We start from the raw sequence: 1153433 nt of genomic DNA on the forward strand, positions 1-1153433 counted from the left end.
GACCTCACTGGCACTTACATCACTGGAAAAGTCTCCCTCCCTTTTACCCTGCCTAGTGACTCCCTTTTGCAAGCAGTGAGACATCCCCATAGTATCTCCACCCATTACATTAGCTCAGTAGAGGGATTCAGCTCTTCCATCTCCACATACAAGACCTGGACCCCTGTTCTCCAAGACCACGAACAGACAGCCATGGCCTCCAACACACCACATACTTGCCCTAGATCATGGTGAATCAAGGCCACCACAAGTATCAGCACACCACCAGGCTGCATGGGCACCTCCCCGTCATGGTCAAGGCTCTCCAAATCCTACCCCTTCTGGCAGGAAACCCTACAGCCTGAAACCTGTGCCAGGGAAAGAGGAGGAACTCCTGCAGCTCCACACCCCATCGCTGTGGAGCTTGCACATCCTGCAGCTGGGGAAGGTGGGTATCGCAACTCACCGCTGAGAAGGGCTTGCCGATGGCAGCATCCAGGGCTCACTCATGAATCCACAGCAGCCTGGCTAGCTGCTCTGCCTCCTTCCCCCTCCCACTGATACACCGCAGCCAAAAAGCACCATGTTGATTATTCAAGAGTGGACTCTTAACAGCTCTAATCAGTTGATAATCCAATAACACACTCAGCTGAGCTGCACTCTCAGCTCCCAGGTCTCTGCCGCTGAGAGAACATTTACAGCTGCGTCGTGTTGATAATAACTGCCCGGCAGTCAGGAGGAAAGCACAGCAAATGACTCCCTGCTTGCTGCTGCTGCCTTATGCTCCTTAGCCAGGTCAGAGGCAGGCAGACCTTTCCTCCCCATCTCAACCCTGCCTTGCCCTGGCCCCTCTCTGCTCGCAGGGAGAGCAGACTGCTGCACAGTTGGCTGCTGGTGGGGTCCTGTCTTTTGCCTTGCACGCAGCTGTGCAACAACCCGGCTCCTGGGATGCTCAGGAAAATAAGTTGCCTGTTCTCTTGAGCTACCCCCCTGGCAAAACTGCTTTAAATGTAATAAATAAAAGGGGAAGCATCAAATCCATCATTTTGAGGGCATTTGAAATGCAGGATGCCAGGGACCAGCCAGCACAGCCTCAGGCCCTTTCAGTTCTCCAACACTTCAGCACAAACTGTGAGCATTCAGCCTGGGTGGCCTGGAGCCAGCATGCAGGGAGAGACTTTAAATGCAGAAATATCCCTTCCTCCACACCACCCCAGCTTTCCATCCCCAACCCCATCCTGAGGCAGGCAGAAAACCATTCACACCTGCTTCTCGCTGCTTTCACAGCCTGATTTCTCAGATAGAGAGGCTGGCTGAGTCTCCTGGCAAAGTCCTCTCTCTTTGCTTCACCTTCCAGGCATCCATTTTGTACAACTCTTGTCTACCCAGGCCCCTCTCTGGGTCTTTGCCACATGCTGGGGTCTGTGCTCAGCCCCCTCCTGCCCCATACGGGGTGTGCCTGGCCCTGCTTTATTAATCAATACTTCTCATTAGCCATGTCATTACAGATGACTGCTTATTTCCTCCAGGTGTATCATCAGGGCTGCACTAGCAAAAAAGTGTGGAAAGCCATTTCTGGGACTAAACACAGATTTTCCATTAAGAGATTAAACCAATTTCCCCATGCATTGAAATGAAGAGTTGCATCTGTGTGTGCATGTGTACGTGCTTGCGTGTGTGGAGAAGTTTGTGTGTTCAGAGCATATCACCCTTTATTTCCTGAAACACTTTAGTTGGTAGATTTACTAGACAGACAAAAGGGTGTGAAGAAATCTGTATCCCTACTGTAACCCTTTCTTGGGTACCTGAAGAAAAAAAGTAAAATTCAATAACCCGCAGCAGGGTGTTTATTCATCACCAGCTCTCCCAGTGCCCGAATGCCTCTAAATGGTTATTTTTCATGGATACCCCTACGGTGCAGGAAAATGCATTGCTCCTAGTAATATTAAGATGTCCAGGTCTAACGGAGACTAAAATGGGGTGGTTGTTCACTGGGGTGTGTTAAAGGGAAGAGAGCTGGACATGGCCTGCTCCGCGGCCAGGGGACAGTGGGCACCACGCACCCAGGATCCCCACGTTCCCCACGGGTTCATGCCGCATTTTCTCTCCTGGTGCAAAACTTCCCCCTGACTCAAACCCCATGGTGAGGCATGCCGGCCTGCTCTTCCTCCGCTTCCTCCTCTTCCTCCTCCTCCTGGGATGCTGCCAGTTGCCACGGCAATGCTGCCAGCCAACCTCACACCCAGCAGGAACAGGTCCACTTGCCCGTCCTCACCACAGCCTCCTGCAGCCACCCAGGAGGGTTCTCAGGGGACTGTGGAGGCACTAGTCACCCCCCATGCACAGACCATCATGCGCCTGCCCTGCTGCACCCCTTCCACCTCTCCCCAAAAGCCAGCTTGCTCCCCTCTGCCCCTTCTCCTGGCTGGCCTTGTCTTCTCCCCTTTCCTGCAGACCCCAATTAATCCTGGATGTCAGTTCCCTGCACCTGCATCAGGAATGAACTGTGCTCTCCTGTACTCAGCAGGTGGGGCTGGCTGCAGTGTTTCTCCCCTGTTTTGGTAGGTCTCTCTCCCATCTCCAACCTCCCCTTGCTCCCTGCAAGGTCTTTCCCACAACGGGTCCCAGCCAGCAGCTCTTTTCTCTCCCGGTAGTTTTGCTCCCTGCCCTCTTCGCAGTCTGTCTCCTCTGGCACAGACCTCCATGCCAAGCTACCAGTCTCAGGCACGAAGCAGTAGATATTGCCTCTCACCCCCCAGGGTCGATGCTTGCTGCGGCAGCATCATCAGCGTTCAGGGCCATGGGAGGGGGACACGCACATCCTGATGCAATAGGAATGCATGGACCAAAAGAAAAGCCCATTAAAATCCAGAGCCCCAACCTCCTTCTTGCGTGCACAGCACATGCAGCAAAGTTAGTTCAGTGTTTCCCTTTGTGCTGCTTATTTTGGGTAGAGCGCAGATCCTAATAGATTGTGGTAGCTCCAATGGGGCTCTTCTGCTTTATTGTGTGTGTAATCCCCTCTCTAAAAAACAGTCCTGCCTGATTATATGCTTAGGCAAGAGGCTAGAAAAGCCCCAGGGACACTGAAATTCTCTACAGAAGAATCTGGGAAGAGCTGGGGTTTTGGAACTGAAAACAAAGTGAAGAAGTGCCACTGGCTCGCTTCTTCCCCACTTTGCAAAAATCTTCACAGCAATAATGATGCGTGCAGGGGGACCGGGGCCGCTGCAGACGTGTCTGGGAGACATCCTGTCTGGTGGAGCAAGGGGGATGGAAGGGGCGAAAAGGAGAGGAGCTTGTACAGCACATCTCCAGGGGAGCACTTTTCCTGGTGGAGGCTCTTCAGGGCTGCAAAATGCAGCTGGCAGCACCCCATCGCCAAGTCTGCAGGACTGACTTCAGGTAAGATGTGACCGCCCCACGGCTGTTCTCAAGGTCCTGGCCAGTCCGTTCCAATTTCACATTAACTGGGCCAGTGCAGAGCAATTTAGCATAATCCCCCTGGGCCATGGAAGGTCCATGTAGATCCTGACCAGCCTCGTTTCATGCTCCAGGCACAGGGCTGAACCACAGGGCTATGATAACTGCCTTCACCTCCTCTCTCCCAGGGTCAACCTTTCTGATGCTTCTGAGGACCAGGACCAGAGGGAGGGGAAAAGACCCATCCCTGCATCAAGATCAGCCCCTGTCCAGGTGTTTCCTTGTACCAGAGCCTTTGAGTCCTTTTTCTGGGGCTTGGGAGGGTTTTTTAGGCAGAGTGTAAAGGGTGAGGATGGGCAGAGGGTATATGGATAGCATGAGAGCTGGGTGTGTGGACTGATGAGCTGGAGGAAACCATGCATCATGGCACTTAAACATCTCCAGGGCTTCCTCAGCGCCTTCTCCACATTTGGCCCTTGATCTGTTTGGTATATTCACTCTGCAGCTTTGACAAGGAGGGGCCCAATTAGTGGAAACAGCTTTACGGTGGAAACCACTGGGCTGAGACTCCCAGCTCATTTCACATATCGCTGGGCCCTGCAAAGCCATCAGTTGGTAATGGCTTTCTCAGCACTGAGATGGGAGCTGGTAGCCCGGAGCCGAAAGCTGTGTGGTCTGTTATGGTCCCCTGCACCACCCGCCCCATCTCAAATACCACCCCTCTGTGCCATGGGCATCCCTGCCGGGAAGCGGTGACGGCACACCGTGGTTTCTCCCGAGGCGTTGCAGAGATCCTCCCTGCACAGAGTGCCCAGCGAGGAGTCACTGCACTGATTTTCCAGTGTACTGAGGAATAAAGCCCATCTCTTCACAGCAGTCATTTTGGCTGAGCACTCTTTGGGGTATATTTGATTTGAGCAGTGATAATCAGGTGTACCCCCGCTCCTTGGCAGGCAGCGGCTCTTAATCAGGAGAGTTTCTGCTGCGAATAGTAAGAGGCATCTCCCCGGAGGGCTGTCGCTCGCTGCCTCCTGCCGCTGTGCGTTGCTTACCGAAGCCGGGGCTGGGAAGGGCAGCGCTGACAGGGGGACGCTGGCCGGTTTGGGGCAAGAAGCATGGAAAAAGAGAGCCCCAGCAGTCAGAGATGAGGCAGCAGCGTGGATGTTTTGGGATAGTACCTCAAACACTTGGGCAGTACCTGGCGGGATGGGGACCTGACCATCCTCTGCCAGCCTTAAGTCCCGTGACAGTAGCGTCCCTGCTGCCATCTCCTGCGCTGGCTGCAGCGAGGAGCCCTGCAGGGACTCCCTGGCTGTCGCCTGCCAGGATCGAGCCCACGCCTGGGCTGGGGTTTGGCATGACCTGACCCGCTGGCACCGGTGTGGTCCGCTCCGCCGCCGCGCATCCAGGGCTCCCAAACCGAGCTCGGCGTCGCATCCCCTCGCTGCTGCTCTACCCCTCCTTCCTGTCATTCGGTGACATAATGGAATCAAATTAAAGCCCCATTTACCAGTTTTATTGCCTATTATTTATAATACTCCAGCTCCAAAGTGCTGTTTTATAGAGTGCTTAAGCTGCCATTGCTGGATAGAGTTTGCCATAAATGTCTCCACATGCACAGAACATAATGTCCTCGCGTCGCGCAGGAAAAGGGAAGAGATTATTCTCAATTATTTCATATAGTCTGTTTTATTGTCTTATTGTAATAAACTGTCATACCCTACAACACTTTAAAATCAATAGTTTGCATTAAAAGTAATGAAAAGTAGTTATTAATCCCGCTTAGTGCTTCCGCTCTTCCGCTCACCGCAAGGCCCTGGAACAGGGAGCGGGTGATAATTATTCATTTCCGATCAATAGGAGCATTTCCCAGCGCTCCTGTATGCATTGCTGCCCTCGCAGCTGTGCGAGTTAATGATAATGGAGGGCAGGGGTGGAGGTTGGGGCTTGGCCGTGCCTCAGTTTCCCCCATCATCCGTGCCTGTGAGACAGAACAGTTTTGTTTGAGATGCAAGCCTGGGTTTAAATGCAAACAAAACAGGGGGTTTATTTAGTTTTGGTTTGTCTCCCCGAGAGCTGCCAGATTTACGGCACATGAGGGATTTTTTTCAAACACAGCAATCAGATATATCGTATTGGCTCACGGCAGTTTTTTCTCATCACTGGACTAACTCAGCTAACATCAGGCTCTTTTCCTTGATCAAGCTGTGCGTTCCGGACATTTGACCAGCAGTGACTGAGTCATTGCTGGGCATTTCTGAAACACCCATCAGTGCTGTCTCACAGGCCCTCAGTCTGAAGGGATGTGTCTGGTTCTCTGGAGCCTCAAAAAGGACTCCAGTGACACTGGGTGTGTTGTGGTGTCCACTCATTTACCGCACGTGTTACGAAATCTGGGTGTGTTGGGACATGACAGGAACCCGTGCTTAGGGCTCTGCACGCATGCTCACATATGATGCCAAAGACCTTGTAAACATTTAGGAGGAACGTGGACCCATTCATCCCTTGAAACATAGGAAGTACCAGCCTGAAGCAGATCCAGCTTCTCTCCAGCATAGAGAAGCATCCAAAGCCACCACCAGCTGTCTCCAAACCTAGGCTTTAGGTTTCCCTAGCACATCAGCCCCCGGTAATCCCCAAAATCTTGGACTTCTGCATAGCTCTGAGGCATAGACCTATCTTCTGTAGCAACAATCCACATCCTCCATCTGTGGTGCAGGCTGGACCTCACAACACACCTTTTGCATTGCTCTAGAGTATGTAAAAGCCAGGGGAGGCAGAGTTGAGCAGAGGCATAATTTTGCTGGTACTCATGGGCAGAGTACGATGAATGTAGAAAAAAGTTAGGCTGGATTCCAGGTTTCTTTGGGATGCTGCAGTGAGGTATGCAAATCTCATACTAGCTGTGCAAGATGAACCAAATTTGACCTTATTCACATCACTCCTCTTTGCTTCATGACTATTCATATTATTTGGGACATGTGAGTTCTTCCCTAGATGTTGTCCAGTGTTGCCACAATGTGACATGGAAGTCATAGTGCATATTGGTACTATGGAAAAGCGAAATGGCCCTTTCCCAAGGGCACGCTTTGATGTTAACAACTCACTGCAGACATGGTAAAATGCACCAAAATGCAAATAATTTACTTTTTCCAAAACCTGAATTTTGTTAAAGCTAGATGATGGGGTTATGATATGAGCTGAGCTCTCTGCTGCTCCACATCTCCAAGGAGGCAGGAACAGTTATCCCTGTACTCTGTACTGAAGTGTAGAGAGGAGAACTGACTGATGCAGGAGTCAAAGCCACAAGCATGAGCCTGGCCACCTTTCCCCGAGGTGTTGTCCTGCTCCAGGCTGTGGCCCACCCTGGTACATGCAGTACAGCTGGGAATAGCTGCTGAGCAGAGCTGAATTTCCGCTGGGGAAGGATGGAGAGAGCAAACAAAGGGATGAAGAGGCATGTTGAGCATCAGGACCATTCCTTTATTTTTATTATTTTTTAATCATATTTCCAATATATTTTTTTTCAGTGGGAAAACCCTGCTGTTTGCTTGGATTGACTGTCTCTGATTCAATACAGTTGTAATGAAAAGAGTCCACTAGCACATTAATTGTCATGATAAACATCAAAATCACCCATCCACCTGCATACACACGGCTCCATGGCAGGCCCATTGTATCAATATCAGAGCAGCATTTCTTCACCGCCACCGTCTGCAATAACTGAGAAATAGAACAAAATACTAGTAAAACCCAGAAGGAGTTATCAGTGCCTGATCAGATCTCAAGAGATTTTTTTATTTTTAATAAACTCCATCTTCCCCCTTGTTTGTCAGAAGCACTTTGCTTTAAATGTTGTATGAGCAGAAGCAGGAATTACCTGTGTCTGCATTCACTCAGGGAAGACATAACCAGGCACTTCCACTGCTTCCATCCAAAGATCTCAAAGCAGTTAAGAGCATCCTTACTCCAGCCAAATGCCTCCATTTTTTAGGCCCCACATCATTGATCTGCAAACACAAAGAGCCACAGCTAGCAGGAGCACAAGTCCTGGAGCTGAGCAGAGCTGACTCTGACCCAACGTGCACAAAGGAGAGGCCAAGGGAGGAATAGCATTAAACCACCAAAGCTGTGATTTCCAAGAAAGGTAAACATCCCCCATGCATGCTGCTTCTCATTAGCTGTCAAGTACAGATACAGGTGTCTAGTTTAGGGGTCTTTTTCATTTGATGATGCCATTCTTAGTGTTCCTAGTTTCTGTATGTCTCTGGCAAAGGCAGGAATAAACCCCCCCAAAATCAATAACCCTTTCTTACTCTGCAGGCATCCTAGGAAGGGGACTGGGGGACAGCCAGGCACAACGGGGAGCTCTACCGATGCTGGTTCCACCTTGTTCTTTAGTGGTTGACCCAGCCATCCCTCACCTCTCCCCGCCTTTTGCACACTTTCCCACACTGGAAGCTCGTTTCCCAAGTAACCATGAATGACAGTACATCTGTGCCTCCCGGGTCCCTTTCCTTGTCCCTAGATAAAGCATCCTGGTACCCTGCAAGCATCCTGGGCATCATGCATGGAGGATAGCGGGGCTCTGCTGCCCAGGGACAGGATCTGGGGAGGAGACGGGGAAGGGGGACAACCTCCCATGCAGGAGCCTTAGCAGTGTGCCAAGACCCAAGTGTGTTTGAAGGGAGAGGAGGGAGGGATGGCAGTCACTGTCCTGGCAGCTCAGTGAGATGGGTGGGAAGGATGGGTCTTTTTTCCGACCTAGACGATAGGGCTTTAATCTGGCTTTGACATTATCTGAAATTAAAATCAAACCTGACATGCGGACAGTGGCAGGAATGAATTACACCTCTCCTGCCGGTAGATAATCCCCTTCTAATTCCCCCACTTTATTCAGATGGGAGATGGTTTAAGGAAAGCTGAGACAAGAAATATTTTTCCTCTCCCCCTTTGCAGATGGCAGCTCTTCCAAAACCTCTCCCTGGCACAGCCCTCCCATGGCGCATCTGCTGGCTGCCAGGGCTATGCCATGTCTGATCACCCAGAAAACTTCTTCCCCCGATGAGCAGCACCCTCATCACCACCGTGCACTGATACAGCTGATGTTAAGACCAAAGCAGAGAAACTGAGAGTATAGTATGCAAACGGATAATGCCTCGGTGCCAAAGGGAACAAAGAAACAAAAACCTGAATACTGGAACAAAGAATCACAGAATGAGGACATAAATGTTAACGCACAACAGCTTTAAGTCTTCTTACCTACCTTTCCCCACGTCTCAGCTGTGGATCTCTCTTGCACAGCAGCAACTCATAATTTTTTCATTTTCTGAATTACTGTGGCTCTGATGGGGAGGGGGGGTGGTGGTGGTGTCTCTCTCTCATCCCTCCCTTCCCCATAACTTCTGAACCTGCATGCTAGTTTCAACCAATTTAACAGAGTAGCTAATGCAAAGTTATCACGTTCCTACAGGTTGCATAAGAAATAGGTGGTCAAGTAGAGGAAAGAGACAGGAGCCTTATTAGACATCAGAGAGGCCACAAACAACAGCACCACAGGAAACCTGGCTGCTTCTGTCCTGCTGCCCGTGCGGTGAATCACTCACTAAACCCCTGTGCCATCCAGCAGAGTATTTTTACTTCCATCAAACAGCTGTGAACTCAAGACACCAAAAGACTCAAGGGTCTGCAAAGACAGACTGAAGCACTGGCCTTTGCAAGCTGAAGTTCCCAAGGACAGGAGTGCCAGCCAGCTCCCCACCCTGTGCTCTGCCAGTGATTGCCACCTTGTGTAGGTGACACCGCCATGGTGAGGTGGCCCCTGTGCTCTTCATGCCATCCCCGATAAGCACACGTGAACCTTCAGTGCCCCCAGGCAGCTGTGTGTCCTCACAGGAGCTATAGCAAGACGTTTTGGACTTTGAGCCCCTTCACGCTCCTCCTCATGAGAAATTGTCCCTGTCATCCCTTCTTTTCCCTGTCATCCCTTCTTTTCCCTGTCTCTGTGAAGCTCTTGCCTGGGAGAGAGGACATAAAGGTTGATGTTAGCCCTTATTTCTTCACATCTCCTCCATGCCCTTGTTCTCCCTCATCAGACTCTCCTGAGTCACTCATGCCCCAGTGTCCTACGCCCTACAGCGACCCTGTCAAATGCTCTCTCCTTCCCACCACCGTGCATCTTCCTGCAGCCACAGGCGGAAGGTGTGAAAGCCTCATATCCCAAAAGAGCAAAGCAGAGAGACCTGGGAGCATACTCAGAGGAAAGTGCGACGTCTGTGGGGATGCTCTTCCCCTTTGGCCCATCACTGCAGCTCCAGAAGGACATCGGGGCATGGAAGTGAGGAGAGATGAGATTGATGAGCTGTTTGCTCCTCAGTCACATGTTCAAACCCATCTCAGAGCGGTATTGACTGAAAGCAGGGGAAAGTCAGTGCTTTTAATGGCTGTACAGCATCTCTCCCTTCCTCAGCCAGTCTGCGGCGAGCAAATACACATTGAACTCCTCCACCACAAATGACCATTTCAGCAGAGGAGACATGATTAAGGGCAGCAAGACGTCCTCACTGTCTCCACAGCTGAATACCAGCTAGTGGTGCATGCATCAAGTCAGTTTGGCTCAATGGGTTGAAGAGTAATTTTTAATGTGGGTTGTTTGTCTGTCTGATGAAAGCTTCTGCACGGGAAGAAATTATTTACAGAGCCCCTCCTCCCCAGCTGGATGCCCTCCTCCATCCACGCTTTCTTCTTCTCTAGGTCTAATGCAATCCCTGACCGTGAGTGAGTGTGGGTAAAATCAGCTAGGAATCTGCAGCACAATTCAATTTCAGAGCCATTCCAGCCAATAATGGCTCTAAACAAAATATAGTATGTAATTCACAGTAATATCATCTTAATTACATTTTTTGGAACAGTCTTTTCTCTCTTGGTCTCTCCACCCTCCAGCCCCAATAAGCGTATCTAAAACTAGAGAAAGAAAGTAATCCATCTCTTAAAACATCACAAGGAATGGGAGGGAAATTGCAGGAAAAACAGATTAAAATTGCAGGGAATTTTGCCCTTTTTGTGGAACAGTGTTCTCAGCGTCACCTTCGTATGCTGGGTAATTGATTTTCCATGGAACTCTTAGAGGCTTTTTTTTTTCCAATTTAGTTTTTGAATTTTAAATTAATTTCACGCCAGTCAGCTGGACCTGCACATTGAAATCTCCTGTGTTATCCTCAGAATAAGCATACAAAAGAGACGGCAGGACTGAGTCCTAATCCACCTGTCCTACAGCTATGCCTGAATCCCACTGTATGCTGTGTAAACATTGATGCTTATCCATTCTCATGTATCTGGTCCTAGAAATGCCTAGGCCATACTGCTCTACATAGCTCCCTGATGTGATCTTCTCATGGAAACATAGATCCTAAGGCCAAAGGGACAACCTAGTTTGACCTCTGGTGTAAGAGGCCATGGGATTTTCCTGTATCCATACCTGTTTGGAGTATAAACTTTGGGAAAAAAAAAAATCCAGTCTTGATGGACAGGGGTGGAAAAATCAGACTTCCACTCCTGCACCATGGAAAGGAGTCAGACTTTGCAACAGCTATCTAGTGTAGCTTTGCCTCTCTCAGCAACAGACCAGAGAGCATGGGCACAGTCACATTCAACCCTTCACAGTAGAGTCTGCTAGGTACTTTGTCCCCTCTAGCAGGGTATGAAATCCAGAGACAAAAGTGCAGCTCTGGATGGAACACCAATGTATTGCAGACCTCTGCATTGCAATTCTCCAGCATCTGAGCTAAAAGATGCAGCTCCCTTAGCAAAAGCTGTCACGGGTTCGTCAGCAGCTCCGTGTGACCCAGACGGCACAGCGAGGGGGTATGGATTACAAGCGCACCTTCTGTTGGAACAGATGATCCCATCCATGGCGGTAGGAAAACAGCTCATAACACCTGTTGAGTGAGTGCTGGAAGGAGCAGTACTTGACAGCAGCTGCTACACACGGGCTATTTTCATAACACGGACACAAGTCATAATCTTGACTGAGATTCCCAGCAAGAGGCTAACTGGGAGGCTATAGCTAACAATGCACACAGCTGTGACTTACCAAGTAAGAGCTGAGCCAAGAGCAAGAAGCCATTAGAAGGTAATAGTGTGAAAACACTAATGGCCTAGAGCCAGATTTGAATTAACAGTCCAGGAGAAAAGAAGCCTATCAACACTTCTTAGTTTCCCCTTTGGTTTGTTATAGGATTGCAGTGCTGTCAGAAAGCTGGGAGAAAAAGGTGGCTTATCCTGTCAAGGATTCTGCCCCCAACACTGCAGTGCATTAACCTCTGCTCAGAAGATCCTCTGCTCACTGGTCTTCCAGGCTGGGAGACTAATGAAGAGAGGCACTGAACGGTGGACCTAAAAATTAAAGACCATTAGGGCTTCCCATATGAATTTACAGGCAACTTTAAAGCGTATCGCATCACAAAGACATACAAGTGACTCAGACTGAAAGCAGGTTCTACTTTATTCTCCCTGTTTGAATTACTCAAACTGAAAGCAATTATCCACCGAGTATGCAAGAGAGCCTGTGCAAACGTCAGTGACAGATGAACATGCAATGGAGTCCATTCCCTAAGACCTCCTCCGGCATGCACCTGAGTCAGCATCTACCACAACAACAATCTGACTTACTTTGTGATGGGCCACAGGAGCTGTTTCTATGCACCCTTTTCCTTTCCAGCTCCTACACACCTTTCAGCAAACTCTTTACCCTCTTCTCCTAGCCCCCAAAGGCTTCTCCTCCCGCTTTCCACAGTGGTAGCCCATTCCACGTAGCAGCAGGGAAGGCGGGGTGTTGGAGAGCCCCACATTGAGAAACCCAATGGTCTAGCTATCGGAGCAAAGCACAGTCAGCACGCCTCCTCCTTTCCAAATCCCCGACACCATCAGCCTGTACCTGCTGTCCCTTCACAGCCTGAGCCATATACTTTCCACAGCTGCTCTCAGCATCTCTGTTGCGTGGTCTCACAGGTGCCAGATACATGCCAGGTGCTTTCTAGCTCAGCCCCCTCTGGATGTGACTCTCCAAGGCCACATACTGGCCTGATTCCCTTCCACAGATGGTTTCTCCCCCTCCTTTCCCTCCCCTCCCAACGATAAATATGAGGTCTCTCTGCGATTCTGCATTCTGGTGTGACCGACAGCACTGGGGTGAAACCACTTAGCACAGATGGCAAATTATCCTTCCCAGCTGCTCCTATGTGACGTAGACCTTTTCTAGCTTCATCGCTCTTCAGCCCTGGGCTCCTCTTCCTCCATGCTGCCAGTGGATCTCAGTGCCTGGGTGAAACTGGGTTCCAGTCCTACTGGGTCTCAGTAACTCCCAGTGATGTCACTAGGGGCTACATTCAGGCTGAAAGGACAGGTCCCACTGCAAGCTCTCTTTTGGCAGGAGGAAAGGGAGTTTCCATTCTCTAGCCTATGCTTTCATCTTCTAGTTTCTCTCTCTTTTCAGAAGTTCTTCAACTTATTTCTTTAATGGAGGGAGTTCATGGAGGTTGTCAGGGAAGACTACAGTCTTGTAAATACACGTGATGTTTTATATCTCCTCTTTGAAAAATCTTTTTTTCCCATCAAAACAAGTCAGTAAAACACAGAAAACATCTTCCAGAGGTGCCCTCAGGGCCCCCTTATTCTGCCTACGCTGAATGTTTCGTCTCTTGCTGATGCTTTGTCTGCCTTTCTCTGTTCTCCATCTACAATCAGTAGTTCCTCAGCTATGGTCTCAACAGAACAGCACTTTCTGAGAAGATACAAGATGGCCTCAAATGGTTTTACTTATAGTTAAAACAGCCCTTCTCTTTCCACTCCAGCAATGATCCTCTTGTCATCATTCTACCTGGAGAAGGTGACTAGATCTCAAGCCAAAGAGGACTGATGAGAAGACAGATGTTCTGCTTCATGGAGGGATCCACCTGCTGCCTCTGTTCCAGTTAGGCAAGAAAGCCGAATGTTTCAAAGTCCCCCAGGAAAGGAAACTCGAGGTAAAGGTGCAGAGGGCTAGCCTCAGGTAGACCAAAAGTGAGGTCTGTTCACACCTCCTGAGGAGCTGGCCCTGAGAGCCTGCTGGGGGGAAGCAACCTGATGACTGGCCCGTCTGTATCCACGAAGTGATGCCCACAGTCACTGCTCTCTGCTCACTGGTTCCCATGGCCGAGGGGCAGGATATCTGCACGCCAAAGTGTGTCATCCACATTCAGCTTTTACCTGTCTTCCCTTTCCCAGTGCTGGATGCATCCCAGAGCCCAGGTCCATGCTGGCTATTATCTTCTCCTCATGAACCTACATCTAACCCTCTGCAGCGCACAGTGCTGATGGCTCCCTGGTGTGTGTTTGTGCCAAGCATGAAATAGGCTGCCCTTTGCTCACATTTCCAGCCTCACAGATGAGGACGACGATGCCCTTGAGAGTTGGCTTCAAATAACCTTGCAAGACACAAAGTACGCACCATTCCTCCAGGGAGACTCTACCTCCCATCCCCTATACATTCTGGGTCAAAGCTGCAGTCTACATTTGCTCAGATAAATGCAAACCTTGGGAAAACAATCAAGAAATGCCATTCATTATTGAAGGGGAACTGGGGAATAGGTGGAAATTACTGGCAAAATGACTTGAAAGCCCTCCCGTTTTCTGAACATTTCTCTTTGGTTTCTTGCAGATTTAAAAGGTCGCTAGGAGCTAATGAACCTCAGATAGCAAAGCTGTCTCTTGTTTGTTTGTCATTTTGAGTTTTTCTGGTTGATTAAGATCCATGCTGGCAGTAAGGTATAAAATAGCAAGTTTCTGTGTGTATAGTGAGGTCACGTTTCATGCCCTGAAAAACTGCTGAACTTACCAGGAAAAACTGTTAGTCCCAAGGACTAACAAGCCAGCTCTCAGCAGAGGATGCTTCTGTGTGGTTCTGTTACCCGCATTTACATTTTTTATTCCTGGTTCCATAGGCTTTCAACAGCATCCACCAACACAGTGGTGTGCCAGATAATCTGCACCCAAAACAGGCTCATTCTAGGGCTACCATATATTTGGGAGTGGTAAGATGTGACTTCTTTCTCCACCTGAGAACTTGATCTGGGGTGAATTTGAGGACTTCCTTTGGTTTTCTGTCTGGTCACTCACTTAGAGTAGCAACAACAGAAGTCCAAATGCACAGATCACCTCCACAGCACAGGTGCAGTGAGTCCTGCACATCTGGACACATCACCCCTTTCAGATCTGCGCTGCCCAGATGCCTGGTGCAATGCAGTGTGGCCGCCGCTTCCACATAGCAACAGCCCGGTTGTAAGTGCCTGTCACACTAAGCTGAAAAATGATGGAACCTGCAAAAATGCCCATTGTTTGTGAAGCAATTAGCTCTGCGAAAAAGTCCTGCCTGGTGAGCCAAATGTATACAGGACATACCGGTCTTGCACACACTGTGCATACAAACAAGAAATATGCCACAGCAGAGCTAGTGAGTTATGTGTACTAGTAATGCATTGGAGCACAGGAGGCTTGATGACTCCTGGATTTGTCACATTCAGTCTAGTTTGCATTCATGCTAGCAAATGCTAGTCAAAAGTATGTTAATATCCCTATTCACTACCATGGCTGATGACTCATGTTAGTCCTATCCCACTGGAGAGTCCCTGAAGGCAGATTCTCTTGCTTTTATCAGTACAATCATGTCTCTCCTCTTACAGATCCAGCTCTGGACCCAAGTGACTATGGTGAAAAAAAAAAAAAAAATATCAAATTCCGTTTACCTGCTCCTGCTCCCAACCTACTCAGCGCTAAAGGACAAACACATCATTGTTCTCCTTCCCTTAATCTCCCTGTTCAGGAGAGCTCAGGGTTCTCAGCACAGCGCTGAGCAACACCCATTGTTTCTGCTGAAACTGCTGGAGAAGCTGAAGGTGCCGCAGCATTTGCTGAACATCCGACCCCTCCCAAGAGCTGTTGGCTGAAGTGGGAACTTGCTGTTTCTACTCATACAAGTGAAACAACCCTGGGGAAAGAAATGTTTCTTGATGGAAGCTTTTTTGTCTGTTTTTACACCAACTGCACCAGTTTTGCAGGCACTTCAGGGGATCCTTCAGACATACTGCTGGGCGCTCATTGCTTTGTCTCTGTCAGAGACAGTGCCCACTTCAGAGCTAAGAGAAGCCTAAAGGAGGTGAAAGTGTCCTTACAGACCCAGCTCAAAACGTTTTAAGGGTTAAGGGCCCTGTTTCCATGAAACAACTCAGCCTACTCAGCCTCAGAGCTTGATATGGTCCACACCTACCTCCTCCTTGTTGGGGAGGAACCATTTTGGACCCCTATCACAAGGCCCTGTGCTCATTTCCCACCCATGCCACCCTGAATGGACAGCACACCTTTGAGTGCGCCTACAATGCAGATGTAACCATGAGTTGCTATCTACCCACAGTGTTACAGAGCTCACCATTGAAACACAGGAAAGCTTGAAGCAGAGCACAGCCAGCATCTGGGCCAGCAAACCATGACCAGCTTGGATATATCTACATTATACTGCAAAATACTGACTTTAATGGGCAGGGATGGGTATCTTGAAGAGAAAGACCATGAGGAGTCTGAGTTCCACTGTTAACCTCAGGATCTGTTTAGCACGTCATGGGAAGCTACCACCATCATGCGACTTCACAGCCTGCTCTGCACCCCAGCATGGAGATTCCCCTTATCTTCCCAGGGAGCAATCAACCAAAGTGAGGGTGTGTTTGGTCTCCAGTCCAGACATGACAGAGGCTGCTGCGGAGCCAAACGTTGGGCAGACAAAATTTGGAGCTTCTTTTGAAACGCCTGCCTAGCCCACAAAAAACTGGCTTAAACTTCCAAAGCAGTGAGCACCATGGAAAAGCAAATCCTTTTCTACCTACTCCATCAACTATGGCCTCAACACACTTGCCTTTCCCTGCTGTGAGCAGACCTCTATCAAGTGGCATTACCTCACCAGCTCTGACCCTTCCACTGAAATGCATCCCTGCTTCCACAGGGAATAGGGAGCAGATGTTTAATCACACATCGCAGCACAACAAAGTGGTGCAGGCCAGGCAGTGAAGGTGGATTCCACACTCCACTGAAGCTGCAGGATGGATTTTGGTAGACAGAATGCAATTATCCAAATCATAATTTACTCAAGACATAAATCTTTTGAAATAGTGACAACATTTAGCACATATAAAGCATTATACATGTTCAAAGCACAAATGGTAATGTTTATGCCAAAAATGTTTGAACTTCCAATAATTAATAACAAGCAAAGAAATTGCATATCTGGGAGGGTTTTTTTCCCAGCTTTAATTCACAGGAGCAGCATTTATTTTTTTCCAGGAAAATTTTGCTCAAACTTCTCCCTGTCTTCTGCAGATCCCAGCTTTCCTCCCAAAGCTGTGTTAAGAAATAATTTTAAAAAAAATCCCCATCCCATAAAAAAAGACTGCTGAATCTTAGAAAAACAAAGACAATAAAACGAAGATGTGATTCTATAAGTGGACCACTTTTTAAAACTGTGGATATAAATAAATTAGACACATACATACCCACTTACACATATATTTTATATATACATATAAATGTATAGATATGTACAAACCCCACAAACACTTACACTTTGGATATGAACCTTTGGTCCAGTCCAGCTCCATCCAGCTCAGATAATGGTACCTAGCTCATGGTGACGTTTCCTATTTCCCAAGAGGTGGGATCCAAAAAGGAACATAACTTAAAAAACACATGGAGATGGCTATAATATATATGGGTTGGTAAGCTTCCCCTTCTGCCTCCTGTTACTACCTCTGCTTTCAGAAAAGCATCGGTGTCATTTGAGAAGCACATATGGCATCAGACCTTATACTTGTGGGGAGTGGAAGTGGAAGAGCCTCAAACCCCCATCAGCTGGTCAAAATGGACGCGCTCCTCAGGATACCATGAGATTTAACCTGCCTATGCACAGCTTGTCTGCAAATCCACACCCTTCATATGCAAAATTTGGTAAAGGGAATTTACCTGCAAAAGAGTCTGCTCCATAGCCAAATGCATGCGATGAGCCTTGGTTTTCTGAGCCTGATTGGGATTGGGCTGAACAGCCAGCTCTCACTGGAGCAGCTGGGGGAGTCTGGGATGCTTTTTCATGAGAACAGTAGGCATTGTGTTGAAAAAAAATGAAGCCATGTCTCTGGACAACTCTTGGAGACAGAATTGATTTCTCTGACTCTGTTCTCCTAAAGCATCAACAATGGCCAACGTTTTGAGCACTAGTGGCACATTGGCGAACTCACTGGAGCTCCAGGGCCTGTTTCTCATTTCTATATTTACATAAATTTCCATATGGCATGGAAAAATAATAAATAGAGGCAGGAATGTAATTTTGTAATTTTCCATGTATTTGAGGGTTTTTCCCTGCAAGTGGCCGAGCACTCACTGCCCGATTCAGCACAAGGGCCTAAGCCTTAGCTTTAAATTAAGTGTGTGCTCAAGTGTCTGGGGCTGGAGTGTTGAGCCTTTTGCACTCTTAGAGAAGCAGCCCAGGATGATGGCAAGCGCACAGGCATTTTTTAACAGCTGGATACATCATCTTATAGATGCTACAGGGATAGGAACCTTGGAAACAGGCTGGGATGGAGAGAGAAACTGCTAGAGGAATAGACTGGGCCATGGTGCAGAAGAAGGTAGATGTCTTGTTGAAATGCAGTTCGTGCCTGGGCACTGGACGTGCATAGTAAGAAGGCTGCAGCCTTGCCTCGATCTGGCAGGGAGCACACCCGCATGCATACACATAGACACCACGTACACTCAACACACATATCAGGCTGGTTGCCTGGGTCATCCTCTTCCCTCAGTCTGTTTTTATTAACGGGGGAGCTTGAAGGAAAACCTGCAGTATCACAAGCCCACCTTCCAGACTTGGAAACAGGTTGGCCCTCAACCTCCCCCAGGCAGGGATGCAGAAGAAGGAAAGGCAACATGAGGCCTTCTGCATGTGGGGAGGAAAAAGAGATGCAGGATGTGTCCTGAAATCTAATTTTTTTATTATTATTATTAAAATCCAGGGAAACAAACAAAAATTCCACCCAACCAAGGCACTATCAAAGTAGCAACTTTGGTTTAAATACCTTTTCCAGGCATGATTAAACTGAGTAGGTTGCTTGAACTTTCCCCGCAGCAGGATCTCGGTGGGGTTAAGGCTTTCTGAACTCCCCATGCCCAACTTTCTCCCCCTCTCCTGCTCAGAGCTAGAGGGGAGACTGACTCATTTGGTTAAAAATAAAAACACTGCTATCTAAACTTTAATGGCTTTGTTTCTCATTGCTGCAGGCAGTGGTTCATATGCATTCCAAACAGCACTTTGACTGCAAATGTAGCGTTTTGGAAGCTATTCCACCTGAAAAACAATATCTTTCATCTCTCTGCCTTGCACTGTTGGGGGCTGGGAGCACACCCGTCTTGGCTCCGTCAGACACTGTGGAGGTGGTGGGGTGGAAAAAGAGAAAAGCTGGCTCTGCCACAAGGATGACCCTGCTGCAGCCTGCCTCTGCCATCGCTGGAGAACCTGAAGGCAGCCTGCAGACAGGCAGGGGACGGGCAGCGGCGTGCCGATACACTGGAAGCACTGATGAGTAGGGCTTCAATCTCTGCTGGAAGAGAAAGTATTTGAAATATTGGGGCGGGGGGTGATGCCAAACCTTGCAGCACCCAGGACTTACTGAGGGGCCAGACCAGCTCTAGCAGAGACATTGTGGTCCCTGCAGACCTCCCGCCCTCAGGCTTTTGCTGCCCAGAGGCTCCCCTACACACCCAGAGCAAACTTTTGACTGTAGCATGCACTGATGCACCTCTCCAGTTGAATCCTCCTAGCCCAGGAATCAACGGCAAAGAAGAGGGGAGAGCTGGGGGCTGCTCTACTAACCAGCACACAGGCTGCAGCAACACTGCCTGCACACTCTGGTAGCCCTTACTGAAGCCTCTTCCATGACATCTTCACCATTATCATCACTTTTGTCAGGACAGTTGTGTTAGACCATGTATGCTATCACCTGCCAAAATGCTACAGCTTCATGTTGCTGCAGAGACAGAGCAGTCTTGCAAAAGCACACCTGGACACAGCTGAGCCAACCTGCAGGGCTCATATGCCTGCTCACAAATGCATATTCCCCTTTACACAAATCCCACACAGACCACGAGTTTGTCTGTGTTTATGCAAGGGTAAGGCCACAGTGAGGTCTGGGACAGGCAGTTTGTGTAATGGTCATCGCTGCAGCCCTGTGCTTTAAAAAGCAGCGTGGTTTTGCTGGTGGCCCCACTTCTGATGTTGAGTTGCTTGATTTGTTATGGTCTTTTTGTCTAACCTTTGAATGACAGTTCCCCATATCGCTCCTGCTCCCATGGAAATCAGTGATGAGCCTCTCACCAGTTTTTATGTCCTGGGATCTGGTTTAAAAGGGACAGACAAAGGAATCTGAGTTGGGGGTCACAAAGGGATGGTCAAATAACTGGTCCTCCAAGGGGGTTACGTATTCATCTCATGCATATAATGACTTTGTGGTGTTACCCTAGCAACTAAAGCTCGGAGATGATGCAATGAAATTTGGGAACGATGTGATTAGAAATGACAGGCAAGGGGAAACAAAGGGAAGCAAAGTTGCTGTGGCAGCTGGGATGCAGCACTCGGCGCGTAATGCATGTATCGGGGCTGCGAGACATTCTTCCAAGCAATTACACTAAATATCATATTCTATTTGCCAGCTAATTACAGAATATCATTCAGCGCCTGCCGTCCAACCCGTCCCTGCTCTCCCCACTTTGGTGAGGCCCAGGGAATGGTACTCTCATTAACCCGGCTGTGTTTGATCTGCTCTTACATTTTCACTTGGCACCTGCCCAGCACAAACTACTATTTGCTTTTTCCCCCTCTTTGCATATTCCTTTCCCCACATCATGGCTCCCTCTCATCCAGGGACCTGCTGCTGTCCCTTGGCAGTTACACATCCCTATATTTGCAAGGATCCCTCCCAGGGAGAAGTGCTGATGAGCATCATAAAGGGGAGTGCTTTGCTTTGGGCTGCATGGGCAAGGCTGCAAGCGCTCAGCCAGCCTCTATCCCCATATACAGCAGCCCCAGTAGGTCTATGCACCACCTGAGGTCTAATAACTCCATAATATAAAGCTTAAATGTCATTTAGGCCTGCACTGCTTGAGCACAGCTGCCCAGATGTTCTGCTGGCTTCACACACCCACATCATTTGGGATGCATTGCTAAGCCATGAGCATGCAGCTTCACTGCACAGCATGGGGGGACACCCTGCCCACCCCCCAAGAGACACCCTGTTTGTTATCACCCCCCTTGTTTGGAGGGGGTGGCAGGGCCAGGGGTGCGAGGTGTCCATGGGCTCTGTCAGACCCACACTTCGGGCTTGGCTTCTTTGCTTGCCATGGGGATGCACTCAGGGCTCTGCCCCTCTGCTCCTGGAAATAATTGCCCTGGAAAGGAGAGAGAAACAAGTGGAAATATAGGGAACAGGGACTTGCCCTGTAAATATTACTGATGATTCATAATCCCTTTTTCTCAGAATTTCAGGTTTCTTAACTATTATCCCTCTCGCAGGAAGCCCCGGCTGTTCTTTTGACAGGTTTATGTGACCCAGCAGGAACTTTTCATTCATTTTCACTGTAAAAACAACAGGCTCAATTCTCTATTGCTCGGTACCTGGCGGTGTCATTAGCCTAGTGCCGAGGATGAGGAGGGGGAATGGGAAGAAAGAAGAATCACTGCTGCTCTGATGTGACACCTCTTTACAGCTATCCATGCTGTTCCTCGGCCGTCATGCATATCTGACAGCAACCAAGAGTCACCGCAATGGTGCAGAAACCAAATGTTTCCAAAGCAGCACTGAGAAGGACACAAAACTGATGCCATTTCTCTCCCAGACTCTCCGGCCTTGTTTCCACTGCCAGAAAAAGATAGGGTGATTTGAAATATGCATTATCTGACATGTTTTAAGATCATTGTGACAGGATACCTTGGTGGATGGTCAGGATGAACCCTGATGTTGTCTCTTATTAGCAAATGTGTTCAGAATAGAGCAGGCTGTTCCTAAGTTAGGACTGTAACATGTGAGTTAGCCACTTGGTAAATGTGATAAACTGCATTTCCCCCTCCCCCCCCCCATGCAGTCTCTCTGGTTTTGGCGTCCCAAAAGGATCCCTCCCCCTCCTCCCCTGTAACTTCTCCCCCAGGCAGGAGCTGAGGGCAGAGAGAGGGGAAGGAGATTCTGACTCACCTTCTTTCTCGTATTTTTGATCTCTCTAGAAAGCTAAAGGAAAGGCTCCACCTTCCATCACCCTGTAAGGGCACTGTGACCCTGTGCTGGCCGGGAGAATGGCTAGACCCCCCCATAGCCTGCCACCTTCCCCAAAACCTCCAGCTTCCCTTTCCTTCTGTCTTAATCCAGTTGATAACAACAGTGAGGTGCCAGAGGGGACAGTGAGGGTGGGGACCAAAGTTTGGGCTTGAGCTCCCATCTCAGGACCACCTCTCCAGTCACACACCTACATCTTCCTCGCTCTCCCCAAGTGGGTGCCCCGCCTGGCTCTCTTGGGCTGATGCCGCAGGTACCGCTTCCATGCCGCAGGCCAGCAGGGAACCGCAGCACCGCTGCTTTCTGCTGCTCCTGCAAAGCAGCACTTTAATATCAATCTCCTTCTCCCCCAGCTCTCTCCCCCTAGTCCCCACCTTGCATCCAAGGGCAAGTTGTTTGAAATGACTGGGGCTGGGATGCAATGAGCCCCACAGGTGTCTGTGGAGCACCGTGGACCTGCAAAATTCAGACAGATCAAACCACCGTAGGATGCGAGAGAGGGAGAACAGCTGAGAAGGCAGCAAACATAAACGGGGGAGCTGCTATTGCCAGATGGGGCACGGGGAGCCGAACTTAATTTGAATTGCTTGCAGGCTTAGCAGCCAGGCAGAAAGAAATCATCGCAAATCCATCTAATGCAAACTAATGCTGGTCATTAGAAAGCAGGCTAGAAGAGCACTGCCTGCATCGGGGAAAAGACATTAAGAAGAAAGTTTCTGAGCAGATTTCTGAGCCAAAATAGATCATCTCTTAACAATTTACTCTTCATCTACTGTTGTTCTCCAACCTGAGGAAGGGAGGGTTAGTATTTTTTTTCCCACAAAGAAAAAGTACCCCAGGATGATGTGGCCAGCTTTTTAGCAACGTTGGGCAGAAGGCAACGCTTGTGGCTGTCAGCAAAAGGCCCAGTCACTCAACATCACTTAAAAGCAGAGTAGCCCTTCCCTCCATGCATGCATCAAGGGTAATATCTGTAATTGGGTTTATGCAATTCTGGAATGGAAAACAGAACAGCCCTGTCCGTGACTGGCACTGACCACAGCCCCCCTCCCCGCAAACACGGCTGCCACAGCAGTAGTTTAACAAGAAACAAATGCTTTTTGATGACTGTTTGTAAAAAATAAACAAATCAATAATTCCCTCTCAGCTGCAGACCTTGGATGAGTTATCCTAACCCTCCTGGCTGCTAATGGAAGGCAGCAGCACGGCTGAAGGGACACCATGCCATTAAAAAGTTATCTTTCAGAAATAACCTGTCTTTTCCCAAAACAGCCGCTTCGATTATTCAAAATGGCTTCAGCATCAAGGCTGTTTCCAAACGTTTTTCCACACTTGCTGTCTTGTACTTCATTTCACTACACAGGACAATTTCCCAGCACTTAGTATTGGGCATCAGTTGTCATATAACTTGTGTTACCAAAGACTGACAAGGAAAAGAAATTGAGTTGTAGGAAATGCCCTGCTCCAGCCTAAACCCTACTCATGGTGGGGTCAGGAACGGCTGGGAAGACTGGACACCCACCCTGCAGTCTTTGTATCACAAGGTATTGGAAGCCTTGAGGGGAAAAAAATAAAAATCACTGGAAAATGCTGACAGAATTTTGCAAACCTTTCACCAAAACACAGATCATTCTTTGATGGAAACTGCCAAATTCCTTCAGCAGTCACCTTCAGGGCCTCCAGCCTCCAGAGACAACTTCACAGAGTAGGTCATCCACAATTAGGATATTTGAAGCCCTCCTGTGGGTCACAGGGGACAGGAGCTCCAGCTCAAGGGTGCTCCAGTCAACTCATAGAGTACCATTTATTTGAGAAAGAAAAAGAAAAAAAAAGTCTTTTTCTGGCTGAAATTACTCAGCATGAATTTTTTGCTTTCCTGAATCAGGATGAAAACTTTCTGTAAGTCTCAAAGTATCAACCCACTGTAGGAGCCTGTGAATGACATGCAAAGAGCATCTCTTTCTCTCCTCATGCTTCAGCTGCACATGTCTAATGAAGCCAGACAATGTCTCATTACCGGAGCTGAACTGAAATGGCTTTTGGGGAAATGGCCTGTCCTGGTTTCAGCTGGGATAGAGTTAATTTTCCTTCTAGTAGCTGGTATAGTGTTATGTTTTGGATTTAGTATGAGAATAATGTTGAGAACACACTGATGTTTTCAGTTGTTGTGAAGTAGGGTTTAGACTAAGTCAAGGATTTTTCAGCTTCTCATGCCCAGCCAGCAAGAAGGCTGGAGGGGCACAAGAAGTTGGGAGGGGACACAGCCAGGACAGCTGACCCAAACTGGCCAACGGCGTATTCCATACCATGTGACATCATGTCCAGTATATAAACTGGGGGGAGTTGGCCAGGAGGGGTGGGCAGGGCAGATCGCTGCTCGGGAACTAACTGGGCATCGGTTGGCAAGTAGTGAGCAATTGCATTGTGCATCACTTGTTTTGTATATTCCAATTCTTTTATTATTATAATTGTCATTTTATTATTGTTTTTACTATCATTATTATTTTCTTCCTTTCTGTGCTATTAAACTCTTCTTATTTCAACCCACGAGTTTTACTTTTTTTTCCCCGATTGTCTCCCCATCCCACTGGGTGGGGGGGAAGTGAGTGAGTGGCTGCATGGTGCTTAGTTGCACCGCGACATAGCCTCTTGTTTTGAGGTCTCTTCAGGGGGAGGAAGGCTCAGGGGAAAGAGGCTACAGGATGGGAGGTCTTGGGAGCAAGACCCTTCAGGAAGAGTCTGTAATTCTCCTTGGGACTGTTAGAAAATCACCCCCTGCTGTTCCTCTGTATGGGCTTTAGAATGAGATTTCAATAAACTGTTAATTTTCTATAAAACCCCATCAACTGCATTCACATTAAATCCTATAGCACTTTCGCAGCCAGCTCCAGGGAATGATAACCTGGACTTTTGCCAAAAAAAGAAACTCGGCAAGTGAGACTTTCCACTAGAGTTGGTTCATAGACCGCCAGGCTGAACAAGACGATCTCTTCCCCTGCCTAGCCCCTCCTGTATTCTGAGCCAAAAAGACGTTCATCTTTTTTCTCTGCCAAGGCTCATCTGGCATCCCACCAGCCAGCATGCTTTGCGCAGGTCTATTTGATCAGTATAGAAAGGTCTTGCTTTGAACTGGGTGAGCATTTCTTCACTACTGACTCAGCAGACAAGACAGTCTTGCCCACCCACCTCCCAAGGAAGGAGGAATCTGTATGGTGCCAATAGACCTTCCTTTCCTACATTAAATCCCAACACCTTCATGGAGCAGCAGGCACTCAGCAGTTGTTGCCTGCCGATATTCAGTCTCTGGAGCCAAGAGCAACCAGCTAACCAGAGAAGAGTGACCATTGAGAAGCCCACTAAGTGCCATCAGTCCAGCGTTGGTCTCTACTGCAGTCCGTGGGGAGGACGACAGCTGTTGTAGATCGATCTGAGCTAGTTTTAAACCATCCAGGTTGGGCACTGGTGCAGCTGGAGCAGGAGGAGTTTCAGCAGGGGCTGTGGAAGCCAGCGAGGAAGACTGTGAGGAAGACGACTAACCTTTGCTGAGGACCAAAGTGCCCTAATGCCCTGCTTACACTCCCCCTGTTAACAAATACAAAGTCTTTGTGGTGTTGGGGATAGACAGACTCTCTGTTTCACTGCCCAGAATGGATGAGACCGAAGCCATTGTCTTGCCATGGCTCCAGGATTTTGTACCCCACGTAGGTGTGGCCAATTACTAAGCTGTGTCTTCAGATAATGCCTTTGCTGTATTTTAGGCAACCAATTTTCTTTCTAGGTGTTTTGGTTTTTTTCCCTGCATCTGCACTTGTAGTTATTTCTATCCTCTCTCTTACCATCTTTAGCCTGCCTTATAATAATCTGCAAATTACAGGAGCTGGAGGTGGCAGAAGCATCATCTTTTGCTGCTTTTCAGTACGAAGCGTCATGAGCCCACCTCAGCAAACGCAGCACCAACCTCACGCACGTTAGCACACCATGACCTGCACACCAGGAGACCCTGTCCAGGCTCTCGGTGGGGAAGGAGTTAATATGTTTGTCTTGTACAAGCGAGATTGAAGGCAGACTGGGCTCAGCTGGAGAGAATCACTTTATCAGGAGAGGTTATGAGAAAAAGAAACTCTTAAAAGACTCTCTAGCAGAGTGTAGAGCTGGTGGGGAGTTGTGTTGTTTGGACCTGGGAGCAGGCGCTTGTTGTGAAAGCCTCTGTTGATGTCTTTTCGGGGCAGATTTCAGTGTTTGGTGTTCACTGTTAAAGCTGGGGTTTTGAAGGCGGTGGCAGGCAGGGGCACAGAGAAGGGACTTTGCAGTCATGCAAAATTTTTGATGTTGTTTTGATAGTGAACAGCTGAAAACCTCCATGTTCTTCACACAACAGTATTCCCAAATCAGAAGTGATTTTTTTTTTTTTTAATTCTTTGATAAAATGTAAAGATTTTTTTCAAAGAGCTAATTAAATGCTTGTGTTTCTGGTCAATCTGCAGGTTTAGTTTCACATCAACAAAAAAAATGAAACCTCTAGGATCATGTAAATACTGTTTAACTTTTATTTCTTAAACTTGTCTTTTCGTTCTGGTGTAATATGCATGAGCAATAGTTCTGCTAAGCACAAGGTTCTTTTTCTTTTCTGATTTCAAAAAATTAAAAGTTTAAATATAGGTTAAAAAATCACTTCCTGGGCTTGAGAAAAAGAGTCAGATCGAGTGAGACCAAGGCTGCAGGCAGAGTGCAGTCCAGACTACCAGCCTGTTCAGTACATCCAGATGGAAAACCCAGTCTCTTCACAGAGGACCTCAACACACACAGTTGTTTCTCAGGGCGAGCACTGATCCATGAACTTCCTGCCAGGAAAGCCACAATCCTACTTGCAGCCCATGGTCTGTCCTTGCAGCTTCTATTTAGTCGCCCCAAAATGATCCTGTCTTATCTCTTGTCACATACCATGGTGGTCCCAGCATTTGAAGGCTGTCACCAATCAGCATCTTCTAACCTCACCCTGTATCTGTAGGATCAGGCTCACATGCACTAGCATTTTGGCTGGTTTTTGTTTTAATTTCATTACTGTTATTTTGTGACTGTTTTGCCACTGCTATTCACCTCCCCCTCCTTTCTCCTGACATGCCAAAAAAGAAAAAAAAAAAAAAAGAAAGAAAGGAGCTTAAACATATTTTGCGGTTAAACCACTTTTTTTTCATGTCGGCTGGTTCCCACTGGGCTGAAAAGCAATAAAAAGTCAGGAAGAAGTATGGGCTCCCCTCTCAGCTTTGTCATATGGATGAATAGCACAGTAAAAAGCGCTGAATGCTATCGGTTAAAACGAACTCGCTGCTCTTCCAAGTACATTTTGCAATGCTCTGATGCAAAGGGGTGGGGGATCGGATGGTGAAAAACCTCTCCCAGAGATGGATCCTTTGTCGGGTTAAAGATTTTTGCATTAAAAAGAAATTCTGGTTATAATCACTCTACCCACAGCAACATTTTCAGTCCTCCCTCCCTCTGCCCTCACCCCCCTCACCTTTCTGTTGCACTGAAATAAATCTCAAGGTAATGTAACTTGCAGCAAGGCTATCTTTGAGCATCTTGGAGGCTCTGTCAATAAGAGGCCAGGCAAGTAGCGGTGAAGTGCAAAGATCCTCTTATTATCTCGGTTCGCAGCCCTTCCTGGGCATTCCTCTCCCTTGTGTTCCTCATAAGGTCTCTGATCATGCTGATAAGGGGGGGGGGGGGGGAAGAAAACGTGGGGGGGAAATAGCAAAACTAGATGACAAGACCTTGTACTATTTCACATTTTCACCTAGAAAATACTGTGGTCTGGAATGTTAATATCTAATTGCAGATAAAAGTGGACGAGCAATTGCTGGAGAATTTCCCATTAAGATACTCTCATACTTAGAAATCACTTCTTACTCGGGTTTTGATCTCCTATTGTCGAGCAAGCTGAAAGCAGTTCACTTCAGGAGAAAGCAGGCTCCATTGTGTAAGATCCCTTTCCAGCAGTGACAGCCGGACTGGAGTTTTCAATAAAATGAGTTTTTCTTTTCTCTCTCACTTTCTCCTCCCCTTCCCCCCACTTTTTTTTATTACAGTAAAGCCAACTTCTCAAAAGCCAAACCTTCCCGAAGAACATCTCCACCCTGATAAGATGGTTTAGCCTGGCCAATAGGGATATATGGTTAAACCCTCTTACAACAGGAAAGAGACCTCAGAAGAGCCAGAGATTATCCAGGACTATCGAGCGCCTGGTGCTCAAGCCACCCTGATGACATGGATGCTGTAAAGGCCAAGCATTTGTCAGGTTGATCAAGAGCAGGAATTTGAATCTCAGTCCCTCACATACCCTCAGAGACCCTAACAACCGAGTGCTCTGGAGAGGACAAGCTTGTCAGTGATCTCAGGTTCAGAATGGGATGACATTTAAATTTTAATCAGCTTTAGAGATTGGAGAAGCCATTTTCTGCCCAAACCTATCCAGATCCTCTCCCTTCTTTTGTCCTTTTTTTCAGTTCCTAGAGATGAAGCCTATATGACAGCCTGTTTCTAAGACAAAAAGAATCTCAGACAAGGGCAAAACCCGTTATTTTATAGACATACCACCAGAGTTGTGGAAAGGGTCTGGCCACAGACACACTTCTGCCTGCACAAAGGCCTTAACTTGGGCAGCTACGGCCAGCCTCAACCTACAGTAGAAGCAGAGAGAGAGCAGCCTGTCCTGTGGAGACAAGAAGTGGGTCTCAATGAAGAAGAATTTGATGCTTTTCCTTCCCATTTTTTCTCCCTTGTCTAAACATAGATTTTTACAGATCTGCTTTCACTGGCTGGAAATTAAAGGTTGGGGTTTTTTGTTTGGTTGGTTGGTTTGGGGTTTTTTTTCTTATATTCCACTCTGGTTGGGTTTGGTTATGCTTCACTGGGGAAATGTTGAGGAAAAATAAAAGAATGGAGTTTTATCCATTGGTATCCTCATAGGATATTTTTGTGCCCACCCCATTTCACCTGTCATTACACTGGACAGCCAGAAAGAGTATTGGGGTTTTCTGGGTGGACTGGGGGTTTCTGAATGGAGAGGCACATCACTGTACCCTGGCACTAGATGCCGTACATGACAGCCAGTACAGGAGGAGGTGAAAAGAGCTGATCCTTCCCTTGGCAGCCCTTGAAGAGGAGACACCAAAAAGGAGGGATGTAGTGGGGGCCTCAGCCACTGCTGAAGGAAATGCTGCATTGCAAAACCACGGGCTGAAGCGACCTTTGAAGGGTCCAAGTCCTGATCAAAGCAGGTCTAACTTGGGTCAGGCTGCTCAGGGCTGGTCCAGTTGAACCATGAACACTTCCAGGGTTGGAGCTTCATCCAAGCTCTATTCAACCACCCTTGTTGTGAAAGTTTTTCCTCTTATCTAGTAGAAATTTCCCTTGTTGCTACTTGTGACTGATGCCACTCGTCCTTTGCTGCGAGAAGAGTCTGGCTCTGATTATGCTGAAATTCGGGTGGGAGGAAGGGTCTGAATTGTGGAACTTGGTGCTACAAAACAACCACGGAGGGCAAGGACTCCGGAGGATTCAGAGAGTGATAGACAGATAATGGACATCCATAGATAAGCGGATAAAATGCTTACAAGGGATATAATCCCTTCTGTTCCTGGTGATAAGCCAGCTGCTGACTGACAGAGGCAAGGAGGAAAACCCTTCTGGGAAGATTATTCCAAACCTGGTGAATTTAAGCCATGGATACTTGCAGAACTGGTTGTGGCAATCTCAGAGTCATTAGTGGTTATCTCTGGAAGCACCAGGAGATTTGAAAGGGATAAAAAATGCCTAACTTTTAAAAAGTATTGGGAATGTGGGCAGAAATGGGGAACTATAGACTCACCAGTTTAACTTCAGTCCATGAAAAATCCTGATAGAAAGATATAAATATACTATTTACAGGTATCTGGGAGGTGCCAAGGAGAAGAGTCTCAGTGACCATGGATTTGTCAAGGACACCCGTCTTCAAACACCTCTGTGACAAACTGGAGAAATGGACTGAAAAAATAAGAGGTTGAGATTCAGCTGGGACAGCCAGAAAGTAATATGCCTAGGGATGATGGACTGTGCAGGTGAGCTAGGCTTCAGTTCAGCAGAAAAAGATCTAAGGTTTATTTTGTTCCACTAAGTGAACATGAGTCAGTGATAGCAAGCTGGTACAAAAATGGCAAACATCATCCCAGGTCGTATAAGAAGGCAGATGATGCAGGAGACATACATTAATCCTAGGGACTGGTGACACCACAGCTGAGTTCCACAGCCAGAGGGATTACCATATGGGAAGGAAGAGGTGGGAGAATGGGACAGAGATTGGGGGAAGCAACAGGAATGATCAGAGCTGGAAGAAATTATTCCCAAGGAAAAAAGTAGTCTAGAAAAGAAGGAAAGTGGAACATCAGTTTGGTTAATGCAAGGCTTGCCCATAAAGCCAGTTTTGGAGGCAGAAGTTCATGGCAATTTCTTTTATGCCTTGGTCTTGGATTGGACTGAAAGCTTTAGCCAAAGTCAATGCCTGGGAAGGGCAGCTCAGAGGAGACCTGGGAAAACAGATTGCTGGACTTATCTGAGGATTGGTGGGTGGGTGTAATTAAAGCTTAGGATATATCCGGGCTCTGTGTCACTGGAAACTGCCCTGTGTGGCCCGCAGCATCTGCTGCTGCACTGCAACAGGATAGCAGACAGGCTGGGAAAATGTTTAATTTAACAGTTTTCCTTTTGTTAAATGGTTCCTGCTACCTATGCAGGCCTGATAGGAGGAGGGGGGAGTGCCAGAGCCATGGTCACCTGGGAGGTGACACAGTGGCAGTCTGCTGGGGTGGGATAACTGAGTCCTCACCCTTGTCAGCATCCTGGCTGCTGCTGGCTGCTCAGCAGCACGGGACAGGGAGGATGGGGAGGTCTGAGCAGAGAAGAAAGAACCCTTCCCCTTGGGTTCATCTGCTGCTTTTTGGGGTTTGTTTTTTATTTTTAAGGAAAGAGATCCTCCAGCACCATTCATGACTGCCACATCTCCCTGGTTTTCTGGGTCAGGAGGTGAAGAGGCATAACAGAAGGCATTCAACAGTCTGGCAGCAAGCCCAAAAGCAGCATCTCCACCAGAGAGCAGCAGATAGCAGGGAAAAAGTCCTGTTGGACCATCCCAAATGGACCCCCAAAGTCTGGACAGAGAAGCCATCAGCTGCAAGCAGTCTGCGTAGAGCTGATCCATCCTGGAGACCCTCTTCAATGAGTGTCTGGGGGGAAATAACATTTTTTTCCTTTGCAGAATTACTGTTTGATCGAGAAACAGGAGCACATAGTAGCTCCTGAGAGATGGGCAGAAGCCCAGGAGAGGAGCAGAGAGAGGGCCCAGCCTTCCCCTGCTCCTCGGTCCGCTAGCAGGACCAGCGCCAGACAGCCCCGTGCTGCTTCCAAGAGCCAGGCAGCAGAAAATGATTCATGTCAAGTGAGCGCGAAATGGTGTGCAGACAGTCAGCCTCCTATTGTCCGTGTCCTCGGACAACTGCCAAGCCCCAGTGCCTTGGCGAAGGCAGGGGGAAGGAGCCTGGGTTGGTTGACATCTGCTCTACTCAAGCTACAGCAGAGAAGGAGGCTACAGGGCAACGTGCTGTTCTCTTTCCCTCCCATCCATGGTTGTGCCGGAGATGTTGGCAAGCTCCTCCTTTCATCCCGAGAAGATCTGGTCTCCTGGTGGCAATTGGCCATCTCCGGTCATCTGGCAGATTGCACCATGCTTAAATCTTGACCCCGGCTGTCTGCACCCCACCACGAAACCCACCATGGGTGTTTGTAATCAGCTCTACAGTGGTGTGAAATGCAGAAAGGAAAGGCTTTACTGCTTGTGCGGACCTTCTCCTCTCGTGCCACTAGGCTAGCAAGTGTGAGGTAGACCCTGATCTCACCTGGGAGTATGGTGGCAACCAGGAGAAACCTCTGGCAAGACTCAGAGCCCCCGTAAGAGAAAGAGAGAAGAGCATGGGGGTTTCTACATTAATTAAAGGGATGATATCCATGCTGACAAAAAAAAAAGGCTTATAGCACTGCTAATGTATGCTATCCTAACATATGCTAAGTCATCAAAAACATGCCATTTTAAAAATATCCAGCATGCTTGCAGTGAATATCAGCCCATGTTATATACACACTTTACCAAAGAAGACTTTCAGTCTCATTTAAAGAAATCCAGGAAAGATTCTGCTTTCTGTCACCCAAGGGCAAGCCTCAGTATCAAAAGAGATAACATCCATGGCTATAAAACACTGTGTATATTTATCCAGACTCTAAAGGCCATTTTTATAACTTCAATCTTGGTTTACTTTTCAATACTCTTATCTTTTTTGCCATGTTTTGGAAAATATATAAGGATTGGCTATTGGAACATGCAGCTTTGTGCAAAATATTTAATCGAAGCCCTTAATTGCAAGCTGTAAATGTAATACTAGTGACAGATTGTAAAGCCAGAAACCATTTGGTCAACACACAACAGCTAACAAGAGTGTTTCAGCAAAAAGAAAAAAAAAGTATATAGGACAGTATTTTAGCACAGACATGAGTTTTATTGCAAGAAAATATCCATCTCACCGACATCTTTGTCAGTGAGATGGACAGTGGGATTGAGCACACCCTCGGCAAGCTTGCCAATGACACCAAGCTGTGTGGTGCAGTCGACACGCTGGAGGGAAGGGAAGTCATCCAGAGGGACCTGGACAGGCTGGAGAGGTGGGCCCGTGCGAACCTCATGAAGTTCAATGAGGCCAAGTGCAAGTTCCTGCACATGGGTTGGGGCAATCCCAAGCACAAATACAGGCTGGGCGATGAGTGGATTGAGAACAGCCCTGAGGAGAAGCACTTGGGGCTGTTGGTTGATAAGAAGATCAACATGACCCAGCAACATGCATTTCCAGGCCCAGAAAGCCAACTGTATCCTGGGCTGCACCAAAATAAGTGTGACCAGCAGGTCGAGGGAGGGGATTCTGCCCCTCTACTCTGCTCTTGTAAGACCCCACCTGCAGTACTGCATCCAGATTTGGGGTCCCCAACATAAGAAGGACATGGACCTGTTGGAGCGAGTCCAGAGGAGGGCCACGAAGATGATCAGAGGGCTGGAGCACCTCTCCTATGAAGACAGGCTGAGAGAGTTGGGGTTGTTCTGCCTGGAGAAGAGAAGGCTCCGGGGAGACCTTAGAGCAGCCTTCCAGTACCTAAAGGGGGCCTGCAGGAAAGCTGGGGAGGGACTTTTTACAAGGGCAGGTACTGATAGGACAGGGGGTAATGGCTTTAAACGGAAAGAGGGTAGATTTAGATTAGATATAAGGAAGAAATTCTTTATGATGAGGGTGGTGAGGCACTGGAACAGGCTGCCCAGAGACGTTGTGGATGCCCCATCCCTGGCAGTGTTCAAGGCCAGGTTGGACGGGACTTCGAGCAACCTGGTCTAGTGGAAGGTGTCCCTGCCCATGGCAGGGGGGTTGGAACTACATGATCTTTAAGGTTGCTTCCAACCCAGACCATTCTATGATTCTATGAAAGTAAACCTTTCAGAAAATCTAGGAAAAAGAGGAATGTAGGAATGTGTTATCAGATCCATAAGGCATATGATAAAACTCAGGTTTCTTTTTATGTAGGAAAAAAAGATCTACTTTAAATCAGCCAAAAGAAGTGATATATTATTCTTACTGAAAGTAATTTTGTCTATAAACACTTTCAAGACTTCAAACAAAAACAGAAGACTGGAAAACAGTCTCTGGAAGATGTTAGTTACCCCTGTTCAACTCATGTTTCCTCTTGTTGCTGTAAAGCTTGGTTGATTCCTTAAATGTTTGAAATGACAAGCTTCTCTTGAGATGTGCGGTTGTAAGTATTGTGCATCTGTGTACAGACATTCACAAAATAACTTCCCCGCTGCATTTGCTACATGACTGGTGAGATGCTTTATGTACAACACAGCAAGGTCAGATGATGCTGCAGTTGGTTACTACTATAGCAGTAGCTGAAGCATAGAGTATTTATATTAATTGGGGAATTAGTTATCTGTCACGAGGTACCTCACTAAATGTTGTTAAGAAAAAGGACAATAACTTCTTTAATGACTGCTCAAGTTTAAAGGCACTCTTTAAGAATTAATTAAATTAAGATGACTATTTTGAGAGCTGGAAGACTTTTATACATAAAAGTAAGGTTGTTTGGACTTACTGGAAACAGAATTTCTATTACTATTAAACCCTGATGAAACTAAAAGAATTACTCAGAAAATTGACTGAATAAAAGGAGAACTCGTAAGATGCTCTGAGAATTTCCCACAGCAAGAACAAAGGCAATTAGAAGGGTACTGCATAGGCATTCAGCAGATTACATATTCATAAGCTGAAGACATTACCGGGTCCTTCCCCCAATGAAAGGATGACAGCAGCCAATTTTATGTTGAATGTCATGTTACCCTTTCCGCAAAGCAATGGGATCAAGTAGGGTCTGAAAACTCTGAACTGAGCTGAAAGCCATGTGTTTGTCCTGTCCTTTGCTCCAGAGTCCTCGCAGGCTCAGTGTGCAAGCAAGACAATTTAGCAGAGTGAAGCACAAGAAGGGGCAGCCGCAGCATGGTCTCTGTCCAGTCATATTTTCTCAGATGAGATTAAGCCATGAAATACCACCACAAAATTTTATTTGCATTTTTTAGCTGATTTAAGGGGATATCAAAATGCTCTTATAATTCACAATATTGAGAGCTTCTCCGGTAAACACCAATTGGTTAGAAATGTTTTCTTGCAATGCAGAGACTGGTTAAATCTGTGTCACAGGGCAGGATAGCGTGATTTTATTCAGATATAAGAACTTTGATATTCTCTGATATGCCTTTCTTAAGGCAGATCTTGCTATGGTTTCTTTTGAATAAGTGACTTTTAAATATTTGCACTAGCTTCACAGGGTTTACTTAAGATTATTCACGTTTCTTATTACTAGCTGTTTAGATTATCCCTGATATACCAAAATAGGATTTACAAGACTCCCCCCATATATATAGACAAGTCATGTCTGTGCCTTGTTTTTTATCTACCATTAAAACAAGATTACAACTCATTTTAGGAAAAAGGTACTTAGATCCCCTCCAAGGGTAAATTCACTGTTGCCATATATAATCTCTGTTACAAAGTCTCCTCAGAGAGAAGTACAGAGGAAACTGTAACTGGAATAATCATTTATTGCTTACGATCTCCTTTGGTTCAGAGTTTGCTTTTGCTTTCTTTGGCAATAAAACAGCCACAAAAATTGTTGTGTTTGTTCTTTATTGAGACAACTTTTGAGGGTGGGGCGAATAGTGGCATCACACTTTTGAACTGCCATGAAAGGCAATTTTAAAGATGGGGCCCTCCTTTTGCATCTTGCTTTTAGCTTTCAGGCAAAGCTCAGCAACTGGAGACATCACCTCTAGTCCTGACCAGTCCGAAAGGTCCTTTCCTCCTGCACCTGGGAAAAGGGGATATTCAGCACCTACAGCTTAAAAAAACCTTCCCTCACCACTGGGGTGACTGTCAAGGTGTCACACCACTTGTCATGTTGGTGGGACCCCCAAATTCACAGGACAGTGCTACCCAGAGCCTCAGCACTATGCAAAGCCACAGAGACACTTCCAAAGCCTGGCCATGCCCCATTACAGGAACCATCGGTCCTTGGAAACAATTGGTATCCTTCTTCACTGGAGACTGAATTATGGATATCATCTACCAAGGAGACGCATATATGCCCTCTCCCACAGTGTCAGGGCTGGGAGGACTAATGGACTCTAACAGCCTGAACAACCCCACCTGCTCCCAGCTATCACAGGTAGTTAAGCTCAGACCAAGTACTTAAGCCTCCCTTGGGCTGTGCATGGGGTTGTCTCTAGATCTCTCATGGCTGTGCTGCTTCTCTGTGTCCTATCCCACCAACTGGCCTCCTGGATGGATGCTGGGCCTGCCCTGTCCCTTGTCCCTGATGCTGTGGGTTCTCAGCAGCTGGCCCCACTGCCCTGCTCACGTACAGTGGGATGGGCTGAGGGCCACATCAGCCCCTTGGCCTCTGGTGCTGAAGGAGCACCAGGCCTCATGGCACCTGGATGTGGGAGCCAGAAGTGCCACCTGCCTCACTGGTCGTTGACCAGAGCATCTCGGTGGGCAGGGAGGCAGCAGGCAAGGCAAAATCAGCAGTACTGAAGCTGTGAGATGGGGCTGAGTCAGGGCAGGGATCCCCAGGTTGGTTCTTCCTTGCAGGTCAATGCTGCCCAGTGGAGCTGAGCCATCCAGACCACCTCTTCAAGCACAGCCTTTCTCCATGGAGGGATGTGCCCTTCCACATGTGTCATGGTGACCTCCAGATGCACCGAGGAGGTTTATCACAGTGCCATGAGCCCTCCCTGCAAACTATCTGACCAGGACCCTTCTGCTGGGCTCCTCCTTAGGCCATGAGGTCTACCAGGAGGCACTAGCAGAACTTGCTTTCTGGGGTGCGTGGAGCAGGAGGAAGCTCTGTCACAGGAAAACAGTTTCTCAACCTGTTGGCCTGTGGCAGCAGCAACAGCTGTGAAAGGTGATTGCTGTATGTTTGGGTTTTTTATATGTGTGCTTGAAGGGGTTTGGAAGAGAAAACCAGCATCTGCAAACTCAATGTCTGTGACCCTGCTTGTGCATCATTACTTTCCTCTCCCCTTGTTCTCCCTTTGCTCAGATGCTCTTTGTGGAGCTGCTGACAGACCTGATCCCTGCAGAAAGCTGCTCCAGCACCACAGAGTCTCTTCCTCCACCGAGGATTACCATGCATACCCTGGCAAAGTGAGCGACGAGCATCTCCCTACAGCTCCCAGCCAGAGCAGGAGCGAGGTAGGAAGACTCTGGAGCTCCCTGCTCCATGCTGTTAGCATTGCTGCGCTGCAAAGGGTGTGCAAATACTCTCTTCGGAGCACAGGGGCACTGCTTGTGACTGAGCAAGTGGGCACACTGGGGCAGGGGCTGCTGTTTACTTTGTGCTCTTAGATTAGACGCAGCACTAAGGGCCGTTCCACGCAGCACAGGATAAACAGTGGGAGAATTGCAAAGATCTGAGCCACCAGCTTGCGTATCTAATCATATTTCTAAAAGATGCCAACAGAGGGCATCTGCTGCCAGACACGCAGCCTGCAAATTCCCTGCTGCAGCCCCTGTGCCTGGCTTTGGAGAAAAAGCATCTCAGGTTTTTTTAACCCTCTCACACTTAGGCTCAGGTTAAGCTTTGTCAGAGGTTTTAAGCAGATGGGCTTTTTCAGTGGGTCTTTTCACTTTCCTTTAGAGAAAGGAGAAGGGGGGGGGGGCAATAATCCACAGCTGCAGTCTCTTGGTCAAGGCAGGACTTTGATAATTAGTGTCTAAGGGCTTCACACAGCCTGGCAGAGCAACAGCCAGGTTCAAAGTGAAGGTGGATGCTCTGTTGTCCTGTGCAGCTATAAACAAAATCAGAAGCACTGCTGTGCTGGTGTTGAAGGAGAGCAGGAGATTTCATGACAAATGTCCTGGCTTTGGTGGATTTAAATAGTCAGTTTTATTTATAGGTGTTTATTCCTGGTGTTTAATCTCCTTGTTTCATGTCTCTCGTGGACAGTCAAAAAGAAATCGAACTTCTAAAGCCTGCTGCTCCCTCTGGTAAATACATATTGATGTTTGGGCTGCGGAGCAGGCTCACTCTGAGCACATTGTCACTCTTATTTTGTTAAGAACTCACACTAAAACATCTGAGATGTTCAAAGGTGAGGCAGCCTGTCCAATGGCAAGCTTGTGAATCCAGTTTTGACTGGGGCAGCAAAGGTCTTGAGGCAAGAGCTGGTGTTAGGCAGGGCTCCTGTGAGGGTTAGGGATGGAAGAAGTCTTATCAGAGGCCTCCTCCCTGCACATAAAACCAGCAGCAGGTTAATAGGTGCAGGAGCTGGGGAATTGTGCCTCTAAGTGGGCTAGAAACAAGGGTCAGCCTGAGCTCACTGAGGGCTTAGGCGTAAAGGGATGATTCCAAGTGATAGTTTTTAATGGAAATAAGGATAGGGCACAAGACAGATATTCCACTCCCCTCTGTCATGTATTTCTTTTGAATCAGCCTGGATGGAGTGTGACCTCTTTGAGATGCAGCTGAAGCTCAGTAGTGATGGGGCTGGTGATTACTGGGCTCCCAGAATTACATTCTGTTCTAGGGTTTCCAGCTGCTTTGCACACAAAATGGGGCAAACACCTAAAAAATCAGGATGGCTGGTAGGCCTGGCTAGGATATTCATCTGTGCTTAGGGAAGACCTGTCTCTGCCTCATGAAGCTAAAGCTGATCCAAGCTGTGCCATGTCTAGCCCGGTCCAGTAGCATCTGTTCTGGGTCTGGTTTAACTCTTCGTGTGGGAACATACACCTTTTACCTTCCAAAAAGTGCATACATTTTCAATGGTGCAGCTTGAAATACATGAACATGACCTTTTTAGAAAAGGTCTTTGTTTGCTTTGATTATTTAACCAGGGTTTCTCAACTGGCCACCAAAAAAAAAAAAAAAATCTGCTCTGTACATGTAGGTCATCTCTGCTTCATATTATACATTGAATTAGGGCCAGAAACATACAGCCAAATTTGATTTATGGACTGCCATAGAGATTTAAGAAATTTATGATTTGATTAATCCATCCCATATATCTTTTTCTTTATTACCGGTAATTCGTGCTATATATCATAGCCTTCTGAGCAGTAATTTGGCTGCCTGATGCATGCCAATGTTTCCTAAGGGTTAAATTCTATGGTGCACCAACCAGACAATAAACTATTGTGATCTGCTGGTTAAATATGTATTCAGCAGTACTGGAGTCTGACTTACTTACCCAACAGATTTGTTCTGGTTTACCAAGTGAGTATGTATTTAGGACACATAGTATGTGCAGAACAACATTACTGGGGGGGCGAGTGGTTGGAAAAAATCTTTGCAAAACACACTGATATGCCAGGGTGACCAAAGCTTGTAGAAAATGAACAGGCATCTGCAGTGCTCCTAAAAATATACACTGAGCCTATAGACAGGATGACCGGCCCTTCTTATGCAGGGGGACAGCCTGGTGACAGTCTTTACTAGCAGGGTGAGGAGCCTTGGCAGTGGGGTTGGCTGCTGAGACCTGGTCCCTGCTGGCAATCTTTGTTTTCACTCAGAGGGAGGTGGGGGTTTGGCACAGGGCAGGAAAAGCAAATCAACTAATTAACTCAATGAGGGAATAAAAAAAATCACATACCTCAGATTGAATGAGGATGTGACCTGAGACTGTAGATGCTTCTGCTGCTGGTAAACATGTTTTCTGGGTTTTTTCCTGTAACACTATCGACATTTTAAAATGATCAGAATATTTCAGAGCGCATTTAACGAGACAGAAGTACTGGATTTCAATACTGTCAACTCCAGAAAGCAGGAGGCAGGTCCTAAATTACCTTCAAAATCATAACAATTTAAAAAGTGGAATACTTTCGAATTTGCCTTCTGTTTTTCCAGCTACTCTAGGTCACCCAGTTTGCCTCCTCCCCTGGGAGCAGGACTTTGAAAAGGAGGAGGAGAGGGGTGATTCTGGTTGCACTGGGGGAAGCGGCAAGCACACACCTGGCAGCCCTGGAGCGCATTCCCTGTGTGGGATCCAGGTGTGTGAGCTTCCCCTGCCTGGCCCTGCCATGGCTGCCTGGGGGGCTGGGGGACCCCCCTCCCCAGCCCCTGCAGTCCTTGGTCTCTGCGGATGGGGAGTGGGGATGCCAATTAGCAGGAGCCCCAGCTTCATTCTGCAGTGAGGACTCCTGCCTGTCAGAGACCAGCGAGAGTCGAGCGTGGTTTCACCCAGCAGCCTTTAATAATGCCTTCAGCTCTGTTAAGCTGGCCACAATTTCAGCCAGCTACCTCTTTCAGAAAAGCCCTGCATCTTCATTACCTTCCCCTCGAGCCATCTGGTCCCCCAACCTGACCTTTTTAAAAAAGATTGGTTAAAAAAACTGGAGCAGTCCCTGAACAGAAGACCTTGTGTGTCATGTTTAAGCCCAGAGCAAATTTTTATGTCCGAGCTGTAAAACCTTGAAAATAAAGATTTATAATTGAGATCCTGGCTGAAGCAGAGTGAACAGAGATGGTCTAATTAAATTCTGTGGTAGATATAATTAACCCATTTATTCATTTATTACCCTTTATACAGCTAATGCAAGCTACACCATCACCATTTGTTTATGAAGAACCTGTTACCTGGCTGCTTGGCTGGGGCTGCGTAGCAGCCAGGCCCATCGTGATGCTCTGGAGGGACTGGTGGCTGTGTACAAGCAGGTCTGATCTGACGGATGCTTTTTCAGAAGCCAACCCAGCTCATGAATGAGTCAGCTCAGAAGGAGCAGGGTGGAAAGCAAAGAGACTCTGGGTTCTGCTGTGGACTCCTGGGCAGAGCTGACAGGTGACTTTGATCAAGTGCAGTGGTTTGGGAGAAAAGGGGTTTTTGTTTTGGTTTGGGTTGGGTTTTTCTCTTTTTTTTAAGAGCAGAGTGGTTCTCTGGTGTCGTACACTCCTGGTACTGTGGCACTGAATTCTCACTGTGCACTATCGAAGGCTGCTGTAATATCCACACTGACATGTGTGGATTTCTTTCTCTCCTTCATAGTTCAGTGTGGAAATGGCACTTGCAAACCTGTAACACGGATAACTACTCACATATCCTTTGGGAGAGCCTCAGCTGACTAAAAGCCCGTCTGGCTTTTCTAGAACGGAGCTGTTTCTTTTCACCAAAGACTCATTTCGCTTCACTTTCTTGCAGCCATCAGGAGATAAAAAACAATGAATCAACCAGAGATTATTTTTCATGAAAGTTTAATCAGGCACTGTCCCCTTCCTGCACCTGTGTGAGCAAACCTTGATGCGCATGTGAGGCTTGAACGTGGAGTAAAAATCATCTACTCGAGAGGCAAGAAGTACAGGGGAAATCCTTTGCTCGCTGGCATCTATCTACCTGGGCAGACTGTCCTGCTGCAGATGCACCGTCTGCAGTTTAGCCTTTGGGTCCCTTACCCCATCCACCTCTTAAGCAGTGAAAGCCAACACCTCCCCCCCTCTCCTTCCCCTCCCTTCACAGCTCCTTAATATTTCATGCATCAAAGAAGTTTCACTTGTAATGCAAAAACTGATTAATTAAGTAGAGTGCAAGAGTTACATGCATTTAAAGTTTCTTTCATCTTGGGAAGGAGAGGAGCCACGCTGGAGGCTGTTACGGCTCACGAAAGCGTGTCAAAGGGTGATGGACTGGCTACGTGGTACTGACAGAGGGGAAGGGACCGCCTCATTCCCTGGACTTTGGCTCAAGCAACAGGCTGCTTTCCAGTCGTGCCTGGGTTCTCCCTTCCTCCTGAAGCGTGCTCGCTAGCCAGGCTGGTCCATGCCTCCCTCTGGCAATGGGGCTGTTTGGGGAGGGAACTTGCAGCAAGGCACCTGCCTGACTCCGTGTGCCTAAGTAAGGGCTTGCCTTAGGATGTGCAAGGTCCCTTTTCAGTGTGGCTTTGGTGCTGAACGTGCCTAGCACGCTGCTGATACCGTACACAAGCAACATCTGGCTAAAACCCCAGCGTGATCCAGGGTGAGTTATAAAAAGGGAGGTAGTGCAGGATGATACCACTCAGAGAAGGAAAACTAGAAAATGCCCTGATGCCATGGTGATGGGCACCTGACCACAACCTTCCCACCTGGGTAAGTCAAGGCTGTTATTTGTAATGTAACCGTTTAGTCTGCACCTCAACCCAAAATGCTTAACAGCCTTTGCTGGCTGTACAAATTATGCAGGCCCCTGTTACCGCTCCAGGCCCTTCTGAACTGAGCCCAGGGGCTGTTTCCCAGCACACAGCAGCGTTTCACGGCTGTCCGGTAAAAGGTAGGAATCTACTACTTGTAGTTGAGAAGGGAGGAGGAAATTCAGCTGCTCCTGGCTGCAAAAGCAGGGAAACTAAAGCTAGCAGAGTGTCCCCTCAGGGTGCTTATCTGGAAGTGGTCAGAAAGTTCCTAGTTTGATGCCATGTCAGAAAGACAACATCTCCTGCAGCTTTGAGCACAGTGAGGGGCCTGTTGGCTCGCTAATACCCTAGAAGCAAGAACGTCACCTACTGAATTGCAATGGGCACTTTTCTGCATCCCCTTGCTCGCTCTCCTAGGAGGTGTTTCTCTGAATTGCTGACCCAGCCTGTCTCTTGCTTTGCTTGCGAGAGCTGACAAAAGCACAGCTTGAGCAATGTGGTTGTCGACCACAGTCAGATACCATATGGCTGCGGACCAGCATTTGTACACCGCAGCTTAGAAACAAAATTAATTTTGTGGTGTTTCCTTCAGAATATAAAAACCCCTTCTCACTTCTTTAGTGAAGTTATTGATGCTGATGTGACTCTTGCAGGGTGAAATATAAGCCTCCGATTACATCATAGCTGCGTGACTGACTTTCTCCTCCACTTGCTAGCAGTAGGATTTGCGATATGCATTACAGACATAAATTGTTCACTATATTGTAAATACATAGTGCATTTTAATGATTGCAGCTGTATGTACATATCTTTGGTAATGGGGCCAATTGAAAACCACTTCAGAAAGTCGCTATTGATATCTTTGCAATAACCTTCTCCTCTGTGCCAGCTGGTAAAAGATGCATTAGTTCTGGGTGTCCAGAAATCCAGCTCACAGGATTGAAAGTCGAAGAATGCTTCATCTGTGACCCTTTAAACGAGAATGGCTTTTTTTTCTCCCCCTCCCCCCCCCTCCTTTTTAAACTTAGATAGTATAGATATTTTAAGCATTTTCCAACTAAAGGTCTGCACAAAGTTCTCCACATGGGGTTTGCCTGAATCCCACTTAGGGCATTGTCATACAGAAGAAAATGACCCTGGGGCTGAGCTGCTCTGCTTGGGAATAAGTAGTAAATTGAAGAGTGTCTCAAAGTTCCTGCTAAAAAAAATCCACTCAGGTGAAAATGGGGACTGAATGTAGGCAGATGCAGACATAAGGTAGGCATAGTTCAGTGTAGCCAAGGTTCCTGGTTCACATGACACACAACATATGCTCTGCCTACTTCTAAAGGCTGCTCCACCTGATAACAGCCTGCTATTGCTGCTCAATAGTGGAGAAACTCCCAGCTCGTGCTGAGAATGTCTGTGGTTTTCGGACCGAAAACCCCATGCTTGGGACTGTTACAGATATGATTTCCACAGCCCCCAGCATCTCTTTTTATCTATTATGGTAACAACTAATTACTTTCTTGAGTTTCTGTATGTAAGATGATACAAACCCTAAGGGTGGAAAATAGAAGGGATTTGCCCCCAGACTGCACAGTCAGTTAGCAGCTGAGGTGAGAACGGAGCTGATGTCTCCTGACAACCCGTCAGATCCCCCCATCGCACCCTACCCAGATGGGTCTTGTCAATGTAATGTGTTTTCACTTGTAAGACAATTTCCATTTTCATCCCAGAGTTTTTGCTAGGAATGGCAGTTTTTGCCGGTTCCTTGGCCCCAACGCTATTGAAATCAATGGTCAGACAGTTGCTGACTTCCCTGAGGAAAGGCTGGGATCCATGAAGCATAAGAAGATGATATTAAAAACGGGCCTCATTTAGAAATAGAAATCGGGGTTATAGACTATGCAATTGCCTTGAAAATCCACAGTTTGTATAGACTTAAAGTATCCCCAAATTAGCAAGGTTAAGCAAGCTTCTGTAAGTGTTCCTAGAACGTTTTGCTAGCCAGTGAAACTTTCTCAGTGCGATGTGCTTTACCCTGTTTGTGCCATTTACTTCTCTGTTGAATGCTGCTCAGTGGGGGGTAATAGAAATCTCAGTTGTAAACCAGGACTAACATATTTGCCTTTGGAAATATCATTGGTTGTTTTCAAACAGTGAAGTTTTGTTTAGCTCAGTTCTTTGGAACTAAAAAGCAGGTGGAATCCTTTTCTCCCAAAAAGAAGAACAGAGATTTGCATTTACACCGGGCTAAACTGAAGCTGAATGTACCCATTTAAAGGCAGCCGTTTGCAGAACGTTCCCCTTCATCATTGTGTCCCTGTTTGTACAGGAGGACTTGCAAAGATCTCAGTGTGCTGCTCAGAAGACAGTTGCTCGCAGTACTTGGTGAATACAGACAGCAAGGCAAAATAGGATTGAATGGTATATGTAGAGCTGCTCAGAGCTTTTAAGTAGGGGCACAGACAAGACAACCGCCGAGGTCTGTCTTGGCTTTATTTTCTAGTACCTCAGGACTCACCCAGAGTCAGTCAGCAGCAAAGCAGGCATTTGAACCCGTGTCTCCTGATAGTTGCTTGCCAGCTCTAAACCCTGAAAAACATTCACCTCATTCCTCGATGGTATATTCTCGATCAGAGGAAATCTGGATACACCTAAACCATGTGTCCTCCCCTCCAAGTCAGCCAGATCCACGGCAAAACTAAAGAAGACCCCCCCCCCACCCCAAAGCATGCTGCCCAGAGCTGTGATAGCAGTCGGTATCTCTGGATCCCATTCCCACCCCAAGGACAACTTCTTGCCAAAATCCTCTGGTACCCGACAGCAAAAAAAGTCTCTACTTATGGCACACACACATACACACAGAGTTGTGCAGCAAGGGGCTATAAGGAGATCTAAATAACAGGGATGGGGCCTTAAACAGAAATAGATATTTTTCTTTTTCAGGATTTCCAGTTCTAAAAAAAAATATAAAAAATGTACTTCACTTTTTAGACATACTGCCTACTAGTGTGTCATTTTGTGTTTCTATGCAGTATTGTTTCTTTTTTTGCCTAAAAGAATTTTCAAAACTAGGAAAAAGAAATTGGCACATACCCTGCTAATGCCTGAAAATTAGTACACATACTGACAACAGCCTAAGCCAGTCCCAAATCTATCCTTCCCCCTTTAAAAAAAAAAAAGGAGGGGAAATTATTTTTTTTTTTCTATTACAGTTTTCCCAACTAACTGCTGACATTTAGGACTGCATTTTTGCTTGATCCTTTTTTCCAGCATGCCTGGAAACTTCATCCCTCCCAGTTAGGCAGAGCCGGGGTCCCACATTACACGTTTTGTAACTAGTTGCCTGTTTGCTGGTGAGCACTTGTTGGTTTCTCTCTATTCCTGTAGCTGGAAATAGGCACCGTACTCACACCTTACGGTGAAGGCTGCAGCTTGTTAAGGCTGCGAGCTGGAGCCGTGGCTGCTCCTGGAGCGGGGACTGGCCCCCGGGAGCAGGGCTTGAGCTGTTTGCTTGCTGGATCTCACATTCTTTGCCATTCTGCCCTTGTTGTGGTTTTAACATTTGATGACCTAGGTATCTCAGAAGGCTGTTTTGCCTCAATAGGCATGTGATGAATTGATCTTAATTAGCTTGTGGAAATAATATAAGCCTGAGCATTAAGCGTGCTTTGTTAGGGTTTTGACATCTTCTTTTATACGTACATCTACAAATAAAATCAGGTAGATTAGCAGCCACTAAGAAATTGTTGTGAGTCACTGACTCATAACTACCGTAGGCTGCCTCTCCTCCTCTCGGTTAGTCATGCCCAACTGTGGGCAGGAGTCCACGCGGCTCTGGGGCCGGGGTTAGCCGTGTCCGTTTTGCTGGTAGGGACAGGGTTTGCCTCCAAACTAATCCCCATCATTCCAGCTTACCCACTGGAAGAGCCACTCGGCTCCGTCGCGGCTCAAGGCAGAGCGTGAGCCAAAACCGCGGCAGTGGAGCTCGCCTGGTTTGTCTTCAAGCACCAACTCCAGCCCTCAGGTGGCACCGGTGCAATGGACAGATACCGGAATGTGTGAGCAGACCTCAGCACCGTGTCTTTCTCTGGCTCCCACGTCAACGCCGGCTGTTAAAGACCAGGTCAAAAATCTTTGCTGGAGGTCACCGGTTTGTCTCCTCCAGGCTTGCATTGCAAAGCCACCTTCCCGTGCCCTGGACGCTGGAGGTGCCTCTTCGCTTACGAAAGCCGAACACCTAGTCACAGCTCACAGAAAGCATATTTCTGTGCTCTTGCACCCCGGCAATTGCCCGAAGGGGAGGGTAGCCTGCAGGTCTAGGGCAAGGACCCCGATCCCGTTGCCGGGGGGGGGGGGGGCAGACGCGGCAGGGAGAGCTGGCTTTGGCGAGCGGGGAGAGGAGGCGGCGATGGGCGCAGGGCAGCGGCCGTGCGGGAGCGAGCCAACGGCAGAGGGAGAGCGCGGGCCGGGGGAGCGGAGGAAGGGGAAGGGGGCAAGGCGGCCGTGAGGGCTGACGGGCCGGTGCCGAGCCGGAGAAGCGGAGGGGCCGCCACAGGTAGCGCGGGGCCGGCGGGGAGTTAACGGCGTTGAAGCGCCAGGGCGAGAGCCGTGCCCCGGCGCACCGGGGCGGGCTCAGCCGGCGGTGCTCGCCCGCCCCGGCCGGCCCATCCTCCGCCTGCCCCCCCTCCCGCCGCCGTTCGGCCGCCGGGGAGCGGCAGAGGGTCCCCGGAACGGCGATTCGGCGGGGGGGCGGCGGCGGCGGGGCGGGGCGGGAGGCGGAGCCGGGCGGCGGCGGCGGCGGCGGGCTGGGGCGGCTCAGTGCGCCCGGCTCCGCTCGCCTCCCCTCGGCTCGCCTCCCCTCGCCTCGCCGCGGCTCTCCTGCGCCTGGCTCCGGCCCGGCATGGCCGCTCCGCCGCGCCGCCGCCTCGCCGCCTCGCCGCCGCCGGCGGTGGTGCTGGTGCTGCTGCTGCCGGTGATGTTGGGCGGCGGGCCCGGCGCGGCGGCGTCGCGGGAACCCCCCGGTCCCTGCCGAGTGAAGACGGTCACGGTGTCCACGCTGCCGGTGCTCCGCGAGAACGACATCAGCTGGAGCGGCGCCCCGCCGCCCGCCGCCGCCGCCGCCGATTCCCGCTTGCTGCTCTTCGTCCGCAGCGAGCTGCCCGGCCGCGTCGCCGTGCAGGACGACCTGGACAACACCGAGCTGCCCTTCTTCACCCTGGGTAGGCGTCCGCACCGCTTCCCCCGCCGCGTCCCGTCCCGTCCCGACGAACCCCCCCCCCCCCCCCCGCCCCGCACCTCCCCGGGTCGCGGAGCATCCCGGTGCGGGCAGCCGGCTCCCGGCCGTCACCCTGCTGCGCCGGGATTTTCGTTCACCCTCCCCTCAGCGCGGACAGCCTGGTTGTGTTTTGGAGCTTTCTAACCCTGCCCTTGCTGCACCCTGTGTTTTGGGTTTTTTGGTGGTTTTTTTTTATTATTATTATTTTCCTGCTGGGGAGGGATTTTTTTAGCAGGGCCTGAGGGCTCCTGCCTTTTAAAAGCCCTGGGAGTAAAGCGTCTCCGCTCAGGCTGTAAAAGTGATGGGTGCTGCCTCTTGTGCTCCAACTTGAACGCTTAGCCCTGGAGGAGGTACCGCCGAGGGTGGGAGAACGGGAGAGGCTGTTTTTCTAGCCAGAGCCTAATTTTATAAATGCTTCGTCTTAATTCTCGAAGCTCCCTCTTGCTCCACGCACAACTCCAGCGCCTGGGTCTGTGGCGAACGCCTGCAGACTTTCCTCCTATCTCAGCTTTTGTGGGGAGGGGGATGGGACCAGAAATAATTCTGTTGTCGTACTTTCGTCTTGGTGCCGGATCCTGTTGTCTCAGATGGGCTGCCCGAGCTGCCTCTTGTCACTTTTATCCTTTTCTGTGCCTTAATCAGCCTGGGGATCCTCCAAGGGAGCTGTTCAGAATGCCGTATGGACAGCGCGGTGTTTACTCTGCCAGGTCACCGAAGGTTTTTTGTTGATCCCTTCTTTATCCACTAGCTTTTTTGCTTTTTCGGTGTCTGAAGCTAGGATAATTCGAGTACCTGCTGAACTTCGTCTCTGAGACGCTGCTTGACACCGCAGGGTTGTGACTTCCAGCGCATCGCCCTGCGTGCGTCAGGCGTGTCGAGGTGTGCCCGCGCCTAGGCTGAGCTAGTGGGCACCTACCGCAAGTCCCTTCCCACGCCTTGTGGAAGTGACTGCCTTTCACTGGATGCGATGCGCCAGGGTAGGAGAATGATTGTCTGTGTCTCCCGGTCCTCTCATTTTACCTTATGTGAAGCTTTCTTGTAGCAAGCGCCTGTAATAAATAAGTTGATGGTACTTCTTGAGCCTCTGAGGTTCTGGCTTTGCAGTGTGGCTTCCTTAGACGCGGTTGGTCAACTGCAAAAATCCCAAACAAACCAGATACTCTATTTCAAGTAATAAAAGTGAAAAATCAAAGGTTTGATGCAGTAGGAATGACATTTACCTTACAGTGATTAAAAGTAACAAGAAGTTTCATGGTTCACCGAGTTGAATTTTCAGATTAGAGTACAGTTTCTTTAGGGACTGGGTGTGAACTGCGCACTGATCTAAATATATCAGAAGGCAAAGAAACCCCTCTGTGTGTAGCTTAGATAATAGCTCAAGTTGGAGGAGAGAAATTTGTCTTGATAGATCAGAGACGTGATCTTGTATAGCAAATCCTATTTCTGTGAGTGACTGGCAGTAAAAAGACCATGTCTTGGTCTAAAAAATTCTCTTTCACTTGCCTGGGTTATTGGTTATGCGTGTACTCTTGGATATGTAGCATGTCTTGTGCAAGATTGTGTTTTTTCGCTGACTCTTCATGGACAAAAGACCCCAAAACATCCCCTCCTGTTTCCCCGAACCCACAGGCATCAGGCAGATTGCAAGATAAATGGAAGTTTTGCCCATGGTGGGATGGCTTCATCACGGTCCTGAAATTAATCAGCACGTTGCCTCCAGAGAAGGTAAAACACTTGTCCTTCCCCAAGGTCTAGCTCATGAATTGCTGTGGATGCTCTGATATTTTGAATTTGTTGCATTTCTTCCCATCTCCTGGTGTGGCAACTGAGTCTCGCTCGCTGTTAACTCTTTTCTGGGTGAGTGCTTCAGATGATTTCCGCTGGCTTGTTTTTCTAGTGCAGGAAGTAAGGCTGGAGTTTTCTGTAGTGGTGTGTGTCGTCCCCCCCCCCCCCATCCTTTTCTAAGTTCATCACTGGTGGGGAACCCGAGAGCTGCTGCTGCCTTGTAATGGTCTCTTGGAGGTGAAAATCACGTTGCGTGTGGGAGGTCAGTCGAATGGCTTTGGAGTGACTTGGGGGCAGGGATTGCTTTAAACAGTGGCTTCTCTTTGCCAAAATCTTTGGTAGCCCTTATCGCTAGCTGATTTCTGATGTTTATATGTATTTATGCATGTTGCTGAACATGTTTTGTGGCTGTCTGGGCCTGAGCTCAGGAAGACACGTAAGAGCTGATGTCCTGCCGGTCGCAAATGTGTTGATGGCTCCTAAATGTCTTTGAGTGCAGGCTCTCGCTGCTAGCAAAGACCACTTTCTGGCCTCGTGGGGGTAGGGATGGAGTAGGAAGACCTTCTAAAGCACACACCTCAGGACAGCCACCCTGACTGGCATCCTGCAGGGATTTTTGAAAGAAAAAAAAAAAAAAAAGAACAAAGCATAAAGCAGGCAGAGCTAAGTTCTGGTGCTGATACTACAGACCACCCCATTCTGCAGGGCTATAAAGTCTTTCCAGGCCAGAAAGCACGAAATAAAACATTGTCTTGCTTGGTGGCCATGAGTTTGTTTAAGTGCTGTGTTTAAGTAGGCAGTCTGTAGCCCTGGGCCTGTTCAGCAACTCCCAGCTTGGTAAGTCTCCTGATGCTGGAGTGGTTCCTGTGCCTCTCGGCACTCCTTTGCATTAAAGCAGGGCAGGGGATCTGTAGCTGAAGGCTGGCAGGTGCCAGAGCCTTGTCTGCAGCAGTGTGAAACTTAGAATCATAGAATCGTTTAGAAATGGTCGTTGGAAAAGACCTTTAAGATAGTTGAGTCCAACCCTAAACCTAACACTGCCAAGTCCACTGCTAAACCATGTCCCTAAGCACCACATCTTCTGCTGGTTCTTTTTAAGGGCAGACCAAGTTAAAATAGGCTGAGGAGACAGATGCTCTAAGTCAGTGGCTGGTACAAAGCACATGCAGTGCTCTGTGTCCCTTTTCTTTAAAGGGTTCTTCCTTCTAGGGAGGAAGCAACTTTTTCTGCTCCCTGGCAGTATGAGATTTTATTCACTTAAGTGTAAGTGCATAAAGCGAGAGCTTCCAGGGTTGCATCCCTGCCTGCGGGGAAGCCTGGTCCATAGGAGCCACTGCAGGACTGAGATGAAAGGAGAAAGCAGCACTAGGAAACCCCCACGCAGCCAACCCCTGGCCCCACGGCATGCTTGCAGCAGCAGGAGCAGGAGCAGCAGCAGCAGTGGGAGCAGGATGCGGGAGCAGGAGCAGGAGCAGCAGGAGGAGCGGGAGCAGGAGCAGGATGCAGCAGCAGGAGCAGCAGTGGCAGCAGGAGTAGGATGCAGCAGGAGCAGCAGCAGCAGCAGCCGCTCGCTCGCTCGCGTGAGCGGCGGGTCACGAGTGGCGTGCGGGGAGCGTGCGGGAGCCCGAAGATGCTCCGCCAGCAGCATCCGCTCAGCCGGGAGCCCTCCGCCACGGGCCCAGCCTGCAGACACCCCCTGCGAGCAGGTGGGAGGCCAGGAGGGAAGGGTTTCGTCCTCTCTCAACAGAGGTAGAAAACTTTGTTTCCTTGTTGCATCCTTCCCGGATTGCAGCAGGGGACCTGCTGCCGAAACACCGATCGGCCGCTCTAGTTCGCTCCGTGTCCCTTCTTCAGTGGGGTGTCTCAGTTTCTGTATTTTCTACACCTCGGTTTATTTTTTCTGTCTTGTGTTGTAGACAAGAAGGATGTTTCTTCCCCTATCCCCCAGTTACATTACTACAGAATTACCCAGCGAAGCACAGTGGTGGCAGGAAATGACAAATGTAACTTTGCCACCAGTGCATTATGTATTGCTGTGCATCCCCTTTCTTGAAAAAGCATCCTGCCCTTTCCTTAACCTTGGATACAACTGATGCTTTGCGGTATTTTTCCCCCCCCCCTCTAATTCTTCTAGTGTTACGCTGGCAAATGGTGCAGCCTATCATTGACTTTATTCTTGTACGATGAGGTCTCTCTAAGGTATGTATCTTGATTTAGTCAGCAGCCATGTGTTCTGTACAATAGCTGCTCCACAAGCAGCGTAGCCTGCTTTAAGTGCAATTCAGGGAATGAAGCAGTTAGCTTCCGAGCTAATTTAGATGAGCTCTGTCTATGTGTGAGCAGATATATATAGAGGAGAGAGAAGGAAAGAGGCAGACAAATTTTCATCACTGCTCTTACCCGGTAGTGGCTTACATAAGAACAGTTTACTACACACTTCTCATAAATGGCTCTAATGGATGCTGTTTGACAGGCGTCTGCAGTGCTACAGGGTTCTTTGTTTCAGTGGTTGTCAGAAAAGGTGCTCGTGCATCTACATTACCGGTGTCCCACCATGGCCCCTGTGCGTGGCTGATGATTATCCCCTGCTTCTCGAAGCTGTGCAGCTCTGCCATCTCCTCAGCAGTTCAGTGCCACTTCTTTTATCTTCTTTCTTAACTTTTCCTGAAGCCATCTTGTAACTTGAACTTCCCCTCTTTAGGGTAAGAACGCATTAAAATAAGGGAAAGCACTTAGTTCCCTGTGAATTGTTTGAATTTACTGCTTTTTCTGAAAACACTTGAGCAGGGTTTTGCCACCCTTGGTTTTGTCAACAACTCCTGTTTTTGCAGAGCGGGGTGGAGAGGCTGGAGGGTTACCCGGGGAGCACGGCTGCGACTGAAGCTTTTTGATGCCGCTGTTCGGAATTGCCATTCTCTGCTTTGAGTTGGCCTCTGAGAGCTGGAGCAGCATCGTGCGGGTAGCAGAGGGAGAGTGTGCCCGGTGTGAGACCCTGCTTGTCAGGGCATGGCTTCTAAACATTGGGTTGTCTCTGCAGAGAGAAGCCGATGAGCAAAGTTTGGTTTCAACACCTCCCTTTTCTGTGAACTGCCTCCTGCTAGACTTGCTGCACTGCATATCTGGCCAGAAGTTTGGTTAATCAGGTTTTGGGGTTTGGGGTTTTTTTGTTTATATTGCTTTTCCTGGCTGTGCCCAAGGTAGTCCAAGAGGTAAAGGGTCACATCTTCCGCCGGGCAAGTGGAGGGAGCCAAAAAGCCTCAGGGAGGTGGTCCAGTGAAGATGAGATGTGCCGGTGGGCTCCTTAGGGTAGGGACTGGGGGGAATGTAGACCTGAGAGCAGGGGCTGCTGCCCTTCCCCTTCATGCCCATCCACAGCCGTGTGTGGCCGTGGGGTCTGGGCCAGGTCCCCGGTGGTGGGGGCTGCCTGGGGAGGGTATGGAAAAGAGCGAAAACCTTCTGGTAGCAATTTCCTCCCCTCCTTGTATGAAGCTATGAGATTACTTAAGCTTTGCAGGCGGTTGGGTTCTGTAGTTGGAAAGGGAAGGAAGGAGAGCCCGGCGCGGAGTGGGTTTGTACTGGTGGTGCGGGTCCTGAGCTGGAGCTCTGCCCGCTGTGGTTGCAGGAGAGGCGAGCTCTGTAACACCCAGAAAGGCTGTAGGCACAAAATGCCCATGAAAATGGGTCAGTCCTCAGATGACCGCTTTCCTCCCCAAAGGCAAGGCTGAACGTGGCTTGTCCAGCTCGGGGGAGTGGGGGGTGGACTTGCAGGGATTTTGCTCTGTCTTGGGTATTTTCTGGGACAGAAATCCCAGTTAAAACTGGACTCTGTAACTGAGTGGCGGCAGGCTGTACTCGGGGAGCTGCTGCTTTCCAAGAGTACCCGCGTTGACCAGCTAGTGGCAACAGAAGATTAACTATAGAGAGAGGAGCCGGTTTTCCGCAGCTGAACTGTCAGGCTGGAGCAGTGGGAGAAGGCTGCCGGCTGGGGATCCCCTCTGCTCCCCCCTTCCTCCCATGTGATGGCAGCGGGTTTTCCATGATGTTGGTGTGCCAGAGACCTTTATTGCTCTTCTGCTGGAAGAAGAAAATGTGCTTTTCTTCAGAATTATATGGGGAGCTTGCATTTCTCTGTGGGGGCTGGGGAGGTGAGTGACCTCCAAGTGCCACCACGCAGACAGACATTACCTCCAAAACTTGCTGTCTTTTCCTTTCTAAGCCCTAAAAATGTGAACCCCGGCTGTGTGATGGAGAAGCCTTTGTGCTGCCTCACTGATACGGTGCTGACGTGCAGTGTTGGCTGGCTGCGAAACCGGGCTGAGCCCTTGGGCTTTCCTGTTGTAACAGGAGTTCAGGCGTGGGACTGGCTGGGGCAGGAGGAGAATAGATTGATGCCACTTGTGGAAACGATGAGGTATTGATCTTATGCTACCTTGACATATATGTTAGCAGTTGCAGGTGGCTTGAGAAACACCTACCATCACACCAAAATGCCTTGTAGAGTGTGGGGGTAGACTGGGGTTGGAAAGACTGAAAGGAGAAGTGAAGAAAATAAAGTGCCTTAATTGAAGCCTTTCGTTGTCTGCGATGCCCACAGTACAGCTCGTGTCGGGAGTGTCCTCCTCCGGTTGCAACCATCTGAAATGGGGAATGATGAGCCTCGGCCAGTCTTCCCTTGCGGCTCCCCAGTCCTGCCCTTGTCACCACCTGTGGGGTGGGTGACGGCATCGAGCAGAGATGGTTCTTGTGCATAACCAGCTTAAGAAATGGTGCCACTTAAAAGAATTGAATGCTTGTGCTGCTGCTCGGGTCTCAGCTAATGCGGTTAAGGTTTCCAGTGTCCAGACAGTATGGAGACACTTAATGGTATTGAAGAAGCAGAATGGCATGCAGAGGGGACGAGCAGTGATCTTGGCTGCCTGCATCTGCTCTGGCTGGGTGAGGCTTTCTGTTGTCTCCTGGGAAGGAGGCAGGTGGGGGAAAAAAAAAAAATCACAGAGTAAATGGTTTTGGCCCATCGATCCCTTTGGGCGTCTTCCCTGTATGCCGTGCAAGAAGCACTGCTCTTGAATGCATCCAGCGTGCTTATCCCACTGCGGTCGGTCCGGGGAGGAAGGAGGGATTCCTTGCAGGAGCAGGTTGGGCTGCTACAGCCTGCGAGAAGATGGGGCAGATAAGATTTGGAGCCAGGGTTCTGCCTGTGGGCAGAGGCGGCTGGTGGAGAGGAAGACAGAAGTAGGAGTTCCCCTCTGTTTCTCATTATCTGTTCCCCACCAGTCTTGCACCCCTCCCTCTGTGCTTCCACCTCTCCCATTCTCCGTGCAAGACAAAGTCTGAACGAAACCGCACCTGGCTTTGAAAGCAGCAGCGAAAGGGGAGAAATTTTCCATTAGCAGCATCAGCAGTAAAAGAGATTTTTTCCCAGTCACCTGGTAACTGCTGTATTTAGGAAGATTACTGAGCTGATGGTGTTGCTCCCAGGCATATGCATGGGAGTGATCCTGTTAAGAAGGGGAGGCGAGAGCCAGCTTGCGTGGCCGCTCGCACGGAGATGAGCTGGTAAAGGTTAGCTGTGCATCTCTCCACAGGGAGAGGAGAGCTGCCGCGCTGGAGAGGGGACCCGCTGGGCCTAGCACCTCGCACGCATCGTCATCTGCTCTTCCAGTGCACGAGAATGAGACAGAAATGGCATCGCCAGCTGCACTAACGAGCTGCAGCGGGGGGAGCGGAGCGTGGCTCCCCGGGCCTGGGCGCTTGCCCATCCTCCAGTGGCAGAGGGAATGCCTGGCTCCAGCCCGCCTTTGGGGACGGGCAGCTTGTTTTGGTGCCTGGTACCTTCCTTTCTCCGGGTCTGATGAGAGGTGCTTACGGAGGGATGCTGCCCTGGCCGCAAAGACCCTACAAACTAACTGGGGATGTGAACCCCCCCTCCCAAAAGCCCTTGGTCCTGGGACCACGTAACTGGGCTGCAGGGTCTGGAGACCCCAGATTTGCTCCCAGCCCTGCTGCCGGCCGTGAGCGTGCTCACAAGAGCTCAGCTGTGCTGATACCTTTGAGGCTTTGGTTCTTTTTCCTTTTACCCCTCCCTTACATCTCTCTGTGGGGCAGCGGGGTGACCCTACCTGCGGCCGGAGCCCTGCCCTGGCTCTGCTGCGTGAGCTGGGCTCCCCGGCCAGCCCGGAGGGCTGCTGGCTGCCGAGGCACTCGCCTAACGAGGCACTCGCCTAACGTGGCACTCGCCTAACGTGAGCTGGCGTCGCAGAGCGCGCCTGCGGCTGCTGCAGTTGCGGCTGTGTCTGTCCCAAGGCCGATCACAGCCCGTATCCTTCCCTTGCTGCTCTTTCTGGTTCTCAAGCGATTGGCGTTCCAGGGAGTGCAGCGCATCCCTAAAATATGGGATCGAGTGACAGAAAATGGGAGTTGGCAACAGCATAGGAATTTTTTTTTTTTTTTTTTTTGCCTCTAGCCAACTACTCAGTAACATCAGCTTCTTGATGCACCGCTCCCATGTCAGCAGCATGCCGTGATGGCAAACGCGGGGCAATTTGTGTGCAGGATCAGGGAGGAGGGCTGGAGCAGGGCATGTTCTCTGCAGCCCAGGACCAGGACCTGCTGCTTGTCTGCCCCAGCCAGGGAGCACCAGCTCTGTGTGCTGAGGCTGAAAAGCCTCTACCTCTGCTCACGCTTGCTGTGTTGCTATTGCTCTTGCCACCTGGGAGTCTGACAGGAGCTGGGGTAAAAGTTGGTGCTGCTGCCTTAATTAGTTACTCGTGCAGCATGCAACCAGAGTGAGATCTGCTTTCTCGGGCAGTTTCCCACTCGGATGGGCTTCCCAGGGTGAATGGGCTCCCACGGCAGATGCTGCCAGTTGTTCCCACCTCAGTCTCAGTTACTCAGCACTGCCTTGCACAGGCTGCTCTGTGGGGGTGGAGGGAGATGGAAAACCCTTCACTTTGGCTTGCTGGGTCTGAGCAGTCACCTGCGTGGTGGGTTCAGCATGGGTGGTGGCCCTGGAGAACTCTGGGGCTTGTTGGGACATCCTGATATGTCCCTTTTCCTTCTACCCCCATCACACTTCTTGTCCTTTGTACCCCTCATCTGTTTAAATTAGAGGGGTTTAAACTCTTTTTTCTGCCCTGTAACGTGCCCAGGGAACTCCTCCCAGGCTTCTCTGAAAGCCACCTTGTTGGCATCATGCTCCTTGTTCCTCCACCTCTAATGTCTTGGGAAATCTGGACAGAGAGAGGTGCCCAGGAGGAGCGAGGTGTTGGGAAGGTGTTCCAAAAGGTGGATGCACGTTCCCCTCTCTCTCCTCCAGGCCATCCAAACTGGGCAGCCCATGGTCAAGCTGTGTCCACAGACTCATTTTTAGCATTTCAAGCATCAATTAGGCTTCCAAAAAAAGTAGAAACCGTTTCCTTCCCTCCCTCCCAGGAACAGACAGGAGTTTGCAGGAGAGAGCTTGAGCCAAAGAAAGCAGTGTGCTGGGGTTTACCTCCGTCTGCCTCGGGTTTTTCTTGGTTCAGGCTCCGCTGTGGCCCGGGATCCCCCAGCCCCAGGGCCACCCGCTGAATGTGGCAAACGTCTCCCATCGCCTTCTGTCTGGAGGAGGTGCTCGAGGTGGGCAGCTCGGGGTCTCCCAGGGGATGCCAGCACTGGGTACCACTTGATTAAGGTAGGATCAACTCATGGGAGCCTCCTGGCCCTTACTGGGGATGGCCTTTGGGACAGGAGGCTGTGCAATAGGTCTGGCTGAAGAGGAGGGATGCTGTAGAGGAGCCGATCACAGCAGTGGCATTTTTGGGACCCAACAGGTATGTTTGGGAGTGAGACATGTTGCAGGCTGGGGGCACATCCAGCAGCGATGATGTTGGCCTTATCTGTGCAGGCAGCTCCTCACCCGCTGTTGCTGGAAGGGTGCTGGCTGCTCCATCTACCTTGTTCACATCAGGGGCTTCAGCATTTTTCATCCCCTGCAGAGCAGAGGGAGGGCTGTAGGGGTGCATTCGTCACCTGAAGAGCCCCTGGGCTTCGGCTGAACTTTGTGTTCTAGCAATAAAACCGTGCTAGGAAATGTGTGCTGTAACAAAGCCCATGGATATAATACATCCGTATCATACTGTACCTTTCATCTTGAAGGATTCCCAAGGAGCTTTACAAACTCGGTGTGCTGCAGCCTGCCAGGGTGACTGAATGCTATCAGTAAAGGCTGCAGTCTAATCTCCGCAGTAGCATGTCGTCCCCCCCTGCTCCCCCTCACAGAGGGAACTTTATGAAGTCTGATCTTGGACTAGTGCTGCATCGGGTGTTTTCCTCTAAGCCTGAGTTTCTCAGGAGAAAAAGGAAAACCATGTAGCTGTTTGTTATGCAAAACCAGCAAAGAAATATTCTTCCTGGGGCAGTAGGAGTGGGTGGGAATTACTTTCGCGCAGCTTCGACAGCTTTGGATCTTGGCAGAAAAAGCATTTGCAGGGGAACGTGCCCTCCATGCAGCCCCAAGAAAGGGGATAATAAAGTTTGAGTGCTTGAGAAATTGCTTCTGGGCATAAGCAGGGTGGCAGAGTTCAGCTGATGGGTACAGGGGCTGCTGCCGGGGCAGCTCTTGGGAGGGAGGCTATAAATGTCTGCCTGAGATACTTGATGTGCAAGTTTTTTGTCACCCGATGTCCCCTTCTGTCCCCACAGAGTCAGTCCCTGAGCCAGCTGATGGCGTGTCCACGTCCTGCAGCCTTTGGCAACATCTGGGCTGCTGCTGCCTCCCACCGCCTGCAGGGTGGGAGCAGGGAAGGGTGATGCAGCCCTCTGCCTCGGTCACCCTTGGTGATCTCCAGCTCCAGTTGGGTTTGTTTTCATCCGTACTTGGCTTACCTGGAGCTGCGGGGGCGGTGAGAGGCGTCTGAAGCTGCTGTTGATGGTGGCAGAGCCTAAAAATCAAAACTGAAAGTGGGATAAGGGGCACTAAACGAAGCTGTCATCAGAGGCATATGCTTGAAAAGCGGAGGTTAGCTCGAGTCTATTTTTGTTTGGAGTGGTACACACTTAGCCTGTTTTGTTTAGCAGTTTGTTTATGGGATGTATTTTCCCATCCTGTATAGCTCCTCAAATGTATGCTATAAACAAACTGTAAAATCAAAAGCAGCCCTAAAATTCCCATTAAACGTATCCTGATGCGCAGGAGATCCAGGGTGCGTGGGGCCAACAGGGCTGAGGTGCCTGCCAGCCTGAGGCCCTCGATTAAGGAGAAAACACACCAGCGAGGGAGGTTATTTTGTCATACTTGAGTATGGGAATTGCTGTCGGTGCCCCTGGGATGGGGCAGAGACACCTCAAAAGCATGCCAGCCTTTTCGTCCATTTGCTCTTGCACTGGAGGCTCCAAGCCTTCTCATGCTTATCCCCGAGGAGCGCAGGTGTTGCCACCTGCACCTCCTTTAGCTTTGCCTCCTTCCCTGGACTCCACTGAGATGGTTCCTCAGGCCACCAGGAAAGGGACGTGGTGTTGCCAGCGTAGTTTGTGGATCCTGGACATTAAGAGCCTTTGATATCGACTGAATTTCAAAAAGGCAATAGAGGTTTGTGGTCGTTCTTACTGTAGTTGTTGCAGTTGCATGCCTTGTACTAGATCAACAGCCATACGTTTCTTGCTTTAATTTTTCTGAGTGTGATCAGAGGGGCTAGAAGTGTATTTAATTAAACAGCAACAGCCTTGCCTTTTAACGCAATTCAAGAAACCGGAGCTGCTTGAAGACACAAACTCCATTACATTGCTTTACATCTTATCACATCCCAGCGCTGCTGCTTCCTCCTCTTCTGTTCTTTGCTCTCCCCAGACAAGCAGCACAGTTGTCCTTACTGTGTTCCTGGCTTCTGCTGCGTTGGAGGAGGAAATCCATTATCCGGTGGCATGGCAGCTGGGAGGGAGGTCGGGGATGCTGCCTGTAGGGGCTGCTCGTAGCCAGCTTGGGGGTCTTGCCAGAGCAGCAGTTTGTACGACAGACACGCTGCTCCTCGTTGTACTCAATTTTATTCTGCTTTTGTAGCAGCCGCCTTTGCCGCTTAGCTGACAAGCTGTTTCTGAACATGCTGTGGCCCAGCGGCGTGTGGGAACAGGGATGAGAGCTGGGATTTGGGCAGGATGCAAGCTCCGTGAGCTGGAGGTGTGGGGATGCTGCCGGCCTCTGCTTCTGCTCCCTGGGAGTACGTAGACTGCCCGAAATCACGTGTGCTGCCCCAAATTGTGTGTGCCGGGGGAGGTTTTCTCTGCTGCCTGGGCTCGCTTTAAAGACTGTTGTAAAACCTTTTCCCTCCTTGTCGATGAAGGGTTTTACAGCGTGTTGCGATGGGCCACTTAAACACAAAACAGGAGGAAAAAATCCTGTTTGCAGCACTCCTCCCAGCTGAGCCAGCATGGCAGCCCAGGGCCTGTGCTGGGGTGAGATACAGGGTGTTTGTAGGGGATGCTGAAGAAGAGTTGAGCCTCATGAGAGCCTTCCCTTTGCAGAGCAACCCGTTGGTGTTTCTCTTGGGGCATTTCCCAGAGGCATTGCCTCCCCAAAACCATGTTCCCCGCTGCTCGGCATGCTTCTTTGCCGGTTTGGGGTATGCCCCAAGTCACGTAGACCCAACGTTTTAGTAGACCTTGGTCTCCAAAGCCTCTCTCCAGCAGGAATGGTGCAAATTTGTCTGTGGGTACCTGGCCCACAGCTGAAGCAGCTCTGTGGTCCCCTCCCTAGGAAGGGTGTCCCAAATCGCCCTGTGTCCCACAACCTCTCTCTGCAGGGAGCTGGTGTGGGACACCAGCTCCCCATCCCTGCTAGCGGAGGGGGTTTGAGCTGGCAAGGAAGGTGACATTTTTGCTGTGGCTCAAAAGGCAAGGGTTTTCTGTGGATGTGGGGCTGTGGTTTTTAATCACTTCTTGTTCTGATCGACTCTCTACGAAACTGCTCTGAAGGCACCTAAGGGCAAACCAGCAGGTGTTAATATTCTTCTCCTTTTGCTGTTGTTGGGTGGGGGAAGAATTTAGATTCAAGAAAAGCTGTTATTTGTAGTGGTGCTTCCCGCCTCGGCTGTGGCAGCTGGAGGGCAGGTGAGACGTGAGCGAGAGGAGAGGTGCTCTGGACCTGGCTGGGAAACAAGCTGCAGCTTTAATTTGGCTGGTACTGGCCATACAGTGTTTCCCCAGTCTTCTCCATGCTCTTGTTCTTCCAACTCTGCAAATATTTGCAGCAGTTAGGGAGCTGCCCAGGGAGATTCTTATTCCTGGCATGAACTGAGTTAGAGGGAAAGGTTGGGCCAGGAGAATGGTCTCGTGGTGGGCACCTAGACCCACCCTGTCCAGCAGCCTCTGCTGCGGTGGCCAGCAGAAGGTGAGGAACAGGGCACAGGTCCCTGGAATATCCCATGGAGGTTTGTTCCTGCGTTCCCGTGGGACGTTTGGTTGCACGTAGCTGTGATAAGCGTCTATGCATCCTGACCGAGCTGAAAGGGTCCCACAGCAGCTCCTGAGGGGCTCCTGCATCTCCGTCCTGCGTCTCCGTACCATTGGCCTCTCTGGGAAGTCCCTCTGTTGATGGGGATGCTGCGTTGTGTCACGCACAGACGGGCTGCGGTGAGGGAAGAGGGAGGTTTTTCTCTGAGGTGTCACGGACGCACCGAGTGCTGACCAGGGGCCAGCACAGAGGAAGGGATGCTTCTGTTAATTAGCGCTAGATGAAAGGAAAACTTGTCTTTATTCAAAGAGCGGCTTGTTCCAGTTTCATCACAGCCCCTCAGTTCTGAGCTTTAAAGTTCGGCGTATGTGTGAACAATAAGTTTGGAAAGATGTTTTGAAGCCAAAATCGTAGCATTGTTATGAAAATGCTGAAGGGGAGTTGTGACACTGTTTTGAAGATGAAAGTATTTTTACAACCTTAAACTGACACATTTAAAAAAAAAAAAAGAAAAGAAAAATGAAGTTTGCACGAAAGACAGCTCTCAACAAGACTTTCCCTGGCCAGAATCAAATCCGACCATCCCCAAAGATCAGTGAAGGCACTTTGAGGTGCTGCTGGCTTTGGCTGTCACACAGGTGACCCTGCGTCCAGTGTGGTGAAGTGAGTGGTTCCTGTTGGTGTTACTGGTACGTGCTGGGCAGGGTGAGCTCCGCGCAGCCCCGGCGGAGGGACCAGTGTGTGCCTCCTGCCCTGTTGGGTGCTTGCTTTCCTCCAGGCAGCTGGTGGATCAGGGGAGCAGCAGGAGAAGGGTGGGAGATGAGGAGATGAAGCATGGACACGTGCTGGTCCCATCCTTGCTGCCCTCACGATGCCCTCGTCACTTCTGACCCCAGCAGCACTTGCTGCAGTTGGAGTTGGTCTGTGAAAACAAATTTTTCACAGCTGTTTAGCAAGCATCTGCACAATGGGTTAGCCAAACAGCACCCTCTCAATGAGGAGTGAAGGGGGAGGCTGGAGCTGGCCGTCTCTGGCACCGGCTCTGGGCTGCTCTTGCTCCTCGGCCGTGCCCCGGGGCTCGTTGGCTCACGCCGTTTCAGCTCGCCCATGGGCACCAGTGAGGCTGGGCTGGGGCGTAGAGACTGGCCATGAAACACCGTTAGCAGGAGAGGGAACAGCCTGGTGGGTCTGGGGACTTGCAGCAGCTTGGGCTCGGTCACAGCCTCTTCCAGTGACTGGCTCCCCCATCCCAATGTTGCATCTTGCCAGTTTAAGCGGTGGTCCCTTGGCCCAGCCCAGCTGCTTGTTCGTTGCCTCCTGCACAGAGCAGCCTCTTGCACCCCGTCAAGATGTAGCATACAAGAAGGTGTCCGGGGTGTGTAATGAGGCTGTGCTAAGCACACCTCCCCTTTGCCAGCTGCCTGCAGCTTCTCTTGGCCGGGATGCCTAACAGCATCGTTGGTCACTCGCCGACCACCTTTTCGGGGGATTTTCTCTTCTGTGACCACCTAAATGCACCGGCTTGTGGTGATGGCTTTTCTAAATTCCCATTAAGCGCTAGTTTCCATTGCACACTCTCAGATACCCAGGGGCCTCTGAGCACCTGTCCTGTAATTAAAAGCAATCTATTACAATGTCTGAGGGGGCTGTGCGAGTTACAGGGCCACGAGCCCTGGTCTGCTGCAGAAGAGCTGTCAGGCAGTACCTTCGTTAGAAAATAGACACCAAAAATTCCTCTTCCACCCCCAACTTTGTCTTCCTGCCAGCCCTGGATTTGAGATTTATTTAAGGGTCTTTTCTTTTGGGCTCGGGTGGGTGTGGAGCGTGTATTTTTTGCCATGTGAGTCTGACAAGCCCTTGGGGAGGATGAGTGGGTGTCTTGAAGCGTTAGGGAGAAACTTGGCAAGTGCTTGAGCTCCAGGGATCTCTTTGCATTTTTGGCTGCATCTGCTTTTTAATCCTGCTGCTCTTAAACTTTTCTGAACCAGCAAAGTCACACCCCAGCAGTGTTGCCATCCAGGAATAATGCTGCTCCCATTCCTCGAAGGGCTGGCCGCAGAGACTGGATGGTTTTTGTGGTTTCTCCCAAGGGTGCCAGCTGCTGGATGGTGCTGGATGGGGCAGTCCTGGGCTCCCTCTGCCCAGCACTCCCAAATCTGAGTGTTAACTGCGGATGGGGATGGTCTTACCTTCTCTACATCACGGAGGAGGGTCCTCCACTCTTGGAAGTGGGCAGGAGGGTGCTCAGAGCTGGCTGCACAAAAGGGCAGCCGTACATGGGACGTGTGTGCATGCTTGGGTGTTTCCCAAAAGGAAAGGCTCTCCTGAGCCTCTTCGAGGTGGTGTGTTTCTTGTGTCTTGTTCCATGCTCCCAGCTTGGTTCCTGGCCTTGTATATGGGATTTGGCATACGGGTTTCAGGAGGTAAAAGCAATCTCGTAGCTGGGTTGGAGGTTAGGGGGAAGAGCTTCTCTCCATGATCGTTACCATACTGCAGTTAAAGGAAGCATTCATGAGCATGCAGATTCATCTGGTGGAAAATACAGGGCTTTTGAGTCATTCTGGGATTCTCTTCTTGGCATTGCTATTTACTCATGAAATGACCTTGACCGAGTGAGCACACCTTCCTATACCTCTTCCTTACCCACTGTTTGCAAGAGCCTGGAGGGCTTCCCTGTTTGCATTACCGAGGTGGTGTAAAATTCCTGTGTGGAGGTGTAAAATTCCTGTGGGAGAGACGGACAGACTTACCCTGCAGCTACCCTGTCTGCAGGCTGACGGTGCAGAGAGGGCTGGCGGAAGGAGACCAGTGGAAGCGCAAAGCCAGAAGTGGAAGAAATGGGTGGGTAGGGTGGTAAGTGGACTCGACAGACCAGGATCCACTGCTTCTCCGAGCTGGGGTAGCTGCTGCCCCATGCATTTCTCTAGCCGACAGCTCTCCCCACGGCTCAGCAAGCAGCTGGGCAGTGGGAGAGCAGGATACTGCTGTGGACTCCGATGGCTGTAACAGCCTGTCCCGTTAGGACTTGGGGTTTTCTCTCTGCTTTAGTGTGCTAAAAATGATCTGCGTGTTTGAAAGTTCACTTCCTCTCCTCCACGTGCATACGCATCTCCTGATCTCTGCGAGAGAGTGACAGCTTCTCTAATTAGGCAGCCAAGGAGGTAACCTTAGCAACCCCACGCTGGTGCTGGGGACCATCTCCAGCTACCCTTGGAGATGGCGTGTCTGGTGTTCAAATGGCCTCTCACAAGGACAGGACGGCTTGGGTTGCCTGCACGCCCGTCCTCACTCCCTGACATCATTTCGCATGGCTGGCGGTGTCTGCCGTGCAAAGCAAGAGCTGGCACGGGGAGGAGGCACCTACATCCCATCGCTACTTGCTCTGTTCTTGCTGATGCGCAGGCTGGGTGTGCTACCTGCCAGAGCTCTGGGGAGAAGTGCTCAGGGGTCTGTGGGCAGTACTGGAAGGGAACTGGTGCAGAAGGAGGTGCTGAGCCTGCTTCTGCACCAGTGATGCCTGCGCTGCAGCGAGGGGGGGCTTGGAGCTGCATCAGGGGAAGCTCTGGAGATCCAGGAGAGCAGGAACCTGGCTTCCAGGAGCACAGTGTGGGGCATGCACTTGGCTTGTCCATCTCCTTAGGTTGCAGGTGGTGGGAGCTGATAGCCTGGCAGCAGAGCAGCGCTGGCCGGGGCTTGGAGGGTGGTTGCAAGCACAGCAGGGTCTGTGTTTGCTGCAAAAGGACCGGTGGTGTCCTGTGCCCTGGGAGCCAAGAGCCTCCCCGTGCCTCCGTCCTCCCCACGCCTCCGTCCTCCCCACGCCTCCGTCCTCCCCACGCCTCCGTCCTCCCCACCCAGGCTGACGCGGTGGCTGCAGCACTGAGCACTCCCTTAAAATCTGAATGCGCCTCCTGCCCTGTGGGCTGGAAGGGGCCTTGGCTACTCGAAACAGTGCTCAGAAATACTTTTTTATAGCAGCTGGGAGCGAGCCAGGGCAAAAATGAGCTGAGGCCGCTGAAGGGAGATAAGCTGAGACGTAAACTGTGATTTTCTGCCCTGTGAGCCCTATGCATGGATTTCATCTTTTAATGGAAGTGCAGTAAATAAAAGCCATTTTCACAATAAGCTGAGCAACAGGTCATAAGCGTCTGAGCCACTGAAATTGATAGAAGTGAGCTAAGCGTAACAAATCTCCCAAAATTGCACCAGACTCTACTTGTATCTAGTCCCTTCCTGCATCTCACCAATTATAGCAAACAGCAATTATTTCTGAGCCAGAGCTTTCTCTGAATAAAACCTCAGTCGAACTGCAGATGCTTTATCTTCTTTTCAAATAGATTTGTACCAGAGGAAAAAAACCCCAGTGGGGAGAAATCCCATTTGAAGGGGCTTTCCCTAGCAGTGTTTGCAGAGAGTAGATGCTGGACATGCATGGAGGCGTAAATTTGACCGATGCATAGTTTGCTGGCTCAGGCTGAGAGGGGGATTCAGGGAGATGTCAGGCGCGTTCCCTTTCAGATGTCACTTGTGTCTTTGTTAGGATGAAGCGTGGGCTGGGGATGTGCTGACGTCAGCCGTCACGGCGTGACCCACTCACTGCTGGGATGCTCCTGTTGATGGGGCCCCTGTGGAGCATTGACTTTTTTTCCCTCTTCCAGTTAGATCCAGTAAGTGACTGTCTCTTTCCAGTCCCCACCACAGGGCTCCGTGCTGGTACTCAGCGATGCTTCTGGGGTATAAAGCAGACTCTCAAGTCCACGGTCAGACTAAATGCTACACTTTTGTCCCATATAACCTCTATGCTTTTTTTAGAACCATCTCTGCTGCAGAGCCTTGGGGATGCACCTGCATCGACGATAGTGCATGGGGTGAAATTTCCTCATCTCTGCACCAGTTTGTCCAATTTGAGGTGGTTACCTGGGAATTTATTTGAATTTATTTGCAAGTGCTTTTAGAGGCACTCATTTTATACATGGAGATGTGGCACTGCTAGTTGTACCTGCTCAGTCTCCAGTTCAACGTCAAATAGCCTGGTCTTCACCGTTGCTTCTGGCTTCATGGTGTTTGAGCAAGACGTCCCTGGTGCCGTACAGACCGTAGGGCTCGTGGAGGAGGGTTGTGCAGGTGGCTGTCAGCGTGTGTACGGTCGCTCCTTGGTGAATGGCTGTGCTGAGGCATCTCAGCCCTGATGTTTTTCTGTATGTAGGAATGAAGTGCATTGCTTGCGATTTGTTGGAAGCATGCTCCTACTGTTAGATGCTGCTAGAGATGCTGACGAAGAAGTGCCATAAGATAGCGGGTGTATGAAGCTCAACTGGCTTTCTGATTGATGTCATTAGTACTCCCTACTGAAAAATCCCTGGGAAGCTGGACACTTTCTGTCTCTGGATTTCTCCAGAAGTTTTAGCTGAACAGCTTCTCATTAGGTGTGTAGAGGCTGCTAATGTGGCACCCTCCTGGGTCCCTGAAAAAAATGGCAAGGTCTTAAATTGCCCAAGGACTGATTTGTCTGTTGTGGTGTTGTTAGCGAAGTACATCGCTCGGGGTATTTTGCAATGCCTGGAAGCCTGTGGGATGGGACAGGGAGGCTGCATCGCCTGCCAGGGCCCCAGGGCCGCTGCTCGGTAAGGCTTTCCTAGCACGGGTGAGATGAGAAATCACCAACAGGGAGAGATGAGTGTTGTTCAATGATGTGTCCTCCCCTGTCATGGGGGAGCAGAGTTTGATTGATTTACTCTGTTTTAGCTTCACATGAAGAAAACCGTTGGTTATTTTTTTTTTCTTTTAACCTTAGACTTGGGAATTACAGTTCTCCCCCCCTCCCTTGGAGGGCTGTTAATGAAAAGCACTGAACCAGCTTCTTTTCAATTTAATTTGCTTGCATTAGCTGGCAGCCCCCTCCAAACACCTCCCAAAAATATATCATAGAATCATAGAATGGTTTGGGTTGGAAAGGACTTTAAGATCACCTAGTTCCAACCCCCCTGCCATGTCAGGGACACCTTCTGCTAGACCAGGTTGCTCAAAGCCCCATCCAACCTGGCCTTGAACACTGCCAGGGATGGGGCATCCACAACTTCTCTCTGGGCAACCTCTGCCAGTGCCTCACTACGCTCATCATAAAGAACTTCTTCCTTATACCTAATCTAAATCTACCCTCTTTCAGTTTAAAACCATTACCCTCATCCTATCACTACACTCCCTGATAAAAAGTAGTTGCTCCTCAGCTTTTCTGTAGGCCTCCCTTTAGGTACTGGAAGGCTGCTATTATGTCTCCCCGGAGCCTTCTCTTCTCCAGGCTGAGCAACCCCAACTCTCTCAGCCTGTCTTCATAGGAGAGGTGCTCCAGCCCTCTGATCATCTTCGTGGCCCTCCTCTGGACTCGCTCCAACAGGTCCATGTCCTTCTTATGTTGGGGGCCCCAGAGCTGAACCCTCGACCTGCTGGTCACGCTTCTTTTGGTGCAGCCCAGGATACAGTTGGCTTTCTGGGCTGCAAGCACACATTGCTGGCTCATATTCAGTTTTTCATCCACTAAAACCCCCAAGTGCTTCTCCTCAGGGCTGTTCTCAATCCACTCATCGCCCAGCCTGTATTTGTGCTTGGGATTGCCCCAACCCATGTGCAGGACCTTGCACTTGGCCTCGTTGAACTTCATTTTCAGAGAGGTTCGCACGGGCCCACCTCTCCATCCTGTCCAGGTCCCTCTGGATGACATCCCTTCCCTCCAGCGTGTCGACCGCACCACACGGCTTGGTGTCATCGGCAAACTTGCCAGGGGTGTGCTCAATCCCACTGTCCGTGTCACTGACAAAGACATTAAACAGTGCCAGTCCCAATACCCACCCCTGAGGAATGCCACTTGTCACTGGTCTCCACTCTGTCGAGCCATTGACCACAACTCTTTGAGTGCGACCATCCAGCCAATTCCTTATCCACTGAGTGGTCCATCCGTCAAATGCATGTGTCTGGAATTTAGAGACAAGGAAGTCATGCAGGACAGCGTCAAATGCTTTGCACAAGTCCAGGTAGATGATGTCAGTTGCTCTTCCCTTATCCACCAACGCCGTAACCCTGTTGTAGAGGGCCACCAAATCTGTCAGGCATGGTTTGCCCTTAGTGAAGCCATGTTGGCTGTCACCAGTCACCTCCTTATTTCCCATGTGTCTTAGCATAGTTTCCAGGAGGACTTGCTCCATGATGTTGCTGGGCACAGAGGTGAGACTGACTGGTCTGTAGTTCCCCAGGTCTTCCTTTTTTCCCTTTTTAAAAATGGGGTTTATGTTTCCCCTTTTCCAGACAGTGGGAACTTCACTGGACTGCCACGACTTCTCAAATATGATGGATAGTGGCTTAGCCACTTCATCCGCCAGTTCCCTCAGGACCCGCGGATGCATTTCATCAGGTCCCATGAACTTGTGCACCTTCAGGTTCCTTAGATGGTCTATATGTCAAATATTTGTGAGGCTCTTCCAGGGCTGCCTCCAAAATGGGCCGTACACATGACCCTGCCAGCAGATGTTCTCCATAAACTTTGCAGCTGAGTGCTTGCAGGCAAGTACGTGTGTGTGTGGCCGGAGTCCCCTTATTCAGTTTGGAGAAGCAGCGTGTGCATGTGCCGTGTCCTTGTGGGCAGCTCACAGGCGGAGTTCCTGGGGAAAGCAGCCCTCAGAGTCAGCATGAGCCCTGTTTCTCTGCTGAGGCAGCAGGTAGACGGGGAGGCATTGAAAAGCTGTGAATTGCTGTATTTCAGACCTGTCCTGGGCTTTCCTGGCATGGGGAGGGGAGGGCTGGCTGGTGGCAGGTCTTGGGGTGATGAGAAGGGCTGGCGTGGCAGATCTCCAGATGGGAGAGGGAGATGAAGGGTCTGGATGGGCAAGATCTTGGCACTGGGCGGGCTGTGAGCGCATGTTTTGCCAAATTCAGAAAACAATATGAAGTCTATGCCTTTCTATGCCCTCATGCCTTTCTTTGGAGAGGTGTTGGAGATTGTTAATTAAATTTCAGGTGTTCCCCAAGTAGCTTTTTCCTTCCCACATGCATGTGGGCAGCCCTACCGTCATCATCTCGGCTGCTGTGGGACGGCGCAGTCGCTGCATTTGGAGCTGCTGAAAGGCAGCCCTGCTCCCTGCGGGTACTACTGTGCCGGCTTATCTGTTATCAGAAGCAGGGACGTGATCGGGCTTCTCGATCTCCTTTGCCATCTCTCTGCTAGCTGAGACACATCTTGCTCTTCTGTCCCGGTCCAGCGGCAGCCAGGACTCTCGATGCATCCCGCCGCAGGGATGCGGCTTTGTCGTCCACCTTTGGAGCCTCCTCTATCAGCAGCATCGGAGGGAAATCAACTAAAATATAGGATCAGTGTGGTTATCCAGTACATCCACCTTCCTCTGGCGAGTGGTTCAGTGTGCAGAACATGTTTGTTTACTTGCCTAAACAGGATTTCATCGTCTACCTCCCACGGTGCGTAATGAATCCAGCCGGAGATGCTCGGCCCCCGTAGCCGCAGCAAACCGAAGCTCCCCAAGATGCTCCGCAAACTGCGACTTGCTCTCTGCTTCTTGCAGCGTTTCTGTAACGAAGTTGGCCCCATGAACCTCTTTTCAATTTGGGAAGCACTGTCTTTGTTTCCTTTTGCCTAGCCAGCTGTAATCCCTGCCTGGCTGTGCCCCTTACTGGGTAGCCATTTATTTTCCTTAATCTTTTATGAAGCACTTTTATCATAAGCTCTCTGGAAATCCGCTGAAATTAGACCCTCTAAATCACCTTCATCTATTTTAAAGGCTTTCTTTTGCAGATAATACTGCCAGGTTGCTTAGCATGCCTCTTTTCCACCATCTCTTAAGGAAGTTGCGTTGCCTCGACTTGTTCAGATTATACTTTGCTGGCTGCTTTATTGGCTGACCCCTAATTAGGCTCTGAGTGAAGTTCCTGCTCTCCTGCAGTTTAGTATTTAGCTCTGCAGTCCTTGAGCCATGGTCGTTTGCTTTTTAAAAATAAAATAATAATAATAATAAAAAATAATACTGCAGCTGTTTTACTGTTCGCACAGCTTTTAGGAAAAGCATCTGGGGCTTGGCTGATATTGTGGGAATTATATTGGTGTTTGATACAGCTCTGTACCTGAGCTAAGAAGCCTTTTCAGATCTGAAGGACTGAAATTAGCTTGGCAGCCAGGATGCACAAGTTTTGCTAAGTAGCTACAACTTCTGAGAAACCTCACCGTACGCCTCTGATGTAGCTTTTCTGATAGTTCATGCCTTGTTTGACTTGAAGTGGCATTTTTTCCTGGAGATGCTGACCCCCATAAGGTAGGGAGAGCCATGGATGAGCCAGCTGCCTGCATATAGTGGTCTTAGGTCAGTCCTCCTGTGCGCAGGGAGGAGGGAGGCTGGGGCCCAGCCCGGTGCTGTGCTGGGAATTATTTTTTTCTTTCTTGTATGGTAAAAGAAGCCCATTCTTGAGGCACATGGCTGTCGCCTTTCCCTGGTGCGAAAGCTTGAGGAAAAATAACATTGGTTGACCAGCTCTCTCTATTTGGCAAAATAAGGCCATTCAGAGCAAAGCCCCCCACCTTGCAGGCTTGGGCATAACTGTATCCAGCAGCTGGAAGCTGCAATTAGATAAATTCAGCCTGAGAATGAAGCACAAATCCCCAAATGAAATTAGCTGGCCACTGTTGGGCAGGGGGTCATGCTGCGTGATTGCTGTGATCTCTCCTGCCTGCCTGCGTCTTCGGGAACAGCTGATTTCTGGAAGAGCTGCTCACGTGGCAGCTCTCTCCTCTACTCCAACTGCTGGAAGGCTACAGCAGGCTGTAATATTGCTCTTTTTTTCTGCTTCCTACAAATAAAGCAAGCTTCTTCCCGGACTTTTCAGGAAGGGTAGGACGCAGGAGGGATGTCTTTGAATAGAAGCATCTGTCCTCCCCTGCATTCCTCCTCCCATCCTCTCACTCCTTTCTGCAAGGTTAAATGCCACAGCAGAGAAGGAAATTGAGTTTTGGTGTCTGTGCTCCCAAAGGCTGCTCTCAGCTGGGGAAATGCATCATCCCACTGGGCTCTCGTGCTAATCCCTCCTGGGATTGCTTGCCAGCTGGAAGGCAATGACACAGACCGAAGGGGTTGCAGCCTGTGCTCCCGGTGTCCTCGAGTCAATGGGATGCTGCTCCCATCATGCACTTATAATGGAGAGGGTATCTCTAGAAGCAAGGATTTATTCACTGTGTCTGGCTTGGTAGGGGTGATTTGGGATTGCAAGGAATAAGTAATCAGATTTCCATTTTCTGAGGGCAATGCCAAGTAAAAATGTATGGGTCTATTTCCTTTTTTTATTGTTTGGAAGAAAAGAAACCTCGCACCCTGCACAACGGGGTGGGCTGTATATTAAAAATAGAGGTTAAAGCCTAGGAGCAGAGCTACAGAAGCCTTGTAAGAAAGAGTCCAGGACATTTTCCCCAGTAATCTCAGGGTAGAAGAGCTATTGACCCCAAGATGGGCTTGTAGAGAAGGGAAAATTGTGTTTTCCCCATCCTCTCACCCCCAGTCTCCTTTCCTGTAGGGCTCAGTGAATTCTTCTTCTCTGATCGTACAGGTTGCCATCAGCTGATGGGAGACTTTATCTTCTGCATCCATTTGGCAGGGTGTGGATCAGGCTATCTGGGAGATAGCCTCCTGCTGAAGTGTTACATCTCGTGCTGTGCTAACGAAGAAAGATGCTTCAAAGGTCTCAGTTTTCAGAGGGGGGGAAACTGAGCCCATGTTGCCCATCAATACGTGTATATATGTATGTGTATATAAAAAACATATTTAAACATGTTGGCTAATACATTAAAAATAATTGTTATTGGTTACACAAATTACTAGTAATATTGCTATGGCTGTATTACAGGCTAAATTTTCACTTGATTGCTACCACATAATTTTTAGCAAATAACTAAAGCATTCTAACTTAAATATTGTCACAGTATCCTTTTAATAGGCAAATGAGGTAATTATAATCTCCTTGGATAATGGGATAGCTTCTACCTACCAACATGCATGTAATGCATTTTGCTGATTTCAAGCAGGCTTCGAAGATCTGTATTTGCTTTAGCAGTAGTTCTGCAAAGCTTGAAAAAATCTTCAGCCGGGTCAACAGGGAGGTCTGCAAATGAGCAGGTGAACACGTGTGTCCTGGTGCCATCCTTCCTGCTGAAGCTTTTATGGGGTTACTTTTGCCTGGGAAGAGTTTGTCCGTGGGCAGGGGATAAACTCTGAAATAATGTGCATGCCGGTGGCTCGGTTTTGGGATTAGTGGCTGAGGAAAGCTTGTGGCAAAGCAAGCGTTTCTGGCGTGGTGCCGGCATTTTAAAATGAACTCCAATCTCTTGCAGCCCCAAAACCTGAAATCTTCTCGGGGTTGCTTTCCAGCTCTGCAAATGGAGTTTTATGCATGAGCGCCAGTGGGCAACTCCAAGCTGCTGGTTCTCCTGGGGTCCTGGGGGCTGCAGGCTGCTGGTGCTGGGCATGGGCAGGGGTTGGCATTACAGTTGTCTTTGGTGCCCACCAGCTCTACTGGCATCTACTTTGTCACCTTCCCCTCCGAATGCACCCCATGAATAGTGGGGTGCATGGGGAAGGACAGGAGCCAGAGGGGTTTTTGTTCCTAGCTTGTCTGTGTTAAAGTTTTCTTGGCCCAGTCTGAGGTTTGCAGCGAGGTGTTAAAAGTGGCTTTCAGCAGCTTGGGTCTTGAATTGGTGGAGTGAAAGCCGGCAGCTCCGTGTTCGTTCGTTCTAATTTCAAAATGAAGGGATGGGTGCTGGGCTCGGCTGTGGGAGCCGTCGCCGTTGGGTGCACGTAGGGAGGGGAGGCTGAGCTAAATTTTACCCAAGTTATGTGCATCCAGGGGAAGGAGTTGGGATGCAGAAGGTGCCTGGGATGGAGGCGTTGCCTCTGTGTGGGACGGCTGGCTGCCTCCACGTTGCCTGCGGACAGCCGCAGCCCGGGGGGATGTGATGCACGCAGGGGAGCTCATGAGAGCGAGTGGTCACGAAATGTGCATCACAAATTCATCCCCTGCAGCATCCCTTACTCCTCCAATCTTGGAGGTCCGTGGCTTGGTGGATCTCAGGAGCATCCAGCATTTGCCAGAGCAGCATTTTGCAAACCAGCGTCTCCTCTGTCCCCCCCGGTCTCCCTGATGCTCCCTGCCTCCTGCGACGGATGCTGATGGGGAAGGAAATCACAGCTGCAGAATGAGCCGCGCTGCTGTACCTTGCCATCACCTAAGCTATACTTTTTTCCTGCTCTCGCTCGCACCCTGCCTCCGATGATTGTAGTGGGGAGAACGCCTTGATTGCTGACAGCTTCTCAGGAGTTGCGGCACAATTGAATCAGTTCCCTTTCAGTGCATAGAAGCCCTTCAAATTGTAATCACAGGCCATTCTCCATCTCCGCATTGTGTTCGGTAGGCAGCTGCAAGCCAGCTCCATCCTCCTCCTCCCTGGAGCCCCCTGGGCTGTGCTGGCACTGATCCCCTCGCTCTCACCCCTGGCAGGGCTGCTCCTTGGCAGGTATTTGCATGCTCCCTGCAAATAAAAATTGTGATGGAGTGGGTTGGGATGGCGTGGCAAAGCCAGCGGGAGTGGGTGAGGTGGTTTCTGGGGACAGGCGGCACCGGCCAGGTCGGGGGCTGCGGGTTAGGGATGCTGTGCTTGTGCATCTGCATCCCTCTCCCAAGTGGAGGGGCGGAAAGTCCCGGGTTGGAGGCAAAACGAGGGTGCTGTGAGGCTCCTGTCCCGCCTGCGTTGCAGCCTGAGGCAGATGGATGTCACGCTCAGCTGTAAAGCTGGCTTCGAGGTGGGTCTTCTCCTAGGAGCAATCCGCTGTTTTTTGGGGAAACCCCAGGCATGAGCTGGGAGCAACCACCTCCCTCTGCCCAGCCTGTCTGACCGAGTAGAAAGCAGAAGAGAAAGCAGAAACGAGCCTCTGCAGTGTTGGGAGCCAAACCATCTGCTTCTTCCCCTGCTGCTCTTCTGGGTGTCCCAGCGGGGCTGTGACAAGGTGACCAGGAACCAGGCAGGGCTGGACTGGTGACACCTGGAGCCAGGAGAGTTCCTCCGGGCCGAGGCAACAACAGCCCTGCCGGTGCCTCATCCTGGTGCCACGTGGCTATTTTATCTCCACGTGTCGGCGTCACGTTTCCTACGCCATCAGCCAAATTTCTGCTGCTTCTGCTCTCTCCTTTCTCTTCTCCTGACCCTTCGCTTTCTTTGTGCTGCATCATTTTTGCTTTCCTTGGCTTTCCTTTTGTTCACCATCTCCCCCTCAGTGTCTTTCTGCTCCCTTCAGAAACTTGCCAGCCTTCTCTCTCGTGCGGAGCCGTGTCCATGCGGATGCCGGCAGGACCAGGAGGATGCCTCTCCTGCCCCTCAACTCCCATTTCATGTGGGCAGGTGACTGAGTGCTGCCTGCTGCCTGCCCAGAGCTAGCAAATGCAGCAGAGGGTCAACGTGTCAATGGAAAATTAAGTGCAGAGAGAATTAGGGCAGCAAGGCATAATAATAAAACCTATTGCTGTTGAAACCAAGCCAGGAGAAACTATAGAGGGAGGGCTGGGTGCCAACTCTAGGGACAAAAAAGTATAATTCAACGTGGCCCTGGGCTCATCTATCTGGAGGTTAGGACAGGGCTGGGATAAGGTTTTGGGCATGGGAACAGCAAGGAGCTGATGCCAGCCAAGGCAGAGCCCCGGGACTGCTTCCCTCCGAGCTCAGCCTCGCTCCTCTCCCCACAGTCCCCAGTGCCCACCAGTGATGTTTGCTGGTCTGGCTTTGGTCTGGCTGCCGTCAGGAGTTGTTGTCTTCCTTCCCTGTAGGGCTGGGGAGGTAAATCTGAAAAGAAAAGAAATCTTTAGTGTGAAAGAAAGTGGTTCTGTGCCTTGGGTGGGGGGCAGGTTTTGTCGTTCTGCTTGTGCTCACATCGCATGCTTTCTCCAAGGGGAAACTTAAAACTTGTTAAACTTGAAAGGCCTGAAGTCCCCAGTGTACAGCATGGCTGGGAGTAATCGCTGTCATGTCCTGTAAGCGCAGGACAAGTTTTTGTGTGAATTTGTTCTGGGAGCATTGGTCCTGATTCAGCAATGCAGCTCAGGCACGTGCTTTGCTTTAAGCACCGGTGTCACGGAGGCTTCAAGGCAACGCTTTGCTGCAAAGGAGCCGATAGGCTCAAGATGCTGTTTGCTTTGTTGTGATTTTTTTTTCCCCCCATGTTAGGAAGAAGAACTATCTCAAGGTGGCAGTCAATTAGAAAAACAAAACTGAAAACCTGGTTGCTGTGATCCGTCATTCTCCCCCCCCACTAAGCCCCATCGGTTCCTTCTGAATACAGAAGTAATGTTAGCAATGCTAACAACATCGTTATCACAGACGGTGTCTTTAAGGCAGCCTGGTTTGTCTCCAAGGCTTTCAAACTTTCTTTTGTCCCAAGAAGTCAAAGTAAATTATAGGCAGCCAGCTAGAACATGCATTCCTGGGGGATCTGCTTTCCTTGGCAGATAAGCAGGCTTTTTTGTTACACATTGAGGTCTCAGCGTGTTCCTGAGCCCTCTGACTGTACAACTGCCACCATTATGTGCTGCATAATGCATTACGTGCACAATGGGATGTACTGGGAAACCAGGTCAACAGCCAGGGAAGCGCGGGCATCCCTGGTGCATCCCGCAGCATCCTTGCTCGACATTACACAGCACGTGGCGCAGCATCTCAAGGCTTCGGTGCCTAATATGAGCACCCAAGCTTGAAACATAGGGAGAGGGGATCCTTTGCCATAGGACAGCTTGACCTCCAGTTTCACCCGTGGCTTCATGCTGGCAGAAGCCTGGGTTTCCCCAGGAGGATGGCCAAGCCTCTTGGTTAACCCAGTCCTGGAGCTGGGCAGAGGAAGGACCAACCGTCTTCCCACGCCAAAGCCGGAAAACAAATGGCCCTGACTTCAGCTTAAAGATTATGTCCTCACATCGGCTGGGGTAGAACAGCTCATATATTCTTGTTTCCCTAAATGAAGGATGCACTCAAGCAATTGAAAACAACTTCTGGGACAATCTCGTTCCATTATGTCTAATGGAACCGGGTGTACATGGCGCGTCGTGCGTGCTGATATCTTAGAGAAACAAAGAGGGATTTTCCCATTATTCAGAGAATGGATGAGACGTGAAATGAACTCCTCAGAGGCGTTTCAGTTTGTCACAATAGAGCAAAGTGAGTCACGTTTGGAGGATTCGGGAACAAAATGTGTGTGATTTCTTGTATTCCCCTGTTTGTGTGCTCCCTCCCTCTTCTGTCCCCCTCCTCCCTTTCCTGTTAAAAATTGGCAGCAGAAACCCAAACTCAAGGCGCGCTTGCTTATACTCTCAGAAACGTCAGGGGAGGTTAGACTGCAGCCCCCTCTCCTCCCTGGACGGGGCTATGGGAGAGGACCTATTTGGCTCAGGCATCAGCCGATGCTCCTGAAATGCGGGTTTATTTGTCATGTTTTTGAGGCCAGAGAAAGCATTTGCTTGTGTCTTAAAAGCTGGCAGTGACCATGAGGAGCAGCTAATCCAGTGAGCCAAGGCAAGAGCATCTCGGCTCTTTCAAATGTGGTAGTTGGAGCATTAAGAAATAACCAAATATCCTGTGAACTGGAATAATTAATCTCATATTGATAAGTAAGCTAATGGATTCAATGGACTATGGGATGTTGTATTTGCAGCCCTGGGGCTGCTTGATGCTTCCCAGCCGGAGAGGAGCATCCAAAACTTTTCTCACATTTTTCCCTTCAGAAAATATAATTTCACTGAGTAAAGTGGGGCAGGCAAGGGGGGAACACTTATTTTGTACCCTCCAGTTGGCTGAATTAGAATTAAAACTGCTGTTTTACTTTGAAGTATTATTTTTCATGGCTGAATTGCAGGAGGTTTAGGGTTCTGCTGGGCAGGTGTCCTGCTTCCAGCTCTGCACCATCATAAGTGAGGGATGGAGGAGGCTGGTTTGCCATCAGCTTCGGCATAAACCCAACGAAGGTGTGCAGCACCTGCTCAGCAGCGCTGTCTGTTCGAACGCCTTTGCTTTGGTGGCACTGAAACGTTTCCAGAGGCCAAATGGTGGCACCCAGAAGATCTGTCCCAGCTCAGGCAGGGGTAGGTGCAACCTTAATGCACGTGAGGAGCACCACAGAGCTGTGTCCTCCCGTAACGGGGGACCTTGTGCCGAACCAGGCAGTGCTTCCAGGGGCAATGACCAGCTGCCTTACCTGGGTCAACACGTGCTGGGTACCCCCCCATTTCTGGTTATTTATGCTTTTGAAGTGGAGGTTTTTTTCCAAAGCAAGGCAAGGAGCTGCTGTAGGGATGGTGATGCAGAGGCTGGTGCGGACAGCAGCTTTCCTTGGTCAGATTGTGCGGATTTTGGAAGGGGTGTGGAGTCTTTCTTTTCTGGCTAGCATGAAATGTTGCAGTTTGTTTCTCCTTAAGCAGTGTAATTTAATTTTCTCCTGCAAAAATGCTGTCCAAAAATAAATACTTTACAGGAGAAACTTAATTAGAAAGCCTTGGACATAAATCTCTTGCAGGGCTCTTTGAGCCCCCCGGATCCTGTCCTGGCGGTAGGGGTGTCGTCCCCCCCCCGCCCCCCAGGGCGAGGAGGGGAGAGCCCTGCTTTCAAGACCTTCCCCTGGAGTGCTTTCTGGCTCTTGTTGAGCTCCTCTTTGCTGCACCTGGGTTGCTGATTAAGAATTGCCTTGAAAGGCATCTTCAAACTCTTAGAGGACTGTTTCCCGACTTAACAAATCAATGCATTAAAATCTATAAATATTTAATCACTGTTTGCCCTCCAGTGAGGCTGGCCTTGTGCCTCTTACCCTCTCTGCTTCCCCCTCCACCGGTAAGACCCTTCCCTGCAACGCCCAGATAATCTGTTTACTGATGACCACTGCATGATGGTGCCCCTTCTTCTCTGGTAGCACGAGGTCCATAGAAGAAACAGCCCCCAAAGAGCATGGGAAAACCCTCACTGGGTTTTCTGCTACAGGCAAACCAGCAAGTGCAATGGCAGGTTGAACCATACAGCTTGTAAGTGTGTGGGATTTTTATTTTTAAATATTCTTCCATCTCCGTGAAGCATCCGCCAGTGGTCTGTCTTGTGCGTGAGGCTTTGAAACTGCTCCTTCACTATATCCAGGGTAAGCAGGAGGAGGGGGAGCACGTGGCATTGGGAAGCGAGGGTCCAGCAGGTAACTGAGAAGGTGAGATGTTTGCCCCAATTACACAGCGGCCGGTTGCGATGCCAGACACCTCCCGTGCTGTACCGGTAGGATGCCCATGGGTGACCGACTGCCCAGCCGTACACCTATTTCTCTGCAAGCTGTGGCCCTGAATTGCAAAACGCAAACCAACCCCCAAGCAAACTCTAAAATTCTCTAGAAAAGAGACACAAATAATGTGGTTTATGAAAGGGGTTCTTTATCACTCTGAACATTTTTTTTTTTAATTTTTTTTTTTTCCCCCACTGCAATTAAATTCAAGGTCTTGTATCATCTGCTGTCATCATTCCCAGGGAGAAGCTGTGGATGTGACAGCAGAAGTGTGTTGGGAGGAGGGAGCCAGGCTGCACCCTGAGCTGGAGGAGAAGTGGGAGGGCAGCCTGCCCTGGGTGCTGTGCCTGGACCCCTCTGGGGGAGGCTGCTGGGGGGGACTGTGGGATGAACTGGGATGTCCTGCCTGAGCAGAGGTGCTGGCGTGGTGCTCTGCGGGGGTGAGAAGTCCAGTTTCCCAGCAGGACCGGTGAGGCTAACATTTCCAGTGCCCACACTAGCTGGGGTTTTGCTGCGTGAAACTCTTTGTGGGACGGGGGAACAGGGCAAGTTTCGTGGGGAAAAAAAGCATTTAGGCAAAAGCTGATAGCAAATTTTGTAGCAAAGCAGTAAAACCTCCCAGCCTGAGCTGCAGGCTGTTGCTTGCAAGAGCCTTCCCTCTCCTCTCCCCCTGCTCGTGAGCTTGATGGCTTCTTGCTGCACAGTGTTTGTGTTTTCCCCGTTACTTGTTTGGAAGATTTCTGGGGCTGTTGGCCTGAATTATGGAAAGAGGCAGGCGCTGGAGCGGCTGTGTTGGTGGCGATACCGGGCCTTGGCCAAGCTGGGTGCAAGCTGCTGCTTTCCTTCGCTTGTTGGCCGTGCTTCCCGGGGAATCTCATTCTCCTGGCTCTCTTCTCAACCCTTAGCAATTTATTAGCCTTTGCCCATCTCCAGAGGTTTGGCTGTCTTTGCCTCCTTTCCTGAAAAGGTGACATTTGAGGGGCTTGAAGATGTCGAAATGAAGCCTTAAACTGGGCAGGAAGGGGGAGATGGGTACTGGTCCTTCTCCAGGCTGTCCCCAGCAGATGCTCCCCCCAGACCAGCAGCCCTGTGCACAGGGAAAGCCCAGCCCTGCCTTGCGGGTACCAAACTGGATATTGCTGGCTCTGTTGCTTGTGTGCTGTAATTTTGAGAAGTCCCAGTGATGTGGATAGGCTTTTGTGCGTGTTTGGGGGTAGATGTGTGTCCTGAGATGCAGTGCTGGATGCCTGTTAGTGCTGGCCATCAGTGGTGGGGCCAGGAAGAGCCTAGATGATGGCTTCCCCTGTAGGAACCTCAATAGGGTGTCCCCTTGTCCTGTGCTGTAAGGGGCTCCATCTGGAATCTGCTTTATTTTTATTTCTGAAAGTGAAAACGAGGGAGAACCAAATGCATGGGGCTGGCTGGCTCCGTTCTGGGGGCTTTTGCAGAGTCCTCCAGCCAGGAGCCTGCAGGGAAGCTGGAGGTGGCGGCGGCAGCCATCCCATTTTGAAAACAATGAAATGCAAAGTGTCTTGAGTTGTCGCGCCCCCTTCCCCTGAAACGGGAAGGAAATTCCAAAAAATCTCATCAAGACAACCTGACACTTCTATTCCTATTTGCTCCAAAATTACCTTTCAAATATAGTTCAGTTCTCTCCAGCAGAAGACCTGTCAGAGAGAGACTCTTCCAGGACAGCTGAGAAAGAGAGAAAATACTGAAGCAGCAGCCGTCCCCGCTATCTCTAAGGGAACTAAATGTGGCACATTTCAGCTCCAGGTGCCTGTGCTGTGCTCTCTTCTCCTGCAGCATTAATCCCAAAGGGAGGCAATGTTCTGAGTATTATAATTTGATGATAATAATTCAGCATTTACAGAATCTTCTATCTCTGAATAACAAAGCATGTCAGGAAAAAAATATTATTCCCAGTGACAGGTGGGGGGGGATGAGAGGTGAAGTCGAGTGAGTTGAGCTGAAGAGCTGGGTGTGAAACCTGGGGTTTCTGACTTCTGAGTTGGAAGGTTTTACTTCCCTGATGCTCTCCCTGTAGCCCAGCTGCCTTGCAGGGGATGTCACCCAGAGGGTGCTGATGGGCTGCTCTGAGTGCGGAGGTATTGGTGAATTTGCAGCCCTGCGTGCAGTTTGCTGGCACATCCCTGTGGTGGGCTCTGCTAAAGGCGAGATGCCAGCCGTGAGGTGAGGGTCTCCCAGAGCTTTGGAAATGATGGACATAAAATTTTTGGTTTGAAAAGTAAATAAATGCAAGCTTCCAAAAAGGACCCTGATGCCGTTTCTGATGACTTAAGAAATGGCAAAGCTTCAGACAGCAGGCTGGTTTTGCGGTCCTGCCCTTGAAGCGGTATTCAGACATCTGTATGAAAGTGATGTCGGTATTATCATTATACCTAATTGTTCAAACTCCTCCTTATCTGCATGACTTCACTTCTGAAATGACCGAATGAGAGGATAGGGGAGAGAAGGGGGGGGGTGGTCTGCAGCAGTGAGTCAAAACCAGGGATTAGAACAGAAATTGTCTTATAATTAAAGTTACAGAGCTGTTGCCGCAGCAGTGTAATTACTAATGGGGATCAGTGAAGCACAGATGAGGAAGCGTAAGATACCTGGCTTTTGGTGAGCATCTGAGTGGGGGTGAGGAGGCAAAATGATGCTGTTTGGGAGGACAGTTGGGGATGAAGTTAGGGGATGGGCAGGGTGAAAGGAAGGGGATAGGGAGCAATCCTGTGCTGTGCAGCTCCCGGAGGTATTTGAAGCTGGATGCATGGTATGAGATACTCTTTGACCGGGTTTGCGTGTGCACTGTCAGGTATGGCGAAGCACCTTGCAGTCCCTGCTGCCGGAGGGACCACGGGAACGTGCGTGCGTTTCGCTCCAAGAGCAGCTGACCTGTTGTTTGTGCGAAGGGAACCTTTTATTTGGCAAGTGTTGGCCTCTGCCGCTTCATTTCATGCTCAGTGCTTGGAGATCAAGGGCTGTTTCTTTCCAAGACCTTTACTAAATGCTCTTGAGTTAGTGGAGCTGGATAGTTAGCACTGGGAGGGAGGATGGGGAGGTGGTTTTTTCCTGATCCAATACTTGTGGCTGTTTTGTTGCATTCCTCTGCTCCTTTGTGTACATGCTGCCTGGTTTTTATTTATTAATGTTGACCAAGTGTTGGTTTTTGGGAGGGTTCTCAGTGGTGACACAATTAGAGCTGTGCATCCGTAAGCGCTCAGAAATGAGCAGTTATCTGTGTCTGCTCCCAGCAGAGGCCCCGGAGTCGCTGGCCGCCGAAATGAGCTTCGGTGACCCCGGTTTGGATCTTGTGCTCAGGGTCAAAAGGAGTTGTTTTTATTTTCACCTCCCTTATGACCAATACTATCTCTTCTCATTTGGATGCTCTTCCCGCTGGCCTCTCTGCCCGGTTGCTGCCTGGAGGGTGGAGCGCAGCTGGATGTGGCGATGGTACCAAAAGGTACCAAAAGCCTCAGCATCCTCCACCCAGGGCGGGAGCATGGGATATGCTTCTCCACTAGCAGAAGTTAAACTGGTGAGAGCAATGACTGTTTCCTGTGTCATACTGGGGGGGTTGAGGTGGAGAAGTTGTTCCTGCTGGCATGTCCTCTGCACCCGCTGGGGACCGAAGAGGGCTGGGACGAGGGGAATGCCAGGCTGCAGTAACTAGTGCTAATACACTTCCCTGCAATATGCAAGATGCTTACAGGAGCAATGGGAATTTCTGCCTGACCTCAGCTGGTGTGATCAACTGATGCCCTGAAGCATGAAAATAAATAGCTCTGACTCATAAGAACAAGTGGTGCAATTACTTTAGCTAGGATAAAATATTTGTAAGTATCTAATCCTTCTCTGTACCGTGTGCAGAAGCGAGTACTTATCTCCTCGCTGCTCCCTCTTCCCCGCAGCAGCACAGCTCCATGCAAACAAGGAGCCTCTTAAAACTCCTCGTGTCTTGGTGCATCTGTTCCCTCAGCCCTTGCTCTGAGCTGGGGTGGTGGGAGGGAGGCGCAACCCCGGGGGTTGCTGCGAGTGGAAGTGGTATCTCTTAGTTTGGGGCTATTTTGTGGCTTTGCCTTAGAAAGGAGAGAGTGCCTGGAGGTCTGTTAGCGAAAGACAAGTTCAGAAGGAGCAGGAGGCAGTGTGGTGAAGCCCGAGGAGGGTTCCCTGGCTCCCGGCTGGCTGTGCGGGGCGGTGAACACAGCCGCCGGCAGCTTTAGGGTTTCTCCTGCAGTCACTGGTGTGAAGAGAAGGGGTTCGTTCTGGCTCAAAACAGGGTGTTTGGCCCGGCCGAGGAGCTGGCTAGCAGCGGTGAGGGCTCTCTCCCGGGCTCTGGGGCTGGCCAGCTTGCCTTGTGTCTTCAGCCTGGGAGCGGTGGAGGGGAGATGGGACTCACCCACCAGCAGAAGGTTGCCGGCGTGGCAGCGGTCAACCCTGCTCAACAACACATAGAAGGTTGGATTCAGATGTAAACTTAACTTTTTATTTTTCCCCTTAATATTATCCACCAGCTGTGTCTCTCCCCTGGATTTGCTAGGCACTGTTTTGTGTTTTAATTTTGATTGCTAATCACCGCGGCTGATCTTGTGCTCAGCGGTGGGGAGCCCTTCGCATCCCCTCACCCCTGCGCACGGGCACGCACCTAATCCCTCCTGACCCGCAGGTGATAGCAGCCTTGTACCAATGTTAAACAACCAAGTCCTTGGATGCATCAAGTCGGAAAATAAAGTACTTAACAGGCAGGATGCTGGAGTTGTGACAGGGCTGCTGCATGTGGCTGGTGCTGGCCATTAGCATCTTGCTTTGCCCACGTCTTGGCGTGCAAATGCCACCTAATAAATGCTGACGTACAGAGGCAGCACGGTGGGCAGAGAGCGCTGGCAAGATGCGAGCTGTGCTCTGGGAAGGGCAAAGGCAGTGCCATTCGCTCCACCAGCCGAGTCGGGGTGGGTTTCTGTCCTGCTCTCCTTTGTGGTGCCTGGGGTCATTCCCAGGGACAAAGCTGATCCCAGTGCAAAGCCGGGATTTTTCCGACTCAAGCATTTTCTTTTTTTTTTTCTTTTTTTTTTTCTTTTTTTTTTTTAAATAGGTTTGGCCCAATGGTGATTTAATGATTTAATGATCTTTTTCTAAAATTTAGGGTTTTTTGGCTTTGTTTCAAACATTCGCTATTTCAGAACTAATTGTCAAATGAAACATTAAGTTCACAGCAAAACATTTTAAGGTTTTTTTCCTTAATGCTTTCAGCAAACAGAAAAATGACTTAATCTCATGGCTGTGCCCTGATGTCTAATCTGCCTTTGGTAGTGCTGTATCTGGACAAATGTACATGGCAATACATTTCTCCTCCTCCCACCCCCCCGCGATTTCACAGTCAGCAGGAAAATAGTCCTGACTTCAGCTGTACTTTTACAGCATTAGCATCTTGCAAGGACCTGACCCGAGCAGCTGGAGGTGTGCAGGTTACCGCTGCGGACTGCCCGTGTACTCGCTGGCGGCTGCATCTGAGTGTGTCTCATGATTTCCAAGGTTTCCTGCAGGACCAGGGGAAAGGACTTGCTGTTGAAGGAAGGCTCTGTACCACTGGACTGCCGTGTTCAAACCACTCCGAGGCAGTCTGAGTCTAGCCTGGAGTAGAGCTAAAGCTGAGGTTAATGATCCAGTGGTCCAGCGCTGCCCTCACTGATGTTCCCCAACCTCCTCTGAGCCCTGGTGTTGTTGGGGGGGGCACATCATCTCCTGGGGCTGGGAGAGCGGGACGAAGCACTCCCAGAATAATAGGTTTGGCTTTGTTTTAAGGAGACTAAAATAAGCTATTTCTCATAGCTGCTCCTCTCTGGAAGATGCTTGCCCATGAGAAAAAAAAACAGCCTGGGGCACAGTGCTTTTTAGATAGCAAATAATTGGTGGGACAAGGCCAGTTTTTGAGAGCTTGAGGCCAGCGTTGTACCTGCTCAGCACCCACCATCAGGACTAGGTCTCTCCAGAGCGCTCACTGCCCAGCAGCTTGAGTATTCCTGCCAGGTTCCCTAAGCAGGGCTTGAAGCCTAAAATGCCTCCAATGCACACAAACTAATTACTGTTGCCTGCCCCTGGAGAGTGTGTGTGATTTGAGCTGCGAGTCCTGTATCTTGATCGTTCCCTGGGAAAGAAACAAAACCAGGCTTGTACCCGTGATCCCCGTGGACTTGGGAGTATGTGCGACTCAGGCTTGATTGCATTTCTCTGTCTGCCACTGCGATATTAAAAACATTTAATAAACACATTCGGAGTGCAGATTGATGCGCCTGCGCTAGCCTTGCTTTGGGAGCCAAGTGCTGAAGTTCACTGGGAAAGTTGTTTCCTGCTGCGGCCCCAGCATCATCTGGTCCTGGCTGTGAGCTGGGCTAACACTGGGAGTCACCAGTTTCCCAAGGGAATAATTTCCTGGACCTTAATGCTAAGGCTGGCCAGGAGGAGATTGGGCTGTCCTGTGGCAAACCTCCAGGCTTCAATGCTTCTGAGCCGTTAGGACATATATATATATATATATAATTATTTATTTTCCCCTTCAGAATGGAGCTGGGTTGATCTGCCTATCTCATGCATCACAAAGGTGGTGTTTTGCAATTTAGTGGGTTTCTTTTTTTCACTGTCTTTCTGATCAGAAGTGACAAAAGCCTCCCCATGGCACCCGACAACCTTCCCACTGAAATGCAAACACCCTGGGAAGGTTTTGGCTTGAGCAAAGCACACCCTTCTGATGGAAACCCATTAGCTGCTGCTTTTTCTTTCCTCCCTCCTCTCTTCCGTGCTGGAATAAAGTGGTTTGCATCATTTTCCCCCTTGTTTCAGCCAACAAACATGTTTGTTTCTCCTTAATTACCTGGGTGTCAATGGGGTGCTTCATCACTGTCTCTCCTCAGCCAGTTCCTTTTCATTTCAATATGTAGCAGATAATCAGAAGCCTCAATTGCAAATCCTGAGAAATCCTCCAGACTTGAAACTGGAAAATAACCCAAAAATGACCTTGAGATGACTTCCCGTGTCCGTGGAAATTAAAGTTAACTGGACTGATTTGACTGGCCTGAGGGGAAGAAGGTATTTAAAAAAAAATAATAAATAAAATAAAAATCTGACAAATGAGCCAGGAAAGTGTTGAGTGTCTCAGGTGAACGGGAACATTAGAATATGTATTAGTTATAAATGCTCTAGCGCAGGGTGCCTGAAATTGTTATAGGAAAATAATCTGTGTGTATGCATGAGGAATGCGTGTGAGATGTGCGTGGCTGCAGTAGGAATGTGACCCTGGGAGCTGGTATTCCTGCAGCTGGAAGAGAGCACGAGCCAAGCGGTCTGCGCTCACTTACTGGGGAGCTTGGGTGAGTTAGCTTGCTCTCATGCGCTTCGCTGTCTATGTGAAGATTGATTTCGGTGGTGCTGGCAGCTCTGCCCGAGCTCGACCCTCGCTTTTGCTGTGTATTGCACAAATGCGGAGAACTGCAGGGGTCTGCAGCCGGCAGAGCGAAGGGACGTGGCGTACGGGCGGACATCTGTACTCTGCCAGCTGTGAAGCACAAAATGGCTCGCGCCAGGTCGCGTAGGCTGGCCCTCCTGGAGGTCGTGCTTCCATCCAGATCCCCTGAGCTGCCACTGCTGTATCTCACCTGTGAGGCCTCTTCCAGATGGACAAACAGGCTGGAGCTGACGGACGCGGGACGGAAGGTGGCTGGAGATGTGCACGGGGTTGATCCTTTTGGGATTGCCCAGGCCCTGGGCTTTTGTTTAGAGCAACTACGTTCCCAGGGCAGTCACACGCTGCTGTGACACCGTGAAATGTCACCCTTGCCCTCATGTCAAGGGGACGCGTGTCCCATGACAGCCCAACGGAATAGCTGTCATATTCTATCTACTGCTTGAGTGTGCTCCTTGTCTTAGCTGATATCTGGGGAGGTGAAAAGAGACTAGATGAAGGCAAAGCGGTGTCCGGAGCAGGGAAGGTGTTGGGTGTGTTGACTTGAGGGAACATACCATCTCCTTGACTGTGAAGGTGCACTGGGGTTACGTGGCAGCCCCCACCCCTCCTGCACTGCTCGGGACGGAGGAGGTGGAAGAGTCAGGAACAAAGGAGCGTGAGAGCGGCTCGGTGGGCGTATGGCAGCCAGCCAAGGTTAACCCCCCGCGGGAGGCAAGTTACGTGGGTGCAAGTATGAACTGTCACCTGGCCCAGGGCAGGGCGCCTGCGTTGAGGGCCTTGGGGTTGCGTGTTGGAGGCCGGTCCCAGTCTGGAGCTGCTGGAGAAGGGATCCCCTTGTGCTGCAGCATGAAGGGTCTGTACTCTGTGATGGTCCAGCCTGTGGTTCGGTCTCCACAACTGCTTCATGTTTGCCTACGGACTCGTTTGTCGTTTGTGAGGTTGGGCAGCAGCATTATCCTGACGAGAGAGAGAGATTTAGAGCTCTGTAATCCATGCCTGTCCATCCTAATTACTTCCCTTATCAGCCTTCAGGAGAGTAACTTTACAGTGGTAATTAGTCTCTTCAATCCCACCCTATCTTAATAATTAACACAGAGTTAGAATGGGAGGGGAGAATCTCTGGTTTGGGCTGAAAAGGTCCTTCTGGGGGGAGAGCGGTGTAGATTTCTTAAGCAATCAAACGCAGCCTGGAGAGGACAGCCTTGGGGATGGCACGGGGAGGCTGTGTGCTGAGGACCTGCGGGACTATGACAACAAGTAGCAAGCGATGTGAGCCAAAATTGTGTTTATATAGTGTGAGTTTGGATGTTTTATTAAAGGAAGTGCTTGGCAGGTGCCGGTGATGCGGTATCGGAGTGGTGAGCATCTGCGGTTTACTTGGGCTTCACCTGGAGCTGCGAGCATCCAGCTCTGCTGAAAATGAGCCCATTCATCATCTCTAGTGTTTGAGACACAGCACAAAAAGGGCAGTTTGACCTAATACTGCCCTATAGCAGCTGCAATTACTAGAGTATAATTCATTTCAGATGGATCCAGAGATTTCTTTCCATTAACATCCAGAGTAAAAGAAAGAGTGGGTGGGCAGGATTCGCAAGCCAGGCGGTGATCAGCCTGACAGTCATTGCAGGCAGCGGATAAGTTGCATTTTGTGGGGGCAAAGGGCAGGACTGGACCTAGCAGGGCTCCTGCGTGCTTTTCTGGGAAGACACTGGTTTTCATTTCTGGTGTTTAAATGAGGATCTTAACCCCGAGTACAGGTAGCAATATGGTGTGTGATGGGATGATCAAGGGCAGCCACAGTGGCAAATCTCTTGCAGGAGAACTTGATTCTCAGCTTTTTTCAAGTAGAAGGGTTTAGTTCACAAAACTCAAATCTCTTTAGGGCATTGTGTTGGTTTGGGTTATGTCTTTTTTCAAAAGGAGGCTCACAGAAGAACTGTGCAGGAGAGGGAAAAGTGGGGCCCGGGAAACTACTCCATTCTCATAAATTTTAGGACGTATTGCTGGGGCAGGTTGCAGAGACTGTGGTGTTAGTTTGGACACTCAGCATTGCCTTAACTTGAAGATCTGACTGTGTGTATCGAATTTGGTGTTTCTTTGAAATCAGTTAAGTCTCAATTCAGTCGTGTTTTGTGTTTTTTGGAACAAAGCCATTAATCAGCAAGGTGGGTCCAAGGAGCAGAGAGTGCTTTTGCATGCTATGCCAGTTCTGGGAATGAATGCAGCTGGGGCACCGCTGCTCCGGAGCTGACCTCTGTCTCCGAGGAGCCTGCGAGTAAATGTACATAAAAGGAGGGATGGAATTGAAATCTTTTTTTAGGCTGCTCCTTTAATTTTCAGACATCTTCTGTCTAACCTGGCTCTGGGAAAAAAACATCTTGGTTTTTATTACAAGCCCCAAAGGCTCATACTAATAGGTTGGTTTAGAGCTGGCAGTAATACCTTCCAAAAAGCATCTGCAAAACTATCTGAAGGCTAGACTCTGCTACCACCTTCTTAGTATCTCCATCGTTGCTGACTTTTTCCATCCCTACTCCTGGTCTGTTCCCTCATGCTGGAGCACCAAAGAAGACCTGCTTCTGCCAGGTCAGCCCATCCAGGTTAACCATCGGACATGGCCAAGAGGGTCTCAGGCCCTGGTTCAGCCCAGGTTTTCAAGTAGGGGTGCAGGGATATGGAGGCAGTCACCTGTCTGAAGAACGTCCCTCCCTTCCTTCCCAGGCCGTTGCCGTGGAAGATGTATTTCCCTCAGCTTCTTCCAAGATGAATTCAATCCCTACCATGCGAGTGGTGCCAGGCAGGTGTCAGGCTCTGATGGATGGGCAAAGACACTAAGCAGTTGGGTAAAGGTCCCGCTTGGTCGTGCCCCTTGGCTCCCTGCCCTGCTCCCGTGCTGGGGACACGTCCCCTCTGCGGTCTACGTTTCCCTTCCATCATCATCATGCTAAACTGAAGAGACAGCTACATTCAATAATTCATAACCTCACACAGCCTTTGTAATATTTAAAGGAGGGGAAAAAAAAACCCTTTGGTTTGTCCTTCCTCCAGGCTGGAGGTAGAGGAGCAGAAGTGATGGAGGCTCTTGGGTTCCTTGGGCAATGCTGTGTGTCTGACTGGATGCAGTGATGGATAGAAACGCCTCCTCGCAGCCAGATGCAGAAGACTTTCAGAGTGGTAGGGATGTGGGGCAGGGAAAAACCTTCTGAAGGCACGAATGTTGCGTTGGAGAAGGCTTTGCGAGCGACTTGTGCAGGGGCCAGAGAGAAAGCGCCGGCTAAGATTTTACTTTTTTTGTTTTGTTTTGAATGTGTTTAAATGATTCGGATGCTCAAGTCTGGCTTTCAAATAGGATTTGATCATTCAGAAACTGGGATGTTACTGAGAACCAGAAAAACTGGCTCTTAAGCAATTTTACAATGAGTTTTGAACAGTTCCCTTCCTGTCCATGTAACTTAGTCTCATGCAATGACTGTATAAACTATTCTGCTTCCTTTGGCTATAAGATGAGATGCTGGATTTATCCTCCACCGATCCAGGCTTATTTTCATTCTTGTACAGTCTTTTCTGAAATCTGAATAGAAGGTGCTGTGCAAGTCCAAAGTGTTTGATTGTTTAGAAGTCACTGGAGTATCTTGTGTTCATTATTTTAACAATTGGAGAGAGGGTTTTATTTTCTCCAGAATCATAAACACAATCTTCAGTGTGTTTTATGAAAACAATAAAGCTAAACTCTAATAACCACACATTTTCCTTGCTTTATGTGCACGCATCCTTGGGGAACAGGGCCTCAAGGACTCATCTTGCTCTGCTTTTAACAGAGTTTTAATGCGCTCAAGTTGGTAAGTGGTGGAGAGCTAGATTATGAATTTGCTTTGGTACCTAAAGGAATTTTCTTTGCCTTTAAAAATGCTCAAGGTGAGCAAAGAAGGCACCTCTGGAAGAGAAAGCCAGTGACGCAATGTGAAGATTTTAGCACTGCAATCTGAAAATCAGGCTTCATTTAAATGCTGTATATTGCAAACTCCTCTGTACAAGGACTAATTAGCTTTCTTGCATCTCTTTCCTGTCCTGTGAATAATACTGTTTTCTTTTAGAAGAGATCTGAGGCTCTCAGAGGCAATTTATAAAGGAGGATGCTCTGCTACAGTCGGAGAACCAAAGTGGGGAGATGAAGGGACACAGTTCCTAAAGTATTTAGCCACCTAATGGATTTTTTATTTTTGAGTGCAGAAGTAGGTTAGGGCCCGAGCTCCGTCTGTGGTAGTGATTTTTTGATTGAGAACTCACTTAACGAGATAGTTTTCATCCAGAAGTGTTGAGAAACGCAAAATACCATGGAGATGCTCCAGTTTTGAAAGCTTTTTGGGGGAAGGGGGGGAGAAAATCCCATCTTTTGGCATTTCTTCAAAGAAGAGCGTGTGACTGGCTGCGTAGGTGTCCGTGTGTGCTGTAGTCACCCTGGGACAGCAAATGGCCGTGGTCTTGGCTGGGCCATGCCTGGTGCTTGTCTTTCACCCTTTGGTTGCAACCTACATTCACTGTTTCTGGAAGGGATAGATGGAGAGGTTATTTTCCCTTCTCCCTCATGGGGAAACTTCCAAATGGTTCTTTTTTTCCACCGCAGACCAGGATAAGGTTCAAAACCTCAGAAAAGCCTTTTTGATCTTCATGGGAGCAGCTTCTCCATTTGATTTCAGTGCGGTGCAAGTTGGACATGCAGGCGGCGTCTCTGCCTTCCAGAAGTCCCAACAGGGCCAAGCGTATCCATAAATACCTGAATTTATGAATTTCTCTGGGGTGAGTGGCAGAGCCAAGGGTTGAACAGAGGGCTCCTCGGCCTCTGCCCAGTGTGGCAGAGGTGGGCTCTGTAAAGGATCTCCAGGGTGCACTTCTGTCTCATCCTTGGAAGCACCATGTGCCAGGAGCAGGAACCCCAATGTGTGGGGCACCAGGAGGGATGAGCTACGTCTGTAGATCCCAAAGCTTCAACACCAAAGGGCTGGAGCCCTGAAGGAAGGTGGACCTGTATGTCCAGTGCACAGGTGATCCTGGGGGGTGGAAAGTCAGCAGGGAGGAAAGAGGAGGAGATGAAAGGTGTTGCTGCTGCTGACAGGCAGAAGACGGTGTGTAAATACAGGCAAGTGCCTCTCTTCTTGGGAGGGGAGAGCTTGGAGCCAGCACTGTGTATGGACAGGCTATGGGCCCCACGCTTACGGTGTCGGGCGGCAGGAGTTAATTAGTGTGGGCTTTAACGCGGCAGGGCTGCTCGGCACCATCGCCTTTTCAAGCTAACATGGAATTCTCGCATCCAAAGTCCTTTGATGCTTGTCTGGGAGTATCAGGGCTCTCTGGTTTCCAAAAGGAGCTCTCCACAGAAGAGTGATAAATGTGTTTAATTTTTGCAGAGCTTGTAGCCTGGTTTTATCCCAGGATCCGTCTCTTGAGGTTTTATTAGCTGATGGTGTCTGTAGGAAAAAGTCAAAGCGACTAGACAGGAACAGCCGTGGAATTGATGTAGGAAGCAAAAGCATGTTTTGGAGATAATGTTTCTCATTCTTGCCGTTGCTATGTGCTGAGTTTAGGCAGTGCATTTCCAGTTCTGCCGTAGCTTTACAGCTGCCGCCTGCCAAAAAATCATCCGGCTGGCCTCCCGCTTAGGCAGGGTGTGAGTTGCATGCTCTGGTCGTGATGGGTCCCCTGCTCTGGTCCATGGGAGAGTCCCTGCTGGGTTGGAGTACAGGGACCAGTGACAAGACGGGTGACAAACGCCCTTCTCCCCTGCGTGCGGCTCTGATAAACCTGGCGCAGAGGAAAGCTTGGCTTGGCTTGCTGAAAGCTCCAGGTGGCAGGAGGGGCCCGTCTGCTCCGGGTGTGCTGGCGTGGAGAGATGATCACCCTGCCTTTGAATCTGGGAGAGAGACAATTTGCAAACATGTGTTGATGCGTTCCCGTAGGAAGCCAGGCACTAAATCATCACCTTGCAGCTTGCATGCAGATTCATCCAGGGAACCTATTTAATTAGGGGATAAATTTAGAAATCAATTATTATTTGCAGAAACAGTTTCTTTCCCTCTAATGAGGCTGCAAGGATTCATCCCCCTCTGCCTCTTTCCCATGACCTTTGTGTATGCAGATCAAGGGTGGAAATGCTCCATGTCTCTTCTTTCTCAGCATAGGTGGCCCTTTTTGGGCAGCTGCCATACAGCTTACCCCAAGACTCTGTTAGGACAGCAAATGGGGGTACAACCATGAAACCATGCTGCTTTTGGATCTAACGGTGTGGTAATGATGGGGGCACCAGCTCCACTGCTAATGGGGACATGGATTAGCCTTTCCTAATGGGGTAGGGGATGGGAAGCTATCTGAACTTGATGGGAAGAGCAAAATAAGGGCGAAGGGCTGGAATGGGGTGGTAGGCCTGTTGCTAACGATGGGAGGGAAGGATGGGGGGCAGGAAGAGCCTCATGAAGCATTTTCACTGGTGGGGAACGCCAGGCAGCCTGGCTGGGGGAGGCGTGGGACCATATCGGGTGATGTGGGTTGATGATGATGTTGGCAAAGGTTCTGCAAAGCCAGGTTAGGGCTGCAGTGACAGCAAAGCTGGCCCTCCTCTGCCCATTTGGAAAGATGTGGCACTGGCGGGCTCCAGCTACCACCAGAGCTGGAGGAACTTCTGGGCAGGTGCAGTGGCTGGAGACCTCCCCGTGCCAGGCTCGGGCTGGCACCCACACCGCATCGCACCCCGGCACCATCGCCGGCGTTTCCCCTTCCCTGACCCTCGCGCAAGGCTGGCAGCCCTCGCACGGTAGTGGGGGTGTTGGAACGGCCTGGCCACCCCTGGCAGCGCGGCAGGGTTTTCTAGCGACCCGGGATTGCTCTCTTATTTCAGCAGGCGAAGCACTTGTTGCAAGACATGGCTAGCACGCCTGTGTCTTCACTTGCACTGCTGGAGAAAGGGACCCTGCTTGTGTTTGTGAGGACGTTGCTGCTTTGGGCTTTGGTCTCTGCCACTTCGTCACTTCTAATCTCTGACAAATTGCTTAGCTTCTCTTTTGCCTTACCCACTTTTAAATGGGGAAAAATTATTTTGCCCACAGGCTCTGAGAAGCTTTAATAAATTAGGTTGCTTTTATTATTTTGGATTTTAATGTCTCCTCATCTTATGATGCCACTTTCTGAGCCCTCCAGCGACTTCTCTGTGCTCTTAGACCAGCTGCTTTGAGTCCAGTTCATTTCAGTGCAAGTCAGTCTGGAGAGAGGTGCGGATTTTCACAGCTACATCTCAGTAAACCCTTTTGCTTTTGGCAGCCTGACGGCTTGCAGCTGCTCACCGCAGCCCTTTTTTCCAGGGCTGAGGCTGCCCAGGTGGTCTGTCCTGCTCAGGGAGGGTCTGGCATCCTTCGGGATGGCATCCTCTGGGAGCAGCAGGCTGCTCTCGCATAGCCCTTGCTGTCCTTCTCTCCTTTCCTGCAGAAACCGGGTGGTGCTTGGCCAACGGGAGGCTGTCTGTGTGTCCTGGGCTGATGGCATCCCTCTGGGTGCTGGGATAGATAAATGTGCAGGGTCGCTCCTGGGTTAAGGTGCAATAGTCTTAGAGAGAAGTGAATTTTCTGTGAGGTTGCAAGAACTTGTTTGTATAAGTAAGAGCTGAATTTGGGGGTTTTGTGTAGCCAAGACAGAACCTGGGTACTTGGGTGGTACCTTGGGTACCTGGGAGGCTCCGGGGAACTGGAGGCTTTCCAGGGAGCGAGCACTCAAAAGCTTCTCCCAGAGAATAGGTAAGACCCTTAATCCTTTTAAACCACTGTGGTTGTCTGCCTTAAGAGCCAGGGAAGGGACCCTGTTGGTGTAGGAGCCCCATCATGATGCACGGGATGTTCATTCCTGTTAACTGTTATTTTTGCCGTTTTGGGCAAGGGTATGCCCAGAATTTTCAAGTTACTTAGCTTTTGATGCACACACCTGGTGCTCCAGGTGACACATAGGCTGAAGAGCCCAAGTTATCCACTACCTGTTATTTTCCTGAGAATGCCCAGCCAGCAGCCAGCTCCTCTCCTTTGCACTGCTGGCTCCTTCTCCTTGGAAAAGGACGTCCATCTCTCAGGAGGTGGAACCGTCCTAGTGTTTGTCTCCCTAGAAAGCAGCAGGACCTCCTCTCTCCTTCCCCGCTTTCTTCTCCTCCTCTGCCCATCCCACCCTGGTACATGGGGAGTTTCTGCTGGGACCTCCTGGTGCTCAAGAGCTTATTGGGAGGGGAGGTCCAAGGAGGAACCATGCTAGAAAAATTACTTTGCTTCACAGTTTGAGCAGTGCCCTGAGCTATCAAACTACCGTATCATTTTAAGAGGTATGTTTCCCAAAGAGAGACATTTAAAAATGCATAGAGGTTATAAAGCACTTTGCGAGTTTTAATCAAGCTCTGAGCGATGCTCACCCCTCGAGGCTGGCACCATACACTCGCTCCCCGGTGTACGCTGTGCAGAACAGCGGATGCTGTAAAACGAGTGTAGCACTCTGCTTTGTTGTGAAGTCTGCCTGGCTTTGCAATGCTCTTCAAATCACCTGAATAGGTCATGTTGCCCTTCTGCTCCTGCTGCAGCTTGCGGGGAAGAGAAGCGTGGTCCCTTCGCCCGTGTGACAGTCCTCCTCTGCCCCTCGGTGCCCACCCCGCTGTGCCGGGCTGCCCTCTGCCCTGCTCCGCTCCCAGCCCTCAACTTCTGCAGAGACTCAGAGTCAAAGAAAAAGTTGCAGTCGCTGCTGTCACCTGCACAGGGAAGAGGCCGTAGGGGTAGTTTTCCAAAAGTTAAATGTTTTCTCTTTGCACAAGCCTTATCTAGTACCATAAAGACTCCTGGGGCTGCTCCGCTGCCATGGCTTCTGCGTTTGAGGTGCTGCTGGCTGTCCTGGAAAAAGGCATCCCCACCCCAGCCTCGCTGGCTGATGCCTGCATCAAGGAGAAGAAAGCAGGAGGGAGGCAGGCAGGCTGGAGCTGACTGAGCACTTTCTCTCTTTTCCTGCGGGACTTGGGTTAAAATACCAGCAGAACCCACCCGGCCCCATCGCCACATGCCAGCTTGTGCTGCCCACTCGGGGACTGCGTGCTGCCACTGCAGGTGATGCCCGGTGCCTTGCCCGTGCCTTGCCCGTGCCTTGCCCGCCCGCACAGCTGCCTCCCTCGTGCTCCCTCAGCTGCTCTGAAAAATCAAGCAAGTGGTTATCGCACGCAGCAGCTCTTGCTCAGTAGCCTCTGGTTGTGTCATTAGACACTTCAGATCCGTTCAGGCTCCAAGCGAGGCTCTGGTGTCACCATGCAGGCAGCGATCTGCAGCGGCAGGCGATGGCACTCCAAGCACTGGCACTTCAGTTTAGCTGAGCTGTGCCTGGGCTTGAGGATTAAATAGGGTTTTTTTTCTTGCCCAAGTGCCTAGTGAAGGCTTTCAAAGGCAGTTTGCCTGGATGTGCGGTGGAAATAGACCCTCTAATGGTTTTAGTGGTCCTGCAGGAGCCAAGCCGGGGTTTTCAGACATGCTGGAGTTATGTGCAGGGCCGGGGCAGTGATGGAGGGATGCCCTGTGCGGCAGCGGGTGCGGGCTGGCACCCGGCGCAGGGCGGACCAGGTCCCTGCAGGGCTCAGGGCTGAGCAGAGTTGCCTGCTCTGATGCAGCAGATCTGCTGATCCCCTGTGCATCGCTGAATTTTCTGAGCCAGGACATCCCTACTGTCTTCATAAAAACCTGTCTCATTTAATCCATCCTTAAAACAGCGATGGGCCAGGGCTGGCAGTGTTGTGTGCCCGTTACCTGCAGAAAAACTTCCTCATCAAAGACATTGATTTCTTTGACAGGGATTAATAGCTGGACCATCAAAAACTGGTGTTTGTGCCTTTCAGATAGACTTTTTCTCCCCATTTATCAGTTCTGTATCTTGTTGGTTTTGAGGATCTGGAATAAGTGGGGAACAGAAGACTTTTGCAGCTTTGCTCATGCATCTCTACAGCAGCAATTTGCATGGACTGGCAGCTCTTTCTCTTGCGGCAAGAGGAAAGACTCAGCTCTTCCTTCGCCCTCGCACCTTCAGGTGCTCTTTCAAAAGTGAACCCTGTGTCTCTCTTGGGTGAGCCAGGAGGCTCCAGAGAAGTGGCAAAGCTTGAGCTTTTCAGTAAAACCCCAAAGCACCTCCAAAGCAAACTCCCGTGCCTTAATTGAGGAGTGGGGATTGGGGAAGAAGAGAGGGCTGCTAAACAAAATCTGGGCATCAAGGCACCGCATTCACACCCATCCCTCCTGCAAGCCTGCCCCTTCATCTCTGCAGGGTATGCAAGAGGGGCTCTGGTTCTTAAAGTCGCTTTCCTTCGCCCTTTTTTTAAATGATGGCTGCATCAGCCGGATGGATGGCACTGTCGAGGGGCTGCAGCTGAGCACCCCCGGTGCTGCTCCAAGCCTGGATGTCTCATCTCTCCGAGGAAGCTGCACCCAGGAGCGCTCTGCCACCTGCTCTTCCAGACCCAGCGTTTCTCATGCAAACCGAGATGACCCGTCGTGTTGAGCTGCGTGCAAGTAATTTCTATAGGATTGGCTTAACATGCAGTAGCGCCGTCTGCCTGCGCACGGTTGGCTTCCACTGCTGGTCAATGGGAGTCTCTGCTGACAAATAAAAATGGAATTGAATGGAAGGGAATTGAAAGTCAAAAGGGCCCTGTAATAATTTTAGAGTGCCTGAGGCGCCACGCTGAAGCCCTGGCATTATAAATAAGGGTAATGTACTAGAGACTGAATTGCAATCAAAGCAGCTGTAAGAACGTGGAGTGTGCGCTGAGCTTCTTTAAGGTGCGTGGAGTTAGATTATGATCTGTAGGCAGTGCAGGCAAATCAATATTTGCTCACCGACGTATGTAGGGACCCTAAAGCCTGTGATTAGAAAGGCTGAAGGGATGTGGGGAAGGTAAGATGAAGGCTCCAGAGCCAGGAGTGAGCGCGCTGTATTGGAGCAGCCCGACCCTCTGGTTGTCTCAAAATGTTTCCAGGGGCTGAACGGTGGAAGGGGCTGACTCTGTCCTCCCTGCTCACCGCGTCTCATCTCCTGGACCGTCTGTGTGATGATGCAGTCTGCTGACCTCTTGCTGCATTTCACAATAATTACATCTACCTAAAATACTCTGTTTAAAAAAAAAAAAACAAAACTCCTGTTTATGAATAAGGTTGGTGGGAGGATGGGAAGAATCCGAATGTCCTGGCTGAGTTCACTGTTCCTGACATGAACTGGAGTAAATCCAGTACTGTCACTGGGCCCGCGAGTGTTAACAGCGGCTCATGGCAAATTGCACGGGCTGCCCCAGAAGGGCTGGAGCCGAGTTGGAGGGTCAGGCAGGGATGTGTAAGGGTTGGCCTTGGTGCCTGCTGAAGCTGGGCAGATGCTGTGGGCCACCCTTGGGACAGCTGGTACAATGGCATGGCTTTAATAGCTCGATGGTGAGGCGTGATGGCAGGGAGGAGAGCGAGCGCTTCTTGAGTTGGGACTCACTGTTTGATTTCAAGTGCTGGTGGCTGAATTTACCAGCTCAATGCATTTATTCCCTTATATCCCTCTCAGCCACCATGGGCTGCGTGTGTCCTGCTTTGTGCCATGTGCAGGATGACAATCCCTTTTTCTGCAAAGGTGAATGGGCTTGGGAAGAACACCAGGTAAAGGGGTGCCATGTACCGCTGCGTTTTGGGTGCAGACATACCCACAAACCTTGCTCCCAACAAACTGCAGTGTGCAGGGAGAGTTTTACTGGTAAACGGGTGTAAATCTTCAAGCCCCTAAGCTGAGATGTATGTGGTGGGCTTCCAGCTCTTTGAGAAACCAGGGGTGCTGCTGTTGGTGAGGGAAGAGTGGCTGAGGTGCTTGGTGGCTCCTCGCTGTTGCCAAAAGCATTGACAAGCTTAGCCTGGGAGTCACCCCTGCATGGGGCAGAGTCTGTGCAAAGCCCTTCTCAGCATTTTCTGAAAAGTCTCCGGGAAGGATTTTTGGCCAAGGCACTGTGAAGGTGGGAACACCACCTTCTCGTCTCAGCTTTCTGTACTCGTGGTGCCCTACCAGCAGCGTGGGACGGGGCTGTGCGCTAGCTGGGTCTGAAGGTCGGATGTCCTGGGGCTGCACGGAGGCATGTAGTCTGCTCGCAGCGGTGACAGAGCAGGCGGTTGAGCCGGTGTTGTGCCTGTCACCTGCCTTCCATAGTGTGGGTGGTGAGGTGGTACCGACTGCGCCGTCCCTGCCGTGTGCTGGTTCTCCCTGGCAGCTCGGGGGGATGCTCTGCCCTGAGGTTGGTCTGCGGCCGCCCTCGCCCCTGTGCCCCTCCAGCCTGGCCGTGGGGAGAGGCAGGCCCTCCATCCGAACTGAGGAGGCTTTCTCATTTTTTGGGTTCCCGTTGAGCTTGGGATCTGCCTTCACCTTCAGTCGCGTTGCTCTGATTGTCAGGTACCCTTCGGTGGCAGCTCAGCTCTTACACGTCTGTGTGGTCTTTGAGGTGGCCGGTCCCAGGAGCACGCCCCAAACCTGGCTGCTTGTTATTCTCCTTCCAGGAAGTTTGAGCAAAGCCTAAAAATAGCCAAACCCACTTGACTGCAAATCCCATCTTGCCCTGGGGTGCCTGACATTTTGCCCATCCTACGTCAGATGCGCGATGCTGCTGGCAGGGCAAACGAGATGCAGAGCGAGTGCCCCAGCCTGCCCGCAGTGTTGGAGGGGTGCCCCAGGGACCACCCCAAGACCAAGGCTCCCTGAAGCCCTCCTCCATCCAGCACCATCCTCGGACACGCACCGTGTCCCAGCAGACACGCACGGCGCCGAAGCCACCCCTGAAATGCCCTGCAGGTGCAGCCCTGTGTTCCTCACAGACAGGGGCTTTGAAAAGAGATGATCAGAGCGAGCTTGTCATCTTTTTTTTCCACTACTTAAACTTCTGAGCGCCTCTATTACTTTTTATGCTCTGCAGCTGCGTTTGTGTGTTGCCCTAGGGAGTACCGTGGGGGGAGCAGAGGAGTAGATGTAGAAGGGAAGGAACATGTTAAAAAATGAGCAGAGGGGAAGGGGAAAAAAAAAAAAAAGATGAACTGAGCTAATGATTGGGATAAAAAAGCCCACCACATTGCCACCAAAAGACCCAAACCCTTAGAACTGTTAGGGCCTGTTTGACTGCAGAATAGTCCCCCGGGGAGCATGGGGGAAGCCCCATTACTAGAGTCATTTTGGAGCTAGTCTGCGCAGAGCGCGATAATCTATTCCGCAGGGAGCAATCCTGTGCTGGCAAGGGCACTGGGGAGAGCTCTCTGTTTATGACTTTCTGCATAAATTTGGTTTATTAGCATAAGTGGTAGCTAGCACCGAAGAATCTATAAACTAACACTTCACCGGAGGTTGGCGCCTCTGGAGAACATTAACTCCAAAGAGCCCCTGGACTAACAGCAGAAATGGGGCTGCAGGATTAGGGGTGACGCACGGGCAAGAAGAGGACGACACGGTCGTCAGTGCTGACTTTTTGTGCAAGATGGGATCGTGTTTCTGAGTGTGCCATAAAAGGAAATATAATCACAAAACAGATCTCCAGCTTTTCCTCTGCCAACAGATTAAGATGATGAGTTGTGCAGGTGAGCTGATAAAGTCTGGCTGCAGGGTGCAGGTCCTGCTGGGATGAAGCAGGTGGTGAGGAAAAAGGCAGGAGGAGCCTGGATCCGTGCACTGGAAATTACTCACAAGCTTCTCACCCGTCACACCAAGGATTTGGTCCTTGTAGTAAAGGTGTCCCAGGGTCTGAGCAGGGCTGGAGAGCGGAGAGGAGGGGAAGCGCGAGGAGGATTTGGTTGTCCAGGGAGGGGAACCGTGCAGGGATGAAGTGCCGTAAGCAAAATGGCTTATTTTAATAATGACCTTCAAGAATTAAATAAAAATACAATAATCATGGTAGATTAGCAAGAACAAGCCAATTAAATACAAAACAGGCTTTGTAAAACTCCATGACAGATAAGGCAGGGCTGCAACCTCCGGAATAACTGATGAATGTTGAAGCATTGCGTAAGGTCGGGGGGGGCTGGGGGAGCTAGTGAATATTTCGAGCCTGGCAGCCTGCCTTGGAGAAGGCAGAGGTGGAAAGGCTATCTCTGCCTGCTCTCTGCCTTCAGTAAAACAGAGCAGGAGGGGGTGGAGAGGAGGGAGGAGATGGGTAGGGCGGCCAGGAGCCCGAAGGCATGGAGTAACAATCCTCCAACTTTAATATCTGCTGTTTCATTTTATATTCATCATGTCAGCATAATCTGCTTTTATGGGAATCGTCTTGGTTCCCAACCAAATGCATTTAGGCCTTTTTGCTTTTAAGTTTGATTGTAATACATGTTGAAGACTTCAATGAAATGTTTATATGTAAGAATTATAGCAACAGTGAAGGGAAAAATGGAATTAGAGAATCAGTCGGAAGGGATCTTGCTGTGGTCGCTGCTGTCCCCTGCCTCCCCCCACCTTGTCCTGGGCGGGCGACCTTCTGATGGGCACGAGCCCAGGTTAGGGTCCGAGCCCCAGGAAGGGTTTTGTTTGGATTTCTTTTTTGATTTCCAAGGAAAACGTGGAAATTGTAGTTTTATGAGACCCAGAGCTGGAGGAAGGGCAGGAAAGGAGAAGGCGCTCTGTGCGCCCTTTTCATGAATTCAGACCATGGTTAGGTGATGTGAGGGGCTGCCGGGGGGGCAGTGCTGCCCCTGGGCTCAGCTGAGCTGCGTGATGGGAGACGAAGGGCAGGTGGGAAGAGTTGGGGCAGGCAGCCGGGTGAGGCTGGAGAGGAGATATCTCTGCTCCTGTCGCAGGAGGAACAGGGTCTTCTGGCCCTCTGCTCTGGGATGGAGAAACATGATTGCTTGTGGGCTTTGGATGGGGAGAAGGGGTCTGGCTGGCTGCTGTGAGGAAGGAGGACCCTCGTCATTGCTTCTCTGCTGTTGGGTGCAGTGAGCAGGTAGGAAGAAGGCATGGCAGATGTTTTGTGGTCTGCTTGGCTGTTTTACTAGGGTTTTACCCACGAAGCTGTGTTTGAACCCCATCTGAGAACTCCCCATCTGCTAGATGCTGAGATTTTAAATAGCTATAGACTACAAGTGCTTTTCCACTGCTGCCCATTTAAAACCTTAACTGTATCTCATTCTGTTTTGGTGCAGGAACACCCTTAATTTGTTCCAAAAGCATTTGAAAGCTCTGATAACAGGCAATCTTGCTGCAGACTATTGCATCCTTTCTGATGGACGGGCTATCGCTGCTGTAACTACCGTGTAGATAGTGGAGTGACAAATGCGTGTCCAGTGAAACACAGGCAGTATAATATTCATGTCAAGCATATGAGGCCAAGAAACTTCCCTGTGTTTGGATATTGAAGGGTTCAGCAGCTAACAGGGCTTGAAAAGGCTTTTTTTTTTTGTGTGAGCAGCAAATCTGATTGAAGGCTCATGATGTCCTGGCAATGCTGGGAGTAGTAATGGCCAGGTTTCCTGCAACACGGGCTGCAGGGGTGAAGAGCATATAGGTATTTGTAAATGTATGGTAAATGGTACCCAGGCTTGGCAAGTCAGCTTTCGTCAGAAATTGCCTCACTGCTGGGTTTGCTTAAAATTGTGAAATGAATGTTAAATTGAAGTTTCTACTTTTGGAAGAGACCTTTTGAAAATGAAACAGGCTTATCTTCAGTCTAGGCTAAAATCCAAAAAATTGCCTATATCTCAGAACTCCCCAGAAATGTTCTCTGTGATCCTTTTAAACATCCCATGAAAAAATGTGTTTGCAAGGGAAAAAATTTGGAGAAAGATTGACTTTGGAGGTTTTTTTTCCCTGCTTCCCTAATGTGATGTAGCCTTTGGGAACTGTAGCAGTGGGGTCCTGGTGGCACCCACATCAGGTCTGTGTGATATAACTTCCTTTCCTGAGCACTTTTGGAAAGGTTTGCTGCAGGGATGTGTGCGTGATGAGTGTGCGATACTGTAAATCATCCTTTCCTATGGGTGACTGTCCTTCTGAACAGAATTAAGATGGCTTTGCATAACCAGAGTCCTGCCTATTGATGCTTCTGTGCTGTCTTGTGGCCTGTTTGCCTCTGTGGAAGAGCTTGTGATATCTATCCCAAAGCTGAGTTAGTGCTTTTGCTCCTAAAAGTAGCATTTCTTGCAATTTTGATTAGGCAAGGAGATGCTTTTCAGTACAGACCTTTGAAGTATTGCTAGGAAGATGACTGCGATTAAGCAGGCCTGATATTTGTCTTGTTTTGTTCTTACTTTTACCACTATAAGAAACCTTCTGCTTTAGCCTCTTTGAAGGCGAGACACACAAGACTCATTTCATTAGATTCCCAGGTCTTGTGCAGGCTGCTGTCCTGCAGTGTGAGCCGCAGGGCTGGCTTGATTTACAGGGGAAAGACTGCAAGCAACACCTCTTGCTACTGATTTGCTCCAGCAAATGGCTATTTATATTAGAGGAGGGAAGGGATTATTAGGAGTGATCTCATTGCAATGACAGAGATATGACAGGGAGTTCACGCATCCCCTCCAAAGTGTGAGCGTGGGCTCTTGATGCATCCCATGCATGGTCAGGAGCTGTTTAGTTTTTCTCCTTTGAGTGCTCAGATGTGCATAGAGATTGGGGATAACGACCGGTGCTGTGCTAGGGAGGCAGAGATAATGAGCACAGCCCTCCAATTAGATTCAGGTGACAGTGCAGCTGGCTCAGGTATGTCAGTACTGTAATTAGCGAGGTGCTGAATCAGGGAGTTGGCAGTAACGGGGTAACCTTGTCCCTGCCCTCAGCTGGGCTGTGCAGCGAGGGGGCATCCTGCAGGACCAGGAGCTTGCTGCTGGAAAATGTATTGATTTCAGGGGTAAGAAAAATTATACCTGAAGGATTGAGAGGGGTTTTTTGCTGGGTTGGGACGTGAGTCTGTAGAAGTGGAAGTGCCTGGTCATGTAGCCTGCGTGGCTGCTCGTGAGCCAGCACCCAAGTGTCTTGAAGCATCTTGTCCTGAAAGGTGTGGGTAACCCTCAGGATGGCTTCAGCTGGGCTTGCTCCTTCCTTTGTCCCCACCAGGAGCTGGAACTGGATGTGCTTTTCCCCAGCTGGGTTCAGGAAAATGAAATGCAAAATGCCACCGCTGTTCCCTGGCTACTTTGCCTGCCCGGGAACAAGCCCCGTCCTCCCCGCTGACCCTCTGCGGCCGCGGTGGGGAGGAGGACCTTGTCTCTGTTCCCACCCTGGTGCCAGGGGAACCCGAACTCGTGCTGCCGGCCTTTCTGGAGCAGACACACGCCGCAGACTGCAGGTCACGGTCCATTACAGCCGGTCGCTCTTCCCAAACAGGAGGGAATTGAATTCGGGTCTCCCACAAAGCAGGTGATTGTCAAAGCCGTGGGCCCAGTGACTAAGAGGACCTGACTTGCTTCCCATTGCTTATATTGCAAATGGAAAAACAAACATAAAAAAAGAGGTGGTGGAAGGAGAAATATTTTGGCTCATTTTGCGCTAGTATTTTTTTTTCGGTTTTGATTTGGCTGCCAAACTGCCAAATCAGTTCTTTGCAGAGATCCGTTTAAAACTTGATGGGCAGCTGTGGAGCTGTCAGCACTCCTGCCTGTGTCTGCTGCTGCCTGGCCAAGGCAGGAGCTGCAGCTGAGGCTTGGAGCTGCTGGCTCTGGCTGTGCTGCGGCTCTGGGGCTGGCTTTTGGTTACGAGGTACCTGGATTGTCCAAGCCCCTCATCAGTCGGCTGTGGTGCCCTAAGTCAGGGGAAGCTGCCACAGGGGATGTGCGTGCTGGGATGCTGTAATCCTGGCTCCCAGGGTGCTTACGCTGTAAGTCAGGATCGGGTGGGATACAAAACTGACAGAATGCTGCAGAAGACGACTGACAGACGTGCAACCCCAAGGTTAATAGATATTTGTCAAGCCCGGTGGTTATCTCTTCTTGCCGGTGCTCATTAGTCTGTGCTGGGAACGTTCTTGTTAAATACAACTGTAGTGCTACCTCACAACCTGGAAGAAGGTTTCTGTTGTAAACGCCAGCAGAGCATGTACTGATGTCTGCGTTTTGGCTCGCTTGGCACCAAGTGTCCTCCCTCTGCCCTGTGCCAGGCAGCAAACCTCCCTTGGGCTTGGCTGCAGATCTCTAGGAGCTTCTTCCAGCCTTTTTTCTGGAAGAGCTGTAGGAGGTTAAAGGCACCTTGTGCAACATGTTATTTACTGTTGTTGCACATTTGATGGGCACTAAGTGCATGTGAGCACAGAGAGAGGCTTTGCATTAAGGCTGTTGGGCAAGATAAGAGACAGTGTGATAGCAGGATGGCAGAAGGGGGAGGAATCGGGGACTGCAGCTTACTGGGTTGGATAGGGAATGTTTCTTATGTCCTGCGAAAAATGTCAGTGCGATGGAGTTTTGGAGGGAAAAAAGGTAAAACTGGTATACTTGGAAAATGAGCCTGAAAAAATAAGTGAGAGAGCGAGCAAGGGCTGAAGGCAGCAAACCCCAAGTCTGGGGCGTGAAAAGCCCAATCCCTGGTTTGAGTGTGGGATTGCTTGGCTTTTGTGGGCAAACCGGAGCCGTGGAGAAGTGGCCCGTGGTTGCGGGGAGACACTGGCTCTGGAGCCTGGTGATTACTGCAGTTGCTTGAAACGTGGATTTTCTTTGGCAGGGAGAGATTCAGTCCTGGTCCTCAGGCCTTGCTGAAGCTGATCTTTCTAAAATGTGCAGCCATCACATCAACAACAACATTGATTTCTAGAAAGCTAGTCTAGAAATCCCAAGGCAGTTTGTAGCCCCTTGCTTTTTATTAAGGGAGACAACTGTTACTGTTCATATATGGGGGAAATAGCAGACAGAGGCCATAAAACAATGCTCAAGCTCATCCTGCAGATCAGAAGCAGTACTAGGGGTAAGATTCAAAAGTCCTGATTTCCAGGACCGCTAAGAATACCGCCTTTAAGCATCACAGAGAAAACTGATCCTCAGTTGTGTGTTTTGTCCCTGCAGAGATGTCGGGGACCGTGGCTGACATTTCGCTGGTGCACTGGAAGCAGCAGTGGCTGGAGAACGGCACCCTGTACTTCCATGTCTCCATGAGCAGCGCCGAGCAGCTCTCCCGGGCAACCCCCCCCAGCCTCCAGGAGCCTTCGGAGATAGTGGAGGAGCAGATGCACATTCTTCACATCTCAGTCATGGTGAGTCAAAGCTGCTAATGGCATCAGAGGGGACAGGGGACCCTGTGGGAGAGGATGGCGGCTGGCAGCCAGATCGTGGTGGGAGGGTGGTGATAAGGAGCAGGGTGGCAAGTCTGGTTTGCAAATGTTTGTGTCCCTTCTCGGTTGGGCCTCAAGAGGGAGAGATGTGTTTGAATGGGCCAGGAAAAAAAAAAAGTGGTTGGTCTTTTAAGAAAATGAAATAAAGTAAAGCAACAGACCATAGGGAAGAAGCTGTTGGGAGGGTGACAAAGCAGCTTGTGGTTCTTCCTGCCTTTGGCAGCTGGTGAGGTGTGTTAGTGCAGTATTTCTCCTCCTCGGTCTTGTGTTTGGGCATGTGCAAAGGCAAGATTTTTGGGCTTGGTCATTTTTTTCTGAAGCTTTCTGAAGCTGAATTTTGCCTATCAGGTGCATAAGGGCTGTAGCATGATCTTTCTTTTGCAAAGGACAAGCCTGACCTAAAAGTAAAAAGATGGTCCAGATGCTTTGAATATCTCTGTCTCAGGTGTTTATGTGACCTTTTATTAACAGATCATTTATGTGCTTTGTTGCCTTTTAAAATGCTTATTTCAGTATCTTATGAGGTGGTTGCCTATGTATTTGGATCTGGTCCATCATTCCTCTGTGCTTTAGAGCTCCATCTGTAAAACGGGACTAAATGTATTGTCCCTTAACTCCCATTGGGATAAACTATCCTGTCAATAAAAGAAAAAAAGAAGTTAGGCTTGTAGATCCTGTGTATATGTGTGTCATCTATTTGCCCCAAGAAAGTCTTTTACAGGATTGGGGATACCATTGAAGCAACCCTCTGCAAAAGGTGAATCTGTTCATCTCTTGGAATCTGTGTGTCATCTTCACGGCTTCTGTTCTTCGTTTTGGGAAGAGGAGCAGAGATGAAGGCTGCACAAAGCCTTTATTTTTTCCATTTGAACAAGTGGCTATTTAGCTTTTACAACTTAAATCTGGTTTTTTTGAGTGTCTCAGCCCTTGTCAGTGGGGCTTTAGATTGGGCACTAAGTGCATGTGAGCACAGAGAGAGGCTTTGCATTAAGGCTGTTGGGCAAGATAAGAGGCAGTGTGATAGCAGGATGGCAGAAGGGGGAGGAATCGGGGACTGCAGCTTACTGGGTTGGATAGGGAATGTTTCTTATGTCCTGCGAAAAATGTCAGTGCGATGGAGTTTTGGAGGGAAAAAAGGTAGAACTGGTATGCTTGGAAAATGAGCCTGAAAAAATAAGTGAGAGAGCGAGCAAGGGCTGAAGGCAGCAAACCCCAAGTCTGGGGCGTGAAAAGCCCAATCCCTGGTTTGAGTGTGGGATTGCTTGGCTTTTGTGGGCAAACCGGAGCCGTGGAGAAGTGGCCTGTGGTTGCGGGGAGACACTGGCTCTGGAGCCTGGTGATTACTGCAGTTGCTTGAAACGTGGATTTTCTTTGGCAGGGAGAGATTCAGTCCTGGTCCTCAGGCCTTGCTGAAGCTGATCTTTCTAAAAAACAATGTGATGATTGTAATGAATTGAAGCTTTGGAGAGAGAAATGAGTTTCTTTGAGAAATTCCTGCCCAGAGCCTTCATTTGCTGTACCTTGGAGTGCAGGAGCAGTGACGCTTGTGGGCTGGAGCTGAAGGCATCACCATGCATATCACAGAAGAAATGTTTTTGCACTCTAATCCAGGGTCAGCCAGTGAAGATATGCTTTGCCACATCTCACTGAAACCGATAGCATGGAAGCATCTGTGGCTTTGTTGTGAGAGTTAACTCATGCCCTGAGCCTTTCCTGCCCTTCTGCAAAAGCAAGGGCAAGACAGGAGAGAAACAAATGTTCCTCCTGCATGGAGTGAGCCGCTTTCTTTATAAATCCTGATAGTCCTTGTGACGGGAGCCAAGGTCCCAGGCAGGGATGTGGGTCCGGGACGGAGTCTGGGCTGCAGGTGTGTCCCTGGGGAGGCAGAAGCCTGCGTGTTTCTTCCCTGGGTCAGGATTGCAGTGCAGACTTGAAACTTTGCCCAGTTTTTTTAGAAAATTCATTAACTTTTTGAGTGAACCAGAGCCAAGTTTTGAGTTACTAGCAGAAGATAAATGTGTGTTTTGTTGGGTTTTTCCCCCTCAAGACCACATGGAGTTCTGTAGCTGAAGTAAAATAGGGCGAAAGTATTTGTTTCTTGGGTGAAATATTTCATCTGAGTCCCCAGGCTCTGCTCAAGCTTCTTTCCCACGCCTTTACCTTCCTCCCTGACCCCAGCTAAATCTCATCCCAGAGACCCCCCCATCACTCGAGCCCTCCTGCCTCCCCGGCAGTGTGTTTCCCCGGCTGTGCCGTGCTCGGCAGCCGCTGGATCCCAGCGTGGGGGGCTGTGTGCTACCCCCCTCCTGTCCTCCCCTGTGCCCTCCGTGTCCGTATCCCTTCTCCTGCCTCGAGATGCAGCTGGACGTCCCCGTCTCCTCCTTTCCAGCTTCTCAAATACTTCTGCTTCCTACCATAAAGCCCGATGTCTCCTGCATGCTCTCTATAGACTAAAGTACCATTACCGCTATGCAGGAGGAGTTTCAGCCCACCCCAGTGCTGCCTTGGCATTCAGGGTCTGCGGGCCCCGTTCATCATCAGCCCAGCATCTCGCTACGGGGGACAGGAGGAGACATGGGAAAGTGCTTCCTTCCATCTCCTTTAAGTGGCTGTAACACTTACTTTTACCTGTCTTCTCGTCCTCCAGCTGAGTTATAGAAAGCCGGGGAAGGTTTGCCTGGGGGATCTCGCTAATCCCGCGCTTACGGAGTACTCTGGCAAAGCTTTATTGGACAGCAAGACATCTCCAAGCTGAGCTCCCTCTGATGGGAATGTTGTTCTGGATTTGTGTAGAAGTTTATGACTTGGCTGGTTGCTCCTGCTCTGCCTCTAAAGCCAAGATCCCTTCTGTGCTGTGGGGGGGCTCCGGGGGGTGTGTGTAAATCCTGGGTTTACTCTTTCCAGTGATTTTGGTTGCTGGTGCAGAGCTTTCTGGTTTGGGGTGGGTTTGCTTTCAGTGCAGCAGGAAAGGAGCCACCAGTGTCCATGACCCCGTGGCCCTGGGACCACCATCTGCCCCCGCAAAAGCACTGGGTGACCATGACCCTCTTCACACCTCCCTTCCCAAGCTCAAGGGCATCTTTGACCGCAAAATAATACTTGATTCCCCCCTCCCCCTTTCCTCACTGTTTTTTCTTAGTCTCTCCCCAATGAGACATAACATTAATTACTGCAGTTAAAGGGAATTCAGTCTCTATTACTGTCTGCCACCCCTTTCCTCTTGGCTTGAGCATCTGAAATTTGTCTCCCAAATTAAAAGAAGGGAGAAAGGGGAAAAAACAAATATGCAAATGCTAGATTTTATTTATTTACCTTTTTTTTTTGTGTGTGCAGTGTCAAGTAGAAAGGAATCAATATTTTTGTCATTACGCCTGTTGTGTTTTTTCCCCATAATCTTAGCTGTCATTTGGGTTTAATTGTGTTGTTTCCTCTTGTGTGGAAGTAAATCTTATCTGTTTTGGATTAAAATTCAATGAAGGTCACAGCAGCTCGAAAACTTACCAGGCTGCAGCAATTAATGTTCATTTGGCTTTGATAAATTGGAATGTTCCCCACAATAGGACTGGAGTGGATTTCAGAAGCAATAATTCTTCCATTAACTCAATGATTCCCCGCGTGATGGAGCGTCTTGTCACTGCTCTGTTTGTCATCTGTCACTTCAAGGATCTGGGCATATGTGTGATATGATTTATCATGATTATTGGGGCTGCTTGTGTCAAAACATTTTAAACCACTAATTATTCCAGCCTTGTAAATTGCTGAATTTAACAAAATGTAAGAGATATTTTGTTGTTGTTGTTGTTCCTCACCATCTTGCGTCCCTGTTTAATTATTGCTCTGCATCGTGGTAAATTCAGACCTGGGGACGTGTCCAGCAGCGTTTGTCATAGATGGGGGCTTATTTGCTGGGCTCTAGGGAGGTGGAGGGGTGGCTGTGGGTAGGACAGGCATGTTTTATCTGTGCATTGACCTGCCTTGCAGACCTTCGTCAGGGCCATCGCACCCAGCGGCTCCTCCTGGCCCTGCGGGTGCCCGGGATGCGGGTTTGGGAAGAGGATGCAAAGCCGCATCCCGTCCTGCTGGCAAAGGAATGGGTTCTCCCGTAAGCCTGTGTGAGCGATGCTGGTAAAAGCCCTGGCTGTGGGAGATCAGAGCTGGGACCATGCCTGCCTGGTGTGTGGGTATGTAAACGAGCTATGCGCTGCCTCTGCTCCATCTCCAGCCGAAATAAGGTGGGCTCTTTTTGAGAACGGTAACAAGCAAAAAGCCTTGTTTCATCTTGTACCATCGCCTTGCAAGGGAGCGTTTTGGTGTCCGGAATAAAAGGTGACCAGACCTCATCAGGCTGCTTTTTTTATATTACTATTTTTTATTTTTAATGCCTACTTTCTGCTGGCTGTTACTGGCAGTAGACAAGTTAGCTGCTGGTTTCTAGGTCTCCCAGTGGATTTTTTTAGCTCTTATTTATACGAGTTTCCTTTTTTCTTCTTGTTCTTATGCATCCTGATGTTTCCCTAATGATCAGCTATTGGTGCTGTGCTCTGTCAGCCTGTGAGCTGGGTATAAAGTGTGCTCTTAAATGCTTCACTCTGATTTAGCATCCTGCTCCAAAGTGGAGCTGGGGAGGGGTCCTGAGGGGCCCGATGCACCGCGCAGGTGGGTCCCGGTGAGCACGGTTTCTCGTGGCTGCCTCGGGCTGAGGCAGCTCTCTAGTTTCTTAAGCACTGCAGGAATATCCAAGAGCATGTGAGGTTTTAGGAGCTGCTGCTTCTCCTTTCTGAAGCTGCTGTCACCCAGCGAGGGCCATGACAAACACATACTCTTGCCCCCCCCCTTTTTTTTTTTCTTTTTTGCTGTGCTCTGTGACCCATATCACAACTCTCCCTCCCTCCCTGCTCCACTGCCCGTGTTTCCTCGTGGAGCCTGTGTCTCATTAGGCTCTCGGCTTTCAGCTTGGGTGCACAAAGCATCGTGTGTGGGTGGCATCGTGCTGGTCCTGCACAGTTGTTGGGGTGCGATGGCAGCCGTACCCGGTGGGATGAGCCCTTCGGTGCCTCGGCTGCCCTGAACACAGCATCTATCCAGCGTGTTGGACGGGATGGTGAGGTCTTCTCCAAACTGCGTAAGCCCGATTGCCTTTATCTGCATGTGCCGGCAGGGATTATTCTCCTTCCCATAGATGGATATAATGTCATACCAGTGCAACCGGGCTTATCGTGGCGTGCACGGGAGGGGAGAGGAGGCTGAAACCCTTGCAGAGCTGGGGCGAGTCCCATCCTCCCCAGCAAACAGCTGTCTGAGGGATCGCTCCAGGTCTCGCGGGCTTCGGACACATCCACGTGCGGGCTTCTTCAGCTCTGGCGTTCCTCTCTGCTTGGCCATCATTTGAGTGGTGGCTCCTTTTCCTACCCAGCGGTATTTTGTCCTCCTTGGTGCAAAACCTCCCAATGGATTTACTTCCCTCCCGACTGTGTGATTGCAGCTTGCATGGTGGCTTGTGTCCTGTGGGATGGCTGACTGCTCCGGTGGAGCTGGGTGCTCCAGTGGATGTAAAATGTTGCTTGAGCCTTACTCTGGCTCCTTGCAGTGTGTCTTGCTGATGGCAGCATTAGAGTTCCTGTCTGCCAGCTCATTTGGGGGGAAATAAAATGGTGTAACATAAGTAATGAGGTAGTGAAGAAGGCTCAACATCTGTGTCGTCATTTCAGCACCAGGAGGTCAACCAGATTCATAAAACATGCACTTCCAGCTTGTGATATGTTTAGGAATTAATTAAGGTAGGGAGAGAATTGCTGCTGCAGCAGATATCCTTATCTGAAAGGTATTCAAAAGCTAAATTGATCTCCAATGGGCTGTTTTTATTAAAAAACAAAACCAAAAAGAAAAGCCCTAGAACCCCAGGAGCTGGATTCAGCGTGTCCCTGTATGAGAATTACATCCTCGCTCCTCGCGTATGGTGAGAGGAAAAGGAGGTGCCCACCCCAACGTGCAGATGGACTGAGCATCCCCAAACCCCCAGGAGGCAGATGGGAGCCGCGGGGTCTGTCCTGATGACAGACCAAGCCGTTGGCATCTTGCCCAGAGCAGTGTCCCATCAGCAGTTGGACCCGCTCTGCTGAAGGTGGCCCTAAGCTCTTCCCTGAGCTGCTTTGAGGTGGCCAAAAGGGGCTGGCGAGACCTTTGCTGGGTCTAGTGGCCCAAGGCAGTAGGGCTGAGTGCTTGCAAGACTGTTGGTTTGGGGACTGGAGCTCAGCACAGCTGGAAGCTGAACTTCACCCTAATAACCTTTACCTGCCCAGTGCTGTCTGGGGCACCTTGGACATGGTAATGAAGTTGTGTGCGTGCACTTCAACTGGTGTTGGGGGGGGGGCGCTGCTGGTGAGCGAAGCTAGGAGCAAGCCTCCCGGTCCTCTCGCCCCGACGCTGTCGGTCGTTTCTGCTCTTTCCCAGGGTGGGGATATCCTTCGGCTTCAAGTTTCATTTCCATAATGTGCCACTAACCAACTTTTTGTAGGCTGGGAGAAGCAGCCTCTTTCATTCACTCTCCCCCTCTTCTCTGCTCTCCTCCTCCTTTGCAGCGACGACATAAAACAGGGACTAAATGTAGTTAACGATGTGCTCTTGTATTTAGGGAATTCATTTTGGGTGGATTTGTCTTTAAAGTGTCACTTTTGTGACAATGACACCTGTTATGTTAATAATTTTTCACTAATCTCTCTCTGTTTTCTACCTTAGCTACTGTGAATACATTAGACATTTTATAGCTTTCTATCTAGCAGATTTTTCCCCCCCCCCACTGTGTTAAAATATGTAACTGGAGTGCTTGATTTGCATCACTGATAAAGCAAGACTGAATAAATACTCTTAGCTCATCCGAACTGAGCAGAAAACTAACTTTTCTTATGTCATCCCCAGAGCAATCAAAGTTGGTGTTGGGGGGAAAAGCAGCCATAGGAAGTGCTTGGGAGGGGTTTGCTTTTTGCAGATGGCATCGAATGCGTGGGAGGGATCTGCAGCCTTAGAAAATTCCCAACCTCAATGTGCTGAGAAAAGAAGATGTCTGGAGGGGAAAAAGTAAAAGCTCGCATTGGAAAGGTGGCTGGTATAGTCACGAGGTGCTAGAGCTGGAAGGGGGATGCTGAAGTGGTGAGGAAATGGAGAAAAACTACAGAAGGAAGGTTTTGGAAATGGGGTGAGGAGCATCGGAGCAGCGTTAGCTCATGGCTCAAGGTGGGACATGCAACAAGGCGTCGTGTGCGTCTGCCTTCGCCCCCGTGGTGGGTCCCTCCATGCTGCTGGTGACAGCAAGACATGTATTTTTATCGCGCGGTGCACTGGGCTGCGCAGGGAGTTTGCTGATTTCGGATTCTTGTCTTGAACTTGTTCCCTTCCTTCCTCCTCCTCGCTCTTCCCCTTCCCACCATCTGTCTGGGAGAAATACTTGCGCATCTACAGCACCGCGGGGTGTAGCTGGTAGTTTGACCTTTTCTCGGTGTTTTTTCTCTCAGCCTGGGCGAAGCAGATGGAAAAGCCAGGCTTTGGTGCGGTAGCTCTGCCTTGGCTCCTGGTTTGCAGACCGGTCGGAGAGGAAGGACTGTCCCAGTCCCATGCACGTCGGGTCTCACTGAGCTGCTGGGCTCCTGGAGAGAGCAGTTCCACGTGGGAGCCCCATGCTAATCCTGTGTGTAAAGTGCCGGGAGTGTTTGATCAGTACCTTTGAAACATTGACATAAACACAGAAATGCTTTGCAGCTACCAGCCTAGGTCTAATAGCTTTAAGCTGCCGGGCTCAAAACTACCTATGGCATTAAAATTGTCACGAAACATTAATCCAGGAAAACTCCTGTGGATGCTGACTTCTCTGGGAGGTGCGGTGGTGCCTGGGGGTGGCTGGCCCCTGGCTCCAAGGTAATTGCTTATGATGGAGAGTATTTTCCTGGGCTGCAGACCTCGCACCGCCTGCCTCGGGGAGCTCCTCGGCCGGTGACAGGGATGCCAGCAGGGTGTAGGGTGGTGTCCCCTTGCTGGTGAGGCTGGGCTGTGCTGGGGCACGGCGGGGGATGCCCAGCATGCTCTTTACCTCCCTGCAGCAGTAGTGTTATCTCCGGCTTTCTGTCGGTACAACGCGGGCTCTGACCCTGGGGACACGGGGAGGAGGCGCTGGGTGATGCTTCTCGCCCTGGGGTTTGCTTTTTCTGTTTCAGCTGCGAGGGAGAGCCCAGGGGCTTGAAGGCTGGATTGGTCTTCAGACAAGGAGTGAAATGTCTTATTTCTTTCTTCAAACCTTGTGTTATCTGCAGATCTTACTTTTCTCGGTAGTTATTCTTGTTTGAGTGCAAGTTAGAAATGTTTTAATCAGTTAAAATGTTGTCGGTATCTGGAGTTGGCTCATGTAAAGGTGAACTGTGATGAACCTGATGCAGAATAGCTGAAAGGTGGTTGTGAAAGATTTTACATTACAGCACTACAAAAGACTGAATTTTCATTTGGTTGGCAAATCCCGAAGATGGGAGTAAGTGTTAATGACAGGATGAAATGCAATATCGTATTTGTCCCCAGAAATATGATGTTTGCTTTTAGTTTGGGCTTTTTTCCTTCCATTTAAAAATAAATTGGACTTAGTTTCACAAGGCAATGCTATACTGTGAAAAGGCAGAGCGCTTTTTGTTCAGGAAAGTGTCAGAATGAAATGTTTCTACTCTTCAACACTTTCAGTATCCACCCCAAAACCACTTGTGCTTTAGTTTCAGCTGATGTGAAACTGTCTGAGCAGATAAACCATTCTTTGAAAAACTTTGCCAAGCTCTCCGTGGAGTAACTGTGCCCAACCCAGAGGAGATGCGGTGCCGTGAGGGAAGGCGGTGGGGGTCTGATGATCACCTGCCAAGTGTCTCCAGCCTCTGCAGTGCCTGGCCTTGGTGAAGGGGATGCTCAAACACCTGCCAGCATGAAATAGGGGGAGGAAGCTCAGGCATACGTGATTTTCTCTGATCATCATAAGGCCGCTAATATAGCGGAGGACTTTTTTTATGTGCGTGTCTGGATCTTGCTGCTGTAGGAAGTTGGGCAAAATTCCCACCGGCTTAATTGGGAGCAACATCAGGCCAAGTGTGCTTATTTTTACCTGTCACTGCTCCCACTCCGCCTCCTCCCTCCCACCTCCATCCCTGCGGACAAGAGGGAGCGAGCTCCGTTTCAGCCTGCAAAAGGTCTCCGCCAGCTCCAAGCAGAAGCCTTGTGTTCACAATGTGCAGCAAAGGAAAAGGGGGGGGGAGTAATTGTGCTTATTTTCAAAATCCAATTATCTAAAACGGCAGGAAAATAATTATTTTTGGAGGGAGCTGTTTGGCCTGGCTGGGCTTTGCCCTGGGTGGGAGCTCCCCGGGGCTGGGCTGGATTCGTTATGGCAGCGGCTGGAGAGGGAGTGAGCGGGAGCGTCAGCCCCAGCTCTGCTGGGAAACACTCGGCTTTCAGGGCCTTGGCACTTTACTCATTGTGTTGCATTTTATCCAACAGGGAAACTGGTTGTTTTCCCTTGGCAGAGAAGCTCACTTTTTTTTCTTTTTTTTTTTTTTTTTTTCCCCCCTCTCTTTTTCTGGCTGGGGAGTCAAGAAACCTGCCTGCCAAGAGGATGGCAGCAAAGCTGGCTGATGCTTTAGCAATATCAGGTATCTCTGTTTCGCTTCCTAGAGGCGTATCTGGTTAGGAACTCATCGCCAACCACGCCTTAGGCAAGCTTGAGTTCTCCTGCTGTTCTGGGCATGGTTTTCCTCATTGCACCAAGCTCATGAGCTCAGGGTGAAACCAAGGTGGTGACGGCCGCGATTGCTAGGGGAGCAGAGAGCAGCCCTGGTGCTGAATTTGCTGGTTCTTTTGCAAATGTTGGAGTGTTTTGGGAGCATCGTTCTGCAGAGGTCTGCGTTGGGGGGGTGGGTTAGATAAGGCAGAAGTAAAGGGACGGGCAGCCCCATGTGGGTGCTGTGAGCTGCAGCTGTCAGCAGCGTGAAATTGCAGCGGGAGGAACGACTGGATGGAGGACGCTGGTTAATGCCCCAAAGGGAACCTCTCGCTACGATTAAGCTGCAGGTTTTGCTTGGCCTCTCCTGGAGATCCATCATTATTCACGCCAGCACCGGGCCTGTCAGGCTCCCTCTGCCGCAGAAATTAATGATTTGAACTCGCCGACCAGCTCGCGCGCCGGGATGCAGCTCGGCGAGGCAGGCGAGGGCTCTGCAGGGCGACAGTGGAGCGGGGTACTGGGGACCCGATCCCACACTGCATCCCTGGGATGGCTGGGACCTCGGGGACGGCGAGGGCAGGGCAGCCGCTTCTCCCACCACCATTCCTCGTGGTGGGTGCTTGGGATGCGTAGCTGTTTAGACACTGTCCCCTGCACCCTCTCAGGACCCTGCGGGTTCGGCACATCTGCAACCCCCTTGGAAAATGGTCCTTTGGCTGTGTGCAGCCTTATGCGGTTGAGAGATGACGGGGATGAATATTGGGGTGCTGGTTTCGGAGAGCACCGTGGTGATGGAGTGGTGTGCTGCCAGCCATCCGTGGTGCGGGATTAGGTAAGGAAGAGGCTCATTTACAAACTGCAAACAAAAGCAATGATTGCTGCAAAGCTTATAGAAACAAACAGAAATGAGACAACAGCTCCAGGTACGTTGACCTATTGCTTGAATTAGTGCCAAGGATTCCTCTCGCCCCGCAGCATCCAGCTAACAAGCTGCGAGATGCCTCTCGGCTGCGCGGCTGAGGATCCAGTTATCAAATAAGGTTTGTACCCTTAGGCTGAGGTTATGGGAGTGGATGTGGATGTGGCCGTGCCCTCCCTGGTTGGGGAAGAGTGTAGGCTGCCGGTGAAAGCTTTTCTGCCCACCTTAAGTACGCTGCGAGGAGGGGCTGGTGCTGTCTTTGGCTGCAGCTCCCAGAGCCTGGGGTGACACAGCCAGCTTGTCACTGGTCCTGTTTCACACCAAACATCTTGAGAATCAGTTGCCTGGGCATGCTGGTTGGGCTGATAGATCTTAGCTCCCTCTTTGAGGGCTACGTTGACCTTGACTCAAGGCATCCTCAGGACTGGTTTGGGGCCACCCTTTTCCCAGATCTATCTGGAACGCTCGTGGCTTGTGCTGGGATGAATGCTGCAGCACTAGCTGTAGTGCGGAGCAGTTTTCAGTTCTCTGCTCCCTCTCTGTGTACTTGAACCGTCTCTGCCACGCAGCCCGGCTCATTCTCTGCTTGTCTGGGGGCCGAGGGGAGGAGGAGGAGTCAGCCAGGTTGTTCTAGTAGCTGCTGCTTAATCCTGGGAATTGGGGAATAACCTTGCCAAACCAGAGGAGTGAAGTGACCTGATTCTTCTCCCCACTCTACCCTGTGCTCCTTGGAAGGGAGGAACGAGCTGGGCTGTTTGCTGGCTTGTGTTTCCCCTGCCCCCCCTACGGCAGGGAGGTGGGGGTTTGCGTGAGCATTTCAACAGCCTGCGTGTGGTCTGCAGGGACGGCCGAGGCTGGGGTTAGGCAGAGACACAGACATGGACAGAATTTTCAAGCAAGCTGCTCCTGCCTTAGGATACTGACTGCTTTGGATTCGGCTGCCACAGTCCCTGTCTACCCCACCCTGGACCTCGGACCCCTCCCTAGCTGCCAGCCCCAGCGTCCCACACCGCTGCCAGGCAGAGCCTTCCCTGCGGGGGCTGAGGATGAGCCGTTCCCAGTGGCGTGGAAGTGCCCTTCCCCAGCCAAGGTGGGTTGGGGTGAAACATCGACCTGGGCAGCCGCAGACCCTTGAAGGGCGTATGTCCTTGCCTGTGGGCACCCTGGCTGGCCTTGGCTGCATGGCTGGTGCCACGTGGCAGGAGGTAGTCCTGGGTGGAGGTGACCCACGTTGGCTTCGGGCCACTTGTGCTCTGCAGACCACTATAATACCAAGATCCTGGCTTTGCGACGGGAAGCATTGTGTACGTGTGAGCAGGCTGCTCTGCTCCTGGGGCTGGCTCGAGCTTTCCAGGCATTGCACGGGGTACCTGAACCTGTAGAGGTACATGGTGCTCAGCTTGCCAACGTGATGCACAGCGATGGGAAGAGCGGCTTTAATGATGAAGCCGCGTGCTGTGTATCTCTTTGCCAACCACTGTTTTAAAGTGATTTCAGTTTACCTGACGATGCCTTGCCTGTTTTCTGGGTGTCTCAGCTGACATACCATCTCTCGCCGCGCTCCCTTTCCGTGCTGGCGTGCTTTCCCATCACCCGTTCTGCTGCAGCGGCTGGGTGGGGGCTATATGTCCCTCCTCAGGTAAACCCACCCTGTTCAATAGCGGGTTCTGCCCTGCAGCTGGGGACAGAGCTGTCAATTGCACAGGGGGGTCTGTGTGCGTGTGCTGTGCTCGGGTTGCTCCTGGGCTGGCTGGGTGGGGTTGTCCCCTTGCTCTCGCGATCGGTCTCCTTCCTTTCTTCTCCCTTGAAAAATAGACAATTAAACATTGGATTCACCCTCTCTTTCCCCGAGAAGCCACTGCTCCTGGCTGCAATGCTCCAGCCACAGAGGGTTTTGCCCTCTGGGTGCTGGCGAGCTCCCTCCTGCCGCAGCATCCTCAGCAGAGCGGTCACCTCCGTGGGGACTGCTGCGTATGCCAGGGAGGGGAGAGGAGGCTTCCCACCACCCTGCCTTTTTGGGTCATGACATTTTGAGGCAAAATCCCTCTATTTCACCCCTGTGCACTGAAGCTTATCGGCAGAGCTGTGCACCCAGCAGCACTAATCTCTGTAGGCTTGCTGGGGCGAGGGCACTGGGGAGGGTGCGGATGCCTCCTTGGGAGGTGGAGGCCCTGCTTTTGGGGGCTCCGTACAGAAGTGTGGGGTGCAGGGGGGCAGTGGAAAATGCAGCTGCTCCCTCCTGCCTGTGGAGGTGGATGTGGGAGCCCTGCTTTCCCCATGCTGGCTGGAGGATGTGGGGAGGGTGATGGCTTTGCCCTGGCCACCAAGCAAAGCAATGGACCCAGGTTGCGTCCACTCACCTCTTGCCACAGCTCTGTCCCCTCGGCTCGGCCACGTTTCCCTTAGGAAAACAAGTAGTGTGGTTTTTTTCTTTCCTTTTTAAATGGCCACTTTTCACTTTTTTTCATGCTTTTCCTCCTTGGCATGCAGGTCGGCAGGGGGAGGGAGCCTTCAGCTAAGCTCTCCATCACATGTCCCTTGTTTTTTGTGTGTTATTTTTTCCCCACTGCTGCCCTTGCCAAGGGAAGGACATTGTATAGCCGCTGAGACTGGCAGGGGCAGTAATGCTGCCTGCCAATAGCCTCAATGTCTGAAAAGGCTTAGGAAATCCAAGCTCTAAATTAGCTCCCAAATCATCTTCTTCCCTTTCTCTGGTTAGAACACCCTGCAGAGCAAGGCTGAGCTCCCCTTTTGTCGCTGGGCTCCCCGGCGAGGGGCTGGCTTTGTAGTGGTGCTGGGGGGGGCTTTGCCTGGAGAGCGCAGTGTGACGGTCCCATGGGGATCCTTGGCACGGCATGGCTCAAAGCGAGCTGAAGCACCGTGGGAAGTGGTGGGGGGCAAATTTCTGGCATCCCTCCTCCCAACCTTTGCCACCCCGTCCCCCTGCCCAGCTTCCTCCCCGTATAACCGCTTACGCAGCGCTCGCTTGGCAAGCGTGTTGGGGTTCTCGGCTGCGGTGCTGGAGGGAGCGGGAGGGGAAGCATGGAGCTGATGGATGGCTGCTGAAAGCCTCTCCGGGGAGGCAGGAGGCCCAGCCTGCGTTTGCCCCGGGGATGCTGCCGAGAGCGGCCAAGGTCATGGCATCGCTGGCGGTGCTTACAGCCGGGACACCTGGGGCTGGATGAAGCGGGAGGCGGCGGCGTGCTGGCTGCGTATCTGTCGGAGAAGGGGACAACCTGTGCTGTGTCCAGCTGTTCCCCTGCCCAGCACCTCGTTCCTGCCCTTGCCAGGTCAGTCGGTGAAGGCAGCGGCTGCTTCTGCAGCGCTGTGAGACGGGAGCGGGCAGCGGCTCCGCGTCCCTGCGCTCTGCGCTAGCAGGATGTCTGCAGGGCAACTTTTTTCCCAGGGCCCTCGGTGAGAGGTGGTTTTGCGGCAGCTGAGCTCGGGGAGCAGCTTTGCTCGGCAATGCCGCCGTGTTTCGGCATGGCTGTGTTGTGGGGCTTCGTCTTTTGCTTCTGCTTTCTCCTCTCAAGAGGGAGAAATGGAAAGGGCTCAGCTTTGCTGTCTCCCCTGGAAATTCAGGCTTCAGCTCTGCAAATGCCCGGCGGTTCAACACTCCCACTGGCACTCCAGCCCTCACCACCGAATACAAATTGTTCTTTAAATGTCTCCAGCAACTCTCTGTAGGTAGCTTTTGGCGCTGAGGTGCTGCGAACAGAGTGCAGGCATCGCATCTGATGTGCTCTCCTAACCCCAAACCATCCCAGGAAGGGCTCCTGCGCCTTGTGCTTTGGGGCTCTCGGTGTCCCGCCTGGTTTGCCTGTGGGTGAGGAAGGTGATCCTTCCCTGGAGGGCTGAGCATCACCAGGGTATGTTGCTGAGGCTCGGCGAGGGAGGCAGCGAGGCTGGGCTGCCACCACGAGCATTGCTCTCTCTCCGGGCCCTCGGAGGTGGCACGTGCGTGGGAGAGAGTGCGAGCTCTGCGGAGCAGCCTCAGGCGTTGAAGTCTGCCCGCTTCATCCTAGCGGTAGGTATCTTGGGAAATAGCAGAGGAAAATTCCACTTCTACGGGCATGTAGCTTGGTTTTTGTATTTTTATTTTTTTTTTTAAAGGCTCTGTCAAGCTCCTGCTGTCTCTCCCCTTCCCCATGCTATGCAGCCAGCTCTGAAGCAGAAATGATATTTTCTGCCAATGCAATGATTAGCCTTTCCGCTAATGACCCAAGAACAGTGTCCAAAATAAATGAGCCCAACCTGCTCATCTTATTAGCCAAATGATTGCAAAGAAAGAAGAAATATCTGCAAAAACCACTTAGGCAGCTGGAATTTGGAAGCGTAGTGGAGTCATTGCTCAAAGTATGAAGAGGAGCCATATGTCTTCAAAAAGCTGGTCCTCTCCGAGAGCGGGGAGAGCCCCTGCATTATCGGGGTGGTTCTGCTCACCCCCTGCTCCCCCTTTTGCAAGGTGACTCTGCAGGGACAGAGCTCCGCTGGCTCCCAGGGCTGAGAAGCTGGGGATGGGCAGATATTTCTCCTCCTGTCTTCCTTGTCTGGTTTGTGGCTTCCCACATCCTTTCAATGACAGGCGGCAGCGCTGGGATGTTGGTCAGGAGAGCAGCTAATGTGGTAACCGGTACTAAGTCATTTTTCAGGAGTTGTTCTTATGTCCTTCAGGATCTTCCTGATGCACTTGGCAAGGTTGTGGAGCATCCTTGTTTCACATGGGGAGGGATGAGGAGCAAAAAAGGAGGAGGTATAGAGGCACAGGGGGGGTTCTGCAGAGAAGGGAGGTGAAAGGGGGCTCTTGCGATCCCCCTCGTAGATCGTGGTGATGTTCAAGTAAAACGAGCTCGCCTTGGGAAGGGACTTCAGACTTTGTGTAAATGTAGGAGAGAAATGAGGCTGGGTGCAGGAGAAGCGGTGTGTCACAAGGAGGGGTGAATACATGGAGAAGCTGGAGGGCTGGGTGCAACGACCTCCCTGATTTTGGAAACAGCTTGACCTTCTCTGTGGCGCAAACTCGATTTGAAAGGTGGGATGTCTTCCCGGGCTGCTGCTCATGCGTCTCAGTAAGTCTCTGGCCAGCTAAAAGTCCTGACCCCGCGCGAGGCTCTGCGGGGGGTGACAGCAGCATGGCTGTCCCCGAGAAGGGCTCTGGGGGCTGAGGCTTGAGGCTGAGACAAGCCCTGAATGCGTAACCCTGTAGCCTCGAAGCTGTATCACATCAGAGGATGCGCGCGAGTCTCATGTCGTGTTTGATAGCAGAGAAAAACGGCCTTGTTCCTCTTGTCCCCTCGAGCGAGGGCAGCTGGAGACCTGGCTCACGATGCACGAGGCCTTAAAAATTGCTGAGGAGGAGGAGGTCGTCCTCCTTCCAGCGCCTGGCGTGCACGCCATATGCTTCCCTGACCTTCTCTGCAGCACAGCCGATGCGAGCTCCCGCGCGCCTGCTCGCTTGTTCAGCGTCGCAGCTCGTGGGGTCCTGTCCGCCCCTCGGTGTTGCGGGTCTGGGCGTCCCGCCGGGACTCTTCAGCAGGCAAATATGCAGAGCTGATGTATGACCAAAAGCACTTCATGCATGTTATATGCCTCTGTATGTGTGTGTGCCTGTACATATATGAAATATAAACTTCTTAGATATTTTTTACTGAGCTGGGACCTGAAGGGTGTCATGTACAGAAATAGGAACTATGACTTCCTTATTTTTTAATTTAAGTACATTCATACATAGCTAGTTCTTTGTTCTCTTTTGCTTTTTACAAACTTAAATTGTGCCTTGGACTTCTTCCTTCCTTTCCTCATTGGTGGGCAATTGCTAATTGTATGTTTTTGTTCTGAGAAGTTTCAGGTTTAAACGATTATCTGCACTGGAAAACATCCTGACAGCGCAAATATTGAAAACTCAAACATGAAGTGGATAAGCAAATGACCCTTGCTATCTTTGTACCCATCAACGTCTTTCATTGTACTGAACCTCCCTGGAAAGCTGCCTTCTGTCCCTGGGGTTTGGAGGTTGGTGAGACACTGGTGCAAGCTTCACCTGCACGCCCCAGGCTGCACAAGTGTAGCCGTGCTAATTTTTCATTGTCATTTTCTTAAACAAGTTTTTCAGGCTAATGCTGAAGTGGTTTGCCTTTGGAAAGCGTGTTTTGTGACTGCAGGGTGGTTTTGTTTTGTTATTTTTTTTTGAGTGAGGGAGTTGCTTTTTCAACACCCCAAACCTTCTCCATGTGCCTAGCCTGTCGATGGCACTGGCATCAGTTGGGATACTCCAGGGAGTACCGCCTTTCTTGAGGGTTTTGCAGGATGAGGATTACTTTTCCATGGGATCGCTGGAGTGGAAGGGATTTGGATAGGTCATTAAATCCATCTCTCTGCCCTCGGGCAGGATCGATAACCCTTTGTCACTGGTGATGGATGTTCCTTTATCCTGTTCTGCCAGGCTTCGGTGTCCCCGCCGGCGGTTGTTCCAGCCTGCGCTGTTTGATGCAGATTTGGGCTTGGACTGGGGTTGACCCCGGGAGGAGCAGCCTTACAACCCCCACCAAAACACGCTTCCCTTCCAGCACGCTGCCTTCAGCCCAACTTTGCAACAGCCTAGTATTTCAAAGAACTTTTACAATGTTTGGACTGATTTAAATAAGCAGGTGGTTTGAAGTGATTGATGGAAATCCTTTTTCTGTAAATGTTTTGCTCTGAGGATTTAGCTTCAAGTATCTCACTCCCAGTAGTGAGCAGGAATGCAGGCTGGCATCCTCCCGTTGCCCTCGCGTTGCCTGCGGCTCCTCGGTCAGAGGTTGCAGGCACACATGCATGTGGAGGACTACCACCGCTGCTGCTTTTTAAGAGGAGAGGTCTAAGTACTTTTCTTTTCAAGTTGACCATTAAAAAATGGGACGTGCCCATGCTCCACGTAGCCACGTCTGTTCCTCTTGCTCTGGCAGATGGTCCCTGCACGGACCAGGACGTTTGGTGCCTGAAGCAGGGGTGGTGGAGAGCTGCAGTGATTGCCGAGGCCCTGGGTTCTGGGCTTTCGTTCCCTGGGGCTCCTTTTTTGTCTGTGCAAGATGCGTTCAGCATCTGGTTTTAAAACAGAACCCCCCTCCGGCTTGTGCAAAGGCACCTGGTCTTAGGTAAGTAACTGAGCTGCTCTTCTGCGGTTCCCAGCACACCCTACTGAATTTATCCTTGGATTTATAGATTTATTCTCGTCCCACTTCCACGAAACAGGGGCAGGCCTGTTCCTGAGTTGTCAAAGGATACTGGGGTGCAGGGATTGAATGACTTTTGAATGAACTGAACGCAGCATCTCCACAGCTGTGCAGCTCCCTGACCCCCCCGGCTGCCGTCCCTGTTCCTGGGTGAGCAGAAAGCCATGAGCTTTGGAAGTGCTTTGGGCAAGGGGTGACTCTGGGCAGCCTCCCAGGTGTGCTGTTCCTCTTCCTCCCACGGGGTCTCCAGTGCATAGGAAGGTCCTGGTGATGGAGTGCTTGGTGTCACGATGCCTGGCAGCCCTAGCCAGGAGTAAGGGCTCTCTTGGGGTTGTGACAGAAGCTACTGTCCCCCTCTGTCCTGAGCTGGCAGTCATGGGTGGTGGCAGGTCACCATAAAGCAGGGAGAGCTGCTGTGCGCGGGGCAATGATAAGGTGCAATGAAGCATTTGGGTTACCGAGCTCTGCAGTGTCAACGGGTGGAGCTGATGGTCGGTGTCCTTCTGCCAATGCATGGGTCACCTCGCCTTGGGAGAAGCCCAGAAGCATACCCAGCATGGCAGGGTGATCACCGCGGAGAAGAGTGAAAAGCTGAAGCCCGGTGCAAGTTCTTGATCCTCTTGTGGGGCTGTAGGTCTTGCTGTTTTCATCCCTGCATGTTTGCAGCTTGCGAGTGTTGCGGGGTCGCTTGGTCCCTACTAGTGCCACGTGTCCCCTCTCTGATCTAAGGGTGGCAACTGCCTTGTGGTACGGGGTAACTGCTCATGGCAGAAGTTCACGGTAGAGTTGTATTGGCTGGGCAGGATCTTCGGGCTCAGTTGCACTGTTAAAGAGCATCACTGAGATGTGTGAGGAGGAGGAGGAAAACAAGGGTGGAAATGAGGAGTCATGAGAAACTATCTTCAGATCTCCTAAACCTCGAGATCTCACTCTGGCAAGACCCATCCATGGTGCGGGTCAGGGCCCTGCGGCAAATCTCCCCGGAGTAGCCTTGCCAGCTGTTGACCCTGCCAGCCTTCCTCTTCGGGGTTGCACCCATGTTTTAAATACCCAAAGGGGGTATTTAAGCCCCTCTTTGCAGACTGGCCTTGTTCCACAGTGAGCGTTTATGGGCCAGGCAGGGACACAGTCGCCCAGCGTGTAACTTTACTCACCTGGTGCTCTTGGGACAGGCTTTTCCTCGCTTCGTGCTCTCTGGGGCTATCACATTAAATTGCCTGCTGCAATTGCTTGGCCGTCACATAGATTTTTATCTTAAGTGTCCTTTGGAAAGGGAGCCCTGAGCTGTCGCTGGGAATGTTAAAACAATAAATGTGTTTTGCACCTGGCGATAGGAAAGAGCAGCTTTAGGGCTTGTGACAGTTGCAGCCTCTGCTGCCTGCACTGGCTGTGTGCTGGCAGCTCTGCCTCTTCTCCGGAGGACTGAGCATCCCAGAGGGGCAGGAGGGGACCGGCACGTCCCAGCCCTGCTGGTGGCTGGAGGTGGCTGAGGTCCTCGGCTGTGCCCTGGGATGAGTTAGGGAGAGGGGCCGTGGTGGAAGCAGGAGTTGGTAGGGAGGAGGGAAGCGTGTGCTGCCACTTGAAGTGGGGATACCGGAGAGGGAGTGGAGCCCTGGGCCTTGTTTTCTTGCATGTAGTGACTCTATTTGGGCTTCTGAGGTCCTGTTTGCGTTCTGGAGCCTGTCCCAGCCCTCTGCTGAGGCTGCCAGGAGAGAAGAGCTTGTTTGAAAACTCCTTGATGGAAAACATTTGCCTGCCTTGGAGAGAGGGTTTCCTCCGTTTGGCCAGGCAGTGCTGGCTGGCTGTCCCCTCCATGGCACCTCAGATCCTGGGCTTGGGGGTGTGGACGAGCCCTGCCACCCCTGGAAAATCCCCACGGGTATGGAAAGCCTGGCCACAAAACCCTGAGAGAGGCTGGGATGGGGCTGTGCAGCAGGAGGGGTTGGAGGAGAACCATGCCTCCTTGGCTGCAAGCGAAGCTCTCGGTGAACGGCATCCCGGCGTAGGCTGCCGTCGCTCAGAGCGGTGGCTAGCAAAGAGCCAAGCAGCCTCCTTATCCTCTCGGGTACCGCTCTGCTGCGGTGGTGTGTGGGGCACTGATCTCACTGGGTCTCAAATCCAGGTGCTCTCCAGCCGTGGACTGGAAGGTTGCCTTTGCCTCAGTGTTTTGTATATTGACTGGGTGTCCTGGGCTTCCTGAGTTGGGGCTTTACCCAAGGACTGTGCAGTCATGGACCAGAGAGGTTGAACCAGGTTTCCAGTGCTCTGCCTATGCAACATACTATGGACTCTGTTCTTTTTCTGGCTTCCTTCATCCTGTGGGAAATGACTCTTTTGTGATGAAAGCCTGAAAGGAGGTCGGATGCTGAGGACATCAGCTGAGCGCCTGGGGACCAAGAGGTTCTTTTTGTTTGGAGCAAGGGGGGGGGTTGAAAGACGGAGGAGCCCGTGCAGATCTGTGCTGCCTCTCGAATGGATGCTTCTCTCTACCCAAGGGCTCTCTCCTTGCCTCGCCGCCCGCCTTCCCCTTGCCACCCAGGCAAGCTTCTCCGGGAACATACGGCTGTATCTTCATCTCCCATTCATGCTTTGCCCTTCAGGCAAAGCTGTTTCTTCTGCAGGAGGCCAGGCCTCCTCTGAAGATGGGAGCATTGCATGGGCTGGGCTTAATTTAGATTAGATGTGCATTTGTGCACTCAGCCTGGCTGGCAGGATGGGCACTGCATCGGGGTGAGCTGCGATGGAGCTGAAGCTGGGCAGGAGGTGGTTTTCCTGCCTCCCAGAAGCTAAAACCAAACTGTCGGGGCGTGCATGTGCATGGGGGGGGTGGTGAGGAAGCAAACCAAAGCTTAATACCCACTGTCTGCGTCAGGAGTAGCAAATAAGGAGCGGAGAGGTGCTTTGTGAGCTGAAAGGTGTGGGTAGAAGGGCTTTATTAGCTCCATTTGAAATATTTCATCTTGATTCCCATTTAGCTGTGGAATCTAACTTACTTTAGCTTTAAATTTAGATTTTCAGAACAGGCCTGTCAAATTAGTAAAAGGAAATTTGATTAGAAAATGGCAGCGGGATTGAGATCTTTGTTTTTCTCTGCACGCGATTTGGCTCGGAGATTGCTCTTAACCAAAAATACCCTATTGGAAAGTGTTTTTTTTAGCTAATCAACACTTTCCAACTGGGGAAAAAAAAAAAGAGCAGAGTTGGAAAATTCTGCCACCAGCTCCCCAGCCAGCGGCCGCCCGTCAGCAGGGACCTGGAGGGTTGGGCTGCGGGGCTGGGGCTGCGGTGGTGTTGGGGATGACTCGGGGACTGGAGGGAACAAGGAACGCAGAAGAGGGTGGGATGGCTTTGTGCCTTCTCCCGTCCTCTCCTGCTCGCTGCCATCCCCACGTCGGGGTTCAGCCGTTCGAACTCCCTGAGGATGCCGGTGGCTGAGCCTCGGTGCAGCTCCAGGAGCTGCCCGTCCCGTGCTTGGGTTAGTGGGGGATGCTTAAACTGGGGGGGTTATAAGGCTGTTTTGGGGTGGTGGTGCGGAGCTCTCCCCTGCTCGTTAACCCCAGCACCTTGGTGCGTCCGCCGTCTGTCCCCAAGCCAGGCTGGGTGGGAGCCCATCCTGGAGGGCGGGAGTCAAGGGGGAAGGATGAGGAAATTAATTCAAGAGTGGAGTTAAACACTGGCTAATAACAACCATGGGGAGAGGGGAGGGCTGGAGAGCTGGGAACTGCTGTGCCCAGGGCTGCCCCACAGAGCCTTCCTAGGGGGGATGAAGGAGGTTTTGGGGGTTGGGGGGGGCAGCTTTCCTTGCACAGAGCCCTGTTTGAAGCCTGCTTGCATTAAGGAGTTACTGCTTGTCAGCTGAACACCCAACCTGTATGGCTGTGCTTGGCCCTACCAAGCCGCCGCTGGTGTCCCTCGGTGGGTGAGCAGAGACGGGGTGCCGCAGAGGGGGGGGCCCAGTGCCACGGAGCTCATGCTGCGATTGGTGCTGCTGGGGGGGGGGGGGCAGAGGGCTGGGAGCGGGTAACTGGGTGTCAGGCTGGCTCCAAAGTGGCCATCCTTGCCCAGTCCCTGCCTGCTGCCGGGGACGGTGCTGCCTGCCATCGGTGGCTGAATTCACTCCGCGATTATTCACAGATGCTGCAATTACGCTGGCGACACCGTGTCAAAAACCTCACGGCAGCATCGGCGCGTGCACGAGGATGGGAGGGGGGTTATTAGCCTGTTATTATCCATTTACTCAGATATCCTGGCTAATCAGCTTTCAGATGGGGAGAATTAATTGGTTTCGTTTGGAGCACTAGGCATGTTTAATTGAAATGAGTTCTTTCCCATTTCCAAATGGGCACTTTCGCAGCGGCTGTTGTATGGGGATGGGGGGGGGGCTGCAGCCTTCCCGTCATGGACCCTCATGGCACGGTTCAGCTGTGCTGCAGTGAACTGGCTGGAATAGCAGTGCCCTTCAGTCCTCTCTCCATCTGGGAAGGAGCTCTCATTTCTCCATGCACGCACCCTGCTTGGATGCTCTCCAAACCCTCTGTTTACAGCTAGGCTGGGGAGTGCAGGTCCCAAATTGTCTTAGTCCCTTGAAGTGTATAGAGCGGTGTGTACCGGCGAGCTTGGCCGGTCATCTTGGTGGCATCACTGTGATACTTGCTGCTTTCTGTGGGCAAGGGGTGCAGCTGGGGGATGGAGTCAGGAGATGATGGTCCCCAGGGTTGAGTGGGCATGCCTTGTCTGCGTGCAGGATGCTTAGGGCTGTTGCGAGCTGTGTGCCTGGAATAAAAGCAGTCTATACCCCTGCTGCTACTTAGCCTGCTCCTGGTCTCACCTGGGCTTTGCTGCAGCACCAGGCAGGATGCTGAGCTGGTCACACAGGAGGAGATGTCCACGTTGGGCGAACCCAGATTCGGGGGGCTGAGCAGCGCCCTGCAGCCCCAGCAGAGGTGGAAGGGGTGGCAGCTGGTGACCCTGTCCTGCAGGGGATGGCATCGATCCTGCCTGCGAGGATGCAGGGAGAGAAAATCCAGTGCCCTGATGTGTGTCTGTGGTACTGAGTGAGCCCACCAGCTCCCCCAAACTCTGTCTGCTCCTCTGAGCCATGGCTGCTGCCCACTGGCCTCTTCCTGCTCTGGTGCCAGTTTCTCTTAATTAAAGGTCTGTCTCCTCTTTGCCAGAAGGTGGCTGTAATTAGAGCTGAGGACTGCTTCTCGCTTTGTGAGAGCACAAGTGAAAGCTCACATCTCTGCAAAGGTCCCTTTGGAGAGCAGGGATGCAGTTCTGAGCCCTGCCCCGGAGGGGGCTGCAGCTGGGTGGCCTCCAGGGAGTCCCTTCAGGCCCCCTCTTCCCAAGCTCTGCTCTAGCAAGGGTGCAGGTTAGCTTGGTGGGTGGCTCAGAAATGGTCACAGGCTTGCAAATTGCAGTGCTTTAAATCCAGGCTGTTGAGGATGGGAGGGCTGGACTGGGCTGCCCCAGATCACTGGTCCTTCCTCAAAATGCACAGGTAAATGTCCTTTTGGAGGTGCCAGCATCTTGGTACCTGTTCAGAGTCTCCCTCCTGCAGCATCCTGCAGAGGAATGATGTAGGTAGGAGCCCTGCTTTCTGCTGCCTCCTCTGCTCCCATCATCTTTGATGTCCCATACCCATACAGAAAAAAGAGGGACTTGAACTGCAGGTGCCTCGAGCTGTAAGTGCTTTGGGATGGGGACTGTCCCCTGGGTGTGCAGAGCTCTCCAGAGCTGAAGCTGCTCCAGCTGCACCCCGTGGGTGCAAAGGGCCTCTTGGCAGATGCAAACTCGGCTTTTCCCCTCCCAGCCCGGCAGCGGGATGCCCTGCACTCCCCGCTTACGGCTCTGCCTCCCCTGCAAGGAGATCGCTGGCCTCGTGTCCTTCAAAGCCACTTGAAAACAAGCGGGCAAAACAAAGCTGGTGCGTTCCCGTCCTTTTATATTCTCGGCTTTCGATCAATACAGCAAGAGGGCTGGGTGAACGAGTAGCAGAGCTTTGGCGAGACAGCTTAGCGTGGTCTGACATGCCGCGGAACAAAAAGGTTTTTGTGGACCTGCAGGTGCGTAAGCAATGAGTGTGGGAGCTGTACGGCAGGAAAACTCTTGTCCCCGTGGATTTGCTTTTCTGCTGTGCCGAGCCCCGAGGTCGTTTGGACGTATCACACCAAAGGCTGGGTAACAGGAACTCTGTGTTCTTGGGCAAGAAGATAAAAAAGCCCTGAAACACTTGATAAATTTTATGTATGTGCAGAGTCCTGGTGAAGTTAATGGGAGTTAAGTGTATGGTTAAGTGCTGTACTTAACTGGACAACCTGATGGGACTAGCTGTGGTGTTTTGGGAGAGGAGCAGATTTGTGGACTTGCTGAGCTTTTTGATCTTGTCTTTAAATCAGTCTTGGATTTGCCTGCTCTGTGATGCATGGGGGGGTCGGTGCATTTTTCAAATTGCATATATGCAAACTGATAAACTCTTTTCTCTTTTCCTGGTGTGCACTGCCCGAGGTACCAGTAGAGGCTCTTCTCTGGCGTAGCGGGGGCTGCAGTGTGTGACTCCTGCAGTGTGAGTTGTGATGCTGGAATTGCAAAGATGCCAAATGCTACATAGACACGTGCATAGAGCTTTTATCCCTGTTCTTGTGTTTGAATACCCTCCCTCTCTCCCTGGAAAGTAGTGGTTTGTGTTGCTGCTATTCAGAAAGGCATTCATTATGCTGAAATATTTGCACTTTAAATATGGTAAGGCAGGTTTTTTTTTTTGGTTTTTTTTTTACACAGTAGGCTGGATCGTTCCCAAAGCAGCTGCCAGCTATGGGCTCAGTAATAAACCTTTAAAAAAACTCCAACAACAAAAAGAGCTCTTTCCCTCCGTTCCTGTGTGCACAATAGCACCTTCCCATCAACTCCTTGCTCTATAAATTGTTTTGAGATGCCCATAAATAAACTCTAAACCCCTTTTGCAGTCTCTTGCCTGTCTTCGCACCACCCTGTGTAGAGCAGCAGCACACACTGACACAGAGGAGACCCCATCAACGGGGCTTGGAGGTGTTGGGCTACTCCAAGAAGCCCCTGTTCCTTAACACTGCGGTGAATTTTTCTCCATGCTTTGCCACCTTTTCTGGACAGCTGTCCAAGATCTGGCAGCCCCCAGAAGCTGGCTGGTTAATTGAGCAGAAAGGATGCTGTACCGTGTCACTCACCAGCACTTGGAAGCTGGAGGCACAATGTGAATTGTCTTCATGTTCCCTCATCCGGAGATGTGCATCTCTTATTAGATTAATGTTTTTTTAATATATGCAGAATATACAGTGGGAACAGCATTAATTCGCACTAATGGTTGTGAGATCCACTGAGAATTAACTGCATTTTTTGTAAATTAGTGAGGAAGCGGATAAACACAATTATTAAAAAAACAAGAAAGGTACTTTTGCAACAGCAGTACATGTTACTCATTTATCTGACAAGTGTTCTTTACTTTTAATTATATTTCATCACTTGCTAGCAAATGCTCTGCTGGTAGGTACTGTAATAATCCTCGTAATTTGAGACCTCGCTTTAGCATTTGTTAAACCTTTGTTTGGAAGGGGTGAGAAGCAGCTGGGTAGTTCAGGTATCCCACAGCGGCTGTGATTTCGGGGGGCCCCATGGTAACTGCCACTCAAGTCTGTGGTGGCTCCCGGAGGCCCCAGCTGATGCCTGGGTGCCGCAGAGATAAGCTGTGTACACATGCTCTGGGAGATGCTCTCGTGCACTCGCTGTCCAAACAAAGCAGATAAACACGGGGTGGGAGCAAAGGTAGGACCTGCACTGTGTTTTTTGGGGGGGGGGACACTGAGCAGTGGAGGTGCTGAGGTTTGTGGGTGGTCGCTCGGGGGGTCTGAAATCAGCCTGAGGCAAAGGCTCCTAAAAAATGTGCAGCTGCTTTGAGTTTTATCCCTTTTTTAATTAGCAAGTTTAGCTGCATTCCTCCTTCACCATGCCACTTCCACACGCCTTTTGCTGTGACTAATACCGTGCTGCTCTGTCCATTGGGCCAACTGACTGGCAGGTTGGCTTCTCCATCAGATGCTAAAATGAATATTCTGCATTTTTTTGTGGAGGAGAAGGCACCAGCTTGGGCAAAAGCTGTGGAGGTGTTTGTGGCCTCCGCCAGGCAATGGGTAAAGCATGAACGTGATAAAAGTGGCTCCAGAAAAACACAGAGCAGTGTGGCTTGGCTGCTGCAGCCAAGGGCATCGTGCCAGATGCTCTGCTGGTGGATGGAGCACCTGCATGGGCAGAGCTCAGTCCACAGCTCAGGGCAGGAAAGTCTGGAAAAACCCCATGAGATGTTCCTGTAGGCAGCACTGTTTGCCCCCAAAGCAGGAGGAGGGGTGTGCAGGGTGAGGCAGGTTCGGGCTCCCCTGGGACCGGCTCTCCCTGCCCAGGGGTGCGCGGGTGCGAGGTGCAAATCTGCAGGTCTGTTGGAGGGCTCTGATTAGGAGGAATCCCCAAGTGACCATCTCTGCTGTAAGATGGGAAGCTCTGGAGGGAGCAGAGGTGGGGCAGGGACACCTTGCCCACTAGTATCAGACAAAGCAGGCGTGGCCGAGTTGCTGTTACTGGCAATTTCGGTGAAACCAAGCCAAAACCGAGCCTTGGAGGACTTCGTTGCTCTTCTCTTTCATTTGGGAAGGTATTAGGGCCACACACAGTCTCTTTGGTGGTCTTCCTTGATATTGGGTGGATTCCCATTTGCTCTTCTCCCAGCAGGAGCTACCTTTGCCGGGATGCGACCGCAGGGCAGCTCCGCTGGCCATTGGGATGCTCCTTGCCCGAGCTGGGTCCCCATGAGCTGTCAGGGTTTGGGCTCTGGTCTGAAGATGGTGCAGAGAGGGACATTGTGTGGGTGGTGGCTCTGTGCTTGCTGGTTTCGAGGGCCTTGCCTTTAGCCCCGTGTTTAATTGCGAGGTGCTTTGTGCGTTGGTGAACCCCGGGCGCTCTCAACCTTCAATGCGTGGTGGTCCTTGCTCGTGAGACCTCACCTGCGCTGGGAGAGACTTCCCGTGGATGTGGTGACCTTTTTTATTTGAAGGCAAGGTTGGTTGTTCTTAACTCAAGGGAATTTTTCCTCCCCTTTGGAAAATGCAATTCAGGTACCGGGTGTAAACAAGCTGAGCGGGATGAGCGTGTGCAGGGGTCTCTAGCAGGCTCGGTGGGGAGGAAGGATGGGGCTCAGTAACTGAAACTCTTTGCGGGGGGAAAGCTTTTGTTTTTGTCTCAGCTTCGCACTCAGCCAGCCTGCCCACATTAGGGAAACATGAGCGCGAACGCACGAGACCTTATGCATTTTAAAATCTTCCCTCTCTGAGGGCAAGCTCTGGGTTAGCAGGTCAGCCGATTTAGGTGAACCGTTTAGCACGCATTAAAATCACAATTTATGCAATCTGCGCTCTGGCTTTAAAAAGAGCTAGCAATCAGGTGCTTAATAAAATCACCTCCAGCTTTCCTCTTTCAGTTCACTGCAAATAAATGCCCTTTTTTTAACATCATAAAAATGGATTAGGAGTAATTTTGAATTGTTATCCTAGCAAGAAGTGCAGCTCGGGATATGCAGGCTTGTTCGGTGTGATTGAGGGCTGTGTATTTTCGTGCTTGCATATAGCCGGTGCCTGGGAGACCATTCAAATAAACATTTACTGGAACATCACATTGCATGTCTGAACGACACAGAAAGGCTGATTGGCAGGTTCACTCCTTCTTTTTGTTTCTGTTCTTGGATGAAACAGCAAAACAAAATTCAGTGTGGCTTAAAAAAAAAAATTATATGGAAATGTGACTTTTTGCCTGACTCGTTACTTTTTTTTAACGCGGAAAAGTCAGAGATTTTAAAGTTATGGTTCCCAAAGCGACTGTAATTCTCATCTCTTGTGCGTGTGTTATACTTTGCAGGACTGTATATGCTATTAAATTTATGCCCAATGCGTTTACATACGGCATGGCAAGCAGAGCAGCTGTGTTATGACAGATCTGCACGGGCCAGATGAAGCAAACCTGCAGGAACCCCTCCTTTTAAACCCCTGGGCCGGATCCTGCACTCCCTTGCACCAGTATAAGCCCTTTTGGAGAGGGTGGTTCATGGATGCTGTTGGCTCTGGGCACGGTTAGGTGACATGATAGTGATAACGACAACAACAGAAGACAGTGGCCCATCATCACTGGAGCTTGGTGATGTTTTAAGAGCTGTGGAAAGAGGAGAAAAAAGACATAATGCAGTTCTGTTCGGGCCACAATTCAAGCAGCCATTCCTGCTCAGCAAAGTGCTGAGGCGTATGCTGTAGTCTCATGGACTGTTATGGGAATTAAACACAGATTTAAAGTTAAGTGTGTGGTTAAGCACCTTGGTGAAGCGTTGCTCAAATGGGGATTTGAAGCGTACAGGGAGAAAATGCTGTATTTTTTAGTAGATTTGCCCTGTAGCATTGCTGTCTTTTATGGAGAGGTGGGGTCAAGTGGTTTTGAGATCAGGGCTGGATCCAGATCTCTTTAGAGTTTTTTTTCTTTGTGGTGTGGGGTTTTTTTTGTTGGGTTTTTTTGTTTGTTTGTTTTGTTTGTTTGGTGGGGTTTTTTGTGTGGTTTTGGTTTTTTTTGTGTGCTGTGGTTTTTTTGTTGTTTTTTTTTTTTTTTTTTTTTAATCCTGGTGTTCATCTCTTCCTCACTATCCTTCATGCTGACTTGTTGTCTGTCCTTGGTGGTCTCATCGTCATGCTCTGCCTCAGTTTCCCTGCCTGATGCTCACCTGCCCACTGACTCATTTACTGAGCCCCGCAGCGTGTGGGGGTACGTGCTGTCAGAGGGTGGTTGAGATTCATGGATGGGGTGGGCAACTTGTCCTCCAGACAAAAGCTGCCTGCTCTCAGGAGGGGCAGTTGGCAGGACCCCCGTGTCCCCGAGGCGTGCCAGCACTGCTCTGCACTTTGGGCAGGTGACCTCCAGTGACTGAGCTGTCCCAGCTCTCCCGGGAGCATTATGCTTTTTGGCGTTATGTTTCTTCTTGAATGATCCTTGCTGCAAGTCAAGCTCCCAACTTCTTGTGCCATCCACGCAGGAAGGAGAGTAAGCATCTTTCCATCCCTGGTTTACGTTGTCACATCCCTTCTGCTGGCAGAGGCTATGTGAGGACTGAGCAGGCTTGGTCAGGTCTGCGCCCGCGGGAGCATCTCCCGCAACAGAATCCAGCACCTTCCCGAACTCCAGGTGCTATTGCTCCATTTCTATCCATGAGCCCTGCTTTCCTCTTGCAGGAGACGTGACTGCTTCTTGCAAAGCCTGTTTCCCAAAGCCCTGTTTCTCTGCTGTCCTCTCCCTCCTCGCCTGCATTCGGTTGGCTCTGATAACTCCTCCGTGCCCTCGTGTGCGATGTGCGTTAGTGGACGGGGTGATCTGGGGCCTCTTTCCTCTGCCGATCTCCTCTTATCACAGAGCTGAAGGGCTGTTGGTATTTCTGGGACCTCTTTTGCCTTTTTAGACTTGGTTGCAGTGGGCCACTGCGTACAGACACAAGAGGGGGAGGACGGAGAGGCAGATGGAGGTGCCGTGGGTGCAGAAACCTTGTTTTTGCAGGGAACAGCCCAAACTCCCCCATTATGGGCATGACAGCCGGAGGCTGGTGTTATCCCCGCTCTAGGGAAGAGCACACTATAAATTCCTTTCCCCAGCCCTGCTGTTTCTTTAAAGCCAAAGGGATCGTGTGCCATCTGCGGGTATGTCCTGTGCCCCGGGAGGGCGAGGAAGCAGCAGGGTGCAGAGGAGGTCATGATAAACGGCAGTGCGCAGGAGAGGGAAGACTCCGAGAGATGTCTGCAGAGATCAGCCTTATTTTTCATCGTTAATGATCTGAAAGAAGGTGCAAACAGCATGTTAATTAAGATTTGCAGAAGAAATATTTAAATTGAGAGGTGCAGCAAAGAGAAAAAGAGCAATAAGGTAAAGGAGTCCTAGGGAGAAGCTAGTGTGGTGCGGAGGTTTGATCTGGAAAGGGAAGAAGCAGACACCGTGCAGTCCAACATGTTAAATGTGGTATTTTGCTTCCAAAGCTCTCCCAAGTGCAGCTCGGTTGGGGTGCAGGCATGGGGGTCCTGATTTGGAGTCTGGCCTGGCAAAGAGACCTACTGGTGGAGCTGGGCGGGAGAGGATGGAGAGACCTGGGGCTGCCCCCCGGCCAGCTTGGGCACTGATGGGTGTCTTCTCTGAGTTTGGCTGCAGCAGAGGGTTTGGCCGTGAGGATTGATTACCAGTTAACAGGCACTGTTATAATGGATAATGCGGATGATCCCAGCTCCGCTTCTGGTTGCGGTTTGCCCTGGGATGTGGCTTTGGAGGATCTGTGCCCGGGAGCAAGCCTCTGCCTGGTGAAACGGCATTTATAGGGTCTCTGTGCTGCTGTTGGCCATCGCTTTTAGTTAAATTAATTAGAAATCCGTTAGCTCAAATTACAGCATGGCTAAAACCTAATGCAAATGTTTGCTACACTTGCTCATTGAGCGCTGCTTTATTACAACCCTCGGCAATGGCAGAGATGAGCCAGGAGAGGTTTGTGTACCGAGGTGCGGAGGTCCGAGGTTTGGTCCGTGCTGGTGGCATCTCCCCCCTTCGGTGTGCCGTTCGGTGGACGTGCCTTACCTGCCCGCTTGTTTTCAGGGTCTGGTGGTGCTTTCTGTGTCTGGGTTGACCTGGGATGGGATGAAATGCTTGAAAGAGAGGTAAGGTGCTATAGAGCTGAAATGTGGGAAGGACAAAATTGGGGCAGTGGAAGACCAGAAGGGACTGTGGGGTCATCTGCTCTGCCCTCCAGTGCCGCACAAGGCACAAGGACTCTCTGAAGCCCTTATTTCTCATTTGAAATAAAGCATAACTTTTCTGAAAGCATCCAGGCTTGATTTAAAAAACAACAAAAAAAAAATTGACAGTGATGGATAATCCACTACAACCCTTGCTAAATTGTTCTAGTGTTTAATTACCTTCACGGCCAAAAAGGAAAGAAAGGAAAAAGTACACAGCGTGAAGAGCTCCGAGGATTGTGTGGTTATTGCTGATACCTATTTGCTTACCGTGGTTCACCCGCTGGGACGACGCAGGGCGACGTGATGCTCCGGCATCGGGGTCCTGCTTGCCCCAGCTCTCTGAAGCTGCAGGGTGCGATGGGGGGGCCTTTGTGCAGGGTTTGTGCTGGGCAGAGCCCGGCTGTCCCGGGGGACCGTCCTTGGAGTGAGTGATGGCCCTGGGCTGCGAGAGCCCCGTTTCACCCAGCAGCAGGTAGGTAGCGATGGGGCTGGTTGTCAGCACAATGGGGGACAATAATTGGTTTTGGATTTCATGCGGGAGCAATAGTGGCTTCAAAGTTAGAAAAGAAATCAGGATATGTTTTCCCCCAGGGCAAAACCTTGCATCAGTGTTCAGCGGAAGCAGTAGAAGGGGTTCAGGTCAGCGCCGGGCTGAATGCTGTGCTGTTTTGCACCGGTTTTGCTTTGACCTGCGGAAGGGATGCTTTGGTGTAACGGGTCTGGCCAGCCCAAACCGTGTTCTCTTCCAGCCTGGGACCTTCTTCTGTGACTTCAGCCCTTTTTGGCGCGGCGGCTGGCAGACCACGGGGCTTGCTTTTGTAACGGCTGGGCTGTGTTGCTGCGGTTGTGCTGTGTTTGACTGCAAAGCTGCAGGGCTGGCGGACTCCTACGGGGACCCACGCCACGTCCACCCTGCTATGGGGAGCAGAGCTGACCAGGCAGAGTCAGGAAAGGCCAGAGCCTTTTGCAAGGAAGTTTGTCCAGATCCCAGAGGAGCAGCAGGATTCCCTCATCTTTCAGGGCTTTGGTAGGGAAGGGTGGTGGCTTGTGTTTGAAGAAGCACGTGCATCCTCTTGCTGCTCAGAAATTGTTCAGCATATCGGACGGATGCCCAAACAGTGATCGCCCTCCAGGTCGGCAGCTTGCCAGCCTTCATAGTTTATATGAGCGCCTGATCTCTTGCTCTTCGAGGTGGCTTCTTCCATCGGTTTTCCTTTTGTACTTCAAATAAGTCCCAGCCTTGCTGCTTTCCAGCTTCAGCTGAGGTTTGCTCCAGTGCCGCAAGCCCTGCAGTTCTGCAGACACATGGGTTGTCCCCACCAGCCCTCTTCTCCCCCATCCTCCTCCTCCCATCCCTCCTCCTCCCCTGTGGGTCTCAGCAGCCCTCCGGCGCCCGGTGGCTCCTGCTCGGCCGGCGCAGGGCACGCGGGAGCACGTCGGGAAGGACATTACGTGGGAGAATATGCATGTTCACAGCTCAGAGGATTAAAGGCCCGTGTTCTTATCACTGCAGAACAGAGTATTATAAATCCAGCCTTAGAATACCAAATCCCCGTGCAGCTCGGCCATTGTTTGGGAATATTAAAAAGCTCGGAGACAGAAATAATCAGTTTCCGAATGACACATTGTCAAATAAAACATTTCTCATATTATCCCTTCCTTCCCCTTTCTCTCTCCCGCTCCCTCAGTTGGATAATTTAACAAGAAAAATAGATTAAAATGAGGCTGGCTTGAATGCCTCCTAAGTTTGACACTTTTTTTCTTTTTTTTTTTTTTTTTCCTTTTTTCCAGGAAGCTCTCCCAGTGTGTGCGGTGTGGTTAAACAAGCAGCTGCTGGCATGGGGTCAGGGACGAAAGGAGCACATTGAAACTGAGCTGCCTGCTATGAGCCCACGAGTGCTCACCCGAGGGGCTGGCACGGGCACCCCTGGCCTTCCCCAGGCAGAGAGGGGACCGTTGTCTCAGTGGCTGGCAGAGCAGAGATCTCCGGCTCATCCCCAAAGGATGCAGGAGCCATGGCCACGTTGGGCTGGCAGCCCTTGGCTTCCTTGAGCCGACCCTGTCGTTCCCGAGCTGCGGGGGGGGGGAACGACACGCTAATAACCTCTGTGCCTTTATGCCTTTTTGTAATTTCTCCCAAGCAGAGAGATCTTTAATTTAATCTGCTGACAGGTTTATTTGCTCCAAGCCATTTCCTGGGGGCAGACACAAGGTGAGCCCACCAGACAGATGCACGGCCCCGGCACTGCCGGGGGTGTCCGGACCCCTTTCCTGGGTCCAGCTGGCAAAGCTGCTTCTCGTGCAGGGCTTTCTCAGTCACCCTGGCCTTTTCCGAGCATCTGGGTTGTCTCGGGCTGTGCTTTCCCAGGGAGGGCGAGTGCCCGTGTGGCTGTGGGAGTGGAGTGCTCTGCCCTGCAGACATTTCGCAGCTGCAGAGAGCGCGATGAGCGACGTCCAGCCGGGCAGCTCGGGGGCTTGGTGGTGAGGCCTCGGAGAAGGCTTTTCTCAGTAGTCACGTCCGTGAGTGTTGTTCTGAAACGCTTCTGTAATGTGAGAACCCTCGTTTTGCTGGAAGGATGCCTGCACTCAAGCCGGACCTGATGTTGCAGTGTGGTTTGTCGTGTTGAATTTCATGGCCCTGCTGTGTCCTTGTCACTGGGCTTCCCTTTTGGAGGGTCTGGTGTGCTGTGGTTTCTCTCCTGCAAAGCAGGCTTCCAAGGAAACGGCCCCTATTTGGTGCCGCGGGGGTGCGGGTGGCTCATGCTGGGGAGCTCCTGTGATGCTTGGGGGTCTCTGTGCATCAGGTGCTGTGCAGACCCGAGGAAACACGTTTCTGCTCTTCCAGACTGAGGTGTCTATGCTGTTTCTTGCTTCTGAGCGTGGAAGGCCAGGAAGGGTCCTCATCCCACTGGTCTTTCAGGTGCTCTGGTACTGCAGGGCATGAGCCCGGTCGGCTCAGCGAGCCCTGCCCTTCTCCCACACAGAGATCCCCGAGCATCTCCTGGACACCAAACTGCCTTTCCTGATGGTGCCTGTCACCTAAATTAGGGAAGTCAAGCTGAGCAATGTCCTCCTGAATCCCTGAGCCCTTCTCCCGTTAGTGCCAATCTCAGGGGAGAGGCGGGGGGTTTTTATGGGAGATGCTGGGCTGGGTTCCTCTCTGTGGTGGGTCGTGGTGCCGGGATGGTCCAGGGAAGCATCTCTCCTCTGCTCCTGCTCCTGAGGCCTCTCCCCAGCTAATTCATCCTGTGAGCTGCAGTTTTGAATGCCACCTCTTTACAGCTGATCCTGTTTACAAGTCGGAGCCGCGCTCTGGGTACAGCATGGTGCTTTGTATCAAATGCAGAGGAAATACTTGCACGTCTCCACTTTGCTTTTGCACGCTCTGTAAAGTTCTGGGCTGTGGCATCCACTGTGCCAAAGAAACCCCTGCCCTGGCTGTTCCGTGTCATGCTGCAAAGCCTCGATTGCTCACACCACTCTTGATTTACATGCCCTGCTTTGCTTGTCTTCCATGGGATAAAATTGCTCCGACGCTGCGGAGATTAAGAGGCTGGAAGCTGGCACAGGCACAGCTCTTGCCGGTGCGGGGCTGAGCGACTGGCTGAATTTAACCTCCAGCACAGCCAGATGCAGGGCTGGCTCCCTTTGGCACTTCCCAGCCTGGCTCCCTTGGGAGGCCACTTCCACAAACATATAGATATTTAGGAAGTTTATTTTTTTGGTAAAGATACTATTTTTTTTATTTTTCATGGTAACGTAGTTGGGAGCTGTATTGAATAAAATTTGGAGGTGGGGGAAGAAGAGATCTTTGCAGAGAAGGTCTTGGTCTGGAATATGTTGTGCTGTGCCCCCAGGTCTGCAGGTGACGTCTGGTTGAAACCATAGGCAAATCACAACCAGAAGTGATGGAGCCGGAGTAACCGTGCCCTGGGGAGCGGCGGTTGCAACAAATGGCACCACGCACCGTTGTTTGTGTGAAATGTTGTGTGTCTCTGCTGAGGCTTTACTGCTCCTGTGTCGGTGGCTGGGTTGTTTTAATGAGTTTTTTTCTCCTAAGTGGTAGGATGCAATTGCCTCCTTTCCCGTCTCCCCGTGTGGGATGGGAGGGGGGGCTCACCCACTTCAGGCCGCTGTGCGTGTGGGTGAGCTGGAGGGCTGTGGGGACCCAAGGGGTGTGTGGTAAGAACAAAGTCCCCGGGATAGCGGGCAGAGGTGAGCCGGGGGTGTCGCTGTGCCGTCCCCAGCTAGAGGACACCTCTGGCACCCTGCTCCACCTGCCCGTGATGTCCTGCCCCAGAGGTGGCTGCTCTGTGAACCTGCCTGTGTGCCGTTCGTGGAGTGTTGATGAAAGGGTGCTCTGGGGGTGGAAGAGGAGAGGGTCCATGGACACTGGCTGCAGCATCTCCTGACCCATGCTCTTTGCTCTCCTCTGCAGGGTGGGCTGATTGCGCTGCTCCTGCTCCTCTTGGTCTTCATGGTGGCTCTGTATGCCCAGCGGCGCTGGCACAAGCGCCGCCGCATCCCGCAGAAGAGTGCCAGCACGGAGGCCACCCACGAGATCCACTACATCCCCTCGGTGCTGCTGGGCCCCCAGGCCCGTGAGAGTTTCCGCAACTCGCGCCTCCAGGCCCACAACTCGGTCATCGGGGTGCCCATCCGCGAGACCCCCATCCTGGACGACTATGAGGACGAGGAGGAGGAGGAGACCCCGCGGCGGGCAGAGCCCAGCACCAGGGAGGATGAATTTGGCAGCCAGGTGACGCGGACGCTGGAGAGCCTGGGCCGGGGTGGAGAGGAGAAGCCTGACTATGAAAAGAAAGGTTTGTGGCTTTTCCCTCTTCTCTTTCCCTCTCCCATCCCCTGCCAGGGTGTCTGTCCTGTGCAGTGTCACCTAGAGAGGGTGGCTCATCCGTATATAGACCCTGGCACTTGGCTCTCCAGGCTTTGGTCCTCAGCTGTTGTCTACAAGGTGGTTTGCAGACCTTGTCCTGGAGCTGCCTTTCCTGAGAGGGGAATCGCCTCTGGATGGTGCTGGGGAAACTGAGGCACAGTAGCTGTGAGCTCTCAGCTGTCATTGCCAGCCCCAAGGACCAGGTCCCCTGCTCTCGTAGCACTCCCTGACTGTGCTTTGCTGGTGGTTCAGGTGCCGCGGGAGCGTGTGAGCTGTGTGCTTGGGAGCTCCACGGAGATGTGGATTCATAGGATCTGACCCATCTCCTTTGTCGACATCCTCTTCCAAAACCAGTCTCCTGTTTCCAATGTGCGCCTGCCCAGTATGATGAGATGGGAAGCTGGTGGCTCTGCTTTCAGGCTTGGCGGTCTATCTTGTCCTAGCAATAGCAGAGACCACTGTGAAACACCCAGTGGGTTAGGGGATGCCTGGCTGGCAGAGCAGAGCTGGCATTTGCCCAGGGAGGGAATTGCTCTTTTGCCCTGGATTTGTGCAGCACCGTGCACGGGGCAGCACAGAGGAGTTGTTTCCGCTGTTCCAGCAGCGCTGGAACCCCTGTCTCCTCAACAGGATGGGAATGCTGGGATTCATCCTAACTTATTGCCGTGGGTGAGTGCTAGCACATGGGCATCAATCAGGCCAGTCTTTACTCTCTAGGTGGCAGAGATGTTCATTGCCTTGCTGTCGAGTAGGGCATCAGTTCTAGCGAGCGAATGTGTCGGTGCGCTGGGGCTCCGCCAGCCTGCTGAGCCTTGATGCTCCTCGGAGAGCTGCTCCATAAAGCTGTATTTTCCACTAGCGGCAAAACATCCCCTGTGCTTTATTCTCTAAGCAATCAGACAAATGATCCTGTAGTCACCCGCAAACAAAGTCATCAGGGCTGTAGATTTAAGGCAAGCACATAGGAGCCCTGTGTGGAGTTGGAAATGGCAGATCAGAAAATTCTCATTGCGGGAAGAAGCTCAGAGCAGAATCCATGTGGATCTGATGGATGGATACAGACCCCAAATGTGAACCATTTCCCACCCGTGGTGTTTGGCATGGCAGGTAGAGTGTTATATAGCATCTGTAGGTCAGATCAGAAAGAAGCCTATACAATTCCATAGGTGTGGGCTCTGGCTGCTGCCTGTCCCTATGGTGCTGACTGCTTGGAAGGTATAATATTGGATAATGCAGCTGTTGTAAGGTATAAATCCCCTGGTAGTAGCTGCAGGGAGCTGGGCAGCAAGAGCTGGGCTGGGGTGCCTGTTCCTGAGCAGGCGAGGTGCTGTGGATGCTTTGTGCCTTCCCTGAAGGTGCAGGGCTGGGATTTGGAGGAGTTCTGGTTCCCCCTCCCCAAAGCTCTGCCCAGCTCAGAAGGAAAGTATTGATGGGGTAAAGTGGTCCAGCATAGGCACAGCGAGTAGCCAAAGGTTGGACACAATAGGATGGACAGAGACAGGGTCCTCTGGTCACAGTGGACGTGATGGCACCCGTTGCTGGCCGTACCAGGTATGCGGGAGCAGAGGAGAGTCCGTATGGACAGGGCTTAGCAGTGCTCCTGCAGGCTGAGCAGCTGGAGAGGCACGTTACCTGCCTGCACAGCTTCTCCTGGGAGAGGAGGAGAGACCAAACCGTGGGTAACAGATCCTGGTGGTGTCTCAATGCACTACTGGAAGGCGCTCAGGAGCTCTAGGAGGAGGCCAGTGTGAAAGCCTGTATAAAGCAGTCTAGACTGGCTTCTCTTTATTTAGTTATTCTCTTAACTGCAAATAAAACTCGTGCTGCTGAACCATGTTGTTCTGTTCTCCGCACTTGGAGAACCGTCACCGAGAGGGTCAGACAGGGTCTGGGTGCTGCCCCCCTGCCTGTGCACAGGGGTGGAGGGACTGCAGGCTGCATGGGTACAACTACGTGACTCGGGGGGGATGCTTCTCCTGCGCGGAGAAGAGCAGCGCTTTCCCTAGAGCGTTTCAGCTAATGCACACTTGATTGCCTGCATTTTTAAAGTCTGTCTCAGAAGCTGCAATACCCACCTCTGCTTATTGAAACGTCATTAGTAGCCATTTAATATTGTTCACCTGCAATGCACAGTAAAATATATGTGAATAAACAAAAGCAAAGTACGTTAGCGCTAATTGCTGAGTGACTGCAGCAGGAGCAAGGAAGGGATGTGCCGGCTTGCTCTGTGCAGGGAAGGGGCTTTTGGGTGACGCTGGACCCATCTTTCCCTTCTTCTGTGACCGTGCGGGATTCCCATAAAGCCTGAACAGTCCCTGTTGGAGCACCCATGATGGCTGTGCTGGGGGACGGGGATGGGGACAGGGATTCTCCTCAGCTCTGTGGAGGAGATTGTGGCTCCAAGCAACAGAGCCAGGGAGAGCCCAGATGATGCATTGTGTTTGGAAAGCAGGTCTCGGCACTCGTGATGGTCGTAAGTGGTGGCTGAGGTTGTGTTTCTTCCACCCGTAAAGTGCTTTTTACTCTTTCCTCGTTTAAACAAGATTATTATGACGGCGATGGTTATCATTGCTCAAACAAACACAGAGGTGCCCAGGGGTCCATCTGCTGTGCTCGAGTGCTGATCTGAGCATCCCTGTTGGCATCCCCCTTTGTGTACGGCTGGCTGTTACCGGCCCATGGTGTTAAGAGATGTTTCCCCAACCCTCTGCTCGGTGAGAATGAACAAATGAATGCCTTCATATATCGTAACTGAGCTACCTTTTTTGTTCTTTCATATTCTCTTCTTTGTTTTGCTTTTCTATAAATTATTTAGAGTTGTGTGACTGGGGAAGACAGCAGTAACTGCATTTCAGTCCTCTTCAAAACATAATAGTAAACAAGATCTAGGGCAGAATATTAAACTATCTGAGGGCTTCAGGAATTGGCAATAAAGAACTTCTTATACTGACTGAAAAATCCCCCAAGCTGGGGCTGCAAGAGCTATGCCACGCTGTGAAATATGTTCACAAATGCTCCCACCAGTTCAGGTTGTGATGCCGTCGGGCTTTGCACCTTGGATCAAGGCAGGTTTGTGCCTTGCCTGGTCTGATCCTTCCAAACCGAGCCGGTTCATCATGTGTTTCCTCCCAGACGGGCACTTTTCCATCTTGGATGAGGCTTTGCTCAAGGAGTCAAGCTATGGTATGCGCTAGTTACTCATCTCTGCTGAAGCTGGTCAGAGTCTGGATTGCCAAGGACAAGGTGGCTGTAGTTCAGATCTAGGATTTCTAGACTAGAAATAGAACTATATGTGCTGTGGGCTTTGCACTCTGGCCTGGTTTGCACACATGTGGGAAACACGGTGATTTGGGAGGCGTTGGATGTGCTGCGCACACAGGCGCTTCGACCTGCCCGCGAGCAGCAGATGCAGCTGGGATTCCCGCGGGATGCGGCAGGTGGGGTGGAGAAACTCTGCAGTTGGTGTGAGCAAACACCACGTACCTGGAGATCCCATGGGGCTGGAAATCAGTTCTGCTCCGGCACAGTTTTACAGGTAGATTGAAGGTGGATGTGTCAAGGGAAACCCAGCTGGAGCGTGGCCCTAGCTCAGGGACAGGGTCAGCCTTCCCTCTGGTGCCTGGCTGCATGGCTGGAGCCGCCAGGTTTTGGTGCGATCACCGGGGCCGGGTGAGGAGCTGTGCCCACATCCCAGGGAGTCCGTCAGTGCCCGAGGGAAAAGCTCTTCTTGCTGCTCTTGCAGTGTAGCGTTGTGATAAGACATCAGCTGGGACTTGTCAGCGGGCTCCAAACGGTATCATCACTGGGGCTGTCACTAGAGGCTCTTTCAAGTGTCACTTCCCAGCATTAATTACCAGGGATGGCAAATCCAATGAAGATGGAGCATTTTGGCTCGCCCTCCACCTGCCTGCGCTGCTTGCTTTCCCCCACGTGCTGGGCAGTGATTGATTTGCAGGTGCGGAGTTGCGCTGGCGGCGGGTGCTTTCCATCATTTGGGATTTGCGCACCCTGCGCTGTGCGGCTGTTGGGCTCGATTGCCCTTTCCACGAGGATGAGCGTGGTTTCTCATTCCCCACGTGTTGCTTCTGGATATATCGGGTCAGGTAGGGAATTGTACTGGATGACTCTATGTACAGCCCTGCGCAATGGGAGAGAAGTGCCTGCCTGGGAGGTCGAGCAGCAGAAATGTTTTGCAAATCATGGGCAAGCAGAGCACAGATCAGCAAGCCAAACTTTCCTCCCAAGTCTGAGGCAGCGCTCTGCAGCAATGCGGATGGGAGGGCTGCTCCTGCACAGTACTGGAGCATCTAAAGTGAAGCCCAGCACAAACAAAACACGGGAGCAATGTGCTGAATAATGACATCTAGTAACAAGCGCATCTGAGTGATAAAGTTAATGAAATTACAGGTTCTGACCTGATACCAGGCTCTGCTGCGGGTAGATAAACAGCAGGGCAAAGATGAGATGTTTATTTCTCCCTAGCTGCAGTTGTAATCTGGATGCGCTGTGCAGGGCCATTAACATTATTACTGTTATGCAAAATCATTTTTGACTTGGGGGGAAGTGGGGGTGGGGAAGAAAGAAAGAAAAATCCCCCAACTCCCTAGAAAATGGAAAGCTGACAAAATTAGAATTGCAGCAGGAGCACAAACTGACCTGGTGACATTGCGCAGAGCCCAGATGAATTTAGACAGAAGAAAAATTTGAGGCAGTTTAAGGAGAAAAGTAGTCTTTTTTCTATTAATACAATAAAATGAAATGGAGCGAGGAAGGAGGCAATAGCCAGGCAGTCCTAATTAGCCAAAAGGATGCCTTTGTGCTGGTGTGGAAAGGGAGCCATGCCCTCTCCTCGTGGCTTTGGGTTCTCTCTGGCAATCAGAAGGTCTCCAGGGGTTTCGTGCCCCGTGGGCGTGCGTGGTGCCGAGTGGGGTCTGCTGGTGTGGGGTGGGGTTTCTGGGGTCATGGTCTTTGCTGGGGAGACCCCCATGTCCGAACCCAGTCCCTGTGCATACACAGCATTCTGTGATTAAGGGGATTTGGGTAAATTTGTGCAGGTGATGTCACTGTCCTCACTGCCTCTGTCCTCACTTCTCTGGGTAGTTTCCAGTCCATGCTCCCGATGATTTCTGCTCTCCTGCCTTTCCCGAGCAGATGGCCTCAAGCTCTCCAGCCCTTTGGGAATTCCTAACTTGCTTTTATCTTTTAACACACCTGGCGCTCATCTTTACCGACACGGTTTCATCCTACAGCGGCAGGAGCCCTTTGCTTCTGTCCCTCAAGTGCTGTTCGAGGGGGTTCGGCCCCCAGTCCATTCCAGGCAGCACCACTACGTCTCCAGATGAGACATGTTGGATGCACAGAGATGGAATTAGTAAAATGAAGGCAGATAAAAGTCCAGCAAGCCTGAATATGGGGTTACCCACAAGTTTCCCAATGAGAAGATCTTGCCAAACCAAATCCCTTAAGGATCAGTGAGAAGCAGAACTTCTGCCTGGTGAAAACTGAGGAGAAAATAGATGTTAGACTTGAAAATCGAGTATCTGCAATTCCAGTCCTGCAACAAAGGACCCATCTTTATTTTCTCAGTTTCTTTCATGTTCAAAAAAAGAACTTTTCAAGCAGCCTTTGTGCTGGCTTCACAGACTCTGCAGTCTAGGTATGGCCTCCAAGTCTAGACAGGAGACAGGACTTATTACCGATGGTAGCGATGATTAATACCATAGGCATATCAAAGGCATGGTTGTGCAGTCATCTTGAATTCATATCTCCTGGACTTTCTTCTCACCTGCTGTGTTAACTTAGGTAAACCTCTGAAGTTTCTCTTACTTAATCCATGGATGCTCTTCTCTGTAGTGATAGCGAGAGGCTTTTGAGCATGCCTGGGAGATGGTCTGGCACCTAGAGTGAACCTGGAGATGTAGATCCAGCTCCACTTTGCCACTGGCTGCTTTGGTAACCCACGTCATGTCACTTAATGGTCCAATCCTCATCTGTGAGTTGGAGAGGGGAGCCAAGCCAGACAGCAGACAGGGCAGCATGAGGAAACGTTGAGAACTGCTAATGTAAGGGGCTGTGGTCCCAACACCCTCCCAGGCAAACTGCTCTGGGTGATGCAGTCCAGGGGAACTGCGGGAGAAGGGGTTTTGGCAGGGGAGACAGCTTAGGTTTGCGATAACAGCAAAAGGCAGGCAGGGGATGAGGAGATGGAGCTTCCTGTGCCACCCGCCAACGCTGGAGCAGCTGTTGTGGTGGCTGCATCTCAGTCGTCATCTTCGCCTCCCAGTGAAGACTCCTCTAGGGAGAGGTAAGGCAGCGCTCTGGCCCGAGGGCACGGTGTCAGGGCTGGGGAAAGGGACATTTGGGGGGCTGAGATGTGGAAGAGGAGGGCTGGTAGTTAAGCTGTGCCCTAGAGTTGCTGTTCGTTACGGATATATGAGCTCTGCAGTATCTTGGAGGTGAGGTTTAAAGGCAGGTTGTGAGTCAGAGGCGATGCCCTTGTAACGGACAGGGCGGTGGTGGTGTCCTCCCTGATGGAGAATGGAGAGCCCATGCGCAACAGGAGCGAGGTGACTGGCCTGATGTTGCCGTCCCCGAGCCGACAGGCCAGCATCCTCAAGGGGACGGTGCCCGGCCGGGCTCGTGGCTGACTGCCGGCAGGGAGATCGCCGCCGTGCCGGGGCGTGCGTCCCTGTGCCCGCGCCGCCGTGCCGGGGCTGGGAGCCGCTGTCTGCGGCTGCCGTTCGCTCGGGCAGGCAGATGCAGTGCCACCCTGAATCCAAGCATTAACTGGAGGCTTTCTGAGCCTTTAATAAATAAAACGACGGCTTAATGTTTGCTGGGACTGGAGGCTAAAATGGGACAGTACGTCAGGCTGGCATCTGATATGTCGTGGGGCTCTGTCTTCTTTCCAGTGACCTGATGGGATCGTGACCCTCTTTGTACGTGATCAGCTTTTCCCAGCTCTAATCCCCGCCAACTCCCTGCGTAATTTACAGAGACCTTTGAAAATGTATATTCACATAGCTTGCCAGTGGAAAGTGTTTTCTGCAGTCCACTATTCCTGGCTGAAAAACCCTGCTGCAAATTTCAGCTTTAAATAAATAAAAATAAAAATGAGGCCCAACAGGGTAGGAATTGGGTCCCAATTCAGGAAAGCATTTGAGCACATGCTTAGCCAGTGTCTCTAGTTATTAGAGAAATTAAATAGGTTTTTAAGTCCAACATGCTTAATTCCAACTGATTTGAGTGCATTAATGAAGAGAACAGGGGCTCCAGTTGCAGAGGTTACAACAGATATGCCATTGGGTCTTTCAGTTTTATGGTGATGCCAGCTCTGACTTTAATGTTGATTTGAAAATGTCCCTACCTGCCAGGAAAAAGCTTTGCTTTCCAGAGAGATAAACACAGTCATAATTAATATATTAATATGTTAATTTCCTTTTGAGCTCTAAATGCAGAGCTGCCAGGCTGGAGTTTTAGGTTTGTTTTGATCATCCTATCACATCGAACTGGTTGCCTCCATCCCAAATTTGGGTTGTCCTCACCAACGTGGGGGGAGGGAATGATGGTCTCTTGGCCTGGTGGTCCTGCGGGACACGTTCCCCATCCCTTACGTCCCCCAAGAAAGTGGCCTAAGGCAGTATCACAGATGTGCAGGAGCGTGCCCGGGAGGTCTCCCCAGCAAGAGCTGTATCCGACGTGCCTCCTGCCTCCAGCAGTGGGTCAGAAGGGATGGGAAAGCTCCCGGGGGCTGGTGGTCTCCTTTGGTCCTGCGTCCCCTTGGCTGAGGGAGATGCTGTGCTGGCATGTACTTAATGACTGATTAAGGCTTAAACATCTCAGGCCAGCCAGGGCTCTTCCTGGCCTACAGCAAGTGTTGCTGTTGAGAAAAGGCTGGTAGGTTGGATTTCCTGATGTGGTTTTCTTGTTTTTCTTCCCTCCCTTCGCTATATCCCCCTCACTGATTTCATGACACAGAGAAGGGAAGAAGCAGATGGAAAAGTGGCTTCTGATGGTGCCATAGGGAATGGAAGAGAAAAGGGGTGTTTTAATATGCCAATATTTTGCTGAGCATCCCGAAGGGGTGGCGTTTTTTTGAAGTCCTGCTAGTTTATCACCGCTTTGCGAGGCTTGGGCTGGTCTCACCCCGATGCTGCACGACATCTTGTGAGAAGAAATACCTGTGGTCATCCCCTCTCCCAGCCACAGCCGCACGGCTTGTGACTCCTCAGGTCAGCAGCAGCTCTTTTAATGTGGGCTTTTATTGGGTTTTGTGGGGCTGCTGATGTCTGGTGGAGATGTCGTGGCAGTTGCATGTGCAATAGCCCTGTTCTCCCAGATGTCCAAAGTGTTTTTCATCCAGGCTAAATCACAAGCTCACAGAAGATAAGCTGTGAAGTTTTGGCTGTCCAAGGAAAACAAGCCATCAGGAACTATATTTATATAAATGCCAGGCGCGTATTGTTCATCACTTTGTGCACCACTATGAATGTTTGATAAAGCACTACATTATTTAAGGCGTAGCTGGGTTGTAGGCCAGTTGTTGACCAGGATTAACATTAAGATGATTTTTTTTTTTTTTTTTTTTTTTACTTCCCCCCACAGTGCAAAATCTAAAAAAATAATGTGGTGGCTGTTTGTTCCCCTTGGGACACCCTGGGGGATCTCAAGTGTCCTCTCCTCTCCTGGGTTTCCGTGCTGGGTTGCATCTTGCAGCTGCCTTGCGTGCAATGCAGAGGACCTGGGAGAGCTTCAGCTCTGCCCGGGGCTGTCCTTCCATGGTGTCAGCACGGAGCAAAAACCTGCTACCGATTTCTGAAGTCAGGGTGACCAGGAGAAGAGGGTGTGGGGTCTGGGATGAAGGAGAACAATCTGACAATGTTCCCCATTTCTGCTGGAAATATATAGATGCTAGTGAGCACTCGAGCAGCCCCTGGGATGCGTGGCTTAGAGCTGAGGCTGCTCCGGGTCCTGTCACCTGCATGAGAGCGATGGGTTTGTCTCGGTCCATGATGCTCAGTGCTTCTTCACCTTGGCTTTTAAGCAGCCTTGCGGCTCTGCGGGTTGGTGTGTGCGAGATGTTCTGCCCATCGGTCTGTACTGGGCTTATGGGTTTTATGGGGAGGGGAGCGGGGAGGGCAGCTGCAGCAGCAGCTCTTCGCTCTGTTTGCATCTCCTCTTCCTATCAGTTGTGTTTTACCTGGCTACGGCACCGAGACAGTTAGTTTTGTCAGCTGGCTCCTAAGGAAGATGGATCGAGGCCGGGCACCTGCGCTGATATTAGGTCTGCAGGCACCTTCCAGCCCCATTTATCATTAGGCAGTGACCTACCCGAAGGACCAGCGGGAGAGGAAACTTATTAACAAGGTGCTTCAAATCAATCCTTTCTGACGGCCCCGCTGAGTTACAGCGTTTGCTGTGACTCACCCATGGGGTCCTGCAGGGTCTGGCTGTGCTCGGCCTCTCTGCCTCACCCCCGTGGCTTGGAAATGGTTTGCTTTTGATAGCCTGGGCTCTCTGGGTATTCCCTCAGCTCCAGGTCTTCTCCTGAGCTAACAAACCGGCTCTCGGCTCCTTCTTTCCTGCACCCGTGTGCTTCCTGGTGTGGGAGACGGTTGGTCCCTGCCACGGCAGGGGGGCTCCTTCTGGTGGTGTTTGTGCCACGCGTGCACGGCTGAAGCTCCTTGGCCCCATTGCAATATGGGATTTTGGTGGTTTGCCCTTCTCGGGGTTGATGTTGCTCCCTTGTTCTCCCCAGCATGTGGCACAGGGTTGCCGGTACCACGAGAAGGTATCACCTTGCTGGTTGGGTGAAGGAAATTTAATTTCTGACTCACAAATTTGTTCTGCACCGCGCTGCCGAGCAGGGAGCTGGGTGGTGGTTGAGACCGGAGAGGGGCCGCTGCGCCACGTTTCCCACCCCGGTTTGCCGGCCGTTGCTGTCCTCTGCCCATACCCATCCCTAGGGGTGCTGGGACTCGCTCACACTCATTTTGCAGATGCCAAAGTGCTGCTGCCTCCAGGTTCATCGCCCAGCGGCGGTTCCTTGGCCAGATGGGGTTGGGGCTTTCTCCTGCCCTCGGTGGGTCTCTGCCCCAGCTGGCTCCGTAGGGCAGTTTTTCCTCTGGGTTTGTGGAGCTGTAGATGTGTGATGGAGAAAGGGAGCTGGAGGTCAGCACTGTGCTCTCAAGCTGGTGTCTCTTCTCCACGCAACATTAGCCTGGGCCGCTTCATGTGCCTGTTAGCACCAAATCAGGAAGCTTTCTCCAGGGTGTTCTTATTTAACTTTTCAATTATTTTATAACTTGAGGAGCATTAGCTGCTGCTGAGGGTCTGCCCATCTTTCCCTGCTCCTCTCTGCTCGCCACATAAGCGAAAAAGTTATGGTGTCTCATAAAAAAAGGTAAGTTAAAGGTTTCATTAGAGTGGAGATGGTGGGAAGCAGTCTCCGGTGGCCTGGACCTTCGTGGTGCTGGGGCAGGGGAAGATGGGGCAGCGTCCCATGGCCAAAGGCTTTTGCTTGCAGAAGAAATGGGGTAAAAGAACAAATCAGAATGGTTTGGGTTGGAAGGGACCTTTAAAGGTCATCTAGTCCAACCCCCCTGCAATGAGCAGGAACATCTTCAACTAGATCAGGTTGCTCAGAGCCCCGTCCAACCTGACCTTGAATGTTTCTGGGGATGGGGCATCTACCACCTCTCTGGGCAACCTCTGCCAGGGTTTCACCACCCTCATTGTAAAAAATTTCTTCCTTATATCTAGTCTGAGTCTATCCTCCTTTAGTTTAAAAGCATTACCCCTTGTCCTATCACAACAGGCCCTACTAAAAAGTCTGTCCTCACCTTATAAGACCCCTTTAAGTATCGAAGGACAACAATAAGGTCTCCCCGGCGCCTTCTCTTCTGCAGGCTGAACAATCCCAATCTGCAATGCCCTGTAGGTGTCAGGGGAGGGGTGTGCTAGAAAAGTCTTTGCCCTGTAGAAGAGCAGTGGGTTTCCTGGTCAGAAACAGCTCCTGGGAAGGTCAAACCCAGCTGGTAGCAGCACAAGAGACCCATCTGCTTTTGTAAGGTGCTTTTTATGCAAAGGTGCAAGGCAGAGGTGGGAACTGTTGGACAGTGGCTCTTAAGCGTTTGGTCTGTTGCGATGTGTTTATAATTATATTGCGTTATCTTAATTACCGTCATGGGAAGTCAGGAGTGTGGCAGGTGGAAGGGCAAGGAGGAAAGTAGAAAGGCAGGGGAAGTGCAGGGTGACGAATAACTCGCAGCCTCCATCGATGGGGCCGTGATTGTGGTTGGAGTTGGAAACGATGCTATTAATACAATGCTTATTCATTTCCTATAATAAAAAAATGGAAGTGCTTTGCAATTACCCAATTCCGAGTGAAATTAACATTCCGTGGCATTTTCCAGTAAACGGTTAGTTTGCACACATGAGTGGAGGCAATTAGCTGGGAAGCGATTGAGCACCGTGACTGGAGAGAGGATGAAGAAGGGTCAGGGCAGCCGGTGCTGGGAGGGTGCTGCCGTGTGCTCTGGCTCCGGGTGCCCCTTCCCGGCGGGCTGGGTGTTCCCTGGGTCCTGCCGGTTTGAGAGGCAGCTCACCCAGCTGTAACAAGGACAGGAGCTGCAGGTATTGCCTCCTGCTCTCTGTAGATGGGGGAAATGGCAAAGCTTTGCAATAAAGAAGAAAAGCAAAGAGCGGGTGTGTGGTCAGAGGGGTTGTGGGGTGCCCTCGTGCTCCCCGGGGTCCCCGTCCCCATTGTGGGACGCTGAGCCAGCGCAGGTCCCCATCCCCCTCCCGTGCTGCACACCAGCCTCTCCCGGCATCCCCCCTTCTCCGTCACACGCCCCAAGCTTTATTAAAAACCAATGGAGACTTTTTTTTTGGCAGATTTGTTAAACTACTGAAAACTTCTGATCCTATCAGTTTGGTTTTTTTTTTTCCCTGCCTCATACCAGATAAGGACTGTGCTGGCTCCAAGCCCAGAGCTGAGGGTGGTGGAGAAATGGGATAGGGAAGCAGTCATCTCATGAATATATGAAGGAGGAAAGTACATTTGTTCAGTTTCCTTCAAAGGAGACATCTCGAATAAAGTTTTATCTTTTCTTCTGCTACCCTCCCCCTCCAATTTGCAATTAAAATTAGATTTTTACGTATGAAAATCTATTTTTATAGCAAGAGTTTTATTGATGTATATAATAACCTATTAATGTATTAATTTCTGTGTATTAATACCTATGTTCAAAAAATTTATACCTTCTCTATTTTAAAATTCAACAAAAAGGGCCGGGAGAGAAAAGAAAGAAAAAGTCAAGATGGATGGAATACAAGCCTGTTTTCAAAATGCTCCTGGGTTCCCATATCCCTCTGTTGCCACGTCTGAAAACCCCTCTGTGTAAAAGAGCTTCTCGGAGAGAGATTGATCCTCCCTCGCGCCGCGTTGGCAGCCTGGGCTGGGGGCCAGTTCCAGCAAAGCGTGCGGTGCCACGTATGTCATTTCCCCTGATGGGTTCGCCTAAGGATGGCTTGGAGATGTATGCATTGCAGGAGGTGCTTGGTCCCCTGATGTATGGGTATGTGTGGCTATTTGTGCTTTGTTTTGATGTTTTTATGTATATATATTTTTTTTATTTTAAATATGTATATCCATATATATATATCTCCTGCGTTGGTTGTGTAATGCAGCCAGCAGTCTCCCAGTGTTTCTTGGACACAGTGTGCCTGCACATAGCATATGATGTGGACTAATGGAGAGCAGGGGACCCATGGGGACAGAGACTCTTGCTTGAGAGGTGGTAGAGGTGTTTGGTGGCTGGAGAAAGACATGGAGAGCTACAGTTCTGTGTTTCTCATGTTTTTGCCATATCCATCACGCTCTGTGGCAGGAAGTTGCTCTCCAGGTGTGTTTTCATCCCAATATGTGTGAAGCTGTTGTACAAATCTCTCCCACCATCATCACATAGGCATCAGTGTAATTGCCTAATTTTATGCTAGTAAAGCTCTCTGCTTTCTGGAGCCTAGTACCTTCAGGGTGGCACTGTTGAAAATCAGTCCACATCCCAGTTTCAGAACAAACACTGTTGCTTATTTCATGCTTCAAAAAGCAACAAACACCCATTATTTAGAGCTGGTAAGAAAACAGGGTTTCCACCATGTGGAAGACTTCCAGTATTGTGAAATTTATGCTCATCCCAAATAGGATCAGAAAGTCGATTTCTTGAAATACTTTGTAGAATAGAAATTTCCAAAATATCGATCCAGAAACAGCAAAATGAGCTTATTGAAACTCAGAGGTTTGATTTGGAGGTAACAATTATAATGTTATTAAACTGCATTACACATACCTGATGTTTACGTGGTGCATTACGGATGTGATGATGCATTAGACCTTTTGAGCCAGCGTCAGTGATTCCCAGGAGAGTACCCTCCCCTGTGCCTAGAAAAAGCGGCTTATTTGAAAAATACTGGAAGCAGTTAGTGAGAGGGCAGGAGGTGAGCATGGAGAAGAGCTGGTGTCTGAGATGAGGGGGCTGTGTCCTACACATGGCCATGGGTGCCATCACGAATGCGTGCACGGGTCAGGAGGTAAAAATCCCACCAACCTTGAATTATAATTGCACCCAAACTTTTCTATTTAATCCTTGATTGAGTTTGACGTGTTCTTGCAAAACACTTTGATTCCAGTGAAGCGGCATGCTCAGTCGAGCAGCTCTTGAGCCGCTCTGTGAGTTACTCCTCTCTCCAAAACTCTGGGAGCATTTTAAGCACTGGTAATGTTGAGGAATCGATAACTTGCCCTCTGACTCTCAGAAATCAAAGAGAGGGATGGGAAAATCAGATGCTTAAAAACCTATATTTTTAAAAAATATGTTTTACTCAATACCTAGCGTGGGAAGCTCTAACAGAAGCTGCTGTTGCCTTTATAGTCTTTTCCCTGCAGCTATAGGAGTGCAAGTGCTGTGTGAGGAGTACAGGGACTGTCGTGGCTCCGGGGACAGAAACTTTAAGCCGAACACCAAAGACTGGGAGACCTGGGGAAGCTGGCACCTTTGCAGACCTTAAGCCTCACTGCTCTGTTTTAACATGCTGCAAAAACCAAGCTGTGGGGCTGTCCAGCTCTCCCAGCAGCAGCACGAGGTGTTGAGCCTGGTTTGGGGAGAAGCTGCTGCCCTTCCCCTGCCCTGCCAGGGTCCGGTGCAGCATCGAGTGGGGCTGCCAGGTCCTTGGTGGATATAGGGTCTCTGTGGGGCGCAGGAGCGTTCGCTTAAGCCTGAGGGGAGTTCTGCAGTGAGTGGTACGGCTGCTTCATTGGCATCCTCTGAGGCCATGTCTGAAGACCCTAAAATACCTCCGTGAGGTTGAGGGTTTGCTTCCAAGGGCTATAGAGCATTTCCATCACCACCAGCTCCATCCTGCCTCAGCTGGCAGAAAACAGGTTGCACAGTCAAAGGGGTTTTTCAGTTCCTTGTCTCTTGTGCTGGACCTTCGGGAATGTCCTGGGATGGTGGAGGCACCATCCAAGTGCAACTAGTGGAGGTACACAACTAGCGCGTCTCTTAAGTACAGGTTGTGGGTGGTTGCGCTGATCCAAGCCTGGGACTCTGTTTTGGAGAATCCCTCCTGGCCACTGAAGCTGGTGAGATACTAGTTTTGGTACCTCCTCAAAACAGCCCCCCATAACCAGCCTATGTGTCTGGGAAGGGTACAGCTCTCCTGGCTGCGCTGGGGGTGGAATGAATGCTGCCGCTTCCCATCTCCGTTGCAATGTATTTTTACCCAAACATTGCTCATATTGTTCAGTTGATGACTTTTCTTTTTTTTTTTTTGTTGTCGTCGTAATTTTTAAGCCAAACAACATATTTTTCCCACTGCAATTTGTGCCAGCAAAAAGGAAGGAAGGAAGAAAAGGCTATTGGTATGAATTGTTTTGTGGGAGACGTGCAAACGAATAAGGGAGCCTTAAGGAGAGCAAATCTCTTTCAAAATAGCGTATGGGGGTGGACAGGAGGGAGGTGTACATTGGGAACATGTAATGTGCTTTACAAAGGTACGGTGACCTTCAGCTGTGTCCTTAAATCGCTGCCAGAGATGGAAGCTGACTTTTGTGGAGGCTGAAGAGCCTCGTGCTTCGTCTGCTTCAGCTTGTTCCTGGGGTTGTTAGGCTGTCGAAGGCCCTTGCTATAGGACAGGGTGAGATTAAGATCATAGCGTCGTGCCAAACCTCGGGGTGGATCTCACCCCCTTTGCCAGGCTGCAGAAACTCTCAACGTGGTGACGAAGCTGTGAGCTCAATAGCCCTGATGGGTTTAGCTTCTGGAAACCGGGGATGGGAGAGAAGGCGGTTTGGCAAGCTTCGCTCAAGGAGAGGACGGTCCTATCGCTTCTAAATCTGCATCGTGTTCGGCCGTCGTTGGGAGGGGAGCAGGGTGCGGGTAGCGCGGCAGCGCCGGGAGCTGCCGGCTGAGCCCCTGCTTGGCCCACGCAGGACTTGGCCCACGCAGCCCAGTTGGGTCCTGCGGGGCAGAGCTGGGCTGTTTGAAGCTTTGCACTCCCCTGCGGTAGTGTGTGTTCCCATCCTTTTCAGAACAATTAAAACAGCCGGGGGAGACGGGAATGCCAAGCACGTGTGCCGTGTGTGTGCGGCACGGTGGCACGTGTGTGCGAACTCGTGTTTGCCGTGCGGTTGCGTGACGCCTGCGGAAGCATCGGTGTGGGAGGTGGGTTCCTACCCCGGCTGTCCAGACTCAGATGGCTGACTGTGGAAATTCCCGGGTGGCAAAGCCCAGGTGGCAGTTTGCGGTGGACTGTGTCGCTTTTATGGATGTGATGGACACCTCCATAGTCAACAGGGTCCCTGCAGCCTCGGTGAGTGCCGTGCCTCATTACGTTACGGTGCATTGGTTTCTTCTCCCTCCCTGTTGTCACGGTTGGCAGTGCATGAAGGGTCTTTCCTTTATCCTTGACCCTTGATGTTCATTCGGTTGAAGCACAGCTACCTGTCATTTGTTAGTGAGGGTTTTCTCCACATTGGCCATGTTGAACTCCACTTGCTGAGATCATGTCAACAAGGGGGGGGGGGGGGGTGTTTTTTTTCTTCCCCCTTTTTTGTCTCCTCCACCTGTTTGGGTTTTTTTCCTCACCCTTGGTTTTTTTCCCTCCCATTTTTTTTTTTCTTTCTTCCCCTTCTTTTTTTCCTCCTCGTTTTTCTTCCTTCCCTTTACTCCAAACCCCTGAGCTCAGGGGCATGAAGAGGCCAAGGATGTGCTGGCACACGAGCTGTGCAGAGCAGTGAGATGCACCAGCTTTTTCCTCCTATTCCTGGAATAAGTATTTGTAACATCATTGCAAATAGCCGGCGACTGCAGGGACCCTCTCCCTGTGAAGGTAATGCTCCCCCCCCGCTTTTGGCATTTGCTCCACTGACGAGCGCGCGAGCAGATGCCTCTGGATGGATGTGCCGAGCGTGGTGGCCAGATGGGGTACGATCACCGCGGCCCTGATTGCTCCCATCAGCCAAGCAGGGACCACGAGAGCTGCGACCTCGCCGCATTCCGTCGCTAGCTGAAGGCATGGCCCCCTCCTCCTCCCCTCCCGCGCTCTCCTTCTGGCCTCCTTTCGGTAAATAAGCCTCAGCCGTGTGGTTCCCGAGCTCCCTGCTCCACTTGCACACGTTATAAATCGCACAGCCCCGAGGTTCAAATAACTTGCCATCTGTTTGTGGGGAGGCCCTGCTACGCTTGCTCCCAGGCAAAGGAGATGCGGGGATGGGCTTTCTCCCGCAAACACGGTGGCGGGGTGCTGAGTTGCACCGGTGCTGCTGCAGCATCCTTCCCCGGCGCCTCGGAAGAGCCCTGCAAGAAGGGGTTGGATGTGTGCTGTCAGTGCTGGGACTAGGTGCTCTTTGGAGACCTTTCTCTGCTCTTGATTTTTTTTTTTTTTTTTTTTTTATTTTCCCCTATGATGCTGCTTGCTGGGACATCCGACGCCGCAGGATCTGGCTGCATCTGCTGTAAATGTAGGGGACTTTGGGGAGCTCTGCCTTTGATCCATGGTGCCTGGGGGAGCCTGGTGTTGAATAATTGGAAGATGTAACATAGCTGGTCCCTTAGGCCACCCTCTCTCTGGAGCTCTCCTGAAACGGTTCCCACCTTTGGTGCTTACGCAGGCAGCGGGTTTGATCCTCGTCTCTCCATCGCCCAGTGAGTCTCATCCTCTCCCGAGCCCTCCCGATGCATGTGCGCCCACGGGCACAGCAGCCACTCTGCTCTTCTTCAGCGCTCCCTCTCCCAATGCCCCCGGGAGATTTCGGTACCTTCTCTGCAGCCTGCGGGGGTAGAAGAGCACCCTGGTGTGGTCTAAAGGCTCTCAACCCTGGGAAGGCCAGGGACATCGCCTTCGGGATTTGGGAGAAGGAAGGGGGAGCTGCTTTGTGGGCTGGTGTGGCAGCGCCTGCGGCACGGGGTGGTCGGGGCTCTTCGCTCCCTGCAGTGTGGGTGGCTGTTGGAGGAGTCTGCTGCAGACTCTGCATTTAAGTCAAATCCTTGTCTAGGATTACAAATGCCTCGTCCTGCATGGCCAGCTTCTCATTTCGCACTAAAATGGCCTGCTGCGAAGGGAATTAGAGTCCATGGTCCGGAGCAGTTACACACCCCGAGCTCACTGGGTGCCCGAGGAGTTCCACACAGATCTGATGTGTCTCTGGACCTGGGAGATGCAGTGGGAGGATGCATCAGCCTATCATCCTGGCAGGCTGGGGAGCTCCAAGGTGCTCATTTATTCCTTACCCGAGTGGGCTGTGGGGTGGCTATAGGGCTGGTGATCCCTGCCAGCCCCGCACAGGCATGTTGTGGGCAGGGGGAGCTTCAGGAGCTAATCGGAGGGGCTTTGTGAGTCTCCAGATGGAGACAGGACAGAGGTTATGTTCTGCTAATGAGTTTATTCAAGGAGCCGACAGAGGCCAAACTGATTGTTAAACCTGGGAGACCTCTGTGGCCTGCAGGATGACAAACCTTTTGATCTGAATTTCATCTTTGCCCTTTGCGAGTGGTTTCATGATTTCCCGTAACTGCCTGGTGTGCGGGTGGGTGGTGAGTTTCATAGGACAATTTGGGGGGGGGGGGGGAGAGCAAGGAGGGGAATTGCTTAAATATCAGCAAGCTGTGATGTGCTGTGGGGTGTTACAGCAAGCTGTTTCCTGAGCTCAGGTGCTGCTGCCTGCCATGTGAGCGCAGCCCCTGGAAGACCCCAGGGATTCCTGCTGCAGCTCGGAGCATGCCTGGACCAGCTGTACATTGTTCGCCTGGCTCCCACCCCAGCCTTGCCTATCGCTCCGTAATCCCAAACTTGCCTGCTGGGGAGTACCCGACCCCCCCAAAAGGCTGCCAAGCCTGGGCTTCAACTCTGAGCTCCTGGGGCAGAGTTAAACCTGACCCGAAGCCAGCTCAGTGCCCGGGGGGGTTCCTGTGTGTTTTTGAACCCTTTGGGCTGTAACTTGGATAAGGGCGCGATGCTTCCAAGTGCCCTGCGTGCACATGGGGAAAGAGGCAAGGAATAATCCAAAATGCTGGAAAGCAGCGTGAAAAATGCCATTTCCGTAAACTCACAATTTTCTAATTTCTGTGGCTTTGGTAGGACTTGGAAAAGTGCTGGATGGGTCCCCGTGGGTGACTTTGGAGGGTGACCTCAGGGTCTGTCCCACCTTGGCAGAGGTCCTGCCCAAGGACTTGGCTCTGGCTCACGCTGTCCTCTGCGAGGAAGGGGTTGTACGGGCAGTGGGGACATGGTGGCCCGGTCCTCTTTTAACCGCAGTCCCTTTGCCGGTGTTGCAGCTCCCGAGGTGACGCAGGAGACGGTGGAGTCCCTGATGCAGAAGTTCAAGGAGAGCTTCCGCACCAACACGCCCATTGAGATCGGGCAGCTCCAGCCTGCGCTGCGCAGCACGTCCGTGGGGAGACGGAAACGCCGGAGCCGGCCCCGAGGTAGGCTGTCACAGTCACCGGCTGCTCCTCCGGTGCCCTGGGTTTGGCCATGTCCAGAGGAGTTTGGTTGGGGAAGAAGGCAGGAGCTCCTCATCCTCACTGCTGAGCGTGGGGACCCCAGAGCTCCTCCGTGATGGGGTGAAGAGGGGCAAAGCCCACGCAGCATCCTCTGGATGGCCTGAGGGGAGTGGTGTCACCTCATGGGTCCCCCAGGGATTTATCCAGGTCTGCTGCAAGTCCAGGGTCCCTGCCAGCTGCTCCGGCTAACCAAGGTTTGATGGGAGCGAAATGCGGTTTCTTGGCAAGTTTTGATTTCGGAGGTGAAGTTCATTTTCGCTGTGACTCGCACCACTGGGACCTCTCTTTTTTGCACTTTCCCAGTGCTTAGGGGTTTTTTGAATTTTTTTTTTTTAGGGGCCACACAGAAGGTGGGAGCAGCCTTCATGGCTCTAAAGGCTGTACCATGCAAAAGTGTGCTGGGGGCTCCTGAGTTTTATTTGTAGCCTATTTGCCAGCTGCACCAGAGCAACAGGAGGAGGTTTGGCTGGAACAGCCCTGTGAGCAAGATTTGGTCCTTGTGTTGCCTCTCAACAAGGGAAACTGCCGCCTCCTATTGCTATCGCTGCTTAAAACAGTAATGGCTCTGGGTTAAGCAGTGAGTACAGTGGGTTTGGGTCCAGATTTCTAGCTGGCAAGGAGGAAGAGGTGTCAGGGTCCCTCCAGAGATGATGGGCAGGAGGGGGCCCCTTGACCATGGACTGCCCAGTGCACTGCCGGTCTTTGTGGCAGTGCTGGGGGCTGGGGAGGAATACTTTTATTTCTGTTTACTGTTGGTTTTGTTTTTCATTTATTTATGAGTCTGAAATGTGATCTCTTATTCTGGATACATTTTCCTGCAATACAGGCCCAGAGAGGGCTTTTTTTATTATAGCTCTGCCCATAAATTATTCACTTAGTGTGAAGAAAATGTTCTGACTCTTTAACTGGTTTAAATTATTTGGTTTGTTTTCTAGTAGTTACTCAAATACGTATATCTGGATTTTGGCGTGTGTGTGTGCAGGTGCTTTGGGGTCCACAGTGACTGTCTGGTGAAGTTTCCCTGATTCCCTGCTCCAGCCTCTTTGTTTGTTTGTTTGTTTGTTTGTTTGTTTTTATTTCACTTTTGAACTGCCTGAAGGTAAGAGGCTTTTTAGTCACTAATAGAGCAAGTCAATTAATCCATGCAGCCAAGCTTAGGAGGAGACACGATGCTGGGCTGCAGGCAGAGCCCCTGGCTGCGTGGGAGCAGAGTGTGGCCCCGAGCCAGCCCGGCTTGTCCCCTGTCTCTAGGGACACGCACCCTCCATCTCCCACCTCCCTGGGCTGGTGCTCCCCCGCCTCCCCACAAATCCCCATCTGCACCACGCCAGAGCGTGCCCCGGGGCAAGGGGAGCTCTTCCCAACCTTCACCCCATCCCTGCTGCCCCCCAGGATCCCTCTGTCCATTAGTGGCTGCGGGAATAGTCAGTGGATACCAGGACAAGAAGACCCTTGGTTGTTCTCTACTTCTGCCCAGACTTGTGTTTCCTTAACACGAGGGTTGGAGACCAGCTTGCACCCAGTGTTGGGATGAGGAGCCGAATTTCCCCTCTGGCTGCTGGGTTCCACGTGGCAACCCGCTCGTGGTGCTCAGCGAGGTCGCCCTCCATCCCTCCCTGCCTCGGCCGCCGGCGCGGGCAGTCCTTAGCCACGGGCTGTCCAGCAGGTCCCCAGCAGCAGGCTCGCCCAGACCCGTGGTGGAGAAAACAAATTGTCTCCCTTGGGACTCTTGCGCTGTTCCCCCGGGAGCCAGAGCATGCCCGGCTGCCCGGCCACCAATCTTCCCCGCCGTGGCTGTCGCTCTATTTTGCTCTCTGGCTGTTTCCCGGGGCCTTGGGCGTGCGTCTCAGGTATGCCGGGGTGCCTGCTCCAGCAGCCCCGCGCCGGGCAGGCTCTTGCACGCCCGAGTCGTGGGGCCAGGGAAGGGTTTTGGGGCAGGCTGCGGGCAAGGGGAGGTGACGGAGAGGAGCTGGGCACCAGCACCTCGAGCTGCTCCGCTCCCGAGCTGGTGCCAGTGGTCCCAAAGGTGCTGCAAAGATGGGCGGGGGTGTCTCACTGCACCCCAGCGCTCAGCTCCGGTAGAAGGGAGGAGGATGGCTGGAGGGGAAGGGCCCGGGTTAGCTGGGAAGGTGCTGCCGCGGCTGTTCCCTTGTCGGCACTGGGAGCGGGATGAGTCCCCGTGGTGTTGGTGCCCAGCCTACCGCGGTTTCCTTGGGTCTCTGTTCCTCCTGGCAGCTCCTCCGTGGACGGTTGCGTGCGCTCTCGGAGATGGCGGGGAGCTGTGTCTGGCCTCAGTTGCTCAGGGCGTACCGTGCCCCGGGGGCTTCAGGAGGGGACTGTGACTTTGAGTGTCTCCACTTACGGGAACCCTCACTGGCATGTCCTAGAAAAAAGATTTTAAGGTCTCAATCATCAGAAGTCAGTGAGCAGCCCCAAAAAGCAAGCCAGTTCCAGCATCTCCAGTGGAGATCTCGCTCCCCACAGCCCCATCCCATCCTTTTTTCCATTTAATTTAAATTTCTTCTCGCTTGCGAAAGCCGTGGCCGGGCGCTGCTGCTGAGGCCGTATCCATGCCTTTTCCTGCACCTCTCCTGTGCTGGAGGTTTTGTTTTGACAGCCCGCGGTCCCTCTGGCGGGTGAGCAGTTAGAGTGCTATCGAACATTAAGGTTAAACGATGATATCACAACTCACGATGTTTGCATTTTACATCCAATTGCAAACACAAACCCTTCGCCTCATTAATCCTTTGCAATCCATGGGTTTTTTTCCTCCCCCTAAATGAAATTGTCCGTTTGGGATGCATTTATTTCCTTCTAACAGCCGCATGACAGTTCCGCTGATGGAGTTTGCATCCAACTTTGTTACTGGGTAGTGACAAGCTGGCCTGACGGATGCATGTGTGTAATTATTTTCTCACGGTTCGATTTAATTAATGCTTAACCTCGTCAGAGCCCTACAGCTGGAGCGCTCTCCCTGCAGGAACCGTGCACAGCAAAAGGATTTCCTCCTTTATGGAAAGGCTCTGAAAGGGCTCCAAGTGCCACTCCTGCAGAAGGACGGGATAAACCAAACCAGAAAACAAAGAACCCAACGCCCCAGCCCAACAAAACTGAATCTGGGATAAGCTTTGCCTTGCTTCGCTTCCCTGCACTAAGTGCATTTAAACTGCTGCCTATTACTTGTCATTAAATCTGATTCTGCACTAAGTGTTTCTAACAGCTCTGGGAAAGGTCGTATTTTGCAGAGAAGATCAACTTCAAAAAAAACCCAAAAAACCCATACCACCCTCTCCATTTACAGTACCATATAACTTTATTTTTTCTAATGCCTTTTTCATACAAACTTTCTCCCCAAACACTTTTATCGAGTGAAGCGCGTTTAGAGTTTATAAATAATAGAGGGACAGCGAGGATGATAAGAGCTGAGGTGCTGGAAGGAGGATATCTCTGCTGAGGGCTGGCAGTGCAGGAGGGAGGGATGCTGCATCCGAGAGGGTCTGGATGTACTGGTTCCCAAAATGCAGCCAGGCTGCTACCCGGAGCATCCCAACCCAGCTGCATCGGAGAAGCGGGGCTTAAGCTGGGAAGCGATGCCCTGGGAACCGTGGGGAGAGGCGGTGGTGCAGGGACCGAGGATGCGGGTTTGGCCGATGGACCCCCCTGCGCAGCCCCCCCATGGCTGGGTGGGATGTCGGGGTGCAGGGCTGGGAGGTGCCCTGGGGGGAGGCCGGTTTGCGCAGAGAGGGGGTCTGGTGCCCTCTCCTGGGGCAGGCCTTTAAAAGCACCCTGGCTTTGAGAATAAATAAGCGATTAATAGCTCCTTCTGCCTGAGACGGGGTGCGCTGTTTATCAGGGCTGCGGCTTCTCGTGTTTTAGAGCTCTCGGCTGGGCCGTGAGTTACCCAAAGTTAGCCCAGGGAGGAGAGCCGCGGCTGGGCTGGGCTGGGCTGGCCCATGGTCCCTGCTTTCGCCAGGACCCCTCTGCCTCCCACCTCGCCCCGTCCGTCTGTCCTGCAGTGCCCACGGAGCATCGCGTTTTGCTGGCGAGGCTTTTTTGGGGTTCAGCCGGGAGCTTTCACCTCATCCGAGGCAAAGCATCGCATCCAGCATCTTGAGTTGGTCCTTGCTGAAAATAAAACCCTTCACAGCTGTGCAAGGGCTGTCATCTGGGATTGGTGTGATCCCAGTTTTCCATGGTGGGAGCCGTGGGGCCATCACCTGGTTGTTGCACCACCTGCCCCAATGTGGTTTCTTGGGCGTAGGCAGAAGGAAAAGGGAAGATCAATGAGGAGGAAGAATTTTCATCGGCTGAAGCCAGTGTGTGTGTGTGTGTGTGTGCGCGCGCGCATAACCCTGCTACAATGACAAACCAGAGCAGAGTGCTTCATTTTTAAAGAGCTTTTTTTCTTTACCTTTTTTTTTTTTTGCGTTGACTGGATACATTTCAAAAGAAAATGTTTGTGTGTATTTTTTTCTTCCCTAGAACTGCATCTAATTTACCTTTCTCTGACCATGTTTGGTTTTTCAGTTGACTGGTAGGGGTAAATTAATTAAACTGAAAATTTCTACTTAGCTAATTGTATAGCTCTGCATCACCCTGCCAGCCCTCAGTGAGTGGACCTCGCTGCAGCACTGGGGAGGTGGGGAGGGGACTCCTCATCTGGTTTTTACTGGGAAGCCTGGGAGCAGAGGGGCTTGTTGAACACCCAGGAGACTGCATTGCGTGGGGCAAGCAAGCGTGGAGGTGGAGTGAACCGAACACAGTCGAGCAGGGAGGTCATGGGTCTTTAATGCTGCGGTGCGTACAGGGTTTGGCCCTTTTTCTGGAGGGGAGGGATGCAGAAAATCCTTTTGCATTGCCAGTGGGGCTGTGGCTGCGGGGTGGGGGGATGCATGGACACAGGTGTCACCCAGGGTGGCACCGCTGGGGGCAAACATGAGCTCCCACTTCTATTATAACATCCAGCTTGGAGGGATTACGTATCCCAGGTCAACCTGGCCTCAGACAGGAGTTATCTAAATAGCTCCTGTAACTTATTTCTTTATTTTAACTCAGTTTTGATTTTGTTTTGCATCCACAGTTGCTTCCCTGAGATGCTCTGTAACCTCTTGGCTTTGAGGAAGGGATTTAAAGTGTCAGGGTTTGTTTTGGTTTGGTTTGGTTTTTTTTTTTGTGGACAAAAATGCACCTTTAAAAAATACACGTGGCTTTACCTAAAAAACTCTTTGGTGATGATGGAGCCTCTAATTCCTGAATTTTATTTCCTTAGTCCCCATTTAGCATTAACGCTACCATCTTTAATTACACCATAATGAGAGGTGTTTGCCTTGGCATCCCGCCTTGCTCCCCGCTAAATTAATGTCGCGCTCAAAACGAGCGCCCTGCCCCGGTGCGTGGCTGAGCTGCGATCTATTTGAACGGATTAACGAGCTTGTAAATCTGCAAACAGGATTAGAAAGGAGAGCATCTTCCTCCAGCTCCCCCTCCTCGCCCGCGCCCCCCGCCTCCTGCCCCACTGCCTGGTCCCCAGGCAGTGGGGCAGGAGGCGGGGGGCGCGGGCGAGGAGGGGGAGCGTTGGTTTTTCTTAAATCTAAATAGGAGTAAACTCGGTGTAAAGGGGGTGTAGCTCCCTGGGGGAGCCACTGCAGACAGTTGCTGGTGTGTTACAGGTGCAAAGTTGCTGTTTCCCTGTCCTCTCTCTTTTAAGCATCTTATTCCGCTTTGTAATCAGTTGCGGCGATTAGGATCCTTCTTCTGTTACTTGGTAGGTTTCTTTCTCTTTTTTAAGAGAAAAGGAGGGCTGAGCAGGCAGGGCTGCTTGGCTTTAATTGGGTGCTCTCCCTGTTCATCCCTATCAGCAGCTGCACATGGGTGCTCTCTGCTGTGAGCATCCTCAGTCCTGCCACAAGCATCCCCAGCCCTGTGCCCCTGCGAGCAGCCTGCCACCGAGGCCGGCCGGCGGAGCTGGTGCAGGCGGTGTTGCCCCAAGCACGAGCATCTCGCAGGGATGCTTTGGCAAGATTTTGGGGCCAGTTAAAGGTGGAATGAGGTTCATGGCTGGATCGGTTGACGATCAGCACTCCTGCATCCTACAGGCTGCCTCAACGGGGTTCCGGGACCCCCAAAAGCACCGCCAAGATGTGTTCCAGCACCCTTGACAGCGTGAAGGGGTAAAAGCGCATCCCTTGCAGCTGTTTCTCTGCCCTGGGCTCGTGTTTCCAGGCTGACCTCTGCCACCACGTGTTGGGTCAGAGGAGACGTTTCCGCTGTGGGCTGGGGACCTGCGCCGGGTCTCCCAACTCCTGTATTTATACATCCTGCGCAGTGCTGGGTAATCAGAAAATGCAATATCGCTGTCACCAGCTCTCCGAAGACATCCAGCCTGAGTAATTTAACATGTCAGCGCCATCCATCACGGAGACGCAGCCGGCAAACAAACGCGGGGCGGCCGGAGGGGGCTGGGATGATGGTGGCTGGTGGAGCGGCTGCTGCCTGCACCGGCTGCCTGCTCACCTCGGTGGGGTTCGAGAGCGGAGTGAGCACCGGAGATCACTGCCTCTGTCCATCCCCGGCCATCTGCCTGCACAAAAGGGACCACGTCTGGCTCATGGGAAGGTGGCAGAGACACGTGCCATGTGCTGCCTGCGCAGGCGGCGTCCAGGTCCCTCTCCCGGGCAGAGGAGATGGCTCTGCCGAGCTGCGGGGGGGGGAAAAACCCTCCCATAGCTGGTGTCTGCCTCCCAGCCCCGGGCTGGGAGAGAGCCCTGGGCAGCCCTTCTCAGCAGGAGAAGGGGATGTGCAGCAGAACTGCAGCCCTGGCTGGTTGCCCGAGGGCCTGCATTAGAAGCCCAGGTTAATTAAGATTTTCCTCGCTGATGCGAATAAGCCTTATTGGTTTTACCACTCTGCTGTGCCCTTCAAAACCCCAGTCCCTGCGTGCGGGTGCATCGTGACGTCGGATGTTCGCTGTGATACAGGGGTTTGAAGAGGGGCTGGCGGTGGGTTACGGTTTGGGGTGCGAGCCTGTAAACCGCCCCCAGACCCCATGTCCAAGCACTAAACGCTGCTGTGTGCAAGCACTGACACCTCGCCTGCTGCTTTCAGGAGGAAAGGAGCTGGTGGAGCCTCTTCCTGACCCCCCCTCCGAGGGCACTGCACGGCCAGGTTGGGGCACGGATGGGGCAGGAGCCACGTGCCGAGCTCCCGGTGTCCCTCTGGCTCCTGCCAGCCACCTCTCATCACGGTGATTAAGGATTTCAGAGGGCAGAAGGCACTGCTCGTTTTCTGTTCTCCTGCCAAGAAGTGGGGAAATTGTGCTTCTGCCTAGAATAAAGGATTTTTTAAAAACAGTAAAATATTTTAATGGCAGTTTAAAGGGCCACTGTCAACCCCCAGAGGCCTCTCTGCTTTAAACTCTGCAAGGATTGAAGGACTTCTGCCAGTTAGAGTCTGTGTCGCTTTTTAAGCATCTGTCACTCCTTGGTGGGTCTGGCGGCTGAAGCGAGCCGGGCTCCTCCAGCATCCTGCACCCTCTCCAGCTCCGGGAGGGAGATGCTGGGTAAACCATGGGCCAGCCCTGCTCCTTGCCACGGCTGTTGGTACCGGCCGCTGCAGGGATGCATGCTGCTGGCCGGCACGGCGAGCTGGTGTAGCAAATGGGCCAAAGTGGGTGCTGAGGGAGGGAAGCTGGACCCTTGCCACGCAGCGGGGTCCTGAGCGCCTCCAGAGTGCTGTATTCCCCCCGTGCTGCTTGTCTCTGCTGGGTTTGCTTTGAAGCAAACACCTAAAATTCCCTGTGCTTCACCATGCAGGTGTCCTTGAGGAAAGCAGCTTCTACATTCAGAGTTTTTCTTTGTAAATACATTACAACACATTTGCAAAATATATTCCTGGAGGTAGAAAGCATCTTCTTACATTCACATCACAATTGGCACCATGGGGTCTCGATTCTTAACGAGGGCAAAAAGGAACCAGCGAAATCACGAGTGGCAAAGTCCCTGGTCACTTCTGGTGACCCCAAGCAGAGCACCTGGGCTGGGAGTGGTGGATGCCGGCCAAATCCGGCAACTCTGCCAAGGAGCTCCCAGCTCCCCACTGCTGCTGTGCATCCCAGCTGACAGGGCTGATTTTTTCCTCTCTATTGCTTGCAGGTGGGATTGGGTTTGGACGTGCCAAAGGAAACTCTGGTTCAGAGGCGGACGATGAAACCCAGCTAACCTTCTACACTGAGCAGTATCGGAGCCGGAGACGAAGCAAAGGTACAAAATGACACAGGCACTGGTGATGTGTATGGGTGTAAGAGGAAAAAAAATGGCTAAGCACCTTGACTGTTTCTGTGGGTTGATGCTGTCTGATACTGCATGAGTCTAGGTAAGGACCACGATACCAGTCCGTAGTATTAAGGATATCCCAAGATATGCTGTTTGTGTGATGCAGCACCATGCAGGAGCCATAAATAGCATTTCCCAGTGATGTTGCTGAGGTTCTGGGTTTCTTTGATGGTTTCTAGTATCAGTTACATTACACATGCCCTGGCACTTCCCTAAAGCTGCACCGGCGGCAGTCCTGGTGGGACGGCTGCAGCTGTCGGGGATGGTCACCTTGGCAATTCCTTGCTCCAGACTCCTGTTTTCTGCCCTTTATTTCCCATGCAAAGCATCAGTTGGACAGAAATTTCCCAGCCTTCCTCTCGGCACAAAGGCAATTAAAAGGAACAAATTCAAAATGAGGGCTGGGGCAGGGATTTGTAGACCAGAGTCCCTTCAGGCTTTTTTGTGAGTTAGAGGAGCTGAGAAACTGAAATATCATCTGCAGTTTGAAATTAGCATCCATGTTTTCTCCAGTCATACCACACTGGATCGTTTTTGTTCGGGACTCTTGGACCAAGCTCTTTGGCGGGGGACAGGGCGAGCCTTGCTGCTGCTGCTGCTGCTGCATTTGAAAAATCACTGTCAGGAAATAACTACGTTGGGAAGCAATTTAAAAATTGCACAGCGGGTCTGCTCCCTCCATTTGTTTTCTGTTTTAAGCCGGGCATTGGCAGAGCGCAGCACTCCAGATAGATGTCTGCGCCCACCACAGCAAACGCGGCCCCATTTGTTTCAATGATTAGCCATTCCGATAAATGCTCACAAGGTGTTTATTTGAACGTGAAATAACCTCAACGCCTCTGATCAGCTTGATGATTGCACATGGGAATAAACACACGCGTGCACAGGGGTGCATTGCATTTGTTCCTGCTGAAAGGCAGGGCATTAAATTTTTTTTTTTTTCCTATGTGTTTTAGAACTACGAGAAATTCTCACCGAGTTTAAAATGAACTTTTGATGGAAAGCAGGGAGAGAATTTGTGAGTTAGTTACCTGTTGCAGTACAAATATAGCTGTGTTAAAGGGAAGATGATGTGTGAGAGAAGGAAGAAATTGGTTGTATTGCAAACAGCGACAAAAGAAATGGTCCCGAAAAGTTGCTGGTGCAGGGAGGAAAATTTCCCAAGTGCTGAAGTAGTTTTTTCAATGAGTTATTCTGAAATACTGCGCTGGGTGTTAAAGTCCTTGGGTACTTTGGAAAAGTCACCAAAGTTTGAGGTTTTTTCAGCCACCACAAGGGAAGGGGGAGATGGTGCGCAAGCAAGGTGTGGAAAACTGTGTTTTAAGGAAAAGAGATAAATCTTTGCTTTTCTGCTGCTTTGACGTCATTCCTCGTGAGGTCGAGTCAGTCTCTCGAAACACGTTCGTGCTGGATGCCGGGTACAAAGATATTCTTATTGACATATACGTTGCCTTTGGGTTGTTTGTTTAAGCTTCCTTGTAGGGCAAATATAAAGGAATAGATAAATGGGAAGAATTCCTTTCTTTTCCTTTGAATAAGCTGTTGTTCACCTGGGCAGCTTTGATGGCTGGGTTTGAAGGGAATTCAGGAGGAAGAGCTGCCTCGCACGGTTGCACAGAGCTGGCTGTTAGATCTACGTTAGCGTTTGAGTGATGCTGTGAGAACCTGGTTTGTTCGTGTTTGGTGCTGGTTAACTGAGGGAATTGTCTTGCATAAAGTCCCCATTGAATTTCCCCTCCTGTCTAGCTAAATTTTGCTATCGCTGTGTCCTTGAAAGGAATTTTCCATTATCCTTTCATTGACTCTTCTCTCCCTCGTGGAAGGAAGGCAATAGCTTAGTGGGAAGTCACAGTACCAAACTCATAATTACGAGTTCAGCAAAGATCCATAATTGGATGAGATCATAACTCTAATAGAGAAGGATGTGTCGTCAGATACGGTTAATTCTTACAGTGATGTTCCTGTATCGATTTTGCCATGGTTGCGTGTCATTGCAGGTGCCGTGAGATAGTTATCAGGTCCAAGGAGAGAGATTCCTTGGGGTTTCTCTTCTTGGATGAGGTTTTGCAGGATTGAGCCTAATTACTGATACTGTCAAGGCATTGATCCCAGCCGATGCAATGGGAAGTTTTCACTTAGGTGGCGCGTAGGTTTGGTTTTACTTGGAGCTTTGTTGAAGCCAGCTGGTTAAGTGGTTGTGGGCTTTTTGTCACCTGTAGAAGAAAGACTGCAGGTTTTGTAGTGCATTTGCAAGGTGTATTAGAGGGACATTCCCCACAGGTAAATACTATGCATGGGAGAGCTTGTTCTGGTAGCTCAGGAGCAGCAGACCTATTGATATCTGGTTTTCAGTGCTGGAATACACAGAGAAGTAAATCTAATCAGCCTGGGCACAGAGGCAGGGATGGCCAAGGCATCACCTTCTGTGGTCCCAGCATGCAGCACCACGCATCTTCCCAGCTTCTAGGTCTGTGGGATCCCCTTACGCTTATGTTCCCCTGTCTTTGGAAAGTCTCCAGAGAAGTTAGAGGTGGGGAGAGTGTAAGAAATAACACAGAGGAGGCTTTTCTATGGAACCTTGGTCCTTGTCTGCTGTTGGGCTCAGCCCCACCTCTGGGATTTCAGCTGGGAGAGGCAATGCTGGTCACTGGTGTCTCTGGGGAGCTGGCTCATGCCAAGAAGTGCTCTGTTCGTACCTGTCTGCAGGGAGGCATCCTTTCTCTTCACCACAGCCGTGTGCCTGTGCCCACACCAGCTCTCCACCCTCTGCTTCTTTTCGATGGATCAGTGTGACCGCTGCTCTGGGTGGCAGCACTGACGGCAGGGCTGGCATGCAGTCCCAAGGGAGCTGGAATTTGGACTTAATGTCCTGCTTTTCCAAGTGAAACGAGTCCTGAGAGAGGCTGTCATGCCATGTGGAGCTCCATGCTCGGAGGCTGGAGGGACCCTCAGCTGGTTTGCTCCTTCCTGCTGACCCGCATTACTGACTCCACGAGGTTTTCCAGAAATGAGTTTTTCTTTCAACCTGTTCACAACAGGTGTGTGCACTCCAGGGCTCTGCTTGCTGTGGGGGCTGGCTCTCCCCTTTCCCACTCCCCTGGGAGAATCGGGAAGTGTGGGAACCTCCTTGCGTGCCGGCTGTGGTACAGGGATGGCTCTTGTCTCCAGGGCTGTCAGTCATCGCGCCTTTTACCGGAGCTGAAGTCTCCACGAGAGAGAGCTGCCAGTGTTGTAGAGATGCTAATCCACATCCCCAGCTGCCCATCACGGGTGATACCAAGCTTTGATACTACTTGGTTCTTCTCTTCTTCTGAGCAGCGTGGGATGTGTTCAGCCAGGTCTCCCTCTGAGTTTGAGAGGAAAGTATTAGTAGCAAAAAAACCCCCAAACCAGGGAGGCAGAGCCCTATGCACAAACCTTGCTTGCACAGTGCCTTGCTTCTGCTCCATCCTCCTTGCTCTGGGGTTGTGCTTGCCTCCTGCCCAGCAAAATATATCCAGCTCCAGGTCAGGCTTTGCAGCCCCGAGCTCCACAGGTCGCATGCAGTGCCTGCCCGATGGCTATTCAAATAGAGAGAAAGATGGGGGGGGGGGGGAGAAAAGAAGCAGCATCAGAACTCCAAGGCCGTACCAGGCTCCCTGCAGCGGTGGGCTGGCCCCTGTGTTCTGTGCTGCCTGGCTCGTCAAGGACTCGGTGAGTCTAATGAGCCCCTCTGGCTCGCCGGTGGAGAGGGGGGAGGCGCGAGTGAGCCGCCTCCACCTCCGTCTGCTTCCTCGGGCCCTGGAGCAGCTGCTCTGTAACGCAGAAATGATTCTGCTCTTTTAAAGCCCCTTCTAGGAGAAGGTCTCTAAGGGATGAATGAAGAGTAAATCGGCATCGCATTGGGTCTGCAGGGCAGATGCTGTGCGGATTCCTGGGTTGGGGAAACTGAGGCAGGGAAAGTGATGGCATCATCTAGAGACCCTGCGAGGGGCTGAGCATCCTGACCCCATTCATCTTGGGGACCCGGAGAGCCTCTGGCCCCTCCTGCAGCCTGGCCGTTGTCTGAGCCCCTGGGACCTGCCGGGGTCTCCGTGGCGGCTGGTGAGCCCTTGGGGCTGGGACTGATCTCGCCCCCCACATCAGCGGAAAGGTCAGGTACAGAGAGTTGCTGGAAACCCAAATACAAAGTGGAGCACTGGGTGCAAGTGCAAAGCAATGCTGTTGATACCGTGATGGTTGAGATGTGCTGGAGGGCACCCAGCACAGTGACCCAGCTGGGATCTCTCATCGAACGTCCTCAGCTGGCTGCTGCTCTTCAGGCAGGCTCTGGCATCTGCTTCAGTCTGAGCCGGACCAGCCCAGGCCTGCTCCTCCACGCTCGGATCTGGGATCGCTTCACCCCTCTTGGCATCATCTCTATTGCAGCCTGTTAAAGGAGGAGGAGGGAAATATCCCACCCTGTTTCCATGCATAGCTTTCATTCAGGTGGTACCTTCCCATCCAGCAACCTGCTGCCATCCCAGGAGAGCTCCCCAGCAGCCCAGGGAAGGGAGGACCTGATTTTGGGATGCTCCTCAGCTGAGGTCTCCGTGAACAAGGCACTCGGCTGTTTCCATAGCACGCAGTGACGGTTTAGACAAATTAGCAGAGTTCAGTTATGTACCTTGGATTGGTGTCAGCCGCGCGTGTGTGCGCGCATGTGTGTGCCTTGCTGGCTGACGAAGTCTTCTGAGGGCTGTTAGAGAAATGAGAAGCTGAGCTTTGATCTGCCTCTGTATTTGGTGTTTAAAACAAGGCCTTTTATAAGGGAATATTAGGTATTCGGAGTCTGTTACATATGAGGAAGCTTCGCTTTGATCCTCTCCTGTCTCCGGAGGCAGCAGACACTTATTATTTCATGGGGAACTAAACGAAATGCAGAATGAAATTTGGGTACCGTTCTCCGTGCTCTGCCAGTACCCCCGGCCCCGCTGGGGCTGAGTAAACGCTGTGGGCAACGTGTCGCCCCGTCTGTGCCGTGCCGTGCTCCTCAGGGAATCGTCCCCCCCGGGTCTGTGCCGGGTTCAGCTCGCTATCCTGGCAGCCTTCGAACTGGGGGAGACGCCGTCGGGAATCAAATGGGAGACAAAAGGCGAAAAAGCAAACACGTTGATTTGGGTTGCTTACGGTAGCAAGAGGGAGTAATGGGTCTGTCCGTGCCTCATGCTGTCTGTCTGTGCTCGGGGAGCTTTCTCCCTCCCTGCCGCTGCCGGCTCAGCTGCTGCCCGTCCCCTCCTCGTGTCGTGGGGTCAGCCCGCGGCGCAGCGGCCGTGCCCCAGCTTCCCCGGGAAGGGCACGCAGAGCCGCTCGCTGCAGGGACAGACAGACGGGTCAGCGTTGGTGTGTGGTGCACACCCAGCTGGTTCATGGCACGTGGAGCCGTGCGGCTCTGTGCGAGGCCAGGGAAGAGCACCCCAGAGGGGACAACTGGGGTCCCATGCAACCTGGACATCCCCAAATCTCTGGGGATGAGATACCTTCATGATACGAGTCCCATCTTTACCTCCCAGAGGACCATGGTACACCCGCCCCCAGGCTGCACCCCCGCAGCACAGCTCCTGGCCAGACCCCTGCGATGCCCCAGGATGGTGGTGCCGACGAGGGATGCTGTTAATTTTCAACCTTTCTCGGCTCTCAAAAGCTCTGTCGTGGATGCTGTTTTTCTAGCAAGCAAACATATGCGGTGCTTTTGCACGATGGCTTATTTTGCTCGCAGAACAAGCAGGCACTGCATCAGCACATAAAACCCACCCAGAGCCCCTCTCCATCCCTGTTAGACTCCATCTGTGCAGGGAAGCTGGGCTGGGGTTGCTCCAACAGCCTGTTTGTTCCCGTAAGTCCCTGGTGGCTGTACGTACAGGGGTGCACACACGCTCCTGCCCGTGCCCTGGGTACGGAGCTTTTGGGGAGAGGGGCCACTGTGGGAAGGTGGTTGCAAAGCGTGAGCTGGGGAGCAGAGGGGTCCGCAATTAAAGCGGTCGTGGAGCCGCGGCAGCCGCAGGCTTTTTAACTTCCCCGGACTGTGCTAGAGATAATGGCTTTTACATCTGTTCCTGGAGGCAGCGTGGGTCTTTCTATTTATTTATTTATTTTTTGATTGTATCTGATACAGCCTCAGCGAGTAATTGAGTGTTTGAGAGTGAAAAATTATCTCTCCGGCTTGGCCCTTATCTTGACAGCAAAGCAGCACTTTTAATTTAATTTTGTTCAGAGCATGTGGGTAACAAATTCCACTAATCGCTCTGCTGTCGCCCTCCGCATCGTAACGAGCCTCTTGTTTCCCAGGAAGCGGAACATAAACACGGTGCTGGATGCAGGCGGGAGGAGGGCGAGAGTTAGTGCCGGCTGGAAAATGAAGACGCGTTTTGGTGCTGATGCTCGGCGCGCCCGTGACGCGATGGATTTGTCTCGTGGCTGGAGTAGGGGGAGGAGTGGGAGGAGGCAGGGGGTTGCGGACGTCACGCCGCCTTGGTGAAGCTCATCCACGCATGGCACTTGGCTGTGGGGGAAACTGAGGCAGGGAGGAGATATGCCCCGACTCTGGGGAGCTGTTGCAGAGCAGAGATTTTTATTCTCACCCTGTTGGGTCATTTTGCATCTATTCTAAAAATAGTGGAGGGAGGGGAAAGATGGTCTGGGTGGGGTTTTTTTTGTTTTGGTTTGGTTTTTTTGTCTTTGGAGATCCCAGGCCAGTTCCCAGATTCCAGGCAGCGGCCCAGCTCTGCCTGCAGGGTGGCGATGGGAGAGCAGGCAGGGCCTGGATGGGCAGTGTGGTGGAGGTCCAGCAGCCATGGGCAGCTCGCCGGGTGCTGAGGCATCTCCTGCCAGGTCCTGAGCTCTCCCTGGCAGCCTGGCCTCCATCGCTGCTCTCTCCTGATCTCCAAAATCAATTCAGCTGTCTGACCAGCCCTTTGCTCGCCGAGCACAATCCTCCCTGGGCTGTGACTCAACAGGAGCTATTTCATAGATAATGATTAGGTTTTTTTCTCTTTTCTCCTGTAGGAATAATGTTTCTGTTACGCTGTATTGAAAATTGCTTTCCCTCCTCCTTAAAATGAAGCCTTCCACTCAGATTTGCCTTTGTGTTTGTATATTGTAAAATTGGGACTCATTTGGAGTTTAAAACAAAAAAAGATCAGGCCTTAATTCCAGGAGAAGTGTTTCCATTGATTTGCGTGAAAGAAAATTCCAGTGCAGGCAATCTCTGACTTTAAATATGTAACTGTTTCTTTAATGTGATTTTATCTCAACCAATTCAGCACCGAGAACATGAAAGCAAAACTGACTTCATTGATTTTAATTGTCCATGCCCAGAGAAATGCAAAAAATGTAACAGCGCCAGGAGACCAAATTGGGTTTGCACAAATTCTTCCCCCTTTGCTGTGCCGGCAGAGGTCTAAGATATGCGGGCAGGAGACCCTGCCCAGGGTGACCGGGGCTGGAGGTGGTGACCCTGGTGGTGATGGGGCTGGTGGGTCAGCAAAGACCAGCATCTCAACCTGTGCCACCTCGGTCATCTCTGTTTTCCCCCCTCCCCTCTGCTGCCCCTTCCTTACCCAGTCTTCAGGGCTTTTCCTTTCCCTCCGCTTCCCCCCATCCTCCTCCTCCTCCTGATTGAAATTTGCTGGTGGCATCTCCCTGCGAGCTGCAGGTACAGTGTTTTAGAGCAAAAGGGGAGCACCACTGGCAACTGTATAAATAGGAAGTAAATACATTTATTCAGTACATGAGGCATTAAAACTCCAGGAGCGCATACAGGGCCAAGGCTCAGGCTACTGGAGGAGCGCAAGAGCTTGCCGGGGCGAGTGGTGCAGGCTGCGGTGCACACTGGAGCTCAGCTGCCAAACCCTTGGCTCGCCATGGGGTCTGGCAGCCTGACCCCGACCTCCCCACGGTGGCCGTGCCACCCCTCGGCGTCCTCCTCTCCCTGACCCCCACCCCAGGGCTGCCTTTTCTGCACCCCCCGTGCCGTACCAGAGGGCACCTCGGCTAATTGCTAGTGGGTAATTCATAAACGTTAATAGTAGTAATCTGATTCAGCATGCGGTTAGCGAGATCAAATCCTCTATAAATCCAGAAGAGTCTGATCTCACCCTTCTGCTGCACAACGCAGCCGTCTGTCCTCCTCGCTTCCCCCCCGTCCCTTCTTGTGTGTGCCCTCTCTGCCACCTTGGAGGTGAGCGGAGTCTCCCCAGGGGTCTCCCCTGGCACGAGGGGAGCAAAGCCACCACTTTGGGGCTGATCCCCATCCTGCTGACTCTGGGGCTGACGCTGGAGACAGCCCAGTGCCCAAGGCCTGACCCAGATCCAGACTGTAGATATGAGCACCATCCCTTGGGATTTGTCCAAGGCAGTGACGGAGAAGGTGCCTGCTCGTGGAGGGGCTGAGGCCAGGCGTCGTAGAGAGGGTATGCAACGAAATGCCTGCTCGTGCTCTCACCTCGCTGCTCAGATGCTGCCTGGAAGGTTCATTGCATCAGTATCCCCCCCTTTCTGAGGGAAGTGGCTCTGGGGCAGAGTGGTCCATCAAGGCTTGGTGGGGACCATGGTGCAGGAGAGCTGGGTCTGGCTGGAAGGAGGATGTCCCATCCCATCCCATGTGTCTGGTGTGTTGGAGAAAGAGGGACCATGCTGATGTGGAAGGGGTGGGGAGGCCCTGGTGCAGGGCAGGGAGGGGAGATGGGCAGCGCTGCTCCCCGGCACAGGGGTGCTCCGTGGCAAGAGCCGCCTGCCAACATCGCTGCTCGTCTTAATTGGCATTTGATTTGATTTGACATGATCTCCCACTTGTAAAACACCTTGAGATGTTTCTGTGTGTGAGGGTGTCCTGGAAACGCCGTTGTACCGTATTAATGAGCCTCCGCTGGAACACAAAGAAGGATCATTAGGAGTGCCCAACTCTGACATGCCAGCAACATCGGCGTGCGTTGGGAGCAGCACGGAGATGCGAGACGGGCTGCGGCGGGCTCGCTGCTCCCCGGGGGTGCTGCTCGCCCCACGCCGGGTGCTTCTGCATGCGGCACGGCACGGCGGCCGGGCGCTGGCGGCTGCACCGCGCGTTGCTAAGCAGTTCAGGCACTCACTGTTCTCCTGCTTGGTTTCCCCAGCCCTGTCTTCCTCGGGTGGTAGAAATACATTTTAATATCTGAGTAGCCGCGAAACATTCTGTATTATGCTATTATCTCTGGGGGGGTGGGGAAGATTGCAAAGCACTTGGCGTTTAACACCCACATATGGCTAACACCATGGGCTGTGTGCTGATAAAGATGGGGTAATTAAAGTTTATTTTTTTTATAGACTAATCTCCCAAGCATGTATTTATGAGCCTGATTTAGAAACATCATATTACCAAGAGCGCGGGATATTTGTGTTGCTCGTAAATCCATACGTGTTCTGAACATACCTTTTTTTTTTTTCCTTCCTAAATTTAGGCAGCACTGCCAGTATTAAAAAGAAATGATCTCGGAGTTTTGTTGGATTTTTTCCCCCTCTTGTCCTTTAGGTGGGCAAGGGAAAGTGTACAAAGCAGCGAGTAATTAACTGCATGAGGAAATGATATTTTAAAGGAGACACGGTGTATTTGGAGGGGCTGTTTGCAGAGTGTTTACACCAGTGGCTTTGAATTTATCTTCATCTTGCAGCAGGTGCAAAATCTTCAGGGGAATGTGGTGCTTTGCAAGCTGTTTCTGAGCTGTCTGCAGAGGGACCCGCATCTTCTCTGGTAGGCCAGAGCTGGACTAATTGGCACTGGTGTTTAAGGAAAGAAAAAAAAAATCCTGGGTGGGAAAGGTGGTGGTGGCAGGAGCCCCTCTGACCACAGCCCTGGTTACTCCTCTTGTCTTCCAGTCTAATTAAGCTGCCATTGATTGGATCACTAGCAGGAAGCATCTCGGGTATGATCCTGCCCTAAAACAGAGCAGTTTGCCTTTCCCTTCTACTTCTCTCTCCTTTGCTCTCACAGGCTGGGGGGGAGAGGTTACTTCTCCCCATTTGGAAAGAAGTAATTTCTTCTTATTCTTCATCCTCGTCGTGCGCTCACTCCTTGGGCGCAGGCTGCCTGGGTCTGCCTCCCCCAGGAGCCCCCGTGGGCCATCGCTTTCCCCCAAAACAGCCCGGCTGAGCGCTTGGGCACTCACTCTGTTGCAACCATCCAAAACCACAACAGAAACATGTTTAATTATAGAGAGGTCATCTCAATATGTGAAGGATTTATTAGGGCAGAGGAATCTGGGGAGTGAGTTTGGTCTCAGCCATGCCTGGTTGCCACCTTCCTCTTGGGCGTTTTGGACCCCACAAGACCCAAACGAAGACCTGCGTTGGGTGCTGAAGCTCTTGGGGCTCCTGAGTCCCATCAGCCATCCATGAAATCTGGCGTTCCCCCCACAGGCTTCCTCCTCTTGGTAATGGAAGTTGATGCTAGCTTGTTTGGTGGACCTGGGTCTGCAAATCCGCATTTTAAACACCTCTCTGAAAGCCTGCAGATGACAAGGAGAGGAGGGAAAGAGCAGGCTGCAGCCAGGTAGAGCTCCCATCTGCAGCATTGTGGTTTATGTGGTGCTGCCTGAGTTATGGAGCTTGGTTTGGATCCCCTCCCCAGGCCAAGGAAGGAATGGATCATTTTGTCTCACCTCTTGAACAGAAGTGTGAAGCCCTGGTGAACCTGCTGAGGTTGGTTTGGTTAGCAGTGGCTTGCTAAGAAAACATTTTCTTGTGGTTTTAGAGGCCTGGCATGAAGCTGCTTTATCTCCAGATGGGTGTTTAAACACAGCACAGGAGTGCTTCTGCTGGAGCATCAGTAGTTTGAGGAGCAGGCGATGGGATTGAAAATGGGAACCATGTCCCTCTCTTTAAAGAATGAGGGAAGGATCTGCTTTTCCAGCTGCCTCCCTTCAAACCTGGCAGCAAACTGGCCCTGAGCAATAAAGAGCTGAGCTGGAAATCCAATTTCTGCTCAAGCAGAAGACCCGTTGTTTTGGTTCAGTTGGTCAAAGCCAACATCAGGCAGTTCTAGAGGTCAATAATTAGTGCCGTGATGGAAACGACTGGGGAGCAGGAGACTTGTAGCACATTGTCCTTTTCCTTGGGCAGCCAAACTCAAACTCATTGAGCTGTTATGGGCTTTTTGCTGTTGTAAGCTCCTGGGCCCCTCTCCTTTTAGTCACAGGGAAAGAAGCAGCCACATGGACTGATGGGGATGGGAGCTCCCAGATCCTAATTCCTCCAGCTCCACTCCAGCTGCAGAATGGTGAAAGCTGCCATCATACCTGTGATTCAGGCTCTTTGTGAAAAGGGGATAATACTTGTCTAACTCGTAAGGGATTTGCGATTTATTGTTTGCAAAGCACTTTAAGACCCTGGATTGAAAGGTGATTTATAATGGTGAAATCCAGTGTTCTCTGGTCTATTGTATACTTGGCTGTGTCCAATTACCCTGATGGAGGCTTTTTTCCTTGTTTTTTCTTTTTTCTTTCTCTTTTTTCTTTTTGCATTTGTGTAGTAACTTCAAGCAAATGCAGGGTTTGTGGCAGGCACAGTACGCCCAGCGAGAGGATGAGTTTGCCTCCCAAGGAGGTGCTAGCTTGTGCTGATGATATGAATAAAGATTGGGAAGAAAAAAAAGGGGATCGCAAGGTGAAGGGCGCAGGAGATCATCGATAAAGCTGTGAAACAGGGGTGCGAAGGCTGTTTAGATGATGTATGCATAAGGAAATTAAAAGATGCTTCATAAATAATCAATTTGCATACTCCTGTTGGTCGCAGTGATGGGGGTATTTTCCAGCAGATCAGCCACTTCTCCTGCCCTGCAAATGCTGCAGCCTGGGACGCTTTGGTGGGACACGCTGCCCTGCCTGGAAAACGCAGGTCATGTCGAGCGTGAGATCCTTGCCCTGGCACCAGCACCTCTAACAGCGGCTTCGGTCAAATTACAGGGTGTGCAAGTGCTAACTTGCTGGATGTATTTCCTGTTCAATTTTCAAACTGATGCTTTTTAAATCTCACTTTGCTGATGAGATGGCGAGGGACGGAGAGCAAGGGGGGAGAGGCTGGATTGACTTCCAAAAATAAATAAGCGTCCTCGCCTGAATCCTGAGCAGGGATGCGGTCAGGAATGCCGGGAGCTTGGTCATTTCAGCTGCACCATAATAAACTGTTCAGCGGCTGGGGTTAATTGCTGGGCTGTGCCCTCTCCTTGGCATTGCCATACACCCCAAGTGGCTTTTAATCGGCGTCCCGAGCACCAGAGAAGGCTGCTCTGCGAGATGTCTGTCGTTAGCTTTGAGCGAGGCGGAGTGCTGGTGCGAGGTGTCGGACAAGGTGGCCGTGGGGGACGTGGTGCAGTTGGAGCAGCGGCGGGACACCCCTCGGGTCTGGAGAGGCCGGGCAGGGAGGGAGCAGTGGTGCCCCAAGCCGTGGTCTGCAGGGCTGCTCCCTTCTTGGGCAGTAGAGACCTGTTGGTGGGGTAGCGGTGGCCTGGGGACAGTTTGTCCTGGTCATCTCCATCAGTGGAGGGTCTCATCTGGACACGTGGGTGCTCCTGGCCTGTGCCCAGCAAAAGCATCCGAATCTCCTGGGGCAGCCGGGTCTCTCCCGATGACTCTGTATTGCCCAGCTTCACTCCCTTCCCTGCGGAGTTTGGGGGTTGCTCTGTTCCACCCAACTGCAGTTGACAGTGATTCAGTCATCTTAATGTCACGCTGCTCCACGAGGGTTTCCCGGTGGGTTTGTACCTGCTGCTGGCCTCTAGACCTGCAGATGCTCGAGCTCCTTGTTGGCTTTCACCTAATGCTTCAAAAAAAATCCAAATAAAATAGAAGCCACCAACCAAGCCTGGCTGAGTGTGCAGGTCTGAGCAGAGCCACAGGGCGATGGGATCCCTGCAGCCTCACAGGATTATTCCTTGGTGCAGACCTCCCTTAGCGCTGGTGCCAGGCACATGGCCTTCAAGAGGAGGGATGGCAGTCTGAGAGTGACCCACGTGCTGTGCAGGTGCCCACTGGGGACGGGGCAGGCTGGGTGCCTGCTTCGGTGGCTGGCTTTCATGTGTCAGAAAATATTGAGCTGCTTTGTGCGAGATGCCATGAGCTTCTGCGCCTGACAAAATAAAACTTGTTTTGTAGTATCTCCTGCCTGTCAAAAGCAGCTGGCTCTGTAGGTCGCTTTGTTGTTCAGTGTAGCCCCCCTGTGATGACTGAATATTTATATATATTTGTGTAAATAATTAAAACTTATTGGTGCTATATAACATCTACAGGTGGAGATTTCTCCTGGTGTTAAGGGAAAGCAAATGATGCCATAGTCCAGGCAGCCCTTGGATTTGGCTTGATTATTTTTTGTGACTTGACAAGATTTGCCAAATAAACCATGGCTGATGAGAAGTGACGGCGGCTTCGCCAGGGGAGCCTGGCAGGGGTGGTGAATGGCTCCAGGGAGGGAGGGTTCCCAGGGAGAGGGTCTGTACTGGGCTCTGAGCAGGTTTTCTCTCTCCTCTAGGAAAATATAGCCCCCAAGATGGACGTAACTCAGTGAGTGAAACAACACGAATGTTAAAAACCCAGCCAAACAAGGCGTGATGGGAATGATGGGATTTGCAGACCTTGGGAGCTCTTCCAGTGCTACTGAGCTGACGTCTTTGTTTTCAATGCCTGCCCTTCCCTGGGGTTGGGGCTCTCCTGCATCCACGCAGGGAAGGGGGGACGCCGAGCGAGCCCCTGGTACAATTTTGCCTTTTGGCCACCCACCCTTCTCTCTGCCTTCCAGGTTCGATGAAGAGCCCCGTCAACAAGACGGCGCTGACCCTGATCGCGGTCAGCTCCTGCGTCCTGGCCGTGGTGTGCGGCTCCCAGCTCTCCTGCCCGCTGACCGTCAAGGTGACGCTTCACGTACCTGAGCACTTCATCGCAGATGGTAAGACCTTCCGGGGACTCGGACCTCGCTGCCCCACCGGGCGTGTTTGGGACGTGGGGGTCCCTCTCTTTGGGAATTGCCCCAGCTGTGTTCAGCTGCAGGGATCCCCCTTCCCAGAGGAGCAAAGCACATCTGCGAGCCTGAGGCCAAAATCTCAATCGTGTATTATTATTATTATTATTATTATTTATTATTTATTGTGTCTGATGGATATTCCTGTTTTCCTCCAAACTTGCTGACAGGCCCTGGGAGCCTGCACAGACAGACAGATGTCTCCTACCCTGCAGCAGCAAAGCTGCTTGTCCCAGCCCCTTGCAGCAGCACAGAGTGAAATTGCTAGGGTTTGAGCAAAGACAGAGATGCTTTGAAAAATTAGACGAGGGCTGCTGTCACTATTTATTGCTTTCTCCAACTGGGTTCCTTGCGTTTGTTGTGTTTCACTGACCTTTTCTTTATAATGTGCAGTGAGCGTCGAGTGCAAGTTTTCGGTAACACGAGGGCAAATTTCATTTTCTTCCAGCAGACGGGACCCATTATTCAGTCGGTTCCAATTCCTCAGCTCCTGCACTCGTCTCACTGCTTGGGGCATGTGGAAGGGGCACTTTTTCTCTGCCAGAAACGTGCCGCATGGAGCTGGTGCATCCCCAGCTGCCGGGATGTCCCAGCGTGGCCAGCTCCTCTACAGCCCCCCACTTTGGGGGCTGGGATGGAGGACAGCTCTTGGAGGGATTAATATTTTGGGGAGAAGGTAGATGGTTAAAGAGGTGCAGCAGCAGGGGGTGATGGAGAGGGGCTTAAGCCATCACCCTGTGGCAGGGAGGGGCTCGCCAGCGTGTTAGCAGGGCTGAATCCTACTTCAAAGAGTGGTTTCTTCTTGGCCATGATACACATTTGTAGGACATTGCCTGCACTGCAACGCTGACAGAGCACGTGCTCTCCCCAGCCCCACCCCTGACCCTCTCTGCCTCGTTAACCCCGCTCCTATGTCTGCGCCTAACGATGCTTATGGGACGGGTGTTGTGTGCAGCGGGTTGATGCCCCCGTGCTGGTGTGCCAGGGTGCTTCTGCTCTGATCCCCAAGGATGCTCCTTAGCTGCTGACTCTGGAAATTACAACCCAGTCTCTGGGTTCATGGGCTATCCCAGTGGTCAGAGCTTGGTCCTTAAAGGAAAGGGAGGAGAGTGTCTACTTTGTGGCCTCAGTTTAGAGGAACTGAACTTCAGTGGAGTGGAGACATGAAAAAGGCGTAACTTGAAACAAGGGACTTGTCTACACCTTGACTTGTTTCTAAAAGACTTTTAGGATTGTCCAGGCTGCACATAAATATTCTGAAGACTTCACAGATCGTTATTCCAAGTAGCTGGAGAACAGAAACTCTTTTTGCACTTGGGAAATGAGGTTGCTCCAGTGTTAACTCATGTCCCTTTGAGATGGGCACTGGCCAGTTCACCACTTGGACTGGGAGTTAACAACTGGGTTTGGTACTTGCTGAAGGTTGGCCAGGAAGGCAGCGATGGAGACAGGACATCGGCATCCTGCTCCCGGCCTGCAGTTCTGGCCCGGGGAAGACAGCATGTCCTCAAGAAAGAAAATAAACCAAAATGCAATGAGACTCTGTAGAATGAAAGTGAAAAGCTGAGCCTGTGCTTGTCACCGGGAAGGGGGTGGCAATGCAAATTATGCAAATATGGAGAACACTCGAATGGAAATGACAATGAAATACCAATAAAACAGATTAATATCCTTGAAACTGGGGGAAATGGGATGATCTCCAGTCCCGACTTAATGACTTTTCTGAAGAGAAAGTGGCAAGAGGACTGGTAAAAACGGTTTGGAGAAGAATTAAAATGAGCTTTGTAATGAAACTGTAAAATATAATTACAAACTGCGAAAACTTTTTTAATATTTTTTATGAGAAACAGTCAGATTCTTCACATAGAAGCAGCCAAGACATTTTGCAGTGGCTATCACTTTTACTGAAATCTCATCATTTTATGTGATGGCAGTCCCTTGCCTGGGAAGAGAAAAGCTCTTAAAGTTGTCCTTTCTTTTTGAATAACAACAAATCCCAAGGCAGCACCCAACTGGCAGCAAAATATTATAAAACATTTAAAGACATCACAGAACTGAGCCGGGTTGGGAAATTTTAATGATACCCAGGAAGAACGTGGCTGGCTGTGTTTGCAGACGCTTGGCACCCAGAGTCTTACGCTGCTGGAAAATAGGGGACTTGCTCCTCCCTGGCAATCTCCTGGGTGGGTTTAAACCTGCTTTTTGCCTGGGTGCAAAAGGGGGTTGGCGTGGGCATCGCCACATGAGTGAAGCGACGGCAGACCTGATGTCTTTGGCCTGGCCGAGGCTGGGAGCTTTGAACAGTCTTAAACCAGCCTCTCACGTGGCAGCTGATGGTGCGCACCATGTCTTGTAAATGTTGCCGTGCACTTAAATAGCCCGGTTCCTGAAGCTGTTCTCTTTTGTATTTTGCATGATGATAAGGCAGGCTCTGCAAGAAGGCAGGGATGGTGCATTCACGGGACATGTTCCCGTGCGAGAGAAGGGTGCCCTCTCGTTCCTTTTTGAAATGCGCTATTTCAATAGATGCCAGTAGCCAAGGAAAATCTTAAAGCGGAGCAGCTACCAACACCTCTGCAGGAAAAGCTGAACAAAGGCAGAGGCTGAAAGAAATCCCTCTCCTAGCAGATGAAAACTCATCTTTGAAGGAAACTTTAAATAGGCGCCAGCCAGCTCCAGTGCACTGGGAGCCAAAGCCAAGTTGGGAAAAGGAGGAGGGGAGAAAGCCCCACCAAATATCTTCAGCCTCAGAGGCAAGCAGCTTTCCCCTCTGCTGTGAGCAGCTGTGTTAGAGAAAGAAGCTCCCGAGCCCGCTGGAGTCGCAGGATGGGAACGGGGAGGGGAAGGACTGGGACCAAAAGCCAACTGGCAGCAAAGGCTGGGAGAATATATTCCAAGCAGCAGTATTAGCAACCAGCCAGTCTCTGTTGCCCTTCTTTCTCTCTCTCGGTTCATTTTCTTCCTTTTGTTCATTTGATGGGGTTCCCCCCCACCCCCCAGCCTCTCTCCCCTCTGAGCAATTATTGCCTGGTTTGTACAGCTGCTCTGCCTTCATTTCACAGGGCGGCCAAATCCAGGAAAGCCTGGCAGAAGCTGCCGTGCTCTTTGCTGCTGTGGCTGGCAGGGGAAGGCTGGGGGCCTCGTGCCTCCGAGAAGGGTCGGTGCCTCTAAATCTTCTCTTAGGATGCGATGGTGGGAGCATCCTTTCTTCCCTTCTGCTGCTCCAGGGCATTGTGTTTCAGGGCAGCCTCTGCCTGCACTGAGCAGAAGGCATCGTTCTGATTTCAGAGGCGGCTCAGATTTATAGAAAGACTCATAGTGGCTTTTATGAGGGTATGGAAATGCAAAGCATTATTTAAAGGACCCTTTAGCAGTGTCAAAGGGGGGAAGAAAGGAAAGAGAGCCCCTCCATCTGAGCAATAAAACCCCTTATGAATATGTGAGCCACTCAGCTCCATACATTGAATAGTTGTTGGGGTTTTTTTTCTTTCTTGTAAGTAATCATTCAAAAAGTAGAGATACAGCAGTGGGGAGCGGCTTGCAGGGAAGGCAGGGCTGGAGAAAGATACCCTAGAGGACTCAGCCTGGAGTACGTCCTTGCTGCACAACAGTTTGAAATATAGTATCAATTAAAGCTTCCCATTTTTACAGCCTGCGAAGAAGTTATATATGGTGTGGGTGGATGTTTGTATCTGGATACTTTAGTGGGAGAGGTAGGTGAGATCCTCCGGTGCGTACAGAAGGAAGCAAGAGCTACATTTAGCTAGGGGCTTGTAGGGCTTCGTTTTATAAGTGGAAATAAAGTAAAGGGCATAAAGCAGGTTTCTGTCACTTCAAAGACATCTCAGGGCATTCGCAACCACCTTCCCTCCTCTTCTGAGATGCGTGCCAGAGGAGATGTGGTAATCCCTCTGTCTGAAACCTCGCTGAACTGCGGACTGGCTGGTTTATGGAGGTCAGCGAGCAGAGGCACCGCAGCCGCAGGCACTGTCCTTGCGGTGGGCTCTGCTCCCAGCCGCCTGCGTTTCTGCTTCATCCCTCCTGCAAACGTGGATAAATCCCCCCAGGACGAACGTTGCCCTGCAAGCAATGCGGGGAGGAAAACAAACCCGGTCCCACCCCGTGCAAAGCCAGGAGAGCAGTGGGAGGTGGAATTGTCGCTCGAGACCGTGCATTGGGTTTGAGTGTCGGACAAGATGGCAGAGTTGGAGGAAGCTTCTTTGTGGCTTCTTTTTATTTTTTTCTTTTAAGCTTCGTGTGTCTGCATCCGAACGTTGATGTTCTGTGATTGTCACGCAGCTGATCAGTAACCGTTTCATCTGAAGATTATTTCCTACCTTCCCACCACCACTGTTTCCACCAAGACACCAGTGGAATTGGATGCTGCTATTAGCAGCTTGTGTTAATTTTCCCCGAAGATTGCCGGAGATCTGCAGACTGCAATTGTTGGACTCGCAACAACTTCTCATTTTGGTTTTAATTAAATGTGTTGCTTTAAATTGTTTGCTTTTGACATCTCCTGCTCAATCTTACACAGCTCTCAGAGGTGACCAGGCATTAGCTTGTGTCCTCAGGCGCTTGCCCGCGCGTGTGCTCAGCGCGTGCTGCGCATGAGGGTGCAGAGAAATGAGCAGCAGGAGGTGGTGAACCGGCTGCCTCCCTGTTCCTTTTTACAGCAAGGAAAAGCTGGAGATGCTCTTTGATTTACATGTGAAGCACCCCAGGTTTATACCAGAAGGATGGAGAAAGGGATCTGATGTCAAAGGTATCATCTGAGCTTTCAGAGAAATGCTGCCTTTGGGGTCCCCCATGTTCTCCAGCTGGTCCCAGCCCCACCAGCCCCATCTGAAATCAGCAGGGGGAATGGAAATCAGATTTGTCTTGTGCTGTTTTCTTCCCCTGGAGTCATTGTGCTGCAGAGGTACCTGTTGTGCTGTATGGAGACCTGGGTCAGGGCTTTGGCAGAAGCGATACTTTCCTGTTGCAGACTCGGTGCCAGGTCTGGCTGACCCAGAACCCACGTGTTTCTGGTAAGGTGCCCGTGTTTGGGGGGCAGCTTTACAGATTGCATTTAATTCTGTCAGCTCTTAATCACCAGGTCACCTCCATGTCTGCATTACAGCTCACTCCTGTTCCTGCGCCTGTTTGGCTGGCAAGAAAATGTGAGCAAATGGCTGCAGCGTTACCAGACATGAACTCTAAATATTAACATCAATTTATAAACAGTATCAGCGTGGATCAAAGGGATTCCAAGACGGTTTTACGGCGTGAATGCACTTTGCATGAAGAACTAATAAGATTCTGGAGGCTGAAGTACATCATGTTTTTATCGTGCCTTTGACAGGCTTGTGATCCTGCGCTCAGTTCTTCCCCGAGCTGGCCCAGCTCCCCCAGCCACGTGCCTGCCAGCAGCGCGCCCGGCTGCCGGGACAGCTCGGTTTGCGAGGGAAGGCAAATGCCTCATCCTTTCTCCTTTGCAGGACTCATTGGAACAAAGCAGTGGGGATTGGTGTTGATATTTGGATGTTGTCAGCAGGGGCCAGGTCAGAGCTGGGAGCTGTTGTAGCCCGAGAGAGGCGGGATGTGCCCACCACTGGGGAGGTGGCATCCAGTGCCTGCTGAGCTTCTACCAACACCATTTACCCTCTAATTTGGGAGGGATGGTTAGGGAAAGCTACAGTAAGGCACAACATCTTTGACCAACTAACCTGCTCCCTTCCTAGATGGAAAGATGCAAACATTAACTTCTGCATCTGCAGGATGAGACCCTGCCTGCCTGCTTGCAGCATGGTGGTGGCTCAGTCCCGGGAAGCTGGCTTAGGCCACGCTTGCTTTCGAGCAAGAATTCATGGGGTACCTGCAGCAGCAATGATGCAGCAATGAGGTGAGGATTTTTGAGGCTGCATAGCTAGGAATGTGCTGCTTCACTTTATCATTCTCCCAACAAGTAGCATTGCTGGTGTGCAGTCTCTCGGTGAGTGGGTGGTAGCTCGCCTCGGTCCCGTGGTGTATTAACTTTGCACGTGCTGCCTTTTGGTTGTGTTTTCTGCCATCCTGGGAGGACGTTTGGTCTTGGTGCTGGCTGAAAAATCTCTGTTCACACATGCTTTATGTTTTTTAAAGCTTATCATAACTCATCCATTGTATACTTTGTGATGCGATTAGATTTAAGGTGGATTTCCCCAAACCCTTGTCCAAAATCTAGAGAGCATCACTGAGAAAGAGCCCCAGGCTGGAGCGTGGGAGTTGGGAGATAAAGAGCATTAAGGAGAAGCTTTTCTTTAGGAGTCTAATGTCTGTCTCAGCCATTGCTGGCCCAGATGCCTACTAAGGACAGAGATGTGCTGTTACTAACACCTGCACGATTATATTGTGTAATAATGCCGTGGGAGATCTCATTGCAGTGTGAGCTTGACCACAAGGCAGGGGTGGGAAGATGCCATCTTCCTTGGGTTTGGGAAAAGTTGGCCGCGTCATCACGTGCTGTATAAAGTTAAATACATGCGTTGCTTGTCAGAAGTTCAGCCCTGGCAAAATCAAGACTGACTGCCAAGAAAACCCAAAGAAAGAGTCTGTCAGAATTATCAAGAAAGTACAATTTAACAATTAAAATGTAACCCTGCTCCTCCCACAGGAAAGATGCTTCTAGTCTGAGCTATAATTACATACAGATTTGTATCACTAATTTGCTTCTGCTTTGCCAGAGTGAAAAAGCTCTGGCAGGACTGACAGCATTTCTAAGGGATGGGGGTCTCTGGGTTTGATCAGCAGTGGGTTGGGGAGCGCTGGCGTGAGCCGCCCACGGCCGTGCAAGTAGCTTGTGTGCTGAAAATACGTCCTTGAGTCAAGCACTGTGCGCAATATAAAGTGTATGCACCTTGGCTGATGGAAGAGTAAATGAAAGGAATGTCTATAGGCTTTTGTTGTTTTAAAAACTCGCTATCATAACTTCCTGTTTAGGCATTTCATCTTGTTCAAGAGAGAAACCATTTGAAAACCAAGTTGAAGTGGATAGCTCAGATTTTAACCCAGTATGATAATATCCCTGGATTCAAATTAGAATATAGAATTAAGAGTTTGACTTCGACGAATTTAAATTATTCAAAAATTACCTAGTTTTGCGCTGAGCAGGAGAGGGTTGGTAAAGCTGAGCACCACATTAGTCCGTGGGTACAATCCTGCACTAATCCTGGTTTGCTTGCTTAGGTCAGTATATGTATGTCCTGGACGTCCAATGTCTGTCTGGTTCTTCTTCATTTTCTGAAAGAAATTTAAGCAGCAGAAGTTTTTATTCCCTTGGACCAGGACAGGAGAACGAGAGCTGATCAATGGAAAGAGCTGATAGGGGAGGAGTTGTCTCTTTGGGAAATGTTCTTTCAAGTTTAACAAGGAAAAAAACCCAGGCCTCTAAAGAAATCAAATAGGGTTATTCTTTGTACCTATAGAATGGAGCAAGAGGGATAATCCTTTCTCTAGTGTTTAAAAAAATACCTGTAACAGGATTATAATTGTATGATAGTATAGGGATAGATACATTAATAGCAACCTGTAGTATGACCTTCCATAGCTTTCCAACACAAAATACTAATTTTAGATGAAAAGGAGTTTCGTTGGCCAAGAAACAGTGAATGGACCAAAGAAGACAAAAAGAGCAGAGGGAGAAGAAATATAAATTCTTCAAAAAAAAAATATATTTTTTGATCTTTTCCCTTGAAAAAAAGAGAGAGAGAGAGAGAGAGAGAGAAAGGAAAAGCCAAACCCTTTTGGCTGCCTTTTGGGCACTTTGTTCTTTTCCCTTGTTAGATATCTCTTCTGAGCTGTTTTATCCTGTTGTGTTCTGGAAAATGATTTTTGAAATGTCAAAACTTCAAGCCTCTTTTGTCAAGGCTTAAGCAGTTCCACTGAACTTTGAAGGAGACCCCAGCATGAGAGACATGAACTTTTGATGCTGCCTTAACTGATCTGGCTTTGATCAGTGTTGGAGAAGGAAGCGGGGTGGGGGAAACACACGCATACAAAACCCCAAACAAATCGATCCCCCAAAGTGCTGGTGGACCTCGTGGAGCCGGGAGGCAGTTGTGTAGCTGGGTACTGATGTTGTCCATGGCACTGCAGTGCTGCTGTACGGCACAGACTGGCTCGTAAAGCCAACAGCGCTTGAGGGACGTGTCCTGCAATGGGGGTTCCTGGGAGGTGGTGGTGGTGGTGGTGGGTAGAGCGCTGCCGTTTTGTTGTTGTGTTCCCTTGTTTGGTTGACGCTGTACCGATGGTTGCTTTACCCTGAGGCCTAAATATCTCTGTTTAAGGGTGATTTCCCCAAGTGTTTGAGTGGGAAGCTCAAAACTTGTGTCTGGGAGGGGACGGGGTTGGCAGCAGAGGACAGCAGGGTGGACAGTCTCTCGGGGTGTCTTTGGAGAGTATGTCTGCTGGGATCTGCTCCCCAGGGTCCATGGACAGCAACTGTAGGTGTGCTTCAAACCGGGCGCAGGTGTGGGGGCGATTCGGTGGGGTCTGAGGTCCTCGAGGCAGGTTTCAGAGGGCGGTTTGGAGCGGGGTCTGCCCCCCGCTGCCCCGGCCGTGTGAGCCCCTCGGGTTCCCTCTCACCCCCCTTCCCTCCTCCTCGATTCCCCTCCATTGAGAGATTGCGTGTTGGTGAAAACAAACCTGGCTGATGTTCCTGGAAAGCTAAAGGTGCTTGAAATGGCTTTTGCTTAGAAAATGTTTGTTCTCGGTAGTTTCTGAAAGGATTTGATACTCAACCCGCCCTTTCTGAGCTTTTCAAGATGGTTTTGATAAGTGCACACTGGTGACTTTTGAAAACTGTTTTCTATGTGTGGATTCCTTGAAAATAAAGAGAAAAATTATGTGAAAAGGCTTTGAAATCTGCAGGATCTTAGCTTTCAAAATATTTGTAGAATGCCTTTTCCTGTTACTTTTTTCTCAGGCAAGCTGTAAAGGGATCAAGGTTGGGATGTTTGTTTGTATTTTCAATGGGAGCGAAGGTGATGAGGATGTTTGTGAACAGCTCTAAAAATCTTGCCCAGCTGAGCTGCGACAGACTCAGCTTCAAAGATGTGAGAAGTTTCCTTGCTGGAAGTTGTCCCCTCCCTCCTAGAAAGGAAGGAAAGTCTTTACAATTAACTAAAGCATTTAATTTCCCCAGGTTTGGTTTGGTTTGTTTCGTTTTGTTTTCCTTAGATTGAAGTAGAAAAACTCCCATTTTACACTGAACTTGAATTCAGGGATTTTGGATTCAAATGTTTTCACTTCAGCTTTTTTTTTTTTTGAACTTTAGATATTGAGGATGATTTCTCAATCAGACTTACTAAAATCAAAATAAGTAATTATTCTTGAAAATACTAGGACTTTTCTTTTTTAAGTTACAGGTGCATTATATTTGGGAAGGTCTTTCTATGTACAGAATATGGCAAAGTTTGATCAATTTGCAAATGATTTCAAGCTTCCCAAACTTGTGGTTTTATATGGACACCAAACTTCTGCTGAAAGAGAAGTTATTGGCTCCTGGCCCGGTGTCACGTTTTGGTGTTGATTTAGGAGGTACTTCCATAAATAGATGGTTTGGGGGTTTTTATACTTCCAGCAGCAAACAGGCTGGGTTATCCAAAGAAGGTGAAAATTTGGCAGCAAGGCCATGAATGTGCTTCCTCCTCCTGGAAAAGCTCAGCATGTGGGCCTGGTGGGGAGCTCCAGAGGTCACCCATCTACCTCCCACCCTGATCATGGGGTCCCCTCCAGGTAGCAGCTCCTGGGCCAGGATGCTCTGCCAGCTCGAGTCACCTTCATCTTTATGAATACTAGTTATAAGGCTATTTTATGTCTGATTTGGTTCTGTTACTTTCAGGCTGGCTGTATTTTAACTAGAAGTGGGGTTCATTAAGTAGGGATTTAATTGAGAGCTGGTGGTTTTGCTCTTCAGTTTTGGGAGTTGTCTGTAGCTGAGCCTCAAAATGTGCTTACGTGCCTCCCAAGCCTCGCTCTTTATTAGGGAACTACAAAAATAAGGAAGAAAGCAAGATTGACAGGTTACTACATAGTCACGTACACATAAATAGTAAACACCCCCAATGGGTTCATGATGCAATTCTGTTTGGTAAAATAAACCAGCAATAGTTATCATTGGTATTTAAAGCTATCTTTAAATATTCATGGAAAAAAATGATAATTAAAAATAAAATTATGTGGCTCCAAGGTACTTCTTTGTGCTCAGTGTTTCGATGCTTTCCACTGGTGCTGCGGAGTTTACCTGGCAATTTACTGCTGCCATGTGTCTGATTGAGATGTATCCTGCAGCCTTGGTGATGCAGGCTCCTGCCTTGCTGTGTCTCTAGAGCAGCTGGATCCTGGATGTCTAATTTTCATTTGCTTGAACAGTCAGTAGCTTGGCAGCCTCCATTGGCTTTGAGTGTAGAGATGTGTCTGTGAATATGTTTATGGTGTATAAACAGTGTAAGTGTCAAAGATTTGAATTCATGTGAAATTAGGGCCCAGATTTGTATGGTGCTGAGATCTCAGGATGCCTGAAAATGGGGTCGCTCACTGGGCTGCTTTACTTCAAGCTTTGCTTTCTTTATCCTCTGCATGGATAATGTGGCATGGGATGAGGTTTAGAAGGGCTCCTTCTTGCTAAAGCATCAGTGATTCTCTTCAAAAGGAAATCAGGAATTTGTGTTCAGGCAGGTTTGTGTGGGGTGGTTGCTGCTATGGGGTTTTTTTGTCCTGCTTTTTTAATCGCTTGGCTTTCATTGAGCTAAGATCTTATGCAGTGCTTGGGAAAACAATGTCCCAGTCCTTTACTAAGTGATACAAGCCCTAAAGTTTCATGAAAATACACCCTGGCTCTATAGACTTGCCATCCTTGGGTGATCGCTAAGAAGGATTTGAATCTTCAGATAGTGGTTGCAAATTTTGCTCATATTTGCAAGTCCTAGCGCTTAGTGGAAGGATGGCTCTGGGTTCCTGGGCTACTTGGCAGTTCCCCTTGCCCACTCCTCTTTGAAGGTTTCTTCTCCCCTGTTTTTAGAGGCTTTTACCCTGGTAATTTTTGCAAAACACCACTTAATGGCAGAGGGGTTTTGGCTCCCCTCTGATCTGTGCAGTGCTATTATGGAGGCAGTCTTATAATCAATGTAATTGAAGATCAGAGTTAATGAGGACCTCTGTGCCTGCAAAATCCCCCAAGTGATGCTGGGCCTCAGATGTTAGATAAGGAAATGATTGGGCTGAACTGAAAATCTATTTGGCTAATTAGATGATGCATATTCCCAGATGCCAGTGGGGAAAAATACATTTCACAAAATAAAGAAACGTAAGATTTTGTAAGAAAAGATTTTTGGCAGCAATTCATTTCTAACTCTCAGGAGGAAGAGGGTGAGGGAGTGTCTCTGACACAAGACCACTCATACGAGAAGTTGTATGTTGGGCCAATTCACTCACCTTCAACTAAAGAGCAGAAGTGGGAACAGCCGACGCTGCTGCTGCCCATCCGTGTCCTGAGCCTGGCATCCAGGCATCTTGCGGACACCACCTGCATGAGCTGGGGAAATGATGCTCTAGTTTGACAGATCAGAATAATTACATTGGTCCATATTTTTGCAGAGATCTGGGAATCAAATCCAGTGTCTCGTGATGCTGAGTAGGGTAGGGATAGGGGCAGAGGAGTGTCCCAGCTGGTGGACCATTCGTTGCGGCACATTCATATGGAGAGGAATGGTCAAATGAAGTTCTTTGGGTCTGAGTGTTGGTGAACTTGGTTTTATTTTGCTGATCTTGACATCACAGCAGCTCCTGAAGAGTAGAGTGTTCTGATATTGGGACAAAACACCCGTTTGGTTTTTTTGTTTGTTTGTTTGGTTGGTTTTTTTAATTTTTACACTCACTTAATGCACTTTTTTCCCACCTTCCAGGCAGCAGCTTCGTTGTGAGCGAGGGGAGCTACTTGGACATCTCCGACTGGCTTAATCCAGCCAAGCTGTCCCTGTACTATCAGATCAATGCCACATCCCCCTGGGTGAGAGACCTCTGTGGACAGAGGACCACTGATGCCTGTGAACAACTGTGTGACCAAGAGACAGGTGAGGGCGGCCGGGGAAGAGTGAAGACCTTGCAAAGCTTGGAGATGCGAGGGAGAAGGTTTGTCTCTGGGTACTTCGATGCTTGCTCGGCTCACCTCTGCCTTAGCCTGGTGTTAGGCACGGAGGACCAAGAGGTACCGGCAGGGTCACACAGTGGTGACCCCCATCAGCAAAGTATAAAGAAGGTGGGCACAGGGATGGGGATTTGAAATGGTGGACCTATCAGTTCTTTGGTGTCGCAGCTGCAGGTGCATGGAGTTCATCTGCTTCTAAGTTGTGCTATTTTGCTGTCCAGTCTGGAAAACCTACTCATGATCTTGCCCCGTCTCCATCCCTTTTCTTTTTTGACCATTCCACCACAGAGCACCACATTTCCCTTTAGTGCTCTTACCTGATAGTCACCTAGGTTGGATCTCTCCTCCAACCCTTCCTCATGGAGTTGTGAAGTCCGCTATCTTTCCCCATCTGTAAATGACCTTTTTGCTGAGCATGTTCTGCTTGCATGCAAAGGCTGCCCCTGTGAAGCAGCAGCTGCCGGCCCTGCTGGGACTCTGAGATGCAGGGCCGGGCAAAGGAGAAGCGTCACCTTTCCTTCTGGCCTACATGCTCCTGGGTGACAAACGGGGATCCTGGAGTCTGCGGTGAGCTGGGAACACAGAAAACAGCAAACATGCAACTAGTGAATGAAGGCAGGGGGGCTGCATGGGTGGGAAATAAATATGTGACCCCAGCCAACGGCTGGCCCTCAGGAGGTGACATCTCCTCAGCTGGTGCAGGTGACAGGACCTTGCACGGGAAGGTGGCTCGGGGTCTGTGCTGGTTTTTTGTAACATGGGGTGTGCCGTGCCCTCTGCAGCAGTGAGCATTGCTCCTGCTCCCCAGTGCCTCGCCTCCGGTGGGATGCCTTCTTGGTGGTGTGGAGACAAGTGGCCCTGTTGCTCCTGGCATGCTCTGCATCTAAAGAGCGCACAAACCCGCCTGTCTCTTCACGGAGAAGTACTGTTCCCAGGTTAGCCCCGGCTCTCTGCGTGAGCTGCTTCCCTCCTCTCTTAGCAATGAGAGTTTCTTCACTATGTGTTTGTGTATGAGATTCGTGGCTGGGAGTAGGGATGTTGGTTGCTGGTTTTTCCAGGGGGTTTGAAGAGGGATGGCTCGCAGAGGAGATGGCTTTTTCTAAGCCTCCCACTGCCATGGACTGTGCCGTTCATACACAGCATCTTGAGAGGAAGAGATCCTCCAGAGTCGTGAATACACTGCTCAGCTGAGATGCAAATACTGAACTTGGTCTCATAAATCCATTTTCCTGGTCAAGACGATGTTCTCTTCTCAGTACTGCTGTTCCTCAAGGCTTGTCTGCGTGGAGGCACTGGCAGGCATCACTGCAGCAGAATAATTACGCTGGATGAATTCCCTGCGTAGACGAGCCCTGGGCATCACCTACAGTCCCAAGGAGGGCTGGGAGGTGGTAGCAGCCACCCCGGCAGATGGAGATGGGGCAGGAGGCGGCTCTTCTCATCCAGATGTTACAGAGCAGAAGGATCGTTTCAGGCATCGGTGGAATGCAGCCACCTCTGCAGGAGAGGGAAGATGCCTTCAGCTGTCCCCTGGTTCAGAGCAGGAGGAGAGAAAAAACTCTGCCTCTAGCAGAAACCGCGGGGAGACCGTATGGAGCCAGACCGTGACTTCCCCGTTGGAAGAGCCCCGTGGCTCCACTCGCCAGCCCCCACGCCGTTCTTGGCACTGAGCAGGACTGGTTTAATCCTCGCATGGCCTCCGCTGTGAGGAGCGGCTGTTTTCTTGTGCTGGCCCAGCTGCTGCTCCCCGTGTCCCCAGCTTGCCAGAGCAGCTTGTCGTTCTCGCTGGGTGCCCCACGCTTGAGCAGGATGTGTCAGATCTCGTTTGCAGGGAAGAGAGTGATGCTCGTTAGCCCGGGAGGTGCTCTGCTCCAGCACTGCACTGGATCCTAACCTCGTCAGCTGCTCTACAGCTCCCGTCCCTGGTTCCCATTCCTCCCCGCTTACCTGTGATGGGAGGCGAGGGCAGAGCAGCCTTGATCTGAACCTTCGGGTTCCCCACCCAAAATCTGTGAATCAGCTTGTTCCCCCTCTCTCCAGCCTGGGAGTTTTCATGTGGATAAAGCAAAATCTTTCTCCTGTCTATGCCTGTTGGATCCACAGGGGTAGAGTAGAACTGGCTGGTGGGGCTGCTGATTTTCAGAGCCTGAATCTAAGACCCCCTTAAGAGCTCCAAAATTCACAAAAGCTGAGCAACCACCCACTGAAAATTAGGCCTTTGGAAGTACCTGTTTTCCACCTACCCCAGGACGTAGCCCCAAGCACCACTTATGTTCATCATTGTTGGCCAGCCCTTAGCTGGTGGGAAGTTTCCACGCCAGGCTGGGAGCAGACCGTAACTCCATGGTGCACTGCATGTATTTTTAGACCTATTTTTATTAATGTCATTCTATTTTTAAGGGTGATTTATTTTTATCACCATGAGAGACGCAGGCCTGTGGTTTTACTATGGGACATAAATCCTGCCTAGATTTCAACCTTTTCAGGTCAGGGATTTTATCATCTCTGTGAGCATTCCAAATGATGGGTGCTGCGGGTTTCCCCTGCCCCCTGTCCTCTTGGGCTGGGCAAAGCGTCCATGAGGAGGATGGACTGAGGTTTATCCTGTTGGGAGGATGAAAGCCTTGAAGGTTTCCCCTGTGAAGAGCAGCAGAGCCAGCTTTGAGGTCCTCCAGCACATTTATAGCTAATCTGACTTCAGCCTTCCCCTGGGAGCCATTCTTCTCAGCAGTGTGGATACAGCCTTGTCCCAAAGGTTCGTTGCCCCAAGGACCTTGGGGTAGGACTCATCCTCGGCGGCAGGGCTCCTGGCACACCTTTGGACAGAGGCCCCCAGGTCACGTATGCTCTGTCTGGTGAGACTCGAGCTCTTACCGCTTCCCAGCACTGACGACCTCTTTTGGGTTGGAGTTTTGTATTAGATCTGTCCATACAATGTGCTGACTCATGACTCCAGCCACCAAGTACTACTTCAGTGTGAATAATAATCCGCAGTGAAAACGGAGACTCTGAAACACTAGGAAATGCCAAAATACATTTTGCTTGCCTGACCTTAATTTGCCTTCCCTTGTGTCTTTGCCGTGTGACTCACTCTTTAATTAAATGATTGCTGCCCCCCTGACAAATTTCAAACCCGCATTGCAAAGCACCAGCTCATCAGGGCTTTTCAGAGGGAGCACCAACATCTGCACATGAGCAAAATACCATCTTTCTCCTTCCCCCCTGCCTTGGAAACAGCCAAGCTGGTTGGTCTGACATGACTGCAAATACATATATAAACGGATGCTGCTGAGGGTCTTCCCTCTGCAGACATGACACGGTGGCCATGCCCCGGCCGCCACACGCTGCCACATCGGATGGGACAGGCGCCTCGCCGGGGTCAGGATGCGGTCCTTGGCTGGAGGGATTCAGCCAAAATACCCCATCCTCTTGGCAGGTGCTGACTGTGCTGCTTGAAGCAAGAACGGGGGAGGTTTCTCGTCTTCTGGGATTTGCAGTCAACTTTCCTTGCTCTCCGTATTTTGGACAGATGTGGAGTATGTTGCCAGCACCGCTGCTCATACCACGCACTGGGATACCTCTGTGTAAAATCCAGGAGTGCTTGCTTTTTCACTGGCCTCCCTTACCAGCAACAGTAACGTTTATGAGAGCCTCTGTTTTCAGCGGCATATGCAAATCCTGATTTGTGAGCACAATTACCTGCTTTGTATGCACAAAACTGATTCACTTGCACATTCTGCGGGCATCGCTTAAGAGACCTGCTGGAGAATCGGTCCCTTAGGGCCAAACGCTGGAAGAAACAGCCTCTGATTTTGTGCTGTCAGGCTTGCCGGAGCAGTGGCATAAATGAGATGGATAGCTACCTTGATTAGCAGGTGCAAATGCGTTGAATTTTTTTTTTTTTTTCCCATCTATAAATCCAGCACTTCTCCATTGAAATTCTCTCCTTTGCATCCACAATTGATGGCACCCCCCAAAGCAGTAGGTATGGGCTTGTAAGGACCAAATGAGATGTGGTAGTGAAGGGTCTTTTCTGGAAATTGGAAGGAGGAAAAAAAAAACCTGTTTCCATCATCTTCCAAATGGGCTAGTTTGTCACCAGAGCCACAGATGGTGTTCCTGTCCGGGTAGGACAGGGGTCTTGCAGACAGGAGACAGGTGAAAGTAATTTTAAAATTGAGCCATTTTTTAAAGGCAACCTGTTCAGGGGATTTGGAGGTTGCAGAGCTGAGCATGTGAATCAGGACATGACCAACCTTGGTGAGGGTGTATTTGTGTTTATGAAAACAGCCGTTTTCTCCGATAGTTCAATTTAATATCATGCAGCTTTTGTGCACATCAAGTAATATTTGTTTGTTCTTGTGCACTTCTGCTATTTTCGCTGTTGGAGGATCCTAGTGTCTTTATTGACTTAGACTTTTATAAGATGAGGTTCTGTCTCTCTAAGGTATGTAGTTTAATAACTTGGTCAAAAACCATGTAATATACGATTTCTTTTCATGTGGTGGCACAGCTTGCCTCGTGCACCAAGCAGGGCAGGAGGCAGTTAACTCCCAAGCTAATTTAGCTCCGGGCTGAAGTGTTATACATAAACAGCAATCAAAATGCATGCCTGCAAGGGGGCTGAGTTAAGGTTATCTGTGCTGTCTTTACACTCTCATTTTCTGCCATTAGAGTGTTTAATCCTGCAGCTGCTAATGTTCTTGTAATGGCATTTCTGTGCTCGTCTAAAGACCACGGAGTGGGGGGGAAGAGGAATGAGTTTTGCAGTGTCTTTTGCAGCTCATCTCCCTGGCTTGACCCGTCCCACCAGTGCTGCAGGAGGTGGCTTCTCACCCCACCATGGTCAGCTCTGGGGTAGTGTTCACCCCAGAAGATGACAGCCATGGCACTGCAGACCACCCTTGGGACCTCTCGCTGGTTCCTTGCATCAGCTGCGCATGTGTGTCCAGGGAGATCTTCCTTGGTGGCGTGGCGTAGGGGCTGAGCAGATGATAACGAGAATAAAACCCATGCAGAGCGTAAACCCAGATGCAATCCATGAAAGTTAAGCTTGCACTTAAGTGCTGCGGTGGATCTGAGTGAACAGGGTGACTTGCAGCAGGGGGAGAGGAGGGATAACTGTCAAATTAACTCCAGGTTTTCCCTCCATACTCTGTCAGGTCAGCCGGGCAGGAGCCACTTTCCCCGTCTCGTTCCTTGAGAGCTAAACTGCTTTTACTGAAATTGCATTTCTCATCAGGATGAAGCAGACTCAGGTTTGGAAAATGCCATCCCAGAAGGCCCGGGACAGCAGATAGCAAGGGCAAGAAGAGAAGCTTTTCAGAGAGCTTCACCGGGAGCCAGCGCTGCTGCCGTGGTTGTCAGAGTAGCCACGGCCTCAGCCAGGGGCCAAGCCTGACTCCAGCAGCAGCTCTCTGAAGACGCTTCACTTATTCATTGAAGTTGGGAATTCAATGAACTAGTAAGACCCTTTTTCATCCTTACCTGTGTTTCATTTTTTCCGAATCTCCTTCTCGAAAGAGGCCCTTACTCTGTCATCCCACAGGGGTACAGCAAACTTTTTAAGAAAGGGGTTTGTTGCAGGTGTTTTTTAACTTTCCTCTCATCCGTACCTCTATTGATGGGAAACCCTGGTGCCAACCGATGTGCAAACCTGTGTCTTGTCCCATGCCTGGTGAGCTAACCCTTGTCATCGTGCCGCTGGGAGCTGCTCCTCCCAGGGGAGCTGTGCCGGGGCACCCGCTGGCTCAGGTACCCAAGCAGCCATGAGATGCTGTGCTTGCACCCCTGGCAGCCACTTTGAGGCTGGCACGGGGAGTGCTCCTAGCAGACAGTTTGATGGTTATTGGTTTTATTTAGGCCAGACTGCAGGCAGAGAAACTCCTGTCTGGAGGAGGACTTGGTGGCTGAGATTTCTTGTGCGGTTCCCAGGGTTTGCATTTCCTTGGTAGAGTAATCATCCCTCGGGAGGAGGGCTGGCAACAAGGAGAGGTGTTGCTTTGGGGGGCCCATGGCAGCTCCCCGCGGGTTATCGCAGCTCCAGGATGGGGTGCAGGGGTGCAGCCAGATCTGCCTGCACGAGAGTTGCTGTAGGCAGGGAGCAAGACGGGCCAAGGCAGCAAGCATCGCACGTGGTTCGGAGACAGTGTCGAGGACCATTGGACCACGCCATGCCCCGGAGGGAGCCCTGCAGCCTCCTCTTGCGCCAGGGGTCCGGGGTGCTCTGTAATGGTGAGGAAGAACAGCCTGTAAGAGATGCCCATGGGGTCACAGCGTGCGCTTCAGATGGCTGAAAGACACGAAGTTTGAGTCACCCTCGTCAAACTTTCTGTGGATGCTGGATGAAGAGGCTGTTTCTCTGCCAGGAGCTCAGAAACCTTTTGTAAAGGACAAATCGATGCAGGGCTTCCTCCAGACGTGGACGAGACTCTGAGGCCTTGACAGCTTCATTATGGGGGGCTGGTGGCCGTGGCCATTGGAGGGGTGGGGTGACTCGTGTCGATCTGTTGGTGGCTTGTGCCACACAGCTGGTGCTCAGGGCTGCTGCCAGTGCTCCTGGGCATTGCCACCACCTTGGGAGGGACACGTGGAGGGACAGCAAAGCTGGGCGCAGCACAGGGTGTCCTGCGTGGTGGCAGGAGGCAGCCCATGAGCCCAACGTGCGAGCACCCAGGTCCCCTCTGCCCCGATGAGGGCTCCTGGGCAGCAGCTTCTGCTGCGGGCAGTGGTGACAAGGGGATGCCATCCTTGCCAAGCACCGAGCTGGTGGCTGGGACAGCAGCACCTGGGCAGGAGATGCCTTTTGCAGCTGCCTGTGCTCCTGGCGAGGGAATTCAGGCCATGCAGCTCGAGCTGCTGATGGGGGTGAAGACTTTTGCATCCCTGCAGCAGGAAAGGAGGGGGGACCCTCCAGTCGTCCTGCCTCGGAGCAGGCTGGTAACCCTGGAGATGGCTCCGCACTCGCCCAGAAGAGAGGGGCTTTGTGCCGCGGCCCCGCAGCGAACACTGGTGCAGTCAGGGCCGGTGGGGCGGGCAGCCGCCGCGCTCAACGGCCGTCTCTGTTTGCCGAAAAATGCTCGGCCTCGGCTTGCCGCCCGGTGCCCACCTCCCTCTGCAGACCCTTTCTCCTCCCATGCCGTGGTGGGTAGAAGGAGGAGAAGCAAGAGGCAGTGTTGGGGAGACAGCTGTGCTGGAGCTCGCCCCGCTGCTGGGGTGGGGGTTCTGCAGGGAGGGCGACCTAGCTGGGCTGCAGAGCCGAGGGCGGCCGGGGAAGTGATGCTACGGCTTCCCGGCTTGCTGGCACCGAGGGTGCTTTGCTGGGGCTGGCGTGTCCCCTGGTATGTGTGTGTGTCCAGAGAGGAGGGGACCCAAAAAGCTGGAGCCAGGCTGTGCATCACTTCAGGTGGGAGAGGCAGCCCCGAAGCCGGTGTGAGCGGGTACACGCAGTGCTCATGCGGGTCAAAAGGCACCTGTGTGTAGCCCTGCAGGCTCTGGGAACAGGCTGCCACCTCAGCTGGGGTCCAGACTGGTCCCCAGGATGGTGCCTTTGCAGCTGGGGCATGGCCCCAGCACAGCAGGGCATCCCTCTGGGCTGAGGGCAAATGCTAGGGATGGAGGTGCTGCTGTGGAGGAGGGAATCACGGATACCAGCCAGGAGAAGGTTGACAAGCCAGAGGTTTGCTCCACCACCGCCAAAACCCCTCTGACTCCTTAAATAAAAATGCCAATGACATCAAAGAGCAGCTTCCCTGGGAGCGCAGGGACTCTGGGAGCCTCCGTGTCATGCTGTGCACTGGGCGGCTGGATTAGGGGGATATTGCGGCATTATCACCGTGGATCGCCTCTCGCCCTAATGAGGCTAACAGGATTATCCTGGCACACTGGTGGTTCATCCTGCAGCCCTGCTCTGCTGCAAACTGGGCAGAGCGTGGGGACGGCCAGGGAGGGTGCAGCACAAGACCCTGTTCCCCCATTCCCCTTTTCAGGAGGAGCAGCAGCATGGTGCGGTGGGCAAAAAGGAAGAATAGTTCTGCAACTTCCAGCTCAGATATTAAAAAAAGAGAGCTAAAGCCTCCAGCTGTGCTGGTCAAGATGCAGCAGGAGCCGGAGGGCTGTTTTCCTCCACGTAGTTAGCTTTGCCCCATGCCTGTGCCACTGGAGGTGATGAGCTTGGATGTGGCTTGTGTTAGATTTTTTTCCTTCAGGCATGAGCGAGCCTCAGCATGGGCCAGCCCTGAGCCCAAAGCCACGGATGCTGACGATGACTGCAGACTGCTCCAGCCCTGCCCTGCTACAGCTCCAGCACTACACCCAGTGTGAAGCACGGGCAATGTGAGGAGCCTCATGCTCAGAAGCAGGCAGAGGAAGCTCACATCTGCGTGTGGAAACCAGGTTGATGTGTCCTTAGTTTGCCCCATTCCTCCAAGTCAGGCTCCAGATCCTTCTCACCTTCCCAGCTGAGTGCAGGAGCGATGCCTGCAGCCTCGTGGGGCCAAAGCAGGCTGGAGCTGCACGGCTGCTTCTCCAGGTGCCGCAGGCTGGGCTCCCCGCTCCTGCCCACACAGCAGCCCGTTGCCTTGCTGCGTGTGGCTCTGCGTGGCACTTCGAGCTGAGCTGCCAGTGGTCTCTTCCACCAGCCTCCATGGGGATGAAGGCACAGCAAGAGGGAGGTTGCAGGTGAGACGTGCCTGCAGTGTTCGGGGATGTGTCCTGCTGCTTCAGACAAGGGTTCGCCCTCCCCGAGCAGAAACTGGCACGGAGAGTCCATGTTACCTGTAATTAGTCATGGCAGCACAGTCTGTGATGAGATTTTATGTAAGTGGGGAGCGGGGAGCAGGGGAAGATGGAGAGCAGTGCCGTGGGTGCTGCTGCATTCCCATGGCCTCAGCTCTCCCCTCGCCTTTCCACATAGCTGCATGTATTGCATGAATAACAGGTTTTCTGAGCCTCTTGCTAGACTGATGGTGTTGCATTTCCTGATTTATGCATCTTCTCTCTGCAATGGCAGAGGTGTTCCCTCCCCTCCCTGTATTTTGTTTAATAACATACTGGAAATATAACAGGGGACCTCCAGAGCTGAGCACTGGGACCTGCTCTTGCTTAAACTGAGCAAGCAACGATCCTTCCTTTTGCTATAACAGCTCAAAATTTGCCATGGATTATCCAACCTGATTTGTGGGTTATAAATCCAAAGGAAGAGGAAAGACTGCACACGCCTGTGTTTTTACCGTGGGCACGGTGCGGATTGGTGGCTGCAGAAATAGGATGCTTGTCACAGCGGTCTTTAGATCCTGATTCATTTGTCCTCCTGCAGCAGCTGAACGCTGCGTGGAGGCGTGTGCAGGACCTGTGGAAATTGCATCCGGCTTCAGGTGCGGTTATTTGTCAGACTTGGTTATTTTGGTTGACTTTGGCTTTAAGCTCAGGTTGAATCCTAACTTAGCCTGAGCAATGCTGAGTGCATAACTGTGCCCGTCTCAGAAGCATGCGGGATTTAGTAGCTCTGAACAAAGGCACTGTTGTTTTGGCTTTTGGTGGTTTGGTTTATTTTAGCAGCGTGTTGAAATCTCCTCTTCAGAAAATGCACTTACCTTAAAGAGGAGTTAGAGGTACGGGAATCCCCGTTCCTGCCACTCAGGAGACTTTATCAGGTGTTTCTCGGCCTGTGGGGATTAGCCTGGCTGGTTCAGCATCCTCCCTGGCTCAGCATTGTGTCTGGGGAGGATAGGGACAGACTGAAAGTAAGAGAGTAGCTCAGGGGGCCAAAGAAGGAGGGCAGATGCTGATGGGGAGAGAGCAAAAGCTTGTGAAAACCTGTAAGAGCGCAGCAGGTTTTGCTGAGGTTTTTTGGAAACCCCACTAAATGCCTGTTTATGGGTCTAGATACAGAAATAGATCCTAAACTGTCTGTCCCAAAGAGATGGAGTCCCTGCTCCTCCAGTAGACTGCAACGCTCAGCCGATCCCGTGCTGGGAGCCTTCCTATCCAATTTCTAAAACTCTGCCAAAGGGGTGCAGATCTCCCTGCAGAACCTGTGGAAAGCTGGTCCCGAGTGGTCCTGGTGAGGGGCACGTACCCGTGGTCTCTGTCTCCTGGGGGCTTTCCCCAGTGTCCCACCTCTCTGCCGCCCTGGATCTCCTCCTCAGCTGGTGCCACCATTTGCCCTCTCACTTACTGAAATAAACCTCCCAATAAACCTCCCAATAAAGCCTCAAGCACCAGCTGTAGCTGTTGAAACTCCAGGATTGGAGTCGATAAAATCAATATTTCTGCAGGTTGATAGAGTTTCTCCTTCCGATGCCAAACTGACGGAGCAGTAAACAAACCGGCGGACAAAATAAACCCTCCTGCGCCATGGGAAAGGAGTTCTCCGCGCCGGCACCTCCAGCCATCGATAAGGAGGGAGGCGTTCAGGCCATTTGATGCCAATCTCTGTACGTGGTTTTTCCCTGCTTGCTCTAATTTCTGTGGCAGGAGCTGAGCACGAGCCGGTGCCCCAAGACTCCCAGCTCTGCCTTGCAAGCACTTTGAGATGTCTCTCATTTGCACAGCATATATTTGTTATGTAATAAGCACCAGGAATTAATGATCTGCAGCACGGCTGGGGAAACTTGCGTACTAAGCAGCCAAGGAAAAAATAACTTTTCTTTTTTTAAAATCACTGATGGAGCTATTAGGACCTGCGTTTTCTTGCAACGAGACCGCCCCAGCCCCCAGGCATGGCTGAGCCAGAGCAGGGGCTAGCGCTGCCGTCTCTCTCCCAACTCTTTCCCTTTGGAGAAGCAATGTTCCTGCCGCTCCCGTTATGAATCATGAGGTTAGCAGCTTTTGACAGATCATAAATCAGTGCTTCGAAGTCGCTAGGACAAATCCCAGGACATTTAATCTTTAATATTAGATGTGTTTAAGGCAGTGAATATTTCATGAAGGTGCTGTTGCATTTTAGCACATCATTAGCTGTCTCTTTTTTTTCCCCCCTCTTTTCTTTTTTTGCTGCCTCCCCCTTTCCAGGCAGCTCTTCCTCAAAATTCTCAGCGGCTGAACCCCCATCTTGCTCCCTCCTGACAATAAAGCTCTTTACTGTAATCCCTGCGAGGCATTTTAAGAACTTGCTTAGGATCCCGATGAGCATGCAGGTACCTGCCAGTCTGCATTACTGCCGTGATGGGAGTACCCCCCCAGCATCCTCCCCAGGTCCCCACCCCTGCCGGTGTTTACAGCTCAGCCTGCTGCACCACCAGGCACGAAGGGGAGAGGAGGGGAGGAGGGGAAAAAACATTGGCAGCAGCTTGTAACAGAACCTCCACCTGCAAATCCAATTAATCTTTTGATTTTGCCATTTCTTGCTCTGGGTTATGTATTTCTACCAAACACGGAATCAATTTGGGCCAAGCACGGTCGGGTTTCTGGTGGAGGAAATGTCTTCTCCTGCTGTCAAAAGGGTGTAACGGGGTGAGCCAGCGCCCAGAGAGTGAAAGGGAACGGGGAGGGGAGCGGGGCTGAAAGCCCCTTACCTGCGGGACGGGGGCACAGCATGGACGCTGCCTGCGGAGGATGGAGGTCGGGGGTTTCTGCATCCTGCAAGCGTTTGGGCTGCAGGAGGCTCTGCCATCCCGTCCTGTGTGAGGTGGCAGTAGCAGAGGTGGGAAGGGGACATGGCCGGGATGGGTTGGGGTTTTCCCCCTACTCGGGAAGTGCGTGGCAGTGGACGCTGGCTCTCCTCAAGCAAGGTCACGATCCCTGCAGAGGAGCAAACCGCTGGCCCCGGAGCAGCCTCTCTGCCAGGAGTGTGGGCAGGGCTCAGCAGGACCAGGGCAGGGGCCGGGTCCATGCGGGCACGTCTCTGTGGGGAGCGTGAGGTGTTCTTGGAGGCCATCGGGCAGAGGTTTGCTGAGCCTGGAGAGCTGCAGGGGTGCACAGGATCATGGGTTAAGGACAGACCTTTTGCATCATGAAATCCCATCCCCAGCTACTGCGGGTACTACATCACGTAACCTCCTCCAGAAGAATTACAGGTTTCTTGCAGCTTTCCACATCTCCTTCTCCACATCTCCTGGAGGTTTCAGAAGAGTCCAGAGTGCTCCAGATCCACGGCAGGGACCAAGAATGGCCATGAAGAAGCAGAGATGGGCAGCAGGGGAGGAGGACCCAACGCCACAGTCACTGACTTACTTCTAGGGCAGAGAGGTCTCATCTTCCCCTCTTCTCTTTTAGGAGAGTGCAGCTGCCATGAAGGCTACGCCCCAGACCCCGTCCATCGCCACTTGTGTGTGCGCAGCGACTGGGGACACAGCGAAGGGTGAGTAGTGATATGATGGTGTATTTGCTCTGTCCTGGCTCCCATGTTAGTGAGGAGCCCAGTTCTCCTCCCTACCGGCCATCATTGGCACCAAAGACCTGGGACCGGGCTGTGACGCTTTCCCTGCCAAGTGATGTGCCACAGCTGCTGTTTCCCTCTCTGCCTCCCAGGCCGTGGCCGTACACGACACTCGAGCGGGGATACGACTTGGTCACAGGAGAGCAGGCGCCGGAGAAGATACTCAGGTCAGTCAAAGGAGTGTTCAGCTTGGACATCCTGGAGGGGAGAGCCAGTCCCAGAGGATGCTACCTCTTGGTCACTCCTGGCTCCGTCTTGTTGTGCTGGCTGGGGGACACGAGTGTTGTTTGCCTTTGACAGACCTGAAAGACTTGTTCGTATTCTGCAGACGGAGAAGGGTTTCTCTCTCGTCCCCTCAGCCAGACGCAGCTCAGCAAAAGCAAGGACAGTGCGTACGGAAAGTCCCCCTGGACTAAAAAGAAGAGCTTGACCATCCCCATGTTCTCTCTGTCACATCTCTAGCTATTCCTCTCTCATCTGGCTTTGAGGACAGGACCAAATGACTAAATTATCCCACAGTGCCACTGCTGCTCTGAGTTCCAAGTGGTCAGGTGCAATAGAGGGCCACCATTCACTGTGGACACTCTGTTCCTATATGACACGTTTGTCCTTATTCCAGGTCCACCTATAGTTTGGGTCAAGGCCTGTGGCTGCCTGTCAGTAAGAGCTTCGTGGTGCCCCCCGTGGAGCTTTCCATCAATCCTCTTGCCAGCTGCAAGACAGATGTTCTGGTGACAGAAGATCCAGCGGATGTCAGGTAGGAAGCAGGTTTCTCGTTTTCCTCATGCTTGAGCGACTGCTGCTTTTTAAATTGTTATTGAGGATGCAGTAAGTTCTATGATGATAAGTTTGATTAATTTTCTTCCATTAAGAAATGCGATGTGATAGCCCTCCAGGCTTTTTTGGTCCTGATGGGTCTAGGCCAGGCCTGTGCATATAGCTCTGAAGTCTGCCAATCCAGTCAGGTAAATTGGTATGAACCTGTGGCAAGGCAATTTTAAAGTGGCTTAAATCTAATGTTAGATTGCATAGCTTAAATTGATGCATTTACCAGTATGGAGGTGCTATCATCTTTCAGAAACTCAGAGGTATATCACATCTACCCAGCCCTTGATAGTCTGCTATGGTGCTCGTGAAGGGCCAAGGTCAGAGCCTGGTGAAAGGCCATGTTGCTTCTCCAATTATTATACAATTAGAGGCTTTTTTTCCTTCCTGAAGTTCAGTAAATGCCCGGATATTTCTCTGGCTTCCCCATTTTGGCTGGCTTGTATTTTAATCAGATGTCATTGGACTTGTGACAGTCTAGTTCAGAAGTGGGACCTAAGAGGGCATTGCAGGAGGAGAATTGCCCGGGTGGAAGGAGCGGCTGTTTGCTGGGAGACCGGGCTGAGGGTGGGCAAAGGGGGTCCTGTGGAAAAGGAGCCAGGCAAAGCAGCTGTCTTCTGTGCCCCAGCTGGAAAGGGAGCAGCAGCCTCTGCCTTGGAGGAGAGCGGTGGTGGTGATTGTCCTCTGTCTGGTTTACAAGGGTTTAACTGTAAACTACAAGGGTTTAATTCCTAAACTATTTAGTGTGTATTCCCCTCTTCCCCATTAAATTAAGATTGAGCACGTGACTGTTGGGTGCCAGGGAGACTCCGTGATCCCTCCCTCCCTCCCTTCCTTCTTGCTGCCTTCTCCTGTTGACTCAAGACACAATTTCCTGACCTGCAAATTCTTGTCTGTGTTGTGAATCATCTTCCTGGGCACTAGCAGGATCCTTATGTCCCCCAGCCCCTTCTGTCTTTTCTTTTCCCAGAGCGATGGGATGGTGGATTTCCATTATTCTGTCCCATCATCTTGGCAGGGCTATGGTTGGGGCAAGTGCCTGCAAAATCTATGGCAGAGCCAGGATGGCATCCAAGAGGTCCTCATTTCCAAGTGTGTTTTTGTTGCTAATTAGTGCTTGTTCCCTTTCCTGCAAAAAGAGACTGATGGTACCTATCTCTCACAATTTGGCTCTTAGGAGCATTGTTTTTCTTGTCTGCAGAAGACTACTGCTTTTCATTTGAGAAGGTGAAGGGTCGCCTTGTTTTATGTCAACATTTTCCAAGCCAAAATGCCAGGAGAACATTATTTCTTTCTTGCCTCCTCACATCTTTGTTAAAAGTATGTTAGCGAAGTAGAGGCTGGGAAGCTTGCTTTCTGCTCCGGTGCAGTAATTGTCTCTGGGCACTGATCCTCATGGAATAGTCTTGGTCAGGATGGATGCCAGGCAGCAGGACAGGAGTTTCTGGCATGGAGGCTGTTGCCTGCTCGCCTTGTAAATGGAACCCGAACTGAGAATTCTAGGTATAAATATTGGAGTGACCCAGGTAGAATGAGGGAGACGAGTTCACAGCGCTTGTATCTTACATACAGGAGATGCTAAATTATTAAAACTTTAATAAACGTAATGATAAATATTTGATGTTGAATTATGGAAGGTTTCATAGAAACAGTGAAAACAGAAAAGCGATCTATTATTTCTGCATTAGAACTTAAATACTTCTCAAATGGGGATCGGGCTGCAAGCTTGGGGTCCCGAGCACCCTGGGGTGGGTGGAAACCAAGGTGATACCACCTGAGTGGAGTGTGATGGTGTGGAGGAGCTAATGCTGGGGCTGTTCAGGTCCACTGCAGTTGGTGAGCAGGGACGTTGCTGTGTTTGGCGCTCACGAGCATCGCGTTGGCCTGTCTCCGAGACCCTCCTCTGAGGTTCTTGGGTGCTTTCACACAATAAGAAAGGTGCTTTTAGAGCTGTTTATCTTGCAACCTCTTTGCCTTGTCCCTCTGGACTGAGACAAGTGTTGGTAGCTTCTCAAGGGAGCAGTAATACAGCGATTTTGGTGGTTCAGATGTCAGGGTGATGACCCACAATGTCAACCTACCACCGGGGGTGAACACATGCTGTCCGTTGTGTAGGTGTTCAAATGCAGCCATCCCTCTGCACGGGACGGGGGACCCGTTCCCCGGGCTGTGGGACCACGGTGGCACTGCTGTCCCTCCATGCTGGCAGCTCCCACGGGTGGTCCTGCAGCACTTGAGCTCTCTTACAGTCACGTCCCCATGCCAAGGGCCAGATCCTGGGCTGTATTACACCAGCTGCAACACGGCCGTGTCTCAGCACCTGGAGTGCCCTGTTTGATGTCCTGTAACACTGCGATGGTAGCTCAGTCCTGTATTTCTTCTGCGTCTTTAATAACGAGCGTGCTGCATTCCTCCAGACCTTTCATTAGTCTGACACCTTTTGGCTCTGGGGTCACTTGTCTTGAAGAGTTTAATGGAAGGAAATTGTAGAAAGCCTGATTTGGAGAAAACAAGTGATGAAGTCTTTACAACTCGGAGGGTTAAAGGTTCGGATGTGGCCTTGCGTTTTTATGAAGGTGCTTGAGACTGTGGAAGGGACAGGTGGGGCTCTGCCTTTCAGCAGCTCTCTGGAGAAATGCTGACTCCCTGCTGCTTCTCCAGAGAGGTGCTGTTCTTCGTGTGTTTCACCGCTGAGCAGTGCAACAAGCTGTACACAGTGCTTTGGTGGATGGGAATGAAGGGCCCAAGCTTCCTCCCGCTGCTGCAGTCACGTCATTAGAGAAAATTCCTATAGACGGGAGCCAAAGGTCTACATGTAAACGTCCCAGCGGGCATGCTCCCATGTGTACTGGGGCTTGAGTGGGGACAGGACTCTGCATGCAGAACTTGGTGGTGGAGGTTTTAGGGCTGTGCATCATAAATTAAGCACGAGGGTGCTTAGAGTTAATGAAACTTATATGTATAATTTATCAGCAACTGTATTGAGCACCCCCTCCTCAACCCCAGAGTCTGATCCTCCACACGATGATCACATCGGTCCCACGTCTGGGATCGTGGCGGCCACACTAACGGTGACGTCTTTGTTCGTATGAGGTTGGCCAGCAGCGCTGCGGGACTCTCCCCATGCTGGGGAGCCTCTGGCTTGGGCTGGAGGCCAGGTCCGAGGCTGGGCAGACTGTCCCAGCTGTGCATGCTCTGCCAGGACAAGAAATACTTCCCAGTCCCACCTTGTCTCGCTTGTTTTCAAGACCCCTCTTTGTTTTCCTCTCCGCATTGCTCCCATCCCTCTCTCTTATCTGTATTTCTTCCATAACCTGGTGTTAAACACAGTAGTCCATATGTTTTTTTAAACAAATTACTATTAGGTATTTAATCCTTCTGCTGGCCTTCCCTGGACACCTCTCCATCTCTTTTTGGCCCTTTAGGAGGTACTGCTTGTCCCAGGAATTGCTATAATTGTGGCAGCATACGCTTCTGTGCCCCATCGCCAGCTCACGGGGAGGACCCGCACCCGCAGCCCCCCGCGTCCCACCACTGTCAGCACCAAGCATCCCTGCAGGGGTTAATAAAAGCATCCCTGCGAGGGATAGTAAAAGCATCCCTTGGGGCACAGCCGGCTGCAGGGGACCGAGAGGAGAGATAACCCGAGGGGCAGAGCACGGCACTGGCAAACGCCTGGTGGTCCTGGTTCACCATGCCACCCGCTCTGCAGAAAAGTTGATAATTTCTGGTGAGTGGCTATAAATCAGAGGCGCGAGCCTCAGCTGCCGCCTGACATGACATATAGCTCTATCGTTATGGCAACCATAGAAACAAATAAAAGCCTTGCCTTCGCTTGACAAGCCTTTGAGATGTCCTGATGGAGAGACAAGTGTTCAGCAGCAGAATGAATTCTCTTGAACTCGTTGTCGATTCATCTTCGTTTTGCTCCCAAGTGAGCCCCTTTGCTCTCTGAATTCTTTGCCAAAGTACAGTCAACTGGATTTTTTTTTTTTATATTTGTTTGTTATTTTATTTTCAGTTCTCTCGGCGGCAGAGAGCTCTGGTCCCCAGCTCTGCGCCCGCATGCGTCCCGTCTCGTGTAGAGGACGGGAGCTGGGCTTTTGCTCCCTGCCTGTGGCTTTCCCTGGCTCAGCCCTGCCATGCCCTTGTGACACTACCCTGCCCCAGTCTTATGGGGGATTTGAAGTGATGTTTTGCAGGGGTTTTGCAGTGATTTGGGCACTTGTGATTCTGCAAGTTGGTGCTGAGCGCTGCGGTGTGAGGCTCCCTGGGACCGGAGGAGGATGGAAAGCAAAGTGGGTGAGAAAGGCAAAGGAAATCTGGGCCAGGAGAGGCGAAACAGCTTTGCCGTGGCCACACAGTCACAGCAGCAGCAGAGCTCCTCTGCCCTGTGCCTTGGCCTCGTGCCTTATCTGCAGGAGCGCAGGAATATGGGTGCTGCTGCAGGTGAGCATCATTGAGGCTCAGGAGGTGGGCTGGGCTGGGCTGGTCCCTGTGGGCAGCATGCCGGCGGGGTATGGGCAGGAGCAGGCAAAGAGCATCCTACCAGCTCTGCTTGCCATTTGGTGCAGGAGATGCCATGGGAACTTGGTCTTTTTTTCCCTCTTTTCTGTCTCCTGGAACAGAGTGAGCTGTGATTTCTGGATGCTCGATGCTGGAGGGATCCTCAACCAGGAGGTCGGGGGAGAGGGGAAACCCTTTTTTTGGGCTGTTCCTCAGCAGGGACCTGGGGAGCTGCCTGCAGAGCCCCTTGCTCCATTGGTGCCAATAAACTGGCCGCAAGCAGCTGGCAGTTGGTGCCCGTGATGAATGGATAGCTTCACACGATGGAGCAAATTGATCATTGCATCACCAGGCACAACTTATTCATTTCTGCAAACAAGGCAATTCATTACTGTGCACGTCACAGAGACACCATCATCCCCACAGATAACGTGCCCACCACTCTGGCTTGGGCTTCTTATCACCCCAACACGCTGTCGTCTTGCAAAAAGTGGTGGAGATGCAGCTTGCAATGCTTGGCACTGGGATAAAGGCAGCCTTTGGCCTCATCCTCTGGAGAGAAAGGACTGATGCTTTACAGGGAGGCAGCCACCAGCCCCTGCCCTGCATCTGTCAACTTAGCATCGTCCTGGCTGCTTACCGGGATTTTTCCTGCTCCCTGCCTCCCACTTTGATTTATGAGAGCAGGTTAGAAGAGTCAGGTACGTCTCACTTGGCTACGGGGTGACTAAATAGAGATGTAACCTTGCGGCAGCCACCGAAGGGTGTGAGCAGCAAAATGAGAGAGGAATTACGGGAGTGGTGTGATGGGGAAATAGAGGCAGAGAGGACAGGGACGGAAAAAACCCCAAAAGCTTGAGCTGAAATTGCCCAGGGATTATCTAGGGTAGGTCAGAATTGAAACGTGGGTCACCCAGCACCTCTGGGAGGGCACAGGCACCTCACTGCCCTCAGCCTGTCTTCCTGGTCCGTCACCAGCTGCACCATGCCCAGAATCCAAGGGACGTTTCAGCCCTCCCTCTTCGGGGGCTTTTAATACTTCCTGCTACTGTAATGCTGAGTGTCCTGGTTTCAGCTGGGATAGAGTTAACTGTCTTCCTAGTAGCTGGTACAGTGCTATATTTTGAGTTCAGAGCGAAGAATGTTGATAACACTGATGTTTTCAGTTGTTGCTCAGTAGTGTTTAGACTAATGTCAAGGATTTTTCAGCTTCTCATGCCCAGCCAGTGAGAAAGCTGGAGGGGCACAAGAAGTTGGCACAGGACACAGCCAGGGCACCTGACCCAAACTGGCCAACGGTGTATTCCATACCATGGGACGTCCCATCCAGTATAGGAACGGGGAATTGGGGGGCAGGGATTCGCCGCTGGGGGACTGGCTGGGTGTCCGTCGGCGGGTGGTGGGCGGTTGCGCTGCGCGTCGTTTGTGCATTCCAATCCTTTCATTGTTGCTGTTGTCATTTTGTTGGTGTTGTCATTGTCGTTATTGGTTTCTTCTTTTCTGTTCTGTTGAACCGTTCTTATCTCAACCCACGGGTTTTGCTTCTTTTCCCGATTTTCTCCCCCATCCCACTGAGTGGGGGGGAGTGGGTGGGCGGCTGCGTGGTGTTTGGTTGCTGGCTGGGGTTAAACCACGACACTGAGTTTCACTCTCTCTGTGCTCTGGTCCTTTGTGCGAACCTACTGCTCTTTTTGAGGTCTTGATGCTGGGCTGTAAAACTGCACAGAAAATGATCAAACCTCTTAGGGACAGTGGATGTAGATTTGGACCTGGCTCTTAGGCAAATCCATCATAGGGAGCAGCAGCAACAGCTACAAGTTTGGAAGCTGAGCGATTGCTGTTCCTCTCGTCCGTGGTGCCGCAGAGTCCAGGAGGGAAAAACAACCCAACAAATGAACAGATTTTGTTTATATATTTATTGAGACAATTAAAAAAATCCCACCACCTGCCAAATATGCAAATATGTCTCACACCCAAAGCGATTCCCTTTAATGTATCTGGGATCTCCTGTCACAGAGTAGGGTTTGGCATTGGACTCTGTAGCGGCCCCTTACACCAGATCTTCTGCTGGAGCTGTGTGTCCGTCCATCCAACCGCCTGGAGGAGGATCCATGGTGGAGCAGGATCCTGCCAGCGCTGAGACAAGCGGCGAATACAGAGCGTTTGGAGGGGGAGGCAGGGGCTCTAAAACACTGTGCTGATGTGCGTGCTTAGCAGAAAGGGTGATGCAAGGCGGCGAAATCGGACCTTGGGTTTTTTCAATGAAAGGAGTTCTCCTGTCCCTGTTTGATGGTGTAACTTGTTTTTATGTCCCTGCCTTTGCTTTCTGTTAAACATTGGCCCGAGCATGCTTTTGTAGCTGCCTGTTCAAAGTGCAGCCCCATGGCCTCGCTGTTTATAAAGCCTGTCTGTACTGTTTCTCCTGAATCATGGTTTTTTCCCCCTATTTTGAGTTTTATTGCCTTTGCCTTTGTGTGCATCTCCTGCCTGCAAAGGGGACTAGAAGGTTTGCGGGTGGGAGAGGGACCAGGCGGTTCATCCCCTGGCCCAGAGAGGGGTGGCTGTGTGACAGCGTGGTGCTGGGACGGTGGGGACCTGTGTCAGGCTTGGCACAGGGAACGTTTCTTCCTCCTCCTCCTCCTCCTCTTCCTTCTCCTCTTCTTCTCCTGTGCTGGGGAGGGAGCTGTGGTACTTTTGGAAAGGGTCAGGTTGCTGGGGATGGACACAGCGGTGCCAGGCCAGCGCTGCTGGCTGGTTCGTAGTGCAGGCATTTGAGCCCCAGCCAGTGCAGAGTATTTGGGGTCAGCTCTGCCCTCTCCCATTTCAGAACAAGCCGACCCACATCACCTTCACCTGGTGCCAGCTGAGAGCGTGCGACTGCCCGGCCGGCGGGCTGGGGCTGGGAGCTGCACTCGTGGGTCGCTGGGGACAGGAGAGGGACGGCGGAGGAAGGAGGACAGTGGCAGCAGCAGGAGGGACAGGATTTCCTGGGCACCTGGGAAGGATGCTCTGAGTCCCTGCCCTCTCTCCCAGGGCTGTCCTCAGCAACTTTGTTCTTACGGCCTTGAGATGCTCCGGGGTGGGGTGGGACGATGGCCCCGGTCCCGTCTGGATGTGCAGCTGTCCTTCAGCTTAGCTCTGTCACTGGGGGATGCGGTCCCAGGTGGGGCAGTGACACTGGGAAAAGATTAATTCCTTTTCTTCAGCTATTTCTTAATGCAGCTTAGTGGAAAGAGCTGGCACCATCCACCAACCACTTCTGATGAAATTTCATTGCCTTAAACTTGCCTGACGTGGACTGTGTCTGCTCCTCCTTTCTCGTTTTTACCTCCTGTAACTACTGTTGGATCACTTCATCCAGAGGACAAAACTAATAAAATTCAGCCAAGCTAAAACATTCCTGGGAGTGTGCCAGGGACCCGTGACAGGCTCCGCAACCGGTGTGGGGAGGAGAAATCATCTCGACAGAGATGACAGGAACAGAGGTGGACGTGAACAGGGGAGCTTTGTCCTTCTGCTTTAAGGGCACCACAAGAAGACACTGTCCCTTGCAGGCTTGGAAAGGGCTTTTGGAGAAGATGGACCCCTAGGTTTATTTTTATAGGTTTTTTTAATTGCTGAACAGAAGGGGAGATGCACATGTTGCTGCAGAGGAACATCGTTCTCACCATGGAGGGATGAGGGAAGGCAGTTCTGTGCAAACCAGACAAAACCAAGGGGAAAAACTCCCGTTCAGCTTTCACCCCAGGGCAGGCAGTCACCTGCCGCAGGGAGCAACCGTGCAGGCACCGCGGCTGCTGAACCCGGCAGCGTGGGCAGCCAGGGCCGGGCACAGGGACAGCCACAGTCACGGCCAGCAAAGTGGGATGGCCGCGCTTTCTGAAGACAAATGAAGTTAATTATTTTTGGCTCCTGCCTCTGAGCAGCTGGGGCCAGGGTGATATTTCTGTTGGCTCCAGTGGACTCCGTACGGTGCCCCACCGCCATGGCTGCTGCCCCTGAAGGATTTGCTCCACTCCTGGATGTCACCCCGGCTCTTGGGGTGATTTATTAGGGCAAAATGCCCTCTGTTCCTCCTGCTGGCCTTGGGACAGCCAAGGGAGCCATTGATGCGGCACTTTCCAGGCAACTCAGAGTAATTTTGCTCATGCCATGCTGGTCCTTCTCATTCCATGCAGTCTTCAGATGCAGGAGAGATGCCCTGCAGGCTCCCCCTGGCCCCCTGACCTCCAGGCAAAGGAGCAAAAGCAGCTCAAAATGAGGTGAAAAGCACCAAAAAGCTCAGCGCAGTTAGAGACAGTGTCAGCGTTGCACAGAGCAGGGGACGGTGCACCCTGTCTGGTGTTGCCCATCGGCTCAGAAAACCTTTCTGTGCTTTGCTGCAGCTGGCTGGCAGGACCGCAGCCAGACCGGACCGTGCATCAGCTGCAAATCGTCTGCCCTTTGCCCCCACACTGCCCAGGTTTTGTATCGTTGCCCCTTTTCATCTGTTTATTTGCTGCTTACTCAGCTTCACCTTTTCTGATTTAGATGTTTATAAGTACCTGTCCGGTCTTTTTCTGGTTTCCCCAAATCAGGCTGCTGGCTACAGAGTGAAAAGTGAAAGCTTTCTTGACTTTTTCCTGCTGCTACATGTTTAAAGCCCGGAGGTCTGGTGGATGGTGGTGCTTTCCTGGGCACTACGCTGGAGTGCGTTAAGCAGAATATTGTTTTGAGAGACTAAATCAAAGAGCGCTGCAAAGCTGGAGAGGTTTGGAAGGAAGGCTGAGGAGCGAGCAGGGCAGAAAAAAAATCAAGAAAATTAGGTGAAGCCTTGCAAAAAAATAATCCCATCTTGGGAATTGCCCTGCTTTCACTGCCTGAAGAATTACTGTGCCGTAATCAGTTCTGCTCTAGACGTTTCCTGCGGTGTTTTTGATATAACGAGGTGCTATTGGCTGCAACCAAGTGCCTTTTATCATAACGCAGATGGGTGCAGTTAGGGACCCGCTGCCGCGCGGTGCCACAGGCTGTGCCAGGCTCAGAGCCGGGCTCCGGCGGGGCTGAGCCGTGCTGGTGGGGACCGGAGTGGCGGCAGGGAAGGCAGCGCTGGGAGGGAGGGATGGGGATGAGGGTATTGATGGACCACAAGGTCTGTATGTAATTTATCTAGTGCATCTTTTTCCTCCACCAGAGGAAACAAAAGTGGCTGGTATCGAGCAGGCTTTGGAGGGGAGGCAGCTGGGGGGACGAAGAGCCCGCAGTTGCATCTAGGGCACATGCACGTCTTTTGGCACTGTGGCTGTGTGTTTTGGGGGGGGGAATGCGTTCATGTCTCCTGCAAACAGGAGGTCCAGGTGTTGCACGTGGCGGTTTGTCCCACGCGTCACATAGCCAGGTCATTCCGTGCCAGCTGATGTTGGCTCACCTTATAGGTAAGGCAAAACGGGCTCAGGCTGGGATAGTGTCCCCCAGTGCTGCTCACCCTCCCGGCTGGTGGTTCTGCCGTGGGCCGTCCCCCTGTCACTGCCTCACCACGTCCATCCCTGCCACAGGGCTCTCTTCCAGCAGCAGCTCGTCGGGAGCCGTGCTGAACCCAGACGCACACGGTTAAACACCAGCTAATACTTCCCTGCTACTGCAGAGGTCTTAAAATGACATAAATGAAGAAGGTGAGAATTAGGGCAGGATACTGTGTAAATATGCACTGAGCTTTTGCAGTGAGAAGTCTCTTTGTTCAGTTCAGTCTACATTTCCCTTTTTTTTTTTTTTTTCATGTGTGCGTATCAAACACAAATGGGCCAGAGCTGGAGATGTTGGCTCTGAAAAGTGGTTCCTCTGGAGATAGACACAGCTTGGGGTTAATGATAAAGTTGTAGGTGGTTTAATAAAGGGCTTCTTGACCCATAGAGTCCAAGGGGTGAATACATTGCTTATAACCATGCATACCAGACACGATCTGTATGTGTAACAGGTCCCTGACACGTGTTAGGGCTCTTCTACTGAAGTGGATGCTGTGGAGCAGCTATTTTGCACTACGTCCCCAGGGGGATGCCCCGAAAACCCTGTGGGAACAGATGGAGTTAACCCACCACGAGGGTCTTGATCTCAGCCCCCCTTTTATTCCATATGTGCCCATGCTGGCAGCCTGTAATCTGCCATTAACCCTTTCTTAACTCAAAGCCTGCCCTTATTTTGAAGCATGACCTTTCAGCTCCATAGCACCAAGGCTGTTTTCCCAGGCGGCAGTGTCTGCAGAGGCTGAGTGCCATCTGGGCAGGCAGGCTGGGCAGTGCTGCCTCTTGTCTGCGAGCGTTGGTAGCGGCTGCCGACCCGGCTCACAGCCTGGCCGTGCCCAAAGTCCCTGCGTAGGGGCTTGGTGGGTGTTGAGTGGTGGTACCCGGTTTCCTCGCCTTGTTCCGTGGTGCTGACTTCCTTCGGGGAAGCTGTGGGTTTCTGCTCACCTCCTGCCCACAGCCAGTCTTCGTGGTGGCATTTTACCTATGAGTTGGTAATTAGCTTCCATTTGGGTCCAAGGGACGTTAACTATTGTTTACTGACAGCTAAAATGAGTCCTCTTAGACCTGCTCCAAGTAGTTGGGCTGGGCACCACTGCAAGCCAAGACTATTTATTATGGATGCACTATTCCAGGATATCTGTCTCCGTAGTTCTTCCTTGCCCTTTCTGAATAAGTGGCTCATGTTCCCTGTTCTTGCAGGGAGCTATTGATGGCTCCGGTTATCATCCTGCATCTCCCTCTGGAAAGGAGACATGGGGAGGCCGGGTGTGGTACTCTGCTTATTTGAGCCAAGAAGCCAGCACTAGGTGTGTTATGAGAGCTGGCTGCTTCTCTCCCTTACAGGACCTTCCTGAGGATTTAAGGTAGGAGCAGATCATCCCTACCTGATGTGACTGTAGGCAAATCTGAGCCCACCCTTCCCACCCTCCTGCCAGGGCGGTGGGAGCTGGGTCCAGGTGAAAGAGCCCTCCGGGGTTTGTGTTAGTTTGACTTGGTGCCAGACTAGTGGGATCATATGATTTTTTTGGGGGGGCGAAAGCCATAATTTGTGCCCAAACATAGTTGATACATGATACGGATAGAGGAGGAAGAGTCAAGAATGGCTGCCATTGACCTTAAGGGTTTTTCATGGCACCTCACTTGGACCTTGGGGAGAGTTACAGACTCCCTCTTTCCTGGTAAAATCGGGATATGCTGCATCACAGGCAATTAATTATAAATGGAAACCTCCTTTTATTGAAGCCCATGTGGGCAGCAGATGGGCTCAGAAGCAGCAGGGGTGACCGGGTCGGGGTTATGCTGCCTGTATTTGGGGGACAGCCATGCTAATCTGCTGCCCAGCTCCAAGGTGGAAAAGAAACCACAGAAATCCCTGCCATCCCCTTGCCTGGCCTCAAAAGGGGCCAAGAAACGGGTGGGATTGAGTGGAAATCTGGTAAGCAGTGCAGGGAGAAGCCCCGGTTGTTCTGTGCCTTTTGGATTCACCAGCTGGGGCTTTGCAGGGGTTTAAGGGAGCATGAAAAGATTTCCTGCTAAACATCTGGCTCCCCAGTATTTTAGCAGCCTGCTTGGAGAGCACCGTGTGTGCTCAGGTTGCAGGCAGAAGTGGGGAGGCAGCAGCAGCTTTGCCGTCCCTTTGCTGCGGGACTGGTGGTCCCGACCCCACCACAGCTTCCAGTGCGGATGGGCGGCTGTTCCTGCGGAGGCCGTCGTCCTCAGTCTGTCCCTGTCTCTTGGTGTCATTCCAAGTGTGCAGCTGGGGATGACAGGGAATGCAGAGAGTTGGGAGCACCCCACAGATGCTCCAACCCACCCCCCACCCCTCCCGCCCTTTCCTTGCGGCACCCGGTCAGGCAGACGGAGGGTGTTCCCGGCATAGCCCAAAATAATCTCGGTTCTGGGGAGCGGTGGGTTTGGCTGTGCAAAGCCCAACTGGAGTAGCTGCAGCAGGTAGCTGGAGTGAAGTCCTTAAGCTTCGGCCTCTCCGCGGCAGCTGTGACAGTCTGACCTATGTCCGCACATCGCCTGCTATAACGGGTTTTCTGAGCTTTGCAAGGTTCATCTGGTCTCTCCTGGCTTTCCCAGTGGGAGCGGGGCTGGGGAAGGTTCGGACTGGGACGGCTCGAGCAGCTTAGGGGGAGCTGAGCTGGTTTGCAGGGCCAGCACAGCATCTCTGTGTGCAGCATTGATCCTGCTGGTCTCCCGGTCAGGCACCCACACAGGCACTTCCTCGGAGCAAAGCTACAGAAATAAAACACAGCGCCAAGTGCTGGGCAACCTATTTAGGAAATCCAAATCTCTGCTCTGATGTGGTGCCACAGCATCCCAGCAAAGTCAGTCCCACATCCTCTGCCACAGCTCTGACGCTACCGGGAGCTGCTGCGGTCCCTCCTGCCGCCACATGCCGGCACGACCACGCAGCGTGCCGGTGTCTGCCCTGCGTGCCTCGCAGCAAGGGATTTTTCACCTGCAGCAGTAGAAATGCTGCTGCTCTGGGAAGGGCTGCCTTTTCTTGCAGGAGATGATGTGGCCGCAGAAAGCAGAGGAGGACACACTTGTGCGAGGGGACTCTGCCACTTGAACAGCCTCCGCGGCTCAAGTGGAACAGTTCGTGTATGCGCTCATCCTTGCTTTTGGGGGCTGAAACAGGCATCTTTTAATTGCATGTATGTGCATGCAACCTCTCACTCAGGGAAGTGTGGCTCCCTGCCTGCGAGGGGAGGTGGCATTAACGGGGCAGCTGGGACGTCAGTCACAGACCCATACACCTCCTTGGGTGGCTGCTGCCTCTCTCTGTCTCGGTTCCCCTGTTACAAAATCAGGACTTTTTTTAGTAGGACTACCTCTGGCTTGGCCAGACACTGTTTGCAGGGAGATGGCTTTGGCATTGGGGATTGCACTGGGCATGGCCCCACAAGACTTGCTCTTGCTCTCTGAGCTGGGCAACGGGAGCCTGGTGGGAAGAGTATTCAAGTCCTATGACTGACACTGGCAGACTTTGCTGCCAAACTCCTCCATCCTCTGATGAGAGGACTAGTGCAAATATCAAATAGAATCAATCCCTAGAGGGCTTGAGAAATGGTACTGAAAGCTCCCTGTTGCATCTTTTAGCACAACTCAAAGGCTGCTTTTGTACGGTCTCTAAGCCAACTCGCAGTTTCATGTCAATCCTTATCCACGGTTGCTTTGCTAATAATTTCCCTGCATCACTCTATCAAGTTATCTGTTGAAGTTCAGACAGATCAGGTATTTCCCTTTCCTTAAAAAAAAAAAAAACCTACAAATTCCCTTATCGCAGAAAGATAAGGGGTGAATCTGATACACTTCAGAGTCAACAGATAGACACAGAGAGAGGGGACAGGGACCAGCGTGTCTGGCAGGAGCTGACACCGCCCCGCTGCCTGTCCTGCCTGGCTGCGGCTGTTGTGCATTGACGCCTGTCGAGGGGGTGACCCCCGTGGGGCTGTGCCAACTCCCCCACCGCGTCCGTGAGCTGTGCCAGCTGCCATTGGCACACCCAAGAGCTTCCTGAGCTTCAACCAGCTTCAAGCCCTCTTTGGCTCAGCCCATCCCAAAGGTCTCTGGTCCCCTCCATGTCCCCTCCCAGTGCAGAGCCCCCCTTGCCCTCCCTGGAGCCACCCGAGAAGGAGGGGTTCCTGCCTTCTCCTGGTGACAAAATCAATACCAACGGTCTCCATTAATATTCTAGGAATGGCAGAGAAGATTGACTGCCTCATTAGCAGGCATCGTGTGAAACTCTGACAATAATTAACAACTCAACGGTCTTATTTGCTGGCCTATCACAGAAGTATTCAATCAAAAATGTAATTTGCTCGACGCTCCCATTTACCATAAAGAGAATATTCCTTCAAAGTTTTAAATAGACTAATTAAGAGGGAAGAAATACAGGGAAAAAAATTATTAACAGTATAGTTTTAATGGGAAATTACTGGAGCGTATTAATAATGCAATAACCATTTTTAACAGCTGTCTGTCAGTTTGTGGGCCGGGGTAATTAAATTAGTCACTAAAGGGTTAGTCAAATTAGGTGTCGGAGAGCAGCGCTGGGGCTAACGAAGGCGCGTCAGGCTTAATGCTCTGGCACACAAAGGCAGATGAGATGCTGAAGGAGGATGAGATGCTGACGTTCGTGGCAGGAAGGTCCCCAGGGACCATGCAGGGGGAGCCCCCGGTCACCTTCAGGCGCTGGCATCTCACGTCTTCTCTCCTCGGTTTAGATAAACTCGTCGTGCCGGGTGATGTGAGGAGAGGGGCAGAGCTATGCGTTGGCAAAGGCTGGGTCATCTCTGGGAAAATAATAATAAGAAAGAGTCTTATCTGAGCATGAGCATGGCCCAGGGTGGCCTCCGTGACGTCTGCTTCAGCCTGATGCTGCTCAGGTTTTTAATCTCTTTCGGAGAGCCAGAAGGCAGCTATGCAGGGGCTTTTTGGCAGTTTCTTTCAAGGCTTTTATATTCTGTGGGTTTCGGGCTCGCATTCCCCCTTCCTCCACCCCTTCGCCCCTTTTGAAATGAATCACAGTTAATTTTGGATGTTGTCGAGCCAGAAAACACATCTTTCTTGCTGCTAGCCTATTAAAAATTATATTTACAGCTCCATAAAGCAAAGCTAGCTGTCAAGGTAAAGTCCTGCTGGGTCCTGTGTGTTCAGGGCAGAGGGTAAGGATTTGGAGAGGTACTTGTTTGCGTGATTGCAGTGAAGATTTTAAGCCCAATGGAGAGGTTTCTGTCTGAGAAAATCATTGTGTCCAGCCCGGGGAGGTGTTTGTGGGAAGCACGGTGCCCAAGGGATGCAGGTGCTTGTGTTCCTGGCCAGGGGATGCTGCTGTGATTCCCTTTCCTTCTCTCCCCCATAAATCAGGATGGGGATGCTGGCCTCTGGGTCTGAGCGGGAAAGGATTACTCCTTCCAATGTGGGTTTTTTGAGATTTCAGACATTTTCTCCATTTTGTATTGAAGTAGGACCTTTTCTATAGTATGTCTGTGTAGAAAAACGAACCGACACAAAGCAGTAACCAAATCCCAGAGAAAAACCCTCACCCATCAAGAGGTACCAAACATGGTGGCTGGGGTGTTTGGAGGGCACAGAGATCTCTGAAACCATGGCCTAAATCATGCAGAGCATGGACATAAATTTCCATATATTGGCTAAATGTCTGGGCTTTTCTGGGCAATTTTCTTACTCTGATTTTGCATTTTCTTGTTCTTGAGATTTGTAAGTGACAGAGGTGATGGCAAAGCCTGTGCGTTTCCCTGAGAAGTTTCAATTTTCATGAATCAGTGGGAGGTTTTTTGCATTAATTCTTTCTTCCATCACCCCCATTTGAAATTTAAGTTAACTACAGAGACACCCTTACCTGCCTGAAGTGCTTGGGACTTTCTGCTGCTGTTCTTATATCATTAAGATAGATGTAAAGCTAGCAATTACTTTAACTGGGTGATTTGGGGGAAAAATGTGCCATGCATGGCACACGGGTGTCAAATAAATACCCAGTGGAAGCAGCTCTGGGTCAGCTGTTGGCTCCTCAGATTGCTTCAAGAGGAGAATCCCGGGAGAAAGGAAATGGTAAAACCCATCAAACCCACCAAAACACCTCAATATCCCAACAACTGCAAAAAAATTGTTCCCACCCATATTGCAGCCCGGGTGGGGGGCACTCGGGCGAAGGCAGGCCCTCTTCTTTCTCACATGTTGGAGAATTACAAGCCGTATAGATTATTTTAATGGCTGTATTACTTCCAACTGTGCCTCCACCATCTGTTCTTCCCCAATTACGGATGCAAAAACCCAGCATGTTTCTCCATTCTGGCAGTAGAGAATGAAATATAAGCGTTGTAAAAGGGTGTATATTCTTTCAACAACATAGTTGGCACCTGTGATATTTTGCTCACGCTTCTGACCCGCGTTGGTAGGGATGCTCCGCCTGGTCCCTCTGAACCGCTCCCGGCTGATGCCTGGATCTGCAGTGGCAGAGGGAGCTGTTGATAAAAGGAAGAGGCCGGTGTGCTACATGATTTGTCCAAGCCGTGCGGGGCAGCTGAATTATTAATGCTGACCAAGCGTCTAAGTGCTACAAAACTCGACAAGAACCTCTTACCTCCGGCACAGTGATAAACAGGATTGAGGCACGGTGGGAGGGAGGGAATTAAGACAGGACATCAAAGACTGGATTCCATCAAGTAAATCATGCCATTGCTTCAGTAAAAGAGCCCCTAAATGTTTTATTAGGGATTTTCAACAACTACCAAAATTAAGGTGGAAGGGATGAATTATTAAAAAATAGATTAACTAAACTAGCCTCTGAATTAAACATGAAAGGTACCTATTGGGAGCGGTGTGGCCACCGTGTGCTGCAGGCATCCGAGTCCTTCACTGGGCATGGTGGAGGTGGGCTGGAGACGGGGAGCGGCGATGCTGGAGGGATGGAGAGCCGCAAGCTGCTCCGCTGGGTTGGGGTTGCATTGCCAGGGCACGGAGAGGCTGGCTGCAGAGTTGGGAAAGCAGAGTGCCAGGTGCTGCGTAGGCATCAAAGGAGGGGGTTCTGCCTTGGGGAGATGCAGGCTAAAGAGCTGCAAGGTGGACAAAGGAAATCATGTTGGCCCTTTGTTAAATAATGCAGGAAACGCAGGTACAAAAAGGTGACTTACCAGAAGTACTTGAGCCAGGATCTGAACTTTCTTTTGCTACGTGCTAGTCCGGTGTTACCAACTCAAAACCATCGGTGGCAGGGGAGGGACTGAGCCTGCGTACAGCGCGGGGGTTATGGTTGGCACTGGGGACTCTGGACCTGCCCCACTGGATTTGATGCTCGTGGCAGGGTAAGGAGGGCTCGCAGGGTCGGAGAGCCCCCCCGGGGAGGCTGGGTGAGGAGTGCTCCCCCAGTCCCTCCCGCCAGCGCTCCTGGGAGGATGGGGACATGGGTTGGGTGGTGCCAACAGCTGGGCACAGCTGGCACTGCCCCAGCCAGAGCAGGGGGTCTGTCCGTGCCTTTGCATAGTTCAGGCACGCTGTTCTGCCCCCAGCTTGCTGCGTGCCTGTAAGCAGGTGATTTCAGTGTTTTGCGCTACATTTCTCCCACCTGTCAAATACAGATGATATATTAATCACTTCCTAAAGTGGCTGCATGATCTGAATTTGCTGTTTAAGTGCCCTTGCAGTATGACCTGTCCTGACGTTATGCATGCAGGGCTACAGCAGCCTGTGAAGGTAAAGCACAGGCAAGAATGGGAGGTGAAGAGATGCTGTTGTCTCTGGTTTGTTTTGTTCCAGGCCCCAGGACGGTGGGAGCATTGTCTCCAGGTGCTAAGCACAAAATGTGGTGGAATTTCTATTTGTTTGCTCTCCCTCTCTTTCTTCTTCCCTAGCGTGTTCAAAGCTCTTACTAGCAAGTCTACAGTCAAACTCCTGCGAACGCCAGCAGTAGTACAGCTGCTGGAAACAATTCACAGTGTCTACAGTAGCACTGCTTTAAGGTGCACTCTGATGGAACAAGTGGAGGCTTCATTCATAATAATAATAAACCACTATTTTGGAGTTATATGCCGCTTTTAATCTTCACAACTCAAAGGAGCATTAATTATCTGCGTGCCACGGTGGGAGGTAGGTAGCTGTGGTTGTCCCCATTTTACAGATGAGGAGTCTGGAACGTTGACACATCCTGCGAGTTGCCCGCGGTCGTGCGGTAATTCACCATCCGAGTCTGCAGCCGATCCTGAAATGCCAGCTCCCGCTCGGGGCTTTTATGCCTGGGAACGCTCTCTGCTCATCTGCTGTGGCAGAGCAGACCCTCAGGAGTTTTGAGGTCATCTTCATTTCTTTAAACCAAGTTTGGTTTTGGATAGATAGAGGTGAATATTGCTGAAGCTGAATTTGAGTCTTTTAATATGAATTATGTCAAATGCTGAAAGAAAGTTCATTGCCTTCGGGCCAGCAATCGGGCAGTGTTTCAGCTCTGCGGTGCACCTTCCATCGAGAGAGAAACTTGGAGAAACAAGTTAAGCTCAGTCTTTGCTATGATCCCCGCTTCTTGCAAGTACGTATGGAGAAGCCTGTTTGGGTGAAATGGTAAAAATACATCTGACTGTTTTCTTGCTTGTAAATACCTAGGTTTGCCTCTCCAGTGACCTCTGCCTCCAAAAACCTCCTACTTGAATCTTTTTCCAAGGGTCACATTTGCAGAGGCTTGCTTCTGCTGCTGCCTACGGGCTGAAAAATCAGTGTTTTGGCCCTTGCGTGTGTAATGAAAGAGGAGTGTTGGCCTGTATTCTGGGAAAGTGTTTGTCTGAGAGGCTTTGGGTAACCCTCGTCTCTCCTTGCACGCAGCATCGGGTCGGCACCGCGCTCTGTGCAGCTGCAGTGTGAAGTCAGGCGGAGAGGTCACCCCGTGAAAAGGAGCGGGGTGCACACTGCCGCGGTGTTGGGGTGGGCTCAGCCATCCCTCACCCCCCGCCTCCTCCGAGAGCCCACGCGATGCTCACAGCTCCCCTTTCTACCCAGAGGCACCGGCTGCCGTGGGCTCTGATGGATGCTCCTGGCACCCGTCAGGAGATCTTCATCCATTGCTCCCTGCCCTGGCAGGGTTGGTTTGTGGGGTTCGTGGTGGGGTGGGACCGTGGAGGGACACATCGCTGCATGTCTGTCTCTGGTGCCCGTCAGAGGAAGCAGATTGTATTCTGGGCATCCTCCTTGGCCCCTCGGGGCAGACCTGGGGTTGGCATGGAAGCCTTTCCGTGTAGTCTTCTTAATTAAGATAGACACTAAAATAAAGGTGGTGAATGAAATGTGATGGGCAGGAGAAGGAGGGTGGTCCTGCAGTGTGCAAATGCTCCTCTTGTCTTTTCCTCTCCCCCCGCCTTTTTCTCCTGTCATCAATCTCCTGTTGCTAAATGTGCAGCTGGAGAGCGGGTTCCCAGGCAAACTTCCCCGTGATAGGTTTTGACAGATCTAATCAGGCAGGCATAGTGACGACCATGTCCCGTGTTCCTGTGAATTACGGTTCAAACTGAATATCCTTCACCCTGACACTGGCAACTGAAACGAACCTGATGGCTGAGATCTGGCTGGCCCAAGGGGAGGGATGCTCCCATCCCATGCGAACCTGCCTGCAGCTCCCATCGTTGCCCATGGGCTCGCGCCCCCGATGCATCCCTTGCAACCTCTGCCATAGCGCAGCTTTTCTAAACGCCTTTGATGCGAGACGCTTAGTGCCTATAATTGAGCTCAGGGAAGAGTCCACCGGGAGGTGTAGTCTCTTCTGCCTTTAATAAATGCATGTATTCTTTATGTTCCGCTTAATAATGCAATAGCGCAAAGGTTTACAGGTAAAGGGAGGATATCTGTTCTGAGATGCTTGGTATCAGAGTGAGGCCGGAGGAGCTCTGAGTTAAACTTCGAAATTGGTGTGTGTTTGTGTGTAAACACAGTGCTGCCATTGGTTTAATGCATCATCTCTTTTTTAGAGGTGCTTCAGGTTGTGGGTTATTGTTCAGAGGGGTAGGCTTGTGAATAAAAAAAAATAAGCCAACAAAATAAGCAGGTAGATCTTCCAAAGTGATGTCTCCTTTGGAAACCTGAGTCTGGGACTAGTGACCAACCCAGGGAGTCTGCTCAGTTCTCTACATTTCCACCCACATGCCCCATTAATAGCCCAGCTTGGCAGATTGAAGCTAGGGAAGCTACAATGTCAAGAGGCTACAAGATGGGAGAGCACAGCAAGGACAATGACTCCTGTTGTGGGCACTGGGATTTTGGCATTTTGCAGGTTTGTGTCTCACGGTAGATCTGTGGTGTCTAAGACAGTGCAAAGTGCAAGGAGCTTTTTCCGTAGTTGAGGCTTTCTGTTTGTCTCCCAAATGGTGTTTTAGCTATCTAACGCTACAGGTGAGCTCAAGACCTTCCCTTTTCTCAGGAAGGCCAATAGCAGGCTTTTTCTTCTCTCCCTGGCATCTATTGCAAGTAGTTCCAAGGGCTGTAGGCTGGGATTGATTTGACTGCGCTTAGGAATAGCTTAGATCATCCCTAGATCTGCATCTAAGCTAGTCCCTCGGGCTGCCTTTCCTAATCAGCAGAGATCTGGTCTGTGGAGCTCAGGGCACCATCAGCTCTTGCTGCAATCCTTGACCACCTTAGGGTAGGGGGATCATCCCCAAAATGAGTGAGTCTCCCCTGGTGAGTTTGGAGGCAGCCCGAAGTGACCAGTCCTATGCGTGTGTCAGGTTGTCTTGGGATGGGTGAGCTGAATCCCGTCCTTGGTGTCTCTGAGACCTGGGGTAGGGTTGGTCTGGCCACTTCTGGACCAGCAGCAGTCGGGTCTCAGCCCTGTGCAGGCTGCATGCCCGCTCGGGGGAAATGCCATTGGCACCAGGAGATGCTTAGTTGCAGGAATGCAATCCCCTGTAGTCATTTCTCAGGATTTGGGTCCGGGGTCTTCTGTTTTAAGCCCACCAGACCCAGTCCCGCGGCATAGTCCCAAGCCTCGGTGGATCCGGCACGGTTCCTGCCTCCTGGCGCTGAGCTCCCAAGTGAAACGCCCTTACGTGAGATACAGGCTGTGCACCCTGCTTCAGCCTCTCTGACTTTAACCCCCTCTCTTCCTCAGGTAAATGATGATGTTCCCTGTTCCACGTTCAACTCTCCGCTCAATTTATCTTGTTTATTGACCCAAGCAGAAAGTCAATGTTTTCTTCATCTGCCATTTGCTTTGATGGCAGCCAATTTGGTTCAGCAGGAACAAAAATGGATGCAACAGAGTTCAGTGCCAGATTTTTCTCCCTTTTTTTTTTTTTTTAAATGCTGATTATCCTTTTTTCTGAACACACCTGGCCCTGGACACAGCTCGGCAACCTTCGCTATACGTTATGGCTGCAGGCAAGGCTAAAAATGTACAGCAATTACCCTACGAATTGGAGAGCCGGGAGGAAGCCTGCGGGTCAGCTCATTATAGGCAGATGTTGCTGCAGCCAGGGCTGCCCGCTCCCTCCCGGTGGGTGCTGTTTGTTTGTGAAATGTTGGCCTCTGGGGGTTTCATGTGCGTTTTGAAGCTCTGTCCCTTCCTCAGAAGTCTGAAGGCGATGCTTTGCAGCCGTCGCCTGGATCAGAGATTTTCAGGCACCGCGCCGTGGGCTCCTGGGGACTGTGGTTTGTGACGGGGGTGTGAAAGGGGATGGGGAAAGGCTTGGTTGCCTCTCTGCTGGGGTATTCGTAAGACTGCAAATCAGGAAGGGTTCATTGAAGAGAGTTGCCCCAGGTGCAGGTCTAAATACAGCTTCTACCCCAAAGAGTTTGCAAGCTGGGGACAGCGTGTGGCTGCTTTGAGGTCTGTCCAGGCAGTGCTCGCTGCAGTGGTGGCACACCTTTGCCGGGGAGATAGAAGACAAACCCTCCTGGCAGTGTGGGTGCAGTTTTAGATCATAGCCAAGATGATTTAATGGGATGTGGCTACTGCACAAGATGGCCCTGGCCTTCCCCCAGCCACTAATGCCCATTGTTTTCCCCGTGCCAGTGGTGGCATGTCTCTGATCCTGGGCTGAGCTTGTTCAGGGATTTAAACCGGCAGAAAACCCTCTTTTTCTCCATGGTAGGAAATTATTTGCTCTGAGGTGGCCACATCTCCAGGCAGGGGTGAGATGGGTCCCTATCAAAGGCAGCAGCAGATCGGGGTGCTCCTCACCCCTGGAGACCAGACCCATGGAGGTGGTGTCCTCAGAAGGGCTCGGTGGCCGGTGGCTTACCAAGGAGGGTGTTGCCCTTGTGACAAACCCAGCGGTACTCAGAGGAACTGCTAATGGATGCTGGGCACCTTGGAAAACACAATCTGCTTTGGGTGCTTAGATAAGAGCCGAGTCCTTTTGAAAAACTTGCCCATATGGACAGAAAATCCCTATGCAAATCTCTCCCCAGGTATAAAATTAATTGGATTCCAACTTCAAAGAGTACTTCTGGAAACGAGCTGTAAATAATCTAGTTGTGCCTCAGTTCCTCTGTCTGCGGACATTCACCTGGCTTTTTCAAAGCAAGCGAGCGTTGCTGATAGAAGGTGCTATATATAGTAGCAAATGTATGCATATATGTATACATATGCATAAATGCATCCCTGGTAACTGACCCAGGTGTGTGGTGTTTTCTAAAATACAGCTTATGGGTTTGGCTGTTCAAAAAGCACTAGTTTTGCTTCTCATAGGCTCTTGCCCCTCCCTCCGTGCAGCTGTACGCACCCCCACACCGTGGGATGCTTGCTTACCCGGTGCTGTGGCTGGGAGCAATGCACCCAGCTCCCCAGGTCTGCGGTGGGCAGGCGGGGTAGACGGGGTCTTGTGTCCCCTGGGATGCGGAAAGGTTGGTGAAGGTCATCCAGCTGTGTGGCTTTTGGGGGGGTTCAGCTGGATGGAGCTTTATGGCAGAGCCTGGTGTTGCTACATGAGGATGCTGAGCTGCTGTGGTCTTCAGGGGCTCGCTCCTCCATGGGTCTGCAGCAAGCGTCTCATCGGGGCAGGGATCTCCAGTCCCAATGCTTATCCCTACCTGTGCGGAGATGGCCAGTCCCTGGCACCCAGTTTCCCAGGGGCTCAACGCCCTCTGTTCCCAGCGGATCGATAGGAGCATCTGTGAAAAATCAGGGCATGGATATCTGATCCAGCAGCCCTGGCCATTTCCTATTTATCTAATCTAATTCTATCGGCATTTCTAAAGTGCTTATCGCCACTGCATCTAAGCACTTTATATGTATCTTGAAAAAACCCCACAATTGCTGTGTAATGAGAGTTGTCGAATCAGGGATGTGGCTGGTCCCGGTGCCTGTGCGCAGGCAAATGGCGAGTTAAAGGGTAACCCCCTCCCTCTCCCAGTTTCCCTGAAAAGTCCAATTTTTCCTGGTGACCCTCATGAATTGCTACAAAGTCAGATCCAGAAGAGCCCATTAGAACAGAAAACTTGCCCAAAATACCCTTGAAGGATATAAAAGGGAAGGAAAACCCCAGTGACTCATTTGTGCCTTAGCAGATGCTGAAGTCTGAGCCCCAAGCAGGGATTTTCAAGCTCGCCATTGCAAAATGCTCATGATGACCCCCATATCGGGTCTGTCCCCAGCACCTATGGGACATTTCTGCCTGCATGGGGCCAGGGGACGAGCTGCAGCACTGGGGGGGGCTGTGCAACCCCCAGGGCTTGGGCACAGGAGCAGGGGATGGAGCTGGCACGTGGGCTGGGGTCCTTCCAGGTCTCTCTGTCTTTCTGGCCCCTCCAAGTTCCCACCAGCAAGCAAATTCCCAATTTCTAGGCTGGGAAAGCTGTGGAGAGTTGGGAACTGCCACAGCCAAGCTCTCTTTTGGGCTAGAATATATGTCTGTTTTAAATGGGAAAATCCTTTAGCTCATCCCAGGCTCATCCCTTTGGGATGACGAATGAGCAGTGACCTGAAATCTTGGTTTACTGATGGCTGATTATTTTGAAGGGCAAAGATAAGGGGAAGGTGGCTAGATGCTCAGTTCTTCTCCGGTGTCTGATCGGGTCTGTGTCAGGAGCAGATGCGGGTAAGGTAGAGAGGAGATGCCCAGAGCTCATCATGGCAGGGAGATTAATGGCATTTTTCGCTATGCCACATAGAGTCTATGTGAATCTATGTTTTATTTGAACAAGCCCAGGCAGGGCTGCAATCACTGCCTGGTACTGGGGTGGCCTGACCCATCTCATGATGTTTTCAGCCTTTAATAATTTAGGGTGAGAGATCCCAGGCCTTCTGTCTACGCTTTTGCTCGATCACTTGTTTTTCTAAGATTTCTTTTTCTCCCCCAGGCAAAACTGTTGCAGAGGATTGAGGCGGACGTTTCGTGGAGGGTCTCTCTTTTACAGGCAAAGAACCACCTTAATTTGGCCAGCTTAAAAGTGCTTTTGAAAAACTTGAATTGCTGCACACGGCGTGAAGTCTTGTTTGATTTTAGCAGCAAGAGTCGGCAGCAATCCTCCATGCCTGACCACGGCTGAGCATTCCCGCTCTGAAACACTGGCCGAGGGCATGAGGGAGGGAGACAGCAGCTGGCCAAAAAAACCGAGTTTAGGTCTGGCAGGGAAGGGGGACTGGGGGAATGGGAGAGAGGAATGGGCTACACTGGGACAAGAGGGAAAGAGGACGGTGAGTGGGCAGGTAGGAGCCTGCCCAGGCGATTTTACCCCAGGGAGAGCTCTGCCCACCAAAGGCTGAGCGATGCTGCGTCCTGCACTGCTGCTGAAAAATGTCCTCTTTTTGCAGACTGAATGCCTTCCCCTTCCTCCCTACCCAGAATAAAACCCCGATTAGGCTCCTCTTCAGCAAATGTTACCAAGTTTGCAAAACTCCAAAGCCGGGAGGTGCCAGGGTCAGTTTGCTGTGCAGCCTTCAGGCAGCCCCTCTGTGCATATGCATTATGAAACCGCTTTAACGATATGATCATATCCTAGTTTTTCACCTTTGCCTCACTCAGCACAGCCGATGAACCTGCTCTGGGAATGATCTGCATTAATGTGGAGCTGTAAAAACTTCAACTGAAGTCAATGAGAGCTGTGCTTTGAGCAGGGGAAGTGTCATTTAATGCTAAGCACTCTGAAATATCAAGTCTAAATGTCTCAAATTCGGTGCATGTAATGTAGCGAATGTTTTTTACATTACCGTGCCTGGGCCTTGGCTCCCTGTCTGTAAAATGGGGATGATAACAGGGAGATTGGGAGCTTAATCACCTTATTGGTTGTGAAATACTGCTGCTTTTTGGTGTTGAGCAAAGGATAAGCAACCCATGAGGAGCTGAGTAATTGTGCATGCAGAACAGCGCCTGAATAGAGTACAATAAAGTAGGAGCTATGTGTCCTCCAACGAAGAGAAAACAAGATACTGAGAAGCTGCAGATGAAGTTGTTTGAAGGGTGCTGAGAAGCCTGCGGATGTTCATAGGTGCCTGGGGTGGTTTTGGGGATGCCTAAATGCCGAGCTCTGGACTGTTTCAGGCACCCAGCGGCACACGGCTACAGCTCAGCACCATCACCTTTGGTGTTTGGGGACAGAGAGGTCCTTGAAGTAACCCTCCTGTATGTGGTCTTGCAATCAACACCTTCATCAAAGTGCATAATTACCAGAGACTGCTTAAGGTTGTCTTGGCAACCTTAATTCTCACATTTTCTTAAGTTTTGAGTATGTGACATTGCAACCTTTATAATTTCCTTTATTATACTTCTGCCCACACAGACCTGTACATACCCACGTTGTGTGGCAGGGGATCCCGTTTGCAGGATGCCTGATGGACCTCGATGTCTCACCAGCGTTGCAGTGCCCATCGTATCTGTGGCCCTGCTAACAAGGGCTTTCCTGGGAGACTTGGTCTGGGTCTGCGTTGCAAAGCAGATGCTCTGCAGGATCCCTTTGCTGGCGGAGATCCCACCATCCAGGCAGAGATAGCCTGGATGTGACATCCCCCACGGAGGGCTTTTCTCCCTGTAAATTTAACTGTGGGGCAGCTGTTCTGGCTTTGGGTGGAAGGGCTGGGCTACATCCAAGCAGTTGGTTGCAGGAGCAGGGTGGGGATGATAGCAGAGCCCATGCCGCTTCCCTGCCGAGCTCCTGCAGAAGCGTGATTCCTGTGGAGGATCTGGCACCGGGCTGGCCTCTCTTGTCTTCCTGGGTCCCTGCCCTTGGTCATGACACGTGGTTCTCGGGTCAGAACCAGGGGTTTGAACAACATCAGCTTTCTCCCCCCACCGCCACCCCTCCTACTACTTCTTCTCCTACGGCATGGAGTGTTCTGCTCCATCCCTCCAGATAAGCCCACGGGACTCCTGGCCACCACCTGCGCAGTGCCAGGGTCAGTGTTTAATTGGTAGGGGTGTTAGAAGTACTTTTGGATGCCTTCTTTCATGGCAGCCTGCAGAAGGTCTTGCCAGCAGCATCAGCGAGGTCTGCTCGGCTCAGAGCAGCTCGTCCGTGGCGAGCCACGAGCTCTCCCTGTGGTATCTCCCTTCCCCCTCCGTGCAGATTTTTTCCTTCCTTGTTATCACCGTGTTAGCTCTGAGCATAAAAAACCCCCTTCCATTGCTTTTTATTTGTAAATTGAGGCCAGAAACATATTTACAAGTTCACTATTTTGAAAATGATATTCTGAGAGGATGGGTTGGAAGGAATTGCTGGGCAAACTGAGCTAATAAAAATATTAATTAGCATAGAGAAATCATTTGGTGATTTTCATTTATGTATTTTTTAATCATGCATTGCTGCCTTTACCGATAAACCCCGTGCCAATAGTATGATCCATTTTGCTAGATAAACATATTACTTTGTGAGTTAATTAGTGTGCAATTGCTATCAATTAATATGTACTACTACTACTGATTCTGTGTTGAACAAGCAGATTCCACTACTATTAACTGTTTAAATTATTAATATTTGGAGCTGCCAAGAACCCCTCACCCAACGGTGTTTACTGGTAATTGCAGTGGCGCGAGGCGCCAGGTGGAGCTTTCTGTTCCTGGTGGTCTAAATGCTATATTTTTTTATTATTTAATCTCTTAAGATGTTGAAACTGTGCTTTTCCTGTGCTTCTGGTTTGCTGCCATTTTTTTAACTTTTGGATTTCACGTTATGAAGTTTTTTTTCACAGCTGAAGTTTGGAGGGGCAGTGTAGGGAAAGGGATGGGTCAGGCTCACCTTGGGTAGCTTTGGGTGCTTCATAGCTTAATAACTAAAGTTAATAAAACTGAATTAGGTATGTCTGGCTCCGGCTGGTGACATAGTCAACAGAAGGAAATGGATTCCTTTGAAGCTGAAAACGTTAGCTGGGGTGTTAGGAGCAGTTCTGGTAATAGCAGCAGGGAGCTGGGGCTCTGCGGTTGCATGGAAGGGGGGAAGTAGTTTTATCAGTGCTGGACACCTTTGAAACAGGGAGAGTCACATCCTCGCCTTAAGAATGAGCTCCTGATGAAACTAATGAGGGGCGGGGGGAAAATGCAGTGGAGTGTGGCAGGGCTGAGCCCCTGCGACCTGCCAGGATGTGACTCTCGGGGCTCCAAAAAGATATAAACCAGGAAGATAAAGCCTGGGACCTTGAAAATGGCTGGGAAAGCTGTATCTTAAATAAATGCAGAACGGGGTGGTAGGTATCTAGGGCAATGCCCATGCCTTTTGCTGTGACGTGTCGGGGTGGTTGGGGTGGGACACGATGCTTGGCAGTGCTGTTTCTCCTCCTGGCTGGTGTCCCCAGGTGCTTAGTGTGAGTTTTCTGTCCCACCGAGGGCACTTGCTCTGCTCCAAGCCCCTGTACCATCCCGTCCCGTCCCGTCCCGTCCCATCCCATCCCATCACATCCCGTCCCATCCTGCATTTTGCTGTCAAGGTGCCTGACACACAGGAGCATCCTGATGGTACTGTGTACCCGCCAAATTTGGGATTAATTACAAGCCACGGTGAAGCAGGCGCGGACACCTGTGATTTCCAGCATGCGTACTGACTGTGCTTTATCATTCCTATTAAGGTTCATGCATCTTTTCTTAAACCTCCCAGCACTGAGACTGAGCCAGCACCACCTGCATTTGCCTTTGGCTCACGCGGGGTTGAAGCCATGACCACGATGCTTCCCTGAAATGGGAAAAAATGCTCAGAATTCAAACTATCCTGTTTATCTCATCCGTGACATCCTGGTCCTTCGTACAGCAGGCTGCATTGCCTCCAAGGGGGCTGCAGTGGGATGGGGGGTCCTGGCGAGCCCTGGCATGCTCTGGGACATGCGCTGCGTGCGATGGGCTTTCTGAGCTCTCTTTTATTCCGATGTGTTTGTTTTTGCTTCGCTTTGCTGTAATTAAATTTCTGGCCCTTCTGGTTGCCGAGGTGAGCTTCAAAACGCTCTGGTGGAGCGATGGTTTTATTGAATCTCTAGCAAATTATTGAAGCGTGGTAGGGAATTTTTCACACTTTCAACCTCAAGGTTTTTGGGAGAGCGTTTTTGCAAGTGTTTATTATAATATTACCACAAGAAGTGAGACTACCCGGAAAATTTATAGTAAGCAGCTCATCAGCTGTGGTATGTCAGGGTAGCTCTGTTGAAGTACCTTCTCCAATGTCACTCAAGTAAGGATGATTTCTCCCAGTTTAGGACCTGGATGGTGGTTTTTCTTCAAACCTCCCAGCACTGTTAAGCTGAAAAGTGTCTGTGGGTGCGCTGGGCAGAAACTCAGTTTTTCTGCGTGAAATAATAAATCCGCTGCATGCACGCACATCTTCAGGCACCACGCTAAAGAAACCTGCTTGAAGACGTGACCTTAAGTGTGCCAAAATTTCAGACTGTAAAGTCCCCACCTTAGAAGCTGCCACCAGCTCATCGGGTCCTCCAACACCAGGGCTGGAGATTAACTTTTCCAGAGCATCCCAGCTTGGTCAATGTGCAGATGGACTTGCTCAGGAGATAGCTCATGGTTCAGTGCTGCGGGAGGTGGTTGCTGCATTTGCTGCAGAGGTGGTAAATGGTGTAGTGGGTGTAGGAGAGGGCTGTAGGGAGAATGGTCTCTTGTTGCAGGCAGAATAAAAAAGAAAAGTGTTGAAATCCTGGAAAAAATGTATTCTGTTGCTTTTAAATTGGAGACCACTTTTCTCAGGTGACCATTTATTGCACGTTTATCATGATTTGGGTGTTTAACTGCATGGCCCTCTGTACAGAACAGCTAAGCCTGTGGTGCAATCAAACCCGGTTGGAATCGTACTGTGAGCGTGGGAAATGCTAAAAGTACTAAAAATAACTTTGAAAGCAATTCCAGTTGGACGTCCAACAGTGGTGAGCACCTTTGATCCTGATCTCTTGTTGCCTTGGCTCCCCATCTTAAGTGTGAAGAAAATAATACCCAGTGTACAGAAGCTATGAGGATAAACTAATGTTCGTGAGATGCTGGGCATCCTGGGTGGTGAGTCCCCAGGAGGGGAAAGCCCCAGGGGAGGGGATGGCTCTGCCTTTGCAGGTGAGCGGGGATGCCGCGTGCTGAGAGCAGGGCTGGGGCCGCGGGTGGTGGTACCTTGGGGTCCCCAGGGGTCTGCCTGCAGCCGGGGTCCCAGCCCCATGTGCTGGTCAAATCCCAACGCTTCACTCCTGAATGCTGGGCTTCGCAGATGCAGTTTGGTTTTTTATCGGTTATATGTAATGCTTTTATAAAAAATGTGATTATGAGTGTTGCAGTACACCCTCAGCTGGGGTCCGTGTGTCGATCAGGCAGGCAGACCCTTTGTGCCCATTTCTGTGATGAGTTTTGCTGGGCGTTGTATGAACACGCTGAGCTCTTCCCAGCCTTAACAAGCCCAAGCGCTGCAGTGCAGGAAGCTGGGGATGAAGGGCTGGATTAACTTTGCTTCTGCTATTGTCTATAATTCCCCCTCCGATTTGATATTTCAAGCTCGCAGCTGAGAGCGCCTACCCTTCCCAGCTTACTGTCTTCCACCCAGCATTTGCAATTCATGGCTGGTAAAGAAGTTTCCAACACACGTGGCTGTAGACAAAACAGAGGCAGAACCATTTGCGCAGCAAAAAGGCTCATGCAGGTCCCACTCCCACCAATCCCATTAATATCTTTGAGCGGTTTACTCTGAAACTCAAGGAAGAATTCAGCAACCTCACTAATAATTTCAGCGCTGGCTGGATTAGCAGAGGAAAGCAGGGGTTTAGTGGAGGAAAAAGAGATGTGAGGGAGAAGAGGAAAGGAGCGGAGGAAGACAGGAGTGGTCTAGGTGAGAGCCCAGGTGATGCTAAGACAGAGAATTTGCTGGGGAGGCAATAACCTACCTACCACAGGGATGGGGACTAGAGCTGTTGCAGCTCGGGGGCTGTGTTTGGGGACTCCTCAGGGGCATTTTCCCCCCAGGGCGGGCATCCAGCTTCTCCTGGAAACTGCCCCGGAGGGATGGGTGCTCACCTTGAGCTGCGCCTTTGGCATGTTTCGGGGCTGGATAGGGCCGTGATGGGGTCTGGAAGGGGGAAGCAGTCACGGCTCCCACGTGAGCACCCATGGGGCAGAGGGTGAGGGTCCCTCCAGGTAAAGCCAGCTCTGGGTGAGATGACCTGATGGGCCAGGGAAGAAGTGTGAAAGACAGAGGATGTCCAGGTTTAACCCCTGGCTGGTCATAACGGGAAAAGGGAGCAAAGTCTGCACAGGGGAACACCTCTCTGGTGGGCTCTCAGCAGCGAGGAGACCAGCGCTTTCTCAAGCCTCGCAGCACAGCAGAAGTTTTGTGGCCAGAGCTGGTCAAAATTGCTCAGGGGAGCAGCTGTTGGGCTGAAAATGCAGAATCAGCATGTAAATTGCTCTGTACTCTTTTGCAAGTGCCTCAGCTCCTAAGTTCCCTGTTGAATGGGGTCTTGCCAATGGAAGTAGGAAGCAGCGCGGGGTGCTGGACATGAGGCATCCTGGCTGGGCTGCGCCGGGTGGTTTTGGGTCCCCGCTCTGTAGCAGTCCCTCCTTCGGGATGAAGCTGCAGGTGACACAGCATCATGCCTTTTGCTGCTAGTGGGCCCTTCTCTAGAAACTCATGGACCCCAAATCTCTCCCCTGATCCTTCTCCAAACACAGCTCGGGGAGCAGATGGTAGAGCAGCACTGGCTTAGTCCCCAGCTTGCATCCTTTTCTTTATTTTTCTCAACAATGGTTACCTTTGTAAGACACCAAAGTCTTTAACCATTAGCAGGCAATAAAAAGGGGCAGCTGAGATGGATAACACCCGCTAATCCCCTTCCAGGGTGAGCTGGAGAGAAGAGCCACTGCAAAGCTCAGGAGCTTATTCTGAGACGAGCTCTTTGGAGGCTTTGAGAATTGCATGGTGTTGATATTTCATGAATAAATAACCCCCAGCGATATTTGTCACTGAATCTGCTTCATTAATGAGGGCCTGCAACAAAGGGGGAGGATGGAGAAAAGTATTTTCGAGGGAATCGAGGCGAGTGTGGGTGATGGGAGGTGGCATGGGGCTGGGTGAGGATGGGTGCTGTGGTCTGCACCGCAGAAGCTGTGCAAAGTCTGTGCACCATGCTGACCATCTGTGGCAACAGAAGTTGTTAGAAAAGTGGGGTTTACTGATGCTGGGTATGTAATCAGTGGGTCCTGGTAAGGAGGGGAGTGCATTTCATTTATTAGTGTATCATTTGGGCGTCTGTGTGTGTCTTTGGGAGGGCTGGAGAATTAAAGAAAGAGCAAGTGTGTGTGTTCGTAGAAGTGCATGGGCTTGCAGAGAGAATCTGGCACCAGAAATTAGGTCACTCACTCCCAAATGCCCTTTTTGATGGAATCTGGCATCCACTTCAGGGCGGTGGGGTATTGCCCCGTCCTCCCGGTTTGCCAGGTGCTGAGCCCTGCCTAGTCCCTGTGGCCTCAGTGCCTGGGTCTGGCCAGGGCCACCGGCAGCTTCCCCCAGCTCTCCGGTGTGCTCCGGGCATGGCACGAACTGCAGAGCCCGTCTTCTCCATCCTGCGTTGTCAGAACGGATCTGGGGGTTACTCAGTGAAATTCAATACGGATAGATGGAGAACAAGAGAAAAGAGCTGTTCTTTTGTAGGCAGCTTGTTACTGCAGGGAAAGTGATTCATCCGTCAGGGCTGGTCTAATCTGGCATGCCCGGGTGGTGGGGAGGGACGGCTGCCCCCGGTAGGCACCGAGCAATGGTGGCCAGATGCTGCCATCGCTCCTTGAGCGTCCCCTGCCTTGTCGGCATGCCTGCTCTCCAGGGCCGGCTCTGGGATTTGGGGGCTGGGGGCTGCGGTCCAATACAGAGGGCAGGGAGGGACGGGCAGGGGTCATCCCCAGAGCTGCGCGGGTGGAAAGTCATCTGCTCCGTGCCACATGTTGCCCATCCCATTGTCGCTATGGGAGGTGGCTTAATTATTGCTCTTCACCCCCCAAAATGAAAAGGAGCTGCTGAGGCTGGCAGTGCCAAAGGCTCGGCAGCACTTGCCTGCCCTAAGCCTGGCTCTGCTGGCCCCTCCAGATTCAGACGAAAGCAAAGTTTGCTCCCAGCTCGCTCCGAGCATCGCGTCAGCCCTCTCATCTGCTGACATCCCCCTTGTCAGGGCGCCGCGTTGAAGTGATGCTCCTCTAATCTAATGATGGCCGACGCAGAAGCGATCCGGTCGAGCAGCCTCCCTCCGTCTGCAGGCAGCGCTGTCACCCCGCTCCTCTCGCAGGTGACATTTGAACACTTCCCTCCGGCTCCGCTGCCCCACCTTCCAGCGAGGTTAATATTTTAATACGTTTAATGGCTCATTCCAGTTCGGCAGCCCCTGCCTGTGCTTTGTCAGGGGTCATCCATTATGCCAGGCACAATTTCGGAGAGCGAGGTTCCCGTTCCTGTCCTCCGCCCCCCAGAGGGGAGAAGGTCGGTTTGTGCTTCCAGGTTTTAATTAAAAGCGTGACGAGCTGCCCCTGCCAGCCCCAGCCCAGGAGCACGGTGCTGTGCGGGATGAGCTGGCTTCTCCCGGCAACACTCCGGCTCTCCGGAGCTACCCCAGCCAAGGATCCAGCCCCAGGGTCTCCTTTACACCACCGAAGGCAGCTGTAGCTCCTCACCTTCTCCCTCCAGGGACGTGGGAGCTGCAGGAGGGTCTGGTTGTTTGGTGGCCAAATGGAAAAGCCAGGAGGGAGGATGGGGGTATGGTTCTCCTTGCAGTTTACCTACGATGAGAAACCCCTCTGGAGGACCAGACGGGGCTGAGCTTTCCGGGTGGGCAGTGGAGGAGTTGTCATGGTTTGTTGGGTTTTTTTTAAAAATAATTCTCCCTGCATTAATAAACAGCGGTTTTGGTTAGTAAATAATATGCCCTTTCTCTCCCCCATCTCTCCAGCAGAAATACGTGCCCTGATCTAATATATTCTGCCTTTCTCATTCCCTCACTTCGGAGGAGCTGCAAATTCTGGTGGGAACAGAGTGCTAATAGAAAAGGGCCTCTAAAGATATTTGAAACATGACCAAGAAAGGACAGAGGGAGATTCAGCTCCAAATATGCTGGAAAATCTAGGAGATGGGCCAAGAAAGGGGGAATATCGGAAGCATGATCGCCAAGAGGGAGAAGTTAATTGGGAAGCATTAATTGGGGTGAAAGCAGGCAGTGCAGACATGGATTTTCTATGTGGGGCGGTGATGCAGCTGGAGGCACCATGGTGGGCATGGAGCTACCCTGGCACTGGGGTAACTCATCTGCCCTGACCCATGGTAGCGGAGAAGCTGCCCTCCACCTCTGTCTGAATGGGGACAAGCTAATTTACCAGTTCTTGCTGGTTTTATGGTGTTTTCCTTGTTGAAAGTTCCAGCTTTTGGAATCCTGTGATTGCCTGGAAATCTGGAAACTACAAAATCATGACTTCAATACTGCATAGGACTTTATTTCTTTGGGTTTGGTCTCTGGGTAGTTTCTAGCCCTTGAATTCTCAGGGAAAGGCTCAATTATGCCCTGAAGGCTCAGAAGGCAGAAGGCAAATTTAGGGGAGGAAAAAAAACCCCACCACCCAGTGATTGATTTATTTTTAAAATCTCATCATTTTTATGCCAATCTCATTTTTTTTTTTTAATGCCTGACTCATGATTTTTGCGAGCGTTTGGTGTTGGCAGGGCTGTGTGCGTGAGTGTGACGGCGTGTGTGTGTGCAGGGGCCCTCTGCTGATAGATAACGCAGTGCTAGTTCGAGACAGCAGTGCTGTGGTCTTCAAGGGCTGCTGAATATATTCCTCTAGTCCTGTTTCATTGCCAAGCACATGGTTTTCAAGTTAACCCCCCCCCCCCCAAAAAAAAAAGGAGACTAGCACTGGGCATTGAGTTATTCTGTGGCTTTTTAGGTGCTGATGGGAGAGCAGGGGAGGTGCTAAAGGGGAATAAACGCCTCTGTGCCTCCCGGCATTGCCTCGGGCAATTTTAAGGCAGAGGGGTCAGTGTTTATTTGCAGTTCCCGTTGTATAAAGATCTAATAAATAGCCTGTGGAAGTCAAGTCTGTCGCCATCAGTGACTACTTCTGTGACCCTGGGTAAATGGCTTCGTCGCTCTCCTGTCGGTAAGACGGTGACGGGATCTGTTGCCCAAGATGGGTTGCAGGTATTGGTTAATATATAAAATGTGCTTTGAAGATGAAAAATACCTTGGAGATGCTTAAAGCTCTGAACAAGCATCTGTGTTCCCTTTGCAGGAACCCAGCAGAATTGTGCCTGAATACTTTGTCACAGACAAAATCTGCTGTGTGCGCAGCTCAGAGAGGCAGGGCTGGGAGCTTCCCAAGGCTTTACATGGCCATTGAATTTGTAGGCGTTTATGTTTGTTGCTTGCTCAAGAGAGGGGTGTCACAGCGCGGCTGTGCCGGCACTTTGCAGAGCCGTCACGGGCTGGAGCAGTGCAGCAGGGAGCTGTGCCTGCACCCCTCACGGCATCCCCTGCTCCAGGTCCCCCGACCCACGGAGCCAAGCGCAGGGATGAGCCTCTGCATCCACATCCCAGCAAGTGTGAAGCCAAGTTTTGTATGGCTTTCCAGCTTTAGCAAGTGTCCCCAGGTGATGGATGAGGTGTGGGTGCTCAGGGAGGTTTGGCCCAGCTGTGAAACGTCCAGGAGGAGTTTCACTATTGTGGATTTGCTGTTGTCTAGCATAGGGTTGGATTCACACACAACTCCAGGCTACTAATAAAGTATCTCTTAGTTGCCAGTTTGCGTGAAAATGGTAGATAGTATCTTTGAAACCCCATAACTGCTTCATTTTCATCAAGGATCTCAGAGTTACACAGCAAATTTATTTTATATAGTGTAATCACAAAGCCTTAATTTTCTTGGGAAGCCTCCTTTTACTCACTTTTGCTAATCAAAATGCCATGATTTTGCCAGAGCAGCTTGCTTTGTGGATTGCCCTGCCTGTGCCATGTGCTGCCAGCTCCCTGCCAGCCCTAACGGTGCTTTTTCTCTCCAAGGGAAGAAGCGATGCTGTCCACCTACTTTGAAACCATCAATGACTTGCTCTCCTCCTTCGGGCCAGTCCGAGACTGCTCCCGCAACAACGGCGGCTGTACCCGCAACTTCAAGTGTGTTTCAGATCGCAAGGTGGACTCAACGGGCTGCGTGGTAGGTACCGCGGCTGCTGGCCCCTGGGGCTGGCCTCTGTTTTGGGGACAAGCTGGAGGGGGACGTTGCCTGGTCCCTCTCCGGGGCTGTGGCCAAGGGGATGTGTGTGCTGGTGGTGGACTCCCCCCACCCCTGGGGTCTTCACGGCAAATCACATATGCCTTAAGGACCTCAGGGAAGGAGCCCGGGGGCTCAGATGACCAGAAGAAAAATGCTTGAGGCTGATGGTCATTTTCCTGCTTGTCAAGAAAGCACGGGCTGAAAGCAGTCTCGCTTTTTCTCCTGCCTTGTGCTTCCTTCCCAGCGTGGGAGAAAGATGAAGCATCTCCCCACCCTCTCCCCCTCCGGGCCCCTCTGATGCCTGCAGAGTTTCAGTTTGTTTCTGAACGTGCTCACGTCTTGCCAGACAATCTACTGAGTCCCAGGTTTTGTAGTCCCCCCTCCAGAAGACCCCTTAGACCCTAGGCCACTAGTTTTGGGTAGAGGCTCTGAATCATTCCGAGCTATCGATGCACAGAGGGTTTTGCTGTTCTTCCAGGTGGGAGCAGCAGAGCTCAGCACCTCTCCCAGCTCTAACCCATCTCCCCCGACAGCAAACTTGCCAATTCCCTGCACACAGAGCTTGTGCGAGTCTGGTATGACGTGTGGAGATGGGGGGCAGAGCCTTGGGAAACTGGGGGAAACCTGGAGCATCCCTTCTCGTCTGTCTGTTGTAGGAGTCCCTGCCTGCCAGGCAGCGGGCGGTGACCCCCGAGGGGGTCCAGAGCTTGTCACCCGCTCCACCTGCCCTGCAAACACACGCTCGCTGCTCCTAAGCCCCCCGAAACCCCTCTGCCCCTTCCCCTCCCTCTCGCCGCAGTCAGATCCCCCATTGCCCCATCCCTCCCATCTCAGCAGAGGCGGGAGTTAAGTGTCTCTTTATTTATTGAAGATGTTTATACATGGCAGCCAGGAAAGGTCAGGCTGGAGTGGTGCCGTCCCGGGGGTGGCATTTTCATTATCCCCTTCTCCAGTTGCTTGTTAAGGCCATTTAGCACGACAGCCTGATGTGTCACCGGTGGCGCCTGGTGCCATCTCCCCCTTGCCGCTCCTCTCCCTTTCCTCCTTTCTTCTCCCATTGTTGTTTTCTTTTGTTCCCTTTTCCAGGGAGCAGCTGCCTTTCTAGTCTTTTGGGGGGGTTTCCCCCTTTTTTTGGGTGTTATTTTGCTCTGAACGCCAACGTGCCTCCCAGCCACTGTCAGAAGCAATCGGGACTCTGATCACCCCATGCCGCTGGGAAGAGATGCCTCTTTTTAAAAGTCAGGATATATTAAGATAGAAATTGTCAATAAATTACAGGCCTAGCACTCGCCACGCTGGCACACGGAGAGGCAGAAATTGAAAACTGTGTCACTCAGGGAAAATAACCCCCCCACTTCTGTAATGCCTAACTGAGGCTTTCTGCAAAGAGAATGAACTGTGTACAGCAGGCAGCGGGGGGGAGAAAGGAGAAGCAGCCAGAGCTGTTCTCCAGGAATGCATCCCCTCCCTGAGAGCCGTGGGCAAGGGGTGACGCATGGGGACCGTGGGACCCCCCGTCCCCCCACGACACGCCAGGCTCCCAGGGCCATGCATCCCGTGGGGACAGGAGACAGTTGTAGAGATGCCTGTCTTTTCTCCCTCTGCTCTTCACCCCTTTTTCTCCCCACTGCAGGAGCAAGAGTCTGCTCTGCCCCTCTCCACAGCCCCCAGTCGTGGGGTGAAGCCCCCCCAGCTCCTCAGTCCCAGCTGCAGCCTGAGGACAGCAGAGCTGAGCTCCCCGGGGGGAGTTTGGAGACGGCTGCTGCCCATCCCTCCAGGTGGTCCACGTATCTCCCTGCTTCCCATCGGACTGACACCAGGGGCACAGGGCTCCATCCCTCCCGGCTCTCCCAACCTCACGCAACATTTTACACTCATCACCTGCTTGTAGGTCCCCAGCAATGGCAGGGGTGCGAACAGAGGTCTGGAGGACACCGGCCCATGTTTCTGACTGTTGTCTGGGAAAAAGCCTAACGGGTGGGCAGGCAGGGCTGCCCCCAGCCCTGGGTCGTGCCCATGGCACTGAGTGGGGTCACAGGTGATGGGTGTTGAGTTTCGGAGCTCGCCGCAGCCCTGGCACGCGACTTTGCGGCACCTTCTGCACCGGTCCCTGTGCTGGGCAATACATCCCCTCCTCATCCCGCCCCTGCTCCCGGAGTCTGCCGGGTGTGAGCTGGACTTCCAGCGCGAGCAGGGATGGGGTCATTTGCTGCAAATTTGCAGGGATGTCAGTTAGTTTTAAAGCTGAACTGCCGTGAACTCAATTTGCCAATTTGGTAAATGCTATGGGCAATATCGGGATGTAATTTAATTAAGCTATCCCCTTTTTATAGAGTTCAGGGAGCATTCGTGTACTAATTTTAGCACTAGGTTTGCTTCAGCTTTACTCTGGACACTGTTTCGCAAATCATGACATGTTGTTAATCTTTACCAGTCAACAGTTTATTAATTTGCCGAGGACCACAGAAGTATATAATCAGTGGTTCATCAATCAAGGCTAAATCCAACAAATGTTCCAGGCAGGTACTGAGCATAAAATATACATGCAGCCTTGTAAGCAATTAATACACAGCAGAGTCAGAGCCTAGCAGCTCAACCAGGGAACAGCACAAATCTCAAAGATTTCTTATTCCTTTTATATATAATCATCATCTGTTACCAGTTCCTTCATGCCCTTAATACAGCTTCCAGTAATTCTGCAAGGACTGGGGTTGCATTTATCTTTGGGCTTTTTAGCAGCGTAGGCTCTGCTATTACCTAATTGTTTGGCTTTAAAAGGACTTGATTAAAATGTTGAGGGCGGTTTGCTTGCAGCTCATGGTGGAGTCTCTCTTAGGACAGTCTCCTTGGGCTTATGAAGGACAAAAGACGATGTCGCTTTGCAAGTTAAAATCGTGTGTGCGAGATCTCACCTGGAAGACCCCAAAGGCTCTGCAGTGGGGTCCCCACCCGGAGGGGTGACAGCTCCCCAGCTTCCATCCCACACTTCCCATGGGGCCCTTTTTTCTCCTCCATCTCATGGCTTTTCTGTTATTTTTACCTCTACCCAGTAGATGGCATTAGTGCATAAAGGTTTTCTGCAGTTCTTTTCTTATCGGAGGCCTTTTTTATTTGGGCAATTTTAGGAAGTATAAGCTGCAACCTTGCTAATACCTTGGCATTGCTAACTGGAGCCTTGCCTTTGAGCCCTGCCTTGCAACATAACAAAACAATCCCCAAGCTCTAGAAAACCTGTTTCCATGCTGCTTTTCCTTGTTGCACCCTCGAATTGCCGTCAGATGTGGGGAAGCCAAGGGCATTCCCGAGAAAAAAAATCCCAGCAAGCTTCACTAAATCTGCACTAAATCGCTCTGCTCTGCACATTGAGTCCAGTGTGCATTTTGTACCATCTTGCAGGGATCATAGCAAACCAGGAGAAACTGTGCTGGAGGAATAAGTCAGATTATTACCAGTAAAGGAATGTATATTGCTGATCCCTTCTACCAGCACAGTGGTAGCTGCTCAGCCTGGAGGGAGGATGTTGAAGGAGGGAAAGAGCTTAACCCTCACGTGTTGGTGATTTATAATTTGAGATGAAAACCTGTGAATTGGCCCTGAGGGAGTGAAGGAAACACCTGTAATGTGGCTTAAATTCAGGTTTCCCCACCTGTCTCTCAGCTTGGCTTCGCTCACTGATGCCAATCCTCTCATCCGACCAGGGAGAAGGGGGGGTTGCTTGCATCTGCAGCCCCATGGCCGTGCCCATTTGCAAGCCCCAGCAAGGCAGGATTGCAGCCCCAGGGGAATAAGAGGGGTGAGGATTTTTTCGCCAAGGAAGGTGAGCTTTGGTCTTAGCACGTGAGCCGGGCGAGGAGGTGGTCGGTTCCCCTCTGGTGCACGTTGGGCGTCCTTGGCATCGCCATGGGAGGAGGCGGTGGCAGGCACAGGCGTGGAGTGAAGGTGTCTGTCTGGGGCCCCTCTTGGGATGGGATCTCGTCACTGTGAGGACCTCCTGGAGAAGCAGGAGGGAATGAGCTGCCCAGCTGGTGGTGAGGAAGGCAGCTCAGGGTCCCACGCCGAGGTAGCGGTAGAATTAGGCCCCTTGTTTCTCTGCTGCGTAAGCAGCTTCACTGTAGTGGCGCGGCAGCAGGTGGGTGCAGGTGGGGTGGTCTGATGGTTCTGCAACATCTGTGACGCCTGCAGATGTTGGCGAGTTAGTCTTCTAAGTCAGAAGAGAGTGACTGGTGCCACGGAGGCCAGAGATGTTGCAGGTGGATGTGGAAGGGTTCACAGTGTGCCTGTGCTCCAGGGTCCATCCCACCTTGGGAATGGTGTTGGCAAGAGGTGGGAGAGCCCACCGAGCCCAGGCAGCGGGCACTGCTGTTCTGCACAGACATGGAATCCTGCTGATCATCGCCATCTCCCTGCTCGCAGGCTGAGGTTTTCTAGCACAGATTTATTTCTAATTTGAGCGAGAAAAAAGTATAGTTTGCCTACAGGGACGATGTGAACTGTTCCTTTCCACGAGGTCAGCCTGTCAGGCAGGAAGGAGTTTGTCTGGCTCAGCAGTATGCAGAAGGGAGAGCATCTACCAGAGAGTCTCTTAATGAAGTTATGGCCCTCGGTGACACCGGTGTGGTGTCAGTCCCAGCCTTTTTAGATGGAGAAGGAAGAGAAATTTGGCATGGTCCACACAGGCGTATAAGCCTTAGCACGGCCTGTCTGGAGCTAATCCTTCTCTTTTGCTCTCTTCCACATCAAACCGATGGGCTGTTCCTTAGCCGCTGCAAAGCAGGGCAGAGAAATGGCTTAATTTGAGTGAAACTGTTTCAGGGAGAACTGGGATTAGAAATGAAGGAGCAGGGCAGTGGCTACCTCTCCCGTCTCCTCCTTCCAGCACAAGTCACACGGAGTGGTTTGGGGACCAAGGGGAGTGGGGAGGTACTTCAAAATGAAGTGGATGATGCTGAGAACTGATATTCCTGGGGGGAAACTGGGTGTTTGGGAGTTTCAGCCCAAATCAAAATGCCATGCAGAAATCCCCAACATATGTGAAAATTCCAAAATACTTTGCCTCAAAACATCTCCTTTCTATGAAGGAGGGGGAAATGTTTAATTCCAACATTATCATCTGGAGTTTTATCTTATGTATTGTGTTATTCCAGTGTACAGCCTGAAATAAAAACAAAATTAGGTAGTGAAACCAAAACATTTCACCCTTGTCAAAATTAAATGCTCTTCTAATTTCCCAATGAATTTTGAGATGTAACTGATGGAATCCCACAAAGCACTTAAGCTTCATCAAATCTGCATATTTCTGACAGACAATTGTTCATTGAAAAATAAAAACTCATCCGTCCCTGCCTTACAAGGCACCTAGCTAATTATGTTAGAGATGCATACGCCAGGGAGGGAGATGGGGAGAAAACCATTCTCTTCTAATCCCTTTAAAGTTTAGCTGGCTCCTTGAAGCAGAAGATGACTCCTTATGTATGTTATGGTTGGAAGCAGAAGGCCCCTGAGCTCAACAGCAAGCCCTCCTCCCAAGGAGCCTGCAGTTTTGGATTTATCTTGATAAGCCAGGTAACTACCTGTAATGAAACTGGGATTTGAGGAAGAGAGAGAAGCAAAGGATGGCAAAAGCCGCTGGGATTGGTAGCCGGCCACAGCAGGGAGCGGAGGGGCAGGCGGCGAACCCACCACCCGCCTGCCTTTGCTTTCAGTGCTGCAAAAGGGATTTGCACCGTGTCGGGGAGTGGTGGCCAAATTTAAAAGCAAGTGGAATAGCTCAGGAGGCACCGAGGTGAGCTGGAGGTCTCTGCCTGCGCTGGGAGGAAGCAGTTTGGGTGATAAAAGCCCCGTTTTCTCTAGCGTTGGCTTTTTCAGCGGCATTCCTCAGAGGGTTTGGCTGGCACCAGCCTTTGCCCCTCTGCTCCCCAGCAGACTGGGATGCTTCCTGTGTTCTGGTCACAGCTGGGTTGGGTCTTTGGGTTTGGTTTGGGTCATAGGATTTGGTGTGGGTCATAGGATTTGGTGTGTAGCATTGTGGCTGGGCTGTACCCTGGATGGCAGGTGGGGCACGAGTTGAATTTCTGGTCTCCCAAAGGTTGTTGGAGGTGCCAGCATCTGCTGTGACTGGGAAGGGAAATACCCTGATGGGCAGGAGATGCCAGCACACCCCAAAATGGGCTGTTGGTGCCTCTTGGAAGGGAAGCAGCTGGAAGGTTTCTACTAGCTTGATTTCCTGGCTCTAGGAGCTCTGAACACTTATATCTGTGTACATAGCATCCCACCAGCTGCTTGAAATAAGTAAGTCCATCCCACTTTGAATTGAGATGCAAACATACACATAGTGACTTGCCTGAGAGGGTGCACGCAAGCGTTGTGTGGTGACCGGAGGCGAGGAGATGCTGCCTCATCGCCCAGAGCTTTGGTCTCCTTTGTGGAGCCCCCAGCTCGCTGTCACGGGGGGGGGGGGGGCAAGCCGAGGAGCGTGAGCTATCACAGCGTGTGCTCAGGAGCCTGGAAGACAGATGGGTTTGATTTTCTGAGGCTAAAATAATGATTGATGATCTTGAAAGGGAAAAGGAAGCAGGGGAAAGGAGGGAGGGGAAAAAAAGAGTGGGAAGATAATGACTGTTGCTTCAGAAAACAGTTGTAATGTTTCCCTCTGGGAAGGATGCTCCCCCGCAGCGGGGTGTCGGGGGGGGGGGGGGGGTCTGCGCAGGCGGGTGGTGGCGAGGACATCGCTGCCCCGAGGAGGCAAGGCAGGGGTGGCCCGGAGAGGGACTGTCTGGAGCCGACAGGCACTTTAGTGACCAGCTTTTTGGTCTGTTTTACCAAAATATTAGGACAGGAGGGATAGATCTTACCTGTAGAGACGGCTCTGTACAGCCAGACTCTGGTCCTGCTGCTGCTGAGGAGCGTTGCTCGCCGGGGGCCTTCTGGGCCAAGAAAGCAAAGGCAGAATAAGCCGAAGTTGCCCGAATATATATATATATATATATGGACACAGAGGGGTTTACTGCATTTGTATGATTTCTGAGCTCCAACAAGCAAATAAAATACATGCCAGTGCATAGTTTGGAGCTCATTAAAATGCTGGCACTTGTTTGTACCTCAGCAGTGGTTCGGATTAATGTTTTTGTCTCACGCTGAAGAGGTTCCTCGGTGAGGAGTGAGGATGCCTCTAAACAAAGGGGGGTCGTTAGGGCCTTCGGACAGCCCCTGCAGCACTGAGCCACCAGCCTTTTTTGCGGCCTCAGGCCAGCGGTGCTGGGGATGCAGTCTGGGGAAGCTGCACTGGGCACGGGGCCGAGGTCCTGGGTCTTGCCTCCGGATGCATCCAGACATGGGTGTGTGGTACCTGAGGCAGCACTGGGAGCAGGGCATTGGTGGCAGCTTCCCTGTGCCATTTTGAAGAGCCAGGCTCGCCTAAGGCCAGAGCATCACCTCTGACACCCCGGTGCAGGAGAAGTCTCTGGCGAAAAGGCTGCTATTGTTGAGAAAAGAGAGCGTAATAATAAAAAGGGCAGTTTACTCTCTACAGAAACACTTTATTAAATATTCTTTTTTTTTTAAATTAATAACGGAAGAGAGGAGCTGAGCTGAGAAGCTCTGGCAGGCAGCTCAGATGGAGAGCTGGTGTCCTCTCATCTGGGGAATCTGTGTCAGTAATGAGACTCTGATTTTATTTCCAGTGACCCCCTCACCTGTCTCGCTGCTAATGAGCTTTGTAAACAAGAAAGGAAAAAAAAAAAAAAAAAAGGGCCTTTGCTCACTAATGCAAGCAGGGACTTGTCCAGATACTTATTTTCCTAAGACGCAATCTTGTACGAGTTTCAGCGGATGCTTGCTTTCTTTCCCCTTGAAGATGATCCTCCTCCTGTTGCGTTTGCTCTGGCTGTGCTGAGGACGGTGGCGGTGGGCAGAAGAGCTGTGCCGAGTTCTGGTGGCAGGAGGCCATGCGATGTCACACGCTGTGCCGGGGTGACGGCGGTGGGCACGGCCATCCCCTTTCATTCCAAACCGCGGCCCCGTGTATCGGCGAGGCTGGCTCTGGTGGCCTCCCGGCGGGGGGCAGCGGGCACGTGGCAGCACATCCTGCCAGCTCTGCCACGCTGTGTCACCTTGGAGATGTCATTTAAAGGGGAGAAAAGCCCGTTTCTCCAAAAATCAGATAAAAATAGCACTTTCTGATTCAGCATATCCATTCCCCGTGTGTGCTTGGAGTCCATTTGCTGACTGCAATCACAAAAATAAAGACCTGGGTGCTCTGCCCAGCGTGGCTGGGAGGGGACGAGCCGGTGCCCGGCTGTGCTATCAGCCAAACCCCGCTGAGCTGCTGGCAGTTCCTCCTTCATAGACCGATCGGCAGCAGCAGGGTCGGGGCGTTGTAGCTGTGGGTCATGTTTAGCTTGCAGGATCTGTATTATCAGTGCTAACGCACAAGAAGACAAGAAACTAAGTTTTCTTTTCCAACCCCAAGAGCAATTTTCACGGCTGGCCATCGCCACAGAGAAACCAATTCAGTCCTGCGAAGACAGAGTGGATTTGCAAGGCAGTGGAATTACGTTTGTATGGTAACAGCTTCTCCCTGGTTTTTCAGAGCAGACCACGAGCTGGAGTCTCTTCCTACCTCCTTTTTCCTCTCCGTAGTGTGGATTAAGTACCAGACCCTTTTCCCAAGCTCTGAGATATTTGTGCTTGTCAGATCCACGGATGAAGGATGGTCTGGGAGTTTGAAGCGAGTTCTCAAGCAGTGCGGGTCCAACGTAGCGAACCACAAGCAGCTTTTTCTTTTTAATTGCTGGCTAACAGTTTGTAGGATCCCTTTGCCTCCCTGGATAAACGGATCCATCCTGTATCTGGATGAGAGGTGTGTGGAGGTGGTTGGCTGGGGGCACCACGTCTCGCCAGCTTTCCTCCCATTGGGGAGGGGCGTGTTGCCCGTGATTGCTCAGAGTTATTGACTGAGTTGCTTATTGATTTTCTAATCATTTTCCAACACAGCCCCCCATCCTGTGTCACTGCCAAGGCAGATCGCAAATTGAACTGCAGCTGAATTGATGGCGGATTGATTAAAACTCACTGTAATTATTGGTTTTCTGCTGCCCAAGCCAGACAAATCAATGTCAGCAATAACAGATCTGGTCCTTTATAAAAGCCCAGCAAACGCAGAGCGAGTGCTGGTTTTGTAAGCCCACCCGAGAGCCCAGACCGACCCTTCAGCACAGCCCAGGGAGTCAGGATTAGCACAAGCCGGCTTTTTCCTGGGTCATTTCTGACTGGTGTGGGCAAGAACATGGTTGCACCCAAATGGGCTTTAGTTTTCCCCCTGCTCTGATCTATTGGTGGGACATCCTGATTGCAAATCCTTTGCTCCAGGGGCAGGGAGATCTGTAATAAAGTTTTAATTTGCCCAATAGTTGCTCCATCCACCTATTCATCCCTGCAAAACCCTCCGCACAGGGGGCTGGCGTTGCCTCTCCAGCTGTCTGCCTGTTGGTTTTGCTGGCTGGCACGAATTGCAGAGCTCGCCGGTTCCCATGGCTCGCTGTCCCTGCCATCTTTGTCCCCCCCAGCCCCACCAAGCGGGGACATGTCCTGTGTTTGTGCGTTGGCTATCGAAGCTTTCTGTCCCTGGAGAGCTTCTTGCTGCAATGCTACAGCTGGCTGGAGAGCCGGCTCCGCGCCGAGCCAGGGACGGATGCGGAGGGGAGGGGGTGCTTTCTTTTGCAAATTTTGGGCTGAGCTATTTGTCTACCATAATTAATGTGTATTAGGATGCATAATTACAAACAGAAAGGAAACGCGTTTCATAGTGATTAAAAGCCAAAACTGGAGGAATATCCCAAGGGTGGCCTTGAGCAAAGTGGGGCTAAGGGAGGGACAGCTTTGGTGACCTACTCACCTAGTCCCGGGGAAAGAGCCATCATCTTCCTCTGTGGGCTGGGAAAGATGCTGAGCTCAGCACACGGATCAGTGCCAGGGCGAGAGTCCCAAGTGACAGCTCAGAAAAGCTGTGACTGATCCCCTGGCTGTGATCCTGTAGCTCCTGCTGACTTAAGGTCCCATCCAGTTGCCTTCAGCACCCTGGAAGGTCCCTCGGGAGCTCCAGAGGGGATTGGGCAGAGTCCCAGACTTCCCCATCCCTGTCGACGTGGGGAGAGCAGCAGAGAGGCGGATGCGGTGCTGTGGAGCGGAAGATGCTGTTTGCAGTCAGCCCTCCGTGTCCTCCGGGGAGATGCATTTCTGCCAATTTGCACAGCTCTTATTCTTACAGTGGGGCCGGCAGACGTGGAGGAGACCGCAGGAGATAAGTGTTATATCTGCAGATTCACAAACACACTTATCCTGATCCTGTTTCCCAGGCAGCTCGGTGGCGAAAAGCACAGATTGTTCTAAGTGTCCTCTCCTCCTTCATATTTATTGTGTATATGCAACTAGAAAGCTTCCTCCTCCCGTGTCTTCTGCTGCTTCATGCCTAGGCAGGGCTACTGTTTCCCAAGCTGCCTCTCTGGGGCCCTGCCTGTGCCCTGCCTGTGCCCTGCCTGCTCTGCAGAGATGGGCAGCGTCCTATTCCAGAGCCCTTTGGTGCCAACATCCTTTGGCTAGAAAAGCCTCATGCCTCTCAGCCTTCCTTCGCCCTCCCCTTCCCACCTTATCCAGTGCCTGCAAGGAAGGTGCTGAGGTTTGCAAGGTCCACCCGAGCTTCAGAGCTGAGGGCATGGGAGCCAGTGAGACGTCTGAGGGACGTCAGGCATGGGGATGCCTGAGACATCGCGGTTGCTGCAGGTGGGGCACAAGCAGCTTTGACGTTGCTGCTGTAGGGAAATGACACAGGATTTCTAGGAGGTGGAGGGAAACTTCTCGTCGCTCGGATGGAGTGGGCCAGGACTCCCTAAAGCATCTTTCTGATGTCCCCTGTGGACAGTTTGCTTCTTGAGTAGCCAAGAGTGAGCGAGGCTCAGCAGCCCATCTCCTGTTGGGACCTTGCCGGTGTCAGCGAGCGCGGGGTTCAGGGTCTCCTGAACTTTTATTAATATGTACAGCATTTTCCTCACACGGAAAATTGATTTTCTTTTTTAAGCACAAAGTATAGTGGTTTTATAACCTTTCTTCTGCTTGACAGAGGCCATTTATAACCTGCCTTCATCACTACCTGTACAAGCTCCAGTCTAACTCATCTTCAAGAAATTCCATAATGCATTTTTAATTGCGAGCTGCTCCTAGGCAAGATTTATTTATTTTTTCAAGGACTGGCCTTTTTGTTGTTGTTTGTATGCGTGCGTGTTTGGCAAAAAGGGATGAATAACGCAAGTGGAATAGAAGAGTGCTTTAATCTGGGTGACAATTTATTGATGGCATTTGCGGCCTGCTGGCTTTTATCTTTTGGGACAGGGAAAGCCAGCTGGGGAACTGGAATTAAAACCCAGAGCCAGATCCCCAGCTTGTGTGAATCAGCATTGTTCCCTCAGTTGCAGAAAACTGTTCTGATGGGCCTGGGCTGTGATCCTGTCCTCCCCGAGTTCTGCCTCCACCACGGGCCAGTCCTGCCCGCAGCTGCCTCCTCCCGCGGGAGGCAGCGAGATGCTTTCAGAGGTGATGCCAAGGCCACGTTCACTGGCCTGCCTGGCATGGGTTGAGATGTTTTTTGGGGATTGAGATGTTTTTTTGGGTTGAGATGATTTTCTGGGTCTCTCCCAAGTGCTGAGATGGTTTTCTGGGTTGGTCCCAGCTGTTGAGATCTGTTTTCTGGGTCACACCGGACATCTCTGCATCTCAGAGGAAGAGGTGACAAATGCAGAGGGTTTCTCCAGCGTCTTACAGAGCGGGTTGTCACGCTTCACCCCACGCTGGCTTGAGGCTTCATTGCTGTGTGATTTTGCTGCCTCAAGGATTTCACCCTCCTCTGGAGAGAGAATGGGGAGCGAGGCTTTCGCAGCAGACTGGGCCCTTGCCCTGTGGTCCTTGTCCCTTCCCCAGAGGCTGTGCGAGGTGATGCAAGGCCCTTGGGGCTGCCCCATCCATCACTCAGGACAAATTCATCTCCTTTGGATGTAGACGGAGTTCAGCAGCACTGGCTCTTGGGTGGGCTGTGCCCTGGGAGAGCACCCACCGGGCTGTGGCTCCAGGGTAGAGGAGGACCCATGGGTGACCTTACCACGTCCCATCTCTTGCTGCAGTGCCCCGAGGACCTCCGACCCATGAAGGATGGCACTGGTTGCTACGACTACTCCAAAGGGATCGACTGCTCCGATGGCTTCAATGGCGGCTGTGAGCAGCTCTGTCTCCAGCAGACCCTCCCTCTGCCCCACGACCCCTCGTCCAGCACCATCTTCATGTTCTGCGGGTGAGTCCCCTCCAATGCTCCTGCATCTCCCACTAGCAGATAGAGAACCCGTGCCCTTTTCCATCCCTGCCAACCCTCCTGTGCCACCCATCCCCAAACTGGCGTTTCCAGTGAGGGAGCTGGGTGCCCAAGAAAAAGGCTGTTTATGGAACCGACTTCCAGCAGGGAATAGAGGCACCTGGTTTGCCTGCAGGCAAAAGCGTACGGGAGTGCAGGGAGCAATGTGAGCAGATGCACCTTCCTCCTCTTCCCCACTGTGTGACGGTACAGTTTGATCTGTGACTCACCGTGAAGGGACCCAAAAATTGTACATTGCGTGTTGGAGGGGGAAGGTGAAGGATTTGTTTAAAAAATACTACTTTTTTAATTTTTTTTTTCCTCCCCCGTGCCTCTCTTAAAATAGAGTTTCATCCCTGATTTTGGCCAGGATCCTATAATCCTACACAATTTAGCATTTTCTCTCAGGAAAATCTCCCTGGCTGCAGTATGTTCTAAAAGGAGCTCAGTGATTATCTGGCTTTATGCTGCACAGCTGCAGCCAGCCAGCCATCGCCCCATCGCCTGCCCCGGCGCTGGGGCTCTGCAGATTGTATCCCTTGGCTGGTTCATGCTCTCGGACACACGAGGAGTCTACTTGACATCCCTGTGGGAAAGATTAGATCGAAGGAGGGGAAAAGGAGCCCTTTTGGGAAGGAAATGCCCACAAGTGAGAGGGGGAGCAAATTCCTAGCAGTGACTCTGAGGAGCATCCATTGACTCCCAATGCTGGAGGTGCAGCAGAGACTTCATGCAGCCCTGGCCGCTGGCTGTTCCCCGGGGAAGAGCAGCCCAGGGAGCTCTGCCCGCATAAGCTTCTCTCTTTTTTAATCCCTTTTTGCTGGTTTATTGGTCCCCCTGCCTCCTTTTTTTATTATTGTTTAGCAGCACAGAGCAGTTGAGTCACTAAGAGAGAGCACGTTGCCTCCGCTGTGCCTGCAAAAGGGGTTGGAAATACATATAGGCACCAGCAACCTTTCTGGGGAGGGTCTAGAAAATCTTGGGACATTATGTGGTCTCCATCTGCACCCACGCAGGGGATCTGCATTTCAGTCTTCCATCCCCAAGACAGAGACTGTTTCCCTTTTTTTTCATAATCCCTTTTCAAGGCAGAGCTGCACTTTGGGAACAGGCAAGGAAAAGGGCGACAGACGGGTGGGAGTTTCACTTGCAGCAGTAAAACGCGGTAGAGGAATGGGAGAGGGGAGCAAGCCCAGATTTAGCAGAGCGCTGTGGCTACAGGGAGGAAGGGTCAGGCAGGGAACAGAAGTTTCTTTGTCAGTTGGGAGCTGCAATGCTGGGGACAATGCTGGAGGAAGGAGAGGACAAGGACAGGACAAGGACAGGAGGCAGGATGAGCACGTGCAAAAGATGCCACTGATATCTCCCATGTCTGTCATTAAATCACATCCCCGCTGCCTGCCTCAGTTTCCCTTAGTGTCTGCTGAAGATGAGCATGTGCATCTTGCCCACAACAAGCTTGAAAGCAGGCCCAAGGAGCAAAGGAGCAGCCACGCTGGAGCTGCTTCCTTGCAGGAGGGCACTGCTGGCTGGAAAACAGGAGCAGGAGCCTGATTTCGCTTTGCTCTTGCCTGGGAATGTTTGTCCCTGCACCGTAGCGGCGTCAGAGGGCATCGGGCGGGCAGGGGCCATCGGCGACGGTCGAGCAGAGGACGCGCGGTGGGCTCAGCTCTGCTCGCCAGCGCGGGGGCAGCTCGCAGGCAGGAGAGCGTGGCTGCAGGCAGACAGGGTCATGCCGCTGCAGGATGGATGGGTGTTGGGAGCCGAGCGCTCATTCACTGGTCGCTCAACCGAGCTGCTGCAGAGCGTGTGGTCTCTGCAACCTCTGCGCCTTCCCAGGCAGCCACCGCAGGTGTTCACGATGCTTGGGTGGGCTCAGCAGAGACTCGTCCCATGGCAGGGCTCGTGGGGTGGCGTGCTCGTGGGGTGGCCCATCTGACGTAGCTTGTGGTGCTTTACAGGTGCGTGGAGGAGTACAAGCTGGCCCCGGATGGGAAGTCCTGCCTGATGCTGTCTGACATCTGCGAGGGCCCCAAGTGCCTGAAGTCGGATGCCAAGTTCAACGACACCCTCTTTGGGGAGATGCTTCACGGCTACAACAACAGGAGCCAGCACGTCAACCAAGGGCAGGTGTTCCAGATGACTTTCAGGTATGGCCCGGTTCTGCTCCTGGTTTTGGGAACATCGGGATGGTGAGATGGGACCAAGGTCCGTTGGTGCAAAGTCAGCATCTCTGACACGTTCACTAGGGGAAGAGCAAGAAGACAACAAGCATCCATGCTTCTCCTACTTGCTCATGCTTCCTGCAGGCAGCAGCGTGGGACCCTCTTGGGCCAGTGTGTGTCTCATCAGATGAGTGTTTAATCGCCTTCGACAGGCTTTTCTCAGTAGTGTTGCCTCATCTTTTTCTGAACACTAATGTCTTTCATCTCTGTGATACCCTGCGACAATGAGTTCTGCCATTTAATTGCGTGTAGAATGAAAGAGCGTTCCCTTTGGCGTGTTTTCAACCTATGCGAGCTGGTTTTATTCAGTGCTCCCAGCTGTAGTACTGGGAGGAGCTGTGGATATAGCATGAAGGTACATACCCCACCAAAGTGCAAGGAGCAGATAGGAGGGGGTGCTTGCAAGCTGCATGCCGGGTATATCGGGAGTGCCAAGGTTCAGATGCAGGTGGGGAGAGCAGGGTTTGAACAGCCCAGATCTTCACCTTGCAGTGCTCATGGAGGAGAGCTTGCTGAGAGCTGCTGAATTCAGGGCTGGAAAATCAGTTGATTTATTTATTTTGCTTTGTTTCACGGAATGCAGCTGCATTTGGATCGGGTATGAACCAAGGCGGGTGTATGAGTTTCAAAGCAGCAGCGCTGAGTACTGTCAGGAGAGAATCCAGCCCACATCCCACCCAGACGCAACTCTTCCTTGCCCAGTATCTGCCAGTGCACTGAGGGTTTCTTTCCTATTAAGGCAGTGAGACCTCATTGCTGCCTCCAATTTTAGCTGGAGCTGTGGGTGCTCATCGCTGCTGGCCACGGTGTTTTTCTGGGTGCTTTTTCCCCAGCTGAGCGCAAAACCTTCCTAGCTATGAATTCACGTGGAACCCTGGCCTTTTGCGCTCTTGATGGCAGATGAATTACGAGCTCCACCAGCAAAAAGGTGCTCAGAAAGCCACAGCCAGCGGAGTGCTTGGAGCCAGCAGAGCCGCAGCCTTTGCTGGAAGTGAGAATTGACAGTACACGAATGCAATTTTCCCAGTGGGCTCCTCTTTGCTTTCTCTCCCTCCCACGTTACCAGTGTCAGTGGGTCCATCAAAGCAGAGCGAGGGCTGCAGAGCTGAAATTTTCCGTGAGCTGGCAGGTTGAGCAGGTCTGGGGGCTTCAAAAACTCCCCAAGCCCATCCCCTGGAAATGCCAGACCCGGGAGGGCTCCCCCCAGATGAGGTCCAGCCCCAGCTTGTGCTGTCAGTCTCTATGCACCAAACCTCCTTTTGCAGAGGCTCTAATTTCCTCTCCAGCTCATCTGTAGCCTGGCCTTTGCTTGCACTGCGAAGCAGGAGGGTTGGAAAGCCATCCTTCCCCTGCCTTAGCCAGGGCTGGAGTCTAAGGGCTGCTTTGTTGCTGCTGGGAAGCAAACACATCTGTCCTCAGGGCTAAACTCGAGCCAAAAAGCACGCAAGGTTGTCTGCGGGTCTGGTTTATCCTGGGAGATGTAGCTTCTCCAAGTCATGCTGTCTGAGGGCATCCTGGGGATGGTGGGTTTGGGCAGTCCCAGGCTGGACCAGGAGCGGTTCCTGCCGGCGCTGCCCTCGGCCTCTTTGCTCTCAGGATTGCATCTTCCAGGGATCAGAGGCCAAAGTGCACTCCCTAGGGCTCTGGTTGACAGGTTTTCAGGTTAAAAAAAAAGGGCTGTTAGTCATCTGTTGTCCTTCCCATGGCTGGCAGCGCTCCTGCCGCACCGCGTGGGTGATGGCTGGGGTGCGTGCAGCGAAGGGAAGCTTTTCCCAGTGGGTTCTGCGCAGTGCGAACCCGGTGCTCTGCATGACCTTGCCATCACAAACAGGGTTTTCGGTGCCTGGTGTCAGCTGTGGGACTAGTGCTGGGTCTAACAACTGTAAGGGGCAGGAGAAAGCAGGTCTGAAACGAGAGCAACCTGCAAAGCGTGCCCGCATGTTGCAGGCTGTAGCATGGGATGCACTGGCTCGGCAGAGCTCGGAGCCGGGCGGGAGGCAGCATGTCTTGCTCCAGAAATGCTTTCGGCAGCCTGGAAGGTCACGGCCACCCTTTCCCATTTGAATGTTGGCTCCAAAAGCGCCAGGCAGTGATGAGGAGGGCTCGCTTCCCCGCACGCAGCGTACCTTCCCTGCGGACAGGCTGCCCGGTATGTCGGAGGGTTACACCGTAGAAGCACCATTACATCATCTCCTAACGAGGGAAGAGAAGGAGGTTAATGGAGAAGAAATTATTAACTAAAAGATGTAATTTGCCTCTGATTTTCATAGATATTCAAGAACCTCTCTGAGCATTAAGACACCAGCTGTTAAAGAAGCCCTTAATTTGGTGCATTTGAAACATAGCAGGAAGCTGCCTAATACCAGGGATTAAAAGCCTGTTTCTGCAAAGTAGGAGCAAGAACCTGCTATCAGAACAAGGGGCTGAGTATTTTAGAGGGATTTATAACTGCTGGGATCCTTTAGCTATGCAGATGTGACAGTCCTTTGAATGGTGTCTGCTTCCCATGTCGCCGCATCTTCAGTGTCTTTAATAAATAGGATATTCTCAATCTGCCAGGCATGTCAGCATGGTGTTGAGAGGAAGCCTTTGTGCTGGGAAAAGCTATCTCACACACCCTGGCCTGGGCAACACCTATCAATTACAGCAGTATTTCCATCCCGTTGCAGTTGGGGTGGTCTCTTTACCATCTAACGGTCTGCAGCACTGATTAGTCTCTGCCCTTCTGATGGCTGCGGGGTCCTCCCTGCCGCAGCTCGGCACGGCACCGGGATGGAGTTGGTGTAGCACCAATGGCTTTATTGTGTCTGGCCAGCTCGAGAGGACGGGGGTGTGCAGTGGGTACCTTTACGATGCAGAGTAAGGATGGTGTTTGATGTGAGCATGCGGCACGCCAGGCTGGCAATGAAATGGGAGAGCTGCACAGCTTGGAGGTCCCAGACCTGAGACCAGCATGCAGTTCTAGTCAGTGCTGCTTCAGGTTTTGGGTTTTGCCTTTAACCTGCATCATTTTATCCAAGGGGGTCAGGCAGCACCCAAACACTTTGGTGGCATGACTGAGGAGATGGTAACACCCAAGGGAAGGGTGGAGGAATCAAATACTGGCTGCTCCGACGAAGGTACCTGCAACAGGGAGGGGCAGCTGCCAGAACAGTTCATACTGGTGTGCACTGTGGGTGCTCCATATATACACCAACACTGGTGTAACACCTCACTGTGCTGCATAGAGCCTGTCCCTGCTCGCACCTCCCTTCGTGCTGGTGCCAAGGACCCTTTCCCCATCCATCAGCGACGGTGAAGCCAAGCCCAGCAGGACGTGAGCACCACAGCATCCCTGCAGCTCAGCTTGAGCCGTCATGAGTTAGGAGCTCTGTGGACAGCTCTTTCAGTATTGAGGTGGCTTAATAACCGCCAATTATCGCTGTGGTGGCTGGGGTGCTCGATTGACCTGTCGGACAAGCCAGCATCAAGGTTCCTGCTCGGAGGAGTGCGCCACATCGTTGCTGCTGCTGCTGTTGCAAGGATTTAAATCAATGCGCTCCTCCGGTGATGCTTCGCCTGTGCGGTCCCTTGCAGGCGTTTTGGTGGGGGGCAGAGGAGAGATCTTTCATCACACACCAGAACCCCCTCCTCGCTGCTTCCACCGTTGAGCCTAAAGCACATTTAGACATGCCGCCTTCTGGGCATCCGTCTCTTTTTTTTAAAAAGGGTTCTTCTTTTTGGCGAAATGCTGTGTGGTGTTAATAAATAGGTGGGATTGGAGCTGATCTATTCCAGTCACACTTCTCGGTCTAGCCGGGAGGCTCAGCAGTGGATCCAGCTTGCTAAAGACTAGATTAGAGCGATTTTCCCCCCGTTGCCTTGTGGTGGGGCAGAGCCCAAACTCCACGCCGTCCCCAAATCACTGGGGGATTATTTTCCAAATGGGTTGTTTGTTCATTCCTTATCTGTTTTCTGCCGTCTCTTTGCCACGAGGGAATAGAGATTTTTGTTTAAGAGCTGTTTGCAGTTTCAGACTGTTGCTTTTATGCCATTAATATGGAGAAAACCCAAATTACTACCCGTGGAGCCAGCTTTACTCGCTGGATTATTACTGCACGGCAAACAGGATGTCAGAGCAACGCGCGGCAGAACGCTCCCTGGGGAGCAGCCGTCTGCCCTAACCGGGGTCCCTTCCCATCCCTACCTCTGGCTCTGCCTCTCATCCCGGCTTTTGCTCCGGCTTGGCATAGCCCCAAGACACGGGGAGCACCTCACTCATGCACGCAGCCCCCATTTGATACCCCCCCCCAGCAGAGGTGCAGCAAGTCCGAGGAGTTTCTGGGTGCTGGGGGCAGATAGGCAGCCAAAATGGTTCGGCGGCTGGAGGGAGCAGAGGATTTGTGTCGGCACTCCCTCACTGCAAAGAACCTGCTAGGCACTGAGTGTTTTCCCCCTCTATAACCAGGGAGGATGGCTCCGGAGGATGCAGGGCTGCCGTGCCATGCCGAGCACCTTCCTGCAAATTGGAAGCCCCCTTCCCTCTGCAAGTCGGTCCTTGGAGGATGCTATTCCTCGCATCCCCACCTGTAAAACAGGGCTGCTGCTGCTTTACAGCCTTGGGGAAGGGAAAGGGCAGGTTGGAGGTGGTGCTGAGCGCCGGCCAGTGCTGCCGAGCACAGCACCGAGGCGGCCGGGGTGCCGCGGGGAGGGACGGGCACCCGCTCACCCCGAGCGCTGCCAGCCCGGCAGCCGGCTCTGCCTCCACACAGCTACGTTAATGCTGTCAGGCGGCGCACCGGGTCACTGAACCGATGCGAGAAATTGTCATAATATTGATGGGGAGTTTGGCAAGTTAATTTTAAATCTGTCACTCCTTCCCCTCACTGCTTCTCAGCCCTTAATAAACCGGCGCGGCGGCGGCGGGGCGAGCTGACAGCTCGGCGCCATCCCCGCTGGGGAGCTGCTTTGGGGAACGTCCCCACCCCATCGCCGTACCCCATGCCCCCCCAGCCGTGGGTGCCACCGGGGCCCAGGATGGGTGCTCAGCCGGGTCAGCAGCATCGCGTCAGGGTGCGGGAGGCCGGGGGGGGCTTCGCTGGTGCCGCCCGGCTCGGAGCTCACAGGCCAGCCCCGGCTCGGACGTCCTGCCTCCCCCGCGGCATCACAAATGTTACGTCTGTAACTAGTTAAATTAACGCTATTGATTTTTTCATATTTTTTTCCCTCTCTTTGAAACCTCCGAGCACAGAAGTTATAATTGTGCTGTTTATTATTCCTGTGCCGGTGAGCTCAGCGCCAGCCGGTACCCCAATGCCTTGTTTACCTATTACCCTTCAGGCCCGGATAACGGATGGATCTCTTTTCCAGTGGCTGCCTTCCATTTCATTCCTCTTTTTATTATTTGTTGCTGCAATTCTATTACCTGTTCACAACTCTGAAGCCTCAGACATACTAGTTGGAAGCAATGATGTCTTTCCAAGCCAGGCTAATGCCTCAGGCCTTGGTCCTCAGTAGCAGGCAAGGGGGTTGTTAGCAGTTTAGCAGCTCTGTGGAGCTGTTGTGGGATGTGATGCTCCGCACTCTGCCCCGCGCTCTGCCCCGCTCCCAGTACGTGCCGTGCAGGAGCACTGCCGGCTCCCAGCTGGGGATGCTGCCTGCAGAGCAGAGATGTCCTGGTGCCCGCTTGTTGCCGTGCCACACGCAATGGCGTTGCAGCCCCCAAAGGGCCCCCATCTGAGCCGTTTTTCCTCAATCCCATTTTTTCTACCTCTCAACCTAGCCTCGGGGACATCCAGCCTGCTTTCTTGAGTCCATCCAGCCCGCTTTCTTGAGTCCAGCCCTTTTCGGAGCCACAGCAGATTGCACTTAGACATACACCATGTATTTTGAGCACGTTTTCGCTGGCCAGGCTAAGCATTGAGATTTTATCAATCCAGGGTATAAATGACTAATGCAATTAGCACAGCACTCCGTCAGTTAGGTTACTGTTACATCCTGCATGCATCAGCCCTGCTCCGTTTCAAAGTTAGCATCCCACCGAGAAGGAGAACAGATTGTGTGGCTTTGAGCTGGTATTTCCGACAGTCTGCAGCCGCGTGCTTTTGCTCTAGATTGGTAGCATTTTTTTCTTCTTCTAGCAAAACAAAAGCAAGTCCAGCGCCAGCGATATCCTAAAGACAATGCAGGGGTCCAGGGCAGAAGAGATGTTTTTTAAAATATACTGACTGAGGTGTTAGTAATAGAGGTATTTTAAGTACCAGAGGTTTTCAGACTCGTTCTGCGCCTTGTGTGGGTAGGATTTAAGGATTGGGCCAGCACATCCTTGGCGAGCGTGGGTACAGCTGTTGCAGCCACCTCCTGCTCCTCCTGCCCTGTCACTGCTCCAGCTGCGCCCCTGAGCTGCTCCATTTCATTCCAGTCTGTGCAGGCAGCGGGATAACCTCACACAGAGTCGGTCTCTGCTGTTTGGCCATTGCTGCTCCCAGTGTATGCCTGAGCCCTGGGGAGGAGGAGGGATGGCCAGGGTGGAGGCTGCAGCCGGAGCCCAAAACCAATTGCACATCCATGACTTGGGGCTTGGGCTCCTTCCTCAGCCCCTGCTGAGCCCCAGCAGTGCCAGGCAGTGTGTGAAAATGTGCCGGTACAAAAAAATAGGTGGATGTTAAAAAACGCAACCGAACTCCCCACTTCTATCATGAGGCCACGGAAAAGCCAAGCAGCTTTCACCTCGGTCCGTGCCCCGAAAACAGGCTTTTCAGCCATCCAAATTGGCGAGTTGATGTTTCAAAGGGGAGCTCAGGCCCCAGAGATGGACATTGAGGGGGCAGATCTCTGACGGTGCCGTGGGAGATGCGGGTACCATGGGTGTGTACCCCAAACCCGCTCTCGCAGACACAGGTGCAGTCCAGAGCCAAGAAGCTATGTTGGAGATGGTACCAGCACCCACCAAAGCCGATGGAGTGTCACCCATGGGCTTTTGCTGGGCTCAGGGACCAGCCGGTGGTGGCAGAGCTTTCCTTTCCCCCAGCAGCAGAGCTGCTGCCCCCGCAGCGAGGGATGCTGGGGAGCTTCTCCCCCACCCTGCACCCCTGCTCCCCGCTTCCCCCCAGCCCTGGCAGCGCATTTGTGTCTGCTCAGATGTTTGTATTCTCTGCAGCTGATGAAAATATTCATTATCTTGTTAGCTGCTGCGGCGGAGGAAGTTCGGATTTGCATTTCCACAGCTAATCACGCAGCGCAAACAGAGCCTGTCACCCAGCAGTGCTAATTGGGCAGAGCAGCGCTGCGCCCAGGCAGGGAGCCCTCCCTCCTGCCCTTCCCACCGCCAGCGCTGCCGTGCCAGCGGGGACGGCAGGGGTGAAGGTGCCTGGGCCGTGCGGGCACACCGTGGAGGCGAGGAGTATGACGGGGTTTCTGGGAGCGGGAGGTGGAGGAAGGCAGCGGGCATCGGGGCTCGGGCTGCGTGTGTTAGCTGGGTTGGTTAACCAGTGAGGAGGAGGGCTGATCCCCGGGCAGGATGGGAGCAGGCGGTGGGATCCCAGTCCAGGAATGCTGCTGGAACGCTCTGTGTGTGTGTGTGTATGGGAAGGTCACGTCTCCTAGCCCTGGGGCTGGGAGCTTCTCGTGGGATGGGAGGTGAAGGGTCTGGGGGAATGCTTGTCCCCTGGGGAGCTGGGCTGGAACACGGGCTCCTCCTGCAAGGAGCCTGCCCTGCTGTCATCAGCCTGTGGCCCTCAGGGGACACCCACGTTCCCCCACACAGCTGTCAGAGGGCTCAGTGAGGTCTTCAGGGCCCACCCTGTGAAAAGCTGATGGTGACACCCTTGTCTCGAGTCCTGAGCATGAGGAAAGGAGAAAGGCTTGAGAGAGGGGACATGGACCCGCACAGGAGAGGAGAGACTGGAGGTTGGCGTCGGGCACTTGCAGAACGGGAGCGGGGCTCTGTTCCCCTCCTGGGTTTGGCAAAGGTGCTGTGATTCGTGTCCCATCCCCTCCTTGTCGTCATTCCCTTCATGGTGCCCAGTACTGCCAAGTCTGACTTGGCTTCTCTGAGCTCCCAGGGCACCCGGGAGGTTTTCTCCTTCCCCCATGCTGTGGGGAGCAGTCCGTGGGATGGACTCGCTGACCTGCTAGCCTTTCCCATCTCTGACTTTTATGATACTAATTATAGCTGGTGTTATTGCATAGTTAATCTGCATTATTAAGAGATGCGGTGGAGATTGGTTTTATAATAATAATAGCTCAGATTTATAGAGTACCTTTCATCCCAGGGGGTCCTTATTGGCTTTATAGCCTTGCAGTGGTGTACAGGCTTGCAGAGAGGAATTGCTTCTCCTTCTTTCCTCATCTGACGTGGGGTGCCTGGGGCACGGGGGCTCTGCACCCACTCGGGACCCATGAAAATAAGAGTTATGTTCAGCTGAAAAGAAAGAACAGAGTGAGGTGGGATGGTTTGAGGCAGTAAATTGTAGTCACCCAACTTGAAGCTGTGATAGCAGGGTTTTTCCATCATGCTATGAGCATTTCTTTGGTGGTCACCATTAGCACAGACCATGAGTTTGTGATGCTTGCACCACGAAAACCTCTCCAGCAGCACCTCTGGGGACAAGGCTGACACTTGCAAGCCCATCACTGCTCTTCCTTGCTAGTGCCAGCGTTGGTCAATGGAGATTCCCCATCCAAGGACTAAATTGTCTTGACATTGACTTAGCAATGTGAATCCTTGCTCCAGGCAATGCAGTCGCGAGCAGGCACCATCATGGGGATATCTGAGCGCTCCGCAGCTATGCCAGCTGTCGAGCCATACCTGCTTCCGAGTTAGCAGCAGGGCTTGGATGCAGTCCTCGGTGCAGCAGAAAATCTTGTCTTGCTCTTTCCCATCACAAGTGATCTCTCCAGAGATGGAGGATTTGCCCTTCTGCATGTTGCAGTGTAACTCGTGACTGCGTAAACCTGAAGGCAAGTGCTAGGTTTGGGCTTGGGCCCCATCAGTTGAACCCACTGTCCACCAAAGGTGGTGGGCAAGCTATGCCGGGAGCCCTCCCATCCCCTGCTGCATCCTACCCATAGGGCACATGGGATAACCCAGGAGATCTCCTAAATCTTCCACCATACCCGGTTCCTGGGCAGCGTGACCTGGCTTGGATGCTGGAGCCGTGGCTCAGTGCAGAGGAATGCAGGAGCAGGCGGTGGGGACTGACCCAGCATCACTTGCCCTCCTGCCTATCCCCCAGCGACGCTCCTTTGCTGTCATGCTCTCACTCTGCCCAGATTGCAGCCGGGTGAGAAGGACTCTCCCATGGGCTGTTGACTTCAATAACCATTTTCTTGAGATGAAAGCTCAGGATGTTTGTGCCAGTTCATTTCTTCCCCAGCACAGGCCAAAGGAGCCTGGTGCAGGCAGAGCAGCCTGTGTGCCTGTGCCCTGGCTTGCCGGGGGACGGTGCCACCCACCAGCTGTGCCCGTACCCGTGGGCAGCAGGCAAACATCTGGAAGGTGTGATGGCACTGCCACTTGTCATCAGGCAGCCGTGCAGCCCAGGTGTGACGGCCCATGAGCTGGGAGGAGGGAAGCAAAGTGGAAGGTGCTCCAAGGCACCTTGCGGAGCCCTGGAGCGGGGCTTGGCTCTCAGCATCTGCCTTTCCCCAGGAGGATGGCAAGGGGTGAGTTTGCTGCAGGTGCCCCAGCTCGCCGTGCGCATCGTTTCTTGGCTTCCGTAATTAACTTTGCACACACAAACGCGACTTTGCAGATGCAGTCACAAATCCCAGCTAATTCACCATATGCTCCGGCTGCCTGACAGCACCAGGGAGCTGCCGCTTACGGATGCATCCCCAAGCGCTGCCCTGCCTGTGTGCTGCCTTCGCCTTCCCTGCCTGGCCCTGGCCCCTGGGGGACACCAGGCTCTGCACAGCATCTTGCTGCAGAGCGGCTGCGATGGTCCATGCTGGCGGATTTGCTGCTGGGCAGAGCTGAGGGCTGGCCAAGCGTCCTGCATGGGCACCTTGGGGGGGCACCGGGCACCACTGGGGTCACCCCGGGCTCGGTCGATCCTGGTACAGGGATGCTGGCGCAGCTGGAACCCATGCTGGCGTACAGCAGGCCTTGTGCGGAGGGGAAGCGGGAGCATTAACTGCATTGAAATGACTTTGTCGGAGTGCCAGCATATGAAATGTGTGGTGATATTGCAGCCCTGCCACTGCCTGTGGCTGTTTTTCCTCTGCTTCTAATGACTAATAGAGAGAAGACAAAACAATTTCTATTAGTTTCTCCCACGCTGCAGTGGGTTTCTTATTTTCCAAACCTCATTAGAGTTTGTAATACCATGGTGGTAGTCAAGAGCAGTCCGAATCACCCTGGGGGGAAAGAAGAACCGAAGAGATATGATGTGCAGCCCAGTATTAACACTGCTCCTGGCTCATTTCCAAGGTCCCTCCTGATTCCTTTCCAGACTCTTATGCCTTATCTTCATCTTAAAGGTTAACGACGAAGCTTAGGAGAGAAAAAAAAATGCTTAAGATCCCAAATTGTTAAAGAGAACGGATATGTGTGCTGAGCAGAGAGCTGGGTCTGCATTTACGTTAGAAAGGCAAATATTATTTAAAAGGCAGTGCTTGCACTTTCCGGGGCATTGCAGCTGGGGGGTGGGTTTCCCTGGAAGAGCTGCTGGTGTGAGGGGCTGCTGGTGTGCAGAGAGGCCACTGCCTTCAGGTCACCGTGCCAAAATCCCATAGGAACTGGATGCAAGTCAGGCACCAGCCTCGCGCCAGTTCCTTGGGAAGTCCCAGCGTGTAGTCCTGGCTCCTCTGCAGCCAGTGGGAGTTTTGCATTTGTTGCCTTGTCAGAAATAATAATAACAAAAGCGCCAGGCACGGAGCTGCTTGAGCAACACTCGGGAAATGATTGCAAATAGCACCCAAACAACCCGCGCAAGAGGACCCACAGCCTTGGCTCAGCTCATCACTGAAATAATCATTCAGAGGAGGTGTCCAGCCTGGCTCTGGGTTGCTCAGGCTCAGAAAAACTGTCCCCATAGAGAAACCATCCCCAGATCATCTTGCAGCGGCCACAACCTGGTGGGCAGAAGCTCCGTGAGCTGCTCCAGGAGGTCTGTCTGTCTTCTCCATCCAAATCGTTAAAAGGCTGAAAGTTGCTGAGCTTATGGAAGCCGACGAGGTCAGACCCTTCGGTTGTCAGCGATGGCGAAGCTAATGGAGGGAGACACATTGAAGAGCAGATACATGGAGCAAGACACGGACCCTCCTGGCAGACGCTAAGCAGCGCCAGCCCTTTGCAAACGGGTAGATTTCTCATCAGCCGCATCAGCTGTTGGGCATTTCCCAGACCTTCCAGTCAAGGAGGGATGGCACACAGCTCAGATGTGTCCTCCTGGCCCTGCCACCAGGTTGCAGGCTCAGGATAAGGCTGTTGAGGCCAAAACCCAGCCAGATGTGGGCAGTGGTGGAGCCACTGCCTATCTCGCTGGTGAGATCAGCCGAACACTTGATGCAGAGCCACGCAGGGAGAAAGGCTTTGGCTACTTGCTCGTTTGCTTTGCCCCTGCAGAAGGAGGAGAGGAGCAGAGGTGTGTGTGGAAGGGCTTGTTCTGGGTGATGATGCACCTGTGACATGATGCACCTAGGTGACATGAACAGGACACTAGGAAGGAGATAGCAACTTAAAGATGCAAAGTGTTGGGTCAGACATATGCTGGGTTGTATTTCATCAGCTTCCTTGCTGCTTTTCCAAGCAAGCAGTCCAGCAAATGAGGAGATCTCCAGCAGTAAATGCAAAGAGCTTGGAGCCTGCTCCATCAGAGGGAAGACACTGTCGGTGGACTATTTTGGGTTCTGGTCCTGATGCAGCTAAGAGATCTTCCCCAGGTTTGAATGTTAATGATGGCAGCCTCTGCACCAAGTCATGTCTCCCAGCTCATATGCACTGGCCTCCCTGGGGTTTCACTCTCTGCAAGCGTGGGCTTCCAGGAGCAACTTGTGCTAGAGTTACAGGCAAACAAGAGACGGGTTGCCACTCTTTTATCTTTCTCCAGCCACGGCCGTGTCCGCTTTTTTTTCTTTACTCTTTCACTCAAACATGGGGGTTTTTGAGTTTTCTTAAAACTTCGTGCAGAAAATCACATTTAAGCTTAGCTTAAGCATGGGAAATTTCAATCCCAAAGGGAATAATCCGGATATTTGCAAAGTTCTGTAAGGGGCTGAAAACTAGAGCTTCGCATGGGATTCCTCTTGCAGCCCCGACTCTGTAATTAAGGCATAAATCCAGCTCTGCGTGCCTGCGCTCTGCCTGCTGCACAGGCGCCAGGCGTTGCTGTGGGAACCGTAACTTTCCAAATTTGTTTTTACTCGGCACTCTGTTTCAGCCTGTTCCCAACAGGCACTCCGGAGGAAGAAAGATCCACAGCCTACCGCAGGATTTCACCCACAGGAGACATGCTTTACTGGAACAAATAAATAGCTGTATAATGGGGAGCGGGATGGGAAGGACAATAAAGGGTGATAAGTGGGCACTGAAGATGTCACCAGGACGCGGCATCGTGAGAGCCAGCAGCTGGGAGAGGCCGGGGAGCCTCTTGGGGTCCCTCCACATGGCCATGGGCACTCCACCTGAGCTGTGTTGCTTTTGCTGGCCAGAGCCACGTGCTGGTGGTGGACCTCCTCCAGCAGCACGTCCCCCCGCCGGCTGCCTGCTCTGGGGCTCACTGGGTGCAGGAGGGAGATCTCTGCTCCTATCCCTCACGGCTTCTTCCTTTCCCCATCTCAAAGCAGATTCCTGTGTGTTTCCTTTAGAAATGGCTGCAGGAGAGGATGCACTTTTTCTCTGTGATGGTGAATATCATGTTCACCATCAGTGCCATGGTGGTGGGCACCGCTGGCTGAGTTTCCCTGAGTGCTTGGTGGCATCGCCAGGGCTGTGTACACCGGAGGAGGACTTTAGTGTTCGGGGGGGGATGTTTGGAGATGATGTGTAGGAAAATCAGGTTGGAATGGTCCAGTGTTGGCAGAGCATGATGCTGATGGACACAGGCATGCGACTCCCGGAGGGGGGTTCCTGCTGCTGACTTGGGCTCGGGCATGAGTGGTGTGGAGAGTCGAGTTTTGGTTCAACAGCTGAAGTAGAACACCAGCAGCGGCATGCTTTGGATTACTGTGAAATGAGTTTGATGTTCTGGTGTGCTAATGGAGAATAGGAAAGCGGTTGCAGTCTGCGTTGAGACTTGCCTTTAGCTACCAGGGAGGCGCAGGACCCCTCCAGGAGGCACGGAGGTAGTGGAAGCACGGTGGTAGCAACCATTCGTCTTCCTCCATCTATTCTGTACTTAAAAGAAATAACAACCTAAAAAATCTCTGCTCAGATTCTGCAACAGGTTCGAGCAGAGCTGACAAATACCTTTGGGTCAACTGAATTCCTGTTTCACGGTGAATAAACTATTCACTGGGAAGGAATCCCCTTCCCTGCCTCTGCTGGCTCCAGGCAGCAGCGCTGCTCCCACCGCCCGCGTCCTTCTGTCCGGCTGTCACTGCTGTCCCAGGTCATAAAGTCCCGTGTCCAGATGTCATTTGCTGGCTGTCACCATCATTGTGCCACGGCTGGGGTCCCTGCACGGCACTACGCCCCGGCGGCACAGGCACTAGTGGGGTTTGCAGCTCCTGCTCCCATCCACAGTCCCTGGTGATAGCCACCACCCTTTGCCTGGTCCCACGGCTCTCGCTGTCCCCTCCCACGCTTTGGTGTCCCCAAATAGAGCACGACAAGGGAAGAGGAGCCCTGGTGATGCCACCGAGGGCCTCCCGCAGCAGTGCCGGCGTGGCGCGATTAGTATTCCAGTGCAGGGATCAAAGAGCCGCCGAGACAGAGCCCACGGCGTTTCGCCGGCGTTGGCTGAGCCCTTTTCAACACCTCCCCATTACAGAGCAGGTGACTTCACCGCCACGCAGCCTCAGCCCCGCGGGAGAAGTGGAGCCGGGAGCGCGGGAAGGGGGGGTCCCAGTCGCTCCCAGACCCACAGAGGGGTTTGGGGCTCGGTCTGAGGGTGCGTGGAGGGGATGGTGCTGAGCACCATGCACACAGGCACATTGCGCCAGCCCCGAGGAGCACCGTGCGTGCCTGCAGGCACTGCTGCCCCAGCGCTGGCATGATTTACCTCCCCGAAACACCTCAATTTAAATGCTAATTCTCCCTGAACTGAGGGGGGAAGGCAGCTATTGAATATTGTCAGGCTGTTTATTGCTGGCACTGAAGTGGGGCACATTGGGGATGCGGCAGGGAGGGACTGGCAGTGGGGGGACGGGTCTCATCTGCAGCATCAGGGCTGATGGAGGGATGGGGGTGATGGCTGTGGCCACACCAGAGGGATTCGGGGGGCACGGGCAGCTCCGGGTTGGTGCTCTCCTCTCTTCCCGCAGCCCAGTCCGGCCACACATTGTTGCAAACCGTGGTTAGGGCTAAAAGTTGGGGAGCTGGAGGGGGCCCCAGGGCCTGGCAAAACCTGACCGGTCTCTCCTCTTTATCCTGCCTCATTATACATGAGTGGGGCCTCACTAAAATTAATGACCAGTAAATTTGGAGTAAGTAACGGCTACTTCAGAGGGTTTTCATTAAGCCTTTATAATTCACCGGTGCCGGAGGTCATGGAGACAGGTGGGGGGAGATTTACGGCATGCTTACCTTCTCCAAAGTGGCTGTGGAAACAGGACACCCTCTTTTCTGTCTCCCAGTGACTCTAGATCCATTTTTTTTTGGTAATGACAAGCTAAAAAGAAGCTACTTCCGAATGTCTCCATGCCAGATGCAGGCTGGGCTCTTGTGAGCTTGCAGCCACCGCAGCAGGAAAGCTCCTCCGAAGAAAAGTTGGGTCAAAAGCTGGCACTAAATAACCTCAAATCCATCTTGTTCTCCCCCAAGCCATTGCAGGACAGAAAGAAGTAAGATTAATAAATTATTCTTGCCAGAGAAGGCGTCCTTTCAGACTTGCATAGCAGAAAGCACAGTCCTCGCATAGTCGCTTTACTGAACATAAGCACGCTGGATGATAATGTGATTAACATTTGTAGCTGTGCCGGCTCAGATAAGGGTAATTAAATCTCACGCTTCAGGGCATCAGCTAATCACTTGTGGGGTCATTTTATATTTTTTTTTTTACCCCTTCATGAATATATTTGCCCGGTTGCTGCGATGCAGGGTGTGCGTCCGCTGCCAGTGGTGGATGGAGACAGGAAGCCCCAAGCCAGTTGATGCTTGGATTTGCAGTGGGAGTTGTCCAGTAGCAAGGAGGGTCTCTGAAAGGGTCAGTGGGCAGCGTCCAGCCTCGAGGCTGTGTCCTTTGGGAGTGAAGTGCAAAGGAAGGAAGCCACAGCCGGCTGAGCCAAGGAGGAGAAGCTGCTCCTTCACCCAACGGTGTTGCTAACAGAAAAATGAAATGAATGTGAGTCACCAGCTGATCTTTCACTACTGTGGGCCAAAATCCCACTGTGAGCTTGGCCCTAGCTTTCAGTACCCTGACAAGGGGACGAGGTGCCCCAGAGCTCAGCAGAATCATGGCATGGACCAGGACCCGGCGGCCATGGCCCCATCCAGGTGGAACTCAGCACTCCAGCTGCTCCCCAGTGCCTGCATCGGGCTCTCCTGCTCCCCCCAAAACCCCCATTCGCTCAGGGATGCTGTGGGATGCTGGTCCTTTTGGATGCTTCCCATAAGCTGTGTGAGATGATACCAGCACTGCAGAGCACAGCAATGCAGCCTTACGCTGCACTGTGCCATGGATATATTGCATGACCTTGGGTGTATTATTTAAGGTCAGATTCCCTGAAAACACCTCTAGTTTGTGTGCCAAGTTTCAGAAGGACAGGAGGACACTGGCACAGCGGGCTCTCACTGCCTGAGCCCTCCTCCTGGTACCTGAGCAGCCGCTAATTGCCTTTACCCCACCAGCACCCCGAGACGGAGGGAGCTCCTGTCTGTTATCTGTTTCACCGGAGGCAACGGGTACATTTTATGACTTGGCCAAGGTTGCACAAAGCGTCCATCAAAGCCAGGATTTTCAACTCGGTTCAATCCAGTCGACTGCCTTCCTCCTCAGCCCGCCCTGCCAGTACGAGAGCTCAGTAAAGCCTTTGGCCATTTGACCTTTCCCAGCTTCAAGACTTGTTTGTCTGGAAGTCAGCTCCCTCTCAAGGCAGGGATGTACTCTGGGTCGGATGCTAGTGGGGACTGGGGCTGCAAGGGAGAAGCAGCATTTCCTTGTATAATGACTCAGTATCTGCAAAATGCCCCAAGAGATGTGCAGATCCCTTCCAGGAGAGCACTGCAAGTCAACGAGCGGATTCAGTGTGCATCGTGCTGGAGAGAGCGGCGTGCTCACTGCTCCTGCAAGTATTGGGCATCTGCTCCGTGAGCATCCGGGAGATGCTGGGGGGCGGAACGAGAGACACGTTGTGGGGCTAGCAGGTGCTGGGAGCAGGCGGGTTTGCTGGGCTCTCTCCTGATCCCATCGGAATAAACCTGGCTCCACGGCTGGTAGGAACCACGAGGTCACGAAAGCACTGCTGTGCCTCTAGCAAACAGCATGGCCCCCCAGGTGTGAACCCATGCGGAGGTGCCGGTGGCTCGGCCGTGCCCCAGATGGAGGCACATGTGGCTGCACATGCACAGGGATGCTGTCACATCTCTCCCCTCGTCTGTGTCCCTGCCCCTCGCACAGAGCCCGACGGCTTTGATCAGAGCTTCCAGAGAGCACAAAAGCCTGGCAAAAACTCTTTTTTGTGCCTCTACGGTGAGCAGGGATGCGAGCGGCAGGGTTATTAATAAGGAGCAGTGGAAGAGGAGCTGCAGCCCTCTGCCGGCTATGGCTCCGCAGCACACCGCCCGCCGTGCCAGCCGGGCACGCTGCGGGCAGCAGCCACCTGGCACAAGCCGGGTTTGGGTGTCCCCATCGTCTGCCCTCCCTGTTTGCCTTCCTGTGCCCGCAGACGCAGCAGGGGCTCGGCGTGGTGCCGGCTGGCAGGACTCGGCGAGGGGGTTGTGCCGCGCCTGGACCCTGCGCCCAGTGGGTGCTTGCCCTTGCGTGGCTTCGGCTCATCCCTGCTTTGGGGTGGCAGGGAGCGGGGGGGTGGAGGTGGGGAGGGAGGGAGGAGATGCAGGAAGAGTTTGGTAGCAAAAATCCATCATCAAAGTGCTCCTGAAGTCCTGCCGTGGACCGCTGCTGCCTCCCATTACGGGGGCACGTTGTGGACACATGCCGGTGTGTACGTCCACGCCTTGACTCGCACTTGCCCCTTGTTTTTCCTCAACCTTTTGACTGCGGAGCAGTTAAAGCAAACGGCGTTACAGCAAGCAGCACTGCAGAGCGTGGCTTTTCAGTAAATACCTTTTCATAGAGGCGCCAGCTCTGAGCAGCAGCTGCTGCGTGCGCATTCCCCTTGCACTGCTGTGCATCTCCTCCAGCTTCTCCCTCCTTAGCTGCCCATGCATGGACCACCAGCCCCCGGGGGCTGTCCTGCCACCGACGTGAGCCGAGCTCATGCCCAGGGACAGCCGGTCTGCGGGCTCACGGCACAGGCGGGTGTTGGTGAGATGGTCTCGGTGGGTTTGCATGGGGAGAAAAGGGGATGCTGCTTCTTTGCATCTTCTCAGCCCCCTGCTCTGGTGCAGGGTGCCGGATTAACACAGTCTTCTGGTGTCTGCTGAGCCACGTGTTTCTGTCCCCTGGGGCTGAGCTTTTCTGGCACCGCTAGGTCTGTCCCCTCGTGCAGGGCGGTGGGTGCCACCAGCCAGTGTCATTGTCCTCCTGGGCATCCCCTCTTGGTCCTCTTGGAGGTGGGATGCGGGGCTGGGCAGGCCACTGGTGTGACCCACTTGTCCCTTGCACTAGCCCTGGGGTGCAGGGTGCGGGGCTGACCCATCAGGGAGGGGACGGTCCCTGTGCTCCGGGGTAGCAGGCAGGATTGGCACAGCCGTATCCCACTTTCCCGGTGCGGTATTGCGCCTCTCCGGGGCTTTGGGATTTGGTAGCGCTCACTGATGCTTTTCTCCCTTTTCTGCTGAGGCAGAGCAGCAGACACCGACACGCTCCTTCCCGTGTTCCCTACCGACTTGACTCATTTTGCAGCCCCTGCTTGCCACCACCCACACAGCTCCTGGCTCCAGCAGTAATTGCAGTTCCCCATTTGCATCGCTAAGACCGCAAAGAGCTCAGAACAGCAAAGCGCCGCTCTGCCATGGGGATCCCGTGCCCAGCGTGATCAATAGGAGATTTGTGAGCACATGTGTGAGCGAGAGGCTTTTCCCCTCAGACAAATAAATCACTTTTTCACCAGCAGTGCCTAAAGTGAAGCTCCTGAGATGCAATCAGGTGCCAGCAGCTTTGAGAAAGGGGTGCAGCATGAAGGTAGGCTGCTGCCTGCTGCCTGGTGGCAGGGCTGCCTGCGCAGCCGTGCTTGGCCCCACTCATGCGTCCCCTCCTGCAGCTGCTCGTCCTGCTGCTCCTCACCCACCTCGGGATCGGGAGCATCCCCAGGCTCGTTGCACAGGTCTATGGCTTCCTGCTCGCCACCGGTACAGGTCGCACTTGCCATATCCTGGCCCTGGACCAGCAGGAGAGCCCAGGGAAGTGCTCCACCAGCCTGGCATCTTCACCGCAGAGGGACTCTTGGAGGTGGCCAAGGTGTCCCCACTTGCTAGATGATCATGGGATGATGGAGCATCTCCCCTGGGAATGGGCTGCGGGGGTAAAACCGCAGGAGTAAAAGGTGAAAGAGGAGTGAAACCAGCAGCTGTTTAAAGGAAAATCTATTCAGAAAAATGCAGCTGGGGCAGGTGGTGCCAGCCTGAGCCTCCCCCCAGCTTGTGGGGCTGACCTGATTTTGCAGGAACATCCCTTTTTTTTGCTCCGCTGCCCTTTTGTCTCTGCATCGCAAGGACACAGAGCCTCCTGGCCTATATTTTGGCTGTAAGATCAATATTTAAAATCCCCCCTCCTGTTTCCTTTGCGCAGGCGCGAGGCATTTTGCTTGCTGGGGGAGGCTTGTCTCCCAGAGACCTGTCTGTTCACCATTTCAAATAATTTCCCTGCTATCGTTGTTCTAGAAACAATTCATTAGGGGCCTATTATACAATGTTATACCTGCCAAGGTTAGAAAAGATCCTGCATGTGTGGTAAAATTGCACCGTGAGCTGCACGCGCCAGCTTTTTTTTGGTGTCTGTCTATGAATGTACTTTTCCCTCCTTTCAGAGAGTCAGTCATCTGGGGGCAAAGCTGTGGGGGTGATGATGCTGCCTGGGGTGGGGAGCCCCAGCAGGGCTTGGTCTGGTGCTTGGTCATGGTCCTGTACTGGGAAGATGCTGCAGGTGGTGGAAAGGCGCAGTTTTGGGGTGTAGCAGCTGTTCCTCTCTCTCCTCGCCGCTGTCAGCCCCCTCTCCAGTGGCACACTTTGAAAATCTGGGCCAAAACCAGTGGCTGCATCCCCAGGCTGAAAACAGTCCCACATTGCCAGAGAGCTAACGGAGCCGCGGTGCCTGGGGAGCTCGTTAAGCATCACCTCAGAGGGCTGCACAGCCAGGGGTAGCTGGTGGTGGGGGCTGCAAACCCCATCCCGTTAGGTCTCCTGCTCAGAGGAGATGTCCCTCGCCCTCCTGAGCCATCCGTCCCCGTGCCGCTGTGGCGGCTCAGCCCCCCTGCCCGGCCGTGGCCTGCATCGTTGCTTTGCAGTTGTCTTCTTCTCTCTGCAGGGAGAATAACTTCATCAAGGACTTCCCCCAGCTGGCCGACGGCCTCATGGTGATCCCTTTGCCCGTGGAGGAGCAGTGCCGCGGCGTCCTCTCGGAGCCCCTTCCTGACCTCCAGCTTCTCACCGGTACGAGCTGCCCCTGGGCTTAGCCCCTGCTGGGGTGCGCACAGGAGAAAGAACCCCTTCTCCCACCCTGGATCCCAGCGTGGTCCTTGAGGGCCATCAGCACCGCTGGCATCTCGGGGTCCTTCGTGGCATCCCTCCTGTGTACCTGGGGCAGAAATAGCCTATGGGCCGTGCAAGTCTGCCCCAGCATGGCAAGGCAGCATCTCCGCTCCTGCGAGCTCCAGGCAGCCTCAGCCTTCGCAGTGCTGGTCCTGCCAGCAGCCCGGGGACCCCATGGCATGACCACCGGAGGAGGTTACCATCCCTGCTACCGTCCCGTTTCTCACCCCTGCGGCACGTAGCAAAGCAATTGCTTGGTGTGAGCATTAAGCATTTCCCGGAGCGCGGCCGCCGGGTCGGCAGGGGCTGAGCATCGGCTCTTCCTTTGCAGGGGACATCAAGTACGACGAGGCGATGGGCTACCCCATGGTGCAGCACTGGCGGGTCAGGAGCAACCTCTACAGGGTGAAGCTCAGCTCCATCACCCTCTCTGCAGGTGAGGGTTTCTAGCGGCAGGGAGACGTGTGTCTATGTGGGTGGGTGGGTGGTGGTTTTCTGCCCCAGGGCACAGTCATGCCAAGCATCTCACCAGCATTTCCCACCTTCAGGCTCTGCTCAGGCAGTAACTCGCGCTCCCAGCGCTGCTGCAGAGGCAGGCAGAGAGATTTTCTTCCTTTTTACGGGGGGGAAACTGAGGCAGGGAGTTTGTGCGGCTCAGTCGCACAAACCAAGAGGTGGAGGCAGAGCCAGGATCACGCTAATAAGCAACACTGCGGGGAGGATTCATGTGAGGGTGGCTGTGTATACGTGTATGTATGAAAAACAGTAAGTTCTTGAAAAAATGTGGTTTCAAAAGGACCCAAAGCGTTTGTAAATGCGGGTCATATAAAGCAGGGAGTCGCAGATGAAGAAGGGGTGGGCGGGAGGATCCTGCAAACGTCAAAACATTTCACTTCCACGTTTTTATAGCTACACATTTGTTTCAGAAATGCTGAAACATTTTGTTGCGACCTGAAATGTTTTGCCTTTTCATTTCAAAACAGCTTTTTTTTTATTTAAAAATGAACCTGTTTTTAAATGGAGAAAGGAAAAAAAAAAGATTTAGTGCAGACAGGCTGCACGGCCCCAGAACGAAATAACCTGCTTGGAGCTGAACAAAATATTTGGGTTCAGCTCAGAATGAGTTCTTCTAGCTTTTTTATTAAACCAACCTTCTCTTTCAATAAACCAACCAACCAGCCAGATAACCTCATTTTGGTGAGAGTTATGATGTATTTTCTTGCAGTATGTTTTCAGTTCCACCACTGAACCAAAGCGATATCAGCCAGCTCTAAATGATGCCAAGGTGCTGTGTAGTCACCGATGGCTCCATGATATTTCATCTCCGTAGAGCAGTGAGAGTCCATGTCCTTGTCCCATGCCAGCAGTCCCTGCTGTCTGCACGGGCGCTGCAGGGGGTTGCTCAAGAGATGCCCTGACCCTTGCACACCCATGGAGCTGCCATCAGCCCAGCCCCGTGTGTCCTTCTGGGCCGTCTCCAGCTTTCCTAAAAACAGTTACCAGTTGTGCAGGGTATTTACGCTGGGGATGGTCTGCAGCGCAATCTGTAATAAATTCGTCCTTACACCAGGAGAATATCTCTGGTTAGGGTTACTGCAAAGCAAAGGCCAAGCACATCCTCTGGGGAGAGCGTTGATGATGTGCCAGCAGCCTGAAACATGGGCTGGAGCTGGTGGGAGGGCGTTTGTGTGTTTGTGTTTGTGTGTGTGTGCGCACGCATGCACATGCGTTCACGTGCACATCCCTGTAAAATGATTTGAGAAATCTTGTAGGGAGAGGAATCACAGGATGCCAGAGCCACAGCCCAGGGTAAACAGCAGGTTGTGGATTCCAAAGGATCATGTAGACCATGGAGGCAAGAGAGGAGGAACTGCGCTTTGCACCCATGTGGGGACTTGTATGTCTTGAGCAGAGGATATTCTGGGCCTCCTTCCCCCCGGGCTGTGGCTGGCAGCCCTGCCTGGCCGACCTGCCGATCCCCTGCCTCCTTCCCACAGGCTTTGCAAACATCCTGAAGATCCTGAATAAGGACAGCAGCCGGGAGGAGCTGCTCTCCTTCATCCAGCAGTTTGGCTCTCACTACATCGCGGAGGCACTGTATGGCTCCGAGTTCAGCTGCACCATCCACTTCCCCAGCAAGAAGGTCCAGCAGCAGCTCTGGCTCCAGTACCAGAAAGGTGAGGAGGGCGGCGGGAACGGGCAGGGGCACAAATGCCGGTTATCGTTCGTGCAGTTTTCCATCAGTCAGCCCCTCTCCCCTGTGCATACACTGTCATTGTGCCAGTTAGTGGGCACAGACAGGAGACTGGTCCCAAACTGAGTACCCAGCAGCAGGAGACGGTGGCACGCGTCTGTGGGCAGCATCCCTGAGCCAGGTGAACCCATCCTTCCTGCTCCTGCCCTTCAGCAGCCGCACGCCGGCTCCATCCTTCCTCGGGGTGACCTGCTTCACCACCTGCCCCCAGTCCCACCGCAGTGGCCCCCACACACCGGGGGTGCTTGGGGTCAGGTGATGGAGATGTGACATAATTGAGCTGTCTCAGAATGGCTTCGTTTTATTGCTTGTGACAATGACGGTCTTTAAGGAAGTGTATTAAATCAATAGCAGACTCATTGTGCTACACCATAAATAACGAGACACATCATTAAACAGGGCAATAAACTTCAGGACTTTGAAGTAATACAATTAGGTTATGTTTATAAAAACTCCCTTATCGCTGTAGCCTTCCATTTGCCAATTCATCTCTCTCCTCCAGGGAGCTGGGGATATTCCCTGGGTCTGATATTTTTCTGTTGAAAAAAATCTGTGGTGTTTCATGGGTCCCGTAGTAGGGCTGGTGGTAACGGATGTCATCAAGGCGCTTGCATCCTGCCCCGTGGGCACTGCCGAGAGTGGCCTTGTTTCGTGGAAGCCAGCGGATGGAGGTGTGCTCCCGCCCGCTACCTCCATTGCTTTCTGCTTGGTTTTTTTTCTCTGTCTTCCCAGCGCAGCTTGTCTTGTAAGTGTATTTATAACACCCTGTACTCGTTTGTTTGAGTTTTAAATAATGACAAATGAAGTTTGCCATAGCAATGCCCCTGTTTAGCAGGAGAAAGCATCGTGGAGGTGTGTTGTTTACATACTCGCGATCTTATTAATCATTTGAGCACGGTCCCTGCAATCTCCGGGCAAATGTGTCAGTGGGGAGCAGACCCGGAGTGGCTCCATGGTCCCAGCACCATTGCCGCAGACGCAGGGTTTCTCCGGAGATGCCGGGTGGGAACGAGAGGCGGCTGCTGCAGTCTGAGCCCAGCATGAGCATTGCCGCTGTTTCACGGTGCTGGGGCCAGAAGGGAGATGAACAGTGGCAACACTTGGTCCGGTGGTGAAATATCTCCCGTTTCTGAGCCCCCACCTTCCCCCCAGCCAGGGGCAGAGGTAGTTTCCAGGGCTCAACTGCAAAGCCCCATGGTGGCGCAGGGCCTGAAGGCGAGCAGTGCCTCGCTGACAGAATAATTTCCTTTTTAGTCCATGGTATGCAGCTGGCCGAGGCGGGCTCCCTCGCTCCCCACCCGGGTCCCGCCTGCGCCCCAGGAGCCGTGCCCGCCCCGTGTCGCTCGCAGGGCTGCCCCGGCATGCTGGAGGCATCCGGAGCATCCTTCCCCACCACCCAGGAAGCACCAAGGTGCTGGTGGGACTCCAGGCATCCCCGGGGGTTTTGCATGTCATGCCTGGACATAAGCATTTAATTTCTGACTGTGCAGCATTTGGGCACCAGGTGCTGGCTCTGACCTTGTTTTTTGTGCGTGGCTCCATCTGTGGCTTCAATAGCTGGTGGGGTTGGTGAGGTTGAACTTCGTGTCTGTCGGTACTGCAGAGGGGACCAGTGTTGTACTTGGCTCTTTGATGGCCAGAAAATGCTCTTGGAAGGACATCAAGGATGAGCAGGGGTTTTGCCAGTACTGGGGGAGATCGGCTCTGTGGACAGAGAAGGTGTCACAGGAAAACCAGGGCTCTCTCCTGGAGAACCCCCCAGTTAGCTAAGAGAAAGAGCTTGCTGTTTATGGAAGATGGATTTTACTCCCAGCTTCTCCACTGATTTACCCTCATTTGCCAGTGACATAAGGAGGATCTGAATAAACAGCTCCAGCTAGACAGTTCTGGATGCCTTCTCTGCTCAGAAACAGCTCTGGCCCGCCGGGCTCCCCGCTGCTAGCCAGCCCGTTTCCGAACTGCTCAGAGAGCGCACATATGCATCATCCCTAATAAATACAAAAGTAAGGCCAGAATAACTGTAATTTGTTAGCGAACAAAGCAGGTCAGAAGAGGAGGGGGAGAGGAGAGTCTCGAGCTAATTGGAACAGCACCAAATATGATAAAAATGCACATTGCGGCATGTTTGCAGCATCGTACAAAATTATTTTAATATTTTAATCAACTTCATAAATCAATCGGCAGGCCTCAGGAGGAGGCCTCCACCAATAAAGCACACAATCTGCGCATCGAGCCCTAATTGAAAACATGGTCTCGAAGAGGAGACCGCGCTGCTGGCAGCCGGACTCCTTGTAAAAGCGCCGGGCCAGGCGCTGGCTCTCTGCCGAGGCTGGAGCAGCCCGAATGCCGCGCTCGCAGCCGGCACAGGAGCCTGTGACGTGGGTCGGTGTCTGCGGAGCGCTTCCTCCAGCCAAACGGAGGAGAAAGTGATCTGGCTTTCACCAGGTCCAGAAGAAAGTTGGTGCCTTCTCACTGCCTGGACCCACTGGCCTGCCGGGATGGGCGGGCTGCGGGCACCGGTGCCGTCTGCAGGCTGCTTTGCCTGTAGAAATGCAAAATGTTGCCCTTCCTCCTGCAAGTAGAAAAGGTGTGTGCTGGGGGGAGGCGAGGGAGCCTCCCACCCTTGTTCCTAAGGATTTGAAGGAGTGAATCCTGCAAACAAGCGGCAGAGAGGCACGGAGGCACGGCTGCCTGCCCACGCGGCTGCGGCACGCCGAGCACCGCACTTCTTCCAGGGCAGATGTGGAAACATCCCCCAGGCTCCCTCCCAAGAACTGCATTAGCCCGTGAGCAAAGCAAACACCAATTTTATTTCACACAGAGTGATTAAAAGCCCATTTTTTGGGCTGCTTGCTCTGGGTCTGTGCAGCCAAGCAATGCTTTAACTCATCGGAGTGGCCTCCAAGCAGGGACCTTGAGATTGATCTGTCCATTGATCTGTGCCACAGGAGCCCACATCGGTTTTCTCCCCCATCAAAGCCAGCATTTAATGCTGACAGCACCTCATTAAGTTCGTACCAATTGTGTGAGCATCTTCGTTTGGCAGCTGAGGCAAACGCAACACCCCCGGCCACCTCCTGTTGTGTGTGAGAATGTGCTGGGTCTGGCCGGGATGGAGTGAACTGGTTTCATCGCAGCCCCTGTGGTGCTGCGCTTCGGATTTGTGGCTAAACCAGTGTCGATAACACCCCAGCGTGTTGGCTGCTGCTGAGCAGTACTTGCACAGCATCCAGGCTTCCTCTCTTTCCCACTATGCCCCCACAACGAGTAGGCTGGGGTGGGCAAGGTGTTGGGAGGGGACACGGCCAGGACTGCTGACCCAAACTGGGCTATTCCACACCATATAATGCCATGCTCAGCAATAAAACTGGAGGTGGAGGCTGGGAGTCAACCCACGACAAAGACACAAAATGTACAGGAGGAAAGAGAGCGATCCCTCCATCCAGCAAATCCACCTGCCAGGGACCGCTTCATTCACTGATAAAGGTTTATCAGAGACCTGGTTGCTCTGTGGCCCCTTGGTCTGGCTGGACAAGGAGGAGGAGGAGGAGAGCTTGGTAGGGAAAGGGAAGAGCTGCTCTGATAGCAAAATCCGACAGCCCCGGTGGGATTTCCCCAAGAACTGCTCTAGCTTGCTCATTCCCACCGCAATACACAAAATGCAGAACAAATGTCTGTAAGTGCTCCAGCACTTATAGAAAATGGAGCCGTTACCAGCAGTAATGCGGAGGGTCTCATCTTGTCAAGCATTTGAGTGACAACTCTTTTCCTTCACACAGTGCAGACTAGCTGAGCCTCAGCGTGGGAGACTTCTGTTCTCCAGCTGGGAAAAGTTGGAAAAAGAAATATCGTGTCGGTGGCGTGCTGCCGCGGAGGAGCACGCAGGCTTGCGGGAGCTCCTCTCCCTTGCCACTGAGGACCTGGGAGATGCGCAGCTGGGGGAGCGGGAAGGGTGCTGATGTACAAGGGTGGAGGAGATTCAGAGGGTTTCACTACCCAATTGTTAAGTTGCAGTAGTGCTTTATGTCTGCAGTGAGTAAAATGTTTGTTTTTCTTGCATTTCCTATGATGTCTAGATAAGAGTTTCCTTGGCTGAGGTTACCTGGCCATGTTGGGCACTCAGCAAGCTGAACTTTGAAAGTGGCTGCTACAGATGTGAAAGATGTTTCCTCTCAGTAACAGATCATTTCTTAAAATAGTCCATGGAGGGGCTGTGCCCTGACACGTCCTATCACACTCCCCTAAGGCTTTCTGCCCACCAGCCTCCCCAATACTTGCTTCTCTTCTTTTGGACCATACATCGTTGGTTGCATTTACCTTTAAGAGGTTAGTTTTCATGCTTTCTTGTAAACTCAGCAGTTTAGACAAAAGATCTTCACAAAATACAAGCTATATTAAGGATACAGCCTCAAGCTCTGCTAAAATAGCAGTCCATATTCTTCTGAGTAGGGTCTGTGGATCCCTTCTGTCCTCTCAAGGTCTCATTCATCTCCCTTCAGGTCTCATACTGCCGTAACACAAGTAAGATTGAACTAGTCCACAGGAACCTTTAGTTTTCCTTTCCTAGACACCATCAGGTGCATTAAGATGGATGTAAGGCAAGCTTTGCATCTATTAAAGGAGATAATGGCTTTCCCTTATACCTGCTTGGTCAGAAGTAAAGCATACAGAATTTCCCTGTCCTTGAGATCTGTTCCTATAAACCACCGCTCTATTACCTTTGTAACAGTCTTACTTGCTTGCAGTTTATGTCATTATATTTCTTTCAAAACCTCAGATTTTGACATTTTGTTTGGAGGAGGAAAAAACAATCTAGCTCGTTGCCATGAAATTTCGTTTAGACTAAAATATGTGGTGTGACTCAGTCTGCTAAATGACCTTATGCACTGCTCATTGCAAACCAAAATTGCCAGGCAAGTAGAGTAATTAGTTGTGCAAAATGAAATAACTTTAAATCCTCGCATGGAGTAATGACCCAGAAAAATCACTTAAGCTATACAATAGAAAAGACTCGAAGCATCTGGCTTTATTTTTATTTTTGTAGCTCTGCCCCCTTTGATTAAGAAACAGGCTCTCCCCCTCATCCCTTTAGAAACCCTGGCTGTCGGTTGCTGCCCAGAACAAATGTTCACGGCTTAGTTGCCGCTACCCTAAGACATCATAACTTCTCATAAAACGGCAGGGTAAGTCTAACAGCACCGGCACGGCAGTTGTTCTGCAAGGATCGTATACGTTTGATAAACCAGCAACTCATATCTGTTTAAAGAGCTGCTTCATATCATCTGAGATGAGCCCAAGTGATAAAAACCTTCACCCTGATCAGCAAACCCAGCTGGGTAGCAGGACCAGGGGAGGACCTGCACATGCTGCTGATGTACCGATGCCTTTGAATGCTGTGGCAAATTGCTTAGCTCTCCTTTGGCTCCACCTAAATACACTGTTTCTAACACGATTTTTTACAGCATTTATCAAAATTATCCAGAATAATAGGTGAACCCTCACAGCAGCCCTCCTACCGGCCCCAGCAAATACATCACCTCTACAGCAGGGCAGAGCTGAGCCAGAAAGCCCCTCAATAATCCAGGGACATGCGTGATGAAGCCTTCAGCCAGGCTTCCACGTCCCGTTACTGAGTGCTCGGTGCCAGTGAATTTGGACCAGACCTTTAAAACATCAGGTATCGCCTACAGTGAAAAGTAAGATATGGCCCTCGTGGGAGTATCGGTGTGAATTAAGGTACGAAACTCTTGTATTTGTTTATGAGGTGGGTAGGGAATTGTCAGATAAAGTTATACAAGACCTGCCAAGGAGATCAGATTTATCCTCCGCAACCTGACAGCATATAAGGGGTCTCGTAGCCATTGTGTTCCAAAGTCTAATCCTCACTGGCTGTAAAAACCACTCTTTCACCAAAGGGAGGAGATTAAGTGTTTTTAATAAGAAAATGAGCCGTTTGCAATGCGCTTTTAATTGGATCAATTTTTCCTTTATTACACAATCTTTAAAAACCAAACACATACGTATAACCAGACAAGCTCTTTCTCCAGGTAGAGAGCAGAAGCCAAACTATTTCATCACAATCCTTAATTACTCCATTTCATCTCGTTTGGCAGATCATCACAACACTGTGTGGGGGCACCACGGCAAGAAATACAGCTCTGCAAAATCATCTCACAGTCACTGTCAAGTTTTGTCAGGGGACATGCGTACCCTGGGCGAGGGACAGCAGGTTTTCTCTTTCCCTTTTTTGCCTGAAACCCAAGACTAGAAGGAGAGCTGCAGGCAACACACACCCCCAGGCGCCGATCGCAGTGTCCTGGCCCACCAGTGCATCGCAGGGTAGTGTTATTTTTCTTGAATCTCTGAGTGAGAAACAGATGACAGACGCTTTGTTTGAACTGTGTAACCAGGAACAGGCTGGGGTAACCAACTGCTCAGTTTACTGGACCAGCTTTTACATCCCTTCAAGCGCTCCAGGAAATGTTATTGCTAGTAGTGTGATGTTTATTGCAAAAAAAATAAATCCATTGGAACAGAAAATGACAGAGGTACATATTATCATAGATAATATTGCTTCAATTATTCAGGTCCACAGTAGCTTCCTGCTTGGAGCAGTTCTTAGAAACAGGAAAAATGTTTAAAAGAGATCAGTAGGAGAGGAACTGCCATTACCATAATACTGGAAAAAATGCCTTGAGTTACAATGTAATTAACTGCAGAAGGGCCCAGTAACAGTCATCATCTCCCAAAAACATACATGCAAGATGAGATTGGCTCCCCAAATTGCTGTCACATACTTTAGGCGACTACCCCCTCCCATGCCCAAAAGAGAAGCAGAGAACATAAATAATTACGTGCAGGTTGGTAGTCTTGGCAAACACACAGAGCAGCTCAGGAGGGAAAGGGGGTTCAGTCCCCTTGGGCTCCCTCAGCACCATCTACCATGCTAGTGTCTTAGTTCCCGCTGCCTTCTCTGCAAGCTTTTTTCCAGCAAATTATAGCAAAAGAAATAGGAAGTTGCCCTGATGGAGGGGCACCTCCATCACACAGCTGGGTGTTTGTTGTGCTGGCCCTCTTCAGTGCTTTGGCTGAGCAGAACAGGGAGAGAAAAAAACCCAAAATCCCACCAAAATCTGCTCCCAGCGCTTCTTCTGCAAACCCTGTAACTGCCAAACAACTGGCTGGAGCAGCAGCGGCTCTGAAGCCTATTTTACTCCGCTGTTTCGCTAGGGGAAAGTATATGGGAACTGAAAAAAACCCATCACCTGTTGCATACATGTTATAGCACAAGTAGCAAACAATTTGCTGTAGCACGGCAGCCACCATAAAATCAGCTTTTATATTGTCTGTCGTGCCCCCAAATTTGCAACTATGTTGTTGATAGCAACAAATAAATGCACTGCAGTATAACTATTATCTGTGGCAGATTAACATGCTACCACTGTGCCCTATTTAAATGCATCTTTCCTTCAATAAACTATTCTAGGCAAGCAGCACCACACTGAGGTACACATTTATCAGCCAGGAGAGTAGCACTGTGGGGGCCTTGGTTCACACAGCTGCAGTTTTGTGCTTCATTTGGCCCAAAGCCGTGATGAACATGAACTCTGGTGCCTGCTGGTGCCGTAAAAAAAAAATCTGAGGAATGTGGTGTTTTGCTGTGCAAGGGAAAAAAGACAATGCACCAATGGATGTGCGTCCAAGTATTAAAAAATAAAAGCAAAACAGTCCCCCCCCATCCCCATCTCAGCAGTGAGTAGCTTGCACATACGAAGTGCAGATGAGTGGAAACCTATTGCTAAATGCAATGGTCTGGAATGCAGAATAGTGAAGTGCAGGTGAACATACAATATGTTGCATTTAATCTCATTTACTACGATCTCCCAGTCTTACTCCCCCAGCCCTTCCCCCCTCCCCATGAAGCTTTAGATACCAGATACACTTTCCAAAGACAGTTTTCAGGATGCATTTAATAATAAAACAACAGTAAATATCAACCATAGGTTTCCCCTCTTTTCTTTTTTCCTCCAGCCCGCTCCCTTTTTACCCCCTTCTACCTAGCAGAACTCTTAGGAGTAATAAAAGCCCTGCTGCCATCAGAGGGCAGTTTTCTGGCTCAGCTCGGTCTCCCATGATTGCACAGTACTCACTTCACATTGAACAGACACGGTTCACAAATGGCACGACAGGGGCGATCTCCTGAATACCAGAAAAACGGAGAGAGAAAACTCTCCCTCTTCAGTTTGAAAGTAAAGCTCCATCTCCGCGCAGTTTAAGAGGGCTATTTCATTTTATGCAGTACTGCAATCAGAAACTGCTTTCTCCAGTAGTTGCCCAGACAACTGCTACCCAGTTCCTTGCGAGTACCACAGTGAGAAGAGGATTGTCTCTCTAGTCCTCTAAGGGAAGGTGATTTAGAGCAGTCAGTCAGCGTTTATGGCACAAAGAAAGATACAATGGTTGAAGCTGGAAGTGTAGGAGATGTGGCGAAAGGAGGTGAAAAGGTTTATGGAGTGACCAGTCATTTATCAAGGAACCAATATTCCAGAAGGATGGATCCTTTCCCTCACGCTTGTTCTTTTTTTATTGTATGGATTTTATATAAAAAAGAAGAAGAAAAAGCAGACCACCACCATGTAAGCTATTTTGTTTCTAATCACAAAACATGACGGCCTTCTGTGCCAAACCCCCTTCAGTTATGGCACAATCTCCCTGAAAGCTTCACAGCGGTTCCCATCAGACTGCAATGAGGCTGGACGGATCTCTGCTGCCAGAAGGGGCTTTACCTAGAGATGTGCCTTTAAGGGGTGGAATATCTTCTCAGATGGTAACTGTAGATCTTAATGCAATGATCCCAACAGTCCAGCACCAGCAGCTGCCCTTTGGGAGTAATGGCGATACCGACAGGACAGGTGAGTCCTTCCCGGATTAAGATATTATAGCCACCTCCTTTAGGAAAATGCAGGATTTCTTTACGGCTGCTGTCAGCAACAATGAGGTCTCCCCTGGCATCGACACACATCCCAGCAATGCACCTGAAATCCTCATTCTCGGAGAAGAAGTGGCTAATCTGGCGTCCCAGCTGCCCATCTGGGCCAACGGAGCCAATTGAAAAGCCGCCTTCTAAATGGTGTTCGTACTGCCGGTTTTCCAGGTTAAGCCCCAGCCCTTGAGTAAAGTATATGGTCCCTTCAGCATCACAGGTGACGAACTTTGGGCGCACTGCGCTACATAAGCAACTGTACTTCACTACCCCCACGCCACGGTCCACTGTGAAACACCAGAGTTTCCCTCCTTCCACGTCAGTCACGACAAACTGCCCAGAAGGCAGGGCAGCGATGCCCCAGGGTTTGCTTAGCTGGCTCCGGTGACACGCCACGCAATGGCCATCCATGGTGTAGACCTTGACAGAGTTATCGTAGCTGTCAGTCACACCTATCAGGCCATGGCAGTTCATGGTGACAGAAAGGGGAGTCAAATTGGGCAAGTCTGCTCCAAGGAAACTCAATACAAAACTATCAATTCCGCTGGGGCTCCGGCGAATCTCCTTCAGAAAGCCCTTGCGGGTAAAAACCTGGATTCGGAAATTGCCTCGGTCTGCCACAAGCACCTCACCTTGCAGGGTGACATGTAGGCTGACGGGGAGATTAAACATCCCTGGCAGGCTGCCCTTGGAGCCCATCTTCTTGATGAAGTGACACTGCTGGATGCTCGTGGCTGCTTCAGGCATCCTTGGCTTGGCTGGTGAGGAATTCGGTGTGCAGCTGGCCTCTTCTTGCACCAAGTCAGGCTCCCTAAATGATGCCGATGAGGATGCTGCAGATTCCATGAGCGATTCCTCCATGTTAACGGTCCGGGGTTTCTTCACCACTTGCCCAATCTGCAGTGGTCCCACGTGGCTCACCTTAAGGAGTTCAACCTCTTGAAGAGTCAGCTCCCTTGGGAGACTGTTTGTCAGTTCCGGTTCTTCCTCATCTGCTGCCTCCTCCAAGAGAGCTATATCTCCCAGCTTTATTTTGGCAAGAAAATAGTCACAGCGAGACATTATCTGCACTTCCGCTAAGTTCAGCAGATAAGCTTGCTCCTCCATTACCTGATTATTTACCTTCTCCACTTCAGACAAAGAGGTGGTGAAAAACTTGCGTGACCTGGCCAGTTCTTCCTGGATCTTGCGCTCTTCTTTGCTGTAATCCTGCAGAACTGCTTTGTATCTAGATTGCAGGTCTCTCGAAACACCCTCCAGAGATGCTTTTCTTTTCTGCAGATCACCCATAAGCTCCCGAAGTCTGGCAAGCCTCGTCCCAAATTCTCTCCTACGCTCTTCAGCAGCCTCTTTGATAGCAATGACTCTATGCCCTTGGGGCATGTGTGATGTCTCCTTGCATGGCTCACATAAAACCAAGCTACAACTCTTGCAAAAGTGTCTTGGCAACCTTCTCCCACAGACCTTGCACATGAGAAGACCCACCACTTCCCCCAGTCCAGCAGTGTCTATGATCTTCAGCACAGTAAGATTGTCAGTCAGCTGAGCTAAGCTTGTGATCCGCGTGATTTTGCTGCAAAAGGGGCACCGTATCCCATTAATGCTGTTTGCTAGGAGTTTCTCTAAGCATTGTTTGCAGATGGTGTGCCCGCAGTGTAAGAGCTTCGGTCTCAGGTGCTCCTCAGTGAAGGACTCCATGCAAATAGGGCACTCCAGGACCTCTCGGAGAGCATCCGAGTTGAGATGAGGGGCAGCAGCCATGGTTTTCCAAGGCAGTTTTAGCCGGTGCAAAGTCTTGTACTTGCATCTATTCCAAGGTGCTCCGATTCTGTCCAGAAAGAAAAAAGGAAACGTGATTTATGTCATCACCAGCAGTTACATATACATGCAATTTATTTCTGATTTATCACCCAACCCTGGAAAAAAGCAGCCCAGTTAGCTTTTTCACATTTGGAAAGGATGGATTAGTCATAGCTAATCTCAGAGTGGGCAAATTCCAAAACTAACTTGCAGCTCCTAGTGCGATGAATTACTCACTTGCAAAATTTATAAGTAGAACTGAAAGAAGTGTAATAGCAGCAATAAGGAAGCCCAATAGATATTGATGACTGAATCATCTCCTCGTGGTGCCCATCTCCCGCTGCCAAGCCTCCGAGTTTACATAATTTACTGAAATCCAGGGAGATTAAACCAAGCATTCAAAATGTTGCGCATCAAAAGAGGAACCAGATGGTGCAACGCTTTAGGACATTAATATATCACCTCTGGAGACCTGCATTCAGATGTGACATCAGATACGAACGAAGTAAATGTGGTTGGTTTACTCTGCTTTTCTAGATAGCCAAAATAAATTTTCGAGGTTTCATACGTTTGCCAGAAAGTGAAACTAGAAGGAGTGATTTGTCAGCTTCCACTCGTTCTGAGAATGACTGCACATAGTGAAAACACACAGTGAAGATTTTATGCCAGTGTATTTCATTAACCTCTGCCATGCTGCATCATGCTTCAGCATGCAAATTAAACACAGCTCGACACAGCAGTGTTCTAGCAGGTATTAGCAATAAAGGAGTTAACAGACAACTCCAAACATTCATTAATATATACTACAAGTGTTCACTATTAGTTCTTGAATTTAGCTTAATTGCATATAATTTCTCCTTATTTTACAATCTCGCAGCGTTGACCTCATTCTTGTATTCTGGTTCAGTTTTATACCACTCTGGTTGCCGTTCAGCTTCAATCCAGGTTTCTCCATCCTCACATCCGTCACAGCAGGGAGCAGATCCCAGCAGCTCTCTTGCTAAAGCAGCCATCCATTCAAAAGGAACAGAACAGGGTTCACATCATTAAGTTATTATTCAGTAGACTGGGTTTCAATACCTTTGCTATTGCATTGCTTAGCCATTAAAAGAAATGGGGAAGAAAACATTTCTTCTAGGGGGAGAGGAGGAGAAGGAAGTAGTTAGTCTTTAAAATGAAGAGACAGTCACAGAGGGATGGGAACAGACAGCTTTTTCTAAATAATGGCTGCAGGCATGCAGCACTTTTGCTTCCCTGCTGGGTTTGCCTGCTTCATCCTTGGGAGCATTTCAGACAGAAAGGTTCAGTGTATTTCAGTTTACCATTTGCTCAAGCGGAAGAAGACAACTGCCATGAAGAAAAGTTCTTTATGTTCATCCAGAGAAGAAAAAAAAAAAATCATTTTAATTCATCAGCTGTAGTTCACAGTCCTTTAAAGCCCACATTTCAGGAAGGGATTCAGTGGCGTAGCAGAATCTCCCAAGTGCCAAGCTGGGATCTGATCCTTGGCTCGACGGTGGCATGATGAGCATCACACCCCCAGCACCCGGGGAGCAGGAGCACTCCAGGCGCTCGCTGCCGCTAGCACCGAATACACTTCCCTTTCATTCTTAGCGTGTATCTCAGCCAGTGAAGCAGAAGCCTGGGCACTGGCATGTAGATCAGGATCTTCCTCTGAGGGATGAAAAATCTGTATATTAAAACAATTTTTAAAAATGAAACACAGGATACCAGATGCATTATTCTTATTTTCCTTGGAAATATATCAGAAGGTTTGGTTAGGGAAGGCTGGGGGAGCAGCACAGACACCAGATACACCCGCAAGTTACATAAAAAGCCACTTTTAAAACAAGTATTTTCATTAAAAAACAATGACGGTGAGAGTTTTGTTTAGTTTGAAGTTAGGTTCGGTTTTTAGAAAGATGATTTGTATGACATTCTTTTCATCTATGATCCCCTTTTATCGGAGTGCCAGCATGCGCCTTAGTAACGTGAAATTATTTTTACTGCTGCACTTTTATCTTTATCTTGCACTCGGCTGTGCCTTCGTAGAAGTTTCCTTAACAGCGAGTTGTTCTTGCGTATCAGTCCCTCCCAAGCCAGTTCCTCTGACGCGGAGCAGGGTATTAGAGAATTAGCCTCAGCTGAGGATCGAGCTGTAAAACTCTGTAAATGATGTGAGTTTGGTTTCCTTATATTCAAAACATTTTCCTGCCATAGTTTCTCTTGCCACTCTGTTGTTTTTAGTTAGGATGTGCGGCGAGACAACTAGTTTTACTTGTAATTCATAGCTTGTCTCATTAGCAAGTTAAAATAATAGGGTAAAGCTGCCAAAATTTGCCTTGTGACCCCTTCCTCCAGCGTTCATGACGGTGTTCCAGCGCAGGCTGCGAAGCCACCGCCACCACGCGCGGGTTTTGGGGGGTTTTTGCCGAAAGCCGATGCCTGCAGCGTCTCTGGCTCGCAGCAGCGTCCACGCACCGCAGCAGTTCGTTCGGTGTCGTTCGCGGAACCGGGGGCGGGAGGCAGCCCGCGGGCTCTCGGCGGGGAGACAGGCGGCTTTAAGGGGCGCGCAGGCGGGCACGACGCTCGGTTCGGTACAACACCGCCGCATTAATCGCAGGACGAGCCCCCCCATCCCGCCTCCCCCCCCCCCCCGCCTCCGCGGCCGAGCAGGTGTCCGGCCGCGGCCTGAGGCGGCTCGGCGGGGCGGACCCAGCCCGCCGCGGGGGCTCTCACCGGCGGGGAGCGCCCGTACCGCGGAGGCGCGGCGCGGCCCGGCCCGGCGGAGGTCCAGGCGGGGCTGCCCGGCCCTGCCCTGCCCGGCCGGGCCCGGCCCGGCCCGGCCCGGCCGCCCCCTCCCCAGCCCGCCGGGGCCGGGCCCTGGGCCCGCGGCCTGTGGGGCCGGGGGGGTCGGTCCCGCCCGCCCGCCGCGGCCCCGCGCCCCCGCCCCGCCTCCAGGGGGCGCCGCCGCCGCGGGGCCCGGCGCGCTCCCTACCTGCCCGCCGCTCCCGGGACGCGCGCCGCTCCCCGGCGTGCCCCGCGCCGCCGCGCCGGCGTGACGTGTGCGCCGGGACGCGGAGCGGAGCATGCCGGGAGATGGAGTCCCGGGAGGCGGCCTGGGGCCCGGGCCGGCGGAGGAGGAGAGGCCTCGGGGGCCGGGGCCGGTCCCGGTCCCGTCCGCCGGGCAGGAAGATCGGCGAGGGCAGGCGGTGGGCCCGCGGGGCGGTCCCGGGCCTGCGGCAGCCGGGGGCTCGAGCAGGGACCTGCCCGCACGGGGAGCTCGCCGGCTGGTCGGGCTCCCTCCTCCGCGGTGGTGCTGTAGCTCTTTCTGTCGAGTAAAGTTAAAAGGAAAAAAGGAAACAGAAACATGGTTTCTTTCTTTCTTTCTTTTGTTTTTGTTTCATTACATGAGGTTTTGGCACCCGCGGGTCGGCCCGTGCCCTTGCCCAGATCAGGCCGTTCTGGGGCCGGAGCAGCCCCTTCCTCTTCCCCTTCCTCTTTCTCTTCCTCTTCCCCTTCCCCTTCCCCTTCCCCTTCCCCTTCCCCTTCCCTTCCCCCTGCCCTCCCCTGTGACGGGGTCCTGCGCCTGTGTCGGGGTTTGCGTCACCTATCGAAAATTTCTTTCATAAACTGCATTGGAGCAGCCTGTGGACTCCCAGGACAAAAAGGACTATTTTTAGGTAGAGCATAGCAAATGTAATCAGTTGATTGGGTGATGCGCATAAATATTGTCCGTGAATAGACAGGCAGCCGCAGTTGCTATGCGAGGACTTGCTCAGGGCACGTCCTGGTTGACATTAATTCCCTTCCCACAGCGGCCTCCGTTCTGGCACTGGTGGCCGGCGGTCAGTCGGTGCAGCTGCCGTGGCACAGGCAGGAAGTCATCGGTGCATGGGGAATCGAGCAGTTACAGGGTTTGCCTTCGATCGGAGGAGAGCTTGCGTTGCCTGGTCACTCGACTCATCTGCTCACGCCTGGGAGGTAGTAAAGGATGGCATCTCCATTACACCCACGCAGGGCTAATGACCGGAGTCATTAATCATAGAATCAGTCATTTCCCTCCTGCCTTTTCCCTCCTCCTCCTCGTCTCTCCAGCCTTTATTTCTGACCTCTCCGCCCGTCAGGCTCTCACGCTGCCTGCAGGCTGGCAGGGGTTTAGCCGGAGGCGGGGGTTTAGCGGCTGGACCGTGGCTCTGCTCTGCCCTCGTGTTTCTTGGTGTCGAGCTGGTGCAAGGGCCATCGGTAACACGGGTCCCAGTTCCAGCCCGGCTTTGGCTCGGCCGTCATGAGACTGCTTTAAAGATGGCAGAGAGACCAGTTTTACCGCGTCCCCGAGGGGCTGCACAGCAGATCAGGAAATGTCTGGGCTTGGGGCTTCGTCTGTGGGAGCAGATAGAAGCCCAGGCCTGGGCAGGCAGGTCCCGGGGAACCGTGTCCTTCACACACCAGCAGTGCCGTGGCTCCAGTGCTGCCAGCAGCACTGCAGGTCCCAGCGGCATCCAGGCAGTATCCCAGGGTGGTCTGGCAGATTTTGTGAGGGCACCCGCACCTGAAAGTGAATAGTGTGAGGAAAAAATAATGGTAGGAATATGGAAATAAGCTTTTAATGCATCCTGGGGAGAAAACAAAGGACTCTCTGGATTTGGTTAGAGGTGATAACGATGAGCCGATGATGTTACCCAGCACGTTGGAGTATGGGGACCCTGTGCCATGATGAGGATGGATGGGGAGGCTGTTCAGCCTGGGACCCTGGTCACCCTGACCCCCTGGCAGGGTGGCATGTCCCAAGGGGCGGCCCCACGCTGGTAGCCAGCCATCCAGCCAGCAGGGCTTAGTAAATCTCAGACATCCCATAGGAAATGGGTGTGTGGTTGCATTGGAGCAGGGAGAGAGCCAGCTGCCGATATGGGTCTTATGCAGCAGCCCGTGGGGGGCAGCAGCAGCAATTTGGGGGGTCATGGAAACGTCCTTGCAAGGCCATAGTGGCTCGGAGGCAGGGGGGCGAGCACTGAGATGCTGCCAGGGGTCGGATGAGCAGGGCAGGGCTTTGGTGGCTCTTCCTGGGGGCCAGTGCAAGCAGCAGGGTGGCAGTGGGGACCGTGCAGGGCTCTGCACAGTTAGTTCCTTTCATAAAGCGAGCTCACTGGTGATGCCTGCACCATCCCCTTTTATAGAGGTTTATCAGTGGTCTCTCTAAAAGCTCTCTTGGCTTTTTTTTCTTAATACCACAGGCTTGCAAGTCTGTAAATATCTCATCTGAAGCTGAGGTTATCGCAGAGTCTGCCTGTCCGACCTGTGGGCAGAGGAGATGGTCTGCCTCCGGATTCTCCCTGCCAGTACCTTCGGGATCAGCCCGAGGGCAGAGGGGCTCCCGCGGCCAGGCAGGGGTCACGCGTGCCGCTGAGCCACAAGCACCGCATGCGGCACTCTGGCCACTTCTTGCAGTTGGGTGTCGGGGCACTGAAAATCCGCAGGGTTCTCTGTTTAATTGAGTTAATCGGCTGGGAGCAGCGGTCAGAGCGTCAGCAGGGAGAGGGGGGTTTGCAGAGGGAGGCTGCCGGGGGGGGGGGCAGAGTCAGGCAGGTAGCTGGCAGCGTGGGGCACTCTTGACATAATGAGGGGAGAAAAGGGGTCACAAACCACAGCGCTCAGGAGATCATCGTGTGTTGGCACTCGGGGACGTTACGCATTTGGGTTGCCAGCCTCGTCTTTCCGAGGCGTGGGGCTCCCCGAAGGGTGAGGCCCCGGAGGTCCCGGCGGAGGGGCTGTGGGGCGACAGCGACAGAGCGAGCGGTGGCAGGATCTCCAGCCCGAGAGCCATCCTCCCGCGATGCCACGAGAGGGCAGCAGGTCCTCACGGACCGCGGCGGCCACAACTGCCCCACAGCCACGCCGTGGCAGGGCCCCACGCCGCCCCTCCAGCTGCTCCGGGGGGGGCTCGGCAGACGTGTCCCACGGGCGTGCGCCTGCGGTTGCTCGCAAGCCCCAGCGCACGCTTCTGGGGTCTGCGCTCGCATGCCGCGTCCCTCCCGGCCAGGCTGTAGTCATGCCTTCGCCCCGGCTGCCCACGCGGAATGCCGTGCCGCGGGATGGCTGCATTCCCCAAAAGACAGGTAGCGGTTCCTAGGTGAGCCCTGCCTTGCCCCAGCCCACGCGTGAGCCCCGGGGACGCGGGCGTTGCTGGCTGCTCGGTGGTTTGGCACAGCCGGCCTGAGCCGCCGCTGGCACGGCGTTTCCTGGGCAGCAGCAGGGGCTGGCACCGCGCTGCTTGCACACATGAATGCGTGTGACAGAGGAGCACGGCTGGCTCCTGCGGACATTGCGCCTACACCTTCCTCGCAGCCCAGGCAGTGTTTGCCCATCACTAACAGTGGGCAGCATTAAATCTGTCCGGGCTCTTTATAGACCTGGTGGTTACTGCACTGGCAATATCTCACTGCAAGAGAAATTCCCAGGCAAACACACCTATTGATTTTCTTTCTAACTCCCTTTCAGTGGATTTGCCAACAAAAGGGGTATTATTCCACCAGGTAATAAATGGGCAGCCTGTGCCAGCAGATGTGTATTGGCTGTAAATCCCCACTGCCCTACCCGTGGCGGCACTAGCTCTGTCCAGCCGGAGTGTGGTGTAAAGGGGAGGTGGACCAGAATTACCTCTTCCTTGCATGAAATCAAACCCCAGGTCCTAAGTCAGGCCCAGCTGAGCAGCCTGTCAGTGTCAGTGGGGTTAACCTGCTGAGCCTGGAGGAATCCCTACCTGGGTCTGTTCCTGACATTCCCTCTACGGCTTCAGCTGGAGAGCCTTCTCCTCTCCTTGTTCCAAGCATTTCTGCTGTTGAAGAGCTACCACATCCTACCCCTGATGTGCTGCATTCTTGTGGTAAGTGGAGTGATTCCCAGTTTTGGAATGACTTGGGATCTTTTGGAAGAGGTGCTGTACAAAATGCTGGACCACTAGCAAACCCATCGTCTCCCGGGAGCTCTCAAGACAAAACAGCACTCCGATACAAAAGAATTAGGTAGTATGCTTTTGTTATTGTTACAGTCGTGGTGTTATCATGCTTCCCTCTTGTCCAAGCACTAGGAGGTGCTGCTGGTAATGCTGGAAGCATTCCCCCACATCTGCAACTGCTGCATCCCGAGCAGGGACCCCTGCACGCTGTGCAGGCAGTCACCTCGTGCTGTGGGGTTATTAAATCCTGGTGGAGCACAGAGACAGAGCCAGGCACCCTGACAGGCGAGCGGTACCTCTGCACACTCTGTGCTGCTCATCCTCCCTTTCTTACGCAAGGCTTGACGCTTGGCGGAAGGCTGTTATTTTATTTGTTTTGTTATGTTGTTGGATTTTTTTTAAAATACATATTTCAGACAAACAAACAAACTAATAACTCCCACAAGTTGCCGTGATGCGTCAACCACATCCGCGGCGCTGTGCTTCCAAACAGATGTTGCCAGGATTCAACTGAGTCGCCAACAGCGTTAGCGAAAGCATGTTCAGATGCAAGGGCTGATAAGGAATCCCTCTATCGCTGCTGCTGCGCTGCAGCCCCTGCAGCCAAGCCTCATCCTCCTGCCAGAATGGGACCTTTGGAGCACCCTAGCAGCAGTCACCTGCAAAGCCCTTCCCTAGGAGCAAAGCAGAGGCTTTGCAAGAACAATCTGAGTGCCCTGGGAGATTCTCCAGTTCTGCATGGGGGTCGTGCAATGTGGACCTGAACGCTGTAGCTGGGTTTACTTGCTCTGCACTGGACCCACCTTGCAGTGAAGAAAACAGGAGCGTTTCTGTTGGCTTCACTGGCAGCTGGAGATGGCATTGCAATGGTATGTTGCAGGGTCTGGTTCTGATTCTCTTCAATCCAACGGCAAAAGCTTCCTTTGACTTCATCAGGATTAGGGTTGGGCCGCCCGTATTTTTGTTCAAGAAGAAGCCAGTCAGCTGGGCCTCAGCACTGACGAACGCCGTACAGCAACTAGGTAATAAAAGCCAGACCGAGCCTCCAGGAATATGCGGGGTTTCTCCAGTTCACTGTCGGGTTTGCTGTGGGGAGAGCAGGCTGGCCCCCAAGCCCCCTCCTTGCATGCAGGCAGCTGAGCAGATAACCGAAACTCATCTCAGGCATAGGAGAGAGGGAGGGAAACAGAGGGACCTCGATTCCTTCTCCCTGGGCTACAGTTGCAATGGCAGATCCAGGAACAAAGGAGTGTGTTTGGGGGGAAAATACCTCCCAGATCAGAATAACTCCTCTGTGAGATGCCGTGAGTTGTGGATGGGAAGAGAAAGAAGCATAGTCTCCGTCAAGGCAATTGCCAGCTTTCTAGGGATGAGGCACCTGGAGCTGATGCTTCCCACCCCCTGAGCAAGCAGATGAGGAGCAGCAGTTCCTCCTCGCTGCCTCTCCCCGGCTCTGGAGGAGCTGGCTCACAAGCAGGGTGTGCAGCTGGCACTCTCAGGTTTTAATAGCAGAAACGGGGTGATTATTTTGTTAGGACTGTACTTAAGCCCCCAAAGCTTGTTCCACAAAAGCTACTAGGAATTGCTATCCAGTGCTGATGACTTCCAAGTGCTTGTCTGGATGAGAGCTGGCAATTTGGCAGTGAAGCCGGTCTCCCTCTGCTGAGCCACGTCCTATTTCATTTTCCTTCTTTGGAGTTGTACCCAGAGCCTTTTCAGTACAAGGGAACACCATGGATCCTTTGCCAGCACACTGAACCAGTAAGCTCAGCTAGAGTAACCCCTTACATCCCCAGGAAGTCAGTCTGCAAAGCAATCCTTTTCCCCAAAGTGACTGGGGCTTCAACTGTTATAAAGAGGATTAAATGCAGACAGCCGTTTCCACCTTACCTATGAAGTCTGCTCTGCTGGCAAGTCTACCATGAGTCACCAGGCTCCGTGGTTAATCTTCTGTGGCTGAGTGCATGGCTGCTGTGGAAGTGGAGCTGCACTACTCACACAGTTTTCTATCTTACTTTATTTGCAGACCTCTACGCTTTCCCCTGTGCAGCTCCATTTGATGACTGCTGCTCCTGAAATGGCTTTGCTCCATCTGGGTTTCCTTCAGGAGAAAGGGGGAACCCTCAGTTTCATGCCAGTCCCTTTGGAGAGCTCTTGAAACCACCACCCCCAGCTACAGCGCCCTTTCCTGGGAGCGACGGGCAAAGAAGGTGGCAGGTGGTACAGGATGTGTTGGACAAGCTCACGTTCATTTTCTTTACTTGCGAAAGGGGCTGTGTTGTCAGGCTGAATGCTGAAGGACGCCTCTCCATGTCTAACCCACCATTTGCAGGGAATCCTTCCCCACGGTGACGTGTCTGGTGGAGCACCGCTGCACGGAGCTTCATCTGTATTCCCGAACAGGGCAGCTAATGCAAACACTTGAATCTAAGCTCTTACAGCTGCATCAGTCAGGGGTGTCCCTCATCACAGGGCAATGCAGGGAGACTGGACAGTCTCCTGCAGCAGGGAATTCTTGCTCAGAGATTTGTTTTGCTCCTTACTTGTCTCGGCTTGCTCCTTGCAAACACAGACTGTAACTGAGGAGGACCAAGGGAGGTTGTTCTTCCTGCTTATTCATTCCACTCCTTACCGTTTGTACTCGAAGAACAACTGGGCACTGTGTGCACATGCATCGTGTGCCCTGTGCTTGAACACAGAGAGGACGGGTGACATGGGGGAAGAAGCACAGAGCAGATAGCTTGGAATGGAGCCTCCAACAAGGCATTCCCAGAGCAGTGCTCTAGCAGCTGGACCATGCTGCCCATCCAGCCTGGGCTGTCTCCAGGTCTTCTTGCAGGTGTTGGTAGAAGCCTATACATGTGATTTGAACAATGATTTTCAGAAAGCCTTTTAGAATGGCTTGAAACTGTGTGCTACATCTCTAGACAAACCTTAGCTAAGCTTAGGCTAAGCCATAAGCCTGTGTTAAGGACACATTCAGACATTTAATGCTAGCGATCTATAATTCTTAGCTATAAAGCAAATAATTCAGGAAGGAAGGTTTGATATCCTATTGCCAATCATGAGGTAACTGATCCACTTTCTTTTCAGCTCTATGTTCATGCTCTCCCTCAAAGCATGGCTCCAAAACTTCCTTCCCTGTGGAGGATCTCTGAGATCACTGCTTCAGCTCTGGTGAAGAAGCTTTGCAGCCCAGAAGTGTCATTGTCATCTCCTTCTTTCTCTTCTACATGTAGTTTAGCAGCAACGTTAAAAAAAAAGTTACTTTTATCCAGAAGCGAGAAGAGGCTCCTAGTATTGCCTTGCAGCTTCCCTGTTTCTGAGCCACCCAGTTTATCATGGCTTCATGGCTTTCCCTTACAAGGCTTGAAATTGCCTGGAGCTGCTCTTCTAGAAAATAATCTCTCCAAGAACCAGCTCCAACTCTCATTTTCCATGTCTGCGTACACCAGTGTCTCACTAGACATTGAGACATCTCCTCGCAGCCTTGTTTTAATTTATCTTAGCAACTGCCCCCCTTTTATTCTACTGAAAGACGGGTTGGTTGGAATTTGCTCGTTCTTCCCATGACAGCTTTGATCCTGCACACAGAAGTGTTCCCTGACAGCCAGACAGCAGGGAAGGGCTGGCCCTAGCCTGGAGGGCCTCGGGAGTCATGAATGAGTACTGTGTTTACTTGTATTTCTAATTGACTAGTGCCTTGCCAGATCAGCTTCATGTCACTGCAAGCTGAGGGCATTGAGACAATCCTTGTTCCTCTACAGCTCCTTCTTGGGACTGGGAAGTTGTTGCTGGAGGCAACAGCCATCCAGCTCATGGTCTTGGGAGCCTCATTTGGGCGCAGGATGGAGAAAGGCTTTTCTTCTGTTGGTCTATCACCAGGTTATGAAAGTTGGGCCTGCCTTCTTGGATCAACCCAAGACGAGTGTCTATAGATAAAGAATTTAAATAGAAGCATACAGGACAAAGATGGGAGTCCTGTCTCCTTTGCTCAGGGTTATCACCAGGTGCGATACTTTCCTTGTCCTTAGTGAGCGTTTGGACCAAGGCAGAAGAAAGTAAGGCTCTCCAGGTCTATCGCCGTGTGGTTAAGACCACCAGGAAGTTTCACAATGGGTTTCAAAGCCTGAATATTTCCTGAAAGCAGAGTGTTGACAGTTTGGTTTTGGTAACACCTCCATCTATTCCTTGCGCGGTGAGTTTGTTCTGGTACCCACTTACCCCCTCTGCCAAGGGGCTTCATCCCACAATGTAGTCTCTTTGCAGCCTCCTTTGGGTCCGTCTCAGTGCCCTGGATAATGTGTCACCCAAAAGAGAGAGCTAAGAACCACAAGGACTAGAGAGGGCTGGCATTGGGGCAGGGGTGAGGGCACCCAGCTCTTAGACCTGGTCCCTTTGGAGAGGTTTCTCTTTGGCGGGGAAAATATACTTGGGAGGTTTTGTTTCATTTTGAAGTGCAGAAAGTGAATAGGCAAGTTACAAAAAAAGAAGGAGGAGAATAGTGTCAGTTCTGTCACTCTAGAAGTGCTTGTCTGGAAATGCTCACACTTTCTACCCAGTCCCAAGCAGTGACCTTCAAGTCCTGTTTTAATCCTTCTCTCCTTGATCTTTCTGATTTCCTGCTCCCACCTGGCCATCACCTTCAGCAGCTGCATTTATCCTCGCTGTGGCAAAGTTTGGGTTTGGGAAGATGACCATGCTGAGGTTTATTTAATGTTGTTTGGTTTCTTCCCTCTCCCTAAACCAGAAACAACTGAGCTTGGGAACAAGAAGGAGTTGAAATCCATGCCCTTCATCACCTATCTCTCAGGCCTGCTGACAGCACAGATGCTGTCTGATGACCACCTCATCTCAGGTGTGGAGATTCACTGCGAGGAGAAAGGGCGCTGCCCATCCACTTGCCATTTGTGCCGGCGCCCCGGCAAGGAGCAGCTCAGCCCTACGCCGGTTCTGCTGGAGATCAACCGAGTGGTGCCTCTGTACGCTCTGATCCAGGACAACGATACCAGGGAGGTGAGTGAGCCGGTGACGGACCAGCTCCACCACTATGATCCTTCCTTAGTCGCCTCTCAAGTCTGCCTTCCTCAGTCTCTGCATAAATGTTGGGTTCCCCGGAGAGAGGCAGTGTTTTCGTGTGCGTGTTTGGTGGGGAACGCCTCAGGATGGTGTCAGCAATGGAGCTGGCAGATCCTGCTGCCCACCACCTACGGCCCTCGCAGACCTGTGTCTCCCTGCCTTCAGTATGGTGAAGGCAATGCTGTAAGCAGCCGGGGCCACAGTCATTCCTGGTGTCCACCCCCAGCAGACACCGGTGTGCAGGATGTGTCCTGCGTAGGGGTCTTAGGAGCCAGGTATCAGATCAGTCTTGTGCTCCTGGCCCTGAGATCTCAGCTGTAGGTGTGCAAGGGGTGGCCAAAGCCCTGCAGGGCTCCAGCGTGGCTCTGCAAAGCGCCGGCGCAGAGGGAGGGAATAACCAGCCCCTTGGGACAGCCCCGCAGCCACAGGAGGTCACTGTTACTCCAGGAGGGACCAGCCGAGCTGGAGGTCACCCTTCCCTGGGGCTGGGCTGCTCTGCCTCCAGCAAAAACTTCAGTGTTAATCCTATGGAGTTTCATTTCCCACTTTCTTGGTTCGCTGCTGCCCCCCACCCCCCTCTGCAGCCCTCTAACCCCAGTCGCAAGTCCAAAAATGACAGACCTGCTTAAAGTCACTTATTAGCACTGAGCCTGCACTTGATTAAGATGCCTGGAGTGAGCCAGCGTGCAGCAGCTGTGGGTGGAACGCACAGGGCTACAGGTCGGGAAGCAATCCTAGCACATGGAGGTGTGACCACCAGGAATGATGCTTCATCCCCTTCCCCGATCCACGGGCAAAAGAGCCCCCGTGCTTCTCCTGGCACCCAAGTCCTTTATGGGGACTGTCCCTCCTTGCCTATTTCTTGATCTTGTTCCCGCTTTCCTGTCTATCAGCCCTCCTGGTTCTTCCATGCAGCTGTGCCTGACTTCCATACCTTGGTTCCTCTTTCTTTCCAGCTCTTTTCCCAAACTCCCTTTGTCCCACTATTTTCTCATCCTGCATCCTTTCCCCACCCATGCCTGCTCTTCCCGTTGGGCAATTCTTGTGTAGACATCGACCTGCCGTTATCAGCATGTCCAAGGCAGTGCTGGGATGGGGCATTACCGGTACAGGGAAAGTCGGTTTCCTTCAGACAAGAAAGATGTGCTTCCCACCAGCAATCTGCAAGAAGACAGTTCCTTTTGGGGTACAAGACGTAGGTTAGCCAGCGGGGAAGGGGTAACTGTGAAAGCAGGCAGAGCCCAGCAGGATCTGGGGGATCTCCACAGACCCTGCTCACCACCAGCTCCCCTTTCTAGTCCTGTGCCCAGGTGGCAATGCCACCCTGCCTCTCTGGCCGTGGCTGCAAGGTCCCCTCCTCCTCCTCGCCTCTCCCCCCAGCCCTGCCGACGCTGCCTGCCCTGCCAGGCTCGTCGGGGCGCCTCCTTGTCCTGGGGAGCTGGAGCCTGTGTTTCACCAGCAGCAGCCTCCTTCCCTCCCTCCCCTGGCTCATGCAGAGGGCTGGCCCCATCAGCTGCAGCTGGAGGACAGCCCGCATTGTGCTTTCTGCTGAGGCGCTGGGAAAACCAGCAAACAAACATGCAAACAAACAAAAACCCCATGAAGCAACCAAACAAGAGAAGCCTCAGCCATCTTCCAGAGGGCTGCGTTCGATGCATCCCTCCTCCACCTCCTCCTCCTTCCACCTGCTCACCCAGAGGTGGAGGGACACCCCCCGGGGAGTCTGTCTGTGCAAGGGTGCCGTGTGTGACTCTGCTCCCCCTTCACCCCAGGGTGCTCTCGATCAGCGGTGCTGGGGTTAGAGGTGGCAGGGCAAGAGATTTGGGCGGCTGCAGGACGGAGGATGCTGCTGGACCAGGTGCTAAGGGGACACCGGGAGCTGGCAGCGAGCAGCGTGTGCCAGGACAGGTCACCTTGTGCCGTCCAGAGCGGAGGGTCCTGGGGTGGGGAGCAGGTTGGTGCACACTGTCCTCTCTGACAGCCCCCCCCCCGCCCCCCCCCCAACAGCTGGACTGGGTCTCATTGTTTTGGCTGTGGGCTTCTCTTGATGGCAGGCCCTCTTATCCCCCGTGTCCCTGCAGCCCATCCAAGGCCATCCCCACCCTTGCCACAGCAGGACACAGGGAATGCTTTTTGCCTTCCCTGTCCCTCCTCTTTCCAGGCCGTTCCCATTCCCTCAGCCTGAATCCCTTGTCTTGCATCAGCTCCAGCACTTCCCTTTCCCCTTCTTGCTCGCTTCTTAAACCTTCATCTAATCTGCTGTCCTGCTCCCTCCATCCTTTCCTCCCCAACTTGCTTCTCACCCTTCTCTCCATCAGCCTCTCTCCTGCAGGATATTTCTCTCCCTCTCCTCTCCCTGCTGCCCTTTGGCTCCGCTGGCAGGGACGAGTCCCAGTGCCTGGGGGCTGTAATCCACCGCTGCCGGAGGGGCTCGCTGCCACCACGGCACAAACCTTGGCTCTCGGCACTGGGCCTGGGCTGGGCAAAGCCATACCTGCCTCTCCGGAGGAGATGGAGCTGGCGGTAGCCATGCCCATGCCCTGGAGAGGATGGTTTGGTGCGGGGTTAGTGCTGCCTGTGTGAGAACGTGCCCCCACGCCTCTCGGGGTGTTGTGAGCTCGGGGACGAGGGATGCCTGCAGGGGCATGGCCTTCCCCCGTGAGCGGGAAGGGAGAGTGAGCCCGAAAGGGAAAGGGGTCTAGGGGTGGTGGGAAGCTGCCACCACCACGGAGGCATTACCCTGTCACCGAGACCCAGCGGTGTGCCCTTGTCCACTGTGAGCATGCTGGAAAGCCGTCGGTTTAAACCGCTACCTTACTCTGCGCACAGGGCTAGGCTCCCAAAGGGCAGGTGCTGTCAGGAGCATCTCGTGTACAGTCTGGATGATGAAATGTCCTTTTTCGGCATCAAGTAGAAGGCTGGGGAGGGTCCCAGGCACTAGGAGAGTGGTGTTTGCCTGTGGCATAAATGAGATTTGCAGACGCCTGGGCTGAGGCAAGTCCTGCACCTCTGAGCACAGCATCCACAGCTGAGCACTCCACTGCCTGCTTTTCCCCGTTCAGGTGGATAATACTCAATCGATACAGCAAATGCTGATCTTATGGGAACTGCAAGCAGATCCCAATTCCCCCATAGTATTAAAAAAACAATAATTGTAAACAGTGAAGATCTTTCTCTTTGCATATATGTCCACATAGATAAATATATATGCGTATAGAGAGAAAGCAGGGTCATTAATAAGGTGGATACTAGCTTCTATAAAGTTTGCTGAAAGTTTTCCCATATAAGCCTAGCAGCAGAGATGAGGCAAGACACAGGTAAAGACATTTTGCCTATTTCAGTATGTGCCATTTTTTAGGTAGGTTTGTCTTTTCATTTGCCTCGGTGCAGTGAGTTATGCACTTTTTAAAATTTACAACCACCACACAGTACAAGGCCATGTTCTTGGTTGCTGATGACCTTGCCAGACTCTTAAGTGCTGGGGGGGTTTAAGTTTCCATGCTGGGTGTCTGCCTTGGGCTGATTTGTGATTTTTCTATGCGTGCATGTTTGATTTCAGCTAAAACTGACCATTTCCAAGAGGGAGATTAGGTGAAAATATATTGCTTTGCCCATGTTAAATAAGCTGGAAAACTCTTTTATTTCTATGTCATTGGGATCTGCTGTTTCCTTCTTGCTTTGAAGCAAGGGCTTGAAGTTTAGAAGGTCTCCAGGAGACAGGTTTTGCCTTTTGCTGCCCAGGGAGCGTTTGTCCAGAGACATTTGTGCTGTGAGCTTAAGGAAACTCTCAGCTGTGTGTGATCAGCAGGGGTTTGGTCAGTCTCCCCAGTCCTGCTCAAGCATCACTCCTGCTCCCAGCAGCAGGGAGGAACAGTGTTACCAGTTATTGATGGTCCCACTTTTCCTTCTTGCATGCAATCAAAATACATATTGAGCCCCTGCTAGGAGGTGTTTCTGTTTCCCCCTGTGGTTTAATGGCATTGGTCAGGGAACTTGTGCGGTCGCTGATAGCTGCAGCCTGGCTGGGGACTTTGGCAGTGCTGGGCAAGGAGCTTCCCAGGGTCAAGAAAATGTGTTTGAAAGTCCAAGCACCTTTTGAAGGGCTTTGTTGCATGGCTTTTTCCTAGCCATCATGGCTGGTGTGGCTGTGCATGGAAGATGTCACAGAGGAAGGACTTTGCTGGAACAGAGGCAACGCTGGAGTCCTCTTTCCACCGGTCCTGGTCAGCTGGTGAGATTAAACTAGTCCAAGTAGGTTTATATCACCATTGCTGTTATAGTTCCATTGCTCTTCAGTCTAAAAGCTCACAACATGAGTTCAAAAGATATAAAGAGACAGAGAAGCTGTGACCTTGGCAGTGACTTCTCTGAATGTCTCTAGAACCTGTGTCGTGTTTTGATCAACGCTGTCTGCCTACATCTCTTTTCTCCTTCGCTTGTGCTCTGCAGCAGTGCAGACACCAGAGTGGTCCCTCCGTTGTCATGTCCAGATGAAGCTGGAGGAGATTCTCCACTGCAGGACTGTGGAAGAAGCCTCCACCAGCGTCAGTGGCTGGCCAGGCCCAACAGCGAAGAGCTTCTATCTGTTGTGGGGCTTTCTGCTGGCAAAATGCCCCTGATACCTCAAGGGCATGATGCTGTTGAGTGTACATGTGATGGGAGAGAAGAGAGACGTGGTGACCCTGGCTGGTTTCCCTCTAGTGAACATCCTGGAGCCAAAGGAGGGGAGAGCCACATGTCACCCCAGCGAGAGTGCCAGGCTGTGGTGGCCTTCCTCCTCCACCATCAACATATTCCTGCCTGTCCTTACTCCATGGAAAAGGCAACATACTTCTTACTGCCCGGCATAGCCCTGGAGTCCAAGAGGCATGGGCCTCTTGAGAGAGTGAGACCCCAGGTTTGCATATTCTGCAAACCTTCACGTCCCCTGACTGGGCTGCAGGAAGGCAAGACAGGCAGCTAACCCTGAGAGGCACTGGGAGGAGCAGGGATGCCCTGCTTCCCCCATCCGTCCCACTGCCAGCACTGGCCCGGGGAGTGGCACCGAGACCTGGAAGATGCGGTGCGCCCAGGAGCAACTTTGATGGGGATGCACGTGTGCGTGGCCGGAGTCGCAGGGCAGCCGTGGCCAGCGGTGGGGAGGAAAGGGGCAGGCATGTTCAGCAGCGTGGTCCCTCCTGTTTGTGGTCTGTTCCTTTCCCCCAAAAAAACCCAAAACAAACACAAAGCTGCTCCCGCGGAGCAGCTCGGCCAGCTGCAGAAGTGCTTAGAGGGTGGTGCAGCAAGGGGGGCTCAGGGAAGGGGGGCAGGAGAGATCAGTCTTGCTTCTAGTGGGAAATGGACTCAAACCCCTGTTGTTTGTATTTAAGGAGACAAATGGATGTGGAGCCTGGGATTTTAAAAGACCCCTAGGACCTTGATTTAATTTGAAAATTGAGTAATCTCAGCATTTGCCTGCAGCCACGGCCTTCTCGCAGCACACACGACCCAGCCTGCGGTGTGGAGGCTTGCTGGGGGGCACGTCCCCGCGCGGCCAGCCCCATCGGCCTCAGCAGGAGCCTGGCGTGTGGCTGGGACCCTGTCAGGGCTCTCCTCGAGAGCTGCTTCACTGCCTGTGCATGGACCACAGTTGTGCTTGTGCCAGCAGTGCCTGCATGCCGGGGGCCTGCAGAGCCCCTGTGGGGTCACCGGTTGGGATGGCAGCTCTTGAGGTTGGAGCAAAATTCACCATCGCTCCTTCCCACCCCTTGCCTGTGAGCACCCGCTGGCCCCAAGGAGCCATCTCTTGCTGAGCAGAGCATGGCCACCACTCACCACTTCAGTGTCCCCAGGCTGGCAGGGTGGCCTGGACCAGGGGAGCTGCATGCAGCAAGCGTGCCCAGCCTGTGCTCATGTCCCCAGGGAGTACTGTGCTGGCTCCAGCGACCGCCCGAGCCCGGCCAGACAGGCAGCTGAGTTATCACGGACCAGAAGGCAGGCAGGGCCAAAGAGAGGGGAAAGCACCTCTTTCATCCATCCCATCCTTTAAACTAATTACTCTCAGCTCACTCTGAGGATACACTGATGATGATGGAGCACATGTCCTTCCTCCCCCTGGAGCGGGCTACCTGCTCACACAGGCGATGGTGAAGTGGTGGTGGGGGGGTTTCAGAGGGAGCTGCACAAACTGGTGTTGCTTTTCCTCCTGGGTCCAGCTGATTGCTATGCCCTTGCTGCTCACGTGCTCCGATAGCTGTATTTCAGCAGAAGTGCAAAGTGTAGCTGGTTTTGATGTCTTCTGTTGGTGGTTCTTGGTCAGGTCTTGGGATTGAGGTTGACATGCGCTCACTGTTGTAAGGCACAGTGTGATGGAGCCATGCCCTGGCTGTGTACTTGGAGCCCTTCTATGCATTTACACCAACCCTGAATTACCAGGATGCATGGTCTAAAGGGCGCACAATGGGGTGAAACACATCCATCGTACTTCCATCACCGCCTGTCCGTCAGGGCGGTGGGGAGCCCACCCTCGTTTGTGCAGACTGGGCTCTCCATTGTGGCTCTCCAGCCCCTGGGCAAGGAGCTGGAGTATCCAAGTGTACCACTGCTGCTGTGACACCCCCCTTCCCCACTTTGGTGTTGACATTGCCCTCAAAGGGCAGAGCAGATGAAAAAGCATACCTGAGAAATCCAGTACCCCGGGAGCCAGGTGCTGCTGCCCCGAGAGCCCATGTTCCCACAGCAGGAGATTGCCTTGTCGGATATCATCGGGCTCTGCTGCTGGCTTTGAAATCACGACTGTGCCTTGGAGAGGAGCCCTTGACTCTGCCAGGTAAACGTTGTCTGTGCGGCCATCCCGGTTCAGACCACAGGGAAGGAAACCTCTGTAAGTGGAGCCCAGAGACGTGCCTGGAGGAGATCGGTTCTAGGCTTGAGCAGGACTAGGAGAAACATGAGCCTGAGGAGGAGGGACAGAGGAATTGAGGCCAAGGCTGCAGAAGTCAAATTGGGACTCATTTCTCAGGGAAGAGTTTGGCCGTACCCCTTGAATCCCATTCAGGAGGGCAGGTATCTGGGCCCGTCCCATTGCCCTGTATCTCAGGGCTGGTTCTCCTGATGTCCTCTGCCCATCTGGGCCTGGCAGGAGGAGGGTGAGATTTTGCAGGATGCTATGGGGACAGGGTGAGAGGCGTCCCCGAGGCCATGGGCTCACTTTGGCCCCCTTATAGCACCCAATGGTAGAGCTGCTGGAAGACAACGATCCTCCCCGCACATACACAGCTTCCCTGAAGCAGCCCCTGAAGGTGTGAAACCAGTGCCAGTGATTTTTTTTTTGCACCACCAAAGCAGAAAGGAAGCCAGGGCGAATGGGGACAGCATTTGTACTGTTGAGGTGATTTTTTTTTTTTTTAAAGTCTGGGGTGTGGGGTTTTTTATTTGTTTTTGCTTTGTTTTAATATCTGCTAATTGGCCCTTGTCCTCCTCCTCGCACATTTGAGCATCCTGCTGCAGCTCTAGCCCACATCCGACTCGTGTTGCCAGGGGAAGAACAGCCGCATTGTAACCGCCCCGATCGTGCTATAATGGGGAGCTTTGTAGCCGAGGTGTGAAAGCAGAGCCGGCTCCCCAGGACAGGACTCTCGCTGCAGCGCAAAGGCTTTTATTTCCCCTGCTGCCAGGTTTTACAGTGTCCTCTGCTGCTCCCTCAGATCCCATAAATAACAGAAACCAGGATGCTGCCCACCCTGGGTCCCTTCCAGCACCCTGACCTTTCCAGCAAGCCGCTGATGTGCCTTCCCAGGATGAAGTGCTGGTGATCCCGCTCCCCAGGGACAGGCAGCCGGAGGCAGGGAGGGTGTGAGCAGCACAAGATGAGATGACCTGCCAACAGCAGTAGGGAAACTTCATCCTCCTTTGCTGTGAACCTGGAGCAGACTTTCAGACGCGAACTGCGTGATCCTGGAAAGTCTCTGGCCTGGGAAATCCTTAGTTTTTCTCCTTTTTTTTTTTTTTTTTTTTTTTTTGCCCCCCTTCCAGAGATGTCTAGACTAAGGAGCAGTGTTTTATCTCCTGTGAACAGCACTGAGCATCACTGTAAGGGCATGGAAAGCTTTTCTTCCAGCCACCCTATCATCATCATCCCATTCAGGCTGTGAAATCCTTGCTTGAGCCTGCATCTCATAGTCTTCTTTCCCTTGACGAACAGTCAGTATCGCTATTGCTGTTTACAGACTGCTTGGAGCACGGCAGTGTCCGGGAGCTCTGGTCAGTGGCCCGGTTGTGTCAGGCACTGTACGGGGCGGCATCGCTGGGCAATTGGATTTGCTGGTAGGTGGGACACAGCTGCACCTCGCCGGGCAGCCCTCTGCCTCCTCCAGTGGCACCTGCCTGCACACGAGGGAAGGTGGTGGTGGTGGTGGTGGGCAGGCACCGTCTCCATCCTGCAAACAGGAAGGCACAAAATGTCTCCATTGGCTGCTGTGTCCCTGGACATAGGGCTGAGCTTGTCTGCTGCCACAACCCAGCCTGCTTCCACTCTTTTTCCTTGCCTCCACTATCTCCAGCACATCTCTGTCCAGCCTACATGCTTATTTGTGGTGGTTTTTTTATCTTCTTGTATTTCCTTTTTAAATTTCCAGAAACTGAGGTGTGCATACCAACCACAAAAAACCCTAGACTCAAAGAAACAATTGAGCCAGATTTTCATACCCCTGTTGGCCATAGGGAAGACCACATATTCACAGATACGCACCCAACACATGCCCTTTCCAGTATCCCATCTGGAAACACCAGCCCCTGTGGTGCATGCTGAGTCCTGCAAATGCTGATCTGAAAGGTTCCTTCATGTCCTATAATTTACATCTCCAGGGATGTCAACAGAAAACCCATGGTCAGAAATAACTTAATGCTTCTCCTTCCATCAGCCAGGTCTAACAGAGGACAAAGGAAATGGTCTTCTATATTCTGTTGCAGAGCGTCTAAGCTATAAAATGGGGCCAAATGGCCTCCCCCGAGCACAAATAACAACAGGAGAAAGATCCATATGCAATCGAGTGTAGGATAAATGTGCTTAGCTGATCATTCGTTTCCCTAATATTTTTTTTATGAATAGGCTTAACTTATGGTAAGATGGGACTTTATGGTCCTGTAAGTCTTGCTTGTGTCAAAACAAATGAACTAGCCATCCTATGGGGGAACTATCAATCCAATATATGTGTGTGTATGGGTGTGGGGAGTCAGACCTATTATACCTTTAAGAACAAATTAGATGCTGTTCCTATGATTCATAATGCTATATATCTAATGGCATGACTCGTCATCTAGAAAATAAACGTTTCGAGCCAGTTTCTCATCTCATAAATTTCCCCTCTGGCACTGAAGGACATAAACTAAATGGGCTGACTCACAGGGAAACAATACAATTTGGATACTTTTAAATGAAAGATAAAATTGCCTAAGGGCACAGAGGGGCGTTGAGATCCTGGGGAGTGGTTGGCAAGCGCAGGATGGTGCGTGGGGGCCGCTCTGCCATCCCCAGCAAGCAGGGCTGCTCCTGGGAAGCCCTTCACACTTGCAGAGCCTGTTGGGTTTTCCCAGCTTGGTGTGACCACCATGGTGAAGCATCCGATGTGGAGATGGTCTTCTTGTTGTATGTGCTTGTCTCCTGGCAGGGAGGAAAGTGTTTGCTGCATGTTTCTAAGCATGGCAGCAGGGAAGGACAGGAGATGTGGAGGTGCCCACTCCAAGGCAGGAAGGCAAGGTGGTCCTCAGCCACCACAGACCAGGGAGGTCCCTGTGCATTCCCACCTGGAGCTGTCCCAAAGGCTGCAGCTGCCCACGGGATGGGTCTCAGCACCTTCACTGCATCCTTTGCCCGTTGCTCTTGGTCTTCCTGTGCCGTTGGGCTCCTGGTTTGGGTGGCAGCTGCCATTCCCCTGGGTTTGTGTGAGCAGTGCCATACCTCCCGGGCTACGCTGTCAGAAGGAGAAAGGGAAGGAAAGGTTTTCACGTGGTTGCCACCTTTGGAGGAGCATGTGCCTGCAGTGTGCCTTTGGGGCTGGGCTGGTGAAAGCTATCGCCTTTGCAGGGGAGGGCAACTTCAAGTGCTGATCTCTGCCAGGGCCTGAGAGCAGCCTCTGCCACTGCAACCAGAACCTGGAGCAGGCTGGGGGAGCTGAGGGAAGGAACGGTGGGCTCTGCGTGAGATACAGCAAAAGCTGTACCTGGCTTCAGGGCTAAGAAGACCACAGAGACCCTCCGTTTGTCCTGAAGTTTCTGCGGAGCAACTGCGTGCCTCCACAGAGCAGGCTGGTGTCCCCACGGAGGGTTGTAGAGCCTCCTAAAGTGATGGTGAACATCTTCGTGCAGGGAGCTTCATCTTTTCTTTCTGCACGATCTTAACCGTTCCCCCCATCGGTTTGCTCTTGCCACTTCCCCACCCTTCGACATACACTCCCCGGCACCGATGGGAGAATCCTGGAAACCACTGGCTCGAAATCCCATTGGAAAGTGAGAGAAGGTGAGTCCTGGCTGCCTGGCCACCCCAGCCTGGCCCTGACGTCAGCCGGCTGCTGGAAATCGGAGGGAGGCAGCAGCCAGCACCGGGGGCTAGCCATGCTCCAAGTAACCCGGTTAGTGCGCGTAGGTGTGCTCGCCTTAATGAATGCAATTGAAGGACGCATCGATTAGCTAACCTCGTTTGTGTGAAGGTTGACACAAGGCAGATGACGGCTGGGTACCCGCAGGATCTAATTAAAATGTATGTGAGGCTGGGCAGGCAGAGCAGAGGGGATTGCTCATCCAGCCTTGCACTTACCAGCAGAAAAAAGAAAATAGAAAGAAGGAATTGACTATTGGATTTGGCTAAAGGGCATGGATGGGGTGGGGGCGATTTCTTCCCTGGGTTGGGGATGTGCAGGGAGGATCTGGGTTAGGGGCCAGGGAGGGAGCATGCAGAGCGGCGGGGCTCAGGGCTGGGGACGCAGTGACAGTGGAGCGGTGCCGTCGGTGTGACAGTTCAGCTCTTCCAAAATCTGCCTTCGCCCGCATGTCTGTGCACACATGTACCCACAACATATGTATTTATCCTGCTTCCTAGGGAGAGCACACACTTACCCATCCATCTACATGCATCATTTTCTGTTTCTATCCTGCACAGACGTGCTGGTCTCTACAGAATTGTATCTGCACCCATTTATTCCATGTGTCAGATAAACTCCTCTCTGTCTTCCCTGCTCTCCAATTACTTTGCGATGCTGTTTCCAGCCCAGAGCTTCAATTACATTCTAAAGAACAAAGTAAAATAACGTCACATTTTCTCTCTTTCACATGTTTTTTCCTTCCTTTTTTTTTTTTTCCCCTTCTGGAACAGTCCCATTTTATAAATGCCTGGAAGCAGAAAATGTTTCAGACGCGAGAACCTCGAGGCGCCTCGTTAAAGGCGCTCGAGGTGTTTGGGGAGAGCGACAAAACCCCGGACAATGGGAGCCCTGACGTCAGGCTCTATTTATACCTCCTCTTTTCAGAAACCTCGCCGGGATGGCGCTTTTCCTAGAGTTTTCTGCTAAATGCCGCAGCCGCTGGAGCTGTACCTGTCCTCCTCAAAGGGCACGTTTTTATCTTTAAGGCGTAACCTGGCAGCACGGACGATATCGCCAGGGCCAGGCATCCGCAGGCGGCTTTGAATGGGCGGAATAGTGCTGCTGCGAGCTGGGCTGCGTGGAGGCTGGCAGCGAGGCTGCTGTATGTGGATGAGGACCTGTGAAGGCGTTTCAACCCCAAAATGTGCCTTTTAAAAGGTCAAAAGCATTACAAAGAGGTTTGGTTTAGTGGATGAAGTTTTGGTGTTACAATTATTCTAGCAGGGCGTTGTGGCTTCACAGGGTCAGGTTGAATGTTGGCCGTGTGTGTGCGGGGAGAGACGCTGTTTAATTAGGCGCGACAGGCAAAGGGTGGCAGGAGAAACCACCGTAAATCCCTGCAGTCTGAACTACAGCAGGGTACGGTGCAAGAGATGCCCCATCCTGCAGCGTGGGGACTGACACCGAGTGCCCTGAGCTGCAGGATGAGCACAGGGAAGACACCACAGGGTTAGACCTGGAGGGCTTCGGGAATTCAGTCAAAAGTGTTTCAGCCTCAGATCCCAGCAGATGTACAGCTATTGTTCTGGGGATCCGTTGGCATCATTAGGAGCGGTCAAGAGGGCTCCTGGTCAGGCTGGGGACAGCTTGCGGCGGGGAGGCTGCCTGGCTGGGGAACACCCTGCAAGTATTTCACAGGATTTTATTTTTTTCTTCCAGATACTGCTATTTTGCTTGTATTCCTTATGCAAGTGAATAAAGCAGCAATTTGCTTGCAGGAGGGCAGGTCTTGTGAATAACAAACCTATGAGGAGGATGGAAGTGGTCTCTGTTGTTGGGGATGTAGGAATTACTTTATTCTTTGTGGGGACAGAAACAGCAACAGGATGGGCACGTGGAAGAGTTTCGTTGTGCACAGCAGCAGTGTAAAGGTACCCCATGTAGGATGTCCAGTGTCACAAACGGGCTTACATTTGTGTTTCTTCAGGCAGCCCAGTCCTCCATCACAGGAGATCCCCTCCACAGGATCGTGCAGACACTCCCCATCCCACACCAAAAGCAGCACCCAGGGGTGAACCAGCATCGCTCAATACACGGGAGCTAAAGCACAGGAAGGTGAAGGGACTTGCCCAGGGCCATGCAGAGAGTCTGTGGCAGAGCTGGGGAGGACACCCCCACCTCATATTTCCCGATCCTGGAGCTCTGCACACACCCTCCCCGATGCTCAGCACCACGCGGCCAAGCCGCTGGCTGGATTTCACTGAGTCTTTAGCACACGTGTTCACGCTTTTTGTTCTCACATCAGGCTTTCAAGGGAGCCCTGATGAGCTCATACTGGTGCTCGGGGAAAGGCGATGTTATCGAAGACTGGTGCAGGTGTGACCTCAACGCCTTCGATGAGAACGGACTCCCGAACTGCAGCCCTCTCCCTCCGCCAGTGTATGTATCGGTGCGAGCCCCTCCCGCGGGTCACAGCCCCCGGCACCAGCCCCTTTCCCACAGGCTTGGCCCATGGGCACCTCCTTCCTCTCACCTTCGAGCCCCAGGGCTGCAGTCCAGCACTCTTCACTGTGTGACTGATGCCTTTAGGATATCCTGGCTCCGGCTGTGGCCCTGGAAGGTCTCCTTATAGATTTTCATCACCTGATTAGCAGGGCTTGTAGAATGGGATTTCAAATGCTGAAAGAAATGGAATTACGGTGCAATTCATTGTGGCTTGTCAGAGCAAGAGCGAATCAGGAGCAAACTCATGGGGAATTAGCTGAGAAAGCAGGAAGACTGGCTCCAGTGAGCCACAAGGAGCAGAACACCTTCTTAGTGAGCCAATATCCTCAGAGGGGATTCATTTCCCATCCTGAGTTCCATAAACACACTCATACCTTTGAAGCCGGACTCTCCATAGTCCTGTACTTTGTGTTGTCATTTACCCTGGTGCAAAGAGAGCAGACACCTTTTCACTAGCACAGCCAGGAGCACAAAGCTGCTCTGCCTTCACCCCTACCCACACGGTCTCTGACCCAGGCAGGAGCTCCTGCACAGCTGCCCTGCTTTGGCTTTTGCTCACACCCATCAGAGGCTTGCTCATTTGCAGCTGGGTAAATTCAGAGTCACACCTGCCCCTTCTCTCCCTCCCACCCTTCCTTGCTTTTGCTTGCTGGTGATGCAGACTGGATCCTCCCCTCCTGTAGACTCAGCTCCTCTGGGCTGCATGAAGGTTAAGCTGCATCCTCCCGTTCTCTTTTGCTCCTGGGCAGCTGGTCCTTGGTTCCCCATTGGGCTGCTGAAGTTCAGCAGTTCTTGCAGGAGATGAGGGCTCCTTTAGACAGGATATTTGGGGTTGCACGGTTGCAGTTGCATGACCTAGGCTTCCAGGAGCAGGGGGAGGTAAGGACACACATTGCAGTAGGCTGGACCCAACTGGTCTTCAACTGGAAGTTCTTCTGTGCTCACCTACCTGCTCTCCCCTTGTGCCCCCTGTCCTTGTGGGTCTGTGTGCACATCCCTGTGTACGAGTGTGAGCCCTGCCTGGGGTTGTGCTGCTTGTAGAGGTGGATTCCTCCCCAGAAAGGGAGCTGATGTCTTATTTGGTTTCTTTCCTGTCTCCTGCCCAGCCTGCGGCTCTCCCCCAACGTGGAGCCCTCCAGCACCGTGGTCTCTCTGGAGTGGCTGGATGTGCAGCCTGCCATTGGGACGAAGGTGTCTGACTATGTCCTGCAGCACAAGAAGGTGGATGAATACACGGACACGGACCTCTACACAGGTGGGTGCAGCTGCTGAGAGCAAGCTCCTCTTGGTGCAGAGGGTGCACGGTGACGCATCCTGTGCCCTGCCTGGCTGGGAGCTGCTGCTTTTGTGGGGAATGGTGCATAGAGCCAAGGTGTTATATGAGGTATCAAAACCGCTCCATTCAGGAGAGGTTTCTGAAGGCTTCTACAGGCATGGGTATTTGAAGGGAAGGGGAAATACAAAAATGCAGCATGGCAGAAGGAAATGATTTGCTCTTTTTGGGTAGGAGAGCTGTGAGTTGGAGTTTTTGACTGAAGCATCTGTTTGATCTGATTAATCTAAAATGCTGCAGGATGGTGGGTGTGGGAGGAAGGTCAGCCCTCAACAACTCAAGGGCTTTACTGGTCTGTTCCAGTGAGTACTGCATTGCATGCTGGCCTTTGAAAGGACACTTTTAAGTTGCCTTGCATACCTATCGAAGTAACTCAAAGCCTGCAATATTTAGGGAGATCATTTAAGCAGCACAAAACTTCTCCAGGGGAACCTGAAACTTCCCTGGGTTGGAGTTTGGTTCCCAGTTCAGGCTTGGACTGAGTGCTCTGTGCCTTGCAAAGGCTTTGTCAGCAATTCAAGCTGTGCTCCAGAAGCTACTGGGCAAGGCGGAGGGTCGTGAAGGATGGGGTTTGATCTGGATGAGTCAATGATGTATTTCAGAAAATAGCACTTGAGACCTTGAGTGATGCTACTGCTGCATGGAAAGCCAGGCAAAACCTCCTATGGCTTTTTGCTTGAGGATTTTGGATGTAGTTTATTGAAGAAGCTCATGTGACATATCTGGGGCAGCCAGTGTTGTTGACCGAAGCAGAGATTTACCTTTGGGTGAAGGCTCCTTCCCCAACTGCTGGCAGTGCCTAACTTCAGCCCCCGCTAGGTAAGGGAACATAGGAAAAAGGTTTCCACCTGTCATTGGAGCAAGGCTCTGCAACAGCTACTCCTTTGAGTGATTAAAAACCTCATTTGGTTTAAGGTGGAGTCTGGTCAGCTTATGCAAGGCATGCATGTCTGGTGCTGCCTGCAAGGACGAGGAACCAGAATGAAGATGGGGACAGGGCTGGCACTGGAGGGGGGAGCCTCGCTGCGCTCGTGCAGTCTTGCAGGGGCTTCCTGAACATGCTGGCAAGATGTTTGTCTGTGTTTCCCTGTCGGGAAGGCAATCTCAGGAAGATCATTCGGAGCAAGATCCGGAGTTGCACACAGGTAGTCCTTGGGTCTTGGTCAGAAGCTTTCTCAGCTTGTGGTGGTGGCTTATTTCTTCTCCTCACTAATTTGGTAAGACCCTCTGCTGCTGTGAGCTGCCATAGAGCAAACTGCTCCAGCTCACAGACACAGGGAAGTTTTCACCCTCTCTGTTCATCTTGGGCCCATCTATTCTGCTTCTGCAGCCTCTCTTACCACCATATCCAAAATTTTTGTGCTACAAGAGCTGGACTTTCCTGCTGGAGAGAGCCAGAGTCCCACATCCTGGGGGACCCTGGCTGTTGGTGGAGACCCCTGTGAGGAGCTCTGGTTCCTGGCTCATACACCAGTCCTGTCCAGCAGGAGCTTTCTCCTACACCTTGCCGGCATCCACTTCCAGAGCTGCCTGATGTGGCCATGGCCCCTGGGTTATGTTTCTAGTTTCCCGGTGTGGAAGAAGGCTTGTTCTTTATCTTGGAGGGGCACCCTCTGGTAATGGAGAAAGAAAACAAGCCACCAAAGGAGGGGCTTTGTTTTGGATGGGGATTCCAGATTGCTCACACATCGGTCAGGTGAGGCCAGACTGGGGAAACATGGGTTTTTTCCTTTGAAGTGGCTGGATCTTTGCCTGGCAGCCAGAGTAGGAAATACAGATTATTATTATTATTATTATTTTCCTTTTATGACTGCCATGTGTTTGACAGGCAATTGAATTCATTGTGGGGAGCTGCCCTCCCCTCTCCCTGTCCTGGGGGACTGTTCGGGACAGAATGACCCCATTAACAATTAAAGGGAAAAGCCAATCTTAAATCTCTCCCTTCTTGCTATGTTGTTTATAACCAAACAACATTCCTGCCTTCATTCCTTTCTTACCCTACAGGCCCCTAATGCCAGATGACTTGATTCTTGCAAATACCTTGCGTAGGTTTGCAGAGATGCTGACTGCTACAGCTCTCAAAGGCTTCACTTGGTACCATGCTTCACCCAGCCAAAAATCCTACCATGAGTATCCCCTCGCCACCATCACCCACCCATCATGCTGCACTGCATCTCCATTACATCTGAGCAGCACCCACAAAAACAAGTCAACCCCAGAAGGGGGGGAAGCTTTGGGAGGGGGATGTGGGATATGAAATTTGGATGTATTTTGATGGATATTGGCGGATCTTTCTTCCCCATCAGTCTCCTGGCTGCTGGCAGGTAGGAGCAGGTTGCTCCTGTTGCTGGGAGGTGCACCACAGGTATTTGCAGAGCATGGCAATTCTGGGCTGGGAGGATGCTGCAAGGTTTGAGGACTCTTGAGGCTGCTGCCATTCATCCCTTGGATCTCTTGAGTTTAAATGCGTGGGTTATTTGCGCTTGTACGGGAGTTTTGTTTGGTTTATTGCAGTTGTAGCCATTTCTTATTGGGAGTCCTGGCATTGGCTGGGGTTAGAGCTGTGCCAACCTGCTCTTCAGCTCCGTGGCAAGCTAGATGGTACCTGGCTCCTGCCTAAGCTGCCTTCTGCCTTCCTCCTGCCCACCAAAAGCCTCCAGTCTCTCACCCTTGTAAAACTCCTTGGCCTCCCCCTTGCTTTGCAACTGGAAGACGTAGCCTTTCCCTTGAGCCAGAAAATATTTTCTCCTCTTCTTCTTGAAACAGAGTCAGGAGGGAGTTTTGGGGCCGGTCTAACGTGCATCCCCTCTGCTCCCTGCTGGGCTCTGTGCAGGGCAGCGATGCTGCGGGACGGGGTGGAAGGAGCCGGGAGCTCGCATGGGTTGTCTGCCCCCGGCTGTACATGCTTTTTAAAGAGGCTTATTACTGGTGCTTAGAAAAACACAGCCCTTGGACCATCTGAGGCTAATAGGAGGTGAACTTGTGTGCGAAACAAACCACGCTTTCAACACCAGCGTGCGGGGAGCAAGCGGCTCTCCGCTCGGGAGCCAGCGGAGAAGATGGAGAGCAATTACATCCCAAACTGTTTATTAAAACTTGTGGAAATTACTCGTAATTCCATGTGTGCGACGGCTTTGTAGTTGAGTGATGCTCTTTGTTTGAACGTGGGGCTCTCGAAGAGGGCGCGAGCGTGTGTGTGTGTGTGCGCGGCCGAGCCCGCCAGCGCATTATGTCATGGACGAAGCAGGCGCTGCACTTGAGAGGGAGAGGGAGAAATGTGTTTTACAGGGTGAGGTACAAACTGAAATGGCTGTGAACATCTGGAACTGATATTAGGCTTGGAAAATGTTTTCTGTCACTCCAACACTCCTCTGGAGGAAGGTTTCTGAAGTTAAGAAGCTCCGAAGGGGATGAGGGGGAGGGATGAGGGGATAACATGACCGTGGCGCAAAGTGCTTTTTATGTCTGTTCTGGTTGCCGTAGCCAGGCCGTGTCCCTGCCTGTGCTGGATGGGGGACCTGGGGAATCGCTGTTGCTTGTTGTGGTGGCCCTGGCTTGGAAGGTCCCCTGGATGAGCTGAGCCCCGCTGCCTGAGACGGTCCTGCGTGGGGAGCACTGCATCCTCCAGCCAGCCGTGGGTACAAGGACAGGGGGATCCTTGCCCTGGTGTTAGGGTTGGGAGCTGAGGAGGAAGGCCTCATCTTAAAAGATGACGGGTGAAATCCTCAGATGGGGACAGGCAGACCTGTGCCTGGTTTAACACCACCTCCACCGTCTCTGGGGCCCACCTGGGAGGTCAGGCCCACCTGGGGGGCCGGCGCAGGTTGGGGCGGCTGCTGTGAGCAGGCAAAATGCAACGGTTAAAAATAAAACAGTGCTTCGAATGTGTTTGTAGCACACACACAGCAGGCCTGGGGATGGCTGGGGGCGGAGGACGGGCTGGGTGTTCGCCGTGTGATGGGTTGGGGTCCGTGGGCTTGGCTGGGGGCTGCGTCGCTCCTGGGGTGGCGGCCATGTCGCTGCTGTGGTGCTTCGTAGCTCTGGGAGCTCCTCGGTCCCTCTCTCTATGTTCCTCTCCCTGGTGCAGTTTTCTTTCGCTCCTGCCCACGGCTCTGCTGCTGGGTCTCTGAACACACATCTGTGGGGGACTGGGGGGTGTCTGCCACGCGCCCGCACAGGGGATGGTGAGGAGGCCTGGGGAGGGGATGGTTTGAGCATGCGAGCCCTCAGAGTATCTCAAAGTACTTTGCTGGTGCTAAGTCAGGCCTTGCGCTCTCCGAGGTAGGAATGGGCTTTCCCTTCCTGTGTAAATGGAGGGGAAAAAACCAAGACAGAGAGATAAAATGCCTTCCCTGAGGTCACAAGAGCCGGGCAGTGAATTAACCTCAGCACAAGACCCTCAGCGTTGAACGGTACTAGCCTCCGAGGGCAGAGAGGGGTGCAGGTCCTGGATCCCCCCAGCTCTGTGCCCTGCCCTGCGCTCACTCCTCTCTCAGGACCCACAAGCTGACCACTGAACTACACGGCTCCTCCCAGTCATTCCCCACCACCAAGGTGGTCAGCCCCATGCCCATGCAGAGCACATGCCGTAGCTGTGCTCCTTGAGCATCAAGCCACCTCCTCCTGCTTGTGCTTCAGTATCAAAGTGGGTAGAACTGGGAAGATGGAGAGAAACGAAGCATCGCTTGCTGTCATTATGGTTGAGGGTGATAGTGAGTGCGAATGCGACGTTGCCACAATGTGCTGCTTGCTCTGTGTTGCAGGTAGCAGATCATGAAAGGATTCCGAGGCTCTACCTCTCTCCCAGCCCATCGTCTTCTGTTCTGTGTAGGCTCTTACACTGTCGTTCCCTCCCTTCTCTGTGGTACCACTTCTACAGCTCGGTGTGTGTCGACAGCTGGGTCAATGTAGTTGGGGATATTGTGAGCTATCAGCTGAATAAAGTATGTAATGGAAAAGTACACCACTCATTTGCTTTTATACAGCAGTGCTCCTGTTGGTTGCGAGATGCCATGTCCCAGACGGACAGGTGAGGTCTAGGCAGAGACTCCCAAGCTTTATTATTTCTCATGACATCAAGGAATCCTGGCTGCTCCTGGGTCTCTCTGGCTGGGCAGTGATCACATTCGTAAGAAGAGGTAGCCCTCAGCCAGAACAGCTTGTAATCCTTGAAGAAAGGAGAACAGAAACACAGCCTGCTGAAGGAGTTTGTTGGAGATCACGTAGACCTCAGAGCAGAAGAATACAGATTCTGGCAGCTTGGTCAGAGTCCTCTAGTATACTAGAACCCTCTATATACAGGACTGTGGCGTGGCAAAGAGGTAGCAGGTAAGCTGGGGAGGGTGTCTGGAGAATAGACTGGGTGGAACGATGTACAGAAGTTGAGGGTATGGTTATATAAAACCTGTGCGTGTTATCGTGCTAGCATTGCAGGCTTCTCTGGAGCAATGCTGTTCCGCAGAGGAGTCTTTGAATACGCATCATGTCTATAAAAGAAAGTGAAAGAGGTCAAACCAGAAGGCTTAGTGTTTTGTACACTTGCAAGTTGTGCTCCAAATTGAGGCTTCAGAGTATCTTATTTATAACTTAACTCTGTTCTGTAGAGCATCGTTCTGACGTGTCTGGGTGGCCGGGGCTGTATAGATATAGCTATGGCAACCGTCACTTCCAGTACACCCTCTTGTGTGCAAGCTGTGCTGCTACTGTCATGTGAAAACCAGCGATAGGCTGGAAGAAGAAGAGAAAAAACTGTCTGGCCAGAGCAAATACTGTGCCTGTCAGTAAGGAGTCAGAGCAATCTCTGTACAAGCAGGTTGCACTCCTATTACATGCCTTAAAATCATTTTTAGAGTCCTGACTTCTAAACAGACTGGGCACCAGAGAGAGTAGTAGGAGTTGACACTCCCACTGGAAAGCTGTAGGAGCCTGAGGTCCAGCCAGGAGTTGGGTAAATAAGTGAACATCCAGAGTTTTAATTCGTGCCAACGAAATGTGGAGGATGTTAAAGCATGAGTGTTTAAACCAGTTGTTAATGATGCTAATGATCTTGAGTGTGGGTGATGGTATTGACTACCTCTGTAAAGCTCTGTGGAGGCAAAGCTCTCTCTGTAGAGAGCGCTATGGCACGTGTATTAATACAGGTGCCACTTTTGTAGATGACTTTGATTTGTAAGTTGGCCCAGGGGACGCAGGCTCTGCAGCTGGTGGATCACAAACTGAGACTTGGAAAAGAGACCACACTCTCCATTGGTTTCAGGAGAGCAGTTCTTCTGCTACGATACCAGACCACTACCCTCAGCACAGTGATGCTGGTGGTCAAGAATGTTAGTGCTCAGCCTGGGAGTGATAGACAGCTCTTGCAGGGGGCATCTGTGTGTTTGACTCTTGTTCAAAAGAGGTCCTTGAACGTCACTGAAGTAGCGGAGGACCTGATGGTGGTCAGGAGCTGATGACCCACCATTGCCAGTCTTACACTCACTGCTTGGTTGTCTACCTGCTTGTTTCTTGGTGATCTGCCTGGTGGATCTCAGCTGGTTTCTCAGTGGGCAGGTGTTTGGCTGATCACAGCCACCACTCAGTGAGGACTAGCTCGCTTGTGTGCTGAGGATGGAAATGCAACAGAGCTTCATCTGCAAATGCGTGTGGGTGGGGAGCCTGGCCAGGGCAGGGCTGCTGCGTGGAAGCTGTCATGCTGCTGCCTCTCCTGTAACTAGCACATGGGTAAAGATGTTTTCAACACCCAGAATACCCTTCTTAGGTGCTGAATCCACTTCACTTGTTAGCACAAGGAAAGATGATTTGAAAAGAAGCCTTTGAAGATAAGGTCAAGTTTTTGGAAGCTGCTTCCTGGGTTGGGTTGTGTAATAGCACCAAGCAAGTGCTTAATTTTGGCCATTACACTCACAGTGAAGCACTGATTTCTCTCCCACTGGGACAGCTGTAGTTATTTCCACCTACCAGTGTCGGTTTTGTATCCTGGAAAGCAGAAAGGAGGTGGAGGATTCTCAGCTCTCAATTAGGGTTGAGTCAGTTGCTGAAATATTTCATTAATTCACATTTCCATATGGTTGTTCCAGGTTTTTTATTTTTATCTGCCCAGACACCTTTTGGACAGAACTGGGCATTATCTTTGCTTTCTCCCAAATCACTTCATAGGTGGAGAGCTGGGACTGTCTGCCTGTTCCCTGCTGACAGAGGAGGATGGAGCAGTCTGGATGGTGCCATGAGTATGTCATGCACTTTAAGAGCACAGTGTTTGCCAAGGGCTTTGTGCTGGCTGTTCAGAGCTACCTCTCCCTCAAGGCAAAGGACAGCTGTAGATGCTCCTTTCTAGCGAAGAAAGCTCTGAACTTCTTATATGGCAGTTAATGAGGCCAGTCATGGAGGGTTTTTTACTCGTCTGTAATTTTATCCTCTAGGATTAAGTTTCTCCTGATCTGGAAAAGTCAAGGCCACAAATCCATCATGTCAGAAAGCATCAAAAGTGAAGGCTGCTAATACAGTCAGACAGATCATGGCATGGCATGTGAGCGCAGTTCAGTGGAACTTTTTCATAGGAGCCTTTATTGACTAGGCAGGCTTTTCTAATCAATAAATTGTGGCTGGAATTCGGAGGGAAGCTCAGTTTGTGTTTGCAAAGCTGGTGCTTGGCAATGCAGCCCTGAGCTATTTGGAAAATTTAGGCTGTGGGGCATCCGTGGATGCAACACAACCCTGCTCTGGGAGGAAACTTGGGCATGCTTGCTGAGCAAAGTACGTGGGTCTTCCCTTTGGATGGGCTCTGAATGACGCCTAGACTGGGATTCCTTGCCAGGTTAGGATCTTCCCGGAGATTTTGCATGTTCCTCTCATTCTAGCCAAAGCCTGAGATGAGATCCTGAACGGGATGGGGAATCTGCTTTCCAGTCCTCTGGCTGCTGTTGAGATTTCCCATGCATTCAGCTCAGGTGGCTGAAATACAATCCAAAAAGTTAGACAGTGTCCCTCCATGCTTCTCTGGAACGAAATATGGATAGGAAAGGGATCCAAGGAGGGACAAAGGCTGCCTTGGGACAGCCTATTCTGTCCTGTCTGAAACCTCTCAACCCCAGTGCAGGAGGTGCTCTGGGGATGTTGCAGTCATTCTGGGCTATGATCCTGCCCCTTGCCAGCATCAAGGCTGCTCTAAACCACACCATTCCTCAGGTGCATATGTGTTAGATGGCACATGGTGGTACCAGCCCTGCGTCCCTGCATCTCCTAAGCTGGGCTGCGTACGCTGTTTCCTGATGACCATCGTCCCTGCCTCCCTGTTCACCAAGACGATGGGGGCTCCTCTTGTTGGGCAGTGGCTCAAGGTGGGACATGTCACCTATTGCCCATGTTGCTTTGGTGTGAGGGAAGCTAAGTAAAAACGGAGAGGGATTAAACCTTGAGTCAGGGGATTTGCCAATTAAAATAGCTGCTCTTCCTGCAGGTTTCATATGATACAAGAGCAGGGAGAGACCTTCCCCATCTCCCCCATGACCCCTTCCCAGTTTGTTCAGCTTGCTAGGGATTGAGAACTGGCTCTTAGGAGCGAGGGGGCAGCTGGGTCTAAGTTACATTTCATGCTGTTTAGATAGGATAAACCTTTCCTCCCTGTAATTGGGTGATTGGACTTGTGAGCTTTCTCAGATACTAATCTGGAGACCCTAGAGGGGGTCAGATTAGGTTATGGAGACATAATAGGAAATACTGCTGTGGCTAGTTTGGGTTATGGGGGATAGAGTGGATATTCTGCAGTGTTTCCCTGCTGGGTTCCCACTGAGCAGGCCTGGGTGGTGGGGTCAAGGAGCGGTCTTATCTGAGCATCGGGTTGACTTGGTGTTTGCTGGGAGCGACTGTCTCTGAACTCTTTCCACCCTGTAATCCTGCTCTTCCAGAGAACAGGACAATGACCTCTCCTTTGCTGGAGGGAGGGGTGGGTGATGCTGACCTGCTGCTGGGGCTTGCTCACAGGGGAGAGAACATCTTTTTTCAAATGGGCATCGATGTCTTCAGGAACCCTGAGATAGAAAAAGCTTCGTATTCTGAACTGGTGTTGTTTGGACCAAGTAAGATCTTCCTCCTTGCTAGCCCATGTCATGCTGATTGTGGGGAAACAGTTGATACATCCCAGAGGGGATCATTTAGAGCAGTGAGCATTTAAGTGCATGCTTTCATCTGTCCCATGTGAGAGATGTATTTGAGGAAGGATGTCATGTTGGTCCAGTCAGAGCCAGTGAGATGAGCTTGTCCCTGTGGCCAAATGAGTGTTTCAGAGCTGTACTGATTAGGGATGCTGCACTGAAGCAGCATCCTGAGGGGTATTGGAGAAGGGAAACCCACCGCGTTTATGCCACAGACCTGGTTGGCATGTGGGTTAATACCTCCTCCTGTTCCTGCGTGCTATGTCTGGGAGCAGCTTTGCAGTGTTGCTGGACAGGAGTTCTGCTGATACAAGCCTGGCTCCAGGCACTGGTCTGCAGTGCTCTTTCCAGTCCTCGTTTCTTTTTATTAACAGTGAGATGACAGATAGGGGATGGTCATTAATTTAATAAAAGAAGTTCTGATCACAATTACAGAAGCAAGGTCCTGAGGTTTTTTGTGGTGGTCTTGATGACTCACCCTAATGAAATAGGGTGACACTGGGATAGGAAATACCTCACTGGAGCTCAGAGAACGGCAATGGCTCTTCCTACATAGCAGCCAGGCTCCTACAGTCATTCTGCCATCCTTGGCTAGCGTGTCCTTGGGACTGGCCTCACCAATATGAGCATTACCCCCACTGAGAAGACCCTAGTTTCAACTCCAGAGAGACCCATGGTCCTATGCAGCTAGGTCAGTTTGCTGGCTTTAATGAGGCTCACTCTTTGTTTCCCCGGTGCTGGCCCTGAACACCTGCCCGGGGTGACAGTGGAGTCAGGAGCATTGAGGTATGGCTGAGGGACCCCACTCTCCATCTCCCCCTTCGTGGCACACTCACATGTGTGCATGCTTGTGAGGACACTGAGGGCAGGAGCGCAGGTGCTAGCAGCATGGCTGTGCTGTGAGAGGAGAGCTTGTACTCGATCACAGATAATACTTGGCTTTCCTTTGTCCTGCGCTGTCATCTGCGGAAATCGATAAATCTCACCAACTTCATTGTGCGGCCTGGGAGCACTCAGCAGTAACAGCCAAAAATTGTACGTGGACTCTAAATCCAGAAGAGCCAGTTAAGAGCAAGGGGTCTAAATTCATGTGCAGTTAATATTTACTGTGCTTGCTGCTCTCAAGCCTCAAAAGTTCACACTTGGCTGCAGATTGTTTTCAGATCTCAATTTTCAGTTCCTCGAGAAAACCTTGGTGTTGTCTTGGTAGATGGAGAGTGTCAAACCCAGGTGAATGTGCCTGTCCTGCTAAGGACCAAGGCGAGCAGGAGCGAGAGCTATCCCCAGGCATCAAAGATGCCAGTGGGTCTGCCCCGTCCTGGTGCACAGCTTTCATGGATGGTGAGACAGCCATCCCATCTGGGTGCCCTGGGCTGTGCCAGACCCTGTGGGGATGACGTGCAGTGGTCATGGAGACTATTCCCCCTTGGCATCTTGACTTCACTGGGGGTCCTCCCACAGCCCTGCAGCTGATGGAGCTTCCTCTGCCAGACACCCCCAGGATGGTGTGATGGTGTCTGGCAGCGCAGCCCCATCTTGGCACTCTGCTTTCTGAGGACGAAGGCATGAGACCATTTTCTCCTTATTTAAGCTAAGGAGCTTTCTTTGAAAGCTCCCAGACCTTTTCCAGTCCTTAAGGATGAGCTCAGAGAAGCAGCAATAGCTGCTTAAAATTGGGCACTGGGGCCCCTAGACCTAGAGAGAGGCTGTGCGTTCCCCTCCCGGGGGGCTGGGAGGACTTTTGGCGCCTGCTCTGCCTGGCCCCAGCTCCCAGCCTCCCTGCTCCCTCCTGTCCCAAAAACGGGCAGCTGCAGAGAGGCATGCCAGGGCTTGTTGGGAACGGGGCTGGAGAAGGAAGCGTGTGAGCCGGAGAGATGGCCCGTGGTGGAGGGGGTGGGATGTGGGAAACCCACCCAGTTCATCTGGGCAAGGCTGGGATAGTGCGGGAGATGGGTAGCTGGACAGGCGCTTCTTGCTCGCCCCAGCTGTGCGCCGCGAGGGTCAGCTGCTCGGCATCTGCCTGCGTCCTCCAGCCGCAAACAGCTGGCGCGTTCCATCGGGAACGCGCTGAGCTGCACCGGGACCGACCCCGCTTCGGCACAGCCGGGTCAGCCAGCTCCCTTCAGCTCTCAGCCATGGGCTGATCCTGCACCCTGGTGCTGCGGTGCCTGCGGAGAGGGTCCTCTCCCCCTGGGGTACCCGCTAAGCAGGATGCTGGGGCAAACCTCTGCCCTCCTCTCTGCACGTACAATGGTGGGCACACGGTGCAGTGGACACCGAAGCCAAGCAGCGGGGTTGGGGATGGGAAATGCCTTCCTCCCTGCCCCCCGTGCTCATCAGCTGACCATCCTGAGCACGTGATGGATTCCCTTTATCTGCTATTATTGGTCATAAAACAATCCAGATCTGTCCATAATCCTGTTAGAGCCTTTGACTCTTGCTCCTGTGACTCCCGGCAGCCCTAATTACAGATACTCATGCTGGTGATTAATGACTTGATTCATCTTCAGTGGCACCAGTTTTACATGTGAAGCCTGCTTTCCCCCCCACAATGATTTGTGCAAAGGGGAAATAATCCCTGTTAAAAACCAACAGCACAGAAATGTGGCGTTGGCGTTTTGCCTTCGTTTGGCCCTTCTGCATCCTGTTGATCCTTTCACTCATCTCCCCCCGGCCTTTCATCTCTGAGAGAACGACCCTAATTGCTGCATGCTCTAATTTTGCTGCACTGTAACCCATAAATCACTCCGACACATGGAGCATTTTCATGCTCCTTAACAAAAGGAGCGGGATTTTCTCCTCTGCTGCGTGTTTTACAAGTGACTAATTGCATCAAGGCACCTTTGAAGCAATGACTTCATCAATTGCTCATCCTGCAGACGCACTGCTGGTTATGTATGCCTGATCAGAATCCTACATTTATTAGGATTAATTTATTCTCCAATCATTTTTCTTCCGCCACAAGGACAGGAAAGTTGAGTGATGTTACTTGCTCAGCTACGTAAGCACGATTTCTTGCCTCATTACTGAGCCTGAGATATTTTTGTTACATGCTGAAACTTCTCCAAATGAAAATGAGTAATGTTACGTCTCGGACAGAAGTGCTCCCAGGACACTAGAGAAATCAAGTTATTTCAGGGTGCCTACAAATTGGCTTTAGATCTTCATCATCTTCCTTTCTAATTTTGCCCCCCCCATTTTTCATGGGGCACGTGTCTGTGTGAGTGATAGCACGTCTTGGGGCTTCATACAAAGGGGGCCAGGAGTCGGTAAGAGCATATGTTTCTCCCAACTAGAGACCATCTTGCTCTAGGTTAGCAAATCCTTACGAGGCTGCTGCTGGGTGTATGGTTGAGCAGGAGGAGTGTGGAAGGGCTGGCTCTATTAAAAAAGGACATAGTGAACACAGGCTGAGCATCTCCAAGGAGGAGGCACTGTAGCTGGTGAGGACAGAGAGCAGTAAACACAAGGCAAATTCACACATTTTCTTAAAAGCTGTGGTCAAACTGTTTTGTAGGAGTAGTGGCTGATAACTGCCAGAAGCCCTTGACTCAGCTGCTAAACTCCCACCCCCAGAAAGACTCCTCATTTGGGAAGGATGGAGCTTGTTTGCATCCAGGCAGGAATTTTGTCTCAGCTACTTCCAGTCTCGTGTTCATCTGCCCTTAATTCACTGCTGGCCCCAGCAAGTGCCTGCAGGGCGGAGGATTTTGCAGCATATCTAATGGACCGAATAGGGTTATTTTGAACCAGAGCTGGGTTTAAGGCTGTGTTTTGGGGGAGCTGTGGCAATGCTGGAGAGCCTCACCTGGATGATGTGTAGTGCTGGGATGAGGAGGTGCAGGAGAGAGGATGGAGAAGGAGCACTCGAGGTGGGTGGTTTCCTTCTGTTGCACTGTGAAGGAGTGCACCAAGGCCACCGTAACATGGGCTGGGAAAGTGCTCACACAGCACTGGGGAGCTCGGGCTTGGCAAGAGACCAGAGAAAAGTAGGTGACTGCTTTGGACAGATTGGAGAGAGTGCAGCTCTGGACCTAGGAGACATACCGAACCCCAGAGCTGTACAGAGGTGTGCTTGTTTTATTTTGCCAACAGCAAGCTGGCAAAACACCGGCTGTTTTGATGGCCAATCCTGCTGTCCTGCTGGATGTCCAGCCTCGGTTCATGTTGCGTGTAACGGGGCCGGCTATTAACAAGCGGTGGAGCAGAGACCCGATCCCTGGCTGGTGCGGAGCCCTGCTGTCCCACTCTCCCTCTGGCCCCATGGCGGGGGCTTGGGTTGGGGTGGATGAAGAGTGGGGTGTTGCCGATAAAACATGTAAAGCAGCAGGGGATGCTGGTAAATGTGGGGTTTTGCCTACAGAGGGGGCTCCTGCACTGCCCAAGGCTGTCCGGGCTGGGAAGGCAGGAGAAGGGATGCAGCGGCTGCCAGCTGACCTTTCTCAAACAGTTCATGGGTTTCCAGAGCAGCCGAGGTGTCAGCGGTGTAGAGCAGTCACAGCTTCCCAGTCGCTGGAGGAGGAAGGCAGGGGGCACTCGAAAGGGGAGGAAAAGGCTCCGTCCTGGAAGGGTGGAAACCTTGCAACCTATTAACCGTTTCTCAGCGGAGAAAGATGGAAAGCAAACAAGGGTCTGCTTTCGCCTGCTTGCCCGCTCCCATCCTTTCTGCCCTTCTGTCTTCTAACCCTGCCTGCCTTTTCCTCCTGGCTCCTGCAAAGGCAGGACCTAGGACATTGAGGATTTAGGTGAAAAATCAGCTCTGCCCCACCAGGCTGAGCAGACCTAAACAGAGCAGCGTGCTGGAAAGCAAAGCGTGCCTCTGCACCCAGAGCCCCGGCGGTCCCCGTGGTTGTGTCTCCATGCGAAGCCCTCTGCTTTGTCAAAGTCTACGCAATCAGACTTAATTAGTAGGCAGGGACCCACTGAAAAACCTCTTCCAGGCCTTTTTCTATCCAGCATGTAGCAGGGTGCTCTGTGTTGTCAGATACCTCTGCTTGCTGAAAGCAGATTTGTCTCAAACAAGGGAAGGGGCTGAGTTGCTCCACGACAGCCTAAAACTAAGACACTTCTGCTCACAGATGACAAAGCTTGGGAGTAAATTAGCAGGCAGAGTCTGTGAAAGGAAATGTTTCCTTAAACGTTTCCATAAAAGCTAATTGGCCTATAAGAGCAGTGTACCTGTGGGCGCGCTGCCTCCCAGGGTTCGGGGCTCAGGGAATCTATTCCTGGCTCAACTAATACTTTTCAGTGTGACTTTGAGCAGGTCATTTCAGTTCTTTGTGCCTTGGTTTCCCTCTCTCTGAAATGAGAAGAATACTGCCTTCCAGAGCACTGATAAGGTTTAAGTACTAAAATTTTATTACTTAGTTGAAGATCCTTGGCAAAGGGATATTATGCACATAGAAGGTTAATGATGATGATAGGGAGAGAATAAAAAAAGAAATTGCTGTTTTATTTTTATTTTGTTCTTTAAATGATGTTTAATAGCCAGTTTTCAATTCAAGAATAAAACCCAGTCCTCTGTGACCACCAAATTATCTCGCAAACGCCGTTCTGCGCACTCTTAAAGCTTGCAGAAAAAGCGAGGAGCATACCCCTTCTCTCTGTTCTTAGGAGCAATCAGCAAAACATGTCTTGAGCAGCTGATCTCCGGCGAGAGTTTTTCTTTTCCCAATTAGGAAGCTTGTCTTGATTCGTGAATAATTAAGAGAGCACTTCCCGAGAGTCCTCCACCCAGTATTGTGGGTCTGTTAGGGGCTGATGGTCCCTGCTGGGGTGACAGCCCTGTTGTACCAGGCATGGTGTGTGTTGGGGCAGCTCCTTGCCCATGGTCTGAGCAAATGGAGGGACCTGCCCGAGGTCGGGTAGGAAGTCAGGCAGACTGGGCAAACAGGACTTCAGTTCTGCCACAGGGAATTAAAGGCTGAACTGAGCCACTACCCCCACAAATTAACATCATGCCTTTCCAGAAGAATCTCTAGGCCAGCACATCCCACCACTGTGATGACTTGGAAAGCAAAGGTGCCCCTTCCAGGAAGAGAGCCTGTTAGTGTTTGCAACGATGCTGTGGCCTGGGAGGGGTGCCCGCAGGGTGGGTGCCCACCCAACCCCTCGCTGGCCCTGCAGCCCTGCCCACGGCGCCCTGCCCAGCTGCCCCGACAGCACCGCTGGCCACCCCAGTTTGTCATCCTCACCACAGCCACCGCAGGCTGTAAATGTCAACCACAGCAAAACTGAGCGCAGTCTGCGGCCGAGTGTTTGCTTATTTATTTCTTTTTTCATTTGTTTTTTTCACAAACATTAGCTACGTCAAGAATGCCATGTTCATCACCCTCAAACTATTACAAAAGTTAAGGTCAAATTCACGGAATAGTTTTGGCTGGGGAAGAGAACAATATAGACGAGTTGGTCCCCAGTGGGTGAGGTGTGGGGGCTGGATTTTGTCTTCTCTCTTTCTGCTGGTTGTGGATGAAGGTTTCTTGTCCTGGTGGCAGTGTCCAGCCATGGGGTGGAGGCTGTGTTTGCAAGGATGCACTCACGGTGCTTGTGCTCTCTTTTTCCTGCTGAATTCCACTTTGGAGAAATACTTACTGAGATGTGGTTTGTTAGGGGAGGTAATATATCTTGTTAGGCCAACTGATACACCTGGAGAAGGAAACAAGGTAAAAAACCCCAGTTTTTGGACACACAGTCCTCCATTAGTCACCAGCTAATCCCAATCACTATTCTCCTACCCTCCTCGTGGTCCAATGGCTCATTTGAGAGGTGGGAGACGTCTGCGCATTTTGCCCACCTCCTCGCGCACTATCATACCCCTCTGGCTGCCCACACAACCTTCCTTTGATCCGTCCTCCTACATGTCCCCATCACCTCCCACCAAGCTTGTTGTCCTGTTTTCTTTCTGCACAAATTTCCACTTCTAAGATTCTTTTCCCCCATTTGCATCTTTGTGTCTCTCACAGTGAGCTCCTCTTGCCTTGTCCCACCTGCACAGCGGCAGCCTCACATCTTCTCTGGCATCCCCCACTGTGATGCTAAGCATGAATAGCTCCAGCCAGGAGCCTGCAAGCCTTCCATGGGTGACAGTGCAAAATACACTTGGGGCACTGCTTTTTGGTTCCTTGTGAAGTTGCACTTGATTGCAGACAGTTTCTGCCCCGGCTCGTCTTTGCTGTCTCTCTGCTTGGGAGGCTGGGTAGCACAACTGCAGCATTTGTCCGGTTTTTGTGAAGCTGCTCATCCCTAGAGCAGACAGCAGCTTTTAGCCATGGCTGCCTAGGAGAGTGTTTCTCTACTCCAGTTTTGGCATTGAGCACAAGCCCTGCAGGTAGCTGGGTTGCAAAACATCGTGCTGGTTTCTGCTGGCTGGCCAAAGTGTCCGGCAGAGAGCGGCCAGAGTCTTGAGCCAGGTCTGAAGACCTTATTGGCCCTTATTGGAAAACAATCTTCAATTATTAGAAAATAATTTTCTATGGCCCTTATTGGAAAATAATCTTCAATGGATCTAAGCGCTTCCTCGATGAGGCAGTTCAAGCTCTTTGTTTGCACTGGCAAGGAAAGCAACACTGAAATTGCCACAGCCACACCAGCAAGTTGTTGGTGATTCATGACCCCTTAATCCAACTTGATGACCAAGTGTCAGCACAATGGCAAAAATCACTGTAGGAAGAGGAAGGAAGAAACCAAATGGTCTCTCTTTATCCTCCTTTTCAGCCCTGTGATGTGGGGCTATCCTGGCATGCGTCTCCCTGTGGAGGCTCTCACTGGCAGAGTTTGGGTGCCTGTTCCCTCTCTGCCCATGCCAGGAGCTGAGGACTTGAGAACAGGAGGGCTTGGGCCTTTGTACTGGCTCTTTTCTGGGGGAAGAATCCCACCCCAGAGCCTGTATTCAACTCTGAAGTGTTGGTCCATCACTTTTTCCCTTTGCTGTTGACCTCTTGAATATCTCCGAGTTTCTTCCCAGCACTTTAAATTTTATCACCTTTATAACAGGCTTCTAAACAAGGATGCTTCCACTGTCCCCATCCCCTCATCATGTTCGCTCAAAGCTCTTCTGAAAGCTTTCCCAAAAAGCTGCTATGTGTATAGACAGATGGTTTTCTCCTCAACCCTGCGCCCCTCTCCCTCATTCCTCCATCTCCGACTGGATTCTCCTGGCCGTGTCTGGGAGGGATTCAGCTCTAGGAGCAGGGTGCAGTGTCTGTGCTGGGGAAGGGAAGGGCCTGTGCTCCCATTAACCCTCCCACCTTGATAAATACGGTCATGGTGAATTTGTTGAAGACACAGGTTGATTTGGTGCGGGGGGTTGCCATCTGTGTCTGTACAGAGCCCATGTGGGACTATTGACAGTGACGGTATTTCATAGAATCATAGAATATCTTGAGTTGGAAAGGACTCTTAAGGATCATCGAGTCCAACTCCCTGAAGCGGGAGTTGTCTGCTCATATGTATGTGTATAAAATCTCTCCCAACAAGACCTTGATCTCTCTTGGGACCTCAAGGTGCTACTGCAAGATGAAACGATCGAATACCATTGCCCAGCAAAAGGTCACGTTGCATCAGTAAGACTCATCTTTGTAAAGAAGAGGAGCTCGGTCTATCTCTCTGTTTAAGAGCCAGGCTGTAAGTTGTTGCCAGACGAGCTGTTTGGGTATTTGGTTTGCGTAATGGATGATGGGGAAGTGCTGCAAAAGGCTGGAAGGGAGATCCCACAAGGTGTGGTTTGCCTTCTGCACCCCTGCAGCCTCCCTGACTGTGCTCTGGGTCCTGCCACTCGCGCAGTGCTTATTCATACCAGGAATAAACCCAGCCCTTTTTTGACCTTAACTGATGTTTTAGGATTTCTTTTATTTGTGGACCTTGGCTTGGCCTTCTGCCGCTATTTGTCTCTCCAAAAAAAGGATTCTGCTCTTTCAATTTCTGCGTCCAATTTGGAGGGGGGGGTATTACCTATTGGGATCGGTAAATAGCTCATCTGACTTCATAATACTTAGCATTTAGATAGTGCTTTCCACTGTCAGAGCCCTTTGCAAACTCCAAGTAATCCTCCCAGCACCCCTCGAGTTAGGTAAGTATAACTAATCCCAAACAAATAGCTTCAGTGTGGAACTAATGTAGAGAATGCGTAAGAGTAATTTAAGGTTTAAAAGAAAACTAGTGGGTAATCTCACAACAAAATTAGAAAAAAAGGGCAGAGAGAAGGGGAAAAGCCTGAGTTATTGAATGTGAAAGTTAAATCAGACTTGAACACGTTGTTAATTTGCATTTCAAGTAGCCAGTTTGGCTGCAAATATTACAACTACTTAGTGTAGGTCCTGCTGTTTGGAGGTATGAAATACATCAAAGCTTCAATAGCACATGAAATAACTGAATTGAAAATGCCCTCAAGTTTAGCCTTTTTGTGCATGTTAGACCTTACTGGTTTTTCCATATAGTTGGTTTGTTTTTTTTTAATCTTGCAAACGATGCTGAATTCCATCTTTCCTGTGTGTTTTTATCTAATAACTGTATTTACTTACTAGTTTCCAAAGTTCATCGCCCTCCTGCCTCTCATCTCTGATGACTGGGAACTCAAGGAGATTTGCACACCCTCATTAGCAGCTTCATCAAAGTGTCTTGTAATTTGTGTGTCTTGGTTCACTTTTTTCCCAACTCTGGTCAAACAGTTGCATTTGGTTGCCAATGGAACTTATTAAACCATGTTCCATTTGAGATAAATTTCTGAGAGAGAGGGCCTAAAATCAGATTCCCTTTGGAAACTGTGTACCTGATCTTTGTTCTAGATGATGACCTGATGCCTTGTGCATCCTACACCATGTGCAGGAGACCACATCTGAGGGGCTTGTCCCCATGTGAGGAGGAAAGCTGCAGTTAGAGGCCTAGATCTCCAATTCTGATGGCTCAACAGGCCCCCTCCTGTCTGCTTTCCAGTGTCAGCTGTGGGTGCTGGACCAGACCGAGGGCTCCAGCAGACCAAGTCTCCTGTGAAAACCCATTTGCTTGTGCAAGTGTTTGCCTATCCAGGAAATCTCCTTGCAGACTGAGTGACTCTGAGCTGGCAGTTGCCCTGTGTGTATCCTCTGAATGGGTCTTCTCATGTATGGACTTTAAAAGATGACCCCTGTTTAGAGGCATCTCTTAGTTTTTCTTGCACCGATGCATTGCCATCGCAGCCAGTCCCCGTGTTGTGTGAGATGTTGCATGATCGATCAGGGATTTATAGAGCAATTTACCTGCAGATGCTATTGCAAATCTCAAGGAGCTATAGAACATTACCAGGACTTTATGCAGCATTTTTATTGCTCCTGAGAACTGCACACTGATCCAGGTCCTTGCCACAGAACCAGCACTCATGGCAGTGGTGCGTGCCAAAGCCCCAGGTGTCCCCACTGCCCTGGCTTGGATTGGAGACGGTTGGGCTGACCAGGTGTGACAATGCTGATGTGTGACCCTGGATGAGCGCTGGCAAGGCTGCGGGCAGCGCAGGGCAGGACTGAGTTGTGCTGGGGGGGTGGTCCTGGTGTGGGAGAGGGCTTAGACCTGTGCCTGGGGCAGGAGGTGTGACGGGGCTGGGAGTCCCAACTGGGGCATCTCAGGAGTGGAGACTAAGAATGGGACAAGCTGTGGTCCAGGCCAGGCTAAGCTACGTTAGCAGAGGATGGTCTCCAGGTGCTTTTCTCCCTTATGCTCACCTAAATCCAAAATCCACTGCCTCCTGCCCTAATTATTTCTAAGCAATTACTTATTTGCCTCAGACTTCTCTTCCCCTCCATCCTCAGCCCCATGTTTTCAAAGGAGAGTAATGAAACATGCCTGAGGACGACCAAGTGTGACCATTTATTGCAGAGATCAGGCTCAGGAGAGGCAGGAGAGAGCCCACCCCTCCCTTGTGCCCCCCCCTTCCCTCTGCCCGCCGTACCCCTCTGCTGCGAACTTCTCAAGAAGAAAGAATAATAAAGGTTTGGCAGGTCTATTCACACAGTGTAAAATTGAATTAGCGGAGGTATGTGAGGAACATGGTTCGATTTCCATGGGGATGAGGAGATCTTTATCACCACCCCTCCAGGATTATCCTGTGCAGCACAAAGCCGCTTTCGGCGCTGGCGGGTGGGCATCCCCCAGTGAGCCTCGTCGGGGTAAAATCGAGGTGACGTCTGAGTTGGGCTGGCCTTGCTGGGCTGGGGGCTTAGCTGGGCCAGGGAAGTGAAAGGGGAGAACTGAGCTCAGGGGCAGCCGAGATGAATGCCTGTAAAGGTGCAGGCTGGAGATCGGGTGAGCGATAGGAGCTGGAAACCCCCCAGTTGTTTTCTGCCCCCTCTCTTTTGACAAGGTTCAGCACCTTTTCATGCCCTTTGACAAACCCGTGGGGTTTGAGGAGGTCCTGAGCCGTGGCCAGGCCAGGAGGGACTGCGGCAGGGGCAGGGGAAGGCAATTGGAGGAGATTGCATCCTAATCCCAAAAATAACAGCACTGCTTTCCCTATCTGCTGCCAATGAGCTCCACCTCCCCCTGTGTTCAGTGGCAGCTGAGAAAATGTCCAGGACATGACCTGTAGAGGTGTTAGCCCTGTTGCAAAGGGATTATCGTCTGTCTGTCCCAGAAAGGTTCCTGCAGCACATCCAAAATCTCATCCAGCCCAGCGCACTCCCGTCAAACCTCAGGGAAGGGCTGAGGCTTCAGCCTGAGCGTGGGTGGCAGCGCCACAGGACGGACGTGACGGTACTAATGACGGGGGAGTGATGGGAAAGCAATCCCAGCTTTCTGGGCTGACGGGCTCCGCGTTCGCCGCCCTGGACGGCGAAGTGCAAAATGGAAAGGAAAAGCGAGAGGGAAGAGCCCTGTTTGTACACACGCCCCTGTGCAGGCCAGCCAAGCTCGGGGGCCAGGCGGATGGGAGCAAGCGGCCTCTTTGCTTCCTCCCTCTCCACCCTGGAGGGACGTGGCTGGGTGGAGATCTGGCCAAACGTCTCGTCTTCTCACTCACCAGCGCAGCTGAGCTGGGGCAACTGGTATCTAGCACCAGCGCGGTTCTGGTGTCCGCAGCAGGGAGAAGCGCTGTGCATCCCTATAATGCGATGAGGGCCAAGGAGAAAGTCCTTGAGTGAGACGGGAAAGTGTATGGAATGGGCATGCTGTGGCTTTAGGATGTGCAGGGCAGGGTTTAAAGCAGAGTCCCACCATGTCAGGTGGGAAGTTATCTTCTCATTGCATGGACAGCATGGGAAATGCTACAGGGCCAAGGGAAAGGGGCTGCTCGGGACAGGTGGTCACCCAGAAAGAGGAGAGCGGAGCCGTACGGCATCCCCCAGGAGAGCAAGCCCGCCCAGGGGGTGAGGAGCAGTCGGGTCCTGCGTGGGCAGCCGATGGAGCAAGGAGGCTGGAGAAGCCGCCCAGCCCTTTGGTCCTCCCTCCTCCATCAGCCGGATCTGCCATCGCAGCGTCTTTTTCCCACCTCAGAGTGATTTGTCCTCTGCTTCCTGCGGGAGGGCAGCGGCCCAATTCTCATGAGCAGCCCTGCCAGATCTGCTCGCCGAGACCTGCCCATCCCAGGCTGGGAAAACCGGGCCCAAAATACCATGCGATGAGCAGATGTTCCCTTTGGGTTACTGCCCATCCTGAGTATCGCAGGCCAGGCTCCATCAGCACTGACCCAACTGCTGCACGCTGACAAGCCTCATTTTTATAGTTCGGAAAAGCCTGTTTCCTTTAGGTGTGACCCTTCACCGTCTTAAAAGTTAAATTTCTTATTTTCCAGAGACTTGGCCACAATCTCTATGGCTGGGACCCTTCTTGATTGAGCCTGGCCCCTTAGGGCCTCTTTCACACCTCTGTTGTTCCCCAAAATGGCAACCAAGGGCTCTAAACACGAATGTTTTACTTTTGCAGTGAGGAGCTGCTCCTTTTCCAGCATGTGTAGCTGCTGGTAACCATACGCTACTCCTATACGGCACCCGCGCGCAAGGATCATGCGAAACTTGACATCCAAGCATCCTCCAAAATAGGTGGGAGGTCTGCAAGGGGCATTTGGGGAGCAGCTGGGGACGCCCTGCCACGGCAATTTGCCGGTTGACCCCCTTCAGCAGGACGGGGTTACAGTAAATAGGTTTGGCACTGCATGTTTGGGGAATGGGTGCTGCGGAAAGGCAGAGCAGCATTTCACCCTGCTCACTGGTTTGCATAGCACTGCGGGCTGCATGGGCAGCAGAGCCAGAAACAAAACTCATTGCTGCCTTTGGGTACTGCTGGTTGCTCCCTGTCCAAGGCAGCCTCTCCTGTATCCCACATCATTGCAGCACCCCTTTTTGATGCCAACACGCTGTCTCAGGTAGTGAAATGAGCTTCAGCTTCCAGACTAGCAAAGAGTTAAAACCAACCCTGTGCATGGGCAGGGTGCTGCTGCCCAGGGACCCCTTGGTGCTGAGCGGGCAGGATAGGGAGCACGGGGGCTGCCTGGCCACAGTGCCAGCTCAAGCCCTTGGCATTTGCCCACCACACGCCTTCCCTCGTCCCCAGGAAGCGGAGCCCACAGCCCTTTTGCTTGTTTGGTTTCGTCCTGTAGCCAGCCTGTTTATTGTTCTGAAAAGGTTAAATTGGTCAAGGGGAAAAAAAAAGGATAGTTTTTTTTTTTTTCTTCCCCTTTCTAATGAGAGTCTGGGGACCTTTTCCCTGCTGACGTCAGAGTCATATCCAATAGCCTTTGCAGTGAGGCCTGATTTGCAAAGGACACCCTGGGGAAAAGCAAAAATCTTGGTGAAACCTTTAAAAAGAAAAAGCACCCTTTGAGACGATTTTCTGCTTCTTTTATGTCCTGATTTCACCTTCTAATTACTAATTCCTTATTTCTTTTTTTTTTCCCCCCCTAGCCGAGGGAAGGCGGGAGGGGAGGGCGTTTGCAGCCCCCCGTGCACGCACACGCTCCCCGTCTTTCCCTGCGCTTGGCTTTCCCCCCCAGCTGCCATGCAAGGAGAAGCCAAGCCCGAGCAGCTGGGCTGCTCCGTCCTGCCTTGGCCGGGAAGCTGAGGGGGCCCCGTCTGGGTCGCTCTGCACTCAGGCAGCCCCAGCCCTGCCATTCGCTGTGTGCGCCCTGCCTCGCCTCGCCTCGCCTCGCCTTGCCTTGCCTTGCGGGCAGGACGGCACGGTGCCCGCTGGGCAGTGCAGCATCGGCTGCCTCTGACCATCGGCAGGTCCTGAAGGGCACGGGGGGCCATTGCCTTCACTACCTACCAAGGCAGGCAGGAACGGGCAGTGCTGAGGTGGAGCTGCGGCTCTGCCTGCGCTCCTGCCCATCCAAGCTTTTAGAGCAAGAGCGGTTATCTCCTGTGTCGTGCCCCAGCCATGCCCTGCAGCCCCCTGCCGCAGCCGTGCCCTGTCCCCACAGCAGGACTGGCAAGGGTGTAGGTGGCAGGCACGTAATTTTAGCTTGCTGAACGCCACGCTGGGGAAAGATGCCAGAACGTCCCGGCTGGAGACCAATGTCCTGTGGCGAGGCTGCGGGAGATGCCCACGCGCTTGCTGGGCACTGGTGGGGGGTCAGGGGGAGCTCTTGGCCGGACGTGGTGTTTCTGAGATGCTGCTCGCTGGGCTGCTGTGGGCACCATGGCTCCCTTGGAGCCGCAGCCCGCGGGCGGCTGTGGCCATGGTCAGGAATTTGACTCAATGTTCTTAATTACGACCCCAGCACAAACGGTGACTTGTGATCCCATGTACCAGGGCTGGCCTGAAACATCCTCCTCGGGGGCGAAGGGCTCCTTATGCACAGCTGAGTCATTTGATACCCTCTGGGTGGAGGTTCTGTCTTAGTAGAAACGTTCTACATTTACCATTAAAAATTCAGCTGCCTCTTCCCCCACTGCCCGTGCTGCCCAGGGATGGAGGATCCCAGCAGCCTTGCAGCACCGAAGCTGCTCTTCAAAGCTCTGCCCACCACACCTGCATGGCAGAGGCGAGCAGGAGCCCACCAGCCCTCGGCACAGTGGTCAAGAGATGGCCTCGGCATACTCGTCTCCCCTCCTGCCTGAGTGAGGGAGTCTGGGATGTGTGGGTGCACCCAGGCCTCCTGGACATGTTTCTTTGGTGGTTTTCTGGGTAGCTTGTTTGCTGGTTTTGAAGATGTTCAGAGGAAGATGTGTCTCATCCTTGTTATAGCCGGACTTGATGAGGTTTGCCGGGCTCAGAAGTTGCTTGTTTGGAGAATGCAGAGTAATGCTGGCCGCAGGGCAATGGCATTTGATTATTCTCCCATGTCCTGGACACGAAGGGCATCTGCTTCCCCCGTGTGTTGAAGTGGCTGCATTTCGGGTGGGCTGCAGTGCAAGTGCAGAGGGTACAGCTGCCCTGGGGTCCCACCTGCGAGCAGCAGTGGGTGCTTCCTTAGAGGACAGGGCCAGCAGCGTTTACAGGTCTCAACAAAAAAACTGAAATTCAAACAGTACAAACTGAATAGCAGTTTAGTTCTGCATCCAAACTTCATGGCCATTCTCTTCCTAAGGAGTTGAATCTTTTCCCGGTCCAAATACATCCAAACTTTGAGCGAGCTCAGCTTCTGCTCTGGCTCTTAAGCCAAGCTTTGCAGATTCAGTCTCTCTCCTTCTTTCTCTTGCTTTGCTCTGGACACATTTCAGCACTGAGTAGAAGATCTGGGTCCAACAGCCTTGTCCTCCCCAAAGCTTTTCCTGTCCAGCAGCAGTCGAACCACTCGGGTTTTGTGTGCTGAGCCCAGTTTAACTCCTTTGCTCTGCTCTGGTATGCAGGGCTCTGGGCAAGGTGTCTGGGTGTCTGCAGAGGCACTGGTGTAAGGGGACAATTGCACCTCACTGATGCAATTACCGGGATTTGATATGAACTTCTCTAGTATCTTATTGCCTACGAAGTGCAGGCTATGACCATGCACTCAACCGGCTGCAAGCATCGCTGGTTTGACAAACCTGCTTGTTCCTCTGCTGAGTGCTGGCAGTGGGGAAGTCCTGCTGGGAGAAGGTAACTCCTGGAAAAAACAATCCCTCCATGCCCTGATATTGGGAGGCTCTGTGTGCAGGGCTCTGCATGTGGCACTCTGGTAGCATCCAGGACTCTCTTTGCACTGCTGACCCGCAATAAAACAGGTACCCATGCAGGGTGGAAAGAGGCTTCACAAGACACAGAGGCCAGGGCTTTGTTATGATGAAAAAAAGCTCAGGATCTCATGTGTCTATCTTAGGGCAAGAATTCTTTCATCACTCTTTGGAGTGATTGAAATAAGTGCCTGGCTGGGGGTAGGTGTGTGATGATGAAGGACCCAGAAGTGATTTCTGCATCTTTCATGCTGTGTGCAGACCTGAGGATGCTTCTTTGGGAGGAGGTTGGGTAGCCACAACCCAAGAGCGTGACCTGTGGGGAAAGGGCCAGTGGAGAAAGGCAATGTGGCCTCGCAATGGCTTTGGTGCACGCCGCGCCGTGCTTTGCCACGGCAGCAGCTCGGCAGCTGGTGGCAGGTCTGGGGACAGCCCCATTTGCACAGGGGAGCCGAGGGCTGTCGAGAAGCAGAGAGGTGAAGCAGTGGGACCGTGAGTCACAGCACCAGCCCCCCGGCACCGAACCGCTCTCTGTGGCACCCCCAGCCACCGGCAGCGCAGCCTGCCCCTGAACAACTGCAGCAGCCGCCTCCTCCAAGAAAAACATCCCGGCTGCCGCCGCAGTTGAGCAAGACGCTGGAGGGGGCGAGCGCGGCGGCGTGACACAGGCGTGGCGAGGAGGTCCCGGCGACGGGCTGCAGCCCCGGCTGTCCTCTTGCTGCGCTCCTCGCTGGAAACCTGCTGTCCAGCCAAGTTTGTCTCAGAACAGCCGCAATACGTTGGGAAAGTTGGGAGCACCCACTGGCTGCCCCTCCTCCTTGTTTTCCCTCATCTCCCTTTTTTTTCTTCCTCCTCCCCTGCCCCATCATCACTTTCTGCTGCTTCTTCTCACTTTGGAGTTACCTTCAGCAAACACCGCTGCATCCTACCCGAGCCAGGCAAAAAAGCAGCTCTGGCCCCGTGGCCAAATGTAGGCTTAGAGGCACAGCACAGACACAGCTCCATTAAGCCAGGCTGAGCCTTACGGGAATCATTCCTGGCCCGGGCTTGAAAAACAAATATAGCACGTTGGTTTGCTTTGGCTGCGCCAGGAGGGTCACGCAGGGACACAGGTTTTCTGTTCTGATGGGAGGCAAGGTCCAAAGAGCAGCGTAATAGGCTGGAAAGCTGTGGAAATGGTATGTCATTATTTACATGTCAGGGATGGAGCCAGCAAAGGCTGAGGATGGGCTCGTAGGAACGGTCCGGATTTGTGCTTGTGCTTGTCACATGCGGGAGATACATGGGGCATCACAGAGGCTGGCGGTGTCTCAGCCACGTGTTCAATCGGAGCAGGTCCTGCAGAGCAGGGATGGGTGAAAGCCCAATGCTGTCCTGCAAAGAGAAGGCAGTGTCCCATCTATCCGAGCTTGCACCGCTCCTCTACACCCGCTTGGCTGTCTCAAAGCATGACAGCTCTGCACCGAGTCAAAGCATCCAAAGGTTTGCTGGGCTTTAGCAGACATTTGACCATTGTGAGCCTGCCCCGGGCGCTTCTGCTGCCTTGGGTCCAGCAAGGAGTGGGTGCAGAGGTGCTGGCAGCGGCGGTTCAGTCCAGGAAACTTTGTGAGCTGCCTCGGGCACGGGATTTATTCTGCCCCTTGCCACACAACCTGGGCAATGAGACTTTTCTCCCAGTTTTGCTACATCTAAACTATTTGAATTGCCCGTTCTTTGGGATAGGAATTATTCACCCATAAAGCATCCAGCATGTGTTGGTTATTATTTGAATATGTTATTATGAGTCAAGTAGGCAGTAATAATTTATGCTGGAGCTGGAGCTGACCTTTGTACACCAGGGAAACCAACCTGAAAAGGGAAAACAGTGACGACATCCACTGTGTTTACTGACATTTTGGCTTTTTGCTGGCATGTTTTCAAACACCAAAAAAAGTCAGTAAGTGGATTCTCTGTAAGTACACATAGATATAGTGTATAAACATGATGTATAAACAGGGGGTTTAGTTCTATATCTTTGGGGTGTGTGTGTATATATACACACACACATATCAAAATGCAGGCATCAGGTTTGCAAAATTAATATCTAAATGATTTTCTGTTTGCGTGCTTTCTGTTTATGAGCAAAACATGACTTCCTTTTCTTTCATAACCCAGCATTTAACTGAAAAACAAAAAAGCCATAAATCTAGATTATATATAAAAACTTCTCATATCATCTGAAGCTTACACTAGACTAAGAGGAAAAAAAAATGCCTTAAAGTTAATTTACCATTTTTATTGCTGTGTTTGGGGCAGCGGGCGGAGAAATATGGACTAGTACCAAGATTTGGTCTTTGATTTTATTTCTTTTACACCTCCTCTTGGTAATTTCAGTGCTGGTTGCTAGCCCCATCCAGGAGGTGGGCATAGACGTGCCTATGGGCACGCACGCGTGCACACACAATCCTTCTCCTCTCTCATGCTCACGTCCAACCCAGCCCATGTAGACGGCTCTTTGACTGTTCAGTCATCACCTTATAAATAGCTTTTCCTTCATGTACTTGGCCAAGTGCATAATGCAGTGAGTGATACCCAGAGCTCCTTGGATTCTGGTTGCAGGTTTACCGCTGACCCACTGGGGGAGTTTAGCTGTTGCTTCACCCCTTAGATCCTAATTCATCCTTTAGTTTGCTCTTTTGGGATCGGGAATTGTCCAGGCACAACCAGGTATTAATTAAACCCGGAGAGGGCCTGGATATGCAGTCTGAAGGGAAAAGAGGTGTGTATGCATATGTACATGTATATATATACACACAAGATGCATGTATTTAATTATGACCAAAAGGAACAGTTCCCCTTCTTTCCCTCCTATAGTCATTTGAAATATTCCATTAAATAAAATCTCCCCTTTACAGCCCCCTACCTCCCCTCCCTGCCCCCTCATAAAACCCACTTAGGGTTAATTTAGAGGCTTTGTTGTGTGAAAGTGAGAAGTTTTTTCTTTTCCTGACCTTTTAAAAACTTAATATTTTTAACCATCGGTGATTGTCTTTAAAAAAGTCACTTTGAAAGCTAAAATTGCATTGTTCCATTCCAAAAATGTTGTAATGGGGCAGTTTCAACACTATCAAAGGGATTGCCTTGCTTTGTTTCCCCCAACCCAAAATTTCTTTGACCTGTACGCCTGTTTCTAAACCTGTTATTTTTAACCAGAAGGACTTTTCTGCTGGACAACTGTTTTTGACCTAGTATTCCTAACCAGTCCTGCTCATAACTGTAGCCTGGTCTCTTGGGAGATCCTGTATGTAGTTCATTGGGGGTGGCCCAAGCTTTTTGCTGCAGGGACACACACACCAATTTTGGCACCCTTTGCATTCCTTACCGAAGCTACAGAGGTTAGCAGGGAAGGCTGTCGGGCTTGGGCACGTCCCCTGGCCAGGTTCCACCACCCGCTGCCCCACGCACATGGAGCTTCCCTGCGCTGTGCTCTGCCAACTCGAGGCAGAGGTGGGTCAAACACCACCGAGAGCTGGTGACCCCCCAGGCACAAACTGGGAGCCCCCCACGCTGTGCCAGCCTCAAGCACATGTGTGCAGGTACACGCTCGTAGCCTTGATTTGTTATGATATGTTTTTGCAAGCCCTTAGCTTCCCCAGGTCAGCCAAGAACATGTCCTTCTCCTTCTGTACCACAGCTCCCCGTTGGCTTGGCTCACTGGAGGGTTTTCATGTTTGCCTCTGTGGTCTCTCAAGACAAAAGGGCTGGGATTTCTCCAGGCCTGGGATGTTTTTATTTTGTTCTGCTGTCTTTTGTTTTTTTGGTTTGTTTTTTTTTTTTTTTGCATGGTCCTTGCAAGGTGAGCCGCTCCAGCTGACATGACATGCCTTCAGACCTCTCCTCCTTCCCCCACCCATTCCTCATGTGGAAACCCCAACATCCCTCCCTGGGTGTCTGCAAGCCGCAGGAGCCCCTCTTGGCTGCCCTGAACCCTGTATCATGAACGTGCTCAGAAATAGCTCCAGCAGCACCTTTCTTAAATCATGTGTATTACATGCAGCCTCGATGTTCGTTGGGAGGCCACTGGAATGGCTGGGAGGGATTTACCAGGTCCAAATTCACTTGACAGAAAAACAAAATTCCAGCGTAATTTTAACCAGCTGTGGTGGGAGAGTGAAAGAGAGAGAGAGGCAAGGAGAAGGAAAGCTCGGTGTGTGTGGGGAGCGCGCGGGAGGGTAGGTGGGAGAGAGGTAGTGCTGCAAATGGGCTGCTTTGAGCAGCATTTGTGCGAAGAGGAGCCCTGGGAGGCCACCGTGTCGTGGGCTGGTGACGATGGGGACTCGGTGTCTGCCCTTCCCTACGGTGGTCGTTGCCTCTCCGCTGTTGTAGGAGATGATGCCGATGCCAACGAGGCAGCGCTGGGGTTGCTTCATCCTGCTGAGCCTTTGTGGCATCGCTGCTGTTTGCCTGGCTGGGCGGAGGGGTTGATGCGCTTTGCATGGACAAATCCATACCATATTCATATCATCTTCGGTACCTCAGCGGAGAGTGTGTACATAATGTCAAAAAGATTGCCTAAAAATTCAGTTGATGTTTAAAAAGAGAAAAAAAAGTTTAAAGATAAAAGAGCTACATGAGTTCAATGTCTAGCTTTTATTTTTATATTCTTTGGTATTACGGAATAAGGATAGCGTGTCCTCCAAAGACGTATGGCAAACAAATACATTTAGTTTCAGTATGATTTTAAATTTAATTTAAATAATGTAAATATTTATTTTATAGTGTAATAATTTATTTTATACATTTATATGTTGTGTGTATTTTGTAGGTATGATTGGAAGAATGCAATTTTAAATTAAATATGAGCTACTTTTAAGCCTAACTTTGTGAGAATACATGTTCATGATTTCAAAAGTTAGAGAATTGCAAGGAGAGATTTTTTCAATACCCTGAAATGTTTAAAGACATTTTTATTACATTTTATTATGTTTCCCATCCCCTGTTTCCATTTTAGACTGCATGTACCAAGTGAATCAAACATCTGATGAATCTGGGGACTCCTGTTTGAACCCTATTGCTACGTAATAATTTTTCCACATACATAAAACATAAGTACAGCTTCAGCCTCTTCAGCAAGCTGCCAATGAATAGCTCATTGAAACCAGGGAGATCTCAGGCATACACAAAGCTGTGCCCATGTTGAGATCTTGCAGGATCAGGGCTATGTGTTATGATGCATAAATATTGGTAAAAATGAGTACTTGTAGGACATAAATAGAGGAGAACATTCACACCATTTACAAGAAAAAGCTGCAGTGTTCATGCTGGTACAAGTACCCAACTGAATGCTGTCCTGTGCGAAGTGACATCCTGCTCAATTGAGAAGAAATTCCTTGGAGATAATTGAGCTGAGCATCCTGAGCTTCCCAGTGATAATTTCCATGGAAGTAGAACAAAGTTTTGGGGTTTTTTTTGTCTGTTTTGTTTTACTTTTTAAAAAAAGAGTAGCACAACATTGTAGCTCCATGCTTGATTTTGCGAGGGCTTCTGTGTGCACTGGCAGGCAAGAAATACGGTGTGGTGGGGTTGGGCTGGAGCAGGAGGGCCGTGCAGCATGGGAAGAAGGTTGAAGAAATCTCTGGTGCAAAAGAGGCTTTTGGGGGGCAGTTGTCCTAGATGTCCTATAACACATGAGGGTGGCTGAGAGTCCATGTTTCTTCTGGTCTGTCCCACAGCAGTGGTCTCCTGCTCCTTCTGTTGCTGTTAAGGGATGTGTGGTCTGAGACAGTTGCGTGTGCCCATCTGCAAGCGTGGTAGTTCTTGGCTGACATTCTTGGAGCTTCTGAAAATCCCAGAAGTCACTGCTTGTCCCATTGACTGTGTTCCCATAGTCCCATTGACTATGTGCCTGCCTTACTTTCTCATATCTCTTCCCCCTGGATGTTACAGTTTTGTGAAGGCATTTGCATGAGACTGGGTTTTGCATCGTCTGGAGATGGACACCTCTTCCTACGCAGGTGCAGCCTGCAGATCACCTCTGTCCAAGCCATAACCTCAGCCAGTGGCAGAAACTTGACAAAAGTCAACTGTGTGAAAAAGAAACCCTGCTAGGTGGAAGGCAACCAGTTAGGGTATGGTTAGACAGCCTTCAGTGTTGGTATTGCTCCCCATTTGTGTATTTATATGTTGAGTGTTTTTTGAGAGCCTGATTCAAAAGAGGTAAGCAGTTAAAGGCATTGTGTGACTGCTCCAATGCCATCCAGGTAAAAGTGGTACCTCCTCTTCCTGGGAGCCTAAAGGCTGCTCGTTCAATGTGGCTTGAGATCCCTGGAAGAAACATTTCTGCATCAAAAGATGCCAGCAGTGACAGGCATCTTGGACCCAAAAGGTGTCCTCCAGGCTCATTTTCCATAACAGCTCTGCTGGCCAGGTAACGTTGAGCTGCCTATTGACTATTGCTTGTTGCCCTGGACCCCAGTGCTCTCACTTCGCTTTGCAATGCATTATATGGTTTCTGTCAGACCAAATGGCCAAACCAGGCTTCATACGATTATTTTTTTACCCCAGTTGGCATGACTGACTTTGTTTCTATCTGGTCCTTCACAGCTGGGGAAGTCGTGAGTGAACTTGGGGGGCCTGGGGAGGGCAGCTTTGTCATACACCAGACTGTGTTTTACCTACAGCAACATCTATTTGACTCAATCCTATTCAGTACCCAACAGGTTAGGAGCAGGGAGACCGAGAAATGACAGCAAATGAGTTGGGATGTTGATTTCCCATTGATTTCTGAGGTGCCCCTTTCCTCCGGCTGTCCTGGGGACGTTGACATCACCACTTCTGGAGATGCTGCTGACTTAAGTATGATTTAGCGTGAAATGACTGAGCTTAGATGTAACATGTGTCTAAAAGGATCTACCTTCCCCTGGGACCCCAGAAGTGTTGACTCTCTCTGATCACTCAGTCCTGGGCTCTCACCCATGGATAATTACGTTCTTCCATGGATGATCCTGAAGGCCAAGTTCTGCTGGAGCGGGAGGACTTGCAGGTGGGCAGTGGTCAGCTCTTCACCTCATGGTTCATACAGCTGTTGCTGCAGCCACTCTTCAGTTTTCTATCTAGGGAGGGTCGGAGACAGGGAAAAGAAAACCTTGACGTAACTGTCCCTCCCTTCCCTGTTCGGTAGCAGCAGTGAAATTCATGATCCATTCCTGTTGGCACTGAGCTACCCTTGATGGCTTCTCGCCGGAGCACTCAGGACTTTGGCTCAGTCCAAAGGGTGATATTAAGCAAAACACTTCGTACCTCAGCCCATAGCAATCCCTGGACTTGGACCTGGGCTGCTATGGTGACAGTCTCCCTCGAGGTGCCTAAATCAATTAGACAGGGACACATCATCTCTGGTCTCTCAACTTTTTCCCCGTTGCCCTCCCCCATCCCATCTAGCTGCATGTTCTGTGCGAGATACCTACCACTCCCAGCCGGTAATGACTTCCACATGGGGCTGGACCTTGTGGACAAATCCCCTGTAACAATAGGAAATGTTCCTTGGTCTCTCATTGTGTCTGTCTTTGGGAAGGAGGAGAAGGCGTTGACGACAAGCCGAAGAGCTCTAATATTCCTCCCGGACAGCTGATTAATTCCATCCTCTGCATCCGCTCTGGACCATCCCGCCCCGCCCCGCGCCTTCTGCTTTTTATTGTTCTCTCCACCTGGCTCCCTCTGGCAAGGAAACTGATGGGATTTCGTGCCACGTGGAGCTCCAAATGGAAAACCCTGACAGCGAGAGCCTCTGCTCCCCCCACGGTCCAGGCCCAGTGGCTCTTGCTGGAGGAGGAGAGGCTGCACCTTCCTCGCAGCCAAGACCGAGCGTTGGAACGGGGACGCAGCATTCCTCCCCGGCACGTCTGCTCCCGCCTGGGAGAGACGAGACCCTGCCTTTTCCCACTCCTTCCCCCGCCATCGGGATAGCTCCTCTCTTTGCAGATAGCTGCAGGCTCGCTTTCCCGCTCAAACCTTCTTTCTACATGTATGGGCACGTTCCTGCTTAGAAATGGTCCAGGCTCCTGCGGGGATGTGCCCACCCTTGCCCTGCCCGTTGCATGCCACAAAGCCCCCTATGGTTGTTCCTTCCCCTGCTCCCGTCATCTGTTCCCTAGCACACTGATGCAGCAAGTGCTTGTGACGGCTCCCACACCCAGCTGTGGTCACACGTGCACACAGAGGCACGCAGGTTTGCACGCTCGCTCGCACGCGTCGCCTTGCTCTTTCGCTGCAGTCTGGTTTTGTCTCGAGTACTCGCCATTCCCTTGCCAGGCGCACGCTGCAGCCTCATTGCTCAGCTGTGATCCATGGAAGGGGGGGGGGAAAGAGTCAAGGGCATTTTGATTATGATTATGGAGTTGATTTATTAGAATCATTTTAAAACACAAAGCCATCTGTGTGCCTCTTCCCCATCCAAGATTTATAAAAGACGAAACCATCCATCTGACCCCCAGCTCTCCCTCCCCTCCTCTTCCCCCGCCTCATCCTCGCCTTCCATTCTCCTCTGTGGCTCTCTTGCCAAAACACTTGCCCATACTTAATTCTCTTCCCAGAGAGACAATGCTTTGCATTCTTGTATTGGAAGCCAAAAAAAAGACAATTCTATTCTGTCTCTGCTTTGCAGCTTGGTCTGCTAAGTTGCTTTCCCGAGAGTCTGTGTTTAAAACAAAAAAAGATAAAGGAAAAGAGAAGTTGGTGCTGAAAGGTGCTGGAACATCATCGCGTGGGGGTAATGTTTTCATTCACTCCACATATCAAACAGCCACTGGCAGGCCATCCCCAGGCAGAGCGAATGGGACTCGAGCCTGTTCCAAAGGGCTCACCTTTAGGGCGGAAAGACACTTTTGGACTCCGTCTCCCATCCTTCCTTTGCTCCCTTTTGAGGGCCTTGGCTCAAGCCCCAGTTTTCGAGGGTTGAGGTGTGCTGACAGATTCTCTGAGCAGGATGAGCCGGTGGCTGAAGTCCAGAGCAGGAGGAGAGCTGAGGTCCCGAGTTTCCTGGAATTGCGCTGTGACAAGCAGGAAGAGGCTCAGCCCTCCTCTTCCTCGCTGCTCCGCTTGATGCCTGTCCAGCCTCCCTGGGGTGCTGACATCAGAAGAGCTGTAATGATTTACGCCTCTTGAGGATTTGCCTCTCCCCACCATGGCCAAGTCTTTTCACCTCTCCATGCCTCCTTTTTTTCCAGATCTGCGATGCGTTAGGCAGTTCTGTGGTCACCAGAAAAACTAAACCAGCGTCACCAACTGGCAGTTAAGGATTTTGACATTATAATGCTGTCGTCCTTCTTGCGAGGTTGCAAGGTAGGGAGCAGATCTGGAGCTCTAGAGCTCCTGTCTTAGATGAAAGGAGTGCTAGAGGGAGTATTAGCATGCAGTTTGTGTGAACTAGAAGTGATCAAATTAAGGTTACACATCAGGGAAGCATTTTCCTCAGTTTCAGCAAATTAATTTGTAGCCAGTGTCCAGCATGCAAAATCGCAGTGATGGTGGGAGAAGGTCACGGGTGATGATGATCGCAATCCTGAACTGCAGTGTTTTGACTTTGATTTTGTGTGTGCTTGGGTACAAACAAAACCTTTCTGGGTTTTGTAACTGTTCTTTTGAACTTAATCTTCCCATATAAATCTTATTTTTATGTTGTTAGTGATTCCCATATGAGATCTGACATTTGTTACTTGATACTGGCAGAGGAGAATGAAGCCTATTAGTGAAGGCTCATGGGTTCAACAGGATCCTAGGGAATGAGAGCAGGGCTTGTGAAAAGACCTGAGGATTTAGTGTCACTGTCATCTGCTCGAGCTCTTGAATCTCTTTACCGACCCCTTTCTATCCACAGAATTGTCTGTCTTCAGTTTCCCTGGTTCCAGGTGTATATTCATTGAAGTTGATGACTTATCCACTTTGTTGTACACTAAATCACCCAAGTGCTGAGTGTCCTTCAGGAGCTCTTCACAATTCCCTTATGTCTGCTTAGAAAAGATAGGCATAACCTCATGCATTTCTTTTGGAAAGAAGGAAAAAGGAGTTTTATTTAGAGCACAAAAGTGCTTTGGTTTGCGTGGCACCTCTTTGCACCGAGGTCCCTCACTCCTCTTCAGAAAAGACAAGAGGAAGGACATTACTCAGCTGGCCTAAAATCTATCAGGAATCCTAGGAAAGAGCTGGAAGCAATGGTCTTCCAGGCCTAGAGCCAAATAACCCTGCTTAAACCAGCCATGACAAGGGTCTGACCAGCAGCCTTCCCAGAGCATCCACATCTGCACTGAAATACCTGGCCATGAGAAGGCCGTAAAGATGACCCTCCAATTTATGTATCCCAAAGAGAGTGAGGACAGTGAACAGCCACATCTCGCGGACTCTTCTCCTCGGATCAGAGTGCAAAGATCCCCAGTTGCTCCATGAATGCCGACTGAAGAAAGGGAATTTCCAGCCTGTATTCCCAATTCTCTCAGCTTCTCCCTTTTGATTTCTCTTGAACGCGCCGTTCATCTCCGCTTCCCGTCCAACACTGCTGTATCATGGTTTAAACAGCTGCCACGTCCCACCCTCGAGGCAGCTGTGTCTCGGGGCTGCCTGGGGAGCACAGGGCTCCTCGCCCCGACGCCGGTCCCACTGCCCAAGCATGATGCTGCCCTGCAGCACTGAGGGCCATGGGGCACAGGTCTAGCTGGAGGGACGGGACAGGACCCTGCCAGGCCATCCCCTGGTCTTCCTTCACACTTTGCAGTCTGGTGCAGAGATGCCTTTTCTCCTCGTTTTTTTTTTTCTTTCCCTTTTTTTTCCCTTTTTTTTTTCTTTCCATTGGTTGTTTGGATTAAGGGGCCTTAAAGGGGCCAGACATTTTTTGTGTTCTCTCATACCCTATAAATAACCGGCACCTCTCCAGTACTCCAACTCCACCCTTCAGTTGCAGATTCCACTGTCTAGCTGCCACCACTCCGCGTGGCCTTTCACACTCTTCCTTTCTATTTAATATGGAAATATTAGTAAAAAAACCTGCTGTCACCAATTCTCCAAGAGGAGGAGGGGGGAAAAGGAGAGAGAGGTGGGAGACGGGAGGGGAGGACACAACCAGCCAAAAAAAGTATCCGAAAGAATGTTCTTCTCCCTCCCAGGTTTACAGCAATGCCTTTCCATCCAGAGTCATCTGTTTTGTTTTCCTTCTCCCTCAGCCTGCAAGTGCTGCAGCATTATCATGTAATGTTGCTTAATGTGACCAAAGGCTTCGGCGAGTCGCCTCACGGACCGCAAGCATAGCCCAAATTCCAAGGCAGCGATGCCTGCGGCGTCTCGTTAAAGCAGAGGACTTGAAGTCCTCTGCGTGTCCCATGAATGGTTGTTTGGGGTTTTGTTTTTTCCTTTTCTTTTTTTCTTCCCCTCCACCCCCCCTTTTTTTTTTTTCAAGTGCATGCTGCCACCCAATCCGGGCAGGGATTTTGTAACCACGCCGGCATATCTGGGAGGTATGCGTGGAATCTTTCAAGTGCTTGGTCAGTCCTCTGTGGTTTCCTTTGAGCAACTGCCCACCCTGCCAGCTCCCACCACCCCTTCCCAAGCCCCCTGACATGCAACCAGTTGCGCCATTCATGCCGGAGTTTCACATGACAGTTGTCTCCTCCGGGTTTCTTTCTGTTCGTTCCTCCTGGCACATTTCCTGATGGTGGTGAAGGATCAGAGGGTAGTAACCCTGAAGACTGAAGCAGTCTTGAAGACCACAGAGCAGGCAGAGATAAAGGACAAGCTCTTGCCTACCAAGTGTCCCAGTCCGATTTAGGGCGTGAGATATAAGCCCCACTCGGTACTAGGTGGTGTTAAGAATTTGAGTGAGGGAAGTGGGATACTCTAGCAGACGAAGGGCTGACTTTTTGCTCTACCTGAGATGTTATTCCATCGGTATTTTATAAGGTCTTGTGATTTTTTTTAATTTTTTTTCTCAGCCACCATCTCTGGGGCAGGGAACTCTTATTATTCCCATTTGGGGAAGGTAGAGTTGAAACACATCTCCCCGGAGATAAGGGTTGGCTTGAGCATTGCTGGTTGCCTGGGCTTTCCAGCCCAGTTGGTGCCCACTGGCCAGGGTGGTGGGCTCTTAGCCTGTGGGTGCAAGCTTCCATGTACCAATGTCCACGTGGCTCTGTGGGAGATGCTCTGGTGGGTTGTGTTGGCTGCAATTTTGATCAGAGTAGTTGAGACTATGATGTGGAGGGAAATGTGGACCTGTGGGATGGCGTCTCATGGTCCTCCTTTCTGAAGCTCAGCCTGCATCCACATTTAAGTTGTGCTTCCTTGACGATGTGTATGGTAGAAGAGTCTGACTATGAGACTGGTTGTTTCCACGATGGTTTAGCTGCATCCTTAGGCCTGGACACATCCTCATTAATGTCATCTGCCTAACCTGCATGGCCAGACCCCTGCAGTGGTCAGTGGAGCTGCACCGGTTTCCTCTATGGGAAAATCCCTCTCGCATGTCTTCATAAACATTGTCTGGGTGAGAGGAATCACCGTCAGAAGATACCCTTACCTTTCTGTTGACTAAAGGAAGAACCTAAATAGATGCTTGGTTTGGAGAGGGCTAAAGGGAGGTAAATCCCAGCCAAATGATTTATTTGGCAGCCTAAGAGCTGCCCTGCTTTCTGCTTGCATGCCACGCCAGCAGGGTTACCTGCTGAGCAAGTGGCAGCGTGTGGTTATTGTTACCACTTGCAATTAAAAAAATTAATAGAAGAGAAACCCCAGTGCACTAAAACAAACAAAGCAGTGAGGCCTATTCACACGGAATAGGTTATAATTTGCCAAGAAGCTTCTGTATCGCTTTGTTACTGGATTTTATTGTTTTCTTTTATCTGTTTTTCCTTTATAAGAGCTGAATCCTGCCCCACAGAAGTCACTGATGTTCCCCAGTGCATTTCTGCAGGAGATGAGTGAAGCCCTTTAATTCAGGCCCTTCTCCACACACTGAGATCTGTCTGTACATTCACCTGTGGTGGTCTTGCAGAGCCCTCTTCAAGCACAGCATCGTCTGCAGCCCCTGCACGGCCCTCTGCCCTTTCTGCATTACTATTGCATTAGTGCTTAATGCATGCGTTGCCTCTCTCCTGGGCTGCAGCAGGCACCAGGCAGTTGGGAAGCATTAAGCAATGTTTTTCAGTCCCTGAATAAGTAGTGATGAAGCTATGGGCTGCCTTTCGGCTGGAGCACGCTCAGCTACCCTTCGGGAGGGATGTGTACATGGTGTGGTCCAGTGTAGGAGCTGTCAGGGGCTGAAGCATCTCGGGGAACTCAGAAGCAGCCAAACAACCTCTCTGTGGAGTGTGTGCAAACTGAGTACTGCTGGCCTTGCAATGCTGCCAATTTGAATGAAATTTCTACAGGGGCAACAAAACCGTGTCGTTAACGCGGTGACCACCCTATCTGCCAAATGCCAAGTCCCTGCTCTGAACACTGGGGCTTCACAACAAAAGTCGTAAGTTGGTTTTGGTTTTTTGACTTTTTTTTTTTTTTAAACATAAGGAAAACTATATTTTTTCCCCAAGCTGCCTTCTTGGAATTGGCTGGACTTGTTTTATCTGAAACTTTCCAAAAAAAATTCAGCCTGAGGCAGATACCCAGTGTGGAAAATTTCAACCCAAACAGTTAAAGTTTGGCAGTGTTGTAGGAGCTGAGCGTACGGAAAGTGCTAGGCCAGCGTGCTGAGGCCGTGCTACCTGCTCTGCTTGGGGAGTGTTTTCACGGGAGTCCTCTTCTCAGGTAGCTGAGCACAGATCTGGTCTCGTGCAGAGATGCAGTAAGGATAGAAACGTCTATATTGGGTTATGGGAGTCTGCATGCTAAGCCTAAAATCACTGTTTGTGATGGGACCCTGCCCGGTCACCTTCATAGAGGCACTGCAGTGAGATGAGCTGGGGGAGCTGGATCGCACCTCGCTGCCATCAGGGCAGGGCTCGTGTGGTTGGGATGGTCTGCGGGAAGGATGGGTAACTTGAATGAGGGGAGGAATCCTCCCTGCCTCTGGTCCCTCTTAGCAAACTGAGGGTGACACCAGCTGCTGGATGGTGGTATTAACCCTTCCGAGCTTGCATTCGAGATGTGTGCCTATATCCCAGTTGCACCAGTACGTATCTGCTGTGCTGGCAAGAGGCTTCCAGCATGGACACCAGTCCACCCAAAAGGTGAGCAGTTGCTTTATGTTCCCTCCATGGCATCAGCATCAAACAGAGCCATGTTTTTGGCCCGGTGCCGGAGCCAGGTGGGCACTGGGGGGTGAGTGCCGGGGAGCCCCGCTTCTGTGTGACCTGCTTCCTGAAGCCCTGTGACCTTCCACCTCTGCGAGCCCCAAGACTCACCTTACTCTACTCTTGCTGTTGGGTTCAGAAAGGAGTTTGTGAGCCGAGGGTTGGGTTTTTTAATTGTTGTGTTTTTAATGAAGCCTGCAGCCTTTTTGAGAAAGTAGCTAATCATGTAAGAGCCTGTTTGGATTTCTCAGTGGGGCAGCATGCATCGGGCACTTATTTCCCCCAGGCTGCCTGAGGTGGGGCAGGAAGAGGGGCTCTGCTCTCCCCTCTGCCTCCCCTCTCAATGCCCCTGTCTCAGAAAACCCAAACGTAACCTGGAACCATGTGCCAAGCCAAGCCTTCAGCTTTTCTTTTCCCTGCCCACCCGCATCCTTGCACAGATGCACGCTGTCCCCGTCACCTCCCTGGTGGCCACCAGGCATCCTGTCACCCGCCCCTGCCAGCTGCGTGGGGACGGCCACACGCACGGGATAATGTGCTACTGCCAGACAACCTGAGTGATGACTTTTCTTAATTAATCTGGCTTTCCTTCCCCCTCATTCTTTTTTATTTCCATTCCCAAAGTGTGGCAGAAAGCATCAGACACTGTCAGATGTGTTGCGCAGGCAGGGTGACATCAGCTCCTTTCCTTTGGGACGGTGCTTTACAGTCCGGCTGAAATTTTTAGGGCCTGTTTTCATTAAAAGTGGCTTTTGAAAATGGGTAAGTAATAATTTGCTAAATCAGGCCCTGAACTGCTCAGTTTAACAATTTATTACTTTTTTTTTTTTTAAAGAATATGTGTAAAGGGAAGTCCAGTTTAATGAAAAATGGCCAGGTTGGATCAGGCTGGATGTTAATTCCAGTTCAGTGTCACCACCAGCTTCGTCGTCATGGTTTAGTCATGTCCTTCTTTACATGTTAATTAAGCTGATGTGTCAGTAAGTGTTATAAGTACAAACTTGGGTAGTGTTTGTTTTCTTGCTTTTGCACTGTTGCTTTTGCAACATTTGTTTAGTTTTCATTCAATGCATAAAATATGAAAGGAACAAAAAACTCATGCACATTGTATCATGTAATTAGACGAGTAACCAGATGTTAATTAATATATGAATATCGTTTTTATTTCCAATCGTCTGGCTGTGGTTTGAGCAAACCTATGTCCCCCAGCTGTTGCTACACGAGACACAGTCAGAGCAAAAACAGAGCTAGAGTTCAGCTGCTCTATTCCCAGAGCACAGACTTATTACCCCAGCTGAAAGAGGAGATGCTTCTAGGATGTGCTGTCCCCAGACATGACACAGCAGTGTGACATTCTCCTTCTATCCAGTGGAGGGCAACAGGGGACACGCTCACAGCCATGTACCTCCCCACCAGTTTGGGGAGCCAGCAGTGCTGGGGCTTTGAAGCCCTGCAGAAACGCATCCAGGTCCTTCCTCCTGGACACCGTAGTCCAGTGGGATTTCTGCTACCTAGCAGTGATTATTTGTACACCAGCTATGCGGCTCTTGGAGGAGTCCCTGGAGATTTTCAAAATTCAATTGGATAAAGCCCCGAGGAACCATGCCCTGGCTTTGCCCTTGGCCCTGCTTTGAAGAGGTTGGACTGGAGACTTTCTGTGATTCTCTGACAGCGAGGCTGGTAGTGGGCCACCACATACAGCCTTTTGCTGTCAAGGGATTTGATTCTTCTTTATTTCAACTGGAAGACCCTTTCTAAGCTGATCCAAGAATTTCTTTTCCTTTTCTCCAGCTCTCATCCAGTGGCAACATGTGGTTGTGCTGTGACCAGCCAGTGCATCCAGGCATTTCTCCTCCTCCTCCTTTGTTCCTGCTAACAAAAGAACTATTTTAATGTCCATCTTTAAGTTAATTTGCATTTTTAAATATTAAAATTTGTTCCACTTTTATTACTATAGCCCTCAAGATCTTTTAATTTCTTTTGACTGATCCTCTGATCTCCTGTGCACTAATAATGCATTTCACTTCATTGGTGCTAATATCATTGCTGTATTTCCAGTGAGAAATAAGATTGATTACAAGCCTGATCATTGAGGAACTCTGCTAGTTATAACTCAGTTCCCATCACTCTCTTTTCAGCACAGCCTGTTTTCATTTGTCCATTACGCAGTTCCCTACCTGCTGTATAATTCTTCTGCTAATTCCTATCTTTTCAAGCTTACCTAATAATTACCCATGTCGTGCCACGGTGCCTCTTGATACCCAGATAAATTAGATTGTACCACGCTTCTTGTGTCTGGGGAATGAACTGTCTCATTGAAGAAATACATCAGGTTCGTCTCACACAATTTACTAAACCTGGGGTTGCAGTTTATTCTCCTTGTCTCCGTGTCATTAATGATTCCTTCCTTTGAAAGGAAAAAAAAAAGAGGGCTCTATAATGAGATAATTTTCTCTCTCAAAGCTACACCTGTGCCTTGAATATCAGCAAGGAAGGCCAAGCTATTCAACCTCTTTGACCCATCACATGGTCCGTAGATGCATTGGCTTTCTCAAGGCATCCCATCTTCTGCTAAGTCAAGACGAAAGCCCGTGACTTTCTCTAAATTGCTTGTGAACTCCCTGACACTCTCTCTTTGTCTCTGTTTTTCCTTCTCTCCTCTCTCTCCACCAGTAGCTGGCACGAGGAGAATAACAGTGGAATCTCCCACATTGCTGTGGTCTGAGCAGGTTTCTCTCACATTATGTCTAAATAAATATTAATAAGAAAAATGGAATAAGAGCTCATTGACAAATTCGGCAAATATTTGCCTCTGCCTTCCCTTTCCAGCCACCTGGCTCCTGGAGGAAAGTTTTGCCCTTTCTCAGACCAGAGCATTCAGGAAATAAACACTTGGTTTATTTTCTTGGAGGAGGAGGAAAATGAAAATAGCATTATGGGGCCCGAAGCCCACATCTCACATTTTGTGTGGCTGGAAGCAACTTCAAACCGCTAGCTTGAGCAATGGCTTTTGTCTGTGCCTTCAGGTGACAAGTTATCACAGAACTGGCCAGGATGGGCTTGAATGATGCTCATGATTTCACCTTGATAACCCGGAGTGCTTTTGCACACCCTTAGAGGGACTGTGTATCAAAAAAGCTCCCAGAAAAAAGAGACTGAGTCTTCAAGCCAATCTTTGCACTTGAAAAATTGAAACCTTGGTTTTAACAACAGCAGCGGGCAGAAGGAATAAAGAGAGAGAAAAGCCAGGATGGTAAGGGTGCTAGCTCCCCTGGGGATGTGGTTCAGGCCCCCGTAGCCATGGTTGCTAGCAGAGACCCGGAGCGTGGTCTTTGGAGACAAGCTCCTATTTGGGAGGTGGCTTTTGTGCAAGGCTGCTTGAGGACTTGAAGGATGCAGGGGCACCCTGACTTAAAAAAATGACTTCAAGGGTCAACTCATTTTTGCTTGCCGGGATTTGGCTTACTGACAGCTTGAGCGGAGGCTGTGTTGGGGGGCAAGAAGACGAAGTTGAGGAGATTAAGACCAGGCAGTTGTGTTGTTACAGTGCAGGTTTCCAGTTGACCCTGGCCTTTTGGTGGGGGTTATATTTGTTCCTGCTTTTTCTTTGGTTTCTGAATAGAAGGGGGGTTGGGGCTGGGGCAAATAAGCAGGGATGAGGAAAAACAAGATGATGGGAGGCATGACAGCGAGTCAGGAAATGAAAATAAGTTAATTGTCACTCTGATTTCTCTGCTGGTTAATTGGATGCCCTCTGGGAGAGGCAAGCCCATCAGGGGAATACACGGGGTTCAGGGCAGCAGATCCCATAAATCAAACAAATGCTGCAAAAAGGCTTTTCTGGAGAACCACAAAATCCAGTGTCTGGGACATTTTCTGGGTGTATCTGTTGTCTTCTTGTCTTCCTGCTCAGAGGAGCTGCACCACACCAAGCACGATTTAGAGCCAGACTGTCAGCTGGCACAAATTGCTCCATTCCCACTCATGGCAGCAGAGCTGCTGCAGCTTGTACCGGCAGAGGCTTCGGCTGTGTCACTGACACAGTTCTCTCTGTGTCTCTGTTTCTCTTTCCTCTGAGGAAATGATCTCTTGGCGTGGTCTTGCAGAGGTATAGCAGAAACAATACTTTAATCACTTACAGTTATTCTCTATGACAGAAATATGGGACTGTACGAGACGCTCAGTTTAATTTAATAGCAAGCTGCTGGGGGAGACAAGCGGGAAAACCCAAAACACAAAAGCTCAAGAGAAGCCACCTTCTTCAGAGCAGTGGTAGAGGTAATTCCTTAGTCAATAGTCGTAAAGATCTACCTTCGGGTTACAGCCAAGTTCAAAGCCACTGGCAGACAGCTCAAAATGTTCATAAGGCTCCCCCTGTGCAGAGTTTGGGAGTGTTGTTGCTGAGTTTTTGGTCTGATGTGCACAGCTATTCACCCAGGGGATGCTTGGGAGTGCCAGAGCTGCACAGACGCCCATCAGAAATGGTCAGGTAGACCTTCTTGTGGGCTGTTGGGGTTTGCTGTTGTGCACAAGCTCTCTGTGTCAGGCAGTGTATTTTTCCTGGGTGGAATTAGCTAAAATTGTTAACTACCAGTCAAGAGGACTCTGTCTCCCCTGCCCATGCTGGGTTAAAATGCTGAAGCAGCAGAGGGACCTGAAGCAGAGCCCAGGTCTAACCAGGTGAATCAGTCAGCTCTGCCTCCGGGGAGGTAAAGGCAGGAGGTGGTGGCTGGTTCTCAAACACCTGGAGTGGGAGACTGAGGTTCAGGTAGCTCTTTGGCCTTAATGCCATCCACAGCTCATCGCGACTGGCCTCCATTGTCTCAAGCAAAGGTGACAGACACAGTTTTGCTGCAGAAGAGGAACTACCTCTCCAGCAGCTCGGTGCAGAGGCTGGCACAGGGCAAGACATTTGTAATGCCCCATTGGGGCTGACCCTAACCCACAGCTACACAGAGGAGTTTAGTGTGAGGGCTGCCTACCTTCCTCGAGAGCAACAACTGGTGATGTTCACACCATAGGCCATCTTCTGAATGAGTGCCCACCTTCAGGTTTTCTCTAATCACTGCCAGCAGAGAGCTGCCTTTCAGACAGACGCATCCTTGCCTGGTGCCTGGCCATGGCCGCGTGGTAGCTGAGCTCCCCACAGCTCCTCCAGCCCAGCCTCAGCTGCCTCCCTGCCATGGGGCTTTGCTCCAGGTGCTTGCTGGGCAGAAGGTGGACAAAAATTGTTCCTGGGATACCACGTGGTGGCATTCCTTAGTCCTCCAAGGATGGAGTGGTGGATCCTGCCGTTCCCTTAACGAGACTGACTAATTATTTATTACAAAGGAGGTTGCAGGAATCTGGAGCGGAAACTACTCCCCAGGCCAGCTAACTCACACCTAAGCACGCCAGGCTGGTTTCACAGCAGAGCACATGCCGGAGCAATCAGACCTGCTGCTGGGAGGCTCGTAGGAGTGGGACCAAGGCTATTTTATGCATATGTGTGAGTGTGTGTGTGTGTATATATATATCTCTGTATAAAAAGTGTGCGTGTGTGTGTGTATATTTTACTATGTTAAGCTATAAACTGTATGGGTTAGGTATGAATTAGAACCTTATAAAACGTGTTTACTCATTCTGTGTAACTCAAAGCGGGGATTAAACAGTAGGAAAAACTGACCAGGAGAATTTTCCAAGCAGAAAAAGTTTTACAGCTCTCATTGTGAACTTGAGAGGGAGGATTTCTTTTTTTGTGTGTTTAGGGTTTTTTCAGAGCAAGTTTTTTGTGTTTGAATTTTTATGGTTATTAGATAAAAGGGGGGGGCACAGCTGAGGAGGAAAGATGAATGGAGGAATAGCAGGAGATTTCTCCCCTGGCATCTGAGCCCCATCCTCCTCTCCATCTCTTGTGACAATGTGCTTTCAGTGCCAGTGCCATCCAAGAGGGCCTCCCCACGGCATGCCGTGTTCCTAAGGAGGCCCTGGTTTTCTCATCTCCTTGAAGGCATCTTTTATGGGGAAAACAGAGTCCCATAACACTGCTGCAATTAAAGGGAATGGGTGCAGGAAAGGAGCAGTGGAAGCAGAGGCAGCAGGGAGGTGAGGGTCCGCTGAGCATCTCAGGCGGGGAAGAAGAGAGGCAAGAGCAGGGGATGGGGATGGGTTGAGGTCTTACAGCCTGTTTGCCCTCCTTCTCATACAGAAAGGCTGGACAAAGCACGGAGGGAATAATCTTACCACTATCAAGTTGAGTCATCCTGGGTCAGTTCCAGTTGATAAAGAGCAAGGTGCATGCAACCCAGAACCATTTAATTTCTTATTTCCTTCTCTTCTTGGATACAACTTTCTTTCCGCACCCTCTTTTCGGTCTCTTCTACCTTCTAGTTCTTGCTGCCTTGGTGAATCATCTCTGCCTTCAGGACTGGTGACCCGTGCAGTTAGCCGAGCCTGACTCACTCTTCTCCTCTACATGTTCTTTCCACAGCCTTAGGAAGGTTGGGGTTTGGTTGTTGGGGTTTGGGTTGTGGTTTTTTTCCACTTCACTTTATGAACATTTTCCAGGGGACCAGGGGAAGGGAGGGGAGAAGAGAGACCTGAGAGGGTTCATTGTTTGGGTAATTTTCCCTATTGCTAAATGTCAACGTCCTACGCTTGATGCTTAGGATAGGGAGTAGCGGGGCTTCTATTTCAGGCTTTGAAAGGGATGGGAGAGACTCACCTTATCTTTCTAACATGGCCCAAGCAATGTTTGGGTTCTATTTACGGATTTGAAGAAAAGAGGGGAGTGATAACCTCACCGTACAAGCTCCGGGTAGGCTGCCTGGCACTGGCTTCCCTCATCAGCACAGATCCTTGAACAGCCCTGGAGTCCATTTACCACTTGGCTTAATCCTGCTCTGCTCGTTCTGGGAATCTGTCTTTTGTCGTCTGAGTGGTAAGAGGTTGCACAGTTGCTAGCGATGACGTGTCTCCAGCTAACCATCCTAGAGCGATCGGTGATCCTGGGGATGGGAAGCGTGCCCAGATACCTTGCTTTGCCAAGGACATCTTGGAGTCAAACAACTGTTCCCACCATAGAGGGCCTTTGGTGAGATGGGTTCCCAGGGGACATCGTCCATCAGAGCTGTCCTGGTTACTAACAACTCCCCTTTCCTGTGCATGCCAGGATTGATTTGTCTTGGCTTCTGGGAAACATGACTTAAAATTCAGAGCAGAAGGCATTCTTTCCATGTCAGCATCCTGCTGTGCGCTTATGGCAGGTATCCTCAGTGCCTGGAGTTTGCTGACTTGTAAAAAAGGGTTAACAGTCTTTCCGAGATGAAAGCCAGCTATTAGTGGTTAGAGATCTGGACTGGGGCTCTGGGTTATAGCCTCAAATTTGCCTTTTGCCTGCTATCTATCTCAAAAAAGTAATTTCCTTTCTTTGCGTCCCTGCTCCTTTGCCTGCTACCTCTCCTGATGCTGCAGCCTTCTGCGATGCAGGTGTGTATCGTAACGGAGCTCACCTCTTGGCTGAGGGATGTAAGTGCTGCCACATTGTCGGAGGTATTAATGGCCTTTCTGAAGTGCATTGAAGTCTCTGGGTGTCAGGCGCCTTGTTGACACATGTTTTGTCCTCAGGGAAACAAAATCAGCTCAATTTAAGAAATTAGAGATTGTATTCTGTCCTCGTGAGCAGTGGGACTGTGCAGTGGTGTGGGAGATCCTGTCTCACCTTGTAGTCTTAGTGGAAAAGATTGAGTGATTGCTGATATGATAATGGATGCTGAAGTAGTCTCCTCATGGCCAAGAGATTCCCAGCTCTTTCTCCTCTTCACTGACTTGTGTCTTCTAATGAATCAAAACTGTGAAGACAAATGTTAACTTCATTATAGGGAAATCAATAAGTGAATGATTTCCTTAGCTGTGTTAAGAAAGCTGTTGTGAATATACTTTAGTAACCCAGCTAAATCATTGTTCAAGAACTGATGTCAACTTTTGCATGCGTTAGTCCTGACCGAGTGGGTGTTTTCTAGCTTCTGAGTTTGGTCAGATAATTGCTTCTTTTCTCAGTTTTATCCTGATATTGCATTTGGCTTCTCTTGTGATACCTGCTTGGATAAATGGAGAGTTATGAAAAGAGGCACAGTCAAATGACATGCTTTCGAGTCTGAATCTGAGGTAACTGAACATATCTACAAAAATATTTAGAACTCGCTGTGTTTGCACAAGTTTTAACCTTGGTCCTGCAAGCATGTACATTAGTTTATCTGGCACACGAGTGTAATGGAACAACTCACATGAATAAAGCTAAACATGTGTAAATGTTTGCAAGATATGGGTCAATAAATCTTTGGAAATCATAGCAAACCAACTCTCTGTTTTCTTATGCAGTGGTATTCTCCTATCCATCCTAGACAAGAGATCTGAAATATCTGTAATAATCATTATGGTGTAGTTGTTCCAAATAGCTCACAGCCAGGATGCAGAAACTCAGCTAGTGTAAATTGTTATTGTTCCATTGACTTCAAGGGAGCTACAGGAGATTTTATGAACTGAGGATCTGCCCCCACATTCTCAAATGTCCAAAACTGCATATTAGGGCCAAATAAGAGGTCTGCTTCCATGCAGGTCCCTCCATCAGGACCAATTTTTGTAAGTGTTTGTTGGCTAACAGGCTGCAGATCTGGCTGCAGTTGTGTGTGCTTTGGAATATACTGGTCCAAAGTCTTATCACTAATTCATCAGCATCTATGCATATTACCTCTGTTTAGAATAAGTGGGACCAAACAAAGAATATTTTCTTTAAATTGGTTGCCACTACAGGTAGTGGTTTGGCCCACTTCCCAGCATTGAGCCAGGAAGTGTAGGAAGGGACCAGGAGCAGGGTCAGGCAACAGTGGTAATATAGAAGAAATTGGCTGATCTAAGAAGTCCAAAAATTTCACTTTCCCAATAAGTGCAAGGAGAAGTGAAGCACAGACCAGCTGATGGCTTTTCAGCATAGGTTTACATTAATTTGACTTGACAAATCACCTGAGATAATTATGTTTTTAGTGATTAATTGCACACTGAGTTTCTTTCTAGGAGATGTTCTTTCCCCCTCCTGCTAGTCTGATATTTGCATATGTGTGTAAGGCTTGATCTCCAGTGGGTGCAAGTCAGCCAGTGGGGTTCTGTGGGGCATTAAACTACTGGAGCATTTGGTCATAAAGAGCTGAAAATAAAGGTAAGAGACTGCTCAGTAGAGCTGGAAATGAAGGACCTGACCCTGCTGTTTGGCAGGTCTTCCCTGCTTTCTTCATAGACCATCATGTATCAGGCAGGTTAGGAGGTTTGTGTACTAGGCAAGTTTGTACATCAGACACATTGTAGGTGTATCACCAGGGCCCACTTGGACTGGCCAGAATCACCTTGTCATTGACCTTTCTTTAGGAAGGGTCCCATGATTTGCCCTGACATGTTGCACAGTGAAAGCTGCTCCCCTTCAAGTTCAGTCGTCTTAACGCCAGCAGAAGATGGAACCTCCCAGTGCTCTGGACTGGTGGAGCCCAGGTCCTTGGTGCCATCTTTGCATCCAAAATTTGGGAGTTATTTTCGGACAGTAGCGCATTCTCCTAGGAACCGCAAGAGTGCAGTAGCTTTGTGCATTTAAGAAGAAAGCGGTTATGATACAGGTTTTGTCGCTGTCTCTGAAGTATCTGACACATAGGTTTATGCTGTAGAAGAGTGGCTCTGGGGCTGTAGCAGGGCTGGTGGGATTCCTGGTGAACATAAGGCTCCGTCAGTCCCTGGATCTGCTACAGACTGCTGACTATGGGCCTTGGGGACCACCAAGTGGTCTGGACCACTGGTCCATTGTTTAGAAATCTGTAATTTAAAAGAAGCTAAAAATGAAAGGAAAGCAAGATCGAGGGTGGGAACTAGATCTGTGGTGATGGACAAAATCTTCTGCCAGACAAGAAGTATCTGAGGACAAAGCTCATGTCTTTGCTTTGTGTCTGCACAACTCCCAGCACAAATGGGTTCCCACTTTGCCTTGAAATCAAGTAACTATTTTAACATGCTGCAGAGCCCAAAACAAACTCCAAGGGAATAGATAAATTCACTTGGACTCTCCACTATGCTAATGCGAATACGTGGCTTTGAGATTGGAACTGGCTCATGCCTGGATGGCTCCAAGCATAGCAGAGTCAGCTTGTGTCTGGCTGTGGTTGACCCTTAGCAACCCAGTGAACCTTGAGAAATACTGGAGGGCTCACAGCACAGAATGAAATGCATTAATTCTCACTCTCCTCCAGCAGCATACTGCCTTGGGGGAGATGGAGGAGGTGATGCATTTTTTACATGAGTTGAAGCAGTTTCTCTGAGGTCTTAGATATTGACTGTGAGAGAACTGTGGTAAGCAGTCTGTGGAGAGCTCAGGTGAAGGAGCAGTGAGTCCTACTGATGACCCTAAAAGAAGAATACACTCATGATTAGCCTTGTGCATCATGTTTTTAGAACATTGCATCTCATCCAAATTAAGACCATTTCCTTCTGTGCAACTGGCTGCTCTTGGTAAGAACAAGCCCATCCTTCAGTTCCACGTGGTCACTCCATATACAGCAAGGTCTAGCCCTGGAGAGCACCAGCGAAGCCATTCGAGGGACTTTTGTGGCACTGGAATGCAACTTTTGCTCTTAGCTCAGGTAAAGCATTGCTCCTTAAATTTAGTCATCTACAAATGCAGTCTTCCATCAGCAGAGGAACTGGGAGGCCCAGGAGAGCTCTTCATCATTATTAATGTGTCTAGTAGCATATAGACAAAGGAAGCAAATTCCCCACAAAATTCATAACTTAGGCAAGGTCAAGTCATTCAGAGAAGTACTGCAATTTACACCCTTATACAAGTTGGCAAGTGAGGCACAAACTGTGCCCGAAGTTGCACAGTATAATCACTGGCTTTTCTGTTTCAGCCTAGACAACCTGTGCCCAGCCAGAGAGATTCCTGATGGAATCTTTGAGAAAAGTCACGACAAAGAAATTATTTCAGAGGCTACAGGCTTTTTGGGTGTGGGGCTTAGGCTCCCATCTAACACGAGAGGCTGGCATGCATGGATGCTCCCAGAATGTGGGCAGAAGATTTTTTAGTAATGACTAGGCCTTTTTATTTCTTTTATAAACTGGCAAGCCATGTAGGGAAGGAGGTTTTGACATCCTTCCACCAGGATCAGTAGGGACGGTTTGCTTTTAATGATCTAGGCAGCGAGACAGACCATCTGCTGATGTAAATCGGAACAGCTCTGTCGCCTAAAGTTATGTTACACTAATTTAAATCAGCCCATCATCTCCAAGACAAACCACCTTTCGCTGCCTTCCCCCACCAAGCGCCAGATCCGAAGCACATTAAACCCAGGTACAACCTCATTGTGGAGGAACCACCCTGCAAGCCTGTGCTCCCCATCCACCCATCCAAAAACCCGATCCAAGCCTTCTGCTCACAGCCGTCCTCTGAACTTCCCCTCCTCGGAGGCAGAGCCCCAGAGGAAGAGGAGGGTAGGATGAGGAGCCCCAAAAGGTGACAAACTTGGAGGGCTGAGCATGCCATTTGTTTCCTCATTTCAGGAACCAAAACCTGGCAAGAGCAAAGTAGAGTAAGGTCTCTTTTTCCATCTGCTTCACTGGCATTGCTCCGGAGTTCACTGCTGGGGACGGAGGTCCTCACTGGGCCCCATCTGCCTTCCCTGGGCTCCCTCATTTATGCCCACTTGGGCCTCTGACATTCTACTCTGTTTTTCTTTCCTTGAAAATGGATCGGGAATTGGGAGCCGCTGCGCAGGAACGCGCCTGTTCCCCATTACAGCTCCACCGGGGCTGTAACACGATCGTGCCTGCTCCATACCCACACAGATATTTATTTATCCATACAGGCTTTCTCCTTGTTTTCATTAAGTTAGGCAGAAAAGGTTAATCTTTCTTCTGCTAAAGCTTCAAAACCAACCAAGCTAAATAAAATATGATTTCTTTCATTTCTTTTTTAAAGGACACTCTCTCTCTCTCTTTTTTTTTTCTCCCCCTTAAGTACCAGAATGAGGTCACAGTCAGAGATGCCACAAGAGTAAATTGAAAACAGGTTGAAAAAAAGCAAAAGGGAGAAAGACAGAAAGAGAAAACCACAATCAGAAGAAAGTGACTGGTAACGTTGCAGGGTTGGTTTCATCCAGTCTAGTAAAGAAGCCATCAAGACAGAGACGCTGGTGCCTTCCTACTTTCCCCCTTTGTGCTCTTTCTAGGAATCTCAAAGGTGAATTGCAGCAGTGAGGTCTCCTCTCGTCTTCATTTCCATTTTGGTTTGCACCGCCTGGGTTTTGTCCGTGCTGCTCTCGGCACAGGGACATGGGCTGAATGCGTGGGAATGCCTGTGAGGGTCCCAGAACTTCCTTTTGCTCCTCTTACCTCCTGGAGGCTCCTGGCCTTGCTCTCTTGTTTAGTCTGGTTGAACTCAACGCCGTAACTCTTGTTGTCTTCGGTGGGATGGTTGATAGGTGATTCATCCTGCCTGCTGTCCACAACTGCTGGGCGCTGGCACGGGTTGCAGTGGAAGGACTGAGGCAGACTAAGACTGTTGGATGCTACGAGCAAGCGGTCTGAGCCTGCTCCTATCCATTTTCATTCCTCAGTCCCCATTCCTGCCCATCTGAGCCTCCTGCCACGAGAAGTGTGCTCGCTCAAAAGCAGAATGCCAGCTCAGCCTTGCAGACAGGCAGCTGAGTTGGGGGTGTCCTCCTTCTCCAGACCAGACATCAAGTTGAGTTCCCAGGTGGCTATCCCAGAGCCATCAGCGGTGGGTTGACCTATATGCCTTGGCGTGGCCAGACCTGGTGTGGCCAGGAGAAGTTTGCAAAGCTTCACAAAATGGGGCTAACCCTGCTGCAAGTTCCAAGCGTGCTGTTATTTTCCTCTGTTTCAGGGAGAGCTCTGACTCACCGCAACACCAGAATCAGTATAAGATACATGTTTACAAAACCAAAAAGAGGAGGTTTGCCAAACTCCACAGCCTTGTCTGCAGAAGAGGACGAGGCAGTAGCAAGGGGCTACACTGGAGAGAGAAGGAAAATGCCACCTGGAGCGAGCTGCATCTTCCTGACAGTCATTACTAGAGCAGAGATTGATTTTCAAAAGCTGCCTGGGGAATTGGACGGTTTGGGGCAGACCAGTCCTGGGAAGGCAGTGGCATGGAAATGAGGGGGAAGAGAGTCTTGCAGGGATTTGGTGTACAGATAGGCGTATTAGCATCCCATTGCTGAGCACAATTGCTCCATTACATGTAATCAGAGTGCAGCAAGTAACATCTTTTGCTCTGTGCACAGTGATGTTGAGCTCTGGTCTGGATTTTTTACTGCTGAGAAGTGAACACAGGTGAGGCATCCTCACAGGATCTGGTCATTTGTCCTTGATATCTGTAACAGCTTATTGCTTTATTTAGTGTGACATCAATTATTTATTACTATTAATGAAGGACACAGATGGCTGTCTGGTCAATAAAATATCTCCTACTCCACAGAGATGATCTACTTAGCTATCATTTACTCTGCAGAGAACCTTTGGATTCTTTCTGAAATTTAATAACGCGAGCAAAGATACTACAGCAATCTAGGAGGTTTGTGCTTCAGTGCTGCTTTGGGAGGCTGAAATCCTTCTTTATATTTGCTGGCGGGGTGTGTGAGAACACAAGTCCAGATGGGAAAGAGAAGCCCCTTTGCTTTCCATCACAAGCTACTTATCCATATAATCCCTTTTATAAAGTGATCAAACTCCTTCTTAAAAGATAGTTAGGTTATTTGCCCTTCTCAGGAGTAGACCCTTTATTCATATCCAATTTACTTTCTCTTACCATTACTGCCCATTAACCTAAGTATTTCTTTTCCATCTGAGTGCCTCCTCTGTTGATGTATTCACAGAACCATGTATCTCTGCTTGGCCTTTTTATGTCTCTGCTTGTATGGTAAACTTGTGCTTTTTGTTGGTTCCCTGTGAAGCCTCCTCTCCTGCTTTCCCTGTGCCTCGTTCATAAGCAGAGATGAGCAATAGTATGCACTGAGTTCTCACTGGGGCCTTGTGCAGTTAGGTCAGTATTCCTGTGTTGCTACAACATCCCAAGACCACTTTTCCTTGGTAGGGCAATGTTAGTGGTCCATCATCCTCTTGCAATGCCAGCAAATGCACCTGTTGCCTTAGTTGCATTCCACTGACAAGGTCCTAGTCTAAATCTAGGGAATAACTTGTTTTCTGGTCCTAGGGAAGACTTAGGAAATTTCATTTCAGCTGCTCTCAGAACACCATGGGCTGAACAAAGAGAGACTTCTCTTGTGTGAGATGAACAAATAAAGTTGCCGTGTGTTCTGCTTCACCCAGGGGAGAGCACAGAAAAGCAGTTCCCTGCATTCGCTGCGGATTGACAGCTCTGGGTAGTCGGTTTGTCCCTGGGGCATCCCTTACCCCACCCTGTCTTTGCTCCGTGGTCGGTGCAGTCTGGCACCACCAGCGATCTCACTGCTGCTTATGCAGGTGCAGAAAGACTCCCAGCCTTGGGGCTGAAGTTTCAGCACCTTTGCTAGCATCTGTTTTGCTATTTTCATAACAACCTCTTTGCTTTTGTTTGATTGTAGCAGGGCCAACGAGAGGGGAATGTTCCCCAGAGGCTCAGGATTGAACACAAAACACCTTCTTGCTGTAGGGATCTTATTGCAAGGATTTTGGCTTAACCCAAGTTGACACTGCGTTGGCAGACCCTGAGAGCTTCATTTCCTCCTGTACAGGGGGCAGGAACACACTCGCAACGTAGGCAGGTCTGATCAGACTCTGTGGCAAACCAGACTGTTGTATGACACAGCCACCGCTGTGTTTTGAGGCATTGCTTACTGCCAGCCTGCTCCGCTCCCCTCTCAGCTACGCAGAAAGACCATGAATGACATTGCAAAGATGAGCACTCAGAAGTCAGTGGGTGCCTTAAGGAGAGATACCCGTGCAATTTTAATATACACTGAAATTCAGTGGTTGCACCTGATGCTTTCCATCCCATTTCCAGTCTCCTGCAAGTCTGGTTCTGCCCTCTGCACTCCCTGTCTCAGCCCTGTGTTTTATCTCCCACCCCATCTCTTGTGCTCCCTCACACAGGTGCTCTGACTGATGCTCCTTGTATGCTCCCTGATGCTCCTGCCAGTCCAAATCTTCCCTTGGCCTTGCCCAGTTGCTCATCACAGTCTCTCTGCCCAGCTATTTTCTTTGCTACCCCTCATCAGCTGCCTGTCAACCCTGAGTGCTCTGGTGGAAGGAGGGAGTTCCCACAGCAGGCATCCATGGGATGATCTGTCCCCCCGTGAAGTTTCTTCCTGGTCAGAAGGGAGGTTGCTTGAGATCTGAAGAGGCTTAAAAGCTCTTGCTCTTGTTCAGCAACACAATCTGGTCCCACGTCTTCGTTATGTGTTTGTGGTTCATCTGGTTTGTAAGTCACAGCAGTGTTTGTTCGCAATGACTTCTGGTGACAGGGAGTTCCCCAATCCAGCCCAATGTCATATGAAAAGAGGCAGAAATGAAAGTTGGAAATGAGCAATAGGGTTTTGTTTGTTTATTTAAATCATAAATCCAGAGCTAAGGGGCTTGCTCAAGGCCATTCAGCGCTCGTGACTTCCAAGCAGTGATTTTACCACTGCCAACCCAACCTGTCCATTGAGTTGACTTGGGGTTTGGTATGGACCCGGGGCTGGGAACTGGGCTAAACTGCAGAGACCGGTGACAGAGCTGCCTGAAAAAAGTTTGGAAAGAACAAGTCGTGCTGGGAGCATTAAAATGAATAATTAAGGTTTGGATTCCTTTAGGGAGGAAAAGAATTTATTGCTGCTCTTTTCTCTAGCCAAGGGGGACATTTGTTACCGAGTTGTGTATTTTGAGACAAGATGCAAATGCGGTTTGGGGGGGCTGGGGAGGAGGGGATTTTTTCTTCTACCTGGGCAATCCAGCCACACAGTGAGATGTTCTGGGCTGGTTATACCACTGGTTATTTCTTATGGTCTGTACCAAGAACTTAGACTTGTGCTTCATTTCAGTAGACCTCAGTCACTTTTGCTTTTAGAAAAATAAAGAAAAGTGCTGAGAAGGGAATTCTCCTCCTCCCTCTGCTGCGGTGTCTTGACATTTACACATGCACAAGGTACCCGGCACAGCAATCTGGGTCCAGGTTTGTTTATACCAGCATAACTCTATCAGCTCCAGCAGCCCTCTCTCTGATTCCCATCGGTGGGAATGGGGGCATGACCAGGGCAGCTGCTCTGGTTTTTTTACTCCTTGGTACCTTGGGCTTTCAGTTACACTGAGGTAAAATGGGAATTGAATGCAATGAGCTCTAACTGATAGACAGCCTGCCCACTGCAAGGAGACAGGTTGCACGGCAGTGGATAATCAGGCCCCAAAAGCTTAATAAATGGAGTGTTTTCAGTTTCAGCTGGGTCATGATCTAAGTGTTTAATAAGCTTTATAAACCAGAAGACAAAAAAAACCCCCAACTTTTTCAGCATTTTTAATTAGTATTTTTTTCCTTTGAATGCTTGTAATGTAAAAACACTCACAGGGCGAGTGTTCTTCAGCACAGCTGAAGGAGCTCCAGTCAGAGTTCCAGGAGCCAGCAGAGTGCACATGAAAAGGAATGCAAGGCTACTGATTTTCACTGAATAAAAAAAAAAAAAAGAAAAACCCACAGAAAAACCTAGCACATTGAGAGCAATTCCATCCAAGCTCTAAAAATGTCTCCTTTCCTGATAATCTAATGTAGCAGAAACACATTTCACTGTGACAGGTGATTTTTGAAAAAGACCATGTCCCTTTTAAGAACTGAATGTGCACTTAGGGCAGGAGAGCCCTATTTAGCCAGGCTTCCAGCTCTTCTGGGGACCTGGAGCCTGTCCTTGGATGGTGGTCCTGTGTGTGGTGGTTGCAGTGAGTCCACGCGTTGCCTGTACGTCTGAGAGTGCACCCTTCCACTGTCCAAGCGATGACTTAGCACTGGCCTTCTGCAGTGGGTCCCTATTACAGCTGATGGCCCAGGTGTGTTTTCTACTTGCTTTGTCCATAGGTGATATTCTCCAGATAGACTCGGGGCCATTCGTACGAGCTACAGCCAGTGAGACTTTGTTGATTGCCTGTGCTGCGTAGGTGCATTCCTGCACTGATTTTTAAATGGTCAGCAATAACTTTGCACCTGTATTGATGTTTCGGTCTTGCTCATCTCTTTGCTCTCCAGGAGAATCCTTGAGCTTTGCGGATGATTTGCTTTCTGGCCTTGCAACATCCTGTGTGGCAGCGGGTAGAAGCCACGGAGATGTCCCTGAAACCAGCCTCTATTCAGTCATTTTCAAGTGCCTGGAACCAGATGGTCTGTACAAGTAAGGAGAGGCATGTGGGGAGGTGCTGGGGGCAAGGAGGGATCTCCAATGCTATTCCTTAATTGTTATTGACTTTTTGGTTAGCACTGTGTTACACCAGATGGTGGGCAAATGATGAGACTCTTTCTGTTGCTTTGGGTGTTAGGCTCAGCTAGTGAAATGGAAAACCTGTGTCTGCCAGTACAACGCTGGAGGCACTGGGAGTCTGTGGGAGACTCCACTGGAATAACTCAAATTTTCAGTATTCTGGGCTTCCAGGTCCATGCCTGGTGGATAGGGTTGTCTCTCGTGGATGAACTGAGCTAATGTGGTCAGACTGAAGCAAGTTGCCAAATGCCTGGTGGACTGAAATAGCCAGATGTCAAAAGTGTGATAGGTGTTGTTTATATATGTTGATGTTTATATTAGTAGGACACATATAGCAGATCAGAGACACACGAAATCCATCTGCCCACCACCCAGTTACTTCTACAGGGATGGCTGGCCACGCCTGTGCTGATGTTCTTGTTCACTTGACTCTTCTGAGATATTCTTTGAGCACATGGGATTGGATTTTCTGTTTGAATGCTGTGGAGTTATTAGTGTCCAAAGCAAAGGGATAATTTCAGGATCTGAATATTAACTTCTCCTTCAGTATCATTTGGAGGGGTCTGGGCTTTTCAACCTGGCTCATTAACCAGGGCATACTCTATCTTGAGGGGGATATCAGGAGTCAGGACAGTAAGAGAGAAAAAAATAGAGAAAAAAGGCAAGGAGGCGGAGGATAGACAGAGTAAGCAAGAGAGAAACACCCAGGGCTTAATGTCAGAGCGACTGTAATAATTAAAACACATTTTGTAGTGAGTAATGAAACTTTTTATGGGACCACAAAAGCATTTAAAGTGAGAGCTGGCAAATGGTCTGTCAGCGAGAACTTTTTAAGATCTTGATTAATACTTTCCCTTTGCCTCCCCTTCCACCGCCCCCCAGTTAAGTATGTTGACAGCCTCTGAAGAAGGAGAAGCCTTTATTGCACATCTCTTGAGCAGGGCTGTGTCCAGGAGCAGGCTCCAAGTGATACCTCTTGCCATTTAATACCTTTAAATGTTTTCTTGTTAAATACATATAATGCATAAATATAATTATTAATGTCTCTGGGAACTGGGCTGCTCTGAAAAGGTGCCAGGGAGAGGCTGGAGCAACCGCAGAGCTTGCTAATAACCCGCCGCCCATAAAATCAGCCGGTTGTGAGCTCTCAGCCGGTCGGCTTACGGCTGCCAGAGGCACTGGGCGAGGGAAGAGCCGCTGGGTTTGATGGGGAGGCTGCTGCTGAGGTGAACACACGGAGCTGGGAGCCAGAAGGTCTGGCTCTTGGGCAGCCTGGGCTGCCAAATCATCTTCCCCATCTGCTGGGCAGGGATAATTGCACTCACCCATCGCTTTAGGGGCTCTGTGATCTAATTCCTGATGTCTGCAAAGGGCTGGGAGAGCCTTGGGTGGAAGGTGGAAGGCTTCGTCCAGGGTTTTGTCATGCTTTTGGTCAAAGCCAGGCTTCTGCTTCAGAGTCGTGAGGCACATTGCCGTGGAGGGAGTAAGCAGAGTCGGTGATACCCTGTGTCCTGGGGTGGCTGTGGGCAGCTCCTGCTCTCTGTGGGTGCCCCTGGGTGAGAGACAGTAGCTTTTTGTGGGGAGCCGTGGCTGCAGGCAGCCAGCAGGCAGCAGTCCCGTGGCATCAAGGAGCTTTGGACCTCGTCCTTCTGCGGGGACAGGCCCTGGGGTGATGTACAGTGTTGGCTCCATCCCGCAGCTAATGCTCAGCAGGGCTTGGCACAGCGTTCCCAGGGCTGTGCACAGTTAAGCGCACATGTATGGACACATGTTCATGTTGGCACCTGTGGGGCATGGACCCACACTCCTGGGCATCAAAAAAAATGTACATGCACACACACTACAGCTCACCCTCCTTGGCATCTGCTGCTGCATGCCCTAGCACACATGTGTGGACCAATACACCTACTACTCAACGTGTTTGCATGCACTGCTGTGGATGCATGCATGTCCAGCACGCACACACACATTGGCTCCAACCTGGGACCTACCCAGCATGTGTTTACTTAGCATCTGTGCATTCTCAGATACATAGGCACACACATTAAATATTCCTCTGTTCAGATGTCCACACAGTTGCAACACAGCATGAAGAAAGCCAGAACAGTGAAATGTGAGGCTAACACTCTGTTCTGAGCCCGCGCAGACGTAACAACAACAGAAACACGGGCACAGGGTCATTCCTTAAATTGAATTTCTTCTGCTTGCTTCATTTGTTTCTGTGGAAAAACAGCTATCTTGGAAGGCTCTGGCCTGGGTATAATCCTGATTATAGCTACACGGCAGGGACCTGTGCTTTCCTCTAGGCTGTTAGGTGAGCACACAGAGTCTGCAGCATCAGAACTCTTCAAAAGCAAATGTTTTTGCTTGTTCAGTAGTCTGAGGGTATCATGTAAACCGAGAGAGGGACTGTGAACGTGGAAGTCTCTTCTGCTCTGTAAATGTGTCAGCCATCCTGTCGCTTTTCTTCTGTAGTACCTGTGGCAATTACGCTCTGCTGTTGACCATTCATTTGGAGTATTACCAGCCTGAGATCAAAGCTGGGCTTGAGTATGAAAAACAAAACCAAAAAACGGTCTACAAGCAAACAAATGAAGTGATTGATTCCTCTACTTTTGAGACTTCTGTAATTTCAAAACATAAACTAAAAAAAGGAGAACTTATTTCTTTGTCCTTTGCAGTTTCAGTCTGATGAAAATATGTTGCCTGTCAGCCCTTTTCTTCCCCTTGCCTGTAGTACATTGAGATGCTAGTCCTTGCACAGAGGGTTTTCAGAGGGAAAGTAGTTCATGTCAACAAAGACGCATGTGCTCCATAGGCTCGTGTACACATGCGGACACTCCTGCTGGTCTGTCAGACATGGGTGCCCATGCGTGGGGATCCATGCTGCAGTCATGTGAATGCACTCCTTTGCATGCACACAGGGACACTGATGATGGTCCTTGAAGACTGTCAAGTTTGGTTTAAGCTCTTAAAAAACAAAAGGCTTATGATTCTTGCAAAATGCATCACAGGAGAGGAGATTGTTCTCCCCCGAGGTCAGCTAGACCAGAGCAGTCTGTCAAGCTTCCTCCCAGGTGGATTCGGAAGAGGATGGTGTGAGGAAGGCAGAGGGAGAGATGTCTACATGTCTGTTAAGTGCTCGTCTTGCATGGAACAGCCAGCTGGGACGGTGGTTAACACCAATCAGACTGATAGTTTGAGAGCTTGGGAGCACCACGCTGTGACAGGCAACTTGTGATGCACCAAGCACCAAACACCAGTCAAGAGAAAGAGCTCTGGCTTGTCTCAGAGGTCAAACTAAGCCTGGAGGACTGAGCTTACATTGCTCATGGTCATTACATAGCTCAGCACCCTGCAAACCCAACCGATCTCTTCACTGTGGAGACAGGAGCTTCCCTTGTGCATCCCACAGCCTCTCTGAGCCTTCAGCCCAGCTCATCCATCTCAGCTTCTCACCCCGTCGTTCCTTGAGTGCCTGGGGATGCCTCTTCGCTGAGCTGTACCTGATCGGCTGCCGGAAAGCAGCTTTGCCAGCCCAGCATGTTCGTTTCAGATACTTGGGGAGACACCAAGTATCCCTCAGCCAAAAATGGAAATTTTGGAAAGGGAAATGAAAACCCCCTCCAGCTCCTCAATGGAGCTGCAGTGCAAACACACCAACTTCTTCCCTGCGCCACAGATACTATAATTATAGATTAGATTAAATCCCAATGTTTCACTTTATTTACATTCCTGACCTAGCCTATTCATTTCCGGTGTTTGTGCCAAGAATCAGCACAAAATTTACTGGAAATAATATGGAAGTCATCAGGATCCCTTCCAGAGCCTTTCTTTGGAGTGTGTTCATGTGCTGAGAAGGAGCCTCGAGTTTGCATTCCCTTTGCTGGCTCAGATGGGGTTTCCCCAGGGTGATCCTGAACCAGCTCGAAGGCTCTGGGAGAGCATGTTTCAGGAGCGTTCATCCTAGGGGATGAAGATTGGGCACTGTCATCAGATGGAAGGGGATTCAGTTAGACCTCAGAACGACAACACAAGGCTCTCATCCACAGCCAAGACCCACCAAGACTGCCCGGCCAGCATCGTCCCCTATAGGAGGCCCCTGGAGGCCATCACCAGCATGCCCAGGCTTAGCCTTTGTCACCATATGCAGGCTAAGAGTGAACATACTTTTTTTTGGTGAGCTTAAGGAAAGAGGCAATGGTGTTAAGTAGGGGGAACCAGTCATAGCACCGAGAGACAGCGATTGCAATTGAGCAAGCTGAATGCGCTAAAGGAGCTGGCCCAGAGCAAAGCTGATTAATGTTGACTGACCTCTGCCTTGTGCATAGCTGGGATAAAAAGTGGAATGGAAACCCTGGGTGCTCAAGAGTGTGCTAATGCTGGCAGCAGTCCGCTGCTCCTTATATGACACTAGTTGTTATTGTTGGTCTTCCGTCAGGAAGACACGTGAATGAGCACTGGAGCAATCGGAGACAGATCACAAATAGCTCAGTGGCATGGGTTAAAACACATCTGTTACAGCCCTTGGCTGAGTCCCCTGTGTGCACAGGAGCTGTGCTGCTTCATTGAATCCACCTCTTCTATTCTGCATGCTCTCCAGCTTCCTGAAGCCGAGCGGTATATGGCTGTATTTTCTTCTCAGGCATTCCTGGGTTGCGGAAGCTCAAACAAGGCAAGTCAGGAGTTGAATAAGTGTTTGCTAAATCCCAGGCCTGTGCTCTAAATGCAGGCTCGTCCTTCCTCAGCAGTTTAGGGTTGCTTCAGAACCAGACTGCCCAAATGCTGGCTCAGATGTGTGGTTGTTTTTGCTGAAATAAGTCCAGTACCGAGCTGTCTGGGCCCACCTGGGCTACGTGCAGATCACTACAGCAGAGGTGGATTGGCCCCATGAAAATGGTCTGTACAGAGAGGTCACAGGCTCGGCAGAAGAAGGAGATAATCTCTCTTTCCACTGATATTAATGAAGTCCCATGCATGGAGGAAGGTGGGGCTCCTGTTGAAGTTTCAAACATTAGCAGGGTATAAATATAAAAGCCATAGAGAAGACATTCATGCTTTCTTCCTGGCCAGTCAAGGTGCTGGAGGCTCTTCCCAACTTTGCCATTTGCTCTACTGAGCGATTTACGCAGATCACTTTGTCTCACTTTCATCTTCATCTGTTTGCCTGTCCCCTTTGTAAGCTCAGGTTTTAAGCTTTCTCTTGCTATCTCTGTGTACAGCCTGGCCTGGGTGGATCAGAACAGGGCCTCCAGGTGCTGCTGCAATGTTGCTATACCAGACGTTTGCCATCGCCCTTCTAAAAGTTGGGTTTCTGCCTGAATCCTCCTTCTGATCTGTCTCTGCCACCAGTATTCAGCCACCTGGGACAGATCTAGAGTCAGGACGTGCCTTTCCACTGACCTCAGTGGAACCTTCTTCCCTAGTATCTGCCAAGCATATGAGCATCTCCCTCCTTTTTGCTGGAAAGACCAGGTTATCCTCCCCAAATTCTCTGCTCATACCTCATGCCACAAAGAGAAACAAAACAACCTTTATTGCCTCCTGCGGCTGGCTCCTCCCTACGCCTTCCTCAGGACATCCAGACTGAAGTAACATTCTTGATTTTGTCCTAAAAACTCCCAGCATCCAAATCCCAAACCTGACTGGGTCCAGGCCCATTCACATTGCTCCTTTTGGGGTGGCTGAAGGAAGGCTAGCAGTGGGGGAACAAGGAGGAGTCACGGACAGATCGTTGTGTCGGGTATTGCAGCTAGGGGAGTGTGTGAATGTAAGATTCTTCCTGGAAATGGTAATGGGGTGGAGAGGAGGAGTTTGGCCTCTTCGTCTGTTGGTAGACAAATGGACCTTTGCCATTCCACCTTTTCCCCACCACCAGTCCCCTATCACCAACCCTTTACAGTTACGGACTTGGAAAGTATTCTTATTTCTGAGCATGTAGCAAACAAACGCCACTAACATAGATCAGTCCAAGTATTATCTCATTGACTAATGGGAGAGCAAGTACAAGAGATGCTATATAAATATCAACACAGGCGTTGCTGGCTTTGATTTACCTCTAAGCCAGCAAAAGCTGCATTGTGCTACTGCGTTGGAGTCTTTGTTTTGTTCATCAGTTCTCCATGGTATGGAACACCTTTTTCCTGAAGGCTGGAAACCTGAGGGCCATGTTGATTTGATTCTTACAGCAGGGTTTGAACCCTCTCCTCTTCCAGGACACAAGGAATTCACTGCTTGGCATGGATGTTTCTTTTATCTTGTAGGGAAGAAATGGGTCAGGATAAGGGCAAATGTTTTTGTTCTTGTTGGCCATGTCCTTGCTAGGGAAACTGAGCCAGGGAGAGGTGATGTGACATGCCTGAAACTCTTCAGTGGGCTGGAGATGAGCAGAGTCAAGGGATGCCCTTGCTCACACTTCGCATAAGCCCCACTTCAGGAGAGCACTTGAAGAATTGCTTTTTTTGGTCAGGGGATTAAATAATGCCACCTGCACAAAAATACGGTCTCCTCTTCCTAATTTCCTTATGCAGTCTGGGACCCAGGTACCTGAGAGTGCACATCAAGGAACCCGAGGCATGCCCTCGAAAATGCTGCTGGCTGTCTTGGTGTCTCACACCCTCCCCTCTATCTTGTTCTCAGTGTGTTGGTGGTTTTTTCCCAGCAAAGCCAATATGGCAGCAAAATGACTTTTTTGCACGGTACTAGAGACAGCAGGCGATGCCACTTTGCCAGCTGGAGTTTCCCCTCTGTTGCCAGAGCGCAGATGAAGCTCCTGCCGCCGCACCTCCATCCTGGGCGCTGAGCAGGAGCGATCCTCGCTCGCCTTGTGGCGGGCAGCACCGGGGCTTTGACACCAAGAGGCAGTGTTACATCACGTCTGCAGCAACGGGTCCTGCTTGCAGTCTTGCTGGGGTGCACACAGCCCGAAACAAGCTCTGCCCATGCTGATCCTGGAATTTAAATTACGGGCAAGCATGATGCAGAGGGATCCAAGCAGGCTGCATGCGAGCCAGCCCAAGCCAGACACAACACGGCAGCGTTCGCTTGGCAGTCCCATGGCTTTACACCCGCTCTGCCAAGCCAAGAGGAGAGCAAGGGGGTATCAGATGGGGTGCAAGCCTGGGCTGGCAGGGCTGGTCTACAGCAGGATTGGAGCTGGTGCCTTACATAGTACAGTGCTGGTGATGTTTTCCTGCTCAGGTCTCTGTTAGGGTGATTGTCCCTTCACCGTGTGTTGTTTTGTGGCTGAATAGCTCTTGTACACCCCAGGCAGATGTTGTCTCTGTAAAATGATGGTCAGATTTGCCACGTATCGGTTCATGCATCGCTAGCCAACACTGGTGTTTGGGTGGGAAGTTTCTGCCTCCTCCTTTGACTGCTTCCCTGTGCCCAGTAGCAGCTCAACCTGATATTTGCAGACAACTCAAATTTTTAATAGGCTAATTCTAGCCTTAAGGAGTGGCCAAAAGCAGCTCAGCTGTATCCATAAATATGCCCCAGGAAGGATGTGACAAGCTGCTTTGATGCCCAGGTGTTCAGATACTACTGCACCCACAGGTCTTATCTGAACCTAGTCCCATACCCACAGCCCATGGAGTAAATCAGCTCACACAGACCCTGGATGGGACCCCAGGTCCCAAAAGCTGGAGATATTTGGCCCAAAAGGTGATGCTTATCCAAATAAAAAGTTAAGTCACAAGCTAATCCTGCCTGCCCATCTTTTCCTCCACAATCTAGAGGCAAAGTTTGGATGCCATTACCTACAAGATCTGTCCCAGCACAGACCAGCAATGTGCATACATCTCATATATGGCCTGCAAGTCCATAAAACCAGTTAAACATTTTTTTGTTTGTTTCTTTTTTCCAAAGGACACCTGCAGCACATCCCACCCCATCCTTTTCTTGTAACAACAGCACAGAGAGTCCCTCACTGGCCTTGCCTCCCAGAGAGTACTTTGTTATCTTCATTTTCCTTTTTTTTTTGCTGTGTATTTAAAAAAACCCCCTCTTTTAATCTTTGACTTGCACACAACATTACACGTGTAAGTACCCACCTCCTGGTCATGCCACCCTGGAGTTTATCAGCACACAGTGACCCCTCCAGCTCTGCCACCCATTCTCCCCCTCAAGGTCACAGGACAAGGCTGTTACCCAGCTGCAGAGAATTTGTCATGGGGGAGCTGTGCAGGTGATGGAGCCCCTGCACAGGTGGTTGCTGAACTCAGCTGCTTTCCAGTAGATCTTGAGTGACCTTTAACTTATTCCTTGGGTTTTGGAATTGTTCCGCCCCTGCAAAAGAAGTTTGCTTGTATTTTCCTAGTTTGAGGACATTGAGTGCATCTGGGCTTTTCTGTGCTGGTCCCATCTTCGATTGTGTGGTCTGGCCCAGACCCTGTTGCAGTCGAAGGGAGTTGTTATTCCCCTAGACCTCAGGCAGCCTTGGGTTCTGATGATGGAGCAGGAGTGTGGTAGGGCATGGCCACTGCAATTGCTGCCGCTTAACTCTTTTGCTTAAAAGCAGACTTATCAGGAGTGCCCACATTTTGAGACCTTTTTCAGTTGTATGTGCTGAGACTAGAAATCCCTCATCTTCACAGGTTCACAGCTCTCGTTGCCTGTCTCAAGTTATGTTAGTGCTTAGATGGCCAAGTCCCTGCTGCAGAACCCATGTTTGCAAAAGTAGCCAGTAAATTCAGCCATCTCCATTTTGGGAGCATCATCTTCAAGGCTTCATTGGCAGAGCCACAGCTCCCACTGGCTTCAGCTGAATTTGCGCCAGAGTAGAATGGAGACACTCAAGGTTAGCAAGTAACGTCAAAGTAGCTGCTTCTTCCTGAGTTTTCCCACCTGTAAAACAGGCATGTTAAAACTGAGCTACACCCTTTGCTAGGTTTCCTGTACAGTGAGGAGAACAGCATAATAAAATGGGAGAGAAAGCTGAGGAGGAGCTGCTTGGCTGCAGAGGTGGCATCTACATGGTGAGGTGGGACTTGCCATGGGTGGTGCTCCCTCCTGGAGCTATGGCCCACTTGGTCTCTGCTTGGTCTCCTCAATTGGATACCACCTTGTACTGCCAAGGATTTTTGCCTTCAGTGCCTTTAGAGTGATTGCTCCCAGCACACATGCCCTCATTGCCTCTGGTCACCTCACACACATACTCACTTCCCTCATCAGGAATGAGATAAATTGGATTATACAGCAATATGGTTTCTGTTTTGAAAAGGAGAAAGAAAATACCCTGGCTTTCACTGAAAACCCTTGGAGCCAAAGCTTATGTCATAATTTAAATGTTTCTAAAAAAAGAAGTAGGGTCTGAGGATTGCTTTTTGTTCAGGGGATGGTGGATGGAGGGGGCGGCGAGGCACGGTCCTGTCTTCACTAGATGAGCTGATGGAGCGAGGTGTGGAGACTTGCTGCCCTGGCAGGAAGGAGTGTGAAGGGAGCTCTGATTCAGGGAGCTCGGTGCTGGATCACTGGGAGATGTTTGCCCAAACACCTGGGGCTACTGGCTGGGCAGCCAGGCAGCTCAGTGAGGTGGGCTTGGGTGCTTACCTTGACTCAGCTCTGGGCTGTCATACCCCTGAATCAGGGTCTGTTGCTTTTCTTCCATCTTTTCTCCTCTTGATTTCTGCTGGGGAAGCCGTAGGGCAGCGCATGGCAGCAGCAACCTGAGCTACATCTGGAGCCTGCCAGCCCCTGGCATCGTTTTCACCTTCCTTCTGAGCATCTCCCACTACCCTGCGGTTATGGAAATAGCCTCAGCTCTTAATCCCATGGCACAACCCCAAACAGAAGGGCCTGCCGCCGGGCTGGGATACTTTCATATTTTCTTTCTATCTGGTTTACCTCGTTGCAACATCTCAGTCTTCCAGCCTTTCTGTGACAGTGCGAGGGAGTAGGTATCCTGCACACAGGAGGCTCTACACACGCCAGTGCCAGTTTCTTGCATGGGGCAGGGGATGCTGGGGTGTGCCGCTTGGTCTCTGCGAGACCCACCCCAGGCTGCTAGGGAACATCTCAGAAGAAGCACCCCAAACCAAAATGCTTCTTCAGTGCCCTTTGACATGTCACCACTGATGTCAGGGAAAGGATTTCAAGCCATTCCAGCTGCCACAGGTTGTACTCTTGGCCCTGTATTGCACCTCCCTTCTTGCAGAAGCATCCGTCCTGCGTGGGCGAGGATTGATGCATGTCCCTGGCTTGGGCAGCCTGTTCTCCAGTGGAGGCTGCTGTCTTAATAACAGCATCTTCTTGCTTAATTGTGAGCTTAGTTGTCCCAGAGCAAGTCTGGGATAATGCCCAAGAGTCTCATCAATGCGGCTCTCCCTCCTTTATGCCCATAAAGTAGACCGAGACAGAAACAAGGACTCTGTCTCATCCCCACCCTCTGTCTTGCCTGGCCAGCTGGCCTCATCCCCATCAAGGCAGTATGTAGGGGGCTGGTGGGGACCCGAAGCTGCCCAGGGAAATCCTATAAATCCAAACTTTGCAACACTGCCACAGGCTGTGATGTATTTTCCCGACTGACAGGCTGCCTCTGGGGAGCATCAGCACTACCAGTGTCACCCCCTCTGTCCTCTCTCCCTCTTGTGCTTCTTCCCTCTGGGTTTGGGGCTTTCTTAGGTTTGTGTACATTTTGCGGTACTGCATCCCCGTGGGTGCTGCCCTTTGTCAGCGCCAGACCTGAGTGCATGGAGATGTATGGCTGAGGACTGGTGTGCATTTCTGTCCATACTGTTTATAGTATGTTTTGGATCTGGGGAGCAGGGACACCTCACTTTGCTGGGGGTCTTTCCCATACCAGCAGCAGGAGCAGGTACCTTAGTGCTACCCAATAGCTCCATAAACCCACCATCCCATAACCCTTATCCCACAGCCCATCTGAGGTGAAATCATGGCCAGATCATGTTCTAAATAACCTCTGGGTGTGCAGGTGGTTTTTGAGATGTTTGATGAGGACACCCGCGGCTGTGCATGCGTGGAGCAGCATGTCATCGTGTGGCTGGTTAGCCCCAGGCTCTGGTGGGTGAAGCAAACTCTTTATGTAGGGCTTTCCGTGCCATTACAACCAAGAGCCCTGCAGAGAACAGAATATCCTAAATACTGCTGAAGCCCAGCAAAGTGCTGCACCTCGAGTTCCCCTTGGCAGTGTACGCCGTACCACGCTCCCCAGGCAGCAGCTTGCAGTGACATCCCTGCGGCTCTCCCATTGCCTATCCAAACCCGCCTGATCGCTGCTCCAGCAGAGCTGCCCTGGTGCAGCCCAGCCCATGGTGTGAAGCCCACCCCATGGCATGAAGCCCACCTGCGTCACCCCACACGGCTCACGAGCTCTTGCAGGCCACCTCCAGCTCTCGGCTCTGTCCCTGGCTTGTACCTGCTGCACTACCACACGCTGAATTGTTTTCCAAGTGGAAACATGAGTTGAAGTATTAACTCCACAAGGGCCTTTCTGTGCAGTGCACCAGGATTAAATATTTATGTTGGCAAAAAGCATGTAATAGGCAGCTCAAGATCAGAGATAATGAAATTGAGGTGTGTGGAGAAAGGAGGGGGAGGCAGGGGGCTTGCAGGAGCAGGAGGGAGAGGGACCCAAGTGAGTTGTAGTATGTGTGCATGGGCGATAGCTTTTGGTTTTATTAATACCCCACCTGTTTGCGGGGGGACCCCAGCCCCATCACTGGGAGCTCTGCAGCACACGAAGGAGTGCAGAGATCAGCCATCGCCATTCCTTGCGTGCACACCAGCGTCAGGCAGGAGTAATTGTCACCCGGGTGACTTTAACTTAGAGCCATCTGAAGGGAGGTGGGGCAGGGACTGTCCTGGAGAAGATGGCTGGGCAGAGTAGCAAGGGATGAGACCCTCTCTGTGTCATCTGCAAATGATGTACGATCCTAAATCATTAATAGCGGTGATATAGGATCCCTCTCTCTTCCAGACCGCTGCAGTCAAGGTTATTTACCGGTGACTGTATCCTATCAGGCAACAATGTGGTTTGGATTATACGGAGGGTTCCCAATCGGGTCAGGAGGATGCTCATTGCAGCAACTGAAGCACACCGAGCAGGGAAGGCCCGTGCAAGCCTCCATGGTGGGTGTTAACGAAGAGCCCCGCAAGGATGGGCAGCAGGGGTGCAGGAGGGGAGCGGGCAGAGGCAAGGTGCACGACGTGCAGGGTGCTGGGCGATGCAGGAGGGGCCACCCGCTCCGCTGCCACGGGAGGAAAACGAGGAGCACATGGAACAGCAAAGGGTGCTGCTCTTTCTCAAATCATTATCTTTATGAGACAACAACATCTCTCTCTTTCCACCCAACAACAAATATCATGGAAGGCGGCACATGGAGGGGGGGCGAGTCCTGCGCCGTGCTGTGGGACTGCGGCCAGTCGCGGAGCCTCCGGGGAGGTATGAAACAAGGCATGAATGGAGTGTTAGGAGAGAATGGAAACTCTCCACTGGCTCCCAGGCCGGCTCTCTTGCGGGGGGTCCCTTGCTCACGATGACAGCGCTGCCTCTCATAAACACGCATTTCCTCATCCCCGTTTGTTTCTCTCTCTTGTGCAATCTCTTGTACCAGACGGGAATGGGAGTGAGTCCCAATGGTACATGAATGTGTTACAAAAAACCTTCCCACCCTGCCACCAACGAAGTACTGAGAAATAACAACAGGGTTTAAAAGAAAAAAAAGAGAAAGAAAAGAAAGATAGGGGAGCCAGATGGATTTGCTACTGGCCGTGAGTTATTATTCTGAGTGTACACTCAAGAGCATGGCTATGCTGGTAGTTTGCAGCATCAACCAGCACTCAGAAGCCCTCACTGCGCTCGGTGCTGTGCATCCCTCTGGGAAAAGGAAGTTCCTTCTCCAAATGACTTTCCTGCGTGAAAAACATGGGATAAAAATAGGGGCAAAGTAACTTGGCTGAGATCACATAGTGCTCAAACCAAGAGATAGTCCCAGCTCTGACCTGCCTGCCCCACACTGTCCTCTGTGCTGGGTTGTTTTGCCTGGGGTACACAAGGAGCGTGGCTGCTGCGCTGCTGCCAGCCTCTGCTGTCTGTACAGATTGTCCAGGCTGCCCTTCTTGAACAACACTGCTAGGATAGAGCACAACCAGGGTGAGGTGTGATGCTAAGCTGTAGGAGCAAGGGAAAGACCCACCATCAGACACAGTAAGTCTCCTGGACCAGCAGTAGAGGGAAGAAGGTCTCCTGGACCTGGGCTGGGGGAGCAGGGATGGAGGATCTGTGTGTAAGCTCTAGCTGCAGAGGAGGAAAAACTGCTGGGAGTTGCAATCCTTCCACGTAGAGGGAAAAGCAAGAGAAGAAACCTGCAGGGAACGATGCCTCTGGAGCAGCATTTGCAGGAGAGCAGGGCTGGCTCCGCACCTCCGGACGCTCGCAAGCATGGCCACCGCAGTGACAAGGCGCTCTCCCGAAATGCAGGGCAGCGGGTCTCCGGTCCTGGCGGAGGCCTGCTGGGGGTAGCAGGGCTCTCGCTCCGGGCTGGTTGGCTGTATAGCCATCACTTCAATAAAGAAATGATTAAAAGGGGGTGGGGAGAGGGGGGGAGAAAAACCCAAAACATCTGTTTTACTTCAAATCAGGGAAGATTCCTTTGCTTGCAAGGAATGTGTAAATCACGCCGGGCTGGGAGATGTACATAACCCTGCCTGAAAGCTCCTCTGCACTTCAAACGAATTCTAACGTGCTTACTGGGATTTTGTTTTTATTATTTGTTTCGGCCCCCCCCCCCTCGTCCTACCCTCCACCCTCCCTGTCTGCCTGCCGGAGCTGTGAGAATCTCCCGCCCGCTGCCAGCCCCTCACCCCGTCCCCCCTCGATTCGGGGGCCTCGGGGCACGGAGGGAGCAGCCAGCGGGCAGCGGTGACCACAGACCTGGCTGGCGTCCTTCTGCCGGGGCTCGCTGGCACGCAACATCCCTGCCTTGCCACTGTCCTCCCCCCGTGCTGTCCCCATGCCGATGTTGCGGGGCCGTTGCAGGGACCCCTTGGCTGCCCTTGCCACTCCTGCAGCCTGGCACAGGGTGTGGATGCCTCTTGCTCGGAGGCTGGCACATTTGGATCCTGCCTGGGATGCTGCAAGCACGGCGAGCGGAGGCGTCCCCCTCCTCCGAGCCGTTCCCTTGTGTGCCGTTATTGTTGTTGTGCTTTGTTTTGCTTTGTTTCATGCGGAGGGTGAAGCTAGGGCTGGCCAACGGTGCTGGGGACAAACCCAACGGAGATAGATAGATTGACAGCGTCTGCTCATAGGGGTGCACAGCCACCTCCCCGTGCCAGCCTACTAAGGTGACTTGCCCTGCACCAGAGGGACCACCCTCGGGGCCAAGGACAGGCTCCGCTCCCTGTGGTCGATGCAGCCCTTCGTCTTTCTTCTGAGGCTGTCGAGCAGGAGGCCCTATTGTGGTGGCTTATATAAGAACAGTCAGCCATCATCTCGCTTGACGTGGACCACCCACTACTCCTCAGATGACACTGTCTTTTGAAGTCACTACCAGCCTGGGCTGGATTTCAACCAGCAGCCCAGATGGAAACCAAGCCCCCAGGAAGATGAGAACAAGCCCTACCAAGGGGTTCTCCTGGGGTAGCAAACTGTGGAGTGTCTGGTTCTTGTTTAGAATGACTGTGAGGTTGGGAGGGGCAAACATTTCCCAATTTGCCAAGGGTCACAACCTTCCTCTCCCCCCATCTCCCCAGGGCCGGCGATGGCCAAGCTTTGCAGAGCATTGGTAGGTTGAATGGCTGGTATGGTTAGCTGTGAACATTTCCATTGTGGAGCTCACTGCAGGGGGCCAGGGCCTTGCTCGTCTCTCCTTTCTCCCTGGCACAACTGGAGGAAGAGTTTGATTTATTCCCTCTCTCCTTCTGAGCAGCCTTCTCATCTCCTGCAGCTGCAGCCTCCCCAAGCCCTGCTGTCTCTTCATGGAGGAGGACGGCAGCCGTCTCAGGAGTATCCCAAGGCAGGTACTAAAGCGATGTGTCTCTCTTGGGAGACGCACCAAGCACACAGGACTAATGCTTTAAAATGAGGCTGAAAGCCACCAACCCATAGATCTGTGCGAAGAAGACAAGCAAAACCGCAGAGTAATGACTTACCCCTAAATGTGTAACCTTCGTGGAGCTGGGGCTGGAGGCTTCAGGGTGTTTGTGGCTGAGGGAAGAGGGGCAGGGTTGACCCAGATACAAGGGTGGAGCAGAAGGTATTGCAGCAGGAGGGAGAGAGGATGCAGGTGGTGTCTGGGGATACCCTGGCCATGGGAGCGAGGAGGCATTGGTGGGAGGGTTGTGGAGAGCTGGAGGGATTGATGGGCATCGTTGAGGTGCCCGTGTGAAGGCTGTGGCGGGACATGAGGGACATGTGGGACGCAGAGCCTGGGGAAAGCCCTCCTTGGCCGTGCTGTGCCCAGGACAGCTCGATCCATCACCAGCTCTCGCTGACGCTCTGCAACCGAAGCGGGACAAGCCCCTGCAGTTTGGAGCCTCAGGCGTCAATCTGAGCCGTGGCGTGGGTGGAATTGTTCCAGCAGCACGGGGAGTCAGAGGCAACTCATTTGACCTTTGTCCAAGGGCTTTGTTTGGGATCTCCTGGTGACTCCCAGCAGAACAGGGACTCTGGCACTCGACAGACTGATAGGAGCTGCTTTTGCTTCACTGGAGGCAAAAGCACCAGCCTGTAGTGGCTCAGCACCACCTCCTTCTGATTCTTCGCTCCACGAAAGTACATTAGGATTCATATCCTGGGGGACCTGGGACCTTCTGTGGCCTTGCCAGGCAGAGTGGGGGAACACCTTGCCCAAGCCCTGAGATAGGCAGTGGAGATTGTGAAGAGCCAGGCCAGTTCTTGCTGCGTTGCCTCTGTAAGCACATCTGTGAATCTTCATCCTCACAGCCAGCAGGATGACAGCAAGGACACGACTGCCAAGAAATATGGAACCCAAACACCCTCTATCCCTCCTCCCCAAAGCTGGTAATTTCATAGTGATCCTGCTTTTTCTGCCACCGTCCTGTTCCCAGAGTTGAGGGACCATTGCTGTGGGACACCCTAAGATGTCTACTGGGCATCTTCAAGCTAATAAAAGACCAAGACTTCTTGCTCCTTGGAGTGTGCTGAGGAGCAGGGTTGCAACATAGGCTATGTTAATGTTATCTCATGTCAGGGCGGCTTTTTTTTGGGTGTGCTGTCCTGCTGCCACGCCAAGGAGCTGTTCTCTCATCCAGTCTTGTCTCCACCAGAAGCCTTGTGCAGTGAAGCGTCCCCTCTCTCCAGGGAAGCTTGCTCTGCTCTTCCTCCATCAGTGGTGTAAAGCTGCTCCTGAAAGGATGTGCTCTGAGCATGAGCCATGCACTAGGGGAAATAGAAACCTTATCAAGGGTGAGGGATGGGGAAGTAATTATCTGCTCCTTGCCAGTGGTTGCAAGGAGCAGGGGTGACAAAGGAGGAAGTCTGTAAGACGGAGAAGAGGGCAAGGGGGGACATGGGACACTGCTGGTGCTCTCAGCCCCAGGATGGTGAAGGCACTCTGGGGACACAGCGGCCAGGAGGGCTGCACCGACTGGGCTGCACCTTCCAGGTGAAACTGCAGCCCTACTGAAACAGGCTGGCATCTTTCCCTCAATTCCAGTGAAACACATTTTCGCCCAAGGCAATCTTGGCACTGCCGCTTGCAAGGTGTCCGGCTGGCAAAGGGGCTCCTTGTGGGATCTTGGCCCTCCAACACAGGTATCATTCAGGAGCAGGGCTCTAGGGAACAGAAGGTGGCCTGTGTATCAAGGCCTTCTTTCACAGCCATGGCGGTACTGGGAATCGCTGCTCTAGTGGGGTTTATTGACAGGGTTTCGAGGGAAATCTCGGGAAACTGAGACATTGCAGCTGAGGCTGGGAAAGTGAATGTCCTACCAGAGATTTCTCTAGCAGGGAGGCAGTGGATCCAGGCAGTAGCAAGAAATAGTCGTGATTTTTAATTAATTTCTTTCTTTCTCTTTCATCCTTTTTTTTTGATCTTGTTTGACAGCGATCTGAAACAAAGATTGATGAAGTGCTATAAGGAGCGAGAGCTGAATGACTCTGCATTGTAGCTTGGCTCAAGCATGCAGCATCTGCCACACGTGCAGAGGGGAGTCAGGGGGACCAGCACTCACACCTTGCCTGCTGCAGGTTTTGGCTTTCCATGGCCTCGTAGCTCAGAGAGAGAGGGCAAGCCTAGGAGACCTGGAGCAGCATGGTATGCTGATCCAGTGCTGTGCGGAGACAGCATTTCAGTGCCAAAAGTCACGGAGTGGCATTTTCCCGTTCCTCAGCTCTCGAGCTGATACAACTGTAGCCGAGCTACCTCGTTTATGCTACCTGAGGATCAAGCTTGCGTGTAGACATGCTCAGCGGTCTCCTATGAGCCTCTCCTCCCTCTTGTCATCTCCCCAGTGCCGCCCAGCTTCCAGGGGACAGCAGCAACTGCCTCAGACAAATCCAGGTGCCGGGTAAGAAGGCATCTGATACTGCTTTAGCTTCTGTGTCTCTTGTCGTGCAGAGGTGCATGGCAGCTGTGGGGTTTGTAGTACGTGCAGTGGGTGCTGCAGAATGCCTCTACGAGCACAGTGATGTCGTGACACTGTCCCACACTGCACCCCTGTAATGCAGCAGCATTAACTGGCCCTGCCCTCCTCCCTGGCAGCTCCAGTGAGAATACCACACTCTCAAGTCAGTGGTTTTGAGCATGGACAGGGCATCAGCTGCAACTTAGGGTAACATTGCAGTGTGGATAACCCTTGGTGACTTTCCCAAGGCTGCTACAGAGCAGAGATGGACCCATGGCTGTGCAAGCCTGTCCCCAGCCCCACAGTTGCTCCACCTGCCCTCACTGTCTCAGAAATCAGGTCTCCTCTGCCCTTTTCCAGAGGTCTCCTTGAACAAGCAGCCTCATACTCTGCAGAGCAGCCTGTGCTCTTCCTCCTGCCAGGAGTATTTGATGGGCACTGTTTTATACACTTCTAAAAGGCATCAGACACCTGAGGCATGTTGTGGCAGGTACATTTATTTACCTCCATCTGACAACTGTGGTCTGGTATTGTTGCGAGGCATCTGTTGAAGGATAACAATTAGTCTTACAGCATTTGCTGTCCTGGAAAAAAAGCTGTGAATTGTGAGAACTGTTTACTGACAGCCTCATGTATTCGTGTAACAGCAAAGCTTCAATACTCTGGTATGGCACCAACGTTACTGCTAACCTGTTCCTCCATTGCGCTGATGGGAGCAAGGTCGGTTGTCACAGATGGTTAAAAGAAGCCCAGTTACAAAACGTACTTTTCTTGGGTGGTAGAACTGTGAAGAGAGCTTTTTAAAAGATGGGTTTTTTTCAAGATGGCACTATCCACTGTTTCCTTATTGCAGTCTAGGCTCTGCGGAAAGGCAGAGCCAAAACCGGTGGCAATGCAAAACAGAAGACATCGATCCTTTTGCAGAAGAGGTATGATACATAAGCAGCAGTTTGCTGGGTGGTGGTAGCAGGTTGCTGTCGCGTCCCTCGATGCCTCTCCCCAGCATGCAGCAGGCACCGAGCTGCTCAGAAACTCCTCTTCCACGACAAGCTTCCCCCTCTGAGCTGGCACAGCCTGAGGTCACAGCACAACCCCTTGTCCCCAGCCCTGCCCCGCATTCCTGCCAGGCTTCAAATGCCCTAACAGGAGCATCTGATTGCTATAATACTTGTGACAGTGCCAGCCCTGGGGAGACAGTATGAGGACGTCCACTGCTCTGTAAAGCTTAGCCCAAATCCCAAGCCTCCGGCAGGGTCTCTGGTCAGGATGCAGCATGGTCAGTCCCATGCCAGGGTACCAGCCCACCTCACTGTCTGGCACCCTGGACACGGGCACAGCATGAACAATCAGCCCGAAGTCAGGGCTCAACAAATAGATCAAGAAATCCTCTCCTTCCACAAACCACTCCCTGCTCATTGTCTGCTTGGTATTTGCTCCAGAGACCAGGGGGGTTGTTCTCATTTACCTTTCTTAATTATTTCGAATCACAGAGTTGCCAGTAAGCTAAGCTGCATTTCTGTGGCTTGTGTGGACCGGCTGCTTTTTATTTGATTTGATTTCTTTTTAAATTGTAACTGTGTCTGAATTGGGAATGCTTGCACTAAACACACACACCCCTTTCCGTGCTTGCCCAGACTGCTGCTGGCAGGCGAGCCCCACTCCTGCTCCATGGCCGTCAATGAAAGTGGCTGGGAGGCTTGACAGGAGATGTACGAGCCCATGGTGGGGGGACAGGGGTGGGTGGGTGCCCAGTGACCCTGTGGTATGTGGCTAGGGGTAACACACCCACAGCTTTGCTCCACCCCGCAGCACCCCGGGCTCCCCCACCTTGCAAGAACAGTCTTTCAAGAAAAGCATTTGTGTAAATTTATTGATGTTTTTAGCAGCCAGGAGATGCTGAGATGAAGGTCTGTTGCTGCTCACCAGACTGATGCTCTGCTGTGAGTATCGGGACAAAGAAGCACGCACACCCTCTCAGCCTCCCCGCTCCAGGCTGCCTCCAGTGAGCCCCTCACCTTGGTCTCTGGGAGCCAAAGGTACTGAAAAACTGGGAGAGGACAGTGTTTGCCCGTGGGTCCCCCGAGCACAAGGGTGTGCACAGTGCTGGGTGAGAGGAGTGTGTTCACACCCCTGTGTGTTTGTGGCACTGTTCCTGGCTGCTCCGCTCTGCACGTGCCTGAGTCCAGGCACAGCCCGAGCCTTGCTGACCCCGGGTCCCTCGTGCCCAGGCCCCATGTTGAGATCACTGAGGACGGGCGGGAGGCAGGGATTGCCAAGAGCTGGTCCGTTGAGGGCTTTTAAACGGAGGCCTCCGAATTGTTTTTCAGCTGGAACGGGAAGTGAGAAGGGCTGGCAAAGCAGGGGTGTGATGTGTGTGTGTGTGTGTGTCAACACGCTGGACCAGCCTCAGCGGCGCAGCTCTGTTTGCGTGTGAGCCCAGAGACCCTGGGCTGTGCAGGAGGCACGGATAAGCCGTGACCAACCAGAGGGAGACAGCAGGACATGCACATAACACCAAGGTGATGCGACCTCAGCCAGGTCAGGATTTGTCTTTTCGTGCTCAGCGTCACGGGTGGTGGTACCCACGCTGCCAGGGAAGAGAGAATCCATCGCACCATGTGTGTGACACCAGCCAGGTCTGCCCTGCGCCGAGCTCCTGGAGCTAGCAGCAAAACAGAGTCTCGTGGCTGCAGGAGCAAGGTGCCAAGCCCCGGCTTATCAGCCAAGCTCAAGCCAAGCCCTGCTGGCAAGAGCATCTTGTGGTTGCACCACTTCAGAAAGCATGAGACCGCATTTCTGCATGACACTGGGCTCTGGAGCAGAGTCTCTGCCCTGTCTCCCATTTACGTGGTGCAGGGGTCTCCATAGCACAGCCTGGTTTGCCACACAGCCATTGCTTTTGGATGCAGCCAGCTACTCATAGGTGCTCGGTTACTTAGCATGGGTGTTTGGCAGCTGCAGGAGTACTTATTGGACTCCTTATCGGACTCCTTATCAGCCCCTTTTCACAGCAGCCCAGGCAGCCCGTTTGTGTTACGGCATCTCACTGAGCAGCTGCACAAGCCCAAAGGCTTCAGGAAGAGCAGCGCACAAGACAGAACAGCAATGCCTGTGGATATAAAGAAATCAGCCACCGAGCTAAGGAAGGTCAGACACAGAAGTTTTTATCTCCCTTCCCGCAAATAAGGATCATGAGCAAAGCACTCAAACATCATGAGCATCATGAGAGGGAGTTAAAAAAACATGAGCCGACATTGTTGTCTATAAATAAATAACATGTTCTGGGGTTTCATTCTCAGCCTTACAGTTTCGTGCCTTCAGATTTTTGTATTTTGGGTTCTTTTTTTCCTCTGCGTTGGGAAAGGATAGAAACATGTATTTCTTTTTTCTTTTCTTTCTTTTTTTTAATGCACTTGACAATCTTCCACAATCATTGGATTCCAGGAACCGAAGCTTTAACACCCCCCTCTGCTTTCTCTTCCTCCTGCAAGAAGCGTCTTGAGCCTAGTGATAAAATCCAGGCTTTAGCCAACGTTGGGTCGGGTATCTACAAGGAAGGTGTTGTTGACATTTCATGAGGCCACATGTTAATTGTTTTCTATCTCTCTCTAAAAGTTCCTTTGGGTCCCAGTAGGTTTGAATTTAGTAGTAAACGTTTAAGCGGCATTACTTCATAGGACTTCATATGCTGTGTTTTGCTGCAGAGGTGGCAGCATTTCCAGGCATGGAGGGGTTGATCTCTGCCAAGAGCATATGTGCTTCCAGTGATGAAATGCTCTTTGGAACCTCTTTGGGCAAACTATGTCTTAGCATTTCTAGAAAAGCAAGTGTTCATGTATGATCTTACTGAAGTCACGGGTGAAGAAGAGGATCAGCTCTGAGGCAGTAGCAGGTAGCCCCAAGCTCCTTTGGAAAGCACAGGGAGAACATGAGAAAACGTCGTGGGGAAAGTTTATTGCTAAACCAAAGGCCTCCAGGTTATGAAGGAGGCTCTGCCAGATTGTAGCTAACATATGGCATTCCAGGTTGTCTGACGTGGTTTCTTGCACTGAGTGTGGGTCTGGGACCTTTTCATTTCTGGCTTTGACTTTACTTCAGAGATCCTCTGCCTTGGGCAAAATGCTCAGCACCACTCTTTGGCCTCATTTTTTTTTTTTAAAATTATCAGGGTTGGCATAATCAGGTGCAGCTCCATCATCGTCAGTGGGGATGCTGCCTGTTTTGGTCCTTGGCCCAAAACGCTGTATGTAGATGTAAGTATGGCAGGAGGATCTCCAGGTAGTGTTGCAGAGCTGGACTCCAGCCCACCACGTGCTCTGCGCAGCTCCCTCCCTCATTCATGCTCACTTTGGTTTTCCCCTTATTTGCCATGCAGACATCCCCATCCCTCCCATGCGGTGCTGGTCCCTCTCCTCCTGCCAGCCACCCGCTTCGTGCCCTGTTGGGTCCCAGACTGGTCCCGTCTGTGCTGGTGGCTCCTCGCCTGCGTCTGCCAGAGGTTTCTCTTTGATGCAGCAAGCAAGATCTGCCTGTTAATGCTGGGTTTACAGTGAGCTGCAGATCTTTGCACTCTCTTCTCTTAATTGTCTGTTTCCGGGAATAAAAGAAAAAAATAAACCCCAGCACTCTGTGCAGTGCCATTAACTGGCCATAAAAGTGTTTTGCCGCAGAGAGGCTGGGTGGTCAAGTGGTTTGAGATCAAGATTGGAAACCATCATCTCCTGAGTTTCCAAACTGTTCATCTCACTGAGCCTCTCCAGGGCACGATGCTTCACCCCGTATGTCTCTGTTTACCATCGATAAAACAGAGCTATTAATACTGCTGTGCTTCAGGGTGAACTTTTGGACCGTGATTAATGTTAAAACCTTCTGAGATCACTCGCTGGAAGGAGCTGGAGAGGTGCGGAGGGCTGCGTACTGCCAGGGCTGCCAGCTTCCACCAGAGCTGAATTTATTGGTGCTGATGCCAGAACATCTCATTCAGGGTGAATGGAAGTGAAAAACTTTCCTCTAAGGTTCTTGAAAGAGGACTGGTTTCAGGTGAGGTAAAGCAGTTATTTTTTTTCTCAAAAAAGAATTTTTGACCAGATCAAAATCACTTTGATTCTGATATTTTTCCATTTACACTTTGTGGTTTTTTTCTTATATCATCTGAAAAAAATGATGAAATGAAGGGCTTGTTTGTTGATACATATTTTTTAACCCAGGCCTGACCAGTACAGATGCTCTTGCTCTTGGCAGCTGTGTGACTTTTTGTTTCTGTGTGTGCTGGGCAGAGGGGAAGAGTGCAGTCAAAGGGCTAACGCAGATCTTTAACATCACCCAAAGGAGTGGATGTGCTTTAACACCCAGCCACGCAGAGATGCTTCCTCCTGACCCCACTGGTGATGGAATAGGTGATGTGGGCACTAATTGCCGAATATTACAATTGTGTTTTGATAAAAGTCTGCTGTTTTTCAAGGAAAGTGCTCTGGCACTGAGTGCCTCAGAGCTAATGGAGCCTTACTGACTGAGCTGCTATGGGCAGAGCAGAGGTTACACATTAGCTGTGCTCACCCATTTAAAAAAGAATATACAACAACATAGCCGCGGTGGCTAAGCGAGTGACCCCAGGATGGGGCTGGAGATCAGCTCGCAGCAGTAATGTGCATGTTAAGCCCTCTTACTGCTTGTTGTGCTTATGCTGATGAGCAAGAAGAGCGTTGCCCACTGCTGAGCACCTGGCTGGGCAGCAGGAGTCCTGGGGTGTCTGCCCAGCTCTCCCGCTGCAGAGTTCCTCGTCTCACTGGGGCTGAGGTCCCCTCACCCAACACTGGGTGCCCCTATTGCGGTTGCTTTCTGGACCTGGAAAGAGGGGGAACTCATGCTGCCAAGCTGCAAAGACATGTAGCTTATCTGCTGACAGCAGGAGACTCCTTACTCACCTAGAACCCCTCGTCTATTGAAGGGAGGAGGAGGGATGGGATGCAAAGCCCTGAAGTTAGACTCCTGTCCTGAGTTCAATATTACCCTATTGCTCTGTTGCTGTCCCTTAATTATAGCGGGAGAACAGCCTGTGTGTGGTACTTGTGAAGTTGCACAGTGCGGACATCCTTCTTGACATGCTCCCACTCTGAGCAACGTTCCTCGTAAATTAAGGAAAATGATGTCATGCCAAAGAATTAAATAGCATCTCCTTGGGTGAGCTCAGTGTGTGCGTCCCCTGCATGCCCCAGCTTTGTGAAAATGGGAGTTGTCCCTACACACAAGTGGGTTCCTTGGCAGTCTGCTGGCATCCTTTCAGACAGCAAGTATTGTTAAGGAACTAATGCTAATTGCTTGGAGAGAATATGTCCTGTGCTGGGAATTGCTACCGTGCAAATGTCAGCTCTTATCAGCTGTATGTGGGGTGCACAGGGCCAGCGGGGAGGAGAGGGGGATGGCTGGCGGTGCTCGTGTGTGGGGTGAGGAAAAGGGAGGCATTGCTTCTGTCCCTGTTAAGGATGCTAAGGAGTTAGGACCATTCCTTAAGTAAACATACCTCAGAGTCTCAATCCCATTTAAGCTTCAGCTACTTTTATGGTACTCTTTGCACTCACTTGCAAGAGCTGCTCAGTTTTACCTTAGGATAAGGAGTGAGGCTGTGTTATTTCTCAGGAGCTGGGTACCCCGCCACCAGGCATCTCAGACCTCCGAGGGGTTCAAGCCAGCTCCTGCACTTTGTCAAAGCCAGCTCAAGTTTCCGTGCCTGGCTCAGAGTGAATAAATATGAACTGATGCCTTTTGGGAGAGTGGACAGAAGATTGTTGCCCCTGCTGCGCAGAAGCATTCTCATTTTGGAGCTTTGATACTCTGACCAGGACTCTGAGCTCAGTATCCCGGGATGTCCCATGCAGCCACAGCCTGTTTATTCAATGCTTTATCCAGCACAAAAGTCATATTTTACTGTCAGATGCTCTCCATTAGCTTCAAGTGTGAAATTACCATTCCCACCCTTTTACCAGCCCCACCCTGGTGAGGAAATGAGGGAGAAAACAACCTCAAGGGCCATTCACAGGATGTGTACGAGCTGTCACTTGTCAGCACAGAGCCCGCTTACGGCAGGAATTACTGCTGTGCTCTCAGGAGGGCCGGAGAGGAGCCCGGCTTGCAAACGCCACAGCGTTACAGTATTTGCATCAGCGCATGGCAAAGCAACCCCAGAGATGTTTGCACCCTTTCGCAGTCGGGTGGCTGCAAGGTGCAGCCCTGCAGGGCTCCCAGGGATGGTGGGGGAAGAGGAAACACATCCCCAGATGCTGCGTGGGGACGCGGTGGCCTGTACCCCGGCCCTGGCTCCTTTCCCTGGGTGCTTTCCTGTTCTAAGCCCGAGATCGTCTCACGTCTCCATGAGATGCCAAAACTGACGGAGAGGAGCCTGGACCACGTTTTTCCTTTCTCTTGTGAAGGCCGGTTCCCATAACAACCTGGTGGTGTGGGACTGAGGGATAAAGACATGATTTTCCTTTTCCTTCCTGCCTTCCAGATTTACCCTCTACGCGGTGGATACACGAGGGAGACACTCGGAGCTGAGCACGGTCACCCTGAGGACAGCCTGCCCACTGGTAGATGACAGCAAGGCAGAAGGTCAGTGTTCGGGCACCTCATTTTCCACGACAGGAGACATTTCCTGCTAATTTTGCTTTTCCTCTATTCATTGAACTCCTGCAAGTCCCTCTAGTCCCTCGTCTCCCAGTGTGAAGGCTCCTGTAAATTCACCCACGGGCACAGGGACATTAATCTGGGAGGGGTGACAAACTGCAAGAGTGTCCAGTAGCAAAGTCCCCTCGGCTGGGCAGCTGGTGGCTCCTGTGGTCCTGTGCCAGGCAGCGCCACGGCATCCTTCCCCACGCATGGCCACGGGAGCCGATAACGTGTGTTTGACACATATCTCCTGGAAAAAGAGCGATCTCTTCTTGCAAAAGTGAGAGAGGCTGGGCTGGGCTGGGCTGGGCTGGGCTGGGGCAGTGAGCAGTGCGGGACACTGTTGGCTCTGGGTGTTTAAAAGGATGCTGGTGGCAGCTGGTTCGGTTCTGGAACAGAAACACCGACAAAAGCCCAGCCACTTTTGCACGTTTGCATTTTCTGGTGTCGAAACCAATCCCATTTGTTCTTATGCCCAGAGCGCTTGGCTGCTTTCAAATTTAAAAAGATTGCTCTAAGTGAAAGGTGGATTACCTGTTTTCTTTCTTGCTTGCTTTCTATTTTGAAAAGCACACAAAAGAAAGTTTTGATTAATGCTTTGTTCCATGTTATTGATAAGCATTCCCAGGAAAAATGAGAAAACAGGAGACTAAAGAAAAGGCAGGAAATGGAGTTTTGTGCATTTTTCATTTCCAAAAAGAGATCCTTTTCTACAGCAGGGAGTGCACCCTCTTGTTTAATACATCTGAGCTGCTCTAGTAGATACCCACAAGGATGATGTGCTGTATTTCTGGCTGAAGTACCATCTTGTTATCAACAGTGTTGTATTCTTCCTGCCCTTTAGCTTCATAGCTGTGCAATTGCTTTTGGTTTGGTGAATTAGGGAAGAGCTTGCCTGCCTTACCTGGGAGGATAAGGCTGTGGCTGCCTGTGCTGACAGCCCTCCTCCTCTCCTTCTTCCATTCCGTCATGGAATATTGCTGGAGTCTTTGGGGCTGCTCTGCTCACACAGGGCACTCACTGCAGGATTAGCTGAGGAATTGCTCAGTGCTCCCCAGGTCACTAAACCCTGCTGCAGCCAGCCCCAAGGGACTGGCAGCCATCCCAGATGCCAGCCTCTCCTGCCAAGGGCTTCACTCCTCCTTCTCCTGTGTTAACACCTTCTGGCTGTTAATTAATCCCGTCCCCCAATCCTTTCCAGAGATAGCTGACAAAATCTACAACCTCTACAATGGCTACACCAGTGGGAAGGAGCAGCAGACAGCCTATAACACGCTGATGGAGGTCTCTGCTTCCATGCTCTTCCGAGTCCAGCACCACTACAACTCCCACTACGAGAAGTTTGGAGACTTCGTCTGGCGCAGTGAGGACGAGCTGGGGCCCAGGTACCTGTCCCTTCACTGCATCCTCCCCTGCCCCGCCACCTGGAGCACCCCTCTGCTTGGCCACTGTGGATGTGACCCTCATTGCCTGCTCCTTGTAGCTGAGAGAAGTCGCCTTTTGGTGTTCACCAAGCTCTCCTGCCATCCCCTAGGACCACCAGGTCCCGCTCAGTCTTTGGATGAATGCTTATGGGACATCTAGCAGCTGGGTGGTCTTTGGATGAATGTTTGTGGAACATCTAGCAACCAGCCTGAACCAGGCGGGTGATACTGCAGACGAGCTGAGTGTGTTGAGAAGGGTGGGGAAGGGTGGGGGGCAAAGGGTGTAAATTAGGCCTGGGACAGAGTGTAAACCGGGACCGACTCAGATCCTCTTCAGTTGTAGAGCCATGGTAGATGAGACCATGGCTTGCCTAGGGTTCAAAGGTGCCCTGATTAATTGCAGGGTGGGTGGCTAGAAAGGGTGACTGGGGGAATGAAGCAAAAATGCAGCAGGTACGTATGTGTTGAGTGGTGTGTACAGTGACAAGCATTAGGTATCAAGAGCTGCAGTACAGAGGCAGCTGTATACTTTGGAGGTGTTTGAGGAATACAGGGCAAGTCCATCCCTATATTATAGGATTTGTGGATGTCAAATAGCTAGGTAATGAGGAGAAGCAGAATCCCTCCTGGGCACTTTTTGGTGGAGCCCACTGGTGTCAAGGAACATGATGTGACCTCCAGAACCGGCCCCCCCATAGTGGGATGGATTCTGCACCCAGGACAGATCCGTTCTGACATCCTGCATTCAGACTAGCTTCCTCCACACCTAGAGAATATTCCCTGTGGACAGTCAAGGAGAGGACTGCTTGACCCAGGTCTGGCTTTGGGCACCTGCTACTACCTCGTGTGGTTGGGGACGTGTGTGGCAGTGCAGGCACCCTGCTGCAGGAGGATTATTTGTACGCAAAAACAGTTCTGAGCCCCTGGAAGGGCAGAGCTGAGGTGCTGGCGAACAGATTATTACTTTTGTCTGGAGATTGACTATTTGATACCATCAGAGGGGTCAATGGTTGAGCAATCTACGTGCGGTAAACTTGGCTCTTCTAAATGGTACGTTTCATGGACATTTCCTTCAATTTATTTCTCTATCTATCTCACTTGACATACATTTATTGTCACAGTGGTATATGGTTGCCATACAAACTGTAAATATTTCCAAAATTCCCTTTTCTACCTTCCCTCTCACCCAAAAGAATAATTCAGCTTGCTGATGCAGGCACTAGAAAGGTCCTCCTAAATTTCAGCCCTGTGGTGCCCCTGACACCATGCAAGGATGCCAGCAAGCACATGGCACCTCATCTGTTACCTATATACAGCTTTATGCTAGAAATATTTTCTCTTTACTATACATTTCATGCTCTGAGGAGGGCTGGGAGAGGATTGTTTCCAGGAGTATAAAGAGCAACCTTTCCAGAGGGACTGCATCTGCAAACCCCCAGTGTACAATGAAAGTGGTGGTAAGACTCTTAAGAGATCACAGGTACATGAACTCCATTGTGTCCAGGGGCTGGCAGTGTCCTGGCAGTGTCCCTGCAAAGGCCAGACTGCCACCCAGCCTCTTGGGAAACACTCAGCAAGAAATGATCAGAAGTAGCCATATCCCTCTGGACATCTTGAGGTCTCTTACAGGATTCAAGACCTGCTTTGAAGCTTTTAGAGACATGGTTCATCCAGCATTCTCATCTAACATGTTGTTCTCTGAGAAGCTGGAGCAGAGGAAGATGGAGGAATGGGGCCCTGCAGTCAGTCCATGAAGAACTGGAAAATATTTTCCTTCTCCCCCTCTTGCTCCTATCTGCTTGTTGGACACGGCTGAGGATCTATCCATAATACCAGGATGACAGCTCCTCACAGTAGTTTACACCCCTCCTGGACATGAATCCAAGCTGGCCTGGGGCTTGCCCTCCTCCAGAAATGACCTTGGTCATAGTTTCTTTGGTAGTTCATTAGTCTCTGGCACAGAGCCATTCTCATCCTTCCCACTGCCTTCCTCCTTCTTTGATGACACTGCAGACTTGTTTGTCCTTTCTCTAAATCCCTGGGAACCATCAGCCTCTTCTTGTGTAAGAAGTATTTCGTTTGTTACTTGAGATCCAACACACTTATTGAAGGATGCTATCTAACCTGATACCTGCATCAAGCCATGGGATTTTCAAGGTGACATTTAAATTGCCTGTATTGCCTGACTCTGTACCAAGCTACATCTGGAGTCAGTGGTCGATTCAGCTGCTGTCTGTCTTCCTCACCAAGCCAGGTGAGCTCCTAGCAGCGCTCGTATGCCCCTGTTCTGTACTTGAGAAATATGTGACTTGCAGCCAAGGGGAAGCATCTATAAACGCCACGGCAACGGTGCCAGGCTCTTGTCAAGAGCGAAGCTTTGCCATCCGGCCTGGCTTCTCAGGGAGCTTGGACAGAAACGGAGGCACTGATGTAGCGGGAAGCGAGTGAGGATTTGCCAAGGGAGGCCATCTCGTAACACGATTTTAATTGACGGACTGTTCTCCTTCCCAGGGGGACATTCATTTTCGTACCTTGAAATGTTTATCAGATGAGCCTCAGCTTCACAGTAAATGTTCGCTCATAAAACTGAGCGACAAGAGGGAAGTTGATTGCCTCTGTGTAATAAATACATCACACTGGAGTCCTCGTGAGCCCAGTTTCCATGAAACCCACAGGTTACTGCAAACAGCTGCTTGTGAGAAGACACACTGACAGCCAGATGTCCCAACCAGACCGTTTACATTAAGGAGACATTAAAAACTTAGCTCATAGGTGGCCCTAAACCAGGACTTTCTGTGGTCAGCAGCATCTTGGCACCTGGCTGGCCTCATCCTGCTAGTCTCCTTTAGCAACAACCACCTCTTTCCTGCTCCCCCCGTTCCTCTTACAGACACCAAGTGAATCTCACAGAGTCAATTTGTTCCAACAAAACAGAAGAATCTGTCGAAACCAGTGAAGGTTTAGTGCTACTGTGCATTCAGACCTTTGGATCTGTGCAACCAGAGTGCTTCCTGACTCAGCGATGGGGAGATTTCTCTATTATTTTCTCTTACTGTGTTTTCAGGGCAGTTCTTATGACCACTGCAAACAGGGCCTGGCTTTAGGAGGAGGCAGGACAAATAATAAAGTTAAAATCTTTCTTCCATGCCCCTGCTTGTGGCTAGCAGCAACAATGGGGTCAGGATGTGGCATCAGCCCAGGGCTCACAGCCTCTCCTTTGCTCGAGTAAGTCCCCCAGGCAGGCAGCCGGGACAGCCGCAGGAGACGAAGTGCATCTCCAGAGCAGCTGCCTTCTGGTACCGAGGGGGAATGCAATGTACTGATGGGAGGCTGTGATAAAAGGCCATCGAGTCCCGGACTCAGAGTCCTCCCACACGAGGGTCTGACAGACCCAGGTCAGTTCTCAGTAGAGTGGAAAAATCTGAATTTATGACAAAATCACCCCATATGGGAACACAGCAGCCAGGCAGCCACCCTCTCCTCGCAGCAGTCCCGGGAATCTCATCCTTCCCTCCAGCCCAGGTATCATTCTTTGCTTCTTCATGCTGGTTCATTCTCTTTTAGTACCTTCCTCTTAGGTGAGATGATAGGGCAGGGTTTTGCTGGCTCTGGATACGTTTTCATCCCACACCAGCCATCAAAGTGAGTGATTGCTGTCCCCTGTGCAGCTGGGGGAGAAATGTCCCCGCGGCAGCACCCCCGGGGCTGGGCAGAGCAGGAGGTAACGTGTCTCGTGCTCTTGGGCACATCCTTGCAGAGCTGGGGCTGGCAACCAGGGACCTCAGTGCTCTGTCCCCTGTGCAATCACTGCACCACACAGCCCTGCAGGGGGGCACTGGTTCATGCACAAGCCCTTGGAAAGTGCCCTGGCAGCAGTCACCTGTCCCCCTCCCCTTTCCTCTGCCCCACCATGCCATGAGGTACTGTAGAGGGAAGCAGCCATGTAGAGCCATCACTATTTTTAAATCCCCTTCTTCATCATTTATGACTGTGGCTGTGACCTCCTAAATCCATCACATAATTGGAGACCAAATCAGACCCGAGCTGGCGCCTGCTTAAAACAACGGCCCCTGCGGCAGGCACGTGGCAGGTGGGAGGACACTGCTGGCTCATGCCAATGTGGGGACACCCCCTGTCTGGGCTATGGGGTGAGGGTGAAGGGGGCTACTTCATCCCTTTGGGGGCTGAGAGCTCAGGATCTGGCCACAGGCAGCCATGAGAGTGACTCCCCCCTCGCTTACTCCCCTGCCGTCCTCTCCTGATTCCTGCCCTTTAATAAGGCAATAAATTAAGTTTCTGGCAGGGATGAGGTTGGTCAGCATTTAGGAAGATTTCATTTCCAGTATTTGAAAAGGTGGTCGTTCTGACCCGACAGCCCTCCACAGGGAGCACTTGGGTAATACCCAGGGCTTGATTTATGGTGTTAAATTGGCAGCCCAAGAACTGCTCCTGTAATTTATTACCCAGCCTTCACCAGAAAGCCTCTCTCTCTTTCTCACCCCTCCCCTCGCCCGCTCTGTCTCTCTTTCTCCTTATTTTTTTTAAGAGGGAACAGCTGACAGCCGAAAGCTAAATCTAACATTTACACATGACTTCATTACCCCACTAAAATAAATGACTCAAAGCGGTGAAACCCATCAAAACTGGGGCTTTGGCACCGGACACCGAAAGCGAGGGACCTGATTCCCTCCCTCCCCATCACCCTGTCTCCTCCTTGACCGCGGTGCAGTGTGTTTTCAGCATCCTCATAGAGCCAACCTGTCGTGTATGCTGCATGCCACCCTTAAACATTGGTTCTTTCCCGGGACCGACTGCACCGAGCACAACTGCAGATGCAGCAGGTGTATGGAGACCAGCTCCTCGAGGAGCACAGTGTCCAGCACATGAGACTTCAGCAGGTCTGGATGGTTTGGCCCCTGGACTTCTTGCCAACCTTGAGCTGCTCCTCACACGCAGGAGCGTTTGCCTGGATAAGAGACCTGAGTATGTATCAGGAAGCAAGGACAACATGGTGATTTTTAGCAAAATCAAGAAGATCATGGAAGCAAGTGGAGCAAGTAATGAAAATGGGAAGGTAGAGAAGGCCAAGCAAAATGGAGGCAAAGGCAGGTTTTGTGGGAGAGAAGTGAGAGGTGGGTGAAGAAAGCTACGGAGGGTAGGAGAAAGGTGAAGTGGTGAGAAGGGAGGAGAGGAAGAGAAGACCTTGGCCAGCAAGCATGTGTAGGTGCATGCTGGGGAGTCCACTTGTGGTTACCCACCACTGGGGTTTGTCTCAAGGGCTGGTCATGGCCACTCATTGTCACTCCACTCTTGCTGTGGCTGGGAAAGCCTTGTGGTGAGCTGGAGTGGGAGCCAGTCTAGGGGAAAATCCATGGACTGCTTCGTTGGCCTTCAGATGGACAACTTCCCCATGTTGGCGCAGAGTTCAGGTCCACAGATACCTGCACAAGCACAAGCAAATGGGCTGGGGAAGGGCCAATACCCCCTTTTGGCAGCAGAGATGATTTACAATAAATAAGGATGACCATGGAGCTATGGCCTTAGAGAGATGATAGTTATCCTTTTTGAGGAGGAGGGTATTCTGGCTAAATGCTCTCTTCCCGAGCACTGTCAACTCACATAAAAGTCCATCCTATGAACTGACTGTGGGCCCTGTGCTTGCTCAGCCTTCCCTGATAAAAAAGGGAGAATCAGTGCAGATGTTAAGAAAAAATTTCTTAGCATTAGGGTGAGTGAGCACTGGAAGGATCACCAGCTCTTGGCTCTAAGAACAGGTTAGACAGATACTCATCAAGGCAGGTTGATCCCAGCAAGGAAATAGCACAGATGATGCCTTTTGGCCCCTTCCAGCACCAGTGACTGTGATTTCCTGAGGTCTGTTAACTGTAGTGACAGTCACCGCAGACTTTGATTTGCTGCTGAGCTTAGCTTTAATCAATCAGTCTTTACTGAAAGCATCTAATGCCATCATAGAATTTCATACCTTCTTAGCGGCAGGCATCCAGCAGTGAAGGACCTGTTCTGGGCAGTGTGTCAGGTCTTGACACGCAGTGGGAGCACTGGATGCTGTAGAAGGTCAGGTGGCTGCTGTGGAAAGTCGCGTGAGTAGAGGTATTCTGTCAGAGCTGGGCACAGCTCAGCCCATGACATCATTATTATATATGTGTGTGTATAGCTAATGAGGCTCAAATTGCCTAGTCAGGCTTGTCTTTATAGATTACATTGATGCATGGATACCATGTAGTGTTGTCCAAGAAGGGCCAACTCCCTTTGCTCTCCCCTTCCCCTGGAAAGCCAACCAACGGGTGAGCCCGTCACCCCCGGGGAGGAGCGGGGAAGTTTTCCCTGTGGAGCCCTGAAGGAGCAGAGCTTTCCTACAGCTTTCATCCAGTCTTCCCGCTCTGGAGGGATAGGTCCGTAGCCGGCTGGGGATGCCGGGATGCCCTCTTGCCTCCTGCCACTGTCTCTGCCCTCTGCTCTGGTGCTGGGGTGACTCTGGCCAGCCCTTCCCCGGCGTCCCATCCCCGGGTGCCTGCGGGTGTGCGGCCACATCAGGCTCCCAGCGCTCCCCCCCGGCTGGGAGCTCACAGCCCGGGCTGAAACATCACTCAGCTTTCATAATCAAATAATCCCCATGTTTATGCCTCGCTGACTGACAGCGCTGCCCCTGACATATCATTATCGGGAATTTACATTCCTGCAGGAACTGCGAAATTCCCTAGCCCCGAATCCAGAGCTTTCCTGTGGCACCAGAGGGAGAGGAAATAATCTGTGATCTTGAGACTTTCAGACCACTGAAATAAACCCTCTTCCCCTCCCTTTGTTTGATTTAGCACTTTGCAGACTCCCACAAGGGGATTCTTGGTTTCTTATGGGTTTATTTTGTTTTGTCTTAATGTGTTGTGCTTTTTTTCCTCACTCTTCTGGTGTCAGTCCTTTTGGGCCATTTGCCTCCTGGAGACTTGGGAAAACAGGAAAGGGAGGGCTGGGCTCATCAGTCAGGAGCAGGAAGGTGCAGGGGGTCTCACCAGGGTGCATGGGGGCCAGCACATGCGCTGGAGCCTTCCAGGAGCACATGGTGGTGGTGGTGACAATCTAGCCGGTGGCAGACAGTGTCCCCAGGGCACCCAAGCTGCTCTGGTGGGTCAGACCTGAGGTCCCTCCAGCCCTGTTGACGTGGTGCTGTGAAATAGTAGCTCTACCCAGAACTTTCGGGCAACACGGTGCTTCCCTCCACTTGAAACAGGGAAGACAATGTCTTAGGCAATGGGTCTTGTCCGGTTTTGTCCCAAGACAGAGCTGGTGATGGAACCCAGAAGTCCTGGCTCCTGGTCTCCTCTTTGCATTGCCCACCCTGCTCTGTCTCTATCTCTGTCCCCTCCAGGAAGGCACACCTGATCCTGAGGAGGCTGGAGAAGGTCAGCAGTCACTGCTCGACCCTGCTACGCAGTGCCTACATCCAGAGCCGCACCGAGACCATGCCCTACTTGTTCTGCCGCAGCGAAGAAGTCCGGCCGCCCGGCATGGTCTGGTACAGCATCCTAAAGGACACCAAAGTAACGTGCGAGGAGAAGATGGTCTCCATGCTGCGCAACACGTACGGGGAGTCCAAGGGGCGGTGAGGGAAGGTGCGGGCCTGGAGCTGTGGGAGGCAAAGGGACTCTGAGGAGTCGAGGACTCGTGATGTGCTGAGTGGCTGGTGGGGTTCGGGGTCGGGTGGTGTTTGGAGGGGGTGGAAGGGGACAGCGAGGCCAAACAGGACTTTCTCATGCAGACGGCAGAGAAACAAGAAATCAGCAAGTTGGACTTTAATTTCTTTTCCTTTTTTTTTTTAATTTTTCAAGAGAAAAAAAAAAGAAATGACCTAATTTGACTCAGCATAAAAGCCTCTCCTTTTTAATCTTTTCTTACTGAATTTCCTGGACTACACGCTCCAAAACCCTGGGAGGAGGAGATACCCACTCGAGGCCAGGGCCAGGCAGAGGGGAGCTGCTGGGCACAGGGTGACCCCATCCCTGCCTGCCCTGCCTGCCCTGCCTGCCCTGCCGCTGGGCAGGAGCTGTGGGGCGAGGGCCCCGGTGCCGTGGTGGCCGAGGACGCCAGGAGGAGGTGGCGCGGGTGGCCGGTGACACCGCGCTGCCAGCGAAGGTCCCGGAGGGGGATGCCAGGCAGGTGCCGGGACGCTGCAGGCAAGCTGGGCTTTTGTACCACTCCGAGTTGACAGACCGGCTCCGTGCGCAGCCTTCGTTCGCAAGGCTCCCGGCGGCTTGTTCTGTGCATTAAAGATTCATATTAAGTCCATCTTCGCTGCCTCCTTGGTGTTTCTTCCTGACACCGTCTCACCGCTGCTTGGGCATTCGTAGGGTTTCAGGACCAGAGAGGGCATCACCGACGGCTGTCCCCGTGCCAGGATGTGGCTGAGATGAGGGGCCGTATCTGGAAACCGGCACTCACCCCAAGAGCTGGACACGCAGAGAGGAGGGGAAAGTGCAGCCTCTTTGTGCAGGGTCCTCTCCCTCCCCAACACCCAGCTCAGCCACCAGCCCCGGTGGGAGCTGAAGGCGTGTGGGAAAGCCCAAGAAGGAAGCCAGGGGCTAAAAAGACATGGAGAATCTGGTTTCTTTTACTGTCAGATGTGGGTTAGGCTGGACTGGGATCCCTGTGGGTAATGGATTTCTCAGCCTGGTAGCCAAACCAAAAAGGGCGGGAGGGTGAGAGGGGGGGGGGGAAAACCAAAAATCGGATCAGCTCAAAGCTATTGCTTTTTCTTTTTAAACCAAAATAACAAACCTGGAGGGGGAAAAGGGAACAGTGTGGGTTGAATGAATCGGTTTAGTCAGCCCAAAGAAAATAGTTTTGTTTAGTTTTTCAGGTTATTTAACCCTTTAATGTAAAAGCAAACAAGCAGGAGGTTGAGTTTCAAAACGAAAATGTTTTGAAACCAAACAAAGGTGCAGAATTTGATGTGGAGGAAGTTCAGCCAGAGACCTTTTTCTTCTTGAGCTAAACCTATTTTCCTGCTTTGCACCCACTTAAATAATTCTGATTGTTTCTCCCAGACTGCTCTTTTCCATCCTGTTCCCTGCCCCCGGCTTTGGTTATGTCTCTTCATTTGTCTTGAGCCATGTTGATGTTGCACATTGGGAAGGCCTCCAGCACCTGGTCAAAGTCCCACTGGAGTTCACAGAAAACTTTGCCTTGATGTAGCAGCCTGTGGCCCAAACACCAAAGCATTGCAGGTTCCCTGAGGTCTCAATTTTTAAGCTAAATCCCTTCTTGTGACGGAGAGGGAGAGGACAGTGCCACCGAGGGATCTGGGCTATGGCCACTGCATCACTGAGGCTTGTACAGCAACGAGCACGAGGGCCATGGAGGGACCACGATGCCACAGGTGTTAAAACCTTTCAGCCCCCAGCACTGCTGCTGCCCGTTAACCATCCCTTTGCCCTTCGGAGGTGGCTGGTGGCTGTTGAGTTTGGTTGTGGGGGATGAAGGAGATGACTGTGACTTGCTGCAGACGAACGGAGACTTTGCATTTGCTTGGCTGGAGCTGCCGAGCCCCGGCATGGCTCTCGGCACCCATCCAGCACCCCGTGCACCAGCCAGGCCTGCAGCAGGTCTGTGAGACGCAGAGAGACCAGAGCTCACAGATCTTGCACCTCCTGAAATGGGAGACACTGGTGTGGGAGGAGGTGAAGCAATATTTGTTCAGCTTTGCTATTGTGTAAAACAAAACACAGCAAAACCCTTGAAGTGCAAATGTGCAGGCGTTCTGGCTGGTGCCCGGACTGGCGTTTCTGGCACCGCGGTGTCACACTGAGCTGCTCATTTCATTCATGGCATACATGCCATGACATGGTATATGGACTGCTGGGGGGGACCCCAAACCTGTCTTCAGAGCCACTGATGCAGAGTGACCGGGACTGATCCTCCCCTCCCAGCAGCTGCAGAGCGGGCAGCGGTCCCATCGCCCCCCCGGACACTCAGCAGGACACGGCACACACCGGGACAGCCAGGGCCAGCAGCAACCGCACCGAGCCTGGCTGGTCCCGGCCCGACAGCGTGCTGCTGCTAGCGCTGGGTGCACCCCCAGGTTCTTTGAAGCTGTCTTGTTTTCTCAAGGCTCTGGCCCACAGCCGTGCCTTTCCCTGTATTTTACAAACATGGTGCTTTATTTTGTTTTTGTTTGTTTTTGCTTGGAGATGATTCATTTCTCTTGAAAGCCTCGTGCAGTGTGTGCTGCGATGGGGAGCAGCTCTGCGGTTTCACTGCAGGCGGGAGCCGGTGTTGACCGACCTGACGGACAAATTGCTTGTGTTTTCTGTAACGCTGCTGACGGGACGAGGCAATCGTAGGTGTGATGGGGCTAATGCTGCTCGTGGGATTCCTGACCATCATGAGTGTGGTGCTAGGTGTCAGGAATAGGAGATGCCAGCCAAAATACAGGCTGGATGGATGCCCTTCAGCATGTTTTTCTCCACTCTGATACAGTGAGCTCCCCCACAGTGGTATTTTTTTATGCCTGGGATACCCATCCCAGAAGCCTCTCTCAGCAGAGCTCGGCGGGAAGGCGCAAAGCCCGCAGCACGGGGCTGTTTTGCTGCAGGTGGAGATGGAAAGGAGCCCTTCAACTCTGGTAGCCCTAACTTCTGCTGGGAACAAATCACAAGCAGCGCAAGGACAGGCTGGCTGTCCCCCTGGCTCCACGCTGCAGCTGTGTCCACTGCAGAGACCAGGGGCTTAATTCTTGCTGCTTACCTTGGAAGGCTGCTGAAGAGCTTCGCTTCGCATCCTTGGTGAGGCTGGCTGTTGCATACGGGTACGTATACAGAGCGAGTTGTGTGTAAGCCTGTGTTAATATGTACACAGCAGGTAGAAGAGTCTAGACTCCCGGGCAGGAAGGCTGCGGAGTTTGACGGCTATTAACCTGTCGAGAAGTGCACCTAGCTCCCAGATCAAAGCCAGAAGAGCCTCTGGCCAGTGATGCTACCCAGCGCGGCATACCCAAGCCAAACAAAACCGAGGAATTCGTCGAGGTTACACATCCTCCAGCGCGCAGCTGAAAGGAAGGGTCTGTATTTTCTCCCTGGAAACTTTGGAGAATGTAACCCTCCGGCTTTCAAGATAAACAGTTGTAGTCACAGCCTAGCAATGCTGGCAGATGGACCCGTGCCCTGTAGTGTGCACACCCCCGCCCCCCCCATTCCTCTGGATCCCTTAGGGAAAAGGGGTCCTTGCTCCAAAGCAAGTCGCTGCCACCCCAGGAGCTGGTTCCTCTTGCCAACCTGTACCCCGACTGCTGTGCCACTGGCTGGGCTTTGGCAGACCTGGGTCAGTCCTGTCCTGGGTGGGGAGAGCACTAAGGGGTGGATGAAACATGAAAAGTGAGTGGGGAGATGGGCAAAAAGATGCCATAATCCAGGTTTAATAGATAAAAAGTCTCCACATCCATTTGCAAAGCTGAAATTATTTGCCTGATGGCATGAAGCGGGGAAGGGTAACCTGGCATCAATGGCTCCTGGATGGAGTCACCAGCTTCAGCGTGAGTTCGGGTCATAGAGGAACCTCCTCTATGTGCCTTTGCAGTGAGTGCACGTGCAGGTAACGGCATCGACAGAGCAGTCATGGGTGCGTGCAGGGCACCCACTGCTCCCTGCGCAGCCTGGCCCTACTCCCACCACCCATGCACCCCTCCCCAGCACCCCATAAACTCCAGCTCAGCACCAGGAGGTGGTTTCTCTGCAGAGGCTGCTCACTCTTCACCATAGGTGTGTTCGCACTCCTCCTTTTGACAAACCTATTCACTGCCACTTTCAGCAGCCCTTGAACGTCCCAGTGGGCACACGCCCTTCTTAAGGGCACCCCAAATCTGCCACTTGTTTGGCAGCTCAGAGCTGGTGACAGCCACAGGTCCCCTCCCAGGGCTGCGTGGGGCTGTCCCCTCCCGAGGAGCAGAGCAGCCCGGAACAATCCCCATTGTCCCCACGGCCATTGTTCCCCACCGCCCTCATCCCCAGCCAAGCTGCAGCTGGCACGGTGCACAGAGGGGCTGATTGTTTGGGTTGCTGTGCCGCTGATGACACACCACTTTGGGACAGCTTCTTCCCACGGCACAGGCCTCTGGAGTCAAGTGCTGTATTTGCTTCTTTATTTATTTGTTTGGTTTCTGCTTTTCCTTCTTTTTTTTTTTTTAACTTTTTGCTTGGTTGGATGAGGCAGGCTCTGCTGAGGGAGTGCCAGAGGCTGTTCAGCATGGGCGGCCCAGGTCTTCTCCATCATGGGGGGTGTCTGGGATGGACAAAGCCTTGCAATAACAAACACTCATGCTTAGCCATGACAATGCCCTGTGATGTGACGGATGCCTCAGTGGCCTGCAAGCTCAAATCTTGTGCTGGGAGGATGCAAACTGCACGTTGTACCTGCTGGGCCAGAGGCAGGATTAGCTGAGCATCACCAACATGAATCAATTTGTGCACTGCAAGACACAAAGTAAAAGGTTTCTGGATTTTTGTTTTGTTTTTTTTTTCTAAGAACACTTGCCCTGTCTGCCTCTCCCAGTGTTGCTGGCCATGAAATTAAGCCAGGAGGGACCACCACAGCTCATAGTCCCACCATGGTGGGGGCACATGCCCTGGGCAGCTCTGGCCTTGCAAGTGCCCTTCGCAGGGCTGGGCTGGGGCTGGGGCTGGGGCGGGCACGGCTGTGCCCAGAGTGCTCTCGGCAGCTCCCGGACACCAGGAGCTGCACAGGCTTCGAGAATGGTTTGAGTCAGTATGGTGTGCTTCAGCTTTGGCATCTCATATGGTGCTACGGGGGTCAGGAGGCTTTAAATGCTTGGGTGGAAAGTTTGAGCATTGCAGTATTAATAAGGTGTGCAACAAAAAGGATTCCCTTTCCCTTCCCTGCTCCTGTCCACCCTCCCGTCTCTCCAAGCCCGTTCAGCAGCCGCTGTGGCATGGAGCCTTCACTCCTTACAGAAACACAGCAGTGTTAGGGCTCAGGAAAGACCATGTTATTAGGGTGACATTTTGAGCAGGTCTGTGCTGCAAGGTGAGTGCCCAAAGACAGAGCTGGGCTATGAAGTTCAGCCAGAATCAGTCCCATATTTCAACTCTTTCACCAAAAGTGCCAACAAACCTGAAGCAGAAGTTGGTTCATCCCCGTGGGCTGGATGATGATAAAGGGGAGCAGCAGTGAGCTTAGATATGGGGCTCTTGGGCTTCTTTAAAAAACTATATGAGTGGGGAAGCAGTTTATAAATGTATAAATTGGCAGATGATAACATCTCAAGAGCAGCGTGGAGGGGTGGCTAGAAGTGACTGTGTTGCTGTTTGGACTAGTTCTTCGTCATAAGTAATGTCATCAAAAAGTTGTGAATAACTTTTTAATCTGCAAAAAAGATTAATTTTGTGAAAGCTGTTTTTAACCACTAACGATCTTCCCCAGGCCCAAGAGTAGTCAGCCAAAAGATTCTCAAGACCTTTAAAACTATTTTGACACAGTATTGCCTCATTTGTACTGAAAAAAATCTAAGACCCTGGCCCTTTGGCTGCATTTTATCGGAGAACTTAAGCCAGTTGTTGACTTGACTTGAATGATGTAGGCAGCTGTTATTCCAATTCAGGGCAGAGGGAAAATGTGGGGCCATCATAGTGTTGTGGTAGTTGATGAGCAGCAAAAAGGAGAATTCTGGCCCGGGAATGGCTCACTTTTCTTCACCTCCCAGGTATGTGTCTTAGAAACTGAAAAACTGAGGGAGTGGAATGGAAAAGCCCAGGAAAAGATAGTGCTGGACCATGTGAGCAGTTTCCTTTATATTCCAGTCTTTCTACAGAGGCTTTTTTTAAGCCTCTGTGTCCTTTTGTTCAAATTGTTCAAAGTTGCTAACAAACAGCTTCATTTTCCCATTACCACAATTACCAATGCCATACTTGTTTGAGAAGCTGTGGCTTTCAGCTGGGAGAGGACTTTGCCATATGACTTCAGAGCAATTTCCCCAGCTTTCATATATAATTAATGCAGTCAGCTCCTTTTGATTTAATGCGGCCAACAGGAACCCCAGCTGGTGTCACAAGTGCCTCGCAGTCACTTCAGCGTGTGGGCTTCTCGGAGAGGCTGTTGGCCCAGTCTGGGCGACTCTGAGCGCGCCATGAGACTTACTGGGCTGGCCATCGCACAGCAAGGTGACTGCCATTACCGCTATGTGGCTGAGAGATTAAACCTGCCTTCCTTGCTAGGTCTCAGCCAAATTTAACATTTGCTGGTGGCCACGAGCCCTGTTGCCATCCCTCAGGACAGTGGCTTCAGCCCTTGCTCAATGCATGTATCGATTTTTTTCTTTTCCTCTCCCTCTCTTTAGTGATTGATTTCCAGACAGACACATAAACTGGACTTAGAAACTGTTGTTTTGACTGTGCATTTCAATTGATGGTGCTCAGGTGATAGTGCACATGTGGGAGGAACAGAGCTGAACATAGCTCAGCAACTGCAGCCCAGCCCAGCAGGAGTTGGTTGCTGTTACTCTGGCTTTATGGGTAGCTCCCAGCTTAAGGTCCTTATTAATGCTTAATAGATAATTCAACACACAGCCAACTGATTTGTATATTGCTATAGAATCACAGAATCATAGAATAGTTTGGGATAGAAGGACCTTTAAAGGTCAGCTAGTCCAAGTCCCCTGCAATGAGCAGGGACATCTTCAACTAGATCAGGTTGCTCAGAGCCCTGTCCAATATAGACACAACCCATTTAATACATTGTTTATGGACCTTTTTATCTACAGTATGTTCTATTGATAGGGCTGTCTGTGATGTGCTTATACCCTATTAATAATGCATTGACCACAGACAAGGATGGTATAGACAGCATGATGCGCTCTTGCTTGTGCTCTTTCTGTCTCTCTCCCTGCTCAATATATTGCAGTGGATCTTTTTGACAGTTAAAATGCAAACCATTTTTTTACTGACTCATTTATGCCAGTGTAAAAAATAAATAATAATTTATTCTCACCCTTCAGTTTATTGCCCCCAAACGTCCCATGGATTGTGTGGCGTGGAATTAATTTATTGTTCAATCCACAGAATGCTTACACACTATGGTATTACTGCTACACTTTTAAAGGGGGCCAAGGTGGTACCAGCCAGCACCGTAACTACGTCAGGATGGCAAATGGAGCTAGCTGGCATTATAGCCCAACGCTGACTAAAGCAGATGCAAAGGGAAATGTGTAACAGGGAAAGCATAGCTGGTATTTAACACTCCTGCCCCCATGCACTCCCTCCTTGTCCTCTGCCCAGCTGCCATGTCTTACCAGGGCTTTCCTGGGGACTTAAAACATTCATGAGTTTAGGAGTTAACTGGGTTAAAAACGACTCTCTTTAGGATGGGGGTCAATAGCTGTCAGGGTTAAATGGCACCTATACTGCCTGGATGCGCATCCTCAAGGTTTGGAGATGTCGATGCTGAATCAATTCACATTTGGAAGCTGAATCAATACAGATTTCTCAGTATAACAGCGTAAAGTCCCTTTCCTCGCCTGCCACAGCAGGGTCTGAGCAGGAGGCAGGCTGGGTCCGGTACCACGGCCACAGCCCTGGCATGGGGGTCCCGCCGGAGCAGTAACAGTGCGGGGGTAGCATCGGCAAAGTAAGGCAACGCGGCAGGACCAGCGTGGCTGGGACCAAGGGGAGGCAAAGCCTCAGGGGGAGGAAAATCTGCAAAGATGGTGGGCCAGAACAAGGCCAAAGGACTTGGCCATTAATGATCATCAACTTAATTGCCCAGGGAAACTGCCCTCGGCTGGGGCAGGTGGGCTGCACAAGCTGCGCAGGGCTGAGCCCTGGGCTGCTGCAGGCTTTGCTGGAGCTGCAGCTCCTCCAGCCCACCCTTCTCTCCGCAAACACCTGCCGTGGCAAAAAAAAAGCCTTACTTTTGGTGTTGAAGGACCAAAAGTTTCTTAATCCAACTCAGGTTATTTCACACATTAGCAAGAACTGACAGCCCTGTGGTTTGAGTCCACCCTGTTTCCTTTTGGACCTGTGCATGCCTGTGGGCATGCAACTGAGATGGGTCCACCGCCGCGCCGACCAAAATAACGTTATTGGGTTGCAGAGCCTCATTCTCCAGGAGGAGAAAGACATGCACCTTCACTGCAGGTGAGCCAACTCTGGGGGGCGGTCAGGACCAGGACAGGCTGTAACACTTGCATGTGTGCGTACGTACGTATGTGTGCGTGAGAGTGTGTGTGTGTGTTTATACTGGGCACAGGGCTTTATCATCACCAGATGTGCGTGAGCTCACTGTGCATACCTTACAAGGCCTTGGTCTGGCATGGGGGGGACTGCAAGCCCAGCTATCTCTTGACCACTGGAGACTGCCTTATCTTTATCTGTATGTTTTCTTGTGTGTCCAAAGGCTTTGTGCATTGGGATGTTCAGCTCTGGCTGCACATAGTTATCTTTCAGCCTTCCTTCCCTCCTTGGTAATACCCCTGAGGCAAGGCAAATTCCCATTGGGACTCATTTTCTGGATGACCATGTTCTGCATGTGATGGAGAGGGTGAGCAGAGACCACGGACAACAACTTTAAAAAAAAAAAAAATTCCTTTTTAAAATCAGAAGCATCCAACCTTCAAATTCTCAAGCATTTCTCACACCAAAACCTACACCAGGCACCAGCCTGCCCCGAGCGAAGCAGGACCTGACCCACCTTGACAGAACCAAACCTGCTGGAGGTGAAATGGGCTCTTGGGCTGACACGTGGCTCTGGCCGGTGCTGCCTCCCTCCACCTGCTGCAGCCCTCTCCCATCAGTGCTCTGTCAAAACACTCTGATTTTCAAAACCCCTGCCCAACACCAAAGCGCTGGAGCTCAAGCAGGAGCATGTGGACAGGGTGGCCCGTGCAGCTCTGCAGCCAGATGTGGGGCCCCACAGCCACACTCACCACCCCCCCGGGTACCCAGTGATGCTCGGGGCCGGCTCGACCGACAGCAAAGGAGACGTGGCAAGAGCAAGTGGTCCAGTTCAGAACTCTTTAATACAAGCTTATATTGTTTGTGTTTCTGATTCTCTGTTCTCCCAACATCTGGGGACATTAACCCTCATATGTGTGTGAGCATGTGTATGAAGATATATACAAAATCACACAGTTAAATATTTAAGCATACAAGGTATTATATATTTATATAATATAGAACTTTAGGGTATAGGAATCAACAATGGCAAAATATTTCTGATGAATCTGACATAACTTTTTTTTGAGTGAAACATGACCTGTTTTTGAAAGACCAGAGGAAGTTGTTGCTTATTAAAAGAAAGAAAAACCTGTATAAAGAAATTCTGTGCAAATGATTTAAAAAACATCATGAACCAAAAAAGGACAACTGTTAAAAACTGTATTGAAAAAAAAAATAAATTAGATGAACAATTGTGTAAATATAAATTAAAAAAGATGACAATCTTAATAAATAAGCTTTACTATTTACATCTTTATATATTGCTTGGAGACTTAAATTAGATCCGTTAAAAACAAACGAACGCAAAATAAAACCCAAAATCGGAGCAGCAAACGTACAGGCGTGAGGTACAGAATTAAGGGTTGAACTGTATTTTGCTTGTTTCTTTTTTTTTTTTTCTTTTCTCTTTTATACAGTAGACCAGTAGAATTCTTGTGAAAATAGATCCTCAGCACTTCATTGGAGTATTGGTTGACGTGGCTTCCAAAAGGTGCCAAGAAAGATTCCATAATAATAATAATAACAACCATAATAATCATAATAATTATAACAATAATAAAAAGATACAATATGATACATAAATATGGAAGAGCAGTTGGTAATATGAATACATTTTTCTCTAGACGAGATCACAGTTTTATTTGTAAATATTACACTGATATATATATATATAATATTACACATATAATATTATATATATATCATATATATATTTTTATATATATTTATATATATAGTATGGCTCAATCCTGCTCCCAGTGAAGTCAACAACAACAACAAAAACCCCTGTTGACTTGATGGGAGCAAAATTCAGCCTATCATCTGCAGACAGGTAAGTAATTACAGAGGCCGTACAATGCAAACTCCACAATGGTTCCAATTCCCTCTTTAATTGCTGGTGAAATGTTTCGTTAAAGCCCTGGTTCTTTGCACTCAGAAGATGGAAACTGGTGGCTAAATTGTGGCCTCACCAAACGAAGGAAAAAAACCAAAAGACCAAACCAAATCAGAATGGGAACCAAAGACAACTTGGACTCATTAGCTCCGCATCTCGATCTAACAGGACTAACACCACCAACAAGTAGCACCAAGACTCCTCATCGAACACCTGAAGCCAATCCAAGCTCTTGTTTCTGGCCTCAGAGGAAGCAGTTATTATTCTTGATGAATCTTGGATGTATAGATCAGACAAAAAGGGGAAAATTCAGTTTGCCAAACTAAGACAGAAACAAAACATTAAGCCCCACTTTGCTCTCACTAAAACGCTGGGCGTTTGAACACCGGTTCCCCAGGTGGCAGGAACAGCCCAACACCAAACCCCTACTGCCCAAATTGACTGTAGCTCCAAGGAAATACATCTTGGGCCACCTGGACCTGCTCCTGCTGATGTTTTGGTCATGCTCCCACTGAACTCAGTGGTCAAGGTCCTCCAGTGGAAAGGGGACTGTCCCCAGGGCTGCAGCGTGCCCAACACACGAGGTCAGCTGGAGACAGGCGTGCTTCCACATCCCCGGCAGGGAGATGGCTTTCCCCAGAGGGTGGGATGATGTGGAAGAAACACAAAGCAAATCAGCTCAGTTGCAACCACTGAGACCAAAATGGGCCCCACAACCATGACAATTTCAAGAGTGTATCTAAGCTGGGCATACAGTCCTCTCCCAGTGATACGAACATGCCCATCACCTCTCACTGGGGCATCCAGCGATTGGGCGGGGAGGGCAAGATGCTGCCAAAAGGCTGGGAACTTCCACAGCATCCAAAAAAGTTCAAAGGCCAAATCGCCAGCTCCGAAACCCCTTTGAGCATCCCAGCCTCGGCTGACTTAACCCCATCCCCTCCTGTCTTGTAGCTTGGCCGCAAATGGAAATGACGGGCTGGAGTGCAGGAAGGGGACGGTCGGCACCCCGCTTCCCGCTCACGGGAATCACCTGTCTGCTCACGTAGCAGCTTTCTCCTTCCCCCCCCTCACCCCCAGTCTCTCGCAGCTCTTCGGGATTCAGACTGTGCAGTGCTTCTGAGTGCAGTAATTAGAGCACAGTGAAATACTGGTTAAATGTGTATGTACAGTTGGATAATGTAAAAATAAGCACAAATACACACTTAAAAAAATAATCTGGAAAAAAAAATAATAATAAACTCCGCCCCCCTCCCCCCAGAAACAACGATATACCAGGGGAAAAAATACCTTAGCCTTAGTTCCTGGACTTATCACAAAGCACAAGGAAAACAAAACCAGACAATGTTATAAAACCTCACGGTACTTCTAGGGAAATCTACACTTAAGTATCTAGCTCTCTACTCAGCTGGCAGAATCAGTGTTTTCCTTTCAAACACACAAAAATAGGCTTTGCTCTTCTTGGATTTGGATTATGTGGGTTTTCTTTTCTCCTTTTTTTTTGTGGCTTTTTTTCTTTTCTTCCTCTCTGTAAAGCCTCACTTGTTGTTATTTTTTCCCCCACCTGAATCAGTTGCAGCAAGAAACTTTTGTTGGCTATTGGGTTTTCTTTTTTTCTCTCTTTTTTTTTTTTCCTTTTTTTTTTTTTTTTTTCTTAACACAGGTAAAACCTAGAACAAACCGACAGTTACAACCAAGTGAAACCGAAACCGGAAGGGAGGTAGCTGGAACCCGACTCCAAGAGTCCTCTGGTGCCATCCTCCTTTCTCAGCCTGGGGGGGGACAGCGGAAGATGCAAGAAAAGCAAGAGGACACCAGCGCAGCCCATCTGCAAGAGGGTGGGGAGGGAGAGGGGTAGCAGCTGATAGGAGTTTCCCACCCCACCATGCACCATTCACTGCTTTCTGCTCCAGCTTTCCCTCCTGCTGGCCATGGACACCACCCATAGCCAGGAGGCTGGCTGGTGGCCCCAGGTAGGGTGCAGCCTTGGCTTGCTATCATCTGTGACAGAGAAGATCTTGGCACTAATGTGACCTGGACTTTATGAGCAGCTAAATTTCATCGGCATGAGCACCCTCTCTTGTTCCCCCAAACTTCTTGTTTGATGTTGTCCTACACCACTGGCTCGGTGGGTGGAGGTGGTGGGTAATGTCCCTCCCAACTCCCACCCAATGGCCATCACAGTCATGGAGGGTCTTTCCTAGGGACTCCAAGGGCATTCAAGGCCCTAACAGTGGTAGATGCTGCAAGGCCATCCAGCTGACCTTGCCCCAGGGTGGGAGCACAGAGGACAAGAGCTGAACAAGTATCCATGCCTCACGGCTCCCTTCACATCCCCCCGGGTGCACGGTACAGCACCTGAAATGCAGAGGGCAAAGCTTTGCCCAAATGCAATCTTTTCCCAATGGAGAAAAAAAAAAAATGCTATTGGGTTTAACATGACTCAGGGCAGAACTTCTTCTGCTCCCAGTTCTGTCAGCCCCGTTGGAGGAGATGGACAGTGCCAACATGGCAGTTAGAAAAAAAATCAAATAGCAGCATGGAAAGCCTGCCCACGGGAAAGGGAGTTGGGTCACCCCTGGACTGCAGGAGTGAAGCTGAGGTGTGAGGCTGTGCTGGCAACAGGCCACCATCTCCCCTGAGCTGAGGACTCCAACTCAGCGAGCAGAGGCTGGCCCTGGCTGGGCAGAGGAGCTCAGCAGGCCCTGAGCTCCTGGGAGCCCACAGCAGCAAGTGGCAATAATGCTTATACAGACCTGTCTTTCCCAGGCAATGTCCTAGGTGAGAAAAGCAGATGGAAAATCTTCTCCATGCTGAGCTGTATAACTGAGAAGTGGATTTTGCAAACTGAGCTGCCATCAGGATGCACAGAGGACGTGAACTGAGGCTCCCTGCTGGGGTGAAACCCAGGTGGGGTGGAGGGGGGAGATCATGCCGAGATGCCGCAGGCATTGAGGACATGATACAGTGGCAGTCCGAAAGGCTTTTGAGGTTGCGAGGTCCTCTGATGGGCTGGATGGCACACGAACAAACTGCCAACACAAAACAGGAGGACAAAGGGACCAGAAGGAAGCAACCTTTTCAGAGTTATTTCCTTCCATTGTTAATTAGATGGCAAGAGGCAAACATGGAACTTTTGCCCAGGCCCGGTTTTTGCCACTGCTCTCTCCACTGGAGGACATTCAGCCTAAGTCCACAGAAGGAGCCCTGATCCCACTGCGCCTCTCTTTCCTGTACACCCCTGCACAGGGGGGGCAGAGCCATCCACACAGCTCCCATGGCCAGGTCTTCTCTGGGAGTAACTAGGAGCTTCACAGCAGAGAGCTGCTCACCTTCTTACGACAATCACCTCTCCAGGCCTCTACATTTTAGTTCTTGAGATTCACCTCTGCTTTATTCCGATAGAAACAACCCCAACAGTGGGTGACAAGAGCCTGGCTCCTTGCACCTACAACTCTGTCAGTTTTCCATTTCTAGTTCTCCTACCCATTTTTACATTCATCTCCATGACCCCTCACCTTACCCTTCCGCCTTGCTAGAGTGCCTAAATGTTCAATCAAGCAGGAGTAGGAAAAAGTATTCCCAACCTGTCTTTACCCAGTAGATTGTGCAAGTCAGGAGAGTCCCAAGGAACAGACAGACTTAACACTTGGAAGAATGTTCTTTTGGATGTGTGTTCTTCCTAGCGGGAGCCTGAAGCAGCAGGAGACAAGCCCAAGCCACACTGGAAAGACCTCTGGGATTTCTGTGGGATGGGTTGTAGCAGCAGCAGCAGCACTAGATGCACTGGGCATCTCAGTGACTCCACATGATGAACCCTATGATGAAGTGAGTCCCCAAGGGTCTGGCACAACATGTTCCCCTCTGGGCTGAAACACGACGATGGAGCTATATGACAGGGAAGCGTGAAGTCTGCTGCAGCTAATGCCCTTCCTTCTGGAAGATTATAAGCAGCTAAGCTCCTGGTCTATCAAAAGCATCTGACCCACTGGCCTGACAGCTTAATACTGACAAATATGGCCAAAACTCTAATACTGTCTCCTGCAGTCCTTTCACCATATCATGTGCCTCCTCCTCCTCTTCCCTCTCCTCAGAAAACATGAGCATGAAACGGTTGTTAGATGTAGACCAGCATTAAGAGGGGGGTGAAGGAGGTCTAGAGAACCACTTGGCTGGGTGGAGACCAGAAAGCAGATTCCTTTGGCTGGCTGGTGTCCTGTTTTCTTGCCCCAATGCTGAGGAAGAGACCAGAGGGTTTGAAAGGCAGGTTATAGGTAAGCTTTAAGGCAGACTGTTTGGTTGCATGGGGTTGTTTTTCACCCTGTCCTGACACAGTAAGGAAACTAGTTGTATGGGACATAGCAGCAGGAGTAGCAGCAGCAGACATGCTCAAATGACAAGTGCGGGCGCGAGTTACCCTCTCTGCTCCTCAGAAGCAATCATCCACATTCCTCGATGCCAGTCCTTAGACTCCCCACTCCCTAAACACACCATGGGACCACCTGCCCATCTCCACACAGAAACGTCCCAGCAGCCCTGCAGCTTGCAGGCAGGCTACAAGGGGACTTTTTGTTGGCTTTTTGAGGGCAGGGGGAGAAGGAGGAGCTGTACAGAAAGGCCACTGCAGTCTGCTGAGCTCCCTGGCTGGAAGTAGCGTTCCTGTGAGGAGCAGATGCATCCCACGTCTCGAGCTGGCTGGGCGTCTGGCAAGTCACTTGCCAAGAGGCACAGCCCTGTGGAGATCCCACCCCAACCTCAGTGCCCCGAGCATGCGATACCTTGGCATTCAGCATCAGAAAAGGCTCAGCTTGGAGTCCTCCAAGAGCACAGCCTCTTCCATGAACGGTCTGAATTGTGAGTTTGGAGAGGGGAAAGTTTTTGTGTTGATCATAATCTTTCACTCTTTCTCTCTTTCTCTACTTATTTCTATAAATATGTGTACATAAATAGCTTGTTTCTCGCCTTGAATCTAGATATGAACTGTTCAAATTAGGTGGGCTTAACATGCTGTTTTGATACATGAAAGTCTTCTCGACTTGACTCTTGGTTGTTTGTTTCTCGTCATCGCTATTTAAGATATAGTTAATACATAAACCCCTACTTTGAGTTCTCCTTGGACAAAAATTAAAGGCAGACTGGTTGAATTCTAAGGGTCCCTGGTGCAGAAATGCCATCCAGTTGAGCAGCTAAATGTTAAAAACGATACCAAAAGGGATGTGGTGTCTCTCCTAGCCTGCCTTGAGCAGTGTGGTCCTCCATTCCACGTCGCTTGGCATTACCCAAGACTGAAGCCACGGAGGTCTTTCTGATTGTGCTCTTGGGCGTTAGGGTCCCGGCAAGCACACTCTCCTTGTAGGTCACAGGACATAGGGAAGGGAGTAACCTGGGGAAGGAAACCAAAGACACAAAGACATGAAGGAGGGAACACACCTACAGCACCCTGGAGAACAAACGAGACCTCTGCAGTGATGTCTTCAAAGATCAGCTGCAGTCTTCAGCTATGTTATTTTTTACAGTGATTTATTTTAGTGCTGAGCTGGTGGTGCACTGAGGCCTCAGGTGAGCTACCTGTCCATAAGAAAGGCTGTGAAAAGTGTAAAGGAGAACTTGTTCAACTCATGCAGTTACTGGTCAGCAGATATACCCTTAACAGCTCACATCAATCACATGAACTTAGCTGGATGGGGAGACATGTACTTCTCTGGCAACTCTGGGGCTTTTTGGGGTACTTCTCACAATGCTTGGATCACATTACACAGCCAGCCTCTTCTGAAAAGCTATCCTTATCCCAAAGGCTACAAACGCTAAATGACAGCAATGTTACAAAACCCTCATCTCACAGGACCAACTCAAATGCTCACCAAACACTACTGGGTCCAGCCCATCCCAACTCCAGCCTCCCCGTAGCACTCCTACCTACCTCCAGCTTGGGAGTTTTGGTGAACCCTGCTCCTGGGCCATAATCTCCCCTCTGTAGGGTATCATTTTGCAGTAGGGCCCTATGACTTGGGCGCTGCTGCTGTGCCTAAGTCCATTTGTGCATTTAACTATGAATGTTCTTGGTTCCAATTCCTCAGGAACTGAACCAAACACTACCTAGCAGATCAGTGAAGCTGCAGGCCAGCAGAGACTTCTCTAAATACCAGTTGTGTTTCAGGCGAAGAGATGCAGCTAACGGGCACTGAGGAACAGCAAAGGAATGCAAGTGAGAGACTGCTATGTGCATGATCTGTTATCTGTCCATGATCTCTCTGGAGAAGCGTGGGAAGGAGCTGAAACAATAGCCTGCAGTGCCTGGCGATCGGAAGTTGATTTTGGCCTATTGCATCACAGTATTTACATAAAGAAAAGGGGGTGGCAGTGGAACAGTGTCTCACTTGCCCTGAAGTGAATTCCCGAGAATTTCTCCCATCTGCACAGACTGAGCAAATGACCTCATTCCCCTCCTTTACACTCCTTCCAAGACAGTGCCACAACCTGTTCAAACGTTCCCGGCAAGGGCTGCATGCGTGCGGTGCGTCTGCTTCCCTTGGCTTTGCTGCCACATGTTTGCTCTCTCTTTCATAAACACTTTTCTCCAGGCTACGAAGCCTGGGTCTGCCTGTTCCCTATGTATCATCAACAGCGCATCTAGGAATGTGGACTAAGCACTGTGCATGAACGCATAGCTGTCATTTCCACCTAGACCTTCCATACGTGTCCCTGCATGTCCATCTCTAGCATGCCTTTCTCCTGACGCACACAAGAGTGGGATAGAGGGGTGTGGATCTTTATTTCACAACTGGGAAGCCTAAGGCAGGGACATGCTGACAGAGACATTAAATAGCCAACGCTCATCACCAAATCAGGGTTTAGAGAGCCTCCTCCCCTTGCTTTTACTTCATTCCCAGAAGACCTGACCCTCCAGGTAGAAGAGGGTGATGACTCTTCATCAAGCCATGGCCTTGGTGACTTATGAGCTAAATAACCAACCAGTGAATAATCTGAATCTACAATTGTGCAAATGTGGGGGTTGCAAAAAGAAGAAATAGTCCAAAAAGTTAAAAGCAATTCAAATAATTGGAAACTAAAGTAGTTCATAAACTGCAGAAAACAATAAGAGCTTAGGGGTCACTTAATCTAACAGAAGCCAGCCAGAGCAGGACTGTCTCATATCACAGTGTTATGAATATTCTTAGATAGGAAAACAGAGAAGTCTGCAAACAATGGGGTTTGGGGAGGAGGCTGAGGAGGGATTGTTTAGTTAAATATTCCAGTGAATTAAAATACTGGAAAGGAAAAAAGAAAAGATACATAAAAAAAAAATGACTATTTTTGTTCAATGTAGAGGGAAACATTTTGGTTTAGATTATCTGCTACAGTTCAGGTTTGACATTTCCCTCCAAGACATAAAAATAAAAAAGACTATTCCAGAGCAAAAGTTATGTCTTGAAATAAAAACTTATCTCACTTAGAAAATGCTCAAACAAAACATAAGTATGTCTGGAGTTTTCCCCTATTTTTATTTTTTTATCCTGAATCATTCAGTTCAATCTGGATTTGGCAATGATTTTGACTTTAAAAATCCTCCCTGTTGTACAACGAAGCTACTGGTTGGAGGCGAGACCTGGGAACTTGATTGCTTCATTTGTCTTGATCAAGCTTTTCCCTCTCCCTGGCCTGGATTCACTGCATTTGTCTGTAACAGTCTAACAAAGGCAATTAAGTGGCCCCTGCATTCAAAGGTCCCTCGTCTTCCCTTTTACTTTCTTACAGGTCACTGTAAGCGTGTGCTCAGCACTGGAGCAACCTGAACAAAAGGTGCATGTAAGAGACTAGGTCGCTACTACATTGCAGCCCATTTCTGGTGAGACAGAGCCACTAGAGAAGAAATGTCTTGCCGTGTGTTGTCCTCTAGAAACCCTCTGGTCTCCTAATAGTGGTCATGGACAGAAGAGCAGAAGCTTTCTCTCTGGGGCAGAGCTGTGGCCCCAAGAGCAGACAGTTTCATGGCTCAGCAGCAGTTCACAGCAGTGGGTAGCCTGAGCGTAAGAGGGTTTCTTCCTGATCACATTAGCCTCATTCACTTTATGTCCCTTACAGAGTTTTTTTTGTGCAATTTGATTTTTACAATGCTATTGTCCAGAGAGATGAATTGTTTTGTCTTATGGCAGTGAGCTCCAGAGATCGGTTTTCTATTATGTGAAAAGGCAGAGATTTCTATGGGTACTGAGCACATCCACAGTCATATTAGACAAGACAAAATTCTCCAAACACTTCTCAGTAATTAATGGTTTCCACTTCAAACAACAGCAACAAAAAATACATGGTTGACTTCCCCAAGGACCTGATTTCCACAGGTAGTTAGGGAATATTAACCCACACACAGCATCTACTAGGATTGTCACAAGTACCCAACTCAGAGAAACTGTAAAAACCCTTAGAAGAAGGACTGCCTATTGCCTTGGGCTCTTAGAGTGATAGCCCTCTGGAGTACAGAGCCATGAATAAAGCTGCTGGATGTGCTAGAAATAATAAATGCTGAACCTTTTTCTGAATAATAGCCCATTTAGGTGTGGAGCCCAGATATACATACTCCAAGATTAACTGCTTCTTTTCTTTTTAAATAGGTTTGTGAAAGCCCAACTCATTAACAGAATATATGACCTGTACTGAAATTTCCAGATATACCCATTGTAAAGCCAGTATTAAAGAATCGGCTCTTCTTCCTTCCACCCGCCAAGTCCTGCATTTCACCTATGTCTATCTCCCCTTGTAGGAAACCTGGCTAATATCTAGGAGGGCAGGGAGAAAAAGCTAAAAACTAAGCTTAGGGCCTGGCTTGGTCATTTGATGTAGTAGTGCAGGATATTGTCTCCTTGGGCTAATTAAAATAGGTTGAAAAAGGCACAACTGAAGAACACAGCTCTGCACACCTACATGCACCCCCCCACACACACACATCTCCTGGAGGTGATCCAGAACAGAGCCACGGCGTGGTCTGACAGCACTTAGGGGAACGTGGGTCACACCTGAACCACACTGGACCACAGACCTATCTATCTTCAAGAATAAACAGACACTATCTAAATCACATCCGTCACCCCAGGAGCGTGCACGGCATGACACATCCTGCTCTGAACCTAAAGGAGCAATTGCAGCGGGTGTAGGCTTATGGGCTAGGCAGGAGGTTAGCACAGACATCTGGGGTGCAACACACACGAGATCTGAGACACCTCCACCTCGACCAACTCACCACCCATGCTGCGCAGTGTATGAACCCATACTTCCATTCTCCACAAAGGTATGGGAGCCCTAAGCATCCTCTCCCAGGCTAGGTGATAAGACCTTGGATAAAACCCAGGGTCCCTCTTGGAAACAAGGCCACACTTGTCCTTGATGCCATGCTCCTGACTATGGGAACAAAGACAACGATACAACAGACCAGTGCAGAACTAGGATCCAGGTCATGAAATGAGTGAGAGGCCATAAATCCTCGCTACATGGCACCTATGTGAAGAGGCTGGTGACATCCCAAGACAGATCCCTGCTGAGAAAGGCCAGTCTATAAGGAACTGGTGGGAACGTTGACAGGAGAAATCCCAGACAGGTACAGGGAGGGATGGGAAACAGTTCTGCAAAGGGTCGGAGCTCATCCCTCACACAGGCTTGTATCAGGTTGACCCGGCTGTACCTCCCATCCAGCACACCTGGGGCTGGTTCACAGCAGCACCAGGGCGGGCAGAATCAGGCCCAGGGAAGGGGCCAGGTTGGAGGCGGGGAGGGGGGAAGCAGGGGAGGAGGGCTGCAAAGTGTTGGGAAACAGCCTGTTGTCAGATTTCAGCCCTGAAGTGTTTGCGAAATCTCCCAGACAAGCCTAGCTGGAAATATGAAGGCCCTGCTGCAGACAGAGCCTCTGTGGGCGAGCGCGGCATGTCGAGATAAGCGTGGCAGGCCGTGCTGAGTGTCGCAGCCCCGCGCCTCCCGAGACCCCCGCAGCTCAAACGCCGGGGAGTATTTTGTTCCCTGACAAGGCCCTTGTGGGACAAAAATGCATCTTGTAAGGATCTTCTCGGTGGTTTTCGGCATTTAGGTCACCAGGGCTGTTTTGAGATAACGGAACAAGAGCGAGCCCCCTTTTAACTCTGGGGGCTGGTATGCAGGTTCACACATAGGGCATTGCTCCAGAGGGCCTGGGAAAAGTGAAGATGAAGCTCGCAGGAAACCTCCTCTCCACGCAGCACATATAGTTTTAAAGGCTTGAATTTTTGTTAACTGCCCCACCACAAACCTGGCTTTCTCCCATTGAAGCCAGCAAACATGGTGTAACAAGACGTAGCTCAGCTGAACCCAACAGATGCTCCTCTCTCTCTCTCTCTGTCGGATATAAATCGGGAGCAGCCTCACCAGAACTGGTGGAAGCAGGATGGCCCAAAGCCAGCAGGGATCCCTTGGAAAGCCCTGCCCGCACGGATCCCCGCATCCCCGCCTGCCCGCTGAGCAGAGCAAGGGAGCCCGTTTGCCAAACCACACGGAGCTCAGTTGCTCAGCAATCAGCTGCGCTTCCTACCCTCGTGCTACTGATTGTGCAAACATGAATGTAATTAGTCTAAATAATCACCAAAGATTTAATAGGAGCCAGACCACCCAGAGGCCAAATAGCTGGCGGTGGAGCAGGGAAGGTTTGTTCGTTGGTTTTTGTAACACTTGCTAATGAAGTGAGGTCGGATAGCAAAGCAAACACCCTCCACTAGCACGTCCCCTGGGAATGCTGTATGTTGTGGGAAGCCCCATGGCCCTTGAAGCCAAGAACGTTCTCTCAGGATAGGCAACATGTGCTACTACCATCACTGCTTTTAATTTATCACCGCCTGGAAAGCCTCCCTGAACGATTATGAAACCCAGTTCTGATCCCCAAAATAAGCTCCCATCCCAACCAACCATGACTGAAAGCGCTCCTCACATGGCGAACAGCTAGCCACTGAAGCTGCGACCAACAGTTCACGGGTAAGTGAGTTCACCCACCCGCCTGGGTGAACCAGCGTGCTTGGAGCACGCAGCAGCGCTCAGCCGCTTCCAGAGGCATGAAGCAACACTCTGCACCGTAGCCTTCCTTCCTCCGTGCTCACCCACCGTTCATTGTATCTCGTCAGCTAATTATAGAGCTGACAAACACACCCAGCTGTGGACACTGAAGTTGTTGGGAGCAGCATCATGGCAGGAACATCAGTTCTTCTGGATAAGCAGAATTTCCTCAGCTGGGGTGGTCACTTAGGCTGCTAATTGCACGAACTGCCTCAGAACCATGTTCTGCTAATGGAGGAAGACCTGAGATTCCCCAAGACAGGTCTGTGTTGCAGTTAGAGAGCTGGGAGAAGGCGCTTATTTCTCCAAAATACCAAGAAGTGGTTATTTCTGTTGCCTTAGGGGTAGGACTGCAGCAGACCCCTCTTTCTGGGGAGACAGGGACAGTCTTTGGAAATCCCTGCTGGAGCCAGCAGCAGCCCCTCAGTTCAAAGCTCCTTTCTTTAGGCCTTGAATTCTCGGCCATAAAGTCTCTGAAGAGGTTTTGATAACTTGCCTATCTTTTAGATAAGCAAAGCTTTGGACGAATCCCACGCGGTCCTCTATCTACCGCAAGTCCTCATTTGTTTTCCGCCAAGGCACTTGCTGGTTTTCCTCTCCAAGGTGTTGGACAGAAATGTCAAGAGGCTGAAGGGGCGGGACAATTTTTCTATTTCTTTTCTAAGTGCTATGGGGCAAAGCAGTTGAGGGAAAACCCGAGTGATAACTGAGTGAGACAGGTTTTTCTCATGGGAGCTGTAGGTTTACCCCTTATGTGACGAAAAGGAAAGGCAGAGAGGAAAGACAGATGAGAGTTTGCCCTTTCAAATGGTTTAAGTTGAGGGAATTTTAAAACAGCAAATTCTGTGTATTTAAAGCTGCAGGGACCAGACTGCAGGATCTTCAACTAAGCAAATCTGCGATCCGAGTCTGGAACAAAGTACATAAGCAGAGCCTAGAGAGAGACATTTCTGATTTCTGCAAGGCCTTTCTAGACAGCCTTGTCCAGGGAAAACTTGTAAAAGGGAAGGGGGAGAGAAAAGAAGTGAAGGAGAACAGCGACTGGAGAGAAGACTTCCTGAAACAAATCAGAAAGCAATAGCCGTAGCCTCTCTCCCTGCAATGCCGCACACCCCAGGAGTTCCTTGCAGGCAGCCGCCAGCCCAGAGACAGCCAGTTATGCCCAGGTTATTTATTTTTCTCACTTTAGCAGTGTCACGTATTTAATGTTTTAAAAAATAGTATCTTCTTTTATCTGCGGCAGGATACAAAGCAAGAAGCAGCTTCCTAGAGCAGCCAGGCAGAAGGGAGCTGGCAACCTGTGCTGGGTCAGGAGGGTAGGAAGATTAAAAGGAGATGGGATTTTGCTTTGTCCTTCACGGAAGACTTTATCCCCTCCAGATACACAACAGAAGCTTTCTCTCCCTTGGAGGTTGGCCGGCAATGGCCTTCCTGTCTCTCAAAGCTGCTCCTGGGTCATGCACAGGGCAAGCTGTGAGCAGCGCAGCCCCGTCCTCTGCCCTAACTGCAAACCCTGCCGCCGGCCCCCTGCTCCCCACGCAGCCCACCTGCCCGGGGCTGCGCCGTCAGGCACCGCAGGACACGCGTCCCTGCTTCCTGGGGTGGCTCTCGTCCCTGCGCCAGCCCTGGCTTCTCGCCCACTGCAGGGTGACGCTGATCAATTAGCGCACAACAAATAATTAAGCTGATGAATGTCTCTTTTTCCCGCTTGCTGACTGCAGTTGCCTCGAATTTATGCCCAGAATATGACTGAATTTATTCGTTGTCGTTTGTAGCATTCAGAAGAGATCTTTAATGATTTCTTTTAAGCTCTCTAGCCTGATTGTGAATAGTGCAGGGCAAAATACTCATTATTTCCTATCTAAGCAGCAGCGCTGATTAGTCGGCAGTTGGTCAGATAAGTCACACCACTCTGTTCCCCTCTCGCTGCAGAAATGCGCAAGGTCATTTGCTGCTAATGCTCAAATGCAAAGGGAAAACATGGCCTAAGTGAATGCTGCATGGAAATCGCTTGTGCGTTTTCAGGGCAACAAAACAGAGGCATGAAAAATCTTACATTAAGTAAGAGGGCTCAGAATTAAAGTGAATATGGGTTGAATAATTTTGCTTTCACACAGCCTGGTTCACAGCATTGTGCGCAGCTGAAAGTGCATTTGGGAGGGTAGTGGGATTGCAGTGAAACTTAAGTCTTGACAGTTTGTGGACATTAAAGATCTGAAGCCAGCTCTTACTTGACTGTTAACTCCTGAATCTTCACATGATGCAATGTTAATCTTCAGCCTTTTCCTAAAATAATGTGCAGAGTTGCTATGTTCTGTTAAATGTGAACCATGTGTCACCTCAGCAATGGCTGCAACGGTGAAAAGATGATAAATCTAAAGCTTGTAAAATGTCCTGTGACATTTTGGGAGAAAAACAGGTGTTGCATAAATGTTAGACATTTATGGGTAAACTTGCAGGGGCTTTAAAAGACTGACACATCTGCCACATAGTATGTAACCCTGAAAGAAAAGGAGCAAAGCAGTCTCTTTCATGTGTCTCGCTCTTTCTACAATCGTATGAAAATACATCCTCATCTGGTATTGGAATTAACAGAGCTGGACTCGCCCCTCCCTATGTCTCCTCCAGGTTTTTGGCTTTTACACCCAATGTGTATTTTAAAACTGTGCCTTTTTAAGTAAGTGGCAAACTGTGCTGGAAGGATTTGGTATGCGGAGTATTTTTATTCAGCTCCCTTTTCTCTCACCTTTCATTGTTTTTCCCTTTGGAATATCTCCTGTAACGCTCCACTCATAAACCTCTTCAAAGGGAGGGCTGTATTTGAACAGCCTTGCCTGAAATCTGGTCTCAGTCAAAGGCCTCAGACGGGAAAATAACTCGCAGAGCCGAGACCGGTGGCCCCACGGCTGCTGCCGCAGGTGTCGGCGGCCGCTTTGCAGGCAGAGAGGTGCTGCCTGCCACCTCTTCGGCTTTGACGCTGCAGCCCCGCCGGCTGGGTTATTATTCCCCCCTTTACCCTATAAATGTAATAAACTGGGACTTAGCATCTTGCTTTTGGCATGGAAGGTCCAAGGAGAAGGTGGTTTTCTCACTCCTCCTGAGCGCCTTGTTCAGCTCCTGGGATGTTGGTGGTGTTTTGGGAGAGAGGAGAAGATTTGGGAAGCTGAATGCATGCCAAGGAAGCAATGGGCTCTGTGGTTCAGCCCTCAAACCATGTGATCTCTAGGATGGGTGTTTCTAAAGTACAAAGTAGGGCAAGTCTAATTCTCCCAATCACAAAGACACAGCTCCCACTGAAGTCAGTGGAAGCAAACTTATCTCCAAAAAGCTACAAAACCTCCCTGTCCATGGGGAAAATGCACGAGACGTGTGACCAGCTGCCTGTCTCTGAACCACTTGCCCCTTGCATCATGCAGTTTTAGCACAGAAACCAGTAACCAACTGGGCTACAAAGTGCTTTCCCCCTCTTGGGTGGTCACTTCGTTTCTGGGTGGCAGCGAAGCAGCAGAAATTTTGACTGTGACTCGCCTGGCTGGTAAGTGCTCACGACTCTGTGCAGATCCCACTCTGTCTCAACTCCCTGCCCAGCAATAAATTCTGCTACCAAACCTTAATCCTACCCCTCTCCCCCTCAATTCGGCACTCACGTCCCTTGTGTTTCAGTCCCGTCCCCACCCCAGCAATACATTGTGCCCTTAGCGCCTGTCTTGATGGGGCTGGTTTGGGTCGGTCCCCTCCCAGCCACCTCACTTCCATTCCTCTGGCACCTCTTGGGATTTTTCATCCCCTGCTCTCAAGCCTGGAGGCAGCAAGATAAAGTTTCCCGGGCAGGCTGTTGTAGGAGGAGAAGACCTACGCCATGCTGAGCTACCGGGCACTTCCAGCTCTGCTCTCCCAGCTGGTGGGCCTGTGAGGCCAGCAAGCAAGCTGTGCTTGCCCTTGGGCTGCTCCTCCCAAGGAGGTAGAAAACCAGCCAGAGACAGGAGTCTCTTCTTGGAGACAACACTGAAGATGAGCCGCTGCCTGTCACCCCGCTCGTCTCTGCAGTGGTCGTTTCAGCAGGGAGCCCCATACGGGCTCTCCAGGCCCTACTCCACCCTTGGGGAACAGAGAAGCTCACCTGCCCGTGCTTCCCTCCCAGCACATGGCTTGCAGGGGCACTCGCAAAAGAAACACAGCAATACAGGGGAAAATTTGTCCAAAAAAGCACATTTAGGAAAACTACCTCTTCCCCAGTGGAGAAATTAACAACTTCCACTTGCCGAGACATGTCCGCTTCCCTTCCCAATGTTCCCAGACGGGCCAGAGACAGCCCACGCTGCTGTACTGGTAAAGGAACTTTGGCTGAACCAAGGAAAAGAAGCCTCCAGCCAAAGCTGTCTGAGAAAGGACTGTTCCCTGCAGAGAGGTCTTCAGTCCCTCAGCTGTGGTAGAGAGGACCTTCTTCCTCAGATGGGAAATGGATGATGTCATACGCTGAGCCCAAACTCCCTCAAGTTTTCTTATTTATTCATATATATCAGGTAGTTAACATAGCTGGATTTTCCTTCTGATCTACACTCAAATCTTGAAGACAAGGTAAAAATCTCACATGGCAGAGGCTAGAATTTTCTTTCCTTTCTTTGGGAAACAAGTTCAAAATCTATCCTGGTTAGAAACATATGAAATGTTGTACTGGTTCAAATCACAAGCTCCACTGCTCCAGTCACTAACAGTGGCCAGAAATGGGTGATAAAGAAACATAAAAAAAGAGGGATGTGTGGAGGGATCCTTCCCCAGGCTCAAGCAGTCAATGCTTTAGATATTCCTGAGCCAGAAACTGCATCCAGACCACAGCGTTTAATAGCCACTGATGGAGCTCACCTCCACGAATATGCCTATTCTCTTTTCAACTTCAAATATATTTTTATTCTTAATAATACTCTGTGGCAATGCATCCTATCATTCAAATACACATTGTGCAAATAAACACTTTCTTTCATTTGTTTGCATCTTGCTTCCAGGTAATTACCATTTCCCCCCCTCATTGCTGTGTGATGAGAAACAGTGGATTTTATTTTCCTAAGCATCCTCCCTGCATTAAATACTGTTTTTATAAATCTCTGCCACTAACCATGTCCATTGTTTCTTTCGCAAGATTTGCAGGTTCTGGTCTATGTGGTCTCTGTGCAGAAGATATTTCACATCTCTACTCAGCCCTCCTGCCCTGCTCCACACCATTCACTGTCCCACTCTGTCCTTTCGGAGATGGGATGGTCAGCAGCGAGCCATGCGCATGTGGGTACACACGGATCAAAGCACAGACCTACAATGATGCTTTTGTTTTGCTCTCTGTTCTTTTCCTAATGACTCCTAACCTTTAGTTTCCCTTTTGAGCATCGAGGGTGTATATCAGGACAGGCAAATATACCCTTCTCAGTGTTTCTATGTGAAGGTCGCCTGAGCACTAGGTGCAGCTTTGCTGATGAACGTGCCCCAGGGTTTTGGAGGAAGCCAGCCTTTGCCTGTAGAGAGGCTAGGGTTTATTTACAAAGAATGAATGAACGCCTCTCGCTACTTTATTTAAAGAACCTGTGTTGCACAGGTATAAGGTGGGTTATGATGGGAAATGCACATGCATATCAAGAGGGAACTTCAAAATGAACCAACCAGAACTCAGTGCCTATGGTGAGCTGATGCCTGGACTGAAGGTCCTTCTGAGACTTCAGACCTCCCCTAATCTAGCAAAAATAAATTTTTTTCCAGGCGCAAAGCAGCACTCACCAAGGAATTCCCAGTGAAAAGAGGAAGGGGCATCCCTACCTTTTTGGTCTTGACTGTTGAGGCACAGCAGTCCCCACCATCATAGTTGCAGAAGGCTCGGTTGTTGATGGAGTCACAGTAGTTGTCCCCCATGAAAGGCTGAACAAGGAAAAAGCAGAAAAAGGCTGAGAGTATGGACATGGACAAAACCTGTAACAATATATCAGAAGGAAAATATGAAGACTTGAAGGAGCCATATAGTTTGTAAGATTACCAACTCCCCTGAAAAGCAAGAGATAATTATTCCTCTCTCCCTTCAAAGCAGACAGAAAAAAAAAGGACACTAAATGGAAGGGAAATGAGCCCTTGTTGGCTTTTCACATCCCACATAAGATGATGCTTCAGGAATATTAATTTGACTAGGCCCAGAGACAGCATCAAGGCATCTAAAATTGTGGCACCTTTTGATAATTTTAAGCTAACCTTCCAAAACTATGTGGGATAAGAAGGTGGTTATGTATAGCAGCAAAACTGGCTTGCTTTTAATAGCTGTACTTTCCACCACAGTTCTCCCAACTATGCAACAAGTGTCAGCAATGAGGGCACAAAACATATCACAAAGAGAAATGGAAGTGGTCTGAGCTCAGCATAGGGACGACGTGCTCTTGTTCGCCGACCAGCAGTGACTGCGTGTGACCTTGGCCGTGACACATAATCTTCCTCCATTCTACAGCTCAGAGCTGGGATAATGGCAATTATTCAGAGGGACGTTGTGGAGAGCTATTAAGTAAAATTCATAAATCACCTTGAAAAAGAAAATGTGGTCACTAGTCTATGCAATGTGATCACTAGTCTATGTGCTACACAGGACCTGAATAATAATCATGATTCTGAAGGAAAGGCTTGAAGTCTGGTTCTTCATTACACGTTGGAGCCCTCTTGGTCAGTAAGTACAGAAGTCTTTCTTGAAAGTCAAAACTGTGCCTGGTATGAGAATCCCAGGCAGCAATGAAAGCTCAGAAAAATGGATGCTCAGCAGAGAGCACAGTCATATCTCTGTAACACTTATTACATGTACAGGCCCATGGGGCCATTCCCATTTTATCTGCTCTTTGGAAAATTCATTTACTCTGCTCTGAGAAAAACACAGCAGGGACTTTCCTACAAGAAGGCATCATTGCAGAGTGGGTGGGGAGGCTTGTGGAGGTTTCCTGGGAGGATTTTGCAGCAATTGCAGTACCAGAGTCTCCCTGATGATAGATACCTGAAGGACCAGCCATGAGAGCTCGCTGTGCTCTCCTCAGACAGAGCCATGGCCATGCTCATTGGTATTGAAACGGACCCTGCGGAGTGGTGCAGACGCAGGCTTTCACTGCTGATGTTTTGCAAATTTAAATATTTCTGTCAAGGTATAGGAAATCCAGGCAATGATGGCAATATTGGACCACAGCAGGACTACCAGGAGATGACTGACTCATTGCATGTCACTTGTTGAGCTACATGCAAATACTACAAATGCTGACAAAGAAATCAGAGTTACAGGGTGAGGCTCCTATCCCTGCAAAGTGCCTTAACTCCATTGACTTCCACAGAGATTGACGTATTTGTACAGGCAAAGTCTTTGACTTGCAAACGCCCTTCCAATTTAATTAATATGCTAAAAGTTAAAAGGGAATGATTTATAAGTAGATGGAGAGGTATTTTTACGCCAACCTGGTCATATTCAAAAATGTGAACTTTGCCAGACCTCCCAGGAAATTCTGTAGGCTTCCCATGTTTCCCTTGTACTGCCTGGCTGTGCCCGCTTGTCAAGAAAGGCTTGACTTTAATTTTCCATGCCTATGCCTGTGCCCTACACATATGAACACTGGAAAATTAGTAAAAGAAACCTGTGGAAGAATTTGCCTTTCACTCACACTGGCACAGAGTAGGCAAGTCAGTCCTTTGGAGGAGAAGAATGGGACAAATAGCATCTATTCTGATTTGGTACCAAAATCCTCATTTGGGAGACCTTGGAGGCCTGGCTGTGGAGGGTGAGGTCTCTATAGGTCTTCATGCATATCTTAGTGCTCCTATATTTTCGGAGGACTATACAGGTAGTTCAGAGGGACTAGTTTTCTACTGAAACACCTAAGTTAGCTGCCGAGAAGTCTGGGGCTGACTCAGAAACCTCTATTCCTGCCACTAGGGAGCGACAAAAAATCACATTGCAGCAGCAGTCTGGGTTACCACTGTGAGCGCCAAGAGTAAAATAAGGCCCCGCTTCCAGCCTTCTATTCAGGGAACCCTCCCTAATGTTAAGGATATTAATACATTAGGGATTGTATCCGCTTAATGGCCCGGTATTATTGACCTACTGGCTTATTAGTCCCTGTTTCCATAGTCGTGAAAAAAGGTTTGGCGAAGATGGCTTTTCTTCTGAAATCTTAATGCCAGAGAACAAACTCTGGCCCATTCTTGGATCCTGGAAGCATCATGCTCTAAAAATGATGCTAGAGGCCATTATCAATTGTCTGGGCAAAGCCTTCCAAGATGATAGATTGCGATGCAGTGACACTGCTGAATGAATGATGAAAAGAAGAAAGTTCCTATTGATGCAGAGGGGTCTGGCAATTAACAATGATGGAAGGGAATAAAATGCTGAGAAAAAGCATGTCAGTAATAATGGCTTCTGGTAAATTATTACATCATTGCAAAGTTTGCCTCAGTAACAACTATCCTTAAACAGCAGGAGAATGGATACCCAATGGTGCATCAGCACCTGAATGGCATTTCTTAATGGTCGCTGGATGTTATTTTAGCTGTCTTTGGAGAATAGCGGCGCCTAGCCAGCCTGCATGAATGCAATGCGTGAGATGGCTTATGACATTCAAAGCACTGACAGCAGAATGCTTTTCATTTAGGGAACAACTAGACAGAAACTATTACATTGTTGGAGAGTTATTACTCTCCTGGGCCCAACATTCATATGCGAAGGAAACCTGTCTTTCACTTCAAGACAAATCACGTCGCACAGCAATGTGGTCCAGAGTTTCGTGTCAGATTTAGGAATTCTGTGCCATGTTCTGCCACTCCGGGCAAATAACTTCAATGTGCTTATAAAATTGGGTTAGTGGTGCTGAGAGCACAGTCAGTGCTGCAGAAAGTCAGGAGACGTGGGGTCAAGACAGCTCTTCCACTGTCCGTCCGTGTAACCGAAGCAGCCATCTATCCTTCTGCCTGTGAGCTACCCCATTTCTAAAATGGGCATGAAGCTTCCCAGCCTTACAGAGGTACCACAAGGACTGACTTCTTGACATGAGTGAGATACTCAAGGGCTGGCATGATGGAAACCACATGAGCGCCATGACCCAGAGAGAGGGTGCTCCAGCCCCGTTTAACCACTGGAAGCATCTTAAGACTTCTCAGACTTTTCAAAAACTGTTGCCAGCAGAAACAACATCCTTCAAAATAATTGCTTTTTTCAAATAACACGTAAGACTGTAAAAATGTATCACAGCTGAAATGTAACTGCATTTTTCTGTTTGGTTTTTTTTTCTGGTTCAGATGGAGGTGCACAGCAGAGGGATGTGTGATTTGCTCACTGCCCAGCTGTGCTGTCCACCCAGTGGTATCATTTCTGCCTCTGGCTTTCCTGAACTTTATCTGCATACACCAATGCCCAAAGCCTAGCTGGCCTTGGAAAGAATTGGCCCTCTAATAAGGTGTCAAAATCAAGGAAAAACAACTGAAGTTTTTTGCAACTTCCCAGAAATTCCCAGATCCTGGGAAATTCTGACAGTCTACCAATGTTGTTGAGCTACTTGATCGTTTAACTCCTGTGAGAGTCACCCAATCATCGGCTTTAGGAAAACCATCAATTTCACCACCGAGTGTCAGAACCGATGCAGGCGATCACAGTCTGTTTGATAGGACAGTCAGGGCAAAAGCCTGTTTGCCCCACTTGAAAAACAGCATTTACAGCCCATGTGACCGCAGTGACTGTTACCATAACATTTAGGAGAGCAAGCACGGACCACCTGAGCTAATGCAAAAGCTCACCTCGCAGCCTTTGACACAATGAATCAGGGAAGGGTGAGGGTACCACTTGAGTCCCGCCGTGCAGACAACACTCTGGAGGGAAGAAGAAAAAAACCCAACAGGTTAAGACAAAGAAATCAGTGTACAGAAAGTCAGCGTGCTGGCTCCTATGGCTCTCCTGTACTTAACCAATGAAGTTCAGTTCCTAACACCTCTTGTGTTCTCAGGACCTGGCTGTCCTCCAGGTATTTACAAGAAGTGTTGGACTTGACACTTGCAATAACAGAACATTTGAGATTAAAATAATATTTAAGGTTCTCCTAAAACGTCACGTCCAATATTTCACTCATGGTGGGGGAACGTGGCAGGGAAAGGCAAAGGCACAGGTCCACTGTCTTGCTCGTGGGTATTGGGGACACATTTTAGGATTTAATTGAGGGATTTCTTTGGTGCTGCAAAACATTGTTCTCTTTCACTACCCATCGTATCTGTGCTTCTTGAAGATGCTAAAGGTGGACTTTCAGATACATTTTCGCACCATCCTTTAGATCTTAAATGGAAGCACCTCCCACTACATGCCTTCAGAATAACCCCCAGAAAGGACAACATCATCTGCTACATTATATGAGCTTTATAGTAATTTCTGGATTTATAATAAACTCTGGAGTTCCTAGTTTTGGACAAAAACGAGCCTACTCAATGATGACACACCCAGGGCAACCATTGTTTGCCTGTAGACATGGAAACTTAGATTTTAAGAGTGGATGAACAGTTTGGCCAGTTAGTGGAGATGGCAGGTCAATACCATGGAAGTCTAGAAGATAGGACTCCCATCATTCACCAGGACATCAGGCACAATGTTCATTTTGGGTTATCATCCCTGGATGGAACACTACTACGTCCAGCTGGGCAAGATGAACACATAGGTGCTTACCCAAAGACAGGGGTCGGGGTTGGATGGAGGCCTGGGGAAGGAAGGGATTAACATTTGGGAAGACCTGATGCACAAGCCATCCCTTCCCCTGTTTATTTGAGGGCTAATTTAATCCATCTGCAGGGGAACCTCAGCATGTTTTTACAGTTTCTGTCATTTGAGGCTTACCTGGCGTGTGCTAGAAAAAGGACTTTTATACTATCTGACTTGGGCTGTTTATCTTTCCGATGCTCTCGTATTTTCCACTATTAGTCAAGCCCAGCTTGCCCCACCTGCCTCGTAACAGGGCCTGTCTGTGTGAGTGGAGAAGCGGCCGGGCGAGGGGGGAGGACGTTGTTTATCCCCCGGGAAGGAGGCTGCAAGGTGCGGGGGCCCTGCGGTGTCAGACATTCCCCCAGCACGCTCTTGACAGACAGCTGGAGATTTCCAGGCTGTTGCCTGCCACAAATGGTGAGATTTTTTTTTTCCCCTCTTCTGTTTATTGCACTTCAGAGGGAAAAGAAAGGAAACTTTTCTAGGTTTCAAAATAAACAAGGCCAGTCAACAGACCAGGAGGGGGGGAGAGTAAAGGAAGCAGTTCAAGAGCATTTGAACCCAAGAATCAAACCAAAGTAGAAAAACTCAGGCGTTTGCCTCCTGTATCCAAGGCCAGCCAGACAATAAGTAAAGAAGTGCAGTTCCAAAGAGCATCTCACATTCCCCTGGTAAGAAGCATCAATATTTACAAAACCTCTCGATATGTGTGAATGTGTGTGAGCATGTGGAGCTAACAAAAGGAGCTGAATAGCCCTGAAACAGGCTCTTAGGAAAGGAGGTTTCCAAGTGAGAGCAATCCCTTGCAGAAGATGCATTGACTACTTTCCTGACCCTCCCAATATTAAAAACCCAGCACCCTCCCTTAGAGGAACAGATGGAAGGTGAAGCCTCTGCTAGGACAGTGCTCTCCTTGGAGATCTCACTCAAGGTCATCTTCAATCCCACGGGCTGCACAGCCTGGGGCTGGACATCCTCCAGGGAAAGGGATTGCAGCCGCGGGCTGCTCTCCATAGCGTAGGAAAGCCAGTTGACCTTGTGCTAGATTAATCACTGGGTCAGTGGGACATTCACATTGCTTTTGAGTGGTACCTGCCAACAGCTTAGTCCCAGTTACTTCGCCGTCTCCTTGGATGATACTTTGCTAGTGGAGACCATTAGAGCTACTCCAGCTGAATTCAATCCTGCTAACGTTCACGGAGCTGGAAGTGGAGTATGCTCAGGGAAGGGCCGTCAGCCATGGTCCTGGCCCCTCTTGATGGTTTTCTAAACCTGAATTCCCACCACCCAGCCTGTTTGTACCCTCAGGCTGCTGCTGCATGGGGCAACTGAGATAAACAAATGTGTAAAGAGCAAGCAAGGAAGGGTATAGGCAGCACTACTGCAGGACCTGACCAGGATCCCACAGCATCACTGCGCACAGAAAGGAAGGTGGACTCACAAGGCCGACAAAGGATGCAGTAAGAGGTTGATGGAAGGACCACATCCGACACGTGCCAGGCGGTGCACAGGGGATAAAGCCCATCTGGCCACTGCCTCTGCGAGCCCCATCCCTTCCCCGTGCTGCCACGTGCTCCAAGCCGCTGCAGTGACATATGCCGCTCTCACGGCCCCAGCTCCCCTTGTGCATCGGCTTCTGCAGCACAGCTTCCCTCCTGCGTGGGCCACGCTGTGCAGCCGGGTGTATTGACTTTGGTCCTGTCCCCATCCCAGAAACGCCATCCAGCCACATCTGCGGTTTGGTGGCTGTGACTCCATCTGCTGTGAAGGGAGAGGAAGCCGGTATGCGCTCCCACAGTAACAAAGAGCCAAGAAAGCAAATCAAGCTGTCATTTTCTGCTTGTGAGGGAAGACCTAGTGCCTCCGGTCACGGCGCTTCCCTCCCATGGTGGGACTAACACGATGATGTCAACCATTTGCGGGCTGCAGAGGGGATTAGGTTTCCCCAAGAGAGGCCAGTGGAGAGCTCTCCCCCACCTTAGATGGGTCAAATGTCCCCCAGGGCTAAAGCCCAGGGACTGGCATCTACTGGTCTCAGCTAACTCTCTCCTCAGGCACCACACGAATGTGACAATTAACCGTGGGCTTAGCATGGCAGTGGTGAGGGGATCAGCCGCTGCTGCCATGAGAGGGGAGACACGGGCCTTGTGGATGTTTCCTCCTGTAGCTACAGACGCGGTGGAAACTCCTGCCTTCCCAGGCGCTGAGCCGCCGTGCTGCAATAAGTCATTTCACCGCTCCATGACTCAGTTTCCCTGCCCGCAAAATGAGCCTAGCACTCACAGAAAGGGGAGAGGGGAAGGAAGGAGGAAAACTTCAAAGCTTAAATGAAGAGGGGAGTATTTAAGAATTCCTATTAATGACTTCTGGACATCCCAGGGCTTGCAGTACATACGGGAAAACACATCACCAGCAGTAGGGCAGCATCCCAGGCATGTGGAGGGGCCATGGCCACACTCAGCCCTGCTAGTAAGCAGAGCTGGGGCATGCTGGCCCTTTCAAGGCTATCCCAGGCATGCACACGCTTGCACAGCATTTGGCCTGTTCTGCTCAGCACAAAGGCAAGGATGCAAATTCAGACAACCAAAGAAATTAGGTGTCTGCCCTGTTTCTCTGCAGTCAATGGGAAAGAGCTGTCAAGCTGTCTTTCTGAGATGTTTCACTTTTTTCTCTCCACTGCTTGCATAGTCAGTCTTGGCAGCTCTATCTATAGGTGTCTTCAACAGCTCGCTGCCCCTTGCACACGTACGGTAAATGGGAAATCGTGGGAACAGCAATGGTTGCTCAGAACATGGCCCGCTGCAGAGCAACAGACGCACAGAAGATTTCAGGTGAATTTTTTTTTCCTGCTGAAAATACTGATTTGGAAGACACAGCCAACTTACGCTAATTTCGGCAAACTGTTTCAGACCCAACAAAGTAACTCAACCTAAACCAGTTCTGAAAAACACGGTAATACATAGACATTTTTCAAAATGAAATATCTGTTGTTTTTGTTCCTTTGAGAGGACATTTAATTTCTAAGTTTTTTTCATTTTCATTAAACAAAAAGTTTAAAAAAATCCTTGGAAATGAAATGCTACATTATGTTCAAACCAACATGTTTTTTTCTCCAATTTTTTGGTTCACCAAAAATCACAACAACAAAAAAGTCACTTTTATTAGGAGAAAACATTTTTTTTTTCTTAACTCAACAGAACTTCCAGCGAACCGAAAAATCAAGTGATTTGCACAGCTCTGCTCTAAACAACCCCCAGAGGAGGGATGGTTCCCTCTTCCCACTTTGCTTCCATAACAGCTGTTGCTTGAGCAGCTACACACAAATATATTTGGGTTTTTTTCTTGCTGGCTTTCCCTGTGTTTTATCTGTGCCTGTCCACTCAAAGGTAAACTCCAGAGATTGGTCCTGCCTTTATGTGCTTCTCATACTGCACTCATTTGTACATCACTTGTGCCTGAAATTAAGTAACTAAAAATGTTTCCTTTGCGTCGTTCAAGTACTTTGAGATCCACAAAGTGTGGATCTTGCTGTGTAAATGCAACCAGCTGCTCACTTTACTCATATGGCACAACAGCAAGCTGTCACTGACCATAAACAGAGACACATATTATTGATGATATATAACGCATTGCCATGGGGACCTTCCCCTAAGGCATCCCAGCCCCGTCTCTCCAGGGTCTCCCTGGTCCCAGCAGCAGCAGCATTTCCCCCAGCAGCACCCCACGAGGCACTGCTCCCTGTGGGTGACATCCCCTTATCTGGAGAGTTGAATAAGATGGATGTTTTACAGCTACCAAAAAATCCCCTCCAGCATGTCTCAGCATCATCCCACTCATCTCCTAAAGGCTCCCTTCGATCTCCCAACACAAGTTTTCAAGCCCGAACCTCACCCTCTAGTTACAAAGTGTTTGTGGGGTCCAACTTGTATCTGCTCACAGCCTAAAGCTCTTGCAAGATCCTCACCATCAGGGCAAAAAAGGTCTTATTTACCACTGTACTCTTGGAAACCATGATTTCTCCTCCATCCCTCACTCCCCTCATCTCCCCCTTTACTACTATATGTTTTCCCTGCTGCCTAATGAGCCCTCCAGAGACCTGCAGGTATAAAACTCGTTACAGCTCCCTCTGCGCACCCGCATCAATAAACGAAGGAGCACGGCAGAGAACGGGAGGGAAGCTGTCACTTTATTTCACCATGAATTACAAAACCACTTTAAAGTCTAGCACTTGGGAAAGGGACAGTGAGAAATTGCCCCTAATACAGAGAGAGGGGTTTTCTTTATGTTTCATGCCAGAAACTTGGCAAAGCCTAGGCTTAGGCAGTAATATAATCTTGGCGTCTGGAGTGAATGGGAAGCTGGGAAGGACACTATGAGCTTGTCGTATTCTCTGGACTTAGGTTCCCCACCCCTTCCCAGGATTTATTCTATTGCTCCGTGTGAAATAGGGAAGTATAAAGTGGCGGAGATTTTTGGAGCGCCTTGCTATCCACAGCCAAGGCCAGATTTCAAAAATCCCAAACCCTGGGTACATATTTAGGCATGTAGAGAAGCAAACAGACTGTCAAAGCTGCTCAGGACATGCTGGAGCTGTGTTGGCTGCTTGTTCTCCTCCTAAATGGAGTTCAAGTGTGTAAAACAGACTCCTGCAAAGCCAGGGCCAAGTATGTAAAAGCCGACAGGGTTTGCTCAAGCACCACCAGCAACCTGCACCCTGGTGACACGTGATGTGCCAGCGTCTTCCGACATGCACTTGAGCGTGTCCAGATAAACGTCTACACCTGCAGAAATACTGCGTAGGCACAAGCGCCTGGTTACACGCACTTCTAGGCAGGAGGGCACGTTTCTGTAGATGGCGTGAGGGTTTTCAGAAAGAGGTAGATGAGTGTGTCTCCCACTGGTATCCAAGTGTGTGCACGAAACCAAGCAGCTATTTGCTGGCATGGCACTATTGGCAGGCGTGTGCAGGGGTGAGCGTGTGTGCAAGGCGCTGTACGTGGGTGTGCACGTCCCCAGCAGGGCAGACCGATGCCGGCACGCGCTGGAGGGTGCGCAGGACGGAGTGCCGTGAGCGGTTAATGCTGCCTGTGCGTTTGCAGCAGGCAGGAGGAAGAAGTGGTGACCTCTGGAAGGGGCTGTGCTGAGCAGGCATCTCTCGCATGCGGGCGAAGGGGTGGGGGGAGGACTCAGCCAGCTCTGCTGGTTCGGGAAATGAAATACCCTCTGTATCAGCTTCTTTTGTCATCCAAAAGCAGTGCAGAAAAATCCAGCCCTGCCACCCAAAGAATGCAAAACACTGAAAAGGAGGAAGAAAATAAAATCTGGCCAGTGCCCTTTCTCTCACTGTCCATCACATCTTCCTGTGTAATGAATCGTGTTTAGAGATCAGCCCCACTGTACTGGTGCTGGGTGGATCTGAGCACGCTGATTTTGACAAGCCTTTACCTTGAACTGACTTTCACTGGGAAATCACAGAGAGAAAGCAACTTGGAGAAAGCCACCACGTTACCAGAACAACACGCAAAGACACAACAAAAATTGGGAATTCTTTTCTAAAGGGCAGAATTCCCCACGTATTCCCCTCATTGAATGAAGCATGGGTAACGCTGTTCACTCACTGCACATAAACACGCAACAAGGGATATACTGAAATCATCAGGCACTGACCTTCACTCTTTGAGGGTTCATCCAGTGCTGGATGTCTTGCACAGTCTCGTTCACACGCAGGAGGATGGGCTCGTGACTGTGATCCAGACATGAGGTGGTACACTCCGTGCCTGCATGAAACACAGAGAGGATAAAGCTAAAGGATAAAGCAAGCAGCTTTTGACCCTTTCAGCATCCTTCCAGCTGAAGGACAGGATTAGGGCTCGTTTTTCCTAAATTGCAATTAGCAGTCAACCATAACTATCACATATCTTCTAGCCACACATGAAATGCTGAGTACAACCCTGCATCTCAGCAGGAGATCGTGGGGGTGGCAGATATTCCGGGGCCTTTTTGTATGAGCTGCATATCTAGGTATTTCTCTGGCTATTAACTCCAAGAAGGAGGTCAGGTTTTGTGCTTTCAGATCATCAAGAAAATGTGAAGGTTTTTCCATTTCAACTGCTCTTTCAAGCAATGGGACTGATTAAGCAGAGGCTGTCGAACTCATCTCACCTATGACATGACAAAAACCTACCGTTTGATCTGTCAAATTTACAGACCTTCAATAATAATCTTTCGGAGGGTGACCAAGCCTAATGATATTGCAGACGAGCTATCACCTAAGTTCCACAGTCGATAAGAAGTACACAGAGAGGTAATGATGGCTTTGTTCACACATAAACCTGCTTTTTCTCTGATTAACTGTCATGCCCAGTGGGAATCCTGTCCTTTCTTTATTAAAACATGCTGCGATACTCTGCAGCAATATCCCAGAGCTCTGTGGTGACACAACCGTAAGCCCTAGTGTGTTGGACCATTACCATTTCCCCCCTGGAAAATCACTCTTGAATGGCACAGCTGCTGCAAACATGTCATTAGGATTTCTGCACTCCAATCAGCGCTGGGGGAGGAATTAATCTCCGCACTGGTTTGGAGAGCTGAACCTTTGGCTCAACACACACCTCAGCCTGGAAGGGCAGATTAGGTGTCTGAGGAATTACCGAAGGTGTGTGGGATTCATAGTGACCATGACTGGATGCTATTATTTTCCCCACCTGCTTCTGCCTTCTCACGTACTCCCACATGGAGGAGTCAGCGGGAGCAGAGCAGACCTGGGCTGTTGAGCCAGCAGGACGGGGAGCACTTGGGGCTTGTTTTGCTTTCCCAGCACACGTGGTAGTGGCTCCAGGGACCCGCTGGATGAGGCCCCTTGACACCAGCCCCATTGCGAGCGAGTGGCAGGAGAGCACCTTCTTGGAAGGACATCAATCAGGCTTCCAAAAACACAAAGAGAAGAAAGCCCCAACAACCTGATCCCGAAAGGTGGTGCTGGGCGAGAATAACAAAGTGTGTGGTATGTCTCCATCTGCTGAGGATAAGAGCCAACGGCCGCTGTGCCCTCGCCGAGCTCTTCCTCCCTCTCCAGTGAGAACCACGCTCTCGTGGAGGATCTGGCCCATGAGTCCCTCAGCTCCACGAGGGCTGCGTGGTCCCAGCCCAGGATCAGGCCCACCAGACCTGGCATCTGGGATCGGCACCTGCTGACAGCCACCCCGGCAGGGCTGGGAGAGGACCGCGGGCTGGCAGGCGCCCGCTGCGTGGGCAGCTGCAGGTCCTCCTGCTTCCAGCACTGAGATGCTGCCCTCCAAACCAGGAATTGGTATTTCTCTCCTTGCAAAAATCTGGCCGGCCCTGGGAGGTAACCTCGTCTCAAGGGTAAAACGCCTCACCACATTAAGAGTCGCCACAGCCTGCTCGCCGCTCGCTCTCCCGCGCTCTGCCACGCTATTTACACTTACGGAAAGGAGCGGGTTGGAATTGTTTTGATACATGATCTGTAATTGGCATCATTACAGAGTGGTGATCTCATCCAGGTCGTGTTCTCCTCCCCAGGGAGGGAACACAAGGAGGCTCGTGGTCCCTTGCATGGCTGCGATATAATGAGGGAGCCGCAAAACGAGGAAATTTCTCCCAAGTTCAAAGGGACAGGCAGAGGGAGGAGGGGGCTGGCAGGGGCTGGGAGTGGGGCTGCAGGAAGGGGCCTTGCGAGTCTGTGCAGGCTGCAGCCAGCACAGCTCCCGTTGCAGCCCTTACAGCAGGGAGACCTCAGAAACGGGGGCTGAAAATACAATATAGTGTGTACAATTCAGTGTGTCATCTATCCCTCCCTCTGCCTGGGTGACACAAAGCAAAGCTGAGCGCAGGCAGTCATCACCCCTTGTGGAGTGACCAGGCACCCCAGAAGGAAGGGGGAAAATATACCCTTACAACAGGTCCTAAACAACTGTCATACCAAAGGGCATGCTCAGCTGGTCTCATATTCTTTCTGGAGAGACCTGAATTATCCTGGTGCTGTGCTTCCTGGCCAGCTTCCTGCCTTTCAGCCTCCGGGCCATGTGTGTGTGCGTGTGGTTGAAGGAGGGGGACATTACAAAAGTGTAAGAGCAAATGCAGGTACAATCTCTCCCTGTATTTTGAGGACTGGATGTGTCTCTGGCATAGTCTGGCGTGCTGGCTGCCCATTAAAACCAGCTGGCCAAGAAAGGACAAGATAAAACTGGAAGCACTGCAAGAATCAGGCAATCAGAGCATGTTACATGATGCCCGGCTTCTCAAAGCTTCATGTTTCCTAAAAGCAGTTCCCTGAAAAGCCTCCTGTAGCAGCCTCTCACTCAGGCAAACAGGTCCACAGGAGAAGGTGACTTCAAGGACTGCAGGCTCGTTCCTTCCTCCCTCTCATTCCCATTCTCTTCCTTGTCTCCTGTCCCACTGCTCCCCACTCCCGTCTGAGCTGCATCCCCCGTGGCAGGCAGCCAGGGTTGATGCTTACAAACCTATGCCGTAGCCGCCGGCGCACTGCAGCTTCAGGTGGCTGTTGAGCTGTGTGGGCAGCGCACACTGGCCCTGCATTTCCCTGCAGAGATGAAAGGAGCCGCTCCAGGTGCCATCCTTCCGGCAGTGAATCACGTTGCTTCCACGGCCCTGGGAATGAGAGAAGGAGATAACGAGAATAGTCACAAAACCAACAGCAAGGACAGGCTGAGAAGTGAGAAGCCGGCAGAGCTGAGCTGGGAGCAAAGTTCTGCTGGAGCTGGAAGAGCCCCCAGTTTGGACTGCCAGCCCTGGGGAGCAAGAAGGAGTTTTCTTCCAAAGAATAAAAAAAAGGAAACCTGCACTGCATACAAACACACACATGCCTCTTCTGGGCAATGCAATGTCTTTACAAGGCCCCTGCAAGGTCTACACCTTAAAACAGACCCAGTCCAGTTGCAATAAAGGTGCATTCACCCCATTTGCCTTCCTTCTTGTTGTTGAGAGGTTTGTGTTGAACGTAGACTTTTCCCTCTTCCCATTTTCTAACTAGTTGCACCATCTTTGTCTCGAAAAAGAAAGAATCCCCAATGGCCATCTGAAGGAGGAAGGAAAGCGGGACACGAGCAGGGAAGCTTAGCAGGGCAGAACGTGCTCTTCAGAGCTTGGCTGCCTTGAGTGACAGCAAGCGAAGAGGCTGAGACAGACACGCACAGAGGCAGGTGGAAAGGAGAAAAAAATCCTCTGGTGTGGGAATGGGCAAGGAATAGAATATGACATTTCTCTTATAGAAAAGATTCTCTGTATGATACTGAAGAATGAATACCAAAGTCCGAGGGGAAATATCATGCCCTTTAGAAACAACAAAGGAGTGCATAGGCAATCTTTTGTCAGATCTATCCTCGTGGCATTGGGGATTTCTGTGCAAGCTGTTCTGCAGGATCTGCGAGCCTAACTGCCATGGGGTAATGTGGGATATTCAACAGGAGGATGTCTGGTGTGGCTGGGCTTCAAACCTCCCACGAGGGCCTTGCTGGGTGGGAGAACCATGCAGGATCTCTGCTTCTCCTCACCCATTTTACATGCTAGGCACGTTGCCTGCAATATACCCACCCTGCTCTTGGAGATTGCGCTGGATATTTTGAGAATCCTTTAGTGTGCTGCCTATACTTGGGATCCCAGCGGGGCTGCTGAACTTTTCCTAGGAGCTCTTCCCCACGACCCACACCCATTGTTGCACAGGGATCTGCACAAGCCCCTGGTACCGGCGTGGAAGATTGCGCAGCCTTCAGTGTTAGTCTTGTCCTTAATATCCTAATGCCTTTTTTGCTCAGCTTTGTTGATGAACATAATGTTTAGCGAGATGCAAAGTGGTCTTATCGGCAGGCTACTGCGTGGGACCTGCTTCCCCTTCTCTAGACATCTGGCCATTGCCAGAAGCAATAAGAAAATCATATGAAAGGATAATGGACCAGATGGACTCAGGGTGTGATCCAGCTTGGTGACTCTCACCTAAGGGCCAGTTTGGCAGAGACTGATTAATTTAGATCTGACTGTTCATATGATTTGTGCACAATATTCAGAAATGGAAGACCCTTGCTCTGGGTGCCAGGGGACGTACCTGCTTAAATGACCATTACGTTCCTGGTGATTAAGAGATGCCATATGTACAGCTGAGTAATGATCTTTCAGCGTGGTGACAAATTCAGGAAGAGATCGCTAAGTGATAATTGAGCACAATTTGCTGTTTTAGCAAGTGTGGTGCACTTCCATTGCAATTTGTATGCCAGGGTTCAAGCATGATTTTTAAAGGTGAGCCATGAAACCTGATTTATGTTCCTGGAGCTGGCTGTGCTTGAGGATACTATTGTATAGTTTCTGCAACATACTCAGAGATCCCAGGATATCCATTGCTATAGTAACATACTGCCCATCGTTCCCTGACCTGCAAAATCTCTTGTGAAAATCCCTGCTGGGTTTTTTGCTTGGATGCAATGTGCATTATCACCTTATATAGCTGAGAGAGACTTAGTGGGGTTTAATCCTTAAATAATTAACACCTCTCAAGTGGTTCTGGCTTGTGCCAGGAGTCCTCCCTCTTTTTCTGTAGTCTATTTTCTGGAATATCTGGAAATACCTTTCTCTGCAAATCCCTTCCTCAAGATGTTATCTGCTCCTTTGCTCAAGGTGCTTTCGCAGCTGAACAGTCACTACACTCTTCCTTGCAGTGAACAGAGACATAGCTCTATCTCTCGCTTTCCAGAGCTCACTTCATTATTGCTGTAACCCTGACTCCACTGCTTGCTCCTCTTCACGTCCAGCTCATTTAAAAGCAAACACCAACCTGTTATACCAGTTATCATTACCCTGGTGGCCCCGCTTTCCCTGCACTGGCAGCAATGGTACTCACACTGACCGGTCTGAGCAAGTGGTAGATGCACAAAGCCACAGACGCTGTATCCCAGAGCTCCCACCCAAACTGCACCCATGCGTGCAACTTCTCATTTCACAAGGCTCATAACCTGATGTAAGTCTTATACAAGGAAACCTTTTCCAGGTGCCCTGACGCAGAACTCCAGGGCTCTGCCTGCTGTCCCCGTGAAGAGGGCAGGCCAACCTGGCAGGAACCGGGGGCAGCAATTGGCTTTTAACATTTGAAGCAGGTATCAGAGGTGTCTTTCAGATCACTGGCTCTAGGGCAGTGTTGGTCCCTTTTTAATATGTCCTCAGAATCTGGAATGATATTAAAAGGCCTTTGACATAGCACTCCCTGCTCTCTGCAGTGCTTGTAGTAGCAGCAGCTTCTACATCCCCACTTGCTCTTCCCAAGCATATTAAGCAGCAGCAGCACTTCTAGGAGAAGTTACTTATCTCACAAAATATAATTACCTCTGGGGAGGAAAACTAAGCATTTCAAACAAGACACTAAAGGCCAGACCTTCTCGTATCAGTAAGAAGTCAAAGGCAACATGCTGATTTATGCCAATGAGGATCTGACCCCTGATGCCAAATGACACCTTCACAGTCAGAAAAACATGAAAGTTTAGAGACAGTTCACCTGAATAGTTGTAAACTCTACAAAGTTAAATTATCATATGGCACACAGACATATAATAATGGGTCCTTAGGGAACATACGATAAAACCACACTTGTATGGGTGAGCTAATTTGGATAAGAGAGACTCACCGACTGATTGTCATCATCTTCACACTTGATCCGGCACTCGCTGTTGAACTGGAAGCCGTTGGAGCACTGGTAGAGCCCGTGAAACTTGGAAGGCGGAGGGTCGCAGGTAACGGGTACACAAGCGCCTGGCAGCCACGTGCCGTCTTGCGTGCACTGGATCTTAAAGGCTCGCCTTGTTGTGCAGAAAAAACAAGACCATTTAGTGAGTGGCTGAGTCAGCGAAGAGCCTCTAAAGCCTCTAAGCTCTGCTAGCAGGTTGCAGGGGATGGGTGTGCTTGAGCTTTTAACACTTGGGGAACAAGTCGTGAATCTGCGTCATGAGGTCTCTGAGCAAAAATAACGTTTATTTGCAAAGCCAACACTGAGCTGCCCAGCCTAAACTCCTCTTTTGGCCTTGGACACGTCTCCCAAAAACTCTGCTTCCCAGGCTTGTGGGCTGTGGTTGGTTTGAAGTGGGTTTGTGCAGAGTCAGAAGCATACGATAGCACTAACCCTTTCCTGCAGAGTTTCAAAGGGGACTCCCCAGGCTGCATATCAAAGGGGTACTTCTAAGGTAAGGTCTGATTTTTGAGCACTGGTTAGGATTTTCAAAGAAGCCTAAGTGAGCTAGGTGCCTAAACCCCCTTGAAACTGCACAACTATCTGCGTGAAGGACTTGCTCGGTGATATTCCCTACAGCACATATAGTCTGTTATAAGCGGCCCATCCCTTTCCCAAAATCAGTTTAACTCCTGGCTTTCTGAATCATGCTGACTGCAGGGCGTTACTCTTTCACGTACTTTCTCGCTTTTCTGGAGGATCCGGGGACATGGTAACCTGGTTTGCATTTGTACTTGCAAAACGAGCCCACTTTGTGCTTATCTTCTCGGCAACGAGTAGTCTGGAGATCTGCATTAGGGACGATGGAGGGTGCTCGACACATCAGCTCACACAGGGCCTCTGGAAAGGACCACAGCCCATCCTCCATGCAGGTCAAGTTGCTGTTGTTTCCTGAGAAGAACAGTGAGCAAAGTTAACAACGTTCAGCAGGACTATTTTTTTCAAAATGTTGTTACACCCGTAATATATCAAAAGCCACCTCAGTTGGTTTGACAAATTCAACTGTGTATGTCCTATGCATTTTCTCTTCCCAGATGATGGCATTAAATCATTAAGGACTGTTTTCAGATGACAGGCAGACAGTGCTTATTTCAGGAAATGCTATAGCATAGGGGAAACCACACTGACTTTGTAATCTTTTGTATTTCTTTTCCTTATTTTGTTCTTCTCTGAAAGGAAGCTTGCTTCATACATCAACCCCCTCCTCTCCAAAGTCATGGCATTAACAGAGGGTTTGGTGCCATTACATTCTTCATTCTGCTTCTGTGTTATATCTCTTCCCTGAATCTGTCCTTTTTATTTCAATTTTGAGCCTTTTGGAGCAGCATCTGTTAGTATTAGAGTCACTACTCCAACACAATGAGGAGCCATTCTCAGCTGGGGACTCTCAGTCCTTGGGGACTACTGTGATAAATACGATTCATAATACTCATTAGAGACTCATTTTCCTTAGGAAGCTTTCTTGGCCAGCACCTCAAAGGTAAAAGGTACAATAGATCTATTTGCCTCTGCTATGACCTACTTGACTTCAGAAGGTTAAGCTAAAAGTAGCCTAGTCTCAGTGTATTTTACATTCTTTGTTATTTTATACTGTATGTTGAAAAGGAATAAGCTTTTCCTAAGAAACAAAGCACAGCTATGAGCCACTAACCCTTCAAAAATCCCTAATACTCTATTGAAATCCCCAAGCATTGCTGCAGGAACTCTTCTCAACCCACAAGGCATATTTTCAACAGTAAGCCAACTTCGGACTTATCCAAAATAATACTGACAAACTGCTAACCCCAGAGCAATGCCATCTCTCTGAGAGGGAAGGAAGAGAGCCGGGGCATGAGGCTGGAATTCAAAGAAGAAGAAAACAAAAGGCTCTGGAGGGCTCAGGAAGGTATGCGGAGGAGCCCTCCTGCCCTACCCACAAAGATAAGAGAAGCCGCATTAAATCAGCCCTGGCTTTCTCTCTCCCCTCCCCAACTGCAGATGATTGCAGAGGTATTTTGTGCAGAAGAGAGCTCTTTTCTAGAGCACCAGTGTGCTCCTCTGCTCTGACTCATGCAGCAGCTCTGCAGACCAGCCGCGGTGATATCATACTTGCCACTGCAAAGTGATAAGCTGTGACATTACCAACAGTGGCTGTCATGACGTCAGTGGTCAGTGATTGAATTAGGCATGAGTCATTCGAACGCCATTCTCCAGAAGCTTGGTGGCAACATCTATTAGTCATCACTGATAGCTGAACACCAAATGGTGCCTTTACCTCACAGCTCACAGAGTTTCTGGACAAAAGTGATGCTACACACCACAGCTGCACCCCCTGACCTGGGAGTTGGTCATCATCCCTCCAGCTACCCCCGCCAGACTCTCCAGCTGAAGCTCTTGTTGGTCACGTTGAATATCATTATTTCACTGCCCCCTCAAAAAAAATTCCAGGCATTTTCAATGAAAAAACACCTCTTGTTGAAGATGACCCTCTGAGTGTATGAACAGAAAAAGGGAATTCTGATAAAAACCTCCCCTTTGAGCAGTCTTAACTTTCACTGTGTGTTAGCTGCTTGTGGTTACCCTCCTAAGCTGGAGTTAAAAGAATTAAGCAATTTGGTGATATATGAAGGAATCGACGTATCCTTTCACTGAAATGAAGAATACTTCCCATGCCTTTTCCGGGGTTTGCAATGAATCCTGGCAGAAAAGGTGATACCACATGTACAAAAAAAAGCATATACAGCATTTGTACCTGAGTTGACAACAGCAGTTAAGATTACTCCACTGCAAGATGACAAGTTAATTGGGCTCTAATGTTCCTTCAAATTAACAATGATATCTTTTCTTGTTTCCTGAGGGCCAGATCAAAAAGGGTTATGTGCCAGTGAGCAGGAGAGTTGATGGTGCTGAGAAGATGATGGGGATGCTAGCAGAAAAGCAGCAGGGAAGATGGGGGGGGGGAAAGGAAAGAAGGCAGCAGAGTGTGTTATTTTTAAGAAAAAAAAAATCTTAGAGAGTCCCAAACAAGAAGAGAAGAGAAAGGTCAGAGGTAGAGCAAGATGAGTGTGGAGAGACGTGATGGGTAGATTAGGAAAAACAGTGATGGGGGACTGTGCCAATGGGACATGGGACTTTTCAGTCTTCTCCTGCCTTTCCTAATACATGAGGGGGCATAGAAGGGAGAGAGACACAGAAAACAGAGAAAGCATGGGAAAGAAGATGAGAGAATTCAATTTGATTTATCCCCATGACTTTTCCATGTTTTGGTTGTATGGAAGCAATATTCAGTCATTACTGCCTGGCCAGCCGTGATCAAGGAAAGGTCAAAGGAAGGTAATAGAGAGATGCAAAGGAACTTAACTTCTAATATAAATAAACCTTCCCATAGAGTCTCATAATTCTTCATACTTAAAATATCACGAATAATTCTAAAACAACAGCAACAGTAACATATATTACTAGGAACAGCCTGTGTTAGCTGTGCAGCTATCCTCAGGTCACTGCACAGACACCCTCCGATACCTTTCAGAAGAGCAGGAGGTCGGCAAGTGAAGGAGCATTTCTTGCCAAAGGTGGTCCCCTCGCTGCAGTTGAAGGTGGCTGGGTAGACATGGTATTGGTCTGGGACACCGCAGTCCACGGGCTCGCAGGTCACCTGCTTGTTCCACTTCCCATCTGTGCAAGTCATGGTGATGCTGGACTCCATCTGGAAAAAGACACATGCCTACAGCCACCACAGCCAGCAAGGGAGAGATCAAAACCATTTCAAGCCTAATAACAGCCATTATTTTGGCTCAGAAGTTAAGCAAAACTAGGCCTGATCACTACCATCATCATTTGGACAGCAGCTACTAAAACCACCAAGGTCCCACAAGAAACAGTGTCAGAGAACCAGGAGGTATTTCTGTCACCTCTGCGGTGAGACACCAAAGTGCACCAAAGAGCACTACAAAGAATCTGAACTCTGCATCACCTCCTGAGACAAGCCGGGAAGGCTGCTGCTCTGCCCTGTGATCAGAAAGGACCATGCAAATCTGAGCTGTTTGGAGCTGACAGCTATCCCCGGTCCTTGTCACCTTTGCAGTGACACAGCCACTCCAAGGGGATCCCCGTGTACTTCTGAGTAGTCGAACTCACTCTTGGGTTTGAAGGAAAAGTCAACCTGACACGAACCCATTTGGGACTCCCATCCGAGGCTCTCCCAAGTGGTGTCAGTCACCCTTGGACCGGGGTACCAAGGGAGGTGGCCTGGGCCATGTCAACATTGTGTTCCAATACTGACAGCTGCTGTTACGGCTTCTACTATCAGAGTGCCCCGAGGCTCCACGTGAACTCAGGGCCCTGCTGCCCTGGCGCCGGGGACACGCACGCCTGAGAGACAGACTTTTTCCTGGAGGAGTCTGCAATGGACAAACCCAAGAGCATCCTGCCCATACGTTCACCTGGCACTTGAGAGGTTGAACACAGAGTCAGTGCCTATGCTCTGACTTCCCTAATGTCATTCTACCGTCATAGCTGCACAGAAGCTACACCTCTATGGATTTGAGGAATAATCCAAACAATGCAGCAGATTGAAATCCTGAAATGCTAGGGAGAGAGAAGAAAAAAGGGGGGGAGGTAAAGGAGCCACTCGTCCACAGCTAAGCTGAAGAATTTACTGGGTGACCGAAGGACAAACAGATGCTGGCAAAGAGAACAGAATAAACAACATATCCACTTTCTAATTACAAAGGAAAAATTATTACAAAATAGAAGTGAAGAATCTGAAACTAGGACTCTTCCCTCCATACCAGAATAGAGGGACAGAAGAGAAAGAAATGTGAGAAACCCAAACACAAGAAGGGGAAGATACCGGTGAGGAATCTGACCAAGCCGTACAGCAGCACTCCTCTGCCTCCAGGGAATATTTTATTCAGGGCTGGTATACTCACAGGAGATTTGCACCGCCGACCATTGATCTGGGTTTATAAAAGGAAGAGGAATTTTTCTAGCACACATCAAAGGGACCTGGATTCCCTTTTTGCAAAAACACCCTAATGGTTTCAACAGAAGTTCAGACCTGTCTCCCTTTGATATATGGTTGCATTCAGAATGGAAAAAGCAGTCCCAGAGCTGAGAAACTGGACACTTCCCAAGTGGGCACAAAACCCCTTTTCTAGACCGTGGAGTTTATTTAAACAGGGAGCACTGCTGATGGAAAAAAATGCCTTTTCTACAAATTTAGAGCAGCACATTCTGGGATTCTCGGAGCGCTCAGGTGAAGTGACACTCTGTGTTCTCATTCCCAATCATTTTACTCCCCATGGCTATGAATTCTGCCTTTGCTGCTTATCAGAATATCTGCACCGTTAAAAAGTGTATATATATTCTGTAGACAGTTGATGACTTGAAGATGCCTGTGCTTCCAGGAATTTGCAGTGTGATGGCCACAGGAGAAGGGATGATACAGCCTATTTCCGTGTCTTCATAACGCATACACACAGCAGCATCACCACCATGTTTGCACTCCAGGCTGGGTTGCTCCAGCACTCAGCAAAGCCTCCATTTCCCTTAACAGATGCTATCATCAAATAATACTCCAGCACCATGGCTGCTGGACACCTTGACAGCAGGAGGTTAAAACATAAAACCAAGCTATCGATGTCAGGGCCTATCCAAACGTTATGGAAAAGACATGAGTCTTGCACTGTATCTTGCTGGATGCTGGATCCATGCTGAGCACAGGGAAGCTCTATCAGTGACAGGAGACTCAACTCCAAGAATTCCGTTATTAGTGTTGGTGTGATCTAGTTTAGGAATAAATGATTGTTCCTACTAACTGATACTGGCTGCTGAGACACAGTATGATGCACAAGGGAGTTTCTCTAACAACAGGGTTCCACATCAGATGTACCTCTACAGAACACCAAATAAACAGTACAAATTCAGAATCTGGAATATAGCACCAAAATTTAAACAGAAGCAATATCTGTGCATGACAGTCACACCTTACAGAAAATGAGCAAGAACATTTTGCCCAAGCTAACACTCGTGAGAGTATTTCAGCTGCAGCCGCGGTCTTTGTTAACAGAAAGCTGCAGGGCACTATGGCCTGCTGGAAATGCAATGTGCCTGGGGTCAACCCTCCTTGGAAGGGATCCCTCATTAGAGCTATTCTCCCACTGCACTTTATTTCTGCCCCTGTTCTAGACCTTGATGTGAAAAAAAAAAAAAAAAAATTAAGTCTCTCCCCGTTTTCATCTCTGGGTTTTTCCCCATGGTACTTTCCCAACAAAAACACTAACCAAATCTGGAACAGTCACCTCCTTCCAGACCCATAAGGCTTTTCCTCTTCCTGGCACACTGGCAAGGCCATTCCCACGCAGAGAAGCTGTGCCCATGTGGGTAAGACCCTGGCTTCTCAGCTTTTTCCAGTAATTTGTTCCACACTTTGTACGATGGAAGCTGAGGTTTTCAAGGTCAGACATAATAATGGCACATTTTAGAGCATGTCTATCATGTCATCACTTCAAGCAATAGGAGCACATGCGCTTCTGCAGCAGAACATAACAGAGAACATTCCCCACAATGGAGACAAAGACTAGTGGCTTTGACTGAAAGCACAGAGGACAACCCTACCACGGAAATTATCATAGATGGCACCTACCAGCTTTCAGCTTCTCCCTCTTGCAATGTCCCACCTGAAGGTGGGATCGTTGCAGTGCCCAGGGGCAGGACCCCACGCTGCTGAGCAGGAGCCCATCTCTCCTCAACACCACGCCACACCTCGGGGGTATTTCCAATCACCTCGGCCTCAGCAGTGCTGCCTTCGCATCTGGCATTGCGTCTCAGTGGCAGCATCTGCATCTGCCTTTGCATTTCTCCCACCCGAAGCCTGAGCAGGCACGTGCCTGTTTCGCCTGTCTGATCTGACAAGGTCACCCAGCTCACAGCAGTCCATACGAAGCACTTGGCTTTCTCATCTGGTTTATTAGCTGTCACTTTGGGCACTTTGTGCTGCTTTGACTGGCATCCGCTTCCCTTCATGTCCTGCCTTCCAAACGAGGCTTATGCAAGGAGGGAGGGCGGGTGAGGAGGAGAAAAGAGGAAAAAAAAAAGGGCCTCCAAAGATACAGTGTGCAGTACAGTGAAGAGGATGCAAATTTAAACAAATCTGGTGCCAGAAAGATTTGTTTCTTGGGACTTTTAACAGCCTGGGAGAATTCATGTCTCCTTCCTGCTGCCCAAGATCCCAGCCGGCTCCTTCTTCAAGCGATGCTTCACGTGTGAAGTTTCCTCTCCTTAAAAATGAACAGCTGTGCCCTCCCCTCTAAGTATTCTTCCACTTCTGCCCACTACTGTGCCTCTAATTGAACCCACATGAGCCGCGCTTTCTTTTCCTGGCATGATTGATGATGCCTTTGCACAACATTAGGGAGCTGCTGGGTTTTAAATAACACCTCTTGACCAGAGCAGCAGTGGTGGTAGCTTCAAGGAGAGATGACAACAAGTAACTGAATGAGCGGGGCTTTCAGCGAAGGACAAGGGGGAGGAAAGCACTGAAAGACAAAGGGGGAAAAGGGGGAGAAGAGAAGAAAGAGCGATGGAGTTGTCAGGGGGGTGGGAAGAAATCAGGGGGGAAATGAAAACATCCCGAGATCTTCTTTGTGAGAAAGATACATGAAGGATTTTGCTCCATCACTATGCAAACCCGTTTTTGTTGTTGTTGCTGAAGTCCCTAAATGAGGACGAGAGGGAGCCCAAGCGTCTGTAAACAGCTCAGCTGTTTTTTTATTTTCAAACAGCAAACAGTTTCTACTGCACGTAGTGCTGACGGGTTTTAGGGTTTGGTGATTTTATGGAGTTTTAACAGAATTTGGGAATGGGAGCTTCTAGAGAGCAGAGATGAATGAATTTTTTTGCCCTAAGACTGATTAAAATGGTGGCTTCAGAAGACACAGAGGCCAGAAAGTGCAGAAATTGTTAAGAAGATTTTCAAAGACCCCTTAGATGTAAAAGATTGATTTGAAATGTGACTTATGCCCCTACATCTCTGAGGTGCTTTTGAAAATTTTGCTTTTAATTCTCTGTTTACCCTTTTTTTCTGCCTTTCAGTGAAATACGGAAGACAAATGTGGTTCAGATGCTAAACCAGGGTGTTTTCGCTGGTTTGTCTTCGTCGGCATGCAGTGGTCATAGGCCACCGATGTTCAGTCTACTCTTTGAGACATTAAACCTCACCTCAGCCCTCTTCCTACCCAAGAGTGTGAAACATCAGCATGTGCAAAGCTACCTTCCTTCCTCCTCTTCCTCATGCAGCACCCCCCCACTGTCAGTTAAATGAGAAAAAAATAGCTCTAGACCCTCAAATCAGTCAAACAAGCAAAATATTCAACTAAACGACAACAGTGAAACAACCAACAGCTTTGTGCAACGTTCCTCAATCACAGCAGAAAGTCCCTCTGACCATAGACAACAACCCACATGCCCTATCTCATCTCCAAATGCTTGAGATCAGAAAAGGAGCTGAAGCTGGGAAGCAATTGTGGAAGGAGCACAATGCAATTCAATACAACACAATACGAGGAATCCAAACCATGGATTCCGGATTTTCTCGGATAACTCATTTCTTGCCTACACATTCCACAAGTTCTGGCTTGAAGCACCTGACACAAAGAAATAAGACGATAGTGAAAGAAACCATCCATTCCTTTTCAACAGATCTCCAGAGCACATGAATAAACTTTCAAAGCACGTGTTTAATGTGCTTAGCTGAACATGGATATCCTTAAGATGCTCCACTCCTTCCCTGATTTGAACAGTGAATGCACAACACCCAGCAAAACAAAGCTATTGGCCTCAGGGTTTTTATCGGTGGAAAAAAGACGATGAAGTGCAGTAGTAGACCAGGGTGAGAGGAAGCATGTTGTAATAGGCAGTGAATCACGTTAGCTAGGGGTGCTAAAATCCTCCACTCCTGTCATATGAGTCTGATCAAGGCTCTGAAACCAAACTTCTCAGGACAAAACCATATACAGTTGGCTGAGCCTCCCCAAAAGGTACTTCTTGCGTTTAAATAACGCAGCACTGGTGAAACATGTTTAGGCTGTTTTATTTGGTTTGGGATTCCTGTGTGCTCAATGTACAGAACCCTTCCAACTATTTCCTGGTTCAGCCATTCAGGCTCGTTTGAGAACTTGTTTTCTGTTCTGTAAAAATGCTCAGCTGGAGCTGGGGTTCTGGTGCTGATGCCAATTAGGATGGAAGAGGCCCAGCTCGCGGGGTCTTGTATTTGTTTTGTAATTGAGTTGAAAGGGCTGACTCATTCCCCTCCGCTCTGTCTCCCCCCTCTGCGAGCTTATGAAGAACACAGTATTTCACAAATACAGACAGGCTGCTGAGCGTGGCCGCCTGCCCCCAGCCCTCCCCGGCCCCAGATGTGTGTGCTGCCCCGACAACACGTGAGAAGGTGCCGATGGGGGAAACCACCCCCACGTCGCACTCATGGGATCCGGCAGCATTAGAGATGAGAGCACAAACTGGGGTGTCTGCCCTGCACCCACGTATCCCAGGCACCCTGCTCCCAGTCGCATGCCGAGGCTGAGCCATGCTGCACATACACCTCGTCCACCTCCCCCAGCATGAAGGACCTACATTTTTTTAATGTTTAAAGAAATTGATAGTTTTCCTCAACACCCCACTCACTGCATCAAGACATGCTGCTTTTGTAGGACTGGATATTAATGCATGGCTTAGAGAAGATGGAGAGCACTCCCTGGCCCACTGGGGTAGGTTTTTGGTGCTTTGTTTGGAAGCAAAAAGGTTTGGGTTCTTTATCCACCCCCTTGATACCATGCATTTCTGCAGTGCCAGGGTGTGGTTGGGAGCAGATGGACTGAAACACTGCAAAGGAGTTAAGACATTGTTAGCTTCAACCCAAGGAATAAAAATGAGATATTTTGCCCAGAAACTGGTTGTGCAAAAACCCAAACATCCCACCCCCAAAAAACCGATCCAAGAAACACTTTGGCTGAGTAGAGCCAGTGAGATCAGAGAAGGCCTGAACACATATTTGAACCTTTTGGGTTGAAAATTTCTAAATTCGGGGAACATCTGAGCTTTGCTCACTGTCAGTACCTCTTCCTGCAGAGTCAGATGGCTCCTATTCTGATGAGAAGTATTTGGATAAGGCCTTGTCCCAAGGCTGAGCTGAGATTTTGGTGTTTAGGCTGGGTTATTTCTCAATTTCTCCACATCTGTTTGCTCGTCCCTGTCTCGTGGGTCATACAAAACCAGCAGAACAAACCTGGCTCTTGCTGAGATCATCGTCTCGCTGGACTTGCAAAATGTAGCCTGTCTTGCAGCTCACATTGCACTGGGCACCGTTGTACCACCCGCCACCGGTGCAGTTCAGCAGCGCGTTCTCGATGTCCAGCTTTTGGCAGTCATTGGCTTCGCAGGAGTAGTGGACGCAGCTAGGTGGGAGACAAGAAGTGGTATTTTTATTCAATTAATTTAATTCCTTCCACAAGAGGAAGCGTGTCTGACTGGCAAACTCATCACTTGTCAAGGCAGCAGGTACACAGACTGCATACTGAACCCGACTCGGCAAAGGGCTCCTCACCAACAAGCACACCCTCTAGTTATGTTTTCCTAAGGACAGGGACAGTGGTAATGGTGATGACAACGAAAGCAAATTACAGGTCTTGTGGCAAAAGGGAAGAGCCTGCCAGTTCTGCAGAATTACTTTCTGTTCTGCAATATTCAACTGCACCGTGGCCTTCCTACTCCTGCACCAACATGCATCCATCCATCCGTCCCACGAGAGCACTCTCCCTCCAAGAGCAGTCCTTATGCCCCATCCAATTTTAAATCTCTGCTGAATTCAGGAGTGCCCGATATTGCTAGTGATAAGTGTGCATGTGTGTACATGTGAGGAGGAGTTTCTGTGATCGACACTCTTATCTTTGAGAAACTCGATTGAAATCAACACATTCATTTTATTCCACTTCACAAGTAACACCAAACATCAGCTGTGTAGCTGTGTTGATAAGCTCTTATCAAGCTCAGCAGCATGCTGTCATTTTAGATCTCTCCGGTTGCTCTCCTGCCATCCATAAAATGTTTCCCTGGATGGAAACTGTCTGTTCTCCCTACAGTAAATTATTGTAACATTTAGCACAACTTGTAAAAAGAGGTTTTTGGTTTATTTTTGTATACACAGAGATGTCTGGTTGACACAAAATCTTTCACCATCTCTGATGACCTGAGTCAAACATTACAGCACATGTTCAAATGTGAGTATGGGGCAGTCCCTCAGCTAAAGGGCAATGAAAATGCTGAGAGTCTTAAAGCATGAGGGTATATTTAGACTAGATATAAGGAAGACATTTTTTACGATGAGGGTGGTGAAACACTGACAGAGGCTGCCCAGAGAGGTGGTAGATGCCCCATCCCTGGAAACGTTCAAAGTCAGGCTGGACGGGGCTCTGAGCAACCTGATCTAGTTGAAGATGTCCCTGCTCATTGCAGGGGGGTTGGACTAGATGACCTTTAAAGGTCCCTTCCAACCCAAACCATTCTATGATGACGTTTTGCTGGATTAGAGACAAAATTTCTGGGGTTAAGGATTCCTACAAGGTGATATGCCTCTGCTGAAAACTGAAATGAATTTAAATTAAATACAGTTAAATTAATTCTGAGGAGGGAAAACCTTGACTTATTTCACCATCTACATGGGTAGGTAAGAACCTGAAACACAGAAAGTTACAGAAAGAAGAGAAAGCAATGCATCAATACACATATTTTGAAATGGATTACAAGCAAGCTATTCATGTCTTAGAAAAAGGGTTAACAGCCACCAAAACCCCATCCACCTTAGTAAGCACAGGACTTAGCATGTACATGGTGTTTTGCTGTGTTCAAAGCATTGTGCAGACATTATCTAATTAATTTTCATGACACCCCTGTGAGACACCTGGGCTGGTATTGTTATCTCCATGTTACTGATAGAGAAGCACATCTGCACATGTCTCTACTGAGCTCTAGATCAGATTAAACGACAGTATTATGTACCTCCACAACTCATTTCTGTGTCCCAGACTAGTGCTATATGGGAAGTGCCTGCTGCTTGTAATTTAAGGTTGCTTGTTCAGTGGCGGCCCTTCCCTGGAGTGCGATGAGCCATAAACAATTTTTACATTCAGAAAGATCTTATTTCCTCATTGTGCACAAAGTATTGCTGCTGACAGGACTGAGAAAGGAGAATTCCACCTCTGCGTTGGCCAACTCCATACCCTTGTATGCAACAAACAGCACCCTGTCTATCAGCACTACAACTGTGATGCTCATTACTTCTGCAGAACGGATGGATGATTCTCTGCCAGAACTGACCTACACAGAGTGAGCCTGCCTTCAGTTGGATCTGCCCCTGCCATACCAAGGTTTTCACACGTGTTTTCCAGTCACTGCAACTCACAGCCTGACATACAAATTTAAGCTGCCATTGATTTCACTTTGCACCAATCAATAAGACTGTGGATGAGACGGTGGAAGAACAAGTGGACAGTGTATTGTAGTGCCCAGGTGGTCTTCTCTTGCAGAGAAATGAGGTGAGGACAACAGCCATGTGCAATTGTAAATGCCCAACAAGAATCACCCAGGAGTGTGAACCACAGACTTCACTCTGTTTCGGCAGCAGACCCCGGGCAGCCTCACATACTGCAGCTCCCCGAGCGGAGAAGTACCTTACTATTGACCTCACAGCACTGCTAGTTGAGTAAGTCACCAGTTAACATTAGCAAAAATGTTGGAACATGGATGTTGAGTGAGAGCATAAATGATGAATGATATCTTGTTGAACCCTCCCTACACATCCCAGTTACACCTACCCATGAAGGCTAACTGTCACTTTGCTCCCCTCCGTTTTTCGGATGGTGAGGCTGCAATACAAGTTCTTCCCGTGCCAGGGCTCCAGTGACGAGGAAGTTGACTCATTGAGGAAAAAAGCAAGCACTATTGCCAAGCCATTCTCAGAAGTACATATTGCAAACCTTGACTGCCCATTGCAAAACTCCCACAAAATCTGAAAACCTTTTTGCACTGAAGTTGGAAAAATAACAGCAGACCTATTTCATTTTATACTTATGTGAATCAACGTGCTACACATTGATGTAGCACTGAATTCAGCCTCGAATGGCTTCAGAGGGAAGGATGAGCCTAAGAAAACCTTTGCAATTTGCACAAAGGGAAATCTGGAGCAACGTCACCGCAGTCAGTGGCATTGCTTTTCATTTCCATCAATGTAAAGGGGAAAAAGAATCTGGTTTCTTGAGTTCATATCAGGACACCAGATGAGCAAGCCTGGGCTTAGAAGTCCTACAGAACTGAAACGCCGCAGACAAAGGCATTAAGAAACACTTATTGTGATGTTCTTCTTTCTGTTTACTAGTCCCCTTGTGGTCTTCTTAAATGGCCAGGGAACATTTTTAGCCACCCCCTCCAGGCTCCAGATTATGCCTCAGTTAGCAGATCATCTGGGCAGCTCACTCTGTCTGTAACTCTATATGAATGACTTCAGTGACAAACAATACAACCATTCACTTTTTGTAAAAAAACAACCACTGCCACCAAATGTTTCCAATTTAAATATTTCTGGTTCTCTAGCTACTGGTTCCAATTTGGTATCAGCTACTGTCAGCTGTAAATCCCAATGAATTTTGAAGTCATGATCCTGAATTGAGTTCTGCAAATGCAGAATTAAGAAGGAGAAATTAATATCTCCAAGTAGGAAGTTTAGACAAAGAACCCATCACATCCATATTGCAGAATTGTGGGTTACAGAAGCTCTTGCATGGGTCCTGCCATTTAACAGTGGTTAATCATCACATGCTCCAGAAACTGTGCATTCCTCAGGAAAGAAACAATATAGAGTATCTGAGAATGAAATCACTTCTACTTTAACTCATGTTGATTCCTGGCATAGGACAGCTTATCCCATTTTCTCGCAATCAAAATTGGGCGACTTCATCAAAACTGCCTATTTCAAATCATCCCTGGTCTATCCTAACTCCCCAAATGCACCTGGGAATTGCTTGCCAGAGTATGAGCTGGTCTGGATGAAAGCTACGCCAGGGACCCAAGGACCGCTCTAATGGTTTACTGATACACATGTAATGAACAAGGTCACTGCCCACGATATGCCCTGACAGTGTTTATTTATTTTACTAGGTCCACCTCAGTTCCTGTCCTTGCACTGGTAGTGTATGATTTCCTAAAGCAACATTTTCACGCCAAGGTGCGTGCAAGGAGCAGTGGATTTCTTGCACGCGTTCCACTGCCTGCACCATGTTAAAAATACAGATCAAGGCAAACTGTTCTGATGACGTAAAAAGCCCTGAACTGAGTTAGCTTCACATGTAGGCTGAAGTTCTGAGCCAGTTCTTACTTTATTCAAATCCACTCTGCCCATCCCTAATCTAAATGAGCTCAGTCATTAGCCTCTAAATCTTTATACCTCTGTGCCAATATTGGCCCCAATTCAGCAAGGCGCTTAAATATGTGCTTAACTTCAAAAGCATGGTTAAGTCCCACTGATAGATTTGACTACAGGGGGATGTAAGCAAATAGCTAAGGGCTTTGCTAAATTGGGGTCTTAGTGACACAATCCTAGAAACATTTGTATTTTAACATGTTTATAGAGAATTATAACAATTAAGTGGAACTCTTCCTTCCTCACATAAAAACAATCCAGGACTTCCTCTTTCGAAAAGCTTACAGCAGCCAAACTTTTTCTTCCTAACCCTGGGGTCAAGCACTTTTCCAAGAACTCATCTTAACATACTGCCCTAATTATTTGTCTCCTTCGTGATAGCTCTGACACATATATGTGCATATGTAAGCGTAAAAGCTCATGGTATACACTTGTTATGAGAAAAGCCACATCATTATCTATTGTACATAGGAAAAACTTCCTTTTCCACAGTCCAGGCCAGCCTGGACTGCAGATCTGAAGCGTACTTTGGTTTTGTTCTACGCCACCATACGTACGTACAACTCACACACGTGTAGCCTTCTCAGAGTTTTTCTAACAGATTTATCCTTACAATGGGTTTGCCTTCAACTCTGTAGAGATTCCTCTAAAAGCAAGAGCAGGTTCTCTCTCTCTAATCCAAATATATATGCAGCATTTTGAAAAGCAAAGGCTGCTAGCCACATTCCTTGTTGTAGAAATAAAAAAAAGTATGAACTGCAAAGGTGGCAATGAATTTATCTTCTTCAGTCTTCAGCTAAAACACACTGGTCTCCTTGTACTAACACAAAATCTCGAAGAACATCTACCCAATTCCTTGGGGCTGGATGGGGACCGGTGAACCTGTGCTGACTGTGCCACTGGAAGAAGGATCAAACCCCTTCCTTTTAGGTGTTTGCCTTCAAATCTGGTCCATGAGAGTGACCAAATGAGTAGCATCACCTATGGTTCCTTCAGCAATCTCACCGCAGTCCCGTTGGGCCTGACTCTCGATAGTGATCACAGCAAAACCCTATTTCAAACTGCTAGGCTCAGGAATGTGGATAAACCCAGAGATTTACAGAAAACACTTGATCCAACCCCAGGTAAGCTGTGGGGGAAGGAGAGGCATGAGCCACCACGTCCCCACCACTGTCCCCACCATTGGCAGGGCAACATTCTCCTTGGGGACTGGCTCTGCCTTCAGCCTGCCTGCACCTCGTTGTGTGAGATATTCCTGCCCGGGGCGGGGGGGGGGGGGTGTCCATATTGAACTGATAAAGCTCTCAAGCCCCTTCGCCCTGCCAGCCTGGAAGTGGGACCGTGTGCCTGGGTGTTAGCAGCCCTGCAGGTCTCCCTGCCAGACTCTGTCCAGGCAAACAAAGAAAATGCATCGCCTTCCACTTTAATAAAAGCCAAATGATGCCGTTTGCCAATTACCAAAATGGGGTGAAGGTTAAAAACCCATTGAATTATAACACATGTCACGGACCAAAGCTTCTATGATTAACAGTTCTGTGAGAAATTCATTAATTTCACCAGAAGCAAGCTGACAGAGATTGCGCTTAATGACAGAACGCAGGGCAGGGGAAAGGCGGCTGAATCGGGAAAGAGAAAGCTGCATTAAATCACAAAAAAAGAGATGAGGAAACCCTTTCTGCCCCCCCCCCCCCAATAAAAAAGAAAAAAAATAACCAGAGTTATAAAGGGCAGTTGCATTTGTTCCGCTGCTGAAGATTAATCTTCATCATTTCTTGTTGGGGAAGCTGACAGCAGGAGAGAACAAGACAAAGAGAAGAGCTGGAGTGGGTGACATCTCCCTGGGGCTTGTTTGGGGCAGCAAAGGGTGAAGCTCGGAGGACAGCCCTCCACGGAGGCCAGGGCAAGGGCAGGTAATGGCATGTTGGCCAGGAGTGGGTCTTGGTCTACAGTGCTGGTCCCCCCCAGCTGTCAAACACCCAGATGTGCACACTTATGGAGGAAGGTAAACCCAAAATCTCCCCTGCAGAAGCAATTTTGCAGCCATAACAGTGAGTTTGTGCTAAGATTTAACCAAACGAAGGAAAAGAAAATCTTTTTGCTACACTAACTAGAAAGCCCAAGGAGCTGCCCAACATGGGGCATGCACGCCAGAGAGCCGTGGGCAGCCAGAGCCCGCTCCAGCGGCAGGGAGGCTTATCTTCATTGCAAACACGGAGTTAATGGAGGATGAGAAAGCTGGAAACTCCTGAAATCCACAATTCTGACAGCTGAATTGGGGTATCTACCTGGGTTTTCACGCCTCCCACCTGCAGTTTCCAGGAGAGGAGCAAACAGCACCAGGCAGGGTGGAGGAGGGGACGGGTCTTGTGAACATGGCAGGGAAACGCCACCGAGGGAAAGCAGCATTTCACAAGAACTGCCTTGCCAGGGATGGGAGACCCCCAGCTGATGTTTCCTGCGTGGTGAAAAGGACAAAAACCTGATTTCTGAAGAACCACTGTCAAAGGCAGCCCCAATGCACCAGGCTTTCTTGCTGTTTGAGTGACTGCAGGGTGGGAAATTATACCTCTGCTTCTGCACACCCTATTTCACTGTCCACTCCACAAGGCTAAATAGGAAATAATAAAAGTATAATAATTTGAGCTATAAAGCGCAAGAGAAGAACTAACTGGGCCATTATATCTGGTCTAAGGATGCAATGTGGAAATAAAGCATGTCGTTTTTACAGCACATCTCCAGCAGTGAGGTAAACTTTTGCTGAAAACAAAAAAGAGCCTGTGGTCAGCTGCAGCAGAAAAACCAACAACTGGAAAAATACAACTGGAAAGTACAGAGTATTTTTTTTTTTCAAACCCTCTATAAATGTCTTCAGAAGGATGGAATGGATTTTCAAAAGAGCTAACAATGACTGAGGACAACTACCTATAAAGTTCAATGGGACTTTTGCATTTAAGCTCCTTTTTCTCTTCTAAAATATTAACTGTAATATATATTTTAAGAAAGAAGCAGGAGCGCGTTTTATTTTCAGTTAAGTTGTCACTAACCCATGGGAGTGATCCATTCACCCTCAAAATACAAGCTGTGTTAACTTTTAAGGGCCGATATATTTCTTTTCCCTCACATATTTAAAATCTGCACCCTTGCCTAGAAGTGTCTGTATCTGGCTATAAATCCTCTCCAACCCAAATAATTCTCCTTGAAGACAGAGAAATAATATCTCTTGTAGAGAGAAGCCAAAAAGCAGGCAAAAATATCCATGTTGACCTAAGGAAAATGAAAGCAGTAAAATTGATGCTTACACATAGGAAGGGAAGTTCCTTTAAAAATTAAATAAATATTTTTAAAATCATATTAGGCAAATGCAACCAGTGGGGAAAGGGGAGAAGGGAAGGATGGGCAGTGTGGGACTGGCACTCAAAGGGAGTCTGATGAGGAGACCGTGAGCACAGGAGGTAGAAAACCCACATCCAGCTTCTGAACTGGTTAAGAATAAACCTAAAAAATCCCTCTCTCTATGTTCTTCCCGGAGTGGGTAAAATAACAAAGGGAAAAGCTGGCAGGTGACAGCAAAGGCGTCACCTATTTCCTGGCTGCACAACTTAATGCACAACTTTCTCTACATCTTGGATACCTGAACTGCTTAGAATTTCTTGTACAGAAGAAAGCATACACGGTCACCCAAAGCAATCCCATCACAAGGCAAATTGGGGATTTTCCACTATAGCACTGTCATCAGTGGAAAAAAACCCACCAATTTCAATTGGCTTTGGATGAGGGCTTTATTTCAGAGAGTTTCTAGTTCCTTGACTGACATGGGAAACTTTATGATCAATCCAGCGTTGTAACCTGCAAGACCTAAAATGTTACTTTGAACGAGCAAGGCTCTGACGGAAGTTTTTGAGAGCAAGGGCCTGAGATGGTTCAGTGCATCACGAAAACAAAACAATGCAAAAAAAAAAAATCAAGAAGAAAAAGAAGAGGCAAACGGCGGGTGATTCTTCTTCAAGAGATTTCTAAAGGTTAGTTTGCTGGGCTGCAGAGGCTCACTGAAGCTTTGCCTAAGGGGAATACATTTTTTATTAAGGAAATAACTTTCTAAACACAGAGCACTTCTAATTTCGTAAGTGAACAAATGATTCAATTCCTACTGAAAACTTGAGAGGGAGGAATGTGGCCCTGCATCTCAGCCCTCTTGAGCTCCCTGTTGCTTCTCACCATCTCCTTCCAGTGGGTCTTTCTTGCTCTTTTTCTGTCCCGCTCCTGCACTGGGATTTGGCCAAACTTCCACAACTAGACTTCTCATCTGAAACTTGATCCTGCTGTCTCTGGGCCTCTGAATTTATACAACCTATTGCACAGAATGATCAGACTCCTTGAATCTAGGTCAGAACACACTGACTGGATTGATTTAGCTATAGATATACTCCTTTTTTTTACATTTTATTTTCCCTTCCCTCTCCCCCTTCTCACCCTCCCGCCTTTCCTGGAATAAAAGCAGGCCCTAAAAAGAAGCCAGAACATTATCAAAAAACCTGACAGCTTGCTTAGGAGGCTGAGCAGAGGTTTGCTGGGATATGCAACTTGTTTTACTATTGCTGCCGCTATGGTATGACGACTGCTCACAACTTTGAATTCACAAAGGGAAAAAAAAATTATTCTTTCAGGGGTTTTGCTAAATTCTCCCCTCTTCTTTTCACTGCCTCGCTGAAAGGATCCATGAAGCTGCCGCACCAGAGGCCACAAAAGGTCACAATCTCTGTGGGATGCTGTAAAGCAGAGACTGAGAGGGGTTGGTGGTGATCTATTGATGTGTCTGTAATAACAACAAGAATAAAACGGTAGCCATAAACCTTTCATCCTGGGGGGTCCCACAGAGCTTTTCAGAACATGGGCTGGATCCGGAGAGGTACTGAGGGCCCTTACCCAGCCATAAAAGCACCACAAATGCTGGTGGCCAAGCACCAGCCGCACGGGGCTGAGTACCTTGCAGGATCTGGCCCCGCCGGGGCACAAGCATCACTTTGTCTCCGTGCGACCGCTTCCGTGGGAGGTCCCTGTAGCACTTTAGCAGCACAAAGCGGTTTAGATTGAAGCCGGTGTGTGAGTGGCAAAAACGATGCTGTACTGGGGAACGTATGGAGAGTTAACTGGCCCCAATTCCAAGCTTGGGATAAAGGAGGGAGGAGAAAGGAAGAGGAAATAATTCACTAACAGTATCCCATGCGGGTTAAATGTCCCATCCATCCTGATCAATGAGAACACTGCCGGTTTTTTACCAGCGACACAAAAGGGTCAGCAGGGTTCAGCTGCTGTGCCCCTCCTGCCTCCTCTTAACCCCCGGCGCAGGCGGGCGGCGCGGGGGGTGGTGGGTGGCGAGGCAGAAGGAAGCAGGCTGACAGGCTCACCTCTGCTCCGCCGGGCTGTAGGTCTGTCCTCGCTGGCAGCTGCTGATGGTGATGGGGTCGAAGTTGTGGAAGGAACGCAGGGCCACCCCGGAGATGGCCACAAACTGGGAGCTGAAGCTAATGAGGACAGCCTGGGTGTGATAAAAAGGGTGACTGAGGTCATGGATGACGGGGATAATCAGGGGATTGTTCCTGCAGCTCAGGACGTGGACACCTGCCAGAGGAGAGACAAGATCAGAGGAAGGGTCAGACTTAACACAATCACTTCCCAAAGCCGTGGGCACTTCAGAAGCATTTCCCCCATAGGAACGGCCCTATAGAGCTGAAAAGTTATGGTAAGCTGCCTGGAGGGGCTTCCCAAATCGCTCTGGAGAGCTTAGCAGAGAAGGATATCCCTCCAGACAGCTGAAGAAAGGCTGCCATTCTCTCCACAAGCACAGCAGACTCTCAGAGCAGTTTCTTTAGACCACAGCTACATTTCTATTGTGCTCTGTTAAATCAGGAGCAACCATCACGGAGGAAGCGGAGTCGCACTATTGTAAAACTGGTCCGAGAGGACAGTTGGAACCTTTATACCGCACATCAAATGGTGCCAGCAGGCTGGGTGGCTTTGTGCACCGTGAGCAGTGCACCACTGGCTTGTTCGTAGCTGTGCATGTCATTAGCACTCAATGTAAAACTTTTTTGCATGAGTTCTACACCAAATGTGCCCAGTCTTGATTTTTTTGGATGGTTTTCAGCCCCAGGGTATCTTGCTCTCTGCTAAAAAAGGCCAAGATGGTCCTGGAGAGAGAAACGAGGGTGATGGACCCACTGAGGATTTTACAGGTGATTTCATTTGAGCAGAAAATAATTGTGTCTTGGGAAAATAAAAGTGTCTCAAGAGGTCAAGGTGCACAGAAGCACCAGAGAGGTGACAAGGAGACTTCTTAATACCTTTTCTTCAGCAGAGAAGGCACTCAGTGATAGTTGGGAAGAAATTTCCACCTTTGAGTAGAGGCAACCTGAATTCAAATGGGCCAAATCCATCTCAGGGGTAACTCAAAGGACAGACAGCTGTCGGCTGGCCTCAAAATTCATTAATTGGGATTCACAGCCTGATGGCTGCCTGCAAAGCCCTGCCTCCACAGCTCCGTGGCATCGTTCCGAGGATCAGCTTGGCTCCAGCTCCATTTGCTTCACTGGAGCTCCCCCAGCAATGGCTTTGGCCCAGGCCCCTTGGCTACCCTGATACACTTACAAATTTGAAAATAAAATAAATTCTATTTGCATGTTTAACTGGCTCAGGGATTTCTATTATTATTATTTTTTTCCAGCTCAGGTTTCTTGACTCAAAAGGGAAGGAATAAAAAAGTTTTCATTTTTGTCCTTAGAAAGTGATTTCCTGTGAATTAAGACAGACTTCTGACCACTCTCTTTAAACATCTATCTCCCACCCTCTACTTTAAAAAAATCTTCCTGTAATAAAAAAAAAAAAAAAAGAAATAAAAAAGCAAACCTCTTTTTGTTTTGGTCTTTACCTGACCCTGAAATAACCTCCCTGTCTACTTGCCTCCCACAGGTCTTTTGATATCAGCTCCTTGTGGAACGGTGCACGTTTCTCACTTACAAACAGGTGCAGTTAATACTCAAAATCCCGGGTTCCCAAATTCCTTGGAAGTTTCTGCCTTCTCTGATGGAAAGCCAAGAAAGACCTTATGGTATGAGGCTGTTTATTCACTTCAATTTCATTCCTCGCACTCAGGTGGTGTCCACAACAAAACAGACCCTCAGAGCTGTGCTGCAGTTTCTGGTGCTTTTGGACCCCGACAAGGTAAACGGGGGCTGAATAGGTCAGGTTCATTTAACTAACCTGCCTTCATTACCAAAAAACCACTCAAGATAGTGCAGGTGCCCATGACAGGGGAGTTAGAGCTGTCTCTATGCTTGCCCCTGTTTCTGTAGCTCTGTAGCCACCTATTCAATGTTCAACAGCTCTTGCAAAGTACCCAGCAGCCGAACCCTAGTGTCTACAACGGCTCTGAACTAACAGTGCTGAGGTGTTTGGCATCCCGACCTCTCCATCTCCTGTTGAGACTCAGAAGAAGCTTCTCATTATTTTCTGGGATTTCACACAGTAAAAACTTGTTCTGATCAAGGTGGGAAACTGCACTTCTGGTTAGACTGCATTTTGCTCATGGGACTGTCTTTAGCCCACTGAGGACTGATTAAGTCTTAAATTATTGCTACTTCCTTTTGGACGTACTTTTAGTTTGCCACTAACTTCTGCTTAAGGCTGGCTGACCATCTGCAGCCAATCCTGCACCCAGTGCATGCCAAAGTTTGCATCTCAGCTGCAGTTTCTAGCTTGCCACAGTGATAATTCAAACACATCAAATACAATAACCAGGAAAAGGACTTAATGCCGCACCCAGAACTCAGACAAAACAGTGATTGGGACCTCTGCCAGAGTGAGTGAGAACTACTGGGTAGTCTACCTATACCTCTCCTCTGCTCCAGGCCAGCCTCTTCTGAAAAGGTCAGAGGGGCTTTTCCATGATCTCCAGGCATCAGTCTGAGCCATGCCAAACTCATGTTGCAACTTCATTGAGGATTTCAAAACCTAACCCTCAGTTTCCTCTTTGCTCCTCTTTCTTGTTCTCTTTCTCTCACAATCTGTCTGTCTGTCTCCATAAAATGTTGCATTAAGTATTTGTTGGCATGCTTGTGTCTCCATCATTTATTTCTCAGGGGGAAAGAGCTATGTGCCACTGTTTTGTGAAAGGAGGAGGATAAAACTAATCCAGGGCTCTGGCAAACTGGGAGCTATCCTGACTCAACCTGCACAACTTGCTATGAATTTTGGTTTGTTCTCAGACAACAGACACCACACATACTTTCTTTCTTTTCTTCTACACCCCACCAGATCATATATTGCCCTGGATAGTCATCCAACACCTGCCACTTGTGTGTAGTGTGTCCCTTCTCCTTCTCATCACTAGTAGGAAGTTCATTTGAGTTTCAGCTTGTCAAAATTCCAAAGTTAGGGTAAAACAGAAAGCTGGGGAAGGGGGTTATGTTTCCTTAAAAACTGCTCTTGGGATGACATGGCCAGCTTTCTTCCCAGTAGAAAAAAGGGCAGGGGACAGCTGGAAAGGGATTATGCAAGTCCTACCCTGACATGGAGTTGGGAGCTAAGGTAAGCTCTGTCCTGGAGCTTAAACGCAGCCAGAATCAGTTCACCAGACACAACTTTCCCAGGTTCAGGGACCTGTGCCGAGGGTAGCAACAAAAATGGTCTATCCTGGCACTTCAGAACAACTAGCAGGTCCACAGCCTCTATCAGGCACATCTGCTTGAGGCCATGCAAGCAGCCCGCAAGGGCCCTGGTGTTAGACCTTCATCAAACCTGAAATACTTTGCATGAAAAATTGTGGCCATTAAATAGCTGTGGAAACCTCCCTGCAAGCAGGACTAGAGATCCGACCAACTACACCTTGCGAAGCAGAAGTGTTTGTTTTAATGACTAAAGAGGAACTAATAACTTCTGAACACATAGTGAACAGGTAAGGAGAAATGTCTGTATCAAATGATGCATCATTTTCAACAAACTCTAATGAAACTCAGGTCTTGGAGCATTAAGCAAGCACTTTTTTTTGTCTGATCCTGGAAAAACTGAGCAGGAGTATCGGTCAGTTTGTGAATGGGGGTACCAACAGATTAAACAAGCAATAAAGAGGGAGTTTAATAAAATAGTCTTACCAAGATCGTGGCTTTGCTCTTTGGTGTCAAACAGCTGCACACCGATGGTCTCCTGCTTCTGATCCAGGTAATAGGTCCCATCAGTAACTAAGTGAACTAGGACTGCCGCAGCTACCATAGGCTGGGAAAAATAAGCCTGGGAAAACAAAAGCCCCACAAAGGCTGAGGTGGAGAACTGTGGTGGGCTTTAAAAAAACCCAAGAGTCAGTCCAGGACTTTTAAAATAACAATTCCCATCCCAGGTCACACGGAAGTCTTTTCTTCCAACCTCTTCTACACAAACTAGATAAACTTGAGTCAAACAGCCCTGCAGCTGGAGGCTGTAACCTCTCAGAAATTCAACAGCCTTGTCACAGGAGGGGACTTTACCACTGACTCTCTAGACAGTGCTCAGAGGCTTTGTTTTGCTATTTTGCACTAAACATACTTCAAAGAAAGAGGCAGCTTGTCCCGGGGAAGGCTGTCCCATGAAATTTTGCCTGTTGGGAGAAACTTTGTGCAGGCAGGCAAAGAGGAGAATTCTGAATGACGTGTGCACTTCCTACCTTCAGCCAGAAAATGGTCTGTGTCATGTGGGAGTACTGGAAGTTGGCTGTGCAGGGATACCAGGCATACTGAGAGACACCATCATTCAAGTCAATCACCTTAGTTCGACACATCTGCGGGAGAAAAAAGAAACACCAAAAGATACGTAGATGACAGTAAAGGACTATGACTATTTAAAGTGTGGGGGGGGAAAGTCCAGGTGCACTGCTAGAATAAAATAATACACAATATTAATGTTTCTAAATACCATGAGATTATTCAAAAGTTAAGTTTCCAGGTCTTCCACCTCAATAAGAAAAATTGAAACATGAAAAGCAGCTAAAGACTCACAGCAGCTGGATGGCAGCCAACAGTTTCCCCTTAATTTGGTACGAGGTCTTTGGCAGCATTCAGAACAACTTTGCTTCCACCCAAATGGACCACGACTCTTCCCACTAGAGTCCAAGTGACGATCACCTCTGAAAGTACCAACTCACAGCACAGACAGCCTGCAGATGCTCAAGCAATGTCCTATTTAAACCTGCATGTTACTGTAACTCCAGGGAAGCCACAGATGGCCATGTAAACTTGGAAGCAAGTGTAGCCAGGAAAGGCCTGCCCCTACAACCCAATTTAAGCAAACTAGTTTCTTGTTTTGTTAACTAGTTTCTGTAAGTGGAATCACCTTCTTCCTATACCTACAGCACTTTCCATGGCAGGCAGCAGTGGTATTATGAGTGAACTGATCTTTCCAATAAAGAACAACTACATGAATCCCAAGTGCTGGCACGGATGAAAAGCTCAAAGAAGAAAATACCTGAATTTAAGTACCAGAGAGCCTTGCAGTGCCATCAGCGTGTAAGATGTGAAAATGAAGCTGCAAGAAATGGTAGGATTTACCCTGAAACCACACTGCTCAGTGAAGCTGCTTCAAAAAAGAAACATGCATGACCATAGCCTTCATTCCCCCAACAAACATGAGAAAGAAAATGCCCACCACGCAAAAGGCTACAACTGCATTAGAAAGATGCTTCCAGCTGAGGCTCTCGGAGCGCCTGAAGGGTACCTGTTAAGATTCACAACACTTTGGTGAACTCAGTGACTGTCATTACCAAAGTCATGGGGATAGAGGGAATTCCTTGTGCTCACACAGTATAGTGACAATGGAGCTACAAATGTAGCCCAAGAGGCCAAACCATCTCCAGCAGCTGTGCCAGCCACAGGAGAGCCTAGGACTGGTCACGCAGACCACCTGCGCTAGGTGCAAACTGGAGCTCTGTACTCTTGGGGACAGTATTAGATTTCTTTCCAAGACCAGAGCCTGAACTGAGCAATCAGGTGGTGATGTGCTGTCAGTAAAGCTGTTCCCATAAGCAATTTCCCTGATTATTAAAACAAAAAGAAAACCCTGAAGTGAAACAAGAGAATTAAGAGAGATTTTTAACCATTCAAAATCCTATGCCCACTCGGTAATTCTGCATGGGACTGCCCTCTTGGTCTTGGCAGGAAAAGTCCAGGCAATGCAAAGAGAGCCTGGGATGCCTGGGAATGAGAAACCAGATTGGCTAAAAGTGAGGTAATCACCTCTATAATCTGAGTGCCTCAAGATCCAGCACAGAGGAATCTATGGGCAAAACATAAATCAGCTTTAATGGGCTGGAAGAAGATTTTTAGTTTATTTATTTTTTAAAACAACTGGGACCAAGCTTCATTGAGGCTAGCCAGTGGATAGTGTTACATTTTACAACAGAGCAAGGCTTTACATAAACTATCTTTGGCATTTGAAATCCAGGCCAGCAATTCGACATGTACCATTTCGCAATTCTCCCTTCTTGCATTTTCAGCAGCCTGTCTCTTGTTGGGAGCATGGTTTTTATTTTAATACCTCTCCAGCTAGGGAATTTATCTTACCCACATCTGCAATTTATATGGTCAGAGAGCTCTTTGACATGAACAAAGGTCTCATTACTTTTATATGATTTTGTTCTTATATCTCCTCCTGCTCTATTGGTCCAAAAAGGTGGTTGAAAGAAACAAAAGTACTGACGTTTGGTGCATTTTAAGTGCCACTTAATGGATGAATGAAAACCTGTATTAAGAAATCACCCAGACCTTCACCAAAAGTTTGAATCAAACCCAAAATAAACCCCTGCTGAGATGGGTTGGAAATCTCTGATAACTTTTAAATGCCTTGTTTGATTTGTGTGTGTGTATGAACTCCAGCTCTTTCTGCTTCTGCCTGAGAATATTAGCAAAAATCTTAACATTGCATAAAGAGCCTGTGTTTGAGACACGTGGAACTGAGGTGTGCAGACTCGGTAGACTGCTCTGGTTTGAACAGGTTAGATAAGCTTCCTCCTGCTGAGGCTGATCCATCGCTACTCAGACAAGTGTTTCAAAGTGATACTAGGGTAAAAAGTTCTTTTAGCAGAAGAGTATAATTGAAAAGTGTGGGAAAAGTCTAACAGACATGACATTAGGAGTGGCTAGAAGAGCCTCTTCTACACTAGCTGCTATCCAGTAAACTTAGCTAATAGCAAGAAAGTTCTTTAAGATTTTGTAATAACAATCGGACTGGATAAACAGTCCCCATCACCTACGAACTCCACCATCTCAACAGGCTCTAACGCGCTTGGTAAATACATCCCCTTTCCAATTCTACCCTGTTATTGAGTGTCACACCACAACTGCCAAGTCTGAGAACCATTTGGTGGGAGAATCTTTCACACCTCTGCTTTTAAGGCATCCCTAGAAGATGGCAGCAGCGCGAAGGCACTTATTACTGCAGTACCACCACTTTTAAGCTAAAAGTTCAATGGCCTGGAAGACACAGCATCATCTCTCCTCATGGCTACAAATTCATAGGAATTCATGCTTATGAGAAATAATTTATTTCCTAACATCCTCTGGTTTGCTACAATGATGCAAAACAGCAGCTAAAGCACCTGACAGCTGTGGAGGGAAGAAGGGATAGATGTATTTTTCATTTCAGGGTGTTACCAAACACTAAAGTATTTGCTTTGAAGAATGACAGCATCATGCAGGACTGAAAACTTCGCTCCCAGGGGCTTATCCAGGTTCTCAGACCCACACAGCAACTGGGATCCACAGGAGCTTCGTATCTGCTCCAAAGTATTTGGGGACTATTTGTGTCTACTTACTGGAAGTCCATGTCATACCCCTCCCTAGGAAGCTGCTTTCAATTAAAAGAGCTGATGTCTGTTCCTCTCAGAGGTTCTAATCCAGCTCGTCTCCCACCCACACATTTTGTACACAAACATCGAGAGACAGAATGAACAAGGCCAGAGAGCACTGTGGGATCTTCCCACAAGAGGGAATGCCTGGAGGATTCCCTTTGACTGATTTATACAACCTCTTGTCAATCACAGGGACAACATGTTCTTCAAACCGCCTCTCCTGTTTTCCTTCTCTTACTCAAGGGGACCGAGGAATGTGTCAGCAGAAAGAAAAGTGATATATCGGGAGCGCTTAGTTCATTGCCACATCTAAAACGCATTTACTATTGCAATCAACTCCATTTCCTCATAACGTTTTCCTTCAAAGTAATATGGGAAAATTTGCTGAAGAGCAAATTTTGGAAGGCACCCTTGTGAATGATTCCCAGCCATCCCATGACTTCAGGCAATGTTAAGTTGTGTTGATGGGCTCCTCTTGCAGACAAACTACAGGTTAAGGATCACTGACCCTGTGGACTGGGCACTGGACTAGGTCTCAACCTGACTGTGCCCAGTGCCTGGCCCCGTTACAACCTTCTGGGCAGCACTTGGCTTCTCCAGGCCTGAGGCCCCCATCTGTAAGACGAGGATGATATTTCCCCATGTCACACGGGTATCTTGAGGGTAAAAGCCATCAGCCACAAAAAGGTGCTCAGATGTTACAAAGAGAAGGGACAAACAAGCACATACACGTGTGAAGGACATAGCTCCCCACAGGAGTGAGTTAAACACAAACAGATGCCATCCCACTCTGTCCTTCCCATCAAGCAAGCACAGCCAGACACCACAGGCTTTGCATACACTGGTGGTTCTCATCTCTCACATTGTAACATCAAAATGATTCTAAATGCAGACAGGCAAAGCTGCTATTTAAACTAGGATGCTGCCCTACTCAGCCATGGCATACGGCTGACACCGCGGTTGGAGTGGACGTGCCTGTCTGCATGCCCACGGGCGGCTCTAAACAGAGCAAATCTCCAGTGCGCAGATCTGTCTGCTCCCAAAATCCCATCTGTTGTCCCATGGTGGGGCTTCCTCCAGACCATTCTTCAAGCTAAGAATGGCTGTGAAGGGCCATCGCGAGCACTTGTCCCTCAGGCAGCAGGGAGCAACCTCCTTCTGGAGAAGGGTGGAAGGGGTTATCATGCCCCAAACGTGAGGCTGCTGCCTCTCCCTCCCTCCTTTCTACTGGGGACTGTGCTGCTGCCACTTCTGCACCGAGACAGACAATGCTGCGGGTTTCTGGGATGAAACGGGCTATACCCTGTCCCATTTGCAAAACAGCAACCAGAGAACAAGGAGGAACAGGATCTATTGGTAAAACCCACGGTACCACCTATTTGTGGAGCACGCAACATCCTGAGTGAGGCTGTACGAGTGCACGGAAATACTCATGGACTGATATGAAATCCATGAAGGCACAAACAGGACATATTCTGTTGTTTGAAGATCCAGCTAAAGAACAGATTTCAACCACAGTAATGAAACCTCATTAATCTACAATTTTTAGCCGACTGCTCTGCAGAATGTTGTTTATATTTAACTCAACACGTGCCAGAGAATCCCAACCATGACATAAGCAGCATTTTAACACATCCCTTACAGATGAAAACTTTCTCTCTCCATTGCCAGACATGGGGGCTGGCAGTCACCCAGACCTTTTATTCTTAAATATGTTATTGTTCTCGCAGACCTAAGGTTAATCTTACCCAAGGATGAGGAACTATGGTGCAGTTGCTAAATATCAGAAAGGTTCCTGCTTGTTTATTGCCCAATATTATAAGGCAGCTTGACTGCCACATGGACACCACCCAGTTTGCCGACTGCAGCACAGACCTCCAATCTGTTCTGAAAGCTGTTGCACTGTTCCTCTCATTTAGGCTGGGAATTGGGTTGGAGTTACAGCAAAAATGAAATTGCCCACATTAGTGAGCACTGAACCATTAAAAAGGCCACCATTTGGTTCCAAGAAACACCTCAAAAATCAGCTAATTTCTATGAACATTTCAAACCTCAGGAGCCCACAGAGCTCAGATGGAAACTGTACACACAGGCTTACTCAAGGGACATCAGAAATTTTGCTTTGGGTTTTCATCTAGGTTCTGGTCAGAAATGTTTTAAGACTAGTCTCTTTATTAGTGTTCTGGATTTCTCCCGTCACAAGATTTGAGTCAACAGTTGTCTGCCCAACTATGAAAGTCAGCACTGGGTCATTTCAGGTTGGCCTCTAAGACTTCAGGAAAGCATTCAAAGTTACTTTTTCCAAACTGGGACATATATTAAATTTTTATGTACAAAAACAATGAGTTTAAAATACCCTGTTGTTGTAAAAAATAAAATAAAAAACCTTTCAATAGCTTATAAGCTTTCAATAGCCTTCTTACCTTCTAGTCTGCTACTTTTTCCTCAGCAGCAACTTTCCCTTACCTCTGATGCTCATGAACTCCAGCTTCTACTCCAAACCTCTCCTTGTCCTCTGTGTCTGGTAACACGGTTTTACTAAGTTTCATGCTCTTTGTCTGCTTTTGCCTGTTTTCATTGGGGTACTTAAAGGTCTGATGGCAAAAGATGAAAAACTGCAGCATGTCCTGCTCCAGGACGAAGGCATGCAGGCAGGTGATCAACAGAAAAGCTTTATCAACTGGAAGCTGATAAAACTCCTGGGGTAACACACTGATGCTATATTACTCCCAGATTCAGTTGGCTCAGAAGTAAGAGGAAATCTCATCTGTCAATTTTACCCGTGTAATGAAGAACAGGATTTGGCTGTGGGATTGGGAAGCAGATTACGTCTCCTGCAGGACGAAATAAAGCTCCATTGCCAGTTGCTACGTCCAGTCTCAGCACAGCCACTTGCCCTTTGAATCTAGAGCAGCCGATAGCGTCTGGACCTTGCAGACTTAGTATTCAGTTAGCACGCTACTACAGCTTTCTTAGCACAGAGCCCCAGTTTTCAACTGAAGGTTTGGCTGGATTTTTTAGTAATTGGAAAGTGACCTTTATGTGTACGAAAACACTGCAGCTGATATGACATGGCATCAATAGTTCGTTTGCAGTGTGACACAATGATAGATTCCTCTACTTTACCATAAAAATGACAGTGTTCATTTCTAAAGGGAAATTTCCCTGGGTAGAGTTTTGGATGCTAACACAGGACTGTGATTCAGAAATGAGTGGGAGATGCAAGGGCTATTTTGTTTCGTCATAGAAGTTGGTTTAGTTTCAGGAAAGCAAATAGGAGCTACAGGGATTTCCATTAGACAATGGGCCAGATTGCATATGTATTCAATGTGTTATTAACTTTAGCTTTCTCAAAAAATGCAGTTATTGCACTTCCAAAGAGTCTGTATGAACAATATATTTCAATTTTTAAATCATGCAGACCTGCATTCTTTGAGCTTTCCTTTGAATTTCTGTTATCTCCAGATTCAAAGCAAACTTCATTTAAAACCGGTGAGTTCAAATCAAAATCATATAAAACCATAAACTTCACATGGTATACCTGAAAAAACTGTAAATCAGTTGTGACTGGCCCTATCCCAAACCCACATGAGCTTTGACATCCAGCCAGGTGTAATCAAAATATCTAGGATGCTAGCTGGACCTGTGGAAAAAAACAATATGGAGTTTTGATTTTACAACAAAACCCTAACCAGATGCTTTTTGCATGGTACAAAGGATCATCCCAAAGACATCAGTTAAGCCAGAGCCAGAAACTACAGAAAAAGAGTGAGAAAAAGAAGAAATAATTGTGCTAATGGGATTTAATAATCAACTCAACTTTTACATAAGCCCACAAGTAAACACCAGCATTTGGAGCTCATGGGTGCAATTTGTACTTGCCCCTGCTTCTTTTGTCATTCGGTAATGCACACTGAAAGGATGCGAAAGTGATAGCTCCAAGGACACAGCAATGCAGAATATAGTCTCATATGAAGCACATGAAAGCGTAACTGAGCAATTTGCCATGTGCTCTCGTTTATTCACATCAGACGTTTGTTGTTTCTTCAACACAGCAGTAGGACATAAAGATGCTGCTCTCAAACAACAGCATCCTCCACCCCAGCACTGCTGGGATCTCACCTAGGAGGCATAATTCTTAGAATTAGCCCTGAATTGCATTCTGCTGTTGCGTTCAAATTCACAAATACATCTACCAGTAGAAATAGCAGCCAAATGCAACCCGCTAGACAGACAGCATAAAGGAACAGCACCCGAACAAGACCTTATACCTTTAGTTTTGCAAACATCAGCCTCATTAAAGCTAAAAGACATTTTCAATCTGCAGCAAAAGCTCCTGTCTACAACTTCCACACTGCTGCTCACAAAAGTGTGAAGGCATTATAGACTGATAAGTGCTTTAACAGACTGTATATCCATCCACTGGAGAGCAAGGTTAAACAAATACAGTAGCCAGAACATTATTGTTGGCTGCACACTCGGGTTCCCGAACTGCCTGTCTCTAACTTGAACCAGCTAGGTCCACTACAGCAAAACTTGCATATAACTGCGGGCCAAGGCTGGCTGTGGGGGTGCTGCAGCAAAGGAAAACAATCCCATCCCATAAGCTTTTACCATGATGAGTAGAGCAAAAGATTTTCTTTTTTTTTTCCCCTTTGACTGGAGCATTTCATTTGGGAGCAGCTGGCATCAGAAAATCAAACTGTCAAAGGCAGAATGTGCACCACGCTACAGGAGGATCTTAAATATATTTTTATTATTATATTAGTGGATCCAACTCACTGGATTCATTGTAGTTTTGCTGGTTTGGCACTCCTGCAAGGCAAAGCAGGATTGGGCTTGTTACAATCCACTTGGTAACATCCCCTCCTTCCTTCCCAAAGCTGGTCCTATACATTTGCTTGGCTGAAGAAAGCTCACAGCTTGTTAGAGAAAGCCCAAAAGCAACAACAACAAATCCCTAAAGAACTTCAGCTTGATGAGGAGTTCTCCATCACAATAATACTGGCTGAGGTGGACAGAGATGCTTAGAAGCACTTGGGCAACATTTCTGATAGGAAGAGAGACAAATAGGAAAAAAAATTAAGCCACATCTTTTTCAGCTATCAAGGAGGAAAGAAACACAATGTTTTTGTTTCCAGCACGGTAGGAGTAGACCCTAAATGTCCCCAAACCTAACCCCATCTCCCCTGAACTGCCCCAAGTGCACATGGGGCACAGGGGCAGCTTCCAAGAGATGTGAGACAATGCAGGTGCTACCACGAGCTCTGAAGATTGCTCGCTAAGCTTCGCCTGTGGCTGAAGCAAACAGCCGTGCAGTGGTTAATGTCAGCTCTGACCACATGATCACATTCAGGAAAGGTCAAAAGAGTGATTTTTCATTTAAAAACATCTGTGTGTTTAAAGAACAAAACTTTCTCATGTGCAGAAAACCAGGGGTTTCCAGCGCTTTTATTTCCAGAGTTAAAGTCATGCTTTTCAGCTTTGTTTAGGGTTATAGACCATGTAAACATGCTGTGTAAACCACACGCAATCCTCATCACACAGCGTTTCCACATGCAAGGATAATTGGGGGTGCAAATCTCTCTCTCCCTGGCTCCTTCTCCCTCTCCAAGCTGCCCAGCTTCCCACACCGCACTCCCAGCGAGCCAGCCAGACACCCAGTTGTTGTCCTCCCCTATATGAAGACGTACACATGCCTCTAATCCTAAGGGTATAAGTCTGCTCTGGGCTGTCAACAGGCCTTAATTGGATACATCCAGGGAGATGATACATTGGGAAGAGGCCCTGAATCTACACTGCGAAAAGGGAAGGCTGTGGTGGGGCTCCCAGGGAGTGCGGCAGAGCGGGCGCAGAGGAGAGCTACCATGTGCCATCCTGGGGAGCTGACTACAGTTACACCTCAGCAGGCAAAGCCTTTTGGTTTCCCATCCAACTAGTCAGCTCTACGTCAGCGTGCATTAGTTAAGATTAAACCCTGTAGCTTGTTTTTCTTGATACCTGAAGGCACAGCTCGTGGTATGCAAATCAGAAGGTTCCCCCTTGCTTCACCGGGCTTTTCCCACTGAAACTGCAGAGTAACGAAACCACCACCGTGCAAGCAAATTCCTCTGAATGAGTTGGATCATCCAGGGAGAGTCCATAGAGCAGCAGCCAGCTGCTTCCTCCAGCCCGTGCACACCTCCACCCAAGCAAAGGTTTGTCTGCAGGTCTCTGGAGCAGCCTGTCACTTCCCTCTAACCTCAGAACAGCCCTGGTTGCTCTAATAAACCTCAAACTCCAACAAATTAAGTCAAAAGACTCCTTGGAGCATTTCATCCTTGATGTCCCAGGCTAGTAGGGGAGTTCACAGAAACTCCCAGCTGCTCTCAAAAGTTACTGGAGGGATTAAAGTACGAGCATCGTCTGTGAGAGGAAGCTCACGGTTCCTTCAGCCTCACTGCCTCCCACGAGCAGGCTCCGGGAGGATGGACTGGGAACACGGGATGGAGGAACTCACAATGGCCAAGGCTTGGCCTTTTCCACCAGAAACAACCACTGGGAAACAGTTAAATTTCCATACAGTGAGGCTTTCCTTTTCCAGCAGGTAAGGGTCACAGCGTAAACGCAGTGCAGTGCACCAGGAACAGATCTGCTCTGCTATAAGGGCAGATTTTTCAAAGGTATTTGGATGAAGAAAGGTGAAAAGAAGGTTATCTCTACCCTGTGCTTCAGCTTCCCCTCTCTGAAAAGAGACTTGTCTTCGAGAGCGATGATGCAAGGGTTCATTACCAAAAATTGGGAAAATAAGATCCACTGCCCAAAACGCTAAGCATAAGGATTTTGGCCCAGTGACCAAAATGGCTAAGCAGAACTTGATGTTCTCCTGAAATGAGGGCTTCTCCCAGTGAGTAGGTACATGCACAGACAGGTAATAGCACTGATCATGCAAATAACCATTTCCTGGCCTGCATTACAGTTTGCAGCCAGACCCTTAGGCTACGGTAGAAACCCAGGCCCAGGGCAGGCTCCTGCTGATAGCAGGGGGAGCTGGGGCCACTTACCAGATGAGTGAATCATGTCTTCTTATCAGATTCACCACTGAAATGACCTCAGAGGAAACAGTGTTCCTCCAACTCTACAGGCAGTATTTCCAAAAATGAGCATGAATTTGGGGTTCCTCAACAGTTACAGCTCCAACTAAGGCAGCATGATTCAGGAGAGATTTAGAGCAGCTCAAAAGTTTATCAAAATGGTTGCCAGTTTTGTTTTTTTTCTTTTTAAAGCAGATACTTATTTGCAGGTGGGGACAGAGGCACTGACTCGAGAGACCTTCAGGACAGTGCTGGGTAAGCACCATCCTCCAAAAACCATGCCTTTTAGAGACATCTCAAGATGAACACCCTAAAATTCACTGGCATTCAAAATACGAGGTCTCTTATGACAATGTGGGCTAAAATGCCTACAGTACTCCGAACAAGTAGTGCAGACAATCCTTCATTTAAAAGAAAAAATAAATTATCCGCTCCTGGCATGAGAAAGTTTACTTTCAGGCTTAAAGAAATGATCGTGTGGTTTTGGGGATGGCATTCCGTTCTGCTGAAGAATAGCACCCTGCCTGCCTGTATATCTGTGGCTTTGTAGCTACATTACAATCCTGGAGAGCTCTGTTTACATATTTTACATGTTTTCTTGTGCAGAACATGAAACCAAATTACATAGTAAAGCCCATTATGGCTTCGCTCTTGCACCCTTTTCCATCCCCTCCTTCCGATCACTTGTTTTAATTCTATCCAAAATAATCGACTGGGTATATTTAACTGCACTTGATTGACTGGCAATGCTTCAGACAGGTTTTATTTGCTGTTGCACAGGGAAATCATGCAAAAGCTGGTGAAGCTACATGCCAGGGGGGTAGGGAGAAGACGGCCAGGGCGGGGGTGGGATGAGAAATACCGAGAACCCTTCATGCATGAACAAAGCAGACGTGTCGATGCATTTATACAAAATCATTCTGCTCTGAATGGAGAGGGACCCAAGACAAACAACCCGGATGGGATGCAGGAGAGCTATCCCACGCTTACGGCTGGACATGCTCTGCATCTAAAGGCTTGTGAGCAGCAACAGCAGACGGAGAGACTGGCAGGTTGAGGGGCAAGGGCCGAGGAGGGGGGTCTCCTTTCAGAAGAGTGCATGCTAACGAGCAGCGCTGCTGTCATGGGGTCTGGCTTTCCAGCTTGCTGATGCTGGGGGGGTCCAATCTGTTTCCTATTACCACATGTAATCTGGGTGGGTGGCTGGGTGTACGGCAGATATGATCATAAAATGCTAAGTTACTTCCTAAAGAAGCACATAATCATTATTATTATCCAAGACAATATTCCTTTCTTGCCTTTCTTCTTGCTTCTAGCAACAACAAATGGCATGGAATTCTGCTCTCATTTTGTTAGTGGTAACTGTCTGCTGGTCCTAGGAAGATGGGACCAATTTCCGGCACCTGAGGATTTTTGGTTTGACCTTCATCTCTGAAAAGGTCATACTGAACCTCTCTGAGAGTACTGATGGCTGCTTTGCTCTCTGCATCATCCTTTGTTTCTTTTATCTATTTTCTCTACAGTACACAAAGGGAACACAGTGTACCAGCCCCTGGTACTCACTGTTCCGTTTCCCTTAGATGACTTGCATATGTGCTCTTGAAAAATTATTCTAAAAACTAAGGGGGGAGGGGAGGGGAAAGAAAAAAATATCCCTTGAGTGTTTGGCAAAATTGCTTGGAATCTCCTCTGACATCTCATTGTGTTCTCTCTGTCCTCCCCTTACACAAATCAGCCAGAGGCTACGACATCAGCCATGGGGTCTGCTAGTTTACTACTGCCAGGAGCAGAGGAGCACTGGAAGACGTGGGGATGGAGGAGTGAGAGGGAGGGAATCACTGTCTGTCCTAGTAGGGAGCAGGCAGCCAGGTGATGGGCAGCATCCCCAATTCTCCAGCCAGCTCTGGATTGACTTTAAGGGGAATGCTCTTTCTCAGCCATCTCTCTGCAACCGAGTCTTGTTCAAGGCAGCCTACCTAGAAATCCCATTTGTCATTTTATTTTGCTTCCGAGACCTCCCCAAAACACTGAGATCATTCCTGAGCAGGAGCCATGGCACTGATGTTAGCACACATCTTTGTAGCATCCCTCACCTTGGTGTGGACCCTTCACATGGATCACCTCCTCCAACAAGGCAAAGCACCAATGCAAATGTGAGAATAAGGACCAGTGGAGTTCCTTTGGCAGAAAGGTTGCAAAATCCAGTCTTCCCAGCAAGACAGGTGGGAAACAAGGTTTCTAGACATTAAAGCAAGGAGTTGGTGGGACAGTTTTCCCATCCTCTTGTACTTGGAATAGACAGCCAAACTGTGCTTGGATAAAGACTGATTAATTCACAAACGGGATGGTGTGAGGTGGCTGACAGAGCTAAAATGCAGATTTAATGTCCCCAAACCCTTCCAGGGTTTGTCTCTGCTCCCAGACAGTGACTCTCAGCAGACCCTGAACAGTTTGCTTTTTATCCAAGATATGAGTATTTCCCTTTCAAGATGTCCTGAACTTCCTAGTCCTGGGGAGATCTAGGCTCAATAACGCCCAGTGCCTGCAACATCTCTGAAGGATATTGAGGTTTAATCCTCAAACAGTAGCTTTACCTTTCTATGCTCTGGTTTCCACCTCTATTAAATGAAACAGAAAGCAAGAAGTGTGGCTCTGATAAGGCTTAATTAATCCCTGTATATTGAAAAAATATGAAAAATATCATCACTTGAGCCAAAGAGGGAGCATTCCAGCCTGAATTTGCCTGATGGTCAGGGCCAGGCTCGTGATGCAACTCTCCAGCCTTCAGGCAAAAGACCAAATTGGCTGGTTTGTAGTATCCAGGGGAAGGCTGAAATAAAGACGAAGTTTTGGACCCCCTTGAACTAAGTTTAGACTTGGAGACTCTGTAACCTAAGCTGAAGCCGTTTGGTGGATCAGCCAGTACTGGAAATGAGCTCAGATACATACAGCAAACCTACATTCCTCTTGCGACAGCCTGTGCACAGTGTCCAGTTCATCTTTTTCCAGAACTGGTCTCTGATCACTCATGGTTCCCCCATTAATGTTTTTTCTTACTGGGATTCTGCCCTCATCCTCCAGAGATTAGCGGTTCAAAGCCTGGCTCGGCTATAAATAACAAAGACATTTGCAAAGCAAATCAACTTATTAAAAATAGGGATTTTTTTATCCCTCCAACCACAACAAAACTCTTACCGTTGAAGAGCGACAGTACTTGGCTGTGAATTGGGAAGTTCAAAAAGGGCCACTTGCAGAGCCGACAGACAGACACCCTCCCTCTTCTCAGCAAGATCACCCCAAAGGAAAGGAATGGCTTCTCCATTAAAAGTTGCAGGTTTCCTCTCTTCCCACTCCTGTTCAAGATTACTCTATTTGTTGGCTTTGCTGGATCTTTGGGGAATTATCTTTAGCATTATATTTATTAGACAGAATAAAACTGCGTGGCAGAGAACTTCATCATCTTTCTCTTCAATTTTCATAATGGTATTTTCTTACCACTCTTGGAGCACTTGCTCTACCATGTTATTTCTTCTAGTATTCAGAATATTTTTGTGCTCCTGTCCTCTCTTTTTGTGGGCAATTTCAGACATACTGCAATTCTAGACATCTTTCTGCTGCTGGTGGAAGAATAGGTTTGTTACAGTGAGTCTGGATGAGTGCAATTGTGGGAACTGTAATAGGGGCAGGAGGGGGCCTCTGTTTGTGGGAAGGATGTAATAAGAATCCTCTTCCACAACTTCTTACTCCGTAGCAGCCCCTGTGGGGTACCCAGAGGAGAACAGGGTGTGTTCATCAGTCCGGGAACGAAAACGAATCCCAGGATCTGTCTGTGCCCAGCAGCCTCGGGAAAGAGTCCGCTTTCAGTTAACTGTGCCTGAGCTGTGTGGCTTTTTCCATACAGGGGAAAACCAAGCTCAAACAATGGCATAGGGAGAAAAAAAATATTTTTTATATATATATATATGGTTACTTGGTCTAAACAACTTTTGCACAACTGGGAGGAAATGCAATGAAAGACTTCAGTTACTGGGGGACTGGCCCTCTAAATCACCAATGCACACAGCAACTTCCAAGTCTGGAGCACACATTGCTGTGACAGCAGTAAAAAGTTCACCAATAAGCCACCTAAAGATCCATTAGTCCCTTCTTATAATTGTCTATTATAAAGGCCCAAAGGGAAACCGCAGATGAATCAGTTCTCCAAAAGCAGGAGTGCCACCAGCAAGAGGAAAGGAGAAATGGTATCTCCAGCCTCCTGTGGTTGGTCTGCACCCACCTGCCTCTGTTCCGCTTGCCCAAGCCATGGAGCAACCCTCCTGAAACAGGCCTGTCAGAGGCTTCCTCCAAAGGCACATCTGTATAGAAAAGACACTTTAGCAAAATAACCAAATCCTTCCTGCTGCTCCAGAAAGAGAGACTAACATATAAGTTAATGCACTCACCCAGCGTGAACTGTGGCAAAACAAAATTGGTGTGCAATGAGAGCATGGAGATTGAGTTGACTAAGGTCATTGCAAGACCCTGGTTTCTTGAACCCTACAGGAGAGCCAACCTTTTACAGTGACCTAATCCACACTGCATGTTCCTACTTAACACTCCTCACCGATGCAGCTTCACCAGTGACGATACAACGGGGATTGTCTGGGTAGACCACGAGTCGGCTTTTTAAATTCATGTCTTGTCAAGCCCCGGTGTGCTTAACTTGGTGTCAGGAGACCAAGTCCTACCCTCTCCTGCTGGTAACAAGGAGGTTGACCCTAACTTGGTATAAACCAGTCAGGGAAATAAGTCCCTGGGGACTTCCAATACAGAAAAAATTGCAGCTATTCACAAAACAGATCAGCCGAAGCACCCTTTGTCTGACTGTTTATGCCTACTGGATCTGTCCTTCAACTAGTATAAATCTGCCCAGTGCTACTGCCTTTTTGTCGTCTTTGCCAGCATACACCAGCTGATGACTTAATGCTAGCATCAATAATCTTTAGCACAAGAAAGGCCCTGAGAAATAAACAGCACTGTAGAAAACCCCACATAACCAGTACATCAACACTGATAATATTTCACACACAGTGGATGGCAAGGCAGGCTGTTTACAAACTCACAGCAAGAGCGGTAAGGAAAAGAGCAGCCCAAGAGTATGCAAAGCCCTTATTGCTGAATTCCTCCTGCAGTCGACAACAGGTACTGAGCAGCGTCTGCTTCAAGATCTGCGGAGGACACCAGATTAGAAATCAAACTGTAAAAATACCCTGCATTGGTGCTCGCATTTCTGTGCTGGTGCAATGTTGCTGACTGGTCCTCTTTGGCTCTAAATATGATGCTGTCAGTACTGAGAATATTTCTTAATCAGCACTGAAGAGTGGCTGCCAGCAAAGTAGAAGTGGCTGTCTATCAGTCTTGCTTCTGCAGAAAGAGTGGTTGTTTAAAGGAGGGGGCTGTTTGACCTTTGCATTTTTCAAATGTGTATCTCTTCGCCAAGACTGTGTCATTCTTTGTAAGCATTTTGTTGTTCAAAACAAATCTTATACTGTGAACTTTTTTTTCCCTCCCGTAGTATGTTGCCATTCAGCAGCCTCATACTTACAAGTAAGGAACCAGCATGTAATATCCATCTCAAAATAATAAGCAAGTGCAGGCACCCTACTTCTAAGGAACAACCAACTCTGCAGAAGCAGGCAATGTCGTAGGTGAACTGAGCAAACAGGTGTGGGGTGGTCAGTTCGCAGAAGCAACTCTACAATAATAAGAAAGCGTTCTCCGGCTTGTGCTCATAAACAATCCTTCAACAGTAAAAAATTGCGTGCAGGCAAATATTGCTGAGAAATACCACAATAACAAGCCGACCTGCGATGCCTACTCCTCAGAAACAGCCTAGGCAAAACTATGACAGTCATGCAGAGAAACGGGTGTTGAGATGTCTAAGGATGAGAAACATTTTAAATCATGAAGGACATGCTTAAAATGCTTTAAAGCACCTTGAGAACGCTGGAGCAATTATGAGAAACGAAGATGGCTAACAAACAGGCAGCTTATGTATTCTGTATATTGCTGTGCACTGCACTCAAACATATCTTTCATAGCATTCCTGATGAGAAGCCAACACAAATGCCACTCTGATTAATCAGGAAACTACCCAGCAACAACACGAAAAGTTTGCACAACACCAGCAAGCACACAACCTACTCTGAAAGATATCTGGGTGAGGAAAGGTGCTCCTTTCATCAATACAAAAAACCCCTAAGGCTCAATGCTTGTGCAGATAATGAAGCCAAACATGTTTACACACCAGTGATCATTACATGCAGTGATTAGAGGAGATCTCAGGTTAATTTTCATCTCCGCTAGGTAACAGACTGATGACCTGCTGCCCCACCTAACCTCTCCGGAGTGACAAGTCAGGTGCTTTAACAAGCCAACAAGACTGTCTTGTTCCTGGGGAAAACAAAGACTTTCTCAACATATATGATTAAAAAGGTCAATGAACCCCATGCACTCAAACTGGTGTAATAGGACCAGCTGAGCTAAAGCAAAAATTCCTTTTGCTGGAAGTAAATAGCACACTGTTATCTCCCCAGGGGCCAGGCAATAACAGGAGGCATGTTCCCATTCACTCTGCCAGTGTGTGATATGCTAGTGCTCTGCCTATAAATACAATGCTTTTTTTGCCCCCCTTTTTTTTTTCACAAGGCTGTGACAACTTCATCTCATCTGGGTACAACAAACACGCCCGAGTTGTGGCTACACAGCAGGGCTTTCTGTTGTGTGTGTGCACGGTGGTGTTTTTTCCACCACAGGACCATATGCTATCTACTGCATGGTGTGGCTGCGTTTCTACCAGTGCATTAGGAGAAAATCAGGGCAGCTCTCTGTAGCGGCTGCACGGGGACAGAGTACTTGGGGACATGCACATAAAGCAGCACCTGAACTGGCGACAGCGGGCTTTGGACTGTACTACAGCATAGGGAGCTCAAACGAGAAAGAAGTTATGAAGGCACTGGTAGGGGTCCAGAGGAAAGTTCCTTTTACAGTGTGAAATAATAAATGAGACCATGACAAAAAGGCAATACTGGGCTCGGGATTCTGTCTTGGTACTATGCCAGCTAAGCACGCTTTGTGCATTTAAAACTGACCTGGTCATTAATTTGTTACAGACTTGTGCAATGTGAACAAGGCCAAGTCTCTTGGATAAAGATGTTTTCTCTTGCAAGCCAACTGGAAATGCTTAGCATTTACTATTCACGGAGAAATCAGCTTGTCATATCTGTGACACGGCATTCTCTGCATTGCCCACTCAAGACACCTCCCAGATAATTAGAATGTAAGAACAACTTTGCTGCGTCAAACCAAAAGTCCACCTAATCCACTGCTCTATCTCTAGCAAGGGATGATGGTGGATGCTGAAGGAGGAATATATGAAGCAGCTCTCATCTACGATGATCCTTTCCCTGCAGTATCCTCTAAAAAAATCAACAATAAGCAGTGTGAGCTTTCCTGAGTCAGGTTGCATCTGGACTGTTGCATCTGCATTGTGTACAGCTCTGTTTTCCAGGCATTTATCTAATGTCTTTTTGAACTCATTTGGATCTAATTCTCTCAGGGAGACAAAAGGTAAAGTTATGGTAACTGGAGCTATTTATGTTACAAAGGAGACATGTAAGAAGGGGGTTAAAGCTAATGAATGGCTTTGGGAATGGATGGGACCTTTCTCAGAATAGAACAATAGGGTGCTTTTATGAAACCGGGAGACAGAAAACACAAAACTATTAAAAAAGAAAGAACGCTCTTTTGTATTACTCGGCATTAGCCTTCAGAACTCATCGCTGCAAGATAGTACCCTGTGCTAGCTGCAGAGAGCCTGCCTAGTCTTTTAGGTGATGATAGTTAGTCGAGGTGACTCCTACACCTCCTATTGAATCAAGCAGGTCACAACTTCAGCCAGCTTTTACTTGCATGATTGGAACTGAATTTCAACTCATCACTACTAATCCGGCTCAGAAAAGGGGAAACTGCTGTCAGGGGCCTTCCTTGGTGAAGCAGCAAGTTAACAGGCAGGGGTAACATCACGTATGAACGCTGACCATCTAGCTACACTCATGAATGTTGCTCCTTGCTGGAATTCACTTTCCAGGACAGGAAAGGGAGTATGCTTTCCTTACCTGGGTTGCTGCTGGCTGACCAATGACCACCCATCCTGGACACTGCTGCTCACTGTGATGTGAGACGGAGACATTGGAAGCCCACTGATCGAGGAAGCCTTTGGGAGTGTAAACACCACAGTCCTTGATGCTGGTCATTTGCTCAAATTCCTCACATACTCCATCACCATCATGGAAATAGCACCTGCTGGGTTCATCTGCCAGGAGAAAGCAGAGAAGAGAAATCACAAAGGACTGGCTACACTTGTCTGCAATCTAGTTGCTAGGACCCGATAACATCAGCGGTCATGTATCTGCTGGGCCAGGTCACTGGGAAGTGAAAGCGTTGGTCGGTCCTAGGCAATAGCAAGGTGATTTTAAAAAAGCCAAGCAACAATAGTCGACACTTGTATTGGGCAATTCCCCCAAGATATTTCCTAATGTAAGGGGTTTTCTGCTTATTTTCATCTATCTCCATTTAAAAGGATGGAGACAGAAAAAAGCTGAGAGAGAAAATACATAGAGAGACAATGTGGGTGTTGGCATAATTCCACCAACTTGGATGGAAAAATGCCAACAGAGGGTCTGGTCTACAATGTTTCCCTTTTTGTTTTTAAAAAGATATCTGCAAAACAACAACAGCAGCAGCAACTGTGAATTTAGGGATGGCGAAAACCGCCAAGTTCACAGTTGTAGTGACCAAAGGGCGAAACAGATCTGTTTATCCAAAGAGCAGATACGGTATACATAGTGTGAGGGTAAGCTTGCCACATACACACACGGCTTCAACCAACATGACTCAGATTTGACCTGAAAGGATCAAAAGCAGCAGAAGACTTTATTATCCTTGTCCATTTATTCTGTGGCTTCTCTAATGAGACTGCCAACAAAGATGCCAAATTTTTGAGGTTGTTTCTGTAACACTGGCCCATTAAAAACTGAACTGAGATCCATCTACTCTTTTCAAACAGACTGCATAGCAATAATGACTTTCAGTCATTAGAGTACTCTGTGAAATGGAAACCTTTGACCTGTTGGTATCCTATTTTGTATTGTATTATCATTGCCAGTCCCCAGAGGTATCCAGTTCTGACAGCCTGTTGTATTTTTGTCTGGCAAATAAGCCTGCTGAAAAAACGGTAGGAAATTAGCCAGAGCTGCTAGCTGGACTGATGGAAACGATCCCTAAGGAGAGTCCTGTCGGTAGCATTGGACTATCTTGAGCTAGGTGTCAGAAAATCCAACGGCTGCTCGATTTTGAGCTACTTCCAAACTACTAAATCCCCTGTTTATTTTTCCTCCTAGTTTACACAGTGAAATACCATCATGAGCCAGAAAAAAATCAGTTTATTGCAATTCAATTATTTAATGACTTTCACTCCTTTTTCCCTCCCTTCCTCTCAATCCCCCGTGCAAAATTCCAGGTCCTTAAGAGAGTGTGAGTTTGAAAGAATGGACAAGTCTATGTCATTACGGTTTCATTTCCTCACGACCTCTGTGGACAACTTGTGTACGTGGATAAGTGTGGGGAACTGTGTATTTGCTGGGCCAGTACTCCGAGCTGGCGAAAAGGAGCCAGCATGAATCTGGAAGCCGTTCAGCTGTATGAGTGCAGCCCTGTGTCTGAGCGAATCTTCCCGGGGTGGCCAAACTTCTTGACCCTACATGTCACATCTTCAAATCTTCATATGGCTGGGAGCCACCAAACATATACCACACACCTCGAAGAGCTCAGAGGAGGAGCGCTTGGGAGAGTGCTTCACAGACAAAAGATGACAATGGCTCCCCAGGGTGTCCCATTACTCCACAGTGGGAGGGGGCTCGGGTGGATGTGCAGATGGGCCCTAAGGCAACCCAGCAGTGCTGGCCCCAGCGCCCGCTGCCTTGCCTCCTCCCACAGCCGGATTGCCCAACAGCCCTGATGCCAGCAGGGCCCTGCTACGCCTCATCTGATACGGACCCAGCTGGGAACGTGTGCTTGAACTGTGCGTGATCGGTACGTGCCCCGAGAGCCCCAAGCTTGGACATCCCCGTAAACATACCTTGTTTCTCTGTAGGGCTTATTAATGCTGGCACAGTGCTACACCAGTGTGGCTCATTCATCCCTGGGAAAGACACGCTCTGTGTCTGGCCAGCTCAAGGAAAGGGCAGAGAGAGCATGTAACTGTGATGGCCATGGAGACAAACCCTGGGTTCCCTCACCTTATCCTTCTGCATCTCTTGTTCTGCTCCTCCCTCTGCAGAGACGTATCAAAGCGTAAGCCAGGTCTCTGCTGTACCCAAGAGCAGTAGGATAAAGCTAAGCAGCTCACCCGCCTCAGAGCACTATGTCCCAGTTTGAGTGAGAGTCTCAGCAGAAATCTCTGAGAAATATTCAGCCCTGGGAAGACTGTGGTCAGCATCAAAAATCCTCATAAACAAATCCCAAACATATGAAAATATGTATTTTTGGAAAAAGAGTTTCTTTGTTGTTTTATGAACAGGGGCTTATTTCTGTAAAAAAAGAAAAAAAAAAGAAAGGAACATACCTACCATATTAAAAAGACCCAACCTTCAGCATATAAACATATGCACAGATACACACTTACAGTGAAACACCGGCACCCAAGTGCATCCTGCTACACACCCACACTGACAGAAACATTAACACACAAACACATGTACGCTCTCTTTACGCATACCCAATGCAGTCACCCCACTGATGCAAACGCATACCCAGAAACTCACAGCCTAATTTTAGGCATATGTGTTTAAACAGTGTTTCCCTGGCCTTCCTGAAGCACTGACTTATTTTCACGACCGGCCCTGAAGTAAGCACAACATTTATATAGCAACATACTCCTGCACTGGCTCCAAATGTTCCCTCCTAATGCGATGATAAACGTAATGGGCTTCTGATAAGATCGTGTGTTTGGGATAAAAGAATACTCAAGACCTACTCCAATCCGATGACTTAATTCATACTCACATGGATGGGAAGGCAGCCTTTGAATAGCTGTGATCCAGGCCAGTGTGTGATCCTAACAGAGGCTAATTTGTTCCTGATTATGCTTAAGACCCCAATAAATCTGTCTGCTCGGAGTCTGCAAAACCCGAGGGAGGAACCGAATGGAGAGACTGAGATGTCTGAATTAAATGGAGACTGCCTAAATGATTAACAAAGTCTTACTGAACTGCACTGTCATGAGCCCTTTGGCTGTGCTAGTCCTGGAGAGTCGCTGCACCCTGCCCTCCATCGCAGCGCGGGTTCGCTGGCTGGATGATACTGCGCACAAAGGCTGAGAGATTAGGTACCCGCTTGCTTTTGTGTGCTTTGAAAAATGATGGGGAAAAGGGGCTTTGCAACCCTAGCTTTCTTTTAAGGAAGATCTGTAAGTCCTACTATTGACACCCCACCCTGAAGCGTGCAATGCCATGCTTTGAGGCGAGCGTTGGTGAGAAGAGGGGAAGACCTTTTCTGCCCATGAGCTTCCTACTTCTGAGTAATGGCAAAGAGGGGGACTTCTTTAAATCCTTCCCAGACACTGGTGAGGTGACTGACGAGGGCATCAACCTACAACAGCCAAATTTAGTGCATCACTGGGTAGGCTGCCAAAAAACAGCAGAGGCTCTTCCTTCTGCAGGTGTTGAGCACCAGCTCTGAATCCTGGTTCTTACTGTGGTCTTGGATGCTTGGTAGATTACACGTTGGGCTTTACATTTTCATGAGCAAAGTGAAGAACGACCAGATTGTTTCTTCCTACGATTGCCCTCACAAAATAAAACTAACAGGTTTCTTCCCTTTCCACAGTGGTGTGAACACAGCTCAGTTAAATCCGTAGAGTCATACAGGCTCAAAGCCGGGGAGGGCAGTGTCAGGAGTGGTATATTTCTAGGAAGCAGTAGCTAACATCTTTATTTCCATAATGGTGCAAAATGCCTCTTCCATTCTCTTCTCAACTACTGTGACATGAAATGCATCCAGGGCCTTGGTAATATGAGCTAATTTTTGTCTCCACAGAGCTCTATAGGCTCCCAAGATCTAGCAAAGGTCATAGTGATGTATTGGTCACGTATGGCCCATGTCATGGACTATGTTCATCAACACCGGGACTTCTCACTTCAGAGTTGAATCTGATTTGAAAGAGATATGCAGGAAGAGAACATGAAGGAAATCTGATTTGTCCTCAAGGAAAAATGACTTCAAAAAATTAAAAAGCAGTTACCTGGAAATCCAGCTTAAACCTAGAACAGTAAAATGTCTGCAGGCATAGCACCTGGCAGCAGGAAACAGCATCTCTGGGGGATTGACAACAGATGCTGAAGGATCCTGAGCTGAACTCGGGGAACACGTATTCATTCAGGCAGCCCGAGCTCCTTTTCCCTGACAGTTCTTACTGAAGGCACAAAAATGCTGGGGCCAAATCAAAGTCCCTCTCTTGCCCTTGCTTTGGGAAAAGGCAGTCTCCGCTTCAGTGAAGATTTCTGTGACACCTGGGAATCCCTGAACACTCCGTGGCAGACATCAATCTGGAGAAGGGGGATTTGTTGGGGAAACAGATTGGCAAGACCTGGCCTGCTTCCTATTGCAGTCAGGCTTCAAGATCAAGAATGATCTTGAGGCTCTCGTGTGTTGCACCAGAAAATGATGCAAACTCCATTTCTCCTTGCTTCTTAAGCTGCCTGAGCACAGTGCAAAAGACAGCCTTTTGTATTGAAATATAAACCCCTCCTCTGGGGTTCAGAGATGAAAGGATGCACAAGGTAAGGCAGAGGATTTAGGGAGTACCTGGGAAGCGCCTGCCAGACCAGGTCTGGATGAGCAGGTAACTCCCCATCACAGTTACCTGTTCAAAGTGAGGGTAGAAAATAACCAGCGAAATGAATGAAGTCTGGTACAGATCAGGAAGCAGACATGCAGGATATACATTTATCTGTGATAGGCAGCCTTCCACCTCATTAAAAAAAAAAAAAAAAAAGAAAGAGAGAGATAAAGAGATCCAATGCATAGCACAGGGCACATCCTCCAACGAGGCTTTTAATGTCCGAGCTGCATAGTCAAAGTGCTGGGGACAGACACTTGGGGCGGCTTCCTGTTTTCAGCTAGAACGCAATGATTGGCATCAGCATAGTCTTCTTTTGTGCAATAACTACTATTTTTTTAAAAGGCCAGACAAAAAAAGGAGTATTTTTAAGCTCAGCTGTTTACTTAGGGATGTTTCCAACTATAACAAGTCTCATGCCACATAACTATTTGTCCGAAAAAAAAAAAAAAAGAAAAAAAAAGGGGCGGGGGGGGACGACACGACAAAAATGCAAAAGCATTGTCTCAGAGTAACAAACTCTTGGAACGGAGCAAGCTTCACATTTTAACCCCTGTAAGGTCTATCCAGGGGTGTGCAGGCCCTTTCAGACACAGGGAGGGCCAAATCACAGGCTCACCGAAGTCAGCAACTTCTGCAGAAGCAGGATTTTACCACCCTGTCACTTAATCGACATCTCCAGCACTGGTGTTTATGTTCACAGATGAGAAGAAATGTATCCAGAGGTTTCTATCACAAAAGGAGAAATAATTCCACTGCATATCACATGAACCCGGCGGCTGAGCAATCACAGAACCTGTTCCATTTATTTCTATGGGAGTTTCACCTTTGGCTTCAGTGGGAAGAGAGTGAATAACATGGCTTGCTTCCAGGATATCTGCTAATCTCTTCTTTAATATTGAAGAAGCCAGAGACAGAGATATTTCCTGCTACAGTAAAATATTTGAGAGTTATTTTCCTTCCTGGATGTTCTGATTTGAAAAGAGAAAAACCATTACACAGAGCTTGGGCAGACCTTTCTGAATAAAGTTGCATATCAATAAATTGTGACGTTTTCCTTCAATGAAATAAAACAGACACTTTGGAAATGAAGGCAACACGGGTGTTGCAATCTACTGCGGAACATCCAGGGGCCTCGCAGGAGGCTTTTTTCTCTACAATATGACAATTGTGTCTGAGCATCTCCTGAACCGAGCAGGTGGGCATAATGCATTTGCGGAGCACGGCTCCCTGGTAATTCAGCTGCTTCGTGGAAATACATTCCTGGGCTTGTCCTTTGTCTGGCGTAACTCGGCTCATCGGTATGATATAGCGGTTGGAACACAATAATTATGCAATTGATCTGTGTGCTGCAGACAGATACAATTACAACTCCCTCACAGAGCCCGGCACTGAAATTTGATATTTCACCTCCAAGAACACGAGCCTTTGTCACTTAAGAGAAAGGATATTTTCCATCGCTAGCAGTGGTAGTAAGACCTTATCTGCTCTGCGGCTAGCCAACAGGAGCCAATGTGGCCTTCCCCCAACCCCGGGCAACCAAGCACGTTATAAAAGCACTACAACACATGTCCTCTTCCCACCTAATCTTGTTTCCCTCCCTGGGTGGTTGGATAAATCAGAAAAGCGGTGCTGAGAATATTTCAATATTTCCTCAGGCTTACACAGATGTATTAGCTAAACGTGGAGACTGTTTGACTGAAAGTCTTGAGGCTTCTGTCACACAAGGCAGCAACCTCTACAACCACGAGAAGGCTGGCCAGCGTGGCCCTTCTCAACACCTGGCCCACTTGCTTGGGAGGCTGGGAAGGAGCCCAAGAGAAAAAATCAGTGGTGCCATTCACCAAGGAAAACAAACTGCTTGTTTGTGCCTGTGGTAGGATGTTATTGCAAAGGAAGGTCTTGCGCTCAGCATCATCCTCAGCACAGCAAGTTGCTGCTGAGTCACAGAGCATACTCTAAGGAGGGAAGTATGACTAGCCGTGGAAGCCTCTCTGATCCACAGAGAGTAATGCGTGAGGGATGCAACAAGCGAAGGAGTAATTCTTCTGTTGGGCTCTCATTGTAGCTGTGTCCTAAAAACCAAAGCTGGATTGAGCTGGGCTGGAGTCACTGGCCTAGGGAAAAATGCAGGCAAATACCACTTCAGCCCACATTCTCCCCCACAAAAAAGCATCTGTCCTTTGTATTTTGCTGCCTGAGATGCCTGCTCTCTCTGCTCTGTGGCTCAGATGGCCCTACTAAGATTGCACTATTAATGATGGCAGTCTGAAAATCACTTTAAGAGACTTTATGACGATGTTGTGATTACTAACTTGCCAAATGAATGCTTAGACATTTAAGAACATGTAGCCACACTCCCATGAGCTGCAGGAAACAGTCAGCTTCAAAGTATTTGCCCTAACTGAAGGATTCACACAAATATCGTCTGAATAGCCCCGGTCGGTAAATTCATTGCTATTTGCTATGAAATTCTGCTATAGAACCTCAGCTCCTTTATCGACAGCAATACTCTTTCCCAAGCTCCTTGGTGAATGCTTTAGACTTATTGATGCCCTGTGAGATGCTGAGTTTCACTTGCAAGGTGGCTCGGTTTCTCCCATGCTGTTGTTCTACTGAAAGCCCTCGGCAGGGTCAGCCAAGGCCTATTTAATGTTCGTGAAAGAAGGCAAAATCACCATTAGCTGCTGTGTGGGGCCGCAGTTTCGGCAGTCAAAGCTGTGTTCCTGTGCAGGGGTATGAGGAAGGGAGGGGGAGAGGATGGGAGCGAGGCGCGCTCTCAAAGCATGCCCACAATGAATATGGATGGTCATCCATCAATTTATTTTAAGCACATTACTTCTCTGTCAGAAAGGGAAAAAAAGGAAAAAGAAAGAAAGGAAAGAAAAGACATATAAAATTAGGTTTGTGTCACTCATTTAACACTGCAATTTCCCTAGAGGATTATGCACCAAACAGAGATAGCAAGCTCATGAATATTAATCATTTCCCTGAATGCAATGCAGCCCGCCAAACAATAAGATTAGGGGAAAGTGCTATGCTTAATTTATGGATAATGGGAGAGGTAAAGGATAGAGCTCCCACAAAGGTAAGGCTCACAGCTGGAGGGAGAGGCCTCTGAGGAGGAGAAGGACAGATCCAGATTTGTAAGGTAGCAAAAAAACATTTGAGGCCAAGCAGGAGCGAAAGAAAAGGTGTTTAAGGATCATTGTCAAATTAAAATCATACTTCTCCCAGAACAACCACTGGCGACTAATGCTTCAAGCATGCCAGAAGTTGGTGGTAAATTCAAGAGCTACATATATTTATTTTCTCTTTTCCTCTGCTCTGTGCCTTTCCTTTTATTTTACATCCCTGAAGGCCCTTATCCAACAAACCATGGAGACGAGTGTCTAACCTGAAACATTCACGTTCTTCAGTAGGACCACTCACATGTGGAAGTTAGCGGAAGCGCTGCCCTGTTTTGCTGTAAAAAGGCTTTAGCGAAGAGCCCCTTATAAGCAAAGGAGATAAAGTGTAGCAATAACACCAGTAAGATGCAACCGAAAACCCCATAAATTGCCAGGCAAACTTAAGGGTAGATAGAAGTTCTGAAGCTACTTCCCAGCTGTGTTTCAATGTGTCTATCAGTCTTTACTCATCTCTTTTCGTATTACTTTCTCTCCCCCTCCCTTCTTTTTTATTGATCTCTGCATCTTTTTTATTATATCCTTCTCTTTCTTTGGCACTGGTGAGCTAAATCAATGCATAATGCACATCACACTCAACAAAAGGAATGCAAATGAAAGCAGCGCTCTTTTTCAATGTCTGCACATATATCTAGATGCATGTGTACAATGTTGGTGTGTGGGAGAGTGCATACCAAGGACAAGGTGCTCAGCTGCTTGTTAGACACCCATTTCTCAATGGTCTGGTGGGAATGGATCAAGTGCTAAAAAGCTCTGGGTTCCCACAACTGCAAATCATAACTCTTATGACTGGGGCCTGTTTTACACAGGACACATCAGCTTGAACTTGGCTGAGATCCACAGTAATCGCAAAAATCAGTTATCCCGAGAGTAATCAAGAGCAAGGTGAAGGAAAAGCAGCCAAGAGGTAGCAGAGGGGTGCATCAGTCACAGCGGACACGACTTTGATTCACTTGTCTCCTACAAATCAAAAGGCAAAGCGAAACTTTCCCCATGGGACCAAATCCTGTGCAAAAGAGATAAAATATGCAAAATCTGCTATGCAAAGGGGAAAAAAAGTAGAGATGATAAATTTCAGGATGGGGAAGGGTGAGTGTACTGCAGAACTTAAAAAAGGAGTACTGCCAGATGCTTTCATTAATTAATTAATTAATCTCACTGTTGCTCTTCAGCGTGTTGTAGGAAGAAAACGCTATTAATCTTATCTGTTTTCTGTTACTCGGCTTTGTGTTCAGAGAAGGCCAGGACAGCCTGACAGTAAGACCACACAGTTTTCTTCCCTGCCTCCCTCCTTCCTTCCCCCGTGCCCCTCCTCCCGTGGCAGAGCAGATTGATCCACTGTTATCTGATTAGAGAGGAAAGGACGAGGGAAAACAAAACCGAGAAGGAAAAAAAAAAAAAGTCTAATTTTATTACAGGCACTAGCGCAAAGTGTCTTGAGAGCCTTGTGCCATTTATTCAAAGGAAAGTTGGACCAATTAAAAAAAAAACCCTAAACCTCATGATTGTAAAAGGCAAAGGGAGAAAGAGAGGCAGAGGGACACCTGCAAACAGGCTGCCTCCATCCTTAGAGATATCCAGAACGCGGCTGGACATGACCCTGAGCAACATGCTCCAACTTTGAAGTTGGCCCTCCTTGGACCAGAGACCTCCAGAGACTCCATCAAACCTAAATTATTCTGTGATTCATGGCTCTAAATCTAAAGCTTGGTGGTGTTTGCAGGCTCTGTTGTATTTGTCTTCTACCAAGTGAGGAGACTTGCGTGGTCTCTGCTTTGGAAGGAAGAAGCCTGCTTGGGCTTTGCTATCAAATCTCCTGCTATGGAACCCCCCGATGACACCCCTTCAGCCCTGCCTTTGCAAACAAAATGTTTAGTGATTATTTTCAGCCATGTGGGACCCAATCCTGCAGACAATTTGTGACAAGCATTGCCTTCACTGTTGTGGTTAGATTTGCTGAAGTCTAAAGAATGCCTTGTGGTAGTTCAGAAACATGCCTGGAAGGAAGCATTTGCAAGATCAAACCCTGAGGCCCCCAAGCCAGCAAAGCCTCTGAACATGTGTTTGAGGCTCACTGAATTCTTTGGTGAAGGGGAGTGATTCCCGGGGCTCTTAAAGAGCTACATAATACAACAAGAACATCACTGCAAAAATAACACCCTCTGAAATAATTACTTGTTGTCCTACAGGATTATAACATGTGTTAGCCTTGTAAACATGGAAATAAAGTACGCTTATTTTTCTGTGCTCCTCAAACAAGGACCCAAGCATTCTGTATTTTCCAAGAAAACGCCCCATCAGTCTCAAAGACGACTTTTGTTTGGCTAAAGGCAGAGGATTTGGTCTGATATTATTAGATTGTGGAGAATGCTGAATTTCTGCTCTTTTAAATTATTATTAGGTAGTACATACAGCCACTTGCTTCCCCAATATCTTTATGTTTTCCGGTGAGATTTTAATGCTTGATATGTTAAAGCAGAACACAAATCAGTACTGTTCATTTGTGTGAAAGATTAGCCAGCAGTTTCTCTCTAGCTCTTGATGTCCTAATTCACGGTGGTCCAGCACCCATAAAAGCCAATAGGACCTGTTTCACAGGTACTACGTTCTCTGAACCTTTCCTAGGGACTCGATGAAGGCAGTGTTTGCCCCAAAACAACGCAGCTGGTCTACCCTCGCAGACCCTGCATGCACACTGAGGCCATCACCACTACAGCAGTTGCACCACCACAACTCTAAAGTCATGCAACAAACCATTTGTAAGCTCTGCGTCCACGCACCTTTCCATTGATTCAGCTAATTTTATTCACCTAAGTGAGTCCCCACATTCAGTATTTCACAGACAATTTGATTTCATTTGCTTTTGTAATCCAGGACCAGTGGAAAACCACAACCTTCCAAAGACCATGACAATCAAACAACTTTTTACCTCTGGAATTCCCCTTTCCTTTTCAACACAAGCAAATCTGAAAAATCCCTTCCTGTGTAATGGCGTAGAAAAATCCATCTGTATGTTTTAGTTGCTTCATTTTCTAATCATATTGCTGTCAGACAGGTTTTCTTCCACACTTTAACCAGCCCCGTCGCTGGTCCTGGAGATGAAGGTGTACACGTGCATAAAGCAGGCTCCTGCACCCACCTGGCAGAACACTGCTGTGGGGTCCAAGGCTTGGGACACCCCACTCTTACTCCTGTCTGGGGATTTACTTAAAGCATGATGCAGCTCCTGCGCAGCCCACACAACCTGGTTTCCTTGAGAACCAATGTACGCAGGGGAGGACCTGGGTCATGTCCTAACGTAACACTGGGATGTGGTCAAAGTACAGACCTGGACTGAGGAGCTCCGACCTGCTGCTGAGCAGGGTGATACAGCCATACAGCTCCAACCCAAACCCTTGCTGGAACCAGCCTCACACTATGCCTGACTTTCAGAGAACCCAAAACATTTGCATAAGTGTTTATCTCACTTTCAAAATATTATGACTAATATCTTTCAGTGCTTGAGGGTCTAATGCAGCAAGTTACTTGAAACACAAATGTAACTTCAAGACCACCAATAGTCACAATTAGCCTCAACCATAAATACGCTCAGATTTCAATAGAGCAATTTACATATGTAAATATGTAAATAAGTACATCACCAAATCAGGCCTCAAGTTGCACAGTGTGGGATGCTGAAGTAAAAACGTAGCCATTATGATGAGACAAGCAGTCTCTAGCTTACCACCCAAGGGAAACGTGGTGCCTGTGAGGTCCTTTATATGTCACTCCAGGCACAAGAGATAATTGTCCGTTTGCCAAAAAGAGCCAATTTCAGTCTTGCCAACATTATATTATCTGCTTAGGACTGATGGCCTGAGCTGAAGGCATGGGATCACTAGATGGGACAGAGTATTTGCTTCATCAGTCCAGATAAGGAGTCTCACAAAATCCCTTGAGAAAAAGCCGACGCTTTATAAACATTAACTTTGGTTTCGGAAGCTCTGCATGTTTCATCCTTTCCCAGATCTGCTGAGCCCTGTTTGGGAAATACAATCCCATAACGCAGGGCTGCCCCACAGAAGGTGCAGCGTAAATTGGTCTCCACTTCCCTTCTCTGCCCCCAGCATTCCTAGAGAGTTTAATAAATATGTAAAGCTCACAACTGCAGCCCTGCTATCCCCGATAGCTCGAGCATCTTCCGGCCATTGTGCTTACAGGTTTTGCTAATCAGAGCAAACCAGGCTTGCAAATGAAATCTGATTAAGTAGTTTTCACCTCTGAAAAAGGGGATTAGCTAGACCTTTGATCCTCAGATATTGATTTGCAACTCAAAGGAGGTGTGACCTCAGCTGGACTTGCTTCTGGTCTCACTCCCTTCCCCTTTCACTCCTCCTCCTGTTTACCAGAAAAAATCAGTTCATGTCTTCTCACATAGCCAGATCTAAAGCCTATTGAAGCCAGTGGAAAACCACCCACTGACTTCAATGGGCTTTGGATCAGTCCCACAATGGCTGACTTAGCCTTAAGTCCTCGGCTGTTTCAAAGCCAGCAGAACCAATTTCCCACCAAAAGGACCAGAAGCTGGGAAGATATGTTCGCCTTTCAAACCTACAAATTCCACCTTTTTTTCTCTTCCATGACAACTCTTCAGCTGGAAATGCTGAAAATACTGTTGATTTTTGCCTTGCACTCTGCGTAAAGTTGTTGCCCACCGTGAGTGGAAGGTCTCTGAGCCAGACTTACCAATGCAATTAAAGGATAACTCCTGCAGGCAGAATAGGGAGCAGCCATCACCGTTGATCTTATTCATATCATCGCATTCTTCCCCCAAGTCTCTGTAAGCAGGGCACACACATGCAAAAACGAGTCAGATGGCAAATGGCGTCATCCCGACGATCGCTGCAACCCCTCTGCAGAACCCTAAAGCCCTGAAATCCAGTACAGCAGCTTTGTGTGCTGACCCTTAAAATACCTCTCCCTTTCTCCTCCAGCCCTGACTTTCATCATTCCTGGTTCACAAGCTTGCCTGGCCACTTCTCTCCTGCACATGTGGATACCACTTGCTGTTCTCTGATGAGGATATGAGTAACTTCCTTCATAGCTGGTGTGGCTGCAACTCAGCAGGTGGGGAAAAAGAGAACAGGAATCTCTGAAACTCTTTGTATTAAATCTGGAAGGGCCAGACTGTGACCCCAGCATGGGAATAACAAGGCATAAAGCCTGGTGCTGGGCTATTCCAGGTGACAGCATTTGGAAGACAGCAGTCGACAGGGAGCAGGTGGTGTCGGGGACGGGGTCCTGCCTTGTGCCAGCCCGCACGGTTGGAGCAGCGTGTGGGGAGAAGAGTGTGAACCAGATGAGAAAGGGGCTGCCGCAGCTGCAAGTGGGGCCACAACCAACCAAGCTGTGACAGTCTGGTTCCTGCTCGCTCCCGAGGCAGCTCAGCTATTGTTTGACGCTTGCTGCAAAGCCACAAGTGATGTTTGAGGAATGTGCAAACATAACAGTAGGAGAAAAGTTATGGAAAGCAAAATTAATCTGTCTTTCTCCACCTCTCTCTCCAAGACTACCCTGGATTCATATGTTGTTTGATTGTTCTCTTTGATTTCCCTGCCTGTTGGGCCTCATCCTGAAAATACTTGCTGCCAGGTATATCATCTGACGGAGTTGAACTATGTGATTGCTGATCAGCATTATTTCAAGAAAATAATACTGGCTGGATTAAGCACTTGCTTGTTGTTACTTCCATTGTTTAAAGAATTAAATTATCTAATGCCAGGAAGCTTTGAAGCAGGTAGCCTTAAGGGCCAACATAGTAAAAGAATAAACCCTAACATAGTCGTGAATGATTGTTTTACATCTTCAGTGGTCTGGAGATTGGCAGCTGGTGAGAGGGAGGAGCTGATCGAGAACATGCAATTCCCAGCACTCTCCCTCAGAGGCCAAATCTATCGCCTCCAAATGCATCCCAGCTCCGGTGGTCAGTCAAAAAGAGGTTGCACCAGGAACCTGGCCCACCATGTAGCAGGGGTTTTACCCTGTCCACCAGCTGCCAGGCACATGGGACTTCATGTGTAAGGACAGCACCAAAGGCTGTGTGGATTTTTCCAGCACTTACTTGAGCTCCATACAGGAAATGTCATATACATGTATAAAGATATGGATACATGAACAAACAGCATAAACAGCATATAGCGTACTTTCATATCGATCCTGCTGTCTGGACTCCATTATCTGTATCTCTGTCTGTATCTACTGGTGCCAGGATAACAGGGCCTAAGTTCCAATTAAATGTCATCATCCTGGTAATCATCAAGCACATGAGTCATTATCTACAGATGAGAGCCAGCCTAAACTAAGGAGACATCAGAGGTCATCAATTCCTTTCTAGTCTCAGATTCTGGCTGAGGAGATGTGCCCAGATTTATCTGTTTGCTCGCTCCAGACTTACATTTGGATAATCCCGTCTCCACAGTATCCACTTCCAGAGATATACACAAGCGCGGGGGAAGGCTCGCTCTCCTCCGTCCCGGAAACAATGACGACCTGGTATGTGTATGTGGTCCTATCGCTCAGTTCCCTGCAAGACAAAAGGAAATATTAAGTGATCGGTACAACAAAGGCGGTAGCAAAGGGCAATTTTGGCTGCCAAAAAAGCAAGTTTTAATTCAATCAGGCCCTCAGAATATTCCTACCTCATTTTGATGGGATTAATTTTTGGTTGGGTGTCTTTCTTGTGTGAGCACAATCAGCGCTACCTATGTCCATGCTTGATTTATGCACAGGTCTGAAATAGGTGCAACTCTTGACTATTTGACAGGTAAACTATTTGCTGATGAAAAACATGCAGTTTGGTGTGTTGCTGCTTACACCTATACCCACACTAAAGATGGCATTGCCCTGACACCACGACAGTGTATCAATCCTCACCGTGCAGGGGGAAACGGTATCACCATTACCGACAGTCAATAGCACTGCAGCATTTAAGAAACCAGCCCTGTGCTTCACTGCGCTCAGCCTCCGAGCACTTCTGCTCCCATCTCTCCACAGCAGGGACAGCATTACCTGCAAGTTTGTGGCATAGTTCATTTAAGGAACTTAAAATACCCTACAAACACTGATTACTTCCTCAACAGCCCTGAGCTCAATCCAGCTGCAGCTGGAGCCAGTGGGAATTTGCCCATTGATTTAAGACAGAACTGGACTAGGGATGTTTCAGTGACAGATAAATAAGTTATCCACTTTGCATACAGGTATTAAAACAACAGAGTTAAAAAGGAAAGCACAAAAAATAGGGTCCATACCACAGCACTGCATCACGGTATTAGCATCGAAATATTCACAAAAGAATTAGCAAACTGTTACATATTTACGCAAAGCCATAATTACCTAAATCCGGTGCATCTGTAAATGAGGAATAATTTTGTTATATGCAATACAGAAATAATAAAGAACCTAATATAAATGTTTAGCTCTTTTACAATTTCTTTTACATTATCAGAACTCAAAACATTCTACAAAGAAACTCATTACCATTATCCTCATTGTGCCAATTTGTAAAGCCACAGAGTGGTGAAGGCAAAATGATTTGCTCGAAGTCATCAATCAGGCTAAATGCAGAGCCCATAACGCAACCCAGCTCTTTCCTAACCCACGCCAGTCCTCTACTTATTCGCTCATATTGCCCCAATTACTGACAGTAATATACATGTCTTTTTGTCACAGGAACTTGGTCAAAAAGCACATATTAATGAAGTGTGTACTGTGAAGAGATGTATCTACTACACAGAGCAACAAAGCCATTGAAGTAGATATCAATGGACTGTAGTTACTGAAATCTTCAAGTTCATGAAATAAGTATCTCCTTACAACATTCATTAAATTAACAAGCATGACTTAAACTCCAATATCACACATTATATTTTACAAAAAAGCTGTTTCTCATGATACTATTAACTGCCATTGAAAGAATTGCAGGCGAACAGCACTGGGATTTGATTCTTTGTTACCACACTTGAAATGGGGAGTGAAACTCAGTGGAACGAAAACACAACACAACTGGCTTTCTCATTGCTGCTTCACCTGATTCCTGCCAGCAATAGTCTGTAGCTCTTACCAACTAAATTTGAGGATTCAGGCAGCACAAACGCTATCTTAATTCACCTACAGATTGGGGAGCCATCTACCCAGATATTGGTATGAGTGTTTATTCAATCAAAGTGGAAAATTTCAAATTTCTGCCCTTGGGACCTATTTAAAAAAACTGTTTTCAAAAAAAAAAAAAAGAAAAATTATAGGCAATAACTGGCCAAACACACATTGATGTATAATACTGAGGGTTTCCTCTAGATTTCACTGTCTGATAAATCCACTTATTAAGATGGGAAGTTTCTGATATATACTGATGAAATGAAAGTAGAGGCAAGCTTTGATTATTAAAGAGCAGTTATTTCTCAAGTTCCTTCTCAAAACCATTTGTGAAATATTTAAGATTAACAAATATACTTGCAGAAATGTGGATTTTATCACTGGGGATCTGCTAACCACAAAAAAGGTTCAATTCTTAGAAAAGACTGTTAACAAATGAACAGTTTGGGCAGCTATAACAGCTACAAAATAAACAAATCCATGCTGCTTTCTGATGCGCTGAGATCACACGCATGAGTGCAAAATAGTAGTTTTCAGAGTCTGATTTTTTGCGTGATTTCCACTGACACCCATAGGTGATGGGCAGGCATTCGGCTAACAGCAGAAAATGTGCCTCTGCGAGCGTGTTTCAGTTTGTGGGAGTGTTTGTGTATGCTTGTGTGTACATGTAAGCAAACGGAAAACAGGAAAAGTTCACATTTGTTTATGTACAGGGCGGGAAGTTGGCAGAACATAATGGAAGAAGACAGTACTAAATTAAGCATGGGAGGGAATATGGTGTTTATGAATTATTAGGTGACTGGAGATGAATGTGTATGTGGGTGAATAAGACAGAAAACTGGAAATGCAAGTTATTAGGTGGCGAGAACTCTGGCATATTTAACTGTATGGATTGTGAACGAAAAACTGTGTATGGGGAGAGGACCCGATGGACATCGGAGAAGAGGGACTGCTGGCTTTGTGGTAGTGGGCTTTGGTCTAATCCTGTCACTAGCTACACGCTGAGGAAGGGAGATTTCCAACTGCAGCCTGCTGCTCAAAAATGTAAAGCTCCTGGAGAAATGATATGTCGTGACAGGCAAATGATCCTTATAGTTTAGTGACACACAAAAAAAGGCCATTTCTTCTCCAAAAAAGAAGGTGAACAAAATATTTGACTCCCTACACATAGATTTAGGTATTTGCACAGCCTGGCTTCCGTTACTTCTACAAAGTTTGGGTACAAAATAGCTATTAAGTTATTTATGCTCACGATACCCCACGAGCTATGAACATAATATCCTTGTCTTAGGTTAAAATACAGAGAAAGGGAAGACAAATGGCTAGAGACATAGAGTCCCTGTAAAGCAATGGCAGGACTGGGAGCCAGCTCTCCAGACCCACGCTGCAGCTGCGAGGCCAATCCTCCCCATCCTCATCCTGGCTCCCCTCTTGGACAGCCCAGTCGAAAGCAACCTGGAGCTGCACAACCTTCCCCACGCTGGGGACAGCAGAGAAGCCCCAGGCTGTCACACCCAGCAGCATCACCAACAAACCAGCCATGCCCAGAGATCAGAAATGGGAGCACGTGTGCTCCAGGGGTGCCCTCCAGCATCATGCAATGGTAACTGGAGATGTGCCTGGACTGGAACACGAGAAAGCCACCTTAGAAACTCAAACGCAAGCCATCGTGCTTTCAGTTCACCCTGGCTTATGCAACTAGTGGCAAAAACCTGATTGAGCTGGATGTGGCATTTCACATCTCAACAACTGGAACCTGAGATACTTATATCCTCCTGAACTGTTAAATATATCATATCGGCAGCAATTGAGAGTTTTAGCATTCCTTCACAGTACCCGCATTTCGGAAAAATATAGCTGCTAAAGGGATGATACGTACAATACTTCAGGCAGTAATCCAGTACCATAGCGAGGGAGGGAGGAAGGAATGCAGGAACGAAGGGGGGAAAGAAAAAAAAAAAAATTTATTCTCTCCTATATAGTTATGGGGCACCAAGGTCGATATTACAAACTGTATCTGGAGATGTCAGCAAAACAAGCTCTGCTCCAAGTAGTGATAAAAGTGTGATTTTTGACCATTTATTTTCTCTCCCGCCTTCCCTCAGAGCTGATGGCACACTAACAGCAATATTGTGCTCTTTCCACTCTGCTGTCACGCAGGTCCAATGCACGCCGGCTTTGTACGATGCTACTTAAGGAAGTGAGACAGAAGAACATCTTTAACGTTAAGGATGTGAACAAACACTCTTTTAAATTTATATCTATGGTCTTTTAATGACCTTTTCGAGAACTGAGTAAGCCGCATTGATCGCTGCAGCTTCCGCCCGTGGGGAGGCAGTCTTATTAAAAAGCAATGACTCAAGCCCTCTGCTTAGAGGGGGAATTAGGACGTGCCGTGTGAAATACCACAAGGGCAACTTTCCTGTCTGTTGTGCCGAGTGACGGATCCAGGGTCAGAAATATAAAACCCTCTAATTCTTTTCCTGTTTTTACTGGGGAGGCTGGGCAGTTGAGTTAATCTTGCTGTGTCCCCCAGGCAAGGGACCTCTGCTTTCAGTTGGGGTGTTCCTGTAAAACTTATGGGAAAAATTATACCTCTAGGAAGTTGTTTTCTACTCAGACCAAGGCAGGTTTAAAGGATCATTGAATTTACAGAAGCAACACGCATGCCCTCGAGTGCCAGCAGACCTACAAGGGCTGACACTGCCCCAACCACATCTGCTCTGTGCCCACTGTAGCGCTTCAGCATCTGAGGACACAGCACACACTCAAGAAGCAGTGAAAGCACCAAGGGAAAGCAAACATCCCACACCTCTCTCCCTACTACAATAGTATATATGTTTTTCCTACTACAAATAACAGCAGGGAGGGGTTTTATACAGCAAAGACTTGTTTCCAACAAAATTGAAAATATTCTTAAGGCTGATCCCAGCTTCTGCCCTGTGAAAACATACACGGCCAGAAAGCAATGAAAGCAGACAGCGTTCCTGTTATTTAAGGACAAGACAACAAGGTCTTAGGCATCCCCAATTAAATTATGACTGTCAGAGGCAGTGTCATATGAAACAGGCAAATTCCACACCTCAAGCACCCTCATGAAGGACCCATCTTTCTTTGAACTTAAATAGCCACGAAACTCTTGTGCCAAAAGGCGACGTTTCCTGGGGAGCTCTCTGCAGCCCAGAATGAGCCCTGGTCTGCCAGCAACATCCCCGTTTCCCTCTAACACTGTCGGCTTTACTCTTCTTCTCTAGCAAGGAAGCCTTGCTGAGCAAAACAGGAAACCTGCTGGTAGCGAATAGCAGTGACCCCAAATCTTCGCTTGTTGCAATGCTTTGGATCAGCCGCTCAAGGTGGACCGAATACAACCACACACAGAAGAGCTGAAGGTCTACGCCACCTCCTGTCCCACCCTCCGCAGCCTGGAGCTCTCCAGTACGTTCCCTACAGAAGGCTCACAGACACCAAAACACCCAACGTCATTTACAGAGGTCCTGAAATATCCCAAATAACCACTAACTCAGTGAAGAAGCACTGCATTGCTCAGACATGTTTAAAGCCTCCCAGTCCTGGGCACTGAACCGGGGCTCAATGTTTCTAGATTGGAGAAGCTACCACCGCTCTCTTCATTGCTACTCAGAGAATGGGTCATTAAACTGCGCTGGGTTTTACCTCTCGGCAATACCACCATGGTGTTTGCAGGCTCCCCCATCCTCAGGTGCTCCAAAAGCAACTGATAAAGAGGAACCCAGGGGATGAGGTCGCTTTAGGACAACCTGAATAGATCTGCTCCCCAACTCCCATCCTTTTTCCTGCATTGCCATTAACTGTATAAATATGACTGTTTTCTTCTTTTATCTCCTCTCTCGCACACGCTCCCCCTCGCCTTGCCCTTCCTTCTTTTAATAAAAATGGCATGAGAAGCACGGCAGAAGATAATGAAGAGAATTCCTGCCCAGCTCTGCAGTGGGGAGAGAGGAGGGGCGAGATGCTGTAAACAAAAGAAGGACGTCAAAAATCCCGAGCTCTTGCGACGGGCTGTTTTTTCAGCTGCGGTCCGATCTCTCGCTGTTTGGATAAGCCCAGCGACATGGCAGGTGCAAAGGCCTCAAAACAAGTCTCCTGCCTCTCTCAGACACCGAGCTGACTCAGAAGACATAAATGCCGAGGAAGCAGCCTTGGAGAGGCTTTTCTCTCTATCCATGATGAGATAGGTCCCAACAGGGGTGGTGGGTTTGCTCTTTGCCCTGTGGCTTTTTTATGATTTATTTGTTTACAAGCAAATCAAAACAGCGTAGCTGAAGTACTAAATGAACACTCATGGGTTGGATAGGAGAGTGGGGACTGTATGGTGGATTGGTATCCTCCCAAACCCAGCTTAAACCTGAACTGGATATTTCCCGAGGAAGAACGACAGAGCAGCCAATGACCTGAACAGATAATCTCAGCTGAATACTTGGTGGAGTACCTTTTGTACCATGAGGTGGCTCCGCTGTCTGAAGCCCAGAGTCTCACCATTCAAAGCAGTGGCATCAAGACAATGCCCAAACTCAACTTTTGCTTCTAACTGTATCAGGAAGGTATTTCTACTAATACCTAAACCAACCACCTTACCCACTTATGCAATACCATGGAGACCCCACATATTTGAGATTGAAGTCACAGGTTGAAGGATCCAATCTATTAGGAAAAGGAAAATATCCTTTGCTCCATGAAATACTTCTACGAACCAAAGTCACCACGAACTCTCATAATCACCACAAAATCAAAACAGGCAATTAGTCTACAGCTCTGCTCTCGCTTACGCTGATGTAAATCTCAAGTAACTTTAGAGACCTCAGCAAAATACTCCAGGTTCAAACCACTGCAACTCAGTTCCTCATCTGTTCCTCTGAGTTGAGAACATTTGCACTTGCTGCTCAGAGCAGGTCCTTGTCTGTGCAAGATACCTTGGTGCAGGACTACGTGCCTGACTGTAGCACCTCTACTCTCCAATCCAGGCCCTCTTTAGGACCTTAAACACCCTGAATGCTCTTCTGTCCTTCGTGCAAGAACCGTAAGTTTTTAAAGTAGCAAACATACAGATATATATGCAACTGATTAACTCCAGCGGACTTTGATATAACCATCCAAGTATTTGCCCTGGTACCAATTTAAAACACAGTAGCACATTTAATAAAAAACAAAGTTTGCAGCCAAGGCCTTAAAGATATTTCTTGGTTTTTATCAAAAGAAAAAAAAATTAAATGTCAAGAGACAATTTTCTACTTTCATGTTTTAACAACAAAAATTATGAATTTTTAAGGTGGATGATATCAATCGAGATCTAGATGAGATTGGGTTACAAATCCTGGGATAAAGTAAATCCTAGAGGCCCCGGGCCTCACATGGGTGTTTGCACTAGACAGGCAATTTCACGGCAGCACACAGGTTAAGTGTCGGAGCACCTGGTTGCTATTAGAAGCAGGGAAGGAGGGGGGAAACCTGTGGTGTTTGCTTCTTCACCGCTGCAATCAGACCCTAAGCTGAGTCGGGAGTGCTTCGCAACATGAAGCTCAGACGTGGCTGCCGCAGGAGGGAAGGCTGTTATGGTTTGACTGAGGAAGGAAAGATCTGGGACATGAAATACAGAAAGTCCTATTCCCAAACAGTGGAAGCCAGCACTTCTCTATTGATTTCAAGGGAACGGTGCCAGTATCCACCACCTGAGGATAGCGCTCCGGTGTACCGGCATGGCAGGCAACAGTAACACGACTGGCAGGCAGGTTAGGACAGGTTAATTACCTTAAAGGCCACCATTGTCACCAGCAAACCTTTGCCTGTTGCATCGTGCCCCTCGATGAGCGCTGCCTTATTACTCATGCTGTTAACAACATCCCGGTTGTGCCACAGCTTCTCTGTGCGGGACCGCCAGCGGCAGCATCTGTGTGGGCTCCAGCACTGGTTCAGACCACACTGCAGGAGAAGTGCCTGATGCACACCCTGCACAGGGTCTGGGACCCCAACAACCATCCCTCAATTTGTGGATGTCGACTCTTCATCGCTGGGGCTGGGAGCACTTCGGCTGCTACCCTCAGCCCTGTGCCCGTTCATCAGGTTTGGCTCTCCCTGTGGGCAGAAGGCTCTTCCCAATTTAGGGTCATCAGCTTGGCAGAATAACGTTCTTCAGCTTCTCTGAATCCAGACCTGACCTCTAGGATTTTCTTTTAACAGGCCTGAGCCAAGACCTGATTTTCAGAACTTAATACCCTCCCGTTTCCGTGTAATCCCACCAAAATGGTAAACAGAGGCATGGGAGCAGACACTCGCAGCGCCTGATCCAAAGGCTCCTGAAGCTAGTGGAAGTTATTATGTGCATTTTCAGTAGGGCTTAGATTGGGCCCCAAGCGAACGCAGATGTTTGCAGTTTTCCGTGCTTTCACCTCTTCCATCCCTGCTCACCAAAACTCTGCTTTGGAGGGTAAGGGCACAGGGACCGTGGCACTCCTGGGACGCTGCTCCTCAGGAGGAGGGAGGGAGCCTATATGTACCTGCGCCTATGTGCGAGAGAGACGTATGTGCTGTCACGCACACCGCACAGCACAGCACGCAGAGATGGGCGAGGAGACGAGGTGACTATTCCAAAGGAACATTTTGTCATTTCCCTCCTTAGGGGCTCTGTGTTTTGCCTTAAGCCACTTCAGATTATGAGAAATCTTACTAGCTGGTCTCCAGTGGGATCTTTAATGGTTTAATAACTGAACATTACTGAACATATTTCCACTAGCCTCTTTCTAAAATCCCATCATGAGCTAATTTCCTCTATTGTCATTACATCTGCAACTGGTCTTACATTTCAAAAAAATCTGTACCGCTGTGAATAAACGATCTCATTTACTGCACTGAGCTCTCAGGGCCAGAATTTTTAGTAGTGGCTGATAATTTGGGGTGCCCAATTCCAGGCACCCTCACTGGGGTACCATTTGCAGAGAAGAATAAGCTTTATTTCCACCTCGCCCCTCCTACCACAAAAAGCTCCAGGAAAATGCTGGAGTTGGGGCATCAGCACAGAGATGCCCAATGTCACCATACATTTAAAAAGATCCTGGCCAGAAAGGCTAAGATCAAGTCTGTGAAGCAATCACACGATGGGTGCCTTGGGCCCGCAGTGTGCTCAGTGCATTGCATGCCATGCAATGATACACCTAAAAGGCTTCTGTCTTGTCTGTCGCTGCATCCAACAAGGTATTAAGGACAGCACAGGTATTTTAGTCTTACTGCAGTGTTGTTTTCAAATCCTTGCCTGTTTGAGTGTAGCTCCAAATTTAACAGAGACTTGGAATTATTTCCTAGGAAAATATATTAAAGTGCCCAGGAAATGATCAGGCCAATAGTTCAGTAAAAGTAGCTGAAAAAAGCTGTACTGGCTGACACTGCTGATAAAAAGGTAGGTAACACATTTCTGCTTCTTCTGTGGTATTTGAGGTTCACTCCAAGTTTTACAAGAGAGTTATTTTTAAATTGTTGCATAACACATGTCTGTCCAATATTTCTTTCCTCAATCAAGCAAAGAAAATGCATTTGTTATTCCTCGGAGATTTCTGGTGCTTCTAATTTAGAGCCCAAAATAAAGATGCACACAAGAAGGCAAACATCAGAGAGAAATTATTATCCATGAGATAATGCACAGCCTAATTTACCACATATCTGAGACTGTTTCACCTGCAATAAATTATTTTGCCCAGCAGGAAAAGTCCTGTTTGACCTTCATTTTTTTTCTTCCTGCAGCTGAAAATTCTGCTACTACTTCTAGGTCACGAGTTCAAATTCCACCCTGGTTGGGAGTGATTAAATACATCAATTTCTAATAGTATCTATTTGGTTAATAATAGGACAGCTGTTAATGTTCACTTTTTCAGGGACACTTGCATATGGCTAAGTTGTAGTCTACGGGTCTGATCTCTCCACAGCCTCTGTGTATCGCCCAAGAGGTACACTGGAGATGTGAATCCAATGTAGCAGCAGTCCTTGAGGAGTCCCTGGCTGGAGCAGAGCTGGCAGAGCTGATCCCAAAGCAAAGTGTCATTCTCCAGATGGGGCAGTCCCTCTTTCCTGGCTCTTCCCATGCTCTCGAGTTATTTCTTTGAGAGAGGCAGCTGGGGGTCATTCAGAGCAATCCCACCCTTCAAAGATAGACCCAGGCTGAAAAATTCTTCTGGGCTGCCCTGTCTCAGGATCACAAACACTTAAAGATATAAACCCGCCCTTACTACTTTATTCTTGCATCATGTGCGGCCGAGCCAGAACAGGAGCTACGGATTTTGTCAAGTGCCAGCTATAGTTACAGCATTACATAAGAAACCGCAACAGCGAAGAATCACAAATCTATCACTACAGCTGGCACCAAGCGGCATCTTTGCAAAGGCTTAGCAGAAAAGCTGCCTACTGAATGGGCACAGACCGTCAAATTGTTCTTTCTCTTCTCCAGGGCAGGGTTAAGGCAATTTGGCAGAGGGTGGTAAGGGAAAAAATTGCTGTATCTGTTCTGTGTGTGGGGTCAGGAAGCAGGTTTTATGCTTTCGCAAAGATAACCTGGCACCTTTAATGAAGAAAGCAAGAAAGAAGGAAAGCCATCAGAATGTGGCTTCCAGCTGTCAAGTCACATCAGCCAAGTGGAGATGTATAATCCCTGAGAGCAGTGGCACTGCTAGCCTCTAACATTTAATTGTGAGCTCTTTGAAAGAAGGCACCTGGTGTATTTCTTCTGTAAAACGCCTGGCACGCTACTGGCAGCTATAAATAATAACAACCGCTACCTCGGTATTTAGCAGCACAACATATGTGAAGGAAAGACACAGGAACAGTAGATAGAAAAGAAGCAGTGTTCTTCTTCCTGGCTTACCGAGCCCTTGGTACACACAGGAGTACACGCGCCTATCCGGCACAGGGAGCAGAACCAGTCATCCCTGCTGCCACGAAAGCCAGAGGTGAGGCCACACTGTTTGGGAAAGGAAAGAATTTTCCTGGGGGCATGTTGGCAGTGAAGATGCTGCTGGGTGGAAGACTCTCCTTCCTACCAGCACTTCACCTGTCTAGGGTCAGATGAGTTTCCCACTGTTGGAAGGGAAGGTGTGGGACAGGCAGTCGTCCTACATTTTTTTTGTTCTTTCATCATGGGAAATTTCCAGGTTCATTAAGCAGAAACGGGGCAATCAATACTGGCTGCATGAGGAAGGAGCTGAATACGCAGCTGAGGCTAGATGTGGCCTCGAACAGGCATGAAGATGGACGATGCTTGCTAGCAGATCGCCAGCACCTTCGCTGAGCTCCAGGACTGCTACACTGTCCTACGCCTGCTGAATATTAGACTTCACAACTTTGCCAAAACTGACCACAGGCAGCTTCGATACACTCAAAGCTCTTCACTGACACAGGGAGGCTTTTGGACAGTGACAGCATGGTTGCTAGTCCAGCTGGGAAACTAGAGTCAGAGAGGAACAATGGAAACATTTATTCCTTAATGCAAGGACTCTGGATGAAGAGCTAGGCAAGAACTAGCAGTGCTAGTATTGTACATGAAACTAAAATTATAGGGGTAAGAGAAACCTGGTGGGACAGAAGGGTGTTTGCTTCTTGGGAAAGCTCAAAATAGCTTTGTCCGTGCAGCACTGCAAACTAATGATAGGGAAGCTCTTAGGAATGAGCAAGAAAGCGTGAATAAGAGTAGATCTGTTCCTGTTGAAGCCTGGTAAAAGTGTTTTTACTGGAGATGAGCTGTAAACTTTCATATGGATACAGACAGGGTTCTCTAATATATTACTAGAGAGAAATAATATGGAGAATTGTGTAATTATGGGAAAGAAACCTCCTAGATGCAGACTAGAGAACAAATGCTTTTAATAATGGCAGGTCTCTGGTACTGCTAGGCATGAGAGCAGGCATCAAATACTTAGGGACTCAACAAGAGATGACACTATTTTGCACTTACTTCTAGTAGCTGTAAATAGGTTGGATTGAAAGAGAAATTTGAATGGAAATGGAAATTTGTCTTTCACTTATCACTTTGAGGTTAACTAACAAACATTTCCTGCAAATAAAGATCCGCACCCCAAAGTCCAATATCCGCAGACAGCACAGAAGTGGTAAATAGGCTAAGTCAATGCAGAGAAGAATGGAGTTATAATGTAAAAATGACTAATTTACAGGACTGAATGTCTCAAAATGGTGCGTATGTTGGTATAAGACAGTATTATGCATGTAGGATCAATAAATTCAGAATAAGCTGGGACCTCCTCCTTGCAAGTCAGAGGGGAAGAAGCAGTTGGTTGTATTTATTCAATTGCAAGACAACTATGAACCACCAGTGGGATGCATCCACAACAAAAGCATACGAGGTCCTTGCACGCATCAAGGCAAGGCATTTCCAGTGTAGCTATGTAAGTATTCGTGCACAAGGACATCTGGAATACCATATACAGCTCTAAAGCCTGTTGGGAATCCAGATGTGTAGCATGCAGATATCGCACGGACAACCTAGCAGCTCTTGCAGATAAATCTGGGCATGTAAAGTGCTTTCTTAATGTTTCAGTCCTATCGTAGATACTCCCCAGTATTTCCTGGCATATCGAAAGAGGTCTGGCATGGTAACTGTGGAGGAGGGGTAAGCAGAAGATGGTGATAATATGGGCTTCAGCTTTTGGTGTCGGGAGAACATCCACCCAGCGATCTGTATCTTGTTTGGGTGGAAATATGGTGTTAATTATCTTCATGACAGATGGATCTGGCAATTCATTTCAGCTGCTTTAGATCATACATTCCTCTGGCTGGTAGACCTTCAGAAAATAGAGAAATAGATCTCCAAGATGAAGGAAGGAATGCCATAATAAGGACAGATGTTGCCATGAAATTTTAGTGTTGCATTCAGCAGGGACTTAGGTTTACATATCATCATTGTGATATTCATATTCTTCCAGTCCTGTGTTCAGCTGGGCCTGTGTTATGTAAATGCAGTCCTCCTATTAAGTCCAGGGGTTAAAAGGCACACCAATAATTGGCTGGAATGAATTATTGCTCATTATGAGTAGCCACTGCCGATTCTCCAGCCTCTCTACTTGTTTATATTTGTAGGAATTTACCAAATATTCCACACACATTCAGACTAAGAACTGACTTCCATCTCCTTCAACTACCCATCATCTGGGGTTTCTGACAAGTCACTTATCATACGGCCTTCCGATTGGATACCATTAACAAAAGGCAAATGCATCGATAACCCAAATTTTGAAACAAACAATTGTTTCGGATAAAGTACAATGCCAAAGTACATGAAACGCTAAGAACCCATGAACAATGCCACAGCAGCCCTCCAACTACCTGCAGTCTTGATGATGGTAATTTCTGAATCATTCTGCAATCACTCCAAAAAGCCCTAGTGAGATCTGCACTCCACTGTCTTAGGTGTGGAGTTAAAACACAGTAAATGACATGGAGTTTACAAGCTTAGCACTGAATGGAGCTCCAGACTCTAACAAAATATCTTAAAATATCGTACTTGCTTAAACAACTGTACACAGATGACGACCAGTCCCCTCCAACTATTATCAAGCAACAGAAAAAGTTTAGCCATAGAACGTAGGTGTAAAATAGCCAAAACCGAGAAGAAAAACATATCCCCTATATGAGAAAATGCAGGTTTCTCTCTCAGTCTCTCTTTTTTCTTTCTTTTTCAAGTATCTCTAAGTGTCACTTCGGTACTAAAGCTCTAGTCAGTGTAGGAGCGGCTCAAATGTATGTATCACAGGACAGCATACTTGCTTCTCAGTGGTGTTCAACTCTGCAAAACCAAAACTCGTACCAGGGCTTTGTGCTGGGATTCTTTCTACGGCTATTTCAGTCAATGCCTTTGTCTTGAAAAAGCCTACAGGTTAACACCACAAAGATGACTCGATCCATCGCCGTCCACCACGTTTTGAGGTTTCCTACAAAGTCTGTGGCAGAAAAGTTGGGAAATTTTCCAATTCTAAGAAACTTTTCCAGTTATTCTGACAGCTTTCCAAAGCTAACCTCGGTGGCTCTCAGCTTGGCCTGCCAGAGAGGAGAGCGCAGATCTTGCCAGCACACCCGGCTGCTCACCGCTAGCAAATTTGGCTACTGAGAGTGCAATGGGGAATATGGGCTGCTCACCCCAGACTGTCCTACTGCCAGAAATGGCCATCTCCATGGGACTGACACCTAACTGTACCTGTGACATCCTCAGGAGAGCTTTCACTGTGGGCACTCTCTTCTCACTGAGCTCTTAAAAAATCAGTGGTTGCTACAAATGAATGCGAGAGCAATGATTACTTTCCAACTCCAACGATGTGAGCATAAAAGCACTATAGTAAGGGCAAAGTGAGGGGAAAACAATTACCATGTTCACCATTGTGACTATCCTGCATGTTATTTCTAGAGAACAGTCAGACTGAAACCCTCTATGTAACAGCACAACCCGAACTTTGGATTAAATTGTGAGCTGAGACTTTGAGATTCACAGATGAGGCTCCTTCCTTATCACTCACTGCAGTGTGAAGACTCAGCAGTTCTGTGCTGCACCTGGCCTGACCTCTTTTTTTCCCCCCACTGATTTATTTAGCTTTCTGCTCTCTTCCTAGGCTCTGACTCTCATTTTGTATCACAGATATGAGCAATTCTGGCTGATCGTACTCAGTGGAATTGAGTGTATCTTGCCTGGTTTATGTAAGGTCCAAGGATAAGGTCCTGTCCCTTAGAAATGTTTGTTAGCCTCAGCTTGAGCCAAGAGCCGAGATTAAAATTCAGCTTGAGAACAGAAGGTCTGGCATTATTTTGCATTTCTTAATAAAAGGTTTCCACTGTTCTAGTTATTTACTCTCCTCTGTGGAGCACCCAGTGCTGACTAGGCAAGGGCTATCCATTAAAGGCTGTCTCTCGTCTCAGCTTAAAGAGAAGTTCCCTCTCTTTGACGGGAAGAAGGTAGGAGAAATTAATTTTTCTTTCAGCATCGCCACACCTGGGGAAAGGATCTTGCTCACAGATAACAGTGCAAGCAAATATTTTCTTTGGGAGAAAAAGAGAAAGTGAAGATCAAGGTCAGAGGAGGCAAGAGTAAAGATATGTGACTGCCTTCAAAATAACCTTCCATAGAACATGTGGGGGTGTCATTTTATTTAATATGGAAAACATGCAAAAGCATAAAGGAGGGGTGACTGGCTTGGGGCTTACAGAGAGATAAAGGGGCTGCAAAGTCTGGTTGCACAGATATGCTGAATTCCAGCTGTACAGAATGAGACAACAGGCAGATGCAAAAAGGTCGAGAGAGATTGCATTTACCTCTACATAAATATAAATATATATATTTTTATATATATATATATATATGTAGGAGCATAGCCCAACACCTCTGTCCCTGACTTCCCTGAAGCATCTTCCCTCCTGCCTGCTTACAGAGTATAAGGATTGTGGCTACTCTTTGCACAAGGTGCTAATGGAAAATTCATCTTGCCTTTGCCTCTACCATATAACCACAACCCCATGCAGAGTTTCAGTGAGTTTGCTGCATCTCAAGGTGCGGCTCAGCAGCAGCCTGGTCATACAGCATCAGCCTACGAATCTGCATGACCCCCCATCACCAGAGGATACAGATCAGTGCTGTGCACGTATGCATATTAGGATAAAAAAATCACCCCACTTTTCAAAATTTCAAACACATGCAGAAGTCTTGAATCAAAACCAACTATGAGTGCTTAAGAATCTGCATCTTTGACTCCTCATCCAGTGACTAAAAACTTCATTTTACCTTTCCAAGTATCTCATCACAGCTCACTGGCAGGATTTTCCCTGTAGTCCCTGGAAAGACACAGACAACCTGAGGCCGGCTAGACTAGAGGGTTTGGTTAGGTTGGCTGTGTCAGCCCCCAGGAGCACCCATTTCTGTCTAATGATCACAGGAAGAGCCCAGAAAGACTAACGTAAAATTTATGTCTGATTTGTAGCTGGCTATGTAACTAGGTGAGACATTCAGACAGGTACAGTAATGTTACCCCAAGTGGTTTATTCAATGACGTGCAGGAAAACTGTCATTAATCCTTGGCTACTGATTTAATTATTAGAGCACCCTTTCACTTCAGCTAGCTATAAGCTAGAAGTGATCCACAAAATCATAATAAAAGACAAGCAAATAGAACTCCGAATACAAGTTATGTTTTGGGCTTTTCTTTTCTTCTTCTTTGTTTTTTTTTTTATTTTCACAATTTGTTATGAACTCAAAACTGGACCTGTTTCCGTGGGAACTTGTGCTAAGGTATGCAAATATTTCAAACCAAACCAGTCCCATTTTCCAATGAGAGTGGGCCAGGTTTCAGGCAAAGATGCTTTCACAGCAAAACCATGGGAAAATTCACCATTTTCCATGTTTCCAATATGCCAATATTCATCTTCTGTTAAGTGCCAGCAATTGTTGGAACAAGGCTACAACCCAAGAAAGCACTTAAGCACATGCTTAACTTTCAGCACAGGAGTAACCTCAGTGATGTCCTGGGTCTTGTTTTTATATTCACTATTGTTAGTTACCTTGAATTTTTAAATCCGTAGGGACATTTTGCATCTTCTGAGCTGTGTAATTGGGCCATGAAAGGGATGGTAGCTCATGATTACTGAATTGTTAATTAATCACTTTTATTATATTTAAATATGCTTTAGAAGACCATAATGATGTATGCTTCCTTGATATTAGCTGTACTAATTAGATCATCTTTTCTAAATTAGAGTGCAGTTTTCTTAGCAGGTTTCCTTTTATCTGGTGTTCATTTTTCAAAAGAGCTTCATGTTGTTCCCACAGATGAGTGAATCATTTCCAGGGAATCGTGTTATGCAAAAGATGTTTTTCTTGCTGCTGTAGAATGCCTACGGGTAGATCATGGGTCTCCTTGAAATCGTTAAATATTTTGAAGTTGGACTTTCCTCAACAATCATACGTTCCTTGACTAGATGAGCATAACTGCATCTGGGATGAAACTCAGTCCCTACAACAAACTAGCGCATTACTATGTTAGAGCAATCCCACTCCAATACAATTCGTTTTAGTGACACATGAAAGCAGAAAATGAAAGTGGCTGAAATACATTTATATATCTGAACATGCAAGTGTATTTTTTTGCATTCTTTCTTTAGCATTTAATGGGTGCTCCAGCACTGAAAGCCATTCTGTCTCCTTCTCCATCAAAATATTACTTTCAGAAGATTTCTAAGAAAATGATAACCATGTTACTCCAGAGGTCCTAATTTAGGTTATCTTAAACATTTAACGTATCATAGCTCAGGTAGTTTGCAATATCCTTTCTGATTACGCAAAGCCTGAATTTCACGTCTCTGCACAACTAGCCTGGAAATGTCTCAAAATCTTTCCATGAAATCTCAGGCTATTTCACTTGAGTGTGATGTTCCTGGTTCCGGAGAGAAATTATGAGAATATCCTCCCTTGGTGATACTTGGTACATCTATCTAGTTTAAAATCCTAACAATCAATTGTGATGCTGGACCTTAACAGGATGCAAAGAACAAGTTATTGTTTTTCTCTGAACAAGTCTATTCAGCTCTCTGGAAAGCAGTACTTACGTGTCGACAAATCTCCTGCCGAGGTTTGAGATGACAAGTGGAGATCCAGACTGGAAAGGGGGGTCCCGAACCACTTTGTACTGGATGGGTTTGCAGTCCGCACACAGCGTGCTGTGGGGGACAGAGCTCAGCATGGCAGCATCAATTTCCAGGTGCTCATCCAGAGTGTAGATCTGGATCCCGTACACCTCCTCACCCACTTGTCCTGCATCCAGCTTTATGGTCAATGGGATGTCACAGAAGACATTCTGCGGCCCGAGAGAAATGTTCTTCCCGCTGATGGTGAGCAACTTGATGTCATTCACCGCTCCGCTGGAGTCCCAGTCTGGCGAAACAAATGTCACCCAGACTGTGAGGGACTCTGGAGTCAGGGGATAACGAAACTCCAGCTGCAGGTAGCAGCCCTGAGGCTCAGGACAGGCTGGGGGCACCGTGTGTTGGTTGACTGCTGAGTTGGGACTCCATGTTCTGACACTGGATTTACAAGGCTGCTCAACATCAGGGTGCCCTGGAAAGAAAGAAGGAAGCAAAGACAGGGCACAAAAGAAGTTAGAGAACATGAGTTATCATTGGCATCAGTCTTGAAAGACAAACTGGTGGCAGGAGAGCATATCTGTCCAGGAAACTAATTATTTACTTGAGCAGAACAGGCATGGCCAGCATGGAGAGGAGGAATATAATGCCAACGTCTCCTGGCTGGGCGAGAGACACAAACCCAGTTTAAGTGCCCAGCTGGACCAGACACCACACAACACACACTGTGCCAGTGCATCTGGTCCTGTATTTCCTATTTCTAGTGTCTTCCCCTGTGCCAAACAATGATATTTTCTACCCCTTCCACTTGGTCCTTTACCTGATAAACAGAGTCACTTTGCCTTCAGTTCACCCCCATGCTCCTACTTATTCCCTTGCCTCTCACTCTAAAATACAACCTTTTTCTCTTTAACAAAGACAAGAAAAGAGCTTTTGTTCATTCCAAGAAGCTGTTGCACTGTGCTGTTGAGGGGCAACTCCTATGCCACTTACAGACTAATCTAGCACATCATGTAAGACCCCTTTTTTTGGAGGCACATGGAGCACAGGTCTGAGCTGTCTCTTTGCACTCGTTGTGATGAAACAACCGGCACTTTACTCTTACATTTCTCACCGTTGGCTACGTTCAACTACATGGGAGGTATTACTAAAAACTAATGAAAGCCACAATGCTTGCTGGGTTCCCAAATACTATGGTAACGTTACAATTTGGCACAGAGTCATGGACTGCAAGATCCAGAGAGGTCAGATGGGTGGAACAGTTGGTAACAGAATCCAGTGAGAGCTATAAATTCCCTCTTCCTTCCCAAATAATCACACGAAAAGGGAGCAAGCAGGACAGGGAGAAGGCAAAGTACAGAAAAGAAGAAAGGGGAAAGTAAAGATAAAGAAAAGGTAATGAGAGGAGAGAAATGGAGAAGGCAGATAAAAAAAAGAGAGCACAGCTGTTTGCAACTGAGGAAGAAAGCAAGATAAAGCACTGGGCAAACATGAACAAACAGGACATCACTACTAATTTAAAGAGAAAAGGGCAATGTGTGAAGGTTATTCTTATTGTCTGTGATCCAATGAAGTGTTAGAAATGTGCCTCTTTTGTCAAGGATAAACAGCACAGGGAATTCTCCTGTTCATACCAAATGAACCCAGATGCAGAATAGATTTCCTGGTATCTGAGGCAGTCCTCCCCGCGATCCAATGCAATTGTCCTGCAGATGCACAGCTTTTCATGCTTCTCCCTCACCCGCACATACCCCATAGGCCTCCTCTCCTCCTCGCATGCCACAGAGTAGTGGGAATGCCACTAACCTCAGCATCTGGAGAGACCACAGCAGCAATATATTTTGAAGAAAGCCAGACTTCCATTTAACACGCTCAAGTTCCACCCCCCCCCGTCAAGCTTGCAAGTACTGTGTATAATCATTCTGAGTAGCAAATACCCCATTCGACTCACGTTATCTCACAACATTCGCTGCCGTCCGCATGTGCTTGGCTGGGCCCTCCGATGACTTTCTCACAGACTCACAGCAAGCTCCTGACTGCAGCCCTAAGAAGGTGTTTTTTAACCCCAGTATCTCAGAGGGCTTTGGAGAGATCTATGAATCTTACCGCTACCATCTCGCAGATAAGAAAATGGAGCTGATTAATGGCTCACAGCCTAGTATGTTTTCAAAAGTGGTCTCCACTTGGGTTCCTGCAAATTCACCTCTGCCAGTTCAAGGCCTCTGTAAGACTTAAATAGTGAAAAAACCTACATGTTTTGGTAGATCAGGGTGTGATCCCTGGCGTTACATGAATTGGACTCAGCCTCCAGGGAGTTTAATGCAGATCATTACCCCAAAATGGGAGCTTGATTGTAGTCACCCATAGACTAAAAACCTCAATGAAGTTGAGATAAAGCGACCCTTTCTTAAATATCATCAAACACGTAGACCTGGGTAAGAAAAATTCATTTAATTGTGGAAGAGGATGGAAACCTTATTCCATGTAACTCTGGATTTCTAGAGATGGGTAAATACTACGGAAATTGCAAATATTTGTATATAAAAAGAAATGGCACAGTAGTTATTCTGCCACATGCACTTAGGTTCTGAAAGTCCTTCAGCTTATGAGATAGTCAGCAAGATCAGTCATAGAACAGCATCTCGTACAACGTCATGTTGCCTAACACAAAATGTGAATGTGAGGTTTGTGAGGACAAGCCAAATGGTTAGAGAGCAGGGATGGCAGGCTGGGAGAGAGGCTTCCCCCAAAACATCGGCCACAGCCTGGTATGTGAACACAAGCCTTCATCATGCAGTTAAGTGAAGCAGCTGGGATGAATGCCCCTCCATTGCCCTGGCACATGGACAGAGACTTGACACACTTGTACAGGGAGGCCAGCTAGAATCAGCAGCCTCTTGGGATGCAGTCACTGTCACAACTACAACTCACCTGCCACATTTCTTAGGCAGTCAAGACAAAGTAACCATCCAGTCGGACTCTAATGTCCAACTGAGACAATTCCACTTGCAAATACAGAGTGAATCGCTCTTGAGTGAAATATTGGCCACTGGGAAAGGCAGGGCACTAAAGCAGCCTAAGGCAGCAAAATTTTTTATTATATTCTCTTACTTCTCTTAGTCAATAATGAGCCAGGCAGTAGGAATTGACTGATATATGCATATATTGCACAGTAAGCAAAGGTACTTACTTGGGTTTGAGCCAAAATCACCTTTCATATATAAAAAACCCCTTTGACCAAGTTGTGGAGGTGCTGTAAGGTTTGTTTATCTAGCTGGTGTTGCTGGTGAGAATCCAGGTAGGTTAGAGCTTTCTTGCTCTACGGTGAAGGTAAGGAGTAAGTCAGAACTGCCTGATCTCCAGTGCCTTCCCACAACCACTGCCAAGGAGCAAACAGCCCCTCATGCAAGGGGCACAACTGGCTGAGAAAGAATCACAAAATATCTCAGGCCAGGGGGTTGGACCCCGCTGTGCTCAGGCACAAGCAAGGCACTAGGAAGGACACAGTCCCCACGGCAGACTTTTGCAACGGGCACGGCTCACACGTAGTCCAGACCCCAACTGGTGTCAGCTACCTGGGGTAACTGTGCAGCCTAACAACGCTATGAGGCCTCAGGAAAATGAAATCAGACCAAGCAGGTTCAGAGCTGCTTCAGAGACACGTGAGAAATGTGGTTTTCTGGTAAGAAGCTGGATGAGTACTACGAAACATTTTCCATGAGTGTCGTCTCAAATTTTAAAATGAGTTCATTTTGGCCATGCTTACGCCTCTTTCGTATTCACTTTCCATGAACATTCAAGCAGTGGAGATTTACACACATGAATGCTTGCAGAAAGTGAATTTAAAGCTTGCATGCTTGAGTACTCACAGATAGACAATTAAAGAAGCCAGACAATGATCTAACTGTGCTATTTGTAACTCAGACCAAGTGCAAATAGGCAGAGATCCTGAATGTCAGGGAGTGTGGTAGTGATGACAGAAAATTACACAGCAACAAATACCATACACTTGGTGTATTTTCTACCCTAAAGTGGAGACAACTTATTAACGTTGTAAGAGGATAGGATTCCCAAATTTTCTTTCCAGAGCAATGGCACAACAGCAATTGAATGAGACAGATAAGGATCAGACTGCACCCTTCACAGCTAAGAACATGCAGGCACACACTGTAAGAAGAGGAAATTAAATGCAAAATGCAGCTGAGTAATAAATCTTAGAGTAGCTTAGTTTCTCTAGGAATGATGCCGTTGGCAAGACGTGTGAGATCTAGAAGTTTTCAAATCGGAGCACGTTGGAGAAATTTTGACGGAACTGCATATCTCAATGGATATGTAGTTCTTTCAAAATCAAAACACTTTGCAAAATTGGGTTTATTTGGCCAAAATTTTATTCTGGAAGAGAAAATGGGAAGAAAGTTCTAACAATATTGGAACATTGTGTTTTGACATTTTTGGAAGAAATCGTTTCACTTTTGCATTTTGAAACACTTTTCATTTTGATATTAAAAGTTTCTTTTGCCCTGGATTATATACTAAAAGGGGATATTTTCAAATGTCATAATTTAACCAAAGTTCATGAAAGAGGAATTATATGAGCTAAACAAAACATTTTGGCCAGCCTCAAACACTTTTTGTTTTTAATTTTCCTTCATGGAGAATTTCAAAAGTTTCAGGTTTTGTTCCAAACGAAACCAGGTTTCAAAGTCTTGTAATCCTTGGCTAAGTGGAAATTCCACCTTCCACCCTGCACTACTACTGCAAGCGGTCCAAACTTCACTAATTCTGTTTACTTGATAATCCAGTCACACTCATAGCCGGAGCACTGTTTCCCAGGCCAAAGCTCTGGAACAACATCCACCCAAGGGGCAGGTGAGCTCTGTGCTGTGCCTGGCAGCCTTGGCCCTTGGATGTCCAAACCGGGGGGGTGAGTTGCAGTGAACCACAACCTCTGTTGGGCCCCCACCCCGGGAGGTGGGTGCGTGCGGCAGAGGACACTTGCCCACACATCTCGGCCCATCACACAGCAGGGACGCAGCTTGCTGCACATGCTGACCTTAGGACTAGGGAGGGCTCCTGGGTGCCAGCACTGCATATATCACCATATTAGCTTACAAATAATCTTCCTTGTAGAATAACTCCCATGTACTCTAGCTGCAGGACAGAGAAGCCCTTAATGTAAGGAGGTATTTGTATAATGACTTTGCAAAATCCAGGGATTGGCCTTTGAGTTCACTGAGCCCACCTGCGTGTTTACAGTGAAGTCTGGGCCCTGAGTGTGCTGCTCCCAAAGGAATAGCTCATGATGGACATATTGAAATAATATTCTGCTCTTTCCAAACCATAATTTGTGATTACTGACCTCTGCCTGGTATAATCTTAAATATGCTCTACCATATCCACCTACTTATGTAATGGAAGGTACATATGGAGGAGAGGTAATGATGGAGTTCTAATGGCATTGCACGACTAGCTCTGCAGACCATTCTCCCTCCAACGTGCTCTAAGAGGAGCAGTAAGTATGACTTGCAAAACACCCTGAACTAGACTGGGCTTGACGTAGTCACTTGCGTTCATGCTGCAGAGTACCTGCCCAAAGGGCAATCTCCACTCCTTTCAGCCTGTCTGCTGGTGCAGCCCGTTACGATTCAATGCAAAAGAAGGCAGCAGAAATCAGGCCCAAATAAATAACATGCAATTCTTCACTTTTGGAGTTGGAGTAGAAGGAGTAAACAGCTCCCCTGAGGAATTAATCTGGCAGATGTGAATGGTCAGCATTTCTTGGCACTCCACCACTTTCTGAAATTCAGGTTCAGCTCCCAGAATTCATTTAATTCATGGGCAGGGTCAGGACACGGGGGCCAAAACACAGGTATTTCAGCCAGTGGCATTACTTCAGGGCACAGCGTATTCATGTGTCCTCTATTTTTGTTCATGCTACATACAGGTATAATCAGTCACTCTCTCCCAGATTTTCCCACCGTCTTTGTGGCTCTCCTTTTGCTCTGGCCCATCTTCTCCCCCACCACGTCTTTGTCCCCAGCCCTGTGACTCACCTTCTGCTTCCCGTGGGCTCCAGTGCCCTGAGGGATCGCAGGGCATCGGAGAAGAGGCGCTGAAGGCATACTGCACCAGGACTCTTCCTTCCGCACACAGATCACATGCTGATCCCACTTCTCTAGGAGGCCAGGAAAACAGGAAAACACACCAACTTAGTAACAGCTGAATGAGCTGCTTATTCAACTACATTAAAAGCAGTAAGACTTAGAATTCAGTACCACTTAACCCTCTTTTCTCAAGGCACCGACAAGAGTGTTTTCTGATGCTGACCTTCTGTGGGTTTGGGCTAACAGCCTGTGTAGACAGCATCTGTGAGTCCGCCATCCAACACAAATGACAGCAACCTGTGAAATCACACTCAGCTATATTTTTTTTTTTGTTGTTCCCCTGCACTACAACTGGATCAAACCCTGACAAAAGAAAATATATGTTGCTTAGTGGTTAGAGCAGAGAAAACAGCCTCAGGAGATTTCAGATCTATTCCCGCTCCCACCATGGATTTATTGCTTGAACTTGTAGTATCTTCAGGATTGTGAAGGCCTTGGGCTTACTGGTGATTAGAGGAGAGGGTAAAGTCCCAGGCTTTGAGAACATCAGACAGAGCTGCTCTGCGAAGCACAGCTTTGTTAAGTATGCAAGGACCTGCTTTTGGAGGTGTATCACAGCCCAGATCATTACAAGCCTGGAAAAGGGGTGGGTTATGAACATACATAAGAGAACATGCCCTTAATCCTTTTCGCAGGGGAAACTGGATTTGATACCTGGCAGCTTTGGCACCAGTAGATGGCTTTTTCTGAATTGGAACAGCTTATGGGTACATGCCATCAGATGGCATGACATGGCATTAAGAAAGGCACTTCACTGCCCAATACCAACATTACTTCACCTACACAATACATCTAATACTAGCTACTATCAATAAAGTACTATCAGCAGAAGTGGTTAAACAGGAAAACCCAGTTAAATGCTGATTCACAAATACTTTTGCTAATACATTCACAAGATCAGTGTTTAAGCTGATGTAGACTGGATTAACACTAATATCTTCCATAACATGAAGCTGATTTATATCAGCTAAGGATGTAACTCACACAGTTCAGCTCTATATTCCTTGGGGTCACAAAATTTGGAACCGTGTATGACCCAGAATGTGTGGTTATTCATCCTAGTAAGTTGCTTATTATTCAGAATTCACTGTTCGGCTTTAAGGAACGCTGCCCACTCAAAATGAAAGGAAAAAAATAATCATCTTAATGATTAAATGCACCTAGGAAAGGACAGAAGTTTCAGGCAAACAATTTGTGCGTAACCCATAGTGTACTCTCTAAGCTACCCAAGTAAGTATGGATTGAGTCATCAATTATTATAATCAGCTATGCAAATTTTAACCATCTCCCATTGCGCAATTTATTTCAGCACTGCTTTGCAAAGGCCACTGTGATCCTCAGGCAGAAGTTATTCTGGATCCTCAGCGAGGACACCGGGACTGTAAATTTACTCTCACAGCCCTTCCATGCTGTGCGATCTCCTTTCCCTTTGGTGGTAGGGACAACACACGCTCAGCTGCTCCACAGCTTAGCATCTCCTATGACAGGGATCTATTTGAAAGTCAACTTTCTGTTGGCTTAATTAGGCGGAAGCATGGATTGTCAACAGGGGGGACTTGGAATGAAATCAGTGGTAAAACTCATATCCATTTCAATATGGCCCACAGCCACCCCTACAAAGAGGAGGGAAATGATTGAACTCTCAGGCAGTGCAGAAAGGGATGCACCTGCTGAAAACATCTGAAGAATAAAATGTGGCAATGGGGTAGAATAAAGAAGAGGGAGGCAAAGGTGCCTTTGCCTTCTTCCTTGCACAATCTGTAACGCTGGTAATGAACAAATGTGGGCATGTTGCGAGTAACTTCTCTCTCTGTCTCACTTCACCCACCTGCACTATTGGTATGACACTGCCTCCCTACTTCATTTCTCAGCTGTCTATTTAGCAGTGGTTTAAGTGTCTAACTCAGCCTGCCTAAATAATATATGCAAAAAAAATCAATAATCCAGAATAAAAGGTACTGAGAAATCAAAATGTAGAATTATTATTGTGCAGTTGTTTTTCAGACACATCCACCAACAGTCAGGATAGAAGTCCCTGCAATAACAATCTTTCAGTTTCTCTACAAAGAGACTCCTGCATTAGCACTTGGTCCTGGATGAGGACAGGGCTTTGAAAGCCAAGTTTCCACAATTAGGACTGCTTTTTACTCAAATTAGCAGCTATACAATTTCATCACAGGCTGCCATGGTGGAAAAAACTGTAGGCTTATGGACAAACATTTCCTTTTACCAGCAAGGACTTGGAGGTAAGAGAAATCACAAGGAGCATCATGTGGGAAAGGCTATGAGCAAACTTTCTCTTTTTACTTTTCCAATTTGGGAGCCAAACTCAACCCTGATGTAACTCCACTGGCTGAAAGGAGTTACACAGGGGATGATTCCTGGGTTAAAGTTTTTGGTCTGCAGACTCTTGCACACAAATCCTACAAACAGCCATGAATGTCAAAACTAATTATGGAATCGCATTTACAGGCTTATGAAAATCTAAGCCAGATCCTTACACCTTATGCAGCCACTGAGATCAAGACAAAATGAGCATAAATTGGTTCAAAACACTATTAATTAGGAACGATAGCATATCTGACACCTTATACACCGGTGCACATGACTCCCCAAAGTGCAGGGTAATGGAAAATCTAGACTTCTCTGTTTTCTAATAAGCCAAGTACTGGGGAAATTCCAGCTTATGAAGTTCAGAGCGCAGGAGGAATTCATTCCTACAGCATGATATTTCAGTGAAGTGGATTCAAAATCTAAAGATTACTAGTGAAAAACAGACAATTCTCTTCAGGGCCAGCACCAGTTCAGTGGGCAACTCAAAACCAGTAAAAATCTTTCATTCCTTTCAGTAAAAAGTGCCTGTTTTCAGGCTAAATTGTGTCTGCTTACTTGAAATTCAGAATTGGTGCTCTCCCCTCTAAGGCACTGAAACTTTCCAGCAAGGTTTAAGCAAGCGATTATCAAGCCCAGCCATCTAGATCTGGGACACCATACTGACCAAAATACTTGCTTGCTAACAATGAGATAGCATCAGATTCATGGAAATTAATGCAGTCACCTCAGTGAAAACTTGGAAGAGCAGATGCATGCAAAGTTTTCTGTCCAAGCAGAATTTGCTGCAGAGCCCTATTACAATAACTGTTTACATCCTGCCTACGCATATCAAACAGGAGGCACATGAATGGATGCTTAGCGACAGCAGATGAACGCATCTAATAGATGCAGTCAGGAAATGAATAGAGTTTTCTTTTTCTCACTTGTTTTCACTTGTTTTGTTGGCTCTATTATTATTTTATTATTACATATTATTATATGTGCATGCGACATTTTTCTTGCTTTTTTTTAATGGGAAGATGGAGAATGGGAAGCATTCCAATCCCGTGTGTAGGAGCTACAAGAAGAAATGCTGGTTCTTGATATATTTGATTATTAGAGATGTTTAGAAGCTCAACCAGCTGCTGGAGTTTAGGGTCAAACACATGTTGGCAAATTTGTGTGCAGGTAAATGACTCTCTAATATAGAAGACGTCAATTGAATACACTAAATAGGTAAGGAGGGTCTGTCAGGAAGACGACGTTACTTCTGTGCGCAGCTCATGTAGCTACTCTTACCAAGGTGTGAGGACACAGGATAGCCAACCCCAAATTTACAAGAACTATGCGTTAGCATTACTCTCTGTCCCCAAATCCACATAATTAATCATATAATTTCTAGAACCAAGGCCCTAAGAGAAAAGCACCTAATACTGTGGCACCTGTGACAAAGTTGCAGCTAAGCGGGGAAAAAGAACATGGTCTTTACTTCCATGCTTCATCTCGCTTAAACCGCAGACCCGTCAGGACTTCAACCACAGATATAGCCAGCCCAGTGTTACATTTTTGAACACAAGGCTAAATTTTCCCTTCCTGACTTTCATTAAACAGAGGTCACTGCCTATGCACAGCTCTAGAGAATAAAAGGGACATAAAAGGAACCTGAGTTACACTGAGCACGCCTAGAGTAGCATTGTAATTTGAATCAGGAGCGAGCTTTTGAAGCGAAACTCTCCATCTTCCCCACTTACAGCACTCGGAGCAGTCCTGGAGCATGGAAGCTGGACCCTGTTTTGCCTGAAACCAGAGTGGAGATGTGCTCCGGGACCACACCTGATGTGCTCCAACTGCTGATGCCATGAGGCCAGGCTAGAGCTAGGCTGAAACAACCCCCCCAAAACCCCTACAGTGTTGACGTCAGGTCTTCATTAACAACTGTTTTGCGCTAGAGATCTACTTATATTGGGCCACAATACTTGCTAATGTAGCCAGAGCCATTCATCCTTTTCAGGCCCTTTTACACTGTCAAAACAGCATGGAAGGGGCCTCTGTGCATTAGAAACCAGGCCCAAGGCACTCAGCAGTTGAGTATCAGTCTTCTGTTTTTTACATGAATAGTCCCATTGAAGTGAATGAGTTTATTCATTCAAGTGAGGCAAGTAAAATTTGGGCCATGGTGTGCACTTTGTGTAAAAATATCTGCAAAGTTTTACAGTATTCCCACACACAGATAAGATTATACTTGGCCAATTTTACCTCCTACTTGTCTTGCACAGTGACCCAATTTTACAAATTGATACAGGCATGTATCTCTAAACGAGCAGTGCTGGACATATCGGTACTGGAAGTTCAGCATGGGAGGTTTTCCAGTATTAGTCACTATAATACTACTATCATCCTTGTTTTGATTAATATATCAGAAATTTGAGCATGGTTTAGACAGGATAATTTATATATTTCAGTGACATTTTTAAATGGTCACAGCAACATTTCTGTATCCGTTGGCACTGGGAATCTCATTTTAACAAGGAATTGGACTCAAAGTATTTGAGGCTGTCTCTTTAAATCTCTTCAGTAATACTGAGCACACAGATTTGAAAACCCAAAGGACTTTTTTTTTCTAGAAAAACACTATTTATTTAACATATGATAACTCTGTTATGAAATTTCAGATTTAGCAAGCTATCCACTGTATGTTATTTAAGAAGCAACTAACTAGGGGTTATTAAGAACATATTGATTGAGTTATAAAAATATGTAATAAAGGCATATTTGGTTACATAACAATTAACTCTGCATCAATGTGTTTTAAAAGGCAGATGGTATTTATTTAACACATGATAAGTATCTTCTGAAATCTAAATTAAATTGGAGAAACTTAATTTACCTAAAAATGATTATGGGCTAAAAAATTCTGAATTAATTTTCAGAACTTCACATAAGTCCTTTTCACACGTAGGGAATAAAGGGATTCAGTTGCAAAACTGCAATTAAAGCAAACACTGTTCAGAGCACAAGACCTCTCTATCAACTCGTAATATGATTTGATTGCCTTCCCCGTATTAATCTGCAATAAAGGTGGAAAATCTCATCTGGGCAGAAAACAACAGCTATTTGCCTACTGATATAAGTGCAAGCTGGCCACTGAAATGGCCATGGTGTCCTAGTAGCGCTGGAAGGAGTTTCATCCCTGATGGAGGCAGTGGCTTTCAAGGTGCTCTCACTGAACAAAGCAGCAGTGCTGAGACAGCTTTTTGGGTGCTAATATGCTTGTAAATTTGGCCTTCTGTGATACATACTGCTACAGTCCTGAAGGACATGCAAAGTTTGTTCTCTATAAAATAACAAAGCAAAAAGTGGAGAAGAAATGCAAACAGGGAAGGTGAGATAACAGTAACGCGAGAAGGTCAATCATTTAGGAAGTTCTCTGCTAGGACTCCCATAGCTCCTGCAGCTCATCCAAGCGCTACGTCAGAGTATTTAGATGAACTACCCAGATGCTCAGGTCATCCTGGGGCAGAGTTGCTCCAGCTATGAACTGCAATGAGGTGCAACTCTCATCCAGAGCCCTACTTTCGTTTAATTTTTCGTTATTGGTACCACACATCTGCATGCCTATCAGACACGAACACACACACATACTCTGACCTACATGCTCTACTCAGGGTGCAGCAAGATGACACTTCAATGATATTCAGGGTTTTACGTCTTCGACTCTGCCTTGCTCGGTTCCCATCTCAGACCTGCAGCCCTGGGAAGGAGGCAGCATTTGTCCCTCTCCCCAGCCCTGCCACCTCCTTGCCCTGTGACACTCCACTGCCCATGAGCTCCGCGTTGTCATGGGAGTAGAAACAAGATTCACTTTGTCCTTGCAAAGGAAACTTTCAAGAGGAGGAGGGAGGAACGTGCAGGCAGAGCTGAAGCCCACAGGTATTTGTGAGCAGCAGTAACAGCAGGAGCCACAAGGCCAGAATCATTGATTGAAAATTCCTCCCATAACATATGGAAAAAGATTTGCCCTTTACATGGCAAATCAATGGCCCTCAACTGAGCGCTACAGGCTGAGAAAGGAAGAGCAGAAAACAGATCAATAACCTCCTCAGTATAAACCAATTTAGGAAAGAGCCTTAATCCAGACTGAGCACAGCGCACGATAAAGCTGTGCTCCTGGATAGGGGCCCCGGGTTGTTCCCCTAATTCCCCCCTTTCCATTCAATTCAGTGCGAGAGTACAGAGCAGCGCGTGATCACCTTTCAAAGAAGTGGCCATCAATGGGTGGAAACCACTCCAGGGTGACCGAGGTGGAGGTCCGAGCAACAATCTGGGGAGCAATTGCAATAGGAGCCGGTTTCTTCGCAGGCTGCCAGCTCTGATAGACGAGGTCCAAGTAGCAGTGCATCCTGGCCACTTGGTTGGGCGTGAAGGAGTCGGTGCAGTCATCGTCTGAAATTAAAAGAGAAGCCACATCAACCACGTGGGAGATAAGGTGGGAGCAAGAGAAAGAATTACGACCCACTGAATGGCAGCTTCTTGCAAGGGCCAGGATAGGTTCTCGCAGCACTCAAAAGTTAATGGCCTGTGAACAAATTAGTGCAGTCATCACTTGTGGAGGCAGGTGAAAGGAAACAAAAGTTAAAGAGGAAAAAATAAATCAGTAAACGTTCCCTCCCTCTGGTCTGGGATACCTAAGCACCTAGAGATCATCCCTAGATGAGACAGAGACACATGGAGGTGAAGAAACAAAAAGCCTCAGTGCAGCACCTTCTGGTCAGAATTGGGGCTACCAGTGGACCTCTGGCCTTAGAAGAATTTCAAGTCTTAAAGAATATCTCTGAGAGACGATAAAAGGGCAAAGGACAGCTAGTGTTAGGATAAAGCATTGACTGAGATTCATGCAAACTGTGTGCAATAGACTTTGAAAATTTCTTAGATTAAAAGAACACAGAATTTCAAAAATACATAATTTTTTTAAAGTTCTTAAATTTTCTAATGAACAAATAAAAACATTCTGAAAGATTAATATAAAAGAAAATAGTTACAAACACTGATTAAAAATGTAAATTTTTGGTGCAGTAAAATAACTTTATTTCTATTACAAATCTCCCCCATTACCATTATGATTCTAACCCTCTTTTGACCTTTTCATAAACATTTTTGATATTTCAAATTCCTTTTTCATTCAAAATGGAGAAATAATTTTGCTGGATAATTTCCCATAGATATCCATTTCTCATTTCATCTGATTTCCCCAAACATGATTTGGCAACAAGAACGCATCTAGTGCCCTCTGAACACCATACAACTTTACAACTACAACACCCCGGAGAAGTAGAAAATTATTATTTCTCTATTGTGCAGATCACAGAAGGAATAAATATGTCATGCAGAGTCACCCAGAAAAACTATGCTGAAGAACTTGATGCTAGCACTTTAACCATTTTTCTGATACTCTTCCCATCAGATGAAAAGCTCTTGAAAACACAGAGTGTTTCTTCACATGTGCCTGCAGAGTGCCTTGCCCAGTAAAGCTCAGTCCCAGATGGGACTTCTGCATGCTACTGCGATACAAACAACAATGACGGTTTTGCACAGGTCAAGTAATACACTTTTCTGGGAAAGATGCAGGTCACCGAAGGCTGTTCAGAGAGTTGCTTGCATGCGTGTTATGTTGGCAGTTCAATATTGTAATAGCGTTACTAGATGCTCTGATGTCTTCAAGCCCTGTGGAACTCAAGAGGAATGAAAAAATATGAATTTGTTCTAAAGAAAAGCGTGAATTCGTTGGCTAATTTAAAACCTTACCACATCTTCCCTGAGATGCAAGCAAAAGGGGACAGCTTCGGTTGGGATCCTGCTCAAACTAAAGCCCCAAATGCAGTCCCACCACAGTAAGGACATGTCAGTTCACATGTTCTCCTGCGTCTCTCCTAATTCCACTGAGCAGTGGACCTCCTCTCATCAAATATGCACAGCAGATAGACACCACCAGCTTGAAAATATCTACAAATCCCTGTGGGTATGCAAAAAGCTGCTTTAATATGACACCTCTGGATTTCCTCAATAATTATCGATGGTCTATCCCTGAGCATGCTGTAAAAGCCATAAATATTCTTCACGGAAGCACAGAAGGAGACAAAGGCCTTTAACAGCCATCATAAAGGAACAATAAAATATATATAGGACAAAGCAGTGAGACAATGGCACAGGAGAAAGATGACCTGCATTCTCAATCTGTTAAACATCAGCACAGGCTGTCCCCTTGGGGAGGGGAAGGCAGGAGAGGCGAGGGAGAAAGGTATTTCATGTGATCACTGGATTTCAAGAAAGGTTCAGGATCCTCAGATGAAGTAATAATTAGAGAAATTCAAGAGTCTTTGCTGCGAAGATTATTCCAACAGAATACAGAGGCAGAATTCCTGCTGATTTCATGGAGAGTGGTCTAAAAGACTAACTTACCCTTTTATTCAGGAACACCATGGCTATTTGGACTTGTAAAAATAATTTACAAGACAAATTTCTCACACTTCTCGATCTTCTGGACATCATAACTTGTTATTTCAGAGAAAGAAAAGTTACCCTTTAAGTCAGTGCTTTGCTACAGAGCTGGGGGTAACTGAACAGAGGGATGTTAGACAGAGACAGACAGAGTATGATCAAGCTGTACACAAGCAGCAAAACAGAAAGGAAAGAAAGGCAATGTTTAGAGCTGCGTGACCTCAACCTAGATGTTTCAAAGGTATTTCTACAGCAATTTGATATCCTGATATATTTTTATTCCACTGGCAACAACAGAAAAGCAAATAGATTCATGCAGGAGCTCTAGAGATGCCTATCATGTCGCTTCACTTAATTTTTCAAGGAAAAAAAAAAAGGTTTCTGCTCAGAACACCAGCACATATTTAGCTCCCTATAGCAGATAGGTATCTCTGTCATCTGCCTCTCTGTCTCATCTCTCGAAAGAATTGGCAAGGCAACTTCTCTTTGGAAGAAGAGACCTCAGCATTTTGAAACACACATGCTCCATCCCTTGTCACATACACACAAGCAGATTTGGTGGAGGTATATTGTCATCTGAAGTGGCACTGACTTATTTGTATGATGTTACCAGGAGGCTGTATCAGGCAGTAAGACTTTCTGCCCTACCGCATGGACAAAAGTGCACAACATGTTGAGGAGCTGACTCAGTGCGCATATGCTTGTCCCTGAAAACACCCTCTGAACAAATAGAAAAATAAAGAGAAAACTAAGCATCACTTTTAGCTAGTGCCATGAAGGGTATAAAAGCATTTGTTAGAAATAATTTCAATCTGTGCCCCAGATGACATTAAACACTTTGCTTCTCTACAGTTTTATTACAGAATAAGCACTCCTATGACCTTTTGAGTGGGCAATCTGTGTTTTTGCCTGGAGTATAAAGGTGCCCTTCAGTGGCTGTAAGTATATTGGTCACCTTTAAAATGTTGTTGATGCTGTCAGCTCAATGTCACAGACCTTCATCACGGCTAAACCCTGTGACCCAAAATAAGGCGAAATACGAGCCAAGGAATCCCTTGTTCTTTCTGGGAAATAATAGAGGATCCTTCAACTCCCCTTGAACTTCCAGGGGTGCAGCAAGGACCCCACCCCACCCTCGTCCGATGGGCAAGGGTCACAAGAGCTCATGCCCTCTTTGCATTATGCTCTGTTGGTAGGAATGCCATGAACCAGCACCCCTGAGGAACACAGCTGTGCCTACAGAAGCCTGCAGAGTTATAACTACAAAATTAGGCTTTTGCTTAAGCAGCTTATTCCTCTTGGAGGGGTGGTTTTACCGCACTGATATGGAGCCTTCGTAGTTGCACTCCCAGCACAATCCAGCACAGCACACTGGTAGTCTTTGACCAGAAGAGCAATCCTGATCCAGGTACTATCCCAGTATTCACACTCTAATCATGAAGCTCAGATGTGAGTGATTCTAGCTGAACCACAGTGACTCCAAATCAAACAATAAACATGGTATTTGAACGGACACCTGGAGACATGAGCAGTGTCTCATTAAACATCTACCTATCACAGGTTTATCCTACAGCCTTGGTGGTATCAATATTCATCTGACATTCAATATCTCCTTGGGAGAGGGTAAACAATCTCTGAATTTGTGTTTTTCAAAGAACACCTCATAGATCAGGCACCCAGATCCCAGGGAAATAGGTTGTCAAATTTGCTGTAGAGCCTTTAGAAGCTGTTTTCTTAATGCTTATCTCATTTCTTCCCTCCCCCAAACCTTCTGCCTGGTATTCACATGAAGCTATGTAAAGTTGGGAAAACTGGGAAAAAAACAGAAGAACTGGAAGGGATTCCTAAGGCCATCAAGTTTGATCCCTTGTCAAGCCTGGTCCTAGACCAATGGACACACATGTCAGCATAAAGCCCTGTATGAAATGGACTGTAGAAATCAGAGGTAATACTGCTATTCTTTGCTCTTGCCCAGCCACAGACACCAACAGCAAACCGAGGAAACCCAAGTACCTGCGTAGCTCATGAAGTTACTGAACGGCGTGTTTAGGAAACTGTGAAAACCGCATGTGTCATTGCCAGGTCCAGGATCCCCACATAGTTTGTGCTTAGGAGCAGGGTTGGTGTCACTGCAGAGGTCCCCAGTCTCGAAGGAGGGCTCAGTTTCCATGCACGGATCACTGCAGGAGAGGATCTCTGAGATTCCCCGGAAGACGTGATAGAGCCCCAGGCTGTGCCCAATTTCATGGATCATTGTGTGCGTGTGGCCAGGGATTCCATAGAAGGAGGGATTCAGCACAATACCACCTGCAAGGGGAAAAGAGAATAGCTTCTATATTTGCCTTGTCTTCCTCAGAACAGCAAGAGAAAGGGAAAGGAAGACAATCCTAAGGGCAGATCCATCGGATCCTCTAGAGCACAGACTGCTTTTTGCACAATCAGGCACGTTGCCTGCTCAGAGAAAGGTTTAATCTCACCCTTAATCTGGGGCTCTAAGGATGAGGAATCGTGGGACAAAGCCCAACGTCCTAAACCAAAACCACAGTGACAATCGGTCTTTCAACTGAATATGCTCAATTTGGTTTGTTAACCTAGAGAAAAATCCGACATGCAATTACTTTATACTATGCAATTTCAAATAATTTAATGTGCTTAAAGAGAATGATTCTGCCCAGATAAGTGTAAGCAATGTATTTGATACCAAGAGTCAAACAAAACATACCTGGAGCGCACTCTGTATATTATCCCACACGGTAAAGATATAATAGAAGCCTATTAACTTCTGAAATGCCCTAAAAATTGCAGTAGGTTGCACCAATATTTGCAAACTAATAGCTGGACAAAGAAAACAGAATACACCCAAGGCTGGAACAGTTTTTGCAGAGTGTGCTCTGATCATATAGACAGCTTTGAAGTAATCGTCAGAAACACACTCTGTTCATATACTCAGACAAGCCTAGTTTGATGTGAACTGCACAGTCCACTAATGAATATGCATAAGCCTAATGTGTCAAAAAATATGAAATCGTGGAATATAATAATTCTAAAAGAACTGCATGGTTATTAAATGTGCGCAAAAAAAACCAACCGTGATTTTTTTTGTTGTATGAATCATGGGATGTATCGATAAGCAAATGGTAAATTAGTGAGGCTTTACAGTATATTGAATTAATCATAAGAATTATATTTTTAGCTCAGCTAGATATACCTTTGGATTTATGATACGCTTCAGATTTTGTTTATTTTTGTTGACCTCAACTTTTCCAAGCCTTTTATTTAAAACTGTTTGTGTATACTGCCTACCATGAGAACAGGAGACTGCTCTGTAAAAGTTACAACAGGAAAATAAATCTTGGATATGGTATGCTAATAATTTAGTGACAATAAGGACAGAAAAGGTTTTGGCAGGGGGAACTTTATCAGTGACTGTAGTGCAGGGAAGATGAGATCACCAGGTTCTGAAGCAACATAGACTCTTCCTTCTTATCTATCTGGAGACATGCCTGCAATAACCATAGAATTAGAGGAAAATAAGACCGAGAAGATCTTAGGAAGTCATCTAATTCCACTCTCAAACAACGCAGGACCAATTAGGTCTATACCATCCCTCACACATCTTGCCCTAACGTCTCTTTACAACCCCTGATGACATGACTGCCCCAGCAATCAATTTCAGCACTCAGTATCCTTACAGCTGCAAGGATTTAACTCACATCTAATCTGAATTGATTTTTTGGCAATTTAAGTTCATGACTTCAAGTCCTGCCTCACACGGATATGAAGAACAGAAGATTCTCCTCCCCTTTCATCAGCTTTTATGAGACTGTCATCATCCCCACTTTAGGCTCTTCTCCTTCAGTCTGAGTAACTGTAATCCATTCAACCTTTTCTTGTAGCTCAATCCTTTTTCTAGACCTCCCCAACTGTTGTTCTCCTTTGGTCTTCCCAGTTGTCTCATCTTTTTCTCCAAGTACATTGTCCAAATACAATACAGTATTCCAGCTGAAATTTTATCAATGCTGAAGAGAGAGAGGAAGGACCAGTTCGGATGTCCCCCAAGGACACGTGCAAAAATAGCAATAGAGAAAAGACTTTCCCTTTGAGCATGGGCATGTGTGACTACACGCGTGCAGTGGAGAGGAGTCACATGGGCATGTACAAATACCTATATAGTATTAAAAAAAAGAACTGAAAATTTAAATACAGACACAAAAGATTGACTAAAATCAATCACACTGCAACATCATGCCTATTATGCCATATGTGGCATCTGCACATCCTTTTCACAGCACTGAACTGTTTCTTATGGTAGTTCTCCACAATTCCAATTAATCATATACAAACCTACCAGTATGCAGCCACTGCAATCCCCATGTTCCTTGTATCCCTCTCTCCCCCTTTATACAATACATGCTCTGATTCCTCTGGTGCTTGGTCTCTACACAGGTGGAGCCATTTACACCCAGAGAGTAACCTCGTATATTTTGTGGGGAGCTCCATCCCAAAGATAATTCCGGAGTTTGTTTTCCAACGGCAGGAGTATTGGTGAAATTCCTCAGCAGGACGTGCCTTCAAAATAAAGGCTGGGTAAATGGTTCTGGCACTGGACAGCCCTGAGGCAGCTGGAGAGGGAGATTTTATTTTTGCCTTTGTTGAAAATTTATATTTTTCACAGCTGTCAAGAATCTAAATCAATTGCAGTTTTACAGAAAAGATAAACTCCCTCACCCAGACAATCTCTATCCCAGCCTTTAGATCTGCACCACAGGACATATTTCATATTTTTTATTAAGTACATATTGGATTTATAGAAGAGAGTAAAAAAGATTAAAGATGAATTCTTACAGACCAAGCACAGGTCTGGGAGGGCTATTATGACAGGAAATTATGACCATTATTTATTTATTTTTGCTTTTTTCCATTGCAAGTCAGCTTTAAACTGTTGGCTAATGTCTTTTTTTCTCGTGAGATTTTTTTTGGTCAATGAATTCTGTCAATACACTGTGGGGGCCGAATTTAAATTGTTTTGCTCAGGCATGATGTTGACAATTAGCTTAACGAAGTGACAGAAGAACTCATCAGGGCTTTGGGCGAGCCCCAGTCCTCTTGCAGAAGGTTCTTCTCAGCGCTCTGGAGCTCTCCCCTTTTTCTCTGCTCCCTCCCATGGCAACACCAAGGGAAGCTGTGAAAATACTCATTTAGGGAAGGATCAGCTATACTGCAACCTTATTTCACTCCAGCAGTGGCATGAGGGCTAATGTTTCCCACCAGCAACCCATACTGTTGCACAATCAGAAGCAAACAGAGTTACTGTGGGGCTAGTGCAGGAGTAGGGGGTTGTGGTACTACAAAGTGATAGAAATCACATCAGCGTGGGCACTAGTCGAGGCTGGGGTTAATATCTGTCTTTGGTTTTGCCAGAAGATGTTGCCCTGGGGAATGCTCACTGGCAGGCATTTACAGCATCTTCTGTTTTGGGTGCTCCCAGCACGAGCCCATGGAGACGGGGCTGGAAGCAAGTCAGAGTGGAAATGGCTTCACTTCCAGCCTAGCTCAGCAGGAGACTGGATGTGTGTCAGTGCCGGTCCTTGGGAAGGGAAGTTTGCTCACACTTCTTTCGGAGCAGCTGCGGAGCTGGATGTCATAATAAAATGTTTACTAACTGAAGTAGGGCAGCCAGCTCCAACTACTTGGTCTGACCGTGGAGTCTCTCTCAGCTATGGAGACAGGTGACTATAAAGAGATGTTAATACCTAGGTTTTGGGGTAATGTATTTTTGAACATGGAAAAGCCTCCCTGACTGATGGCTTGAGTTGTAACTCAGCTCTCATAGTATGCTTTAGAATAATAAACACTGTATTTTGCTCTCCTTGTTGAGGTTTACATTTGCCACGTCTTTTTTGTTTTGCTCAACATGGGGTTGGGTAATATAAAAACTGGCTGAAACAGCCTTTCACAAAGACTGAACTTGGCTGAATCTGGACTTCACTGCCAGCCTAGGAAGGTCCAGACAAGCTGGAGAAATATCTAGAAAACTTGTGAGAAACCCAGCTCTTGTAAGATGACCAGATCAAGTGTGCAGCCTGAGGGAGGTTTGTGCAGTTAAGAGAAGTACATACAAACTCAGTCGGTGCCTTCTGAACCTTTTGAGGCTCATCTGACATTTTGCAAGGAACACAGATCCAGTGGCACTACAGGTGTCAGGGCAATGAGTCATTTGGGAGGTTGCACAGCTTCATCTGGATCCCTGGGTTCCAGCAGCCATACGCAGCAACCTAGTTATGAAACATGCACAGCAATCTGCAGGGTAGTGAACTCTTTCCAGTTCCACTCAAATGAACATTAGAAATACAATCTCTCAGCAGTTTGCTCTTTTGCACATTGGTAGAGAAAAATAGCAACAAATTTTAACTACAGTCTGTGAGGAAAATTAATTGAACACTTACTAAGTAATGAACTAAGGATCAGAACTTAACAGGCTAAGGTTAAAAATTCACTTCTGTCTAGCACCCCTGCACCTATCCCCCCCAATCTTCACAAAGTGCTCCCATGGAGTGAATGCCCTGTAAAGTAGCTTCACTTAAAAGGTGAAATACTTTCAGCTTGACATCATCTACAAATACCATAATGTGCTTTGGGTTTATAACCTAATATTTTCCTGGTTGTGAGCCAGTATCTGGGAATCGTGAAATACTTTTTTTCCCCTGACTATATATTAGAGGAATGATAAGAAATCAGAACAGAGCTTAAAGCATATTTGTCTTTCCTTCTTAGCGCCTCAAAAGAATGCTTTACAAAGAAGAAACATCTTTATCACTCACCTAGATGCATCAAGGCTTCCTTGTCCCAGGGCCAAGTTGCCACTCCAGCCAGCTCTTCCTCGGAGGAATTGGCAAAGAAGATGTTGAGGTGTGTGGATCCATCCAGTTTGAGTATGTTCTTTAGTTCATTGACATCTAAGTATGCTCTGTAGAAAAAGAAAAGCCTTTTTTTTCTAAAGGTGACACAAAAAGCAACAGAGTATTGAAGAAGTGCTTGCAATCCAGGCCAAGATCTTACAATATCCTGCGTATCAGTCACCTGAAATATTTTAATAACCCACTCACAAACTTCAATTACTTGCATTCATATAGCGAATCTCATCTAAGGACTTCAGGCCATTGATTAACGAAGGCCACAAAATCCAAGGTAAATACATAAAGCTGTCCATATTCCTAAGATAAGTATAGGAATCTATTTATTATGAATGTAATTAACCATGTATTGTGGTCAGTAAATCTTTTTATATCAGCAGTTACCTTGCACATTTCCTCTAAGCTGTTTATTATTGTTACCTCTAATTTTCCTTCACAATAACAAGTTTCACATCTTCAGGCTGGTGCAACAACTAACACCAGCTCACAAAGTTACTCCTTTAGCACCAGTGGCAGTCACCTGCGCTGAGATGCACACGGTCCAACCCTAACATAGGGTGGTTGTTTGGGAATTGCTATTTCCAGCAAGCAAAGTTGTGCCAAGAGATCTCCTTGCAAGAGATCTCTGCAGGACTGATACCATACCATGACGTGAATTCCTAAGGCTCCTTAGGTCCCGTCCCCTCCCAGGTGAGCAATGAATCTTCATAGCTTTTGGGATGTCTGAAGGTTACAGAGCAATCTGCTTGCAGGCAAGCAAAGCCAATCTCTTAAGCTTGATGGCTGTTGGAACTACTTTTTGCACTCCTCTAAAGGAGTAGACTTTATCGATACTGGAATACAGGAGCTATTTGCCAAAGCGTGTACCATGATGCCACACTGCTTTCAGTGGCACCATGATGCTCTAACTCAAAATAAAGCTGGAGAAAGTAAAGCATAAGAGTAAACCCATTGGTTCTCCGTTTCTAGCTCACATTGTCTTTTGATAATAAAGTGTTGTGCTAACACAAGATCTAAACCACGGATAAGTTGTACTATCTTCACTTGACATGTGGAAACAACAGAGAGAGATATCTCACTGAGTCAAGCATGGTTGACTAGCTTGTAAGGAAAGGACACCGTGATGGTCTTGAGCAGGTTGATTCCTGCTTCCTAAAGTCCCCCTTTCCCTATGTGTATAGGTGTGTATAGGGCTCACGTAACTCTCACAAATCAAACACACATTCAGTAAGTAGGGTTCCTTGCATACTTTGCAAGGCTTTCGTTCCCAGAAGGGTGAAGAAATAAATAGGGGAGTTGGCTCAGCACCAAGATCTTTCTGTCCTTCCCTGGAGGACTCCCCAATGGAAAACACATTCATATTTCCACAATAGCTTCCCCTGCCACTTGCTGAAGTCATTGCCTCCAAAATAGTTCACGGCTGGGTGTCCCCAGGCCCTCGCTGACTCATGGAGGAAGACGTGCTCTTTGGGGACACCAGTGGAAGGGTATGTTTCCATTCCATACAGTGTTTATCTTCCAATCAAATGTGGATGACATCCTGAAGGACAGGTCAGCACTGTGACCCTTTACACATTTCTCATCTCTCCACTGTTCCCAACACATCTATGGGAAGTACGCAGATCTTCCCCTTAGCTCCTCCAGCTTGTTCTGCATGTATCCACACAATGTTCTGAGACGGTGCATAATCTATTTCCAGGATCTTCTTTGTGCATTTGAAAACATCTTTTCCAAACATGGGCTCATACTTTTACACGTCCACAAGCAATATGAGAGCTTATATGCATTTCCAAATGAAAATGTAAATGCATCGGGGGAATATGTGATGGAGGATGAGTGCATGTGAAGGGGACGATGTGTATGTCTGCACGTATGGCAGCATCAGTAAAAGAGAGTGAGCAAAAGTGTAAGAGAGAATGTGGGAGTGATGTGATACTTCATGCAAGAGAGAAAAGGACAGAAACAGAAGCACTGAGTACCTCTAAGTAGAAAAACGTTTGTGTGTTTTGTATCACAGTGGGAAGGAAAGGCCCACTGTCTGTATTGAGACTGCAGTTGTTGACTCTGGATGCAGATGCTTTATGGCCTATGCAAATCCCTGTAGGAGTAACTATAATCAAACTCCCCTCCTGAGATTACCATTTTTATCCTCGCTCTTCTCTTATGGTTTCAAATAATCTAAACTAATATTTCTTTATTCTTAGCTGTCTCTTTGCTTATTGTTTACAAAATCCAATCCCCATTTATATCCTCAGTGCATGGCCACAATCGCACTGTCTCTTGCATACAGGCTATGTGCTTCAACATCCAGGGCTGTTTCGTACGTGGATTATTACTGCAGACAACATCCAGAGCAGACAGCATTTAACTAATTGGCCAGTGATGTCAGTGCATCACCGAGACTGAACTCACGTCTTACGTAAATCCACCGTACTAAGTCAATTGGACTTGGTTTTGTAGTATTTCTCTGACTGCTACTTCTCTGCTAGCCAACAGAAGTCTGAAAATGAGAAGAATCGTAGAACACCAGGTTGGAAGGGACCTCAAGGATCAAATGGTGTAAGAACAGAATGCTAAGAGAATTTTTAGCAAAGGGTCTGCAAAGGAGTAGGTGTAAACAGATCATGCTTGGGAGGAAGTAAATGCAAAACCCCTTTGTAAAAGCAGTCAGCAACCCCCAACACATAAACATGCTCAAGCATTTAGCTCAGGCAAATCCCTTGTAAGTGTGTGAACATGTGCCTGCATGTGCATGCATGAACAGGGGTGTGAGTGTGTAAGCAAGGGTTTGGATTGTGCACACATGCGAGACAGCCAAGAGTATGTATGCAAAGGAACCAGTGTGTGTGTGTGTGTAAGAGATAAAAACACGAGCTGGAATTCCATCCTCTCCTTCCTCCCCATGTTTCTAATAACCTCCCATCCCTATCCATCATCACCACATTCCTACACTCAAGGAGACATAAATTAACTACTTTTGCAGTTCATGTCCAACTACGTAGCTGCAGGCAGCAGACCCAACAGTTACCAGGTCAAAACAGTTTTCAGTTATTGTGTTGGACTAGGCTGACTCCCCCCTGCTGCTGCGGCTGCTTTGTTATCAGCCCAGACTATCTGACCCAATGCAATCTGCGAGCATTGCTTACACTTCTTAAGGTTATGTGGGTCCCCTGATAGAGGACATAATGTCTGTCACATGGGCTCGTGCCAAAGAGAGCCAAAGAGCCCAGCCTTTCCAGAACTGCCAAACTCACATTTCAAAGACATGAGTGCAGTCTTGGAAAGGGATCAAAGCCTTTCCAACTGTCATTAGAATATTTCCTTTATGCATCTCTCCGTGAGTGCCAGCAACATATTTCATAAAATTCATTGGCTCGAGATGGTACCTCCAATATAAACCTGAATGGGGGAACTGTCAGGGCAAGTCTATGTGGAAAACAAAACAAAACCCAAAGCACAACAAAACACGTGTAATTCCTGTAATGGAAAAAACATACGATGCTGTGAGCGTGCCTTGCTCAAGAAAGCCTAATGAGCCTATTAGTGCATCATAAAAGGTCTCCTTTGCTGGAATCTGGTTTAGACATAGAAATTCTATGGGCTGTTTAAGGCCATTTGGGACACCAAATCATATCAGGCAATGTGCACATTCCCACCCAGATCTTTTCATCAACTTATTTGTCCAATGCACAGCTTCAGTTTTCTTTTTTCCTCCACAGCAGTGTAAATAGCCCTCTGAAACTGTACTGTACAGCAGCTTGCCCTTACCCAGTAAGCACCAGACCTCAATCAGTAATATGTATCCTGTACGGTGCTCCAGTTTCAGTCTAATGGAATCTTTAGCTCATCCAGCAGTGTCTCGCGACCGCCCAACCCGCCATGCAGCCTGCCCCATCGGTCACACGAGCCATTATCCCCGTGCCTGTCTCATCTGTCAAGCCCGTTTCTTGTCCATTTGGGTTGTGGCTTCACTGCAGCAGGACTTGTCCCCAGGCAGCGAGGTGAAGCCCCCAGCCAGCAGCCCCACCTGCCCACAGGGGCCACTGCGAGGAGCTCCCTTCTGCTGGCCCTCAGGTCCAAAGCCAAATCCAGCCACAAATCTCTGCCGCTTAGCTACAAACACATTTGACAATGGCTTTTAAACTTGGCTGGTATCAGGTCTAATCGTATTAAAAATCGTAGCCTTGGTGACTAGAGTCGAGCAGTTTTGTAACTGGGTTGGAAACTCTTCCTCCCCCATTTTCTTCCAGGTCAGAGAATGGCTTTCCTGTGTTTCCCTAATGTGGCTGGGGTGCAGCCTCTTTGCACTCGTTGTTGTTTTTGCAAGGAACAGAGAGCCTTCCAGCCCTTATTGTCAGGAAATGTTTTCTACTGTTTGCTCTGAGTTATTCTCTATTTGACTTTGTTTTGTTTTTTTTCCTTCAAAGACAAGTGTTGCTTTACAGCAAGAAAACAAACAGGGTACTTAAGGGATTATGTGCAAGACCCCACCCAAACACAGAGTAGGAACTTTGCTATCTGCTCACTATGGAGTATGGTCTCCATCTGCCTGATGAGTTTGTTAGGAATAAAAGGCACTGCATTTCATCATTTGAAACAAACAAACAAACAAAAACAAACAAAAACCCCAAACCACCAGCATCTTCTGAATTGGGAAGTCAGCCTCCAAAAGCCTCCATTTTATCTCTTGACATACAATATCCTATCCTTTACCTAGTGAGTTCAGCATATAGCAGGACAGAGTAAATCTGCTGGAATCACGGGGACCCAGTACATCACTCTGCTTCCCAAGACTCCTTGTTTCCGCTTTCATTTGGTGCTCTCAAAAGAGCTGTCAGCTCAGGTTAAACCATGGTATACAGTTTAGCAGACAAAAAGAAAGCTTTTCTGGACAGCCCTGGCAACACTTGCCAGCAGCCTGTGACAGATCCAGGTGTGGTTCCCAACATGGTGTGGCTGATATGTCTCAGTGGTGTTCCCTTTGTCCCTCCAGCTCTGATCTCAGCCCTAAGATTGACACTAACTCATTAGGGCAGCAAAGACCACAGCAGTCGGTGTGTGGGCAGCCACTTACCAACTGTCCATCCCATTTTTTCAAGCAATATGGGGGGCCCAAGGTTTTAGGGTGCAGTGTCCACCTAGAGATTTTCAATATCTGCAGTGAACAGCAAGGATGGTTTTGAGATAAGTGATGTTCTTCCTGAAGATAATGGCAAGAGCCATGACTTCAACAGCACTGAAAGCTGACCTTGAAATGGGGCCATTTGGCAGACGTGCACAATTGTAATTTAGCTTTTCCCCCTGTGATTTCTCAGTCTTGGGTGGTTAGACATGGAACTTTCCTTTTGGAGACACAGTATTGATGCCAGCGTATAAGCTGCCTTTTGCCTTCTGTCATAGAGTCACAGAAAAACAAGTCTGGAAAGGATGTCCAGAGACCATCGCTGCCAGCCCTCCACTCCAAAGCAGGGGCATCTCTATATGTCACGCTAAGCCGATTTTTATCTAGCTCATACTTAAGACCACACATGACAAGGACTCTGCCAGTGCCCCAGCAACCTGCAGCCCATGTTTCAATACCTTTATGGTCAGGAAGCTTTTCTGAAGGTCTACCTGAATCTTTTTTGCTGCAACGGATATGCATGACTATTTATGCCATTCCCCACAGACAAGGAGATTAGATGATACCCTTCTGCTTTACCAAACCTATTACTTATTTGAAAGCTTATTATATCTCCTGTAAACCATCTCATTTTTAGGCTAAAACCACCTTATTTCTTCAGCTTCTCCCCACTGGTTATATTTTTTAAGACCTCTGGTCATTTCTGATGCTCTCATCTGCACTCTCCACATCTTTCTCAAAGGCAGGTCATCAAAAGAAGACACAGTCCTCAAGCTGAGAGCTTATCAGTGCCATGTAACTGCTACATTTATCCTGTCTATCACCTCCAACCTGACATAAAGTACACAGTAGAGATTTCAGACCTACAAACATTTCTAACATTTTTTTCTTCTTGTTTGCCTAAAGTGCTACAGGTCTATCAAAAACCTGAACAAAAAAAGACAACCTACAAACTCTCTTTAGCAGTGGAATTGCAATAAAATTTTTGTCTGACCTGATGTTAAAGATCTGCCTTTGCCGGCAAATTTAATTTTGCTCCTCATTTCAGACGGATTGCCATAAATCATGTGAAGCAGGAAGCGTGCCTCATCTACATTTAGTTTAGTGTTAATTTAAGACACTGGTGTAAGTGTAGTAAAAGTCATGATAATTTATTGATAAAGGTATAAATCTTTCAGTGATTGGGACAGAGCCTGAAATAGAGTGGAGCCAGATTATTACAAGTGAAAGGCTTCAGGTCCCAATTTAGATCCAGATCACTGCCTGTGTTCACACTGAAATCCAAATGTGTAACTGTAATTCCACCGCATCCAAACCAGGCATTCACTAGGTCACGTCCACAAGCATAAATTGCAAGCACTGTCAGCACATGTAAGTTTGGCAGCTTTTAAAGAATTTTGGTTTATCCACTGCAGCAAAATGTCCTCTACAGCCCCCAAATCTGATCTCCCATTACGAGAAAGGAGGAATGTTTTGGCAAAAAAAAAAAAATGATAAGGATCCAAGGAAAGACACTTCGAATAACTGTTCAAATATAAACCCAGCTTCTTGGGTAGGTTTGGTAGTCTGTGCTGAACTCTGTATCAATCTCTGTGACACTGCTAATGCATTCAGGTTAGCTGGTTAAAGCTGGACGAGGTTTTTTTACATCAGTGGCAGGTCCTATGGTTAAGACTGACCCTAAGCAACACATATTACAACATAAAAGCCCACATGGCTACAAAAGTCTGCGTGTTCGTTGATCCTATGGTGCCCTCTTTTCCAAACTGAATTAATTCTACCATTATGCTAGTGACTTAGGCTTTACTCACTCTATGAAAAAAAAAATTACTAAAAAGAAAATTATAGATAGAAGAGTTTTACTGTGTAAAATAGGGGAATCCTTTGGGTCTGGGTTTTCCTTATCCTGCAACAGACTGAGAGCAGCTTATTGGTCAAAACTAGGGAATTTTTACAATTGTCAAGCCATCAGTTTCATTCCATTTGGTTTGAAATGCTGGCTTTCCAGCAGGACAGTCCTAGAAATAAGCACATTTTTACCGTAACATTTTGCACTATAAGTCTATAGGACAGCAAGGAAAAAAACCACCCCATACATAAAGGAAATTATTTGCTACTAAGTTCTAAAAATCAGTATTTTCATCTATAGAACCCTAGTGGCGCACCTCTGCTCAGCCCTATCTGACTTTCTCATAAAAGACCTCTAATAAATGATGCAGCTTTATTTAATGCAATTCCGTATGGATAACTTCTGGATGTTGTAAATGCAGTATCTACTTAAAAGGCTGAACCACAGCAACGGGTTGGAATAAACCTGATGGTCGGACTACTCCAAACCTAGCTCTGGGTCCTCTTTTGGTTTGGTTCATGTGAGCTTGCACTTTGAGCCAACTTCTGTTCTCACTGGGCTGCACACGAGTATCAGCTCTGACTGTGATGTATTTGCTCCAGTGTAAATCTAGAGTTAGTCAGAGCAAAGTTTGATTCTCAAAGTGCAGCTTCGGGTTCAAATCCAAAATCTCAAAGGAAACCTCCGTTGAAACGACCAATTTTTGCCCAACTTCTGGCCAACGCAACTTGCTTTTTTAAGGAGGGAGGCGGGTTTCCTCAGATCTCCACACAGATTCTCTCAAAGGTTTGTAAATCCTTGCCAAATCCTTCACAAACCTGGGCTGAGATTCAGAAATACAGTGAAAACAGATTCCCCCCCACCCCCCAGCACTTTTGCTGCTGGTTCTGGCCAGGATAAGAAAGAGTAGAGGCTCAGGGGAAAAAGAATAGAGAAAAAGATGATGTAAAAATTTTCAAACATCAAACATGTTCTGTCTGAGTTCTGGGCAAAAGTTTGGGGCGGCTGTCAATGTACACAAAATTATTTGTTCCCTCTCTCCCTTTATCCTCCCAGGCTTTACTGCCTAGTGCTTATACCAGACACCCCAACTTTATATAACCTTTACGTAGGTTTATAAAGAGTTGCAGTGCTACAGAGCATAAATATGTGATCACCAAGTCTCCTTCCTTTGAAAGGTCTATGTCCAAGAGCTGAGCAACATTCGAGTTCACTCGTGCAGCAAGAACTGAAAAGACCCGTTTCCTTGCACAACCATAAAAAATAATTATGCTAACCAACTACACAGAACTAAGAAAAGATATGCTGGCTGGCTAACTTGCAGGAAGAAAAAAGAAAACAAAGGGAAAGCCTTGGCAAAGAGAATTGTGATCTTACTGTACAATTAACTTCTGAGACAGTGAGTAGGATTAAAGCATGGAACATTTCAAGACACATCTCTTTAAAACAGCAAAGCATTATGAAGCATATATGCACATTTCACAGGCCTTTGAAATCAGCAACACTGGCAGGTTTATTTGTTTTGGTTGTCTCTTTTTCTTTCTTTTACTACTTTGGGATTTTTTTTTCTCTCTCCTTTTCAAGACTAGAGCCAAATGACCCATGAGAAATGTACTGTAATTTGTCTCTTATCCATCCCTCATCTCTATCTGATATTCCCTCTGCCCTGGTTACCCTGATGTTTTTCCAGACTCTACAGGCTGAACCATTGTAACAAGGAGAAAAGTCAAACGATAAAGAAAGAAGTGGCGTAAGGATATTTTCAGGAACCCGGTCTGTTAAAACAGATTTCCTTTGCTGCTTTTCCAAAAACCCCTTTTGGCTGCAGCAAACCTCATTCACGTATACTCAAGAATTTAAATCAGTATAGGAAGGTATATACATATTTTAGGCTATTTTAACCATCAGTTATACTGCTTGGCACTTCCACAGTGCTTCCCCTCTGGGCCTCAAAATGCTTCCTAAACATGAAGAGAAAAATTCCACTCTGGTCAAAGCCCTGACACAAGCCCTCTGCACCACTCCAAATGCCGTCCAAGGGCTTAAGTGATACTCAAGTGGGACAAGGACCCTTGCGCTGGGCCTCCACTCAAGAAATTTTACCATGATTGAAGAAGCCATGAAATCGGCAAATGGAATAATTTTCCTTGTCTTCCGAATGGGAAAATTGAGGTAGAGAAATGCAATAATTTGTTCAAAGTAACAAAATCATTCAGTGTGACAGCTAGGATTAGAAACCCGATCTCTTGAGCCTATGTTCTGCGATAATATGGATCACCTTTCTTTTAAAGAAGCGGTGGCTTGTGTTACTGATCCTTTCAGTTTTCTGGTGGCCACTAATCATCTTTTACAAGCCTTCGCTCTTATTTTACAATCTTTTACTCCTATTTTACAATCTCAAAAAAAGTCCTAAAGGTCCGGTGCTCAGCAGATGGAAAGTCAGAGCTCCCTACAATAAGCTGGTCCTTCCTGAATCCCTCCGCTTCACTGTTTCTGAAGACAATGTAGCACATTTACTTCACAAACAGATTTTCTTGTGGAACCAGGGCTCTGCTTTGAATGAGTGAGCAGCCACCATTCTAATAATATTTGGCATTTACATACCACCTCTCATCCCAAAGCTTCCAAGAACAACCAACAGATACGTGCATAGCACACTGCACAACAGTTCAAGTAAAGGACATTTTGGTTTCAGTCACCAGAACAAACCTGATTTTTTTATGAAAAGCACCAGAGACCAGGAATGCAGCCTGTCATCACTCCCTTGAATCAGGTCAAGAGGTAGGTAGAGCCTCTGTTAATCAGACTGGAAGTTAGAGATCAAGAGGAAACTTGAAGCTTTGACACAGAATTTTCTTTAATTATAGGAGTAGCTCATAGCAACTCTCTATATTAAAGTTGTCTAACAATTTCCACTACTAATATTCAACTCCAGCCTGTCTTTCTCATCTCCATCCTAGTGGCTGTGGGGTCAGGCTTGAGGTCACATTTGCAGCCTGCCCAAACAAGTGCCTTGCTGGTGGGACCTTTGGGAGTCACTGTTGGAGTGACCCAGGTTTTGGCACTTCTGGAGCACTGGGAAATGCTTTGTGTCCCCTCTTTAGAGTCGATGGAAAGCATGGGGTTACCCTACTGCCTGGATACTGCTCTGTCCTGGGCTCCATCTACCTGTGCCATCTGCCCTTGCAGTAGGCAGGATGGGTCAGGACCCTGCCTGGGTGGGCTCCAATGGGTCACCTGCTGTGGGAATATTTGGGATTTTTAGGAAGCTGAACACAGGTCAGGGTAGGGAGCATTGTGGGCTTGGGGTGCTCACAGTTAGATTGCAATTACTCACAGCTCCTGCAGAAGGGTGATGCGTTGTACCATCCCTGCTGGGGTGAGCAGCTGGGACTTTAAGGGGCTGGTCCTTCAGTATCTTCCCCAATTAACACACAGTGAAAAATGCAGGATGAAAAAAGAACAAGATCAAATTCTTTGCTCCTTTCATCTCACTTTTTGACACTAATCCTCCCTGCACATAAACCCCATGCCACAAAGTGAGATATACATTGCTATTGGAATGAAGAGCGATTTGGAATCAGGCCGACATCAGCAAAAGAATAAAATAAAATCATATATAACCACGAAGGACCTAGCATGTTTATTACAGACACTTCTGGGGTTGATGGGCCAAAATAACCAGTCCAAATATGTATCTTGCAAAACATCACTTTTGCTTTGGAGATGCCGCTTCTCTTCTGTTTTTGTTTTTACAACTCATGGACTTCCAAATCTCATTTCTTAACCTCCTGGCAGGGTTGTGCATAAAGTTGGTCCTGCTGCAGTGGGCAGATCATCAATGGCTTATGGTTAGGATAATCCCAATTTTCCTCTTTTCTGAGAAAGAAATGAAAACCTGATTCAAATGAGACTGGTTGAAATTTCCTCTTATTTCATCTTATGCAGGAAAGGGTAGGAGACACCAAAGTGAGATCACAAAGAACGTAGTCTGGTGATAGAGACTTCAATTCAGGGAAACCAAGAAAAGCTTGTGCCATGGCGCTAAGCGCCTCACATTTTCAAAGTTCATGAGGTTTTTTTCTCCCTGTTGCAACAAAGAAGAACTACTATTTACGGTTTTTTGTTTTCTGGGGTTTTTTTTCAGGGGGTAATGATGGATCATACCAGTAAGTCTTTATCTTCAACAGTGAAGTCCTGAACACATTTTTAAGACAGAAAAGAAAATTGAATAGTCAGATCCAAAGAACCACTAAATATTACGAGACCTACAAAAGCTGGTTACTCTTGTTCTTTCCCAGCAGTGAAGAGATTACAAGGAAACAGAAAATGTCAGTCACTGAAACAGAAATCTCACATAAGAACATTTAGCTTTGAAGTTCTCAGAATCCACAGTAGATTGCCAGGTGATCTGGCAGAAACACCAACAGACCTGCAATGAAAATACTTCAGAGTTACAGAAAGAAAATATTGTGGACAGTGTGTTTTCTTAATCCAACAATTTTTTTTTATTTAATTTTATTTTTTATTTCTATTCCTGTTCACTAGGAAGACAGAAATAAAGGAAAAGAAAGAGCAGGAGAGGGGACTTAGTAGATCATGACTTTGTCAAGCGACTACTGTTGGGAGAAAAAACGTGGCAGCAATATCTGTAACAGATACTGCTAACATAATTAACTCACCGGCATCAAAATCCTGCCCCTCATTTCTCTCTGTTTAGCCAGAGACAAGCAGCAGGAAGACAGATGTAAACGTGCCTTTTCCAAACAGTCAAGAACTTTCAGACTCTCTGGTTTTTAAACCTATGCAGGACCTGCAACTTCTGCATAGATACAAGGTAAAGCAAATACGATTGCACATGTGTGCTTCTAAGAGTGGACTTTTCTTAACAGAAGGATATATCAAGCAGAAAAGGTCCTTTACCCTTTAAGTAAACAGTGGACAGCAGACACATCTAATGCCCAGGTTGGTAGTCAGATGGAAGGACATTTGTGTTGCCTCACATATGGATCTGCTAACATGCGTACCAGAAAACAGGCACTATCGGTCCAAAACATAAGCCTGATTGTAAGCATTCCCTGGAGGACACATTTCCCAAGACCCTACAAAATTGGACTGGCAGCTTATGAAACGTACAATACTGATCCAGCATGTAACAGTAAACTATAGGAAATCATACCCATATATTTGGCCTTCAGACATGAGTGCAGAAATTGCCTGTTTTGGCACCACAAGCCTGTGGATCCACTTGAATCAAAGACAGACTCTAGCAAAGGGCTACGAGAATGCAAAGATCTGTTCTCCATTGTTGAATACTAACACAAGAGGGGGAAAACCCTAATTTTCCTTTATGGCAAATTTCTTGACCAACTTTTGCCACGAGTACGACCCCTATAGACAGGCCACGCAGTTTAATTTCCCCATAACATTTGCACCTTCTGTCACTCTATTTGCATATCTCAACCACACATCAACTTTCGCTCTGGTTTGCTGCAGTAATTTATTGGTAACATGTCACTAACAACTACCACAGGACTTAAGATCTTGATGACTACAAAACTAGCTTTGCAAAGGATCCAGCAAAAATTGCAGGTTGTCATTTTTGTCCACTGTTTCCCACACATAGACCCTGAATTATACAAACCCGCATTTATAAAACCTACGTTAGCATGAAATGTCTTGCAGCTCCCTGTCAAAGACAGAGGGGGGCTGTTACGAATTTCCTCACTTCCACAACTCCTCTGCTGCCAGCTCAAGTACATCTCAAGAACTTTGCAAAACCTGACATCCTGCCTTATTCAGTTGTCGGGGAAGAGAAGGCATCCTGGAACCACCTTTTGGATTACCTCCTCCTGATGATAGTTTTCTAGATCAAAAACTGGAAATGCTTCAGGTATTGTTCCCAGATGGATAAAAAAAGAACTTTGTGCCTGATGAAGACGAGGACAGCTAAAGGTTTGAGCCTGCATTTTTAAGACAAAATAAGATATTTTGAAGCAAAAACACATGAATAAATCTATCCCCAGAAGTAAAACTATTAGAGGAATTCTGAGTGTATGAGGAGGAAGAAGCCAGAAACTCCTAGCTCTTTTCTGAATCCAACTGGGTGCGGGAGAGGGGGGGAATCAAACAGCACAGATTTCTTCAGGCAAACTGGGAGAAACACTCTGATGTGTCTGACGGAAGCATTTTACTCTGTTTGGAAGTTTATCATGACCGATCAATTCTGGAAGAATTAGTGAGTGAGTTCTGGTTTTTGGCACTGACACAGTCGTGGTAAAAAGGCTGGAGGCAAAAGGGAAGTAATTTTCATAATGCTGTGAACTGTTGCCATCAATCCTTACCCAAAACATTTTTTCTACTTACTCTAGTGCAGTGCTGTTCCGTAGGAGCTTTCCTCTCAGCTATTGCCCTTCGTCTCAGGAAGGCTCTCGACCTCACTCGTGCTCTCGATGCAGAGATCCAAGCCAAAGACCAAAGTCTTTGGGAGTTCAATCTTTCTACGGACTTCAAAGAGCTTGGGATATGTAACAGTCCAGACAGAAAGCATAACATACGTTTGGAACAACATTATATATGTAAAAATAGAAAAGATTGAATGACTGTTAAGGAATGCAGTGTGATGGGGAAGCCTGATGTAAATTGTGCATGGCATTTACATACCTATTTTCAGCCTCTAACCTAGGTGCTCTGAATCCTGGTGGGAGAACCTACCTTTTCTCCAGCAATTATAAAGACTTTAAGATTTAATTCTCTAAGTCATGCCTATGCTGTGTGTCTATACCTGCTGCGAGCAGATGGCATGACTGTTCCCCTAAGGAACTAACAGATCAACAACTACAAATAGCCAATGCTTATCCTCAGCACTTAGTGCAATAACATTGAGACCACACATTTTGGGAGGAATCAGCAACTCACAGAATTCGTCCTTAACAGAAAGCAAGCCAAACGTGAAGGCAAAATAAAAACCCTTAACCAGAAATGCCAAGCCCAAACATATTCAGGTATTTTGAATAATATAAGTTTATGTAATTCTTAATATTTCTCAGGCATGCCTATGTTTGTCTCCATTTGCGCTTGCTGGGATTGAAGACAGGAACAGAGCACCATCAAGCTCTTGGAAATCAGGAGATCACAGAAGAATGCTGGTTTGTAATCGTTCTCAACCAGTCTGCAAACCTAAGCAGTTCAGACAGTTTGGAAACATTTCCATACTCTCTGATGCTCACGTGAAGCAAACTAAGCTCTGGCCTTTTTGAGGTCTACCCATGTTCTCTAAATGAGTGTATCATATTTCTTTATTTACTTAGAATTTTTCACCAGTTAATCTCTCCCTGTCTCATTTTTAATTAAACAAAACAAATAAATTAATCAAGGAAATACAAAACAACTTAAGGCAAAGGTTTTCAAAGTGTAAAGGGAATTTTGATACCCACACGCTACTGATAGTCAGTGGGTCTTGTCCTGGGAATATAATTCCCTTTTGTGCCTTTGGAAGGTGCACAAAAAAACGTGTAGATGATTACAGTGATGGGTCTATTAATTGATATCATCTGGATTTTATCTTATTTAATCAATGTCTGAGCTCTGACTGCAAAAGAAGCTTAAACTGACGCCCTCGTTCCTTTCTGCTCAATGCTCCCTAACCTGTCGTCTTCAATATACAAACATAATTTGCGAGTCTGACAAAGGCACAAGCCTCATTACATCGTATCACAGAAATTAGAATTGAATCAATAAACAAAAAGGCAAACTCCTGATCAGCTCGTTCTTACCACACAATGTGGAATTCTTCACATTTTACCCCTAATCCCATGTCTGATCAAACTGAAATATCTTCAGGACCAGGAATGCCTCTGCTTCCTTTCGGTATTTCTTTCACAGCCTAATCACATCTCAGAAAAGCTGGTATTTTGTGCCTATGTGTCTTATCTTTATCCTTTGTCTAATTTGTGCTATTTAACACTGAAGAAATAATTCGGCAACATACTTTATGTGATGGGGCAGATCCTTAACGGAGGAGAAATGCTGGCACGGCCCGAGTAACAGACTAAATCCCCTCCTCGGCATATTCATTTTTACTGTGTCTTTCAGTATAATTTTGACATGGAATTTTCCTGGCATAAATCACACAGGTTTTCCTCTTCCCCTCCACACCACGCTGCGTAGCTCTGTGTTTTGGTAAATCTCATCTATTAATAGTTGCCCTCTGTGGCTATAAAAAAATACCTCAGTAGTCAAAAGCCAACCCTTGCTAGGGAACAGCTGTGGATGCCTGAACGCACACAGGACCCGGCATCACACGGCAAAGCCCTTTCTTGGCTCCATGTCAGAGCAAACTGATTAAATAAGGCCATAGTCAAGCTAATGGAAAAGGAGCCCCTTCCCTGCAACAGAGGGAAAGAGAGGCCAACTCCAGCACTAGGCTGGAGAAACATCAGGGTATTTCCATTTTCTCACTGACATTTTCTTTTTCCTTTTTTAACTCAGCACCCCCCCCCCCCCCCGTGTCTTCCTTGCTCCACCTTTCTGCCAAGTCCCAATAAAATCTTGCACTTAAAGAAATAGGACAAATACGTCATCGCAGCGAGTATCAAAGGTCACGGGGTAAATTTTAAGGTCTAGTCTACTTTTTTTTGTTTGATTGATTTAACTGATTAAAGCATTTCTGCTCTTCCTGTGCTTTCAGCAGCATCCTGGGTAACTCAGGGGAAATTCAAACCAACCAGCTGTGATCTGTATTACAAAGTCAAGGCTGGAAATACAACACAAGGATGTTGATGGGGCCATACTGGAAAGGGTGAAAGGAGAAGAATATTGTCTCCCAGTCAAGTGACTAAGTGCTTTTCTGTGTTCAGAATGTGAAATACTCAGCTTAGCAGAGGGTACAGGCAGTTCCTCATCCTCTCAGCATTGCAGGGTACCGGTCCCATTGCAGAGGGGCTGGTCGGTGACAAAGTACCTGGCTCCAGGCAGCAGGAATCCTCCCTGGATTTCGCTTTGGATTTTCATTAGCAGGAACTAAAGTTCTTGAAAATCCTCAAGAATTGCTGAGTTTCAGGGACTTCCATGCAAAGTGTACAATGCCACAGCCATCGCAAGGGTTGGCAGGGAAACAGTACGGGAGCCTCAAGTCCTCTGGAAACCAGGCTTGGGCTCTCAGCACTTACAGCACACCTGGTCTGAGGCTGCAGGCACTTACAAAGCCAATGCCACATAACTTCAGCACTTTTCAAATTTCCCTAGGGACATTTCACTAAGACAAATTCTCCTTGCAAAGCTGATGGGAATGATTTGAAAAACCAACAGAGCCTTGTGCTGGGGAAACTAACTAGCACAGCTTCTCACTGAAGTCCTCAATTTATTGACATGACAAGGATATAACATGAGAAGCAAATTTATTCCATATTATCTATTGGCAGTATAGCTCAAAAGATGCATTTTGAGGCAGCAGAAAGAGCTTTATTCTCCAAAGCCTTGTAATTCAACCCTGCTGAAGCTACCCTCACACAAATCGGTGATGACACATCGTTTCAACGTCTAGGGCCAAAATTATTTTTAAAAACATTGCAGGTAATTGCCACTGCCGTCATTCCAAACCACTGCTGTTTCCACTATTTTACCATCACTGATGTAACCCAACAAGTGTCAACAGCAAACATGGGCTGCTTCTGCAATTATTGAATTAATGGAAATAATACATTTCACAACACACAGCTCGCACATATCAATGGCCATGACCAGATCTTTAACTAGAATTTACATGAGATGTTCTGTGTTTCCAAGGTTTGTTATATACTACTCAAACATCTGGGTACCTTCTAAAATAATTGGTCTGCAGGGTGCAGATTTTATCGATCTTTTTCACTGGGGTGGATTGGCCACAAGAGTCTTTAAAACAACGGTAGGAAAAGTTTGCTGAACCTAGTTCTCCTGAAGAATTTCAGAAAGATCAAATTAGGCCAAAAACTCTAATCTTGGTTTCAGTGGGGTCCCTTTTTAGCAGGGGTCCCTCTAGCAGGGTTCCTCCTTTAAAAGAAAAAGGAAATTAAAAATGAAAAACAGCACTGGGGAAAAGTTAAGCGTGTACTTCAAACTCACACATGCCAGGAAATTTAGAGTTAAAGGTGAAACTCCACCCTAAAAAGCTCCATACTGGAGATATTTCAGCAAACAAACATAACGTGTTCTGAAATACAAAGACCCAGTAGGGTGCACTAGGTATGGAGTTTCAGCCTTCACTCCAAATTTCCTGGCTTTTTGGAGGTTTATTAGAGTTTCATACCCCAAACATTTAAGTACTCCAAGAATTTTCCTCTGTGTAGCTCACCCTGACGCTTTGGGAAGCTGAGAACAAGCACTCTGATGGTGTAGCCACCCATCCATTATTAATGAACCTGAAAACAATTTCTTGCAAATTTATGTTAATTTGGAGTGCTGAAATTATGTGCATACTAGGTAGTTTCAGTTGAGTTACCCTGAGAAACTCAAAATTGAAAATCTACTCAGAACAAAACTGAAAGACAGGATTTCATTGACTCCAGCAGAGCACATGCTCCTAATCTTCCTCCACTGTATGTGGGTCCTGTAACTCCACTTCAACCAGGCCTGCAATCAAGCAAACACAGAATTGCTTTTGACAGTAGTGGTTTGTATTCTTGGTCTAAACACTCTGCCATGTTGTGGGGTGGGGATATATCCATCTTACTTCTCAATGAATCTGGCTCTAATGGATGAAAAATTACTATGGCTATCAGCATCGCACCTTTTTACAACACAGCTTTTATGAACATGCCACAAATACTGAAGTGGTTCCAGTGTATCTCAGTAATCCTAAAAGATCTGTTGTGAGGCTCGGCATCATTGCATTTCCTGATAGCTCTAAGGAAATTATTACCAGCAACTCTGTGTAGCCCCTCTGATCACCTACACTCTTCATCCTTCTCAAAAATGCACGCAGAGCAAGTTTTAGGATTGTATGACTATTTCAATGGGTGTCTTGACATGTAGCTAAGGGAGAAGACATCACATGTACTTTGAAATTGGCCTCGCCAACCACTCTGCACAAGCATATCTTAGTGGTGTACAGGTGCAGAAGTGATGGAACAGCTCCACACTGTCCTGATCCTGGGGTGTTGGAGGGACAATTAATTCTTCTCAGTGCAGTTAAGAGAAGATAAACCGAGACATCCACTTCTTGGGTTTCCGCTAGCCCCAAACTGGGCAGAGGAGAGAGTCTATACTGAAGGGATGACCTGCCTTGGGAAAAGAAGGAAGGCAGAATAGGGAGGAGGCAGACAGGGACTTAAAACATCAGGAACTGGTGCCAAAGAAGTTCAAACAAGGGCCAATAGACACATACTGTGCTTCATGCTGTTGCCTACAGATCTACCTCTACATCCTTTCTCATTCAGTTTTTTCCAAGACCTCCCTCTTTTCCATCACCTTTCCATTTAGTTAATCCCCTCCTCACTCTGTTCCAGCTATCAAATTTAAACATACATACAAACCCAAATCCCCTGACATACAGTCCTCATACCTCTGAAATCCTCCAATAGGCCAACAAACTAAAACAAGAAAGACTACCAAAAAATCACAAGCAAAGATTTCTTGGGAGAAATCTTAATTACTTTTTTTACTGGATCAACTGATTAATTTGGGGGGAAAAAGGACAATTTTTCAAGCTTATAAACCCTTCTTTGTATTATTATTATCTTTTTTCCCTAACACTATTAATTGGCTTAAGAAAAGACATCGGCCCTGCTGCTGAAACCTGCCTTACTTGTAAGCTTCAGCTCTCCCAGCTACATCAAGAACATCATTATCTATCTATTATCTGTTTCTTCTGTTCGGAACTTGCATCTCTTTTCACAGTCTTTCCATCACATCTACTGAGGCTGCAGGCAAGTCCTCTGTGGCACAAAGGTATTTTTCTACCCCAAAATATAAACTCCGTATAGAAACCACTATTTTCTGAGTAATCACACTTTTGGGTTGGCTTTCTCCCCCAGCATTAAGTTCACAGATACTGGACAAAGGCAGAGCTGCTAGGCCAGTATTCATGCCTCTGCTCACACCAACATTTTCGGCTGAGACTATATAAAGAAAATTCACCTTATCCTTCTCACCCCTTCTCCTGAACCCTGCGAACCCACTATGTGAAGGCACCAGTAATGCTGAGGGTTTGAAGTGTGGCTGCACAGAGCAAACTCCCCCAGGACGTAGCACAAGCCAGCATCGTCTCTTCTGAAAGATTTCTGTACATTTTCACTGGCAGCAATAGTGAAGGGATCGTTAGGAAAAAAAACCCTCAACTGAAGTACTGTTTGCCCAAGTCCAGCAATCCACATGAGAGGCAAAGTCAAATGCATCGTGTTCATGGATGCTGTAAATGGAGCATGGTGGAGGTGGCTGCTCTGTATTTCCCCAAGGGGCAGCTATTGCTTGCAAGAATTGGACTTAAATTCCTATCAGAAAAGTCTGAAGGATAGAATGGGAATTGCAAATGTAAGTATTGCACCTGGTTAAGCTTGCCACAGAAATAGCCTCTGCTTTGCATCTTTCCCTGTGTGCAAGGTGCAACCTCCTGAATTTACAGAAGGTTTCAGTTGCCACTAATTAAAAATACAAAGGGCACCTCACACCCACTACTGAAGAGAGGTTGTACACAAATGGATATGGGAGAAAAACAGATTAATGTAAAGCTCCACAGCACCTGAAAGAGGCATGTTGGATGTGATCAAACTGTGGGTCTGTGTGAGACAGTATAACGTGAATTGATCAGCAAAGAGAATAAAACAGCTTATATATGTTGCTAGTTTTCAGAACACAGGAAAGGATGAGCTCCACCTTGTTTGCTTAAACAGAGGCTGGTAAGGGGTTGCTGGAGAGCATCCGCAGAGCAGCTGGTCCTGGAAGATGCAGTGCTGCAGAGCAGTGAGGGGCAAATTCAGTCCTTGCTAAATCTGCAGACTCTGTGCTTGCAAATCTTCCATGTGGCATTACAGAGCCAGAGCCAAATGGGTCTGCATTAGCACTGGAGAGTATAATAATACTTTAATCTATTGTCTCCCATAAGGATTCTTAATGATCTCTGATAGTTTACTCCGTAGATTTTATAGGCTGTCTTCATTCCAAGCATCCTGCAGTTTGACCAGACAGTGATCTTTTTACATAATGGATAACGTCCATGAAAGAAACCATGAGTCCTATGAGTGCTGGGGAAAAAATGTTTCTTCAAAAAAACTGTTGGAAAAGATGACTGTGGGTCAAGCTAAATCAAGCAGACTCCTACTGTTTCTAGGGTGTGCAATTGTACACGTAGAAATAGTTTCTCTAATACTGAAGTCCTGTCTGTATCAGAATTCAACACTAGACTTATAAATGTCAGTTGCTAGCACAGGAACAGATGCAACTCCTCCCAGCTGATTAACATCCCTGACATCTGGAATAGAGGACAGAATAAACAGAGAGAACAGAGGATTTCCTGTTGGGACTTGGCTTTTGGGTGACAACTATCAAGATACAGCAACTCAACTGTCCTTGAGAGTATTACCTCTCCACCTTCTAAACAGCCCTGGGGCTGGTAATTAAAGAACTGGATATTTAACGTTGAATCCCTAGACAAAAACTCAGGTATTTGCTATATGTCTGTCTGACACCTGTGTGAATGCAGGAATCCTTGATGTCAAAAGCTGCACAATGGTCTCTTGGAGGCACGGGATTAAGTTCTCAAGCTTCCTGAATTGAAGAGCTTCGATGAATTTCTTCTGTTCTTTTTAGTGTTTAGGATTAGGTAGAAATTAGTCCTTTCTTGGGAATCAAGGAATATTTCTTAGAACTCTTCTAGCTCCTAGAAAAGGGCATTAAGTATGCTTCCCTCCTCCAGCGTAAGTTGCCCATATTTTGCAAAGAAGCCTCATGAAAAGATTTCCACTGGAGAGAAGGAAAAAGAGATAGGAGGCTGATCCAATCAGAAACTCCATGGAGGAGCCCTGAAGTGCAGCCACAGCTCAGTTATCTGTACAAGGTTGACCTAGGCTGTGGATTAGCCAGCCACCTCCTTCTTCTAATGCTACTGCTGTGGTCCACATGGCATAGCATGGTGTGTTCTTCAGACAAGGCTCTGCCATATCCATTGCTGTTCAAAACCACTATGGAAGTCTCTACAAGTTGTTCAAACGTGTATTCAGAGTCTAATTTACATATGCCTGGAATGTGCCAATGCCCTTAATCTTGAGCAAGCTGACGTGACGCAACGCTAAGCTTTGCTGAACTGCACGATACAAGTGTTGGAAAAGGCCACAGAAAAGGGTGGGATCAGCAGGGCACTGGACTCCAGCTCTTTGGTTCAGTGTCACCCTGAGTCTGCAGGTAGGTGCTGCAAATAGACTCTGGAGCTTGTACAGCTCATCCCTGCCCCTTGTTTAGGCAAAGCAGAAGGGCTGCGGCAGCCTTCAGGGCACACATGTGGATGTTGAGAAGGCCCGTCCCCAGGGTCAGTTATTCTGAGGGGATTTCCAGCAAGTATTCAGTAGATTTGAGGGAGTTTGAAGAGACTCCAGTAGCTTTTACTGTTTCAGGAATTTCATCAGCGTTTTCCTAAGAAGGTATCAAGGGGAATGCTTTCTTATCTGTCCATGCGATCCTGTGGTGAAGCCTGATGTGCAAGCCCAATATTACATAAAAGGAACAGCTCAATTAACCATAGTATGGTGCAAGAATTTGCCACATCAAATGGCACTTACAGGGCATGATTTCCTATGATCCCTTGCTGTTTGTTTCAAGTTTTTTGAAAAGGAGCCATGGTAGGTGTCATGAGCTCAAAGTCTTCCCTATTTTGTAACCAGTAATATCCCAAATAACACAAGGAATGTGTCTTTCTGGCAAGTATGTTTATCCTTGCTCTTTCCCTTTGTATTGGGCCAGACTGTACAATCTTAGTATGTTCTGATTTCCCAGAATTGCAGAAATAAAGAAAAGCTGAACAATATTTGCAAATCTCGTGCTGGGACTAAATACATTTTGTCCCACTCTCATGAAATTAGTAAAAAGAAGCGAGGCAGATATTCTTGGATAAAGCCTGCTGTGTGGCTAATGATAACCAGTCCTTTGTTTTTTCCCCATAGGCTATTAAAAACGAGGAGAGATGATCTAGTTGGTACCACAATGTTTACAGCTTTTCTGCTGAGCAGCTCTGAAAGCAGAGTCCTCATCCATCAGTGCTGTCCCTCTGAACTGTCCCTCTGGCAAACTTCTTTACAGATATGTCACTGTACTTAAATCTCTATGCACCAACATCCCCGCTACCTGACTGCGGCACAGAATCTCAGCTGTCTGGAAAAAAATATTTTTGGAGAGGTGCCAGAAAGAGAGGTTGGAAACAAACAAAAAAAACCCCTAGCTCTGCTGCTGGGATCGGCTCTCTAGTCACCATAGTTGCATCACAACAGTGACTGAAGGACACCATCGAAGTACCCGAGCACTTTGTTCAAGGTGCCAAAAGGATCACAAGAAATGTATAATGCAGATCGGAGGTGTCTTGAAATTGTTCCATTGATATCACATCTGTGATTGCACTTAGTCAAGAAGCATCCACAGTGTTTTTTGCAGCGTGACTCATAGCAACTTTGTCCCAGGGTGGAGGCTTGATGGACTGGGACTGAGACAATCAGAAGAAGGAAAGTGACTGGAAACAGATACATCTTCTTTTGGGGATGAGGAAACACTGAAGAGGGTTCCTGTTTGTAACAGCATTAATCAAGCATTAGCACTTTTTGGTTGGTTCCAAAGGACAAAAGTATTTCAGGAATAAACTCTGCATGGTGAACAGCTGGCTGCAACCGCTGACACTAAGGATGTAGAAGGAACAAAACCCAGTAGCGTCTGAAGGCCTCCCCCAATACCAAGGAAGGCTGTGAAGAGCCCTTACAGCACAAAGCTCAGGAACTTTTTATTGGTACCATTTCATCTTTTTCTCCCCCTTTCCTCACCAGACTGAAGGCTCTTTTCCCTTTCTTCTGCTATTGTTAGACTGAACTTTGGCAGAGGAAATACCTGGAATTAGATGTGAGCTCTCAGTGGCTGTGGAGACGTCTTCATTGATGTGGTGCAAGGCCTGCACTAGAGGGGACTGAGGAGTCTTTGCCAATGAAAGTGATGACAAGAGGGGCTGGTGATGCAAAATGGGCCCAGATGGTGCCAACTGAGTCACAGATTTTGACTGAGTCACTAGTTGGCATGGAAGTCTCTCTCAGGGGATGATGCTGAGGGCAATACCAAAGCCAAACATAGGGTTTGAATCTTCACCCTTTTAGTCAATGAAGGCTTTGCTGCCAAAGCCACTGCCCTAAACCTGTATTTGTTAGCCTAAATACTCAAAGCAGTGTTCAGCCTTACAAACCTCATTGATAAGTCCACAGACCTAATTGCTCTATTTTGCCATACTGAGTGCAAACACCCATTATAGTGGTGGGTATGAGCTCAGCCTAAGCACATCAGCCACCAAATAAAGGCTCCAGAGAGATGGAGTATCTTCTACTGCCCCTCGTGGTTTCATTGCCAATGATCAATGCTGCATTGCAATGTCTCTGCAAAGACAAATAAATGAAATCTAACTGTTGCAGAAAAAAATCTTTGGAGGATCTATGGATTTTCTCAGGCTCTACACTGTGGAAGAGGACCTTCAGGCCTCCCCCACTGACTTCAGTGTGTCAGTCAAGAGTCAGTGCTTCTCAAGCCAAAATGAACACGTAGAAGTTCTGTGAGCTCAATACCATGAAATGCAAATCTTCCAGACAAGTTCAGCAAGGTAGTTGTCTTCAAAAGGAACATACAACTGCGTATGAAAAGCAACTATGCTGTGTTAAGGTAACTTCAGATTTTGGAAATAAATTTCTTGCTCGGGCTTGTGCAAGTACAATCTGTGCAGCAAAAAGTCTTCATTTGAAATAGAAACATCTCTGCACGTCAGAATAACATTAAAGCACAGTCTTAAATCTGTCAACTAAAATTTACAAGGCTTTTCTTGTTTCATTTTGTATGGGTATTATGCTGGTCACAGAACAAGTGATAAAAGGGTACTATCAGATTAAAAATAATGTATTTTTCTAAAAATTGTCGTAGCTGTTATAACTAACACCTCGAGTTCTCAGAACTACGGTGTTAAAACAATCCAATTTGCATTATGCCTTTGATGATATTTCCTTAGTTATGTTCCTCTCCAATGGAACGGTATTAAAAGACTGGTATTTTTCCTTTCGATATTTTCAATCAGTAGTATTTAAAGTATTTCCTCATCTGAGCTTTGTTCACTGGTAACTGACTGAAGTCAAGCTGAGCTATAAGGATTTTTTAAAAAACAACCTCACTGGAGTTTAAAAAAAAAACAAAACCAAACTGGAAAGGAAGCATTTCTTTGCAGCTTCATTATGTGTATTTAAAGCTCCAGTAGAGCTGATAATGTTATTTAAAAACTTCTCTCTACTAAGGAAGTTACAAATATAGCCTGAATTGCTATAATGGAAGGGACTCCAGAATAGCTCATACTTTCCTTCTTAGCCTGAACTTTAGTGTTGACAACACAGGGTGTTCTGACCATCTAGAGGTTTTCTCCCATGATTTCGTGAATTACCCTAAAAACCTGTAACATGGGATACAGACAACAGAATTTCAGCTTTAACCTTCATCTTCTGTGTGTTCATACTTCTAACTCATTCACAGGGAACACATCTGAAGTTGACCAAAAGCAAGTTGGAGTAATTGTAGCTATGTGGTACTCAACTGATGCATGTTATTCAAGCATGCCCCTCTTCAAACTACAACATAAGGAAGCCTTTAGCTGAGGACCTTAGGATTTTATAAACTTACATCCACCCAACAAAAGTTGCCCTGCCATTTGCAATGAAGTGGCATTACTCCCATTTTCATATATATAGAAAGGGGTGCAGAAAAGTTCAGTTACCCACCCAATGTGTGCAACAGCACTGCCAGGAACCTGGTACCCACCTCCCTCCTCATAACCCACAGACTCAGCTGCACCTCCACAGCAGTGCTTACAGAAAGCTGCACTCATAGCATTAAGAATACAGAATAACCTACCTACCTTCAAAGAAGTCCTACAGAATTAAAGTCTACCTAAGAGTATTTATGTTCCGTTCCATGCCTGAGGGGCTTTTCCCTCTCCAAATACATATGAGCTTTCTACGACACCCAATCCCCACTCCTAAGAGTCTGCAGTTAAAATAACCTGTGCAATACTACAATATACTGTTCATAACCAACAACTAATGGGTCTCCCAAAGTTGGCTGCTTTGGTCTTTAGCACTACCTTTCTTTAACCTAGATGGAGAATACCAGTTCAATGGTAAGACGCTGTTGAGACCATTACTGAGATTGCATTTGGATAACTGTAATGTGAACCAAATACTAAGAAAAAAAAAAAATTAATTACAAACTCCAAAGCCCGTAATGGCAACAGCACAAGGGTTCAACAGCCAGCAGGCTGATCAATACCTAGACAGATATTCATTAATATGATCATAAAAAGCTTGTTTAAGAAATTGCCTACCTGTAAGGAGAATATGGGTCAAAGCACGTCTTGGTGACTTCTGTTATCTCTGGGTTACAGCATTCCCCACCATCAAAGTTGTACCTCTCATAATTACAATCCATGTCACACACACCATTCTGCTTCTTCTTGTTGAAGAGCGTGTGGCGTACATGTCGGCAGTCTCCGCCATCGTACCCAGTCAAGGTGTGGTTGCACTCAGGATCACAGTTCTCGTCCCCAATCTTGCTGATATCACAGTTGGCCAAGATGAGTCGGTGGCGAAGGGAAGAGTTCTTTACCTCCAGCACCTCCAGCTCCCAGGTGATGTTGTAGCGGCTGAAAGCCTCATTTAAATGCTGATGCTGGAACTCAATCTGCTGCCGGCTGACGGTGGGGTTCTGGTGCTTGTCATCATAGAGATTTACCACACGGTAGCGAACGATTTTGTTGCGGCGGAAGCTGGGGAGCTTGTTGTAGCTGGCGATTACGTCCGTGTTGTCACAGACTGTCTGTCCACAGAGAGGAGGGTCTAGGCTGGTATCCAGCAAATAGCCATGATGATAGCTGAACTTGCTCTGAGGACTGCTGCCATCCTTCATGGGAGACCAGGTGTTTTTCACATTCAGTAAACTGTCTTGAAGAACTAGCTGAGGTAGAGGCGTGTCTTGTCTGTGAATTGCCTGGCCCATGTCCAACAAGATCTCCTTCTGAGACCGGGCTGTTCTCCAGAGGCTGAAGTGCTCTACGTAACCCCGATAGTTCTGGTTCAGGGCATTTCCTCCAACCATGAGCACCTTGCACTTCAAGGTCAGAAGACTGAAGATGCTGCCCACTTGCTCTCCACTTGTGGCCACCTGGGCACCATTCACATAGAGTTTCATCAGGTGCCCATCATACGTGGCAGCCAGATGCACCCACTGGTTGGGGAGGTAGCTGCGATGTGCTGCAATGGTGGTTACTTTGCGAGCACGGTCCGTCTTCAGAGAGAAGAAATAGCGGGGGTCTCTATTCCCCTGGTCACTGACGGTGTTAATCCCCAGGACCCATCCTCGGTCACGGGACGTGTAAGAACATTTGTCATATAGTCCTATGTGCCCCCAAAAAAGAAATATGAATAAATAAGGATGACAGAATAAAGAAATTAGTCTTTAAATTGTATAAATATATCTCTTTCTATGTATATACACACACTCACCTACGTATGTTAGAAAGTTAGTGTACAAGACAGACATTAAATCATCTAGTGCATGATTGTGGGAGGTCACGTTAAGACTTGCTATTAAAGGTCAAGATTTGCCAGTGGCATGTACAAATGGGATTCCCCTTTCCTGACCAAAGACCAAAACTCTTTTGCAAAGGCCTATCAGCAAAATGTTGTACTGTGCCTTTGGTTCTTACCTGCACTCAAGTCATACATCATTGGTTGAAAATAAGAACAGTCTTGAAAAGCAGTCCTTGTTGATCTCACTCATACCTCATACCCCTGAACCCTGTATCTAATAAGGTCCAGAGGAGAAATAAGTATAAAATTTAAGTACCGCACAGTTTGAGAAACACTGAGCAGCTGCAATAATCTCAATAGGTTCAAGCACCCAAATCCTACAGAGAGTGAACAGGATGTGTTCAGGCTACCTTCAAATTCATACCCAACAAAAACCAGTAAGGAAATGGCATACACTGGTATGCTGGATGTGCTGAGCAGAGTATACACCACAGCAGCAAAAGGCAAGAAACATGTACGGATGGACACACGCATTCAGAAAGATTCCTGCCCCCTCACACACACACTTACTAACAATTTGGTGCACCACAGGGAATATACGCTAATAATTTCTCTCATAGACAAAGTGTGGATCCACACCTAAAGCTCTCTCAACCAGTCTTCAGACAGCTCCAGACGGTGGGAAGAGCCCACTCCTTCTCAGTTTGGGACACGGGGTTTGGCAAGTTAAATACGTACATTTTCATCTTTCAGTTCTCAAAGGCCAGGGGCTGCAGGGACACCCCTCAACTGAAAAAATAATCGTTAGAGCCTTCAGCACCAAATGGCCTTTCTACTATCAGCACATAGGAAACAATCTTTCCCCAAGCCTCCACTTCCAAAAGCCTAAACAAAAATCATAAATCTCTGACAGTTCAGTCCTCATGAAAAGACTAAATATCCCCTTACCTCACCCCTGCACCCTAACCCTCCCAGCACTACAACCAAATAACATCTTCTGCTTCTAAGTTGCTCAACAGCCATCTGTTAACAATCACTCATTAACAGTGCGGTCTTGTCTAGTATCAACAGAGCAAAGGTTACAGGAGCATTCACTGTATTTTTCCTCCCCTCTCCCAGCACCCACCTTTCCCCCTCTCCTCACACCCTTCCCCTCTCCTCCTCCTCCCCCTGTAAAAAAAGTCTTCTAATGGGAAAGTTAAAAAAATTTAAACAGGCCTTTTTTCTGCACACTGGTATTTTGCTAGGGACTCTGAGCTCCCCCTTTTCCTGTTTCCTTTGGAAGAGAGATCCCAGGGTTCGGAAGGTAATGTGTTTATTCATCTGTAGGGCGCACTCAGTTCAAAACCTTTTTGAGACCAGCTTCTAGTTTATACTGCTACTTCTGATCACAAGAAAGGAGAGGAGAAGAACCAGGGAAGGAAAAAACAAATATGCTAAAAAAAAGTACATTTGCTGGGATGGGTATCTACCTGAGAAATTCATGATATGAAAGCCAAAGCTACCAATGACCCTCTGGCATCTGTTTTTTAAGTGTTTTTTTTATTTTTCTATCTGGAATAAATACTTTTACAAAGCATTCATTTTCAGATGTACGAGAGCCCATAAACATCTGCATTTTTATGAATCTCAAATGAAGGTATTGTCCAATGATAGTGGGTGGATAATACTGCAATGAATGAGAAGACAGCTGGCAAGACAAGTCCCTCTTCCAAACAAGTCATAAAAAAATAAGTTATAAAAATCTCAACTTATTGTAATAAGACTATTAGAGCTGGTCAGACATTTTGCAAGAGAGTTTTGCCTGCCAAGAAATGCCAACATGGTGAGAGCAGAAAAAGCGATGCAGAAATAGGCTGGTCCCAACAAATCTCACTGAGAAGCTGCAGGTCTTCAACACGGCCAGGGGAACCCCAGAGACTCCCTCGGCTGTTTTGACTGCAAGCACAGAAGGTCAACCCATCCCAGTCATGCTCCCCAACATCTCCTGCCACGCTTGCCACCCAGCAACCAAATTCTCCAGGCCTGCGGACCACAGGGCAGCTGCACACACAATAGCTGCTCCACCTGTTTCTTAAGGCATCCAAGATCTCTGCTGTTGGACAGACGGCTGGAAGTCCTGGAACAGGCTTCTGGGTTCTCCAGCTCTGGGGAAGTCCACCACACAGTCTTTAAGGGTCAAGGTTTTTGGCTTTTTGTTTTGACCGGGGCTGGAAATATTCCCCCAAAGAACGAATAAATTATTGTGGAATGGAAATTCAGTTTCCTAGCCAGCATTAAAGAACATCTTCCTCTCTCTCTGAAGTGCTGCGTGATACTAGTGATTGACCTCAGCTGAACAGATGGAGCTGCTGGAGGAATACTACAGAATAGTAGCAATCCTCCCTTGCCTTTGAGCATTTAAACCCTGATGTGATGCAACGTGTCTTGAGTTTGGCTCAAACAGCTGCCATCAATTCAAGATTTACAGGGAGCCAAAGGAGGGCAGAAAAAGAAAAAAAACAGCGACAATAGGGACACCACTGAACATGCCAGTATGAAAGCTGCTAAACTAAAACAGTCTACTATTCCGGTTCCTTACATTTTCTAGTTTAGGGCAAAGGTCATTACTGAATCCATATGCCACGTACAGTATTCTTTTCTCAAACTTTTACTACTACAGACATCCAACTCTTGATGAAAAGATGGACTGAACACAATCCCTTCTGCAGCAAGACTTGTTTTATTCTTAACAGAAAGGAAAAAGAGTAAGAAAAGGGATAAGAAACCCACACTCCCCATAACTTGCAAAGTCGTACCAGTTCTTTATGACCTCCTTTTGCTTGTATGCTGTACCTACTTTCCCAATCCTTCACTTACTTTTGGCTTTAGACTAAGAATCCTCCGGCTAAGGGAGTGTCACTTTTCCGTTTTGTCCCCAGCACAATGAAACTAATTTCAGCTGGGACTTTGGATGTCATAATAAAAGAATTTATTACTTCTTCTATGACAACTAATAAGGGCAAAGTCATTGGAAGAGGGACATGTGAAATAATTGCCAGAACTTCTGAAAACTGAATAATTTGATGTTTTCACAATTTATTTCAATTTAGTAAAAGGTTCCATAGCCATGAGTTATTTCTCAGACATAATTAAGAACATTTTAAACAAGAGGCCTCTTTTACCCCAAACAAGGCTGGTTTTGAGCAAAATCACCCCTTACAATGGTTGACACTCTGAATTTCAAAATTCAGCTGTGACCACAACCAACATTTACATGAAAAACATACAGAGTTTAGATTCTCATTTACACTGAGAATTCTTTACAATAATGTGGTAAAGGACATTTTTAGCTACTTAATATCCCTTTACAAACCAAGAGTGGTGTAAAGAGGCCTCATGGTAAATGAGACTCAAGCCAATGACTGCAAAACCACAATTTGGCGAATATGCCTGGAGTTTCTGAGCCAAGAAATGGTGCGAAATAAAACTGATGTTTGTTTTCCCCACAGCAATTAGATTAAAAAAATATGTACAAGTTTCATACAGCAGCAAACAGTTTTCCTCACTTCTGCTTGCCCTGAGTTGCTAGAAAGGGATGGAGCTACAGCTGAGAAGAATACTGACAGCCCTTCTAACTCCTTAGTCTGAGTGATTTTTCCTCTGTAAAGCTTCTGTTCCTGAAACCCAAGGGATTAAAAAGGAATTTTATCTTTTATTAAAAAAAAGAAGAGGTACTAGTTCAGCTTTCCAGTAAGAGGCATTGGTAACCTTCCTTCCCCACAAAGGAGTGAGTCACTTTTCAGACAACTCCAGAGAAGTGCATGAACAGAGTAAGATGCCATGTTCCTGCATGCTTGGCCAGAGACAGACTTTGATGGCCCACAAGGCTCCTTCCAGTCCCATGGCACTTGTCCCTTATAGGAAAAGTAAATTCCTAGGCATCAAAAGAGTGGGGAAAGCTAGAAAATTAAACTCCAAAGGCCGAAAGCCAAAAGCCAAACATGGAAAATCAGAAATACAATCTCTCCCATTTTTTTACAAATTAAATCTCAGTTCTCTGGCTACTGACCCACAAGCGCTCCAGTATACAGCTGTCCATCTGACCTCTTCCAGGAGGCCCTAACAAAGGCCAGTGTCTGACTTGCATCCCAGTTTGTTTTCAGGACTTCGCTGGGGACTTAAATAGAGCCACATCCTTGCGTGGGCCCTGTGCAGTGGACAGGATTTGGCAGCACGAGCACAGCGTGTAGCATCAGCTGCTGAACTTCTGGAAGAAAGTCCTGGGTGAGGACACAAGGCATTGCTGTAACCAAGCTCGCGGTGCTGAGATTGGAGCAGATGTTTATCGGCAGCAGCCACAGAGAAACGGGAACTCGCAGCTAGAGGCTGTGGCTGCTAGAGTCGTAAGTAGCACTCTGTGGGCAGAGTTTGAAAGAAGAGAGGCTGAAGTAGCCCATGCAAGCTGCTGTAATCCACTTTAATATTATCAATAACAGCCTCCAGGCCTCCCTCCCTCACTTCAGTGCTGTTTCTTGCGTCTTGCTAACAGCAATCTTCCCGGTAATCAGCCCAGCCATAGAATTACCTAGGAATTTAATTCTTTATGCAGAAAAGTTTCCCCACTTTGCTGAGCAACGGGAAGCAGAAAAAAGAAAAAAAAAAAAAAAAAAAAAAAGACTTGTTATGCCTTCCTTTCCAGGAGCTGAGGGGCTGGGGGAAGGGGAATAAGAAGGAGGTCAGTTTGACTTTGAACACATCAGGTGTGCTGTGGAGCCCGTCACAGCCGTGCAAGGCAGAACGGAAAACAGTGCCCTGCACTTCTGAAAGTTGGCCGTGCCTGTTTTGCTGGGAGACTCCAACCAGAGGTGACAGGACTCAGTTATGAAAGGGGAATTTAGGTCAACAATCAAAGCTGCAGTCAGGGGGCCCAAGAATAGGGAGCTAAAGGTTGGGGCTGTTTTTTTCTTTAGCATGCTTTAATCGTTTAGTATCAAAGCACAGAGGAACGCTTGAAAGAGCAAATATTCTACAGGAACCTATAGAAAGCTTTTATCTGTCCAGAGGAAAATAATTAAAACCGACAGATTTGGGTTAAGTATCCCCATGTTCCATGCAATTGGATAAGTCAGCGAAGATCCACTGGAGCAGTTCTTGAGTTCTGCACTGGATATTTCATGGTATGATGTTGAACCCAATATAGTTTTACAAAGGGGAGAAATAATCTCTCCTTTCCTTCACCGTGCTTCCCCCAGCCCCCACTTCCTTCCACAATAGTTAAATAATTCAAAGTCCAGAGTACTTAAGGCAACATCTCTGTCTATACCATTTCCAACACAGCTAAGAGGCCTCCTGAGGTCACCCCCTGAGACGAGGAGTGGCTCAAGCAAACCACCTGAGACTTGCTCAGGTGGCAACATACTACTTAAGCGAACAAAAAGAGGATGTTTGCTGCTGCTATCAATCTAGCTGAATTCGCACCAGATATTATCATTTACAAGCTATGCAGTAGGATTCAGATCTGAGACAGGACAGAGTTCTTTTTGTTTTGACATGAAAGACAAGATCTTCATCATGTAGAAATACAGAGTCTAATACAGCTATGCCTATTTAACATTGAGAATATGGCCCAAGGCTCTTTTCAGTATCAAAATCTTTATATCATTGCCATTTAGCATTAAATTAAGCATATATTCTGTACTGCTTCTCAAATTCCCAGTCATTAATACACTCAATGAGATACCCTGAAGCCTGAAAACAGAGAGGTGAGAATGGCTAAAACAGCAAAACATGAATTTGTAGTGGCTGGGTAGTTATGAACATTACATAAATCCTTCACTTCTGATAACAAAATCATGTAGGCTGCAACAGAGCAGCCACTGGCATGGACAATCATATTAGTGACACTTCACTGAGCCTATTGTGAGAATATACCCGCTAACAGTATATAAGAGGTTACTGCAAATAGATCTGGTAGGCTGGGGTTAGTGAGAAATTATTAGATTGTGAGGATTTTGAGGTGTAAGTGAACACACAACACTGCATAACCAGATGGCACAGAGGAGCGAGCTTCAGTCCTTGCAGTACTTTAACAGGGTCATCCTTGGACTGGGTATTGCTTTTGCAAGGGCTCCTTTGTATACAGTATCAGCATAAACAAGTGTTAGTGGGAAGGTTGGCTTCTTATCTAGATCTCCCTAAGCATTTCACAATAAAGCTGCAGAACCAGTGGAGACTGGTATTTGGTTAACAAACTGTGGCTGTTTATGATCTAATAACTAGGTTTAGGGGGGCTTTTAGATAGATAGCAAAAAGCACATCCTTCGTGAGGGTCAAACTTCAGTCCCTGCTATAAAGTCTGGGACGATGGGAACATTCCAGAGAACAAGGGTAAGGATTTTCTAATATCTACATAACCATTTATTTCTTCTGCCTTGTTCTCAGAAACAACTGAATATTTTTGGTTGAAGCTTGGAAAATCAGTATGTGACCATATTATTAGAGATGATCATAACATATGCAGACATAGGAACAGTATTAAGATAGTATAGGCAGGCTTTGTTTGGATACTACTAAACTTAAAGTCATAAACTCTGCAGCCATCAGCATATTCCTTCAGAGAATCACTGGCGTATGTCATAAATATGGGAAGCTTTGCATCAGGCTTGATTCAGACAAGAATTCAGGCTGGTGGCTGCCAGTTTTAGACACTCCGGTGTGGCCCACTGATAATAAAGCAGAGTTCGGTGTTTATGAAAACCCAGATATCCTTCAAATATAGGGAATGGAAAGCCCTCAATAAGTTTGTTGGTTTGGCTCAAAGGGACCTTAACACATCTCTCAACTTCCAAGCTTATCTATGCTCACCGATCAGCAGAACCAGGTTACGAATTAACCATCCTATTGTAGCTGAGGCAGTGTATTCACCTTCAGAGAAATCCAGCATTAACACCATTCTCACTTTAAAAGCAGGTGTTGCAAAACACACAGATACATATCAAGAGGCATGCAGAAAATCATTCATCTTTCACAGAAGCATGCGCAACGCACAAAACTGGACGCACACGCAAACCTACAGAAAAGGACATAAATACAATGGCATACCAGCAGAAGGGTCACTCTACACACACAGACGAACATACCCAGCAACACACTTGGTGGAATACGCATTACTTCTGCTTCCATGTCTCCTCCTCCTCCCTGCACTATTAGCCAAACACTGATTAGCTATCAAAGCTCTACAGAGAAATTTACTCTTGTGCATGCTAACACAGTGTGGCTTTCCTCCCTTCTGTAAGAGTTAATGCTTGAGAGCAAACACAGAGAGTATCTTCTATGGAAGGAACAGACACATAAGTACCATAACTTCCAGGCAATCTAAATGATAAAGTGGTATTTCTGGGCTCCTTTTAGAAAACAGCAGAGAGAATTGATCATAAACTGGGTCAAGATAGGTCAGCATACCTCAGAGCAGATCAGATGGCCAGAGCATCCCAGGAGGAAACGTTCTCCTGGAAGGATTATTAGGGGCACATCTGTGCCATCAGATGACCGTGCACAATACCCATCAGCTCACTGGGAGTTCAATATGGCATTTCCTTTCAAAATGTGCTTTGTGCCTGACAAGCACTGCAAGTCAATCAGATGCAGCAGCGGCCAAGCCCGTAGTCGTGCTGGAAAAACGCCCGACATGCTGCCCTACAGAACCCCCTCAATGGCCAGAAACGTGGAGCAGTGAGAAGTGGAGGTCTGCGCATGAAATTGCTTGTGGTGCTGATCAAAATACACAACCAGGATTGAAGGGGGGGACAACAACACAGCTTGTTTTGCTTTTTAGAATTCCCTCGTCTCTGACCTTTACAGCAGCTTTAGGGCAGCACTGGAACCAGCTGAGCAGTTACTACTCCCAGCTGCAGAGAGAAGAGCTTTTACACCATTGCACAATGCATGTGTGTTTGTGGGGGGGAGGTTAGGGCTAGAGAACAAAGAAGGAAATCTAGTGGCACCTAAATCAAACATTATGATCAATGAGGGAGTGGGAAGAGGACCTGGGGAGCAGGGACAACCTTACAACCTTTCCAGGATCAGACAGATGGCCAACATCCACATAATTACAAAACCAAAACAAAAACAAAAAATTCCATGAATGCAAACTAGGGCACCCTGCAAGGAGACTGTAAAAATCACATCATGATAGCTTAGACTTGTTTTGTAATTGAGGGGCATTTCCACATGAAACAGTTCTAGTTATTTAATTGGATTTTGAGAACATTCTTGGGCAGATACTTTGTGAGTGCGAAACTGAGTAGTTCCAGTGCATTTACACCTATTTATACCATGCAAATTCTGCCTCTGTAAGAATTAAATATCTTATTGTAAAAATATCTTAGATCTTATCCAGACTCAAATATCTCATTGCATCTGGCTTTCCCATATGACTGCATCTTTCCTGTACTAATAGAAACAACCAAGGAATTTACCAACCTTGAAAGAAATGTCTCCGATGCAATACACAGAACAGCATGCAATAACAGCAGGCAGAATGGAGCTGATTGTGCCTGTTTTCTGCTGTCGCTTTTGAAAGGGATCCGGGCCTTCTCTAATCATGACTATTTCATGCCTCAAATTCCCCGCTCCATACTTGCATACAACTTCCAAACCCATACACAAACCACAGAGATATTTCTGCTTTCTAGGAAACATCCTGCTGAAAAAACCTGCTTCTCTAACATGATATAACTATTATAGCATGCATTCCAGATAGGTTAGTATGTGGTGACTACAGCCTAAGTATATAATTTTAGAGCTCTATTTTTCTGCTCAGTTTGAATCCAATTTCATTTGTTTTGGTATGATTTTCCTCCTGGAAATACCTGAGCCTGTATTTCTGCTCTACAAATATCAGTGATCACTAGATCTGTGAGCACAAATGAACAGGCATCTAAAAGAAAATTCTCACACAGATACTCACGGTGTCTTAGAAGTGTATAGAAACAAATTCACACCTATTAAACCAAAGGCTGTAGCTGAAAATTCAGCCTTTAGTTCTTAAAGGACAAGATAGGACAGCGATGGGCAAACCTCCAAAAGGTCATAATTCTACTTTGCTTTCCATAAGCGTTGCCAAAGTCAAATGCTTCTCAAAAGTAATTGACCTTCTCAAGTCCGCAGAACTGGGAGAAAAATGTAAAAGAAACAAGCTACCTTGGAAGATTTTTGGCAATTCTTGTGTTTAGCTGAGCAGCAGGAAATATCGTATGTCCAGCCTTTCTTATGTTATTTCAGCCCTTCCACTTCTGGTTAAATTTGGAACCAAAGAAATGAAGACTAACAAAATAGCATGTACGTGTACTACCTTCTCTGTGCATAGGCCTACACGTACATGCGCACATGGGTTTGAGGGAGCAGACAGGGGCATTTTGAACACTTGGCTTAAATTTGAATTTTGAGGAACGGTCTCCAGCTGGGGATGGCTCAAATGAAATGAAATCCTGTCTCAGAACACTAATTACTTTTGATAGGTCTTTGGTCTGTATTTTCTGTTTGCAACACAAAGTCACAGGAATAGGTCATTTCAGCATACAGCCTACACAGCCTTCTGGACTGCTGTTCTGCCCTGAGACTGTGAGACAGACCACCCAGCAAGGAGATGACAAGTAAAAGTCACCCCAAGCTTATTCTCTGCTTTCTCATTCACTTCTTTTTATTTTCAACGGATGTCTGCTGTGTTAGCTTCACAGTCCCGACATTGTCAGTGCTCCAGCTTCCAGAGGGAAACCTTGATTTTGCTCCCCAAAGTTTGTGAAGTTTCTGGAGGTAAATTCTTGGCTTCATTGAAGTCAACAGTAAAACTCTTACTACATTCAATAAGAAAAGATTTCAGTCTTGTTTTTCAGCTTGTCTTCAGACTAGCACACCGGACTGTTTTGAAGGCAAAAAGTCAAGTTATTGCTCAGCACACCATTCTGTTTAAAGGTGACAAAATCTAAGCAAGATTAACAACATATGAAACTGAGCCTGACAATTCAACTATAGTGATGCCCAGGAGACCCTACAAAAAACTAGAAATATTATGGTGATTAGAAATATTCTACCAGTGTCAAGAAGAATCCATAGAAATACTAGAAAATTAAAGGATTTGACATTAGCATCCTAGTGCTTTACTGTTGGCTTCAATTATTTTTGCAGTAACAGCTGAAAACCCCAGAATAATCTGACGTTAGAGGCACTCAGACACAACATGGGTGAGGACTGAATTAACTCCTCTTTAAAGAACTTGTAATTTGGAAAAACACTGGGTTTTAATTTGAAAGTTATGGTGACACATATTCCACCATTCTACTCAGAAAGGTTTTTCAATGATTGACTACTCTCAGGACTAAAATACTGCATTTTCTGTCTGTTCTGAAGTTGCTTAGTCTCCACGTGCATCCATTAGGATTTACTTATATCATCTATTATTAGACTTCCAACCTCGAATTATCAGATTAATATTCCTCATATACTTAAAGATCATGATGATCAAGTCAACTCTTAATCTTCTTGAGTCAAATACTTCAAGACTTGTTAAAAATCATATAATTATTGTCATTGTTAATTTTTTTTCTCTAAATCCCCTTTCATCCAACATCCTTCTTAAACTGTGGACAGCAGAACTGGACAAAGTACTTCAGCAGAAGCTACTCCAGTGTCAATACAAGGATAACACAACCTCCCCAATCCTATTCATGCTTCCTTGTTTACACAGCCAATGATGACTCTAAACCTTTGGCCACAGCATTACATTGGCAGCTCACATTTACATGCTTTATCTATTCCAAGAGGCAGTTACTCCTGCACATTTAGCTTCCAGGTGAAAGACCCTTCCCCCACCATCCATCCTTTATGTATGACCCGCCACCCGTCTTTCTATATGTATGACTTCACATTTGGCTTTATTCTAATGCATACTGTTTGCATGTTCTCAATTTTTGAAAACACCCAAATGAGAGTCCTGTTTTGGTCATTGTTTACCACTCCCTGAACTCTGCAACATCTGCAAATTTTATCAGCACTGATTTTATGTTTTCTTGCAGGTTGTTGACAGAAAATATTAACTAGTAAAGAGCCAAGATTGCATTGTGCTGAATAGGAGGGAATGTGGCCAGAGTCACACTGTTCAGGCAACAAGCTCTGTTTTTCAGTAGGGAAAAATAAATACCTGTGATACTCATGAATACGAGCTTACACAAGTCAAGAGAAAAAAGATGGGACAAATAGATAGGTAGAAGATTGGCAAGATATGCCTCTGTCTTTTTGTCTCTTTGGCATTCCACAACGTCAGTCTTCTCTTTATAGCAGCACAGCGCTGCAGGGACCTAGCATGACCCTGGCCAATGGGACTTCTTGGCTGAGCATTTCTTCTGTTTGGTACAATGGAGCGGCATTTGCCACTTACAGCATTATACATGATCAGAGTGCTGCACTGATGATATTATCTCATCCTTACAAATGGCATCTGTCTGAGGGCTGCTGAGAACCATTATCCCACCTTCACAGATGGAAAGGACAGAGCTGAAGGCACCTCAGAGCAATTGCAAAGTAGCAACTAAAACTCCAGGGCAACCGGTGCACCTCCAACCACTATGCCACAAAATAAGCAGCTTGAATTAGCAGAAGAGGGAGCCTGTTTCCCTCTCGCACGCAGCAGTTTCATCACTGCTGAAACAAACACCCTTTCTTTCTCCCAAAGCATCTAATTTATCGCTGAAGGAAATCTCTGTTCTCTTCCCAAAACCACCAGCCAAAAAGAAACCTCTACCCTTTGCAACTGCCTCTGTTTCCTCCTCTGCCAACTAGTCTCTTGTCTCTCCTTTCCTTACAGAACATCTTGTTGCAATGCCCTTCTATAGTAATTTTCACAGAAAAACGTTTGCCTCGTCAAGCTTGCCCCGTCACCAGTGTTTGACAAGTGTCAGAGAAACCCCATAAATGCCAGGCTGTGAGTTCGTCAGTGCAAAGGACACCATATGTTGAACACATTGACAGTTCTCAATAAATAACATCCCTGCTGAACAGCTGTTTGGATTGCTTGGGTTTGAAGAATGTTGGCCACATTGCCTACTTGCGTGTATCCTCCTCAATGATGCACAGAAGATCCTGTGCATGGGGAGCGGAAATACATCACTTCCAGAAGATACCAAAGTATTTAAAAAAAAAAAATTATCTGAACACAAGTTTAGATCCCGACTCAAGGTTTATGGCCAATTTCAGACATACAGATGTGCAATAAGTGTTGGTTTCTTGATATAAGTGCAAGAAACGTTCATCCTGAGGGCGGAGGGGGAGAGAGATGGGTGATGGTGGGAAGAGCTATCCTAATCTCATTTCCTTCTTCCCTCTCTCTCACGAAATACATAGCTCCCATTTCATTATAATACCTTCTTAAGTATCAGAGCACAGAAACTGTTCACTGGAACAGTTTGCCCTTCACAGTGTGAGACAAAACACGTGGTCGGGGCAGAAAGGCCCTTGCTTCTCTGCCTCTGCCATCAGCGCTTGAGGCAGAGGGAAGAGTTTGGTCCCAGTGCTCAGCCTCCTACTGCTGTAAGGTGTCTTCCTCCATGAGTGCAAGTGCTCCTGGCCCACCTTTGCTGCCAAATCCCAACCCTGCAGAAACCTTTGGAGATGAAACACAGACCCCTCACAGCATCATTTTGCTTCTGTGAGCTGCAGCTGCTGTTGCTTCCCTCTCTGGGCTGTTCCATGGAGCCTGCAGGTGTTTGGAAACGGCCATTTCCCAGTAAAACTGGTGGTATGCTGATGTTTAAAATAAAATAAAATAAACCGCTAGTATTACAGTGTATAGCTCAAGACCACCCCTGTTTGAGCAGTGCCTCTGGTGAGACATAGAATGTAAACAGTCTGTTTGATTAAACCATCTCTAGCAAGAGGACTTTGGGGAATTCCAGTCTTTCCCAGCGCAAAGAGAAGATACTCTGCTCTTCGTTAATTCAGAGCTCTTCAAAGGGCAAGAATGATCGCTCAGCTTCCCTCCTAGGAGAAACTGTTGATAGTTATCCTGGAAGTCTTGGAGGAAGCTCACCGGTATAAATCAGGTCCATTTCCACCACCACCCCGCTCCCCTTCTTTACTTAATCTGTTCATAGGCAAAGGGATTGTGCAACAACTGATAAACTTTGTCCATGATGCAATACGAAATGTTCATTTCTGATTGTCTTCCCTCTGTTGGGGTGGGAGGTGGAGAAACCACACTGGAATAGTCTTACAGATAAGGCTATTAATTACATGACAGAAAATATTTGTACAATAAGAGAAACTGCTCTTTCAACAAAAAGTTAACAGATAAGACTATTTTAAACCATCCCATTTTAAGGTATGGAGATTCTGCCAGCACTTGAGACCTTTTGTAATACATCTAAAAACTTCAAGGCTCTTAGAACTAAAAGTGGGACCACAACTTTCACATCTATTACATCTGTAAAAACTCTCTTATTCCCAATTTCCAAAACACTCCTTATGGAAGAGGGGGAGCCTGGGATGGTGAAATGAGCACTGCATTGATACCACACCTCTGCACAGCTGAGGAAGCACAGCCCTGACCAGTGCTGCCTCCCTCACTCCCAGAGCTTTTCTTTACCTAATGATCTTCCCATGCATTTTGAGTAGCCAGAAAGGCTTTTTAGAGGATCCCAGTGTCTCCTAGAAGGAAACAAACACATAATTCCCTCACCTCCTATCTGAGACCACCAAGGTGCCGTACTAAAGGCACAACCCAGGAGCAGTCACAAGAAAATGAACTTTTTCTTGGGTTCCCCCTGTGCTGTAAAGGGTTTTGGGGGACCTCTGGAGCAAGTTAAAGCATTTTGTGTTTTCCAGCTGACAGCACCATTACCATGCTTATCCATCCCTTGCTCCAGAGCTCATGGTGACTACACAGTCCCGTGCTATCTACTTGCTTGGGTCCTGCTCACTCCTATCTCCTTAAGCTGGTCGTTCTGTGAGAGCGATGCGCAACACCAGATGTATCAGCCTCATGCTCAGACTATAGTAGGACAATTATCCTTTGGGCTATTTTAGTCCTTTTACAGCCTTGGCGCAACTCAAGAGCAACAGTTTTACCAGGGAGTCAGAATATAGATTTCAGTGTTTAAAAATAAAAAAAAGACAAAAATCAGTGGATTTATCAAGAAGTTCATTGAAGCTAGCCTTCCTGCTCGGGGTTCCCGAATACTGTCCATGCTGATTTTAAAGCAAATTGAGACTACAATTTTACTCCCTCTTTTTTCATATTTTCCGTGACGAAGGGAAAAGAAGAGAAAGACGCATAGTTAGACAGGCAAACATCTCATCAAAGAAACTCCTACAAGCAGATGCAGAGTAGGAAACATCCAGCAACCCTGCTGGCTCCAACCCACAGCCTGGACCTGAGTGCATGGTTGATTTTCATTAACTAACTTTTCTTCCTGTGAACTTCCTCTGAGGGTGTTTGTTTATAAACAGAGGAGGGGATATTATTGCTGGAGATGGGACAATATGGGAGGGGGTGAAGAATTTTAGGGCCACAAGACTGGAGAGTAGAGTTCAGAAGTGTTTGTTGCCGGAAACACAAAGGACTCACTGTAAAACTGGTATATGGCCTAACTTCACAGTCTGGAGGGATTATGATAGGTATATGCAGAAAATGCTCCAAAAAGTAAAAACAACCCCACATTGTACAAATGTTTCCCACTGCATCACCATAACCATTACACACCCAAATTAAACCACTGACAGCAGTGATGGTGGTTGGAGGTTGTTCTCCATGACATCCGCTTCTCAGCTTGTTCATTTTCCCCATTGCATGCGCTCTGTCTCTGCCCCACATTCTACACGTTCATCAGTCTGGAGCAGCCCCCTTGATTTCCTCTCCAAAGAAGTTACTCTAGGTTTACATTGGTGTGTTCAACAGCATAATCTGGCTTGTACTGCTCACCCTTCCCTCTGCCAAGTACATGTTTCAAAATCATGTGCGTAATGCATTTAGTTAACATTTGCTTTTTCTCCCAGTACTCCTTTTCTCCCTGAACATCTCCATTCATGAGCTACAGCACAGGAGGCTTCCAATTCTTGTCTAGTTTACGTTGAAAATAATTCCCATTAAATTATCACTGGTGAAAGGTGCTGGTTTGACCTCAGAGAGGCTGCACTGTTTATCCACAAGACAGATGCAATGTAAGACAGTAGTAATGCAAGCTCCAGATTTCAACCTTAGCACCTCAGACTTTACAAGCACAGATGCTGCGGAATTCAGAACAAAATCACGTGGACTGTATGATGTACAGCCTCCGTCTTGATGCTCCCAACAGAAACACCAGTTGTTTAGCCATGATGGCACGCACTAGATCACGATCCCTCCCCAAAACAGTCTGGGGCACTAACATGCTGTGTGTAAAGCCCCTTCTGCAACCCCTCTCACCTGGTCCGTATTTAACTATGGGCTAAATGAATTGCTTCTGCCCTTAATTAATAACCTGAGATATCCAGAGGCAGATTTTCAGCATTTCCTAGGAATATAAGCAGTTACAACTTACATATTTTACAAGCTTTTTCAGCAAGTCAATATATCAATCAATGTGCAGATATATCAAAAATATCAAAGTATTCCAATTTAAATAAGAGTACTCAGAACTAAGGGGCTTCGGTGATATTTGCTTTTTCTCTCCTATTATGGGCTGCATACACTGTTCCATTTGAGAAATACAATAATTCATGCTGATTCAAACATCACCAGCATGTCTGGTGGAGAGATATTCATTCCAGACCATCTGATTTTCTGCCATCTCCAAAGAGTTCATGTCACAAATGCCAACTGCCTTCTTCACCCATCCCCCGTGTTGCCAGTACTTTCAACAGTGCAACACCAGGTAAAGGACTTCATCACCACCCCAGTACAGCAATTACCTAGTGAAGAACCATCAGCAGCTACAAGGAAACATCCTACAGGAATTAGGGTGTGTTGACTTCACATGGAGAACAACCCAGGCTGAGGAATAACCATCATCGCCCCTAAAAAAAAAAAAAGTTTAACAAAAGGCCAAGCCTGCTGGGCTCTGTTTCTAGCTGTCACCAACACACTACCACGTCTTGGACAAATCAGAGTATCCCTCCGTTCCTCAGTTTCCCTGATTTTAAGGGCAATGTTCTCTCATGCCTGGGAAACTTATCACCACCATCAGCAGGATGTTTTGAGGCAATTATCAGGACTACAAAACCACAATCTTACTGCAATGATAAAGGAAAACAACAGTACTAGGATACACTAGTACAGGAGAAAAAAAACCCTACATTCAGAACTAAGTAACACTGGCAGCACTGAAGGCCTTTCCTTTCCATTTCTTTCCCTGTCTTAAATAAAACAAACAAAATAATGGTGATAAGATCTCTTTCCTCAATCCAATGGATATCTTTGTGAATACGCTTCCAACACTAACAGCAGAGACCAGGCAAGGAAGAAAAGGAAGAAAAGGAAAGGAGCCTGCAGCTGATGCTTGGTGTGGGGAACAGGGCTGCTCTTCTCCCAATTCCGTGCTGACAGAAGACTCCCAGGAATCGGATGAGGGAGAGAAAGATGGGTCTGAGGAGAGAAATCCACATGGGAAAGTGATTTAAAGAAAATAAAGAGACAATAAATTAGATAAGGAAAAGGAGGAAAAACACAGCAGAGGGGAGGAAGGAGAAGAGATAAAAGAGCCCCAAGCATCACTCAAAAGAAAGACTCAAGGAAAGCCTACCAGACCCCAGGAGCTGATCAGCAAAGAACAGAGTGGTTTTCTTCTGAAACACACCAATTCTTTTGCTTTCATAAGCTGGTATCATATCTCTCAGATGCTGCTTCACCAGGCCAATTCCAGACGCTTCTCAGTTTCACTTCACCCTCACTCCCTCTTTGTGAGAACAACCACCCGCTCCTTGTTTGTGTACCACTAGGATGGATATTAAACAGAACAGTATCAATAATTCCCAGAAAATATGCATGAGCATATGCCTGACTAAGCACACACACCCACAGCCTGCTTACCCTCTGTTCCCACAGCACTTCCAACGTGAATTGGCTGAAGCCACCAACCTGGCACCCACCCTTGGTCTGCAAGGACGGGATACCACCCTCCTGCGGCAAAAGAAGATGAGAACCACAGAGAGCGCAGGGTAACCCATGGCACGCGCTTGCTAGGGAGGAGGAAACCAGCAACTGTGCGGAGAAGGAAGAAGGGAAAGTAGGGGGAATCAAGGACACCAGATAGTAGAGAAAGAACCGAGACTATGACGGTGATAAGAGAGGGTGGAGAGATTGGACAGGAAAGTTACACACTTACATCACCCAGCAAAACAGAAAACTGGACAGCATGTTTTGAATAAGTGCTCTTTTTAACACTGAAAAAAACAAACACACACAACCCCCCTCAAAAAAAAAAAAACCTAAAAAAAAAAAAAAGAGAGAAAGGTTGAAAGAGACAGAGGCCAAAGTGGGATTTGGAGTATAGCAAAAACAACGAAAATAAACATGTCCCCTTCCCCTGGCCAATTTCTCTGACGTTAGGGCTTCGCAATCTTTCTTCTTCTGTATCCAAAGCAAGAAAGGACAGCAAAATCAAGGATGTTAAAGCAAGAACCATGGAAAAGTCCACGCTGTAGAGGAGGGATGCAGAGGACTCTCTGAAATCAGAGGCTAAGCCAGTCAGCCAAGGTCAATGGTATTTTTTCCATGATCTTGAACAGGTTTAGGATCAAATCCATGCTGCCTGCATAAATCTAACATCATGAATCCAGCCCCATTCTCACCAAGGGATAATCTGACTTGTATTTATATGTGTTCACAGTTTTAACTATGATACATACTGAACCTTCACTCAGTGCTGGCAACTTCATGGATGTTAACAGTCCACAACTAAGCAAACTGTTCTGATTGCTATGAGCAAGGACAGCAGAAAGCAAAATTCTAGGATAAGATATTCACTCTTGTTCTCTTTTTAACTTGCTTTTTTGAGTTCTGCTCTGCTCATGTTCAGAGTAAAGAGTACTTTGACTTCATGGATGGCTTTGGGGAGAGTAAACTTTGTAATAGGCACTAACATCAAATCAAAGCAGTTTACAAGATCTGCCACTTGTGTCAGAATATGTGGGGAAATAAACAAGCTGCTCTTCCTTGATCATTGGAGTTTAAATGCTCTATTGATCTGGGAAAAAAATCAAAGGAGCTTTGGAAATTGTGTGTGTATGTGCATGCATGCTCACACCAGAGAAAATGAAGAGAAATGTAGGGACAAGCAGAAATTAGCAGAAGAGCAATCAAGCATTTCTTCTCCACAGAAAGCTGAAATAAAACTAAGAATCATATCCAGATGTCAGCTACTCCAAGGTAGGAAAATGCCCATAGAGCAATTTAAGTATAAGGTCAGAAGAAAGGCACACTTTCATTTTTAGAAGTCTCATTTTGGGGAAAATAAACAAACAAAAAGGACAGCACAGTCAGTTGTTCTATGCCCAGAACAATGCATGAAGCAAATGGCCAGAACCTAGGAAATAGAAAAGTCCAATATATTTTGCATATTTGAAATAGAAAGAGTAATATATACTGATCATGTAAAAACAGTTTTAGATGAAAATTTTGGTAATATTGAGAGAGGAGGTTAAATGAAGAAAAAGATGATATTAGGCTAGCTGATATAGTTGAGAGAAAAATGTAGAGGGTTTTGATCAAACAAGACTTTTCCTGATGCGTTTTCAGAATAATCTGGAATACAAGATTTGAAGAAGTAAAAATGTACTAAACTGAACGCGTTCATTCTTACTATGATGGGATGTAGGAACTGCCACACAGACTAAGACCAGAGAAGGGTGGGAAATGTTTGATAAAATATTTTCCTCAGGAAAAAGGGAAATTAATCAAAACAGATTATCTGTGGGAAAGGATCAGTTCTAGCAAATATTCTAACTTAAAATTTCAATACAAGTTCCATAAACATCAAAACACCTGATTCTTTTTTAACTTTCTGAAAATAAGAAAGCTGATATCTTTTACCAGCGAATGTTTTTCTTTCTCATACTTAACACTTTTCTAAACCAATGCTTTGGATTTTAGGTACTTAAGATGTTGTCAATCTGTCCTTCTCTCTTCCTGTCTTACATTATAAGTGGTGACTCTTGGTCTTACCTAAAGATCTTTGGTTTATAGTAGAGCACTGGGAAATTTTCTGTGGCCTGTGCTATATCAGAGCCTACAAAGTGGATATTCTGTGAATGTTTGGACTAATTATCTGCTGTTATATCCCTGACACTGCAGGGGACTGAATTTGGCAACCCAGGTGGTCCCTTCTCTGCTTCTGCTCCTATAATTTCTATCAGAGAAAAGAAAAGAGGAGCTGAAAAAACAGCAGCTAAAATTGGAAGCAAAACTATTATACGGGAACATTTCAGCTGACCCCAGTCATGGAAGGGTTTATTTTTGTTTTTTCAATATGTCTTTTTGAAAAAAGCCACTATATTTTTGGCTCATTTTTCTGGCTCAGGCCAGCATGAGCAATGAAAATCCAAGGTGAAAGCGCTCATGGTCTTGAGAACACCTAAAACCCGTTGGTCCTTCAGTATTTTTCTGTTAAAGCTGCTCAGGCAGGCATTGTGGCTGCACCCCTCTTGCGACAGACCCGAGGAGCTTGGCACCTATGTCCTGACGGAGCCAGATCCGGGCTCCAAAGAAGGCATTTCTCCACCAAAAATCCCTGCTCCACCCAGCCAGCATGTCCCTGCTGCGTTTAACCGGGGTCGGGCCCCAGTGACCAGGGAGGTGCCTGCTGGCGGTTCGGCTTTTTGCTGTTTGACGCACCCAGCCAAGGATCTCTCCCGCCCTTGGCAAAAGCTAACGAACACACGAAGCTCGTGGAGCAGCATCAGCAAACTCCTGGGCCTGCTTTGAAAGCAGAGACCTGTCCCTTTCTTCATGACAAAGGCGAGTGGCACCTACCTTTGTGGGAGTGTCTGGGTTAGGGTCCCCAGAGAGCCAGGCCACCCCTCCCAGCCGCTCAGCGAGACCTCGGGGATTTGGGATTTAAGCGCGTCCCTCACTATGCCACGTGCAGCTGGGGCTGATGGTGGGCACCTCCGCCTCCGCTCGGCCGCAGCCACGGCCTTGGGATCCCTTTGGCCATCTGCACACTCCCCTGGTGCTGTGTGGGGAGGCGACAGGGGGGCCCGGAGAGCAGCTTCAACCTGATGCAATAACTTTCAGGCATCTGAATCACTGACCAGTTCTGTTTTTCCGTGATGGCTTAGCGTGCGAAGGCTCTCCAAGGGCTTCTCCTCGCCCTCACCACCGAGGCCTGCCCGCTGCAGCTCTGCTCTTCTCCAGACATCTCCACGAATCCCCGAGGAGAGCTCCGCTCCCGCTCTCTCTCCAAATACCATCCCCTCAGCTTGCTTTCTGCCTTGCGCGAGTTTTTCTAACTGAAACAGGCTGGCTTGAAATAAATCAGGCCAAAATGAAGCTTGGAGAGGCGAGCTTAGTCTGGGACCCATCTCTGTGCCTACAGGAGACAGCCATACACCATTTAGGAATCTAAATTTACCATCCTTCACACACACACACACAGAGTCAAATTTCTCTCTTTCTTTTATTACCATTTTATTAATTAGAGCAGCCTGCATGTAAGTGCTTTAACTAAAAAAAAAAAACCCAAACTAACCACAACTTTCTTCTAACTGCGCTGCTCTGACTCTAGTGTGTAGCTGGTCAAAAGAACGAGAGTGATTAAAATTGGAAATCTGAAGGAAAGAAAAATTCTTTTTCTTTTCCAGTTTCTGATTCTTGTATCAGCTTTTGCAGGCTGAAGGAAATGTGCCGTTCAAATGCAAATATTTAGCAAATGACAAGCTAGGCTGCATTCTTTCAGTGGCTTATTAGTCAAGCCTTATCCAGATCCATAGTCATGAAGTGGCTAATTATTTGAACCCATCTATAGGGAAGCCAAAACCACACAACTACCTGTAGCCTTCAGCAATGGTGTACTGGAGGCTTACCACCCTGAAGAAGCATCTCGGCAGGTGTTCAAGCTCCAGTCACTGGTCCAGCCGTTAATCCACTCTGCCCAGCGTGCCCATCACCCTGGGACCTGGCACATGCCAGCGCTAATTAAACGACAGAACTACAAGCTTTATGTTTGACTTATTATATAGTCCTTCATTCTAGTACTTCGTTACAGATCAAAACAAGAAAATTCATGCAATTAAAAGACAACAGGCTGTTGAGGATGAGAAAATGCTGCATTATCTATCTACCTATTATTTTAATGCCAGTGAAGCTCAGAGTAAACTCTCTGTTGAAAATGTCCTCAAGTTCCTGACACGCCCACTACAAGGATCAGCTCCGGGGACAGGACCCAGCTCACCAATTCTACCTGAAGTGTGTTAAATCACTTATCAGACTCCAAAACTTCAGAAGGGAACCAAATTAACCCCCAAAAGTAAGCGTATACTCTTAAACCCTGTGGAGGGAACAGACCTACACAGCATCAATTACACATCTTTATAATTGCCCAATTATTGGACCCCGACACAGATGTTTCTCAGTCTCTTACATGCAAGAGCTGTGGCTTTAAGTGAGCTCCACTGTGCTGATTTTGGCATTTCTTTCCGTTTGGATTCTGCTGCAGTTTTATGTTCATCAAGGACTGAAGTTGGGAAAACATAGGCACTCCCTTACATACGAAGCTTTATTAAGTTGGGATCGTGCTCTCTGTTGGCAGGCAGAGGAATAGAGAGACAGAGGAGAATGAAACCGGGAAAGGAAAAAAAACCAAAACAAAACACAAATAACTTTCACTCTTCAGAGCAGGCACGCCTTCTTACTCCACTCCCGCTGCCGATCATTCATCCCGCTCCTCTCAGCTCCCAGCCAGTAAAGAGTCAACATCTCATTCCTGTGAAAACATGAGCTATCCCGCTCCTGAGCCATATACCAGAACACACACTGACAGGGACTCAGGAGGATCCTGTTTCTTAGGAAGGAGTTGCATTTCCACAGTAGAACTGAAATATCTTTGATTACAACAGAAGCAAGGTCAACAGTGCTTTGAAGCGTCTTATTTTGCATGGCATGTGTATTACCTAACTTGACTACAGTCTGGACCTTAACTCCTTCCTTCACGACTAGAGATGCATTCAAAGACTCTACAGGGGCAAGTGCACAAACTTGCATGATTAATACCATGTGCACATGTGTGTGTTTATAAGAGGGATGTACTGTGCTGTGTGGTAGGTACGCACATCCAAGGAGTGTTTGTCCAAGAACTATGCGGCCCAGGGAGGGAGGCAAGTACGCACGAGCTAAGAGCTGCCTCCGCTGGAGAGGCGCACCGCGGGAGCCGCACAAACGAAGCACAGCCCAGCTCCGAAAACGCTTCTGAGCTTTTGCGTAACACAGATCAATGGGTCAGACTTCTAGTTTCCCAACAGCTTTCCCTGACAAATGCCAGAACAGATATCATTGAAGTCAAACAGGGCAGCAATAACATCACTGCCAACCAGCGTGAAAATTGGCAGAGCCTGGCACCAAGGATGGCCTATCATCAGAGACAGGGCATGGCCTGGCACAATGACGAACCCACTTAACAGTGCTGTAAAATTAGCCATTTATGAAAACAAATTGAATACTGCAGCAGAGGGTGACGTAAGGAGAGTTGGCTCCAGACAGAAACTCCTGTAGCCTGGATTAGCAGAAGAGCTCCGTTATATCAGGGCTCAGGCATAGAAGCTGATAACAACTTTGGTCCTACATGAGATTTTTAACAGACACTACAGGCATCCCCTGTAGGCTCACATGGGACTCCTATACGACCCACAGTGACTACTGCCAGCAAGGAGGGATGGAAGGGGAGCAGACAACATGGGGGGGGGGGGGGGGGGGCAGAAAGTAGATGAAGATACAAGGAGGACTCTGAAAAAGAGGTGTCTTCAAGTCACTCCCTTCCTCTCCCTCAGATCTGTACAATCACACAGTTTCCTACTTTGCAACTGGGATGGAAGTTGGGGAGAAACTCACTTCTGGCACTGTCAGCAAATTCAACCCTGGCCCTGGCCCCCCCCAGACACCCAGAAGGGCTCTTGATTTCAGTGGGGTCCTACAGATGCAACTTCAACAGCAGAACAGGGCTCCTGAGTCTGTCACATCCCAAAACAGTGAAAATGAGAAAGCCAAGAGTTTTGGCAGTCAGAACCCTTGATTTCCTCATTGAGGGAAGTGTAATCTCTCCCTAAGCTTGCTGCAGGTCTGGGAGGCTGTGGTGTGCGGAGGATACTCTGAGTGAGTTCCTCTTGGACCTCTTCCAGGTGTTTACACACAGAGCCAAACCTGGCTCCTCTTCAAGAGTCCGTGCGAGGGGGGGAGGGGGAGCTTAAAAATAAAATAAAAATCACAAAGTCCTCCTGAGCTGAGCTGCAAGCTCTATGGTGCTAAACTGGGGCATTTATTTCCATTTTTCACAGTGGAATGTTATTTCCATGCATAAAATGGGTCAAGTGTTTTATACAGGCAACAACCCAACCTCCCCCATCCAATTAAAGTATTTTACTACAAATGATCTTTGTGTGTGTTTGTCTAGGTTCCCTATTGTGTGAATTAGAGATACTTGCACCGAAGACAGACACGGGGTCTTAGGTGTTGGATTAAACACATTAAGAAATACACTGACTGTGTTTTGCCGCTGCTGAGATCCATGTAAACCCAAATTCTGTCTTTCCTAACTTGAAAGGGAAGCACTTTGAGCCCTGAGGTTTAAGTTAAGATTGGGAACCAGAAGAGCGGAGTATGAGAAAGCCAGGGGAAATAAAGCAAGTAATAATCTATTTCACCTATGGAATCACTCATCCGCCTGTCCTACTAAAGGCAGAAGGGACCAGCCCATGCCCAGCACCTCCTGCCCACCCCAGCAGCCACCCCCCTCCCCGCGTCCCCCTCCTCACAAGTGAGCAGAGAGTGCGAGATTGGGAAAAGTTAAGGAAACACACTGCTGAGTTCATCTTTGGTTTTGTTTTCCTTAGGACAAAGCAACTTTCTTGCGAGAGGACAGTTGCGCAGGTCAGGGATGGGACAGGGGAGATGGAGAAGATCGCAGATGGGAGGGTGGCAGGGGAGAGGCGAGGAGCACCCACAGTACCACCGGCACCAGCATCTGCTGCCTTCTGGTAGGAAGTGACTCCAGCTAAAGGGGAAATCCTCCCTGTCTCTTTAAGGCATCCTAGGACATGGAAACTTTGTACTTTCAGGGAATCTCCTTGCCAAAAGAACTGTAAAACATGTCTTCCTCCCCCCCCCCCCCCCCCCCGTTTCTCTTTCTGACTTGTTTTCTTTTTTTTTAAGGGCATTTCCATTTTCTATGACTTCCTTCAGAGCAAAGATGGATGTGGCGACATTTATAAGGGTTTGTAACCCTCCGAAAAGTATCCAATTTCACGACAACTTCACTGCACTTTATCACTAAAGCGGGGAGAGGGCGGGAGGCAGAGGGAGAGGGAGCGAACGCGGAGGGGAAAGGACCCAAATTCATGATGGGCTCATAAAATTTAAATAAGAAAAGTGCAATATTCCTCATTATTGTTGAGCTCAGACAGCTTAGACTGGTAGCTGCTTGGAGTACTAAATGATTTTATAGGGCTATTTGACCTTACAATCATTTGTGTTACACTTGCCATTTCTAAGGGGAGACAAAAATACTCAACACATCCTCTAGCTGCAGTGCTAGTCCCAGCCCTAGCTGAGTGTCGAGGGGTTGGGAACTTTATAAACTCATTTGATTCATTTGAGGTTTCACAATAGCCAAAAGTTCCTTTATAGCTTTTTGGAAACCACATGCTAAAACTGCATCTAAAAAGGTAACAGTGAAGTACACTAAAGAGCTAATAAAACTAAGGAAATCGTATAGGGACCCTAGATAGGCATTTCTTTGCAGCCACACACTAGACAAATACATTTCTTTTCATACATAAATACAAGCTACTTTCAAATGCTGTCTTCGCAGTTTTCCAACCTGAAAATTAGGTAAAAGCCCACCGTAAGAGCTCTCTCTCCTCTCTGCATCTTAACCCGCACACACAGAAATAAAGAAAGTACCCAGGATACTGCCATTTCCCTATGCAAAAGTTTACATAACTTTTTCTGTGAGCATATACTTTCAGGCAGTTTGCCGAGCTCCGGTATTTCACCAAACATATAGCTAATAAACGCAGCCGAGCGTGTTTACACATGCACTCACATACATATGTATGTTGCAAGGCACTCACGCACATTTAAATGTACACACACACACTATACACACGCACGCCTACAGCTGGCCGTTCCGCTGGCTCCAGAAACGTAAAAGGGATGCTGCAGCCACAGGCACGACGAAGTACCTACCTGCAATGACAGCCGGAGATCTCTGTCCTCCTTCAGCTTTCAGCCACACTTGCAAAGTGAAGGCATCTCGGGGCAGCTCAATATCTGCCTTCAGCCGCAGCTGATCACCTTGTCCACTGAAATAGAGCGCCCTGCTCGGGGTGAGGGACTCCTCGTCGTCCTTTACCTCCCGCTGTTGCCTCCTGCGGGGGACATGCCCAGGCTCCAGCCCAGCAGTGGAGCGCCTTCCTCGGGCTAACCTGGTGGCACAGGTGCCCGGGGCAGTGTAGAGGAGCTGGCGGCTGTGCCTGGTGTCCCTTCTTGCCCTGCGGGAGCGCTCGTCCATCCCACATTCGGGTCCACTGGCTAGGGCTGTACAGAGAAGCGCAAGAGGCAGCAGCAAACTCCAGAGCTGCATTTCCAATCTTCCCCCCCCTTCTCCCCTGCAAATCCTCCCGATCTGCCAGCTTTGGGCTCCTCCTTGCCTTGACTTTCTTCTCTTGTTCACCCTTCTTGGTATTTGCTCTTTTTATAACCCTTCTCAGTTGCTTTTTCTTTTCTTTTTTTCTTTTTCTTTCTTTTTCCTGCTTATAGATTTTTTTTTTCCTTAAAACAAATAAAAATAAAATAAATCAAAACTCCTTCTTGGTTGAAATGTATTTCTCTGTTCTTCCTTCTCTATCTGTCTTCTTCTCCTCTATTCCTCCACAGCTGGAATTCCTCTCTCTTCTTTTCTCTGCTGGATTTTCTTCCCTTTATTTTTTTCTTCTTAAAAAAAACACACACACACTCTCTCACACACACAAAACAAAACAAAACAAAAAAAACCAAAACACCCCCCCCCAGCTTTCTCCAAGACTCAGACCCACTGATTTCCCTCCCCCCAAAAGATGCTCTAATCTATTTATTTTTTTGGCCTCCTTTATAACATAAGCCACAACCCCCTCCTTCCCCCCCAACCTCCCCCCCTCCCTTCTTCTCCACAAAATGAAAGAAAAGAGAAAAAGCCCCTCAGAAGATGAGTAAACAAGAATATGCTAATCTACTCTAGGGTGCTCCACCTTCCCAATTGAATGATTCCCATTAAAACTGCAGGGATCATGACTAATCAATCAGCTTGAAGGAGCAGATAGCTCCAGAGGTTCAAACACTTTTGCTGTTTTCTTTCCCCCCCCTTCTTTTTCTCTCTTCCTCTTTCCCCCTATCACTTTCCCCCCTCTTATTTATTTTTTAAAGACAATCAAGATGAATGGATCAATGTGACAAAAATCCTGCACCCCCTTTTTTGCAATCTCCCCAGCTTTCTTCCTCAGTCCAGTCCAAAACACACATTCCTATTTTTTTTTCTTGGCAAAAGAGAAAGCTATTTCTCCTCTCAGACTCCCCGTTGCACTTTGCTGGTAAACCTTATGCTCCTCTGCAGCACATAAAGAGTCTTGAAACTTGAGTCTCAGATATTTTTTAATTGCTTTCTTTCTTTCTCTCTTTTTCACTCTCTCTCTCTTTTTCTAATTCTTTCTTTTCCTCTTATTATTTTCTTAAAGTTATGCAATCAGCCAGGCTCCCCCTTTTGTGGTCCCCCTCAGTGCAGTTGTGTGCAGCTAATCCAAATGTTGCATCAAAGGTCCCCATCGAATCATCAGGAACTAAAAGGAGAGAAGCTTTTTGAAGAGCATTTGCCTTCCAGAAGCTGTAGCAACAGAGCAGGATTTGGCTTTTGAATGCTCCAAAGACTCCTGTTTTTTTTAAATAATAATAAAAAAAATTATTAATTTTATTGGTGGATTGAGTCAAAAAATCCTCTCTCAATATTGCTAATTTTTCAGTCTAAGGAATTCAGCTCCCCTGGTTTCCTTGGCTTAGTTGTAGCCACAGGTAAGATTCTGGCTGCTTGCTGGTTTGTAGATCTCTGTTTCTGAGCTGGGACGTTTCTTTTTTTTCTCCTTTCTTTTTTTTTTTTTTTAAATATTTTTTTCACTCTTGAAAGATCTCAAAAGCTCCCCCTGATGGCAACAAAAAGGATTTTTCTAAGTACTTAATAAGTGGAAATGACTTAGCAGTAGCACACTGAATCTATGGGCCACTATTCTACTCAGAAGAAGTCCAGCAGAACCAAGTTAAATTGCACCAAATTCAGTCACAAACCCAGTAACCCACATCATCCTCTTCTTCCATCTCAAAATTAACGACTATCACACCTTACTTTCCTATAAACTTTTAACAGCAATCATGCAAGAGAGTTTTCCTGGGACTGTAATTTTTCTGCTTTTGCAGATTACCCTATTAGTATGAGTTTGTTGTGACTACTTACACTTAAAATACACATGATAAAATTAATGAAAGTAAATTTTTCAATGAGAAAGAGTTGTTGCATGCTTGCAAGGCTTCCGAGAGATGTTTTTTCAGTTTCTTACTAATTTGCAAGCACTTAAGAATGTACAATTGGCATTTTCAGAGATGTTGGATATATCTGTGACGTCCCACCAGACGTCAACGAGAACTACAGCTGACCAGCCCCTCTCTAACCATACAGACCTTCCCTCCACAACAGCTCTACTTACAAGAAAGACACAAAATACTGGCAAAATCTCTGAAGTTTTTAATAGAAGACCTCAAAGCAATTAAGCCTCTCAACAACCAAGAGGAAATTGTTAGCTAAGAAACAAACTATACCACGGTATGTATAAACTCCCATAAATGTCCCAAAGAACTCGGAGGGATGCAAAAAAGACACTTATGCATACGTGCCTGCTCGGCAGAAACAATTTAAGATCAGAGCTACAGTACTGCACTTTGCTATTCTAATTTAACACACAGAGGACAGTGCAAATCAAACAAAAAATTCAAAAATTTAAAGTGAACCTGTTCAACTTCAAAGAAGAGCTAAACCAGGAAGAGTCCTGCTGCTGGGGACAGTGCTTTCTCCACTTGACAACTCCCCCAAAGTCCCTGGGAACTTTGCCCACATCAAGTCTGGAAGAGCAGGCTCTTTAACTTAAATAATGCAGGTTCCAGTTTTCCCAGTGGAAAAAACTAATTCTGTGAAATCACAGTGTTTCTTTGGGACATTATGATTTGGCTGAAATCATCAAAGAAAATTAGTGAAACATTTCAATTTGATGGCACTGCACCATTTCATTTTGAACGTATTTGACCTTCTGTCTCTTACAATATTACTGGCAAAAGAAAGGGCTTCACTGTGACCAAAATGCAACACTTCAATGCATCAGACGGCAAATCCAGTAAGAAATTCTGGGGTATTCTTGCTACAAAGGAAAGGCCCAAAGCTCATCTTTCTGCACTCACAGTAGACAGAGAAAGTAGGAAAAGACGGAATTTACCTCTGCAGCATGAATTACATGTTCAATCAGTTTTATTTCTAAGACAGGGCAAAAGCATAAAGAAAACGTGATACATAAACTCTTGAGTCCCAAATGATAAAGAACAGAGAGTGGAAGAGATGTGATTTTAGGAATAAGTGAGTAAATCTGGGATTCCTTAAGTCTGTGGGTCAGATCTAACTTCCCTGACAACAGATGAAATTCTACCCTGCACAGATGGACATTTATTCTCTGCTTAAGCCAGTACTTAAGTGATGTACTGGCCTTCTGGCAGAGGGGTTTCTACCCAAGGAGAATAATCCTCCTGTTGAACTCAAGTGGAGTATTCTCCTAAGTGAAGGGAGCAGGATATTGTCCTGCATCTAGAGGTATTTTCACAAGAAAAAGGAAAAAAGCACCAAACCCTAGATACACATATAGAGACAAGAATTAAAATAGATATTTATGATATTATGCCAAAAAAATAGCATTGAGCTACATGCTGTATGCAGTCATTATAAGTAGAAATACTCAGCAGGAATCTTAGCTGAAGCTGCCAATAACTCCCAGGTTCAAGACTAGAGCTGAGTGAATAAATCATAACAAATAATGGTTTTGTCAAATTTTGACTTTTTTTTCCCTCCCATTTGCAAGCAGACTGCAAAACCTCTCAAACATGTTTGAAATTATATGCCCATTTCTTCTTCATATTTAGTATTTCTCTAAGGCCAATTAACACACAATTTACTGTAATGTACACATTTCCACATTTGTTCTGTGTTAATTAGGCAAGGAAGTCACACAGCATTATTTTTGGCTCCCTGGGGTCAGGTTTAATCACTCATGATATAGTAAAATTACTAATTTTACATATGATGGCAGATTCCACCGCTTGAAACTCTCCTTGTGAAAAGCAGTGTAGGCTCTTCAAATTACTCACATGAAGGTCAATTAAAAAAAATGTTTCTTGAAAGTCGAGCTGAAAAGTCTGCCAGTTACAGCTGAATCGAGGCCCTACTATTTTGGGCAAGTATTTGTACATATTTGTCCTCACTGTGCACAACTCCATCAATCACAGCAGAGGTTTGCATGGTTTTTACCCCTCACCGACATCCCAATCAAGTCTCTCCGAACTTGGCTTGGGTTGAGGATCGCTGAAATGCGATCCAACAGCTACTCTGTTCAGAATCAGACAGGGCCCAGACACCAGATTTTAATGCAACGTGTTGGATTCAGGGAATATTTTATGCAATCAACAATGGTATGATAGGAATCACGCTGCCTCCACAGAATAGCAAGGAATGAAACCCAGAGAGCCGAGAATAGCTTCAAAGAAAACGGGATTTGGGCATTCTGGGTTGCGAATCCCATAAAGTCCAGCACCTCCTAGGAGATAGAGCGAGCCGCTCGCTTGGTGTCACAATGGTGAGACAGGGGTTGCATTAGGTGGAACAGCTCCTCGTGAGCCCAAGAAAACGCAGAAATCCTAATAACTGAAAAACCAACAATAAAAAAATGTCAAACATGTTCTGTCTTGGAAAAGATTTAACAGAAGACCTAATTTGGACTCAGTGTAAATTTGCCAGTTTTTTAAAAGTTTTCTCTATCTGTCCTTCCTCCTCCTATTTTAAAAAGGATGAACGATTAAAAGTCTTTGTGCTGCCTTTACTGTCACACTCCATACTAGTAACAATCCTGATTTTAAGGGTCCTTTATAACTATTGCCTGCATACTCATAACTCCATACAACTACGCTGGTTTGAGCAGAAATCAGAACACCAGTATTACACTGCCTTTATTAGTGGATAAGAGACTTTTCTACTGCTGGTCCCGCAGTTGTCCCATATGTAAAATACACACCATGTTAATTTACCTCAATAAAACAGCTTCATGTCAATTTGAAATATATCATTTAATCCAGAAAAGTTTACTGAACAATTAAGAAGTGCAATAAATGACAATCACGACTAAACATATAATTGATGACTTTATGAATGTATCAGTAATTTTATACGGTAATTTGCAGTCAGTGGCTATAAATTCAAACCTGGCATACCACTCTTTTTTGCCCTGCAGAGAGCTGTATTTCCTAACAATACGGATGCCTGTTTGTCTGGAATTTGGTTACTTTATCCTTCAAATTTCTCTTATGAAATATCGTATTTCCAGAAAAGTTACATATTCTTTGTATTTTTTCCACCACATTCTTGAAATACATTCTTGGGGGTGGGGCAATAATCTCTACTCTACTCTACAACATTGTGGTGAGAGCAAAAAGACACAGGAGATGATGTAAGCAATGGGTCACATTCTTCCTCTTCAATTAAACCATGTAAGTGCTGATTAATTCAGTGGGTCTATTTTAATTTGGACTGCGTACTGTAATTCTGGGTGCTCAGAATGGACTGCCCGTATGAAATCCTTGCTCAGGCACGAAGAGGAGAACAACCATGGACCTCACCTACGTGGTGCCCAGTCCCCACTCCAAGGCCACGTCCCTGTGACCCAAGACACACACATGAGGATGCCCAAGGCTTATGTGAGCAGCCCCGGTGGGTCCCACGGGGCGACTTTGGGGTCAGGCCCTTTACCTCTCGCTTCTGCAGGGCCACATCCCGATACGGGAGAGCACCACACAGGCAAAGGAGGCAGGTTCCTAAACCAGCAGACTGATGGGGGCAGCAAAATCACAGCCTAAAGCAAAAGATACCGAGCGGAGGAAGGACCTCCTGGGTCTCAGCAAGCGCCCACAGCACCATGCCCAGCCAGCCCCACACCACTGGGGTGGCTGAGGGGCTCCCCTGCGCATCCCTGGCAGGAGGGAGCTCCCAGCACCCTCCCCAGGCCCTCCTGGCATCGCCCCTGGATCGAAAACCCTGCTCGGAGACCCCTGCCCCTTTTGGACACGTTTAAAAACCCCAACAAGAACACAAAAACTCTTTGCCCCACTTTCCCCTCTCATTTAAGGAGACTGAAATGATGCCTATTTTAAAAGTCTGTTTGCCCAGAGATTTAAGATCCTCAGATGAAACCAGCATGCTGAAACCCCGAACTGCAGAACGCTATTTTTAGCTCTTCTGCACTTCTTGCCCAATGAGGAATTTCTGAGGGGCCAAGAGGAGGAACTATCAAATGTTGCTCCTGAAAAAAGAGGTAAAACCCAGGAAAGTGCACAGAGAGATACCCTGACTTTCCCGAATGCAAGATGCGTTATCGGGGTCCCAAACCATCTCACCTAAAGGTTATATGTCCTCCAGTATTTCTGGGGTTGGGTCAAACGCCAGGGAAGAGAATTAGACCTGGCTGGGAAAGAAAGGGGAACAAGACAAGCAGTCAACTGACCAGAAAGGGAAAACTGCCTTGTGATTTGCATCTCCTAGTGATTTGCAGATACTGGTAGCTGGTTTGTGACCTGCAGGAGGAGGACTGCACAGGGCCATTGCTTTATTCACCCCTGAGCATCTTCAGTTTGTTCGGGCTGCCTCGCTGCAGTCTGTAACTCAAGAGAGCTGTATCCATGACAGGACCCACAAGCCCACCCTGACATCCACCGAAGCCACCTCAAATCCACCCCCAGGATGCACAGAGGTACTCAGACTTCCCAAAACAGCCAAGACTAAATTGGGAGGCGACAGGGGAGGAGAAAAGACTGTTTTCACTGAACCAAAGACTTATCGGACAGCACTAGACAGTCAAACAACTCTAAGACAGAAAAGACGGGGGCTCACTTACTACACAAGGGTCCCCTGCCTTTGTAAACATATGGTACATTAGCAGACATGTTCCACCCAGAGAGGCATGTATCCACAACACAAAACACACCACTGCAGTTGCTGTTACTTAGTCACCACCCCACTGGCAAGTCTCAGCCGAGAGGTCAAGGACTGGGTGAGCTCTGGAGCCTAAACTATCCTCTTAGACCTACTAATGTTTTCCCCACAAGATAAATAGCATGCATGGGTGCAGAGAGGGGAGGGAGGCTGCCTTGGAAAGGCATATGGGGCCTCTGCTAGCTGGGTACCTGTTCAGAAGATACATGGGAGGTCATCAGTCTTCCAGTGCTCTGCTCTGACATTTTCCTCTAGCCATACATCACTTTTAAAACATTAAAGAGAGAGAGGTCATTATCAGCTGTCCTGGAGGAGGAACGCAGCAGAAGCAGCGGGGCAGCTCTCCAGCCCCACACACCAGGGTGGGCTCCCTTGGGCAGGGTGGCAACGGCCGCTGGAGAAGAGGTGGGTCCAGGAGGTGGGGATGGAGAAGAGGGCTCTGCTTGCTGCTCTCTCAGCTCCCCTGAGGTGTAGTCAGCACATTGTGGTACTATATCAGCAGAGCCACACAAGCTGCTCTGAAAGCCAGAAGGAAAGTCTGGTGCTGGCACGTAAATATGTATGGGGAGAGACAAGGAGCAGGACGCAGACAGACAGATGGAAATACATGGCTCAGGAATAATCTAGCAAATTCAAACATATCAGGCCATGTTTTGGTATTCACATGCATCATCTACAGAAAGTTTAACATACCCAAATGTTTTTCCTAAACTAAATTTCTGCTCCAATGCCAGTACTAACAGGATTAACAGGAGAAACCTGTCGTGTCTTGCTATTGAAGAAGATAATCAAGCAAATGATAAACAAATTGATCAAGAGAAAGACACTGTGTGTCATTCTGCAGCAAGAAAGCCAAAAGACAGAATTCAGGGGAAAAGCTGCTCTCTGCATTTGAGAGCTATTCCCAGTGAAATGGGATTTCCCCTTTCTGCTTTCATTTGAATGGCATTTGAAAAACACAGCTGCAGAGTCCCATGCACACAAGGTATGGAGCCAAGTGGGGAACCCTCCCAGCCAGGCCGTCACAGCCTTCAGCAGCAGATCTGAATTTAGCAGTTTGTCCTGTCTTCACAGCACGCAGGGCCCAAGTCAAGTCCTTGACTCAAATGCTCCCAAGCCTCAACAGGCATCTGATCCTCATCCGGACTTGGGTCCTTGAGATCACCCATAAATCAGCAGTCAAAGGCTAACTTCTGCCCCAGGCTGACACAGGAGGCTACGTCAGTCCAAACACAACGCACATAGCATCTGAACCAACCTCTGCCAAACTGCGGATTATACCCTAAACCTGAAGTTCAGAGCAAGACAGGCAGGCTCTGGCATTGCAGAGCAAAGCGATCACCTGCCTGCCTGGAAGATATATCTAATCTTTTCAGTCATGTGCTTAGCTTCAGAATTTGAAAAATCTCGTAACTTTATCTGTCATCCCCTTGCACCTGAAGCAAGCACTCCAGAGTCCTCCCTTTCTGATCCCACCGCACTGTCAAGCTTCACCATCCTCATACCAGCCTTGCACCCCGGCTGCTTCATCTTCCTGTGCATCCCAATACTCTGCCCCCAGAACCCACAGGTATTAATTGATTTGTCAAAAGAAAGTTCAGGCAAGGATGTATTAAATCAAAACATTCCCTTCATACCTCCCAGGCTTCTCAGTGTAACTGAGATTCCTCAAATACAGTAAAAAAACAAAACAAGACAAAACAAAAGGGAGAAGGAAAGAACAGAAAGAGTGGAAATAGAAACCAGACAGATGAAAAGCAGAAGGAAAAAGAAAACCAACAACAAAACACAAATAAATTGGAGGACAGCCCTCACTTAAAGCTGCAGGTTTGGGTTTTTTGTTAAGAATTTGGCATCAGTGGCTTTCTGCGATATGTCACTGCATGAACTAAATACAATATAGCAAGCATTAGAGGAAACAATTACCATATGTGAGGGTGGTGGCAGCCTGTGCTTTCCCCACCACCCCCCTATTGCTTTTGTCTGCACTAAAGCTACGTTTAAACTAGTGAAATCTATCTCTATCTGTCTTAATGTATAAATACATTTTCAGCCAAGACCCACCACTGGCTACAGTTGTATGGCAACTCTCAATCAAAATGTCTAAGCAGGGTTTTGACTTGATCCCCAGCTCATTGTTAATGCATTTAACAGGATTTTCAAAAATTCCCTTTGCTCTTTGAGGTGATACCCGGTTCTCCAGTGATACGCAGCAGATCTCTCTGATGCAGTACAGCTCACTATTGAGTGTCAAACCCTGTTTGCCCACTAGCACAGAAAAACAGCAAACATCATATGGACAGCTATAAAAACTGCAGAGAACTGGATCTGAAAAAACTATAAGCTTGTTTCTACTAGAGAATTTTTCATGTATCTGAGTTTTAAAACTGCTTGTTATTGCACAAGTACATCTGTGCACAGAATTGGACACACTAAATAGACTAGACTGTTGAAATGGCAGCTCAGATATACTGCTAAGGGAGGTAATTAAACTGATGAGTACGTGAATGATGTTAAGAATCTCAAGAAAATAGTTAAGAGTCTCAAGAAAATAGAAAATTCCTCAGGAGGCAAAAACTGGAATTGAAATATCAACATTTATCCTGTAGCAAAAAATAGCTTCCTTTCATTCCTTTGCCACCAATGCTTTAAAAAAGAACAAGGAAAAAGAAAAGTGCATCAAATGAAAACCCAAATAATACATGAAAACATTCTCCAAAACTAAATAGGCACAGAAGCACAAAGCCCTGTATATATTCAGTACTATTTTTAGAAAACATTTAAACCTACAGACTTCAAAATTAATTCTCTAAAGTACTTTTTATAGTGCAATACAAATCTCATTAAATTCCATAGTTCACAATATTTATACAAGAAGGTGCCCTTTGCTATTAAATGCTATAGGACCTGCCCAGAAAGGTTAGCAACTCTTTCTAGGATACCAAAATCTTTTCAGTTCAGTTCATCACTAAAAAAAGGCTGGACTGATTTTAATTTGATCAGACTTGAGTTGTTGTCAGAATATTTTACTGAACAGTTAGTATGAAAAATAGGGAGGCTTTTTGTTCACAAATGAAATCAACTTTGTTAGGACTATTCACAATATTTCATCTCTTAAAATGTCATGTGCTCCAAAACAGTGCATGCTTTGTGGCAAATAATGCATTGCCAACTTTTAATAGGAAAAGCTGTACGTGAAGTTTACAGCAATTACTTCATGGGGAATGCGGGCAGCTTTCTCGCTAAAGCTGAGTGGGGTGATGAGCCCCATTGTATACGTTGGGGCAAATCAACCAAAATCAAGAGCTATATAAGTATGTCGGTGCCTACCTTTCCAATTATGTCAGTGGAAGTGAAGGATTTAAATAGGAGTTGATGTTTACATATTCAACTGCTAAGTTTCTACCAGGCTGCAGTGATAGCTGTTTTTTTTCCAACCTTGTCAAGTATGGACAAGGTTATAAAGTTGATCTGATCCTTTTTGACTGCCTTCTGTGATGTGATTTGTTGGAGGACATCATGAGTCTTCACTCCTCAAAACTTCACCTAGAATACACCTGAAGATACCAGGAGGTAGCAGAGGGACCACAGCAGAGGTGCAGCAGACAAAAACATGTGCTGACATTTATTATACAAGTTCAAGCCTCCATCCTTCTATGTCTAGCACCCGTTGCCAACACTAAATTCATCAAGACGGCCATCAGAAAAATGCAACTGAAAAATGAGAAAGGTTATCAGGCTCAAGAACCAGTATTTTAAACCGCATCCTATATTGGGTTTTTGTTTCCTCATTCCACTAACTTACTTTTACTAAGGCTGATTGCAACAATGGCATGAAATTAAGAAAGAGAGAGGGAAAAAGGGAAGGGGTGGGGGGAGGGAAGAAAAACACTCTCCGTTTGTTTAGATTGGGTCACATTGTGAATTTAGGTTTCATTTTTCTCTTAATTTTGTGCAAAGATTGGCCTTAAGAAGAAACACATTTCTGGAATTGGGAACCTACAGCATGGTACAGCTTTCAAGACACCATGCCAAAGTGTCTCTTTAATTATTTTTTAGATGAATTTTCCTTGTTTTGAGCTAATGGGTAACAGACCATGTCACAAAAATATTCCACATCCCTATTTATTCAGCAGAGGAGAGCTTTTTCTAAGAGTTTTCAAGGGGTTTAAAAACTATAGGCAGAGAGTCCTCAGAACCAATGCCTACAGGCTGTAGGCATCCAGTTCAGGTTCACTGAAGCCACATTCAGCCAAGGACTTCCAGTTTCAGCCGCAATTTAAGATTAAACTCAGGATGCTTATGAGGCAACAGACCTATTTGCTTTCCTCTATTCTCTCACTGCCTTCACACTCCAAAGTAACACCTTAAGAGACCTCCCAGAAACTACAGGTACAGCTCCAACAACCCTTTAAACTGTACAAAATAAACCTGCTTCAGCAATTAAGATGTTTTCAGTGTTTAAGATTACTGAATGCATGAAAATTAACAAATACCCCTGAGTCACCTTCAGCCAGAAAAGCCCTAAGAAACCCTGGAGCGAGCCATTTTCGGCTATAAAAGGCGCCAAGGTCCATGGCAGGAGTCACTGTGGGAAGCCGGCTGAGAAGCCTGACTCTGGGAAGCTCTCAGCCCCTCCAGGTTCAGCCTTACTTTTCAGGAGCCACTGCCAGAGCAATGTGTTGGCTTGGGGCACCTCAGGCAAGAGAGATGGCCAAAATTGGTGTAGGATGCTGATGTTGAGGAGAGGGTGGCCACCCAATGCCCCAGCCAGTCTGGCTCTGGGGGACCGGGTGGGATCCTCTTTCTGTAGGAAATCACACTTTTCTCTAACATAAGTCCTTCCCAAAAGGGCTGCTGAAGCCAGCCTGCTTTTTGTTCTCAGTAATCACCTTACCAATATTTCAAAGGCATTATATAACTGAAACAGTGTAAAGTTATTGCTACCGACATTGTCAATAAATCATTAACATTTCTTAACAGGAACAGCACAACTGTTCATGTCATGGCTGTCTCATTCACTTTCAAATCAAAGCTTTCAAATTAAATATTCATTTAATATTAAAATATTAATGCAGTCCCACTGTTTCTGTAACAAATATTAATTTCTTATGGCATTTCCAGGCAAATGCATATATTATAAACTTCATCTCCCACAGGAGGTCCCTCAGCCTTCCCTTTCCCTCTTTCAGCGTTATCCTGATACCGAGCCAGGAAGGGACTTTGAGAGAAGGAGGGGCTGCCTGATGAAGGGGAAGCAAGGTGGATAATTTAACTTAAAGTGTACCCCATTCCTCCCCTCCCACACAACCTCCCCACCCTTAGATCAGGATATCGAAGGCTGCCATTATATCTCCCGCCTACAGAATGAGTCATTCATACATTCAGCAATTCCTGTTGGAAAAACAGTGAATGCCTCTGTCACCAGAGCCCATTACAGAAATTAAACTTTGCAAATCATCAGGGAGGGGCAAGATTTAAAGTCTTTCAAGGCACACTCCTGGTCTCTCCGGTCTCAGTAGGAGCGGAATTGATTTGACAATAAGCTTTTACAGCCTTAATGTCTACCATAGGCAGCACGCACATACCCGGGTAGGAAGCAGGTCAGAGGAATAGAGTAGTTCTCTCACTGGTATTCTATTTTTTTTTGTTTTTCGGTGGTTCATCTCAGGCAAAAAGACACTGAATGGAAATCCACAGTGGCATTTCCATTGCTGTACAACAGCTCAACATCTAAGACTCGCACGAAGAGCGCTCCTTGTCCATCTGGCTCCTGCCGTGTGTCCCCGCATGAGGCTCCCTGGAGACAGTGAGCCAGGGAGGGCAGCGAGCCAGGGGGGAACCTGCAGCACCCTAAGGAAAGCTTCGGGCTTTCAAGGATTTCACTCTGTAGGAAACTCTGATTGGGAGTATCCAAAGGAAAAGCTAAGATTATTCACTGACAAATGGTCAAGACATAACCCCATTCAGAAAGGCTAATTTTCTGCACAGTTTACTATAATTACTTCTGTTGCTTGTAGCTTCCTTATCCCTCCCTCCTGAGACCATTAAATCTATGCTACTCTTCTTCAGAGTAAGGAATAAAAGCTGTTTGGCCTTCAGGCTCTTTGGTATTTTCTCTCACTATTTTCTTCTCCAGTCATGAGACATCCTGGGTTTTGTTTGGGGATTTGGTTGGTTGCGGGGGGTGTGGGGGGGGTGTGTGTGTTTGGTTTTTTTTAAACCAAGTACTTCACCTGCATTCTTCTGGGTAAGGGAAATTATTTCTTGTCTCAATTTGCCAATGGTTCCAGACCCCCCTATCTCTACATCACTTAAAGGCCTGTGAGGTCTTTGAGACAGGGATAGCATTATCAAGGCTTAACAACGAGCTTCTAACAGGAGTGGACACAGCTTGCAACTGAAGTACTCTGGTGCTGGATTTCACATTGGTTGTTGGATGCTGACTTTAAAATGACATTGGGAGACTCCTTCCTCCAATAGGAAGAGCAAGAGGTGCCACCCTGGAGGTACCATGTCTCTTTATGCCCTTCTAATCCTGCTACATGTCAAGCCTTTGTGTCTGGGTATTCATGGCCTGAGTGCTCCATGGGATTATGAGAGCTACTTTCTCAGTTTATTCTGAATACCAGAAAATCCGTTAGCTCAAATGGGTTCTTTGAGGTTTGCCATCACAGGGCGTGTTGCAGAAGCCATATAATCACTTAGGATTAAAACCACAAAGGGCTATCTTTGACAGTGCTAACTTCAGGTACTCTTTATCACTGAGAGCGAAGTTCAGATGCTTCGTCTACCTGAGGATGTTTCTGCTTAGCAATCTTTCTTTCTACACAAATCCTATACAGAGACCATCTTTGGAAAGAGTGCTGCTGTACAGAGACCAGTGGCATGACCCGTGCATATAACATTGGAATTGTGTTTCCTTCAATTCCCAGCAACCACATACCAGGGTACAACCATCACCTCCAGGAGAAGCACAGAATCCCCCCCGATTCGGTCAGGCAAACATCTTGCCCAGCCACCATCCCTCATCTCACAGCTCTTGCCCCTCTCCTTCCCCTCCCAGCAGCCACCTCCCACCAAACCCATCACTCTCCCCTCCTGCAAAAATTGTTCCTCCGCATCTAGCCCCAAATGCAACATTCACCTCCCCTCTTCCTTCCCTTTCTATAATTGCATCCTTCCCCTCTCATACTGTCCACCTCCTCCACATTAATTTTCTTTCTCCCATTACTCTCACTTTCTGTTCTCTCCCCTCATCCTTCCCACTTGTAAAGGGTACCTGTCCTTCTTTACATACCACTTCACCCTTTCTCCCTCCAAAGCAGCATCCAGCTCCTGGAAGCATTCACTGCCTACTTTACCTCCTTCCTGTAAAATACTCCCTGACTTTACCTTTTTTTTTTTTTTTTTAAAAAGATGCTACATAAAAATAAACTATATTCTTTTTTGAAAGTCCCTGTGACCATTAAACCACCACACTCAGCAGTGAGTTTTTACAGCTCATCATAAAGCCTCCTGCAGTCCCATTATAGTTGACTAAGGGAATAAAACATTGTTCGAAAATAATCCTAGCAGTCTACCATTACTGATTTCCTCCTGTGCTTCTTAACCGACTAAAAAAAAAAAATCAACATATTAGAAGTACTCTGTCCCCAGGTTTTCAGAGCAGCACCCAAAGGAGTCAGGGGAAGCCAGAGTGTGCAGGGCAGCTCCTGCTGAATCCACCACATTGGTTACCAGTCCTCGCGCAAAACAGAAAGCAGATGCAACGCTCCCAACCACCTGCCTTGCCCTGCGATGCAGAGGCATCCAGTCATACATTTGCTGCCAGTTAGGACACCTTTGAGCAGCATCGGTCTAGTTTTTCAACCAGAGATTACGGAGGGTACATCGAGGCCTCCAGAAGGGACGCAAGAAACCGAAAACAAAAAAAGTGCAGAAGCAGCCTCAGAAGTAAATGTCAATACTAGAATGTGCTCCGTGCTGGGCTGCAGGACCAAGAGGACAAAGGCACCATGGAGACCCGCTCCACGGACGTATTTTGGGGTGGGCGTGCAGGAGGAAGCAGCGCAAACATGAAGCATGAGTCAGAGCCACACCTCGCGAGTGGCTGTCACCAACGTCTGTTATTGTTATGCAGGAGACCCTGGCATTAGTGGGAAGGTTTTCTGGGTTGTGGCCAATGAAGCGATTACTGTGGAGGATATTAGGTGTAACAGGATGTTTTTCTAACAAGGACTAAAGGCAGAAGCTATGTCATTGCTTTGGCTTCCCTTCTTCCACACCTCCACTAGGGATAAAAATGGATCCCAAGGTGGAGAAAAAACTTTGAACGTGCAGTCAGCAACTCACTCTCCCTCTTTGTGAACAAGTTATTTAACAGTACTAATAATTGCATTAGGGATGAGCACATTTTCCGGCTATCCAGCTCACTCTCCCTCTGTAACGCTGACACTTCAAATAGACTGTTACAGAGTTACACCATTACTAGATTAAAAGGATGTCGCAGGCAGCCTCACTTATAAATTCAAGTGATTGTATTAAGTGAAAAAAATCTTCTGAAAATAATAATGTTAGTTTTATAACATTATTCTCTGCAGTTGTAGCATGCTCCATGAGCAGTAGGGAAAATTGGAAAAGCTCTACACCCCATATCAGAAAGCGGGTAACATTGGCCCAAAGTTTCTCTTACCTCTGTGTGATGATTCTCAAAAACTTTCATGCAAGAGAAATGCAAGATGACCAGCAAAATCTATAGTAGCACAGAGTTGCAACTTTTCTCAGCTGATAAATGGCTTCTGTTCCTTGAAAAACAAAATAGTCAAAAAATCTGCCACTAAACCACCAAATCCTCAAATAACTACCAGCAATACAAAGAGTCCAAAGGATCGCGCTACAACATCATAGGACATAGCGAAGCAGGGCAGGTACGTGGGTATCGAGATTTGCCCTTATTTTGTCTCTCCCCAAGGCCTCTTTTGCTACCTGCACTGCCTCTCAAGCTGTCAGTACCTTGGGCTTGGACCAGAGAAAACTTTTCACCTGCATTCCCACAGATACTGAGCAGGGCTCAGCATGTCACATTAATGTCACTGGCCCTACTAGCATTCTGTGAACAGCTCTGGTTTTGCTTTTAACGTTGGTAATAATCTCCTTCAGCTATTAAATGTATACAGACACTCATTTCTCCATGTGCTCTACCATCCCATATAGCATCTACCTAGAAGACTTTGGAATAACAGGGGGCACAAAGACATTTGATTAACAATAAGCAAAAAGTATAATCTTTAACCAATACATCACTTCTAGGTAATTGCTCTGCAAAGGTAAAATGCAGCCCCTTGTCTACATAATTTGGAAAGTGTATTTTAAAGATAATTACGACGGGCAGACATCATTTGGAGCAGGAATATTTCTTCCCAACACTGGGGAGTGAGGAGTTGTTCCCTACCTTATTCTCTAGTTTTCTCCAGTTTGCTTATCCCAGTATCAAATTAGGAAAACTCCGACATTTTCCTTAGGTCACTTAAGACCCCCAGTAAGTTCAGAGGTTCATTTGAAGGACTCTCCCAAAAATTCAGATGTTTTGCTGCCTCTGCTCTAGGCTCTCCAAAATTCCTCAAAAGTCAAACGAGGGCAGAAAACCTTTCCTAGATTTACATCTTGCATCTGGTTGAACTATGATGCCGTCAAAACAGCCTCTGACATGATGTTTTGACATACCTGATGCTGTGAAGCCAGGAATTGCAAAGGTCTATAGAAACTGAAGCTTTTTGAAAACGTAACCTGAATCTCCTCTAAAACTCTAGGCTCATGATATACATTGAGTTAAGACAAAGATTTGGAGAAAGTTGCATTTCCTTTCTCCAGACTTGCATCACCTATCCGTAGCTTGCAGCCTGCAAGACAGGCAGGATTATACCTTCCTATCATTTGTGCTCTGTCTCAGTTCAGTGTAGGCAGGCTAAGGATGATAATGCATCTGCACGAAGCTGCCATGGCAGAGCTGTAAGAGTTATTACAGTGACAAGTAGCTACTACCTGGCCACTACCCAGAAGAAAGTAGTGTATTGTGAGCTATCAAAAAATATAAGCAGGGATTTTTATAACATTGATTAGGAAAACTGCATTTTTATAGCCAGGTAATGCCAAATGCATATTCATATCGCAACCTGACGCTTCACACAGTGTATAATGTCATAGAGCCCAAGACTCTCAATTTTTTACTATTTCATTTTTCTGCCCTATCATGGTTTAAAAAAAAATCCTAGCCTTCTGTAGCAATTATAGCAATGAATTACACCACCACAGATGGAAGAAAATTCATAGGGTTGCAGAGTCAAGATTTCAGTGATTAGGAAATCCCTGAATTATGCCTGACTGTGCAATCAAAATTTGTTCCCCATGTGCACACACACTACAACAACATCCCCAACACTACAATCACATGCTCCTTTATCACATGCTACTTAGGGCTGCCTTAGTCTGCACACAGATCCTTACTCCAGGAACGAACTGGGGTGGAGAGCAAATGAAGCTCTATTTTTGGCACATGAGCACGGACAGCAGTCTCTTCCTCTACCATGCACTGACAGTTCAGGAGTAGGGGCTCCAAAACCAAGCAACATGCACAGTTGGAAACAGAATTAGCTGGAAATTTAGGACCAGAAAAATGCACATCAGCAGAGTGAGGCCCCCACATCCTAGTAACAAATGTCAAGTCTTTTTTTGTGGATGTTTGAGAGTTTCACATTGAAACAGCTGTGAGTTTGTTTGGTTTTTTTAATGGGTAATACAAAATAATTTCCTCCCAATTTGTTCCTGGAAAGAGAAGACTACTTTGGCTCAAATGTTTTAAGAGATGAACCAGCAGGAAAAATTTCGGCCTGCATGAGTAACTGAAAAAAAAGTCATAGTTTTATATTGAAAGCACTAGAAAATCATAACCTTAGCTGTTATCTCTCACATGGCCTATTCTCAGAAGCAGCTACACCTGAGGGCATTTGTTTTAAGGTAGGTTTGGGGTTTTGGTTTTGCTGGGGTTTTTTTAAGCTGTAAGTGAAATTCTGGACCATTTACAATTTCTCTTGAAGCTATATAAAATTAAGCTAACAGTTTTGGCCAAAAGAGATGAAAAAGAACAGAAAACAAAAGCTTTTGAAAGAGTCCAAATGTTTCAGTTCCAACTTTGCAAAATGATGGGATTCAATTTTTCACTCCATGTGAAGTTTTGAGACCAAATCTACCTCCGTTTAATTTTAAAGCACAGAACGTCTACATTCAATCTCATGCCCTCCATGTCTTGAGGGGAAGGCACTTCACCAGGTGGCAGTGACAACAGGCCATGAGACAAATGTCAGCAGAGTTTTTCCACAGGCTGAAATCTTTTCTATGCAAGATCTGCAGGAGTCTCTTTCCAGGAGTTTTTGGACACGCGCTAGGCAGTGGAAAATATTTCCAAGTCTCTGGTTATCTGAGACTCTGCTTTCCCTCGCTGGGTGTGGTTTGGAACATGCTTTCCAGAGACATCCTCCTCAATCATGCAGTCACTGTTGTCTGCGTTAACACCTCCGTATTTGGCTAAATTGCTGGTTCAAGGTACCTTCTGGTAGTTAGTCGTCCAATGCTGACCTCCATTTGCAACACTTGATTAGTTGGGACAGTTCTCTGCAAGGGCATTTTGGTTCATCACTGGAAAGCTTGCAGGAGATTGGGGAAAAGATGTTAATTGAAAATATTTCAATGTGGTGTTTTGCCTATCCTTGGAGCAGCCCAGGGATCACTTCTTCCAGGGGTAACTTCTTATCCTCCACAAGTTATTTCAGAAGATGCATTTCTTCCCTCTGGGAGGGGAGGAATTTCCCAAATTCATTGTATAGCTCTATCATCCTGATTCTAATTGGGCCTATTTATAAATGAAGACATCTGTCACCTTGCAGAAGAGAGGTCAGCTCTAGACTTAGGGAGGATGCTTATTCCCTTTGCCATGCAGGAAACACAAGTCAGATTGTGCTATGCTATCAATACACTCAGTCTATTTTTCAGGAACAAACTATAAATTTTTCCAGCAAGTGCACTTACTGTAAGTTTGTTTGCCAAGTGGAGTGGCGTTGCCTCCCTCCTTGATTATGGTTAAGTAAAAGTGTTATTGTTTTAAATGGGAAAACAAATTCTCTGGCCTTCCAACCCTCGCAGGCACCTTTGGTATGAGGTTTATCGCTCAGCAAAAGTGAGGGGGAGGAAACAATTTTTTTGGACGCCCCTTGTTACGATATGGACAGCTGATCATAATACAAGATAATCCATGATGAATTATTTTTGACAATGTTTTACAAAACCGTCACAATGGTATGCAAGTCGGAGAAAAAAGCTCTAGGCCAAATCCCTGGAAAACATAAATCGATTTATACTGGAGAATATGCCCCTTTGTCTACAGCTTACAGAATTATTCATGCCAAATTGCTTCATAGAGAAGTTTGGGCTTTTTTCTTGTTGCTGAACAAGTTACTTAGGGAGAGAGTTTTGCTGGTTCCTGCATAAGAATAACCTCATGATCGGACCCAGTCTCCACCTAGCTCAGTATCCTGCCTCCAACTGTGTCCAGGGGACAAAAGGCAGCACCTGGACCAGAAGGTCCTTCATCCATGTAACAGAACAACAGATGAGACCTGAAGGTAAACCAAAGCCCTCCACTTTTTATCCCAGAGGAAAAAGGAGCCAAGTACCTGCATCACTGTGTGGCTTTTGGTATTGGAGTCCACAGGTAACTGATTGCACATTTCCCTAATAACTCTCAATTTGCTAGCCACACGTTCATTTCTACCTGCCACCTTCTGCTAGATCAATGCTAAAAGCATGCGTGCACATGAAATGCTGAGCTACGGGCACCCTGCTTCTGGGTTTTTAGATGAAACAACTACATTTCACTGGCAGAGTTAAAAGAGAGCATTACCTATTTCTCTCATCTGAGACTGTAAGAAACATTCAGAGTGGGATTTCTTATCTACTAAACTTTCCGAGGGCTGGCCTGAAGGACATGGGCTCCATTTCCTTGAAATAGCACACAGCTTATTACATCAGGCTCATGTCTGTCCCAAGCTGAACTACAGAGTAACTGGAGAATGGAAAAATGCTGCCAGCGCCCAAGTTGCCTGTTGCCACCTCCCACTGTAAGCTCCTTATCTGGTAAATGCCTCGTAAATCGGATGGCAGACTTTGAACCGACGAGCCGCTGACTCTTCTGGTGCCTGTCCTGCCCGAAACTGTCCACCACGGCCGCAGAGCTGATCCCAGGCAGGACAGCCCTCGCACCACGACGCAGAAGGAGGCACAGGGTGAACGGTGAAGCGCACAGAGGAGGATTGCCCTTTCCAGGCTTTCGTAGCATTGCCTATAACGCAACAGGATTCTGATAAGGAGGGAGGGGGAACAACTGATTTTGCCATCAGATGGAGTAAAATTAGCTTAGGTGAGTAAGGGTGTCTGGCTGGCAGACAGCCTATTTCAAATACAGCCCAGTGAGCTCAGCTCCACGGCCAAGAAAACAGTGGGATTTGTATTTTAAAGTGCTTCGTTAGATCAAGTGCTTGTAGCCAAAGCTGAGAGCGAGTCGTAGGGGGAGGAATGGGGTGGTGGCAGCTGGGAGTCTGGCAGCTGTGTGATCTCTGGGGGCTACAAATGAACATGTAAATTTCTATATTAAGCAGCAAAAGCATCTATTAGAGTAAAATTGCTCCAGCTTAATTGTTAGATAGGCATGTTTGTTAAAATACAATTTAAGCAAGATCGTATCATTCTTCCTCACTCAAGAGTGTATGCTCGATAACGTCGTTTGTCAGCAACTGCCTATTATGTTAAATAGCTGAGGAATTGCTGGATATCTTTCTGCTTAGATAATAACATTAAAGTTTCTTGAAGCATTTTAGAAGTCTGACTAATCTCTCTGTCTCTCTATTTTATTTTTCTAAAGTGAATTTAGTGCTGGTGAAAGGTTCCAGATTGACAGCCCTGGAGACAGGAGCTGATTGCTTATCCACATAATAGGTACAGTCCAGACAGCTGCAGTGCGTGTACCGCTCCCTCCCAGCCACCGGGTCTGGTTCCTGCACCTTGCGCTGTCACTTTGAATGCTGAAGAGTGGCTGCAAGCCTTTGCTGCCTGTGTGATAGCGGTGGGCATTCACACAGGTGATCCATGGTTATGCCAGGTTAACCTTCTTAGGTTCCCTTTATAGACCGAGAAGCGGCTATATTGAATCACCCTCCGGAAAAACCAGCAGGAGCCTAACTTCGTCTTATCTACCTCCTTTTGACTATTAAGGAAGCTGTGGGACTTCAGGCTTACAAAGGTGCAGTTAATAGGGAGTCTATGTGGCTCACTCTGATCTCCTGGGAAGTGACAGGTTTTGTGCAGGTGCCTTTCACTACATGCACACAAATAACCACAGCCTCAAACCAGTCTTGAAGCCCAGGCCTTGAGAAATGCCTGCAGCTGAGAACTGGCAAAAACACGGAAAATAGTCTTTGGCTGAAACTGGCTAAAAGTGCAACAACGGGAGCCAGCCAAACAACAGAGGATTGGGTTGTTTCTTCTGACAGGTACAGAGCTGAAACCACCTGGATACCTGGACAATCATCAGCTGGCAGCAACGTTCAGACACCAACAACCCAAGATGCATTTGAATGACAACCTAGTTACAGGAAAGCTAATCATACATGGTACTAAAGCTATCCAAGTCCCTGACTCACAACTTCACTCCCCATTCAGCTCTCATTACTGGGCATTCCCACATATTGAAAGATATATGCATTTGTAGGAAGAATATCATACTGCAGGAGACATGACGACTTGTGGGAAAACACTTTGTTGAGAATACAAGGTAGAAAAGGCACCTCTGGAAAATGCATTGAGCTAGAAAAGTCCTCCTGTGTGCTTCATATACTGCACTCTCAGGTTTTCTCCTGCTGGCAGCACTTGAAGGTCTGCTTTGGCAAATCCTACTGAATCCATGCAGTGCATGGAGCAAATAGGTAAAAAAGCAGCGAATCTAACCAAAGCAGGTAGATCTGGATGCTATCTTAGATAAATGAGGAGGATTTTTCATTTGGCTGTCACTCCTGTTTTCATTTGTAGAAATGTTTTTGCTCTTTGGATACCAATATGGCAAGCAAGGAGGTAACAAACTAAAAAAGGCTATTACTTCTTCATAGCGGACAAGGCCTTTCCTTTCTCCAGCCAACTGCCTCCAAACATCCATATTAAAAGTTCTGTATTAGCAAGCTTGCTTCTATAATGAATTGGGGCAGTTTCTGGCATCAAATCTTTGTGACAGCCAGCGTGAAAAGCAATCTTAGGGAAAACCATCCGAGATAAATGACCTTTACTCAACAATTCTTAGGTTGCTCTTGAGAAACTGTAATTGCTGGAGGAGGGAGGACGATAAACCACAAGCCTCCACAAGAGGAAAGGTTTTACACAACAGTTCCTTGTTGTCCAAAATTTCCCCAAACAAACATCACAGTGGCAAATTCTATACTTCTAATTCATTCAGTGCTGGCTCTCAGAGGGAGAATATCTGCATCCCCAGTCCCATAAAGACATATGTACATTACTAATATATACCTTATGATTGCTGTTTCATGCAGCTACTCCCAGGATGCAAAGTTTTGTTTACACACAAAAGCCTTTACAGAATTTGGGGTTTGTCCTCTTACATGCTTATTCAAATGCAATCAGACATTATCAATTTCATTTCCTACCATTGGAATATTACAATTGCAAATAATTTCTCTTTAATCCCAAATATTGACTATTCCAGGGCACAGAGTGAAATTGCAAACATTTTGGTTATAGCTCTAAGCAATACACACATCATAAGTGCAATGAGCTGAGCCCACTCCAGTCCCAAAATTGATTTGGCTTCCACACTTCTGCAAATTAGGTTACATATTTCCATGCTCAAGTGAAAAAAACAACCTGCAACTTTAATGCTTAATATTTAAACAAAGTGCTTAATATTTACACACTAAGTTCTTTTTCTAAATTTAAGCCTTTGCCTACATTAGACAAAATAGTAATAGGCGAACCTCAAACCATTGGAAGGTTGGGTCCAGTTCAGAAGCTTATCCAAACCCCTTCTCTGCTTAAAAAATACTGGCTTAGAGACTTGCAAGAACATGAGTCATCTGGATGCCACTCTGACTTATTACAGGCCATCAAAATTTGAGTGATGGTCCCCAAGTTCTCTTTCTGATCACCAATTTGGCTACTGCTTTCAAGTTTAATGATGCTGAGTCACACCGATGATAAAATCTTTTGGAAAACCAGTTTAATCTGTCAGCAGAGCCACAGCCAAATGTAGGTCTGTCTGAGCCGTGCCCTGATTTGCTCCCATCTCACGCTATTCCAGTCCACCCTGGAATGTTCCCCAAGGCCACGGCTGATGCAAAGGTGATACAATATTAATAGATCTGCATTTGACTCCCCAGTCCTCCTATTACCAGGGGTATTCCAGGAAGGCCCTAAGATTTCACCTGCAGCACCTCTCTGTCAGTTCAGTTTATGGTAAGAGCCACAGAAAAATGTCAGATCAAACCTTGTGGCTAATGCAAGATGTACATAGTTGATGCAGTAGAGTTATATAAACTCACGACAACTACGTTCACCCAAACTACACCCCAGAGCTGGGCAATGCACCATAAGAAGAACAGTTTTTTCTCGAGACTGAATGTATGTCCACTGTAAAGAGAAAGTTGCATGCTGTGCAGCCAGCCTTAGTGACTTATCTCTAGAGACTGTCCAAAGCCTTAAATGGCAGCTCTGGCCAGGTCTGGGTGAACTCAGGGGCCTCCATGGAACATCACATGGAACTCTTGTTCTGTTAAAACTCACCATTAATCCACCAGGTTGAGGCAACCCATCTCGCTTTATCTAACTGTTTATTGTAGGATGATACAATCCACCACAAAAATCGCATCAGCCTTTATACAACAATAAACAATTTAAATAGTTTTAGCTCAATGGTCCAGAAATAATAACCATTCTTATCACTGAGAGATAAAGGGAGACAAGAAAAGTTAATAAAAAGGGAATAACCAAGCTTTCTGGAGCCTAAGCAAAACTTGATGCAGCTCAGAGTTTCAGTTAAGTCATGGTTTTCTTCAGCTTCAGTCTTAGTGGAAATAAACCTACATAGTTAGCTAGTGCCATTGAGTTCCTAAAAAAACCAAAACCTGTTGGGTAGGGAGTGTTTTGCAGACAATAGTGACCTGGTAAAGCATGATTCTTAAAAGAAGAAAAAAAAAAAAACACAACAAAAAATCCTGCTTATGCTCCTCCAAGGCTGTATTCAAGGCCACTGACGTTAACAGAACTCTTCACTGACTTTATCATCTTTTCCACCAAAATTGCTCTTCCTTCATGGAATTATGTAATGGACATCTAGGCCAGCCTCACCTCTCTGCTGTCATTCATTTTAGGGCGGAAGACTGCAATCATTCACATGCTTCCAGAAGCAGAAGAGCACTTCCACCGGCAGTCCACTGTAGTGGGAATTTGTCCTTAGGTATTTATGCTTACAGCTATATCATTCCAAACAGAAACAGAAAAGACCAACAGAGAGAGCCAGAATTTAAGAAAAAACTACTGCCTCTGAGTAACAGCAGTAACTTACACCAAAATTACCCATCATCTGTGACGCTTCTCCAGGAATTTCTGGACCCATTCCTGTCACAACTTCAGAGAAGAAACCTGGGCTATGAAAGGACCTAAGTTGTGTCCTCTGATGGCGACATCACAGACATCAAATTCAATCAAGGGTACCCAAATAACCTATTTTTATTTCTGCAACTTCTGGTAAATTTTATTTCTGTGACTTGAGGTGATTATTTTTCCCTTTTGATACCATTTTCAGTGCATGCCCTTCATCTCCCCTGTGGAGCCAGCCCAAATGTCACAGAGACTATTAATGGTGTATACTTAACACACATACTTACAGTATGTTCATTCTCAGGGAGACTAAACATTATTGAAAGGTTACAGCATTTATTTTGATGTGTGTCTGTTTAACCAATTCTAGCAAATGTTACACAAACACAAAATGGGCTTTCCTTCCCTGTTCCTCACAAGCCACCCTGAGCCCTTGATTTTTAAACAGAAATCCTCCCTCAAATCAATGAGGAATTAAAAACCCTGATGCCACAGTATGGCACATGGAGACAGTCTGAATGTACAGCAAACAGATATGTAAAGGAGAAAGAAACATTTCATCCTTACTCCCTGTAGCCCTACTAAAGCCAGTTTCCAGCTTCAAGTCCACCCGTTTCTATCAACTTCTGGCTGATTTCAGGGACAACCTCTCCAGCAGTAATGTGATATTAGGAAGAATCAGTAATTTGGTTCCTCACTATCTTGATTCTCATTTAATGGATGAGATTTGGATGGATTTCTTGTGATTCCTAAGGATTTCCTGTTTTCATTGGGACTGGACATAACAGTCAATAAATACAGCCCTTCCTGTGGCCAAGTCCCTAGCAAGGAGCACAAACATGGAGAAAACATCAAACCTTTAAACCACTGGTTAGAATTTAAATTTTCTTATTATCCCAACTGTGGTTTAGAGAGGATCTAACCATCCTTAACAGTCACCACTCATCTGCAAAAGTGGGATTAATAATCCCCAGTGTAGCTAGTAACAACTCCATTGACTCTTACATGTTATTTCAAGAGAGTTAGACCTTTAGGGGGAAAAAAAAAAACAAACCACAAACAAAACTAACCTAGTAGTTTCCCCCCCTTGCCTCAAACTCCATATAAAATCACAAAGATTTAGTGCTAGGGAAACCCCACATCACACCTCAACTGACTGCAAAGAGAGTCAAGGGCATATGAGGCCATAGCAAAGTCAGGTGGTTCTATTTATCATGTTCTAGTTCCACCTTGTTTTACCGTACCTTAGGAGTTGCTGTTGGGGAATACATCCAATGCCATCAAAGCAGAGTGCTAGCATGAACACTGTTCACATGAAACCAGAATCATAAAACAGTAGCAGCAACTAATATTCAGAGTATTAGGACAGCTAATGAATAGGTTCCCTCAGTATACATCCCCCAAAACACAACCTTCCACGGCCAGTCACCAATTAAATTCAGTGTCTTTTCTTCATGCTGGAAGAAATTGGACTGACTAGACTCCTTAACCAAAAGGTCAAATGTGAAAATAAACTAAGGAAAACCAGGCTGTCCTTTCCTCAAGCATCTCACTGCTCTGACACCTTGTCCTTGGACTCTAAACTGCTCTTTTTCTCAGCAACTCATTTTCAAGCAACCCCCCGTTCGCCCTCTGCTTCTTACCTTCCTTCTAGCTGCCAGCAAGCACAGGCGTCTGCCCAGGTGCTCCCCAGACCTGGAGAACCTGGAGCAGCAAGGAGGTTTGCTACTGCGGGTAACTAGGAAGTGGTGTCCGAGGCCTCACGGCTGGCCTCTCAATTGCTCCCAGAAAGCCCTGTAATCCTACCTGTGCCTTCTCCAAATGGACCAGAGTTGTATCTTGGGTGATATTATAGGGCAAAGGAGGAGCTTGGAGTTAGGCCAGTGGAAGTAGAATAAAAGAGCAGCCACTTCTGCACTTCAGCCACTCTTCCTGCTCTCCATAGTGTCCTTGCGTTCACATCCGTCACGTTCCAGCCCTCCCAGTCAGTCAGATCGGGAAGCTCTCAGTGCGCTGCTTCCAGCCAAGCAACCCTGGAGGAGAGGAGGGACTCTGTCCCTCATCTGAACACAGCAATCCTTGGTCCTCAGGAGACGACCTTGAAAGAAATGCCCTTCTCAGGGCAGGCAGCCCAGTGATGCTATGGAAGGGAGCTTAGCGGCTCTTGCACAAATAGCCATTGGCATTTTCCTATTGCCAAGACTGCAGCCTGAAAAATAAGTAAATAAAATAGAAACCTAAGACTGGCAATATCTCCGTTCCTTTGCCAATCCTCAGAGTAACAGGGAAGGTTGCACCCTCTACTACTGTAGGAGGGGGTCACTGGGGCAGTAGTTTCCGAATAGTTTACCATTGGCTTCACTTCCACCTGGAAGCATCATTTCACGTGAACTTGTCGCAGGCTTGTGAGCCCCCATTGTGCCAGATCTGCTGAGAACACGGCAACCTCCTTGGGGGACCAGTGCACAGGGGGTTCAGTGACCCTCTCCTGTCATGGCATCCCCATTCACTAAGGACTTGTGGGGGTGGACGTGTGGGGACACCCCCAGCGTAAAGAAATGCCCTTCTCTCACCTCAAAAGATGAATGAACCAGAAAAGTACAAAAACTTCAACCCAGCTGGAATAAAACAGGAACTATTCCCAAACACGACACCAAAGATCTTACTGAAAGTTAAAAAGAAAATATTTTCATAATTCATTTTTCAATTTCATGCCACCTCTGCACTAATTATTTGCGGCCAGGACCCCGCCTGCCAAAATGTTACAAAATGCTACCAACCAATGCTACAAGAGAAATCTTTGGGGGGAATTCTCACACAACAATCCCATAGCCACAAGAAACGATGGAGGCAGACACGGTTTCGAAGAGCCACCCAGAGCACTTCATCAACACTTCCCTGAAGCAGGTCTCCAGCCCCCTAAAGTGCCCTCCCTCTTCTCCACCCCCTTCCCATGTTTGCAGCAGGACTGGTCCCTGGCAGAGCCTGCGTTATACGGTATATAGGGCTCTACGGGGTGTTAGGTGGCCGTACATGTACAGAGCTGTTTAAGCAGAGGAATCAAACAGCTGCATAGTTTCTGACCATCTCAGCACAACAACCCCATGTCGATATGCCGAGAGGAATGCGGAGACCTCAACGGTGCCTCTCGACACCCATCTGTTTTTTAGAGTCAACTTTCCTGAACTCCTCTGCAAACTATTAGCGCGCTGAATGTCCAGTCGAGGGCTATGTTTTGTGTGTGCGCTTTAATTCCAAAGTAAACTCTTTTGCCTGGAGAAACATGCAACACAATAAACTAATTTGAGTTGAGCTTAGTTTAATCTTTCTGGGCTTTTTGTTGTTTTGATCTGATCCCAGAAGTGGAAGTCTGGTTTAGGTATCGTGTTTTTGTTTTGTTTCGAGGTTGAGGGTTTTTTTTCCTCTTTCTGGGACTTGCTCTCCACAAGCCAGATTCCTGTATTTGACAAGTTCTGTTTTATGCTACTTACACTGCCACCTGCACAGCCGGAGAGAGATTTCAAAGGCCGACTTCCCTGTTGGTAAAAGCAACAACAAGCAAACAGAGCTGTGTTCACGACAGGCTGAAAGGAAATTTGCTTCCTTTCTTCATATTAATTTACAGATGTGTCCTTCCCCATTTTCCTATGCCCTATCCTTGTACCTGGCCAACGCTTTTCCTCCACATAGCGCACTTAAGTAGTTCTCCTGCCGCATTAGTTTTGTTTAATAATCCTCTTTTTTTACACTTGCTAATTTTGCCCCTGCCTGAAGACAAAGTGACAGGGAGCCACACAGGTACACAGGCTGCCGCAGAGACACTGCTGTGGCAGTTTCTGCTGAGCAGCATCACCTCCATGTCATCTCACTGCTTCTCTCACCAGGCCAGGAAGACCCAGAGACCACAGCTGTCCCATCAAGAGCCCAGTGACGTAATTTGCCCAATACTCAGGCAAAATGAGGCCAAACTTCGCTGACTGGTGAAGTGACTCACATTGTACAGAGTCCCGCACAGGGTCGAGAGGAGGTTCAGGAGTCCTGATTCAAAGCCTCTTGCGTAGCTGAACAGACCACAGCTCAAACAGGAAGGGTGGGGAGCAAGGGAGACGGAGCAGAGAAGAACGAGGTTCACTGCAGCCCAAACCCAGCAGCATCAGCCTGGATATTTAGGCGATAAGCCTAACGTACACGCTTCTGCTGCAAATTTTAATTTTGGAAAACCAAAGGTCAAGGGATTGGAAGTTTTGCTCAGTTCCTAGTAAGGTCTGCCAAGCACTACTGTAACAACCCACATTTCTGAGTACGTTACAGACTCAGTAACGCAAAAGGAAAAAATAATAATAAAAAAAGGAACAAGTAATCCCTTTGTGTAAAAATAAAAGCAAATAATGCACTGTAAATGTAAAAGCTATTTGGAGAGGTGAGATCTGCTGTTACAACTCAATGGGATTCTCCAATACAGTATACAACTCAGAAAGCTCTCTTAGAAAACACAGTGTTTTTCTGGACTTCTCATTCTTTCACAATTGTATCACTACTTAGAGTAAGTCAATGAAATAAAAATAATCTTTAAAAAAAAAAAGTAAAGGCCAACTGTTTCAAAACATAAATCTGTGTACCCTTCCCACTCCCTCCAGGTTCCCTCCCTCCCTATTCAGATAAACCAAAGTGAATAAGCACACCAGGATGCAAGAGCAGAACAAAATGACTAAGACTTCGATGTGTAATAATATGTCTGTACTGTAACTAGACCTTTTAAAAATTCAAAATAGGTGACTCAAAGCTATGGACACTTTTCCAAACACCAGACAGAACAAAAAAACCCGCATTAGGATATTTTCAGTTAAAGCAATTACATTTAAATAAAGCTGCTTATTATTATAATTGCAGAAAAGCTCTACAATTCAGTTTGGCTTTGATAATGAGGCATTGACTGAGAAGCATCCAGGACACACTCTGCCTTGATTTGACATCTGCCTCCCTCCAAGTCACTCATCTTCACCCACTGGAGATATAAGGACAAGATTGTTATTTCAAGCAACTGCAAATTACATGCTGTTTCAAAAGAGCTTTGATTTTGTACATAAATCACAGCTTCTTGTAGACATTATAGTGCTCATTGGTCTGCAGAGAAGGAGGAAGTGCCAACAGGTAGGAGGAGATGCGGTGACTCCTGTGCCACAGATACTGCATACACTGGTGACTAAATGCATGAGTTGCTGGTCTGAGCTCAGCATAGGACTGAGACCCATAACTTGTGTGCCAGACATGAGCAGACTGCAATAAGTGATACCCAATTCCTCGATCCCACAGAGACACAGCTTCACAAACCAAATTCTTCTTCAACTATCAACTTTCAGCTAATGAACCTGTAAGAAGACACACATTCACAAAATGTGGTGCAGAGAATAACTCTATTCCATACCAGTTGATCAGACAGGCCCTAAAATACCTTTTTAAAAAGACAGTAGTGTAATTGAATATTCAATCTACAGCTGACAAAAGATAACTCCACATCAAGGTACTCCTGGAACGCAAGAATGCAAAATATTCTGCTCCAGGCCTAATCCTGATTAGGTGCCTTGGGCTAAAAGGAAATACTTTTTATTGCTGTTACAAAACATGAATAAATGGAAGACCTGGGTAACACAAAGTGAAAATCCCTGAGTAGAGATTCCAAGATTTACCCCATTAATCATAAATTACTAAGAAAAACAAAATATAGAACAGCTCGCTTTGTTTTCTTGGGTTTTTGAAAGCAGCAGCAGCCACAAAAACGTAAGTAGGGATGATAAAATAGCAATGATTGTGTAGAAATTGCGTCTAAGATGTGCATGGTTAAATGTTCATTCGGATGGCTCACTTCCTAATAGAAGGGCCAGGTTGTGCAACAACTTACACAGGGAAGAATTACCGACACAGTAGTCCCACCGGTGTCAGCAGAGCTGGGAGACGCCCATCATGAGTGGAAGGGGCTGTGGGTCTGACCCAGGCTCTGAAGTGATTCAGGCAGCAGGGCTTCAGCTTTCCTCCCGGGAAGTTGTGCTCAGATCACCAGAGCTGGAGGTGGAGAAGTCCAGTTAGATCATCCAGCTCGTTTCCCTGCCAGTGCAGGTTTGTCTTCAAAGACGTTTTCTAGGATTTTGTCCAGACTGCTTTAAAAAAGCCCTAAACAATGGGATTCCACTATCATGCTGCAGTGACTGTTTCATAGCCCAGTGCCCTTCGCTTGTAAACATTTCCTGATAACCACATTTATTGTATTTCTTTCCTATGTTACTCCATTATTTGTAGCCCCAGACTGCTCCCTCTCTGGCAAGGAGATGGCATAGAATTAAAATTCAGCAGGATCCACCTCGTTGGGATTGCAGCGGCTTATCCTGTGGTGACGAAGTTTCTCTTTTAAGGAAATAAGTACAGGATTTTGCTCCAGGAAACTGGATGTCTCCTGGATCTTTATGATCTTAGGAGGGCTTGGTCATCAGCTCAGCAGATCTGGGAAGGGTCCCTGCAATTGGTTTTTTTTTCAGTCCTTCTCTACACATTGCTCCCTTGATTTAGGAACATTGGGAAGTTCTGCCCTCTCCCTGCTCCCTTTCTTCCTTATTTACAGGCTCCATATCCCACGGTGACATTACACCCTCAACTTGTATTTCTTGCTGCCTTTGCTCTACAAAGTCTCATTTGGCCATGGCAATACAGAACTATTCTTCTCTTTTTTTTTGTTTTGTTCTGGACTTAGGGTTTACATCCCAAAAACCAGTACATACAATGTAGCTGACTCAGTCTATTTAGGCTCTCTTTATCAAGCAGTTCTCACCACAACACTGCATGAATCCTAAAAATCTTACTGATAAATAATGCATTCTAGCAAAATATAAATCCATTTCCTTCTATTAGCTACAATTACAGCCTAAAATAGTAATGGAGGTATTGGGTTACTAAAGCAGCCATGCTTTCATTAAGAGCATTCACCATTCAAATCGCACTTTGAGCCTAAATAGGATAATTTCACATTCACCTTTCTTTTGGTCATCGTCTCCCTCCACTTACTAGCACTGAGAGGTTTACCTGATTTGCTCCTGCACTCCTTCCAGATCCTTGCAGGGGCTAATGACTGAATCAAGCCTTCCTTTGCCTGGGTTATTTAATCCCACCTGGGCATAATAAATGGGAAATCCCCAGCACTCTTTACAATATTTGTAGCACTGGGGCACTTTTACGACATTATTACAACTGGAGCATTGTTGTACCTTTAGATTTTTGGAGAGGTCTCACTACTAGGAATTTTCTCTTGATATTCAGCCTGAGTTTTACTTATTTTCCTTCCACTGCCTACAGGTTTGCCTCTTTTGGCTCAAACTAGACATTTCTGTTTCTCTCTAGTATTTATGTGTTTGAAGATAGTTATCATATACCTACTTAGTCATTTTAAACCAAGCAGCCATATTTAGCTCTTTTTAATCTTCTACTCGTAAATCATCCCACCCTGGTCTCCTTTGCCAACGTCAGGAATGTTTTCCTATAGCTCCAAAAGTGAAATATGCCTCTGTTACAAAATAGCTTGTATCTGATTGCAGAGGGAAGAAAAAAATGGATTCAGAAATTACAAGAAAAGAAAAGCCGAATATCTTCTGGCAGGTAAAATTCCCATGAGTCCAGAGCCTCATGCCTTACGTTCCCTGCTTCAAAATCCTTAAAGAACCTCAGAACTAAGCAACGGCATATCAAAATACCCAATAATGCACCTAATCATTCATGTCTCTTCTGACCCTTGCCACTTGAGATCAGGGCATTTCCTTCCTTGCACTTTGTTAAATGTGTTTTTAATCTGCTTAAATTGCATGACAACATGGCACAATGTAAATGGGCGCATGACCCAAGTGATTTTTAAAAGACTTTATTACAAAGGTGGTTCTTTCCCATTCAGTCAGTGAACAGGATTGGGCCACTTCTTGCCTTGACCTTGTTTAGGCTCTGAGTGAGGGAAGGAAAGACAAGAGTCCCAAAATCCTTTTCCCACATTGCTGACCACACGCTCCCTCCACCTACCTTCAGACATCTGCTGTAAGAGCAACTAGACTGTCTGTCCTGCCTTTTGAGCAAGGCCAGTGTTGCCCCAGGACAGCGCTGCTGTCCCTTCCATGGATGTACAAACCAAACCTCTCTCTGGGAGGCAGAAATGCTTCTGCATCGCTCTGCCAAAGTCTGGCCCCAAGGATGCGCACACATCCATACCGTACGCTTGCCCAGCTGCTGCTTGGGTCCCCTTCTGACCTTTCATCCTCACTTTTCTAATGGGATGGCAGGTAGGGAGCAGAGTTCCCAGGTTAATTATTCCGTAAAACAAACCACTCTGTATTTCCTTTTTTCTTTTTTTTTTCCTTCTTTTTTTTCAAAGAGTTAATATACTGGATTTCCATATGCAATCAGCCAAACATTGCAGTACAACTCTAAAAGACAAAACAAGGGGTTTTTTCTTAATACATTTCTCCCACTATTCACTTGTTTATAGGATTCAGTCATTCTCATCAAGCTAAACCTGGCACGACTAACTCTGATCCCACGTTCAACAAAATCACTGCTGTGTTTATATATCCAGGGGGACTTTTCAGAGGGGGAGAAAAGCACCTCCAGTATGTTAATTCCCAAGGACTCAACGATTAATGAACTAATCTTATTACACGTGCCGGGGGCGGAATCCTGGTAGATGAAACCTGAGCTAATGAATTAAAGCCCCAAAACTCCTTTGGCTGCATAAATGTGCTTTTAATTTCAGCTAACCTTTCAATAATAATCCTTCAGGATTTTTTTCCATGATGCTTATACTTTCTGAAGATATGTGACTCCTCTTGGATACAAGCTCCTTTGTTATTTTATTTCTTGGAAATATTTAGCAATGTCCCAATAACTTTCTTGTTAAAAGTGTATTTGCTTTTCCTGTCCTGAAGGTTGTAGCTGAGTTTTCCTCTCTCTGTGGAAGGCCCTTGGCTTTTTACTGAATTTTTACTGCTGGGAGTAAACACAGAATAGGAGAAATGTTTGCCATATGTTGATATAATGGTCACATTGTGGGAGGGGAGCAGAGAGGAAGGCTGCCCCCCTGACATCATGGTAGAAGTGCCCTTTTTTCACAGTTAAAAGTAGGTAAATAAATTATGGTAAATAAAAACCAACTTGAACTTTCACTAAGGACTTCAAAGGAAACCTAAATCCCATGTGATTACAGAAGTTGAAAAAAGATCAATTAGCATTCCACATGTTTAGAGACATTGGTCAGAAAGACACTCACATTATGAGCAACTTGTGCTCACACAGGGACTCCCCATAAAAGTCACTTTTTCCTGTGAATACCTTAGATGCCATATTGGACAGCAGTAGTGGAAACAGAGGCAGAGATCTCTGAATATCTTTCAAACCCATTCCTGTATCTCTGCACTTTCTATTCAGCTTAGAAGCTTAGCAGTCTCCTTTTATTTACTATTTGTATGTTGTTCATGATAACATACGCAATCCTGTCTTAGCACTTTTGTATATTTCCATAATAAATGATGATTGATCTAAGGACTTGTACCAGAATATATTGGTTGAGTCACCGATTAACCTGCTGCCATGGTCTTTATTTGAAACGGTTTGGAAGTTTATTCCAGAAGCATCAAAGAGATTTTAGTGTCTTTCTATGCAATACAAATTGTGAACAAAAAATAAACATAAACAATCCCCTACCTCGACTTGATCCAGCAAAAGGACTGGCAACGGACCAGTAATTTTACCTCACCTGGGTGAAAAAACAAAATCAAAAAAATTCCTTTACAATTTTACATCAAGATAACTACTGTCATGTAAAACACCAGGTGGACGGGAAGGATCATCGCTTTCACGTCCACCTAGCTGGCTACGAAAAATCTGCTTGGGAAGAATCAGTGGAGAGATCTTGTCAAACTCTGGAAAGAAAACTTCCTCATGCCCTGTGTACACTACAGTTTCACCTTGAGATAACCAACTCAAACGTAAAATGTTTCAATTTTCTTGTTCAGAGACAGTGCAACTTTTCCCCACAAACAAACCTCACTTTTCTGAAACCCACTCTGATGAGATGAATGCACACCCACCCACCGTCTTCATTCCATTTTGATTTAGTTAACACCTTTTGATAGCTTACTTCTATTTTACACTTCCTGGCTCCGTATCTTTCAACCATGGTTTTCAAATGCTTTTTTAGTTCTGCAGCCCTATTTATCAAGAGTGGGAGACGGGTAAGCAACTTTTGGTCAGCCACCAGATAATCAAAATGTCAACTTTTCAAAAACGCAGAAAATTAAGAATTAAATCCTGTGACATCAGGGAAGCACCTGACAGAGAAAGGGGAGGGAAGCACCAGAGGAACAGATTCATGAGCGCTAAGTGCATCCATTGAGATTCTGCTGGCATACCCGTACGCGCACCTTGACTGCTCTGATGCTGTTTAAGGCCCCAAAATACATTCTTTCAAGAGCAAAAACTTTATTAATTCACAGAACAAAGCACTCATCACTGCGAGAATGGGGCACAAACAGCTATACAGAGAACAGTGAATGTGCAAAATGCCCGAGTGGCCTCTGGGCACCGCGCTGGCAGCAGAGCAGACCTGGCTTTGCCACCAACCTTTGGTGTGACCCTCCGCGAGCTGCGCCAACCTCCCTGCATGTAGTTTGTCTGTCTTGCCCACGTAGACCTGAATGTCAGAACAGAACTAACTACCCGAGGCCCACATTTCCACACGGACGTCAAGATACTACTGCAGTATGGGCATTCGTAACTTAAAAGAGCCTTGCTTCAGACTAAATGCTACCCCACAGACGTGTGCAGGTTTGCTTGAGAATAAGGGGGTGGGGGGGTCCTCATGGCTTCTCTGCCTCTCTATAGCAAAAGTCTTCTCCAAAGTATTGAAAACATGCTAAAAGGAAACGATGGAGGAGCAGGAATGGGTGTTGTAAGGGATTCCTCTGACATACAAGCAAAACACTGCTGCCTGTCTCGGACGGGCAGCGACGGGGGAGGCCCCGCGTCCCGAAACCGGGCAAACCCCACCACAGAGCGGCATGACCGCGCCAGACTAAGCAGCTCTGGCAGCACCGAGGAAACCACCTCGCTCATTTGATACCCTCTCCCCCCCCTACACACACACACTTCTTTTTCCAGGCGTGCCGCTAGAAAATATCACTTCTAATGATATGCCTCCACTGGCAAAGTTTGCAAATAATTCTTTCAGGCGGGACGGCGGGGGCGAGGGCGCCCACCCGAGCCCTTCTCGCGGGCGCTGTGTGGGGAAACGGTGGTTTTTGTTGGCAGCCCCGCGGCCCAAGCCCCTCGTGCCGGGGAGCCGCGGGAGGAGGCTGGCGGGCTCACGTAAAAGCAAGCGCAGGCTTTGGCAGGCTCGCGGCAGCCGACCTTCCTCCCGAGACGCGCGCACACACGGGTTTATTCCGCACGCTGCCGTTGGCTATTTCTACTATGTTTTCCCCCTAGACTCCCCCTCTGTCAGCTCCATAAAATAATACATAAGTATGTGATACCTCAGAAGTTGGACGGGGCGGTTGCGAGCAGAAAAACCGCTATTTTAAATTCTCTGGAAAAACGGGTTATAGATTCTATATTTAAATAAAGGTTAGAACAATAAAGCTGCAGGGTTTTTCCACAGTAACTCTCACCTTCTCAGACAGTAAATGCTGAGTAACCGCTCGGCCCTCCTCGCCCGCTCCCTCCCGCGCCCCGGCCACGGGGCTCCGGCTTCCCTCGTGTTTACTGAACGTCTGCAGCGATGTCGGGGCAAGCCACAAGGCCGCTCTTTTTCAGAGACCGTTCCACTTGTCACCGCGTTAGAAAAAAAATAAATAAATAAAAAAAGAAAATAAGAAGGGGGAGGGAAGAAGGAGCAGCCGCCCGAGCGTGGGCCGGACCAGGCGGAGGGCTGCTCCAGGCCGGGCTGGCAGCACTTCCACCCGCCTCCGGCTGGGCCGGGGCACGGCCGTGCTGACGGCCAGGAGCGCGGCGAAGGATCCGTGCGGACGCGAGAGGGGCACTGCCTATTTTTAGGCAGCTGGAGTTTCCACGAGGATTCCTAAATCTCTAGTTTCATTAGGGCGTGTGTGCTGTTTTAAGAACAGGTCATTTAAAATTGTGGTTGCGTCGCTCTACTTCTTTCCCTTCCACACCGCGAGGCTCATGATATAAATAACAAACCTATTAAATAAACGTGCGAGCCTGCCGTCAGACGTAAATAAGGCCCGGCCAAAAGGCTGGAGCCGGGGTGATGAACAAGGGCGATGGTGGGGTACGGCCCGGCACAGGGGCAGGGCGGCAGGGGCTGGTGACAAGCGGCCTGTGCATCACTGGCAATGGCTGGTTGCTTCAGCGATGGGCCTTTGCCTGCTTTGGGCTATTTTTCCCAGGCTACAACAAAGTCCGATTTACCCACTCGAGCCACTCACGGTCCAAACCTGACTGTCTCCCATACGTGTGCAATTTCTATACGCTTTGAAATAAACAATATACATTAGAGTCAAGCTCTCACGCCAAGTCCTGTAACGCTCTCACTGGGGTCTTTCAGTTTTAAGCCTCACGCAGCACTTACAACTGTCCAGTGATTTGGCTTGTCAGCTCACTGGCATAGGCACTTGTGCACATTACCCTCCTGACCTCAAAACGACAATCCACCCCCCTCCCACCCTTTCTATTTTTTATTCCCCCCCCCCTCCTCCCCACCCCGCCTGACAAGGCTAAACTGTCTACTTACCGTTCCCTACACAGCAGCAGCAGCTGGGAGCATCTGGCATGGGACATATGGAATTTAATTTCCCGATATTTACATAGATTGAAACAATTCCGACTCCAGACTTCAGAAGGCCTATTGCACCAGACCTCAAGGCAAAAGCTTTCAGTTCATTTCATTTTCCTCCTCTTCTTTTGGCGAATGAGCTGGGAATACCAGTTTAAAGTCTGCACGGGCTTTAGGATGTTGAAAGATACTCGAGTCCTTGATCTATACGGCTTACAGGGTAAATGCTGCTTTTTTGCTTCTGGGGAATCCAAAAGGACTTTTAAGAGCCCTAGCCACTTTAAAAATATCTTTTTTCAATGACCTTGACTAGATTTGAAACAGCCCATTTGAGAGTTTTGCACATGTGGCTACAGATAAAAGTTTCTTTGTAAAAAATAAAATAGCAAAAGGGAAATATTCGGTCATACAAAGGAGAATGAAAAGGGACATGTCTAGTGCTGACTGCAGGGCCAGTGCTGCTGCTCTGCTGCTGTTCAGCAGAGAGTTAAACCAGGACACGCTCCTGGGCAAGACAGATGCTATATGAAAATGGCAAAGCAAAATGTGGCTGAACCACTGTACTCCTCCAAAACAGTTGGTTGTCTTTACTTTGCCAGTCAGTTACCATCCGTGACATTTCCAATAATTGCAGAAACAGAGACTTTAAAGGTGATGGAGTCCATTATCAACAAAGAATTGCCAGGGATGGCAGCACACCAGTCCAGCTTTGCAAAATCCCTCTAAAATCCCTCTTGTAACAACACTTGAAGAGAATGGCTTAAAAAATCCCACCTTCTTTTAAGGACGTCCACAACAGATTCATCAATTAAAAAGCAGATAGGATGGCTTGTCTTCTTTATGGCTATGAGCAACCAGATTCTTCAAATGGCAGTGGTGCAAGTGTGAATACCAGCAGTATCAGTCATGGAGCTCCTCCAGTGTACAGCATTGGAGGACCTCACACATTGGTGTGCAATTTGCCAGTAAAATCCCGACGGCTGAGCTAGAAAGATACTATGGTTTCCTGGGAGAGTTCATCCAACAGAAAATATGCCTGTTGCTTGGTGTATACGCATTTTTTAAGACAAAGGTAATTTTTTTGAGAGTGCATCAGGACAAGGCCAAAATAGGATGGACTTGGATCTTCAGATTTAGATTCTGAATTTAGAGTCCTGTACTCAAAACAGCAACCTGAAAACTTCCACCAACCCTAAAGGCACCTCACTCAGTTCCTTTGAACTTCCCAAGCTCCTCCGGTTTTGCTTCTTTGCTTGCTCAGCTGTTCCATGAAAAACGCTTAAACAACCTTGGAGTTACGGCTGGAACTCAGGTCTCCTACCACTGGCAAAAGCACTTTTTACAAGGCCTCAGATTTTTTTTCCCTCCTCCTTATCCAATGACTCCTGCATTCTTATTAAGAGACCAGTAAAACTAACTGCAGTGCTGGAAAATGCACCCAGTGCAGAGTAACAAGCTCCCTGGGCAGAGATCTTTCTGGAAATAAGGAGATTTTGGTCTGAATTCTCCCAGGCAGAACAGGAGACTGAACACGGGTCTCCAACAACCTGGGTGAGCATTCAGACACAAGGCCGTCATGTAAGAAAGGGTCACTTTGGGGAATCTGGCCCACCATGAGAATCAGGTCTTCAATCTTTTTCTAAAAATGCCAATCTCTCTGATAACGCCACTGTTCAGGTATGGTCATAGCCAGGGAGTGTTTGCAATACACAAGGCAGATCTCCACTAGTGCTAAATTAGAGCAATTGAGACTGGAAAGAAGTTTAAAATCCCCACTCCTAATTGCTTATTTAACCCGCTTGTTAAATTTGATTTTGTACTTGTGTGCCAAAGGATCTCCTTGTTATGGACTTTCAAAAAAAAAAATCTAATAATATATAGTGTTTTAATATTGGGTTCGTTCAACTTTTGTTACTCTATTTAGAGGACCTTATTATACTTTTATTGCTATTAAAGAACTGTATTCTCCTTATGATTATTTTACAGGGCTCTAGACAGTTGATCTGAATGCTGTCTTATTAACTGTACCAGGTGGTAGAAATGCCAATTATCCTCTTTAATATCAGTAATTCAGACTACATGGCAAGGCTGACCTCAGCATCTCTCATGCCCCAGGAGGAACTACATTATATCACCGCATAAGGGGTCAGAGATGAAAGAGCTTTTGGCAAGGGACTTTCACTGTGTAGATGAAAGCATCCTGATTAAAAATGATGCTTCCTGCATAACACTGCTGTTCTCACTTTCCAAACCCACAAAGGCTGCTTTCTGAAGATGGGTAAAATGATCCCTGTATGGTTTATGTAATATATTTGCTGTGTAGTTTTAGGGTTTTTCAGGATGAAAGATACTGTAGTACAGTCAGGCTTCAGGACAGGTTGTTTAGCATCCAAAAGTAATTGGTACTGAGATGGAATAAAAGGATAGTGAGATGCCCCTAGGCTGCTCTAAATTGGGCTTCAGAATCGGTACATGGGATTTACACTGTCTCTATTAGCTTAGTTCCCAAACACTTTTTATAGCATTAACGCATTTGTCCTCACAAATCCCTAGGAGGCAAGAATTTTAAAAAGCAAACAAACAAACCAAGAAGTCAGAGCATACCAACTGAGAACAAAACTCTGAGCAATGACTGTGAGTGCCTCCACTCTCACCACCTAATTTGGGATATATATTAAAGAGCAGAGGTAGGTCTCAAAATCAGGTCCTTTCAAAGTATCTTATTTTTAGGACTCAAAAGCTGAATCGCTTCCTTTTGACCCTCAAACATCCATTAAACAGCCTGAAAATCCCAGCAAAAGACCCTGAAGGCCATCTGTGGCGGAACAGAGTACGAAGTGCCCATCTCCCATACCAGAGGCCCCTTACCACTTCCTCCCATAGCATCCCGCAGGATGTCACGCCAGCCCGGCCACTCACACTGGATGGCGTCACACCACTGGAAACCCCAGGGCAAGGAAGGCAGAATCAACCCCAAGGTATCCCCATACATTCATTGTTTGTCCAAGAACAAGAAATTTGAGGCCAGCTTTCTGAAAGCCTTGAGCCCCAGAGTAGACGTGAAATGTAGACTCTATTTTCACAAGTGTTCAGCACGCAATCTATCGAGCTCTTCTGAAAATCTGGACCTTATTTAGATGAGTAAATGAGAGCCAAGCTCTTTTTTAAAAAGAGGGTTTAATAGAAATGTCTGCCGCCTTCTATTCCTAGGCCCTTAAGTAAGTGGTGCTGGCTGTGGTGGGAGCTGCTGGTGCATGGCTGGTGACTGGCTTTGTCATCCCAGGAGATCCTATGGGTTGCCAAAATGTTCACAAAAAGCCAACAGAAAAATGAGCACAAACAGAGCAGATGGGAGAAGGGGAAAAGAAAAAAAAAAAAAAAAAATCAGCTTCATGCTACAGCAAATGTTCAGGGAAAATGTTTGCATAGGTCTAGTGTGAACTAGTTAAAAGTCAAATCCGAGTGCTGGTCTCCTGGCAGCTAAACCCATATTACAAAATCCCATTGCCTTAGTTCACTTCAGAATTGTCTCAGCTACTCATTCCTATATCAGTGGGAAATTTGGAAGTGACTTTGGATTTGCAGTTTCCTTTTGATAAATGTATTAAAAATACCAATATAACAGCTTTTTATATCATAATAAAAATACATGGAGGATTAAATCCTGCCTAACTCTTGCTGACTTGGAAGCAAGTTTGCATGCTTTCCTCACATCCAGATTCGATTACACTAACTCTCAATGTACAGCTTTGCCAGAAATGTTTTTATTAGAAGAAATTGCACTTGGTCCAGAATGTGGCAGCAGGAATGATCTCTGGCATGCATGGTAACAGGCTTTTTTCACCAATCTGAGATCTCTACATGGGTTTCTAATTTCAGCCGGAATTGAGTTGAAAAATTGGCTTTTGGATCAGCAAGAGATTGGACATAATTATAGGTAATGCTGGACTTTGGAAGTCTTGGACAAAAACTTTTGGCCAATAGGCTTTTTGCATTATATTCCTCAGCTGGGATGCTTTCTGCCAGAGCATACTCACATTCACTCTTGACTTGCCTCCTCTTGTTACTAGTGTGTATTTTATTCCTTAAAACAACTTTTTTAAACCCTTTCTTTCCCAAAATAATTTAGCTGCATCTGGAATTGTACTATCTATCCCAAACAGCTTTTAGAAATATTGATAATTTTGTGAAGGGCTTTGAAGCAGCAGCTGGGAAAGATACTGCAGAGATAAAAAGAGATTGAATAGTTGACAGTCTTGCTTCTTTTTTATTGACTCACTTCGTAATACTACTTAATTTAGTCAATCAACCAGATATCTTTCCAAAGAGTTTTTTTTGTGCAAGCACCTTTGGCATTATTCACAGTCAACATAAAGTGAACCAATGACGGTTTTGAACAGTGAATGATGATTATTGCATTAATCTTCCCATCAGACATACAATTTTAAATAAGAAGTACTAGAATCATTCCCATTGCTTTGCTGGAAGTCGCCAAAGGCCAAGGCAATGTATCTCCATGCGTTTGCATAGTGATGCCCCGTGTCTTCCTTGGGGTCTGTGGACAGAAGTCTACTACTGCTAAAATGAGACAGTTGCAATGCAAGACTGGTATTAACACAGTGCAGGACTGAGGTCCATCTAAATCTTCTAGCTGACTGAATTCTGTACAGTTGAAGACTCTGAGGAGCACAGGCTGCAAGATCTGTAAGTAACTGCAAGAATCACATTGGGAGTTAAGATTAAAATGAAGGACAGATTGAGGTTTCTGAAACCAGCTGAGAAAGCCTAGGTCTCGGTCTTGCTAGATTCCTGACGCAGTCGGAAGACACTTTAATTACATGATCAATACAGTTTCAAAGTAAGCGCGGAAGCCACAATGACTCTGAGGGCACAAACATTATTTGAAGGGTAAAGTGAAATCCCGTTGAAGAAAAACGTGAGATCTCTGCTTTAGAGAAACCAATCAATGCTTGCTCAGTCTCCTGTGTGTTAAGTTTAGAAACATTTGAAGACATCTGAAACGGAAGTGTAAAGGCAATTATGCAAAAACTCAGCAGTTTCCCAGATCCCTGAGAAACCGTACAGTGGAACAGACAATCACCAATAACAAATTCATCCCACTGAGGCAAAGCGGGTGCCTGAAACATGGCATTGCTTGTTGCAAAACCATGGGACTCCCGTCACGCAGAACAAGGCTTGCAAGTAGCTTTTCCCTTTCTTCACAGGCTGTTACTTCCTTGGACAAATTAATGAAGATTTCCTTTTTCACTGAGAAAGCTCTGGAGCCAATATCCCAAGAGAGACGTTAGACTGAAATGCTGCAGCAGTACCAGTTAAGGTAATATTCCATAATTACAGCATATAGAGCAGAGAAGGTAAAGGAACACTAGCAATGATCCTTATTGATATTTATTTGGTTTTGGAGAAAATGCTCATTTGTTGAACCAAACACTGTAGTGATAAGTTTCAGTTACACTGTTGTTTTAAAAGAAGATCAAGATGGGATTTATGAATCTATTCCAGAATGCCCTCTAACATGATTAAGGTACCCACCTAGATTTGACTGAAGGCCCAAATAAAGACAAGAAGGACTCTGAATTTGAGTCATCTCAATCCAAGCCACTGGACAGTGATGGTTTCGGATGGATGTAATCGTATCCCTCCATCTCCCCCATCCTGAAAAATGTTAAAAGTTTTAAATCTGAGAAAAAATGAAAACAAACATTAGAAAGTCAAAAAATGTTTTTTGTTGAATTGAGTTCTCATTTTCAGGCCAACTGTAACAAAAACATTGTCGAAGTACATGAGCAAAGCCCAGACTTTCCAGGCTGGAACACAGCACTGGTCCATCAAATCAAGGCCATCACAGTCAGATCCTTCCTGCAACAGACAGCTGCATCATTTAATCACTTGCAGACATCTATCACTCTCCATCCTAAAACCACTGCAATTTTCAGCAATTAAGTAAGGCCATCACAGTGTAAGTCAGAAGAGTGGCGTCAGAAGGAACGACTTTGCAAAGTAAATATAAGCTGGAGAATGAGAGAAATTTAGTTGATAAGGTTAAAAACAGACAAGCTGGTCAAGAAGAGCTTTTTCTGATATGCAAAAACCTCTGACTCTGCATTCCCTCTTCCAATCCTTTTTATAATCTGCCTACTTGAGAAATAAAGTCTTTGTGGCAGGGACAGTATCAGACTATACATCTAGCGCTATCAGCTCCACCTGACACACCACTCTAAGTCAGTCCCACTAAGTCCTTACACAGAACACCCAAAAAGAATTACACCCATCCTTTGTCATGCCCCATAGGGTTTTGCTGAGGCTTTGAACAGAGCAAGAGTGAGTGTAACTTCCACTTAAATTCAACATGATCCAGGTGCCAGCTTTTCTAGGCTCCTCGAAATATACCTACTAGTATAAAAATTCCAAAGTACTTTTCCCTTCACAGTTAATTTCTTTTGCTCAGAACTAGTCCAGAGTTAAATTTTATGGACTGCAGACTTAAGGGCAGACACATCCAACAGAATGATAAAACATGTCCCTCCCAAGGTGTCCCTAATTCCCTGTGATTACAGAATGAGGACACTGCAGGTTTTTATTGCTGATGAACTCCAAGAGCAAGAAATTTTCTCTGTACTTATTGAGAATGATAAAGATGCAAGAGTGATTATTAATGTGCATCTCATGCATTTGCAATTATGCAAATACACATGCAAATGAAGCACAACCTTTGGGCTCCTGTCATGCTGCCAATGCTTCCCTCTGTGGCACAAATTTTGGATACGCTCCTTGTTTTAATATCAGGTCTTACACACAAGGCCCAGATGCTGTAGGATTCTGAGCATCTCCTAGCCAGCCCTTAATGGCATGGGGCTCCCTCTGACTTCAACAGATGCTCAGGGCTCTTCATATCATCCCCAAGTCTCAAAACCTCTCTGGGGCAGGTTAGGAGGACACTGAACTCACCACTCACAGGGGAATCTTCAAGGTAAATCACTGATATGTGAAGAAAAGCAGTGATCAGTGCCCCAGTTTGCTGGGTCTGTAATCATTCAAGAGATTATTTAATGCTGTAGCTCACAGTGAAGCTGGAGCGTATGCCTGCCTTTCTGTTTAATTAAAGCACAAAATGTAATTGGTAATTTGTTTGGGGGTTCTCTTGGGATGCTGAAGAGCAGGCCTGCTAAGAAAGCCAAGGCAATGCAGTGTGCATGCCGAGGTGAAACTCGTCTGAATGCACCTCACAGCATGCTGCCTTGGACGTACAGAAACAGCTCTCCCTCTCCTGCTACCCACCCCTGTCCAGGAACTGCTGAAACAGGATTAACCCACCTCCTGAAGGAATAAATCTGTTGCTTTCATTCCTCTCCAGCTGTGCACACATTAAAAATCTTGATAAATGAACAGGTTATAAACTTCCTACAAGACCCGCTGACTGTACATCAAAGTCATTGTACTTCCACCACACCGATGGCAGGGGGAACCATTGCTGGGACAGACCATGATCCTCCACATCGAGAGCCAGCAGGGGCTGGAAGAATGTCCCAAGCACATTTCTCAGCCCCTGAAGGTGAGGGGTTGATTAAGTGACTTGGGCTGAGCCTGAAGCTGCACCCTGCCATCTCTTCCATTCTTGAACTGGAAGCACTGGTAGACTCGACATGGGGTATAATGCTGCAGATATGATAAATGTGGAAGCCCGCTGTTTCTTCCGAAAGTTGTGCAAAGCACAAAAAAGCAGAAATGAAAGACTATCTCTGTTGTTACACCAAACGAAGAACTCCTCTGACTTTTAGTGAACCCTCTGGTTTAGTGACTTGACTCCTGAACAGGGGCAAATAGAGGCTGGTCCCTCGACTTGAGGAACGGTAAGAACAAAGTGAAGAATGAGGAGTGAGCAGGCACATGACGTGCTGGGTATTTTTCCCTGCAATGCAGTCTGTGCCGTGCGTTCCCTCTCTTCAAGAGATATTGAAATCCAACCCTGATTTGATTCCCATCAAAAAGTGCTAAATAAAACTCCCAGATCACAAATGTACACAGAGAAAAGCATTGCATGGGAGTACTTGCAAGGTGACTACTGCTAAGGCAGTCTCTGTATGAGTCTCCTACACATCCAACTCCTAAGGATCATCCCCCAAAAGGGAACTTTAAGGGAAGACAGTGACAAAAAAATCAAGAATCAAAACAGGGGTTAAATACAAAAAGGCCTAAAAAAATTAACTGAGCAAACATTTGGCAGAATATTTTTAAACTTTCTTTGGTGACTCTGGGACTGCAAGTGTGGGTGGAGGTGGAGTATAAGCCCTGAAGAAATCCTTTCTCAGCCAGTTATCTGCAAGGCAATGTCAGTGTGCAGAATTTTGTACTGTGCTCAGGACAGCAAGGGACTTCAAGTCCTAGCCAGGGCCAGGAAGGATTGTGCAAGCATCTTCTGGACTGTGCTCTCATTGTCCCTCTCATCACAGGAGTGGTGGACCAGTACCCTAATTCTGTGGGGTCAGAAACATGCTAAAAGTTTCTTTTTAAAGGGGTCTGGATCGAGCTCTGGTCTCAAAGTATCCCCCACAGTTATGCCTGGTTCCTAATTCATGCATTTCTGAAAATCTTGTCTTGCTTCTTTAAAGCCTATAAACCATTTCTTCCCCTCATAGTGCTGGGCTGTCTAGGAAGAGTCTTCCCCACTCCCCCCCATCCCATCAGCTCAGGTAAAAACAAGTCAACAAAACCAGTGGCAAAGAGAAGAAGATAAACCACATGCTTTTCATAACCTTCCCAATCATTCACCTTCTAATGCAATTAATGGCTGTGAAATCCCTGAACTGCAACTCCTTTCTCTCGCCCTCCACTGGGACTGCCACCATGCTTATTGCTCCTGCAGCAGTGCCACCACCCGTGACTGCCCCACCTTTCATGCTGGGCAATGCACAAACACATGGGAGAAGAAGAAAAAATGGAGAAAAGTAAGCCAACATTAAAGAAGCCCTCCTCACAGCAAAGACCAGACATGCTGGTGCAAACTACACTGACTTAGTCAGGATGGTGTCTTCCTCAGCTATGCAGAACAGTTGAAAGGAGAACACCACGCACCAGCCAAAATTCTTCATGTAACAGGATGTCACCACTAAAGCCAGAGACATCAGAAATATGCCAGATGACACCAGAATTTGAACTCTGAAGCACTGCTGCATTGGAACGCACCCGTCAAGATAGCCCCTTGGATCAACGTAGACCAGTGTATGTTGAGAAAGTTGTCATAGGTTGAAATTCAGAAGAAACTGGCTCTGTCTGCTGATATACTTTGTTGAGTCTACACTTCACAAAAAATGCAGTGGCACCATTCAAAGCATGAGCAGCATAATTCATCATCAGCTAGATACCGTATATGCTCAAGTAAAGGACGCAATTTTGCCCTCAAAAACCCAGGTGCAGCAGTGGTACATGCTTGCTTAAAACTGTCAGAAATCTATTGCTTGCTATAAATCAGGGCTTGAAATTCTATATAGGAAAATATCTTACTCTTACCCTGAGCATCTAAGTACCTGTGTCTATTCAAATTCCTGTTTTGCCTGCGTCCCTTAAAAATATATCAAGATCAGTAGAGAAAAAACAGGTCATAAACCAAGACTTCCAAAGCAATTACAGGTCTAATTCTCAAGCACTTACAACTCATTGCCTGAAACAACATTTCAAAAGATCTCAGAAACAGAATGATTCAGACATCATTTTTTTGGTCCCATGCAACCAACTCCATTAGTCAACCATTTTTCTTGTCCCAACAAATGGGACAGAGTGCTGAAGCCAAGAAAATATACAGATGGTTTCAAAACCTAGGATTGGGAATCACCAAACATATTTTCATCAAAGCAAAGTTGTACTTATATAATTTTACATTTAAAAAAATCAGAACATTTAACTGGAACAGACAATCTTCCTTCCCTTTCGGAAGTGTTTGATTTGGTCCAAACCTTTAACATGTTCGCAGGACATGCATCTAAAACGGTTCAACCAAAGTCTATTTAAACACCTTGGATGGGGACTGCTCAGCTCCTACCACCTCCTGTTGAGACACGACCTCACCATTCATAACATGCAATGCCACACAGACTTCATTGGAAAAAAATAAAACCCCAGGAACCAGAACAATGGCAACTTCAGTCTTGCAGCAATTTCACGTTCACTTTCGAAAAGGAAAAGTAACAAGCCTGGGAGGCTGCATTACCGCAGGCACCAATCCCTCAATATGCATGTGAACTCAAGTAACCTCCTATTCATCCAGGCCCTAAAATAGGAAGGCACAGTTCTGGACAAGCATATTGATCTAGATTCCTGTAACTATCCCTTTGAAACACAAATAAACTATTGTTAAAAAAACCCCAACAGATCTCAGTGTGTGCTCTGGTTCCTTTGCAATGTGTACTATCTGACTACAATCCATTTTGGCAGTGGAACAGCTACGCAGACGTTCTTCTGAGCCAGCTCTAATGTAAAGGGATGCCAAGTATGTCTTTCCTTTTGTATTTACAGTAATAGTTTCAGCTTTCCCCACCACTGGGAGTGCTGTTGGGGATCAGCTGGCAAAAATATACTTATCTAAAAGGACCACTGTAATTCCACTTGAAGCTGAACTGTTTTGCAGGGGTTGTCGGCAAGGACCTTCTCCCACATTAATCTACAGCAAGTAACGTCGCGGTGCTGTCACTGGCACGAAGCTGACAGCAAATCCTGTTTCTGCCTCCTCCCAAGCCGGACTATCTGCTGACAGACCACTGGCCTCAGTTTGGCTCTCTTACACTGGTCTGTGTTTGGAGTGAGGCTCTCTGGTGTGTCTGAGCTGTGCTGTCTGCTCTGGAAGTGGAAAAACAAGGGTGATCTATCACAGAAGCGGATGCTTCAGAGAGACAGGCATACAGATGTTTGAATCAAACAGTGCTAAAATGCAGCTGGGGTATTCTGGCCTCCAGGAACTATCAAGGAGTGGGTAAGGATATGGGATGGGTGCCGCATCACTGCACTGAGCAACCTGCAAAGAGGGCTGTTTTGTAGTAATAAAATTTGCCTATTTTAGGGCTGCTTCACACTGCAAAGCCTAGAACATGACGTCTCCAGCTGACCTGACAACACAGCTGGCAAGTCACCTCAAAGCAGCCAGTGCAACACTGGCAGACAGACAGGCTGTCCACTAGCTTTCATGGGGACTTCCAGTATCTGAGCAATAGAAAGTTTTGCTGATGATGATCTTAACTACACTAAAAACAAGAGCTAGACACCAGCTTTCCACTAGCTTGAACTATGGATGGACCCACAGGTCTCAGCACTGCCCTAAGCAAAGCACCTAACAGGATGCAGACAACTGGCTGTGGGTTTGCAAGCAGGAGAACTGCTGGTGAGGGCTTAGATTTGGCAGATTGCTGAGCGGGATTAAGATTACCATTTTTCACACAACATAGATAAGCAAATCTGCTCTGGATTTTTAAGGAATCTTACCACTCTACACCTCTTTTCTGAGCTCCTACACATGCACAACAGTCTGTATCCCAAGGTTTTACCATTAGTGGCCTTATTTGCACTCATGTGAAGGAAAGGTACAAATCCTACACCAGCGTGACACCACATCAGGCTTCCTGCAGCTCTATTGCACTCTTCCTCTCTGTCCCATCTGCATAGCATAGCATTACATTCTCTCTCAACAAAACAGACAGAGAATGCATTGAAGATCCCTCTGCTCAGGAGCTGAAGGAGGGAGAAATTATTTTATCTTTCCAGGATATATTCCTGGGTGTTGAAGCTCTGCCCAAGGCACTGTGCAACACAAAGCAATCACTGAAGTCTGTGGAAAGGAACTGCAGGGAGTAATTTCCCACACCTAACAGCAAACTCAGCTTAGAGAAGTTTGGGGTACAGGAAGTCTGAAACCAGCCCGTGCCCTCTCCATTAAAATGGGGCACAGCCACTATATGACTGCCCTGTCTTCTCAATACTGTAGAATAATGCACAGTTTTTGCCACAAAGCTAAAACTCCCACCAGGATTTCAGAAGGACTTTTTTTGTTGTTTTTTTTCAAGGTGATAATTCATGTAAATAAACCACCCCCCACAACCATTTAACATTTAACTTATTATACTATTATCCTAATTTATATTTTGTTAAGCCTTAGGGGATTTAGCTGAGAGCACAGATCCATTGCAGAAAGTGCTATAAAGACACACAGTAGAAAGCAGTCCTTACTTCAATGAATTTACAGTCTGAATAGACAAAAGGCAGGAGAAAGGCAGAATTATTCTCCAGGCCCCACCAAAACAGCCAATAAACTTACCCCCACTTCCTGCTGACTTGTGCTCCAGAACATCAGCTTTCATTAAAAAAAGCAACAACAACAAAAGACATTTCTAGCTCCTGTGGTTGTAAAAAGAGTCATGAAGACATGCTAAATCAATGCAATCACATTTACCCAGCTATGCAGATTAATTCAGAAAGAGACATAGCCATTCATCTCTGGCAGGGCGCAAATAATTACAAATTTCTGCAGCCACAGACTTCTCCATTTCAGTGCAGCGACTTTTATTCTGTATCTCCCTGTCTTGCTTCATCCTACCTGAAGTTGTGGCTCATCCTCCAGTTTTCCTACCCCAAATCCACATTAATATGCATATTTCCATCACTATTGCAGGCAGTCAGCAACTAAAAGTTTTGGCTGCCAGAGATGGTGTCCTTCTTACGTTCAGCAGTAGGAGAAGCACAGCATGGTTAAAAGATGGGAGTCTGAAGTGAACTGCACTGGAACCAGGACCCAGAGGAACAGACCAATGGCAATGAGCAGAGAGGGGGAAAAAAAACAAACAAAACCCTCCACCATCCGCAGCAATACCTCCTCCTGAAAGCACATGTCCATGAAAAATCTAGTCTGGGGGACAAAGGGAATTTCATTGAAAGGAAACAAAGCAACCTTTACCACATTGTTTAGGTTTGTACCACAAAACACATGAATTGCCAGCAAGCATCCCCACCACGCAGACGGATACAGCTCGTGTGACTTCAAACTCAGCACTTGAACCAAAACTAGATCTTCCTCAGTGAAACCAGTAGTGTACCCACTACCTTACGCTTCTTTTCCAATGTTGCACACTGGTAAACCTTCCTACCCATATACAGTTACATGTGTTGAAAGCACGTCTTCAACAACAACAACAAAAAAACCACACAACACACCAGTTCTGTCTTCTCTTCCCATCTTGAAAGGACGTGGCCAATCAAGGTGATGTTGGGAACATTACACACTTGGGAACATCCTGGTGCTTTCACCACCTGCTGGCATACTCAAGACAGATCTAGCTCTGCAAACTTCACCTCCCCTGCCAGCAGGAAATAAATCTTGTGGTTTTAGAGTTGGAGAGTGAATCCATATTCAGTTAGGAATTTATGGTGACTTTATGGATCCCACAAATGCTTCACTACCACCATTTTCTGGAAACTGTACAATTCCTGCAGTTCATTCACTGCATTCAATTGCCTTTTTTCAGGGAAGCACTTCTAATTGCTTTTTTACAGATACGGGTTTCTGTAAAGAATAGAACATGCCTCATACCATATAAAATGTTACCATAGCCTTTTCAACTATATATAGCTTTTATAGCTAGTTTTAATTTCCCCAGAGTATTCATCCCAAAGGGTCAAATCTGTCCCTCGTGTAACTCCCATGGATATACACCAAAGTATATTTGACACAATAATCACAGTGCTACAATTCAAGAAAAGTTTTCTCATACAATTCCTACCATCTCACAAGGGCCCTTTCCTTTCAGCTGCAATGAAATGTGTAGCAGTAAGCAAATACCTGTGGAGTCTGCACTGATTTACAGATATCCAAACACTGTTACCAGCCCCTATATCCCCATGGCTGTTTATTTGTTGTTGGGTGGGTATTTTTTGTTTTTAATATTGCATCGGATTGTTCCACTCTTTCCCTGGGAAACATTTGTACACATTTCTGCACCACAAACACTGCAAAGCCAGTATCAATTTTCTTCCTTTATATTAGCCCCTCTGGTACCTTTACATTAACCCAGAATGAATCACTGGCCTCCCAGTCATTTCTTGCTACATTCAGTTTTGAGAAACGGTATAACTCACATTTCAGAGAAGGCTTAGTTTCTACAGATGGGTTCCTCAACTGCCAAATAGCTGGTGTGATGGTTCACGCTTCCTCTGTACACGCATCCCATCCAGACAGCCCCTGGCAACTCGTTCACTTTTTCTCCCAGCTCTGCATCCAGCGTGCTGGCAAAGAAACTCCATTGCAGCCGGTGCAACACGCACAAGGAATGGCAAGGTGACTCCAGTCCTCCCACCAGTGTTATTTGTTTCCACCGAACAGGGTCAGCTTGTACTGTCAGTTTTCACTGCCAACTCGGTGTCCTTCTTCTATCCAAATTGCTCATCTTTTTCATTAACTGACTGTCGCCCTGTACAAAGAGAGACATGTTTACCCTATATGCTCCTCACTGGTAGAGCACCCAGCTCTATCAAAACAGACAAAAGAAAGACACAGGACACACAAGCTGAGCCAACATTTAACAAACTGTCCATCCATGTCAAACTCTGGGCAAGCTAATAATAAAAAAGGGCCCGTAAGTGTCCGTATTGGACCAGTGAAATGTGAGTTGTGTTTTAGTTTGTAGCAGACTCGGATGGATGAGAGTGTCTTTAGCCCATGACCTTCACAGCGGTGGAAGAAATGTGGGAATACAAAGGACATACCAGTGACCTGAGGATTTAAGTCCTGCTTGGTCCCCTCCTGCCTGGCCAGCAGAAAAGAAAAACCCATCTGTAAGTACAGCAGTATCTGCTCTTCTCACAGGGGACCCAGAGCAGACGAAAGTACTTGACAGGCAAAACTGAATATTTGTTGTCTTCCCCTGCATTACCACCAGCTAACTGTAGAAAGACCCGTGTTGAATTTGCTAACTTCAGCACCCCTGCTGGGCCCTGTGAACGTCACCCTCAAACCCCCAAACTACTTTCCAAGGTGTCTTTTTCCCTCCTGAAGGGAAGAGTAGCAGCAACAGGAGGGAGAGACTCCAAATGACCCACAAAACTGAAGGGTGTCTAAACAGTGCGCCTTTGCGTACCAGAACAAAACTGAAAGGAAATTAAAGTGATTATTTAATGAGCAATGAAAACAGCAAAAAGGAAAGAATTCATTTAAACAAAATAATAGGACCTAGCAGAGAAAAGACTTTTTTTTTCATTTTCCTGGTCAGAAGTCTTCTTATTTCATTCGTCTTATTCACTCCACTCTCAGAAGTATTGTTATCCCCATTTAACTCATGAGAAACTGGGGCATAACAGAAATAAGTTGTTTTTGAAAGGCCATGCCAGGTTTGTATGGCAGAGCAAGAATAAAATATTTACGGCATTAAACACCCAGTCCTTTTTTCCTTAAGGCACCGGCGGGCTGAGGTATTGACTTCTACAGCAAATCTGTCTTGACAACTACAGTAAATCTGTCTCACGACAAGGGTATTAGGATCAACCCACTACAAAACATGACATAAATCTGTCCCTTACAGTTTGAGGAGAAGGTGTAGATTTGGGTATTAAAACCATTGAAATCTCCCATTACAAAACCCCAAACCTCATGAAACACATCTGCTCCTTTCAGGGCCTGACTTTCAGATAGCTGAGATCCACGAAAACTTTGATTGGGGTTAATACATTTAGTTGGGAAAATACAAGACTGAGATTGAAGAAATGCAGTTTTGGTCCATAGCTTTGACATGAATTTTTGTTGCTTTTGGACAAGCGAGCCCCCTTGCCTGCCAGGTTGGAATAGCTGCCGTCTTGTCTCCTTAGCTTCTAAGTTCTTCATGGAGAGGGTCATCTCTACAGGAATACACAGCACACTGGAGCTCAAGCCCTGAATAGGATCTGGAAGTCAGATCACGTAAAATACAGCTTAAAATGACATCAGATACATTCTGATATCCCGCACAATTCCAGCATTAGCTAAGGTTTGGTTTGGGGTTTTTTTGTGAAAATTCTGGCTGGAATCCCATGGAAAACGCTCGAGGGCTCCCCATGATGGGGAGTCAGTGTGAACTGAAAAAACAAAATCATTCAGCCCATGCTGGTGCCACAGCCCCCTCCAAAGCCACACTGCTGATGCCTGCCCAGCTGTGCCCAAGCCCGGCTCTCCCCGAGCCCTCCTCGCCTGCACAACATGCTCACAGCAATGGGCAACACATTTCCAGGAGGGTACTATTAAACAAAACTGAGCGCATTTAAAAATGAATGTGTTGCTAGTAATTTAAGCTGCATTAAAGAGCCAGTGTGAGTACTCCATTGGTAATATACTGCATACATTTGTCAACCAAACACAAATCCGTTTGAATACATTTCTTGTGGCCTGTTATTTATGAGGGGAAAATATCCCCTAGTCTCTGGGCTGATGAGAGCCCATACTTTCCCTTCTAATCTTAACTGCCTATTATTAGCAGCGCCATTTATAGAATGCCCCTCTGCCTTATATATCCCAAGTACCCCAATTTTCCACTCTACATGGGTATGCGGCAGGGGAAGACACAGAGCAGTCAATTACTGGCATTTCAACGTGCCTTTTGCAGCACTCCTACACTTGGGATAATCTAATTACACAGGGCAGAAACCTCACCCAACCATATATTTTCCTCAGACCCTGTTGCCACCAGCTACTTTTACTCCTCATTGAAACAGACTCCCCCTCTTTTTTATTTCCTCCTCCTTTTTTTTTTTTCCACATCGTTAAAAATTTATTATTTAGACTGATGATGACATCATCTGGAAAGGGACCCAGGCTGTGGTCATCAGGGCCTTTTTCTGCATTACAGAGAAGCAGTTTCTCCTCTCTCCCTTGCAGATCATTAATTTTTAAAATAGAGCTTTGCTTTAAATATATACAGCTCATTTTGCTTTCAGCTGATGAGTCAGAGGACCTGTCTTTCAACCAGGTCGAGTGCCCCCGGTGCCGTGCTTCCTGCCCAAACCAGCGCGCACATTCCCCGATGAAACTCTGGCTTCAGGGCTCTACAAGGAACACAAGGGAGCTTCTGTGTAAACAAACAAATAATTGCATTTACAGGCTGACCAGCTTTGCTCCACCATGCATCCTGAAATGGCTTGGAGAGTACGGGCCTGGCCCTGCAGGTGCTCCTCAGGGGTAGGATCTGATCAGCTTTGCCTGCAGATATTTTGTTTGAGGGAAGACTGTAATATGGCTCTTCCACAAAGAACGTGAGCAGGTTTCGGCCTAGTATGGGCATATTTCACCATACCACATTGTGTTTTTATGGTGAGTATCCCATGAATCCTGACACTGCCCTTTTGAGAGCTGTGGTTTCCTCTCCCCTGTAGACACCAAGTGAGGCCTCTGCATTATCTGTAGGATTACACAAGGGATTAACAAAGCAAATGCTAATTGTGGGTACTCACTGCTTGCATCCTAGACCCGAAGGACCTGACCACATCCCTTTCAACCAGGCGGAGTGGGCAGATGTGTATGTGAGCACCACAGCTCTGCAGGCTGGCTGACAGCAGCAGGACCAGCACCCGAAGCAGCATGCAGAGCCCTCCAAGAGATGTCAATGCTATCTGTCACATGTGCTCCACGGCGGGATCCAGGACGGAGCAGATGGAGCCTGTCAATGGAGAAGCTGCAGAGAACTATATGCCTGTAGTGTCCTTGATTGCAGGGAAACACCTCCATCCCTGCAGAAGCCATCATCCAGATCTCACCTTGTCAGGAGCAGGAGCTATGGGTAGCACAACTCTGCATTCAACCACTTAAATGTTAATCCAGCCCTAAGTCTACAGGTCGTGGTTGCTAACTGTATTACTGGGGAGTGGGGGGGTGGGGGGGGTGGGGGGGTGCGTGTGTGTCAAAACAATGATTTTCCACAACTGCATGTATTTCTTCATCCTCCAGTATGCACAAATCCTTGCAAGCATTTCTCTGTTTAAGGCAGCATTTTGCTGCTTGCAAGTCTCTTCAGATAAGATAGATTTTATCACCCCCATACATATCTGGGTATTCAGAGAAGCACATGAGATCACGATGGATGTGCAGCCACCTTGGAAACACTTTAACATGACATAGCAATTTAGGAGGAAGGGACAAGGCATCTCTTATCTGAGTGAGGATGCAGGACACTGAGAATCGGGGTGTAAACACCACTTATTTTAGGTACCTATCTTAGTCTACATTATGAAGCTAATCTCTCTAGACTTCTTATATACTTAATAAGGGGGAAGAAAACATACTTCCAGAAGGCAAGTAAGAGAAGGAACTTAATTTAGATGCACTCTCCCTTCATTGACCCAATAGAGAAAGAGACAGAGAAAGCCTCCTAAATAAGGTGTTATAAACAGCCACAATCAACACAGAAGAGACTCACTCGAGTAAGTGTCTGACCAGGGCAAGGTGTTGCTCATCCAGCACAGTGAAAGCTGCCACGGTTCTTTAATGAGCACAAGTGGCTTCAGCTTTGGTTTTAGGTTTACTCCAAGCACAACACCAGTCCTCAAACTGTGCTGGGGCACGAGTTCAGGACAGGTCCATGAAGAACAGTGCTCCTCATTCAATCGTGTCCAGCTATTACTTTCTTTAATGCCTTGTTTTTCACTGAATTTTCCACATCCTAGAACAGGCCCATCCCTTAGCTTATGAGCACTCAGAAGCTACTGAAACCCTAGCATCGTATGCACAGATTCAGGTTTAAGAAAAAAACCTTGATAGTCCTTTGTTACATTATTATATAATATTATTTTCCATAACTCTCTAGTAGATAGGGAGGGCTATCAAAGTACGTACATAGAAAACAGTGTCATACATAGCTTCTGAGAAGAATATGAAAAGGTCAGAAGTATGAACTGGCTGTTACATGCACATGTGCTGTAATATTTTCTTGGACTCAGTGATCCAATAACACAGTTCAACAAAATCTGTCAGAACAATCCACAAAGCCTTGCTCACTCTCAAAATCACTGCTTTCCCCTCCAGCTCCTCAGCCTGACTGCTTGCAGGTCCTGAGTTCCCTCACCACCCTCCAAGCTTCCAAGGGATGATCTGTAGAGCACTCGATAATCCTTCCTTTTTGGCTGAAACAAACAAAACAGATGGGAGATGGAGATGAAACAAAGAACAAAAGTAGACAGCACAATCAAATACATTTCACTGCACTTAGAGTTATAACTACAAGAAGTAATCTCCAAACACAATTTCTCCAGGGAATGGCAAGGACAGAGAAGAGAAGGTAAAATGCTATATGATCATAAATAGAAAGGAGCAGCCTATAACACAATCTCTGGGTGCAAGTAGGCTCTATACTAAGGAAATTTTTAAGGAAAAAAAAAAAAAGTATCTCTATTTCAAATTACAGCAGAGACCCTCTTTCAAAACTCACTGCTTTATCTACACCTCCTGGCTCAGATTCTCCTATTCCAAATCCCCCTTTCCTAGACCTCCTGCCGCCCTCTATGGAAGACCTCTGCTAACTCCACCATTGCTACTCGGCCCTTGCCAAGGGCCTCCTGCTCAAAACCTGACTCTGAGCCCCACTGTGCGGGAACCTGCCCATTATCTGCCACAAGCCTGTGAAGTGGGCCCTAAGTGTGCTGCTGGAGGAAAGAGGAAGGTTTTATATGCAGCAAAAAAGAAGTTAAAATGAATTAGATTATGGTCGTATTAATTCAGGGCACCCACCCAATCCTTTCATTAGCTTGATTCTCCTGCTACTGTAGCAATCTATAAACGTTATAAGCTTTAAATGCTCTATGTACTTTAAGCTTTATAAGAGACTACTACGATTAACAGTTACACAAGTTGAGAGGAAAGGGGGATGCTATACAGGGTTATATATGAGCCTATCAAGGCCGTGAATACACAATCTTATGCTAAACATTCCCAGAACTTGGGATGAGACTTCCAGATACTTCATATCGAACAGCTCCCAAGGTGACATGTAAGGCTAACTTCCAAGAGTGCTCAGGTCCCGCCAGCAGCATGTGAAGCCTTCCACCTTTTTGGCCATTCACTGCCTCAAAAGAAGATATTACATGACTGTAACCAGGTCCGAAATACTGGGCAATTCAGCCTAACTCTTTACCCTGCAGTCCAGACAACCACAAGCGTGTGGTTAGCACAAGAGTTCCTTGAACTTCTGAACTCTACCTTTTTCTCTTAGGTGGGGAATTAAGCGGACTTAGTCACATAGAGCTTCAGTCAGGGGTCTTTGAAGATGAGGAGCTGGCAGTGACAACGCTTTGTGTGTATGTGTGGGGAGACATTTTTTCTCTTAGTCCTGAATACCACATTCAGCTTCTCAATGAGGAAAAAAAAAACAGGGATGAGGGCAGCAGCCTTCGTATGGCAATGAAATCACTTCTTCCTAATTGCCATTGGAGGCTCAGCAGCAGGAGACCATCAGGTCACAACCTAATACCTTTTCCAGTTATAAATTTCTAGGTATCTCCAGCAATAGGTCTGATCTCAGTTTACTGGAGCTGGGCTTTTTTTGTTCATTTTTCTCAGAATAGCCTTATGGCAGAACAGCTTCTTTACAGGCAGTACCCCGAATTTATAGAGCTTTATCTCAGCTACTGACTAACCATTAAATTCCATATTTGCATCTATAGGCAAATGGGTAAACAAGTAAGTACCATAATTTTAAAAGTCAAATCTCCATTAACTTTTATGTAACTGAAGATGAGATGAAAGTACATAGGCATCAAGCCTAGCCTCAGCACGCTTTCCAGGAATAAAACTATGCTGCTTCGTTACCTGCCATAAAGAGATCAGGACAAAAATTAATCAGTAATAGTTTCACTCCCTTTTTATAAATTAAGAGTAATTCTCTAACCCAATGTTTCCTCTCTTTACCACCAGCTACGTTACCGACAGATGCCCATTCTCAACCTTCCACCTGAACAACAGAAAGTCTCAAGAAACCAGTTTCAGAATAGGATATGTTTCATAACCAAAACACACAGCAATAGGGGGAAACAAAAAAACAAACCAGAAGCACTTGCTCACAGTAATAGCTATTTTCCTTTCCTCTAAAAGCAACACAATGAAGCAATTACTGTATGCTATACTTCCACGGGCTGTTTCAGCCAAAGCAATTGGCTGGATGGCTTGGAGGGGGCTGGAGGTGTGGCACAAGAAAAAGAAACAACTCCTACCAGATATGATTCACTAACAACAAAAACATCCCCATGGTACTTCTTACTTTTCATAGGATGAGGACAGGTTTTCCACCAGCAGGGTTTTCCAATTAGAGGAATTTTTCTGTAATGGGATTGATGACATAGGTGTCGGTATGAAAATAGGAAGGACCTCAAAGGTTACAGCTAAGCTTGGAGTCTCCTCGTACCTGAACCGTTGCAGATTCTCAGAAAACTCCTTGTGGTCTCAGGAAGACGTACCATATGGGAAACCCTTTAATTTACTTGAGAAAGGAGAACGCGTTCATGGGTAATTGTCTCTCTGGAATTACACCGAACGGAGAATATATGAATAAACACAGAACAGTCCTTGTTAGGCAAGCCATCGTGTCTCACACAAACACGCACCATCTATTACTTGACACACAGAATGAGGAACCAACAGATTAGACCAAGGAACATCGTATAAATTAGAAATAGATTAAAGACCATCACGTAAATGTGTTCTGTCTCCAGGCATCAAATTATGTGAATCACCAGACCCACTTTATACAGATATATTCTAAAACATGTCTTTAGTTCTGATGGCCTTTGGCACACAGCTTTGGTATGAGTGCGCCTGTAAATTTGTATTTGTTTTAAAAGCATTAAAAGCGGAATTGGAATTGGCAGCAATTTCCTACATTCAGCTTGCTTAACGCTTTCTTTTAGAAAATATTCTTCAAGTCTTTTTTTGGAAACTTAAAAAAATTATGAGACACCCACTATAAAATTAAATTGAAGGACAGGCAGGTGGGAGAGAAATACTATTACCATTTTTCTCCATGTCAGCAGGCACTAATAGTTCAATGTTTTGCATTATAATACATGAGCTTTTATAATTGTCTCACAGAGATGAAAGTTTGATGAGACAGAGCTGAAGTTAGGGGTGTCTGAGATTTCTCTCTGTCATCCTGTGGAAGTTTTCCTAACATCCAGGTTGCTGTACCTCAGTAGGGAGTCTGATACTGCAACACTGAATGCAGTTAAAGGTTGTGTTGGTCTGACAAATGATTAAATTACTGTATAATATATTTGAAGCAGTATTTCAATATGAGGTTACATGTTTTTACAACTTAGACTCACGCATGCTACTCTCAGCTCCCAGTGAGTTCAACCAGAGATGCTAGGGGTTGGTACATCTTAGAGCCAGACTTTATTTAACCATCAACCAGGGGGTAGTATTCTTGTAAACAATTCAGCAGATGATTTCTTCTACCCCACAGCTGTGCTACCACAGCAAGTGGATGATCATTTTACACCCAAAATGTGTTTCGGATGAATAAACAACGAGAAGCATGAAACTAAAATGTTAATATTGCCTGACTTTTTTTTTTTTTTAAAGAGATAACAGAACAATGTCAAAAAGCATAAACAATAATTTAACTGCCCTTTCAAATTAATCAGTCTGCCATAGGATAAAGGTCTATTAATACCAGTTTTCTAGTAATGGATAAAACCAGACCGAGACAGAATAATTCGTAAGAGAGAAACAATACCCATGGCATTGGCAGGAATAGTACATGCTGTCAAAAAATGGCAGGAAAATTCATAAAACTGCTACAATAAAATAGCTTATAAAGACTTTAATCTTATAAATATATTAGGAAACATAAGAAAATATACTAACATAAAAAATTTCAAATTAAAAAATGCCATTGCATGCTGACATTTATTTTCTATCCCATCTGAAATTGCTTGCAAACTTTGTATACTGAGGAGTAGGAAAGCACAGGAAATGGGAAAACATTTTCTTACTTTTTTCCTTTCTCCAAATCTCATAATTTTCACAGTATTTAGAAGAATGAGAAGATTCTATCACTTCAGTCCATTAATTATACATCAGTCAGTGTAGCCTAAACTTGACATTTATCATCTGTGGATATTCCACCGCAAAACGGGCATGAAAGACCTAAAAGATTCTCATGCAAATGACTATGTATGTATGTCTTTTTCACACTTATTACTGCAAATGGTACCTTAACTGAGCAGTAAGAATCACACCTGTCTGTCACAACCACATAAAAGCACATCACCTGCTAATGCCATATTGAAATGTAGCAATACACAGCACTCTCTTAAAAGATCTGCAGATTCATTGATGCTTATGCTTTCACCTCGATAGCGAATATCTGGTTTTGTCTCAAATAAACACATGCAAATAAAGCCACCCTTTATGTCAATAAATTATGTTTTGTGTACTTCATTTTCATGCCAATGGGAAAGATGTTGTAAGAAAAGTAGTTCAAGGATGGTCAAAGAGAATTGCAATTAATCTGCCAGAAAGAGTTATGGTAAATATTATTATTATGATTATTAATGATTTGTAAAGCGCTGTAAATCTCCATGACAGTAATTATGATGCTTTGTATATATAAATTTGGCATTCTGCATATACAAGCACTTGGGCTTGAACTCTTCCTAGATCATTAGGAAATTAGAGGTCATATCATCGGTCACTTGAAAAATAATTTTCTGCAGATTTTCAGGCGATTCTCAGATTTATCCTCACTGTAAAAAAGGTACTAGTGATTTCTCCCCAGGCAAACAAGCTTACACAGAGGCTGTGATTAACAGCCTTTTCAGTACAGCGACCCAGAGCTGCAGAAGACACAGCGAGCCTGGAACCCCTTTTGTGTCAGGCACAAGGAAAAACAGGGTGGGTAAGGCCTGCCGGAGATGAGAAGGTGGCAGGCTGCGGGCCATGTTCTACATGTGCTGGTAGAGTTTCCAAAGATAAACTGAATCTGTGGAAAGCATTAATCTTCAGGGGCCTTCTCTAGGCTATGTCTCACTTAACGTATCGAGAAAGGCAGTGGGATTGAAATGATCTGCCGTTCTCATGCTAACCCTCTGTGTAGAGGAAATTCTCCAAGAGAGGGGTCTGCTTCTTCCCAACTCCCTTTCTCAAGACTTAGACTCAGATCTTTGGAAATCCATGATTCCAGGTAGGGAATTCCCACAAAGCATGACTTGCTCTTAAAAAAAGGAAAGAGGTAGCTTCCTATCTCCTCTTGCAGGGAATCAATAACCTTTCTGCTGGCAATAGTTCAGCTGCGTTTGGTGCTCTGCCCTCTTTTTCAGTAGATTCCTCCTCTGGTGATAAGCAAAAAGGACCTTACAAGTCAATTCCATTGAAGATTAAACCCAAGCGTCCTCTGCTCAGCTAAATAAGCAGTTTCTGCAGTCTAAATGCCAGACAGAAATAATTCACCTATTCCATCTCTCCTACTAAAACGCCCTACCTTGCATCCCAGCCAAGAGTGCTGCTGCCCAGCACTTGCAGGAGCACCCATGGGAGCAGCTGGGGACGTGCAGGGGGAACATACAGTTTGCAAACACACAACAGAGTACAGCTCCTGTAAAGGAATGTACACTCGCAGGTTCAACTGATGGCAGTGTCTGCGAAGCAGAGCAGTAATACGGATGTTGAATCTCACTACTCAATGCTGGCCAAACAGGGAGTGCCCAAGCAAGCTGGGCTCTGACATGACATTATTTCTCTTTCAAAAAAAAAAAAAACAACCCCAAACAAAACCCAAACCCAACAACCATTGGGAGTACTTTATCCACTCTATTATGACTGAGTTCAATAGCCTTGCGATTCCAAGCTTTGGAGTGATGGCTTTATGAGAACATCAAAAGCAGTGAGCCTGACCAACCCTCCTGGATAGATACTTGTGGCTCCTTGTAGGAGAAGCATGCGACTGCAGGCAGCGTCCATTGGGAGCTTCCCAAAAAAGAACCCCTCCTGAATTATGAGTGGGCCCACACACGCACACACTCAACTTCACAGTCCATTGCTTTCCCAGGAGCGGAGTCTGTGCTGTCTGCACCAAGGCAATATATCTCTTTATGGCCTGCCAGTGACTTTACAGAGAGATAAACAAAGCTTTTAAATCAAAAGGAGACAGAGCAGAAGAAAAAGTTTGGCACCCCAGAACACATGCCGCTATTTATTTTTTAACCCTTCATGACAAACAGGAAAGCAAGGGGTTTCTTACGCTGGATCTGCCAACTGTCGACCACAGGAGAAACGGGAAACCCAAGGGTGGAAATTTAAAGAATTCTCCTAAACTTTAAAATTTATGGCAAAATCTCTGTTCAGTGAAGAGAGGTCCTGCGTTCATTTAAAATAGTCTGAGAAGTGGACATGCCATTGAATTGAGCTGTAGGATATGGCACTGAATTGAGCTGTAGGATAAGTGGTCTTAAAGTAGAACAGTCTGAATTTGCTATTAACCAAGGATGTGATGTAAGACTCTCTTTGCCTCACCTATATTGACTGTAAATTTTGGGGGACAGGAAGGAACATCGACTTCATGTGCGTAGCATCAAGAATGAGATTGTCAACAAGGTCAGAGTCTATAGAGGTTCTGTGATGTAAATAACACCAAAATAATGCTAAATCATCACATATTGTCCTGAGCTGCTTTTCAACTGTGGAGCCTTTTGGATAGGTGATAGCAAGTAGGAACATAGCTCCATCAAAGACTGGATTTAATAATTTTAGAATTGAGTGGAAAGTTGAAATTTTCAAAGGAATAGAAGTCCAGAGCTACTACAAGTCAAAAAACATCACGTGGACCCAAAACATTCTGATGACTCATTTATTTAAAAGTTTCATCGTTGCCCTGCCCCACAACTTGTTTCATGGATCTGGGACAGGGTTTGTTTATTTGGTGCTGGGAGAATGTCTAAATCCATTAAGCTACATCCCTCCCTCTTCATACGTGGACTCTGAAAACTCCTTCACCTTTTCACTGAAAGTGAATATGCTTGAGGTTTCACTTCATTCCCTCCTAGAAAACTTCTTTTGTCTGCAAAGGCAAAAACTCCACTCGTATCCCAAGAGTAACTAGCCCAAATATTGCTCAGCAGCCACTGCTGTACAAAAGTGAAAAGAAAGCTTGTGGGGATAGATTTCACAGGACCAGGCCATTCAGCTTCAGGCAAAAAAAGAGGGTGAGGGCTTAGGGGTGCCCATTCACTCATATAAGCCAGGATCTGTTTTTTTCATACTCACTAGACCAAGCCAGATGCTTTCACAGATGTGTGTACAACCTGTTTGGAAAAGCCACCAACTTGTACATGCAAAAAGATTATCTGTGTGAACATGTACAGACCAGTTCTTCATCTTCAGCAAACTGTCTACAGCCAAAAAGTCTTCTGTTTACAAGAGAGGATATATTCTAAGGTGGCAGGCTCTTTCACTAAAATTCTAGCCCATACTAACCAATCTTAAATCTACCTTCCCAAATCCTAGTCCAAGCCATGCTGCTATAATAAAAGGCTTGCTCCAGGTCAGATTCTTGCATAAGGTGACTTGCAAAATTCAGAATTAGGATGAGAATGAAGCTGCAAATCTTTTCCCACCTGCCCGGATGCTCAGACCTTTCCCTTGCTCCAACTGCACAGCAGCTGAACCCCACCAGCTTCAGTAGGGCTATTCCTGATTATTCCTATCTAAAAGTCAGAGGCCAGAAGCCCAAACTCAGTCCAAAGTAAAACAGACTTTCCCTTCTGGCCGTGACCACAAATCTCACCAGAGCAATCCCAGCATCTCAGTGCAAAAAGCTGCTTTTCAGTATTTCTAGCTGCTTTCACAATTCTTTTCACCCAAAACTCAGAGTGCATAAAAGCAACTCCATATTCTTCTGATTTATTTTTTTTTAATTATTATTTCTAGCATTTTGGGGTGTTTTTTTTCCTCTGTGATCACAGCTGAACTTCCTACTGGCCCAGAGGGAGTAGAGAGCAATAACTTTAAATGGCCTCATAGATGCAGCCATGGCCTCAAGCCAGCACTAATTTCCAATCTTGTTATGCTGAAGAAAGAGGGTGAAGAGAGGAAAAAAAAAAAAGAAAAAAAAAAAGGAAAAAAGGAAGAATGGAAACCAGAAAAACCAGAAATATCGCTTAATGTTAGTGAGAATTGGAAAGTCCTGTTGGTAGTTACAGTAACAAGTTTAAGTTTCTGTTAAAAAAAGAAAAATAATTTGGAATATCTGTTTAAAATGAGAGCGAATATTCTTCCTTAGACACAGAACATCCTTGTGACATTCAGGTCTTTGCGTACTGCAGGCAGGATGGAATTTTACTGACCAAATAAAGCACCGTCGCTACTTGAGTACAGCAAACATTTGTAAAAACATATTAAACATGTCATAAATTAACCGAATTTGGGAGCCTGTAAACACTCACTTGAACTTACAGTTCTTTGATTTCACCAGCATATCCAGATATCTGGATACCCAGAGGATCTCAAATTCATCCCTTAACCTGCTAAGGCATTGGCTTTTTAACTCCTTTTGCATTTTCTAAACTCCTTTGGGCCTATTTAGTCTACTCACCATCCCCTTCCCTGACAGTGGATGAAAATTAAGAGCACTGGAGAAAAGGTAACATTCTGCAACACCTTCCCAAAAGCTCTCACTTTCCAGACTCAGGCTTTTACCACTACTGGGGAAAAAAATGTATTTACAGCAAGTGCTAGTCCAGACAAAGTAAAACTTTATATTGCACAAGGAACAGACGCAAATCAAAATAAAACTCCAAGAGGAATTTAGCAAGGAAGTATGGAGTTACCCACATAGATATTTGGCCAAGAAAACGGAGATACTCTTACAGAGAGCACTGTAACCACAGCCTCCAAGAGCCAAGGTGCCAGGCCGGCAGCAGCGATGTGCTCAGCTTTTATCCCTGCAGAAGACAATGTGGGTCTGGAGCACAAGCTGAAGACTGACGAAGAGGAGAAGCACCATTTCCTTACAAACTGGTCTCTACTACAGTTAGGTCACACTGAGCTCCTTGGGTGAGGATGGCCACACTGCACAATAACGTCCCACAGGCACAAGGGGACAGGATTAAAAGATGCTGGCGGTCTTCTAATTTGTTCTTTTCCCTGCTACCTGCAGCACAGGTTCAACCCTTTTATCCAGCAGCATCGCCCAGATGGATTCAGCTTGCAGCCCCACTCACCTTATGATCAGGATTTCTGTGCATGAGTGCAAGGTAGGGCTGAAGCAAAACAAGAGTTCAGCATAATACCACAAATACAACACAGAGTTAAATCTAAACTGAGGAGGTCTGGCAGGTAATCCAGATTTGGTCCAAAGGGAGTTACACAAAGAAGCGTAATATGCCCAAAGGTGTGAGGAAATGCAGAGTATAAAAATTAACAACTCACTCTTTAATATCAAGTAAGGGACAAGGAAAAGAGATCTCCTGTCCTTGCACTTTGGTTTCTTTCTGTCTTGCATTCAAGATTTCCAAATTCACTGGAGAGACTCTGACAATAAGTGACATTTTGTTTTGAGGTTGCATGTCTTGCATCCCCTGGAAAAGGCAGCAAGCCACATTGTCTCCTTTTAATCTCAATATGCAAAGCTGAATCTAGATTCCTAAATCAGGGCCATCAGATCCAAAGTTTAACTGCAGACGAAACAACCGATGCTAGATTCCCCAAAGGCTGCCACTAAAGCCAAAGAAATTGCTGCTACTGCTTTTAGTACAAAGTCTTCCTATCTGCCTTGGACAATTCTGGTGAGCACTAGATAGAGACCTGGAACAGCAAAGCAGTAAAATGTGGTCAGAAATAACCCTAACAGGAACTCCTTGGAACAGAGCTGCAGGGCTGATGGGACAATTAATGTTGGGTGACAAAGTGCTGCTTCATTGTCAAAGACACACAAGCATTACTCCACCCACTGTTTCAAGTCCTCAATAGGAGAGCAATTTCCAGGCATCTAACTCTTATTAATTTCTCACTGATTTGAATTGGAATTCGAGCCCAGACAGCAGAGTCACTTATGCAGTCCCTTAAGCTTTTAAGTGCATAATGAACATTTAAAAACAGGGTGACAGAAATATCTCAGGTGCCCAGTTCCCTTCTGAAATTGGACTTTGTTTGCCTGCTTGCTTTCTTCTTGACAGATTTGACAGAGAAAAACAACTAAAAATCTGGGCTAGCGTGCCTAAACATCCCGCACAGACACCTTGCTCACCCCAAACCCCTTTGCCCACAGAGACCCAATGCCACACGCAGAATGACAGCGCAGAGGCAGCATTTCTCTTTTGTGGCAGCAGACTGAAGGCCAGCATTTGAACGTGTGGCCCTAGGACCACATGTTGCCTCCTAATATGCACGTGCATCTTTGCCCTCTAAATGCCAACTGCTCCTGTTGGTCTGATGCCAAAGAACCTTCGTGAGACACACGCACCTCCGCTGTTTTTTCACCTCCCTGCACTGGGGTAAGTTGGGAGTAATTTTTTTAACATGGTAATTGCCCGGGTACAATTGTAAGTAAATCCAACTCAGTATGCCAAAATGAACTGCAGGTTTAAAAATAAATAAATAAATACACCCAAACAACAAAAATAGTCATAATTTCTCAGCGCTTTATATCAGCTGTGGGCCCATGCAGAAACTGCGGCAATTTGGTCAAAAAACCCAGATGTTAACTGAGGAGTCGCATCCTGCACTGCAGGTCCTTGGCAGTAATGAACAAGCTGTGCTAAGAGTCTTGTGCATCTAAATTGCCTTTAGAGGAAAATTGTGCCTGAGAGCGAAGACTGGAAGGTATTTGGGGCAGGGACCAACTCAATTGCTCTTTGTATAGGATGCCAGTATCCAGGCACGTAATTCCTAATGGCAAACAAAACAAAACAATTGTTGTCACGAAAGATCACACTGCAGAGAGATTCTATGCAGGCGGGTTGGCATTATGTAGGTACCATTCCCAGTCTTGCCAGGCATCCTTTAAAAAAATCACTTGAACACTTTGAAGAGGCTGTTTCTGCCTCTGTGAAGTGGACTCTTATCAGATGGCCTCGCTTCACCAGAAAGCTTCTGAGCCTCTTGCTTCCAATATGCTTTGAGATCCCCAAATGAAGGTGCTCAGTAAGAACAAACAAACAAGAAGATAAACAACTGATCACCGGATTTAAGCTTCTGTTTGAAAAACAACACTGAGAAACACAAGAGATGCTGCCATGCAAATAAGAGTGAATGAGCAGAGCCGCATCTGTCAGGAAGCCCAGTTCAACCAGAAGCCCAGCTGAGGACAGCAGTGTTTCTGGGGGAGACACCTCTCTGGTTTTTTGGAAAGTGCCTGCACAGGTCTGTGTTTTGCCAGGCTGATTGGAGGCCAGTGAGGAAAATAGTAATTGTTTCTTTTATTTTTCATCTCTTCCCTACATCTCCTCCCTAACAACTTCGGCTGCAGCCACATTCTATTTTTTCCCCTTACAATTGTTTCAATAGATTCTTTATGGTTTATGGGTTGGTTTTTGGTGGTGGTTTGTGTGTTTCTTTTTTTTACCCCCCCTTAAACTGAAGCCTGAAATATGCTCTGAATTAAGAAAAATCTCCATGTCACTGGGGATTGGACTGCTGCTGAACTGTTCCGTGTGTGCGCGCAAAACCTCCCGGCCAAAAATGCCTCAGGGGCTCTCCCTAACTGTTGGGGTCCTAAAAAGGGTCCGTTTCTCCTGATTGGCCACCCTCCGAAACGGCTGGGGGGGGGACATCTTTCTCCACCCCCACTAACGCCACCCTCCCTCTATAGCACATCTGTCCAAGCTTGCTCACTGCTGGCCCTTTCCTTCCCCATATGCTACAGGCATTTTTGGCCTGACTGAATCCTTAGTGCATTAAGCAGGAGGCCCCTGGTTCAAGAAATCTCCCCCACTTGTAATATGTAGTGCAGAAGAAATGGTGTGTGCAGCAGCAGGGTGAGAAGAAGGGATCAGTAAGGGGCGGGGGGGCAGTGGGAAAAAAAGGTGTGGGGAGGGGGAACATCTCGCCTGTTATCTTTATCAGAAAAGAAGTTAAGTTCACTGCAGGAAAGTAACACACAGCTTTGACTTTTAACCTTTTGTGTTCCCCAGGCAAAGTGTGAAGGTGGGATTTTACAGGGGCTTGCTGCTTGTAAGCACCGATTCAGAGATAGAGGTCTCCTTGGTCCATACAGTCTGTCTCTAGTTAGGATAGTTTATTCTGGGACGTTGCAGCTGTGTAGCAAAACAACACACATGAACACACACCCACCCCAAACAAGAAACCTTCTGGATATCGCTTTGTTTGGTCCCAGGTTTAAAACTGGAATTTGGGAACCAGTTGATGCAGCTGGAAAACATCCCGTCTGGATCGTGCTGGTCCAGCCCTAGTGAGGGTCATGTGCTGGGGCAGCCAGCTACACTGCGCAACCTCCCTCAAACCTACCATCAGGCTACCTAATTCTGCATCTCAGCTCCCAAGGCATGAAAAACGGCAATCCCAATGCTAAACACACACGTCAGTGGTGAGGACTCAGCTCTTGTTACTTGGACAATTGCTTCCTGCTGCTGAGATGCACAAAGCAACATCATGTAAGGGAAGACAGGGTGCCGTGATGGCAGAAAAGCTGCCAATCTCTGCTTCTTCTCTCAGCTTGTCATTAGGGTGATCTCTTAACAAAATTACTTAACCTCCAAGGTACAGGTATCCGGTATACCTCACACTGCTGTGCCAAAACGACCATGGGCATTCAGTAGTGATGATAGCCTTGTTGTGTCTTGGTTTCCTGTAACTGCACAAGCTGGGCTTCGCAGAGGCCACGAGATCCCTGGGGAAAGGCAGTTCAGAGTGGGATAACACAGTGCCGGACTGCCAGCCCCGGCTCGGCTGGACCTCACCCGGCAGAGCCTCCCCGCCAAGTCAGCACAGAATGGTCCTGAGGAAACGCTACAAAAGCATTTAGGTTGAAAGGGCAGAAATGTGTTTTGTTCTTCAGGTTTTTTTTTTATAAACAGTGTCATGAAATTTCAAATGCTGATGGTTTTAGATATTTGGCCTTTCCAGAGGCCGCTTCCATCTACTCAAAACCTGTGTGCAACAACTGTGCTTACACTACGTTTATGTCCCTTTCAGACTTCTGGGTTCATGCATGAAAAACAAATAGCACACAATAACATTTATATCCTCTAGTCACGATTCTAGAAAGAGGGAAGACAGGATTACATCCGAAATTGTCCTTGTTTCAGTAACAAGATGTTCATCAGTTTCAGGAAGTTGTATGTGCCTGGACCTCTTAAAATCCCAGCCTCCCTTGACCTTAGTATCAAAAAGTCATCTGTGATTTAAAATGAGAGGACTCAGTTTACAGGCAGCAGTGTTCACCTGCTAGTGGTGAGCTTGGGAATGGAAAGTTGTATATGTATCATCACACCGCTTCCACTCGGTCACAGTTACCTTGCAGTCAACCGTAAATAACAAATTAAGCCATTTAAAAACCTAAGCACATTAATTACTAATCACAGCACAATGAAGAAGAAAAGTAAAACAAAGGTAGAGAAACGTATGAGAACCACAACACAACTGCTGAGGAAGACTCCGATCATATGGAACAACTATTCCCAATTGTCTACTGTCCAAATAACCAGAGATGAGACAGGCACAATTACTTCTCACAAAACCTGAAGGATATTTTAGTTGAAAGGGCACCTAGCCTGGTTATATAAACTAGTTAGCTCATATAATACAGAATAATCTTGATGAAACTACTTAATCTACTTTGTTCCTTGCCTACTGTAAGAAGTGTTATAGTCACTTACCTCGCACAAGTGTTGAATAAAATCTTTCATGATTACAAGAACTTAGATGCATCTACAGCACCATCCCTTTGAAAAACACAGTAGACAGACGATCAACACTCCATCTACCTGCCAGTTGCTAATATTTTATTCAGTCTAGTCTTTAAATGCACTTGCAATTACAAAGACGTAAGAGCCAGAAGATACCCAAAGCTGCAGTCTAGCCTGTTCCCTCATAAAGGGCAATACAAAATACTCCCAGACCATCCTTGCCAGATGACTAACTTGTTTGTAAAGACCTCCAAGGAAGCAGATCCACTAACCTTCTCATACAGCTTATTTTAGTACTGAAATATCCTTGAAGCTAGAAAACTTTTTCTAATATCTAAACTAAACCCTTTCTGCTAAAAATTACACCAATTATTTTTCTCCTACTCATTGCTCCTATGAAGAACGATTCATCATCATTCTCTTTCTAGCAATATTTTACATATTGGACGAATGTTATCACATCCTGTCAGTCTTCCCTTCTCTAGACTAAACAAATCCAATTCTTTCAATCTTTCCTCATAGGCTGCGTTTTCCAAACCTCTTATCATTCCTATGGCTCTCCTTTGGTCCCTCTCCAATTTGTCAAGATTTTTCTTGAACTGCACAACCAAAGTGGAACGCAGCCAAGGCTGTACGAAGGTTGCCTGAAAACCAAAATTTACCCCTTGTCTTTTATCCACAAGTCCCACTAAAACTCTCCGTTGCATAACTTGTCTTTTCTGAAGCAGTTTTATGAAGTTATGTCATATTCAGTTTATGATTTTCCAGCACTCTGCATCATTAATTGTCTTAATTTTTAAATACTACTTCTCTTGCAAATTATTTTCTCTTTTGCATTCTATTCTGCACTTGCATTTATTTCATTAACCATTATGATTTGATTTTATCACATTTCAAGTTACTAATTTCATATAACCAGCTATAAAAATCATTCTGAGTTCTGCTCCTCCTTTCCAAAATGCTGCAATCTCACGCAACACTACCCTAGAAAATTTTATTAGTATGCACTTTATATCATCATGCAAGACAGTCACTAACTTACTGGGCAGACCCTTGAGGGACCCCATTTGAGATGCCCTCCCACCTTGACAGGAAACTATCTACATCTACTTTTTGAGCCTTAATTTACAACTAGTTGTGCCCCCAGAATGTGGAAATTTGAAATGGAGCACATATCTCTACCTTGACTATGAGGATGCCATGAATGACAGCATTCAAACCTTACTAAAAATCAACAAACATCGTATCCACTTCTTGGTTTTTATTTACTAGTTCATCTACCCTGCAAAGAAATTGTACTGGTTTGATGTGATTTGCTCTTGACAAATCCATATTTGCTGTTTCTTATTAACTTCTTATTCTCTGAGTGCCTGTAACAGCTAATTCTAGAAACTTTTTGGGTATTGAAGTTAGTTTTACTGTTCCATAATCCCCCTGGTTCTCATTTTCCCCCTATTTAAAAACAGGCCTTATGTTTACCCTTCCCTGGGCCTCTGACTCTACCTTGGTCATCTGTGAACTCTGAAAGATAATCTCTAATCACTCTGGGATTGTTTCAGCTAGATCCTAAAGTACTCTAGGGTAGATTTCATCAGGTCTTGCTGAATTGCAGAACATCTAAATTACCTAAATTTTAGCCAGCATAGTCTTTTGCTATTTTAGATGATCCCCTTGTTAAAACTTATTGCATTAGTATACAACCACAACCAACTTTTTTTTTTTGGAGAAGCAACCAAAAAAGGCATTGAATACTTCATTCTTCTGTATCATTTGTTATTTCCTCTCCTTCCTTTTTAAGTAATGGACTAACTATCCTAACATTTGTTGGGTTTATGTTTGCATTTATGTTTTAAGGGGTTTTGACACAGAGACTGATTTATGGGGGGTAAAGCAATGCAAGAGCAGGATCTGTACTATCTAGAAACTGAGATACTGTGAGCAGATGAGTTTATGCATCATTTTTGGCTTCAAAAATAACTCAAAGACATTTAAATAATTAAAAACAAAAAAGACAACATTCCCTTAGAAATTGAACAGAAGTCTAAATAATATAAATACATATGCAAAAGTTTCTGCTTTCAAGAAAGTTTATCATGTAACCAGTATACACAAGACCATGTGTGCATATGCTTGTGCCTCTGTGTACGAGCTGATGACCAAAAGCATTTTGAAAACCAAATTTATATGCTAATGAGTTCAATACATAATTTCTCATCTAACTGACCAAATCATATCCAAATACATTTTGTCCACAGATGTCACGGAAAGAAAAGGAAGATGATGACAAAAGTACACAGTGCACTTTGAAAGCAAAATAACTCAAAGTACTTTTTTTTCCAAGTGTAGCCATTAGCAAGAGATCCTTGGAAATCCTGCGGGTTTTATGAGGTTTGACGAGCTCTTAATTAGAAATGGTTGAAATTTGAAGGGAGGACTTCTGAACAAGGTGTCTGGATGAAACCAGAGAGCTTGCTTCTGCCCTATTTCCTACTTAAAACAGGCTTATGTGCAAATTCGAATAAACCCGGCTAAGAATGATAACGCCAAAGTGGACTGGTAGCACAAGGCCAAGTGTTCTGAATCAGACTGACTAAAAAGAATTTCTTCCCAAACTCGGACAAAAATATACTTTGATCAGAGAAACACCTAATGGTTCAGAAGCAGGTTAGAGGCATCAAGAAAGGAAAGAAGGATAAGGTTGGGTCAGAGGAGGCCAGGGGAAAAAAAAAAGGGGGGGGGGAATTTAAGAAATGGAAAGAGTCAGGCAATCACAAAAGCTCTGAAAAGCATCTGGGAAAAAAATCCCATATTTTCAAAGCAAGCTGGGTGCCTAGCTCTCTTTGGAGGTCTCAGCCTAAACTCTTCACTGGTGTAAATGAATGTTGCTGGAGTGAAGGCAATGGAGACACTGCTGATTTCCAAGGCAGTATTGCTAATTCCTTCAGACAAGCCGCATCCTATAAGCGCAAAAGAAATCTTGACTACTGAACTTTGCTTGCCCGTAGCAGGATGATGGAACACCTTCTATCTCCTCTTTATTAACTCATAGACCCCAGATACAGAAACTAAACTGCAGAGCACCTGGAATCACTGCAATCCTCTATGCACTTACAGGAGCCACTGAATATGCTTACAGGAGCTCTGAGAAAGTTCCTATAGATCTGAGGCTTTTTATCTATTTCCAAGCTGTACCTGAAAGCAATACATTTATCTCTTGCATATACATCTTAACTGTTCTCCTTTTCTTTGAATTTCAGGCTGCATTTGATTAACTCTGCAAAATATTTTGGGATGTAGTCAGTCTGGAACAACATACGCAGAATAGATTATGATTATGCAGGGTGAACCAGATCACTGAACACGAGACAGATTAGCAGCTATACTAGAGAGCCAATCTATTTAAGTCTTCTGCATTTTATTGTGATTTAATTTAATTAAAATACTGTGGGGTTTTTCCAGTGTATTACTTGAAAATAGGACTTCTTTTTATCTGGAAGATTAGCATTATTATTTAAGGGTGTTCCTGTTCTGGACAAAAGCCCTCAATTTTTGGTTGAAACTCTACATTTTCAAGAAATTCCAACTTCTAAAAATTATACCTCTGATGAGGATGATTCTTGTTCTCCATCCCAAGCCGAAACACAAAAAACTTCAAAATTTGAGGTTTAAAACTCATTGAAAGTTGGTGAAAGACTTCCTAAAAAATAATTACAGGCCTAGAAGAGAGTTATTGTTGTTTCTACTAGAAATATTAATGAAAAATATTTGCTAATTTCACACTGCCCTTTTGTACTGAAGACCTGCACTCAGGAATGTTCAGGTTCTTCTGTATCCTATGAACTTCTTTACTGCTCCTGTAAAACATTCGGACATGTGTGCTGACTGCAGTATCTTTCTCTGAACAGAAAGTGTGATCCCAAGGAAAAGAACTTCAGATCAGTATTCAAACGATTGTGTGCAAAGATCTTCCAGGGGGAGAGGTGGCCTGCTTACGCATGGACAGCAGCCACACCTTTCCAAACCCCTTTGTTTCCCACCTCAGGATGTCATCCCATGCCAAGCTGCTGGATGCGGTTTTTGCAGACCCCATTTGGCTGCAAACAGGCTAATGTGGAGCAAGCTGCGGGGGAAAACATGAATTGCATGACAAATAGAAGCACTCTCCTGTAGTTTTTGATTTCAACCTTTTATTTCAGAAAACTGAAGATAAGTATCTGCAGCTGGACCCCAAGTAAATCACAGTCACAGAGCCTGTGTAAATACTGAGGTTTCAGAAGAATGAACTTATGCCAAACAGCTTTGTGCCGGGGAGGGGGGCAGGAACGCTCTGCGTTTGCTAGAGAAACTCCCGCTTCTTGAAAAATCTGTGGACATGTCCGAACAGGCCCAAACTTGCCGGAGGTTAAAGCCAAAAGAAATTGCTGCCTTTTTAGCTTGGCCCCTCTGTTTAAATTGGAGTGATGACATCAGAGGAAATGAAGGATCAGGGACGGATAGAGGGAGGGAGCCTTCAGAGACTGAGACCCGCTTGCTGCAGAGTGCCGCAGCTCAGCCGGCTTTCACAGATCAAATACCTCGGCTTTAACTTATGCATAAGCTGGCAAGAAATCCAGTCCCCGTGTTCAACTCATGGACGGAACAGAAGAGTGATTTGATTAATGCGTGTAGACATATACGTGAGGGGAGGGATGGGAACAAAGAGATGAGAAAGTGTGCTCTGGAGGCTCTGTATTAATTAAGGACTAGTCTCCAATGAAATAACCATCTACAGAACTGTATTCCAATTACAAGGCCTCCCGCAACAGTTTTAGCATCTCCCGCCTATGCTCCTGGAGCTTTCCGCATTAAGCCAGCCAAAGCTCCTTGCTCCCTCCCGTCACTGCTCTCCCTGGGCTTTGGGCAGAGCTCCTCAAAGCCTGCCATGAGGGTTACATAGCAGAAGAGGACAATCCACAGGTGAACACACCACGGTTCATATGAAAGCAGGGTGGTTATATTCATTGGAAACCAGGGGCCAATAATCAAAGGCAAATAGACTCCCAGTAAAAATCAATGGGAACTGGGGCATCAGCTTAGCTGTCCTTCTTAAATGTGTCCTCTGCACCACAGGGACTTACCTACGGAGGACTTGTGCACTACAAGGTAAACCCAGATTATATGAACTATAGGTTTATTAGTTTTCTCTCTGCTCTGAAAGATCTTTAAGCCTTCTTGTAACTTTATCCATGTGGGTACACCCCCACACCTGGCTGGAACTGCTCTGAAATCCAGAGGCATCCATATGAGAGCAGGGTCTCCCAAACGGATCCTGTTTCAGGTCTTCCCTAGCCTCATGTTAAAAAAGCTTATTTAATTGTTTCAATTTCATAGAATCTCATTTTACTAGTTTCCAGCATCCCTTGGGATCATGGTAGAATTAAGCTTTACCTGTCTTGTAACATTTATTCTGGTATCTTGCAACATGCTGGGTATTACAATGTGAGGGGAACTAAGTCAGCTCCTTTTTTCCTTTTTTTTTTTTTTCCCCCTGATATGAAGACAACAGATGAAAACTGCTTTGGGGGACTGCAAGACGAGTCATACCCCTTCCTGCAGAATACAGTTCCTGAGAAAGTTGCTCCGGCTCGAAAGGTTGCCTTTTTTCCAACATTATTCTACTCAAGAGCTTTACGCTAATTGTTCTGATTAGCAATAACATCTTCTGGTTTGCCATTTTATGGACATTATGTAAAGTAAAAGGACAATGAAGTAAAATGAGTTTTGTCAAAGCCACCAAACCATTACAAAAGAAGATTCATTACATAATGGATGCCCTTTTCCCCCTAGGGAAAGAAAAATACCCTGGCTTCAGCTTAATTTTTTTGTTTTGTCTGTTTGATATCTGATGCCTACCAGAAGGATTTGTAAAGAAACCTAAGGCATTTAGACTCCAATTTAATGGGATTTAAGCATTTACTTCTGTTGGAAATGTTTGAAAACAATATGCTAAAGACCAAACGAACTACTGAGTTTTAATCACCTCCAAACTTTGATACCTTCAACAATAACACATTGAAAAACAGTAGAAAACTATGGGGCTGGAGGCAGCAGAATGCAAATGAACCCTTCCGTGCCCTGACTTTCCAAAACATTTTAGACTATTAGTTCTCAATAATTTCAACTGGGGCTGCAATAACTAAAGACTTCTGAAAGTCAGCTGTCAGCTTTTAAAGTGTTTTGGGGTTGGTTTTTTTTCCCAATAATAGCAGATGGTTTGGAGATACAGTGGCTCTAAATGCTCACTTAAGGGGCCTGAAAATTCCAGAAATAGGAGATTTTTAAAGCTGACAGTCAACTGATAAGTTTTGAGACTATCCTATGAAGCTGAGAAAAGGCAAAAAGAAAAGATCAGGAGGAGACAGTGAAAGAGAAAATATGAACAGGCTTTCTCAAAATAACCAGAGCTCTGTGGCAGTAACAGGGGAATAACAGAACCTGCTCAGTGCCTGACTCCGCTACTTCTGCCTTTACTCTTGTTGAGTAGTAGCATTAGTTTCACTGAAATCAATCAGCCTGCCTCTGGAGTCAGCTGTTATTTAATTTCACTGAAGGGAAAGGGCAGAATCAAGCCAGTAAATACTATCACATTTATAGATATGTTTTGTTATGTTACATGAGAAATAGTAGCATGGGACTGCTGGGAGTTTTCAGACTGATAAAGCTGTTATCGTATTTCTATTTTTCACTGGGGAACTGCAGCACCAAGAGATCAAGGTCATGTTTAGTAGAGAAGCTTAAGGGATATTTTACATAGGAATAACTTTAAGCATATGTTTAAGTGTTTATCTGAACTAGAGTCTCTACAAATGGCCTAAGACAATACAGATCAAGCAAAGCCCACAGCAGTGAGCATGAATGAGCCCCAAGTAGCTGTTCAGGGCTATAATTGCAAAACCATAAACTCTTTGCAGTGATAGCTCTATTAATGTCATCATTTTCTTGTCCCAAAGAACATTTCTGCCCCTTATAGCCCATCTAGCAAAGGAAAATAAGCAGACACGAGCTCCAGGTTCCTCTCCATTTCTTATCTAAATACAGCCTCTTAGTTCATCAAGAGCATCACACTGTCCTAAGCCTCTCATTTTGACAAGAGATGAGAGTTTTACCTGAAGTGCTTCAGTGACTCTCTTAGACAAGTCTGAAGCTCTTGAGACTAGTATTAAATGCACTAGGTGTTTCTTCTGCATTACTCAGATCCTTCAAGAAGTCAGAGGGAGAAATGAATATGTATTCTATATGTCAGCTGGTTATATCAAAGCCTATCTGTGTCTAATTATGGAAAACAATCTGCCTATGTGAAGTTAACGGGGAAAGCTCTAAACAGATGTTGATTAAAGAGTGCCTCTGTAGAGTACTTTTTGAGAGGTCATTTTGCTGAGTTTAGATTGAGATGGATGAAGGTGAGGTATTTGGCAGTGAATTGCATCTTTGAAGTGAGTGACGAGATCAGGTTTTAGTATGGAAGCACAGAGATTGCGGTGACATTCATCTGCAGGGGAGGCAAGTGGAATTATTAAGAGAACGAACAAACTAATTCGTGTGAGCGAGAAACCTTTCTGAAGTGAGTAGTTGCATTTACTTTAAAGGTATGTATGAATATAAAGGTAGGTACCTGTGACTGTAAAGGTTAGCCTGAGTCGTGCGAGAGAAAATTAGTGAACTGGAGATAATGGCATAGAGAGGATATTCAATTTCCAATGAAAGTCTCTTAAACAATGAGCCTTTACTTCAGATTAAATTCTTGCTTACCTTGAACAACATTAGGGTAAATATGTTCCATTAAAAACTTCTTCACAGCCCTGAATGTACTATCAAAGGTCAATCAGCTTACCCAAGAAGAGGGCTGGTTTTTCAGTTCCCCTAAAACACTGGAAGTGAAAATAAAGCATGGTATTACCCTGAACAATTTGCAGAGGATGGGCCCAGCCCTTTGGTGCTGGAAAATGATAGATCTGCTGAGCAGAGAATTTGGCCCATGTATTCAAGCCTTTGTGGAGATGACGCCCAAGATGGAGCAAAGGAAATGCCACAAGTTCCTCTCAAATTATGTTGGCACTCCTCATGACAATCCTAGCAGATTTATTACCTCTCTGAAAACATCCTACTGTGCTTTATACCTCCTTGTGGAATAGCCACCATTTACTGGTAGCCAGAAGCCATTAGGTGGAGATGGTCCTTTCTCTTAGATTTCAACAAACAAAAATCCAATGTTCAACAAAGAGCTGCAGATAGGAACTCCACTGAATGTCTGACTGTAAATGAAACCCTCAGTAGCTTATTGCTTGGAAGTGAGAGCAGAGGTTGAAAAGTAAATGCGCTTTGTCCAGGGCAGAGCATTGCTAAAATAATTTCTGACAGCCTGTGCCAAAGTACTGAAGTCAACAGACTTGGCTAATCCACCCTGATAAATGCAACAGTTACAAAAATAAATATCTTCAAAAAGCAGCTGGGAGCTGGCCAACACGAACAATCAGAAGACAGCCACACTCGATGCCCCTAAACCCTGAAACAGTCAATAGAAAAAATTACCCTTCCAGTTACATTTCTATCAGGCATGGAAGGTCCCTGCTTGCTACCAGCCATGGACACCTCACTTGCGACTAGCTTATTTTCTGCTCCAAAGGACTATTAGTGGATACCAGCTGTACAGCTGTGGCTTATTTCCATGAATTCCTTTATCCAAACAACCACCAGCTCTAAAAAAGACCCAGTGTTCAAAGTGCTCAATAGGATCTTCTGCTTGCTTTGCTGCTTGTTTGGTATTGTTGTCACCTCATCACTTAGGGAGATGGGCAGAACAATTTGAGGTGACTTTTGAGCCCACTGCATCAACACTAAGTAACATGACTCTTGTATTTACTAGTTCTGTGGTATTATTTCCTACAGAACAGAGAATGAAAATATAACTTAACTATTTTGTGGCATTTTATCTTACTTTTTTGGCAATTCAACTTACTACAAAGCATATTTCACTAAGTGCAGAGGAAGAGTTGCTGTGGAGAAAATGTATAAAGGAGTGAAATAGATAATATATTTAAGAACTGTCTTTTCCTTTGGCCCACTTCCCATAGAGTCTTTCTGTCTAATTTATGTGGTACTGTGAATCTCAGAGAAGTCAGTGGACCTCTTTGCAACTTCCAGAAGAAGCCAGGAAAGAAAGATGCAACTACTTGTAAGGAAATCCTTGAATTTCCAATAGCTTTTTATGCAGTGGCTTAATGTCTAGACTCTTTCTTGGAATGAAGGCTCTGGATCGTTTTCCTTTTTTCCCCCAAGTACTGCCCTGCATGACTGCAAGGCATGAAGAGCCAGCATCTCTCAAACTGTATTCATTGCTTTCACTAAACTTGTACCTCACTTTCAAACTTTATAAAGTGGGATTATATTATAAAAATATATATATATAAATGGAAAGCTAAAAGGATATTTTAATTACCCTTTATTTTAAAGATTTCTGACTAATTCTGTGTTAAACAAACCTGCAGAATATCGCAGTTCAGCAACCGATTACCATCTCACGACGAGGCCTTCATTTCATAGATTATTTTATATATCTTTTCATACAAGATTAAACCGTAGCTCTCCATACAGTGTTGCTAATCTCAGATTCATTCCACTTTCAGAGCTCGCGCACCCTGATTTTGCTCCGTTACAACCATTTCTGTTCAGCATACGATGTCCTGTTGACATCTATATCAGTACATTGGTAGCCTCGCTGCAGTCCTACTAATACAGAGGTTTAGTTCTGCTGCTGCTGAACTGGTTTTGCAGGTCTATCCCTATGCCTTACAGAGGATGACAATTTACTACAGTTTTGCTTAAAGCACTTTGCTCTTTCCTCAAGTGCTAGCAACTCCTGCTTTAATATTTCAGAGACAAGCACCCACTCCACTTTAGTCCAACCCTGGACCGAGCGCCGTCTGTCACCAACAAAGTTACATGATCAACAGCACATCCAGTTGCCTTTGTTCCCACCCTGAACTTTAACTATTGCCTCCAAGTACGAAACCAGAATATATAGGCATCATGATACTAGAAGGAAGCACCGTTTATCAATATTGTCCATTTATAGAAGGAGCCAAAAAAATCATATCCCATCACAGATTCAAGCTCACATCTCCATAACCTCAGCAATGCTACCCCAACACGTCAGTTTTGCACACAAATGTCCCTCATCCTGTCTGCAAAGGAACTAACATAGAGTGGGTCCCCCTAGAATAACTTAGTCCTGTAAAGCAGTTTTATAGACATTAGCAACCGTGGTGTCACTGTGCATCCACAATAGGAGCTTGCAGTGATTTAACAACCAGAGGTTCCAAACTATTCTTTATTTTAACCATGGCTTCCAAGTTTAAAGTACAGAACAAAGTCATGGTGGCAATGGCAGAACATTGCTTGTCAGGCAGCCCTAAATCTAGGATGCATTAACGGTGGTTAGAGACAGCCTATTTATTAATACATACTGTAGGTTCACAGAGCTGTTATCTACTAATCTATTAATTCAGAGAGTCATTGGTCTGAACTTGAAGGAGGATGGGATCATCTAGACAGCCTGGTACCTAAGGCAGTGATGAAAATGAGAGGCTTAAATTTAGAGAAAACGTGGGTCAGCTTTGGTGGAGGTACACATGCTTTGGCACTGCTGCTTTATTCTCCTCGTTTATGTCACCACCAGCAGCACCAAAACTTTGCAAAGGTTTTTCAGGCATTTGACTCCCTTTAGTCATGGATCCTTATCATAAGTATTAACACTGAAATAAGATAATCAAGTTATGAAAGGCCACCTCAAGTTATCTCCCACCCATAATGCACTTCATCAGATGAGCCAGAGTGACAGGACAGAACGTCAGAATACATCATGCATTATGGATCATTTCTTGCATCTCTCAGGCATTCTTACATCACTTCTTTACAGGAGGCAAGAGACAGGAACTAATATATGCATGTCTTAGCACAGTATGTAATGCAGTGAAGTCCTGACCTTGTTCAAAGTTACTAAGTGCTATTAATATATATAATGGAAATAAATATTAGCCTTGCTTTGCAGATCAAGCAACCTGAGACACAAGGTCCCCGAGTGATTTGTCAGGACCGACAGGGAGCCAGGTATCCGACAATTCCTTTTACTCTAAGCACCTGACAAAGTTCATTCCCATCCATCCTTGGGCTCCTGCGGGGGGGGGGGGGGGGGGGGGGGGGGGGGTGCGGTGGATCGCCTTTAAAATTGTTCCTGCTTTATCAGCAAAAAGAGGGTGATAACAAAAACAGCTCAGGCCAGACAAAAGCTAATTGAAGGATATGGGCTCACACAGATAGTTAGAAGCACTGCCTTAAAATACCCAGCAAGGCTAAGGGATGAATCTTCCTCGAGGACTGCAATAGTCAGACAAGGAACTGGCAGTCAGCAGTAAGGCTTGAAATGAACCACAATAAAGCATTTCCAGGCAGGTCAGGCACCTGCTTCAGACTTTCTGAAAGGACAATGTGGTCCACTGTGCCGAAAGCAGCAGCGGTGAAGAGAACATATCCCTAAATCACTCTCCTACATGAGATGCTGCCTAAACTTTCCAGTGGGCAGTCTGAGTCCTACCATACTCTTGCCTTAGAGCCAGCCTCAAATATACGTGTGAGATCATGGGTATGGAGGTGCTATTCATGCTGCACTGAAGTGACCTTCTCTAGAACCTTGAATATAAATGGAAAACACCATAGGCGACCAGACAAAAATTTGACACATTGCCTGGAGAGAGAACAGACTGTTTCAGTGCTTGAAAGAGGAATGCTGTATGGCAGTAAGTAATAGGTAGCATCCATTAAGCAGGATCTCTTTGGACACAGAACTGGGGGATAAGTTTTCAGTGTGACATTGAATTCTTCAGACACTGTAGTAGGCTTAGCTTCTTTAAAGGAAATTTGCTCAGAGGAATATAAGCCATTTCCAAGCATGAACAGTACATTAAAGCACTAACTCAGGCTTTGATTCAGAAAAGCACTTAAGCACCCTTCTTGTAAAGAGATACTTTTCGGCGCTCGGACCTTGGAAAGGAAGGTGTATTGTGGTCTCTTTGGCTCAACACCACCTATCAGGGCATAAAATAAACGTCAAACTAATGCAATTAAGGAAGAATCTTTCACAGTGGACATATTTAATCCATTACTGCCCACTGCAGCAGTTCTTGCACCCAGAAGTGGTCATTGCCAGGAGCGGCACACTGACTACACAGAAGAATGACCCATTTTGATAAAAGCATTGTCTGAAATATTTAAGAAAAAAACCCTATTGCTTTGCACGGTGAATTTGAAAGTGATGACTTTGCTCTTCAGCTGTGATCATTTTGCATGGGTTTTATAACATGACACGCACAAAAAAAATGGAGGCAGAATGAACACAGCAAAAGACGACAGCTTCTATGGACAGAGGAGCTTCTTGCCAACAGCATCACTGGGTAACAGAGCCCCAGGGGACTGTGCAATTTTGTGCATGAGAGCAGGGGTGTGGGAGGTAGGAACAGAGGTAGAAAAAGGTTGACTTCATAAAAAATGTTTGATCTAGAAGAGGGGAAAAAAAAAAGCAACCGGGGGAAAAAGAAAAACAAATAAAACCATTCTTATTTCATAGCTGGCTGAACTCTTTGGGAAAAAAAATTACAAAGGACCTCACCAAAATTTACCTTTCAAAATTGTGCCAAAACTTCCAAATTAAAAAAACCCCTTGCAACTATATTCATCTTTACCATGAAAGCATCAATGATATTGATATCAAAGATTCTAAATTACAGACTCATTCATCTTACAAGCAAAATTCATTTGTAATTCCACAGCATTTTATTTCATGATGCACGAGTAAGTGTTCAGTAGTGCATTTTGCAATAATAATAAACTAAAAGCAACATGAGATGTCAGTGCTGTAACTTGGCTGTTAAATCTTTTCTTGAAAGTGCTATGAGCTTGCCAGAATACTTGGTGAGAGATGTCAGGATTGCAAATTGACACAAAGAATTAACCAGGTTCTATTATACACTACAGACTTTTATTTTAGCTATCTCTGTTATGATTAATCTTCCAAATGCTTTGTACATTTTTTTATTATAAATATTATTGACATTAATATTCTTATTGTAGGACACCTATAGTTTCAGTTCATATTCCAGTTTGAATTTGATCCTCATTGCTCATGCCGTAGGCACAAATTTCTCATGTCTCTGTCCCTTCAAAATATTATGTAGACATAGCGACGTTATACAACACACGAAAATAAGATGAATAAGGTAAGAAAATTTTTTCCTTTCATCTGAGAAAACTGATCTTCAGTGTCATAGCCAGGGTTACATGAGGAGTTAACAGCAGAATTAGTTATTCCTGTTCCAGTGTCTTAATGATGCAATCATCCTTCCTTGCCAGTTAGCTCTCCTTATAATTACAGTGTACAATGACGCATGTTTTAAGAGTATAGACAAGCACAGAGCTAATATCATGTTCAGTGGTCTGTCGAGTAACTGCATCAGCTCTCTCAAAGTCTGTCCATCTAGGGATGTACTCAGAAGAGTGTGACCAGCGCAGTCGTGAATGAAGAACATCCAGTAAAAGTCCTAAGATTTATTTGCAGCCTAATTCATACAGTTTCTTTCCATAGTTCCCAAGGAAGCAGATAAGGTCCTCTCAAAAGTGTGAGACGGGCAGTGCAGCACTTCCCCTTGGAGCACTGGTGGAAAGTCAACAGATGCTTTTCCATGGAAAAGAAGAACTTCAGATTCAGCCATATCCTGGGAATCGTACAGACTGAGCTCGCTAATCTGTCATCAGGAGCTGATCCCTCTCCAGCTCATTTCACATCTCTGTCTTCAGCCTTGTGTGACCAAAATTACTTTTGGCCCTGGCTGCACAAGAAGGACAGTTTGGCTTTGAGTTCCTGAGAATCCATCTCCTATTTTTAAGTTTACATGTAAAGAGACAGCAGTGCTGCCAAAGGTGATGTACTGTTGTTCTACGAACAGGGACATCCTCTTACACTAGTGAAACACTCCTGGGCACAATCTACCTCCTGGTGAGAAGTATCAGCTTAACAGTTCTTCCAAAGTCATGAAACCAGATAAACCTTCCTGTCTGCATTGACTTTCAGCGACCTGAAATATTGTGCAAAAATATTAGCACTTACCTTTTAGATGTTGGTTTAGAGCAAGGGTTGGCTAGATAGTATCTTGAATTCCCTTCCATCCCCAGCTTGCTAGGACTACATGCTACAGATAACGGCACAAGCTCTCATCCTCACTGGCCTTGTTAATACTTTCTTCAGCTTCTGGACACAGAGCTCCTTGCAATTTAAATTTAGAGCTTCTCATCCTATTCTTCTTCTCCAAAGATAACATGTTTCTCCTTGCATGCACAGGCCTTTTATGCATTTGAAGATTTATATCCTCTCTCACTCTTTTCCTCTTACATAAAATGATTCTAGTTATTCAGGATTTCCTCAGAAGTCACACATTCTGTCTGACCACTCTGTTGACTCCTAACCCAGATTAACTAGGGAAATGGGAAAGAAAGGACTCCTCTTTTAAGGGCAATGAATGTCTTTGCTGCAACTCAAGCTCCTGCCAAGGGTCTCTGCAGAATAGTTTCTGATTGAACTTTTAATAAACTCCTCATTTTTCCAACCTGGTCACCTGATCATTAATGGCTATTTGTCTACTTCTGTAAGCCCAATAAATATTCACTGGTGAGACTACTACTCGAACTACTTGATTTGCACAAAACAAGAGCTATCATTGCTAGAATATCTAGATACCATAACAAAGGCTGAACCAAATTATATAAATGCTATAGAAATACACGGAAAGGAGAGCTCCTTACTAAAAGATCTAAACTAAGTCAGAAAAGACAGGGGATGTAAATATCACCATTACTCCCATTTTACGGGTGAAGAACAGAATATGGAAATGGAACACTTAAAAGGCTCCTAAGCAGTCAGGGTAACAGGTAATTTCCTAATTGGATCCTAGCCTTAACAAGTCACTTTGGAGGTCTACTCAGTCTCAGATCAATGCTTCAGCAACACTCCTTCCAATCCTTTACAGTTTCAAGGGAAAAGGTCTGCTTCATTCTTCATGAAAACAGCTCCACTTCCAAAGCCCAAAGAAGCTATGAAGGCCATAAACTACATGAAGATTACAATGATGATAGGAACACTGTTGAAGCAATGAAAGGTATGAAGATCATCTTGTGAAAGGCTGAGCTAAGATCATGCCCCTTATGTCAAAGAAAACTGTCTCAGTTTATCTGCCAATTTTGATCCCCCATTTCTTTGGGCTTTCCAAAGCTCTGCGAACCAAGTCCAGAGTTTCATTATTTATTTATTTGGGATGCTGTGTGTCACAGTGACACATTGAGAAACTGGCATCTGCAATTTTCACATGTCAGAGTGACTGTAACTTGAACTGACAAAATAAATTGCTGTTCACACACTCCCACTGACTTTGTTATGTCCCTGAAGCCCTAGGCCTACTTTTTCAATTAGGATCCCCCCTGCTTCCATCCCCCTTCTTCCTACTGCAAAAGCACAATGAACAGCTGGCAGGAGGGAACGTGACTTCCACAGCTGGCAGTAGTTGACTGCGAAAGGCAATGGCATTGCTGATACAGAGAGCAAATAATTCTCCTTAACTTTTCAGGGAAAGGCACATGTCCTTCCTCCATCAACTAATGTCACCAAACCTTTCAGAGCTCAGTATGCAGAGGACACAACAGGGCTGTGTCAGGTTTGCTGTAGTCTTTTGGCTCACAAAAAGAGTGGAGCAGTTCTACTAGGACATGGCAATTCTTAGTTAAAACCAGTGGAAAATTTCCTAATCAGGAGATTAAATTGATCTTCTGATCACAGGAATGTCAGAAATTTGAGCGAGTTCAGTGAGAAACTATAGTCGTCTCCCTAGGAACGGTGGGTAATAAAATCTCACATATGGGGATACCTCATTCGCTGCACGGTCCAGCAAGGGAAAATAATTTTAAATAGTCTTAAAGACCCGAGAGCCCCTAAGCTTTGGCTCACTGAAGGCTCAACATGAACAGTTCCCGTCTCTCCTTTGCCTAATTTCCCATTAGTGAGCCTAAGCCATCACCTCACTTCCGACTCCTACCTTCATTCCTTCTTGTCCTGTCACAGCGGGCATGGAAAACATTCCCTTCTCTGCAGCAGTGCAAGCCAAACAAAGCAAGCAGCAACTATTTCAAGCACCAGAACTAGTAAGGCTCATGAAGCAACACTGCCCAACTTTCTTAGTCCTGTGACAATTATACCTCGCCTGAGCCCCTGACTTGGATTCCACATAGTCGTCTTCATTTGGTAAAATGCATCACATACTCCTAGGTGTTACTGAAGGAAAACATATTTTGTTTAATGCTCCAGGTTGACCCAAGTTGTTCCCTCATTTTGTAATCCTTTCCATTTATTTGAGCTGAATTTGGAGCAACAAAACCACATGTGGCTTGCATGACATTTAATTGCAAGTACTTCACACACTTCTAAATTCCTTCCTTTCGTGTGCAGCACTACATATTTAGTCAAGGACATGTTGGGGAAAGTCAGTGGGAGGGGAGAGAGAGAAGAGAAAATTATCTTCTAATGCACTGGCCATTCCAGAAAGAGCCAGGCTCAACCACAGGAGCTAGTCATCTGTATGAACAATTCTATATTCCTATGGGCAAAGCTACAAGAGTAAACTCAAGTTATCTAACAACAGCCGTTTACCGGGCAGCCATCAACGCAGGGATATATCTGGGTGTCTTGTGGCCTGGGAAGTTACGAGAACACAACATAACTGGATTACAAATAGGGTTATTTGGAGGTTTCAAGGTTTGCGGTAGTGACTATCTCACAAAAAATTCTCCTTCTGGGCTGTGAGACTACAAAGAACACCATGGTTCTGCCTATCCCTGATGAGCCATGAACAATACAGCAATGAAAAGAGCGAGGGAAGGAAAGAGGAAGGGAGCCCAAAGTCTCCACAGAAAGACACTCTAAAGGAGTAGAGTATAAAATACAAAACAAATTAGTGATATTAAACTAATGCAATTATCAGTTAAGTACATGAGAACAGTTATTGTGTTTCCTACTTGTAATTCTTAAATGATATAGTCAAAACCAAGGTTAAAAAAAAAAAAAAAAAATCAAAGAACAGATTTCATGCTTCTCCACAGCCAGGCCTACACCTAAGTACAGATCACCATTTCTGAGCTCAGGAGTAATTGCTTTTAGTCTTCAGCTCAATTATTGCCCCAAGATTTCTGTGCTGTCAGCTCCTGGGTAGCTTTTTAAGGACCAGTCAGGAGCCTTCAAACTTGTTCCCATTTCATTCCAAAATTTAAATGCATTGGTGGGGTGGAGAAAGATTTAAAAAAGGAATAATTCTTTTCCATGGAAAATTCCAGATTTGTACATTTTTGGTCCAAAATAGATGAAAATTTTTCCCCCTAAGGCTTTCCCATAAAACATAAACATTATCCTCAGAGTAACTCTTACACCTACCCCTTAATCTCAGGTTCCTGAACTGAACCTGCTGCTACCCAAAGAGGGCTGCTTACACGTGCTCCTCTCAACCCCATTCCTGGATGTTCTCAGAGCCAGATATGTGCGCGCACATATGTATTTACTCTGGTCTGGTTCTGCCTAATTTCCACAAGAACAAATGGGAATAAGGCCTTTTTTGCCAACTGAATCTTGCACAGAAAGGATGAGAGATGAGTGTTAAGAACAATGTGTTCTGCTCTCCAAAGTGATTGAGCATAAACTCGGAAACAGCAGCTAAAATGGGTGTCTAACAGGGAGAATAGAGGGTATGAGCAGAGACATCTCTCAAATGCCAATAGGAGCTCAGCGACCCTTGGGCAGATGCCCGCATCTCTTGGTGTCATTTCAAGCCACGGAAATGAAACTTGTTTCTCAAGTGGGCATCAGCAGAGCCTTTGAGTCTTTTGGTTTCATGCTAGGGAAATCAAGGGCAGTATTTGCTCTGCCTTTAACCTTGAAGTGAACCTACTGAGAAGAGAAATTGCTAACTTGACAGTTGATGAGAGTATATTCCTCTGCATCTACACAGCAGGTAGAACAAAAATAGCAATAGTATAAACTTCTTCCTATAGACTCGCTTCCCCTCAGCACTCACCTTCAGAATACCTGTGGGCTTTTTGCTGTGCAAGTAAGGCTCATCTCTGTTTTCATACCCCCTGGCAGGGAGGGTGGGTCAGTGGGAGGCGTACACAGGATAACCAGAGGAACAAGGACAGACTGGAGTAAGCACACACACCCCTCCATACAGGCAGCCCAAGGCTCTAGAAAATTCCCTGAGAGCTTTTGAGGTCAGTGTGTCACTGTTTCCTTACCCCTCCCCTGATGCACACACAAAAAATTGTTCCCATATGAAAGCATGAAGTACAGATGCACAATGGAGAGAAATGTAAACAAATTTCCTCTTCAGAAGGACTGTCCAAGGAAGAATGGTCTGATTCATGCAACTTAGCTATGACTAAAGCCTCTGCTTCTGCTTTGAAAATGTGCTTAGGTGTTGGCAGCCATCTCAGATCTTTGTAGTGTGTCAGCAGGTTACATATTTAAAGACAAAATTAAATCTTTCAAACTCAATGCTATTCCACCAGATGAAGGCCTTAACATTTGAACTCAGCAACACACACTAGAAATATTTTAAAGAAAATACTGATTTGTCAAAAACAAATGTATTTCAGAGGTGCATTTGTTTCAGCAAAAGCAGAGAGATATTTCTTCCTGCCCCCAACTCAAATTAAGCAACAGTAGCTGAGTGATTACAACACTCAAATTTATGCAGGTTTAAGACCTGTCTGCTTTACAGAAAGCACCTGAATTCAAGTACTTGCCATGCTATGTGAATGCCCTGACAACCACCATACAGTTTGTTGGGGAGTGGGAAAAAATAGCAGAGTTCCTTTTTGGAAATAGGAGGAAGAAAAAGAAAGAAAAAAGAAACCTAGTTTGCAATTTCATTCTGTAGCAGAATACATGTCTGAACCTCTGTGTCACCAAGCTAGATCATGTGTCGTTCAGCAAGCCCCTCTAGCAGAAGTACAACTTTCCCATTAATAGGGCATTCAATGAGAATTCAGCAAGGCTGAGACTGCCCCAAGGGGCTTATCAGTCAGCAGTAATATGCACAAGAGATCCCATCTTTACTAGACTACATCTACCAAACATGTTCACGTAGTGTTTTCCAGGATGCAGCAAATTTTGTTTTTCTACTGTGATGCATGCTACTTAAGAGTTACACACAGATGGTAGTTTAAACAGCATCTTTTCCCCAGAAAACCTTCATAGTGTCCCAAATTTTCTTTGACCGCCTCCTCTGGAAAACAAACAACAGCCATCACTGTAATAAAGGTCTCTATTCCAAGAGAGCTGGACTTGCATCTGCTCGTCTCCACAGATCCTGCTAAATCATATTACTCCTTCCCCCACTCTCCTTCCAGAGCAGAGCTGATTGAAGAGCAAAAGAGAATTTCAAGGTGAATAAAACCCCTGTGTTAAGCATGAGGTTATACGCAGGGGTTGTGGTATCACAGCAGCCTTGGAAATGCCCATGAATCCCCGAAGCTTTGATTTCAGCATTAAACACTGGCCTGAACATTCATCTGGAAATGTGCACTGCACAGAATTTTTTTACGTATAACTTTTCTTTTTCAAAAGGTTCACTTCTCCCTTCAGGTTGGGAGACTAAAAAAAATGCCAAGAACATCGGATTCACTATTCGGGTCAGTCCACTAATACATCTCTTTCGGCACCCTGCCTGACAGATGAGTTGAGCCAGCACCAGCTGCTCCAGTGGTAAATATGAAACTCTGCAGTAGGCAGTTATGAAATAACCTTGGTAAGAGGAGGTTTCTTACTAGCCTCATCCTAACCCCTATCATTTAATAGTTGGCTTACACCCAGAAGTACATAGCACCCAGAAGAATGCATATACCCCTTTTTAAATTATCCTAACATAATTGGATGTTCTCATTAGCCTTACGTATTTCTACCACGGTCAATCATCCCATAAATCGAAATGCCAACTGCTTATTTACATGTCAGAGGCAGAATATTCACAATATTTAATAAATACTTGATGTTTATATTCCATCAGGCCTCCCAGTCCAAGTCTGACCATACTTTACACATAGCAAGAGACAGTGTCTACTCAAGCAGGAATATAAACTGTCCAGTCCGAACTGCTGAGCAGCATTGCTCCTGTTGAGAAAAGAGGCAGATGAGTATTTTGGGCAAAGTTAGCTGTGAGGTCTGTAACAGAGCAAGGAACTGCAGCAAGATCAGCGTTTCCCACGCTACCTGGACTAACAACATTTTTGCACACTTCTGTGGCCGGCTCACCATAGTCTTTTGGACCATGGAGGAAAACAGTTTCACAGCCTGGGGACAGCTGGTCTGCGCAAGAGCCTCCCCACGCAGTGCAGTAACCTCAAGGCAGACACGCAGGGAAAATTAGGATAAATTTATGGATGATTGGCAAAGCAAACATCGCTGAAGATACTAGGAATATTTTTCAGAAATGGTTCTGAAAAAAGCTGGTCACAAAAGGAATCAGACATATCCAATATATCAAGAATCTCCTATACATATACATATGTGCATGTATATAAATACATCTGTATCTGTGGGTCTACTGTAAGGATTTATATGCCCTGGCTTTCTCAAGCAGGTGAAAATTGTCCAAGCAAAACCGCATGATGTTTTTCTCTGCTGTCATGTGCATGTTAATGTTGATGAAAAATTTTCACTGCTTTCCTCCTTCTCAGAAAAGAGTTAGGACAAGGGTATTTCTCTTGCCTGGGGAAACACACTGTCAATTATCTTCCATTTATCTGCAAAATTCATAACAAACACTTTTAGTGGTTTTTGAGCAAAAGCTAGCTTTTTTTATTTAATCTGTCTTTCATTCCTTCTCCAAAGCAGAGGTAAAAATAAAACTATTTTCACTTTCTTTCCAAAACAGATAAGATTTTCCTTTGCTGCCCTGGTGCTCCCCCACTCCATTTAGCACTTGTTTCCACTGCTGGCAAGAGCCATCTTTCAGCAGAGCTACTTTTCCTGGTTTACATGGAAAGTATATACAAAGGCAACAAGCACCGATAAGAATAGTTAGGACTAGAAAGGAGCCATCAGCAGTAAAGCAGTTACATTACAGCAACATAGTGGGGAGCAAAAAATCTGGCCCCTTCATTGTATTACAGCTTGTGCTCATGCACAAGAATGACACGCTCCCTGGGAGAGGGACTCATAATAAAAAAGTCAAGGAAATAAAATGGTGAAGTACATTCTGATCTTAAGTGGTCAATATTTCCAGAGTAAGAAATTTGGTATCATTTTTTGGTGCAAAATAGGCTTCCGAAGGATTCACTCAGGTCTCCTAAATGCCTTGTTATTTCACCTGACTCAATAGAGAAGCAAACACCTTTGAACATCCTGATGCAAGTCTTCTTACCCTTAATATAAAAGGCTGAGCCCAGGATCATGGTAAAACCTGGAAAGTACCAGGAAGGTCCAGCTACAGCCTGCTCAGTTTACCTTTCTCTTTATAAGTAAACAAGTAAATAGCCCTTAAGACTTTTGTTAGCTTCAAACCTTTGTTTGAGGGTTTAGCTTCACTTGCTACAGCTTCCCATCCTTTCAGAGAGCCCAAATTTTATCCAAATTTGAGCCTGCACGGAAACCAAGGGAAGTGTGACGGGGTGGGGGGGGCGGAGTAGAAGGGGGAAGAAAGAAACAAGTTTTCTCCAGGATCTGAACACACAAACTGAAACAAAAGAGCCTGTGAGGTGACACCATCACCTTTCCCACAGCTCTAAAAACTACATCACGTCCCAAAGGCAGGAGGAGAGCAATGTAGCAGCTCTGAACAGCTCAAACATACTTGCAGATGCTGAATCAGTTGAAACTCTTCATGATCACAATATAGCAAACATCATGCTCACTCCTATCAAAACTGGAGGCCTGCGAGTTGAAAGGAAAAGTCTTCCTTGCATCTTCAAGGAACGGAAAGAATTTCAGGGTGGCTGTACAATTTTTTTCAAGTCTCCCACCTCCCTCATATCTCACTGAACAACAAGAGATGTTTTCCCTTTAATCTGCAATGCCACCTTGTGGCTATAAACAATGAGAACATTTAAAAGACATCAACCTTTAAAACAAAATTCTAGGTCACTTTGACCAGAGATGGAAGTGCCACATATGTAGGAGAAATGCTTGATGCAGGAGGACAAGAGTCATCTGTGGACACCTGCATTTTCTTGAAGCTAGTGTTTGATCTGTATGGACTTCAGTGATCCAAATTCATAGTGGCATATGGACAAGAAGATTATATAGGTCTAGTGACGGCTAATTTCATTGCATCTTCTCCCTACGTACTGTCAGGAGGCAGGTGGATAGACAGTCTCCTTGGAAGAGGGATGCAGATTTTCTTCAGATCCCTTGTCTCACTTCCTGTAACCCTTTCACACAAGACCTTCAGAGAAGCAGTAGCTGAAGCACACAGCCAGACTGTGCAGCCAAGGCATAATCTATGTTCCCAACCCATAGCACTGACGTTTGCCGAAAGCATGCAATGGTTGACTGAACACCTTGGGCATGTGCAGATATCACTTTACAACTTGCCCATTAGGCACTTCTTGCAACAGTGGGGCTACTTCCCACCAAGGATTTACAACCCCTTTCAAGAACAGCAGTCACAATGACTTCCCCAGGCAAAACAAGATTTGTCCCAGGTAGAACCACCTGCCTGACAAAGACTGGTGCTGAGAGAAGATATCCCATCTGCAAAAGAAGCAATTACAGCCATAGCTTTTAGCTGTGTGTTCCAAAAGCCCCAGCTCCGGTCCTTCCCAACCCTCCTGGGTGCAGGCTGTGCCAACAGCCCAGTCAGACTCTTCCTTCCTCCCTTGCCTCTCAAGACAGGCTCATTCTTTAGGAACATGTGCTTTCCTTCTCCAGTAGCTCCTTCAATCCAAGACTGAGTGAAACATCCACAATCTTTACCTTGTGTTATGCTGGGAGATGCACTGAGGTGCCTCCGGACTGGAAGACATGGCTTAATTCAAGCTGGACACTGGTAACCTGTCGCAGGGTCCAGCATCTGAAAACTTAGTACAATTCAGCAGTTTTCTTCTGAAGGCCTCAAAGATATATTTTGAAATAATTTAGCATGTCTCAAAGTCGCTCTTTGAGCAGACAAGTATTCTTCCATCTCACAGCTGGCAAGCCAAGGCACACAAATACTAAACCCTTCTGGGTAGGGAGTAGCTGCCCTGCTATGCACAACAATTATTGTATTTTTAAGCTTTAAAATACGATTCTCTCAGGCAAATTAGGAGCAGCTGTCCCTCCCTGGGACAAGCTGGCTTCTCACAAATATTTGGAATTTATAATACTCTTGTCCTTTGGCCACTGGGCCTGGTTTGCAATTAGGTCTGATTTTAAGACTGAATAACCAGGCTATCGCTCTGGGTTGCTGGGGCATGAGACATAGAACAAGGCTAAATTCAGCAACAGTGCAAGTCAGGGCATTTGCAGAAGCTAGATGGAAGAGCTCCTCCCTTGATGTCACCCCAGATCCCTAACCCAACAGTGGTTTCATTCCCTACTCCTTGCATCCTGTGGATCTGTTTGTACCTGGGAAGAAGCTGGTACAGGCTACTTATATTAACACACACACACACACATATATATACACACATACACACACTCTACCAAGGTGCCTTTCTTCATCCACTCTCAGCAAGGCAAACACAAATCACCTACAGAGGGGGTTGCTCTCTCCTTGGGGAGTGTTCAGCACGTCACATATGGGCTTGAGCATGAAGAAATCTCCATTCATGGTTCTGCTAGAAACTCCATAGAGCCTATAGACTTCTTTTAAGTGACAGCACTGAATACTGGCCAAGATTTATCCTGCCTTACTTTATACACTTACTGAAGCCTTTAAGTAGAAAGTCCAGGAGGTAAAGCCTAGGGTAAGCCTTCTAGATCCCCACTCTAATCAATAAAGAGACAATAGCCCTCCTGAAAGTAATTAAGATCTTAGATGGACTAAGACAATGTTTCTGTAACTTACTTATGATGTCACTGAGACGCTGCCAAAGACATAACTGAAATCTGAATACATAAATCTGCTGCTGCTTCTCTGTCCACAAGACCTATTGCCATGCCACACAAGCTAGATGGCTTTGATGAGATTTTTGGCATGTTATTCTTATCCCTGTTACCTTATAGGTGTTTAAAAAAAAAGTTGTTGGATTATTTGTTCGTGTACTTTTCCAGAAATCAATGTTAAGTTGGTGGATCTCTAGCTCCGCAACTCCTCCTCTTCCTTCTTTTTTAAGAATATTCTCTGTGCTAGTCTTTTCACAGGCTTCTGATCCTCTCCTTTGCAAGTTAACCCCACTTGCAGCACTGAAATATTTTTTTTAAGTATTCTAAAATTAAATTCATAAGTCCAACCTATTTGAAAACGCCTAAATTATCCAGGTTGGCCCTAACCCATTTTCACATATCTAGGTTGGGACCTTACTGCTTTATAACTAGTCCTAATTACAGAAATCATCTAATTAGTGTTGAACTTCATATGAAGACACTAAACAATTATCTTCAGTGCTGATATGCTGATAGCTTTCTTTCCCTATTGTATAGCAGAACAGCCTCTTGTAACAGTGATACAGAATGATAGATAGCTTCTGCCAATGGCTCTTAAACGTATCTTTATTTAGTTCTTTGGCCTTTCTGATTTTGTCTATGCTCCTGCTACACTTCTGTTCTCATTCTGGGAGCCTGACCTAGTTTCCTCTTATTGCATGTTTCTTTCTTGCATTTGAGGTCAACGATGAGCTCATGATTAAACCAATTTAGTCCCCTACTATACTTTCTGAATGGGATAGCTTGAACTTGTGGCCTTAAGACTCCCTCAGGGTCTGCCAGCTTTCCTTAAGTCACTTTTCCCTTAGCTCACCCTCTCAGGAGATCTTTTCTCCCAATTGTTAACGTCTATTCCAGTTACCTTGCTTTCTTGAAAGCTATTTTTTTAGCTTTGCTGTGATTTTTCACCATATAAAACACACCCTATTTTGCCTTTACAGTCTTTGTAAAAGACACATAATCAATCTATCAATAAACATATTTATTTACATATCATACATGCTTAATAAAATGCAGCAAGTAGGAGGAGTAGAAAAATAGTGGTAAGCAGCAGTAAGAGCAGATTCGGTGAATGCCCAAGTACTTTAGGCTTACCAATATATTGTACTGTACAAATACAGTATTTGCCAAAGCCATTTGTTAGGCAGTACACATTGAACAGATAGTTTCAAATTGACAACGTGTACTGTTTTGGCCAGAGGAGATACCTAGCCAGAGAAGTAATCATTCATACCTCTAACTCAAGCAGTGCTATTTTGAACATTGGTATTTGAAGCAAACTGTACAAGCACAGAGGGGAAAAAATCTTAAATAATTGATCTAATTAATCAATTTACCAATGCTACTCTCGCTGAGCATCTTAACAACTGGAGATGCAGTGAATTTTAACAATGCATGCAGTGCAGATTTGCTCACCTTCAGAATACAATGGAAGCATAGATCCCCATGCAGAGCAATGAAAAAAGCCAAGAACATGAATAAAATGAATCGGTATGATAGTCTCACACCAAGAATTGAAAATAGCGCATGGTCTTTCTTGAACTATTCTGCATCAATTAAAAACTGAAACATGAGGATCCACACTACTGTTCTAGTTTGAAGGCTTATTACACTTGCCCTACTCTAATACAAATAATCTCACTAGCTATAATGTAATCAGCAATCACACATGTTACCTGGAACCTGCCAAAAGGCTGCAAAGAAAAAAAGAAAAGCTGGGTAAATTCTAGCTAACAAGTTAGAGACTTCTGTGGTCCCAAAGTGGCCCCCTCTGCCCCACTGATACTCTAATCCGCAGTCACCCAGGCATTCGCCCCTTCTGGTGCTGAAGAAACCTGCCTCTCCAAGAAAGCAACATGTCATCTCTTTAAGAATTAAAAAGCAGTAAGATACTTATCTCGGCTCTCTCATTTACCATGATTTTGTGCCCTAGTCATGAGTTTAGTTCCTGTTTTCTGGGCCTCTGAATGAGAAGATAGTAACAATCCCTTCTTCCTCCGCCTCCTATTCCTTGCTCCTCCCCTTATGACTTTAACAAGTGGGCTGATTGCCCCATAACTCAAACTCCACAAACAGAAAATATCACTTCCAACTGCTACTTTCATTATTTCCCTGCTTCCCAAAAGAACACCCTCATACCTTACTCCTGATCATCTTTACCTCCTGTCACATTACTCATGTCCTCTTTTTCCTTGGGGACAGGGGTAGCCAGTTATCAGCCCCAGGTTTGGTGGAACCCTGAATGAGGATCCAACTTTACAATTTAGGTAGCCTGTGTCACCACCACCAAACTGGAAGATTTCCCATCTTCTTACAATATACTTTAATGGCTTAATGATTCAGGGGGGAAATATCACAGAAGCAATAAGAGCAACTGCTTTTTCTCACTTATTCTGTGATTAAGAATGGGTGCCAAATTCTGGACAAACAAAAAAGTTCTTTGGATAAAGAAAAATGGAGAGCCACTCAAGTTGGCTGAATTACAGATGTTGTCAATGGAGCATCGAAAAAGTTCATCTGCAGATATATACAAAAGGCTTTGCACTTTACAGTCACTGAACGTCCTTTAGCCTCCCCAAAGAGGTCAAGATGAGATCGACAAATAAATGCCATTCCAGCAAATGAGTGTATTTATTTTTTCCCAATGTGGTTTTTTAAGTGCTGGATCAAGCTTGTAAACTCTCTCATGCCGAGTACTCTTATTTATGCAAAGTTTGATTGGTCTCAGCCTCCCAGAGACACCTGAAGGGGATGCTAAGATAAGACAGCCTTGGCATCCCCCTGCATCCCTTACAGCAAAACAAGGAGCAAAATGAAGCATTAATTTTGAAACCTTCAGGAGAATAAAGCAGAATAGATTCACTTGTCAGTAATGTCCATACTGATTAATATAAATGCACGTGGTAGCCAATATCAGAGCGTGCTATGTGGATTTATTTACATAATTATTTGAGAACTCGCCCTCCCCTCCTTGACTTTGATGCTTGGTACATACTTATTTACACAACACTGCACTGCCAAACAAGCCAAATGTTTTCCAGAAAGACATCAGAAGAATTACAATTGTTTGAGCAGCGGTTATTTCAGGATGATAAAAAACAAACTCAACTCAAATCCATTTAGCAACTGAAGCGCTTTCCTCAGATCACAAACAATGCTGCTGCTGTCCTTGCGTGGTCACTGACCTTGAGTGGCTCTGAAGTCACCAATGCAGCTTCGGAAAGAGCTGTCATAGGTATAATTCAGGCAGAAGAAGACTGCTGCGTTCAGCAATGTGGGAGCAAGTTAGGGACAAAGCCATAATGCCCACAGGTGTTAGGGATAGGGAAGAAATTTTGTTCCCTCATATTACAGGGAGTTAAGAGATTAAAGTCAAGTGGCTTGTATGAACCTGTATCTTCACCACAGCTGATCTGCAGATCTTCTAGACCCAGCCAGGTGCACCAAAAGCTAATTTCCATCAGTGCCCAGATAGCTACAAGGTACCAGTGGGCTCCCCTTACACCAATAGACATTACTGCTTATTTTTGGTTCTCAACACCTTAGCAAGTCAGACCACAAGTATCACCTGCTAATAAGAGGATATGCTGGATATAAAGAGGATATCCTTTATATATCCTCTAACACTACTCTAACTCGCACACCTTCACAGCACAGACCCTGACGGGATGGTAGAAAAACACTTACTCTGATGGGTCATGACACCACCTTCACAGCACATCACGCCTAAGCCCATCTTTGCCCGACGTAAATGCAACTGGTGCAGCTCACAGGGCTTAGCTCTGACCATGTGAGCACAACCCTGTCACATTCCTGTCATGACACAGTGAGAGGTGCAACTAGCCAGTGTTCACCTGATATTTCATTATTTTTGTAACATTTCTCATTAGTTTGCTGAAACTTAAAAAAAACATACAACCCCCCCCCAAAACAACAAACCAACAAAAACTCTCACAAGTTAAATCAAATATGGGGAAAAAAAGTTAACTAAACTTTCCATTAGTTCCAAAGGTATCGGTTGGAGTTTTTGGCAGGGGAGGCTCTGGTTTTACATTCATCTGGGCACAACATGTTTTTTTCCAGATCCTAATTGATCACTAGAGTTACTCAGCACACAAACAATGCCTGTTGTTTTGGAGCTGATTTCTCAACCTATTATGTGTATTCCTGTTTACAAACAGTGGCTGCAGCATGCAGAATATCTGCAGAGGACTTGACTGCACCCACTTAACTCTTATGCCTGCCTGCATGTAGGCAATCCTGAAGTAATTTTCCATGTTCACTCTGAGCATCTGGAGCAGAAGCAAAAACTGAACCCAGAATACCCAAAATTGCTGTTCCCCAAATAGCATTGGATTTGTGTGTGGGGTAAATGGTGGAAGGAGCTAAGAGGAGTAGGGGAGGTAACACTGCAATGCTTTTAGTAATTACAACAGTTGTCATAATAACCTGAGATAGTGGCACGTGCTTTAAACATGTTACTCAGTTTATATTCTGGAGCATATGCGTGACCCCTGATGTGATCCTTTGGGGAAAAGGCGACCAAGCAGGAGACATCAAGAAATTCAACCTACAGCTAGAGACATCAAGAAGCAGGAAACAGAGTTGAATCTATTTGCATGGGCTTGATATTTTGGTTTGCACAGAATCATGGGCCCCGAGTTTTATCTTCAGCTAAAACATGAACAGAAGTGTTCAAAAGCTGAGTGTGAAAAATCAGCCAGAATCATGAAGTTTTGCCTGGCTCAGGAGAAGGATCAGATTCATGTAAAATTATAGTTCAAATTGGTTTCTACCCAAGATCATAAATCCACCTAGGTTTGCCAATAGGATTCTAACTGTCAGCAAATCCTTTCTTTTGGCAATGCTGGGTAATTTCAAGACCTTCACAGTAAAACTCTTGAGGGTTTGCCTGAGCCATTGGTCTTTGTGGGAAGAGAAGGGTGTGAGGGCCAAGGACACCCCTGAGAACAATGTAACACCCCAATAACCTACCCATACTGGGAGTACCATGGCAGGGAGAAGGTCTCTGGGGCATTTTTTTCCTTCCGATTGGCATAAGCTGTGGAACATGCCCTCCTGCAAGACAGTGCACAGTCTGGGGACCACGTAGCCCTCCGACATTTATACTGGGGCTTCTCCTATCTCTGCTTCACCACTGGCATCTCATCTTAGCAAGTTATACACGTAAATCAGCACCTAACTCCCAGTGGAATTAGAAAGCCACATTTTTTTAACCCCTCTGAGGTCCTGTGGGTATAAATACCATCCCCTAAACCTCATCTAGTAACCTTCATTCCTCAGTTAGAAAAATACATCCTCTACCACCACTCCAACACAGGCCTGATGCCTTTAGCCAGTGACATGAGCCAGTCCCTCAGCAAGGGCAACACAGATTCGGCTACTGGTGGTAAAACAGTGTTTTGAAGTGAGGGCATGATTAAACAAAAATCACTTCTCAGAGCTGCAGGGACTTACTATTTTGCCTGCAGCGTATGGCGGCTCAGGGAAGCAGCATTCACAGTAGTATTCTTTCCTGGTAAGTGGAAAGGGCCCTCTCATATTTCCCCTTCTTTCTGCAGTTGAATACATGGAGGCTGAGGCTGTGACCATGACCTCAGCTGTCTTACAATGTTCCCCCCCCTCAGGGAAGCCCCACGCTTATCGTTTAAGCAAGTATTAAGTCTGCACGCAGCTCTGTGCATTGAGAAAAATCCCCACACACATTTCTCCTCTTCCACCCAATGCAAAACGAGGATTGATTTTGCTCCAAGCAAGAGGGAGCATTTGGAATATAATGAAGTTGGAAAGGGTGGAGTGGGAGTACAAAGAGATGAGTCCAAGCTCAGCATGACAAATGGTATACAGGACCACTTGGTTTTATTATACACTATCAAATATCCGTAACTTAAACAGCAGAGCTAATAAGCATGCCAATGTATATATTTACATTGCCTGAAATGTGCACAACCCTGTACAAAAATTAGAGTGCAACTGTTATGATCAAGCCATTAGAGAAAACAAAATCAATCCAAAGCATAGACCAGCTTTGCTAACAAGCTCCCTGCTTTGCTGGCTCCCCTTTCCTCAGAAACTTTTCAGCAGAGCAAAGCTTTTCTGACCTCAGAATGAAGGAACTTCCACAGGAAGCCTTAAGAACTAATTGTAATGGTACTTCATCTAGCTAAAATGCAAATAAAATAGCAGTCGTGAGAGATACGGACCATGAACCAGGATCAAGGGTAAGAGGGAAGTTAATTCCTTTTGTATTGATATAAAGGTAGACTAGACTTTCTGGAGTACTTTTGGCAGTGGGCATGCCACATCCGCCTCCTCTCGGTAACCTAGAGTGACTTCTCTCTTGCTGTTAGCTCTGGGCAGAAAAGATTTTCAGGATTTTGAAGATTCTCCCTCCCGTCCCACCCCCATGCCCAAACCAGACAAAAAAAGTTGAAATTGCAGAAAGTTCGTATGGAGCAAAAAGCTAATGAGGAAAGGGAGAAAAAACAGTTTGGGTAAAGTGGAATGCTTTCCTTTTAAACTTTAAAGATATCCTGTTTTGCTTTAGATCGCTTTTACTTGATGTTTCTTTCTCTAAATTTAGCTTAATTTCAGCTATTATATAATTTAGAATTCTTTGTTGTTGGATAAAAGAATATCTATAAAAAACAGAGCCTTTCTCATGAGAAATTTGGAATAATCCAGATTATTCCTGTCCATGAAGATATTAATATTTTTACTGAAATTTTTCCAAACCAGTTCTGCCTCTTTATGCAGAGGGAGAGCTCTTCACAAGTTTCAGATGCTCAGTTTTGCAGCCTACATGACTTTTCAGTTCTTGCAGGTTTTTATTTGTACCAAGTCATTCAAATAGTGTAAACAAGCAGCCTACCAATAAAACACTCTTTAAAGGATTTTAGGGGACTGCATGTTTTGCAGGCTCACCTGCAGGACTGGAGATCTGCACTAGACAGTCAGGGAAGTTCAAGACAGCCAGCACTTCCCTTGACAATACTGATTCCTCCTATTTCTGTCTTGTGAGGATGACAACCAGCTTTGCTGTAGGATGTTGCCAGGCTGTCTGTCTCCTAACACAAGGATGCCTCAGCCTCCACACAACAGAACATGCTCTGTGCTTGACAGAATAGCACACTGCAGTAGCACAGGGGATGGGAACAACATGCAAGGGCAGACAGAGAAGAGTGAGCAGTTTTAAAGGTAACCATCTCTCAGGCCACCAAAGAAAACCTCTTCTGGACTCAGAAAATGGTTTAAATGAAGAGCCGAGTACTTGACAAAGAGACCTTGGGAGATGGAGATATGGCCCTATCTGATGACAACTTGAACAGTATGATTGAAGACACCCTGGACAGATTCTTGGCAGACAGAAATGGCCATTCACTAATTTACATCTCCTGAGGATCTACTTCTCCTTTACTATTATGTCAGCTAGGGTATAAATAAATCTAATGTAAAGAATAAATTTGCATGGCATTTTTATCCAGAAGGACCCCAACAGAACACATTTAGCACTTTGTTTGCCATCAAAATGTAGTTGCCACAAAGGTCAAGCACAGCAGCTCCTCAGGTACAGTAAAACAGATCAAGTTTATCGTATCCATTGGAAATTGCACAAAGGAGGCATAGTACAAATAAAGTTTATGCCTTCTAGAATTTAGCCAGTACACTGGTACTAAGTCTTCAACATTTGTAAAAACCTTTTTGCAATCCAGAGGTAAAATTTTGATTTTACAGATTTCCAAGGTAGCTCCAACTATCAGATCTCTCCTGAACAATAGTATGATGTGCTGTTGATATAGCATCAAACCATGAAGGAAGACTGTCTTGCTACTCAGTAACTCCTGCTCCCATCATCCGGTCCATAGTTCATTCTGCAAACATCTCCTATCCAAGTTCTCCACTGGCCGTGGTTCAGCCGTACATGCAAGCTAGGCAAAACAACACACATTTTCTCCTGGCTGTATACGTATGCCGGCAGATGTTTGAGCTGAGATTTTCAAGATGCATAAGGTCTTTTGCGTGTGTAATCTCTCACGTAAAAATCCCTAGCTTCCTAAAGCAAGCTTTTGAGCCCTGGAATCACATACTGTCCAAAAAGAGGCATCCAATGCATTTTAAGGACAAGGTGTTTTTGTCAGAAACACTAAATCATCTTTTCACAGCAGTGAATTATTAAAACTGTTATTGAGCAGTTCCTGAAATGAAACAGAAGACTGACCTCTACAATGTCTCCGACTAATGTGAATTCAGGCCAACAAGGTCAACTAAGAATCACTTGCACCCTTTGCATTCTCAGCTCATTAGCAAACACTACTTGAAAGAACCCTACAATGTGTCAGTGAAGGGTACGGGAATTCAGGAAAAAAAAAGAATATTAGGTAATTTCATCTGACCATTATCCTCGATAAATGCAATTACTAGAAAAGGGAATTTGCTGCCTGCCTGCTGACATGTGCCGTTCCTTCCCACTTAACATTAATATATCCTTTGCTTTTATTAGGCAAATAACCAGAGACTCAATTCAAAATTGGAACCCCATTTTGTTAGGTATTACAAATACAGATATGTGGATGTCTGTAATGGTCTAGCAATTCAGAGATGCATTGAGAAGCACTACAGGACTCCCAGCCCCCTTAGCAGTATTTTCTACCAGTCACTTAAAACACAGCTTTGTTTCCACAGGTTCATTTTGGTTAACTTCATGGGTCATTTCCATCTATTCCCCAAGTTTATCTAACTAGCTATTGTCCCTCTTTCTGATCTATCAACATTAAACCATAGTATCCAGATCAAGAAAAATTATTTGTAATAACAACGAACAGGAGAAGTAGAAAGAAATTATGTAGAAACGCTAATGTGCCAAGTAAAGAAGAGTTTAGGCTTATATTTCTGCAGAGAGAAAAATGTTCAGTGTCTGCAAAAGCAGTTAAAATTGTATTTTCAGCAGATTCATAAATGTAAACAACACTTGTTTGACATGCATGCATGACATGTTTGATTCACATTTTTTTGGCATTTCTTGTGGATTTTTCACAGATTTAAAGGTGAGAACCAAATTAGCCATTAAGCCATCCATTCTGAGCAGCTACCATTTATCTCATGCCCCAGAGATGTCCACAAAGAATTTCTTGAAAGCTAGGTTAGGGCAGAAAGAAAATGTCCAGATATAACTGTAGCGCAGAAATAATTTAGGTAACTGTAGTAGTAATAGTTTGAAAAATTTAACCTTCTCACAAGTATCTTAAAGTCTGGTATGGCAAGGGCCTTACTGCAAGAAATATAGCTCTTTGAGATACTGCAGCTATGGTTTCCTAAATTATATTTTCACACCAATCTGAGTCCTACTAGTGATACATCTAACTCAAAAGAACAGGCACTAACAGCCCACACTTTCATCCAGTCTAGCCCTTATTACAGCTTTTTAGCTATAAAGTACTTTGAGTTAAGTTTTAATAAATGTTTAATTAATGCTTAAAATTAAGCTAAAACATCTATTCAACAGCTCTCAGCTGCTATTAATATTCATACCAGAGCTCCATGATTAATGCATACAGGCTTTTTATGACCTTTAATTCAAATTCTGAATCACTGTTTGATTTGGCCATTGTTAACATACTTTTTTGTTGGCTACTCAGATTGTTTTACGGTTTTGAAAGCATTTGAGAAACACTGGTTCTCTGTGCAGAACAACTCTACTTAATTAGCCCTCTTTTAAGAATGTAGTCTGCTTAAATTTTGAATTCTCTGAAAGGCAACAAGGGACAACGATTGTTATGGCGTAACATTTCTTTCGCCCAAGTGCTAGAAATCAATCAGATCAGGATTTTCATGATGCTAAGTGCTGTATAAATACATCACAAATGAAAGTCCACATTGCAAAGAACACATCTTCTGAAAAGAAGACACATGCATAAAGTCTGCTGAGACAGCTCTGCCTTGGGTTGGTCTTGGCAGAGGCAAAGGACCAGTAATAGATTTGACTCCAACCAGAAAAAGTACACTAGAACACACGCTAGTTTATAAATATGCTGATACCTTAAATTGTATTGCTATCATACCAGCAACTGGACAGTTTATGGAGAATAAATGAAACAAACTGCCTTTCTTCAAAAAAGAAGAATAACCTAGCAATCATATTCCACACTTTTCTTACATTACTTACGATTGAAGAACATCAGCAAAGAATACATTAGGTTAGCCAGTACAGCATTTGCATGATCAATATATTTAGTGCTATGTATTTAGTATACAAGTGTACATATGAATATATAATTGTGCATAAATAGTGGTTCCTTATAGATGCTTAAGCCTCTTTGGCCACAAGTGCTATACGGCCCCTCTTCAAAGATCCCCCCGGAGAATGACCTTTTATTCAAATGCGGTACATGTCTCACTGGTGCTAGCCATAGTGCGGTCACATGCCACCACCCACAAACTGTGTTTTCCCTGGCCAGGACCTGTCTGAGCTGACTTCCAAAAACCTCTGAAGGAAGAACTCCCCTGGACAGTCGTGCAGCTGAGGGTGATCCCCTGACGAACTAAGTGAACCACGGAGGAGTGTTGCACCATCAGCACAGCGGTGATGCTGCAAACAGTCCTTCCCTCCAGCTACTTCATGCACATGCTGCTGCGTGAGGTCAAGAAAAGAGAAACTCGTAGCAACCCCACGAGAGGCAGAAGTTAACAGCCATGACATGCAGCCTAAGGACGCACAGACTAGACTGCTCCCTGCCAGCGTACTCCCGCTCAACCCTTACATAAGGGCACAAAGCATTTGCCACTCCTGGGGACCACGCACCAGACCTGCCAACATCTAGAAGCACACACCAAACACATCTCAGAGGAAAAAGTAGAGCTGGTTTTGGTATTATGGGCACTTAACCATGAGGATAACTGACAAAATGCTGTGCTAGATTCTCCACTCCTACCAATTTGTAAATTTAAACAGGACTCCTGATACTCCAAGATTTGTTCCTGAGCAGAAAGGATTCAATTTGTGGAGCTACTACAGTACGTGCTACAGAAGATTGGTGGAACTGTCTTCACAATGATCACTTTTGGTTTTTTGATCCTTGCTTCTTTGTACCACATTACAACCTGCTAGTTATCTAAGGAAATAAGTAAGTAATCCTTTCCAAATAGTTTTTTTTTTTTGCAAGAGAGAATGCAGATGTCAGTATCTATATGAAAAATCAGTTACTGAAACACAAAGCAGTGCACTTGTAGGAACAGCATAGGAGGAACTGTGAGAAACTACGTCACCACATTGCTCTTTGGTTTTGGGTAGATCCAAGTTCCCCTCCCAATTTTTCCCAATTCAATGCTAAGCACTTTAAGACTCTCACATTAGATGGAAACAATGCTCAGCATACTGAAGTCCAGATTCCCATCTGGGACTTAATGATATTGTAATAATCATCTTAATACTGAGCGATGTTATAACACAGAAATTCAGCACTATGGATCTTGCCCCATCCCTTGAGGTACCCAGGCTTACAGATGAGAGGAACATGGGAATTCAACTCTTCAAACTTCATGTGTCTCATTAAAGTAGTAATTTATAGTCTCTCATTAGACAAAGTGATTTTGGTTTAAATTGTTGTGCATGAGAAAAAGCCAACTATGAGCAAGGGAATTATTGAAGGTTACGCTTGCTCCTTTATCCACCAACTCCAAGTGGGATTAAATTGCCTTGATACAGATTCAAATTTAATTTCAGAACAATGCATAATATTTCTCTGTGCAATATCAATCTGAAGAAAATAAATTATAATAAACAGAAAGAATATAAAAATATGATATTAGATATGACTTGTCTCCACTTCAGCTGAATGACTTTATTGTTAGTCCAAAAAAAGAAAAAAAAAAAAAAAAAGAGAATCATTTCTCTATCCACTGAACTTCTGACTGATACATTTCAGTTGCTGATGCAAATGGATGGAGCTCTGGGTGAGTCCATCTGCCTCCCTTCTTGGAAAATTTTGAGGTTTTGATCAGGACTACAGTGACAGCAAGTTTGCTGGTGCTATTTATTCAATCATCAAGTCAAATATTCCCTCCATAGCCATAAATCTGACCAGATTTCATTCTGTGAAAAAGAGTTGACTTGACTAGCGTAGCATATGATTGGTACTTTCCACCACTACAAAAAAAAAATTAAAAAAAGTATTGCCACTCTAAGTATACTATCTGTTTACTACCATTGAAGAGAAAAATACTTCTTCATGTTTAAGAATATTCATATCATTCCTTCCCAGCATTTGTTCAGGCTTGGACTTAACTCATGATACAGTTCAGCAGCCTCTAAGAACTGCAACTAAAACAATTTACATTTGAAATTACCCTGCTTGAAGTATCTACAGTGTGACCCTGGTCCTGCTTCCTCATGTTAAAAATGACACCGGAGATTGATTTTGGATGGTACTTTTTAGTTCACTTGAGGACAGGATTTATTCCTCTGCAGCCATCTACCACAAACACCTTTGCTCCATAAACTACCTGAGTAAAACTTGTCTGTCCCAAAGAAAATGCAACTCCATTACTGTTCTCTGCTAAAGGGTATTAGTTTAAGCCAAGTAATTCATGCTTTTAGTTTTCCTTTCACAGTTATAGGTTCAAGCTTCTGGACACAGTTTCAATTTCTACTAACAGGTAAAATTGTGTCCATCACAAATGTGGCTGTTTCAGAAAAAGAATTGCTGAGGGATTCAGTAAATTACGAATTTTGTTACTGGATCCCACTATTCAAAAGTAGCACTCTCACATCACCTATGGCTTTTTTATTCAGATTCTCACATCACTGATGGCTTTTTTATTCAGGCTGAAGTGCAAGGCTCTAAGAAAACCAAACCAAAACAAAACAAACAACCTAACAATTTGCATCCTGCAAGGTAGGTGTAAACATCCCTGCTGCGGGGTTGCACAAAAATACTGTCCTTGTTGCCTGTATAACAGATTTCTGTTTATTTTTCAATAAACATACAGCATTCTCAGAGAAGAAAGAATCATAATTTTTAGCTCCCAGTATACTCAGGTTACTGTAGGTTGTTGCAGAGTGAAGTTCATATCATAGTAGAGATGGCTGAAATTATTTTTCAGATTAAACAGTTTTCTTATGGGGAAAAAGCTTTTCCAAACACAGCCTTTTTATTTTGTGCAAAACTGTAGACACTATTGAATGCTTCCATTGGGAAGAACTGTAGCTTCACTCCTTGAAATGAAAGTGCAAAACTTTGTAAAGGTTTCACGATGCTAATTTTGGATTGTTTTGCTTTTACCTGCTCTGACTCCTCATTTTTCATTGCAAGTGCGACACACAGATCCACGGAAAACCTGTGATCGCTGCTGAAAGATACTGAAGTATCTGCAGAAGTGGGTGCATGAGAGGTAAGAATTAACCTACAAGGACAGGCATGAATGTGAATGTATGTGTAGAAATGACAAGAATCTATGCCCAGCTCTCACATTCCTCTGAAGCAATTTGGTGGGTCAGGACAATGAAAGCTGTGGCTGTTACACAAGACAGAAATTACCGGGTGGTGAATAGGAGCATCATATATGACAAATGCATATATTAAAAAGCAATGATATTCCAGTCCGCTTGCCAGAGTGAACATGAGCCTCAGTTTAGGATCCCCCAGGATAAAGAGTTTCACACCACACGAAACCTGTGCAGCTCAGCACACAGTTCAGCACTCAAAATGGTTTGTTAAGTTTTGGTGCGTTTTACTAAAGCATGTGAAGCAAAAGCTACTGTCCTAATTGCTGGTCGGCCCACAAAGGCCCAGGAGCACTGGAGAAACAAGGCAGCAGGAGTCAACTGCTCTTGCACATCAATGGATAACCAGCACACCCACCCTGCCAGCTCCCTGCCCTTCCACAGGGAACTGTTCACCAAAACAGGGCACAGCTCACAAGGGGAATGCGAACATTTTAACTGCCAACACCCTCCAGGGCCACGACAACAGAATAGGCTTAACCAGACAAGGCAAGGCTGACTTGCAGTCATCGGCCCCTCCAGCCCCACCGCGCTGCGCCGGCTCTTGGGGAGGCTTCAGCCCCTCAGCCCTTGTTCACGTTTGAGCAAGATGCAGCAGCTCAGGCAACGGGGCAGGGCAGGCATACAGCTTGACAGTAAACAAAATGTCTTTCTGCCTCTTCCCAACAAAGCAGGAAACTGCCCCTTGAAGCTTTACCTCATATACCCCCTCTACTCAGAAAAATACCGGTTTTGGCATTAACAGTCCCACATAACGTGGAGAGCAGCACGCAGGCAGGACTGCACGCTTCCCGCAGCTCTGCACTCTTGGCTCTGGGAGAATTTGTTGTGAACAGAACATGCAAAAGGAATAAACCCTCCCGGTGCTCAGAATAGGACTTTTCTCCCTCTTGCTGCTTTGTGCTCTCTTCCTCCCTTTCTTACTTTCAGAAATATAGATTATGTATTTTTAATAAGAATACAGATTTCTAAAGAACCCAGTAAGCAACATTTTTTTCCCCTAGGAACGCAGCAACTGCTGTACCAGCACCGACACAAAGGAGAACGCTTTTGAAATCCACCTGCCAGGAGAGTCAAATCAGTATTACATTGACCATAAACGCCGCAATTACGTCTCCAGGTTGAGCATTAGTGCTCACCTGAAAAGTCTGTGCATGGCAGGGATAGCGTGACTGCATTAAAAAAAAATCCACTTCTGCAGCTAGCTGCACTCAGGGGCCAAAGAGCCATGAAAGTTTCATCTCCCTCCAGCCCCGGAGGAGAGGAACCACACGTAGGAGCTCCAGGGTGGAACTTGCACTGTGCATCTGTAAATGAGCATCGTGTTCAAACCTGCTGCTCCAGAGGGATCCGCAGGAAACCAGAGTAAGTCGCAATAGCAGGGGGGAAATGTGCTGTTGCTGAGCTTCTAAGCTTATGAGATGGCTTCACAGTGTACAGAGGAATGCCAAAGAAATAAATTTTATCTTACAAGTCTAAGGCTTGACCCGAAGCTTATTAAGGTCAGTGGAAAACCTTCCACTGATCTCTCTGAATTTTGATCTAGGTACACAATGCACTAGTTTCAACTAGCATCGCTATCATTTATTTTTGCCATTACAACTTCATGCATATAATTAAAGTTATAGTTGTTGGGTCCCTGTGACCTTCCTCCACTAAAATCCCAGGTTGTTTTGGCAGAAAAAATGGCTTCCAGATTTTCAATGACTTTCTGATTGTAAGGAAAACAAAGAGTTGAAACTTTTACCCAGGATAAAACCAAGAAAAGGGGGGGGGGGGGGGGGGAAATAGACATTAATCCTAAAAATCTCCATTCTGTTACAAAGAAAACAACAAAAAAAAATTCCAAAGAAAACAAAACAATACTTGTCTCTACTATTTGGCCAAGAAATTTGTTTGAATTAGTTCTCCTAAAGCATTTTTGTACTTTAACACTTCATACTATAGATATTGGCTCAATGCTTCGATACCAGAAAAATAGACTAAAACACCTTTTAGCACATCATTAATCCTGATCAGAAAAGGAAGCATCAGTCAAGTTGCTGGAGAAGACTCCAGTAAACAAATTGAAAAACTTCACTCAGCCAAGATTTCAACCAAGCCATTTGGGTACCAACACAAAACACACAGTACTTGTTTGGCTTAAAAATAAATAAATATTTTTCTTTAGGAAAAAAAAAAATCAGATAAATAGATTTAGTCTGTGCAAAATTAGACCCTAAATCTGGAAAGACAGGAAATAGGAAATGGGTGGGAAGAGACAGATAATTCTATACAAATAAAAATATATGTGAAGTAGCCAGAAAAAGTTCCGAGCTTGGAGAGGAACAGAGGGCCAGATCCTCAGTAGAGATAAATCAGCCCAATTCCATCAAAATCAAGGGAGACACAGGTCTTTGCACCAGCTGCCAATCTCATCCACCAACCAAACTCTCAACCAACTCGTATTTTGGGTTCTACAAAAAATTTCCTCTTGGAATATAAAGGCTGTATTTATCCATTGGCCTTAGAAAGTATGCACAGCTGTGACATAAGTAACCCCTGCTCTGTTTTTAAATGTATGCAAACATAAAACGAAGAAGAAAAATGACATTAAAATAATGTTAAGGATTTGGCTTGGGGCCATCAAAGCTAGGACATTCCAAGTTAAAGCTGAAACGACATCCTTAACCTTAACTCACCCCATTGTGCCTGGGTATTGCAGCTGCTGAAAGGGGAAAATCAGAGCGGTTACGGTCTGGCGTGTGAATGAGTGCTGAGGGACTCTTAAATCCATGCTTATTTGGCTGCCGCACACCACGCAATGGATCCACGTGCTAGCAATCCTTATGCAATCTTTGCTGTGAGAGGAAAAGAAATATTCCTCGGGCTGCATTTGCGCAGTGACGGGACTTCTGGAGAAAGTAAAAAGGCCACTTTTTTAATTAATGCAAGATCCAGAACTGTGTGTGCAGAGGGCTTGAGGAACAGCAATGATCTGAATTGCTAACCCAGAGTACCTGTGATCAATGCACGGACTGGGGAACCTCTGTGCAGCAAGTGATGCTGGGGAAGCAGCAGGTGAATCCTTAACCATTCAATTATTTTTCATTCGAGAACTTTTCAGTAGAGGGTGTTTCTGACAAAAAGGTTATGCTTAACAGAAATTTTTTCAAAGTTTCAATACACCAAGCTCAAATTTCCTGAAAGTCAAAACTGCTTTTTGTTTCCAAAAGGAAAGTTAAACATTGGACACACTGAGGATTTGGTGGAACTAGATTTTTCTTTTTTATGCAGTTACTAGGTTGGGCATAGGTTCCTTCTCCTTTCTTTCTAACCCCCCCCCCTTTTTTTTTTTTACCCAGTCCATTTCTTCCTTCTTTCTCTACTGCTAAAATAGCAGAAATAAAGCTAGAGGAGAACAGAAAAGAGAAAGTAAGACTATCAACACAGATATCCTTCAAGTCCAAGCTTAGTCAATGTAGATAAAAGCAATTGTAAAAAACTCTTGTACATACACATCTGCATGCAAATAAATAGCAATACTTAAATATTTGTAGTTTAGCCTAATATTTGCTTGACTTAAACAACTGTGGCAAAGCTGATCAAGATAGTCTTTCTATTTTTTTTAAAGAAGTCCAGATAGTCCTTGAGTTAGAATAGCTGGTGAATTGTCAGGCTCAAAGGCTACCAAGGTCCTCTCTAGCCCTGATTTTCTGCAGTTCTCTGACTGGCCACAAGTACACACATGCCTACAGGTTTAGCACATCCAAAAAGCACTCAAGTTATTTGTTGTAGCTAAAGTACAAACTGCTACTGTGATAATCTCCAGGAACTTGTTTCTACATACAGCTTTGCCATTGTTTCAAGCAACCGACAGCATCCACCACCAGGTAGAACCCTTGGCCTCATTCTATCTTTACCTTGAGACGTAAGTGAGATTACTTTCGAAAGATTACGTTTTCCAACTCAGTGTTTTATCTTGCAGGAGAATGCACAATAAAAGGTATAAGCATTATTTTTATAGCACATATTACTATGTCTGAGCCTCTCTGCTCCACCAGGGCTAGGAAAATAACCAACTTGGTACAATGAACTCTTCATATTTCTCTGCTTGCACAGTACTAGTAGATTTATGCATATGTAAACTCAGCCCAGATCTCAGGGGTGAGAAGAGACAAGGCGGAATGGAAAGACCTGAGGGCTTAGATGTTTTGCTTTGCCACAGCCTCCATCTGGATCGTGCCCCTTTGAACACTGCGGCAAACCAGAGTAAATTAGAGTAACCTACAGAATTGGGAGGGCCCAGATGTCTCCATCAGTCCTGCAAGGAGCAAACCATGTTCAAGATAGCTTTAATGACCCCAGGACACAGCTCTAGTGATCTTCTATAAGGAGATGGACAGTCAAATAGAGCTGAAATGCTCACAGACAGGTTCAGGATCATCTTTGGGCTACACATTTACCAAGGACTAGTTTGTTCATTGAAAAGACTTAGGCAGACTCTCCACCACCTCCTCAGTATTCTGACTTCCCAGTCTTTCTCTGCTGCTGCTGAGAACACTTCATTTCAATATGAAGGTAGTGGAATGGCACAGAGACGGACTACAATAATAATTTAATCACAAAAAATAAGCTCCATTGGAAAATACTGATGAGTGGTCAGATTTAACTGCCTGGCTATTATGTTCAATTAAAGTACAGTGCAAAAATATTAATTAATTGGGCTAGTTACATAGACGGCTTTATGTCCTGCAGCAATTCATGTAACAACAAATTGATTTTTAGCTGAGCAACACGCTGCAGGCTGAAAAAAAGGAAAAACTAGAAATAGTGCCTAAATGCATTATGTATCCTTAGTCTGAAGTTATAATGTATGTGTGGCATAAAATGCTGGGGAGAAACACAGAGAACAATTCCTTCAGTGGGGAACGAAACCTAATTCATTTAGTGCCCTTTGAATATTTAAACTCCTCCATTTCACATTCATGTAATTTCACTCTCACCAATACTACATGCTGGGCAGACTTCAATATTAAAACCCCCAAAATAAATTTACAATACAGCAACAAGTTAAAGAAGCTTTTATATGGAAATGCCTCCAGCTGAAATAAGGGACAGTTGTATTTCAGCTCCTAACAGACAACTCTGCACAACCAAAGTCACTTCCAAAAATAATAGCACCTTCTACCACTCTTTACAAGCAGAGCCAGAAAAAAAGGTTATATAGATAGAAATTTGATTCAGGTCCCTAAATCAAGTCTAATGGTTTTGTACTATGATTTCAGCAGGATCCTGCTGATTGTGCACCTTATGGTGGGGCTGCCACGCACAGACCCCGGAGATTGCTGATGCCTGCACACAGGTCTCCTGTGCCAGGTCATCTAACATGCTTGGGTACCTGGGTCGCCGACGCCGTCAGGCTGGCTAGGCTGCGCTCAAAGCCCCCCACACCAGACTGCGCAGTGGGGACAAGCCCAGCGAGCTGACCCGCTTGGGTAGTAGAGCACAATCACCGATTGGGATGTTCCCACATTTATGCCCCGATGCAAGTCCTCAATCTGCTGTTGAACTCGGCATCAGCAAGACTGTTCTGGGCTCTAACTCTTGAGAGCAGCTTAGAGAAAAAAATCACCACATCTAAAAGGTGGGAGATGGATGAGGAACAATGAGAAAAGCTTCAGGATTCTGCAGCATTGATATTGCAGGAAAAAAGGTGAAAGAACAGATATGCGCATTCAGGGCAGAAGGTAGCTACCTTCCTGCCTCACTGACACCCTTGCCCCAATACTGCCCGTGCTTCTCACAAGGATACAGTTTTTTGAGGTGAAACAATGAACACTGAGTGGCCAAAGAGAAAAGCAAGGGGTTTCAGAAGAAAGCAAGCACTCATGTGAAAACTGTCACAGCTGCTTAGGAAATTGAAAATATTTTCCATCCTTGCCTGAATGATGATTTCCAGATTTTAATTATTTCTCAATTCTCTGAGAAGGATACATGGCTACCAACCTCATTTGGGCCTGAGGAAATAAGACTGTCAACTGTACAGAATAGATTTGATCAGATTAAGAGGTATTTCGGATATTGAGCATAAGAATTTGACAAGGAAGCTAGAACAGTGTAGATGTTCAGATACGTGCAAAACCCCACAGTATTTCTGCAAGCTCATGCCCACTTCACTGTGATGCTTGTGCTGAGTTATGAGAACCAATAGTTTGAGTACGTTTACCTCTACACTTGACTCTTTTCACTATTTCCACTCCCAGCATCTGCATAAAGCAACAACTGGTTTCAAATAATCTGAGTAGAGTTGAAATTCATTTTAGCAAAAATGAAAGAACAGAAGAGAGCCTTAAGTTAGTTATATTAACCTAGAAATGGGTCTCAGGCATAACTACAGATAGAGGGAAGACCAAGGTCAGTAAAATGGGGCTGAGCTGGACTCAGCTCAGAGGAGAATGACTAGGATGGTAACAGACCATACTTCAGAGCACATGAAGTATGAAGAGCAGCAGGGAAAGCTGAGTTTGCTCTAGCTGGGGGCTAAAGGGACATCACAGAGTCTTCAAGCACCTAACAGGGAGGTAACGAGAAGATGGAGCCAAGCTCTTCTTAGTGGTACACAGACAAAGAGCAACAGGAAACACACAGGTTGCAGTAAGAGAAGTTACAGCTAGAAAAGGGGGAAAAATAACAAGTAATAAGAGCAAGTACTGGAACAGATTTGCCCAGAGAGACTGCAGTCTCCATCCTTAAAGATAACCAAACCCCAACTGTACAAAGCCCTAAGCAACCCCATCTACCTTCAAAGCTTAGCCCTGCTGTGAGCAGGAAGGTTGGACCAGAAACTCTCAGATGTCCCCCACACACCCAACCTAGTTATTCTATGATATATTTCATCTTCTATTGAGACAGTATTTTTCCTAAGAGAAGAGGGAGTCAGTCTTTTAACAACAGAAATGAATTTTAAAAATGATACGACTTGAATACGAACACAATTCAATACAAAAAAAACCAAGCCCTTTTTATGTCACTTGGCATACAGCAGTGCCTCTGACTGTGAGTACACTTAACAGAACCCCCTGTGAAATAAGAATACTCTTTATAGTGGAATTTGACGCCTTTGGTTTGGTGATATAGACAGAACGAACAAAAGTAATTGAGAAGAGATTGGCAGAGAAACTCAACTTTAACATGTTCCTCACAATGGCACAGTGGTTAGTTCAGATCCTCTCTGAACAGCGATAGCACAAAGTCCAAAACTGCATGGGCAGAGACTGGTTTAACTTCAACAGCAATCAGACACAAAGGGAAAAAGTTTATTGACTAAATGAATGTTTCTGGTGCCTCAGCATCTGATGAGTTTGATCAGAAAGCAAACAGTAAAGCTTCTATCCTTAATGCTGTCCTGTGGTAAGCTTTCACATAGAGCTATATATATATAAAGTACTGTGCAGAAAAGGAATGCTGTGTTCAGCGTGCATTGCACAACCTCAGTTTCGTACACCCTCCTCCTCAAGCAATGCATTCATTCCCCAGAGGAATTTTCCAGTCTGAGGAGCAAAACAAGCCAAGAATGTGTTAAAACAGGTGTTTCAATCAGCTCTGGGTACAATCTTAGTACAACTGAGGTTAAAAATATTTGGGAATGATGTAATAAAAAGATAATAAGTTCTTGCTGTATATTCCCCTCCACCCACATAGTAGGACGGTCTATGTGGAGGTTGTCAGTTCTCTCTTTTCATAAAGTACACACTCAGGTTCAAGGGCCAGAGTCAGCTCTGACTTTTGCCAAATTAGGCTAAAACAGCCCAGGATGACAAGGAATCAGCAATGGCAAGTCCAGACTTTGAAGGAAGAAGGAACTCTGTGATAACACAGCACTGTTTGGGTCCACTCCTGTGGTGGGTGTTAACACCAAAAGAAGTAAGCAATAACCAAATAAGCACTTGCAGTTGGAAAGCTGCTTCATTGGCAGAGAATAAGGAGGCAACCAGTCAAACATACCATACCATTAATTTCCAGCCCCTGCACGCTTTAGTTTCACCAGCGATACCTGCCCCTTAAGTGAAAACTGATCCTCTTTCTCCAGTCCCACTTGTTATGCTACAGAAAAGAGGTGCTGCTAACTTGCCTGGTTAACATGCGAGTGTGCTGCAACACACATCACTACAGCTGCTACAAAAATCCTAATAGCGCCTGACTGATAATCTCTGTAGATGTAACTTAGGAAGAATAAGAGCTCTTCATATTCTCTCTACCTATCACTGGAGATTAAATCCTTGTGGGCTTGCAGTCAATTTTCCTGGGGTGTGAAGTTTGCTAGCAAGTTAAAAGTGTACCCCTAAATCAGTACTGAGGTATTACATGCATTATTACTGCTCTATTTGTTGCCTCCATAAACTGAATTATTATGTGGTTTGTCATGGCAAAGTGCTCAGGGAGACTATCAGCACAAAAAGCACAATAGAAAAGCCTGTTCCAGCTGAAACGAAGGCTGTTAATAGACAGTTCAGATCATTTCCATCCTGTATCCTGATCTTAAGGCAGACCAGACTGCTTCACTTGGAAAATATCACATCACTTTACATTCCACTCTCCTCAGCTATAAATCATTGTTTAAGACCTACCTGATTTAAATTTGGAGAGCATCCATCTGTCAAGCACCACATCTCCAGCACCTTTTGTGTCAAACACCCCCAGGTGTTCTTATCAAATACTCACATTAACAGCTCAATTAATTACAAGTTAGCCAGATAAAACAGGCCAGTCTCTAGCTTGACAGGCATCTGATGTTCAGATATCCTACCTATGCAAACTTTACAAAGTCAAGCAAATTCAAATTCCAGAGGGCTCAGATCAATACCACATTAAGATGCTGAGCTTATCTCCTCACTTGAAAAAGTCATGAGAGAGAAGTATGTAGAATCTGCTGTTTGTCAATTCATCTACGGAATTAAAATAGAAAAACAGTCCACTAGATCTTAACTCTTTGATGTGGTAGTAAAGGACACAAACCGGCAGGCAGAGAAGTGCAAAACTCCATGAAGCCAACAGAAAGCAGCAAGTGATGCCTGCTAGATGTATGTTTTAGAATGACCACAGGGATGTAAGCCCTTCCCAGCTGCTCAGTATCTCAGAGGACAAGAAGTTTCCTAGCAGGTACAGGATGTGCAAAGAAGTTTGGCCACCCAGCTCTACTACTCTCTTTGCAAACCTCAGCCTAGCTAGAGAGAGAAGCTCCATGATGAGGTTTTTCATACAGCACCTTCATCAGCCTTCCCCACCTAAGAAACACTCCTGGGAGCATTTCTCCCAGTGTTCACCAAAGCTTCACAAACAAATAAAATCATCCACCTTCTGAGCCCATCCCATTCACTCTCCAGGCTAATCATGCTGGGAAGGGGCACAATACAACAGTGCTCCGATTTAAGCTCTGTACATGAGATGACATACAAGCTTCTGCAGATACCTACAGCTTATTGCTTTGGGTTCCTTAGAAACCGTTAATGTTCACATAGTTTGGGATATCCCTGTGTTTAGATAAGAGGCCAGATAAAAGCCAAGGTATCAATCCCGGCTGCAAAGAAACTGGAGGAAAAACATACATTGAGATACAAAGCTGCAAGTCCTCAGCACTGCACAGTTCCAGGTCTCAGACCTATTCTGAAGTCTGAGGATCTTTCCCAGCTCATGCTTTTAATTACTTGAGCTTTGACAATTCAAATTTGTCAACTACAAATTTGTAGTTGAGTAAGCCCTTGTGCATTTATTTTGTTGTTAATGACGTAGGCTTTTATTTATTTAAAACTAAGGAACTGAGTCACAGATGCCTCAGTAAGAGTAGTACTTAGCATTTATGGCAAATAACGCTTCCCAGCTTCCCAGCGTATTACAGGCAAAGACTGATCAATCTTCCCAGCATACATATGAGATAAGAAAGTATTATCTTAGTAATGTATTATTGGTCAGATCTCACATACCTAACAGTACTGAGCAATATTCCTTCATTCTAGTCACTCCATCGAATTGCACTGAGAAAATCTCAGGGGAAATCACAACTGTTTACACACTTGCATAATCTGGTACTTTATTTGTATTGTACCTCTCAGTTTGCACAAACTAAAGGTAGGATTTTTGCAGGACCTTAAGGAGTGAGGAAGACCCTAGCTGTGATTGTGGTTGGTGGGCAGACACAGCAGCAGCCAGCCTATACCCTGCATGGGGTTTCAATCCCTTATGGGCAGCCTACCGACTGCTTATTTGGGAACCACGCTTCACATCTTGCAGAGACCTAAGCAGCTAGGCATATTCAAGCAAACATGGTCCACTGTTTTCCAAAGAGCATGCCTGGCTTGACCTCAGTTGAGCTTGCTGGTCTCTGTGCAGACCACAAGTCCACTCCTCAATATGGCCCTAGTGCAGGTCTCTAGATGCAGTTCAACATGCCACACTTCCACCTCTCTCTGTGAGGGAGTGCCAGCTGTAGACACGCTCCAGCTTCCAAATGTCTGTATTTTAAGATAGAGACCAACTTCCATACATCACTAATCTGTCCAGAAAACTGAAGGGGTTGAGGAAACCTGCAGACACTTTTGAACAACCATGTGCTTTACTGCAGTTAGAAATCTCTGATTTGAGAAAGCTTACAGAGCCCTAAATATTTGGTTTTTAATTCCCCAGAAACAAAGATATAAAGAAAATACAGTGATTAACAGCTATGCACAGCAAGGTTAGGTGTTTTCCAAGGTCATACAGGGATCCTGTGGCAGACCCACCGTCTGAATCTGAATCCAAGGCACTGAGGTTCATTGCTCTGACCAACATCATCCTTCTTCCTAATTCATGTCATTTGATGCCACTGCTATTTACTGTTTAAATGCAATCGTATGCCAGAGTGCTTTGTTGGATCTGGGCCTTCTGACTGACCCTTGCCATTGCCAGCTGCGTGCTGAGATAACAGAGAATAAAACACAGAAAGGCTGGAAACATCAAATGGGTCTAAGGTATTTTTATGGCCAATTCTTGCCAAAAATGTGGAATCCCCACTGGGTCTCTTGAAAATTTCAGCTCAAAGATTGCACAGCAGGGCACAACAGAGGCATCAAACCAGCCTGGACCAGAGAAAGTTTCTCTGCCTGAGAGTCAATAGGGAAAGAGAGATCCTCCTCCACGGGGCAATTCAGAGCTCCGTCAGGTCCTTAAATCTCTTTGTAAAAGTACATTTACGACCGCAAAAGAGTGTCACAAACATGCTAATTCCACCAGAAGCATCAGTTTTGACTGCCACAGGAATATAAGTGAAATGAAAATAAAAGGAAATAAGTTTCTGTTAAGTTAAGCTTTTCCTCATTCTTGGTTGTTTGTTTTATGATGCATAGTCTGTTATGATCTTCCACTAAGAACCTCTACTTCATCCACAAGGGCTTTCCTCATGGCTGAAAGTACTAAGGTAATTGTTTTCCTCTTCCATTATCATTTATCTTTTATAAAGAGGTGCTAACTATGACACTTGCATTTGAAAGGCAGTTTTTCTTATTGAAAGCTTAGCTTCAGAATAATGGCAAAGATTAGCATACCTTTAAATTGTCTCATTTCTTTACAAAAACATGACAGATAAAAGATATTCTGCACAGCCGATTCACTCATTCTAAGTACTGCATTTAATTAAATGAAGTAGAGCACCAATGTTTCTTAAAGGATGCTTTTGAGTTTCCCAGCTACAGGTTACTCTCAAGAGTCTCAATCTTCAGTTTTCTGGTCTCTAACATGCAGCTCTGGAAGACATTCAGAGCTTTTTACAGAACTCTGGAGTAAAAAAGAAATTATCTATACGTCTGTGAAAAATACAAAGGCCAAAAAACCTTTTGAAATTTCATTTTTTACATGAAACAAATAGGATATCTTTTTCTTTGCTACAGAAGATTGTAATGACCACAAGTGAGTCTTTCCATATGCACTCCTTTAAGTCTGTCCTTTAATCAAAAAATCTTAGAAGAAATCTTTCTGAAATTACCTTTTTCTTTTCTATTTGGGGTTGTTTGCTTCTGTCTAAGGGAGGGGAAAATTGAGGTTGTACCACTTGAGCAGCAGCTTAGTACAAACTGTAACTAGATATATCAGACTTGTAGGAAAGAGATAGATGGGAATGTGATTCACCCACGTAGCTTCTCCAAGGCAACTAAGCAGCACATTTCCTTTGGTGAATTTGAAATCCCCATGTCTACTCAACAGAAAAACCAATGCAAAACTATTTGTCACAATGACTCCTAAACATAAAGAAAACAAAGTGAATGACAACCAGGAAAAAAAAGTGATAAATTGGAAGTTGTAAATTGCATACTCTTATGGAAACACGAAGACGATCAAATTTTACGTGCTTACAGACACAGTACACATGAGCAGGAATCACAGTTTATATAACATCAGACTTTAAAAGATGCTTCATGCATCAAAGTTCACTGCTAATAATTTTCTTCAATGGACATCATGAGGGTGAGAAGCGAAGAGCTCAGATGTAAAACTGACTGCATGCAAAGTGATTTCAGATACAGAACACGAGCAAACTAAAAATGCAATCTTTTTTCCCTACCCCTTCAAAATCTATACCCATGACAGTACCTTTGAAGGTCATTTGTACAAAGTAGGTCAAGTGTTTCCGACAGATGTACAATTTTCAAGTGGGCACTGTGTCTCTCAGTGTATCTTTGTTTCTGCTTCATGAACATTGTGTTACACAGTTCTAAGGCACGATGCATTGTAATTTTTAACAATAGGATTAAAAATTACTTGGATTGTAAATGCTTTGGAGCAGGGGACATCTCTTCGGCATTTGTACAGTGCCAAGTACAACGGGGGTCTCGTCCATGGCGGAAGTCCCTCAGAGCTACAACACTAATAAATTTTTATGTCCTATAGAAGTCCGGGTTTCAGAAACGTCAAACACCTGCAGCTTCCATTAGCATAACGGGGCAGTATGTTATTAATTATTCTCATGCTTAAAATGCTTCGGTTGCCCAATCAGAGAGCAGAAACGATCCCACATCACTTAAGCGACCAACCACACCACGGGCAGTGGGAATAGAAAACAGATTCGGGCCTGAAGCCTGAACACGACCCCTCTGAGCTGCCTCCGAGTAATTGCAAAACAACAAACACTCTGAAAGCAAAGCAGGGTTGATTTGCGACCACTTAACAACTATAAAGGCATTAAGTTGTTAATACTGTTTGCAATGAACTTTTTGGCCAATTCTAGTCTTGAGCATTCAGGACTCTTGAAAACAGCACAGTGATTTCTGCCAAGCTGCAGCTTGGCTAATTTCTTCCTTACATCCCTACCTCACAATTTCATTATTTGTAGTAAGTCAAATGCTGAGCTGGAATAAGTCAGAGCAGATTCATTTGTCTATGGAAATACACTAATTTTTACCAGCTGAAGATTAGCACCAGAAATCTTTGCTCTCTGTGATAAACATTAACTACATGAAAGATTACTTAAATTAACAGAACCAATGCTGGCTTTTTTAAAACGTAAAATATTTATCACTACTTCTATTCTGCGCTTCCAGAAAATTTGAAGTGTTTTCACTGAGCTAAAGCTCATGTCCCACTTTTTTCCCCTGGATATCCTTATTCACAGCCCAGTGGAGCTGGCAAGTGTGCTGCGCTCACCACAGAGGTGACTTGGAACTGCACAGGCTGAAAGAAACTCACTATGCGATGGTGCTCTCTCTTCTACAAGGCGTATCAGTTTTCATTCTGCTTCAGCTAAAGCCTGGAAAATAGCAGACCCAACAGTTTCTGTGGCTCTGAGTTAAGCAAGCCACAGTTCCAGGTAAATAATGTCATTAGAAGGAATTAGAGCACGCAAGAATGAAATGAATAAAGGCCTGGATGAGCAGTAAGGGGAGTGGGAATCATATGTTTGATCCCAGAGACTTTGTGGTAATTTCTGATTGAATTTTCTTCCTTTCTTAAGCACTAAAAATTATTATCTATTCAAGTATGGGGCTCTTTTGGCAAGCTTCTTTGTTGTATATCTTTCTTAAAATTTCCTTACAATTTCTGTAGAATGTACAATTAGTGAAAAAAATATTCCTTGCACAGCGCTAAGGTACTACTGATAGCAGAGAACTGTGCATTCAGGACAGAAGCCACCCTTTATGGCTTTCAGCTTTATGTTACTCTGGTGCCTTATGTACTTACGTTTCAGTATAGAGAAGGGCTTGATATCCACTCATAAATTGTAACATCACACACTTAAAGCAGGTAAAGGGAAAGAGTAAAAATGCTCTGGACCTCCGAATATGCAACTTAGTACACCAGAAACAGAAACTTGCTGGAAGTGCTGAGGTTGAGGGAGTGATTCACCTTCCCTGCCAGACAGCAACCCCGAGGCGGCAGGGCAATAAAGTCTGCCCTGCACAGGGGTGCCTGGAGCTGGAGCTACTTCAAGGCCTGTTCCAACACACAAGTGACTTGAACATCTGCTCTCTGTCACCGAGTGGTGTCAGTCAAGCATTTCTGCCTATTAGGCTCCAACAAACTTTGATGGTGTCAAGAAATAAAAGATGAGTCCTAGGATTCCACTAAGCTATGAGTAATGTGACTCATCTGAGGGCCTCCTGGCATGTTCTGGACAAAAAAAGTTCAAGCAGCAATAAATGAACAAGAAAAATACACCCAAAGCTGTAAGGTATAGATGGTAATAGCAAGAACAAACAATAATACCGAGTTACCATTTAGCAACAGTATTCTCTTTACCACAGTCAGTGTATTCTCTGCTTTAAAGAGACTATCCCCATAAATTAATATACCTTTTTATTATTATTAATGCCATTATTGCTTTAGAACATGCTGAGCATTTCAGAGAACAAAGAAAGTCTTTGCTCAGATGGATGTTCCATACAGCTTATGATTCAATGACACAGCACCAATCATTAGGTTCACAGAAGTAGAACACTTGAATATTCATCCAATCCTTATGCCATTTCTGTCTGCCAACTTGGACTGCAAGACTTTCACAAACAGCCTTTAAGCTGCCTTTTAGTGCCTCTCCTTCCTCTTGTACCAGGAATGCCACAAGAACGAAGGCAGCTGGCAAAACTGAAAAGCAACAGAGGAAAGGAAAACAGAGAAATAACTAACCACAGTTTTGTGAACCTCAATCAATCAGAACAGAAAACAAAAGAGGAAACGGCGCGCATTTTGGACTAGCCTTGCTCTGTATTTGTTATATCCGTGCTGATTCTTTTACCCTGTACGCAAAACCTAACGCTACCCCTAGCGTCAAGCCATGCTGTATTGCAGCTTAGTGGCTGAGCAAAGTCTATCAAGTTCTGGGAGCCTCAAACATGGCAAACTTGAGGAAGCTGCTTAGCATAGTTTAATCTCTGGATGAGGGAACGTGATGATTCCCCAGCCCCAGAGAAAAAATGTGAACCTTCACCCATGAAAAGGAATTCCCCTTGATGTACAGCCTGTAGGGAGAGTCCTCCACCCTGATTCCTGGATACTGGCAATAGGCTGAGGGCCAGCATCATGCCCTGCCATGGCCTTTATATGGTCAACATGGGAAATGACTAATGGAACCCACCATTTTTGGCTTCTCTCAAAAGCAGCTAAGAATAACAAATGGCTATGTCAAGCCACAATTCTGACTAGAGTAAGAACCCCCCCCAGAGGATAAGAAAACACGAAAACTGTAGGGACAGATCAAGTGGATTCCCCTAACGACATCCCCGCTCCTCCTTGGAAATTCTTCCTTTTCTAGAAACAAGAGTCACAGGGTAAACATGACACTTGTTACAATGGCACCTCTCCCCATTGAAAATAGACACATTCCTGCAAGTCCCTAAAGGAAATGGAGGAAAAAAAAAATAAACACACATGAGACATCAGCACTCAGGGGCAAAGGCAATATAACAAGAATGGGATATTTGTAAAGAAAAATATATAGGGAAAAGGACTTTGCCTCTGACCTACAGCATCCCATCAAGACACATGGCTGCTAGATTAGTCTTCCTATAATGGAGTTACAGCTACAAAATACAGATAAAGTAAAAGCTACTGGGGAAAAAAAAAAAAACAACTCTTCCAGAGAAGATAGCAAATAAACCCCCAGGTACTAGGAAAAAACTCCAGGCTTTGACCAGTTCACTGCAGAGGTGTGCACGACCGAGTAGATACAGAGAACTCATTTTTCCCTTGCATCCAGGTGCCATCCTGGTGCTGCTGATGCACAGGCCCTGCAGGCTCAACAGAGCTGCTACAAGCCATGACCATACCAGTGGGCAAGGAGGGGGCAAGGCAATGCCTCCACCCTCCCAAAAGCCAGGGAGCGCCTTGCACAACGCAGCTTTGAGCCAGCATGGCTGAGCATGATTTCCTTCCCCAAGCCGTAACTTCTCAATCCAGCCACATTTATTCTACATTTCCTTACTCCAGTTTGCTCACAAACTGAAGTTACTGCTCAGCACCAGTATGAGACCATATTTAGGATCCAAAGCATCAGGCTGCCAGTGCTCGCCCTGCACCATCACACCTCATGGTACAGGTGGTGGTTACTCATGCACTTTCACCCAATAGCACAGATTTCACCAAGGATTTGCACATGGCAATGTTGGTACAACTCCTCTGTAGTCTAGAAAAGCTCATTCTTGCCATGACAGGTCACAAGGCCTGTCACATAGTGGGACATGCTCCTGGCATCCAGCTACACAATACAGCACGTTCCTCTGCCCCACCACACAAGTAGCTCTCTGTAGATCACCAAAAGCATGTTTGTCACAGGGCCAGAAAATGAGTGTCTGTTACATGAAGATAAGTATTTTAGAAAAGTAAATAAAAGCAGCATGTATGAAAGATGCAAGATAATCCCCTACAGCACCTTCAACTATAGGAAATTAAAAAGCTGAAGTGGGAGCTATTACCGAGCCAACAACGGTGCACATAGAGCATCGCTAGCTCTGCAGTGAGGCTGGTGGGGCAGGGACTGCAACGCAGGCAATACAGATCAGCTTCCCCTCCTTGTTTTGTAGATTCTTTTACCCTATGAATATTACCATTTTATTTTATCTTGGTCAAAGCTGTTAAAATAGCGATTCCAAATACATGCATCTTTTCTAACAATATTTTTCCTCCCTTCAGTTGGGGTAGGGGATGGGGGAGGGGCATTTCTATAAGCATTGTTCAAGTGCAGTCCTTTTTCATAATGGAAAGCTTTTTTTTTTTTTTTTTTTTTCATTTCCTACTACGCACACCACCAAGCTTATCTGCTTTACAAAGATGAATAGCTGAGTCAACTCTGCTGGGATGCAACCCTCTAGGCTTAAACATCATGAGTGCTTCCATCTCCCTCATTATCTAAAACAATTAGTAGGGAGAAGAGAAAGCTGCATTAGAGCTGGCAGTTTCCTATTCTCATCCCTTGGTACAACATCTCTCAGAAATGCCTGTATTTCTGTGAGCTGATCTTAAGCCACAGATATTGGATCCAGACACTGATTCATATTGCTATCAATTCCCCTAGCTTGAAGCTGGTCAGAATAAGTGATGCAGTTCAGACACATCAATAAAGGAGGCCTGAAACGCAGTGCTTTGTTTCAAATCTGTCTGGCAAGGCCCCAAAGCTTGGGAGAGGGGCTTTCTCATCTACTCCAGTTGGGTTCATGTCTAATGTTCTTGCATCACCACACATTGTCAGGACCAAGACAATTAAAAATTCAGTAATTTCAACCCCAAAAACCTAGATTCCAGGGAGAAAAGGCCCAGCTACAATTCAAAAGCATCTCAGGGCACAGGACAGTAACTGCAACAGCCAGAATGTTGGAGGCATTTGCCCTCTTCTGTTTAGCAAGCACCAGGTTCACTTAAAAAGCTATGTACTGAAGTTACGAATAGAACAACTTAGGCTACAGTCTAATATTCTTGATTAAGTATATGTTTAGGGATCTTGATGCTTTGATAAAAGGTGAATTTTAATCCCATTTAGAGCAATAAAACCACTTAAGTAGTATCTTTCTTGGAAGCCTGAATCATTGCTTAAGCTAAGCCTGGTAAGTGTATTGCTTAAAATTGCCTCTTTCTGCATTTAGAGTTAAGTAAGTGCAAAATAGTGCCTTCATTTCTCAGCGAAGGCTTTATGTCCAGTTATAATTTACTACCTTGGAAACTATTGTCAGGAGAGCATCAAAGGGATACTATGAAGGCTGTCAAGGAAGACTGTCAATCTTGAGAACGTATCTCATTAACCTCCCCGCTAGGACTGGAACAACAGGGTTCCTTTATAATTTATTCTGAGCTTCAGGGAAGAGATGTCAAGACAGATCTTCAGCTGAAGGGTAGCAGGCTTTAAGGTCTCTCTGCTGGACTTGGGAAGACTGGACCTTTTCTTCAGAAGTTACCTTTTCTTCAGAAAAGGGCTGATGAAGCAGTGAGCAGGATATGGAGTTGGCCTGTGGTTTGCTAATTCTCTGCAGATTCCCCAATCTCTTTTATTACCAGGACTTAAAGCTGCACTACACTGAGCCAAGGGGGATTTGAACTTCACTCAGCAAACCAGCTGACTTTGATGGGAATTACTCAAAGTTCACATAAGGGCTGTAGGACTGGACAGAAAGAGGAGAAAGAATGGAGGAGGATATTACATTCTTGGATGTAAGTTGTTGGCTAAAGAACATATGAGATGTGAATAGCCACTAAAGAGCACATTCAGGCTGCCTAGATTTCTCCCGAGTCCCTTTGCCTCTTGGCTGGCTTCAGATTCAGGTCTTCAGATCTTCATTTGGGTCTCCAGAGGATTTCAGTAGTGCCTGGATTTTGATATAGCCTAGGCAGAGAGATGTAGGTGAAATTTAAACTCTGAATAAAAGCCTAAATGGCTCATTCTTTCAACCTCCCCAGGAAGGGCTGTTTAGTCTTAAGGGAGTGCTTAAGAGCAGAGCCTTTACACATTTAGCAGCTTCATCTGCTTAGCAATAAGGTGAACTTATTACTTGTCTATGCAGACTCTACTGTTTTGGGAGAAACTTCATTATGGCCATCCTTACAATATTTTTCACACCTCTTTGCTTCACATTAGCATATTTTCCAGATAAACAGTAAAATAGAATTCATATTACCCACTATCACATCAGAAGGGCGCAGATTTTGTACTTGTGCTGTTAAACTTCCATGTGAGCTTTGTAAGGTGGATCTAACCAGAAAGGCAGATTTGGCAGCCCTTACTCATGTTGAGCCATAGAATGCAACTAGTTTGGGGCCAAGGTATTGGGAGTGTTTGTCTTCTAAATCTCAGTTAGAAAGAAAGCAGAATACTGTCAGATTATGAACAAAGTATAGGAAAATATACCAACCAGAATAGTTCATACATAACATCAGTGCAAGCCTTCACTTAAATGCAGGCTCAGACTTTACGTACATGCACTGACCCTTAACCTATGGGGGCCACAAGCAGCAGCACTGAAGCACGAGACATGATGCAAGGAAGATGCAACTCAGCATTCCTCGTCAGTCTCAGCTCTTTCAGGGATTTACAGATAACAGGAGGTTTGAGAGCCACGGGTTCAGGGCCACTGTACTGGAGCTTGGAAATAATATATGCTTTAGGAAGTTTTATGTTTTCCAGTTTTGATTCCCATACTGAGTAGAAAGCACCAAAAGAAAAGCAGTCTAAAACAGGTGAAGCTTATCACTGTTTGTACACAATTGCATCCATTAGTAGCCAGATGCCTTCCAAAAATTTAAGGAGATTAAACCCTGCTCTGAGAAACTCACAGTTAAACAACAGATAGGCATATGTTAGAAAAGGAAAAAAAAGTTGATTGTATTTGCTTCACAGTAATCACCGTGGTAAGCGTGGGTCTCTACAAAAATGCATCTGTTACAGTGGCGGGGGGAGGTGTTAGAGCAAAGACACACAAGGTATCTTTAATCTGGTTTCCTTGAGTACTGAAAGCAGTGAAGCAGGAGCTGCAAAGATTAATCCTGCACATATACAAAGCCTCTCAAATTCACTTTGTGCACCTTGCACTGAAGCCTGGACTGCTAAGGTGCAGATTTATCAGCCCTTGAGCTACCTGGACTAAAGCTACGCCACATGCATGTTTGCTTCCAGAGCAGAGTCCCTTTCAACATGGATGGAAGAGAACTTGGGAGTAACTGCACTGCACCTATTTTGCAAGCTCAGTTTAGTTTACCTTCAATTAACTTATTTTTGTGTCCATACTTCTCTATCCCAGACCACAAGGTCTGGCTCAAAAAAAAACCCCCCAAAACAAACACACACACCCCCCAAAAAAGAAAGAGTCCCAAACTGAAACTGCCTTTCACTAACCGTTCTGACACACAGGGAGCCTGCAACATCATTGAAAGCCCAGCAGGTGGGTCGGACACTTCGCAACAGAAAGACCTTTGCCTCTGGTGCTTGATGTGTTTGAGGTCTCTGCCAAATAGCAGGTGCAGAAGCATCTCTTTTCCCTGGACCCTGAAAGTATCCTCCTCGCCAAGAGAAGAAAGGCTGCTGAGAAGAGCTGTGCAGGCCCATTTTGATAATTGATGCTACAATAAAAGTTTTGGCCTGGTTCCTGGGGAAGACACTGCATTGCACCGAGGTACCAGGGGCTTCTTTAAGTGTTCATGCTCATTGGGTCCTTCTTGGGATCTTTCATGAGAACTATATGGACAGGTGTGCATTTCCCCTCCAAGATTTAAGACGGCACTATTACTAAAATTGTTTCTTCAACCCTCTTACGTGACACATAGGGCTTTAAAGGAGCCACGTGTGATGGAAGTTACCCTCTGTAGACACCCTCTCCCATGTTGCTGGACCTTCTCAAATAAAACCAACTTCATCAAATCTCCAGCATGGAGCCTGCCAGCATTCCCAGTGCGAGAGGATACACTGACCTGCCGCTGTTCTTTCTATACTCAAGCAAATCAGGAATAACAGTACCAAAATCAGGTTATATAGCTATACATGCTGTTATGTTTGTTTAACTGCAGAGATCAGTTTCCTGGTTACACTTTTGTCTGACAAAGCATTTTGCTGTGGGCTGGGGTTAGCTCAGAAAAGCTCTTTTTTGCAATATACATATATTGCATATACATGTATATGCAATAGAATATAAATTCCATGCATCTATATGCAATGGAATATACGTATATTGCATATACAAGGGGTCATTCCATGTGTAAGAGGCAAAATACACCCTACTTAAATCACCCTGTTACATACCCCATCCCCACACAACTCCCTCAAGCACTGTGCCAATTGAACAGACAGGAAATTAGCACATTTTCCTCACTGCAGTCCTAATGAAGAGGAAGGCACAAACAATCCTGAGTAAGGCAAAAGAATATGCCACATGGAAAAAGGGAACATGCAACCTGTATTGAACTGTTTGTTTTATAAAACTATGGAGAGAGGGGAAGTGTCCGCACAGATTTACATTAAGAAAAGGCTGGTTTGATCTTTTCATGCAAAAGCAGGTTAAGTTACAAAGAAAAGTAATGTCACCCAACACCTGCAAACTTTTTATGTGCAGGCTTTCTCATGACCAAGCAATGTGAAAACATGCCCGTTTCAGCTCATTAGTGGTACTCCTCTGCCCATTTCCTGTGCAGGGGGGGATCATTATTGATAAGGAAATACAGCTTTCCTTAACTAAGTGAAACATTTCTTTTATTGATAAGTTTCCTGGAAGGTGTAGGAGTTTTATACTGCCCTTTATTTTGGTGTGCAGCACAACAGCGATGGGAAGGAAAAGACCAACTGGTAAGGACAGGACTCTGGGCACAACTTTCCCTAAACTTTCTTTTTCTCCAAACATCCAAATTATAAGCAGGCTCTCTGGAAGACAGGATGTTTCTCAATTCCTGACTAAAGCTAACAAATTAATTGTAAAGTCTGCAAGAACGACTGACAAATCTACAACCCAGACAGCCCAGCAGCATGATAGCCCTACAGATGCCATCTAAGCTACCTTCAGTATAGAAGGTGACCACCCTTCTGGAGAGGAACAGGTCACTGTCAGATGTCTCCAAGAATTCATTTCATGTCATAGCTTGGTAGAAGCCAGACCTGAAAGACTTCATGACCTGCTGCAAATTTGTGGAAGATGCATCTGAGGAGAGGACTGACTAAAAGAGTCCAAGCAGCATTTGATGTCTCAGGTTTGGAGGACATTAGAAGAGGTCTTTGTAGTCTGTCTATGGATTTTATAAGCCAACCTGAAGCATAAATGGTTTCATCTGTGTTTTGTAATGTAATACTAAAAGCCAAAAGAAAGGGTCTGCATTTCAAATACTAGACTTCCAACGAAAAACCCATATTTTCTCTTTTAAGTTTTCTTCCTCTCCATTTTTAAAATCCAATAAATGAATATACACTAAATGGGGCTGATAGTGGGGAGCTATTGATTCTAAACAAGATCTGCCTGTGAAAAAGAGCTAAATGGGTTAGAAAATAAGAGAAAATTGATGTCTGAGGCCTCAGACAGGCACATTTCCACAGAAATGTAGCTCCGGCAGGTAATGCTAGGACAGGGAGAGAAGAACATATTTTTCTGTCTACCTGACTTGCCCTTAATGTGAGGTGAACGAAATTTAGCACTGCCTCACACTTCAGCTGCAGTTTCAGCTTTTTCAGACTAGCCTTGTTCACATCAATTACAGCACTGTTCACACACACACAGGAACCAGCATGATGATGCCCTAGGATACTCACAGTCAAACTACTTATTTTGCCTAGCTTTACTTTGAGCCAGCTTGTCTGTTGGTGTAAATCAGCACAGCTTCCCCAAAATTGGTGCTGGAATTTTACCCCACTGGTAACAGAGCTTTTCATAGCCACAGGCCATTTGTGCACTAGTACTTTTAGAGTGCCCGGTTTAGATCTCACTGGCATCATGGTAAGGCAGAAACAACTCTGTTAAAGCCAGTGGCGCAAATTCTCAGCTCATATTAAAAAGTCATCTCCTTTGAATTACATGAGCTGTGTCTGTAGATCAGCAGAAGCATATCAGGACAAGCATTGGAGTTCCTTCCTCAAAAAAAGTCAGCTGTATCCCTTTGTCATTCTGTGTTTGCAAAGTAGAAGGCTGGGGAATAATATCTGCACTACCTAAATGCCCACTCTTCAAAAACCTCTCCTAGGAAACTTTCAGGTAGCCAAGAAAAATTTTAAGCTACCTAAATTACTTTCAGACCCGGTTTTGATATTTGTTGTTACAGAGGTCTCAATGCAGAGAGCTGTTCCACTTTGCTTCTCAGTGTAGAGTTGTTCCAGTTGTTTTTAATCAAACTGCTTAATTACAAAATGCTGGGGGATTTACTGCTTGCTTTTCAAGTTTGTTCATTAATCTGTGTTAGATTCTGCTCAAATGAATTATGGCACCAAGCCAGTTTGCTTCACAAAACTAACATTTAAAGAAGTAAATAACTGAAAATGGTTAAAAGGCATAATTATTTTTGTAATGCAACATCTAATTAATCCGTGAAGCACACTGAAACAAGTGCTAATTGAAGAGAATACCTTAACAAGATTTTCAAAAGGAATTATTAGACATGGTTAGGAATAAGAATTTTACCATGCCAGTAACTGAAATCAAGCTGCAAAGTCACTTTCACATTTCTATATATAAGCTAACCGCAGGCAGGGGCTGAGAAAGGCTTCTGTCTCCCTCGCATGAGCAGCAGCCTGATGCAATGCATTGGTTGTTTGTGTCTGTCTGAGGCATGACACGTTAGCCATTATCAGAGACAAGGTCCATCTAATCTTGTATCATTCATCTATTTTCTTGTGGCAGTTCCAATATTGCTGTGTAACGTCAGAGGAATGTGATAATGAATAACTGACTCATGATGAAGCCATCATCTCAAAAGCCTTCTATGCAACTAAATGAATTAGTGCTTGGTATGAGCAATATCTTGATGTGACTAAGCTCCCAAGATAACTCAACCGTTTACCCATTACCGAAGCAAACTGGAACCAGCCCAGAATTAGGCTTCCGGCAGAACACCTTCAAGGTAATTTCCCCATAGCAAGCGTGACAAGCATGCCCTCAAGAGATGTGATCTCTCATAAGAAAAATTGGAGAGAGGACAGTAGTTATTGAAAATATGGCTGAAATTCTTGCTCCACTGAAGCCCCAGGAGTTCTGCCATTTCACATGGATGTTTAAATCCTATTCCCTATTCTGCAGCTTAGGAAGATGCAACATAGGAGTTTAGGAAGCCTATGTGCAGAAAAATATAACCTCTTTCCTTCACAGCATCAGCACCAAGCTTGGACAGAATTTACTTGTCTTGCCTAGAAGATCTGCTCGTTCAAGATACACATAGCATGAGGACTGCCATTGCATGGAAATGAACATAACCAATCCTTCACCACCTAGTTCTCCCATGACTCTACAAACTCAGTGCCAGCTCACACTTTTCAAGGGAGAAGAGGGAATCTTTGGGAAATCCTTAACATTTGAAAGCTAAATAACTATTACGGGCTCCAAGTATTCATTTTAATTTTTGCTCAGGAGATTTTTCTCTATCTTCAAATTCAACCAATTAGTCAAATTTTTGTAGGAACCATAACTGACATAAAAGATCAAACCAGCCTGTGGTATATGGTTCTGATTTCAGCCACAATCAGCTGATTACTACACTTTGCTTTTACAAGCCAACTATTATGACACAGGAAAAAATACTGAAGTGAGTTAAAAAAAAAAAAAAAATCTTAGAATAAGCACCCAAAGTATTAGCTGTTTTCCAAATGAGTAAACATAATAAAACATATTTTGTTTATACAGCAAGTGTGCTGGAAATAAGAAACCCACAGAATCATGCTTAATTGTCTCAAAGTGAAGAAAAGCTGTGACAGATCCACTGGTGTATAGTTTTACATGTACATAAATGGATACCTATAGTTTGAGATGCTGCAGAACTTTTTTCAAGAGGCTTGAAGTAAAATAGTGTCTGGACTTCTTATTCTTTTATTACATTTTTGAGTTGTTCTTTTTTCCACATATTTAAGAAATGCTTTCCTCATGATTTCTCTGTCCCTCAACTAATTTTGTCCAATGTCAAGTATTAAAAATAAGTGTTTTTGCAGATACAACTTTTCCCTTCCAATATCTCTTATCACAGAAATATTGGCTGGGAGGGACCTCTCTGTCTCCCTCTCAACACGGGACTATTGCCAACGTTGGCTCAGGTCAGCCACGGCTTCGTCTAGCCAAGACTCAACAACCTCCAAGGATGGTGCTTCCACAGCCTGTCTAGACAACCCGTCCCAGGCCTGCACTTCCTTTCTAGTGAAAACTGCTTTCCTAATATTCAACTTGCAGCTTCTAAATGGCTGTTTTACAGCCGCTGCCCCCTTGTTTTATTATCTGGCACTACTAACATCTCCCTCATCTTGGTAACTCCCTTCCAAGTAGCTGTAGATTGCTAGTAGGGAGCTGCCTCATCCCCTCTTTGCCCAAGTGAACAAGCCCAGCTCTGTGAGCCTCCTTGCTCTGTCACATACTGTTGGCTCCCTATCATCTCAATAGCTTTGTGCTAGATCTTCTCCCTTATGCTTGGGGAACTGAAGCTCTCAGTTCACTGCAGGAGAACGGGGCAAACTTGAAAAGGAAGGAAACAAAAGTTTTTGTTTTTTTTTTTTTGCACTTCAACAGGCACCCACGTCCTGAAGCTATGTCTTACTAAGAAGTTTCCCACTTCTTAATTGAGCAAATGTAGGATCCCAGCAGCCAGTCCTCCAGCTGCCAGTACCTGACAGCTTTGGCAACTGTACATTATCACTTTACAATTGGAAATTATGTTGCCATTGGATCACCAAGTACCCAATTCATTCAGAAAAAAAACAATGCAATACAACTGAAGTAAAATAAATTAGCCTTTATCCCAGTTTTCTCATATGGGCCTTTTATAGCTGTTAAATTAACAGCCATCTGTCTATCGTATTCCTGATGCCATTCACTGCTATCATTTTAACAGCTACAGTCTCCTTTCATCCAAATGAAGGATTTGTGTGGGAACAGCTGGACTGCTACACACAGCTCCCAGTCCATTGCTCCCTTATTACTGCAAAACATGTACAGAGGCGCATAGCTTCGTGTGCCGCTTCACAAGATTTCAAAGAGAAACGTGGCCTCCATCCAAAAAGAGTTTATCATGGTTTTGCCAAACCAAAAGGCTCAAAAGTCACAAATAAAGCCAGGCCAAAACCATGAGATTGATTTATTTAGATGCTTCATTCAGCAACTGTTAAATAGGAAAAAGATGCTGAAATACTTCAAGGATCTGGGCTTTAATACCTCACAAATGATACTGCAATCACCCTCTCAGCTCTGCCAACATTTAGGGAGGTTTTTTACTCTCACTTTATGGATTAAGGACTGAGTGAGAACTGTCAACAAGGTCTGACAATGCTGGTGAAACAAAAACTTTACTCCCCTTGATCTCTGTGCCTCAATTCAGAACCACATTTGCTATATGACCCTTCTTCCTCACTGCTTCATTGGCCAGAGATATGTGGGAGGAGACACCACAGAAGTGCAAAACAGCAGAAGTGCCCAAGCTAGGTGACAGCTTCATGTACTTAGGGTCAAAAATGGAGGAGATGATGCAATTTATGGAGGAAGCTGTGCACTACACAGAAAGGTCTGCAGGGCAGCTGCACAAAAGCTTGTTTCATGAGGGGGCATTCACCTACCCACAACAAACAACGCAGAGCTTTACTGGGTTTGTCTCAACAAAGCTAGTCATGTGGTCCAAAATAGTCCCTAGCAACTTCACACAATGACAAAAGCCCACAAAACTCAAGTGTGCCATTGCCCGATTCAGTGTGGTGACCTCAGGTATACCTTTTCTTTGGATTACTTGCCAACCTCCTCACCCTAGCATAAAACAAAAACCTACTCTAAGAATTATTCTTAGGTTGACCTTAAAGAAGCTAGAGCAGAACAAGTACAGCTCAGCTTAATGCTTAGAGGAGAGCCAATTCCATTAAAGACTGGATCACTACTGGTTTGAGTGGCCTCACACACAGTGATCAACACCGCTTCTATTGGACAATATGTAGGACCTTTTCATGTAAAGTTTCAGCACTTCAAAATTGGTGTGGATTTATCTGCTCCATCTTGCGGCCTGAGGAAGTAACAGAAAAGAATTGAGCGTTTTTTATTATTATCCTCAATTTTGGGGCTGTCTCCAACACTTCCTTTCAATTCTTTATAGTCATTTGAGTGGAGCTAAATTACGTACTGCTTTTGAACCAGAATTCATGAGATCTTAGGGAAACAAAGTGCCACACAAAGCCAGACCAAAGATCTGATAGGGGTTCCTGAAAAACTGAGACAAGTCAACTCAACAGCCATTCCAAAGAAAATTCCCAAGGATTCACCCCACAGAGCACACAAGAAAAGCAGGCAGATGGGGAAACAAGTGTCCCTTCACTTGATCCCTGGCCACCCACTATTTGTGATCTAGTCCAAGGAACCACACACACTTTTGCCCATTCCAGCCCCAGCAGTCATGGCAGATCCCACATCAGCAGGAGTAATGCTAATATACAGCACACAGCTTTTGCAAGAGTAGTGTGGACAATTAATGCCACATTAATTATTGTGAGAGTGCCCCGATTCAAATCAGTAAATATTAGAGCACAAACTGCAGTAACCAAAAACCTGTTCAGCATGCACTAAGCAATGCATTTACTCTGCATGGCTCAGTCTCTCTCACCCTCTTCTGACCTCCAACACATTCACTCCATACGTATCATTTTGTTACTGATAAATTAAAATTCAGTTAACATTCCTGGAGACTTCAATCACAGTGCTCAAAACCCCTGCATATCTCAGCAAATGCACTCATCTTCCAGTTCTGAGATGATCACAATTTTTATTTTTATTATTTTAAATGTTCTTGCCAGTTTCCATTGCAAATCACGCAATGTCTGGTGAGCAAATGAAAGGGTAGAATGTTCTCATGCTTGGGAAAGACATTCAGTGTGGGAGAAAGTTTCTTAGAAGTAGCTACGCTTTTTCTAAAAAGAAAAATACAGTACATACTTGGAATAGAATGAATAGAACAGAAAAGATGACATTAAGACAGTGGTGTAGGGAATATTTTGATGGTGGCCTGAAGAGCTGAAGATGTTTCTCTGCTACACTGGTAACAGAGAAACATCTGGATGGAGAAGGAATCAGAGAAAGGAGCCTTTATTACAAGCCCTGGTGTAAGAGAGTTTACTTGCTAAAGAGAATACAGCGAGGTTTTATGCCCAGTTCATACAGAAAGTCATTATTAACATACTTACATCATGGCTGCCGCAGGCAGATACACTCAAGCTCCAAACTAAACTGAGCTGATAGAAATAAACTTCACCTTTCATGTGTGGCTTTGCACAATACTTCAACTGTTGCCTCAGCACACTACTTCTGTTTAGGGATCCTGCTACATCTTTCAAGACTGGGAACTCTAGAAACTATCATTCATCAGCAGAAGGAATGTTAGAGGCTACAGGTTAAAAAGCCTTCCTTTTTGACTACTTAGTGTGCATAGCCCTAAACAGTCATTCTTTCTGAATTTTAATAACAAGCAGTTGCGCTTTTACTTCATAATCCTTAACTGTACTGAGTCTGGGATTGTAATAGTTTGTATTAGTACCTGCTACATGGGGCCAATTCTCCTTTATGCTTACAGGGAGCATAAGTTACACATCTTCACACAGCACATTGCAAAGCAGGACTAGAATCTGCATCATAGTCATTTACGTTAAAGGGAGTGTAATCATCCTCAGTCCAATTTAGTAACACTTTTGACTTCTGCTTTGATGGATGTGACTATGACACGCAGGGCAGCAGAGAATCATATCTTAGCGTGTTTAGACATTCAGAGAACAGAACAGCATGGTACAGGTTTAATGATAATTGTATAGTGATCTATATTACATTATTTTCAGCCTCTCCTTAATTATAACCAACATATATAACCTATACCATGAACGATAGCCTGACAAAGAAAAATAGAAGATTTGAAACTTCTACGGATCCCAGTTTGGCATCTCCCAGCAGCATGAAATTGAATGAAGCAAATCATATTTTAGACCATAAGCAGGGGGTGGGGATGTGTTTTTTTTTCCTACTCAAAGAACTTCTGAATATGATCAGCTTTGAGAGCCAAGCACAGGCTAAGAGCAATTTCACATAAATACAGGAAGAACCGATGACAACACTTGGGAATAATCACAATGAGTCAAAGCTGCAGAAGTCTTCCCAATGCTGCAGGATCATTTGGAAAAACAATCTCTCATTTTCCAAAGACAGTAAGTGATGATAAATGAGGACACATTTATTAAGAGGGAACTTTGCATTCAGTTTTCTTCTCTCAAATCACAGCAGAGGATGGGGTCTCTGTATGCTGAGCACTTTTCTAATGCAATAATCCCAACTTGTTCATGAGACCAAGATGTGACTGATAACCTCATTGACAGATTTTTTAACACCTTGAAGGACTGCAGCTCCAGAAAAGAGAGCAAGCAGAAGCATACTTAAAGAAAACTCATGTTCTCATTCAACCTCAGTTTCCACAGGTTCAAACAGAAGAATATGCACGTCTCAAGGGAAACTTACGCTCAAAAAATGTGTAAGTAAAACTGGGATATGCAAGTGCTGAAGGCTGCCCATTCCCTCTACCAGGATGGGCATGAACTTCAGGCAATCGAAAGATTTTTCTCCCTGTAATCCAGTTAACGACGCGTAGGCCAAACCAAAATCCAGTAGCACAAATGAACTAGGCAGCTGGCAGCTCCGCAGCTTTTCCTCCTGCCATGGATTGCCACTGTCTTCATGCACAGCATTCATCTCTCTTCACCTTGTTTTTCCTCACTTACAGGACGTAACCACACTTGGTTCCCATACAGGACTACTGTGAATTGAAATTAATTCAGACTGGTTGAGAAATTATATGGGAATGTAAAGCATCGGTGTGCCAGAGGAGCCTGCAGGCGAGCTTCAGCAGACAGCCATGTGCTAAGCCGGAGCAGAGTATGCACAGGAGAAGAATTACATTCGGGTGGTGGCACAGGGGAAATTATGAAAGCAATTCAGAAGCATTGTAATAAAGTACAATGCACTGTAGTGCTGCTCAATTCAAAACAGGAATAAATTCTTTCATATGTTAAGTGCTCCCTGAAGTACAGGGCTGCCTAAAGCGCGAGGCCCTGTATGGGGGGCACAGTGGTACATGCTTAAAGCTGGGTTTGGGTGCCTGACGCAGAACTGCAGCTGAAATTCAAACTGACATGCCCACAGCTCCTTAGCTGTCTGAACCACAAAAGCCAAATCAAACATTGCTTCAGCTGGAACTTACCCTTTGTACCTTTAAAACCATTATATTAAAGAGCAACGTCATTTATGAGCTGGCCATGGGGAAGGGCAGGTGTCTAACACTTCAAAATCATTTCAGCTATGGGTGATAAATCCAGTCTATAAACTGAAAGCATCCAAAATGAGCTCCACATTCAATCCCACCACTTTTCTTTCTTATTCAGTTGCCTTTGCTGGGATAGATGCTGAGCTCCAAACCTGAACAACCTCCTTTAGTGACAGTGGCACAGCTGTAACCTGAGGTCACATCAGCATGTTGCTGGCAGCTTGCTCCAGTACCTGCTGAATTCAATGGAAACCTTTCAATGGGCTTCAGCAAGCTTTGGTTTACTCCCTAGGTGACATTGCATGTCTTTTTTTTCTTCTTTGAAGCTTCACAGTATCAGGCAGTTAAAAGTGTTATTTAATCTCTAGCCAGCTTGAGGTGACTTCTCAGCAGGAAGCTCGATCTCACCAACAGACCTTGGAGCCTTCCACTGTGAAGCAGCAGAGAGGAACATGTGTTACTTTGGGGCTGTTTTAATCACCATTTCCTTGGGGATGGGTCAAGTAGATTCTGATATCTAAATGACACAAGTTCACCAGGGCAGAGAAGGTTTCTCCTTGCCTCCTGACTCACCCACTGGGAAGACAGTCCCAGAGACTAGGTCGATCATAAAAATATGCCTGACTTACCTGAGTGTACAAGAGCTGGGCATTTAGGGGATGGGAGGGCACATAGCCACTGAGCACTATATCTTGAGAAGAGATCTTTAGCAACAATAATAGGTACCTGTCCCCCCAAAGAAGCTCAGCTTGTCAATGTGTTCTGTTCACATTCAGTACATCCTCATTTATTTCAAAATTAAGTCTTAGTTTCAAAGGCCTGACAACCATGTATGGCACTGCCTGTTACTCATGAGTATACAAGTGTATTTACATTGCAGGAAGGTTAGTATACATACAGAGCTTGCAGAAACAGAATATACATTTTCTCCCTTTCACAACAACCTAAACTGAAGATGACATGAAAAGTAGGATACAGGAAAAAACCAAACCAATGTGTTTCTGTCTAGAAATCTAGAGGAGCAATCTGCTACTAGAACTGGTAGCAGGTCTGCAGCTATACCAGCAATGTTTCAGATGAATGATTTTCAGACCATTTTCTAAGAGGACACCTCCCCAGCAGCTTCAAGTTCCTCCTTCCACAGTCCTAAATGAAGGAAGATGAACAGGCCTGCCTGGTACATGCTGACTGCCTTCTCTCCTGCCACCTGCACAAGGGGGATCTGCAACAGGCTGTTACAGCTCTGCTGTCCTAGCAACTACAGACAGAGCTTGCTCAGTTCCTGAAAAGAGCCCATCAACAGCATTTCCTTGAATACAGGGCAGGGCTCAGTTACCTATAAGCTTTTAGGTCCTTCTTTCCTAGGGAGAAAGCTCTCCCCTAGAGTGATCAGTAACGGGAAAAGAAGATGCATATGTTACCTCACATGTCACTCATAGTAAACTATATTTGCATCCTTGCATCCAGAAATAGATGAAAATTTGCCTGTTGCTCAAAGGACATTCAGATTCAGATTTGTGTCTGTCATTTAGCTCTTCCCAGAATCATCAAGATGACAGAACCACAAAACCGGGGGTTACTTTAGCACTGTTACTTGGAGTGCCACTTCTCAGGCTGTTATGAACCAAATGCAGAATCCTGTTCCACCAATCTCACACCTCCTGCATGGCAGCTCTTTTTCAGAAAGATATTTGGGCTTAGTTTAAAATACATATGCTTTGCTGTTATACAGCTTTTCTGCAGCAATGCTTGCAAAATATAGTCACACTGGCTGAACATACTTAGTTTGTAAAATACAAACTGTGTGTCAAACTACAATGTTACAGGGGACTTCGACCTACTGCTTTTGAGTCTCAAGGCCTATAATAATGAGTGGCATTCACGCTAGGCATACATTATGCCCATCTGCATGAGTGGTCTCATTTCCTTACATTTACAACCTGCAAAAACCATGAATAAACTTTGACTTTATGATTTTTTTTTTCTTTCCAGTAAGCTTCAGATTTGTAACTTGGCAGAGGGAACCATTGTATTTAACCACCTGTGCAGACATTAACTAAACACTTGAGCTTTAAAACCAAGAAAACATAAAGTGCTAACACTGCTTAGATAGATGCTTGGGTACCTTCCAACTTCTCTTAGCAAGATGAGGTTGCAAATGTGCAGCACCTTCATACAGTCTCTGCTCTCCCTTATTGTACAAGGACGTGGGAGTGCTGCCTTGTGCAGGACAATTTACGGTGCTAGAGCTGTTCCCAGGCAAGAGTCATTGCAAGGAAAGGTGCACACAGGGCTTTGGGGAGGTCACAGCCTCTTTCTGTGCTGTGCTTACTTGACAAATGTTGCTCACAAACTGGAAGCCACAGAGATTTCACAGCTAATCCCAGCAGGGATTTCCACTTGTGTTATCCTTAATATTTCATTGAAAAACAGCACCAGGTCTGAACAAAGCAACAGCCTTGTTCTGCAAGGTACTTCACATGCACTTGGGTCTCAAGTGGCCCCATCCCAAAGAACCATAGGTTGTACTGACAACAAACAGAAGAAAAGCTTTGTTAACCACATTTCATAGATGGAAAATTGAAGCCCAGAGGGAATAAAGTGACTTACTGATGACTACAGAAGTCACTGGCAGAACCAGGATTTGAACCCTCGTGTACCGATTTCAAGATCCATGCCTTAACTCCAACACTATCCTTAGCTACTACTGGAAAAATAAAGACCACAAGAATTGGCTGCAGAAAAACACTCAAATTCTGCCAAGCTAGAGACATAACACAGAGGAAAGCATTATAACTGCAGGAAAGGCAAATCTATACCATACCCTGGCCCTTCCTGGACTCTTTCCAAGTCCTTGCTGTGTAACACTCCAGGGACTTTGATTTCAGAGTTGTCAAGTTTCAGTTAATTATCTCTATTTCATTAGACTCTGATCTGCCTCATTTCTTCTGTATAAGCCACAGCAGCATATGTTGTGCCCACCTATGGACTGGATATATGCAGCATTATCTTTAAGCCTGAGTCAATTTGAAAGGGACAGAGCTAACAGGCTGAGGCCAGTGTCCTTTACATCGACTACTGGGCTCTGGCTAGACTCCCCAAACCAAATCCCTGCTGTTGCACTGTACATAAAACCTGTGTCATTACAAGGCTCTTCCCTTGTAAGCCAGAACCAAGAAGGCCGTCAGGCCTCAGAGCAAGAAGCCCCTGCTAAATGGTCAGTTCAGAGTCAGTACAAATAAACTGACATTGCTCAAAAGTGAGATCATTGGCAATTTATTCTTGCCCGAGCCCTACCAGAAAGAAAACAGTGTTTCATGTTGGGGCTTTTTTCCTCCTCTCTCCTGCTCTCATTTCTCATCTCTTTGCTATTTCCATGTGCTTCCCACCACACTGTGATTAATCTTTTCTAAGGCCTAAGGGACTAGAGTAAAGAGGTAAGTCAGACTGTATCAAAGACCCTACACAGAGGCAGCCAGGATCTGCCCCAGCTTTTGTGGGGCTGCAGCATTCCAAGAAACATTTTCCATCCTCAGAAGTTATAAGGAGTCAGAACTTTTACAGCTCATTAGTAAATCATTAATGAGATATTCCCTTTACCTCTCAACGTGCTTCTTGCTTCCCTCCCCCAAACCAATCCTAAAATCCTCCTGTGAAAAAGAGCATTTTGTTTTCAAGGCCCTGTAAACGCCAAACTCCTTTTCTTCCACTTCCCAGCACAACATTTTCCAAGAGCTAAATTCAAGCCCGCCAAAGCTACTGCCAGGGAGGTGCAGAGCTGGAGCCAACCTGCTTGGCACAAGCAAGGGGATTACCACACTATGCCACACGTATACTGTGTCTAAATTCTGGCTTTCCAAAAAAACCCACCCAATTATTAAGAGCTAGAGCCCTGGTGAAAGTCTGGAAGATATTTGACTCCAGCACAGATCCTAAATCTACACAAGAAACTTGCCAGTCTGTCCATCGATGTCAATTAAAGTGAGGAACAGGGTCAGCTTTTGTGATGTATGCCAGTAAAAGCTTTTCCAATGCAGCCATATAAAAGCACATTTATCAGCACTTTTCACTCACTGAATAGTTATCAACTAATATCAGCAAAAGTAGTTTCTGTCAGTCTAAATTGTGCCTATTGGATGAGGATCCTGGAAGCACAGGTGTATTAGAGGAACAGGTGTAGAATAAGTCTTGAGCTCCTACACTGAGAAATAAAGCAGTATTTTCCAAAAAGCAGTTGCAAAAAGGGTTCTGTGCAACACAGATGAATGCTGCAGATGTGAACACTTGACTGAACTACTTGAAAAGAAATGGGCTCCTGCCAGGTACCCAGCTCCAGGAAAGTCTTCCACAGTATTTGCAAAGATTTGGGTTCTCTATCAGATCCAAACCCTATGACATTACACTTGGCTTTAAGAAACAAAAGAAAAGTTTAGAGAAATGGCTTGTCAGGTGACTTCTAGTTTTCTTTACTTTTTATTAAGTAAAAAAGAATCTCCCACATGTATCTCATGGCATGTTAGCACTTATTCCTACCCTTGCCACAGACTCAGAGTATCTGCAAACATTTAGTGTTTTGGTGTGGTCATTCTTGCAAAATTATCAATAATCTAGCACTACTTGACAGTATCCCTGAAGTCTGAGCTGCTGACACCTTCTGATTGAAAACAGAATTCCCTGATGAAGAAAAAAGGTCTGTCCTTGGTTTGAGAGAGAAGTAAAAAAGTTTAAGGTTGCTGAAAGATTAGAAGTAAAAGCAAAGAACTCCAAATATGTTATATATTTAAATATCACAGGGAGTACGGTACTTTACCATAATGTTTTAACATATCACTGATAATAACAGGACACGTAAGTGCTAAGCCTGAGTCAAAAAGTATCAGTGCCTAGAAGACGACTGGAAATTCAGAGTTCAATTTAGTTTTGTGTTTTAAATGTAAATCCAAACCAGTTATATTCCACATAGATTTGTCTGAAGAATTTTAACAAAAAATATTGTCAACACCAGAATATTTCACTCAGGACATTGCCTCCCATGACATTACCTCTCTCAAACTCTTCCAGAGACCCTCTCGTGCCTGTGAGTCAGGGGAAAATGTGGTTAGACCCCGCCTGGAACATACAGTTAATTTTTGCATGGGGCAGGAACTGTAGCTTTGGTTATTCAGAATAGACAGGCCAACATCCTAACAATAGTGCAGTAGTCATAAGTGCCACATGAACCAGGATCTTGCATTTATTATATCCCTTTTTAAATTTGAGGAAGAAAAAAAGAAACCAGTGTGAAAATAGACATTGTCATACAGTGTCACAGGAAAGAGGGACTGCTTAACGGGCAGTTTCTGGTACTGGTAAAGAATGAAGCTGAACTGGGACCATATTTCAATGACATGGCAACACCTTTCTCCAGCTGCCCCTGCTGCTCTACTTTTACCCATTCTGCTCATTCTTCAGTCAAACCTGGGCCTCAGGGCAGAAAGTTTGTCCTTTTCTGTAATATTGGGTTATCAATATTTTTACAGGTACAAAGAGCTGGAGTTAAAACCCAGAAAGACAATGTCTTGTGCATCCTGGTGAAGTGTCCAGCACCCATGCAACAGACTTCTCAAAATTTATTTAATTAAAGGCTGGATCCCACAGACTCCCACCTTAAAAGTGAACACAGCAGCTGCAAGTCAGCAAAGAAAAAAAAAAAATCTTTGACATGATTTACTTTTTTGAGCACATTAAGATGGCAGCTGCCAGCCTTTTTTTTTTTTTTTTTTTAAGAGACTACTGAGATGCGCTAGTTATTCAATGGGAAGCTACACAGAAAAGCAAAATATTTCTCCACTTGCCAAAGTGCAAAGAGGGAAACCAGACAAGATTGAAATCAGCAATTTTACCCCGACAGTGACATCAAATCTTTCCTAATGGAGCCACATGCAACATAAAAGTGATCTATTGCCAGGATGCAAGTGTTCTGGTTGATTTCAAATCAAACTAATTCTAATATCAAAGTACAATTGGTGGAGCCCTTGTTTATGTATGGCAAGAATTAAATCCAGAACAACTATTTGTTGGAAACTGAGTACTTATGCTTGCCATCAAAGTTCTTTGGACTTGCCCCGCTTTAATCTTTCTGGGTTTTAATAGAGGCTGGATTCTCTGGTCATCACCTGTAAAGGTGGACTTAAACACTCCTGTGCTAGAGGAGTTAACCCAAGGGTGTACTCAACCCCCATGGTCCTGATGGAGACAAAAGCAAGAGTTTTGTCAGGTAGGTTGCAAGCTAGATGGGTAAGGTCCAGGCCCATCATTCCTGGTCATGGTGCCCACCATGTCCATCACCCTGCCCAAGGGTCCAGCACACTACCCCACTGCCTGTTCCTCTTCGCCAGGCCTCTCATGCCTCTCCACCATCCCTCTGGGGCACAGGGCAGGCATCTCATCCTCTGTTCCCTGCATCCCTTCTCCTTACAGGGACAAACACCTTCATGACAGAGGTGAGGGGGACAGCAGGGAGACAGCAAGGGGGAACATGCTGCAGGGATAGACGCCAGCCCAGGCACAAATGTTACTGCCATTCACACCACACAAGTGGGCCAGGTAGGAAGGAGATACGAAGCTATCAAGGAAATGGGTAAATGCCAAAATATTAGCACAGAAGTAGTAACAAAGGGGTGCATTAGTAAAAAATAGTTTTGAATTAGGCCATGGTTATGCAAACCAAATGAAGCAAGAACAGCTACAACTAGTTAACAGCCAAGCAAAACCTGCCCATTAAGAGATATTTGCATTTTGCAAGGGCCCAAAGAGACCTATTTTTCTACTTTATTTCATCAAACATCTTTTTTGAGGGAAAGGGTAATTTAGCTCAAATTTTCCTTAGATTTTTCTTTAGTGAGCACAGTCTGGTTTTTATTGGGAAAAGAATAATCTTTTCAGGGAAGTTATTAAAAAAGCAAGCCATGTATGTTCAATTAAAATTTTAAATAAGATATGAATTCATTTGCAAAATGTGAAGTGCTAATAACCTTAGCATATTTTAGTCAGATGCACTTTAAGAACAATTCTTTTCTCCATGAAAAGCATTTTATATGAACAACTTAAATCAGCTCTATTAGCAGTTTTAGAAACAGGGATGTGGTTATGAAGACAATTCCAGCCAGAAAAGGGCAGACATTTGTAGGGGAAAATTACGGGAATGTAAATCATTTTCCAATAAATATTCCATGCAGAATATTCAATTCTGTGATATACAATACTGTCTTTTTCCAGAGATATTACCTTCCCTCCCTGTGGATGCTGAAAGTGATTGCAGTATTAAATTTCAATTGATTGTTAACAAAACCCCAAGCCTGTTCCTACTTTTGATTCAATCCACTTAGAATAGCAGGCTGAGCTTTTCTAATCTCATTTTAATTTTCCATGGGGGACTAAGTGTCCAAAATCCTTGTGAGGGGGCTGGAAGTTTCAGCTGTAGGATGCAACAACCTGATTCAAAGTCAAAGGAGAAAGACTGTCGTTTAGACTGGGTCCCTAATGGCCTCAGTATGCTCTGGAAAGTGCCCCGAATTACCATCTTTCTCATAAAGCAGACTATCATTCTGCCCACATTGGGCCTCTAAATACAGTTAACGCTCAGCCTTTGGAAGAAAAAGGACCACAAGAAACAGCCTTAAGAGAATAGTCTCACATTACAGCTGCCTGTTAACAGACCCCAGGACTGGTTTTCCTCAGTTCACTGTTACTGATGCTGATTTGGAGTCCCCTGTGCCATGCCACCTTTCGAGACTTTTACTTTTGCATATCTAGTAACTGCCTGAATCCTAACCTGTGCATCCTGTGCATGCAAGGACTGCAGGGGAAACGTGACAGTCGTTCCTCAAACTTTTTTCTTGACCTGCCATGCTCTACCTGCACCACCTCATACCTTCCTCATCTTTCTGTGTCCCCCCTCCTACCTCATACCCAGCAGGGCAACAGGGAGTTACCTATCTGGGCAGATTCACTACCCTTTCACTGGCTTTCGCCTTCCAAAAAAACAAACCGCAAACACAAATAAGCAAAAAAGGCAACCCAAGCACTTTGGTTTCTCAAGTCCCATCCACTTAGGCCTGGTTCCTGTAAATCTCTTACTGGCTATTCAACACAAGGTCTCCTGCCAGTCCCAGAAGTGCCACAGTAGTGTCCAAAGAGGAATTTCACACTTGGCAGATGTTTGAGGACAGCCTGAAAAGACTTGTTTGAATAGCCCACATCCTCCTTTAAAAATCAACCCCTTAACCTGCAATTTCACTCTCCCGCCCTACCTTAACTCCCTTCCTCTCTGCATACCTTTTCTCTGCAACTTCGACATTTTCAACATTAATGGCATAAATACAGGAAATTCCTGCTGCATGTTAAAATGAAGAGGTTTTACAGTAATGTTTCAGACCAGCATATCAAACTAAGCATAAACATAGTTTACAGCTCAGTGCTTGACCCCGTATACAACTTCTGGAGCATATGACAAGACACACAACCATAAAAGTCAAATTCAACAATTCAAGAAACAATTCCAGTAGATCAGTACCCAAACTACCCCACAGCCAGCACCCTGCTAACCAGCACTGCTCAGTACCTCTCCTCAGCAGCTTTATTCTTCAGACTTAATGAGACAGATGCAAACAGCAGGCACTTATTCTCTAATTAACCAATTTGGCTGCCACTTTGTGATCATTAACCCAATGTTGCTGGGTCAAGATTGCACACAAAGTATTTCTTCCTTCTCCACACTCTCTCCCTTTCAATCCTAATGTATGCCAGGCTTTGAAATCAGCTGCTTCCCTCCATTCCCCAACCTCTGCTGAGTACAAACCATCTTTGCTCACTCACTGCAGCACCTTACAAGATGTATTCCTGAGATCTAAAAATAAGCTTGTTAGATTATTTGACAGTCAAAAATTAAATGAAATTGGAAGTAGTAATTATTTTCTTGATTATTTAATATGGGCCAGACTTTTATCAAAATATTTTGACATGAGAAGATTTGTGAAAATAAATAGGCAATCAGCAAGTCATTGCTAACGGAAAAGATTTTTTTTTTTCAGGGAAACAAGTATATATTACCTGTCACTGCCATGTGAATGTCTCATGCTTTAAAAGATGATGTGTTAACAGCACTTTATCTAGAAGACAGCATAACAGACAGATCAACATCATCAAAAGACAGACATCATGCAGTGTCACACTGAACATGGCAGAGGCACTGTACTGTACCCAAAGATTAGTGAACTTTTATGTATTTAGGAGTTCCTGGGGGGGCAGAGACAGGAGTACAGGTCTCTGCTCAGCTTGCTGAGAACCCTAATCACTAGCCTAAAACCATCAAAAAGAAAAAAAAAAAATTCACATTCATCCATCTTCCCTCTTTCTCAACCTAGAAATCATGGACAACCTCATCAGGGGAGCTAGAGGGCCTTTGCTTCTCAAAACATTTATGTCAAACATGAAGAGGGGGCTTGACAACATTGTGCCATCTACCATGTCAGTACTTTAAACTCACAAGCTTAGGCAACCTCATGGCCCTCTTCCTTCTAGATGAGGTATGGGACATCTCCTGCCCAAGCCAGATATCTGTCATAGCTGGTTATGATTATTTTGATTTGCCATTTGTACTCCGAGTTAGTGAGTGCCAGTGTTACTGGAGCATTTCTTGTTTCATATCCAGGTAAACCCTGCCTTTCAAGATCTTATTATGAAGAGTCTTGGGATCCACAACAGATCAGCTGTTTAGTGTTAGCTATGAATACACAGTGCCAGTTTGTTCTAGGACAAACAGCTGCTATAATTATTTGCTTCTCCTTTCTTAAAAAGAGGAATAACATATGAAACGGATTTTATCTGCTTTAGGGATAGCATTAACATCATTTTCCTATGCTTGCCTCTTTTTTAGAACTGGTTTGCATAACATTTCCTAGAAACACGCTCCATATGTACACCAGCTAGCTACACCAACTACACCGGCAAGACATTTCAACTGGGGGCAATTCAGAGGCAGAGGGAGAAGGGACCCATCCACATGCATTTGTTAACACCAACAAACACAAAGATGGGCTGTGGTTGAGCCAGGTGAATTGTTCCAAAACAGCAGGACAACTCCCATCAGACTTACACAAACTAGGTCTGGAAAGATTACATTCAGCACAGAAAACACACACCTCAATTTGGAAAGGCCTCATTTAGCATCTGGTGTGGTGTGTCAGATTCCATTTGAGATACTGGGCTCCAGAGACCAGTGGGAGAAAACAACACACTCCAGAGTACATGTGTAACATGAGGAGTTAATCCCACACAGGCATTCATCTTTTCAAAGCATATATTTCTGACAGTTTTGGAAAGCACGCTTACAATTTCCATAATGTTTGAAAACATACAGACACTTTCTCTCAGTGTCACAGCATCTTGAACTTCTGAGGCCCTTTTCGTGACACCATAAACTTCTCCTTGGAAGCACAGTATGATGTCAGAGGATGTAACAGTACAAGAGGTGAAGAGGAAAGCTGTGGGAGCATTCAAATAACTTTTTCTGGCCTAAAAAGAAATAAAAACTGGAGTTTGATCCAAGAACATTTTGTTCATTTGCTATACAGGGGTGCCTTTTGTATGAGCACAGACTGTTTTGTGGACTCTGGTCCTCTGTAGTCACCATGAAACGGAAAATATACAATGAAGCTAGTGATGTGTTATCATCTAAGATTTCTATGAATGCTATTTCTGTCTTATGTTCACAGTGACTGCTGGTCAAATGTTCATCCCCTACAACTTGATAAAAACAGGAGTTTTAAAGAATTATCACAGATATTTATAGGTTATTTTCTTTTCTCTTTTATCTTGTCTGCGCAGTTGGCATGGTAATGCTCATTAGTGTTCAGGTTTAAGTGAATCTTCCAAAATAGTGTTTTTTAAAGCTGCTAGTTTCTCACACATTCATCAGGGTTAAAAATATCCATATTTTTAATAAATACATACACTTTGATATCATCCAGGTAAGCCAAACAAGTTTTATGCAAGTATAACTGAACTGCTGTATCTGTCACCTTCAAACTTGACTTGTGCTATAGTTCCAACAGAGATTTAATGAACAAGCCAAATTTGATGCAAACTTTCAGAAGTTTCACAGCTATAATCAGCAAAATTAAAGTGCACTAGATAATTACTGGAGTGTTAAGCTGATATTTATCTCTGTAATCCCCCAGATGAAAGAACTAGATGTCACAAGAACAGTCTTTATATTTAATACCGTATGCAAAAAAGACATTATAGCGACTGATTGAAGGCAAACATTGAGATGTTAATGAACACTGGACTGTTTACACCTTCAGCCCTTCTTACCCCTATGAAACACTTCTCTTAAATGACCACATTGGCTGTCACCAGGATCAGGCTCAGGGCTAGCAATGCTCATGTATTCCTCTCCCCCTCCTTCAGCACTCCACCTTCTCCCACCATTTATTTCATCACAGCCTTTTCTGCTGGAAGTCGTCATCTTTGCAAGCAAAAGTTAACAAATAGCAGCATGTACCTATGCCTCTGAAAAAGGCCTGCTACCCACTCAGGGCATGATTTTCTATCTTAGTGCCAGTGCCCATCACTTGAAGTAGCCTCCATCAACACCTCTTTATAGGGTTGTGTTTGGTTTCAGACCTGTGCTGACAATGCAGAAGCCATGCATGTTTGTATGTCTGCAGGACGAAGCTCATTACCCATCGCCAGGACCTTCTACTTACTTCAAGTACTCTCACCCCCTGAAGTTAAAAATATATTTTTAAATATGGGCAAAACATTCATCTCCATCCATATGTCAAACAGATCAGCTGTCTCAAGATTCCAGAAAAACACAGTCTGCAGTTAGCATATAGCACTTATCCAAATGACTACAACTTCAGCAAATTTATTAGCCTCTGAACATGATACCGTTAACAACAGTATTAAACAACCTTAAAAGGAATTGATGCTATTATTTTTACTCAGTTTAATCTTGCAGTTTCAAAAACTTGCTAAAAACAAAGCCCCAGAGGTGGTGAATACATTTTGGATGTTTCAAACTTTTTTTAAAACCCCACATAGAGCACAGCGGTTCAGCACATCAGCTTTATCAACCACCTTCCATTGTACCACTACATTGATATTCACACCTACAGACACACAAATACTTGTGATTAAAAAATTAAATATAAATGAAACAAAACAAACATCTCAGGAAGAATATGTGGACTTTAGCAGTAGAACATGCTTCCATATGCCAAAGGAAGAAAAGGAGAGAACAGATGGCTTTCTTGCTTTGTCTTCAATACTGCTTTCATACTTACACTACTTCATACTTTGGGTTAATATTTTTATCCAAACTCACAGTGATTAACAATAGAGAGAGACAAACGGAGGATTGTATTTCACTCTATAATTAGGCAGACACAATGAGGTGGGTTCTCAGCATGGTACAGAGGAAAATAAAGCATCCGTAGCTCCATTAGTGATATTTCCTATGCACAGGGGAGTAACTTTTATTCCAATACATGCAATAGAGAAGAGAATTTTAAAAACCCTCAGACCCACAAAACCCAGGGTTTACAGTGTTATTAATGAAACAAAATACCACGAGGCCTTCTTCCAGGACAAGACTTAACTCTTCCTTAACTTTAAGCACATGCTTATTGGCCTGGTCACTTGGAGATGAAAGGGACAATGTCCTATTTCAATGCTAGAAATAACAATGGACTTGCTCTTTTTAAACACTCTGGGTAAAAAAAGCTGCCATAAAACTAGTTTTAATCAGACTTCAACATCCTTCATGAATGTTTTGTGCAACTGAAGCGTCACTGGATGAGTGCTGACTCTGTCTACACCCACAGCGAACCTGGGCACATGAAATGGAGGACACCACTCATGTCATGAGACCCAGTGACAGACTTGTAGGTAATCACACATGGAAAACAAAAGGAATACAGCTCTGGGAAATACACAAGGCTCTGCAAACAGGGCACAAACCAGGGGCCAATCGGCTGAGATTCCCAGGCTATGCACAGAAAAGTCCACCTAACAACACTCAGAGCATTTTGCTTCTATGGGTTCACTGGTGACCAAAGTGCTGTCACATGAATGGGTTGCAAGGGACTGGTTTCTGGCAAAACACTTGAGACTAAGTTACATATGTAGCAAAAAAGCCCATTTACCATAGTAATGAAGATATTTGTAGTTTTAGACCTGAAGGTAAGAGCACATGCTTGTATGACCTAGTTCAAGAGACTTGGTACACACAAAAGCTCTACAGAAGTGACCACCCTGGTCACTTGTACTCAGTTTAAAAACTGATGTGGAACTAGGACCAAGAAAAACAACCTGTGAAAGGGTCCAGAAGACTCTAGTCCCATCAGATTCTCCACACTGATGTTGGGGCAGTGTCTTGGTAAGCTAGGCATGCATCTCACCTGCTTTCCATGGTGTTTTTGCTCTTAAACAGCTTGTGCTTTATGAAGGACAGCAGAATGATGGCTAACTTGTTATTTTTGGCACCTCCTTTGTATTTTTTGTCTTGGCAATTATATGAGGTCTGTTGTGCTCAATGCAAGTGGCAGGAGCCCACAGCTGAAGTCTGAACAGCCACGGCAGAGGGTGACAGCCAGCAGCCCGGACAGGGCGTATTCAAGGCGCACAGGACAAGATCTGATGATTCAGCTCTTCCGACAAACTCACCCTGCTCTATTTACAGCAAAGCACAGCAAAAGTACAATGACCTCTCACATCCCTTCCTCTCCCCTCTTAGAAGCATAGGAATTGCCATGGTGACTGACTAGTGGCCCAAATTTAATACCGTGCTGTCAACAGTAGCTGGTACTCAGTGCTACAAAGGAAAAATACAAGAGCTCTGCAGCAGGCAGTTACTGAACAGCTAGTGAAGAGGGAAAATTTCCTCCTAATCCCATTGCCATTTGATATTGGCTTATGGCTTCAGTAGCAGCAGACTCAGACCTTGCACACAAGGAAGTATTTGAACACAAACATAGCATTAAACATGGGCTTACAGGCACGTGCTCAAATCCAACAGCTTCAATGACCTGAGTGTTTCCCCGCACAGAGCCATGCTCCTGAACTGCAGCGTAGGGGTTCAAGTCATCAGGGCTTGTTCTTTCCCTGCAAGAAACACAGCTCTTATGTGAATAACACCAGCTCCACACATCAAAAAGACCTGGCCCATAATGACAACACAAATACAAATGCAACTCTTAATCTACCTTTGACAGAGACACACAAATCTTGTCTGAAGAGATCCACAGACTTCCTGGGAGCTGCTCCAGTCCAGACCTTAAATGGATATCCCTGCACAGACATTGCAGAAGCAGGTAACCCATGTCAAGAAAATATTTAAAACTGGAATGGCCTGGGGGTAGAATTTGATGCAGTTATCACTGGCTTTAGCCAGACATCAAGGGCTCAGTCAGTACCCCCAATGGGGTCAAGTTTTCCAGAGGATTCAACACCCATCACCACTGGAGCTCTGGTCTCTCTTGGAAACCTGGAATTGCCTCTACACACCAACACAATGGAGTAATGGACAGCACTGGCCCAGACAGTTGCAAGGGGTACCCAACAGTCTTTTACAAAGCTATTCTGGACCAAGACTTATTTTCCAGTTGTGATGGAGAACTCTTTCGGTCAAATAAAGCGGCATATGGAAAACCCCCAGCACTGCATGTTCTCATAATTTTTGGAACACTGTAAATATTTGAGTCAGTAGATCTTAATCCATAAACACAGCTGGACTCAAGAAACAATGATGGTAACTTATTATAATTTAAACAATTGTGTAACAAAACAAACCAATGATAATCACTTTGGTTTTCTAAGGACAATAGGCAGAACCTTTTCACAAAGTTAACATGATGGTACATGTAATTACATAAAAAAATAAACTTACATATGCTAAGATAAATTATTCTCAGCTTTTAAAGAGCACTGTAGAGGAATGACAGTGGAGGAGAAAAGCTGTATGGTGCAAAGCCAGCATTTCATATAATGTACAGAGCTGGAATGGTAACTGGCAGCCAAAGGACATCCCTTTTCCCTTCTATCCTCTTCCAGAACATATTAGTTTAATTGCTTTATGACCAGGAACATCATTCCCCCAAGTTCACCCTCAATGTAAGCCCTTGTGCACACAGTTTACATACAAAGAACTAGTGGCTGATCTCTGCTGTGATTAAGGAGAGGAACATTTATCCAAACTGTGCAAGAACAGACCTGGGCAGTCAACTCACATTTTAAGTAAGTTAAATGGGGTTTAAGTTCTTTCCTGAAAGTTCAATAAGTTCACTTCCTTCTTATTTCCATTGCTTCTTTGCATTTTCACAAGTATTTGCATTCAGCAATATAACCTAGAAACAGAAGTAAATACAACATGGTTCACATGCATTTCAGAATTGTCCTAAGCAGGGCGCTATTCTGAAGTTTTTACCAGAGATGTAAAGTAGATTCAACACCAAAACACATAGCCAAGACAAAAACTATGCAAAAACAAAATAGGATTTAAATGCACGCACTTTTTTTAAGCGAAATCCTGATTATGGCTATAAACCCTTTATTACTTTGCTAACAACAACACGAAAAACTCCAGCTTTCATATTTTACATCCGATTTTCAAGAGATAAGATTCCTACCCAAACTTCTAGAATCTAGAGGTCAAGTGAAAACTACAAATAAGAAAGGCGAAAGCTCTTTAATCAAGCATTATAAAAGTTTGATATTCCAGAACTGCAATAGTCATACTACCAGAATTTGGCCCCCTCATGTGTACCCCTTAGAAATTATGGTGGATAAGCCTGTAAACCAGCTACATATATGCTATGAGCCCCAAATTCCAGCTCTCCACATGAAGTGATCGGTGCCACATAAAATGAGAAAGCCAACATCTGAACTAATTCCTTATACCAGGAAAATTCCTAGTTCTAAAACTGCTAGTTCAAAAAGGAGCACATGAGCAAAACACTGTATTTTCCAGCTCCCTCCCTTGCGATGAGACAGATGAGCCGTATTAACTGCAACTTTCAAAAAAAAAAAAAATCAAGTATGGAAAACGTCAGCTCCACAGTACAAGTCTGGCAAAGTTATAATCAACTAAAATCAGGATCTTATAATAGGAACTGACAGGGAAATTCTAGCTACTTGTGCTGCTTATAAAGGCTAACATTATTTGGCAAAGGGATGAAGCCATAAAGCTGAAATCCAGTTCTGAACTAGAACTTCCCCAAGTTTTCAGGGAACTTTGATAAAGGAGTTCAGTTTGGTCCAGGTGGAAGTGTATGTAAGTCTTTCAGAAATAAATAATTAGAAGGTCTAAGAATTGTTAAAAGTTCAAAGGAACTCTTTCCATTCAGATTGAAACTCTTTTTCAATAAAGAAAACCACAATACAGGATGGTAATTTCAGTGTCTGACATGTGACCCTTAAGTCAGCATGCTGTGCCTCACACTAGAAATATTACCTCTGCTCCATTTGAATATATGAGTATTCTTTAAAAAATTGGAATAATAAATCTAGAACAATGACCACATTAATCCAGACCTTATCTGGCAGGATCTGCCAAACAACCATTAACAGCCATTTATGCAAGTTCCTAAATGGGAGATCATTCATTGACTTGCAAATGATGTCACCCTCCAAATGATGGAACATTTCTTTCCTTTTGAGGCTTTGCCATCTTATTTCCCCAAGGCTGCCAGGCAGGTAAACAGAATTCCACTTAATCTGTCTGCAGCTTAAAAAAACCAACCTACAGCTTGTCCATTGAGGCCAGCATTTTCAAAGATGAGTGCTTAACATTGGCCACCTAAATCCAAATTTAGGAACATAAATAAGTACCCTGGGTTTTTTAAAGCCTTTAAATAAGTATCTTATGCTCCACAGTTTTTTCCTATTCCATGCTGTTCTTCAGTAAGGACCTTGAGGGGAGGGCAGAGAAGGGGGACATTGTGCTATCTAGATTTATTGTCTCCTAGAATTCAGTCCACTTGCATAGCAGGAGGACTGGCTAGAGAACAACAATTCTGCTCCACTAAACCCTCCAGCATTTTGAAATTTAGCTTCATTCCACATCACTGGTGCAGTACAAGGCGAACAGTTCTGCAAGAGATTTAGGGGGAGGTGAGAGAGTGACTGACATGGCTGAGAACAGAGACTTCAATCTGCTTTAATCAGAAAAGCAATTGCACCTTATCCATCTTCCCAAGCCAACAACTCTGTCACAGAGCTGCCCTGAACCTGAGGAAACTTCCTGATGAGTAAGTATTTCAGGAAACCTTATTACTCCAACTGGCTCAATGCTTTCCACAAACGGTTGACTTCAAACAGTAAACAAACTTTTAATCAAACCGTTCTCAACCATCTCTATTTATAGGACACAAGTAGTTTTCCTAGTAGAGAAGTTTGCAAACGCAAGCTGGGACGTGAAAACATGACAGCATGCTCCAGCACTACCACCGTTACCAAGAAGTCAGACGCAGGAACATTTTCTCATCGTTTTCTTCACAACAGATCTGTGGTGAGGACTCAAGGGAAAAGAAAGGAAGTTGCTTGAACTTTGAGGGTGGGAATGTCAGAAGTACTCACCCTACTCCCACTGGGGTCAGCAGCAGGAGAGTGGGCCAAAACTTTCAAAAAAAATTTTGCCTTATATGTATCAATTTCAGGAGTCAAGAGACTGAAGAGTGATCAAAAGATGTCTCGTCACTGAGAAACAGTACCTAGTCTTTGGTAGAAACCCCCTCTATTGCCCATTTAGGATGGTGATGAGCTACAGACCACTCCTTCAGCTTCTGATCACCTTGGCTCAGGTCTGCATTCATCCTACTTAAGGTACCAGATAGAGCCTCACGGCACCTTAGACCCCTTCATTTGTCAGTATAGGGGCAAAACATCTTCCAAAAGGATCTTCATAGTGTCAGGATGTGCATGCCTACCTGTATGCCTCTTATAGTAGGAGGCCAAGACAACCGTCACCCAGTGTCAGCGAACTAAGTGCCATAAGTTCAATGGAGTTAAGGCAGATATTGAAGTCTTTTCCCCCTCTGCCACACAATAATAAACATTTTTCTGAATCTATACCGTCAGCAGGATCTTGCAAGCACTGTCCCCAGTTTTGTGGGCAGACATGTAGCGATGGGGATGTTGCTACTATCTTCAGTAGGATCAGATTTAGGCCAAGACTAAAATTCAGACAAGAGTTAATTGGACTACATTAGGTTCAAAGTTAGAGCCAAAGTACTCTCAAGCCAGTCTTTTCCTCACTTTGTGGTTTAAATGTTTAAGTTGCCTAAACCCATAGACATTGCAAATTGCAAACAGTTCCAACTGAACCTAACTTTTGGATTCTTCCTTTTCAATTCTTGTACTTCTTATTTAGTCTTCCCTCATCACTATTTTTGTAAATTATTCACATCAGAAATAGTGAGTCACAAAAAAGTACATAAATAGCTACTTATGTTACAGGACAGAATCCCTCAATATTTTCAATCTGCTAAATGACTGATTGCTGGGTCTCTCAATTTGTTTATTTCCAGACTGCACCCACCCAGCATCCAAGGCAAAGCAAGTTTTGGGGGTGGGAGGGCATTGGTTTTTACTTATCTTTACTTATTGCTTATCCAATGCAACACTTAGGAAAAAGAAACATAAAACAACTTGAGACAATGCAAAATTACAGATTTTCAAGTAATTCAGATAATAAGATGCCATTAAAGAAATAAAGCGAGCACCAAACCATCCAGGTAAATTTGAAAATAGCAGGCTAGGTATCTAAAAAGCAGCTAGTTTCAGCTAATTCAGTCCATACTCAGCACATTTGCAGTATTTTTTCTTGGTTTTTTTTGCCCCAAAACACATGCACAACAATCTCTGTGTAACAATTTCTCCATATTTCTATGCTTAAGTAGGTCACTGAAAGGCAAATGACAATCACTGATCTGTGCCTTTATACCCCCAAAATCCTGCTTTGGCATTTCATCTCTGCTTAGCTGAGCCTTGATCTCATGCATAGCTTGTTTGCAGCAAGTCTTAACAAGCCTGAAGTTGGCCATGCATTTATGAGTTAATTTGTATTTTGTATTCTGAATTCATACAGTGAGCATTTTGACCACAATTTCCACAGAAGCAGACTAGGGAAGGCTGCTGTTCTTAACAGGATGGTCCAATACGAGGAGTGTGCAACTCGGATGCCAAAGAGAGGCTACTTTATCTCCTGCTTCTTTGGGGACTGCATTTACCCGACAAATTCAGTCTGCCTCCTCGAAGGCTGAAGTGGCATCAGCTGACTAGGCTGTGGGCATCACATCAGCCACACATCCTTTCCCATCTAACTCTGAGAATAATTTGTTGGATAGGACTCCTAGACTAAAATCAGAGCGTCAGGTTCCCCAGAGGCAAGGATGGGATGTGATGGGATCTCAGTGCAATGGAAGCATTCAGGACCCAACAGGATTGTGTTCTGACTTTGAAGAGCTCCCTCCCCTTAACGCTTATTCCAAAAGGATATGCAGATTTTCATAAAAGTGCAGTAGAGATGAAAACAAAGCATTACCAAAGAATAAGTGAAAATACATTTTCAGTTAAATTTTGAAAAGTCAATGAGACAACAAAATATGGCAGAGTTGTTCCAGATGGCAAGAAGGTACTTGAGAAATTTCATTTAATCACATTTGTGCAAGATGTTTTGATTTGGACAACATATATCAATTGCATACTTAAATTAACAGTCCTTCCTACTGAAGTAAATGTAAAGCTCCCAGGAGCATGAAAGAGTCTCGGTGCTTTTAAGTGCAAGTACAGTATATATGGAGCTGACAGTCCTTTTGTTACTCTCTTGAGGAAAAGCAATGGTTCATTAAGACACTGCAAGAATGTGTCCATTTTGAAAGCAGCCTCAAAGCCATTTGCCCACCTGGGTCAATTCCTGCCTCCTATGCTCTACCTGATAGGTCAGAAGGCCAGGTCCCAATGTCTCAAAAGTAAGTGTGATGTGCTGAGAGAGAGAAGGAACGCTACACAAATATGAAGGTTCCAGCTCCTATAATCTGATTAACATTCAGCAAGCCCCCAGTGCTCTTACCCCAAGGTAATTCACCAAATGGATGCTCCAGAGGTGTGTCACTAAGCCCAAGCCACCCAGCTCTCCTCAAGTAGACAGGCAGGGTGTATAAGGCCCCTCCAAAGCCTCTTGGAAAAGTCAAACAAAACACTGAGGTTCCAGTTGGAAGGGAAATTTCACCTGCCACCCAGGTTTTCCCTCACACTGAAGTCATTTAACCCACCTTCCAGAAAAACCTAATGGTTCCAAGATGACCATTTCATTTTTTACATAGAGATAGATCTATAGATATATATATGCTGCATCCCCATAATGAGACAGGTGATGTTCCAAAGATCCTACTTGCCATAATTTAACAGTTCCATTTATAAAAGCCTGGCAAGGGATCACAGGTAAGACCTAACACATGAACAGGTCAGTATCAGAACTATAGCACAGATTTTCTACATTTCAAATTAAAAAATTCTGTCTTTGAGGCCATAGGACCTCTCAAGTAGAACATTAAAAGTAGATTATTTATTTACAGAGGAGTTTTCATTAGGAGTTGAAACTCAGTTTATACCTAAAGTGCACATAAAAGTTTTTAAAGATTTGGAGGTGACTGAAATTCTCCACAACACTGCAAATGCAGACTATCTTTTTGCACAGCTTCTTCCTGCAGCTGTACTCTGAAGGGAGATATACATATACATACAGGTATGTATATTAGTTATTACTAAAATAACTGTAATAAGGCCTTTTGTTTGGCGACTGTCTATTTCTAAGAAGTGAAGCATGATGAGATTTAGCTTGCCAGCTGCACATTTCACTTCCCATATCCCCAAACAGAGATTTAAAATAGCCTGTTTATCAGATGTGTATCTAACTCGTATTCCACTGTGAGGTCTAAAAAAGAATTTCCATTCTTACAAATGTCCCCCTTGTGGGGCATTACCGTCTGTTCTGATCATTGTAAAGGGTCCCTCTTTCCTTCTAGTCCAAAACTCACTGAAGCATTTCTTTAATGACTATAAAACAAAAGGCTAGAGGCTTTCTTGCCTTAATTTATATACAAATACACTACCAATTAAAAGGTAACTGTGAAGAATAGTGCTGATAATGGAATGCCTTCTGCAACTTGAACTGTAGCATTGCTACCATGACATTACAATAATTAGTTAATCTACCCTCTAATTTGTCTCAATTTGCATTGGCAGACTAGAAGCTGCTGTCTACATGATCTCTCACTGAAAACTGTGGTAGTAGAAAGAAAAAAAAAAAAAAAAAAAGAGGGTTTTTTCCACCACCCACCCATTCCATGCATAATCTTTTCCCTCTTCACCACCACTGTAAATCTGGAATATATCTCCATTAAGACAAATGGAGTTATACTCCAGATCCACTATGAAGGTAGAATTTGGGTTAGTACCACTGAAATACACCAAACTCATGCATTCAAAAATGCCTTATCATGCAGCCAGCCTGCTGCCTATGCTCATTCCACTGCCAGGTTTAGCTCAGTGAAGTCTGCAGCAAACTTCTCTGTTGAATGAAGGCCTTTCTCCTTCCCTTCTGCAGACCACCACCCTCACTTGCAAAGGGTTTGTGATAAGTTCATAAATTCCCAAACTATTCCTCTTGCTATTCAAAATAACAAAGGTAGATCCTCCCTTCTCACCTAAGCTGCTCAGATGGAACATCTGTGCATCAGAAATACAGGGTGTAAAGAGGAGTTCAAGGCAAAAGACTGTACTTCAGTAATGCCCTCATATGACTTAGATGCACATTTCTTTCCATCAGGAATCAACTATTTTGCTACCACACCTGTGCAGCCAGATGTCATACAACAGTAATTCAAGCCATTAGAAAGACATTTTAGAATCTGTATGCTTAAAAAAAAGCAGGCAGACAAAAATTGATAAAGATTTTATTTTCCAATTAGTTCAAGACTTTGACAAAATACATCTTGCCTTTTCAGGAGTTATATTTACCTATATGCACAAGATTTATGATACCTCTTATTTCTCAAATCAAGCTCCATTTTGATTGCTTCCATAAGATGAAACCCATCATTATCTATAAAAACAAGTACAAAGTGTACAACTCCTAGCAAGCATTTGCCAGAATGTTAGCCTTCAGCACTTCTTTTTAAACAAACATAAGGAAATGAGATGACCTTTAAATTGCTTCTTGACGTGTACTAAATCTACAGAAATTAGGAAGATTCTCTGGAAAGAGCTGTATAATTTTAGTACTCACAGTATATTTTTAGCATATGCTAAGAATATTTTGTGTACTAAAAGAATGCTGTATGTAGTAAAACTTCAGGGATTTTTGTCAAGCTTTGAAAGCCCAGGGTTTAGATTAAAGGGCAGTAGAAGTAGTAGGTGGATGGCTTGAAGCAAGCAGGAAATAACCACCATAAGCTAATCAAAGCTTGTGTCACCTGGACAACACCCTTTATTACCCCCATCCTCTTATCCTTTAAAAGCAGACCTTGGGGATTCATTAGTAAACAAATTCCTTCTCCCACCCATCCCCTTCTGCTTCTAAGACACAGAAAGTAAGGTGCAAGTGACAAGAGTCTGATCCACAGGCTGCACAGGTAGATTGGAGCAGGCAGCTGAATCAGAGCCCTAAACCAGGATGAGCTCAGTCATCCAATGTTCCCTTTTTCCAGTGAGATAAATTCTGTATCCAAACAGAAGGTGGGTGGCAGAAGAACAAGTGTCACAGGAACTGGTGATGGTGAGAACAGCCTAAGGAAGAAAAACAGGCAATGCAGCTGCTGCCTAGCAAGAACCCCAAGAGACCTTTTGCATGTATGGGGTGCATAAGTTGAAGCGTATGCACACAGTCAGGTAGCAGAGGATTTGCTGAAGACCTCTGCTTAGTGTAAGCAGTTTGCCTCAAAGAGATTTGTTTCATTGGGAGGGAAAGGGTTGCAGCTAGTTGTTCTAGTCTGAATACAAAGAGCATTCTTTTTCCTTCTGTATTCACTGATGAAGTGCAACAAGCAGCAAGCTTCACAGGGCAAATGCAGCCTAGGCTAGCTCCATGTGGTTTCACAGAGCTGCACCTATTCGCACCATCACCGAATTTGGTCACAGCACCACATAAGCTGTTTGTGAGAGAGGTGTAAAGGGGCATCTTGTACTACAATCCGAGACGTGATGGTGTAAAAGCATCATGGACTTCCACACAAGGAGACAGATGGAAACTGGATCCAGTAGATACGGGTGACTGCAAGTATTTGCTTCCTGTCACAAAAGTGCCAGCTCAGACTAAACTAGATAGGCTTAACATCACATCTAAATCAAAAAGACAGAGCAGCACAAGCCCGAAGGAAGAGCAGACAAGGACGAAGTAGAACACAAGGAGAATTTGAAAGAGGTTACATTTCCTGGACCATGACAACAATTCTGGAGAACTAAGGGGCACAATTAGCAACTTTCCAGCTAATAAGTATATCACTTAAGAAACCCAGCACCGTGAAGACTGAAGCAAAGTCAGAAGAAAGGTTAGATGCTATTCACTGAATATACAATTCTTAACATGAAATAAAGAACCACCAACCCACATTTCTCCCCATTTCTCTCTCACACGTGCATGGATTCCCTGCAAAACTCATACAAGCAAAGCCTTCAGAGTTTGAATAGGCAGGCTGCACTGTCATTTGTTCTTGACTAAATCAAGGAATTGCTCTACTCAGTTTTCTAAGAGCAAAAGTGCTGACCAGAGATACATGCATATTTAATAATGCCCAGTTCAGTCTGTGGCAGCTACAAGTTCAGTGTCTTCATTTTTTTCCTCCTCCTCAGGGCAATTCCTACTAGGAAATACCAGCAGCTCCCAACTCCCTGTAATAGTTTCCATGGATTCTCCTGTGGAATACCTCTCCCCTTGTGCACTACACTCCAGAATTTCACTTCATAGCAAGATGCATAAGAGTAGGTCATTGCAATAGGCAAACCGCATGGGCAAACACACTAGGAAAAATGAAGAACAGAAACAAAGACTTAAATTACACATGACCTGATCTTCCAACCCTGCAGTTTGTGAAGTCACTTCCATTGGAATTAAATACTTTAAGCATAATGACAAAAGTTTCACATCTCTGTTTTTGTCCTGTGTAACAGACTCCATAACAGGCAGGATGACAGAAAATCCCATCCCAAGGACCTAGCTCAATGTCACCATTTCAGAACAGATCCAGCTCTCACAGCAAGTAACACCTCTTAAGGAGACATCAATGATGCACACAGTCATGAAGTTAAGGCAGAGAATGTTTTAATTGTTAATTCAAGATGCTCACAGAGCTCTGTGGGGACCCAGCTGGTCACTCCTGCTCTTGTTTGTCCGAGTGGCAGAACAGTCCACAGATCGTAGTGGTTATGAGTAAGCAAGCATGTATGCATTTCTGTTAACAGCATCTTCCCAGAAATGATCACAGAACCTGACTGGTATGCATAAGGTCTTTAGGCTTTTTAAAAATATGTCATATATATTTATAAATCTCATTTCAGATGAAAGCCTGAAATAAGATTTACTGTCCTCAGCCTTTTGATAACTTCCTGTAGACAAAGACATACAGAAGCTGCTGCTTAGCACAGGGTGCGCTTATTGCACATATTTAAGGATTGCAAATAAGTGTTCCTTAGCCAAATATTTCCACCCATGGGGTGATGTGTTTACATACCCTGTGGTACACAATCAGCAGTTACTTAGGATATACTGTGTCTCTAATGTTTGAAACCTAGCATGCCACGTGCTGGGAATCCGGTAGCCTCAAACTGTTCAACCTCAGTGAGAAACACTGCTCCAGATGTGAAAGGGCATTATCTTCCCTTTTTAGATATGACTTCCCCCATGATTCCCTTTTTCCCCTACCTAGAAATCTGAAAACTAAAGTTAGCAGAGGCATAGTCAGGAAATAGAAGAAATTATATAGCTTGTGCAATATGGAATACATTCAAATAAACCAGAAAAAAGCAACCAAAATAACTACAAAAGTTGCAATTCTCTGGAAAGAGAAGGGCTTATTTTTCAAGCATTGGGATGAACCAACACATTCCTAATACACAGGGATGCCCAAAGATGGAAGCGTGTAAGTTTAGATTGTTCTTGCCATCCCAAACCCTGTATTTCTAAGCCTTTAGCGAGACAGAGCAAGAGACATTCAGCTTGTACATTAGGGCTTATGGGAGACCCAACACACAAGGCAGAAAGTATTTCAGGAAGAACACTCTTGTGATATGAGATCACTTGCTTCCACAGCAATATGGTGCTCTTCCTTTCCATCCATAGCACTTATATGTAGTCCACTGTCATTGCACCCAAAGTACTTCCTCATGCAAGGGGTGACCATCTTCATATATGGGAAACTACGAAGAGACTCAGATCTTAAGTAAAGCACTTACCCAGAACAGTATTTAACCATACTTTAGTTCCAAGACAAAACTGACACTGACCCCAAATGACTTGCCCAACCCTACAGAGTTCATCTCTGTCATTCTTCCGTGTCCTCTTTTCCTGCCAAAGCACACTTTTGAGCAGGCCACAGTTTTGCAATGTCAACCATGCTGGTCTGTGAACACTAGCAGCAAAGGACGGCTGTGTTCAGAATAAGGCACGCTATGGGGACAAAGGCAATCAGGATTTACACGGCTTCTTGTCTCCATCACCTCTGGAGAGTCTTCTACAGTTTGTTCTAAAAGACATTGCCTCCCTATGAAATCCTAGGGAGTTCAAGTACCAGTGGGTCCTTGTTACCTTACCTAGATGTCTGAAAGGCCAAGATTGTAATTTCTGACTACATTCTAATACAGATCTCGGCACACAGTACTTCTTAAACAATGCCTTATTGGAGACTTGCACACATATTCTACACTTTAAAAATCATTGTTTACCTAAAAACTGGAGTATGTTGTCCACCACTCACCTTAATTGCTTAGAAAGGCTGGTATTACCAGCCAAGAGAACTGGCAATAAGCACAAGAAAGGATTTTGAGAAAAGAACTTGATTCTTCAGGGAAGGCAGGAGCCTGGACCACCCCTTGCAATTGTTGCTAAACATTCAGGGATCCTTAGAAGGCAGCTCAGTCATTGCTGTGCTAAGGGAGAGCATAGCTACACACTGGTTAGAACTAATTAGGCAGAGAGGAGTTACTGCTGTTTCTATACAAGACATGAGTGGAAGCAATAGATCAAACTCAGATCTTGAACTCCTGTAGTAAACACAAAGCATATCAGGAGGAGCTGCTGGCAAGCCCAGCATCTGAGAAACATGGGAATGTGCTTGTGACCCCATCTGCAGGCATCCTAACAGCTTCTCTGAAATTTCACAAGCAGGGGGATGTCCTAGATAATGGATGGGAGCCCAGCTGCCCCCAGATGAGGGAGTTTCCTTTGTGCATGAGTCCCTAAGTTATTTCAGCAGCATCTGGCAGTGACGCTCTTGTTAAGGCTGCTATTTATAAAGCCTGATTGTTCGTTCAGGGACAGCTCTTGGCATACGAGGCCTCAGGAGAGCTGGAGTGATCTGGTTAACAAAACATCCAGCAAGCTGGGAAATCAAGTCTGCTTTTGATTTATAATGCAGCAAACCAAAAATTATGATTTGCCAGGCTCATTTTGGCACTCTCATAATTCAACTACAGTTCTGATTATTTTAAAAAAAGTAATAATTAAAAACCCACCAAGTTTAATTACCATAATTATGGAAATACTCAGAGTGAAAAGGACTTGAAAATAATGAGGCAAACTCACACAGCTCGAACTCCACCAATTATGATGGGATGTTAGGTTTGCAAGACAAGTCTTAGCAAAGAAAAACTTCTCCACTGGCACCATTGCAGCAGCAGGCACAAACCCACCTCGTGTCTAGGTTTTATTACAAACCTATTGCACCCTCTTGTGCCGAGGTGTCAGAATTACTTTGGCTTGGCTGGCTTGAAACTAATTGCTCTGCAGCACTCGACCTTCAAATCAGCTCTCCTGCAGCAGGCTATGGCAAAGCAGACAGCACTGTAGCAGCAACATGCTGAAGGCTGCTATGAGTGACCAAATGATGGACTAATTTTCTGTGCAAGACTGAATATTACTGATTTCCAAGCTTTTGTGTATCCCCTGGATCTCTATTTTGCATATGTGACCTCAGATTTTTGTTGAACTCAAACGATATCAGAAACTTTGTAGAATCAGTTGGTAGGTACAGCAACCCACAGACCTGCCTGGCCAGAGCTGAACTGCACCTTTTCTGGGTTTCCTAGGAGCTAAACACCTATAAACACAAAGAGGATCCCTGTAAAATGTGAATATTTCTCCTCCTGCATTGGTTCAGGCCTCAGGAAGGGGTACCACATCCAGTGTTTGGCTCTGCATTTTAAGCAAAGCACAGAACTGGAGCAAGTTCTGAGGAAATGAGTAAGAGTAAGATGTCCAGAAAACACTGACTGAGAGACAAGGCTGAAGGATCAGGGAGTGTCCTGCCTAGGAAAGATCAATGAGTTCCCCTCAGTCTTCAACTAGGCAAGAGGGAAAAAAAAAATTTTCTCTCTGCTCCTGGTTGATAGGACAAGGAATAACAACGCTAATTTGTACCATGGGAGATTTAAGGTGAAATACTAGGAAGACAAAAATCTCCTCAGTCTGTTAAAAGTACTCCCTCACTGCAAATTAAAAGCAGATTAGGCAGGTATGTCAGGAACAACGTAGGTAGAACAGATCCTGCCTTGAAGCAGTAGGCTGAATTACATGATTTCTTGAGGTCCCTTCCAGGCTTGTTGCTATTGTGTTCAGCTCTGGAATTGTTCCTCTCTGATTAACACCAAGGCTTGTTTTCAGAGTATCATGCACAAGCTTGTTCAACAGCTAAATACAAAAGTTCTTCTCTGGCAATCACATACACAATCCCCAGCACCGTCCACCTCCTGCTGGTAACACCAGCAGTAATGCTAATTTACAGCTCCTGATCACTGTGAAAACAAAACATTTCTAAACATTTCTCTGTCCTAACTGCAAATTTTAGTCCGAGTTAAAGCTGCTCCTGCTACAGCATGAAAAATATTTCAGGTACAGAAAATCCACAAGGGTCTAAATCAATAGACTAAACAAAGCAGGATCCTCAGCTGGTGCTATCAGCATAGTGCCCCAGCTTCCCTTAAGCTAGTTTTGGCCCATTCTTTCCTGAGGATGAAATCTAAAGAAAATATACTAAATAACAAAGCTCAGAAAAAAAAAATATAGGACAAGATCACCATAATGCCTTGGTTTAACAGGGATAACCCTCCCTACATCTTTTCCTCATGAAGGCAAGCTGCTGCAGCAGGAGTGGGGGATCTGTTAGGATTTGCTGAGTGCTGATGGCGAAGTTTCCAAAGCCCGGCTCAGGGGCGGGTAGGATGGGCCTGCAACAATTGAAACTAAATTGCATTCTAATCCATGAATCAAAGCACTTGCAATTACCATTTCAAGGCAGGTGAAACAATAACAAATAATGAACAAAGAGATGTTTCAAGTCTTTGCTGATGCGCTTTCTGTGCTTACTGCAGAAACTGCTAACTGGACACATTTTACCCGGAGCCAAGGTGATTGCCTGTGATAGCCCCAGTTAATCAAGTCTGAGAAAAATGAGAGTGTAATCTCCTGTATTGTAAAGTAGAATTTCAAACCTCCTCCAGCACACACCCAATGTAGCTTTTACAGTCTTTGCTTAGATTTCAAATGGGAGAACAGAAGCCACATATGAATTGGGCCAAATTGCCTGTTGGCTTAGAAACAGTGCAGTCTCTTGAACCCCTCAGCATGGGTTAAAAAAACCACATAGGTAAGTAACAAACCACACACATCTCGCTTTACATGGGTTTATAGTACACAAGATGAAGCTCTCTGCATTGAAGACTTGACAGTTTTGACAACATTTACATAAAAATTCATACTACAGACCTAGATTGTTGAAGTGGGTTTTTTGTATTATTATTATTAGTCAAGTTCCTAAAACACCAGTTTCTCCCTGATAAGGCAGATATCTGTATGCTGATGACAGGTTCCTCTAAAAACTTCTTAGCAACTCCTTCAAACTGGTCACAAACCACAGGCTGAAAGCCAGTGGTTTCAGTAATTTTCTGGTATGCTTTTCTTTGTCTCTCAATCCATCTAACCTCTGGGCCATAGCCCATCTCCTGCAAATCAGCCATCTTTAACACTCAAACTTTCTCTTAGCAGCTCAAGAGATCCATAGCTCAGAAGGAAGAAGTGTTACCCACAGCCAGCACCACAGAGGCCTTTCAATATTAGTGGCAAAGCCTTAAACTAGGCTCTGAAGTCAACAGAAAGGCAACATGGAGTAGAGGCTGAAGCACCCAGCTCCCTGGCAATCAGCATTTCTGCCCTCAGACTCATAGAAAGGAACTGAGGCACAGAAGAATGGGGGAACAATGAGTCTAAAACCAAACTGGGATGAAAGCTCCGAGACACAAGAGGATCTCTTGAGGGCCTTCAGCTGCCAAAAATTGGCCCTATTTTTACTTTCAGGTGCACTGCAAGGGCAAAGGTTGTTGCGTGCACCATTGAGCTACTGATGTTGCCTAACTCCACACAGCAACTCATTTTGAACAGTGCAGGCTATTTTGCAGGAATGACGATTTGTCCAAATTCTGGTTTTGTTATTGGACTGAATAGAAACAGCCTTAACTAACAGTGGGCTTTTGGCAGGACAGGTACAGAAACCCAGCGAGTGTTATTCAACCCCTGGTCCTCCCAGCTCAGCCTGCTATTAACACATAATGCTAAATCCCCTATCAACAGTACTGGAAGCCATGTAGGTAAACTGAAAACAAAGCTGGCCCTTTCCAATGAGCTGATGGAATAGGAGTGCTTGCCTGCAGAAGAGGAAGGGGAGGGGAACTAGCTAAGCCTCAGGCTCTAGGGAATCTACGGCTGGATGATTTCTGGGCACCCATCCTGCTCTTGTTCTTCTGCAGTCGTAGGGCATTAAGTTCACATCCATGTAGAGCTCACACTGCTTTGGATCTGGCGACAGCGACTCCCCATCTAGCAGGGAGAGAGCTCCTCTGCTGACAAGCAGCTGGGTCAGGACCCAGCGATATCCCTGCTGCAGCCCCCACACCGGCTGTTTGCCTTGGCCTGGGCTGCAGGCAGCAGCTGAGCTCAGCAAGTTGCATTTCAAGCACAGCACCATTGCAGCCGGGGTTCTTTGCTGGCAATGTGACTCATGCTCCAAAGGTCACCTTCTCCTCCATCCTCTGAGCCGGGGGGAGGAAAGAGGGGAAAAAGGAGGAGCAGAGAGAAAGGGGAGCTGATTCTCACCACAGCTGCAAGCTCCAACTCTAAACTGCTAACCCCTTTGCTCCTTGGAAAGCTGACTCCCAAATCCCTAGGTGTTTCATTATCTCTTCCACTCCCTCCCAGAGTTTCTCTCAGGTAATTGTTCCCACATAGCATCTGCTTCAATTTGAGGCAGCTTCCTCCTTCACTATAAGGTTTTTCAGCATAAGCAAGGTGAAGGCTTTGCTTCGGCTCCCTTGCTCCCTGCATAAGCAATAAAAAGTCTGAGAGGCAACTAAGCAAGTTTGCACAGGGACAAAACTCATACCCAGTTAAAATGGGAACCACCATCCCCAGGGTAAGCTATGTTGTTTGCAATACCAAGAAACACACTAAGCACAGAATCAGAAATAACCTTCTACCAGCCAGATAACATGACCAGATGCTGATGGACTTGCCTTTAGACCCCATCCTGCTCACACACACGCACTGGTAGGATTCCTCCAACTCCAGGAAGAAAAAAAGGAATTGACATTCCCACATTGCAGCTGATAAAGCACTGGTTTTCAGAGAAGTCACCATTCCTGGTACGAACAGCAGTCAAAAGGAGCTGCGAGAACTTGCATCTTTGGTCCTGGTTAGGTCATCATAACCCTCGCAAGGCAAGTGAGGAATCATGAGCTCATCCCTTGGCAGGAATGGACTGACTGTAGTTTGCAATATTCATAGTAATTTGTGTAATTTAATGCAGAGGGTGAAGTTCTCAGCCAGGGTAAATCAGAGCAATGTCAATTTTGCACTATTGAAGCAGCTGGGTCAGCCTGTTAATAAAGAACTTAACTCTTTTTTAAAATTTCCTCTGTTCACCTTGAAGAAGACCTCTTTAAAACTATATACTGGTTTTAGGTTGCTGTAACTGTCAGCTAATTGCTACCCGGTCAGTGCTGTAAAAGGCAAAGTGCTCTCCATCATGGCTTTGTCTGATTGGATCCGGGTAAGTGGAAAAAAGCAGAGAAAGCATGGTTCAAAGTCATTTAATCAAGTCGTTAGGATGCACATGGATAATCATGAATCTCAACAGGCAACTAATTATAAGAATAATTCAATGACTAGCTTTTTAAAGTGTAACAGTGTTCATTGGGCCAAATTCAATACTGCTGTAGATTCCTGGAAGCACCCCAGTAGCAGAGGGGAGATGCTCTATCAGACATCTCCAGCTTTTCCCATGAATACAGACTTAATAGCAGGCAGGAATGCTTTTCATTGCTTTCTGTATTAAGCAAGGAGTATCACTAGAGAACAGGGCACTACAGTGGAGCACCCACAGCAGACGAGGTTATGAACACTATATTCAAAAAGGGGCAAAGAAATGAAGGAGACTGAGCAATGCAACACATGTGCTGGTCCATGAATAAATCCTCCCTTTTGTCCATCCAGGTGGCATTACTCCTATTAAAAGGCAACAGGCCAATCCGAAAAATCAGGCTCTGATCATGAGCACATACATGTCCAGGAAGTTCTCTGAGTCTGGGTGCTTGTCACTGAATTTGGACTTTGGTCCCTACTGTTTTCTTCCCCACATCCTTGCTCAAACAGGCAGCTATGGAAGCCAGAAGGGTTGCTTCCCAACATGCAGACACAAGAAACACCACTATTTCCTCCTAGGCTAGGTTCTGTGAAGAGCACACTCTCACTAGCTCTCTTGTAGCAGCTTTAGTATCACCTCCTGGTAGAGGCAATGGACATGATTCCTCCTGTCCTTGCCACCAATGCTACACCAGCAGCAGTCCAACCATGGCAAAATCACCCCAGCTTACACGCAAAAGCATCGGGTCCAAAGGTTTTATACTGAGCCTGAGGCTTACGGCCATGACCTACAGCCACCACTGCGCCTGCGAATAATTTGCTTTCATAGAAGCAGGCTTTTGGATCTGCTTTTAAACTGAAGTCCAGCAGCCGAGTAGGTGGCCACTTAATATCTCTGGGTACTTTCAGAGAAGATTAGGTGAAAGTCCAAATCCAGGTTGACATTCCCTCTCTCTGAGAAACAGGCCTGCAATAAATAAGGCTGTGTGCAAGTTGCTATTCCTGCTATACTGCTCTACTCAGCCACTTACTGCCAATATGTTCCTCATTAGCACTCTGGGAAGCTGCGAGTGCATAAGGCACTCTGTGCAGCTCCATTTTTATTCTATTCTCAGACACATGGAAACACTTTAAAAGTAAGAGCCTTGGGACCTGTGCAAGGGCGACAAGTGACGAGATGAGGAGAGGAGACCAGAGCCAGCCCCTGACAAATTTGAACCATCCAGTCTCTAATCCACAACAACCCCCCAAAACTGATGCTAAACAAACCTAGCCCTTTTCAGAAAGGAGATTACATGTGTAATGGAAAAATTATAGGTATGGGGAGTCTGGCCTACAAAAATTGGTTAAAATTAAGAGCCTTCAGTTTGCTTTCCATGATTAATGGAACTTCCCCCACATGCGACTCAGTCAACATTTCCATCCCCCTCAGAGCCTATTGAGAGCCCCCTATTTTTTTAATTTAAGGAAAATGGAATTTTAAGACTTTGTAACATTTCCATAACTTACTGTGACCAGGTGATTAGCCATTTCCCCCCTTCAAATACCATCTCTCTCATGAGGCAGAGCTGGCAACCAGGGGAGTGGAAGGGTGTTGCCTTCGTATCTCCTACTTAGGACAGCATTTAGGTCTTTTTCAACCTAAATGATTCTATGATTTTCTTCATAGCACCATTGTAGCAGGAGGCAGGAGCAATGCCACAAAGCAAAGCACAGAGCTGACTCGGTTCTTGGAGAAGGTGGCATGCCTATACTGTTGGGCCTGATGGATCATGGGGATGCCCAATCCTCTCCATAAGTGAAAGGAGGCTTCACATAAATTTCTAATGAAACAGTTGAGCCCTAGCACTAGACAAAACAGAAATAGGCCATTAATGCCAACCCCACAGGCCTTTAAGAGTTAAAGCTGTTGGAAGAAATATTTGTGCATGTGCTTTCATGCCAGTGGAAACATAAGAAAAAGCCCAAACTCTCTGCACTGGCACAGCAGGTTCAGCTTTGATCTCTCAGGAGGTTCATTTCCTTCGTTAGGCTTTTCTTAAAATTCACTTTTATGAACCCTTTTAATTTCCCCCCTGCATCCCCCCCCACCCCCATAAAAGCCTTTTTAGAGTCATTCAACAAAGGGGCAGGGTGGGGGAGGAAAATCTCATTTAATTGCCACTAAACATTACCTGAAGCTGCTAGTCATGTACAGGGATGCTGGAGCTGTTCATTGTGCGAGTCACAGGAACTGAAGGAGGGAAAAACCCCACTAAGGCAATAATAAACCATTAAAAGGAACACAGGGAAGAGAGAGAGGAACAGAACCACAAAGCACTGACAAAGGCAAAGGTGAGGCAGTACAGGGAACAGTAGGGAGATCTCCAGCAGAACTTGGCTGGTCACTGCTGCAAAACAAGCAGAGTACTTAAAACCCACATCACCCACAGTCTCCCCTCCGTTTCATCTCTGTTGGTGCTGGATAGCTGATCAAACCAGAACCTCTCCTCATTTCAGGTGTCTGCTCTGTAAATAGAGTATGATGACACAACCCCTTCCTCATAGCAGGGCTGCAAGGATTAAAAATCCCAGACTAAAGGAGTTTAAAGGGCGTTCAACATGCCACTCTCCAACTTCCAGCACCAAGCTGATTACAGCATTTGAGCAGGTGATTTATGGCTGCTGTTCCTATAAGGAAGAAGCATGGGAACAGAGGGGCACCCTTTGAAATACCTTCCTCTGCTGGCTGCAGTAGGGAGAATTTGAAGCCTGCATTTATTTCTGATGGACTCCTTGGAAAAAAAAAAAAAAAAATCATGTACACATCTCATCTGACCTCTATGCAAGCTACAGGTAAGAGTGTTGAGTTTACTTCTCCAGATGGAGGTCTGGGTTCTTCTCAACAGCATGCCACCTTACACCACAAAAGCCTGGGTTGCTGAATACAGTCCCCCACTATTGTAGTCTACTGGACTGTATAATTCTATTCACAAGAAGCAGCTTCATTTTAACAGTAGTTTGTGGCTTTACCCCCACTATTCCTACTAAAAGCTTAACTTCTTATGATTAGCCAGTTACTTGGAGTAATTTAAACAATGAAACAACCAGAGCAAATTGTAAGACTATTCACCAGCTCATTCGTGTAGATGAACTTGCTAAAGTCCTTGGAAGCAGATACTGTTCTTAATGAGAAAACTGCATCCAGATTCCTGCTTGGGCTGTAATGAACCCTCAAGGGTTGTGTCCTCTGACACGAAGGAACAATCCCCATTTTGCTCTCAGTCTGCTTCTACCAGAGAAAGAAAGAAGTTGTCCTTTCTAGACAATTTCCAAGGGACAGATTCTGACCTCGGACAAAGGAGAATGAAGCATGAATCCACACAAGGAAGGCTATTTGGTTATTCTAGTTTTAAGCCTGGTGTAGCAGAGATGATGTTCTGCCTTTTCATTTCTGATGTTCACTTAATTCACTGTAACATGAACACAAGTGGATTTAACAAGACTCAACAACTGCAATAGCTCACAGTATTTCTTTAGTCGTGGAAGCACAAGCCTCTGCTTTTCTGCTACATAAACCCCAGGCCTCCCCCCCAGCCCAAACTCAATTTCAATTACATTTAACAAAGCTAGGTGGATGGGCAGCATGAAGTCAGATGAAGTTCAGTGCAGACAAATGCAAGGTAATGCACTTAGGAAAGGATAATTTGAACTACACAGGAAAAAAAAACCAGAATGCTTTTGTGAGATAATCATCTACCGTGCACAGAGAGGTAGGGAACTGAAAAGACTATAATGGAAAGAGATGGCAAGTCCTTCCTTGGGAAGCTGTTCACCCCAGCTCGCAGTAATCTGAGCTCACCCTAACTCTTGCAGCACTGCAGCAACAGAAAAGCTCTGAGAGATCAGAGAGACTTCCACGCAAGTAAGGCTTGAGCGGAGTTTGAGTCTGGTGGAGTACAGGAAAGGATGCATGAAAGAGGAGCTCTTTGTACACCTCTGAGTCAGAGCAAGCCAGGGTGTTCTGGGTACCCAGCTGTAAATCCCAGGGCAGAGACACCTCTGCCCCCCAAAAACCTCAAGTTTTAGTCCAGATCTCCGGGAGTTATGAAGCCTTATACAGACACATTAACCACTGGTGAACAGGACCCATAATATGCTAACAGTCATTTTACACGATAGGATCCTGTGTCTGACAGATTCCACAATGAGACCCTCTGCACCTGCACTGCACATCAGCTCTCCTTACACAACAGCACAACTCTGAGACCCAAACCCTCTATGAGCTGGGGGGACAAGCCAGGGTGTACATGGGCACACAGAACAACTACTCCAGCCTACACTAAGCAAAACAAAAGCTAATCAGAACCTCAAGCTCTCTATAATGCCATCTAGATTTGCTGGAGAGCAGAAGCAACAACACATGCAGCCTCTCCCAGCAAGCACTCCTGCTCCCCACTGCCACCAGCCTGTGTCCACACCCCAGGGGAGAAGCTATATCACAGCAACAGAGTCAGGTGAAGGAGAGCAAGCCTGACTCCTCGCTCCCCATCTAGTGCCTTAAACACCAAGGTCTTCCCTTCCATATACCTTAGGAGGTCACAAAGAGACAGCACAGATGTGGGAAATGCAGCAATACCTGCTCAGGGCTTTGCGAGCCTTCCCTGACTGCCTGCAAACTATCACCCACCCCACCAGGGAAAGCAGGGATTGCAGACCCCATGGAGCATCTCCCACGCTGGACCCAAGGCAGGGAGCAGATTTCGTGAAGTGTGGGGCCATCTGATGGCAGAAGCGGGCAGCACTGTTCAAAGCATCTCAAATGCTGCACTGCTTTGCTCCATTCATCTTCAGTAATTGAACGCATGCCCTAGGGGGGTGCACTGTGCAGGGGCGAGAGGAACGGAGGGGGAACAGTATTTATATTTGTCTTCCCAGATTTAGTTTGTCTTTATCTCCAGCTATTTTGAATGTCATGGGGAGTTAATGAAGACAGGTTGTGCATCTGCAACGCATGGAACAACTTCTCTCCTGTCTCAGCATATTAAATTCTTTCTTACTTACACTAGGAATTATAGGGAAAGAACAGACACAAACAGAAAGGGAAGAGAGATAAAAGGAAAGCAGAAAGAGATAAGACAGTAGAAAAGAAGGAGGAAACTAATTTTTTATTTCAGCTCTCAAAGTTGCATCATACAGCATTTTCTAGCCCCTTCACCATCTCTCTCTTGATAGGACCTGTCAATCCTGGAAGAACCGTCCCAGTCCACTTGACAGGACATAGGAACAGCCTCTCAAACACCCCGTTAAAGATCACTTTGCTCCACAGTCCACTCCCCACTACAAACGCAGGTCAGGGTGAAAGTACACAGCAGAGATGTATCCTGAGCTGTAGCACCCTCCCCAGTGGCAAGTGGCACATCCCCAACTCCTGATGTAACATACCTGCAGCCACCAGATCTCCCTCCAGAAACTAGGAAGGACATGCCATGCAGCAAGACCTCAAGACTCCCACCACAAGGCACAGATACTGCTCTGCAGCTGGATATTTTTAGTTGTTCTTCCTGTACTACAGACAGGAAACTGAGGCAGACAGCAAATACAGGCTCAGATCTATAAAGACTTTCTGGCCTCCAACCTCTGTCTTAAGACAATCCCTGGCTTAGATCTCACCAGTCATTTCCAAGAGAAGAGACAAGGCAATGGCAGAGAAAAGCCCTTTCCCTAGGATATCCCCTCCTCAGCTCTCCTCTCTCCCTTCTGGGAGAGGCAAGAGTACAGACTTCCCTTAATCATGGGGCTGTTCTCTTAGAAATTAAGACCTTCCCTTTCCTGGCACTTCCCATCCTCTCTCTTTCCCTGAGGCAAGATCTGGCACACCTTAGATGTTCTGGTTTGGCCTCAAGTTTTATTTAGACTGCTTCTTGCTTTGGGGATTCTCTGTTTATATCATCGGAGGGTGTTAATAAGGGCAGAATGGTTTCCAGATCCACACCAGCTGACTGGATTTCCTGAATCCACGCCATCTGTAAAAACAGAAATGTTCCCTTCTCCTTGTACACACAGATAAATGCATTAAGGCTAAACCTCCTGGGGCAGGAGTACAGGAGAGCTTTAGACTTCTGGCCAAATGAAACCCAGCAAGCTCTGGAACAAGGTACAGAACTACCATTTTTAATATGGAGCCTCAGCTGAAAACATGAAAGATCTCATCCCTCTGTGGAGCGGACAGAAGAGTTTGACATTTTAAAAGAGCACACTAAGGAGTTTCTGGCACCTCTCAGATGCATCTGGCACTGGCCACCCTCAGAGACACAGGAATATGCAAGCTCAGGCCCTGGCTGGTATTACAGCACTTGCATATCCCTATCATTCAGCTCTTCCATTTCAACGCAAGCTTTGCTGGAGTCACTCACTCATCAGCCACACAGCACACTAATCCAGATGCTTCTCAATTATGCAAAGAGGCAGCACAGCAAGAGAGGTGCTTGGGAAATGGGACGCTTGGGGTCCCGTGCCTGGGTGTGTAACAGGTTTGCCAATAGCCTGGGGTCTCTCAGCAGGAAGGATTTATTTCTTGTAATCCTGACACCAGTTTGATAACAAATTCCCAGTCTGGAGTGAGCTATGCACACCAAACTGGGAACTAAAAATCTAATGTCTCAGCCAAGACTGCTGGCCTCTCTCACCCCGACGCTCATCAGGTTCACACAAAAAACATAACGTTATCTAGGCACCAGCATGCAGAGGTCAACACAGGGCTGAATCAGCTTAACTTTTCCACTATTTGTTCCTCCCATCTAACACAGCTAAATGTTGCCCAGACTCTTAGGAAGGAAGTGACAGCTAGCAGTACAGCCAAAAAAATTTATTATTCTAATACACCAGCACAAAAAAAAAAAAATCACTCTCAAGTGAAAACAGGCTAAAGCATCAAAGAGTGAGGCTGGCTGAAGTAATATCATAATTTGAAATACTCACCAAGAAGCAAGGCGGGAGGGGGGGGGAGGTTGTGTCAAGGAGTTACAACCCTTATCCAGTGACTTGCACCCAGAACTAGTATGTCTTCTGGGTTACCCCAAGAGGGATAATTTTGTTAATTCAGCAAATTGCATCAGCTCAATACATCTGATGAGCTCTTGCAAGGAAGGGGAGGGGTAGACTTCACAACCAGGAGCAAGGGTAGACCTACACAACCTCCCTTCTTCCAGCAGGAATGAAGTGTCCCTCCAGCTCAACCACAGCATGTCCCTTCCTTCACTCCAAGTCGTTCCTTTGATAAAACTAGTCCTGTGTCAAGGCAGGATGAAGATGCAGCAGCTAAACTGGAATAGCAGTGAACAGCCTATCTACAAGACCTTAGCAGTGCTCCAAACCATGGGGACTCCTGGCCAACACACATGTATCCCCCACTGCCTGCATCCCAACTACAGAACCAGGATACTTCTCTTTCCTCTTCCTATGCCAACATCACTCATGTCTTAATTCTGATTTGGAGATGGATCTGGCCTTTACTGACCAGTTCAAAGTCACCTTGCAGGTGAGGGAGCGACACCACACACCCGGATGGGGATGTTTCATCCCCCAGTACCCTCTGCTCCACGAAAAAGCAGCAGCTCTGACCACAACGCATCTGCCTAAACATTTTAGTTCCCAGACAGGCTTGATGGAACAGACCATTTAATGTCAAGCCTCTTATTTACTTGCAGTGGAAATGAGAATATTCCCCTTTGGAAGCTTGCCCCCTGCCCCAGCTCATTGAAACCTAAACACCTGGTTATGGTTTTCTCTCCTGCAAATAAAAATGCTTCCTACAACATGCATCTCATACAACTACAATACTGCAAAGGACACAAAAAAACATTAGCAATCCAATTCAGTCGAATTTTCTTTGTTACAACATTAAGCTATCCACACCCCAAAACTGACACTCTGTGCCCTGACACAGGAGCATCTTGCACAGGGCATCTACAGAAATCGCCAAACAGACTGCAAAGTTGCAGGCACTGTGCAACTCCACTGCATTTGGCAGCAGTGTTGCTGACCGCCTGGGGAACAACAGGACATGAAAGCTGGCTTTTAGCTTGGCTTCCAAGTGAAAAGAGACCGTGTGTGTTTACAACAAATCCAGTCACCAGTTTGGTGTTTCTGATGAATTTTGCTTTGTGCTAGCATAAATATTGCAATACTGAGATTTTCAAGGTCTTCAATCACTCGTGTTCAGAACTTCAACCGGAACCGTAAAATAGAATGATTTTGCTCACATTATGCCAATGCCTTGTTTAGCACATGACAACTATTTACTTCAATTAAAAGGAGCAATTTGCTACACAGTATTCTTAAAGTCACCAAGCTCCAGAAGAGCAGCCCTGCAAATACTGGCCAGAATCCAAAAGCACTCCATTACAAACAATCTCACTCTAATACAGAAATATTCTAATGCATATATACATGAAGTTTCATAACTTAAATCCGTATTCTGTAGCTTCCATCCCATCAAATTAGACAGAGTTCACAAATGCAATTATTTCAGATTCCAATGCAATACATTAACTTCATTATACCTGTATATTATACCTTCATTAACAGAAAATCTGACTATCCAGCTTGATTTCAAGAACTCTGAAATTCATGACATACCAAAAGCCACTAATTTTTGATAATTCAGCTCAGTTTTCTGCTCTGTATTTTCTGTTCATCATAAAGTAATAGCTACATTCAATAGCAATGGATCATCTAATCCCAAAACCCTCTCTCGAACAATAGCCAAGAACAAGCATTCCCATTTTCAACTTCTTTATACTTTAGCCAGCCTCCCAAAAGTCACTTTATATGGTTTATCGTTTAATTGAAGTTTAAAAAGTATTCCCTTCTGGGGTTTTTATTTGTTGTTGTTTGTTTCTTTTAAAAAAAAATACCAAATTTATTGCATATGTCAGAAGCTTCCTTACCCTGTTTTTATTTTTATACTAAAAAGTTTATTATCTATAGCAATATTATGACTTTATCTCTGCCTCAGTTTCTCTAATGCATAACACTTATTCAGGTGACCACACAGTAATTGCTGTGATGGCAGAACTAACAATCACTGTTCTAGCCATTAAAGCATTTAATTGTTTCACACCATTGATTTATTCTCTAAAGTAATTAAGAGCATGAAAGACAGGAATGAGCCTCATTAGCTCCTACAAGTACAGGCATCCTCCAGCTCTTCCATGAACCTTTCCAAGGAGCAACAACTCACTGTATGTACACACAGGCATGTAAAACAGCAGAGGGTTATTTGCTGCAGACAGACTGCATTCCCTGCTCAGCCTTTCACATGCTGCATAGCTCAGCAAGCTCATTGGTCTCATGTGCAGCACCAAGCACAGCAGGCATTACTTTTGTACTAAGCTCACTAGATGACATCCTAACAAAAATCCTGTGTTTCAGCCTGTACAAATTGGAGAGATTGGGAGAGAAATGCAGTGGAGACAGCTACACAGAGCTATCAGCTCTAGCTTCTCTCCCTTTCCATTAAAACCCATTGACAGTCTCTCAGAATAAAGCAAGCCATTTGCTGGATCTCCCTTATCTTATTGTACATCAATTTGCTGAAACATTCATGGGATCACTACGCATTTCATTTACCCTTAAGGCCAACCCCTCTGCTTATTAAATTAAGAAGATGAATGAGAGATTTGCTCTCTTGCTAGCAGCCCAGGGGATTCATTAGTCAAGTAAATGATTGCACTTGCCTCAAGTTATGCTACTGCTATGTTTGTAATGTGTCTTCTGATCTCAGCTCCCCATGCACTTTTTGGAAACAAGGTTGGCTTTCAGACAGGTCACATTTAATTCCAGTCATTTGACTTCAGCAAATGGAAATAAAGGCCTCAAATTCACTACCCTATTCCCTTCCTTTGCTCGGCCCTCCAAACATTTCACAGAACAGACACACAAGGGGAATCAGGAGCTATGTGTAAACTACCAATATTCATCCCATTTATGTCTGCATCAAGCTCAGTTACCATTTTAGCGCTGACATAAAACGCAGTTTTGGGTACATAGTGACACACCACGGTAACAGAACTGCACTGGGCAGAAGGGAGCATTTCCACCCCACCAAGTTAGACCATTAATTAAGCATGGCAGTAACTGTTAACAAGCTCCCTTTTGCCTTCCAGAAAGGAGCTGGCTCTAGATAACTGCATGCAGAGGACATCAGCATTTCTGTATGTGATACTAGGAAACCAGGAAGAAAATGGCACTTCAGAAAAAGGTTAAAATTCACATCCCAATTAAACTGCACTGAAGTGTAGATGGGAAGGGGGGTGAACACAGATGAACTCCAGGGAACAGCTGTCCACAGTTTTGCAGGGCTGTTCCATGAAAAGCAGAATCTGGATGAACAAGCCCCACCAGCAGAGTTGGGCAAGCACTTCAAGAGTGTGATAAGCATCATAGAAGAGAGACCCTCTGGCAAGCTACGAGAAGATAAGCAAATGGAAGACTGCACATCTTTAAGTCACTTACAGGTTGTGCTGTCTTGTATGTGGACTACTGGAAACACAGCCTGCCACCTTTAACACTAGGGAGCTGTTACAGCAAAAGGCACAGTTTCTGGGCAATGGACCTGCAATGAAGCATATTTCATTTTTTAGGAACGACAATAGCAAGAACCATGGTACCTGTCATCCAATACAAGTCCTAGAGATGCCCAGGTGACTGTGCACTCTGCTACAAAGCTACACAAGTGAGTCTGAAACATTAGGCATTAGGGAAACTGCCCAGTTCTTAAAAGTTTCCCAGCAAATCCATAACGAACCAGAAATGAAACATTTTGGGGCTGCTCTCTTCCCAGCATTGCACTTAAGTAAAGCAACACAGCAGGCAAACACTCAGAAATACTCACTCCTATGAAATGCATCACAGCTGCAGTAGGAAAGGGATGCTCTCTGCAGCCAGGGAAAGGAGAATAGTGTGCACTGCACACCAGAGGTACAAATGGGCATGCAAAAGGGAGGGACTAAGCTAATGACAACAACAGTGAAAAGGGAACCGAGATGTCTGAGTTAACATAACTGTCCTCCCTCTCCTTGCCATTGTCCATGAATCAAGTGCTTATTTACCTCACAGCTTTGCCACAACCTTCTCACCTGACCTTCATCAAGTCATTTATATCTTGTCTCTAAACAAAGTAACATGACAATTCTGCTGCATCTGCAGAGAGTAAAGGTTTTAGCCAGGGCTGATTTCACACAGTGAACATGTCCAGGGTTCACACAACACAAGGCACATACTGAGCTACATTTGCTTAAAGCAGTATCAGGACGCAGTCCACCACGAGGTGCCACTCCAGGGAAGGACAGGAGGCAAGTCTGATAGATTTTTTTTGTATGCAAATTCTCCCATTTACCAAGCAGCATAATTAGGACACAGAATAACCTTTGAGTAGCCTGTTACACAGCAGAGGATTTTACGGTGGCTACAGCTGCAAAACTCCCTTTCTGCTTACCACTGTCTGCTTGCTTTGAAAGAAATCATGAATCCTATGCCCCTATTTCTCTTGGTTGCATTAGCTGCCAAGAGCTCCGGCAACCCCACCCAGGAAAGGGCTCTTAGTCCTCAACAGTGGGATCTGCATGGTAAAAGACAAGAGACAGAAATCACCCAGCCTGTGTAGGGTTAGGATGCAACATTCCTTGCCCTAAACAGGTGGGAGTTACTTACACTATCACAAATCAGGAATCTGTTCTCAAATCTGCGTCCCGTTCTAGCTTTGGGTATCGCTGACATCTCAAAAACTGATTCTGAACACAGCAAAAGTCTCAGCGACAGCAGCCAGAGCTGCTGAAGTTTTTTGGCACATGAGCTGCAAACCCAGGGAGGCTCCAGCTCTGAACAGACTCAAGGCCTTTTTAGGTAGATGCAATTTTTACACAGATTTGATCCTATTTAGAGGTCTTCCAGCTCTGCTAACTGCACACCAGCCACCTCAGGGAGAGCGCAGGCCTGACCCACTCCCGAGTCACCCCGAAGCCTGGGCAGGGGTGGGTGCAAGGCACTCGGCCATGGGCTAGAGAAGCAGATTTGCAGCATTTATTAAAGGAATTACACCTTCGAGGTCTTCAACCTTCCCCTGCTCTGAAGGGAACTCCCCAGGCAAGTGGTTTTAATTGTACCGACACCCCCAAAGAGGGGCTCCGGGGCTGTGCCCAGACCACAGCCTGGGGGATACAGGAACCCCTGGGAATTGAGGCGCTCCGCTCCCTTCACAACTTCCACCCGAAGAACCTCAGCCTCCGCTTTTTCCACGCCAAACGCACAAATTTAAGGAGCTGCCGCCACCTAGTGGGTCTGAGCAGCCCCCCCCAGTCCCCCCCGGCCCCGTCCCGGCCCTCAGCCGCTGCGCGGGCGGGCGGCGGCCTTCGCCCCGGCCAGGCCGTCAGCCTGCAGGCCCCGCAGCTCCTCGGCTCCCCCATCGCCCAGGCGGGGCCGGCAGCCCCGGACACCCCCCCCACTGCCGTGCCGTACCTCCCGGTTACGGCGGTGCTTTCCTCCAGCCTCGCCCGGAGCCTTGTCCTGAAGCACCAGCCCCTTCCCGCGGGGAGGGACAGGGGCTCGCCCCGCAGGGCCCTTCGCCCAGGTGGAAACCAGTACAACCTGCCAGCCCGCCCTTAAAGCCTTACTGGAGCCTCCTGGGCCGGCCCAGCGTCGCCTGCAGCTGGGACTGAGCTAATTGCAGGGTCACATCAAGGGGCAGAGGAGGCGTTTGGGGGTGCTCTGAGAGCAGCCCCTCACCCGCCCTGCGTTAACAGCCCCCGGGGCCCCTCCAGCACCGCCCGCCGCCCCCTCCCCGAGCCGGGGAGATGCGGTGCCGGGCAGGCCGCCCGCACCCCTGCTCCTCAACGGAGCAAACCTCCCGCTTTTCCGTGGCGAGGAAGCCGGGGAGACGGAGGGCTCGGTGTGGCCGAGGCCAGATTTTGCTGGTAACAGTAAGAAGAGGAGGGAGAAGAAATTTTCTGCAGGGGCTAAGGAGGGGTGGTGGGTGCTCCTCGCTCCTATTTCAGGATTAAGTACTAGATGTGTTCCCAGGCTGACGGTTTGAGGAGAAGGTGCAAGAGGAAAAGCTGTATCTTGGAAAAAAAGGCCATGGGAGGCAATTGTGCTGCTTCTAAAATGTGGGACAACACAGGATCCCCAAGACTGTCTTTGATATCATAAGAGGAACCTAAACTCGAGGTCACTCCAGCATGTCTGGTTGTCCTGGCTACAGGGAGAGACAAAAAGTAAAAAGAGGAGCAAGGTCTATATGTGGAAACAGAAATGGATGTAATTAAAAAGACACTGCTCTCGGTAGTAAGATTTTGGGGAAAGCTGCATGGACACAGGCAGTGGAGGGAAAGTCAAAGATAAAAGATAAATGTGCAAGAACTATGACAGCATAAATATGTTACTTCTGCTACAAAAGCACGTGTTATTTCAGACAACAGCCTCTGTCTGTTTTGTACAGAGTACATCTGTAAGGGCTCTGCTGTGTGCCCCTGCCTGAAATCTCCACTGCATAGGCTTATTCAAAAAGCTTTTGAGATTATTTTCTTATCCTGAGAACAAGGAAGGGATTCATTCCAGGTACAGAGCATTAGCTGCAAGTCACAAAATTCAGTAGCTAATATCAGTAGGAATCAAAGTATTTTTAACAGGGTTGATGTTGGTAATTTTAGGGTGTCTTCTGAAGAGAGACATAAAAGGAACTACAAGGATTTAGACTAAAGTCTCCTCTGCAGCTAGTGGAAAATTCCAAGAAATCTTCCATTATGTTGAGTTTAATGTCTGCAATAAGCAGCCTTGAACATGCCAGACATAACCTGGCCCAGAGCACCCAGTCAGACAATCACGTCTCCATGGGAGATGGAGATGTGATGGGACTCCAAAGGGGCACATTCAGGGAATTATCTAAGGAGGGAAGACCTGCAAATTTTGAGGTTGCTCTGCCATGGTCTAATACTGGTTCACATGTCTCTCCTGAGACACTGATACTGGCTGGCAGTGGTGGTTTTGCTGCAGGCAATGGTGCAATATTGCAGGGCAAGGTTGTTCTTTTGCCTTGGTGTCACCTCTGTGATGCAGCTTCAGCAGCAGTGCCACCAGGTCTCATGTCTCAAGAGTGGCCCTGCTTTTGCTAGGCATGAAGTTAGCTTCAGGTTTGTGTTGTGGTGGTCTGACAAGGCAAAGGGACACCTTGATGCAAGGCCGCTGCAGACAGTGAAATTACGAGTCAAAGGGCTGATGTTGCTCTAGGTGGTTACACTGCTGCATTTGCATGCGTTGTATCCTGGGACTGAAGCTTGTTTTGTGGGACAAAACCCAAAAGCTGTCAGTCTTTTGCCTAAGGTTGCATCTTACCTCACACATCCTGCTAAAAGGTGAGTGATAACAGAAACGTGCATTATTAGCCAGGCAACAATTTTGTGATGACAGTCAGAGAACAGCACTGGGAGGCAGATACGCAATTCCTGATTCCTTCAAAAAGGAAAAGCAACCTAGACCTGATGTAACACAGTGTACAGTAACAGCAGTTGCATGCTTCTCCCTAATTCAGGGTGCCCTGTGAGCCTCAGATGAGTTGTAACCAGATCACATACACCTTTACTCCTGCTAGTCTCAGAGCCTTGCATAATGCCTGCTGGTTAATGTGAATCCCCAGTTAGGAGGGGGATGCTTAAATCACCATCTTGCCTGGGGACTCATTATTTGGAGGCTGATGCCACCTCACACCTTCAAATTGCCCTTAGAGTTCCCGCTCCTCACAGTTCTTTCAGCTCTGCCCAATGTGCCCTCAAGGTTTCTGCTATGTTTTTCATAGGCAATTTGTACGGTCAAAAAGGTTGATCACACTGCCGTAATTAGGATGATGCCAAGCTAGACTAAATTACTTTACTCATTTGCATGCTGGTTACAGTCATCTTGTTTGCTATAGCAGCATTTGCCTCTGAAGCTGATGGAAAATCTCTACTACTGCTGAGCTGTCCTGGAAGGGGTGGGAAATTCTGATCCTGTTGAGGAGATGGTGATGGCAGTTTATGCAACGTACCACCTCGCTGACACCAGCACATCTACACGCAGGCAAAAGCAGGAGGAAAGAATGCACCGAAGTTTAGGCAGCACTTGAAGGCTGAAGAAAGGCATGAAAGACTGAAGCCTTTATCTGCATCCCAAAGGTGATGCAGGGTTGCATGTCCCTGGGGACCCAAAGTAAGTCTATTTGTATAAAAGTTGTCTTCTGCTTCTCAAAGACAAATTTGTGGTTGCTGTTTGTTTGCACAGCACACACCAAGACGTGGCTCTTACGTGTGCAAAGTCAAGAGCAAAGCAGCAGCACTGTAGGCAGGAAAGAGATGAACCATCCTTCTGACCTTTTGCTCTTGATGACAAATGTACCATCCCTGAATCTGAACACAGATATCTAAAGCAATTTCTGCTACTGCATTGGGCTGGAAGGGCAACAGAGTGGGAACTGAATTAATTTGAGTTGCCTGAACTGAGTTTCAGGCAGGTCAGGCTTAACAGGGCCAGAAAAGAAGTGATTTGTAAAGCTCAGAGAAATGAAATCATAATACATTAGGGATGCTGTTACATCCTATATGATGCCTATACCTGGTTTTTAAATGAATGTCTAGATACCAATATTTGGGCGAGATGCTGGACGCAGCATATATGGGGTTTTGCAATTTCTGGCTCCAACGTACTCCTGCAAGAAAGTTAAAGGAATATTTGTTGGCAAAAATACAACCACCTACTTATTTTGTTGATCACTTTCTATTGCAGTTGCCTTCTTCAGCAGGAGCTGAAAGCTTTTTGAAGCTTGCAAGAATATGTAACTGACCTTATTTTGGAATAATATCTATGTTTATAGCTTCTGTCACAGAAAGAATAGCCATGATTTCCTCTCCAGTAATACACTGACGTTTAAATTGAGCCTTGGGTTTCATGTGGTAAATCTGAGAGTAGTGTCTCTCTGGTAGCCCTGTCACTGCTCCCCAGACCTGTAAACATCCAGTGCATGTACACAGTGTGTCACTGATATCTGATACAGCTACAGAAACAAAGTCTGTTTGCCGGCAGGCCTTTTTCCTGTGTTGAGAGTTGAGTTACTGGTGAATGTTGTGAAATTTCAATGAAATGGTAGGATTGGAGAGCTGTACTGATCTTGGGGATTTTGAGAGCTCTCGTTGCCCAGTCACACCTGTAACGCTGTACTGAGACTGCACAAATGTCTGTTCAGACTCCCACCACAAATGATGGACTCATATAGAAAACAGATTAAATAAATAAAGGAAAAATATTTTACTTTTTGTATTTTGTTTTGCTTTGCTTTCAGATAAAAAAACCGGCAGGCTCCCATCATCTGAGCAATATTATTCGCTACTAGGAGAAGGATTTGTTCATGTCTATGGGCTAGTCAAGAGAAAAGAAGCTCTGAGGAGCAGAGACCCTCCTATAGCTCTAGCACAGAGTGCCCATGGCTTACATCTCATGTGGAAGCCCTGTGGTTAGAGTCTATTCTTATTACTATGGGATTTTGTTTTACTGTACCTATTTACTAAAAATTGAGATCACAGCTCTCAGTCTAGGGTCACCAGGGCAGGTGCATTTTCACCCAGGTATGAAATTCATGGCTGAGAATTGTGTGGCGTGTGCCTGACAGATAGATGCAGTGGGTGATTTCCGTGGCCTCCCATCTCCTGAGCCCTGAATTCAAACCGTGGTGGCTTATGAATGAAAATCGGTTTGTGTCTGTGCTTTGTTTTACAGCACAAGAGTCCTGGGTTTGGTCTCTCACAGGCATTAGCACAATTTAGTGTTCTTGGGCAAAGGACATGTCAGGAGGAGGGAGTGTGGCACAGAGGGGTATGGGCTCTGTGGCTCGCAGGGGTTTGCAGTGGGAGAGGACAGGGTGCCAGCCCATTGCCAGCACCGTGCAGATGTGCAGGTGGGACTAGGAAAAGAAAAGATATATGTTGGAGGGGTAGAGGCATACTGGCACATACTTGCATGTGCTATATTGTCCCTTATTTTCACAAGCTCAGCACCATACACAAATATAAAAGGAGAAAATAAGCAGTCCAGCCTTTGTGAAGATGGGTAAGAGTGCTGCACTATGCAACTCACATTCCTTCTCCATCCTTTTCCTTTTTCATCCCTAAAGTTTGTACACGTACACTGGCACTTGCATATCTACTTTCAATTGCTGGCTGGAGTTCCCTTTTTGTAGTTACTTTTTCTGTGGAAGACACAGTACTCTGCAATGTCCGGAAGGTGGCAAGCTTTCAATTCGCATTGCTCTCTGCTTCCACTGGTTTCCCCAAAGCGCAGAATTCGAGGAACGGTAGGACTATAGAGCCCTGTTTGTTCATGGGGTGAAAGCCTGTGCCCAAGGCTATGTGTGTGAGACAGAGGGAGAATTGCCCGTGACTGATTAGCAGTGTCAATGACAAGGGAAGCAGTGTTCTGCTAAAGACAGTCACAGATAACAGGCCATTTGGTTTGTCATCCTCCAGGGCAAGGCACCCGGAGACAATAGTCAGAGAGAGACTTAGGCTGCAGCATTTTCCCAAGCTTTCTGAATACACTGATTTTGCCACAGTATTCTGCATTAAGAGGTGGGTCAAATCCATTCCTATCAAAAGAAAACAAAACCAAGATGGTTTTGAGAAAATCACGTTCTCTCTCTGCATGTTGGCATACATGCTTTTTATTTCCTCCATCCCATCCCGTTTAGTGGAAGCAGTGTTTAGCCACACAGACACCTTGCAGGGTGACAGCAGAAATTATGTTTCTGAGCACATGCAGCACTAAAGCAGGCATCCATGTATTGTGCACATATAGCTGGGTGCTGAAGGACTCCACTTTGTTTTACAGAAGACCTACTCTAGTCGCCCTCCAAATGATATATGGGCTATGGCTCTGGTGAGGGAGGCCAGGCAGCCAGCTTTGTGAGCAGCTATACCAGTGACCTGCCAGGCTGTTTCCTTCAATGAGGGCAGCTTCCCATCCTGCTCGTTGCTTATTTAGGCTGTAACCTCTTTGGTTCAGGCACTGTCCCATTTGATGTGCTTGTTTGTCACAGAGCCTGTGACATTCTGGTTCTGTTTCAAGGTTCCAAATGTCAGTGCAGTCAAGAGGGACCCGGGGTGGCAGCAGAGCTTTAAGGCAGGTTGACATCTCCTCAGAGCTGTGCCATGTCATGGGTGAATCCCCTCCCTGCAATGACAGCATGTGCTGCTCAGAAGTAGACCTTCAGAGCGGTTTCTCAGGCTTTCCTGACACTGCAACACCGAAGGCAACGGAGATGAAAAGAACCCATTTCTTCCAGACAAGTTTAAATGTGGAATATGTAAAGCCAAAAAAAAGTCCAGGTAAGCAAGAAAACCTCAGCTACCCATGTGACAGTAAGTAACACAGGGGTGGTAATTACTAGTTGGGTCAAGTGTTAACTATTTAGGGTCAGCTTATGATGAAGCCTTGGCACTTGCTCTGTTGCTCTTTTCTAGCGAGAGCAACTTTCAAGGTAGACAGTTAACAAAAATAAGTGAAGCATGAGAGCATCCTTCCTCTGCTGGCACCACAGCAGAATGAATTTCCCCTTAGCTTCTGGAGTGACATGTCTTCAAGAAAAGCACCATGCCAAGAATTGCTTTTACACATCCCTGCTTCCTACATCATCCAAAATGAGGAATAAAATTCTATTCCCTCTTTCTTCTGCCTCTAGCCCACTGCAAGCTGCTGGTGACATCATCAAACACAGAAGTGGAGCTGGAGACACTCAAAAATATTATTACAGACTTTATGTGCACTTGGGGGTGCATAATTGCATATAATACATGGCTAATAAAACCTACAGCCCAGTCTGTTCTTCTTCCCTTTTCAGAGCCCTTCCTACAGCCACAGAATTAATTTTCCTTAGATCTTCATCCTTTCCCCAAAATTCTTCCCCTCACCCTATGAAATCTCTCCCAGCTGGAAAATGTATTTAAATACGCTATTTGAAAAGACAAGCAGGGCAGTCCAAAATAAAAGGCTGCTAAGAGGCAGGGAATTACCCTTCACATTGTGAAAAAGAACCCCTTGAAACCAGTGTGGGATGCCTTTGCAGAGTGGTGCAACCTTCACCAGATCTGCTTCTGACAATCCCAGCCTAAGAGCACTGTTACTCATGGCAGCATTAAACTGGCTTCTGTTAATTGTGTCAAACTGAGCAGTAATAGACAACAGCTTCTCCTATTCAAGAGCTTTCCTTTGTGGAGAAATCTTTCCTGCTTTTCAGGGCATATATGAGACACTTGGGAACAGCCCTGGCAACCCTCCAGCAGCTCACAGATTCCCTCCTGTGCCTGGAGGGCTTTGTACTCCTGTCTCTTACCACTACACAGAAGTGTGTGAGCCAGAGGGAATGGCATCACTGAGGGTGCTCTCAGTCTACCATGGGTCCTTTTCTGCTATATGGTACAAGGAGCAGAAGGTGGGAAGTCATATCTCATCTCCTGGGCAGTCCCTCCGTTGACAGTTGCTGACTTGTTCTCTGCTTTCCTATCTAGATAGCCTATAGAAGGTGGAGTTAGCCCAAACGAGAGATGAAGCCTAAATACTGTATAACCTAGTGGACAGACTTGCAAGAGCTATAAGATGATCCCTGCTTTGGCAGAGGAGAGACACAAACCCAGGCTTCTCATAGCCCTGTTGCATTCACATTCGTTTGCCACTGAGGTGTTGGAAAAAAGACGAGAAAGCACCATGACTCCAGCCATGCCAGTGCTGCTCCAGCCAGAGCTCATCTGTGAATCCAGCCTGAATTAACAACAGTTTGGGGACCACTGAAACACGTTTTTTTGGCAAAATCACTATTTGACAATTAGAATATGAGATGATCCATGCAGGTCTGATGTGTAGCTTCAGGCCTTCTGAGAATCATGAGATTCTGAGAGCCTAGATAATAAGGTAAAGACAGAAAAAAGACTTGGGCAGCTCTAAATTAGAGGCTGGACCCATGTCAGCACTGGAGTATAAAAGACGTCACTACAGGTTACCTCTGTGAATTCACACAGTCCTCAGCTTTGCTCTGCAACACTTTCCTGCCATTTTGAACCTGGGCCAGACCCTTCCAATTTCAGCTTCTAATGTTTGCCTTAACACCAACAATATAGGAAGGACCTCAAATGTATAGTTTCAGAGAGACTTTAAAAATAATAGTTTCCTTGAGGCATAAAACCAATTAGAGGAGTTACTCCATATTGACTTCTTCCCCTCTTGACAGTACTTTATGCACTTAGATCTTTCTGAAGGTAAATGTCCTCTGAACTACAGTAAAATGGCAAAATAGTCAATAAAAGGGAATGGATTAGAGATCAGCCAAGATGATTTTATCCTTCCACTCTGAAATCTGTCAACAAAAATCTTGGGCTCAGTCTCTCAAGCCACGCAAAGAGGAGCAGTTTCCATCAGGCCAGTGGAACAGGCTTGGCTTAGCTTTGAGAGCAAATTGTGTTTTTACAAAAGTAGAATATTGTTTCAACTGTAGAGCTGCATTTGAAGAGAGGTAGGGCCAGCTCCCAGTGTGGCTGGGGAAGAGGGATTCTGTCTCTTCCATCATCCCATAAGAAAGAAGCACAACCAACAGCAGAAGATCATAGCCCTTCAAATCCTCTCCCAACCCCACAGCGAGTCCGGCCCCAAATAAACTTACCTCTCTGAGCTTATCAGAAAGGGCTAGGCTGAAAATTTCAAGTTTTAGCTACGAAGGGAATAAAGATTTTCAAAGAGCTTATTTGTCATTTTGGCCTCTCAGTAGTTTCAAAGTCAGATTTCAGATGAATTCAGACGCTGTCTGTGAAATGTTACAAATGTGAGCTGCTGGGGTCTGAGTGCTTGGCCTAGGCTTGAACCTCTGTTGAAAAATCTGCTTTTCCATATTAGTCAGCAGAGAATTAAAACACATTATCTGCCCTTTTTCCTCTAGGTTCCTAGGTAAAGCTTGGCAGCAGGACTGGAGTTCATCTGTCTGGCACAGAACAGAGGGTGCTGAATGTGCCTTTTCCCTGCAAACAACTGTGAATTTAGGATGGATCTGAAGGAGCGGGGCTGGTGGGACTCTGGGCTGGTATTGCTTGAGAGGGTCTGCACTTCCATCTGTCATTAGGTCTGGCTCTCTGCCTGGAGGAAACGACCTCGGAGCTTTTTCCTAATAGACATGCAACCAACCCAAGTACCAGCATCAATTACTGACAGACTCATCAGTGATATCAGCAAATGTGATTGCCCTCAGAATTAACTGTTCTCACTGAGAAAGCAGTCTGGCCAGACTGTCCTAGGGAAGCCAAGACTGCCTATTTATAGAGAACGAAAAATTTGGGCAGACCTAGATAGGGAGCTTGGAATGTGTGGCTTAAATGTAACAGCTGAAAGGTTACCCTATGTCTGGGAAAGCCCAGATACATGTGCTTTCTCTGCCTCAACATTTGTCCAGGCACAATGGCACTGGCTGACTTTCCAGGATTTCTACATAACTCACAGCTCAGGCAGAGCAGTAGCTCAGATCAGCCTGTGAGTATCTGGAAACCCTGGAGAAATGCCCACGGTGCCTAGTCAGATCAACCACAGCATTTGTGCGAGGGGAGATCACTGCTCTGTGCTCACTGTACTCACTCTGGATGTGCTATTCAGATCGATCTGTCTGGAGATCCCAGTGATAATTAATTGGTGCCCTCACTGCCTCATCCCTTTGGTTATGGAGATCCAGCGTGCCGACATCTGGTTACCATCCTTCAGCTGAGTGGCAGGTGGGAACTTCCCTGCTCAAAGAACAAGAGAATTTAGTTAAAATACCAAGGACACCTTACCACAAGCAGGGATTGCTGTCAGCTTCTCTTACTGCACATTGCTGGGCCCACATCCATAGCAGTATAGGGACTGAGAAGCTAAATCCTGACAACATCTGTCACTGCTTGGACTGAAAGAAAGGTCCTAAGTCTCTGGAGGCACATGAATTTCTGACAGCTGCGACACATATCCATGGAGTTGTCTTCAAAACAGGATCAGATCCACTTCAGGTCATGTACATCTGTTTGCCAGTCTAAAAATTGTATCCAGTAACTGAAATGAACTTCTAGAGTGCACTGGATTTTATAGACTAAAACCAATGACTTCATGGTAAAGAAGCATTTGATTCCTGCATGAAATATTACAGGATGCCGTTTTTGTAATTTCCTCCTCACTTGATCATGATAACACAGTCCCCTAGGCACTGGAAAGCCAGAGAATATCTGCCAAGTGGAGGAGATGGAAATGGGAGTCGACAGTAATACAAAACACAGTTAAGGAGTTTGAGAGTGACTGTTGTGTGATAGGGAACGTTTTGTCTTTTTCTTCATCGATCATTTGGAGTGGGAAGAGATAATGTTTTTTTAAAAGCTTGGAAGCAATTCCTAGAACTGCTTTGAATGAGCTTCCAAGTGGAGCTTTGCTCACCCTGTAAATCCCTTCCTCTCTAAAGTTTTAAATGCAACAGCAACAATAAGAAAAAAATATGTACCTCCGCCTACCCTTGGCCATTCAAAAACCGGTAAGGACAGAAAGCAGAAAGCATGGCAATGTGGTTTATATTTAGGTTTAACCCTTTCTCTGCCAACAGTGAAGCATACCAAGGGACACTGCACTCATTTCTGCTCTGACCTGCTATAGGACTGATACTGATGTCAATCTATTCTTTTGCAATGAGGCTACTCATACTAGGGCAAGAGAGAACTAAGCCAAAAGCCAAGTGACACAGTAGTACAAGATGGACTAGCATATTCTATTATTTCAACTGTTTACAGTGATAATATGCTCAAGATAATTACAGGTAGTTAAGAAGATGCAAAGTTCCTGTCTATGCAGAAGTTTATGCATGGTTCTAACAAATTTCCCAGAAGAAAAGGAGCAGTCAGTGTGCTTTGGAGTACAGATTTAATGCACATGCATTTCTAGGCAGCTAACTGGAAACACACCTGAGGCTGATGCAGTGTTGTTTCTGCATAATCATTTATATCAACCAGAGCATAAGCTGAAAGAGCAGTTATCTGCTGGCACTTCATGGGGCTGTGAAGATACCTTGGTGAATACAGACTTATCTGCCATGGACCAGTCTTGTAACTGGAACAATGCTGCCTTTTGTATAGCTGTGTGACTCCGTAATGGGATAAAATTACATCCTCAATTTTCAAACACATGTTACTCTTGCTGAAAGATGCACTATAGAAAATGAAGCCAGTCTTCAATCCTGTGATTTGTACTGTTACAAGACAACAAAGAACCATAAGGCAAGTTCTTTCTATATAGCACCAAAAAGGGATATCTATCATATAAAGAAAGCCAGGTATCCTTTGAGCTAGTGGGCACAGTCTCCAAAATCATCTTATAACTCTTAGCTGTCCAAGTAAAGGCATTTATGTGTCCAGGTGCCTTGAGAGATTCACTGGAAAAGGACATGCCCCTAATCCAGTCTTTTTTAACATTTTTACTACTGTGTAGAGGATCTCTTCTCTGATTCATTTTGGCATTTCAAAACAAAAAGCTCTGAAAATAAACTGAATGCATTAGTAGACTATTAGAACTAAAGTCCGACCCCTGTGGATTGCCACCACTAATAATCACTGGGGAGACTGACTGAGGAGGTAGGATACTGGGATTAGTGTTAAAGGCCAAGAGATAGGTGTCATCTGAGTCCTTGAAGAGAACTCTTAGGGTGTCCAAACCTGCAAGCTGGTTCTACGTAATTCTGATGAAAATCTCCAGCTCACTTATTGTTGTGGTACTTTCATCATATTTATCTACGATCTCAGAAAATCTCCAGGTCACCATGAGATTTTAGAAGAATCCAAACTACAATTTGGGAAAAAAAAATATCCTTACAAATGCAACTTAAGGTTGGTCCACAATGCTCAGCCCCGGCATATCCCAGTTTCAAAAGATGTTGGTCATCCTGTTGAGTGCAGTTTCCCATATGAAAAATATAGAGGATGCTCTGCTTCATTTTGCAGCAGGTGCCCACTTCCCAGTTGCCCAATGGCCTGGGTTTCTGATGGGGAGAGAGAAATCTAATAAAAGAGATGACCATGCTGGGAGATAGCTACTGGTAGACTGGAACATAACATATTTGACTGCACTCACCCACTTACATGAATGGGTACATGGGATATGCTAAAGCATGGACTATGCTCAAGCTTGATCCTCAAGAAAGCTCCAAGGCTTAGACAAAGTGCTGGTAAACAATATGGAGAGAAGGCATGTGAGGATTTATAAACAGGCTCAGACACAAAAGTGACAGTGTAAATTTATGCTCTTTGCGTTTTCATTCCCTCTGGCTAGTGTGTTTTTCTGCATTATTTCCCACTATGTGTGTAATGTCACATGTTGGAATTGGCTTGACTGAATTAGTGGTATGAGAAACTTGCCGGGGGTGAGCACACAGCCAAGGGTCAGCCTATTCTTAAATTATTAATAAATGCTTTCCAATTAATCTGCCTCTGCACATGCAGTGATTCAGGCCTGGGTGACTCTGGGGAGCTCAGGGGGTGAATCATACACTTATTCCTTGTTTTCTTGATTGTTTCCCTTTCAATGAGTTCTCCTGAGAAGGTGGCAGCCCTCCTTCACCTCTGACGTGGCTTGTTCATGGTCCTGTTGATGGCAGAGGAACTTCTGCAACCGACTTCTTTAACAGGGTGGGAAAACTTATTGTATGTGCTTTCAAATATTTCTTCAGCTTTGTGACATTATCACCTCTAGTGGGTTCAGAAAAGCTTCTGGGCTTGAGATCAAATTTGTATCAAGTAAAGAAGTCATCATTGTCTGAACTGGGCCTTGGTTCTTCCCCAGCATGCATCTGCTTTGGTGATAATCCCTGGGAATGCCAACAAGTGCTTATGGCCTCCCAGAACGTGCAACAGCTGCCCTTAGCAGTTTAGAGCCATACACCAGACGTGGCATTAAGACCAGGGAAGGATATTGTATTTTACAGCCAAAGGAAGCCAAGGCTGTTCCAGATAGACATAAATTGCCTCCTGTGTGGAGAAAGCATTAACTTTCAGCCTTTTTAGCAAATACACTGAAGAATGGAGATGTTTTCCTGAAGTTTGTTTAATGGATTGTCCACAAAGTAGATGGAGTAAAGATGCTATAGTAATAAGAGAAAATTCTGGAGTGGAAAAGATGGCCAAAGAGCCAAACAATAAGCTAGATACCATTTGAAGTGAGAGATGTCAAAACCAAACCTGAGAGATCCTGCCTTTTTGAGTGTGAAGGGAACTGAGGATTGGATTTGAATGCCAGGATCTCCTGTACAATTTTGGTTCCTAGCCCCATGAGGTGAAATCAGAGTTATCTGGAATTGTTGGAAGCTATGGGCACAGTGCTGATCAGGAGCCTGTCCCCATCCAACAAGGGAAATGTGCTCACAGTGCACAGTAAGTGAGTGCAAAAAATACACAGCCCAGCATTTCATTCAGCCTTTGTTAGGACTGGAAAAACATAATTTTAATTTGTGAATGTAGACAGTGATTTTTCCTTCCACTCTGCAATGTCTACCATTAGCAATTTAGATCTTTAGAGAATTTAAAAAATTATTTTTCATTTATATTTAACTGATGAACGCCAGCTGGCAATCTGTAATCAGAAATTCAGTATGGAATTATTGAGAGGTTATTTCGGAATCTCACCTCCTGCCCACAATCTACTTGAATAAATAAGAGCATCGGGGGACTTTTTTAAATTAACTGTTAATCCAAAAATGCACATTGATAAAATCTTACAAATATCCAATGTTAGTGTTTGACTTTCCATGAAGTTAACATTGGATAATCCAGCCTTAATCTATACTGCTTTAAGAGCAGGTCTTTAAACTGTGCAAATTCCATATCCAAAGACAATGATATAGTGCCTACCCTTTACGTCGCTTTGAAGACAAGAAATCCTAAAGAAACAAAATTGTAAACAATAGCACCTTTTTTTCTCTTTTTTAAATGACTGATAAACTGGGCAAGGAGAAGTGGAAGGAACAGCTTCACATCCAACAGCAGCTCAGAGACAACACAGGGCAGAGAACAGAGAACTTCAGACTCATTCTTGACTAGATCATCCCCACACCTTAGGGGCACGTTACCCAAAGAGATATTTGTGTGCGTGCTTTAATGAAGCTTGTTAGAAAATATTGCATTACCTGCATAGGCTCTGGCTGCATCATCTTTTCTTCTAATGCAGCAACTATTAAAGCAAATCAGGAACTGAGTTAGCAATGTTAGGCGTGAGTTTTAGGAAGAGAAATGTAACTGCTGGATTAAATTGCTACTTTACAGGCAAAAGTTACAGGGATCTGGGATACTGGTGTGGAGGGACTTGGCTTCAATCCTCTACCATGAGCCTGGTGATTTATATGGACACCGTGCAAACTTTACAATAAGAGACTGGCTTGGAAGCTGAAATGGAGGAGGGCAACTATTAAGTCTACAGCACAGCTTCCCACAGTAATCCGGGCTTTACTTGGAGGTCTTCCATGAGAAAGCAAAATGTGGTGAGATCACATCCCAAGCTGAACTGATAGAGAAGAGGGAATCCTTCCACAGCTGGAGGCTGATCTATACATATAAATATGTGAAGTCACAGCTTCCATTAAAGTCTATCCATCACAAGTATCTTGGCATGTGTTAACTCCTCTCAGTCTGAGTGATTCATAGAAATGACCCTGTTCTCAACATCAGGGGAGAATTTGCAAGATCTTAGCTTGGCAGCTGGCAACACCACGAGTTTAGCAGAGAGATGGAAATAATGTACCAAGTAGAAAAAAATGTGGGGGAGGATGTGTGCACAAAACAGCTTGGGAGTTTAGGAAAATATCCAGCCTCCCACTAAGTTGCTATGGGGTAATTAATGAAATGTCTCATTCTCTCCAACTTTTCTTCCAACCTTTTCCTCCCCAGGGGCATAAGCTATCATCAAAGAACATTTTTACTTGGCTTAGTAGGTTAATAATGATGGATGGTTTAAAAGGAGCAGGTTTGGAACCCATCTCATCTCCCACTATTGAAAATTAATCAGAGCGCAGTTGGCCGAAGTGTAGGTGGAAAGGAACATAAGGCTTCTTTGGTCTGGTGGTGTCAGCTTGCACACCAGTATACCATACAACTTAGTAGAAACATTAACAGATAGTAGATGTACTAGGAGCTGGTGACATATATTCATCAGCTTCTATTTTATATCCCCTTATTGTTTTGTGTGAGCTGATAGATCACCTGCCAGTCTGCTCACACCATGAGACTCCAGCTGGCAGACTGTTCCATTTGAAGCACCATACATCAAGAAAGACCTGGAAGATCAGTTGGAAGAAGTCCAAGGAAAAGCAAGAGGAATGATCAGAGCTCTAGAGAATGTGACCTGTGATGAAAGATTGAAAAGACTTGGTCTATTCAAGTCTGGAGAAGAGAAGGCAAAGGAAAGACATGATAACAGTGCCTAAATATGTGGAGGGTAATTGCAAAAAGGAAGGCAATAAAATGTTTAGGGTATCCATTGTAGTAAGGACAATAAGTCATAAGTTTAAAGTGTAGCTGAGGAAGTTTTGATGGAACTGTAGGGAATGCACAGGAATAGTAAAGCCCCTGAATGATTTGTGTAAGGAAGCTGTAGACTTGCCAACATTGCAAGTTTCTGACTGCAGGCAGGTCAGACTGCTGTCTGTAGACAACAGCTCAGGTATAGCCGATCCAGCCTTGGGCATGGAGCTAGCTAAATAATTTCTTAAGGTACCTTTCAGATTTTTCCTGTGATCTGTGATTAAGAAAAAAATTCTTCTACCACTCTAAGTGAAGGACGCAGAAGAAACATACACATCAACAAGAGTTAATGTGGACAAAACAACTAGATACTAAATTCTGAGGGATAGCAATACCCAGAATATATTAATTGAATCATGTTTTGTAATGGAGCCTGCAACTTAACCATCAGATAAGACTTAAAAACATGTAAAGGGTTATTTGTAGGATGACTAGAGACTGGGGCTAGGGGGAAATTAATGTTCCACTCATTCATTTTGGAAATATTCTCATTAGTAATTGCCCCATTTATAGTTAGAGGAAAACAGAACGTTCAAATTCCTGGCAGCAAAACACTTCCCTAGTTGCAGATAAATATTGATATTGGCTTTAAGTCAGTTTACAAAAAGAAATGAAAACAACAGCTCCAGTGATGCCTGTTGGGCTTTGAAGCATCTTTTGAGAAACTGTTCGGTGAGTGTCATTGTGCAGGACACTAAGTCAAAACTATTCACTATTAATAGTCTGATTAGAGGAATTCAGAAGAAAGACCCTATGGAGCCGTGCTGCTCCTGCTGGCAGTCCTCAGCCCCTTGCCCATCACAAGCAGCAGCAGCATTTGCACAAGCTCACAAAAAAGGACGCATCTTCAGACCAGTTCACCAGGGCTGCACTCTCTGAGTGCTTCCATTTTCCAGGACTGAAGCCTGTGCTTTAGTTGGGCACTTGGCGGGGACTGAGAGTAGAAATATGGGGCCAAACCTGGTGGCATGCCTAAGGGGATCAACACCTATACTATAAACACCTTCCTCCAGTCTCTCCGTGGGAGCGCTCCAGATCCAGTCATGCAGTATCCGTGTCCTAACACACTGTCTCTGGGAGCTTAATGGTGTGAAATGATATGGAGAGGCCTGGAAAGAAATACCGAATTACTATAGGCTATGCTCTTTCATTTGTGCTTAGACATCTGTGCTTTGGCTTATATGGGTTTGGATTTCAGACTGTCATTGTACTTGGAGGTAAGAAAGTGGGCTGAGCCTGATCAAGCAGTTTTACATGGGTTCGTGATCTTTTTTATCTCCTTCCTCACCCACAACCTAGTTAGCAGCTTTTCAAGAGCCACTTTCTTCCTGCAAGCTGTGTAGTGCATAACCCTTCCAGCACATAGTGTTCCTTCCTCTCCTTTGAGGAAAATAAATTATTATTATTTTTGTCATTATTATTATTATGATGATGCTCTGTGACGTTGCCTCCCAGAGCTGCCCAATTTCTCACTCTTTCCTACTTACTGCTGGGTCTTCATTTCACTCGAGTGAGACTTCTTCCCTGAACTCTAACCTTCATGCCCACTACAGTCTTTTTCCCTGAGATGAGAAGACAGAAGATCCTATGCACTCTCAAGCGCAAAAAAGCCATAGTTCTCAGCAGAAGACAACAGGTCTCCTAAACTCAGTAGCTGCCAGGCTGCAGATGTGCTGGCTGACCCACGCTGCCACCAAGCCTTTCACAGGAGATGGGGTGCACCTTCAAAGATACTGGTCCACCAGAAGATTGAAATACACAGAATTTTAAGCATCAGTTAGCTTTAAACCAAGGAAAATGCTATGAAAATGCCTTTCAGCCAAAGGGGACAAAGAAGTGTTAAACCTGAGGTGATTATTTACTGCATATTATTTGGCACTGGCACATCATTTATCTATCAGGAATATTTGGCAACTTTCATTTGTAAGATATGGAAAATAGCTGCAAAGAAAATAGGAATGGCTTAAGTCATTCACAAACTAGTTGCAAAGTAATCCCAAATCCTCAATCAATGTTGTCTCATAAAAGTTTGACTATTCTGTTCTCAGCTTTGTTCCTTTTTTTTCTGTTGGGGAAGTCCCAGATTTCCTGTCAGGGTCAGACGTCAGAAAACGCTACAAAAAGTCCATTTGCCATGTACAAAGTTCCTGTATGCAGATCTGCTAGGGACTTGCTGTAACATCTTGGAAAAGTCAATTGCCACCCTATGCCTCAGCTTCCCCATCGGCTGTATGGCAATAAAGACACGTAACTACCTCTGTAAACCAGCACGTGTTGGTGTGACATATATTCTGTCAAAACCAGTGGGAGTCCGGACCTCTCAGGGGGTCAGTCAGTGTTGTTGTTGGTGCACACCTGGCTACCTGACCTGTAGACACCTTACCTAACCTTGCAGCCACCAATACACACATGATTTGTCCTGATCTGCTTGAGCACATTAATACTCAGGATTTTCCATTCGTTACCATTATAAGGATAGGACAACAGCCCCATTAGCTCGGAAAGTCATTATGTGAACAGGAAACTACCTCAGACCTTCTGGCTAATCTCCTTAACTGCCTTTTTCTTTTTTTAGCGTCCTTACAGGATGTGTGGAGGAAAAGACGCAGTTTGGAAAGACAGAGCAGGACAGCACACAGGGGAGAGGAGGGCAGTCAGGAGACAAGGTTTTGCTTTCCTGCTCCACTGGGTGACCTCAGGCAAGTCACTTAACCTCTGCCTCCATTCCCACTCTTTGGTTGCATAGCTATTGGACAGCCCTTCATGGTGTGGGCAGCCACAAAGCATGCTCAGGGATGTTGCGATTGGGGGGGGGACTGCTAGATTACCTCCTCCAACATTTCATGTGGGCCAGGCTATTACATTTCACCTAATTATTCTGAACCAAATAATTTGTGTTTGCCTAAAATGTCTCTCCCAGAAAGGCTTTGTATGAAAACATCCAGCAACACAGAATTTCTTACACAAATTTATTCAGCTTCAGATCTGTCTGCTGCTTCTTACTTTGCTGGATAACTGAGGAGCTCAGCTTGGCCCAGTATTTTATTTTTTTCCCCCAGGAATGTACTTACATAACATATTTACTTCACCTCTCAATATTTTCTTTTACCAATCAAACATATTTAACCAATTTATGTTCTTGTTCTGGAGCATTTTCTCAGCCTTCATGTAACTTCTGTACCTTCCTTTACAAGTTTTCACACTTCCTACAGCACCAGAATGACATATCACAGTAGAACAGTTTTGCAGGAGATGTGATGGCCCAAGACATCAGTGAGGCAAGTTTGTGGGGAGAAATCATATAATTTACTAGATCAACTGATGGAGTTAGAAGGAAAAGGTTTCATGTACATGCTTTTGTTTGGGTTCGAGTTCAGACCAGTGCCATACAGAGGAACTGAACAACCCTTTTAGTCCTACTGTTTGTTGCTCCACTTATGCACAACCAACAGTATTAACTTTCTTTGTCTCACTGGGAGATACATTGACATGTTGGCTGGCTTATCTGCTCTGCCTCTCACTTTCTGCCAGTCACTATTGATACAACAAAAGTCAAGGGCATGGTATCTTAGGTGATGTGTAAATTAATTACAATAAAAAATGATGGGAGAAAGGCTCTTTGAAAACTGTTTCTGTTTTTCAAAGGGAGAAAGTTTGTCTTGGCAGAAAAGTGAGATTTGTGTGAAAGATTTTAAAATGTGTGCTGAAGATTTTTGACAGCTGATTTTTGCCTGAAAGGTTATATGAAAGTCTGCTATCCATAGCTGTCATGTCATCTGTGTTCATTAAACTCTTCTGGAGCTCCCTGAAACATATTTTAATCTCTGGCATGTCCAATTTTCCCCAGTGTTATTCTCTGAACATTACTTTTCTCCTTCTGATTCAGCCCTTGGACTTGTCTTCTAGTTGAGGCTAAAAATGGTTGTGCCTTGCATTAACAAGCTGCTGTGCAATGTGAAGCAAATCCCAAGTGTTGGTTTGAAATGTCCAAACAAACAATGAAGCAAACAGTGATGTTGGGAGCATGCATGAAAGGAAAGAGGGCATCTATCAGCCCTGGCCAAAGCCCTCTGTGCTTTTCTCCATGACCTTGTATTGCAGAATAGATACTATGTGGTATTTGCTTGAGGAGAATTTTCCCCATTTAAGAACCACAGAAAGGAACTAAGAAGTTCTCCTGCTTGATTAACATTTTGGATCCTATTACTGTTTTTTTAATTCAGCCACTGTCGGGAGGATATAACTGTGCCATTTAGGTATGTATGGGCATCACAGCACCATGTTCAAGCTAACAAACTGGCCCCAAACTGTGAGCCCTAAGGATTTGGCGCAGACTCAGAGAACTGATTGGCAGCTGAAAAACTAAGGAATCTCACAAGAATCATCCCAGAAGCATCCAGCATTTTGGCAAACATCTGATTATACAGGTTCTGTGGGAAGTGTTTTTCTTACAGAGAATGTAAAAAGCAATGGGGACAGAAGAAAGGGTGGGTTTGGGGTTTTGTCAGTTTTGTTTTGTTGTATTCTCAATCTAGGGCTAATTTTTTGATCTGTCTAAACCAGTTGATTTATTCCTACTATGAAGATGAAGTGAAAGATTTTCTCTCTTTCCTAGGCTACCTTGGTATGTACCTTCTCTGACACTTGACATGCTGCATGTAATTGCCCCATCAATACATGTCTGCAAATCTGACTGCTCAGAGCTTTGTCCCAAGCACTGGAAAACTACTGCAGCCTGAGAAGTATAGCTAATAGGATCCATCTGCTTTGGAGACATTTTTAATTCCTATGATTTACTCATTAATTTTCTCTTCTCTAATTACACACAAACGTCAGTGGAGGGAACTGGAAAAAGAGACACAAGAAAGGAAAAAAGAGCCAGCTGTCAGCGAATGACTGCATTTCGTGTTGCAGTCACTAGCCGGCGTGATCCCCACAGTCCTTGCAACACATCCTGGTCCCCAGCTCTTTCTCAGAGATAGACTGTGAAATGAGGAATGTGTTTCAAGGGGAATAACAAAAGGGAGAATCCTGATGGATAAGTGAATTGTGTCTGAAGAGAAGATCCAGAGGTACTATCAATGGGTTAGATGGACTATTATTATCATTAAGAGGCTCTGAATGAATGGACCAACCAGCACCAGTTCAGTCCCGGCCATAAAGCCATGCACTGAGACCTAGACAGGGGAGAATCTGTTTATGCAAAAAAAAAAAAGTCAAAGTAATCCAGCAAAGAGGTGAGACAGAGAGACAGCACAAGCCCCTGTCTTCCCCATGCGCCTGCAGGAGAGTACACCCTCCTGCTTGTCCCTGAGAGGCTAATAACCTGCCCTGCAAAAGTGTTATGGAGAGGTGGCACAGCACAACTCAATGCCATGAAGGTCTGTTTAGATTCTTCAAGTGTTTGATGCCTTTTTGCTTAGAGAAACAATATATATCCAGCCCTCAGGATCCTAAACGTAATTTATAGTGATAGAGTCACTTGTGCCTGCACTGGCACCTTCCTGCCTGGGGTTGCATGCAGAGGATGGTCAGCAGCTCCCAGCCGCATCTAGCACAGAGAATCACAAGATTTTAAGACAGTTTCTTCTGTGATTCAGCAAACTAGTCCTGTTTCAGACAGACTTAAGTTCTGCCTGTGCTGCAAGAAGGACACAAACTGTCTCTAGATCTGAAAATATCTATTCACCCAGCCTGATCTACTACTGTGCATGTGTCATGCAGCATATGGCTGTTGTCTGCTACACCTGATGCACCTCTCTGACTTTTTTCCAGTCTGAGCTGCTTTGCCCCAGAAATGGCAAGCAAACCTGCCCCATTGCATGGTTTCACCCCACACTCACTTTTTGCTCCTTTGAGCTCTGCATTTAGTTATTTCTTGGTTTTTACCTTCCCTGGCCCCACTAGTGAGGGACTTCCACAGCAGCCCTGAAGGCCTGGGGTCACCCACAGCTGCTGCCTCCCCAAGTGGCTGTGCGAAAGCAGGAATTTGAGGAAAGCTGAACTACCCAAACCTGAGCCTCTCCTGGAGTTGTGGATGATTCCTGAGGGCGTCACTCAGTTTAATAAAACCTTTACCAACGCAACACAGAACAAGATGTATGTAGAAGGAAAGAAGCAACCAGAAGAAATCACTTGTTTTCTCATCGTATAAAGGAATTATTCATACATTTCCAAAAGGTCCTGGGCATCTCTGATAACCTTTATCAAAATACTAATAATTAACGAGGAACACTTTTCTCTCCAGGTGAACATGTGGGCCCAGCTTTTAGCACCCTGTTACCAGCAACCAATCAGCAAGTTACACAAAATAAGTCATACAGACATCCACTTTAGTGTTGTATTTCTGGCACTTTTCATATATTCCAGTATTTTTCTAACATAGGTCAACCTTATGAACACAAATGTACTCATCTTCACTCTGAGGAAAAAATACTGAAATCTTCATTTTGCTAAAAGGAAACAGAGAAATAACCAACCTAAGGGCTCAGACACACCAAGAAGTTGCTGTGTTGGCCAATTTGCAGCCCTCCGTGAAAGGTAACCCACAAAGGTTTCCTCAGATCACTCTCACGTTACAACATACAAAAGCCAGTCACCATCTTGTAACTTGTTCTCTTGCAAGGAATTTAGGCACCTCATTTCCATGGAAATCAATCATCACAGCTAAGCACTGAAATATCGTCCGAGCATTTACTGAGGTCACCTAAGAAGTCTCCAGTTAAACCTAGACTTGAACAGACTCTTGCCAAGCACATGACCAGTGAAATATCCTCCTTCGTTTGCTAGCTCTGAAACTTTTACAACAGCATCTAGGAAAGAAAGGTAACAATCTGAGGATGTTTGTGTGATTTTAGGTTACTAATAAAAATACATGATAAATTAAGTGCAGATTATTAGCCACAGTGTTTATGTGAGATAGCCATTAAAAGAGATTGCTAAAAAGAGGAAAACTAGAATTTTTTATTTAAAACTTTTTTCTGGCTTTATTTTGTTTACTTTTTAAATGTTTTTTTTCAGTATTTTATTGTTAATTTTGTTATTTCCAATTGTAAAAATTCCATCAGCAACAAAGCCAAGTTGGACCACACAGACTGCATTTCTGCAAGCTTCATATAAACTGTTCCGCCTCCAGTTCTGAAATCCAAAAGGCTGATGAATTCCTCTCATATCCCTACTCTTGGTTTTTAATAATCTCACCATGATGCAGGTGCGAACTAAGAAGGTGTTTGATGTAACCAGGCTTATGAGGCCATGATTAATAAGCCAGGCAATACTGTAGGACCCAGGAATGCTTCCTGGCTCCCAGGTCTAGGTGTAAATACTGGCAAAGCTCCAATGCTGTGACGGGACCAAGTCTCGACCCTGCTCAGCCCTTTCCTGCACTTCAGTTTCCATGTGAAGAAACCCAAGCCTCTAAACTAGAAATGCTCTAGACTCTGCCTGAACAGGCCCCTGAGGAGGACGAGAAGTGCGGTTTATTGGAGGGCACCAAACAGATGCAGCCATACGGTGACATAATCAGGGTATAAGTGACATTAACACCATTTCCTCGGGTCTGTGTTTCAACACTTCCTTCTCCATCTGAAACAGTGCATAAAAGGCAGTGCATTAGCACCAGGGAAACCTGGGGGAGAGGCGAGGGCAGGCTGTCTAGACACAAATTAGCACATGCTCACCTAGTGGCATGGACTTGTATGTACTTTCCTACTCTTGCAGAAAATACGGGCCAAGGAAGACAGCATGAGTCAGATGCTGATCTCATTCATGTCATTTCTCACCCAAACGATCAGGGATCTCTGTGCAGGTCCTGGTTTGGTGCATGACAGGAATTTGAGCTCTGGAGTCATCGGTGGCTCTGATGGGTGGCTGACAACAGATGCCAAAGAGGAGTTCTTGCTTGCTACCTTGTTGTGGTTTAACCCCAGCCAGCAGCTAAGCACCACACAGCTGCCTGCTCACTCACCCCCAGCGGGATGGGGTAGAAAATTGGAAGAGTAAAAGTGAGAAAACTTGTGGGTTGAGATAAAGACAGTTTAATAAGTAAGGCAAAAGCTGCACACACAAGCAAAGCAAAACAAGGAATTCATTCACCACTTCCCGTCGGCAGGCAGGTGTTCGGCCATCTTCAGGAAAGCAGGGCTCCATCACGCCTAACGGTGACTTGGGAAGACAAACGCCATCACTCTGAACATCCCCCCCCCTTCCTTCTTCTTCCCCCAGCTCTATATGCTGAGCATGACGTCCTATGGTCTGGAATATCCCTCGGGTCAGTTGGGGTCAGCTGTCCCAGCTGTGTCCCCTCCCAACTTCTTGTGCCCCCCCAGCCTCCTCACTGGTGGGATGGGGTGAGAAGCAGAAAAGGCCTTGACTCTGTGTAAGCACTGCTCAGCAGTAATGAAAACATCCCTGTTTTATCAACACTGTTTTCAGCACAACCCCAAAACACAGCCCCATATAAGCTACTATGCAGAAAATTAACTATCCCAGCCAAAACCAGCACATACCCACTGCCTGGATAATTACCCAATTGCTAGGGTAGGAAAAGCCAAACCTTTCCCACCTTCTTTTATAGAAATCTCTTGCTCAGGGGTCTCATACATTTTCTGTAATAGGTACTGAAAACATTTTGGCTCTATCCACTTTAGTAGCCAATGTGTTTTCAATCCCACATGAGGGGGAAGACTTATTTTTGACAAGTGGTGTTAATAATGAGTCATTTTCTAGCACAGACAGTCTCCTGGGTTTTAACCTATAGCTTTTTTTTTCACCCCACTTAGTTCTTCCCACATGCAAAGTAATTTGGCTCTGTAGAGGACCTGTCATGGTTATTTATGTATTCTGGACCTCTGTTTGTTCCCCATCTCTCTCCCCTCGCAGCTTGGTTCTGCATGCGGGTATCTCCAGGCAGAAAACAAAACACTTCAAAGAAGGGACACCATTGTCTTCCTCCTCCTCCTCCTCCTGTATGAGCTCCCTAGGTGGACTTTGTAAAGTCTGCACAGCTCTTGGCAAAGTACCAGATCAGTAGGAATGTAAAAAACCCCACTGACTTCATATTTACTACATCTTTGTGACATGAAAGCACTTGCTTTTCAGTGTTGTATTTTCTCTTTATATTTTCATTCTCCTGTTTGTGCACAAAGAATTCAGGCATAGAGGAGGATCTGAAACTTGTATCATCTATAGCTGCTGTGAGAAATATAGCGCTTTCTGGCAACTGTGCACATTCATACCCTACATCCCACAGCCAGGTACGAACATCTCTCTGCAGAACATGCAGTTGTTTTGGTGCCCTCACACAGAGCATTCCCAGCAGAGAGATCACTGCCCTAATATCTAAGGCAAATGGATGATATTCATTCTCCCATTCCAAGCACACCTCAGGTCTTAAGGCTGTCTTATTTAAGGTTGTGTGTCAAGACAAAGGCTGTGTTAGACACTTCGGGTAGGTACAGTGCCTAAAACAACAGAGCTGCAATTTCTGATGGGATTTAGGTGTTACTACACTATAAATAATGAATAGCAATTACAACAGAGACATTTGTAGAAATATATACCCAGATATATATACTTTACTTCCTCTAGAATTATTTATTCGCTATTATTTATTCGCAGTCAACTCAGCAATGAAAAACACAGTTAGATATGCCCTGTATTTTGCCAAAAATATCAAACAGTGTAATGAGTTTCTTTGTATATATGTGCTATTTCACTGCTGTTCCTTACTGGATTAAATTACTTGCCTGATATTTTTTCATCAGTTCTTACAGGCAAGGCTAGTGCTTTCAGTCTCTGAGTAGCACTTGGATTTTAAGAGTTGGAAGACTCAAATCATGTTTCCGACATTAGGTATGAGCTGCCCATCTGTGGTTAGGCGCCTGTGGGTTGAAGCAACATAATTCCTTCTGTTTTTGAATGAAATATCTGTGACTGCCACAGTCTGCACCGTGATTCAAACAGTTATATCTTCTACAGGAGACAGAGAACAGCACTATACTCATACCTGCTACAGGCAAGCAGAGCACTGAAGAACAAACAACACTCACCTAGAGCATATACCATGGTTCCTGCTTTTTTGCATTACGTGACAGAATGAACATGGTCCCCATGAAGCTGGGAGAGGACTACGCCACATGGGAGATAGCTCACGCTTCAGAAATGGCTGCAGCTTCGAACAGGCTCTCCCCTGCTGTCTAGTGTTTGAAGACCACAGTGAAAATGAATGCAGGTCAGTGAGTTGGTTGCTTAAATTTCTTTGTTTAACCAGTTATGGGGATGCCAATAGGTAGCTGCTTCACCTTTCAGACTTTCCCTTTTAAAAATGCAGAAGAACTTGCCTTCCACACTAGTGGTGACGTAGATGCAACTGTGAAGATGATATATTTCTGCACTTCACAGTGCCCTCCAACAACAGGAGACACCATAGAGCATGGCTACCTCTTATGCTTTGGAACCCTGAGGCAAAAGGACATTAGTGCTGTAGGTCCCCACTCTGGAGATGAGGTTTTCTTTTGAAACTTTGTTATAATCCTCTAACCTCGGGAGAGGATGCATAGCCTATCCTATGGATGCCTGTGCTCAAAATTCTCCTAGTCTGCTTTTATGGTGTCCTTTGTATAGGCACTGAACTCAGTCCTGCACCACGTTGAGTGCCTCCTCGGAGGTGCTGATAGCTCCCCTGTTTCACTGTCTGCAATGGGAGGGAAACGGTGCAGCCGAATGTTTATGGTGCCATAAAAACCAACAACAGTAATGAGGTGGTGACATGAGCAATGCGGTATCTGCACGGCTCCCAAGCTCTGCCTCTGTTCAGCTGATCCATCATCACTGCCTGTCTGACATGGCACTCCCCCAACTCTCTCGAAGGAAACCCTCGACAATCGTTTTATTAATAAGGAAGCAAGTACCAGCTTAGAGATGAAGGTGCTAATTGTGACACATCAACAGCCAGAAGAAACAATTCCTCTAGGATCACACACATTAATCTCCTGTGGCTGCTGGTCAGAGTGAGAGGGATTCCCTTAGTGGTGTTGACAGCTGCTAATAAGACGGCAAAACACTCTGCAAGCATGACCATTAATGCTGCCAGCCAGGAAGCTGGGGATTCACATCTCTGGCAGATGTGTCTCCAACATTTTCTTGTTGGTTAAGCATGAAGACTGGAGTCCCTTGCAGGCAGGCAAAGGGATAAAATGGCTTTCCATGCATGAATTGCTACACTGGTGAAAGGAAGGCTTGATTAAGTAGCACAGCTCTGAAGGGGTCATACTTTCTGGCCCAAAGCAACTCTGTGATGGTATCTTCAGGTCTATTGACACTGCTGTTGAAGAGAAAAGGTAAGGAGTAACCATCACTATTTTTGTGATCAGGTTGCTGGAACAGGGATATGCCTCAGTTGGGTATCTCAGTAGTGAATATTCTCAAGGAAAGAGCTCTGCCTACTTGTGTTTACATCCTACCCTTGCCAACTGGCATCTGAACATCACAGAATCACAGAAGTGGTGGTTGGAAAGGATTTCTGGAGGCTTCTAGTCCAATCTCCCATTCAGCTATTGGACTATTGCCAACACTAGGTTAAGGCAGCCAAGGCTGAGAGCCCCTGGCGATAGTGATGGCACAGCCTCTCTGGTAACTGGTGCAGTACTGCACTATCTTCCTAGTGAAGATGTTTTCCCCCATGCCCAATATGAAATCCTACATCACAACTTGTGGCTGTAGCACAGTTATAAAGAAGTAACCAAAGAAAGCAGATTTGGTCCCCCAACTGTGCACATGTATTTCCTTGAAACTAAGGATATCAGACCCAATTCCCAGGTACTCATCCCTGTACCTCTAGTGCTTCCACATTCACAGCAATCACAGCAAAAGAAAGGTAAATTGGAGACTTAACCCTGCATGCTGGCAGAAATTTGTGCCTTGGAGAACAGCAGTTTCCAATTCCATCCAAATTTCATGAACGTTTCTAGGGACAAATACCTCCCCTCCTCCACATCCCAGGGGCTGCTATTGTTTCTTAAACTCATGACAATGTTTGGGACTCTGTCAGTGCTTTTCCAAACTCTACCAGCAAAACTGAAACTGTGGCTAATCTCTTACTTTGCAAAACTTCCAGTTAGGGATATTCTGTCACAAGGAGCTGGTATTAAGTGAGGAAAAAGCCCAGACTGCTATGCCAGGTGACGGGGTGGATTATGGATGCAACAATAGTTCAGCCACAGTGTGCACAAATACAGCTACACGTCTGGCTGGAATCAAAATGCATTCCTTCCCTAAGCTGCCAGCGTACCTCTGTCTCCTTCTGCAAGACCCTGACTGACCCCAATACCAAACGAGACCCCATCCCATCTCCCTCATTGGCTCTATCCATCTATTATTTTGAGACACAAATAGGCTGTCTTGTGAATTAGAGGTTCCAAAAAGAGGAGAAACTTGCTGCATCAGTCAAATTCCTGCACTTTTCTTTTTCTAAGTTGTAGCTGGGCAAACATCCACAGAGTCCAGTAGCTAGACAGCAAAAAATAAAACAGGGAAGGAAGAAAGGGGCGGGGACGACAACACACAGAAAAGTTATGAATTAAAATTATGAAATGGAGAATAAAGGGTAAAGTCTGGGGAAGTGGAGAAGGGAAGAGGAATAAAGAGGGAAGATGAGGGGACAAGGAGAAACTTTTCTCAGAGTGGCACATAGTCTCTGCCTGGAGAGTTACCATAGATTTAGATTTCACTATTAAAAAAGGGAATCAATGGCTGGCCCCGAGCCTCAGACTGGCAGCCTCTGCTGTACTGATCTCAGGACCAGCATCTGTCAGCAATTTTCAAGAGGAACCATTAGAAATCACAATGTTTAACGGTTTGTCTTGGCCCCCTGGAATTTTACCACCCCCATCAGCTACTGAAAAAAAAGCAGGGGGTTGGAAGGAGGAGAGTAGAGGAGGGTGGAAGAGAAGAAGGAAAGGAAACAAAATGGTACTTGTAAGATTTAATGTGCGCCTCCCCCTTTTCCCCTGCTTATATGCCACATCCGCAGAGGTGATATATAGATGGTGGGTTTGGCCTCACTCCTATATAGTCTAACAACACGGATGCTGGTTCAGAGGAGAGCTGGCTGGAAATTCCCCATGAACGGGCTCCAGGCGTCTCTGCTGGGGAGCCTTCCCGGAAGCAGAACAGACTCGGAGATTTACAGCGCTTTGCAAAGCGAATTGTTCCTGACACTCCTGACACAAGAGTGACTTCTGGGCATCTCACATATAAATCCAACAGAAAGAGAGATGTAGCATTTCCCAGAAGTGGTTCAGTCACTTGGCTACCACCAGATGATTTATTCCTCTGTTCTTCTATCCAGATCTCTAAACAGCGAACCACAAAAGGCAGTATGGGGAGTGGAGAAAGGGAAGAGCACTTTCTCAGAGCATTTTGGCAAGCCTGGCCATGTGCAGTGCTTGGTGGTCAGCTCTGGAGGGGACACCCGACAGTCACAATAAAAAGGTTTTTAAATAAAATGTTCAAAGGGCTGGTTCTGCTTGGCACCAATAAAACTGGTGAAACAAAATTGAAGGAAAACAAATCATTGCAGTGAGGTTTGAATGCATTTTCTACAGTGCCAGTAGTGTGAATCAAAACCACTGTGCTGAAGGAGAGACTTACATGGCAGCTAAAGGATGGGCTGTCACAGTGGTAAGGAACGCCATGCCGACTGACTTATAAGGACCATAATCTGCTGTCTGGTCCATTTTTCTCTAAATGCTCCCTAAATCCAGCCCCAAAGCACCAAGTGCTACAGGGATTTAAAAGTATACTGAAGACTGAGTGGGATTTCAGGTCCAGATCTGAACTTTAATGCTGCCTCAACTTCTACATGAGCTCAATATAAGTTGTATACTTCCAAGGGGGTGAGATCTGTTTGTGTCCATCAGGTTTATGCAGTATGAACCTCACACTTTTTGTTTTTTCTGTTAGGTATATAGTGTAGCTAGGAAGCATTTCCCTTCTGCACCTTCTGCTTTATACAGAACTCGCCCTTTCTCTGCACTGCTGGAGCCAGCCATACCTAGAGACAGGCTGTACAGAGGATACACCAGTAATCCTGGCCTCATTCACATCCTGAGATGCCCATTTTATCTAGCCTACAACCAGAGTTGGAGGCAGGATGGTTTTTCTTTACTCTGAAAGTCAGATTATTAGAGAGGGAGTTCTGGGGGTGTTTTACTTGCTTCAGTGACATGGGACAAAGCCAAGCCTTGGGGCTACGTAGAGGTTTTATCTGACAAATTCCCTGAAGCGTTAGGGTCCTTGATCTTACTCCCTTGTGCTCTCACCTATGCCATGGTCTGGTTATGACTATTGGTCTTTAACTATGTGATTTATGTTTCTCGGCTTTGGGAGATATTTTGTGGTTTTTACAGATTCAAAGACCAATCGGTCCTTGCCAGTCCTGTACCTTGCCAGACTGTGGAGAAAGCAGACTTGTAAGAGTTAAGCTGAGCCTTAATGGTTGGACTCGATGGTCTTAAAGGTCCTTTCCAACTTAAATGATTCTATGACACATTAGCTGTGAGCAATGGAGGAGAATCTGGATTTTGACTTGCCAGCCCCAGAGACCAGGGAACTGTACCTTGAGTTCCTGTCCCACTCTAGCAATGAAATTTGCTCACAGACCCCCTGACTTCTCAGTGGTATTTTGTTAGAAAATGGCTTGCATTAAATGCAGAGATTTGAAAAGTTACTCCTGGGCAGAAGGCCACATTATCAGTGTAACAATTTGATTTACTCTTATTGAACAGAGTCCTACTGCAGGTTTCAGACTAACCTCAGGAACCCTGTCTAGCATCTCTCCTGACCTCAGAAGAGGTGAACATTTTTATCAGCTAGATGGGCAGAAGTGAAAGAAAGACTCAGGGGAGAGATGTCTCTCAGCCTATGCTTAGTTTACAGTGACTTAAAAACCTTCCAAACAGAAATGCCAAATGAGTATTAAAACCTTCCAAACAGAGAAGAGCTAAATGAGTTTTTCAGACCCCCTGGACGCTTGAAGCATGTGCAAACACAATGTGACTTGCAACATTTCATGGCCTGAATTCCAGCAACACCATATAACAAAATGTAGTTTATATAATGTTTTTCACACCAGGGACAGGGTGACAGACAAGTGACATGGGCAGATAAGTTTAATAAGACTAATATTAACTAGTCAGCATGGTCTTGGCTATCAGATCTTGATTTGTCTACACATGATGTTTGGAGTCTAGCCGAGTTTTAGAAAAATATCTATGGTGAGCTAAACTAAGCTTGGCTACCTTTAACCTTGGACTAGATTATCACACAGAGAGTGGAAGCTGTGGGTACCAGCCTGGTTTAGATTACTGAATAGATAACCCCCTATTTTATACATTTGGTTCATATTTGAAAGATTCCACCAAGCTTTATTACTTGCTTCTGTCTCTATTTTCATAGTCAATTAGCTAAACAAGTTGTCTTTTAATCAATTTTGGTTTTTTTTTTTCACTGAAATAAAAAATGTTTCCTGGTTAATGTGACATGATTCAGGATGTTAGAAAGAAACAGAGGAATCTTAGCATCTGCTTTCACGCTGCCTTGACAGCGGCAGACCTCAATTAAGCATCTTATTAAAAGTGTCTCCTCCTGCATTATATCAAGGCTCGGTGTTTTTGCTGAAGGTTAAAAGTGCGCACACATGCTAACCGCAGACTTGTAGTCCAAAGGTGACAGAGCTGTCAATAAAGTAGTACATACTAGGTTAGCTGCAAAGGAGACAGATCATGGAAACTAAAAAAGACTGTGGCAGCTTGGCTAATATCTAGGAACACTTTAGATCCAAGTATATTTGGACGCTTACTGGGGAAGCTATCTAGTACAAAATATTCTCAAAATCAGAGCCAACAACTTTTAAATTCATTTGATGCTTTTTTTGTGTTTAATTTGCCACTAACTGCCTTACTTGATTGATGATGCCCTTTTAGTTCTCTTGTGGGTATCACTGACATCTCAGGTTCTTCCCACTGCTACAGTTAGAATAGTTTAAGTTACCTTTGAGAATCAATCAGCCTATTTGGACACATGGAAAATCCAAGAATTAAAAAAGTAAATAATAAAAAAAAGATCTTGAATTTTCCAGCATCATTTTGTGTCCTCAAAAATGTTTGAAAATATTTGCAGAAGATTTGTATAAACAGAGAGCTTGTTTTTCTAGACCAGGTCCCTGCACCTGCTACAGCCTGTTCACTGATTGCCCTTGAACCAGACCCTCAGCCATCACAAACCAGCTTGCACTAGGGAAGTCAAGTAAAGCAACACTGCTTTACACCAGGCAAAGACTTGGTCCATCACGTCCTTCCTGTACAAACTTCGTGTTTGTTCAAATTGTTTATACATCATAAATGCCTGCCTTCTCTGTCAGAAGTACGCAATACCTGAAGCATTTACAGTTTCTTACCATGCATAAACTTCTCTTTCCCTTTGGAGCTGTAAATGTTTGATACCTTCCAGCAACTCATCTCTGTAATCAACTCAAGAACATTTCTGGATAATGTTGTCATATTTCCTAAAGCAAAACAAGTAATTCAGAGCAGCTGATACATTAATTCACTTTGGAAGTTTAAGTGTGTCTTGATTTCAACACAGCAATGCGTGCCAGTGTGAGCCCAGCGATTAAGTGACTACATCTAGCATTCTTTGCTGGGAATAACCAAGCCATTTTTTGCGGATTTCTTTAACTTTCCTTCCTCAGAACCACTTACTGAAAATTTTGTTATGAAGCAGATCTTTCTCTGGCTCTGTGAGTTTGAAAAAGAGACCTTAAAGAACAGAAACAACCTTCAACCAGGAGTCAGCAGATGGAAGATGTATTTTCACACATGTGCCGAGTCACTGAGAGGAGTCCAGGAAAAGCAGGTGTACCTCTTTTCATGAGCATTCAAGTAAATTATAACCACGCTTTGGAACAAAAAGAGTGCTCCACATGGCTGCAACTGATGCCTGCAGAGTGTCATGAGCTGAGGTTTTGACCTCCCTGTATGATTAAGACCAAACATTTATTTGAGCTTATGGAAATTAAGCTCCAGAATATCACCGGAAATCAGGGATGTTGGTTAAGTCTAATGTGATATTTCTATCCCATTTAAACTTCTATGAATTCCTGGCTGTATAAGGTAACCTGTTTGCTCATTGCTTCAAATTGTGTGTACTGCTAAAGGTTTCAAAGAGCATATTCCATCTTCCACCCCAGAGATAAGTAAATTGCAGTGGGAAGATCCTCTCTTTTCACATCTCAGATAGAGGAGGATGAAACAAGCAGGATAGACACTTAGCACCATTGGGACCACTGGGTAAGGAGGGGGGGAACTTGCTCTTTACCCACAAAATGTGTGCAGCAGTGACAGTTTTTTGACATGTTTCAGTCTTGCTTCAACACTCTGTTTTAGCCATCTGGGAGAACTAAGGCAAAGCTAGTTCAAGCTGTGAGTATTCTTTTCTGCAACTCATCTGTTGGTGAATGGTGCCAATACCGGTTGGGCTTTATGGAGAGATTTTGGCATATATCCACTAAGAACTAGCTCAGAAAGGATGGACCCACATTACTGAAAACAGCTGGAGTGCTAACTGCTATCTGCTCCTCACAGCTGGCTCCAGCAGCCGGTCACCAAAACAGACCCTTCAAATCCTTCCTGATCCACCTCAGTGCAGAGCCAACTGTGAGCAGTGGCTCAAGTGGTCCAAAGCACAGCAGGAGCATCCATGGGCCACTGCAAAACTCCAGCCATAGGGGTAGTATCCTGTAGATATATCGTTAGATGCAAATGAGGAGTGTTAAGAGACTTGGGGGGGGGGCAGGGAAAGACCTGTAGCTATACTTCAGACACAATGTTCTCAGGCATTTCCAACAGTTTTGCAAGTGGTTTGTAATCAGGGTAAGTAAGCAGGCTGAGATATCGAGAATGGTCAATGGCTGAGACTCTATGCTGAATGGCAAGGATACTTGCATGCTTTCATTTATGATCCGGAAACAAAACTGAAAGTCACCGCTGATCAAAATTTCCAGGCAGCAAAGTTTGTGAAAGTGCCATAGGACTGCAGCACAAGGTATATCATATGGGAAGTTAGCCATATTCAACAGAAATGTTTTGATGTGGACACCTCATCCAAGGCCAAGCTCGGCACAGCAGAACATCAGTCTGCCAGACAGTGGTGACAGGCAAAGGCTGCAGAGACCATGAAGAAGCCTCTAGATCACCATGTGACCTTTAAGGATCTTTCAGAAGATTTTTTTTAATCAGGAATACAAAAATGCGCTCACCTGTACAGACACACCTTCATTGTGTGGTTAACATAGGTGAGCAGCACCAAGGTTGATTAAGCTTTGGTAAGAGTTACCCTGACAAGCAGCTTGTGCATTCCCACTCCTGTTGCTGGGATAACTGGAGGCATTTCCTGGTGGTCTCCACCCTGCAGCCAGCTGGTGCTCCTGGATTCCTTCCCTACAGGCCGTAATGCTGCTGTGCAGATACAACTAAATACCATAGTTAGGCTAAAGTCTCACTGAACAACAGCCAGTCACAGCATTGCATCAAGGGACATTTGGAAAATATGCCTTTTAGATCACACAGCTTTACAGTGCCCTAGTGTCTCTCTTACGGAAGCAACTGCTTCTGCAAGTGTGTTGAATCACCGAGTGACATCTCTAAAGTGATTTTATAATTTGGCTAGAACATTACATAAGAGGAAAGAAAGCATCAGAGCACTCTGAACCACAGTTTAAGTTACTCCTTTTCCCGGGAAATTATGGGTCAGATTCTGTCTCCCAGACTGGTGTAAAATTGTGCACTTCATGGCAGTTAGTTACTATCTTGCTCTTCACAAAAACACAATGTGGTCCTCTTTACAGTAGAGACTTGCAATGTGCATGAAAGCACAAGCAGAGCCAGCAAGAGGGAGAGGGCAGTGCAGTAAAGCAGCATCTCTCTCTTCATGGGACCAGTCCCATACTCAGTAGCACAGTCGGCACCACACAGTTCTCTTTAGTCCTGCCCTGAGGCACATGATGGTCTCATCCTGTGGTCTCTGTTCATTAAGCTCTGTTTAACAAGTACCAGCTGAAAAAGCTATTTTGCACAAAGACCTTTTAAAACTCATCTCCTTTTGCCTCCTTCCCTGCAAACCCCATGAAACTGCCTGTCCCTTATCTCTATGAAAGCAAGCTGCTGCAGAAATAGAAACTCTGCGTCATAAACCCAGCTGATGTCAATTAATATAGACCCACTGATTTTTATGGAGCAGCACTAACTTACAATAGCTAAGAGTGCAAAGCTATTGACATTCACCAATTACATCAATTTTTAACAGAGTATCTGGCCTTCAACCTAAGGGTAGTCCAAAGAGATTGCAAAAGCTCTGTTTAGAGGACAAGTGTGGGTCATACTATAATGCAGTTATTCCCACCAAACGGGGGTCTTCTGCATGAGGAGCAGACGCCCAAGAGCTCCTTGGCTGTGGGAGACTGCATGGAAAATTTTCTTTTCCTACTCCATTGCAGGTGGTGGAAGCATACTTCTTAGATCTGAAGTAACCTGAGGTTTGAAAAATGCTGAAATTTGCACTTTTACGCATCTGCTATGAGATCATGAGAGACTGTTGATTAACAGATAATAAAGCTGTCTCATATCTGCTCCTGTAGGTGAGTCTCCCTGGGAAAATCCAGAAAGGAGAGGGAGAGGAAAAGGCAACCCTGCAGCCTGTGGTTTGAGTGCCTCCCCGGACGCAGCGGGGGTGTTACCTGGTAGTCCATGTGTTTCATGTCATCAGTTTTCACTGCTACATAAAGGCGGTATAAAAAGCAGAGCAAGCAAAAAAAATCACATCCCATTTGTACAATTCTTGTATCTATCTACTTTAACTCAATGTGCAGCTCTTCAGCCACAAGACACAGACAGGGTCTCCTGCCCTGGGGCATTTTCCTTCTGTCATGTAAAAAATGAGAGCTCTGTTCTGGGAAGAGCCAAGGACATCCCTTGGTTTGGGAGGCAACACCAGTATGCATGACTACACATTGTGATCTGCAGGAGGACAACAGGGTCATGTCATAACTTGTGTTGGTCAGCAAAAAAATGCAATTCCAACATAATTTTGAAATCACATGCACCAAGTGATGAAAAGGAAATCGAATTAACAGAGGAATATTGTTTGAATTTGTGAAAATGTGATAAAATGTTTCTAATCAAAGTATTTTATTTGGGTTTCAATACTATTTTGTTCAAACCTAAACTAATCACTATACTCTTCACTTTCTGAACCAAAACAAAAAAACCAAAGATGCTCTAGTCGCCTTTAATGTCAGTTTTGAGGGTAAACAGCACTGATTAATGATTCCTAAACCATAAGCAAAAATGAACCAATCTCTCCTTTTATTGGGAAAATAACCAAAAAAGTGGCTGGAGGGGATGTGCTTAAGCTCTTCTCCTGGTATGACTTTTGTGCCCTCCATTTCTCCACAATCACTCCCTGCCCACCATCTGTCCAAGCCTTTACTATATTGTTGTGTCTAAAAACATAGACATGAATAGTCAGATTCGTATTATTTAAATGGAGGTCATGATTGTGACCCTGTTGTGGTCACAAATATAAGCATCTCTAAGAAAACATTTACAGCTCTAGCTTCAGACTTAAGTCTGAATTGGATGAACTGGGAGTGCAGAGAGGTCCTGGCCAAAGTCAACCAAGACAAGAGGGAGAGAAGGAATGTAAGAGAGTCTGGAAAAATTAGTTGGATGGACATTAGAGTCCAGAAAGTGCTGGGGATGCAAAAGACTGGGATCGTTTATACATCTGAGAAATGACAGTTAAAGCTTCAGTTCTATCCTTTAAACCCTTTTTGCTCATTTCATGACAAACATTAGCACTGAACACGTCTAAATGAACCATCTTATTTTGAAGCTGCCCTAAAGAATATGTCCCACACCAGTGCCCAGACTGAGTTGCTCCGTTTCTGAGAACTGCCTACCACAATTTGGGCCACAACGGCACAAAGGGGAGGGACACTGCCTTGTCAGTGTACCCTCACCTCTGAGACATTGCCAGCACCTACACACAGCATTTCTTGGAAGCAGAGAATGCTGCAGCAGAACTGCATGTACCCAAAACTATCATTAAAGAAATCCACCAGCACCCTGCTGGCAGCTAAGAACACAAACCAAAAATTGCAGGCTTTAATTTGGTTCAGAGTGTTTTGATGAAACATGAAAACAGACTGATTCTGCAGAGGTGGAAGCTAAAGATAGATCTGACCAAACTGACAAAATCAGCAGCACGCTGGGTTAGATAGCCTAGCGGTGTGGAGAAGGGTGTAATGATGGGGAAACCTCCTTCCAAAGAGAGACAGAAAAGCGGTTGTATAGGACCTCTCCATCACTTCAGAGCTACCTCTCTCAGAAGTCCCACACTCCATAAGCCTCTAAGAAAAACTTTCTGTGAAATGCTTTGCACTTTGGTGCTAAAGGATCTCATAACACCACCAGTTCCAGACAAACTGGCTTCAGAGAGCCACAGTCCTTGTGAAAGGGAGTTTCAGCAGCAACTCCTTCCCAAGGAAGAAGTGGAAGAGAGCAGTGGAAAAAGTTGCCTATAGAAGGACTAAAATAGACTAAAATAGTAACAGTCTTACTGTAAAAGAGAATGGAAAGGAAAATCTGCAAGTCAATGAGGGAATTCACACGTATAAATAGAAAAAGGCAGATGTTAATGAGTCATTGCTTGCTCAGAGAAATAAGCCGTTTGCCTTTTCTTTGACTCCCTGGCACATCCTGCAGCAGCAGCAGCAACCTCTTGACATAAACCATTTTTAACAATTCATTACTCACACAGTCTTCCAGCTGTTTAAAAGCTCCGTGAAGGATTGAAAAACATGACATCATCTCTTGTCCATGCTATTCTCTACCTGAAATGCACGCTGGCTGCTGGGAGGGTTAGCCCTTGTGTATGAGCAGGAAGAAACAGAGCCTCTAAGAGGACAGGTTTTGGGCTCACAAGCAGACAAGGATTGCCCTGCTTGCAGTCCTTGGTGGGTGCTCTGGGACTGTAGTTCTTTATGCTCAGTACAGACCCTACAGCATTCATCAGTCATGAGCAAAAAAATTGCCTTGCCTAGAAATCCTCAAAAAAATTGTGAGGTTATTGTCAGCTCCACCAGCTCCTCATTTTAAGTCTACTGCAGTAGTTCTCAACAAAGCTATGAAAAATGTGTTTCTCAGTGGTATGCAAGCAGGCATCCAGAGGTGCTCTGGGGTCCAGATGTGAAGCTAAAGAGGTGACATAACGGGAGGAGAGAAGCACTAGGAGATAACATGCAACTTCATAAACTGCTAACCAACTTCCAGGCATGGTGGTCTGGCCTAGCAGTTTGGTGCTAAGCCCTTAATCTATAGACTGAAGTTTTTCATCTGTAGAGTGTTTTTGGGGGCTTATTTTTTTTGCAGGATTATTTCAGGCTGCAGGATAAGTTAGGTATAACATGTGGAGCATAGAACACACTGTATATAGTGCTGAATAAACAGGCATTTAAAGAATGCAGCTAGGAGAAGTAACTTATTGAAATCATATGTTATTTTTAGACTGTATATTTCCAGACCAGCTTCCATCGGCTCCACTCCCTTATTTTTCAGTCTGGTTATCACAGGCTATCTCAAAGTTCCTCTGTCTGCCAGATTTCTGCGTGAGCATTCCCTTCAACGGCTTGCTATAAAGGACAGTCAGTCCTAGGGCATCTTTGGACTACAACCATGGATTTAACCTCAAACCAATGTAATCTTTCTTTCAGTGCTTTTTTCCTACCCTGCAATCATGCTTAGCTTCTTTCCCAGGACCATGATGCAGTGATGTCAGAGAGAGGAGCAATTTCCGATTCACAAGGGCAGGCGGCAGCAGTGGTACCTACTAGTTCTCATACTGCCATCATCCCAGACTGTAGGAAAGAGGCTCTACAAATTAAGTCAGAACCAGGATCGAATCCTGAATACAGATCCCCAATTTGGGACTGTCTCCATCCCAGAAGTCACTCCAATGCTTGTGAGAAATGACCAGTGCGTGTCATAGGAAATTAGGATGGGAGAGAGAATCATTCAATTATTGATTTCATATTGATTTCAAGAATAAAGAGCTATGCGAGAAAGACAAAAGATGTTTTGTTGTTAGTACGTGAGTTGGACATGTGCTTTGAAAAGGAGAGGGCTTACATCTCAAGGCTTGCTGAAATGAGGCATTTCTGGCATGAATTGATCAATGTTGCTTTGTACAGTGAAGCAGTAACAGCTCATTTCTGTAATACAGTAGGGTCTGCTTATGGAGAAGAAATCTTGGGAGAAAGAAAAAGTGACTTTAAAAAGTGAAATAGGAAGGCTAGTAGAAGTTATGAATTGTTTCTTACGCACTTTCAATCTGTCTAGCCATCCAAACCCAGATATGGCTGTCAAACACATTACCCAAATGACTCCTAAAATTAAGGGGTGATAATGTATTCTTTTTTTCCTCAACTTGAAACAGAGTTATAAATTTAGGAATACTGCTGTCTGCCTAGTGAGGAGGATGAAGGTCACTTGTGGGACACCTTGGGCAAAGATATTGTTTGGACACTTATCACAGAATGCAATGTTATGATCGCTATTTCAGAAAAGGGTGTATCTAAGGTTAGGTAGAAATTTATGGGGAAGATCTGGATCCTCTGTGAGAGAGTCTAGAAGAAGAAAACATGAGACAGAAGTTGGGCAAAATAGGTTCTTTCCATCTCAGAACTGCACCCAAACTAGTTCTGGCACTTATACTATATGAACAATTTAACACAGAGAAAAGGGTCTTCTCCCAACAGACTCTTTCAGGCAGAGAAAGTGAATTGTTTTTGAATGTTAGCACTTAGTTACTCCCTTCTACAAACTGACAAACATCAGCCCAGACTTGTAATTGCTTTCAAACTTTAGCCAGCTGCCATGGGGAAGAGGTTGGAACACCATAAATAATGGCTGACAAAACAATGGAATGGATTCAAGCTCCTACGCAAAGGAACATGTTGGGTAAGATCTCCCTCTGACTTGGTTCTGACTAGAAATGAGTTTTATTCTGATTATTCAAGCTATTCACATCCTTGGGTACTGAAAAAAATCAGAACAGGTTAGAAATCTTGCAAATAATCAAAAGGCAAACATCTCCCAAGGTCTCTGGGGAATCAGGCACATTTGCCCAGTCAGCTTGCTCAGAATTTACAGACTCAGCCTTTGTAAACTCTACAGCTGGCTGAACATGGGCATTCACTGTACGCAGCAGGAGCCAGAAACTCAGTTAAGACCAAGCCTCACTGTAGTAGATAGCATATAACAGATGTGACAGTCAAATACCTGCAATTAAACATCTAACAATCTAAACATGAAACAAACAAACAAACAAACGAGACAAAAAAGAAGGGGCGGAGGAAGGAATGAAAGACAAATGAAGCTGAGATAGAAACAATTTCCCCAAAGGTACGAAGGATAGGAGCTTTAGTTAGGTCTTCATCCTAAGTCTATGCTACCTCCATTCTCATGAAGTACAATTTTGCATGGAAAGATGGAGATGAAACTATGTGACCCATACAATAAAGCCTTGCATAAGTCATTGGTATTATCAGCCTTACTAAGCTGAAACCAGAAAGCATTCTACCAGACCACATTATCTTCTAAATTGAATCAGCATCTAGAAGTTACATGTTTCACCACAGGTCAAACCACTTGTGAAGTTCGATATTTTGAACATCGAAATATGAGCATAAGCAAACAAGAAAGGTTTTGCATGTAAATGTGGTTGGAATACCTGGTTATAAAAGCAGCTGTGCAAACATCATGGCTGTGGTTTGGAAATCAGTATGTGCTTGTTAAAGTACTCTCTGGAGACAAAATGCTCCATGACAGTCTTATCTCCAACAAACACATATTGTTTGTGGAAGGAATAGATTGCAGGAAGGACAAGTAGTAAGACACAATTTTCACTTCTAGCTAACTGCACAGACTATGTATTTGAAAAAAAATTATTTGCTAAATAGGAATAAGCCAAAGCTCTACGTTGTGCTGTTTGTGGGAAAATGTCCAAGTCAGCTCACACACCTTAGTAACAGTCTCAGAAGAGAGTATTGTTTTTTATTAATTGCTACAGAAGAGGTTACCTCTAGGCCAACATGGAACTGAGCCTCCTGGGCTGGGCAATCTTTTATTAATACCTAGTGATCTACCCCTTCTGCAAACAGGCAGAGCTTTTGGTCTCCAGGACTAGTCCGGCACCTTTGAGGTCACCTGAGTGCAAAGCCAACAAAATACTTTCCTGGATTTGCTGCTGTTGCCTTGCCCTTGAACAAGGGAGTGTCTGAGGCTACTAAATGGTAAACCACAGATGTGGCTGAAAGCAACGATGGTCATCTCTAGTGTGCCCACAACTTAATTGTTATTTTAGTTAAAGTAGATCTGTGACAAACTTAAGTTTGATTTAAGGTTATCGGTGAGACAATCAACCACAGTAACTGGTAAGTTGTTAAACAGATTAATTGCTTCATTGTTAGAACAATGCACAAAATTTTTAGTCTGGTCTTGCCTAATTGTGATTCCTATTGACTGGCAGTTTTAAGACCAACAATAAACAGGTTCCCTGAAGATCTCTTCAGGCTCTGCTCTCCCACCCTCTGAGTGTTTTCCTTTCAGTCAGTTTCCATGGCCACCACTATCTCTTAAAATAATTGTGACTGACATTGCTTTCCCAGACAGGATTCAAAACTCCAGGAGAGCCAAACACTAAGGAAAGAGGCAGATTAGTCTTTGGTTTAGAGGCCCAGGAATAAAAAAATCCAAAGAACAGACAGCGAAGTAACATGAGAGTATAATTGTAGAGGTAAGCAGTGTGGCTGGCATTAGATATATGGAATCAGACATTTCAAGATGCAGAACCATAGTCAGTATTTTTACCTTTCTGCCTGTTTTGTTTTGATATTCAAAGTCCGCAAACTGAATACTGAGATGACTCATAGTGCCTCTTGCTGGTTAAGAATAAGACAGAAAACTCAAAGAAGCTTATTCATATGCCACTTGAAAGTGGACACTTAAACAAGTATTAGTTCAAACTTCTGAGAATGTTCTTAAAGTGGATGACCAACACAACCACTTCAGTACATACAGTCCTTCCTCAGGAAGCATCAGACTTACTTTGTTCCACTGACATCTTTGCAGAAGGAATAATGTTTGGGATACATTGGTAATACTTGAAGCAAAAGCTGCAGGTCTGGCTTCTTACAATAACTGCAACTGAGCATGGTGATTAGGAATAGACTTTTTAAGCCATCTTAAACAAAAATAGCCTTCTCAGCTCATCTGCATATGGTTTCTGTGTCCTACATTTAGATCAAAAGATTAAACCATGAGAAAATAGACAACATGCCAAGGCAGTTATGAGAAATTTTATAGGGACATTTCTTATCCATAATCCTTTGCATATAAAGGGAGTTGCTTCGCCTCCCTTTACCAATCCTCTGGCTGACTGTCCGTGTATCTAGCCATCCTTTCTAGAGCAAGATCTTCTTAAAACTACTACAGAGGGAATGAGCAAAATACCTCCTCTGAGAAAGTTTCTGGACTTGAACAACTGGCTGTCATTGTGAATTTTCTCAGTGACACTTGAAGGCTTCCCTGTCCTCAGTGAAACATTTCCATCTCTTCTTAAGGCATTTGGTGGTAGGAACTAGCTGAACACGTAGCCAAGAAAATAGAGAACTGCAAAAGCTGATATACACTGGCCTTTGCTTTTCTGTCTCTCTGGGAAGATGATTAAAGGTCTAGTAAATGTCTCCAGAGCCCTGCATCTCTAAGCATTGATGAGCCCTGCCCCCCAAAAGGAAGCTTTCTTGTTGCTTCTAGTGAGGAAAGACTGCAAATGGGGGTCTCTTGAAGCTTTTTCAAGGAGCATGGGAGGAAAAGGCTGCAGTCTGCAGAACAGTAGCCACAAGACAAAGATGCCAGGAAAGTCTCTGGAGTCCAGGGCAAACACAGAGCAGGACAGTAGGAGCCATAACAAGCCTCCTTGTGTATGAATATCAGAGATGACCACTCCAGATCCCTTTTGAGTTTCCACCCCTCAGGAAGCAGACAGATTAGGAATAAGTAATATATTTCTAAGACAGACATGATAGAAGAAAACCAACATTAAGGAGGCAGATACGAGTATAAGACATGTTTTGTCCCTTCCTCTCAGCAACTCCTACCAAAAAGATGCATCTGTCTGATTCCTATGCTTAACCAGGTTACCTCCTTCAAAGCTGCTGACTTTCTTCTAGCTCTGCCATGACCACACACTATCCCTCCCTTACTCTAAGTTACTTCATTGGGGTGAAAAAAAAAAAAAAGCACACGTGTCCTGCACTGAATTAGTGCTGTATAACAATAGAAATTTTAAGACTCCTACTTCATTTCTAGGAAGACTCACATGCTACACAAGGAAGGGTTTGCTGGGAAAGAAAAGATGATCTCATAACTCTGGCAATTGGATACAGATTTAGACTGGATATCAGCTTCTACCACCAAGTACCCCACCATGCTAAGCTAAGTCATTTCAGCCAGGTGGCTACTTACTGTGTGTTCCTTGTTTAACCTCGGCCCCAGGAGCCTGATGTGCTGAAGCACTAAGTACTCACAGCTGCAGCTGAACTCAGTGGGAGCTGGGAACAAATAAAGTGCTCTATACTGCTAAGTGCTCTGAAAAAAAAATCAGCCATTGGGGATCTCTCGGTAAGCACCCAAAAGTTAGAGTTTACTTAAATCCTGTGTCCCTATTTCTCCATCAGTCCCATCGTATCCAAGCATAATGGAAATGAATATAAGAGTGTTTTGTAAATGCTAAAATGCTGCAGTAATGGGCACAATAGGAAAAAAACAAACAGAAAAACTCAGAATGGATTTGAATATTATCCAGTAAATAAAGCATGTGACTGGTCTAAACAATAAGAAGAGTAGTTGCTCATCCTCATCATGAGAAGTACTCAGTGACATGGAGAAAAAAGTAATCATATTTTTTGAAACTGTACCATAGTGTACATATATAAAGAGACCAAATTCAGATTACTTAGGAATTATGATTCTGACTTTTCCCAACTTCATAAAGTTTGGCCTTGCAACTTTAAATACACTTAAATAAAAATAACTCGAAAGATACATGTGGTGGCAGAGGACTTTGCCATTGAAGTTAATGGCTATAGTAGCTATAGTGTAGCTAAATCTCTCAGACAACTCTTAAAGCTTCTAGCTTTAACATTTTACGAAAACAAGGAAATGCATCTCAACTGTCCTTTGTAGCTTTTAAAAGAAGTTTTTAAACAAAAAAAAAAAAGAAAAAGTCATTTCTTCAGGCTTAGTGGAAAGAAGAGAAAGATGCCAATCAGGGGAGTGAGGGTAGCTAAGTGGATTTTAAACGAGGAGGCTGTAGTTTGATTCACTACTCTATCATGGATTTCATGTGCAGCCTTCTGAAAGCTAGAATATCAAATGCACAAAAGGGATTCAAATGACAAAGCTCGAGGTGCACTTGGTCTTTGCAGCAGAGCTCTATAACACCCAGAACCCACCTCCTCTCCCTCTCCACAGCTTAGCTCATTGGTCAGCATCATCGTGAGACAGTATTCCTCTCCTCAGGTTTCGCAGTGGTAACCATCTTTGGAAAGCCTCTTCATCCAGGACAAACCAAGGCAAGCAACCCTGTCATGGATGTTTTTGAAGCACAGAATATATGATTGTTTCTAGTCAACGGTTAGAGAACTCCAAGATGTAAAACAGCTCAGTGCCATGCCTGGAGAGTGTCAAGACCACATTTCCCATCACTCTGCAGAGACACTAACCTCAGTGGTTAGGACACATAAGAGCTTAATATACATTCACATTTGGAAAGGGTATTTTTCTCTTCTCCCTTTCTGGTGAATCTGGAACCTAGACTGACACCTTGTCACACGGTCTATGAAGAGATGAATAAAATTTGAGCACCCTTAAGCTTTTCAGTGAAATATGGATCTGTAGCAAAACTGAGAGTCAATACAATCCACATACACACACAATGCATGTTCTTCTGGCATGCCTTCATAATAAATTTATAAACAATTTTCTGTTTAGTAAACTTTGTTTGACTAATCACTTGACTTAAATTCTAGCCTTTCACAGATTCATGCACATCATCTGAAATAACCATCAGTAAACATATGAAGACAAGCATATTAATTCTAATTATTTATGATAACACTCTCATTTAAAATAGATGTTAATACCTAGCCAGCTCCAGTTAGCTTTCCAAAAGCAAAATTCCAAAACACTTCCTTACCAAAATCAGCCCCTCTGACCTTAGATCACTGCAGTCCCAGACAACTTCCATGATGTCAGTGCAAGCAAGTCTTCTTAAGTGGACTCCAGGGAATGATTCCTAGATTGGTACTTTCCATTGGAAGTACTCTGTGTTTCTCTAAAGATCTAGGGAAAACATGTCTTTGCTTTCTCTCTCACTCAGAGTTAAGAAAGCTCATTAAAATATTAAATGAAGCTCAAGAAGTTTGTTGGTCACATTACTTGCCAATTGTTTTTTTAATTTGTTGCTTCGTATGCAAAAATAAAATAAAGTATAAAACCCAAATGCAAACACACTCATTTTCTATGCTGGCAGAGTTACATTCTCATGCTTGTGACAGCTGAGTGACCTACTTTTATTTGCTCATGTCTCAGTGCCTCTGTGGTAGGAGGCACAACTGGGATGTTAGCACTGTTTAGAAAGGGTGGTTGTCTGAATGACTAAATTAACCTGGGTTATCTGTGAACAGCTACAATTCAGAAGCCAATAAATATTTTAGTTAAAGGCAACTGATAGATGACAGGGCAAAGCCTTGGTTCAGAAGATGGATCTGGGAGGGTAAGTAAAGGTGCCACTTTAACCAGGGTCTGCATCATCTTGATTATCTGTTACTGGTATTTTAAAAAACTGACCGCCAAAAAGAGCTGCAACTTCACTATGGTAGGAATCAAATCTTCACAGTGGTTGCCAATGTGAAGTGCTCTACTCACTGGTTCCATAGGCTACCCATTTTTAGTTTGAAAGGGTGAAGAATACAGCATTTCAGGCATATCCAATACTCGTTTGGAAGTACTTTAAGAAAGACCAGCCAGCTTAGCTGCCATATTGCTCCCCTCATGTGTTTGCAGAATCCCTGTAGGCCTTATTCATGTCTTAAATTACTCCAAATCCTGAACTTTGAATAGAACAATCATAAGGATAGCCACATGTATGCAAAACCCATGCTTCCACCCTTCAGAGAGATATAACACAAGGTAAGTATTAACTAATAAGGAGCAAATGGAGATGTAGAAAGACAACATGATTAATATGGTAGATGGTGCTAAAAAGGAAACTTAGGAAGTAAAAAAATGGGCAAGTCTGTCAAGTGGACTCTATCTTTAGTGGTCACATCCTGATCTTTCTCATACACTCTCCGACTCGTAGGCAATTTTCTCTCAGCCTCGTGAAGAACAAAGAGACCATTTTCTTTGTTGGCAACATAATTTCACGGACTTACGTGGATTTATGCAGGCAGTGAATTTGGATCACTCTGTGGAAAACACTGTGGAAAACATACTGCTTCCCCTGAGTAAATATTATAATAAAAGGTTGGCAGGAAGGAATCCCCTCCGAAAGGCACTGGAAACATGGTGCAACTAGGAAGAGGATTTTAAACTTGGCAAAATAACCTACAGTAAACGCTTACTTGTGCCAGACTTTATGCAATTAATTCAGTAAGACAAACAAAAGTTAGTTGGATTTGTTTTCCTCATGTCTTTAGTTCCATCTTGAGAAGACCAGTATGTCTAACAAGAAAAGTCAACAAGCTACGTCCCACTCCCTGTTTCAAGAGAAATTCCAGGGCTAGTGAAATTTTCACAGGCTGCAGCTGAAGGTTTCTGTAGAAAGCAGAATTTCTCTGTCCCTACTGAAGTTTGTAGTTACCATCAATGTCCCTGGGAGTGCTACTGCTGATAAAGATCATTATTTGGCTCTTGGCAATTACCTATCCCTTAGCCTTTACTGCAGGGTGGGCAATTCCTGGTTTATGCAAATTATCCAGACCAGAAAAGGTCATCCTTCCGAGAGTGGAATCAAGGGGTGTGCTGATCAGGACCCATGATACAGTGAAATATTTCTAAATGAGACCTTCATAATCCTATTTTAGGTTTTCCTTCAAAGACATCTTTCATATGTGTATGTCTTTGAAAGGTATATGAATTTGTAATGAGGTCTTCTTGCATAGTGGCTTTGTGAGCTGACATACAGCTCAGCTACAGTTGTGCATTAAGCAATTGGCATCAACTGTGAATGATATTAAAGCCCTTCCTCATATCAGCCATTTGGTATGTAATCTGCAAAATGCCAAAAGATCTAAGGTCCTCTTGAAATGAATAATCAACCCATTACACTTTGATAGTTGTTGTCACTGCCTGTTAACAATTAGGCTGCCAAATGAACAGCTATCATGTTAGAAAACAGTTTGAGTTTACTGCTTCCTGATGTCACAGCTTTATCAAAGTTTTAAATATAACAAAGAACCTTAAAGAGTGTACGACACAGCTTGTGGTAGCTAAACCCCATATAGGTGAACACCAGAAAAATGTGGTACAGCACAAAGGTAATCCTAAAATCCTTTAAGTCTTACTGTACCTGCAAGCCCCCCATATAATATTCTGGGATAGGGAAACAGACACTTGATTTGCTCAGTTACTGCATGCATGCCAAGCAATTGCTACAAGCACCTAGAAAATTTGACATGCTTAGATTTCCAGATGACTGCAAAATTGCAATAGATATCTTTTCAGTAACCTTCATAACCACCAAAGCTACAAAGACAGAAGCTTACTGGGTAGTTTATTGTATGATAAAAGAAAAAAGAATAGGTACAGCTCAGATGGAAATACCGAAGCTTTGAAATCCTTTTAATTTGGGGGGGGGGATAAGAGGTGAAAACTTCAGCCATTCAGGTGAAATATGAATAGGCTGCTAAACTTTGTCTTGTAACATAATCCATTGCTAAAGAAAGAGATTTTTTTTCTTCCTATCTGTATTTCCTTTCCCCATTTTTTTTGAGACCAGGGAATCCTGCAGTAGCGAGATTTTAAAGAGAGACTTCCATCTCTTTCAGAAGGTTTCAAGTACCATTCTTTAATACATGACTAAAAAGACTTTTTATTAAGCTTTTATAATTTGTCCTAGTTACTCCTCTGTTTAAGGATTTTTAAGGTGCTTCCCACTGCACTGTTCAAGCAATCTGCATAGCATTAGAGTGCTCTTCAGTGAATTAGATAAGGCCACATACATTTGCACTGGGGAGCTAATAGTTACCTTTGGTATTTCTCTGCTTGTTTTGATCACTTACTAAGTTTTAATGTCTCCTTGATGAGTTTCAATTCTTGGTGAGTGGACAAGTATGAGTGCCATTTTTGTATGCAGGGCTGCTTACAATTTTTCAATGGAGAAATAAGGTACTTTTTAAAAGAATTTCAGCTGCTTTCATCTTGAAGAGTATTCATTTTTAAATGAAAGATATTTAGAACTTCTGGCTAAATATTTAATGAATATTTTGGCAGGTTACAGCTGAAAAAACCTCTTTAGGTATTTATATCCCTTGCTGATGTGTCTTCCTCAAAGGAACACTTTTCCTCTAGAACATTCAGTTTTACATGGAAACACAACCCCTTCTTCCTGCTCATTGATTGGGCCTCAGTGCTAATGCCATCTTGTTATAGAGGAAGGGTTTCATAACCCAATAGTTTTGTCACATTGCTTAAAGATGCTGGATTCACGTCATCTCCCATGGAAGTCTGTTTCCCAGCTGGCTCTTGGCAGTCAAGAACATGTTTTCCTGAACTGTCACATACATCGTCCTAGACTTCATGATCTTTGAAATTTTCTATTGTATGCTAGTCCTCCCACACATTTTTCCCTTTTCTACTTTTTTTCCATTTTGTAACCCAGCTCTGACAAGACATACTTGTTTGCAGGAAAACAACTGGCCAGTGAACTGCCTCCCTTTAGGCAAAAAATTCTTTATAAACTTGTTTCCTTGTGCTTTATTAATTTTTCCATATCATGATAATGATTTGCTAACCTGCACAACAAAGTGGGCTCTCTTGTGCACACACACACACACACACACACACACTTACAGTCTTCTACAACAAAGAGTTACCAGTTGAAGTGTCGTGTTTACACACACAGGCTCAGCTTCCGGAGAAACATGCTGACTTTATTTCTCTTCTGTCTGGGGTAAAGTAAGGCACGTTCCAGTTGAAGTCAAATAATCCCATAAAATCCATGAAACTTTAGACTTTCTGGAAGAGTTTTGGAACATTCCCAAAGGCAAATAGAGGGATTTTGCAAAGCATTCCAGTACTCATACGAAAATGATTTTGGGGAAATACACACAATGCAAACCACCCTAGGGATTATGAGTCTTCCAGCAAAGAATTCCTTCAGCTTTGCATTTCTTGGATAAAAGATTTCAAAAATAGGAAACTATTATAATCTCATTTTAGGGTTATTTGGTCCGACTGATAGGAGTTTTGATGCAGTGACAGGTGAGGTAAGTGCTATGTGGTCTCTTCACAAGTATATAATAGAGTATTGGCTTCCACATTTCTGTAAGTGTATATTCATGCCTCTTTCTTCTCCCTCCATATGTCTCTATTTAGCTAGCTAAATATCAACCATCTTGATTCACCCCTCAAAAATAGCAGGATAAATCAGGAATAATCCTAGTGAAATCACTAACTTAAGCCAGTTTAAGCAGAGAATCAGGCCTCAAAAAACCAGTAGTGAGTCTGAATTTTCCTTTCCTGTCACAAGGCAAATACAAAGGGCATGTGATACACTACTGGATCAGCGGGGTCTGAAAGTCTCTTTTCACTGCAAGTAATTAATATGCAGAAAAAATCAGACCCCAACTTTTTCACAAAAAAGAGGAATATCTTAATTTGGCCTTGTAAGAATCTTCCTGTCCAACTAGAGAGCTCTGTACACACATTAAAACAGAAGTATTAACAAAATGAGGCATGTTCTTAGTGAATTTGTTACAGGCAAACAACATATGAATGTTGAAGTGAGCCAATAATTCTTTGGTGGCCTATTTGAAATGAACTGTTGGTTTCACTCCATTTTATAAGTAGATATGTGTCCACATTAAGTATGTGCAAAATATTCATACAGAAATGGGTGTAGGCCCATAATTCCAGGATTTTTCTTTTTATTTTGGTTGTGATTTTGAAAACTAGTCCAGTTTGGCAAAAACAATCCATTCTGTATAAAAATCTGTTTAGCAGAAATGGATTTCTTTTACAGAAAATCCTGTGACTCAGTCCAACTGCATATCACAAAGTGACCCTCAGCACTGGGCTGATTGGTCTTTATTCCTAATTTACTAGGAGGCTAGAATTTTTAAATAGTATTTGGGAGATAACTGAGACTATATAATGACATGGTTCCTAGATTAGACCATGCATTGTCTTTCTGCCAAGTGCCTTAGATAAGATAATTATTCTTTTTTGGGGAAAGAAAACACATCATGTTTTTTAGTTTCTAATCTATTGCTTGTCTCATTCCTTTCTGCATGCTAAATAATGAAGACTTCATCTGTTCTGTACTGAAAGGAGAAAACTCAGTGAATTTAATCTCACTTCTGTTCCCAAATTTCATTTCTCCGATTCAGCAGTCTGAACATCAGAGCTCTCACTCCTTAGGACAGTGCCTGAAACAGGAGGCTACTCCACAGTGGAGGGGCAAGGAATTTTTACTTTCCTTCTGGTTGAAGGTGTTCCACTTTGCAGACAACATTTACAATTCTTCGATTACACAGATGAGGGGGTAAGGATGAGCTGTTGCCTTGTGGCTAGAGAAGGAAATCAGATCTTGATTGCACTGTCTAGTCTGAGGACACTTTCATTTAAGAAGAGGACAATATAAAAGAAGAAGAACAGCTCACTTTCACTGGAAAAGACCTTTTTTCAAGATATTGACGGGAATGAGATGTAAAACACAGCCTGTCCCCAGTATTTTCTGACTTATTGGAGGCAATACCTCCCTGCTGAGAGCTTTTTCCCCCCCTTCTCAATCCTGAAGCATCAAAATGTTTCCATGCAGTGTATATACAGAATAGCAGCACTTAATTCTGCATTCCCCAGTCCCTTCTGGAACTTGGGTCATGGTACCTACCAACAGAAATTACTTAAGAGGACACAGCTGGCAGAAACAACTAGCAAGAGGCAGAGGTAAGCTGCCTTTAAATTGTAACCGGAGTTCTTATGATGTAACTAAAAATCTGCTCTGGCTCCTGAAACTCATGAAACACTTCATCCTCACAGTGTTGAGACATGACACACATTATCCAAAGCCTCATTTAATCAGCTTAGGAACCTGAATAAGGCTAACAGTAAAAACAGCTTCTGCCAATCCGCTCTGCAGAGTTTTTGCTTTCTAAGAAAACCAGAAGAATTATTCCCAAATACCCCATAATCTCACAAGAAGAATTTATCAAACACACACTTTTAAAGGTGTACTTCTCAGTGGTGAGTGCAATATAGTTAGTCCCCTCATTTCACTGGGCATTTCTTTAGGACTTTCTAGGTCTTTCAGAATTTACCTTGCATACATCTACATCCTGTTCATTTTAGCAGCATGCAGCTGGGAGGAATCAGCTGGGTCATCAAGGCTGGTTCCCTGCTACTGCAAGCAAACTGGTAATGGAGGCTCTTTCATGTCCAACAAGCTCGTGGGCGTGCTGGCATAGATATCCAAATGCTTTCATAGGTCCCTCTGTCAGGGCACAGTAGTGTCAGCTGCTTCCAAAGGGACAGGGAGCCAGGAGTGAACCTGGGGCCAGCAGAGCAGGAGCTTCACCAGCCCCTGAGCAAGGTGAGCAGGGGAGGCCAGGGGCTGGTGGCCAGGTTCAACCAAGAGTCCCAATCACCAGACAAATCCATAGTGATGGATCAGGTTCAAGGTGAAACCAGGAGCAAGTACAAGTCAGGATAAGGTTCAGTGATAGCAAACAGGGTCAGACACAGTCCAGTGATAGCAGACAGGTCCATAGTGACAACACAGATCTGATGCCAAGCCAAGAAGTCAATTCATGGGTCAGGGTCCAGATCAATGAGGTCCATGGCTCAGCATGTCTGAGCTGGAGACTAGCAATCCTACAGCATAGCTTGAACTAGGAACAAAGTCCCAGGACTGAGCTTAAATCACCTTCTGAGCCCATGGGCAGGGTGGAGGCCTCAGGTGAGGCTGGTCAGGGCCATAAAGGCTATTAGTGCCCTCAGGGCTCTCACACTCTCACAATTCACATACATATTTCTTCCTTTTTATTTCTCTGCTTTTTTTCTTTTTCTTTGCTGCAGTAGTCCACAGCGCTTGTGGAGCGGACATTGCTCTGGTGAGACCTTCTCAAACTGGTGGGTGGATCTTGCATTGAGAGCTGAAAGGGGCCAAAAGTAGATACTAGCTGATGTCCTCAGGGAACAGCCTTAGTGCTGGTGGCCTGACACCATCACACTTTGCTCCCTGGGCTCGAGGGCTCAAGTCAAAGCTAGTCAGTGGAGCACAGCTGCAGGCTGCCTGCAGCCTTTAAGGCAACCCAGGCCCAGGCTTCTAGATATCTTAGTTCAAGAAGAGGACAGCTCACGGAGTCTGCTGAGTATCGGCTGTAGCATTGCTGAGTTACTCTGCTCAGTAAGCAGGTTACAGTCTGCCTCATAAGCAACAGTTTCCCATGGTCAGTAACTCTGAGGCAGCCTGCCTGCTTTTGCTACAGCATTGCTGTTGTGCAGGGTAGTGGAAGAAAGTAAGTGAGGTTCAGTAGTGTGAAAGCAGCATGACTGTAGCTTTTCTCAGCTTGTGTGAGAAATAACTTAAAATTCTTGTGGGATTCGTATATTGATAACACATTACTATGCAATTCATACACTCAATCCAACACAACAAGCTTTCATGCTATGCCAGAGCACAAGTCAAGTATCCACATCTGTACAAGATCATGTTTCCTCAGCAGTAACAAGAGAAGGCCAGGCGTATGTGCTGAAGAGCAAAAGTGACTGTAACGGGTTTTGTTTACAAAACAGCCCATGGAAGCAGCGTAACCAAGTCCCAGTGAATCCTCATGGAATTTAGGGGCCTAATTCCCTTATGCTTTTTTGAGGACACCAAACATTAACAAATTACGTGAGTTGACAGCAACAGCATTGTTAACCAGTGAATATTCCTGCTGTTTTTCTACTGTCCCAGATAACTTTCGTCTAGGATGTTACCTGTGCTGTAATTCACTCATGGATTTCTCCCTGGAACAAAATACTTCATTAACATTTTGTATTCTTAAAAACTCCAAAATAAACATTTAGGTATTTTAAAGCTGGTTCCTAAAACAAAACAGAAAGACCACAAAGACAGGACATTTGTAACCAGGGCTTACAAAGCAGATTATCTGAAGATGCTGGCTCAGACTGTTCTAGTGATCCTCCACTCTCTGGGACAAGCTGATACTTTTCCTTAATGGTGTAGCACTCTGTGAATATAGTTCTTCTTTTCAAGGAGATGGTTTAATGGTTAATCCAGTACTACTAAATATGTATAAAGAAATCATAATCCCATCCTTAGTTTTTACACTGGAGATCTAGCTGAACATACCCCTCCAACCTATGTCACTATTAAAGGTAGAACTTTCCAGGATAAGGAAAATGAAGATGTCACCATTGCAAACACAAAATGTAGTCTGCTGTGTTATGATAAGTTTTTGAGAAATCACTTGCTCAGTGTTGCCTAAGAAGTATAAGGTTACAGTGTTGCCTGATGATGTGTTTTTTCTGGACAGTTTAGGAAGGTTTCGTGTGCACCCAGCCTGCTCACTGCTGCTGCCCCATCCCCTTCCCTTTGTGTCTGTACAACGCCTTCCGAAGCCACACACTGACCTGGCTAAAAAACTCCTTAAACAAAAAATAAGTTATTTTTAGCCAAGATCACTTCAGCAATCTTGTTCAGAACCATGTGTGGACAGTTGCCTCAGTGTTACTGAAGGCAAGTAAGCTGCAGTATGCAATTTGAAATTTCTTCAATGAGCTTTGCTGCTAGAGAAGACATGTCTGATTATTTCTCTGTTTTCCAGAAATGAATGGGAAATGGTGGTCTGTTTTTCTGTCCTGATCTCTCCTTACTGTTTTTTTCAAAACATTAAATAAATTACACACTTTTCCTGTTGAAAATCAGAATGAAAAGTACAAATGCTAATTAACTTTTTTGAACTTGCAGTCTGACAAACCCCAGCATGTTAGCTCAATCAGCTTTTTAAAATGTCAGGTGCTGTTCTGGATTAATTTAGTATGTTGGTTTTATATTTGAAAGCCGAGAAAATAGGATTAAAAAAACCATAGTGAAGTACTATACTTAAACTTTAAAAATTTGGGGGTGGGGTGGTTTTCTGCTCTTTCAAAGCTTACTTTTGTCCACAAACTCCACGAAAATTTATTTTGCAGTACCTGATAATACATGATGGTTTATAAGTACTTCTACCACAGGCCAGTTCTTTTGTTATGACTCAAGTTCCACTCAGACTTTTAGGTGCCTTCAAAAGAGCACTTAGTTAACCCAGAGGAGATTTTTAGGGACACTAAGACACATTCAGCACTTCTACAATTTCATCTTGGCTCCATGTTAACTTGACCTTGTGCACATAAAGGCTCTACATATCAGATGACAGATGGTCCACAGGCTTTGTCAAACCTTATGCATCATTCACAACCCATTATTTCTGAAGTGGTGTTAGCAAGCAAACTCAAACAATGTTTTTCCCAAGCTGCCCTTTCACCCATGGCCTTGGCAAGCTTGAAGTGCAGAGCAATCTAAAAGTCTCTTCAGTTAAAATGACACACTCCAAATGGATATTCAACTGTTTATTTTAGTGTGAAGTCTCCCTTCTCCTGGATCTTATTTTGGATCTTTTTCTGATAAAATTTGTGGTGCCCAGATGATTTCTAAATTGAAATGGATTTCCTCCCCCTGCTCTGTCTCCCTTTAATTCTCCCCTCCTTTTGAACATACTGAGATAGTTGCAAGTGATAGCTAAGACAAGGAGACAGCAGTCTCATGGATGGAAATGAACATGAGCCAAGGCACCCAGTTTACTTCTTCTGGGAGACTGGCTTCTGAAGTCAGACACCAGGATGATGCCAAATAATGAAGTCAGAAGTTATACAAATGCCTTGGTTTGCGGCCATGCTCAACATATCAAATCTAACTAGAAGTTTTTTTGAAAGTTCCTCAGAAGTGGACTGAATGGTGCTTACTATACTGTCTAGATACAATTATTGCTATGTCTTTCTGACCAGACTGGCATACTGCCTGTCAGTTTTGAGACTGTTACTATTGTTACAGCAAAATTTTTCCTTTCCACAATGAACTTCACTGATTTTTATGGTTGTTTTCAATAAAGAATAGTTATTTCACCACTGGATTCCAGGAGCAAAAGATGGTCCATCTACCCCTAAACCACCACATTTCTCTTCCCAAAGCACTTCTTTCAGGGAGGGAAGTATTAACCTACTTGCTGAACAATCACAGAGAGTATTCCGGTTCTGAAGCTGCTTAGCCAGGGTCACACAAGAAGTCACTGTCTGAACCAGGAATTTAACACTGTGCTCTTGGGTTGCAGTCTAGCATCCATTCACTTCAACTGTTTTCTTTGTTCTGGTGAAATGGAATATCTCCTACTCATTTCTAAGAAGTCCAGTCTTAGGGATTAAAAGAAATAGAGTTCGACCTTTTTATTATCCAGGTTAAAACATCATTACTGACCACTGGAACTTCTGAGAGCTATGCTGGTAAAATTGCCTTTTCTAGATGTGAAGCAAACGAAAGAATGAGGGCTCCTTAGCTGCACAAGATTGAGGGAAATTTTTAAAGGCAGGCAAATTTGCAGTCCCACCCTGAGGCTAAACAATCAGAGGTAGACATCTAGCAGCTTGGATTTATAGCATCAAGTCACGCAGGAAGAAATCTGCATCCTCCAGCTTTTTTCTGAAGGGTTAAATCTGTATAAGACTCATGGCGACTACTCTTTCACAAGATGAATTTTAAAGGAAACTTTGATACTTACGGATCAAAGTTCCAGTTCAGTTCCCATTACCTCAGTAGTTAACTTCACATTATGACCATGTAGGAAAGACTCTCTCACAAATACTTATCTTGCTCTTCACTACAAGGAAAAGGTACTGCCTATTTGCTACTTTCCCTAATGCTGATACAAGCAAAAATGTGAGGAGAACTTCACACAATTTCGCTAAATGTAGTCCTGATTTTCTTTCATGATTTTCATTGAGACTGAATTACATCTCATGCTTTCAGGCTGCTGCTGCTTGCCTCTAGGAGTCTGGGAGGGAGCGTGACCTCTGCATGATCCTGACATCTAGCAGCTCAGGCACAGTTTTGTTTCCTTCTGCTCTATCAATCACAGACGCTCTATTTCTAGCTGTTTCCAACTGGTCAGGGTAGAACAGTTGTCAAGGCTGGTACTGTGTCTTTACTATTTGTTTTAATGTATCAGCTGTAGTCTTGATCATATGTCCAGGATTGTCAGCTTTAGGACTGGAAAAAGATTTTCTTTTGAGGTACAAACCTGGCAATGTTCCCCTGCCGAAGGAAGCGCAGACTACCTGCACTGACCTGGGGTACTACTCTGCAAGCTTTTGGTAGTGCTGGTGCCTGTTCCTCTCTGGTTCTGCGACACACAGCAGGTTAATTTCTGGCTTAAAAGTAGTGCAGGAAGACAGGCAATCAGAAGCAGTATGAATCTGTGAACTGATGGAATGTCCTATTAGAGGATAATAAGCCACTGAGCACATTCTTCCATTTCTCTAGCCAATTTCAATTTGAAACATTAAACGTTATTGGCAGACACAAAGGGACAGTCAAGGTAAATAACGCAGTTTATGCTTTGGTTAATTAACTCCCTGAAGTACCACCCATGAAGCAGATAAATCAGACTATTCTTCTGAGTCCTGACTGAAAGAAGGTTAAAGGAATATTTTTAACATTACCATAATCTAATATGTGAACAAATGTACAGACACTGCATTCAAGAGAGCTGTAACAAAATAACTGTACTGCTATGGGGAGGTTGACTGGATAAATGCCAACATGTTCACTGACCTGAAATAGAAGACTAGAAAATACACATATCAAGTTAAGCTAATGATTTATGCGTCCCAGAGGCAGGTGTCAGTAGAAGGAACCCCTAGAAGGAATAAATAATGAATACGTTGCCTGTAAGAGAAGTGTTTATTTCTCCTTCTAGTAGGAGGCTACTTCATAACAGAGAGCATGAGAATTTGATATTTCTCCCAACATTTTGAGAGACTTACTGATGCTCCCCAGAGGACTGTCCGTCTACAAGGAAGCTACTCAGTGAGGGCGGCAGGTACTCCCAAAGGCAGCTGCATTTGCAAGTGGGTGGGCTGGCTATGAGCAAAAATCAGTTGAGAAAATGGTGACTGGAAACATGTACTGGAAAGCAGAACAGCCTAGGGAAAAATACGGCTGGAGAGAGATGGGAATAAGGTGACTCGACAGAGAAAGGTCGCAGCGAAGTACACAAGAAAAGTTTTCAGGAAGTACAGAAGAAAGAAAGAATTTAGCACTGTGCTGACTAACGAGTGGATTTTTCTATACAACACAATGCATCCTTCCCAAGCAAAACATACTGGCTAGCTTAGTACAGCTGTGTCAGTCAGCCCAGGTGAAGGAAAGGAAAGTAACACAAGTGGAATGATACACTAGCTTAGCAATCTCTTACTAAGCTCAGGGCTAATATCTTTGCATGCCACTGCACTGTGCCATTTAGATAGCCAGCATTTGTCTTTAGCTCATAAACCTAGAGTACCCCAATGCACAATGTAACTCCAGCCTCAGGAAATTCCCCTGCGGTCACACAGGTTGTGGCTATACTGCTACATGGAATATGGTAAGTTCAGGGGCTCAAGCACTGGTGGTTACAGTCAATATGATGTAACTGTTCGTTAGCTGTCTCCTATGCACAATCATGTTCTGTGCCAACTAGCAGTCTTCAGGGCAACCCCCAGACTCAGTTCTGGGAAAAACAAGTTCCAAGGCTTATTAGGTAATGTAGGCAAGAGTCCACCAGGTTGGTTTCCTTACCTTATGCTGCTCCAGGAGACTTTGCACCCTGAGGAATTCCCAGTATGTGTTCATGGCACATCCCAAGGAATGCAGCATCTTTATGCTCATACTATCAAAACACCATTTTGATGGGCTACAACACAGTTCTTGCACTACTTCCAGAACCTTGAACTGAAAAGAAAAAGCATGCAAAAACTAATAACTATGTGTTAAGAGTCACATGCATACAACAGAAAACCCAGCTGTACTGTGTGAATGTAGCCAGCCTGTATCCTTTGGCATCTGGATGAGCAAGCTGCCCATGTTTGTTTAGCAAGGAAGAACAATCCCAAAATCCAGGAACTTGCACTCATACAGGCTGTATCCTGAATCTACAGTCTGCTGGTACAGCAAGGTTTTCAGGACCCCAAATCAATAGACAAGATTCCATCCATGTGTCCAGCACCTGTGCCATGGCACTTCCTAGAAGGGCTTGTTCAAACAGTATTCTAATCATAGATAAAAATAGAGCCTCATCCGATTTTCAGCTGTGATTGTGTGAGTTTAGGGAGAGCATGGTCATGAACCATTCCCACCCCATTCCTAGTTAGTCTCTCTGTTCTCACCCCATCCTTAATTTGTTCCTCCATTTAAACAACTGTCCAGCAGGAAACACTCTGCCCACCAGCAAGTTTCTTGCCTGGAGTGCCTGCAAGGAATGGTTTCAACAAGGTTTCAACCTCTGTTTTACAGCAACTTGGAATCTAACTTTATATTTACATTGGTGGCATGTGTTCATGCCTAAAAATGCACTCAGAATATCCAACAGCCTATAGTTGTCAACAGAGTTCTTAATAGAGACATATGACTAGCATATCCCCAAGTAGACGCATCCCAGACTCACATGATGACCCTGAAATCCCATTAGGAGCAGCTTAATGCATTGACAAGAACCACAGGGAGAGCAATGTTCTTTACACATGTAAAATAGATGCTGGAAGACCAGCATGTATGTGGGATGAAAAAAGAGCAGAATAAAAGAACTCTTTGGACAGATATGAACCCACTAATAATAACGGTATTAGTTCACAGGAAAGAATACTTATGATATCAGAAACCACTAAGACATCTGTTTATTTTAATATTAAAGAAGATCTTCCCTAAAGGACATGTGAATATGCTGCAGGGACTCACAGACCAACTTCAGCCAGAAAGGCAGACGGCAGCAAGACACAGTTACTCAACCACAGATTGCCTGCAGACAGTGAATCAGACTCTGCAGAGATCCCCACTCAGCAACCCATGGCACAATGAGCGTCAGATCCGCTAGCTCCAGTCTAAGTGTGCATATGGGAAACATTCAGGGTTGCCACAGACTGGGTAGGTCTGGGCTGTGACCTAGACAGAGCATGGAGCCATGCACACTAGTTCTAACACCAGAATCTTCGTTGCTCATGCTACATGAGGACAAATGGATGATAATTGTAGATTATTCTGCTGCAAGCTGGCCTGTGGTGATAATTGCTACTTGTACCCACACAGATCTATGCTATACTGTAGTCTGAAGTACTGAGTTACATTTAGAGTGATCAGAAGGGATCTGACAGGGTGTAAAGTCATACCCAAGCTTATGGTACTTTAACATCCATAGTCTGAGGTGCACCCTTGCTCTCCTCGCTAGTATGAAGGACGAAGCTTCTCACTGCTTTTGCAGTCTCTTGCTTACCCGTTCTGGGAAAGAGCTCTCCTGTTTTGCTGGAAGAATCGGAGGCAGCTCCTGAACTGGAGCCTTCCAGCACGTTTCCTGGAAGAAGCTCCTGCCCTTCTCAGACATCTGCCAGAAGATCACTTGGAGGCACACAAAGGACACTGTGACATCAGGGAACAGCCAGCACAGCTTCACCAAGGACAACTTCACCATGGGACCAACATGAGCCTTGCTTTGAGGAGGTGACTCTCGTAGCGGGACAAGGGGAGAGCCATGATTGCCATTTACTCTGACTTTATCAAAGCCCGTGACCACGGCCTCCCACAGTATCCAGATGGCTGAGGTGTGGAGAGGAGGAGGGAACTCCTGTATGGTGTGAGGAGCACTGCCTTGTGCTCAGCAGGACAAATCCCACCCGCCGGGGGCAGCTGCTAGTGTTGGTGTGCCTGAGGTCAGTGGTGGGGCTGATGCTAGTGATCATCTGAAGTAAGGGCCTGGGTGGTAGCAGGACACAGGCCACCTTCCGCAAGGCTGTCGGTGTCCCTTCCCATCTGGGGAAGGCAGCAGCTCGATGGAAGCCAGGACCTCTCCTCCCCTCTCACTCGGGGCTTGGTGCAGAAGAGGTGGCACCACTTCATGAGAGGCGGTGGGGGGGGATGGGAAAGAAGGGCCCAGGCAACCCCTGAGAACAAAAGAACTGTTTATTGGTGGGAGATGTTGCAGGTGAGCCTGCGGGAAGTCCACAGAGTTTGTCTTCTCCCAGTCCTCCGCCTCCTGTTGTGTGCCCTAGGATAGTGGTCTTGAAGGATGTTCATATAGCTCTTCATTTTTCATGTGTAATTTATCTGGACCGCAGATAAACCACATCACGTATCAGGATGCTTCGGAGATGGCTCTGTGCAGACTTGGGCTGGGACAGGCAAGGCTTTCCTGAATGCCATAGGATATGTGGATGGAGGTCTCAGATAAGGTTGGTAAGGGCCATTAAGGCCTATCGGTGCCCTCAGGGCTCTGGAGTTAGCATCTATGGCCTTGTACTTCCCATGATGCCAGCCCAGAGCTTTCTTACCACAGCTCCATCTGCCTTTCTGCCACTGGACATCATTGCTTGCACTGTCCCACTACTTCTAACTTTTGGGATGTAGCTGCCTTTCTGCACAGGGCAGGAGAGAACTTGATGTTGAGAACTGCTGTTTTCATTCCTGTACAACTGGTAACACACAGAATAATGTCGGTTGAAAGGGTTTGCGGGAGGTCAACCGGTCCAGTGCCTTGTTCAGAGCAGAGACAACTTAGAAAACCGATATAACTTCACCCTTTGATCAGGTTGCTCCTGACACCTCCGACAGTGCTGATGTGGCACTATACCACTGTGCCTGGGCTCCATCCAACAAGATGGTGGCAGCAGTATCTGAGAAGGGTCTAAAACAAGACTGAGCCACCGAAATTGAAATTCTTGTAGGTGTAAGATCCTGCCAGTATTTTATGAAAAGTTGGTCTTACCTGAACCCAAATGCAAACTATTCACCTCATCAATCCCAAATTAGTCTTGTGATGTGAATGCTATCTGAGCAGAAGGTGCATTCCTTTTTCTTTTTTCTTCTTTTTTTTTCTTTCTTCAAGTCAGGTAGGTGAGATTGTAGAGCAGCATCCTGAAAGATGTCTCCAAAACTTGTCTGTTGAAGGGGGTGCGTATAGCCAAGCTCCTGCTCAGAGCAGCCCCAGTTGGATCCAGTTTCTCAGGGCTTTCTTCAGTCATGTTTATATACCCTCAAGTATGGTGACTCCACAGTCCCTCTGGGCACCTGTGCTTTGTCTGAGCAGCCTCATGGTGACAATCTTTTCCTTTTGTCTAGCTGTGATTTCTCCTGGTTCTGGTACCACTCGTCCTTCCATCATGGAGCACCTCTGAGAAGAGTCAGTCTTCGTCTTCTCTACAGCCTCCCAGCAGGCAGCTGAAGTCACCAGTCAGGTCCACCCCTGAGCCTTCATTCTTGATGCAGACCAGAGGTAGCTCTTTCAGCCTGCCCTCTTGTGCGCCAGCCTCTCACCATACCGAAGGCCCTGCGCTGGGCCCACACCACACTCATCAGTGTCTTTCCTGGACTGGGGAGACCAGGAGGGGGACACAGGAATCCAGATGCAGTTACCAAAGGGCCAAATAAGAGAGGAGGAAAACATTTTTACTGGGTTTTTTTGTTTATTGGTTAGGTTTTTTGTTGTTATTCATTGTCCGCTCTTGAAAAGGACTCCCAATGAAGCAGCTAAAAGGGACCTTAAGGGAGAAATCCAGCACTTCTTCCTGGCAGAACTGCAGTCTTCCTGGCAGAACTGCTTCTCCAAATATATTGGGTTTGCCTGGCAAGATTTTGGTAGTAGCAGAGGGGCTGTAGGGGTTGCTTCTGACAGAAGATGCCAGAAGCTTGGACAACTTTGCCAAGTTGGACAGAACCAGTTCCAGCTGGCTCCAAGATAGACCTGCTGCTGGCTAAAGCTGAGCCCATCAGCGATGTTGGTAGCACCTCTGTGATAACGTATTTAAGAAGATGTAAAAACTGCTGTGCAAAGTGAGAATATGTGAGAGAAACAACTCTGCAGACCCCAAGGCCAGTGAAGAAGGAGGGGGAGGAGGTGCTCCAGGCGCTGGAGCAGAGATTCCCCTGCAGCCCATGGGGAAGACCATGGTGAGGCAGGCTGTCCCCCTGCAGTCCATGGAGGTCCACGGTGGAGCAGATATCCATCTGTGCCCATGGTGGACCCCATGCTGGAGCAGGCTCCTTGCAGGACCTGTGGACCCATGGAAGAGAGGAACCCACACTGGAGCAGGTTTTCTGGCAGGAACTGTGACCCCGGGGCAGACCCATGCTGGAGCAGTCTGTGCCTGAAGGACTGCAGCCCATGGAAGAGACCCACGCTGGAGAAGTTTGTGGAGGACTGTCTGCCATGGGAGGGACCCCACGCTGGAGCAGGGGAAGCGTGTGAGGAGGAAGGAGCAGCAGAGGCAACATGTGATGAACTGACTGTAGCCCACATTCCCTGTCCCCCTGTGCTGCTCAGGGGGAGGAGGTAGAGAAATTCCCAAGGGAATGAAGTTGAGCCCAGGAATAAGGGAGGGGTGGGGGGAAGGCATTTTAAGATTTGTTCTTATTTCTCATGATCCTATTCTAATTTGATTGGTAATAAGTTAAGTTAATTTCCCTGAGTTGAGTCTGTTTTGCCTGTGATGGTAATTGCTGAGTGATATCCCTGTCCTTATCTTGACCCATGAGCCTGTTGCCATATTTATTCCCCCTGTCCAGTTGAGGAGGGGGAGTGATAGAGCAGCTTTGGTGAGCACCCGGTGGCCAGCCAAGGTCAAACCACCACACCAAAGCAAAAGCTGTCTCTCTGACTTCTTTACTTGATCTGTTGCTACTCATCGTGCACCGCCGCGGATGGTCTGGCTTCATCTTCAATCACCCCTTGGGTAGGCTTCTTGTCCTCAGACTGACCTGCCCCCCCCCCCCAGGCCCCAAGGACCTCAGTGGCCCTCTGAGAGTCTCCTCCTGTCACAGCAGCCCAATGGAAGCCAGGCGCTCTCCTCCCCTCTCCCTTGGGGCTCAGCCTGTAATTTGGGAGTGCTGTAGTTGTCCGTGTCGATCTCGCAGAATCCTTATTTAAATAATTTCTCCAGCCAGTTTAGAAATGCCTTTCTGTGTCCCAGCTATCCCCCTCTGCAGTTTGGAGTCATTAGTAACGCTACAGAGGTGCATTGTGTCCCATCACCCTGCTTCCTATTGAAAATACTAACCAGTATCACCCCGGTGTTCATTAAGTCTTTCATTGTATCATCTGAGCAATTTATCTAAAAGCAGTTTTTCTCTGCATCTACATTTTCAAGAGGAACATAACTTTCTAGGATGGGTCAAAGAAACTTATACAACTGTAAAGAACAATCTTCTCATTGTTTCAAGCTGTGAACTCTTGGGAGCTTATACTGTTTATAAGTATATGCTTGTGTAGTCCCTGAGTTTTCCACATGACCCCAATTCTTGTTTGGTTTTCTGTTACTACCACAATAATGTTTAGAAGGTGACTTTCAGAAGAAAAGAGGAAAGGGCTTTTTCTCCCGTGTTACGTTCTAACTTTAGAGAAATCCCCAAACTGTGGTTTGGTGGGTAGGGTTTTTTTTTACTTGGTTTTGGTGATTCCTTCCTCCCATGTGTTACACAACGTTTTTATCCTCTCTGCTTTAGAAGGCCATATGGGTAATGGCAGACAGCTTGGTAGGATTCAGGTGCCTAGGAAATCAGACAGCAAGAAGACAGTTGAAGGGATAATTGACTTTTGGTTTTAAATGTGCCAGCTTTTGTTTAGCACACCTTCTTTTCTGAACCTGAGCATTTAGCATGGTTCTCCCTCCTGTACCTCCAGGTAAGGCCTGAGAAAGCATTTAAGCAGTATTTTTCGGAGAGCAAATAAAACTTCCAGTAAAAATGGGCTTTCTCCTACTGATAGTTAAATATATAAATAAGCATAAGGGAAAACTTTCTATTCAAGATGTTCTTCATACATTTTAAACTAGCGAAGCAAGCCAACCAAAAGGGGTCAAACACATTTTTTTTTTTTCCTTTTCAGGTCACCTTTGAGGGCTGTGTAGATCAAGAGAAGGATTTTTCATTCTTTCAGGAAGCAAGTAGAGAGGTTTATTTGCAAAGCTCAGGTGTGTGATGGGTTTGTGTCAGCCTGTGGTACTCCTCCTTTCAGTCTTGATTTGGCAGTCATTGTGGTCCTTACATAGCCTGCTCCAGTAGCTATAGTTTATCTGCTGTATCTTGGCACAAATACATCTTTCTGTTCCTACATGGCTATTTTGAGAAAATACTGCTTGCTACCACTCACGAAGTGTTGAGGTACTTATTTTTTCCTCTTCAGTTAGGTGAAGTGAGCGATCAACAGGAGAGCATGCTGAGATAAATATATGCTTCCAGTATTTTAAGAAGTCTTTTTAAAAAATGGTGTTTCTTTCATGTGAAATTGATTGGTGTGTGTTTTCAACACATGAGTCCCAACCAGTGATTACTGTTTTGTCAGTTAATACCATAGGAAACATTCATTTGGCGAAGCAAAGAAATTTTACTGAGATTAAATGGGAATAAATGGAAGTTAATCCAGCATTTGAACTTCCATTTTACCCAACAGAATTAAAGGAGCGACCTCATTGCTCTCTACAGCTTCCTGAGGAGGGGATGTGGAGAGGGAGCTGTTGATCTCTTCTCCCTGGTATCCAGTGATAGGACGTGTGGGAATGGTTCAAAGCTGCGCCAGGGAAAGTTTAGACTGGACATTAGGAAGCATTTCTTTACGGAGACAGTGGTCAAACACTGGAACAGGCTTCCTAGAGGGGCGGTTGATGCCCCATGTCTGTCAGTGTTTAAGAGGCATTTGGACAGTGCCCTTGATAATGTGAATTGGTTAGGCAGTTGGACTAAATCATCTTTGTAGGTCCCTTCCAGCTGAACTATTTATTCTATTCTGTTCTGTTCTATTCTTAAGTAATCATAGAATCTTGATTACCTGCAGTTTGACCAGCTTTGAGGGTTTTTTTTCCCTCTTACTGTGGGCAAAGTAGCTTAGACACTGTCTTCCTGTCATAACACAGTCCTAAACCAATTAATCCCTTTCCTCCTCCTTGTTCTGCACTGATACTTCTGAGTCCAGACTGGATATGGGGAATGTGGCATTGCATAGTTGAAATGACTTTGGTCAGCCTCGGTCCGACACTGTGAGATCCATAGTTAAGTTCCTCTGATGAGTTCGGATCCTGAAATGATGTACAGTTGTTTAGCCAGAGCACAAGATAGGCAGAGCTAGAGTCATAGGTGCTGAAAGAGCAAAAGTCCCCTCTGGTTTTATTCAGCTTCCTAGTGAGACATCAGAATTAATTGCTTTCACTTTCCTTTTCTTGAGTCAGCAAGCAGTGTGTAGCCAAACCTTTTTTTGGCCTTAGGTAGAATGCCATTAAATTCATTGACCTCAGAGGGACATTTGGAAAGCTGGTATGATTTCCAGTGTGAAGAAGCCCTCCGACATTACCTGAGGCAAAGGAGTGTTGAAATTCAGCCTGACTTTCACAGAAGTTGCACAAAATATCTGACTTTTAAATTGGTGCTGGTTCACAAATCCGCATGAAAACTGCCAGGCCTGGGAACTCTGAGCCAATAATACTGCCAGTCCATGTCCTCCTAGCTCCATACTTTTATTTTGTGATCTGTGTGGTGGCCACATCACACACAGCCGTGATGTGCAATATGGGATGGGGGTAAAATGGCAACTCATTCTTGCTTCTGAAGAGAGATGAGTTTAATGCTTGCTGTGTTTGTCTCCTGGAGCAGTCTGCCTCTGGCTGCTTGGGTATGGAGAGTGAATGATAGCTTCCTGCCTAGGCTATAGTCTCATTTAATGGTTTGTTCAAGTAGTTCCTAGAGTCTTGTTAGTTATTTTTAAACCTTCTTTGAAGTATTTACACTTAAGAATAATCAGTTTGAAACTTGCTGTTATTTGAGTTTTAATACACCTAGAACACCACATTCCAAGATTGGGACTATTAGCTGTTATTTCACTGGGAATTATTGTAGTTCAGGTTGTGCGGTGCTTATTTCTGAACATAGTACTAACATGAGCCATAGATGAAAAGTTATTGGAGGATTTTTGCCTGTAGTATAGATGTTATTCATGTTTGGTTTTATTTAACATGAAGCTAAACTTTTCTTTTAATGCAATCAGTATATTTGTCTTTATGAGTGGTTTATCTTTAGCCAAAATAAATATTGAGGAGAAAGACATTTTTGTAGCTAGGTATTCGAAACATAAAAACTTAATCTGCCCTGGAGGTGTGAAAGTAACAGACTTGTATAATTTCAGTAAAAAAAGCAAAGTTTCAATGTTGATATTTTTTCCTTATCAAAAATTTGAAATTTCACAAAGCTTGTGTGAACTGCTGTGGTTTCTGCTGTAATTCTTCATAAGAGAACGAAGTAGAGACAGAATAAATTACTTGCAACTCTAAGGAATGTATTTGTATGAACTGCTGTAATGTTTTATTTCCACCCTGGTAGAGATTTCTCAGATTGTAAGGATGGATTCCTTGGCAGCCTCACCTAAGGGACTCTAGGAAGTCTCATGCAAATAAAAGCACCTTCAGAATAATTGTTCCATTTCTCTTTCTTTCTCTCCTTTTTTTGGTGAGATTTATTTACCTCAAGGGCCGTAAGTTGTCAGACTTTCGATCTATACTCTTCTATACCTGTGATAAATTATTTGTTGGATAGTAATGCTGGTATTTATTTACTAAGTATGCCCTAAGCCGAGGCAAAATTTTATTTTTCACATTTATTTAGCCATGGTGGCACAGTGTTAGTGGAATGATAAGTAGTCATTCAGAGATCCTCCTTTTTCTGAAAGCATGAATGCTTCAACAGGGAGGAAGGAAGAGTTCTTTTCTCCTAAGATTTTGTTCCATAGTACCTAGTTTATTATTTTGAAATAAATATATACATAAAGATAGAAAACCCTTTATTTCAAGGAAGTCCAAATACTGGTTTATTACCTTGTATGACAGGAGCATTTACATGGGGTTGCTTCAAATCAGATTGCAGCCTTGTGTAGGATGTTGCGCAGAGACAGTCAAAGATTTAAGCTAAATTTACACCAGAGAGTGTTTATTGCTACTCTTCTGTGGATGCAACTTGCATTGATGAGAAACTTCATGAACTTTGCTGGGAAGCATACTTTTTTGTCATCATAGTTGCATCTATTCAAGATCTTTTGCCGTTAGTTTAAAAAGGGGAGGGGGGTATGCATCAATGTTTCCAAAATGCTTTTAGTGGGGGTTAAGTCTTCATCCTTATCTTGAAAAAACTTGGCTATGGAGCAAAGGAAGGCAGGACAGTACGGGTTCTGGAGGGTCTCCATCAAACAGGGGAGTTGAAAGGAGACTGAAGCCCAGGGGTTTGGCCTGCTGTCCTCAGGGGCACTTGGGCAACAATTAAACCGAGGGACAAAAGGGTATTTTCCTTACACACCACTGCTTTGTGGCTTTGGATTTTGAGGTTTCCTCTCTGGAAGAGAGAAACTTCCCTGGCAGTACTGATGCATTTTTTAGTCAAACTTTCCCCAATGAAAGAAGCTAAGTTGGTAAATGTGCAAATAAATACTTTCACAAATGTGTAGAAGTTTAGCAAATAAATATGGCAATATTTCGTTCTAAGAGATTTTTATCTGTTAAGTTTTACTGTAATTAGTTTATTGTGTCAACAAAATCTTGAAATGGAACTGCTTTTAAATGTGGATTTTCTTTTTTTAGCACTGGTTGGACCATTCAAAATTCATTAAGAAGCAAATAAAAAGTAAGTAAGTATCATGTCTGCCTATTTTGTTAATTCCTTAAGAATTTGAATGTAAAGTATTTGAAAGTGATTGTGAATGTTTAAATATGGCCTTTAATGGAATAACTATTTCTTAGGAAATAGACTTAATTTAATGGCTAGTTGGCTGACTACATCATGTCTAAATGCAAGAGCACTTATAAGCAATAGACCAGCCTTCAGTAGCCCTCCTTAAACATGTGGTGTTTGTCTGAGGCAGAGTAGGTTGCTAGGTAATTTCAGCCTGATCTGTGAAATCAGGTTGCCTGGACACAGATTGCTGTTTCTGTCACTGCTTCTGATCCAGAACAGATTTCCTGTTTGGGTTTTTTTTTTTTTTCAGAGAGAAAATGGAAAATATTTCATTGTGTAATGGTTAACCTCTTTTTTTGTATATTATAAGTAAAACTAGCAGGAATACCTGCTGTTTCATCAAAGGGAGTTTTGGGTGGAGGGGTTGGGTTTGGCCACTGAGTTTTTATGGAAATCGGCTAAGGCAGGCAAGTTGCTTCTGGATCTCTAATAATCTGGTTGCAGGCTTGGGTACAGTACGCCATAGGCACTAACAGTATTTTGTTAATGTACTGCAGCTGACAACAGCCATAGGCCAACTGACAATATCACTTCTGTGAGATTAAAATACAGCATTTTGCAAGGAAATTGTTGACCCCCTTGAAGGATCTCACAGAGATGGGTCTTGATTGCTTCAGTGGTGTTTTGCCTTTCTTTCTGATAAGTATCCAAATATCTAGATGATTTTTGTAAATGGTGGAGTTCTTCAAAGGCCTTTAGGACAGTTTGCTTTCACCCCACAGTGTGTTGGTGTCAGTCTGCTAGAATAGATGGTAAAGATAGCTGCTATGGGTAAGGTTTTGGTGGTTGGCTTTCTCTCACCTTTTCATCGCATCATAGACTACTTTACCTTAAGTGACTAAAAGTGATTTGCAGGTGCTCTTTCTGTGATAGCTTTGTCCTTTTCTTGATCTGTCTTAAAATGTGGAAAATCAACAGTTCTGTGGCACCTTCAACCAGTTTAGTTGCACCATTTTGTCTGTGTTTAACCTGTGAAGGACCTGTTTTTAAAAGAAATTGGCCAAGGCCTGCCTTGAGGAATGCCGAAAAGGGAAGCAATTTGATGAGTCTTGAAAAGGTCTGTCTCACAACAAGATACTTTTCTTTACCTTACATTCAGCAGGTGCTTTGAGAAGAGTTCCTCTTTCATGATGGATGTTGCTCACTGGTCTTTTTTTGCCAGCAGTGAGCAGGTAAGCCATTATCTTGCTGATGCAGACCTTACCAGTGGTGCCTAACCATCAGCCTAGGGTACTTATAACCTGTCTTCTAGGAGCTGTCACTGAAGATGACATCAAAGCTCTAATTATTAGAGTTTTGGCTGCATATTATTTAGTAGAATGAATCATTAATAGGCACATATATACTGTGTTGATGCAGTGTTACAGAAGACCTTAGAAAGGTGTGAAAAAGAGTCATTTTCTCCAGCATTTAATATACCAGCAGGCTGTTAGTCTGGAATATGAGGCTTAGGCAGATAAGGATGCGTTGGTCACAGTCTCATTGTAGCTGGGTAACATTTTATTACCTGTGTTACATAGAAAGTCAGACCTAGCGTTCACCTTCCGGCATTAACAAATAACAATTCTTACAACTCCACTTCCTGGAATTTGTTAGCTTTCTGTGTTCAGGAGTGCCTTCTGGAGTCCTCGTCAGCACTTCCACCTTATTTATCTTACCTTTTCTCATTCGCGTGTATCAATCGGAAGCCGATCTATTGGGTGGGGTTTTTTGGAGTTGTGTTTGTGCCTGGTAACAAGAAGCATCACCCACTCCATTCCATATCCCCCTGCCCCCAGCAACAGGCAGTGTACCTGGAACTTGCTGTCATTCACAGCATGCTGCGGGGCTTTTAACAAAAATGTGTTTGCCAGATGGACTATTGCTTGATTAATCTAATGATTAGAGTATCGTAAAGTATGTTAATCATCTAATCTTTTTTCCGTGCATTTTTTAATTTAAAAACATGAAATCTTTGCTTTTTTGAAGAATTTTAAAAACATACTTAATTTTGGGTTTCTTGGGTTGTGGGGTGGTGGCTGTTGTTCTGCCTTAGCAGAATTGCAACTAGTGTAAACTTGTTTTCCCCCATTTAAAATTTCTGCATATACAGTTGGACCTCTGTAAACATTGCATTTTCAAATTAAGTACTATTCATCAGAACTGAACAACCTTCACGAGGAGTTTACAAGGTAGGAGCTATGCATGGTTGACTGGGTGACTGGCAGAGGGGTAAATACAACATCTAAGGTACATGGGGGTACTGTAAGCAGGTGATTTGAGCTTTCTTGCTAAGAGTGATCATTTTGTCTGACTTCTTAGGTGTTTTCCTACTGTCAGAGAAACAACCTTTTTTATTTGCTGCCAAAAAGCATTTATTGGCCTCTCCAAGTGTTTTAGTCTGTAGGAGATGCCATGTTCTGGTGCTTTGAAGTTAGCAAAGGCAGCGTTGGGTGGGGAGAGCTGCAGCTGGGAGACAGCTGCTCCTTACACCAGTGACACCTGCCATACCTCTGAGAGGATTTTCCATCATGTCCTGCTAAAATGCCAGTGCTATGCATTGTCCCACTTGCTCTGAGACTTGGGGGTGCTTTAATAATGGTATAAAGGCCACAGAACTATGGAAACAGACAGCTTGAGTTCTTGGTTGGTTGGTTGAATCTCTTCCACTTCCCCATGAGTTCTCTGTGGTGCAAAAGGTGTAAGGACTGCATTGTATAAAGTCACCTTAGAATACCTGGAGGTCTTTTGTTTCATTCTGGCGGGCTGTTTTCTGGACTGTGAGGACTATACCTTGCTGGGTTTGTAGCACCCTGGTGTGATCTAGTGAATATTCTGAAAATTGGGAAAAGAGCAGCTGGGGCAAAAGGGTTTACTTATCTTCATATCTGCCAACTTTGTGTCTTCTTTGTATAGTAATCATCTATCTTAATGTTATTTTATCTTTTTTTTGTTGCTGTTCTGCTTCTCACTATAGGGCACTTCCTATGTCTTCTAATTGGTTGGCAATAATCAATGTACTCCCAGTCAGCCTAAGATGTTTAAAGAGTGTTGGTTGTTGTAGTTCATGTGCATGTGCTGTTCACATTAAACTTATGCCTGCAGGCATACGTTTACTGTCTCCTATCTGCTGTGTTGACCATGTATTTTTTTTCACTGCCTGAGACAAGATCAAAGAGCTAATTGTCACCACCTTATGATACTGACACGGAGGCTTTAATATCCATTATCGGTTTAGTGCAGCAGTGTTAATTCAATAAAAGGGCATATTGCCATACAATGTATAATTAACCTATAGAACCCCCTGCCACTTATGTCATTGAGTATAAGATCTTAGAGGATCCAAAAACCTGGATGATTTTTGGGATTCTCTAATGAGAAAATGCAGTTAAATTAGTAGGAATAATACATATTTTCTGAAAACTGATGTAATTCTTCATACATCAGGGTGAGTCGGACAAGTGTTACATTCCCTCTGTGGTCAAATTATTCCATTACTGTCTACCACAAGATTTGTTGCTTAATCCTCTGAAGCATATGATCCTAGTCACTGCGAGATGTGGGTTTCTGAGCTATGTGATCATCGCTGTGATCAAGTAAGACATTTCCTCTGGAAGTATTAACTTCTGATGCTTTGTGATCTAATTATTGCTGAAAGGTGACATTACAGAAGACTATTTTAATTAGAAAAACACTTTAGTCAGCTAAATTGTCAGCATTATGAACAATTTTTTTTTTTAATTATAAGCTTGACAGAAGACCACTGTGAAACTATGGAAGGAAAATGAAAATGAGCTGGAAATTGATTTTACGGTGAAGAAATAGTTGCATTTTCCTTTTTTGTTGGGGAAAGTCATTTGAATGTTGCTGGCTTCTTAAGAATCTTTATGCTGGCTGGATCATATTTTCCAGGTAGCTTGTAAAAAGTAAGGATTAACAACTATATACTCAGAATTATTCCAAGTGGAAATCGAATGGGAGTAAGAGGAGGAAGAAAAATGATCATTAACAGTAACCATGAACTGGCCTGGTTTGGGGGGTGTTTGAAATTCCTTGTGGTGACCTGTTTTATAGTAGACTCCAGTTTCTACTGAAGCTGTAAACATCCCACTCTCATAATTAGCACAGTAATGGAGAAGCGTTGAAACCCTTCACCCATTCTATCTTTTTCCAATTTAAAAACACAGTTGAAATCCAGTGCATTTTGGAAGACATCTTCTGTCACTTTTATGGGACCTGATTAGTTAGTTTAGTTAGAAAAACAACAGAGGAATGTGTCTGTACATGTGTGTCGTGGAGAATTTTCTAAGGTATTTCCCTGATTTGGAACATTAACAATTGAGATGCCGATGCTTGTCAGTCTGTGTGCAGAAAAGGAGCAAGAGTAAGCCATACCAACCAGAGCAGAGCTGCAGTCCTGCACAGGCCAGCTGACACTGACAGAAGCACTGCCCAGATTTGTCTTGCAAATTTAGAAGAGTTCAGGGGATTGTGCATCATTAGGCGAAAACAATAAGAACAGGAAATATACTTGTCTTCCCTTAATCTATGCATGCAACTTGTGTGGCAAGTCAGGTATTAGCCAAGTATGTGAATCAGAGATGTGACACAGAGCTAACATGGATAACTCTGATTCTGCTTTAGTGTATTATGAGAAGTCTTTTTAATCTTCCTTTTCATATCTGTTTTCCTCTCTAATTCCAACTATTCATCCTTCACCATGTTCACAGCACGTCCCCTGTGATGAAAAACACTTTGTCTTCATAGCATCCTTTGTAAAGATAGGAGAAGTTTATGTTTGCCTTTACTGGGTTGACTCAGTAATGCTTCATGCTTTCTTTTCTCGAGTCACTTGTTGCAAGCCTCACCCTGCAGTGTCCAGAGCAGTGCAGAACCTGCCTCTGCCATCCTGTCCTGTACAGAGCTCTTCGTGACCTGGGGCACTTCTGCATGCCGCAAACCCCAACTCTTGAGGAAGAATGTTTTAAGTAAGTTTTGCTGCTCTATGCATGAACCAGAATAGGAAGTAAATATTTAAGAGGAAGAGATAGAGAAGAGGAGCTGCACTTTGGCTATTGCTGTTCTGTTTTGCTGTTACTGTGCTTTCATTTTACAAAACAGTTATTTAAAGCAAAATCTACTATAAGGACTACAATTTGGGGTTTGTTCTCTGAAAATTGTGAAAATTTACTTTGGAAAGAAAAGACAAAAAGATGAGAGAACACCACACAACAGATGTTAGTCAGGTTGGTTAATATGCTTGGATACTATGGCTATAAACATGATACAGAGAAGTCCGTAATCTCCAGGCTAAGTTCATTAGCTTTTCATGTCTCCCCAGGGCAAATGAGCAGAATGAGATTCACTGCTGATACAACTTGATTTCAGGTTGTTAATCTTTTGGATTCTGGAAAGATACTTATTTTCATATGAAAGAATACACATACCATGGTCAGCTGTGGTGAGATGTGCAAGGTTGAAGTTTCCAAAAAGTACTTTTTAATTAAAAAAATGTTGTTCAAGATCCTCAGAAATTCCCAGTAGAGTACATTAAATAAACACAGTCATAGCTCTCTGGCAAATGCCTGAGAATTTACATATCCCTTTTTAATTAGCCAGCATCCAGGATTGGCATTATTTTACAGACAGGACTTTTTTTGTCACTTACTTCTTATATTTATGGCACTTCAAAACACCCTGTAATTTGCAGAGGCCCAGTCAGGTCACAAATGAAGCAGGTGTTCTCATGACCCCTTAGTATGTATCCAGTTTTCTCTTGTGCAGAAACAATCCAACTAGGTTTATGCTTTCTATAGGCCAAACTTCCAAGTTTTCCCACTTGGTCAGCTTAAATAAGCAGCTGGGGGTTTTTGTTTGGTTTGTTTTTTTCTTGTTTTGTTTTGGGTTTTTTGTTTTTTTTTTCCAGAAGCGTGGAGAACATGATTTCAAAGGACAGACACCTTCTTCAGGTGCCTGCATGTTTTTGAATACAAAAGTTGTATTAATTTATCCCTGACAACCCCCTACAATCTCTTTTTGTGCTGTGAGAGCTCAACTCTATTCTCTTAGCCTAGGGTTTTAAGTTCACATATGTGGCACTGACTCAAGTGGGTCAGGTACTGGGAGCTGGGTTGCTGTATGGGACTGGGGTAATGGGCTGGGAAGAAAGCCTCGGCCAACCTGCTGCTGGTTCTGAGCAAGCTTGATCAGAGCCAGCCTAATTGCTGGTACTTTGTAATACACTGTGCAGTGCAGGTATATCTGCTGAGAGTTTCCAGTATGCTGTAGATTTTTTTTACTTTTTATGGTTTGTCTTCTCTAAAGTGGGCAACAGTGGGAGAATCCTGAGGGGTTTGTTGAACTTCAAAAGTCAAAGTCATTATCATTTTTATGGTGGCTTGTAGGCCATCTAGCCTACAGCATTTCTTCCTGAAGAACACAGGTGTAATCATTTTACAGCTGAATGTCTCACTCTGTACATGCAGATTCCAGGTACAACATTCCACAGAAGTCTGCCAAAGCCAACAGTTGTTGATTTCAAACATAAAAGCATCATTCCCATTTAGTATTAAACTAAAACTTTGCAATGTCTGTCTGGTCAATACAGACATCCTCTTCTGTAATGGGAATAACAGCTCAGATTGAAGAGACGTGTTAATGTCTTGTTTATTTTATATCAGCCTTGTTCCCAGGTGATGCTAATCTCCCTGGTATTCTAAAAGACTTTACCAAGACAATCTTCTGGACTCAGGGAAAACAACTTATTTCCAGGATGGCAGAAACATGTCCCAGGAGCGTAAAAAAATAAACTCACTCACCCACCTCCAAAAAAACCCCCAGGTGGAACATGTTTTACTTTACACTGGAGTATTTAAGGCAGGAGTGAAATTACTATGCACAGGGCTGAGAGTGCTTCAGTATGTTTCCATTTCATGGAAGATGCAGTAACATTTTTATTTGCTGAAATAAGCTAGAAGATCAAACCCCTCATTGAATTCACAGATCTGTGATAGATGAGCTGCTAGGACAGCACTGAACTGTCTGGTACTGAAAGACTTACAAACAGCACATCATTAAAATTCAAGAGGAAGCCACTGTGGAGCGTATCAGTCCATTGCATAATAACATCCTGAGAAAGATCTATTTGTTATCTTAGAGTCTAGAATCACCCAAAATAAAGGTATGTATGCCAAAAGCATTCAGATATGGAATTATGTCACAGCATTTTTTAGAAGCCCCATTAACACATTGAGCCTATCCTCACTTTCATTGATAAAAAATGTCAAATGTATTGTGAAGGATAAAAAGCCTTGTCTTGCAAGGCCAAAAGTTATGGTAACTGCAATGAAAGCTTGGGAATGAAGGCTTCTTTGAACTTTCTGGGAAAAAAGTCAAAAGAGAAAATTTGTTGATAAAGTATTGGATAAGAAATGGCATGAGAAGGAGACAGCCTAGAGGGAAAAAAAACCCGTAGGGAAATACCTCCACATAAACTTTATAGAGGGTTTTAACTAACAAAAATGTGAATCGGTTTCTCTCAAGCATAAATGAGCACAGCTCCTCTGATTTCAGGGAGCTCTTGACATACTACCTGGGTTTAATTAATGGAAATGAGGTGAAAATACTTGAAATCCTGGCTTCACTCATGTCAATAGAATTTTTTACATTGCCTTTTCCTTGGATCCAGAATTTCGCTTGAAAGTTTCTTGTATTTGCATTCACCAACAGAAAGGGAAAATTGGCAGCAGAATACATGATCTGAGTATCCTATAGCCAGATACAAATCATCCACTTCCTTTACAGTTTTGACAGACAAGTTTGGAGAGGACATGTTGGAATAGAGCTAATGAGCACAATATTTTAGTCATTGTTTAAGCAGGTAATGGATCCTTTGGGACTTGTTGAAGATGTTGCCATGTAAAGCAAAATAAACATAGTCTTCAGGGGCTGGTCAAGATGCTGCTCTGAAAAGAAGCATAGGCTGTTCTGAGGGGTATGTCTACCAAGTGTGAAAACAGCACAGAGACATACTGTAAATAAAACTCGCAGTGAAATAGATTTCAGTCGTGGAATATATATCCGGGGTACCAGGTAGGATGTTATGGCTGTCGCTGTTACAGCTTCTTAGCTTGGATACCATTAACTAATTGGATTACAGCTAGGTTAATTACATTTGTCTGTTCATGCTGCAGTTGAATCTCCTAGCTGCCACATCATACAACTGAAATTATACTGGCTTCATGACTGCAGGAGCAGAAGAGGCTTATAAAGCTTTGACCATAAAAATATCACTTTCCATTGAAAATGGGCTTATTATAACAGGAATTAAAAGAAAACAACTGAACAAGAATGTAGTAAACAAGCAAGAGCACACAGTGAGTTTGTCATAGCAATCTGAAGCAACCCAGAGTGAGCACTAAGCAGGGCTCACATGCAGTGCTCTGGAACGCAAAGCTGCAAGAGCACAACTACCAGAAAAGCAGGGTGATTTTCTAAAGACACATGATGAAACATTGCCTTTTGTTTGGCTGCCAGCTTTACTAACTTCACAAAGGCACTCCTTTGCTAGCCTGGCTTGATCAAATGTTTCCCAGCATAAAACAGTACCCCTCTAGACAGATGGATCATCCAAGACCTCATGCACAAAATGAGGATAATATCTCGCAGAACTATCACAAGCCTAAAAATATTAATGATTGTTTATAATACTACAGTGAAAGGGAATGCAAAGGAAAAGATCCGTAGGCAAATCTCCCACTTTCCAGTCCTAGTGAATTTTCTCAGACACGCATCCTGTGTCTCATTCACCTCAGAGTGCTTTGCTTTACAGGTTCTTATAAAAAACATTTTCTGCAGAGGCTATTCAGAATGCTGCCCTAAAAAGCAGGGCAAGTGCCCATGCTGCTTCTGGATATGTGATACTGCCTAGCACAACAGGGCTGATGTGAGTGACCACTATATCAGATTTAATTAAAAACTCCAGGCTAGCACACAAAAAGAGCGATGAAGAATGCTCCCAACTGCACACACCAAGTTTGGCACGTCAAGCTTTGTTACTGAATCTTTTCATCTTTCTAGGCTGGTAAATAGCTTCATTTCCAACCTGTATTCAGGAGTTACTGCAGGATATTCAAAGACAAGGAGGGAATGGAGAGATGGTGTGAGAAAAGGGGATGGCAAGTAGTTTTGTGTTAAATAAGACTGTGTTTTGAATTGCTATCTTGAGTACAAAAACAAATGGCCTTCAGATGTGGCTTTACAAATTACACTATCAATAGAAAAAAGAGTCTCTTAAATGTTAAGTTTTCCCTCAAGATTCAAGTGAGTATTCATGCTGGCTCCTTCACTTCATTCCTTCCCCTAACTTCCAAGCTGAAATGTCAGCTCAAACTCTATTTACAGTCCCTCACTTTAGACTTTCCTATGGCACTGTCAAAGTAACATTGTAATTTCCATTTCATCAACTCAGAGAAAAACAACCCCAAACTTTGGATATATTGGAAATGGGGATTAAAACTGCGTACTGCTTACACGTCTCCTAGTTGTTTTGTCTACAACAAAGGGATTGGTTCAGTGCATGATTCTGACGTGTGTAATATCTAAGCTATAAAGTAACACTAATGGGACTACAGCATGCTGAGAAAAGTTTATGAAGGATATTTTTCTGTAGGATATTTAACTACAATCATGGCACTGCCCTTACATACTCTACTCCATTCTGATTATGGTGTAAGTCACTTAGTAAGGCTAAAGCACCAAAAGAAATATTTTGTGCCTTCTTTGCACAAATGTTCAAGGTACATACATTCATCTTCTACAGCATTAACAATGTTTTAAGAGGTTATGACCCTCTTAGACCGGCTAGCAGTGCATATTCCTCCTCCTCCCAGTTGTTGCACTTAGGTTATGGCAGTTGTGTGCTCTAAAGCAAATCAATGAAATTATCTGGGTTAAGAGCATTTTAATAGCTTTTATTTAAAGTCTGATCACTTCCCTGATCCACTTTAGAGAACTTCTCCCATATCCTGTAGCAATGGCACATCTGAGAGGTGGCAAACTCTGAACTTCAAACTTTGAGTTGTTACACCCATAGATGTCTGAGATAATTATAAAAATAAGCACAAAGGTTCCTGAGTAACTCTAGTTTCTTTGGAGAGCAGACCACTACTCTTGGGATGCCTCTGTTTAAATGCAGAGCAGTCCAACTCTGCCTTGAATATGTGTCCAAACTTCTATCACATGGAGTTATTCTGATGGTCCTAAGATATTACATGATATGAGTAGCAATAAGGACTGCCAGCTTGGATTAAAAGGGACTCAGTCTTGTCTTCTGCTGCACCTTCCAGTGTATACATCTAGGAAGGGGGGATGACATCAAGAAAACTGTATAAAAGCCTGTGTCAACCTATATGCCAATGGATTTTAAGTTACTTCAGAGACTGTATTTATACTGCTGAATAGAGAGGACCAGGAACAAATATCCAGTTCTAACATCAGATTTTGCTTACCAGCTCATACTCCACACTGCCTACAGCCAGCCCTCTGTAAAGCAGCCTTATCTTAGAGCTTGCTGAAGTGGTCCAAAACAGAGTCCAAAAGAGGTTTAACAAAGCAACATGGACAACCAAGAGTCCTTGCTTGATTGCCCTCCCTTATTTCCTGGACCTCCTTTATTTAGCAGTACAGATGTACCAATAGTATATGGTACTTAGACTATTTCAGGCGTGTTACTGAACTATCAGTTAGCAGCCAGTTCTTCTTGCAGAACAGCTTCTAGCCACTACTGGAAGATTTTGTTGGGATTGATTTGACTGGGATAGTGTAACATCAAATCTCTAGCACTAGCCATCTTAGGCTTAGTCTTGTTACTGCTGAGTCTAAAACATGCTGTCTGCAAGTATTTCAGAACAGTGAAAATTCAAGTATTACTTGCAAGCGCAAGTATTTCAGAACAGGCAACACAGTCCCAAAGCAAAATCAGCTGGATTTAAAGTCTTCTCCTGAAGAGAACAGTGTCCTATTTTCTTTCTTTGCTGAGCTCAGATTCCTTTTGTGACTTTTGGGCTTCCCTCATAAACTGAATGATCAGACATCATACCTTGATCCATTTATCTGTTCTTTCCTGTATTTCACTGCCATTTTATATCAAGTGGAGGCAGAGAGGGAGAGAGAGGAAAGAAGGGAAACTAGAAAGATCACTTCCTTACATTACTTGCAGTCTCCTCTGTTTCTGTCCTTCCCTTGCATCTGTTAGCACAAGCCTAAATTCTCCCCACTGAAGAGTTAGGGACCCTTTGAAGATCTATGAGGAGCTCTGCAGAGCTGGGAAGCAGGTGCCATCGCAACCAGACTGTGTCGCAGCAAGAAAAATATTTAGCAGAGAGACCTGACATAGTGTTATACCTGGCTTGTCACTGCACCTGGAGTTTCCTCTGCTTTGTCAAGATACAGAACTCTAAAACCCTATGAAAGTCAGCACATGTTGTTGTGTGGACACAGTGCTACAGAGGACAAACCTCTCAACACTATTTCAGGTCAGCTTAAACAGCTATCAAAGAGCTGCTTCTCATTGCAGACACAGAGGACCAATGCTTGACCATAAATTATGGTTTTTTCCACCCCCTGCTGTTTGCCTCCTCTGCCTTCACATCTGTGGTCTTATCTGGAACAGTGCACTTGCACCATACTGTGATAAAAGGTTAACATAATAAGTAACTGGCAAACCCACAATCACTGGCAACATCTGATGAGTGAGTCATTCTTGCTATAGGAGCCATTTCCTTTAAAGTGAAAAAGAATACAGAAATAAGGAACCAGGCACTGAACTTCCCATAAATAATGCTTCCTCCTCGTTTTCTTTCACCAGTTGACTTGCACTCCTTGCTTTCTCCTTTTGCCGCCTAAGTTCCCAGCTCCTGGTTCTAGTAATTTGTCAATGAACTGCAAAAGGAGCAGCGTGAGTCATACCAAGCCCAGACAAACACCAGCCTATGGGGAACCTTCTCCCACCTCAGAGGGGAAGATTTTATTCCCTGGCTTTAAAAACTCAGTGCAATTAGAAGGGGAAAGGGGAAAAACGCTGTTCCAAACATGATGTCAGTGTTTCCACTACTTCATAGGGAAACCATGTCCTGCTCTTATTTTAAAGATGATATATTAGTGCTTATTTTCCTGTCAGTTGTGTGTGAGGAAAGAGGCGGCAAAAGGCATAAGGATTTGCTGGCTTCTTTTACCTAACTATGAAAATATTAAGAGCCTGCATCAGCTGAGAAGTGGGAAGCAGCTGGAATATATCTGGAGACAACAGAGCAGCCAAGCAAGCTCCATAATTGAAAGCTCCCTGCACTGAAGAAATCCCGAGGTGGCTCAAACTCCACAGTTGTCAGGGAGCCCTTCTAAATTCCTAAAGTGTGATATCAAATGAGTCTGTATTCAGAGGTTAGTCGAGGGTTAAAAAGAAGAAAATTACCTTGGTGCAGAATGACTATCAGTACAGGCTATTCAACATTAAAAAATACACATATTTTCCATGCCTCCAAGTATGATAAAAACAGGTGTCAAGAGTGTGATTAAGATATAGGGCACATACCTGCACTGATCAAATCCGAACACCTTGTTTCTCAGTCACCAAGTATAACTTAAGGCACTGGTCCTGTCCTATAATTAAAAGAGTTTGCTTACATTTGCTCCCCATTATCTGTGTATGATGTACTGGAATATTTAGCACAGATCTATGCATGAAAATACATGACAGAATATAAGCTGTCCTATAACAAAAGTTTGTAGAGCTGGATGATGGTAAATAATACAACCCCAGGTGCACCAAAGTACTGCAGCATCTTCAGTCCCCCTGGGCTGTTAATGCTATGGGGAACCACAAAAGTCAAGGCTAATGAAACAAGAGGATCCAACAGGTCCACAAACATTCGAACACCAAATTTTTGGCTTCTCTTGACTCTGAGGTTACTGATTATTTGCCCTTTTATTTCTAGAGGCGTCTGTTTGCCAAGAGCAATTGGTATACCAAATCTGAAATCTCTTCTGAGTTCCAGCTTTGTAAGTGTCCAAATGCCACCCCTTGTCACCACTGCCTTAAACCACACGCTGCTCTTTCTGCCACTTCTCTCATCCTGTGCCTCCAGAGCAGCTCCCCATCACATCACACTTTTGCATGTGCTACTGTATTTTACAGCATCTGCCTTGTGACTGGCAGTTTGGCTACATCCAAGGGGAAGCAGTTAGATCCGTGGATAATTCTCTGTGTGCTGTTTCTGTGTGGTGTGCATATGCGATGTGCAAAGTGTAAGAGTGAAAATATACATTAGTTACATTACTGCCCAGGCAAAGGCAGAAGTGCCTGCAAGTAGTACCACCTTTGTGAATATTTTCCTTCCTTTCTTTGTAAGCAGAGTGTAATGCTTAAATTCCTGTCCCCATCTCTTCCCTCTCATCATGCAAAGTTCAGCAAGAAATGTGTTCTTGTTTATAGAGGTAAGGAATTAAATCCATGTCTCAGCTTGACCCTGTCTGCCCCATTCCATTAAATACCATTCCTCAGACATTAGAAACAAAGAATAGAGGGATAAAGTCTCTCTCAAACACACACCCCCCCCCCAAAGAGCAACTTGTGTTTAGCATTTTTGCACTTACAGATTGCTTTTCCTCATTTTGATAGTGACTCTGCTTCTTTCCATACAAACAATACTCACTAATCCTCTCTTTCTTTTCAAAATGGCTTCTGAAATCAGAGATGATGTCCTGCCTCCCAGGGCAGCAGCTGTGTTGCCTTGCCCACTCCAGGAGGAGGAACTGCAATGTATGATTTTCACTTTATTATGCTATAAATTATGAAGTCATCGAAGACTGTCAGAGAATGAGACACATGTCCTTGCAATGTAATACTGCCTCCACAGCCATCCCAGTGGACACTATGCTACAGGAAAAGACTTGGGAAGAGGAGAAAAATGCTTTTCCCATCAGCAGCTGGATTCAGACACTACCTGTGATTCAGCTTTCTCTTGTGGTTATAGTGAAGTAACCCTGGCTAAAATAGTGCACAGGGGACTTTAAGCCATTTGCTGAGAAAATTTAATCATGAACAATATGATCCATTGTCCTCTGCTTGCTTTATATTAAGGAAAATCAAAACCAGCTTATAGCAGAGGTTAAAGAATAGGCATCTTGCTCATGCATATAGCTATCGTCATCTGTCAACAAAATGTAAGAGCCACATGGAGAATGGAAGAATAACTCTGGAAAATATTTGCAGTTCTAGTCTTGTAGCGAAGGGAAGCATCTGTTTGTGGGATATAGGTTACTTCTACCATGCTGAGATACCATGCCACTTAGCCTTCCCAGGCTAAACCTGTCTCTAGAAAGAGAGACAAGCTCAGGAGTTTCAAACTCTTCAAATGGGAAATCATATCTTACAGGAGACATAGCTTGTACTAGTTGATTGCCTCTACTCTCATTTACTATCAGCAGACATCCCAGGGCACTACTGTAGTGCCACAGTCGTATGAAGACAGTTTTCCGTACATATTTATCTCTCCTCATATAGATTAGCATATCATGAAGAGAAAACAAATCTTAAATATGTTCTAACACATCTGCCAGAAAGGCCTCTAAAAGTACAAGACTGAGCAGAAAAAACAGGAGGACCTGCTGGCATTTGAACAGTGGAGTTTGGGTGTGGGGCAAGGGAGCTCTTCCAGGCCGTGGGGAGTACAGTGGAAGTAGTAAAAAAGAGGATGATGAAGAAACAGGAAAGGAAGAAGAGAATCTTAGACCTAGGAGAGAAAGAAAAAAGGAGACACAGGGTGGATAATGGAAATACTCATGAATTCCAAACATCAAAATCTCTTGTGTTTTCCCCCTTCCAACAAATTAGCCAGAAATCATGTATTTCATTCACCTTTTTGTGTTTAGTGCTGCTCGCAATTTATCTTCCAAACAATGGCTTTTACTACAGCTACAAAGAGTCATCAAATGGAACACTACAGGAAGTCTAGTTATTTTATTCTATTCCATTTCTTATCTAGGACAAATTAGATGTTTTTTTCCTGTTATTTTACTTCCAGAAGACCTGCAGTTTGAAAGAACAACTTACAGAATATAGGAACTGGTGTGGCACAGAAGATGGGCACTAAAATTCTGCAGGGTCTAAATGCTTAAGCATGTGCTCAGTTCAAATTCTTTGATCATAGTGTGGGAAGTATTTTATTCCCAATTCCTAAGGGACATAATTCAGATTTTTTGCCTCCAGGAAATCTATTTTCTGTCACACACACACATATACATATGTTTGCTTGTGACTGCTGCCTCTGATCCTCCATCCTTCCAGTCCTCTGTGTTACATCCACCATGTTCTTGAGAGTACTCCAAGTCTCTGTGGCCCATTAAAAGCTGAAGTCTGCAAACTGATCTGTGGGAAGCTGTTCATGTGTAAGGGCAAACATGCTCACTAGGAAAACTCTTGTTGAACCATTAACGCCAGACCAGTTCCATGCAGAAGTGTGTAATTAGTCTGGATAACTAATACTGGAAGCTATTTCCCTGGCAGTTTGGGAGGTTTTGAAAGCCATAACAAAGTTATAAAGCATGAAAAGACAAAGATGAAATGCTGTTTCAAATTATCAAATTCACTCTCCTTGAGGTTGCATACAAGAGAATGGGAACCCATTAAGAAACAAGAACCAGCTGAGTTTAAACAAAACTCAAATCATGTGACTTTTCACTTAACAGTGGTGACTACACAATTGTTGTTCTGTTATATAAGTAGGCAGACTACGTTGCCTGCAAATAATCAAGTTAAAATCTTGAATGTTCAGAGCTGTAAACACTCTCCCCATTGGGAGTCCAAAGATCTTTTTGAAAGAAGCATGGATCTCATTATACTAAAAATATCTAAAGTGATTAGATTTTTTTTACGGGTAACATCTTTGCCAAATATCCTTTATAAACCTTATTTTGTTTTTAATGATAAACAACAGCCCAAAATACCAATCTGGTAAACATTATTGCTTTCAGAAAAAAGGGCACTATGGTGAAAACCTTTTTTTCCTGAATTAGGATAATTTCATTTTTGCAAGGATTTACTGTTTTAAATTTTTAGAGACTTTCAGTTATTTTATCTTTTTCCCTATAAAATGAACAAAACACATTCTGCCCAGCTTCATCTGACTTGTGTAAAAAGTAGCATGAAAGAAAGCAGATAAAGTTCAGTAGTCGTAAGAAAACCTAGTGTTTTCATCTCCTTTGTTACAGTCCAGAAAGTTGCTCTAAGAACAAAATGGCTGCTGAACATTGCATTCAGGGAGCTAAATGCAGCCTTTACATAGTGTGACCTCAGTGCGTTTACATTCAAATGAATCTGGAGAGAGCTTAGATGCGTAAAAGTGCAATAGACATCAAAAGAAGTAGTATTTTGATTTCCCAGGTGAAACACGATTCTGACCCTGCATTAGCTGATACTCAAATAAATGAAATAATCTCCCTGTAACAGCTGACCTTAATTCAATAGCTTTTTTTTTCAGAACAATCCAAAAATCCTCATATGGTCCTACTAATCCTAGTGGTAAGGAGGCACTTCACCATCTTTAACACTACTCTAGTGTACCAAAGTGGTATATCGTCCCTGCTGCATGCAGATCTGAAGCAGAGAGGTGATATTTTACTTGGGCTTGAGTTCCCTTAACCTTATTCCTACACGCTAGACAACCTCACAACCTTTTTGACCAGCTGGAATCTGAAATAAGCTACCTATGTGCAGAGAAGCAATAATGCAGACTGCAGACACTCTTGTAGCATGGTCCCAGCAGGCTCAGCAGCTACAGTCTGCAACACTGAGCTTCAACTCATGCATTATCATGAAATCATCATTGATATCGGCTCAGAAAGTAATGAGTTAATGCTCACCAGGTTTTCCTTACCTCTGATTAAAATCAACAGCAACTGGATACCTAAATAGCTTTTAGAACTTACACAGCCAGCTTAAAAATCAAAGAAGCCTGTGGGACAGCAAGAAATCATACAGCAACATTCCCATTCCTCAATATTCTCTCTTCTCTAAACTAAGTCAAAATTAAAATCCAACCTGGACCTGCCCTTCCATGGAACTTTGTCCAGAGTTTGTTAGACTCTTACTGATCTGGTCAGTGATCCCAGGTTTGCTGCTGAAAGCAGAGTCCAGGCTTTTGAGATTCAGGATGAATGATTTGCACAGTTCCCCTAAATACACCTGTAAATAGAGCTTTCAAAAATCTGCAATAAGACTCATATAAGGAGTAAAGCCCAGACTGACATAAATCTCAGAAAATGTGTTTGATTCGGATGAGCCTAAAGAAGCTTGAACATTGAGCCAAATCTGTTTAATCTGGAAATTATGCTGGAAATCTCATAAAGTCAGGCTTTCTTGAAAGATTTGTAGTACTTCTTATTTTCATGTGGTCAGAAATTACTATAAGAAAAATGTCTTTTCATGCTATTTCAGTATTTCAGCTTTATGTCTGGGCCAAAATCAAAGCTGCTTTAATCTTATTTTCAATAAGCTCTAACCAGCCTGTAAAAAGTGGGCTGCAATTAGATTTAGGTTGATATGTCAAGATTTTTTCCATAATCCTGAATACAATACTCATATGCTTTTTGACCTTTTTTCTTATTAATCAACCATGTTTCCATTTTACCGGCAAAGTTTTTATCTGGTATGGCCAATGTAGTCCCCTCTTGTCAGGATAATATCCACAAACAAATTTTAGACTCTCAACTTAGCAGGGGACTCCTGCTTACGTGTTTCCTCCCACTGTTAACCATGTCATTTAGCCATCTCAGAGAGTCACCCTGGGGCTGCCTGCACCGCACACAGCTCAAGAGCAGCAGAGCAGTCACTCTTCCCACAGAGTGAACCTCTTGTTCAGCAGCGTGAGTGCACTGTGACTTTGAAGTAAATACTCTCAAATGCAATTCTCTGGTGCCCACTGACTTCAGCAGGCCTTTTATCTGCCCCAGATGCTTGCTAATGAAAAGGGGTTGCTGCTGCTTCTGCTAATTCCAAAAACTGAGTGGCAGCAGTGACTCTTGCCAATTGCGGATCTAACTCTAGGAAAGTTGCATTTTCCAACCCCACCAAAAGAAATGCTTGACACATTATTCATGCATGTGGTCCCTTACCATATGAGGAAGCAGGCTGAGAAACGGAAAAGCCAACGTTAATATTTGCATAAACCAGCCCAGGCCAGAATCAGAACAAGTAAGACAGTATGTCCTTGAATCTTACAGCAGAGATGAAGCAATGAGGGAGCACCATTTAACCAGCAGTTGAGGGGCTCCAAAGGATGATTGTTCATGAGCCTTAATGGATATTTTGAACCCCGAGTTCTGTGACCCTGGTGCACAGACTATATAGTAACAATGATACAAGGACGCTTCAGCCGTACCGGGTTTCTGGCTGTATGCCGTACCAAACAATTAGGTGCTAGTAATACTACAGCATCATAAATATGTCTGATACTAGTCTTTTACCACCAGGTGCCCTTCTGTGGCCTGCTCCCTACCCATATCTCCTCTATACCATGGCAGTGGGGTGAAGGAGCAGATGGAAACAGACCGTTCTCCCCTGTTCCTTCTCCAAAGACATGTCTCCCTCTCTGAAGCAGAGCTTCCCTGCATGCAGGTTCACAAGGAGGTGATAGATGCAGTGGTATAGAAAGGCTTCTTCTACAATGTAGTGCAATAAGATAGAGAATAATCCTCCCTGCTCTCACTGCCACTCCATGAGTATAGATTGCATTCAGATTCTTCTCAATTTCTTTCTCTAAAAATGCAAAGTGCAGGCAAAACCAAAGGGATCTTCTGCCACATAAAAGTCTTCTGGTGTTTGGAATTTCTCCTTGTTAATAATATACCTTTGTTAATAAAGGCCCATATCAGAAACATGTTGCCCACCTTAGCATGAACAATCAAGTATTGAAGGGAATACTTTGGAGAAAAACTGAGAAAGTGCATATGTTTCTAAAAAAAGAAATCATCAGAAGGAACACACTTTATCCAGAGAAGCTACAGGATATCCATAGGATATTCTGGGGATTACAAATAGGATTTGAAACTAGAAGTGATAGAGCAATTATCCCTCTGGCCTAGGGGAAAATAAACTACTCTAACTTGATTTAACAGAGGGAAAGGGCTCTAGAAGTAAATACATGGAAGTGAAAATCTAGAATTTCCCAAGAGCCAAGATGCTGGCAAAGAACATCACAAAATCCTACCTTTGGTGCCAAAGGAATATTCCAGTTAATGAAACAAGCAGCTTGGAAAAACCTGCTAGATTTTGTAAGAGATGCCTTGAAAAAAATTTGTCCCTTCTAGCAATATTTCCAATCCAAAAAAATCTCTACTGAGCAGGAGACCATTTTACAGTGGAAAGGCATTTACCTATCCCACAGGACTCCTGGAGATGTATCCAGAAAAAGGTGCAAACAAGTGACTCAGAACCAGGGGGGGTTTGGTCTGGCAAAGCAAGAGCTAAAAGAATGTGGTAGGGATGCTTCCTGTTCCAGAAATGACAGACTGGAACAGACCACAAACAGATGAGGAAAACATGGATAAAGTAAATGAGGAAGAAGAAGTTTAAATTTTAGGAGGTCTTAGGAGAGGGTTGAAAAACTGTTTCAGATGAAGAGGCAGGGGGAAGGGGTTTATTTTCATATTAATTCAATTCTCTAGCATAGCATGTCATTTGGCAATATAACATGGTGGCATAGTATTTGGAGTGGTATTCACGAGTATAAATGTCAGGAAGGGAGACAGCTAGGCAAAAAAAAAGGCATAAGAACTTAATCTTGATGAAATGAAGTTCAGCAGCCTTGCTCAAAGCTGGGCAGTAATATGCTACAGTTGGAAATAAGGATTTTAACCGTTATAGATAAGGTTTTGAAGCAACCTTCTCACAGGAGAAGTAGGACTCAGTCTTGATTTGAAAATCCATCTTGATGCATTTATGAATGCCATTATGATATGGATGCCTGACAGAGCCAAAGACTGGAAATACCTTTCCAGCCCTTTCTCCTAGTTCCTCCAACAGCATCGTACCAGTCAGTTGATGTCTATGTTGGCTTTAGCATGGGGCTGCGCTGCATTCTTCCCAACTCTCCAGACTGAAGCAATTTTATATCCACCAGCTGAATAAAAAGCAAAATCATTTTTATACAGGAAATGCACCAGCCCTTCTTTCATGTTTGGACTGCAATATCTAAAGGCCTATCATCCAGCAGCCAGTGTGGCTTTGAAAACTTAAGCAAAACAAACTTCAGCAACAGTTTGGAAAGGTTTCACTGAAAGGAAGGGCTCAGTTTCAGATGTTACACTGTTTCCACAGCTAGGTTTCAATTGCATCTTTCTGCAAAGGTCAGAAATGTTTAGTTTCACAGCCTTGCTCCTGCCCATCCCAAAAACTAGGATGATTCGTAAAATTTGGATCCATATACCTCTTTGGGCTCCAGCATTCCCCAGAAGGACTCTAGTGGAAGCTAAGTGCCTCATCAAGACCATGCATAAACAAACCTTGCTTTTATAGAGTGTCTTTACCATGATCAGGCAGAGAATTTGTTTTCTCTTATTTGGGCAGATTCTAAATATTTGGTATGTTTTTCTCCACTAGCACTCTGCTCTCATCAAAGAGTTAATGAAAAGCATCACATTTCAGCTCCTAGCAGGGCCTTGTAGTTAATACATCATGACAGAAACACTGGTCAGGCATATATCATTTATTTACATTCCGGCTAAGTCAGTAGCCAGACTTTCCACCACAGTGACATGCAACAAATAAAGTAAACTGCATCCGGGCTTTCCGAGATATATGGGACCTGACAGGAAGCAGAGGTATAATAGCATCCTGCCAGCTGCTCTCCAGCCTTACTCTTGATGGATGAAAATGTCTCCTTTGTGAACTGTTGCCTAAGGCAAACATAAACAACACGGTCACTTGTCCCAACACAAATGTGGGGCATACCCAAAACAATCTTAAGGATAAGGATTCAGAAACAGTATCCTCATCAGAGTGAGCATTAAACATTAAAGGAAGATGGCTATTTGGGCTCATGCTATTTTTTGTATATTCCCAGTACTCCACAACTGGGCTTGCTCTCTCTAGTCTTGCTCATGATGAAGAATACAAAATTTTCTTCTTTGCTTTAAAGAACTTAGGCATGAGAACAACTCAGTAAGTCTCTGATTTTGTGAACATGAAAAAATGAGTAACCTCACTACAGCAAGCAGCTCCTGTGGCAGAGAGCTGCCAGATGACTGTTTCAAATACATCAGTAAGCCTCAGCTCAGAAGGATTGAAAAGCAATCAATCAAAAGATACAAAACAGTGTTTTGCATAAAATCATCAACCAGCCATGACCGTAATCCTTTTTTATGACCCAGAACACTTAACAGCTCTGCTTACACTACACATGCAGTTTGGTCTGAGCCCATTCTCAGAGGTTGCCCATCAGACAGCCAAGTCCTAAAACCCACCAGCCTCAGAGGTTTTCAGCCTGAACACTTCTGCAGCTCAGGGTAGGCCATTTCCTCTTCCATGCATTTCAGGTGGGTCAGACATAGATGGGGCTGAATCTGCTGTAGCCCAGTCCACAGCACTCCTAAAGTCTGTTCTTCCTAAGCTTGTCACTGGTGTTTTTAGCCACCGCTACTGTCAGGCCAATAGCCAGTTACACATGGAGGAAGGAAAAGGAGTTCTCTTTCCTTTTCTTTTGGTCCTGGAAGGCTTCAGATCATCCCAAGCCAACTGATATTTTGGTGGAACTTTGTCAGTACCTCATCTGGCAAGATCAAAACCTCAGCCATTGGAGCTGCATGTATAATCAAGGTCCTCTTAAGGCCTGTGGTTGGATTTTCTGCATGAAGATGACCAGCATGTGATAGGATGAAGCTCTAGTTTGTGTCTCTTCAGTAAAACACTGGTTTTTATTCACCAGCATGAAAAAAACCCACACAGGACTTGTTTAGATTCTAATGCCGTTCTAAGCATGAAGAGAACTGGAAAGAAAATACTCACGTGCTTCCCTTTGGGATATAAGACCATCACCTATTTCAGGCAAAAAAAAAAGCAATTCAATTTTCACCAAAAACTGAAGAAAACACAAAACACTGCCTTTGCAAAAAATGGGATATGATATGTCAATATTTTAAAGGGCTTTTTGCTGCTAAAATGTTTTTATTATAGTAAATTCTTCTGTTTAGTAGGGGGATATTGGAAAGGAAACCCACATAAGGATGTTCTTCATAATATCCCACTGATTTGAAAGGATCAGATTTTATCCCCTACAGATTTGTTACTGGCATTAATTAAACCCATTTCCAAGAAATGTTGGACTCTTCTGTTCTTAAAACTCTCCAGTGACAGCAATTCCACACATCTCTAGGCAATTCAGTGCCTCGGTCTCCTTAGAACATATTTTATAACATATTCCCTAAAATTTCCTTTCCTATGATTTAAGTCTTTCACTACTATTCTTACTCATACTGCACATGGAGAACAGTTTAATCTTTTGCAGCTAACTTTTATGTATTTAAAGAACATTATGTCTCTTTCAGTTCTCTTCTCAACATTTAATAAACCCCATTCTTTCAGTCATACACCAAAGGTCATGGTTGTTTTTAACGCTTTGATCATTCTTGTTTTTCTCCTCCAGGGTTCCTCCAATTGCTCTTCATCTTTCCTCAAGTGCATTGCCATTCGTGAAGTCCTGCCCACCAGAAAGCAAGGAGTCCAGGATATAGGAGATCTGAAGACAGGGAGCAATGGGGCAAATAAAACCTCAGAACAAAACTATAATATCAGGAGGATGTTTGCTTACAGTACTTCTTATTCTAGTACAACTTCAAAAACTCAGGATTATGAAGTAAAAGCTCAGGGTGCTTATCTTATCTGAATATGTTTGCACAGTCCTAGCATTGAGTAAAAGCTTCTTTAACCAGAGTCCAGGTCTGTGAGTTTAAGTTCTTTGAAGTCAACAGTAGATGAGGCCTGGCTAAGTCAATCTTTTACTTTTGGAAGCAAGTCTGTCCCATTATCACTTCCCCTCCACTTTTGCTGGTTTAACAATCCAATTAGTCTTTCCTTTAGTTTTCTCTTTCCTTAAAAGAAGTAGATGATGAGAGCAGGCGTCACAGATTTTCTTTGCTATAATGGAGGGAGGGCAAGAAATGATGCACAACATAGCATCAGGATTTATAAGCAAGTTGGATGAGAGTGAGTGACAAAGAGTTGAGACCCAAATAGAAAGGAACATGGAACAAGCATAGGACAAGTGATGTGGTCATCTGTTTTTTACTCACTTTTATGAGATTTAGGCAATCCAGAAAAACGACAAGGTCAAAACCCACTATATAAACCTATAGCCAATATCAACAGATTTCAGAGAAGCAGCAAAATGCTAAGGGATTCCACTTTGTCCACAGAATGGTTTTCCTCTCATTACTTCCTATTTGTTCCTCTTCTGAAAATAAACCATTCTTCCTCCAAGGAGGCAGATGAAAATTAGACAAAGGAAAATGAAACCTTGTTTAAGGGTGAGGAAATTGTAGGCATCATTTCACAGCAGAGACTTATCCACTTACATGAGAAAGATTGGTCAAATGGATGACTTTACCACATGGCTACCATCCTGCTCCACAGGCATGTTGGAGAGCAAGCCCTGTTACATTTAAACATCATGTCAATCATGCTGAGCTTGCAACATGAAAGAGGAGGAAGAAGGGACAGAAGAACATACTTTTTACATCAAGTTCTGCTTTCCTCCTACTAAAGCCATTCACAGAGGCATCATTCACAGGCTTAGATCTGATTTTGTTTGTTTTTTAACATGGCTATGACTGTTAAGTGGAATGTATTTATGCACACCCACTCTTGGATGAATGTTATTTACAGGGGAGGATTAATGTAAAAGGTTGTGTAGGCTCTGCTGATCTAGTCACTCACCTTAACTAACCAAGCAGCCTAAACACATCTATCTCCACTAGTCTGAGTTGTCTGAGCTCCCTGTGCACCGCTCCTTATTTCTAAGTTTCCATTCACTGTTTCCAAAACGTTGATATATTGACTAAAATGGCAAGAACTGTTTTCAGTTCTTTTTCTGAGTCAGAGTGAAACTTGCCTTCAAACTAGCTAGTTGAGTCACCCATCACCCCCCCCCCCCCCATGCCTGCACCCTGACCACAGAAGTCCTTTCCAAGCTTTTCTCCTAAGTATGCTTAAAGCCAGTTTTACCGGGCTCCTGTTCATAACCTTAAGCCAGGGCTAGGTCAGTCAAAGTGCTATGCTTTTTCTCCCTGTGTCTCTGTTTGCTTAAGCTGCTGAACAAAAAGGCAAGCCTAGTTTAGCAACAGACTTTCTTTTTTTTCCCCTTCAGTTTTTCAAAGTGACATGTCGCATTTCAGCTTTTTCTGAGCTAGCTGAAAGATAGGTCAGGGAAAGGGTCATGATTTGCTAGCCCTTGTGCCTGAGCTTGGCAGGCAGTAGTTTTGTATAGCGCATTCCCCAACTTCCCCGTATACCAGGGATTTACATTTTATATTAGAGACAGTCAACATACAATTGTATTGTGCAAGGAAAAATTAGATTCATTTGCATGTGGATTTTCTAATTAGATCTTACAGAGACTTATACACTGATATGGTAATGTTTCATACCCATTTGCACTTTCTTTTGCATAGGAAAAAATAAACGGATATGAGGCAGCAGAAAATGAAGACAATTATGTGTTATTTCTATGCTTATTTATTACATATACATTAGAAAAATTTAATTGTCAATAATGAGATGCTGAATAATCACAGTAATAGAGGACTGGCTATGATAAAATAGTTGATGGAAATATGAGGGGATTCATCAGTTCCAAATGAGATGCCATTTACATGAAAATGAAAACAGCAGTAATTCCCACTAGAAAGTAACAGCTCTCACCTCCTCCTTCCTTCTACAGTATCATTACCACTTATTACTCTTTGCAGTGCAACTTAGATACAGAGTGAGCTTCGTTAAACTGTGTGTTGTTGAAACACAGGCGAAGGAAAAACATGTCTTCGCACAGTGGATCACTCTAAGCACAATCATACAGCAAGACACATACGAAAACTCCCCCTGCACCCCACTCAGCGGAGCCTGCTCTGCTTTTTCCTCCTCCCAGGGAAAACAGCAGTTCAATCCCACGTAGGCTAATCCAAGACCAGCCCAGCCTTGAGGCAGCACCCAAGCAAGGCACAACCTGCACCCCAGCAGCCCCAGGAGAACTCCTGCAGGAATCCTCAACCCACTCTGTGTCACAGCAACAGCAAGGCAAAGCACCTCTGTACATGGACAAAGCATCAAATAAAGGGCTCCATAGTGTTCTCTGCTGCTAACTTTGCACAAAACGGCTGCCCGTCATTCTGCCCACCCATCCTCTTGCAGCAGCTCCCCATGCAGCCCACACACATCCTGATACATGTGGGACCCCTATATGGGGATCCTGCCCACTCCTAGGGGTGCTCGTGGCAAGGGGAGTGAGGTAACACCAGGGGAGCCAGGCATTTGAATCTTGATCCAGCTTATGTATTTTGGTTAAACTAAAGTTATGCTTTTCATAAAGCATTTTCATAAAGTGCTGTGTACTAGGGAGCAGGAGGCCAGGGAAAGCCCTAGGGATAATGATTTACCCAAGTCATCCTCACTGCTTGGAGTAGTTGGGAAAGGGATTTTGGAAGAAACAGGAGAAAAGATGCCCTTCATATGTACCTTCTGGGGAAGAAAGCCACTTGGATTAATGTCTTAAGGTGTTTTAAGTCATGGAGTCAAATGGAGCCTGTGATATGAATGCTGAGCTGGAAGGTCTAAGGACAGCAAGCCTTGTGAAGGCACCATGGTGGACTTTCTCCCATACTAGTCCTGTATTTTGCTTTTCATCTTCCAGAATACAAGAATTTGAAGATTCTTTGTATTTCCCTCAGAAGCCTGCTGTATATCAGATCTTTAACACAGACATAGTCATTTGAATGTGTCCCTGAAATATAAAACTTATAGCACATATGAAGGCCATCTGTGCATGCACGCACATTTTTGACAGAGAAAACATGCAGAGATAAGATAGCCTTAGGTAAGAGTGTCTGTAGCTTACACCAGTCCTGAAATCACTTCAGCTGTGAAAAAGCTGCTAGAGCTCCTGGGACAGCACATCTTACAGGCAAGAAATGCACCTCCAGAAATTACAGACTTAATCAGCATTTACATTTCCTTGGGGAGCTCCAGAGTATTTGGTTCTGGGCCTTTTGTGCAGCCAACAGGACCTGGCATGAGTTGTCTGCACATAGGTCTAGGTTATTGCTTAGGTTTTTGTTTTTCTCAGTCTGCCCTGGCTGGTTGATGCTCTTTCTCTACAAACTGCAGCACCCTTGAAAATGTTCTACTTTAGGAGAACTCTCCAGTTTTAAATATAACTTCACTTATAATTTATACAGAATGTAATTAAACCACAACTGGGACCCTTCAGATAAACACAGGCCAAAAAACTATTGCTTTAAACATGTTGTGGGCTTTCTGCTTGCTAGTCTCTCGAGCCAAGATGCTTTATTTGCACACTGGGATTCTTAAACCCAGATGTACACTAAAGGTGCACATCCAACAGTCTTCACAGAGGGAACTGTGGATCCCTGTGGTATCAAACAGTGATCCTTAAAGAGGGGTTTATCTTTATCTGTACATTTGGAAAGGGCAAATTAAACCACTGTGCTCTCCCCCAATTATTTCTTAGTGCTAGATAAGCTATGGCAGAAATCTGCTTTTTTATTCACTCTGGTTATCTCAATGCCCTCTCTACCCAATAAGGAGATCATAGAATCATAGAATGATTTGGGTTGGAAGGGACCTTAAAGATCATCTAGTTCCAACACCCCTGCCATGGGCAGGGACACCTTCCACTAGACCAGGTTGCTCAAAGATAATCCTATCTTATGTGCCAAATATCTGCAGTTCAGAGCTTAAGCATTTGTAGAGAACGTATTTTGGACTGAGGTGAGATGCACAGCTTGTGCAAGATACACAGCTAGTGTAAAACAAATGAACATGCAAAGGCATGAATGAGCAAACCTAGAACAAATTTCAAAGATATCTCACAAAATTTTGCAAATTTATCTATGAACATATTTGGGAGAATTTAAAAAATCGTGGAGATGCAATAATTTTTTAATTACAATGATTGTGTTTATCTTGGTTTCTCTGCCTTCCTTATACTATATGTAACTTTATAAGGGGAATTAATGAGCTAAAACCTTATCCTGAGCTGAAAGAGAAGGAAATACAGGCATTTGGACCTCCTGAAATACAGTAGGACAACCCATTTTACAGCTTCTCCTCCTGATCTTCCCCAATGAGTACCAAGACAACCATGTAGACAGATGGGTTTAAGAACAGGAACAGACGAGGTGGAGTCAGATGAGACAGGACCTAGGAAGTATTTGTAGGCTTCATCTTTTGAAGTCCAACAACTGATTCAAAAGGATATTCTGTAGAATCCAATGCCAGAAATGATCTGGGGTCAGTCTTTAAGTCACAGGAGTCTGGCAGTTCAGAGTGCATAAAAGCCTTGCCAAGACCTGGCTGAAAGTGGTATGCAAACAGCATAAAAGTGGTGTGCCTCAAATCTGCAAAAAAAAAAAAAATCTATAACACATTTTCTTTTCTTAGATGTTTTACATTTGGTCTTAGTGTTCTGTGTAGAGAACAAATGAAAATTCTGCGAAGCGTTGCTAGTCTACAATTACAGAACAGTGAATTTCATAGATGGTCGACAGTCAGCTTTGTGATAAAAACCTAATACCACCCGTGTTCCCTTAAGCTACCCCTAGAATACACAGGGGAGCGACATCCAGAGCTGAAGGTGCAGAAGGATTTCAGTCCTAAACATTATATTTGCTGTGAATTGGTCTTGTTTAGTTCCTGCCCACAGTTGGTTTTGCTCACTTACTTTGAGGAATTTGTAGGAAACTCCCTTCAACCATTTTTCAGTTAGAAGAAACACAATTATTGCCACATACCTCCCCCACACAAATACCTCGTAAACAGCTGGAACTTTTAAGCACAATCTTGGCCAGCCAATAGCCTTGTCAGGGGTGTTTGGAGATTTTAGACATGGCTACAGTGAGTCAGTGTTGCTTTGCCCAAGCATTAAAAAATAATTAATCACAAGACTGCCTTAAGTAATTAGATTTTTTTTTCTTTTAGCTTCTGAAATTTTAGGATTCACATGTTCAAGATTTTTTCTACAGCTATAATACCTAAAATCAGGAAAGAAAAAAGATGTTCATGTTCAAATACCATACTCCAACAGTTGGGGTTGTAAGGCAAAACTCAAATATGCACTGTGTGATAAAACATGAGAGCTGGGAACTTAGATTAATTCAGTTGGTAGAAGAAAAAACAAGTTAAATGATGAACATTAGAATGGTGTTCACACCACATGTTCAGAAGTTTGCCTATTTAGTGGTTTAGTAATAACCCGTCACACCCATTCTGCCACACAGTCCATACTTAAAAGCTGTAAAGGACAGAGAGAAGAGCTACAGGAAATCATTCTGCAAGAAAAACAGTGCAGGGCTTATATCTGGCTAGGACAAGGACACTTGGCAACACCATAAAGGGTCCCCCAACTAGCAAGGGAAAAAATGTGGTAATAATTATGTTGACACAGTTGCAGTGTGGAGAGGCTTCCAGTACAAATGACATTTTCATAATGGTTCAGATAAATGCTTTTTCAGATAACAAGAGCACTTTTTTCTTGCTATCTTTTGCTAGCCATAAATCAAATAAGGTTTTTTACTGTCTTCCATTCTAATTAGTGATTTAGGAGGAAAATGCTTTGAGAGGGTTTAAATTTTCCATTTGCAGCGGTTGAGCTGGAATAAGGATTTGCTCTTTGAAGTTGGTTAAATGAGTGGACCAATAGTAAAAAAGAATTTCAGGGGATGCTGAAGCTCTTTGCCAATGCACCTTGAATTTAACAGGTAGTTTTGGCCAGAGTAGTTAGGGAAAAACCTTTGGAAAGATCAAAATGCTGTCATGTGATGTTTTCACCTTGATTTGCTTTGCTTTGTTTTCTCAATTACATTTTCTATGTCTTCTAGTTGGAAAATGAATATATATTGACTCAAAGGAATGCTTTAAGTCAATTTTTTTTTTTGCATTCAAAAGATTAAATAACTAACAGAAACAAAAAGGTTCAAGTCCAAGAGAACAGTTGTAGATTGATGCAAAGTGAATTTTCTTGAGCTGATGGGACAAAAACACAAAAGATTGTTTATTTCTCTTATCTTTCACTCCCTTTGAGCTTCAACTGAAAAAAACTAAGATAACTTGTCTTCTCTCTTTTCTTCAGTTATGCTATACCTAGAAAATCATTCCACCTCATCTTTTGTACCTCTGCTGATTCCAGCCTGATTTGTGCTGGAAAGCACATGTTTAGGAGACAGTGATTTAGGAGCATGGAGATTCCCGTTATTTCCCACTGTGAAAGCGATGGCGCTCCCTGCCTGCTCAGAGGCCTCCCTGCTGCCAGCAGGCCCCAGGAATGGGCACAGCCTTTTAACCCAGAGCTGGCAACGACGAGCAGCCCACAAAATGTCCCTTACCTGTCAGAAAGGGAAGACGACCTTGTACTTGCACACAGCACAGTAGATGCAGCGAGGGAAGAGGATGGAGGCTGCTAAGCCATTTCAGCCTGAGGTGGTAGATCCGCTCTTCCACTGTGAACATATGAGAGGAGGACTGTAAATACTGAGGTGGGGATCCTTCTGAGGCACAGCTTTCAGCGTTCCTGTCAGGGCATAGCAAGGGCCAGGGGCCCTGCCAGACCAGGCCAGGCCAGAGGCCGTGGGTGGCAGCAGGATCAGGCCCAGCGAGGGGAGCCAGGGCCACAGACAGCCCAGAATGGGCGCAGGGCCTAGCCTGGGCCCAGTAGGCCTGTGGCAGACCCGGGGACCAGCACCCTACAGCATTGCTGGGACAAGGACTGAGGGCCTCAGGCTGGAATGCCCAGGGTGGCTGGTCAGGGCTGTTAAGGTGGCCCCCAGGGCCTCCCCCCACAGGGTAGGCACCAACCCCCCAAGGGGCCTGGGCTCTACAGCAGTTTAATGGCTGTGGGGTGTTTGGGGCCACCTCAGGGGACAGAGCCAGGCCAGCAACACTGGGTATTGAGCAGGTGATCCAGCCACTCATGGGGAGGCCAGGTGACTCTCAGGAACCCAGGGCCAGGCAGGGGGTCAGTGCTGCAGGGAAGCCAGAGCCCTGGGCCAGGCTGGTCCCTCTTAGGTGATATGGCCTATCCCCCCATACCCGAGCAAGGCAGCAGGGCCAGCCCAGGGCGGACAGCTGAGAGCCCACAGCATCAGGGGAGCACACAACAATGAGGTAGGTCCAAAGTCCATCTAGGTAAGTTTGCGGGACAAAAATTAGAGGACCAAAGCAGCATACAGCCCTAACAACACCAGGAACAACCCAAGAAGAGCTTAGTAACCCCATCTGGGCTTAAATACAGCTCTGCCATGGCTGTGGTCAGGTGGGGCCAGTCAGGGTCATTAGCGCTCTCCCAGCTCTGACAGGGTTTTTCTGCTAACAGCTGTGATACGAGTTTGAACGTCTCAGGATTTGGAGTTTTTCATAGCACCCCAGCTCCTAGACCTGACAATTGGCATGAGAACTCCAGCTGCTGTTACCATGAATCTGTGTTTCCCCAACCTGTGTGCATCTGGAAGAAAAATCAAACATGTCTGAGTGCATCTGAAAAGGCAGAGTTACCAAAATAGAAAGTAAGCAGTCTTTTGTTTTTAAAAGAGCCTTAAGATTTTTGGAAGCTTCAGACTGGCAATATTTCCAGTACATTAAGCCCATACACATTTTTTCCCCTCTTTTGTTTTTCTTTTGTGATCTTCTAGTATCTGAAACACTGTGCTCCAATAGGTGTCAGAGACTGACACTGATTAGGAATCTACAAAAATAAGTGCATTAAGTTTGCATGTTTGTGACTGCATTTATGTATAAGTTGTGGGATGAGCAGGTTTTCAGTATACAAAATTATAACAGCCTTCCCCTTTCCCGTTCATGTAGGAGCTGAGAAATATTGCTTTGATCTTTCACTTTGATTTTGTTAGTGAGACTGTTGCAGAACATTTATTCGGTAAGTTTTAATTTGCTTATAGTCCAGCTTGCTGTTTATGTTTTTCTTTAAAACTGTTTGCAGTACACTGACAAAGTTCCCTTCTTACATATCTATACAACACCTAGCATGAGACAGTTTTCCCTGAAAAGCCTTGCAATCATCAGACCCTTTATTAAGTTAACAGAGAATGTGGCAAGTTCACAGGTGAAGATCTAAAGTCTTGACTCTTTCTAGGTACTCTAGCCACTTTGCCTCTTCTACTACACAAATCCTACATAAGCAAGGAATGGGTTAACAAACTCATTAAAAGGCTAATTGGCCTCAGTCGATGATATCAGAGGCAAGTGTTAAGGTTTTCTCTTTTTGGTTTGCTGCTAGAGGACAAGGCTTAACTTAAAAGCGAGTAGGAGAGCTGCCTGGTGGTTTGTGGTAAGAAGACTTACTGTCTAAGTCCAAGAAAAACTGGATTATGGCACTAAATGATGAGGCTAAAATGATGATTATGAATTTGAGTAGCTGCGGTTGACTGTGGCTTGTTTTAGCCTATACCTTGTAGAAGCATATCCATATATTTTGTGGTGAGTTTTTGGTAGCCTGGAGGAGTGGAATGGCCTTCAGCATAGAAGGTACTGCTGGCTGAGAGGATGGGCTAGAAGAAAAGAAGAGGCTTTTCTGCTTCAGTATGGAGTACTGAGATAGGCCTTGGATGTATTCTTCGGCAGAAGCAGTTGTGCTGTCCTGAAGCTGACTTTTTTTGCCTTTCTAGGAGGAGAGAAAGGATTAAATGTAGCATAACGATGTTAACTCTGGACTACTGTGATTTTGAGGGGGGGCTAACTATGGACAGTCTTATATCTGAAGTTTAAAGTTCAAAAAGAAAGTGAGGTTGCAATCAGAAGTATCTTAAACCACCTATGTGTATTCAAAACACCTGTGTTCAAGTTAAACCATGTTGTCTGTATATGTCTTTAGGGTAGGCAGAAACAAAATCTAGAGGACCAAAAGTCCTGTCTGAGCTGTGATGAGTGTGTCAGGGCCCTGAGTCCGCTGCTAGGTCTTAATAGCCCTGACTAGCCTCACCTGGGACCAATATTCTGCCCAGGGCCCAGACCCATTTAAGCTTGGGCCTGACCCCTCACATCTAGAGCTATATTATAGGTATATGTGCCACTAGCCCTTCCTCTGGCCCTACCTCCTCAATGGACTTTGGCCATAAGGAGGCATGTTGGTCATCTCCTGGCAGGACTCTTTGTATGCATGTCTGTAGTTTGTCTCCAGTCCCGTCTTTGGCTCTGTTCCTTGGATGGACTTTGTGCCTATGCTGTAGCCTTGTTTCCACATCCGTCTCTGGCCCCGTTTCCATTTGCTCATGTGTTCTGTGGCGTAACTGACCCTTGTCCTGCCTGACAAAGTGAAGGAAATGTGTGCTTTGTAGATGTATTCAGGGACTTCTTGCCTAAGGTCATCTGTTTAGTCTTTCAATATTTTGAAGCTATATAAGCTTTACAGTGTCCATCATGGTGATATAATGGTGCATTTAATGTGGCTACTGCTCATGCAAAACAACTCTTAAGGTATTTTATTTTTCCTCTCTGGAGACACGAGGGATCTGTTTTTATATGCTGCTCCTTTCTGCCTGTTTTCTTCTTTTTCATTGCTTCCACATTACATGAGACAGGAGCAGCCAGATATATGTAATATGCAGCCAGATAATAGTAATTTATTACTGATCTGTCAAAGTTGTTCAAAAGTTTTTCCAGCTAGTGCTATAAATTCAGCATTTCTGTCCTTTCCTTGCCTTTAGTGATGTGAGAATACTATTGAAGGAAGGCAATGCCATGTCTAAATTTCTTACAAACATTTAAGCATTTTAGCATGTACTGAAAGATGACATATGGAGAAGTATTTTTCTCTTACCAGATAGGATTGGATTAATCAGTCATGTCTAGGTGATAATTATTGGTGTAAGTTTTTGCATTCTGTCTTCCCCAAAGCAAGTCTCTATCTCCTTTGTTTATGTTAAGACTCTCTGTGATCCTCTTTCCTCCTACTTTGGGAATATACAGCAGAAATTTTGTTCCTCATTTTTGCTTGCTGTGTCTGCTACTTCTTATGTTTGATTGTCTTGGATAAAATTAGTTGGGAGCATCAATTAGGTCTTAACATTTCTAGAATTATCCTGATATATTCTCATTCTGATACTTTCCCAGGTATATCAGGGTATTGTTTATAACCAAACTAGGATGGCAGGGGTGCGTGTTAGAAGCTGGAAGCTAATGTTATGTATATTCATTTTAGGCTTGGAGAGAGGGAATCCTATGCTACCTTTAATTTTGGGGTCAGTCATAACTCAGCTTATGCCTTTACCTCCTTTGGAGCCTGTACCAATCTACTGCCAGTCTGATCAAGGGTTTGAGCGCATCTGTCACAGTAGTATTGCAGGACAAAGGGGTGTATGTGTGCTGTACACCAAGGTGTAGTGTAGTTTGAGGAATTTGTCATTCTTCCCTTCAAAAGAAACCCTCTCCTCCCACAAAGAAAGGAGGTGGTTACAAATAGATGCCAGTTTTCACTAGGAGCAAAAATACATATTTCTCATCGTAGAAACTTAGAACTTTCGGTCCTGCTTCTTTGCCTCCCTTGATCAAAATGATGTGAAGTTGCATCTGGAGTTAGTCTTGTACTAAGACCACATGTGCTGTGCTAGGTGCATGAAGGTATTTATGCCTTTCTCACAACCTGTATAGGTGCAGAGTGTAAATCACCAAGTTCTAGTTATTCTTAATTAGTTGATAGTTTTGCTGGAACTGGTTGTGCTGAATCATATTTCATCAGGTAGGTAGTTCTACTGCTGGTGGTATGTGTAAAATTAAGTACAATAGTGCATTAGTGCATCTGAATGTGACTTAGTAGTATCTTGTCCTCTAAAACCATAGCGCTATTACTAATAAATAAAAAAAGAAACTATCAGTGAACTTTTTTTCAAAGAACATCTTTCCACAGCCTGTTTGACTATCCTTTGGCTGACCTTAAACACAATGGATTAATCTAGCAGGTAAAGTGACTGCTTTCTTTAGGCATGAATTTGCAACTTGCTTCAATGTAAAACAGTCCATTAGCTTTCAGCTGCACCATTTTGGGGGTATGAGCAACTACCTGGTTTTGTGTCAAAAGTCTCTTTGTAACTATTTAATTGCATTTCACCTTTTGGGGCATTCTGAAGAGATGGCAGAAAGCACAGTAGGCTGTCTGCTTTCTCTTGGTAGTCCATCATCAAAGATGTTCAGGTTAGCAGTCTTGTGCTTGTTCTCAGAAGTTATCACCTAAGGTCACCTTTTGAATTATGACTTTTCAAGAAAGCATTGTGCTGTTGGAAGTGTTCCCAACTATAGCAGTAGCAGAGTGAATGCTTGCAACTTTGGATTCCATATGTTTACAGTTCCCTGCCGGATCAAATTCATTCTATGTTGGACATTGCTTAAAGGTGTACATGTGATAAGATACAATGCTCATTCTCATGGAGATTAATTGAATTTGAGGTAATCCAACACCAAAGTTGAGCAGTTAACTTCCAGAAGTCACTCTATTGCATTTAGAACATCAACTTTCACTGGAAGCCAGTAGGATAGGCCCTTAAGTGTTGCAGGCAAAACTCTTTCAAGACTCTACAGAGCAAGCATCTGTGAGCCATGTGTTCCTTTCCATCCCTTCCTAGGTACTATTTTACAAGGCAGCTGAATGTAAAGCAGCTGGTTTTTGATTTCAAATTCTTAGTGTCCTGAACCCTGGACTGAGTGGGTCCTGTGGTGATATATGTATCACAATGTGTAGTCAACACTGAACTTCAGAGAGGAAAATCAAGTGCTGTGTACTGTCTGCCTGGGTTCATTTTTCTAGAGTCTTTTTATCTGACAGAAGTAGGGGGGTTGTCTGCTCTGCTGTAGTGTCAGTGGGGAAACAGCCTGAGGATGTGCTTTCCCCAAAGCATGAATATCTCCTTTCTGGTCTTTCTATTAGACCTAAACCAGTGCCACAGCAGTTGCCGATCAGTCTTTCACATTCATGTTGTGATGACTCTTTAGCTCTGAGTGATGTTTGTTTTCAATTCAAAGAGTGATGTTCACTGCTGTGAGGATTACTACTGTAAGTGTTAAGCACTGAAAACAGTAATGGAAATATTTCAGGGGAGGATTTCAGGATCCTCATGCAACTTTTACAACACTATAAAGGAAGGATAAAGTAGATGCAAAATGTTCTGCCTTGTAGCATTCTGCATAAGTGTTAAATGACAGCATGTATGCAAGGTGACAGACTACAGCATCTGTGCTGTAAATGCACTGAAATTAAATGTTCTTTTGCATTATTACAGGTACTCAGACTGCAAAGAGTAAAGTTAATATTCCTGGATGTGTACTGTTCTGTAAATAGACATAACCAAAACAGAAATTGTTCTATTACCTTGGGCATTGAATATTAATAGAGCACAGGCAATTGGCGATCTGTCTCAAAAAGAGAGAAGTGGCTTTGGATATTCCTTTTATATCTCATGCTGTACCTTGCACCCAAGCAAGAGAGCAACTGAAGGCTGGGACTACTTAAAAAAAAAATACAAACAAATAAACCACAACAAAAAGACAAAATTTATATTAGTGATCTAATTTGGTTTGGACAGTACAAATTGGAGTGTACTTCTTTGATAACGCACTGTTTGTGGCCTTGAGTCCCAGACTCTGTGTGTGCTGACTTGTAGAAGCTGAGAATGCAGCTTCAAACTTGCACTCTCAATTCTTGTTGCATCTAGCCATTACATTTCTATAGCTATAGTAGCATGTGCCTGCTTCCTCACTGGATCTTTTATATGTTAGGGATGAGGTCTGGAGTGAGAGGTCCCCAAGCCGAATAGAGAACTTCTTCCTGAGTGTTGAAAGCCTGGTTTCCCTACAGTGTGTGAAGTACCTCAGGACAGGATCTGAAACATGAATGTAGGGAGTAGGAGACCTCCAGTCTACCTGGCAGAGGAATGTTAATGATAACAGGACTTCCTCTTTGATGCTGTCATTTTGGAGGAAGCACTAACTTTGCAAGGAAGGCTCCTCCTCAATTTGTGTTGAGATCTGCAGTCCAGAAGCATGTCCTGGAATAAGCACAGGTGATTACCTCCTTCAGAAAGAAATTGTTCTTGAGTTCTTATAATTGCAGAAGGATATGATTGTGCTTTATATGTGGTTAGAGAACTTGCTTATGATGAGATGAGTTAAAAACCTGTGTCTTTCTCCATGGAGGATGTCCTTATCACTTTAGGCTCTTGAGGTGGTGTTTGCCACTATTCTTACAAAAACTGTGCTGACTTGAGATCGTGTGGGAGGAGATGGAGTGAGGGAATGTCATTGAGAGCATCTTGGATTCCTGCTGAAACAGAGTCTATCTGTTATTTATCACAGAATTCCTTCATAAAATATGAAGAGCTCTTGGTCATATCTCCTTGTTCTAGATCTCATGCTCAAGATTTCTTGAGGATACCTTTGGTGTGTGTATTGTTTTAAATTCAACCACCATGCATTTTTCTTAGGAGACCTGAACACCAATCACAATAGAGTATCATTTTCCCTGTCAGCTAAAATTTTGGCTCTTGTTCATTGTGGCTGCATTATCTTACTTCACGTCTACTTAAAATTCTATAGAAGAAAAGAAATATTTAGTCTAAAATAGCTCTGCTAAAATAGATAAATATTGATTATAACTAACATGGGACCAAGTTAATATTTTTCTTAATTCACACTGAGCTTGGGTATAGTAGCTTGTCTGGTTTTTTTATATACAACATGTGCTTAATATATAAAGTTAGGATATTGCTGTCATCCTCCCTGGAAAGATGAGGATGTTTTAGAATGTCTGTTTTTTTAATAAAACAGAGAAATAAAGATTATTAATGGGGCTAATACAACCAGCCGTATACAAGGGGGCCTAAACTTTCTTGCTCTTTGTTTATATTCCTAGAAATCAGTGCCTACCATCTAAAACTTTAGAGAATAGCTACCTGTCTAGCTTATTGTCAGCAGACTACTGTTTTTACAAAATGACATTAACAGAGGAAAAGGCCTTGTCTCTGTGTTTGGTTGGTTTTGTTTGGGTTTTGGTGGTTGTTGTTATTTTTTTTAAAACCAGTTTTTGTTAAGCTTTAATTGCTCTGTCAGAGTTCAAAGGAGGTAACCCCAATGTTTGTGAAGCTGTTCTTCATTCACATGCTCAGGAATGTAACAAGCAATGCCTGGTTCTCACAAAGCTTGCAAAAACTGTCTTGAATTCTGGCATTTCTTAACTCTAGATTTCTTGACTTCGTAGTTTCTAGTACTGTGATACTTTGTCCACCTGTGATATTTGCACAATGTCCAGTATTTACAAGTCATAATTTTTTTGCTATCATTGCACATTACTCTGTTTAAATTTGAAAATGCAAGCTGTTTTGGTGTGTCTACTTTTGCTTATTTTAATAGGTAGATTTGAACTATCAGCTGATAAAATCTTCAGCATGTTTTATTTAACTATCTTTGTTGCAGTGACTAGATAAATTTTCTTGGTTTTGAACATACACTGTTCTTGTTATCTGGGGGGAGCGGGAGGGTGGCAGCAAGAGCAAAGCTATTTTAACCCGGCAGCAGTGGCAGAAACCACAACTTTGATACATTCATTTTAAAATGAACTTATTAAGCAGAATATGTTGTAGAGTAGTGCCACAGATGTGATAAGAAGCTAGACTGGCTATAGGTTCTTATAAGAAAGGGTGTGCATGACTTGCTTGTATGCCTTGGAAAATCCTGACTTTTATTACAAAGAAGTGTGTGTGTGATGTTTTATAAGTCTTTCCAGGAGGAGCACAGTGTGTTCTTTTGGGACCTGTACTGCTAATGCAGTGTGTTGGAGGCCTGTTATTTTGAATGATATTTACTTGGTTTCTTTCATTATGTTGGTGGCAATTTTGGCACAAAAAAGCCCATATGCAACTGAATTTTTAAAAAAATATAAACATGAGAAGGTGGAAACGATTGTTTTTCAGGCTGTGGTTTCTCATTCTCATCCAAGTACAGTGCTTGCCCATGCTGTCCTCAGAGGAATGCTCTAGGACACTCAATGCTGCCGGCTGGAATGCAGGAGGGTTCAGCCACATGCTGTCTTCCCTGCCTGTGAAAGATGCTGAGGATAGGTTTGCTATCATCTTTCCCTGTTGAGAGGTTCCTGCTGCTACAGAGTTAGGGATACATGTATGATGCTAGAGTCATTCCAGGTGAGAAGGTTTGCACATCTGCATGAGGAAAGGAAAAGCCTAAACTGGTCCTCCAACTGAAGATCTCTGGTTTAAGGCTTATTTGTTTGTTTAATGGCAGCTGAAAGACTGATGCTGGCAGCAAATCCACTCAGTTCTTTATGGGTAGACTAATAACAAGCTGCTTCCCACTAAAATTAAAAGCCAAACTGCCAAGAGGCAGTAGGGTGATGATCACTCACTGGACTTACAAGAAGTCTTGTAAATATGCTTGTTCCTGTGACATGAATTTTTGTAATTTGCCTGTCCAGAGGAACTGAAGAAACTTCTCAACTCCGAAGTTCAGAGAATGTTTTAACGTTTATTCCAGAAAAAAAATGAGTAATGTCTAATCACTGTGTGTCCTAGCTTTCTAGCCTGACACCTTTTCTTATATTTTTTCCTCCTTTGCTTTGTCTCCTTTCCCTGTGGCACATTTATATTCTCCCACAACCATGTGCACAAATGACTATGTGCAGCTGTGAGCTTACCTTCTGCCTGTGATTCACTGAGCTGCCACACAACTTACTCAAGAAGAGCTATTTAGCTGAGGGAGCATTTGTCAGCATTCATCAGGAACTCACCCTCATGTCTCAAAGAACATATCACTTCACCCAAGATGGCCTGGTGGAAATATGATGGATAAGTGCAGTAGTTGAGATAATTATTTGCAGGTTGCTTATGTTTTCCAGCTGCATGATTTGTGAGGGTTTTGTGTAGGATTATGTCTTAGCGCAGTTAGGGAGATCTTTTAATACTAACTGTTGACCCAGAATCAATAGAAGTTCCCTTAACCCTGTTGATTCTGAAACTGTTTTGTAGCTAATTGCATTAATCACAGTTAAGTTTCACATAGCTTAAATATGCATCTTTCATGTATGTAAATATGAGTGTGGACTGGAGATGCTTTGATTTCTGTGGCTTATAATTTGTAATTTTATCCTCAGGTCTGAATAAATTCCATTTTTCCAGTCAAAAGGTCTAGTGTAACTGAATGGCCATATTTTCCAGTGATCTGCGCTTGGGAGCATTGTGGTGACGTTCTTTAGGGTTTTTGCCAGTGCTGCAGTCAACATGTTCAATGTATTTGCAAGTGGAAAGATAACTACTCAAAATGTTTTATTTGCCAATAGTGCACTGGCTATCAAATCTAGATTTAAGTCTGATTATATTCCAGATTTTGGCTGGCTTTGGAATTGGGAGTTTTGGCCAATTACTAGTGGAAAGCTATAAATGGAAAGTCCATAACAGCAAGGCACATGTTATTTCAGTATATGTCAACTTCAAGGGGGTAAGTTTGGAGTTGTTGACTGCTTTCATATCACTCAGTCCTATTGGGATTTGATTCTCTGTTTTTTTGTCATGACGTTTTCCCCAAATGAGAGAAACAGCTATGCTTGCAAGTGACCCAGGGTGGATTTCCAAGAACAGATATCTGGCATGGGCTTCAGTGGCAACTGGCTGCAGGAAGTGGTAGCCTCAATCTTTTTTTAATTGGCCTTATAAGATACAGTGGAAAATTAGACTGCAGCTTCTGCCCCTTGCAGCCTTTCCATATTGGAAGGATTTCATGGACTGTATGAGAGAATCCTGATTAGGAGAGGAAAAAAGATAAAGAATTTTATTTTATTTCCCAGGCTAATACAAAGAAATGCAACCTATATAAACAGAAATAAAATCAAGACTCCCTCCCCCTTTCTCTAAAGATGCCATCCTGAGATGCACTGTTGCTGTGTTTGTGTTTCCATACAATATAAATGCTTTGACCCAATGAGAGGAAAGTCCCTTTCTAGTGTCAATGACCCCAATCATGGCTACTCTGATAGTTCTGTTCATGGTCTGTCTGAGCTCTCACAGAGAGCTTTGTGCACAACAAGGCCAGTTAATTCCTCCTTCATCCTATCTGCTTCCTTTTTCATGGCCTTGCCCCCTACATTTCTAGTGGACTTAGCATTGGCTGCTTCCTGTAGCACTCTGCACCTATGCGGACTGGTACTGGATTGGTAATTGGCGCAGGGTGCTCCTGGCTGTATGCTTACAAGGGATAGTGCCAAGAATTGGTGTGATGGATGAATAGGACTTACCTGTGTTAGGCTGGAATTTGAAGACCACCCACAACAAAGGGCATATGTCTAGTGGTGTCCTGACCTCATAACTGAAATAGGTTAAAAGAAGGTGGGAATTGATATAGAGAACGAACTGCTTATTGCTTAATGATTGTCTCTCTGTAACTTTACATACCAAGGACTGGTGTTTGTCAAGGATTAAGCCTGTCAGAGACTGGTACTTGGGAGTGATGAGCAAGAAGGAACCATGAGCAATCACAAAACTTAATTAAATGTTTGATGAATTTACGATCTTGTTAAGAAGGCACAAGTAGAGGCCTTGCCTGAATAGATAGGGCCGGAAAAGATAACAACTCCTGCCTTTGTTCTCATCCTTGTAGATAATTTAGCTTAAACTAGCCATATGGTTCTATACTACTAATGAAAACTTAGATAATAAGAGCACTAACAAGCACTGATGTATCAAAACATGTAAAGGACCATACTGCGCAGAATCACCTGAGGAGGGTCAAATAGCGGACAAGTGAGGAAGACTATGGAAGACCACCAGAGACCTTCAATGTGCCTGCGTAAAGGACACTTGCATATGCTAATAGTTTCCCAGAAAACTAATGAATATGTATAACATTTCTCGGAAATCTAGTGAATATGTATGTAGAACATGTACTTAACCTGCACAATTAGGCCCAACGGTGTGCACGATAGGTGGAGCGATCCCCCGTGCATCCAGTGCTGCCAATAAAGAATACCTACTTAATAGTTAATCAAACTATTGAGTTAGCTTCTTTGAATCAGAATCATGAATGTACCAAACTGCAAGGAGATTGAATAGCTTGCTCTTAACTTTCTGCTTGGCCACTAGATCTACTAGTTTACTGTGTCACTATATAGTCTCTTCTTTTCTATGGTGTTGTGCATAATTTCAGAGGGGAAAAAAGTTATTACGATCAGGGCTTTTGTTAGCTTAACAAAACTGATTTGACTTTTAAAATTTTGAATGTTTGATGGAAAAGCAGCCATCCTTCTTGCAGTCTATGAAGATTCCTGTGTTACTTCGTACCTCTTGAGTAATAGCTGATAGAGATCTTGACTTTGTAATTCAGTCTGGCCTATAAGGCGCTGTTCTAGCTTGCATATCTTTTGACCTGTTAAACTCTGCCTTAAGATGCTCAGTTGCTGTTTGTTTTCAGGCTAGAATCAGTCATAGTTCAGAAGCAGATAACATCGATGTGAATGTTTAGAAAACTCAAGTGTTTTGTTGTCGTGCAAGGATAAAACTATGTAAATGACATTACTGGCCTCACAGGATTTTTTTTTCTGAAGTGAAGAGTACTTGTTTTGTTTCATGCAATTACTGTAGAATAGCTCACCATAAGGTCAGCTCTTGAGAGATCATTAACCAAGGTCTGTGTGCTGTCCCTCTGATGCTATGAAAGGTTGCCTGGATTTCAGTGAAAGCTGAGGATATCTGGTGAGATTGTGTAGTGGGTAAACAGAGCTTTAGAAAAATGAGTGTCAGAACATGCCATCTGGTGAAGGAGAGGGCTGGTCTCCATCCTGGCTGTGTGCTCTTGGGAAGCACAAGATTGATGATGTGAATTCACATTTCCCGGTGAAAAGGCTGATGCTACTTATCTTCGATATGCTTGGTTTTTCATAGTAATTTAAAGAGTTATTTCAGTTTGGTATTCATATCACCTTATGCTTTACAACTGTGATGCAGTCCTACATATATACAAAACACTTGTGGAATGTCACAGCCATCTGGGCCTCCCCTTGACTCGGTTTTTAAGTCAACAACATTCATGAGTGCTGTCTTTGCTTTTTGGAAAGAAGATTCTAGTGTAGGAATAAAGCACCCTATCATATGCCGAGTCTTCAGTTTTTACTTGGTATGGATGAGGTAATTTCCACCTGGTATGATGCTTGTACTGATCTGCAAATGTGCTAACAGCTGCTGCTTCTACTGCTCACTGTTCAGATATGGTAGTATTGCAAAGAACAAGGGGGTGTGCTGCTCAACAGGAAGTACTCACTGGACTCCACCCATGGCAAATAATCAAAGGTTGTTAGTGGAAAAAAAGATTTGAACTATAAACTCTGGATCAGTGAGTGTTGAAAGACTTGTTTTTTCCATGTATCTACCCTGGCAGGGTTTTCAGATGGACAGTAATCACAAAAGACATCAGAGTTCCTGGATGTGGCAAGGGTCTCACTTCTGAAAGATATATTCCTCTGTTTTTCTCTATTTAGCTGATGCTTTCTTCCCTCCTTGGGGTGGAGAAACTGTCCTTTGGTGAAGGTGTTATCTACCCTAGGCTGGCTTATTTTTAGCAACAGGTAGAGCCCTCAAAGCTTTCCAGATAAACATTCCCAAGTTTGGATCAGATTCATGCAGTACAAAATTGAGATTTAAATGGAGATTTGGGGTTGAATCAATGGTAGACTTCAAGCTTATTGGAATCAATGCTGAGTCTTTAAGAGCTGTTTGCTAGGCTTCTGTTGTGAGTGCCAGTTCTTAGTTCAGCTGTAATGTTCCAGCCAAATGGTAAGCAAAACTGAGGAGGAAGGGGAAAATCAGAGAAAGGCTGTCTTTTGTGGACCTCAAGTCAAAATCTGAAGCAATGAATTTAAATGAAAGGATGTGACCCTGAGAACACCTGAGAAACTGGAGTCTGGATTGCAAGTTTTCGTGACTGACAGCCATATTGGAACTCGAGTTATGCTGGCAGTGCATCTCCTTGAAACTTGAGGTTCTTGAGGTCTCCTTTAATGGAAAATCTTAAATGAGAGAGAAGTACCAATAAATTAGCTTCTTGGTGTGTGATGGAGACTATAGCTACTGGAGCAGGCTGTGCCAGTATCCATTGTGGATTCAGGGGTTTTTCATTTGTTTTGATTCTTTTGTGCACTTAAATATGAATCTATAAAACTAGGATTGAAAAACCTTTTGGACCAGAGAATTGTTGTGAGGGAAATGGAAGGGCAGCTTTTTTCAGGCAGCCTGGTTTTCCATTTCATTACATCAGCTGTATAACAGTATGGTTCAGGTGAGCACCACAGAGAAATGGGCTTTTGGTGTTTCAACGTTTCTAGTCCCACCCTGGAATGGATGAAGGGAACGTATCTGCGCTTCAGTAATGAGAGAACTGGCTTGAGTTTTTAGGTGAAGGCTCAAGTCGGGTATTTTGTACAAATCGGTGTAGTTAGTCGTAACAACAAACTTATCCTACAGCTGGTGGAATAATGCCCAAAGCAATGCTTTATATATATTGTTCCAGACCAAGTGGAGGCATAACTGTTTTAGACACCAGACTCCATATTTTGTTATTGGTTTTTCACACCCATTTTTCCTCAGCAGGTGATGTAAACATAACTTGATCAATGCTTAATTTATTGCCCTAGAAATAGCACTGGAGATCTGACACTGAATCAAATGTGAGTGGAAGGACAATGTTTTTATGCTTAACATGAGTGAAATGATACAATATATGTATGAAACAACAGGAGAGGAGGGCTGGAGTTTCCATTAGCCAACTTGATGATATTTTTAAGAAGCTGTGTCTGGCAGATCCATTAGCTGCTGTTACAGCTTTCAGGAACTCTTAGTAGGACTGTTAAAACATCCCAGTGCTCTGACCCCAGAACACACAGCATAAGGAATTGGAGTTCCCTTGCTGTAGCAAATAATTCATCCCCATCATCTTGCTGAGGGGAAAGTGGGAATTGCTATAACACCATGAAAGGATGTCCAGAGATCTGTGTTTCTCACCCTCCTGAATTTAGTCAAGTATGTTGATGGTAGTGTGTAAATGGGATTGGCTGACAATTGGTAACATTCTCAGCATGTGACCCAAATCCTTCAGTTTCCAAAGGACTTGGCCACTAGTGACTAAGTCAAATGTGAGTAGGACACCTGTAACTATATTATAATTACTTATGAACTGATTAAAATATTCCTCTGTGTCTCAGGCTTCTGAAAAATCATCCCTGGATTCTTCTGAGCTAATTTTTTTAGGAATGAGATTACCTGTCACCACAGAAATATGTCAGCAACAGCACCTGAATCTGAGGACAACTGGCATAACTCAGGTTGTAACTGCCAGATATGAGGCAGAAAGTTTGGTTGCATCTCTCCTGTTGCAATCTGGAGCTACTCTCTAGGAAGTGATGCAGTGCAAATGTCTGATGGGTTAAAGGGAGTAAATCAGCTTGGGATCTGGCCCTCAGATACTCTAAGTGATTAGTTGTGTCAAAGGAGTATATTTCCATGGAAGCTGATCTTAGGAAAACTGAAAATGATGCAAACTATTACACAAAAACAGGCGTGGGTCCAAAATGAAGCTCTGAATTTGTTTGCCATTCTAAGCATTAAAGAGCTTGATTATGATGTGAGGTATACATGTGCAGTCAGCCTCTCTACCTCCAATCTGGATCAAGACTTACCCATTATTTCATATTCATGAAATACGTGGTGTGGAAGCTTCGATATCACCAGTTCTCAGCCAATCATATGAAGAATGAAGAGCTTGATTTCTAATTCTCAGGTAGGAATCTTCTATGCATGGCATGTACTCAACAGGTCCGGCTGGGTTGGAGGAGAACACCAACTGGGAGGAACAAGGATGCAGTCGAGTACCCAGGTAGCAATCCATACCTTACCTAGTTGGATTAAATTTCTTGCCTGTGTTCCCCAACTATCCAATTGGCAACTTTCATGTATATTTGTTACTTGGTGAAACAACTGTGAAAAAACTTTCAGATTCCCAAATTCCATCATATTCCTTGATTGTCAACATGGGGATCCTTGGCCAGCAAAGACACACAGGTGTGTGTTTTGGTGAGATCCATACATGGGTGCTTAAGCTTGGGCGTGGTTTTAATTGCAAGTACTGATACTCCAGGAAATACTTGGCAGTATGTGTTTGAAGTAGATATTTGAGCTGAAAACAAGGAAAAGGGGAGTGAATTGATGCAAGCTGAAGCTAAAAAGTACTTGTTTTTCCTTCTCTGACTTGAGAATTGTATAGTTCTAGAGTAATCTGCCTTTGAAGTCTGTGGCAAAAATAAGCAAAGCGAGTTTACTGGAAAACTTCAATGCCAAGGAAAACAATGATCCGTTCTCGTGAACTAGTGATGAGCAGACTGTCTAGGTTGCTGCTGAACAGTCTGAAGAGGCAGGATTGGCACTATAGAATTAGTTTATTGGTTACTTGCCAGTGTACGTCACTGCTGGTGTGATCCAAATGCCCCAGGCTACTTCACACTTTGTAGATGCATCCTTAATAATTCAGTGTGTGCGTATGTCTTCAAGCAAAATGAACTACTCTCATAAAATGTCTAGTCAAAACTAACAGATACAGCTCAAAGGTCTTAGCTATTGCATACATAGAGTGAATTGCATGGCTATTACACTGAGTAGATAGTTGAAGTCCTTTCTGACAGATCTTACTAAAATATGTCTGGTTTTGAGAAAGGTATATGTGGTTCCTGATCAGTAGTGTACGATCAGGGAGAAGAGATGCACTAAAATGAGCAAGGCTTGTTTTAAGTCTTCAGTATATTTTCTTGGTGATAAAGTAATTTTGAGAAAGGGGAAAAAAAGAGGAAAATTTGTTTCTGCTTATGGCATTTGCAATAGCGATGAGAAGTATGCTAGTTCTTAGAGGAGTTATCCTGCTCTTCCCTGGGCTGTATCACCTTTTTGGAATAGGGGGTGCTGTGCAAAGAACCTCTGCCATTACATTCCAGTTTTCCTTACTGCCCTTAAATCTTGTGCCAGTTGTCAAACTTGCATGTTACTCTTATCTTTAGTTAGATCTGGTTTATTTGGCTTGGGGAAGGGTAACTTATTCCTGTAATGAAGTAATTCAGGAAACTGATCCTTAGAGGCCAAAGAACCTGGCGTGTCTCAGTATGGACACACTTAAAAGGTGCATTTTCTGTGCCAAACTGATGTGGTTGGTGATGCCTGGGCAGGGAAGCAATGGGCAACCATCCTCTGAGCAAGTGGAACATCTCTAGGCTGTGAAAGGAACAGCACCAACTCTGAAGAACCACATCTCTTGTTCCCAGTGAAGGCTGTGGAGGGCAGTAATAGCTGCCTCTTATCTCACAATGAAACATTTTGAAGCACTTGAGGCAAAGTATTTATGCTACTGGACAGTTCGTTTAGTCAATGGACCTTTTTTGTTTCCTTTTTTTCAAAAGAACTGAAAATGAGTGATGTGTATGTGCCTTAGTATAAATAAGAAATGTGAGACTCCTCATGTCAGTTAGAATTAGTAATGCTTCATACTGGTCTGAGCGATTTAAGGAAATACTGACGTGTGTGCACCAACAGAAAGTAAACCTCAATTAAAGGGAAAAACAAGCTGCTTAATCTTACTTAGTTTTAGATAGAAAACCTCAAGAAAAGAGGACTGTCTTTAAAGTGTGCAACTTTTGGTATTAAGAGTAGTAACCTCCTGGGACAGGTAGACTAGCATGCAAGCATACATCTTCACTGGATTCTGAGAAGCTGTAGGAGTGAGAAGAAAAATAGATCTGTGGAAATCAAAATGTTTACAAAGATTATTCCACTCCTAAACAGCCTGTTTCCAGAACAGAAGTCACAATAATCCAGCACCAGTGTGAGACAGGGAGATTCAATAGCTAAATGAGGCATGGGGTAGAGAAAGCAGGCTGTGCAGCTGGCTTACAGTGTAACAAACAGCATCAAACTTCGGGAATTCCTGGAGGTGAAAACAGTTTGAATTTGGGAGAGTATTGGGGGGAAATACTACACAGGCTTGCCTTTTTCTTACTTTTCTTAGGGGCTCATGGCCTCACTTGTAAGCATGGTGGAGTTTTTTAGCTAACCTCTCACTTCTTGCCCAGAGGTCTCTTGTGTGTGACCCTTCTGCCTCTGCTTCTTCAGCTGACTTGATAATATTTCATCAGCATCAGCAGTACCTAATCAGTCATCTCTTGCAAGCAACTTCCCTTGAAAAATGCATCTCTGCTGAATGCACTCAGGTGTTGAATTTAGGAAGCCTTCACCAAATTCAGTCTTTTTGCTGACTCAGAGCTTTCCTCAAAGAAGTTGTTGCTTCCAGTTACTTTGTTTGGGCTGACTGAGGATCTTTCAAACAAAGCAAGTAGTTTCTGGAAAACTCTGTAAGACATTGTGCCAGGACAGTAAAGAAGTTATCCAAAAGGCCAACACCCAGGTTAGTTCGAGAGACTAAACTTACAGAAAGCCCTCGGGCTTTGCTGGTATCTCTTAGGTCAGTTCTTTAAATGCCTGGGGCATTCTGTAATATGTTGCATTGCTTCCAAACAGTTCCTGGGCACCTTTGACATTCCTGGTCTGCTTGCACCTAGCTTGGGGTATATAAAAAGTTGATAGCAGGCTTTTCTTTCTCCCGCCCAGCCCCTTCAATTAATTTCCTTTTCAAATCCAGAGTCTTCAAATGGGATACTGGCAAAAAAATCCTTTAATATCTTCATAGTGTGTTGCATTCTAGTGAGCAGCTTATAACTTGGTATTATTTTCTCTCTAGCTAGATGAACCTGTGGTTTGAAGCAGTGTGGCAATGTATGCATTCCTCCTTTGGCAAGTTACTTTGACAGGGACTAATAAAAGTATTTAAGGCTCCTGTTACTTTGATAAACTTTGGAGGATTTTTGTATCTAGTTGCACCTTTGCAGTTCAAGATGATGATTCAGACAACAGGTAACTCTTCTGGAGAAAGCATTATCTTCTTGCAAGCTGACACAGTGATAACCTGATCTCAGGTAGTGCTTCTAGGTTCTGCGCTCATTTTTTTTTTTTGCATGGTTTTCATTCAAAACCCTGAAGTTTTGGATGTCATGGAAGATGTCCCTGTGTCCTAATGATAAGAATTGTATTTCATTTCTAATAAAATAGAATTATTTTGGAGGAGGGTAGACTTTCAGAGCAGAAGGCATAAGGGGTAAAGCAATTTAAGAAAGTATGGGGGAAATAGTGAAAGCAGGGGTTTTAAAATCAGCTCCAAGATTTTTTTTTTTTTTTTTGGTGGGGGTTCCAAGAACCAGTATAATTTACAAAAAGTAGTGATTTTTGCTGAAGTTCCTGCAAGTTAGTTCTTGAAAAACTTCATTTAGTTCTATTTCAACTGAAGTTTGGAGACAAATAGAACTTCTCAGGGTATCAAACTATTAAATGAATCTTTCGTAATCCTTAGGAAGGGATATGACAGCTTTTTCTCTGGCATCTTCTAAATATTTAATTCTTTCAGCTTTGAGATTATTTCTTGTTATAACAATCCTGATTTTTTTTTTTTTCATTTTGGAAATTCCTTCAAAATGTAAATGAAGCATGCTTAATGTGGGGGTCAAATGTTATTTTGTATTAAAGCAGTTTTAGTCTGTCAAGATGTTTTTGCTTTGTCAGACTACTTATTACTTGTAGTTCTTTGGAAATTCTAAAATTATATCCTGAAATATACAAGCTAATTTCAATGTGTCAACTCTGCAGCCAAAGCTGCAGTTTTTGCTCTGATATTTAATACCCGAGATCTACTATTTTTTTTTCTCTATAGAAATAAGGCTTGGGCAATAGTCGTCTTCCTCCAATGCTGCTAAGATAAACAGGTAATATGAAAACTGGTTTCCAAATTTTCCCGCTGGATGAGGTTGTTGTAAGTAGGCTGTTGCTACAGTTTGAAAGCAGGATGGGTAGGAAAGATCTTTGGGCTGAAGGATGATTTCAGCCCTGCTCAGATGGTTTATGTGTGATTTTGTGTGTGTCTGTATTACTTAACGATGGCTGCCAATCCTGTTCATTCACTAAAGCAAACTGTAGTATTGAAATATCTACAAGAACAAGGAAAAACAGGCAGAGTTTTGTTCTGGCACCAGTCCTCCGGGGCTTGCAGATGTCCTGTTAGTTCCTAGCTGTACTGAAATCAGTAGAAACTATTTCTCTGGATCCAGTGGAAGGAGAGTATTTTGACTGTTTTTCATGAACTGCAGGGACTGTTTGTGGCAGGTGCTATTGAGATGGTTAATATACCTATATATCTTTAATGAAGTGTTTTGTGGATTTTGAAGACTAAGGGAACTAAGGATAGGAATGAATAGGGTGAAGGTCAGACTTTTAACTTTTGTAGAGTTATCTTAGAACAAATTATATGCTTGAATATATAAGAATTCCCACAGGCTGTTGCTTCTGTTGGGCAGCTGTTGCTATCTCAGCTGTACAAGGGGACTGATGCTTAGGAGTAAGGAAATCTAGATGAAAACGGTAAATGAGTGTCTACCCTAACAGCAAATAGCGTTTTTCCTTGAAATCACGAAGCACAAGGTGGCGTTGCAGCCAGGTTAGTAAGCAGAGTGTGCTCGCAGAAGGGCAGCAGTGCAGAACGGCTGTACAGTGAAGTCTGCGCTGATGGGCAGGGAGGAAGAAGGCAGATGCTTGCGCATGTATTTTGAGTGATGTACGCCTGAGGACGAATAGCTTGTTATAGGTCAACGTGACTAACACAGCTGCAGAGATAGCGAATCTTTCACTTTTTAGAAACTTGGTTTCATTTGTGCTCTGCCTGCTGAGCTGAAACAGAGCCCACTGCTTCAAAGTGGTGCTGGGGGCAGGGGGGAATGCAAAGTAGGAGCCTGCCGTAGTTACAGGTCTGAAATAGTTGATAATGTTAGATGTACCACTGATTCATTTCAGCAAACGGTGAAAACCCTGTCAGGGAAAAGAGCCTGTCTCATCAGGCACTCTTGCCTTTTGTTTTCAGTGTGCTCTCAAGAGTTTTGTCTTTGGGTTTTTGTTTTGGTTTGGTTTTGGTCTGTTTTTTTTGTTGTTTGGGTTCTTTCTTTCTTTCTTTCTTTTTTTTTTTTTAAACTGGACTTCACAGAGTATTTGAGTTGCACAGAGCATTTCCAGACTCCAGCTCCACTGAGCGTTCTCTGTGTGAAAATCATGCCTCTTGCTCCTTTTCCTACTCCTGTTACTAAAAAGCAATAAATATTAAGACCGGCTTAAGAAACTTTTCTGAAAAAGAAAATCTTCCTTGTTAAAAGCTTTTTTAGAACGGCTGAAACTCTTCTCCAGGTCCTAAATTTAATTCTGCTGTTGGTGCATTTTAGGTTACTTCTGTGCTGTAAACTATAACTGACCACTGAAGAGAAAGCAGTGAGATAAAATCTAGGAATGTCTGTGTTCCATTACATGGCTAGTCCCTAATGCCTTCAGATAAACCAGAACAAGTATTTTAATATTTGTTGTTTTGTGATGAGTGTTAGAAACTCTTCTGTAGAGCCTGGGTAGTTAGAGGCATCATTGCTCATCATCAGTGCATCTCTCGCCTTTGTAGGGGTGATCTATGCTTATGCTCTTATGTTTAGGAATTCAGTTCAGTAGCTTGGTCAGGGATGGCTGGCAGTGCTTAGCTAGAAGCAGTGAAAAATATACAATAGTAGAAAAGAGTAGTCAAAATGTTTAAGTCCAGTTCCTTGTAATACCCTGGTCACCTTATGTCCCAGGGCTCTTCTGAGTACAAAAAAAGATGGTTGTTTTTCAGTGACTGACTGTTGCCTGCCTGTTTGTAGTGCATTAAGCAAACTCTGTGCAAAGCTCCTGAGTAGTCCAGCTCTGTTGGAGCATTGACTGCTGGAGAGTTGAGCTGCCCTCTTGCATTGGAATGTATGCTGGAGTGGCTCTTCAGGCCACAGGAGCTGGTGCGCTGTGGACCTATGGTTATTGCACGCCTCTGAGGCAAATGCTCCTGTACGATGGTATCGGTTAGGGCTTTGCTGTGGATTTTGTAATAAGCAGCTGTGAAGTTATGAAGCCTATCCAGGTCTGTCATGATTGTTACTGCACATTAGGGCAGCTTTTTAGTCTTTGTTCCTCATGGATACAGTTCTCTGCTTCAGATTTCTAGTCTCTTCTAAAAATTTATTGAGAGCTTTTATCATCTTTTGAGATTCTATTTGATTGGTCACCTGTGTGAGTGTCCTGGTTTCAGCTGGGATAGAGTTAACTGTCTTCCTAGTAGCTGGTACAGTGCTATGTTTTGAGTTCAGAGCGAAGAATGTTGATAACACTGATGTTTTCAGTTGTTGCTCAGTAGTGTTTAGACTAATGTCAAGGATTTTTCAGCTTCTCATGCCCAGCCAGTGAGAAAGCTGGAGGGGCACAAGAAGTTGGCACAGGACACAGCCAGGGCACCTGACCCAAACTGGCCAACAGTGTATTCCATACCATGTGACGTCCCATCCAGTACAGAAACGGGGAAGTGGGGGGCAGGGATTCGCTGCTCGGGGGATTGGCTGGGTGTTGGTCGGCAGGTGGTGAGCAATTGCACTGCGTATCATTTGTACATTCCAATCCTTTCATTATTGCTGTTGTCATTTTATTAGTGTTATCATTATCATTATTAGTTCCTTCTTTTCTGTTCTATTAAACCGTTCTTATCTCAACCCACGGGTTTTGCTTCTTTTCCCGATTTTCTCCCCCATCCCACTGGGTGGGGGGGAGTGAGTGAGCGGCTGCGTGGTGTTTAGTTGCTGGCTGGGGTTAAACCACGACAGTGAGTGCAAATGCTATTCCTCCCCTTTGCATTCTTTCACAAGCAACACTAATATGAAACCAATAAACTGCATGTAGTATAAGTCTTTCTGCTGTGCTTTATATATACTGGTATAATCTAGAAGTAAAATATTTTCAGAACAAGCTTTTTCCAGTTTCTTTTAGAAGCAAAATGTTTAGTTAATCTTTGATGGTTGAAATATGAACTTTAAACCTTTTCACAGAAAGTGAGATTTGAGCTTTGGTGAAGCAAGAGCATCCACATGTAGCACACACCTCCTTTTTCCTTTGTTGGTGACTCTTGCTTACCTGTTCCAAGTGCTTTAGATTTTCATGCCACCTCTTTTCCTGTGCTGTTAGGGGCATGTGAGCTCCTTGTGTGCTCTTGCAGGAATAAGCCAAGTTGTATGAAGAAAAGACAGCATTTGACAATGCTAGAGGAAGCAAAACAAAGAGGTGCTATTGATCAAAGAGGTCTTGCACAGTTTCAAGGACAAATACAAAGACAAATGCTGGTTCTGTTCCAAAATAATAATAAAAAAATAATCCCCCAGCTCTACAGGAAGAGCTCTGTTCTTTTCCCCACCTTCCCAAGTTGTTTAGGATCTCTGAGTGCTGAAGGCACCAAATGCTTTTTCTTTTTCCATAGACATCCCAGGAGCCTTGCCTGACCACAGTGCCCTTGCTTCTGAATGGCTTGTCTTTCTCTCCCTTCACTTTCAGAGCATCTTTAAAACAACTCTGCCTTGTTCAGTATGTTGAAGTTGGCTGTATAAATTGCAGCTAAATCAAAAACATAGCTGATGATTTGAACAGATACAAGCTGTGTGGGATTCTTGCCAGCATTATATTTGCTTTTGTCTTCATAAAAAGTAGTCCTGGGAGATGTAGGCTTGCAACCTGTAAGAGTCTGACAAAGGCATGTGCTTTTATATAGGTTTTTTTTAGAAAACTTATTTTTCTAGTCAGCCAGCTTCATGAGTTATTTCAGGCCATGGCATGTTGCTTGCTTGTTGATCAGATGCACAGCATGATAATGTCTTGGAAAAAAAATGGCTTGTTTCTGGCCCCTGCAGATTTTTTATAATTGGATGCAAGTGACTAAAATTGTGCAGTGTCCACCCTGGGCAATCCTTCTCTGGGTCTTTTTTACCGATGTGGTGGATGTGAGTGCCTACACTGGGAGCAGGATGGGCAGATTGCTCAGGATCTTGATATGGGAAAGGTGAGACTCTCAGTGGGGAAAGTTGCTTGGTGCCTTATTGATAGGAGTTTTTACATTGTTCAGCACTGTTTAAGAAAATGAAGAGTGTGAAATATTTTGGGGATCTCCTATCAACAATTTACTTCGAGTACATGACTGATTTTAGTAACTTGAGCAATCTTAAAGGATTCAGTATAGTAACACATGACCTTAGAGAAAGTGAGACTGTTGCATGGGACTTAAATAACTTGAAGTTGAGTCATTATTTTGTATGTATTTCCCATGGGATTGTGGGTATGCAGCTTATTCTCTGCCTCAGTTTTCTGCTGGTGAAACTGGTAAGAGCATTTAATAGTTGCAACACATTAAATACTGTAGTTTGTAAGCCCTACATTAATAGGGGCTGTGTAAAGGATTAACACAAATGAAACTGTGGGTAATCCCTGTGGTGTTGGGCCAAATTTGATTCAAGTCTAGTAGTAAGAAAGCGAAACTGATATGCGAGATGCAACTTGCTGAGGCAGAGTAATGGATGGACTAATTAACAGCCTTGGCAGAGAGATCATTGAACATATCGTTGACACAATGCTGTAGTTTCAGGGCTCTCACATGAAAAGGAAGGCAATGCAGACAATCGTATACTAGGAATTCAAGGTGGCAAGAAGCTTTTTTTAAAGCAAGGTAGGAGTAAAGTAAGGTGGGAGTGGGAAAGAAAAGGAGGTGCATTTACCAGCAGCCCACTTTAGCACTCTCTTGGAGACAACTAGATAATGAAGTTCCTTCTATATATGGATAGAATTTGGGGTTTTTTTCTCCTGTGTGCCAAAGCCCTATAAAAGCAGCCTCATCACCAGCTCTCTTCTTGGTGACTTGTTACCCATGCTGTTCCTGAAGGCTAGAGTTTCTATACAGATAATTCAGAAACATCATAGTGCAATTAATCTGTTCCATTTAACAACTGTTTTCTGCTTTCCTTTACCTTACCAGGCAAATAGGCCTAAGCAGTATTGGGAATAAGTGTTTTTATGGACAGATGGGCTCTAAAGCTGCCATCTACCTAGGAGACTGAGGGCATGCTCAAATATCCAAGAAGGCTGATGTTAAAATTACATACACAGTAGGTGCAGGAGTTGTTTGACAATGTGTGCTTTTATGTAATCCTTCACTTTCCCTGCAGTGGTCTTGCTGTTCCCAGTATAACAGATTGTTCTTACTTTTCATCATCTTCATGAGGCATCTTGGCTATTCTGCCTGCCTGGTACATTAGGACTCACTGGTTTCTCTGCCTGTGCCTGAGGCAGAGTTTGCTAGTTTGCCATCTCACGATTAGTACTGCACTACTGTAGTTGCATGACTTTGGGATCAGAGCTGGTTTAGCTGGCTTGGAGCACAGGCATGGCTTGCAGGAAACTGGTTCGCTGAGGATGAAGACAGAGCCATGCTGTTGGCCAACAGCCGTCAGGGATATGAGGGATATTATTTAAAATGATGCTGGAGGTCCCTTTCATTAGCTGGATTTAAGTATTTATAGGAGTTAATGTACTGAGATAGAACAAAATAAGTATTTTTCTTTATATCATATATCAGGTCAGTGGCAAGTAGGGAAGAGAGGAGATCTAGGTTCTCCCCTGTGTTTCTACTCTTTTCCTATCAATGCTAGACTGTTGTTGACCCTGTTGCCTCCCAGCTAGGTGTCTCTGTTCATCTGACCCTGGCAGCAAAAAGGGCAAGGAGTTGTAGGATGGAGCCCAAGCTAATAAGCTTGGTAAGGTATGCTGCCTTGGGCTCTTCCTCTCTGAACTTCAACTGCAAATTTGCTATGCCTTTCAGTCAGGGAGCTAAAGGCCCAGTGAAGGCATTTTCTCAAATGTATCATTGTTTGTCTTAAACGATTCCAAAGCCTCACTCTTACTTTTGAAGGCCGCAATCTGCCTGAAGTACTGCAATGTTGCACTTCTTGTGAAGCTGCAACAAGGTTTTATGGCAGTTCTGTGTTACTTCCCCAGTTACTTGACTGTCCCAAACACCAGGCCAGGTAATGCATGTGTCTGGTGCCAGTGCTCCTGGCTATAATTTATTCATACTTCTACCTCCTCCCTTCTTTACTTCCTCCTTTTTAAGACCAGTAATATTTGGATGGTAATTCTAGCCTCAAGGCTTGTATAAATTCATTAAAGGGCTTGCCTTTTGAAGTGGAATCAGTACTTTGTTAAAGCTGTTTGTGTTCTGGGTCATAGACCATCTAATCGGAGGCCTGTGTACATCTGGGCTGTGCTAATTAAAGCTGCCTGCCCTGGAGCACAGAAAGAGAGGCATCAGCTCAGTGCACAGAGCAGATCCTCAGATCTGAGTTGCAGAATGACCTCTAGATTCTGTGCTGGATGCTGATTGCCATCAGGCAATCCTCCAGAGGAGCATGTGTCTGCTTGTACAGTGATTTCCTATACCCCAGTATCCTCACTGTTAAACCTTCTTGAGGCTTTTTCTCTTAAGAGGTAAGTTTGATATGGTCTCTAGTTCCTTGCCAGAAGCCTGTGTTATAATAAATACCCCATCTAGGCATGGAAACTGTGCATCTTCCAGTCCTGTAGATCTTTGCCGGTTCTTTCAAATGCTATATCCCAGACTCCTAATTGCATTCAGTAGGGGCTATAGCATGGGATTTCTGCTTCTTAAATGCATGCTTCTGCTTTCCAAGCCTAAGCTCCTTATTAATGCAAAAATATAGCTGAAATTGGAGTTGCTTGTCTGGAGCTCTGGTTCCATGTTTTCCTGTTGAATCATGATTAGAAATGAAGTAGGGACAACACTATTAGAAATCATGGAGTTGCTAAAGCTGCCTCAGTTTGTTGTTTCCAATGTTGATATCTGCTCTCAATCTTTTTAAAATCTTCTAAAGAACCTCACTGTTAAGCTGGGCTCCTTGAAAGGGCTTGGCACAAAAGGACTTGGTTTCTCTAAATTGCTCAGCTATTTACAGACCCACGAATGGCTAGACTTTCCAAAATTATTCTGGATGCTAGAGAGTATGTACTGAATGATCAAAAAGACGCTCTGGATGGTTTCTGAAAATGAACTTGAGACACTCTTGTATGGACCACTTTGGTGTGCAGACATGACATACTCAATTATTAGGAATGGATCCTTGTTTATTGCCAGCATGTATGATTTGCTTACTTCCGGTAAGAACTTGCTGTAATGCAACACAGTAAATAGGCAATATGAGTAAAACTGGTTAGATTACACTCCAATCACTTATGCTAACCTGAGCTAAACAGATGCTTCAAATGAAAATTTACATGAATTTTTAAAAGTCCGAACTATGCAAAATATAGTCTAGGGCAAGATCATTCTACACAAGCTACATTTGAGATGCTCACTGGCTGTGGCAGTAGACTTTTACATATGAAGTATGTAGGAAACAGTATTTGGCATTTTGGCATTGTTTGTATATCCCCTTGAAATAGCCTAATTAATCCATTATTTTAGGGGAATGACTTCTAGACCTTATTCTTGTGTTAGTGTAGTTTATACAAGGCAGAAGATGTCTTACAATCCACCGAGGTCTTGATGAAGTCCATCTGAGCTTTTGTCCATAGTAGCACAGTTGTTAGCATGACACTAGCAGCTGAGCTTTTAGGTCTTGAACACTGAAAAGCATCTGACTTACATGAGAAATGCGGAATTTGTGGAGAGAATAAAGACCACTCAAGAGGAGGAGGATGTCTTTTAGGAGTCTTGCTCAGATATGAAAGAACTAAAGGAGCTGGGTGCTTAGGCAAATCTGCTTTCCTGGCTCTTGATGCTTTGGTGAAGTGTTTGAGTTGTACAAATCACTTAACTTTTTTTAATGGCTTACTCCTGAACTAAACTGAAAATCCTTTGGGATCAAACTGTTCTTGATAAACATCTCAGGCTTTTAAGAAATACTTCTGGGATTATTGCCCTTTAAATTTTGGGCAACCTGACTTCAGTCTACTGCCTTGTTTGGCTTCAGCTCTCAAACAGTAGAACAGATTGACATTTTGAAGAAAAAATAGAATTGCCCACAGCTACTCCCACAGATTGGCATTAATCTATAAATGGTTCTGGTTGGCCTGGGCTACTTTCCTTTTTGCATGGAAAAAAATAATCCAGGTCTAGTTATCAACAGCAAAGTCTACTATTCAAAACATAGAGGCATCTTAAGTCCCTATATGGTGTGAGTCTTGGCAGTAGCTTACTTTGATTAAATACAAATCAACCAGGAGGTTTTTTCCCCTTTCTCAGCATCTCTTTTGGCAGAGCCTACATCTGTGGTTAGTATTGGAGAGCCTGGCTGCTGTTTCAAGCTGAAAAGAATGCCCACCGTGGGATATGGTGAATAGCTCTATTCATAAGTCATCTTGCCCTCCCCCTTCCTCTCTCCAGCAATGCACTAGAAGTCTCCAGGATACTTGTGCAACCTTGGGTATAACATACTGAGTGGTGTGGAGAAGAGCACGGTACAGTCTGTCCTGAGGGATGGAAGAAGCACGTAGCTGCTGCTCATGAAGCACATCAGAAAAGGAGTTCATACATCTTGTTCTTTATTTCCTTCTTGAGTGTAACCCTGCTAGTTGCCTTCTCCAAGGTCCAATTCTTTCCACTTATGCAGTCTGTTGGCTCAGTTTTCTGCCCTAGCAGGCTTCTTGTATGTGTAAGGAGAAGTCACATCCCCTTCTTTGGACGCAGAGCCAATAATATGGGTAGCTGAAGGAAGTGCCTGCTGTGTGCCTCTTGTTACCTTGCTTGGCACAATAAGGACTGCTGATCCTGGACTTGGGAAAGGACTTCTCTAAGGATTTTTATATTTAAAAGATTCTCTCTCATTTTACACTGTCATGAAACTTGAGTGTTGGAAATCTTGGCAAACTTGCAAGCTACTCTGTCTTTTCTTGTTTATTTTACTAGCAGAGAAGAAAATGTGGGATGTAGGAGGGAAAGCAAACAGAAGGCAGGAGGGGAGAGGATATACAGGAGTAGAAAAAAAATTTTAAGAGGTAAAAATGGAAGCAAAACTTCCTGAAACTAACTTTTATAGAATTATGTAAGTAAATGTCAGTCCTGAAAAGAATGACTTTCATGGCATTCATTTTCTGGCCAATGTTTTTACACTGGTGGAACAGCATTGTTTGACCATGATGGAGGACTTGTCCAGTCAGCTTGCTTCTCTTTCTGTTCATACTGTTCTCCTATGTCCTTGACCTAATCCACCAAGCTATATTAATTTGTATCAGGAAGTAGCTTTACTCTGCCATACAGCTGCAGACAGTTTTTCAGCTCATTGCACTTTCAGGGAAGTGTAACCTTTCATGATGATGCTTTTCAAGAAACTGTGGACACCTGAGTATCCTCTCAATTTGTGAGGCTTTGAACTATTTGTCAATGACTTGTATTGGTTTATGAATTGACACTTAAAGTATCCATCTAGTTGATTTCCTACAGAGTGAAACATCTAAATTTGGGGTAACTCTTCCTTTCCCTCTATTTAGAAGAAGAAAATATGTATAATTAATCCTTTACTTCTGAAAGGTGTGGGTGACCAAAACTGAAAGTTCACTTTCTTGCAGACTTTGTCACTCACCAGGGTAGGAACTTAAGGTGGCTGTTTGTCACTCACCAGGGAAGGAACTTAAGAAGGCTGTTAATATCAGTGGTAATATTTGAGGTTGAAGACTTATTCAAAATGAAAAGTAAATTTATTAATAGAAGTATATAAAATTGAGGGACCAGCACAGTATACTAAATCTTAACTTCCCTAATCTGCTTGAAAGAGAAAGGCAGACCCATACAATCAAACCTGAGCCCGCTTTCCTGTGTCACTAGGAAGAAATTTGGCAGTTGAACAGTCCTCAAGATATGACACACCTAACAGAATGGGCTATTCTAAGCTGCGTGGAATTCATCCTGCCACCTTCTCCTTTCCATGCTCATATTATGGGCACCAGTACAACTGCTAAGGCTTGTTGGGATACCCGTTATGCTTTGGAAGAATTGAGGTATCAATAGTGCACAATGGAGTTGCCTGAAATATTGAAAGAGCTGTGCTAGCTAGAAAGTAGTTGATCAGGAGCACCAAGCTGCAAATAAAATTAGCCACGTTGAATGGTCAGGGTTCAGTTACTAAAGCAAATATCAGAGGGACTGTAGAGTTTTTACTGGCAGTATCATGTGTCAGGTAATGTAGATGGTGTTTAAAAATGACCAGATGAGACAAACCTGAAAACCTAATACACTTGTTCTTAATTCTAGCTGTCAGATGAGAATGCATTTGGCTTGTGCTGCTGTATTTTGTAAATATACTTACAGATGGAATCTGTGTCCTATGTGACAAAGGAGGAAAGCTCTTGTGCAGACTTCTTCAGTTCAAGATGCCTGTTTCCTTCATTTCCAACTAGTAAATATAAGGCATCCTTGGGTTCTGCAGTGATATGGTGATGGTATTGCGGCTGAGTCCCAGGTACTAGCAGAGAATTGAAAAGGCTTCTCTAGATAATTGTCTGCAGCTGATGACTAACAGGGAAATCCTACCTGCTGTCCCCAACAGAGGTACTCTTCTCTTTGATAGAGAATGTCGTCATGTCCAGGTTGTCATCCAGTAAAGCAATGGTGACACTAATATCGTGATCTATCATACCTTACCAAGTACAGCAGCCCATCATGAAGCATGTGTACAGCACTCGGCCTCCTCATTCAGCCTCCTGGACCGCACTGTTCAAATCTTATTTGTCATGCGGGTGACAGTGACACCTTGGAGCCAGGGTCAAGCTCAGAGCCCTGTTGAGGTAAGCACTGTCATATGCCTAACAGGAGACAGTCCTTGTCTTGAAGAATTTCGGTATGTGAGGGGAAAGTATCCGTACAAACTAGCTGCTTGACAGATGCATTGTGGTTCATCTTGTATAGGGTTGTGGCACTTAACCCTCAAACTAGCAGGCTGTAGGTGAAGTACACGTTAGATTTGATTTTACTGATAATTAAAGACTGTAGTAGTTAGCTGTAACTTTCCTGTCACATTAAAACTGTTTGCAGCACTTTGTGCTGCCTTTCATGTGGAAGTATATCCATATATCCCATATTTCAAATCAGGACATTGTCTAGTCCTGCATGAACTGAAGCTGTGAGAAGGTCTTGGTGTGAAGAATTGGCAATAGAAATACTGAGAAGCTTTCACAATGTCATAGTGAGGATGTCAGTTAAACTATACCAAAACAAAATTTCAGCATTAGATCTACCTCAGTTCTCCTTTTCTGCCCAGACCCAAGAAGTGTCCTATAACAGAAGCTTGGACTGGGTTTTTCTACTTCACTGAATGAGCTGCTCTGATGTTTTCTTAGGATTATATATGCTTCCAGATGTAGTTCTAGTCAGATGACTGCATATTAGCTGGAAAATCTGATCTGAAGAGATGGCGGGTGACTAGAGACTGTTTGTTTTTCATCTAGAGTTCTGATTTCACAGCTGGAAAAAGTCATGGTACTTAAAGTCCCAACTTCTCTTTCATGGCCCACTATTTTATTCTGCAGGAACATGCTGAGACCAGCTAGGTAAGATGATAGAATCTACCATTTCATGAGTAAAACTTCTCCAAGTGGGGTGGAGGCTAAAGACAGAAAATAGGTTGTGGGTTCCCCCTGGCTTGGCCCTGAGGTTTCTTCCTTTGGCAGTCTGGAAAATGTCCCTCTGATCTCTCTAGTTAGTCACACAATAAAGCAGTCCTAAACATTTGGCTACCCTAAGCAACTCCTTGCTCTTCCTGCAGAATAGAGCTCTATTTCACTAGCAGTCCCAAGCTCAGTGCTTTATATTTTGCTGTGTGACCACTGTGTATATTTGCAGAATATGTCTTCATTTAGGAATTAACCTGACTTAACTACACTTAAGTTCTCCCTGCAAGTGAGACAGCTGGAGTGCACCAGCAAGCAGCTGAGACCAACACTAACAGGGACACTCGTAGGTCTGATGCTAGATTTCTGGAAGTGCTGTAGTCTGCATTTCAGTGAGCTGAACTGCTCTGAATTCTTTACTTGCAACTCATGGGTTTATTTGTCTGTTTTCTGGGCACAAAAACCCCTGTCACAATATTATTAGAGTACTTAAGTGGTACTTCACTGATAGTGGCATGTTTTTGTGCTACACAACTTGTGTTTTAACAGAAAATTGTTCTAAACAAATCTCCAGATAGAAATAGTAATTCACTAGTAGCACTATTTCTTTCTAGGAGAATGGAATTGGTGACTAAACTTAAAGTTATATTAATTTTATTTTCTAAAAGCAATCCTGAGAAGGCTCTTAGCAGAGCACCAATAACAGTTTCTCAGTGAGAAAAGCACAGAGCTCCTATTGTAGACTGAAATGCTGTTTTTTAATGACATCTTCGTATGTGAAGAAACCCTTTGATATTTTTTCATGCATATATACGCTAGAGTACTAATCCACTGAGTGATACTGAATACTCAGATAATAACAGTAGGGTTTTAAGTTGTATCTTTCTCTTTTGAGTTGTTTCATGGTTTAAATCCATCACTAATTATGAGTGTTTACAGACCCAGACTTATTCTTCTCCCTTTTGTCTTTGTCCATCCTTCAATTTTTCCCAGCTACAAGAAGAGCGGAAAGTGCTGAGCATCTCTGAAACCCCAGTCTTGTGATCCAGGACATAGTCCTTTTTCCTGTAGCCAGTTGGCTCCCGTGAAAGAATTGGGTAAGAATAACTAGAAAGCCAGGAACACTTACTTCAGATGAACAGCATGCCTGAAAGCTATGGGCTGAGCAATTTACTTGGAAAATTTCTTAAGGAGTCATTGGGAGAAGAGAATTTTCCGAGAGAACTGCTTTAAGACAAGCCTGGATTGCATACCTTGTGATATATTTACAGAATGACCCCTGAGGGCAGCTGCATATTTAAATCAATAGACGTATCCTGTAGCCCAGCTCTTTCCTAATGAAGTCTTTGCACTCATGTGAGGACAGATGTGAAACACACAAATACCCGTCTTTTGAGGCTGAACAATGTTGGCTGACCATTCAGAATATAAGCACAGAAGACTTGACCAGTACCCTAAGCATACTGAAATTAAACAGTTCTTTTCAAAGGCTTGTCTGCAATGTAGTAACTGCAATGGTCTCTTATTTTTGTCGTTTAGAAGTGTGAATTAGCATCCACTGGGCAAGACCTTAATGAATCTTGAACTCCTGCCCTGTAGGCCAGTTTTTCAGGATTGTCCTGGTTTCAGCTGGGATAGAGTTAACTGTCTTCCTAGTAGCTGGTACGGTGCTATGTTTTGAGTTCAGTATGAGAAGAATGTTGATAACGCTGATGTTTTCAGTTGTTGCTAAGTAGTGTTTAGACTAAAGTCAAGGATTTTTCAGCTTCTCATCCCCAGCCAGCGAGAAAGCTGGAGGGGCACAAGAAGTTGGCACAGGACACAGCCAGGGCACCTGACCCAAACTGGCCAACGGAGTATTCCATACCATGTGACGTCCCATCTAGTGTATAAACTGGGGGGAGTGGGGGCGGGGGATCGCTGCTCAGGGACTAGCTGGGTGTTGATTGGCAGGTGGTGAGCAATTGCACTGTGCATCATTTGTACATTCCAATCCTTTTATTATTGCTGTTGTCATTTTATTAGTGTTATCATTATTAGTTTCTTCTTTTCTATTCTATTAAACCATTCTTATCTCAACCCATGAGTTTTACTTCTTTTCCTGATTTTCTCCCCCATCCCGCTGGGTGGGGGGGGAGTGAGTGAGTTGCTGCGTGGTGCTTAGTTCCTGGCTGGGGTTAAACCACGACAGGATGTACAAAAGTTGATCCAGTGTCAATAACTACTGTAAGTTGGAAAGCTAAAGGTTGTTGTCTCCATTTACTCTGAAGACAACCACTTGGTGTTACTCTTATTGGCATGTCACTCTTTCCTCTTAAACCATTGTGGGTAGGTCAGCTGCTGTTGGGTACTTCACAGCTGCACATCTTAATTGCAAAGGGTGGTTATCCATGCTCCCCCTGATATTTCCCTGCTGCAATTACCATAAATGAAATCAGAAGTAGTGAATATGTCTGGAGTCCAAAGTCAAGCTTATTTTAAAAAGCCTTATAGCTAATGGTGCCCCCAGCCCACACAAAAATTCTGATACTAAACTTGAGACTGGTGCCAAGGACTGCTTACCTCTGCACTGAACTTTAGTCACTGCTCTTCTGTCTGCTTTTACTCTTTTCCTAGAGGTTCCTGGAAATGTGAAGCTAGTAACATGTCAGATTCCAGTCTTTCCTCTGCATGCACACTTGACTGGTCTAGTAAGGGACGTATTCTTCTTACTTCTTTCAGTCCTCTGGAAAGACACATTTTTCTGGTGGAAACTGTCAAGTCTCTGAGCCTTAAGCCTGATCCTGCAAAATGTTGCTGAACTCTCATGCCACTGGCAGCTAGGCATGCTTGCCTGAAGGACAAGGCAAGCCTGACGATTCTGTGCTGAACAGCCAGTGTTACCAGAGGAGACAATTTCCTACATCACCTTGAGGTATCACTTTCTGCCACATCGGCTAGGTGCTGGCTGCTTCTCTCTGTTTGGGCTTTCCAAAGGACTAGGAACCAATAGCCTAATTCTCTGAGCAGGTACAGTGGGGCTCTCGGTCACCTTGCAGTGTCATCCACCCTTTGTTCTTTCCAATATTATTTCTTAGGATAAGGGAGAATGTCTGTGTGTTTTTGCTGATTATGGGATTTGCTGGCCAGTGGACAGCTGGACATGAAACACAGAAATCCTGAAATGGAAGCAGAACCTGGGAGTTGCATAACCCTAAAGCTGGAGAAATAGAAAAGTTGGGATGATAAAAATCAGTGTGGGCCAGAGGTTAAACTGGTCAGTGGGTGTGCTGTAAGGCAAGGCTTGGATGAGCTCACAGGGCCAAAGCTGGCAGAAGCAGTTGGGTACTGTTGAAAGAAATGTTGTTCTAGTTAACATAGTGGAAGCTTCATAAGTTGAAAGTCACTAAGGAAATAAGAAACCTTGGCTCCAATTGGGAAGGCAGTATGTGAGAGTGCCTTTGTTCAGTTCCAATTTGTTTTCACTTGAGTTACTGTTTCATCAGTGCTGTCCTTGAAACCTTGGCTGTTATCCAAGGAGGAAAGCTAAAAGTGATGGGGGGAAGAGAGCCCTTCCAAAAAATTTGAAACAAAGCTAGTGGTAACTTAATGCTATCACAGAGGTAGCAGGTTAGTATAAGCAATTTTCAGGTGTGTCTGAACGGTTGCATGTTTAAGGCCTTTTTTTGTATGGATTTCTAAGCTTGATTTGAGAAGTCGCAAATCCTTAGTGTATGGTGTGGTCCCTTCTGGGCTGCTTTAGGAGTCTAATGGTACTAAACGTATTTATGACCAGTTATAAATCTTAGTGATTGTTGCTCCTCCTGGAGCTGTAGAAGGAGAATAGAGATAAATGACTGCCCTTCCACAGAAGTTCTCTTCTCTGCCAAAATTCTTGCTGCCTGCCTAGTCACCTTCTCATTTTAGAAGAATTACTTATCTGTGTTACAGGAGCTTTCCATATATAGAGCTATTCTTCAGCCCTGCTCTCTTAACAAATCTATGCATTAGCTCTAATTTAGCTTAATCTATCTGGGAGTAAAAATATCTGCTCCTTAAAACAGAGGAAGGTTTTAAAGTTCCCATTGATCTGTGGATGCAATGTACTTGGCACTCTTAACTCTCTTATAGACTATGCCCATGTAGCTTGAGCCTGTACCTGCTCATTTTGTACGTGTAGGTTTGGTCCACTTGATTATCCAGGCTGGGGTCCAATCCAATGTAAACTGTGTGCAGAAGGTCACACTTCAATGTAATGGGGGATGAATCAGATCTCTGTTGCTTAGAGACACTTTTTCTAAGTAGGCATTTGAAACAACAGGCTCTGTAGGAGCTAAAAGACACTGAGCTTCAGATGAGAACTGGATTTTGTCTTTGCCTTCATGATTTGACTTCTCAAACAGCTGCCTCTGTGCTGAACAGGGGAAACTTTCAAATCCATCTTAGTTCTCCGGATGGCTGAACATCCTTTTTCTGAATTGGAGTCAATTGCTCTTTCCATCCTGCCTAAAGGTTTATAGTCTAAAGGTGGAATACTATCTCCCCTGAAGATCGACTTAGATCTAGGCAGTTTCACTGGCAGTAGGACTTCAGGTTCAGTCACCCACACTTGAAACACTTGCCCAAAGTTTCTGATAGATTCTGGGAATATTTGTTCTTGAAAGAAGAACTTCCATGGTACTGTTACCTCCATGCATGTTTCTGCTATGCTCTGGGCCTATTTTTTGAAGAAAAATCTGTCTTGTCGGCTGCAGTAAGGAAAAGGGTTGTTCTTAAAAACTAAAACCAAATCTAAGATTTCTTCCATGTGCCAGCAGTACTAAGCGTGTCAGAATTCAAGGAGTGTATGGGTGATGTTCTTAGTCATATGGCTTAGTTTTAGGCAATCCTGCAAGGAGCAGGGAGTTGGACTTGATGATCCTTATGGGTCCCTTCCAACTCAAGATATTCTATGATTCTGTTCTACGATAATGTCTCCCCTGAGCCAAAGGAGGTCTTTGCAACTACCAATAATAAAAGGTATGCCTACAGCATGGTCTAAGGTAGACATATGCAGTAGTTCTAGGTACTGGAATCAGCTGGGCTGTGAAGCTCTGCCCAAGGTAACTTTCTTGCAAGAGAGGACACTAACTGCTCTTATCTTGTGCAGGCATGATTGATATAAGAATCTGAGATTATGTGTTTCAAGCAAGCTTGAAGAAGTTGTCTCTGCAGCTGTGCTTCATTTTGCAATATATGTTTAGGCCACAGAGAGTAGCCCTTGTCTCTGAGCAGAAAACTGGACTTCTGTTTATTCTCAGAGCAGGTAAAGCACAAGTGTCCATATGCTATTCTGAAATGGAAAAGCCATGTAGTTTTGAGAAGATAAAGCAAGTCCCATTGCCCACCTTGAGTGAATGAAGAAGCAACATCTTGTCTATGGGCTGAAAGTGATACGGGACAAAAGGAAGGAAAAAAGTAATCAGGTAGGTGAATACTAACTGCTAACTAATTTAAAAATGCACATAGAACAACTGTGACTGGGATAGTCTGGCTACACAGGGTTCAAGGGTGGCAGCTCCTGTTCTGAAGCAGATTGAACACGGCAGTAACTTGACTTGTATTGACAAGTTCTGCCTCTTGTAAATGGTGACAAATCCTGGATTAACAAAGCTACAAGAGGTAAGGCCAGGTGTCCCCTTTTATTCTTGTTAGCTCAGAGTGAGCAGAACTTACAAGACCTGTGCAGATGGTCAAAGGTGTTTGTCATGCAGTGAAGTGTAATGCATAGATGGTTGGTTTAGGTGTATTGTGTGGGGCTCTGGAACTGGCGACAATAAAACTCCATCAGCTTTCTGGTGTCGCAGAGCTGTGTTGTGTTGCTGAGTGCTATGCAGCTCAGAGGGCTATAGCTAGTATTTCTTTGTTACTCTAGGATGCTCACTCAGAACATCTCAAGATAATCTTAACATCTGAAGTCATGTTTAGGCAGCCGTGTCTATAAAACATCTAAATTTGGCTCAAGGGAATGTTATCTTTTTTCATTTTTCTAGGATTTTAGGAGGCCATACAAAAGAATGCTACATGAATGAACAAACTGTACTATTGTAATTCAGCTTTATTGCTACTCTTCAACTTTGAAGCGGTGAAATTCTTTCCTGTCCCTCTGATTTCTCTGGAAACATGCTTGCCATTTGTGGGTATGCTGGAAATGATATGTGGGTGTGGACTTCTGAACCAAACTGATGTGCAGAGTGTGTACAGAACTGTACAGCTGGAAGCCTGGTCAGCAAGGCAAATACGAGAATTGCTGATTGCTGTTGAAATGGAAATGCCAGTGAGAAGGCTATCATTAAGTCATGGCTGGCAAGAGAAATGGCGTCAGACAACTGGGTGGCTTTGGGAGCTGCCCATGGAGAACACAGTGATGATTAAGGAAGCATAAATTAGCTAGCAAAGCCCAAGGAGGTGCACTAATGCATAGTCTGGCCTTCCAAAGCTGACCAAATCCTCAGGAAAACCGTAATTGCCACTGAGCACCAAGGAATAGTTCTTTAGGTTGGCCAGACTCATGTTTGTTCAAATTAGCAAAACTATGACACTAGTGTAGAGTGACTCTACACTGTTCTTGTCAAGGCTTTTTTTTCCAGAGGCAAATGCCTGAGCCTGAAAGGAAGACAGTAGAGAGACTTCACAGAGCTTAAGCTACAGTGAGATCTTGTAAGAGGTCAATCAGAGATGGTACATGTTGCAGGCTATACGTTTCCCTGTTTCACCTGTTTGGAACCACATAACTACTTTTGTTAAAACATTATTTCTGAGGGCACCTAATCTCTAGATATTGAGGGAGAGATGCTGACCTCACCTGCTGGAGTATTGAGGGGGTGAGCCTGCCCCTTGTTTGAATGTTGTATTCTGAAGTTTATTCACCATCTCTGCTAAGAAATTGAGCCCTCTTTTAAACTTTTTTTTTTGTGGCTTAATATTTAGCTGTCAGTTCTTAATAAACTTTTGTCTTGTAGTAGCTTAAAAGCCATTTAACACCTGGTAGCTTTAGTTCATAAAGGTACTGGCTTTCAATAATTAGCAGGACCCCAGTGCAGAGTCAATGCTATTAGAGAAGAGGTTTATTTCAAAGGCAGGATGTGAGGAAAAATTCTGCTTCTGTATTCAGTTCACGAGTCTCAGTGTTTGGTGCAGGTCTGGGCTTGGGAGGGACAGGGTATGGCAAGAATGCATCTGTGCTATGTTTCTTTGCAAAATTGAGTGGAACAGGTGAAGAATTTGTTCCGAGGAGCTTGGATATTTCCTACTACTCTGAATTGTTGTGGAAAAATACCTACGGCTGCTAAACAGCTACCGCCCTAACAACAGGGGAACAGAGAACTTGTTCTGCATTCAAGCAGTATCATGTAGTGATTTAAAGGGACATGGCCAAATAGTTGTCTTAATGTACTCTTGTTACTTTCCATTTACTTGTTACAGGTTTTACATAGTAGGTTATTGTTGCATTGAGTCTCTTTTTCCAAGTGTTTTACAATTTACTTTAATGACTATGGTTTAGCAATAGTACTTAAAATTGTGAACTTTTTATGGAAGCACTGGCATTATGCAAGAATTTGCCTTTCAATACTGTATTCCGCTTCATAGTAAGTGGTTGTGTGTGCATAAAGGAAGAGGTGCTTTGGCCTTGATTGTTTTGCTGAGGAGGTGAATATTCAAGTTATTACAAATTAAGCAATGTGCTTGCACCAGGGAAATGCTGATCTACAAAGACAATAGGTGTTTATTACCAACAATGTGTGCTGCTAAAGCAGAAGGAAGATTTAGCTAGTAAAAATACTGTAAGAAAGTGCTGAAACAGCACTGCAAAAGCATAGAAGAGACTGAGTGGCCCTGTAGTGACAAGTTGACCTACTTTGCACTTTTCCTGCATCAGGCTCCACATCTCGCAGTACCCTGACAAGTCACCTGGGTATGCTTTCTTCCCTCTTTGTGCTCTTTTTTGGAGCTCCTATCAGTTGTAATAATCACTAGACCATACTCATGTGTTGCTATTAACTGATCATGCTTGCATGATCATTGGGTGATAATTAATTTGCATTATTATGTTACACATAGGTCCTTTCTCTCCATGCCTCTCACTTTCATTTCTTGCTGCAACTCTACTTTTTGAATGTAGATCAGTGTGCCCTGCACTGTCTGTGAGGTGAGATGAGCTGAAGTTAGGCCTAGTACACCAGTCTAAGAAAGTTATGGGAAGTATTTCCAAATTTGATGAATCTAGGAATTGTAAGACTAGATTTTGTGTGTGTGCATAGAATGGCTGCATCCGAATTTGCCTTAAAGCAGTTTCAATACTTCAGGTTAGAGTTGTGGATGGGAGTCTATGAGAGTGGGAAAAAGGATAGACATGGGTTTGTTGATGCTGTCTGTTAGAGAGCCCTGTGTGGGTTAGTTCCAGAAACTTTCTGCCACTATTTCCTTAATGTTACTTGCTCTGACTTAGGTGACATTTAACATGACCATGTAACACTGAGATCCCTTTTTTCCTGCTTTGCCATCTTTTCAGACGTAGACAGCTTGCCCTAAGAAGAGCTCTAGGGGATGGAGCTTCAGTTCCACTTGTTTGGAACAAACCAGTATTTGGCATTGACAATGACACCCAGTAAAGGATTTCTTCAGAGCCACGCCTCTGAGAAACTAGGCTTTTGTGGAATTCACCATTTCTGTTCAGTGCAGGTGTCTGTCTATGCTGTATACACTGATGCAGAGTAGATGCAAACTGTTCCTGCCTGCTACTGAGTACTCAATGCAACAAGAACCAAATCATTATGATAATTCACCAGTACCCTCATGTGTTCACAGCCAGTTGTTTTCTCAGAGTGCACATCTTGGAAACTAGCCTGGGTTTATTTTGGGTTTTGTTTTTTCATTTTGGGGTGAAAAATGAGGAAGAGGGACCTTGTTTAGGGATAGCAGGCTCTTTAAAATAAGTCCAATAGCTTCTTTTTGGTGCACTTTCACTTCTGTAATGTTTAAACAGTGTCATTGCATTACATGACTAACAACTCTGAAATGGCTTGCTTTTTCATCTTCTTTCCAGTGATAGCACTATGTATACAGTGGAATGTGTATTCTGGGAGTGTTTCCTGCTCTGTTTGCATTATTTAAATATAAATATGGTGCTAAAAAGAGAAGGCTACAGAAGAAGGTGATGAGGCCTTTGCTTACTTTCTGAGTACGCATAACAGCATCAGGCTAGTCCTGGGGCTAGTAATGTCTTCTGTACAGGACAGTTTTACCCTTCTAGCAAAACTTTAGGTTTGCACTTTGTCATATGCACACATCTGCCATAACAGCAGCCCTATCATTATGCCTAAAGCTTCACCTTTTCCTTCTATCATCTTGTTATCTTCATCTACACTGATTGTAAATCAGAAACTAGTACTATAGTCAGTGGAGTAACGCCATAGCCCTCTAGCTTTCTTTAGTGTTCCTACAAAGGAATAAGAAACTAATTTGTTTTGTAAAATTCTGTGAATGTGCTCTTCCTAAGCAGGTTTTCTCTGATCATTACTTAAGTGAGAAATTTGGCAAAATTCTGTCACTGTTTCTTAATTCGTGTCTAAAAGCTTGAGATTAGAAACATCAAACCTGATCCATGCAAAACAAGAAGAAATTATAATCTAGTTAGGAGAGCCAGTCAGCAGAAGGGGGACCACTTGTCACTGGTCTTTCATAATTGCTTTGCTTTGTGGCTATGACTTTGGCTTGAATTTTTAGCTTTTGCTGTACTGAGAAGAAATTAAAAACTCTGCACCCAGAAATGGAAGAAGTCTTCATGTAAGGTGTTCTCTAATGGTGCACACTTATCTTATGTGAATGGCATGTGGTCAGAGTTAGGACATTGGACTTCATCCCAAAAGACATGCCGTTTCCCCCTCTCTGTGCTACTAACCTCACTGTATGATAGTGCCCCAATGACTGTAGTTCCCATGCTTTGACTAGATTAAGATTGAAGAGGACTGTTCTCATCTCCTGAAGTCCATTCTGTTGCTCAGCCTTCCAGTGACCACGGACTCCAACAGTAAACAAATGCAAAAATAGTACCATCAAGTATAACCAGCTACAGGGCAGAAAATGATTTAATGGAGCACATTCTTATGCAACCCCATCTTAGATACTATAGTATCCTGAAAGAAGGTGAAGTGCTTTAGGAAATGTGCAGCTCCTTGTGAGCCCTGGCCTTTTCAACACAGGTGCACGCTGTTGGTTATGATGTCTCAGAACTAATCTGAAGCGCAATTGTCCCCTAACTGGAGCTGATGTAGGTATATTTTTCAGTTGGAGCTCACAAGTAGTTTGTTCTTGCCTAGCCTCAGATATGGGGAGCTGCTGCATAAGAGTGCCAACAAGGTAAAAATAATTACCTTTTTTGCAGCTCCCCTTTTGCACTGTAAAACTCTTGTATTTTGTGGGGGAAATAAGGCTTTCTTGTTTTTTCCTTTAGGCAAACTCAGATGGTCTGATCTTAAACAGCATCCCATCAAAGAATAACACCTGCATATTACAGTGGCATGGTGGGAGGAGAGGTGGCAAGGCAGAATGAGGGAGAACAGTGTTCAAAGAACATTAGCTTCATTTCAGAGGAGGAAACAACCCATGTAACATGCAAAAGTAATGAGTTTTAATAGCTTTTAATATGTTTTTAAACATTTCCATCACCCCTCTACGTTTTCAGACACGGCTTGGCAATAAATCAAAGTAAAAGCGAACACATGCATCTGAGCTAGCCATTAGGCTGAAATAGAAATTAAACACTGAAGGGGGTGGGGGGGGGGAAGTACAGAGTTTACATCAGTGAGGTTAAGGAACAGGCAGACAAAACATTCAGCAGCAGGGGAATACATTCTGCTTTCATTTTGGCCTGATCACAAGCCAGCACTAGAAATGGAAACTTGTTGATTGCAGTAGCCAGCTTCAGGCAAGTGAGCTGCATAGCTTGGCTGTATTGCTTCATGGGTGAGAGATCTATTGGGAAAGTCATGGTGCTTAGACTAGGTTTTTAATGTCAACCTTCTCAAAGCTACTGCAGAAGCCACTTGCTGACTGAGGCTTACTTCAGCCCCTCATTTGAGGGAGCAAGTATCAGTGCATTTCTCCTTTGCTGTTTCTGCTTATTGCTTTGCTAGACCTCAACTCATGCTAATCAGAGCTTAACACTATAGGGATATTATCTCCTTTGCATTGCTTTAGAGGAGGATTTTAGGCCTACACTTGTCCCCTGTTTTAGTTTAGTGTAGAAGATCAGTTGTATATGGCCCTTTAGGATCAGCTACAATACTGCAAGACAGAGAAACCATGAAAATTTAAGTTACCAAGTACATTCAGAAGGTTGAAATGTCACTCACTGTTAACTTTCTGTGCACTGTCCTTGTGCTGAAAGCCTAGTTTTTCTCTGATAGTCACCTTAAACTCAGCCCATCTTCATGATTTTAGTTAACAGCTTCTGGGTCTTCAGTAGCCTAATGGTGCTTTCTGTTCCTGAGAAACTCTTCCCCAAGCATAGATCCATGAATCAGTTGGATGCACTTTCTATGCTTAGAAAAGTTGGTAAGAGGTAGTGAAGAGGAACAGCCCAATCATTGAAACTTTTATGATTTTCTTTCAGCTGTCTTATCAACCCCATGTGATAGTCTTCACTTTCAGAAGCATTTTGAGAACAGTGTAATGAGACAGTCCTGGTCACAATGTCCTTATAACCTAGGCAGAATGTACAGTACAAGAAACTTCAGTGACCTAGTAAAGGCAATTCATCAGGCTAAAACTGGCCTAAGCCAGGTCATCAGAGCTCCTGTTCAATATGGTCCTTAATATATGCTGTTAGTTTGAGACTCCACCTTTATATATTCTTATATAGCAGATTGAGCTCTAGTAGGGTCAATAATGTTATTTTGCTCATGCTTTCTCTAGCCGTCCCTTAGCCAAAGGAGGTGTCTTGCCTTTTAAGGGCAGCTGAATGGGATGTCTTTGTCCTTGCTGTCACAGTTAATAGACCAGCATATTCATGCAAAACTGTCTTCAGTAGGCTCAAAAGCCCTTCAGATTCCCTCCTGCTAGCAAAGCTGTGGATCTCCTTTAAAGTTTTCATCTGTAAGTGTCTGTGCTGAATCTTTACTGCTCAGCACTACCTGAGGCATTAGTGGTAAGTTAAGTGAAAGGCACTCCCTTGTTTTATTAGAACTGGAGTTTCAGGCTGATGAAAGCTTTATTTCCTAGATTGGAAAAAAAAACAAACCCCTAACTCATGGGTTTTCAGCCACAGCCTGTACTATATTTAGAATGTCTTAAATCACTCTAAGCTCTAGATTTGAAGGGATTATTATAGAGTGTGTGTATGTATTTATATGTGTGTGTGTTTGTTTTTTATTGTGGAAGACTAGTCAACAGGGATTTTGTGGTTCTGTTTGGCAATGATGAAGTAATTAAAGTGCATTTTGAGGAATGGTGGGGAAAGAAATGATGAGAGCCAAGACGGGAAGAAATGGAGGAGGTTAGGGAGTTATTGAGAATAACTTACTAATCCTTCTTCCCCTACTGCTCTTGCAAACCTCAGCCTTTACCTCACAAAGGTGGAAGGCTGCCAAGGGAAAGAGAATCATTAAGATTACAGCAAACCCTACAGTCCTTACTGAAATACATTAAAAGCCAGAAGAATACCCAGACCGCCCTGGAAGGTTCCAAGCAGCTCCTGTAGTGACTCATCCAGAAAGATTCCCCCATTGTCCTATATTTTCCAGCCTGCCAGACAAATAAGTACTCTGCAGGATATAAGTGTGTATATCTACTTATATATGTATGCCATAGCAACAGAATTCATAATGGTTTAAGGACTTCCGTGTCAGGCATCTAGATTAAGTGCAGTACTCAGTAATGACAAAGAAATACCAGAGATATTCACAGCACTGTCAGCTCTCAATATTCAGTTTTAAGTCCCACAATTTTGGAAACTTGTTTTCCTTTTCTGAAGTCTTGGAATTTGGCTTCATGTAATTAGGTGAGATGGTGAGAATTTATTTTTCCTTCCAGTCTTACAATTTTTCAGCCAGGTTCCCTCCTTTGGGGATAAGGAGCATGAAGTGACTTCCCCTTCTTCCAGTCCCAGATATTTGAGAGTGTACAATTCCAAATTAGCATATGCTTGTATTGTATGTGTATTTACAGTCTGTCTGATTAACTTGTCAACTGGACGTAAATACACTGCTAATACACATCTGTAAGCAGGCATGCAGTGTCCCCTTGCAAGCCCTGCCAAGGGTAGAGTGGAACATCAGGTCACTGTGGAAGAACAAGTGCTGCCATGGAGATTTGCAGTTGTTGGACATGGTGGAGCAGCACGTAGGTGTTTGGGGAAATATGGTTTTCCAGCAACAGGGAGGGTTGTAGGAAAACCAAGTGGAGTTCAAAATTCAGTTTGGATCTGACTCTGTGATGTGATTAATTTACTACAAAAGTCACTGCTGGGGGTAGACAGAATGGAGGAATTCTGTGCCAAGCTGTTCCTTTTTCATTTCCGTCAGGGAACTGATTTCATTTGAAAGTGCTTCTCTTTGCTTTCTGTTACCAGCCCAGTGCCAGTTCAGGACAGCCAATTTTGAAGAACACCTTCTGTCAGTAGTACATGAGTAATAAGGGCACTTCATGCACTGCTGTGGGTGCAGAAGTTCTGCAGAGAATTTACAGACCGCTCACTATGCAGCTTAAGCTTTGAGCATACTGCGGTAAATATGACTGAGGAGAAGAATGAACATATAATTAAAAGCAAGCTCCTCTTTGCATGTATGGTAGGCAAGGCCTATGTCCAAATATTAGTTTCAGTTTTTGAATTTTTGTGTTCTTGCGTGCAGGTCTTGCTGTAATACCCCAGATATTTCATATGTATTGCTACCGAGCTTGGCTTCTTGCGTGGAAAACTGTGATAAACTCTTGCCTCAGACATACATAGTTAGACAATTAGTAGAAAGAGGGAGGGGAAGGTGGGGAAAGAAATAGGTGTGCTGAGCCCTGGAGCTTTCCCGTACTGTGTGTATAATGTCTCCTTTCCTTAGCAACGGAGGAATTTACACACATACATCCTTCTGAAATCTCCTTGTATTTGTTAAGGTATCACCTCTGTCGAAGGGTTGTTTTTTAAATTAATAATTTGTTACTTTCTGTTTATTCTGTGCATGCCAAGGGTTTGAGTCAGAGCTGTGCAGTCAGGTTCCCCTCAACTGGTTCTGATTAGAGGCTGAGTGATGGAGCAGAGACTCTGGAATGGCTCCAACTGGATTCCATGATGTCTCGACTTTAATGTAGTTAAAAATCCCAGACCTGGTGTTGTAGTTTATTGCAGTGGACTTTCACCTTGGCTTTGGAGCTGTAGAAAGCACAGCTTTCTACATGCTTTTGCTACTATAAGTGTGTATATATATATAAGGTAAAAGGTAAAATTACTGTGATTCTTGTCAAAACTGATTGCATTCTTTATCAGGAATACTATTACTAATTACAGTAGCACCACAGACTACTTCTATTCATAAAGCCATGATTTGTATTAGTTCATTAATGGACACTGTCTACTCTTTCATCCTTAAGATTACCCTTCCTCTAAGATAGCTGGTTTCATATCAGATGTTACCACTATTCCCAGCAGTAAAATGATCTGTTCTAGGAGGAAGTTGGTATGTATCGAATAAACTGATTCCACCTTATTTCTCCTGTAAAATCACATGTTTATTCTTGTGACTCTGCTTTTTATGCAACTCCAGTGTGGCTGCAGACTGAAGTTTTTAAAATAGAAAACCGGCAAAAAAAAAAAGTCAGTCCTCTGTACTTGTTCTGCCTAGAAGGTTATATCCTCCTATTTGTATGTTTAAACTATATTTAACGTAAGTAAACTCAGGAACCTCTCAAATTCTGAAAAAGCATTTTAGCACAGGGGTTCATTTGTGTAAACAAATCCTTAAGATTCAGATGGACTTCATATTTTTAGGAGTTTAAAACTGTCTCACTGTTGGAGGTAAACCAGAAGCTGTGTTTAAAACAAAACTACAGAGCAGATCATGACAATTTGAGATCAAAATTTTTCTTACTGATACTATTAACCAGTTAAATCTTTTGGTTTTACTGTTCAACCAGTGCTGGTCTACTTTTTGGATGTAATTAAGGAAAGCACTTTTGCACATTCCTAGTTTTCAGCCTTTCAGTTGAATTACTTGCATACTTAACTTAGACACTTGTTTAAAAGTCTTGCTGATTTAGGACTCAAATCTTAACTTTTATCTTTTCATACCAAAACTTTTAACTTCTGTGAAAATTTGTATGCTGGCAAACTTTAGCTTGAAGGAATGGGCTACATGTTAATGCACATTCTGATGACTTGGGAGAATTCATATGTGCCTGCACAGGACCAAAGGCAGTGTGTGGGATGTGCCAGATGTGAATGTCATGTAGAGTGAGGCTGTTTGTCTGAAAGTTCTGGACATCTGATTGCTTCAGCTGCTGAAAATCTAGAAGCTTAGAATTCTGTCCAAAGGGTTTAAGCTGGTGAACTTAATTCAAGATTTTACTTCACCTGACTTCAACTCCCTTGGAGGGAATCACTGAGGCTCACTTATTTTTTTTTTTTTTTTTTTTTAAGTATTGATATGCACAGCTTTTTAAAGCTAAGATGCACATATTTGTAAAGCTAAGCAAGATCCTAATTTCCATCCCAGCTAGTGTCTTTAAACACACAAAAATCTTTGTTTTATAACAAAGATTGCCATGGCAGAACAAATTTGAGTCTTCCTCCATAGGTCCATATAGACATGTGTAAGGGCTGACCAGAAGACTAGGACCTCATAGTATTAAAGACATTTAGCATTGAAATAACACAGGTGGGTAGCTCATGGTATATATGTATTCTGATAGTGCTTATGCTGCATGTTTGAATGATTGTATCGATAATGTCTGATATGAAATGTGCAGATGGATTTGAGAGCCAGTACATTTTGGTGACAGTTTATATGTTCCTCAAGAGAACTTTCAGCACTTGGACATTGGTAATTCACCTTGGCCTGGGTTTCTAGAGAAATATATGGTATAGTTCTTTGTATTTTATTTCTTGGCACACAGCATTGATTTGAGGGCCTTTTTAATGCAGAAAACTGCACAAGGTATTTCAATGACATCTGGGGAGGAGCCATACTTATGTTTTTTAAGCAGTGGTTTTGTTGGTTTTAATATTTCTCCCCATAGTCTCTGTATTTTGGTCCAGCTGTAGGACTTTTCGTATGGTATCTGGCCCAAAGCCTCTTGAAGTTGATAAAAAGACTCCTACTTATTTAAGAAGGCTTTGGACAAGCCCCATCTTTTAGGAGAGAGTCTCCTTGTATTGGTTGTCATTCTCTCCTCCTATTTCTCACTGCATAAATTACAAGGTCATTTGGAGTATCTGTGTTTTGTTGGAGGATGTGCTTAACATATGGAACTCTACTCAGCCAGTTCGCTGGCTGCCTTTTCCATGCTAAAACACTTTAGAGAAGTAGTATTCTCTACTGAACATTACTGAAAAGGTGACGTGTGTAGAACCCAGTGGTTGATGTCTGATTTCTCTGGGTTTAAAAGTTAGCCAGACTTTGCAGTGGAAACTTTTATGCAATCATGAATGGAGGAGCAGTGTACACTACCTTTAATAATCTACTAATGCTCCAAGGGATTCTCTCCTCTGTAGAGTGAATGACATTGAATTATGTTGAATTGCTATAAAGAAATCTTTCATATATCTCTAAGATGTTGAGATTAAAAGGATGAAATTCTATTGAACTGTATTCAGAATCTTTGCTTGTGACTTTGGGCTAGAATTTCACCTTGAAAATAGACAAATTTCTTCAATCCCTGTATGCTTTGTCTCAATAGTCATAGCATTAAATTTTGATAGGCCAAGTGGTGGCCCTGTTTGGTGTTCTCATATAGATATAGCCTACTCAAACCAGTGAATCACTAGAGATATGCTATCCAGTAAGGGTATGTCTAAGGATTTTAGGTATTTAGAAGTTAGATGTATCTGTTTTCCTTCCTGCTTTATGGAAGTGGTTTGGAGCCTGCTTTTCATCAGAAGGTGTGTGGAAAGTAGACATTCTGCTGTAGAAAAGGAAGTACAGAAATGCAGTCTTCTGTCACAGAAGTTCATGGTGGTATAAAATGCAGAGATAGCAAGCTTTAGCAATTTAAACCTAAATCATGGGAGCTCAGCACTGCTGAACTCCAGTCTGCAGTCTTGCAAGATCAGGATTACTGAGTTCTTGATTCTCTTTGTCAGTGAGCTGTCAACTAGTGCAAAACTGCATGGAATTTCTTTTATACTTGGTAAAATTAGTCTCCTTTAATAACTAATAACTCAAAATAGTAGGAGTTAAAATAGACAATAAAATGAATTTTCCCAATTCTGCATGTCCCATTGATATTTTAATTATTTTTTTTTTTTTAAGAAAAAGGCAGTTTGTTTTAGAACTGAATGTAGTGATTATATCTGAGTATGAAGCTCTTTGCTATTTACAGCCATGAAAATAAGTCCACAGCCATTTCACTGGAGCAAAAGAAGGTAGAACAAATAATCAGGGTCATTCAACTATTGTGGATTAAAAAAAACAGCTAAAGAATTATCTCCATGAAGTTGCCATTCTCAAAAGTAAAAAGTAGTTCAGAGGCTAGAAGTTTGAGTCAACTTCAGTGAAGTTGATGAATTTCCAAGATTTTCGGCCTATGTAAATATGTGCTGTTGTAATAATGTCAGTGAGTCTATCACTCCCTACCAAGTGCCTGACTGCATTTATGTATATGTTATCACAGTAATACCAGCATTAGTTTCAAAACTTGACTTCTGTAACCTTAAGCTGTGTGGTTTTACTGTCCTGACAAACTGGAAAATGTGCTCTCCAGAGCCTGAACGCATTGACACAATTGCCAACTGCTAAATATTTTGTAACACTTAAAAATTTGCCCCATGCAGCAAATATTTGGTGGATTCTTGATTTTTTTGACCTTTTTTAGGCCAGTCAGGCATTGTTCAGTTCATCAGGATAATGTGCCATTTTGCCAAATGATAACAAGTTTTCTCGCTCTACAGAATTTACAGTGTGACTGAAAGCCCTGCATGGAACTTGCTAGGAATTACTTACTAGCCATGACTGTTTCCACTTCTTTTTTTCTTCCCCTGTCATCTTTTGTGGCTTACATCAGCATACCTATCAAGGGCATCAAGCCTAGTCACCATAACGGATCTTTAATTAGGCAGTGTTCTAGTGAGATGCACTTCCAAGAAGCTGGGATGAAAGTCATCATTAACTGGGTTCTGGGAGCTGTGGCCTGTATCTGGCTTCCAAGCAGCCATTAGGTTTAGCAGAAAAATGAACACCAAGTGTTCGTCATACAGAAATGTCTTATTGCAACTACAGGCAGAGAGATAAAAGTAGAAGTTTGGGAGAGGGAGATGAGGTGGGGAGAAGAGCTCATAAAAAGCTAGGTTTTTTTTTTTATAATGGGGAGAAATCAGCTTTTTGAATCCCTGTGTAGTTTAGTCTGAAGCTGTGGTTGTATAATAAATACAGATGTGCAGTTTCCAAGGGGAGTTGTGACAGTGGAAGATCTTAGCCTGGAGTTAGATGCTGTGGGGTCTTGCCCTAGATACCACAGGGTTTTTTCTCAAGGGAAAACAACAAAAAAAAGCAAAACACACATACATACTCCCAAACAGGAATAGCTATTCATAGATTTTTCTACCACCAGGTTATTTATATGGCCATGTCTTGAGATGTCCTTAAGCTTTGAAGGCCTGTAAAAAGCACACAATATCAAGCTGATCATAGTTTTTAACAGGCAATGTTGTTTGGCTATTTTGTAGCCCTTTTGGCAAATGCAGCTTTTACTGCCTGAGCAGCATAAATACTGCCCAAGTTAGGAGTTACGTTGAGGACACTTATTTAAAGGAAGCCACAAGAACTTTGTATGTGTGAGGTCCCAGAGAGTATGTGGTTATGACCACAAATGTTATCTTTGAAGGATTAATTTTCTCAGTCAAAACTAATTTGGAATAAAATAGAGTGATTTGCGGTAGTGTAGATAAAGTCCCATAGAACTCCTCACTTCTGAGTGAGAAGCTACTGATGCTTATCAGAAAATAACTGGCTTGGTTTCTAGTTGATATCTTTCCTGTGGAAAAACAATTATTATTGTTGGCTTTCCAGCTTCTCTCTTGCTGTGGGGTAGCACACCCAGGATATAGCCTAGGAATTTGTTTGCCAAATTATCTGCTGAGTAATTAAAGTATTGTGGAAAACTGAACCAACAAGAGGATGAAGGGGTTGATTATTTAGAGAAAATAAATATCTGTGTTTAGGGACAGGGTAACACCTGAGAGGTATTGAAAAGCCTAATCAAAAAACCAAGGTATAGAAACTATTCAGGTGGTGTACAGGGAGGCAGCTACTACTAGTGCTATGAAGGAAAGTAAACATACACAGGAAAAAAAAAATCTGAAACAATAGGATTTCTTTGTGGAAAAGATTCATGGGGTTAATTTTGGAAATTCCATCCATTGCAATGCAGAAAACCAGGCTCAGCCAGTAGTAGCAAGTGCCTCTAGTGACCATTTAAGACAGGACAAAGTGCTGATTTGAACATGAATAAGGTCTTAAGTTTTTCTCAAGCAAACGTTTTGGGGTACAGTCAGATGTGCTGCTGAAGATCATCTAAAGTAACCTGGTTAACCACACTGAAAGCAGCTTGTTCTTGTTCAGTCTGTTACGGTGTCTTACTTGTACATGCAGACAAATGACAGAAAATAAAGTGCAACTAGGGACAATAACTTAAGACTACAGCAAAACCTGCAGGTCTTCAGACTATATTCTTAATGAAATGTCTCATTTCTGTTTTACAAATGGAAGACTAAAGCACAGAGATGAAATGACTTGGTATAAAATGTCAGTCAAGTCAGTAGCACACTGGGATAAAAATCATCCTGTTGACTCCATGTACCACACCATCTTCAATGGGGCTTTGTTTCTTTACAGCATCTGCAGTTCTAACCTCCAAGCCTGAACAGAAATTATTGTCTAACACTATGTATGTCTTTCTGTATCCTTTGCTGCAAGAATTCTCAACCATTCAAAGTGTGTGGGATTGTCTAGGGTCTAGTGAGTTTGGTTACTCTTCTTAAGAACTCTCTTCCTCATCTCTAGGACCCTGAGTCTAGTGCTAAAGTTCAAATAAAAAAACATTCTCTACAGATTTAAAAATATGCCACATCACTAGCATGTCTGACATGTGCCATAATCACTTGTCATTTATTCTTCTTGATCTGCGTGTGTGTATATATATATATATATATGACTAGAAATACTGGTTTGCACCCAAGAAGACTTTGCTTTACAAAATGGTGTGTTCTTGGAGAGGGAGAAGAGTGTTTCAATGGCATTTCATAAGGAATTTTTGCATCTTGAAATGCTTCTGGCAAGCTCTGTATGATGCTAAGAAATTTTATTGCCCCTTTTTCATGGCATTGCATGGATTAATTCTGTGGAGACAGGTGTTCAGGTAGTACAGTAATGAGAAGATAAAACTGCTGGAGAAAGAATTTAATAAAAGTAGGTGCAAATGTAGTCTGTCAGATAACAGATGTCTTCATCAGTTCTTAGCAAGTGGTTACCACAGCAGGAGATCAAGCTCTGTTCTCTTTGGAGAAGAAAAAATAATTAGAATACCTATTCTGTTTCTTCAGAGATTTAGATTTCAGTGGCTTAAGTCTTTCAAGGAGTTGCTGTCTTCCAAGATCTACTAGTTGCATTTAAAACTCCTGGAAGTGGTGCCAAAGAACCATGAGAACAGGCAAAAGAAAAGGGGATCCTGTTCTGTTAAGTTGATGGAACTATGTGATGATGTCATGGTTAAAGCTCTTCTCAGCAGAAGAGCCCACAAGCAAGAGAAACCTATCAGCAGTGTGCATAGGCCAGTATATATACTCAACTGGTTAAGTTAAACCATATTGAAAACAGGCTCTTAGTACTTGTGATATAAGAATATATACAATCCAGCTTAAAAGCAGAGTTCTGAGAAGTTATTTGAACTACAGAGGGTTTGGCTGGCAAATGGTAAAAGAATTAAGAACAAGCTGTTTCTTGCCTTTCTATTTTTATCACTGTTAGCAGATGTGAATTTTCCATGAACAGTTTCAATGAATCTTTTTCTTAAATTACAGTTGCTGCAGTGTCAAGTGCTTGTGCTTTGTCAGCCTCTTAGTGCTTTCACTGTAGTGAATATAAGTAGATTTTTAAACTGCATAGTATATCTGTTTGATCTGTTTTTTCCATCCTTTATTTTCGAGTTTTGCTCATGTTTGGTCCAGTAGATGTTCCAACTGTAGAGCAAAACTTTAAATATTTGTCCCAAGCTGGAATGAAAAGGACTTAGGGTTTTAGGCCAATTAATATAAATTCTATTTTTAGTTAAGTCTAGATGCTTGTGATAAGATTAATTAAGACCTTTGGTAAATTGGGTAGCATATCCATGACTTCTACCACTAGTGTTACAGTGTGAACTGTAGTTGAAAAGATGGACTGATTCCTTGGAGTTTCTGCTTTTCTCATGTTAGAGATGTCTCAAGACAAATAGACTGTTTCATTCCTTTACTGATACTCATATGGCCCTTAAAGCTTCGTCTCAAGCGTCAACTGTTAAGGGTGACATAGATAACTTTCATACTGAATGTACGTTGTGATGTCGTGACTGGTTCTCTGCTCTCAAAAAAGGTGCAGGACTGGGGCAAAATGGGAGTTTCAGACACCAGACAGTTCAGGATACAGAGGAAGCTTACGATGTGCAGGTGTTTACTTCTGGGGATGATTCACAGGAATCCTTTTCTAGTTACGACAGAAAAAAAAAAAAAGGACTTTGTCTCCTGTCAGCAGCTTCCTTTGCGGAAAAGTACATGCTTGCGCTGCAGCTATTTTTAAACCGTGGCGAGTAAACGGGACACCAGGCTCTGGTAACTCGGGAGGTGCCCGTGCGTTGCAGGTGCACCAGGGGAAGCCAGCGCTCCCTGACTCTCCGCAGCGGGGTTCCCGCCTCACGGCTCCGGCTCCCTCAGCCCCGTCCCGCCCCGGTTTCAGCACCGCGGTGGCGGACAGCGCCCGGGCCCGCCGCCGCGCTCCAGCCCGCCCCCGCGGGGCTCGCTCTCGCCGGAGGCTCTGCAGCCTTTGCTCCAACCGATTCCGCCAACGAGCTCGAATCCCTGTGCTCTCGGCAAAACTTAGGGATGCTGCGGCCACAGTCGCAACGTGAAGCCCTCGCACGGCTGGCGGAACCCGGTTCTCGTTTCTTCTCCCGGTGAAGCGTTGTCCTGGTCATCAGTTTTGCACTGGAAGCAGACACGCAAGGATTGTGGGTCGATGATTTCTTTTGGAGTCTTGCGTAACTTAGGTGGAAAGATGGACGTTCTTCAGAGTATCAAATCTTATTTTTAAAAAGTTAACCTGTGGGGACAGTTTACTAAGTACAGTCGGTTAATATATGCACGGACTGACATGCAGAGCTTGTCTTCAATTGAATTAAACGAGGCTACACTAGCTGTTTCAAAGAACCATGTGTAGACAGCTGTGGAGTAATTTGAGGTTGTTCCTAACTCAGCATTCGCTGGCTATTTCTGAATTGGCTCATGAGAAATTTAAACTCCTTGTTTAAAAAATGCTGGCCCTCAGGCAAACTCCCTCATTATAGCTCTGAATATTCTTTGTATACGTGAGTCCAGCTCTTTCTTTGAAGCTCTTACTTTGAATGGGAAAAATAAAGGACTTTTGTAAGAAAAAAAGACTGGGATGTGTAAAACTGTTTTGGCTGGGGGTGGAGGGACTTCAGCTTGCTCTTAAGATAAATCCTTGCAGCATTCTGTGGTAAAATTCTACTGCTCACTGGCCTTGGGTAAAGTTTGACCACCTGGGTTGAAATGCAGACATGTCTGAGGGTTGAGGAAGCAGTGCCTTCCATTAAGCAAGGGATGTCTCAACAATCAGCTGGAGTTTGTCATAATTCTGTTGTTAATTATGCTAACTATGCATTACCTATTTTTATGTGCTTCCCAATTTATTAAGGGCCTGATACTACAAACAGGACCATATATTGTTACATTTTGGAGTTCACCAGGCCCAGCTGCAGAGGCAGCTTGGTGTTCAGTATTTTTGTCTCAGTGAAAAGTTCCAGCCCTTCTTCATGTCTCACTCTTTCAATGCATCTGCTTCCTGCAGCACTACAGTCCCAGCTTTCATGTGGTTGCTTCATGTGTGGCCTCTTTTGCATAACAACTCAGCCAAAAGGTTGTAATTCACTTTTAGGTATCATCCATGTCCCTATTTTGTACTGAAGTTGTGGGCTTCAGCTTATTTTTCATTAAAGTTGCTATTTTCTTTTTGTCGTCTTTGGCAAAAAATGGGAAATACTTGCTGTGAAAACGAATCTTGATTTTAGTTCTAAGTTTTCTCTTGCATTCCCAGGACACTCTGTTCCAAAATGATGAGGTTTTGGTTCTCTTTCATTAATGTTAATACCCAACACATGTCACTTTTTTCATAAAATTACAATAAAACATTGTAATAGGCTTGTTTTCCCATTTGATGGGGAAAGAAACTAAACACAGCTATTAGTTTCAACTGGCAACCTGATGAAGATAGATACTATATATCTATTGACTGTTCCCTGTTACTGTAACATCTGCAAACTTCTTAACTCTTAATAATTTTATAGATAAGCTAATGAAGCACACCTCTAAAACAGTATGGGAATAGCCTATAAGTCTGTGTCTCTGAGAGATGTTTCCTGAGCATTACCCTTGGTTTAGCCTCCTAAAGGTTAGGAAGCTGTATGTGAGAAGAGAGAACATTACCTCTTTCTCTGCTTATCTTTTAAGATACTTAGGGTTGTTAGTCTATTCTGTCAGAGACTTTTTTGCATTATGACTCCTGAACATACCATAACTGGTCAAACAGGAGGGTTATGCAGAACTTGGATCTCATTCAAACGGAGCCAGAGCATAGGCAGTTAGCAACTCAATGCCAGGACTGAAGTGTTTTGGTAATGCACAGAAGTACAGGTAAAGCTAAAGCATATGTAGAATTTCGAAGTGGTAAACTGAGGCATTGATGGGGGATTTCAGCAACAGCCAATGGTGATATTCAAGACTACAGTTTTTACAAAGAGGTCACATAAGGATTTTTTTCCTTAAACTTCTGAATACAAGTTTCTGGATTCCCATTCCTTTCTGCACCTCCGTTGATAGTGCTTATATGCATTGACAATGGAGAATACAGCCTAACTTTTTTGTCTGCTTTGGCCCAAGTCTCACTAGCAACCAGCTCTCTCACCCTTTCTAGTTTGACACATTCCTGTGTTTCATGTCTGCAGTTCTTGGCTCTGCAGATGTGTTGCAAGCCAAATAATGGGTCCAGTGCTAACACAGTGCAGCTGTAGAAAGGCAGCTTTAATTAAAAAGCCTGAAGCAAAAATACTTTGCTCCTGGAGGCTGGCAAGTGGGAAGGGAAATGAAATTTAGTTTGGGTTCCGTGTGGCAGCTTGTTTTTCGTATATGAAGATACATTCAGGCCACTGAGCGGTGCACTGGCATGGGGATTTGCTGCCAGGTAAGATGACCTGTGTCTGTTTAGCTGCATGCCAAGGAAGCCATCTGTGTTGCATTTAGTCACAGCAGCAGAAAATACAGCGTGCTCGAGGCAAAAAAAAGGCTGACCAAATATCTTTTGGTGTATGTTGATTGAAATCGCTGGTATTAGGCACAGGATGAACCTGAGGCAAATTTAGAATATGTGAATTATTTAAGCTAGAACTTTTTGAACACTGAGCAAATGTTAATGTGTCAGCCCAATTCCCTCTTAGGGTAGGCAAGTATTATTTACTGTCTTCATTCCACTGACTGGAAAATTGAAATTTCAAGGGCTTCAACCTCAGTAATCTTGATAGAAGCTGGAACTAATTCTGTTTTTGTGGTGTTACTCCTCATTGGTGCTGATGTAGGTGAAATTTGAAAGCAGCTTTTCCTTTTTGCCAGAGAGAACTGGGACAGCTTACACAAGCAGATGAATCTCCAAGAAACAATGGTGTGGTACCTGTTGATATTGGCAAATGTGCTCAAGTTTCATTGAAAATACGGAGTCTTTTTCATTGTTGCTGTGCTTATTCTGCTGATGCAACCTCTGCCTCGGTGATTACTGTTTGCTGGCTTCAAAAGTTAGCAGGTCTACAAAAGCATCTGTCAGCAAATAAAAAGCTAGGCTCTAAGGAAAGTGTTTTAAAACTACATCTGAAGCCGGCTGGAATTTGCATTAGATTCTTTTTTAGTTGCATCAGCTGGGACTATATTGTGACTGCTTGACACTTACCATTTACTAATGCTGAATGGAATACTAATTGAGAGAGGTTTTAATAGAAATGTCAACTCTTCAAAGGACAGCATTTGACAAATGCTGGCAAGTATTTTTACAACAATTATTCTATATGAAGCTTTTCATGTAGACAAATCCCAAGGTGCTTTACATTAATCTTTCTGGAGGAGGGAGAAAACATTGTGATTTGTTCTTGCCTTTAATTGTTTGAAACCCTCTGACGTTCCGTCTGTCATGATAAAAGTCCACTTACGAGGTCTGCCAGGAGAAAGAAAAGCTCATCTCCTATGTGCAGGGTATTATGGAACAATCACTTATTCCATAATGCAGACAGTTAGTTTCTGTTGAGTTCTTTTGCCTCTATCATTGATTAATATATTTTGTTTGTATTTAGAATTAACAGTGGATAGGGGATACGTGAATTTCTTTCAGAAGGTGTTACATGAAATGACATTTAAGGTACAACACATACTGTCCTGCTTAAATACAGAACGCATCAAACACTAAAACCAATTTAACAAACAGCTAATTGGAAATGGCTATAAAAATAAAACAGGAAACAAAACAACAGCATCCACCACCCCCTGAAATTCAAATGTCACTTCTAATGAGAAACATACTTAGAGCCTTGTAAGTTTGCACTCTTCAAGAACAATAAGTTAGCAAGTTTTTCTATATATAGCTGTGACTTGACCCATAAAAACGCCAGTTAACCCAGAGGGAATAGTGGTCTCAGTTGAATAAGGTGTTGCTGAGTCCTTCTCTCTGAACGCAGGTCGAGGACCCTGAAGACATTTAGGGGCTTAACTTGCTGCTTTGAATGGTAAAAGGGTGCTTAAGAACTCTTTCAGCTTTGGTTATTGTTGCTTTGGAGGAAAGCTTAGCGGCATCGTGCTGATGAAGACCTCAGTGAAGAAAGCAACAAAGGCTCAGATGTGATCAGAGAGGAGAAACTCAAGTAGTTTTTTACCTGCTTGCTCTAATCCATCCAGTGGTTCTTGCAGATATTTGATGTCCTTTTTACCGTACTTAACATAGTTGTATCAGAGGACTTCAGTAGTAGTAGTAGATTCCTACTTCCTACAGAGACAAGTAGAGAAAAGTAAAAATTACTGTGAGAAATCAGTGTTTTGAAGAAAACCCCACATTATGAAAATTAATGTTTTATTAACATCAGCAGGAAGCTGACTGTTTCTATGCCTCTCCTGTGGGGAAAGAAAGGGTTAATGCATTGATACACAGGGGTTTTTTATCACTTTAACTGTTATATGTAAGCAAAGCCTTAATTTTGTAAGGTGCTGTTTATCCAACATGCTCTAAGACATCAAATCATGTCAGTTTGTTGGACATAATTACTTTAAACAACAACTCCTCCCCTGTGTAGTGAGCTTTCCTTTCCTATAGTGATAATCCAAAGCTCTTTCAGCACAGAAGAATTGCTAGCTCAACATCTTCTGTGTCTTGCCAGTTGAATACATGTAATACTTTTGGTCTTAATTTGTCTCAATTTTAGGATAAGTTTTTTTCTCAGGTGTACCAAGGAAGTTTGGAAGTTGAGTTCCTAAAACTTACATTTTGTGTTTAAATTAGTATTCCAGTGCTATATAATTAAAGGATTTATTTTGTAGTTGGTGTATATACAACCACTTTGGGCTCACATTTGATGTTTGAACAGTCTCTATTCTCCCAGTATATTCAGATCTAGTTGTGTTAAATTAGTGCAAAATCAGCTTAACTGACATGATGTTGCAAGATTAGCTGAGATGATGTGAATCTGTCTTATGATTTCAGTAAGAAAGTGATCTAATAAGAGCAGCTGGAGGGCTGATACAATAAACTACTAGAAACTGTTGTAGAAAGCTGATGAGTCTGCTGGCCTCAAACACAAGAAAAGACAGAATGTCACTTAAAAGGAAGCATAGTTAAAACACTAGAAGAGACACTCTAGAGCTGCATCCTCTGTTGGCAGGGAGAGAAGGTCGAGCAAATCTTTTGTCATTAGCATTTGATCCTATAAATATTTAAATGTCAGCCCTCCTGGGAGGAATGCTGTACTAATTTCTGAAATGGCGTTATGCTAGAAAGATGCTATTTAAATTTTTGCTAATGCTGTACTGCAATTTGATCTTTTTATGCCTCACTGATTACATTGACTTTTTCTAAGAAAAATAAAAATTCATCCCACATCACCCAAAGATCAAGTTTTTATGACAACATTAAAAAAAAAATCCAAACTAAATACTGGTGATTGAAAGCTGTGGGTTTTTTTCAGTAGCAACTCCAGTGTCACACAATTACACCATCTTTGCAGCTACAGAACTTTTTTTAGTGTATGGAAAAACGTGTTTTCTGATCATCTCGGCTCCTCGTTTCAGTGCTGACTTATTTTAATGAGCACAGAATCTTCTTTCCCTGCTTATCTGTTCAGATGGGGAGAGTCAAAGATATTCATGTAACTTCTGGTTTAGAAAACACTTGTTGCTTTCAAAATAATGGTTTGAAACTTCATTTTATAATACAGTTTCAAATATAAAACTACACATTCTGAAAGAAAAAACTTATGAGATACTGATGAAACCAAGTCTTTGCAGTTAAATAAAATATTGTGATTTAATACACTCTGTGCATTTTGACCACTGGACTCAAAAGTCTATCCTCAAAAATGCTTTAGTTGAGAAGACATTTTTTCCTGCATTCTCTCACTCTGAAAGTTCAGAGGATCAAATAAAAAGTTTACTGAAGTCCGTTTCTCAGGAAGTTGATTGGTATTTTGTTTGTTCAACTTCAGTTCTTTGGCAATTATTGTTGCCTCTTTTTTTTTTTTTTTTTTCCTTCTCTCTAGAAATGCAGAGGATATAGTTGTGCTGAAATAGCATCACAATAAAATAAAAGTTGCCTTGGACAACTCCCTCTTCACGTGGTTAAATGTCCTTTTCCTCCTTTCCTTATGGCCATATTTGGCCTGGAAGAACACAATTACTTTTTGTTTTGCTGACTTGGGGGTTTCTTGGATATTGTGTTTGACCTTGTTTACTCAGAAAGAGGAAGAAGTCCTCAGTAACTCTCCTCATTTCTGATGGACAATAGCTTCTGTGTGTCAGGAATTCCAGCTGAGGAGGACTGGCTGCGTTACTGCCCTTCATACACTGTTGTAATCTTGTGAATTGCTGCCTATACAGCATTGAAGCAACAGGGCTTTTCTTATTCCATTGTTTGGGAATGGAGGACTTAAAGGCTTTTATGCCTTCTGCAGAAAAGTTTCCAACCAATTTCATTTTCTCAGTGACTTGGGATATAATATAAGAAGCAAAAGCAAGTCTGAACTGGTTTTAAAAGAAAGGAGATGGATACACTAAGGGAAGTGGGGAATGAAGTCATGCGGCTAAGGAGCTCAAGGACTCGACTATGGAAGAGGCTAGGAATTTATTCATGGTCAAAATGTTAAAACTTCCAGGAATATGCACCATCATAAATGAAGGAGGGAGAGAGATAAAGGGAACTAGTTAAATAAATAAATAATTCCAGAATGTAACTGGCAATGGTAGAGCCATCTTCAATGACTTCAAGTGCAGAGTCCGAAAGGAGTGGAGAAAAGCTGTGGCAGAGGTCAAGAAATGTAACCAGAAAAGGACAAATGTGAAAAAGTGAAGCTTCAACCAAGCTTGAAAGAAAGGAGGGAGGGAAAAAAGAAAAAAAAAAAAAAGGCAAAATATGAGAACAGAAAGTCTGATAACTATGCAATGAAGACTAAGCACATGACCTGAAAATGTGAACTTAATTAACTTAATATTGAGAAGTAGACCCAAATTGTTGCTAAGGCGTCATCAATACTTGTTACTAGGAGGAAATCCCAAGTGCTTTGTAGTTGCAGAGGGAGAGTCACAAAGACTATCAATAGAGTATGCTTGTTAAAATACTTATTCCCATTCAAGTTGGGGAAATCTCCTTAGTACTGATTTGCAACATGCCTGTGACTTGCCAATATAGCTGCTGATCTGCAAATACACTAATAATGGAGCTTTAAGAGTATCTTCATTACAAGAGAGCATCCCACTGCTGCTTATGCCATCAGAGATGTCTGACAACTTTATGAAGATGGTGGTTTCCATTCTCTTAATTTATGGACTAGGATGCAGAAGCAAAGGGCAAAGCATTTGCAAAATGGTTACTGATTTTTAATGTCTTCATGCTTATTTTAAGGTGAGTTTTCAAATTCAGTCATTTCTACTGAAGATGCTAAGCCAAGCAAATAGCCTGAAATTACTTCAGGCAGTGAGAGCTGAAAGGATACAATTCAGACCTCCCGCTTGCTGTACCCTGCTCCAGTGGGGCTTCATGGTGCTATTATATACTGTACTGCTTAAAATGCTTCCCAGGCTTTTAATGTTCCTCAAGAAATACCAATCTGTCTCCAGCACTGCACTTCCCTGGGGCCTCTGGCTGATGGAAGTGTCATATTTAGCAAGAAGTTTAGTGTTTATCTCTGATGTTATTCAGCTAGTTTTCTTTTACTCTTTCACTTGTTTTCTTAACTGCTTTCCAACTACTCCACTTAATTAGAAGGGTTAATACTTCTCAGTGATAGAGCCTTTCTTTCCTTTGGATTGTGTGCAATTAAAAATACACTGTCAAGAGAAAGGGTGGTCTTTATTGCTTAGACTATGGGATTAGGTATTTGAAACAAAAGGTATTGTGTGACAAGTAACTTAGTCCCTTTGTTCCCCATCTATGAATTCTGGATAATTATTCCCCTTCCCAGCCCTTTCTTTGCCTACCTTGTCTGCTTAGACTTTGAGTTCCTGGGAAGAGGTAGTCACTTCCAATGTGTTTAAAAGATCTTGAGAGGGACCTGTCATTCCAACAGTACTGGCTACTACTTCTGCAGGAAACATTGAAAGCCACTAGCTCTGTGTCTTCTGTCTTTTTTTTTTCTTTCTTTTTTTTCTTCTTTTCCTCTTCCCTTTGCCTTCATATTTAGGGAAACACATAGGTCTTCCCACACACACCTGTTGTGCCTGGCAGATATCAAGAGATTTCAGCATGCCATAAGCCATTTCTCCAAAATGGTTTTCCTTAGCTTTGCTGTGTTCATCAATTTGTTACCTCTTCTTTTTTTTTGAAGTGTTTTCATCATAGGAAAACTGCTTTTCCCACTGTGATTAATATCTTCCTATTTTGGAACAACTTTTCCTTTATGATAAATTTTTACAAACTTTGATTATAGCAGGGATTTTTGAGGTGGCACTGGTTTTTGTCCATTTTTCTCATTGATTTGCACCTTTATTTTAGATGCTTACTCTAATAGATCCAGGCTGAGATTCTGAACCAGGCTTATTTGTTTGTTTTTTTTTGTCAGCACCTTTACCAAAATAGTCACGATTGGATTAGCAATGTTTAATTCTCCACAAGTGCAGGCAAATGTTCTTCACATGTCTTCTACTCTGTTTGACTTGGCTAAAAGCTGTTCAGCTTTTTGATGGCAAAAGGCATTAAATTGAGTAAGCTTTTATGTGTATTTGAAATACAGAAACTGCAAAGCCATTGTACTGAAAAGGTTATCCAGTACTGTAAGTATTTCACACAGTATTCATGATTGGGGACTACACTGGAGAATGCCATATGTTTAAAGTAAAGAGAGTCTCCAGCAGTATGTTAAATTTCTTAGAAGAGCTGTGGAGGTCCTTTTTCCATTACAGCCCAGACGTGAAGGGAATAGATTATACAGGACCTCTAATTACCTTTCCTTAAGCTTCAGAAAGACCTGTAACGCTGCCCTGTGGCAAAAAGCTTTCTCTTTCTCATACTCAATGGGTTATTGTGCTGTTTCCCTCCAGCTGCTTGTCATTCTGGAGAAGTGCTGACTAGAAGGCGGCGGGTTTCCATTTGATAACCGACACTTATTGCTTGAGAAAGACAAGGGTATAAATTCTCTCTCCCTTGGGAAAGGTGATGTTTGTGAAAAAACACAGGCCAAGCTCCTGTCTGTCACTGAAAGATGAGCTAATCTTTTCCCTTGACATCGTGTGAAGCTGCAGGCTGTGGCACAACACCCCCGTTCTCTTGCCACCCAAAGTCAGAACAGAACAACTGCAAAGATTGCTTTGGCAACCATCCTCCCATCGTTTGCACTAATTTGCTCTGGTGCTTAGAGTGCTTTGGGCTGGTTTCTGAAGCTATGCTCTGTTTCACTCCGTGGTCTCACGATACTGAGCTAATGGGATTCGTACCCCAGGACAAGCTCAGGGCAAGAGGAAGTTCTTCACTGAACCCTCGGCTGCTGGATGTGGCTTGAAATCACTGCTTAACTTCTTGATGTTCTCCTGCTGACTGGCCTCTGGTTTCCATAGATCTGAAGCAAGCTAAGTAGTTGCATGAAGTTTTTTTAAAACAAAACAAAACCCCAAACTTAACTCATGCTGTTTGATTAGTTATGTTTTGCCTGTTTCTTTGGAGCAAGGTTCCTGGCTCCTGATCTAAAACCTGTTACTCAGCCAGTGCTGTACAATGCATATCAATTTATTGTGACACAGGACAACAGGCTTGGGTGTTTTAAGCTTTATTTTACTTCACATGAAATTAACTAAAGATATGAATGGTGCAGGTAATATTAGGCATTGTCTTAAGTCCAAAATGCGGTGGCTGGGAGGCGTTCCCTTGTTCTTGTGATTTTTTTTTTTTTTTAATAGGAAATAAGGCAAGTGAAAACTTATTTTTCAGTGTGTACCCTTAATGAATCTATTCATGGAATGGTAAGGGTAGACATTAATGAGCAGCTGTCTACAAAACCTCTTGATAAAAGTAAAAAGGGTCTTCAGAGATACTTCTTCCTGTGCATCATCAGCATAGCAACAAGTACTGCTGTCGGATCTCTTGATCTATCTAAAGATGGTATGCTTTCTGTGGGGTTTTTTTGTGCATACATTGCTATTGCATCTGTCACAAGATCATGGTTATAAGGTGCTACGGATGGCAGATGTGGCATTTTTCTAATGACAGATTGTGTAATTACTAGCACTAGTCAGATATTTTTTCCACTGAAACTTTTCTCTCAAATAATTGAAAAGCACTGAAAATACTTTTCTAGGAAGACCTGTATATTTTGAGGTAGAACTTAAAATTAAGAATTTCAGTTAAAAGTTTTCAGCTCTCTAATTGAAGTTTCAACTTTTCTGAGGAAAGCAGACACCTTATTTTTAGGGAAAATTATGAACATTTTGTACTCTGAGGTTGGATTAATTGTTGCATTTCTCAAAATGTTTCTGCTAAGTAGTCAAAGCATAAGTACTCATTCTTATTTCTCTGCCTTCTTAATGAGAAATAAGTAATTACTTATTTTGTGTGCCCACAACCCAGGACATAATACATCCCCATGAAACCTCTTGAAGTGACTCAGAACTTAAGGTTAATTTCAAATTAATGATTTGCTGCTAAGATTCCTCTCATAGGAAAGCTCATGACAAAAACAGTTCCCAGCTCCACACACTGTCACCCTGCTAAATTTGTCCTCACTTATACTGAATAACTTTTTGGGAGCAGAGGTTTTCTAAACTAGGTCAGCAAAACAATGTAGGGGGTGGGGGGCAGCAGGGGGAAGGGAATTACAAAGAGAAGTGGTATGGATTTATGCACTGGTATGTATATTAGATTAGTTAATTGCAGATCACTTCACAGGCCTAGTTTAGAGTGCTGTCTAATGAAGAATTACATTGCTGCAACTGAAGGTAAAAAAACCCCAAACTCTGCCCAGGACATTAGAAACAATTTATTGAGGGGGAAAGGGGGCAATCTCAGACTGAATTTGTCAATGAAGAAATTGAATGCAGAGCTGTTCTCAAGGACTTCCTTCTGCTGATGAAAATTAGATGGCCCACGAGTAAAATTTGTTAGAACAAAAATATGCATAAGGACTGTACAGTTTCTGATGCGATGATGCTGTGGTGGAGTAGAGACATCGCAGAATGTTTCATGCTGGGAGAATTTTAGAAATCTGTTTTAGTTCCCAGTGGGGGAAAAATGGCCCAGGAAAAAATGTGGTCCATGTGGATCTCATACTGAGATTTATTTTTACAAAATGGGAGAAATGGCTCATGCAATGTTTTTTCTGTATTTCACAGCAAGCTTGGAATTAAAAAGATTTTTCAAGCCAGAGCTTACAGGCATATTTTTCTTGTAAAATGTAGGACAAAACTTTAGAAAGCACTCATCTCCTAATAGAAATGTCCTCTAGTGTGGCACTCTTCATTGTAGTTACCTAAAGAGCTTAGCACCATTATCTACACTTTGCATAGGAGACACTTAGACACCCACAGGCTCCTTGATTTGTTTGTTTCCCCTCAACAGGCTGCCGGAAAGCTGGGAAAAGCTGGAAAGCTGCTGGACTGCTGGGGAAGCTGAGGGTAAAGGGAGCTTACAGTTCTAGGTGGACACGCAAACATAATGGGAAGAATTAGAACCATCTAACTTCTTGGGAATGACTTTAACCCTAGCTATGAGTGAAGATGCAGGTGACCCCTGCTTTTGGACTCAAAATGTTTCATAACATTCCCATTCCAGAGCTCCAGAAGGTGTGCCCATTCTCATGCCATCCACAGTCAATGTTTAACCCTGCTGGGCTCTTTTCAATTACATGTGATCCACTTGTTGGTAAGTTTGGGGGTTTATGCCATGAAACAGGCTTAAGGATACCTTTTAGAGCAATTTGACAGTCTCTTTTTCCAACTGGAGTGACTGAGGCTAAGAAGAATAAGCCTTTTTATGCAGCACATGGATTAGGCCAACTTGAAGATCTAATTACAAAGCAAAGGAAACAGCTTTTGCTGTTCCCAGAGTACAAATGTTGTCTTTCCAATTGCCACATGTTCAAGCTGACATCAGTCCCTGTAAAAAAATACTGCGATGTCTAGTGAAATGGGAGGTTTCTGCTGCTTAAATTCTGCATTGCTTCAAGGAAGCCAGCAGGTCAAGGTTTTGCATGAGTCCAGTAGATCCATGACGGTACCCTGAGTTGTTAACAGGACAGCAATTTGCATCAAAGTGGGGAGAACAGCCCATCTTTGCCAGCTGCAATAGCCTGGCCCAGCTCCCTGGGGAGGAAGCTGAAAGAATGAGAGGAGATCAGGAGGGAACTGGGAGAAGGGTGTGGAGAAAGAAACTGGGTTGGAAGTAGGAGAAAAAACCAAGATGCTTTAATTGGGAACAAGAAGTATTAAATAGATGGATTGTCTGAGCAATTGTTTGCTTATTTATTCTTGGCCCAGATTTAGATACCTAGTTGAATCAAATTATATTTTCAATATTTCCTGTTTCTTTCTGGAAACCATCCCTCCAAAATCTTATTTTACTGCATATATTGTTGGGCTTGGGGTCTAAGTAAAGAAAAGCAGGGAGTCATAATGGTGGTATTCCTACCTTTTTTCTAGGCAGACTATGGGTTGGGGCATTCAGTTAGTTGTAAGATTCTGGCTCATTTTTCTCTTTTTCCTGAAAAGATTCAAATCTGTATCTCCTGCATCCAAGCAGGTACTTTAATTATCAAGCTATAAGTTATTTAAGCAAAAGAACGCAATTTCTTCCTGCTGGAACATGGAAGATTTCCAAGTGGAAGATCTGTTAGGCATTTGAGGATAGAGGCATTCCTGGGTGGTTATGACGACTGCCTTAAACACAAGCATTTGGAACCTGGACAGAGAAGGGTGTTGAACCCCAATCACTTGCCTTGTGTGTTTGCTTTCCCTTGAGCTGGCTGTGTACAAATATAAAAGGGGAACAGGCACTATTATGTCCATGGGGGTATTTGTGTTTTTTCCCCTCAGCTGGTATTATTTGGTGAAGCTGACTAAATCTTGGGATCATAAAACTGAAGTTTTCAGTAGATCTGATGTTCACTAGGAATACAGCTTGCTATTTTTTACTTGCAGAAAGGAAAGAATAATTAAAGGCAGGTGGTGTCCAAATGAGAGAAAGTCAAAGAAGGCATTTCTGTAAGAAATTGGGGCTTGGCATGAAAGGATCTGACTCTAGCTTTAGCAGACTATGCAACTTTGCTGTTGGCCCAGTACTTGATCCACCTGATCATATAGTACATGCCTGATGGTGCATATTTACTTATAAGAAGCCACAGTACCAGACTATCTTCTGCATGGCTTTTGATATATCCTTAGGTACAACTGCTCTCAGGTTTGAGTGTGTGCCATGTAGTACTCACTGGCAGTACCAGGCAATTGGCTGTATGTGACAGCTGGGGTCATGGCACTGCACGTCAGACCCTTATGATACAGCAGCAGGCTGTATCAGCACATGACTGAATCCAAAGTGCACATCTTAAAGCAGCTACGGTATGGGTGGATGCAAGGATATGCATTTAGAACAGTTGCCATTATCCAAACTAAGAGGTAAAACTCACAAACGCAAGACTGAACAAAGAATTGAGGAAGCAAGCAAAGTGTTTTCCAGGTCATCACAGTTTATATGGTGTGTGTGCATGTCCTCTACTGGTGTTTGGAAATGGGAGCTGTTTAAAATCAGTGAAACTTCTTTCTGAAGGTGTGACACTTGCAGTGATGCCCTGCTAGAATTACCTTTCAGTTCTCATCTCCAGGAGGGACTGACTGATATCCTGCGATTTTTAAAAAAAATCATAAACAAAGCTGTTGATGGTGATGTATTGGTCATGCAAAGGATGGATGTGGAAATTATGCATCTATTTCCAAATTTTCTTCTTTCAGTTGTTCTGAAGGTTTTTCTTCATTTTGAGATGGTAGTTTGGGAGAAGGCATCAGAGAGCATAGATGCCTTAAAGGGAGCAAGAAACTCAGAGTTTAGCTGTTACTATCAAAATGTCTTACAGAGTTTATCAAGGATGAAAATAACGGGATCTGAACAGTTGTAAAACCTAAACACAGTAAGGTGTGTATGTGTGTGGTTTCTTGAAAAATGTCCCAGCAGTCTGTAGCAGGATTATCCATTTCTGTCAAATTCTCCTTAAAGGTGAACACATCTAATAGAGCCTTTACGCTTCTGTTATTCTCCAATTTCACTGAAATAAGATCTGAAAAAAATGAAAGGAGTTGAACCAGTGTAGAAGTACAGTTATGTTTTGGGAAATTGGGCTCTGAAATGCTAGGAAAGATAAAACATTTTCTTTGAAGAGGTTGGCAGAGTGATTTACCTGCATACAGCCTTTCTTAGGACAGAGGTGACAGCAGATCAGAAAACAAATGAAAGTTTAGCTTCCTGCCTGGCACAGGCTGAGCCTGTCAGACTGAGAAAATGGAGAGGTGCTCAGGGCCATGGGTTATCCAGGCCCATTCACAGCTACAACTGGAATGTACATAGTCTGAGCTCCTAAATGAAAACGTTGCCTTGCCTTGAATTTAAATCCTCTGTTTCAACCTTCTAAGCCCTTAAACTTCTGGTGTATGTTTTTGCCACTGCAGCCCGTGGGGAAATCTATTTTGCTGTTATTCCCTTCTGTCTTTCAGCCCTCTGAAATGTTTCTCCCATCGTACCCTGCCCTCTGCCTCCTTTCCAGCCTCCGCAAGCAGCCCCGGGAAGAATAGGAGACTATTAAAGAAACCATTACAAAGAGCTTACTGTGCAAACTCCCTCCAACAATGTCCAATTACAAAACACAGCACTGCATCTACAAAGCAAGAATTGCTGCATCTGCTCTGCAGAGCCCCGTCAAAGGTCAGCTTCTAAGAGGGGTGATCTCTTCTTCACTGGCCCTTTTCTTTCCTTTCTGTGTTTCTAGCATTTCCTTCTGTCACTGTTACCCAACACCTTTTCTTCCACCTCCACTGCCACACACCATAAAATTATTTTGTGCGTAGTCCCCATTCATTCATCTTCCTATAGGGAATATACTTCCCCATGGATTCTCTGGAAATCTGCAGTAGAGCTTTGGTGTCTTTAAAACACTTTCTCTTCTCTCCCCCCCCGCACCCCTTCCTCTCCTCTTAGAGTCCATTGAAGAGAGATACATATATATTCCAGCTGTTTGAATTAAGTGTATGGCACAGTTTAGTTTCTACTTAATCCAGAATTTATTAAATCATTCACTGGACCCTTTGTTTTTTGAAAACTGCTTTTGCATTGAAAACAGACAAAGAAAAAAAAGGGGCAGAGGAGGGGATCTGAAGGGCTTCCAAGAGAACAAATTCTCTCTCTTGTAGCTGTAGGTGTCAATGGGGATGTTAACTGGTCCTTGCAGAGGTTTTGCAGTACTCCTGAGTCCAAAGACCAGACTCAGGACTGTGTCTGAGGCTGTAACAGGAAGATCTGTGATGGGCAGGGGAGCAGACAAGAGAGGGGTGGGCAGCAGTTAACAGAAGACAGCTTAGACTTCTCTTGCATTTCTCAAAATAATGTTGACCTTGGCTTTGAAACTCTTCTTTCATCTGCCCAGCTTGCATTTCATCTCTTCACTTTGAATCCTTTGGTTTAATTTATCTGGATTTTTTTTTTTTAAAGCCATTGCTCAGGGTCAGATAAATTCAGTGAAAATTGAATAACATGTAATTTGATTGTTCTTCAAATAATAAACAGGAGTTGTGTTTGTTTTGGCAGCAAGAAGGAAAGGTCTAAAATGGGCATACTTGGCCAAAAAGCCATAAAGAAGAACATTTGTAAACATAGGAATGATATATTTTCTGCCTCTCCTCAAGGGTTTACGAACTGAATTTGAATATGCTGTAGCAAAGCTCTGCTTGTTGTACATACTGTAGCCCATTCAGCATGACAGAATGGCTGAAGGAAGAAGTAGGTATTAGGGTGCCTAGCTTTTTCCTAATCCCCACTGATTAAACTCCAGATGTCGCATAGCAGGTGTTACCTTTAACTTACTCATTATAAAGTCCAAGTTCATTTATAATGTTTGCTCTTCCCTAGTTGCAATAAGGTTCAGAGTTTCGTGTGTTGACATAATTCAGCTGTATAGCTTAGTACAGTAAGAGATGTGTAGTTGTAGGGACAAAACTGAAATAGTGTTGTAGGGACAAAACTGAAACAGAGTTGGCTTGTTTATGCAGCTAATGGCCTGGTTTAGTCTCATCTACTATATAAAAACATCAGCTGAATAATATGCTTGCAAATAAAATATCTTTGTAATGTCTGGATATTTAGAGCTTCCCTTGGGTATTTATATCCCTGAGAGAGAACCAGCCTTGAACAGTCAGATGAAAATTACAGAATGCTGCAATGAAGAGGGGAAAAAAAAGTGTTTTCTTGTTGTTTCAGCTTGAACTTTCTGACATGTCCTTATTTAAACATTTGAAAAGAACCCATAAACTTGTCTTTCAATTTTAGCTAGCCCAACATAGAGGAGAACCCCCTTTCTTTACAGTGGCAGCCAAATATTTTGGTGGCACTTTAATGACTTACCAGGAAACAAACTTCATCAGAACTTGTTTCAAATGGGATTGTATTGTGTTTATGTATTGTATTTCCAGGCTGGAAACAAAATCCAAACAAGTCTGGAACTTAATCAGTTATGAAGGCCATAACTGAAACCATGTGCTTGGGGCCAGCTAAGAGACACCCAAGTGGTAGCTTCTATCTTTATCCAAATCAGGTAAATTCTACCTCGGGGTGGGGAGGGCACAGCGCCTTGCTAAAGAATTAAGGCTCTATTTTGGGACCAAGATTTGTCACTACATCTAGCTTTTAACACCTCCATACAATCCTGATGAATAAAGTTGTGTAAAAATGCATCATTACTTTTGTGCCGCCTCATTAACTACTGTTTACATCCAAATGCTCTGCTCCCCTCTGATGGTGCTGTTTTCCTGTAACCTGTCTCCATGAGAGTGCAAAGCACAGAGCCTAGTTTTGCTTCTTATAAAGCTATGTCATTTGTACCTTGGCAGCCTCCATATGGATCATATCCTATATGAGCGTATCTGCTGTCTTGTGTGTGGCTGATGTTGTGCTGTTGCAATTGAGGGACCCCCACGGAAAGCCCACTGCAGATGGGCTGGTAGAGACATGGATGTTTCTGATGAGACATGTGATCTTGCAAAGGCTAGCACAGTTTTTTTAGAAGTTGTCAAAAAAGCCAATTTTAAACCATTTTTGCTACCGCCTTTAGCAATAAATTCCACCTTATTGACTTTACTAGCCCTGTTTTGGGTTTTGTCTACACACAGACTTGTGCCCTTTTGTTAAATCTGTAAACAACTTTTGCTAAACTCCCTTGTGACCATGCCTGATATGCCATAATTTACTGATGCTGAGTATGACCATGGATGGTTACAGTGCAGCTCTGTAGGATATTTTGGGTTTTCTTCTGTGCATACTTTGGCTTAATTCACAGTGGATGTCTTAGGGAAGATTTTCATTTCCACTGAATAGGAGGCATTCTTTCTAAGCCTTTCACTATGTTAAAAATCCTCTAGCTTTGATATTATGTTTAGTTTCAGCTGTTAAACTAAACAATATTTTGATTTGAGAGGACTAATTGCGCACCTCTAACCACTGATTGCGAGCTGAGGGAAAACGTGCAACTGTTGAATACAGCCACATTTGCTAAATGCTCAAATGATGTGTGGGATTATAGCCCTTAAAGAGAAAAATTGCAGAGGTCTATATAAGGGCTACTTCCTTTCTCCCCCTTGGTGAGATTTTGAAACAGAGAAATAGATCTGTCTGAAGAAATGCAGAGCCTGGCTCTATGGTTTTATGCATGTATTTAAGTGCCTTCTTAAGCCACCTGTATATGAATTGGCCTCTGTCTCAAAGCTGTGCAGCCATGCTGATGTGGCGACAAGCCTGGGGCTTTGAGGTACGTGTAAAAGGGCCCATATGACTATTAGCTTGAAGTAGGCTCATGTCCGGCCACCCTCAAATATTTCCAGAAACATGTGGCTGCTTGCAAAGAGTGTTTAGATGAGCCTTCAGTGAACACAGGCAAAGAAGATGTCCACTGCTCCCGTACGTGGGGTAAGAGTCACAGTGCCTCTCTGACTGCCTTTGCTGCGCTGTGCTTTACCAGCTGGGGAGAAACAAGACTCAGATAGCTGCCGAAGACACAGCTAAAGAGACCAAAGAAAATCCTTTTGCTGTGCTTTGATTGCAACCCTACTGGGATTAAAAGAGGAAAGTAAGTAGTGGATCCCAGGTTTCAGCTATCCATTAGTGAGGAAGTGTCACAGTCTTGGCTTAGGGTTTTAACTCAAGTTTTAACTGCCTGTGTTTTCAGGTCTGGAAGCTGTGGGTTTGCTCTCTGGAAGAATGATTTAGATGGTGTTTTTTCAAGCAGCTGGTTGTGGGGAACTGACCCCCCTGCAAAGGTGAAAACGTGAACATGGCAAATACCAAATACCAGGCCCTGCTGTAAAGAAATCGGGTACCACTGTTTGCCCTCTGTTCCTCCACCCATGGTCCTGTGAGTGAAGGTCCCTGGCTCCCATATTGATAGCTCAGACAGAAATGCCCCTGATTAACAGCTGACTAATGTTTGGCTGATAAAATCATTTAAACACAATCCCAAATGACGAAGCTTGTAAATGATGGGTTCACATTTTTGATTCAAGTGTAAAGAGGGGGGTGGAAGGGGAGTTGTTTTGATTCCATTCTTCTCATTTGCTTTTAATCTCAAAAACAGTTGGCATGGAAAAAGAATTCTCCAAAGACTATGAAAATAGCAAATGTGAATAAGCAGAATATTTTGCAAATGAGATAGCAGAAGTACACACAGTATCCCAGCAGTAATGCTTAAAGAGGAGGAACATCAGCAGTTGCTGAGGAATGAAGGCATTAATCTTAGGAGCAGAAAACAATGAGGAAACATTGAAGCAGACACCTAAACATGAATCATTACACCATTTGTCTCAATTAACATATTGAGACAATGGACTGATTATCTCAGTAACATTGGGTCATGTTATACCCAACAGCATGTGTTGAGGAGGAATTAGCCCCTCATCATGAAGTAATACATAATGCCCTCCTTAGACAGTAGCTGAGTCATCAGTCATGAAAGAAGAAATAAATCCTGAAGAGGAAAAGTGGTTAATTGATTAGAGCAAAGGAGCAAGAGCTCCCAGTCCAACTTCTGGCTTTAGAATGACTCACTGAAGCCCTGGGCAAGACATCTAACCTTTGTGTGCCTCTGTTTCACAAGAAGGACTGTCTTTTGACTCTTCTGTTACTGAACCCCGTGTCTCATAGTCACTACTAGATATGATCTCCTCATTCCTAGGAGGATCCAAAATTTTTGACTTAAAGCTGCAAAACTGACAGAGAAGTTAGATGACTGCCCTAAGGTGCAAAGAAGGGAGGTGAAAAGGCGGCACAAATGATGTGAACATGAGAGAGGGGAGGGAGTACTGAAAACAGGGAGGTAATGAGAGTTTGACCATTAGGGGCTTTTTTCTTTTTTTCACAGTGATAGATACAAAGAATGTTAAATGTGTTCTGCATGAGAACAAATGTTTCTTTTAATCAATGAACCATTGATGTTGCAATACAATAATTAATGTTTTTGACTTGTGATTTTTATAAGGAAATTTTTCATTTCCAATTCCTGTTCTGTATCCTAGAAACTGTAGGGGCAGGGATTTATGAGCTTTACTGTTTTTGTATGTAGTGGAGATTGATTTTTCTTGATGGAGGAGATTGAAAAGGGGACTTGTCCTTACTTCTTAAGCTGAGAAGTGAGATGAGGCTTCTCTGGCTTGCTCTAATTCTGTATAGCTAGAAAAAAATAGGTAAATGTGTTTCAGCTGAGGCCAACGCTGCTTTGGGAAGGGATTTTATTAGTGAAACAGATTTGCAGAGACAGCAAGGTGGCAGAAAACATCTTTGTTTTAGTACTTAATGAAGGTGGGGCAGCTGTTTGCAGTGTTGCTTCTCTAGTGTAGACTTTTAAAAAGTCTGGTTTATCCTCTTTTTCTGTATCTGTTCTCAGGCTACTTTGGACTGTGATATCTTCAAGAGCTGGCATAAACTTGCAGACTGACTTATGTTACAGTGGATGGGATGAAGCGTTTTAAATTACAAGTTAGTTACTGATGTTGGCATCAGAATGATCTCTCCACAAAAGTTTACGTTTGCTTGCCAGATGTGTGGTGCAGTTACAGATGTTGATGGGAGTTGCAATGTTGTAGGGAGAAGAGGGCCAGCTCTCCTGAAGCCCAGTCCTACCAACACACCAGAAGAAAGGAACTAAGTGTGAATAGAAATGCTAAAAGGTTAATGCAGCATCCCATTTCACATTGCACTGCTTTTTCCCTTTGAGTCTTTTTCACATGTAAATTACCTAAGAACAGATTTAAGAGTAAAGATTTGCTGTTGGCCTTTATGCCATCTCTGTGCTTCACCTCTTGAATCATTTTACTTCTGTTTTTCAGTGAGGAATGGTGACTGCCCCTCAGACTCTGCTACACTGTCTTACTAATATCTGTTTATAACACCTCAGCTCTCGCTTCTGAATTTCTCCTCTTTCCTTCTATGGTCCAGAATGTTTCCTTTTCCCTCAAAGACTCTCCAGAAACCCTCTGTGACTGCTTGGTTACCTGAGCCTTTGCCAGATGTCCCCTCAAGATGCCAGCCTGTCCATTAAGATGCCACCATCTAGAATCAGGCCTGTCAGAAACAGCTCTCTGATTACATTTTCAGACTATGAATGCTCTTACGGAGTCTTACATCAGACCCAGATCTCAGCCTCCTTGTATATTTTACTTACTTCTCGATAAAGCTTGTGTCTCTTCCCTGTCTTTGCCCCAGTCTGTTCCTTCCTCTGTCTTGCCTTCCTTACACCTGAGAATGCTTCTCCTTTACAAAGGCGTAATAGCTTGTCATAGCCTAAATGGCAGAGTAAAAAAATTCTCTATAAGCAGTGTGGAGTCAAGGGCATGTTTTCAATGACAGTGCAGACAGACCTTGTTTGCACTTCTTGTTCTCCAAGAAAACCTGACAAGAGCCAGTTCAGATCCATGTGCACAGAGAGGCAGGGCATAGTAACTTGTGCTCTGTGTTCTGTTAAAACAGTTGCTACATGTCTGACCCACTCAGAGTATGAGTTGGAAACTGCCTCAGTCCATGCAGATATGACCGAGTTCAACTGTAAGGCAAGATTTTTAAACAGGGTTTGCTACACAGATACTGTAAGGTCAGTAATGCACTTGCATTTCCCATTTCTGTCTCCATAAAATTCTGGGCAAATGATCGAAAGCAAAAAAATCAAGTGATCCGCCATCTTATTTCTTACAAAAAATGGTGGAGTTGGCATATACTGACAAGTACATATGACAAAATAAATTATGTTTAAACATCTGGATGAATGAATATTCATAGAAGCTTTTGGATCCATCTCTGAAGTTTAGCCTGGTTTTTAGAATCTTGCCTACTTCGTTCTGTGTAGGAAACATAATTGAGTCGGTTACAGACTGTGATGCTGTTATTGATGTGAAGCTGCATCTTGCTCTGAATATGTTCTTTACCACTCCTTGCCAAAAAGCGACATAGGTAAGGAGGGAAAGTAAAGCAATGTTGGTAAAGACTGGCTGCACAGGGAACATATGTGAAACACACTGCTGCAATGCTGTACAGGGTTCCATATGTGCTCGCAGGCTTCCTTTGTGGCTTCCTTTGGTTAATGTTTGGATACCACTAACTATTTCTTTTCCTGCTGGGAAGGGGGGAATTTCATTCCTTACCGCACAAACCCGAAGCAGCTTTCTGAATGAAATGGAGATGTTAGCAGGTAATCCAAAGGAATGGGTCACAAAATGCTCTGATTTCCTAGGTAGTTGCCTGAAATGAAGGAGCCTTTTATTCAGTGCTATTTTTAAAAGAAACAAGGCAGTTCTAGTGTGTTTACATTTTCCAGCCTATGCCAGAGGGGGTGTCTCTGTGTGGTCAGTACATGAATAGGGTACCTTGCCTCTATAAACAGGTAATGATCATCCCAGCTTAGGCACAATTTTGAATTTCACTTTTGATAGCAATGTGACCGAAAAGTATGAGGTAGGTAGTGTATGCATGGAAGGTAACGATTTCCTCTGAGACAGTAATGTCTTTAACAGAAGAATATTTCAGGAGGGAGCAGGATCACTGCAGATAGTTGATAGCTTTTGCAGGTGTTAGTGTTGTTAAAGCAAACACCTCAGAGTGTTCCTTGGAAAAGTAACTTCATGGTTGAAATAGTGCATTGTGTACAAACTAATTACGGATACAACAATGCCGAGAACTTCCAGAAACTCCTGACTAATTTTTCCTTAAGGGGGAGGGAATTGCTTAACATCCAGATGTGACAAAGGGTAGGAAAGCCTAAACACATTTGCAGGGAATGTAATTGTAGCAAAAAGCCAGCACGGCAAGGCAAAGCTGAAGAGAAACCCACTGGTTCCTGAGTTTCAGGCCATTGCTCTGGAAAGCAGGTGACGGTGAAACTCTGGTCTCCCTGACTGGATTTGTTAGCTCTCTTTAGATTGTTTTAACCCAGGCACAGCAGGCAGGACAAAGCAAATGGGGAGCTGCTGCCTGGCCATAGCTTTTTCACCATAGTTATAGCGCAAACAGAAAACCAGACAACTAAGGGCTTTCACCATCTGTCACAAGGAGGTAGAGGACACTGTAAAGTTAATTACCCCCTGAGTTTACTAGGAAAAGCCTCTCCTATCTAGCAACACTTAGATTTTGGTGTTTAGTAGGAAAGTTGTGGTTTCTTGCCTGTCTGCTCAGAGGGCAAGTGAGCTGTGGGTTAAAGAGCTGCTTTCCTTGAAAGCTGCCCCTTGCATGCCTGGGTTGGTTGCTGCCTTCTTATTGTAAGTGATCAGCTGAAGAGGAGACAGTGCTGAAGACTGCGAGTTCCTGTCTTCTCTGGTCTTCCAGTTCATCCCCACCCAAACCCAGAGCTACAGGTTCTGAAATCAGTCACCACCTGCAACATTGCCTGCCTCAGAGCCTGTTCCCTGGAGTCCTTGATTAACTGTAATAGGGAAATAGCTGAGAAATAATAAGAAAAATACTGTGTGCTGATCAAGTTCCCCTCTCTTCCTCACAAGTCTTCAAACAGTAGCTGCCATGGCCTTTTGAAAAAGGTCAGTAAAGCCTTTAGAAAGGCAATGAGTTTGTGGTTTTCCCAGGGGCGCCTCTGTGAGCATGGTGCATGAGTTGGGCAAGCAAAATTGTGCTTTTGATTGTCACTGCAGACCATCTTTAAAAGAAGTAGCAGAAAACCAGCAGCATTAGTGATGAGTGAGATTTGGGAAGAGATAATGCTCTACCATCTTCTAGGGTATTTTGCAACTTAGTATGCTAAAGCAGTGGATCTTCTAGATAAGTCATCTGTTAAAGGCACCTAGGTAGGGCTTAGTGGTTCTTGTTGTGATAAGGATCAAAGCCTAAAATGTGAACTTTCTCCAATAACATCTGTGCATACAAGTGTTTGCTGATAGAAATATAAAGGGCAGAGAGCTTAGCTTTGCTGAGTTCCCCTGTTCTTGTTTTTTATCCAGTGAAGCCCAAAGGGTAAATATAGATCTGTTTACATTTTTAGCAGTTTGTTTTGGAGCAGATGACTATGCATTGAAGCATTCATTTCTTCAACTATAGTGCAAACAACTACAGTCTGAACTTGTTTACAAATCAAAATGTTTGGATAGCAGACTTTCCTGGGGAGACACTCGAAATCCAAGGAGTGAAAAATATTGTGGTCTCAAGTTTCCTCTTTTCATGGAAAATAAGAAAATGAAACAAATCTGATAGCATCCTGTGTCAGAGTTTGTAGCTGGTTTAGACATTTGGATCAACTTTGCTCTTGAGTACAAGGTGAGACTCTTATTTCCTTCCCCACTAGTGAAGAAAAATGGTGATCAATGTAAAATGGTAATTAAGAGCACTGAATTCCCAGGGGAAGATGCTGTACAAATGGCTTTTGATTGCTTGTTGATGTCTTTTTTTTATTTTGGTAATGAACTGTATCACAAAGACTTTAATCCATTTTATATATTTATTATGTGACAAATGAGGCTTGGTTCTTTTAAAGACACTAAAATAAAATAAACCTGAAATTGTAATAAAAGCAGCTTGATAGTCTTCAGATGTGAAGCTTGCAACAATTACTTTTTGGCCTTCTGAAACTACATTTCTCCAAGTGGTGAGGTTTGCTGGACAGTCTGATCTGCATTGTTGGTGTGACAGCTGCCCGTTCTGCAGGCACACACTGAAGACCTTCAGAGGAAAGAGCAGCTGTATTTCAGTAGCTGGTTCTTGATTTTTACAAAGGTATTTTAAAAACAAACACCCCAAACAAACAAACACCCCCCCCCCCCCCACCAAACCACCTCCAAACAAAAAACCCAAAGCAAAAAAAGGGAAATCGTAAGAAAAACAGGGCTTCTATTAATCTTCAGATGTGAAAATGGCCACAGTTGTTCTTTGGCCTCCTGAAATGGGATTTTCCAAGGGGTTTGTTTTGCTTGACAGTTTCTTCCTATTGGCAGTAACATCTTCAAAAATTCCCAGTTATCCACTGCTGATGGTGTTTGCTCAGTTTCTCAGAGTCAAGCTGCAAATACTGTCTGGACTTCTCCTCTAACAAGCTGCATGCTCAACTTCATGGAGAGAGTCATTTTACTAACAGAAAAAGGCTGAGTGAATGATTGGGAATTTTTTAAAAACTTGCTGCCAGTAGATTTCCAAAGCTGTTCTTGGAAATGGAACAGTTTTGATTAAACTTATCTGGAAGAGTTCTCTCTCCCTAAATGGAATTGGTGGTGAAAGTCAGAGGAAGGGAAGTGTTTCAGGCTAGCCAGCGGCTAAGTGGATGAAGTCGGATTCAAGTCATCCTCTTTTTGCAGATGTGAACTGTGGTAACTCAGTCCTGTTTAGGAGGGTGACCAGGTTATCAAAACCTGTGTTCGTTTACTTATCTAAAAGTGGTGCAGTTCTGATAGGAAAGACTTAACTGTCTTGCTGATTAAGATGCTTTCCTGAGATGTGACACTTTGAGCAATAACTTGAACCTACTTTAGCACAATTCTTGGGAGGGCAATGGACACTAATTTCTTAGCTATTTCTTGGGGTTTATATTTTGTTATCTGAATAGAATGAAAATGTTTCGATTTCATCCTGATGTGGCATGAAAAAAACTTTGAAGTTTTACCTTTTCTATAAAATGGATTTTTAATTTTTTTTTCCAGTCAGCTTTTGTAATGAGGTGTTCTGATGTTGCTGCAAGTTCCAGAACATGCTACAGAGCACATGTGAGCATGTGAGATACTGTGAATATGGTGACTAGTGCCCTGTTGCCTGAATCAATATCTTCATAACAGTCTGACATTCACTGCATTGACTGCAGTGGTAGTTCTCATCATGTTACCCTTGATTTAGTTACTCGAACGCAAGATCTCATGCTTCATTTTCATCTGTGTTGGGATTGCCTCACATTATTGGTTTGAAAGTAGATGGCAGACATGAGTTACCCTCCTTCTAATGTCCCACTTGCACTCCCAGAGAAGTTTTAAGTGTCAGTGAGATTCATGTCCTAACTGCCATAAGCAGCCTGCTGTCCTATGCAGATGCGGCGCTGCCTTGTTTTGGCCCTGATGCTGTAATGTGTTAAGCATCTTCACATTGGCCTGACTTTAGAACTGAGTAGGACTCTGAGAAATCTGCAGTGACGTATACGGCCACTGCAAATCACTTTTGTATGCCTCATATGGAAGAATGGCCCAAAGCCTTGCTCTGCACTAGAAATGAGCAGAACATTTTAGAGAATAACATTGGACTGATTTGTTTTAAATATTTGTAAGTTTTGAGGTATTTTGCAGAATAACTTTTAAGTGTTGCAACAGTATTGTTGGTTTTATCACCATTATTATGAAACAGGAAAAATTCTCAAGTATCTCACAGAAAGGAAGTCAAAATAAATTGAGGATTTCTGCTCAGAATTTTGCTTCTAGAATACAATCTTAAAAAACACAAGTGAAGAAGGAAGAAATAGGCTGTAAGAAGACGAAAACTCAGAAGGAGCAGGATTCTTCCATAAGTCAAAAAACCATCAAGTCTGAGGCATGGTTTGAGGTGAAAGATGCTCTTTTTGAAAGTATGGATCCAATTAAAATTGAGATGGACGGTACATCCCTTGCTGGAAAGTTGCATGTACCGAACTGACTAATGATAGAAATGAGGGTGAATAGTTAAGGCAAGACTTTTTTTGCTTTAATAACCAAGAACATTCCATTTAGGAGAAGAGGGTATGGTGCACAGGCACGCCAGACCATCCCTGCACTTTCATTCTTGTGTAAAAACAAAATTCAGAGAAGTATTAGCAATCACATGGGACAATATGGGGAAAGATTAAGTAATGCTATCCCTTCTAAAAATATGTGGATAAAAAAGAAAATCTTATTCGAGAAAAGATTTATGATTGTTCCCCTCATACCAAAACAAGCCCATTATTTACAATCACTATAAATGTAAATGGTCTATGAGTTCTTGAATAGTATCAACAATGAATAAGAAGAAAGATGAGTTCTGCTTTTCTGAGTTCGAATGGAGCCATTGTATAGGCATGAACCAACACCAGACAGACCTCAGGCTCTTGAAAAGCTGCACTGCAAGTCGTGGTAGGGGCAGCCTTTGCTTTATCTTCACAAAAGTGACTTTGATAACTAGCTCTTTTAAAGTAAAATGTTACTGGAAGTAATTTTTTCCATTTTTGTGAGAACAGAAATCTGGCTTAATGTGCATGCTGCTACACCACTTGGGCTCAGAGTTTAATTTATGAGTGATAAAGATCACTTTGTCTTTCTGCTTCCTGAAATGCATGTTTTCCTACATGTCTTTTCTCCATTCCCTCCAGTAGTTTGTTCTGCTTAATTACACTGAGTGTCACAGCAGGAGCAGGTGGCAAGTGCTGCAAAGAGGAGTGCTATCCATTTTCCCAACCAGAAGCTGCCTCTAGTGTCACTAAGGTTTCCATAAGGCTTGTTTTGCAACTTGTTCTTTTTTTCAGAGCTAACATTTTCTCCAGAATACTCTGATTTTTCTTTCTGTTGGCCTTTCAGTTCAACTATAATAGAAGTTTACAAGAAACAAAACTAGTTTTCACTGTCCCTCAAGATGTTTTGCTGAGCCTATTACACAATTTGCAGATTCATGTGCTTTACATTATAAATTACTTGGTTTAGTGCATCTAACTGCTGAGGGCAGCTAGCTGTATATGCCTTGTTATAAACTTTCATGGTATATCTTGCTTGCATCTTTGAGCAGTTTTCTAGTTCTGCTGCAGCTCAGTCTTTCAGCTATGCATGTTCCTCAGGCAGCAGGGCCAGTACCAATGGAGAAAAACCAGTAGCAGGTTCTGAATAAGTCACTGTTGCTACTTGAAACATAATGCTGTTTTCTCCATGAAATAAGGATTGGTGGCTGACACTAGGAAAGTGCCTGATCTAGTTGTTACTCATTTTTTCTCTAACTGTGGAAGCAAGCATAAGTCTGTGCAGCTTTCCTTATTTGAGTAGCGTTTGTGGTTCGCGAGTGTGGAACTAGTTTGAGTAACATAACAGGTTCGAAAAGAATCACCTCTTTATTGTTGTCCTAAATTCAAATAAAATCTTGGCTTTTTATTTTTCTGAAGTACATGTTGTGTGTATTTTATTTATATGTTCTTGGCACACTTGTCATATGCTGGGGCAAAAAAAACCCCAACCCTTAGACAAAACAACTTTCTTCTAAATTAAAGAGGATCTCCTCTTCTTGGTAAGCAAGCCACTGTTTAATTTTCTGCATCTGATGTTTGAGTGGCACATAAAAGGAGATTGCACAACAAACTGTGTTCTTAATTTACAAATGAATCAACATCTTATTAAGAAATAAACCTCATAAAAATCCAGCTAGCATACTGATATACATCAGCTTTTATTGTTGCTTTGTTGTTTCTGAGGAGGCGCCCAGACTGAAAACTTAAAGGAAGTTCACTGTCCTTTTCTGGCTATGAGGAGCAACATAAAAGAGGAGGCTTCATGATAGGAGAACTTTTCTGTTCCTTTTTTACCTGCTTTGTCTTGGATGGCATCAAGGACACACTTTTCACACTTAGATTCTCATGTGAAATAAGAATTAAAAATGTCTACTAGATGGATATTTCTTAGAACCTTGGTATGCTTAAAGGTAGGATAGATCATTCCTCTACTCTTACAACACATGCAATCTTGAGAAAGCTGACTTTGCACATCCAAAAGAACTTGATCTTACATTTCCAGGCAGGAAAGGAAGATTGACTATAGGACCTTGGGTACCCTGCTGTCCCTCTGAGCATGTAAATCCACTGCATAGGTACTGCAGTTATTCTTTATGCTCTCGCTCAGCTGCCAGCTTGCCCTGGTTTACCCCAAATCTCTGAATCTTAATTTTTACTCCTAAAATCAACAGTAACTGAATTTCTGCTAATTTATGTTGATGCAAACAACACTAATGAAGCTGGCAGATCTTTCACAGCTAAGCCCTAGAACTTTTCACAACCTAGATGTTGCCTTCTCTAGCTTGTGTGTCTGATTCAGCATCTGGACTTAGAGAGTGCTTTGACCTGCTGGGAAAAGACTTCAGGTGAAAGTGTTTCCCGTTGTAGCCAGTAGCTCTGTAGTAAATTCTTCTGCCTGGCTTAAAGACTTGGATACAGTCTTCTCTAGCAGCTCATCTGGGGCGAGTTGCTCTCCCACTCCAAATGCTCCACTTGATATGGAATATGATACAAACATGGGAACAGCTTCCTGTCCTCGCTCCAAGAAATATTTAGCTAGTGACACAAAGCAGAGCAAGTTCATGAGGAGAAGCTGAGAGACTGCCAGGGTCAGTAACTAGTGACTGCTGTGGGAGCTTTGACTCAAGGGTTCCCATCCTTGCTCCAAATTCAACAAAGCTGGGTCTTGGTCCTAAGTCTCCTTCATCCTAAATGGCTTTGGCTGTTGACTTTGAGTTGGAGAGGATAGTACTATCTGTTGTCTTTTTGGTTTTGTGTGAGATGGGATTCACTTGCATTGGTGCTCTCTAGGAGACTGCTCTGGAGATAAGCATCTCCTTTCAGTCCAGAATGAAACACTGGATTTTCTTCAGATTCCACCAATCTCCTAGCTGTTTTTAATATCTTAGTGATCTGCTGTTTGATATACTGGCTTCTTGCAAAACCTTTTGAGAGACCTCCTTTGTTACTGTGATAATTAATGAAGTGTTTGCATTTCTCAGTAATCCCAAATGGCAGGGCGTAGGATCAAGAACTTGTCCTTATTTACCTAGTTCTTTGAAGATTTTTATTCTAAACGTGAAGGTTCTCACCTCAGCTGCAGCTAGAGACTTGAATAGATTAGGGGTAAATGAAGTGTTGACATAAATGGAATTGAAAAAGTATAAATGAGACAGAAGTGGAATTTAAAGTGATATTTTTCAGCTTGCTCAGAAGTTAGCCTGCTTTTCATGCTCTGAAATCAAGGTGTAAATCCCACTGGGTTTGATGTTAAACCAGCATCTCCTAATCTTGAAAGCATTTTGCTTTGTGACACCCCTGTAAGGTAGGATTGATGTTGGGGTTTTCCAGGTGAGGAAGAGTGGCATGAAAGGACTGTGCATCACCTGAAATCACACAGGATTTCTGGTGGGGCAGAAAGTGTTGAATACACATCTTTAGCTAGTACCTTAATCTCTAACCCCTTCATTTCTCGAGTGAAGTCTCTATATATGGGAGAAAAGTAATAAATGAAGGTTAAGCAAAGCTGAATCCTATGCTGTTAATGTCTTTTTCAGCTAAAGTTTTCCACCATTCCTATAGTCATCTTTAAGTATTTCAAGTTGTTGGGTTTTTTTTGTTTTGTCTTTTTTTTTCACTGTAATATTTTTGTTAGCAACTGGGATATCACTGAACTGATGACAAATACAAAGTGTGCTCAGCAAGAAAGACGTGACCAAGGCTGACATTGAAATTCCATCTACCTCTACCCTTGTAAAAGAAGGGTGGGAAAGGTCCCCCTATGTCTTCAAATGTGCTTCATTGCAATGAAGTGAGGTATTCTTCTCTGACCTTGAGGGAAAACCTCAATCATGTGCATCCAGGCAGTATCCCTTGGTCAGAGCTAATATATTCGCCCAGGCAGGATTACTCTGAAAGCCTATGTGATTTATGGAGGCACAAGAGATTGCACTATTCCAAAAACCATGTGCCACAAACTTACTACCGGATGCACAGTCACATGAAAACAATTGTTTAAATGCTAAACGTAACCTCGTAACAAGGCCCAAAGCTCCCCATTTATGGTCTGATTGGAGCCCCAGCTGCATTTGTGAGTGATTTCCCTGACTTCATGGTCCAGAAAGAGAAGGTCCAGCTGTGTTTCTGGGAGAACGGTGTCCCGTGTTGCCCCAGGAGCACCGTGCGGAGGTGGCAGAGGAGGAGGAAGCCAGCCCAGCCGGGAGCACCAGGGACGTGCAGAGGAAGTGGCTGCGTACTGTGTTCGAGGGGATAGATTCAGAGGAGGAGTTGGCTAAAGCCCTGCGAATATGATTTGGCCTAGGGCCACGCAGAAGCTAGGAATGACCTTAAATAGTAGTCTAACTTGTGTTAGCATGTGCTGCCTGAACGGCAGCTAGGGACGTCCCGGCCTGCTGACTCACTGGCTGCTGGGGTGAGAGCTGGCAATGCCGCGGCTTGCTCAATGTGGAAGATGAATGCTGTGTTATTCATCACCATTCAGGATGGGATCTTGTCCATAACTCTTGCAGGAATCGACACGTTCTAATTTCCTTTGCATCAGAGCAGGGAGTTGGTGTTTCCGTGGAATAGGTGCCACCGGCTACAAACTTTGGCAAAAGCCAAATTCAGCTGAATTCTGGATCAGACTCTGGATGTGCTGCTCAGGTGTTTGATCTGCAGCATGGATGTTGTCCTGCCATTTTAACGAGGAAGCTTCTTGGGCATTTCTATTTGTGCAGAACGGTTGTGCTGCAGGGGCAAATGCTCATCTGTTAAAAAAAAAAAAAAGCCTCCCATTTTGAATAAAGTTTATAAAAGTGTGTACTGGGTGTAGGTGGCAAGGTTTTGGCAGTGGGGAGACTGCAGGGGCCTCTGTGAGGAGAGGCCAGGGCTGCCCCATGCTGGACACAGCAGCTTGCAGCCGGCTCCAGCAGCCTCACTGCAGGGCACAACTGGGCCTGCTAGCTACACTGGTGGTGCCTCTGTGAAAAAATTATTTTTAAAAGGGGCAAAAAGCCATACCGGAAGTGAAGTTGAGGGAAAAATTGTGAGGAAACAGCCCTGCGAACACCCAGGTCAGTGAAGGAGGAGAGGGAGCAGGTATTTCCCTGCAGCCTGTAGAGAGGACCACCCAGGAGCAGACACCCACACTGTAGCCCCTGGAGGACCCCATGCTGGAGCGGGGGGATATTTCATGACAGGAACCATGGCCTGGGGAGGACCCACGCTGGAGCAGGTGAAAAGCGTGAGGAGGAAAGAGTGCTGGAGAGGAGTTGTTATGAACTGACTGTAACCCTCCATCGATTATGTCCCTGCCCTGCTCAGGGCTGGGGGGGAGGTAGAGGAGTCAGGAGTGAAGTTGAGCCTGTGAAGAAGGGGGTGCGGTGGGGGAAAGGTGTTTTAATTTCTTTCTCACTTTCCAAACCTACTTTAATTGGTAATACATTAAATTACTTATTAAAAAAAGTCTGTTTTGCCCATGGCTGTAGTTGGTGAGTGATCTCCTTGTCTTTATCTCAGCCCACAAGTTTTCCATCTTGTTTTCTTCCCCTGCCCTGTTGGGGAGGGGGAGTTTTCTTAGTCTTCTAACATTTAACAAAAATCTTTTCAGGAAGAAGCAATGCCTCAGCATCAGCAGCTCCATCAGAACAGCCACCAGTGCCCATGGCCCTGGCAGTTGCTGCACCTCCCTGAGAGCCTGGGAGGTCTGCAAGAAGTGCAGGAGGTACCGTACAGCTGGAAGCTTGGTAAGCATAATTTACAAACACTTACTAATTCTAGATGGGAATATAATGTTACCTCGGGCTAATCTTTTTAAAATAAATCATCTGAATCAGACACCTGCCTAGGTAATCGCCATAGCAATTTCAAAACAAACAATAGTAACCTTAAAATTATCAAGAGAGCCTAAGGAAAATGAGGACCTGGGTTGCAGTTTTGGAGAGTATTTAAGATTATGCCTACATGGTCTTCTGCAGGCAGACGTGACCTTGTTTACCACGTGCACTGCACTGACCAAAAGACACATGTCTGTGTAAGACTCTGTGCCTGAATTAGTACATGCCACATCTGTGCAGACCTCATTAACTTGGGCAAAAGTATGCACCTGCAAAAGCTATACCATGCTAGGTTCAAAGGGGCTTCTGGCTGTCTGGACCTGAACATAGGTAGAACAAACTCCTGCCTGTCTTCTGGATACCGTGTCAACAAATCCAAAATGAATCAACAGCTAAAGCTTATGGCCTGTCAGTGCATCATCAGTGCCTGAGCTGCCCTGGTATCCACACTGTTAAGTGGATGTTCAGCCCTCAAGCTAGTCAGGGAACGTCCTCCTAACTGTGTGTATACATATCTTTCCCTCAAAAAGTCATGCATACAGCTGAGCTGCTTGAAATCATCATTTGGATTAAAGAGAAAAATGATAAACATGATTAAATGAGTATTAAAAGGAGTCTGAAGGAAGGAAAAGGGCACAGGCACCCGTATATCTCACTCTGGGGTATCTGCGTCAACATAGCCAGAAAAGCAGCTGCTGGGATTGTTAGCAGAGAGCTCTTAAGTGATGATGTCTTTACATGAAAATGTGCATTTAGCATCCTGCTGTGATAGTACCAGCAGCTGCTTCTAGCTTCAGCCATGCTCTGGAGTTCAGGCTCCACATGCAAACCAGCTGAACTCTGTCCACATGCAGGGGGGAATACTAGGCAGTTGGACTGGCTTCCCTGCTCTAATCTTGAAGAATCAACGAGTTCACAGTTCAGGAATGCTCCTAAGAAACCACAACAAGGGAATATGAGCAACTGCAGACATGGAAAGTCTGTGCACCACAGACAGACCCAACTTTCCTGTAGAGAAGGGGAAAAAGGAGAGGGAGGTGGGGATGACCCAAAGAAGGAAAAGCTCTGGGATTTCTGAGTCATCTCCCTTAAGGGCTCTTAAAGCAGCCCATCATGTTGCTTCATATGGAGAACATGGGATTTCCTGGTGGCACCTGTGATAGGCTGGGGCATATCTTGCCCCACTAGCCCTCCCCTTGGTACTTGTGAGCTATGCTGAGTGTAATGCACATGTGCATGCAGCACTGTAACAGCTCTTGTAGCTGCAACTCCTGGAGGAAGGGCATTGAATAAGGAAGTGGCTCCCTGATGACTGGTAATCTTCAAAGACACATGGCAAAAAGGATTGTACGCTGCAGACCTGCAATTTTGCAAAGAACTGGACCTTCATTGTGTGATTTATTAAAAAAAAAAAAGAATAGAGAGAAGAGAAAAAATCCTCCATTAGGACTGCTGGATGCTAATATAACCTGGTTTTAATGGCATCTCTCCTTCATCTGTCTTACAAAACAGATGGGTGTTATTTTGCACATGAGAAGATATAAGCTATAAATGGCAATTAGTAGAAGAATGTTTCTGGTTTTACAGATCCTAGAGATGTGCTAGCTCTACATGTTGTTTATGGTTTTTCAGTTACTCTAGGTTTTTTTCAAAAATGGCCAGTGACTTTGGATACCCAAAACTGGGATTGTTGTTACATGTGTGCGGGTATATACAGCCAAAACGCATACTGTGGGTGTGTTTAAAAAAGAAAAGAAAAGGAAAAAAAACCCCAGATGTTTATACATAATGGGAATGGTGTTATTTCTCCAATATGTTAACAGATAAAGGACAGGCCAAACAACAAAAGGAGCACCATAAAAGATTTTAAGAGGGTTTTTTTAATACTAGCCTCACTTATGTCTTTGATTTTTTTTTTTTTTCCAGTCAGATGTTCCTAATGGAAAGTTACAACATAGCATCAAACAACTCAGAGTTAATGAATGTGAACAGTAATTCTGATGTGACAAACACATGTTTATAAAGCATGATAATTACTGACAATTGTAAAAATTATTGTGGAAATACTTTTTACTCTTTTCAGCGTAGTGGTGTAGGTACCTACAAAGGACAAAATCTTTTAGCTGGGTTATGGGGAAAAATTCTCACTTGGGACCAAATACCATTTTGGCTTTGGGTTATAAAATAGCAAAATCTCATTTCATGGACTGTTTTGTTTACATCATAGCTTTTGACAAGGGCTGTCCCAGCTCTCACAATATTCTTTTCATAGCCCTCTTTCCCCAGCATACTGAACAGCCCTGTATGCTTCCCAGAGCAACTCTGTATCTGCAAAATTTCTCTGAGACCGATAAGCTTGCTGACTTCCTGTCTACAAAATAAAACACGCAGGAGGTTGTTGCTCCCGCTAAAGAAGTCATGTTAGCTTAACAATTTCACGTGGCTGTATATCTAGACACCGATGCCCTAAAAGCCGGATTCTTCTGCAGAAATGCATACTGCACATACTTGATTGTCTGACTCATAACACTGGTGCCAAGAATTTAGCTTTTCATTTCTATTTATTCACCACAGGAAACCTAAGTACAAATACATTGGATGAAAGCCTGGCTCCAGTGAAGTCAAGGACAAACTTCTCATTGGTTCTGTAGGCAGAGAACTTCACTTCTGTGCTTTTGGTTGTACTTTACTGTTCCTGGCTTAGGGCTAAAGTGACATTTGAAAAGGCTCTGTTACCCATAGTGATGATGAATTCCAGTGGCACTTCCAAACACAGTCCATGTGTACAAGAAGCATCTGTTTCTATCCTGAAGAGCTTGTAGCTTATGAAGTAAGCCAGATTTGAAGGAGAGCACGGTAAAGGTTTTTTCACCGCAACACATACTTGGACATTGAGTTTGTTTGAAGCTCCCTTATGCCAGGCCATAGTGGGAAAAAAAAGTAAATGTGGGTGACCTAGGTGTTGATTAGCTTTTAGCAGCATGCAGAAGTTTGGTAACAAGCAGTCTTCATGTGATTAAAGTTGTGCCCACCTGAGCCACAAGGACAGGCCATGTCCAAACAGCCCAGATTTTGAGGTCCTTTCGGTGCTAAAACAGCCCCTTGCTTGTGTAAGCTGCCCAGCATACATTGCAGCAGCACTACTGTTACTCTAATTTGTGCTGTGTTGCCTAGTTTTGCTATTTCTCTACAGAAGTGAAAAGAATTATTTTGGATTATACTGTAGTTAGGGAGCTAGACTTGGCTGTAGCCTTCTTATTAAACACATTGCAAGGGTTCACTGTCTTCTCATGTGCTTTGTCAAGTACAAATTCTGATAAAGAATCTTTAAACAACCCCCCCCCCAACCAAATTAAAAAAAAACCCCAAACCCAAAACAAACCATGCACTTAGGAACATAAAATTTCAAGAAAAAAACCCCAAATATCTTAAAGTGCTTAGCATCTGAGTTGAGAAAAGTCCATTGGTTAAAAAAAAATAGTACTGACAGCTCCCCAGTGCCCAATTAATCATTTGCTTCTAACAACAGAGTCTCACAGGCAGACACAAAAGTGGAACAGGAAAGCAGGAGAAATGAAATGGTCCTTTGTCTTGTGGCTGAACTTGTTGCCCTTGCTGGGACACAAACAGTTCATCTGGGGAGAGGAGCCCACTGGCCCACTTGGCATCCTGCAGCTCCTGGCATGTGTTAAACAGGTCGGTAGGTGGTCTGGCACAGACCTCTTGGACGTGCTTTCTCACAAGGTTCCTTGCTTTGCAGGGGGAAAAACAGTTCAACAGAAAGATGTTTTCCATAGGGTACATAAAGTGTTTCATGGTACTTAGCTACATATTTAATAGAGTACTCCAAACTTTAAAAATGTAGGTAAATTCTGTAAGACTGTATAGTTATTTCAGTGCTACCCCATATAATTTTTATGGAAATCTGTTTTGTCTCTATGATCTATACAACCATTTTAGTAGAGAAATTGTAGATAAAACAGAATTTGTGCATTCAGAAATCATTAAAATTATTCGGTGAAATAATCTGGCTGAAACTTTCAGCTAGTCTAATTAAGAATCACAGTGCTGCTGCTTTGCCTTAAAAATCTGTCAGTGTGTTTTGGCTATGAAGGCTGTGACACATTTCACTTGCTTACTTCAAATCTACTGGGGAGTTGATTAAGCTGGTATTTAAAGTGTCTTTTACTGCTTTATTAGTTTTATTATTATATTATTATTGCAGGAGTGTATTAATCTTTATATAAAGTATGCCTGATTTACACTAAACTCTTGGAAAAACTTTCAGGTTTTAAGTGGGGAGTCAGATAGAAAAAAGGAGGAAGGATGTGGAAAATTCAGGACATACTAGCCTGATTTGACACACCTATTCACCTATTTTCTATCAGCTTAGTGTTATCTCTTAGTGTGCTTCTTTCTTCAGAGGTTGTTAGTAACAACTGACTGTTACTTGAATGGTAACAATTTTCCTCTATAACCTTTCACTTATGTGCAGTGGTGGGGACCCCAGGCCATGACTTTCTGAGGCTGAGGCTATGAGGTATTATTGAAGTTGACATTTACAGCCTCAGCAGCGTTACTGCTTATCAGCTGGATCAGCAAAAAAAAAATGACCCAAGGTGGAAGATTGTTTGTCTTTCATTGGTGTTTAATCTGGCATGCTTTTGCTCATTTTCTTTCAGCAGCTTAACTTGGTGCATGTTGCATGTAATACAGAGGGATTATGGGTGCTGATGACCTCATGAGTGGGTTACTTCTTAAGCAGATGCAATTCTATTTCATTTGATAGAATTGTCCAAAATTTTTGTTTTACATATTTGAATTTACTTCAATTACTGTTTAATATAAAGTGCATAAGCTATGTACACCCTTGCTCTGTCAACTCGGTGACTGATTCTGTTCTATGAACTGGCTTTAGATGGATTGTTCTCCATCAGTGGAAAGGTGGCAAAGTGGCCCATGGTTAAGAAAAGCCCTTCTCAGTATATGAGCTAACTGAACCATTATGTCAAATGAAGAAACAGGGATTTAGATATCAAGGGAGTTTTACTGGGAAAAGTGTCAATAACAACAAAGTTAAGGGGGCTTTTGAAGCCGTTTGAGATGCCCAAATTCTGTCAAGATCCCATTTCAAAATATCTAGACCTTAGTTTTTCTGTGTCTCATATCTTTAGTGAAGGCAATAAGTTGCCTTCTTTCACAAGGACCATTATGAGTCTACACTCTTGGAAGCTGTCAGGCAAGTGGGTAGTGCAGGAAAGGGATTCCTAAAATCTATATGAACAACAGCTTTTCATTCAGAGTCTATTTGTCTTCTAAATCAAGAAATAGAATGTGCTGCAGAGTTGAAAAAATTTAATTAGATACTTTTTTAATAGAAGGGGGTGCAGAGAATCAGCTTTGTGTCCCACTATCAAGCATAGTCATTTCCATGAAATCTGAAGGCCCAGACATTGCCACAGCTACCTTTAAACCATTGAAGATTTCATGAGTTCCACCAGCAGACATGAAGTCAAGTCAGCAGAATATTTTTGGGAGATGTTCCCACTTCCTTTCCAGCCAAATGTACCCACTTTGTTGGTCAGGATTGGCCTCCGGAATCATAAAATATTTGCATCTGCTTCCCATTACTGCCTCCTCCTTCATTGTGAATTCCGTAAAGTCAGCGATGTTTCTGCCTGACTGGTTTTTGTACAAGTAGATAACACACTTTATTCCTTAAGAATCTGTTCGTAGGGAGAAAAGAAGTCACTCTTTTCCAAACAATTGTCAAGAGCTCCTAAGCCTTCTGGAGCATCACACAAAAGCAACTTAATCCTGCTCTCTGCAAATGTCATGTTGCCTTGATCTCTTGTAACAGGAATTTGTTAAGTTGTTGCTACAACATTTGCAACAATCATGCCCTGTGTCATTGCCGCGTGCCACAAATCACATGCAGAGAGCTGTCTGGAGTAACAATAACATATCAAGGATGAAATGGCTTAAGTCCTGTGTGAAAGATACAGTGCCATAATTCCAGATTGTTCATTGGTTTTTCTCTGTGTGCTTCTACTGGATCCTTTGAGACTGAATTAGGTCATGGATCTGTAGGGGGGGGTGGAATTTGCTGTGTAGAGCAAAAAAAATATCAAAGTTTAGTGTAGCTGGTGCTTGATGCCTTCATAAGGATTTACTGAAAGTAGTTTTGCAGTGTAACCTAGTCTATAGCTGCAGAGCCAGCACAAGGAAAAGGGACTTTGTTACTGCCTTGCTGTTGGGGCAGAGCAGAGAACGAACTAACTCAAGACTTGTCTATCAGGGGATAACTCTGCCATTAAAGTTCATTCTCTTACTTTTTTTGCAGTAAATCCTCCTATGGACATTCTTCTGCGTGCCTTCATGCAGTTTCAGCTCATCTGCTTCCAAACTGGATTAAGGTAAGCCTTATAATGGCAACACAGACAGGAGGAGACAATCACATACTTGTACAGCATGACCTCTAAGCTGGCAGATGTACTCCAGCTCTGGTTAAGGAACTCTGTGTTAAAATGGCATTGAAATCCCAGGTGGTGCTGAGAAGGATGTATCAGCTTGGGTTTAGTGCTGGGCTCTTACAGCTGTGGATTTGCTGGCTTGTGACCTGCCAGCATGGATTGCAGGTGGAGGAGGCATGCAATTTGCTTGCACATGCCCTTGTACATGAATGGTTAGTACAGCACAGGCACTTCTATGGGAGACTAAAAGCAAATTAAGTAGTCCACAGTAGTTTTTGTGAACTTTTTCTTCCTCAAGGCCAGAGGTCCCATCTCTTCCTTTGCTCAAAATGGCTAGTAGCTTACTTCCAAATTCTCTGCAGCAAACCTCCCTTTTCCCCTCTGTGTACTAGCCAGTTAGAAAGAGGAGTAACTGAGAAACCACTTCTGTCCCTGGCACATGCGTGTCAATGTGATGATAAACGTGATTTTTCTTGTAGTTAGCTGTAGGGGTGTAGACCTAGCTGAGCAGCTCTGATTAGTAGGTTTATCTGAAGGTTCAGGTACTGTTCAAGATATTAAAGATATTTTTAGTATAGTTGTACCACACTGCCAAGCTATTTACCTTCCCATGGAAGTTCTAGGTAATGCCTTGTTTCATACAAAGTTTAAAATTTCTTTCTTAAGCAGACTAAAATAGTACAGCTGAGATCAGCTGTGTTGAAAATAAGCAAACAATAAAGGATCCCAAGCTGCCTCATCTTTTTTATTGACTCTATTTTTAGCATGTTTTCCTAGGGAAATGAGGTTTATACAACATACATATTTGTGAATTTAACCATCAAGCCTGCCTGGCATGTCTCCTCCCCCTGCACTCCACATGTGCCTTTAACTTGAACATATTGCAAGATTCTGATCAGATGTTTGAGGTGTGAAAGTCTTGATGTTAGTAAAACTGTACACATTCACAAACCCAGTGAATATGCAGACCAGAAGAGCCAAACTGGTGTGCCCACTAAGGGAAAGGCAGGAAGAATTCAGCTGTGACGCGGCTTCATCACAGTCGGCTGGCCAGTCAGCATGTATGTACTGACTGGCCAGTTCTGGCTCTGTAGGTCTTAAATAGGAACAGAATATGACGTCTTCTGCGTGGTAGAAGTATTGCGGCAGGGAAGGGCAGAGGGGGAATTTCAGGAGCAAAGGACGCAAATTGACAGGAACTCAGTTTGTTCCGCTGCTTCTGGAACAACTTGTTTTGTAAACAGTGCAGTTGGGAACTGTGTGTACGTATTTGGAAGGGTAAGGTACAAACAAGACAGGATGAAGATTGAAGTTGTGGTTCTAGTTTGAAATAAAGCCTGTTCATACCAAATTGGTGCCGTAAAGAGGCTTTAAGTCATTGATTTCACTTGCTCTCCCTCCAGGGCAGGCAACTCAAGTGGGCAATTGGGAATCTTCAGTTTGTATAGTGATGTTTTATTCTCTTCCTGTGCAAGGGAAGAGATTTGTTTGTATAAATTCGGCGGGTTTTTAATATGCAAAAATAAAGTGAGAAGAACCAAATATTCATCTTTATAGAATGTTAGGATATTCACAGGTGTGGGATGATGGTAAGAGAGAGCTAGTATGATCCATTGAAGACGACCATCACCTTAAGATTACACGAAAACGTTTACTAATGCATTTTGACACATACTTATCCTTTGTCACCAATAATTTCAAATGGTTTACAATTAGGCATTACACTTGCATCTCTACACCTGCTAAAACTACGTGATAAAGGCCCTGGTTCAGCAAAACTCTTAAGAATACACTGAACTTCAAAATTCCTTTGATGTCTATGGATTCGAAGATTTTGGATTGCAGTTTTTTTGAGTAAATACAGGCACAAACCTTAAGTTCAATATGTCATATGGCAGGGTTTGGTGTATCACAGGGACATTTCCAGCTGTAATTTGTCTGCTTTCCAAATCTCTTTGCATCACCCTTTTGAGGAGAACCACTTTTTTGCCTCTGGTGTATTAGAAGCTACTGATTCTCTTCATCATTCAGATGAAGTCTATGATGTATGAGGGGGAGGCTTTTTTTCCCTTAGCAGATGCTATATGTATTTCTTTTGATTGTGGGTATACTGTTTTTGTGTTCTTATATAGGTGTACGTTTTCTGGTGCCAGTTTGCCTTTTAAGTCAGGATTTAAATCTGAGTATTTTTCTAACAAGCACCTGGTAAAGATATGGGTACATCTTGAAATAATACGTTGGTCTAAAGGGTCAGAAACCCTCACAGAAGTGTTTTTCTCTGCTTTTACACATAGTCTGTACTCTGTGTCTCAGGTCTCTGTGATAATTTTTCTGCTATAAAACATTTTTATTCTTTCTTCTAACAGTATCTTTGAAGTCCCCACCCATTCCTACTCTAAATGTGGCTTTCCCAATGGTCTCCACACAGAAATCTGTTTCAGTTAGAGAAAAAAATTCTCTGGAATTAATTTTCCAAACTGATTTCACCTCCTTTGTAATTTCCAGTAGTAAAATGAGACTTTATAGCTTTTTTGGGGGGGGGGGGGGGAGGAAGTGGGAAGAGGCAGACACCTGAAGCAGGGCCTCTGTTTAGGTTGTGAGCATCAAAATCCTTTATTGGCTATAACCCTAGAGCCTTGGCCGTAGGTAATGAAGTGAAATAATAGGATAAACAGCTTACCCCAGTACTCAACTGAATTTTTGCAGATATACCCTACTAGAGTGAGAATGCTACTGAATACGTAAGCCTTCCCCCTACAGCTCTTTTATTTAAGAAAGTGTTTTTCATACGTGAATTCCATTCACTTGTCAATGGTGACTCTGTGACACCAGCTGTGTGACAGTACGCATCCTATGGAGGGGACAATTGACAGTGGATGTAGAAGAAAACACTGGAGTTAGGTAGGCAAGCGGGCTTTGTACATGCACAGTTACAGATCATTAGTTGTTGCTCAGTGAGTTTATTCTGGTGGTCTAACTTCTCCAGTAGAAGATACACAAAAGATGCAAGAAAAGCCTTCATCTCTGTGTCCTGATGAAAGCATTCTTCATTCCTGGAAGAGTAAGCGGTAAAGGAAATGCATATTTATTTTATTATGTTGCTGGGATGAAGTGGGAGGAGATCCAGTTCTTCTAACAGGGCATTGAAAAAATTGGTCAAAGTGATTGCTCTGTCCATCCTGCCCATTGAGGACCTCTGGGATTCACAGAGAACCTGAGTCTTCTGTCAGAGGGGTCTGGACTTCTGCAGAGAATTAATAATGTTACTGACTTCCAGATATACCTGCTAGATGCAGCAGCCCACCATCACTGTGGGAAAAAAAAAAATTAACTTCTAGTTTCTAGAGAGGATTAAAAGAAAGCAGTTTCTCCTTTCTCTTATAAAGTAACTGCTAATCAACACTTTAAAGAAAGCTTTGTAGAGAAGGAATTCCCCATCTGGAGGAAAGATGTGGTGTGTGGATTCAGGTTTTCTGTTATAATAACAAAACCGTATAGTCTTCTAGCTGATTTTAGCAGCTGAATCACTGAGCCAACTGGTTTGAACCTGAGCTGTGAGAGGGGAAGGCTGATTAAGAATGGTGCATAATGTTCTTACAAAATTTTCTCAAGGGCTTGCAATTAGAGATTATTGTGTCATCACAGAGAAAGGGCAGCCTGGAGGTCATATCTGGTATGGGAAACCCCAGGCAGGTCTTTTAAAATAGCAAGGGCAAATCAAAATGATGAACTAATGAGAGAAGGCCAGCTTGTTACTCAGCATGACTTCACCAAAATCAGCTGTGCTGTATCAGAGTAGAGATCTGGCCCCAAATACAAATACATTTGCAGCATACTTGGACTATAGGATGTCATATCCTTATAAAGTATAAATCCAAGCAGAGTTTCTTCTGTAGACCTTCCTCATATAAACAGTCTATAAACACATGACTTGTCAATCTAATTATTCATGTCAGTAAAGATTAAGATCTGCCCCACAATTTCATGCCTCTGCAATTCACAGTAGGGCTATGAGACATGAAAAGAGTAAATCTGCTGATGTGTTTGGAGGCTGGAGTGTCTGTGGCTGAGGCAGCAGCAGATGTTTCTGTGTGGATACCCACACAGTTTGGGAGAATTGTGTGTCCACTTCATTTGTCTCTGTTCCGTGTACAACATCAAACTGACATTAAAGAAATGATTCCTTCATTCTCCATGAGGCCAGAATATGCACCAAGTCAGCAGTGCTAGATTAGCAGCATCTGGCATGCAGGGTGGTGTGTGATGTTTCAAGAAAAGCAGGACAGAAGGACACTTTAAAGCAAAAAAAATGTTGAAACAATCTGGCTCCAGGGAGCTAGAAGAAGGAGGACTTAGGTTCACGGTATGGAAACACAGCCAACACACGCTCTAACCCCAGGCTGCGTGACGTTTCACAGCAGCTATGTAAAACAAGAACTCTTTCACACTTCAGTCCCCCCACAGCTATGGGGTGTTGCACTGGGCTAAGTGTTACCTGACTTTGATGTTCTCCAGACTGACCCCATATTTGTTCATGTTTACACATTTTGACAGGGAAGGAACAGCTCTGCTTAATATCCCCTGGGTTTCCTTGCAGCAGTTTTAAACTTTAAACACTGCAGTGCAAGTAACAAACTCAGTAGGTCCTACAACAACTCGATTCTCACTAGGCAGAGTTTGTGTCTGGCAAGGCAGTGGGTGAGAGCGCAGATTGCTGACGCAGATTTCAGACCTACAGCCTCTCCTGCATGCAGATATTTGGAAAGCTCCCGTTCCTTCCAAATAGGGATAGGAAAGTGATGGAGAAGCTGCGATAGGCCAATCAATTAGCTCCCTCCTCCTCCCTTCCTTTTTAATCCATCTCAGCATGCTTCATAAATACTTTTCACAGTAGCTGGACATTGAGGAGCTATTCCAACATACCAGTTGAAGGGATATACTGGAATCGCATGTTCAGTCAGTAGTACCCTGCCTTTAATATCACATGTGAATATGTCACTAAATCCCAGGTTTGTGGAAAATTTGGTTTTATGTAGTTGATGCTTTCTTTTTGACGCTGAACTTAATTCTGATTTGAGCCTTTATATATAATAACTGGGATGGGGCTAATGTACTGAACACCCTTGGTCAAATTTTGTCCTCAATTGCATTGATTTTACTCAGTATTTGTCTTACTACAGGCCCTGTTTTAATCTGTTGTGTTACGTGCAGAGGACCTGGAAAGTAAAGTAGTTCCTGCCCTGAAAAGTTGGAAGAAATGAAGGAGTTACACATATCACTGGATTTCTGATGAGGAAACTCAGACACAAAGAATATTAAATGATTTGTCTATGTCTTGGGGGTAATCAGTGCATTTATTGCAAGACTGTCTTTCCTCATCCTTCTGAACTTTGATCATATTTAACATCTTCTTTTTTTGATGATTTTTCTGTTTGAGTTAACAAGGAGAAGCAACAAAGAAACCAAAAGTAAACCTGAAATGCATAAAATCTATATACTGAAGATATAGCATGCCTTCCTCTGAAGTACCTTTCATCTAAATCCTAGGAAGCTGTATTATCACTACAGGGAATAACAAAGAATTACTGTTATCTGAAAGACAAGATAAGGCAGGAAGGCAGGCAAGGAATATATACACATGAAAATGAGTGGCCCGTACTGGGGTGAAGCTTTCTTCTTTGCAAACAAGCAACAAACAGGCATACTTCGTTCAGTGAGTTCCAGCACTGGTCTTCTCTTGATTTTTCAAGAACTTGCGCTTTTCTTGATTTCTCCCCCCGCCCCCAAATATTGTGAATTAGAACATTGTATCACGCTTTAAACTGGAAGTTGAAACTTTATTTACATTCAGGATCAATGAGGTTAAATGCAGCAAGCCAAAACCTTCATTAAAAGGCAATTTCAGTGTCCAGGGTTCAGGAAAGCAAAGAATCAGCAACTAGAAATAATGAATAAACTGCAGAGCTGTTGAAATTACATGAATCTATTTATATCTAATAGCTGTATTCAAAAAAAGGCAACCCAGTCTTACTAGTAATTAGAAATACAGGACAAAAGTAAGAAGGGTAAAGCCTCATTGTCTCTAAAGAGATATTGTAAGAAAACAAACTGTCCTGCTGCTACTGCAGTAGAATCAGTGTTTGGCTTTAAGACCTGGGTTTTTTGCTGTGAGGAAAATGAAATGAGAGTAGATTTCCTTCCTTCCTCTTCCCAACCCAAAGTTTCCTCAGGCTGTAAATAAACTGTGGAAAAAAACAAAGCCCTGGGCCAAAAAGCCAAATCCAGTGCTTGTGGTGTTCTGTACTTGAACTGTTCGTTTGGAGAAAGCACCAATCTACTAGTTCATACAAACATAATGGATAAAGAGCTGTCAGACGGCTGAAACTCGTTACAGTTCATAGCTGGGGCTGAATTTGACATGCACTGGGCTGGGCAAGAATGGACTAAATAGCCTACCCCCATTCTTACGTATGAGATCGGACAATCAGTATCAATCCTTCACAAGACACAGAAAGCTTAGTGAGGCTAAGGTCTTTTGGGGAGCAGTGTGAGGAGGGTGGGTAAGGCTATGTGTGTGAAGCTTCTGAAGTTCAGAAGGGACTTCTCAACTAAACCATGAGAAACCATAGCAACCAGAGTAGACAAAACAGGTAGTCCGGGTATCTCATAGTATACCAAGGAAACAAGTGATGTTATGAGGTCCTAAATGTAAACTATATACAAAACTAGATCTGCAGCTGATGAAAATTGGCTGAACTCTATTTGAGCAAAGTTGAACTGTATTGCTTTATATTTCATGAAGTTCTCTGTATTTGGCAGTGTAATAGTTTAGGCTTTCTGACACACTTAAGTGTAGATGGGTGGATGGAACAAAGTATGATTTCATTCAGTCAGTTGTTGTAAATATTTATGAACATAGCCATCATTGGCAGGGAATGCGTTGTTACTCGGCATTAATAAGAATGAAAAGGGCAAATATGACTGAGGCTCATGAGGGCAGAACTGGGGACAGTGAAATTTATATAAGGATCTGTTCTTTGGCAGATTTTAGATATCCTTCTGAAGCTCTAGACAGGTAGGTAAATAGCTATGCAGAGGTGTAGATGCCCGTTTCAAGCTAAGAATATTAGAGGAAGTATTTTGGTTTGTTGAGGGAATAAGTTTGGTTTCAGCAATGTGTTTGTTCCCTGCTGGCTCTAATAGCCCATAAGCTTCATTCTTCCTTGTGCTTGGGGTCCCAGTGAGCCAGTATGACACTAAAGAAACAGATTTCGTGGTGTGGGTTGCAGTCAGCTGAATGTGTAAGTGTCTGCAAGTTCAGGATCTGACAGTTATCATGAGTCATTAGGAAAAAGTATCCTTTAACTTAAAGGTTGTGAAAGGGTTGTTGGTTTTTTTCCGTTTTGAAAAGCTGAAACAGTTTTTTCCCAGATATTTCCATTCCAAAGAAAGTTTCCTTCTAGTTCTGCCTTGCCCAGAAGCTACACATTCCATCGCAGACTTGCAAAGTGATGAAGGATTTGGTTTGGCTGAGGCATCCTCCTGGGTGCAAGGAGAGCTGGCTGCTTCTGGTTCTGTCACAGACACTGTATGTAACCTTATCTATGTCATTTGGTCTTTACCTTGTTTTCTCCCTGTAACTATATGTAACTATACAAAATGCAGTATGGGTTTCAGGTGGAGGATTTTGGAAAGGCAAAGAATAGTACTAAGGTACTAGGAAAAAACTGCCACAATAATCTGAAGTAGATAAAGCTCAAACTAAACATCTTCACTTGCACAGTTCTAGCCTGACACCTTAGGCACCTGTCTTGTAGACACAGATCCATTTGTTCAGACTCTTCTGGCTAACACCTCTGCAAAACCAGATGTGTTTAGCTCTTTGGCTTGCTGTCCTCTGGCTTCCAAACTTGATTCTTCGAGTGAGAGTCAGGAAAGAATGTCATTCCCCCTACCCACCCATCCCTGCCTCCGCCACCTTTTCCACAGTCATTTTCTAGCTTCCAGCCTGCCTTGTCGGCACCTGCCTTAGCAGAATGTGATGCCTGGAAGTCTCTACTCACTGGTTATGTTTCAAGATGACGGGCTTGGTCAGATCCTGGCCTGTGGAACTCAGTGGTAAACATTCTCACGAAGGCTTACTGTCTGTCACAATAATTTGCTAATCTGTTTATAGCTGGGATTCTTACAAAATGAAATCAGTCCCTCACATAGCCTTGTCATCCAAATATCTCCAAGAAAGAGACTTGATGCCTTTGATGACATCACTTTGCTTGCTGCTGCTTAGCTCAGTGACATTGAGCAATACGTCTCCAGTATTTTTCCTACTTTGGAGCTCACAAGGTATAAGAACAATTAAAAGGGTTCTTGCATCCCCCTTCCTTATCACAAGGGAACCCTGAATTGAAGATGGTTCAAGATTGTCTGCCAGAAACTTGTTTGTAGTAAATGTTGGCCAGACAGTGTGAATGGGAGCCAAAGCCATGTTTATCAAGTACATTTGAAACTTCAGTGAGTTAGAGAGTCATTAAAAGGTGACCATTAGCCACTTAAATGATTGGACTATTTCTGTTATCCTGCGTTACAAGTTTGTGAAAACTCTGTAGCTAGACAGCTTATGAACATCATTTATGCCATAACTGTGGGGCTGTTCCAGCTGCTTTGAAAGGAGCCCACATAGAATTTGTTCAGAGTCCACCTGTCTTTTCTGTCCTCACATATTGCCAGCAAAACAAAGAGCTAATTGTACTATATGTGAGCATAGCTTTCAAGTGAGCTTCAAACTGGGTGGCATGAATAGTAAGGACTATTAAAATACATGACAGATTTTAGTACTGGAGAGATGCCACATTATATAGCTACAGTCTCCAGTTGACTCTCAAAGCTAACTTCAGTTACAGACAAATCCCCCACTGCCACCTCCTTATTACAGCCATTATCTGTGTTGCTAAGGTGAGAGCAATACAGCAAGTTGCACCTACATGTTGCTGTGCAGATGCATCCCAAGAATACATTAGGGTCTGTGAACAGTAACCTCTCCAGCAGAGATCATACAGCTGCAAGGCCAAAGATCACTGTTATTCTAGGGCAGGGCTAACCTAGAAGACTCTGTAAAGAAGCTGATGTTATAGATCTCAAAAGAACACAGTAACTGTCAATACAGAGAGTTTCCCAGTCTTCACTGTGGAAAAATTTGCAAAGATTCTTAGCAAAATTATGCTACTCTTTCATTTACATTCTTCTCTTAACTGATATAAAGGGATGAGTTTTGCAGATCTGTGCACAGGTTTTCAAAAATACGTATTTATTAGCAGTCCCCAATTCAGCTGCTCTGTTCCTTTCTTTTGTGCTTAAAGTGTATTTGAAAGTGCTCAGTAACTTGAGGGAAGTCACTACAGCCAGTCAGGAATGATCATGGGAAATGGAAAATCCGTAGCTGTCTTGCTGAGGAAACTCAGACAAGTCTGTGTAATCAGTGGAGGGCTGTCCTGCCTGCTCTGTGAAGGGACCCACACAGAACTGTCATATCTGGTGCAGGTGCAGCCCAAACCCCTGGCAAAAGGGGAAAGCACAGGCCAAAAGTCAGTTTAGAAAATATTTCATTTTCTAGGAGTTTCTGGTATTTGGCAAGTATCTTTATCTTTTATTTTCTCTTTCTATTTGAAAGAGCTAGACAGTTATATGGAGCCTTTGGGTATGTCTGTACTGCAGGCCAATGGTATGTATGACAGTTTAACCTTGGCTCAATTATATGCATATAAATTCCCTAGTTCTGGTGGTAGGACCACAGTGGTGCTCAAAGAGGGCTTCAGAACTCCCCTGGGATTCTGAAACACACCTTCAGTGACATCTATGTTGTGAGGCAACCTATTACCAAATAGGCTGTATGGAAGTTTCATTTTCTATGCCTTCACATTCATTGCTCCCTTTGCAATCTAGTCTAGCACTAGTTGCCATAAGCTGCTTTCACAACTTTTAAATTGCAGTTTGTCTAGATATCAAAACCATGTTGCATGTTTTTTAAAGGAGATACTCGAGAGGCTGCAGCTGTTTGCAAGAGCTCTGTGTGATACAGGGATAGTTGATGAAGCAGCAGAAAGCATCTTTACCAGCTGTTTCTGAGCCTTCCCCTGGATGCTGAATTCAGGTAGAATGAGGAGACATATGGCTTCACAGTGCCTGGCTGGTGGAACAGAAGGTACTGAGCGCCTGCTCCTGTACCTGTCATTTCCCCTGCAGGTATGAGGAATGAAAGCATTTTGACTGTGCAAAGAGTGTAAAATGAATGAGGTCGGATGTTTCTCCAAAGAGATTTTGGCAGCAGTCTAGTGTCAGTTGCACATGCTGGACAAGCTTATCCTGGGCATAAGACTCCAGGGGTTGCTGTGTGCTATGGGTCCTGAGGATAAGAGAAACATTGAGTTGATTTCTAAAGCTTCCTTCGCTCCTTAATATTGCCATTTTGAATGTAAGCCTTTGCTCCCAGTAAACGTTGTTTCTTTAGTTGTCTCTCTGGCTAATACCTGTCATGAACTGGTGAGAGGGACAGCTAGTTAAGTGACAATATGATACTTGAAGATTATCCAGGACTGGAAGGTCATAGTAAGAGCCAAGTGCCTTTCTAATGTGGTGGTGTACATGGTCTCAGACTTGCATGGCATAGGTGGTGTCATTTCATATCCTTTGACCAGCTGTTATAATTGACTTCAGGTTGGGTCTGTGATCAGGAACTTTCATCAACAAACTTCTTGGAAAACTAAATGAGTTATAGTCATTTTTATTAAGTCCTCAAAACTTCCTGTGCAGCTTGCATTTAGCAAGCAAAGGAAACCATTCAAATTATGCCTAGCAAGCCCCATAGTTCTCTGAGGAGAGCTGGATCTCATGCTGTGCTCAGCCTAGTTTCCAAGCCAAATTGACACGGGGGCATTTGGAGAAAGCTTTGTACAAGTGTCCAGACTGTTGATGTTTTCTCCAAATAGACCTATTAACCTGTAAAGGAATTTGAGATTTGCACACCCTGAGTTGTGAGGGTCCCTGAGCCACATTTTCAATGATCGCATTATTCATATTCTTGAGGTAAAAAAATATTCCATTGACGTATTATGTCTTGTCTTGTGTTTCCTGATACTACATGTGAGGCTGCACCTATGCATTTCTGATGTAAAATTTGACCACATTTAGAAACTTTCTTTCTCTAGGTGGAATATAGTCTATTGACACAGTTGGCTTTTTACGGTGCGGTGAAACATTAACCGCTTCCTCTCCTCCAGTCTAGAACATCAAACTTTTGACCTGTCATTTAGGGGGCAAGCTCATTTACACCAATAAAAACCTGAAGTAATGTCATTTGGGGGGGGGAAGCTATTTTGGATTTACACACCTTTAAGAGCAGAATTTGCTCTTGAGTGCTCTCCTTTCTCTCAACCTCTTCCTGCCTAGTAAAAACATTAAAGTTTTTGTAGGCTCCCACATTAAATCCACAGCAGCCTGGAGGTCAGGCAGTCCTATGCCATTGTGGTAAATATATCAACTCGCTCTGAAATAGATTTGCCTTTCATCAGATTCTTCTTTAATGAGGTAAGAGATTTAATTTCATGGTTAAAAAAATAAAATTAAATAAAAGAGATGATACATGAGCAACTCCATTAGACTCTGTAGGAAAATGGGAATTGCCAGACCAGGTCCAGACAGCAGTCCAGGCAGCCCAGTAACTTGTCTCTGAAATGGTTAATTATGGAACAAATAGCTTACTTTCAATGCTGCCTTGAGAAAAGGTCTGACTATCAGATAGTCCAGAACCTGGAGAGAAAATTCCCTTCGTATTAAGTGCATCTGGTACATTCTCACCTTGGCAAAGTGCATTGTCCTTAAACGAAACAGAAGTATAAGGACTGGAAACAAAAAGGGAAAGGGAAGAGCAGATGTCTTTGTGCAAAATAAGCAGGTATATACATACATGTGTGTATAAGCCTGAACCACCACCATCCTGTACTGAACCTTCTGGCCAGCCCACAGGCACAGGCCAGGTCAGTTCTTTGCTGGTGGTGGGAGAAAAGAGCACAGCACGGTGTAACGCCTGCTGTGTACCAGGCTGTAAAGTGGCCACAATGGGGGGGTGCTGGATTTTACCCTAGGAAATGTTGTTCACAGGGACTCTCAGGCCTCTGCAAGCAAATCCCGTAGCTTTTAATCATCTGAGTGTTTTATGTACAAGAGTTTTTTGGTGTTTTTTTGTTTTGTTTTTTCATACGCAGTACAAGAAGTGTTAATTCCCTGGACTGCTTTCAGAAGAGAAAACCTGAAAGACGTCTGTTGTTCCCCTCAATATAGCTCTTATACCAACTGTATCCTTTGCAGTCAGCGTCTGGAAAGGAAACAAGTTAAGTTAAAAAACTCAGAACATTTTGTATGTTCCTTGCCCTTGTTACTGGGCTGTTTGCTTTTGTCTGTCAGTAGATGTAAAAAATGTAAAATAATTTTTTCCTCTTTTACTGAGGTTTAATTTATTCATCTGTACCACAGTGTTGGAACAGGCGCAGGTGCCAAGAGCTGCTTCCAAGATTATATCTTAATAACTTCCCCAAGTGTCCATTAGCCTGGAGATGCAAATTGTTTTACTGAGGTATTGCTTGTTATTCTCTCTGTACCTTTTTTTTTTTTTCCCCTCGGTCTGAGACCCCCTGAATCCATGTCTCTGGTGTCTGAGCCAGCTGCCGAAAGGAGTAAAATCTGTTGTACTATCCTTCCTGAATTGTAATGTGTCTTTAAACATATGCAGCTCATAGCAGAGGGCCCCATAGAATAAAAAGGGCATTTCTCCCTAGTTCTCTTGCTATCATTGCCTGGCTGCCTGCTCAGGGGCTTCTTACCTTGTTGTTTTTCAGTACTGTAGGGCTGTGACACCTCCACTAAATAGGACATAGGCTTGCTTATACCTGCTCACACTCTTGACTGGTTAGAAATGCCTATTAAGCCACCTAAATGTGAGTATTGAAATGAGTCATGTTGTATTCACATTGTTAGCATGGGTCTCTGTGCTAGTAGGAGAGTCAATGCCTCAAGGGTTAATATCCCCCTTGCAGCCCTGTCTTGAGTGCCTGAGATCTGGGAGCATGCATGGGGAGGTGACACAAACAGGAAAGATGCTTTCTGGCTTCATGAAGCCTTTCTGTGCGGCCTCAGCTAAAGGAAGAGCAGTCAGTGTTTTAATGGGGGCTCAGTGTCATTTCGTGGTAGTCTCTCAATGGGGGCTGAGCATCCTCTGCCTACAGAGGACAGTTTATTCACGTTGTGGCTGCTCACAAAGAACTGAGATGCTCCAGCTCACTTTTTCAGCTACGTTATGGGATATTCTGAATGCAAAGGAAGTTATTTGACACCTTGTTTCAGCAGACAATATCATTGTTATTGCCAAATGCTTTCATCCTGGCTTGCCTTGGGGGTGGGCAGGCTGGGGAACACCCGCAGCTAATTAGAAACAGGTATTTGTCTGCAGGTAACACTGCCAGACAGAAGGCCTTTTGCATCTTGCAGAGTCCATGCAATCTGCAACATCTGAACAAGCCCCGTGGGGAAAGAGATGAATTTTAATAATAATAAAAAATTCCATGGAAGCTCAAGAAGGCAACATTCCAGTAACATTTTGCTTTTACTGACTGAAATTTCCCGTAAGATGGGCCTCTGGCTATAGAACGGAAAATCTGTCCTCACTCACTTCCCCCTCAGTACTGGGCAGACGTATAGAGTCTGGTTGCTTTTTTATTCTTGCCAGGGCTGCTGCAGTAGCTCAGTGCTTGTTAGTCCCGGGTGCCATGAAGTCAGAGCCACGAGTGTCCCAGTTGCAGTAGGCGGTGGGGGTTGGTAGTTTGTTCCAGGGGACGTTCCTAAGCCCTGTGTCACGTCATTACGCAGCAAATTGGGAACAGACACTAGTAATGTAGACAGAAGAAAAAAAAGAAAAGAAAAAGAGGAGTCATAATGCTATCAGAGAAATATGTGCGAAGTCCGTAAGTGCTTCTGCACCTTGGCCAAATGCCAAGTTGAAAACCAAGACGATTGATGTGTTGAATTCCGAGTTTCCCACCACACTGCTCTTTTTTATATTCTTTTTTTATTCAGCAACAGGTAGTGAGATACAAACTTTACCATGTAGCAGTTACCATGTTGAGCTTGTGGAAAACCACAGTAGGAGGACATGGGCTGAATTTGGCTATAATTGACTGGAATTCATGACATGGAGTATCTTTTATTGGCTTTACAAAATGGAATCACTTCCTAACTGTAATGAGCAATCTTGGACATGATCGTTTTGGGATACTAAAGCACTGGCTGTTACATGAGTACTTCTAATCCTCATTGCATAATGGTGTCTGTAAAAAGCTTTTAAAGAAGAAATAAAATGTTTGGAATCTGATACCCATATAGGTTCTGAGTCCTCTCTCTGTTCTCTAGGCATCAGTTCTAGAATTCAGCGTTGTGGGAGGCACTGCCTTTGCCAGAATAAATGCAGTTTAAAACAACAACAGTAGAAAGAACTCTCATAATGCAAATGTTTGCCCTACAAATTGCTTTAGATGAGAGAAACCTAACTGCACTCTAACAAAATCAGGGCTGTTCTCAAGATGACAGATTAAAGCAGAGGAACTCTTTTTTTTCTTGGTTAGATCCCCATTTTAGTTGTGTGCTTCTGTGCATTCCTTATTATAGACAGCAACTGCCATTTGTTTGGGATAATAAAAAAGTTAAAAAACTATTGTTTTGAAAACATAGTTATTATTAAATTATTGATACTGATAGTGCAAAAAAAAGAAAAATGTCTGTTCTTTTGTGAATTGAACTTGTGCATTCGATTAACTTCAATTTTGTAAATGAAGTTTTAGAGGAGTATTTGCACAATACTGTCATACAATTTGCACTCCAGAAGTATGGGGTTAAAAAAATTGTATTCAGACTAAAAGCAGCACACATGATTTCTGTTGTTGTGCTGTCATATAAATAAGTTGCAAGCAACCTTATTTCAATGTGGAATGATTTGGATTATTCTGTTGTGGAAGGTTTGCCTTGTTTGCTAGCTCTGAAAGGGGGAGATAATCTTAAATCTAAGCTAAGAAAGATGGTTATGAGCAAGAGAGAAGGTTTAAACTGAATTTGCTCTTCTGTTGTTGATGTTAAGAGAGCCTCAAACTTATGAGGAGATAACAGCATGCTTCTGGGTTTTAGAGAATGCAGGAAAGGCACTTGGTATAAGGAGTAGTTAGTTTTGCATTATCCTGTCTTACTCTAGCGTATATTTTGCTTCTGCTGTGTTATTTGATGGACTCTAGTCTCAGTCCAGGGTCGACTACACTGCCCTATTAAAGATGTGAAGAACTTGGAAATAAGAAAGGATCGGTTAGGGCTCAATTACAAACTTGCGTTTCTTTTTTTTTAAATTCATGACTTAGATGCTTCTGACAAGTTCACTCTGGTTTGGTTTGGGTTTTGGTTTGGTTTTTTTTTTGGCTCAAAATTATTGCTAAGCCTGGATTTCTAAAGATACAGAAGCAATGTAAGAAGTGAGCTAACCCATTTGAAGAAGTCTGGGATTACAGCTGTGTTTAATAAAATCTGAGTTAGCTATAGAGAATGTAAGTAAGCTAAATCCCATCTGCTTTGAGGTTTCCCTTTGGTCCCAGAAGAAGCCAAATGCAGGATATGAGTAGAGGTGTATGGGCTCCTACCGGAAATGCTGGGAAAAAGGCAAGGAAAAAAGGCCTCCCTCTGCTCCTTTGGTCTGCTTTTATGATGTGACCTCACTAGCGACACAGTGCAGTGCGTTGAGCAATACACAAGGAGAGCGTAGAAGGAGCTTGTGTTCCCCCTCACTGCCATATAAATGGTATCAGAGCTCTGTGAAGATCCAGCACCACCTCATCCCATTGCTTTGCTGTGTTCATAGACACCTCAGGTAAAATGGGCAGCACCATGAATTGGGCTGGTAGGACTATGCTGCTGTCTCTTCGTGCCTGGGTGCAAACTGGAGATGAACTGCTAGATCAGGCAGGACATTTCTGAGGACTCTTGTGAGTGATGTGGGATTAATCGTGCAGTGGGTCCCTGCCAGTCTTTGACAACTTGGATATGATATCCCATCTGGTCAGGGGGCAATTCTGAGAAAAAACAGAAGAGGGAGACACTAATTAGCACTTTTCACTAAAAATCGGCAAGATTGGAGCTGGGGAGTCAAGTGGAAATTCTCACAAGTCTGCTTTTCCTTGGCCATGTTTCTTGTTACATTACCAAGAAGTGAGGCAATAATTAGGCAAATGTGACTGTAAAAAACTCTTTGTTAGTACTCGAGAAAGCCAGAATTATATTTCAAGAATATGCATCTATTGTACCTACCAGTTCCCCTCCCCTCTGCTCCTGGGATATTGCTCTTGAACCTGAGGTTCAACATCCAAAGTTAGTTCTTCCTTGAAAATGAACAAATTAGTTCCGACTCTCACACTAAACCGCTTGGCTAGTCTGTACAAATACTGTGCAGGTCAAACAGCTCTGTTGTCTGGCTTCTATCTCCGCTCTTTCAGTGAACCTTTCACCTCTTTAGCTGATTGCAGAAGCTAAGAATTGCAAAGCAAATGATCCTTTCTCCATCAGCCAGATTCCTGACTTTCTCTAATGACTTGATCTTCTGCTTATCCCAAAAGCTGGATGGAGAGGTTAAATATCCCTATTTGTTAATCCGTGACCATGATTTATTAGTTTAAAACAATTTTAGGATATGCTTTGGAGTCTAGAGACATAAGTGTCTAGGGCCAGCACAAACAGGTAGTTTTTAGTTGTTTTAGACATTTCCTGTCTTCTCAACCACAGCTCAAGATTTCTGGTACTTGGATAGACAGCTTTCCTCTAAGGTTTGGGGGTTTGGGAGAGATTTTTTTTTTTTGACTCAAGGTACAAACAGGGCTCTTCCTCTCTTATAGGGGTGCTTTGAATAAAAATGTTTTTTTTCCCTCTCTCTTTTATGTCAGTGGACCAGAACTGTCTTCGTAAAAGCCAGTCAAACTGTGCTAGGTGGACGCAGTGTGTCTGCTTATCCTCAAGTGGGTCTTTTATGGATGCTGTTGATAGAACATTGATTGGAATACTTATCTTAAATACTAATTTGACTATATGCTTGCTTACCTTCACTCACAGGAATGCCAGTGATGGTATGCATGATACGATGTTCATAAATGTGGCTAAACAGCAGCTTTTACTTAATTTCCAGAGGGTATATAATTGAAGGTCCTTCTGCCACATTTTTCTACAGTGTCTTCCTGTATCAGGGTTTTGCTTTAGGATTAAGATAGCCGTTGCAACCAGGTTTCTACTTTAAAGGTTGGACGTGGTTACCTTGACAGCCAGGGGGTCTCATCTCTCCAGTTAGCAAAAATTAATCACTGGACAGTGATTATCAAACCCACCACCTTCAACTCCATGGATGCAAATCCTTGTAAAGCTTCTCTTTTGTTATGTTGGGGTGGGGTTGCATGTGTACATTTATGCACATTATGTTATGGGTTACCTGTTAAATAGCTAACCAGGCCAGGTACAGCTTTTGGACTAATTGACAGCATTGCCTGAAGCTTGAGCGACTAAACTGAGCTGTAATCTCTTTTCTCTTTTCCCCTTCCCTTCCCTTCCTCTTCCCCTAGGAAAGAATTTTTCACTGTTGTCCTCAGAATAGAAGCCTTCATCCAAAGGCAGGAATTATAACGGAATTGGGGTGTTGTGTATTTGGGTATGGATAGCTGAAAAATGTCAAATTTGTCATGTAGGCTTCTGGCTGCATATTAGAAAGCCTTGAACCCTGTCTTTGATATCTTATTCTGCTGCTGACATCATGTTTAATTTTGGTGTAGTTCCCCCCCCCCCCCCCCCCCAAAAAAAAGTGCTATACTCTTTGCCAAGCCTGTTTTACTAAACTGTATTGACTTTGGTATAACTTATTGTGCCCTAGAGAGAGACTATATTACCTTTAAGGTCCCATCTCATTCTTTTTCTGTGTAAGTGCTTTGATATTTTTGGATGAAACGTGCAGTCAGGACGAAATATTGCTTAAACTCATTAAACCATTTCTCTATCTTTTAGTTACAGCACAGCATGGCTCACGCTAATTAGAATCGTTTAAGGAAGTAGTTAGCTACCAAAGGATCTTCTTGTTAAATTGTCATTCTCCTTTTTCCTAAGAAAGTAGACTTTATATTTAGTAGCAGCAAACAAAGGTATGTCTATGTGAGAGGTGTACATTCCTGCAGAGGAGTAGTGTCATGCTTACGCTAAGCAGTTGGTCCATTTCTGGTGACCAGTTGGCATGTCTCTTAGTGACAGAACATGTTTTCTGGGAGCAACAGCTCACTCGGAGAAGCGCTTCTTTCAGGCACCTTTTACTGCAGGGCCCTTCAGGGCCATCACTTTGTCCAGGAGGGCATCAAAGATTATGGAGTGTCCATGTTTTTTTTGCTGGGGGTGTGGAGGAGGTATATGGGACATGTTAATGTGGCGTAAATGAGGACATTTAGGTAGCAAGTGCCATCAAATTCCTACCAAAAATTAAGACAGATTCTTATTAAACAAACCATACTTGATATACCAAGGTAGAGACCAAGGGAACATTGCTATCACTCTCTGTGGAGAGCTACATTCTTCAACTACGATGTTCATTAGATGCCCCCATCTCTTATCTAAGGGAGTGCTTATGTAGAGCAATCCTGTGGGTAATGTAGGCTACCTTCCTCCGAGGCCAACCCCCTTGTGATGATAGTTGGGTGAAATTGTGTCATGTTTTCTAACAAAAGGGTACTTAGGTGTGCTCATGTCTGTTTGTGTTGTATAACTATCCACCCTTCGGTCTTTATTAGCATTAGGAATCCTCATCACTGTAGGGCGTATACTCATAATGGCTATTGTTATATTTGAACATGTTTCATATAGAATGGATAAGGACTACGGAATTTTGCTTTGCTGGTTTTGTTACTTAAGCTTCAGTAGGGAAACTGTTCCTGCTAAACATTTAAGGATGTGTTTAATGTGATTAGCTGTAATTTTGACATCAGTAATCTTAAAAATATGATTACAGTAAAGTGCATGTAAGTATTTAGGTATGGATAGAAGCCTATGTTTAAGTATTTTTATGAACCCAAGCACTTAGAGGATACAAATTGATGTGGCACGGTATAAAACCTTTACAGCAGTTGTTACTTTCCCTGCGTCACCTATGGATTAACCACTTATGAGTAATGCTAACATGCTGATAAAAGCTTTATACCATCCCACATAGTGTTACAATACAAAAATCAGTTTTGTACTTACAAGTTAAAATTGTAACTATAGGGAATTGTGTTAGGTACAATGAATCATGATAGGTATAACCATAGAAAACATATATTTTCTATCGAATTTTGTGTTTAAGAACTAACATTATGATTGAAACAATAGACAAAAGTGTAGTCAGGGGACTAGCTAATAGAGGTAATTACAAAAGTGTAGTTAAGTGATTAACTAGTATTTACTCATAAGTTTTGCAGTTCTTTGCTCTTATGACTAGATGTTCCTGTACGCTAGATGAGAACAATGTTGAAATTGATCACATGTGACTGAATTTGCACTAAGCTTTAAGATCAAAGAACAAGGACAAGAACAAGGACTTAAAGGACCGCCAACAGAATCTCAAGTGGGTCGGTGGTTGTGGAAGCAGCCCTTCGACTCAAATGAATTCATCATTGCGCATGATTGGATGTAGACAGTACTATGATAATCACTAATAAGAATTTTTATGCATATATATATATTAATCTGATTAATATGTAATTATTACTCCATATAACCTGTTTGTGCTGAAGCTGTGGCATGCACGCTACGTGGAACTATCCCCCATGCATCCAGCGCTGCAATAAACGAAGTGCCTGCTTCGTAACGTCACATTGGTGTTAAGGAATTTTATTCCGGATTTCGGTAACAATAGCAAGCTTTACGTTCTCACTCAGTCCTCAGCAATTTGGTATAGTCTTCCTTGTCACTCTTCCTACCTTGATATATAGTGAAAGCCACGTTTTGTCTCATAAACTTCTAATATAATAAAAGCCAAAGATACTTATGAACTTTAGAAGTCACTTTGTGTCACAGAGTTGACACCAGCAGTTTGGATGGAAAATATTTATGTACTGGCATAGTTATTATTGTTTATTTACTTTTTTTTAGTGAAGCTTTGATTTTTCTTGAGTGAATTTTGCATAGATTATCTTTGTAAACATTTGTGTTATCACTAACAACAAATTCTTGTCTAGTGTATATTATCAGTGTGTTGATGTCTACCTTGCAAAGGACATTTATTTTATTGATCTGGGAAAGAGTTGATCAAGGTCATCTTTTCAGAGCATGGCAGACCTTGCATTAGCACCCAAGTCGTCTGGCTCCACTCTCATGTATACCTTAACAGGCACATAGCTTCTTTTCACTGATGTGATAAAAGAGTTTGAAATAACTTTATTAAATACCAACATTTGCTCAATTACCTCTTGTTTGTGATTAAGCCTGTCATCTTTCCAGGTCATGCAAATAGTGCCAAGACATACTTAGCTCTTAAAAGAACAGTTAAAGAAAGGCTAAATGCATATCTGTCACAACTGTCTTCCTGTGTACAGGCAGTACACAAGCCCAGTGGGTCTGACCTCAGACAGCTGCTTCCTACTTCTTCATTTATGGAATGAATGCAACCATTGGGAAATGTCCTGATGATAATAATGGTAATAAATTCAAATAATAGAGGAAATTTCCTTTTCCTTTTTGGGGATCATCTCTTAAAAATTCCAAAATTGACAAGTATGCTTTTGTAATTTAGCGTTTGGTGTGATATTTAATGTTTTAATGGTCATCATGGGGCCTCAACTTTACTGTCTTTACATGTGCAGTTGGTTCCACCAAAGTTCTCAGTAGTGCTCATCTGTGCAGTAATTGCAAACTTGTACCTTCAGTTTCTGCGTTTGTCTATTTAGGTCAGACTTCCCCTGGGTTAAGGATGAGCTTCTGCATTCTCTGATGCCAAAACAGTGGACAATTTTCCTGCATTTTAATATGTGTTGCAATTATCAGGGTCAATCCAACCTCAAAGCAATGTTGTCTTCAGCATGGTTGAACACGGTCATACCAGTGTTCATAACATTTGGGAAAGGAAGGTCTATGTATAACCATATAAATTAGTGTTCTCACCTAAATATAAGCACTGGACAAGTAGCCAAAAGTCTGCAGTGCTTGAAAGCCCTTATTCTTTTTGTGAGTAATCGCATCAGGGAAGGGACAATATTAGTGTAGAGGCAACGTGAATTGCTGCAAATAGCAGATATTTAAAGCAATAGTTTAGATATTTTCTGGGGAAATGAGTGATTCTATATAACAAATGCTCTTATAGAAATCGAAGTCTGTTTGCAAATGATTGTCAAGTAAGAAGCAGTGAATGCACTGGGACAATGGTTTGCTGCAAATTAGTGGGAAATCAACTGAAAAGCTGCAGATAAGATGGTAGCCCAAGAGTCAAAGTTTTAGCAAGATTGCAAGAATAGTGCTCAATGTGAACTAGAATTAACTGATCTGTATTTGGCTACAGTCATAAAGGAATCAAAGAAATGCAGATGTAAAGACAAAAGTGCTACAAACTTGATTCTGTGCCAGTGAAATCTTGTGCATATGGTCTCAAAAGACAGAAAATGTAGGGAAAGGATATTCAGTGAAGAAGTATCAGAATGTCTCTGGAAATTACTTGACCTAAAAGTATCAGTTGGAGGAATGGAGCACCTTTACAGTCATGTCCCCTGAAGGATCAACCCTGTGATATTATAGTCTCTCTATAAATCTTGATTTTTTTCATCTTTGTCTTAACATTAAATAAGATACGCTGTCTTCAGCAGGATGCATTTCATTGTGACTAAATTGGTACTGTTTTTCAAGCCGGCTGGCTTGGCTGTCTCCATGACGTGCTCTTGGGTGCTGCTTTTGATCATCGTTCTACTCTAACATTAGTTTTCTATGAGAAATACACTTCCTTCCAGCCACAGGCACTGAATACTTCTCCTGGCTCCTAAAATTGTTCAAATCAAGTATCTGTTTCCCTGCCCCAAAGCAATATCATCTGGCTATTTATGTTTCGTAAGTTATATTCCAGTGGCTCATTGCATTCCCAACTGCATGTTACTGAAATGGGCTGCACTATGTGCGTGGCAAAAGACCTCTCAGGCTATACTAACAGTAGCGTTAATTCCCCCGTGTTCATGTCTTCATATTCAGGGCAGCCTTCACTCTCTCAAATATGCTGCTACAAAGTAGATTGTTCCTAGCACTGGGTGAACTGACACAGGTATTAAATTGGAACTGTCTAATTACCTATGTTGTAACAATTCTGTCCCAAGGTAATAATGAGCATATTTTTTGCAATTCACTAATATTTTCCAAAAAATTAGTTTGTCTCTTTTATGCTTTCATAAATATCACAATATTCCTAGATTTGTCTATCTGTTATGATCTTCTGTACATGTTTGAAATTAATCTGTAATATGAGCTTGTAAGTGCATAAAAACACAGCAGTTCAGTGTTCATTTGATTTCTCCCTGTTCCTTTCATTTAAAAAAATCTCAATTGCTATCAATATTTATCTAATGAAAGAAGATACCACAGGGCACAGAATTCAGTTTTAGTCCTGCTTGTTAGAGATCATAACCTAAAGCTGTTGTTCTGATTAAAATACATTTTCCCTGTTCTGTCATGTTGTCATTTGCTTCTAACTCAGTATATCATTCAATGTTTGCAACAGCGTATGACTGAGGATGGGCGAGCCCAAAAAGGTAAAACAAAACCAGGCCTGAACTCTTACCTGGAACTCATGTCATATGGTATATTTTTTTGAAGTCAGGTAAGTGGGTGGAGAATTATTGGAGAAAAATTTAGTTTAAATTTTGATTCACAAACTGTTGGCAGAAAAGCTAGTATTAGCAAATGCTCCAAAACCAAATCCTGCAAGTTTCTTTCCACAGTTTACACACAAGCTTTAACTATCTTGTTTAGGCTTCTGGGTGTGGACAATGAAATACAGTGTTTTGTGAATGTATGTGAAAGGACTACTGAAGTAAGAGACAGTGAATGGTTAATTGTATGGGGAACCATCTTTTTCTGAGTCCCCATCAGATTTTATTGGAAAAATTGTGTTACATCTCACATTCAGTTTTTGGCCTTGAGTACACATTTTAATTGAATTTCACAGGACTATGTAGTTGGGAGAGAGCTAACGTGGGCAGGTACCAGGACCATCATGACAATATTCTGAGAAGAATTACACACAAAAATTGGAGACTTACCAGTGGCTGTATACAGTAACCCTATTGCCTTTGAGACCACTAGAGATGTCCAGAGCAAGATTTACTTTTATGAAATCAACAAAGAGGATCCGATGCCTTCACCAGGGATTAGTCAACATTTCTGACCCTCCCTCCAATAAAGCCTCTTTTCTTCACTTAGGGAATGACTGCTATGAAACACAGCATGTCAAAAAATTAACGCAGAAATTGGAAACGTGTGCTCATAAATGGTTGATACAGATACATCCCTGATTTACTAAAACTTTTGATCTCAGTGGTTTTTGAACACTTCTGTAATTGGTTGGAGAAGTGGCATGTGTTTGCTGGAAAAATAATTTGTAAGAACTTCTAAGAGGTTTTTTTTAGGTTGGTTTTTTTTTTTTTGCTTGATTTTTCATCAGCATCTATTTGGAAAGGACTAAGATTTGTGCCATGTGCTGAGGAAGGGAGCTTGGCGAGAGCTCAGTGATATTATTAGACACAAGAGAATACACACATGGGGTCAATGTTATGTATGAAAGCCACAGCAAAGAAAATTTAAGTAGTTCGGTGAGCAAAAGAACTCTACTATTTATGGTCTCCAAAAATAATGATTCTAAAATGGTGATTCAGAATTTCAGGGTCAGGAATTCTCCCATCCTTTCCTAAATATGTAGGATGGGCCAAATCTTGCTGGTAGTGCTGTGGTTGTGAAGCAGCAAAAAGGAAAAAATCCTGAAAGTGATGCGTGAGTCCATGGAGCCTGAGAAAGGCCAGCTGGGAGGGGATATGTTCAGAAAGAAACATGATCAGAGAGGCCCAGGCAATCAATTTTTATCCTTATGAGTATCCTTGTTCTTGAGTAGGATCCCACTACTGTCCTACTGGGCTGTCCCATAGCCTGTTGAAATTGTTGAGTAGTGCTTTGTGTTTTCATTGTCTTCAGAGGTGTTTGGGTAAGTCTTGCTTTCTAAATCATCAAAGAGAAAAGTGATTTCATCCTTTATACTAGAAGATAGACCTGAAAGTTAAAGATTAATCTTCCTCTCCCCCCTGTGCCAGCGGCCTCCCCTCCCCCCAGAAAAAAGCCCAACCCTAAACCCAAAAGAAAACCAACATTGGGCTGGGGTGTAGGCAAAGGAGAAGCAGATTTTTAGTATCAGGTAGGAGGGACATGAGTGTTAATGAGAATCCTTTAACTGTGATCTTTTCGCCACAAGCTTGAGGTTCAAGAGTAGTCAGAGATAACAAACACCCCTTGAAAAGGTCCAGGAGGAGCACTCTGTGTGTGATAGCTCTGGGGTGGGAAGCAGAGAGAATGCAATGACTGAGAAACCATAAATCTCACAAAAGTGGCTGGATTATCTTCACACACACAGCCATGCAATCTCTTTTTATCAGATCTGAGAAGAAAGGGAATCCCTCCTGTGTCATTCTCTTTGGGCTTTTATCTTTTTTTTTTTAATACGATGAATCGGGCTAGGACTCTGCTTACTGGACTTTTCTCTTGATTTCTCCACTCTTCTCCCAACGACTCTTGAGAGCAGGAGTGTGAAAGGACGCAAAGGAGATCACAATCTTGAAAATGTGGGGATTTGCCAGATTCTAAGCTTGTGTGAATCTGAGTATTTCAGTTGATTCCAGTGGAGTGGGGTCGATTTATGCTAGCTGCACATTACACCCATTATGTTCTGTAGGAGTTTCTGGAATTGAAATCCTGCTTGTGATTCCTCTGATTTTATTTAAATTTGCTACTCTTTCGCAATGTTAAAATAATGGGGATGAGGGGATTAAAACTCCTGATAATGTACTCTGCTGATGCTGTAAGGAAAATATTCTGCTTTCTGAGTCATTTGCCCTGAGCTGACTTTCTTTTTTAATGGTTCAGGGGTTTCCTTCTTTAGCCATAAATTGCATGCAAATTCTTTTTTGTGTGTGTGCCTGTGTATGACAGTGTGTGTATGTGAGTGTGCGTGTGTGTCTTTCAGAAGCTAAGCCAAAGAGAGAGGCTGTTCCTTTAAAGCAAAACTGAAAAAAAAATGCCTTCAGGCGTCCTATTACAGTGGAATGAGCCAAGGATCAGGATTTGCAGCTCAGCTATATAAACCCAGCAGAATCTGGCTGATCTGACCAGTTTGCCTTACTGTCAAACGTTTCTGTCTTTCACACATTCACACGCAAAATTAGACAACGCAAGTTCTCTTGAGTTTTGACAGGACAGCAACAAAGTCAGAAGCCGATAGCTGACTTTAACATCATATTTATTTCATGGAGACTGCTCACAGCGGGATCTAATCTCTGTCAGAGTCTGTAAGGTAAGTCTGCTTCCTTCCTGAATTAAAAAATCAGGAGCTCTTCTCCCACACAAGTTTGCAATGACACAGTGTTCTGTCATGACCCTCATAGTTATGATTATCAGTCTGAATAGTCAGGGATCTTATCAGGGAATGTTTTTGAATTGGAGCATGCCTGTCTTTAGTTTGTCTGTATTGTCCGGTGTAGTAATAATGTAAGAAATGTCTCAATGACATCAATCTGATCCAATGAATGAAGGAAGGATGAGTTAGTTGAATGCTGGACATCTACAGCAATATAGACAGAAACCTAATTAGAAACCTAATTGGCAGGAAGGGTAGAAAATCAGATCTGGGATTTCCTCTTGGCTACTGAAGTAATATGTTTCCCCCATCCTCACCTCGTGTACCAGCCTAAATCCACTTGCAGCTCTTAAACGTCCCAGGTAACTCCTCTTCCTATGCTATTGTGTATGACTTGAAAACAGTCAGGCCCTTTTCCTTTTTAATTTGCTGTCTGCACACTTATTCGCACCGAAGCCTTTGTCACCTTCCTCCCCGCCCCCACTGGGCTCCAGTTTCTTTTAAAAGTGTGGTAACATTAGTCTGCAGTGGGGAGCAAAAGACAAAGGAAGATTCAGCTGGTATCTTATTACCAGTACTTAAATGGGTGGGTTCTGGGGAGTGGGAGGGTGAAATTCTCCATCATCATGGAAAAATGGAGACACTTACTTTATAGTGTGTCTTAACTACTTGCTCCCTTGTGCACTGAGATTTTCTGCATGACTGTGTCTGCACTTGCCAGTTAGGCTCAAACTGGCTTAAAATACAGAAGCTGACTGGGAGAAGGTGATCGCACTTAGCTTCACTTAGGAGTTAAGGCCACTTACTCAAAACTTTGTGTTACATCACCTTTGCAGAGCTTTCCCTGCTTGATTTGCTCTTTGACTACTAGGAGATAGTTTTTGGCAGTTACTCTAAACTTCTGAAAAGTCTGTGTCAAACTATGCAGGAGAAAGTTATGTTCAGATTGAAAGGTGACATCCTCTTGCACGGTGGAGACATTATAAAATTAAAAAGCATAATAAAGATATTTATCAGATTTTCTTTAATGAAAAAAATAGAAACCAAAGAGGTGCATGCAATTCTATGGACTGGGTAAAAGCCTTATTGTCAAGCTGTTGTGTTTGGTTTTCCTCTCCCAGTTTATTTAAAAAAAAATCATATTAAATAATGGGAATTAATCTTACACACTTCCTGATTAATGTTATATGTGTTTTTTGTTTTATTATGCTGGGGTTGTTCATTTGCCTTTTAAAACTGTGACATCTTAAGTGTGCTGTAGTCCAAGAATCAATCGGACAGTGGGGGCTAGCGGCAGTCCTTTGAATTCTAGGAAGACTTGCAGAAAAATGTTATGATGCCTTTTGGGTTTTTTCTTACTGCTATTAGGAACTCAGGAGCAAATGTTTGATCAAATCAAATTGTTTAGTCAAAAGAAGAGAATCAGTTTATCTGCAGTTCACCTTCCCTGGCAGTGAATTTTGAAAGTACTTGAAAGTGTTACCAGGGTGTTCCCTGTGCATCTCCTTTGCAGCTGCTACACCTCTGCACCATTGCTCAGGAAATGATGCGCCTCTGAACGGAGCAGGGTGAGTAGCAGCTGAAAAGGGGCAGAGTGAGAGCGATGCTGTACAGTGGACTGCTTGCCCTCACTGTCACTGACCCTATCACAGTCACTATCCTCAGGAAATTGCTATTCATTTCCCATATTTTTTTCTTATTAATTTTATCCTCTGGCTCCTTTCAGCCCAGAGAAAATTCTTTGCAAGTTCCAGTCTTTAATCCTATAACTACAGTTACTTTATCAGTGTTTCCAAAGCTGTAGAAGAGCCAAAGGATCTGCTGAAAAGTGTACAGCCTGCAGATTAGAATGTCATGTCTCATTTGGAGAGGAAGCTGATATTCTGCTGAAGAAATCTCATCCAGGTACACTGTGGTGATAGGCATAAGAAAAGAGAACCAACCAGATCCAATTGTCCCATTGAAATGATGCTTAATGATGCCAAACTTACTGGGAATATCCCCAAACTCAGGCTAAAAAGTCTCCACAAAATTATGAGTAACTGTGTTAGCTGGAGATCTTTTGTTAATGGAAATCTATTCTTTTTTTTTTTTGAACTCAACTCTAAGACTGGATGATTTCTCCTCAGTATTCACTTGAACTTAAATACCCCGTTGCTAGAACATCATTTCTAAAGGTGTTTGAAGTTCAGATCAGGTGGCTTATTTTTCATGTTACTGCTTTTTATAAAATATCTAAAAAAAGCCAAAGACTATTCATGTATGAAGATGTTCTGACTTGCTGTAAAGAGACTGTCAAAAGCTTGTTCTTGAGTATTGTTTCACTTTTTGATAAAAAAATGAGATTAGATGGCAGAGTCTGTGCTTCTCAGGACTTTTTCGTCCTTCTCAAGAGTGAAGCAGAACTGAGAAGCAAGTGTGCATTTGAAACAGTGATGTTGCTTTGGAGCCAGAGCTTTAACCCTTTCATCCCCTCTGGCAAAACCATTTGAAATACTAGACCTGTTTGTGCAATTCTCTGCCATTTTCCTCCTACAACACAACAGTACATCTGTTCATCTAGCTTTGTAGGATGTGTTCAGAGGTTTGAGTGGTGCTAAATGGCAATGAAGTGTACTGGATTATATAATAGTTGTCTGGTGTAAATGGATGTCCCGTATCGGCAAACCTGTAAGGGAGAAACAGTGTTCTTTCAGTTGGCTGTTTCCATTAGTGAACCCTGGTGTCTGTCTAGGTTGAATATTACATTTGGAAGTAAGAGTAAATGCAGAGGGTGGTGTCTGCTTCATTATCAGCTACACATTTACCTGTCCTACCTGTGTAACATATATTGAAACTTGAGAAATTCAAAGTGGTTAAAAATTACTCTAATTTGAAGCCTGTGACTTGATATATTCATCTTTGGACGCATGCCATCACAGTCTGCTAAGCTGAAGGGCCATTGACAGTTTTAAGGTCCAGTGTCTCATAAAGCTCTAGGCTTAGAAACAGATGATTTATATCACTAGAAAGTTAGAAATCTCAGCTTCCCAATAATTAAAAGGCATTTGTTTTGAACTGTGACAGTTTGAGATACTGGGCTTTAAAATGGTGCTCTGATTTACCAACATGCACTTTCTCAGACTTAATTTCTGGTGTCAATTTAACACACCTATCTCAAAGACTGATCTCTGTTATCAAAACCAGTGGTTATAAACTACAGAAGTCTGAAACTACTGTAGAATGTAATAGCCACCTGTAGTAGTTTTAAGGAAGTCGCTGATGTAATATTGCAGAAAAATCATTGTTACCTAAGTAGGAAACTAAGGAAGACAGCAATCAGAGTGTATTAAGTTAATGAGTAAATATTTTATCATCACCCAGGCTCAGAAATAAGCAAAGCTAGTGCAAGAAATTTGTAGGACTAGTAACTAGTAAGTTCTAGAGAGGAAACATCAGAACTTGAGCTCAAGAGCTGAAAAATAAGGGATGCGTACAGATCACTTCTGAGTTTATAAGATTAATTTAATTCATTAAACTGCTTGATACCAAAGTGTACTTGCTGTCCATGGCTTCTATTGGTTTTGTGTAGGACCTTATTAGAAGTTGATGATGTTGTTACTATTGCTACAGCATTTTAGGGCCTCATTGTATTGGAAAGAGTGAATAGACATAATAAGCGGTGCTCTCTGCCACAAAGAACTTACAATTGCCATTATTAACTGTTCAAAAAAGTTCTTTGTGTAGTGAAAGAAAAAAGAAGGAAGAAGGCAGTTCTTTGAGGAATGGGACTACCGGAAAGAAGGAAAATGAACAACCCCGAGAGACAATCTTGAGCTGTCTCAGTTTCCACCGAGCTCTGGGGTTTATACAAGTGTGAAACTTCCCCTAACTCAGTGCTTACTGTCCACTCGTGCGTTCGACCCTCTGTCCAATCTGAGCTGAAGTTAAATGCCTTCCACATGTGGGAAAAGTTAAAAACTGGGCATTCTTCCAGCTAGTGAAATCTTTCAATGTATGATGTAACTAAACTGTGCGGAATGGGCAGACTGGGGAGGAGGAGTCAGAATGGGATTCTGCCTGACAAGAGATGTCTCTTGATCCAGCAGAAAGTGTTCAGGCATTGAAAGAAGGAATATAATGAGGATCCTTCTGCTAAAAGGACAAAGTTTGAATAACTTAGTGTCTGTTTTTAACATTTACTGGAATGATATACATGCCCTTATAACTAGACATGGCCTTAATGTAATGTTTTACTGGATTTCTATATGCATAATTTCTTTCTCTCTCTCCTATATACTGCATATCCTGTTGCTGACAACAACAACAACAACAACAAACCCCTACAGCTTCAGTGAGTATACCTGGATGTAGACTTTAAAGTATACTAGTTAATACATATTATAACCCATAAAGTATCCCTCACAAACAAATGTGAGATTTTGCTGCTCAGGTTGTGGAATCAATGAGAATAACTCTGCATTTATGTTTTTGTTTGGCTTATGCATGAGTCAATCACCAAAGATAAATTCATCCTGAGTTGATCTTGTTGCAAGAACTTTCTCCAAATTCACATCCTTAATTGTCTTGCCACTGTAGTTTCAATTAAATTAAGGTGGGATGTTGCCAAGTTTTCAGAACTTCCAACTAGAGAGTCCCTGTGTACGAATAGCCTGTGGCATTTTGTATTCTTTGGGTAGCGGGGAACAACGTTGCCAAGTTTGCATTCAGTCATCCATCACATATTAGCCTACTGGAGGTCCATTCTTTCCTAGCAATAGGGGAGCTCTGCTTCCTACTTAGAAAGATTACTCACACAGAAAGCTCTTTCCCCATAACCAGAACAGCACAGGGAAGAGAAAGGAAGCTTTCTTCAATTCATATAAGTGCTCGGTTTCCAAACTGTTGACAAAAATGATATTGTTTCATGCTTAGAAAACATATTCTTTTTAGTAATTGAGTAGAAAGTACAGGGTGGTAGAACAGAAATCTTTAATACAGATTTTAAAAACAATTGTTTGAATCATAGGCACAACAAAGGTCTACTGTAGCAGCGTGCCTCTTCCCCATGCCAGGCTGTAGCATTGACTGTATGTGTGTAGACATTGGCCAATATACTCAAAGGAGTCTGAAATTGGGTGCCTGAGGAAATTCCACTGTAATGATTTTCTTCAAGTAAGTACTTGAGCATTTGTCCGTGCCTTATCCCAAGATGCACCAGAACATAAGCTCATAAACCTAAAATTACAAATGCTAATTTTCTTATGGGATTAGGATATTAACCGTAATATTAATCTAAACTGTCTTGATTCTTCTTTAAATTTACGCTCTTTTACACCATTCTGGCAGCACAAAGCTAAAAGGGGATGTAAATATCTTCTTCTGAGTATACATGAAAATTAAACTGTGAGATTGTTTCCCTGTGTGCCCATCAGAACTGGCTAAACAGTTATTTCCACCATTAAGGAACTCCTGCTGGAAAGGGATTAAAAAAAGGGATTTATTTCCAAGAAAGGAGTTCACTTTTCATTCCCAAGAAATTAAAAGAACTGGAAACAGACATATTTTGTCAATCAGTTTTGGGCTTGTCTCAAAGGCAGGATGCAGGGTTAGCAGGTGAGAGAGCCAACTGTGAGCTGAACACTCTTGTGACTGTGGTTTTCTGCCTCTTTGGTTTGATGAAAAGCCTTTAGTTGGACAGGAAAGGTTCACTTTCAGTATGTGTTGTACACTTCAGTACAAGACTTTAGTGGTCATCTTCTTTCTTGGCCCAGCATTATCTCATTTTGTCAGAAGTCAGTTTGTTAGGCTTTCAAAAGGAGCTCAGTGTCCACTTTGCACTGGTTCTTTGTTTTTACTGGTTCTTTTGGAAAGCCAGCCTCTTTTGGATATGCTGAATCCTCCTAAATAGTTTCTCTGTGCTGTGTGACAAAGGTCTATGCCAAGAAAGATATAAAGGTAGCTTGTGATGTGTAGGCAATCCATTCCTCTTAGTGAGACACAGTGTAATGCATATTTTTCCTTTACTTGTGGCTTGTACTTCCCTTCTGCATTGCTTGTACTACAGTAATTCAAGTCTGACTCAGAATGAATGCTGCACACTGTAGACTACAAGTCAAATGAGAACAGGATGCATATTAAGGGAAAGGTCTCAGATCATTTTTCTTATTGAAGTATTTTGGCAATGTAGATAGTTTCCAGGAAAAAATGCTGGCATTTCCCATGGTGAGAACTCCTTATGAATGTCCTATCTATTTTTCCAGTTTGGTGGCCAAGTAAAGTGTTTATAGGAGGATATACCATCTACAAGCCAGGGAATTTATATTTCCACTGCCAAGTGTTAATTATGATGTAGACTTACACACTTTACAGGTTAGCAAGTCAATCACAGTGATCCAGCACTACAGGTGCTGCAGTTCCAGGTTTGATGGAAAGAATGCAGGACCTAGAGAGCGTCATTCTTAAATGCATTAACACTATTTGTACTTTATCTGTCATTCTCAGGCCATTATTTCATACACTGGTTTTTTGCCTTAGTAGTAGTACACTGGGATTTGACAGGGTCTCTGGCAGAAGCAAGGAAATATGGTTTACTACCATCCAGCCATGTGTGCCTGCCCATGCCCTCCCTATCACCAGACATGGTGCCTAGGCTCTTGCATTTCTGGGAACTCAGTGTCACTGCCCCATCTGTGTTCTCAGAAGCCCCATGCTCCTGGTATCATAATGCCATGTCAGTGCTGAGGAAGGTAATTTTGGACACGGAGTTCATTTGTTTTGATTTGGTTGGGATCCCTCTAGGTTTGGGTGTGTTTACATTTCCACATTACTAATGGTCCCACTGGCACCATTCAAATGGGTGAAGTCTCATCTGTACGAAAAGGGAACAGATCCTGAGTTAAAACAGTGCTTTCCAGGTTGTGGCCTGACTGTCTTTTGTACTATTTATGTTGCTCAGAACATGTGCAGGAACCCTTAAACTCTGTTTATTTCTGTGTATATACATAAAACTCACACTTGATGTAAGAAAAGTGCAATTTCTATAAATAGAAATATGCCTTATATATCCTATAATCCTGTATCCTAATATCCTATTAATATGCCCTACTACACTGACAAAAAGGGGCCCTTAGTATAAATAAAAATGGAGTCTACAGCGTCTAACTTCAGTGGTTTCACCTAGCGAGAGAGCTTTTTCTGCTAACACAAGCAATTATTATTTCACTTTAATATGGGGTGTTGGATATGCATATAGTATACCTGCTTGACATTGTCTTTATTACATAGTAGAGAAGTTTCTTTTTGCAGGTGATGCCTTGGCCTGATCTGATATGTTTTGTGCTCATATAGGTCAGGAGTACTGCTCATGGAGTAACATGGGGATAAAACTAGTCTGACAGAGAGGAAATTAGAATCCACCAAGCATTTTTCATGCATAGAGTGGCACTTCATTGTCTGCATTATTCCTTGTCCGCTTCGCTTCAGCTTGCATTTCTGAGGGGATGGTTTTCTCCTATGCAGACTTCAGAGGCTGCCAGCCAAATTCTCATGTGACACAATTGCATTGATTTCACTGGAGATCTGTTGCTGGATAATTGAGCTCCACATCCCTTCTTTTATTCCACGGCTCAAATTGCTGTCAGCTAAGACTTTAGCACAGACAGGTCTCAAGTCACTGTGGGTTAAGAGAACGAGGTCAGATGTTGTTGGTAGAGGTCTCTCGAGTCTCCCATTAGTGTAACAGTGCCCAATTTGTTGACTTTTGAAGCAGCAGCACAGATTTTTGTCCAAGTTCAGTCGCCATTGTGACTAATCACTTGCTCAGGGCTGTGTATATGGCTGTATTTTCCATTACATTACATACGTGCTTCTGCTTTACATCAGAGCACCGAGAAACATCCTTAGACTGGACTTTTTAGAAACAGTCTCCTCTCTTTTTCCAAATGCCTTGCGCTCAATTTGTTTCATATTTTGTGAATCTAATTTATATTCTGTTTTGTCTTGCCAAGCCGTGGTTGATTTCACTCCATCTTCACTCTTCATTATATATTTTGTTCTACTAAGAGCTTGCTACCCTCCCCTAGGTTGCCAAAGATGCAAATTCTTGATGCTACCACATCTGACAGAACTAGGCCAAGCAGATATCTAGCCTGGGGGCTATTACTGGAAGTTAGATTTCAAGGAACTCCGTCTGTGGTCTTGTGAGTTAGAAAAATGTGCACATTCCTGCACATTTCGGATGCTAGTACCAAGGACAGAGGAGCTCTGGCGGGAAGGAAAAGCCGCCCAAGTAAACTAATAATTGGTTTAAAAGCAAAGAATTGTCTGGGGAAGGGTTACCCATATGTTTCCCCAGCTTCTTTTAAGATGACGACCAAAGTCTGCTAATGACAAGAGGCAAGTAATAATATTTCTGGTCGCCAAGAACAGTACAGGCTTTTAAGATTGAGTTCTGAGACATTTTTAGAGATGTCATTTGCAGTGCTTGAATAAGTATACGGTTAAATCAAAGTAAAATTACAAACTGCCTGCAAATAACCACAACGAATTCTGAAAGTATCCTGCTGCCTGCTGACCAATATCGTCTGTAGCAATTCATACTACTTAAACACTTTTTGTTATTCCAGACCAATATACGTGTAGATTATTTGTGCTCTTAGTTACAGCAAAGTCATTAAAATAAAAGAATTCCACATCACTTGCCTCTGTATGTGACATTTCTTCAGCTAAGATCACTTTTAATATGGAAAAGTGTGATGCTGGGTGTATGGAGTGGAATTTTAGCTAACCTCTTCCTTTTGACCTCCAGGAGAAATTTAAAAACCAGCTTCATGGGAGATGCTGTACAAAGCAATGTTGTCTCAGTGTGCTTAGCCTATTCACTTGTACACTGTGTGAGTATTTGTTGAATAGGTCAATGGTTTATGATTCTTATAAATGCAAAGATCCTACTTTCTACTGCATAGTTTTAACTAATATTTTTGGTAAATTTATTAATTTGGCATCTGCTTTTTATAGCAGATCACCTATGTATTCACCTATTCATATTATATTTATCTAGAGTATTGATAGTTAATTTCCTACCTCTGTGGAAAAGCTGATGTTTGATGCCTGAGTTGTGAAATTTAGAGACAAATGAGACTGTCCAAGCTCCTATTTCCAGAACTGGCTGCTGCTTTGTTCTTAGAAACTCTTTCTCAGTGTGAAAGGAGTGGGAAGAAAATTCAGAAGTCCTGAATTTCTGCTGTTCCCATCTCATCACAAAACCATCTAGAACTTTGTGAAATAAGCTCTGGAAAACCTATAGGTGGTTTTGGAAGAAACACTGTGGAGAAGGGTCTGGAAATGAAGCAGGGCTTTGTATGCAGAATGAACGTAAGTTGCTGTGATTCATGCAGAAAAGCACACAAACCTCATAGTTTGAAACTGCATCAGCAAAGCCCTCAAAATAATTCAAAGTGAAGTCTCCAGTGTCTACCCAGAAAATAATGAGCTCCTGACAAAGTGTAACTTGGCAAAGAAACTTTCCAAAGACAAGTTTAGAAAACCATAGATCTTTTCCAGCTCTGTGTCTTTGCTATGAGGAGGAAAAAGCCAAGAGACCAAGCAAATGCTTTTGCTATTAGGAAAGGATTTATTAAAAGGTACAGTACATACTTAGGAGGCAAGAGTGATTTCTGCTGTGAGATTATGCGCAAAAGTTACTTTTGCTGTGAAAGGGGGTTTTTATATTGGAAAAGGCACTAATCTAGGCCTCAGTGTCTGTGGCAGCTCTGCTATGGATCTAATTCAATTCCACATTTAACATTCCAGACTTCTACATGTGTCTTTGGAGACTATTGGGTAAAACTCACTTCTGTGCTGTAAGTGCAAACGGGGGTTTCAGTGGGAAACTAAGCAAAAGGAAGGTGCGAATATATCCCTTCTGCTTTCCATGGAGGCCTTCTGAGAAGACCCATTTCTGTAGTTCTGCTTCTGTTTTTAGAACAGTGACAGTTTTTCTGAATCCATTGTCTTTGTTGCTGTTCACATCACTGATGTGTCCTGCTGTTTCTAATCCACAGTTTTTGTCTGGGCTGTATCTGCTAGTGGCTTTTTTCTTCCAGCTTTGAAAGCTCCAGTAAGAACAGAGATTACTTTGCAGATGGGAGAAAAAAGTATTTAGCAGATGCATAGTCCTGTCTTTTTCCTCCTCCTTCTTTTTTTTTTTTTCTTTCTCTCTCTCAAGTTTGTAGCAAATTGCTCTACTTGGCTGATTGCTGTGCACCCTGCCATGAGTCTGAATGCAGCTCAAAAGCACCCCACTGACCTGCTTGTTTTGTTTCTCTTTTCTGAGTTCCCATTTCCAGAAATCGATGCTCAAGTGTCTGAGCTCTTAACAAAACACCAAGCTCCAAGGACACACTGAATTCCCTGTTAACTTGTGCCTCATCTCAGTCACTGAGAGCTAGACTAGATAGGGCTAGTGCTAGTTCTCCCATAGTTACCTTGTCTAATTCTGTTTCTCTTTTTTAGTTTATATGTAACACATTTGAATAATCTGCCCCATAAAATAACTAGTTTGTTTCTTGTGGCTTATAAAAATCCTTCTGTGGTTTGAGCTGGATGTAGTATTCTTCTTTACTTCCTGTCTGAAAGCATGAATCACTTCGGTTGTTTAACAGCAGAAGACGTTGCTACACAACGGTGGATACAGCTCATCATGGAGGAATATTGTGTGTACATATGTGTATGAATGATTGCTCTGATTTCATAAAATGTCTGGAGACTTTTATAGATGAAAGGGCATTCTGTAGATATAAGAATCTTCACTAGACCCATGTATTTTGTTTCAGTTGCAGATTTTTCTCAAATTTTCTGGTGTGTTTCTCTGTGGGTTTTGTTAACCTTATAATTTATTTCCATGGATTCATCTTCTTATTCTGGTAATTGGCTCGGCACATCCTATGTTTTGGCTTCAGAATAAGTCTTCAATTTTCTGTTGTTACCCTAGAATTTCAAGCGGTCATGTAGCTGTCTGCATATTTGCTACACATCTCTGGTCAGACTTTCTTCTTCAGTGCAAAAGACATTTCCCTATCTGTGATTGTCTCTCCCTTTCATGCAGGGGCTAACACTCCAGTTCTTTGCTTTTAACTTATGTATATTCTGGCAATTTTATAGCATTCTTCAGCAAATTGTTTAATTATGGAAATGGGGATTTGACAGTACCTTTCCTGTGAGGTCCTTGGAATAGTTAATTCACTAAGGCATACATTCCCCCTGTGAGGTTTTACCAGTGGATAAACTGAGACACACCAGATGATTTATAAAATAATTTCAGTGCAGGATGCCTGAGTTTTAGTCCTCAGTTCTAACCAAAAGACCACACTATTAATCCCTAGACTGTGAGCACTTCTGGAGTCTCTGCCGAGAGCACATGGTTCTGTGGGAACGCCACATGTCCAGCCCTAACAAGCCAGCTTTGTTTAGCTTTATTTCTCTTGTTACCGTTCAGAAGACTCAGAGATGGTAGACCCTTGGTTGGGAAGCTTTTGCCTCGACTACTGTTGAGACGTAGTTTTTCAGGGCCTGGGGAATCCATTCAGTGGGAGACCCATTCATTTCTCACTTTGCAATGAACCTATAAGGTAACAGTCTACGCCTCACCATTCCATTGAACTATAACTCCCAGATGAACATATTCTTTGGCTGCCCTATATATTGGTTCATCTCAAACTTTATTTCCATTTTGATTTTCCCATCAGTCAGCAGCAGACTACCTAGTAAGTCCATCTGGCAGTTTGTATTCCCAGTTTTCATAAAGGAGAGTCTTTTCTCTCCAGAAAGATCCATCCTCACAGCACCACAAACCAAGACTGCGGTAGAACAGAAGTAAGCTGCATTCTCCATTGCCTGCCATCATCTTCCACATGTCCCTGCAGGACAAATCCAGAAGATACTCGCTCCTTTTCTTAGGCTGCCTGAATAGCAGGACCCAAATCACACCAACATACAAGCCACTGTTGTAAATGTCAGCTGAGATATATTTAAAAAAAATATTACTCCAAATGAACATTTGTTTGGCTTTTTCAGCTCAGCATTCAGAGTTTCACCTCTTCACATCATAAAGGGAATAAACCTAATTTGTAAAAAAAGCCTGTGCATTTTATAGATGCAGCATTTTAATTTCCTGGGCTTTGCACCTCTAAGGCAAAAAGAAGCAGCAGCATAAACCATGTGAGACATTACTTCAGTCAACCTACTGCAGTTTGCATTATTCCCTTGAACTCATTTGACAGCATTGTTTTTACATGATCTTATCCTTATTTTGCCTCAGACAAAAACTGTATTTTAAAAAAAAATAATACAGAGACATATTTTTAGCTGCTGTGAATCACTGGAGTGACACAGGTCAAATTCACCAGCTGGTCTAACATGCTTTGTAGGAAAAGAGAAGGTGGAGTTGGCTAATACACCAGAACAGTACAATCAAATTAGAAAACTGAGAAATCTTAGTATCTGTCTCCTCTGCTCCCCCTCCCTGCCCCCTCCCCAGCTCTTCTTTCTTCTCTTTTTCCCAGTCTTTCAAGCTGTTTGTTTCACATCTTGAGCCAAGATGGTTTCCAGCCAAACATGCTTGGGGGTGCACGGGGAGTGTTATTTATCTGTAGTTACGATACTTTTTTGTATAATAAGCAGAACTTGCCTTGGAAACTGAAGAATCAGTGCCCTCAAAGATGGTAAGAAACAGGAAGGTAATTGGACAATGAGTCAGCCATCAATAAAAAGCTCTTCGCTCTTGGACCACTATTTTTGAGGTATTTTGCTACCCGAAAATTCATTTTGGTGTCTAATGGTGTTTTAAAATGCACTGACATGTCTTACTTCCATGTGGGCACATCTCTACACTTCTAGAGGTGTAAAGGAACACAAGATTAATTCTCTTTCTCCTCCTGTCCTGGGATGAAGGAGAGCATGAGCACTGTAGTTTCAGTTTCATAATACTTTTCATTTAGTAATTGAAGTTCAGGCTGCTCTGTTTTATTAGAAAAAGGAGGTTTAAGAAATGATTGAGGTGGTTATTCTTTCAAAAAGGCCATTTTGTTCAAAGCAAGCCATAGCAGAAAAATTACTGGTTTCAAAGAAAGGTTTTTCAGGGTAGGATGGAATTTTTTCTTGAGAAAGGAAACTCCAGAAATGCTGCTGACTATATTTTAGTTTTCTTCTTGCCGAGTTTTCAGAATCAAATGAAAAATGGCATCTTTCAATGGCAAAATATGTGTTGTGAAAAAACTTTCAACCAGTTGTACCTGTTACTTTATCATCACTTGGTCACAGTTCTTTAATAGTGCTCTTTTTATAAAGCCAACTTTCATACTTCTGTCTGGTTGCTGAGATATCCAATGGAGAGGACAGGGAAATACTGAATGAAATAATCCAGAATAAGAGGAACTGAGTTAATTTTTTTCTAATATAGAGGATCAATGATGCCACAAAATAACTAAACTGAAATAATGTAATTCTAATAAGTACAAGTATTTAACAGGAGATACCTTACCATTTATAGGCATCTTTGAGTGCTTACAGATAAATCAGAGCAAAACAACTTGAGCTTTGCTCTTCTTCACAATCTAAGCTGACCTTGGGTGTGTGTCCTGCAAGGGAAATTTGCAAAGATTTGTAACTCACTCTTTCCCTGCTGTCAGAGCTGAGCTGGTGTTCCTGCCACTACAAAGCGTTACAAAAGTTGTCCGCGCTGCAGGACAAAAAATATTCTCATCCAAAGGGCTAAGTCTTTCTTCAAGTCAAATAAAAATTGAGGGCACATTTTAGTTTACCTCCTCCATAATAGAACAAAAGCCCAGTGTTTTGGTAAAGGATTTCCATACTGCAGAAGGTGGGTGCTGTGTCACTCCAGCGGTGAGAGGCATAGGATGGCTTCTAGGAGGCTTGTGCTATGTGGATAGTCCACTGTGACCCTTCAAGGTGAAATTTGCCACATGGATGTGTATAACTAGTATCTGCCACAGGGTTGGGCTCTGTAGAAAATTTGAAAATAGATTAAGACCTTTGTTCTGTCATCTGAGAACAATGAATCCCTTTCTTGTTCCCCTTTCCCATCTTATTCCTCTCTCCTTTTCCTGTCAGATAAAATGAAAAGAAAAAACCACCAATTTATTTATTCACTTCTCAATTCTGCCTGAGACTGTTTTTTAAAGACCCTTCTTTTGTGAGTTTAATCAGATGCTTGATAACAGAAAAAGCGTTGCTAACTAACCCGGGTTACAAAGAAGCCCCTTCAGAGGAACACATGACCTCATCGACAGGATTACTCTATCACATGAATTCAGACTCCATCGCACACCCAAAATAAATGTTAGGCTCTTTTTGCAGCAAAGTGCTTTATTCGCCTCCATTCGGCAGGGCATATGCTTTGCCAATGTCTTCCTCAGTCACTGGAATTAAACATGTATGGAAATTGAGCACAAGAAGCAGATCTTCCTGGTCACAAATAGCTGGCCATGCACTCAAAAGCTGCTGGCTGGACTGTGCCTTTGGGCCGTTGCCCTCCTGGAACCAGCAAGCTCTGGCACAGGTTTGCAGTCGTGGAGCAAGTCTGGTTTTCGCTCACAGCTCCCATTGTCTGCCTTGGTTTTGTTGGGTGCTCAGAGCCTTGGCAGCCAGGAGCTGCCTCTGGGAACACTTGTGGGGTCACACGCAGTGCTCCCCAAATGAACCCTTTGCCAGAAGGTGGCACACATCCCTCCCTAATACATAAGAAGTGACACTATTGTATTGCTTCGATGCTCTCAGGGTCTCTAGCACCTAATATTGGACAGCATCAATATCCTTAGGATATCCTTTTTGTAGGCACTTCTCAGGAAGTATGTGGATTTCTAGCCAGGTGCTTTGAAACCCCAGTCTGGCTGTAAAGACATAGCTTGTATTGCCCCTGTGAATGAAGAGGAGGACACAGAGAGCAGTGCAGCCTCCCACCGTGGCATGCTTTTGCTGGACAAGGTATTGCAGCAGAGACTTTAGGGTCTCCAAGAAACGTCAGGAAAGGCTTCTGCAGTTGTTGAAGTAAAATTAACTAAAAAGGCAAGATCCTGCAAAGTCACAAGCTGGAGGCATATTTGGTATAAGCCACATTATCCATAGTCAGGAGCCCATGAGCGTGATGGAAGGCAGCACATCTGCAGCTCGAACTGTGATGTACCATTTATTTGTTTCTAATTACGCACGTTTAACAGTGTATTACATGAGAGATTAAACATCAAGTTATGAGCATGGTCTGATTAATTCTGCATTATGCATCTAAGTCACTCAGCAATTATCTTCATTGGTTTTGAACTCAGATAATTTTATTAATTCTGGTGGTACCAAAAATGAGTTAAGAGCTTTGGATTCCTGTGTTTAGTATGGGTCTCTTCCTGTGTCTGGTTGGCTATATATAACTATGATGTAATGCCACGTTGGATGCTTCTCATATAAACCACTGCGTTTAAATAGTTATAAGGCTCTTACACAAGCCAAGAGAAGCTGGGATATTCTAGGACTCAGCAGATGCCATTTCCTTAGGGTCTGATCCTGTAAATGTGAATTCCGTGTAACACGTGTTATACCTGTTGGTGGGACAACGGATGTTGCAGACCCTTGTTCTTGAGGTTTTCCAATTGATATGATCATTTTGATTAAGTGAGGGTTCAAGCCATTATGAGAGCATCATGTTACAATACATGCTGTGTCTTTACATTTCTTTAAGGGACAGCAGGCTGCTTTTTAGCATGACAGCCCGAACCTACAACTTTGAAATTGTCTGCAGGAGGCAACGGTCAGGGTTAGTGGCCCCTCACACATCCTGCAGGAGTTGTGCCTGGGCAGTAAGCAGAGCAGGAGGTGGGCATGTTCTGCCACATCGTTTGCTGCCCTGCACTGCTGGCTGTGCAAACTACAGCAGGGGCCATTGCTGCACCCCCCACCAACATACTTGAAATGGAAATCTCTTTATAGTAACACAAAGCATTTCCATAAGACTAATCTTCTTTTAATAATGTTAAACACAGGTTTGTCATTTAATTTCCTCCAATGGTGTCTGGTCTCTGGAATGGCTCCAAAGGAAGCATTGAGTTTATTCTATAAATAATTGCATAGGCATGGCCTTAACAAGAGTATCTTATACCCAGCAGCCCTAAAAACCATGGTAGTTGTTTCAGAGCAGCTCTGTTCTAGCCAGATTGTATAATTTCTAAAGGCATCTAGTTTGCCTTTTTCACCATCAATCTTGTCTCCTGTCTGTGGCCTATTTAGAAGATGACTGTGATTAAACCTTATTAAGAACTGTAGCCACTTGGCTACTATTGTTTAACATACTTGGGGCTTCATCTAATATAGGTAGTATATAAAAGCATTAAGATATAACTTGTAGCATGAAGATCATAGAACTTAGGCAGAAAAATTGAGAGCACAGAAAGTCTTTTCATATTGGGTAAACAGAAGAATGTCTCTAGAGGAATAACTGGAAGCATAAAAAGAATTAGGCAATTTAGTTTAGTTATTTGCACTTTGTTTAGGGTGCAAATCTCCCAAGACTTATTAGAAATCAGGATGATAACTGACTTGGCTAAACTCATGCCAGAAATTAGGAATGATCTCAGATCTCACAAGTCCCAGCACAGTGCCATTTCCACACGCCTGGTTCTCCTCTGAGTTCTTGCTCTTTTGCTCTTGATGGAATAGCAATAGCAGCAGTAGTATGTTCAGGCAGAATTTCTTTGCTTTTCTCATCATCAGCCAGGTAATTCCTAAGAAACATAAATCAAAAAAGTCTTTAGGACTATGAAACTGGAAGGCACCTCTTGGTTGTTGAGTTCAATATCCTGTTATTGCAGGCACCTCATCACATAATCTGTTTTTCACTTCTGTTTAATTATTGCATGTTTTCAGCAGTCATTTTCTCCCAGCTGTATCTTTGCCAGCTGACTTAATTTTTAATTTAATTCACGAGACTTGCTCATTATATTTAATACTTTACTGATCAAAGGTGTTACTGATACTGGAAGAAGACCACCTCTGATCTCTGAACTTTTGCTCTGCTTTGAAAAACAGCCAAACTCATTGTTTAGTTTGGGAAGGTCTGTTCTCTCTCTGAGATCCTGAACAAGGATAGACCTAGAGAGATTTTCCATGGCTAAGAGTACAAAACTTTTGAAACAAAGTAGTTTATAATGGAATAATCATGCTAATTTAACTCAAAATAGTCACTGTATGACAGAAGGTTTAGTCTCTCATGGGGCTCCTTTTATGCTTATCATTCAGAATTTACCATAGCTCTTTCACATTTTTATGGATGTTGGCTTCAGTGGGTTATTTTTCCTTCCCCCTTTGTGGCACTGTCATGCTGATGGCTTTGAAATATGAGCCTTTGCTAAATTCTAAATTGTACACTGTTGTGGTTTAAGCCCAGCCAGCAACTGAACACCACACAGCCACTTGCTCACTCCTCCCCCTTCCCAGTGGGATGGGGAGGAGAATCAAAAAAAAAGAAGCAAAACTTGTGGGCTGAGATAAGAACAGTTTAATAACTAAAGTAAAATAAAATATAATAATAATAATGATAAAATATAGTAGTAGCAGTAATAACAACAACAACAACAACAATAATAATAATAATAATAAAGGAAGATAACAAAAAGAGAGAGAGATAAAACCCAAGAAAGACAGGTGATGCACAATGCAATTGCTCACAACCCTCTGACCGATGCCCAGCCAGTCCCCGAGCAGCGATTGGCCCCTCCCAGCCAACTCCCCCCAGTTATATAGTGAGCATGGCATCCTATGGTATGGAATATCCCTTTGGCTAGTTCGAGTCAGCTGTCCTGGCCACGCTCCCTCCCACCTTCTCGTGCACCTGCTCGCTGGCCAAGCATGGGAAACTGAAAAATCCTTAACTTAGGATAAGCGCTACATAACAACTAAAACATCAGTGTGTTATCAACATATTCTCACACTAAATCCAATACACACTGTACCAGCTACTGAGAAGAAAATTAACTCTATCCCAGCCGAAACCAGGACGTACACAAAGCAATTAATTAAAATTCCTTCCAAAATAGCCTTGGCAAAGCCCTGTCTATATGCTGCTTTTCAGCCAAGGTAGAATGGGTGGAGGCTAAAATGAATCCAAATGGTTTTATTTAAAGATTATGTATGGTAGGATCTGTGAACCAGAAACTACACAGCTTCCCCAAAGTAGAAATGTCATCTTAGAGCTGAAGCCAAAGATGAAAAATTAACTGGAGTGAAGAGTTCATGCTTAGCTGAGCGATGTTTAATGCAGGACCTCAGGGGCTGGATGGGGCAAAAAATATCTGTGTATTTGTTTTAATTGCTGTTCTTTGAAACAGCCTGAGGTATAAATCTGATCGCAATTCTAGTGATCACCTGGATCTACTGTAGGGTTCATTTATGGTAATCTAAAATTTGTTTTGTTTTTATTAGTAATTCCAGTGGCATGGGCAAGGCCCTCAGAACGTATGATAGATGCATTCTGCACATGAAAAGTCTAATCTATGAGAGCTCAGAAATCAATCATGAATTAACTGTGCAAATCAGTTCCCACCTCTGCATTCAAAGTGCCCATATCTGTAAGAGTTCTCAGCCCCATGAAGGGGGCTGCTCTTAAATGTGCAGTGCCAGCACTAGATGAAACAGACACAGGTGGCTTCAGGGTGTATCCAGAGCTCTGAGTTGTGGATGCTTACCCACATCAAACACAAACTGCCAGTTTGCCCTTAAACAAAAAGGATTTAAGTCATAAAGGTAAACTTGTGAACAGGAAAGTATGGTATTAGGGTCTGGTGCTGTAAGGTGCTATAAATGCCTTCTGGGAGGTGCTTGTGTTTGAACTACTGTGATGGGACTCAGCAAAGCTGGATCGGCTTCCTCAGTCTTGCAGTGGGTAACATACACAGGAGCTCGGGTGTCTCAGTGCCACCCTCTCTGTGTCTCAGTTTTCCATATTTAAAGTGGAGGAATGACGCTTTGTTTGTCCACTGTAATTACAAAATCTTTTGGAGAAAAGGCTTTCCATCACACCTACAGCAGACATGGATGCTGTGGGGCCCTTGTTGTGGGGCTATGGACATCACTGAATCACTTCTGTAACAGAAAGTGGATTTTAGTACCTATACCACCTTGTATCTTTATAATACATACTTCCCTAGTTAAAAAAAAGTGGTTTAAAATTTCCTTCCTAGTTGTTTCCTCTCTGCCTCTTTCTCCATGCAATTGTTCCAAAGGGTGATTTCTTCCTCTTTTTCACTATTGTTGGACATCTACAGACAGCAAGATCTTTTTGCTTAATGCTTTTCTTTCCTTTTAACTTCCAGGAATGAGTTCAATCTGCAAATCTGGAGCAGGGTGGGGTGGCAAAGGTTTTCAAATCACTGCCTTTGCATTTTGCTATTTATAAAAGGGGGTGGGGGATCACTGAGTCCGGGTCCATAGTTGTTTACAGGTTTTCCAGATGCAGTATTTCTTATATAGAAAACTGTAGAGTATATGCAGGATGTTTTTTCTTCATGAACTGGCCATGGAGGTAGAAATGAAGTTGTTTGAACATAGATTAGAGTTAAGTCTTCACAGTGAAACTTGGAAACTGGATGGATTACAGCTTATCACACTGCATTTCATCTGTTAGAACTTTTAAGAATGGGGAATCAGTTTCTTTCTTCTTCTTCAGTAGTTATGATCCTCTTCTCTTCATGCAGTCAATCTAAGACTTTGAAGAAAATTTCTGAATTACGCTTCTCTCCCTTTGGAGCTTCGCATCCTAGGGACCTATTCATACCTGTGGTGTCTAATTGGTGTTGAAACAGTTGCAACATTTCTTTGCACACACGTTCTCTGTGAGCCTTGGGGAACACAATGGATTTTGTGAATTACTCTAGATTTGGATGCCTTAAAATTCTTCTCCTTAGAATGAAAGTAATGTAAATAAAGAGAAAAAAAAAAAGCAACAATTTGGCTTTGATCATTTCTGCTGGAAAGATTCAGTACTGATGGTTTAGGACTCTTATGAATTTCTGGTCTCCACTGTGATTTAATGTAGTTTGACCTACACTAAGTATCCTGCTGATTCCTTTGCCTTGTTGGAATTGGGAATGGAAAGAAAATGATTTTCTGTAGTTACGAATGTATGGAAACAGCAGTGAACGATGATGAAGTCAGAACTGTTCATGTTTTGGCCTGCCATGTAAAAACTTTCAGCCCCCACCCCCAGTGTCTTTCTTTGAGAACATTTCAATTTACTTCAGACTTAATCCATTTGTGTTTGAGAAGATGCCTGGAGCCTCAAGAGTCACATGCTCTTGGCAAAGCTATATTAGCACTTTTTCTTTAAAAGGTTGCATCTTTTGAAGCCTTGCCTTGTAAAAATGCACTCTGGCAGACAGTTTCAATTTATTAATCCTCTGCAATAGCACTGCTTGTATTCCTTGTAGAAAATACACAAATTCCCAGTGTCTGCAAAGAGAGAGTATTCCAGGTCAGATCAAATTCCTAATGTGGCTCTTTTGTCTGTATGGCAATAGATAAAGAGGAGAACATCATGATAACATGATGCCAGTGCCTACACACGTGCACTGCTTGATACCCCAGTCTTGAGGGAACAGATGGCCAGATTACACCTTGGTGGAAATTCTTGAAACATGAAGTTTCTTCAGTTAACAGATCACAGAAAACTATTTTGGGGTTAACAATTAACAAACCTAAAAAATGCACTGGTTTGTGTTTTCTGTAGAGGGCTATGGCTCTTCTCCAACTGAGTCTTCCTCTCTGTCAGAATCTAGCCCATTGCTACTTTTATGCAGATTTTAACAAGAAGTTCTTGAATCCAATATATGCTGACAATATTTGATCCCCTCCTGCTGTAATGTTGGCTGTATCTGTTTAGAGAGGAATTGTTTCCTTTTTTCTCTCTTTTTTTTCCTGCCTTTTTTATGTCTAATTTCCAAGTCATGACATGTGGAGGGTGTCTGAGTAAATATAATCAGCCTTCTGCCTCCTTTAAGAAGGACAGCTGAGATACTTTTTAACACTTCCATTTCTTCATTGCTGCAATCTGTTTTGATTAAAATTGCACAGGGTTCTTATTTGCATATTTATCGCTCCACATACCCACAAATCATCTCACAACTCTGCCACTCCTGAATTTGCAAGAGAGACTAGAGTGGTACACTAGAACTTCAAACTATGCAAACATTAATTTAGTTTCTCACACCTGCTGGTTTCCAGCAAATATCTCTTTGGGGAAGGAAAATATTCATACATTACTGTTGCAGGGACCCATCTGGAGACGTGAGCCGAGTAACAACCGGACACCGATACGGTTAAAGTTGTTCTCCCTTTATTGCCCAAATAGCGTGCTTATATACCTTGTCAAGCTAAACATCAGCTGTCCACGCGCCAAAAGCCAAAATATAATTGGTTTACTAACTCTGTCCACGCGCATAAACATAGGACACAATTGGTTTACCAACTCTGTACACGCGCCTAAACATAGGACACAATTGGTTATACTAACTAAAACATGCGGAACTTGTCTCAGCCTAATTGGTTAAGATAAACTGCTGAATTGAGGTTCTTCGTGCCAAGTTTCCTTTATCTTGGAATGTGCACCTGTGTTCTTCTAATTGGCATCTTTCTTTTTTTGTCTTCTTGTTTATTCTGTTCAAGGCCTTCTAAAGACGTCTGGAATACTTTTGCGACCGTTAGCTAAATATGTGTCCACAACACATTACCTTTGCTTAGTATTCCCCAGGAGTCAGGATTTCTGGGTTTTTTTCAAGATTGATTGAAAATTTCCTATTAAGAAACAAATTTCTAATTAAATTGAAAGGTCATGAAAAAGTTCTGGTGGTGGCGGGGGGGGGGGGCAGAATGTCTAAACAAAAAAAAAACCCTAACATTTTTTCAGCTGTCGACAGCCAGACTATGATGTGCTTTCAGATCCTCAGATGAAAGGGCTCCAGTGGAAATGAAAATTATTCCTTTCCTTTGTGCTATTGACAGTCCATCTTACTTCCACCACATATTATTAAGAGCATTACTAGCTAGTGATCAAGTTTTTAAGGAGTGTTTTTCTAGAAACAGTCTTTTTTTCCTCTTTGGATAACATCTAACTTTTACAGTTAGAGTTTATACAAAACAAGGAAAATTTTTTTCCTGAATTTCTTTCTGCATCAGCTGGTACTGCATAGATGCCATGATTAGCTTCTCAATTCATAGTCTCTAATTTTTTAATAGGCCAAAGAAACTCTAAAGTGAATATTAACATGCTCTTAGCAGCCAAGATCGAGGAGTAGAGAGGAGACAGCAAGTTTAGCCTGTGGATGGCATGAAAAAAATGTGTATTATCTTCTTACTCTTCTGACTTGAACTTGAACCCAACTCTCCTTGCAGAGATTCCAAAATTTCAACACCACTAATGCCATGGTGGCTGAGCCATTGCCAAATGCTCTCTTCCCATGTCGCATTGATACGGACAGCACAGTTATCAGAGAGAGACTGATCTCTATCCTGGGCACCTAGACATATAATTTCAGATATACCACTCCTTAAGTTTATGTGCTCTAAAAATCTTGCACAATTTAAGAAAAAAAAAAAGTACTCTTATGACGATAGCTTGTGCATCCAGTGTTAGTGATCCAAGGTTTCATGGCTCAGCCTGTACCTGCACAAGCTGTACTCAGATGTACCTAAGTGTTCTTGGAAGCAAAGATGTGCACAGAAGGTCTCAGATGGCTCCAAGAGATACACCCTTGGATCTATTTTTTATCTGGTGCCAGTATGCAACTCCTTAAGTGACAGGGCTGCAAAATTCAATCCTTCAGGAAGTCACTCCAGATCAAGGAAATTTAAGACATGTGTGAGAGGCCACAGCACCTTTTGTTATTATTTATATTGTGGTCGTGCCTAAGGGAACAGGAGAGAAGTAAAAGGTAACTCTTGCCCAATGAGGGTGATGGCTGTGGGAAGATGCCAGTGATCAGACTGGGACAACACGAGCTCTAGACTTTATGGTTCTGCATGACAAGCAGAATATTTTGCAGACCAACCGCATAATCATTGCCAAGATTTTTGAAGCAGTTGTGTTGTAGTTAGGATGGCATGAAGACATGAGCAGCACAGTTCATTAGGATGAGTAATATTCCATATTAGACAGACTGCTTGTAAAAAATGGACACATTCTTGGTCATACAAGCCTCTCAACATATCTGAGAGATATGCTACAAACATCACCCAGCTCCTTTTATATGCATTACAGCAAGGCCAAACTCCTGATGGGACGGGTCAGCTTTTGCAAACTCTTGGTGCAACACTTTTAGGTGCCTGTAAATAATCCATCAGCTGATGTCTGCAAAGAAAATACAGAGAGGATATCTCCAAGAGGCAGGTTTAAAATACAATCTACATGAACCATTCTGCAGGGAAGAAAATGGGGGAAAATGAAGGAACAACAGAGCCTGACAGTTGCTGTGGCTTCCATTTCTCTCTAGAGCGGCCTGCTCCTGGGTGGTCCATTGTGGTCTGAGCTGTTGTTTAGATATGTTTGAGGAATGGGAGTTGGAGAGAAGGATGTCATCTTTGTTCTTCCAGCCAAAAATATGGCTAATGTATAAATAATTGTATAAAGGTGTCTTGTTTTGTAGATCTCGGTTCTAGGAGTGGAGCTCAGCTAATCATGCTGGGTCCTTGACAGATTAGATGAGAAACACCTGAACTGAATTAGCTCACATATCACACTAGGTGTCAAAACACAGAGGTCACAGATCAGACACTGGGGAATGCTTCTTCTAGATCACCACAATGTTTCTTCATAAACTTCAAAAGGATGTCAGCCAAGATGCATTAAGTCTCCCAGTATCATCTGTAGGCTGAGAGGTTTGGCTGACTCTAATGCAATGAGTATCCAGTAAAACTAATGGTGTTCATGTGGCTTTCATCAATAGAGAACGTGACAGTGGCTCTTGTCAGAAGCAGGTTTTTCATTTTCCAGGCATATTAAAAAAAATCAGTTTGTACCATCATAAAATAATATGTAAACTCACGTCAGTCATCATAAAAACTACAATCAATTTTCTTGGTTTGGGCAAGGCCCATATTCTTGTAGGTTGGGATTTACAAAAGCCATAAGGAAATTGATGCTCGACTTTTACTAAAATTCAGTGAGAATTAGATACAGAGCTGCTTCCAGTTTGTTCCATTTTCCATTGGTGATGCATCTGTCAAGTAGCCTGTCCCTTAAATAACTACTTGAGGATTAGGTACCAATTTTAGCTATATGACCTTGTCTCAGGGCAAAAAGTGTATAGCACATGGAATCTCACTGCATGGAAAGCAATTTGCAAACCACAAGTGGGAGTGCTTGAGAGTAAAATCCCACTTCACATACTGTCCTGAACACGTTTCATGAACTGGCAACCCAATTTAGGGATTGGCCTGAGTCACAAATGAGATCTGGACCATGTCTGTCTCTGTTATTCTTTATTGGCTACCTTGTGATCTCTTCTGGTGCAGACAGGGGTTGCAGACATATTCGAACAAATGGGGTAAGTGTTAGAAATGGCTTAAAGCGGAATGCTTTTTCATTACAAGAAAAAAGCCTCCACTGCTGCTTGTTTACTTCTGATTTATTCCCCAATAAAAAGGGGTGAAGTTCACTCTTTGTGAGCTCAACATTGTCTACAAAAAACCTAACTTCAGTAAAGTGTCTGATGTGTTATTGTCATTCTTTCACAAAAGCAGCTGGGATAGCATGGGGAAAAAAATTATCTCTACACTTTGGGGAAGCAGAAGGGTGGAATAAGCTAGCCTCTCATCTGACAAATGAATTATTATCAAAACAGTAGTGTTTAGAGAATAAATTGCTGTTTCCTCCACTACTAGCATTTCATTAGCTTACAACTAGTGAAAGCCCAGTCACTGACCTAACCATTTAACCAAGCTTTTCTGGGAGTAGAAAGAAAAACAAATGCTAAGATGACATTTATTAGGTGCGCTTGTTTAGTGAGTCCATTAGCTGCTTTTGGTTCTCACTCTACATGCTGAAGGGTTGATTCTGCATGGAAGTAAACAGATGTCTTTCAGCTCCCCTGGTTCATATCATTTGAAAGGAACCGGTACAGACTGAGGAGGAAGAGGAAATATTGAAGCTAATTGAAAAGAATGAGTTTCAGGAAGAGCTAGTACAGCCCAGCCAGGTGCTTGTAATCATAGCTAAGCTATTGTATTATAGCTGATGAAAGATCAGACAGTGGGAAATGTTGCCTAGTGAAAAGGTGTATTGGTTGCTAAAAAGATGGTTTTACACCTGTATTGATGTAAAGCTTTCTCTCTTTCTTGAAGGACCTCAATCATCAAAGGATTTCTTTTCCTTCTCTTCCTCTCCCTTTTTTGTGTGCATGTGTGCGCACATGTGTATTTCTATTGCTGTTTCTTACTGTGTGTCTCCCTTGTTGGAGTCTCATCTTCTGTTGTGCCTCACTACTTCTATGCTAAAGTATTGCTAGCTATGATATAAGCACTGACACCAGAACCTTCAACCTGCAGTGTTCTCCAGAGAGCTCCGTTTATCTTCATGCTGTAGACAAATCATCAGTGTAGTGAAACTTACTATTGGGCTACAAGCCCTGGAGTTCAGATTCCCAAGCAACTGGAATAATTTAAAGCATATGGAAAAGGGCTGCCATGAGCTTAGTAGTGTTGATACAGCTTTTGAGAATGCCTTGAGTTTCTTACATGATCCAGCCTTCAGTAACCTTCAAGCAGTGGACTGATGGGTGAAGGAAATAAAGACTTTTAACATTAGTTGAATCATAACACAACATATATTTATTTTACCTATCTCTGTCTGAAAGTAGTATTTTCAGCTGAGATGAGAATCAGCAGGCTTCTTTGCCCTGGTCTTCTGCTTGAGGCAGTTAAACCTTCCATACTCCACTATACTTGCTCTAAACCAGAAATTATAGTAGCTTCCTTCAAGATTTGTGTCTTGTGACATTTTGTTCACAAGCACACTGAGATCCTGGAAAACAAGGTAATACAATGTTATATATAAGAGCAAGCTCAGCAGCTTGGGTGAAGTCAGACTGTACACTGAGTAGCACCCCAGCCACGTTCTTTAAGGATGCCAGCATGCATTCAGTGCCATAGGCCTTTTTTTGGGTGGTGTACCTGCCTTACACCACTCCTTCATCTTTCAGGTAATAAGTGTGCCAGGAAAGGAAAAGACATCCAACTTGGTTTGAACTGGCTCTCCAATTTCTACCCCAGACTACGAAGGCCAAACTTATATAAGACTCCATCAGCTTTGAAAAGGACCTGAGCACAGCAATGGGACTCCCCACGCAGGTTTTGGCCTGTGCGATCTTAGCTTTGCTGTACCAGCATGTCAATGGTGGACTCATCAAGCGAATTATCCGGCACAAGCGGGAGACTGGGCTAAACGTGACCTTGCCAGAAGATAATCAGCCTGTGGTTTTTAACCATGTCTACAACATTAAGTTGCCTGTTGGCTCCCTTTGCTCAGTGGACCTGGATACAGCGAGCGGTGATGCAGACCTGAAGGCGGAAATTGAGCCCATCAAGAATTACGAGGAGCACACAGTGAATGAGGAGAACCAGATTGTCTTCACACACCGTATTAACATTCCCCGCCGGGCCTGTGGCTGTGCAGCTGCCCCAGACATTAAGGATCTGCTGAGCAGACTAGAGGAACTGGAGGGGCTGGTATCCTCCCTACGGGAGCAGTGTGCCAGCGGGGCTGGATGCTGTCCTAATTCCCAGGCAGTAGAAGGTAAGACGGACTGGGGAACTGCTCTTGGGGAAATTCTTGTGCTGGCTGTAGATCTCGTTTAAAGTAGATACTCAAATCTGTTTCAAGAACGAGCAAAAGTCAACCTGTTGAATTTGAAATGTAATCAAAACTGGGAATGTATCTGGCCAGCTTGCAAGATACATTCATTCACAGTTTTGCAGTTTTATGAATCTGTGGGTCGGAAGTCTGCCTCGGATGCCTTATAGCTGTGGCATTGAGCATATATGGCACTTGGGCATGGTGACAATCTGTGTTGGAGTTAAGATTAAAACTCATACAGTCCAAGCTCTTGGCTCCACATTTTGTCCCCTTGAGTAAGCTGCCAATGTAACTGTTTTCATTTCCAGGTTTTCTTTAATAGAAACCAATAAAAATACAGCAGGACATAAGGCAATAGACAAGCACAAATAGTTAGGGAAGGGGGAAAAAAGGTATCCTTCCGGCTGTTTTTTAAACTGAGGTAAGGCACTGGTCATACAAGAGAGAAAACACAGGTCTTCTCAGTAGTGATCTGTCCCTCCAAGCACAGAGCCGGTCTCCCAGTTGATGATATAGCATGCTGCCTGGCTTTTTCTGTTCTGCAGTGAATTGGTGAATAATGTTTCATGGTGCATGCCCTAATGAAGCAGTCAGAAAAGCTGCTCAGTCAGTGGAAGAGGGATTTTGAGAAGGGCAGAGGAATCCAGCGCGCTCATTTACCAAGTAGTTGGCAGGGGCTCTTCCCTGATATTAGTGCAAATTAAAGTGTTCCTGGTAAACTAAATCTCACTGGAGAAAGAAGGAGGTATTCTCATTTAAAAGCTTTGGTGATTCTGGAAATTATGTCCTGTAGGGAGCTAGGAAAATCAGACCCCTTTTAAGTCATGTGTGCCACACTGGCCTAATGCATCCCAGAGCCAAGGGGAGTAATGAGTTTTCTGGATCATTGATACAGGTCGCCTGGACACAACACCCTATTGCAGTGGACATGGCAACTACAGCATCGAGATCTGCGGCTGCGTTTGTGAGCCTGGCTGGAAAGGCCCCAATTGCTCTGAACCGGACTGCCCACGTAACTGCTTCAACCGGGGCCTCTGCGTCCAGGGCAAATGCATCTGCAACGAAGGCTTCACTGGTGAGGACTGCAGCCAGGCCACCTGCCCTTCTGACTGTAACGACCAAGGCAAGTGCATGGATGGGGTTTGCGTGTGCTTTGAGGGGTACACAGGCACAGACTGCAGCGAAGAGCTCTGCTCCCAGGGGTGCAGCATGCACGGGAGATGCGTGAGCGGCCGGTGCGTGTGCCACGAGGGCTTCACCGGCGAGGACTGCAGCGAGCCCCTCTGCCCCAGCAACTGCCACAACCGCGGGCGCTGTGTGGACAATGAGTGTGTCTGCGAGGAGGGCTACACCGGCGAGGACTGCAGCGAGCTCATCTGCCCCAATGACTGCTTCGACCGCGGGCGCTGCGTCAATGGGACCTGCTTCTGTGAGGAGGGCTTCACTGGGGAGGACTGCGGGGAGCTGACCTGCCCAAACAACTGCAATGGCAACGGGCGCTGCGAGAACGGGCTGTGCGTCTGCTACGAGGGCTTCATTGGGGATGACTGCAGTGAGAAGAGGTGCCCGAAGGACTGCCACAGCCGTGGGCGCTGTGTGGGCGGGCGCTGCGTCTGCCAGGAGGGGTACCTGGGCGAGGACTGCGGGGAGCTTCGGTGCCCCAACGACTGTCACAACCGTGGGCGCTGCGTCAACGGGCAGTGTGTGTGCCACGAAGGATTCATTGGGGAGGACTGTGGGGAGCTGCGGTGCCCCAGTGACTGCAACAACCGTGGGCGTTGTGTCAATGGGCAGTGTGTGTGCCACGAGGGATTCATCGGGGACGACTGTGGCGAGCTGCGGTGCCCCAACGATTGCAACAACCATGGACTTTGTGTCAATGGGCAGTGTGTGTGTGACGAGGGGTACACAGGGGAGGACTGTGCGGAGCTGCGGTGCCCCGAAGACTGCCACAACCGTGGGCGCTGTGTGGAGGGACGCTGTGAGTGTGACAATGGCTTCACGGGGGAGGACTGCGGCGAGCTGTCCTGCCCCAACGACTGCCACCAGCGCGGGCGCTGCATTGATGGGCGCTGCGTGTGCCATGAGGGCTTCACAGGGGAGGACTGCCGTGAACGGTCCTGCCCCAACGACTGCAACAATGTGGGCCGCTGCATCGACGGACGGTGTGTCTGTGAGGATGGTTACATGGGGGATGACTGCTCCGACGGTAGGTTGCAATGTCCCTTTTGAACTGCTTCCCCTGGGTAATTCCCTGTGTCCATCCAGCAGGCTTGGAGGCTCTGTGAACCTTTCCCTTAGCTGGGCCCTGTTGTGACTCTTCTTTATAATAGTCCAAACAGCTGAATCAGAGAAGTAACACCACCAGTAGCAAGCTCTTGGGCTCCCTTACTTTTCAGGGCTATATAGTGTAGCGGTTGGTGGTGACTTCTGGTAGTCAGCAACCCAACAGGCTGATAATGGTGATGCAATCCATTTGTTATCTCCAATTTTGCTCCCACCACAATGTCACTGGAGCTGTAGGTAGCACTGGCTGGGATTTGTCACCATGACCTTTCAGTTTCTTATAGTATCTGAAAAAACCTGTTCTAGCTATGGAGAAGAGGGAGATGTGTGCTGAATCTTCTTACTGGGTATTCAGCAGGATTAGTCTAAAGAATATGGACCAAATTTTGACTAAAGAATGAGGCTTTGCAGAAATGAGATAATGTAGGTAATCAATGTCCATGAATGAAGAGCCTGGGTATCAAATGTTTCTTACAGCCAGGTTCCGGTTTCCAGTTTCAGGCTGGATCAATAAGAAAGGGGGTTGCATTTACAATGCCATCACTATTGTAGGAGCTGAAAATGAAACACACAGCACTGACAATATACAATGACAGACTCCAAGGGCTCAGCGACTTTGCTTTGAAGGTAGATCTCTGAGCTGGAGCCCTGGTGTAGGCAGAGGGTGTAGTGGAGGCAAGGCACACACAGAAAATAACATTGTCCTATCTGAGTGATCTGTATGAGACAACTGTCACAATGGAAATGCCAGATGTTGCAAATATTGCAGTGCAAGCTTTCAGGATTATTACAGGGGCCTTGGCTATCTCTCAGTTGGCCGAATAGATTTTTTCTAACTAAAGTAAAACTTGATTCTATATATACATATATATATATATCTGTATATGTGTATGTATATGTCTGTGTGTATGTTAGATCTGACAAAAGCTTAGAGTAGAATCATGGAATCAGCTGGAGTGGAAACAGCTATAAAGCCACATGCTTAGTTTCCCAGTACCACTGACTCTATGGAAATTGATAGAAAATTTTGGCAGCTAGATAATGACAGGCATTACACTATAAATGAGGTAGTTTTCTTTAGTAGATCCCAGGGGAGAAATTTTGGAACTAAGATCTTTGTAGAGTAATCAAAGAGTACTTTGGGGTTGGGAACATTATAAAGGACAATGAATACCCTTGAAAAGAAATTCCCATTTTTCATCTCCTCCTTCTGGAAGACTCTTAAGCCACATTTTGTGCTCTTGCACGTGCAAATGTGGAGTAATCTATTGAAAGTATTCACAAAAATAATCACGTTTTATTTTACTTTGGAAAATCTGTGCAAACCTCAGGACTTCCAGCTATAAAATCATGTGTTGCTGGCAGTTGAATTAAACATCTGAACCCTTAGGGACCCAGCTATAGTAGTCTTGTGCAGTAGCCATGAGAGGAGGAGCTGGAACACAGGTTGTGTGCAAGTGTGAGAGTAGAAGTTGGCCCATGACTTTTGGAAATGTCTGTAGTCTTCATCAGCTGAACATTCCTTTCTTCAAGTGGCTAATTGTGTGACATGGCTTCCCCATTCCCTGTTTCTTAGATGATTCTTATAAACTGCTTCTGGGAAAATGTGAAACTGGGCAAGTCGTTATTTTCTGAGCCTTGAAAACTTCTTATAAGTGTGTTTTGGTTTTTTCCCTTTCCTAGTGTCTCCTCCAACTGAGCTGACTGTGACAAACGTAACAGATAAAACTGTAAATCTGGAATGGAAGCATGAGAATCTCGTCAATGAGTACCTCATCACCTATGTCCCTACCAGCAGTGGTGGCTTAGATATGCAGTTCACTGTGCCAGGAAACCAGACAGCCGCCACTATTCATGAACTGGAGCCAGGTGTAGAATACTTTATCCGTGTCTTTGCAATCCTTAAAAACAAGAAGAGTATTCCAGTCAGTGCCAGAGTAGCAACATGTGAGTTTAATATTCCCTGTATTCATTCTTTTGTCTGTTCCGTAGTATGTATTTATTTGCATCCCTTTTGGGGGGTATTATTTCTTATGTATTTTCTATTTTCAACTAATCTTCTGTTCTGGACAAAGACAGCCTTCTGCACTTCATTTTCTATTCTTTTCCACTACCAGTGACTCTGTTAAAAGTACAGTTCACTAGCTCTTCTGCTCTCTGCAGTGCATCCCAGTGAATATCATGGGGTCTTTGTATATTAAGACCCTTGCCTTCTTCATAATAAGGTACATTTTCAAAATCGGGTAATGCTTCCTGAAAAAATATAAAAATGTAGCAGCATGTAAAAAAGCAATATGAAATCACTGGGATTCAAACTGTTTTGACTAAAATGGAGGTTGTATTTGTTTTGCATCTTCAGTGTGTTTTACCACAACTTACTTTCTATCTGCCTGTCTGTTCATTTGTTCATCTTCCTTTTTGTATTGTGCACACCACAGTTACATCTAAACATCCCAGCTTCAAAAGATGTTCTTTGACTTCTGTCGTGCTCATTTTTAGAGACCTGGGGCAGGATTCATGTCATAACTTCAAATGTCCATACTAGGCTTCTTTCAAGAGGGGAAAAAACCAGACTTCTAGGGCAAAATTCATTTTACTCTAAGGTGACATCTAAAACAGGTCAGAAGAATGTCTCTCCAAAGACAGAATAACTGGCTGTGAGGAAGCTTTAAACATCCCAGATGCAGATACCTACATGGTAGATATTTATAGTGGTGGAAAGATGTCCCAACCCCAGTGCCCTCTTTATGGGAACTTGTTGCTTATGTAATGATATCCTTTTTTTTCTGTCACAGATCTGCCAGCTCCAGAAGGTCTGAAATTCAAATCTGTTAGAGAAACATCCGTCCAGGTGGAGTGGGATCCTCTGAACTTTTCATTTGATGGCTGGGAGCTAGTCTTCCGTAATATGGTAAGGAAGCAGTGTTTCTTGTATAGAGGCCATATATAAGTGAAAGATACTGGATTTTTTGTTTCTACTAACTGATTGTTCCATGTGTTACAGAAAAAGGATGATAATGGAGATATAACCAGCAGCTTGAAAAGGCCAGAGACATCTTATATGCAGCCAGGTTTGGCACCAGGGCAACAGTATAATGTATCCCTTCATATAGTGAAAAACAATACTAGAGGACCAGGACTATCCAGAGTGATAACCACAAGTAAGCACAACCTGTATTTGGTGTAGTGCCACCAATAAAACAACTGCTGTTTGGTGTAGCCTAGGGAGTTTTTAAACAAAAAGAAAGCCAAGCTCTATACTGTGAATTGGTAGGGGGTAGTGGAGCTGCTAATGAAGAATACGTGAGGAGAAATTAATTCCTTTCCAAATTACCTGTTTGAAAAAGAAAAGGAAATTTATGTTTAGCTAGAAGGTAGCAAAAATGTCCAACAACAGGAAATAGCATTTCTTTCACCCTGGTGATATTTGCATGAAGAAATTATTTAAAGGAGAGTTTCTATTGTGCAGATGGAGAACCTCTTAGGGTTCCTGCTTGTCTTTCTTTTGGCAGCTTCTGATGTTAATGAATTTTGATGAATTTGCTTCTGATTAATTGACTCCATTTGGCACTTTCTTTTACAGCTATAGAAAGTAAAGGAAGAAAGTGAATGAATATAAGCTTCAGTTGGTAGAAGCCACTCATTTAATTTTGCTCTGAATCAGCAATTAAAAGCATAGGAATGTGTATGAGTTTTCTGGCAAGATTTCTTTAAAAAACACCGTCTTCTCTTTTTGTAACAGAGCTTGATGCCCCTAGCCAGATCGAGGCAAAAGATGTCACAGACACCACAGCTCTTATCACATGGTCCAAACCCTTGGCTGAAATTGAAGGCATAGAGCTCACTTATGGCCCTAAGGATATTCCAGGGGACAGGACAACCGTTGACCTCTCTGAAGATGAAAACCAATATTCTATTGGAAACCTGAGGCCTCACACAGAGTATGAAGTGACGCTCATCTCTCGTCGAGGTGACATGGAAAGCGACCCCATGAAAGAAGTCTTTGTCACAGGTAAGAGGCTTGGATACCAATCCAAGCTTCTGGGAAGGTAATGCAATCACCATCAATCTTCCTGTACTATTTGCCTCATGTTGCTTGAGTTGACAGTTACTGCATCAACACAGAATCAGTACTGTTACAAAGATACATGAAAGTGGAGAAAGTTTTTCTGTGCCTTATATACCTTACTGGCTCAACAAAATATTTAGACCCCCCCAAGTATCTAAATGTATTTTGAAAATGGGAATTATATTATTAAGTCTCTCAGAAGCTTTTGCTCATGATACCCTAAATCTCTACTTCAGGAAAAAAATTCTTCTAGATTACTTGTCTGTCTGCTGAGCTGAATATCTTCCATGGTTCCTGTTTCATCTAAGACCTTATTTCTGTTTGTCTAAATGCATAACAGATTAGCAGAGAACTGCTTTTTTTCCTTCTTCAGTTCTGAAAATGTTTTCTGTCATGCTTTTACAAATTACTTTGCTCCTTAGTGATCCTGGGAATGCTTTATGAAAGTGTGGGTCCTTTAGCATGTTATGAAGGTTTAATGCATTAAGGGAGCTGAGTAAATGGTACACAGAGAATTACCTCCCTTTTCATCCTAAAATGTAGTTGTTCATTCAGAGCAGGATTTGAGTCTGCTATAGGTGTGAACAGTGAAAGCCCATTGAATTTCTACATAATACTCACTTTTTGTTTTGAGACTTATGAGTTATTTTTGGCCGTGAATGCAAGATATTTACTGAACAGGAATTCTATAGATGATAAATTCTTTTTTCTTAGCAGCCTTTTTCCTTTTGAAAGCTGAGGTACTTATAAAGGAAAACCAATATTTTCATCAAAATATGTTTTTCCAGAAGCCTATTTTGTAATAAAAAATAACTACTAAAATTGAAAATTTTATTTTTGTCTCAGGAGATGAAAGTTGAATTTCTTCCACTGTTGTTTACCCCAAAGCTAGCGAACTCTCCACTTCATGCTAAAAGAAATCTGCTTGATGTAGTTAAGAACATAGTGGTGTCATGTGAAAGGAAACTTAACTTCAGCTTTATGGATCATTTCACCTTCCAAAAAGTACGGTTATAAGAGACTGCTGTCAGAAGAGAATGATTCCTATTTATTTATTCATTTATTTATTTATCGGTTGATTGATTACAGACTTGGATGCTCCAAGAAACCTGAAGCGGGTGTCACAGACAGACAATAGCATTACTTTGGAGTGGAAGAACAGCCATGCAAATATTGATAACTATCGAATTAAGTTTGCTCCCATCTCTGGTGGAGACCATGCTGAGATCACAGTGCCAAAGGGCAACCAGGCAACAACCAGAGCTACACTGACAGGTAGGGGAATGGAGAGATTGTTGTTAATGTCATGCCACTGCCATCACCCTAGAGCACAGTAGCGTAGTGAAAAATGCCCTTCTGGTCACTATACATAAGAGGTACAAGCAGAGGTTGTGCATTTTGAGTACAAGCATTAAATTAAAATAGATGTGATATATATTTACACGCCTGCAGATGGATAACTAGCTAACAGAAGGTATGTAGCCATTTCACTTTCATGTGCATCTCCGAATCCTGTTAGTCTGTTCCATGAGTTCTAGGTAGCTACATGTCTTTGTGGAGATGGCTTCACATGCCTGAGTTCAAAAGGTTTTTGTGTGTGCTAGGTATGGTATTTACTGATGCCAGTCTGCAACTTTTCTGTGTTCCTGCAAGTTGCCTTACAAGCCTGCAAGGCTAGATAACGGTACTTTCTCCATGTCACATGGATGTCTTCCTGCTTTTCTTTGGCAGAAGTACCTATATTGCATTGTCTTGAAAGTAGAAGCTATCTCTGATTATGCATTTGCAGTGTCCAAAATGCAATCTCAGTCAGCCATAATCTTTATCCTTTGGCATGTACATGTAAAAAGATTTATTAACATCAGGTCAGCTGGAGGGTCAACTGAAACCTTGATTCTTTGCATACACAAGAAAGCATGTATGTTACCTTGCATACATTCAGGCTTCCTTATTTAAACAAATGCCTGCAGACACATTCCATGGACAGGAGCTCATACTTCTATTCCTCATCTCTTAGGTTTGAGGCCTGGAACTGAATATGGCATTGGAGTGACAGCAGTGAGACAGGACAGGGAAAGTGCTCCTGCTACCATTAATGCTGGCACTGGTGAGTAGCTTGATCCCCCTTTGTGCTCTGGAGGAAGCAGCAAGTCAGGTGGAGCCACTCTGATGTTTCTGTCATTTCCAAGTAATGCTGTAAGAAGTACTTTAGAAAGTTCTTAATTTCATTTTGGTACCAATGGGACATTTCCCCTCAAGTGAAACTAAAAACATTTCCCCAAAGATCTTGACCTCTGAATCCGGCTTCTTTTTCCTGTATGAGGATCTCTTAGTGTTCTGGGAATTTCATCTCCAGGTGAGCTCCTTAATGGTAATTATGCTTACACTGATTACTCTGGCCATCCTCTAATTGTAAGGGTTTCTGGCAGGAATGGTAGTTATGGCCAAAAGGTTTATCTGACAAAGAGAGCAACCTCAGTGGTTGCAATAGTCCTGACTGCCCTTCAAATCCAGGATTTTTCTCACAATATCCCCCTTTTCCTAGGTAAATTCTCTGAAGGCTTAAATTCTGCTTCTCCTCCATGCAGTGCCTGCTGAAGTGAGTGTATGTGGGGGAAATTTGTTCTAGTGTGCTTCGTCTGTAAAAGAGAACTTCATCATCCTCTATCTATATCAAGCAACGGGGCTTCAAAAGCTCCAAAAGGTGGATGAGACTCTGATCTGTTGCTAGACATCCAGTATAGATGTTACTCTGTCTACAGATGCCTGAAGAACTGTCCCAGGGCAGTTCAGAGACACCTCAACTTTGCTTTTTTAACCTGTAGATCTCGATAACCCCAAGGACTTGGAAGTCAGTGACCCCACTGAAACCACCTTATCCCTTCGCTGGAGAAGACCAGTGGCCAAGTTTGATCGTTATCGCCTCATTTACGTTAGCCCCTCTGGAAGGAAGAACGAAGTGGAGATCCCCGTAGACAGCACCTCTTTTATCCTGCGAGGACTGGATGCAGGGACAGAATACACCATTAGTCTGGTGGCGGAGAAAGGCCGACACAAAAGCAAACCCACAACTGTCAAGGGTTCGACTGGTGAGTAACAGCTTTTGATAAGTGCTGTGCACCAGGTCATTGGGCAATGTCTAGCCCAAGTACAACTTCCCTGGCTTTGTAAGCCATGTCTGGGGAACTGCTTTAAAACATCAACTGCCTGCAGAGCAGACTTAGCTCCGTCTAGCATGATAGACTTAACTGAGGGATAGCTGTGTATTTCCCTACCTACTGTGTTTAGCTCCATGTTCTCAATGATTTCTTGCTTATCCTTTGAGAAGACTCACAAACAACGCAGCTATTTGTCCTGCAGGAAATGCAGACCTCATCTTTTGTTTTAAATGAGGTTGCTTTTTTGTGCATTACATCTTGTTTTGTTTTCTACAGCCAAAAACTAAGAGGAAGAGCAACAAGAATGTGTTTAACATTGCTTGTTTCTGCCTAATGAATTCTCTTCACAGCATGCTGCCACCCATCATGTTTCAGCAGGGTCAACAGGGCTCTGATGTTGCCCTTTTTCAGTTTTCTCATCCAAAAGCGAGAAAGGCTACCACCACAAATCTGGTCACAGTCACCGTTTCCATTGGATACCGTGACTGTTACGTTTGTCTACAAAGAAGGGGTCCATTTCTGCCATCTCATTTTTGTACAAACCACTCCAATTAACCAGTACGGGTGGACTAGTTATTGAACAAGATTTTATTCTTTGTGAGACGTTTTGTCTCAAAGCTTGTTGCATACAGAATTATATCTCGGTATAGAACACAAAGGAGTCCTGAATCTTTGCATGCCTTCAGGCTGAATCCTGTGAGGCAAAGCCTTAACTGCTGTAAGCAAGCAGAGACACTGAAATCAGAATCAGCTGGGCTACAATTATTGTCCTTAGCAGATAGAAAGGTGTTTATCCTTTTCTCCCCAAAAGACCATCTATGAGGTAAACTCATGCAAGAAGTTCTGGATTTTACAAATTAATAACTATATAGCTTAACTGATCAAAACCGGTTTCATATTCCTTGGTAGTGTTCATGCCAGCAGAACCTCTGAATGCTTTATAGTCAAGTAATCCAGGACAGCAGAGAGTTATATGGTATGGTGTAAACTACAGAAAACCATCAGTACTGAATTATTTGTTTGATGCATAAGTCAGACCTGTGACCAATATAGGGAAAAATGAGGAAGCCTTGAGGCACACACATACAAAATGAAGCTGAAGGTTTATGTGGCAGGAGTGAGCAGGCTTTGATTTTTCCAAAGTTAGCTGTTTTCCCATCTGTCTGAAGACTGAGTGGTCTCAAAAGAAGTATGCATAGACGGTGAAAAGGCAGAAACAACATGCTGTGGAATTTCACAGTCTGGTCTTTCCAGCACCAGCTTCCAAAGTCTCACAAGGTGGCTTCTTTTTCCTGGTTTGGTTTTTGGTTTTTTTTTATAAATACATTCATCTGGCCAGTGTATTTGTTTTAAGTCTTTACTCAGAGCAGCCAGTAAACAAAGAGTTCTCTGCAGTGGGCTCCTTAGAAGCAACAGCAGTAGTTGATATAACCTGTCTCTGTGACCTTCCTCCTGTGTAGGGATGGACAAATCCAAACACATAAGCATGGGGAGGTAGAAATGCTCTGTAAGCCTGTGGGGTATAAGACAAGAGGTCTCTTCTTCAGTTTACTTTTGCATCACCCTGAAGTCTGTCCTCTTTATCCCTGTTCCCAGTACTTGGGAGGTCCTGAAGTCCCCAGGCTAAGCCAGACAAACTTGTTGTTTTACCCTCTCTTGCAGAGCTATGGGGGACCTCAGGTCCATTGCACTGCTGGGGAGAGTACTTGGAGCAAGCAGGGAGAGAGAGGAATGACTGAACTGGAAAATGCCAGTAGCACAGCTAGGACTGGACTAGCTCTTCTTGGTGGGTGGAGAAGGCAGTCCTGCTGTTTAGAGGGGCATGTGCCATCCCTGATGAACAAGGGAGCCAGGGACTGCAGAAAGGCTGAGAGTTTTTCTTTTCAGAGTTTCCTTTGCTTCTCCAGATTGCCAGTTTTTCATCTTATATTCTTCCCAGCCTCTTGATGGTTCAGTCAGGCTTCTCTGCCAGCAGGTAGAGATGTCACAAAATCTTCCATAGCATAGGATGGCAGCCTTCTGTTGCGTCTGTCTCTTCATATGGATGAAGTGCAGCTCAAGTGACAAAGTTTTTTTTAACTGATGTCCATGATTCTGCATTCAAGAGATGGTAAAGTTTATAAAGTGCACAGTTTGCTAAATGTTATTTTGTTTTGCTGAAAAGGAAAGACTAAATATTTCACACTGCCATTTGCTTGTTTGTTTCTTTGTAGCTCTATATAGTCTAACCCTAATGCAGGCAATGACTCCTGACCCAGAGGAGCTTTCTGGCTCTGGGAGCTTTCTTGCGCCAGAGGCCTCAGGGATGCAGGAAGATGCACTGAGGGACCTTGTAGTCTCAAGGGTAACAGACCACAGCTTTAGTGTCTCATGGTATGCAAATACAGGCGTCTACAGTAGTTTTGTGGTGGAGTACGAGGAAGTGTCATTGGCAGCTGGCCCCCCTGCAGAAATCTTCCTGCCCAGAGAATCCCTAGGTGCTGTGATTGACGGCCTCCAAGCTAACACTTCCTATAAAATCAAGGTGTATGGATTGGCTGGAGAACAGCGCTCTTCTCCTCTGGAAGCTGTGGCTACAACAGGTACCTCCTTTCTGTTATTAACGAAGGTATCACAAACTAGGGTGCTACTGATTTGTTAGGGGTCCCACCCAGCATCGCACAAAGGTTGTGGTTTAGAACCACTTCAGAAAGAAAAGAAAATGAACCATTTTACTAGTTGGAGGGACCTTTCTGGCAGCATGTCTTGAGAAAGTTACATCAGATTAACAACTAGTCTGTAGGGTGAGCACGTAAACCAGCTCTGAGGAAGTTGAGCAGTCAGACTGCAGCTTTGTTCTTTCTTGCTCTGGTTCTGGAACCCTGCCTGCATAGCACAATGTGGGTCCTGGAGGAGGACAGATGGTAATACATCAGGCACGAGAGGCCTGTGGAGAAAAATGAGTGGACATTAGAGAAACCAAGCGCCAACTTCAAATTCCTCTGCTGAAGGACCCAGATTGTGCAGCAACTGTTGATGAATTGTGGATGTGATACTGTCTTGCCTCTGGAATTGAGTTGCACATAGGAGCATGGCTTGGAGAAGTAACTTTTCCATTCTGTTGAATGTTTTTAAGAAGATTTATGCTGTTTACCAAAGACCCTTGTCTGTGTTGTGTGTCATTCCCTCTTCCTCTCCTGGCTTCTCCCATCTTAGATTGCACCACCCTTTTTTATACAAACTCAAAGAAACATTAGGAAGAATGATTAGGTGAACTAGTTCATTGGAAAAAAGCAGTGCTGACCACTGGGAAACTAAATTTGCCAGCACAGATTGTCCATTTCTTCAGCTGATTCCTCTGCTGGGAGTACCTGGAACCTGACTTCAATATGAGGATTTTTAGTGGTAACTACTGTAGTATTTCTGGCTTGTGATATATTGCAATGCTTTCTTTATGAAATTCAGAGATGCACAGGCACTTTAAGCCCAGTTGAATCAGCTGGTTTGGGAGAGGGGAAAGCCATTTAGCCAAAGGGGTCTGAAAAGATTGCAAATACCTTGATAGGCCATCATGTCTTACAGTGTGCTCAAGCTGATGAGAGACTCCGCAGTGAAACTGGCTGATAGCCCCTCTTGGCAAATCATATATGAAATCCAAGAGACAGAAGCAAGAAATAATACAGAATACTGTTTGCTCCATCCCAAGGAACTGGGGAAATGTCCTGGCAGGACATTAACATTCTTTTTAGTAAAATCGCCAATGAAGCATTACAATGGAATTCCTCAAAAGGCTAGCAACAGCAGTATAGACATATTTAGGCCATACCCAGCCTGAAGATTTTACTAAGAGAATGATATTGAGAAGTGTTCCAGTCTGAGAAAGAGCGTGTGTTTGCTGTCCATCCAGTTTCCCTTCTACATATCTTTCAGCTCTTTGGCATCTACTATTCATTCATCTTGCCACCATGAATCATTCTATCTGGCTGTCATCCACCCACCTAGGGCTCCTAGAGCTCTCTTTCTCTTCTCCCCATCTATTCCCCTCATTGCTAAGTCAAGTGTCTGAACTCCATTGGTCTTGTTATCCTACAGTTCGATTGTTTTCCAAATTTTCCTTTTTCTGTTATAGCATTCTGTTAAGCAATGAACACTGATACTGTCTGTAGTATGAGAGTATTTTCCATGTATTCACATAATTTTCATTTTTCTATCTGTTGTTTGTTCACAAAGCCACATATTCCTCTATGACACATGAACTTAATGTGGGGTATATGTGTGTTTATATCTGTGTGTAGAGCGTAGACCACTCTTTCTCATCCACAAATTCATTTGTGGAGTCAAGTCATTAAACCCAAGGTAATATTCAGAATTAGGTCTGAAAAAAAATCAGAGGTAATGTAACTACATATAATTACATGTGCCCCACAAGACAATCTGTGCACGGCAGCCTCCCATGTAGTTGTCAAAATTGGCACAATAAAATTAATCCACTTGTGACAGCAAAATTCTGAATTAAAATACCACTTAGGTTGGTCCCTCAGTTTTTGTATAATACAGTTGAACTGCTGCTGTATTTCCCATTCAGATTAGAGTAACCAAGTCCTTGTGTGGTTATACTATTACTGGCAGGAATCTGGGAGAAATGTCAGTAGGGCTGGTCAAGTAAAATCAGAGAAAATGAGAAGCCAGTTTTGACTACTATTGCACAGGGTTTTCTCACGGATCTTTGGTATATAAGGACCATAATGCCAGCCCTGTTTTTTTCTTTTTCCCTTGTATTTTTGGATGTTTTTTCCTTGGTTTCCAATTCAGAGTGCATGGCAGTTTCCCAGTGGGACCATCCACAGCATGGAGCTGTACCTGTATAATGTACGGCTGCCCTTTCCTCCCTGCTGGTCTGTTCACTCTATCTGTGCTTGTCTTCTGCAGAAATACTCCACAGTAAAGCCCAGCTATCACTATGCACGTTAAACAGGCAACCTTAAGGCTGAACAAATACCAGTGCACTTGCTTGATGCCATAGTTTTTTGCCCGTTCCCAGAATAGGAAAGAGCTGGTTGGCATCTAATTGTGCACAAGCAGCCGAGAGTTGCAGAAGGCTAACGATTCCATACTGCATGCCTTCCTGCTTTGTTACATGAGCTCTGTAAGTCTGGTGCAGTCAGATAATGGTTCTGACAGTCGGTTTACTAAGAAAGAGAGAATTATGCTAGTTGTTACCATTGCAGGTGTGCTGGTGCGATGGCAACATGGCTGTCTTCAGGTTACAGCATATGTAGGGCCTGGTTATTTAAGGGGGGCCCTTACCTAAGTCAAGAATATCAATGATATATGTAAATATAAATCACTGTTTGCCTCACAGGCTTCTCTCCTTCCTGGAGGTGAGCAGAAAACAATGTTATTACATTTGTGTTTGTCCTGAGAGTGTACTTCCAAGATAACATTTCTGCATTTATTTGAAAATATTTTTCATTGATCTTTCTCCTCTGAAAACTTACTTTTTCTGATACATGTGTGAATTTGGAGACAGACACTGAATCCTGAATACGTATTTGTGCTAATCTGATTGATGGTGGTAGATGACTTGCTCTCCCTTAATTGAATGCAAGTGGAGCATGAAAGCAAGGAAGTCATTGAGGTGTGAAATGATGTGGGTTTCCACTAATGAGGAGATAATTCTGCATGTCAGAAAAATCACCTGCCTGTTGCCTTGCAGCTGTGATCAGAAACACATTCTCCGTGATCTCCACAGTTCTCAGATTTTCAGAATCTGACTGTGCTACAGGATATATTCACAGATCATTCAGCATGTTGAAGGCCAAGTCCTTTTCCCTTCTGTTCCTTTGGATCTCTTTAAAGAAAGATTGCTCAAGTTCTTTCTGTCCTAGTTTTTAGGTAAGGATGTCTCTGTGTGTCTCCCCCTTTTTTGAAAATTCTGCATGTATCCAGATGGATAACTCCTCCAAGCCTATTTTTGATTGGATAGGATGAGATTTAGCATGCTTCTGCTGTGGCTGATTTCTCAGTCTGGATTTGGATATGTTTGCGATATTTGGCATGCATTCCGCTTATGGTTTGTATCAGAAGCAATAACTGATGTGCTGTAGCAAAGATAAAAGGCATGTTTGAGACACTTGGGGTTCAAATCCTCACCAGTGTAAATTAGCAAAGTTCTTTGGAGGGAATCAAAGTGTACTGATTTACATCTACTGAGGATGTGCCCGTTTCTCTGCTGGAAGCATTTCAGCTCATCTCTGTGTTTAATGGTTGTTGCTCTGGATCTGCTAGTAAGCGTGGTTGCGTAAGAACCATGTTGTACTTGATGATGCTACCTTTGCTTGTGGCCTGGATTCAGTCTCCAAAAAAGAAGTACCCATCTGTTTTCTCTGTTCTTAGAGCTCTTTAATGCAAAGCACACAAACGGTTTTGTAGCAGATGTTAGCTGTCTGTTGGTATATTTGGGGGTTTATTATCAGGAAATTTTAACTTGTAATTTACCTCTGTTTAGCACATCTAGTCACAACACCCGGAGAATCAATCAATGAAACGTCATTTAATCCTACCAGTCCTGCACCTACAGAGCTAAGTTATTTAACAAACCCTGGCACTGATTCTCATGCTCTGCTTTTGGTGCCCACTGACCTTCCCATCTCAGAAGCCACTGGTTCTCTTCATGACCTTAATATAACACACAGGACTTTCAGTAGTTTCACCCTATCTTGGGCAGCACAGGATGAGGTATTTGATCAGTTCTTTATCACTCTGAAAGACCTGTCCAGTTTAAACAGAACACAGGAAATCTTTTTGCCGGGAAACCATCGAGAAACAGAGATTACCAATCTCTCAGCTGGCACACAATACCAGATTAACCTCCATGGAAGCACTCAAGGTCAGCTCTCTTGGTCCCTGGAAGCCCTAGCTACTACAGGTATTTTCTGTGGATTCATTAGCCATATGTTCCTTTTCTGCTTTGAAATACAGAACTTCATTTTCGTACTGCTGTTCCACTGCAGAAATGCTAGGCTTTGTGAGTGATGCATTTCTTCTTAGTTGTTTATTTTCTTTCTTCCTTTTGCACGGGATAAAACTCTTATTGCTATGGAATGAGACCCTTGAGTGGTGCAGCATGGACAATGCCCCGTGCAGCTTTCAAGGTGATGTAGCATCAATTCTCTCTTTTCAAACTGCATGCAAAGAGAGACATTGATGCATCTGCTATTTACAAGGCACATGGAAATAGCAAGATGCTACAGGTTTTTATCTGGATTGTGGTTCAAACACAAGAAAGATTGCAAGGAGGTTGCAGTTTGCAGCATTGGCATGGAAGAGGTGATGTCAGAGGAAAAAAAAGATTGTAACACATTGGGAGCATACCTTTCTGAAAACTTCCACCTCTTATCCCTATTACATGAATTTCATGAGGAAACAGGCCTATAGCCACAGGGCTCAGTTCAATAATGATCAAAGTACCAGTGTGTAAGTTCATATCTGGAGAACCTAGCTGGAGATTAATGACTGTACCCATCCATCACCCAAAACCAAATTCACAACATGAGATAAAATATTTACATAGAAACATACAGATTATTTCACACCTACTACAAGGCTAGAGCAGTCTTATCTCTCAATGGTTTGTTCTCTCTTTTTTTTTTTTAAGTAAGAAACATCATCCCTTGATATCATTTGCCATGACATTGTCATTGTTTTGTCATGTATGTTGGATGCTTTATGGATGAGGCTTTTGGAGGTCTCCAACAGTCCAAGTTGGTGCATGATTTTGTATGAGAATCCCTTGGTCCCTAGAAAGCATGATGGGGTTGTGTGCACTACCATCTCAGACATGCATGAGAAACAAATGGGAGGAAAAGGGACTCTGCATCTTGGAGGCGAATGAAACCAAGCACTCTTCAGAGAAATCTGAATTGCTTTTAAGCTGTGATGATTACTGCATTACATATTATAATCAAGCTTTTGCTTAAAAGATTTTACCTTATTGTAACTTTTGGTTTAGTTTCATTTTCATTTTAAGGAAATGTGTTTGTTTTGTTTGTTTCTGTTGCCACCAAAAGATCATTATTTCTGATACAACCAGTTCCTTTTCTGTCCTGCTCTCTCTTTTTCAGCTGAACAGTACTGTTTTGACAGGATTCATATTTTGCCTCAATGAGTCTCATTTCTGTTCCTGATAAAGCAAAACAGCTCTGGATTCATGCATTTTTTTTTGTTGAACATCACTATGTTATTTCATAAACAATCCCTTCCTTTCTAACAGGATGGGGAAAGCTTGTAAAAACTTTTGTGTTCCTTAGTAGCAATTTATTATACATTAGTGAATCCCACTGAAGATAATTGTCTGTGATCTATGAGTGCTCAGCCTCTGAAAATGTAACCCCAGCTATCTAAATAAGGCTATGCAGCAGTCATACAATAAGCACTCTGCTTTTACAGGGGGAAAATTTATATGAGTAATGTTGCTGAGCCTAATTTTCATTTATTCCAGGACCACTTTATCTACTGCCTTAAAATATGCATAAAGCTTAAAGTTGAAGTTTACAACTGACAAATCAGATCCATTCCCCTTCATGCATCATCTCTCATATAAATTCCCAGTCTCAGCAGATTGGGATTATTCAGATAGACTCTGTTTTTATTATAATGCTGATGTGTCAACAATGCAAATAAATAAGAAAAGTGCTAGAAAGTCACCGCAGTCCACAGGCCAATGATAGATCATATAGCAAGATTTTCCATGTAGAAAAAAAACAGGTATTACTCTGTTATTTTCCCAAATGACTGCTGATTTTAAGGAATTAGTTGTATTTCCTCTGTAACAGAGGAGTTCTATTCTTGCTCAGAAAATGACCTAAACTTTCAGATTTAACAGCATCAGAGAGTTAGCTCTGATGGTTGCCAACTTCCTTGACCACCCCTGTGATGGTTTATGAGAATGTTAATTTCTATGAATGCAGATTTCAATTTTAGATTAATATCAGTAACTCTGAAAATCCAAGTTTCTCTGCCCCCAGGAAGGTTTTGTAGACAGAATAATGTAATATAAGGAAGACAAATCCATTAAACTGAAGACATGCAGACATGGAGGAATTTCCCCCTTCTTTATTGTTTTGGATTAGAAATTGTTTAGAAGATTAAATAGCATCCTTCATGTGGACACAATTAAAAGCATAGACATCTGATTCCCAGCTACTCTAAACTCAGTGTCTTCCTACCCTTACAGCAGTATTCACAGTATTATTGCAGTACTCGCAGTCACTTCATAATGGCAAACACTGAGTTGTTAATAGTGCAGTAAAGTGGTTACAGTAATACTTGCTTGTCTCATAGGGACTTGTAATTAATGTTGGCAAAACACTCACAGCTATAAGATAGTCTATATGCTGCTTTCTGTAAGCAGTCTTTTGGCATTAATGTGGTTATTATTTATTATGACAGTCCTTTTCTTCCTGTTCTGTCTTGCCATGTCTCTGAAGAGCTTTTACAAGTTATCTGGGGCAGCTGATAATGTAAATGTGTGTGTGTGAGTGCATCTCCGTGTCACTGATTACAAGTGAATTCATTAACATGGAACATCATTAAATAGTACGTCATCACCACTAGTCTGTAATCTGAGTAACTGATTGACTCTCTGTCCTTATTCAGAGGAGGAACCTGAGCTTGGAACATTATCAGTATCAGAGACTGGCTGGGATGGTTTCCAGCTCACCTGGACAGCAGCCGACGGGGCCTATGAGCACTTTATCATTCAGGTGCAGGAGTCTGACAATCCCGAAGAACCCCGGAATATGACAGTCCCAGGCGGACTGCGCTTTGTGAATGTTACAGGTCTCAAGGCCAACACACCTTATAACATCACGCTTCGTGGTGTGATTCAAGGCTACAGGACCAAACCCCTTTCTGTTGAAACCATGACAGGTACCTTTTCAAGTCACTCATTCAGTCTCATGGCTCCCTTTCTTTGCAGACAGGGATGTGAGCCAGAGCTATTGCAACTGCTCGGCAAAGCTTGCTCACTTGGTTGGCTTTGCATGGGGTGCACTGAACTCATTAAAGCTTGGCTGAACATCTCTGGCATGGAAATGTCTCATGATCAGACTTTCCAATAAGAGTCTCAGTGCCCCCATGGAGCCCTTCTCTTTTAGGAATGCTTTTTTTCCCCCACCTCAGAATGGCTTGGTTTTTTCCCTTTACTCACTTTTCTGCTGGTTAACACTAACAGCAAAACCCAACTGGCTGTTGTACATGCTCAGGAAAGCTCACGTTGCCTTGTAAAATTATTAAAAAATCTGTTCTTCATAGCCCAGATAATCAAAGCCTGAGAGTATGTTTAGTTTTTAGCCTTCAGAAGCTACCTCTGAAATTAAGCACTAACTTCTGTGTAAATACAAACTCAGGGGTATATTGTGTGCATCTGACTCAAGGGCAAGGACAGACACCTTCTATATGTTCTCATATAGAAAAGAACACAAATTATTTCCTAGCAAGAGTAGTATCATATATTAAACCACATAAATTTGTTAAACAGTTTGATTGGTCTAAAAAAGATTTAATGCAAGAAAAACAATTTCAGCAGAACTACCCTGGCATAAAACTGACCTGAAAGAAGGAAAGTAAGGCCTGCATTATCAGAAAGTTGCATGAAACTCATCAACAGCCACAAAAAAAATTTCTGGCCAATGTTGTGGAAGATGGCAGTTTTAAATGAGAGCTTATCATGAGCTTTGTATGCCTCACTGATTCTTCCAGGTGTCATGATCATTGGTAATCAGGTGTTATGATCATTGGTATTGAACAGGGCATGAATTAATTGACAATAAAGGGGCACCAGTGGCTCTTCCTTCAGATAATTTCTTGTAGACAGTATCTCCTGCCTCTGGGCTTCCTTACAGACCTTTGCAACCTCCTGTGATTGTAAGATAGCCAGAGCTTGCTCATATTTGATTTCCCCAAGCACATATTACCCAGCATAGAAGGGGATAAAAGTACACATAAGAACTCAACAGAATTAAAACATGAAACGCAGTAGAGCTAACTTGTTTCAATAATGCTTTAAGCAGCCTGGCTTAGGTAGAAGCGTGTCTGGCACAAGGTACTTGCCTTGGGCTGTGTCCCACTGCAGCTAGAAGTCCTGTGCTTTGACAGTCCCGAGTGTGAGCTGGTAGCAGATTGCTAATTGAAAATAGAGAAATGCTGCTAGACAAAGGAGGCTGGACAGGGACAAACAAGAAAACAGACATCATGGGTGTCCTGCCTAAATATGCAATGTTCTCTCTTTTTGTTAACTTAATGAAAACAGGAGAAGATGCCCTGCTGAGGTTTTCCCTTCCCTTTCTGGGTCATGCTCAGCGCTCAGCTTTTCAAAATTTTCCCTTCTGGGGACTTCCAATTGTCAGATTTTTCTGAGCTTTCCTGTAACGCATCAGGGATGTCTACAGAGAGGAAGAAACCCCAAGGCAGCTATCACTTTTGCATTTTGGCTCTAGCTCCAGAATTACATGCCAGCTTTCATAGGCTTAAGCTGAAAGGGAAAGTAGAAGAGCAAAGAAAACACAACCTTTTCCTTTGGATAAAGCAATAGCTCTAGTTTTAGCTTTTCCTAAAACTGGAAGCTAACTTTTCCGAATGCCCCCGGGGGCATTCGGAAAAGTTCTTTTGCATCTGCTTTCATGCCCAGACCTCAAAGATGCATGGCTGCTCCTGGAGGTAAAGGGAAATAGCCATAGCTTTAAAGCTTATTTTTCTTTGTCTTTCTTTTTTTCTTAATTAACATTTTGAGATACTTTCATTTGATTTCTTCCCCTTAGTACCTGTCTGCTTGTAGCAAGCTTTTATGCAAACCCTTTTCTCCAGTGGCAGCTTGGAGCACTGCCAGCATGAGCAGAGAGAAGCACGGCATTTCTGAACAGGAGGAGGTACAGGGCTGTCCCCTTCTGACCAATGTTGTTTCCCTCCTCAGGAGTGCACCCAGAAGTTGGTGAGCTAACCGTTTCCGACATTACTCCTGAAAGCTTCAACCTTTCTTGGACAACCACCAATGGGGACTTCGACATCTTTACTATTGAAATTATTGATTCTAACAGGTTGCTGGAGTCCATGGAGTTCAACATCTCAGGCAATTCAAGAACTGCTCATATCTCAGGGCTTTCCCCCAGCACTGATTTTATTGTCTACCTCTATGGGATCTCTCATGGTTTCCGCACACAGGCAATAAGTGCTGCAGCTACAACAGGTATATAAAACCTACCTCAATGCTAACTCTCCTTTCTTCTAACTCTTCCTTACAGGTTGTGCCCCTTTCCCTGCCCTCAGCTAGCCCACCAGTGTACCAAATCCGCTACCTCATTCTTTAACACTTTCTGAGGAAGACCTGCCGGAGACATTTTGAACTGTGAATGTTAATCCACCATCCCATCCATCAAAGTCAGTCAATCACATTGTGATGTGATTTCATTCACACAATAAGTTTGCTCTTGTTCAAACATTAAGGTTGGGGCAACCTCTGACACAGATGAGAAGCAAAACAAATTTCCCAAGAACGAAGTGGGAGATGATTCATTATGTTAGCCTTGAAACATGTGTTTGCATCTGTCACACAGTACAGAGAAGATACTATTTCTCTCAGATAAGCTGGATACAGTTTTTATCCTGGTTCTCTAAATAGATTTCAGGCACATTTCAGTCTGACAGCAGACTCCTACAAGGCAGATGCATTGCTTGAATTCAACTTCAGAATTTAGTTTACATTGCATGAGAGATTGAAAGAGTCCATTTGACTTGATGTTGGTGAATGAAATAGGTAGGCATTTAGTTGTTGGCACATTGCACATCTCAAGGTTTTACAGTTGATGTTTTTTCCAGAAAAGACAGGGAAGTCAAATGTTCGATGTGCTCTAGCCAATTACAGTATGAAAGTGGAAGGACAGGACTAGACTACAGAAGCGGAAGGTGCATTCTCATAGTAGGCAGATAATAGCTCACATTGTGATCATTTAATATCTCTACCAAATTTTGCCTGCTGACATGATCTTAGAGGAAAATTTGTCATAGCAATAGATTAACATGGTCAATGACGCTAAGCAGAATAGCAAATATCAGTGATCAGATAATACAGAGTTGCAGTTTCTAGCATCAGCAGATTGTGAATATCCTTACTGAATCATGGATAACATGGGCAGAGTGACTGCAAGGGTGCTGGTATGAAAAACATTGAGAAACACAATGCTAGATGATCTTTGTGACCTGTGGCTCATGTGAATTCAACTTTATTTTGTTGCTTCGGGTCTTAATAATTGCAATACATTTCCATTTGTTTTTCTTCCCATAGTACAGGAACCTCTCCTTAGCAAACTCACTGTATCAAATGCTACCTCAAACAGCATGTCACTCACGTGGGAAGCACAGGACAATGCCTTTGACCATTTTATTCTAGAAGTCAGAAACTCTGACTTCCCTTTGGACTCCCTGGTGCACACAGTGCCAGGGGCCTCCCGGCACTATGTAGTCACCAACCTCAAAGCTGCCACTAATTACACCATCCAGCTCCATGGTGTAATTGATGGGCAAGGTGGTCAGACCTTGACAGCACTGGCAACCACAGGTATTTCACTGTTTCACCTTCCAGGTTTGCTTTTTTCTCTTCTTTCTTTTGCTCTCCACCGAACTGCTCTAAAACATGGCTCCAACTCATCGTTCCTTTGGTAAATTATAGGGAGACCACTATGAGGGGAGGCTGAAATGCACTGGGCTTGAGAGCGCTTGGGAAAAGAGATCTGAGACAATGGAAGAGGCTGAAAAAGTGCCCCCAGCATTAAGGGAGCCAGTAGTAAACCGTGATTGGTTTCCTTATATATACACTTATCTGCAAGTTCTGTGTATATATAATTGACTTGCTCCAGATGGTTAATATTTTCCACAGAGTATCTTTGCACTTGATCTGGATTAAAGTTCTTGTTCATCCCATCCTCACTTGCTTTGTTGTGGGTGGGAAGCCTTCATGTCTTTATGAGCCTGGAGAGGCACCTGCATGCCATTTTGGTTCTTCATTCTTAAAACCAAATGTCTTCCAAGACATTTGGATCTCTTGTGGAAGTTTCATGCAGCATGCTAAATGACCAACCAAAACTGCATGGATTGATCTGGCCCCTTGTGCTGGTTCTGATGTTCTTCTCTACCCAGTATTTTTATGTGTTCCCAGCAAAGAGCAGGGTTCAAAAAGCAAGTTCACCCTTTCTTGATGGTCAGTCCACCACTCTGTCACTTGCATTGCTACCTTTGAGTCTCTAAGACCTGACTGGATGTCAGAGCTTTTCCTATGGTCATGGTGATTCCAGGATGGCGGGAGATCACTAAGACTTGCCTGAAGAGATAATTTCAACCTATTTTGCATGTAGTGTTCTTTGGAGTCTGGATGTCATGATGTGAACGTGCCTGACTGGATGCAAGTGGCATGTGAAGGAATGTGGCCATTTCAGAATGAGATTGGAAAGGATCGGTTTGTCCTCTCTGACCTGCATGCGGGGCTGATGGCTCCATGTTCGGTTTCACTGGGTTCTTCACCCAAGCCTGTTTGCTCTGCGGATATTTTCTCCTCTCCTCTCCTGTCTTCAGAAGTACCATGCTTACATGGTGACATCTTCACTGTCAGTCATGAAGGCATTGATGGTCACTGGTTGACAGCATGACAACAGCATGTGTCCTTAATTGGGGCCACTTGGCTTCACCTGTTCCTAGACAATTCCAGAGAAGAAGGTGGACTATTATTTAAAAGCCTTGCAATGAGGGACGGGAGTAAAAGTTGGAACATCTTGAAGCAGTTCATGTTTTAGTTAAGAAAAGGATTTCATTCTTTCACTATTCTCTTTGTCAGTGGGATACATCTTTCTTACTTTTCTCCCAGCATGAATCACTTACATAGTTATTTTCCTGTATCTCACTGGCTGCATTTCCCAAGGTGTTCTTGGTTTATACTCAATTGGCAAGAGAAAAAATAGAAAATCAGCCCTGACAGCAGACACAGGATTCTCTGACCACCTGACTGCTGGGTCATGTTTGTGCTCTCTCTGTGCTCTAATGAATCTTTAATGATTTTATGCTAAATGGAATAGCTTTAAAACAGGATGGGTAAGGAGGTCTCCCCCTCCTATAGCCTGAAGGCCAAGTTTCTCCCCTGGCAGGGGAGAGATGTGGTTTTTAATTTCCTTTAGCAGAAAAGGAAAGTCTTTGCTTTTTAAGTAAGTGCCCTGACCACCGAACAGTCAGAAAGGAGAGCAACAGCAGTGTTGTGGGTTTTTTTGATTCAGTCTATTAGATATTCTCTGATTGTGCCTAATCAGAGAATAAGGAACACCTTATCTGTGGAGTCCAGGGAGGTTTTGGCATGAGATTAGTGTTGAAATAATCACTGTTAGGATTGAAACCCCTCATTTGGACCTTCAGGGTCCAAAAAGAAAAGTATCTAGAACTCCAGGCAACAGAAACACTAAACAGAAGCTGAACTGGGATTTCAAGGACGTCTGTTCTGGACTCACCTAATTCCTGCCTGAATCCTACTTTATCTACTTTGGAGTTGCTGTGGGTTTGTATTCCCATCAAATTCCCAGTGGGAGTTCCTGCAGTTTCTATGGTTTTACCACAGGACTGTATGTTGTTGGTGCTTCTGTAAATCAGGCCCACATTTCATTAGGAAAATTGAGTTTATTTAAGAAAATTGAATGGAAAAATAAATTAAAAGTCAGCACTAATTTCAGTGGTTTCTTTCCAAAACCTTACAAAATAGCTTTTGCAATGCTCCCCCCTTTTTTTTTTTTCCTTCAACCACTGCAAAACAAGGCTAAAACATTCAGCCTTATCTTTAAGCATCTATAAACCTCCACTGCTAATTCTCCCAGCCCCGCGGAGTAATGCTGTGTCTTCACCTGTGTTCCTTTCTCCTTCAGAGGCTGAGCCACAGCTGGGCACGCTCACACTCACAAACGTTACCCCTGACAGCTTCAACCTCTCATGGACCACAAGAGATGGGCCTTTTGCCAAGTTTGTTATACACATTAGAGATTCCTATGCAGCACATGAACCCCAGGAGCTTACGGTGTCGGGAGGTGCTCGCAGCGCTCACATCTCAGGCCTGCTAGATTACACTGGCTATGACATTAACATTAAGGGGACCACCAATGCAGGTGTTCACACAGAGCCCCTCACTGCTTTTGTCATGACAGGTACCTGCTTAAAGGTTTGGAGTCTATTTATTGGCTTATAAAAATACATATTCCCGTATGGATAAAAAAAAAAGACTCTCTACAGCACTGAATATCTTGTCCAGCAACAATGGTTTTGTTCGCAAATTTAGTGCAAGGATGGGTCAGACCAGTCATGTTGACCTTAAAAAAAATTTCTAGGAGGAGTACTAAAGTGAGTTAAGAGCCCTCTGGAGTCTTTCTCCCATGTCTAATAATCTTTTTTAACTCCTGAAGTTTGAGGGGGAACTTTGCCTAATACTCAGTAGTTGCATCTGAAGGATCCAGAGAGGACTGGATTTTAGAACGCCTCCTGTCCTGTGATATCCCCTCAACACATCCCTTATGTCTGAATATTTTGGCCAGACTTTGACTGAAATTGATTGTATATCACATGCCTCCTAGATGATCGAATAAATGCCACAGAGTTCACCTTCTATGTATTAAGTGGCCAGTGTGTGCTACTAGGGCTTGTCACATAGACATGTGGATGCCCTAAGTAGGATTAATGGAGAAAGTGAGGCCTTTTCCTTTTTCTCCTCTCTTCATTAACATGCAGTGGGCACACCAGTTGCAGTAGCAGCATCCCTCACAGCATCTGGGCTGTCAGTTTCTGTGAAAGGCAGTATCCACGATCATTTTCCTTAAGGCAAATCATTGCATTTTGCACCAGCTCTGGTCTGCCCCCTGATGACATTCAGTCACACAGTCAGAATTGAGCAACTCTCCTTTCAAAACCCCTGCTCTTTTACTCCACCAGAGCACAAATGCTTCCTTTTTGAAAATAAACCATGGACATTGGTATTTTGAGAGGAAGCTTCCCACAGCTAGGTAAACATGTGGCGCACTCTACACAGCAGAAGGATATGCCAGCAGTTCACATAAACCTGCTGGGTTTAGAGTGTTGGTGTCACTCGACAACTATCCCAGGAAAACAATTTCAGCATTTTGGGCTCTTAATTTGTTTACCCACCCTCCCAGAGACCAACCCAAAATGTGAATCTTTGGGGTTGCTTGATTAGAAGCAAGTAAACTACAAAAGTGTCTCCAAATTGAGTAAATTAGAGCTGAATCTCTGGCACCCATACATGTAAACATCAAAACATAAGGACTTCCAAATTATAAAACTTTAGGAGGGAATTTTTATGCCAAATTCTAACAACATCAATTTCGGCAGTTGTGAAATGTCAAAACCAAACCCCAAACCCTTTCCCAGAAAAAGTTCTGTGTTTAACTAACTGGTGTTTTCTTAAGTAGTGGAATTTGAGTGACTGGAAGATCAGATGAGTTAGCTCCTGAGCCAACATAGCAAGGTTGGTCAAATAACTTAGAGAAATACCAGCAATGCCTGGGATCCAGGATCAAGGCCAGGGCTTAGCAAAGCCAGTTATCTTTCTATTTGACTTGTCAGATTTTGAGTGAGCAAAATACACTGAGAAACTATCTTGTGAAAGTTTGGCCTTTTTTTTTTCAGAGACTTGGTGAGAGTTTTGAGGAGTTGATCCACAGCCTCTAAACTTTGACAGATGTCATGCTGATGTGAAAAAAAAGATCCTTCACTGGAATTTCTTTAAGTTGTCAACATACCACACTAGAGCTGCCTATGAAGCAATTTGGACAGATTATTGCTCTGTTCTGCAGTCATTAGCCCCAGCCCTTAGCCAGTGCAAACTCTGGCTTCTCTCCTATCCCCCTCAAAAAACAATCTTGCAAGTATTTAGTACTTGCACTGGCTATGACCTGACTGATCAGTGTCCTGCTTCTGGCAGTCCTTCTGGCATCTCTGACCCCTCCACCACTGAAAAGAAAAGCTGGAGATATTCACGTGAAGTAGAAAGGTAAAGAAGCAAGATACAGGAATTGTGAATACCAAAGTTGAGGCTTGTCCTTAAAGCACTGATGGTGGACAAAAGTGGAAGGAAATTAAAGCTTTACGCATAGCATTTCTAAACCAGTTTTGATTATAACTGTCTTACAGTGCATGTGTAACAGAAGAAATGTGCTTACACAGTGAGCTTGGAAGGAATTTCAATGGAGCTTGTGAGATGAGGTGCTGAGACACCCTTGATGAAAATTAAGAATTGAGCATCTAGCTTCTGGAGGCTCCGTTGAAAATCCTAGTCTTGTGGTCCTGGCTATGCACTTCTATTAGATCCATACTTTGGGGAAAAATGTGATTTATGTTTGGTGGAATCTGTGAAACTTTCTAATTTGCAATGTTTTTCGCTTCTTTTTTTGTGTGTGTTTTTGCACCTTCCCTTCTTTTAGAGGCCATGCCCCCACTGGAAAACCTAACTGTCTCTGATATTAACCCTTATGGGTTCACAGTGTCGTGGATGGCATCGGAGAATGCCTTTGACAACTTTCTAGTAGTCGTGGTGGATTCTGGCAAGCTGCTGGACCCACAGGAGTTCCTCCTTACAGGAGCCCAGCGGCAACTGAAGCTTAAAGGCCTTATTACTGGCATTGGCTATGAGGTTATGCTTTATGGTTTTGCCAAGGGGCACCAAACAAAGCCCCTAAGCACTCTGGCAGTTACAGGTATTTTAATGTGAACAAATTTTTCTCTTCCACCCTTTCTTTCTTGCTTTTCCTCTCACATGGAAGATGTTTTATGTAATCCATTTGCAAAGCAGACCTTGGCTTTTGCATCCTTTTCTGCATCGTGGCTACACATAACTCATCCTGATTTATGATAGGTTCACCAATGAAATTCTGTTCCTTTTAACTTGATGTTTCCCTTTTGTCTTTATGAGGGACCCTGTAGAGGCGCATGATGTGGGTTGAAAGTCTCTGGTATGGTCATGCAGGTACTTCTAACCGAAATCTTTAAAGAAAAATGGCTGCATGTGGGAGCTCCTCTTGTTAACAACTGCTGGGCACATCAGCATTCCCCAACTTGCCAACCAACAGGACCTTCAGGAAGAGTCATACTGGATTTCTTGGCCATGGCCTCCTTTCTTTCACTCTCTGTGTGGGTTCCACCCACAGACCATCAAGTGCTATCATTCCCACCCATAAAGTTGGCATCTCTCTCCAGAAAGCCTTAGCTCATGTTTTCAACCTCATCATAGCTGCTGTTTTCCAGCAGCATTTGAGCTTTCTTGAAAAATCATTGCAGGCTGATTCTCTAGCCCCATAACCATCAAGTCTCATTTGCATGTTGTTGACTATGCAGCAGTAAAGCTGGGGGTTACCTGATCAGAGGTTCACAAGAAAATAAGTGGTAATGTCTTTCTGTGGAAGAAAGAAGTGCATTGGAGATGCTGTAAGATAGTAACCACTCCACTAGCATTTCTGTAGGTAATGATGCCTGACCATACTGAGCTAAAGATATTTTGCAGGTAAACTTACAGCTCCTGGGATCCTCTCGAATGGGTTCTTTCACTAAAGACAGTAGGTCTTGCATTTGGATTTAAGTGTGTTGTTTAAGGCATATGAATTTTCATGATTCCCCTTTGCTGCTTCAACATTTGTTTAATATCAAAGTAAAGAATTCATTTGATCGGAAGCATCACAGATGCCAGAACTGCATGAAATAAGGGTTTTGCATGAAGAAAAGGACTCTTTCAAGTGGCTTCTATGTTGTCCTCCTAACAGAGAGAGACCTGACAATACTACAGGCATGCCTGCAGTTCTATAACAAGAGCTTGTTTTTATTGTACATAAAGGTTTCACATAGGTAGCAAGGGAGAAATGCACATGAAACTTACTATTAGCATGTGTAACTTTGCATGTCAGAGGCAAATGGTGTATGTCCATGCAGTGGATTTGCTATTAAGGAGTGAAAGTTTGAATGGGCCTGCACACACTCACATATATCTTCTTCAGTATGTGTATAATGCTAATACTCTTTTTTTTTTTTTTTTTTTTTTTCAATAGCTGGCAGATTGTTTCCCTTTCTTTGAACTGTGGTTGGATTCTTGCAGTATGCTATATCTAGACCTCAGGCAGGTCTCTAATGAACTGATTAAAAAAATCATTTCTTTTTCCTACTGCTATCTTCTCCTTTTTTAGAAGCAGAACCGGAGGTCGACAACCTTCTGGTTTCAGATGCTACTCCAGATGGCTTCCGTCTGTCCTGGACTGCAGATGATGGGGTTTTCGACAGTTTTGTTCTAAAAATCAGGGATACCAAAAGGAAATCTGATCCACTGGAACTAATAGTACCAGGCCATGAGCGCACCCAGGATATAACAGGGCTGAAAGAGGGTACTGAATATGAAATTGAGCTCTATGGAGTTAGCAGTGGACGGCGTTCCCAACCCGTAAATGCGGTAGCAACCACAGGTATTGTCTTTGCAGTAGGAAAAGCGTAACATGTTCATGCCTGTTTCTTTCAGCTTCTCTCCTTTTCATAGCCAGCTTGAGCTGCTACTGAGCTGTTCAAACTGTCTCCTGTATGTCCCTTATCCTAGTTACTGATTCAGTGGGGTGTAGTTATTTATAATCAATCATCTCACATTCCTTAGCTTCATCACTGTCTATTTAATATGGTTTTTATTTAATTACTTTCATGATCTGGAATTAGGCAGCAGAGTCTAGCAATTAAAGCACTGCCTTTGAAAGCCAAGAAATATTGTTTCTGTAGCAGCCTTTTTCAGTGATTTCCTGGAACTAATTACGTATCACAACTCCACAACAATTTACCTCCCTAGAAAAGAGGTATGACAAAATGAATTTACCAGAGCTATTGAGAAGTTTATTTATGGCTTGATCAGCAAAGGACTAAGCACAATTAACTCAGACTTACCAGGATCTTACCAGGAGCAATGCGTGCTCGATAATTCAAAATAAACTTGAGTTTCTTGCAAAATCAAAGCTTTGAACTCCCTCAGCAGAAGTTGCTTTATATTCTCATTCTTGTATGTCAAAAATTCTGATGTAAATTAGCTTAGTGACTTACCCAGGTAAAATAATCCAGAAGAAAACATGCAGGTATGATTGCCAGTTCATGCCATTTTGTTTTAAAAATACCAGAGCCTTAATCCTCAGTTGCAGCATGCCAATTCTACAAAGTTGGAGTTCTTGCATTTCATAGTCTCACACTAATGAAGAAACATTGTAAACATAGCTGCAAAGGTCTGCTGTCTGAAGTTCGCCTAAACCTATATATGTTTCTAAAAAATTTCCACTAGAACAGAGCATCATTTTCTCAGTGCCAGGGAGAAGAAAGAAATTTTTGCTATTTGTAACTGGAATATTTTTTCTTATATTATTTTTATGTGAAAATAAGCAGATATTAGTCAAGTAAAAAGTTCTCAAGGCTTAGGTTGAATTCCTGAGATTAATTTAAACAAAAAATATTTATAATTTGAAGCATTTCATTTTGGCACTTTTGAATGAAGATTTTCTATTTTTTTTCCACCAAAATCATGGTTTCATTTTGAAATGTATTTAAATCTAAAACAAATGAAGCAATGTCCTGTGACCCAAAGTCTCTCTTAAAAATTTTGAGCTTGCTGATATGAAAACATAGTAATTTCAAATCAATCTAATTCTGGGAGGAGGGGTATTAGAAGAGGACAGGTAAGTTCAGTGTGTGAGGAAGCCAACAGAAATTCATAAAAGAGGCATTTACTCAGCTGTAGCAGTGTACTCCAGACAACACACAGAAAAGGGACAACAATAACTCAGTATTGAACAGCTTTTCCTGAAAGAGCATGGCCTCATGATTCACCTTAATGTCTGTGGTGCCAGTTGTTAGCATGGAAAGGCACATTTCTGACCAGCTCCACTGACTGCCATCGCATCCCTTGAATAAACAGCAAGGGCATATATACACTCACCCAGACATTTACATGAAGCAGAACATGCGCCCATCGCACACCGCCTTTCCCATGCAGGTTGACTCATAACGTAGAGGGATGTTTAAAGTCAACTGCACTTGTTAGCGGCATGTCTCCATTTTCACTGACTTCCAGGATATTTATGGTAAACCACTAAGAGTTATCATTTTCCTCATGACTACATTCTTATTCAGTTCTTTCAAGATTTAGCACGTCACCTATTGAAGCAAATAGCCCAAAAGATGTTTGTCAGATGTAAATAGCCCATGGATAATTGATAATAGAGCTGGAGCCACAAAAATCCAGTGAAATAATTCGGGCTGCAGGTTACACTACATTGGGTAGCTGGGGCCACCAAGGCATGTCACTAGATTCTTATTTTGGAGTTGATTATTAGACAAACATATGTATATTTACAGCTTTTCCAGTATGGTTGCAAAGAAACATTTCTATCCCTGAAGGGGGTAGCTCAGGCTTATATTCAGCCTTGCTTTATTCTGGCATGTGTACGAGATACAAGTGAGCAAGGAATAAATTAGCTAGGCAGTCTTTAGCTTTAGTAGAGAAGACAGTAAAATAACAGTTGGAACAAAGCTAGCAAACAGACCAGCAAACAAACCAAACCCTACCATGGAAATGAAGGCAGGAAAATAATTTAGACTAGAAATCCTTCTCTGTATTTATCACTCCATTATCCATTATCTATTATCCATTATCCAAGCTTTCCCCTTCTTCCCTCCCTGGGCATGTACCCGTGTATACACAAACGCAGTCTTCAAGGATCAGGTCCACAAATGGTGTAATTGGTGCAGCTGAGGGAATCTGGTTTGAGCATTGCCAAGCAATCCCCTCTGAGGGTCTGACCTCTTATCTTTGTACAGCAAACCACCCACCTGCTGTGAGGAACGATCTTGCAGTGTTCACCTTTTGCTGCCTCATCCTCCTCTGTGGTTTCCTTTCCTTTCTCTTTTAAGAAGAAATCAGCAAGGCAGTTGATCTAGTGACAGCCATGGACTTTGGGTGAGGAAAGGCTGAGTAGGGCAGGACTGGCATTTGCCATTTTCTCCATGTACCTTGTGTTGGTCCTGCAGCTGGTAACTTGCCCAGAGGCTGAGATGATCTTCCTTGCTCCCATCACACCAGGAATGTGGTGTGAAACTGCTGGGCATGGGACCTGGCAATGAAGTTGTATCTTCCCACACCCATCATAAGTAGTTCTTCCTCCATTATTTACTTGTATATACAAGTGAACAGCAATAGGTTTTCCCCAGAACCACTGATGATAATGCTGTTAAAAGGTTATCCTATTTGGGGTGACAATGGTACCCTCTCTCCTTACTCTCTGTATTTGTCTGTTTGTCGTTTCACCATCAATTCTGCTGTGATAGAAAACATTAACGGTAAAATCACTGTAATGTGAGGCAGCATCGTACAGACCTGCAGTGTCTAACGAAGTTGGCACAAGGGAGTTTGTCCACTGCTGCTTTCAGAGGGACAGTTGGTGTTTTTCGGAAATTAATCTGTAGAATGTCTGCTAAGGTGTGATTCAGCCCTCACTGGGGGACCACAACACAGCTGTGTGCCACCTAATATCCTTAATCGGAAGTGTGGGTCTCATGCTGCTACTTACCTCTTCTGCTAATGGTCTTTTGCCACACTGTGACAGCATTTTCCATCTGAGAGGATCACAAAACACTTCACATGCTCTTTATACATGATAAATGCAACTTGATGCTTCCTGTTGCTTAGAAAAAGAAAGCCAGTGAACATATTCCTATAGTCTGTTAGTAACAAAAGTACAATTTTTTAGAAAAAAAATCCCCAAAGAATAGCAGCTACTCAGGTATCATGGGTGCTTTAGCAACCTCACAGGGGAGTTCTCTGTCTCTCATACAACTAATGGGGAATAATGCTGGAGGATAATGCTAATTACCTGTATCTGCCTAACAGATGAACTAAGTCTTTTTATGAATGACAAGACAGAAACATGCTGGCCATTTTTTATGCCTGCTTAATTTTGGCTTTCAGGTAGCTCAAGAAGATGATTTCATTTGCTCCTTTTTCATTTCCCTGTGCTCAAAGGTACCACTCTCTTACATCTCTGGGACTCATTTCAGGACTGATGCTTGCTCTGATGGTCTGTTATACTTTCTTTGCCAGGTTTGCTCCCACGAAAGTAGCTGCAGTTGGGGTAGTTGGGGAAGGGGAACTCTTACGTAGTCAAGGCTCTTTTTACTACTGTTTGTTATGCAGCAGTTCACCTGGTACAGAAAACAAGCATGAAGCCCATGGCAGTGTGCACAGCAGAGTCCGAGTGGGATGGATTGGGTGCTTTATTTTCTGGGAAAGGCTGAAATTCCCTGTGTGTATGAAAACCAAGTGCTGGTCCACCTCTTTGGTCTCTAGAGTCATCACTAGCACTTTTCACCAGTCACTAAGAGCACCCGCAATATGAAACAAAAGCAATGTGATTTTCACTTCTCTCTCTTTCCCAAGTTTTCTTTATGCTCTGTTTCCTATAGACTGTACCTAAATCAGTGGCAAATTTGTGTACAATGTAGCTTTACTAACCCCACCTTGCTTTCTTCATTATCTTTAATTCTTTTCTTTCTTTCTTTGGCTTTTTCATGTGAGCAAACCCCACAAACCCAACATGTCTAGTGAGCTCCAGAGAAATAATTTACATTTCTCTTGAGAGCTCAGTTGTTTTTCTTTCCCTGCCTTTCAGTTGATTTAGTGCATTGCTGCTAGAGCTTTGGGGACACATGGAACAAACAGCCCTCTGACTTCTTTCCTGCAGACACGTTCTTTCCAAGCTATTTCAAGCACGGTCACTTTTTTTCTTCTCTTGCCCCCCTTCCCCTGCCCTCAGCCTGTCTCCACCACTCTTAATGTGGCCAATGTTTGCTATCTCTCCCATTTGTGCTAATGGCCTACTCTGTGTGGGCTGTTTATTTTTTTAACGTGTCAGGGTTGTTTTGGTTACAGTCAAAAAAGAAAATTGGAAGTGAGATGCTCAATGTAAACTTTGAAGTGGCAGGTCTCTTTACTATGTCCTCCTAGAAGTCCTTTCCATGCTTGTTTTGCAGTAGCTTAATTAGGCCTTAAACTGGAATGTTTGGGTCACATGTTGGTTTGCATCTTAAGATTGTGTGATTTTGGCAAAACTTGGGCTTTGTTTGCCTAGCTTACTCATCTAACTTATATGGGCAAATGTAGTGCTCAGGTTTATACAGGGAAAGGCTGGATTGTATGACAAAGAGCTGCAGCAGAACCACAAGTGCCTTCCTCATGATGGTTGTATTTGGATGTCCTCTGGGTGGATGTGTTTGAATGTACCTAATAAAAACAATGGTCTCAGATAGATTCCAAGAAGAAAATCTTGTCACTTCTAGTTTGAAGCCAAGAGAAGTTACAGGCAATCAGTGCTTGAGAGGATGGACCCTTGATGAACTCAGGCAACTGAGTCCAGGTCTTTCTTAGGCATTCTATAGTAGAAACTTTATGCTCAGGAAGAGACACTTCTCCATTGCTAAGGGCTGCTATTGCTGTGTGTCACAGATAGGGCTCCGAGACTCAATGGAAAGACTAAAAGTCATCCAAGTGGAACTGGGGTAGAAAAAATGATAAATACAATGACTCCTGGGTAATAGAATAGTATTCCTGTAAATATTCCTCCATACTTTTCTGTAACACTGAAACCTCTGTTACTTCTGTGTACATGATATGTAGATATATGTCTCAGGTATTTTTTAAGCTATGCGCTGCTGTAAAGTTACTGAAAAAGGAAAATTTAGACCAAATAGAATGTTGCTGTCAGTATGTAATAAAACCATTAACTGTGTGGTACTCTCTGCATTAGTGTTGTTTAGGACAGAATATTGATAGCATCAGCTCTTGGGATAAGAGGGATAAGACAAATCAGTGTTCCAGCACTAAGGACTGATAGACAAATTATTTATCTTTTCTTTCTATGTCGTTTGTTTGTTCTCTATTCTCCACCAACAGTTGTTGGATCTCCCAAGGGAATTTCTTTCTCTGACATCACGGAAAACTCCGCTACAGTCAGCTGGACACCCCCTCGCACCCGCGTGGAGAGCTACCGGATCTCCTATGTCCCTGTCACAGGAGGTGAATAACTGCGAGGAGGGACGGGGAGGAAGATAGTAAAAGGGAGAGCAGAAAGAGTTTGTTGTGTTGATATCCATCTCTCAGTGCATCTCCCAGATGATCCTACACAGATCATCTCTTTTTTCTTCAAACTGCTGACCAGGAATGTGGGTGTGCATACATGGTCGCGGTAGCCAACCTCTGTCTGAGCATAGTGTCCCACATCCCACGGACAAGACTTGTAAGGGAGCTCAGAGCTAGATGCTGGAATGGTTGTACCCCTAATAGGGCCACATTCACAAAAATCTCTGTTCCCACTGAGCCTGCTAAGCAAGGATTTATTGCCAAACCGTCACATTATTTTGTAGGCATTTTATGAGCTAAGCATATTTGAAAAGATGACCCTTGGAAATAATAATCGTAATCCATGGTGGTAATAGTTTTCCAAGACAGTGATTTTTCTTAATACTCCCCAATGTTGTTTCTTTCCATCCATTATATCTCTGTTTTAGTGTTCAGCTTAAAAAACTTCCTATACTTAAACAGATTTTAAGCATAACTTAGGGACACCTCTGAAAGGAAACAGCTAAAGAGCAAACACTACAGATGTCAGGACCATAAAAGACATGCTATTGACTAAGACAAGTAAAGATATAGGCCTATAGACAATATAGTATGTAAGAACACATGCAACTTTAAATCTATAGTGATCCTACAGAAGAAAGGGAGCAATTCACAGTCATAAAGTTAGGCACTTGTCTAAGTGCTTTCCTGGAATAAACGCAGAATTTGAAACAAGTATGGGTACTAAGTCCTCACCCACACATGCAGCACCTCTTAAAATAATATATACTATATATTTATTTGAAATGAGATTGGTGAAGGAGAAACTTCCAGCCCTTACCAGAAACAAAGCACATCTAGACTGCGTCCTCACAGGTGTATGAACTTCCACGTAGAGAGTGCCGTGTTTTCACCTTACATCTCATTTGTAAAATTACATTTTTCTGAACAGAGATGTTAATTTTTTCTTACTGTTGGCATGCCACTAAGAATGAATACAAACCAATGTCTTAGATCTAGATGTCATGGCAGCCGTATTTTTTCCTGAGGCTGCCCTTTGACATCGGTGATTGTAACTAACTGGGGAAAATTCACCTCCTCCTGTACAAGTATGTCCTTGTTGGTCATGTCTTTAACTTGAAACACATCCTTCAAGCATTTACTGGAGTATTGTGTCACTAATCTCTTGGCATTTGGCTTCATCCTAGGTATTCCAAATGTTGTTACAGTCGATGGAAGCAAGACAAGGACCAAGTTGGTGAAGTTAGTCCCAGGTGTAGACTACAATGTTAGTATAATCTCTGTGAAAGGCTTTGAAGAAAGTGAACCTGTCTCTGGCACTCTGAAAACAGGTAATATATAAAGAGGAAATAGCAGGTTTTCAAATGCATTGTCTGTGCTGTAGGAGAGACTCGGGAACTGGAGCTGAAGACCCACTGAGATCCCGTTTTTGCTGTCTGCACAAACTGTAGGAAGTTTTTGGCCACTCTTTCTTTGTATCTTTGTATTTCCGATGAGTATAGAACTTGTAAGTTTGATCAGGCTCCCATTTGCTAAGTGCTGAACCAACCTGCAGTGAGACAGAGACAATTCATGTATTTACAGTCCTAATACATCAGAAAAAACCAGAAGTTTAATTAATACCATTTCACAGATGAGGAAGCAAATGGCCAGCTCAGCTGAACAGTTCAGACCAGTTTCTGTGGTGGACTCAGACTCGACATCTCCCAAGTTCAGACTGTCCCCTAAGTAGAAAAACATTCTCTCTCCTGGTATTTCTTCAATACAGCTTTAAATATCCCTGTAGGAAATGAGGGTCCACTATGCTTCTTCTGAGCCCACCCTGCAGCCAGTCTCAATTGATTCATTTTTTTGGGGGGGGGGGGGGGGGGCTGACAAGCATTCAGAGAACTGAGGCAAGGAACAAGATGATGAGTGCTGGATAATATAATGAAATTTATAACCCATTCCAGCTGTACTGGAGACAGATATCTATCCCAATTCAGGGAGAGCATAAAACTTTGTGCAGAATAGACTCCCATGAGGAAGCAAGACAGGACATGTGGGGATGTTGACTGGTTGGCTGGCTGTTTGATTGGTTTATTTTTAAACATGCAGGGCAAGCTGGTGGAAGGTCATAGTGGCTATCAGTTGCCGTCACATTAGTTATTTTTCCCAGCTCTCTCCTGAGTTTGCTCCAAAAAGCAGTCCAGATTTGAGGGTGTTGAGAGAAATATGTCAGCTCTGACAGAGCCGTTAAGATTGATGATATCAAGACTGATCTGAGAACGTACTTAGTTATGTCTGTTCCCAGTGTTTAATCTTTTCACGCATTGACCTCCCTTTCCAGTGGAGGCATTTGATGTCTCTTTATGGGCACTGACGTCTTTTCTGCAGAGCTCCACTATTCCAAAGGGGACCATAAAAGCTGCATCAAGCAGCAGTGTTTGTGCATTTTATATCCTATATTTACAAAAGAGCATTGCACAGAGCTGAGAATGTTTGTCAGATTCCTTCAATCTGTTATTCTCTTTCTTTCAGCTCTGGACAGCCCGTCAGGCCTAGTAGTGGTGAACATCACAGACTCTGAGGCTCTGGCGACCTGGCAGCCAGCAATCGCTGCTGTGGATAATTACATTGTCTCCTACACTTCTGAGGATGGTGAGAAGAATTAGTGATGGGTCAGGGAGCTGACAGTGCTACAGCTCTTGAGAGATGCTCAGAAATGGGTGCAGCAGTGTGACTCCAGGAGGATGGCGGGGGGCTGTTATCGGAAGGAGATGCCTCACTAGAAGCATTTTTAAAATGATCATTTTAGTCAAGCATTCCCAATTCAGACATGAACAGAGATAACTGAGATTCTTGAAAAGAAAAGATGGTGTTATAATTCATATGAACACTAGAGAGTGCTAAAACTTTTAGATAAAGGACTCTGGTGTTCATTCAGATTCAGCATAGCTGTAAGCAGAGACGGGCTCTGGGCTTTTACTGTTTTGTGCTTGCTCCCAGCTAGTAAAAAAATATCACTGAGTGGAGCATGGAGTTGAGTACATCATGACATGTCTGAATAATGCAGGGACCTGTTCTCTTCTGTGTTTTCTTCTTAGAACCAGAAGTTACTCAGATGGTATCAGGAAACACTGTGGAGTATGACCTGAAGGGCCTTCGACCTGCAACTGAGTATACGCTGAGTGTCCATGCACTGAAGGACACGCAGAAGAGCGAGACCCTCTCCACCCAGTTTACTACAGGTGCTATGTCCCACCACACGGCAGGGAGAGCTGCCATCTCTTCTCGTCCCACCTGGTTTACATTTCTCTAATACCATAAAGTCAGCCAGCACATTGTGGTTTTTTTACTAGAAACCTGAATTTTGATAATATTTGCACCAAATTTTCTCTGGTGGAAGGCTGCTGTGACTGACCCAGCAGGTGGTTTTCTGTCACCAATTCTACAGATTCTCACACAAAGCAGGATCAGGAACTCTTCTTTGGGGGCTGATGTCGGGGTACCAATGCTGAAGGTATCCAGTTGGTTTCATACTTATGACTTACCATTAGCCTCAATGAAATCATGGATGTTTCTCATTTTCCTGACTATTACTTGACTTGTCAAGGGTGATAACTAGAGACAACTGGACATACAAGAGCTGAGTCATACAAATTCGGTGTTACAATTACAGTGGAGAAGGGAAGCTGTAGCCAGGCCAAGTATGAAAAGTTTTCCTATTCAAAAGAGGCATCATTGGAACCAAAGTTTTTCTTCCTGGGAATATGTAAATACCAATCTGTCTTCTTGTGTGAAATAATGAAAGGCACAATTTTGTTTGAAAAGACATTTCAATGCAACTGCTTATAAATGAAAGTGCCTAAGACAAGCCAATATTTTAACTTAGATAAAATAAATACCCGTATTATAAAATTTCCAATGGGAAAATTACTTTTTAATCACAAAATTTAGGTTGAAATATTTTTTAATTTCAAATTTCTGGGGAGAAGTTTGTTTTTCTGGCCTGTTTTAATATACTGCCCATACGGTAGCCTGTACTAAACTCCATATAGATGTGATTGTAATTGATCTGTTGTCTCCTTCAGGACTGGATGCTCCAAAAGATTTAAGTGCCACTGAGGTTCAGTCAGAAACAGCTGTGATAACTTGGAGGCCTCCACGTGCTCCTGTCTCTGGTTATCTCCTGATCTACGAGTCCATTGATGGCAGAGTCAAGGTATAGCACTTGTAACCAAACCAGAAGGTGCCTCAAAACTGGGCAGTAGAGATGCTCTGAAGTGTCCAGGAATGGAACATGATCATGTGCCTTAAGTTAACATGGTAAAATACTAAGTAACTGTTTCGGTGCTAGCTTGAACACAAATGCCTTTAAAACCTACTTAAGTACTTTCCTGTGTTATACCCTGACACAGAAGCTCAACTGCAGCCTGAATTTTGACAGTCATCTCTCCACAATATGGATAAAAGCACAAGCAACTATTTTACCTCATTCCAAACCTGTTTCATGAAATAAACTCACACATCCTTAAGAACAGGATTTTCCTTTCTAAACTCAGGAGAATCCATCCCTGTGCAAGTGAGGTGTCTAAAGCAAGATGAATTGCCTTTGAAAGTGCCTCTTGCTCTCCAATAATTTTATTATGTTCCTCCATAACTAGATTGCACTAGATGCTTTAATATGAATGAGGTGAATCCCAGCAAAAATGACAAAGAAGTTTGGATGCCGAGCCTGGTACATCAGAAAGGGTTCTGGTTTTCAAGAAGGCAAATTCCCTAAGCATACTGAAAATCAGTCTTTTAAAGTTACAGAAAAACAGCCTTCTGGAGACTGGAGTATGACATTTCCTTGTCCTAAAGGGTGATTCTTCTCAATTTTTTATGAGTTTCACAGAGACGTCTATAAAATGCGTATGTTCAAGGCATGTAAACTTTTATGCTGACTTGCTTTTAAACCACATAGCTTATACGTTATGATGGTAAACATTCATTTCCAGGCAACTTTTCTCAAACTTCTAAAGAAAGTTAGCTTGATAAAAATCTTAGAGGGATAGAAGTTTTGTATTAAATAATTTAGTTGGTTAAAAATACCATAAATAAGTACCACAAAAAATAATGTGACAAACTAAAATATGTAACAGTTCTGGTCATTATGATTTTCTCACTGAGATTTCCCTGTATTATTTCTCCTCCCCATAGGAAGTCATCCTAAACCCTGAGACAACTTCCTACAGCCTGACAGAGCTGAGCCCATCTACCCAGTACACGGTGAAACTCCAGGCGCTGAACAGGTCCCTGAAGAGCAAAATAATCCTGACTATTTTCACCACAAGTAAGGACTTTAGAGCATATGCACAGCTGTAATAACATATAAGTTACTGCTCTCAGGACAGAGCTGAGCTCTGCAATAAGCAGACACAGACCTCATAGAAGATTTTTAATCCAATTGTCAGTATGCACTTCATTTGCTTGCAGTGTCGGTGCAAAAGTCCCTGTTCCCCCTGAGCTGTAGTGTCATCTGCTTTCCCCAGACTGGCAGGATGAAATTCTTTTCTTTTTATCCATCAGCATCACCTCTATAGTCCTCTCTCTGATGAAACAGCCTGCCTTTCCTGTGTAAAATATCGAAAGGAACATTACTCTTTAAAATCCAAACTGACACCCTGATTTACCTCTATATTGATGCATAGCAAGCTGTTAAAACAAGCCAGTGTTTTAAGTTGAAATGAAGCAAACCACATACACACACACACACACAGATCACTTCAGTGGTCCGAGGAGATGAATTTCTGGGCAGGTTTTTTTTCTCCTCTTTCTGAGATTGGTTTTCGCGATGCTGCACGGCATGTCTGTTCCAGCTCTAAGAGGACAGCTCTCCAGTGAGCTGAATACAAGAATATATTGGGTTCTCTGAAGGTCACTTCAGAGCTGACATTAGAAAAAAAGTTGTTGTTCAGTATTAACTGTGAAACCTTGCCTGTCATTTGTCTCACTTTTCACAGTTTCCAGCCTTTCAGACCCAGCAGGACCTTCAGCCATTTCCATTCTCCCTTCCACTGCTCGTACCAACTTCAGCCCAAGGACTCACAGAAGTGCTAATAAAAGTCACACAGCCCCGAGCCTGCTCACAGTCACTCCTTGTGTAGAGCAGGATGAACTCCACCAACAGGCGACAATCCACAACCAGAAATAGAAGAATTAAATCGGGGTGTATTTAAGTGATATTTGGCAGGGACTGAATGGGGTGCCTTCACCCATATGAATGCAGTGTCAGCCTCGTTCAAGCAGATGCTTAAGCCTGGTCTTAACTCTAAAAATACATTTGTGTGCTATTTAGTGAGAGGGAAACACCGAAAAATTTACATCATCTGCTGTTTACTATGAATCTTTTGTACATAGGGTAGCAATTACAAACCTGTTCCTGGGCTCTGTACCTGGCTGTGCCATTGACCCACAACCGATTTTCATGAGTCATCTCTATACAGCAAGTTCCTTGTAATTGCTGATTTCTTAAGGACTGCTTTCTCTTTTTTGTGTGTGCAGCTGGTCTTCTCTATCCTTACCCTAAAGACTGCTCCCAGGCTCTCCTGAATGGAGAAACCACCTCTGGGCTCTACACAGTTTACCTGAATGGTGACAAGGCTCAGCCTCTGCAAGTCTTCTGCGACATGAGCGAGGACGGGGGCGGATGGATTGTGAGTAAGAAGGAGAGGCCCTGCATTACCCGCACACACATCTGCCTGTGCTAAGAGCAGGGGTAGCAAATCCCATCCCTGCTCATCTATGGCACCCCTCATAGTGCTCTATTATCAGAGTAGGACTGACTTGTCTATAAATTTGGGGAATTTTGTCTCGAGTAGGACACCTAGGTGCCTAGAACAAGGTTACCAGCTCTTTCTGTAGTTGGAGGAGAGAGAGGTGTCTCCAAAGGATGGGTTGTGGATTCAGCACCTAAGAAAAGCACTGATCTCTCTCTACATCTTAGATCAGATACATACCTTCTAAATAGCTAATTAGGTGGGAGGAGGGTGGACTGACTCTACTTGAATGAGAGACACAGTGAAAGAGGTTAAAGCATAGGCCAGAGAAAGCACGCGTTCAGCAGCCACATGGTATGGTGGCTGCCCGGGCTTCCCAGGCCATTATGCAAGGGACACATCCCACCCAGACAACAAATGAATGGCAGTAAAACCGCCAGCTCTCTGTACTGACATCCTCAAATCTGAACATGCCAGAGGGACCCAGGACACAGAAAGGAAGAAGGAGCTGGAGAAATGCATGGCTAGGAGAGTAGGGGGTGTAGAAAGTCTTAGCTGAGAAATACAGAACTGCAAGGGGCTGTTAAAAAAGCAGGGAGCAGTAACTAAAAGACCACATCATGCAGGGGAGCCTGGGAACCCAACAGAGAAACTAGAGACTTAAAAAAAGCAAGGAGCATTCAACAGTCTTGGTACAATGCTGTAATTGCAGTGAGACTGCTGCTTTGGATAGTAAAGGCAGGGGAGGAGCAATGCCAAGCTCTGCATTTGTAAAAGCCACATTGCTAGTGCCCTTTCAGTCAAAGGCGGTCTGTCGATAACACTTCTTGCATGCGGTGGTTGTAGGTGTTCCTGAGGCGTCAAAATGGAAAGGAAGATTTCTACAAGAACTGGAAGACTTATGTGGCTGGTTTTGGAGATCTTAAGGATGAATTCTGGATAGGTAAGTAGCAAGAATTTTCTTTTTTGAAACAAAAACACGAGCACAGCCCAGAAGACTAGGAGCCACTTTGAAGCCTCCATTTAGCTGGCAAGAGTATTTGTAAAGGGGAGCATAGCATGAGCGAAGGAGGCTAGGGGCAGCATGCTGCGAGGGAGATTGAAATTGCCAGGTCCAAGCCAGTCCCTCCAGTTGCAGTTCATAGATGTCATGCTTCTTGGGTCACCGAACGTACCAAACCAATGCTCACTGGTGCTCTCTAAGAAGTCAGAAGGTAACCTGAGAAGCAACTGCAAACCTTCTTCTCCTGTACTCCTAGGACACCCTCAGCAACAAAAGCATATGACTCGAAGAAGCAAAGTGGGGAAAATAGAAGTAAAAAGCAAATTTTCAAAGATTGTGTTACATTTTATTTGGTTTTAAATGAAAGCCAATGATGATCACACAGCACAACTTTGATTGCTTTTCCCAAAAGGCTACCTGCTACTGTGATTTGAAGGGAAGAGGTGTCTCAGTCAGCCTGTTTTTATCTATTTGTTTTTGTGCTAACATTACCCTACAGCTGAAATAGCTCACTTTCCTCACCAGTGTTTATGCCCTGGTATATCTATGCAAGCTAGTATGACCCCATTTATGGGATAACATGACGGTAGACAAATAAACACGGGAAGACAAATGAATTGTTCATTTACGTCCACAGGTCTGGAGAACCTCCACAAAATCACTTCTCAGGGCCAGTACGAACTGCGTGTGGATCTGCGGGACAAAGGTGAGACAGCTTACGCTGTCTATGACAGGTTCAGCGTTGGAGACGCAAAGAGCAGATACCGGCTAAGAGTGGATGGGTACAGTGGCACAGCAGGTGAGCTGAAATCTATTTTTTTCTTCTGATTTGCAATTTCCTCCCAGCTGGCTCAAGGTAACTGTGTGAATGTTGCAGATCAGCGTCACAGCAGGTACCTCTTGTATGTTAGGTGTTTGAAAATATGAACATATCAATATATTTTATGTTTCTGTTTTAAATCCTCCAGTCATTTAGGTGTCACATTTTATGGCATGCTTATGACAGAATACAAAGAAGTATATTAAACAGCCATATATCTCATTTGGCCAATGCTTGACTGTCATTTATACAGCTAATAATTGCTTGGCACAGCTTCATCTCTTGTCAGTGGAATATGCAGCAAAGTCCTGCTATAACATGATTTGTAATTTTGCTGAACAAATCATCTGCCTTTTGTAATCTTACTGGATCAAACCCTGCAGCCCTTATTGAGTCCTCTTCAGGGCTTCAGAGGATTAAGAGATACATCCAGCTCCACAGGATGTCTTACAAGGAGATAATTTTATACTGCTAGGTGCATAAAACAGACCACAGAGATGTGTGTGTATGGACTCTGCCCTGTGACCATCACATGAACTTTGTGCACAGCCTATAGGGATACAAAGGATATGCAGCAGTAGTAGAATCGATGTCTATTTAAGGCAAACACGTGTGCAGAGCAGTAGTAGCTGCTACAGCTAGTAGGATTCAATCCTACTACTTCCTCTTCCTAAGCATTCAGGTCTAAGACTAATGGATGGAGCAACACAGATACGAAGGCACGAATGGGAACTCTGCTTCAGGCATACACTGAAGGCTGCTCCTATTGCACCATCTTTAAACGGGCACCCACACCCTGGGAGTGGGAAGTCAACCATAGGCAGACATCTCTCTGTCTGTGTTTCCAGCTAAAGAAAATGAGTAGCTTTACTGCATGGACTAGCTAAGTTTTGAGACTCCTTTGGTCTTGATTCACTCCTTGTGGAGGTCTCTTTGGACTTGGTTTGTCCACACTGCCTTCTGTACAGGGCCAAAATCCAACTTTCAGCGAGAAGTGCAGAAACTGAGCTATGTAAAAAAACACTTAATAAGTTGGGGATTAGAGACAACCTGAAAAAAAAATGTTTTGACTTGCCTCCAAAAACAAAAATTGTGTACTTTCTTCTGTATTAAACAAGTCAATTTCTAAGAACTTAGATACACAGCCAGGTATTACAGACTGTGCATGGCAGAGGCCAAACATTGTCTGCAGAATGGTCACTCCCATGTAATCTAAACTAGGCAAACCACTGACCTTGTTCTTTTTTTTGTGTCCCCCATCCAGGTGACTCCATGACATACCATAACGGAAGGTCCTTCTCCACCTTTGACAAGGACAACGATTCTGCCATTACCAACTGTGCTTTGTCATACAAGGGTGCATTCTGGTACAAGAATTGTCACCGAGTCAATCTGATGGGCAGATATGGTGACAACAGCCACAGTCAGGTGAGTTTGGTGTTTGAAGGCTTCTGTAATGCATCAGAAGAAGGGGAATTGCTATTATGGATCTGTCTGGTGGTTCAGCTAGCCAGCCATCAGAGCACCAACCAAAGCCCACTCTTCAGACCAAAGGGTCATAGGGAAAGATATGGGCAGTTGCTCACAAAACAAGAATTTAATGTCAGCTGGTGAAATACTGATAGTTTTGTATGATTTTCCAAGGCAGTATGCCAAGCGTGCAGGGAACAACTGCAATTTTCAACATGTGAAACAAAATGTTCTTCTTGCCATGAAAGCCAGGCAGAGAGTGACAGCTCTGGGGGTCAGCACGTGGGTTGGTTCATACAGGTTGTGCATGCTAGCGGCCAGAGCCCTGTGCTTCCCAAAGCCCCTCTACTTTGTTGTGCCTCTGCTCCCAAGTTAGAAAACGGCCTGCAATCTGAAACGAGAGCAGTGAAGGCTGACAACAGGAGAAGAAGTGAATGTGTGACCTCCCACACTTCATCTTTGTCTTTGCAGGGTGTTAACTGGTTCCACTGGAAGGGCCACGAATATTCCATCCAGTTTGCGGAGATGAAGCTGAGACCCTCCAGCTTCCGAAATCTGGAAGGAAGACGAAAGCGAGCGTAAAGCCCCAGCGGTGGCAAAGGGGCTACGGGCAGGGTGATGGGGGGGGGGGGGATATAGAATGGGGGTGTGGGGAGATCCTCTGGCATCACTGGGGTGGTGGGGTGTGAGGAGCTGGTAGTTGTACCAAAGCATTGGTGACCCTTGGCCCAACAGAGGCTTCTGCAGCAGTCCAAACAACAAGCCTTAAGTGTCCCAGCATTTTCAGCAGAGCAGCTCCAGCTGCCCACCAGAAATGTCCTCCACACCAAAGACAACGATCTCAAGGGTTGTTTGTTGTTTTATTAATTTTTGTTTTCTCAGAAAGCCTCTGGGATAAAGTTCTTCCACAGTCTGACTGTCTCTTGGGTGGCCCAGGGTAGGGGAGGGAAAACAGCTTTGTACATTGGTAGTTTGTTTTAGAACCAGCCATATTTTACACACAGAAATGTGTACGATTAATTATCATTATTATTATTATTATTAGTTATAATTGAAATTCATTGGTCATTGGAAAGCCTTTTTTATATATATATCAAGTACCACAGAGAAGGAGGGGATGGGAAGGGGAAAGCAGTATGTTTTTAAACTTAAGCATAAGATTAATATTATTAATATAATGACAAAGTAATAATAATAATGATAATAATAAGCTAAGTTTTTGTCATTTTTAAGAGAAACATGCTTTCGGAAACACAGCAGGACAGTGTCTGATTGTAAATTTTTTTTATAAATAAAAGCACAATTACTTTTAAATAGATTTCTACCATTTTTCATACATGTTGAGTTTTCGCATGGCCGGGGTATATTTACTTAGGGGGGGAACTAAAAGAAAGGCTGAGAATGATTTGGCTGCTGAGCCCGTACTGAAAACTGTTCCTTTTGTCAGTGATTGGTTGTAAGTATTCTGGTGGGTTTGTTACAGTGAAATGCCCGTAAGGATTTGGTTTCTTTTAGAACACATTTCTTCTTTTTCCTGCCCAAAAGCTTCTTACATGTTTTTTCTAAGTGTTACTGACCAATGCTTGCTCCATCTAGATGGAAATAACTAACAAAACAATACAAAGAAAATACAGAGTTGTTGTTAGGTACCATTGGCAATATTGAACACTTGTGTAAATAAAGGGCGTTCTTTTTTTATATGAATGAAACCCATGTGTAGTTCCTCTGTATCATACACTTCAGTTGAAGACAATAAAAGATCTTTTGTTTTAATCCAGTCTCTCTGCCCTACTTCAAGGTTGCACTTTTCAAACAGAGCGAATGTTTCTGCCTTCTTGGCAATCACTGGAAGGTGGCTGGGAAAGAAGATGCTTTCAGTCAGAGAGGATATGATCAGCTCTGTGAATAAGACTTACTATGAAGTGCTAGCTATTAGGTAAGGTCAGATACTGTTGATTTGACACAGGCTGTAAAAAGTGTGCATGCATGGGAAATATCACTAAAAAACTTCAAAATCAGGAGGGAGGAAAGGAAGTAGGGAGGGAATCACTTCCCTTCACCCTTAAGTCGCATCTTCCTAATTTATATATTTTTTTTCTTTTAATATTGTTATTATTTTTATTGCAATTCTTTGATTATTGCATTTCTGAGCTTTAGCTGAGCATTAGCCCTTGGGAATGGTTATGTGCTAGGGGTAACTTCTTCACAGTCTTGACTGAAACTTTGGCAATGCCCCAGAGGGGAGAGCCTCACAGGGACCCACCATGCTGGAGTGTGCACTGGGACCAGCTTTACTGAGAGAGATCCCTGGAACAGCAGGAACTGCTGTATGGAGACACAGAAGGTGCCGCAGACAGGAGCATCAAAGCCTGTGTGCTGAGCTTTATTAATAGTCAGTCCCAGCAACTACATTCCAGAAATGTCCAATTTCTGTAGATATTTATAACGCATCTCCCAGGAACCATCTCACGCAGAGTGCAGCTGTTCATTGCTGGGCAGACTCTAGGACCACAGACTAAGAGAATGCATGGGGATGGAGCCGAGGATTTACCAGCTGGGAAAAGGCAATGCCTGGCTGGGGAAGTGCGAGAAGTTCCTGACAGAATTAGTAAAACGTTGGAGGTCTTCTGTTCATACAGTTTCTACTCCAGCATCTCTTGGCAGCTCTGCTCACCCTTCTCGTCCATTTTAAGCCTGGCTACCTGCAGATGGCACACGGAGTCTGTCTGTCTTGGTCTGTGCCTCCTCTGCTTGGCAGCACTGGGAAATCCTGCAGGTATCCAGCATCGGTCCAGACGCTGCCGTTCTTCACTGTTGTCTTCTTGTGTGGTGACATCCAGCCCTCTGAGGTACCGAGCTGTTGCTGGTGTCTCTGCAGCAGTCATCTTTGTTAGGAAAACTAACTGCATGTAGTAAAGCATTGTCCTATGGCCACACAGCAGGAACATTGCAAGGACACCTGTGAGAAAAAGTTTATTTTTGGCTTGCAAGAGCAGGAGCTAGGTCACAGCAAAAGCACATGTCAAAGAGAAACTTCCTTCATGAATATTATTCCATGTACTTTGACTTTCTCCCCCCTCCCTGCCCCCCCAGTTGAAACTATACTAGCGAATATTGTTTGTTTTGCACAGGGAATGCAAGTCTCCTTTGACCTTCCAGAGCACTGGCAAGGGGCTGAGCTGCAGCACTATATTAAATTCATTCTCTGTAATTAATAGCCCTTCTTTGGTGTTTGTCAGAGCAAATGATTGGCAGTATAAAAAAGAACAAATCCAGTAATGAAGAAATATGCTCCACTCTCAAGATGCTTTTCAAGTTAGTAGGAAATGGCACTAAATCTGTATAACTGGGGACTTGAAAGCTCCTGCAGTCTGTTTGCAGACATTCAGAGGAAGAATTTACATTTATGAAATTATTTCCTCATTTCTAGTAACATCACAAAGCTGACTGTATCTGGCTGTGATGTCATTTATCTTGGCAGATCCAAAGAGGGCTGCTGGAGATGGGCTCAGATTTGTACCTCGCTCCAGAAATGACGCAAACACACTGCACATAAGAAAGATGATATTTCCTGTAATTACTCACTGACAGATGCCCTGCTTGGTATTTTTCATGATTACTACTGTGAGAGAGAAACTGGCAAATCCTTGAAGTAACACGTGCCAAAACACCCTTCAGAGCTGTCACAAGCTTGATTCGGTACCGAGCAGCTCCACCATGGGCTGTTGTAAGGGATATTTGTTTTCAGGTTTTTCTCTCCCCCCTTTCCTGATTGTAACATGGAAGAATAGCTTAAAAACACCCTCAGTTTTGAAATCTATTTATAAACCCACCAAGGGTGCACCAAATTGCTGTCTGGTTGGTTTGTCAACTTAAAAACCCATAAACCACCTTAGTGCTGGTGTTAATATTTAACGTGATGAAGCAATTTAGGAGCCTCAAGGGGGCAGGAGAGGAAGGGCTTCAAAAACACGCAGGCCACAAGATCCAAGGTCTCAAAGGGACTGAAGGAGATATTTAGGGAAGTGAGTGGGATTTATGGGCTTAGGACTGTATCGATAAGGGATATTTTTGAGACATGTAGATGGAAAGCATCTTTTCCAGTGCCACTGTACCTATCCTCCCTCCTTCACTCCATGTGCATGCCCAGCCCTGAAGAGACCCTTATTCATACTGCAGTCCTAACAAGATCTCAGACTTGGATTTCTTACTTAAGTTTGGGTGAGGTGAGCGCTTCAAGCCAGTTGGGCAGAAGACAGCCGGATAGATAATTTTGGGGGACTGAGGCAGCTTGATGTTGATGGCAGCTATTAGGTTATTAAATCCACTGGCTTTCCATGGGACTCAGACTACTAAATGAAGGGTTTTTTCTGAATCCAAGCATGAGTGTGCAGCCACACTGACCGAGTGGCTAGGGCGCTCTGCTGTGATGTGGGAGATGACAGATACTTTAAATTCCTCCATCTGCCTGAATCAGAGTAAGACCTTGATGACGGCTCCATTTTTAACCCCAGGAGAGCACCCTCCTCTGCTGCATCATCTCTGGGTGCAGCTCCCTTACCTCTTCTGATACTATTCCATTTTGTTCATTAATCAAGGGAATTGATCTCACCTATTGCTGGGCTAAATGTAACCACTAATCCAGGGCATCTTGCCCTAGCCTACATTAGTGAATAAGTAGCCCAAACTATTGCAGTGATTTGTAACAGAAGACGCCTTCTATTTCCCATCTTTCTTGTGCAAGGATGTCACTTCATTCAAAATTACAAGTTTGACTTACTTTGCTTTAAGAAGAGTTGGTCATAATTGGGGGTTAAAGAGCATGTAATACCAGGAATTGAGTATAGAGTGATCCAGTGGCTTCCCCCACTACCCATTTGGTCTCAGCCTTTACTTCCTGAATCCAAAACTGCAGCCTTGAAAAACCTTCTCACAGCTGCCACGTTAACTCTGCAGGAGCAGTATCTTTTTCTTTTTTTTTTTCTCTTCTTCTCTTAAGCATTCTTTGTGCTTAACCTAATGAACCTTCTCTGTCAGACCTTGATTCGTAGAAAGGAAAGCTGAATAGAAATGTTTAAGTGTCATGAATAAGCAGCAGCTTGATCCTTCACCCAGAAAACAGCAAGGTGGTGGCATCAGCCTCATAGGTACCTTGCCACTTCATATTTCTGCCTTCCAGGGATGTGGACAAGATGATACAGGCCTCTGGAACAGAGCTGGGATTGCTGAGACGGTTCTCTGCACTCCATCAGGAGCTACAGGCAGAGTGGAAGTAATGAGCAGATATGAGACACCTTCATATAACGTTAGAAATATAGGATCTTGACAAAATGATCAGGCAAAAAGATAAAATGTATTTTATGGGAAGTGGAGGGAAAAAAAATGAGTAAAATAAAAAAAAAAAAAAAAAAGAAGACATGAACCCTTCAGCTTTAGAGCTCCAGGTGGGGATATCCCCTGCTCAGGATTGCCTTATCATTTTCTTTGAAAAAAAAGTCTGCTCAGAAACCCTCCTGACTCTAGTCTTTGTTCATATGCCTTTTTCTTGGGTATTTCCCCAGCAGCCTCACCAGGTAAAGAAATCTCAGCCTGTAGTGCCATAGCAGCTTTGTGTGAGTACAACATATGTTTGTCTTGATAAACAAGGCGTGGTTTGTCACCAAGAGACTGCAAGCAAATATCAGCAAAAGCTGCACATATGGTCTTTGTTCTTGGAAGGCTGACAGCCTCACTGTAAAAAAACACATCTTAATCAGACCTTCAATCTAGAGAATAACATGACCTCCCTGGTGAAGAAGCTGGTTTAGGTGAGAGGGAAAGACAACTCAGAAAGAAAAGAATAAAAAGACAATATAAGAACCGCTCTAGTTTTCTGGGTCATCCTCAGCTGCTCAGAAGCTGCTCCTGGCTCCAGCCCAAGAAGTTTAGGAGTAGCACAACCCTGATGATTGTACGGTGAAGAGGTTTTCACTTGACTAGCAACCTTGGTGAGGAATTTCCACAGGGTTGAGAATGAGTCTCCATCCGGGCTTGTATCAATCATGTTCCTTCTGCAAAATGAATCAGTCCTATTTCATTTTGCAGTGGAGATTACATCCCGAGTGGAGGATGGAGCAATATGGAGAAAATATAACCACATGCAAGCATTTTCAACACCTCTGTAATTTAAAGGAAGGTTTTCTGGAAGTAGTAGGAGTTGGAAAAGAAAGATAGAGGAAGTTATTGCATTATAGTTAAAGAGGCTGATGTTCTACCCAAGTACACAGTCTTTGCCTGTCTTGCATCCCTTCTACTCCTACATTTAGACACATGCACACTGAAAAACCCACTTCAGTTTTAGTCACTTTTAAAGTGTGGGGAGCTCATGGTCTCATTGAGATGATATCTGAAGAGTTACTCACTTGTGCCCTTTTAGGTGACATTGAGGATAAGAGGGGTTTTTTTTTAAGGTGAAAGTCCATCTTCAGGAACTCTGAAGTATCAAAAGTTTGGGCTGAGCTTTTCAAAGGGGTCTTGCAGTGTAGGAGGCCCGTCACATTCCATAGTGCTGATGTTTTGCTTCCCCAACTTGGCTTCTCAGAAGACTGCCGAGAGGAATAGAAGGGACAGATTTGAAATGGTAGCTATGGTTATGCCATACAGACAGGAGCTTGCAAACTGCCTCCCCTTGCCCAGTACCCCCATTGCAGCTCCCAAGAACCAGACTGGCAGCCTCACACTTTTCAGTCTCTGGATATGGAGAGGAGCCTCCAAAGCCACTAGTCACGGTGTGTTAATGGTTAAGAGGCTTTTTTGGTGTACAACACGCAATGTAACTAATAGCTGCTGTTATTCACAAATTCAGGACTCCTTGTGCTTGGATTGCCACAGGGAAAAATTCAAGCCTCTTGTACCTCCTGCCTGCCACGCACTGTCAAAACCACTTCAAAGGCGTCTCGTTGCAAGATAGCATCTCTGCCTGAAGCCATTGAGGATATATGGGTAGTGAGGAAGTCAAAGGGCCTGATGATTTTAGTCGTTCACCTCTTTGTCAGGTACTTTCCTCAGAGGAAATCATTCAGCTTCCTGTGTTTTTACTGTAAATTATATGCTGCAAAGAGGAAAGAGAGAAAGAGACCAAGAGAGATAGACAGATTGGGAGGGAAAAAAACAACACACGGATGGTTTCAGTACAGATAATCCCTTTCACTGCCACTTTTGTGGCTCCCTTTGTCTAAGGCATCCCCCTTCTCTATAGTTGTGCAGAAAGGGTTAAAAACAACAGCTAACCTGAAATTTTGTCCACTGCTTAAATTGAAACTACTTTCGGGACTGAAAGTGTTCATTTCCTCCCCGCCCTTCCCCTGCCTCTTTACTTTTACTTTACTTAGTGCCTTGTCCTTCTATTTCTGTAACTGGCAAAGGAAGAGGAGAAATAATGTGGAAAAGACTGTTTCTTGTCCAAGTGGAAGAAAAAAAATTCCTGGCTATGTCACTAGATAGCACAGTCATTCAGATGATTTATTCTCAAAGATAATTTCCACTTTTTCATCAAACCAATTGTAGAAGTCTCAGCTTTAGGAACAGTTGGGACTTTTTTACTAACAACATGTTCTAGGTTTCCGTGCAAATAGGATGCTGCTTGCAAAGAAGGTACTTAGCCAAAAAAAAAAAAAGCTATCTTCCCTAGAAAAAGGTTTTGAAGGGAAATTTTGAAGTAGCCCCCCCTGACGTGTTTCAAATCCATTATGACAGACCCAAGAAGTGTAACTGGCTGAGATAAACTGAAAAGAAAAAAAAAAAATCCATCATATTCTGAGTATGCATATACCCTGAACCATTTGACTTTTCCCTAGAAAATAATTAGTAAAAACTATCTTAGACCTCCGAGATGCCAATTTTTATATGTTTTAAGTACAAGCTATGTGCATCCTCTACCTTACAGTAACCAGAAATAACACACCCCACTGCAGTGCTGGCAAATCAGTCTAATTGCAGATGCTTTTTTAATATGAAGTTCATCAGACCAATGATACAGGCAGCAGCTCTGTGTTTTGGCAGGCTCACGTCAGTCCAAAGGAGTCCCTCTGAAGCCCTGTGTCTGAATATATTCCAGCTATGGTTATACTTGGATACATGGATACCTGGGGGAGGCCTTAATTGAGAGGATACCCTGATTTCACATTTGTGATTGATTGCCTCTGACCAGCCTGATCTTTGCTTTCCAAAAGGCTTTCCAAGCACTCACAGCTGCAACTACTGCTCTGAACTCTTCTCACGGAAATGGGTTAAGGTCTCCCAGGTACCAAAATTTCAGTGCCCTGCAGCAAAACCTCGATTCTAAGCCCTGCTTCACCCCAAACCATTTCCTCCACCCCAAACCCTTGTCATCTTACTTGGCTATGGAGCTGAAAAACAGCTCTTTGATGAGGAGCTGCTTCCACACCATAGCAGGAGAGCCTCTCTTTGCTGCAAAGGGAAACGGGATTGCTCTGCATATACAGTGCAACACTCACACGTACCAGTGCAGATGGAAGTGTGTGTGTGCGTGTGCCAGTGCTCTTTAGCTGTGCTGCCTTACAACTGCCATCATGCCACCAGACCAAGGGAAGCATTCAGAAAGGAAACTCCACCTGGCAAAATCTCATGTGCTGGAGGATGTAGTAAGTCACTTTAGGTGAGACATCCCTGGTCACTTCTGCACTACCCCACGCTGCAGTGCTAGAGAGTCCAGTCCCTTTAGCTTGTTTTCTGTCCTGTTTGCCTTGCACAGGCTAGTGTGGGCTGTTGTGGGCTTGTAGAGGCCCTTGGGCTATGTCTCTGCCAGGGCAAAGGCTCTCCTCAGCAGCTTTTGGGGCTGGGTTAACGCCCTGCACCCTGTCTTCTTCTAGCAGTGTAAATGATGCACCAAGTGCAGGGGGAGCATTGCTGTGAGCTGCCAAATAGTTTCAGCGACTCAGCTGTACTTCAACAGGTGATGTGTATGTATCAACCCCATGCAGCGCTACAGGCTTGGGGAAGACACTGTCTCTCATGGCATACTCCTTGAGAAGCTGGCGTCTCGTGGCCTGGATAAGTGCACTATTCACTGGGTGAAAAACTGGCTGGATGGCCGAGTCCAGAGGGTCGTGGTGAATGGGGTGAAGTCCAGTTGGCGGCGGGTCACAGGTGGTGTTCCCCAGGGCTCGGTGTTGGGGCCGGTTCTGTTTAATATCTTTATCAATGATCTGGATGAGGGGATCAAGTGCACCCTCAGTAAGTTTGCAGACGACACCAAGTTGGGAGGGAGGGTCGATCTGTGTGAGGGTAGGGAGGCTCTACAGAGAGATCTGGACAGGCTGGATCGATGGGCTGAGGCCAATCGTATGAAGTTCAACAAGGCCAAGTGCCGGGTCCTGCACTTCGGTCACGGCAACCCCATGCAGTGCTACAGGCTTGGGGAAGAGTGGCTGGAAAGCTGCCCGGCAGAGAAAGCCCTGGGGGTGCTGGTTGACAGCCGGCTGAATATGAGCCAGCAGTGTGCCCGGGTGGCCAAGAAGGCCAATCGCATCCTGGCCTGTATCAGGAACAGTGTGGCCAGCAGGAACAGGGAGGTGATTGTTCCCCTGTACTCGGCACTGGTGAGGCTGCACCTCGAGTCCTGTGTTCAGTTTTGGGCCCCTCACTACAGGAAAGACATGGAGGTGTTGGAGCGTGTCCAGAGAAGGGCAACCAAGTTGGTGAGGGGCCTGGAGCACAAGTCTTATGAGGAGCGGCTGAGGGAGCTGGGGCTGTTTAGTCTGGAGAAGAGGCAGCTGAGGGGAGACCTTATCGCTCTCTACAACTACCTGAAAGGGGGTTGTAGTGAGGTGGGTGCTGGTCTCTTCTGTCAGGTGTCTGGAGATAGGACGAGAGGAAATGGCCTCAAGTTGCAGCAAGGGAGATTTAGGTTGGATATTAGGAAAAATTTCTTTACTGAAAGGGTTGTCAGGTATTGGAACAGGCTGCCGAGGGAACTGGTGGAGTCACCATCCCTGGAGGTGTTCAAAAAACACGTAGATGTGGCACTTCAGGACATGGTTTAGTGGGCATGGTGGTGTTGGGTTGACGGTTGGAATCAGTGATCTTAAAGGTCTTTTCCAACCTGAACGATTCTATATGTATGCATATATGTGTGTACCTATGCATATGTAGAAGCTATCCATGTCTGTATATGCGTTTGCCCACAAGTACCCACCTGTACTAGGGTGTATTCATTGCGCACGAGAGAGAGAGGGTATACACATGAACAGCATGTGCACACACACACACACACACACACATATATACTTATTTATATATAAAATCATTGCAAGGCTGGGAGCATCACTGGTACAGAGACCCCAAAGTGCTACCAGCTCAGTGTAAATGTCAGTATTTCTTGCAGCTTAGAAAGTGAGCAGAAACCACTGAGGTTTCAGGCAGCAGCAGGTACCAGGATCTCAGCATCGGCCCTGGCAAGCTGACAGCAACTGCCTGCGGCTGCTGAGTCCCACCAGCCCCACACTACATGCAAGCAGAAATCACCAATACTCCAAAACATTTTGATGGATACCCCCTTCCACTCCTCTGTTGGTGTGTGATAAAAGCATGTTTATCTTTCTTGTTATAGTGTGTTTATGAATAGGAGTTCTCTGATATCTGTAGCAATCAGTTCATTCACTTATGTATATGCTTCAAAGTACATTACAGAAAAAAAAAAAAAGAAAAGAAGAGCTGTCTCTGTTCTGGGAGGGATTCATCCCAGATCAGAGCTTGCTTCATGTGCCTAAGGCCTGAGCAGGTGGGGAACATAATGAAAGTAAAGGAACAGTAATTGTGTACTTCTAGCTTTGTTTAATGCTCCTGGCTGGAAAGTTTTGCTTCTCCCAGGGAGGATTTTAACAAGCTGTGCCTTTAGAGCTTCTCTCCTTACTACAGTTTGGCAATTCTTATCAAACTTCCCATCTCAAAGCATTGATTTGGGAGGCTTTGCAACACACTGAGTTCTGGAGAAGTCTGTTTTCTTCATCTTAGTTAGTTGAACACTGAATAAGCACCACCTGATCATGTTACCGATGTAGATACCCAGGGAACTTTACAGTACAGCAAAAATGGAGACACATGGCACCTCTGAGACAAGAGACCAACTTTTCATCTAAATGGGAGGCAGTAAAAATGAGGCTATTCCCTCGGCTCTATCATGAAGGCAACAAAACCAAAGGCAGCTGCAACCGATGGCTTGTCTGGAGTTAGAACATAGCAAGAAAGCACATCATCAGCATGCTCAGCTGTCTGAACAGTTAGTAAAAAGTGGACAACTTGTGTGTACATTTTATTAGACCATGGATCTGGAGAAGAAATAGCAGAAAGGATACAGATGGGTGACAAGCGACTTTTATTCCAACTGCAAAGCAAACAACACATTATAAGAATTAAAGGTTTCTGTAACAAAAAACCTCTGAGCTTTGCACATGTTGCTGAGCAAAGAAACATCAGCTGCTTTATTTTTCAGTTGAAGGTTGCATATTTAGCTGCAAAACCAGAACCTATTGTGAGGGCTTTGCTCTTTCCCATGTTGTCAGATTTTTCAAAGTGCTGAAGGTACAGCAGATTTGAGGGGGGCTGTTCTGCACTTAGCATTTCTGGAACTAAGAGCATCTTGATAAGCGGCCATCTAGAGGTTTTAAAACGCTCACTGAGAATCTTATTTTATGTTAGTTTAGTCCTGAGATAGGTATGCATGTGCACACAGATTAGGAATCAGACTAAGAGTGAATATATGATAATAGTGTTTGCTGTTCCTGCTAAGAAATCACTTCTATTTCAGAAAAGTGGGTGTATAATCATAGTTTATAAATCTTTTATTGATGATCTGCAAATGTGACTATGTGTGGGTATACGTTTTTTTATATATATATATATATCTATCTCTCTCACAGAAAGATGTTATCTATATCTCCTGTAAACAGCATGGCAAGAAATGTCCCATCAGCACAAATGTATTGTGCATGATCCTTCAGAGTTAACAGCGTCTAAAAGCAAGAATATTCCGTGGAGTTTCAGTGCAAACATTTCACAGAAGGCTTCAGTTATTATTATTGTTATTTGCAGTGCAGTACTTCCTAGAAACTCCAAAGAAGATGTAGCTTTTTAGGGGGACTGTTGTGTGAGCATCTAACGTCCTGCCTGGCATTTAGCCCAGCTACCTTCTTCTCGGAATAGCACCTTCAGAAAATGAAGGCAGTGTATCCTGAGTACGCCATCCCTTAGCACACAAGGGCATCTGTGTTCAGATGTTTTTTCCACTGACAAATCAACCAAATGCCTAGGCTGGTACAGCACTGCCACATTTCTTTGAAAAACAACCTCTCCTTCCTATGAAGACAACTGATGTTAGGGGTCAAACATGCCAAACAGGCTAACTGGCCAAGGGTGTTTGCAGAATCTGCAGCGGTGGCAAGGAGCGGAGCTACCTTTTGTGGTCATCGCAGCTCACCCCGGGAGAACTCAACAGAGAAGCTGGCAGGCGTTGGCGTCTGCAATGGGCAAAGTGAGAAAATAATAAAGGAAGGCAGGCTGTCAAAGAGGATTTTTAGCAACCAGTACTCATGTTAATCTTCTGACCTAGTTTCTGAAAGGCCTATATAAGGAAGAATATTCTCCACTGAGCAAGCAGCTAATAAGCAGTGCCAGCATTTAAGAGTTTGGAGTGCACCAGTTCTGAGATTCAGCTATCTCTTCCTGGAAAAAAATAAAGCACAGAAAACAAATATTCTTCAAAAATAATCTACTCCTTCCATCAATTTCTAACAAAAGCTTTGCACCTTAACAATGTTGTGAGTTGGGAATAATGGCCCAAACCACATTGCTGTGTTTGCCCACTTGTGGGTAAGCTGCCAGGTGGACTTCACTGGAAAGAAAAATTCCTCCCCTCAAATTACCACAGCTTATTTAATGGAGTTGCTGCAAACATACATCCCTTTTAACCACATGTATATACAAGCAGCCATTAGTGCAGTCTTGGCACCATGCTCTTAAATTTCCCTTGTGGACTCTTTCCTTTTTTTATGGTGTAAAGCTGTTGACAGCCTTAAGCCTACAACGTGTGTAGGTAGGTCCAAGTTGGGCAGAAAAGCCTCTTACTTCAGCCAGCGTGACCACTCTTTGGAGGTCACCTGTGACTTTGGGAGCCTTCATTTCCACTTGGCCAATGTGAGGTGTTTCAAGGCTTCTTTCTTCAGCCAGGCTTAGCTGCAGGACTTTCCCTTTGACTTCCAGTGGGCTGAAGGTACTCAGCAAATTAGTATGAAGTTTATCAAGTTGGACTTCAAAAAGCAGGAAACCTAGAGCTATTGTCCAAATCTGATCATTTTTGGCCAGTTATCACATCTGGCAGCTCTTATTTCACTGCTTACATTGGTTCTAGTTGGCACTGGTGTTATTTCTAATTTACTAAGTTGAAGGTTACACAGTTAGGCCTTGTAAGAGTCATGAGATTATTTTTCATGTCATTGCCTTTCAAGAGGTGCTTCGCATGTTCTAGTATAAGAGACATCACAGTGTTTCAATGCTTCTTACCCATCTATCAAGAAAAAGGTATACCAGAAATTATACAGAAATGCCTTCCCTTCTGAGAGCCCCAGTCCCTTTCTATAGACTGAGGTGCAGAAACATGAGCTCCAAACAGCCTGCTCCTCAGAATGAGGATGTTTTCAAGGCCGTTGGGAGAAAGTGAAAACCCATTGTGCGGTGCTGTGGTTGGGGGAAGAGAGATGGTTTGGTTCGTTATCATCTAGTATCATTGATTCTACAACTTTCTTGCTTTCTTCTTAGGTCAACACTTATGGAAGAAGGAATTCCTTATATCTTTGCTTGGATAATTGCAAAAAAGCATAGCCAGATACAGGTGTTCTCCCAGGACATGTGGGCATGGGAAGAATGTAAAATAAGATCTACTTACTGCCACTCTGTACTTTAAATGTTTTCCTAATCTTTCTTCTTCTTACATTAAATTTTTCTTCTCACAGAGAAATCTGCTACAAAACACTTTCTATTGGAATCTCTCAAACACACCAAGAGACAGCAGCCCCACAACAGACCTCCTTGCTCCTGGGGGCTTCCATTTTAGCTGTGTCAAAACCCAAGCACAGAGGCACTAAGTGCCCAGTTCAATACATACAGCAAATCACTGCCAGAGCCAAAAGCATCATTACCTTTCTCCCTCAACTGCCACCCCCGTTGTTTCAACCATGCGAGTGTCTGCTCTTGTCCTCGGCTCTCTCCTCCTTGAGGCACAGGGATTGGGATGAGCTCAGCACGCAGACGGAGGCTGCCTGGCTCCTTTCTATGATGCCTCTGTAATAATTTCCACTGACTGTCCCCTGTGAATGAAAAAAAAAAATAAAAGAACTCTAAAGATTTTTTTTTATTTTTTATTTTTCCAAAATAAAATAATGAGCCCCAGGGGAACATATGACACAATCATCTCGCTCCTCCTGTTCTTTCTGCATCATCTTGTACAACACACACTGCCTTGTGGGAGGACCTCTGAGAGGAATTTGCCACAGGTGCTAGTAAAACTAACCACATTTTTCTTGCAGCTTCATAACCATCCGCCTCATTGGTATGTCAAAAATCTCTCGGCGCAGCGTGCTCGCTGCAGCTGCAAGTAACCTCAAAGGAGGTTTGCTGCGAGGGGCTAGCAGACAAGCCGACCGTGGCAGTGCTACAATTTTTTGCCCCTCGCTAACCTTTCACAACACCTACCTGTTTATTAGGTCTTTAAAGTACATAGGCATACTTGCGGGTTTCTGTAAAACTGCAAAACAAGAAATGTCCCCCGATTCTCAGGAAACCATACAAAACCACACCAGAAATCTGTCAGCTAGTCTGAAGTGTGTTCTCACTGTGCCTGCCTCTATAGGGATGGGGGAACTAATACAGATCAAAAGAAAAACTGACCTGGCATTAGCTGAAATGAAAACAAACCTAAAAGAACCCGCCTCCGCTCTTTTAACAAGTAAATATTGTTTCATTTTAGTTTTTTCTTCATAATTTTGACCAGCTTGGGATTTCCTCCTCTTGGATAAACCTCTTAAGGCAAAGCAGAGATGCTCAGCTCTTCCCAGCCGGGTGCGGGGCTCAGTCCCCGGGAAGGGCTGCATCCCTCCTGGCTCTTCGTGCAGAGGATGGGGCATGCAGCTCTGCCCCTGCCCATGGGGACAGTCCTGCCTATGCCGCTTCTTCCCAGAAACCCACAGTGACACCTTCCCCTTTCACCGTGCTCATTTTTAATGCCTTTTTCTCCAAGCCAAAACAGCAGCGCACAAGTCCTTTCACTTGTCGTCTCATGGGGTTTCATTAGCAGCTGCCAGGGGCTGTTCTGGGGGGTCACAGCCGTTCAGGTCTGGCTGCCCTGCAGGGTTCATATTAAAGAGCACACCTTGCTTTTGATTTTCCTTATTCTTTCCCATGGTCTGAGACTTCAGGCAGCTTCTCCCCTGTACAGCCGGGCTCTCTGTTTGCCCAGACATTCACGTGTCCCAGAGACAGAGCCCTCTTAGCAAAAGCAGACAGCAGCTGAGTCACTGGATAGAGGTGGCTACTGCCAGAGCATGAATCATGCCGTCTTGAAGCAGATATACATACAATAAGATAGACAAACCCTTTCTGAAAAACGTCTATTTCTCCCTCTTGATTGCAAAGTAAAGAGTGCAATATGCAGGCAAGCCCCATTGCAGAGGTCTAAAGCTGGGTGAAAGTAACTCTCTCATGTCCTCCAAAGGCAGCAGCTGCCAAATAAAAAGGCTCTCGGTGCTCTCCCAGCTCAGTTTGGATGCCATAAAAACTGGAGCACAGCTCTAGGGCTCCTTTTGGTTAAGGCACAGCTCCTCACTGACGTCCATCTCCTGCACCCAGAGGGCTGCAGCTGTGATTTGTTTGGGACACCCTCTGGTATCAAGGTGTGATCGCATGGAAAGCCTTGCACAACGGGGACGATGCTCTTGGCTGTTTTTTTGCCAACAAGTGTTCAGGCAATATTATCATGTACTGGAAAAGGCACTTTTTGGTGCTGTAGCTGCCATCTCAACCCATGGAGAGCTGGAAGGTCTGGAAGGGGACCAGGCAGAGGGGACAGTACAGGGAGGGTTAGAGGGTGCAATGGATTCAAGGCTTCACCACCATCCCTAAGGGAGGAGGTATGAAAAAGCACTATGACACATTGAATGCATGGAGGCAGTGAGCCAGAGATGAATCCAGTTCTTTATCTAACAAGGCTAAGGGGCACCCCAGGAAAATAAACCCTTCAAAACATTTAAAATAAATGAAAAGAACATTTGCTTTATACATTGAATGATTAAATTATGGATCTCATTTTCACAGTGTGTAACTGGACTCAAATAGGAATTAGATAACTCAGGTGAATGCCCACTATATTTTGCCTGCTGCTTATACTCTCTCCCAAAGCATCTTACACTTAATTACTGTGCTTGCAGATGGTGTATCAGGCTAGATGGGTATTTGGTCTAACTCAGTACAGTGCTCTGATTCATTGCAGTGACCAAAGACAGAGGGTGGTTACCTATTTGACATCTTAAGTGGCTCTTGGCAATCCGCATCTGCTGGCTCCAGAATGGTTTTATTGTATGTATGGAGCATGCCTTTCTAGTGCCTATTGCTGCTGCTGCTGCTCCTGGCAATAAAAGTAAAATTACGGCGCTCTCCTTATCCAACTAATATTGAAAGAGTGGTTGATCTCCAGGTCATAAGTGGTTGAATTCACAGACTTATCTAATAGGTACTCATCCTGTAAAACTGAGTCCCAGGGAGGGACTTGCAGTTTTCAGGAAATTATTAACAGGTATTTTCCTACCCTTTCATTCAGCTTATGGTATTCTGATTTGTGCACGCTATTTAATAACAATGATTTCTTGAAGGGTGGGAGAACATTGCTCTAATCTGTGGTCTGAATTACTCAGAGAGGGAGATCATATCTACAGTTACTACGGTGTGCATTGGTACCTTAATCAAGCCAGATAATGGATGAGGAACAATGTCTCCATCACCTTGCTCAAGTTTTGGCAAGAACAAAACCTGTCAGAAGTGTAAAAGCAATTATCTTGGATCTGTCTAAATCACTGTTTAATCTTGTCTAATTCCAGTGTTTCAGCACTTCTGAAAGTTTTCAGCACTTCTGAAAGTTTTCAGCACTTGTGGTTTCACCTCAACCATTCAGCAAAATTCAACTCAAATTCATGAACGGGCTTAGCCAACCTGAAAGTGCCTTTTCCAATGAAATGATGATTCACTGAACCATTTTCTCCCAGCTTTAGAGCCACAGCCTTTCATGGAAGCCTGTTCTTTGCTCAGAGAGATGGCTATCACAACCGATTCCACCGTAGGAGTGTTGAAAGCACAGGCTGTGGGCTGTGCAACCGTCTAGGACTATCTTCTGTGGTAACTTAAACACTTGTGGTACCTCCTCTTCTACCTTTCAATTAATCTAACAGATTTATTGTCATTAAACCACTGCATTCTATTTACCAGGGTTAAACTTATCAGACTTTGCAGTCTCCTTATGATTGGGATGTGCTTTGATTTGTGGGTCCATCGTGTTCTCTGTCATTTGGCTTTCCACCTGGCTGGTGTCCCTTCCTTTATGCTGCACAGTCAGCTGTAGGTCAGGCTAAATATTTAGATTTTAACATTATAAAAAAAGAGGGGTAAAAAGTCTCAAAGGTGGCCTATAGAAAATTCCCCTTCATGTGGAGAACTGCTGTCCCAACCGCTGGTTTCAATTGGAAAAATGGTCCCCAAACCAAAAATTTCCCAATGAAATAAAGCGCAGTCATCAGTGTCTGTCTGCTGCTCTGCTGGAGTACTCACCGGAGGAGCGGCCTGACCTCTGCCTGTCTCCATCCCCAGTGGCAGTTGCCTGAAAGGACGGGCACTGCTCCTCGTGCCCAGGTCCCGTGAAGCCTGGCCAAGCTGTGCCCTCAGCCGTCTCCCCCCGCTGCTGCTCACTCTTCTCCAAAGCAGAGGGGTGAGCAGCAGTGGTGGGGCTGGGTCTTCCCCGCTCCTTCGAGCCGTGCACCACATCCTCTGCCTACATAGTGACTCATCACCAGTTGTGCGCTCACCATCCAGTGCCTGCGTATCACCCCGGCGTCAGCTCAGGGCACACAGCCTCTGCTGTCCCCACCGTGCTGCCTTCAGCCCCCAATCACTTCTTATTCTCTGTTCCTCTTCAGTCCCCCAATCATATGTGTAAATGTCCTGTCCAGTTCTGGACCATATCCATAGTATCTTCATCCTTGGTTTGCCTCCACACCCTACCTTGACGCTCATCCCAGGCACCCCATGGCTATCCCATCACCCCAGCTCCCTCCTCCAGCCCTGTGCCATTCTCAAGTGTTTCATTGAGAAGGGCAGAAAGCTGCTCCCTTGCTAGCAAGACAGCCCAATCTCTTGCTGCTTTAATAGAGTCACTGATAGATCAGCAGTTCATCTGTGATGTGTGGCTGCACTGTGAATAGTCATGACCCTTTGGTGGCCCTACGCTGCTTTTCCAGTGCGTTTGACAATGTTCCCAAGTGAGATGTAGTGGTGGCAGAAGTAGGGAGCCCTGGCTCTAAACCATATCATGTCAGGCATGTTCATTAAGAACATCCTTTCCATTCCTGTGGACCCACAAACTTAATCTTTCAGCCACCTAGTCCCTCATCTGTTGCTACAGCTCCTTACTTCTCCAGCTCCTCCTATATTCCGCCTACCTTGCCTGTCTGCTAGTCCCTGACCCCACTTCCCATGTCTTTGTGCACCATCATCCAAACCTTGCTGCACTGAGGTGTCTCTTTGGGAAGCAAAGCAAACCTATCATTTTTCAAAGTGTTATGAAATTCATTAGATATCGGCAGTAAGGGAAGTCTTCCTGAATTACTGAATAAAGGCGCTGACAGAGCTTGCTATCACTGGAGAACCACTGGTCATGCAAACATTTCATCAGAGACTAGCTTTTGTATTTGGGTTGTAATGCTGCAATTTGAGAATAGCTTCTATTCAGAAAAAAAAAAATCCTAGAAATGTATCACAAAGAAAAAGTCCCTCTCTCCACCACCAAAGTGTAGCAGAGATCAAAGGGCTTAATTTTTCCCATAGTTTCCAGCTGAATAATACATTGAATAAATAAAATAATACCAAGTGTTCCAAAACAAAACGTCATTTTTATAGGAAAATGAAATCATTGCAGTCCCAAAATGCTGAACTTGCGTCTTTCAAGCTTATTAAAATGTAAAAGTTTCTTTAAATTTCTTAAGTTTTATCAGAATGGCCATCTTTCTGAAAAGGGGTTTTGCTTTTAATGAAACAGCATTTTTGAGAGGAGGGGAATCCACTGCAATATTTCCAACTGGTTGCACACCATTTTGGACTCAGACTCAGAAGACCAGAGCCCCGGTGTGGGATCTGACACAGACCTGAAGTATGACTGTCACAGGTCACTTCCTTCAGGCTAGCACTACCCTGATAGTTAAGGTTGCCCTGAAGGTCACTCTAAAGCCTGCACTGGCCAGGTATATCCACAGTAAATCCCAAATATGCCATGGCACCCATAGGATTAAATTTACCTTGGGTTTGCTGAACCTACCGGCACATATCTACCAGCTATCACTTGCTGAGACTCTCCCTTGTGCCTGCAGCCCACCTGGACGTGCAGAAATGCCTGTGGGTGCCCCAGAACCCCATCTCCAAAGTCCCTGCTCCTGTTGGTCCTCCCTTTCCCCCTCCCACAAACCAGACCTGCTCCCTGCAGGACCATCCTTCATGCACCAGCACTGAAGGGCTTTGCTTCCCATCCCTGAGGATGCTCCAGGCAAGCAAGAGCAGTTCATGCACTTCAGGCTGGAAGACAGAGCCTTAAAGACCAGATAACCAGCACTCTGTGCTTTTGCTTCCTATCAGACTTTTCATCGCCTGTTCAGACTGCGAATTTACAAGACTGCCTTGTAATACGTTTGTACCAACCAATACCGCATGTTTCCATTGCTAGCTGTTACCACGACACAAGCAAGGCTTTGTCAAGGCTAAAAAGCTTTCTTATACAAGTGCACTGATAACCCTGTCTAGCTGCTTATCGATACTTTTATGTCTCGTTGCTAGCTTTTAGACTTTAAGGTGTTTTTGTCTCTGCCTAAATTGCTTTTTGGCAAGAAAAATGCTTATAGGAATATAGATGGTATCGCAAAACAACAATAATCACAGCCACAGATTAACAGTCTGGCTGTGCTGTCCCCCATTCACCACAGGCGAGTCAATGACCTATATTTGGCTTGTGGCTAGCCCATACCTGGTACATCACAGCCTCAGCCCCTGCCCTCCTGTTCCTCATATTGACTAATAATAACAACTTCTTTGCAAGCTGTTTACCACCCACATATACCTACCCCCCAAAAAACCCCAGAGGAAATAACATGAGGTAACATGCTTTTTCTATTTATAAACAGAAAAAGATTCCCAGTAATAAAACAGATAGATGTTTATCTGCTATGGCAGAAATGTTGAGTCGATTTTTTGAAATTCCAAACATGAAGTTTCCTTTGCTTGTGTCAAACCTGTTTCATCTCCTCTCACAGCCTACACCACCACCTCCTCTTTCTCATTATCTTCACCAAAATCCTTCCCTCATTCCCTGCCTTGCCCGGCTGCATGTGAAGGGACTGCTTGGGCTCAGCCGGGACAGCAGGGACAACGCACTGTCACAAGTGTTTGTGGAGCTTTTCTTTGGCCCATGATCCTGTTTCTGCAAACTGTTTGAGTTCAGGGTAGAAACCAACTGCAGCTCCATGCATCTCACTTGTCCAATGCATCTGGCAAAGGCTTTGGAAAGATGCAGGGTTTCTCTGCTCTGTTATTCATTTCTCCATCCTCTACTTGAGTTTTTCTGTCTGTAAAACGGCAGAAATCAGGTAGATCTTTCTTGTAAAAGGATTTGAGCTTTGGGGTGGAAAAGGCTGGAGTTAGGTATATTGCAATAGACCCAAAGGCATTAGCAGGTCCTTCTGCTCAGTGCTGGGTTCAAACATTTCTCTTCCCCAAGTGTTCACAGAAGAAGCAGACAAGTGCAGAGCATGTGTTGGTGACTTTTCTTGCGGAGTGGTCATTCGCTCCCCTCCCACCCTGTTCCCTTGGGCTTTTGGCCTAAGAAACTCCAGGCAAAGTCATTACTATCTTGTCTAAAATTATCCTCCACTTCCAAGGGATGCTGACAGATGGCGAGGCTGTACATTTGCCCAGTTTGCACCTGGGTGAGTGTGCTGATTTTCTCCCAGAGCCACTGGGGAAAGTGGGATGTAGCGGGTGACATGGCTCCGGTCAGGCAGGATGGCTGTGGCAGAGACCAGACATGAAACCAGATTTCCTTTCAGTCTGAGTTTTACCCATGGACCAACCTCCTCTAGAAAATAGCTAAAACAAAACCAAACTAAACCAAAACAAAACAGCTTGTCAAGACACATCCTGAAACTGCCTCATTACATTTAACAGTGGCCACAGTGAAATGGGATTTTTTTGCATCTGAGTGAGTGCCTCTAACTTTCAATTGTTTGCTGTGTTTTTTTTCATTCGAAGCACTGTTTGAAGCTGCAGTTTGCAGTTTCCCGTCCTGCATGTTCTGAGAAACATACTCTGTCACAGATTTTCCCTGCTAAACAGTTGCAGTGGCAGGAGTGAGCAAATGATTCGGGGTCTATAAAATACCTTTACTGAGAGAAATTTCAGCAGTTTGGTTTATTTATTTATTCAAACTGAGGAAAGAAGGAAATTTGAACCTGGGTCCATGTGATTTTAAGTTAAGAAAAGGAAAGTTTTGACCAGTGGAAATGAGAGTTAATGACAGACAAGGTGAAAAAAAAAAACCCACAAGGGTTTCTTCTTTTCTATTTTTCTGTCTGACTCTCTGTCAATCCAATAGAAAAGAGAAGCAAATCTGTGAGACTGAAGTTAGTTAAACACTGGCATGACTCCTTGAAAGAAATGGCAGGTCCATCATGACTTGAAGTCTTTGAAATGAAAGCTAGCTGTCTTTAAAAATTAAATCTTCCAGTCTAGTTGAGTTTCCTGGTTCATTTGTGTTCAGTAAGGTAATTTCTAAGGAATTCAGCAAAAGAATTAGTACTGATGTATCCTGGATGACAGAATTGGCTCAGTAGGTGAGAGACAGCCTTTGGAAAAGTATCCAGTAAAAATACACACATTTGCTTATATATCACTAAAAATGCGTTATATTTCAAGACAAATTTTCTACAGTATAATATATCTCTAGTACTGCCCATCCTTCATCTCACTTCTATTTTCATTTATCTACTTTTTGACTGTCATGAACTCAAGACTGAAGCTATATTCTATGTGCACAGCCCTTGCTGCACCACACTCACATGCATGTGAGTAGCCTGAGCTACCAAGTGCTTGATGAGTTCCCTGGCCTGACTTAGAAATGATCCAGGTTTTAACTTCTGCTGGAAGAAGCCACTGTTAATCGATAAGAGAGAACAACACTAGAGTCTTAGTATTTTCCCAGTCTCTTTAAACCCTGAGATCTAAAAGATGTAGACTTGTCTAAACCATGCCTGGACCATCCATAGATTTCCCATCATGACAAAGAGAATCCTTGATTTTTGTCTTCCAGGTATGTATTCAAGGCTGAAACTATACTAACAAGACCAATACAAAGGCCAAAATCAAGTCCAAAGGACAGGAGCCGAGGAGGGCCAATAAACCAATCTATTTTCACTTAAAACAAACTGGGGGTTCACACGGTGCAGAGAACTGTCTCTTTGCAATCAGACATCTGATAGCAAAGACTTGCATTGTCAACTATTATATTCCCAGTAGACAAAAGTGTATAGATAGCAATTCGAAGTGCTTAAACATCATGCTTATTTTTTTTTCAGACTCCATGAAACTTTCATAATGAAACCCCCAAAAACTAGGTGAAATGTATGGTTTGGTCTGGAAACCATGAGCAATTCTGTGGTTTTGCTTAGGTTTGTACTGAAACTAGTCCAGACTAGGTAGTTTCTTCTAGCTGAATTTTACCTAATGATTTTCAATTCATTCATACCTGAAACTGAGAGCGAAATTTAGGGGGCATGAACCCATATAGTCTAAAAGAAGGAAAAAGGGTTTGCATGAAACCGCAGGTCAGGTTTGTTAACTGAATTTAGCACAACTTCGACTTGCTCTGCGTGGTGTTTGCTGCTGCCTCATGGAACCATGGCTCTGGTTGGTGGACCCCCTGACTCTTTGGCTACTTTTGAATTGTCAGGTTGCTGTGGGAACACACAGGTACCCAAGTGGGGCTGGTTTCATGGTAGCACCTTTGAAGACATGGCTAAGCCTCACGTTGTGGCATTCCTTCTGCTTTGCTCTAATCAGCTAGAAATCCATGTGTAGGCTGGCAAGCCTGCAGTGTGGAAAAGTCTGGGGAAAAAGTACGGAGAAGTAGTATTGCCAGAGAAACACTTGCTATTTGGTATAGTGGTTTGTGTTGATGGGTTTTCTTGATTGTCATTCAGGCATCTCAGCATCCAACTCCTGGGCAGGGTGAAAAACCTGCTTTTCCATCAGCAAAACCTGCTGTGTGTTGTACGCCCAAGAAAGTACTAAGACATTTGTATAAAGGCATCAAAGAAAGAAATAAAGGAAATCCAGGGGGTGGGGGATTCAAGAACAGACAAGACTAAATTTTTCAGCATAAGCCTGCATAAATTGGGACTGACATTGCTAAAGTTCCTGGGTTACGCTAATTCAAGAGAAGCTGAAGTAGAAATGATATGAATATCAATGGGAATACACACAGCTTTTGTACGCTGTGATTGGAATGAAAGACGGAAACACCAAATTTAATTCCACAGAGGGCAAACAAACAGGATCCATGGTGGATATGTCCTTCTTTTGGATAAAAAATATAACTTTGATAAAAGCCTTGGGTATTTTTAGGGTAACTGTTCTAGTGAAAATACTGGCAGATGCAGTATTTTGCCTGACAATTACCTTTGTAGGGAGAAAGAAGGACTGTCACTCAAGGCTGAATATTTTGATTTTGCTTTTTCATTCTCCTGTGACTTAGACATTTTCTCTGGCTTACGTAAATGAACAGCCAGTTTCTCCAGAGGTGATCATGCCCTGGCAGTCACGGCTGTTGTGTGACACAGTGATGCCTCAATTCCCTTATCCCGCTGTTACTGCTCCTCCCTGGATGCACCGAACTGAGACAGCTCTCAGTCCCTGGGTCATCTCTGCCTGATGATGGCCTTTTATCATTTCATTCCCAGACATGGTGCATTATGCTTATTTGGTGGCTGTCACCCTCAGAAGGGTGATATCAAAAGGTGGGTGTGATTTTTCACAAGAACCGCAATGATTAACCTCCCAGCCCTCTGCCTGCTAATGAGGCTCATGCTCCTAAATCGTAAGCATCCCCAGTCTTTTTCCCTGCCTTTAGCTATCTGAAAGATATCTAGACCAAACAAGTTGTCTAGGCTGTTTCTGTAATCCCTCTGTGATATGGGTTGGGGACACAAACATTACCAAACTGATTCACCCACCTAACTCAACTATTTTAAGCCAGGGTAAGTCACTTACCAAGAAAGCATAGTCTAGCATACACCGATGCTTGCCTTCAGAATTGGCCTGGGGAGCTGAGAAGTATTTCATCCAACACATTTGTGAAAATCTTGCCCCTTGTCAATGAGTAGAGCTTGTGAGAAGCCAGGCAACTCCAAAAATTCACTGCAGAAAAATGCAGAGTTGTAAATTAGCACAACTGTAAATTACCATAATTGTAAATTGCATAGGGCTGGGTTCTGAACAGCTCTGTTTAGAGACGTTGGTTGCAGCCAAGTGCTACACTGCTCCAAGGAGGGAACTTGCAGATTTTCTTATGGTGATTTTTGTCTTTAACTATGGTTATGGGAGACTAGAAAGCAGCTACTGCTTGCAGGTGTCCTGGGCCAGCTCATAACCAAAAGCTACCAGTAGCTTCAAGCTGACCTTGTGCTAATTGCCATGAATAAAAAACTCCAGATGACATTCATTATTTAAGGCTTTTGGAAACCTCCTTGCCTCATTCTTAGGATTTCTACCAATTCCACATCTGGAGAGAAAGCTCCTATCTCCCTGAGGAGATAGGGTTTATTTCATCATTTTACCATCGATTTTTTGTGTGGATTTTGACAAGTCACTTCAGCTAAGATGCCCTTGGCTACAGCTTTTCTGTGTGTGCTCAGGCTCCTGAGCCATGTCACATCAACTCTGTAGAGGCCTGGGGACCTCCTCAGGGAGCCTTAGTGGGTACCAACACCTGAAGAGTGTCCCCAGACTTGAGTGCACAGCTGTATTTAACCACCAAGCCTGTATAGTGGCACTTTCAGCTTCTGACGCTTCGTTACTTGTCTTTAACAGGGAGGTAAAGGAGAAACACCGACACTGACCCACCTTAAATAGGTGCTGTGAGGATAAACCCACCTCAAACTGTGAGGTGATGTAAGGCAGCTCTGGTACCTAAGGCAGCTACCTCTATCACGTATGCTACAGTGGAAATTTTGCAAGGTCTTTCTTTCCTTGCACTATAGGGATGGAAAAAATAAACAACTTCACAGTTTCTTCCCTGAGAAGAAGAGTGATGAAGTTTTATTACTTTGAGAAAGGTGAACTGCTGAAGCCTTTCAACTTGCCAGAATTATAAATATACTTTCACCCTACGTTCCTGCTCTTCCCATGATGTATATACTGCATTTCAAGCTAGCTGCAACTTCGGCTTTTCGCTGGTTCTCGTATTATTTCCCGATATGGTTTAGTGTATGAATGCCACACTGAGCAGACTGTATATTTCCCTCTTTGTAAGACACAGGGAGATTTAGTAACCGCCAAATGTAGAATGCCATCCTTTTGTGTGGTGTTTATTTCTAATCTGGGTACATTATACTGCCAGCTAAATTCAGTTGTGCTGTAATTCTGCTCTTGTAGTGAAGTTTAACCAGAGGTGATGTTGTCCCTATGAAGGTTTCATTATTTTCCATCTGACCTCCAGATCGCTCATCTCTCTTCAGTCAAAAGCTTTCAACGTACTTCTTATGCACAGGGAACACAAATAATAGCTTTTGACATAAATCAGATCAACTAGTCTTTAGTTCAGGATTCCACTTCTTACCATGGCAAATTATTAAAAGTTTCATATTCACACATGAGAAAATTCTTATTATTACAGCCTGACACTTCCAGAGCAATGCCTTTCCTAACCTAGGCCCTTATATCTATGTCTCCAAAGACACCTGAGTTCCCCTTTCCATCTAAGAGGCACTGTCGTCATTTCCAAAACCATTGCTCATCTGCATCCCCAGGTGTCTAGATGCCTCATACTCTTCGTTAGGTGAGTGTCGCGGTTTAACCCCAGCCAGCAACCAAACACCACGCAGCCACCCACTCACTCCCCCCCACCCAGTGGGATGGGGGAGAAAATCGGGAAAAGAAGTAAAACCCATGGCCTGACACAAGAACGGTCCAATAGAACAGAAAAGAAGAAACCAACAATGATAATGATAACACTAATAAAATGACAACAGCAACAATGAAAGGACCGGAATGCACAAATGATGTGCAGTGCAACCGCTCACCACCCGCCGACCGACACCCAGCCAGTCCCCGAGCGGCGATTCCCCGCCCCCACTTCCCAGTTCCTATACTAGACGTGACGTCCCATGGTATGGAATACCCCGTTGGCCAGTTTGGGTCAGGTGCCCTGGCTCTGTCCTGTGCCAACCTCTTGTGCCCCTCCAGCTTTCTCGCTGGCTGGGCATGAGAAGCTGAAAAATCCTTGACTTTAGTCTAAACACTACTGAGCAACAACTGAAAACATCAGTGTTATCAACATTCTTCGCACACTGAACTCAAAACATAGCACTGTACCAGCTACTAGGAAGACAGTTAACTCTACCCCAGCTGAAACCAGGACAGTGAGGTGGGAGGGCCACATGCAGATGAAAAATGCTGCTCAAGCCTGATCCTGTCCCACAACTCAGATCCCACCTGATGGTTCTTTGCCTGGCTCATCAGTGTTATTATTTTCAAGGTTTTCCAGGTAAACCATATGCCCTTTTCCCGAATAGCATGTCAGATTATATGATCTGAAGGCCCCTTTCTGACTTAAGATCTGTGAATCTCTTACACGTTAAATGTAAGATAATTTTCTATGATGCTCTGATTGCCATGCTGCATTTCTCTGCCAACCCTGGATATAGCTGGATATGGGTATTGCTGGATACAGCTGGTTTCAGTGCCACTTCCCCTCATACAACACATGGTTACAGTGTGTTCTCTGCAAACCTCATCCAAAGTCCAGCACGATGAAATGGAGCCATTCCCTTCATTTCAGTGGGTTTCAGTGCTTACGGTTATTTCTTCCTGCTACCCAAATCCATTTATTAGAACTTCCTCCTGCTGACCCAAACCGCCTCATGGATTTGCTCAGGCCAAGATTTTCAGGTGTGTCCAGAGACTTTAAGAACTATACTCAGCCAGCAAGTGTGAATGTCCTTTTTCTCCCTCTTAATGAACTTGAAATTGATACTCTTTCTTTTGAATTTAGATCCCAGAGTAGGCACCAGAGTCTTAATATACTTCTGGGTGGCTCAACTTTTTATTATGCTGCTTGAATCACACAGAAATAGCCTGGTTTTCAGGAAATTATGAGAACCATGCTGGAAATGAAGATCCTTCTGATGTTTTGTAACAGAATAACTGCAATTTCAGGTATCTGAAATCTCTAGACATGCCTGAAAATCACATTCTAAATAACTCTGCATTTTTTTTTAATTTAAGCTATGTTATTAATTATCGAATTTCTTCCAGCTTTACGATTCATGCATTATCTCCTTCATGTTACTCCCAATTCATTAATCAGAACAGAGGCATTTAATACCCAGAAAAGAGCTTTTCCACTTGGATTGACTCTTACCAGCAAATGCTGCTGAAGGATACCAAAGATTTTCCAGCAAAGCAGGCAGCTCCCTTCTTTGGAGAGGACGCTACATGGGAAGAACTGTTACTTACTGTTTGGGCAGACAGTTACTCCTACAGAGCAAATGTGTTCTCTGACAAATCTGTGGAAGTTATTGCAGTTTTATAACTGTTCCATTTGTACTGCTTTATTATTGCATTTTATTATCTATCCTAATGCCTCTGGTTTCTACCTGCACTTCAAAAGAGATGGATGGTGTGTATCACCTATAGTATAAAAAGGTGTTTTTTCCCCCTGTAGCCAATTTTCAGCTAATTTAATGTACCTGGGTTTTTATTGCCTTACAAGTCTGAGTGATATAATTCTTTTGAACAAGGAAGACAGTTGCACAGCACGAATAAATGCTATACAGCTTCCCAAGGAGATAATACTGTGCAATGGCAGCTCTAACCTTTCTTTTTTTCTCTTATTTTCCTCCTGTCTGATGTCTATTTTTATTCAGTAATTTTATTTGAGAAAGAAAATGAGAAAAGAACATTGCTATTCTTGGAAACCTTCCAATATGTTGCAGGAGCAGAAGGCTTGGATGAGAGATATGCAGCATCTCCCTCAAAAGACCATTTTATGGTGCCAGCCAACAATATCGTCACAACAGTGTTAGAAATGTAATATTGGAGTGTCATTTATTTCTTTCTGTGACCAACCTTGGATTAGGACCACATGAGTAGACACAGATTCTAATAAATATAATTAACCCACCCCCCCCAAACAACTTTGTCAACCCAGGCCCAGGCACCCATTTCCCTTGGCTTGGGCTGAAATGTGGAGTACAAACATAACGCCAAAGTGCAATACAAGAGAGTGATTCACCAGAGGAAACATAAAAACCTCCGACTAGAAGGTGATTCATACCCTGAGTGCTAATGGCATTTTGCAGTAACCTCAATTTACTGATCTGGCATTTCCATATCAAATGATTTACAAGCGTCCACATGTGCTCACATGTTTATATGTATGCATTCAAGTGCAACTCAGCTGAAGTTAAATAATCCTATATTTAATGGGGTGTCTCTTTGAAAATAAGAAGCCCAACAGCATCTTTGGGTACTAGGGATGACTCAGGGCAATAAAATACACATTATGGTGCATATTCTCTGAGCTCTCTTAGATGTTGAAAAGCTAAGGACAAGGTTCTGGTAGCACACTACATGGATGTAAACATGAATGATGGTTTGATGAGAAATGGACCCAGTTCCCATTGAGGATAAAACCAGAAACTTCTAAATGCACCTATACACTTCACTCCCCTGGCTTTCAGTGGCAGCTGGGTAGCTATGCATCTTTGAAGGACTGGCCATTAATGTCTTTTAGAAAGGTTTTCAGTTCTCACAGAATTCAGTCAAGGGTGAATTGCCATTGACCATGTGGATGGGTTTTCAGTTCTCAGCAAGTTTATTTCCTTTCAGCGGAGGAATAGATAAATAAATATTAACAAGGGGTTGGGATATTTTGTATTTTTCTGCTAAAAAGAGTCATTTGCAATATCTACAAAGAAATAATTAGAACTCTTGGTTTTGTGGTTTACTTGTTTTCTCCCTCTTTGTTCTTTTGCTCAAAGCTCTTTGCTGCAGAGGATGCAGCACGTGCTAATGCAAATACAGCACAAGCACCTGCTATTTAGCGTCTTGAACTGGAGCTTGGGAGAATTGGTGTAACATTGGTCAGAAGGCATGAAAGCAGTGAACTGTGCTCTGGAAGTCAGGCATAATCAGGCAGATGATAGTGTGATAGGGTTTGTAGAGTGATGTTATCAGGAACTGGAGGGTAACAGAGCATTGCACTAAAATTATGTTTGAAAGTGCATGACCACCTACAAGCCAGGATATACAGCCACAGTACCCCAACCAAGAACACCTATTTAATGGGGAGGTGCAGTGATTTATTTACTGCCTAGGACAAACCTACAGAAGTATCCACTCATTCTGCAGTGTTATCCTGTTTAAAAAATACTGGCTGCCTTAACAGTATAGCGGTCTTAGCTGAGCAGTATTTCACTTCTACATTTCAAGATATTTCACCCATCACAAAAGGAGACTCATTCATAGATCCTGCTGTTACCTGGGGCAATCTTAGGTGTTTGCCTTTGTTGTCTTGGAACACTGTATAGCATGATATCACTGCATAAGTGGATGCTCCGTGCTCCTATATATTATTATGTGACCTTCGCAGCAGATTTCAGCATTTCCAACTCACTGACTGCTGTGGGTTTCCAATGCTGTACTAGTGGGCTAACCAAATTTAGCTTAGAAAGTAACAGGCCAAATTTAATCTGGATCGCACTTGTTTACACAAAAGATTAATTTGTCCTGTTTTCCCTCACTGGCTTTCACTGATCTCTTTTTCTTTTGTAGTCATCACCACTACAGTACCTAGTTGTCTACTTGTAAGTTTAGCACAAGTGTTTTACAGTTTGAAGAGCTGACTGTGCACATCCATGTGCAACCATAAAAGCCTACAAGCTCAGAGAGTACCATGCCCTCCTCGTGACACCAAACATGCTGTGACATCCTTAAAACTACACCACCATTATTTGCTTGAAATCATCTTCCTTGGTGAGGTATGTGTCTACTCAGCCATGAGCAAGAGATGCTGAACTGCCTTTTCAAGAATAGTAGCTGCTGCCAGTCACTGCAAGATCTTTGTAATTTGGATTTTCCCACATTTCAGAATTGTCACATTGTTGAGGAGGGTTGATGGTAGGGGGTCTCCATGTTCTGCTTCCCAAAGGGTGGGTTTGCTGCTCTGCAGGACTGGCTGCTTTAAGGGGTTGGATGAACTTTCACAGGAAACACTGTGTACATCTTTCCTTTGCAAATCAAGATTAATTTCCACTACAAACCAGGGTGAGTGAGAACAACTGCTTCTAGCAGCTATCCAGAAATTTTGCATCCACTAGGCAGGACCCAGTGGGTGAGGATCCACCTCATCCAACCTGTCAGGCCTGAGCGACAGATTTCCTGAGGAAGGCCTGACCAAGTGAAACTATTGTCTCATCCTTAAGGAGAGAAGGCTGCTTCCCTTTGTCTCTGCTTAAAATGGATTGTGCCTGTTTCCACGGTGATAAGAGATGCTCTGAAAAACACTGCTTTGGAAATCTATAGAAGCCTTTGTAGTGCTGTGCTTTAGTGATTTTTTATTAAAGATAGTAGTAATAATAGTAAGATGCCAGGACTCTATGATGTCAGGGATGTAAAGAAGAATTGGATTAAAATAGAAAGGTACTACCTCCAGTTTGGGAGTCCCACAAGCCCAAGACAGAGGAAACTGGAGAATTATACTCAATAAATACCTCCTTTTTCTGTTCTGATATTCTTCCCAGGGCATCCCTTGTTGCCCTCTACTGAAGGCAAGATGTTGAGCTAGATGGATCATTGGTAAGATCCTGTTTGGCCTCTCTGATGTCCTTGTATTACTGAACTGGAAATAGCTGAGAAATAACACTCCTAGTCTTTTTGATCATGTTACACGAGTTAACTGGCTTGCATAGATACAAATCAAAAGAGGACACACATCTAACCGTGAAAATTTTCAGAAACACCCAAGTGTCTTTTGAGTTGGACTGGCCAGAAAGCAAGGAGTCATCTCACACAAAAAATGCAGGGTGAGAAATGACTGGTCCTTCCACACTGGAATGAAGTAAGAATGTTTCCCATTAAAGAAATCTCATTTGAGTTCTGTGAGAAGCCCCATGGCTGGGTGATAGTCGCAGGCTAGGTCAGAGGAGAGGCTTGTGGACAGGATAGAAATGAGCATTAATTCGCTAGCTGCAAATAAGCCAGGGCAGGGAGGTGAATACAGACACTCTCCATGGGCACATCCTAACATCATGCTCTCAGCTGCTTTGGTGTGATTGCTTTCTTTCTATGCCTCTGCCTAGAACTTGTATCCTGCATCAACGATGTCTTCCTGACACATTGAAATATTTCAATGACAATCTCACCCAACATCTCCAGACCTTCACAGGCAAAAGCAACAGTCATCAAACTCCAAGCTTAGGTCAGCTCTGAACACAGAGCTCTGGAGATCGCAGCTCTGGGATGCTACTGGGAACAAGAAGAGGTTACTCTGTGCAACAGGAAGGCAGAGCTCTGGGGTGATTTACTGTACCAAACTGTAGCTGCACTGCGTATAAAATGAAACAGAATTTGCATAGCTCTCCATTTCACAGAAAGCCAGTGGCGGGGGGGGGTGGAGGGGGGGACTGATCTTGGTAACTATTCACCTTCTGACATCAGAAACCTCTGATGCAGCATACAAGACTGTCGTCGCGAAATCCCTGATCAAGAACATGAAGCTCCTTCCCCTCTTCACAGCTGCGTCCTGCTTCACGCCCCCAGGTCCCTCTTTCTTTGTACTACAAGTGATGAAGTTTTTTTTCCAGATCACATGAGCCAGGATGAAGGGGGAAAATCCTGCCAGGAACAGAGATGGGCTGCAGCTTGAACCTGATCAAGCGGAGATACAGAGCAGTACCCTGAGAGCTATATAAGAATGTGCTCAGCACAAGAGCAAACACTTTTTCAGGTGAAGGACTCTCATGAATCAGCCATGCATGAGAATGAAGACACCGTTTCAAGGAGGCTTGGAGCCACTAACAGAACAAGTTTGTATTTCACCATCGTTACCCTTGTTGTGTTACTCGTCTTTGCATTAGCCACCATCATGGTCTTAGTTGTTCAGAGGACGGTAAGAAATTTCTTACTTTATTAATTGGCTCTTTTCTTTCTTTCTTTCTTTCTTTCTTTCTTTCTTTCTTTCTTTCTTTCTTTCTTTCTTTCTTTCTTTCTTTCTTTTTTTCACCTACTGCTTTTCAAAACTTATTCTGTGGCCAGAAAAACAGTCGCTGCCTCCTGTTATAAATGCACCCACATGAATTAGGGGAGAGAAAGATGAAACAAAGAGGGAGAGAAAAGAACTTTCAAAAAAAGACCTTTCTCCATGGGCAGCATTAATTTCTAGCATGCAATTTCTACTCTGTAAATGGAAGTGGAAAGCTCATAATCCAAGATGCAAGCTCTGTCCTGCCTAGTTAGGAGGAGAGGTGGAGAGAAGATAGGTCAGTGCCTCAGTGTCTGCTACCTGGTTTTACATGTGTCTCCTGTTGCTTCTTTGGAGAGTGACCACTGTCTGAGATGGTCTGGTAGTGTCTACATGTGTTCCTCTGAAATAATGATAAATTTCAGTAATGGATGTAACACAAGACATCTCTGTGTGTGACACAGTGTGGTGCTGTCTGTTGGGATGCACCGTGATGTGGTGAAGCAGAGCTCTCTCAAACTACCTAGAGCAGTGGATGGGGGCAAAGTAGCTCACTGCTGCTCTCTTTTGTGTCAGTCCTGTTCTTGGTTGTGATTTTTAATGCAAAAGTAGAGCTATAGCAAGGATGACTGAGGATGTGAGTGAGGCAAGGTCTCATAAAAACAACTGTTCCCTCTGCCTACAGACATTTTTTTCTTCTTAAAATAAAGATGGTTGCTCTCAAGTGAACCTGGGGTTGAATGGGGAATCAGTGAGACAGTTACAGCCAGGGCAGAGGTACAGGTGGTTGTGAATATAAAAAGTGCATTTCTAATCTGACCAGGAACATTGCCATGAACTTCACCAGGGTAAAATGCCAGGTTAGAATTTTTACAGGCTTTGAAATCTTATTGCAAAAATCTAAGTGCTGAAGTACCTCCACCACTATTCATAGAACGAAAGCACCAGTGCGGGGCAGCTGGAGGAAGTTGGCCATGGAAAACCAGATATGATCTTTCAGCTCAGTATTTTCTCTTACTAAATTTACCCCATGCAATTTGTGTGTCTGTGTATGCACATTACCCAGAAATTAAACCATGAAGGCTTGACTGATACTCCTTTAAGTTGCACCAGAGAGGAGTAATTTACCTGAAATCAGCATTCTTCCAAAAGAGAAGCAGTTTGGGCACAGTTAGAATGAGACATGGGGGTTTTCAAGTGATAAATAGTGGGACATCAAGGGAGATCTTTAAAATAACAGCCTGGGTAATTACAGAATTGCCACAGCTTTCCTGTATAATGAGGCTTTCATTTGTACTTATTATGAAAGTAAGCATTAAATTACCTCTCCATGAGGATAAACACTGTTACACTAGTTGCCAGAGGAACAATATTACTGAAAGAGTCAAGGTTTTCATTTAAAAGAGTAATGACATTATTGCAGCTGCTTTGGAAATGAGCTTGGCTGAAGGAGAAAGCAGGAAGCTGAGGTGTGTGAGAAACACAAATAAAATCAAGCAGCAATTTTACGCTGTGAGAGGAATTTGGCGGTAACAGCGTAACTTGTGTTCTTCCTCTCAGGGACCTGAAAGACCCCAAGTTCAGAAGCAGCATAGTCATTCTCCACCCCTGACTGGTCTTGAATTTCCAGACCAGGGAACAAATGCTGATTCTGTGAGACAGGTTCCTCAAGAAACTCCAGGGCTTGCTCCAAAACCACTTTAGCTCACAGTCACACTGTCAGCGTAAGGCTAGGCACAAACTCCTTTGGTAAATACAGGTATGGTTGGGATGAGCATCTTGTAATGTTGACTTCAGCAGCTCCAGGACTGGGGGTCTGGGGGGTTCTTGGAGTTCTGTGGATATTGAGTCCTGTTGCTCATTGCTAATTGTTGTAAGGATTAGAGCATCAACAATTGGCTTAATTATTTTCTTTGTAACTTCTGAAGAGTTGACCAACATTTTGTGTAATCGGCCTCTTGGGAAGATCTGGTTTTCTCTCCAGATGTTGTCAGCTGGATTATTTGAGTAGTCCTTGACCACAGGGGCAATGGTGGCAACTTTATGCCCTCCCTATGCTGAGCTGAGATCGAAACTTCTATTTTCCTCTGTTCAAAGGAGTGTTAGAGGGACAATGCAGGCCTTGTGACCTATGCCTCGGGTACCACTGCATTAAGAGGAGGCTTCTGGTGGCAAGCAGATCCCACAGTCCCCTAGCCCCATTGCAGGTACATGGAAGTTGGCTGCTTGTCCTTGTTTTGATGAATTTACACTTGCCTGGTTTAAGATGAAGGAAGATGAATTGGAAAGGGAAAATCAAACTGTGTAGAAACAAGGCATCCACATCACCCAAAATCCAGATGCTCTAGAAATCCAACAAGAAAACCAAAACAAAAAAGCAACTATGATTCCAAAGCCACTTCTCTGAATCTAACAGCACTTCTAATACTCATTATCCCCCCGCCCCGTATTTTCCAACACCCCAAGAAATTTCCTTTATGCCTTGTTTTCAAGAAGGGTGGCACAGCACATTAGTGTCAGACCTGGGAAGTGTCGTTTTTTGGAACTAACTATGTGCAGTGCTAAAGTCAGTTTATTTCTTGAGCTTTCATCTGCAGAAACGCTTGGCTTCAGGCTATTTACTTGTCTCGATCTTTCACAAGTGACTTTATTTTTCTCTGGAATAAGATTAGTCGCTGGATGGTGGTCTGTAGCCTTAATTTTTCTTAACACTGTTATACAAGTGCTAAAATCTCTACCCTTCTGCCTGCTGCATTTCACTGGTGATGGTTATATGTATAAATACACGACTATGTAGATATTTATGTATATGGACAGATATATGTAAAATCAGTGAAAGAGTATGAGACAGAAAGGACTAGACAAATGTAATTTTAAGACACACAGACCATAGCAAATCTTACATTATACTGCAAGGTATGCTGTATCAGACACCTAGGCCACCTAGCTTTGTGAACAAATTCTGTGTGAATGTCCTAAGTCCGTAATCTGGGACAGTCTGTCACTGCTCTGGATTTTGTAGACTTCACATTTTTAACCTAGAAACTGCATGGGCAAATCTTTTCACCACCATTAAGGCATGAGGGTGACAAATGCTAAAAGTCAGTGCAGTTATTTATATTTGCTGATCTAGTCTTCAAGGCTGCTGGAGTGAAAAATGTAAAACCCCTTTAGCAGTGGGACTGCTGTAACCAAAAATTGCTCCTGCAGCACCTAGCACGTTCCTGCACTATCTATTTGGTGATTTATGTCTGCTTAAAAATAATCTTGTCACAAGCTGACCCAATCGGTGCCTATTGGCCCCCTCTGGTGGACAATCCTGACAATAGTTAAAAGAAAAAAAACCAAAAACCCAACACTGAAAATTTTCCCTGAAAGCAGATTTCCCACTTGTTGAACACCACAGGAAAACCACTGAGGCATTTTAAAAGAAAACTGCACTGTTCCAACTCTTGCCATCGGTATTCTGTCCAGTAACGTTCACCTGCTGTCTAGAAGTGTCACTTTAATAGGTTTTGTCAGTACCGGAAAAACTGAATTTCACACGGGGCTCTTTTTCCTGTGATGCTCATTATCAGATCAGCTGTGGAGATGGCACTCCGCTTTCTGGAGTCTTCATGTCTCATTTCTACCTTTGCCCCTCGGCATCTCAGGGCCACCTACCTAAAGTGCCATGGCCTTCCTTCCCCTCAGCCAGAGACAGATAGTGATGGTTTGAGGCTGAGCAGAAACACGGGAGAGCCTTGAGGCTTTTTTTCAAATGGCAAAACTTCCTTCAAGGACAGCAGGCTGAACAGCTTGTCCCTGCAGAGCTGCTGTGTGGACATGCTCTTGGAAGAGCCCTGGACCTAGTTAAGCTGACCCCAGGCCAATTTCTGGGGGACCGTGGTTTGGAGGTGTGTTCTCTTGGACTTTCTAGAGGCAGATAACACACTTCAGAGACCTCTGGTTAAATGAATAGTCAGTTCTGACACATTAGAATGACCCGCTAGCAGCACCAGTCTGTCTTAGCTTGGGAAAAATTCTTGTAAAATGATCAAGGGAAAGAAGAAAGAAATGAATTTCACTGGCACCTCATTATCATTTTCTCTAATGAAGCAAACCCAAATTATTCTGCTTGCTGAGTAGAGACTGAGATCCTTCATCATCAGCACCCAGATCACTCCAGACAGGGTGAAATTCATTGTCATGAATACTTCCTGAGCTGGCACTGTAGAATTTAATCTGTTTGGGCTCCTACTGTGTTGCTCTTTGCATTCCAAATTACAGCATTACGTGCAATATTTTTGCTATTAGAAAAGAAAGAAGTAATGCCAGTAATATTTCAAAGCAAGCTCTGACGTTTTATTTGAATATCTACTCAATTGTCACTAAAATAGATTGCATTAGTATCTGCTGTATTCACCCACTGGGAGACTTCCCAGGTGAGAACACAATACATTAGTACATTTTAATTTTGTTTCTGTTGCCCTGACTGCAAAGGAAGCTGCTAGCCATCAGCCTTGTCCTGCATGCCATCTTCAAGGGAGGGCTGCAAGCTGAACCCCTCACTGATGAAAATGTCTCAGTCACTTTACAAAACACTTCTCTACAGGTGGCAGTGGATCTGCTGCCTGATTTCATTTAGCATAATCTAGTTGGGGACAGAGCATCCCCTTTGTGTCATGCAAAAATGCCTTTAATTCTCCGCAGAGGGCAGAAACACTCATACATTGCATTGAAAAGTAATGCTTCCCTGCGCCCTGAGTGCATGTGAGAGGGACAGCCCAGGGCAAGGGTCCAAGGTGGGAGCTGAGAGGCTCTGGCAGGTGGTCCTTGGGAGGGTTTTCAGCCGAGACTGTTCTCAGTCCTACATTTTATAATATGGGTGCATAGGATCCATGAGAGTTTGCAAGGGAGGGTGTCGTGTAGGGGACCAAAAAGCTTGGAAATGCCTGGCTTTTCAAACTACAGCTCTACATTCTTCTTCTAACCCAGCAGCCTTTCTGTACAGCTTAGGAAGATCACCTGGAGAAATACTCTCTCAACAGAGAACTTCTGCCCTGTTTTACATAGGTGTGGGGAGAGAAAATGAACAAATCATATATTACAGATACCCAAATTATGAAGCACCTGTGCCATCTGTGTGCAGGACACAGCATTTGGCATTAGACCAAAGCATAACATTGCTTTGTCGGGAGCAGATGCAGTTCTGCACTTTAGCCACGGTTGAAGACATGGTCTCGTTGGGCCAAAGTCTAATTAAAAGTATTCTTAAACATTTAAGGCTAGAACATTAAGTACCACAAACAGATACAACATAACTTCTCTCACTGTCCAACAATCTTCCTTCTCCCCACAGCACACATTATCCTATTTACACACAGAAATAAAGTGTTTATGTTTTAAGACCACTGTGGATGAAGTTGTCTCCCACCACACGCATGGTGTGCCTCATTTCTCGCAGGAAATATTAGATGTTCTGCTAAAGCTGGTACCAGCTTCCCAACTTTCTTCTTCTCGGACATCCTGGTTGGTCACTGGAACAGGCTCCCCAGGGAAGTGGTCACAGCAGCCTGTCAGAGTTCAAGGAGCATCTGGACGATGCTCTTTTAGTCATATAGTTGAGTTTTAGGTAGTCCTGTGAGGAGCAGGGAGTTGGACTCGGTGAACCTTATGGGACCTTCCAATTCCAGATATTCTATGATTCTATGCTAAATTGGGTCTGGCCTGCCTAGCCTGCACAATTAGCCCAGGTAATTGGCATCCAGCTAAGAGGAGCTGGTTTAGGCTAGCCTGTGCAAAACCTATTCCCTGGTACTGAAATCATTGCAGGACTGCCCAGTGTGTGGAAGTGAAGGGACATGACAGAGTTTCAAGAACTGAGGCACTCTCAGTGTCTTTCCTGAGCTGTTGGGAGAATTTCTTTGCTCCTTCAGGGCATTGCTGGATGTTTATGAGCTGTCAGTGACTTTGCTTGTGTGGAAGTAATCTACAAGCAAGCACAGGCTTCAGGGCTGTGTGTTTGGATGGCAGAGAGGTGTGATAAAACAGAAGCAAGATGAAGCCTACCATATTTCACACTTGAAGTTTGTTTCCTGAGAAGTTCTCAGGCCATGCTAATTGAGCACCATTTCTCATGCCATTTTGACCCTTGGGCTTACATCCCAGCAAGAAGTAGGAGGAGAGGTGAAGCAGGACAACACTGTCACTCTCAGACCTGTGTTGGGGCTCTACAGCTTTTATTTTCATCCAGCTACTGGCCTCCCTGGGTCAGACACTGGCTCTCAAGGATGTCCAGTCCCACTCTGTCCTACTCTCTCCAAGCTTTGCAAGCCACCGAGTGAGGTTTTCAGGGCTTGTGCTTCCAAAACAGCCCCAACAAAAACCACACACATTTCTTACTACACTGAGAGGATTCCTGGCTGTGTCAGAAATGTAGATTTTTCTATGTTAGAAAAAACAGGCTGTGATGAAGGATGACTGAGGATGGTATCTGGATGAGTGCAGAGAGCTATTTGCTCCACAGCAATCTCTCACTGACCTCTGAGGCTCTATAGGAGCCATATGCTCTGTAGCGCCTGGCACTGGCTCCCTGCACAACAGGCTCTGTATTGCCTTCACAGCATGCAATAGAAACTTTTAAGATACACTTTTAAAGCAGGGTTGTACTTGAACATGTATATGCCCTGCTCCCAGAATAACCATCCCTTCTCTTTCTTCTCTTTCAGGCAGCTGATCCTGCCATGGAGGGTATTGCAAAACCTATCACGACAGGTAAGACACCTAAATAATATATGTGATTTGTTTCATCTGCAATGCAAATATTGCCCAGGATCACAAATAAGCCAATTGTGCACATCTTAACATTTCCCATAAAGTCCCTTCTTGGTGAAAAGCCAAGGTAGTGGGAAAACAGAAAAAAAAAAAAGAAGAAGAAGAAGAAGAAGAAAAAAGCTTTCAAATTACTCAGTTATACCTCCGGAAACCAGTGCATGGCTGAGGAAATAACAAGTGTGTCTGAATGTGCCCGGAGGTGTCTTTGCAAGAGAGCCGTTTTGCCAGAGGATGTGAACATCAGTCTGACTATTAGGTCTTATTTTAAGGGCTGGCTTTTGCATGTGTGGGCGTAACATCCCCGTCTTCACAAGGCATGGGTGCAAATGTGTTGGTACATATTTCAAAACAACTGAAACTCCTCCAGCCTGGAGCAGTCATGTGTTTCCCACTGGTTTGTGGGGAAAAGGGAGGAGGGAATGGGTAGGTCTAAAAGGCACGAGTGGAGAACAGCAGCAAGAGGCACAAGGCAAGGAATTAAAACAGGCAGAGTATGAGCACAGGGAACCCAAAATAGGAAAAAACTGTCCAGCTAGACTGGCAGAGACAGTGTACCAAGATTCTGCTTTTCCTTAGTGTAAATCAGGAGAAGCACTGTTTATTTCATTGACATTGCCTCCCTGGTTATACAGTCCTTAGCACCAAGTATTTTGACTTCTTGCAAATACAAGTTCATACTCAGTTGCGGAGGATAGGAGATACCATTGCCTCTCACTCTACAGATGGGAAAAACGAAGTACAGTGTTCATCTAGAAGCTATGGCAGAATGGGAAATAGAAGTAATTGAAGTTCAAGGTCTAGAGAGTCCTAATCATGTAACCATCTTTCCTGCAGCTGCGTTTTTGCACACAGGTGACATAATGCAGCATTTGGGCAATGCATACTCTACCTTAGATAAGTTTTGAATGCAGGACTCTTCCATATTGGGCTTGTTTCATAGCCCACAGGTCTCAAAGTAGTCCCTGCATCCTGAGAACTTCACATCTTGCCTGACCATCATTTTTTATGTTTTAAAATTCCTGTAACCTGGAGGGATTTTCTTTTCCCTTTAGGATGTCCCTAGGACATCCTAAGCACATATTTCTTTCTCTCTATCAACCTAAGTAGCTCCTTAAGTATTTTTAAGTCTTCCTTAAGTCTTACAGTGTTTTATTTTGTACCTGAAGTTCCTCAGAAATAAAGCAGGGTCTGAACATACAAGGCAGATTTGAATAAGGGCATTTGGACAGTCACATCACAGCCCCACTCCAGTGCATCCCAAAAGGTGCCCAAAAAGGAGCTTTGCAAACCCAGTGGGCTGGAAAGCATCAGCCTTGCTGCCCACAATCCCCAGCGACAATATAGAGTCCCCAGCGGCTGTAAGGCGGTAGGGCCCCAGAGCAGAACCTCTGCGCTTGTAAACCACCATAACCTCAGAGAAATCATCACAACTGTGCTGGTTTTCATGGCTGAGTTTTACCACCAGTTAGGAAGAGGTAGTGAATGCTGTCAGTGTGGAGTCTAGTGGCTGACAGAGGAGAAACCACAGAGACTGTATCTGTAGGTCAGCATTTTTCAAAGCAAAGCACAAGCGATACTGGCATTCCCTGTGCAGGGAGGAGAAGTGTCACTAATTCACAAGTGCATTGCAATATATATATATGTATTTATTTATTTCATCTCAGGCAACCTGTGCCAATTGCTTTTTCTCCTCATCACTAACTGGGAGGTGCCAGGCAGGAGGAAAGCGCTGTCTCCAGGAATGTACGAGATGCCGTTTCATTAGCCAGAAACCTTTCTGTCTTTGGGTCAATATCAATTACAGGGTCTTGCTCTCCTGCTCTGAATTCTGCTGCTAAATCTGAGATGATGCCATTAGTGAAAGACAAAGGAGGGAACGATAGAGAAACCCCACAAGGCAGGAGGACTTGTTGAAAGCTCTTTGTGATGGGTGTAAGTGCTCTGTCAGCCTGCCCCCATTGCCTATCAGTCTCTATTGTATGTCTCTGGCAGGGTAATAGAGCATTAAAGTGTGAGCGAATTACAATGGCCTTTTATTTTTCTCTTAAAATGCATAAAGCAGGGCTAATTGATTAATATATCCCAGTGGGTAATTTACTGAGGCCCCCTCTGCAGGGAGCTCTCTCATATGCTGCCAGGCATCGCTTGCTGACTTCTAAGCAGGGAGTTGTGGCGACCGCTGCAAAGTCCCATCCAGCAGCTGCAGAGCAGCAAGAAACCGAGGTGTAAGAAACATTGCCAGATGGGGACTGTGGTGAGGCTGAAGTTGCTGTGGATTTAGATTTGGATCCGTGTCTGCCTCTCAGGCAGCCCAGAAGTTGATAGTGTAATTTGGATGTATTTTGTACCCACCTTGTTCAAACCAGGGTTTGAAGCCCTGCATTTTAAAAATGGGCAGGCAAGCAAAAAATTAGCATTGCCAAGTTGCCAGCCGGGTGCTCAGCCTTGCTCCAGCCCTCTATCGGTACCTACTTGTGCAAAACATCTTGAAGATGCCAGCGGGGGATGCAGGACTGTGCTAGTGCGAACAGCTGGGGTTCACTCAGGCAGAGACTGTATTGTAATGCAAATGGACAGTGCTCCAGACACGGCTGCATTTCAGAATTAATTTTGTAATATTAAAGCAGGAAAACCACGATGATTTCATTTAGATTTCCAATGAGATTACGTTCTATTATTAGCTAAACACCAGTGGGCACTAAAGCAGATTTATAGGTTTATGTCCCTGACTCAGCTGTCAGTCTTCAATGGATGGGTTTGCAGGATTCCACAAGCAGTAGCTGAGAGCAATGCAATGTCAGCTAATTAAATGTTTGTGTGAAAAACGATATCAATCTCCTCAAATCCTCTGTGCCATTGTCAGTGGAGTACCTGAGCAACAGGGGGAAAGAATTACATTCATCACGAACTAAACGTTTATGAAATAGTCTTTCTGTAGAAGTATTTCTCTGTGGAAACTCATCCACATTTCATAAATATCAAATCATATATATTAATATGGGCCAGAGAGGTATTATTGTTAAGTTCATTTTTTAGAGGGAAAACTAAGTCACAGAGAAATTTATGGTCTGCCAGCGTCTGGAAAGGTTCAGCCCTCATCATCTCCTTGCTGTCCTCTCCGAGCCTTGTTTCCCCATAAATGTTGTAATACCAGACTGATGGCTTTTCTTGTTATTTTGAACTGCAAAGACATGATACCAAAATCTCTTCTCATTTATAAAAGGAAAAACCTGCAGATACATACGCATGCACAGTATTTATAGATATTTTTGTCTGGCAGTAAGATCCATTAGCAGTTGATGGACAGACCAGGAGAGGAAATCTAGCACCCCATTCACAGTTTCAATGGGAAATAGGTTCCCAAATAAAAACCTGGCTCCGATAAATTAATATAATACAGGTGACGTACACATCCTTGTGACTCTAGAGCAAATCAGGCTGAAGCCAGTGAAGCAAACAAGCCTTTCCAGATTTGGGGCAATATCTGTAAGTGCAATTTGGCCTTCTGCAACTAAATCTGGTCTCTTCCAGCCTGGAACTGTCCCAATGCAACACTTATGAAATTGCTAATGAAAATTTGTTAGTCACAAATCTCATGACGGTGGATTCTTCAGAAATGGATATTTCACATTTAGACGGTGTAAATTTTTGCCTTCTCAGCTTCAGTACATGTACATGTCTGTGTGCATATATGTGAAACTGTGTAAGGTGCTGTCCACTCTTGGGAGGTCAGGGCCGATGAGCTGTGTTTCTCAGCTCGAAAAATTTTGACAAGTCTGGGCTTGCAAATGCTAGAAAGAGTGCACAGGCATCATCCTAGGCAAGCATCCGGAGGAAACTGCAGCTAGACAGATTCCAGTTAGTCATAACGGGGGCTGGTTGCTTATTTAATTAATAATGAGATGATTGGTATTGCTACAAAATGCTGAATGTTAGGTCTTCCAATACTTATAGATGAATAACTCATGAAATTGTGACCTGTGCTATACTGATGAGCAGGCTAGAGACTTGAATAGTTTTGGCCTTAAACTCTCCAAGTTTTGCAGTAGTCAGGTGTGCAGTGATGAGTTTGTAAGAGGTTCTTCCTAAACTTGGAGGAAAAAAAGGGATACTTCTAAAGTTTACGTTTTTGGAAGGAGGTGAAATTGGCAGCTGAGTTCAGTCCCCTTTCAATGCACAGGAGCAGAGTGACAGTCCTTGGGCTCTTGAGGACCAAAGGCACTCGGTGCACGTGTGACAGGCACAGCCACGAGCAGAGCCCAGCTCCGCCACTGAGCCCAGGAGAGGACGTCGCCCAGCTGGCACTTGTCACGGCATCACTGAGTGGGGACAGTCTGTCAGTGCCAGCTGGCAGCTGTTTGCGGGACACTTAACTGGAAGGAGAGAGTTAAAGATAGCTGCGGGGACTTCAGATGGCAGCTTCTGAGGAATAAAATTAGGCAAGTTCTGCTAACTCTAGCATGCTGAGAGAGATGTATGAAATTACCTTGCCTAATTTTATAAGCACTTAAATTGGTGGGGGGTACAGAGGAACTGAAAGCTGTTTGTTGCCTGCCCGTACTTCTTTACTTTGTAAAGTAAGTTCAGGTTTTTGACCTTCTCTTGTGCCTGTCCACACTCAGCCTCCAGCTAGCTGCAATGCCATACGCACTGGAGAGGAATCTCACTCTAAGAGGTGACCAGTACTAGGACAAGCTTCAGAGACCCCATTTGAGGGGCATTTTGTGTCTGAGTAGCAATACTTTGCATTCTGGCATGCCACTTTCAGCCCTTGGTTTCACTGCCCTTTGTCCGTGCTCCCGTTAAACCCATCTCAGAAGTGGGGAAACTGAGGCAGCCAGCAGTGAGGAGAGCTCCCCGGGCAGAGCCACATCTCCTTGGACCTGGCTGGCAGCAGCCCATATGTCCACGTGTCCCGCAGCCCTTGGGTTCCTCCTGGCTGGAGAGGGGCCTCTTGTGTTTTGATGAGATTCTTTCTGTTTTGCACCGCAGGTGGAAATCATGGGAGTGTCAGTGAGGCTGCAGCTCCTCTGAGTCCCATGTCACAGTCCTGTGGTGCGTCCCCTTTGGCTCGGTAGGGAAAAGCTGCATTAAGCTCATGGAAAGCTCTGGCCCTTTTCCTCAGGGCTGCACCCTCTGGATGCTCATCCTATGGTAAAAAGGGTCAGGAAAACCAAAGTGAATTATCTCCTCATAGCTTCTTTAGGACAAAATAGCCTAAATGGCCTCCTGCTAAGGCTCCTTCCTTATCAGCAGGCTTCCTTAAAGCAGCCTGATCTACAGCATCTGTGCATCAGAGCAGATGATGAAACCAGTGTGGTCTCCTTGGTACTTAGTCCCAAATGTGGCTTTGCTTTTCCTCCTTCTCACAGTATTTTTAAACTCATATAATCCTATTGACTTCAGTGGGATTACTTCTGATTTACACTGTTACTTGTGCAAAGCCAATTAGGCGATGTGATTGAACATATCCATCGATCAGTCCTGAAACTCTAGTAATTTCAGTCTATCCTGGCTTGTGCTGAAATGTTTCAGATAAAAGAATTAACTTGAGAAATAAAACTAGAAAAGAGTTATAAGCTGCCTCAGCAGACTGAGAACCGGAAATGTCTCTATAAAACAATTTTTTTTCCATAACTTGCCTTCTCAGAAACACAGCTGATGTCACCAAATAAACGGTGTAAAACAAAACTTGCTGACATCAATAAAAGTACAGCTTTGGAAATGCAAAGTACAGCTAGGTCAGTGAGGGGTAGATCCTGAGAGATGCCATGAAGATCCTGAGACAGCTCGTGGCTGATCGGGCTCCTGGCAGCACGAGGCTGTTTGTGTGCAGGTACAGCACTTTGCCTGCTTAGTAGATGTTGCAGGGCTGCAGCTTCCAAAGTCGGCTTGAGGAGCAGGGGATTTTCTGCTTTATAAGGTAAACCCCCTAAATGCCACCGAGTTTCTGTAAAAATACTCTCCCTTTTTGCAGGACACTTGTAATGCGAGTGGGCTCAGGGTGATGCTGCATTGCCCAGAGACTATTGCTACCACTGTTAACAGCTTTAGTTTGAAGTAAGGGCCAGAAGGGTTTTCTCCTATCCTATGCCGTATCTCCACATCTCTGTAGTGTCTGTTCACTCACTAAAACACTATATTGACATGACTAACACCAGGAAAGCAGGCTTTGGTTTTTCTTTGGGGATTTCCAGTGCGGCCAAGGGACTTTGATACATGACTGACTTACTCATTCTTGGAGCGCAGTGAGCACCTGCTTCCCTCAAAACTGTTTAAACTACTGAAATCAGAGAAAGATTGTGATTCTTTCAAGATAGTCACAGCCTCCTTCTCCAACAGTGAGTGCAAAGGGTGCAATGTTACAAACCACCAACCAGGAGGACTTGTGTGTGGGACCAGCTTCTCCCTGATTTATCCATCCTTCTGACCAAGTACCTCTTAGAAATCAGGCCATGCAGCTACTGCAAGGCTCTGGAGATTTGAATCTCTTTTTTGCACCCTTAGTTTCAGGAACCCTATGAAACTTAAGGTCCTTGTCTCACTCTGCATTTAGTAGACTCCTTCTTGTTCATGTAAGGAACAAGAAATACATCATCTGATGTCATGGAGTAGCATCAAGATTTAGTAGAAATTAGTTTTGTGTATTAAGCGGTCCCTCAGAGACCCTTGTAGGGTGGGTGACTCTTACACCGATTTTATAAACTGAGTCACAGGAAAACTTAGGTGATTTGTGTACCCTGGGAGAGGGGAGTATAATTTGGTAAGGCTTTACTGAAACTCCTTCATACTTTTTTCCTGGTATTCAGCTGTAGAATAAAACACAGGAAATTCCCAGCCTCCCATCTGAGCTCCTGTGCACATCCCTTCCACAGCTGCAGCAGGGCCACTATTTTCCCAAATCTGTATCTTGTCTGTGTATCCATGCACCAGTGGGCTGCACAGGGCAGTACAAACTCTGCTCTATACAATCACAAAATAAAGGAGGAATAATCAGTGCCATTCACGGAATGCCCAGCAAGGTGAGAGGAGAAAAAGCTTACACAGAGCAGATGGGAAGCTGAAATGTGGATGGAAGGAGGTGAAATTCAAGAGGAAGCAGTGGGGTGCAGGGTCCGGGGTGCAGGAGCTGGGACACCGGGATGCAGGGTCCGGGATGCAGGAGCTGGGATGCCAGGATGCCGGGTCCAGGATGCAGGAGCTGGGACACCGGGATGCAGTGCCAGGATGTGGGAGCTGGGATGCCGGGATGCAGGGTCTGGGATGCAGGAGCTGGGATGCCGGGATGCCGGAGCTGGGACACCGGGATGCGGTGCCAGGATGCAGGAGCTGCGATGCCGGGATGCAGGGTCCGGGATGCAGGAGTTGGGATGCCAGAGCTGGGACACCGGGATGCAGGGTCTGGGATGCCGGAGTTGGGATGCCGGGACGCAGGGTCCGGGACGCCGGAGCTGGGACACCGGGATGCCGGAGCTGGGACACGGGGATGCGGTGCCGGGGCACCGGGACGCCGGGGCTGGGAGAGCGGGATGCGGTGCCGGGACGGCGGAGCCGGGACGCCGGGGCGCGGAGCCCCGCAGCCCCCCCCCCCCGCCGCCCGCAGTCCCGGCGGCGGCCGCGGGAGGGAGCCGGCCGCCCCCGCGCCGCCGCCGCCGCCGGGCGCTCCGCGGCGGGGCAGCCCCGGCGCCTCCCCGGCCCGGCCCTTCGGGTGCGGGGACGCTCCCGGACGCGCCGCCGCCTCCTGCTCCGAGCCGCGGTGCCGGCGGTGTGCGCGGCCCTGCCCTGCCGTTAGGGCGGCGGAGGCGCAGGCCGGCAGACCGCGGTGCCGGCCCCGCGGGCAGGCAGCTTTCGGGCCTGAATAGCCGACGACCTCCCCTGAAGTCCTGGCGACTCTCGCGTTTGAGCCGCGAGAGAACAGAGCGACATTTCGAAAGCACCCAAAGAGCCATCTTCGGAAACTGTGTTCCAGTGAAATGTTCAAAAGCTTCTTTCTGTAATTGCCCCATACAAATAATTTGCTTAAGTTAAGCTTAGCCGCATATAATTTCTACTTGTAGGAGGGAGAATAAGAAATACAATTTTTTGGACCGATAGCTGCCATCTACCAGAGCTTTAGACGGTTAGAAATTTACCAGTCGAGTTACACTGCTATGAATTCCCCGTGCAGATCAGATATTGTCAGCCAAGGCATAAGAACCAGCTCTCCTACGTGCGGTTCTAGCTGCTGCTGCTTGTTGCTTTGGAGCTGCTTGCTGTGGAGTTTGTCCATAGCACAGGTCTAGCAAATAAGTGAGGTGCCAAATGCTGACAGCATTTTACAGTATGAAAAAAATCAGGACTGGTCACTTAATCTGTTGTTTCCTTCAGGGAACACCTCCGAAGACTATTTAAGAATCCTACAGAATGTCCCGACCAAGAGAGCCGCTGCATACATGAGAGGTCAGTGGGGAGCTCAGTGGAGGGCAAGAGTTGGCAAAAAGAGATTGCAGAGCTGGGTGAAGAGCAGGCTGTTCATGTTATTCAAACTGGTTTTAGTGGCAAATAGTTTTTTTGACCAAATGGGCCTTTTACAGGAAAAAAATCCTTAGCTTTCCTGAAATGTGGGTGTGTTTGGTAAACCCTCTATCTGATCACACATAAACTTTTTTTTTTAACTCGATAAGAAAAAATAAATACAGAGATACCTTCTGCACACATATGAATATACATCTCCATTATTTCCCTTCAAATATTGCAGAAGGACATTTTCACTGCATCTCCCTGTCTTGGGTTTCCCAAGGGCTGTGTAAGTCCTTGGAACTTTTTAACACCCCACTTCCATGAGGGAACTCCCAGCCACCTGGCCAGGGCCTTGGAGCTTCCTGCAGGAAAACCACAGAACAGGTATCTCCATTTACCGCAAAATACATTGCTGCAAGTCACAGAGAGCTGAATTCAGGTCACTAGAACTCAGCGGCTCATTTTAAAATTTGTTTGCTTTCCTTTCTAGTGTCTAATCCAGTAAACAGTTCAAAACTGAGCTTGGTCGAGAAGGGTATTTGTGAAGACATCCAGTGCAAGAGCGAAGAGCTGGTGATAAGGAAACAAGGCCTCTACTTGATCTATTGCCACTTGAACTTTCATTTTCCCAACTGTTCAAACAGCCCTACCGACCTCAAGATAGAGCTCCTTGTAAATGACAAAGTCGACAGGCAAACATTATCCACATGGTGCGCATCAGAAACATGCCAGGAAAAGACTTTTAAGACCTTGTTCCAGCTCCATTTGACTTACCTGAATGTGAAGGACCGAATATCAGTAACACTTAATCATCCTAAATTCTTGAATGAAATCTCTCTTCCCAATGAAAACGTTCTCGGGGTCTTGAGGTACAGCGATGAAATGTGAGCAGCTCTCTGACTTCCCACTGCTGCCCAGACTTAACTTTCTCTGAACAACAGTAGCCTGCTTTTACTAGGCAATATCTTATTTTAAATTTCCTATCTTACCTCATCACTAGGGTAAACAGGAACTTTGTGAGTATCCCAGAACGAAACCTAAAACACTGCAAGACCCACACCTGACAGATTCCTCTGGTTTGGCTCAGGGTAGGATTGTTGTTGGATTATCCAGAATATAACTCACAGATCTGCCAATGGCTCCTCAAAACGATACTATGTAAGCACAGATTGAAAGGTAACCAGATTATGGGAAGAATACGCAATATCGAGACTTTTTGGCTAATGGACTGCTGGCAAGATGCCTGTGCTCAGGAGATGGGGAAATCTTTTTAACTGAATTTTATGGAGTAGTATTTTGATGTGATCTTTCCAAAAAACTGACAGTCAGAGCTTGTAATCAAGGCTTTGTTTGCAACTGGAGCACGCAACCACAACTCTGGAGTACGTTTATGGATAGATCATACGAAAGCAAAGATGATGAAATTATTGACTCTCAGGCTGGTAGCTAAAACTCTGGGGCAGGACACAGGAGATGTGGGACTTACGGGATATTTCTGTGCTGCATTCTGCTATGGACTTTATGCAATTTACTTCCAAGTGTCTTCCTTTTCACTATTTATCCATCTTTTCTATTTAAATATTAAGCCTTTGGGGGAAGAGACTTTGTGTATGCACAGTGCTCAGCCTCTGTTCTCACCTGGGGTTTCTAGACCTTTTCATAACAAATATTAAAATAGTAATCTAGTTGCAAATCTAGCCACATAGCAAAGTTCATTATGATACGTTTTCCTCAATTCCTGTCCTGCCCGTTTAACAGTACCCTGCATGACACCAGACCACCCTGGTGCGTAAATACACCTCTAACGCCTGCACTTTCTGAAAACCCAAGATTTAGATCTGAGGTCCAGACTTTCCCAAAGACAATTTCAGACCTGGCCCTCAGCTGAGAGCTATGTCTTTGATCAGTCCAGAGGATAGATGTTATTTGAGCTTCTTTGGCTTACTGGAAAGCTTAAAGACAGATAAAGGAGTACTCTCAGGCCCTCTTATTCTATGAATTGCAGTAACACAGGCATTTATTTGAAATTTTATTCTTACAGTGTGGGGAGGGAAGGGATCAAAAAGTTACAAAAACTGGTACCAGTTCACTCTTTCCTCTTTTCCCTTCATCCCTGAGATGCCACTAAGGCCTACTTTCACTGGTATTTGAGTTTTTCCGCTTGCATACCTATACCTTCTTTCCTTTACATGACTAGATCTTGGTGAACTGTTCACATCAAAACATTTAGTCATAGATTTAGCTTCTGCCTTCAGAAACCCAGCGTTTTATTATTCAAGCTTACTTTATGTTGTCAGCTGATGTAGCTTAGTTTGTGTGAGCACACTCAAAATACTCCTAATAGTAGTAATTTGCTACTTGCGTTATGTCACCAGAAACTCATGGTACGTATTGGTGAGGTTTCGTCCTATTGACCAGGTGACTTCAAAATACACAAGAAACTTTCAAAAGGTGATAAGCAATTGATATGAGTCACTGCTAGAGATACCTGCTTTCTGTCTTGATAAACGTTGACGAAAACAAAAATTCCTTTTGCTATTAATGGTTGGGGGAAAAAAAAAAGAAAATAAGAAAACTAAATCCATGTTTTCTTTCTTTCTTTTCCCCTCCACTGGGATCTCCTCACCCCTCTGGACCCTATAAATCTCTCATGTCTCTGAACAGGGTTTTTAACTTCTATCTGCCTCCACCTCAATACACACAACTAATGCCCAGAGAAGTTTAAGCAAGCCTGGCAGTCAGAAATCATAGCTCCTGAATAGAGAAAAGGCAACTAATGAATGAAAATATGCATTTACTCACACATACTACCTCCCCTGCACCTTTTCCTGAAGGCTTTGAATTGAAAGAGAAAGACCATTCTTTCAAAAAATAAAGCAGCTCTCTGCATAGGATGACTTTATTCTATCATTTTGCCAGATGGAGAAAATACTGACAAAGCAGTGCTAAGCTTCTCAGCCCCAGGCTTTTTAATACCCCAGGATAAAGCAATCTGGCCTCTACTCTGTTGCCTCTGAGAAATAAGAATGAATTATAGCCATAAAAAGAGGCCATTCATAGTGTGCAATTTTGCCATCAGTTATAAAAATGTTAAATAGCTTTCACTGAAACAAGGCCCTGAGCCAAGCAGCAGCCTCCATGCTTTCTGGCAGACTCGAAGTCCCTTCACTGTTTCATCCTTTTTCCTTCTTTTATTTCGTAGTTTTTTGAAGCGGGTCATTTTTGACAACAATCCTGTACTAAAGAAAAAAGTCCAGGCTGATCCTTTGCACAATGCTGATTCTTTTCAGCAGCATCAACAGCAACAGACTTCGGGGAACAACCCATTCCCACAGTCTCAGTGTCACCGTTTGCAGCAGACGAGCTTTTCTGCAGGAGGGTCCTCACTCTTCTGAGGAGCACCTCGGACCTACAGACCCTGCTCTGGTTCCCCACCACAGGGCTCAGTCCATGAGAAGGGGGGGGGGACTACTGAAAGCACTGAAGTCACGGAGAAATTTTGAAAATTCCTCCCCTTGTTCTCAGATGTGGCAAACGTGTGGCTTTCTGTGCATATGCTCTGTTGCTAACTTGACCAGAAACAGGAAGCATCAGCAATCTCACAAGCAAGTCTGCTCTGTTGAGGTTTCTTGGCCCTTCTCAGACACCGAAAAAGTTGAACTCTTAAACTGCTTTCTGCTTAGCTGAGGAGCATCTGTGGGAGTTAACACATGCCTTTATTCGTAATCTTGGTTGGTAGGAAAAAAGGCGTGTTATTGGTTTAATTCTGGCTGTTGTTAATAGCTATAGAAAATTTTAATAGGGACTTAAATAGAAGTCAAGTCAATGCAATACACTTCCATCCAAGCTCACCCGGGGGCAGTAAACCAAAATCAGATCAAGTTTAATATCAGAGATTACAGAGTTGGATCTCAACTTCACCAAAGCTGTGAAGACTTTGAATCCAGGATTGCAAGTAGACTTTACCTCCCGTGAAATTGGCCTGAACCCAAACTCCTCAAAGCTCAGATCTGAAAATTAGGTCACAGCTTATCTGACAGGGATTCATTATTTAGGCTACACAAGTGCTTACTGAGGGGCTTGGGAGTTTTGCCTTCACTTCACGTCTGGTTTTGTTTCATTTTCTTTTGTTCAGCACTTCCCAGAGGGAGGAAATGTGATAGTCACTTAGAGAGAAATCCTTTACTGTGCCATGGGCCAGCCAGGGGCTGTGTGCTACCTAAAAATGCACGGCAGTCCTATGATCCCACTTGGATCAATAGTGCACTGATCTTCTGCACTCCTGCACCCCTCTTATGCACCCATATTTCTTTGGAGAGCAAACAGCGTTCTGCCAGAGCCTCAGCCACTTGCTCATGCTCTTACAACAATTACAAGCAGCTCTATTTGTTTTCAAGCATGCTATCCTGCAGTTAAAGTAAGAAAGGGACCACTCAAATAACCAATGAAAAAGCAAAATCAATAAGAAGCCTTTGCTTTTTGAGACCTCTAACTGACCCATGCTGACAGGACTTTAAAAAATGGAAGTGATACAACTTGTATTTGGTGCAGAGAGCAAGGGAAACCTCAAAGCAAAGGCAGCTTCTGGAGGAGGAATAACTGTGAAAATGCAAATTTTGATGAGCAACACTTGTGACAGCCAGAATTGCACTCAGTGACCTCAAAACCTCTTCCAGCCTTGCCTTTTTTGTGGTTATAATAGGCTCAATTTCAAGAAAGTATGATGGACTGTGAGGATACAGAGTCTTGGAAAAATGTTTTGGAAGAGTGCATTCTGCAGCAGTGCCCCACCCCCCCAGGGGAGCTCAGCTGAAGTGATTTAAATTCCTGATTCCTGTTTTAAGTACTGATCCCAGGAGCCCGAAGATTTGGGGTGGAGGAGGGTAGAGACCAAAGAAGGACCGCACAGACATTCTGAAATTCTGGTGCTTCCAAGGAGAGTGAAGGTGGAGAGCCCCCAGAGCCTTCGACCCCTCCATGCTCAGCATCCCCTCTGGGCTGCAGAGGGCTCGCTGCAGGCAGCAACCACCCTCCTCTGTTGTAAAATGAGGATGTTTTACATCATAGGGGACATCATCAGTTTTTCCTGAGATACCATATCCTGCAGTATTGGCACACCATTTCCATTCAGTCATGTCCACAGCATCTAAATTTAGGATCCCCGTTTCCCTCTGTAGCCAGCGTGAAGCAGGGGGTGAGTCAGAGCACCCAAAATAGCTGCCTAAATAAGACATCCTCAACTGCTGAGTGAGTCTTTACTCAGTTCCATCACCTGGTCCTCAGTCTCAACAGCTTCATTCAATTCAAGATAAATCAAAGATTTTTTAATCTGTGGATTTATAATTTATGGACACTTTCTACTGATAATTTATGGACACTTTCTACAGCTTCCCACAGAGTGCTGCCTGTGCTTTGAGGCTGTGCGAGGCTCATGGAAAGCCCACAGCTCTCCAGCAGAATACATCTGTAAGGTAAAACACAAATGCCAGCTGAGCAAGTTGTTAGATATATGGACACAAAAGAATAAGGTTTGCCTGCTTAGGTTATTTTCATTCCCACCAGCACGTATTGCTTGGAGTTGTCCATAGCTGATGGAGGGAGAGCAACATTCTGGAATTAAGCACCAAGTCAGTACTTAGGTTTTGAAGTGACTGTTTTCTCATCTAAAACTGTTTAGCAAATATTTGAAATCTTTTTCATTTCTTCAGTTTACATATTTCTATTTTTTCTATTGTTTTTCTATTATTCTGCTTCTTCCTCTCTGCTTCTCTTTTCAGTCTCTATTTCGGCATAAAAATGGATGGGAAAAAGCAAATAAAATATAAAGTAAAGGGGAAAAAAGGAAGGAAACCAAACAAGTGTGAAGAATTGGGGAACCCCCCCCCCCACCTGTTTGAACAGTTAAATGAGCTCTACAGAAAGCTCTAACTTCAAGGATGTGAGTGAATATTGGCATATGCAACAATCTGAAAATAGGTATTTCTAAAGCTTATGCTTTAGAGGAAGAATAAGTTTAATGCTTAAAAATGAGAATTTTATGTGATTTTTTAATACTTTATATGACTGTAATTCCAGGGGCTTCAACCAAGTTCCTTAAGCTTGACGGTGGTAGAAGAGCAGAACTTTTGCCTCTGGCAAGCAGAATTGTGTGCAGTATAGCAGAGCCTTTATATGTAAAGGGTATTTTTTTCATGTATAAACCTGACTGTGTTGTGAGACAGTTCATTGGGGGCTTTAGCAATAGACACATTTGAAATGTCAAAATAATTATATCATGTAAAATGAAATTGTTCTATGTTAATTATTGCAGTTTAAATATTTGGGGCATGGGTGTTTTCCTGAATAAACACATCTGATTCATAAGACAGTGGTGAGCGTGTCTTTAATCATCTCCAGATACATCACAGAGCATGTCTCCAGACCTGATCCTGCAGCCTAGCCAAACCCAAACCTATTCCTTACGGGTGAGTTCACCTGACGCTGGGCCACAGCAGCCCTTTGGCAGGGCAGGGGGCTGCAGCGAGCCTCTGCCCCTCTCCAGGAGCATGGACCCCTGTAGTAACATTCATGCATGGGTCTAGTTGGCCTTTTACTAACTAAGGTCCTAAGGCTAGGGAAGGGCTTCTGAAATTTTGGCTGGTTTAAATATGTTGTGAGCTTGAAATATGGCTTAGAGTGAATGGGGCTGGTTGGCTGGTCCCCTGGTGCACAGTTCACACTTGCAGCAGTGGGATGGGGTTGTGCAGCAATTACTGGGGCAAGAGGCTGGGTCTGACTCTGTGCTCATCTTGAGTCAGTGGCATCTGAGTAAAGACAACTGAAAATATCACAGTGCTCTTGGGCGGTGATGAGAGGGAGAGCTGGCCCTGAACATGGAAGAGCTCTGCGTTTCACAGATGCAGAGAAGTTTGCAGAAAGTTAGCAGGATTTTTCAGTGCTTGGCAGGTTTTTGTTTTTCTCACATGAGAATAAAACGTCTGTATGAAGATTTAATGATTTAAACATTTTAGTTGAATGCTAATTAAAGTTTTGGAATTCAGACCTGGGAAGTGCTCAGTACTTTTGCCCTGACTCAGAGAAACACTTCAGTGTAGACCTCACTTCAAGCAGGTGTTTAATTCCAACCAAGAGGCTCTAAAAATATGTGGCCACTTAAATACTTGAGTGTTTTTAAGCAGGAACAGATACAGTGCATGAGTTTAGTTGCCTAAGTAATCTTGGCTCATGGCATTAAATGAACAATTCAGGAATGTACGTTAGTCTAGTGTCAATATTTTTAACGATTCACTTGAGCTTTTCCTTAGAATTTGATCCTTCATTATGATACAGATTAGGGGGGTTTTAAGCTCCAAATAACTTCAATTCAATCTAAAGGTTGTAAAACTCAATAAGCAACAAGGACTTCAGCATGCATTTTGTTTAGGTATTACATAAAGTCACTCAAAGGATAACAGGAATTGAAGAGCCAAAGATCAAAAAAATTCTTGAGCTGTTTTTTTTTTTTTAAATTTTAAATAAAACTAATAAAGAAAACCATAGCAACTCTAAGTTTGCATAAGAAAACACAATAGATGACTCATTCTACAAGTCCTCTTATATTAAATTCTGTGCAGGTAAGACAAAGTCACTTCCTTATTGTAAAAGATAAAGAAATTCAAAAATAGCTTTATAAATAATCTACCCATGAGGTACATGCCGTGAACAATTCAAAAGGTAATTTTTTTTGGTTTACTGAAGTCTGAGATTTACCACCAGTAGGACTGTAATGAAACAAAAGTATGATTTATTGTAGCAGATTCACTAGGATGTTATTAATTGTCAAGGATATAATTCATTAGCAGCACTGCCAGCTAGAATACTGATCCTTTTAAAAGGTGAAGTAAAGCCAGTTTATGTATTGCAGAGGAAAGCAAAACTTGCTGGCCTGAGTTAAAACCAAGAGCTGCTATCCTGGCATCCGCAGAAGCCAGCACGGCTACGCCAGGAAAAAGGGCAAGACCGTGTCCCCATGTACCATGCCGTCCCACCAGCAACTGCTGGAGATCACCCAGACCTCTGACATGGGATTTTTCAGTTATTCTTAGCATGCTGTATGTGTATCAACACCCCATCACTCTTAAAGGTCACATTAAAATCTTGTAACTCACATACTTCCTGAAGTGCAATAACCACAGACTAATTATTCAGAAATGTGAGGTGGAAAAAATCGGTCTTTTTGCTGGTTTTTAATTTATGTCCTTTATATCAGACACACCGTTGCTTGGTTTTCCTTACTGTGTTCCCAAAGCAGAAATGACTCGCGCGTCCCTCACTTGAGGTGTCATAGCTGATTTTGTTCAATGTGCACTCCATTTCATGTTTTCTCTCCTGCTGATATCTTAGCCACCCACAAAAACAAAGTAAAGTGGGTAAATACAGGGATCTGTAACTAAACTGCACACAGAGGAAACTAAACAATGAAAGAGAAAACAGTGAAACTCGGTGTGAAAAAAAGGCCAAGTCATATACTCCCCTATTTAACTTGTGAGATAATTCAGCTAATCTGGTTTTATACATCGTAAATGTTTCTTAGAAACTATCTGTTTTTACCATATGACCCAAATCCTGTCAAATGGACAAAATGAATGCATTGAACAACAGTAACTATAACACATAATCCAGGAAATAAAACTCAAATCCACTCCCGTTCATTAGCAAAAATTCTAGCTTCTAAAAGCAAGGAAGTTTTTTCCTTAATAGTTTTTAGAAGTTCATATGCTACAGTTGATTTATCTTCCAGGATTCTAAAATATTCTTAGCCTACTCAGATCAAATATGCATCCCTGTTTGATGGGGACCTGTATTACTGAATACATAAACTCATATCATTCATAATGCTATTTTTTTTCTGAAAGAACAGGCTCCAAAGGGGGAGAAAAAGATCTGTTTCTCAACTCTACATTAGTGATTGCCCACCAGAGAATGAAAATGAATAGATTATGTTAAAGGCAAAAGGGAATATTGCATAAAAGAAACTGAAATCAACTTTTTTTTTTTTTTCTCTCCAAAGCTTGCAGGGCTCAGCCCCGCAAGGAAAACCAATGTCCCAGAAAGTGCAAGCCACAAATTTTTAACAAAGCCTCATTTTTTTCTCACTTTTTCTGGAAAGTACCAGTTTTACTGAAATGCATATCAACAGAAAATGCTAAGACCAGGCTGGATTTTCTGGTCAAAACCACAGAAAGACCAAGCCACTAACACAAAATATCCAGGGGATCTGGCTCTTCCCAGAGGCAGGAGGATGTGGCTGCAAAGCCTTACGCGAGGTCCCCTCTGACGGAGGAGTGCCCCAGCAGACAGCCCCAAACCCCAATGCTACGCTTCCTCTTACCACCACCAACACAGTCCCACCACTCAAATTTCTGGTAGTTAATACAAGAGATTGATTGTGGCTAATAACATCCTGTTGGGGTCTCCCTCTCCTTGGCTGCAGAGTAGATACTTCCTTGCTAATAACAGGTTATTTCTGAAAATCCCCAAAGCACTACGCAAGGAGCTATGTGCTGAAGACCGAATCTGGGAGCCGCTGCTCAGGATGGCCCAATACAACTCCTCTGCCAGAAGAGTTGGATGCTTAGTACTGATTTCACTCAAGGGAACCAGAATGCCTTATACTTGTATCAGAGGGCTAGTAAATGGGTTTCAGTTATTTGGTTTGGGGTTTTGAAGGTGACGGGAGAAGCTCTGAAGAGAGTCCTGGAGAGCTGCAAATACTTGGAATCATAGAATCATTTAGGTTGGAAAAGACCCTTAAGATCATTGAGTCCAACCGTAAACCCAACACCACCATGCCCACTAAACCATGTCCTGAAGTGCCACATCTACGTTTTTTTTGAACACCTCCAGGGATGGTGACTCCACCACTTCCCTCGGCAGCCTGTTCCAATGCCTGACAACCCTTTCAGTAAAGAAATTTTTTCTAATATCCAATCTAAACCTCCCCTGGCACAACTTGAGGCCATTTGCCACATGCAGGAGCAATCTTCAACCCAGATTCAGCACTTACAGTCCGTAGTTGTTGGAGTCCTCTGGAAAATCCATCGCTGTGTAAATCCCCAGAGGAGGTGGTACCCATCCCTTCCGAATTTTGCGAATCATCCCCTTGGAAGAGTGCCTGGAACAGCATCAGTCAGCTAAGCAGCACTGAGAGTACTCACCCTCACTCACGTACGTATTTTCCAGCTATGTCTCACTGCCCTCTTGACATCAGGCTCTTACTCCTCTCTTAAAAAAAAAGCAAGCCCTGGAAAATGTGTTAGGCCTTTTCATTGCTGTTTTCTTTCTCCACACAGAAAGGCAGAAAGTGCAAGGTATTGATGGGCCAGCACTTCCTCTTTCCATTTCCTCCAGTACGTTTCTCTCCTACGTGATTTGCTTTGTGCCAGTTACAGGCTCTGCCACCTTCCTCTCCGGCTTCTCGGGGAGTGTCATGCAACTGAGAGGTACCCTGTCTCGAAAATGGAGGCAGACAGAAACTCTTTAGTAGAAGGGCACTGGGACACAGCCACCTGCTTCCTCTTCTTAGGAGAAACTCTTGTGGGAGTTAAAGAAAGAAGAAAATTGTTTTGCAAGTTGAAAAGAATAATCTTTTAACTCGCCAGAGCTCAGGATGGATTTTGGCTGGGGTTTTCCAAGAAGTCTAAACCAGTGAATGTACAGCTTTCTTAGAAATTCACTGACATTTGAACAGCAGTTTTTTAAAAATATTGTATTCCTGTTCATTCCCAGCTCTGCCACTGACTCAGTATGACTGTGCCTACACCAACGTGAGGGCAGGGTTTGTCCTGGGCATGCTGCTGGCGTCAGGCAGTCACAGCGTTGGATGCTGGTGGTACAAAACCCACAGCGGGGTCAGGGTATGACAAATCCCACACCTGGCGCAAGGCTGGGGCCATCCTAAGAAGGATTCTGGGACCAGTGATGCTGCTACAAGGCAGGCAGTGTGGCTGGCCAGGCTCACCTGTAGGCAGATGTTTTCCTGGCCCGTGTTAAGGCTCACTTTTCCTTCCTACCCCTTACCAAATCTCACATTGTATCCTGCTGCTTGTTTCTGTTTTTAATCAGACCACGCACTGCCGGCACACGACAGCAAAGGGACACCAAAGCTGGACTCAGGATCCAGTCAAAATCCACATTCAGCATGTAAATGCATCCTCTCCAAGCTCTGGCAAGTCAAGGACAACCATTTTAGGCTGTCTCCATTTCCACAAACCCTGCTTGAGGTGCATCCTTGCCCTCACCATCCTCCAAAAGCACTTGCACATAATGAGCTACCATCTATGAAAACATTTGCCCATATCCTGCCTGAGGTTTATGTTTCCTGATCCACAATAAAACGTACCTAACGCTCCTTTAGCTCTGCATCATCAGATAGACCCTCCAAAATTATGGCAATGACGTCAACAGAGGAACTTATAACAATGACAGATGCATTTGTAGAAGACGCAAAAGGCTTTAAAAGGCAAGTTTTCTCTATTGCATTTGCACAAACCACCGCCGTGGGATACAGCCCCTGGGACTAAAGTGGTATAAGGCAGTTCCCACAGCATCATTTATCAGGATCCAAATACTATACTATGAAAGTAGAACCAATCCAGCATGGCAGCTTAGACTTAAGATAGTTTGGAGACATTTCAGCTGTACATTATGTATTGGATTATGTACTTCATCCACAAATAAAGAGATGTCTTCCAAGGAACAAATCATAAGGAAAAGTTTTGTAAAGAAAGAAGTTTAATTCTGCTAATGTCTATTGTTCTTAGGCTGAAAGTTAAATTGCAGTCCATTCCTCTGTTCCAAGTGTTGCTATTTAATCATGATTTCTGATATTCAGAATATTTCAGTTTACTTGAAATAATTTAATCTTGACAAGCAGGGTATCAGAAGTTAGGGCTCAATAGAAGGAGATATAAGGAATGGTAAAAAAAAATCTAACCTTATGCTTGAAAATAATTATCTGTATCATATAATGGAAAGTCTTTCAAATCCTCTTCTAATTATTTTCTAGAAAATATTAAGAAAAATTAGTCACAGGTCTTAAGCAATCATAAGCACTGAAAACTCTCGTCAACTTCCCCTGGAACTGCTGAATGCCCTAAACCTTGCAAACAACATTTATGCGTTTATTCATATGCTTCATTACAAGCATTACTCTCATTACTTTCCTTGCCCTTTGGTTTTCCTTTTTATTACGAAAAAGGAAAAGCACACCTTCCTTCACAGTTACCAGACATCGAGCACTGTTTCCCAGCTCAAGAACCGTTTGGATTTTTACAGTCTGTCACACAAAGTCCCCAGCCTCGCTGAGCCGGTGCCCCAGCAGCAGAGCTGCCGTGGCGTCGTGTGAAGCCATCCCAACCCAGGCTGCAGTCAGATCTGGAAGAGCAACTTTCCTAGCCCATTCTCTGCTGCAACACAAGCTCAGCATATTGTTTGTTTCTGGCAAGGCACTAATGAAGTCATACAGCCTGATTTTCATTACAGTCAGGCCTGGACATACCAAGGCCATGGTGAGGAGGGGAAAACCCCTAGAACTGTGCCTTTCCCTTCCCCTGATGAGCCAGATGCCACCACCCAGAGAATTTCTTTGGGACCGCTGGCATTTCTCCTATCATTGTTGTGGTTCTCCACAGCGGCAAGTAAAGAGCTTTTTGCACCCTGTCCCCTGTCCGTGCTGACAGACACAGTGGGTCAAATGGAGCCACAAGATTAAGTGGCAAATCTTTACTTACCAATGCAAGGCTCTGAAAAAGACTCTGTAGGTTTCCAGATAAACCAACAAAAAACCCAGGCTCTGATTCATACAGCGAATCATTTGGGTGAGGAATGGGAGGAAATCACTCAAGGCAGACCACTGAGCAGTGATTTTATAGACATTTTATCAGGCAGCGAAGTGGTTGGAGCCTATGACAATTCAACAGCAAGGCTTTCGTGGCAACCTGCACACCATGCAGAAAAGGATCCTGTGAATCTGTCCAAAATCTCTGATCATCTCGGTGATGGAAAGAGGCCTATGACCAAGTCTTGTGCAAGTGGCAGATGGGTTTGAATGCAGGCAATGAAGAACCCTATAGTAACATTTGACATTACCAAGTACTACTCCGCTTAAAGAAAAAGTGACTAGAGAATGAATGTATTGTATGAGATATGAGCCAGCAATTGCTATTCGGTCTGCTAATAGGTTGGTTAAATGTGTTCACTCTTCTTTAGGCTTTATTCTGTGACGGAAGAGGCAATGATACCATCTTTGCCACTTTCTTCGGAAACTGAGCAAGGAGCTCTGTTACAAAGAAAGGGGGGTGAGAAGCCCCAGGGGGAAGATCACAAGCCCAGGAGCTAAAACAATTTGTCTTACGTTTTCCACACTCCCCTTTTATGTCTGGCTTCTTGCTCAGGATCAAACAAATCAACTTACATAATCTCCTAACTGCACAGTGACGTCCTCACTGTGCTGATCTTGCTCATTACCATTTCACATGTGTTTAGACATGCCTGTGAGGTGCAGCATCTAACTTCTGCTGCCTTCCACCACAACCACAGTGCCCTGAAGCAGCTCCTCCTCTTTTCAAAGGGCTTGAAATATTAAATAAAGAAGAATTTTAACTTTAATCAAAGATGTAGAGGAATAGCCAACAACCCACTTGACATTGCTTTACATTAATATTTTCATTAACATCAGTGCAAGACCTCAAGGTCCTATTGCATTTCCCATCATAGTTTCTTTCATTTGTGCCTAAATCTGCACTGTGCACATTAAAGAGCCCTGTACATGCTTTCTACTGCTCTTGGTCTCTTACTGCAACACACAGATGTGGGTCTCTCTAATCAGAAAGATGACATTTGACCAGGCACTACCTGGTCATTGCAAAATGAATGGGTTCTTGCCAGGGATCTGAAAGACTCCAGGACTTCGGCCAATCCAGCAAACAATTAGCCTGGTTTTGGCAGGAAGGGAAGATTGGCTTTGGGGAGAAAAACTTTAAGAAAAGAAAGGCTGAACATAGTTTAAGTTACTTGGTACAGCCCTTGGGTCCAGGTCCATCCTAAGCAGTGTGACATAGTTCAGCATGCCCTCACACTGCACCCACCAAAAAGGAGGGGGAAAAAGCAAAAGGCTATTTCACCCCTGGAGACATGGTTTTGCTGCCTCACCTGACCCTAGTGCCCCTGCTGAGCTGCAAAAAATGGCCAGCCTTTTCCACGCTTGCTTTCCTGCTGAAGGGACCTTGCTTTGTGGGCAACCATAGATCTGGATGCACTGTGGGAAGGACTGGGCTTCCCCTGCCCCATTGAACGCCCTTCTACTACAGCTCCACTGTGCTGTTGGTGACAAGTCATTCCCACATCTTTCCTGGGATCCTTCCAGGTCCTTCTCATGTGCCTGGGCTGCTGCCAGCCATATCTGGTATGTGGGCTCCTACGGCAGGGAAGTCCAATTGCCATCACACCACCCGCATGTTAGGTGAATCCTCCCGCCTCCCTGGACCTGTACCATCCCTGGGGAAGGCTGAGTGTGCTCTACATGTAGCTCAGTATCCAGACAGTGAATATCTCCCTTGATCCAAAAGAGGTCAAAACGGAGGTTGAGTTACCCCCTGCCTTCTCAGCAGCTCTGCCCAAAACACACTACCAAAGGCAGAGAAACCTCACTTAGTCTCTGCATGTAGCAATGGGTCTCTGCAGGTCTGCTAGCAAGCTGTGCAGGCAGGCCTCCACTAAACCCATGTTTCTGGTGACTCACGGCAGCTGCTGTTACTCTTCCTTCTGCTTTCTCCATCTCTGCTTATGGTCGTCATTTCAGAATTAGAAAAATGAAACAATGACGTATATAATGTTGCGTGTTGCTGCCTAGCCCGCCAACCAGTATTGCTTCATTCTCATCCTTACTCTCTCTTAATGGCATGTGGCCATCTCTCCTTTTACACTGAGCAATCATTATCATTGCAACTGTATCTCAAAGACACCAAAACATCTCCCCAGAAAATCTCAGATAAAGCAAATTATCTGGTATATAAACTTTTATGCAGTGCTAACTGGACCCATCACAAATCAATAAACAGAACTATGTGTTGAAAAGGTGTTTTGCTGGTCGCTTCTCACAGTTAAGCTAAGCAAAGCTGGAGGAAGTTAGCTCAGGAAATAGCAGGAATTTGGCTACACAACCAAGGATTGTTTTTCACTTTGCACAATATCTGAGACATGAGCAACTTGGTACTACAACAATGCTATTTAAATGATTATTAGTAACATTCTCCTCTTTAATTAATCTGAGTCCTTGGCTGAAAGAGTTATATATGTATCTGTATACTGGCTGAACTGGATCTTTGGGGATCTCTAGCCCACGCTCCTGCTCAAAGCGTGACTGTCACTATGTCATGTTGGCCATGGCTTTCTCTGGCCAAGTCTTGACAGCTTCCCAGGGAAGCGATTCAGGCACCTCTCCCATGGCCTATTCCTGTGTTGTATCACCCACTGAATTAAAAAGGTCATCTTAACATCCATCATCAAGTTCCTAAAATGCAGTTGATGGCTGTGAATAGCCCCTGGATATATTATCTGGCATTACCAAGGCTTTTTGGCTTCCCTTTGCCAAACTAAACCAGCCCAGCTTCCTCAACCTCTCCTCACAGGTCGTGCTGCCTAGGACCCTGAGCCTCTTTGTAGTCCCCATAGGAAGTGGAGAGGGAGGTGGTGTTGTATTCTCCCTGGTATGCAGTGATAGAACACGTGGGAATGGTTCAAAGCTGTGTTGGGGGAGGTTTAGACTTGACATTAGAAGCATTTCTTAACAGAGGGTGTGGTCAAACACTGGAACAGGCTTCCTAGAGAGGTGATTGATGCCCCATGCCTGTCAGTGTTTAAGAGGCAATCCCCTTAGCAATGTGTTTTAACTTTTGGTCAGTCCTGAAGTGGTCAGGCAGTTGGACTAGATGATCCTTGTAGGTCCCTTCCAATATTCCCCTGAAATATTCTATTCTATTCTATTCTATTCTATTCTATTCTATTCTATTCTATTCTATTCTATTCTATTCTATTCTATTCTATTCTATTCTATTCTATTCTCCTGAGCCAAAAATGGACACCATATTCCAGATACAGTGTCACTCTCACCAAATAGGGGGGTCTAACAACACCCCTTGGTCTGCTGGCCACTCTCCTCCCGACTTTTATGAAGATATAAAGAAAATGTCTTGTTTTGTCATCCACACCTAATTTCGTGTAAAGAGGCCTGAGTCAAATCTTCATCAAAAGCTGTAGAACACTCTCCACTCCACTTATTTCACTGAATAGGGATCAGGCACTCATACTTTACTGGCATTACGACAAACCTGGTGACACTGCCAGCTGCCCACAGAGCATAAGTCTGAATTCCTCTTCCCTGGATATTGGTGTTTTCCCTTCCCTGGGCCAAATGAACAGTGTCACCCTGCTGGGATTATGGAGAATGTTATCTCTCGCTGCATCCCTTTCAAGTACAGGTATGTGGAATGAAGTTTATTTTAAATCCCTTTTTCCTTTGGCAGCTACAAAGCTCCCTGCAGCTGCAACACCCACATCATTCCTCAGTGCCTTGTTTGTGAAGGAGATGCAGAGCAGTTTCTCTGCATGGAGGTGGCCTTTTCGGCCCCCCCCAGACATGGTGGAGGGGAGGAAACACTTCGCAGAGGGTGTGTTGAGGCAAGCAACAGGACTTTCATCCCATGTGGTCACGTGTGTGGACTTCCAGATTTTTACTATTTTCTTTTTTTTTTTCCCTGCTGCATCTTTGCACAAACCATATGTAGAGATGGAAGCAGGTATTTTTTCACTGGAAAGGTGAATAATAGTGAAAGAACATAAAGCTTTCCCATATTTCTGGAACTTTCCTCTCCTCCTCGGGAATTTTTCCATCATGGCTGAAGACCTTTTATGAATTAAACAGGGTTGCCCCTCCTTCCTAGGCTCTGCTCCATCAGCAAAGTAAGCAAACTGAATGTAGTCTTTCAACCAAAAGAAAAAATAAAATTTCAATTTTTCTTAAACATTTTCTGACTTAACCAATTCTCTGATACATGTTAACCATGGACCACATCCTCACTAGGGGCCAGATGAAGTCCTAGCACACTGTGCTCATCAGCTTTTTCCCCAGAGCGTTCCCTTCAGGAAATGTGCAACGGGTGGCTGTTATGAAGTGTCCTCCCTGTAAAGTTCAAGTTGCTCAAAGTGACCACAGGGACATTTCTGAAGCACTAAAGTTTCTGATTCAGCTCAGACATAACCCACCCTTCAGATGGTGCTGAATGGTGGGGGAGGAGTGTTGACGTGAACTCATGGCACCTGTACAGAGGCAGTTGAAGGGTGCTGTGATGCTGACTTGAAACACCATACCAAAGCCTCAAATGGTCTCAAAGCCGGAGTGACCAGATGTGACTTGCTTCAACTCAAGACTGCAGCCAAGAGGTCTTGGCACTCCTGGGCTCCCTTAGGAGCGGCACAGGCTGCCAGCAGTGAAAGAAGGGAGTCAATACCACATACAAGCAGAAAAAGACAGTTTTGTCTCTTAGATTTCTCAGCAAAAGCCCTGTTGAGGACCACTACACAAAGACCAACACCTATTGGTATCAGAGGCACTGGGAGAGCAAGTTGTGTGGCTCTCAGAGTGCAGACCTCAGGTCAGGAGGTTGTCCCCAGCCTTGTTTGCTGCAAACATATACTGGAGGAGCCTTTGTGCTGTTATAGCTTGCCAAGGAGAGCAGATCTGCTTGAAATGGTAGGGGGGAAGTAACAAAAGGTAAAGCAATCTACCTCTGCAAAATCTGACGTGTGTGAAGAATGCCTAAGCCTGATCCCAGACCCAAGCTTTCACATTTCTGCATTTAGTCATTTCTAATCTAGGCTTTTCTGGAAGAAGCAAATGGAAAGCCAGATGAGAAGTGGTTAATGATTAGAAGTTAAGGTGTTCACTGGGGTCTAGTCCAGCTCTCTCTGGTAACCTCAGAGGACATCTGGAATAGCTCAGAATGACAAATATGAACTAAGATCCATAGAAAGAACAGCAACGTAGACAGGACTGTACCACTGGGTTCATCTCAAACATTCTGCTGATTGCACCATATTCATACCAAATTTATCATGAAACAACCTAAAATTCTGCTTCTGTTTTTAGCACATCCCTTTTTGAAATAAATAAGATATATAAAGATACTGCACAGGAAAATAATACAACTGTTTCTGACCAGTGAAATCAAGGCATAGTAGACAACTCTGGAAATGTGCTTGTGCATATTGTGCACAAAATACTGTTTGTATTACAAAAGCCACTCTTTTTCTCATGGGAACAGTCTCATGCTATGACAGCCATAGGTTTTATTTTGTCACTGCTAAATTGAGACGATACTTGGAATTTCCTTTGCGTGGGCAGTGTTCAGAAGTTTCACTTTGTTTTCTTCCAGTACAGAATGAAAAGCTGAAAACTTTTTCCTGAATAGAATTCATTAATTTGTCTAAGATTTAACTTCAGAAGAGTTGAGGTACTTCTTTATAATTTTGATGAAGACAGAGAAAAAAAACTTGATTAGAATAGTTTGAAATTAAGTCAAATTAAGTTGAAACGGGACAAACAAACATCATTGAAATGAAACCTATGAATGATTATTCTTGACAAAGGCAGTGCCATTCCTCCAAGAGTTTTCAGTTCATTCAAGCAAAATTTCCTTCCAGAGGAAAAATATTTTTATCAGAAATATTCTGGTCAGATCTGACATGGCTCAAAGTGCAGTGTCAAGGGATGGATGTGCCCTGGGCTTGAAGTTTTGCATCTCACCTTCTTTACACTAATCTAGTTTAGCTCTCCGAACTATGTAACAGCAGACTGTGCTGTGCCTCAGTCTATGGTGTTCGTTTTCTCTGCCATTTCATGTTTTTTAATTGAGTGCCAGATGAGCTGATCATTCCAGCACATGGCAAAGGCAGCAAGTGGCCTGCCTGAAACTAGGCAGATTTCTCTATTAACTCCAGTGATGGGGTTTCCATCAGACCAGTAGAAGAGACCCATGAGCTAATTGATCTTTAGTTGCAAGAAATTTCCCTTAGCATTGCCAGGCCAAGTTTCCTTTCAGTTACTACCACCTCTCTGTCCTAGACAGTCCTCCTTCCTTTCCATCCTGGCGCATTTTGTTATTTTCACATTATAATTGCACCGATCATGGTATAACCCTTCGGTGCTGCATAATTTGTGTGCACAGCATGAAACAACCTCCATTCAAGTGGTCTTGCAATGGACCTGAGAGGTGATACATGAATTTTTCAAAGCTGAGCATTGAGGCAGAGACCATTGTGTGGCAGCTAGATTTTTAACAGTATTTCAGCACCTATTTCACTGACAGGAATCAAGCATAATTTCCAAAAGCAACTAAATATGCTACATAAGAACCATTCCAGATGAGTGTCACTACATTAGCACCAAGGAGCAGTATCATGTTACATCACGTTAACACAGCTGGTTTCCCAATAACGTGAAACAACGGTACAAAAAGAAAAAAAAAAAAAAAAGAGTCCTCTAAAAAAGGTGTGTTGGTTCCCTTCTCCCCAGTCATTATGGTAGACAGCATAAATTTTGTGTTACATGACCTGGGAAGACTTAGAAAGTATTTCCATGCTACAGCTGCAACCCTAGACAGTACAGAGATTAATGTAAACAACATTGATATTACAGGTGAGAACATGTGATGGGTTAACCCTGGCTGGACGCCAGGTGCCCACCAGAGCCGTTCTATCACTCTCCCTCCTTCTCAGCTGGACAGGGGAGAGAAAATATAACAAAGAGCTTGTGGGTCGAGATAAGGACAGGAGAGATCACTCACCAATTACCGTCACGGGCAAAACAGACTCAGTTTGGGGAAAATTAACTCAATTTATTACAAATCAACCAGAGTAGGGTAATGAGAAATAAACCCAAATCTCAGAACACCTTCCCTCCACCCCTCCCTTCTTCCCGGGCACAACTTCACTCCCAGATTCTCTACCAACCCCCCAGCGGCACAGGGGGACAGGGATGGGGTTTACGGTCAGTTCATCACACGTTATTTTCTTCCGCTTCATCCTCCACGGGGGAGGACTCATCACACTTTTCCCCTGCTCCAGCGTGGGGTCCCTCCCACGGGAGACAGTCCTCCACGAACTTCTCCAACGTGGGTCCTTCCCACGGGCTGCAGTTTTTCACGAACTGCTCCAGCATGGGTCCTTTCCACAGTGTGCAGTCCTTCAGGAGCACACTGCTCCAGCGTGGGTCCCCCATGGGGTCACAAGTCCTGCCAGCAAACCTGCTCTGTGGGCTCCTCTCTCCACAGATCCGCAGGTCCTGCCAGGAGCCTGCTCCAGCGCGGGGTTCCCACGGGGTCACAGCCTCCTTCGGGAACCCACCTGCTCCGGCGTGGGATCCTCCACGGGCTGCAGGTGGATATCTGCTCCACCGTGGACCTCCATGGACTGCAGGGGAACAGCCTGCCTCACCATGGTCTTCCCCACGGGCTGCAGGGGAATCTCTGCTCCGGCACCTGGAGCATCTCCTCCCCCTCCTTCTTCACTGACCTTGGTGTCCGCAGGGTCGTTTCTCTTACATGTTCTCACTCCTCTCTCCGGCTGCCGTTTTCCGTCTGTCCCAACTTTTTTTTCCTTCTTAAAAATGTTATCCCAGAGGCGTTACCACTATCGCTGATTGGCTCGGCCTTGGCCGGCGGCGGGTCCGTCTTAGAGCGGGCTGGTGTTGGCTCTCTCAAACACAGGGGAAGCTTCCAGCAGCTTCTTACAGAAGCCACCCCTGTAACCCCCCCCGCTACCAAAACCTTGCCACACAAAGCCAATACAGAACATTATTAGCATATAAGAAATGCCTGTTACTGAAGAAGTCTACTTTAATAATAATAACAACAATAATAACAATAGGTATACTAGCAATAATAGCGATAACAATTTCTGATTAAATCCTCAAGCGCTTCACAACTAAAAGAAGCCCAGTATCATAGCCCATATTTTCCTATTGTAAATTCAAAGCCCAGACAAGCAAAGCAACTGGCCAGTGCAGAATGCACATTTTTAAGCTGTAGGTCAGTGCTCTGTCCTTTTCCTCCTCTTGAGGGCATTTTACGTAGTAACAGTAAGCACCTCTCAAAGAAGCCTGTAATAATCTTTTAGCCACACACTTCATCTGTGTTTATGCCTTATGCTGCTTGCATTCTCCACACCACTAGTAATCCTCACTGAGTTTTCCTGGAAACCCTTCAATTGGACATGCTGCTACAGAGATGCTAGAGACATACATACACGACAGCGCTTTATTCTATTATTTCAGACAGTCTTCTCCACGGGAGCTCAGTAAAAATCCTTTGAGACCAAGTGCTCAGCAGCCTTGAAACACACAGAGCTGTCTAACCACTTCTGAAAGTTTTTTCCAAAGATGGTGGAAATGACCATGCCCCAGCGTGGAGGAGAATTTTGGACCCCAAGTGCCAGCGTTGGGCCAGCTGGGGAGCCACAGCCATCCCAGCGTGGGAGGGCTGCCCTCAGCTTCCAGACTTGCTGAACAGCTGTGTCCTGGCACTTCAGCAAGTGGTGGCTCATGGCACATCATTACGCGCTGTGGGTGCCAGGGATTATGCAAGCAGTGGTGGTGATTTCCAGGAGCAAGATGAAAGTATAAAAACAAGCTGATGTTTAACCTAGGAAATGAGATGCACTTACAGATAGGAGCTATATGACTAGGTATAATTTTGTGATAATGCACAGACTGTGTCATTTGGTTGAACAGCTGTTTCTCAGCATATTCCCCATATAATACCTTTAACATCAACTACTGTCCTTTCGTTTTGCCATACCAGAGATGTTGCAAGTGGGAAAAAATAACAAGCTGTTAGTGAATTTTGCTTTTTCAAATAATTCTTTGATCCCAGTTTTAAAAAAATGTAACTTTTACTGCTTGATTTCTGTATAGGTTAACCTATAACTTCCAGCAACTATAGCTCAGAGTTCAGCTCTACAAAAGTAATGAACTTTAATTAGATCCAATCAGTCTTATCAGGTAGTCAAAAAGTCAAAGTTTTGATTGTGGCATAGTCACATCCTGTGTCAAGAGATAGTGATCCTTCTAAGAGCCACCGCTGTACTCCAGTAACCCTACTATTTCATCCACCGGAAATCTCAGCTCCAATGCTCAGTGCAAATCATTTCTACTCTTTCCCAGAGGCTATTGACTCACTGGCTTTGCCCACGCAACAGAACTGGGAGAAGTGGCTGTTGCATCACTCTTCCAGGCTCATGGACGTACTGAAGCACATGATGGCTCTATCTGCCCATTTGCATGCCCACAATTGCACGTCCCTGAGCATTCAGAGGATGGTGTGGTCCCAGCTCTTGCTCTGGCCTGCAATGTGGTCATGGACTGAAAGCACACCCACAAACCAGGAATGGTGCGTATAGCAGAGGGCTCCTCATCCCACAGGTGAGATTCTGCCAAGAGAGCCCAGGGGGAGATATGAGGGATACAGATCTGTTGACAAGTTTCAGGAATTGACTCATTGACTTCCTTGGCACTTGAGAAAGGCCCAATTAAGAAGCAGCAAACTTCTGACCTCAGAAAGAAGCCAGAAACATTAGCCCCACAGAGACTCCTACGGAGCCTGCATCTGGCTGTTCCAACAAGTCTCCTTCCTCACCCACTCAAGATGTAATTCAATGACAGAGTAATAATGCCTTTCAGTCAATTGCCTCATTAACCACACCCCAGCAGCCTTCGCTTGTGCTGAGACAACTCCTCTCAATGCTCTTCCACCATCCCAAACAGGTAGGTTTCAGAGGTGCAACTTCATCCTAATTACACCACTACTTTTACCAAAACCTGTGCAGTATCAGAGCACACTTTATCTGGGTGCATTCAAGCCTGCTGTAAGCCAGTTTCTTGGATGTGACAGACCCGCTTCCCCACCTCAGGCCTCCTAAACCTAGATCCTGGTAGCTAACCAGTTACCAGCCTCCACCAGGTCCTTCTGCACAGATTGACCATGAGATTTGGCCATCATGTCTTCCACAGATCTAGTCTTCCCAGACTGCTCTCTTGTCCTTCTGCCACACCTACCCACCATGCCAGATGCATTCATAGTTCAAGCCTGTCTCCTGTCCACCTTAAGCACTCTCCTCTTATAATGGGAACCTCACCGATCAATTTGTACCAGCCCCAGGCTCTTATAGCCCCTCTACATAGTGACCCGGGAGTCAGGCACTTCCCTTGAGATGTCCCATCTTATTATTACTCACCTTTTGGTAGTCTGCAGTTAGGTTTGGCGCAGACAGTTATTTTCTCCCTGGGGAGTATTTGGGCAGTCAACCCCCTGCAAGTGCCATGAGGTTGCGGCTGTATGTTGTCCCAGGTTAATAGCTAGCCAGTGTCAGCTGCAGGCAGATTCTTGCAGTTTGATATACTCTTCCAAACAATCATGGAGGGAACTAATTCCCAGTTCCCCAAATAATTCCGATTATGAGTCTCAAATCAAAATCTTAAATAAAAATATGAATCTCAAAGAAAAAACTCAAAGCAATTGCATTGGAAGACATGCATGCAAACAAATAACTGTCCTGATAGGAGACTTCCCTCCGCTCAAATGTCACCTCAAAAAACCAGGAGGAATTTCCCAGCTTTACTGCAGTCCAAATGGTGCATCTCAGGAATGCACTGTTTTTTCTTTTGGGGGAAGCTACAGTTTTGCTCAACTCTTTTGAGCATCAGTCCAAGAAAAATAGGCCTAATCTGTCAAAGAAAAGCAGATCTCAGGAATTGTTCATATGATACCTGCTTTTCACAGATGTTGAGAGGCCCGTTGAGTTTATACTGACAGAGCACTTAAGAGTCCTTCACAGTGAGAAGCCACATAACCACCTGTCATGGTTTAACCCCAGCCAGCAACTAAGCACCACGCAGCCGCTCACTCACTCCCCTCCCACCCAGTGGGATGGGGTAGAAAATCGGGAAAAGAAGTAAAACTCATGGGTTGAGATAAGAACAGTTTAATAGAAAAGAAGAAACTAATAATGATAATAATAACAATAATAAAATGACAATAATAATAATAATAAAAGGATTGGAATATACGAGTAATGCACAATGCAATTGCTCACCACCCACTGACCAACACCCAGTTAGTCCCCGAGCACCGATACCCCCAGTCCCACTCCCCCCAGTTTATATACTAGACATGATGTCGGATGGTATGGAATATCCCTTTGGCCAGTTTGGGTCAGCTGTTCCTGGCTGTGTCCCCTCCCAACTTGTCGTGCCCCTCCAGCCTTCTTGCTGGCTGGGCATGAGAAGCTGAAAAATGCTTGACTTTAGACTAAACATTACTTAGCAACAACTGAAAATATCAGTGTGTTATCAACATTCTTCTCATATTGAACTCAAAACATAGCACTGTACCAGCTACTAGGGAGACAATTAACTCTATCCCAGCCAAAACCAGGACAACACTCAAGATGAATGCTGCATAGAGCTAATCTTATTCTTCTGGTAATTCTATAAAATTCAGATGATTTTGCTCTTCTTTTCAGATCTTCATAGCTGTTTATATCATCCCTGAAACATGAATCTGTTCAGCATTAAATATAACAAAGCTTAAGAGAGTGAAGTCTTGAGTCATTCCTTCCTTGTTCACATTTGTGTCACTTCTGCATTTGAAGCCATGACAACATATTTTGTGCAACATGAAAATAATTTCCTCTCTCCCCTTGTAATTTCCTTTCCCTAGTCCCATCTCACCTGTCATCCTAGTATGAGGTCGTGGTTTTCTTTGCTCACCGTAAGTAGCATTTGTCCACTGACAGTAGAGGCTCATGACTGACACCTTACAGACCTTACATAGTGTCTCTTGTTTTGATTTGCATGTCTTGTATTCTGGGCTGAGCCACCCTTATGAATCACAATGAACTTTATCATATATTAATTCAACAGAGCAGCTTATACGTTGCAATTTCCAGGGACAAAAATCAAGGTCAGCCCTTTATGGATAGATGGAAAACAACCTTAATGCTGGCTGACAACTAGTTTCAAATCATACACCAGGTCATATAGGCTAAATTTAAGGATAGTTTTGCAAAAGGGAAACATCATCCTCCATGCATCCAAATATATATCTACATACCTATCAGAAGGCTGACCCTGAGAGGTCACTGTCCCCCCAGCAAGAGTTGAACATCTCCTGTATGCCTGACAACACTCCCAGTGTTTATTAATTGCTCTTCAGAAAAAAGAGGGAGAGACAGAAAGCTCTGAAGCACAAAGAAATTTACTGCGCTTTGTTGTACACCTAACAGTCTGGTGTTTCTCATCTTTACAAAGCAATATTTGGGCTCCACTACCATGAAAGACTTGCTTTCGTTAACAAATACCGATATTTTTTACAGGAGGAGAATCAATACACAAGGAGCAATTAACCTACTGCAAGGTAAACTATATGAGCTCAAGCCTGGCTGATATTAGTGCCTGCATCTTTTTTCAGTGTTAGAATAATAAACTACAATTGCTTATCTGTACTTCACATTCAACAAAAAAGTACCTGTGGTGGGTTTGTAATCTCTGTGTCAATAGAAGTAAAATCCCTTTGTATTAATGAAAAGACCATAAGATCATGCAGTCTCACACACGGCCTCTAAGAGAGGGGGGCTGAAACATTAAGATCAGCCTAAAAACAATGGCATGTACAATTTTCGTGCCTTTTTCAGCCTGCTTTGTTTCTGAAATGTGTATTTACTTCACAGATTTAGAAATGTAAAACTGGTTTTGGAGAACTTTCCCATTCTATTTCCACCTGGAACCCTGAAATTTCTCATGATACATCATGTTTCTGAGAACATCGGTTTGAAGATCAGCTCCTGAAGAACAGACATGCAGAACCTTTAGAAAACTGACTCTCTAGACTCTGTTGAAGTGCATTTATTTCTTAATCTCTAATTTAATTTGAGGTAGGGTAAGAGTTTTGTGTGGGCAAGCAGGTTGTTCAGAATTGCATCCAACAGAAAGGGTGTGTTGGAGGGAGGTGAAGAGTGATATGAGTGAGGAATTTCCCACGCCAAGTGCACAAGACAGCTGCCAGCAACCCCTTGGGGATACTCTTCCACAACCCACCTGGGGAAACCATAGAGATATTACTCAAATGACCAGGTTTCAGGAAAGGACAAATAAGTGGCCTGAAACGCTCAGATCAGGAAATGTGTAATTAATACTGATCAAAAGAAGGAAGCAGACTGAGCATCGCCTCCTTCAGTGTGGGCACCCATCCTCTCCTGGTCATAAAGGTGTAGCCACACCACTCTGCAGCTATAGCCTCGAGACCTGGCACAGGAACTCCATCTATTTCCTCCTGTTGGAGCTGTGTCAAATCACCAGTATCAGGGAGCCACAGTGGAGTCATTTCCAGAAGTGTCCCAGCACTGCCTGCTGTCTGCTGCCTGCAGCTGGAGATCTACCACGAGGGCATTTCCACAGGCATGTCCCAAATCTCCCCAGCCCTGGTGTAGATGAAGATGTACAGGGCAAACACATACAATGCTTCCCCAAAACATTCCCTCAGCTTCCAGCAATCGGAGGCCCAAGGACTTCCTGAGACATACAAATTCTGAGTATTTATCTCCCACAGAGAACTCCTCTTCTACAAACATATCTAGTATGTGCTTGAACCAATGGAGATTTTCAGCATCCACAATATCCTACAGAAAGGAATACTACAGCTTAGTTGGGGGGGATGTTGGGTTTTTTTGACCTCTCTCTTGCTGGTTTAGATTTTCAGTAAGTGCTAGAACCCATCCTAGCATTAATTTAATTGGTTTAGGTGATGGTGGCCATAAAGACCTGGCAGTGAAGGCTGATCATAAAATTTATGTGCAGGTTCCTGTGATGTTCACAGAACCCAGAGTGAACCAAGCTGTAGACGTTCACACCAGTAATATCACTTGTAAAATTTTGGTCTGCTGAAGATTGGGCATCCTGCCCAAAACCAGAGAGAGAAGGACCTCACTGGGGTTTCTTCTTGCACAGTTATTAATTACGTTCTCTCCAACCAAACAAGTGCTTTCTCGGTATCATGATGCTTGCTAACAACTTCCATATAGTGACAGGCCACGGGTCAACGCATCTCAAAACTCACAGGAGGTCAACTGCTTCTCCTGGGCAAGGAGAAACTCTGCTGGCTTTGGCAGAGTCCTTCCAACCTCCTGGCACTGAGACACATGCAGGTGGCTTTCCCCTCACCTCCTCTCCACCAGCCCTACAAAGCAGTGCTGCAGCCCCTGAGCCCTGGCGAGCCCACGCCACCTTCCAGCCGAGGTCCCAGCACCTCTCCAGTGGGGCCCCAAGGTGGCTGAGCTGTGCCAAAGGCAAGTCCTGCCTCCGAGGTCAATGCTAAGGAGTGATGGTTCCATCGCATGTCTGATGTAAGGCTCTAATTGCTTCTCTTTTGCTCTCACACATATCCTAGTACAGCAGGGTCTGGCTCACTGGCTGGGGAAGGAGAGCTCTGAAATAAGTACAAGTGAAGGGTACTGGCCCCGTGTTTATTTATTTACCTGATGGGAAATGATCCAAAAAGACTCTACCAAAGCGAGCCATAAAGCTATTGGGGAATGGCACGAAGGGCAAAATATTTAATAACATAAGTGTGGCAGGAGGTGTGTAAATGAGGAATAAATATATTCCAGTGTTTATTTCAGGAGAAAACCAGGGTCAAATCAGCACCAGGAAATTGTCAGCACATGGAGAGACATTAATTACTCTCAGATGCAAAAGCTAAAGTTCTGTCCTACCACATGCACAGAAGGACATAGAGATCCTGAGGTCAGTTTGTGCTGACTTCTCTTTCCTGTCTCTGCCCTTGGCCGGGGCCTGATGCCTGGGATGAGGTTAAGTGTGACCATACTGACTTATGCAATGTGATACAATATCTCAAGTAGAGTGATCCTTCCTTTTCATCACAGATAATGATCTGATCCCCAAAGCATAAGGATTAACAGTCTGGATTTAATTTTCTCTGCACTTGCTCAGCCAGAGAGGGCTCTATCTTCTGCAGAGTTATTCCCTTTGTGGCTCTACAGCCATCTCTCTGCTGTACCACTGAGACAAGTCTGACATCAGAACCTTTTCCTTTGTGAATAGGTTTTTCAGCACTGGAGAAAGGCTGCAGCTAAATCAGAAATATGATGGAAAAGATTTGGATCTGACACAAAACTTCCATTACAAAATTCCTTAGAGCACACCTAGAAGAGACCTCCCTAAATTCCTGCTTCATCATGCAAACAACTCTTTCTCATTGAGCTTTGTCTGAAACCATCTGGGGTTTGCTTCCTAATTTTTCTCTCCTGTGAGAGTGCTCCTGCACGCTTTGGCGATGCCCCTGTGGTTCAGAGGAGCAGGAGCAAGGGCCGTAGTGCAAAGGGCACCCTGGCTCTGCTCAGCTCTGGCTCCATTTGCCTGGCTGGCACACAGGCATGCTGCTTGGCACACCAGCAGCATCCTGCCCCAGCATTTCAGCCATGCCTGGGGCTATTTTGGCAGACTTGCTGTCTATGGGAGCAGCAGGCCTTGTCTGAAGAAACATGGGTCATCCCTACCCGGAAAGAAGACAACTCCTACCTCCCAGGTTTTTATGGCATGCACTTCACGTGTCGATGGCAGCCTAAAACTTGAAGCCCTGTCTTAAGACTGAAACAGGAATCACTCAAAAGCATGCCTTGGCAGACTGAGCCTCAAGGGTTTGAGAGCATGTTAGGGCAATATGGGCCAAGACCTTAAGCTGAGACTATGTCACCATTGCCCTGCTTAGGGAAATCTGGAGTTTGGAGCAAGTGAGCTGCAAGACCCCCTGATCCCATTGCTCACACTTGACAGTTTCTGGGTTGCATTGTTCCCAGAGAAGGCAATAGGAAAGGGAAAGTCCAGCTGTGCCCAGCTGTGACGTATGAAAGGAAGGTAATGGCAAAGTCATTATTCCCCAATCCATGCCATATAATCCTTTCTACAGAATAACCAGGAACTGCACTGTATAATCAGATTTTCTTCATTTGTTTGCATTTGCCACACAGAAACATGCATCACTGATGCTGTTTCCTGTATCCTCAGCAACCTCTCGATGTTCAGACAACAATAGCTAGCTGTGGTTTGCTTCTGATTGATAGACTAACAGGCATGCAGAGCAGGGAGGCTGGTGCAGAGCAAAGAGCTCTGCTTCATTGGACCATTTGCTAGGGACTGTCAACAGCAAGGAGAAAAACAAAGCCCTGGATCATGAAGGGAACACTTTACAGAGCCAGCTTCCTTGTATGCACTGAAACAGATGGGAAAATGTTCAACTAACGTGCCCCTGACAATACGAATGCATTCTTGCAAAACCTGAGTAAGATGCCACTCCAGCAACAGATGGGAATGAGCAGTGTATCTGTAAATCTATCTTGTAGTCAGTCCAGGAGAAAAACCTTATACATCTGACGATTATATTATTTCCTGCTGATACTGTCTGCTCCCTAAACATCCTCATGAATGAGGAACAGGGTTCAGACCTCACACCCATGCACAGGTACGTGCATGAATCTCACCTGAACAACAGTGGGGAAGTCCACCCTCAACTGATGTGCACTGGTTTCACTGACTGATTTCAACTTACCTGTACCCATGTGGTCAGAAGTAGAGCATCTTCCCCACAGTACCTTTTTGAAAACCTTGCCTGGAGTTTGGCTAAGAATACTTTTCTCGGCTCTGTAATCAGTTGGGCCTGAGCTATTGCAAATGTAAATGGTAAATGATCTTTTTGGTTGACAGAACAATGTTTTGCACTGGGTTTTTTTTATCATGAACTTTCCTCCTTATCTCTGACTATTTTCTGACCCTGGAAAACTCCTTGGGAGAAAAAGTATAAGGAAAAGCAGAGAGTGTTATGCCTAGGAAGGCATGAAGACAGTGAAAGGGTTTCAGATCACCAGAAATTAACTTCCATGAGAATCAACCACCTTGTGTTGCTGAGCTGCAACAACTCCTATGTACATGCTGGAAGCAAAAGACCTTGGTCAAATGCAGAGAGTTCTCCTAGATGAGACCTAGGGCGCCCTGCACCTGACCTCTTCTGGCTTCAAGAGAGATTTGAAGAGAGAGACTAAAGTGCTCCTGGTCTCTTGAAGACTAAGGTGCTCTTCCCTTGTTGCATTGGTTCTTCCCTGTGTCATGCCACAATCTTATCCCTCAGTCATCTAAAAGCTGCACATGTTAGTCCCTCCTGTGCTCCAGTCTTGGGCAAACCAAGTAGTCTCCCTGGTGAGAAATCTATCCACAGAACAGAGGATGAGTTCTTCCAGGGTCTATGTCCCACAGGGACCATGCTGGATTTTGGTCTCTTTGCTCAATACGTTGCATCTAAGTTATTCTAGGAGACCTTGTGTCCTTACACTCCGCTTATGCCATCCAACTTTGCCCCAGTGCACTCAATACAAGAAGTCTGGTACGGCACAAAGCATTCTCTGTATTATTTGCCTTTCTCTCCTTGAAGTAAAGGCAGAGGGGTGAAGAAAGGTTACTTGCGCACCAGAAGAGACCAAAGCTCTGGTCTGTCTGTGTCTCACCTGGGGTCTTGCTGCTGGGAAAGAATCTCCTGGCAGCAGCAGTAGAAGGTGAAGCAGTTCATCACGACAACAAATGTGGTGCCCAGTGCAGCCACTTTAAATTCAAGAAATTCCAGGTTGCCTACATCATGCTGACAAGCACTGTGGTTTGCCACAGCACACACAAGGGGATAGACCAGGATTTGCCCTGAAAGAGTCTCACGGGGGCCCTGGCATGGTGCAGCTCCCATCCCTCAGCCCCTGCCTCCTCCACAGCCATGGGCTGGAGCCAAGGACACGGGAGCAGCATCCCCTTGGGCCATGACCTTCCCACAGCTTCTGACACCACAGGAGTACCACCCAGCTGATCGTCTCACTTAGCGTGTGTGGGAGGGAAATGTGCTTACAGGACATGCACCGTAGGGCAGAAGGAGGATTGCAGCAGCAAAGAGGTGGGAGGTCGTGGCAGGGACACAGTGGCTGGAGGTGGGGAACCATCCTGCACCCTCCCACTCCTTCTCGTCACATGTCATCCCCTAGCAAGGGGCAGCTCAAGGAGCTGGTCCCCATCTCCTGTCTGGTGACAAACTCAGTCTAACAGGGTAACATTTCCACATAGTGCTCAGCTATGTCCTACTTCTGCTTATTGGTGGTCAGGAGTTGTGTAAGAATAATGACTGACTTGAAAACTCTTCCTGACACATGTCCATACCTGACCATGATTATGGCAAAACCCTCCCACAACCTTGTGCACAAGGGAGGACACAATTCCTCTTCTGAAGCAGTGCTGGTCATGCTAAGATGAACCCCCATCCTTCTGCCTTCCCTCCAGTCCTGCTGTCCTCAGCAATCGCAAGCAGCAGTGCTTAAATTTATTGGATGTCCATGGGTTGACTTTGGTGTAGTAGAATTTTCTGCACCACTAGCACTCCCTGCTTTCACCATTCCCCTTGCCTGGCCCAGGCCATGAGCTGGCAGAAGCAGGCATTGCCCATTGCTCCCCGTGCAGCCCCAATGCTCAGCTGCAGAGAGCCGAGCGCTGGAGGGTGCAGGCCAGCCACAGCAAAGCACAACGGGGAACCACCACTGAGGATGTGCCAACAGCCACAGCAAAAGGGAAGGATGAAATACCAACCTGGGAAGTCATGACCGGTGCGGGGAGTGCTTAGCACCAGGTAGAGTCTATCCATGCTGCATTTCTGTACAGGATGTCTCTGGTGGGAGACTCCAGACGACCTAGCAAAACACTGAATAGGAAGGATATGACAAGATCAAGAGAAGCAAGTATCACGAGCTGATTCCTCCTCTCCTCCCAGCTGAAGGATGCTCTGTGCTTTGTCTTTCTAAGAGGAATCTCGCAGAATTCAGCTGGAAATGGTGCAGATAAAACATTAACCATTCTGAACACAGTGAACAAAAAGCACTTTGAAAACCCTTAGAAAATGTGTGAAACGGTCGTTGAATGCTCAATTACTCTTTCTCCATACTCACTGCAAGCTTAAAAACTAACAACACAGCCATTACTCGAGGTAGACAGAGAATGAATAAAGATGCAATATGCTAAGTATCTTCCGTGCTAAAGACAGAAATACCTGTAATACCATCCTTGTGTATACTACTTTATCCTCACTATATATATGATTTAGCTTACTTGTCCTCAGACAAAATGGCCTCATACATGTCATGCACAGGCATGCAGAAAGAACAAAAAGCACTATAGGAAGAAGAGAAAACTCAGCAGCACAGAGGTGGCATACCCCAGTGACAGGCTGTTTCTTTGGATGCCTAAATCCTTTCATGCTTTTTCTTCTCTTTAAAAACATTTATATGTCCCTTACATGTAATTCTACAGTAAAACATCTGCCCTCTTTAAAGCCTGTTAAACTACAGAGGTGAGCTGGATTGGTAACCCCTGCAGATTCCTCTGATCAGTAGAAACTAGTCAAGGATCACAGGCTGGAACACATCTGAGATGAGCAGGAGAATTCACCCAACAGTCAGGGCTGAGAGCTCAGCTGGTGTCAAAGAGGGAGCAGCAGGAGAAATTTGAAGATTGCCATGACGGATGGCCAAGCAGGACTGCCCCTGTCCACATTCTGCCTGCACCAGCCCAGCTCCGTTCACGGGAAAGAGAAGACCATCGTGGTCACCAAAGGTCCCCACTCCCTGTTCTGCAGCCAGCGGATGGCCAGGAAAGGCTCCAGGTCCACGGTGCAGCACAGCTGACATCTGCAGACCTGGGTTTGTTCTGGCTGCTCTAAAGCTGCCTCGCGGAGCCATCTTGGGTGAATGACCTCCTGGCAAATAAAAGGCATGCCGTGTGCCAGGCACACTTGTGCTCTGGACAAGAAAAAGAAGTTTCTCCCTCCTTTCTTGGGTTTTTTTAGGAACAAATTCTCAGCTTTGCTTCATGAGCCAGGTGCAGAGCATGAACCTGTTCCTGTCTCATCTCAAGAGCCCAGCCCTCGCTCTCCAGGGCTGTGGCTACACATCCTCTTCCAGCCGGCGGTTTGCAGGTCACACGCCACTGCAGGAAGTGTCAGGCCAATAAAAGCTCTTACGAGCTGTTTTAACTCAGAACTGACTCCACTGGAATTCCTTAGAAAATAAAAAAAACCTCCAGGGGGTTTGCTGGCTTACAGATTGGGGATATCTGTGTCTGTCTGCTTGTAAGGAACATGTTTTTGATATATACTAAGCATTTTGTGGCACTCACAATTAAGAGAAAATTAACTTTGACACTCATGGCCAAAATATTAGTGTTAGTTTTCCAGTACTCTGCCCTAGAATAAGCAACTGGGACCCCAGGGGAAAAAAAAAAAAATCAAATCACATGTCTACACAGCACTTCCACAGAAAAATGAGTTTTCTTTCTACTGAACTTAGCAGCACCTTCCCACCCATTCTCTTTTTAAAATTTATGATAAATAGAGCCACGCCTGCCCTGAAATCAGTTCTGTGTGCTGTAAAAAGAGTAGTCCTTGTCCTCAAGGTTTAACAGCCTAAATGAAAACAAACAATGAATTAAAGAAGGAAACACAATCAGTCACTAGCCTAAGGTCACAGAGGAATTATGTGGCTTGGCTCGGATTAGAGCACATGTCCTTTGGTGCTTTACCAGCTCTCTTGTCCTGTCTCCCTAACCCATACTGGGTTTCACTATTTCTTGCTTTCTCCTTCACATTTTCTCTTTCCCTGGCCTATTCCCTGTCCAGTCTGCTGGCAAGGATCCCCTTCCCCGCTGCTGACAGCTTCAGTCATCCTCGCTAAATTATACATTCTGCTCAGAGCATGACTTTTAGCTTTCTAGCATATCAAGAGGTGCACTGGACTACTGCAATAAGAAGATTTCTAGCAGTGTTATTGAAGTGCAAGTGATAAAAGCTGGCTGAATTTTTATTGGGTCGGGTGGGGTTGCAGACAGACTGGGACATGACAAAATATTTTTCATTCTTTGGTATTATTTTGTAATAACACAAATCTGAAATGTTTTTCATGGGGAGGTGGGGAAAACCAAACCTTGTTGCTCTCTCACTAAAAAATAAGTAAGCTTCTATCCTGTTTCTTTACCCAGGGAAAAAGGAGAAGTTTCTGCACATCAGTGTGTGTGCATGTATCAAAGAAAGTTTCAGTTTTGATGAGAACCATGTTTTCCCAGGAAAAAAATTTCCAATTTCAACAATCTGGATAAGTCTACATGGCAACATCTCCACTGACGGCTCCTGCCAAGCTCTTCCTAAACCCCACCAAGGCCAGTGGATGGAGGGTAAGCTGCTGCTGTGTGGCAGGGAGCAAGCATGCAGCTAGCCTTCCCCAGGAGAGGGGAGCCCCATCAGTTGCTGTCTGAGCTTGTTTCTCCTAAATCAGTTGCTGAGCAGCTCCTGAGGTTGCCAATAGGCAGCAGACCCTTTTAATCAGAGGTAGCAGCTATCAATAAAGTAAGATGACATAAATTTTTAGCGAGTGCAATAAAGTCACAGCTTTTCCAAGTAATGATAACATGCTCCTGTGAAAGCACAATTAAAATGAGTCTGGAGAAGACGAACCCCACGGCAGCTAAACACCCTATTTTAGGCCTGACCCGGGACTGTTTGGTGCAAAAGGTACATTGAGCAACCTGCAGCCCACTGCAAATTCTGCTAAAACGTAGGAATGAAGCAACATTTCAGAGAAACAGACCCCTTCTTGGGGTCATTTGCGATACCCTCGCCTTCCCTAAAAGACTCTTCCCTTTTCTCCCAGGGCTGCGTTGAAACTGCTGGGCTCCGGGACACTGCACATTGTCCGCTTGTCTCTGCCGCTCGCTCTTGCTCTCCCCCTGCTTCTCACTTTCACTCCCATTGGTTTCATGTTCCCTTTACCACGCGGAAAGCCTTTCAAGCTTATCCAGCCCAGCAGCAGGGTTTATCCTGGTTCCACCCACTGGGACTTTCCTAGCTTCCTTCTGCACAGCGAGGGGGAAAAAAAGCCAGACAGAGGCAAGCAGTAGGCACCTCGGGGAGCTCGGGGAGCCGCGGTGCTCTCTTTCCCTAAGCTAGGTTTCTATTGTAGGCGGTGCATTCCTTGGGAGGGAGGGTGTG

At 45.8% G+C, this 1153433-nt stretch overlaps 6 protein-coding genes across 15 annotated transcripts in view; 4 read left to right on the forward strand and 2 right to left on the reverse strand.

Moving 5' to 3' along the window:
* The first annotated feature begins 46363 nt into the window (after window positions 1–46363).
* On the forward strand, window positions 46364–408005 carry ASTN2 (astrotactin 2). Of its 2 annotated transcripts, XM_052814688.1 has the most exons (23): window positions 46369–46776; window positions 103857–104044; window positions 139254–139638; window positions 158543–158692; window positions 166921–167028; window positions 180880–181026; window positions 193023–193190; window positions 205481–205565; window positions 205736–205810; window positions 206263–206400; window positions 241911–242061; window positions 254289–254455; window positions 256474–256662; window positions 276465–276589; window positions 277020–277124; window positions 278686–278865; window positions 301431–301696; window positions 314621–314754; window positions 315927–316075; window positions 372843–372984; window positions 398123–398223; window positions 399482–399665; window positions 407089–408005. In XM_052814688.1, exons 1-23 carry the CDS (start codon window positions 46458–46460, stop codon window positions 407324–407326), a joined length of 3894 nt encoding a protein of 1297 aa, XP_052670648.1. In that variant the 5' UTR covers window positions 46369–46457; the 3' UTR covers window positions 407327–408005. The 2 variants fall into 2 exon arrangements, with proteins under 2 accessions (XP_052670649.1, XP_052670648.1); XM_052814689.1 differs by lacking the exons at window positions 372843–372984; window positions 398123–398223; window positions 399482–399665; window positions 407089–408005 and adding an exon at window positions 363053–363840 and having other exon boundaries at window positions 46364–46776.
* TRIM32 (tripartite motif containing 32) lies at window positions 284902–292778 on the reverse strand. 6 transcript variants are annotated; one of them, XM_052814691.1, is made up of 3 exons: window positions 292724–292738; window positions 289963–291415; window positions 284902–289753 (listed from the first exon to the last, which is right to left on the reverse strand). In XM_052814691.1, exons 2-3 carry the CDS (start codon window positions 290121–290123, stop codon window positions 287743–287745), a joined length of 2172 nt encoding a protein of 723 aa, XP_052670651.1. In that variant the 5' UTR covers window positions 290124–291415; window positions 292724–292738; the 3' UTR covers window positions 284902–287742. The 6 variants fall into 6 exon arrangements, with proteins under 6 accessions (XP_052670651.1, XP_052670650.1, XP_052670655.1 ...); XM_052814690.1 differs by lacking the exon at window positions 292724–292738 and adding an exon at window positions 291733–292359; XM_052814695.1 differs by lacking the exon at window positions 289963–291415 and having other exon boundaries at window positions 292724–292778.
* Window positions 408006–417083: 9078 nt separating the features above from the next.
* Window positions 417084–600541, reverse strand: PAPPA (pappalysin 1). The gene is made up of 22 exons (XM_052815534.1): window positions 599691–600541; window positions 573085–574153; window positions 547453–547598; window positions 542645–542938; window positions 538387–538579; window positions 531713–531834; window positions 525627–526134; window positions 508321–508449; window positions 506613–506704; window positions 493919–494115; window positions 475513–475626; window positions 474968–475103; window positions 471227–471440; window positions 461637–461805; window positions 454874–455057; window positions 452053–452263; window positions 451274–451445; window positions 448110–448257; window positions 445294–445403; window positions 438681–438752; window positions 434700–434798; window positions 417084–423216 (listed from the first exon to the last, which is right to left on the reverse strand). Exons 1-22 carry the CDS (start codon window positions 600085–600087, stop codon window positions 423109–423111), a joined length of 4884 nt encoding a protein of 1627 aa, XP_052671494.1. The 5' UTR covers window positions 600088–600541; the 3' UTR covers window positions 417084–423108.
* A 396625-nt stretch (window positions 600542–997166) lies between these two features.
* Window positions 997167–1071863, forward strand: TNC (tenascin C). 4 transcript variants are annotated; one of them, XM_052814802.1, is made up of 27 exons: window positions 997167–997391; window positions 1023683–1024275; window positions 1025231–1026544; window positions 1028305–1028568; window positions 1029417–1029532; window positions 1029626–1029782; window positions 1030364–1030633; window positions 1031780–1031965; window positions 1032708–1032797; window positions 1033516–1033779; window positions 1043485–1043757; window positions 1045799–1046071; window positions 1047167–1047439; window positions 1049778–1050053; window positions 1052340–1052612; window positions 1054089–1054361; window positions 1059869–1059991; window positions 1061242–1061385; window positions 1062575–1062694; window positions 1063141–1063284; window positions 1064128–1064258; window positions 1065239–1065371; window positions 1066583–1066734; window positions 1067644–1067740; window positions 1068438–1068599; window positions 1069885–1070048; window positions 1070562–1071863. In XM_052814802.1, exons 2-27 carry the CDS (start codon window positions 1023813–1023815, stop codon window positions 1070670–1070672), a joined length of 6246 nt encoding a protein of 2081 aa, XP_052670762.1. In that variant the 5' UTR covers window positions 997167–997391; window positions 1023683–1023812; the 3' UTR covers window positions 1070673–1071863. The 4 variants fall into 4 exon arrangements, with proteins under 4 accessions (XP_052670762.1, XP_052670759.1, XP_052670761.1 ...); XM_052814799.1 differs by lacking the exons at window positions 1047167–1047439; window positions 1049778–1050053; window positions 1052340–1052612; XM_052814800.1 differs by lacking the exons at window positions 997167–997391; window positions 1047167–1047439; window positions 1049778–1050053; window positions 1052340–1052612 and adding an exon at window positions 999268–999359.
* A 30604-nt stretch (window positions 1071864–1102467) lies between these two features.
* Window positions 1102468–1120760, forward strand: LOC128154832 (tumor necrosis factor ligand superfamily member 8-like). The gene is made up of 4 exons (XM_052815967.1): window positions 1102468–1102827; window positions 1109610–1109655; window positions 1118083–1118154; window positions 1118705–1120760. The coding sequence occupies exons 1-4, from the start codon at window positions 1102633–1102635 to the stop codon at window positions 1119100–1119102; spliced, it is 711 nt and encodes a 236-aa protein (XP_052671927.1). The 5' UTR covers window positions 1102468–1102632; the 3' UTR covers window positions 1119103–1120760.
* A 32585-nt stretch (window positions 1120761–1153345) lies between these two features.
* TNFSF15 (TNF superfamily member 15) overlaps window positions 1153346–1153433 on the forward strand; it is an 18162-nt gene continuing 18074 nt past the window's right edge. Inside the window, exon 1 of the mRNA XM_052815806.1 lies at window positions 1153346–1153433. This exon is cut by the window's right edge and continues 336 nt beyond it. The gene's annotated coding sequence lies outside the window, so the exon portion shown is untranslated.

This window comes from Harpia harpyja, chromosome 19 (genome assembly GCF_026419915.1).
Source record: "Harpia harpyja isolate bHarHar1 chromosome 19, bHarHar1 primary haplotype, whole genome shotgun sequence".
Lineage (NCBI taxonomy): Eukaryota > Metazoa > Chordata > Aves > Accipitriformes > Accipitridae > Harpia > Harpia harpyja.

Excerpts from the sequence above, each read along its gene's own strand:
- PAPPA (XM_052815534.1), bottom strand. The coding sequence starts at position 600,087 with ATGCAGCTCTGGAGTTTGCTGCTGCCTCTTGCGCTTCTCTGTACAGCC. Across the intron at positions 574,154-599,690 it reads ATCTCCGGCTGTCATTGCAG|GACTATATGACAAATGTTCT; the intron begins GTAGGTACTTCG and ends GGGGGCACATAG. Across the intron at positions 461,806-471,226 it reads TACAGCCCGGCGGAGCAGAG|CTGCGTCCACTACTCCTGCG; the intron begins GTGAGCCTGTCA and ends TCTCCCACCTAG.
- ASTN2 (XM_052814688.1), top strand. The coding sequence starts at position 46,458 with ATGGCCGCTCCGCCGCGCCGCCGCCTCGCCGCCTCGCCGCCGCCGGCG. Across the intron at positions 167,029-180,879 it reads GAGCCGGAGACGAAGCAAAG|GTTCGATGAAGAGCCCCGTC; the intron begins GTACAAAATGAC and ends TCTGCCTTCCAG. Across the intron at positions 181,027-193,022 it reads TGAGCACTTCATCGCAGATG|GCAGCAGCTTCGTTGTGAGC; the intron begins GTAAGACCTTCC and ends CCCACCTTCCAG.
- TRIM32 (XM_052814691.1), bottom strand. The coding sequence starts at position 290,123 with ATGCTTGGTTTAATCTCCCTGGATTTCAGTAAATTATGTAAACTCGGA. Across the intron at positions 289,754-289,962 it reads TCTACTTATAAATTTTGCAA|AATCGGAGCACCTTGGAATA; the intron begins GTGAGTAATTCA and ends CTTTCTGGACAG.
- TNC (XM_052814802.1), top strand. The coding sequence starts at position 1,023,813 with ATGGGACTCCCCACGCAGGTTTTGGCCTGTGCGATCTTAGCTTTGCTG. Across the intron at positions 1,028,569-1,029,416 it reads CAGTGCCAGAGTAGCAACAT|ATCTGCCAGCTCCAGAAGGT; the intron begins GTGAGTTTAATA and ends TTTCTGTCACAG. Across the intron at positions 1,043,758-1,045,798 it reads TTCTGTTGAAACCATGACAG|GAGTGCACCCAGAAGTTGGT; the intron begins GTACCTTTTCAA and ends TTCCCTCCTCAG.
- LOC128154832 (XM_052815967.1), top strand. The coding sequence starts at position 1,102,633 with ATGTGCTCAGCACAAGAGCAAACACTTTTTCAGGTGAAGGACTCTCAT. Across the intron at positions 1,102,828-1,109,609 it reads TCTTAGTTGTTCAGAGGACG|GCAGCTGATCCTGCCATGGA; the intron begins GTAAGAAATTTC and ends CTTCTCTTTCAG. Across the intron at positions 1,118,155-1,118,704 it reads AGCCGCTGCATACATGAGAG|TGTCTAATCCAGTAAACAGT; the intron begins GTCAGTGGGGAG and ends TTTCCTTTCTAG.